The sequence below is a fragment of the Heloderma suspectum genome, chromosome 2, assembly GCF_057233095.1.
Source record: "Heloderma suspectum isolate Gila_16-S chromosome 2, 16-S_ref, whole genome shotgun sequence".
Classification (NCBI taxonomy): domain Eukaryota; kingdom Metazoa; phylum Chordata; class Lepidosauria; order Squamata; family Helodermatidae; genus Heloderma; species Heloderma suspectum.
Window position 1 is genome coordinate 377,566,703 of NC_139459.1, and position 1,134,326 is coordinate 378,701,028.

The window sequence follows — 1,134,326 nt, forward strand, 5'->3', positions numbered from 1 at the left end:
TTTGCTAGTTTAAAATGTTAATGTATTAAGCAAGTTCTTTTTGAATATTTTAACTAAAATTTGTCCATCGCCATTTTTCTTATATGCAAAAATTATAATAAAACTTTTAAAAATAAGAGTCGGAGTGAAGCTGGCTCTGCGGCGGGAACTATCCAGGGACGTAACAGCCTGACTCAAAGATTACTTATGGGGGCAAAATAGGGCATGGTGGGGTACAGGGCAAAGGCTGCTGGGATCCAGTATGGGAGTGAGAATCCTGCCACTGATCCAGCTCTTTGGGGATCTCAGAAGCACAGGAGGAACCAGCCTACTGCAGGGGATAAAGTGTGGGTCCTGCGTGTGAGAGATTTGGGGTTAAATCTCCACTGGTGCTCATGTGATGGCCTGTGGACAGTCAATATCTCTTGGCCTAGCCTACTTCATAGAGCTGTCATCAGACCGGAATGAAATAAAGACCAAGATTATGGAAAGTGGTTGACTAGCTGAAGAAGATGCTGTTTTGTACAGTTACGAACATTAAAAAGAACGAAGAAGTCGCTCTGGAAGGTGAGGGAGCAGCCCAACCTGTGGTTTGGTGCTCGGTGATAAAGAAGAGTTCATTCTTCCCAGTATGCTTCAGCTTATATGAATTTGTGCCCATGAGAGTTTATGCGCCATATCACTTCCTTGATTGCTGTCCTCTCCAATCCTGGCTGCATTGAAACAGTGTAGTGGGACACCCTAGAAGACCACCATGATCTCGAGGAGAATAGCAGTGGTGTATTACAATAAGCCTTCTCCATGACTGAAGCTCCCTGCTAGAATTCCTCCTTGGTGTGCCCTTTATCTGTCTTTGCCCCTTAAGAGAATTTAAGATGGGCCAAAATAGATAAGGTGCTCAGCACCAGCTGTGGAACAACTCACTGGTGATTAGTATATGACCTTGGAAGATGTACATCAACTAAGTATTCTGCCAAGGTTGATTCAATGTAGCCAGAACACAGGTGTGATTGATATGGCATTAGGTAAATAAGCATGACTTAGAAAATTACATTATAGCCAATGGACTAAAATATGTAAAAGTCTATGGAATATAGAAACCCCAAGAGACCCCTTCATGATGAACCTCTCTGTGGGCATGCTGTTCCAGGAGTATTGTCTTTATGGATGAGGGGTTCCTCAGTACTGAAGGGACATACATTTCTGGGCTTGCCTTCCCCTTTCCTTTTGTTTTTTCTGTACCACCTTCCCTCTCCCTCAGAATAAAGTTTGTTTTGGAAAGGAATAGCTAGCTTGGTTCATTGCCTGGTTTGAATCTTAAACAAACGTTCTGCCCCTGGCAGGACAGACAGCTCCTTCACCTTCCTTTGGGCCTGGAATTCCCCGTGGTGAACTATTCTATGCACAGTTCACATGACAGATTCTGGTGCCTACAGTACCATTTCTTTGTCAGCTCTGAGCTGGCCAAGATCTACAGAGAAAAGCTTCTTTCCCAATTGCATCCCAGGCCATGGGTTTGGAATTTATTGATTAAAAAAGATGCATCTGTGGATATTTGAGCAATGCTAACTAGCATATCTTTCCATAGTCGTTTGTGCTCCATTATTCTACTGCTCCTGAGGAATGCAACTGTGGTATATGATAATTGATCAGCTCCTGATTTCCTTTTGTTTCAGATGTCATGCATTGCATTTTTATTTGTTATTGTAAGCTGCCATTGCATACATTGAACTAAATTTGCCATACTGAAGCCCATTCTCCCAGTTTGGAGAGATCCTTTTGGAGCTCTCAATCGCTTTTTCTTTTAACCACTCTAAATAGTTTAGTGTCATCGGCAAACTTGGCCACTCCCTCCTAATTCCAGATCCTCTATGAACAAGTTGAAAAGCATTGGTCCCAGTACAGATCCCTGTGGGACCCCACTATTTACTTCCCCCCGTTGAGAAAATTTACCATTTATTCCTACTCTCTCCTTTCTGTTCTTTAACCAGTTACGGATCCATAAGTGGACCTCTCCTCTTATTCAATGCCTGCTAAGTTTGCTCAGGAGTCTATGATGAGGGCCTTTGTCAAAAGCCTTTTGGAAGCCTTGGGATCCCTGAGGAGGAAAAAAGGCAGGATCTAAATGTAATAAATAAAAAAGGCCAGGTAAACAATCTCTCTCCAGCAAAGGAGATCGTTACCTTGCCGTAGTGCTGGAATTTGAGCACCTCAATAACGTCATGAGCTAAACCATGAAGGGACACCCAAGACGGGAAGGTCATGGCACAGAGGTCAGACTAAATACGATCCCTGGGGAAGGAAACAGCAACCCACCCCAGTATTTGTGCCATGAAAACTAAATGGATCAGTACAACCAGAGATATGTCGGTATACCATCGGAAGATGGGACTCCCAGGTCGGAAGATGGTCAAAATGCTACTGGGGAGGAACAGAGGATAAGTTCAACTAGCCCCAGATGTGATGACGCAGCTAGCTCAAAGCCGAAAGGACGGCTAGCAGCCGATGGTGCTGGTGGTGAACGACGAATCCGATGTTCTAAAGATCAACACACCATAGGAACCTGGAATGTAACATCTATGAGCCAGGGCAAATTGGATGTGGTTATTGGGGAGATGTCAAGATTAAATATAGACATTTTGGGTGTCAGTGAACTGAAATGGACTGGAACGGGCCACTTCACATCAAATGACCACCAGATCTACTACTGTGGACAAGAGGACCACAGAAGAAATGGAGTAGCCTTCATAATAATAAAGTGGCTAAAGCAGTGCTTGGATACAACCCAAAAAATGACAGAATTATCTCAATTCGAATTCAGGGTAAGCCATTTAACATCACAGTGATCCAAATATACGCCCCAACCACAGATGCTGAAGAAGCAGAGGTAGATCAGTTCTATGAGGATCTGCAGCACCTACTGGATAGTACGCCAGAAAAAGATGTTATTTTCATTACAGGAGACTGGAATGCTAAGGTGGGTAGTCAAACGACACCTGGAATTACAGGCAAGCATGGTCTGGGAGAACAAAATGAAGCGGGACATAGGCTGATAGAATTTTGCCAAGACAACTCACTGTGCATAACAAACACTCTCTTCCAACAACCTAAGAGATGACTTTATACATGGACTTCACCAGACGGTCGACACCGAAATCAGATTGACTACATCCTTTGTAGCCAAAGGTGGCAGACATCTATGCAGTTGGTAAAAACAAGACCTGGAGCTGATTGTAGTTCAGATCATGAACTTCTTATTGCACAATTTAGAATCAGACTAAAGAGAATAGGGAAGACCTACAGATCAGTTAGATATGAGCTCACGAATATTCCTCATGAATATGCAGTGGAGATGAAGAATAGATTGAAGGGACTAGATTTAGTAGATAGGGTCCCGGAAGAACTACGGACAGAAGTTCGCAACATTGTTCAGGAGGCGGCAACAAAAAATGTCCCAAAGAAAAAGAAAACCAAGAAAGCAAGATGGCTGCCTGCTGAGACACTGGAAGCAGCCCAAGAAAGAAGGAAAGCAAAAGGCAACAGTGAGAGGGGGAGATATGCCCAATTAAATGCAAAATTCCAGAGGTTAGCCAGAAGATATAAGGAATTATTTTTAAACAAGCAATGCGCGGAAGCGGAAGAAGATAACAGAATAGGAAGGACAAGAGACCTCTTCCAGAAAATTAGAAACATCGGAGGTAAATTCCAGGCAAAAATGGGTATGATCAAAAACAAAGATGGCAAGGACCTAACAGAAGCAGAAGAGATCTAGAAAAGGTGGCAAAAATATACGGAAGATCTGTATAGGAAGGATAATAATATCGGGGATAGATTTGACGGTGTGGTCAGTGAGCTAGAGCCAGACATCCTGAAGAGTGAGGTTGAATGGGCCTTAAGAAGCATTGCTAATAACAAGGCAGCAGGAGATGACGGCATCCCAGCTGAACTGTTTAAAATCTTGCAAGATGATGCTGTCAAAGTGATGCATGCCATATGCCAGCAAATTTGGAAAACACAAGAATGGCCAACAGAATGGAAAAAACCAACTTATATCCCCATACCAAAAAAGGGAAGCACCAAAGAATGTTCAAACTATCGAACAGTGCCACTTATTTCACATGCCAGTAAGGTAATGCTCAAGATCTTGCAAGGTAGACTCATGGAACGAGAATTGCCAGATGTACAAGCTGGGTTTAGAAAAGGCAGAGGAACTAGAGACCAAATTGCCAATATCTGCTGGATAATGGAAAAAGCCAGGGAGTTTCAGAAAAACATCTATTTCTGTTTTATTGACTATTCTAAAGCCTTTGACTGTGTGGATCATAACAAACTGTGGCAAGTTCTTGGTGGTCTGGGGATACCAAGTCATCTTGTCTGCCTCCTGAGGAATCTGTACAACAACCAAGTAGCAACGGTAAGAACAGACCACGGAACAACGGACTGGTTTAAGATTGGGAAAGGAGTATGGCAGGGTTGTATACTCTCATCCTACCTATTCAACCTGTACACAGAACACATCATGAGACATGCTGGGCTTGATGAAGCCGAGGCTGGAGTTAAAATCGCTGGACGAAACATTAACAATCTCAGATATGCAGATGATTCCACTTTGATGGCTGAAAGCGAGGAGGAGCTCAGGATCCTCATGACGAAGGTGAAAGAAGAAAGTGCAAACGCTGGGTTGCAGTTAAACCTCAAAAAAACCAAGATTATGGCAACCAGCTTGATTGATAACTGGCAAATAGAGGGAGAAAACGTGGGGGCAGTGACAGACTTTGTCTTTCTAGGCACAAAGATTACTGCAGACGCTGACTGCAGCCAGGAAATCAGAAGACGTTTACTTCTTGGGAGGAGAGCAATGACAAATCTTGATAAAATAGTGAAGAGCAGAGACATCACACTGGCAACAAAGGTCCGCATAGTGGAAGCAATGGTATTCCCCGTAGTAACCTATGGCTGCAAGAGCTGGACCATAAGGAAGGCTGAGCGAAGGAAGATAGATGCTTTTGAACTGTGGTGCTGGAGGAAAATTCTGAGAGTGCCTTGGACTGCAAGAAGATCAAACCACTCCATCCTCCAGGAAATCAAGCCAGACTGCTCACTTGAGGGAATGATATTAAAGGCAGAACTGAAGTACTTTGGCCACATCATGAGAAGACAGGACACCCTGGAGAAGATGCTGATGCTAGGGAAAGTGGAAGGCAAAAGGAAGAGGGGCCGACCAAGGGCAAGATGGATGGATGACATTCTGGAGGAGACGGACTCGACCTTGGGGGAGCTGCGGGTGGCGACAGCGGACAGGAAGCTCTGGCGTGGGCTGGTCCATGAAGTCACGAAGAGTCGGAAGCGACTGACCGAATAAACACACACACACACACAATCTCTACCAGATCCCCCTCGTTCACATGTTGTTCAAGTCCCTCCCCACAGTCACGGGCCTGGCACTCAGATTAGTATCTTTTTACGCACCCGGTCAAGTTAAACCATTTTTATTCTCTCACCTGCTGGAATAAATTGTACTAAGTTCCGTGGAAGGAATTCGTAATTTAATCCCTGGAAATAAAACCTTTGCACTCTGCTGTTCTAATGTATTGTCATTGCGCTGCCTCATTTGTTTTAATGATTTTAGTTGTTGTAGTGTATATTTCATTATTGCAAACATGTGATGTAAACTGTCCTGGGATAAATGTGTACCATATATTTATGGTACATATTTATATACCATAAATATGTACCATATTTATGTACCATAAATGGTACCATATTTATATACCATAAATACGTACCATATTTATGGTACATATTTATATTTATGGTACATATTTAAAGGCGGTACGTCTCCAAGAAATACGGCTTTCTGGCAGCCCCCGAGCCCTCTCTCCCGCCACGGCTCTCCAGGCTTCGCCGCCGCCGCCGCCGCCGCCGCAGTGAGTTTGACGAGCAGCAAGTTGCACCGCAGCTCGCCGAGGCAACCACAGCCCGGCAACCAACGCCGTAATCTAAACGCCCTTTTTCCATTGGCCGAATATTTTCCCCGCCGGCCAATCCCGGCCCTAGATACGGATTCCTTTCGGTTCCTCGTCTCCCCTCCGCTCCCGCTGCAAAGCGACTTCCAAGGAGCGCCTCCGGCTAGCAGCCGAGATGGGGCCGCTGCGGTGGTGCCCTCTGATCCTGGGCGCGGTTGCTTACCTGCTGGGGAGCTGTTCCAGTGAGTACCTCCCGGGCGTTAATGTAGAATTTCTTGCCAACTCATCGAGAGGCTGGGCGGGCGGGTCTCTTCCCCTGAAACAAGATCAGGGGAAACAGAGGTGCCCCCCACGTAATCCGAATCCAAGCAAATCCCCTTTCTGTGTTCTCCTGGGCCCGAATGCAGCAAAAGCGCGACGTGGGGTGTCCTTGCGCAGGCCCTGATGTTGACTCACTCCTCTATCTGTCAAGTGAAGGAGATCAAAAGCATTTTGCTGCTTTCGACTAAAGAATATTGTCTAGTTGCAGTTTAGGCTTTTTTTCAGGCTTTTGTTGCTCTTCCCTTGCTTTTATTTTCTTCCTTTATTACATTTGTGCCCTGCCTTTTCCTCTTGCAAGGAACCCAAGGCGGGTTACAGGATCCTCCCCCTCTCCATTTTATCCTCACAACAGCCCTGTGAGGTAGGTTAGGCTGAGAGGCAGTGACTGGCCCAAGGTCACGCAGCAGGCTTTGTGAACCCAACACTCTAACCACTACACCACACTGGCTTTTATTGCAAACTGCTTCATGGCACACAAAAAAGCACAGATATTTTATAAATAAATACGAAGTGAATTAAATGGAGATATTTTGGTGCTTGCAGAGAGAAAGGTTGAAGTGCAGTGCTTCGCCATTAAAACCAACAAGCAATCTGTTTAAATAAAGCTGCCCTGTAAATGGCTGGTGTTAATCATCTGATTTCACTTTTGGCAGTTCTTCCCCCCCACACACACACACACACATACCACATGTGATACATAAGAAACAGGAAACTCTTGGTAACACAGCATGCAACTGATGAAGTGGGCTGTAGTCTATAAAAGCTTCTGGGGAATGCCACATGCTGGCTGGGGAATGCTAGGAGTTGTAGGACTTTTTTCGGTCCAAGCATGCATAGGATTGCGCCCTAAATGTGCTATGTTTTTAAGGTGCCACAGGACTCGTTTTTGCTGCGATAGACTAACGCGGCTAACCTCTGGGGAAAAAAGTCACCTTTTTTAATAGCATGCCATGGGGCAGGAACTGGCCTGGGTTTCCTCAGCTTGAGTGTGCAGAACTTGTTCTGTGGCTCTTTTGGGTTCTGGCCACAGAGAGGAGTTTCCCCTGTTTTGAGCCCTGGATGCAGCATGTTTGCTCAAAGCTCTGTTTTGAACTGGGGGAAGCACCCTGGGAGGGCCAGACATCAACATCAGGGGAGGGTGTGGTCTTGCTGGAATTGGTTTTCGGTTCCCTTGCAGGGCCAGCCCTACCATTAGACAGAGTGAGGCGGCTGCCTCAGGCAGCAGATGTTGAGCATCATGAAAGAGCAGCAAATGGATGGTCTTTTAAAAAACTTGTTATTTTATTTTTATTGCCAGGGATGAGTAGCGGTGTTCGTGGGATTTTCTTTTAAAATATCTTGCTTGGTTTTGGATACTATGCTGCGATACGCCCTGACTTGGGGGATGGGGGAGCCATTTGCAGCTCTGCCTCAGGCAGTAAAATGTCTTGGGCAGGCCCTGTTCCCCCCTACCCTTATTTAAGAACATAAGAAGAGTTGTGCTGGATCAGACCAAGAGCCCATCTAGTCCAGCATGCTGTTCACACAGTGGCCAACCAGCTGTCGACCAGGAACCCACAAGCAGGACACGGGTGCAACTGCACCCTCCCGTCTTTGGTCATGAATGTGGCTCAAACTGCACATTACGTGCAAAGGGAACATCAGGGCCTGCTCCAGTTGGACTGCCTCCTCTCCCCGACCCTGGAGATGAGAGGGTAAAAAGAGCCATTCCACGATCCCTGCTGAAAGTTTACTTAATTTTTTCTTCCCTCTCCATCCTTTTTTAAAAGAACTGTAAGCCTGCAGGGGCTGTCCTGTTGATTGATTGTAAGCTGTGCTGGGAGCCTTTTTTGGCTGAAAGTATAAAAATAGTTTTAAATAAATATGTTAAGCACGCTTTTAAAACAGCATGCTTAACACTGTTGCAGGGAGCTTTGGCTATTGGGTGGTATAGAAATGTAATAGATACATACTTTAGTTGGAAGGGAAAGCAGCCATTCAGCAACCGTTGTGGAGAGGCAATCACCAAACAGTAAACACAGCCATATCTTCTCCTTTTCCCAGCCCCACAGCAGAGGCTGTAAAAGAGCAAGGGGGAACCCCCCCCCCAATAGTCTCCTCTGAACTCTGCTGGCAGGAGGAGCTTGTCTACTCACTCATCCTCCTGTCCCTGCTGCAGGGCAAGGGACCTGTCCGATTGCCTTTTCTCACCAGCAACAGCTGCTGATCTGCTTTTCTTTCCTCCCCAAAATGGTGGCATTAAGCACCATTGTGTTTATTGTGCACTTGGAATGGAAGCTGAGCTGGAGGGAGATGATATAGTTCTTAGAAAGTCATAAACTTTGCATGCTTGAGCAGTTAGAAATACAGTGGGTGGGAAAGTGCTGTTGCACTCGTGTCCTGCTTGTGGGTTTCCCGTGGGCAGCTGGTTGGCTACTGTGTGAACAGAATGCTGGATAGATGGACTCTTGTTCTGATCCAGCAGGGCTCTTCTTATGTTCTTAATCTCCTGTGGGGTTTTAGACTTTTCCTCCTCCTCTTCCTCCTCCAACCTTTTGACTGATTTCTTTTTTTAGGTTTGGCTTTTGAGTGCTTTTGAGATGAATCTTTTTTATAATTGATGTTGTATTATAAAACTTCAACAACACAAAACATTTTTTTTCTTTTCCTTCCTATTGTTTTGTTTTGAGATGAATCTTAATGTAGCTTTTTATGACCACCAGTGACAGCCAGCCTCTTGGGCCAGGGTCCTGAAGCTGCCGAAAGTAGGTTAAACATACCGTTAACACGTGCCCCAACTCCCGAGGCAGTGAGAAGTTCTGGGGGCAGAGCGCTTTCCCAGAATTGGTTTCCTTTAGAACAGGGATGGGCAACCGAGGGAGATCCAGAGGCCATTTTCGCCCCCAGGGGCCCCCATCTACTGCAAAAAAATAAAAATAATTTTTAAAAATCGCCTGCTTGCCACTGAAATTCGACAGCAAACCACTCCATAGTGCTTGGTAGCACTAAAAGGGTTAAGAATTAGCTTAAATTTGAACCTTAGCACCCTGGAGGTGCTATGGAGTGCCATTTTGTTGTTTAACTTTTTTTTAAATTTGGCGGGGGGTATGTTGTCCACCTCTGCTTTATAAAGAGGTCACTTGAAGCTTAGTGGTGTTTTGTAATGTTTGCTTTTACTTATAGGCAAGGAAATGGCCCTGACTTTGTACAGGCTGGGAATACCTCTTCATCTGATACAAGCAAACTTGCACAGAGTTTGACATATTGTGCCTGCCTGTCTGGGTGAAGGTATGCCTTCTGGCACCCCTGTGCCCAGCCCCTGCCATGGTGCACCTCTATAGCACGCTGAAGGAGAGGTCCATCTACCCCATTTTCCCTGAGGGGGCTGCCCCACAGCAGTGGGAAGGGGGCAGCTGTATAACTCTGTCTCGGACTACATCCCCCAAAGTTGCTTGAGAGGGTTAAAACTGGGGCTGCTGAATGTAAGGATGTCATTAGGTACTGAAAAGATTTGGCTTTTTTAAGCCACCATAGGTTGCAGTGCATGCCGGATTGCCGGTGACCGTTTTGAATATTCAACCCCTGGCGAGCGGGGTGGGGGGGAGTTGCCATGGTTTGCTGTGTCATCCGAACCCATCCTCCAGTCCTCCCTCTCCTGACTCCTTCACCATTTTGCCCTCCCACCTCTCTTATCTTCCCTGGTACTTTGCTTCCCGAGAATCCTTCTCCTCTCTTGCTTAAGATATATGTTCTGTGCTCATAAACATCCCCACTGGAAGCCGCGACAGGATGGCTGGATCTTTGAAGCGCTGTGGTTTGGGGAGGTGTGTCCCCCGCAGCTGCGGCTCCCCCTAACTCTGCCCCCCTCGCTTCTCCTCAGGGTCCTCCTCCCGCTTCTTTCGCACGATGTACACAGCTGTGTCGCAGCCCAGCCAGGGGCTGCCCCAGTTCACTGCTGTGGGGTATGCGGACGAGCAGCCCATTGGCCGCTACGACAGCAACACGAGGTGGCTGCTGCCTCAGATCTCCTGGATGAAGAAGGTGGCAGAGGAGGATCCGGAGTACTGCGACAGGTACACCCAGATGGTGCGGAACGATGAGAAAGATTTCAGAGGGGACCTGATTTATCTGCGGAACCGCTACAACCAGAGCAAGGGTGAGTGGAGGGAGGGAGGGGCATGGATCCTTCCCCCCGCATCTCACAACAGATGGGGAGAGGTGGAGGCTGGGAGGGAGAGCTCCTTCCAGGAGAGAAATCCTTTCCCCCCCTCTCTCCCACCTTAGTTGGACTACTGTGTCTGTGTTTAATTTGGCTTCAGGGAAGGGCTGTCATTAGGCGGGGCCCGTAGCTCTGAGGCAGATCCCCTGGAGAAGGTCCCTGGTTCAATCCCTGGCATCTCCAGGTAGGGCTGGGAAAACTCCTGCCTGAAACCCTGGAGAGCTGCTGCCAGTCAGTGTCGACAATACTGGGCTAGATGGACCAAGGGGCCGGCCTCAGTATAAGAGCCTTTCTACATGAGGCTTTTATTGTGCGCTCATGATTCTTCACTCATGTAGTGTGTGGGTCCTTTCTACAATGTTGTTGTTCTCCAGGGCCTCTCCCATGCTTTGCAACCATTATCAATGTCTTTTTCCTAATGAGAAAAGTCTGGTATTTTTTCTGAATGGCATCAAAGAATGCTCATGTATTTGTGGAATTCTACTATATCACAGTGCCGCCTAGTGGTTGTGTGATGGAACATATAGAAAGGCAGAGAAAGAAAGCCCCCAGAAAAAAACACATGTAAAGGATCCCGCAAAAAAACCAGAAGCAGAAGCTTTGGTAAAGGTGTGGATTAAAAGCCTCATGTAGAAAAGCCCCCAGGCAGCTTTCTGTGGTGCTGTGTCTTTGACTGTTTGAGAAACAGCAGAGCGGCAGGTGCCACGTCCCTCAGTGTGCCATGTCCACCATGTTGGGGGCACTGTCACTGGTTGCATAGGAGTCTGTCATTGAGCTTGCAAGGGAGCAAGTCCAGATCCTGTCTGGAGCAAATAGGTTTGCAACGCCATGGAAGAACAGCTAGAAGTGCTGGCCACACAGCGGGCCTCCCTTGTTGGGGCACAGAATGGGGGGGCAGTTGCCCCTGTTCTGTGTACTTGTTGGAGAGCTGCCTGTGGAGAGCGAAGAGAGACACAGAGTGACTGTTGAGGAAGGAAAGGTTGGCAGGTGGAACATGCAGTCAAGGGTCCACAATTGGTGGCTGACCTCTCTGTCCAAGCCAAGACTTGTAGCTGCCAGCCCCCCCCCCCCCCCGTCTTGGTAAGGCCGAGTGGGATGAGGGAGCACCTCTCCTTCCACTCGCCTTCCTTGCTCCAGAGTAGGAAAGGCCAGTGGGGGGTGGGTTGTTGCTGTGTGTGTTCGTTTGGCCCTCATAGCCAAGGCACTTCACCTTGGTCACGCACAGTCCAAACGATCCCAGCTTTGGAGCTGGGGAGGAGGGGGCATGGATCGCCGCATAACTGCCTGGATGATCCCCCTCCATCTCTCCAGCTTCAAAGTTTGGAGGAAGGCCAGCTGCTTGCAAGTAGGCGCCTCCACACTCGCCATGGCGAGAGCAGCCAGTGGATGTATTGAAACCAGCACATAGTCCCTGGACCTGAATGCGCAAGAGGGGTTGGTGAGGAAGTGAGAGAGGAGAGTGGTGTCGCTGGAATGTTCTGCCAGTGTTCAGGCCTCAGCCTCACCGCCCCTCACATTGGGTTGGGAGACTGCAATGACTGAGGTCACGCATACCCCGTCTCCCATAGGGGTTGCAGTGGACATCTGTGTGTGCAGTGACAGTTTTACTCCTCCAAGGCAGACATGGTCATGTGTGTTTGGCCAGCAGTGGCAAAGGCCTGCATTTCCAGAGGAGACATCCCTTCTTCCGGGGCCAGCATGGAAACACGGGCTACTAGTCTCTTAGCAGGCTGGTTAAAAATAAATTGCAGAGAGGAATTTCAGTGGGCTTATTTACAAGGCTGCTATAGAGGGAATGTCTTTAAAATATTCCCCTATAGCAGAGGTCCTCAACCTTTTTGGACCTGGGAGTGCATTTGGAATTTTGAGAGAGTGTCAAGGGTTCTCTCACACAAAATGGCTGCCATGGGGGCAGGGGAGACCTTGCCCATTCACAACATGGCTGCCATGGTGGGTGGGTGTCTTGCCTGTGTGTGTGAGCTGAGACACTACTTCTGCCTTGTACTTACGTTCTTGAGCAAATTACTTTGCTTTCAGCCGCACCCATTTTCCTTCTGGGAAATGGGTGTTTTGTGACTGTTCACACCCACCATGGCAGCCATTTTGTGGCTGGCTGGGGCATGCTGGGAGTTGTAGTCTGACACATCTGGAGGGTACCCTGTTGCAGAAGGCTAATTTAAGTTCACTAATACTATAGCTACCCTGTGTATTGTGAGGCCAGATTGTTTTGTACAAAGTGCTCCCTTTTTGTGGAAAGTCTCCTCTCTCCATAGTTTCCCCTCACCAAAATTCCCCCTGACGAGGTTTAAGTGTGTATGTAGGCTCAGGATTTTAGTGTTAGTTGTGATGAACGCATTATGGGGAATCAACGGTTAATAGGATAAAGCACCTATTAATTGTCTACTTTTTCCATAATGATTCATGTACTCTTGGATAGCAAGCCTGTTTGCCTCTTTCCTGAGACTGAGGTAAAAATTCCTGCCTGAACTTCTTTTGGGGCCATGGAGTGGCTGGCTGAAAAAGAGAGCAGGGGTCCAACACCTTTCTTAATTTATATTTATTTATTTATTTAAAATTATTTTTAGGCTGCCCTTCTGGGTAGAACATTCTCAAGGCAGCGTACAAGATCTAAAACAATAATACAGAAGCATACAAGTACAAATAAGCAATAAATAAACATACAGTAAATATTATAAAACCATTATAAAACCAGGAACAAAACCTGCAGCCCACAGATTATAAAAAGGCCAGTGAAAACTAGTGGGCCTTCAGAGCCTTTTTGAAGTCTTGAAAGAGGGGCTTGATGAAGAGTTGCTTAGAAGAGGGAATGTTGCATCTAAGCAACTTACAGTGCAAGTCCTATACATGTCTACTCAGAAGTAAGCTCCATTGAGTTCAGCGGGACTTACTCCCAGGTAGGTGTGCATAACAGAAGTGGGCAATTTCATGAGGTCCGGGGGCCATTTTTGTCCCCTGAAACTGCCCACCGCCATTGGTGCTGAAGATGGGCTTTTTTAAAGGTTTTTAAAAAATTGGGTCCCCTCGAATTTTGGGGGCTGCACTGCTGGGCTGGGGGCCACATGTTGCCCACCCTTTGTGTACAGAATTGCAGCCTAAGTTGCTTTAAGGTAGGAATTTTGGCAGGTGTAGCTTGTAAGAACACCTGCTGAAATTCCCTCTCCTTTAAATTCCCTATGTTTGGGGGGGCTTGATAGATGGTGGGGGGAGCAGCTGCCCCTGCTGTCCTGTCTCCCTGACTTTATGTGCGCCTCTTTCAGGCTTTCACACCTTACAGATGATGATCATCTGTGAGGTGAGGGCAGACGGGAGCAAAGGGGGGCACTGGCAGTATGGCTACGACGGGAGGGACTTCCTCAGCTTCGACATGGAGACCTTCACCTGGACAGCAGCCGACGTGGAGGCCCAACAGACCAAGAGCAGGTGGGAGGCCGAGACCATCATTGTCCAGCGCTTCCAGTTCTACATGGAGAAGACCTGCGCTGAGTGGACACAGGAAGACGAGGACTATGGGACAGAGAGACTGCTGAGGAAAGGTGAGGGGCAGGAAGAGGAGAAATGCAGCAGGGAGAGGGGCGGCAATTCCTTCATTTCGTTTCATTTTATTAGGCAACCAAGTACAGGTGGTGGCCGAAGAACCACCAACAAGCGACCAAACAATACAATGCAAGATACTGATATTAAAGGATTCTATCACAAAGTTAAAATTCAATATACAATATACAAATATTTAGTACCTTACAAAAATATGTAATTGCAGAGGCCACATTTCTTAGACAAAACAATTATCCTCTTGGGCTATTCTGAGTTGAGCTGCTTTCACCACAAATCTTGGTGTGTTAAACATAACAAACTTGGATGCACTTGATAGCATATATATAATTTTATCCATATCATTAAGGTTAGCTACAGGTGCTAAACTTCTCATTCAATATTTATCTCTTGGAGTTTTACACATAGTGTACTATACACATAGGGTATAGTATCCTCAACCACCTGACCACCACAAATACAGCAACGTTGTTCCCTAAGGATGTTCTCATCTCTCCCTTCCCTAAAGCTGGTTTTTATTGTCTGAAAGCGCAGGGCTGTAAAGGGTGGCATGATCTCAGACAGATATTTCTCTTCCCCATGATCATATTCTCTGTCTTCCTCCCCACCATCCAGAAGTCCCAGACTGAACTGCCAATCTACCCATTGAGAAGCTGGTGGAAGTCTGGGCTGTCCCACTTCAGACTACAGCTGGAGTGTGTTGGGGGGAAACCTGCTCATCCAGGTGTTGTTGTTTTTGTAAATAAATCCCTAGAAGCAGAAAACTCGCATAGTGGAGACAGAGATGGGGGGTGGACTTTTCTCCCTTACCTGCATGTTTTCTACTTGCAGGGATTTTTGTTTTGTTTTTAATGGCAGAGAGCATTGGGGAAAAAAACTATTTCCCCCTCAACAGTCCACCCTCTCAACTCCTCCTACATGAGCAGATTCAGCCAGAGAGCTTGACAGAAACACGTGATCCAAACGATCACGTGGTTAAGTTTTTTCTAGGTTGGGCCAGTTCAGACTGTGGGGGGCTGAATGTGTGAGCCTTCCCCCACATCACAAGAAATGCCTCCCAGCCCATGGAGTGCTCCACCTGCTTTGCATTGTTTCTTTCTGCCCTAATGAAACTCACCTCTCTCCCCTTGCCCCCTCAAACTCCTGCTGACTGACTAGCAAGAGTCTACAATTTAAGGCTGGGCTTGGTAGCCAAGTGGTAGTGTTTAGTGGCCCGCTGTGAAGCCTAGTCCCACTATGGGCTTTTCTACATGAGGCTTTTAACTTGCGCCTTTACCTAGGTTTCTGCTTCCGTATTCTTTGCAGGATTAAGATTGGCTCATTTACACGTGTTGTCCTTCCGGTGGGTTTTCTTTCTCTGCCTTTCTATATGTTCCATTACACAACCACTAGGTGGCACTGTGGTATAGCAGAACTGTGCAAATTCAGAAGGGAGGGGACATTTTCTGCCTCAAGGTTGCTGTTCAGAGCAGGCAGACTCATAAGGGGCTCTCTCTTCCAGGCCTATATGCTGTGTTCACTAAAATGAATATTACACTTCATGGAAGATGGGTGAAGGAAGGTAGGAATGGATAGATGCTAACCCAAGGAGAGTGAAGAGCAGCGAGTCACGTATCCTTCGCTTGAAGGGAATGGCCAAGATCAGTCTGAGTGATGTTCAGTTGATGATGGAATCTGTGGGGTACCACTAGAAAGCCACAGAGGGAGTTTTCCTGCTTGTAAAGTAAAACATCCACTCTGCCAGCTACTGGAGAGACTCTGGGTTAACATGGATGTTGTTGTGTTTGCAGGACCCCCAATAGTGAGGCTGACACGCAAGGCGGACTACAACGGCATGGAGACCCTCATCTGCCGGGCCCACGGCTTCTACCCCAAGGAGATCGACGCCACCTGGAGGAAGGATGGGGAGGTCTGGGTGCAGGACACATTCCGTGGGGTTGTGGCCCCCAACTCGGACGGGACCTACTACACCTGGCTTGGCATCAAGATCATCCCCAAGGACAGGGAGCGCTACCGGTGCCACGTGGATCATGATGGCCTGCTGGAACCTCTGGACTTGGCCTGGGAAGAGCCTAGTGGTGAGAAACTGCAGGGGAGGGATGGTGTCTTCGTTGGAGTGAAGGATTCTGGGAGGTGAATTTTCACCCCTGGCAGAAGGAGGGACAAAGCACAGAGACATCACAGGCTTACATCAGCAACAACCAGTAGTATCTTGTGGATGTTTCTGGGCGCAAAGCAAATTATATACACAGATGTATCCCTTTTTGGCAAGTACCTCGTGCCTTGTAGGCCATAAACTGGAATTCTGTGCCATAGGCCAAAGCTGGCTGCCCTCTTTCTTCCTGTAAGCCTGAGTGGCTGCAAGGACATGAAATGTTTGCAAATCATTCAGTGTGAACGAGTCAGCAATAGTCTCATTATGTCTCTCCCCCCAACACACACCGTGGGAAGAGCTCCGTCTCCCAACTTTAGAAGGCCTCTTGCCACCCTTGGCAGGTGATGATGGGGGAGGGGGCTGCTTCTCAGATATCCCCCACCCATCATTTAAGCTCTCTCAACCTATGGTCTCCCCAGGCCCGAGCCCTCCCCCACAACAGGAAAATATTGTCCTGCGTTTCCTATCAGTTATTTTGTTCTTTGTCCCAATTCAATTTTTAGCATCCAATCTGGGGCTCATGATTGGGTACATCGTGGGGGCTGTCCTGCCGGTGGGGGCTGTGATTGCTGGAGTCTGTTTTTACAGTAAGTAAACAACAAATGCGCTTGTTGGAAGGCGGGGAGTCATTCCATGGGTGCCGGGGGTCGGTTTCCTGCTGAGCCCACCCCTTTCCGGGGGATCAGATGAGCCCAGGGCTGGCCTTCTCCGCTCCCCTCCGCAACCTCCGTCAGCTCTCGTCACGATGAGCAGCTGAAGTCTTGGCCTCCTGCCTGGGGATCTGATCATGCCCCAAGCCATCCTGGGGCTTGGTGGGTTCTCCAGTTCTCTCCATGGGTGGCGGTTGATACCCTCAAAACCTTTTGGTCAAAAAGCAGCAGGGATATCTTTAAAAAATAAATGAATAAAATACAGCCACAGGCACCCACACAACCTGCCTCTTCTGAGGCTGACCTGAGCGGTCCTCCAGTGTGCATCAGTAAGTAACCTGAATGCATTTGCTGGATCATGGGGAGTCATTCTATGGGTGGGTGGATTCATTTTTCTGATGTCTGCCCATTCAGGGGTTCAGATGAGTTCTATCCCCTCAAAGCTCTTTGGCCCAAAAGCAGGGTGAATATATTTAACAATAAATGCCAAAAGTAAAGCCACACGCACTCAGCCACCCAAAAGGTTTCTTCTGATGCTGACTTTCTCAGTATTACTATTTTCAAATATATATACTGCTTTCCACAGAGATCTTGACACAAAACGACAATAAATATAACAATAAAACAACACAATGGAAAATTAATCAGCAATGAAACCACACAGAACGTCCTCCAGTGTTGCTCCAGAGGCAATGGAGTTACACTGGAGCAAATCAGGTGGTGGACTGATACCTGAGTGGAAAGCCTCCCCCGCTCTAGCAATGGCTGCTGCCTGCCAAGCTTGTGAGACCCCCTTCCCTGGAGGCTGTTGGGAAGAGACAGGAGAAACATCTGCCAGGAGCCCTTCGTCATTGCAGAGGGTGGGAGTTGGATGTTATTTGGGGTCACTTTGAATTTGTCTGTCTGTCTGTCTGTCTGTCTATCTATCTATCTATCTATCTATCTATCTATCTATCTATCTATCACATTTTAATGCTTTTAGCCAATGCTGATGCTTTTAGCCAAAACTGCTTTAGCCAGGGCAGCTTAAGAGCCTCATGTGGCGCAGAGTGGTAGGCGGCAGTATTGCAACCGAAAGTCTCCCCATGATCCCAGCGGAAGCCGGGTCTCGGGTAGCCAGCTCAGGTCGACTCGGCCTTCCATCCTTCCGAGGTCGGTAAAATGAGTACCCAACTCGCTGTGGGAAAGGTAGTCATGACTGGGGAAGGCAATGGCAAACCACCCCACTATAGTCTGCCATGAAAACACCAGAGTAAGCGGCGTCCCTCTAAGGGTCAGCAGTGACCTGGTGCCTGCACAGGAGGAACCTTTCCTTTCCAGGGCAGCTTGCAAAGATGAGAAATAAGACCATCCCTGCCCACAGGCTTACAATCTCAAACACACGACACAAAAGGAAAAGGGAGTGGGAGGGAGAAGGAAAAAAAGCAAATTCAGGCCTTGGAGCTGGATCCAGGCATGATGGATGGGGGCCCGAATGCTGCTTCCTGACTCTCTGGTTCTGTCCTTGCAGAAAAATATCAAGATGGCTACAAAGCAGCAACAGGTGAGTGATGCCTGTCTAGGCATGTTTACTCCATCGTGGGGCAGGCCTTGAGCGGGAGGCTGGGGGCATAAGAGGGTTAGAGAGGAGTGTGTATGTGTGTGCGTGTGCACATGCGTGCGTGTGTGTTTTCAGTCATTAAGCTGCCGCTAGAGCTGCAGGGAAGCCATTGCCAGCCACACTGAGCTACTCCTCCCAGAGAAGTGGCCTGCGAAAAGTGGGTCCCTGTTGCAGATACAGCCAGGCAGCTTCTCCCATTTGTGGCTCCCAAGGAGCCCTAGAAATAACCTGCGAGCCACATAAAGGGCTCTAACAAGTAGTGGTAGGCAGAGGAGTGGAAAGAAGGAAGCCATCTATGTAGGACTGTCAGTTTTCTAGGGGCCTTCAGCCAACCATTTGACTGCTTAGTTCAAACCTATGCCTGCCAGCTAGCCAGCCAGCGCCACCACTGTTGCCTGTCCTGGGCCCAGCTTCTCCGCCACTGCACTCTGGGAGGGGAGATGTGGCAGGAAATCGAATTGGTGGTGCCAAGTCTCCCAGCACTCACGGGGGTGCTGCTGCTGTTGCTCCTTACCACCTGCACCCGACTAGCTAAGCCCACTCGGGCTCATGGGATGAGCCCACCGGTATACGAGGTTGTCCACCAGGGGGCGCCACATCAAAGGCCCCCCTCAAATCTGGAACTGGCCCTTTTGTATATGAATTTCACACGCGCACACACCTGTTTGGCTGCACTATCCCCTTAGCTCTCTGGCCCTGTGCGACTCTTCAGTTCCATTTCATAGGATCATAGAACAGTAGCGTTGGAAGGGGCCTACAAGACCATCCAGTCCAACCGCCTACTCAATGCAGGAAGCCTACAGCACCTGGTATTCCCAGGCAGTCTCCCATCCAAGTACTAACCAGGCCTGACTCTGCTTAGCTTCCGCGATCAGACAAGATTGGGCGCATGCAGCCCTTTCCTGCCTCTTCTGTCCTGAGGCCAGCATGGCCATTGATTTATTATATTTTCGATCCGCCTAATAAACTCCTCTCTCTCTGGGCAGATTACAAACCGATTAAAAGAATAACACACAATTTATTATTTATTTCTCAAATGTATCAAATGCCACATAAAATCAATTTCTCTAGACGTTTTACAAAAATGAAATAATACAAATAAGATTGCAATTACATCCACAATATAAAACTTAATAAATGTGCTAACGCAGCATAGAATGCAATATGAGGTATAAGGTAAAATGAGATTGCAGGGTCTAAAATAATATAACACAAAAATACAAACATATTTTAAAATACTTTTAAAAGCTTAAAAGATTAGGGAAGAGAAATGTTAATTGTGTGCTTCACAACTGAAGTAATACACATAGCTGTATTAACCCCCCGCCCATAAGACGATTGAGTCCCGGGCCTAAAATTACCTTGCTGCACCCCTGGGCACTAGAACTGCATGGGCAGCTCAAGGGCTGTGTCCTGCATGTCCCTCAGAGGAGCAACGCCTGGAAATTACTGGCTTTTCCATCGCTAATGCATTAGGTGGACTCCCGCTGAGGGGAAAGAAAGCTAAAATAGATAGAATGGACTCACTGCATTGAAAATGAAGGTTTGCCCCAGCCATATTTTTCCTAGCAGCACACAGGACACAGTTGGAAGCTTTGTGGTAAAGAATTTGGTGTCAATGGCTTCACTGATCAGAAAGTGTATGTGCGCACACACGCGTGTGTGTGAGAGAGAGAAAGAGAGACAGAGAGAAAAGTAAACACCCCAGCAACACCTACCAACCCACCCGAAGACAGTGATTCCCTCTCATTTCTCTCCTTTATAGCAAGTGACCCGGGGTTCTGACCGCTCTGGCAGGGGTAAGTGCAAGGGAATTCCATCTGCAAATGGCAGCACTTCTACCTCTTAGTGAGACATCTCAAGAAGAGAGATCACTGTCCCAGTTTAACTATGGGTGTCTCTACACAAGCAGCGTATTTCACTCTCGTGATTGGTGACTCATGGAAGTTTGCGGGTCTTTTAAACAGCTACATCAACCTCCAAGGCGTTTCCCGCACATTTCCCCCTTTATCCCACTTTCAAAAAGATCAGAGATAAGCTAGTAATAAAAGTTAATGGCACCATATCGGCAGTGTGTAATGCCAGCATTGTGCCGAGGAAGGACTTTCCTCGATTCAAACCACGTGTCTGCCATGTAAATGCTTCAGCACGTTCTTTAATCGCAGTCCGATCTGAGGGAGAAGAGGGTCAAATGCCTCCCTGCAACGAAGGGAGATAGATCTGATCCCCCACCCCACCAAGCTCAGAAGCAACGTCCTCTGTTCATTCAGAGCACCCCATTACGTTCAGTGGGGCTTACTCCCAAGTAAGTGTGCCGAGGGTTGCAGACTTACAGCACAATATTCTGTCTACTCAGAAGTAAGTCCCATTGTGTTTAATGGGGCTTACTCCCAAGTACGTGTGCCGAGGGTTGCAGACTTTCAGCACAATCTTACATCTACTCAGAAGTAAGTCGTAGCTTTCCTGGGGGCTGCAAGGAAACAGTACCGCACAAGTTAAGCAACAAAAACAAGAAACCCCCCCCACAACTTTGCACACATGCCATGGAGGGAGGGAGGCGCCCCCTCAATTCAAACCACATGTCTGCCATGTAAAGGAGCCCATCATAACCCCACAAAGAAACGGAAAGCAGAAAGCCCTGGTAAGGATGTGGGGGTTTTGCTTAACGTAGAAACACTCTGTATCTCTAACGCCCTTTGGATATTCTGCTTGACAGCCCTCCCACCCCCCCAACTACGTTCTCTCTCCACCTGATTCAGATTTCTTCTGGTGGAGAAAGGGAATCCACCTTGATACGTTTGGTTTCTGCAGTTCCAGCATCCAGTCAGTCAGTCATTTGATTTCTATACTGCCCAATAGCCAAAGCTCTCTGGGCAGTTCACAGTGTGGTAAAAGATAACGACCTGGTTTGCACGACACAACAGCCCACCATGGGTTAATTTACCCGTGGGGGCTATCGCGTTATGCCTGATGCCTGCAGACATCATTTTTGCATGGTGCTTGGCTTGCCACATAGTGCAAACCTAGGCCGCAGGCGTTGTTTGAGGGTTAGACAATCCTCAAATAACCCTAAAACAAGTCATGGGTTATTTGAGGCTTTTCTCACCCTCAAACAACCCCTGCCACCTGCGTTTGCATAACACGACAGCCCACAGCAAGCCAAGTGCCTTGTGGGTGCCGTGCAGAAATGGTGCTCGTGGGTGCCCAGCTCGATGCCACAGGCCCACAGGTAAATTAACCCACAGTGGGCTATTGTGTCATGCAAACCAGCCCAATATAAAAACTTTCAACATTCAAAAATTTAAAGCAGTTTGAAAACCAGTTAAAAACAATTAACAATAAAACTATGAGGACACCATCCTACGCCAAGGCCCTGCTCCCCATCTGAGATGTGTTGTAGCCCCCTGAAAACTGAAAGGAGAATATGACCATCAGTCATCACCACAACTAGTATTTGGGGGGAGCTTAACTCAGCCCTCTTTCTCTCCCATGCAGGAAGCAACTCAGCCATCTAGCAGCCCCAGAGGAGTTGAGTGGCAGAGCAAGAGAGGGGGCGCCATATGGGGGAGAAGGGGAGAGAGAGGCCAAGGCCCGGAAATGAAGACCCCAGCCTCCAGTCAATATTTTTGATGAAACCCTCTCCCTCCCCCATGCTGTCCATGTCAGGAATCAAAATGGTTTATGGCAGGGGTGCAGAACCTGAGGCTTGGGGGGCCCAATCCAGCCCTCTGGGGTTCCCCACATGGTCCCGCCCCCTTTTCCTGGCCCACCCCTTTTCCACCAACCACTGATCATTGGGTGGTCCCCTGGCTTTTGTGCAGTTTTTCCCCACTCTAAAAGGTTGAAATGCCTCTTCTAAGATTTGATCCTGGCAATAAGAGCTTTAAGCTACAATATGCTGATATTTTGGGCCCCACCTGCCAGCGGCATGTGCCCCCCCCCAGAGCTTCTCAGCAACGGAATTTGGCACTTGGGTGGAAAGCGGTTCTGCACATCTGGTTTACAGGGAAGAATTCCTTGTGGGGGTGGGAAAGTGTAGGCCTTCTTAATGCACAGGTCCCTGTTACTCTGCCATCTCCTCCTGCTGGGAGCGCTACGCCTGATGCAGGAAGAGCTTGTGCTCCTATCAGGCATTTGGGCTGTGGGACGTTTTCTTTCCCTGGAGGCTGGCTTGCCCCCTGGACACCACTGCTGCTGAGAAAGAAAGCACCTCAGGGACTTGTCTGTGACATGCTTCATTCTCCAGCCAGAGGACTAAGTGGTAGCAGCAGCAAGGGAGTGGAAGGCCAGGAAGTGTAGATTTACCAACATCCGATTCCTTGGCAAGTGACAGACACATAAGAATATAAGAAGAGCCCTGCTGGATCAGACCAAGGGTCCATCTAGTCCAGCATTCTGTTCTCACAGTACTTTCCTGCCCATATTCCCCAGCAACTGGTGTATGTAACCATACTGCCTCTGATACTGGAGGTAGCGCATAGCCATCAGTGCTAGTAGCCATTGATAGCCTTCTCCTCCAGGAATTTGACTAAACCCCTTTGAAAAGCCATCCAAATTGGTGGCCATCGCTGTGTCTTCTGGTAGCAGATTCCATAGTTTAACTCTGCACTGTGTGAAGAAGTCCTTTTATCTGTCCTGAATCTCCCACCCATCAGCTTCATGGGATGACCTGGGGTTCTAGTATTATGAGAGAGGGACAAAGTTGTCTCCCTATCCACATTCTCCACACCATGCATAATTTCGTACACCTCTCTCATGTCTCCCCTTCCCCTCCTTTTTTCCATGCTAAACAATCCCAGCTTGTTGTAACCTTCCCTCATAGGGGAGATGGTCCAGCCCCTTGATCATTTTAGTTGCCCTTTTCTGCACTTTTTCCAACTCTACAATATCTTTTTTTTTTTTTTGGTGTGGTGACCCAAACTGTACACATGAAGTGTGTTCACAGCGCAAGTGGGATCGAGGGGCAGCAAATAAACCTGAACCCCCAGGTCCTGAGATCTCTGGAGAGAGAGAGAGAGCATCTCCCCTCATCTCCTTGTATAGAAGTTGAGATCACAGCCTCCCCCCCCCCCCCCCCGGCTCCATCCCTTGGTGACTGGATTTTATGAAGTGTCCTTCACGCTCCAGCTTGGTGGTTAAGTAACCTGTGCAGGGAGAGAGTGGGGTTCCAGAGTTGCTCCTCAAACAAAACAGGAAGGTGATTCCCTCCTCCCAACCTCAGCAACGACTGACGGAGCTGCAGAGTCTATGCACATGTCCTTTGGGAAGTCCCCCCTCAAGGACTCCTTGAGAACTCCATCTGCTTCCTCTCGTCCTTGGGATGGAGATGCTGAGATCTCCTCTCTGAATCTGGCATTGATTCCTGGGGTGTCGTCATCTTGTCTTCACTCCAAACCTCAGCCTCTTTCTCTGTAGCATGATTGACATTGTCCGTAAACCTCTGAGCTGGCAGATCGCTCAGTGTAAGAAATGGATTCTGCCGTGTTTTGGCCAGTGATGGGAGAAACATCAGATGCTGGGAAAGTGGGGAGGGAGAACATGGTGAGAGTTGGAAAAGCAGCAGCTAACGATGGAGGAAAAGCAGGGGAGAAGAGAACATATCAGAAAGGAGGAGCCAATAGAGCAGCAGGAACTAGATCAACAAAAAAGAACTTCTTAGTGATGGATTGCTAGCCAAGCAGCAACACTATTGTCACCTAGGCTTTCTTCACACGGAGCTTTATCCTGCAATTGAGATGGCTCCCTCACGGAAGTTTGCGGGCTCTTTACATGATGCCATGAATCTCCAAGGCGTCTCCTGCACTAAATGCCCTTTGTACCATTTTTAAATAGATCGCAGATAATGAGCTATCAAATTACCCCGTTGTGTTCCGTGTGAGTTCCCTCCGTGAAAAGAGGAAAAGCGGCAAGAAGAGGAGCGAGATCAGTGAAAGTTAATGGAAGACTCAGATATGGGGAGAAGGAGGGGGAAAGAAGTGGGTGAGAAAGGGAGTCGTGATCCTGCATTTAAAATGGACACAGAAAGCCCCATTTTAAATGCAGGATTTTAGAGAAAAGTCACTGGAAAAGACCCTGATGCTGGGAAAGATTGAAGGCAAATGGAGAAGGGGATGGCAGAGGATGAGATGGCTAGATAGCATCACCGATGCAATGAATATGAACTTGAGCACACTCCGGGAGAGAGCGGAGGACAGGAAGGCCTGGCGTGCTATGGCCCATGGGGTCACGAAGAGTCAGACACAACGACTGAACAACAACAAGAGATGCCCCTAACCTACAGTGACTTGGGCTGTATTCGTGTGTGTGTGTGTGTGTGTGTGTGTGTGTGTGAGAGAGAGAGAGAGAGAGATTGATTGATTGATTGATTGATTGATTGTAAGTGTCTCTGGGATTGTCTTTTCATTGAAGGCTGAGCTATACATTGATTAAATAAATAAACTTATTTCTACTTACCCACCATTATTATTTGTGTTGTTTTTAATGCATACTATAATTAAATATTGCTCCAACACCCATTAGGCTAAATCTTGGTTGCCAGTCAACTGCTCCTCATCTGTAAGGGAGGCCCATGTGGATGCCATTATCCCTGCCTGCCTGCCTGCCTGCCTTGCCTGCCCACAGACCCTGAGGAGGGGAGAGAGAGCAGGCTGGATTGCAGAGGAAGAAGCCAGAAAATAACGTCCTATCTGCTGCCACCAAGGGGTTGCTCCTACCTGTGTTCATTCTAAGTGGGGATGCCAAAGATTAAACCTGGGACCTTCTGAGTACAAATCATGTCTCGCTGAACTATGGTTTGTCCTTAAAGACGAACTCTGCAGTCTGCAGAACTGATGCAAACTGAGCAGATCAGCATATATGTTTTGATTGTCCTTTTATTCTGCGAATCATGAAACCTCTCCTCCAAGACTGCCAATCCTGTTCAGTCTGCTTTCTGAGCTCTTCCTGGGGTTTTCCACCCATGTTATGTCTCACACTTTTATCCCAATGGACAATAAGAACTATTGTATTGTGTTAAAACAGAAGATACATACATACATAAATAACTGGCGATAATCAAATTGATAAGCACCTATACATCAAGTAAGAATACTCCGTGTACAAGCAACCATGAAATCAAGAATACATATTACATATGGTATATACAACAATGCTGTAATAAACACAGTCTTTAATAAAATACTATAAAACTGATCAATTCTATATTGTCACAAAATATGACAAACTCCGGATTGTATTTTTGTTTCCATTCTTCTTCAGAATGACAAACCAGTAATTTTCTTTATTATGGATGGCAGCCAAGCTTGTTCCTCCAAATTACCGTGCTCTGTTTTACAAACAAAACCTGAGAACAATAGAGTAATAAATTGCATTACAAACCAAGAGCAAAACATAAGGTTTACTGATACTATTCAGTTAACCTGAGACCTTCAAAATTTCTGTCAGTAGGGTGGTATCGTCTTCATATCTGAGGTTCTTGATAATTCTCCCGGCAATCTTAATTCTGACCTGTGATTCATCGAACCCGGCGTTTCTCATGATGTACTCTGCATATAAGTTAAATAAGCAGGGCGACAATATACAGCCTTGTCGTACTCCTTTCCCATTTTTGAACCCATCGGTTGTTCCATGTCTGGTTCTTACTGTTGCTTCTTGGTCTCGTACAGGTTTCTCAGGAGACAGGTAAAGTGGTCTGGTACTCCCATCTCTTTAAAAATTTGCCACAGTTTGTTGTGATCCACACAATCAAAGGCTTTAGCGTAGTCAATGAAGCAGAAATAGACGTTTTTCTGGAATTCTCTTGCTTTCTCCATGATGCAGCGAATGTTGGCGATTTGATCTCTAGTTCCTCTGCCTCTTCGAAACCCAGCTTGTACTTCGGGTAGTTCTCGGTTGACATACTGCTGAAGCCTAGCTTGTAGGATTTTGAGCATCACCTTGCTGGCATGTGAAATGAGCGCAATTGTGCAGTAGTTTGAACACTCTTTGGCGTTGCCCTTCTTTGGAATTGGAATGTAAACTGACCTTTTCCAGTCTTGTGGCCACTGTTGAGTGTTCCAGATTTGTTGGCATATTGAGTGCAGCACTTTAACAGCATCATCTTTTAGGATTTTAAATAGCTCAGCTGGAATACTGTCATCTCCGCTAGCTTTGTTGTTAGTAATGCTTCCTAAGGCCCACTTGACTTCACTCTCGAGGATATCCGGCTCAAGTTCAGTGACCGCACTATTATGGCTATCAGGGACATTCAGATCTTTCCTGTATAGTTCTTCTGTGTATTCTTTCCACCTCTTCTTTTTGATGGCATTAGTGAACTACAAAGTAGCTACTAGGGTGCAAACAAGGAGAAGACCAAACTTCTTCTAGCATATATTGGGACATGATGACAAAACAAAAAACAACCAAAACAGTCTCCTTTCTTTTGGGAGTATATCATACAAAGTCTCTTGGTATTGCGAGATGAGGGAACACATTGTCTGGACCAATTTTGGCTTGTTCAATTAGTACGTTATTGCAAAATTTCTTCAGTTGTCTAACCTTTAATCATCAGTTCACATAAAAGCATAAAATCTTCTAAGCCTTTGGAGTCTCTACTAGATGTGACAGTCTTGGGATTAGCTGTCTGCTTCAGGGGTAGGATTGCCAGTACCTGCCCTGTGGATCTCTATTCTGAAATCTCTAATTGGGTCAGCAATTTGGTCTGCTTCTGGGCTGGACAGCCTTGCATCGCTCCATTTGAGAGCGCTGTCTGTCCCTTGAGGTCATCTCCTGGGGGGCTGGATCAGCTGGCGCCAGCCTTGGTTATGATTTTGCACTCATAGGGGGTTACAACAGTATAGTCAGAAACCAAAGTCTTGTCAGTAGCTCACTGACATGAGCCATCTACAAAGAGAATCAGGTTAGGATTTAAAATTGGAGTGTTAAAAAAATCAAGTGTAGATTATGTGAACAAAAACATTAAGGCAAGAGAATCATGAGGTTCACTTTCATCTTGAAGCGGGAGAAGAGTAAAGGGGTTTAGAAAGCTACAATGATAAACAGAAAGATGAGGCACCAAAGCAGTAAGATTTCATAACACATCAACTTGGCACTAGAAAGATACTGAGTTTTACAATGGAAAGGAGAGATTCTACAGCGTGAGGGACCATGAGCTTTAAGGGTGAATAAAGAACAACATTTTTAAACTTCTCAAACCAATCAAGCTATTTTAATTATGCAAAAACGGAGAGAGAAAAACTTGAACAACTGGATCAAAAGAGACACTGAAATAAACTACAGAATGTTGTTTAGACTCATGCTCTTGGGTGAAAACACCAAGGGCACATCTGTCTGGTTCATGGCAAAACAAATGAAAGGTTTTGGAAAATGGGTAGCCTGAGAACAGGGGAGGCTGCTAGAGCTTGCTTAAGAGTTAAAACAAAAACAAAACATTTTCATCATTCCTTGGAGCGGCAGAACACAACAGAAAAGAATGTTCAACAGATAACGGCTCAAATAATATAGATAACAAGGAGAGGAATAGGCTGATTAAAAAAGCTTACAGCTTGAACAGTTTTATTTGTGATTGAAATCAGGCTGTTAAAAACAAAAGGCTGTAGGACAGACACTGAAGCATGGGTGTCAGCTAAAAAGGACTTCTTGGTTTATAACTGATAAAGTCAATTTTCTTGATTTTATTAGGTGGAATCAAAAGTGGAGCTTGAACCTCAAGTTCTCCATCCTGTTATTGTTGAGTAAGTGGAGATTGGGGTAAATTTCGCACTCCTTGTGGGCCTGGCTGGGTTTGAGTATTCTGAGGCCTGTTGGGGCATTCATTCTTCCATTGTCCAGGCTGCCTATGGTAGTTACACAAACCAGGGTGTTGGGCTCCAGGAGGGGCAAACATGGCACGCCCTCTTCTCTTGCCTCTCTCTCCTTTGGCCTCTGTCGCACTGAGGATTTTCATAATGTTGGATTTGCAGGGCTAAAAGCTTAGTCTGTTGCTTTTCAGTATTGGATTTAAGAGCTCTTTGACAGTGTTCAGCAACTGACTGCAGGTTGGTTAAAGTTTCAGTTTCTCATCTCACTTCAATCCTTTTTTAGCCAATTAGAAATAGGAGGAAGGAGACCATTGACAAAAAGTAGCTGCCAGCATTCCTTGGCCATTATTGTCTGGGTCCTCTATACCTGAGTGTTGTTTAAACACTTGGGGTAGTCGTGCTCTGTAATCTCTTACATTTTCACCAGAGTTTTGTTTTCAAGTCTATTGCCACCCAATCTACCTTGGGAGAGAAAGCCTTTCTAACAGCTGGCTTCATTTCAAGGCATCTTCGCCAACATTTCTCTACATACTTCATATCAGGGGAATCAATTCGTCTTTTTTCAAGATCCCACTTTGCTTTCTCCATCCATGTTTTTAACTGGGAAAAATTAGTGAGAAGTTGGCATAGCTGATAAAGATCAGTTTCATTGGGGTTGTATGTTTCACAAACAAGTTCAAATTCCTCCTCAAATCTAAAAGGCTCTATAGCAGGTTTTGGAAAGTAACAATGGCATGCAATTCTTTCCTGGACCATGGTTTATATATGACCTGGGACCGGCCATCCTGATCAGGGAAAATTCTCAAAGGAGCTATTAATTGCTTTTGAGAATTTCTTGTCCTAAAGCAGCAGCTTTTCCCCTTGTTTTTTCTGCTCCCTGAGTTGGAGAAAGGACAACAGACATTAGGGATGGGCGGAAGGCTTACTTGCTGTTCTGGAGGGGGGGCGGGGGTGTTCTCAGGGAGGGGAGGTGATCTGTCCCTCCCCCCTGGAATCCTGGCTGGCCGGCTCTGCTCCACAGTGATTCTGTGGAGCTGCCGGCCGGCTCCGAAGAGCCGGCGATATGGCCGCCATTACCATATCGCTGGCTGGGCTGCTTGACTACGGACACAAATGGCATCCATTACACCATTTGTGGCCATAAAGGTCTTAGTTTAAGGTAAATGGAGGATTTCTCCCCCATCCCTAACAGACACTGATGCAATCTTTCGGTCTTTGCTAAGGGGGTAGCAGGGGGCCTGGCACTTGGGCAGACTCTTCTGATTTCTTTTTTTCTCCCATTACAAGCAATATCTCCTCTTCTTCGTCCTCTGAACTATCCACTCATCTCTCCTGTCCCTTGTATTGAGCTAGGAGGTGGTTTCTGGGCCGAAAGATCAGTCAAACAAGGAGGGATACATAGATGTCATTAAAGGTGCACTTGGTGTTATTTTACTTTGGATTTTTTTTTACTTTTTGCTTTTTGTTAGAGTCTCTTGAGGAGGCTACTTGGGATTCAATTTTTCGCTACAAAGCTTCTTCATACTACTTAAAAAATTTGCCCACTAGGTGTCTGGTGTTTTACTACCTCTATTTTTTAATGCACCTCTGAGATGGACAATTTTGTCCATATCAACAAATCCAGTAAGCAGGCATTGCTTAACAGGATCATCCTGGGTATAAAATTCCATTTGACCTCTTCTCCCCCAACACAAGACGTGATCTGGGAAAGTTGTTGTTGTTGTTGTTCAGTCGTTCAGTCGTGTCCGACTCTTCGTGACCCCATGGACCATAGCACGCCAGGCATTCCTGTTCTGCGCTCTCTCCCGGAGTGTGCTCAAGTTCATATTCATTGCATCAGTGATGCTATCTAGCCATCTCATCCTCTGTTGTTCCCTTCTCCTTTTGCCTTCAGTCTTTCCCAGCATCAGGGTCTTTTCTAGAGAGTTTTCTCGTCGCATTAGGTGGCCAAAATATTTGAGCTTCAGCTTCAGCATCTGTCCTTCCAATGAGCACTCAGGGTTGATTTCCTTTAGGATGGACTGATTTGACCTCCTTGCAGTCCAGGGGACTCGTAAGAGTCTTCTCAGCACCACAGTTCAAAAGCGTCAATTCTTCGGCGCTCAGCCTTCCTTATAGTCCAGCTCTCACAGCCATACATTACTACTGGGAAAACCATAGCTTTGATTAGACGGACCTTTGTCAGCAAGGTGATGTCTCTGCTTCTTACTATGCTGTCTAGGTTTGCCATAGCTTTCCTCCCAAGGAGCAAGCGTCTTTTAATTTCATGGCTACAGTCACCGTCTGCGGTGATCTTGGAGCCCAAGAAAGTAAAATCTGTCACTGCTTCCAATTCTTCCCCTTCTATATGCCAGGAAGTGATGGAGCCAGATGCCATGATCTTAGTTTTTTTAATGTTGAGTTTCAAACCAGCTTTTGCACTCTCCTCTTTCACCCTCAACAAGAGGCTCTTTAGATCCTCTTCGCTTTCTGTCTTTTCTGTACAGCCAGGCTGCCTCCTCCTGGAATTAGATCCCAAATAGAGGCATCTGGCCCAAGAAATGGACTGCAGAGATTACAGCAGGCTGAGGGAGGGGCCCTAATTGTATTTATGTATTTGACTGCTTTTTTATGTACCAGATTTGTATGCTGCCCTTCAATATAAATATTGTAGGACTACTAGCGACCTTCAAATCTGGCTAGTTAGGTCAAATGTGAATTTGGCTTAAATATGTACATTTCTCATATAAACACACACACAGCCTACCTACCTCTCTCCTTCTTTGGCTGTGCTGCCACCTTGGCTCTGTGGCCTTCTGCCTCACAAATTTTGCCTGCCTTTTCCCTTCCTGTCTCTGCTCTTCTAAGGCTGCTATTGCTCAAACTGGTTTTTAACTAAGATCATGGATTTCAAATATGGCTAAAAAAATGTCTAGGAACATTTCTACACAAGGCTTTTATTGTGCACTCATGATTGGTCACTCACATTTTTTTTTTGCGGGCCCTTTACACAGCATCCAGCGTCATCAACCTCCAGGGCCCCTCCTGTCCCTTCTGGTGATTATAGTAGCTTCATTCTCTATAGGGAAAATGCCATACTGGACTTCAGAGTGCAATAACTTTCTGGTGAAATTCTGGAGTCGTGCTATATTGCAGTGCCATCTAGTGGCTATATCATGAAACATACAGAACTTACCCAGAAAGAAGAAAAACTGATGAAGCCATGTGTAAAGGAGCTAAGCTTAATCCTGCAGGGAATCCAGAAACAGAAGCCCTGATAAGGATGTGGGATTTTAGCCTGGTGTAGAAATGCTGTACAGCTCAGGAAAACCACAGGGGGTGGGGGACAAGGTCAGTCTCCCTCCTGACTGAGAACTAGTGTTCCTAGAGTCCAGGGTGGGGAACAGGTTATCCCAGGGGACTCCATTTCTGTGGTTGTTTCCACGATTGCAGCTGCTTCATGGGTTCCACTGCAGACTCTTCTTACAAGAACTCCAGGTGGCTACGTGGTCTAAAGCTTCCTAGGTACATATGCAATTCCCTACCTAAGGATGTAGGAATCTGGGAGGAGCCTGCTGGTGAGAGATAGCGGTGGGGCGGGAGGGACAGGGAAGGGCTGTGGTTCAGTGATGGAGCACCTGCTTTGCATGCAAAAGACCTTTGGCATCTCCAGGTGGGACTGAGAAAGATCCTCATCGGAAACCCTGGAGTGCCCCTGCTAATCAGGGTAGGCAATACTGAGCTTGCTAGACAGACCAGTCGTCTGACTCGGTATAAGGCAGCTTCCTGAGTACCTAGCTTGGCGCCTTTGCTGGAGTGGAGGATTCTGGGAGGCGCTTTGCCATCCAGGGAAGAAGGAGAGAGAAAACAAGAGGCTCCCTGAGAAGCATCACAGGCAACGTCAGCTCCTCCTTCCCCCAGGATCCCACCTGTGCTTCTGGGTGCAAAGCAAATGACTTAGATTCTGTTGTTTCAAAACACTGATGGAGCCCTTTTTGAGAAATTTTGTTGTTGTTTATTCGTTCAGTCGCTTCCGACTCTTCGTGACTTCATGGACCAGCCCACGCCAGAGCTTCCTGTCGGCCGTTGTTTTGAGAAGTAAAACAACGTTGTTTTGGGGGTTGGACTCGATGGCCTTGTAGGCCCCTTCCAACCCTACTATTCTATACTATTCTATGATTCTAAGTACATCCTGCTTTGTTAGTCCCTAAATTGGAGTTCTGTGTTACTGACTGTCATCCTTCTGCCTGTAGGCCTGAGTAGCTGTCATGACATGAAACATTTGCAGCTACTTGAATTATTCAATGCAAACAGGTCTGCGAAATGGGAGGAGTAATCTTTTGTTCTGGGTTCCCCTTGTGGGAAGAGACCTCCCTCCCCATCTCCAGCTCTTATGGGCGCTCTCACAAACCTTGGCAGGTGACGATGGGGAAGGGGGCTGTTACTTTGATAATCCCCCCTTCCCCATTTAGCCTCTCCCCACCCTCCACAAACTCCATGGCCTCCCCAGTCCCAAGGCCTCCCCCATGATAGGAAAATATTGTACTGGGTTTCCCTTCAGTTATTTTGCTCTTTCCCCCCGATTCATCTTTAGCATCTAACTTGGCCGCGTCATGGGATCCTTCGGGCTGGTGGTGCCTGCTGTCGCTGGGGTTGTTGGGATCTCGGTTTGCCTCTGTAAGTAATCTGTGAGTGCATTTGCTGGGGATGGGTGAGTCACTGTGTACTTGGAGAGTGGCCCACTGTCCCGCCGGGGCTCTTTCTTTGGGGAGGTTCTGATGAGTCCATGGGCTGGGCTTCTCTGCCCCCTTCTCCGCGTTCTGTCAGCCCTCAGCAGCAGCATCTGAAGTCTTGGTCTCTTGCCTGGGGATCTGATCTGTGTCAAGCCGCTCTGTCCCTTGGAGAGGTTCCCATTCCGCTTCATAGCTGGTGGGAGGCATCCCATTCCAGGCCCCTCAACGCATGTTCTTCTCACCTTGACCTGAGTTGTCCACTTCTGATGCTGTGTGTGTGTGGGGGGGGGGGGAGAACTGGTGCAAACAAGAAGACATTGAAAGATTGGGAGCACTCTAATTTCCCTAAAACGTTCAGCAGGGATTAAGCTTAGGTGAGTTTATGCAAAGTGGCTGAGGGTCTTTTGTCTTCCTTGCTTTTACAGTCGCAAAAAAGCTGTGTAGCTACTCAGCAGTGGCTACGACCTCTGCAGCATCTCAGCCACGTTTCCTGAGCACGAATGCAGTAGGAGCAAGGCTACGTACGCATGCTGCCCTGGCTGCGTGGCTACAAGCAGTAGCAGGGCTGTTTTTCAGACTGTTACAGCAAGAAAAAGAAAGGAAAAAAACCCTCCGCCATCTTATATACACTAAGGGTGTTTCTGCATTAAGCAAAACCCAAGCAAAACCCCACATCCTTTCCGGAGCTTCCTGCTTTCGGTTCCTTTGCAGGATTAGGAAGGGCTCCTTTACACGGCAGACACATGGCTTGAACAGAGGGAGTGCCTTCCTCCCGCCCTGGCATGTGTGCGAAGGGGTGTGTGTGCGTCTGCTGCACTGTTTTCTCGCAGCCCCCAGGAAACCTCTGACTTACTTCTGAGTAGACATAAAATGTAAGATCGCGCCATAAATCCAACCCTCGGCATACTTACATGGGAGTAAACCCCATTGAACTCAGTGGGACTTACTTCTGAGTAGACATAAGATTGCTCTCTAAGTCTGCAACCGTTGGCACACTTACTTGGGAGTAAGCCCCATTGAACTTTGGGAAGTAAGCCCCATTGGGAGCTTACTTGGGAGTAAGCCCCATTGGTTCAAAATTGGGAAAGGAGTACAACAAGGCTGCATATTTTCACCCTTCTTATTTAACTTATATGCAGAGTACATAATGAGAAATGCCGGGTTGGATGAATCACAGGTCAGAATTAAGATTGCCGGGAGAATTATCAAGAACCTCAAGATACGCAGATGATACCACCCTAATGGCAGAAAGCGAAGAGGATCTCAAGAGCCTCTTGTTGAGGGTGAAAGTGGAGAGTGCAAAAGCTGGTTTGAAACTCAACATTAAAAAAACTAAGATCATGGCATCTGGCCCCATCACTTCCTGGCATATGGAAGGGGAAGAAATGGAAGCAGTGACAGATTTTATTTTCTTGGGCTCCAAGATCACCACAGATGGTGACTGTAGCCATGAAATTAAAAGACGCTTGCTCCTTGGGAGGAAAGCTATGGCAAACTTAGACTGCATAGTAAGAAGCAGAGACATCACCTTGCCGACAAAGGTTCGTATAATCAAACCTATGGTTTTCCCAGTAGTAACGTATGGCTGTGAGAGCTGGACTATAAGGAGGGCTGAGCGCCAAAGAATGGATGCTTTCGAACTGTGGTGCTGGAGAAGATTCTTACGAGTCCCCTGGACTGCAAGAAGGTCAAATCAGTCCATCCTAAAGGAAATCAACCCTGAGTGCTCATTGGAAGGACAGATACTGAAGCTGAAGCTCAAATATTTTGGCCACCTAATGTGAAGAGAAAACTCTGGAAAAGACCCTGATGCTGGGAAAGATTGAAGGCAAAAGGAGAAGGGGATGGCAGAGGATGAGATGGCTAGTTAGCATCACCGATGCAGTGAATATGAACTTGAGCACACTCCGGGAGAGAGTGGAGGACAGGAAGGCCTGGCGTGCTGTGGTCCATGGGGTCACGAAGAATCATTGAATCATAGAATAGTAGGGTTGGAAGGGGCCTACAAGGCCATCGAGTCCAACCCCCTGCTCAATGCAGGAATCCAAGTCAGAGCATCCCTGACAAATGGCTGTCCAGCCTCGTCTTGAAGAGTCGGACACGACTTAATGACTGAACAACAACAACCCATTGAACTTAATGGGGTGCTCTGAATCAACAGAGGATGTTGCTTCTGAGCTTGGTGGGGTGGGGGATCAGATGTGTGTCCCTTCGTTGCAGGGAGGCATTTTACCCTCTCCTTCCTCCGACTGGGAAATGTGCTCAAGCATTTACATGGCAGACACCTGGGAAAATGGAGAAAAGTCCTTCCTCAGCAAGACTTGGGCAGAGGCAGGAGTTGCGATCAGCGGGCGATTCTTGCCCTCGCACCTGTCAAATCCCCTCCTGCACACCCCGCTTCCATTCACAGGGAAGTTTCAGAGGGTTTTAACTAGAATTTTAGTTAATAGTTGTAAGCTTGAAAAATGCTTGTTTAAATTCTTACGTATTTGGGTTTTAAATAACAGGTTTGAAAGATACTTCTAAAAAGAATTGTGATTTTTCTGGTTTGTTTTGCGGAATTTGTGTACAGAACGGAGAACAGTTCCAGTCTCCCCATATCATAAAGGATATCATAGAGCTGGAAAAGGTGCAGAAATGGGCAGTCAAAATGATCAGGGATTGATTTTTTTAAAGGCTTATGCAGGGGACTTGAAAGAGGGGTATAAAATTATGCCATGTGTGGAGGAAGTGAATAGGGAGAAGTTTTTCTCCCTCCCTTAGAATCAGTGCTGGCCCTTCCATTACACAAAGTGAGGCACCCACATAAGGCAGTGGGTTGCAAGGAGTGGCGGATTGGGTGCTGCGAACTATTCTTCCTCTACTTCATGTACAAAATTATGCATGGTATGGAGAAAGTGGAGAGGGAGGCATTTTTCTCCCTCTCTCATAATGCTAGAACCCAGAGGGCATCACAGGATGAAGCTGATTGGTGGGAGATTCAGACATGTAAAAAGAAGGACTTCTTCACATAGTGCAGAGTTAAACTGTGGGATTCATGTCCACAAGATGTAGTGATGGCCACCAACTTGGGAGCTAGATAAATTCATGGAGGAGAAGGTTATCAAGGCTTCTAGTCCTCATGGCCATATGCTATGTACGCCAGTTGCTGGGGAACATGGGCAGGAGGGTGCTGTGTCATGCTTGTGGGTTCCCAGTTGACAGCTGGTTGGCCACTGGGTGAGCAGAATGCTGGACTAGATAGATCCTTGGTCTGATCCAGCAGGGCTCTTCTTATGTTCTTAAGACGGTGGGATAAATTTGTGGAAATTCTGTCAAGTTCTGTCAAGTTCTATTGAATTTTGTAGAAATAATACAATATATTCCAAAATCATTTCTGTTTTTGAGAAATTGTATTTAATAACCTATACAATTATTGTACTTCTTTCTGTTTGGGGGAGATTCTATAAAAATGAGTCATTTCTGTAAGTAATGTTGAAAATTTATGTCAATTATTATATACTGGAATGTGCATTGTAATTTTTTGATTGAGAAATCTTTGTGTAATTCTTCTCTGGATTAAAAAAAGAAGAAGACAGACTTGTACCTTCCACTTCTTAATTCCAAAGTCAGTGAGTTGAGTGGCAAGTTGAGCATTCTATCCTCTATCTGACTTTCTTTCTGGTAGAACAGGATAGTGTAGGGATTAGAGTGTTGGATTAGAGCAGGGAGACCCAGTTTCAGATCCCAACCAGCTGTGAGCTCACTGGGCAAACTTCAACACAATGTCTTGAGTTGTGTTCACTTGAGTGTTTTGTATTTGTGTGTTAAATTGATATAGCTACCAGGAAGAGGGCCTTTTCTGCTGTGGCACCCCGGCTGTGGAATGAGCTCCCTAGAGAGGGTTTCCTGGCACTAACATTGTACTCCTTTTGGCACCAGCTGAAGATCTTTTTATTTTCCCAGCATTTTAGCACTCTAGTCTTTTAGCTTTGCTGTTTTAAATCTGTATTTTAAGTCTTTGCATTGCTGCTAGGTTTTTTTCTGGTTGTGCTTTTATATCATAGTTTTAAGCTTTCATGTTTTATATTGTTTTAAGTTTTATGATGTTGTATGTTGTACTTCGTGGTTTTAATTTTTGTGAACTGCACAGAGAGCTTCAGCTATTGGGCAGTATAGAAACAAAATAAATTAAATAAAATTGCAAACCCCTCTGGGAATGTTTTTTCATTCCACTCTGGATTGCTTCTTTACCACCAAACTACACATATGGTGGGACTTTCATGAACAGAACTCCCAACACCATATTATGTCCCAAAGAAGGAAAAGAAAAAAACTGGGGGTGGGGGGAGGAGGATTGTATTGGGATGGGGGGGTTCCCTCACCCTTTCCCCAGTGCCACTTCTTCAACTTTAATGCCCTCCAATTGCCATTAGGTTCAGATGAGAAACAATCGGCCTGTTGAGAAAAAATATGAGTTTGTCCTTTAAAGTGGCAGGTCACAAGTGCTTTGCCACCTTAAACGGAGCGATCCAAGCCCATCCTCTCCTCTCTCTCTTACAAAAGTGCTAATTGACTAGAGAGACAGAGGAATTCTTAACATCATCAGCCTTGTTTGCACGTCCCTAAGAGACCACCAAAGGGAGGACTTTTTTGGGAGGTGGGAGTGAAAATTGGACCACATTTCAGGGGAGCACTCAAGTGCATTCTGCAATTCACAAGCACAGAAAAGCTACAGGATTTGGCCCTTCTGAGAAACTCCCTTTCATGCACAACTTATTTTTTAATAGCTTTTAGGCTGCCTTTCAAGGGTGGAACCCTCTCAAGATGGCATACAAGATTTAAAAAAAGGTTGCCATCTCCCCTCCTAAAAAGCCTCCTCTGTCTGCAATTTCTGCATGAGGGGTATACCTACATTTAATAGGTATCCTTTCCTACCATATAAGCCGGGGGGGGGGGGCGGAGGGTGGAGGGAGCCATACCTGTGTGAAATGTTTGCCTTTTGTGCAGCTGTTAAAAGCAGAGGAGCCCTGCTAGAGGGTCAAAAGTGGCAACCCTAAAGGGATTATAGGGGATGAATTTAGGGAGTCCTAAATGGGGAAGAAGGGGAAAGAAAAGGCACAGATACAAGATTCCTTTTTCTGCAATATTGATTTTGGAATACCTAATAACCTTTGTAACTCACACTTGCAACATAATTTTAGAAATTTGGGCTGGAACTCCCAGGAAAACAGCCATTTCTACTTCTGTGGTTATGTGGTTTTGTGGTTTTGTTGTGCCAACTGCAGACACTGGCAATCGCTGAAAACACTGGCCTGGGAGGCGCTGAGTGGTTTTGAGAAGCAGCGTGGATTGTCCTGTGAAGGGAACTAGTTAAAACTGTGTTTGTGTGAACATGTGTGTGAGAGGCAGAGAGAGAGAATGAACTGATGTTACTACGGGACTAGCAGGGGCTGAGTGTTTGCTGATGTGCCTCATGGTATCTGCTTAATTTGTACATTAAATGATGAGGTTTTCCCAAAGATGCTTGAGGAAACTGCTGCGGTCAAGGCAGCACAGCCCACTTCTGATGCCAAGGGAAGCTGAAATAACTGCTGCGTCAGGAAGCAAGCTGTGTACACGCCCGTTGTCAGCCTCTGTCTGTAAGCAACTGTAATAAGGAAGTATCTGTCTCTGCCTGTAAATATGCGTTGGAAGGGTTCATTGCTGACCATCTGGGAGAAGGAAGCCACGTTTTGCAACCAGAAACCTCTGTAAACTATTAGAGTCTTATTTTTTCATGCATCTCAGGGAGCCATCCCAGCATATTTTGCATATGTTGGGTCTGCCCTTGCTAGAGAATAGCAAAGGGTGGTGCATTGAAAAGATGTGTCAGCGCTCTCAGCTCTGATTTTCATTTCATTCGATTCATTTATTACATTTTTATACCGCACAACAGCCAAACTTCTCTGGGCAGTTTACAAAGATTACACGCTTAAAAATACAGTATAGTAACATCACATGAAAAATCATTTTACATACAAAGAATATAAACAATTTTAACAGTCAACAGTAAGAAACCTCAGGACCCATCAAAACCCCTATCCTATGCTGTCAAATGCCTGTGGGTAGAGGAAGGTCATGATCTGGTGCCGAAAACTGACTACGTTGGTGCCAGGCAGATCTCACTGCGGAGAGCATTGCACAGTTGGAGGGCCACTACTGAGAAGGCCCCTCTCCCTTCTTGCCATCCTCCAAACCTCCCTTGGAGGAGGCATTTGAAGAAGGGCCCCAGATGGCGATGATAATGTATGGGTAGCTCCATACCAGGAGAGGTGCTGCATCAGGTATTGCGGCTCCAAGCCGTGTAAGTCAGGGGTAGACAACGTGGTGCCTCCAGGCACTAATGCACCCCCAGACACCTTTCCTGGCACCCACCACAGTGTCCAGCTGCTCCCACTTTAAAAACAAAACATTTCCTACCAGCAGCTGGGATTGCTGTGAAACAGGTTTCTGTTAGTGCTAAAAACTGTAGGTTCAAAGGAGTTGTTTAGTGTGTTCAGCCTTCTACTTACTCTTTTGGGCAGGTGACTTACCCTTTGCCACATCTCCCAAGGCAGCCATTTTGTGGTGGTGCCCAAGACAGTTCCTCAAATAGCCAAATTTGCTTATGGTCCATAAAGGTTGCACACCCCTGGCATAAGTTATTGATGAGGTCAATTACTTGATGTCCCACACAAATGCCCCTTACTTAAACCCTGTTTGAGCATTCGAGATCTGTGTAGAATCATTATACAAGGAGAAGGAATGCCCTAGCCCTCCCTTGGAAAACCAGGTCCCTGGAAAATCAGCATCCTGGCTCATGTGGGGATCCTCCACCGATACACAAGTATGGGGTGACAGAAAGATGTGAGGAGCGGGCGGAGCTAATGTGCTCCTCCTCCTCCCATGTTGATTTTACGCAGTCCCTGGCCGTCCAAATAGGGCTGTAGTCTGATTCATTCATGTATTCAATTGACCGACCACTTTTTTCCTCCATCATGGAACTGAAAGGGAGCTGAGGCAGCGTTTGCAGGCCGTCTCCCATCCAGGGACTCCCAGACTTGCTTCGCTTCAGTAACAGGGCTGCATCGTGTGCCCTCCAGGTGTAGCTGGAGAGTTGTGTCCAGGTCCATGGCAGTCTGCCTGCTGCAAAGTCTTCCCCATTCATTTCAATGGAGGACGCAGACCAATGTGAGTATTCCTTAACGCAGATAGCTCTACGCCAGGGCTGGGCAACTTTGGAGTGTCCAGGAGCTGCACTCCTGCTGACATGTTATTGAATTCAGTGGTGGCAGCAAAGAAATCACTGGCTTGCCACCAAACACAGCCAAATCTTGCTTGAAAGCAAGAGAGATGTGGCTGCTTTTAGGCTTCTGTGGTAGTTTTGTTTTTGATCTTCTCTAGCAGCGGCAGACCAGAAAATATTTTTTCCACCAGTGCAATGAATTTCAGGGGGGGGGGGCCTGCACCAGGGGGGCAGCAGTGTGTGTGTGTGTGTGTGTGTTTCCCACCCCTGCTGTAAGCCCTCTGGTGGAACAAGTAGGGGCTCCAGAATGGCCCAGACATCCATATGCTCACCTGAATATCCATTAATTTCTCAGGTAAAAATTTGGTCTTAACTGATCCCTTGAATCAATTGTGGGAGTGGGGGGACAGCTTGGGAATAGAGTTGTAGGAAAGAAACGACAGCTGCTTCCCTGCTCCACATCACCCACTCCCAATGCTACATTTCTTTAGAAGAAGCAGCCGTCAGGGTTTCAGTACACACACGGATGCATAATGTGCTATTTGGTCCCAAGAAGAGAGGTTCTGGGGATCAGGCCTGCCTCTAAGCTGCTCTCCCTGGCTTGGAATAATTGCTGCCCTGGTCCCAGATGTGTGAGTGGATAAGACTGGCTGTGGTGGTTTGTTGTTGTTCAGTCGTTCAGTCGTGCCCGACTCTTCGTGACCCCATGGACCATAGCACGCCAGGCCTTCCTGTCCTGCGCTCTCTCCCGGAGCGTGCTCAAGTTCATATTCATTGCATCGGTGATGCTATCTAGCCATCTCATCCTCTGCCGTCCCCTTCTCCTTTTGCCTTCAGTCTTTCCCAGCATCAGGGTCTTTTCCAGGGAGTTTTCTCTTCGCATTAGGTGGCCAAAATATTGGAGCTTCAGCTTCAGTATCTGTCCTTCCAATGAGCACTCAGGGTTGATTTCCTTTACTATGGACTGGTTTGACCTCCTTGCACTCCAGGGGACTCGTAAGAGTCTTCTCCAGCACCACAGTTCGAAAGCATCAATTCTTCGGTGCTCAGCCTTCCTTATAGTCTAGCTCTCACAGCCATACGTTACTACTGGGAAAACCATGCTGTGGTGGTTACTCAGTGGTAAAATGAAGGCACTCTTCATATGTGCAGAGGCACTCTTTTTTCCTTCTTTTTTGAAAATACTTTTTATTTATTTTGTCTTTATAAATGAAATAAACAATACCAACAACCTGATCAATGACTACAATTTCCCAACAATTCAATATTCTTATGAGGACACAACAATAATGAAAAGAAAAAGAAAAGAAAAAAGAAAAAAAAGAAATGTTTTTTTTCTTCTTTTTTTTCTTCTCCTCTCCTTCCCCCCTTTTTTAAAGAGTTAAATTTAAACTCCAATACCCACGGGCTTCAGATCCCCATTCTATTTTAAAAACTATACCTATAACATTACGAATATTACAGTTTAATAATCAACCTTACATTTCAATATCATATCATGAATCTTATAACAAGGAAGCAGGCCTGCAATTCATTCCCAGTAACCATACATTGCCCTTATGTTAAAATATAATAGTAATAATAAAGCTTAACAATTCAACCAACTAAAAATCTTACTAAGTAGTCTTATAGTGATGATGATGATAACAATAATAGTAACAGTGATTTTTTTAAAAGGATGAAATTATAATGTTATATAATAATAAAGCTTAAAAGCAACCTTACAACAATCAGTGATATATTTTATACTAGATATATAAATGAGTGTGTACAATACACCCTCAAACAATATATTTAAATATAGCATATCATATCTATTTTGGAAAATTAGAATTTAAAGAAAAATAAAAAAGAACAGTAAAAGAAAGTAAACGAATATATGTATAATCAGATAACTTCTGACCTAGCCTGAATCATGTAGACTAAACGTAAACAGTTAACAAAGCTTGTTTAAAGATTCCAGGTCATGGGGCTGGAACAGAGATCTCATGCATTTTGACGTTCAGCCATGCCTCCGCCATTTCATGCTTTAGAAACTTCTTCATCTGACCTTCAGAAACAATGCAAAATGTAGCAGGATATTTTAAGTAATATTGTAAGTTCATTTGTTTTGCCATATTTTTCGTCTTGATGAATTGACTTCTTTTATTCGCCACCTCTTTGATGCAGTCTGGAAATAACATAACTTTATCTTGTTTCCAAAAAAGACTTCCACCCTCTCTTGCCAAACGCAGGATATAATTCTTTGTGGAGACTCTTGCAAATTGAACTATAATCGTATAGTCAGTCCATTAGCATTTGGCACACGAAATATCAAGTAAATAATCAGATGACACAGGGAGTATCTCATGCAGAAGCTTGTCCACAGGGGTAGGCAAATTTACATCACTAGGCAGATTTTGAATCCCAATACGTACATTGGATCTGCGCGTGAAGGTCTCTAGTTGGGAAATTCTGGCAGAGACATTTTTGAAAAAAAGCTTGTGTTGTAGTTTCATTCATTGTCAGCCTATTTTGTAACTCGTTAACCTTCGTTTCCATTTTTTGCCAGGAAGCGTTAATTAAATCCATAGCTCCTTGCAGGGCGGTGATGGAATTTTGGATTAAATCCAACCTCTTGGCTTGCTCTGCAAATTGCAAAGATAAAGTTTTTATCAAAGTAAATAATTCCCCTATATCTTCTGTTCTCTGAGCTTTTGGCAAAGGAGGTATGGGAGGAGTGATGCAATTCCCTTCCTTCTCCTTGCTGTAGCTATGTTTCTCTTCAAACAAATCTTGGAGGTCCTCAAATATTCTCAAATATTGTTGAATATTTCTTAAACTATCCCTCAGGTGTTTGATATTTCTTAATTCATATATTACAATGGAACACATCAGCCCTGTTTTCTACTATTAAATAGGAGTTTCAGAACAGCTTTTTGTGATGGCTAAGCTCTGGGAAGATAATCTTGGAATCCAGCCCCCCCCCCCCCGCTGCCTCGTGGGGAGTACTTTTCTCCAAGATGTTATCCAGATGCTGCCTTGCCCCCCCCCCTTTTAATTCCAGGGGGGAGATGAAAAGGTTTTCAATCTTTTAAAAAGCTGTTTGAGATAGCGTCCCGCGGAGGCTCCGCGGGATGCTGCAAGGGCAACATTGGTTCCAACCGGAACATGTTCAGAGACACTCTTGTATATCTGCCCTAGAATCATAGAATAGTAGGGTTGGAAGGGGCCTACAAGACCATCAGGTCCAACCCCCTGCTCAATGCAGGAATCCAAGTCAAAGCATCCCTGACAAGTGGCTGTCCAGCTTCATCTTGAATGCTTCCAGTGTGGCCCACCACCTGGAGCTCACCACCTCCCCAGGTAATTGGTTCCATTGTCGTGTTGCTTTAACAGTCAGGAAGTTTTTCCTGATGTTCAGCCGGAATCTGGCTTCCTGTAACTTGAGCCCATTATTCCATGTCCTGCACTCTGGGACGATTGAGATCCTGGCCCTCCTCTCTGTGACAACCTTTCAAGTACTTGAAGAGCACTATCATATCTCCCCTCAGTCTTCTCAAGGCTAAACATGCCCAGTTCTTTCAGTCTCTCCTCATAGGGCTTTGTTTCCAATCCCCTGATCATCTTTGTTGCCCTTCTCTGAACCCTCTCCAGTTTGTCTGCGTCCTTCTTAAAGCGTGGTGCCCAGAACTGGACACAGTACTCCAGATGAGGCCTAACCAGTGCTGAGTAGACGGGAACTAGCACTGGGCAGCCTGGTAACATCTAATACCGTCTAGCAATAGCAGTCTGAAGTTTTTGACCTGCTTCTTCAGGTGTTTGAGTGATCCCAGCTGTACTGAGATTCCTTAAGTGGTGATGCCTGGGAAATATCCATTAAGAAAGAGATTTAAAAGTAAAACCCTCAGCCTAAACTTCTGAAGAATCAGGTTGGAAAATCCTACCTGCTACTTCTAGCTAGTATTTGATGCCTCGCTGGGCTGGAGGCCTAGCCTGATGAAGAGCTGTGTGTAAGCTGAAAGCTTGCACTAAAAGCTTGCATTTGTGAATGCTTGAACTGAAACCTGAAAGCTTGCATTCTTAAACTGGTAGCATAAATGATATTTATATAAATTATATATAAAATATTACACATATATCATGTTTGCCTGTTTTTTATTTCTCTAATTGTCTCTTCTCCATCTGTGTAGATTCCAAACACCCTGGAAAAACCCTCAAGGGTGGGTGTGTATTTTTTATGCTCACACTTTTGTGACTTGCTCAACAGTCTCTTTTATGGTTTCTTAGAAACCACCTGATTTCTGTCTGTTGAGGCAGGAAACAACCAGCAGGGGCAGTGGAGTATCACAGAGGGAGACTGGGAAATAGAAATTACCAAGAGGGACTGCTAAGAAATTAAAAGGGTGCGCGGGCGCGCGCGCGAGAGAGAAGACATGTGAATGAATTAGGGCAGAGAAGACAAAAAGACTGCCTTTCTCCTTGGAAAAACCCTTGAGAGTGGCTATGTATTTTTTATGCTCTCACACTTTTGTGACTTGCTCAAACAATCCCTGTCCATGATTTCTTAGAAACCACCTGATTTCTGCCTCTCTTGAGGCAGGAAGCAGCCAGCAGGGGGCAGTGGAGTATCACAGAGGGAGACAGAGAAGTAGAAATTACAAATGGGGACTGCTAAGAAATTAAAAGGGGGGATGTCTGAAAGAAAATGTGAATGAAATTAGGGCAGAGAAGACAAAATCCTTGGAAAAACCCTTGAGAGAGAGAGAGAGAGAGAGAGAGAGAGAGAGAGAGAGAGAGTGTGTGTGTGTTTTAATGCTCTCACACTTTTTGTGACTTGCTCGAACAGTCGCTTTTATGGTTTCTGAGAAACCACTCGATTTCTGCCTCTGTTGAGGCAGGAAGCACCCAGCAGGGGGCAGTGGAGTATCACAGAGGGAGACAGAGAAATAGAAATTACCAAGAGGGGCTGCTAAGAAATTAAAGGGGGGGGGGGTCTGAGAGAGAGAAAGAGAGAAAATGTGAACTAATTAGGGAAGAGAAGACAAAAAAGACTGCCTTTTTCCTTGGAAAAACCCTTGAGAGTGGCTATGTATTTTTTATGCTCTCACACTTTTGTGACTTGCTCAAACAGCCCGTGTTGATGGTTTCTTAGAAACCACCTGATTTCTGTCTCTGTTGAAGCAGGAAGAAACCAGCAAGGGGCAGTGGAGTAGAGGGAGAGAGAGAAATCGAAGTTACAGAGGGGGACTGCTAAGAAATTAAAAGGGGTGTGTGTGTGTGTGTGTGTGTGAGAGAGAGAGAGAGAGAGAGAGAGAATGTGAATTAGAGCAGAGGAGACAAAAGACTGCTTTCTCAGCAAAATTTATCTACAAACTAGCTGATATACTCGGCGTTGCCCGGGATGTAATTTTGTCATAGGCACTCTTTCTTAGAAATAGCTTAAGGTAGGTTTACGCTTTTTGGAAAGGCCCCATAAGAAAGGTGAAAAGAAAAAATCAGCACATCTTTTGTGTAGCTATTATTTTAAAAAAACTTATAAAGAGTACACAACACAATTTTTGCTTCTTCTCACGAACTAATTCTGCAACTTATAACTGTACATGAGAAGAACATCGAGATTCCTGAGCAGCATGATGGGTGACATGATGCCGAAGGCGCCAACAACTATGGACCTAAAGTTAAATATTACCAAAGTAAAAGTTCATTGTAAGGCTTGTTTATAAACAACAGTTGTTGTTTTTCCAGTTACAGCAAAGAGGGAATTGGAAACTTAAGGCCAAAGAAGCTAAGTTGATAGAAATCTTCAATTTAGCTACACTTAAAACTCGGCCATTTCTCCCCTCATTTTGCGATTCCCTTCTCAGTTCCCTGCAGTTCACTCTTTTATGAATAAAGCCCTAAGTCTCCACTCTACTGTGTCATTGCGGCACCTCAGACAGGTGAGCACACACTGCACCCCAGCTCACATTAGTCTTAATCACACACTACTAACACAGACATTGGGCAGTGAAAGGGGTAAACATATTTAACAGTAACTGCCTTGCTTGCTGGATATTGCAGGAAGAGGGGAGAGAAACTGCACAGTCAGAAAAGAAACCATGAGTAAAGGAGAGGGAAGAAATGGTAGCCAGCCAATGCAAGGTGAAGGAAGTCAGAGTGACTGGGAGAGAGACCAATAGAATGAAAGATGGCCAATAGGATGACTCCTAGCTGAACTCGGAAACCTGGCCTGTACCACGATTGAGAGGGGGTACTTGTTAGTGAGGGAAAGTATAAACGAAGTAATAACGTGACCCAGTGACTCCCGTCATACACTCTGGCAAGTGAGAATGTGAAGTAAATGGGGCAGCAACTGCAGGGCCCAAATGGCAGGCTCGGTGGGCCCCTGCAGTGTGATTAGGCCCAGGGCAGCTCCCCCTTATGCCCTGCGTTACAGACGGCCCTGCACAAATCCACGCACAATTTTTGACTTTTATATATATATAGAAGAAGATGACATTCAAATGAATCATGACCTGTCCGTCTTGGGTGGCCCTGCACGGCATAGCTTATGGCTTCACTGAGTTACGCAAGCCCCTTCGCCACAACAAGGCAATGACCCATGAAGGGGAGCCTGAAATGTAATTGTTTGTAAATCTTTTGCTACTTTGAAACCATAATGAAATTTGGCAAGTTCTTTTTTTTTTTTTACAGTTGGAATTAACATTTGTTCATTGCCTCTCTGAAAGGACAACCCTTCACTAGGGTATCCCACTATTGCCACTAAATGTGGCAGGACTGGAACGACACTTCACCAGGGTATCCGACTGCTAACATCCACCGGATGTGGCAAAACCACATAGGTTTTCCATCGCTTTTCCCTTTTTGAATACTTTGAGACCTGGGCCTATGGAATTCCTTGCCACAAGTCCATCTCAATTATAAAAACAATCGTAAAACCACTACCATCAAAATTAAACCCTTTGTATCTTTTATACCTCGTTAGCGTGGCAACGGAGGCATAGGCTTGGGAGTGACGCCACCACAAGAGAAAAACAAAACTGAAGAGGTTTATGTTGTATATGGAGTGTTTTGTATAAAGGCAGGTTATAAATGGAATAAATACTAATAAATAAGGGCACAACCCTATGGCCGCTAGACGGCCATTGGTTAGATCGGTTCCCTGAGAACCAGCCTCCACCCGCTCCTGCCTCATAGGAGCGCAGCTGCGCTCCACACTTGGAAGAGGAGCACGGAGCTGTGAAAATGGGACGTTCCTGGGGGCGGGGTGGGGGTGGAAGTACTGTTCCGACGCTTCCTATGCGTCAGCCAGCGCCCCCCCCCCCCTTCCCACGGCTAGACAGCCGAAATCAGCTGTCTGGCTGTTAATGCAGGGCAGCTGAAGCCGCCTTAGGACTGCATCCTAAGGGATTTATATACATAAGGGGACAGAGTGTTATTCGAATGATAGGATGGGAATGCTAAAACGTACTTGGGGTAAACATCCATGCTTGCTGTACCTAATAAGAGAGTTTTGCCTGCTAATGCGCTCTCAGTAGCTTTCCCCTCAGGTCCATTTCCCCTTAACTTCACCCCAGCCAGTCCCTCACAACCAGGAATGGACGGCAGTCTTCCTCTGCCTCCAGCCTTTCCTGCTGTCTCTGGCGTCTGGGGTGATGCCAGCGGTCAGGGATCACTTGCTGAGCCTCCCTCTGGACAGACCTCTGACTGAATCCCCCTAGTGATGGGCTCCGCTGCTGCCGGCCTGAGGTTTCACCTCAGCCTCGCGCAGCCGGCCTCCAGTTCGCCACAGCCACCAGCCCCGGATCCCAGATCCCCCTCTAGCAGACTGGCTCTCAGACTGGCTTTCTCTTTTCCCCAGCTCTGGGCACTGCTCCCTTCAGCCAACGACCAGTAACCCCACCTCCCTGTCACCAACCGACGCCAACTGTCCCTAACAGTCTCTAACCAACTTCTCCCCCACCGGTTTTCTAATCTCCTCATCAACCACGTTCCTTATGGAACCGATAACTGCCAATCATGTTGGTTGACCCACCTGACCAATAGAAACAAAGGTAACTTCTCCCCTAGACATTTTAAACAGCCTGAAGCCTCCCTTCGTAAGTCACCGTAGCCAAGGTAACCACAGCTGCTGAAGGCTCCCTGCGCAGTAACAAAATTAGGCCTCTGGCCTACTCAGATACATTAGGAGCGGGCAACTAGTGGCCTTCCAGAAGTTTTGACCTACAACTCCCATAAGTCCTAGCCAGCATAGCCAATAGTGAGGGACCATGGGAGATACAGGCCAAAACAACCAGAGGGCCACAAAGTGCCCACCCCCGAATTATAGGTCACACAAAGTGTGACCTATACATAGCAAAACAAGCAAAACATAGCAAAACAAGCAGTTTAAACATAACAAGCAGTTATATGCACAGCATTTCTCTACTGTACCCATAGCCATTTTTAATATGCAAAAAGTATAACGAAACTTTTAAAAAGAAGAGCTGCAGTGAAGCGGGGTCTGTTGGGAGAACTACCCAGGGACTTAACAACCTGCCTCAGAATTGCTTATGAGGGCAAAATAGAGCATGGTGGGGCACAGGGCAATGGCTGCTGGGAAACAATCCAGCATGCGAGTGAGAATCCAGCTTCTGGATCCAGCACTCTGGGGAACTCAGAAGCATGGGAGGAACCAGCCTGCTGCAGGGGATAAAGTTTGGGGCCTGCGTATGAGAGATGTGGGGTCAAATCCCCATTCAGCTCTGTCGCTCATGTGATGGCCTGTGGCCAGTCAATATCTCTTGGCCTAGCCTACCTCATAGGGCTGTGTTGTAAGACTAGAATGAGGTAAGGACCAAGAATATTCGAAGTGGTTGGCTCTAGTTGGAAAAGATGCTGTTTTGTACTGTTATGAATATGAAAAAGAGAGAGGTCGCTCCAGAAGGGGAGAGGGCAGCCCAACCTGTGGTTTGGCGCTCAGTGATAAAGAAGAGTTCAACCTTCCCAGTTTGTTGCAGCTTATATGGATTTGTGCCCATGAGAGTTCATGCAGCAATTCTTTCTCCTTGCATCACTCCTGCATGTCCTTTCATTGGGCTTCATCTCACGGAGCTTTTATCCTGCGATTGAGATGGCTCCTTCACGGAAGTTTGCAGGCTCTTTACATGACGCCGTGACCCTCCTGCACTAAATGCCCTTTGACCCGTTTCTAAATAGATTGCAGATAATGAGTTATCAAACTACGCCCCCCCCCCCCCCGTGTTCCACTTCAGTTTCCTCCATGAAAAGACAAGAAGATGAGCGAGATCAATGAAAGATAATGGAAGACTCAGATACGGGGAGAAGGACGGGAGGGGAGAGGAAGCGCACATAAAGGGAGTCAATGGTGATCCTGCATTTAAAACGGAAGCAGAAAGCCGCATTTTAAATGCAGGATTTGGGGCTGGTGTAGAAATGCCCACTGTGTACTGCTGTTATGTCTGATTCTGGCTGCACTGAGACAGCAACTTCACCTCTTCTGCGCTGGGCCTGGTATTCCCCACGCTTAATTTTCTACACACTGTTCACATAACAGATTCTGCTGCTTACAATACCCCCTCCTTGCCAGCACTGAGTTGGCAGAGACCTACGGAGAAAAGCTTCTTTCCAAGTTCCAAATTGCATCAGAGGAAAAATAGTGGATATTTGAGCCACGCTAAGTAGCACATCTCTCCATATTAATTTGTGCAAATGTTATTATTTACTTATTGCATTTATATCCCGCCTTTTTTCCTCTTTCAGGGACCCAAGGCGGTGTACATAATCCTTCCATTTTAGCCTCACAACAACAACCCTGTGCGGTAGGTTGGGCTGAGAGTCTGTGACTGGCCCAAAGTCACCCAGTGAGTTTCCATGGCTGAGTGTGGACTAGAACCTGGATCTCCCAGCTCCCAGTCCAACATTCTTGCCACTACACCACACTGGCTATCCATTTCCATTGTTCTATTGAATCTGAGGAACGCCACGGTGGGATATGATCATCATCCGTCATCTCTTGGTTTCCTTCTATTTTGAGTGCCAGGTATTTGCATTCTTATTTGTTAGTGCAAACTGCCCTGAGGAAGGATGATATGAAACAGTTTGAAATAAACAAATACATCGCACTGAGAGGATCACTTCCCTTCTTTGACCAAAACGTATAGGTTGAGCAACGCAGCAGCAAGCTCAGAGCAGGCAGCGCCAGTCCCAAACCGCCAACATCAATTCAGGCCTCTCCAAGCCCAGTAAGATCTCAGCACAGGATTCTCCAAATGCCAGGCCAGTGGTTTCAGCCCCCCTTCCTAGCTTGCTGGTAGCTCATGACAGCTGCCCTAAAGGTTGCAGATAAATTGTTTTCCCCCAGTGGGGGTTATACATTGCAACATTGGCTTAAAATTGCCTATTTAGCTGTTATCAATATAAAAGCACTCTGTCTAAATTGTAAGTATTTGTAATGGCAGCTGATCTTGATTCTGCAATATAACCTTTTCTTTTGGCATTCCTTCAGGGACAGCCACAGATTACCTATTCATGCTCCTGGCTTTATGTCTCTCCAGTGTTTACTGTAAGGGTAGCTTTGGAAACCTTTGGTAAGATATTTTTCATGTAACGTCATGTAGAAAGTCTTACATGATTATACTTAGGTATTAATTATAACCATTTTGCTTTGTCGCTCTACAATTTTAGTGCTTCTATTCCTCTGGAAGAGCACAGCCTTTGGCAATTAGTTTTACTGGAGCACTTATGCTATCTGATTTTTAAAGGTCTCAGGTAAAGTGAATAATATCAAGTAGGGATGGGCGGATTCCCTACCTGCTGCTCCGGGGGAAATCCGCCTACGGGGCCATGGATTCAAACTCTGGCTACCATCTTTCTGCCTGGAAGCTGTGATGCCATGAAATGTTTGCAAATATTTGAATTATTTGCTGCCACTGTGTCAGCAAATCGTGATGAGGCCTGTAGGGAGAGACCTCCCACCCCAGCCCTACAGGGACTCTCACAAACGTTAGATGCTTCCTGATGAAGCTTTTATGGTGCATTACCCTGCCTCATTCACGGGATTTGGGGGAATGTCCAGACAACGACGTCTTCAATTGGTGGCCCTCTCTTATTTTCCCATGGCATCCTCCCTCTTCTTTTCTTCCTGAAAAAAAAATGTGATAAGAAAGAAGGACAAAGTAGCTCTGTGGCTTCCAACAACATGGCACCTGTGGGCCCTGTTGTGTATGCGGACACTATTCTTGGTGCCCACTAGGCTCCCTGGCCCTCCTGATTTTTATTTTATTTCTTGATTTAAAAATAATATTTTTTTTTTAACTGGGATGCTGGCATGGCATTAATAGAAGCATAGCTTCCAAATCCCGGGAAGTACTAGTTCCGCTCTACTCAGCACTGGTTAGGCCTCATCTGGAGTACTGTGTCCAGTTCTGGGCACCACACTTTAAGAAGGATGCAGACAAACTGGAGAGGGTTCAGATGAGGGCAATGAAGATGATCAGGGGACTGGAAACAAAGCCCTATGAAGAGAGACTGAAAGAACTGGGCATGTTTAGCCTTGAGAAGAGAAGACTGAGGGGAGATATGATAGCACTCTTCAAGTACTTGAAAGGTTGTCACAGAGAAGAAGGCCAGGATCTCTTCTTGATCATCCCAGAGTGCAGGACACAGAATAATGGGCTCAAGTTACAGGAAGCCAGATTCCGGCTGAACATCAGGAAAAACTTCCTGACTGTAAGAGCAATACCACAATGGAACCAGTGACCCAGGGAGGTGGTGGGCTCTCCCACACTGGAGGCCTTCAAGACGAGGCTGGACAGCCATTTGTCAGGGATGCTCTGACTTGGATTCCTGCATTGAACAGGAGGATGGACTCGATGGCCTTGTAGGCCCCTTCTAACCCTACTATTCTATGATTCTATGAATTAAAGGCTAATCAGCTGTAAAACCACACACCCTGCCGTGTGTGACAGACCAGAGGTGGCTGGTCACACTTCAGGGAAAGCCCGAGTGAAGAGACGGGTGTTGAGGAAACATCGAAACGTCCAAGTGTGGGGGCCTGTCTAACGGCAGTCGGTGATGCACTCCAGGGGTGGGCGCAGTGACTCTGGATGCTCCGCTGCAAGGCACCCTCTGAAGTGCTTCCTGTCATGGCTGCGGAGACCCGGCAGGGACATACGAGGCGAGGCGCTCCCTCAGGTAGCCCGGTCCCAAGTGGTTTAGGGTCGTATACGTTAACGACAACACCTTAAACCTGGCCCGGTAGCACTATCCTTCTCGTAGTATCTCCTCAGCCTGCTCCTCCCCTTGCAAGAAGGACAGTTCACGCATGTCCGCAGCCTCCGTTTGGGCTCAGGAACTGGCCTCTCCGAGGATGTAGCTGATTTCCCCGTGCATGCAGGCCTCAGTTCTCCAGGGAGGCTTGCGGGTTCATGGTCCTTACTGAGATCATGTTTCAAGTGATGTTGCTCTACCAAATTAATTTCCCCCAAATCAACTGGCGCATTTTAAATCTAAGCTTGTAACCGATAAATGTTCCAAGGGGCTTGTCCCCTAAATCCCGTGTGTGTGTGTGTGTGTGTGGCCTTGGGAGGGAAGCTTCCTTCTAGCCACAGATGCTCTATGACCAAGGCCTACAGGCTCCTTTGTCTTTAGCAAACGTGTGTCTGTGAGAGTGTGCATGTGTCAGTCCGAAAGGGAAGACGTGCAGTGCCTGGAGGCTCCAGAGTTCCATGGCGGAGGGGAGCGTACCCAGGCTTCCCTCATGCACACAGTTTTCTGCAAGGCGTTTACCCTTGAGGTTGCTCAGAGCTGCCATATTTTGTTTCCTGGAAGTCATGTTTTCCAGGCTGGATGTGTCTAAGCATGTACAGAGTGCCTTTTTCTTTCTGATGGAAGCAGCTTTTAAAACACTTTGTCAGCACAAGGTGCCTCTGAGCATGTACAAACTGCCCCAGCTGAGAGTACCACCTTTTCCAAAATTGATCCAATAGAAAAACAACAAAAAACACTGACTCCATAAATGTTCTTCTGGCTTTATCTGCTCTTGAATGTTGGCTGGGCCAGTTGGTAACCCTTTACATTGTCTCCGCTGCAGATAGCTCTGCAGTGGAGAAGAGAGGTGAGGCATTTTGTACTTCAAGGTAGACATTTAGAGGAGACTGGAGTACTATAACGAGGTTCTGTCTCTTCCGTGGCTATTTGCTTTGTTCATTAAAATTAATATTAAACTTCATAAAACATGAAATGTGGGTTAATTAAGGAACTGAAGGACGGAAAGTGTAGGAGAGCAAGAAACAGTAACTCCAGCCTCCCCTCCTGGAAGGGAACAGCCAAGATCGGCTCAGCTTACGACCATAACTTCCAAGGGATCTGGACCAAGTCAGCCATGGAGACCTGGTGATGTGCCTGAGCCCAGGAGGAGCTCAATGGGCAAGTCTCAGCATCATGAGTTGTCCTTGTTGGGTACATTCGGGGCTTATCAGGGTACCGAGGGAGGCTGGGGAGATCCCCTTGCTTGGAGCTTTGTTTAATCCCTCGGGAATCCTGCAGGCGTGGGATGCTGAATCCCTGGGGCACGTGGGGTGTTTTCTTGGTCTCAAAGTGAAGCATCCATCCTGCCAGGCGCTGGAGAGGCTCTGTGTTAACACGGATGTTGCCCTTTCTGCAGAGCCCCCGATGGTGAACGTGACATTCAGGGTGGATAACGACGGCATGGAGACCCTCGTCTGCTGGGCTGATGGCTTCTACTGCGGGGAGATTGATGTTGGATGGAGGAAGGATGGGGAGGTTTCAAGACACGGCTGGACAGCCATCTGTCAGGGATGCTCTCACTTGGATTCCTGCACTGAGCAGGGGGTTAGACTCGATGGCCTTGTAGGCCCCTTCCAACCCTATTCTATTCTATGATTCTATGAGGTCCAAACATGGACAGCACCTGCAGCACCTGGGTCAGCATCAGGATTGACCCTAAGGAGAAGGATCGGTACCGGTGCCGCGTGGAGGCCTGCCGAAGCCCCTGGAGCTGGCCTGGGAGGAGCCTGCTGGTGAGAGAGGGCAGGGGGGGGAGGGACAGGGAAGGGCTGTGGCTCAGTGACGGAGCACCTGCTTTGCATGCAAAAGACCTTTGGCATCTCCAGGCGGGACTGAGAAGATCCTCGACTGAAACCCTGGAGTGCCCCTGCCAGTCAGGGTAGGCAATACTGAGCTTGCTAGACGGACCAGTCATCTGACTCGGTATAAGGCCGCTTCCTGAGTACCTAGCTTGGCTCCTTTGCTGGAGTGGAGGATTCTGGGAGGCGCTTTGCCATCCAGGGAAGAAGGAGAGAGAAAACAAGAGGCTTCCTCAGAAGCATCACAGGCAATGTCAGCTCCTCTTCCTTCCCCCAGGATCCCACCTGTGCTTCTGGGTGCAAAGCAAACAATTTAGGTTCTGTTGTTTTAAAACACTGATGGAGCCCTTTTTGAGAAGTGCCTCCTGCTTTGCTAGACCCTAAATTGGAGTTCTGTGTTACGGACAGAAGCTGACTGTCACCCTTCTGCCTGTAGGCCTGAGTAGCTGTCATGACACGAAACGTTTGCATTTACTTGAATTATTCAATGCAAACAGGTCTGCGAAATGGGAGGGGTAAACTTTTGTTCTGGGTTCCCGTTGTGGGAAGAGACCTTCCTCCCCATCTCCAGCTCTTATGGGCGCTCTCACAAACCTTGGCAGGTGACGATGGGGAAGGGGGCTGTTACTTCGATAATCCCCCCTTCTGCTTTTAGCGCCCCCCCGCAACTCCATGAGCTCCCAGTTCTAATGCCTCCCCCATGATAGGAAAATATTGTATTGGGTTTCCCTTATTTTGCTCTTTCCCCACGATTCATCTTTAGCATCTAACTTGGCCGCATCATGGGGTCCTTTGGGTTGGTGGTGCCTGCCGTCGCTGGGGTTGTTGGGATCTCGGTTTGCCTCCATAGGTAATCTGTGAGTGCATTTGCTGGGGGTGGGTGAGTTGGAGAGTGGCCCACTGTCCTGCCTGGGCCCCCTCTTTGGGGTGGTTCTGATGAGTCCATGGGCTGGGCTTCTCTGCCCCCCTTCTCCGCCTTCTGTCAGCCTTCGTCAGCAGCATCTGAAGTCCTGGCCTCTTGCCTGGGGATCCGATCGTGTGTCAAGTTGCTCTGTCACTTGGAGGGGTTCCATTGCTCTTCCCAGCTGGTGGGAGGCATCCCATTCCAGGCCCCTCAATGCATGTTTTTCTCACCTTGACCTGAGTTGTCCACTTCTGATGCTGAGGGTGGGGGTGGGGATTGGTGCAAACAAGAACACCTTGAAAGATTGGGAGCACTCTAATTTCCCCAAAACTTTCAGCAGGGATTAAGCTCAGGTGGGCTCGTTCAAAGTGGCCGAGGGTCTTTTGTCTTCCTTGCTTTTACAGTACCAAAAAAGCCGTGGTGCCCCTCAGAGCAGTGGCAACGGCCTCTGCAGCCTCCCAGCCACATTTTCTGGGCAAGAATGCTGCGGGAACGAGGCTACGTACGCATGCTGCCCTGGGTGCGTGGCTATGAGCAGTGGCAGGGCTGTTTTTCAGGCTGTTAAAGCAAGAAAAGGAAAGGGAAAAAAACCCTCCGCCATCTTATATACACTAAGGGTGTTTCTACATTAAGCAAAACCCAAGCAAAAACCTTCCTGGAGCTTCCTGCTTTCGGTTCCTTTGCAGGATTAGGAAGGGCTCCTTTACACGGCAGACATGTGGCTTGAATGGAGGGAGTGCCTTCCTCCCGCCCTGGCATGCGTGCAAAGGGGGGTGTGTGCGCATCTGCTGCACTGTTTTCTCGCAGCCCCCAGGAAACCTCTGACTTACTTCTGAGTAGACATAAATTGTAAGATTGTGCCATAAGTCTGCAACCTTACATGGGAGTAAACCCCATTAAACTCAATGGGAATTAGTTTTGAGTAGAAATAAGATTGCTCTGTAAGTCTGCAACCTGCGGCACGTTTACTTGGGAGTAAGCCCCATTGAACGTAATGGGGTGCACTGAATCAGCAGAGGACGTTGCTTCTGAGCTTGGTGGGGTGGGGGATCAGATGTGTCTCCCTTCGTTGCAGGGAGGCATTTGACCCTCTCCTCCCTCTGATTGAGACACGTGCTCAAGCATTTGCCTGGCAGACACCTGGGAATCGCAGAAAGTCCTTCCTCAGCAAGACTTGGGCGGAGGCAGGGGTTGCAGTCAACAGGCGATTCTTCCCTCGCGCCTGTCAAATCTGCTCCTGCACACCCCGCTCCCATCCTCAATGCCTTCGTCATCCTGACCACGCGCACCCCCAGCAACTGAAAACAGACGCCCCCAGCTGGCAGACAGAGTGGTTTCTTCCGCTATGGGATAATTTCACGTGGCGGTCATGGCGCTCCTGTTCCATGGGCTGGGAAAAATACTACATTCTTTGCGTTTGGGGAAAACACGGGATAGGCTGGGGGAAATGGCAGGAGAAACTCTGGAGGGGAACGGCATCATCTAAAGAGCCCGCAAACATCCGTGGGAGAGCCATCTCAATAGCAGGTAAAAACTCCGTGTGATGAACCCCTAAGGTAAGCTTAGGCGCCCCAAGCTTTCAGAGGAATCCTCTACATTCCCCCCCCAGCAATTGAAAATCCCCCCCCCCAGTTGCGCAGGGTACAGGTGGAGGCTGGGATTCTTTTGGCACAGCAGTAGTTTCGTTGTCTTGGCGTCTCTCCAACGTCTACCTGTTGTTTCTCTCTGCAGCATGACCTGGACGGTGGACCTCTGGACTGGCAAATCTCCCGGTGTAAGAAGTGGATCCTTAGCATTTTTTATTTTTCTGCCCCTCATAGGGACTTGTTCTACCCCTGCAAGCTGACTAATCTATACTTGGGATCCCTTCTGACTGCAGAGTGCTTGGATGGACTCACAGTGGCTTTCTTTCTCCTCCTCCTCCAGGCAATTACCACCTTGACTTTATCCAGGAAGAACAGGCTGACATCCCACATTTGCATAAAGAGCAGGAGACCCTGCTGAGAGCTTCTTCAGGCTTGTCCTGTCCTGTCAAGATGGCTGGTGAAGGGACTATGTGGATGGAGCAAGGAATTGCCATCATATCTACTATTGTGGGCAAGAATCCCTTAGAAGAAATGGAGTAGCACTCATAGTCAACAAAAGGGTGGGAAAAGCAGTACTGGGGTACAATCTTAAAAACGATAGAATGATCTCAGTACGAATCCAAGGCAAACCATTCAACATCACAGTAATTCAAGTCTATGCCCCAACCACTGATGCCGAAGAAGCTGAGGTTGATCGGTTCTATGAAGACCTACAACACCTTCTAGAACTAACACCAAAAAAAGATGTCCTCTTCATCATAGGGGATTGGAATGCTAAAGTAGGAAGTCAAGAAATCACCGGGATAACAGGCAGGCATGGCCTTGGTGTACAAAATGAAGCAGGACAAAAGCTAATAGAGTTTTGCCAAGAGAACATGCTGATCATAGCAAACACTCTTTTCCAACAGCACAAGAGGCGACTCTACACATGGATGTCACCAGATGGTCAATATCGAAATCAGATTGATTATGTCCTTTGCAGCCAAAGATGGAGAAGCTCCATACAGTCAGTAAAAACAAGACCTGGAGCTGACTGTGGCTCAGATCATGAGCTGCTTCTTGCAAAATTTCGGCTTAAATTGAAGAACGTCGGGAAAACCACTAAACCGTTCAGGTATGACCTAAATCATATCCCTGATGAATATACAGTGGAGGTGAGGAATAGATTTCAGGGATTAGACCTGATAGACAGAGTGCCTGAGGAACTATGGACGGAGGTCCGTAACATTGTTCAGGAGGCAGCAACGAAATGCAAGAAAGCCAATTGGCTGTCTGATGAGGCTTTACAAGTAGCTCACGAAAGAAGGGAAGCGAAAAGCAAGGGAGAAAGGGGAAGATATACCCAACTGAATGCAGAGTTCCAGAGAATAGCAAGGAGAGACAAGAAGGCCTTCTTAAATGAACAATGCAAAGAAATCGAGGAAAACAACAGAATGGGAAAGACTAGAGATCTCTTCAAGAAAATTGGAGATCTCAAGGGAACGTTTTGTGCAAAGACGGGCATGATAAAGGACAAAGAAGGCAGGGACCTAACAGAAGCAGATGAGATTAAGAAGAGGTGGCAAGAATACACAGAAGAACTATACAGGAAAGATCTGACTGTCCCTGATAGCCATGATAGTGAGGTCACTGAACTTGAGCCGGACATCCTAGAGAGTGAAGTCAAGTGGGCCTTAGGAAGCATTAGTAACAACAAAGCTAGCGGAGATGACAGTATTCCAGCTGAGCTATTTAAAATCCTAAAAGATGATGCTGTTAAAGTGCTGCATTCAATATGCCAACAAATCTGGAACACTCAACAGTGGCCACAAGACTGGAAAAGGTCAGTTTACATTCCAATTCCAAAGAAGGGCAACGCCAAAGAGTGTTCAAACTACCGCACAATTGCGCTCATTTCACATGCCAGCAAGGTGATGCTCAAAATCCTACAAGCTAGGCTTCAGCAGTATGCGAACTGAGAACTACCGGAAGTACAAGCTGGGTTTAGAAGAGGCAGAGGAACTAGAGATCAAATCGCCAACATTCGCTGCATCATGGAGAAAGCAAGAGAATTCCAGAAAAACGTCTATTTCTGCGTCATTGACTACGCTAAAGCCTTTGATTGTGTGGATCACAACAAACTGTGGCAAATTCTTAAAGTGATGGGAGTACCAGACCACCTTACCTGTCTCCTGAGAAACCTGTACGAGGGTCAAGAAGCAACAGTAAGAACCAGAGATGGAACAACTGATTGGTTCAAAATTGGGAAAGGAGTACGACAAGGCTGCATATTGTCGCCCTGCTTATTTAACTTATATGCAGAGTACATCATGAGAAATGCCGGGTTGGATGAATCAGAGGTCGGAATTAAGATTGCCAGGAGAATTATCAACAACCTCCGATATGCAGACGATACCACCCTAATGGCAGAAAGCGAAGAGGATCTCAAGAGCCTCTTGTTGAGGATGAAAGAGGAGAGTGCAAAAGCTGGTTTGAAACTCAACATTAAAAAAACGAAGATCATGTCATCTGGCCCTATCACTTCCTGGCATATAGAAGGGGAAGAAATGGAAGCAGTGACAGATTTTACTTTCTTGGGCTCCAAGATCACCGCAGACGGTGACTGCAGCCATGAAATTCAAAGATGCTTGCTCCTTGGGAGGAAAGCTATGGCCAACCTAGACAGCATAGTAAGAAGCAGAGACATCACCTTGCCGACAAAGGTCCGTCTAATCAAAGCTATGGTTTTCCCAGTAGTAATGTATGGCTGTGAGAGCTGGACTATAAGGAAGGCTGAGCGCCGAAGAATTGATGCTTTCGAACTGTGGTGCTGGAGAAGACTCTTACGAGTCCCCTGGACTGCAAGGAGGTCAAACCAGTCCATCCTAAAGGAAATCAACCCTGAGTGCTCATTGGAAGGACAGATAATGAAGCTGAAGCTCCAATATTTTGGCCACCTAATGCGAAGAGAAAACTCCCTGGAAAAGACCCTGATGCTGGGAAAGACTGAAGGCAAAAGGAGAAGGGGACGGCAGAGGATGAGATGGCTAGATAGCATCACGGATGCAATGAATATGAACTTGAGCACGCTCCGGGAGAGAGCGCAGGACAGGAAGGCCTGGCGTGCTATGGTCCATGGGGTCACGAAGAGTCGGACACGACTGAACGACTGAACAACAACAACAACTAGAATTGTGGAAGGGGAACCCCTCTGGAAATGGGGATGGGGACACATTTTGGAGAAGGATAACGGTGCATTCTCCGCTTTTTTCTCCTGGTTGCTCCTTTTCCCCCTCCCTCCATTTTCTGGGTTGTGATAATAATGACCCCTTTTGCCTTTTTGCTATTGTTAGAAAAAGGAGACTCCATAACCATTGGCGTCTCAAGTTACGTAAGAGCCCGAGTGGCGGGAAAATATAGGCGGAGCAAAAAGGGAATCATACTGACGCGCTCAAGACTAACGGCTTGGTAAGCTGATAGTGACTGTTTATTGGATATTAACTTAGTGAGCCGATGTACTAACTGTTTCATTGGTTACTGGTAAGAACAATAGAAGCGATATGATATAAAGGGCTTTTGCACACGTGTCTCGGGGTCCAGACTGCTCTGCACCCGTTTTGCAAAACGTTCAATAAAATAGTGTTGGATCCACTGCTGCCTGCCTGGCATTCTTTTCTTCTAAACCGAAAGCAAGGACTTTTTATCTAACACCCTGGAGGCTAGTCCAATTTGCCCCAAAGAGGAGAGTCAACTTCAGGCTGGGTCCAACTCGATTTTACTGTTTGCAAACAGTTCGACAGAGGAGCTCACGCTCAAAGCAGAGTCAACCTTGGGCAACCCCCGCGCTACAGTTTTATCACCTCAGCTTGCATTCCTTAGCCAGCGTGTCACTTTGATTGGTTGCTAGCAGTTTGCTTGGCAACCTTATCTTAGGGTTACTGTCTGCTCATTCCAGGCATGCGCAGCTCTTACAATACTACGTGCTGCTTAAGGCTTTTAGGTTACATTTTTACTACAATTCCCCCCTCAAAAGGCTTTTCTCAAATTTATACTCTCTTTGGTCCAGCGGTGGACTACGCACTTAAAGGCGCAAACTATTATCGCTGCGGCATTGACGGTTTTCTCTAAACAGCAAGTGAGGCCTAGGACGCCTTTGTTTTAGCTACTAGAATGTTGACAACAAAAACACATTTTTTTTGAACTTTTGGAACTCAATTTTGTTCCGTTCATCAGGAACCCTTGAAACAAGAGCACCCTCTTTCTGTAGAGCTACTTGAGTCCTTTCAGGGGTTCATTATTCCAACGGTGACCTTCAGGTGGGTCAGCTTCCGGTGTGACCCTCTCTGGTGCAGGTGATGCCTTTATTTAGTGTGATGAATCCACTTTTTCCCTTTAGCGACTTTTATAGTAATGGGAGTGGCAAGTAGGATCTGAAACAGACCCTTCCGCTCCTTGGTAGGTGGTTCATCTTTTTAGGACTGGATTAGCACCCAATCGCTGGGATTGAGATTATGCACTGGAGCATCTAAAGGCCAGGATTGGTGCGGTGTCGCAAACCTATGAAAACAAAACAGACTGCAAAGCAGTAACATAACCTTGAATCTTAAAACTTTTACTTTTAAATTCACATTTAAGCTATCAGCCATAGGTAATATCCGAGGTGGGCGCTTATGGAACGTTTAAAAGGTGTCAATTTAATAATTCCCTTGGGGGTGCACCGTACTCAAGTCAAGGTGATTGGCAAGGCCTGTGGCCTTTCAACTTAATCTTTAAACAAATTCTAGTGAGCATTGTCTTTAAGGTGCAGTTCATCTTCTCAACTTGACTTGAGGATTGAGGTTTCCAAGGGGAGTGTAGCTTCTAGTTAGTTTGTTATGCCTGGGCCACTACTTGCGTCACCTGTCCAACAAAATGGGGCCCCTGATTTGATTCACTCTCGCTGTAGGTAACAAGAGCTTAGGGATTACTTTTTAACAGGATCTTGGCTACTGTGCAGTCAATTGGTTTTATCATTACTAGCAGGTACCGATAACCATGAGTCTGGGGCAACTCTGAAAAGTCAATTTGAAATCTCTGAAAAGGATAGTAAGCGCATGGGCGACTTCTCATTTGAGCTGGGGGCTCAAACATTTTTGAATTGTTTTTGAGGCACAAATGGCAGTCAGCCACTGTTCTCAGGTCTTGGTCTAACCTGAAGGAGGTGCTATCTGCCTCCGGCGCACTCAAAATCGGGGTGTTAAAGGGGGATGATCCCTTTATTAGCTAACCATAACTTTTGAACTTCTCAATGAGCGGCTTCAAGCTTGCACAGGTGGCTTTCTTCAGAGGATACTGCCTCATGCACACAGGGCTCTCCCTTTTTAAAAGAAGATTTTAACTGGTGTTATGCATTTGCTCGGGCAGGGGTTCTGTCTGCCCACACACATGGATCAACATTCTCTAAAATCTCAGTCCCTTTGGCCTCTGACACAATCTCCACTGCTTGAAGGGCCATCTGCTAATTTGAGCCTTGCATTGCTGGCAGCTGTACTACAATCTGATTATCACGGAAGAAGATTTTAGCTTGCAGTTTTGTTAACAAGTCCCGCTCCAAGAGGGCAACCAGGTATGCAGATGAAACTACAAAGGCATGTTCCAGTATGTTATTTCCAGTCTTCGTGAGGAGGGGTTTACACACGGGCAATTTAGTGTTTTTTTTCCCTTTAATTCCTTTTACATTTACATGCTTTCCACTTTCTCTCGCCGGGGGGGCTTCAAAGGGATCATAGAAAATGTGGCTCCAGTATCTACTAGGGCCTCACAGTCCTTGCCACCAAGCCTTACTTTTACCTTGGGATTCTCCCGAGCGTTTGTTCGTAGGGTGGTGGCCCTTCAGCTAGACTCCCCCCAACCCTGGAGGATCCTGCCTGCGTTTGGCAGCCTTCAGGGTGAGTTTCTTTTCTCTTTCAACTCTGGAAAATCTTTTTAGTGTCTCTTCTCTTGACAATACGCACATTTATTGAGCCCCAGTCGGCCCTTTCCTCCCCCCCCCCCCCGTCGCTTCTGTGCTCTCAAGCCGCGGTTTATATCTCCGCCCATGGTGGCTGCCAGCATTGCCTTTTCCTTTTTTCAGGAATGGCACTCTTTTCATGTGCTCTCATGTGCACCATAGCTCTAAAAACTTCATGATCTGGGGTCTGATAAGGCTAAAGCAGGCAGTGATATTAAGGCTTGCTTCAATTTAAGAAAAGCCTTTTTTATTTTAATTGTCCACTTCTAGTGGGTAATATTCTTGTTAAAGCTTCATATGGGGGCTTTGCCCCTTTTTATGGCTACTATAGCCTCCCTCTTGTAACAGGCACACTTATCTTTTGGCTTGCCTGTTCTGCAGATCATGTTTCAAATTTTCTGTGCCATGCACCAGTTTTAACTCTTTGTCTTCTCTGCAAGTTAGGCTGTTTGCCATTGCTTCGACAGAGACTCGCTTGCTTAGATCTTCTTACTAATCTCAACAACACACATTTGGGATAAGCTTTCTTTCTTTTTTAAGCCTTTTTGTCTGCTACTTTCTTCTGCCTTCTTTTATACCTTTTCATATCATTAAAATCTAACACCATGACTGGAAAACATTTGTTTTGTATAGTAGGGCATGGTGGAGCAGATCTAACCATTATACTGCTCCTCTGACTGCATGGTCAGGGCCCATCAAAATTAAGGGAAGGGCATTTTTATACATGCAAAGAGTTCCAAGCCACCATTTTTGCATCGGCAACTCCACACTGCATGAGTTTTGGCAGAGTGTCAGGTTTGCCTCTGAGCAAATGGAACGTCAGAACAGTTCAGATTCTGAGAAAGAGCTGGAACACATGGGGCAGGAACTTTCTTAGGCTTCAGAAACACAGCTGGGCTTAGAAGTATCACGGGAGAGTGGGGGACTCTTCCCCTCTCACCTCTTAAGAGAATTTGCTGCCCCACTTTTTAAAGGGAAACTAACTTTCGTAGTTTCTCTTTGAACTTTTTGAAGGCTGTTTCCTTTGTAGTCTGTGAATCTCTAGCAATTTGTATTTGTATGCTTCATTAGGATAAATGAAATCAAAGCCATGGAAATCATAGAATCATAGAATAGTAGGGTTGGAAGGGGCTTACAAGGCCATCAAGTCCAACCCCCTGCTCAGTGCAGGAATCCAAATCAGAGCATCCCTGACAGATGGCTGTCTAGCCTCATCTTGAATGCCTCCAGTGTGGGAGAGCCCACCACCTCCCTAGGTAATGGGTTCCATTGTCATATTGCTCTAACAGTTAGGACGTTTCTCCTGATGTTCAGCTGGAATCCAGCTTCCTGTCACTTGAGCCCATTATTCCGTGTCCTGCACTCTGGGATGATCAAGAAGAGATCCTGGCCTTCCTCTCTGGGACAACCTTTCAAGTACTTGAAGAGTGCTATCAGATCTCCCCTCAGTCTTCTCTTCTCAAGGCTAAATATACCCAGTTCTTTCAGTCAAATGCAGCTTTTTATCTGAGTGTTGAAATCACAAATCAAACTGTACACTGAGCTGATCACAAACAAACACACAGTCTACAACAACGGGAGTTTAAGGCTATGACAAGCCTCACAGTACTTTTTATGGCAAGTCTTTAACTGTCCAAAGTTCCAGTCCATGTGCAGAGTGCCTCTAACAAAGAAGGCTTTGGGCCATGAAGAAGAACAGAGCAGTGCTGCTCGGCTTTCCAGCTGTGATGCTTTTCTTGTTTGTTTGTTTTTTTGCAAATCTCACTCTTTTGTCAGGTCCTCACAGACACCTTCCAGCCTCTCTGCTTGCTAAGGCTAAACCAGCCACGGCGAAGGGGGGTTAGGCAAGTCCCCCTTGGCTCTGCTCTGAGCAGGCTGACAGAGAGAAGCTCACACAGACCCTGATATTTTAAGAACTTGCTCTGTCTTTGTTTCTTGATTTTGCCACAGTCTAAGTGGTCAAACAAATCTCTTTCTTCAGCAGTTGCAACGTTTTTCAACTGCTTTTGCTTCTTCTAACAAACTTGGATACGGTGGCAGACAAACTGTCTCTGGAGGGCCCCCTCCCTCCCCCAACAACTTCTCCTCCCAACCTAACAGACCGAATCAGACCGGGGGGAGCTCAGGGCACCTTGGGCAGGGTCTCCCAGTCTTCAAGCTCCTTCCGTGGGGCTTGAATCAGGGAGAACAGGGGCCTTGGGCTTCACCTCGGAGCATACCATCATGACTTTACAATATTGAACTTTATATTCAACCTTTTCTCACCTTCAGTGGATTTTGGTTGGCACTCATCCAAATGCTGATAACCTCACCTTCCCTGAGGCAAATTTATCTCTTACTACTTGATTCAGACACCACCCGCGGTCTCTTGCCCCTGTGGTCCTTTGCCAGTAACACATTTACACATTTACACTTCTGTAACTAAGGGGGATTCTTTCCGCACCAATTCAACTAACAATCAATATAGGCAAATTGATCCCATTACCCATTATTTACAACAATAACGTGCACTTTTCTAATTGTGGCCTTATTAAAGGAGCCGATATCTGGCCAGTTGACTCCAAATGACGGCCATTCCAATTGACAGAGTGTAACCAGCTTGCCTTTCGACAACTTAGTGCCATAATTATCTTTGACTTTGCTAAAGTTCTTTAGCATGCATCGCAAGGGAGTGGCAGAGCTTTCTAAACAGGAGCTACCCGCCCCCATTGTGCCTACCTCTATTTGAAACCATACATGCTTACACGGAGTCTAACAAACCTCAGACGCTCCGAAGGCAACTCAAACAGAAAGACAGAAGGGAAATACTTACTGTGCCCAGCACCCTAGTGCCGTCTCTTCAGACCCGTTCAGCCTGGTCGACTCAATCAATGGAGTCCACGCCTTTAACCTCCTGGGTGTCCTGACCCCTGTTCTCTGGTGCCGTGGCAGACCTCAAAGGCGGTCCGGCGCGCCCCACAGGCACCTTCGCCGGTTCTGTCGTTTGACCCCAGGGTGGTCCAAGGGACTCCTGACTGCTCGCCAATTTGTTGCACAAAATGCTAGTGTCGCCCCCTGGAGGCTAGTCCAATTTGCCCCAAAGAGGAGAGGCAACTTCAGGCTGGGTCCAACTCGATTTTACTGTTTGCAAACAGTTCGACAGAGGAGCTCACGCTCAAAGCAGAGTCGACCTTGGGCAACCCCCGCGCTACAGTTTTATCACCTCAGCTTGCATTCCTCAGCCAGCGTGTCACTTTGATTGGTTGCTAGCAGTTTGCTTGGCAACCTTATCTTAGGGTTACTGTCTGCTCATTCCAGGCATGCGCAGCTCTTGCAATACTACGTGCTGCTTAAGACACATACAATGGCTTTTAGGTTGCATTTTTACTACAGTATCATCTAATACTGGTTAGCTGGTGCAGTTTGAAGTTTTAATCCTGGTTCTTTAGAGGTCTGGTTATCCCAGCTGAATTGAAATTCCTTAACTGGTGATGCCTAAGAACAGTTAACCTTTCCACAGATGGGATTTTTAAAAACTTCAACCTAAACCTGTGAAGAACCCAGTTTGAAAATTATTGTTATTCAATAACATTCATAGCTACTGGGCTACAGGCAGGGCCTGAGGAAGAATTCTGTGTAACCTGAAAGCTTGCATTCTTACATTGGTTATATAAAATGTTGTAACACCCCATTTCTCTGAGCGGCGAGATGTTCCAGGGGTGCAGCTCTTAGCCAGGTTTGGTTTCCTCTCAGAGGAAGTCACTGGAGGCTGACTGGTGTTTTGTGATATTTGTGTTTATTTACAAGTATACCGGTTGAGCATACATCAAAGCACACAGCTTAAATCAGGGGCACCGAACCACTTATAGCCTCAGGACCAAGTTCAATTTCTGAGAAGCGTTCAGGGGCCACATTCCAGTGATGGGTGGGCCGAAGGCAACATGGAGTAGGGCCAAGGTGAAGGAAGTGGAGCCAAAATACCAGCATATTGTAGCTCAAAGCTCTCACTGCCAGCGACGAAGCCCCAGGAGAGGCATGTCACCCTTTTGGCATGGGGGAAAACGTTCACAAATGCTTGAAAACCACCAAATGGTTGGCGGCTGGGGGAAGGGGGCGTGGCCACCTAGGGAACCCAGGAGGGCTGGATTTGGCCCATGAGCCTGAGATGCTGCACCCCTGGCTTAAAGACTCCGAAAGGCAGGCACGGCCTACTGCGCCCATATCGGATCTTGAGTGAGACAGCCAGAACCCCCAAAGACTGTGGGCTTGCGGAGCCCAAAACTCAGCCCTCTGTGTCTTTCTCAGGGCTGGCTCACATGTATCGACAAGCCACAGTGGGTACATTTTAGTGGTGTGCAAATGGTTCCAGAATTCTCCACCTTATTTGTGGGCAGAGGAATTTGGGAGAAATTCTCAATGGTTTCTCACAGGTGGGGCTCCCCCTTGGCAGGGTTTGTAGCACAGCTTCTTTCTTCAGAAGGGGGTTTGGGTTTTTCATACTGCAGCAGCATCAGCAGTGTTGGCAGACTGGCCCCCATTGGCACTCACTACAATGCAGGTGTGAAGGGGCGCAGTGCTGTATCTAGCTGAAGGGAAGAGGCAGAGTTAGTGCCGAGCCAAAATCTGCCCTCCAGTTTCCTCAGTTTTCTTCCCCCATAAAAGAGGCTTCCGTTGTTCTGCCTCATTCTCAGGGTGTTAAATTCTTCCTTGTGGTGTTTTTGAGCTCACCGAATTACCGCTACCCCCCAGGCTGTGGGCACCTCCTGATCTGAAAAGGCCCTATGGGAGGAATGACCTCATGATGCCTTCCGCTGGGCTTCAACTGAAGTGAAGGGAGCGGAGGAGGCTGCCGGCTGCCAAAACACACATGATTGTGCAATGGAAAACAGGACATTTGCACTCCTCAGCCACCTCCTACGGAGGTAAGGTGAGCGCAAGAAACCCAAACCCAACCCATGAGAATTTCTCTGAAATTTCTTCACCACTGCATTTCTTTTTGAAAGCAATTTCTTTTCTATCAAATTAACTGACAACGGTCGAAACAAATGTGGGAGAAATTTTCGGCACGGCACTAGTTAATTTCCCCAAAGGGCTTGTTGTGGAGCTGGCTGACATTTTTATAATGCTTGTTGTTATGTGTGAACCCAGCCAGGGTGGGTTGCTGGGGTGGTTAACAAACCACCCACAACCCTAAAACAGGCCATGGGATCCGGGTGGTTTGTTAACCACCCCAGCAACCCACCCTGGCTGAGTTCGCACATAACGACAAGCCATGGCAGACCCCCACCACAGCCTGCATTTTAAAAATGCTGGCCGCCACATTGACAACAAGCCCCACAGGGAAATTAACCCATGGTGGCTTGTCGTTATGTGCGAACCAGGCCTCTGTCTCCCTCAAAACTGCAGTTGCCTTTCGTGTCCTGTCACACACACAGCTAGATTATAACATCCTAATCTGGAAGTGCAGGGAAGAAGAAGGCATGCCCCTGTGCAGGTATTTCCAGAGATTTGCGGGGAAATGGCAGTTCTCATGGCAACACAGCATCTGTGTCTACCTAACAAAAGGATGTGCCTGGTGGTACCTGGCCCATTATCCCTCTCTTCTCCACCCCCCAGTCTCACAATATATTGAATATTTAATAGCATTTTGCCTCTTTTAAAATTATATTTCCATAAGCGTCTCATAAATGAGGGATTGTGGTCTGTTTGTTTGCACTCTCTCATATCTTGTGATTCGCTCAAACTCTCCCTGTTAACGATTTCTGGGAAACCACCTGATTTCTGTATCTGCTGGAAACAGCCAGCAGGGGGCAGTGGAGTATCACAAAAGGAGTGGGGAACAAACAGAACAGTTACAGTTTTTGTTGTATGAGCATTTTAAAACCATGTATGTATGTATGTATATATATATATATTTCCAGATCCATTTAACATCACAGCTACTGATGGGGGCGGAAGCCAAAACATTTAGCTCTAAATATAATTTGAAATTTCTATGTAGTTTATCTTTCATATCTTTTGATGAAGGGGGGTTTATAAATATCCTAATAAAATAAAGCCACAATCCTATGCATGTTTAGACAGGGAAAAAAGCCCTACAACAGCCAGCACGGCCTTTTTGTGGGCCTTTTTTCTGTACGAACATGCATAGGATTGCGACTTAAATAATAAACAAAAGTTGCAAACAGGGACTGCTGAGAAATCCGAAGAGGGCTGGGTGAATTAGAGCAGAGAGCGATTGCAGGCGGATCCACCGTGGAAATCACTATAACTAACTGAAGAGTGTTCATTGACCCCCATAGCCATTTTTCTTATATGCAAAAATGGTAACAAAATAGAGGTTTGTTTCATTTTCCTCAAAGAGCCAGAGCAATGCTGGCTCTATTGTGGGAACTACCCAGGGACTTCCCAGCATGACTCATGGATTGTGTATGTGCTTGTGGGGAGGTGGAATTGGGCATGGAGCAAAGGCCACCGGGAAACAATCCAACAGGGGAGTGAGAATCCGACAGCTAGATCCAGTCCTCCAGGGAACTCCAAGGCACAGGAGTGGTGCAGGGGATAACATTTGGGGCCTGGGTGCGAGAGATTTGGGGGCAAATCCCCACTGAGCCTAGTGGCTCACACGTCGGCCTTTGGCCAGTCAATATCTCTCAGTCTAGCCTACCTCATAGGATGGCTGTGAGACTGGAATGAGATAAGGATATCTTGTCACCTGCCCTGAGACCTGGCAGTAGGATGGGAGGAATCTCAGTCTAGACATCCCTCAGGTTGCAGAAAAGGAAATCCTAAGCTTAGGAACAACCATAACATGAGAACTTATGGCAAAATAAATGTGTCCAGCTTTAAGGTGCTACAAGACTTAAGGTGTTGTTTGAACCGGTACAAATGGTGACAAAAGAGGGTCTAGTCTCATTGAGAGGTGGAGAAACCTGCTGGGTCAGCTAGAGAGGAAGGGGTTTTGCCTTCCAGAGACAGCAGGAGAGCCAAGAATAGAACCCAGGAGTCCTGGCTCCTGTTGAGACTTCATCCAAGAGAACCCAGGAGTCTTGGCTGCATTTGAGAGAGGGCTTTGCAGCCAACGGGACTTTGTCCCATGGGGAAATTATAACATCTCTCTGCATGTTTGGGAGGTGCCAAGGCTTGGATAGAGTGTGTGTTTGCACAGGCTGAGCCTACTATTTCTTCCTCCGGCACAGGAATAGATGTTAAGATGTCCACTTTGCCTGTTGTAGCTTCCCCACTTGGTCCCGCAAAGAGGGAAGACAAAACACCGTCCCACGGAGAGGATTCTGTGTACTGGTTCCCTGCCAAGCTGCAGTACTGATGCACCACTGTGGCTTTCGGTTTCTGCCTTTGCTGCCTGGCCTCACCCGAAACAAAGCTCTGCTCTGAAGCGGGGAGGGGAAAGCAGTTCCACGCTGCTGCCAGAACGAACAGAAGCCATTTTGTGCAGGCCAGCTGTGCAGCAGAGATAGACACAAAATGGCGGCGCTCTCCAGGAAGCGGCTGCCCTAAGCAGCTGTTTGGCTCGTGCAATTGCAGAAACATGGCGTCATGCGCTTTGAGGATTATTAAATGTTTTGGGCTGGATACTCAAATGCTAGAGATGACTGAGGGCATCTCTACACCAGCCTAAAATCCTGCATTTAAAACGGGGCTTTCTGCTTCCGTTTTAAACGCAGGATCACGACTCCTGTTTTCACGTGCTTCCTTCCCCCCTCCCCTTTCCCCCTCCTTCTCCCTGTATCTGAGTCTTCCATTATTTTTCACTGATCTCGCTCCTCTTCTTGCCACTTTTACTCTTTTCATGGAGGAAACTGAAGCAGAGCACAACGGGGAGTTTGATAGCTCATTATCTGCGATCTATTTAAAAACGGAACAAAGGGCATTTAGTGCAGGAGACGCCTTGAATGATCACTGCATCATGTAAAGAGCCCGCAAACCTCCGTGAGGGAGCCATCTCAATCGCAGGATAAAAGCTCCGTGTGAAGAAAGCCTGACTATCTGCCGCATGTGTAACAGGAACAGTTGGCAGGGCCTCCAACGGTTTAAGCCCCACAGCGCAGAGACCAGTGCAGTTGCAAAAATTTCTCCCACATTATTTCCAACCATTCGCATTCAATTTGATAGAAAAGAAACTTCGGAGAAATTCTCATGGGTCGTGTTCAGGTCCTCGTGCTTCCTTTACTTAGGAGGTGACTGAGCAGTGTGCAGTGTCCTGTCTTTCGCTGTAGAATCACCTCTCTGCACCTGCATTAGAGAGAAGATGCATCCCCAATCACCCCTCAGAAATTTAGCATTGGGGAAGTCCTGGGGAAAGCGCTGAAACCTAAAGAACAACAACCACAGCCAAGACAACGTTTCTCAGAGGACATTTTTCTCAGAAAAGTCCTGAGATTTTTCTTTTTCTTACCCCCCAGAAATAAAGGGCCACTTTGCAGAATTTCCCCAAATTTTCTTCTCTGTATTTTGGTGGGTTTTGCCTTCCCTCCTTCCCCACATGCCCTGGAACGATGCTCGGTATGGGGTATTGTGAAGAACGCAAAATGGGGGCCAGGCTGCCAACACACTTGCTGCTGTTGCTGCTTGTGGTGGCCGTGCAAGAAAACAAAGCCCCTTAGGAAAAAAAGAAAGAAGCTGTGCTGTGACCCTTGCCAGCGGTGAGCCCTACCTGTGAGAAATTGTTGGCGAATTTCCCCTCCTACTGGAGAAATCAGGAGAAATTCTCCTCCCAATGTTTCTGCGCACAAATAGAGTGGAGAACTTGAAGAGGTCATTTGCGTACTGCTCTAGTAGAGACAACTCCCTTTCCCGCCATGTCATAATCTCTGCAAGCCATTGAGAGGGCCCTCCTGATGGAGCCCACCTTCCTCGAAGACCCTGCTGTGGGGGTCTGCAGGGAGGCACCCACCCCATTTGCCCTACAACTGTGGCACTTTATTCCCTAGGGCAGAGCAGGGCAGTGTGGCTCTCCAGATGTTTTGGCCTACAACTTCCATGATCCCTCACCATTGGCTGGCTGGTGGGAATTGTAGGCCAAAACATCTGGAGGGCCACAAGTTGCCCACCCCTGGTTTAGATGCATGGTAAAACATTTGTGTTTTGTCTGAATTCAGTAATGGGAGAGTTTCCTTTGGATGGATACATCTAATTTCTTTTTCTTTACAAAAAGATGTGAGATATAAATAAAAATGAATAAATATGCCCCATGAGCACAATCCAGCCCACAGCTTCCTTTAGGTCCAGAAAGAGTCCTGTAATGGGGAAAGGAGCACCATTCAGTGGCAAAACACATGCTTTGTGTGCAGAAGGTCTTAGGTTCAAGCCCCAGTACATCCAGTTCAATTACTTCAGAACCAGGAAAGGCCCCTGCCCCAAATTTGGAGAGCCGTTGGCAGCAAAAATAGCAGTGGGCTGGATGGACCAATGGGCTGGCCCTGGATAACAGCACTTTCATGTGTCCCACATAACTCCTTAGCCCAGCCTGCCCCAACCTGGTGCCCTCCAGAAGTTTTGGACTACAGCTCTCAGAATTCCTGACCATTGACTATGCTGGCTAGGGCTGATGGAAAATTGGGTGGGCTGTTGAGGTCCCCCAGACTGTTGGTTATGGGGGATGACAACATTCATGCTGAGGGCACCTTATTCAGGGAAGCTCAGGAGTTCATGGGCTCCGCGATGACCATGGGACTGTCCCAACATGTCATCGGCACAACGCATGTAGCGGGGCATACTCTAGATTTGTTCGGCAGGTCAGCAGTTCGAGACCCGAGTGCTGCGTGACAGAGTGAGCTCCCGTCTTCAGTCCCAGCTCCTGCCAACCTAGCAGTTCGAAAGCAAGAAATTGCAAGTAGATAAATAGGTACCGCTTCGGCGGGAAAGGTAACAGTGTTCCGTGCACCTCGGTGTTCAGTCATGCCGGCCACATAACCACGGAAGCGTCTTCGGACAGCGCTGGCTCTTCGGCTTAGAAACGGGGATGAGCACCACACCCTAGAGTTGGACACGACTGGTTGGGGACACCTTTACCTTTTTAAAGTTAGAATCCTTTGCATTTTGTTTGTATAGTTGTTTGTTATTTGGTTAATATTGCTACTCACCGAGAACCCCGTAGTTAAGTAAATATTGTTATATTTATTTGTGTCCTGAGCGATTGCAGTCGGCTGTTATTCATCCTGGTAAGGGAACTCGGAGGTATTACAGTTATTTACTGGGGCAAAATAAGGCGTGGAGTGGAACCCAGGCCACTGGCCGCTGGGAAACAATTCAACATGGGAGATGAGAACCACAACATGTAACTTATGCCATCATAGAAGTGTTAGTCTTTAAGATGCCACAAGACTCTTTGTTTCAACGTGATGCCAATGCCTGTCACAGACAGTGACAAGAGAAGCACGACTGGAGGGGCTGGTCTCCTTGGGAGAAGAAGAAACCTACCTCCGTCAGCTAGGGAGGAAGGGGATTTGCCTTCCCGACATACCAGGAGAGCCAGGAATAGGACCCAGGAGTCCTCGCCTTTTAAGGCTTCATCAACGAGAACGCAGACAACCTGGCCACACAGCCTTTTAGAGAGAGGCCTTTGTAGCCAACAGGACTCTGCATGTTGAGGAGCTGGTCTTGCCAAGATTTGGATGGATTTGTGTGCACAAGCCAAACTAACCATTTCTTCCTGTGGTTCAGAAATATATACTAATGCGTTCACCTCTCCTTATACAGGTTCCCACTTACTGCGATGAGGGGTCTCTCGTGGGGCAACGTGAGGGGAGATAAAACATCATCCCACTAGCAGAGCATTCTGAGTATTTATTTCATTTCTATACTGCCCAATAGCCGAAGCTCTCTGGGCGGTTCACAAAAATTAAAACCACAAAGCGCAGCATAAACAATGTAAAATATGAATACTGATCTCCCAGCCAAGATTCGTCACTGGTGCACCGCTCTGGGTTTCGGTTTCTGCTCTGCTGGCTGGCCTCACCCATAACAAACCTCTGCTCTGAAGCAAGGAAAGTGATGAGGGTTATTTATTTATTGGATTTCTATACCGCCCAATAGCCGAAGCTCTCTGGGCGGTTCACAAAAGTGCAAAAATGTAGCTATGTAGTTCCACCCTGCCTTCCAGGAACGGCAGCCATTTTGTGCAGGCCGGCTGTGAAGGAGAGAGGGACTCTAAATGGCCTCAAAATGGAAGCAGCTCCCAAGTGGCTGTTTGGCTGATGCGATCCCAGAAACATCCTGTCGCGTGGCACTTGAAAGGCCATTAAATGTTTCAGCCTCGATTTTTGCAGCCTAAGAGGACTGAATACTTGCAGCACGTCTCACAGCAACACGTGGTACTGCCTCCAACAGTTTACGCTCCACCACATAGAATCGGCTCCCTTTCCCCACTGCCTCCACATCTCATCATTATCGCTGCAGCCCACTGAAAGGGCTTCTCGACCAAACCTTCCTTCTTCCCTGCCAAGATTCCACCGTGGGGTCCGCACTGCAGGGTGGCACAGAGTATGGTATTCCATCCCCTCGGGAATCCAGAGTCAGGCCAAATCTTCAGCATGGCCTAGCTGCATGGCAAAACTCTTGTTTGGTCTAAAATCAGGTAAGGAAGGGTTTGCTTTAGCAGTGCGTACATGGTTAAATTCATTAACACACACACACGCGAGATATACAATTTTAAAAAATGAATTAAAATAAGAAATAAATATGTCCCATGGGCACAATCCAGCCCACAGATCTCTTTGGCTTTCCCTTAAGAAATGACAGAGCAGTTTCTCTGTGTGCAGGTCTGCAATGAACGCCCCATGGGGAAAAGACCACCGCTCAGTGGTGGAGCTTTGCATGCAGACGGTCCCAGGTTCAAGCCCCATCGTGTCCAGTTCAATTATTTAAGGAGATCACAGGACAAGGAAAACCCCCGTCCGCATACCTGAGAAAGGTGGGGGCTGTCGCTACTCTTTCACCTGGTTTCTTGGAAAAGGGGGAGAGCACTTTCTGTCTGTCGCACGCTTGGCTGGTGTTTCAAACTTTCTGTACTTCTAACTGTGGGATCTGGCTGAGAACTCTGCTGACAACAAAACACCCCTCCTCTGCCAGAGCGGGAGCTGAGGTCTTCAAACCTTTGGGGTCTGGTATGGCTTGCTAAAGTTGCAAAGGGCCGATCTCTCCCCCCGTTGCCCCCCAGGCCTGCAGGTTTAGGGGACCCCGACACTGGGTGGGTACCTAGTTATATCCCTCTCTGGGGGTCTTTTGGGTCAACGCCTCAAGAGAAGAATGTAAACTGTTGCTCCCCAGGCCTCCTTCCACTCTGTGCATGCTCACTGCAGAAGTCTGGAAGGGAGGCGAGTGGGTGAGGTAAAACAGGCGCCATTTCTTCACACTGCTTCTGCAGCTTAGAATCACCATCACCATCCACGGCTAGGTCGACTTGGCACCGCTAAAGTGAAGAAATAACAAAATTCCGCCGACTGATTATTCCGTTGTTGGCGGCTTCTGCAGACCAAGTAAGTCTGCAGAATGTACCAAGCAATGGAAGATTTGCCCAGGGACGTGACGGAAGTGCCTCTCGCTGCTGTTCCACTTCTGGCGTAACGGCGCTGGACGTGAAGCGGCCCCTCGCCGGGGCTGAATCTGCGCCAGACTCTCAGCGGCGCTGTCCGCTGCACGGGGCCCGTCCGGCCCTGCAAGGCCCCCGCTTCCGCCCCCTCCCAGAGCATTTTTGTGACTGGCCAAAGGCTCCCCCCTCGGCCAATCGCGAGGCTCCTTCGGCGGAGAGGCGGAGTGTTCTCGCCACGCCCCAGCAAGTGGCTGGCAAGAGGCTAGAGCTGAGTGAGGCGCAGGTGCGGCGGGGCGGCATGGAGCCGTGCGCGTTGTTCGTGTTGGGTGCGCTGGTGGGGGCCAGCTCTGCGGGTGAGTATCTCCGGGGGCTAAACTGGGGGGGGCAGAATTTGCCCCCGGCCTCTTTGCAATGCGTTTATTTGAGACGCCGGGGGGGGGGGCAGACACCATTTCCCGCGCCAGTCCCCTTTCCACTCCGCTTTCGCCCCCAGTGAGTACCGACTCCGGTTGTCCTCAGCTCGAGATGCTTCGGATTATTCTCCCCCCCCCCGAAAAGCCAGCCTGGGATCGGGAGCTGAATGCGAAGGGGCAAGGGGGAGCTGCCTCTTTCCGCCAAATTTGTGCGTGCCTGGATCGGGGATCCCCTGTTGCCCCCCCCCAGATCTGACTCTGCGCCTCCAGAGGAGACCCTCCTCTCCCAAAGACCGCGCTGCTGCTTGCAAAAGTGGGGGGGGTCTTTCCCGTTCTTCTGTGCAGCAGCGCTGTCGCCGTAACGTAACGAAGGAGACGCGAGTAGCTCCTTGGCAGCGCGGATCAGGCTTCGTCCTTGGGCCCCTTGACCCCCCGCCCCGCTTCTCCTCAGCGCCCCACATCGCTTCTCCTGTTCTCCCCATCCGGCTCCGCCCCACCCCCAACAGCGCATTGCCCCCGGCCTGGATTTTGTGGCTGCTGGGCGAGGATTGCCCCTGCCAGAAACGTTTTCCTGCCCACGCGCCTCTCCTTAGATCCGACTCCGCTCCGCAGGCCACCCGCAATGGCACTGTGCATTTCAGTGAGGGAGAAAAAGAGAGCGGCCAACTTTCACAATGTGGAGGGACTTATTTGCAGAGGACGGATAAACGTTGTGCCTTGCATGGCTGCGTCATTCCCCCAGCCGCGCCTCTGGCAAGTTTCGCTTTTGGGGGCAGCACTTTTTGAGGGACAACCTCGCACCTGTTTTTCTGGTTGGTGTCTGGAGGCCAGAGTAGGGCAAAAATGCAGCGGAGGAGAGGTGTGGGGTGCCACCAAGGTTGGTCGCCCCCCCAATCCAGCAGGGGTCAGATGATGGAGACCCAGTGCACTTTGTGTTCTGCGGCTTTCTATTAAATAATATTGCCTAGTTGCAATTTAGGGTGCAATCCTATGGGATAAGCCTCTGAAGTCAGAGGCTTACAAGGATCCAGTGCATTTACGCTGGACAGGCGTTTTTTCCCTTCTAGCGGAGGCTTGGAGGTGGGGCGGCTCGGGCGGCCATAGGATATGACATATGGCCACTACCCCAGTCTCCCCTCCCCCAGGAACTCCCCCTTTTTGCCCTGGGCATGATTTCATGGAAAGCAGCATAGCTATCTTATAGAGAATACAATTAATTATAGGTGTCGCTGTTTCAGTGAGGTTGTTGTGTATTCGCTCAGTCGCTTCCGGGTCTTCGTGACTTCATGGACCAGCCCATGCCAGAGCTTCCTGTTGGCCGTCGCCACCCGCAGCTCCGCCAAGGTCGAGTCCGTCACCTCCAGTGAGGTACACGGCTTTAATTTATTCTCCTCAGGCACCCAAATGCCTTATTTATTGACAGTGCAATCCTAATCTGCTCACCGTTGATGGCTGGAGGGGGTTAGGATGTAGTGTAGGTCAGGGGTGGGCAGAAGGTGGCCCTCCAGATGTTTTGGACTCCAGCTCCCAGCATTACTGACGGTTGGCCATGCTGGCTGGGGCTTCTGGGAGTCGAAGTCCAAAACAGTGAGAGGGTTATAATTGCACTCTCAATAGATAAGGTATTTGGGTGCCTGAGGAGAATAAATTAAAGCAGTGTACCTCACTGAAACAACAGCACCTATAATTCATTTTAAAATCAAACACTTTGCCACCTTTTAATAGCATGCAGAACCTGCCACGGGGCAGCCCCTCCTTCTTCCACATGGCAGGTGGGGGCATAGGGCAGAGACTGGTGGGGGAGCTGGTCTGGGTCGTCTCACTTGGGGCACGTGGGGCTCTTTTGTGGTTCTTTGGGTCCTGGCCGTGCAGAGGAGCTTCCTGTGTGTTTTTAATCAAGGTGTAACCAAAGGCAGGTTTGCTCACAGCTCTTCTCAACTGGGGAAGCCCCAGATGGGCCAGGCCTGTCAGTCCAACACGTTTGGAAGGCACCAGATTTGCGGAAGGCTGATGCATACAGTATCAGCCCTTTCTGATAACAAGCCCTGCAGGTTTTTGAAGCATGACAAAAACCTGGAACAGTGGGACAAGAGATGAGTCTGTGTGCTACAGGCAACAGTGGCTGAATGAATGAAATGGAACTTACTTTTGAGTAAACATGCGTAGGATTATATTGTTAATCTTTTAATCTTTTGCTTATTTTTTTAAATAATGAAGTATTTGTGTAATGGCACTTAAAAAGCATTTCAGTGCAAATCAAAATACTGATTAAAATACATACAAAGCTTTTCTGGTTGGCTCAATTCTAGAAGCGTTTCCCCTGATTTTTAAATTTGTGCAAAGAGGGGTTTTTTAGGCTACCGTTAACACAGTTAATTATAAAATAGTATCTAAATTAAAAAGTCTTTAACTGCAAATGTAAAAATTGGTTAAAGATAAGTTTTGAAACTGAGGCTGTCTGGTGAATTGTCCCCTTCCCTGCCCACATGGCTATGTCACACCCCTAGCTTAGACAGAACATGGTGGGATGAAAACTGCTCTGCAGTTAGAGGGGGTTGTTTTGGCCTCACTCATAAGACCATAAGAAGAGCCCTGCTGGATCAGACCAAGGGTCCATCTAATCCAGCATTCGGTTCACACAGCGGCCAACCAGCTGTTGACTGGGAACCCACAAGCAGGACACGAGTGCAAGAGCACCCTCCCACCCATGTTCCCCAGCAAACTGGAGTACATAGGCCTAGTATAGCCATGAGGACTAGAAACCATTGATGGCCTTCTCCTCCAGGAATTTGTCTAACCCCCTTTTTAAAGCCTTCCTAATTGGTAGCCATCACTACATCCTGTGGTAGCGAATTCCATAGTTATGCGCTGTGTGCAGAAGCTTTGACCATGCCCACGGCTGGCATGTGGCTTCTGGTACGTTAGGCATAAGTTAATGTGGCCCTAGGGCTGAAAAAGGTTCCCCACCTCTGCTGTACATGTCTACTGGCAAGTAAGTCAATGGGGCTTACGCTAAAGTAAGCATACACGGCATCACAGCCCAGAATTCTCGCACAGTAGCCATGGTTCATTGGTAATTTGTGCCCCTTTCCCACTGCCTCCAAGTCTTTGTCCTGAGCCACTTTGAAAAAGAAAGACAAAAAGCTTTAAAAAGCCCCATGAGAGACAGAGTTGTTCTCAGATCCTTTGGAGAGGCTGCCTCTTTTCTCTGTTTTAGTGCCAGACAGCGAGAAGGGAGAAGGAGAGAACTGAGGCTGACTCTCTCTCTCTCTCTCTCTCTCCCTCTCCCCCCTTCCACAGTTTGATCTGATCCTCCATGCAAACAATTAAAGACAGTAAGAGCTAAGCATGCATGGAAAAATCCTCTTGCTGTGCTCCTCTTGTCTAGCAAGCCTCGCAAAGCTCTTGCTTTCTTTACTAGAAATGTTAACAATTAATGTTAGCATTAAAAACGTAGAATCACACTGCTCCGTCTAATAACGCTTGCACAATAAATTACAGGTTGAAGTTATTTGTGACACTCTGACCAAGGGGACCTCAGCCAACAAGGCCTAAATCCTGACCACTCACTCTGGGTGCCATGAGCATTCCTGGAAATAAAGGCCTCGGCTTGCCACAGATCTCTCCCTCCAATGCTTTTTTCCTGTCTTGGCTGCATCAGATTCTTACATTCCCCAAATGAAGCAAGCAAGAGTGCCCTCCGGTGGTGATGAGTGACTCTTGCACCCTGGGCTACAGGTTTCCATCTTTTCCAGCTCTTATCTAACTGGTGTCTTTAGCCATGTACCCTCAGATTCTGGGATGCTAAAAGTCTCATAACAATCTCCTAGGAGGCAGGAGCCCCGGCCTACTGGCCCCTACAGCCCCCATGCTCTGTCCACAGCTTAAAATATGTTCTTTATTTGTTACGTTTATATCCCAACATTTTTCCTCCAAGGAGCCCAAGGCAGTTTACATGAACCTCCTCCTTTCCATTGTATCCTCACAACAACCCTATGAGGTAGGTTAGGCTGAGAGTCAGTGGCTGGGCCAAAGTCACCCAGTGAGCTTCATGGCCGAGTGGGGACTTGAACCCCGTTTATAAAAACCCTGGGTAGTTGTGATGGCCAAAATGGGTCGGTGTAATGAAGGACCAGGATCCAAAGGGGTGATCAGGGAAACGCTTCTGCTTCCAAGTGCACCTTCGGGCAGGGCAGAAAACACCCGTTGGACTGGAGGGCAGGGCGGAAGTGACAGAAAGCTACTTTGGTTTGTGTGCGTGTGTGAATTGACTACATGACCCCTCCACCCCTGCCAGGCACCATGACCTCAGTCCTTGTTCCCCCCTCGGTGGGGTTATTTAAAAGAAAAAAAGCCTAGATATGCTAAATGCACTCACACGTTTAATGTATCACCTCGTTTGGCCCTCAGATCCCCCTGATGGCTGTGAGCTGTGAACTGACCCTGGATTTGTGGGGTCCATAAACCTAAGGGGTCCATGTAGATGCAAATGATGCCTTTTCCTCTAATGGGACTGCAGCCCCCTTGGGGCTTGGGGCAGAACCTTGACAGCGATCTGGTTCATATAATGACCGCAGCTCAAACAAGCCATGGTGGTGTGGGCTGGGCCCAATTTGCTGAATTACCCGTCCAGGCGCAGGTTGTCATGTCATCTGAACCCCGGTGGCAGGAGTTGTCTGAGGAGGAAGCAACCCTCAAATAACCCAACAGCAACCCATGGGTTACCTGGGGCTTGTTCCCCCCTCTAACAAGCCATGCCTCTCGGGTTCGGATGACACGACAAGTCGTGCCTGGGCAGGTGATTAGGCAAATGGCACCTGGCATGCGCTGTGGCTTAAATAAGCTGCGATGCTCGTAGGAACCAGGCCACTGTGTAGTATGGTGTGAGGCTGGCCCTCAAAGGGGGTGGGGAATGGGGGGCTTCTATTATTATCATCAGCATCATCCCACCTTTTCCCCAATACTGGGACTCAAAGCAGCTTTACAAAATTTAAAACTTTTACAGTTAAAACATATAAATAGAAATATACAAAAGTTAACAATATAATTAAATCATCAATAATATTGAAATTGTATAAAATATCAAAAATTTAAAAGACAGCGACAACATAAACAATAGTATCAGTCCATCATATTCTTACAGGTCCAGACTATCCCCAAAGGCCTACCAGAACAAAAACATTTTTTCCTGCCTGCGGAAACATACCAAGGAGGATGCCACTCCCACCTCCCTGAGAAGGGAGTTCCAGAGCCTTGGGGCAGCCACCGAGAAGGCCCTGTCCTGCATTCCCACCAGGCAAGCCTGTGACGGTGATGGGACTGCGAGAAGGGCCTCCCCTGAAGATCTCAGGGCATGAGCAGGCCCATGGGGAGAATACAGTCTTTTGGATAACCTGGACCTGAGCCGTACAGGGCTTTATAGGTCATGACCACCACTTTGAATTGTGCCCGGAAACAGACTGGGAGCCAGTGCAGCTGTTTTTGCGGGGGAGTGGTATGCTCCCTGTAGCCAGCCCCAGTCAGCAGTCTGGCAGCAGCTCTTTGGACCAGCTGCAGTTTCTGAACACTCTTCAAGGGCAGCCCCACATAGAGTGCGTAACAGTAATCCCAACGGGATGTAGCTAAGGCATGTGTCGCCATGGCCAAGTCAGACATCTCAAGGAACGGGCGCAGCTGGCACACGAGTTTCAACTGTGCAGATGCACTCCTGGCCACCGCTGAAACCTGGGCATCCAGGCCGAGGGCTGAGTCCAGAAGTGCACCCAAGCTGTGAGCCGGTGCCCCGGGGGAGTGTCACCCCATCCAGCACAAGCTGAACCCCTGTCCCCAGCTCCAGTGGGGATGGGGAGTAGGTCCAGTTCCCAGCCAGACCCTTGCCCTGTCTTGCCCCCGGCCAGCAGAGCCCCTTCGTAGCACTTCTGCAAGGCCTCTCTCTTTTCCTTCCTTTTCTGCCCTGAGAGTTGCAAATATTCTCTCTTACTTCACATCTCTCCCCTTGGTTGCCTTCCCCTTCCTTGTACGAAAGGCTTTTTCTTACTGCCCCCACCTCTTTCTCCCCTCAACTCCCTCGCCAGTTCGCCTTCCCTCCGCTCCATGCTCCTCCCTGGGACACCTTCCGTGCTTAGAGATCCCTCCCTGCGCTTTGAGCCTCCTAAGTGAGGGTTGCGGTAGGGTGGCAGAACCGTCTGAAGGACTGTGGGCTAGCAGCAGTTTCACTTCCAGGCTCCGTAACTCTGCCGCTTTCTGTGTCCCTCCCAGGCTCTTTCCCCTCCTCGCACTCCCTGCGCTATTTCTACACGGGGGTGTCGGAGCCCGGCCAGGGGCTGCCCCAGTTCATCGCTGTGGGCTACGTGGATGATCAACCCATCGACCGCTATGACAGTGACACCAGGAGGGCTGTGCCTCAAGCACCCTGGATGGAGAAGGTGGGGAAGGAGGATCCCCAGTACTGGGACAGGGAGACCCAGAAGTTCCGTGGCTCGGAGCCGGTGTTCAGAGTGAATGTGGAGACTGTAAGGAATTATTACAACCAGAGCAAGGGTAAGTGCAGGATGGGAGGGGCGTGGATTCCCCGACCCCAGGTTCCCCCTTCCAGGGGCAGGAGAGCTGAGTGCTGGGAGGGAGAGGAAAGGGGGGGCTCCGTGGAGATAAAGTGTTTCTCCCCCCCTTCACATATTCAGCGTCCCCAAATTGACTCGACTGCAGCTGGAGGAGTGAATTCAGTATTCAGAGTGAATGTGGAGACTGTAAGGAATTATTACAACCAGAGCAAGGGTAAGTGCAGGATGGGAGGGGCGTGGATTCCCCAACCCCAGGTTCCCCCTTCCAGGGGCGGGAGAGCTGAGTGCTGGGAGGGAGAGGAAAGGGGGGGCTCCGTGGAGATAAAGTGTTTCTCTCCCCCCTTCACATATTCAGCGTCCCCACATTGACTCGACTGCAGCTGGAGGAGGTGGGGAGGGAGTAAAGTCGGGCGGGACGCCTCCTTTCACCCCCCCCCCCCGCCCAAACGCACTCAGAGCCAAGCGGGAGCAGCAGAGGGGGAGGGGGCTTCAGACAGAGCCACCTCCTCTTACTCGAGCAGCGGAGAGGGCTGCCTTGGGCATCTTCTGTGCCCTTTCTCTGTATTTCTTTCTTTCTGTAAAAAAAATGTCTCCAGCCTTTTCGTTACAGCAAAAATTTGTTGCTGGTATAGTTTCTGCTCGCTTGCTCTGTGAGACCCATGAAAAGCACCTGCTCCCACCCTCATATGTGCTGACAGTGAATGGAAGGACACCGAGGTGACTAACAAGCGACGCCTTTTTCATTTGAAGTAGCCTTAATTAATTAAATATTTTAATGCTGCTTCCCCCAGTGTTTAAAGCCGGTTACATAAAGCAGTGAACGCATTTTTAAAAGCCCTCAAACAGTATGAAAGTGTCGACCCAGTGGGTGCTGTGAAAAAGGCGAATTTGTATAAAAGCATTACAATGTCAGCAGTTTTATTTTCGATCCCTCCGGCCCTGGGACCCCTCGCCGGCTGAGGGCGTCACTGGCCCAATCTCCGCTAGGCTGCAGCGCCATCCCTCTGGTGGCCAGAACTGGAACGTCAACTCCAGCCAGGACCATGAGACCCGAGGAATCAATCCAGACCTGGCTGGGTCCATACAGCTCCTGCTCCAAGCTGTGTTTCTCAGCCTCTGCAACTTGTCCTTATAAGTAGCAGCCACAGACTCCTGACGCCTTGCCTGTTACCTGCTGTCTGCCCTTTGGTTTATCACTTATTTTTTAAAAATAATTTCTACCCCACTTATTTATTTATTTATTTATTTATTAGATTTATTAATGGCCCATCTGGCTGGTCACCCAGCCACTTTTTATCCCAGGCGCAGGTAAAAGTAAAAATTAAACATAACAGTTAAAAACATCCTTACACTTTAAAACAAAACTAAATACTAAACATTAAAACAGGAAAACAGCTGCAGAAAATAAAAATGCAGCAGCAGTCAAAGTAGTTAAAATATTCCAAAAAGCAGAGGCAGATTAAAACTGCAAGTTAAAAAATTGCATGTGAAATTCCTTCCCCAAAAGGAAGATCTTTGCCAGCTTCCAGAAAGTGATTAAGGAGGAAGTGAGGTGGACGTCCCTCGGGAGGGAGTTCCAGAGCCCAGGAGCGGCCATCGAAAAGGCCTTCTCCCTCGTCACAATGAAGTATGTCTCTGGGGTTGTTGGGACAACAAGAAGGCGTCTGAAGATGACCTCAGGAGATGGCAGGCTCATATGGGAGAGTGCATTCTTTCAGATATGCTGATCCTAAACCAGTGTGGGCTTTAAAGGTCATCACATATACAGTAAATTGTGCCTGGAAACAAATTGGATGCCAGTGCAGCTCTTTCAGCGAGGGAGTCGCGTTTCTGAATACTCTTCAAAGGCAGCTATGTGTGGAACGCATTGCAGTAATCCAGGCGTGATGTAACTGAGGCCTGAGTCACCCTGGCCAGATCTGTATTCTCCAGGAATGGGCACGGTTGACTTTCCAGCCCCAGCTGGGGAAAGACACTCCTGGCCACAGCCAAGACCTGGGCATCCGAAGGCAAGGCTGGGTCCAGAAGGAGCTGCAGACCTGTGTTTTCAAGGGGAGTGCTGCCCCATCCAGCGCTGGCTGAGTCCCGGTTCCCTGATCAGCTCTGCTCACCACAAGCACTTCTGTTTTGAATGGTTCTCATCTGCCCGACCACTAGCCTGTCTTTAGGATCCGGCTCTGGCTCTTTGGTTTTGTCTCCCCAACCCACTACTCAACCACCAGTCTGTATTTTGACCTCATCTTCTGTCTCTGACCCGTTTTAGCTTTCCTTACCGTTACTTTTTGCCAGTTGTGCTGTCAGTGGGCAGTGGCTCTTGCTGGATGTTCAGAACACACCCAGTGGTGGCTGGTGACTCCAGGCCCAAAAGGGCTGTGGTTCCATTTGGGGTTTCAGTTACTGCCAGCCCAAACTCCAATGGCGCCATCCGAGGTGCTGACAGGTGCTTCCAAGGCCCTGAGCCCTACCCCCAAACTGGGTTCAGCACCTTGGATAGCACCATTAGAGTTTGGCCTGGTGGTATCTGAAACCCTGAACGGAATCACAGTGCTGATGGAACTGGAGTCACCTGCCACCCCGGGACACGCCATGGGTGAAGGAAAGGAGTTTATTTAGCCAAAAGAGGCTAATAACCCAAGGAAGTAAAATAATACAGAATAATAGCAGCCAATAAGAAATTACAAGGCAAGATTAATATGCTTCCGCCCCTCCAGCTGCTGGGGAGCCCCCTCCAGCAGTGAGCACACCCCGAGAATCGGCCTGGTTGGTACGCAGCACGTTCGCCATTGGTCTGCGTCGAGGCTCTTTCTCCCAACCCTCTCCCAGAGCTCTGTCTCGTAAAAGATGCTCCTGGTGGGCACTTTCTTCCCCCCCTTTCTCAAACCTCATCTCAACAAAGGGGTCATCGGCACACCCCTCTCACCCTGCGCCTTCAAGCTGGGAGGAAGAACCAACCCCAATAATGCGCAGGCTGCCGGCCCAACAGAGAGAGCTCCCATCTCCGCTCCCGGCTGGCCCCACCCCCCCCTAAAAAATGCTAGGGTTCTCTTTCGAGGAGGAGGGGGGGAAGGGAGACCGGAGCCCCCCACCCTTGGGTGCTCAACAGCCACAGTCACGGAGACGGGGATGGGCATGATCCGACCCTGCGGGGGGACATGGGGTGGTCGTCCCCCCGTGCCTTCTTAGGAGGGGGGGGCTGCTTCTGACTGACAGGCGCATCCCAGGCCGGGGGCAGAGTTGGGGGGCGAGGGGGGATCAGTCAGATCCGGTTCGGGGAGAGAAGAGGGGGATTCAGAAGGGGGACGTGGCGGCATTTAGGCGCTCCGGATTTCAGTCACGACCAGCCAGTTTTCGGTTCAGCAGTCAGGAAGATCCACTGTCTGTCCAGCGCTTTGTTTCCCAGTTCACCAGTTCTCTGACAGCTTCTTCCAGGGGCCGGAGCCCCTTTTGTGGGGCCTGATGCGGGGGAGCCGGAGGGGCGGGGTGACATGGCTGCCCCGGTCCGGTCCCCCCTCGTCGCCTCACCTCACCTCACCTCATCCGTGTGTCTCTTTCAGGGCTTCACGCCTGGCAGTGGATGTACGGCTGTGAGCTGAGGGCAGACGGGAGCAGAGGGGGGTACATGCAGTTCGGCTACGACGGGAGGGACTACATCAGCCTGGACAAGGAGACCCTCACCTGGACGGCGGCCGATGTCGGGGCACAAAACACCAAGAGGAAGTTGGAGGCTGAACCTGCCATTGCCCAGCATCAGAAGGCCTACCTGGAGGAGACCTGCATCGAGTGGCTGCGGAGATACCTGGGCTACGGGGAGGAGACGCTGCTGAGGACAGGTGTGTGCACGGGGGGAGCAAGTGGTGCGTCATGGAGAGGGGGGAGGGGGGCTGGGGGGGCTTCCCTCCTCCTAGCCGGGAGCACAGTCCACAGACCCCAAAGGTGGCATATCAGGACCGTCCCTCTTCAGACCCCTGTGGAGGGAGGGATTTTCAACAAGCGCCCAGATTTTAAAAATAAAAATCCCGGGAAGTAGAAAAGTTGCCCAGTGGAGGCAGCGATGGGGGGCTGGATTTTCTTCCCTTACACCTCTACAGTTTGTACTCGCAGGGAATTTATTTATTTTTAGTGTTGAGGGGCATTCCTCAACATGGCCTCCCCTCCACCCGCGCCTGAAGTGGCACAGTCCACCCTCCCACCTCCTTCCTCCACTTGGGCCAATCCAGCCTGAAAATGACACGGAAACACACGATCCGATCCGGGAAAATTGCCTGGTCGAGGGTTTGCTGGGCCGGGCCAGTTCAGACTGCAGGTGGGGAGGGGGCTGCATGTGTGAGTCCCCCCCATGTTGCAAGAACGCCCCCCCGCCCTGGGAGAGCTGCCTCTGCCCTTTCTGCCCTAAAGGAGACCTACCTCTCCTCTCCCTACCTCTCCTCTCCCTACCTCTTACTCCACCCCCCCCCCCGAGTTATAGGCCAAGATCCCCTTCTCCCCTTCTCCATCACTGCCTTGGGGACAAGATCCTTCACTCCCCTGTAGAGGAGTCCCATGTGCACCAGTCACACATCCCAGGATTTGCTCATCTGCGGGGAACAGAGATGATAATTGCAAAACGAGGACTCCAGAGTTTCATGGAGGAGGGGAGAGTATCCTCCATACACACAATTCTCTGTGAGGATTTTACCCTTGAGGTCCCCGGAAGTTGCATATGGGCATGTGCAGAGTGCTTTTTGATTTCGGATGGAAACGGGGTTTAAAAAGCCACTGTAGTAATACGCTGAGGATGCACAGACTGCCCCATCTCAGAATACCACCTCTTCTAAAATTGATCCAGTGTAAAATAACAAAAGCACTGACCCCATAACTTCTCTTCTGACTTTACATCCTCTTGAAATGCCGGTTGGCCCTGTTGGTAACCTCATGTTATCTCCACTCCTGGTAGATCTGCAGTGGAGAAGGGAGTTATTGTAACATCTCTGAGCAGCTCAGAGGACTGTAAGAGATTCTGTCTCTTTCCAGGGGCGTTTGCTTTGTTCACAAAAATGAATCAAATACAAGGTACGGTTAATGGAGGAACTAAGAGACAGGAATTCAAGGGGAGTGAAGAGCAGCAAGGGCAGCGCCCCTCCCTTGAAGGGAATAATCAGGACCAGCCTGAGCTGAGTTCAGTTTATGACCCTCATTTCAGAGGAATCTGAGTCAAATTCCACCACGGAGTCCAGGTGATATTTGCCCCCAAGACACACTGGGCAGGTCGCAGAACCAGGCATTGTAGCTGATTATTTTCAAAGCGTATCAAGATGCCAGCGAAGGCTGAGGGATCCCCTTGCTTCGAGGTTTAGAAAACCTCTCCGGAGTCCTTCAGGGAGGAGTGTTCAATCTATGCGGTAGGACAAGATCCCACAAGGGGCGTTTTCCTGCTCTGCAAATAAAACATCCATCCTGCAAGGCACTGGGGAGGCTCTGTGCTAACTCCAAAGCTGCTTTTCTTGCAGAGACCCCCGCAGTGAAGGTGACGAGCAAGGCGGAAGACGACGGCATGGAGACCCTCGTGTGCCAGGCCCACGGCTTCTACCCCAAGGAGATCGACGCCACCTGGAGGAGGGATGGGGAGGTCTGGGTGCAGGACACCCTCCGTGGGATTGTGGCCCCCAACTTGGACGGGACCTACTACACCTGGCTGAGCATCAAGATCGAGCCCAAGGACCGGGACCGCTACCGGTGCCACGTGGCGCATGATAGCCTGCCGGAGCCTCTGGACTTTGCCTGGGAGGAACCTTCTATTGGTGAGGGACTGGAGCCTTCTTTGTCGGGGGGGGGGGGGTTCTAGGAGAAGAATTTTTCCCCACAGAAGAAGGAAGGGGGACACAGATTCCGTTTATGTGTTCTTGGGTGCAAAGCAAATGATTTGGATTTTGTGCTTTTCAACTCCGATGTCGTCCTTTCTGGCAGGCACCCTGCTGCCTTGTAGGTCATAAACGGAAATTATGTCAGTGGCAAAATCTGGCTGTATCTCTCTGTAAGCCTGAGTGCCTGTGAAACCACGAGATTTTTTGCCAACATTTGTATTATTCATTTTATTTATTTAAAATATTTCTTGGCTGCCTTTCAGGGCAGAAGTATTCCCATGGCAGCTTCCAGCAATAAAATACAGAAAAACAGTTAAAATATTAAAAACTGTCAAAACATGAATGCAATAAAATAGCAATAAAACAACAATAAAAGGCGACAATAAAACCAATAGCAACAACAGCAGTCCTGTCAGGAGAAGGCCACAGTAAAGTAATATGTTTTCAAGGCCTTCTTAAACGCCTGCAGTGGTGGAGCATGGTGGACCCCCGACAGCAACTTATTCCAGAGGTATGGGGCCACTGCAGAGAAGACTCTCTCACTTAGGCAGATGTATCACACGATAGGAGGAGTAAAGCCTTATTATGGCTTCCCCCCCACCTCCCACCCCAGCCCTAGAAGGACTTTTGCAAAGCTTTACAGGGGATGATGTCAGGGGGTGGGGGCTGTTCCTTGGATACCTCCCTCCACCAACTTGAGTGTCTTCCCACTCTATTGACTCCCCATCCTTCAGCCATCTAGGGCCTCCCTGCTAACAGGACAAGACTGTTTTGTGTTTCCCTTCAGTTGCTTTGCTCTTTTTCTCAATTCCACTTTAGCATCCAACATGGGGCTCATTATCGGATGTGTCGTGGGGGCCGCTGTCCTGCTGGTGGCTGTGATCCTTGGGATCTATTTCTACAGTAAGTAAACTTCCCTGCTGAGTCTACCACTTTTTGCGGGGTGGGGAAGTTTAATTTAGTCCATGACTTTGGGGCCTGGCTGGGCTTCTCTGTCCTCCCTGTCTCAAGTGTTGGCCTTGCGATCCAACTCAACGCAGTGGGGCTCTTCACACAACATACAGCCCACCAGGGGTTATTCAACCCACGGTGAGGCTGTGGTGCATGCGGCTGCTATTTTGAATTGCAGCCCCCGCTCAAGGGTTACTGTGTTGTGTGAACCCAGTGAGCATGGGTTATGTGGGGGTTAAACAACCCTCGCATAACCCATGTTCTGTTTTAGGGTTGTGGCTCATCCAAACCTAGTCAGTCTGATGTTTGGAGGGTTCCAAACATGACTGATACCTACATGAGTGATATCCTTTCAAAGTGGGTTGAAAAGTAGCACAACAATCTGAAAATAAGGGTAAAGCCCCCTCCAACCTGCTTCTTCAGATGCTGTCCTGAGCTCTCCTCCAGGATTGTTCCAGAGGGAAGGACCAGAGGCAGCAACAGTTACTTTGGAGCAAATCAGGTGGTTGGTGGATGCGTGGAAAGCCTTTGTCCTAATGACAGTTTCTTGGAGAGCTCGTGAGACCTCCTTCCTTGGAGGCTGTTAGGAAGAGGCTGGAGAAACGTCTTCCAGGGGCCCTTCCTCAGTGCAGAGGGTGAGAATGGATGACCTCTGGGGGTCACTTTTGAGTTCTGACTCTCTGTCTCTGCAGAGAAACGTCAAGATGGCTACAAAGCAACAGCAAGTGAGTGAAACCTTCCTCTTCGCCTTTTTACTCCAACATGGGGCAGGCTAGGATGGGAAATAAGAATCTAGGGGGATTACGTGATATGCACGTGTGTGTCTCTCCAAGCCTTAGGCGGCCCCTGAAGCTGCACAGGGGCTATTGCCAGCAGCACAGTTCTCTTTCCCACCCAAGAAGGCCCCTGGGAAAGGTGGGTCCTCCTTAGTTTGCAGCCAGGCTGAGGGATGGGCTCTAATTTTGCTTGCTTGCTTTGCTTGCCTGCTTTAATGGATTTGTATGCCCCCCTTCGGTATAAATATTTTCAGTCAGGCTCACAACAATAAATGATCTAAGAAGCGGTGGTTGAGAGAGGAGGGGAAGAAAAGCAGGATGGAAGTTCTCAACATAGGGTTGTCGATCTATTAGAAACATTCAGATTTAGCTGCTTGGCTCAACTATGGATGTAAATTTTGCACCCACACTTATTCCCCCTCCCCCTTGAAATTAAGAGATGGTGCTTCCCTCGGTCTCTTAATTTCTCTCTGTTCACTTGTATTAATCTGGAGGCCTGATTACTCAGGGTCTAGCCAAAATAGATCCTTTGCATTACCGAGATGAAACTAGACCCCTTGTGGAAGGAAGAACAGTTTATTGACAGAAAAGAGATGCAGAATGAAAGCACGAAGAAAGCTCATGCATCTCTTCAGCCGATGAAGCTGACATCCTCCTCAAAGCTGTGTGGATGCCGGGGGGCCCAATCAACAGCATATGAAACATCGTTTCTGGGACCAAATGTTCTCCAGGCTGGTAGCAGACGTATTCACCCCTGGAGTGAGACCAAAGTAGCTTGGCCTCACCCCAATCTTGTATACCCTTTTCTAGTATTTTAGAACATACACAAAGCATTTCAGGCAGGTAAATAATTTACCTCTCCTGTGACATTCCAACATAGTGGGAAAGGAACCCTCTCCAATTCCTCAGTGAGGAACCCTCAGTGACTCCTCCATTTCCTCAGTGAGACAGAACAGTAAAGCAAACAGAGGAAATTAGGCCGCTGCGTAACTGCTGACATGAGGATTAAACCTTTATCAGCGTCCGACAGCGAGCAATTGTTAACATGAGGGTTGGTGCCTGCTTGACGCCAGTCTCCCTGTGTGTGAAGCCTACGAAAGTACAACACCCGACCCGACTCCTTGCCATTTCTTCTGCAGTCAGACTCACTACACCACTCCCTTCCTGCCTCCACGCTTTTATTGTTGATGCTTCTCAAACCAGTTCTTAGCTGGAGTGACAGATTTGATAGGCGATGTTTTCAATTTGTCTGCACTCATGAAAACCATGGCGGGGTGGTGTCCCTCTCCTGACTGAGAAGCTTCTGACCCGGCTCACACATCATGGCTACCCAGGGTTTGTTTAACCTGCCAGCCTGCCCCGCCCACTGAGTTGTTGATCATGACCTTTGAACCCAAAATTGGAGGTCATTGGTGGGAGAAAAACCCAGACTTGTAAGCTAAAAACAAACCATGGGTTCTAACTCTGGGTTGCCTCTCCCCCAACAACCCACAGTTCTGGGTTTGGACGTCACCCTAAACAACCCAGGGACAGAGCATCCCTGGCTTCTTTAGCTCAGCAGGGCAGCTGCCAGCACACTCGCTCACTCCCACTCATTCACAACAGCCCAGGGCTTAAACAATCCATGGGTGGTTGTGATGTGCAAACCAGCTCACTGTTCCCAGAGTCTGGGGAAGGGAGCAGGTGGTCCCAGGGGACTCCCTCCCCACTTTTTTTTTTTCCTGACTGGAGCCCCTTCCTTGATTCCATACAGCTCAAAAGAACAAATTGGTCAAGGGAAGGGGCTGCATTTGAGAAACCTCTGTGTGGTTTCCCCTGCCTCCACCTCCTCAGCTCTGTGCCCTCTCTCCATTCCTCAGGTCCCTGCTTCTAACTCACTGCCTGCTTGACACCTCCTTCTCTTGGCCACCCAGTCACATCAAGGACAGGAGTGTTGCGTGGATTGGCACCACAGACACTTTTAGGAGAGATCCTGCTGTCTGAGGAGTGGCGGGCGGCTATAAGGCCCAATGCCCTCTAGGTAGCTCTGGAACTCCCTGCCCGAGGAGGTTCGCTTGGCCTCCTCTGCTGGCATTTACAGGGACCCTACCTTGTTTTGGAGGAGTCTTTACCTGAATTATAGTTAGTCATTGTTCAGCTGGAGAGGTGCTAGTTCAGATTCTTCCCCAGTTGTGTAGAAATGCCAGGTTTTAAAGATTTTTTAACAAACCTTTACTATTATGTACAGCACTGTACATATCCAGTCTCCTCGCAGGGTTTCGGATGGCTGGAAAAGGTGTAGCAAAGGGCTGCTTGTGGTCTTCCCAATGAGGCTACCGGGTGGTCCCTGTGGGAACAGAATCTGGACATGATAAGGCAGGAGTGCCCAATGTGTTTTGGTCTACGGATTGGGTTGCCCTGGCCCAGAACGATCCAGCAGGTTGGGCAGCACGAGGCAGCCTAGACCCTGGCCCTGGACCCCAGCCGCCCACAGGTCTCATGTGGCCTTCCGTTTTGCCTTTCTCCGCACAGAGGCAATGAGCAGCAGAGGAAGCTGCTCTCTCTGACCAGCGGGGATTTCTCTCTGGGGGCAGGGGGCTTGGGGAGGGTCCCGGGGCTTGAAGGAGGGCCTCTGTGGGCCAGGTTAGACCTGCAGATCAGAGGTTCCCCATCCCTGAGATGAGCCTTTGGTCTGACCCAGCACAGCTCTTCTTTCGTTATTGTGTTCTTATGACCGGAGGGTGGGGTGGGGTAGATAAGGAAAAAAGCTTATGGGGGACATGAGAGAAGTGTGTGAAATTCTGCACAGTGTGGAGAAAGCAGAGAGGAAGAAGTTTTCCTCCCTCTCTTGTAATACTAGAGCTTGGGATCACCCAATGAAATCAGTTGGCTTTGGCACTGGGTGAAATGGAAGGAAGTATTTCTTCAGACAATGTAAAATTAATGTCTGGAATTTGTTGCCCCAAGATGGGGTGCTGGGCACCAGCTTAAACGTCTTGAAAGGGGGATTAGATAGCGGGATGGAGAAGAAGAGGGCTGTCAGAAATGCTCCATGATGGCTAGAAGGAACTTCCGTGGTCAGTGGCCGTGAATCTTGCAGTGCCAGATTCCGGAGGGAAGAGAACATTGCAGAGCGGTGGGCTTCATGCTCACATTGGGGGCTTCCCAGAATTGCCCTGCTGTCCACCACTGGAAACAGAATGCTAGACTAGGGTTGCTTCTCCACTGAACTCTTTAGTGGCACTGAGGCATTGCTTGCTGCAATTAGCTAGAAGTGGAATTAAAATAACTTAATTCCACTCACCGCTTAATGCAGCACTATTTTATCTGGCAACCGACCCCATCCCTGTGACCAGACCCTTTCATAGTGTTAACTCACAAGTAAATCCTGTTCCACAAAGGTCCCTCGCAAGCGCTGTTAAAGGCTTCCTGCTTGCAATTTCTGTTGCTTTTATTGGTTCCCGCTGAACACAACAGCGGAGTGGCTGATGAATAGCCAGGTAATTGCCCCTTGAATAGCCTCTCTTGATTGCCCCTTGATGTCAGTTTCTGTTCCCTGATGTTAGAGGGAGGCTTGCATTGCTGTGTTCTTCTCATTTTCCATTTGTTATAGTGAACATGCACTATTTTACAGTGAAAATGAAATGAAAAGGAAAAAAACCCAAGGGGAAATAAACAGTAATTAAAACCTCCCACATGATTAGAAAAACAACAGCCAGTCGTCCTGCTGCCCCATATGCTTGGAACTGCCTCCCAGAACGCTGTTATGGTGCCCCCTCTCTTGCTTCCTTCAGATCCCTCCCTACATGCTTCAAGTCCCTCCTCAAAATCCTTTTTTCTTGATACCTTTGGCCCAGCTCCGCGTTCCCATGCAGCTAGCCATGGTGGGTTGTCGTGTCGCCCAAACCCGGAGCACTTTCCGTGGGGTAGCTTGTTTTTCAAGCCAGCCTGACAACCTGTGGCTTCTTCTAGGGTTGTTCACACCCACCATGGGTTGGCCTGTCATCCAAACCCAGGAGAGTAATTGTTTATTGTTGCTGTTTATTCGGTCAGTCGCTTCCAACTCTTCTTGACTTCATGGACCAGCCCACGCCAGAGCTTCCTGTCGGCTGTCGCCACCCCCAGCTCCCGCAAGGTTGAGCCCGTCACCTCCAGAATATCATCCATCCATCTTGCCCTTGGTCGGCCCCTCTTCCTTTTGCCTTCCAGAGTAATTGTATTTTACAGTAAAACTGAAAAACGAACGGAGAACATTATGCGGTGCCACCTCTGTCCCTCCCTCCCTCCCTCCTTACTAGCTTGAAATCCCTCCTCAAAACCTTGGGCACAACCCCTGGTTCCCACGCCCTGCTGTAACTCAGCCTGTAACTGAGCTCAAGCACGTACAATCATCAGCTGCATCTTCTTCTCTTGTTTGCCTACATTTCCTTTCCCTTCTTCTGTCTCCTCCGTGTCGAGTTTTAAATTGTAAGCTCCTCAGGGCAGAGACCTGGCCTCGTGTCCTCTGTGAAGCGGCACGCACGCTGTTGGTGCTACATAAATCATTAAAGAAACAATGAGAGCACCAGAAACAGCAAGCAGTTAAAGGCAGAGCAGCCCTGAAAACCCTCTGTAACATTTGCCCAGTCTGCACTGAACAGGCTGTTGTAAGTGTTGTAAAACAACAACAACAACAACACACACAAATCAGGTCTGGAAAAAAACATAAGAACAGCACTGCAATGCAATTCTTTTAGAATAACATCTGGAGGCTCCATCAAAAGTAGCAAAGGGAGGAGGACAATTCCAGAGAGAAGGGCTACTGTGGAAGAAGTCCGCCAGGTTCACACTTGGTCTGATCCAGCAGGGCTCTTCCTGTGTCCCTCTTGTAAACTGGTCAGATCAGAGAGAGATGCTTTGGAGCAGGCTGCACCCTCAGGGCGTTGCAACTGCTTGGCAGCTGACAGGTTGCTTTGTAGCTTTTCTCCGGAAGGAACATCGCCCGGAAATGGCTGGCCCTCCCAGGCTCATCTAGGAAAATAGATTTGTTCTGTGTACAGCTTTAAATTTGTATAATTCTTCCATGTGTCTATTTCTGTGCTGTTTTCTGGGGCTAAAGCAGTTAGGCGTAGCTGACTGGGAAGCGTGTCCATGTCTGAAAGCAAGAGCCAGAAAGAGCCAGGAGTCAGACACTGATTCCTTTTCATTTCTCTCCTTTCCAGCGAGCGACCGAAGCTCCCGGCAGCTCCGGCAAGGGTAAGTGTGAGGGAATCGCACCCCAAAGGGCAGGAGGGATTGTGCCTCTCCCTGCGGCTGCTGGGGGGGAGAGAGAAAGACGCCCATGGGATCTCCCAACCACATTCTGCTTGATACCAGACGTTCTCCCTCCACTCCGTTCAGCATTCACCAACCCCACTCGTTCTGCGCAAAGAGCCAGGCCTGGAGCCTGCAGGGCACAGCCTGGTCCCCATGTCGCTTGGGTTAACTAAAGAGCATCTGGACTCTGTGACGGGAAGCGCGGAAACCACTACAGCTGCCCAAAAGCCAACCAGGGAAGACTTTTCTGGTTGCACATCCTGGCCTCCTCCCAGAGGGTCATGAAGCCACCAGTACGAGACATACGGTATGGTGGGATGTGGGAGAGGGCCTTCTCTGCTGTGGCATCCCGGTTGTGAAATGCCCTCCCCTTGGAAGCCTGATGGGTGCAGACATTGGTCTCGTTTTGGCACCAAGTAAAAATGTGGGTTTTTGCCAAAGCCTTTGAGGGCTAAATACATTCCCTAACACATTGTTTTATCTGTTTTATTGTTTTAGCTTTTAACTGGTATTAGCTTGTTTAATAGTTCAGTGTTTTTAGGTGTCAAATTATTCATTGCTTTATATAGTTTACATTGATTTCATCTGTATGCCGCCCTGAGATCTTAATGATATAGGGCGGGATAGAAATGTTTTAAATAAATAAATAAAGTCTCAGAGGTCTACCCCTTGAAAACAGAAAAGCGCCCCCTTCCAAGTTGTCAGTCACGGGTACTATTTGGGGAGAGGCTAATGCCATGTTCCTTCTCTCCAAAGCAGGGAGCAACCCAGCCATCTAGGAGCCCCAACCCAGGTGAGTGGCAGAGGAGGGGGAGTCGGTTGAGAGGCCAAGGCCTTGATATGGAGAACCCAACCCCCATTCCTCCTATTTGAGGAAACCCCTCATCTCCCCCCACCCCCACCTGCCTTGTGCTGCCCGTCTCAGGAATGGAAGGGAGAGGCGTTTGGGGTGTGGGAGAAGGTGTTGGAGCCACAGAGGGAGGATGGGGGTGCATTCAAGGGGACTTCAACAGGCTGCGCCTGGCCCTGCAGTATGCCAGCGGAGGGAATCCTCTGCTGCTGCCCCCTCCCTGCCCTGCTGCTCCTGCTGGAGGAGGCTGTGGTGCTTCCATCCCAGGCACAGGGCTGCAGGGTGCTCCTTTCCCAGCCGCAGGATGGCAGTGGCGGCAGCGAGGGGGCAGGAAAGGGAGGTGCCCTGCAGGGGAAGGAGGCGCTTGGCTGCAGGGCGCCTCCTCTCCCCAGTTGCTCTCTCCCTCCTAGCGCTGGGAAAGGGAGCCTCCCGCCGCCAAGCCTCGCCCCTTCCCAACCCGGGAGCAGCTGCCGTTCCAAAGAGGAGGAGGATGTGGTGGCACTGCTGGAGCAGCCAGGCCCTGGCGAAGGCCAGTCCTTGATTCGCTTGTACACCCGCATTTAAACAGAGCTCAGGGTGCAGATGGGAGTTCTGGAATCTCTGGATGGAGAATGCAGCTCCCCTCATCTCCTCTTTGTTGTTGTTGTTTATTCGGTCAGTTGCTTATGGACAGACGTTCGCAACATTGTTCAGGAGGCGGCAACAAAAAACGTCCCAAAGAAAAAGAAAACCAAGAAGGCGAGATGGCTGTCTGCTGAGACACTGGAAGCAGCCCAAGAAAGAAGGAAAGCAAAAGGCAACAGTGGTGGGGGGAGATATGCCCAATTAAATGCAAAATTCCAGAGGTTAGCCAGAAGAGATAAGGAATTATTTTTAAACAAGCAATGCGCAGAAGCAGAAGAAGATAATAGAATAGGAAGGACAAGAGACCTCTTCCAGAAAATTAAAAACATCGGAGGTAAATTCCAGGCAAAAATGGGTATGATCAAAAACAAAGATGGCAAGGACCTAACAGAAGCAGAAGAGACCAAGAAAAGGTGGCAAGAATATACGGAAGATCTGTTTACATTACATTATATTAATCTCATTTCTATACTGCCCAATAGCCAACGCCCTCTGGGCGGTTCACAAAAAGTAAAACCACAGGGCATCCCCTGAAACCCCTCGCCCTGCAGCAGGGTCTTGGTTCTGCGGGGTGCCCTCTAATGCGTTGCACGCAGTTCGAGCGACAGAGTAACGTGGGCTGGGAGGGTATTTTTGTGCCTCTCCTTATCGTCTGCGAAGGGGAACCCCCCGCCCCAGCCTCGGCAACGACTCTCACAGCTGCCCAGCGCACGCTTGTACTTGAGCAAGCTTCGCCCCGTGATTCCTGGCCAGTCCCCCCCCCCCGGGGCTGTTGCCTGTTCCTCCGCCTGGAGAGAGATGCTGCGATTCCCCCCCCCCCCCCCCGCCAGGCTGGATGGGACTTCGAGGGCTTCATCCCAGTCAGAGTCTCCTGGTTTTTCTCTCTGCAGCCTGACTCTGGGCTGGCAGGTCTCCTGATGGAAAGAAAGACAGCAGGAGTGGATCCGTCCTTGTTCTGATTTCTATTCTCTCATTTCAGAGATGTCTTCGGTCTGCTGCTGACGGCAGAGCTCGGCTCGACGGGATTTGCCTTCTGCACAGCTGCAGCCCGAAGAGGCGTTTGCGTCTTAGCCTTTTGCCCGAGAAAAGAAATCTCAGTTGATTAATGTTAGGAGTTTAAATCAGAATTGCACAGGGCACCGTCTCAGAAGAGACATTTTCCTCCGGCGTGGAATAGAAATCGACGTGGTGGGGGGATGCCTTCTTAAAATGCTGCCTTCCAACTGTAATTTTTTAACAGCTTCTAGAAAAGACAGTAAAGTTAATCCATGTAGCCCTAAAAAATTCAGAATTATGCCTCCAGTTCTGGGCTGCAGCTGATTTTTTTTTTATTATGAAGATATGGGACAGAAAATTGCCAAAGCATCTTCTTCCTCATGAGGCCATCTTTGCTTCCTGGAGACTTCCATTGGGTGACCTTGTTCTCATTCTTAGGGTTGAATCCAATGTTAGTCCTACTCAGTAGACTTGAGTCCCATTCGTTTCAATTATTATTATTTATTTATTGCACTCATATCCCGCCTTTTTTCCTCTTGCAAGGAACTCAGTGGGTCTACTCTAAGTAGGACTCATACTGGATTCAACCGTTAGCTGTTAATTATTTGAACTTCACTTTTGCAAGATCAAAAACGCCATCAATAGGCTTTCAAAAATTGCTCGTGTGATTGCATACACAGGACTGGGCACTCTGCACTGCTGGACTGGTGAGAGAGATTGTTCCACCGTTTCCACGTGGCTGGTTGCTTGTGCCTGTGACCCCCCCCCCCGCCCCATCTCCCAGTATCCTGCCTTGTGTCAGCCTGCGCTGATTTGCAGAGTGTCCCCGGTGTCATTTAACGTCTATAGGAAGCTGCTGGCAGCGCTCATTAGGGGATTTGGAGCTAAATGCCGTCGGTGCGCTGATGACACACAGCTCTATCTCCCTGTGAGATCTGAATCAGGAGAGGCTGTGCAAGTCCTGAATCAGCGTCTAGACTCAGTAAGGGGCTGTCTGAGGGCCAATAAACCGAAGCTGAATCCTGGCAAGACGGAGGCCCTGTGGGTGAGTGGTTCCCGGGTCCAGGACATGGGCTTTTTGCCTGTTCTGGATGGGGTTGCATTCCCTCTGAAAGATCAGGTCCGTAGTCTGGGGGTACTGTGAGATCCATCGTCGTCGCTGGAGGCCCAAGTGGTCGCAGCGGCTCAGAGTGCATTTTACCAGCTTTGGCTGGTTCGCCAGCTACAGCCTCTCCTGGACAGGCACAGCTTGACCACGGTGGTCCAGGCATTAGTAACCTCAAGGCTGGATTACTGCAATGCACTCTATGTGGGGCTGTCCTTGAGGCTGGTCCGGAAGCTGGAGCTTGTACAGAATGCAGCCGCCCAGCTGTTGTTGGGAGCTGCCCCTTTTCAGCATCGACCTCTGCTGAGGGTATTGCACTGGCTGCCTATTTGCTACCGGGCCAGGTTTAAGGTATTAGTTGTTGTTGTTCAGTCGTGTCCGACTCTTCGTGACCCCATGGACCATAGCATGCCAGGCCTTCCTGTCCTGCGCTCTCTCCCGGAGCGTGCTCAAGTTCATATTCATTGCATCGGTGATGCTATCTAGCCATCTCATCCTCTGCCGTCCCCTTCTCCTTTTGCCTTCAGTCTTTCCCAGCATCAGGGTCTTTTCCAGGGAGTTTTCTCTTTGCATTAGGTGGCCAAAATATTTGAGCTTCAGCTTCAGTATCTGTCCTTCCAATGAGCAGTCAGGGTTGATTTCCTTTAGGATGGACTGATTGGACCTCCTTGCAGTCCAGGGGACTCGCAAGAGTCTTCTCCAGCACCACAGTTCGAAAGCATCCATTCTTCGGCGCTCAGCCTTCCTTATATTCCAGCTCTCACAGCCATACATTACTACTGGGAAAACCATAGCTTTGATTAGACGGACCTTTGTCGGCAAGGTGATGTCTCTGCTTCTTACTATGCTGTCTAGGTTTGCCATAGCTTTCCTCCCAAGGAGCAAGCATCTTTTAATTTCATGGCTACAGTCACCGTCTGCGGTGATCTTGGAGCCCAAGAAAGTAAAATCTGTCACTGCTTCCATTTCTTCCCCTTCTATATGCCAGGAAGTGATGGGGCCAGATGCCATGATCTTAATTTTTTTAATGTTGAGTTTCAAACCAGCTTTTGCACTCTCCTCTTTCACCCTCAACAAGAGGCTCTTTAGATCCTCTTTGCTTTCTGCCATTAGGGTGGTATCATCTGCATATCGGAGGTTGTTGATAATTCTCCCAGCAATCTTAATTCCGACCTCTGATTCATCCAACCCGGCGTTTCTCATGATGTACTCTGCATATCAGTTAAATAAGCAGGGTGACAATATGCAGCCTTGTCGTACTCCTTTCCCAATTTTGAACCAATCGGTTGTTCCATCTCTGGTTCTTACTGTTGCTTCTTGACCCTCATACAGGTTTCTCAGGAGACAGGTAAGGTGGTCTGGTACTCCCATCACTTTCAGAATTTGCCACAGTTGGTTGTGATCCACACAATCAAAGGCTTTAGCGTAGTCAATGAAGTAGAAATAGACGTTTTTCTGGAATTCTCTTGCTTTCTCCATGATGCAGCGAATGTTGGCGATTTGATCTCTAGTTCCTCTGCCTCTTCTAAACCCAGCTTGTACTTCCGGTAGTTCTCGGTTCGCATACTGCTGAAGCCTAGCTTGTAGGATTTTGAGTATCACCTTGCTGGCATGTGAAATGAGCGCAATTGTGTGGTAGTTTGAACACTCTTTGGCGTTGCCCTTCTTTCGAATTGGAATGTAAACTGATCTTTTCCAGTCTTGTGGCCACTGTTGAGTGTTCCAGATTTGTTGGCATATTGAATGCAGCACTTTAACAGCATTATCTTTTAGGATTTTAAATAGCTGAGCTGGAATACTCTCATCTCCGCTAGCTTTGTTGTTACTAATGCTTCCTAAGGCCCACTTGACTTCACTCTCGAGGATGTCCGGCTCAAGTTCAGTGACCGCACTATCATGGCTTTCAGGGACATTCAGATCTTTCCTGTATAGTTCTTCTGTGTCTTCTTGCCACCTCTTCTTAATCTCATCTGCTTCTGTTAGGTCCCTGCCTTCTTTGTCCTTTATCATGCCCGTCTTTGCACAAAACGTTCCCTTGAGATCTCCAATTTTCTTGAAGAGATCTCTAGTCTTTCCCATTCTGTTGTTTTCCTCGATTTCTTTGCATTGTTCATTTAAGAAGGCCTTCTTGTCTCTCCTTGCTATTCTCTGGAACTCTGCATTCAGTTGGCTATATCTTCCCCTTTCTCCCTTGCTTTTCAATGCCCTTCTTTCGTGAGCTACTTGTAAAGCCTCATCAGACAGCCACTTTGCTTTCTTGCATTTCTTTTTCTTTGGGATGGATTTCGTTGCTGCCTCCTGAACAATGTTACGGACCTCCGTCCATAGTTCCTCAGGCACCCTGTCTATCAGGTCTAATCCCTGAAATCTATTCCTCACCTCCACTGTATATTCATAAGGGATATGATTTAGGTCATACCTGAACGGTTTAGTGGTTTTCCCGACGTTCTTCAATTTAAGCCGAAATTTTGCAAGAAGCAGCTCATGATCTGAGCCACAGTCAGCTCCGGGGCTTGTTTTTACTGACTGTATGGAGCTTCTCCATCTTTGGCTGCAAAGGACATAATCAATCTGATTTCGATATTGACCATCTGATGATGTCCATGTGTAGAGTCGCCTCTTGTGCTGTTGGAAAAGAGTGTTTGCTATGATCAGCATGTTCTCTTGGCAAAACTCTATTAGCTTTTGTCCTGCTTTGTTTTGTACACCAAGGCCATGCCTGCCTGTTATCCCGGTGATTTCTTGACTTCCTACTTTAGCATTCCAATCCCCTATGATGAAGAGGACATCTTTTTTTGGTGTTAGTTCTAGAAGGTGTTGTAGGTCTTCATAGAACCGATCAACCTCAGCTTCTTCGGCCTCAGTGGTTGGGGCATAGACTTGAATTACTGTGATGTTGAATGGTTTGCCTTGGATTCGTACTGAGATCATTCTATCATGTTTAAGATTGTACCCCAGTACTGCTTTTCCCACCCTTTTGTTGACTATGAGTGCTACTCCATTTCTTCTAAGGGATTCTTGCCCACAATAGTAGATATGATGGTCACCTGAATTAAATTCGCCCATGCCTCTCCATTTTAGTTCGCTGATTCCCAAGATGTCGATGTTCAATCTTGCCATCTCATGTTTGACCACCTCCAGCTTACCTTGATTCATTGATCTGACATTCCAGGTTCCTAAACAATATTGTTCTTTACAGCATCGGATTTTCTTTTCACCACCAGACACATCCACAGCTGAGTGTCCTTTCGGCTTTGGCCCAGCCGCTTCACTCTTTCTGGCGCTACTTGGAAATACCCTCTGCTCTTCCCCAGTAGCATATTGGACACCTTCCGACCTGAGGGGCTCATCTTCCGGCATCATATCTTTTAGCCTTGTGATACGTTCCATGGGGTTTTCTTGGCAAGAATACTGGAGTGGGTTGCCATTTCCTTCTCCAGTGGACCACATTTTGTCAGAATTTAATGAGCTTCTGCCATGCATTAAAAACATGGTTGTTCAGGCAGGCATTTGGGGTGGGCTAGGGTAATTTTTGAAATGTGATGTTTTTAATGTTGAATTTTATTGTGTAAACTTTTTATTGTTGTACATCGCCCAGAGTGGCTGAGTGACCGGCCAGATGGGCGATTAATACATTTAATTAATAAATAAATAAAAATAAAGAAAGCCAGGGAGTTTCAGAAAAACATCTATTTCTGTTTTATTGACTATTCTAAAGCCTTTGACTGTGTGGATCATAACAAATTGTGGCAAGTTCTTGGTGGTCTGGGGATACCAAGTCATCTTGTCTGCCTCCTGAGGAATCTGTATAACGACCAAGTAGCAATGGTAAGAACAGACCACGGAACAACGGACTGGTTTAAGATTGGGAAAGGAGTACGGCAGGGTTGTATACTCTCACCCCACCTATTCAACCTGTACGCAGAACACATCATGTGACGTGCTGGGTTTGATGAATCCAAAGCTGGAGTTAAAATTGGTGGAAGAAACATGAACAATCTCCGATATGCAGATGATACCACTTTGATGGCTGAAAGCGAGGAGGAGCTGAGGAACTTTATGACGAAGGTGAAAGAAGAAAGTGCAAAAGCTGGGTTGCAGTTAAACCTCAAAAAAACCAAGATTAGGGCAACCAGCTTGATTGATAACTGGCAAGTAGAGGGAGAAAACGTGGAGGCAGTGACAGACTTTGCTTTCCTAGGCACAAAGATTACTGCAGACGCTGACTGCAGCCAGGAAATCAGAAGATGTTTACTTCTTGGGAGGAGAGCAATGACAAATCTTGATAAAATAGTTAAGATCAGAGACATCACACTGACAACAAAGGTCCGCATAGTTAAAGCAATGGTATTCCCCGTAGTAACCTATGGCTGCAAGAGCTGGACCATAAGGAAGGCTGAACGAAGGAAGATAGATGCTTTTAAATGATGGCAAAATGATAACAGATGACAAAGGAAAGGCAGAGGTGCTCAATTCCTACTTTGGCTCAGTCTTCTCCCAAAAGAGGGTCTATGACCCCCCTGGCAAAGGCCAAGTACAGGCTGAAGGGGCAGGATTGCAGCTTGAGATCGATAGGCATATGGTCAAGGAACACCTCATTACTTGGAATGAGTTCAAAGCTCCAGGGCCAGATGAACTGCACCCTTGAGTAATAAAGGAACTGGCAGAAGAACTCTCAGAACCGCTGTCTATTCTCTTTGAGCAATCATGGAGGACGGGTGAAGTGCCAGATGACTGGAGGAGGGCTAATGTTGTCCCTATCTTCAAAAAGGGTAAAAAGGAGGAACCTGGGAACTACAGACCAGTCAGTCTGACATCAATCCCTGGGAAAATTCTGGAGCAGATGATAAAGCAATCCATCTGTAAGCACCTTGAAAACAACGCAGTGATTACTTGTAGCCAACATGGATTTGTCAAGAACAAGTCCTGCCAGAAGAATCTGATCTGATTTTTTGATCAGGTCACCTCCCTTGTGGACCGTGGGAATGCTGTAGACATCATATACCTCGACTTCAGCAAAGCTTTCGACAAAGTGCCCCATGATATCCTGATGAGCAAACTAGCTCAAAGTGGGCTAGATGAAACAATGATCCGGTGGATCCAAAAGTTGGCTACAGAATCGGACTCAAAGAGTGCTTATCAATGGGACCTTCTCCAACTGGGGAGAGGTAACGAGTGGGGTACCGCAGGGCTCAGTCCTGGGCCCAGTGCTCTTCAACATTTGTATTAATGACTTGGAGGAGGAGGTGCAGGGAATGCTGATCAAATTTGCAGATGACACAAAATTGGGCGGGATAGCTAATACTTTGGAAGACAGAAACAAAATTCAAAGTGATCTGGATAGACTGGAGCACTGGGCAGAAAACAACAGAATGACATTTAATAGGGATAAATGCCAAGTTCTGCACCTAGGAAAAAGAAACCAAATGCACAGCTACAAGATGGGGGATACGTGGCTCAACAACACTACAAGCGAGAAGGATCTGGGAATTGTTGTCGATCACAAGCTGAATATGAGCCAACAATGTGATATGGCTGCAAAAAAGGCAAATGCTATTTTGGGCTGCATTAATAGAAGCATAGCTTCCAAATCCCGGGAAGTACTAGTTCCCCTCTACTCAGCACTGGTTAGGCCTCATCTGGAGTACTGTGTCCTGTTCTGGGCACCACATTTTAAGAAGGATGCAGACAAACTGGAGAGGGTTCGGAGTATAGCAACAAAGACTATCAGGGGACTGGAAACAAAGCCCTATGAAGAAAAACTGAAAGAACTGGGCATGTTTAGCCTTGAGAAGAGAAGACTGAGGGGAGATATGACAGTGCTCTTCAAGTACTTGAAAGGCTGCCACAGAGAGGAAGGCCAGGATCTCTTCTCGATCATCCCAGAGTGCAGGACACGGAATCATGGGCTCAAGTGACAGGATGCCAGATTCCGGCTGAACATCAGGAAAAACTTCCTGACTGTTAGAGCAATACGACAATGGAACCCATTACCTAGGGAGGTGGTGGGCTCTCCCACACTGGAGGCCTTCAAGACGAGGCTGGACAGCCATCTGTCCGGGATGCTCTGACTTGGATTCCTGCATTGAGCAGGGGGTTGGACTCGATGGCCTTGTAGGCCCCTTCCAACCCTACTATTCTCTGATTCTGTATCCCACTGTCAGAGAGTGGTGGGTGGCTATAAGGTCCAATGACCTTGAGGTAGCTGTGGAACTCTTTTAGGAGACTCTTTTAGGAGCCAGGGCTTGAAGGGGGGCCTCTGTAGGCCAGATTAGGTCCGTAGACCAGAGGTTCCCCATCCCTGTGAAGGGCTTTTGGTCTGACCCAACACAATTATTCTTATGTCATTATGTTCTTATGTCAGGGGTGTGGGGGTGGGTAGAAAAAATACCATATGGGGGATATGAGAGAAATTTGTGAAATTCTGCACAGGGTGGAGAAAGCAGAATTTTTCTCCCTCATAATACTGGAGCTTGGGATCAGCCAGTGAAATCGATTGGTTTCAGCACTGGGACAGATGGAAGGAAGTATTTCCTCAGGCAATGTAAAAATGAATGTCTGGAATTTGTTGCCCCAAGCTAGGGTGCTGGGCACCAGCTTAGAATCATAGAATAGTAGGGTTGGAAGGGGCCTACAAGGCCATTGAGTCCAACCCCTGCTCAATGCAGGAATCCAAGTCTTAAACTTTGAAGCTTAAATGGCTTCAAAGGGATATCAGACGGAGGGATGGAGGAGAAGAGGGCTGTCAACAGTTTTTATCCATGATGGCTAGAAGGAACCTCTGTGGTCAGTGGCAGTGTATCTCTGCTGGGGGGAAGACAAAATTGCAGAGCTGTGGCCTTCATGCTCATGTTGGGAGCTTCCCAGAATTGCTCAGCTGTCCACCACTGGAAACAGATACTAGACTAGGGTTGCTTCCCCACTGAACTATTTAGTGCCCCTGAGGCATTGCTTTTCTGCAGTAAGCTAGAAATGGAATTAAAATAACTAATTCCACTTAGCATTGAATATAGCAGTATTTTATCTGGCAACCAGCCCCATCCCTGTGACCAAGACCCTTCCATAGTGTTTAGTCACAAGTAAATCCTGTTCCACAAAGGTCCCTGGCAAGTGTTATTAAAGGGTTCCTGCTTGCATTTTCTGTTGCTTTTCTTGCTTCCTTTGGACACAGCAGCAGAGTTGCTGATGAATAGCCTGGTAACTGCCCCTTAATGTTAGTTGCTGTTCCCATCATGTTTGAGGGAGGCTTTAATTGCTGTTTTGTTCTCATTTTTCCATTTGTTACAGTGAACATGAATTAGTTAACAGTAAAAATGAAAAGAAAAAAGCTCCGAAGCTCCAACAAGGGTGAGTGTGAGGGAATCCCACCCCAAAAGGGCAGGAGGGATTGTGCCTCTCCCTGAGGCTGCTGGGGGTGGGGGGAGAGAGAGGCACCCATTGGATCTCCCAAGCACAATCCACTTGACACACACCTACACCCGGTTCAGAATTCACCAACCCCACTCATCTGGTGCAAGGAGCCAGCCCTTGGGATTGCAGGACACTGCCTGGTGGCCATCAGGCCTGTGTTGACTATAGAGCATCTGGACTCTGTGATTAGAAGCATGGAAACACTACAGATGTCATAAGGCCAATGCGGGGAGACATTTCTGGTTGTGCATCCTGGCCCCCTCCCAGAAGTTTATGAAGCCTCAGAGCTTGCAAACAGAAAAGCATCCCCCTCCCTGAATTGTCCATCACAGGTACTATTTAGGGAGAAACTAACTCAGTGTCCTCTTCAATGCAGGGAGCAAGCCAGCCATTTAGGAGCCCCGAAACAGGCGAGTGCCAGAGGAGGGGGTCTCCTTTGTGGAGGGGGAGGGGAAATAGGCCATGGCCTCAAGATGGAGAACCTGACATCCATTCCTTTTATTTGAGGACCCCCCTCATCTACCCCCACCTGCCTTGTGCCGTCCGTCTCAGGAACTGAAGAGGAGTTCGAGGGGTGCATAAGTTATCGGTGCTCCAGAGGGAGGACAGGGGTGCATTCAAGGGGGACTTGGACTGTCCAGCATGAAAGATTGTCTTGTTGTACATCAGATGCCTCTTCGGTTGCTTCCACCCTGTTTTCTTCAGAATGGACCTCCTTCAGTCACTCAGTTTTATGGAGAATTGAGACAATGCTGCCTAACACTTGAATTCTAGTGTATTCTGTGTTGGCCTGCCATATTTTCTCAAAGCTGATTTGTGGCAATTGTTTTGACCTAAATACTCAAAAGCAGTGCCAGTCTGAACTGCCAAAGTACTACTGGGACTTCTCTCTACAAGTCGGCCTTTAATGTGTAGATTTCTCTTTGCCCCTTTAAATAGTTGCTTCCTATTCAGTGGTATGGCCATTCCTAAATAAGCCCTTATTTAGTCAGTGCCTGTATTCTCTGCCCTGGGTGGGAGGATTAATTGCTATTTTTTCCCCTGTCCACCCAGACCAGTTGCTCATTTAATTCTAATTTAAGTTTGCTACTGCTAGATTTTTATGAGGTATTATTAATTGTTCTGCGTAAGCCCCAGCAGACACAGGTTTCAGACAACAGTCACACTTGCTTACTTTATTTTACAAAATCCGAGTTTCTTGCTATCACAAGTTTGGAAAATCAAGCGCAGGATGCTAAGCTGCCTCAGTCATTTTTTAAGTACTTTATCTACAGGTGAACAAAAGTCAGGATTTGGAATGGTGTCAGATTCCAGATGTACATAGAGAAAATAGGGCTCTTTGCACATAATGATTTGCCATGATGGGAGCATTTGACAACCCTTTTGAATATTCAGCTCCCAATTGGGCGTCACTATGGGATGGCTGAACCCGGATATTATGACTTGGTTTGCACATAACGACAACCCAGAATATGTGTTAAATATGGGTTGAGTATCAGTTGTCATAGAATCGCAGGATGTTGTTGAATCTTGGGTTGTAGTTACAAGCAAACCCTGCACTATGGTTTAACTATGAGTTGTTTATCACAAACAACCCAGAATTCACAACCCAGCAACAAATCATGGGTTCTTTTCCTGGGTTGTTAACAACTCAGAGTTAAGCCATAGTTCACACGTAATAACAATCCACAATTCAATAACAACTCACAATTCAACAACAACCCATACTCTGGGTTGTCGTTATGTGCAAACCAGGGTTAATTGTGGGTTAAGCAACTCACAGTTAACCTAACCACTAGTTGTAGGTTAGCTGTGGGTTGTTTAACCCATGATTAATCTATAGTGTCCAGGTTTGGATGTTGCATAGCAACACCCAGTCGGCCCAATCAGGGGGATGAATATTCAAAACAGCCATGGAATGTGCTTGGCATGCACCATGGCAAATCGTGGGTTAATTAACCCACGATTTGCCACAATTATGTGCAAACTGGATCAATAAGTGACTAAACACATATGGAGTAAAGGCCTGTTTGAAATGAGGCTTTGGGGCCTTCCAAAACTGACTTTCTCATCCAGTCGTCTAAAGATACAGCTTAGGTCTCCCTCATGGACCATGTCCAAATTAACAAATTGTATTAGTTCCTTAGAAATATGCCACAAACGTCTTTGTTGCTGGACTCTGGTGTTCTTGCAGCAAAGGGCTAACATGCCTACCCTCCTTTTGAACTGTATTCCAAAATACATTCAGGGACAAAAAGTACCCCTCCCTCTTAAATCCTCCTCTGCATTCCCCCAAACTAGCGTTTAACATCCTTTTGCCCAAATGACTACAATTTAGCAATTGCATATTGACCGCTGTGCACTAGGTGTTGTACATGTCAGTTTCTCCTCTGGGTCATTCTTTGTCTACAAAACTGGTCCTGTGCCCACCTTTCTTTCCAAACCTAGATTTGGCATCCAAAAAAGGGCAGTCAGTTATTTGGCCACACAAAATCCCCACCATCACTTCAGAAGTCACTCTGTCTGGCTCTTTTGCACCAGCCTGTAATAGGGGCCCCTCCGGTCCATCAACATGGCATGGGTCCCCTCCTCAACAACCTCCCCGCCTTCTAGCACCACAATCTTCTGTGCCTTCTCCACTGTCTGCATCCGGTGAGCGATCACCAGCACTGCCCAGGCTGGGCCGTTCAGCACCGACTGCTGGATCTATGAGAAGAAGCAAGGATGTGTATTAGATCCATGGGGGGGGGGGGGTACAAGGGGGGAGAGGTGTCTTGCTGAGCATCACGGAGCTTCTTGTGGCTCCTGTCCTTCCCATACACAGACTCTCCTCCAGCCTCCTCGTTAGATAATAATTATAATACAAAGCACTGATAAAGAGCAGAGATGGGGAACCATGGCTTCCAGCTCCTAAGCCATGTAGGGTTTTATATGTCAACACAAGCACCTTGAATTTGGCTCGGTGGCATATGGCAGCCGGTGCAAGGCCCGAAGAACTGCCGTAAGATGTTCCCGGCAGTAGGCTGTCCCGCTCAGCAGCCAAGCTGCAGCACTTTGCACCAGCTGCAGCTTCTGGGCCAACCTCAAAGGCAGCCCTACACAGAGCAGACTGCAAGAATCCAGTCTCAAGGTTGCCAGTGCATGGACTGCTGCGGCCAGGCTAAACGTACACATTTCCAAAAGTATTTTATCCTAAAATACATTTTAAATGCATTTTGGTGAGTGCAAAATCCGAAGGATAATTGCGTTCCAATCTGCACATTAAGCTGGGAAGTGAGGATCGGGTCAGTTTGCATCATCATTTACAAAGATCAAACTCCTCAAACTACCAAAAAGTGGCTTTGGGGGGGAAATAGTCCCACATCCTCCAACATTTCACTGATGGATGTAAGGACACTCACCTCACCCCAAGGTTCCTGGGGGTGGGGAACCTGTAGACATCTGGAGCCCACCAGTTCCCCAGCCCTTCCTGAAGCACCGCCTCTGCCCCTCGCACACATTTCTCTAAGTTTGCACACAAACACATTTTCTACAGAGATGACCCCAACACCTTCCCAGCTAGCAAAACAGGGGCAGCAGCCTGCCAGGGTCGGGGACCAGAGAACACAGACTGTCCTTGGTAAAAAGGACAGCTGGAGCGTACGCAGCTCTGAGTGCTTCAGAGATGACACCTTCCATTAAGAAATACTGCACTGTGCAGAACATGCAAGCGCTTCACATGACTGGGTGCCACATACACTCCATACCCTGTAACCTACACTCTGCTCCTCCTCCGAAGCACCATTATCCCTTTTGAAAGGTCTCTCCTGAGTCACATGTTGTCCTGCCCTGACTGGAGGAGTCCTCAGAGGAGGAGCTAGAGGCCCCAGAAGCCCAGGGTAGCCCAGACCAGGGACTGCCCCAGACCCACAGGAGCCTGAGCCCTCAGGGGAAGTGGCTGCTGGGCCATCCCTGGCAGGAGAGAGGGACTCTGCCCTGAGGCAGAGGCTGAGCCACCCCTTGACCCCCAGGAACGTCATCGCCTCAAGTGACAGCGTAGCAGGGCTCCTGTGCGAAGAGGTGCTTGCCTCCAGAAGAGGTCTCCTCAGGAGAAAGGGACTCCTCAGGAGTAGGCTCTGGAAAGGGAGCTCTGACTGCTGCAGCTGAGCTCTGGGTGGAGTCCGGCTGGCTTTGGGCTTAAAAGCCTTCACTGGAAACCCAGCCAGGGTTGGAACAACTTGGTCCATCCAGCCTCTGCGGTGCCTCCTGAATTGTGCCCTGCGATGGATGCTCAGTTCCCTGACCTTCTGGACTGCCAGATGTCCCTGTTTCTGGGCTGTCTAACGCACCTGACTGATTTACTGTTTGACCTCTTGCTTGCTACCTTGACTACTCCTGCTGCTGCCTGATCCGGCCTGCGTTCTGACCTCTGCCTGGATTTTGACCACTCCTGCCTTAGCCTAAACCTCCTTGGACTGAAACCTGTGTGCTTGACCCTTTGCTTGCCAACTTGACTATTCTATAGTCCCCTGTATTTGCTTGCAAACTGCCAAGACTCAATCTAGAGCAGGACACATGCTGAAACTGAGACGTGCTTTGACATGTGTTGTATAGAGCAGCGGGTCCCTGCCAGCGTATAAATATGGGTAATGTGAAGCTACCTTTACACCTCCAATCACTGAGAATGAAAGTCTACTAAATGCTCCTCCCGGGCCAGACAGTTGTGCTTGCCTGATTCTACTTGTCTGTGTCTCTGTATGCACTGGGGGTGTTGTAGATAAAGTGTGTCCGGTGAACCTGCCTATGCAGGAGAGACATCCTACAGGTTCTATCCAATGGTTTCCTTCCTCCACTGGAACATGCTGGCAGATCGAATTCCCCCCCCCCCTGCAGCCCCCCAGGGTGCACCCCCAAAGCTGCTGCAGAGGATTGAGGGAACCTCGGGAGCAGATTTCAGGTCATGCAGGGGGGTGGCGGGCAAGGGAAACTCCCGCTGTGCAAGTGGAGGTCCACTCTCGCAACATTGGATTTAGCCCTCGGTGTCCCGAGAGGAGCCCTCACATGTTTCCAGGAAGAACTCTGGAGGCCAGGATCCTTTAAAAAAAAGAACTGAATTAAGCCATTTCACTCACCCACAGCTGACACTTCTCACATTATCTAGCCCTGCCCGGCCATGAGTTCAAATCCCTCCTGCCACCTACACTCACCGCAGTTTCGCTCTCCACATCCAGGGCACTTGTGGCTTCATCCAGCACCAAGACCTTTGGGTTCTGGATCAGGGCCCGGGCGATGGCCAGGCGCTGCTTCTGCCCCACAGACAGCTGGCCCCCCTTCTCTCCCACATCTGCAGGTGCAAAAGGAGGTGGAAAGAGAGTCAAGCAAACATTCCGAAGTCTTTTTGCCAAAATGGCAGTGCCGCAAGGGGATTCCCAATAAAGGGCAGGCCTTGACTGTTACAGAACGGAGGATGGCGCTGAAACTAGGACTCCTGGGCTCTCTGTCTGCAAAGGGAACTGGGAAAGAGAAATGGGTAGACGGACATAAGGTGTTCCAGACATTGGTCATTTAGCAGCATCCAACTGTGGCTGTTTCACTTCAGTCTGGAAACAGAACACCAACTCTGCATCCATAATCCAAACGACGCTCTGTGGCTAGGCAGGATGTCCCCATTTCCCCAGCCCCAAATGTTGGGTTGGGGACGATTTCCACCAGGAACACGGTGTATAAGGAAAGGGCTAACCCAATCGCAGCAGCAGACCCAGTCATGACTCCCTGCCCTGCAATTTGGGAGAGGGGGAGAGAAATGGATACTAAAGCAATGCTATGTGGAAAGAGAAGGGCAAAAGTGATCGAAGTGATTCCTAGAGAGGAGGGACAGACCATGGAGAAGGAAATGGCTAGAGCAATCTCTGCAGGCCATAACTGGCCAAAAACGCTACTGAAGAGCTGTAGGACTGGTCATCTGCACCTACGGAGAATGTGCAGCTGCACTGGGCGTTCAGAGCTCTGAGTAGCCCCCCTCCCCGCACGCACACACACTTGCCAAAAACGGGGGAAGGGGGGGATAAAAACAAAAAGGCATCTGGAGCTGCTACAGAACGCCGAAGGGGTCAAGATGAGCTTGCCTGAAAACATGCTAATTTTGATCCTTCAGGTGCTCTGCAGCAGCTCCAGATGCCAGTTTGTTTGTGGAAAAAATTGTAATGGGGGGTCTCCTCAAATTCTGAGGGTGGCGGGGCCTGCACTGGGGAGGTGTGGGGGCCACATGCGGTCCGTGAGCCCCTGTTGCCCACTCCTGGTGTAAGAGAAGTGGCATGGAAGGAGGAGGCCTCCCAAGCAAGACACCCTCCATTTTGTGGGCGGGGCCTTGGCTCATTGGGTGTGGCTCACTGAGGGAGGGAGCATTACTGTGAGCCATATAGCCATAAGTGTTGAATAAAAGGAACAACTCCGCATGCTTCCAGACACTAGGGGGCAATACTTCTTTATTGACTGCGTTTATATCCCGCCATTTCTCCTCTTGCAAGGCACCCAAGGCGGCTTACAGAATCCTCCTCTCCATTTTATACTCGCAACAACAGCCCTGTGAGGTAGGCTGGGCTGAGAGTCTGTGACTGGCCCAAAGTCACCCAGTGAGCTTCCGTGGCCAAGTGGGGACTAGAATTTGTTCATCCTCCTTGTTGTCTGATAAATTCCTTTTTCCTGCTCCTTCTCCGTCCCCTTCCTCCTCCTTCCTCTTGCCTCTGGAGCAAGTGCCATGTGGTCTCTCCAGAAAGGAAGCAAGTAACCCTATCTCAAGCCTTCACTCACTTACACTCATGCACCCGGCGTTAGGGGGTGCTTGCATTAAACAGTATTAGGTAGCCTTCTCTGACAAGGTGTATAAAAGCACTAATGAAGTATGTTTAACTTATTCTAAACTGGCTCTAGCCTGCTTTTATTACCTCCAGTACTAAATGCTGTGTTGCCACGCTTTTTCTGTGTAAGGCAACTACGAGGGTCAAGAAGCAACAGTAAGAACCAGAGATGGAAAAACCGATTGGTTCAAAATTGGGAAAGGAGTACGACAAGGCTGCATATTGTCACCCTGCTTATTTAACTTATATGCAGAGTACATCATGAGAAACGCCGGGTTGGATGAATCAGAGGTCGGAATTAAGATTGCCGGGAGAATTATCAACAACCTCCGATATGCAGACGATACCACCCTAATGGCAGAAAGCGAAGAGGATCTCAAGAGCCTCTTGTTGAGGGTGAAAGAGGAGAGTGCAAAAGCTGGTTTGAAACTCAACATTAAAAAAACGAAGATCATGGCATCTGGCCCTATCACTTCCTGGCATATAGAAGGGGAAGAAATGGAAGCAGTAACAGATTTTACTTTCTTGGGCTCCAAGATCACCGCAGACGGTGACCGTAGCTATGAAATTCAAAGACGCTTGCTCCTTGGGAGGAAAGCTATGGCAAACCTAGACAGCATAGTAAGAAGCAGAGACATCACCTTGCCGACAAAGGTCCGTCTAATCAAAGCTATGGTTTTCCCAGTAGTAATGTATGGCTGTGAGAGCTGGACTATAAGGAAGGCTGAGCGCCGAAGAATTGACGCTTTTGAACTGTGGTGCTGGAGAAGACTCTTACGAGTCCCCTGGACTGCCAGGAGGTCAAATCAGTCCATCCTAAAGGAAATCAACCCTGACTGCTCATTGGAAGGACAGATAATGAAGCTGAAGCTCCAATATTTTGGCCACCTAATGCGAAGAGAAAACTCCCTGGAAAAGACCCTGATGCTGGGAAAGACTGAAGGCAAAAGGAGAAGGGGACGGCAGAGGATGAGATGGCTAGATAGCATCACGGATGCAATGAATATGAACTTGAGCACGCTCCGGGAGAGAGCGCAGGACAGGAAGGCCTGGCGTGCTATGGTCCATGGGGTCACGAAGAGTCGGACACGACTGAACGACTGAACAACAACAACAACAACTCTGCTCTAAGTCACACCAGACTTCCCAACAATAAGAACACAGGGAAAGCTCCCGCACGATCAGTCCAAAAGATCAGCCCAGCATCGTGTTTCCAGCAGTTGCCAACCAGGTGCTCCAGGAAGCCCATAAGCAGGGCATGAGAGCAACATCCTGCCTCTCTTATTTGTCTTCAACTTCTGATACTCATTGGTATGGAATGGGAGATAAATTTGTTCCTATCAATGAGCTGGAACACAGTTAAACAATATTCATACTTTCCAAATGTTGCGATGAAGTTCAGAAGTAAAAAGTGCATATATTAGGGGAAAGTGCATCAAAGAATGCACAACATTACAGATAAGTGCACAAAAACACTTTAAGGGAGCAATCGCTTGCAAAACAAAAAGTCTGTTCTTTGAAAAGTGCATTCAAAAACATGTATATTTTGAGAAATGTGCACAATGGATGGTGGGGATGGAACAAACCTAATGTGTGAAAAACGAGAAAAATGAGCCAGCTTGAGCATGACAGCTCTGTCCATCCCTGCCCGGAGTTGTACTTCCTCTGAAGACAGAGGCGCCATTTGTAGCTACAATGAATGTGGATAGGCCTATCCCCCGTGAATTTGTCTAAAAAGGTGTCCCCAGCCAGTCGTGTCCAACTGTAGGGTGCGGTGCTCATCCCCGTTTCTAAGCCGAAGAGCCAGCGCTGTCCGAAGACGCTTCCGTGGCCATGTGGCCGGCAGGACTGAACACCGAGGTGCACGGAACGCTGTTACCTTTCCCGCCGAGGCGGTAGCTATTTATCTACTTGCAATTTCTCGCTTTCAAACTGCTAGGTTGGCAGGAGCTGGGACTGAAGATGGGAGCTCACTCCATCACGCGGCACTTGGGTCTTAAACTGCTGTCCTGCCGACCTTCCGGTCTGCAGTTCAGCGTCTTAACCACTAAGCCACGGCGTCTAACCCCTTACAAAAGCCATATAACCAGTAGCCATCTAGCACTGGGGAAAAGCCAATCATGTGCTGGGGTGAGGTTTGTCATTTACCCCCAGTTACTCCCATGGGGCGGGTAATAAGAGTGGAAAGCTTATGGGAGGCTGCAAATCAGGATGGCTGGGTTTTCTGGGAGGAAAGAGGAGTTTTGCAGAGGGGAAGTGCGTGTAAGCGGGGAGATGACAGATTTCGCCCACCTGCAGAGAACCCTTCTTCCAGCTCGCTGATGAATCCCAGGGCATCGGCGTCTTTTGCAGCCTTGGTCACTTCTACCTCGCTACAGTCCCACATGCTGTAGGCAATATTGTCCCGTATGGACCCAGAGAAAAGAATGGGCTCCTGACCCACGAGTGCCACCTGCAGGTAGAACAAGGTAATGCATCCCAAGGAGCGGGCAGAGGTCTGCTTTTCATTTTCGGTCATTCTGGATGTTTTCCCCCAGTGTCAACACTCCGCGGCAATTTCCAAGAAAGGAAACAACAAATTCTACAAGCAAATAATTTTGCTACGATAGCCCTTGCAAACATATTTTTGTGAACCACCCAGACAGCTTTTGCTATTGGGTGGTGCATGCATAAATAAATAATATTTCCAGCATTTGGCTGGTTGCTCTACGAAAGTTAATGTTTGACTGGATGGATCTTTGATCTGACCCAACAGGGTTCTTCATATGTGGCACAGGAATGGAGTCTCTCTCTGTCCCTGTGCTTCTTTTTCTACACATTTTATTTTACACAGTTCTGTTTTGTTTAATTATGTGCTTAATTTTAGGGCTCCCACTCATCAGAAAGTCCCGAAGCATTTCAATGCCAGTCAGTCAGTGAGCCCTGGCATGATTTTATATGTATATTTTCAGGGGGTAAGGACATTAGAAGGAAGTTTCCTGAGGTTGAGTGATATGTCCAGTACTGCTTTTCCCACCCTTTTGTTGACTATGAGTGCTACTCCATTTCTTCTAAGGGATTCTTGCCCACAGTAGTAGATATGATGGTCACCTGAATTAAATTCGCCCATGCCTGTCCATTTGAGTTCGCTGATACCCAAGATGTCGATGTTCAGTCTTGCCATCTCATGTTTGACCACCTCCAGCTTACCTTGATTCATTGATCTGACATTCCAGGTTCCTAAACAATATTGTTCTTTACAGCATCGGATTTGCTTTTCACCACCAGACACATCCACAGCTGAGTGTCCTTTCAGCTTTGGCCCAGCCTCTTCACTCTCTCTGGCGCTGCTTGGAAATACCCTCTACTCTTCCCCAGGAGTATATTGGACACCTTCCGACCTGAGGGGCTCATCTTCCGGCATCATACCTTTTAGCCTTGTGATACGTTCCATGGGGTTTTCTTGGCAAGAATATTGGAGTAGGTTGCCATTTCCTTCTCCAGTGGACCACATTTTGTCAGAACTCTCCACCATGACCTGTCCGTCTTGGGTGGCCCTGCATGGCATAGCTTATGGCTTCATTGAGCTACGCAAGCCCCTTCGCCACAACAAGGCAGTGATCCATGAAGGGGATTTCATAAGCTGCCAGCTGTTAAATACTGTCGGACACTATATACCATTGCATATCAATGATCAGGTTTAGCCAAGGCAAAATAAATACCATTGTATACTAACCAAATACTTTCTGACAAAGCAAAGCACGCTCCTATAGAGGTCTACTCAGATGCCCCACTGAGCTCAGGTAAGCGAATGTAGAATTGCAGCCTTAATCTCCAGTACTGATATTAAATATCATGGTTGGTGACAGGACTTACTTACCACCTACTGTTAGCCGCCCTGCCCTTTTGCCCACCAGCCACAATGGACACCAGACGCCACTGTTTTGGGGCAAGGGACACACACTTTCTCTTGGAACCTCACCTCTCCCATCCTTAAAATGGGAAGATTAGGGACAACTACAGAAAGCTGTTATGGTGAATTAATAAGATAAGGACTCCAACCCATTATATACTTTCAACCAGGATGGAAAACACTGAACGGAAACTTTATGTTGCACCAAACTCTGGCCTCCGAGAAAAGGAGGGACAGCTCCATGACACTTCACTGTGTCACTGTTCACTCACCTGCACGTTTCTCCCCACATCCATCTGGCAGAGGAGGAAAGAAACCAAGTTCCCTTTGGTCACGAGGCCGGCGCAGATCTGCTGGTACCCACAGTAAAGCAGTATCAGCTTCAGACCCAACTGAAGGAGCTGGAGGGGGAGAGAGTGGTGTGTGTGAGACCTGAATGCCTCTGTCTCTCAGCTGGCCCGCCTGCTCCCTCTCCTGCCCATCATGGTGGAAAACAGGGATATCTCAATTTGGATTAGGCGCTCCCATGTTACAATGGTTTTCATTAATTTATGACAAGCCAGTATCAAGAGCCTCACTTAATAATCATTTTCCTGAGTCTTTAATTTTGGAGAAGAGGACACGACAAGGTTGTCCCCTGTCTCCAACGATCTTCTTCTTGGGAATACAGATGTTAGCAATTGACATAAGGGTGGGTGTATTAATAAAAGCCATGAGAGCTGGAGACAAGGAAAACAGATTCCCCCTTTATGCAGACAATATCAGTCAGCACCTCATTATTGGCCCTATCAGATGCCAGGAAATGATGGTAGGAGAGGGGCTGTTGCCTTCATGTCCTGCTTGTGGGCTTCTCATTGAGGCATCTGGTTCGCCTCTGTGGGAAACTGGATAGGACTTTGGCCAGATCCAGCAGGCATATCCCCATGCTGCGATGATCAGAGTTGTACGCTTGGTGGGCTAAGCAAAGCAGGGAGTGCCTTCTCATGCATTTGCTGGAGTGGCGTCACTGTTACAGAGGCAGAAACTTCCCTTGTGAACACAGACAAAGAGTGAACTGGAACACTGCTGGTATCATCAAGGATTTATGGGTGATAATTTGAGGAAGGGCAGATTTAAAAGTAGCTAAGGAAGACTTACGCATTCAGCGCACCCCTAACAAATGTATACTTTTGCCCTTAGGGTGAGCTTTGGAAAACCTGACTGTGCAGGTTTTCAGCTGCTGAGTCTCTGAGAGGACATCTATGGCTAGCACCAGTAACATCCGCCATACAGCTCCCCCCACCAATCCCCAGAGTAATTTTGGAAATCTACACGTGCAATGCTGAGAAATATTTTTAAATGGGCAACAGCCCACCTGTTGCATACAGAAAGGGGCAAGCTTGAGCCTTATGCAGTTTGCCTTGATGCCCCCCGCCCCCCGTCGCACTTGTATCCTGCCCTTTCTGTAACCAGCCCAGGGTACTCAAGGGGTTTATCCAGTTCGTGCACCTGTAGTGCAAGGTGCAAATCCAAGCTCATGCCACTGTCAAGAACCTGCCGCAACTGCTCTTAGAAACCTACGTCTGCATCCAGAATGAATGCGATCCGATCATATCAGGTTGGGATTTGTGGGTGAAGAAACACATACTGTGGTGGAACTGGTGCTACCTACACGAGCCCCCATCCTCATACCTGGTTAGAGGGAACATTTGTAACAAAGAGACTATTACAGAGGCCCCACAAGTCACCAGGCCTCCATCCTCCAAGGAAAGGAGAGAGACATGTGAAAACTGCCCTGGGCTGCCTGCTGCTCGGAGAAGGGGAAGCACGGGAAAAAAAGTCACTGTTTAACGAAGGGTAGCATCCAGCATGATGTCCCCCCTTTGAAGATGGCGCACCCCTCATTTAGAGGATTTCTCTCCTCCATTTTCTGACTCCTTCTCTCCTTGGGACCTTGTATTTTTACCCGTTCAATAAGCCAGCGTAAGGCCTTCTCCAGATCTCTCTGGATTTTGAGGCAGCGGGTCTCGGCTAAGGCCGCATCGTAGCGCTGCGACTCCTCCTCCTCTGTGGCGAAGCTGCGCACCGTCTTGATGGAAGAGACCGTTTCACGTACCACCTCACTGGAGCGCGCCAGGGAGTCCTGAATCGCTTGCAGCAAAGCCTGGAGAAGGCAAAGGGGTGAATTCGGGAGGTGACACTGATCGACCACGTGATGTCGCAGCAGACTACTGGCTCTGGCTGCAGCCAAGCATGAAACTCACTGACAGTGGCCTCAGGGAAGTTATCGCCTTTCCGCCTGGCCTAACAGGGTCACTGAGAGGCTAAAATGTTCCTTTGAGCTCCGTGGAGAAAGGCGATGAGACAAAATGTAGTAAGTACATCAACAGAAATGATTTCACACATTTCTCCAAGAAGGGAAGACTAATTGGCTGAAGTGAAGGACTGAGTTATATGGCTGCCCCCTCCCTGCCACTGTTGATGGAGTGGACAGACCTCTTCCTTAGGGGGCTACAGGGGGACACCACGCCAGGGGACACGGCTACGCTCGGACGGGGTGGGCGCAAAGACTGGGTTTGCACAATCAGCGGAGGAAAAGAAACTGCTGTGGCTTCTTTTCCCCGCCCCGCCTGTGCCACTCACCCACCGTTTCCTGATTACCCTTGCCACAGCACAGGTTGTCGTGTGGTCTGAACCCAGTGGGGTGTGCAGCAGGGGTGGCTTCCAGACCGCCCCATAACCCCTACAAGTCATGGACTGTGGGGTGGTTTGGAAGCCTCCCCTGCCACGCACCTCACTGGGTTCAGACCACATGGCAACCTGTGCGGTGGCAAGGGCAGTTAGGGAAATGGTGGGCACGCGAGTGGCACAGGCGGGGTGGGGAAAAGAAGCCGCAGCGGCTTCTTTTCCCTGCTGATCATCCAAACCCGGCCATTGTGTCCAATTCTGACAGCTGCGTAAGTTTGCTTGAAGGTTTCGCTGTATCAAACTAAGGCCTATTCCAACCCTTGTGAAACCAGGTCCATTCACGAGTTACAGAATAGGTGATCTTGATGGAAAACGGAGGGATATGGTTTTTTCACTTTAATGCGAAGCACATGCAGCTCTGTGCATCTCCGCCATGACTGATTTCATCCAGACACTGATTTTCACTGCTCCCCACCCAATTACTTCCAGAATCCACCTGTCCTCTCCCAGCCTCGCACCTGGCGACGGCGATTGTAGACTTTCTGGAGGGCCAGCATGAGCGGCAACTCAATGAGGGTCAGCAGCGTCAGGCGCCAGGACAGGCCAAGCATGAACCCGTGGAGACCCACAACCTTGACCAGGCAGCGCAAGAAGACGTTGGCGCTGAGCGGCAGTGACTTGCTCATCATAGTCGTGTCCTTGGAGAGGCGGGAGGTCAGGTCCCGTGCAGGGCAAAGGGAGAGACTGCTCAGAGCCCCAGGACGTTAGTGGCGAGAGGAGCTCATGTTTCAGGTGAGAAGGTGGCATAGCAAGATGATGAGGCTGGTGTTCTGGGAAAGAGCATAACCACCTTGAAAAAGGGGCCGCAGCTCGGGGTAGAGCACAATGATTTATCTCTTTAATTGATTTAAAACGTTCCTATACTGCCTTCCTGGAAAAACCAACAGAGGCAGTTTGTTTGCATGCAGAAAGTCTCGGGTCCCATCGCCAGGATCTCCAGCCAAATGACCTTAGGAAGCAAGGCTGGGAAAGACCTCTAGCCAAGACCCTGAAGAGCCACCAGCAATCAGAAAAAGCAACTAAGAGTCTGGTGACACCTTAAAGCAGGGGTGGGGAACCTCCGACCTGCAGGCTGGATCCGGCCCATGGGGATTTACCACCCAGCCCACCAGCTTCTCTCCTCGCCCTGCACAATGTCTTTCCCTTGTCAGCGTGAGAGAGAGGCAGCTTTTCTCATCAGTGGTCAGAGATAAGAGCGGGGTTTCCCTTCGCGGCACTAGAGAAACCCTTCTCTAGCATTGACAAGGGAAGGGCATCCTTTCTTCATGCACAGCAATTGCTCCGTGCCCCTCTGTTCACAGAGAAAGGGACTCTAATGATATCGGGGGGGGGGCGCTTTGAGGGGGAGGGGGACTTTGGGAGGGGCCTATTCCCTGATATCATATAGCCCCTGGAGGTTGTCCCAGGACAGTCCCCCACCCTGGCATTAAAGACTAACAAATTTATTATGGCTTATGGCATCAGCTTTCTTGGCATAAGCAATTAGAATACTGGGCTAAATGGACCGACTCAGGAAAGGCAGCCTCATACGTAAGGCTCAAGGTTTGGGGTGACACCTCTGAGGTAATCAAAGCTAAGTTCCCACAAATCTGCAGAAGGCAATTCTCAGGCAAAATCAGGGCCAGATTGGCTTGACATAAAAATCATCAACATCGTAATTCCCTTTAATAGCAAACTCAGGTGGTGAGTGCCAACAGAAATGGAGTCCAAACAGGGCCACTAGGGCTCAGCCCTGGGCCCAGGGCTCTTCAACATTTTTATTAATTACTTGGAGGAGGAGGTGCAAGGAATGCTGATCAAATTTGCAGATGACACAAAACTGGGCAGGATAGCTAATACTTCGGAAGACAGAAACAAAATTCAAAGTGATCTGGATAGACTGGAGTGCTGGGCAGAAAACAACAGAATGATATTTAATAGGGATCAATGCCAAGTTCTGCACCTCGGAAAAAGAAACCAAATGCACAGTTACAAGATGGGGGATACGTGGCTCAACAACACTACAAGCGAGAAGGATCTTGGAATTGTTGTCGATCACAAGCTGAATATGAGCCAACAATGTGATGTGGCTGCAAAAAAAGGCAAATGCTATTTTGGGCTGCATTAATAGAAGCATAGCTTCCAAATCCTGGGAAGTACTAGTCCCCTTCTACTCAGCACTGGTTAGGCCTCATCTGGAGTACTGTGTCCAGTTCTGGGCACCACACTTTAAGAAGGATGCAGACAAGCTGGAGAGGGTTCAGAGAAGGGCAACAAAGATGATCAGGGGACTGAAACAAAGCCCTCTGAGGAGAGACTGAAAGAACTGGGCATGTTTAGCCTTGAGAAGAGAAGACTGAAGGGAGATAGGATGGTACTCTTCAAGTACCTGAAAGGTTGTCACAGAGAGGCCAGCATCTCTTCTCGATCATCCCAGAGTGCAGGATATGGAATCATGGGCTCAAGTGACAGGAAGCCAGATTCCGGCTGAACATCGGGAAAAACTTCCTGACTGTTAGAACAATACGAAAATGGAACCAATTCCCTAGGGAGGTGGTGGGCTCTCCCAAACTGGAAGCATTCAAGATGAGGCTGGACAGCCATCTGTCAGGGATGCTCTGACCTGGATTCCTGTATTGAGCAGGGGGTTGGACTTGATGGCCTTGTAGGCCCCTTCCAACCCTACTATTCTACGATTCCATGACTAAGAAACAAGAAGGAGGTAGCAACATGCTTGGGGGCAACCTGAGGTTTGCAGAAGTATAGAAAATCTTCTAAAACATCAAAAGGGTACAAAAACCACCTAGAACAGCCATGAGGACTGAGCAGGCTCAGCAGCCACAGCCTGTGGGGTGTCATTTGGAAGAGGAAAATAGAAAGTGGGGAGAGTGAGATGCCCGGCTTGAGCTCCGTACAGTGCAGACTATCCTGGACGAGAGCATGGCTGGCTGGAGCCCTGGGCAAGATCATTCCCGTCAGGGGTTGAAGACACATTGCAACGCTTTGCTGCAGGCCCCACTTGTTCCCTCTAATAACCAACTTTTTTGTTTGCAGACTATCAGTCTGCAAGCAAAACAGGGCGCCCAAAAAGGTGGTCTTGGTTTCTACCTGTTCAGGGACACACAATATTAGGGCAAGAGTGTCTGTTGGAAAGAAAAAATGGAAAACAAGAGTGGAGAAGGGGGGTGGGGAGAGAGGGACATGGCTTGATCAAGCCCCAACATTTCATAATAACTATCCTAGGAGGAGGATTGAGGTGGGGGGATATGTGTTGTGAAGTTTTTAAAAACTCTCCTAGCTGCAGCATAGGCTTTCTTCACATGGAGCTTTCATCCTGCAATTGAGATTGCTCCTTCACAGACGTTTGCAGGCTCTTTACATGACGCCGTGACCCTCCAGGGCGTCTCCTGCACTAAATTCCCTTTGTTCCATTTTTAAATAGATCGCAGATAATGAGCTATCAAATTACCCCGTTGTCTCTTCAGTTTCCTCCATCAAAAGAGTTAAAATGGCAAGAAGAGGAGTGAGATCAATGAAAGATAATGGAAGACTCAGCTACTGGGAGAAGGAGCGGTGGGGGGAAAGGAAGCACGTGAAAAAGGGAGTCCTTGTGATCCTGCATTTGAAGCGGGAACAGAAAGCCCCGTTTTAAATGCAGGATTTTAGGCTGGTATAGATATGCAAATACAGTGTTTCAGGAGGAAGAAAAGCAAAAAAGGATACTTTCCCCCTTTCCAGAAACCCTTTACATTGCATTAAAATGCAGCCAGCTCCTGAGCCCTCTACAGCTATCTAGCTCTGCAAGGGAAAGCCTCAGAGGGCTGGGAAAGAAAAAAAGATGCCTCTTTTCTGTTCCCTGCTCTTGAAACTCCCAATCAGGGCTGAAGCTGCTCTTCCAGGTTGGTGGAACCCTGAACAGGAGCATTCCCCTGAAGGTGTGGGAATTCAATGCAACATTCTCCTAATTTGAATCTCCCAGCTCTACCCATATTATCAATTAAGGGTACTACTGTGTTTATATGTTTTCCTAACATCCATAAGGCTGTTGCATTTGACAAGTTGATATGTAACTTATTACCTTAAAATTGGTCAGGGCTTAGATCCCCCAAGGTGAAAAGGCAAAATTTGAAGAACTGAAAAAAAAGTCAAATCAGAACTCCGATCTGAGTTCAAGTCCTTCCTCAGTTGTGAGTTTCCTAGGAAGCCATATGCGAGACATTCCTCCCTTAGCCTCAAGTTCTCCCACCCGTAAAATGGGAAGATTCAATGTTCAACCCAACAGGGCTGTTGCAAGGATGAACCAGAGGGCAACCACTGTGAAGTTCTTTGTACAGTACAAGCACCACTGAACATGGCAGCTGGAAAGGAGCACCGGATTTGCTTTTCAAGCACCCACCTGCTTTCACCTCCTGGAAGAAGGCCACGTCCTGCCACATCAGGGAAGAGAAGAGCAGGCCGCGGATCCGGATGATCATCTGGGAGATGGCGAACGTGAAGAGCCCGCCACGGCAGCTGGTAGACAGAGAGCTAGGATGGAAGTAGCAGAGAGGAAGGACGGTCATGCGACGGAGCTTGTTGTTCCAACTCAAGAATATCCAAGGGATTCAGGCAGGACACCCATACTGTAAGTTTCACATCTGTTCTGTAGTTGTTTTAATTGTTTAGGGCTGTTTTAGCTGCCCTGAGCACAATTTTATAGTGGAAATGTGGGACATCAGTTATTAGGTGGATTAGAAATGTAATAAAACACATAAACGGTTTCATGCATTGGAAATAGGGAAGCAGATAACATTTGCAAGAACTCCCAGCATCACCCTTTTGAGACTGTTCTGTCCAGATTCCATTGCTAGCCCCAACCTCCTCTTTTGACTCTAATTCCACCCTCAACTCTGATGCTAATTCAGAAAGCAATGCCCCAAATTACAAGAAGAGAGCATCACACACATCCCAGGCTGCTTCCAGATAAGGCTTTTATTGTGCACTTGCCCTGCCTGATTCACAGACTCTTATGAGGGGTCTGGATGACACCGTCTTCCATTTGTAAACCACCCCCACCCCCGTTTTCCATTGCTTCTTCCATTCTTTTCTTTCTAGAAAAAAATTAATTAAAGCTTCAGGGTTTTCTGGGTTTTTAGCACCTACTAAAAACATACTTTTCCTGACAGACATTCCCAGAAAGGAAATCTTGTCCTCTGTACATCGCTTAGAAATATCAGCAATTCTTAATGTTGTTAAAGAAAATAAATTTTAAAAGATGGAATAGATGCACAATGCCTTTGATTAGCAGTGCTAGGAACTGTCTGTCCAGAAGCACCCCCAGTCTGTTGGGGGCTGTGCTTTGTGGAATACACGGGCATGTGTGTGTGTGTGTGGGGGGGGGGAGCAGCTCACCTGCCAAGGGACACCAGACTCACGATGAAGATGGCAAAGGAAAAGGCTTCCCAGTCATATTTCTTGCCCAAGATGTCAATCACGCGCCCCATATAAAAGGGGATGAACATTTCGCCTTGAGAGAGACGACATGTGAGGACAGAGGTAAGGTGTCAAGAGCTGCACTTTTTTCCCCTCCAGGGAAGAGCTCTGAAGAAACACACTCTGCAGCTTTTCAAAATAGCTCCATTTGGAATGGGATTTATGAATGGCACCGATTGGCGAGCACCAGTAATGTTACCCCCACCCCACAAATGCTCGCAGCAATTTTACAGCTGTTACTAAAAGAGTTATAAGTTTTTAAAATGCATATATGTAAAGCTTTTTTAAAAGAAGTGGACAGCCTGCCTCTAGCACAGGATGGAGTGGGGCAAACCATCTTCTGTTTGACTTCTTGGTATTATTGAAGGACTTTACCAAACCTGTATATTCCAGTCTAGACCAACAGTAGCATATAGTGTCTGGGATCTGGATCCCTGCTGAGAACAACTATCTTTGATTTAGATCCAACCCACTTTCCCAGCTCAGTTCCTTTTTACACAATAGCCAACTGGTCTGAGGGCTCCTTCACACCAGGCTTTTATCCTGCGATTGAGATGGCTCCATCACGGAAGTTTGCGGGCTCTTTAGATGATGCCATGATCATCCAAGGTGTCTCCTGCACTAAATGCCCTTTGTTCCGTTTTTAAAGAGATCGCAGATAATGAGCTATCAAATTACCCCATTGTGTTCTGCTTCAGTTTCCTCCATGAAAAGAGGAAAAGTGGCAAGAGGAGCGAGATCAATTAAAGATATGGAAAACGCAGATATGCGGAGAAGGAGGGGGAAGGGGAGGGGAGAAAGGGAGTGCATGTAAAGGCAGTCAGTTGTGATCCTACAATTAAAACGGAAGCAAAAAGCCCCGTTTTAAATGCAGGATTTTAGGCTGGTATAGAAATGCCCTGAGCTAGTTAGCTCTTTGTTGTAGAAGTTCACACCTCTTAGCAAGGCGGAACCATCTTTTAAAGAAATTTTTGATTGGCTGCTTTGAACAATTACATCAGAGACTGAGCTTATTTCCCCATTGGGTCAGACTACAGTCAGTCTCATTAGACAAGTTGGCTTCCACTGGTCCCCAAATCCCATAATACGTGAGGCACACTGTTTGTGCTTGTTCGACTTTGGAACCCATGCGAACCAGGTGACCCAAGGTGCACTCTAAGAGACTTAGAGAGCAATCCTATGCCCCCCCTGACAGTTTCTGGGTGGGGGGGCATTGGATTGTTTGGATTCCTGGCTCAGAGCTTGGAGACAGGGCTCCAAGCTTGGAACAAGGAAAGCCCCCTCCCCTCCCCACCCCTGCCCCCTCGTAGCCGTGCAGAGAGAACAGCACTTGCTACCTCTTCGCGCTTGGAAAATGGAGCGTGGAGATGGGGAAAAGGGGGCATTCCCGGGGGCAGGGAGGGGAGGAGACTGAGGCGGCTGCCTTATGCTTTTTCCTATGGCCGTCCCGGCTTCCTCCTCTCCCTCCAAGGCGCCTCTGCTAGATGGGCGAAATAGCCTGTCTAGCAGAAATGCAATAGCCTGTCTAGCATGGAGCCGCCGCTGTCCTCCCACCCTGCACTGGATACTCGCCATTTCCGAGTTCGGGGGCTGCCGACCATATGGATAGGATTGCACCCTAGTTCTCTCTCAGATCAACCTTTCTGCAAGCAACTCTGCACATGCTCTGAAACCCAAGACTCTGTTCCAGCAAGAAGAGGGGCTTTGAGCTATCCTAGCAGCTAGAATCATGCTTTGCAACATGCTCTATTTTTTGCATCTTGGCGGAGCGAGTGAGAGACACCAACCATCAGACTGGGTTAAGAACATAGACTTTCACTGGCACATCTAGACCTTGGGAGCGAATGGGAATTGTCTGAATGTGGCAATATCTACTATTATGTGTTATTGCTGTAGCTGCTTCTGCTTGTTAATTTGAATAAATCCTGCAGTTTGGCCATATTTATTTATTTATTACATTTATATAACGCCCATTAGCCAAACCTCTCTGGGCAATTCGCAACAATTAAAACCATAAAATACAGCAAATAAAACTTAATATAAAACTTTTAAATGTTTAACAAGTTTTAAAGTTTACCACTGCTGTGTAAAGCCAAAGTAAAAAACCAGCAGCAGTGTAAAGATCTAAAAATAAAATAACAGATTTTAAAACAACAAAACCTGAAGGACTAAAATGCCTGGGAGAATAAGGTGCTAAAAAGCCCACAATGAGGAGGGCATTCTCTGGGAAGCTCATTCCACAACCGGGGTGCCACAACGGAAAAGGCCCTCTCCTTAATAGCCATTTGCCTCACTTCGTTTGGCAAGGGCACCCACTGAAGACAATCTTACAGTCTAGGCAGGTATATATGGGAGGAGACAGTCCTTCAGGTGACCTGGCGCCAAGCCCTTTAGAGCTTTGAAAGTTAATTGGGCCTGGAAATGGACTGGAAGCCTCCGCAGGTCACAAAGCACTGGCCATTGTGTGTGTGTGTGTGTGTGCACGCGCGCACGTGCATGAGAGAGATTTAAATTGGGGTCCAGGTTTTTCTGGGTGGGGGGTTGAGCCAGAAGAGAGTATAAAAGGAGAATCACACCTCGACACTGAACCTGGCCCTGGGTTCTCACCCAAGGATTGCTTAAATATTTGTGTAAAGCAGTTGCAAAGTTGGGATCTCAGAGCAGGTGAAGATCATAAAATCATAGAATAGTAGGGTTGGAAGGGGACTACAAGGCCATCGAGTCCAACCCCCTGCTCAATGCAGGAATCCAAGCCAGAGCATCCCCAACAGATGGCTGTCCAGCCTCGTCTTGAACGCCTCTGGTGTGGGAGAGCCCACCACCTCCCTGGGTCATTGGTTCCACTGTCATATTGCTCTAACAGTCAGGAAGGTTTTCCTGATGTTCAGCCGGAATCTGGCTTCCTGTCACTTGAGCCCATTCTTCCGTGTCCTGCACTCTGGGATGATTGAGAAGAGATCCTGGCCTTCCACTCTGGGACAACCTTTCAAGTACTTGAAGAGCGCTGTCATATCGCCCCTCAGCCTTCTCTTCTCAAGGCTAAACATGCCCAGTTCTTTCAGTCTCTCTTCATAGGGCTTTGTTTCCAGTCCCCTGATCATCTTTGTTGCCTTCCTCTGAACCCTCTCCAGTTTGTCTGCATCCTTCTTGAAGTGCGGTGCCCAGAACAGGACACAGTACTCCAGATGAGGCCTAACCACTGCTGAGTAGAGGAGATCTAGTACTTCCCGGGATTTGGAAGCTATACTTCTATTAATGCAGCCCAAAAGAGCATTTGCCTGTTTTGCAGCCACATCACATTGTTGGCTCATATTCAGCTGGTGATCGACAACAATTCCCAGATCCTTCTCGCTTGTAGTGTTGTTGAGCCACATATCCCCCATCTTGTAACTGTGCATTTGGTTTCTTTTTCCGAGGTGCAGAACTTGGCATTTTCCCCTATTAAATGTCATTCTGTTGTTTTCTGCCCAGCACTCCAGTCTATCAAGATCACTTTGAATTCTGTTTCTGTCTTCCAAAGGATTAGCTATCCCGCCCAATTTTGTGTCATCTGCCGATCTGATCAGCATTCCCTGCACCTCCTCCTCCAAGTCATTAATAAAAATGTTGAAGAGCACTGGGCCCAGGACTGAGCCCTGCGGTACCCTGCTCGTTACCTCTCCCCAGTTTGAGAAAGTCCCATTGGTAAGCACTCTTTGAGTCCGATTCTGTAGCCAACTGTGGATCCACCGGATCGTTGTTTCATCTAGCCCACTTTGAGCTAGTTTGCGCATCAGGATATCATGGGGCACTTTGTCGAAAGCTTTGCTGAAGTCGAGGTATATTGTGTCTACAGCATTCCCACAGTCCACAAGGGAGGTTACTTGATCAAAAAATGAGTCCAGATAAGCCAGATGACACAGCAGACCTGTTCAGTTACTCCCAGAATAGCTAAGCCCAAACCCACCTCATCTCTTGATTATGTTATCAACTTTGACTAAGAACTTGAATGGAAGATTCAACAACCCCAAGCAAGCTTATTCCAATACTACGAGGAGCTCCGAGGAGGTAACAGTCTAAAATGTCCATACTGGAAGAGACAATTAAGGGAGGGATGGGCGAGACCGGGCCTGTGTTTGCACCAGTGATTTACTCCAACCTGGCTGCGCGGTGAGGTCTGTGTTTCCATGATGTCATGGCCATTCAGCCCCAGTACCACATTTTATCGCTGAAAAACCACTTCTTCTGAGACTGCTTATATTCTGACTTTTCCAGCTTACCGTGGCTCCGTTACTGACCTGTTTCCACAATCGCACTGGGTCCAGTATCATAGTCCTGCCCATGGGGTGTGTAGTCCAGCCTTCGTGGGTGTGTCGCTCTGACCTCGGTGACCCAACCATTTCCCTCCCTGTTTTCCGGAAGTTTCATTGCCGTTTTGGAGCAGGATGCCGAGGGACCAACTTTTAAAACATCATTGAAAATAAGCACTAGAACACGGCCCATGACCCCAGTCAAAGGGTATTTTCTCCCATTGTGCTGAATGAGGCTTGCCCTCTCAATGACCACAGAAATGACAGAGAAGCCCCTCAATTAACACCGCACATATCAAAGCCCTCAATTCCTTAAATGTGATTGAGGTCTGCCTTAGGATGTAACGCATTCACACAGCTTCCATATAGAGATCCTCTGCATTAAAATGGGGGCTGGTTTCAGTCTCTTTCCCACAACAAATCCATTAGTGTCTCCTCAGAAGTAACTCCCATTGTGGTGGATGAGGCTGAGATTCCCCCTCAATTGAAATGGCACACATTAAAGCCCAATTCCTTAAATGTGTTTAAGCCACCAAGCGAGGCTAGGCTCTGAGGAATCCCCGTAGGATGAAAGTAATTGTAGGACGAAAGTAATTAGCAGCTTCGTTATAGCTACCCTGCGGGTTACAATGGGGGCTGGATTCCGTCTTTGTGTGTACTACTCTCTTTCCCACAACAAACCCATTAGTGTCTCCCCAGAAATAACTCCCATTGTGCTGAATGAGGCTTGCCTTTGAAGGCCTACATCAGAACTTACAGAGATTCCCCCTCAACTGAAATGAAATACTTTTAAGCCCAATATTAAGCACATTCACGAGGCTTTGGTCCATTGCCTTAGGACGTAACTTCTTCACAGCTTCCAAATAGAGATCCTGTGTGTTAAAATGGAGGCTGGTTTCGCGCCCTTTCCCAAACAAACCCATTACTGTCTCCTCAGAAGTAACTCCCCTTGTGGTCAATGAGGTCCTCTGGGTTAAAATGGGAGCTAGTTTCCATCTTGGTGTTCTCCCCCCCTTTCCCAGCACAAGCATATGTGTGTCTACTCGGCAGTAACACCCATTGTGCTCAATGAGTCTCGCTCCTGAAGTGTTTTCCATTCATTGTGTTAAATTGCAGAAAAAGTTTGTTGTGTATATTTTATGATTTCTTAAATATCATAAAATATGTGATATTTGCAGATTAGTGTTAGTTGCAACTCCAAATGATATTGAGTGTGGTTTCCAATGGTTGACAAGAAGAAAAGACAAAGACAAGACAGAGGCAAGCAGAAAAGACAGAGAAATAGAGAAAGTGGAAGACAGATAGAGAAGGGGGGGAAAAAAAAGAAGAAGAAGAAAGAGGAGGCAAGAGGCAAAGAGAAAGAACATTTCTGGAGAAGAAGCGTGGCCATAGTTACCCCCAGGGTGAATTAAAAGCAGCTGATTGTGCTTGGAGCTTATTACCTGGGGTAAAGTAGCCACAATAATGTAATAGTTCTTTAAGATGAAGATAATGTAACTAGAAAGAGAAAAAGAGCCTATCCCAAATGTGTGTCACTGGGACTAGTGAGTTTAACTTGAAAAAGACAAATAAAGAGACAAGGCTGGTGCATGGAGCAGAAAGTTTTATGTAAAAAGGTTGAAACATGATCTGCAATACAGGCAGATCAGCAAAGAAAAAGAAAGCAAAAAGGAAAGTGGACTGTAGCTGAAAATCCTTTAAAAATTATTCTGAAAAAACCAGCAAGAAGACTCAGGCTAGACCTTACGGTGGGCACACCGGGAGACTGTCCACCCTGCGTACGGTCAGACCTGCAACTGGAGAAAATTGAAGGGGACTAGACCCTACTGCAGCTTGCCAGGTGAATAGCTGCCCAGCGTACGGTCAGATCCCAAAGAAGATCAAACATGCGTGTTGTAGTGTTAGTAGCGTTGCATTCTGTTTCCATAATAAGGTGCGAAAAAGGGGGGTCTGCCCCTGGAGGGGGAGGTTTGTCCCAACGATTCGCTGATAATTACTGGCTTCACCTGGCTAACATCACTGGAGTAAAACATTTTTGTTTGCCAAGAGATATACCTGCAAACAGATTTTTTAAAATCTTTTTCTCCTCCATCATTTAATTTGACTAATAATAATAATTCGGTAGATGAACAGATCAACAATCTGCACCATATAGTGGCTAACATAACAATAAGAAAACAATTGGCTAAATTGGTTAACCCTTGGCTTCCAGATCTTAGCTGGCTTAAAGCATTGTTCATCCTAATTCTACCAGTGTTGTTCATGGAGATACTGTTATGCCTTTGCATTCCTTGTCTTATGCGCTGTTTAACCAATCTGTTTTATGTCTCGGCTAGTAAAACTGCCACCCTCTACGCTCCAATAGCTCAACAAGATATTAAGTAAGAGAGTTGCTGTAACAGTCCTGTGTTATGCTTCGCAAACCAGAATGTCTATTTGTGTAATGAAATGCTATAATTGTAATGAAATTATGCATTTAAAGGGGGAATGTAGCAGCCATATCGGGGGTCAGACTAAGTAGCCTCATGCAGTCTCATGCTTCATGTTCTTGCTAGCTCTTGCTCTCTGAAATATATGTTTGTAAGCTGACGAGACACAGGAATTTCTTATCTTGTCAGCAAGGCTAAGGTTAAGTCAAATTGCATATCATGTTCCTGTTCTTTGCTTATTGCATACCATGTTCTCTTCTGTTCTCTGCTTATCATGGCTACCCTATAACCCATTTCTTGTATTATAAACAATGGTGCTAGGAGAAGAAATGTTGAGGACTCCAACCCCACATGGGAGGGAGAGGAGGAGCCGTTTCCTATGTGTCACAATATCTATAAAAACAATGTGCTGATGTAAATCGGGGCTTCTGGCTCTTTGGAAGTGATTCCAGCCTTGAGCCCGCGCGTTAAATAAAGAAACTCTTTTTCCTTCACTCCGTGGTCTCTCTGACTCTGGGTTCTGCAACACTTGCTAGTACAAAACCAAAATTGAATCCACCTAAAACATTTTTTGGTGTACACTTTGAAGTGTATTAATCACCTATAGGTAGTTAACTGGCAGCCAATGGCTTCCTACATACTGGAACTACAGACTGATAATGCTTGTTGTTGTTGTTGTTGTTCAGTCGTTCAGTCGTGTCCGACTCTTCGTGACCCCATGGACCATAGCACGCCAGGCCTTCCTGTCCTGCGCTCTCTCCCGGAGCGTGCTCAAGTTCATATTCATTGCATCCGTGATGCTATCTAGCCATCTCATCCTCTGCTGTCCCCTTCTCCTTTTGCCTTCAGTCTTTCCCAGCATCAGGGTCTTTTCCAGGGAGTTTTCTCTTTGCATTAGGTGGCCAAAATATTGGAGCTTCAGCTTCAGTATCTGTCCTTCCAAGGAGCACTCAGGGTTGATTTCCTTTAGGATGGACTGATTTGACCTCCTTGCAGTCCAGGGGACTCGTAAGAGTCTTCTCCAGCACCGCAGTTCGAAAGCATCCATTCTTCGGCGCTCAGCCTTCCTTAGAGTCCAGCTCTCACAGCCATACATTACTACTGGGAAAACCACAGCTTTGATTAGACGGACCTTTGTCGGCAAGGTGATGTCTCTGCTTCTTACTATGCTGTCTAGGTTTGCCATAGCTTTCCTCCCAAGGAGCAAGCGTCTTTGAATTTCAGGGCTACAGTCACCGTCTGCGGTGATCTTGGAGCCCAAGAAAGTAAAATCTGTCACTGCTTCCATTTCTTCCCCTTCCATATGCCAGGAAGTGATGGGGCCAGATGCCAAATCCGTAACAGTTGGAGGAGTGAATGTCACACAGGCTAAAGCAAGCATGTAAAGAAAACCCGCTTATTGCTTAGTTAGCACATTTATACATATGTTCCTAATAATAATAATAAAAATAATAAATATCTTCCTAATAAAAAGAAAGAAAGATTTCTGGAGGGGGAGAAGGCAGGGAGGGGCCAGGAGAGCATGCAGAGATCCAGGCAGCCCTTGCCAAGGATGTGTGACCCTGAGAATGGCTGGAGTCCCGGCCACCACTGCTTGCGTGACTTGCCCACCTTGGCTAGGAAGGAGCAGGGCTTCTCCTGCCGCAAAGGCCTGACTAGGAATTGATACAGGATTCTGAAGTAGTCATATATTGAAGGGAAGTTTTTGATCTTTTTGGAAAGGGGCTTAAACTTTCTCTCAGTTCAAACTCCTTCACCACCATACAGCCGGACTGCAGCTTGTGCTGGCCGCACCACTCAGCCTCGCCACTGAGGCTTGTGCTGGGCATGCTGCCTGCACATTTGGTGGGCTTGAGCAGGTGCTGCATGCAGACATGTCAGAATGCAGATGGGGCTCCTAGAGACAGGAGGGGGGTGAACAGCTGACGCACCCCTGGAATCCCAGGTTCGTGTAGACAGGAAGTCCTGTCTGAGGATCACCCCCAGGCCTGAATTGTGGTCAGGTAAAGATGTCCTATGAGAGGCACCTGGCTTGCTCAGGAAGAATCCACAGCACATCCCACGTTTTTAAAACACTGCTGGGTTGAATCAACTCTTTGAATGGTCTGAACGTTTCACACTGCAGCGAATGAGCAAATGCAAAACACAGGGCGGTTAATAATAACAACTGAAGAGCAGAAATCAAAGGAAATCTAGTTTGTCTGGATTAATTTGAAGTAGTCCGTATTTTCCAAACACACTGTTTTTCATCGGGGGGGGGGGGCGGCGAAGACATCACTTCCAGAGAGCATCTATTACACACAACACACACACACAGGTTCTACTAACCTATCACAGCCATGGTGAGGAACACGAAGCCCCCAGCAAGGTATGGCAGGTCTGGGCAAGTCAGCCTGGTCAGCTTCCGCAGGGTGGCCTTGTCTTCTCCTCTGGAGCCCTCCCTGCTGCCCCCTTGCCTCAGGACCTCCCAGAGGAAGAGGGCCAGACCCACTGCCCCATAGCCCAGCAGCAGCCAGGACCGAGGGGCGGAAGAGAGCAGGAGAGGGGGATCTCCAAACCAGTGCCCCACTGTGAGGTAGAAGGGGGACAGCAGACTCACGGTGGCCAGGGCTGCAGGGCAGATCCGGCAGGGCCAACCCAGACAGAGCAGCCCCCGGGCCCCCCAGAGAACCAGCAGGCGCAGAGCTGCCTCCAGCCAAGCGCCTGGGACCCCCAGAGGAGTCAGGGAGGGCCGCCCCACATCTAGCAAGGACAGCAGGACTGCATCGCACAGGAGCAGGGGGGCAGCCTGCAAAAGGACAGGGGGCAGCATCATGGTGGCAGGGACTGTGGAGAGAGGAGGGGTGGGGTTATTTGTTACATGTGGGGAGGGGGCCCAAAGGGGGAAAAAGGCCACTAGTCTAACACACATTTGCGTTGCCATCCTTTAAAGCTAAACGCCCCCTTCCCAAAGTGAGTCTGTAGCTTCCAAACCCCGGTCTGTAGCAGGCCTAAAGGGAGGCCTGCCAGGCACAATTCTTTTGCCCTCCCCCAATGTCCACTGAAGGAGCACTTTCTTTAGAGCCAGCAGAGATCAGTGTCTGGACCGGGGGTGTCCAGTTAGTTGAAATACTGGTACTCCCTGTACCAGGGCCTGTCTACATCGGAGATGTTCTCCAATGCTGCTGTGGCTTAAAGCTTTTAGGGACACATGACGTCGTGGCCGTTCCACAGCCAACCAGCTGCATCCCTCTTGGAAAGCCACATTCTCGGAAAGTCCTTTTACTCCGTATTTTTTTCTTAAAGCGGCTCCCAGGCGGTTCGCCTGCAGTGTGCCCCGTCCCTCCACATTAAATACTGGGTGCGTCTCTCGGACATGGCTGTGACCTGGCAGTGATGTGCTCAAGGGGTGGGGCCACCCCTCCCCCCCCATTTCCCTCTTTTCCCCCATTTGCAGTAGGGCTGCTTTCACAATAAGTGGCCTCCTTTTCCCATTCAGATATCAGTAGCCCTGTTTCGTTCACAATAGTGGAGCAGCCAGAGCAGCCAGCGTAGGTAGTGCACAATAAAGAATAGGGGAAGGAGAAAGGGCAGCCAGTCGCTATTTTGCAGTCGGGCGATACACTTACAACTAAGGAATACACGGAAAGGAGGGAGAGAGGGCAGCCGGCACAGCCGGGGAGCATGGGTAGGGCTTGGGACAAGCCTCCCCGATCACGGAATTGCGCTGGGTCACCACTATGGGGCTGATGACCTGCACTTCTACTAGCGGGACTCCGCCCACTCAGCCGCAAAGTAAGGCGGATTAAAGTGCAGTTTGACCTGTGAAAAGCGGGGTTTACTCCACATTTTTTGCTTTGTGTGCCCCTGACGTTCCACACCTGATTCCATGAAAATCCGCATTGAACACGAAAGCACCTCGCATGCGTCGCTATGGAGACCCGGCTCCAGTTATTCTGCCACAAGCTCCCTCTGGCGGCGGCTTTGGGCAGGTCGTGCTCCCTCTGCCCCCCCCCCCCATCTCTAACCCAGACGTGGTACGCACCTCACTCGCATGCATGGCCATTGCGAAGGAAGACCCGCCGAAGTCAACCCGAGACGCGTCGGGCTGCAACTCCCACCACCCGCAACCAGCATGGCCACTGAACGCAACAGGACTGACTTCTACTGCGCGTGGCTCCCCTCCTGAAGTGTACCGCTTCCTTTTAGGAACTTAATTTTCACTCGCAGCCTCCTTTTCATACCCAGAACTAATTAACGGGGCTTAAAGGGAGCGAAAAGCCAGACTGTCTAGCTTTGCCCCCGTCCTTTCGGTGCATCCACGGGAAGATGCAACTCCGAGCTATTTCAACCGGCGCAACGGGGTGTGCTTCTTTCAGGCGCGAGTCCTTCCCGAAGCCCCCGGAGGTGCCTGCTGGGGAAACGCCGCCAGTCCCCGCGTCCCGCCCCGCTCTTGCTGCCCTGTCCCGGGGGAGGCGGCATGCCACCGAGCGAGCAGCCCTCCCCAGCGACCCCCGCCGGACCCTCCCGCCCCGTCCCTCGCGTTTCCTCCCCTCGCACGCGGCGGCTCCCGTCCTACCCGCAGCCCGGACGCCCCGGGAGAGGACCCGCGTCTGCCGCTGCCGACGGAGGGTCCCGAGCCGCCGGCTTTCGCTTTCGCCGAGGGGCTCCGCGTCTGCAGTCCCTCCTGCGGCCGCGGACGGGGCGCGCGCTCTCCCAGGGACGCCCGGGCATCCGGCCGCTTTCTTGCCGGCGAACGCGCGCCGAGGGCCGCTGCTCGGCTCGTACTTCGCTGAACGCCGCCCGAGGCCCGGGCGCTGGGCAGGCGGCGGAGGGGCGCAGCCGTGCGGCGTGCAGGGCGGAGCCGCCCCCTCCCACACCAGGAGGGCCCCGTCCCGTCGTGAGGCCCGCGGCCCCCCGGCTCTGCGCGCCCCCTCCGCGCCCTCCCTCTGCCCTCCGGTCTCGGCGGGCCCCGGTGCGGAGCCGCGCGGGCCAGCTTCCCCTCCTCTTGCCCGGGGGCGCAGGCAGCGGCACGAGCCCCCCCCCCGACGAACGCTGTGTCCGAGCTTACGCCCCCAGCTGGCGGAATAGTTTCTCCTCGGCCAGCCCGGCTCTCGCTTCGGCTGCCTCTGCCGGGCTTGGCTGGAGGGGCCCCGAGCGCCGGCGGCGGGAGGGGCGGGGCGGGGCGGTGCCCGGGGGCCGCGCCGCTGCCCTGCTGCGGGTGTGCCCTGCTGAGGCTCTCGGGGGCTGCACTGCTCCATTTGACGGGGGGGGGCAGAGTTTGCAGTCGCCGTAACACGGGGCGGGGGGGGTCTCTGCAAATCCAAGGGGAAGGGGACTGCAGGGGATGAGAGGCTAGGTGGCATCACCGGTGCAATGAATATGGGCTTGAGCACGCCCCGGGAGAGGGCGGAGGACAGGAAGGCCTGGCGTGCTGTGGTCCGTGGGGTCACGAAGGGGTGGACACGACTCAGCAACAACAGCAGAGGGGAGGTAGATTTTCCCGCAAGGCCATCTGGACCCGGCCCCAGCCCGCTTTCCATCCCACTTCAGTGTTGGAAAGTCAGGTGTGACTTACACCAGAGTTGCCTTCTACAGAGAGGGCGTGGCGATGCAGCATTATTGGAGGCAGTAAACAGTTTAGAAGTTCAAATCAAATTACTTTATTCGTGTTTTTGTGCCATTGTTAGAGAAGGCTATCTGACATTGTTTAACAACGAGCATCCCCTAAAGCTGGGTGCATGAAATGAAGCCAAGCTGAGGAGGAGACACGAAAGAGATCGGAAGACTACAACCGTGCAGGGTGAATGCAATTGGAGCCAACTCTCTTGGGGGTCTCAGACTCTTCCCACTCCAACCATTCAACTGTTTTTAGTTTGGCTTTTTGGTGCTTTGGAGATGAATGTTCTGGTAGATTTTCCAAGCCACTGATGACACCCTGGCCTCTTGGGCCTGCCACTTGAAGCTGCCCAAAGTGCATCGCACATACAGTTCCCAGAAATCATTCAGTCAGTTCCTGTTTGAGATTGCTGTGGGACTAACAGCTGAAGCTGCCTGGGGTAGGGATGTCATGGCCGTCTGGTTGGGGCTTGAGGCCCTGCAACGTCTCACCAGCTTGGCCCCTGGACACTGGTCCACCGAGCTGCCATTTTGTGTAAGAATGACAGTGCGGCCTTTTTTGTGAATTCCCATTTACGAAAATGGTGTCCGTAAAGTGGGCATTTACACAAAATGTGGGAAATGGCCACTTTACGGCCACCATTTCCGTAAACGGGGATTTACAAAAAAGGCTGAGCCATCATTTCTGTGCAAAATGGCAGCTTGGCAAGGGATTGGGTGCCCACTCACCAGGCACCCACAGACCGCCTGGTAACTAGCCATGCAATGAACAGGTTCGGGTGGCTGGTGAGGGTCCGGCGAGTGGTGCGCAGTGTGGACAGGGTTGAGTTCGCCCTCCCTAGCCTGGGGTTCGAGTTGCTGGGCGGGGGGCTGAAGGATAGGTGTGGTGTCTTGCTGTGTTGCATCTGCCAATGATGTGCAACATACTGAGGTTGCAGGCAGATAGCGGTGTGTTTTTCAGAGAACGAGAAGTGGTAGGGTAGTACCTCCATGGCCCAGGCCCACAGTGTATATACATTATCCCACTGCCATTTCAGATGAAGATAAGGAAATGGGAAGGGGATATTGAATATTATCAGTCATACATCTGATAATATTCTTTTCCAATTAGAAAAGAAAGTAGAAAGAAATCCCAAGATTACCATTTTAGGCCTGTGACTCAGAGTGCATTCCTAAGCATGTCTACTCAGAGGTAAGTCTCATTGTAGCATCCGGGAGGGTCACAGGGTTTGGGGAGATTTCCTCTTCTCTTGCCCCTCTACCTGTATTTCCTTTTTGCTTGCCCTCCTCCCTGCCAGCCTCTCTGGAGCTAAGTGACAAAAATCCTTTGATCTTCAGCCAGCCCTCAAGGCTCTTCCTCTGCCTTCCCACCTGCTGATTTCTTGACTGCCTCAGTGGTTGCATTGTCAGAATGTTCTATCCTAAAACCCCTCTATGGAAACCTGTGGCCCTGGCTGTGGAACTCCCTGCCTCAGGAGACCCATTCAGAAGGCTAGGGAGGGGGAGGCATCTGTGACACAAACAGAAGCATTAAAACAGTTCTTTGAACCCACATTAGTCTGCAAAGAACTCAGATTCCACAGAACTCAAATCCCAAGGCATAAGAAAAACCCGTGAGGGGCTGTATACATATATGAGAACTGAAGTGCCTTAGCAAGGCTTAAAAAACAAACCAAAGAAGAGCCGAAACCCCAAAGAAGATTAAAAAAAAAAATCAGCAAAAATAAAGAAAAAAGTTTAAAATCCCCTCCCCACCAAAGTCAAAATTCCTACTGGGGTGGGTCTGAATATTTGTGCTACAATCCTATGCACTTACCTGGGCAAAAGCTCAGTTGAAAACAATAGGACTTCTGAATAGACGTGGATAGGATTTCAGTATTAATTTATAAACCTTATATATTATACATACACACAAGCACTCAGGCCAGTTACTCATTCACCCACTCTGGACTAAAATGAAGGCAGCTGATCTCATCCTTGCCATGTTACTGTAGTGTAAATGCACAGTGGCCTCATCCGGATCAGGACCACTGCATGCGGGTAGGGGAGGTATAAACCTTCCCACTCAGACCCTTTTTTTAACCACACCTGCCCTCCACCCTGCTCTGCGGGGTCTAAAAAAAGCGGGGGGGAGCTCTACTTTTTTAAACTAGAGAGGAGACCACCACCTTTCCTTCCACAGTCTGCTCATTTGTTTTTTCCCTCTCCCCCTATTTTTCTTCTCTTACATGCCCACTGTTGGGAGCTTGCTTGCAATGAAATTTTGAAGAGGGAGAAGGAAGGGAAGAAAGGGTTCCACATGAAATACTGGTATTTCACATAGCATATGATTTTACTGCCCCAAATAGAAACCTTTGACTTCTACAGAAGTTTAGTAGCTTCAATACATCAATCAGCCTCCACAAACTTCTTTCTTCCCTTCCACTTTAATATCTCCTAAATAGCTGTAAGACTCAACTTATTCCAAAAGGAGACCTGCAGGGCCTTTTAAATAGATTGTACAGCTTTAAAAAAGCTAGAAAAAGCCCTCAACCACTCACCTCATGAAGTTAATTTAAGTATGTGCAATCCTTACAAACCCTCCACAGCCTCCTAAATTCCTCTGAAGTCACTTGGCTTAGGGAAGTCTCTCTACCACACCCCTGCATTTCCAATCGCCATTTTTCTTTTCTTTTTCCCTCCCCTATTCTTTCTTTCTCTTCTTTATCCCACCCAGAGCATATCTTGGGGAATTCTTAAAGAGAATGCTCTTTGGTGGGCAAAAGAAGTTCTGAACTGTATTTGACTTCATACAAGCAGACAAGAGGGCTGGTTTTTCTCCTCTTCACTCAAGTCTTTGAGAAAAGTGGGTTCACATGGTTGCAGTGAAACAAATCCGGGGCTGTTTTGTCTGTCAGTTGCCCTTATCCAGCAATAGGAAGGGCTGTAGGTCAGTGGTAGAGCACATGCTTGGCATGCAGAGGGTCCCAGGTTCAATCCCCAGCATCTCCAGGCAGGGCTAGGAAAGAATCCTGCCTGAAACCCTGGCCAGTCAGTGTTGACAGTACTGGGCTAGATGGACCCAGGATCTGACTCAGTATAAGGCAGCTTGCTGTGTTCCTATGAACAGAAAACTTTAATTAAAAAATAGGAGTTTTTGGTTTGTTTTTTAAGTGGAAGGGAGATAAATACTGCTCATTTATGCAATCCTATGTATGCCTACTGAGAAGCCCCATTATGTTTAATGAAACTTACCCTCAGGAAACTGTGTGTAGGATTCCAGCACAAGTTACTTTTGCAGGGAGATTTGCAGCCTGATGTTCGATTTACTCAGAAATAAGTCCTGAGTGGTGAACATGGTACTGCAGGCTTAATACAGTGCCTACCCAATTCCGTCTAATGAATTGACTACCCTTTCAGCTCAGTCCTATGCGTGTTTTGTCACTGGTGGGTTTTTTCATTTTGCATGAACTCTGGCTTCAGTGGTGAGGGAAAGGCACTTAGTACATGCTCAGAGTTTCTCCATAACTTAGCCCTAGTTTTGAAAACAGACTCATTGGCTGAATTCTGGTGAAGTCTTGGCACAAGGGAAGTTATGGGGAGGGAGATAAAATGAGAGCTTGTGAATAACAAGGAAGAGGTAGAGGAGAGTTGCTCAAAACAAGAGATCTGTTTTGATGAAGAGTTTCTGGTGGATGGTAGGATAAGGAGGAATGGTTGCATGGAGGGGAATAGAACTGGTAGGGGGAGAATGTAAGTGCTTGGTGGTAAAAGAAAAGCATTCTGCACATGCTTAGGGGCACTCCATATTTAAGAACATAAGAGCTGTGCTGCATCAGACCAAGGTCCATCCAGTCCAGCATTCTGTTCACACAGTGGCCAACCAGGTGCCCATGGGAAACCCACAAGCCGGACATAAGTGCAATACCATCTTCCCACCCATGTTGCCCTGCTGCTGACATTGGTGAAATGTAAATAAATTCTAATAATTCTAAATTTGCATGCATGTATATCCTTCAGGAACTTTGCAGGTTTCTTGCCTGGGCGATACTCTAATTACCTGTGCATTTTCATGCAAATTTACCCAAAAATGATTGGGGTGTGTGTGAAGGGAAGGTAAAGCAAATCACTCCCTCTCCCAAATTGGAGACCTCCCCTTCCACATGAACTGCTGCACCCATCCTTCTGAAACTTTGCTGGTTTCTTACTTAGGGACACCTCTAGGCTGTCTATAATTTTCAGAACAATGGTCCACAAGGAACATAGGGAGATAAGTATGTCCTCTTTTGGAGACCTCAAAATGTCAAGGCTACCCTTGCACAAAACCCCCTGTGGCTATCATTCTGAAATTTGGGAGACATGATCTCGTCTGATGGGGCAATGAATCTTGAAATTTTTATCCAATTCTTCCAAGGAATTAAAATGGTATTGGCAGTTCCCTTTAAAAGAAAATCAAAATATAAACCTTTGACCTATTTTTCTGACATTGGGCAGGTGTAATCCCCTTCTAGGGGGCTACCATGTCTGAAGTTAACATCCAGTTCAGACCAAGAGAAAAGTTATGTTTTTTTCCTAATTTCCCATGGTAGTCAACAGGAAGCATAAAGACTCATTTTTCCAAACCTTGACTCAGGTTTGGTGCTGAGCTGAAGTGGACTGACTACAAATTGGCTTGAGCAGAAGCAGGATGTTTTCCAAAATGCTGAATCGGGGTTTGAGTCGATTGGGGGTCGGGGGGTGTCAGTGCACAATTCTTATGTATGTATGTAATCTGTACACACACATAAGCACACCATGCACACGTACTCATATTAGAGGTGCGCTTAGACTCAGACGAGCGCAATTTGTGTTATGAGCCTATGCCCTGGAACCTAGCAACACCCCTGGCTGTAAGTGTTGTTGATTTCAACATGAGATGTTGCTTTATTCTCCAACTGAAACTGACCTCACAGTTGCCATTCTCCACTGAAGGCATTTCAAACAGACCAGCAGAAAACCACTGAATAGTAGCTTCTCAACCTGATTTTAACCATTTCTGCATGAATAAGGACAATGATTTCCTGACCCACACAGCCTATTTTTGCATTGTTAAGATGATAGTGTAATTATCTGTAATTACTGCTGTTGTGAATAGTCACTTGATTGAATTATCACAGCTTGTACTATTTACTTTTCCTTTTCATGTGGCCCAACTGTTTACAATTTTTGATCTTTCCTCTAAGTCATGCATATAATATATACCTTGCAATTGAGGAAAGCATGTAATGCATCTGATGAAATGAACTCCAGCGCATGTAAGCTTATGTCACCATAAATTTGTGTGTGCTTCTGGATGAAGGGCTCCTGACGCTACCATTCCAAAGGCTATTTCCTCTTTTCCTGTTTAATTTTTTTCTGTTTAGAAAAAAGATGGGATAACTGGTGTGCAAATATGGGTGACAATGTCATCTGGATCCTCTCTAAAGTTTGGTTAATGAGGCTTGTTTATTGTATAATAAAAGCCACTTGAGGAAGCACCCAGTGTTTTGAAGTTGCCACAATACTTTGGTTTTGATACAGACCTAGTCATATTTAGAGTAGACCTATTGAAGTCAATGGCTGGTATCCAATGTTAATCCTATGTAGAGTAGATCCACTGAAATGCAAGAGACTTAAGTCCCATTCATTTAAATTGGTCTAGTCTACATAGTAACACTGGATACTAATCAATGTGAATTAAGTTAATAACTTTTGTCCCATTGATATCAGTGGGTCTACTTTATGTATTAGTAAAGGTGCTTCCACATAATGCTTTATTCTACAATCTTCCTGCCTCAAACACATGAAGTAATGGGGGAGTCCAGATGGCAACATCTTCCTTTGTAACCCTTCCATGTTATCCCACCATTTCTTCTGTCTTTTTTCTTGCCAGAAAACCAATCTGAGATGGAGGAAAAGATGTAGTAGATGCACAATGTTTTGGTAGTGCCAGGAGCCCTCCATCTGGAAGCACCCAGGGTCAGAATCCAACCTTAGGTTGCTTTTGCTGCAACAGACCAATACATTGATCCCTCTGGAAAATGAAATCAAGGGGAATTTAAACTCCCTACCTGTGGGTGAATTAACATTTTCTATAGCTTAATTTGTCTTTGATGCCAGCGTCTGAACATGAATTTTCTCCACACCTGCTTTGTGTGTGAAGGATGAGAATCTGAGGTCAGTTACAGATAGCCTAATTCAGTGCGGCACGGCCTTTTTCAGTTGTTAATATCATTGCATATTAAGTGGGATCAGTGTGACATCCAAACTCAAATATCCTTCTGTGAAGGTAGGCCTGACTAGGCTTTCTAAGTAGTTTGGTTCAGGCGAGGTGCCTGATGGGATTGAGAGAATGTGTATGTGTCTGACCATGAGAAGGTAATTGTAACTTGCTCATTATAAGCTGGAAATTTCTGATACTACGGTAGATCGCTACTGTGATAAAGCCCTAATATGCATTTGTTTAATGCCAAAAGAAAGAGTATAACCTCCTTGTTCTCTCACTTTTCCATGAACAAGCCAAAATCCCAAATTCTCCAGTGCAGCATCTGAAAGCTCCACCTCCGTCCATAGTTCCTCAGGCACTCTTGTCTATCAGGTCTAATCCCTTAAATCTATTCCTCACCTCCACTGTATATTCATAAGGGATATGATTTAGGTCATACCTGAATGGTTTAGTGGCTTTCCCTACGTTCTTCAATTTAAGCCGAAATTTTGCAAGCAGCAGCTCATGATCTGAGCAACAGTCAGCTCCAGGTCTTGTTTTTACTGACTGTATGGAACTTCTCCATCTTTGGCTGCAAAGGACATAATCTGATTTTGATATTGACCATCTGGTGATGTCCATGTGTAGAGTCGCCTCTTGTGCTGTTGGAAAAGAGTGTTTGCTATGATCAGCGTGTTCTCTTGACAAAACTCTATTAGGCTTTGTCCTGCTTCATTTTTTACACCAAGGCCATGCTTGCCTGTTATCCCGGTGATTTCTCGACTTCCTACTTTAGCATTCCAATCCCCTATGATGAAGAGGACATCTTTTTTTGGTGTTAGTTCTAGAAGGTGTTGGAGGTCTTCATAGAACCGATCAACTGCTTCTTCGGCCTCAGTGGTTGGGGCATAGACTTGAATTACTGTAATGTTGAATGGTTTGCCTTGGATTCGTACTGAGATCATTGTATCGTTTTTGAGATTGTACCCCAGTACTGCTTTTCCCACCCTTTTGTTGACTATGAGTGCTACTCCATTTCTTCTAAGGGATTCTTGCCCATAGTAGCAGATAGAATGGTCACCTGAATTAAATTCGCCCATGCCTGTCCATTTTAGTTCGCTAATTCCCAAGATGTCGATGTTCAGTCTTGCCATCTCATGTTTGACCCCCTCCAGCTTGCCTTGATTAATTGATCTGACATTCCAGGTTCCTAAACAATATTGTTCTTTACAGCATCGGATTTTCTTTTCAGCACCAGACACATCCACAGCTGAGTGTCCTTTCAGCTTTGGCCCAGCCGCTTCACTCTTTCTGGCGCTACTTGGAAATACCCTCTGCTTTTCCCCAGTAGTATATTGGACACCTTCCGACCTGAGGGGCTCACCTTCCGGTGTCATATCTTTTAGCCTTGTGATACGTTCCATGGGGTTTTCTTGGCAAGAATACTGGAGTGGGTTGCCATTTCCTTCTCCAGTGGACCACATTTTGTCAGAACTCTCAGCCATGACCTGCCCGTCTTGGGTGGCCCTACATAACATAGCTTATGGCTTCACTGCGTTATGCAAGCCCCTTCGCCACAACAAGGCAGTGATCCATGAAGGGGAATCCCAGGCTACCTCTAATCAAATCCTGGCCATAACCTACAAGGCCCACTGCAGCACTGAAGCTGGGCCCTGACAAGAGCTCCTTTCTTAGCTGCAAGGCTAGTGAGGGAAGCTGAAACGTCTATCAGACTTCGATATACCACTGGGGTGATTATCCAGTCTTGGTTCGTCACTGTAATTGTGTTCTTAGTTTGCAATAGTTTGTATTGCTTTTATCCCCTCTCTTAGGAAAAGGTATTCCTTTTTAACTTTAAGGTTTTTTTAAACCTGTTTTTAAGTTTTTTGTTGCTTTTCTTTTTATCCTCCTTTTCTTTTAACACATATTGGAGTGAATTCAGAGTGATCCGGTCACCATGGTACTAACCAGAGCCCAGAAAGGTCAAAAGAGATTTAAAGAACCTCTCCCTGCATCTGCACAGAGGTCAATTTTGGAATACTGTCTCCCAGTAGAATCTGAGGGATATCTGTTGAAGATAACCAAATAAAGGACCAAGTTACCCCTGCCATGGTAGACACAATGTAAGCAATCCCAGCTTCACATATAAGCTGATGGGATCTGTGCTAGCGGTGACTGACCAAGAAGGAGATCTTGGGGTTGTGCTGGACAGCTCGATGAAAATCGTGACCCACTGTCTTTGCCTCTGCAACAGGCAACAAGTGCTCTCTCCCTGAGGGAAGCAAGTAACCATATCTCATGCCTTCACTCACTTCCGCTCACACAGCCAGCTTTAGGGAGTGCTTGTAGTGGAACAGTGCTAGATTGTCGAAGAAGGCTATGTGTATGTTGTTGTTTATTCAGTCAGTCGCTCCCGACTCTTCGTGACTTCATGGACCAGCCCACGCCAGAGCTTCCTGTCGGCCGTTGCCACCCCCAGCTCTGCCAAGGTCGAGTAATAAAAACACGAATAAAGTTAGGGTACAATCCTGTGCATATTTAGACAGAAAAAAGCCCTACAATTCCCAGCATGCCCCAGCCTTCCATGCTGGCTGGAGCATGCTGGGAGCTGTAGGACTTTTTTCTGTCTAAACATGCATTAGATCGTGCCCTAAGTTGATCTGAACGTTCTAAACTAGCTTCATCCTACCTTTATTCCCTCCAATATGAAATGCTGCGCTACTATGCTTTCTTTACATAAGGCAACTCTGCTGTAAGTCACACCAGACTTTCTAACACGTTTCAGGAAAGAAAATAAAGGTTTGTTCTGGTTTGGGATTCTGGTTTGGTTTCACTCCCTGATTTTGCATTTGCAGAGGCTTCTATACTTCGCCCTCTTCAAAGGCTGGGCCTGGGAAGCATTGGGGCTGGGATTAGATTGAAGGCTCACTTCCCCTTTGTGACAGGGGTTTGGTCAACATACCAGTTACACAGTAGTGCAGCTCTAAATTTTGAAGTGCAGGCTCTCGCCACGACAAACCCCATACCCCCCCCGCTCAAGATTCAGGAAACTGTGTTGATCCATATCAACAAACCACTTTCATCTTCACCAGGAGCAGGTCTTTTGTACAGCGAAATGGTCTTAATTGCCCATTTGAGGCCAAGCCACGGTGGCTTGTTTAATCCTTAGGGTGTGCCGGCATGTGCAGGGCGCGGTTTGCCCAATTGCCCTCGCTGGCACAGCTTACTGTGTTATCTGAACCCAGGCGGCATGGCTTGTTGGAGGGGGGAAGCAACCCTTAACCCATGGCTTGTTGTTGGGTTATTTGAGGTTTATTTCCCCCTTCGACAAGCCATGTCGCCGCGTTCGGACCACACAACAAGCCGTGCCTGGGTGGGTATTTAGGGAAATCACGCCCCTCATGTGCCAAGGATTAAAGATGCCATGGTAGCTTGTTTAACCATTGGTGATGGTGCGAATTGGCCCACTGTTGCTGGGAAAATCCATTTGTCCCAACCACTGGGAGGATGGCAGCTAAGTTCAAAGGGAGGAGGGAATTTTGAGGGGTGTGGCAGATGACATCAACGTAGTGGTGTACGAAAGTCACTTACCTGTTCGCGGATTATGTTGATGGTGGGGGGGAGGCGTTCCGTCCCTCCCCCCAGAATCCTCGCGGATTTCTGGCCACGGAGGGCTCTGGGTAAAAAAAACAACAAAAAACCGCGTACGCAAATGGTGGCGGCTACGGCCGCCGCCATTTGCATTCCTTATTTTTGCCCTCTTAATCTACGTCAATATTTATGTAGACTATGACGGCAAAAATCAAGGGGAACGCAAATAGCGTAGCAGGCGCTATTTGCGTCCCTTTTTGATTCCCCGTTTTAGCCTACGTAAATATTTACATAGGCTAAAACGGGGAATCAAAAAGGGACACAAATAGCGCCCGCGTTCCCCTTTGCGTTCCCCTTGATTTTCGCCGTCATAGTCTACGTAAATATTTACGTAGATTAAGAGGGCAAAAATAAGGAACGCAAATGGCAGTGGCCGTAGCCGCCGCCATTTGCGTACGCAGTTTGTTTGTGTTTTTAACCCACCCAGCCATGATAGGCTACGTAAAGATTTACATAGCCTATCACGTCGTTTTTGTTTTTTTTAAGCCTAGTCATGATAGGCTACGTAAATCTTTACGTAGCCTATCATGTCTTTCTTTTTCTTTCTTTTTTTTTTACTAGAGTGGAAATGGCGGCAGCGGCGGCTGGTCAGAAGACCAGCTGCTGCAGCAGCCGCCACCACCCGGAAGATCCGTCCCCGGTGAGTCTCATCCCTGGGGGGATCCGTGGGGGGGCGGGGGGGCAGGCTGTTCCACCACGGAGTTCGGGATCCGTGATCCGTGGCGGAATTCTGTGCCATCCCTACGTCAGCGTCCCTGCGACCTATGGCTCCACTGCACCATTGACGATACAATAGGGAAGGGATGAACATGCAACACATACATGAGGTGATACAACAATACAAGATGGGTGGCACAGGACATGTTTGACGTCTACCAACTGGTCTTTCCATGGAAAGAGTGATGAGAACATATATGCCAATGTAAACTGAAGGAGGAATAGGTTTGAAGTCTGTGGGATTAACCTGTGAAGCCGAACTTGGGGCAGGAAAACAGGAAATCACACGATTACAGAGAGACAGGCAAAGCGGAGACAAGAATCAAAGAGGGCCCATCCAAGTGAAAAGGTGTGAAGAGACTTCTTGATGGGGGAGGAAGTGACAGGAAGGGGGGATGCCCACATCCTGGGTGCTGCAACAACCCCCTTGTACCTTGCCACCAACCACATGTGAGATACTGGCAGGTCTCTTCCCATCAGACCAACTCACTGCCTAAAATGGCAATTTCAGGATTTCACCTGAATGTATAACTACCTTGTATACGGCTGATATAGAAGAGCCAGTGAGGCATAGTGGTTAGAGTGTGGGAGTGGGACTGGGGAGACCTGGGCTGAAGTCCCCATTCAGCCATGAAGCTCACTGGGTGACATTGGGCCAGTCATTGACTCTCAGCCTAACCTACCAAACAGGGTTGTTGTGAGGATAAAATGGAGAGGAGGAGGATCATGTATGCCACCTTGGCCTCCTGCTCAGCTTCATCGGAGGATCTGCTAGTTCCACGTTTGCACTGATCCTGTGCAAAAAGCCAAGCTCTCCAAACTACCCGGGGTGGGCGGGACATGTCTGGCGGCAGTGACGTAATGGCTGCGAGTACTTAAGAACATAAGAAGAGCCCTGCTGGGTCAGACTGAGGGTCCATCTAATGAGCATTCTGTTCACACAGTGGCCAACCATCTATCGACTGGGAGCCCACGAGCAGGGCACGAGTGCAACAGCACCCTCTTGCCCACGTTCCCCAGCAACTGGTGTACGTACGCTTACTGCCTACTGCAGCTAGCACACTTCAGCACTAAATAGCACGGAGCCGGATGTGAACAATGATTTGATGGTGGATTTCAGGCGTCTTCGTCTGAAATCCACGATGATCTCTGATCGACTCGTTTGCATCACGGTGGTACAAGGAGTGTTGGATTCATTCGTATTATGGTATAGTCCATGGAAACGGATGCGAGCCGTGAATCGATGGCGGAATTTGGGTGTTTCCATATGAAAACCATGAGGGTTCCCGCCCTCTTTTTGTGCCACAGTGATGCCACAAATCTTCAGATCTGTGACTTGAATGGTGTAATCCATGGAAATGGATGCGAGATGTGAACTGAGGGTGGATTTGTGGCGTCTCAACATTAAAAACTAGGAGGATCCATGTATATCCAACTTCTGCCCTTTCTCCCCATTGGGACTGAAATCCCCTTGGGGCAGAGATTTGACAGTACGCAGCCCCATATGGGGCAGATCCTCAAAGGGGAATGGGAAACAGCTGTGATGGGGGTCCAGCCAGGGTGCCCGTCCTCCTGAGTCTAATGCGGGGGTCCCTTCACAGCACACCCCAGGCCTTCCTCCTTCTTTCCTGTTGTCCCTGGGAGTGGCACATCTTTGCACCCCGCGCTCCCTTATTCCGCTTGCTGACTCCCTGTTCCCCTTCCCTATAATTCCTTCCAAACGTTCTCTCTTACCCCATCCTCTAATTCTACTTCCTCTTTGGCTTTCTAACCCTTCCCCCTCCTGCTCTGCCTCCCCCAGCTCCTCTGCTCTTCCAGGTGTAGAGGGGGGACTCTAAATTCTCTTTCCCTCGCTTATACACACCCTGGGCCTCCTGACTGGGGGCTGACAACAGGATTGGGGGAATGCCCCAGCTGCGGGACCCCTAACTCTGCCCCTCTGTGTGTTTCCTTCCAGGCTCCCCGCACTCCTTGCACTATTTCTACACGGGGGTGTCGGAGCCCGGCCAGGGGCTGCCCCAGTTCATGGCTGTGGGCTACGTGGACGACCAGCTCTTCGTCCAGTATGACAGCGACACCAAGAAGGCCCAGCCTCCAGTCCCCTGGATGGAGAAGGCAGGGAAGGAGGATCCCCAGTACTGGGACAGGAACACCCAGATAGCACGGAGCGCGGAGCAGATGGTCAGAGTGAACCTGGTAACTGCAAGGAATCGATGCAACCAGAGCACAGGTGAGTGGAGGATAAGAGGGGCGACGATTCCCCACCTTCTTTGTCCCTCCCAGGAGTAGGAAGTGGGCAGAGGTGACTGGTGGGAGGGAGCGGGGATCCCCCCAGGACAGAAGCTCTGTCCCTCTCCTTTCTATGATCAATTTGACCATAACTGAAGGAGGGGAGGGAATTGCAGTGGAGCCGGGACACCTCCCTTTCATTCCGGAGGAAAGGTCCAGAGCAGGGTCGGACTGGGTACGCTGGAGATGCAACGAGAGCCCCCCCACCCCCTCGACCACAAATGGCAGCCCCCGTCCCACAAGGAGAGGGGGTGGCTGGCCATTAAAAATATATATAATTAAATTTTAAAATGAGCAAAAAGGTTCAAAATTGAGGCCAAGGAGGAGATAACTATCCCAGTGTTCACCATGCCCCCCTCCATTTGTCCTTGGCACAGCCCCATCTGTCACAGTGAGCAGAAAAAGAAATCAAAACAAAGTTTACTGCAGTTATTCTGTTTCATTTATTCTGTGTTTGTTGTTTTTTGTTTTGGTGGCATTTATTTTACTGTGGCATTTATTTTATTTATTTTCTTCACGTAGTGTTTCGTGAACCAGGGGGACTCATTGCCGCAGGATGCTAAGAAAGGCAACACAGAGGACTGCTCCTGGAAAAGGGCTACACAAATACCTCACAGGAGGGTGAAGGGATTGGATTATTTCCTCCGAGTCTGTCATAAAGGCAGGGTGCATGTGTCAGGGAGGAATGTCAGACTAAAAAGACTTCTATCCCTTGGAAAGAGATTCCAGAATCCAAGCGTCTGAAGGCAAGGCCTCTCTTTCCCCTTCTTCATTTTGGTGGACTGCTCTTGCTGCAGGCAATAAACAGAGCAGGAACAGATTTTTAACCCACTTGACAGCCAAATACTCTACATGTATTTATTTATTTCATTTATATCCTGCCTTTTTTCCTCTTGCAAGGAACCCAAGGCGGCTTTCATTATCCTCCTCCTCTCCATTTTATCCTCACAACAACAACCCTGTGAGGTAGGCTGGGCTGAGAGTCTGTGACTGGCCCAAAGTTACCCAGTGAGCTTCTATGGCCGAGTGGGGAGTAGAACCCGGCTCTCCGTCCAACACTCTTGCCACTACTCCACGCTGGCTCTCCCAGCTGAGTTCATGTACAGCCGAGTTCAATGGGGCTTACACCCAAGTAAATATGCAAAGTGCTGCAGGGTGTGTGTGGTGGTGGGGGGCATCTGTTTTACGCCTTAGGAAAATTTGGAGAAGGCACCTGGTGGTGGTGGTGGTGGTGGTGGTGATGTGTGAGGTGTGTGTGTGTGTGGCTAGGGAGTGCTAGGAACCCCAGGGAGCCATCTTAGGTGAGGGCAGCCTGAATTCTGAGCACAGTAGGGACTCCATTTTGAAATGGAGCAAACCCCCCTTGGGCCGCTCTGCCCTTCTCCTCCTGACCAACGTGGAACCTCTTTTGCAGAACGTCCCTCTGTGTTCTCCTTCCAGGGAGCGAGGCTGGGGGTGGGGGTGGGGGTGAGGAAGGCAGAAGCTCTTTCTCAGAGGTGAAAAATGACAGCCCTCTTCCTTCTGGCAGCAGTGGGGAAATGGAAGGGGAAAGACTCCTTGGGTTGCCTCCTTCATCTGGGGCCTGAAGGAACCTCGATGGAGGAAGGGGGTGGCAAATGGTAACAAGAAGCAGCACCCAGCAGGCTGCTCTAGAGAGCCCTGCCTGTTGCTCCCGTGCTGCGACAAAGGCCACAACGGAGAGGGGCTGGCAGGGCTCTCCAGAGCACCCGCCGGAGGTGGTGGGGAGGCAGCCGTGGGCCCTCCTGGTGGCAGTGGGGAGAGCGGCGCAATTCACCACTCTTCCTGCTCCGCTGCCTGATGTGGGTGCATCAGCTGGCATAATGGTAGGGCTGGCCCTGGATCTTAGTGGTAGTCACGATGTTTAGGGATCATCAGTTAATATGATAAACAAAATACCTGTTCAACTTTTCAGTAATGATCTGCATGTCTGAGGTAATAATTCCTGTCAGAATCACTTTCGTGGGCTTGAGACATGGGGCAGGGGGGCACTGGGAAGCTCTGGGGCTCCCCTCTCCCGGACCTCGTGCTCCTCTGTTTCAGGGGTTCACAGCCTGCAGTGGATGTGCGGCTGTGAGCTGAGGGGAGACGGGAGCACAGGAGGGTATGTGCAGTTTGCTACGACGGGAGGGACTTCATCAGCCTGGGCAAGGAGACCCTCGCCTGGACAGCAGCCGATGTGCAGACCCAGGTGACCAAGAGGAAGTGGGAGGCGGAACGTGGCTCGGCCCAGGGTTACAAGGCCCACCTGGAGGAGCAGTGCATCAAGTGGCTGCGGAAATACCTGGACTACGGCAAGGAGACTGCTGAGGACAGGTGAGGGGGGCAGGGGGTGGAGGGGCGTGTGGGCGGGGGCCCGTCATCCTTGCATCCCTCTCCCACCCCCGCCCCAGGTAACTGTAGGCTGAACAGCCAATCTACACATCACGAAGCTGGTGGAAGCCACTTCAAACGACAGCTGGGGAGGGGGCCGCATTTTAAAAACCCTCGTCCACTTAAAAAAATAAAAATAGAAACAGAAATGGAGAACTAGCCCAGTGGAGACAATCACGGGACAGCTGGACTTTCCTCCCTTGCCTCCATGTTTTTTGTTTGCGGGGATTTTTTTTTATGGTGGAGCTTTCGAAAAGATCGTCCCCCCATCCCTGACTGGCCCCTAAAGCGGTACAGGCCACCCCTGAAGTGGTATGAACCACCCGCCCACCAGCCTGCCTTCACATGGCGCCCTCCAGATGTTTCGGACCCCAGCTCCTGTAAGCCACAGCCAGCCTGGCCAATGGTGAGGGATGATGGGAAATGCAGTCCAAACGTTCCTGAGGGCACCAGGTTGGGGAAGCAGAAACACACGATCCAAGCAAGCACCTGGTCAAAGTGCTGCTGGGCTGGGCCAGTTCAGGCTGCAGGTGGGGAGGGGCTGCGTGTGCGAGTCCTTCCCCAGCTTGCAAGAATCCCCTCCTGTCCATGGAGAGCTGCGCCTGCTAGGCATCGTGTCTTTCAAAGAAACCCTTCTCTCCTGCCCCCTGCCCTTGCCTGGAAGGCCAAGGTCTCCTCTGGACCAGCACTGCCCTGGGAACAGGACCCTTCCCCGCTTTCCAGAGGATTCCCCGGCACACCCGCCTTGTCCAGCCACACACCCCGTGACTCCCTCATCTGTGGGAGGAGGATCTTTGCTCGCTGGGAAACTCTTCAGAACTGCGAGCTGTCGGAGTGGAGTGTTTTCCGACCTTAAGACGATGCCAGGGGAGGCTGGGGGGATCCCTTTCTTTGGGGGTGTTTTAGGGGATCCTGCCGGTGTGGGATGCTGAATCTCTGGGGCAGGGCTAGATGGCCACATGGGACATTTCCCTGTTCCCGAAGTAGAGCATCCATCTCGCCAGCTGTGGGAGAGGCTCTGTATTATTAACTCCTGCCATTTTTTCAGAGCCCCTGGCGGTGAAGGTGACGTGCAAGGCGGACTGCGATGGCATGGAGACCCTTGTCTGCCGGGCTGACGGCTTCTACCCCAAGGAGATGGACATGGCCAGGGACAGGGACAGGGGGGTCCAGGTGCAGGACACCTTCCGTGGGATTGTTGCCCCCAACGCAGACGGGACCTGCCACGCCTGGATCAGCGTCAGGATCACCCCCAAGGACACGGACTGCTACCGGTACCACATGCAGCCAGACGGCCTGCAGGAGCCTCTGGACCTGGCTTGGGACATGTCTGGATTTGGGCTGGAAGGAGCCTGGTGAGGCTGTGCAGGGTGGGGAGGGGCTGTTGCTGAGCTCCAGAACTCATATTTTACAGAAAGAAGATCCCACCTTCAGTCCTTGGCAGCATCTCTGGGAAGGCTGGAAAAGACTCCTGGCTGAAATCCCGGGGAGTTGGTGCCAGTCAGTGTAGGCCAGGAATGCAGAACCACCCAGGGGCCAAATCCAGCCCTCTGGGGATCCCCAGGAGGCCGCACCCTCCTTCTCCCAGCCATCAGTTGTTGGGCGGCATCCTCACTTTTGTGCTTCTTCCCCCCAACCCAACCCTAAAAGGCCGAAATGCCTCTCCTAAGGCTTTGTTACTGGCAGGAGGAGCTTTGAGCGAAACGTGATGGTATTTTGCCCCACCCCTTTCCCTTCGGCCCCACCCACCTCTGGAACGCAGCCCCCGAGTGCTTCTCCGGAATGGAATTCTGCCCTCGGGGAGGTTCAGCGCCCTGGTGGAGGCAGTGCTGAGCCCAAAGGTCTGGCGTGGCACAAGGCAGCTTCCTACATTTTCTGGTTTGGCTCGTTTCCCAGAGCGGAGGATTGTGGGAGGGGAATTTTCACCCAAGGAAGAAGGTGGGACAAACCCAGAGACCCCCCTCAGCTGCATCACTGGCTACACGGGCAGCCCCCCCCCCCCCGTAGGATCCAGCGTGTGCTTGGGGGTACAAAGCAAACGACTCGGATTCTGTTGTTTTTAAACACCGACGAAGCCCTGTTTAGGGAGTACCTCCTGCCTTGTAGGCCATGGATTCAAGCTCTGGCTGCCATCTTTCTGCCTGGAAGCTGTGATGCCATGAAATGTTTGCAAATATTTGGATTATTTGCGGCCACTGTGTCAGCAAATCGTGATGAGGCCTGTAGGGAGAAACCTCCCACCCCAGCCTTACAGGGACTCTCACAAACGTTATATGCTTCCCGAAGAAACTTTTATGGTGCATTACCCTGCCTCATTCACGGGATTTTAGGGAATGTCCAGACAATGATATCTTCTGTTTGTGGCCCTCCCTTATATTCCTATGGCATCCTCCCTCTTCTTTTCTTACTGAAAAAAAATGTGTTAAGGAAGAAGGACAGAGGAGCTCTGTGGCTTCCAACATGGCACCTGTGGGTCCTGATGTGTTGTTGCTGTTCAGTCGTGTCCGACTCTTCGTGACCCCATGGATCATAGCACGTCAGGCCTTCCTGTCCTGCGCTCTCTCCCGGAGCGTGCTCAAGTTCATATTCATTGCATCGGTGATGCTATCTAGCCATCTCATCCTCTGCCGTCCCCTTCTCCTTTTGCCTTCAGTCTTTCCCAGCATCAGGGTCTTTTCCAGAGAGTTTTCTCTTTGCATTAGGTGGCCAAAATATTTCAGCTTCAGCTTCAGTATCTGTCCTTCCAATGAGCACTCAGGGTTGATTTCCTTTAGGATGGATTGATTTGACCTCCTTGCAGTCCAGGGGACTCGTAAGAGTCTTCTCCAGCACCACAGTTCGAAAGCATTCATTCTTCGGCGCTCAGCCTTCCTTATAGTCCAGCTGTCACAGCCATACATTACTACTGGGAAAACCATAGCTTTGATTAGACGGACCTTTGTCGGCAAGGTGATGTCTCTGCTTCTTACTATGCTGTCTAGGTTTGCCATAGCTTTCCTCCCAAGGAGCAAGCGTCTTTTAATTTCATGGCTACAGTCACAATCTGCGGTGATCTTGGAGCCCAAGAAAATAAAATCTGTTACAGCTTCCATTTCTTCCCCTTCTATACGCCAGGAAGTGATGGGGCCAGATGCCATGATCTTAGTTTTTTTAATGTTGAGTTTCAAACCAGCTTTTGCAGTCTCCTCTTTCACCCTCAACAAGAGGCTCTTTAGATCCTCTTCGCTTTCTGCCATTAGGGTGGTATCATCTGCATATCAGAGGTTATTGATAATTCTCCCAGCAATCTTAATTCCGACCTGTGATTCATCCAACCCGGCGTTTCTCATGATGTACTCTGCATATAAGTTAAATAAGCAGGGTGACAATATGCAGCCTTGTCGTACTCCTTTCCCAATTTTGAACCAATCGGTTGTTCTATGTTTGATTCTTACTGCTGCTTCTTGACCCTCGTACAGGTTTCTCAGGAGACAGGTAAGGTGGTCTGGTACTCCCATCTCTTTAAGAATTTGCCACAGTTTGTTGTGATCCACACAATCAAAGGCTTTAGCATAGTCAATGAAGCAGAAATAGACGTTTTTCTGGAATTCTCTTGCTTTCTCCATGATCCAGCGAATGTTGGCGATTTGATCTCTAGTTCCTCTGCCTCTTCTAAACCCAGCTTGTACTTCCGGTAGTTCTCGGTTCGCATACTGCTGAAGCCCAGCTTGTAGGATTTTGAGCATCACCTTGCTGGCATGTGAAATGAGCGCAATTGTGCGGTAGTTTGAACACTCTTTGGCGTTGCCCTTCTTTGGAATTGGAATGTAAACTGACCTTTTCCAGTCTTGTGGCCACTGTTGAGTGTTCCATATTTGTTGGCAAATTGAGTGCAGCAGTTTAACAGCATCATCTTTTAGGATTTTAAATAGCTCAGCTGGAATACTGTCATCTCCGCTAGCTTTGTTGTTCGTAATGCTTCCTAAGGCCCACTTGACTTCACTCTCGAGGATGTCTGGCTCAAGTTCAGTGACCGCACTATCATGGCTATCAGGGACATTCAGATCTTTCCTGTATAGTTCTTCTGTGTATTCTTGCCACCTCTTCTTAATCTCATCTGCTTCTGTTAGGTCCCTGCCTTCTTTGTCCTTTATCATGCCCGTCTTTGCACAAAATGTTCCCTTGAGATCTCCGATTTTCTTGAAGAGATCTCTAGTCTTTCCCATTCTGTTGTTCTCCTCGATTTCTTTGCATTGTTCATTTAAGAAGGTCTTCTTGTCTCTCCTTGCTATTCTCTGGAACTCTGCATTCAGTTGGATATATCTTCCCCTTTCTCCCTTGCTTTTTGCTTCCCTTCTTTCCTCAGCTACTTGTAAAGCCTCATCAGACAGCCACTTGGCTTCTTGCATTTCTTTTTCTTTGGGATGGTTTGAGTTGCTTCCTCCTGAACAGTGTTACAGACCTCCATCCATAGTTCTTCAGGCACTCTGTCTATCAGGTCTAATCCCTTAAATCTCTTCCTCACCTCCACTGTATATTCATAAGGGATATGATTTAGGTGATACCTGAATGGTTTAGTGGTTTTCCCTACGTTCTTCAATTTCAGCTGAAATTTTGCAACAAGAAGCTCATGATCTGAGCCACAGTCAGCTCCAGGTCTTGTTTTGACTGACTGTATGGAACTTCTCCATCTTTAGCTGCAAAGGACATAATCAATCTGATTTCGATATTGACCATCTGGTGATGTCCATGTGTAGAGTCGTCTCTTGTGCTGTTGGAAAAGAGTGTTTGTTATGATCAGCGTGTTCTCTTGGCAGAACCCTATTAGCTTTTGTCCTGCTTCATTTTGTACACCAAGGCCATGCCTGCCTGTTATCCTGGTGATTTCTTGACTTCCTACTTTAGCATTCCAATCCCCTATGATGAAGAGGACATCTTTTTTTGGTGTTAGTTCTAGAAGGTGTTATAGGTCTTCATAGAACCGATCAACTTCAGCTTCTTCGGCATCAGTGGTTGGGGCATAGACTTGAATTACTGTGATGTTGAAAGGTTTGCCTTGGATTCGTACTGAAATCATTCTATCGTTTTTGAGATTGTACCCCAGTACTGCTTTTCCCACCCTTTTGTTGACTATGAGTGCTACTTCATTTCTTCTAAGGGATTCTTGCCCACAGTAGTAGATATGATGGTCACCTGAATTAAATTCGCCCATGCCTGTCCATTTTAGTTCGCTGATTCCCAAGATGTCAGTGTTCAGTCTTGCCATCTCATGTTTGACCGCCTCCAGCTTACCTTGATTCATTGATCTGACATTCCAGGTTCCTAAACAATATTGTTCTTTACAGCATCGGATTTGCTTTTCACCACCAGACACATCCACAGCTGAGTGTCCTTTCGGCTTTGGCCCAGCTGCTTCACTCTTTCTGGCGCTACTTGGAAATTCCCTCTGCTCTTCCCCAGTAGTATATTGGACACCTTCCGCCCTGAGGGGCTCATCTTCCGGCGTCATATCTTTTAGCCTTGTGATACATTCCATGGGGTTTTCTTGGCAAGAATACTGGAGTGGGTTGCCATTTCCTTCTCTAGTGGACCACATTTTGTCAGAACTCTCTACCATGACCTGTCTGTCTTGGGTGGCCCTGCACAGCATAGCTTATGGCTTCACTGAATTACGCAAGCCCCTTCGCCACAACAAGGTTTTCTTGGTGCCACTAGGCTCCCTGTCCCTCCTGATTTTTATTTTATTTCTTGATTTAAAAATAATGTATTTTTTAACTGGGATGCTGGCATGGTGCAAAGGAAAGAGCTGCCTTCCAGGGTCCTCTTTATTTGGGTTCCACAGTGTCGTTTTGTGTTTTGGAGCTCAGACTCAGTCTCTGAGTTGTATGTAGGTTCTTGGGCAAGTGACATTTCCATAAGATTCCAGCCCTAAAACTACATTCTAAAAACTATTTACATATAAACAGACAGGGCACACACAGACATGCACCACCATTTGCTTTCTGGGAAATGATTGTTTTGTGCCTGGCTGTGCCCACCATGGCAGCCATTTTATGAATGGGCAAGCCCCCATAGCAGCCATTTTGTGAGAGTGCCCACAACACTCTCAACATTCCAGATACGCCCACCAGCCCAAACAGGTTGGGGACCCTAGAATAGCTGCACAACGTCCTTTGACTGGTAGCACCAGGTGACCCTCAGTCAAGGGAAGAATCCCTTGACAGGTGGGGATAGGGGAGGGACATTTCTTGGATATCTCCCCTTTGCCGCCCCACTTGCAATTCTTTCCCCTCTTCCCAACAGATGAGCAAGTCATGGGGTGTGTGACTGGACAGGGACTGGGGAGCCCACGGCATTCACAGATGCTAACGGGCTGTGGGGGAGGGTATCCAAGCAAGAAAACCATCCCCCCGGTTAGCATCTCTGAATGCCATGGGCTCCCCAGTTCCCACAACCCGTGACATGCTCCTCCATACTGCCCCTGGGCGAGAACACGTTTGTCACAATACATAGGAGGGGAAAGGATCGCAGAGAGTGTGGAGGCAGAATTGGGGGCTCTAGACTTCCATGGCGGAGGGGAGAGTATCCAGGCTTCCCTCATCTGCACAGTTTGCTGAAATTCTTGAGGTTGCCAGGAATTACCACATTTTGTTTCCTGAAATGCATGTTTTGGGGGCTAAATGTGTCGGAGCATGCACTGAGTGCCACTTTGGTTTGGCTGAAAGCAGCTTTAAAAACTCATTGTCAGAACAGGGTGCCTCTGAGCAAGTGCAGATTGTCCCATCGAGAGTAGCACTTTTCCTTTTTTAAAAAATTAATGTGATGGAAAAGAACAAAAACATTGTCCCCATCGCTTTTCCTCTGGCTTTCTCTCCTCTTGAAACATTGGCTGGGCCTGTAGGTAACCTTTTCGCTGACTCCGCTCCAGGTAGATCTGCAGTGGAGAAGAAAGGGAGAGTGTTTTGTGGCAAGGGAGTCATTTTGAGGAGCCCCGTCTCTTCCTGGACTCTGCTTTGCTCACATATGAGGATGATGAAATTCCATACTACAGGGATGTTGGAACTCTCCGCCTGAGGATGGAATTCGTTTTTGTAGCAGCTTGGAGGGGTTGCATTCCAGTGGGGGGGCGGGCATACGGACCAAAATACCAAACAAACCAGCATATTGTAGCTTGGTGCTCTTACTCCAAGAAACTAAGCCTTAGGAGAGACATTTCAATCTTTTAGAATGGGGATAAAATGGCAAAACAGCTGGGAAACCACCACATGGTCAGTGGTTGAGCAATGGGGAGGGGCCAGGGGAAGGAGGCTGGGCCATCTGGGGACCCCCAGAGTGCTGGATCCAGCCCTTAGGCCTAAGGTTCAACCGTCCTGCCGTAATCATACATGCAAAGTGGGTGAATTAAGGAACTGAGGGGCAATAGGTCCAGGAGCGAGGGGAGCAGCAAGTCCAGCCTCCCCTCCTGGAAGGGAACAGCCGAGACTGGCCTGAGTTACACTCAGTTTACGAGCATAAATTCCAAGGGCTCTGGACCAAGTCAGCCATGGAGACCTGGTGACATTGTGCCTGAGCCCAGGAGGAGCTCGATGGGCAAGTCTCAGCATCACGAGTTGTCCTTGTTGGGTACTTTTGGGGCTTATCGGGGTACCGAGGGAGGCCAGAGAGATCCCTTTGCTTGGAGCTTTGTTTAATCCCTCGGGGATCCTGCAGGCGTGGAATGCTGAATCCCTGGGGCACGTGGGGTGTTTTCTTGGTCTGAAAGTGAGGCATCCGTCCTGCCAGGCCCTGAAGAGGCTCTGTGTTAACACGGATGTGGCCCTTTCTGCAGAGCCCCCGACGGTGACTGTGACATTCAGGGCGGATAACGACAGCATGGAGACAATCGTCTGCTGGGCTGATGGCTTCTACCCCAGGGAGGTTGATGCTGGATGGAGGAAGGATGGGGAGGTCCAAACGCAGGTTGCATCCCGTGGATTGGTTGCCCCCAACGTGGACGGCACCTACAACACCTGGGTCAACATCAGGATTGACCCCGAGGAGAGGGATTGGTACCGATGCCATGTGGAGCATGGCGGCCTGCTGAAGCCTCTGGAGTTGGCCTGGGAGGAGCCTGCTGGTGAGAGACGGCGGGGGGGGGGAGGGACAGGGAAGGGCTGTGGCTCAGTGACGGAGTGCCTGCTTTGCACGCAAAAGACCTTTGGCATCTTCTCCAGGCGGGATTGAGAAAGATCCTCGTCGGAAACTCTGTAGCACCCCTGCCAATCAAGCTTGCTAGATGGACCAGTCGTCTGACTCGGTATAAGGCAGCTTCCTGAGTACCTAGCTTGGCTCCTTTGCTGGAGTGGAGGATTCTGGGAGACGCTTTGCCATCCAGGGAAGAAGGAGAGAGAAAACAAGAGGCTTTCTCAGAAGCATCACGGGGGTCCGGGTGGTTTGTTAACCACCCCAGCAACCCACCCTGGCTGAGTTCGCACATAACGACAAGCCATGGCAGACTCCCCCCACAGCCTGCATTTTAAAAATGGTGGCCGCCACATTGACAACAAGCCCCAGAGGGAAATTAACCCACGGTGGCTTGTCGTTATGTGCGAACCAGGCCTCTGTCTCCCTCAAAACTGCAGTTGCCTTTCGTGTCCTGTCACACACACAGCTAGATTATAACATCCTAATCTGGAAGTGCAAGGAAGATGGCATGCCCCTGTGCAGGTATTTCCAGAGATTTGCGGGGAAATGGCAGTTCCCATGGCAACACCGCACCTGTGTCTACCTAACAAAAGGATGTGCCTGGTGGTACCTGGCCCATTATCCCTCTCTTCTCCACCCCCCAATCTCACAATATATTGAATATTTAATAGCATTTTGCCTCTTTTAAAATTATATTTCCATAAGCGTCTCATAAATGAGGAGCCCTGGAGAGAGATTGTGGTCTGTTTGTTTGCACTCTCTCATTTCTTGTGACTCGCTCAAACTCTCCCTGTTACGATTTCTCGGAAACCACCTGATTTCTGTATCTGCTGGAAGCAGCCAGCAGGGGGCAGTGGAGTATCACAAAAGGAGTGGGGGACAGTGACAGACAGTTACATTTTTTGTTGTATGAGCATTTTAAAACCATATATATATGGAAATCACTATAACTAACTGAAGAGTGTTCATTGACCCCCATGGCCATTTTTCTTATATGCAAATATGGTAACAAAATAGAGGTTTGTTTCATTTTCCTCAAAGAGCCAGAGCAATGCTGGCTCTATTGTGGGAACTACTCAGGGACTTCCCAGCATGACTCATGGATTGTGTATGTGTTTGTGGGGAGGTGGAATTGGGCATGGAGCAAAGGCCACCGGGAAACAATCCAACAGGGGAGTGAGAATCCGACAGCTAGATCCAGTTCTCCAGGGAACTCCAAGGCACAGGAGTGGTGCAGGGGATAACGTTTGGGGCCTGGGTGCGAGAGATTTGGGGGCAAATCCCCACTGAGCCTAGTGGCTCACACGTCGGCCTTTGGCCAGTCAATATCTCTCAGTCTAGCCTACCTCATAGGGTGGCTGTGAGACTGGAATGAGATAAGGATATCTTATCACCTGCCCTGAGACCTGGCAGTAGGATGGGAGGAATCTCAGTCTAGACATCCCTCAGGTTGCAGAAAAGGAAATCCTAAGCTTAGGAACAACCATAACATGAGAACTTATGGCATAATAAATGTGTCCAGCTTTAAGGTGCTGCAAGACTTAAGGTGTTGTTTGAACCAGTACAAATGGTGACAAAAGAGGGTCTAGTCTCATTGAGAGGTGGAGAAACCTACTGGGTCAGCTAGAGAGGAAGGGGTTTTGCCTTCCAGAGACAGCAGGAGAGCCAAGAATAGAACCCAGGAGTCCTGGCTCCTGTTGAGACTTCATCCAAGAGAACCCAGGAGTCTTGGCTGCATTTGAGAGAGGGCTTTGCAGCCAACGGGACTTTGTCCCATGGGGAAATTATAACATCTCTCTGCATGTTTGGGAGGTGCCAAGGCTTGGATGGAGTGTGTGTTTGCACAGGCTGAGCCTACTATTTCTTATTCCGGCACAGGATTAGATGTTAAGATGTCCACTTTGCCTGTTGTAGCTTCCCCACTTGGTCCCGCAAAGAGGGAAGACAAAACGCCGTCCCACGGAGAGGATTCTGTGTACTGGTTCCCTGCCAAGCTGCATTACTGATGCACCACTGTGGCTTTCGGTTTCTGCCTTTGCTGCCTGGCCTCACCCGAAACAAAGCTCTGCTCTGAAGCAGGGAGGGGAAAGCAGTTCCACGCTGCTGCCAGAACGAACGGAAGCCATTTTGTGCAGGCCGGCTGTGCAGCAGAGATAGACACAAAATGGCGGTGCTCTCCAGGAAGCGGCTGCCCCAAGCAGGTGTTTGGCTCGTGCAATTGCAGAAACTGGGCGTCATGCGCTTTGAGGATTATTAAATGTTTTGGGCTGGATACTCAAATGCTAGAGATGACTGAGGGCATCTCTACACCAGCCTAAAATCCTGCATTTAAAACGGGGCTTTCTGCTTCCGTTTTAAACGCAGGATCACGACTCCTGTTTTCACGTGCTTCCTTCCCCCCTCCCCTTTCCCCCTCCTTCTCCCTGTATCTGAGTCTTCCATTATTTTTCACTGACTCACTCTTCTTCTTGCCGCTTTTACTCTTTTCATGGAGGAAACTGAAACGGAGCACAACGGGGAGTTTGATAGCTCATTATCTGCGATCTATTTAAAAACGGAACAAAGGGCATTTAGTGCAGGAGATGCCTTGAATGATCACTGCATCATGTAAAGAGCCCGCAAACCTCCGTGAGGGAGCCATCTCAATCGCAGGATAAAAGCTCCGTGTGAAGAAAGCCTGACTATCTGCCGCATGTGTAACAGGAACAGTTGGCAGGGCCTCCAACGGTTTAAGCCCCACAGCGCAGAGACCAGTGCAGTTGCGAAAATTTCTCCCACATTATTTCCAACCATTCGCATTCAATTTGATAGAAAAGAAACTTCGGAGAAATTCTCATGGGTCGCGTTCAGGTCCTCGTGCTTCCTTTACTTAGGAGGTGACTGAGCAGTGTGCAGAGTGTCCTGTCTTTCGCTGTAGAATCACCTCTCTGCACCTGCATTAGAGAGAAGATGCATCCCCAATCACCCCTCAGAAATTTAGCATTGGGGAAGTCCTGGGGAAAGCGCTGAAACCTAAAGAACAACAACCACAGCCGAGACAACGTTTCTCAGAGGACATTTTTCTCAGAAAAGTCCTGAGATTTTTCTTTCTCTTACCCCCCAGAAATAAAGGGCCACTTTGCAGAATTTCCCCAAATTTTCTTCTCTGTATTTTGGTGGGTTTTGCCTTCCCTCCCTCCCCACATGCCCCGGAACGATGCTCGGTATGGGGTATTGTGAAGAACGCAAAATGGGGGCCAGGCTGCCAACACACTTGCTGCTGTTGCTGCTTGTGGTGGCCGTGCAAGAAAACAAAGCCCCTTAGGAAAAAAAGAAAGAAGCTGTGCTGCGACCCTTGCCAGCGGTGAGCCCTACCTGTGAGAAATTGTTGGCGAATTTCCCCTCCTACTGGAGAAATCAGGAGAAATTCTCCTCCCAGTGTCTCTGCGCACAAATAGAATGGAGAACTTGAAGAGGTCATTTGCGTACTGCTCTAGTAGAGAAAACTCCCTTTCCCGCCATGTCTTGTCATAATCTCTGCAAGCCATTAGAGGGCCCTCCTGATGGAGCCCGCCTTCCTCGAAGACCTTGCTGTGGGGGTCTGCAGGGAGGCACCCACCCCGTTTGCCCTACAACTGTGGCACTTTATTCCCTAGGGCAGAGCAGGGCAGTGTGGCTCTCCAGATGTTTTGGCCTACAACTTCCATGATCCCTCACCATTGGCTGGCTGATGGGAATTGTAGGCCAAAACATCTGGAGGGCCACAAGTTGCCCACCCCTGGTTTAGATGCATGGTAAAACATTTGTGTTTTGTCTGAATTCAATCATGGGAGAGTTTCCTTTGGATGAATTCATTTAATTTCTTTTTCTTTACAAAAAGATGTGAGATATAAATAAAAATGAATAAATATGTCCCATGAGCACAATCCAGCCCACAGCTTCCTTTAGGTCCAGAAAGAGTCCTGTAATGGGGAAAGGAGCACCGTTCAGTGGCAAAACACATGCTTTGTGTGCAGAAGGTCTTAGGTTCAAGCCCCAGTACATCCAGTTCAATTACTTCAGAACCAGGAAAGGCCCCTGCCCCAAATTTGGAGAGCCGTTGGCAGCAAAAATAGCAGTGGGCTGGATGGACCAATGGGCTGGCCCTGGATAACTTTCATGTGTCCCACATAACTCCTTAGCCCAGCCTGCCCCAACCTGGTGCCCTCCAGAAGTTTTGGACTACAGCTCTCAGAATTCTTGACCATTGACTATGCTGGCTGGGGCTGATGGAAATTGGGGTGGGCTGTTGAGGTCCCCCAGACTGTTGGTTATGGGGGATGACAACATTCATGCTGAGGGCACCTTATTCAGGGCAGCTCAGGAGTTCATGGTCTCCGCGATGACCATGGGACTGTCCCAACATGTCATCGGCACAACGCATGTAACGGGGCATACTCTAGATTGGTTTCTTCCGGTGTGATTTACTCTGGTTTAAAGTTAGAATCCTTTGCATTTTGTTTGTATAGTTCTGTTTGTTATTTGGTTAATATTGCTACTCACCGAGAACCCCATAGTTAAGTAAATATTGTTGTATTTATTTGTGTCCTGAGCTCTTCTTCATCCTGGTAAGGGAACTTGGAGGTATTACAGTTATTTACTGGGGCAAAATAGGGCGTGGAGTGGAACCCTGGCGCTGGGAAACAATTCAACATGTTTTGAATTCATGTTTTGAAACAATTCGACATGTTTTGGCCTTAAAACAGGCGCCATTTCTTCACACTGCTTCTGCAGCTTAGAATCACCATCACCCACGGCTAGGTCGACTTGGCACCGCTAAAGTGAAAAAATAACAAAATTCTGCCGACTGATTATTCCGTTGTTGGCGGCTTCCGCAGACCAAGCACGTCTGCAGCATCTACCAGGCAATGGCAGATTTGCCCAGGGGCGTGACGGAAGTGCCTCTCGCTGCTGTTCCACCTCTGGCGTAACGCTGGACGTGGAGCGGCCCCTCGCCGGGGCTGAATCTGCGCCAGTCTCGCACGCCGGCCCGTCCGGCCCCCGCAAGCCCCCCGCCCCGCTTCCGCCCCCGCCCGGAGCCTCCGAAGGGGACCCGAGGCGTCGGGCGAGCGAACTTTCGCTTTCCCTCTCGAGCGCGCACAGACTTGCGGCGCGTCGTCTGCCCGGCAACCACGGCGGAAATCGGGACGCCTTTTTGTGACTGGTCCAAGGTTCCCCCCTCGGCCAATCGCGAGGCTCCTTCGGCGGAGAGGCGGAGTGTTCTCGCCACGCCCCAGCAAGTGGCTGGCAAGAGGCTAGAGCTGAGTGAGGCGCAGGTGCGGCGGGGCGGCATGGAGCTGTGCGCGTTGTTCGTGTTGGGTGCGCTGGTGGGGGCCAGCTCTGCGGGTGAGTATCTCCGGGGGCTAAACTGGGGGGGGGCAGAATTTGCCCCCAGCCTCTTTGCAATGCGTTTATTTGAGACGCGGGGGGGGGGCAGACACCATTTCCCGCGCCAGTCCCCCTTCCACTCCGCTTTCGCCCCCAGTGAGTACCGACTCCGGTTGTCCTCAGCTCGAGATGCTTCGGATTATTCTCCCCCCCCCCCCGAAAAGCCAGCCTGGGATCGGGAGCTGAATGCGAAGGGGCAAGGGGGAGCTGCCTCTTTCCGCCAAATTTGTGCGTGCCTGGATCGGGGATCCCCTTTTGCCCCCCCCAGATCTGACTCTGCGCCTCCAGAGGAGACCCTCCTCTCCCAAAGACCGCGCTGCTGCTTGCAAAAGTGGGGGGGGGTCTTTCCCGTTCTTCTGTGCAGCAGCGCTGTCGCCGTAACGTAACGAAGGAGACGCGAGTAGCTCCTTGGCAGCGCGGATCAGGCTTCGTCCTTGGGCCCCTTGACCCCCCGCCCCGCTTCTCCTCAGCGCCCCACATCGCTTCTCCTGTTCTCCCCATCCGGCTCCGCCCCACCCCCAACAGCGCATTGCCCCCGGCCTGGATTTTGTGGCTAATCCTAACCCGCTCACTGTTGATGGCTGGAGGGGGTTAGGATGTAGTGTAGGTCGGGGTGGGCAGAAGGTGGCCCTCCAGATGTTTTGGACTCCATCTCCTGGCATTACTGACTGTTGGCCATGCTGCCTGGGGCTTCTGGGAGTCGAAGTCCAAAACAGTGAGAGGGTTAGAATGTCACTCTCAATAGATAAGGTATTTGGGTGCCTGAGGAGAATAAATTAAAGCAGTGTATCTCACTAGGGTGCCAACCTAGCAGTTTGAAAGCAAGAAATTGCAAGTAGATAAACAGGTACGGCCTCGGCGGGAAAGGCAACAGCGTTCCGTGCACCTCGGTGTTCAGTCATGCCGGCCACATGACCACGGAAGCGTCTTCGGACAGCGCTGGCTCTTCGGCTTAGAAACGAGGATGAGCACCGCACCCTAGAGTCGGACACGACTGGTTGGGGACACCTTTACCTTTTTACCTCACTGAAACAACAGCACCTATAATTCATTTTAAAATCAGACACTTTGCCACCGTTTAATAGCATGCAAAACCTGCCACGGGGCAGCCCCTCCTTCTTCCACATGGCAGGTGGGGGGCAAAGGGCAGAGACTGGTGGGGCAGCTGGCCTGGGTCGTCTCACCCGGGGCACGTGGGGCTCTTTTGTGGTTCTTTGGTCCTGGCCATGCAGAGGAGCTTCCTGTGTGTTTTTAATCTAGATGTAAGCAAAGGCAGGTTTGCTCGCAGCGCTTCTCAACTGGGGAAGCCCCAGAAGGGCCAGGCCTGGGCCCTTGGAAGTGGTTTCAAGGTACCCTCCGTCTTCTCTTGCTGTGGACAGAAAGGAAGCTGAGCTACAAGGAGAGCACAGCTATCAGCAGCAGGGATCTCCGGTGGTTTTAAGCTTCTTCCCACTCAAACCACGCGGCCATTTTTAGTTTGGCTTTTGGGTACTTTGGAGATGAGTCTCACTGTAGCTTTTCAAAGCCACGGATGCCTTTCCTCTTGGGCCTGTTGCTTGAAGGGGCCCCCCTCCCTGCCCAGGAATGTGTCCCCAGGTGTTCGTCTGAGCGTCTGTGGGGTTCTGATAACAAAGGCTGAAGCTGCCTGGGTTTGGGCGGAGGGAGAATCGGTGGCGGAAGCATGGCCTGCTGTGTTCTGGTCCATGGTGTGCATCAGCCTTTCCCAACCTGGTGCCCTCCAGATAGCTGGCTGGGGATGCTGGGAGTTGTAGTCCAACACATTTGGAAGGCACCAGGTTGCGGAAGGCTGATGCATATAGTATCAGCCCTTTCTGATAACAGGCCCTGCAGGTTTTTTGAAGCTTAACAAAGACCTGGAACAGTGGGACAAGAGATGAGTCTGTGTGCTACAGGCAACAGTGGCTGAATGAATGAAGTGGAACTTACTTTTGAGTAAACATGCGTAGGATTATATTGTTAATCTTTTAATCTTTTGCTTATTTTTTAAAATAATGAAGTATTTGTGTAATGGCACTTAAAAAGCATTTCAGTGCAAATCAAAATACTGATTAAAATACATACAAAGCTTTTCTGGTTGGCTCAATTCTAGAAGCGTTTTCCCTGATTTTTAAATTTGTGCAAAGAGGGTTTTTTTTAGGCTACCTTTAACACAGTTAATTATAAAATAGTATCTAAATTAAAAAGTCTTTAACTGCAAATGTAAAAATTGGTTAAAGATAAGTTTTGAAACTGAGGCTGTCTGGTGAATTGTCCCCTTCCCTGCCCACATGGCTATGTCACACCCCTAGCTTAGACAGAACATGGTGGGATGAAAACTGCTCTGCAGTTAGAGGGGGTTGTTTTGGCCCCACTCATAAGAACATAAGAAGAGCCCTGCTGGATCAGACCAAGGGTCCATCTAGTCCAGCATTCGGTTCACACAGCGACCAACTAGCTGTTGACTGGGAACCCACAAGCAGGACACGAATGCAAGAGCACCCTCCCGCCCGTGTTCCCCAGCAAACTGGAGTACATAGGCGTAGTGCCTCTGATACTAGAGGAAGCAAAAAGCCATGAGGACTAGAACCCACTGATGGCCTTCTCCTCCAGGAATTTGTCTAACTCCCTTTTTAAAGCCATCCTAATTGGTGGCCATCACTACATCCTGTGGTAGCGAATTCCATAGTTTGATTATGCGCTGTGTGCAGAAGCTTTGACCATGCCCACGGCTGGCATGCGGCGTCTGGTACGTTAGGCATAAATTAATGTGGCCCTAAGGCTGAAAAAGGTTCCCCACCTCTGCTGTACATGTCTACTGGCAAGTAAGTCAATGGGGCTTACGCTAAAGTAAGCATACACAGCATCACAGCCCAGAATTCTTGCACAGTAGCCATGGTGCATTGCTAATTTGTGCCCCTTTCCCACTGCCTCCAAGACCTCCAAGTCTTTGTCCTGAGCCACTTTGAAAAAGAAAGACAAAAAGCTTTAAAAAGCCCCATGAGAGACAGAGTTGTTCTCAGGTCCTTTGGAGAGGCTGTCTCTTTTCTCTGATTTAGTACCAGAAGGAGAGAACTCTCTCTCTCCCCCTCTCTCTCCTTCCACCGTTTGAGCTGATCCTCCATGCAAACAATTAAAGACAGTAAGAGCTAGGCATGCATGGAGAAGTCCTCTTGCTGTGCTCCTCTTGTCTAGCAAGCCTCACAAAGCTCTTGCTTTCCTTACTAGAAATGTTAACAATTAATGTTAGCATTAAAAACGTAGAATCACACTGCTCCGTCTAATAACACTTGCACAATAAATTACAGGTTGAAGTTATTTCTGACACTCTGGCCAAGGGGACCTCAGCCAACAAGGTCTAAATCCTGACCACTCACTCTGGATACCATGAGCATTCCTGGAAATAAAGGGAGAAGGCCTCGGCTTGCCACAGATCTCTCCCTCCAATGCTTTTTTCCTATCTTGGCTGCATCAGATTCTTACATTCCCCAAATGAAGCAAGCAAGAGTGCCCTCCGGTGGTGATGAGTGACTCTTGCACCCTGGGCTACAGGTTTCCATCTTTTCCAGCTCTTGTCTAACTGGTGTCTTTAGCCAGGTACCCTCAGATTCTGGGATGCTAAAAGTCTCATAACAATCTCCTAGGAGGCAGGAGCCCCGGCCTACTGGCCCCTACAGCCCCCGTGCTCTGTCCACAGCTTAAAATATGTTCTCTATTTGTTACATTTATATCCCAGCTTTTTTCCTCCAAGGAGCCCAAGGCAGTTTACATGAACCTCCTCCTTTCCATTGTATCCTCACAACAACCCTATGAGGTAGGTTAGGCTGAGAGTCAGTGGCTGGGCCAAAGTCACCCAGTGAGCTTCATGGCCGAGTGGGGACTTGAACCCGGTTTATAAAAACCCTGGGTAGTTGCGATGGCCAAAATGGGTCGGTGTAATGAAGGACCAGGATCCAAAGGGGTGATCAGGGAAACGCTTCTGCTTCCAAGTGCACCTTCAGGCAGGGCAGAAAACACCCGTTGGACTGGAGGGCAGGGCGGAAGTGACAGAAAGCTACTTTGGTTTGTGTGCGTGTGTGAATTGACTACATGACCCCTCCACCCCTGCCAGGCACCGTGATCTCTGTCCTTGTTCCCCCCTCTGTGGGGTTATTTAAAAGAAAAAAAGCCTAGATATGCTAAATGCACTCACATGTTTAATGTATCACCTCGTTTGGCCCTCAGATCCCCCTGATGGCTGTGAGCTGTGAACTGACCCTGGATTTGTGGGGTCCATAAACCTAAGGGGTCCATGTAGATGCAAATGATGCCTTTTCCTCTAATGGGACTGCAGCCCCCTTGGGGCTTGGGGCAGAACCTTGACAGCGATCTGGTTCATATGATGACCGCAGCTCAAACAAGCCATGGTGGTGTGGGCTGGGCCCAATTTGCTGAATTACCTGCCCAGGCGCAGCTTGTCATGTCATCTGAACGCCGGTGGCAGGAGTTGTCTGAGGGGGAAGCAACCCTCAAATAACCCAACAGCAACCCATGGGTTACCTGGGGGTTGTTCCCCCCTCCAACAAGCCATGCCTCTCGGGTTCGGATGACACGACAAGTTGTGCCTGGGCAGGTGATTAGGCAAATGGCACCTGGCATGCGCTGCGCCTTAAATAAGCTGCGATGCTCGTAGGAACCAGGCCACTGTGTAGTATGGTGTGAGGCTGGCCCTCAAAGGGGGTGGGGAATGAGGGGCTTCTATTATTATCATCATCATTATCGTCCCACCTTTTCCCCAATACTGGGACTCAAAGCAGCTTTACAAAATTTAAAACTTTTACAGTTAAAACATATAAATAGAAATATACAAAAGTTAACAATATAATTAAATCATCAATAATATTGAAATTGTATAAAATATCAAAAATTTAAAAGACAGCAACAACATAAACAGTAGTATCAATCCATCATATTCTTACAGGTCCAGACTATCCCCAAAGGCCTACCAGAGCAAAAACATTTTTGCCTGCCTGCGGAAACATACCAAGGAGGATGCCACTCCCGCCTCCCTGAGAAGGGAGTTCCAGAGCCATGGGGCAGCCACCGAGAAGGCCCTGTCCTGCATTCCCACCAGGCGAGCCTGTGACGGTGATGGGACTGCGAGAAGGGCCTCCCCTGAAGATCTCAGGGCACGAACAGGCCCATGGGGAGAATACAGTCTTTTGGATAACCTGGACCTGAGCCGTACAGGGCTTTATAGGTCATGACCAGCACTTTGAACTGTGCCCGGAAACAGACTGGGAGCCAGTGCAGCTGTTTTTGCGGGGGAGTGGTATGCTCCCTGTAGCCAGCCCCAGTCAGCAGTCTGGCAGCAGCTCTTTGGACCAGCTGCGGTTTCTGAACACTCTTCAAGGGCAGCCCCACATAGAGTGCGTAACAGTAATCCCAACGGGATGTAGCTAAGGCATGTGTCGCCATGGCCAAGTCAGACATCTCAAGGAACGGGCGCAGCTGGCACACGAGTTTCAACTGTGCAGATGCACCCCTGGCCACCGCTGAACCCTGGGCGTCCAGGCCGAGGGCTGAGTCCAGAAGTGCACCCAAGCTGTGAGCCGGTGCCCTGGGGGAGTGTCACCCCATCCAGCACAAGCTGAACCCCTGTCCCCAGCTCCAGTGGGGATGGGGAGTAGGTCCAGTTCCCAGCCAGACCCTTGCCCTGTCTTGCCCCCGGCCAGCAGAGCCCCTTCGTAGCACTTCTGCAGGGCCTCTCTCCTTTCCTTCCTTTTCTGCCCTGAGAGTTGCAAATATTCTCTCTTACTTCACATCTCTCCCCTTGGTTGCCTTCCCCTTCCTTGTACGAAAGGCTTTTTCTTACTGCCCCCACCTCTTTCTCCCCTCAACTCCCTCGCCAGTTCGCCTTCCCTCCGCTCCATGCTCCTCCCTGGGACACCTTCCGTGCTTAGAGATCCCTCCCTGCGCTTTGGGCCTCCTACGTGAGGGTTGCGGTAGGGTGGCAGAACCGTCTGAAGGACTGTGGGCGGGCAGCGGTTTCACTTCCAGGCTCCGTAACTCTGCCGCTTTCTGTGTCCCTCCCAGGCCCTTCCCCCTCCTCGCACTCCCTGCGCTATTTCTACACGGGGGTGTCGGAGCCCGGCCAGGGGCTGCCCCAGTTCATCGCCGTGGGCTACGTGGATGATCAACCCATCAGCCGCTATGACAGCGACACCAGGAGGGCTGTGCCTCAAGCACCCTGGATGGAGAAGGTGGGGAAGGAGGATCCCCAGTACTGGGACGGGGAGACCCAGAAGTTCCGTGGCTCGGAGCCGGTGTTCAGAGGGAATGTGGAGACTGTAAGGAACTATTACAACCAGAGCAAGGGTAAGTGCAGGATGGGAGGGGCGTGGATTCCCCGACCCCAGGTTCCCCCTTCCAGGGGCGGGAGAGCTGAGTGCTGGGAGGGAGAGGAAAGGGGGGGCTCCGTGGAGATAAAGTGTTTCTCCCCCCCTTCACATATTCAGCGTCCCCACATTGACTCGACTGCAGCTGGAGGAGGTGGGGAGGGAGTAAAGTCGGGCGGGACGCCTCCCTTCGCCTCCCCCGCCCAAACGCACTCAGAGCCAAGCGGGAGCAGCAGAGGGGGAGGGGGCTTCAGACAGAGCCACCTCCTCTTACTCGAGCGGCGGAGAGGGCTGCCTTGGGCATCTTCTGTGCCCTTTCTCTGTATTTCTTTCTTTCTGTAAAAAAAAATGTCTCCAGCCTTTTCGTTGCAGCAAAAATTTGTTGCTGGTATAGTTTCTGCTCGCTTGCTCTGTGAGACCCATGAAAGGCACCTGCTCCCACCCTCATATGTGCTGACAGTGAATGGAAGGACACCGAGGTGATTAACAAGCGACACCTTTTTCATTTGAAGTAGCCTTAATTAATTAAATATTTTAATGCTGCTTCCCCCAGTGTTTAAAGCCGGTTACATAAAGCAGTGAACGCATTTTTAAAAGCCCTCAAACAGTATGAAAGTGTCGACCCAGTGGGTGCTGTGAAAAAGGCGAATTTGTATAAAAGCATTACAATGTCAGCAGTTTTATTTTCGATCCCTCCGGCCCTGGGACCCCTCGCCGGCTGAGGGCGTCACTGGCCCAATCTCCGCTAGGCTGCAGCGCCATCCCTCTGGTGGCCAGAACTGGAACGTCAACTCCAGCCAGGACCATGAGACCCGAGGAATCAATCCGGACCTGGCTGGGTCCATACAGCTCCTGCTCCAAGCTGTGTTTCTCGGCCTCTGCAACTTGTCCTTATAAGTAGCAGCCACGGACTCCTGACGCCTTGCCTGGTACCTGCTGTCTGCCCTTTGGTTTATCACTTATTTTTAAAAAATAATTTCTACCCCACTTATTTATTTATTTATTAGATTTATTAATCGCCCATCTGGCTGGTCACCCAACCACTTTTTATCCCAGGCGCAGGTCGAAGTAAAAATTAAACATAACAGTTAAAAACATCCTTACACTTTAAAACAAAACTAAATACTAAACATTAAAACAGGAAAACAGCTGTAGAAAATAAAAATGCAGCAGCAGTCAAAGTAGTTAAAATATTCCAAAAAGCAGAGGCAGATTAAAACTGCAAGTTAAAAAATTGCATGTGAAATTCCTTCCCCAAAAGGAAGATCTTTGCCAGCTTCCAGAAAGTGATTAAGGAGGAAGTGAGGTGGACGTCCCTTGGGAGGGAGTTCCAGAGCCCAGGAGAGGCCATCGAAAAGGCCTTCTCCCTCGTCCCAATGAAGTATGTCTCTGGGGTTGTTGGGACAACAAGAAGGCGTCTGAAGATGACCTCAGGAGATGGCAGGCTCGTATGGGAGAGTGCATTCTTTCAGATACGCTGATCCTAAACCAGTGTGGGCTTTAAATGTCATTACCAATACAGTAAATTGCGCCCGGAAACAAATTGGATGCCAGTGCAGCTCTTTCAGCGAGGGAGTCGCATTTCTGAATACTCTTCAAAGCAGCTATGTGTGGAACGCACTGCAGTAATCCAGGCGTGATGTAACTGAGGCCTGAGTCACCCTGGCCAGATCTGTATTCTCCAGGAATGGGCACGGTTGACTTTCCAGCCCCAGCTGGGGAAAGACACTCCTGGCCACAGCCAAGACCTGGGCATCCGAGGGCAAGGCTGGGTCCAGAAGGAGCTGCAGACCTGTGTTTTCAAGGGGAGTGCTGCCCCATCCAGCGCTGGCTGAGCCCCAATTCTCAGATCAGCTGTGCTAACCATAAGCACCTCCATTTTGTATGATTCTCATCTGCCCACCCACTAGCCTGTCTTTAGACTCCGGCTCTGGCTCTGGCTCTGGCTGTTTGGTTTTTGTCTCCCCAACCCAGTACTCAACCACCTGTCTGTATTTTGACCTCATCCTCTGTCTCTGACCCGTTTTAGCTTTCCTTACCGTTACCTTTTGCCAGTTGTGCTGCCAGTGGGCAGTGGCTCTTGCTGGATGTTCAGAACACACCCAGTGGTGGCTGGTGACTCCAGGCCCAAAAGGGGTGTGATTCCATTTGGGGTTTCAGTTACTGCCAGCCCAAACTCCAGTGGCGCCATCCGAGGTGCTGACAGGTGCTTCCAAGGCCCTGAGCCCTACCCCCAAACTGGGTTCAGCACCTTGGATAGCACCATTAGAGTTTGGGCTGGTGGTTTCTAAAACCCTGAATGGAATCACAGCGCTGATGGAACTGGCACCCCAGGACACACCATGGGTGAAGGAACGGAGTTTATTTAGCCAAAAGAGGCTAATAACCCAAGGAAGTAAAACAGTACAGAATAATAGCAGCCAATTACAAGGCAAGATTAATATGCTTCTGCCCCTCCAGCTGCTGGGAACCCCCTCCAGCAGCGAGCACACCCCGAGAATCGGCCTGGTTGGTACGCAGCACGTTCGCCATTGGTCTGCGTCAAGGCTCTTTCTCTCAACCCTCTCCCAGAGCTCTGTCTCGTAAAAGATGCTCCTGGTGGGCACTTTCTTCCCCCCCCTTTCTCAAACCTCATCTCAACAAAGGGGTCATCGGCACACCCCTCTCACCCTGCGCCTTCAAGCTGGGAGGAAGAACCAACCCCAATAATGCGCAGGCTGCCGGCCCAACAGAGAGAGCTCCCATCTCCGCTCCCGGCTGGCCTCGAGAGCGCGCCAGGAGGCCTCGTCTGCTGGCCTCAAGCGCAGCATCACAGCCTCAGCCCTGGGAGGCAGCACAGCTCCCCCCCCACCGCATCAGTTCAACAAATAGGCCCAGTGGCACTCTAGACATGGCAAGAGAACTGGTGCGCCGCTGACCCCTCGACGTGCAGTAGTTTTCCGCGTTCCCACTACACTTCACCAGAATCAGGGCCCAGATGCAGCCTGGCGCTCTCTTCCGTGAAGACGCTTCTGAGCGAACGTGCCTCGGATCACACGGGGAATCACACTGGGGAAAGGAAACAGAGACTGAGGGTGCCCAATGAATCCAGATCTCTCCACCTGCTTTCTGTCCAGACCCCATTCAGGCCCACCACGTTGGTTGAAGGGGAAGAGAGTAGGAAATGCTGCACGTCCCCTGGCACCGTTCTGGATATGGCCCCCCAGTCCCGGCGGGCAGCACACGGCTCCGTGGGTGGGGCACGCTTGCGATGGGCAGGCGGGGTGGGCGAAAATGCTCCGCTTTCAGGCCTGCCCCCACTGCCGCCTCCCCTGCGGGGGGCGCTGCACTGAGCAGCAGAGCCCCCCCCCCCCCCGTCCCCATTCCCATGAATATGCTGCAAGGCGCTGCAAGGGACCTGAGTGTGAACACTGCTGCTGCTGCCGCCGCCGCCTCCCCCTTACTGCAGACGGTGCAGCCAGCCAGGTGGCGCCTGAGGGGAGTTTGCAGTCTGGGGGCTGAATGAGACGTTGCATCAAATGCGTCGTGTCCAGAGGATTCTGACTTTTTTCTGCTCTAGTGTAAGCCCATGGGGGCCCAATCCCAGTTGGGGGTACCATGCGTGAGCAGGGCAGGGTTATACCTTCCCAGCCAGGCGCTTTCTCCCAAGTTTGCCCCCCTGCACGGAGCCGAAAGAAAGGCGGGGCTCCTTTGGCGGTGGTGGGGCTCTTGAGAGGCCGGCAGGCGTGCTGGTGTTCCTCTGCCGCGCAGCCCACGCTCAGCCGGTGGGCCCCAGCGGTGCTCTGCTCGTCCCAGCTGCAGAGAATTACGAGGCCCCACAAAACTGTGTGACCTCTCTTGTGAAGTTTATTCAGAGCTATGACCGAATCGTCTCCGAGGGAGCAGGGCCAGGCCGGCCGGCTGGCTCTTGGGCACGTTTACAGGCCAGGGTGGGCTGGCAGGAGGCACGTGGGGTTTGGGTATCTGTGCTTCTGCTGCTGCTCCCTCTTCGCTGGGAACAGGGGAGGAATCCAGGTGGGAATGTCAAGGGCCTTAGGCCCCCTGAAAGCCCCCAGCCCTCCCAGATCCCAAAACACGGTGCCCGTGCTCTCACGCCCCCTGGCTGCCAGGCCAGGCTTGCTGCCTCGCCCCTGCCACCTCCACTGCCCTGACCAGCGGCTGCTGATGCCAGACGGCCAGCAAGCCAGGGCAGTGTCACCCCAGGGCACCAGCCACCAGCGCTCGCCCCTTTCAGATTTGAGCAAGGCCACCAGACCCCATAATGGGATGGTGATGCCTCCTTCTGAAGAAGTGCTCTGCGCTCAGCTCTGGTTGCTGAAAATGCCAGATGTACAAAATAAACAATGGACTAGAAGAAGGACATGGGAAGCAGCAGAACCAGAGCTACTCAGCTTTGTCCAAGATGAAATATTCTTCAGGGAGCGGCACGGCGAACCAGTGGAACTCATTGCCACAGGATGCTGAGGAAGGCAACGGAGAGTCCTGTGACCACTGTTCTTGGAAAAGGGCTAGACAGATTCCTTGCAGGAGGATGGAGGGTGAGGATGGTTTCCTCTGGGTCTGTGATGAAACGGGGGAAGTGTCTGGTTGCAAAGACTGCTGCCCCTTCGAGAGAGATTCCAGAATCCAAGTATCTGCAAGAACCGAGGCCTCTCTCCCTCTCATCTGTTCTGGTTGACACTTGTTGCTGTAGACAATAAACAGAGCAGGAGGAACAGATTTTGAGCCAACTTGACAGCCCGATCCTCTGCGTGTTTACTCAGAAGTAAGTCCAGCGGAGCCCAGTGGGGGCTTACTCTCAAGTAAATGGGGTAAGGACTGCAGCAGTATATTCCAGATTAAGAATTCTGGGCCTACAAACTGATTCATCTGGAAAGCGATACCACTGGAATGAATAAGCTGCCAATGTGCAGTGCCCCCCCGCCCCCCCCGCCAATTACGATCATGTTGGGGAGACGTGGGGAAGCCTGTCTGATGCTTTTGGAAAACCTTTAGGTCGTGTCCTTGACTGAGTGGGGCTGTGAGAGCAGCAGGGAGCCATCTTGGGTGAGGGCAGCCTGAATTCTGATCAAAGCATGGGGGGCATGTTGGAATGGGCAAAACGCCCTTGGCTCTGATCCTCTCATTCTGGGCGACATGGAACCACTTCCTTGGGACTCCCCTCTGCAGTTTCCCTCTTCCCAGGGAGCAGATCTGGGAGTTGGGGGGAGAAGGGCAAAGAGGCTGTTTCTCTGGGCGATGCCAAAATCAGCCCTTTTCCTTCCGAGAGCAGGCGGAGGGGGGAACGGGCCTCTTGGGTTTGCCTTTCTCATCCTGGGCCTCAAGGAGACTCAGTGGGGGGGAGGGGGGCAAACATCAACCTTGCTCCTTGCAATACCAAGGCGACCCCCCCCACCCCCCCCATAAAAAATGCTAGGGTTCTCTTTCGAGGAGGAGGAGTGGGGAAGGGAGACCGGAGCCCCCCACCCTCGGGTGCTCAAAAACCACAGTCACAGAGACAGGGATGGGCATGATCCGACCCTGCGGGGGGGACATGGGGTGGTCGTCCCCCCGCGCCTTCTTAGGATGTGGGGGGGGGCTGCTTCTGACTGACAAGGCGCATCCCAGGCCGTGGGCAGAGTCGGGGGGTGAGGGGGGATCAGTCAGATCCAGTTCGGGGAGAGAAAAGGGGGATTCAGAAGGAGGACGTGGCGGCATTTAGGCTCTCCGGATTTCAGTCACGACTAGCCAGTTTTCGGTTCAGCAGTCAGGAAGATCCACTGTCTGTCCATCGCTTGGTTTCCCAGTTCACCTGTTCTCTGACAGCTTCTTCCAGGGGCCGGAGCCCCTTTTGTGGGGCCTGATGCAGGGGAGCCGGAGGGGCGGGGTGACATGGCTGCCCCGGTCCGGTCCCCCCTCGTCGCCTCACCTCACCTCATCCGTGTGTCTCTTTCAGGACTTCACGCCTGGCAGTGGATGTACGGCTGTGAGCTGAGGGCAGACGGGAGCAGAGGGGGGTACATGCAGTTCGGCTACGACGGGAGGGACTACATCAGCCTGGACAAGGAGACCCTCACCTGGACGGCGGCCGATGTCGGGGCACAAAACACCAAGAGGAAGTTGGAGGCTGAACCTGCCATTGCCCAGCATCAGAAGGCCTACCTGGAGGAGACCTGCATCGAGTGGCTGCGGAGGTACCTGGGCTACGGGGAGGAGACGCTGCTGAGGACAGGTGTGTGCACGGGGGGAGCAAGCGGTGCGTCACGGGGAGGGGGGCTGGGGGAGGGGGGCTGGGGGGGCTTCCCTCCTCCTAGCCGGGAGCACAGTCCACAGACCCCAAAGGTGGCATATCAGGACCGTCCCTCTTCAGACCCCTGTGGAGGGAGGGATTTTCAACAAGCGCCCAGATTTTAAAAATAAAAACCCCGGGAAGTAGAAAAGTTGCCCAGTGGAGGCAGCGATGGGGGGCTGGATTTTCTTCCCTTACGCCTCTACAGTTTGTACTCGCAGGGAATTTATTTATTTTTAGTGTTGAGGGGCATTCTTCAACATGGCCTCCCCTCCACCCGCGCCTGAAGTGGCACAGTCCGCCCTCCCACCTCCTTCCTCCACGTGGGCCGATCCAGCCTGAAAATGACACCAGAACACACGATCCGATCCGGGAAAATTGCCTGGTCGAGGGTTTGCTGGGCCGGGCCAGTTCAGACTGCAGGTGGGGAGGGGGCTGCATGTGTGAGTCCACCCCATGTTGCAGGAACGCCCCCCCCCCCCGCCCTGGGAGAGCTGCCTCTGCCCTTTCTGCCCTAAAGGAGACCTACCTCTCCTCTCCCTACCTCTTACTCCACCCCCCCCCCGAGTTATAGGCCAAGATCCCCTTCTCCCCTCCTCCATCACTGCCTTGGGGACAAGATCCTTCACTCCCCTGTAGAGGAGTCCCATGTGCACCAGTCACACATCCCAGGACTTGCTCATCTGCGGGGAACAGAGATAATAATTGCAAAACGAGGACTCCAGAGTTTCATGGAGGAGGGGAGAGTATCCTCCATACACACAATTTTCTGTGAGGATTTTACCCTTGAGGTCACTGGAAGTTGCATATGGGCATGTGCAGAGTGCTTTTTGATTTTGGATGGAAACGGGGTTTAAAAAGCCACTGTAGTAATACGCTGAGGATGTACAGACTGCCCCATCTCAGAATACCACCTCTTCTAAAATTGATCCAGTGTAAAATAACAAAAGCACTGACCCCATAACTTCTCTTGTGACTTTACATCCTCTTGAAATGCCGGTTGGCCCTGTTGGTAACCTCATGTTATCTCCACTCCTGGTAGATCTGCAGTGGAGAAGGGAGTTATTGTAACATCTCTGAGCAGCTCAGAGGACTGTAAGAGATTCTGTCTCTTTCCAGGGGCGTTTGCTTTGTTCACAAAAATGAATCAAATACGAGGTATGGTTAATGGAGGAACTAAGAGACAGGAATTCAAGGGGAGTGAAGAGCAGCAAGGGCAGCACCCCTCCCTTGAAGGGAATAATCAGGACCAGCCTGAGCTGAGTTCAGTTTATGACCCTCATTTCAGAGGAATCTGAGTCAAATTCCACCACGGAGTCCAGGTGATATTTGCCCCTAAGACACACTGGGCAGGTCGCAGAACCAGGCATTGTAGCTGATTATTTTCAAAGCATATCAAGATGCCAGCGAAGGCTGAGGGATCCCCTTGCTTCGAGGTTTAGAAAACCTCTCCGGAGTCCTTCAGGGAGGAGTGTTCAATCTATGAGGTAGGACAAGATCCCACAAGGGGCGTTTTCCTGCTCTGCAAATAAAACAATCCATCCTGCAAGGCACTGGGGAGGCTCTGTGCTAACTCCAAAGCTGCTTTTCTTGCAGAGACCCCCGCAGTGAAGGTGACGAGCAAGGCGGAAGACGACGGCATGGAGACCCTCGTGTGCCAGGCCCACGGCTTCTACCCCAAGGAGATCGACGCCACCTGGAGGAGGGATGGGGAGGTCTGGGTGCAGGACACCCTCCGTGGGATTGTGGCCCCCAACTTGGACGGGACCTACTACACCTGGCTGAGCATCAAGATCGACCCCAAGGACCGTGACCGCTACCGGTGCCACGTGGCGCATGATGGCCTGCTGGAGCCTCTGGACTTTGCCTGGGAGGAACCTTCTATTGGTGAGGGACTGGAGCCTTCTTTGTGGGGGGGGGGGGGTTTCTGGGAGAAGAATTTTTCCCCACAGAAGAAGGAAGGGGGACACAGATTCCGTTTATGTGTTCTTGGGTGCAAAGCAAATGATTTGGATTTTGTGCTTTTCAACTCCGATGTCGTCCTTTCTGGCAGGCACCCTGCTGCCTTGTAGGTCATAAACGGAAATTATGTCAGTGGCAAAATCTGGCTGTATCTCTCTGTAAGCCTGAGTGCCTGTGAAACCACGAGATTTTTTGCCAACATTTTTATTATTCATTTTATTTATTTAAAATATTTCTTGGCTGCCTTTCAGGGCAGAAGTATTCCCATGGCAGCTTCCAGCAATAAAATACAGAAAAACAGTTAAAATATTAAAAACTGTCAAAACATGAATGCAATAAAATAGCAATAAAACAACAATAAAAGGCGACAATAAAACCAATAGCAACAACAGCAGTCCTGTCAGGAGAAGGCCACGGTAAAGTAATATGTTTTCAAGGCCTTCTTAAAAGCCTGCAGTGGTGGAGCATGGTGGACCCCCGACAGCAACTTATTCCAGAGGTATGGGGCCACTGCAGAGAAGACTCTCTCACTTAGGCAGATGTATCACACGATAGGAGGAGTAAAGCCTTATTATGGCTTCCCCCCCACCTCCCACCCCAGCCCTAGAAGGACTTTTGCAAAGCTTTACAGGGGATGATGTCAGGGGGTGGGGGCTGTTCCTTGGATACCTCCCTCCACCAACTTTAGTGTCTTCCCACTCTATTGACTCCCCATCCTTCAGCCATCTAGGGCCTCCCTGCTAACAGGACAAGACTGTTTTGTGTTTCCCTTCAGTTGCTTTGCTCTTTTTCTCAATTCCACTTTAGCATCCAACATGGGGCTCATTATCGGATGTGTCGTGGGGGCCGCTGTCCTGGTGGTGGCTGTGATCCTTGGGATCTATTTCTACAGTAAGTAAACTTCCCTGCTGAGTCTACCTCTTTTTGCGGGGTGGGGAAGTTTAATTTAGTCCATGACTTTGGGGCCTGGCTGGGCTTCTCTGTCCTCCCTGTCTCAAGTGTTGGCCTTGCGATCCAACTCAACGCAGTGGGGCTCTTCACACAACATACAGCCCACCAGGGGTTATTCAACCCACGGTGAGGCTGTGGTGCATGCGGCTGCTATTTTGAATTGCAGCCCCCGCTCAAGGGTTACTGTGTTGTGTGAACCCAGTGAGCATGGGTTATGTGGGGGTTAAACAACCCTCGCATAACCCATGTTCTGTTTTAGGGTTGTGGCTCATCCAAACCTAGTCAGTCTGATGTTTGGAGGGTTCCAACATGACTGATACCTACATGAGTGATATCCTTTCAAAGTGGGTTGAAAAGTAGCACAACAATCTGAAAATAAGGGTAAAGCCCCCTCCAACCTGCTTCTTCAGATGCTGTCCTGAGCTCTCCTCCAGGATTGTTCCAGGGGGAAGGACCAGAGGCAGCAACAGTTACTTTGGAGCAAATCAGGTGGTTGGTGGATGCGTGGAAAGCCTTTGTCCTAATGACAGTTTCCTGGAGAGCTCGTGAGACCTCCTTCCTTGGAGGCTGTTAGGAAGAGGCTGGAGAAACGTCTTCCAGGGGCCCTTCCTCAGTGCAGAGGGTGAGAATGGATGACCTCTGGGGGTCACTTTTGAGTTCTGACTCTCTGTCTCTGTCTCTGCAGAGAAACGTCAAGATGGCTACAAAGCAACAGCAAGTGAGTGAAACCTTCCTCTTCGCCTTTTTAATCCAACATGGGGCAAGCTAGGATGGGAAATAGGAATCTAGGGGGATTACGTGATATGCACGTGTGTGTCTCTCCAAGCCTTAGGCGGCCCCCGAAGCTGCACAGGGGCTATTGCCAGCAGCACAGTTCTCTTTCCCACCCAAGAAGGCCCCTGGGAAAGGTGGGTCCTCCTTAGTTTGCAGCCAGGCTGAGGGATGGGCTCTAATTTTGCTTGCTTGCTTGCTTTGCTTGCCTGCTTTAATGGATTTGTATGCCCCCCTTCGGTATAAATATTTTCAGTCAGGCTCACAACAATAAATGATCTAAGAAGCGGTGGTTGAGAGAGGAGGGGAAGAAAAGCAGGATGGAAGTTCTCAACATAGGGTTGTCGATCTATTAGAAACATTCAGATTTAGCTGCTTGGCTCAACTATGGATGTAAATTTTGCACCCACACTTATTCCCCCTCCCCCTTGAAATTAAGAGATGGTGCTTCCCTCGGTCTCTTAATTTCTCTCTGTTCACTTGTATTAATCTGGAGGTCTGATTACTCAGGGTCTAGCCAAAATAGATCCTTTGCATTACCGAGATGAAACTAGACCCCTTGTGGAAGGAAGAACAGTTTATTGACAGAAAAGAGATGCAGAATGAAAGCACGAAGAAAGCTCATGCATCTCTTCAGCCGATGAAGCTGACATCCTCCTCAAAGCTGCGTGGATGCCGGGGGGCCCAATCAACAGCATATGAAACATCATTTCTGGGACCAAAAGTTCTCCAGGCTGGTAGCATGCGTATTCGCCCTTGGAGTGAGACCAAAGTAGCTTGACCTCACCCCAATCTTGTATACCCTTTTCTAGTATTTTAGAACATACACAAAGCATTTCAGGCAGGTAAATAATTTACCTCTCCTGTGACATTCCAACATAGTGGGAAAGGAACCCTCTCCAGTTCCTCAGTGAGGAACCCTCAGTGACTCCTCCATTTCCTCAGTGAGACAGAACAGTAAAGCAAACAGAGGAAATTAGGCCGCTGCGTAACTGCTGACATGAGGATTAAACCTTTATCAGCGTCCGACAGCGAGCAATTGTTAACATGAGGGTTGGTGCCTGCTTGATGCCAGTCTCCCCGTGTGTGAAGCCTACGAACGTTGCCCAGTATATCTGGGGCCTGCTCTAAGAAACAAGAAAACCACCCTCTGTTCTATCACTAACAGGGTTTTATACATTTAACAAGCAGCATATAGGACTCTGTGGCAGTTCAACACCCGACCCGACTCCTTGCCATTTCTTCTGCGGTCAGACTCACTACACCACTCCCTTCCTGCCTCCGCTCTTTTACTGTTGATGCTTCTCAAACCAGTTCTTAGCTGGGGTGACAGATTTGATAGGCGATGTTTTCAATTTGTCTGCACTCATGAAAACCACGGCGGGGCGGTGTCCCTCTCCTGACTGAGAAGCTTCTGACCCGGCTCACACATCATGGCTACCCAGGGTTTGTTTAACCTGCCAGCCTGCCCCGCCCACTGAGTTGTTGATCATGACCTTTGAACCCAAAATTGGAGGTCACTGGTGGAAGAAAAACCCAGACTTGTAAGCTAAAAACAAACCATGGGTTCTAACTCTGGGTTGCCTCTCCCCCAACAACCCACAGTTCTGGGTTTGGACGTCACCCTAAACAACCCAGGGACAGAGCATCCCTGGCTTCTTTAGCTCAGCAGGGCAGCTGCCAGCACACTCGCTCACTCCCACTCATTCACGACAGCCCAGGGCTTAAACAATCCATGGGTAGTTGTGATGTGCAAACCAGCTCACTGTTCCCAGAGTCTGGGGAAGGGAGCAGGTGGTCCCAGGGGACTCCCTCCCCACTTTTTTTTTTCCTTGATTGGAGCCCCTTCCTTGATTCCATACAGCTCAAAAGAGCAAATTGGTCAAGGGAAGGGGCTGCATTTGAGAAACCTCTGTGTGGTTTCCCCTGCCTCCACCTCCTCAGCTCTGTGCCCTCTCTCCATTCCTCAGGTCCCTGCTTCTAACTCACTGCCTGCTTGACACCTCCTTCTCTTGGCCACCCAGTCACATCAAGGACAGGAGTGTTGCATGGATTGGCACCGCAGACACTTTTAGGAGAGATCCCGCTGTCTGAGGAGTGGTGGGCGGCTATAAGGCCCAATGCCCTCTAGGTAGCTCTGGAACTCCCTGCCCGAGGAGGTTCGCTTGGCCTCCTCTGCTGGCATTTACAGGGACCCTACCTTGTTTTGGAGGAGTCTTTACCTGAATTATAGTTAGTCATTGTTCAGCTGGAGAGGTGCTAGTTCAGATTCTTCCCCAGTTGTGTAGAAATGCCAGGTTTTAAAGATTTTTTAACAAACCTTTACTATTATGTACAGCACTGTACACATCCAGTCTCCTCGCAGGGTTTCGGATGGCTGGAAAAGGTGTAGCAAAGGGCTGCTTGTGGTCTTCCCAGTGAGGCTACCGGGTGGTCCCTGTGGGAACAGAATCTGGACATGATAAGCCAGGAGTGCCCAATGTGTTTTGGTCTACGGATTGGGTTGCCCTGGCCCAGAACGATCCAGCAGGTTGGGCAGCACGAGGCAGCCTAGACCCTGGCCCTGGACCCCAGCCGCCCACAGGTCTCACGTGGCCTTCCGTTTTGCCTTTCTCCGCACAGAGGCAATGAGCAGCAGAGGAAGCTGCTCTCTCTGACCAGCGGGGATTTCCCTCTGGGGGCAGGGGGCTTGGGGAGGGTCCCGGGTCTTGAAGGAGGGCCTCTGTGGGCCAGGTTAGACCTGCAGATCAGAGGTTCCCCATCCCTGAGATGAGCCTTTGGTCTGACCCAGCACAGCTCTTCTTTTGTTATTGTGTTCTTATGACCGGAGGGTGGGGTGGGGTAGATAAGGAAAAAAGCTTATGGGGGACATGAGAGAAGTGTGTGAAATTCTGCACAGTGTGGAGAAAGCAGAGAGGAAGAAGTTTTCCTCCCTCTCTTGTAATACTAGAGCTTGGGATCACCCAGTGAAATCAGTTGGCTTTGGCACTGGGTGAAATGGAGGGAAGTATTTCTTCAGACAATGTAAAATTAATGTCTGGAATTTGTTGCCCCAAGATGGGGTGCTAGGCACCAGCTTAAACGTCTTGAAAGGGGGATTAGATAGCGGGATGGAGAAGAAGAGGGCTGTCAGAAATGCTCCATGATGGCTAGAAGGAACTTCCGTGGTCAGTGGCCGTGAATCTCGCAGTGCCAGATTCCGGAGGGAAGAGAACATTGCAGAGCGGTGGGCTTCATGCTCACATTGGGGGCTTTCCAGAATTGCCCTGCTGTCCACCACTGGAAACAGAATGCTAGACTAGGGTTGCTTCTCCACTGAACTCTTTAGTGCCACTGAGGCATTGCTTGCTGCAATTAGCTAGAAGTGGAATTAAAATAACTTAATTCCACTCACCGCTTAATGCAGCACTATTTTATCTGGCAACCGACCCCATCCCTGTGACCAGACCCTTTCATAGTGTTAACTCACAAGTAAATCCTGTTCCACAAAGGTCCCTCGCAAGCGCTGTTAAAGGCTTCCTGCTTGCAATTTCTGTTGCTTTTATTGGTTCCCGCTGAACACAACAGCGGAGTGGCTGATGAATAGCCAGGTAATTGCCCCTTGAATAGCCTCTCTTGATTGCCCCTTGATGTCAGTTTCTGTTCCCTGATGTTAGAGGGAGGCTTGCATTGCTGTTTTCTTCTCATTTTCCATTTGTTATAGTGAACATGCACTATTTTACAGTGAAAATGAAATGAAAAGGAAAAAAACCCAAGGGGAAATAAACAGTAATTAAAACCTCCCACATGATTAGAAAAACAACAGCCAGTCGTCCTGCTGCCCCATATGCTTGGAACTGCCTCCCAGAATGCTGTTATGGTGCCCCCTCTCTTGCTTCCTTCAGATCCCTCCCTACGTGCTTCAAGTCCCTCCTCAAAATCCTTTTTTCTTGATACCTTTGGCCCAGCTCCGCGTTCCCATGCAGCTAGCCATGGTGGGTTGTCGTGTCGCCCAAACCCGGAGCACTTTCCGTGGGGTAGCTTGTTTTTCAAGCCAGCCTGACAACCTGTGGCTTCTTCTAGGGTTGTTCACACCCACCATGGGTTGGCCTGTCATCCAAACCCAGGAGAGTAATTGTTTATTGTTGCTGTTTATTCGGTCAGTCGCTTCCAACTCTTCGTGACTTCATGGACCAGCCCACGCCAGAGCTTCCTGTCAGCTGTTGCCACCCCCAGCTCCCCCAAGGTTGAGCCCGTCACCTCCAGAATATCATCCATCCATCTTGCCCTTGGTCGGCCCCTCTTCCTTTTGCCTTCCAGAGTAATTGTATTTTACAGTAAAACTGAAAAACGAATGGAGAACATTATGCGGTGCCACCTCTGTCCCTCCCTCCCTCCCTCCCTCCTTACTAGCTTGAAATCCCTCCTCAAAACCTTGGGCACAACCCCTGGTTCCCACGCCCTGCTGTAACTCAGCCTGTAACTGAGCTCAAGCACGTACAATCATCAGCTGCATCTTCTTCTCTTGTTTGCCTACATTTCCTTTCCCTTCTTCTGTCTCCTCCGTGTCGAGTTTTAAATTGTAAGCTCCTCAGGGCAGAGACCTGGCCTCGTGTCCTCTGTGAAGCGGCACGCACGCTGTTGGTGCTACATAAATCATTAAAGAAACAATGAGAGCACCAGAAACAGCAAGCAGTTAAAGGCAGAGCAGCCCTGAAAACCCTCTGTAGCATTTGCCCAGTCTGCACTGAACAGGCTGTTGTAAGTGTTGTAAAAAAACAACAACAACACACACACAAATCAGGTCTGGAAAAAAACATAAGAACAACACTGCAATGCAATTCTTTTAGAATAACATCTGGAGGCTCCATCAAAAGTAGCAAAGGGAGGAGGACAATTCCAGAGAGAAGGGCTACTGTGGAAGAAGTCCGCCAGGTTCACACTTGGTCTGATCCAGCAGGGCTCTTCCTATGTCCCTCTTGTAAACTGGTCAGATCAGAGAGAGATGCTTTGGAGCAGGCTGCACCCTCAGGGCGTTGCAACTGCTTGGCAGCTGACAGGTTGCTTTGTAGCTTTTCTCCGGAAGGAACATCGCCCGGAAATGGCTGGCCCTCCCAGGCTCATCTAGGAAAATAGATTTGTTCTGGGTACAGCTTTAAATTTGTATAATTCTTCCATGTGTCTATTTCTGTGCTGTTTTCTGGGGCTAAAGCAGTTAGGCGTAGCTGACTGGGAAGCGTGTCCGTGTCTGAAAGCAAGAGCCAGAAAGGGCCAGGAGTCGGACACTGATTCCTTTTCATTTCTCTCCTTTCCAGCGAGCGACCGAAGCTCCCGACAGCTCCGGCAAGGGTAAGTGTGAGGGAATCGCACCCCAAAGGGCAGGAGGGATTGTGCCTCTCCCTGCGGCTGCTGTGGGGGAGAGAGAAAGACGCCCATGGGATCTCCCAAGCACATTCTGCTTGATACCAGACGTTCTCCCTCCACTCCGTTCAGCGTTCACCAACCCCACTCGTTCTGCGCAAAGAGCCAAGCCTGGAGCCTGCAGGGCACAGCCTGGTCCCCATGTCGCTTGGGTTAACTAAAGAGCATCTGGACTCTGTGACGGGAAGCGCGGAAACCACTACAGCTGCCCAAAAGCCAACCAGGGAAGACTTTCCTGGTTGCACATCCTGGCCTCCTCCCAGAGGGTCATGAAGCCACCAGTACGAGACATACGGTATGGTGGGATGTGGGAGAGGGCCTTCTCTGCTGTGGCATCCCGGTTGTGAAATGCCCTCCCCTTGGAAGCCCGATAGGTGCAGACATTGGTCTCGTTTCGGCGCCAAGTAAAAATGTGGGTTTTTACCAAAGCCTTTGAGGGCTAAATACATTCCCTAACACATTGTTTTAACTGTTTTATTGTTTTAGCTTTTAACTGGTATTAGCTTGTTTAATAGTTCAGTGTTTTTAGGTGTCAAATTATTCATTGCTTTATATAGTTTACATTGATTTCATCTGTATGCCGCCCTGAGATCTTAATGATATAGGGCGGGATAGAAATGTTTTAAATAAATAAATAAAGTCTCGGAGGTCTACCCCTTGAAAACAGAAAAGCGCCCCCTTCCAAGTTGTCAGTCACGGGTACTATTTGGGGAGAGGCTAATGCCATGTTCCTTCTCTCCAAAGCAGGGAGCAACCCAGCCATCTAGGAGCCCCAACCCAGGTGAGTGGCAGAGGAGGGGGAGTCGGTTGAGAGGCCAAGGCCTTGATATGGAGAACCCAACCCCCATTCCTCCTATTTGAGGAAACCCCTCATCTCCCCCCACCCCCACCTGCCTTGTGCTGCCCGTCTCAGGAATGGAAGGGAGAGGCGTTTGGGGTGTGGGAGAAGGTGTTGGAGCCACAGAGGGAGGATGGGGGTGCATTCAAGGGGACTTCAACAGGCTGTGCCTGGCCCTGCAGTATGCCAGCGGAGGGAATCCTCTGCTGCTGCCCCCTCCCTGCCCTGCTGCTCCTGCTGGAGGAGGCTGTGGTGCTTCCATCCCAGGCACAGGGCTGCAGGGCGCTCCTTTCCCAGCCGCAGGATGGCAGTGGCGGCAGCGAGGGGGCAGGAAAGGGAGGTGCCCTGCAGGGGAAGGAGGCGCTTGGCTGCAGGGCGCCTCCTCTCCCCAGTTGCTCTCTCCCTCCTAGCGCTGGGAAAGGGAGCCTCCCGCCGCCAAGCCTCGCCCCTTCCCAACCCGGGAGCAGCTGCCGTTCCAAAGAGGAGGAGGACGTGGTGGCACTGCTGGAGCAGCCAGGCCCTGGCGAAGGCCAGTCCTTGATTCGCTTGTACACCCGCATTTAAACAGAGCTCAGGGTGCAGATGGGAGTCCTGGAATCTCTGGATGGAGAATGCAGCTCCCCTCATCTCCTCTTTGTTGTTGTTGTTTATTCGGTCAGTTGCTTATGGACAGACGTTCGCAACATTGTTCAGGAGGCGGCAACAAAAAACGTCCCAAAGAAAAAGAAAACCAAGAAGGCGAGATGGCTGTCTGCTGAGACACTGGAAGCAGCCCAAGAAAGAAGGAAAGCAAAAGGCAACAGTGATGGGGGGAGATATGCCCAATTAAATGCAAAATTCCAGAGGTTAGCCAGAAGAGATAAGGAATTATTTTTAAACAAGCAATGCGCAGAAGCGGAAGAAGATAATAGAATAGGAAGGACAAGAGACCTCTTCCAGAAAATTAAAAACATCGGAGGTAAATTCCAGGCAAAAATGGGTATGATCAAAAACAAAGATGGCAAGGACCTAACAGAAGCAGAAGAGACCAAGAAAAGGTGGCAAGAATATACGGAAGATCTGTTTACATTACATTATATTAATCTCATTTCTATACTGCCCAATAGCCAACGCCCTCTGGGCGGTTCACAAAAAGTAAAACCACAGGATATCCCCTGAAACCCTCGCCCTGCAGCAGGGTCTGGGTTCTGCGGGGTGCCCTCTAACGCGTCGCACTCAGTTCGGGCGAGAGAGTAACGTGGGCTGGGAGGGCGTTCTTGTGCCTCTCCTTATCCCCCCCCGCCCCAGCCTCGGCAACGACTCTCACAGCTGCCCAGCGCGCGCTTGTACTTGAGCAAGCTTCGCCCCGTGATTCCTGGCCAGTCCCCCCCCCCGGGGCTGTTGCCTGTTCCTCCGCCTGGAGAGAGACGCCGCGATCCCCCCCCCCGCCAGGCTGGATGGGACTTTGGGGGTTCATCTTCTTGGCTTCATCCCAGTCAGAGTCTCCCGGTTTTTCCTCTGCAGCCTGCCTCGGGGCTGGCAGGTCTCCTGGTGGAAAGAGAGACAGCAGGAGTGGATCGGTCCTTGTTCCGATTTCTCTCCTCTCCTTTCGGAGAGGTCTTCGGTCTGCTGCTGACGGCAGAGCTCGGCTCGACGGGATTTGCCTTCTGCACAGCTGCAGCCCGAAGAGGCGTTTGCGTCTTAGCCTTTGGCCCGAGAAAAGAAATCTCAGCTGATTAATGTCAGGAGTTTAAGTCAGAATTGCACAGGGCACCGTCTCAGAAGAGACATTTTCCTCCGGCGTGGAATAGAAATCGACGTGGTGGGGGGATGCCTTCTTAAAATGCTGCCTTCCAACTGTAATTTTTTAACAGCTTCTAGAAAAGACAGTGCAGTTAACCCATGTAGCCCTAAAAAGTACAGAATTATGCCTCCAGTTCTGGGCTGCAGCTGATTTTTTTTTTATTATGAAGATATGGGACAGAAAATTGCCAAAGCATCTTCTTCCTCATGAGGCCATCTTTGCTTCCTGGAGACTTCCATTGGAGGACCTTGTTCTCATTCTTAGGGTTGAATCCAATGTTAGTCCTACTCAGTAGACTTGAGTCCCATTCGTTTCAATTATTATTATTTATTTATTGCACTCATATCCCGCCTTTTTTCCTCTTGCAAGGAACTCAGTGGGTCTACTCTAAGTAGGACTCATACTGGATTCAACCGTTAGCTGTTAATTATTTGAACTTCACTTTTGCAAGATCAAAAACGCCATCAATAGGCTTTCAAAAATTGCTCGTGTGATTGCATACACAGGACTGGGCACTCTGCACTGCTGGACTGGTGAGAGAGATTGTTCCACCGTTTCCAGGTGGCTGGTTGCTTGTGCCTGTGACCCCCCCCCCCCGCCCCATCTCCCAGTATCCTGCCTTGTGTCAGCCTGCGCTGATTTGCAGAGTGTCCCCAGTGTCATTTAACGTCTATAGGAAGCCGCTGGCAGCGCTCATTAGGGGATTTGGAGCTAAATGCCGTCGGTGCGCTGATGACACACAGCTCTATCTCCCTGTGAGATCTGAATCAGGAGAGGCTGTGCAAGTCCTGAATCAGCGCCTAGACTCAGTAAGGGGCTGGATGAGGGCCAATAAACCGAAGCTGAATCCTGGCAAGACGGAGGCCCTGTGGGTGAGTGGTTCCCGGGTCCAGGACATGGGCTTTTTGCCTGTTCTGGATGGGGTTGCATTCCCTCTGAAAGATCAGGTCCGTAGTCTGGGGGTACTGTGAGATCCATCGTCGTCGCTGGAGGCCCAAGTGGTCGCAGCGGCTCAGAGTGCATTTTACCAGCTTTGGCTGGTTCGCCAGCTACAGCCTCTCCTGGACAGGCACAGCTTGACCACGGTGGTCCAGGCATTAGTAACCTCAAGGCTGGATTACTGCAATGCGCTCTATGTGGGGCTGTCCTAGAGGCTGGTCTAGAAGCTGGAGCTTGTGCAGAATGCAGCCGCCCAGCTGTTGTTGGGAGCTGCCCCTTTTCAGCATCGACCTCCGCTGAGGGTATTGCACTGGCTGCCTATTTGCTACCGGGCCAGGTTTAAGGTATTAGTTGTTGTTGTTCAGTCGTGTCCGACTCTTCGTGACCCCATGGACCATAGCATGCCAGGCCTTCCTGTCCTGCGCTCTCTCCCGGAGCGTGCTCAAGTTCATATTCATTGCATCAGTGATGCTATCTAGCCATCTCATCCTCTGCCGTCCCCTTCTCCTTTTGCCTTCAGTCTTTCCCAGCATCAGGGTCTTTTCCAGGGAGTTTTCTCTTCGCATTAGGTGGCCAAAATATTTGAGCTTCAGCTTCAGTATCTGTCCTTCCAATGAGCAGTCAGGGTTGATTTCCTTTAGGATGGACTGATTGGACCTCCATGCAGTCCAGGGGACTCGCAAGAGTCTTCTCCAGCACCACAGTTCGAAAGCATCCATTCTTCGGCGCTCAGCCTTCCTTATAGTCCAGCTCTCACAGCCATACATTACTACTGGGAAAACCATAGCTTTGATTAGACGGACCTTTGTCGGCAAGGTGATGTCTCTGCTTCTTACTATGCTGTCTAGGTTTGCCGTAGCTTTTCTCCCCAGGAGCAAGCGTCTTTTAATTTCATGGCTACAGTCACCGTCTGCGGTGATCTTGGAGCCCAAGAAAGTAAAATCTGTCACTGCTTCCATTTCTTCCCCTTCTATATGCCAGGAAGTGATGGGGCCAGATGCCATGATCTTAGTTTTTTTAATGTTGAGTTTCAAACCAGCTTTTGCACTCTCCTCTTTCACCCTCAACAAGAGGCTCTTGAGATCCTCTTCGCTTTCTGCCGTTAGGGTGGTATCGTCTGCGTATCGGAGGTTGTTGATAATTCTCCCAGCAATCTTAATTCCGACCTCTGATTCATCCAACCCGGCGTTTCTCATGATGTACTCTGCATATAAGTTAAATAAGCAGGGTGACAATATGCAGCCTTGTCGTACTCCTTTCCCAATTTTGAACCAATCGGTTGTTCCATCTCTGGTTCTTACTGTTGCTTCTTGACCCTCGTACAGGTTTCTCAGGAGACAGGTAAGGTGGTCTGGTACTCCCATCACTTTAGGAATTTGCCACAGTTTGTTGTGATCCACACAATCAAAGGCTTTAGCGTAGTCAATGAAGCAGAAATAGACGTTTTTCTGGAATTCTCTTGCTTTCTCCATGATGCAGCGAATGTTGGCGATTTGATCTCTAGTTCCTCTGCCTCTTCTAAACCCAGCTTGTACTTCCGGTAGTTCTCGGATCGCATACTGCTGAAGCCTAGCTTGTAGGATTTTGAGCATCACCTTGCTGGCATGTGAAATGAGCGCAATTGTGCAGTAGTTTGAACACTCTTTGGCGTTGCCCTTCTTTCGAATTGGAATGTAAACTGACCTTTTCCAGTCTTGTGGCCACTGTTGAGTGTTCCAGATTTGTTGGCATATTGAATGCAGCACTTTAACAGCATCATCTTTTAGGATTTTAAATAGCTGAGCTGGAATACTGTCATCTCCGCTAGCTTTGTTGTTACTAATGCTTCCTAAGGCCCACTTAACTTCACTCTCGAGGATGTCCGGCTCAAGTTCAGTGACCGCACTATCATGGCTTTCAGGGACATTCAGATCTTTCCTGTATAGTTCTTCTGTGTATTCTTGCCACCTCTTCTTAATCTCATCTGCTTCTGTTAGGTCCCTGCCTTCTTTGTCCTTTATCATGCCCGTCTTTGCACAAAACGTTCCCTTGAGATCTCCAATTTTCTTGAAGAGATCTCTAGTCTTTCCCATTCTGTTGTTTTCCTCGATTTCTTTGCATTGTTCATTTAAGAAGGCCTTCTTGTCTCTCCTTGCTATTCTCTGGAACTCTGCATTCGGTTGGGTATATCTTCCCCTTTCTCCCTTGCTTTTCGCTTCCCTTCTTTCGTGAGCTACTTGTAAAGCCTCATCAGACAGCCACTTTGCTTTCTTGCATTTCTTTTTCTTTGGGATGGATTGAGTTGCTGCCTCCTGAACAAAGTTACGGACCTCCGTCCATAGTTCCTCAGGCACTCTGTCTATCAGGTCTAATCCCTGAAATCTATTCCTCACCTCCACTGTATATTCATCAGGGATATGATTTATGTCATACCTGAACGGTTTAGTGGTTTTCCCTACGTTCTTCAATTTAAGCCGAAATTTTGCAAGAAGCAGCTCATGATCTGAGCCACAGTCAGCTCCAGATCTTGTTTTGACTGACTGTATGGAGCTTCTCCATCTTGGGCTGCAAAGGACATAATCAATCTGATTTCGATATTGACCATCTGGTGACGTCCATGTGTAGAGTCGCCTCTTGTGCTGTTGGAAAAGAGTGTTTGCTATGATCAGCATGTTCTCTTGGCAAAACTCTATTAGCTTTTGTCCTGCTTCATTTTGTACACCAAGGCCATGCCTGCCTGTTATCCCGGTGATTTCTTGACTTCCTACTTTAGCATTCCAATCCCCTATGATGAAGAGGACATCTTTTTTTGGTGTTAGTTCTAGAAGGTGTTGGAGGTCTTCACAGAACCGATCAACCTCAGCTTCTTCGGCCTCAGTGGTTGGGGCATAGACTTGAATTACTGTGATGTTGAATGGTTTGCCTTGGATTCGTACTGAGATCATTCTATCATTTTTAAGATTGTACCCCAGTACTGCTTTTCCCACCCTTTTGTTGACTATGAGTGCTACTCCATTTCTCCTAAGGGATTCTTGCCCACAGTAGTAGATATGATGGTCACCTGAATTAAATTCGCCCATGCCTGTCCATTTTAGTTCGCTGATTCCCAAGATGTCGATGTTCAATCTTGCCATCTCATGTTTGACCGCCTCCAGCTTACCTTGATTCATTGATCTGACATTCCAGGTTCCTAAACAATATAGTTCTTTGCAGCATCGGATTTTCTTTTCACCACCAGACACATCCACAGCTGAGTGTCCTTTCGGGTTTGGCCCAGCCGCTTCACTCTTTCTGGCGCTACTTGGAAATACCCTCTGCTCTTCCCCAGTAGCATATTGGACACCTTCCGACCTGAGGGGCTCATCTTCCGGCATCATATCTTTTAGCCTTGTGATACGTTCCATGGGGTTTTCTTGGCAAGAATACTGGAGTGGGTTGCCATTTCCTTCTCCAGTGGACCACATTTTGTCAGAATTTAATGAGCTTCTGCCATGCATTAAAAACATGGTTGTTCAGGCAGGCATTTGGGGTGGGCTAGGGTAATTTTAGAAATGTGATGTTTTTAATGTCGAATTTTATTGTGTAAACTGTTTTTATTGTTGTACATCGCCCAGAGTGGCTGAGTGACCGGCCAGATGGGCGATTAATACATTTAATTAATAAATAAAGAAAGAAAGCCAGGGAGTTTCAGAAAACATCTATTTCTGTTTTATTGACTATTCTAAAGCCTTTGACTGTGTGGATCATAACAAATTGTGGCAAGTTCTTGGTGGTCTGGGGATACCAAGTCATCTTGTCTGCCTCCTGAGGAATCTGTATAACGACCAAGTAGCAATGGTAAGAACAGACCACGGAACAACGGACTGGTTTAAGATTGGGAAAGGAGTATGGCAGGGTTGTATACTCTCACCCCACCTATTCGACCTGTACGCAGAACACATCATGTGACGTGCTGGGTTTGATGAATCCAAAGCTGGAGTTAAAATTGCTGGAAGAAACATGAACAATCTCCGATATGCAGATGATACCACTTTGATGGCTGAAAGCGAGGAGGAGCTGAGGAACTTTATGACAAAGGTGAAAGAAGAAAGTGCAAAAGCTGGGTTGCAGTTAAACCTCAAAAAAACCAAGATTAGGGCAACCAGCGTGATTGATAACTGGCAATTAGAGGGAGAAAACGTGGAGGCAGTGACAGACTTTGCTTTCCCAGGCACAAAGATTACTGCAGACGCTGACTGCAGCCAGGAAATCAGAAGATGTTTACTTCTTGGGAGGAGAGCAATGACAAATCTTGATAAAATAGTTAAGATCAGAGACATCACACTGACAACAAAGGTCTGCATAGTTAAAGCAATGGTATTCCCCGTAGTAACCTATGGCTGCAAGAGCTGGGCCATAAGGAAGGCTGAACGAAGGAAGATAGATGCTTTTAAATGATGGCAAAATGATAACAGATGACAAAGGAAAGGCAGAGGTGCTCAATTCCTACTTTGGCTCAGTCTTCTCCCAAAAGAGGGTCTATGACCCCCCTGGCAAAGGCCAAGTACAGGCTGAAGGGGCAGGATTGCAGCTTGAGATCGATAGCCATATGGTCAAGGAACACCTCATTACTTTGAATGAGTTCAAATCTCCAGGGCCAGATGAACTGCACCCTTGAGTAATAAAGGAACTGGCAGAAGAACTCTCAGAACCGCTGTCTATTCTCTTTGAGCAATCATGGAGGACGGGTAAAGTGCCAGATGACTGGAGGAGGGCTAATGTTGTCCCTATCTTCAAAAAAGGTAAAAAGGAGGAACCTGGGAACTACAGACCAGTCAGTCTGACATCAATCCCTGGGAAAATTCTGGAGCAGATGATAAAGCAATCCATCTGGAAGCACCTTGAAAACAACGCAGTGATTACTTGTAGCCAACATGGATTTGTCAAGAACAAGTCCTACCAGAAGAATCTGATCTGATTTTTTGATCAGGTCACCTCCCTTGTGGACCGTGGGAATGCTGTAGACATCATATACCTCGACTTCAGCAAAGCTTTCGACAAAGTGCCCCATGATATCCTGATGAGCAAACTAGCTCAAAGTGGGCTAGATGAAACAATGATCCGGTGGATCCAAAAGTTGGCTACAGAATCGGACTCAAAGAGTGCTTATCAATGGGACCTTCTCCAACTGGGGAGAGGTAACGAGTGGGGTACCGCAGGGCTCAGTCCTGGGCCCAGTGCTCTTCAACATTTGTATTAATGACTTGGAGGAGGAGGTGCAGGGAATGCTGATCAAATTTGCAGATGACACAAAATTGGGCAGGATAGCTAATACTTTGGAAGACAGAAACAAAATTCAAAGTGATCTGGATAGACTGGAGCACTGGGCAGAAAACAACAGAATGACATTTAATAGGGATCAATGCCAAGTTCTGCACCTCGGAAAAAGAAACCAAATGCACAGTTACAAGATGGGGGATACGTGGCTCAACAACACTACAAGCGAGAAGGATCTTGGAATTGTTGTCGATCACAAGCTGAATATGAGCCAACAATGTGATGTGGCTGCAAAAAAAGGCAAATGCTATTTTGGGCTGCATTAATAGAAGCATAGCTTCCAAATCCCGGGAAGTACTAGTTCCCCTCTACTCAGCACTGGTTAGGCCTCATCTGGAGTACTGTGTCCTGTTCTGGGCACCACATTTTAAGAAGGATGCAGACAAACTGGAGAGGGTTCGGAGTATGGCAACAAAGACTATCAGGGGACTGGAAACAAAGCCCTATGAAGAAAAACTGAAAGAACTGGGCATGTTTAGCCTTGAGAAGAGAAGACTGAGGGGAGATATGACAGTGCTCTTCAAGTACTTGAAAGGCTGCCACAGAGAGGAAGGCCAGGATCTCTTCTCGATCATCCCAGAGTGCAGGACACGGAATCATGGGCTCAAGTGACAGGACGCCAGATTCCGGCTGAACATCAGGAAAAACTTCCTGACTGTTAGAGCAATACGACAATGGAGCCAAAGACCTAGGGAGGTGGTGGGCTCTCCCACACTGGAGGCATTCAAGACGAGGCTGGACAGCCATCTGTCAGGGATGCTCTGACTTGGATTCCTGCATTGAGCAGGGGGTTGGACTCGATGGCCTTGTAGGCCCCTTCCAACCCTACTATTCTCTGATTCTGTATCCCACTGTCAGAGAGTGGTGGGTGGCTATAAGGTCCAATGACCTTGAGGTAGCTGTGGAACTCTTTTAGGAGACTCTTTTAGGAGCCAGGGCTTGAAGGGGGGCCTCTGTAGGCCAGATTAGGTCCATAGACCAGAGGTTCCCCATCCCTGTGAAGGGCTTTTGGTCTGACCCAACACAATTATTCTTATGTCATTATGTTCTTCTGTCAGGGGTGTGGGGGTGGGTAGAAAAAATACCATATGGGGGATATGAGAGAAATTTGTGAAATTCTGCACAGGGTGGAGAAAGCAGATAGAATTTTTCTCCCTCATAATACTGGAGCTTGGGATCAGCCAGTGAAATTGATTGGCTTCAGCACTGGGACAGATGGAAGGAAGTATTTCCTCAGGCAATGTAAAAATGAATGTCTGGAATTTGTTGCCCCAAGCTAGGGTGCTGGGCACCAGCTTAGAATCATAGAATAGTAGGGTTGGAAGGGGCCTACAAGGCCATTGAGTCCAACCCCTGCTCAATGCAGGAATCCAAGTCTTAAACTTTGAAGCTTAAATGGCTTCAAAGGGATATCAGATGGAGGGATGGAGGAGAAGAGGGCTGTCAACAGTTTTTATCCATGATGGCTAGAAGGAACCTCTGTGGTCAGTGGCAGTGTATCTCTGCTGGGGGGAAGACAAAATTGCAGAGCTGTGGCCTTCATGCTCATGTTGGGAGCTTCCCAGAATTGCTCAGCTGTCCACCACTGGAAGCAGATACTAGACTAGGGTTGCTTCCCCACTGAACTATTTAGTGCCCCTGAGGCATTGCTTTTCTGCAGTAAGCTAGAAATGGAATTAAAATAACTAATTCCACTTAGCATTGAATATAGCAGTATTTTATCTGGCAACCAGCCCCATCCCTGTGACCAAGACCCTTCCATAGTGTTTAGTCACAAGTAAATCCTGTTCCACAAAGGTCCCTGGCAAGTGTTATTAAAGGGTTCCTGCTTGCATTTTCTGTTGCTTTTCTTGCTTCCTTTGGACACAGCAGCAGAGTTGCTGATGAATAGCCTGGTAACTGCCCCTTAATGTTAGTTGCTGTTCCCATCATGTTTGAGGGAGGCTTTAATTGCTGTTTTGTTCTCATTTTTCCATTTGTTACAGTGAACATGAATTAGTTAACAGTAAAAATGAAAAGAAAAAAGCTCCGAAGCTCCAACAAGGGTGAGTGTGAGGGAATACCACCCCAAAAGGGCAGGAGGGATTGTGCCTCTCCCTGAGGCTGCTGGGGGTGGGGGGAGAGAGAGGCACCCATTGGATCTCCCAAGCACAATCCACTTGACACACACCTACACCCGGTTCAAAATTCGCCAACCCCACTCATCTGGTGCAAGGAGCCAGCCCTTGGGATTGCAGGACACTGCCTGGTGGCCATCAGGCCTGTGTTGACTATAGAGCATCTGGACTCTGTGATTAGAAGCATGGAAACCACTACAGATGTCATAAGGCCAATGTGGGGAGACATTTCTGGTTGTGCATCCTGGCCCCCTCCCAGAAGTTTATGAAGCCTCAGAGCTTGCAAACAGAAAAGCATCCCCCTCCCCGAATTGTCCATCACAGGTACTATTTAGGGAGAAACTAACTCGGTGTCCTCTTCAATGCAGGGAGCAAGCCAGCCATTTAGGAGCCCCAAAACAGGCGAGTGCCAGAGGAGGGGGTCTCCTTTGTGGAGGGGGAGGGGAAATAGGCCATGGCCTCAAGACGGAGAACCTGACATCCATTCCTTTTATTTGAGGACCCCCCTCATCTACCCCCACCTGCCTTGTGCCATCCGTCTCAGGAACTGAAGAGGAGTTCGAGGGGTGCATAAGTTATCGGTGCTCCAGAGGGAGGACAGGGGTGCATTCAAGGGGGACTTGGACTGTCCAGCATGAAAGATTGTCTTGTTGTACATCAGATGCCTCTTCGGTTGCTTCCACCCTGTTTTCTTCAGAATGGACCTCCTTCAGTCACTCAGTTTTATGGAGAATTGAGACAATGCTGCCTAACACTTGAATTCTAGTGTATTCTGTGTTGGCCTGCCATATTTTCTCAAAGCTGATTTGTGGCAATTGTTTTGACCTAAATACTCAAAAGCAGTGCCAGTCTGAACTGCCAAAGTACTACTGGGACTTCTCTCTACAAGTTGGCCTTTAATGTGTAGATTTCTCTTTGCCCCTTTAAATAGTTGCTCATTTCACATGCCAGCAAGGTGATGCTCAAAATCCTACAAGCTAGGCTTCAGCAGTATGCGAACCGAGAACTACCGGAAGTACAAGCTGGGTTTCGAAGAGGCAGAGGAACTAGAGATCAAATCGCCAACATTCGCTGCATCATGGAGAAAGCAAGAGAATTCCAGAAAAACGTCTATTTCTGCTTCATTGACTACGCTAAAGCCTTTGATTGTGTGGATCACAACAAACTGTGGCAAATTCTTAAAGTGATGGGAGTACCAGACCACCTTACCTGTCTCCTGAGAAACCTGTACGAGGGTCAAGAAGCAACAGTAAGAACCAGACATGGAACAACCGATTGGTTCAAAATTGGGAAAGGAGTACGACAAGGCTGCATATTGTCACCCTGCTTATTTAACTTATATGCAGAGTACATCATGAGAAATGCCGGGTTGGATGAATCAGAGGTCGGAATTAAGATTGCTGGGAGAATTATCAACAACCTCCGATATGCAGACGATACCACCCTAATGGCAGAAAGCGAAGAGGATCTCAAGAGCCTCTTGTTGAGGGTGAAAGAGGAGAGTGCAAAAGCTGGTTTGAAACTCAACATTAAAAAAACGAAGATCATGGCATCTGGCCCCATCACTTCCTGGCATATAGAAGGGGAAGAAATGGAAGCAGTGACAGATTTTACTTTCTTGGGCTCCAAGATCACCGCAGACAGTGACTGTAGCCATGAAATTAAAAGACGCTTGCTCCTGGGGAGGAAAGCTATGGCAAACCTAGACAGCATAGTAAGAAGCAGAGACATCACCTTGCCGACAAAGGTCCGTCTAATCAAAGCTATGGTTTTCCCAGTAGTAATGTATGGCTGTGAGAGCTGGACTATAAGGAAGGCTGAGCGCCGAAGAATGGATGCTTTCGAACTGTGGTGCTGGAGAAGACTCTTACGAGTCCCCTGGACTGCAAGGAGGTCAAATCAGTCCATCCTAAAGGAAATCAACCCTGAGTGCTCATTGGAAGGACAGATACTGAAGCTGAAGCTCCAATATTTTGGCCACCTAATGCGAAGAGAAAACTCCCTGGAAAAGACCCTGATGCTGGGAAAGACTGAAGGCAAAAGGAGAAGGGGACGGCAGAGGATGAGATGGCTAGATAGCATCACGGATGCAATGAATATGAACTTGAGCACGCTCCGGGAGAGAGCGCAGGACAGGAAGGCCTGGCGTGCTATGGTCCATGGGGTCACGAAGAGTCGGACACGACTGAACGACTGAACAACAACAACAACAAATTCAGTGGTATGGCCATTCCTAAATAAGCCCTTATTTAGTCAGTGCCTGTATTCTCTGCCCTGGGTGGGAGGATTAATTGCTATTTTTTCCCCTGTCCACCCAGACCAGTTGCTCATTTAATTTAATTCTAATTTAAGTTTGCTACTGCTAGATTTTTATGAGGTATTATTAATTGTTCTGCGTAAGCCCCAGCAGACACAGGTTTCAGACAACAGTCACACTTGCTTACTTTATTTTACAAAATCTGAGTTTCTTGCTATCACAAGTTTGGAAAATCAAGCGCAGGATGCTAAGCTGCCTCAGTCATTTTTTAAGTACTTTATCTACAGGTGAACAAAAGTCAGGATTTGGAATGGTGTCAGATTCCAGATGTACATAGAGAAAATAGGGCTCTTTGCACATAATGATTTACCATGGTGGGAGCATTTGACAACCCTTTTGAATATTCAGCTCCCAGTTGGGCGTCACTATGGGATGGCTGAACCCGGATATTATGACCTGGTTTGCACATAACGACAACCCAGAATATGTGTTAAATATGGGTTGAGTATCAGTTGTCATTGAATCGCAGGATGTTGTTGAATCTTGGGTTGTAGTTACAAGCAAACCCTGCACTATGGTTTAACTATGGGTTGTTTATCACAAACAACCCAGAATTCACAACCCAACAACAAATCATGGGTTCTTTTCCTGGGTTGTTAACTCAGAGTTAAGCCATAGTTCACACGTAATAACAATCCACAATTCAATAACAACTCACAGTTCAACAACAACCCATACTCTGGGTTGTCGTTATGTGCAAACCAGGGTTAATTGTGGGTTAAGCAACTCACAGTTAACCTAACTACTAGTTGTAGGTTAGCTGTGGGTTGTTTAACCCATGATTAATCTATCGTGTCCAGGTTTGGATGTTGCATAGCAACACCCAGTTGGCCCAATCAGGGGGATGAATATTCAAAACAGCCATGGAATGTGCTTGGCATGCACCATGGCAAATCGTGGGTTAATTAACCCACGATTTGCCACAGTTATGTGCAGACTGGATCAATAAGTGACTAAACACATATGGAGTAAAGGTCTGTTTGAAATGAGGCTTTGGGGCATTCCAAAACTGACTCTCTCATCCAGTCGTCTAAAGATACAGCTTAGGTCTCCCTCATGGACCATGTCCAAATTAACAAATTGTATTAGTTCCTTAGAAATATGCCACAAACGTCTTTGTTGCTGGACTCTGGTGTTCTTGCAGCAAAGGGCTAACATGCCTACCCTCCTTTTGAACTGTATTCCAAAATACATTCAGGGACAAAAAGTACCCCCCCTCTTAAATCCTCCTCTGCATTCCCCCAAACTAGCGTCTAACATCCTTTTGCCCAAATGACTACAATTTAGCAATTGCATATTGACTGCTGTGCACTAGGTGTTGTACATGTCAGTTTCTCCTCTGGGTCATTCTTTGTCTACAAAACTGGTCCTGTGCCCACCTTTCTTTCCAAACCTAGATTTGGCATCCAAAAAAGGGCAGTCAGTTATCTGGCCACACAAAATCCCCACCATCACTTCAGAAGTCACTCTGTCTGGCTCTTTTGCACCAGCCTGTAATAGGGGCCCCTCCAGTCCATCAACATGGCATGGGTCCCCTCCTCAACAACCTCCCCGCCTTCTAGCACCACAATCTTCTGTGCCTTCTCCACTGTCTGCATCCGGTGAGCGATCACCAGCACTGCCCAAGCTGGGCCGTTCAGCACCGACTGCTGGATCTATGAGAAGAAGCAAGGATGCGTATTAGATCCATGGGGGGGGGGGTGTACAAGCGGGGAGAGGTGTCTTGCTGAGCATCACGGAGCTTCTTGTGGCTCCTGTCCTTCCCATACACAGACTCTCCTCCAGCCTCCTCGTTAGATAATAATTATAATACAAAGCACTGATAAAGAGCAGAGATGGGGAACCATGGCTTCCAGCTCCTAAGCCATGTAGGGTTTTATATGTCAACACAAGCACCTTGAATTTGGCTCGGTGGCATATGGCAGCCGGTGCAAGGCCCGAAGAACTGCCGTAAGATGTTCCCGGCAGTAGGCTGTCCCGCTCAGCAGCCAAGCTGCAGCACTTTGCACCAGCTGCAGCTTCTGGGCCAACCTCAAAGGCAGCCCTACACAGAGCAGACTGCAAGAATCCAGTCTCAAGGTTGCCAGTGCATGGACCGCTGCGGCCAGGCTAAACGTACACATTTCCAAAAGTATTTTATCCTAAAATACATTTTAAATGCATTTTGGTGAGTGCAAAATCCGAAGGATAATTGCGTTCCAATCTGCACATTAAGCTGGGAAGTGAGGATTGGGTCAGTTTGCATCATCATTTACAAAGATCAAACTCCTCAAACTACCAAAAAGTGGCTTTGGGGGGGAAATAGTCCCACATCCTCCAACATTTCACTGATGGATGTAAGGACACTCACCTCACCCCAAGGTTCCTGGGGGTGGGGAACCTGTAGACATCTGGAGCCCACCAGTTCCCCAGCCCTTCCTGAAGCACTGCCTCTGCCCCTCGCACACATTTCTCTAAGTTTGCATACAAACACATTTTCTACAGAGATGACCCCAACACCTTCCCAGCTAGCAAAACAGGGGCAGCAGCCTGCCAGGGTCGGGGACCAGAGAACACAGACTGTCCTTGGTAGAAAGGACAGCTGGAGCGTACGCAGCTCTGAGTGCTTCAGAGATGACACCTTCCATTAAGAAATACTGCACCGTGCAGAACATGCAAGCGCTTCACATGACTGGGTGCCACATACACTCCGTACCCTGTAACCTACACTCTGCTCCTCCTCCGAAGCATCATTATCCCTTTTGAAAGGTCTCTCCTGAGTCACATGTTGTCCTGCCCTGACTGGAGGAGTCCTTAAAGGAGGAGCTAGAGGCCCCAGAAGCCCAGGGTAGCCCAGACCAGGGACTGCCCCAGACCCACAGGAGCCTGAGCCCTCAGGGGAAGTGGCTGCTGGGCCATCCCCGGCAGGAGAGAGGGACTCTGCCCTGAGGCAGAGGCTGAGCCACCCCTTGACCCCCAGGAACGTCATTGCCTCAAGCGACAGCCTAGCAGGGCTCCTGTGCGAAGAGGTGCTCGCCTCCAGAAGAGGTCTCCTCAGGAGAAAGGGACTCCTCAGGAGTAGGCTCTGGAAAGGGAGCTCTGACTGCTGCAGCTGAGCTCTGGGTGGAGTCTGGCTGGCTTTGGGCTTAAAAGCCTTCACTGGAAACCCAGCCAGGGTTGGAACAACTTGGTCCATCCAGCCTCTGCGGTGCCTCCTGAATTGTGCCCTGCGATGGATGCTCGGTTCCCTGACCTTCTGGACTGCCTGATGTCCCTGTTTCTGGGCTGCCTAACGCACCTGACTGATTTACTGTTTGACCTCTTGCTTGCTACCTTGACTACTGCTGCTGCTGCTGCCTGATCCTCCCTGCCTGCCAGCCGGCCGGCCTGCATTCTGACCTCTGCCTGGATTTTGACCACTCCTGCCTTAGCCTAAACCTCCTTGGACTGAAACCTGTGTGCTTGACCCTTTGCTTGCCAACTTGACTATTCTATAGTCCCCTGTATTTGCTTGCAAACTGCCAAGACTCAATCTAGAGCAGGACACATGCTGAAACTGAGACGTGCTTTGACATGTGTTGTATAGAGCAGCGGGTCCCTGCCAGCGTATAAATATGGGTAATGTGAAACTACCTTTACACCTCCAATCACTGAGAATGAAAGTCTACTAAATGCTCCTCCCGGGCCAGGCAGTTGTGCTTGCCTGATTCTACTTGTCTGTGTCTCTGTATGCACTGGGGGTGTTGTAGATAAAGTGTGTCCGGTGAACCTGCCTATGCAGGAGAGACACCCTACAGGTTCTATCCAATGGTTTCCTTCCTCCACTGGAACATGCTGGCAGATCGAATTCCCCCTCCCCCTGCAGCCCCCCAGGGTGCACCCCCAAAGCTGCTGCAGAGGATTGAGGGAACCTCGGGAGCAGATTTCAGGTCATGCAGGGGGGTGGCGGGCAAGGGAAACTCCCGCTGTGCAAGTGGAGGTCCACTCTCGCAACATTGGATTTAGCGCTCGGTGTCCCGAGAGGAGCCCTCACATGTTTCCAGGAAGAACTCTGGAGGCCAGGATCCTTTAAAAAAAAGAATTGAATTAAGCCATTTCACTCACCCACAGCTGACACTTCTCACATTATCTAGCCCTGCCCGGCCATGAGTTCAAATCCCTCCTGCCACCTGCACTCACTGCAGTTTCACTCTCCACATCCAGGGCACTTGTGGCTTCATCCAGCACCAAGACCTTTGGGTTCTGGATAAGGGCCCAGGCGCTGGCCAGGCGCTGCTTCTGCCCCACAGACAGCTGGCCCCCCTTCTCTCCCACATCTGCAGGTGCAAAAAGAGGTGGAAAGAGAGTCAAGCAAACATTCTGAAGTCTTTTTGCCACAATGGCAGTGCCGCAAGGGGATTCCCAATAAAGGGCAGGCCTTGACTTACAGAACGGAGGATGGCGCTGAAACTAGGACTCCTGGGCGCTCTCTCTCTGAAGGGAACTGGGAAAGAGAAATGGGTAGACGGACATAAGGTGTTCCAGACATTGGTCGTTTAGCAGCATCCAACTGTGGCTGTTTCACTTCAGTCTGGAAACAGAACAGCAACTCTGCATCCATAATCCAAACAACGCTCTGTGGCAGGCCAGGATGTCCCCATTTCCCCAGCCCCAAATGTTGGGTTGGGGATGATTTCCACCAGGACATGGTGTATAAGGAAAGGGCTAACCCCCCCCCCCAATTGCGGCAGCAGTCCCAGTCATGACTCCCCGCCCTGCAATTTGGGGGAGGGGGAGAGAAATGGATACTAAAGCAATGCTGTGTGGAAAGGGAAGGGCAAAAGTGATCGAAGTGATTCCTAGAGAGGAGGGACAGACCATGGAGAAGGAAATGGCTAGAGCAATCTCTGCAGGCCATAACTGGCCAAAAACGCTACTGAAGAGCTGTAGGACTGGTCATCTGCACCTACGGAGAATGTGCAGCTGCACTGGGCGTTCAGAGCTCTGAGTAGCCCCCCTCCCCACACACTTGCCAAAAACGGGGGAAGGGGGGGATAAAAACAAAAAGGCATCTGGAGCTGGAGCTGCTACAGAACACCGAAGGGGTCAAGATGAGCTTGCCTGAAAACAAGCTAATTTTGATCCTTTGGGTGCTCTGCAGCAGCTCCAGATGCCAGTTTGTTTGTGGAAAAAAATGTAATGGGGGGGTCTCCTCAAATTCTGAGGGTGGCGGGGCCTGCACTGGGGAGGTGTGGGGGCCACATGCGGTCCGTGAGCCCCTGTTGCCCACTCCTGGTGTAAGAGAAGTGGCATGGAAGGAGGAGGCCTCCCAAGCAAGACACCCTCCATTTTGTGGGCGGGGCCTTGGCTCATTGGGTGTGGCTCACTGAGGGAGGGAGGATTACTGTGAGCCATATAGCCATAAGTGTTGAATAACAGGAACAACTCCGCATGCTTCCAGACACTAGGGGGCAATACTTCTTTATTGACTGCGTTTATATCCCGCCATTTCTCCTCTTGCAAGGCACCCAAGGCGGCTTACAGAATCCTCCTCCTCTCCATTTTATCCTCACAACAACAGCCCTGTGAGGTAGGCTGGGCTGAGAGTCTGTGACTGGCCCAAAGTCACCCAGTGAGCTTCCGTGGCCAACTGGGGACTAGAATTTGTTCATCCTCCTTGTTGTCTGATAAATTCCTTTTTCCTGCTCCTTCTCCGTCCCCTTCCTCCTCCTTCCTCTTGCCTCTGGAACAAGTGCCATGTGGTCTCTCCAGAAAGGAAGCAAGTAACCCTATCTCAAGCCTTCACTCACTTACACTCATGCACCCAGCGTTACGGGGTGCTTGCATTAAACAGTATTAGGTAGCCTTCTCTGACAAGGTGTATAAAAGCACTAATGAAGTATGTTTAACTTATTCTAAACTGGCTCTAGCCTGCCTTTATTACCTCCAGTACTAAATGCTGTGTTGCCACGCTTTTTCTGTGTAAGGCAACTCTGCTCTAAGTCACACCAGACTTCCCAGCAATAAGAACACAGGGAAAGCTCCCGCACGATCAGTCCAAAAGATCAGCCCAGCATCCTGTTTCCAGCAGTTGCCAACCAGGTGCTCCAGGAAGCCCATAAGCAGGGCATGAGAGCAACATCCTGCCTCTCTTATTTGTCTTCAACTTCTGATACTCATTGGTATGGGATGGGAGAGAAATTTGTTCCTATCAATGAGCTGGAACACAGTTAAACAATATTCATACTTTCCAAATGTTGCGATGAAGTTCAGAAGTAAAAAGTGCATATATTAGGGGAAAGTGCATCAAAGAATGCACAACATTACAGATAAGTGCATAAAAACACTTTAAGGGAGCAATCGCTTGCAAAACAAAAAGTCTGTTCTTTGAAAAGTGCATTCAAAAACATGTATATTTTGAGAAATGTGCACAATGGATGGTGGGGATGGAACAAACCTAATGTGTGAAAAACGAGAAAAATGAGCCAGCTTGAGCTTGACAGCTCTGTCCATCCCTGCCCGGAGTTGTACTTCCTCTGAAGATAGAGGCGCCATTTGTAGCTACAATGAATGTGGATAGGCCTATCCCCCGTGAATTTGTCTAAAAAGGTGTCCCCAGCCAGTCGTGTCCAACTGTAGGGTGCGGTGCTCATCCCCGTTTCTAAGCCGAAGAGCCAGCGCTGTCCGAAGACGCTTCCGTGGCCATGTGGCCGGCAGGACTGAACACCGAGGTGCACGGAACGCTGTTACCTTTCCCGCCGAGGCGGTAGCTATTTATCTACTTGCAATTTCTTGCTTTCAAACTGCTAGGTTGGCAGGAGCTGGGACTGAAGATGGGAGCTCACTCCATCATGCGGCACTTGGGTCTTAAACTGCTTTCCTGCCGACCTTCCGGTCTGCAGTTCAGCGTCTTAACCACTAAGCCACTGCGTCTAACCCCTTACAAAAGCCATATAACCTAGTAGCCATCTAGCATTGGGGAAAAGCCAATCATGTGCTGGGGTGAGGTTTGTCATTTACCCCCAGTTACTCCCGTGGGGCGGGTAATAGGAGTGGAAAGCTTATGGGAGGCTGCGAATCAGGATGGCTGGGTTTTCTGGGAGGAAAGAGGAGTTTTGCAGAGGGGAAGTGCGTGTAAGCGGGGAGATGACAGATTTCGCCCACCTGCAGAGAACCCTTCTTCCAGCTCGCTGATGAATCCCAGGGCATCGGCGTCTTTTGCAGCCTTGGTCACTTCTACCTCACTACAGTCCCACATGCTGTAGGCAATATTGTCCCGTATGGACCCAGAGAAAAGAATGGGCTCCTGACCCACGAGTGCCACCTGCAGGTAGAACAAGGTAATGCATCCCAAGGAGCAGGCAGAGGTCTGCTTCTTTTCATTTTCGGTCATTCTGGATGTTTTCCCCCAGTGTCAACGCTCCGCGGCAATTTCCAAGAAAGGAAACAACAAATTCTACAAGCAAATAATTTTGCTACGATAGCCCTTGCAAACATATTTTTGTGAACCACCCAGAGAGCTTTTGCTATTGGGTGGTGCATGCATAAATAAATAATATTTCCAGCATTTGGCTGGTTGCTCTACGAAAGTTGATGTTGGACTGGATGGATCTTTGATCTGACCCAACAGGGTTCTTCATATGTGGCACAGGAATGGAGTCTCTCTCTGTCCCTGTGCTTCTTTTTCTACACATTTTATTTTATACAGTTCTGTTTTGTTTAATTATGTGCCTAATTTTAGGGCTCCCACTCATCAGAAAGTCCCGAAGCATTTCAATGCCGGTCAGTCAGTGAGCCCTGGCATGATTTTATATGTATATTTTCAGGGGGTAAGGACATTAGAAGGAAGTTTCCTGAGGTTGAGTGATATGTTCTGTGTGCTTCTGTGACAATTGCGGGGGGGGAGGTTGCAAGTTCAAGGAGGCGACAGGTGAGGAGAGGGCCTTAGGCACACAGAAAGCCGCCTTGTCCCGAGTCAGACCACGGGTCTGTCTTGCTCAGGATTGCCTAATGGTTGCCAGTGACTCTCTGGGGCCCCAGGCACAGGGGGCTTGCGCAGCCCCACCTGGAGAAGCCGGGGATGGTTTTTACCCCTACTGGGGAAAAGATATGGCTGAAGAGAAAGAGAAGAAAGACAAGGAAAAGAAGTCACCTCACTGCTTCCTGGCCTGGGTCCTTCATCTCTGAATAATGGGCTTTATTTATTAATAAAACTTCTATACTGCTTATTGTCATAAAATCTCTAAGTAGTTAACATCCAAAAATACTTAAAATCACTGTTTAAAATACACTGCTGGTAAAAAAGTACAGCTACAGTGACAAAGCTAAATAAATAAAAGCAGCAATACAAGAAACAGTAAAATGGAGCAAGGCCCTGATGATCAGTAAACAAGTACGCTTTCAGGAGGCGTTTGAAACAGAGCCAGATTGGCTTTGGTCATGGGCCACTAAAGCTCTGTGGGCTCTGCACTGAACTGTGCCAGCCGCCCCCCATGTTCAACCATGTTCTGCCACTTGCTCAGATACGCTTCCCATCTGGAGAGAAATCAAGCTGCCTTTCCCTCACCACTGACAGCCACAACTTGTGTTCATGGTTAGGAGGAGACAGGGGCTTCCATACTGGGCTTCAGAGGGGTAGCCGTGGCAGTCTCTTACAGCAGTCTTGTGGCACCTGAAAGCCTCACACATGTATGCTGGCAAAGGTTTCAGGTTGTTGCTCTCAGCCAGGCTCAGTGGCTCCTCACCTGTCTGTGGAGGTATTTGTGCTTGTACTCCCGGATCGGGACCCCATCCAGCAGGATCTCCCCAGACTGGGGCTCGAAGAACCGCTCCAGGAGGGCCACGCAGGTGCTCTTGCCGCTGCCGTTCAGACCCACCAGCGCCGTCACCTCCCCGGGGTGGAGCTCAAAGGAGACGTTCTGCAGGGGAAAGGACAGGGATGGTGGGAAGAGAAAAGAGAAGAATGGGGGAAGAACGACACACGCTGCCTTGAGTTACCTGGAGGAAAGGTGGGTTGTGAATGTAATAAATAATAATAGATATGCATGGCTAGCAGGAAAAGTTATGGGGCATAAGCATGCATACACAAAGCAGATTACTAGGTAATTAGGTTGCAGAATGTCAGGGCCAACACTTAAACATGAAGTTTCTAAAAAATGTGCACTGCATCACCTGGAGGGACTAATACTTAAGGGGATCAGAGCAGGCATGGAGGGGGGGTGTCACTTTTTCCTCCCTGCTTCGGTCCTGAGTAGAATCCCTTTCTGAAGCTGGTGTTTGCTGGGGTGGGGGGCACTGCCACCAATGGGGGATTTCCTCCCAATGGCCTGGATCCAGGATCTGCCTTCTGTGGACAGCAGGGCTCTGCTCATGGAAAGTGCCGCTGCACAATTTTGGGGGGTGCCCCAGCTCAGCTCATTCAGCAGGTCCCTCCAACCCTCTGTGTAGCATTTTCAGAGAGCGCGGGGGGGGGGGGCAGGATGTCTGCTCCTGCCAGCCCAGTTACATGCACCTAAATCTGGAACCCACCCAGCCTGAATAGCATTGTCAGAGGAGGGATTTTATTCAGGACAGCAGCAGAAGAAAGAAAGACTTAATTTCGCTCTCCATGTCTGCTCATTACGTCTCAGCTCCACCCCAGCTGATGCAATTTTTATTTTTTATTATCTGCACATTAAATGCAAAGACACATTTCCAATTTGGCCCTCATTGACCTTTGCGTCGAAGAATTTTGAAAAGCAGGGCAGAACAAACATAGATATTCTCTGGTCCAATATACTCAGTGTCCCTCCCAAACAGCATATCATACCTTTAAGACCTTGATATCGGGGCGAGAAGGATAGGAGAAGGAAATGTTTCTGAACGAGACGTGTCCTCGGATGAAGTCTGGGGCCAGCGCCCCCTCTGTGCGAATTGAGGGCTCCCGGTGAAGGTATTCAAACACCTTTTCTGCAGCACCCACATTGCTGAGCACGTCTCCATGGGTGTATATCAGGGCCTGTGAAGGAAAGAGAATGAAAAGGACAGAGCTGAAAGAATGGAATATTTGCAAATATTTAAGACTTGATAGTTTGGGCATTCATAATTTAAGAGACTGTTTCATAAGCTTGTTGTTGTTCAGTTGTTAAGTCGTGTCCGACTCTTCGTGACCCCATGGACCATAGCACGCCAGGCCCTCCTATCCTCCGCTCTCTCCCGGAGTGTGCTCAGGTTCATCTTCATTGCATCGGTGATGCTATCTAGCCATCTCCTCCTCTGCCGTCCCCTTCTCCTTTTGCTTTCAATCTTTCCCAGCATCAGGGTCTTTTCCAGGGAGTTTTCTCTTCGCATTAGGTGGCCAAAACATTGGAGCTTCATTTATTTATTTATTTATTTCATTTCTATACCGCCCAATAGCCGAAGCTCTCTGGGCGGTTCACAAAAACTAAAACCAAACAACACACAATAAAACAATTTAAAATATATAGAACATTAAAACCACAATATAACAATACAACCACAATAAAACCTAGCAGCAGTACAGGAGTTTAAAATACAGATTTAAAACAGCAAAGATAAAAATTTAGAAAGCTAAAATGCCTGGGAAAATAAAAAGGTCTTCACCTGGCGCCGAAAGGAGTACAATGTAGGCGCCAGGCGAACCTCACTAGGGAGCTCATTCCAGAGCCGGGGTGCCACAACAGAAAAAGCCCTCCTCCTAGTAGCCACCCGCCTCACTTCCTTCGGCAGGGGCTCACGGAGAAGGGCCGCTGATGATGATCTTAAGGTCCGGGCAGGCACATATGGGAGGAGGCCCCAACCTTCAGGTAACCTGGCCCCAAGCCGTTAAGGGCTTTGAATGTTAACACCAGCACTTTGAATCGGGCCCGGAAATGGACTGGCAGCCAGTGCAGCTGGAAAAGTACTGGCGTAATATGAGCTCGCAGGCCAGTCCCCGTTAACAATCTTGCTGTCCTATTTTGGACCAGCTGAAGTTTCCGGACCGTTTTCAAAGGCAGCCCCACGTATAACGCATTGCAGTAATCCAGACGAGAAGTTATCAGAGCATGGATAACTGTAGCTAGGCTATCTCTGTCCAGATAAGGGCGTAGTTGGTATACCAGCCTAAGCTGATAAAAAGTGCTCCGTGCCACTGAGTTCACCTGTGCCTCAAGTGACAGTTCTGGATCCAAGAGCACCCCCAAACTACGAACCTGATCCTTCAGGGGGAGTGCAACCCCCTCCAGAACAGGTTGAATATCACCTAGCCGGGCAGACGAACCACCCACTAACAGTACCTCCGTCTTGTCTGGATTGAGTTTCAGTTTATTAGCCCTCATCCAGTCCATTACCGTGCCCAGGCACTGGTTCAGAACAGCCACTGCCTCACCTGGTTTTGATGAGAAAGAGAGGTAGAGCTGGGTGTCATCCGCATATTGATGGCACCTCAGCCCACACCTCCGGATAACCTCCCCCAGCGGTTTCATGTAGATGTTAAACAGCATGGGGGATAGAATAGAGCCCTGTGGAACCCCATGGCACAATTGCCATGGCACAGAGCAATAATCCCCCAGCACCACCTTCTGGAATCGGCCATCCAAGTAGGAGCGGAACCACTGTAGTGCAGTGCCTCCAACTCCCAACCCAGACAACCTATCCAGAAGGATACCATGGTCGATGGTATCGAAAGCCGCTGAGAGGTCCAGGAGAATCAACAGGGTCGCACTCCCCCTGTCCCTCTCCCGGCAGAGGTCATCCCACAGGGCGACCAAGGCAGTTTCCGCTCCAAAACCAGGCCTGAAGCCCGACTGAAATGGATCTAGATAATCCGTTTCATTCAAGAGTGCCTGGAGCTGTCCTACAACCACCCGCTCAAGCACCTTGCCCAGGAAGGGGATGTTGGCCACTGGCCTATAATTGTTAACATCCTCTGGGTCCAGGTTAGGCTTTTTCAGGAGTGGTCTAATTACTGCCTCTTTTAAAGCAGCAGGCACCACTCCCTCTCTCAAGGAGGAATTTACAACCTCCTGGACCCAGCCGGACAACCCCTCCTTGTTTGATTTAATAAGCCATGAAGGGCAAGGGTCAAGCACACAAGTGGTCGATCGGACTTGGCCAAGCACCTTGTCCGCATCCTCAGGCCTCAGTAACTGAAACTCATCCAATAAAACTGGACCAGACGGTGCTCTGAACGCCTCTACCAATGGAGCTGCATTAATGGTTGTGTCCAATTCATGACGAATCTGAGCGACTTTATCCTCAAAGTGCCGCGCAAACTCGTCACAGCGTGCTACCGAGGGTTCCACCGTCTCTCTCCCTGGCCCAGAATGTAACAGGCCGCGAACCACTCGGAAAAGCTCCGCCGGACGACACTGAGAAGATGCAATGCTGGTGGAAAAGAACTGCCTCTTTGCCACCCTCACCGCCACAGAGTAGGCTCGATAGTGGGCTCTTACCTGTGTTCGGTCAGACTCAGCACAAGTTTTCCTCCACCTGCGTTCTAGCCGTCTCCCCTCTTGCTTCATTGCCCTCAGCTCAGGTGTATACCAAGGAGCTGGCCGGGCTCTGCTCAGAGGGAGAGGGCGCTTGGGTGCGATCGTGTCAACCGCCCGAGTCATCTCTGCATTCCACAGAGCGACCTGGGCTTCGACAGGAGCACCAGCCATACCAGCAGGAAAATCCCCCAGAGCCCTCTGGAATCCATCGGAATCCATTAATCTCCGGGGGCGGACCATTTTAATAGGTCCCCCACCCTTGCAGAGGGGAAAGGCCGCCAGGAGTCTAAACCTCAGCAAGAAGTGATCTGACCATGACAAAGGGACAGATGTTAATTCCTCTACTTTCAGATCACCATCCTCCTGCCCAGTCGAGAAAACCAGATCAAGCGTGTGTCCTTTTATATGCGTTGGGCCGATGACATGTTGGGACAGCCCCATGGTTGTCATGGCGGCCATGAAGTCCTGAGCCGCCCCGGATACAGCGGCCTCGGCATGGAAGTTGAGATCCCCCAGAACCATCATCCTGGGGGTCCTCAACACCAAGTCCGAGACCACCTCCGTCAGCTCAGGCAGCTTCAGTATCTGTCCTTCCAATGAGCAATCAGGGTTGATTTCCTTTAGGATGGACTGATTTGACCTCCTTGCAGTCCAGGGGACTCGTAAGAGTCTTCTCCAGCACCACAGTTCGAAAGCATCCATTCTTCGGTGCTCAGCCTTCCTTATAGTCCAGCTCTCACAGCCATACATTACTACTGGGAAAACCATAGCTTTGATTATATGGACCTTTGTCGGCAAGGTGATGTCTCTGCTTCTTACTATGCTGTCTAGGTGTGCCATAGCTTTCCTCCCAAGGAGCAAGCGACTTTTAATTTCATGGCTACAGTCACCGTCTGCGGTGATCTTGGAGCCCAAGAAAATAAAATCTGTCACTGCTTCCATTTCTTCCCCTTCTATATGCCAGGAAGTGATGGGGCCAGATGCCATGATCTTAGTTTTTTTAATGTTGAGTTTCAAACCAGCTTTTGCACTCTCCTCTTTCACCCAGTACTGCTTTTCCCACCCTTTTGTTGACTATGAGTGCTACTCCATTTCTTCTCAGGGATTCTTGCCCACAGTAGGAGATAGAATGGTCACCTGAATTAAATTCGCCCATGCCTGTCCATTTGAGTTCGCTGATTCCCAAGATGTCGATGTTCAATCTTGCCATCTCATGTTTGACCACCTCCAGCTTACCTTGCTTCATTGATCTGACATTCCAGGTTCCTAAACAATATTGTTCTTTACAGCATCGGATTTTCTTTTCACCACCAGACACATCCACAGCTGAGTGTCCTTTCGGCTTTGGCCCAGCCGCTTCACTCTTTCTGGTGCTACTTGGAAATACCCTCTACTCTTCCCCAGTAGTATATTGGACACCTTCCGACCTGAGGGGCTCATCTTCCGGCGTCATACCTTTTAGCCTTGTGATATGTTCCATGGGGTTTTCTTGGCAAGAATACTGGAGTAGGTTGCCATTTCCTTCTCCAGTGGACCACATTTTGTCAGAACTCTCCTCCATGACCTGTCCGTCTTGGGTGGCCCTGCATGGCATAGCTTATGGCTTCACTGAGCCACACAAGCCCCTTTGCCACAACAAGGCAGTGATCCATGAAGGGGATTTCATAAGCTGCCAGCTGTTAAATACTGTCGGACACTATATACCATTGCATATCAATGATTAGGTATAGCCAAGGCAAAATAAATACCATTGTATACTAACCAAATACTTTCTGCCAAAGCACGCTCCTATACAGGTCTACTCAGATGCCCCACTGAGCTCAGGTAAGCGAATGTAGAATTGCAGCCTTAATCTCCAGTACTGATATTAAATATCATGGTTGGTGATAGGACTTACTTACCACCTACTGTTAGCCGCCCTGCCCTTTTGCCCACCAGCCACAATGGACACCAGACGCCACTGTTTTGGGGCAAGGGACACACACTTTCTCTTGGAACCTCACCTCTCCCATCCTTAAAATGGGAAGATTAGGGACAACTACAGAAACCTGTTATGGTGAATTAATAAGATAAGGACTCCAACCCATTACATACTTTCAACCAGGATGGAAAACACTCAACGGAAACTTTATGTTGCACCAAACTCTGGCCTCCGAGAAAAGGAGGGACAGCTCCATGACACTTCACTGTGTCACTGTTCACTCACCTGCACGTTTCTCCCCACATCCATCTGGTAGAGGAGGAAAGAAACCAAGTTCCCTTTGGTCACGAGGCCGGCGCAGATCTGCTGGTACCCACAGTAAAGCAATATCAGCTTCAGACCCAACTGAAGGAGCTGGAGGGGGAGAGAGTGGTGTGTGTGAGACCTGAATGCCTCTGTCTCTCAGCTGGCCCACCTGCACCCTCTCCTGCCCATCATGGTGGAAAACAGGGATATCTCAATTTGGATTAGGCGCTCCCATGTTACAATGGTTTTCATTAATTTATGACAAGCCGGTATCAAGAGCCTCACTTAATAATCATTTTCCTGAGTCTTTAATTTTGGAGAAGAGGACACGACAAGGTTGTCCCGTCTCCAATGATCTTCTTCTTGGGTATACAAATGTTAGCAATTGACATAAGGGTGGGTGTATTAATAAAAGCCATGACAGCAGGAGACAAGGAAAACAGATTCCCCCTTTATGCAGACAATATCAGGCAGCACCTCATTATTGGCCCTATCAGATGCCAGGAAATGATGGTAGGAGAGGGGCTGTTGCCTTCATGTCCTGCTTGTGGGCTTCTCATTGAGGCATCTGGTTCGCCTCTGTGGGAAACTGGATAGGACTTTGGCCAGATCCAGCAGGCATATCCCCATGCTGCGATGATCAGAGTTGTACGCTTTGTGGGCTAAGCAAAGCAGGGAGTGCCTTCTCATGCATTTGCTGGAGTGGCGTCACTGTTACAGAGGCAGAAACTTCCCTTGTGAACACAGACAAAGAGTGAACTGGAAAACTGCTGGTATCATCAAGGATTTATGGGTGATAATTTGAGGAAGGGCAGATTTAAAAGTAGCCTTGTTGTGGCGAAGGGGCTTGCGTAACTCAGTGAAGCCATAAGCTATGCCGTGCAGGGCCACCCAAGACGGACAGGTCATGGCAGAGAGTTCTGACAAAATGTGGTCCACTGGAGAAGGAAATGGCAACCCACTCAGTATTCTTGCCAAGAAAACCCCATGGAACGTATCACAAGGCTAAAAGATATGACGCCGGAAGATGAGCCCCTCAGGGCGGAAGGTGTCCAATATGCTACTGGGGAAGAGCAGAGGGTATTTCCAAGTAGCGCCAGAAAGAGTGAAGCGGCTGGGCCAAAGCCGAAGGGACACTCAGCTGTGGATGTGTTTGGTGGTGAAAAGAAAATCCGATGCTGTAAAGAACAATATTGTTTAGGAACCTGGAATGTCAGATCAATGAATCAAGGTAAGCTGGAGGTGGTCAAACATGAGATGGCAAGATTGAACATTGACATCTTGGGAATCAGCGAACTAAAATGGACAGGCATGGGCGAATTTAATTCAGGTGACCATCATATCTACTATTGTGGGCAAGAATCCCTTAGAAGAAATGGAGTAGCACTCATAGTCAACAAAAGGGTGGGAAAAGCAGTACTGGGGTACAATCTTAAAAATGATAGAATGATCTCAGTACGAATCCAAGGCAAACCATTCAACATCACAGTAATTCAAGTCTATGCCCCAACCACTGAGGCCGAAGAAGCTGAGGTTGATCGGTTCTATGAAGACCTACAACACCTTCTAGAACTAACACCAAAAAAAGATGTCCTCTTCATCATAGGGGATTGGAATGCTAAAGTAGGAAGTCAAGAAATCACCGGGATAACAGGCAGGCATGGCCTTGGTGTACAAAATGAAGCAGGACAAAAGCTAATAGAGTTTTGCCAAGAGAACATGCTGATCATAGCAAACACTCTTTTCCAACAGCACAAGAGGCGACTCTACACATGGACGTCACCAGATGGTCAATATCGAAATCAGATTGATTATGTCCTTTGCAGCCAAAGATGGAGAAGCTCCATACAGTCAGTAAAAACAAGACCTGGAGCTGACTGTGGCTCAGATCATGAGCTGCTTCTTGCAAAATTTCGGCTTAAATTGAAGAACGTCGGGAAAACCACTAAACCGTTCAGGTATGACCTAAATCATATCCCTGATGAATATACAGTGGAGGTGAGGAATAGATTTCAGGGATGAGACCTGATAGACAAAGTGCCTGAGGAACTATGGACGGAGGTCCGTAACATTGTTCAGGAGGCAGCAACTCAATCCATCCCAAAGAAAAAGAAATGCAAGAAAGCAAAGTGGCTGTCTGATGAGGCTTTACAAGTAGCTCACGAAAGAAGGGAAGCGAAAAGCAAGGGAGAAAGGGGAAGATATACCCAACTGAATGCAGAGTTCCAGAGAATAGCAAGGAGAGACAAGAAGGCCTTCTTAAATGAACAATGCAAAGAAATCGAGGAAAACAACAGAATGGGAAAGACTAGAGATCTCTTCAAGAAAATTGGAGATCTCAAGGGAACGTTTTGTGCAAAGACAGGCATGATAAAGGACAAAGAAGGCAGGGACCTAACAGAAGCAGATGAGATTAAGAAGAGGTGGCAAGAATACACAGAAGAACCATACAGGAAAGATCTGAATGTCCCTGATAGCCATGATAGTGCGGTCACTGAACTTGAGCCGGACATCCTCGAGAGTGAAGTCAAGTGGGCCTTAGGAAGCATTAGTAACAACAAAGCTAGCGGAGATGACAGTATTCCAGCCGAGCTATTTAAAATCCTAAAAGATGATGCTGTTAAAGTGCTGCATTCAATATGCCAATAAATCTGGAACACTCAACAGTGGCCACAAGACTGGAAAAGGTCAGTTTACATTCCAATTCCAAAGAAGGGCAACACCAAAGAGTGTTCAAACTACAGCACCATTGCGCTCATTTCACATGCCAGCAAGGTGATGCTCAAAATCCTACAAGCTAGGCTTCAGCAGTATGCGAACCGAGAACTACTGGAAGTACAAGCTGGGTTTCGAAGAGGCAGAGGAACTAGAGATCAAATCGCCAACATTCGCTGCATCATGGAGAAAGCAAGAGAATTCCAGAAAAACGTCTATTTCTGCTTCATTGACTACGCTAAAGCCTTTGATTGTGTGGATCACAACAAACTGTGGCAAATTCCTAAAGTGATGGAATTCCTAAAGACACCTTACCTGTCTCCTGAGAAACCTGTACGAGGGTCAAGAAGCAACAGTAAGAACCGGACATGGAACAACCGAGTGGTTCAAAATTGGGAAAGGAGTACGACAAGGCTGCATATTGTCACCCTGCTTATTTAACTTATATGCAGAGTACATCATGAGAAATGCCGGGTTGGATGAATCAGAGGTCGGAATTAAGATTGCCGGGAGAATTATCAACAACCTCCGATATGCAGACGATACCACCCTAATGGCAGAAAGCAAAGAGGATCTGAAGAGCCTCTTGTTGAGGGTGAAAGAGGAGAGTGCAAAAGCGGGTTTGAAACTCAACATTAAAAAAACGAAGATCATGGCATCTGGCCCTATCACTTCCTGGCATATAGAAGGGGAAGAAATGGAAGCAGTGACAGATTTACTTTCTTGGGCTCCAAGATCACCGCAGACGGTGACTGTAGCCATGAAATTCAAAGACGCTTGCTCCTTGGGAGGAAAGCTATGGCAAACCTAGACAGCATAGTAAGAAGCAGAGACATCACCTTGCCGACAAAGGTCCGTCTAATCAAAGCTATGGTTTTCCCAGTAGTAATGTATGGCTGTGAGAGCTGGACTATAAGGAAGGCTGAGCGCCGAAGAAGTGATGCTTTCGAACTGTGGTGCTGGAGAAGACTCTTACGAGTCCCCTGGACTGCAAGGAGGTCCAATCAGTCCATCCTAAAGGAAATCAACCCTGAGTGCTCATTGGAAGGACAGATACTGAAGCTGAAGCTCCAATATTTTGGCCACCTAATGCGAAGAGAAAACTCCCTGGAAAAGACCCTGATGCTGGGAAAGACTGAAGGCAAAAGGAGAAGGGGACGGCAGAGGATGAGATGGCTAGATAGCATCACGGATGCAATGAATATGAACTTGAGCACACTCCGGGAGAGAGTGCAGGACAGGAAGGCCTGGCGTGCTGTGGTCCATGGGGTCACGAAGAGTCGGACACGACTGAATGACTGAACAACAACAACAACAAGGAAGACTTACGCATTCAGCGCACCCCTAACAAATGTATACTTTTGCCCTTAGGGTGAGCTTTGGAAAACCTGACTGTGCAGGTTTTCAGCTGCTGAGTCTCTGAGAGGACATCTATGGCTAGCACCCGTAACATCTGCCATACAGCTCCCCCCACCAATCCCCAGAGTAATTTTGGAAATCTACACGTGCAATGCTGAGAAATATTTTTAAATGGGCAACAGCCCACCTGTTGCATACAGAAAGGGGCAAGCTTGAGCCTTATGCAGTTTGCCTTGATGCCCCCTGCCCCCCGTCGCACTTGTATCCTGCCCTTTCTGTAACCAGCCCAGGGTACTCAAGGGGTTTATCCAGTTCGTGCACCTGTAGTGCAAGGTGCAAATCCAAGCTCATGCCACTGTCAAGAACCTGCCGCAACTGCTCTTAGAAACCTACGTCTGCATCCAGAATGAATGCGATCCGATCATATCAGGTTGGGATTTGTGGGTGAAGAAACACATACTGTGGTGGAACTGGTGCTACCTACATGAGCCCCCATCCTCATACCTGGTTAGAGGGAACATTTGTAACAAAGAGACTATTACAGAGGCCCCACAAGTCACCAGGCCTCCATCCTCCAAGGAAAGGAGAGAGACGTGTGAAAACTGCCCTGGGCTGCCTGCTGCTCGGAGAAGGGGAAGCACGGGAAAAAAAGTCACTGTTTAACGAAGGGTAGCATCCAGCATGATGTCCCCCCTTTGAAGATGGCGCACCCCTCATTTAGAGGATTTCTCTCCTCCATTTTCTGACTCCTCCTCCTCTGTGGCGAAGCTGCGCACCGTCTTGATGGAAGAGACCGTTTCACGCACCACCTCACTGGAGCGCGCCAGGGAGTCCTGGATCGCTTGCAGCAAAGCCTGGAGAAGGCAAAGGGGTGAATTCGGGAGGCGACACTGATCGACCACGTGATGTCGCAGCAGACTACTGGCTCTGGCTGCAGGGAGCCCAAGCATGAAACTCACTGACAGTGGCCTCAGGGAAGTTATCGCCTTTCCGCCAGGCCTAACAGGGTCACTGAGAGGCTAAAATGTTCCTTTGAGCTCCGTGGAGAAAGGCAATGAGACAAAATGTAGTAAGTACATCAGCAGAAAGGATTTCACACATTTCTCCAAGAAGGGAAGACTAATTGGCTGAAGTGAAGGACTGAGTTATATGGCTGCCCCCTCCCTGCCACTGTTGATGGAGTGGACAGACCTCTTCCTTAGGGGGCTACAGGGGGACACCATGCCAGGGGACACGGCTATGCTCGGACGGGGTGGGCACAAAGACTGGGTTTGCACAATCAGCGGAGGAAAAGAAACTGCTGTGGCTTCTTTTCCTCGCCCCGCCTGCGCCACTCGCCCACCGTTTCCCTGATTACCCTTGCCACAGCACAGGTTGTCATGTGGTCTGAACCCAGTGGGGTGTGCAGCAGGGGTGGCTTCCAGACCGCCCCATAACCCCTACAAGTCATGGACTGTGGGGTGGTTTGGAAGCCTCCCCTGCCACGCACCTCACTGGGTTCAGACCACATGGCAACCTGTGCGGTGGCAAGGGCAGTTAGGGAAATGGTGGGCACGCAAGTGGCACAGGCGGGGTGGGGAAAAGAAGCCGCAGCGGCTTCTTTTCCCTGCTGATCATCCAAACCCGGCCATTGTGTCCAATTCTGACAGCTGCGTAAGTTTGCTTGAAGGTTTTGCTGTATCAAACTAAGGCCTATTCCAACCCTTGTGAAACCAGGTCCATTCACGAGTTTCAGAATAGGAGATCTTGATGGAAAATGGAGGGATATGGTTTATTCACTTTAATGCGAAGCACATGCAGCTCTGTGCATCTCCGCCATGACTGATTTCATCCAGACACTGATTTTCACTGCTCCTCACCCAATTACTTCCAGAATCCACCTGTCCTCTCCCAGCCTCACACCTGGCGACGGCGATTGTAGACTTTCTGGAGGGCCAGCATGAGCGGCAACCCAATGAGGGTCAGCAGCGTCAGGCGCCAGGACAGGCCAAGCATGAACCCGTAGAGACCCACAACCTTGACCAGGCAGCGCAAGAAGACGTTGGCATTGAGCGGCAGTGACTTGCTCATCATAGTCGTGTCCTTGGAGAGGCGGGAGGTCAGGTCCCGTGCAGGGCAAAGGGAGAGACTGCTCAGAGCCCCAGGACGTTAGTGGCGAGAGGAGCTCATGTTTCAGGTGAGAAGGTGGCATAGCAAGATGATGAGGCTGGTGTTCTGGGAAAGAGCATAACCACCTTGAAAAAGGGGCCGCAGCTCGGGGTAGAGCACAATGATTTATCTCTTTAATTGATTTAAAACGTTCCTATACTGCCTTCCTGGAAAAACCAATAGAGGCAGTTTGTTTCCATGCAGAAAGTCTCGGGTCCCATCGCCAGGATCTCCAGCCAAATGACCTTAGGAAGCAAGGCTGGGAAAGACCTCTGGCCAAGACCCTGAAGAGCCACCAGCAATCAGAAAAAGCAACTAAGAGTCTGGTGACACCTTAAAGCAGGGGTGGGGAACCTCCGACCTGCAGGCTGGATCCGGCCCATGGGGATTTACCACCCAGCCCACCAGCTTCTCTCCTCGCCCTGCACAATGTCTTTCCCTTGTCAGCGTGAGAGAGAGGCAGCTTTTCTCATCAGTGGTCAGAGATAAGAGCGGGGTTTCCCTTCGCGGCACTAGAGAAACCCTTCTCTAGCATTGACAAGGGAAGGGCATTCTTTCTTCATGCACAGCAATTGCTCCGTGCCCCTCTGTTCACAGAGAAAGGGACTCTAATGATATCGGGGGGGGGGGGCGCTTTGAGGGGGAGGGGGACTTTGGGAGGGGCCTATTCCCTGATATCATATAGCCCCTGGAGGTTGTCCCAGGACAGTCCCCCACCCTGGCATTAAAGACTAACAAATTTATTATGGCTTATGGCATCAGCTTTCTTGGCATAAGCAATTAGAATACTGGGCTAAATGGACCGACTCAGGAAAGGCAGCCTCATACGTAAGGCTCAAGGTTTGGGGTGACACCTCTGAGGTAATCAAAGCTAAGTTCCCACAAATCTGCAGAAGGCAATTCTCAGGCAAAATCAGGGCCAGATTGGCTTGACATAAAAATCATCAACATCGTAATTCCCTTTAATAGCAAACTCAGGTGGTGAGTGCCAACAGAAATGGAGTCCAAACAGGGCCACTAGGGCTCAGCCCTGGGCCCAGGGCTCTTCAACATTTTTATTAATTACTTGGAGGAGGAGGTGCAAGGAATGCTGATCAAATTTGCAGATGACACAAAACTGGGCAGGATAGCTAATACTTCGGAAGACAGAAACAAAATTCAAAGTGATCTGGATAGACTGGAGCGCTGGGCAGAAAACAACAGAATGATATTTAATAGGGATCAATGCCAAGTTCTGCACCTCGGAAAAAGAAACCAAATGCACAGTTACAAGATGGGGGATACGTGGCTCAACAACACTACAAGCGAGAAGGATCTTGGAATTGTTGTCGATCACCAGCTGAATATGAGCCAACAATGTGATGTGGCTGCAAAAAAAGGCAAATGCTATTTTGGGCTGCATTAATAGAAGCATAGCTTCCAAATCCTGGGAAGTACTAGTCCCCTTCTACTCAGCACTGGTTAGGCCTCATCTGGAGTACTGTGTCCAGTTCTGGGCACCACACTTTAAGAAGGATGCAGACAAGCTGGAGAGGGTTCAGAGAAGGGCAACAAAGATGATCAGGGGACTGAAACAAAGCCCTCTGAGGAGAGACTGAAAGAACTGGGCATGTTTAGCCTTGAGAAGAGAAGACTGAAGGGAGATAGGATGGTACTCTTCAAGTACCTGAAAGGTTGTCACAGAGAGGAAGGCCAGCATCTCTTCTCGATCATCCCAGAGTGCAGGATATGGAATCATGGGCTCAAGTGACAGGAAGCCAGATTCCGGCTGAACATCGGGAAAAACTTCCTGACTGTTAGAACAATACGAAAATGGAACCAATTCCCTAGGGAGGTGGTGGGCTCTCCCAAACTGGAAGCATTCAAGATGAGGCTGGACAGCCATCTGTCAGGGATGCTCTGACCTGGATTCCTGTATTGAGCAGGGGGTTGGACTTGATGGCCTTGTAGGCCCCTTCCAACCCTACTATTCTACGATTCCATGACTAAGAAACAAGAAGGAGGTAGCAACATGCTTGGGGGCAACCTGAGGTTTGCAGAAGTATAGAAAATCTTCTAAAACATCAAAAGGGTACAAAAACCACCTAGAACAGCCATGAGGACTGAGCAGGCTCAGCAGCCACAGCCTGTGGGGTGTCATTTGGAAGAGGAAAATAGAAAGTGGGGAGAGTGAGATGCCCGGCTTGAGCTCCGTACAGTGCAGACTATCCTGGACGAGAGCATGGCTGGCTGGAGCCCTGGGCAAGATCATTCCCGTCAGGGGTTGAAGACACATTGCAACGCTTTGCTGCAGGCCCCACTTGTTCCCTCTAATAACCAACTTTTTTGTTTGCAGACTATCAGTCTGCAAGCAAAACAGGGCGCCCAAAAAGGTGGTCTTGGTTTCTACCTGTTCAGGGACACACAATATTAGGGCAAGAGTGTCTGTTGGAAAGAAAAAATGGAAAACAAGAGTGGAGAAGGGGGGTGGGGAGAGAGGGACATGGCTTGATCAAGCCCCAACATTTCATAATAACTATCCTAGGAGGAGGATTGAGGTGGGGGGATATGTGTTGTGAAGTTTTTAAAAACTCTCCTAGCTGCAGCATAGGCTTTCTTCACATGGAGCTTTCATCCTGCAATTGAGATTGCTCCTTCACAGACGTTTGCAGGCTCTTTACATGACGCCGTGACCCTCCAGGGCGTCTCCTGCACTAAATTCCCTTTGTTCCATTTTTAAATAGATCGCAGATAATGAGCTATCAAATTACCCCGTTGTCTCTTCAGTTTCCTCCATCAAAAGAGTTAAAATGGCAAGAAGAGGAGTGAGATCAATGAAAGATAATGGAAGACTCAGCTACTGGGAGAAGGAGCGGTGGGGGGAAAGGAAGCACGTGAAAAAGGGAGTCCTTGTGATCCTGCATTTGAAGCGGGAGCAGAAAGCCCCGTTTTAAATGCAGGATTTTAGGCTGGTATAGATATGCAAATACAGTGTTTCAGGAGGAAGAAAAGCAAAAAAGGATACTTTCCCCCTTTCCAGAAACCCTTTACATTGCATTAAAATGCAGCCAGCTCCTGAGCCCTCTACAGCTATCTAGCTCTGCAAGGGAAAGCCTCAGAGGGCTGGGAAAGAAAAAAAGATGCCTCTTTTCTGTTCCCTGCTCTTGAAACTCCCAATCAGGGCTGAAGCAGGGCTGCTCTTCCAGGTTGGTGGAACCCTGAACAGGAGCATTCCCCTGAAGGTGTGGGAATTCAATGCAACATTCTCCTAATTTGAATCTCCCAGCTCTACCCATATTATCAATTAAGGGTACTACTGTGTTTATATGTTTTCCTAACATCCATAAGGCTGTTGCATTTGACAAGTTGATATGTAACTTATTACCTTAAAATTGGTCAGGGCTTAGATCCCCCAAGGTGAAAAGGCAAAATTTGAAGAACTGAAAAAAAAGTCAAATCAGAACTCCGATCTGAGTTCAAGTCCTTCCTCAGTTGTGAGTTTCCTAGGAAGCCATATGCGAGACATTCCTCCCTTAGCCTCAAGTTCTCCCACCCGTAAAATGGGAAGATTCAATGTTCAACCCAACAGGGCTGTTGCAAGGATGAACCAGAGGGCAACCACTGTGAAGTTCTTTGTACAGTACAAGCACCACTGAACATGGCAGCTGGAAAGGAGCACCAGATTTGCTTTTCAAGCACCCACCTGTTTTCACCTCCTGGAAGAAGGCCACGTCCTGCCACATCAGGGAAGAGAAGAGCAGGCCGCGGATCCGGATGATCATCTGGGAGATGGCGAACGTGAAGAGCCCGCCACGGCAGCTGGTAGACAGAGAGCTAGGATGGAAGTAGCAGAGAGGAAGGACGGTCATGCGACGGAGCTTGTTGTTCCAACTCAAGAATATCCAAGGGATTCAGGCAGGACACCCATACTGTAAGTTTCACATCTGTTCTGTAGTTGTTTTAATTGTTTAGGGCTGTTTTAGCTGCCCTGAGCACAATTTTATAGTGGAAATGTGGGACATCAGTTATTAGGTGGATTAGAAATGTAATAAAACACATAAACGGTTTCATGCATTGGAAATAGGGAAGCAGATAACATTTGCAAGAACTCCCAGCATCACCCTTTTGAGACTGTTCTGTCCAGATTCCATTGCTAGCCCCAACCTCCTCTTTTGACTCTAATTCCACCCTCAACTCTGATGCTAATTCAGAAAGCAATGCCCCAAATTACAAGAAGAGAGCATCACACACATCCCAGGCTGCTTCCAGATAAGGCTTTTATTGTGCACTTGCCCTGCCTGATTCACAGACTCTTATGAGGGGTCTGGATGACACCGTCTTCCATTTGTAAACCACCCCCACCCCCATTTTCCATTGCTTCTTCCATTCTTTTCTTTCTAGAAAAAAATTAATTAAAGATTCAGGGTTTTCTGGGTTTTTAGCACCTACTAAAAACATACTTTTCCTGACAGACATTCCCAGAAAGGAAATCTTGTCCTCTGTACATCGCTTAGAAATATCAGCAATTCTTAATATTGTTAAAGAAAATAAATTTTAAAAGATGGAATAGATGCACAATGCCTTTGATTAGCAGTGCTAGGAACTGTCTGTCCAGAAGCACCCCCAGTCTGTTGGGGGCTGTGCTTTGTGGAATACACGGGCATGTGTGTGTGTGTGTGTGGGGGGGGAGCAGCTCACCTGCCAAGGGACACCAGATTCACGATGAAGATGGCAAAGGAAAAGGCTTCCCAGTCATATTTCTTGCCCAAGATGTCAATCACGCGCCCCATATAAAAGGGGATGAACATTTCGCCTTGAGAGAGACGACATCTGAGGACAGAGGTAAGGTGTCAAGAGCTGCACTTTTTTCCCCTCCAGGGAAGAGCTCTGAAGAAACACACTCTGCAGCTTTTCAAAATAGCTCCATTTGGAATGGGATTTATGAATGGCACCGATTGGCGAGCACCAGTAATTTTACCCCCACCCCACAAATGCTCGCAGCAATTTTACAACTGTTACTAAAAGAGTTATAAGTTTTTAAAATGCATATATGTAAAGCTTTTTTAAAAGAAGTGGACAGCCTGCCTCTAGCACAGGATGGAGTGGGGCAAACCATCTTCTGTTTGACTTCTTGGTATTATTGAAGGACTTTACAAAACCTGTATATTCCAGTCTAGACCAACAGTAGCATATAGTGTCTGGGATCTGGATCCCTGCTGAGAACAACTATCTTTGATTTAGATCCAACCCACTTTCCCAGCTCAGTTCCTTTTTACACAATAGCCAACTGGTCTGAGGGCTCCTTCACACCAGGCTTTTATCCTGCGATTGAGATGGCTCCATCACGGAAGTTTGCGGGCTCTTTAGATGATGCCATGATCATCCAAGGTGTCTCCTGCACTAAATGCCCTTTGTTCCGTTTTTAAAGAGATAGCAGATAATGAGCTATCAAATTACCCCATTGTGTTCTGCTTCAGTTTCCTCCATGAAAAGAGGAAAAGTGGCAAGAGGAGCGAGATCAATTAAAGATATGGAAAACGCAGATATGCGGAGAAGGAGGGGGAAGGGGAGGGGAGAAAGGGAGTGCATGTAAAGGCAGTCAGTTGTGATCCTACAATTAAAACGGAAGCAAAAAGCCCCGTTTTAAATGCAGGATTTTAGGCTGGTATAGAAATGCCCTGAGCTAGTTAGCTCTTTGTTGTAGAAGTTCACACCTCTTAGCAAGGCGGAACCATCTTTTAAAGAAATTTTTGATTGGCTGCTTTGAACAATTACATCAGAGACCGAGCTTATTTCCCCATTGGGTCAGACTACAGTCAGTCTCATTAGGCAAGTTGGCTTCCACTGGTCCCCAAATCCCATAATACGTGAGGCACACTGTCTGTGCTTGTTCGACTTTGGAACCCATGCGAACCAGGTGACCCAAGGTGCACTCTAAGAGACTTAGAGAGCAATCCTATGCCCCCCCTGACAGTTTCTGGGTGGGGGGGCATTGGATTGTTTGGATTCCTGGCTCAGAGCTTGGAGACAGGGCTCCAAGCTTGGAACAAGGAAAGCCCCCTCCCCTCCCCACCCCTGCCCCCTCGTAGCCGTGCAGAGAGAACAGCACTTGCTACCTCTTCGCGCTTGGAAAATGGAGCGTGGAGATGGGGAAAAGGGGGCATTCCCGGGGGCAGGGAGGGGAGGAGACTGAGGCGGCTGCCTTATGCTTTTTCCTATGGCCGTCCCGGCTTCCTCCTCTCCCTCCAAGGCGCCTCTGCTAGATGGGCGAAATAGCCTGTCTAGCAGAAATGCAATAGCCTGTCTAGCATGGAGCCGCCGCTGTCCTCCCACCCTGCACTGGATACTCGCCATTTCCGAGTTCGGGGGCTGCCGACCATATGGATAGGATTGCACCCTAGTTCTCTCTCAGATCAACCTTTCTGCAAGCAACTCTGCACATGCTCTGAAACCCAAGACTCTGTTCCAGCAAGAAGAGGGGCTTTGAGCTATCCTAGCAGCTAGAATCATGCTTTGCAACATGCTCAATTTTTTGCATCTTGGCGGAGCGAGTGAGAGACACCAACCATCAGACTGGGTTAAGAACATAGACTTTCACTGGCACATCTAGACCTTGGGAGCGAATGGGAATTGTCTGAATGTGGCAATATCTACTATTATGTGTTATTGCTGTAGCTGCTTCTGCTTGTTAATTTGAATAAATCCTGCAGTTTGGCCATATTTATTTATTTATTACATTTATATAACGCCCATTAGCCAAACCTCTCTGGGCAATTCGCAACAATTAAAACCATAAAATACAGCAAATAAAACTTAATATAAAACTTTTAAATGTTTAACAAGTTTTAAAGTTTACCACTGCTGTGTAAAGCCAAAGTAAAAAACCAGCAGCAGTGTAAAGATCTAAAAATAAAATAACAGATTTTAAAACAACAAAACCTGAAGGACTAAAATGCCTGGGAGAATAAGGTGCTAAAAAGCCCACAATGAGGAGGGCATTCTCTGGGAAGCTCATTCCACAACCGGGGTGCCACAACGGAAAAGGCCCTCTCCTTAATAGCCATTTGCCTCAAACTTCGTTTGGCAAGGGCACCCACTGAAGACAATCTTACAGTCTAGGCAGGTATATATGGGAGGAGACAGTCCTTCAGGTGACCTGGCGCCAAGCCCTTTAGAGCTTTGAAAGTTAATTGGGCCTGGAAATGGACTGGAAGCCTCCGCAGGTCACAAAGCACTGGCCATTGTGTGTGTGTGTGTGTGTGTGTGTGTGTGTGCGCACGCGCGCACGTGCATGAGAGAGATTTAAACTGGGGTCCAGGTTTTTCTGGGTGGGGGGTTGAGCCAGAAGAGAGTATAAAAGGAGAATCACACCTCGACACTGAACCTGGCCCTGGGTTCTCACCCAAGGATTGCTTAAATATTTGTGTAAAGCAGTTGCAAAGTTGGGATCTCAGAGCAGGTGAAGATCATAAAATCATAGAATAGTAGGGTTGGAAGGGGACTACAAGGCCATCGAGTCCAACCCCCTGCTCAATGCAGGAATCCAAGCCAGAGCATCCCCAACAGATGGCTGTCCAGCCTCGTCTTGAACGCCTCTGGTGTGGGAGAGCCCACCACCTCCCTGGGTCATTGGTTCCACTGTCATATTGCTCTAACAGTCAGGAAGGTTTTCCTGATGTTCAGCCGGAATCTGGCTTCCTGTCACTTGAGCCCATTCTTCCGTGTCCTGCACTCTGGGATGATTGAGAAGAGATCCTGGCCTTCCACTCTGGGACAACCTTTCAAGTACTTGAAGAGCGCTGTCATATCGCCCCTCAGCCTTCTCTTCTCAAGGCTAAACATGCCCAGTTCTTTCAGTCTCTCTTCATAGGGCTTTGTTTCCAGTCCCCTGATCATCTTTGTTGCCTTCCTCTGAACCCTCTCCAGTTTGTCTGCATCCTTCTTGAAGTGCGGTGCCCAGAACAGGACACAGTACTCCAGATGAGGCCTAACCACTGCTGAGTAGAGGAGATCTAGTACTTCCCGGGATTTGGAAGCTATACTTCTATTAATGCAGCCCAAAAGAGCATTTGCCTGTTTTGCAGCCACATCACATTGTTGGCTCATATTCAGCTGGTGATCAACAACAATTCCCAGATCCTTCTCGCTTGTAGTGTTGTTGAGCCACATATCCCCCATCTTGTAACTGTGCATTTGGTTTCTTTTTCCGAGGTGCAGAACTTGGCATTTTCCCCTATTAAATGTCATTCTGTTGTCTTCTGCCCAGCGCTCCAGTCTATCAAGATCACTTTGAATTCTGTTTCTGTCTTCCAAAGGATTAGCTATCCCGCCCAATTTTGTGTCATCTGCCGTTCTGATCAGCATTCCCTGCACCTCCTCCTCCAAGTCATTAATAAAAATGTTGAAGAGCACTGGGCCCAGGACTGAGCCCTGCGGTACCCCACTCGTTACCTCTCCCCAGTTTGAGAAAGTCCCATTGATAAGCACTCTTTGAGTCCGATTCTGTAGCCAACTGTGGATCCACCGGATCGTTGTTTCATCTAGCCCACTTTGAGCTAGTTTGCGCATCAGGATATCATGGGGCACTTTGTCGAAAGCTTTGCTGAAGTCGAGGTATATTGTGTCTACAGCATTCCCACAGTCCACAAGGGAGGTTACTTGATCAAAAAATGAGTCCAGATAAGCCAGATGACACAGCAGACCTGTTCAGTTACTCCCAGAATAGCTAAGCCCAAACCCACCTCATCTCTTGATTATGTTATCAACTTTGACTAAGAACTTGAATGGAAGATTCAACAACCCCAAGCAAGCTTATTCCAATACTACGAGGAGCTCCGAGGAGGTAACAGTCTAAAATGTCCATACTGGAAGAGACAATTAAGGGAGGGATGGGCGAGACCGGGCCTGTGTTTGCACCAGTGATTTACTCCAACCTGGCTGCGCGGTGAGGTCTGTGTTTCCATGATGTCATGGCCATTCAGCCCCAGTACCACATTTTATCGCTGAAAAACCACTTCTTCTGAGACTGCTTATATTCTGACTTTTCCAGCTTACCGTGGCTCCGTTACTGACCTGTTTCCACAATCGCACTGGGTCCAGTATCATAGTCCTGCCCATGGGGTGTGTAGTCCAGCCTTCGTGGGTGTGTCGCTCTGACCTCGGTGACCCAACCATTTCCCTCCCTGTTTTCCGGAAGTTTCATTGCCGTTTTGGAGCAGGATGCCAAGGGACCAACTTTTAAAACATCATTGAAAATAAGCACTAGAACACGGCCCATGACCCCAGTCAAAGGGTATTTTCTCCCATTGTGCTGAATGAGGCTTGCCCTCTCAATGACCACAGAAATGACAGAGAAGCCCCTCAATTAACACCGCACATATCAAAGCCCTCAATTCCTTAAATGTGATTGAGGTCTGCCTTAGGATGTAACGCATTCACACAGCTTCCATATAGAGATCCTCTGCATTAAAATGGGGGCTGGTTTCAGTCTCTTTCCCACAACAAATCCATTAGTGTCTCCTCAGAAGTAACTCCCATTGTGGTGGATGAGGCTGAGATTCCCCCTCAATTGAAATGGCACACATTAAAGCCCAATTCCTTAAATGTGTTTAAGCCACCAAGCGAGGCTAGGCTCTGAGGAATCCCCGTAGGATGAAAGTAATTGTAGGACGAAAGTAATTAGCAGCTTCGTTATAGCTACCCTGCGGGTTACAATGGGGGCTGGATTCCGTCTTTGTGTGTACTACTCTCTTTCCCACAACAAACCCATTAGTGTCTCCCCAGAAATAACTCCCATTGTGCTGAATGAGGCTTGCCTTTGAAGGCCTACATCAGAACTTACAGAGATTCCCCCTCAACTGAAATGAAATACTTTTAAGCCCAATATTAAGCACATTCACGAGGCTTTGGTCCATTGCCTTAGGACGTAACTTCTTCACAGCTTCCAAATAGAGATCCTGTGTGTTAAAATGGAGGCTGGTTTCGCGCCCTTTCCCAAACAAACCCATTACTGTCTCCTCAGAAGTAACTCCCCTTGTGGTCAATGAGGTCCTCTGGGTTAAAATGGGAGCTAGTTTCCATCTTGGTGTTCTCCCCCCCTTTCCCAGCACAAGCATATGTGTGTCTACTCGGCAGTAACACCCATTGTGCTCAATGAGTCTCGCTCCTGAAGTGTTTTCCATTCATTGTGTTAAATTGCAGAAAAAGTTTGTTGTGTATATTTTATGATTTCTTAAATATCATAAAATATGTGATATTTGCAGATTAGTGTTAGTTGCAACTCCAAATGATATTGAGTGTGGTTTCCAATGGTTGACAAGAAGAAAAGACAAAGACAAGACAGAGGCAAGCAGAAAAGACAGAGAAATAGAGAAAGTGGAAGACAGATAGAGAAGGGGGGGGAAAAAAAGAAGAAGAAGAAAGAGGAGGCAAGAGGCAAAGAGAAAGAACATTTGTAGAGAAGAAGCGTGGCCATAGTTACCCCCAGGGTGAATTAAAAGCAGCTGATTGTGCTTGGAGCTTATTACCTGGGGTAAAGTAGCCACAATAATGTAATAGTTCTTTAAGGTGAAGATAATGTAACTAGAAAGAGAAAAAGAGCCTATCCCAAATGTGTGTCACTGGCACTAGTGAGTTTAACTTGAAAAAGACAAATAAAGAGACAAGGCTGGTGCATGGAGCAGAAAGTTTTATGTAAAAAGGTTGAAACATGATCTGCAATACAGGCAGATCAGCAAAGAAAAAGAAAGCAAAAAGGAAAGTGGACTGTAGCTGAAAATCCTTTAAAAATTATTCTGAAAAAACCAGCAAGAAGACTCAGGCTAGACCTTACGGTGGGCACACCGGGAGACTGTCCACCCTGCGTACGGTCAGACCTGCAACTGGAGAAAATTGAAGGGGACTAGACCCTACTGCAGCTTGCCAGGTGAATAGCTGCCCAGCGTACGGTCAGATCCCAAAGAAGATCAAACATGCGTGTTGTAGTGTTAGTAGCGTTGCATTCTGTTTCCATAATAAGGTGCGAAAAAGGGGGGTCTGCCCCTGGAGGGGGAGGTTTGTCCCAACGATTCGCTGATAATTACTGGCTTCACCTGGCTAACATCACTGGAGTAAAACATTTTTGTTTGCCAAGAGATATACCTGCAAACAGATTTTTTAAAATCTTTTTCTCCTCCATCATTTAATTTGCCTAATAATAATAATTCGGTAGATGAACAGATCAACAATCTGCACCATATAGTGGCTAACATAACAATAAGAAAACAATTGGCTAAATTGGTTAACCCTTGGCTTCCAGATCTTAGCTGGCTTAAAGCATTGTTCATCCTAATTCTACCAGTGTTGTTCATGGAGATACTGTTATGCCTTTGCATTCCTTGTCTTATGCGCTGTTTAACCAATCTGTTTTATGTCTCGGCTAGTAAAACTGCCACCCTCTACGCTCCAATAGCTCAACAAGATATTAAGTAAGAGAGTTGCTGTAACAGTCCTGTGTTATGCGTCGCAAACCAGAATGTCTATTTGTGTAATGAAATGCTATAATTGTAATGAAATTATGCATTTAAAGGGGGAATGTAGCAGCCATATCGGGGGTCAGACTAAGTAGCCTCATGCAGTCTCATGCTTCATGTTCTTGCTAGCTCTTGCTCTCTGAAATATATGTTTGTAAGCTGACGAGACACAGGAATTTCTTATCTTGTCAGCAAGGCTAAGGTTAAGTCAAATTGCATATCATGTTCCTGTTCTTTGCTTATTGCATACCATGTTCTCTTCTGTTCTCTGCTTATCATGGCTACCCTATAACCCATTTCTTGTATTATAAACAATGGTGCTAGGAGAAGAAATGTTGAGGACTCCAACCCCACATGGGAGGGAGAGGAGGAGCCGTTTCCTATGTGTCACAATATCTATAAAAACAATGTGCTGATGTAAATCGGGGCTTCTGGCTCTTCGGAAGTGATTCCAGCCTTGAGCCCGCGCGTTAAATAAAGAAACTCTTTTTCCTTCACTCCGTGGTCTCTCTGACTCTGGGTTCTGCAACACTTGTTAGTACAAAACCAAAATTGAATCCACCTAAAACATTTTTTGGTGTACACTTTGAAGTGTATTAATCACCTATAGGTAGTTAACTGGCAGCCAATGGCTTCCTACATACTGGAACTACAGACTGATAATGCTTGTTGTTGTTGTTGTTGTTGTTCAGTCGTTCAGTCGTGTCCGACTCTTCGTGACCCCATGGACCATAGCACGCCAGGCCTTCCTGTCCTGCGCTCTCTCCCGGAGCGTGCTCAAGTTCATATTCATTGCATCCGTGATGCTATCTAGCCATCTCATCCTCTGCTGTCCCCTTCTCCTTTTGCCTTCAGTCTTTCCCAGCATCAGGGTCTTTTCCAGGGAGTTTTCTCTTTGCATTAGGTGGCCAAAATATTGGAGCTTCAGCTTCAGTATCTGTCCTTCCAAGGAGCACTCAGGGTTGATTTCCTTTAGGATGGACTGATTTGACCTCCTTGCAGTCCAGGGGACTCGTAAGAGTCTTCTCCAGCACCGCAGTTCGAAAGCATCCATTCTTCGGCGCTCAGCCTTCCTTAGAGTCCAGCTCTCACAGCCATACATTACTACTGGGAAAACCACAGCTTTGATTAGACGGACCTTTGTCGGCAAGGTGATGTCTCTGCTTCTTACTATGCTGTCTAGGTTTGCCATAGCTTTCCTCCCAAGGAGCAAGCGTCTTTGAATTTCAGGGCTACAGTCACCGTCTGCGGTGATCTTGGAGCCCAAGAAAGTAAAATCTGTCACTGCTTCCATTTCTTCCCCTTCCATATGCCAGGAAGTGATGGGGCCAGATGCCAAATCCGTAACAGTTGGAGGAGTGAATGTCACACAGGCTAAAGCAAGCATGTAAAGAAAACCCGCTTATTGCTTGGTTAGCACATTTATACATATGTTCCTAATAATAATAATAAAAATAATAAATATCTTCCTAATAAAAAGAAAGAAAGATTTCTGGAGGGGGAGAAGGCAGGGAGGGGCCAGGAGAGCATGCAGAGATCCAGGCAGCCCTTGCCAAGGATGTGTGACCCTGAGAATGGCTGGAGTCCCGGCCACCACTGCTTGCGTGACTTGCCCACCTTGGCTAGGAAGGAGCAGGGCTTCTCCTGCCGCAAAGGCCTGACTAGGAATTGATACAGGATTCTGAAGTAGTCATATATTGAAGGGAAGTTTTTGATCTTTTTGGAAAGGGGCTTAAACTTTCTCTCAGTTCAAACTCCTTCACCACCACACAGCCGGACTGCAGCTTGTGCTGGCCGCACCACTCAGCCTCGCCACTGAGGCTTGTGCTGGGCATGCTGCCTGCACATTTGGTGGGCTTGAGCAGGTGCTGCATGCAGACATGTCAGAATGCAGATGGGGCTCCTAGAGACAGGAGGGGGGTGAACAGCTGACGCACCCCTGGAATCCCAGGTTCGTGTAGACAGGAAGTCCTGTCTGAGGATCACCCCCAGGCCTGAATTGTGGTCAGGTAAAGATGTCCTATGAGAGGCACCTGGCTTGCTCAGGAAGAATCCACAGCACATCCCACGTTTTTAAAACACTGCTGGGTTGAATCAACTCTTTGAATGGTCTGAATGTTTCACACTGCAGCGAATGAGCAAATGCAAAACACAGGGCGGTTAATAATAACAACTGAAGAGCAGAAATCAAAGGAAATCTAGTTTGTCTGGATTAATTTGAAGTAGTCCGTATTTTCCAAACACACTGTTTTTCATCGGGGGGCGGGGGCGGCGAAGACATCACTTCCAGAGAGCATCTATTACACACAACACACACACACAGGTTCTACTAACCTATCACAGCCATGGTGAGGAACACGAAGCCCCCAGCAAGGTACGGCAGGTCTGGGCAAGTCAGCCTGGTCAGCTTCCGCAGGGTGGCCTTGTCTTCTCCTCTGGAGCCCTCCCTGCTGCCCCCTTGCCTCAGGACCTCCCAGAGGAAGAGGGCCAGACCCACTGCCCCATAGCCCAGCAGCAGCCAGGACCGAGGGGCGGAAGAGAGCAGGAGAGGGGGATCTCCAAACCAGTGCCCCACTGTGAGGTAGAAGGGGGACAGCAGACTCACGGTGGCCAGGGCTGCAGGGCAGATCCGGCAGGGCCAACCGAGACAGAGCAGCCCCCGGGCCCCCCAGAGAACCAGCAGGCGCAGAGCTGCCTCCAGCCAAGCGCCTGGGACCCCCAGAGGAGTCAGGGAGGGCCGCCCCACATCTAGCAAGGACAGCAGGACTGCATCGCACAGGAGCAGGGGGGCAGCCTGCAAAAGGACAGGGGGCAGCATCATGGTGGCAGGGACTGTGGAGAGAGGAGGGGTGGGGTTATTTGTTACATGTGGGGAGGGGGCCCAAAGGGGGAAAAAGGCCACTAGTCTAACACACATTTGCGTTGCCATCCTTTAAAGCTAAACGCCCCCTTCCCAAAGTGAGTCTGTAGCTTCCAAACCCCGGTCTGTAGCAGGCCTAAAGGGAGGCCTGCCAGGCACAATTCTTTTGCCCTCCCCCAATGTCCACTGAAGGAGCACTTTCTTTAGAGCCAGCAGAGATCAGTGTCTGGACCGGGGGTGTCCAGTTAGTTGAAATACTGGTACTCCCTGTACCAGGGCCTGTCTACATCGGAGATGTTCTCCAATGCTGCTGTGGCTTAAAGCTGTTAGGGACACATGACGTCGTGGCCGTTCCACAGCCAACCAGCTGCATCCCTCTTGGAAAGCCACATTCTCGGAAAGTCCTTTTACTCCGTTATTTTTTTCTTAAAGCGGCTCCCAGGCGGTTCGCCTGCAGTGTGCCCCGTCCCTCCACATTAAATACTGGGTGCGTCTCTCGGACATGGCTGTGACCTGGCAGTGATGTGCTCAAGGGGTGGGGCCACCCCTCCCCCCCCCATTCCCTCTTTTCCCCCATTTGCAGTAGGGCTGCTTTCACAATAAGTGGCCTCCTTTTCCCATTCAGATATCAGTAGCCCTGTTTCGTTCACAATAGTGGAGCAGCCAGAGCAGCCAGCGTAGGTAGTGCACAATAAAGAATAGGGGAAGGAGAAAGGGCAGCCAGTCGCTATTTTGCAGTCGGGCGATACACTTACAACTAAGGAATACACGGAAAGGAGGGAGAGAGGGCAGCCGGCACAGCCGGGGAGCATGGGTAGGGCTTGGGACAAGCCTCCCCGATCACGGAATTGCGCTGGGTCACCACTATGGGGCTGATGACCTGCACTTCTACTAGCGGGACTCCGCCCACTCAGCCGCAAAGTAAGGCGGATTAAAGTGCAGTTTGACCTGTGAAAAGCGGGGTTTACTCCACATTTTTTGCTTTGTGTGCCCCTGACGTTCCACACCTGATTCCATGAAAATCCGCATTGAACACGAAAGCACCTCGCATGCGTCGCTATGGAGACCCGGCTCCAGTTATTCTGCCACAAGCTCCCTCTGGCGGCGGCTTTGGGCAGGTCGTGCTCCCTCTGCCCCCCCCCCCCCATCTCTAACCCAGACGTGGTACGCACCTCACTCGCATGCATGGCCATTGCGAAGGAAGACCCGCCGAAGTCAACCCGAGACGCGTCGGGCTGCAACTCCCACCACCCGCAACCAGCATGGCCACTGAACGCAACAGGACTGACTTCTACTGCGCGTGGCTCCCCTCCTGAAGTGTACCGCTTCCTTTTAGGAACTTAATTTTCACTCGCAGCCTCCTTTTCATACCCAGAACTAATTAACGGGGCTTAAAGGGAGCGAAAAGCCAGACTGTCTAGCTTTGCCCCCGTCCTTTCGGTGCATCCACGGGAAGATGCAACTCCGAGCTATTTCAACCGGCGCAACGGGGTGTGCTTCTTTCAGGCGCGAGTCCTTCCCGAAGCCCCCTGAGGTGCCTGCTGGGGAAATGCCGCCATTGCCCGCGTCCCGCCCCGCTCTTGCTGCCCTGTCCCGGGGGAGGCGGCATGCCACCGAGCGAGCAGCCCTCCCCAGCGACCCCCGCCGGACCCTCCCGCCCCGTCCCTCGCGTTTCCTCCCCTCGCACGCGGCGGCTCCCGTCCTACCCGCAGCCCGGACGCCCCGGGAGAGGACCCGCGTCTGCCGCTGCCGACGGAGGGTCCCGAGCCGCCGGCTTTCGCTTTCGCCGAGGGGCTCCGCGTCTGCAGTCCCTCCTGCGGCCGCGGACGGGGCGCGCGCTCTCCCAGGGACGCCCGGGCATCCGGCCGCTTTCTTGCCGGCGAACGCGCGCCGAGGGCCGCTGCTCGGCTCGTACTTCGCTGAACGCCGCCCGAGGCCCGGGCGCTGGGCAGGCGGCGGAGGGGCGCAGCCGTGCGGCGTGCAGGGCGGAGCCGCCCCCTCCCACACCAGGAGGGCCCCGTCCCGTCGTGAGGCCCGCGGCCCCCCGGCTCTGCGCGCCCCCTCCGCGCCCTCCCTCTGCCCTCCGGTCTCGGCGGGCCCCGGTGCGGAGCCGCGCGGGCCAGCTTCCCCTCCTCTTGCCCGGGGGCGCAGCCAGCGGCACGAGCCCCCCCCCCCGACGAACGCTGTGTCCGAGCTTACGCTCCCAGCTGGCGGAATAGTTTCTCCTCGGCCAGCCCGGCTCTCGCTTCGGCTGCCTCTGCCGGGCTTGGCTGGAGGGGCCCCGAGCGCCGGAGGCGGGGCGGGGCGGTGCCCGGGGGCCGCGCCGCTGCCCTGCTGCGGGTGTGCCCTGCTGAGGCTCTCGGGGGCTGCACTGCTCCATTTGACGGGGGGGGGGCAGAGTTTGCAGTCGCCGTAACACGGGGCGGGGGGGGGGTCTCTGCAAATCCAAGGGGAAGGGGACGGCAGGGGATGAGAGGCTAGATGGCATCACCGGTGCAATGAATATGGGCTTGAGCACGCCCCGGGAGAGGGCGGAGGACAGGAAGGCCTGGCGTGCTGTGGTCCGTGGGGTCACGAAGGGGGTGGACACGACTCAGCAACAACAGCAAAGGGGAGGTAGATTTTCCCGCAAGGCCATCTGGACCCGGCCCCAGCCCGCTTTCCATCCCACTTCAGTGTTGGAAAGTCAGGTGTGACTTACACCAGAGTTGCCTTCTACAGAGAGGGCGTGGCGATGCAGCATTATTGGAGGCAGTAAACAGTTTAGAAGTTCAAATCAAATTACTTTATTCGTGTTTTTGTGCCATTGTTAGAGAAGGCTATCTGACATCGTTTAACAACGAGCATCCCCTAAAGCTGGGTGCATGAAATGAAGCCAAGCTGAGGAGGAGACACGAAAGAGATCGGAAGACCACAACCGTGCAGGGTGAATGCAATCGGAGCCAACTCTCTTGGGGGTCTCAGACTCTTCCCACTCCAACCATTCAGCTGTTTTTAGTTTGGCTTTTTGGTGCTTTGGAGATGAATGTTCTGGTAGATTTTCCAAGCCACTGATGACACCCTGGCCTCTTGGGCCTGCCACTTGAAGCTGCCCGAAGTGCATCGCACATACAGTTCCCAGAAATCATTCAGTCAGTTCCTGTTTGAGATTGCTGTGGGACTAACAGCTGAAGCTGCCTGGGGTAGGGATGTCATGGCCGTCTGGTTGGGGCTTGAGGCCCTGCAACGTCTCACCAGCTTGGCCCCTGGACACTGGTCCACCGAGCTGCCATTTTGTGTAAGAATGACAGTGTGGCCTTTTTTGTGAATTCCCATTTACGAAAATGGCGTCCGTAAAGTGGGCATTTACACAAAATGTGGGAAATGGCCACTTTACGGCCACCATTTCCGTAAACGGGGATTTACAAAAAAAGGCTGAGCCATCATTTCTGTGCAAAATGGCAGCTTGGCAAGGGATTGGGTGCCCACTCACCAGGCACCCACAGACCGCCTGGTAACTAGCCATGCAATGAACAGGTTCGGGTGGCTGGTGAGGGTCCGGCGAGTGGTGCGCAATGTGGACAGGGTTGAGTTCGCCCTCCCTAGCCTGGGGTTCGAGTTGCTGGGCGGGGGGCTGAAGGATAGGTGTGGTGTCTTGCTGTGTTGCATCTGCCAATGATGTGCAACATACTGAGGTTGCAGGCAGATAGCGGTGTGTTTTTCAGAGAACGAGAAGTGGTAGGGTAGTACCTCCATGGCCCAGGCCCACAGTGTATATACATTATCCCACTGCCATTTCAGATGAAGATAAGGAAATGGGAAGGGGATATTGAATATTATCAGTCATACATCTGATAATATTCTTTTCCAATTAGAAAAGAAAGTAGAAAGAAATCCCAAGATTACCATTTTAGGCCTGTGACTCAGAGTGCATTCCTAAGCATGTCTACTCAGAGGTAAGTCTCATTGTAGCATCCGGGAGGGTCACAGGGTTTGGGGAGATTTCCTCTTCTCTTGCCCCTCTACCTGTATTTCCTTTTTGCTTGCCCTCCTCCCTGCCAGCCTCTCTGGAGCTAAGTGACAAAAATCCTTTGATCTTCAGCCAGCCCTCAAGGCTCTTCCTCTGCCTTCCCACCTGCTGATTTCTTGACTGCCTCAGTGGTTGCATTGTCAGAATGTTCTATCCTAAAACCCCTCTATGGAAACCTGTGGCCCTGGCTGTGGAACTCCCTGCCTCAGGAGAGCCATTCAGAAGGCTAGGGAGGGGGAGGCATCTGTGACACAAACAGAAGCATTAAAACAGTTCTTTGAACCCACATTAGTCTGCAAAGAACTCAGATTCCACAGAACTCAAATCCCAAGGCATAAGAAAAACCCGTGAGGGGCTGTATACATATATGAGAACTGAAGTGCCTTAGCAAGGCTTAAAAAACAAACCAAAGAAGAGCCGAAACCCCAAAGAAGATTAAAAAAAAAATCAGCAAAAATAAAGAAAAAAGTTTAAAATCCCCTCCCCACCAAAGTCAAAATTCCTACTGGGGTGGGTCTGAATATTTGTGCTACAATCCTATGCACTTACCTGGGCAAAAGCTCAGTTGAAAACAATAGGACTTCTGAATAGACGTGGATAGGATTTCAGTATTAATTTATAAACCTTATATATTATACATACACACAAGCACTCAGGCCAGTTACTCATTCACCCACTCTGGACTAAAATGAAGGCAGCTGATCTCATCCTTGCCATGTTACTGTAGTGTAAATGCACAGTGGCCTCATCCGGATCAGGACCACTGCATGCGGGTAGGGGAGGTATAAACCTTCCCACTCAGACCCTTTTTTTAACCACACCTGCCCTCCACCCTGCTCTGCGGGGTCTAAAAAAAAGGGGGGGGAGCTCTACTTTTTTAAACTAGAGAGGAGACCACCACCTTTCCTTCCACAGTCTGCTCATTTGTTTTTTCCCTCTCCCCCTATTTTTCTTCTCTTACATGCCCACTGTTGGGAGCTTGCTTGCAATGAAATTTTGAAGAGGGAGAAGGAAGGGAAGAAAGGGTTCCACATGAAATACTGGTATTTCGCATAGCATCTGATTTTACTGCCCCAAATAGAAACCTTTGACTTCTACAGAAGTTTAGTAGCTTCAATACATCAATCAGCCTCCACAAACTTCTTTCTTCCCTTCCACTTTAATATCTCCTAAATAGCTGTAGGACTCAACTTATTCCAAAAGGAGACCTGCAGGGCCTTTTAAATAGATTGTACAGCTTTAAAAAAGCTAGAAAAAGCCCTCAACCACTCACCTCATGAAGTTAATTTAAGTATGTGCAATCCTTACAAACCCTCCACAGCCTCCTAAATTCCTCTGAAGTCACTTGGCTTAGGGAAATCTCTCTACCACACCCCTGCATTTCCAATCGCCATTTTTCTTTTCTTTTTCCCTCCCCTATTCTTTCTTTCTCTTCTTTATCCCACCCAGAGCATATCTTGGGGAATTCTTAAAGAGAATGCTCTTTGGTGGGCAAAAGAAGTTCTGAACTGTATTTGACTTCATACAAGCAGACAAGAGGGCTGGTTTTTCTCCTCCTCTTCACTCAAGTCTTTGAGAAAAGTGGGTTCACATGGTTGCAGTGAAACAAATCCGGGGCTGTTTTGTCTGTCAGTTGCCCTTATCCAGCAATAGGAAGGGCTGTAGGTCAGTGGTAGAGCACATGCTTGGCATGCAGAGGGTCCCAGGTTCAATCCCCAGCATCTCCAGGCAGGGCTAGGAAAGAATCCTGCCTGAAACCCTGGCCAGTCAGTGTTGACAGTACTGGGCTAGATGGACCCAGGATCTGACTCAGTATAAGGCAGCTTGCTGTGTTCCTATGAACAGAAAACTTTAATTAAAAAATAGGAGTTTTTGGTTTGTTTTTTAAGTGGAAGGGAGATAAATACTGCTCATTTATGCAATCCTATGTATGTCTACTGAGAAGCCCCATTATGTTTAATGAAACTTACCCTCAGGAAACTGTGTGTAGGATTCCAGCACAAGTTACTTTTGCAGGGAGATTTGCAGCCTGATGTTCGATTTACTCAGAAATAAGTCCTGAGTGGTGAACATGGTACTGCAGGCTTAATACAGTGCCTACCCAATTCCGTCTAATGAATTGACTACCCTTTCAGCTCAGTCCTATGCGTGTTTTGTCATTGGTGGGTTTTTTCATTTTGCATGAACTCTGGCTTCAGTGGTGAGGGAAAGGCACTTAGTACATGCTCAGAGTTTCTCCATAACTTAGCCCTAGTTTTGAAAACAGACTCATTGGCTGAATTCTGGTGAAGTCTTGGCACAAGGGAAGTTATGGGGAGGGAGATAAAATGAGAGCTTGTGAATAACAAGGAAGAGGTAGAGGAGAGTTGCTCAAAACAAGAGATCTGTTTTGATGAAGAGTTTCTGGTGGATGGTAGGATAAGGAGGAATGGTTGCATGGCGGGGAATAGAACTGGTAGGGGGAGAATGTAAGTGCTTGGTGGTAAAAGAAAAGCATTCTGCACATGCTTAGGGGCACTCCATATTTAAGAACATAAGAGCTGTGCTGCATCAGACCAAGGTCCATCCAGTCCAGCATTCTGTTCACACAGTGGCCAACCAGGTGCCCATGGGAAACCCACAAGCAGGACATAAGTGCAATACCATCTTCCCACCCATGTTGCCCTGCTGCTGACATTGGTGAAATGTAAATAAATTCTAATAATTCTAAATTTGCATGCATGTATATCCTTCAGGAACTTTGCAGGTTTCTTGCCTGGGCGATACTCTAATTACCTGTGCATTTTCATGCAAATTTACCCAAAAATGATTGGGGTGTGTGTGAAGGGAAGGTAAAGCAAATCACTCCCTCTCCCAAATTGGAGACCTCCCCTTCCACATGAACTGCTGCACCCATCCTTCTGAAACTTTGCTGGTTTCTTACTTAGGGACACCTCTAGGCTGTCTATAATTTTCAGAACAATGGTCCACAAGGAACATAGGGAGATAAGTATGTCCTCTTTTGGAGACCTCAAAATGTCAAGGCTACCCTTGCACAAAACCCCCTGTGGCTATCATTCTGAAATTTGGGAGACATGATCTCGTCTGATGGGGCAATGAATCTTGAAATTTTTATCCAATTCTTCCAAGGAATTAAAATGGTATTGGCAGTTCCCTTTAAAAGAAAATCAAAATATAAACCTTTGACCTATTTTTCTGACATTGGGCAGGTGTAATCCCCTTCTAGGGGGCTACCATGTCTGAAGTTAACATCCAGTTCAGACCAAGAGAAAAGTTATGTTTTTTTCCTAATTTCCCATGGTAGTCAACAGGAAGCATAAAGACTCATTTTTCCAAACCTTGACTCAGGTTTGGTGCTGAGCTGAAGTGGACTGACTACAAATTGGCTTGAGCAGAAGCAGGATGTTTTCCAAAATGCTGAATCGGGGTTTGAGTCGATTGGGGGTCGGGGGGTGTCAGTGCACAATTCTTATGTATGTATGTAATCTGTACACACACATAAGCACACCATGCACACGTACTCATATTAGAGGTGCGCTTAGACTCAGACGAGCGCAATTTGTGTTATGAGCCTATGCCCTGGAACCTAGCAACACCCCTGGCTGTAAGTGTTGTTGATTTCAACATGAGATGTTGCTTTATTCTCCAACTGAAACTGACCTCACAGTTGCCATTCTCCACTGAAGGCATTTCAAACAGACCAGCAGAAAACCACTGAATAGTAGCTTCTCAACCTGATTTTAACCATTTCTGCATGAATAAGGACAATGATTTCCTGACCCACACAGCCTATTTTTGCATTGTTAAGATGATAGTGTAATTATCTGTAATTACTGCTGTTGTGAATAGTCACTTGATTGAATTATCACAGCTTGTACTATTTACTTTTCCTTTTCATGTGGCCCAACTGTTTACAATTTTTGATCTTTCCTCTAAGTCATGCATATAATATATACCTTGCAATTGAGGAAAGCATGTAATGCATCTGATGAAATGAACTCCAGCGCATGTAAGCTTATGTCACTATAAATTTGTGTGTGCTTCTGGATGAAGGGCTCCTGACGCTACCATTCCAAAGGCTATTTCCTCTTTTCCTGTTTAATTTTTTTCTGTTTAGAAAAAAGATGGGATAACTGGTGTGCAAATATGGGTGACAATGTCATCTGGATCCTCTCTAAAGTTTGGTTAATGAGGCTTGTTTATTGTATAATAAAAGCCACTTGAGGAAGCACCCAGTGTTTTGAAGTTGCCACAATACTTTGGTTTTGATACAGACCTAGTCATATTTAGAGTAGACCTATTGAAGTCAATGGCTGGTATCCAATGTTAATCCTATGTAGAGTAGATCCACTGAAATGCAAGAGACTTAAGTCCCATTCATTTAAATCGGTCTAGTCTACATAGTAACACTGGATACTAATCAATGTGAATTAAGTTAATAACTTTTGTCCCATTGATATCAGTGGGTCTACTTTATGTATTAGTAAAGGTGCTTCCACATAATGCTTTATTCTACAATCTTCCTCAAACACATGAAGTAATGGGGGAGTCCAGATGGCAACATCTTCCTTTGTAACCCTTCCATGTTATCCCACCATTTCTTCTGTCTTTTTTCTTGCCAGAAAACCAATCTGAGATGGAGGAAAAGATGTAATAGATGCACAATGTTTTGGTAGTGCCAGGAGCCCTCCATCTGGAAGCACCCAGGGTCAGAATCCAACCTTAGGTTGCTTTTGCTGCAACAGACCAATACATTGATCCCTCTGGAAAATGAAATCAAGGGGAATTTAAACTCCCTACCTGTGGGTGAATTAACATTTTCTATAGCTTAATTTGTCTTTGATGCCAGCGTCTGAACATGAATTTTCTCCACACCTGCTTTGTGTGTGAAGGATGAGAATCTGAGGTCAGTTACAGATAGCCTAATTCAGTGCGGCACTGCCTTTTTCAGTTGTTAATACCATTGCATATTAAGTGGGATCAGTGTGACATCCAAACTCAAATATCCTTCTGTGAAGGTAGGCCTGACTAGGCTTTCTAAGTAGTTTGGTTCAGGCGAGGTGCCTGATGGGATTGAGAGAATGTGTATGTGTCTGACCATGAGAAGGTAATTGTAACTTGCTCATTATAAGCTGGAAATTTCTGATACTACGGTAGATCGCTACTGTGATAAAGCCCTAATATGCATTTGTTTAATGCCAAAAGAAAGAGTATAACCTCCTCGTTCTCTCACTTTTCCATGAACAAGCCAAAATCCCAAATTCTCCAGTGCAGCATCTGAAAGCTCCACCTCCGTCCATAGTTCCTCAGGCACTCTTGTCTATCAGGTCTAATCCCTTAAATCTATTCCTCACCTCCACTGTATATTCATAAGGGATATGATTTAGGTCATACCTGAATGGTTTAGTGGCTTTCCCTACGTTCTTCAATTTAAGCCGAAATTTTGCAAGCAGCAGCTCATGATCTGAGCAACAGTCAGCTCCAGGTCTTGTTTTTACTGACTGTATGGAATTTCTCCATCTTTGGCTGCAAAGGACATAATCTGATTTTGATATTGACCATCTGGTGATGTCCATGTGTAGAGTCGCCTCTTGTGCTGTTGGAAAAGAGTGTTTGCTATGATCAGCGTGTTCTCTTGACAAAACTCTATTAGCCTTTGTCCTGCTTCATTTTTTACACCAAGGCCATGCTTGCCTGTTATCCCGGTGATTTCTCGACTTCCTACTTTAGCATTCCAATCCCCTATGATGAAGAGGACATCTTTTTTTGGTGTTAGTTCTAGAAGGTGTTGGAGGTCTTCATAGAACCGATCAACTTCAGCTTCTTCGGCCTCAGTGGTTGGGGCATAGACTTGAATTACTGTAATGTTGAATGGTTTGCCTTGGATTCGTACTGAGATCATTGTATCGTTTTTGAGATTGTACCCCAGTACTGCTTTTCCCACCCTTTTGTTGACTATGAGTGCTACTCCATTTCTTCTAAGGGATTCTTGCCCATAGTAGCAGATAGAATGGTCACCTGAATTAAATTCGCCCATGCCTGTCCATTTTAGTTCGCTAATTCCCAAGATGTCGATCTTCAATCTTGCCATCTCATGTTTGACCCCCTCCAGCTTGCCTTGATTAATTGATCTGACATTCCAGGTTCCTAAACAATATTGTTCTTTACAGCATCGGATTTTCTTTTCACCACCAGACACATCCACAGCTGAGTGTCCTTTCAGCTTTGGCCCAGCCGCTTCACTCTTTCTGGCGCTACTTGGAAATACCCTCTGCTTTTCCCCAGTAGTATATTGGACACCTTCCGACCTGAGGGGCTCACCTTCCGGTGTCATATCTTTTAGCCTTGTGATACGTTCCATGGGGTTTTCTTGGCAAGAATACTGGAGTGGGTTGCCATTTCCTTCTCCAGTGGACCACATTTTGTCAGAACTCTCAGCCATGACCTGTCCGTCTTGGGTGGCCCTACATAACATAGCTTATGGCTTCACTGCGTTATGCAAGCCCCTTCGCCACAACAAGGCAGTGATCCATGAAGGGGAATCCCAGGCTACCTCTAATCAAATCCTGGCCATAACCTACAAGGCCCACTGCAGCACTGAAGCTGGGCCCTGACAAGAGCTCCTTTCTTAGCTGCAAGGCTAGTGAGGGAAGCTGAAACGTCTATCAGACTTCGATATACCACTGGGGTGATTATCCAGTCTTGGTTCGTCACTGTAATTGTGTTCTTAGTTTGCAATAGTTTGTATTGCTTTTATCCCCTCTCTTAGGAAAAGGTATTCCTTTTTAACTTTAAGGTTTTTTTAAACCTGTTTTTAAGTTTTTTGTTGCTTTTCTTTTTATCCTCCTTTTCTTTTAACACATATTGGAGTGAATTCAGAGTGATCCGGTCACCATGGTACTAACCAGAGCCCAGAAAGGTCAAAAGAGATTTAAAGAACCTCTCCCTGCATCTGCACAGAGGTCAATTTTGGAATACTGTCTCCCAGTAGAATCTGAGGGATATCTGTTGAAGATAACCAAATAAAGGACCAAGTTACCCCTGCCATGGTAGACACAATGTAAGCAATCCCAGCTTCACATATAAGCTGATGGGATCTGTGCTAGCGGTGACTGACCAAGAAGGAGATCTTGGGGTTGTGCTGGACAGCTCGATGAAAATCGTGACCCACTGTCTTTGCCTCTGCAACAGGCAACAAGTGCTCTCTCCCTGAGGGAAGCAAGTAACCATATCTCATGCCTTCACTCACTTCCGCTCACACAGCCAGCTTTAGGGAGTGCTTGTAGTGGAACAGTGCTAGATTGTCGAAGAAGGCTATGTGTATGTTGTTGTTTATTCAGTCAGTCGCTCCCGACTCTTCGTGACTTCATGGACCAGCCCACGCCAGAGCTTCCTGTCGGCCGTTGCCACCCCCAGCTCTGCCAAGGTCGAGTAATAAAAACACGAATAAAGTTAGGGTGCAATCCTGTGCATATTTAGACAGAAAAAAGCCCTACAATTCCCAGCATGCCCCAGCCTTCCATGCTGGCTGGAGCATGCTGGGAGCTGTAGGACTTTTTTCTGTCTAAACATGCATTAGATCGTGCCCTAAGTTGATCTGAACGTTCTAAACTGGCTTCATCCTACCTTTATTCCCTCCAATATGAAATGCTGCGCTACTATGCTTTCTTTACATAAGGCAACTCTGCTGTAAGTCACACCAGACTTTCTAACACGTTTCAGGAAAGAAAATAAAGGTTTGTTCTGGTTTGGGATTCTGGTTTGGTTTCACTCCCTGATTTTGCATTTGCAGAGGCTTCTATACTTCGCCCTCTTCAAAGGCTGGGCCTGGGAAGCATTGGGGCTGGGATTAGATTGAAGGCTCACTTCCCCTTTGTGACAGGGGTTTGGTCAACATACCAGTTACACAGTAGTGCAGCTCTAAATTTTGAAGTGCAGGCTCTCGCCACGACAAACCCCATACCCCCCCCGCTCAAGATTCAGGCAACTGTGTTGATCCATATCAACAAACCACTTTCATCTTCACCAGGAGCAGGTCTTTTGTACAGCGAAATGGTCTTAATTGCCCATTTGAGGCCAAGCCACGGTGGCTTGTTTAATCCTTAGGGTGTGCCGGCATGTGCAGGGCGCGGTTTGCCCAATTGCCCTCGCTGGCACGGCTTACTGTGTTATCTGAACCCAGGCGGCATGGCTTGTTGGAGGGGGGAAGCAACCCTTAACCCATGGCTTGTTGTTGGGTTATTTGAGGTTTATTTCCCCCTTCGACAAGCCATGTCGCCGCGTTCGGACCACACAACAAGCCGTGCCTGGGTGGGTATTTAGGGAAATCACGCCCCTCATGTGCCAAGGATTAAAGATGCCATGGTAGCTTGTTTAACCCTTGGTGATGGTGTGAATTGGCCCACTGTTGCTGGGAAAATCCATTTGTCCCAACCACTGGGAGGATGGCAGCTAAGTTCAAAGGGAGGAGGGAATTTTGAGGGGTGTGGCAGATGACATCAACGTAGTGGTGTACGAAAGTCACTTACCTGTTCGCGGATTATGTTGATGGTGGGGGGGAGGCGTTCCGTCCCTCCCCCCAGAATCCTCGCGGATTTCTGGCCACGGAGGGCTCTGGGTAAAAAAAACAAAAAACCGCGTACGCAAATGGTGGCGGCTACGGCCGCTGCCATTTGCATTCCTTATTTTTGCCCTCTTAATCTACGTCAATATTTATGTAAACTATGACGGCAAAAATCAAGGGGAACGCAAATAGCGTAGCAGGCGCTATTTGCGTCCCTTTTTGATTCCCCGTTTTAGCCTACGTAAATATTTACATAGGCTAAAATGGGGAATCAAAAAGGGACGCAAATAGCACCCGCGTTCCCCTTTGCGTTCCCCTTGATTTTCGCCCTCATAGTCTACGTAAATATTTACGTAGATTAAGAGGGCAAAAATAAGGAACGCAAATGGCAGTGGCCGTAGCCGCCGCCATTTGCGTACACGGTTTGTTTGTGTTTTTAACCCACCCAGCCATGATAGGCTACGTAAAGATTTACATAGCCTATCACGTCGTTTTTGTTTTTTTTAAGCCTAGTCATGATAGGCTACATAAATCTTTACGTAGCCTATCATGTCTTTCTTTTTCTTTTTTTTTTACTAGAGTGGAAATGGCGGCAGCGGCGGCTGGTCAGAAGACCAGCTGCTGCAGCAGCCGCCACCACCCAGAAGATCCGTCCCCGGTGAGTCTCATCCCTGGGGGGATCCGTGGGGGGGCGGGGGGGGCAGGCTATTCCGCCACGGAGTTCGGGATCCGTGATCCGTGGCGGAATTCTGTGCCATCCCTACGTCAGCGTCCCTGCGACCTATGGCTCCACTGCACCATTGACGATACAATAGGGAAGGGATGAACATGCAACACATACATGAGGTGATACAACAATACAAGATGGGTGGCACAGGACATGTTTGACGTCTACCAACTGGTCTTTCCATGGAAAGAGTGATGAGAACATATATGCCAATGTAAACTGAAGGAGGAATAGGTTTGAAGTCTGTGGGATTAACCTGTGAAGCCGAACTTGGGGCAGGAAAACAGGAAATCACACGATTACAGAGAGACAGGCAAAGCGGAGACAAGAATCAAAGAGGGCCCATCCAAGTGAAAAGGTGTGAAGAGACTTCTTGATGGGGGAGGAAGTGACAGGAAGGGGGGATGCCCACATCCTGGGTGCTGCAACAACCCCCTTGTACCTTGCCACCAACCACATGTGAGATACTGGCAGGTCTCTTCCCATCAGACCTAAAATGGCAATTTCAGGATTTCACCTGAATGTATAACTACCTTGTATACGGCTGATATAGAAGAGCCAGTGAGGCATAGTGGTTAGAGTGTGGGAGTGGGACTGGGGAGACCTGGGCTGAAGTCCCCATTCAACCATGAAGCTCACTGGGTGACATTGGGCCAGTCATTGACTCTCAGCCTAACCTACCAAACAGGGTTGTTGTGAGGATAAAATGGAGAGGAGGAGGATCATGTATGCCACCTTGGCCTCCTGCTCAGCTTCATTGGAGGATCTGCTAGTTCCACGTTTGCACTGATCCTGTGCAAAAAGCCAAGCTCTCCAAACTACTCGGGGTGGGCGGGACATGTCTGGCGGCAGTGACGTAATGGCTGCGAGTACTTAAGAACATAAGAAGAGCCCTGCTGGGTCAGACTGAGGGTCCATCTAATGAGCATTCTGTTCACACAGTGGCCAACCATCTATCGACTGGGAGCCCACGAGCAGGGCACGAGTGCAACAGCACCCTCTTGCCCACGTTCCCCAGCAACTGGTGTACGTACGCTTACTGCCTACTGCAGCTAGCACACTTCAGCACTAAATAGCACGGAGCCGGATATGAACAATGATTTGATGGTGGATTTCAGGCGTCTTCGTCTGAAATCCACGATGATCTCTGATCGACTCGTTTGCATCACGGTGGTACAAGGAGTGTTGGATTCATTCGTATTATGGTATAGTCCATGGAAACGGATGCGAGCCGTGAATCGATGGCGGAATTTGGGTGTTTCCATATGAAAACCATGAGGGTTCCCGCCCTCTTTTTGTGCCACAGTGATGCCACAAATCTTCAGATCTGTGACTTGAATGGTGTAATCCATGGAAATGGATGCGAGATGTGAACTGAGGGTGGATTTGTGGCGTCTCAACATTAAAAACTAGGAGGATCCATGTATATCCAACTTCTGCCCTTTCTCCCCATTGGGACTGAAATCCCCTTGGGGCAGAGATTTGACAGTACGCAGCCCCATATGGGGCAGATCCTCAAAGGGGAATGGGAAACAGCTGTGATGGGGGTCCAGCCAGGGTGCCCGTCCTCCTGAGTCTAATGCGGGGGTCCCTTCACAGCACACCCCAGGCCTTCCTCCTTCTTTCCTGTTGTCCCTGGGAGTGGCACATCTTTGCACCCCGCGCTCCCTTATTCCGCTTGCTGACTCCCTGTTCCCCTTCCCTATAATTCCTTCCAAACGTTCTCTCTTACCCCATCCTCTAATTCTACTTCCTCTTTGGCTTTCTAACCCTTCCCCCTCCTGCTCTGCCTCCCCCAGCTCTTCTGCTCTTCCAGGTGTAGAGGGGGGACTCTAAATTCTCTTTCCCTCGCTTATACACACCCTGGGCCTCCTGACTGGGGGCTGACAACAGGATTGGGGGAATGCCCCAGCTGCGGGACCCCTAACTCTGCCCCTCTGTGTGTTTCCTTCCAGGCTCCCCGCACTCCTTGCACTATTTCTACACGGGGGTGTCGGAGCCCGGCCAGGGGCTGCCCCAGTTCATGGCTGTGGGCTACGTGGACAACCAGCTCTTCGTCCAGTACGACAGCGACACCAAGAAGGCCCAGCCTCCAGTCCCCTGGATGGAGAAGGCAGGGAAGGAGGATCCCCAGTACTGGGACAGGAACACCCAGATAGCACGGAGCGCGGAGCAGATGGTCAGAGTGAACCTGGTAACTGCAAGGAATCGATGCAACCAGAGCACAGGTGAGTGGAGGATAAGAGGGGCGACGATTCCCCACCTTCTTTGTCCCTCCCAGGAGTAGGAAGTGGGCAGAGGTGACTGGTGGGAGGGAGGGGGGATTCCCCCAGGACAGAAGCTCTGTCCCTCTCCTTTCTATGATCAATTTGACCATAACTGAAGGAGGGGAGGGAATTGCAGTGGAGCCGGGACACCTCCCTTTCATTCCGGAGGAAAGGTCCAGAGCAGGGTCGGACTGGGTGAGCTGGAGATGCAACGAGAGCCCCCCCACCCCCTCGACCACAAATGGCAGCCCCCGTCCCACAAGGAGAGGGGGTGGCTGGCCATTAAAAATATATATAATTAAATTTTAAAATGAGCAAAAAGGTTCAAAATTGAGGCCAAGGAGGAGATAACTATCCCAGTGTTCACCATGCCCCCCTCCATTTGTCCTTGGCACAGCCCCATCTGTCACAGTGAGCAGAAAAAGAAATCAAAACAAAGTTTACTGCAGTTATTCTGTTTCATTTATTCTGTGTTTGTTGTTTTTTGTTTTGGTGGCATTTATTTTACTGTGGCATTTATTTTATTTATTTTCTTCACGTAGTGTTTCGTGAACCAGGGGGACTCATTGCCGCAGGATGCTAAGAAAGGCAACGCAGAGGACTGCTCCTGGAAAAGGGCTACACAAATACCTCACAGGAGGGTGAAGGGATTGGATTATTTCCTCCGAGTCTGTCATAAAGGCAGGGTGCATGTGTCAGGGAGGAATGTCAGACTGAAAAGACTTCTATCCCTTGGAAAGAGATTCCAGAATCCAAGCGTCTGAAGGCAAAGCCTCTCTTTCCCCTTCTTCATTTTGGTGGACTGCTCTTGCTGCAGGCAATAAACAGAGCAGGAACAGATTTTTAACCCACTTGACTGCCAAATACTCTACATGTATTTATTTATTTCATTTATATCCTGCCTTTTTTCCTCTTGCAAGGAACCCAAGGCGGCTTTCATTATCCTCCTCCTCTCCATTTTATCCTCACAACAACAACCCTGTGAGGTAGGCTGGGCTGAGAGTCTGTGACTGGCCCAAAGTTACCCAGTGAGCTTCTATGGCCGAGTGGGGAGTAGAACCTGGCTCTCCGTCCAACACTCTTGCCACTACACCACGCTGGCTCTCCCAGCTGAGTTCATGTACAGCCGAGTTCAATGGGGCTTACACCCAAGTAAATATGCAAAGTACTGCAGGGTGTGTGTGGTGGGGGGGGGCATCTGTTTTACGCCTTAGGAAAATTTGGAGAAGGCACCTGGTGGTGGTGGTGGTGATGTGTGAGGTGTGTGTGTGTGTGGCTAGGGAGTGCTAGGAACCCCAGGGAGCCATCTTAGGTGAGGGCAGCCTGAATTCTGAGCACAGTAGGGACTCCATTTTGAAATGGAGCAAACCCCCCTTGGGCCGCTCTGCCCTTCTCCTCCTGACCAACGTGGAACCTCTTTTGCAGAACGTCCCTCTGTGTTCTCCTTCCAGGGAGCGAGGCTGGGGGTGGGGGTGAGGAAGGCAGAAGCTCTTTCTCAGAGGTGAAAAATGACAGCCCTCTTCCTTCTGGCAGCAGTGGGGAAATGGAAGGGGAAAGACTCCTTGGGTTGCCTCCTTCATCTGGGGCCTGAAGGAACCTCGATGGAGGAAGGGGGTGGCAAATGGTAACAAGAAGCAGCACCCAGCAGGCTGCTCTAGAGAGCCCTGCCTGTTGCTCCCGTGCTGCGACAAAGGCCACAACGGAGAGGGGCTGGCAGGGCTCTCCAGAGCACCCGCCGGAGGTGGTGGGGAGGCAGCCGTGGGCCCTCCTGGTGGCAGTGGGGAGAGCGGCGCAATTCACCACTCTTCCTGCTCCGCTGCCTGATGTGGGTGCATCAGCTGGCATAATGGTAGGGCTGGCCCTGGATCTTAGTGGTAGTCACGATGTTTAGGGATCATCAGTTAATATGATAAACAAAATACCTGTTCAACTTTTCAGTAATGATCTGCATGTCTGAGGTAATAATTCCTGTCAGAATCACTTTCGTGGGCTTGAGACATGGGGCAGGGGGGCACTGGGAAGCTCTGGGGCTCCCCTCTCCCGGACCTCGTGGTCCTCTGTTTCAGGGGTTCACAGCCTGAAGTGGATGTGCGGCTGTGAGCTGAGGGGAGACGGGAGCACAGGAGGGTACGTGCAGTTTGCTACGACGGGAGGGACTTCATCAGCCTGGGCAAGGAGACCCTCGCCTGGACAGCAGCCGATGTGCAGACCCAGGTGACCAAGAGGAAGTGGGAGGCGGAACGTGGCTCGGCCCAGGGTTACAAGGCCCACCTGGAGGAGCAGTGCATCAAGTGGCTGCGGAAATACCTGGACTACGGCAAGGAGACTGCTGAGGACAGGTGAGGGGGGCAGGGGGTGGAGGGGCGTGTGGGCGGGGGCCCGTCATCCTTGCATCCCTCTCCCACCCCCGCCCCAGGTAACTGTAGGCTGAACAGCCAATCTACACATCACGAAGCTGGTAGAAGCCACTTCAAACGACAGCTGGGGAGGGGGCCGCATTTTAAAAACCCTCGTCCACTTAAAAAAATAAAAATAGAAACAGAAATGGAGAACTAGCCCAGTGGAGACAATCACGGGACAGCTGGACTTTCCTCCCTTGCCTCCATGTTTTTTGTTTGCGGGGATTTTTTTTTATGGTGGAGCTTTCGAAAAGATCGTCCCCCCATCCCTGGCTGGCCCCTAAAGCGGTACAGGCCACCCCTGAAGTGGTATGAACCACCCGCCCACCAGCCTGCCTTCACATGGCGCCCTCCAGATGTTTCGGACCCCAGCTCCTGTAAGCCACAGCCAGCCTGGCCAATGGTGAGGGATGATGGGAAATGCAGTCCAAACGTTCCTGAGGGTACCAGGTTGGGGAAGCAGAAACACACGATCCAAGCAAGCACCTGGTCAAAGTGCTGCTAGGCTGGGCCAGTTCAGGCTGCAGGTGGGGAGGGGCTGCGTGTGCGAGTCCTTCCCCAGCTTGCAAGAATCCCCTCCTGTCCATGGAGAGCTGCGCCTGCTAGGCATCGTGTCTTTCAAAGAAACCCTTCTCTCCTGCCCCCTGCCCTTGCCTGGAAGGCCAAGGTCTCCTCTGGACCAGCACTGCCCTGGGAACAGGACCCTTCCCCGCTTTCCAGAGGATTCCCCGGCCCACCCGCCTTGTCCAGCCACACACCCCGTGACTCCCTCATCTGTGGGAGGAGGATCTTTGCTCGCTGGGAAACTCTTCAGAACTGCGAGCTGTCGGAGTGGAGTGTTTTCCGAGCTTAAGACGATGCCAGGGGAGGCTGGGGGGATCCCTTTCTTTGGGGCTGTTTTAGGGGATCCTGCCGGTGTGGGATGCTGAATCTCTGGGGCAGGACTAGATGGCCACATGGGACATTTCCCTGTTCCCGAAGTAGAGCATCCATCTCGCCAGTTGTGGGAGAGGCTCTGTATTATTAACTGCTGCCATTTTTTCAGAGCCCCTGGCGGTGAAGGTGACGTGCAAGGCGGACTGCGATGGCATGGAGACCCTTGTCTGCCGGGCTGACGGCTTCTACCCCAAGGAGATGGACATGGCCAGGGACAGGGACAGGGGGGTCCAGGTGCAGGACACCTTCCGTGGGATTGTTGCCCCCAACGCAGACGGGACCTGCCACGCCTGGATCAGCGTCAGGATCACCCCCAAGGACACGGACTGCTACCGGTACCACATGCAGCCAGACGGCCTGCAGGAGCCTCTGGACCTGGCTTGGGACATGTCTGGATTTGGGCTGGAAGGAGCCTGGTGAGGCTGTGCAGGGTGGGGAGGGGCTGTTGCTGAGCTCCAGAACTCATATTTTACAGAGAGAAGATCCCACCTTCAGTCCTTGGCAGCATCTCTGGGAAGGCTGGAAAAGACTCCTGGCTGAAATCCCGGGGAGTTGGTGCCAGTCAGTGTAGGCCAGGAATGCAGAACCACCCAGGGGCCAAATCCAGCCCTCTGGGGATCCCCAGGAGGCCGCACCCTCCTTCTCCCAGCCATCAGTTGTTGGGCGGCATCCTCACTTTTGTGCTTCTTCCCCCCAACCCAACCCTAAAAGGCTGAAATGCCTCTCCTAAGGCTTTGTTACTGGCAGGAGGAGCTTTGAGCGAAACGTGATGGTATTTTGCCCCGCCCCTTTCCCTTCGGCCCCACCCACCTCTGGAACGCAGCCCCCGAGTGCTTCTCCGGAATGGAATTCTGCCCTCGGGGAGGTTCAGCGCCCTGGTGGAGGCAGTGCTGAGCCCAAAGGTCTGGCGTGGCACAAGGCAGCTTCCTACATTTTCTGGTTTGGCTCGTTTCCCAGAGCGGAGGATTGTGGGAGGGGAATTTTCACCCAAGGAAGAAGGTGGGACAAACCCAGAGACCCCCCTCAGCTGCATCACTGGCTACACGGGCAGCCCCCCCCCCCCGTAGGATCCAGCGTGTGCTTGGGGGTGCAAAGCAAACGACTCGGATTTTGTTGTTTTTAAACACCGACGAAGCCCTGTTTAGGGAGTACCTCCTGCCTTGTAGGCCATGGATTCAAGCTCTGGCTGCCATCTTTCTGCCTGGAAGCTGTGATGCCATGAAATGTTTGCAAATATTTGGATTATTTGCTGCCACTGTGTCAGCAAATCGTGATGAGGCCTGTAGGGAGAAACCTCCCACCCCAGCCTTACAGGGACTCTCACAAACGTTATATGCTTCCCGAAGAAGCTTTTATGGTGCATTACCCTGCCTCATTCACGGGATTTTAGGGAATGTCCAGACAATGACATCTTCTGTTTGTGGCCCTCCCTTATATTCCTATGGCATCCTCCCTCTTCTTTTCTTACTGAAAAAAAATGTGTTAAGGAAGAAGGACAGAGGAGCTCTGTGGCTTCCAACATGGCACCTGTGGGTCCTGATGTGTTGTTGCTGTTCAGTCGTGTCCGACTCTTCGTGACCCCATGGATCATAGCACGTCAGGCCTTCCTGTCCTGCGCTCTCTCCCGGAGCGTGCTCAAGTTCATATTCATTGCATCGGTGATGCTATCTAGCCATCTCATCCTCTGCCGTCCCCTTCTCCTTTTGCCTTCAGTCTTTCCCAGCATCAGGGTCTTTTCCAGAGAGTTTTCTCTTTGCATTAGGTGGCCAAAATATTTCAGCTTCAGCTTCAGTATCTGTCCTTCCAATGAGCACTCAGGGTTGATTTCCTTTAGGATGGATTGATTTGACCTCCTTGCAGTCCAGGGGACTCGTAAGAGTCTTCTCCAGCACCACAGTTCAAAAGCATTCATTCTTCGGCGCTCAGCCTTCCTTATAGTCCAGCTGTCACAGCCATACATTACTACTGGGAAAACCATAGCTTTGATTAGACGGACCTTTGTCGGCAAGGTGATGTCTCTGCTTCTTACTATGCTGTCTAGGTTTGCCGTAGCTTTCCTCCCAAGGAGCAAGCGTCTTTTAATTTCATGGCTACAGTCACCATCTGCGGTGATCTTGGAGCCCAAGAAAATAAAATCTGTCACAGCTTCCATTTCTTCCCCTTCTATACGCCAGGAAGTGATGGGGCCAGATGCCATGATCTTCGTTTTTTTAATGTTGAGTTTCAAACCAGCTTTTGCAGTCTCCTCTTTCACCCTCAACAAGAGGCTCTTTAGATCCTCTTCGCTTTCTGCCATTAGGGTGGTATCATCTGCATATCAGAGGTTATTGATAATTCTCCCAGCAATCTTAATTCCGACCTGTGATTCATCCAACCCGGCGTTTCTCATGATGTACTCTGCATATAAGTTAAATAAGCAGGGTGACAATATGCAGCCTTGTCATACTCCTTTCCCAATTTTGAACCACTCGGTTGTTCCATGTTTGATTCTTACTGCTGCTTCTTGACCCTCGTACAGGTTTCTCAGGAGACAGGTAAGGTGGTCTGGTACTCCCATCTCTTTAAGAATTTGCCACAGTTTGTTGTGATCCACACAATCAAAGGCTTTAGCATAGTCAATGAAGCAGAAAGAGACTTTTTTTGGAATTCTCTTGCTTTCTCCATGATCCAGCGAATGTTGGCGATTTGATCTCTAGTTCCTCTGCCTCTTCTAAACCCAGCTTGTACTTCCGGTAGTTCTCGGTTCGCATACTGCTGAAGCCTAGCTTGTAGGATTTTGAGCATCACCTTGCTGGCATGTGAAATGAGCGCAATTGTGCGGTAGTTTGAACACTCTTTGGCGTTGCCCTTCTTTGGAATTGGAATGTAAACTGACCTTTTCCAGTCTTGTGGCCACTGCTGAGTGTTCCAAATTTGTTGGCAAATTGAGTGCAGCACTTTAACAGCATCATCTTTTAGGATTTTAAATAGCTCAGCTGGAATACTGTCATCTCCGCTAGCTTTGTTGTTACTAATGCTTCCTAAGGCCCACTTGACTTCACTCTCGAGGATGTCTGGCTCAAGTTCAGTAACCGCACTATCATGGCTATCAGGGACATTCAGATCTTTCCTGTATAGTTCTTCTGTGTATTCTTGCCACCTCTTCTTAATCTCATCTGCTTCTGTTAGGTCCCTGCCTTCTTTGTCCTTTATCATGCCCGTCTTTGCACAAAATGTTCCCTTGAGATCTCCGATTTTCTTGAAGAGATCTCTAGTCTTTCCCATTCTGTTGTTCTCCTCAATTTCTTTGCATTGTTCATTTAAGAAGGTCTTCTTGTCTCTCCTTGCTATTCTCTGGAACTCTGCATTCAGTTGGATATATCTTCCCCTTTCTCCCTTGCTTTTCGCTTCCCTTCTTTCCTCAGCTACTTGTAAAGCCTCATCAGACAGCCACTTGGCTTCTTGCATTTCTTTTTCTTTGGGATGGTTTGAGTTGCTTCCTCCTGAACAGTGTTACAGACCTCCATCCATAGTTCTTCAGGCACTCTGTCTATCAGGTCTAATCCCTTAAATCTCTTCCTCACCTCCACTGTATATTCATAAGGGATATGATTTAGGTGATACCTGAATGGTTTAGTGGTTTTCCCTACGTTCTTCAATTTCAGCTGAAATTTTGCAACAAGAAGCTCATGATCTGAGCCACAGTCAGCTCCAGGTCTTGTTTTGACTGACTGTATGGAACTTCTCCATCTTTGGCTGCAAAGGACATAATCAATCTGATTTCGATATTGACCATCTGGTGATGTCCATGTGTAGAGTCGTCTCTTGTGCTGTTGGAAAAGAGTGTTTGTTATGATCAGCGTGTTCTCTTGGCAGAACCCTATTAGCTTTTGTCCTGCTTCATTTTGTACACCAAGGCCATGCCTGCCTGTTATCCTGGTGATTTCTTGACTTCCTACTTTAGCATTCCAATCCCCTATGATGAAGAGGACATCTTTTTTTGGTGTTAGTTCTAGAAGGTGTTATAGGTCTTCATAGAACCGATCAACTTCAGCTTCTTCGGCATCAGTGGTTGGGGCATAGACTTGAATTACTGTGATGTTGAAAGGTTTGCCTTGGATTCGTACTGAAATCATTCTATCGTTTTTGAGATTGTACCCCAGTACTGCTTTTCCCACCCTTTTGTTGACTATGAGTGCTACTTCATTTCTTCTAAGGGATTCTTGCCCACAGTAGTAGATATGATGGTCACCTGAATTAAATTCGCCCATGCCTGTCCATTTTAGTTCGCTGATTCCCAAGATGTCAGTGTTCAGTCTTGCCATCTCATGTTTGACCGCCTCCAGCTTACCTTGATTCATTGATCTGACATTCCAGGTTCCTAAACAATATTGTTCTTTACAGCATCGGATTTTCTTTTCACCACCAGACACATCCACAGCTGAGTGTCCCTTCGGCTTTGGCCCAGCCGCTTCACTCTTTCTGGCGCTACTTGGAAATACCCTCTGCTCTTCCCCAGTAGCATATTGGACACCTTCCGACCTGAGGGGCTCATCTTCCGGCGTCATATCTTTTAGCCTTGTGATACATTCCATGGGGTTTTCTTGGCAAGAATACTGGAGTGGGTTGCCATTTCCTTCTCTAGTGGACCACATTTTGTCAGAACTCTCTACCATGACCTGTCTGTCTTGGGTGGCCCTGCACGGCATAGCTTATGGCTTCACTGAGTTACGCAAGCCCCTTCGCCACAACAAGGTTTTCTTGGTGCCACTAGGCTCCCTGTCCCTCCTGATTTTTATTTTATTTCTTGATTTAAAAATAATGTATTTTTTAACTGGGATGCTGGCATGGTGCAAAGGAAAGAGCTGCCTTCCAGGGTCCTCTTTATTTGGGTTCCACAGAGTCGTTTTGTGTTTTGGAGCTCAGACTCAGTCTCTGACTTGTACGTAGGTTCTTGGGCAAGTGACATTTCCATAAGATTCCAGCCCTAAAACTACATTCTAAAAACTATTTACATATAAACAGACAGGGCACACACAGACATGCACCACCATTTGCTTTCTGGGAAATGATTGTTTTGTGCCTGGCTGTGCCCACCATGGCAGCCATTTTATGAATGGGCAAGCCCCCATAGCAGCCATTTTGTGAGAGTGCCCACAACACTCTCAACATTCCAGATACGCCCACCAGCCCAAACAGGTTGGGGACCCTAGAATAGCTGCACAACGTCCTTTGACTGGTAGCACCAGGTGACCCTCAGTCAAGGGAAGAATCCCTTGACAGGTGGGGATAGGGGAGGGACATTTCTTGGATATCTCCCCTTTGCCGCCCCACTTGCAATTCTTTCCCCTCTTCCCAACAGATGAGCAAGTCATGGGGCGTGTGACTGGACAGGGACTGGGGAGCCCACGGCATTCACAGATGCTAACGGGCTGTGGGGGAGGGTATCCAAGCAAGAAAACCATCCCCCCGGTTAGCATCTCTGAATGCCATGGGCTCCCCAGTTCCCACAACCCGTGACATGCTCCTCCATACTGCCCCTGGGCGAGAACACGTTTGTCACAATACATAGGAGGGGAAAGGATCGCAGAGAGTGTGGAGGCAGAATTGGGGGCTCTAGACTTCCATGGTGGAGGGGAGAGTATCCAGGCTTCCCTCATCTGCACAGTTTGCTGAAATTCTTGAGGTTGCCAGGAATTACCACATTTTGTTTCCTGAAATGCATGTTTTGGGGGCTAAATGTGTCGGAGCATGCACTGAGTGCCACTTTGGTTTGGCTGAAAGCAGCTTTAAAAACTCATTGTCAGAACAGGGTGCCTCTGAGCAAGTGCAGATTGTCCCATCGAGAGTAGCACTTTTCCTTTTTTAAAAAATTAATGTGATGGAAAAGAACAAAAACACTGTCCCCATCGCTTTTCCTCTGGCTTTCTCTCCTCTTGAAACATTGGCTGGGTCTGTAGGTAACCTTTTCGCTGACTCCGCTCCAGGTAGATCTGCAGTGGAGAAGAAAGGGAGAGTGTTTTGTGGCAAGGGAGTCATTTTGAGGAGCCCCGTCTCTTCCTGGACTCTGCTTTGCTCACATATGAGGATGATGAAATTCCATACTACAGGGATGTTGGAACTCTCCGCCTGAGGATGGAATTCATTTTTGTAGCAGCTTGGAGGGGTTGCATTCCAGTGGGGGGGGGGCATACGGACCAAAATACCAAACAAACCAGCATATTGTAGCTTGGTGCTCTTACTCCAAGAAACTAAGCCTTAGGAGAGACATTTCAATCTTTTAGAATGGGGATAAAATGGCAAAACAGCTGGGAAACCACCACATGGTCAGTGGTTGAGCAATGGGGAGGGGCCAGGGGAAGGAGGCTGGGCCATCTGGGGACCCCCAGAGTGCTGGATCCAGCCCTTAGGCCTAAGGTTCAACCGTCCTGCCGTAATCATACATGCAAAGTGGGTGAATTAAGGAACTGAGGGGCAATAGGTCCAGGAGCGAGGGGAGCAGCAAGTCCAGCCTCCCCTCCTGGAAGGGAACAGCCGAGACTGGCCTGAGTTACACTCAGTTTACGAGCATAAATTCCAAGGGCTCTGGACCAAGTCAGCCATGGAGACCTGGTGACATTGTGCCTGAGCCCAGGAGGAGCTCGATGGGCAAGTCTCAGCATCACGAGTTGTCCTTGTTGGGTACTTTTGGGGCTTATCGGGGTACCGAGGGAGGCCAGAGAGATCCCTTTGCTTGGAGCTTTGTTTAATCCCTCGGGGATCCTGCAGGCGTGGAATGCTGAATCCCTGGGGCACGTGGGGTGTTTTCTTGGTCTGAAAGTGAGGCATCCGTCCTGCCAGGCCCTGGAGAGGCTCTGTGTTAACACGGATGTGGCCCTTTCTGCAGAGCCCCCAACGGTGACTGTGACATTCAGGGCGGATAACGACAGCATGGAGACAATCGTCTGCTGGGCTGATGGCTTCTACCCCAGGGAGGTTGATGCTGGATGGAGGAAGGATGGGGAGGTCCAAACGCAGGTTGCATCCCGTGGATTGGTTGCCCCCAACATGGACGGCACCTACAACACCTGGGTCAACATCAGGATTGACCCCAAGGAGAGGGATTGGTACCGATGCCACGTGGAGCATGGCGGCCTGCTGAAGCCTCTGGAGTTGGCCTGGGAGGAGCCTGCTGGTGAGAGACGGCGGGGGGGGGGGGAGGGACAGGGAAGGGCTGTGGCTCAGTGACAGAGTGCCTGCTTTGCACGCAAAAGACCTTTGGCATCTTCTCCAGGCGGGATTGAGAAAGATCCTCGTCGGAAACTCTGTAGCGCCCCTGCCAATCAAGCTTGCTAGATGGACCAGTCGTCTGACTCGGTATAAGGCAGCTTCCTGAGTACCTAGCTTGGCTCCTTTGCTGGAGTGGAGGATTCTGGGAGACGCTTTGCCATCCAGGGAAGAAGGAGAGAGAAAACAAGAGGCTTTCTCAGAAGCATCACGGGGGTCCGGGTGGTTTGTTAACCACCCCAGCAACCCACCCTGGCTGAGTTCGCACATAACGACAAGCCATGGCAGACTCCCCCCACAGCCTGCATTTTAAAAATGGTGGCCGCCACATTGACAACAAGCCCCAGAGGGAAATTAACCCACGGTGGCTTGTCGTTATGTGCGAACCAGGCCTCTGTCTCCCTCAAAACTGCAGTTGCCTTTCGTGTCCTGTCACACACACAGCTAGATTATAACATCCTAATCTGGAAGTGCAAGGAAGATGGCATGCCCCTGTGCAGGTATTTCCAGAGATTTGCGGGGAAATGGCAGTTCCCATGGCAACACCGCACCTGTGTCTACCTAACAAAAGGATGTGCCTGGTGGTACCTGGCCCATTATCCCTCTCTTCTCCACCCCCCAATCTCACAATATATTGAATATTTAATAGCATTTTGCCTCTTTTAAAATTATATTTCCATAAGCGTCTCATAAATGAGGAGCCCTGGAGAGAGATTGTGGTCTGTTTGTTTGCACTCTCTCATTTCTTGTGACTCGCTCAAACTCTCCCTGTTACGATTTCTCGGAAACCACCTGATTTCTGTATCTGCTGGAAGCAGCCAGCAGGGGGCAGTGGAGTATCACAAAAGGAGTGGGGGACACAGTGACAGTTACATTTTTTGTTGTATGAGCATTTTAAAACCATATATATATGGAAATCACTATAACTAACTGAAGAGTGTTCATTGACCCCCATGGCCATTTTTCTTATATGCAAATATGGTAACAAAATAGAGGTTTGTTTCATTTTCCTCAAAGAGCCAGAGCAATGCTGGCTCTATTGTGGGAACTACCCAGGGACTTCCCAGCATGACTCATGGATTGTGTATGTGTTTGTGGGGAGGTGGAATTGGGCATGGAGCAAAGGCCACCGGGAAACAATCCAACAGGGGAGTGAGAATCCGACAGCTAGATCCAGTTCTCCAGGGAACTCCAAGGCACAGGAGTGGTGCAGGGGATAACGTTTGGGGCCTGGGTGCGAGAGATTTGGGGGCAAATCCCCACTGAGCCTAGTGGCTCACACGTCGGCCTTTGGCCAGTCAATATCTCTCAGTCTAGCCTACCTCATAGGGTGGCTGTGAGACTGGAATGAGATAAGGATATCTTGTCACCTGCCCTGAGACCTGGCAGTAGGATGGGAGGAATCTCAGTCTAGACATCCCTCAGGTTGCAGAAGAGGAAATCCTAAGCTTAGGAACAACCATAACATGAGAACTTATGGCATAATAAATGTGTCCAGCTTAAAGGTGCTACAAGACTTAAGGTGTTGTTTGAACCGGTACAAATGGTGACAAAAGAGGGTCTAGTCTCATTGAGAGGTGGAGAAACCTGCTGGGTCAGCTAGAGAGGAAGGGGTTTTGCCTTCCAGAGACAGCAGGAGAGCCAAGAATAGAACCCAGGAGTCCTGGCTCCTGTTGAGACTTCATCCAAGAGAACCCAGGAGTCTTGGCTGCATTTGAGAGAGGGCTTTGCAGCCAACGGGACTTTGTCCCATGGGGAAATTATAACATCTCTCTGCATGTTTGGGAGGTGCCAAGGCTTGGATGGAGTGTGTGTTTGCACAGGCTGAGCCTACTATTTCTTATTCCGGCACAGGATTAGATGTTAAGATGTCCACTTTGCCTGTTGTAGCTTCCCCACTTGGTCCCGCAAAGAGGGAAGACAAAACGCCGTCCCACGGAGAGGATTCTGTGTACTGGTTCCCTGCCAAGCTGCATTACTGATGCACCACTGTGGCTTTCGGTTTCTGCCTTTGCTGCCTGGCCTCACCCGAAACAAAGCTCAGCTCTGAAGCGGGGAGGGGAGAGCAGTTCCACGCTGCTGCCAGAACGAACGGAAGCCATTTTGTGCAGGCCGGCTGTGCAGCAGAGATAGACACAAAATGGCAGCGCTCTCCAGGAAGCGGCTGCACCAAGCAGGTGTTTGGCTCGTGCAATTGCAGAAACATGGCGTCATGCGCTTTGAGGATTATTAAATGTTTTGGGCTGGATACTCAAATGCTAGAGATGACTGAGGGCATCTCTACACCAGCCTAAAATCCTGCATTTAAAACGGGGCTTTCTGCTTCCGTTTTAAACGCAGGATCACGACGACTCCTGTTTTCACGTGCTTCCTTCCCCCCTCCCCTTTCCCCCTCCTTCTCCCTGTATCTGAGTCTTCCATTATTTTTCACTGACTCACTCTTCTTCTTGCTGCTTTTACTCTTTTCATGGAGGAAACTGAAACGGAGCACAACGGGGAGTTTGATAGCTCATTATCTGCAATCTATTTAAAAACGGAACAAAGGGCATTTAGTGCAGGAGATGCCTTGAATGATCACTGCATCATGTAAAGAGCCCGCAAACCTCCGTGAGGGAGCCATCTCAATCGCAGGATAAAAGCTCCGTGTGAAGAAAGCCTGACTATCTGCCGCATGTGTAACAGGAACAGTTGGCAGGGCCTCCAACGGTTTAAGCCCCACAGCGCAGAGACCAGTGCAGTTGCGAAAATTTCTCCCACATTATTTCCAACCATTCGCATTCAATTTGATAGAAAAGAAACTTCGGAGAAATTCTCATGGGTCGCGTTCAGGTCCTCGTGCTTCCTTTACTTAGGAGGTGACTGAGCAGTGTGCAGAGTGTCCTGTCTTTCGCTGTAGAATCACCTCTCTGCACCTGCATTAGAGAGAAGATGCATCCCCAATCACCCCTCAGAAATTTAGCATTGGGGAAGTCCTGGGGAAAGCGCTGAAACCTAAAGAACAACAACCACAGCCGAGACAACGTTTCTCAGAGGACATTTTTCTCAGAAAAGTCCTGAGATTTTTCTTTTTCTTACCCCCCAGAAATAAAGGGCCACTTTGCAGAATTTCCCCAAATTTTCTTCTCTGTATTTTGGTGGGTTTTGCCTTCCCTCCCTCCCCACATGCCCCGGAACGATGCTCGGTATGGGGTATTGTGAAGAACGCAAAATGGGGGCCAGGCTGCCAACACACTTGCTGCTGTTGCTGCTTGTGGTGGCCGTGCAAGAAAACAAAGCCCCTTAGGAAAAAAAGAAAGAAGCTGTGCTGCGACCCTTGCCAGCGGTGAGCCCTACCTGTGAGAAATTGTTGGCGAATTTCCCCTCCTACTGGAGAAATCAGGAGAAATTCTCCTCCCAGTGTCTCTGCGCAGAAATAGAATGGAGAACTTGAAGAGGTCATTTGCGTACTGCTCTAGTAGAGAAAACTCCCTTTCCCGCCATGTCTTGTCATAATCTCTGCAAGCCATTGAGAGGGCCCTCCTGATGGAGCCCGCCTTCCTCAAAGACCTTGCTGTGGGGGTCTGCAGGGAGGCACCCACCCCGTTTGCCCTACAACTGTGGCACTTTATTCCCTAGGGCAGAGCAGGGCAGTGTGGCTGTCCAGATGTTTTGGCCTACAACTTCCATGATCCCTCACCATTGGCTGGCTGATGGGAATTGTAGGCCAAAACATCTGGAGGGCCACAAGTTGCCCACCCCTGGTTTAGATGCATGGTAAAACATTTGTGTTTTGTCTGAATTCAATCATGGGAGAGTTTCCTTTGGATGAATTCATTTAATTTCTTTTTCTTTACAAAAAGATGTGAGATATAAATAAAAATGAATAAATATGTCCCATGAGCACAATCCAGCCCACAGCTTCCTTTAGGTCCAGAAAGAGTCCTGTAATGGGGAAAGGAGCACCGTTCAGTGGCAAAACACATGCTTTGTGTGCAGAAGGTCTTAGGTTCAAGCCCCAGTACATCCAGTTCAATTACTTCAGAACCAGGAAAGGCCCCTGCCCCAAATTTGGAGAGCCGCTGGCAGCAAAAATAGCAGTGGGCTGGATGGACCAATGGGCTGTCCCTGGATAACAGCACTTTCATGTGTCCCACATAACTCCTTAGCCCAGCCTGCCCCAACCTGGTGCCCTCCAGAAGTTTTGGACTACAGCTCTCAGAATTCTTGACCATTGACTATGCTGGCTGGGGCTGATGGAAAATTGGGTGGGCTGTTGAGGTCCCCCAGACTGTTGGTTATGGGGGATGACAACATTCATGCTGAGGGCACCTTATTCAGGGCAGCTCAGGAGTTCATGGTCTCCACGATGACCATGGGACTGTCCCAACATGTCATCGGCACAACGCATGTAGTGGGGCATACTCTAGATTGGTTTCTTCCGGTGTGATTTACTCTGGTTTAAAGTTAGAATCCTTTGCATTTTGTTTGTATAGTTCTGTTTGTTATTTGGTTAATATTGCTACTCACCGAGAACCCCGTAGTTAAGTAAATATTGTTGTATTTATTTGTGTCCTGAGCTCTTCTTCATCCTGGTAAGGGAACTCGGAGGTATTACAGTTATTTACTGGGGCAAAATAGGGCGTGGAGTGGAACCCAGGCTGCTGGGAAACAATTCAACATGTTTTGAATTCATGTTTTGAAACAATTCGACATGTTTTGGCCTTAAAACAGGCGCCATTTCTTCACACGGCTTCTGCAGCTTAGAATCACCATCACCATCCATGGCTAGGTCGACTTGGCACCGCTAAAGTGAAAAATAACAAAATTCCGCCGACTGATTATTCCGTTGTTGGCGGCTTCTGCAGACCAAGCACGTCTGCAGCATCTACCAGGCAATGGCAGATTTGCCCAGGGGCGTGACGGAAGTGCCTCTCGCTGCTGTTCCACCTCTGGCGTAACGCCGCCCCGCGGGCCGGGCGCTGGACGTGGAGCGGCCCCTCGCCGGGGCTGAATCTGCGCCAGTCTCGCACGCCGGCCCGTCCGGCCCCCGCAAGCCCCCCGCCCCGCTTCCGCCCCCGCCCGGAGCCTCCGAAGGGGACCCGAGGCGTCGGGCGAGCGAACTTTCGCTTTCCCTCTCGAGCGCGCACAGACTTGCGGCGCGTCGTCTGCCCGGCAACCACGGCGGAAATCGGAGCGCCTTTTTGTGACTGGTCCAAGGTTCCCCCCTCGGCCAATCGCGAGGCTCCTTCGGCGGAGAGGCGGAGTGTTCTCGCCACGCCCCAGCAAGTGGCTGGCAAGAGGCTAGAGCTGAGTGAGGCGCAGGTGCGGCGGGGCGGCATGGAGCTGTGCGCGTTGTTCGTGTTGGGTGCGCTGGTGGGGGCCAGCTCTGCGGGTGAGTATCTCTGGGGGCTAAACTGGGGGGGGCAGAATTTGCCCCCAGCCTCTTTGCAATGCGTTTATTTGAGACGCGGGGGGGGGCAGACACCATTTCCCGCGCCAGTCCCCTTTCCACTCCGCTTTCGCCCCCAGTGAGTACCGACTCCGGTTGTCCTCAGCTCGAGATGCTTCGGATTATTCTCCCCCCCCCCCCGAAAAGCCAGCCTGGGATCGGGAGCTGAATGCGAAGGGGCAAGGGGGAGCTGCCTCTTTCCGCCAAATTTGTGCGTGCCTGGATCGGGGATCCCCTGTTGCCCCCCCCCAGATCTGACTCTGCGCCTCCAGAGGAGACCCTCCTCTCCCAAAGACCGCGCTGCTGCTTGCAAAAGTGGGGGGGGTCTTTCCCGTTCTTCTGTGCAGCAGCGCTGTCGCCGTAACGTAACGAAGGAGACGCGAGTAGCTCCTTGGCAGCGCGGATCAGGCTTCGTCCTTGGGCCCCTTGACCCCCCGCCCCGCTTCTCCTCAGCGCCCCACATCGCTTCTCCTGTTCTCCCCATCCGGCTCCGCCCCACCCCCAACAGCGCATTGCCCCCGGCCTGGATTTTGTGGCTGCTGGGCGAGGATTGCCCCTGCCAGAAACGTTTTCCTGCCCACGCGCCTCTCCTTAGATCCGACTCCGCTCCGCAGGCCACCCGCAATGGCACTGTGCATTTCAGTGAGGAAGAAAAAGAGAGCGGCCAACTTTCACAGTGTGGAAGGACTTATTTGCAGAGGACGGATAAACGTTGTGCCTTGCATGGCTGCGTCATTCCCCCAGCCGCTGCCTCTGGCAAGTTTCGCTTTTGGGGGCAGCACTTTTTGAGGGACAACCTCGCACCTGTTTTTCTGGTTGGTGTCTGGAGGCCAGAGTAGGGCAAAAATGCAGCGGAGGAGAGGTGTGGGGTGCCACCAAGGTTGGTCGCCCCCCCCAATCCAGCAGGGGTCAGATGATGGAGACCCAGTGCACTTTGTGTTCTGCGGCTTTCTATTAAATAATATTGCCTAGTTGCAATTTAGGGTGCAATCCTATGGGATAAGCCTCTGAAGTCAGAGGCTTACAAGGATCCAGTGCATTTACGCTGGACAGGCGTTTTTTCCCTTCTAGCGGAGGCTTGGAGGTGGGGAGGCTCGGGCGGCCATAGGATATGACATATGGCCACTACCCCAGTCTCCCCTCCCCCAGGAACTCCCCCTTTTTGCCCTGGGCATGATTTCATGGAAAGCAGCATAGCTATTTTATAGACAGTACAATTAATTATAGGTGTCGCTGTTTCAGTGAGGTTGTTGTGTATTCGTTCAGTCGCTTCTGACTCTTCGTGACTTCATGGACCAGCCCATGCCAGAGCTTCCTGTCGGCCGTCGCCACCCGCAGCTCCCCCAAGGTCAAGTCCATCACCTCCAGTGTGGTACACTGGCATAATTTATTCTCCTCGGGCACCCAAATGCCTTATTTATTGACAGTGCAATCCTAACCCGCTCACTGTTGATGGCTGGAGGGGGTTAGGATGTAGTGTAGGTCGGGGTGGGCAGAAGGTGGCCCTCCAGATGTTTTGGACTCCATCTCCTGGCATTACTGACTGTTGGCCATGCTGCCTGGGGCTTCTGGGAGTCGAAGTCCAAAACAGTGAGAGGGTTAGAATGTCACTCTCAATAGATAAGGTATTTGGGTGCCTGAGGAGAATAAATTAAAGCAGTGTACCTCACTAGGGTGCCAACCTAGCAGTTTGAAAGCAAGAAATTGCAAGTAGATAAACAGGTACGGCCTCGGCGGGAAAGGTAACAGCGTTCCGTGCACCTCGGTGTTCAGTCATGCCGGCCACATGACCACGAAACGTCTTCGGACAGCGCTGGCTCTTCGGCTTAGAAACGGGGATGAGCACCGCACCCTAGAGTCAGACACGACTGGCTGGGGACACCTTTACCTTTTTACCGCACTGAAACAACAGCACCTATAATTCATTTTAAAATCAGACACTTTGCCACCGTTTAATAGCATGCAAAACCTGCCACGGGGCAGCCCCTCCTTCTTCCACATGGCAGGTGGGGGGCAAAGGGCAGAGACTGGTGGGGCAGCTGGCCTGGGTCATCTCACCCGGGGCACGTGGGGCTCTTTTGTGGTTCTTTGGTCCTGGCCATGCAGAGGAGCTTCCTGTGTGTTTTTAATCTAGATGTAAGCAAAGGCAGGTTTGCTCGCAGCGCTTCTCAACTGGGGAAGCCCCAGAAGGGCCAGGCCTGGGCCCTTGGAAGTGGTTTCAAGGTACCCTCCGTCTTCTCTTGCTGTGGACAGAAAGGAAGCTGAGCTACAAGGAGAGCACAGCTATCAGCAGCAGGGATCTCCGGTGGTTTTAAGCTTCTTCCCACTCAAACCACGCGGCCATTTTTAGTTTGGCTTTTGGGTACTTTGGAGATGAGTCTCACTGTAGCTTTTCAAAGCCACGGATGCCTTTCCTCTTGGGCCTGTTGCTTGAAGGGGCCCCCCTCCCTGCCCAGGAATGTGTCCCCAGGTGTTCGTCTGAGCGTCTGTGGGGTTCTGATAACAAAGGCTGAAGCTGCCTGGGTTTGGGCGGAGGGAGAATCGGTGGCGGAAGCATGGCCTGCTGTGTTCTGGTCCATGGTGTGCATCAGCCTTTCCCAACCTGGTGCCCTCCAGATAGCTGGCTGGGGATGCTGGGAGTTGTAGTCCAAAACATTTGGAAGGCACCAGATTGCGGAAGGCTGATGCATATAGTATCAGCCCTTTCTGATAACAGGCCCTGCAGGTTTTTTGAAGCTTAACAAAGACCTGGAACAGTGGGACAAGAGATGAGTCTGTGTGCTACAGGCAACAGTGGCTGAATGAATGAAGTGGAACTTACTTTTGAGTAAACATGCGTAGGATTATATTGTTAATCTTTTAATCTTTTGCTTATTTTTTTAAATAACGAAGTATTTGTGTAATGGCACTTAAATTAAAAACCATTTCAGTGCAAATCAAAATACTTATTAAAATACATACAAAGCTTTTCTGGTTGGCTCAATTCTAGAAGCGTTTTCCCTGATTTTTAAATTTGTGCAAAGAGGGTTTTTTTTAGGCTACCTTTAAGACAGTTAATTATAAAATAGTATCTAAATTAAAAAGTCTTTAACTGCAAATGTAAAAATTGGTTAAAGATAAGTTTTGAAACTGAGGCTGTCTGGTGAATTGTCCCCTTCCCTGCCCACATGGCTATGTCACACCCCTAGCTTAGACAGAACATGGTGGGATGAAAACTGCTCTCCAGTTAGAGGGGGTTGTTTTGGCCCCACTCATAAGAACATAAGAAGAGCCCAGCTGGATCAGACCAAGGGTCCATCTAGTCCAGCATTCGGTTCACACAGCAGCCAACTAGCTGTTGACTGGGAACCCACAAGCAGGACACGAATGCAAGAGCACCCTCCCGCCCGTGTTCCCCAGCAAACTGGAGTACATAGGCGTAGTGCCTCTGATACTAGAGGAAGCATATAGCCATGAGGACTAGAACCCACTGATGGCCTTCTCCTCCAGGAATTTGTCTAACCCCCTTTTTAAAGCCATCCTAATTGGTGGCCATCACTACATCCTGTGGTAGCGAATTCCATAGTTTGATTATGCGCTGTGTGCAGAAGCTTTGACCATGCCCACGGCTGGCATGCGGCGTCTGGTACGTTAGCCATAAATTAATGTGGCCCTAAGGCTGAAAAAGGTTCCCCACCTCTGCTGTACATGTCTACTGGCAAGTAAGTCAATGGGGCTTACGCTAAAGTAAGCATACACAGCATCACAGCCCAGAATTCTTGCACAGTAGCCATGGTGCATTGCTAATTTGTGCCCCTTTCCCACTGCCTCCAAGACCTCCAAGTCTTTGTCCTGAGCCACTTTGAAAAAGAAAGACAAAAAGCTTTAAAAAGCCCCATGAGAGGCAGAGTTGTTCTCAGGTCCTTTGGAGAGGCTGCCTCTTTTCTCTGATTTAGTACCAGAAGGAGAGAACTCTCTCTCTCTCTCCCCCTCTCTCTCCTTCCACCATTTGAGCTGATCCTCCATGCAAGCAATTAAAGACAGTAAGAGCTAGGCATGCATGGAGAAATCCTCTTGCTGTGCTCCTCTTGTCTAGCAAGCCTCACAAAGCTCTTGCTTTCTTTACTAGAAATGTTAACAATTAATGTTAGCATTAAAAACGTAGAATCACACTGCTCTGTCTAATAACGCTTGCACAATAAATTACAGGTTGAAGTTATTTGTGACACTCTGGCCGAGGGGACCTCAGCCAACAAGGTCTAAATCCTGACCACTCACTCTGGATACCATGAGCATTCCTGGAAATAAAGGCCTTGGCTCGCCACAGATCTCTCCCTCCAATGCTTTTTTCCTATCTTGGCTGCATCAGATTCTTACATTCCCCAAATGAAGCAAGCAAGAGTGCCCTCCGGTGGTGATGAGTGACTCTTGCACCCTGGGCTACAGGTTTCCATCTTTTCCAGCTCTTGTCTAACTGGTGTCTTTAGCCAGGTACCCTCAGATTCTGGGATGCTAAAAGTCTCATAACAATCTCCTAGGAGGCAGGAGCCCCGGCCTACTGGCCCCTACAGCCCCCATGCTCTGTCCACAGCTTAAAATATGTTCTTTATTTGTTACGTTTATATCCCAGCTTTTTTCCTCCAAGGAGCCCAAGGCAGTTTACATGAACCTCCTCCTTTCCATTGTATCCTCACAACAACCCTATGAGGTAGGTTAGGCTGAGAGTCAGTGGCTGGGCCAAAGTCACCCAGTGAGCTTCATGGCCGAGTGGGGACTTGAACCCCGTTTATAAAAACCCTGGGTAGTTGTGATGGCCAAAATGGGTCGGTGTAATGAAGGACCAGGATCCAAAGGGGTGATCAGGGAAACGCTTCTGCTTCCAAGTGCACCTTCGGGCAGGGCAGAAAACACCCGTTGGACTGGAGGGCAGGGCGGAAGTGACAGAAAGCTACTTTGGTTTGTGTGCGTGTGTGAATTGACTACATGACCCCTCCACCCCTGCCAGGCACCATGACCTCAGTCCTTGTTCCCCCCTCGGTGGGGTTATTTAAAAGAAAAAAAGCCTAGATATGCTAAATGCACTCACACGTTTAATGTATCACCTCGTTTGGCCCTCAGATCCCCCTGATGGCTGTGAGCTGTGAACTGACCCTGGATTTGTGGGGTCCATAAACCTAAGGGGTCCATGTAGACGCAAACGATGCCTTTTCCTCTAATGGGACTGCAGCCCCCTTGGGGCTTGGGGCAGAACCTTGACAGCGATCTTGTTCATATGATGACCGCAGCTCAAACAAGCCATGGTGGTGTGGGCCGGGCCCAATTTGCTGAATTACCCGCCCAGGCGCAGCTTGTCATGTCATCTGAACCCCGGTGGCAGGAGTTGTCTGAGGGGGAAACAACCCTCAAATAACCCAACAGCAGCCCATGGGTTACCTGGGGCTTGTTCCCCCCTCTAACAAGCCATGCCTCTCGGGTTCGGATGACACGACAAGTCGTGCCTGGGCAGGTGATTAGGCAAATGGCACCTGGCATGCACTGTGGCTTAAATAAGCTGCGATGCTCGTAGGAACCAGGCCACTGTGTAGTATGGTGTGAGGCTGGCCCTCAAAGGGGGCGGGGAATGGGGGGCTTCTATTATTATCATCAGCATCATCCCACCTTTTCCCCAATACTGGGACTCAAAGCAGCTTTACAAAATTTAAAACTTTTACAGTTAAAACATATAAATAGAAATAAACCAACGTTAACAATATAATTAAATCATCAATAATATTGAAATTGTATAAAATATCAAAAATTTAAAAGACAGCAACAATATAAACAATAGTATCAGTCCATCATATTCTCACAGGTCCAGACTATCCCCAAAGGCCTACCAGAACAAAAACGTTTTTTCCTGCCTGCGGAAACATACCAAGGAGGATGCCACTCCCACCTCCCTGAGAAGGGAGTTCCAGAGCCTTGGGGCAGCCACCGAGAAGGCCCTGTCCTGCATTCCCACCAGGCGAGCCTGTGACGGTGATGGGACTGCGAGAAGGGCCTCCCCTGAAGATCTCAGGGCACGAGCAGGCCCATGGGGAGAATACAGTCTTTTGGATAACCTGGACCTGAGCCGTACAGGGCTTTATAGGTCATGACCACCACTTTGAATTGTGCCCGGAAACAGACTGGGAGCCAGTGCAGCTGTTTTTGCGGGGGAGTGGTATGCTCCCTGTAGCCAGCCCCAGTCAGCAGTCTGGCAGCAGCTCTTTGGACCAGCTGCAGTTTCTGAACACTCTTCAAGGGCAGCCCCACATAGAGTGCGTAACAGTAATCCCAACGGGATGTAGCTAAGGCATGTGTCTCCATGGCCAAGTCAGACATCTCAAGGAACGGGCGCAGCTGGCACACGAGTTTCAACTGTGCAGATGCACTCCTGGCCACCGCTGAAACCTGGGCATCCAGGCCGAGGGCTGAGTCCAGAAGTGCACCCAAGCTGTGAGCCGGTGCCCCGGGGGAGTGTCACCCCATCCAGCACAAGCTGAACCCCTGTCCCCAGCTCCAGTGGGGATGGGGAGTAGGTCCAGTTCCCAGCCAGACCCTTGCCCTGTCTTGCCTCCGGCCAGCAGAGCCCCTTCGTAGCACTTCTGCAGGGCCTCTCTCCTTTCCTTCCTTTTCTGCCCTGAGAGTTGCAAATATTCTCTCTTACTTCACATCTCTCCCCTTGGTTGCCTTCCCCTTCCTTGTACGAAAGGCTTTTTCTTACTGCCCCCACCTCTTTCTCCCCTCAACTCCCTCGCCAGTTCGCCTTCCCTCCGCTCCATGCTCCTCCCTGGGACACCTTCCGTGCTTAGAGATCCCTCCCTGCGCTTTGGGCCTCCTAAGTGAGGGTTGCGGTAGGGTGGCAGAACCGTCTGAAGGACTGTGGGCTAGCAGCAGTTTCACTTCCAGGCTCCGTAACTCTGCCGCTTTCTGTGTCCCTCCCAGGCCCCTCCCCCTCCTCGCACTCCCTGCGCTACTTCTACACGGGGGTGTCGGAGCCCGGCCAGGGGCTGCCCCAGTTCATCGCCATGGGCTACGTGGATGATCAACCCATCGACCGCTATGACAGTGACACCAGGAGGGCTGTGCCTCAAGCACCCTGGATGGAGAAGGCGGGGAAGGAGGATCCCCAGTACTGGGACAGGAACACCCAGATCTTTCGGAGCACGGAGCCAGTGTTCAGAGTGGGTGTGGAGACTGTAAGGAATTATTACAACCTGAGCAAGGGTAAGTGCAGGATGGGAGGGGCGTGGATTCCTCGACCCCAGGTTCCCCCTTCCAGGGGCGGGAGAGCTGAGTGCTGGGAGGGAGAGGAAAGGGGGGGCTCCGTGGAGATAAAGTGTTTCTCTCCCCCCTTCACATATTCAGCGTCCCCACATTGACTCGACTGCAGCTGGAGGAGGTGGGGAGGGAGTAAAGTCGGGCGGGACGCCTCCTTTCACCCCCCCCCCCGCCCAAACGCACTCAGAGCCAAGCGGGAGCAGCAGAGGGGGAGGGGGCTTCAGACAGAGCCACCTCCTCTTACTCGAGCAGCGGAGAGGGCTGCCTTGGGCATCTTCTGTGCCCTTTCTCTGTATTTCTTTCTTTCTGTAAAAAAAATGTCTCCAGCCTTTTCGTTGCAGCAAAAATTTGTTGCTGGTATAGTTTCTGCTCGCTTGCTCTGTGAGACCCACGAAAGGCACCTGCTCCCACCCTCATATGTGCTGACAGTGAATGGAAGGACACCGAGGTGACTAACAAGCGACACCTTTTTCATTTGAAGTAGCCTTAATTAATTAAATATTTTAATGCTGCTTCCCCCAGTGTTTAAAGCCGGTTACATAAAGCAGTGAACGCATTTTTAAAAGCCCTCAAACAGTATGAAAGTGTCGACCCAGTGGGTGCTGTGAAAAAGGCGAATTTGTATAAAAGCATTACAATGTCAGCAGTTTTATTTTCGATCCCTCTGGCCCTGGGACCCCTCGCCGGCTGAGGGCGTCACTGGCCCAATCTCCGCTAGGCTGCAGCGCCATTCCTCTGGTGGCCAGAACTGGAACATCAACTCCAGCCAGGACCATGAGACCCGAAGAATCAATCCGGACCTGGCTGGGTCCATACAGCTCCTGCTCCAAGCTGTGTTTCTCGGCCTCTGCAACTTGTCCTTATAAGTAGCAGCCACGGACACCTGACGCCTTGCCTGGTACCTGCTGTCTGCCCTTTGGTTTATCACTTATTTTTAAAAAATAATTTCTACCCCACTTATTTATTTATTTATTAGATTTATTAATCGCCCATCTGGCTGGTCACCCAGCCATTTTTTATCCGAGGCACAGGTCAAAGTAAAAATTAAACATAACAGTTAAAAACATCCTTACACTTTAAAACAAAACTAAATACTAAACATTAAAACAGGAAAACAGCTGTAGAAAATAAAAATGCAGCAGCAGTCAAAGTAGTTAAAATATTCCAAAAAGCAGAGGCAGATTAAAACTGCAAGTTAAAAAATTGCATGTGAAATTCCTTCCCCAAAAGGAAGATCTTTGCCAGCTTCCAGAAAATGATTAAGGAGGAAGTGAGGTGGACGTCCCTCGGGAGGGAGTTCCAGAGCCCAGGAGCGGCCATCGAAAAGGCCTTCTCCCTCGTCCCAATGACGTATGTCTCTGGGGTTGTTGGGACAACAAGAAGGCGTCTGAAGATGACCTCAGGAGATGGCAGGCTCGTATGGGAGAGTGCATTCTTTCAGATACGCTGATCCTAAACCAGTGTGGGCTTTAAATGTCATCACCAATACAGTAAATTGCGCCCGGAAACAAATTGGATGCCAGTGCAGCTCTTTCAGCGAGGGAGTCGCATTTCCGAATACTCTTCAAAGCAGCTATGTGTGGAACGCATTGCAGTAATCCAGGCGTGATGTAACTGAGGCCTGAGTCACCCTGGCCAGATCTGTATTCTCCAGGAATGGGCACGGTTGACTTTCCAGCCCCAGCTGGGGAAAGACACTCCTGGCCACAGCCAAGACCTGGGCATCCGAGGGCAAGGCTGGGTCCAGAAGGAGCTGCAGACCTGTGTTTTCAAGGGGAGTGCCGCCCCATCCGGCGCTGGCTGAGCCCCAATTCTCAGATCAGCTGTGCTAATCATAAGCACCTCCATTTTGTATGATTCTCATCTGCCCACCCACTAGCCTGTCTTTAGACTCTGGCTCTGGCTCTGGCTGTTTGGTTTTTGTCTCCCCAACCCAGTACTCAACCACCTGTCTGTATTTTGACCTCATCCTCTGTCTCTGACCCGTTTTAGCTTTCCTTACCGTTACCTTTTGCCAGTTGTGCTGTCAGTGGGCAGTGGCTCTTGCTGGATGTTCAGAACACACCCAGTGGTGGCTGGTGACTCCAGGCCCAAAAGGGGTGTGGTTTCAACCCATTTGGGGTTTCAGTTACTGCCAGCCCAAACTCCAATGGCGCCATCCGAGGTGCTGACAGGTGCTTCCAAGGCCCTGAGCCCTACCCCCAAACTGGGTTCAGCACCTTGGATAGCACCATTAGAGTTTGGGCTGGTGGTTTCTAAAACCCTGAATGGAATCACAGCGCTGATGGAACTGGCACTCCAGGACACACCATGGGTGAAGGAACGGAGTTGATTTAGCCAAAAGAGGCTAATAACCCAAGGAAGTAAAACAATACAGAATAATAGCAGCCAATTACAAGGCAAGATTAATATGCTTCCGCCCCTCCAGCTGCTGGGAGCCCCCTCCAGCAGTGAGCACACCCCGAGAATCGGCCTGGTTGGTACGCAGCACGTTCGCCATTGGTCTGCGTCGAGGCTCTTTCTCTCAACCCTCTCCCAGAGCTCTGTCTCGTAAAAGATGCTCCTGGTGGGCACTTTCTTCCCCCCCTTTCTCAAACCTCATCTCAACAAAGGGGTCATCGGCACACCCCTCTCACCCTGCGCCTTCAAGCTGGGAGGAAGAACCAACCCCAATAATGCGCAGGCTGCCGGCCCAACAGAGAGAGCTCCCATCTCCGCTCCCGGCTGGCCTCGAGAGCGCGCCAGGAGGCCTCATCTGCCGGCCTCGAGCGCAGCATCACAGCCTCAGCCCTGGGAGCCAGCACAGCTCCCCCCCACCGCATCAGTTCAACAAATAGGCCCAGTGGCACTCTAGACATGGCAAGAGAACTGGTGCGCCGCTGACCCCTCGACGTGCAGTAGTTTTCCGCGTTCCCACTACACTTCACCAGAATCAGGGCCCAGATGCAGCCTGGCGCTCTCTTCCGTGAAGACGCTTCTGAGCGAACGTGCCTCGGATCACACGGGGAATCACACTGGGGAAAGGAAACAGAGACTGAGGGTGCCCAATGAATCCAGATCTCTCCACCTGCTTTCTGTCCAGACCCCATTCAGGCCCACCACGTTGGTTGAAGGGGAAGAGAGTAGGAAATGCTGCACGTCCCCTGGCACCGTTCTGGATATGGCCCCCCAGTCCCGGCGGGCAGCACACGGCTCCGTGGGTGGGGCACGCTTGCGATGGGCAGGCGGGGTGGGCGAAAATGCTCCGCTTTCAGGCCTGCCCCCACTGCCGCCTCCCCTGCGGGGGGCGCTGCACTGAGCAGCAGAGCCCCCCCCCCCCCGTCCCCATTCCCATGAATATGCTGCAAGGCGCTGCAAGGGACCTGAGTGTGAACACTGCTGCTGCTGCCGCCGCCGCCTCCCCCTTACTGCAGACGGTGCAGCCAGCCAGGTGGCGCCTGAGGGGAGTTTGCAGCCTGGGGGCTGAATGAGACGTTGCATCAAATGCGTCGTGTCCAGAGGATTCTGACTTTTTTCTGCTCTAGTGTAAGCCCATGGGGGCCCAATCCCAGTTGGGGGTACCATGCGTGAGCAGGGCAGGGTTATACCTTCCCAGCCAGGCGCTTTCTCCCAAGTTCGCCCCCCTGCGCGGAGCCGAAAGAAAGGCGGGGCTCCTTTGGCGGTGGTGGGGCTCTTGAGAGGCTGGCAGGCGTGCTGGTGTTCCTCTGCCGCGCAGCCCACGCTCAGCCGGTGGGCCCCAGCGGTGCTCTGCTCGTCCCAGCTGCAGAGAATTACGAGGCCCCACAAAACTGTGTAACCTCTCTTGTGAAGTTTATTCAGAACTATGACCGAATCGTCTCCGAGGGAGCAGGGCCAGGCCGGCCGGCTGGCTCTTGGGCACGTTTACAGGCTAGGGTGGGCTGGCAGGAGGCACGTGGGGTTCGGGTATCTGTGCTTCTGCTGCTGCTCCCTCTTCGCTGGGAACAGGGGAGGAATCCAGGTGAGAATGTCAAGGGCCTTAGGCCCCCTGAAAGCCCCCAGCCCTCCCAGATCCCAAAACACGGTGCCCGTGCTCTCACGCCCCCTGGCTGCCAGGCCAGGCTTGCTGCCTCGCCCCTGCCACCTCCGCTGCCCTGACCAGCGGCTGCTGATGCCAGACGGCCAGCAAGCCAGGGCAGTGTCACCCCAGGGCACCAGCCACCAGCGCTCTCCCCTTTCAGATTTGAGCAAGGCCACCAGACCCCATAATGGGATGGTGATGCCTCCTTCTGAAGAAGTGCTCTGCGCTCAGCTCTGGTTGCTGAAAATGGCAGATGTACAAAATAAACAATGGACCAGAAGAAGGATATGGGAAGCAGCAGAACCAGAGCTACTCAGCTTTGTCCAAGATGAAATATTCTTCAGGGAGCGGCACGGCGAACCAGTGGAACTCATTGCCACAGGATGCTGAGGAAGGCAACGGAGAGTCCTGTGACCACTGTTCTTGGAAAAGGGCTAGACAGATTCCTTGCAGGAGGATGGAGGGCAAGGATGGTTTCCTCTGGGTCTGTGATGAAACGGGGGAAGTGTCTGGTTGCAAAGACTGCTGCCCCTTCGAGAGAGATTCCAGAATCCAAGTATCTGAAAGAACCGAGGCCTCTGTCCCTCTCATCTGTTCTGGTTGACACTTGTTGCTGTAGACAATAAACAGAGCAGGAGGAACAGATTTTGAGCCAACTTGACAGCCCGATCCTCTGCGTGTTTACTCAGAAGTAAGTCCAGCGGAGCCCAGTGGGGGCTTACTCTCAAGTAAATGGGGTAAGGACTGCAGCAGTATATTCCAGATTAAGAATTCTGGGCCTACAAACTGATTCATCTGGAAAGCGATACCACTGGAATGAATAAGCTGCCAATGTGCAGTGCCCCCCCCCCCCGCCAATTACGATCATGTTGGGGAGACGTGGGGAAGCCTGTCTGATGCTTTTGGAAAACCTTGCGGTGGTGTCCTTGACTGAGTGGGGCTGTGAGAGCAGCAGGGAGCCATCTTGGGTGAGGGCAGCCTGAATTCTGATCAAAGCATGGGGGGCATGTTGGAATGGGCAAAGCGCCCTTGGCTCTGATCCTCTCATTCTGGGCGACATGGAACCACTTCCTTGGGACTCCCCTCTGCAGTTTCCCTCTTCCCAGGGAGCAGATCTGGGAGTGGCGGGGGGGAGCAGGGCAAAGAGGCTCTTTCTCTGGGCGATGCCAAAATCAGCCCCTTTCCTTCCGAGAGCAGGCGGAGGGGGGAACGGGCCTCTTGGGTTTGCCTTTCTCATCCTGGGCCTCAAGGAGACTCGGGGGGGGGGGGGCAAACATCAACCTTGCTCCTTGCCATACCAAGGCGCCCCACCCCCCCCCTAAAAAATGCTCGGGTTCTCTTTCGAGGAGGAGGAGGAGTGGGGGAGACCGGAGCCCCCCACCCTCGGGTGCTCAACAGCCACAGTCACGGAGACGGGGATGGGCATGATCCGACCCTGCGGGGGGACATGGGGTGGTCGTCCCCCCCCCGCGCCTTCTTAGGATGTGGGGGGGGCTGCTTCTGACTGACAGGCGCATCCCAGGCCGGGGGCAGAGTCGGGGGGCGAGGGGGGATCAGTCAGATCCGGTTCGGGGAGAGAAGAGGGGGATTCAGAAGGGGGACGTGGCGGCATTTAGGCGCTCCGGATTTCAGTCACGACCAGCCAGTTTTCGGTTCAGCAGTCAGGAAGATCCACTGTCTGTCCAGCGCTTGGTTTCCCAGTTCACCGGTTCTCTGACAGCTTCTTCCAGGGGCCGGAGCCCCTTTTGTGGGGCCTGATGCGGGGGAGCCGGAGGGGCGGGGTGACATGGCTGCCCCGGTCCGGTCCCCCCTCGTCGCCTCACCTCACCTCACCTCATCCGTGTCTCTTTCAGGGTTCCACACCCTGCAGTGGATGTACGGCTGTGAGCTGAGGGGAGACGGGAGCAGAGGGGGGTCCATGCAAGACGCTTACGACGGGAGGGACTACCTCAGCTTCGACAAGGAGACCCTCACCTGGACGGCGGCCGATGTGCAGGCCCAGATAACCAAGAGGAGGTGGGAGGCTGAGCCTGCCATTGCCCAGCGTGACAAGGCCTACCTGGAGGAGGAGTGCGTCGAGTGGCTGCGGAGATACCTGGGCTACGGGGAGGAGACGCTGCGGAGGAGAGGTGTGTGCACGGGGGGAGCAAGCGGTGCGTCACGGAGAGGAGGGGGGGCTGGGGGGGCTTCTCTCCCTCCCCCCCCTTAATCCCTCCCTGAAGCACAGTCCACAGACCCCAAAGGTGGCATATCAGGACCGTCCCTCTTCAGACCCCTGTGGAGGGAGGGATTTTCAACAAGCGCCCAGATTTTAAAAATAAAAACCCCGGGAAGTGGAAAAGTTGCCCAGTGGAGGCAGCGATGGGGGGCTGGATTTTCTTCCCTTACGCCTCTACAGTTTGTACTCGCAGGGAATTTATTTATTTTTAGTGTTGAGGGGCATTCCTCAACATGGCCTCCCCTCCACCTGTGCCTGAAGTGGCACAGTCCGCCCTCCCACCTCCTTCCTCCACGTGGGGCCGATCCAGCCTGAAAATGACACAGGAACACACAATCCCGGGCAAATTGCCTGGTCCAGGGTTTGCTGGGCTGGGCCAGTTCAGACTGCAGGTGGGGAGGGGGCTGCATGTGTGAGTCCCCCCCAATGTTGCAAGAACGCCCCCCCCGCCCTGGGAGAGCTGCCTCTGCCCTTTCTGCCCTAAAGGAGACCTACCTCTCCTCTCCCTACCTCTTACTCCACCCCCCCCCCGAGTTATAGGCCAAGATCCCCTTCTCCCCTCCTCCCCTCCTCCATCACTGCCTTGGGGACAAGATCCTTCACTCCCCTGTAGAGGAGTCCCATGTGCACCAGTCACACATCCCAGGACTTGCTCATCTGCGGGGAACAGAGATAATAATTGCAAAACGAGGACTCCAGAGTTTCATGGAGGAGGGGAGAGTATCCTCCATACACACAATTCTCTGTGAGGTTTTTACCCTTGAGGTCCCCGGAAGTTGCATATGGGCATGTGCAGAGTGCTTTTTGATTTCGGATGGAAACGGGGTTTAAAAAGCCACTGTAGTAATACGCTGAGGATGCACAGACTGCCCCATCTCAGAATACCACCTCTTCTAAAATTGATCCAGTGTAAAATAACAAAAGCACTGACCCCATAACTTCTCTTGTGACTTTACATCCTCTTGAAATGCCAGTTGGCCCTGTTGGTAACCTCATGTTATCTCCACTCCTGGTAGATCTGCAGTGGAGAAGGGAGTTATTGTAACATCTCTGAGCAGCTCAGAGGACTGTAAGAGATTCTGTCTCTTTCCAGGGGCGTTTGCTTTGTTCACAAAAATGAATAAAATACGAAGTATGGTTAATGGAGGAACTAAGAGACAGGAATTCAAGGGGAGTGAAGAGCAGCAAGGGCAGCACCCCTCCCTTGAAGGGAATAATCAGGACCAGCCTGAGCTGAGTTCAGTTTATGACCCTCATTTCAGAGGAATCTGAGTCAAATTCCACCACGGAGTCCAGGTGATATTTGCCCCCAAGACACACTGGGCAGGTCGCAGAACCAGGCATTGTAGCTGATTATTTTCAAAGCGTATCAAGATGCCAGCGAAGGCTGAGGGATCCCCTTGCTTCGAGGTTTAGAAAACCTCTCCGGAGTCCTTCAGGGAGGAGTGTTCAATCTATGCGGTAGGACAAGATCCCACAAGGGGCGTTTTCCTGCTCTGCAAATAAAACATCCATCCTGCAAGGCACTGGGGAGGCTCTGTGCTAACTCCAAAGCTGCTTTTCTTGCAGAGACCCCCGCAGTGAAGGTGACGAGCAAGGCGGAAGACGACGGCATGGAGACCCTCGTGTGCCAGGCCCACGGCTTCTACCCCAAGGAGATCGACGCCACCTGGAGGAGGGATGGGGAGGTCTGGGTGCAGGACACCCTCCGTGGGATTGTGGCCCCCAACTTGGACGGGACCTACTACACCTGGCTGAGCATCAAGATCGACCCCAAGGACCGGGACCGCTACCGGTGCCACGTGGCGCATGATAGCCTGCTGGAGCCTCTGGACTTTGCCTGGGAGGAACCTTCTATTGGTGAGGGACTGGAGCCTTCTTTGTCGGGGGGGGGGGGGGTTTTCTGGGAGAAGAATTTTTCCCCACAGAAGAAGGAAGGGGGACACAGATTCCGTTTATGTGTTCTTGGGTGCAAAGCAAATGATTTGGATTTTGTGCTTTTCAACTCCGATGTCGTCCTTTCTGGCAGGCACCCTGCTGCCTTGTAGGTCATAAACGGAAATTATGTCAGTGGCAAAATCTGGCTGTATCTCTCTGTAAGCCTGAGTGCCTGTGAAACCACGAGATTTTTTGCCAACATTTGTATTATTCATTTTATTTATTTAAAATATTTCTTGGCTGCCTTTCAGGGCAGAAGTATTCCCATGGCAGCTTCCAGCAATAAAATACAGAAAAACAGTTAAAATATTAAAAACTGTCAAAACATGAATGCAATAAAATAGCAATAAAACAACAATAAAAGGCGACAATAAAACCAATAGCAACAACAGCAGTCCTGTCAGGAGAAGGCCACAGTAAAGTAATATGTTTTCAAGGCCTTCTTAAACGCCTGCAGTGGTGGAGCATGGTGGACCCCCGACAGCAACTTATTCCAGAGGTATGGGGCCACTGCAGAGAAGACTCTCTCACTTAGGCAGATGTATCACACGATAGGAGGAGTAAAGCCTTATTATGGCTTCCCCCCCACCTCCCACCCCAGCCCTAGAAGGACTTTTGCAAAGCTTTACAGGGGATGATGTCAGGGGGTGGGGGCTGTTCCTTGGATACCTCCCTCCACCAACTTGAGTGTCTTCCCACTCTATTGACTCCCCATCCTTCAGCCATCTAGGGCCTCCCTGCTAACAGGACAAGACTGTTTTGTGTTTCCCTTCAGTTGCTTTGCTCTTTTTCTCAATTCCACTTTAGCATCCAACATGGGGCTCATTATCGGATGTGTCGTGGGGGCCGCTGTCCTGCTGGTGGCTGTGATCCTTGGGATCTATTTCTACAGTAAGTAAACTTCCCTGCTGAGTCTACCACTTTTTGCGGGGTGGGGAAGTTTAATTTAGTCCATGACTTTGGGGCCTGGCTGGGCTTCTCTGTCCTCCCTGTCTCAAGTGTTGGCCTTGCGATCCAACTCAACGCAGTGGGGCTCTTCACACAACATACAGCCCACCAGGGGTTATTCAACCCACGGTGAGGCTGTGGTGCATGCGGCTGCTATTTTGAATTGCAGCCCCCGCTCAAGGGTTACTGTGTTGTGTGAACCCAGTGAGCATGGGTTATGTGGGGGTTAAACAACCCTCGCATAACCCATGTTCTGTTTTAGGGTTGTGGCTCATCCAAACCTAGTCAGTCTGATGTTTGGAGGGTTCCAAACATGACTGATACCTACATGAGTGATATCCTTTCAAAGTGGGTTGAAAAGTAGCACAACAATCTGAAAATAAGGGTAAAGCCCCCTCCAACCTGCTTCTTCAGATGCTGTCCTGAGCTCTCCTCCAGGATTGTTCCAGAGGGAAGGACCAGAGGCAGCAACAGTTACTTTGGAGCAAATCAGGTGGTTGGTGGATGCGTGGAAAGCCTTTGTCCTAATGACAGTTTCTTGGAGAGCTCGTGAGACCTCCTTCCTTGGAGGCTGTTAGGAAGAGGCTGGAGAAACGTCTTCCAGGGGCCCTTCCTCAGTGCAGAGGGTGAGAATGGATGACCTCTGGGGGTCACTTTTGAGTTCTGACTCTCTCTCTCTGTCTCTGCAGAGAAACGTCAAGATGGCTACAAAGCAACAGCAAGTGAGTGAAACCTTCCTCTTCGCCTTTTTAATCCAACATGGGGCAGGCTAGGATGAAAAATAGGAATCTAGGGGGATTACGTGATATGCACGTGTGTGTCTCTCCAAGCCTTAGGCGGCCCCTGAAGCTGCACAGGGGCTATTGCCAGCAGCACAGTTCTCTTTCCCACCCAAGAAGGCCCCTGGGAAAGGTGGGTCCTCCTTAGTTTGCAGCCAGGCTGAGGGATGGGCTCTAATTTTGCTTGCTTGCTTTGCTTGCCTGCTTTAATGGATTTGTATGCCCCCCTTCGGTATAAATATTTTCAGTCAGGCTCACAACAATAAATGATCTAAGAAGCGGTGGTTGAGAGAGGAGGGGAAGAAAAGCAGGATGGAAGTTCTCAACATAGGGTTGTCGATCTATTAGAAACATTCAGATTTAGCTGCTTGGCTCAACTATGGATGTAAATTTTGCACCCACACTTATTCCCCCTCCCCCTTGAAATTAAGAGATGGTGCTTCCCTCGGTCTCTTAATTTCTCTCTGTTCACTTGTATTAATCTGGAGGCCTGATTACTCAGGGTCTAGCCAAAATAGATCCTTTGCATTACCGAGATGAAACTAGACCCCTTGTGGAAGGAAGAACAGTTTATTGACAGAAAAGAGATGCAGAATGAAAGCACGAAGAAAGCTCATGCATCTCTTCAGCCGATGAAGCTGACATCCTCCTCAAAGCTGTGTGGATGCCGGGGGGCCCAATCAACAGCATATGAAACATCGTTTCTGGGACCAAATGTTCTCCAGGCTGGTAGCAGACGTATTCACCCTTGGAGTGAGACCAAAGTAGCTTGGCCTCACCCCAATCTTGTATACCCTTTTCTAGTATTTTAGAACATACACAAAGCATTTCAGGCAGGTAAATAATTTACCTCTCCTGTGACATTCCAACATAGTGGGAAAGGAACCCTCTCCAATTCCTCAGTGAGGAACCCTCAGTGACTCCTCCATTTCCTCAGTGAGACAGAACAGTAAAGCAAACAGGAAATTAGGCCGCTGCGTAACTGCTGACATGAGGATTAAACCTTTATCAGCGTCGGACAGCTAGCAATTGTTAACATGAGGGTTGGTGCCTGCTTGATGCCAGTCTCCCTGTGTGTGAAGCCTACGAAAGTACAACACCCGACCCAACTCCTTGCCATTTCTTCTGCAGTCAGACTCACTACACCACTCCCTTCCTGCCTCCACTCTTTTATTGTTGATGCTTCTCAAACCAGTTCTTAGCTGGAGTGACAGATTTGATAGGCGATGTTTTCAATTTGTCTGCACTCATGAAAACCATGGCGGGGTGGTGTCCCTCTCCTGACTGAGAAGCTTCTGACCCGGCTCACACATCATGGCTACCCAGGGTTTGTTTAACCTGCCAGCCTGCCCCGCCCACTGAGTTGTTGATCATGACCTTTGAACCCAAAATTGGAGGTCATTGGTGGGAGAAAAACCCAGACTTGTAAGCTAAAAACAAACTATGGGTTCTAACTCTGGGTTGCCTCTCCCCCAACAACCCACAGTTCTGGGTTTGGACGTCACCCTAAACAACCCAGGGACAGAGCATCCCTGGCTTCTTTAGCTCAGCAGGGCAGCTGCCAGCACACTTGCTCACTCCCACTCATTCACGACAGCCCAGGGCTTAAACAATCCATGGGTGGTTGTGATGTGCAAACCAGCTCACTGTTCCCAGAGTCTGGGGAAGGGAGCAGGTGGTCCCAGGGGACTCCCTCCCCACTTTTTTTTTCCCTTGATTGGAGCCCCTTCCTTGATTCCATACAGCTCAAAAGAACAAATTGGTCAAGGGAAGGGGCTGCATTTGAGAAACCTCTGTGTGGTTTCCCCTGCCTCCACCTCCTCAGCTCTGTGCCCTCTCTCCATTCCTCAGGTCCCTGCTTCTAACTCACTGCCTGCTTGACACCTCCTTCTCTTGGCCACCCAGTCACATCAAGGACAGGAGTGTTGCGTGGATTGGCACCACAGACACTTTTAGGAGAGATCCCGCTGTCTGAGGAGTGGCGGGCGGCTATAAGGCCCAATGCCCTCTAGATAGCTCTGGAACTCCCTGCCCGAGGAGGTTCGCTTGGCCTCCTCTGCTGGCATTTACAGGGACCCTACCTTGTTTTGGAGGAGTCTTTACCTGAATTATAGTTAGTCATTGTTCAGCTGGAGAGGTGCTAGTTCAGATTCTTCCCCAGTTGTGTAGAAATGTCAGGTTTTAAAGATTTTTTAACAAACCTTTACTATTATGTACAGCACTGTACACATCCAGTCTCCTCGCAGGGTTTTGGATGGCTGGAAAAGGTGTAGCAAAGGGCTGCTTGTGGTCTTCCCAATGAGGCTACCGGGTGTCCCCGTGGGAACAGAATCTGGACATGATAAGCCAGGAGTGCCCAATGTGTTTTGGTCTACGGATTGGGTTGCCCTGGCCCAGAACGATCCAGCAGGTTGGGCAGCACGAGGCAGCCTAGACCCTGGCCCTGGCCCCCAGCCGCCTACAGGTCTCACGTGGCCTTCCGTTTTGCCTTTCTCCGCACAGAGGCAATGAGCAGCAGAGGAAGCTGCTCTCTCTGACCAGCGGGGATTTCTCTCTGGGGGCAGGGGGCTTGGGGAGGGTCCCGGGGCTTGAAGGAGGGCCTCTGTGGGCCAGGTTAGACCTGCAGATCAGAGGTTCCCCATCCCTGAGATGAGCCTTTGGTCTGACCCAGCACAGCTCTTCTTTCGTTATTGTGTTCTTATGACCGGAGGGTGGGGTGGGGTAGATAAGGAAAAAAGCTTATGGGGGACATGAGAGAAGTGTGTGAAATTCTGCACAGTGTGGAGAAAGCAGAGAGGAAGAAGTTTTCCTCCCTCTCTTGTAATACTAGAGCTTGGGATCACCCAGTGAAATCAGTTGGCTTTGGCACTGGGTGAAATGGAGGGAAGTATTTCTTCAGACAATGTAAAATTAATGTCTGGAATTTGTTGCCCCAAGATGGGGTGCTGGGCACCAGCTTAAACGTCTTGAAAGGGGGATTAGATAGCGGGATGGAGAAGAAGAGGGCTGTCAGAAATGCTCCATGATGGCTAGAAGGAACTTCCGTGGTCAGTGGCCGTGAATCTCGCAGTGCCAGATTCCGGAGGGAAGAGAACATTGCAGAGCGGTGGGCTTCATGCTCACATTGGGGGCTTCCCAGAATTGCCCTGCTGTCCACCACTGGAAACAGAATGCTAGACTAGGGTTGCTTCTCCACTGAACTCTTTAGTGGCACTGAGGCATTGCTTGCTGCAATTAGCTAGAAGTGGAATTAAAATAACTTAATTCCACTCACCGCTTAATGCAGCACTATTTTATCTGGCAACCGACCCCATCCCTGTGACCAGACCCTTTCATAGTGTTAACTCACAAGTAAATCCTGTTCCACAAAGGTCCCTCGCAAGCACTGTTAAAGGCTTCCTGCTTGCAATTTCTGTTGCTTTTATTGGTTCCCGCTGAACACAACAGCGGAGTGGCTGATGAATAGCCAGGTAATTGCCCCTTGAATAGCCTCTCTTGATTGCCCCTTGATGTCAGTTTCTGTTCCCTGATGTTAGAGGGAGGCTTGCATTGCTGTTTTCGTCTCATTTTCCATTTGTTATAGTGAACATGCACTATTTTACAGTGAAAATGAAATGAAAAGGAAAAAAACCCAAGGGGAAATAAACAGTAATTAAAACCTCCCACATGATTAGAAAAACAACAGCCAGTCGTCCTGCTGCCCCATATGCTTGGAACTGCCTCCCAGAACGCTGTTATGGTGCCCCCTCTCTTGCTTCCTTCAGATCCCTCCCTACGTGCTTCAAGTCCCTCCTCAAAATCCTTTTTTCTTGATACCTTTGGCCCAGCTCCGCGTTCCCATGCAGCTAGCCATGGTGGGTTGTCGTGTCGCCCAAACCCGGAGCACTTTCCGTGGGGTAGCTTGTTTTTCAAGCCAGCCTGACAACCTGTGGCTTCTTCTAGGGTTGTTCACACCCACCATGGGTTGGCCTGTCATCCAAACCCAGGAGAGTAATTGTTTATTGTTGCTGTTTATTCGGTCAGTCGCTTCCAACTCTTCGTGACTTCATGGACCAGCCCACGCCAGAGCTTCCTGTCGGCTGTCACCACCCCCAGCTCCCCCAAGGTTGAGCCCGTCACCTCCAGAATATCATCCATCCATCTTGCCCTTGGTCGGCCCCTCTTCCTTTTGCCTTCCAGAGTAATTGTATTTTACAGTAAAACTGAAAAACGAACGGAGAACATTATGCGGTGCCACCTCTGTCCCTCCCTCCCTCCTTACTAGCTTGAAATCCCTCCTCAAAACCTTGGGCACAACCCCTGGTTCCCACGCCCTGCTGTAACTCAGCCTGTAACTGAGCTCAAGCACGTACAATCATCAGCTGCATCTTCTTCTCTTGTTTGCCTACATTTCCTTTCCCTTCTTCTGTCTCCTCCGTGTCGAGTTTTAAATTGTAAGCTCCTCAGGGCAGAGACCTGGCCTCTTGTCTGTAAAGTGGCATGCACACTGTTGGTGCTACATAAATAATTAAAGAAACAATGAGAGCACCAGAAAGGGCAAGTAGTTAAAGGCAGAGCAGCCCTAAAAAACCCCCGTAGCATTTACCCAGTCTGCACTGGACAGGCTGTTGTTGTAAGTGCTGTAAAAAAAAGAAGCACAAAGCAGGTCTGGAAAAAAACATAAGAACACCGCCGCAATGCAATGATTTTACAGTTAACATTTGGGTGCTCCATCAAAACTAGTGAAGGAAGAAGGACAAATCCAGAGAGAAGGGCTGTGGTAGTCAGCTAGATGCACACTTGGTCTGATCCAACGGGGCTCTTCTTATGTTCTTGTAAACTGGTCAGATCAGAGAGAGGCGCCTTTGAGCAGTCTGGATCCTCGGGGCGTTAGAACTGCTTGGCAGCTGAAAGGTTGCTTTGTAGCTTTTCTCTGGAAAGAACAACGCCCGGACACTGCTGGCCCTGCCAGGCTCATCTAGGAATGGATTTGTTGGTACCGATTTAAATTCGTATAATTCTTCTATGTGTCTATTTTTGTGCTGGCTTCTGGGGCTAAAGCAGTTAGGCGTAGCTGACTAGGAAGCGTGTTGGTGTTTGAAAGCAAGAGCCAGAAAGATCCAGTAGGCAGATGCTGATTCCTTTTCATTTCTCTCCTTTCCAGCGAGCGACCGAAGCTCCAACAGCTCCGGCAAGGGTGAGTGTGAGGGAATCGCACCCCAAAGGGCAGGAGGGATTGTGCCTCTCCCTGCAGCTGCTGGGGGAGGGGGGAGAGAAATTGGATCTCCCAAGGACATTCTGCTTGACACCTGAGATGTTCTTCCTCCACCTGGTTCAGAGTTCGCCAGCCCCACCCGTTCTGTGCAAAGAGCCAGGCCTGGAGCCTGCAGGGCACAGACCGGTCCCCATGTCGCATGGGTAGCTAAAGAGCATCTGGACTCTGTGACTGGAAGCGCGGAAACCACTACAGCTGCCCGAAAGCCAACCAGGGAAGACTTTTCCAGTTGCACATCCTGGCCTCCTCCCAGAGGGTCATAAAGCCTTAGAGTCTTTTCCCTTGAAAACAGAAAAGCGCCCCCCTTCCAAGTTGTCAGTCATGGGTACTATTTAGGGAGAGGCTAATGCCTTGTTCCTTCTCTCCAATACAGGGAGCAACCCAGCCATCTAGGAGCCCCAACCCAGGTGAGTGGCGGTGGGGCGGTGGGGCAGTCAGTTGAGAGGCCAAGGCCTTGATATGGAGAACCTAACCTCCATTCCTCCTATTTGCGAAAACTCATCTCCCCCACCCCCGCCTGCCTTGTGCTGCCCGTCTCAGGAATGGAAGGGAGAGGGGTTTGGGGTGGGGGAGAAGGTGTTGGTGCCACAGAGGGAGGACGGGTGCATTCAAGGGGACTTGCAACAGGTGCCTGGCCCTGCAGTATGCTGGCGGAGCGAATCCTCTGCTGCTGCCCCTTCCTTGCCCTGCGGCTTCTGCTGGAGGAGGCTGCAGCCCTTCCATCCCAGGCACAGGGCTGCAGGGCGCTCCTTTCCCAGCCGCAGGATGGCAGTGGCGGCAGTGAGTCACCAGGAAAAGGAGGTGCTCTGCAGGGGAAGGAAGCACTTGGCTGCAGGGCGCCTCTTCTCCCTGGTTGCTCTCTTCCTCCTAGCGGGAAGGAGCCTCCCGCAGCCAAGCCTCGCCCCTTCCCACCCGGGAGCAGCTGCCTGGAGGAGGACGTGGTGGCACTGCTGGAGCAGCCAGGCCCTGGCAAAGGCCAGTCTTTGATTCGCTTGTACACCCGCATTTACACAGAGCTCAGAGTGCAGATGGGAGTCCTGGAATCTCTGGATGGAGAATGCAGCTTCCCTCATCTCCTATTTATATTATATTATATTAATTTCATTTCTATACCGCCCAACAGCCAACACTCTCTGGGCGGTTCACAAAAATTAAAGCCACAGGGCATCCCCTGAAATCCTAGCCCTCCTCACCCTGCAGCAGGGTCTGGGTTCTGCAGGGTGCCCTCTAATGCGTTGCACTCAGTTCGGGTGACCGAGTAACGTCAGCTGGGAGGGCGTTCTTGTGCCTCTCCTTATCCCCCCCCGCCCCAGCCTCGGCAACGACTGTCACAGCTGCCCAGCGCGCGCTTGTACTTGAGCAAGCTTCGCCCCGTGATTCCTGGCCAGTCCCCCCCCCCGGGGCTGTTGCCTGTTCCTCCGCCTGGAGAGAGACGCCGCGATCCCCCCCCCCGCCAGGCTGGATGGGACTTTGGGGGTTCATCTTCTTGGCTTCATCCCAGTCAGAGTCTCCCGGTTTTTCCTCTGCAGCCTGACTCTGGGCTGGCAGGTCTCCTGATGGAAAGAGAGACAGCAGGAGTGGATCCGTCCTTGTTCTGATTTCTATTCTCTCATTTCAGAGATGTCTTCAGTCTGCTGCTGACGGCAGAGCTCGGCTCGACGTGATTTGCTTTCTGGCACAGCTGCAGCCTGAAGAGGCATTTGCATCTTAGCCTTTTACCCGATAAAAGAAATCTGTTGATTAATGTTAGGAGTTTAAATCAGAATTGCACAGGGCACCATCTCAGAAGAGACATTTTCCTCCAGTGTGGAATAGAAATCGACGTGGTGGGGGGATGCCTTCTTAAAATGCTGCCTTCCAACTGTAATTTTTTAACTGCTTCTAGAAAAGACAGTGCAGTTAACCCATGTAGCCCTAAAAAGTACAGAATTATGCCTCCAGTTCTGGGCTGCAGCCGATCGTTTTTTATTACAAAGATATGGGGTAGCAAATTGCCACAGCGTCTTCTTCCTCATGAGGCCATCTTTGCTTCCTGGAGACTTCCATTGGGTGACCTTGTTCTCATTCTTAGGGTTGAATCCAATGTTAGTCCTACTCAGGAGACTTGAGTCCCATTTGTTTCATTGGGTCTACTCTAAGTAGGACTGATATGGGATTCAACCTTTAGTTGTTAATTATTTGAACTTCACTTTTGCAAGATCGAAAATGCTATCAATAGGCTTTTGAAAATTGTTTGCTCGTGTGATTACATATATACAAACAACATAACCTAATGTTTTATTTAAGGGTGCAATCTTATGCATGTGTAGACAGAAAAAGGTCCTGCAAGTGGTTGGCTGAGGAATGGTGGGAGTTGCAGGATATTTCTGCATAGAATTGTGCCCTAAACCTCTTTTTAGTGACATAACTTAACATATTTTGTGCTTTGATAATGGATGTAAAATAATTTTATAGCACTGCTGAGATTGGCCAAAATAAAGAGATCTGTTTTACTCCCCCCTTTGCTGTTGCTTTTTTAAATTGAGTGTCAGAAGTCTCCAGTTGTCTGCTGTGCTGGAGTTCCATCACTCTGTGGGTATCAGGGATCAAGAACATCAGGAACAGCATCCAATGGATGTAAAATAATTTTATAGCACTGCTGAGATTGGCCAAAATAAAGAGATCTGTTTTACTCCCCCCTTTGCTGTTGCTTTTTTAAATTGGGTGTCAGAAGTCTCCAGTTGTCTGCTGTGCTGGAGTTCTACCACTCTGTGGGTGTGGTATCAGGGATCAAGAATATCAGGGACGGCATACGCTTAAAAACACTTGGGTTTGGGGTTAGGACTTGGGTTTAGATTCCTGCCTGCTTTATGGGCGTCAAAGCCATCTCATGACAAGGAATGATTCTGGCATATGGGACAGGATGAGGTCGGTAGGGTTCCCAGCCACACCAGACTCCGCAGACAGGCTAACATGTTTGCTAGCACAAAAAGCCAGTTCAAACGTTTTGCAGGTATGGAGTGGGCAATTGCAGTTGGAGCCCCAATGTGAGAATGTTTGAAGAGCCAAGCAAATCCAGAAGAGCTGTGCTTGTTGAAAGAAGAAAACGCATCAGGCAGAAATCAAAAGCCCTCAGGAATCAGAGCTCCACGGCCCCCCAGCAACATGTGAAACTGCCTTAGGTCTCAGACCACGGGTCCGTCCAGTCCAGCCTAGCCTGCACTTGGCAGTGGCTGTCCAAAATCCCCGCCCTGCTCCGGGAGGTCCTTTGGCCTGGACATGCTGGGGAGTGGATTTGGGATATATTTTTAAACGCAGAGCATCTGCTGCGCCATGGTTAGGGCAGCGCCTCTCATCCTTGAGGCTCCGTGTGGCTTGTAAATGAATCATCGAAGTCACTCTCCCACCTTGGGGACTTGGGTCTAAGCCTTTTGAGGTGAAGTTTGTATGGGTGAACAGTCCTGAGCGCTCGCCCCCCCTCACTTTATTATTACATTTATATTCCCACCTCTCCTCCTCTTGCAAGGAACCCGAGGCATCTTACATGGTTTATGCTCCATTTTAACTCTCACAACAACCCTGTTAGGCTGGGAGTGGGTGACTGGCCCAAAGTCACCCAGTGACTTAGGCGTAAATTCAATTAAGAGGTGAATAAATATAGGAGGATCAGATGTGGTGAACATTGGTTGTTGTGTACATTAGGTACATCTGGTTGCTTCTACACAGGGTGAACTGATTTAAATCAAGGCTATTTGAATCAAAGATTGACATTGTTATTTAGATCAGCAAGAGAACGTAAGAAGAGCCCTGCTGGATCAGACCAAGGGTCCATCTAGTCTAGCATTCTGTTCACACAGTGGCTAACCAGCTGCCCACGGTAAACCCACAAACAGCATCCTCCACCTAGATGGAAATGTCAATGCAGGGCACAGGTGCTGTGAAAAGGGCATTTTTTTGTTAAGCATAACTAGACAAGGAATTTTTAAAAACCCTTCTAATTTCATACTGCTCTTACAACATCTATGGTGCAATCACACGTAGAATATTGTGTACAGTTCTGGTCACCACACTTAATATATTGTAGAGTTGGGGAGAAGTCAACTCAAATGATCAAGGGGATGGAGCATCTCCCCTGTGAGGGAAGGTTACAACAGTTGGGATTGTTTAGCCTGGAAAAAAGGCGAGTGAGGGGAGACATGATACAGGTGTTCAAAATTATGCAAAGTGTGGAGAATGTGGATAGGGAGACATTTTTCTCCTTCATAATACTAGGACCCGGGGTCATCCCATGAAGCTGATTAGATTCAGGACACACTGTGTGAAGGACTTCTTCACACAGCATATCGTCAAGCTATGGAATGTGTTATCACAAGACGTAGTGATGGCCACCAATTTGGATGGCTTTAGAAGGGGGTTAGACAAATTCCTGGAGAAGGCTATCATTGGCTACTAGTCCTGATAGCTGTACGCTGCTTCCATATCGGAGGCAGTATGTCTATGTACACCAGTTGCTGGGGAACATGGGCGGGAGGGTACTGTTGCACTCGTGTCCTGCTTGGGGGTTTCCTGTGGGCAGCTGGTTGGCCACTTTGTGAACAGAATGCTGGACTAGATGGACCCTTGGTCTGATTACGAGGGCTCTTACGTTGTTTTGACTTCGAACAGGGCAGCAGTGTTAGCTGAACTGGCAAAGTGGTATTAATGCTTCTCCCTACAATTGACCCTTTAATTAGTAATTTCCTCCTTGCTCTTTGCTTTTTAAGTGGCATCTGCCCCTTTAATTAGTTGCTTCCTGTTCATTGGGACAGCCATGGCATGCCTAAAAGGGCTCTTAATTATATCAGTTCTTTTGTTCTCTGCCCTAGGGGAGAGGGATTAATTACTACTTTCTTCTTTGCAGCCAGAACCCGTGAAAATTTATACTGAATTAATGAGCAAGATCGGTATTGTTGTATTTTGATGAGGAGTTTAATTGTCTTTGGAACCACCATTGTGCAACCCCCCCCCCCATCAAACAAAGATTTCAGAAGTCAAACACAAGTCACACACACTCACTTTATTTTACAGAATGTTACTTTCCTGTCATCACAAGCCTGGACAATAAAAAGCTAGAGGCCAAGCTGCCTCAGCCACTATACTAAAGGAACTTAACACATAAGAGAACAAAGGAGAGGCATTTTGGGGACAGAGGTCAGGCCCCAAATTTACACAGGGAAAGAGATGGGACCTGATGCATATTCACCCAAGCAAGGGGCTGCTTGAAATTAGGATTCTATTTTTGTCCAGACTTGGAAAGATACAGCTTACATGCCCCACAGGGACTATGTCCAAATGAAGTTCCTAAAATACCAGTTTTTTAAATGCCACAGGACTCTTTTGTTTGTTTTTTAAAGATACAGAGTGCCCCTCCCACCTAATACCTTCCCCACACCCCCTTCAGACCTCACAAACTGTCTACCAGTATCCCTGATTCCAAATGGCTATTTATTTACTGCTTACTGAGTGCTGTACAATCTGCTTTCTACCTTTCGATCACTCACTGGCCGGGTTTGCAGGATCAGCAGGGGAAACAACATCCTGTAGCCTGTTCTCCCACCCCTATGTGTGCTGCTCACACACGTGCCAGTTGCCTGATTACCTGTGCGGCAGGTTGTCATCTGCAAAACATGGCCCCTCCAGGAAATTCCTGACTTGTGGGGCGGATAACTTCCTCCTACAGAAAATAGAGGAAGGAACTAGAGGACCAGCTATCCTTGACTTGATCCTAACCAACAGACATGACTTAGTGGGTAAAGTAGCAGTTACAGGAACTCTGGGGGAAAGCGACCATGTTATACTTGAGTTCTTGGATCTAAGGGGAGCAAAAGCCTAGTGTAGCCAAATGCGTACCCTGGATTTTAGGAAAGCTGATTTTAATAAACTCAGAACAATGATCAGTAAGGCCCCATGACAAGCGACTTGACGAGAAAAGGAGTCCAAGATGGGTGGGAGTTTTTTAAAAAGGAAATTCTCAAGGCACAATTACAAACAATTCCAACAAGAAAAAAAGGTGGAAGACAGATGAAGCCAATGTGGCTTCACAAAATGCTAAGAGATGACCTGAAAACAAAAAAGGACACATATAGGGACTTCCGGTAAGGAGCCATGTCATCCTGGCAGTGACTTGTGGGGCTCAGCAGGTCGTTTCTTTCAAACAGCTGTCAAAAGGTTGAGAAACCCTTTCCCCCCCCTGGAAAATAAAGGGGAAGCCTGCAGTACCATCTGGATGAAATCTTAGAACAGCTGCCTTTGCGGAGGATGCAAAGGGGCTCAAAACTATGGTCAGTCGCCGGAGATGAACACCTACTGAAACGCTGTTTTGAAACTCTTAATTAAGAGAATATGAGGGCGTACTCCAATCTTAGTATTTGGAAACTTAAACTACCAGCAAGTACCACTTGCACAGCAAAAAGCGAAAGTATGGCAGTTGTATAAATCTAACCTGAATTAAAATCAAGGAGTTGCAGACTTTTACAAAGTGAATTTAGCTCAAGAGGTTCTTTCAAAAGAAGAAAAAAGGAAGAGTACTGAGACGGTTTGCATTTTTGAATAAGTATTACAGCCTAATTAACTTTCTATTTCTTTAAATCAGTGTTTGAAGGTTTTAATGTTTGAATTTGTATGGCTGAAAGCTATGTTTTTGTCCAGTTGCTTCTTTCTTCTGCATGACCTTGAGAAAGTGACGAAGCCAAAATAAATAAATCTTTGGCAGAAAGCCTGGAATAGGTTGGAATCATATCAACTGACTAAAGAAGGAGTATTGCTGACACCTGTTGGATGTTAAAAGACCAGCAACTTATAAAAAATCTTTCTTCTCTTCATGTTCTTTTTTTTTAGGTATTTTTTTCTCCTTTTGATATTGAGAGAGATCTCTTTTAGCATTGGAGGATCAATAACTTACTGGATATCCAGATAGATTAATTTATAAAGGAAGTAATGAAGAAGATAATTGAATGAGTGCTATGAATTTGGATAAACCAGCAAAGGATATCAGAACAACTCGTAGCAGAGGGAATACCTGGGAGATGCCTACAGAACAACTAAGTAGAAATACGAAATCCAGGAAAGGCTCTCTAAAAGAGACTCCGACGGGAGCTACGAAATTATCAGTGAAAGCAACATCTATAAACAAGGAAGAGATACCTGAGCAGAAGCACGATATACAAAAGATGGCCTTGGATGAACAAGCACAGAATATTATAGATGCTATAAGCAAAAAGATGGAGGCTTTTAAACTACACATAGAACAAAGGATGGGCACTTTTGAACAACGAATAGAACAAAGGATGGGCACCTTTGAACAACGTATAGAAAAATGGATGGAAAGGCAAGTATTGGAAGTAAAGGAGGAGATTAAAGACACATTAAATCAAAGAACAGAAGAATTTAAAATAATGACAAACAGAGTGGAAGTACTGGAAAATAATGCAGAAATTGTAACTACGGAGTTAGAACGTGAGCAGGATGCCTTAGCTTGGTTTGAGCTTAAAGACAAGGAACGCTCTTTACATTTTAGAGGGGTCGCGGAAAGGTATGGCAGCGCAGAACCTGACCTCAGAATGGAATTGGTAAAGACTATAGCAGCCTTTTTGAGTAAAGAAGAGAAAATCATGGAAAAGGAAATAGATCGAGCTTATAGATTGAATTCGACATATGCAAAAACAAAAGGTCTACCCAGGGATATTATTGTCCATTTTGTAAAGAAAACTGCAAGGGATTCAATTCTCCAGAAACACTATAAAACTAAATTGAAGATGGTGGGCAAAGCAATTATCATCATGAAAGAAATTCCTGGAAGATTGCTGAGGAAAAGGAGAGATTATGCATTTTTAACAACAATCCTGAAACAGAAAAAGATCTTGTTTAGATGGGAATTCCCAGAAGGTGTGGTCTTCTCTTACAGAGAACAGAGATTTAAGCTGAACTCAGTTCAAAAAGCAAGAGAGTTCCTTCAAACTTATGGAAAAGATTGGACAGACCTACAACCTGATGTACAAGAAGAGGGCAGCACTCGGTGCAACAGGTGGAAATTAAGAATGTACCTTAATCTTATATTTTCTAAAAAATTGATTATAATTGTTTAACTTGGAACATTAATGGGGCGAATGCTCCTCAAAAGAGAAAGAAAATATTTTACTATTTACAAAAATTGAAACAAGATATAATATGCTTACAAGAAACTCATATTAAGAAAGAAGATACCAAATATTTAATTAATAAAAATTAAGTGAAGAGTTTATAACTATGAGCCGAAAAAAGAAAAATGGAGAAGTTTTATATATTAAGCCACATTTGGGGCCAGAATTGGTATTGTCAGATGAACAAGGTCGTTTTTTGGGAGTTAAAATCACACTGAATGGTGTATCAACGTTGATTTTAGGGTTTTATGCACCTAATGACCAAAAATCAGAATTTTATGAGGATCTCTTATCCAAACTTGTGAATCTAACTTTTGACAGTTGGTGTTTAATGGGAGATTGGAATGGGGTGATTGCACCTCAAATTGATAGAATATCGGTGAAAAAAATAAAGCGTAATCAAGGGAAATTACCTAAAAGTTTCTTTGAATTGATGGACAATTTGGCTTTAGTAGACGTATGGAGAGATAAAAATGGAAACTCAAAACAATATACATATTTTTCAGAAAGACATAAATCTTTTTCAAGGATTGATATGAGTTTGACAACTAAAGAGCTTGCTACAAATATTTACAAAGTACAAATTCTACCAAGATCATTTTCGGACCATAACCCTATATCTATGTCATATGTGAAAAGAAGCACTACTTTTAGATGGAGATTGAATGAAATTATATTTCAAAATAAGAGTATTGTGGATGACACTAAAAAGAAATTGAGATAATTTTTTGAATTGAATATGGATAAGGGAACATATATCTGAACAGTATGGGATGCAAGTAAGGCCTATATGAGAAGTTATTTTATACAACAAAACACACAACTGAAAAAGAAAAGAGAAGAGAAGGTACAAAATATTCTAAAACAGATAAAGGAGAAAGAAAAATTCTTAACGAAAAAACCGGAAAAGGCAAGTGTCCTCCGACAGATTAAATTACTCCAACAACAATTGTCGATGTTAACAGTTCAGGATATGCAAAAAAAATTAAACTTTGTAAAACAAAGAAATTTTGAATTTGCTAATAAACCAGGAAGATGGTTGGCCTATAAACTTAGAAAGGAAAAAGAAAAGAATTGTGAAAATAAGTGAAAGCGGATTAGAATTAACCGATAATGTGGCAATTCAGAAAGCCTTTTATCAATATTATTCAAATTTGTATAAAGGACAGGATGTCTCCCCAGAATTAATGGATAAATATATCCATAAACAAAATTTACCAAAAATTAATAAGGAACAAAAACAAATGATGAATGGCCCAATAACAGTAAATGAAATGGTGGAAGCAATAAAAATAAATAAATTGGGAAAAACTCCTGGACCAGATGGAATATCAGGATTATATTATAAGAAGTGTGAAGAAGAAATTTTACAACCGTTGAAAATTATAATGAACAGTATTTTAGAAAAGGGGGAGATACCGGAAACATGGAAAACAGGATATATAACATTAGGCTCAAGAAAATATTGCAGGAGTTTATATATGAGGACCAAAGTGGTTTCTTACCAAGGAGACAGATGAGAGATAATGTAAGAATGGTCTTGAATGTGGTGGAATATTTGGAAAAACACCCAGAAAAACAAGCAGCTCTCTCACCTTTTTAGCTGCAGAGAAAGCATTTGATAATCTCAACTGGAAATTTTTAATTAGAACTTTAGAAGAACCAGACTTTGGAGAAAACTTTATAAAATCGGTGAAATCGGTATATACCGATCAAAAGGCTCAAATCATTATAAATGGGGATTTGACTAAACCTTGTGAGATACAAAGAGGAACATGACAAAGTTGCCCATTGTCACCGCTACTGTTTATATTGCTTTTAGAATTACTGAACAGAGATATAAGACAATATGATCGAATTACAGGAATAAAGATTAAAAAGGAGAAAGTTGAGGGCTTTTGCAGATTTTGCAGTTGAGGGCTTTTGCAGATGACTTAGTGTTTATGATGGAAGAACCTTTAAAGGGAATTGAAATTTTAATGAAAAAATTAAAAGAATTTGGAGCAGTAGCAGGGTTCAAAGTTAATAAACAGAAAACAAAAATTTTAACAAAGAATATGAATGTTCAAGAAAAAAAACGTTGATGGATAAGACTGGCTTCCAAATTGAAAAGAAAGTAAAATATTTGGGAGTCCTTTTGACAAATATGAATTGTATGCTTTTTCAAAATAACTATGTTAAAGTGTGGAATGAAATTAAACAAGACCTATTAAAATGGGAAAAGTTACAACTATCACTTTTGGGAAGAACTGCAACGATCAAAATGAATGTATTACCTAGAATGTTATTTTTGTTTCAAATGATACCCATTATTACATCGGATTTACCTTTTAAGCAGTGGCAGAGAGATATAACGAAGTTTATATGGCAAGCAAAAAAACCCAAGAGTTAAAATAAAAATTTTACAAGATGTAGAGGAAAGAGGTGGTTTGGGATTACCAGATTTTAAAACCTGTTTTTCTGCCTGCTGCTTAATGTGGATAAAGGAATGGGTGACAATGAAAAATAGAAGACTTTTAGAACTAGAAGGACATGAATTGAGATACGGGTGGCATGGTTATTTGTGGTATGATAAAACAAAAGTGAATGTAGATTTTAATAATCACTATATAAGAACGACTGTATTAAGAATTTGGATTAAATATATATTAAGGTTCTATCAAAAAATACCACGTTGGATATCTTCACAAGAAGCAATGCATAGAAGAGAATTTGATAGCATGTATAAATGGATAAGATATAACGATTTACTGGAACTGTCACGAGGGGAATATAAGTTAAAATCAAGGGAAAACTTACTGGAAGAAAGTCATGTATGTCAGTGGTTTTCATATTTGCAAATTAAAGCAAATATGCTTTAATTTGCTGGATTTGAACAAACAGAATCTGAGTTTGAAACAGCATTGTGTACGAATGATGAGCATGTTATTGCTAAACTATAAATTACTGTTAGGGTATGAGACAGAGGATGAACAAGTAAAAGATTGTATGATAAAATGGGCACAAAATGTTGGTCATAATATATCAATGGAAGAGTGGGAAAGTATGTGGGGAAAATATTTAAAATTTACTTTATGTACAAGTCTTAAAGAGAATTTTATACATAAGATGATGTATAGATGGTATATGTCACCGTTTAAATTGTCTAAAATGTATAAAGGTGTTTCTGGAAAATGTTGGAAATGTGAAGATCAAGAGGGAACATTTTATCATTTATGGTGGACTTGTAAAAAAGCTAAAACATTTTGGAAACGAATACAGTCTTTAGCTCAAAGAATATTAAAGACTACTATAGAATTAAAGCTAGAAACTTTTCTCAGGACTAACAGATAAATATGTAAAAGAGAAGGGGGGAACCCTCTTTCTCTACATGACAACGGCTGCAAGGTTATTGTATGCACAAAAGTGGAAGAATGAAACAGTACCAACTGTGAGCGAGTGGATCATGAAAATGATGGAGCTGGCAGAGATGGCAAAACTTACTATTATAATTAAAGAAGAATCAACAACTAAATTTATGTTAGATTGGAAACCTCAGTCATTGACAACAATGGAACCAATTACCTGGGGAGGTAGTAGGCTCTCCCACACTGGAGGCATTCAAGATGAGGCTGGACAGCCATTTGTCAGGGATGCTCTGACTTGGATAGGGATGGCAGAGAATTCCGCCATGGATCTCGGTGAGGCTGAATGCCAGTGCATTCAGCCCCCCAAACTCTGTGGCGGAACGGCCTGCCCCCCACCCCCCCACGGATCCCCCCCGGGACGAGACTTACCTGGGGCGGAACTTCTGGGTGGCGCGGCTCCGCTAGCGGCGGCGGCTGCAGCGGCTGGTCTTCCAACCGTCTGCCGCCGCCGCCATTTCCAGTCTTGTTAAAAAAAAAAAAAAAGACGTGATAGGCTACGTAAAGATTTACGTAGCCTATCATGGCTAGGTTTTAAAAAAAAACACACACGACTTGATAGGCTACGTAAATCTTTACGTAGCCTATCATGGCTGGGTGGGTTTAAAAAAAACCCAAAACCGCGTACGCAAATGGCGGCGGCTACGGCCGCCGCCATTTGCGTTCTTTATTTTGGGCCATCTTAGGCTACGTAAATATTTACGTAGACTGAGATGGCGAAAATAAGGGGAACACAAATAGCGTCCGCTACGCTATTTGCGTTCCCCTTATTTTCGCCGTCTTAGTCTACGTAAATATTTACGTAGATTAAGACAGCAAAAATAAGGAATGCAAATGGCGGCGGCCATAGCCGCCACCATTTGCATACGCGGGTTTGTTTGTTTTTTCCCCAGAGCCCTCCGCAGCTGGAAATCCAGCTGCGGATGGCTCTGGCCTGGCTGGTCCTGGCCGGCTGCTCCGTGGAGCTACCGCGGAGTACAGCTGGTCGTGGAGGATTCCTGGGGGGAGGAATGGATCGCCTCCCCCCGTCGAGGATTCCGGGGGGAGGGACAGAACGCCTCCCCCCCCCCCATCAACATAGTCCGCAAAAGTCAAGTGACTTTCGTACATCCCTAGACTTGGATTCCTGCACTGAGGAGGGGGTTGGACTCGATGGTTTTATAGGCTCCTTCCAACCCTACTATTCTATGATTCTAAGTTGCCTGTGGTCATGAGGCCGGCCCGGATCTGCTGGTACCTGCAAAAAAGCATGATCAGCTGCAGTCCCAGTTGAAGTAGCCAGAGAGAGTAAGCGAAATTGGGACAAGAGGTAAGATGCCCGTACTCCTCTTCCTTGGCTGGCTTGCCTGCTCCTCTAGATGATGCCGTATGTCTCCCTGGGCCCTTTAGCAGAAGACTGGGATATTACTATTATTACTATTATTTCCCTTATAGGTCCCTGGTAGTCTGGGGACGAGTGGTTCCTCATTTCCCTTGGAATTTCTCCCCATTTCATTTCTCCCCATGTGTGTTCCTCTTCTGGGTTTGCCTGCCGCTCTGTGTCTCAGGGCTACCTACCAAGATTAGACACCACTAAACTGGTTCTGTCCTGCACCACTTGCAATCATAAAAACAGAATAGGCTGAAGAAAGTTATGCATATCCAAAATTATAACCAAATTTTAATATAAATGCTAATATCTCACACAAAATTAGAACAATTGATTAGCAGTCAAAAATGCCCATACATCATACATGGAGGCTGTAGATAGTCACAATGCTAATTTCCAAATCCAAGGATGTACAAATGCACCATACGAGACTGGTCAAAACGCGTTTGGGATATCGGTATTCTGCATTACAAAATGCATTACAAAATAATACATAAAAAGCGGTTTAATAAAACTTTAAGAAAGGAATTTTACACCCAAATATAGCTTGCAGCCTCTCTTGTACATGTATCTTCAATGGTTTCTTCTCTACGCTACAACTTAAAGGCTGTTACTGTGAAATTTTCTGTGTCTCAGGAATAAGGGAATCCTACACTCTCCAAGAATAGGTGTTTGGATTGATAAGTTTACCAAACTGTTAACAGCTAGTTTACAAGGAAAAGCAGGCAAAGTGCATGGAAATAAATGAGTATTTATTTCCATTTTAAAGTACAGTGCCCCTAACCCAACTCTTGGTAAATGCCCCCCCCCCCCGTTTGTGGATCTCATCTTAGTGATGCTTGCCCCCCGCAAACTACCTGGACTATATTTTCTGAGGTTCAGTGGTTGAAGCAATCTGACTACAAGCAAACAACTACAAAAGTTACATCTTTGGTGGAGGATGTTGTAAAACAAATATTTAAAACAATGCTATTTCCCTTGACCTTTGGACATGGCCAAAGATTGTTGCATGTGCGATGCTGCGCTTCCAGCAGATTGGGGTTTTGGGGGATGGGGGGTGGGTTTGGGAAGTCTTGAGCTAATCAGTAAGAAAGAAACTATAATAAAAAGGTGGTGCACAGAGGCAGCTTGCTATCCTGATCAAAATAAGACTTAGGCACCTCTGTCCTGAATTAGCTACAAAGAAGTAGCAAAGCATAGTGTTGCTACATTGTACATAATTTTAAATGGGGAAGTACTTTGCCCAGAAGATTGGAGGCTGCTTCCTGCAGCGATTTTGCAAAAAGCTCCCCCCTTACATATGGCCCACAACCAAGAACCCCCTACCCCGCTGCCCCTCCCTACTCTTTTCTAAAGGGCAACCCCTGTTTTTTGGCTTCCCAAGTGGTGCTTAAAGAATTATTTACTTTTTAAAGACCATTGAAGGCTTTACTTACAACCCTTGTGATTTCTGTTTATTCTTTCAAAAAAATTTTTTTTAAAGCTTACTTTCCCCCCTCAACTCTACACTCTTTTTTGGATCTAATTCCATTTTGGGAATTAGTGATAAAAGTTAATTCTTTCAAAATGATTCTTAAGGAAGGAAAGAAAGAAAAAGTTTTCCATTCAACTCTACCAGCATATACCCCCCCCCACCTTTTGGAATACATGGGGGGGGCGTTGATTGGATTACAGCACGGGATGTTTGTAATAGGCTTTACTTGGCAACCTTTGTGTCTGCTATGTTTAATGCCCTCCTTTCGGAATACACAGAGAATGAGGATTGGCCCCAGCAAACTTAAAGCATGTCTACCCTGAGGGTTGTTGTAACCCTCGCAACCTTTATTTTCTGATTTTTTCAAAATGTTTAATTTTGTCTACCTTACAGAGTTGTTGCAACCCTTGTGATTCTTACAAAAATGCTTACTTTGCCCCCCCACACACACACACTTTACCACCATATCCACTGCTCAGGCACCCATTAATACAGTTGAAAGGCTTAAGGCATAGCTACTGGAGATATCTTTGTTTACTGAATGTAGCAGGATCTTCTCTCTCTCTCTCTCTCTATGCCTGCAAACCTCACCCATTCCTGACTTGCTAATCGGAGTCTCCAAGCACCAGTTGCATTGTTCTACATGCCATCTACTTTTTAATTAAAATTTCAGTTTTGTTCCCTATGTTATTTTTTTCCCTATGTATCCCTACTACCAGCAACCCAACCAAGGAGAAGACGAGGATGAAACTTTTGAAAAGCGAACAGCCAATGTTTTAAGGAAGCATGATGTAGTAGTAATGGGGGACTTCAATTTCCCGGATATTTGTTGGGAGACAAATTCTGCAAAACATGGCCCCTCCAGGAAATTCCTGACTTGTGTGGCGGATAACTTCCTCCTACAGAAAGGAGAGGAAGGAACTAGAGGATCGGCTATCCTTGACTTGATCCTAACCAAAAGAGATGACTTAGTGGATAAAGTAGCAGTTACATGAACTCTGGGGGAAAGCGACCATGTTGCACTTGAGTTCTTGGTTCTAAGGGAAGCAAAAGCTGAGTGTAGTCAAACGTATACCCTGGATTTTAGGAAAGCTGATTTTAATAAACTCAGAACAATGATCAGTAAGGTCCCATGGCAAGCGACGCGAATGAGAAAAGGAGTCCAAGATGGGGGGGAGCTTTTAAAAAAGGAAATTCACAAGGCACAATTACAAACAATTCCAACAAGAAGAAAAGGTGGAAGACAACAGAAGAAGCCAATGTGGCTTCACAAAAAGCTTAGGGATGACCTGAAAACAAAAAAGGACACATATAGGAAGTGGAAAGAAGGCCAAGTAACAAAGGAAGAGTACAGGCAGGTAGCACAGAATTGCAGGGATGGCGTCAGGAAGGCTAAAGCTGAGAACAAGCTGAGGTTAGCGAGGGATGCTAAAAACAACAAAAAGGCTTTCTTCAGCTACGTGCATAGTAAAAGGCAGAGAAAAGAAATTGTGGTTCAGCTATTAAATAAGGATGGCAAAATAATAACAGATGACAAAGAAAAGGCAGAGGTGCTCAATTCCTACTTTGGCTCAGTCTTCTCCCAAAAGACGGTCTATGGCCCCCCTGGCAAAGGCGAAGTGCAGGCTGAAGGGGCAGGATTGCAGCTTGAGATCGATAGGCATATAGTCAAGGAACACCTAATAACTTTGAATGAGTTCAAATCTCCAGGGCCAGATGAACTGCATCCTAAAGTAATAAAGGAACTGGCAGAAGAACTCTCAGAACCGCTGTCTATTCTCTTTGAGAAATCATGGAGGACGGGGGAAGTGCCAGATGACCGGAAGAGGGCTAATGTTGTCCCTATCTTCAAAAAGGGTAAAAAGGAGGAACCTGGGAACTACAGACCAGTCAGTCTGACATCAATCCCTGGGAAAATTATTGGAGCAGATGATAAAGCAATCCATCTGGAAGCCCCTTGAAAACAATGCCGTGATTACTCGAAGCCAACATAGATCTGTCAAAAACAAGTCCTGCCAGACAAATCTGATTTCATTTTTTGATCAAGTAACCTCCCTTGTAGACCGTGAGAATGCTGTAGACATCATATACCTCGACTTCAGCAAAGCTTTCGACAAAGTGCCCCATGATATGCTGATGAGCAAACTAGCTCAAAGTGGGCTAGATGAAACAACAATCCGATGGATCCACAGTTGGCTACAGAATCGGACTCAAAGAGTGCTTATCAATGGGACCTTCTCCAACTGGGGGGAGGTAACGAGTGGGGTACCACAGGGCTCAGTCCTGGGCCCAGTGCTCTTCAACATTTTTATTAATGACTTGGAGGAGGAGGTGCAGGGAATGCTGATCAAATTTGCAAATGACACAAAATTGGGCGGGATAGCTCATACTTTGGAAGACAGAAACACAATTCAACGTGATCTGGATAGACTGGAGCACTGGGCAGAAAACAAAAGAATGACATTTAATAGGGAGAAATGCCAAGTTCTGCACCTAGGAAAAAGAAACCAAAGGCACAGTTACAAGATGGGGGATACGTGGCTCAACAACACTACAAGCGAGAAAGGTCTTGGAATTGTTGTCGATCACAAGCTGAATATGAGCCAACAATGTGATGTGGCTGCAAAAAAGGCAAATGCTCTTTTGGGCTGCATTAATAGAAGCATAGCTTCCAAATCCTGGGAAGTACTAGTTCCCCTCTACTCAGCACTGGTTAGGCCTCATCTGGAGTACTGTGTCCAGTACTCCGAAGTACACTTTAAGAAGGATGCAGACAAACTGGAGAGGGTTCAGAGGAGGGCAACAAAGGTGATCAGAGGACTGGAAACAAAGCCCTATGAGGAGAGACTGAAAGAACTGGGCATGTTTAGCCTTGAGAAGAGAAGACTGAGGGGAGATATGATAGCACTCTTCAAGTACTTGAAAGGTTGTCACAGAGAAGAAGGCCAGGATCTCTTCTTGATCATCCCAGAGTGCAGGACATGGAATCATGGGCTCAAGTGACAGGAAGCCAGATTCTGGCTGAACATCAGGAAAAACCTCCTGACTGTTAGAGCAATACCACAATGGAACCAGTGACCCAGGGAGGTGGTGGGCTCTCCCACACTGGAGGCCTTCAAGACGAGGCTGGACAGCCATCTGTCAGGGATGCTCTGACTTGGATTCCTGCATTGAGCAGGGGGTTGGACTCGATGGCCTCGTAGGCCCCTTCCAACCCTACTATTCTATGACTATGACTCTATGACTCTATGTACATAACAGCTATTGCAAAATCTTCTGTCTCTCAGGAATTGGGGAACTCCACAATCTCCAGGATTGGATGCTTGGATTACTAATTTTACCATACTGCTAATAGTTAGTTTGCAAGCAAAACAGGCAAAGCACATTTAAAATGAGAATGTATTTCCATGTTAAAATATAGTCTCCCTATCCCAACTCTTGCTAAACAGCACCTCTTGATTCTACCCCCACCCGTTTTTTTTTTTTTTTACAAAATCTTAGCAGTGTTTAAAGCATGTCTACCTTGAGGGGCTGTTATAACCCCTGTGACTTTCATTTTTATGAATTTTACAAAATGCTTAATTTTGTCTTCCTTACAGAGTTGTTGTAAAAGGATTCTTTTGCTTCAGATCTGAAATGTTGCAACTTTTGTTTTTCTGCTTTTTATAAAATGCTTACTTTCCCAACAGGAAAATGAAAGTCTTCTACACTTTGAATAATATAACCCTGTTGATCTGCGGGGTGGCTTCTACATCTCAAAATGGGAATTAATGATACAAAGTCACTTTACAGGGGTGAGCATACTTTTTTGGGGAGCCCTAGCAGGCTAGCAGCATTTTAAATGTGTCTAGGGTGAAGGACCAGATTGCAGGTAAGCTTATAGTAGGTTTTAAATATAAGAACAAGTGCTTTGCAAAAAGGAAGGAAGGAAGGAAGGAAGGAAGGGGTGCTGCTAAGCAAGACTAACACAAAACCCTCTAACAAAAGTGTGTGTGTGGGGGTAGTAGTTGGATCCTGACAGTTCTGTGTAGTCTTTTGCTTGATCTGTGTCTTCTACATCTCAAAAGTCACTTTATGGGGTGAGCATAGTTTTTTTGGGAAACCTTAACAGCTTTCTAAATATGTCCAGGGTGATGGGGCAGATTGCAGGTAAGCTTGTAGTAAGTTTTAAACATAAAAACAAGTGTTCTGCAGAAAGAAAGAAAAAATGGGTGGGGTGCTGCTAGGCAGCTTAATATAAAACGCTTTTTTGACTGGGAAACCTCTTTTTCTGTCTCCATAAGGCTTGCCCCTTAGTAGCTCTGTGAAAACTGCAATTATAACTTTTAGGGCAGTACATCTATATAGATGTAAAGTTCCTTTCTTTCTTAAAGTTTTATTGAACTGCTTATTGCGGATGGTCTACATTGTTTTAACAGGCTGCTTACAGGCTCCTCAAATTTTCCAGGAATTCTGTAAAAATGTCTACAGGTATGTTCTCTGCCACAGCTGCATCTTTTCTTCTTACATTTGCAGAAGCTATAGCAGGCTCTCCCTTTCTAGTTCTTTTTAAAAGTATGTAGGCATTGCTCGGCTTACAGCCTTTCTGGGGTTCAATATTCAAGGGTGCCTGGCATCTCCATGTTCTCTATGCAGGAAACATGTCTGGACAAGCTAAATGGCTACATTGATTGAATATGGCTGCACCTCTTCTGACTGGCTGATGGGGTAGGATGCTTCTGGCCCTAAAATTGTTCTTACTGGCCTGTTGGGAGGTGGGGATATGACTGTATATGGTTCCAGTGTTCCTGCACATGTCAGGGGGCTAAAACCTCTTCCTACTGGTTCTTTGTGATGGGGTGAGTTCTTAGAGGGGCCACATGACTCCTATGGGGCAATCTGGGGAGGGTTTGGAAATGGCCCTTTGGGCCATTTCTGCACCTGTACCTGTTCGGGCTCTAAAACCTCATCCTATTGGACCATGATGGCATGATAAGTTTGTAGAGGGGTCACATGACCGTCAGGTGACCCTGGCAGTCATATGACCAGCAGGACTTCTGGCTAGGGGGGGACATCTGGTCTCCCAAAGGGGGTGGGGCACCTGTCACTGTTGAAAAGAAGGTGTGGTTTAGAGTTTGATGCAAGGTACCCACTTTCACTACTTTGGATTAGTCTGAAATTTGTTCTTGGGAAGCCACTGTCTTTACCTTTTCTGAGATAAAAATGTCTGCTAGAACCTCTTTTGTGGGGGTTGGCTCATGGCAGGGGCTGAGGGGAGGGAGCAGCTGGCCAACCTTTCTCTAATAACACCCCCACCCCACCAAAACTCCTGAGTCTCTCTTTCAGGGTTTCACACCCTGCAGTGGATGGTCGGCTGTGAGCTGAGGACAGACGGGAGCAAAGGAGGGTTTTCCCAGGATGCTTATGATGGGAGGGACTTCATCAGCTTCGATATGAAGACCCTCACCTGGACAGCAGCCAATGTGGAGGCCCAAGAAACCAAGAGGAAGTGGGAGGCTAAACCTGCCATTGCTCAGCGAAGGAAGGCCTACCTGGAGGAGACCCGCATTGAGTGGCTGCAGAAATACCTGGACTATAGGAAGGAGGTTCTGCTGAGGAAAGGTGTGGAGGAACAAGAGGGCCAACGGAGCTGCAATTCCTTCATAATCTCCCCAATTAAACCTGAGCAGCCAACCTGCACATTACAAAGGTGGTGGAATTTGGCACTGCCCCATCTTAGACTGCTGCTGGGGAGGAGGAGAGACATTTCTGAATGCTCTCACTCAGATACAAAACAAAACACCACCCTAGAAGTAGAAAACTAGTGTAGAAGGAGCTGAAATGATCAGATACATACACCTGGGGGCAGGGGAAGGGAGCAGGTTGCGCAGGCCATGGAAAAATAAGGTCCGCCGTTTATATTGAGGGAGGGGGAGAGAATGAAGAGCTGGAGTGAGGGAGTCTTGGTTGGCAGAGAGGGACACTGAATTAAGTCTTCATGAGACAAAGAAGATAGCAGTGAAGTCAAGAATAGGCACCTGAAACAACAGAAATCTGAGAGTGAAAGATCTGACAGGGAGGGGTGTGTGCATTACACTGGCAGGGGTAAAAAGGAAGAGGTAAAATTCCAGGTGCTATGGAGTTTGAACTGTGGTGCTGGAGAAGACTCTTACGAGTCCCCTGGACCGCAAGGAGGTCAAATAAGTCAATCCTAAAGGAAATCAACCCTGACTGCTCATTGGAAGGACAGATCCTGAAGCTGAAGCTCAAATATTTTGGCCACCTAATGCGAAGAGAAAACTCCCTGGAAAAGACCCTGATGCTGGGAAAGATTGAAGGCAAAAGGAGAAGGGGACGGCAGAGGATGAGATGGCTAGATAGCATCACCGATGCAATGAATATGAACTTGAGCACACTCCGGGAGAGAGCAGAGGACAGGAAGGCCTGGCGTGCTATGGTCCATGGGGTCACGAAGAGTCGGACACGACTTAACGACTGAACAACAACAACAACAATTGTTTTATTACTAACGCAACACATTTTGGAAAAATCCTTTCTCAGGGGCACAATAAATACATAGAAAATGGGACAAGGAGAAAAATTCAATCTATAATATATAAATATATTATTATGAATTTGACAGCAAACAAAAATTACCAAATTGCTTTTTGTGAATATTATTGCTTTTTTTTTTTTAAATGCCTCTGAATTGGACAGCACCAAATTTAAAACGAACTACTTACACATAAGACAACCCCTGAAAATTCCTAATATCTGGCGTGTGCCAGTTGCATACTGGGGGGATCAGCATAATTACTCTTGGTAGTGCAGCTTGTTGGTTCACCTGGCCAGGGTTGCTTGTTGCCATGGGTAACAAGCCAGCCAGAACACATGGGCTGTTGTAGGGTTCTGGGTGGCTTGTTACCCACGTCAACAAGCCACCCTCGCTGGGCTCACACGACAAGCTGCACAGGTGAGGGTAATTATGTGAATCCCCTGGGCACACGACCGGCATGCTCAGGGTGGCTAACAAGCCACCATGGTTTATTAACCACCCTGTGATTGTGTAAACCAGGTCCTTGACCTCTCCATAAATGTCTCTGTCCTCCTTCTGACTTTCTCCAACTGTCACTAACCCCACACACCATTCCATTCTAGCCTCAGCTGTCAATCATTTCTCCACTCACTCTTTTGTTACGGATTGTACCTTAACGTAGCCATTCGGAGCAGCCATGGGTATAAGACGTTCATCATCTTCAATCACTATCTTCTTTTGTTTACTGAAATGAGGATTACAATGTATAGGGGTTGTCATCATCTTGCAGGGATACTGAAAGTATGGGATAATAAATTTCTGGGGTAAGTCTAGATGTCTACATGGGGTGTTTTCCTGCTCTTAGTGAATCTTCCATCCCGCCAGGCACTGGAGAGACTGGGTTCACACAGCACGATCATCCACACTCAGTGGTTGAGTATGAATTGAGTGTGGGTTGTTGCTGAACTGTGGTTGTCTGAACCCAGCCGTGCTAACAAACCATGGCTTGTTAACCACGAACAACCCACAGTTCACAATCCAACAACAAACCATGGGCTCTCAGGGTGGCTCTCAAGGAGAAAAAAAAACTGACCTGCGGAAAACGCACTGGGTGTGGGTTATCACGTTGTGTGAACCCAGTCTCTGTATTAACACTGATGCTGCCATTTTTGCAGAGCCCCCAGCAGTGAAGGTGACAGACAAGGCAGACTATGATGGCATGGAAACCCTCATCTGCAGGGCCAAGGGCTTCTACCCCAAGGAGATCGACACCACCTGGAGGAGGGACGGGGAGGTCTGGGTGCAGGACACGTTCCGTGGGGTTGTGGCCCCCAACTCGGATGGGAGCTTCCATGCCTGGATTAGCATCAAGATTGACCCCAAGGACCGGTACCAGTGCCACATGGAACATGACGGCCTGCAAAAGCCTCTGGTCTTGTCCTGGGTGGAGCCTAGTGGTGAGAGTCTGCAGGGGAGGGAGAAGAGATGGCTTATTTGTTGGAGTGGAGGATTCTGAGATGAATTTTCACTCAGGGATGAAGGAGGAGCAAAACCCAGAGATCCCTGAGCAGCATTGCAGGCTACAAGTTTCATCCTGTGTGTGCCTCCAGGTGCAAAGCAAATGATTTGGATTTTGATGCATTTATCACCAATTTTGCTATTTTTGGCACGTTTCTACTCCTTGTAGGCCATAGACTCAAATTATTTGTCCTAGCCAGTTGGTTGCCACCTTTCTCCTTCTGATTTCATAAAACGTTTGCAAATATTATAATTATTCAATGCAGATGAATAATGGTAGGGTTATGGGGTGGGTGGCTTCTGAAAGGGGAGTGGGTAGAATGTCCTTAAGAGGCCCCTCTCAAGCACAGTGGAGGTAAAAGCTCACATAGTCCACACAAGGCAACTCAAATATCCTATTTTAAAAGGCCTTTGGTGACCTTCCATAAGAGAAAAGCTTTGCCAGCTTTCCTGCAGGCCTGTAGTGCTGGCCACTGACAGGACTCCAGTGGAAGGGAATTCCACAATGTTGGGGCCATGGTTGAGAAGGCCATGTTCATATTGTTATGCTCTCCCTCTGTGGAAAGAGATCGTCATCTCCCACTCTAGCTCACCAGTGTCTCTTGCAAACCTTTCCTCTCAGCTGTGGACTCCAGCAGGTATTGGCAGGGGAAGGAGAGGGGGATGTTCTTTGGATATCCTCTGTCTCCCCACCCTTCTTTAGCCTCTCCGAGCTCCATGGAGTCTGCAGTCCATCAGCCACCTCATGGCTTCCCTGAAAATAGGGAGAGATTAGTTTCTGTTGCGCACCCATCACTTTTCCCCTTTTCCCATTTCAGCCTCATTTATTATTGGGACTGTTGTATCGCTGGGTCTGATCATTGGGATCATTCTGTGCATCAGTAAGTGAACTGTGAATGTATTCACTGGGGGTGACGGGTGGAAGTCATTCTGTGGTTGGAGGGGTTCCTTTTCCTGCCTTTTGTGGGTTCCGACGAGAACATGACTTTGGGGCCATGGTCTAGACACTTTTCCTTCTGTCCACACTCATCATGAGCCTGGCTGGGGGAAAGGAGGTAAAGCAGCTGACTGAAATGAGGTTAGGGGAGAGGGCAGGTTTTGCCCCCTTCCGCTCTGATGCTTGGAGGGTTCTCCATTCTTCTCCAGTGGTGTGTGAGAGGCTAAATTCAGTCCCAAATGGGTCCAAAGCACCCCAGTGGGTAACCAGGCTAATCCCATCAGGTAAACATCACCACAGAACATCACTACAGATGAGATTGTAACTGGACACCATATTTATGGCTTTATTGTAGAAAACTCAGGAAAATACAAAATAAAGAAAGTGGCATGGTGGTTATATGAGCGTTAGGAACTTTCCAATCACAGGGAAAGAGAATGCAACACAAACAGAAGATAAATCAAAATAATTGCAATTGCCAAAGCTGGTTACTATGAACTTGGCCAATAAGATAACAGCTCGAGCTTCTAACATTGTTATGACTCCTCTTTCCAACTTACTCCTGTTTACTACTTGCAGTTCAAAGCTAAACAAAAACAATTCGACCTATGTGTTAACCCGCCCGTTACCTCCTCCTGCTTCTTACTTGAATACAAAAACTTATGCTGAAGCATTACTAAGTTCTTCTAGGCATAGGAAGAGTAGAGGAAGGAGTTGGAGTGAACAGAAAACTCAAGACTTGGGAATAATTCCAGTTGTCACCTTTGAAGATGGGATTCCAAATCCCCTCCTCAGATATAACTTCCAAGTCCTAAGCTTAGAAAACACTCCAAGTCTCAAACCCAGATAAGTGCCAAACTCAGAAATAACTCCAAGTGCCACTCTCAAAAATCATTCCAAGTCCCAAACTCAGAAATCATTCCAAGTCCCAAAGTCTAAGAGTCTAAAGAGGTCCATAGTTACCTAGGTCTGTGGGTCTGGTGGCATGGCAGAAAGAGGGTAGTGGAGCAGCAGCAGGAACAAAAAAGCACCACCCCAGAGCTTCCATTCCCTGGGCTTTTATACCCCTGCTCTGCTCAAAGGTGGGGCCCAAGGAGCGATGAGACAATCAGCCTCCAATAGGAAATGGGGTACGCGTGGTTAGAGCATTTGCTCACCAATCAGAAACAAGGTGTCCCATCTATCTCCCATAATTTCATGTGTCTGGGGAACGCGTCTGGCACCATTACAAACGGGCTACTTTGAAATGTCCCAACATATGACCCAAAGTCTACCATCTGGGTATGCTATCTTGACTGACATTTCTCTTTGGTATATCTTCTTTGAATTCCTGATCATCTTTGCCCATTTTTGGTCATATCCGCCCAAACGCCTCCTCCTAGTTGTCGCTCGTGCTCAGGGCTACACTTCCCCACCCAACTCGCATGGAGTAGGGACATTCTCTTATCAGCATGTGTACACCACGAGAAGTCAAAACAGTACTTTTCCGCCTCTCAGGAGGTATCTGAGCATGCTCAGTTCTGCTGTTCGTCTCACTTAGACACTCTGCCAGCACGTCGTGGCCTTGAGCAAGCTTGTAAAGACAGCTGCATTTTTTCCCCTTCTTCAAAGACAGTCCTGCAAAATCTCAGTTAGAGTCTCAGTTAGTGAAATAACATCATTTAGTATAGAATCAAACTTCAAAGAGCCCAGGGGTCAAGAGTCTGGAATATAAAGCTGGTTACGAGTCTGGGGTCTTCTAGGGGCTCTTCTTGTAGGCCTCTCCCAGACTAAATCAGCCATCTTTACTCTTGGTTAACCCTTTTCAGTACCAGATTAACAACATCCTCCAGTTTCTTCTGATGCAGACCTCAGTTGTCCTCCTGTTCTGTTCTAGGTGGAAGGACCAGCAGAAAGCAAAGGGGGAGGGGTTGATAGCTGGAAAAACTTCCTAACCCTGCTAATGACTTGCCCAGAAATCTTATGAGAACTCCTCCACTGGAGGCTATTAGGAAAAGTCTGGAGAAACGTATCTGGGAAGCCCTTTCTTACTGCAGCGGGTTGGATGACCTCTAGGGGTCAGTTTCAGCGCTAATGTTCCGATTCCCTTTTTGCAAAGAAATGTCAAGACAGCTACAATGCAGCATCAAGTGAGTGATGCCGTTCTCTTTGCACATTTACTCCACCATGGGGCAGGCGTTGGGTGGGAGGTGGGGACATAGGAGGATTAGCAGCGGGTTGTGTGTTCAGACATTAGGCTGACCCTGAAGCTATGGAGTAGCTGCTGCCAGCAATACTGACCTCTCCCCTCCCCTCCCATGAAGTAACCTGGCAAAGGTGGGTCCTTTGGACCATCTGAGCTGCTCTTCAGGTCTGTGGATCCCCAGGAGAAACATCTGGCCTTAGACAGAGAAGATTTTTCTCCCACTCTTGTAATACTAGAACCCAGGTCCATTCAATGACATTGATTGGCAGTAGAATCAGGAAAGGCAAAGGAAGAACTTCACACAACACATACAGTAATTAACTTCTGGAATTCAGTGCCACAAGATACAGTGATGGCTTCAAAAGAGGATTAGACAAATCCATGGATTTTAACCATAGCTGTTAGCCCTGATAATTAAATAGAATATGGGCGGGGAACCTCAGGCCAAGGGGCAAAATCTGGCCCCCTTGAGGTCCCCCAGATGGCTACACCCCTTCCCCTTCCCTCAACCACCGATCGTTTTATGGTTTCCAGACTGTTGTGCAGTTTTTTTCCCTATTCTAAAAGGTTGAAATGCCCCTTCTGAGACTTAGATTACTGACTGTAAGAGCTTTAAGTTACAATATTTTGGGCGGCAGGCGCTGGCGGAGCGCTAGGGGCAGGCCATGCCAGGTAAGGGGAACAAGGGAGAGATGTGTAGCATCTGTCCCCTGCTCCAGGCCTGTCCAGAGCCAAAGGATGGCTGGGAGAGGCGTGACCCCATCTTCTGGCCTTCGTTTGCTGCTCTGCAATGCCAGGTCTGTTACCCAGAAAACCTCCCTCATCCATGACATGATCCTGGATGAAGGTGCAGACCTGGCATGTATTACGGAGACCTGGCTGGCCGAGGCTGCTGCTCCAACCCTTGCAGCCATGTGTCCAGCTGGATTTTCGTATGCACAGCAGCCGAGGGCTGGGGATCGGGGAGGGGGAGTGGCTGTTATCTACCGAGAGTCCTTGGTCTTCACCAGACCCCCTCTCCGGGAGACCAAGGTTGCTGAGTGCATGTACTGGAGGTTGGGCCCGAAGGGCAGTCTGGGGATTCTGCTTGTGTACCGTCCACCCCGCTGCATGACTGACTCCCTGGCCGAGGTGCTTGAGGTGGTCTCTGATGTGCGTGTACAGTCCCCTAACTTACTGGTGTTGGGGGACTTCAACGTACATTCGGAGGCCATCCTCACAGGAGCACCTTGGGACTTCATGGAGACCATGGCCTCCTGGGAGCTGCACCATATTCTAACTGGGCCCACCCACGTAGCCGGTCATGCACTAGACCTTGTGTTTGTTTCTGGAGAAGCGGGGAGTGATCTGGAAGTCGGGGGTATATCCACCACCCCCTTGTTATGGTCAGATCACTATCTGGTGATGTTGGACTTCTCGGTTCCACAACCCCTCCGCAGGGGTGGAGGACCCATTAAAATGGTCCGCCCCAGGCGTCTTATGGATCCAAATGGATTCCTGAACGCGCTTGGGGATTCTCTGGGGCATGCCAACGGCCACTCGGTCGAGACCCTGGTGGGTGGCTGGAATGCCGCAATCACCGGGGCATTAGATCGGGTGGCTCCGAAACGCCCTCTCCCCCTGAACAGGGCTCGGACTGCACCATGGTTCAATCCGCAGTTACGAGCTCTGAAACAGGAGGTGAGACGGCTAGAGCGCCGGTGGCGGAAGTCTCGCTCCAAAGACGATCAGACACGGGCTAGAGCTGTATCTTCAGCCTATCACGTGGCGGTGAAGGCAGCAAAAAAGGAATATTATGCTGCCTCCATCGCATCTGCAGAGTGCTGCCCCAGGAGGCTGTTCCAAGTGGTCCGGAGCCTGGTCGGTCCTGTGGCTCCGGAACCACTGGAGCATTCTAAGGCCTCCTGTGAGGCCTTGGCAAGGCACTTTGCAGATAAAATTGATCAGATTAGGTGTGTTACTCTGCACACTGTGGATACAGTTAGTGAGCAAGAGGCGGCCTGTGGCAAACCAGTTTTGTGGGATCGGTTCCAGCTTCTTCCTCCTGATGAAGTGGACAAGGTGCTCTCATCTGTAAGGCCGACCACCTGCTTACTTGATCCTTGCCCATCTTGGCTCATTATGAGCTGCAGAGAGAGACTGGATGAGGGGATCAAGGCGGTGGTGAACGCCTCCCTTGAGGAGGGAGTGATGCCATCAGCCCTCAAGGAGGCAGTGATAAGACGGCTCTTAAAGAAGCCCTCCTTGGATCCTCAAGTTCTGAACAACTTTCGCCCAGTCTCAAATCTGCCATTTTTGGGCAAGGTGATTGAGCGGGTGGTGGCGGTGCAGTTGAAGGCACACTTGGAAGAAACTGATTATCTAGACCCATTTCAGTCGGGCTTCAGGCCTGGGCATGGGACAGAAACGGCCTTGGTCGCCTTGGTGGATGATATGAGGAGGACTCTGGATAGGGGTGAATGCTCCTTCCTTGTTCTCCTCGACCTCTCAGCGGCTTTTGATACCGTTGACCACGGTGTCCTCCTGGACCGCCTGGAGGGCTTAGGCATTGGAGACACTGTATTGCGGTGGTTCCGGTCCTTCCTCTCCGGCAGGTACCAGAGGGTAGCACTGGGAGGGGAGGTTTCGGACCCGTGGCCACTTACTTGTGGGGTGCCACAGGGTTCCATCCTCTCCCCGATGCTATTTAACATCTATGTGAAGCCACTGGGGGCTATCATCAGGAGGTTTGGGGTGCAGTGTCATCAATATGCGGATGACACGCAGCTCTACCTCTCATTCAAATCTTCACCAAGGTTGGCCGTAGAATCCCTGTCCAAATGTCTGGAGACGGTGAGTGGCTGGATGGGGAGGAATAAGCTGAAGCTGAACCCTGACAAGACCGAGGTACTTTTGGTGGGAGACAAGAGGAGGCTGGGGGATGTTGACCTGGTGTTGAATGGGGTACGGCTACCCTTGAAAGACCAGGTCCGCAGCCTGGGGGTCATTTTGGACTCCCAGCTGTCCATGGAGGCTCAGGTGTCAGCTGTGAGCCGGACAGCGCTGTATCAACTCCATCTGATACGGCGGCTGCGCCCCTTCCTTCCCGACCATCTGCTCCCATCGGTAGTACATGCCCTGGTCTCCTCTCGTTTAGACTACTGTAATGTGCTCTACGTGGGGTTACCCTTGAAGACGATTCGGAAGCTGCAGCTGGTACAGAACGCGGCGGCTCGCCTGATTAAAGGCAGCCGCCGGCGAGATCACATCACTCCAGTGCTGAAGGAGTTGCACTGGTTACCAGTTGTTTTCCGGGCCAAATTCAAGGTGTTGGTTTTGACCTTTAAAACCCTATATGGTTCCGGCCCAGCCTATCTTAAGGAGCGCCTCCAGCAACACCAGACAGGCCGCTTAACAAGATCAGCCTCGGATGGCCTTCTCTCTGTCCCATCAGCCAGGACAGCTAGTCTGGTGGGGACGAGGGAGAGGGCCTTCTTTGTGGTGGCCCCCACTCTGTGGAACTCCCTCCCTAGGGAACTCCGTCATGCCCCCTCTTTAATGAGCTTCCGTCGTGCATTAAAAACGTGGTTGTTCAGGCAGGCATTTGGGGTGGGTTAGGGTATTTTTTTTAAAAAAATTTATGGTAAAATTTTATTGTTTTAAATTGTTTTATGGTGGGTTGTACATCGCCCAGAGTGGCTGGGTGACCAGTCAGATGGGCGATTAATAAATTTAATAAATAAATAAATAAATAAATATGCTGGTATTTTTGCATTTTGGCCCAGCCCACCCCTGGAATGTTGCATCCAAACAGCAAGAGCATCTCTAAAATTGAGTTCAGCCCTTGGGCTGAAAGAGGTTCCCCACCTCTGAAATAGAACCTTCATCTTCAGGGGCTTTATGCCTCTGAATGGCAGCCATTTTGTTTCCTGGGAAACAAACAACACAGGAACTCTGCTGCCTTCTGGTAGGGAGCTTCCCAGAATCACCTGGTGGTCCACTGCTGGAAACAGGTTACTGGACATTGGGCATTGGAGACACTGTACACTCAAACCATTTAGGACTGCTGGGGCACTGTTTTTCCACAATTAAGTGGAAACAGAATCCATGTGTCTATGTTTAAAAATGGGGAAAAAATAAATAACAAACATTCAGGTGCCCATGGGCACTACATTGGAAACCCATTCACAGGCACCACTAGACCCTACATTAGCGGCCCCTGATCTAGAGAGTGAGTGGTATGAGTGCCAGAAGGTATGTTGTAGTTGCATATGTGAGATGATTGGCTGAGTGACTGGGGTAGGTGAAATGGTGTGTGATATATAAACAGGGAGCAGGGCCTGTGGAGTTTTGGACAGGGAAGCGATAGGTATGCTGAACTTGGGAGTTATCTGAGAGTCTGTAAGCCCATGAACTTCACCTATTGTGTTAATTCCTAAAAAAGATGGGGCTATCAGATTTTGTGTGGACTACAGGAAAATTTACCGGATCACTGCCCCAGATGCCTATCCTATGTCCTGGGTGGACAATATGCTGGATTTGTTAGGCTCAGCAGACAGTATGTCCACCATAGATTTATGCAAGGGGTTCTGAGAGATGAACCTGGAGGGGAAGTCCAGAAGCAAATCTGCTTTTATTACGCCCAATGGACTTTATGAGTTCACTGCTTAGCCTTTGGGCTAAGGAATTCTCCAGCATCCTTCCAAAGGCTTATGAACCAAGCCTGGGAAAGGCCTTATAGGAAAGGTATTCACACTGGTAAATAGGCAGGAATGCCACCGCTTACATTTGCAAGGCGGTCTGACGACTTTGCCTCCATTTTGTCTTCTCTATTTTTTTAGAACTGTACCATACTTTAGATCTGTACGATATGGAACCATATTTCTTTTCCCCCCATACAATCTCCCGAGAAACAACATTATTTGACCACAGAGCACCCTTTCCCGGGACATAATTTTCAGCCGTTTACGAAGTGCATGGCTGGAGAAGCAGCTCCTAGATGCTTGATGCAGCTTTTACCTTTATAGAAGTTTTTAAAAGGAAAGCCAAAAAACAAAAAGAGAAAAAGCCACTGGACCACGGTTTATTCCTATATACTTACTACTAACTCTCCCTCAGCCGAGATTCTGCCCCCTCCTGCCCAATCATTTTCTCCCCCTTTTTACACATACACCCACCCACCCCAAACCGCTGAACTTTCCCCTGTGGAGACATTTGGATCAGTCCTACAGCAAATGACTAGAGAAAGGAGGTGCCCTGCAGAGGAAATGAACAGAGAACAGAAACGCTTGCAGAGCACTTTGTTGCTCCTACTTCTGCCAACTACTGGGAAAGAAATGCCTTGCATCCAAGTGCCTGAGAAAGAAGCTGCAGCATCTCCCCACATTTTAGGTGAACTGGCATTTTCAACAGGAGGGGGAGGACCGGAGGAGAAGAAGGAAGTGGTGGCGGCTGGTGCTGGCATATCCAAGTAGTGGCTGTAGCATGTACTAGCCTTCGGTGTGCATCTATACCACAGGCGCATGTACTGTACTTTACAAACAGAGCATGAGGCGCGTTCATAACACAGATGGAATTGGGAGGCAGCAAATGAGCTTCCTGAGCTTCGTCCTAGAACCTCTGGCTGGAGACAACAGCTCCCCTCACCTTCTAGTATACATTGTGAAATCCTAGCCCTCCCCTTACCCTGAAGGGTCTGGATTAGTAATTGGGGTCACAATAGGGTGGGAAAATGGCTATTCTTTTCATGAAATGGAAAGGCAATTCCCCCACCCCAACCTCAGCAACAATTCACAAATGCTGCCCAGTGCATGGTTGTGTTTTAAAGTCTCACTCTAGTGATTTCTTGCCAGCTCTTTTTCCTGGGGCTGCTGCCTCTGCTCCTCCACCAGGGAGGAGCTCACATGCTCAGATTCCCCCCACCCCCCAAAAAACTTCAGCCTGGATTGAACTCTTGGCATTTCATAATTTTGGCTTCATCCCAAACTGACTATCCCTGTTTTTTCTCTCTCTGCAGCATGCCCACAGGCTTTAGCACAACTCTAGCCTGACAGGAAAAAGAAGCAGTCAATCCATCCATGATCTGAAATGTACTTGCTTGTGCAGAGACTTCTGTAACCTGGCTGGCCATAACCAATGTATACTTTGGCTTAGAACCCAGGTATGCCATGAGAAGACTGTGGTGTACACTAGGGGGGAATTTGCGAGAAAAGACAAACCAAGTGAATCAAAAAAGTAAACCTTTTATTATAGTTTTATAGAGAGTGAGTCCCCTTCATGGGTTGATCAGTTCTATGAAGACCTACAACACCTTCTAGAACTAACACCAAAAAAAGATGTCCTCTTCATCATAGGGGATTGGAATGCTAAAGTAGGAAGTCAAGAAATCACCGGGATAACAGGCAAGCATGGCCTTGGTGCACAAAATGAAGCAGGACAAAAGCTAATAGAGTTTTGCCAAGAGAACACGCTGATCATAGCAAACACTCTTTTCCAACAGCACAAGAGGTGACTCTACACATGGACATCACCAGATGGTCAATATCGAAATCAGATTGATTATGTCCTTTGCAGTCAAAGATGGAGAAGCTCTATACAGTCAGTAAAAACAAGACCTGGAGCTGACTGTGACACAGATCATGAGCTGCTTCTTGCAAAATTTCAGCTTAAATTGAAGAACGTAGGAAAAACCAATAAACCATTCAGGTATGACCTAAATCATATCCCTTATGAATATACAGTGGAGGTGAGGAATAGATTTAAGGGATTAGTCCTGATAGACAGAGTGCCTGAGGAACTATGGACGGAGGTCCGTAACATTGTTCAGGAGGCAGCAATGAAATCCATCCCAAAGAAAAAGAAATGCAAGAAAGCAAAGTGGCTGTCTGATGAGGCTTTACAAGTAGCTGAAGAAAGAAGGGAAGTGAAAAGCAAGGGAGAAAGGGAAAGATATATCCAACTGAATGCAGAGTTCCAGAGAATAGCAAGGAGAGACAAGAAGGCCTTCTTAAATGAACAATGCAAAGAAATCGAGGAAAACAACAGAATGGGAAAGACTAGAGATCTCATCAAGAATATTGGAGATCTCAAGGGAACGTTTTGTGCAAAAAAGGGCATGATAAAGGACAAAGAAGGCAAGGACCTAACAGAAGCAGATGAGATTAAGAAGAGGTGGCAAGAATACACAGAAGAACTATACGGGAAAGATCTGAATGTCCCTGATAGCCATGATAGTGCGGTCACTGAACTTGAGCCGGACATTCTTGAGAGTGAAGTCAAGTGGGCCTTAGGAAGCATTACTAACAACAAAGCTAGTGGAGATGACAGTATTCCAGCTGAGCTATTTAAAATCCTAAAAGATGATGCTGTTAAAGTGCTGCACTCAATATGCCAACAAATTTGGAACACTCAACAATGGCCGCAAGACTGGAAAAGGTCAGTTTACATTCCAATTCCAAAGAAGGGCAACGCCAAAGAGTGTTCAAACTACTGCACAATTGCGCTCATTTCACATGCCAGCAAGGTAATGCTCAAAATCCTACAAGCTAGGCTTCAGCAGTATGCGAACTGAGAACTACCGGAAGTACAAGCAGGGTTTCAAAGAGGCAGAGGAACTAGAGATCAAATCGCCAACATTCGCTGCATCATGGAGAAAGCAAGAGAATTCCAGAAAAATGTCTATTTCTGCTTCATTGACTACGCTAAAGCTTTTGATTGTGTGGATCACAACAAACTGTGGCAAATTCTTAAAGTGATGGGAGTACCAGACCACCTTACCTGTCTCCTGAGAAACCTGTACGAGGGTCCAGAAGCAACAGTAAGAACCAGACATGGAACAACCGAGTGGTTCAAAATTGGGAAAGGAGTACGACAAGGCTGCATATTGTCACCCTGCTTATTTAACTGATATGCAGAGTACATCATGAGAAACGCCGGGTTGGATGAATCACAGGTCGGAATTAAGATTGCCGGAGAATTATCAACAACCTCAGATATGCAGACGATACCACCCTAATGGCAGAAAGCGAAGAGGATCTCAAGAGCCTCTTGTTGAGGGTGAAAGAGGAGAGTGCAAAAGCTGGTTTGAAACTCAACATTAAAAAAACGAAGATCATGGCATCTGGCCCTATCACTTCCTGGCATATAGAAGGGGAAGAAATGGAAGCAGTGACAGATTTTACTTTCTTGGGCTCCAAGATCACCGCAGATGGTGACTGTAGCCATGAAATTAAAAGACGCTTGCTCCTTAGGAGGAAAGCTATGGCAAACCTAGACAGCATGGTAAGAAGCAGACACATCACCTTGCTGACAAAGGTCCGTCTAATCAAAGCTATGATTTTCCCAGTAGTAATGTATGGCTGTGAGAGCTGGACTCTAAGGAAGGCTGAGCGCCGAAGAAGTGATGCTTTCGAACTGTGGTGCTGGAGAAGACTCTTACAAGTCCCCCGGACTGCAAGGAGGTCAAATCAGTCCATCCTAAAGGAAATCAACCCTGAGTGCTCATTGGAAGGACACATACTGAAGCTGAAGCTGAAATATTTTGGCCACCTAATGCGAAGAGAAAACTCTCTGGAAAAGACCCTGATGCTGGGAAAGACTGAAGGCAAAAGGAGAAGGGGACGGCAGAGGATGAGATGGCTAGATAGCATCACCGATGCAATGAATATGAACTTGAGCACAGTCCGGGAGAGAGCGCAGGACAGGAAGGCCTGGCGTGCTATGGTCCATGGGGTCACGGAGAGTCGGACACAACTGAACGACTGAACAACAACGAGAGAGTGAGTAGTCAGTCTGTAGTCATTCAGTTAAATACTGAATGAAACAGAGATTAGGTGAGTTCTGTGAAGTTTAAACTGGGTCTACAGAACTAGGAAGGAAGGGGGAGAGAGAAACGGTGGCAGAGAAATTACTGATGCCAAAGAAAGAAATGCACTTGTCTTCAGGCAGGCTGCACAGGAGGACTAAATTCAACAGAAATATAAGGATAATGGAGATATGGAATTCTGTGATTACCAAGGAGAGGATGTCATTTCCCACTCTGGAGTGCTATAACTGATAATCGCATCTACCAGCGGAATTTGGCCTAAGTGACACAGAAGTCATGTTAAACTATGAACTGTGCTTCTGCTGGACTGTTTGTTTGTACAGTTGGCTCATGCAGCCAAGGCCATGTTTTCCTTAAGTGACACCTAGGGAAGATGGACTCCTGGAGAATGAAGTCAGAATAAACAACTTCTCTCAGAGTATAGAAATAATGTTTGTTGCTAAGGGAACATAAGAACACAATGACCGTTTGGGCAGAATTGAGAAAGGCTTGAAAAGTGGACTGGAAGGTGGATGGATGGAGGGGGCCATTGGAAGGGGATCGTGCCTTCTTCTTAGGCTGGCTTTTTTGGCTCCAGGTGAGACTTACTTGGAGAGGAAGAACATGGGGATTTTCATTTTTAAATTTTTTGATTACTTTTTATAAGTAACTAGCTGATATACCCGGCATTGCCCGGGATGTAATTTTGTCATAGGCACTATTTGTTAGAGATAGCTTAAGGTAGGTTTACGCTTTAGGCCCAGGGCAGCTCCCCCTTATGCCCTGTGTTACAGACGGCCCTGCAGCCAGCCACAAACATATAAACCCAAAAATCTTCACTTCAGCTACACTTAAAGCTCCGCTATTTTGCCCTTCATTTTGCAATTCCCTTCTCAGTTCCCTGCAGTTCATGGCGGCAACAGCTGTGGACCTAAAGCTAAATATTACCCAAGTAGAAGTTCATTGTAAGGCTTGTTTATAAACAACATTTGTTGTTTTTCCAGTTGGAGCAAAGAGGGAATTGGAAACTTAAGGCCAAAGAAGCTGAGTTGGAAGAAATCTTCAATTCAGCTACACTTAAAACTCGGCCATTTTGCCCCTCATTTTGCCATTCCCTTCTCAATTCCCTGCAGTTCACTCTTTTATGAATAAAGCCCTAAGTCTCCACTCCACCACATTTCACATTAGTGTTAATCACGCACTACTAACAGATAGATAGATGGGGCCGCGGTGGCTTAGTGGTTAAGATGCTGAACTGCAGACTGGAAGGTCGGCAGGTCAGCAGTTCGAGACCTGAGTGCTGCGTGACGGAGTGAGCTCCCGTCTTCAGTCCCGGCTTCTGCCAACCTAGCAGTTCGAAAGCAAGAAATTGCAAGTAGATAAATAGGTACCACCTTGGCGGGAAAGGTGACAGCGTTCCGTGCACCTCGGTGTTCAGTCATGCCGGCCACATGACCACGGAAGCGTCTTCGGACAGCGCTGGCTCTTCGGCTTAGAAACGGGGATGAGCACCGCACCCTAGAGTCGGACACGACTGGTTGGGGACACCTTTTTACTAACAGATACATCTGGCATTGAAAGGGGTAAAGATATTTAACAGTACCTTGCTTGCTTGCTGGATATTGCAGCAAGAGGGGAGAAAAACTAAAAGCAATGCACAGTCAGAGAAAACAAACCGTGACTAAAGGGGAGGGAACAACCAGCAGCCAGCCAATCCCAGGTGAAGGAAGTCAGAGTGAATGGGAGAGAGACCAATAGAATGAAAGATGGCCAATAGGGCGATTCATAGCTGAAATCAGAAACCTGGCCTGTACCACGACTGAGAGGGGGTACTTGTTAGTAAGGGAAAGTATAAACAAATAATGTGACCCAGTGACTGCTGTCATACATTCTGGCAAGTGAGAATGTGAAGTAAAAGGGGCAGCAACTGTAGGGCCCAAATGGCAGGCTCAGTGGGCCCCTGCAGAGTGATTAGGCCCAGGGCAGCTCCCCCTTATGCCCTGTGTTACGGACGGCCCTGCAGCCAGCCACAAGGCCACAAACCCACACACAATTACTTTAATATATATAGAAGATGAATAGGAGATGTTACTTTTTTATAACAAAAAGAGCTAACTTGAAAGAATAGAATGCACTCTCCTTTTTATTGTCTTGTTTCCATCCTGGTAGAGGATCCTACAATTCAGAGTTACAGAGGGCGTTCAAACTCCTCCTAGTTTTAGAAGTAGAGCCATTCAGCTTGTTGATAAACCTCTATGCAGGTTAATGAAATTCTTGACACTGCATATTCCATACAAGCCTGCTCAGTCCCACCACCACGGGAGGCACGTTTGGTAGGGGTGTGAGCAGCGGAGGCTGCTAGCTCCTATTTCAGTGGGGCAGTGAATCCGTTTCAGCCAGAACTCGAAAGGTGCTTTCCAAAGTGCTGAACCCTATCCACAAAATGGGTTCCACACCTTGGATAGTTCCTTTAGAGTTCTGACGGAAACCCAGAGCAAATTCTTTGTCCCACTGAAATAGGAGTCACCAGCCTCCACTGCATGTGAGGGGGGGCCTTCTTGGTGGCTGCTTCCAGGCTCTGGAACTCCTTGCCAACGGTTAGGTTGGCTCCCTCTGTACTGTACTTCTGCCAACAGGCAAATACATTTTTCTTCAAGCAGACCTTTGGCATGTAAGCTGGTCTGTTGCTGAAGGCGTTTTCAATTGGTGGGCACTATTTTTTTTACTATTGCGTTTCAAATTGTGTTTCAATTTATTTGTTTTTATGTTATGTTTTAATTAAGATTTAAATTAAATCTTAATTAAAAGATTAAGGTTAAAAGGTTAAGATTAAGGTTAAGGTTAAAAACATTGTTTTTAATGTGAGTTTTATTATTGTTGACTGCCTTTTTGGTGGAAAGGCAGGATGCCGGATGGACAAGCACACTCACTCCCTGGCAGGCAGCTATTTTTAAAACTTTGGATTTGGGGGAGGGGTTTGCCTAGAACAAAGGGGACCACAAGGGTTCTATGCACTAGACCGCTGGGCTCTTGGCTCATGATTCTAAGATGGATTCTCACCGGAAGGTGTGAAGATATAACACCAATTCAGGTCTGCTTGCACTGGCTACCTGTGCGTTTCCGAGCCCAATTCAAGGTGCTGGTTTTAACCTATAAAGCCTTACATGGCTCGGGGCCGAAATACTGGATGGAGCACACCTCCTGCTATAAACCTACCCAACATCCAGGCTTTTGACAGCATATGATAAGGCTTTTAACGGGTCCTGGGATTTATTGTTTTAAAATTTATATTTTTGTACATTGGTTTTACATTATGTATGTTTAGGTTTTAATCTTTGTAAACCGCCCAAAGAGCTTTGGCTATTGCACAGTATAGAAATGTAATAAATGAATTTTAATGGTGTGGAGTTCAAAGGGGTCCTTCTCCCAGCGATCATGATCTGTTCCCTCCAGCTGTCTGATGGGCTGGTGCCGGGCTGATTTTGCTGGAAGCAGGTGTGTGAAGACAGTCCTCCTTGCACACTGTTTCCCAGCAGAATCAGGCTCCCCACAACCCACCAAACTGCTGATTGGTAAGCTGGCAGGAGCTTGATTTTGCTGCTACACAGAGTGTGCAGGGAAGACTCTTCATGGGCCCCGGCGGCAACATGGATGGGGTGGGGGGAATTGGGGTGACAGGGCACCCATGCTGGGCCACATTAAGTGGCTTCCATAGGCTGCATGTGGCCTACTCCTGAATCAGAGGGACATCTGCATGCCCAGCGTTCCCATGTTTTGCATAGAAGGGGAGTTTGCTCAAGTTAGAGGCCTGGGCTGGGCTTAAATCCTTCCTTTAGCCAGCTTTCTGGGATGGCTGTTGAACAGATTGTAGAGTTAAGTGAGGGGCATACTCTCACGGAGGCTGAGTTCCTCGCAACATACCAACATAATTTGGCTCAGGTGAAGTCTTTCAGGAGCAACATCGGTATGCACAGGCGGTCCCAAGTATCAGCTCCTGAACTTTGAAATAAATGGTGTAGAACAGTAACAGAATAGGTAGCTAAAGGGTAGCAGGAGATCTAGTGACCATTCAGCATGAGTCCAAAGGATTGTGTTTTTGTACATTATAAATATTTTTGCTTCCACACTAACTTTTTTCTCTCGAGTGGGCATTTTTGGGTCACTTATTTTTTTTAAGCAGAATCCAGAGAACATTGCTGCTGTACCATTACATTCCAGGGTTTTCTGTTTTCCAGATTGTTTTTTAGATCTGATCTGTGGCAATTTTTTAAACTTAAAATGCTACTGCAGTGTCAGACTGAAATAGCGAAGTGCTATTGAGGGTTCCCCCTGCAACTGGTACTTCTAGGCTGCAATCCTATGCACGCGCACTTGGGAGTAACTCTCATTGAACTCAGTAGAGGCTTATTTTGGAGAAGATGTGTAATTGTACTGTTCATTAGTAATTTCTTCTTCCTTTCGAAGTGGCCTTTTACCCCTTTAATTAGTTACTTCCAGAGCCATGGCATTCCTGAATAGGCCCTTAATCAGTCAATTATTGTGTTCCCTGCCTGCTTCTTACATAAATTTAAATGTTTAAGATTACATTTCTAGGTTTTTATGGGGAATGCAGTGCTATATTTATTGTCCTGTGGAACCATTAATGTGCAACCCCTATTGGAAACAGATTTCAAACTTCAAAGAGCATTCACACACTTTCACTTTATTTTACAAAATGTCACTTTCTGTCATCACAAGCCCGGTCAATCAAGAGCAGGAGGTTGCTGCTTCAGCCACTATTAAAAATACTTAATACTTAACCCATAGGAGAACAAAGGACAGGATTTTCTGGGAATGCATCAGGCTCAAAATTTACACAAGAGAAGAGTTGTGACCAATTAAATGCGTATTCACCTGAGCCAGGGCCTGCTTGAAATTAGGGTTTTCAGCCTTCCAAAAAGGATTTTTGGAGGGCATATTTTAAAATAGTTTAAAAGATACAGGAAGTATGTTCAAATGAAGCTAATTCCTTAGAAATCAGGCTTTTAAAGCAAAAACGTACACCTTCCCGAAACCTTTCAAATCTTACAAACTCACTACCAGTACCAAATGACCACTATTTAACAACTGTATAGTGCTCACTAGATGCTGTACAATCCACTTTCTCCCTTTCAGTCACTCTCTCTCTCTCCCCACAAAGCAGGCCCTACACCCACCTGTCTGGCCAAACCTGAATTTGGCATCCAAAGGAAGGCATCCATTTATTTGGCCAAACAATGTCCCCACTGCCAGACACATTACTCAAGCTGGTTCCTTTGCACCAGCCTGTAATATGGGCCCCTCTGGTCCATCAGCTCGGCATGGGTCCCCTCCTCGGCAACCTTCCCACCTTCCAGCACCACAATCTTGTGTGCGTTCTCCACCGTCTGCATCCGGTGAGCGATCACCAGCACCGCCCGGGCCTGACGCTTCAGCACCGACTGCTGGATCTGTGGGAAGAAGCAAGGATCCATATTAGATCCATGGTGTGTGTGTGTGTGTGTTGGGGAGGGGAAGATGTCTTGATAAGCATCACAGAGCTTCCTGTGGCTCCCTGCCCTTCCCACACATGGATGTGTCTCCAGCCTCCTTCTTAATTAATAACTATAATACTATAATATATATATAATAATATAGAATTTCTATAGAACCTGTAGCATCCACAAAGCACTTCGCATATTTAGTACTCTTTACAACAGTGCTGTAATGTAGGTCAGCATTTGGGGGATGTCAGATGTGGTCCAGGATTGATACCAGTTTGGCACATTACTTATATGGAACATTACTGGTGTGGGGGGTTGCCAACTTTTAATCCCCCCATTATTTCCTGTACTTCTGCCAACCTTGGGGTTCCCCCAAGCATGCCAATAACTCCCTCTTGTTCATCAGTGGCTTCGTTTTGGCTACAAGTCCTATTGGCACTCACCAGCTGAGTTTGCCATTAGAGGGAATGATTAGAATGTACGCAGTACTGAGAGTCTGTTTCAGAAATGAAACCAGGTGGTAACAAATGCTGCATCATGTTGAGTGTGTAAACATGTCAGTTAATCATGTGTTGCACACATTCTACTCCTCAGAGGAGGCACAGTTTATATTTTTAAGCAGAAAGAGAAACCCCTGAATCGTTTGCTTTGAAAAAGGGATATATTTTGTCACGTGCTGTGTAGAGCAACGGTTCTTTGCCAAGATAAAAATACAGATAATGTGAAACTGTATCTTTACATTTCAAGTTGTTGAAAGTGTCACAATGCTATTAAATCCTTTGCTCCTCCTGGGCCAGGCACCAATCCTTCCTTGCAGGCTTCTTGACTCAGCTTGTCTGCATCTCCATATGTCACAGGGGTGTTGTAGCTAACCTAGTAACAGCTACGGCCTCTTCTTACAGTAAAGCATAGCTGGAGGACCCCCTTCCTCTTAACTCAAGAGTGTTTTTTGTAGGTTTCACCTTAGGTATTCCCTTATGAAGAAAAGGCATGGTACATGTTCAGATCTGTAACCTAACAGAGGCCCTTGTCATGTATCTGCCTCGGAGAGCAATTTGGTTGGCAGGAGCAAGGGTGAGAGTCTTTTCTGCAGTGGTCCCACATTTGTGGAATATATTTCCATCGGGCCACATCATTACAACCCTTTAGAAACAGCTTAAAGACACATTTGTTTTTGATGGCTTTCTCATGAAGCGTATTTTATCGGACTGCTGATTATTTTTAGTGGTAATTATTATTGGATTTTTGACTATCTGGAGGCTGAATGTTTTTGTTATTATCACCATGCTCTTATTAAGTATTTGGAATTTCTTGTTATCTGCAGTTTTATCTTGGAAGCCACTTTAAAGGTAGTCTAAAAATATTTTAAATAAATAAAATACATGTTCTCGCCAGACCTCTAAACCAACAGTCACTGCACATATTCCAAGAATGAGCTCTCTGGCGTCAAAAGGAAGTTCAGCCCAGGCTCAATTTTTAAATAAAAATTAAACAATTAAATTAAAATATCTCCCCTACTGAGGGCTGACACCTTTTATACTACCAAGCCCCGCACAACAGGCAGTTTAATTCCTCCCACACCACCCCGAAGTGAACTCACTGCAGCTTCGCTCTCCACATCCAGGGCGCTCGTGGCTTCGTCCAGCACCAAGACCTTTGGGTTCCGGATCAGGGCTCGGGCGATGGCCAGGCGCTGCTTCTGCCCGGCAGACAGCTGGCCTCCCTTCTCCCCCACATCTGCAGGGAAGACAGGAGAGAGACAGAGATGGGATGAAGCCAGTATTCCAAACTCTTCTTGCCAAAAGGTTGTGGTGGTGTGGGTATATTAGATTAATAACTAGCTTAACTGACCTATAAAGCCTTATACAGCTCAGGACCACAATACCTGACGGAGTGCTTCTCCTGGTATGAGAACCTACCCATATCCTCATCATCTGAGGCCATCCTCCAAACCCCTCCTCCATGAGAGACTCGGAGGATGACAGCAAGGGAGAGGCCTTCTCAATGGTGGCCCCTGATTATGGAACATTCTCCCCAGTGAGGCCTGCCTGATATCAACATTGTCATCTTTTTGGTACCAGGTTATGACTTTCCTTTGCTTCTAGGCATCTGACAGCATACGATAAGGTTTTTAATGGGTCCTGGAATTTACTGTTGATTGTTTAAAATTGTTATATTTTGGTATGTTGGTTAAATTTTTATGTTATTATGCTGTATTTTTTAGGGGTTTAATCTTTGAAAACTGCCTTGACAACTTTGGCTGTTTGGTGGTATAGAAATGTCACCAATGAATTGAATAAATGAAACAAAGAAGGTGATTCACAAGAAAAGGAGGGTCCTGAACTCCTGTGCCCCTTCAATGGGTCGGGATGGGGTCAGTCAGGGTGGTGGCGGGGTGGGGAGTTGAAACTAGGACTTCTGGGTTCCCTGGCAACAGAATTGGGGAAGGGTCATGAGTAAGGTGGCCAGACGCCCTGGAGGACAGACAGAAAGGCCCCTGCACCTTTAACAGCAACGTACAAAGGGAAATATTGATAGTGATACTTTCTCACACGGCCCTGCATCACACCACAACAACAACATAAGCTACAACTGCCTGAATTACCTCTCCTGTACAGGTCTGCATGATGATATTATCAGTAGTAGAACAATCCATGTACATGATGCTTTCTATGTGCCAAAAGGGGCAGATCCCTGCCCCAATGATCTTACAATCTAAACTCTGACCAGATATCAGAGGGAGTAAAAGGGAGGGCAGCCCTTCCCCTAAGGAGCACAGGCCAACATACAAGGTTCTCCCTCCCTCCTCCCGCTTATCCTCATAAAAACCCTCTGAGGCAGGCTAGGATGTGAAACACTGGCTGGCTTCAAGTCACCCAGTGCCATGGCTGAGTGGGGATTTTGGCCTGGGTCTCTCCACTGTTTAACCAATCCTCTAACTACTATACCACACTGCTAATTGCCTTCCCCGGTTATTTGTCCTTGGCTTCTGATATTCTGAGATATACTGCTTAGAGATTGTAAGAAATATGTTCAGTGGTATATAAATTAGTTAATTAAATAAATAAGAAACAAATACCGCCACTGAACATGAGGTTCTTTTGTTATTTTCTTTAGTTCTGAGGACTAATAGTTAAAACTTGTTGATAGGCCTGACTGGGTGTCACCCTTTGAAAAACGTTAGCGGCCACAATTTGTGGGTAGGGGGGTTCCAGGCGCTAATTATATGTTGCGGTCAGTCTTATCATTTAGATCCCACCCCACCCAGACTCCCCTGGAGGTGTTCAGGGTGGGGGCTAAGAATGAGAAAAATGCTGGGTGTTCTGGAAGGAGAGTAGAGTTTTACTGAGGCAGGAACAGATCTCACCCACCTGCACTGAACCCGCCTTCCAACTCATTGATGAATGCCAAGGCATTGGCTTCTTCTGCTGCAGTGATCACTTCTTCTTTGCTACAGTCTTGCACCCCGTAGGCGATATTGTCCCAAATGGACCCAGAGAAGAGGACGGGCTCCTGACCCACAAGCGCCACCTGCAAGCAGAATGAGGTATGTCTATTAGGAGGCGATGGGGGAGCGGGGGGGGCAAAGGCAAGATAGGGGTCTACTGAGCCTATGGGGAAATCCTCCTTGGTCAAGCGTTGTTTCTGTGGTAAGGCTGTGGTTATGCCCATTACACTGTTTTTCCACGCAACTGTTTTTGGGCAAAATCAGTGAGCATGCACAGTCTGTGTAGATTATGCCCTGCTGGTGCTTTGTCTTTCATTAGCAGTAGGTCACAGTTTAGAAGCAATCAGAACACTCTGTTTCAGGGGTCCCCAACCTTTCTGGGCCTGTGGGCACATTTGGGAATTGGAGAAACTGCTGTGAGCACCACCACAAAATGGCTCCCACAGAGGATGTGGCGAGTCTCATGATGGCTGCCGTAAGGGTCTGGCTCATCAAAAGTGAGCTAAAGAAGCGGGGAGAGAAATAGTAAGGCTAGGATGGAGTGGGAAAAAGTAAGGGAAAGGGGTAGAGGGGAGAGAAAGAGCAAGGCTAGAGACTGGAATGGGAGAGAAACAGCAAAGTAAAGAGGTGGGGAGAGAAATAGCAAAGTCAGAGGCTTGGACGGAGAGAGAAGCAGCAAGGCGAAGGGGTAGAGGGGAGAGAAAGAGCAAGGCCAGAGGCTAGAAAGAGAAAGAAGGCAGCCAGGGATGGAGAAAGTACAGAAATAGTGAGGAAAGGTGATGCGGGGAGAGAAATAGTGAGGCTAGAGACTGGGACTGGGGAGAGAGAAACCAAAGGGGAAAGGTCTGCATGGATGGAGGAAGATGGGCAGGGCCAGGAAGCAACTATTTCCTTCTCTGCTTGCCCAACAGCAGATCAGCAGCAAGTGCAGGAACAGGAAGGAGAACCTGGCGCCCTAATGTTTTCAAGGTTTTGTATTTAAAATAATTTTTTGAAGGAGAACTTCGTGAGCTGCATTGGAGGTCCCTGCAGGTGTCATGGTGCCCATGGGCACCTCGTGGGGAACCCCGGCTCTATTTCGTCCTGGGGAAAAATTCCTACACCTCCAAGAAGTAGATCTCAAGTTATTTTGCTGCCCTGGGCAAAAGTTACATTGCCCCCTTCTTCTGTTTCTTAATGTATACAGTGGTGACCAGGGTGGATGGGAAATGAGTGGTGGCTGCCACTTTGTGGTCACCATCTTTTGCCACCCACATCCCTGGGCAGGGGGGCCTTCTCAGTCGTAGCCCCCCAGTTATGGAATACCCTCCTCAGAGAGGTCCGTTCTGGCGCCTATCCTGCTATCTTTTCAGCACCTGCCACAGACCTTCTTATTCACAGAGTTTTAAAAAAATGTCTGCCCAATTCTGCTTCCATGTTGCAATTTTAATTTTTTTTTTAGATCTCCATGTTGCTTGCTGCTTTTTAGACTCCCCTGGTCTTAAATCAATAGCCTTTTTACTGTGCTGCTTTTGGTTTTTGATTTTATTTATGTGGATTTAATTTGAGTTTTATTGTATGTTGCCCTGAGATCAACTTGTTACAAGGTGACTAATAAATCGAACAAATAGTAAATAAATAAATAAATGATTCCCCTCCAGTGCCCATGTTCTGCCACTTGCTCAAATATGATATGATGCCCATTTTGCGAAAACCAATGCCATTCCCTTGGCACCAAATTAGCTCCCAAGCGGGGATGAGGAGGAGGAGACAGGAGGGTGCGTGGTCTCAGGTTGTTGATCTCAGCCATGCTCTGTGGTTCCTCACCTGTCTGTGGAGGTATTTGTGCTCGTATTCCTGGATTGGGACCCCGTCCAACATGATCTCCCCAGACTGGGGCTCGAAGAACCGCTCCAGGAGGGCCACACAGGTGCTCTTGCCACTGCCGTTCAGACCCACCAGTGCCGTCACCTCCCCAGGGCGCAGTTCAAAGGAGACGTCCTGCAGCAGACAACAAGAAAACCACTGAGCTGGATCCAGGATTTGCCTCCCAGTTGCAGAAGGTGCCTCCGCTTCATGTGCTTTCCACTCACGCAAGGTCCCTCACCCCGTTCAGCACGGTCTCCCAACATTCTGCATGGAGCGTTTTCAGTGGGTTGGAGGGGCTCCCGTGGGAAGGAGGGGGAGGGGACGTCCGCTCCCACCAGCGCAGTTGCTCCAGCTTAAATTGGGATCCAACCAACTAAGCAGCTATTATGGGATGCCCATCCCTAGCCATCCCCTCTCAGCTCTTCATAGACTCCAAGCAGCAAGAGGCTGCATTATACTAGAGTAGCACAGGAAGATTGCAAAAGGGAATTTTCTTCTCCCTCCTGCTGGAGCTATGCAGAGTGGGATTCTCCGGTTAATGGGATTAACTCAAAGTGGAGTCTCCTTTTAAGGTGGAGCAAGGAGCCCTTCATGAACCTCCCCAAAGAACAAGTGCACATCAGACCTTTAGAAAAGAGGGCAACTAAATTCCTCCTCCTGGGAACCCCGAGGGACATAGCTGCTTTTGCAGCATTAGCTCCCTGCAACCTAACAGGGATCACTACCGTGCTGCAGGCGGGAGGGAAGGGGGGCAGGAGCGGTGGCAACATCTGCAGCAGCACCATGGAGCGCTTGGCGGTGCTGTACCGGTAGCCCTACAGTTTTTGCAGCAGGTGCACCGCAGTTCTTCAGCGGTGGAGGCTAGGGGTCTTGTGCGGGGGGGGGGATGGATTATGCACCCCTGCTTTAAAGCAAGCACCCTTGGCCAAGATGGCTTGCTTCACATCAACCACACCACACCCTTCTGATTTCCAGCCTCCACAAGATCACCAGAGCAATCTCCTTTTTCATTAACATCTGTCCAGCCCCATTTCTTAGCCCCCAAAAGGGGCTAGGAGGTTTTTAGATTGTTTTAGGTATTTACCCTGCCCTGGGAAGGTAACATGAAGAGCTGGCTATAAAATGAAATAAATAAATATAAGAGTGTCTTCCTGACACCATGAAACTCTGCTGATTTGTTGAGTCTGGCACTCATAAGAACACGAGAAGAGCCCTGCTGGATCAGGCCAACGGTCCATCTAGTCCAGCATTCTGTTCACACAATGGCCAACCAAGGTCAACCAGGAACCCATAAGCAGGGCATTAGCGCAACAACACCCTCCTACCCATGTTCCCCAGCAACTGGTGCACATAGGCTCACTGCCTCTGATACCAGGGATAGCACATAGGACTAGTAGCCACTGATAGCCTTCTCCTCCAGGAATTTGTCCAACCCCCTTTTAAAGCCATCCAAATTGGTGGCCATCACTGTTGTAGCAAATTCCATAGTTTAACTATATGCTGTGTGAAGAAGTCCTTCCTTTTATCTGCCCTGAATCTCCAAGCTTCATAGGATGATCCCAGGTTCTAGTATTCTGAGAGAGGGAGAAAAATGTCTCCCTATCCACGTTCTCCCCATCATGCATAATTTTGTATGCCTCTATCATGTCTCCCCTTACCCTCCTTTTTACCAAGCTAAACAATCCCAGACGTTCTACCCGTCCTTCACAGGGGAGATGCTCCAGCCACTTGATCATTGTAGTTGCCCTTTTGTGCACTTTTTCCAGCTTTCACTCATGGTCATCCAGACTAGGGATGTACAGACTGTGTAAAATCCGTTCCATCTGTGTTTTTTCGCAGATCGTCAGGCACCTTTCATTCTGTCGTCCGCCCACTGAAGGAATTGGGGGGGGGGTCATTTCCGAATTTGCACAAATTTGCATTTGCACAAATGCACAATTGCACACATGTGAAAATGCGCAAAATCCCCCAAAATGTGCGTTTTCATGCTTTAGCCTATGAGGGAAATCTACATTTTCAGCCAGTTTTTAAAATTTTGCATATTTTTCTATGATGAAATTTGAGCAAAATTTGGAAAAGTTAGAAAATTGGTCCCCAAATCTGTGGAATCCGCCCAATAGGGGAAAAGCTGGTCCGCTGAGGAATCTGCAGGCTGGATTCATGAAAATCCAAACTCAACTGGTTCTGTTGAGGATGTCTCCAACATCCCTAATCCAAACTAAACCTAATAAATTATAAACATATTGTTGTTGTTCAGCCGTTCAGTCGTGTCTGACTCTTCGTGACCCCATGGACCATAGCATGCCAGGCCTTCCTGTCCTGCGCTCTCTCCCGGAGCGTGCTCAAGTTCATATTCATTGCATTGGTGATGCTCTCTAGGCATCTCATCCTCTGCCGTTCACTTTTCCTTTTGCCTTCAGTCTTTCCCAGCATCAGGGTCAATAAACATATTAACCTAACCCTAATAAATATTTTATTAGGGTTTAGGATTACATCACCAGATGGTCAATATCGAAATCAGATTGATTATGTCCTTTGCAGCCAAAGATGGAGAAGCTCTATACAGTCAGTAAAAACAAGACCTGGAGCTGACTGTGGCTCAGATCATGAGCTGCTTCTTGCAAAATTTCGGCTTAAATTGAAGAATATAGGGAAAACCACTAAACCATTCAGGTATGACTTAAATCATATCCCTGATGAATATACAGTGGAGGTGAGGAATAGATTTCAGGGATTAGACCTGATAGACAGAGTGCCTGAGGAACTATGGATGGAGGTCTGTAACAATGTTCAGGGGGCAGCAACTAAATCCATACCAAAGAAAAAGAAATGCAAGAAAGCAAAGTGGCTGTCTGATGAGGCTTTACAAGTAGCTGAGGAAAGAAGGGAAGCGAAAAGCAAGGGAGAAAGGGGAAGATATATCCAACTGAATGTAGAGTTCCAGAGAATAGCAAGGAGAGACAAGAAGGCCTTCTTAAACGAACAAAGCAAAGAAATCGAGGAAAACAACAGAATGGGAAAGACTAGAGATCTCTTCAAGAATATTGGAGATCTCAAGGGAACGTTTTGTGCAAAGACAGGCATGATAAAGGACAAAGAAGGCAGGGACCTAACAGAAGCAGATGAGATTAAGAAGAGGTGGCAAGAATACACAGAAGAACTATACAGGAAAGATCTGAATGTCCCTGATAGCCATGATAGTGCGGTCACTGAACTTGAGCCGGACATCCTCGAGAGTGAAGTGGGCCTTAGAAAGCATTACTAACAACAAAGCTAGCGGAGATGACAGTATTCCAGCTGAGCTATTGAAAATCCTAAAAGATGATGCTGTTAAAGTGCTGCACTCAATATGCCAACAAATTTGGAACACTCAACAGTGGCTGCAAGACTGGAAAAGGTCAGTTTACATTCCAATTCCAAAGAAGGGCAACGCCAAACAGTGTTCAAACTACCGCACAATTGCGCTCATTTCACAAGCCAGCAAGGTGATGCTCAAAATCCTACAAGCTAGGCTTCAGCAGTATGCGAACCGAGAACTACCCGAAGTACAAGCTGGGTTTCGAAGAGGCAGAGGAACTAGAGATCAAATCGCCAACATTCGCTGCATCATGGAGAAAGCAAGAGAATTCCAGAAAAATGTCTATTTCTGTCTCATTGACTACGCTAAAGCCTTTGATTGTGTGGATCACAACAAACTGTGGCAAATTCTGAAAGTGATGGGAGTACCAGACCACCTTACCTGTCTCCTGAGAAACCTGTACGAGGGTCCAGAAGCAACAGTAAGAACCAGACATGGAACAACCGAGTGGTTCAAAATTGGGAAAGGAGTATGACAAGGCTGCATATTGTCGCCCTGCTTATTTAACTGATATGCAGAGTACATCATGAGAAACGCCGGGTTGGATGAATCACAGGTTGGAATTCAGATTGCCGGGAGAATTATCAACAACCACAGATACGCAGACGATACCACCCTAATGGCAGAAAGCGAAGAGGATCTCAAGAGCCCCTTGTTGAGGGTGAAAGTGGAGAATGCAAAAGCTGGTTTGAAACTCAACATTACAAAAACGAAGATCATGGCATCTGGCCCCATCACTTCCTGGCATATAGAAGGGGAAGAAATGGAAACAGTGACAGATTTTATTTTCTTGGGCTCCAAGATCACCAAGGACGGTGACTGTAGCCATGAAATTCAAAGACGCTTGCTCCTTGGGAGGAAAGCTATGGCAAACCTAGACAGCATAGTAAGAAGCAGAGACATCACCTTCTGACAAAGGTCTGTCTAATCACAGCTATGGTTTTCGCAGTAGTAATGTATGGCTGTGAGCGCTGGACTATAAGGAAGGCCGAGCACAGGAGAATGGATGCTTCCGAACTGTGGTGCTGGAGAAGACTCTGACAAGGCCCCTGGACTGCAAGGAGGTCAAATCAGTCCATCCTAAAGGAAATCAACCCTGAGTGCTCCTTGGAAGGACAGATACTGAAGCTGAAGCTCAAATATTTTGGCCATCTAATGTGAAGAGAAAAGTCACTGGAAAAGACCCTGATGCTGGGAAAGACTGAAGGCAAAAGGAGAAGGGGACGGCAGAGGATGAGATGGCTAGATAGCATCACCGATGCAATGGCTATGAACTTGAGCACAGTCTGGGAGAGAGCGGAGGACAGGAAGGCCTGGCGTGCTATGGTCCTTGGGGTCATGAAGAGTCAGACACGACTTAACAATTGAACAACAACTAATAAATATTTCATTCAAGGATGTTGTACACTGGATCTACCTGGGTGGTCCCTGCATGTATGAACATGAGGATTCTCTTCTGAGCATAGGTCAGTAAGTGTCTTAACATTTGTCTCATTTTTGTGAGGTACCTTTCCGCTTTCCCTTTCTCCCTTGCTTTTTGCTTCCCTTCTTTCCTCAGCTACTTGTAAAGCCTCATCAGACAGCCACTTTGCTTTCTTGCATTTCTTTTTCTTTGGTATGGATTTAGTTGCTGTCTCCTGAACATTGATGTACAATGATAGTTTTTTACAAAAACGAAGATCATGGCATCTGGCCCCATCACTTCCTGGCATATAGAAGGGGAAGAAATGGAAGCAGTGACAGATTTTACTTTCTTGGGCTCCAAGATCACCGCAGATGGTGACTGTAGCCATGAAATTCAAAGACGCTTGCTCCTTGGGAGGAAAGCTATGGCCAACCTAGACAGCATAGTAAGAAGCAGAGACATCACCTTCTGACAAAGGTCTGTCTAATCACAGCTATGGTTTTCCCAGTAGTAATGTATGGCTGTGAGCGCTGGACTATAAGGAAGGCCGAGCACAGGAGAATTGACGCTTTCCAACTGTGGTGCTGGAGAAGACTCTTACGAGTCCCCTGGACTGCAAGGAGGTCAAATCAGTCCATCCTAAAGGAAATCAACCCTGACTGCTCATTGGAAGGACAGATACTGAAGCTGAAGCTCAAATATTTTGGCCATCTAATGTGAAGAGAAAAGTCACTGGAAAAGAGCCTGATGCTGGGAAAGATTGAAGGCAAAAGGAGAAGGGGACGGCAGAGGATGAGATGGCTAGATAGCATCACCGATGCAATGACTATGAACTTGAGCACACTTTGGAAGAGAGCGCAGGACAGGAAGGCCTGGCGTGCTATGGTCCATGGGGTCACGAAGAGTCGGACACAACTTAATGACTGAACAATAACAAATAAATATTTCATTCAAGGATGTTGTACACTGGATCTACCTGGGTGGTCCCTGCATGTATGAACATGAGGATTCTCTTCTGAGCATAGGTCAGTAAGTGTCTTAACTGGATTGGAGCTCTGGACTCCCTCCCTGGCCAGAGTCAGAGGAAAAGACAGGAGGTGGCAAAAAAATACCAAGATGCTAGACATGTATGCAGCTGGCCTACCTTGCAAGGCAGTTGTAACCATCGCTTCACTACAAATGAGACTGGGCAGGGTTATGCAAATTAAGCAGGGACACGCAACAAACGCATACAGGTTGCAGAATCTGAGGGCAGATCAGCATAGACCACGGAGGCTTCTTTAGAGCCAAGATTTTCTATTCCAATATTCTCCTTCCCAATTAAGCGTGACAAGACCCTTCATTGCTTTAACATTATATACAGTACCTTTAAGACCTGGATTTCAGGGCGAGAAGGGTAACAGAAGGAAACGTTTCTGAATGAGACGAGGCCTCGGAGAAATCCGGGAGCCAGCGTCCCCTCCGTGCGAACCGAAGGTTCCCGACAAAGGTATTCAAACACCTTTTCTGCAGCACCCACATTGCTGAGCGCATCTCCATACATGTACATCAGGGTCTGTGAAATGGACAGAGCCAAAAGAAATGAATATTTGCAGATATTCGAACGTGGTTCACTACCCAAATTTTGAGCACCAAATTCTAGACTCAAAATTCAAATTCACATTTTGAATCCAAAATTCACGTTCTTTACATTTGTGGGCCTCTGTGGAGAAACACTGAATTTATATCAGCTCGTTTATGCTGTGTTATGTTTATATACTTTGAGTAATTCCTGAGGAATGTTATAATGTAAGCAAGTAGGCCAGAAGCCTAACTATGCTACTCTGTATTGGGCCTAAAACAATTGCTGCTGCCTCGGTTACGGCTGCTATGAGGGGAGGCTTCAAGCTGAGTTTGAAAACGCCTAGGGGGGAAAGCTACCTTTGTTTGGACTGGTCAGGTGGGTCAACAAAAGTGGATGGAAGTTACAAGTTCCATAAGGAACATGATTGTCCACAAGATCTGAAAAAGGTCTGGCTAAGAGTTAGGTTGACTGAAGAGAGTTAATGGTCGTTGGGTGAAGGGAGAGAGCTGGAGAAGGAGGAAGCCTTCCACTGTGAGTGGACCCACTGGAAGACGGGTCCAGAGCTAGTGGTGGAGGGGAGCCATAATGTGAAGTTATGGTGAAGAATCAAGCAGGCAGCAAAGCCCGGTGTGAGAAGGCTTGAGGCTGAGGTCTGACCAGAGGGGGCTTCAGCAAGTGGTCCCTGAAACAGAACCATCCTAGAAGCCAGAGGCAACAGGAAGAGCTGGAGGCAGAGGAAGCCTGCTGTACAGCCTCTGTTCCTGGTTGTGCGGGATTGGCTGGGGTGGAGTTTAGGGAAATCTGGTCTGAGGAAAATGTTTTGACCCGGTTCACATGTAATGCTGGCAATTCCTGGGTTGCTTAACCTAGGAATTGTGGGGATAAGCAAAGAACGTAAGCTGTGTGCTCATTGCTTCTGCTTTTAATCATCAACCTGGGAACAGCCCATTCCTGGGTTGTTTCATGATGGCTGAACCTGGAAACTCTGGGTTATTTGTGGGTGAAACAACCCAGAGCTAACAAACCATGGGCAATTGTTCAGTTCCATTTGCTACTCCACTGTGTGGCTTTTCACCCACCTGTACATGTTCCCCCACTTCCATCTGGTAGAGGATGAAGGAGACCAAGTTTCCTTTGGTCACAAGGCCAGTGAGGATTTGCTGGTACCCGCAGAAAAGCATGATTAACTTCAGGGCCAACTGAAGGAGCTAGAGAGAGAAATTGGGAGAAACGGGTGAAATTTGAATCCCTTCTAACTTATTGCTAGTTAGCCTGCCCACTCTCTCCCTCCATTCCCTTCACAGATCCCAATCGGCAGGGATGCCCCTAGTTTAAACAGGAATAAGCAGATCCTAATTTCTCTGGGCAAGTTCTCTTAGTCTTCTTCTGGGTTAGCCTACTTACAGTGATGTGGGTTTTCTAGAAAATTCTGAATTGAAACATGTTCTGGGAAAAATTCCTATGCAAATTAGAGTAATATATACTACTCTAATAATAAAAGTGTATTAATAGAGTAGTAATAGTGGAGGTTTCCTTGTTGGTTCATGAAGTGCAGGAAGTCCCTGCTGTTATCTCCACTCTCAGTTTGGAGATAACAGACGGGATGCCTTCCAACAGAATTCCTCCTGGGGTGGGGCTTGGAGGCTAAGTCCCACCCCTCGAGGCTTTGTGGGCTGGACTGGGGTGCCCTGCAGGCCAAATACAGCCCATGAGCCAGAATTTCTGCACCTCTGCCCTAGGACATCAGAACGTTTTCTGCTGCAAATTACCCTACGTAAATTAGAGTAATATAAATACACTAAGTAAATAAATAGAAAGCCGCTATCCGTTCCAAGATGGTATGACTCTCATTTAGAGAACTTCTCTTCCTGCCCCCTCTCCACAGGACCCTGAGGACTCACCCGTCGGATGAGCAAGTAGATGGCTGTCTCCAGATTTTTCTGGTTCTTGAGATGGTGGGTCTTTGACAGTGCTGCATCGTACCGCTGTGACTCCTCCTCCTCAGTGGCGAAGCTGCGCACCGTCTTGATGGAAGAGACCGTTTCACGCACCACCTCCCCGGAGTGCGCTATGGAGTCCTGGATTGCCTGCAGCAAAGCCTGGAGAAACCCGGGAGAAGGCAAGCGGGTGAATTTGAGAGCCAGCACCAAACACCACTGTGGTGTCGACTACTGGGTTGGGTCGTGAGATACCCAATGGCAGTTGCTCGGGGCAAGTCGCTATCTTTTTGCCCAGCCTACCTCACAGGGCTGGTTGTGGGACTAAAATTAGCTCCTTCGAGGAGGGAAAGATACAAAATGTAACAAAAAATAAAATGGATTTAATGTACCTCTCAATCAAAATGTTCCAACGTCTACCTAAAAAAAGCCAAAGAGACTACTTTATTCAGACTAGTTTATTACAAATTGTACACATGCACTGAGGGTTTTGAAAACTTGGATGTGTGTATTTGTTTTAAGAGAAACACCCCCCGACTTCGTCCCAACACTGTAGTTACGATTAACACCCCAGCAGCAGCTTCCCTCATGCAGAAGCTTCTTGTGGGGGGGGGGTGTCATCGGTATTTTGGCATGGGGGTGTATGTGGAGAGAGATGGCTTTTTCTGTGGTGGCCACCCCCCCCGTTTAGTTCATTATTTATTTTATTTTATTTTATTCATATCCCGCCTCTCTACCAAAAAATGGCACTCAAGGCAGCTATGGAATGCCCTCCCCAGAGAGGCTCATCTGGCACCTATGTTGTGATCTTATCCATGCCAGGTGAAGACCCTTCTTATTCTCCCAGGGATTTTAGTCCTTCAGCCATTGTTGTTTTTAAATCTCTTATTGCATTTTTAGATCTTTACGCTGCTGCTGGTTTTTTACTTTGGTTTTCTGCTGTAGGTGTTTAAAGTTGTAAATGTTTTCTATTATCTTTATCATGTTGCTGGATTTTCTGGTTTTAACTGTTGCCAGCTGCCTACAGAGCTTTGGCTGTTGGGCGGTATAGAAATGTAATGAACAAAATAAATAAATCAGATATGAATAAGAGCTAAACCCCACTTCACCCAGACTGTATTCTTGATCCAGATCACCCCAATCAGCTGCCATTATAAACAAAGAGATGCACATGGACACACACATGCAGAGGCAAATGTGAAGACTCATTTAGGTTGCTGGCTGGGGGTGCTGGGAATTGTAGGACTTATTTCTGTATTCATTTCTGTAATTAAAGTGCAGAAAAGGGCAAGTAAAACAACCAAGGGGCTGGACCATCTCCCCTATGAGAGAAGGTTGCAACAGCTGGGATTGTTTAGCTTGGAAAAGAGGAGGATAAAGGGAGATATGATAGAGGCGCACAGAATTATGCATGGTGTGGAGAATGTGGATAGGGAGACATTTTTCTTCCTCTCTCAAAATACTAGAACCCAAAGGCATCATCCCATGAAGCTGCATGGTGGGAGATTCAGGACAGATAAAAGGAAGGGCTTCTTCACACAGCACAGAGTTAAACTGTGGAATTTGCTACCACAGGATGTAGTGATGGCCACCAATTTGGATGGCTTTAAAAGGGGGTTGGACAAATTCCTGGAGGAAAAGGCTATCGATGGCTACTAATCCTGATGGCTATGTGCTACCTCCAGTACCAGAGGCAGTGAGCCTATGTACACCAGTTGCTGGGGATCATGGGTGGGAGGGTGCTATTACGCTCATGTCCTGCTGGTGGGTTTCCCGTGGGCAGCTGGTTTGCCATTGTGTGAACAGAGTGCTGGACAAGATGGACCCTTGGTCTGATCCAGCATGGCTCTTCTTATGTACAGACATGCATAGGACTGAACCCTTAATGTAACAGGTAGCTTGGCTCTTATTCTCACTGTCCCGCACCGAGTTACTTCCAGCACCCAGCCACCTACCGCCAAATGACGCCATGCCGTACCTGGTGACGGGCGTCGTAGACCTTCTGGGTGGCCAGCATGATCGGTGTCTCGATGAGCGTCAGCAGCGTCAGGCGCCACGACAGGCCAAGCATGAACGCGTACAGCCCGACGACCTTGATCAGGCTGCGCAGGAAGACGTTGGCGTTGAGTGGCACCGAGCGGCTCATCATGGCCGTGTCCTTGGAGAGGCGAGAGGTCAGGTCTCCTGGGGGGCAACGTGAGCGAGCCTGGTCAGAACCACGAGATGTTATCGGCGAGGTGATCGGATGTCGAAGCGAAATGGGAAGGCAGAGATGTGGGATTTCCTGGTGGTGGGTGTGTTAAGGGGGACAACCGACCCGGAAAAGAAGGGCCGTAGGTCAGTGGCAACACACAACGCTTTGCATGCCAATGGACCCGGGTTTACTCTCTGGAATCTTCCATTAAAGCAGGCGTGTTGGACCTCTTGCACCCCAAGAGCCACATTCCATTTTCAGAGAAGCTCTTGGGGGCCACATATTTTAGCTCTTGCTGCCCATAACAAAGCCTAAGGAAAAGCACTTCAGCCTTTCAGAATGAGGGGGGAAAGTGCAAAAGCTGGGAACCACAGAACGATTGGTGGCTAGGGAAAGAGCCCGATCTGGAAGAAAAGCAGGCCAGATCTGGCCCATGAGCCTGAGGTGCAACAACCCTGAATTGAAGGAACATGTAGCAGGTAATGGAGAAGCTTGAGATCCTGGAGAGATGGAAGAAATGGTAGTGGGATGGATGGATTAATGATCTGACTCAGTGAAGGGCAGCCTCATTTTTAAGAAGTACCAAATTCCACGTTTGGGTTAATACCTCTGAAATCATTCAAAGTGGCCTTAGAAGGGACTCTTCTCCCTTCTAAGGAGGGAACTCTTCTCCCTTCTCCCCTCCCCACCAAACATGATTCGTTACAGGTTTATGTAAGTGTTGGACCTGCCACGCTAACGCTTAACAGGATTGCCTTAAAATTCATCACCAAGGCTCAAGATTTAGGGTTATTTCTTAAAAAAAAAAAAGTCCCTCTCCCCCAAGTTAAAAAAGCAACATTTGTAAAATAAAGAAGAGTCACATCAGAATTATTTATCATTATGTTTATATTTCGTTCATATATCACAGAATCATAGATTTGGATGGTACAGAGAACATCTAGTCCAGCCCCCTGCAGGCCCTGCACTACAGATTATATACATTTACATTAATGGGCAGTCACTCTCTCCTGGCCTTACCTAACATCCAGGGTTGTTGTGAGGATAAAATGTCCCTCCTTGTTGCCGCATTTTATCCTCGCAACAGACCCGGGAGTTAGGTTAGGCCAAGAGAGCATGACTGGGCCAAGGTCACCCAGCCATACAGGTGTGTAGGGAGGAGGAGGAGGAGGAGGAGGGGGAGGGAGAGAGAGAGAGAGAGAGAGAGAGAGAATTCCTTCACCCCTGCAACACACCACGCTAGCTCTGAAAGTAGCTTCCACTCTCATCACAGCCCAATCTTGATCTACCAGAGGGGTGCTTGCAGGCACATATGGGTGGAGGAAAGAAGAGAAACAGATGTAGCACAAGATGGACAAAGCATGGAAAGGAGTGACAAGGAGCAAGTGAATGTTTAGGCAGATGGCTTGATGGATGGACAAACGGATGCATAAAGCCCTCTGATGAACAGAAAAGAGAAGGGAAAGGGAAGGGAAGGGAAAATTCTGGATAGAGGTAGCAAATATAAACACAGCTGCATGACAATATGCTTTGAGTGGCTTCAGCAGGATCTTGGAGACACAAGTTCAAACCTGTGCTTTTGGTAAGCTGCATGCAAGACCTTGCTCATCAAGCCTCAGTTCTCCCACCCATAAAATGGGTCCAATCTTAACAGGATAATTGTGAGGGTGAACCATTGCTAAAGCACTTTGTGCAGTATATACACCACAGAACCAGCAGCTGGACTGAGAGGAAGGGCTGGTCAGCTTTTTGAGCCCTCACCTGTTTTCACCTCCTGGAAGAAGGCCAGCTCCTGCTGCACCAAGGAAGAGAAGAGCAGATTGCGGATCCGGATGATCATCCGGGAGATGGAGAACAGGAAGAGCCCCCCGCGGCAGCCGGCAGAAAGGGAGCTAGGAAGGAAGCAGCAGACGGGTCACACCCCACAAATGGAAACTTTAACTCTTTAATGAGCTTCCACCACGCATTAAAAACGTGGTTGTTCAGGCAGGCATTTGGGGTGGGTTAGGGTATTTGTAGAAATATGATGCTTTTAATGTAGAACTGTATTGTTTTAAACAGTTTCTATTATTGTACATCACCCAGAGTGGCTGGGTGACCAGCCAGATGGGTGATTAATCAATCAATCAATCAATCAATCAATCAATCAAATAAATAAATAAATGGGGCTACCGTTACATGTGTGTGTCTGTGTCAGGATTGATTCTAAGTGTATAGAGATAGTTAGCAGTTCAGATTCAGAAGGGGAACACCCAGAACCAGGCGAAGACATCTTCCTGAGCGAGTTCAGATATGGATAGGCATGCTTCTCAGGATGCTAACACCCAGATGGCAGGGCCTGAAGCCCTCCCCCTTCCCTCCTCCGTGAGAACCTAGGAGGAGGAGGAGAGTGTGGGGTGTGACCTGAGGGATGCCAGATTGCAGCACAGAGCTAAGAGGGAAAAGTCAGAGACGGAGCTCAGATGGTCGACCCGGTTGTCGATGCATGAGGGTCAACATAGAGAAGCATCACTGGAAGGGAGGGGCATCCCTCCCTAAGTTATTCTAGCCTGCAAGTCATGTTTCAAACTGCTGGCAACATCGTAGCTCCCATTTGGATCCCCTGTCGCCATTCCTTTGTAGCCTGAGAGTCTTCGAGGATTTCCATCTTCAATGAACCTGTTGACAGTGACTTAAAGGCATGAGACTGAAACCTCTCTACTTGTGTGTATGCATGAGGAAGGAGGGGGCCAAGGGAACGTGACAGTCTGCGTGTGTGTGATTTTACTGCTGTGCAACAGGGAGAGAATTATGTCTGGGACAGACTGGTTCTACTCCAAGTGGTTTCCTGCTAAAAATTGCCCCTCCCTGGCCACTGTGTATTGCATACAGCACCTTTGGGGCAAACAGCAGCCAGGGAGGGGGCGGATTTCAGCAGGAAGCTGGGATGGAGCACGCTTCCAGATCGGGGCCCTGTCCCTGCTTTTCCCCCTCAAATAGAAACAATTGGGTTAAAACACCCCTAAAAAAAAAAGGTGTGAGTAAACATCACACGTCACTTGGCCTTGGTCTTCCCATAACAGACAAGCCATGAACTAAATCAGCCTTGCCAACAGGGTGCCCTCCAGAGGTGTAAAGACTACAACTCCCAGTATCCCCCAGCCAACACCTCTGGAGGGAACCAGGTTGGGGAAGACCAAACTAAATCTTGCCAGCTTTGATGTGAAGAATACTCAACCCCCTAAAAAAGAAACACCTTTCTTTGAATAGGTTCACACACTGGGAAAAGCAAGGTAATTTCTGCAGGGTAGAAGGGGTGTTCAGGCCAAATTGAGCCCCGTAGGTCCTATTTCAGAATTATCTAAATTCAACCTTTTAATTTCTTCTTTTGATGCTAATATGAGAGCCAGCGTGATGTAGTCATTAGAGTGTTGGAGACCTGGGTTCAATTCCCCACTCAGCCACGAAGCTCATGGGGTGACTTTGAGCCAGTCCCTGACTCTCAGCCTGACCCACCTCACAGGGTTGTTATGAGGATAAAAATGGAGAGGAGGGGGATTATATATGCCGCCTTGGGCTCCTCGAAAGAAAAGGATATAATATGATAAATACATAAATAAAATAATAATCCCTCCCTTAAGTCCAGTGCTCCATATATCACAAAGAGAGGGTTACCACACACCCCATCCTGTCTGGGGCTTCTTTAGCCCAGGATAGTGGAGTTGTGGGGGAGCTCAGGGAGAAACTCACCTTCCAAGTGACACCATACACACAAGAAAGATGGCCCAGGAGAAGGCATCTGAGTCATATTTGGTACCCAAGATGTCAATCAAGCGTCCTGTGTAATAGGGGATGAACGTTTCACCTGCAGAGAAAGACAAGGGGGCAAGGGGGAGAGAGAGGCGTAACACTTTGAGCTGGTGCACACATAAAGACAACCCAAAGTATGGATTGTTATTGAATCATGGGTTATTGGGTTGCCATTATGTGCGAACCCTGAACTATGGTTTAACTATGGTTTGTTAACCATGAACAACCCAGGAAGAGAACCCATGGTTTCTCATTGGGTTGTGAACTCTGGGTTGTTTGTGGTTAACAACCCATAGTTAAGCTGTAGTGCAGGGTTCACGCATAACAACGATTCAACGACAACCCATACGCAACCCGTACTCTAGGTTGTTGTTAGCAAACTTAGGTTGTCGCAAACTTAAGACAGCTTGGAAGCGCCACCGCTGGATTCAGACCTACCTTTTATTTGCACCTTGGATAGTTCCTTTAGAGTTCTGACTGGTTCTGATTGAAACCCAGGGTCCCACTGACATCAGAGCCACCAGCCTCCACTGATTGCAGCCACATTGTACCATACGTACCTGCCTGGACCCTAAGATCATATTCAGGGGTCTTTCCCCAGGAGCCCCTGCCAAAGGAAGTGAGGCGGGTGGCTACCAGGAGGAGCGCCTTTTCTGCTGTGGCACTCTGGCAGTGGAATAAGCTCCCTAGAGAGGTTCGCCTGGCATCTACGTTGTACTCCTTCCAGCACCAGGTGAAGACTTTTTTCTTTTCCCAGCATTTTAGCACTCTAGTCTTTTAGCTCAGCTGTTTTAAATCTGTATTTCAAGTCTCTGCATTGCTGCTAGGTTTTATTCTGGTTGTGCTTTTATACTGTAGTTTTAAGCACTCATATTCTATATTGTTTCATGCTGTACTTTGTGGTTTTAATTTTTGTGGACCACCCAGAGAGCTTCAGCTATTGGGCAGTATAGAAATAAATAAATAAACTGTGCAGCAACACAGCTTGTATGAAGCTTGCTGGCACCTGGGAGAGCTCCTTTTAGAGTTCTGACTGAAACCCACAGTGGATTCACTGCCCTACTGACATTGAAGCCACCAGCTTTCACTGCCTGTTGCCCTCCAGATCTGTTGAACTACAATTCCCAGCAGCCCCAGCCAGCCAAAACACCGCAAGTCTTTGCACGCTCTGAACATTTGGACACTGCAGTGAAATCACCGCCACCAGAGAGGACAGACAACATTTATTTGATTATTATTTATTTACATTTTTTTAAACGGTTTATTTATTGCATTTCTATACCGCCTTTCTCCATCCAACCAAGGCAGGTTACAAAAAGTTGAAAACATAAAAACACAGGAAAAGGAAATCAAAGGAAATCAAATAAAAACCTAGGAAAAGCGAACAATAAAAAATACTAAAGAAAATCCATTGTTTTGTCTTCGCATATTTGAAGTGGTCAGAGATTTTCAAAACCACTGTATTTGTAGGGGTGTGTGAAAGATGGGTGATATCACATCCAAAGACTCACTCTTTCTCTCTCTCATGCAAACATGTGTGCGCGCACACACACACAGGTCTTACTTACTGATCACAGCCAAGGTGAGGAACACGAAGGCACCAGCGAGATGCGGCGCATCCGGGCGGAAGAGCTTCACCAGCTTCCAGAGGGTGGCCTTATCTTCTCCCTTTGCTCCCTCCCTGCTGCCCCCTTGCCCCAGAACCTCCCAGATGAGGTGGGACAGACCCACTGCCCCATACCCCATCAGCAGCCAGGACCAAGGGGCTGAAGAGAGGAGGAGAGGGGCGTCTCCCATCAAGTGCCCCATTGAGAGGTAAATGGGGGGCAGCAGACTCACAGTGGCCAGGGCTGCAGGGGGTATCTGGGAGGGCCAACCCAGAGAGAGCAGCCCCCGGGCCCCCCCGAGGACCAGCAGACGCAGAGCTGCCTCCAGCCAAGCGCCTGCGACTCCCAGGGAAGTCAGGGAGAGCCGCCCCACATCTAACAAGGAGAGGAGGACTACATCACACAGGAGCAGGGGGGCAGCCTGCATCAAGGCAGGGGGCAGCATCATGGTGGCAGAGTCTGTGGACAGAGGAGGGGTGGAGTTATTAGTTACATATATACATACATATATACCTGCCTGGACACTAAGGACACCCTCAGAAGCCCTCCTCCCCCACCACACAAAGTAAGGCAGGTGGCTACTAGGAAGAGGGCCTTTTCAGAGGTGGCACCCTGGTTGTGGAATGAGCTTCCTAGAGAGGCTCGCCTGGCGCCTACATTGTGGTCTTTTCAGCGCCAGGTGAAGACCTTCTATTTTCCCAGGCTTTTTAGTCCTTCAGGTTTACTTTTAAATGTGTTATTGTGTTTTAAGATCTTTACATTGCTCCTGGCACTTACTCTGGTTTTTACTTTGATTTTATTCTGTTTCAAACTATTAGAGGTTTTATGTATTTTATCATGTTGGATTTTCAGGTTATTCCCATGAACTATCCAGAAAGCTTTGTCTATTGGGCAATATAGATATGTAATTTAAAACATGTATTAAAAATACATGTGGGGAGGGGGCTCAAAGACAACCAGCAGCTCAACACACACTTCTGTTGCCATCATTTAAAGCTAAACTCACCCCTCCCGAAATAACCCTGTAGTTTCCAACCCCAGAGCTCCAATGGGCCCAAAGAGATATTAGGCACAAACTCCCCCTCCCCCAGAATAATGCTCCCCTAGATGCCAGCTGAAAGGGCACCTTCTCAAGAGCCAATGTAAACTACCAGCTGGAAAGGTGAGCCTATGTTGAGGGAACCTCTACACAGACACAGTGTAGCGGCCTACAGAAAGTCGCACACTGACCTGGTTCGCATGACACGACAGCCCACCGTGGCTTAATTTGCCTATGAGGGTTGTCACATCGTGCCAGGCACTCAGCCTGCCATGGGTTGTCATGCTGTGCTAACCCAGGGGGCAGGAGTTGTTTGAGAGTTAGGCAACCCTCAAATAACCCATGGTTTGTTTTAGGGGTATTTGAGGGTTGTCTAACCCTCAAACAACCCCTGCGGCTTGGGTTCATAGGACACATCAAAGTATAGAAAGCCGGGTGCCCGGCACAACACAGCAGCCCCCACAGGTAAATTAACCCACAGTGGGGTGCAAGCAGGCCCACTCTCTCTACCTCAGTTGCCCATCTATAACTGGAATAAGCTATAACTCAGTTGCCCGTCTATAACCATCTATAACTACCTCAGTTGCCCATCTATAACTGGAACTGGGCATGACTGGAACCTCGCTAACAGTTCAGTCCTATGCAGGCTGATTCAGAAGCAAGTCACACCGAGTTCAATGGCGGCGTGGGATTTCAGCCTTATGCTTCAATCTTATACTTACCAGATGTTCGCTCGCTTGAACTCAATAGGGCTTACTTCCGAGTAAACATGCATAGGATTATGCTATTAGTTGGTCAATGCGATTACAACTACAGTTAGGGCTGCTGAGCACTTTGTACATTAAAAAGTACACGATGCTTAACAATTAGCCCGACTTAGCAGGAGCTACTTCTTTCTTTTAAGAACAGCAAAGCATCTTGTGACACCCAGAAAACTATTATTTATTTATTCATTTCATTTCTATACCACCCCAAAGCTGAAGCTCTCTGGGCGGTTCACAAAAATTAGGGTGCGATCCTATGTATGCTTAGAAAAAAATCCTACAACTCCCAGCACGGATGGCTGGAGGATGCTGGGAATTGTAGGAGGATGCTGAGAATTGTAGGACTTTTATCTGTCTAAACTTGCATAGGATTGCACATTTACAGTGCAGTCCTAGACACATGCTGCGGTCCTATCCACACTTCCTTGGGAGTCATCCTCATTGAACTCAGTAGGATTTACTTCTGAGTAGGCTTGCCCAGGAGTGTGTTGTAAATATGGCAGAAGCTTTTGAGAACCCACTTCATCGTATGTAGGCCTTTGTGGTTTTCAAAACATTTTTGCTGCAAGAGACTAACATAGCCGCCTTTCTAGAACTGAGTTATTTCTCTGAGCCGTTTTATTTTAAGCCGCAACCATCTTTTCCTTAGCAGGACTGATACATGGGGGTTTAAAAGTGGCAAGAGAGGGTTGGGGGGAGGGGGTGTCATCCTTTCAATACATGCCAACTGCTAACGTGTTGGTTATTGTGAAGAGGAAACAGTTATTCTACACTAATTAACCCAAAGTAAAAAAATAAAAATAACCACATTTCAAAAGTCGAAGCCCTTTCCGTTAGCCCCTTTCCTTACCCGGCTGCAGTTGGTGGGAAAATGTCCCTTTTGCACCCCTCTCCACTTCTTGATGGCCTATTCCCGGGGGGGGGGGTCCCACCACCCTCTCCCTTCCAAAACGGCCCACCCAGTCGGTTTCCCCCGTCCGTCATGGCCCTCGCATTGCATTTACCCTGTTAAACACCTCCACCCCACCCCAGGTCTTACCTGCACTCCGAACTCCCCAAGATCGGCCCCTGGAAACGCCGGCCGGGGTCTGCGGCTGCTGACTTTCGGTTTCGACGGGGAAACCCCGCCGTCTCCACGCCCCTCCGCCGCCTCGTTTCCCCCTGCGGCCGCCAGAGGGCGCCCGCGCCCAACTCTTCAACCCCTCTTGCTTCGCTTTCTTCGTTTTTAATCGGGGGAGTGCAAGCCGAGAGCCTGCAACAAAATGTTGCGGTGTGTGGCGGGCTCCTGTTCGTGCCCTTTTCCAGGGTTGCTGTTGTTCAGTCGTTCAGTCGTGTCCGACTCTTCGTGACCCCCTGGACAATAGCACGCCAGGCCTTCCTGTCCTGCGCTGTCTCCCAGAGCGTGCTCAAGTCCATATTAATTGCATCGGTGATGCTATCTAGCCATCTCATCCTCTGCCGTCCCCTTCTCCTTTTGCCTTCAGTCTTTCCCAGCATCAGGGTCTTTTCCAGGGAGTTTTCTCTTCGCATTAGGTGGCCAAAATATTGGAGCTTCAGCTTCAGTATCTGTCCTTCCAATGAGCACTCAGGGTTGATTTCCTTGAGGATGGACTGATTTGACCTCCTTGCAGTCCAGGGGACTCGTAAGAGTCTTCTCCAGCACCACAGCTCGAAAGCATCCATTCTTCGGCGCTCAGCCTTCCTTATAGCCCAGCTCTCACAGCCATACATTACTACTGGGAAAACCATAGCTTTGATTAGACGGACCTTTGTCAGAAGGTGATGTCTCTGCTTCTTACTATGCTGTCTAGGTTGGCCATAGCTTTCCTCCCAAGGAGCAAGCGTCTTTGAATTTCATGGCTACAGTCACCGTCTGCGGTGATCTTGGAGCCCAAGAAAGTAAAATCTGTCACTGCTTCCATTTCTTCCCCTTCTATATGCCAGGAAGTGATGGGGCCAGATGCCATGATCTTAGTCGTTTTAATGTTGAGTTTCAAACCAGCTTTTGCACTCTCCACTTTCACCCTCAACAAGAGGCTCTTGAGATCCTCTTCGCTTTCTGCCATTAGGGTGGTATCGTCTGCGTATCTGAGGTTGTTGATAATTCTCCCGGCAATCTTAATTCCGACCTGTGATTTATCCAACCCAGCGTTTCTCATGATGTACTCTGCATATCAGTTAAATAAGCAGGGCGACAATATGCAGCCTTGTCGTACTCCTTTCCCAATTTTGAACCAATCGGTTGTTCCATGTCTGGTTCTTACTGTTGCTTCTTGACCCTCGTACAGGTTTCTCAGGAGACAGGTAAGGTGGTCTGGTACTCCCATCACTTTAAGAATTTGCCACAGTTTGTTGTGATCCATGCCCCCACCTGTCAACATTCCACGGCCGCTGAGCATGCTCGGCACTCATGGGGCTCTTTTGGGTGCCGCCCCCTTTAGGGTTTTTTTTCCCTAAAGACTTTTGTACTTCTGCAAACCTTGGCGTTGTCCCAGTCTTGCGGGCGGATGCCTTCCTGTTGTGCAGGGGCGATATTGTTTCAGCTACTGGAGCTCAGAGAACTGACACTGCTTTTAGCATTAGTGATGGGTGCTTCAGATTAGGGCCAGCTCCTATTTTGGAGGGCACTTAGGCAAGACACCCTCCATCAGCCGCTCTTTCAGTGGGTCTGCCTTTTCACCCCCGCTATCACCAGCTGCGATTGCTCCTCGTCCTCTTTCTTACCACTGCTGCCGCTTGCTTGCTTGGCAGGCAGAGAGCCAGGGAGCAAGGAGGCCTTGGCATCGATTGCGCCTCCTCACCACCACCCTTGCCTGGGCCAGAACCAGAGGCAGTTTGCAAGCAGGGTGAAATGGTGAAGAGGGGGAGGAAGTCCGGGGGGCTCTTGCCAGCGGGCCCCTGCGGGGCTGGGGGCCCTCTGCAGCGGCCCAACCATGCCTACCCTTGACACCAGTCAGACATTTAGAAAAACACCCTACCCATGGAGGAATCTAGGGAAACTGCGTTGATGCAGATGTCATGGTGTGCAGGCTCAGCCAGGGTTGAATACTAAATGTACACACAGCAATGCGTACAAGCAGGTGGGAGTGTCACGACTTTATGACTGATGTGTGGGCTGCACATTATTCCTTAGGAGGTGCCTGGTTGTGGAGGTGCCTTCCATGTAGTGATTTTGAAATGTGTGTAACTGCTTTCAGCATTAAAGGAGCTCAAAACTCTGCCTTTTCTTCAGTTTTCCTCTTCCCAGCCATCCCAGATCTCATTTTAAGACAGGGCTGAGCTCCTGTTAAAAATAAGAGGGGGGAAATGAAGAAAAAGCATGCCTCTGAGCACAAGCAGAGTGAATTTGCTTAACACTGCAAAACCACAGCCTACTACCCACTCACAGAGCTCCTAGGCCAAAGGGGGTGGCATTTAGGCAGCTGTGAACCTGGCACCTCTCTACCTCCTATTTATTACCTATACAGCACTTTTGCCATGCAATGTGCTTTGCAATTTTCATAGTGCCTTTCCTGACAACACCCCTGCAAGGACAGCCACTGTTGTTGCCATTTTACAGCAGGACAATTGAGGCTGACGGACTTGCTCAAGGCTGCACACTGTGCCTGGGGCAGAAGAGGGACTCGAAAACTGCTCTGTATTCTCTGGGTAGGTTCACTTCCCGAGATATGCTTACTGGTCTGAATGATTAAGCACAGACGCCCGAGATATGCTTACTGATCTGAGTGATTAAGCACTGATGCCTGCTTTCAGTGTAATAATAATAATAATAAAGAGAAGAAGCCACCTGCAACAAAATACACTGTAGTTTTAATGCTTTTATATTTTATATTGTTTTTATGCTGTACTTGTGGTTTTAATTTCTGAGAACAGCCCAGAGAGTTTCGGCTATTGGGCGGTATAGAAATGTAATAAATAAAATAAAATACATAAATAAAATGTTGTAATAGTGTATGGAGCCCCTGCTTAGGGTTCAACTTGGCCAACCATGCTCTTTCCGAGGATACTCCATTCCCTTCCCCCTAATCCTCCCCCTCCAGCCCCAGAAGGGAGAGGCTCTGAAACCCAGTATGATGGGGGGAGTGGGAAGTGACTGAGAGAGGGGGTGGAGAGGGGTGGGGTAGGTGGCAGACCTGTAGCCAGCCAAAAAGTTCAGCCCCCCCTCCAAAAAATGGGAGGGAGTTCATTTGGTTTGCAGGCCTTTTGAAGTCAAAATTGTAAAGTGTTTTTTAATTACTAGCAGTTCGAAAGCAAGAAATTGCAAGTAGATAAATAGGTACCGCTTCGGCGGGAAAGGCAACAGCATTGCGCGCACCTCGGTGTTCAGTCATGCCAGCCACATGACCACGGAAGCGTCTTCGGACAGCGCTGGCTCTTCGGCTTAGAAACGGGGATGAGCACCGCACCCTACAGTTGGACACGACTGGCTGGGGACACCTTTACCTTTTTAAAATGAATTGAGGGGAGAGAAAATTTAGGGCACCCCATAGCCCGCCCCTGGCTACAGGCCTTGTTGGGGGGCTTGCTGCTCCTGTTTCCAAAGTATAAGGACATTCAAGGACCACGTTCCTTCATCCCGTGGTGAGGAGCTACACACAATTTACTTCTCATCCCCAAATGGTGAAAACTTGAAATGATGCTAGGATAGGGGGTGGGGAGAGAAGGAAGGTGGAGTGGCTGTTCCCATTGGGTAGCTGTCAGTCTCCAGATCAGGGATGGACAAGGACATGGGCCACTCAGGATGCAGCTGCCTGATAGATTCCTCCTTTGTGGGTGGGAGGTGAGGAAGAACTTCCAGACCCTAAGAGTAGATCACCACTCAAAGAAGCTCAAATGGAGAGGCTGTGGGATCAGCAGTGTCTGGAAAAGAGAGCCTGCGTGGTGTAATGGTTAAGAGTGTTGGACTGGACTTGGGAGACCTGGGTTCTAGTCCCCATTCAGCCATGAAACTCAGTGGGTGACTGGGCCAGTCACAGAATCATAGAATAGTAGGGGTGGGAGGGGCCTACAAGGCCATCGAGTCCAACCCCCTGCTCAGTGCAGGAATCCAAGTCAGAGCATCCCTGACAGATGGCTGTCCAGCCTCATCTTGAACGCCTCCAGGGTGGGAGAGCCCACCACCTCCCCAGGTAATTGGTTCCATTGTCGTATTGCTCTAACAGTCAGGAAATTTTTCCTGATGTTCAGCCGGAATCTGTCTTCCTGTCACTTGAGCCCATGATTCCGTGTTCTGCATTCTGGGATGATCAAGAAGATATCCTGGCCTTCCTCTTTGTGACAACCTTTCAAGTACTTGAAGAGCACTATCATATCTCTCCTCAGTCTTCTCTTCTCCAGGCTAAACATGCCCAGTTCTTTCAGTCTCTCTTCACAGGGCTTTGTTTCCAGTCCCCTGATCATCTTTGTTGCCCTCCTCTGAACCCACTCCAGCTTGTCTGCATCCTTCTTCAAGTACGGTGCCCAGAACTGGACACAGTACTCCAGATGAGGCCTAACCAGTGCTGAGTAGAGGGGAACTAGTACTTCCCGGGATTTGGAAGTTTTGCTTCTATGAATGCAGCCCAAAATGGCATTTGCCTTTTTTGCAGCCACATCACATTGTTGGCTCATATTCAGCTTGTGATCGACAACAATTCCAAGATACTTCTCACTTCTAGTGTTGTTGAGCCACATATCCCTCATCTTGTAACTATGCCTTTGGTTTCTTTCTCCTAGGTGCAGAACTTGGTATTTATCCCTATTAAATGTCATTCTGTTGTCTTCTACCCAGCGCTCCAGTCTATCAAGATCACCTTGAATTTTGTTTCTGTCTTCCAAAGTATTCGCTATCCCGCCCAAATTTGTGTCATCTGCAAATTTGATCACCATTCCCTGCACCTCCTCCTCGAAGTCATTAATCAAAATGTTGAAGAGCACTGGGCCCAGGACCGAGGCCTGCAGTGCCCCGCTCATTACCTCTCCCCAGTTTGAGAAGATCCCATTGATAAGCACTCTTTGAGTCCGATTCTGTAGCCAACTGTGGATCCACCAGATCGTTGTTTCATGTAGCCCACTTTGAGTTAGTCTGCACATCAGGATATCATGGGGCACTTTGTCGAAAGCTTTGCTGAAGTCGAGGTATATTACGTCCACAGCATTCCCACAGTCCACAAGGGAGGTTACCTGATCAGAAAATGAGATCAGATTCGTCTGGCAGGATTTGTTCTTGACAAATCCATGTTGGTTTCGAGTCATCACTGCCTTGTTTTCAAGGTGCTTACAGATGGATTGCTTTATCCAGAATTGCTCCAGAATTTTCCCAGGGATTGATGTCAGACTGCCTGGTCTGTAGCTCCCAGGTTCCTCCTTTGTACCCTTTTTGAAGATAAGGACAACATTAGCCCTCCTCCAGTCATCTGGCACTTCACCCGTCCTCAATGATTACCCAAAGACAATAGGCAGTGGTTCTGAGAGTTCTTCTGCCAGTTCCTTTATTACTCTAGAATGCAGTTCATCTGGCCCTGGAGATTTGAACTCATTCAAAATAATTTGGTGTTCCTTGACCATATGCCTATTGATCTCAAGCTGCAATCCTGCTCCTTCAGCCTGTACTTCGCCTTTGCCAGGGGGGTCATAGACCCTCTTTTGAGAGAAGACTGAGCCAAAGTAGGAATTGAGCACTTCTGCCTTTTCCTTGTCATCTGTTATCATTTTGCCATCCTTATTTAATAGCTGAACCACCATTTCTTTCCTCTGCCTTTTACTTTGCACGTAGCTGAAGAAAGCTTTTTTGTTGCTTTTAGCATCCCTCGCACACTCAGCTCGTTCTCTGCTTTAGCCTTCCTGACACCATCCCTGCAATTCTGTGCTACCCGCCTGTACTCTTCCTTTGTTGCTTGGCCTTCTTTCCACTTCCTATATGTGTCCTTTTTTGTTTTCAGGACATCTCTTAGCTTTTTGTGAAGCCACATTGGCTTCTTCTGTTGTCTTCCTCCTTTTCTTCTTGTTGGAATTGTTTGTAATTGTGCCTTGAGAATTGCCTTTTTTAAAAACTCCCACCCATCTTGGACTCCTTTTCTCATTAGAGTTGCTTGCCATGGGACCTTACTGATCACTGTTCTGAGTTTATTAAAATCAGCTTTCCTAAAATCCAGGGTACGTGTTTGGCTACACTCGGCTTTTGCTTCCTTTAGGACCATGAACTCAAGTATAACATGGTCGCTTTCCCTCAGAGTTCCTGTAACTGTTACTTTACCCACTAAATCATCTCTGTTGGTTAGGATCAAGTCAAGGATAGCTGATCCTCTAGTTCCTACCTCTACTTTCTGTAGGAGGAAGTTATCCGCCACACAAGTCAGGAATTTCCTGGAGGGGCCGTGCTTTGCAGAATTTGTCTCCCAACAAATATTGAGGAAATTGAAGTCCCTCATGACTACTACATCATGCTTCCTTGAAACATTGGCTATTTGCTTTTCAAAAGTTTCATCCTCATCTTGTCCTTGATTGGGTGGCTGGTAGTAGACTCTGACCACCATGTTCCTTTTATTCTTTGCTGCATTTATTTTAACCCAGATGCTCTTGATGGGGCTACCAAGCTCATCCTCCTGTATTTCTGTGCAGAGATAAGTATTTTTAACATCTAGTTAAACATCTAGTTAAACATTTTCTGTTCCTCCTGAACAAGTTATATCCTTCAGTTGCTGTATTCCAGTCATGGGAGTCATCCAACCAAGTCTCAGTTATACCTATCAAGTCATAATTTCCCTCCTGTATTAAGAGTTCAGGTTTGTTCTGTTTCCCATACTCTGGGCATTAGTGTATAGACGTCAAAGACCATGTGCTTCATGGTCTGGCTTTCTTCCTACATGTTCGTGAAGACTATTACTGGGTGCTATTAGAGCTGTTCTCTCCGTTGCAGTGCATGACCCTTCGCCCATTGTTACCCCCAACTTCACGTCTCCGTAAAGTCACTGACTCTCTGCCTGACCTACCTCTCAGGGTTGCTGTGAGGATGCAAAGAGAGAGGAGGAGGGTCATGTACGCCTCCTTGGCCTTCTTGGAGGAAAGGCTGGATATAAATGTAACAGACAAATAAATAGGATCTCACTTTAAAATATTCTGTGGGGCAAAAAGGAGAGAAGCCCACCTCTCTGGGCTTCTGCACAGCTCAGAGATTGCAGGTGCTTCCTTAACAGGCATTGATCAGTTGGAGTTCGTGGAACTGGGATGTCACACCTACCTGCTGGTGGGGAGGTGGGCACAAAGCAACTTGGCCCCAAGGGTTGAAAGCAAATGTTTTTGTGGTTTGAATCTGCCCAGAGAATGAGAAATTATCCTTTGAGTTTCTGGAGCAGCTGGGAGGGGGCTGGGGTTGTTCCCTTGGGGGACTGATGCTACCTATGAGCCTGTTTTCTTGCTTCCCTTCCTTCTCTGCTGCTCCCATTTCCAACAGCACAGAGGCCCTAGGCCTCATATGCTGCCTGTCTGGCCAACAACTGAGAAGTTGGGATGCCTAGAAACATTCTGTGACACCTCCTTAGTTGATCCAATGGCAAGGGACAGCTCATTTTGATTAACTGCAGCCAGAGCTCTTACAGACAGTAGCTATGGACAGGTCCAAGACTTGCAGCCTGCGTTTTAACTTGTTTCCTTCTCCTTTTTTCAGTTTACCTAATTTGGGGGTGAACTGGAAACCACACCATTTCCCTAGAAATCTTTGTGGGCAGCCTGAACAGAAACAGGGCAAGGTTGCCTGCCTCGTGCAGCAGATTTTAAAGGAAACCAAAGGTAACATTCACAACCCCTTTCCTCTCATTTTTCAGTTCACAACAATCCTGTGAGATAGGCAAGTCTGAAAGGTAATGAATAGCCTACGATCACCAGTAAGCTTTATAGCAGTACAGGGATTCCAACCCAGGAGTCCTTGGTTAAAGCCCAACACTTTAGGCCAAACTAGATATGATGGTACCCAAGTTTTTAAAAATGTAAATCATTGCAAGGTTGTTGTCGTGTCATGTCCAGACCAAGCTTCGCTCCACCAAAACGTAGCCACTGCCACACCGCCGAGCTGCGGTTCGATCAGGTGCTAGAAGGATTAGCCGGCGCAATGCACCGTTACCAGGGTACGCCCGATTGTACAACAATCTTCGAGGAGGCTCCTTCCGTGTACCCCATCATCGCAGGGTGATGGCAGTAGTGGGGTGGGACAGGAATCTTTAACGCTTCTTTGTTTGAAGAAGAAATTAGGAATCTTTAACGCTTCTTTAACAGGAATCTTTAACGCTTCTTCATTTTCGATGAAAATCCTCCCTCACCCCCACTTCGACACTGCTGTTTGCAACAGGAGGGAAGCCCCCATTGGCACCAAAGGAGATTTCCCTCCGTGACAAACTGGCATGTCTGCACACCTGGCCATGAATCCTCCAGGTAATTTCCACAGTACCTACCTAGCATACGGCTGTCAGCCTGGAATGGGTACACAGATGTGTGTGGGGGGGAAGCTTGATTCACCACACTCTCCCAATGCAAAGAGGAGCTGTGAGGAGGGCTGTTGGGATAGCAATGGTGGCGGGGGGAAGGCTAAACTCTCCTGCTGTCCCCCCCTACACACACACACAGCTGCCATTTACATTTTACAGGCCATTTCTGAGCCCAATTCAGTCTTGGTGTTGACGTTTAAACTCCTAAATGTCTTGGGACCAGAGTATCTAAAGGCCCATCTCCTCCCACATGTACCTGCTCAGAACCTTAGGTCATCCTCAGGGGCCCTCCTCTGCATGCCCCTGCCAAAGGAAACTAGGTGAGTGGCTACAAGAGAGAGGGCCTTCTCAGTGGTGGCACCCCACATGTTGAGCTCCTCAAAGATGTTCCCTTGGCACCTACATTATTTTTCAGCGCCAGGCAAAGACCTTTCTTTTCTCCTACACATTTTAGAGACCAAGTTCTAAGTTGTCATGGCTGTTTTATCGATTCCTGTGCTGCTTGTTGTTGATACAGTATTTTATGTTTTTGAACATTGACATCTTGGGAATCAGCGAACTAAAATGGACAAGCATGGGTGAATTTAATTCAGGTGACCATCATATCTACTACTGTGGGAAAGAATCTCTTAGAAGAAATGGAGTAGCACTCATAGTCAATAAAAGGGTGGGAAAAGCAGTACTGGGGTACAATCTCAAAAACGATAGAATGATCTCAGTACGAATCCAAGGCAAACCATTCAACATCACAGTAATTCAAGTCTATGCCCCAACCACTGATGCCGAAGAAGCTGAGGTTGATCGGTTCTATGAAGACCTACAACACCTTCTAGAACTAACATCAAAAAAAGATGTCCTCTTCATCATAGGGGATTGGAATACCAAAGCAGGAAGTCAAGAAATAACCAGGATAACAGGCAAGCATGGCCTTGGTGTACAAAATGAAGCAGGACAAAGGCTAATAGAGTTTTGCCAAGAGAATACGCTGATCATAGCAAACACTCTTTTCCAACAGCACAAGAGGCGACTCTACACATGGACATCACAAGATGTCCGAAACCAGATTGATTATGTCCTTTGCAGCCAAAGATGGAGAAGCTCTATACAGTCAGTCAAAACAAGACCTGGAGCTGACTGTGGCTCAGATCATGAGCTTCTTGTTGCAAAATTTTGGCTTAAATTGAAGAACCTAGGGAAAACCACTAAACCATTCAGGTATGACCTAAAGCATATCCCTTATGAATATACAGTGGAGGTGAGGAATAGATTTAAGGGATTAGACCTGATAGACAAGAGTGCCTGAGGAACTATGGACAGAGGTCCATCACATTGTTCAGGAGGCAGCAACTCCCAAAGAAAAAGAAATGCAAGAAAGCAAAGTGGCTGTCTGATGAGGCTTTACAAGGAGCTGAGGAAAGAAGGGAAGTGAAAAGCAAGGGAGAAAGGGGAAGATATATCCAACTGAATGTAGAGTTCCAGGGAATAGCAAGGAGAGACAAGAAGGCCTTCTTAAATGAACAAAGCAAAGAACAGAGTGAAGTCAAGTGGGCCTTAGGAAGCATTAGTAACAACAAAGCTAGCGGAGATAACAGTATTCCAACTGAGCTATTTAAAATCCTAAAAGATTATGCTGTTAAAGTGCTGCACTCAATATGCCAACAAATTTGGAACATTCAACAGTGGTCACAAGACTGGAAAAGGTGAGTTTACATTCCAGTCCCAAAGAAGGGCAACGCCAAAGAGTGTTCAAACTACTGCACAATTGCGCTCATTTCACATGCCAGCATGGTTATGCTCAAAATCCTACAAGCTAGGCTTCAGCAGTATGTGAACTGAGAACTACCGGAAGTACAAGCTGGGTTTCGAAGAGGCAGAGGAACTAGAGATCAAATCGCCAACATTCGCTGGATCATAGAGAAAGCAAGAGAATTCCAGAAAAACGTCTATTGCTGCTTCATTGACTACGCTAAAGCCTTTGATTGTGTGGATCACAACAAACTGTGGAAAATTCTTAAAGAGATGGGAGTACCAGACCACCTTATCTGTCTCCTGAGAAACCTGCCCGAAACAGTATTAGCAGATATTAGCAACATACAGATTTATCTTCAGTGAGTTTGCAAGCAAATGTGATTTTCCAGGAATTGATTTTTTTTTTCAGCCAAGGAAATGTGTCTGCAATTAGTCTTTGGATGAATGAAATCCCCCCCCCCCGCCCTTGGCAGTAAAGTTGAGGGACAACTGTTGATACAAACAGCCAAGAAATCTGCCAAGGTATATTCATTAGAAACGAAATCCCTGTTTGTCCGCCTTTCCTGATGGGATGGTGAAATAGAACCAAACATTTAGCCGTGGGAAAAAGATTTGCAGACATGGTAAATTCCTTTTCAATTAAAAAATTTGACTCGGAAAGGGGAATTTCTTGCAACAACATAATCCCAAATGTTCTTGCTGGCACCTCCAAAATTGTGCCTTTGTTATCATACTTCACACGGGCTAATCAACTTCAAAATAATAAGCCAGAGAATACAAATGTTCACTTTATTGCCCCGGCATCACTGTAGGTCTCTGTCCCTTTCCCTCCTTCAGCCCTGAGTGTCAAAACACCTCTTGATGTTTGCAGTTCCTTGCTGGCCCTCCTGTCTCATTTCTTGGCCTCTGCATACCGGTAAAGCAACTCGTTGACATCTGTGCGCCCGACCCGGATCCAGCCGTCTTCCTTCATGTGATACACTGCAGGGCAGAGACAGGCACCACAACACCAGTGAAAATGTGCAAAACTAGAGCAGGCTCTCACCAAACAACCAGACACTCATGGGGCTGGGGTAACTGACAGAGTTGTGCATGGGTACAAGTATGGGTCAGGAGAACTTACTGTTCACCACCCCACCCGAATAGGAATCGCGGTGGGTGGCGTAAGCGATAGCCCTTCTGCCAAGGTCGTAGGCCTCCTCCACACTGAGATCGTGGCGGTGTCCACTGTCCAGCACTCCGTAGGCATAGGAGTTCCCACTGCCCGTGGAAAAGAGGGGGCCACCCAGGCGTACCCCATTATCATTTATGTAGTAAAGGCCAGGACCCTGAAAAGAGAGATGGTTATGGGGGAGGAAGGGACTCTGGAATCCATGCCCTCTACTGCCCCTACCAACTAGGACAGGGCACCTCAGTACCTCAGGCCTGGGGGCCAAATCTGGCCATGCCCCCTCCCCCTTGACCACCCCAGTGTTTGCACCAATTTTTCCCCATTCTAAAAGGTGGAAATACCTCATCTGATGCTTCATTACTGGCAGTATAAGAGCTTTAAGCTAAAATATGCTGGTATCTTTGGCTTTTTTGGCTCCACCCCTTTTGCCTCCTGCCCCGCCCACCGCTGCAATGCAGCCCCCAAGAGCATCTTGGAAATGGAATCAGCTGTTGGGCTGAAGGAGGTTCTGCAGCCCTGCAGTACGACCTCTGCATTTCCAGCCAAGCCCTGGCTGTCTACTAGCACCCTGCTCCCTTCTTACTACTCCCCAGTCTTCTCCACAAAAGCTGAGAAGCCCTTACTCCTTCAACCCCTTGAACCTGCTATCGCTCACCCTTTCCAAAGGCCTCAAGTGCTCTCGCACTCCCTAACTCTCTCAGTGGAGCCCTCCCCACATCATGTCCTAACAAAACAGATTGACAAAGACGACTGGGGCTTGCTAGACCCCGGAGTCGTGTTCCTTTCGCATGTGGCTTGGTTCCTCCTTGCTTGATATCCCATGGCAGTGAAATGTGCAAAACTGGAACAGGCTCTCCCCAAAACAGCAGAGTGCCCACCGGGCTGGAAATGAACCCTGCCCCGGCTGCCCCCAATTTCCTTTGAGAAGGGATCCTGGATGAGCTTTGCTTACAAGTGATTTCTTTGTGCAGAAGCAGCAGAGGAAACAACCAAAAATGTCAGGATGGAATTTTCACCCCAGGTCCTATTGGAAGCTGCCTTTGGTCCATACAGCCCAATACGTCTTACACTGACTAGCAGCTGCTTCCCAGAATTTCAGACAAGCACCTCTCCCAGCCCTACCTGGAGATGCCAGGGACTGAACCTGGGACATTTCACGTGCAAAGCTGGGGCTCTGCCACCCATCTACAGCCCTACCCTTGGAGCATGTGGCCTGGCTCACTCACTCGAGCCAGCTACTTGCTCTGCAGTCACTTCTGGAGCTGGAGCTGAACCGGCTGCATGAAAGAGCCCCAGAATCCCAACCAATCAATCAGATATCTGAACACCCAACACCCCTTCTTTATGCCATCCCTGCTCCAATGTGCTTACCCCAAATCCCCCCATCCCTTCAAGCGAGCCGCTACCTTCTTGTCCCAGCCGCACACCATGCTGCCCACGGAGAGCCCCATCCCCCGGTACTCGGCCAGCATGTTGGCCAGCAGCTTGGAGGCGGCCGAGACGCTGATCCGCTCCTTGTTGCGCAGGTAGTACAGCCTGTGGGGAGGAGGGGAAATGGGGGGGAATAGAGAGGAGGAATCAGAAACTCAGTGCCCCCACTGCCACCTCTTCGGCTCCCCATGTACACTTGTAGCAGCCAAAACCACGTGTCATGAATAGGGAATGGGTTCCACTGTCTCCTATGAGGGAAGGTTAGAACAGCTGGGATGGGTTAGCTTAGAAAAAAGAGGGTCAGGGGAGACATGATGGAGGTGTACAAAATTATGCAGATGTCAGGGTGGAAACTGAGCCGATAGAACCCCAGATCAGTTCTGATTCTGAGGAGGAACAGCAATCCGTGGGAGAGGAGCGCACTCCTCTCTCACAAGCACAGCAGCTGGCAGAGATTCCTCCTGCCAGCATTCCTGGGATAGACAGTGACCCTGGCAGTGAGCGAGCACTGGAGGGAGGTTTGCTGGATGCTCGGCGCAGACGCAGGGAGCGACAAGCGATGGAGGGTATGGAAAGGAGGCGTAGCACCCGTTTGGCGCGCAAGCAACGGTTGCGTCCCGAGGACCCAAGGGAAAGAAGGAGGATCTCTCCCTAGCCCATAAGTTCAGGGTCTTCCCGTGGTTCTCCTTCAAACGGGGATCAACTGCCTAACCTGGAGCTTAGGCTACTCTGCTATCTTTCCCCAGTGCTGTTCCTTGCTTAGTCGCTGGTGATTAGCATCTGAAAGAGTCATCAAGTTGTAAAAGGAATAAAGCCTTGAAAAGATTCCTTTTTGTCTGTGTCTTGAGTTGGCTTGGAGTGGATTGAAAGAGGCAGCTAGGGCGCTCCTGACAGCATGGTGTGGAGAATGCGGATAGGGAGACATTTTTCTCCATCTCTCATAATACTAGAACCCAAAGGGCTCATCCTATGAAGCTGACTGGTGGGAGATTCAGGACAGATAAAAGGAAGGGCTTCTTCACACAGCACATAGTTAAACTATGGAATTCACTACCACAAGATGTAGTGATGGCCACCAGTGTGGATGGCTTTAAAAGGGAGTTGGACAGATTCCTGGAGGAAAAGGCTATCAGTGGCTACTAGTCTTGACAGCTATGGGCTACCTCCAGTACCAGAGGCAGTGAGCCTACATACACTAGTTGCTGGGGAACATGGTCGGGAGGGTGCTGTTGCACTCGTGTCCTGCTTGTGGGTTCCTAGTCGACAGCTGGTTGGCCACTGTGTGAACAGAATGCCGGACTAGATGGGCCCTTGGCCTGATCCAGCAGGGCTCTTCTTACGTTCTTATCTCACTCAAATCTGTTGTCTATTCAATGAGGCCCTGTGCTGAAATTGGGGGAGGGGCGGAGGAGACGTGGCCCCATCATCTTCTTGTTGGTCCCTTTACCTATTATTTTTTGAAGCCATGGTTTGGCTACAATTGGGAGGAGTCAGGGTTTGTGGATTTCATGTCAGGCCTTTCTACCTTTCCCCACATAATCCGCACACTGGTGTGAGGCTCCTATGACCAGCACTTGTGTCCAGATCTCTGGCTTCCTTCAAAACCTGCCCCCAAACCCTCATTGAGCCTTTGGCACACCCCTCTCAGTGCCATGACTGGCTTCTCTTAACCCAGCCTGCCCCAACCTGGTGCCTGTCAGATATCTTGGACTACAAATCCCAGAATTCCCAGCCAGTGTGGCCAATGGCTGACTTAAGGCTGACTAAGGGTGCGATGCTATGCACGTTTAGGTAGAAAAAAGTCCTACAACTCCCAGGATTCCCCTGCCAGCCATGCACCCTTAACCTGAAAATAATCCTAAGCACGAGTAACTGAAACAACCACATGCTGCATCCCTGTTTCCCTGCCATCACTGCCTCTGTTTCCCCTATGTTGAATTTTAGTTTGCAATTGTCCTGGGGCAGGGACCTGTCCTCTTGAACTCTGTAAAGTGTCATCCATACTGATGGAATTATTATTATTGTTGTTGTTGTTGTTATTATTCCAATCCATCCTATCCCTCCCTCACATATAATAATATTGCCTATAACTTTAACCCATCCTTCCCATATAATATCCAAGGAGGGTTTTCACTCCAAAAATGTAATACGAAAAACATTAATAAGACAATAATTGCAAATGATCCAAGATCATAATAACTCAAAACAATTGTGCATAACAAAAAGGGGAGGTTCCACCAGGAGGTTCTTCTATGCAAGCCTGGTTGAAATGAATGGAAACCATGCAAGGGTACAGGAGTTTGATGAAAGGAGAAAGCTGGAAATATCCTGGTTCACAGTTCACACGTTCGCTATAACTTCAAGAGCTGTTTATGAAGCAAGAGACCCAGTTGACCTTTAAGATCTTTCAGAGGAGGCCTTGTTGGCTATTCCATGTCAAACAGAATGTTGCCAGGTAACATCTCGAAAGCGGGGCCTTCTCAGTAGCGGCACCCACTCTCTGGAATATCCTTCTTTGTGTGGTTCAGGAGGCAAAACATGTTGTTGTTGTTGTTCAGTCGTTCAGTCGTGTCCGACTCTTCGTGACCCCATGGACCATAGCACGCCAGGCCTTCCTGTCCTGCGCTATCTCCCGGAGTGTGCTCAAGTTCATATTCATTGCATCAGTGATGCTACCTAGCCATCTCATCCTCTGCTGTCCCCTTCTCCTTTTGCCTTCAGTCTTTCCCAGCATCAGGGTCTTTTCCAGAGAGTTTTCTCTTCACATTAGGTGGCCAAAATATCTGAGCTTCAGCTTCAGTATCTGTCCTTCCAATGAGCACTCAGTGCTGATTTCCTTTAGGATGGACTGATTTGACCTCCTTGCAGTCCAGGGGACTCGTAAGAGTCTTCTCCAGCACCACAGTTCGAAAGCATCAATTCTTTGGCGCTCAGCCTTCCTTATAGTCCAGCTCTCACAGCCATACATTACTACTGGGAAAGCCATAGCTTTGATTAGACGGACCTTTGTCGGCAAGGTGATGTCTCTGCTTCTTACTATGCTGTCTAGGTTTGCCATAGCTTTCCTCCCAAGGAGCAAGCGTCTTTTAATTTCATGGCTACAGTCACCGTCTGCGGTGATCTTGGAGCCCAAGAAAGTAAAATCTGTCACTGCTTCCATTTCTTCCCCTTCTATATGCCAGGAAGTGATAGGGCCAGATGCCATGATCTTCGTTTTTTTAATGTTGAGTTTCAAACCAGCTTTTGCACTCTCCACTTTCACCCTCAACAAGAGGCTCTTTAGATCCTCTTCACTTTCTGCCATTAGGGTGGTATCGTCTGCATATCGGAGGTTGTTGATAATTCTCCCAGCAATCTTAATTCCGTCCTGTGATTCATCCAACCCGGCGTTTCTCATGATGTACTCTTCATATAAGTTAAATAAGCAGGGTGACAATATGCAGCCTTGTCATACTCCTTTCCCAGTTTTGAACCACTCGGTTGTTCCATGTCTGGTTCTTACTCTTGCTTCTTGACCCTCGTACAGGTTTCTCAGGAGACAGATAAGGTGGTCTGGTACTCCCATCACTTTAAGAATTTGCCACAGTTTGTTGTGATCCACACAATCAAAGGCTTTAGCGTAGTCAATGAAGCAGAAATAGACGTTTTTCTGGAATTCTCTTGCTTTCTCCATGATCCAGCGAACGTTGGCGATTTGATCTCTAGTTCCTCTGCCTCTTCGAAACCCAGCTTGTACTTCCGGTAGTTCTCGGTTCGCATACTGCTGAAGCCTAGCTTGTAGGATTTTGAGCATCACCTTGCTGGCATGTGAAATGAGCACAATTGTGTGGTAGTTTGAACACTCTTTGGCGTTGCCCTTCTTTGGAATTCGAATGTAAACTGACTTTTTCCAGTCTTGTGGCCACTGTTGAGTGTTCCAGATTTGTTGGCATATTGAATGCAGCACTTTAACAGCATCATCTTGTAGGATTTTAAATAGCTCAGCTGAAATACTGTCATCTCCGCTAGCTTTGTTGTTAGTAATGCTTCCTAAGGCCCACTTGACTTCACTCTCTAGGATGTCTGGCTCAAGTTCAGTGACCGCACTATCATGGCTATCAGGGACATTCAGATCTTTCCTGTATAGTTCTTCTGTGTATTCTTGCCACCTCTTCTTAATCTCATCTGCTTCTGTTAGGTCCCTGCCTTCTTTGTCCTTTATCATGCCTGTCTTTGCACAAAACGTTCCCTTGAGATCTCCAATTTTCTTGAAGAGATCTCTAGTCTTTCCCATTCTGTGGGATGAGGCAAAACATGTGGAGAGTTTTAAATGCCTTCTGAAAACTTACTTGTATACACAAACTTTCCCTGGTTTGCAATTGATGATGCTGGTCTGCTCTACAGTTTTATTCTTTTTTGTTACAAATGGTAACTGTTTCCTTGTGACATTGTATTACTAGCAGCCAGACCTGGCTTTGCATAGGTTGGAAGAGCCCTTAGTTTGATACAACAAAGCCCTCAACAAACTTACAGCTGTCAGAGGTGAACACACTGTGCCTCCCTTGTCAATTAGGCATTCCTGCTGGTACCCCTAGGCACAGCCCCTGCCATGGTGCGCCTCTATAGCCTCCTAATGGAGGGGGCTGTCCACTCCATTCCAGAGGGCACGCTGCCACACAGCAGGGGAGACGGGCAGGCCAAAACTCTGTCCCTCGGCCTGCTAATCTCCCCTGGCTCCAAACTGTATGAACTGCAAAGCTATGTGCTGAGTAGGAAAGTCTGCCACTTAGTGACTGAAGATGCTTCTGCAGGCTTCAATTGTATGGACACATTTAAATTATTGCATTTTAAAAACAAAATAACTCCAAGGTGCCCACTCCTAGGGTCCCATTAGTAAGCATGCCAAGTTTCAGGTACCTAGATTTCACAGTCTTGGTGCTGATGGACAGATGGACAGACACACAACCTCTTGTAGTATCACAGATACCTATATTTTAGCTGTGGTTTTAATAGCATTTTGTATGTAAACCGCTTAGAGATTTTGTTATATTAAGCAGGCTTATAAATAAGAAATATGCAGTGTTTTCAAAACCCTGCCCTGCGTACTGTGAAGAAGTGACCAATATGCATAGAAGTAAAAGACTCAGGGAACGAACGGGAGCAGGGTACCTGCAGTGTTTGGCCAGGAGCCGTTCCCAGTACTGGCAGTCGGCGGCACATCCGGACATGGTGCCCAGCAGGTAAGGGTTGATCTCAATCACTTTGTTGACCAGCTTTGTGGCTGCAGGGAGGAGAGGCGTTAGGAGAGACGGGCGTCAATCATCAACCCCAAAGAGCAGGAGCAGGGGCATTCTAGGCAGTTAAGAAATCTGGGCCCCCATCCCATGGGATTGGTGTGAATGGACATTCAGAGCTCTGGGGAATAGATCTGGGGGCCCTGGGAAATACACCTGGTGCCACGGCCCCTAGCCTAGCAATGCCCCTGGTGAGGAGGAATGGGATTACTCACCTATGTAGCTGCCAGCTGACGCCCGGGAGTCAGTGGCCACAATGACTCCATGCTGGAAGGTGAAGGCCATGGTGGTGGTGCCATGGGCCAGCTCAATCCATTGCCCGTTGCCGCCGTCTTCGCAGTGGGTCTGCAGGAACTCAGAGGGCTGTGGAAGAGGGGCGGGGGATCCATGGGATGGAAATGGAAAGCTGGAAATGGTCAAGATGACTAGCCCCTTGGGACCGCCACTGTTGCCTAACCGGCCGCCTGCTCATCCAGAAGGGATGGTGAGGGACTCACTCTGGACACACTAATTAATGCAGGGGTGGGGAACCTCTTTCAGCCCAAGGGCCAAATTCCATTTCCCAGAAGCTCTCGGGGGCTGCATTCCAGTGGTGGGTGGGGCTGGAGGCAAAAGGGCGGAGCCAAAAACAACACTGATGCCAGCATTTTTATTTATTTATTTATTTATTTCATTTCTATACCGCCCAATAGCCGAAGCTCTCTGGGCGGTTCACAAAAACTAAAAAAAGCATCATAGCTTAAAGCTCCTACTGCCGGTACCTGAGTATGAGGGGAGGCATTTCAGCCTTTGGGGTGGGGTGGACTGTGCAAAAGCCAGGAAACCAGCAAATGATCAATCAGTGGTTGGGAGGAAGGGGGGGGTGCCTCTGGGGAACCAGATGCGGGCCCCAGGAGGGCTGGATTTGGTCCCCAGGACAAATGTTCCTCCCCCCTGCACAAACACATTTCAGCAACCCAAATGACTGTGCACGATATGCTGACAACCACTCATCTATCTCGACAGAAATTGTTGGGGCACCTTCAGTGTCTGCTATCACCACTTATTGGATCCATTTCACCCTGAGACATGGATGCATTTCAACAGCATGCATGTATTACTCGCCAGAGAGAATCAGTTGGAAAACATTAATTACAACCTTCCAACTGCCAAGCTCGCCTGATATTGTATTTGCACTTGGCATCCATTCATTGTGACTAACGAACGTACAAAATGGAAAATTTTCCACAGAAAAATAAAGCACTGGGAACTTTTCTGTTTTGGAAAAAAAAAAAAAATCCCATTCCATATCACTGGACATGTGTCACTCTTAAAAATGAGTTGTGAATCTCCAGCCTGCTGAAAAGCAAAACCATTTTGACCTGTAGTGTAAGCTCTGCCTGGCTAATCTTATACATACCCAGGCGACCTTTAAGATCAGCAGAAGAGGCCTTGCTGGTCATTCCAGATGAAAGGAATGTCACCATGAAGTACCCAGATGGTGGGCCTTCTCGGTGGTGGCACCCACCCTCTGGAAAACCCTCCAGAAAACGTGACATTTTTCAAATGCCTCCTGAAAACACACTTGTTCACTCAGGCTTTCCCTGGGTTGTTGGTAAATTAATTATGCTCCTCTGTTTTATTGCTCCTTGATTTTTACTGTAGTTGGAAGTGTTTTTAATGCTGTTTTAATGCTGTGTTTTTAATATTGTATTTTAATACTGTGAACCACTGAGAGATTTTATTATATTCAGTATAGAAATGCCACAAATAAATAATCATCATAATCTTAGAAATACTGGAATCTGCACATGCTCAGAGGCAGGGCATTTCTTAGTATGTGTTGAACCCAAGTCCTGGGACTGATCTGAGGCTTAGAATAAGCTCTGCTCCCTCACCTGTCTCCATCGGGGTCTTCCTTTTCCTGGGCACTGCCCCCTGTGGTGTGTTCTTAAAACAGAGGGATGTCGTGGGCTCTTCTCAAGCTAGTCAGAGGGCCAAACCATCTTCCCTGGCAGCATAGGAGGTGCCAAAGGGGAATCATAGCATCATGGAGTTGCAAGGTGCCTTCGAGGTCATCTAGTCTGACCCCTAGCTCAGGTGACCATCCCAGCCTCTGCTTAAATACCTCCAGCTCTTAACGTTAGTAGGTTTTTCATAACGTTTATCCAAAATCTGCTTCCCTGCAATTCCTAACCATGGAGGAGGGGACAAGTGCTCCCCTCCCACAAGCAGCTCATCCCCACCCCTCACCCCACTGCTGGACTTTTGTGGTTAATTTTAGGAAAGGTACTTCTCCTATAACTGAAGTTATAACTGAAATCATAAACTGGAAAAGTTAAGGGGGCAATCCTATGCATCTGTTTAGACAGAAAATACAACAACCCACAACTCCCAGCATGCCCCAGCCAGCCATGCCGGGAGCTGTTAGGACTTTTTCTGTTCAAACATCCATAGGAACGCACCCTTCGAAAATACTCCAGAGAAACAGGCCTTGACTTCAGAGAAAACTGTGCTTAAGATGGGGTTCTTAAATATAGGTCATTTTTCTTTCAGAAATCTAACACGTGGAATAACACTCCCCCCCCCGCGCACTTTGCTCCCCCGTACTTTCTTTTCCTTTTCCTACCACTGTCCGGAAGTCCTAAATCCTGACGACCGGGGGACTGGGGGACCGGCCAGGGTTGCTCCGTGGTGTAGTAAAGACACTCTGCACGTGCTCAGGGACTGCCTTTCCCCGACTCCCTACTTCGCGCGTCTCCGGAGTCACGGAGCCAACGGTCCAGGTTGGGCCGCGCGCTGGGGCCCCTCCCGCCTCCGCCGTCCCCGCCTCACCTGCCTCCCCGGGGCCACGGCGATCCGGGGCTCCCGCAGCCCGAAGGCGTAATGGCCGACGGCCCCGGGTTGCACAGCGGCGGCCGCGGCTCCCCCGAGCGGGTTCCAGCCCCAGTCTCCGCGGGACAGTCCGCACACGTCGAAAAGCGCCATCGCCGCCGCCGCGCCCTCCTGCTCGGGCTCCAGCGAAAGCGAAAGCAGCCTTCGCCTCCCCGCCTGGCCGCCCCTCCTTCTCCTCCTCCCCGCCTGCCGAGCGCCACCTCGGGGCTGCAGCCAAGGGCCCCTGGAGAGCGGAGCGCCCGGCGGGGGAGAGGCGCAGCCCGGGCGCGCAGAAGGGAGCCCCTCCGAAGAGGCCCTGCTCTGTTAGAGGGGGCGAGCGGGGAGAATTCACGCTCTCCTGGGGACGCGGGCGCCCCATTCCCCACTGGGAAGCAGAGGGGGCGATCCAAAGGAAGTCTCCACTTCTGGATCCCACGTGGATGGGGCAGCGCCTGGAGGTGCCTGTCTGCCCGCTGTTGGATCGGGACCACTCACGCCCTGCACAGCGGGTAGCACTGACCCAACCTTCCCCAAGTTGGTGCCCTCCGGGTCTTTGGGACTAGTCTCATCAGCCCCAGCTGGCATGGCCAATGGTCAAGGTTTTTAAAAAAATATTATTATTATTTACAATATTTGTATACCACTCCATATCTAAAACAGATTTCGGAGAGCTGAACATAAAAGGTAAAATAGTAAAAGAAAAAAAAGATTAAACCACCATATTAAAATTATGCTTTTAAAAAACACAATACCAGTAGAAACCGTGACTGGCTAATTAAGGAATACCTCCTGGAACAGTGCTGCTTTCAGGAGGCACCAGAAACAGCATAGTGTTGGCACCTGCCTGACCTCCAGGGGCAGGGAGTCCCAAAGAAAGGGGGCCACCACACTGAAGGCTCTTCTCCAGGTGGACTCCAGTCAGGCCATGCATCCATGTGGAACCACCAAAAACAAGCCCTCTGATGACCTCTGTGACTGGGCAGGTTGGTAAGGGAGAAGGCACTCTCTCAGGTATCCTGGTCCCAAGTCGTTTAGGGCTTTATACACTAGTACTAGAACTAGTGACGGGGGTTGTAGTCCAAAAACCCTTGGAGGGCACCAGGTTAGGGAAGGCTGCTGGAGGTAGGTCAGAGATGATGGGAGTTGCAGTCCAAAAACATCTGGAGGGCACCAGGCTAAGGAAGGCTGCTGGAGGCAGTACAAACTGTATGGAACGAAAGAAAAACTCTCTTCCTGTCATCCTGTTCATTGATATGGAACTGGAAAAAGGCTTTGCGATCAGGAGATTCCCTCTACTCATTTCCCATCCACTCTGGGTCGCCACCATATACATTAGGATACGGAAGAAGGGGGCAGCTAATGTAACTTTTGCCCAGGGGAGCAAAATATCTTGAGGTCTACATCTTGGAGGTGTAGGGAATTTTCCCCAGGACAAAATAGAGCGGGGTGTGCGTGTGTGAAGGGGGGATGGGATGAGTTCATCTCCCCCATTCCTCATTCCATAGGGGTGATTGATTATCAAGGCACCCAGCAGGTGCCCATTGAAAATGCCGCTCTTCATGTCTCCTGTTCCTGCATGTCAGGAACTGGATCCGTAGATGTGAGTGGAAGGGCGCCTACGGAAGAGAAAACCCCAGGAGAGGGGTCAAATTTGGAGCAGCGAGATATTACTTGCTAGGGTGAATGTAAAGCCGTTAACAATGTCCTGTGAACTGGGGTTTGGGGCAAGGGAAAAGGAAAACATGAGTGAATGTTGGTTGCATATGGAGAAAGCGCAGTGCCTTGGGGAGGGGATGCAGGAACTCCTCCCCCTATGCTGGTAAATGGCCAATGGTTCCATCTGGGAAGGACTTCGGGGCAGATGACGAGGACCCCACTCAGCAGAATGGGCAGGAGTTCCCCCCCATACAGCAGAACTGGCTTAGCACACCTTGAAGGAAGTGAATATACATTGCCATGTAAAGGAAACAAGAGTGCCTGGCCCTAAATATGCCATGTAGAGGAGAACCTGGAGCCAGCTGGGCAGAGGTTCAGGGACCACCATTGGGGGAGGTGTCCTGTAGTTGGATGCCAACTGTACCACACCTTACAGGTAGAAATCCAACTGGTGGAACTTTTCTAGGCATGTAGAGTCAACAAGAGTACAATTCATAGGTGTGGTTTAAAAAAAAAATCTGCCTGTCCATGCCTCTGCTTACATGGCTCAGGACCACAATGGAGAGCCTCTCCTGGCATGAACATACCCATACACTGCGTTCATTGTCTGAGACCCTCCTCCAGGTGCCTCCCCCGAGGGACGTTTGGAAGGCTGCAGGAAGGGAGAAGGCTTCTTGGTGGTGGCCCCCAATTATGGAACAATCATCCTAGCAAGACCCGCCTGTAGCCAACATTGTTATCTTTTCGGTGTCAGGTAGCCAACATTGTTATCTTTTCGGAGAACCTTCCTCTTCTCTCAGACATTTGGCAGCATATGATAACATTTTAATCAGAGCCTGGATTTTTCTTATTGTTTAAATTTTGTTAGATATATGTGTGCCTCTGTGTGTGTGCTGTCTGTTTATATGTTTGTATGTAAATGGTTTTTCTACTACATATAATGTATTTTTAACATTTTGAATCTTTGTTAACTGTCCAGAGAGCTTTGACTATTGGACGGTGTAGAAATGGAATAAATGGAATGAATGAATGAATGAATGAATGCTCACTCTCAGCCGGATCCAGAGTATGTTAAACCCCACTGAGTTTAGCATAAATCTTATTCCTTCGTTGTTATGCACAGGACTGCAGCCTGTAAGGCCTTGTGTGCGGCGGGGGCGGGGGCAAAGCTACACAAAACTTACAAAATAAGTAACACTACATCGCAGCTACATAAAAGTTTTTTGTTCCAAGGGCTTGCGGCAGGTACTCCAGGCTGTTCCTCTCCACCACCAGGGGGCGCCAGCTACACGCGCCGAGCTGGCAGCAGGGGAATCCCCGGCAGTTCTAGCCTGCCGCTGTCGAATCTATCTAGCAACTGATGATGCAACACACACCCTCGTCAGCCATTGGCTCAACTCTTGGGTTTACCGTTTCTCCAGCACTAGCAGTGCGCCAGGCGCTGTACAGGACGTGAAAACCACACAGGCAGCCGTTAGAGGGGGAAACGAAGATGCAGACAGCCATTCTCGTGCCCTTTCTTTCTGAGCAACCACCAAAGTATGTTCTACCTGCGCTTGTAATGGATTCCAGCTTTACCGCAACAGCAAAAGGCGGCCTTTCTCTCACAGGGCTGCCAACTTGTTTCTCCAAGCAGAGCTCCTGTGCCTTTAACTGCTCTACAAAAAGGGGAAACTGAAACTCCACGGGAGCAGCTTTCCCCATTGCTGCTTCTCAAAGCTGGGAACAGCTGCTGCACCAGGTGGATTTCTGCCCATCATGCAGCTGTTAGAGGCCCTGGGCGGGGGCAGATTTGTCAGTCCCGCGGGAGGAAGATGGGCATGCACATAGCAGAAACGAATTTCACGCATGGGTTTTTCCCTTCATGGCATGCCAGAACTTCGTAAGAATTAATGTGAATGAAACATTTGGCACACACAATTTGGCACTCGCAAAGACATTGCGTGTACGCGCACACATACAGCAGTGCTGTAAAGTTTAGCTCTCCATTCCTGCCTACTTTCACCTTTGCCCATTCCCGAGGTTACACTGAAAGGCAGCATCTGAGAGAGAGAGAACCAGCCAGCCTCAGAGGCGTTGTTTCAGGATACGTACGTCACACGGCAGGGCCGGCGGCGAGGGTAGGCCTGGTCAGGCACTGCTGAGGGCCCAACACCCCAGCAGGGGCCCACTGACAAGATCCCCCTGGAGTTGCTCCTCCAGCCTGCTTGTTTACCTGCCTCTCACTCTGGCCCAGGCAACCGTGTAGATGCCGTGGCCTGTACGAAAAGTGCGAAAGTGGTAGCAATGATGAGGAAAAGGACGAAGAGCGATAGCAGCTGGTGACGCGATGAGAAGGCAGACTCACTGAGGGAGGGGGCCCATGGAGGGTGTCTTGCTCAAGGGACCCCCAAAAACCTAGAGCTGGCGCTGTCACACAGGTTCTTTCGGGATGCAGAAAAAGACCACATCAGCGCTAGCTTACAGAAGTCCTATAAAAAGATGCCATCGCTGTCCGAGGGAAGTATGATGGTTCAGGCCCAAAGTAGACAGCAAGAGAGACAAAATCCCAAATAAAAAGTTGTTTTAATTTAGAGACATACAAAAAAAAAAGCCACCTCTGTCTCTCTGTGAGCACACACACACACACACACACACACGTCAATGTTTGTTTTACTTCAATGACAACAAAACCCCAACAAAACTGGGAGAAGCCTCAACATTTTTAGCAGTTGCTCAGGTCCTGTAGGAAGAAGGCTAAAATAAGAAAGGTGACAGAACCCCTGAAATACACAGCCTCTTGGCACACCCATAGGCAGAGAATGGGGGGTCTGTCTGCATTTTAGGGGATGCATTTCATTAAAACACAGAACGGAATGTGCCCATGAGAATACCCAGGTGAAGACAAGTGCATGTGTTTCAGCGCACAGATGGTTGTCCCCTTAGCTGTGCCCCTGCAATTTGTGGGGAGCCTTCAGGGGTTTCAAGAGGTAATGGAGGCTTCCTAAGATACTGGGGTCTTTGGTTTGCTCTCAGCTTCACAAAGTCCAGGGGCTGCAGCTTACAGGCATAGTGAACACATTTTAATTAATTAATTTTAAGTATTTACACCCTGCTTTTTCAGATGCACAACCTTCCAAAGTGATTTACAGAATTTGAAACAGTCAGTCCCAAAGTGTTATACAGTACAACCAAACAATGAAAAAACCAACATTCTAAAAAGTCTGGGTGATTTAAAAAAAATCCCCCACAGTACTAAAAAGATAAACGGGGCGGGGGGGGGGGACACCTCTGTGGAGAACGAGTTGCAAAAGTGGAGCATCACAATAGAAAAGGCCCTATCCCAGCTTCCCCCCCCCCCCGCCCATATATGTACACAAATGTGAGCTAGCTGGGAAGAGGAGCGCAAGGACCAGAACACAGCCAGCGCAAGACATTTTGCTGTCCGAGGCAAAGAAAAGATGCCCCCCTCCCAATTCTGTTTACAGAAGCCAGCTGCACTGGCAATTTAATCTTACTTCAGCAGTGGTGAGGGGACAGGGTCCTCCAACACATCTAAGGGCAGGGCGGCTAGCTTAGGGGGGCGCAGGGCAGGCCATGTGAGGCACACAGAGCTCTGTTCTCCAACATCTCACCCCCACGCTCTGCCCTCCAGTATTTTCCACTGGAGTCGGCTTGCTCGCTTTGTGTAATGGTAGGGCTGGCCCTGGATCAGAAGCAATCTATGGGGTGGGGGGCAGGGAGAGAGAAAAAGAGTAACCATCTGCCCAGCAGGATCACATAAAGGAGGCATCTAGTCAGAGAGGATCATGGGACTGAGGCCTCCTTGCTAAGACAGCAGTACATTAAATATTAGCTGGCACATCATTTAAACAGATTTCTTAACGGCTGTTGAGAAGCCTCTGTAATACTGGTTGTGGCAATACGTGTGGAGAGACACACAACTCTTCAAGGCTGAAATTTGGTGAGTTTATCCCACGCAGACTGGGGTGGGGAGTGTATTTATATAAACATCAATATTTATTGTCATTATGGAGAGGCTGTGAAAGTGGACGGTGTGTTTCTTCAGACCTTGCGCATCAGCTAAGGCTAGTGGATTGGGGTAGGAGGCCCCACCGTCCCCTGCCACACCAGCAGGGAGCAAAACCTTGGAGTCCAGGCCGCAATCCTCAGCGGATTCTGATTCCATTATAGAGGTTCACTGTCCACACTGGTGGTCCCGTTGCTGCTCCCGTTGCTCCCATTCTGCACCAGCTGCCAATAGGCACCCCCCTTTTCCATCAGCTCCAGGTGGGTTCCCTGCTCCCGGATCTCCCCATCTTCCATGACCAGGATGAGATCAGCACGCTCCACACTGTGGAGGCGGTGAGAGATTAGCAGGACGGAGCGCTGGCTGCGAGCTGCCCCTTCGTAGATCTCCTTCTCTACCTAAAGAGGAAAAATGGAATCCACTTTCAGTGAACGCCCCCTGAACCCACACCGTTTCTTCTTCTACCTGCCACATTCTTTGGCATCCCACCTAGAATCACGAAAGCTGCAGCAGGAGGGAAATGCCCAACTCACTCACCTGTTGCTGACTCTCTGTGTCAAGGGCACTGGTGGCATCATCCAGGATCAGCACTTTGGGATTTCGGATCAGAGCCCGGGCGATGGCAACCCCCTGTCTCTGCCCCCCAGAGATCTGCCCCCCTGTTTCCCCAGCATCTGGAAGAAGGAACAGGAATGGGGGTGCTTTTTAGGAAGATAACAGGCTCTCTCAAACTCATTCTCTTGTTACAACTCAAAGTGCTGGGTTAATCTATAAACCCCTAGACCTATAAATCCCTAGGGTTGATCTATAAATTCTTCCCCTCCTACATCCCATCGCAATCTCTCAGCAACCACCGAAGAATTCTTCTTGTCCCATAGCATATGGAGCATAGAAAGCTGACTTGTACCAGTCCATCGAGCCCAGTGATGGGAGACCTTGGGCATGCAGCTTGTCCCCATCCGCCCCTGCTCTTATCTCCAATCACACATCGAAGATAAGGGATTTCCCCTCCTCCCTTGGAGACAATGGAGGCTTTTAATGCCTAATTACAACCAGGGGGTGGTGTGTGGACATTTTCAGAGCGAGGGGTCACTGCTGGTGATGGGAGGGCTGACCCTCTCCTCTCCAGCACTGTAAATCCACTCACCCACCCCTCTTAAAAAGCCTCCATTGCCAACAATGGAGGCTTTTGAAAAGCTTCCATTGCCACCAATGGAGGCTTTTTACAAGCCTGTTTACAGTGTGGGAGGGGTGATGTGTGAGTCAATGTAGTCTGAGCAATCATGTTGGGGCAGCATGCCAGCAGTGGGGTTGTCCCACACACTTTGGGGTTCAGCCCCACCCATTGTTGGCATGCAGCCCTCGACAACTGCGCAGGACCAATTCAGCCCTCAGGCTGAAAAAGGTTCCGGATCCCCGATCTAGCCCAATACCATGTCCTCTGAGTGGCAGCAGCTCTGCAGGATCTCAGGCAGCGAAAGGTCTTTCCCCATCACCTGCCACCCAAACCTTCTAACAGGAGACGCCGGAGACCTTCATGCAAAGCAGGCGCTCTGCCTCTGAGCTACAGCCCCTCCCATAGATGGGGATTTGGTGGACTGCAAGAGGAGGGTCGAGGCGGCAGGTCCTACCTGTGTCGTAGCCGTTGCTCATTTGGGCAACAAACCGATGGGCTCCTACTTGCCGAGCTGCCTGCGTTACTTCCTCCCGACTCCGCTCCCCCAAGCCATAAGCGATGTTCCCATGCAATGACCGAGCAAAGAGCACCGGACTCTGGCTCACCAGCGCCACCTGCAGGGAGGGCAGAAGGGTCAGTGGATCTGGAGGGCTACTTTATTCCAGCCCAGTGCCGACAAGAACCCAACAACGGGTGCGGACACCGGAAGCGCACACAGGGAGGAAGTGAAGGAGGGTCAGAGAGTGACGAAGGAGGCCAAATGCAGCAAACTCCACTCCACTCTCAACAGATGTTTCCCAATGCTGTGTAAAGCCACTGCAGGGAGAAAAAGAAACTGCCATGGAATTAAAAAGACGATATAGAGGATGGGCTTCCAAGAAGCAAGCAGAGATTATGGGGAGTCCCAGAGGACAGCAAGAAGAAGGGGCCAATTCATGGGAGTGGTACCCTTGCTAAGTTTTGTGGGGTGGAAGGATCCCTTACCTTTTGATGCAGGAAACGGTGCTCATATTCACCCAGCTCTCTGCCGTCCAGCAGCACCTGACCTTGCTGGGGCTCGTAGAACCGCTCCAGCAGGGCCACAATGGTGCTCTTTCCCGACCCTGAAGGGCCCACCAGGGCAGTCACTGTGCCGGGGCGCAGCTCCAGGGACACTCCCTGTAGACAAGGGAGGGAGCAAATAGGCTCAGATTTGGGGAGAAGCACCTCTGCAGCGGTGCAGTTAGGTCACTTTAAACTCTGGACTTAATGGTCTTACACGGGGGGAGGAATCTCTGGGCGGAATCAAATGGGGCGCTTACGGCCCCGTCGATTCCTTTCTGCCCCACCAATTCCCTTCTGCAAGTAGTGGGTCCTGGCGATTCTGTGGCACAAGCAGGACCCACCACTTACGCAAGGGAGATCTAACACTTCCTAAGGGAAGCCCTGAAACAAGCAGAAACACTCGTTTCTGGAAGGAGGCAGGTTGGCGAAGCTCCCTTACACCATCTTGCTTCCTTCCAGAAATGAGTGTTTCTGCTTGTTTCCCTGGAAATTTCCCTGGAAATGCTGAATCGCCCTTACGCAAGCGGTGGGGGCAGGAGTTGGCAGGGTGTAAGAGAACTGGCAGGGGTGTTATAATTTGGCCCAATCATACACTCAGCTTTGGTTCCAGGTTTTGGGGAGCCCTCGGGTTAGATCCTTTTGATGGGCCCCTCTCCTCCTCCTTGCCACTATCCATTTGCTTACTTCCCTTTCTGGGCCCAGTCCACACCACCTCCCAGACAGAAAGAGAACAAGGTGTGCGGGGGTTTCTGCTCCTTCCCTCATCCACTTGGAGCAGGCTGGCAAAGAGAAAGCATCAGAAGGAGGAACAGCAGAAGAGCCGGGAAGCTCAAGGAATTGGCAGTGAGTCCCTTAATGGGCCATGGGCCTTGACAGGCACCCAATAATGCCGCCCTTGGAGGCATCGCCATGACACCACCTCTCCAAGGTCACCCCAGGCCTGTTGCAGCTTAGCAAAGCCTTCGGGTCAAATTAACATCTACTTATTCTTACTTCTAACTCGAGGCAGAAATGAGCACATTAATGGTGCAATCCTATGCATGTTTAGACAGGAAGAAGTCCTAAAACTCCCAGAATTCCCCAGCCAGCATGGGTTCTGTCTAAACATGCATAGGATTTCACCTTAAACCAACAAGAGAAATATCCTTTCTCTTGGTGGCCTTGTAGGCCCCTTCCAAGCCTACTATTCTATGATCCCAATTTTTGCTACAATGGAATCCCTTGGCCCTGCTTAACCCCAGCCATTTAAAGGCAGCTAAAACCAGGTGGACTCCCACGCAGAAATTTTGCTCTCCAGCTACTGAGGGATAACAACAGGCCGTGCAAAGCTCTCTTAATGTCCCCTTCCCAATCTCCTTTGACTCCCCCTCCACAGATCTGGTTTCTCCCCCTCCCCAACTACCTTTAGCACCAGTGAATTGTCCCTGTCAGGGTAGGCGAACGAGACATCCTTCAACAGTACGTGTCCCCGTAAATCCTTGGGTGCCAGCGTCCCCGTGGACTGGATCTTGGGGGTCCGGTCAATGTATTCAAAAACCTTCTCAGACGAACCTACAGCTTTTTGCACATGGGGGTAAACGGAGAGGAGGACCTGGGGGAGGAAGGAAACAGACATTCTGTGAGGAGGGAGACAATTGAGGGGGGCAAAGAAGGGGAAACGGCCAGGTACGTTCTTCCTAAGATCTCCCTTCTTCATCCCCACTCACAGGCTTTGGGTCAGAGGCAGCCCCAGACTCACCCGCACCGCTGTGGAGAACTCCATCTCATAGAGGACAAACGTAACGAGGTCTCCGCTGCTCACATTCCCCACAGTGACAAGGTGGCCTCCGTAGAAGAGAATCCCCACTTTGAGAGCCAGGCCTGAGAGCTGAAGGGGGGGAAATGGGGTTAGCCAGAAACCCCTCTCCTAGGACCTGAGGAGGCCTCACAGCCCTTCCCTCTAATGGAATAGGCCCCTCCCTCTCCCTGGGGACCCTGACACCACCCCCATTTCTGCTCCCAGCTCCACTCGCTGCCCAAAGAGCCACTGCATCCCTTACGTTGCTAGTCCACATGGAGACAGCGTAGGCCACGGCTTCCCACTTGTTGAGCTTGTAGGTCTCCTGCAGCTTCTCCTCGTAGCACCGCGCAGCCCCGTCCTCATTTGCAAAGCTGCGGACTGTGGAGATGGCTTGGAAGGTCTCCACCGCCACTTCGTTGGCCTTAGCTAAGGACTCCTGGACCTGCTGTGCCAGGTTCTGCAGGGGCAAAAGGCGGGTCAGCGGATCAGGCGGTGGTGAAAAGTCAGATAATAGAAATGGGACCTTCCCCAGTTGTCCTCAATTGGTGTGCATGTGTGCACACGCACACACATGAATACCAGTTGCTAGGCAATGATGCAGTGGTAAATGCTGATGTGCAAGTTCTCATCGTGACAGTCCCTGCAGCCACGCCCACAAGGAGCTCTGTCTCCTCCATTTTATTCCAAATTAAGAACCATCACACTCTCCTTTTCAAAGCCATTGAGACGTCCGGCTGGTCCTTACTAGGAGACAGATTGCTGGCTTCGAACTGTCCTTGGTGATCAGGGCCCAGCATGGCATTGCTTAGTGTTTGGGTACCTGGTAAAATTTCCCAGTGAGCTTTGGCACCAGCAGGATGAAGGGCAGGGCCACCGTGACGAACAAGGCCAAGGGAACCGAAAGCCACAGCATTGTCAAGTAGAGGAAGACTCCCCTCATCAGGTACCACATCAGCAGGCTCAGGTCCCCGCTGAGGGCCTCACTCATGGTGTCCGTGTCAGAGGTAACACGGGAAGTGATGTCCCCTGTGTGGAGGGAAAGAGGGGGTCAGGTGGGGATAGAGACGGACAGCAGAGGAGAAGTCACGGAAGAGGAAGATGCCATCTTTTTTTCTTCTTAGCTGCCGTCTTTGTTTCTTCAAGGCAAGATTCACCATTAGCCCCTCCATCGGTTCATCCCTTTATTCTCCTTGTCCTACCCAACAAACTTCAGCTGTCTCCTGTCCCCTGCTCCCTTATATGCCTCCCCCCATACAAGGTGTGGGGCAGGCCTGCAGCAATTTCTGCATGTTGACCTCAGGGGAAGAATTCAGGGCAGGCCTGGCCTACCTAGCTATCATTCATTCATTCATTCATTCATTCATTCATTTTTAAATGTATATCCCGTCTTTCCTCCAAGGAAGCCAAGGTGGCATACATGGTCCCCCTCCTCTCCAGTTTATCCTCACAACAACACTGTGAAGTAGGTTAGGCCGAGAGTCAGTGACTGGCTGCAAAGTCACCCAGTGAGCTTCATGGTCAATTGGGGACTAGAATTCGGATCTCCTGAGGCCCAGCCCAACAGTCTAACCACTACACCACACTGGCACTCAAATCATCTTGGGATCTCAGTATTTAACCTTCTACATGTGTCAGGTTCTCCATACTTAACTATTTACTTTGGTTAGGTTAACAGAAAACAATAGAATTATATTAAAAATAAAATTTTAGTTTTTACAATTTTATTTTAATCAAAAAAATTATACACACACCCATCGGGGTGGGCACCTTGTGGCCATCCAGATGTCAAAGCCCATCAGTCCTGAACAGGATAGCCTCCTGAATAGGGATGATGGGTGTTGTGACTCTCCAGATGTTTTGGCCTACGAGTTGCCCATCGACACACACATACATCAAACAGACTGCAGCAGGCTCCAGCATGCCTCGGATTTTTGTCTAATGTTTGTTTAGGTCACCTCTTGGCCTGGGTGCTTAATGCTGACTGAGATTTTAATGATATAGGGCGGGATAGAAATGTTTTGAATAATAAATACATAAAATGGCCAGAATCCGATGTAATGTGCTGGCTTACATTTCTGAATTAGTGGTCCAGATGAAGAGCAGGCAACTGAGTTATCTAATGGCAAGAGAAGGTTCTACCATCATCAACTGTGGTGGCCTAACTTCTTCTTGAGCTAGAATTCCACCCCTGGTGGATCTCCATCCAACGTTTCTTGACAGTTGATGAAGGAAAGTCATTTGAAGTGCTGTAACCACCAGATTAAATAAAGCCAGACTGCTCACTTGAGGGAATGATATTAAAGGCAAAACTGAAGTACTTTGGCCACATAATGAGAAGACAGGACACCCTGGAGAAGATGCTGATGCTAGGGAAAGTGGAAGGCAAAAGGAAGAGGGGCTGACCAAGGGAAAGATGGATGGATGATATTCTGGAGGTGACGGACTCGACCTTGGGGGAGCTGGGGGTGGTGATGGCTGACAGGAAGCTCTGGCGAATAAACAACAACAAAACTGACCGAATAAACAACAACAAAAAACTACCAGATGGGGGGGCGGTGTTGGATGACCCTGAAGAGTGAAGAGGGGGAGGGGGAGTGCATGGGATTAAGGGGTGGCCATAGATCGGGTCCTTTACCTGTCCGGTTAGTGTGGAAGAACCCGATCTCCTGGTGCAGGATGGATCTGAAGACAGCGCTCTGGAGGCGGGTGTGGAACCGGTTCATGGTGGTGTTGTAGAGGCAGTCACAGAGAAACTCTGCCACGGCACTGAGGGAGATGAGAAAGGGAGCGTGGGCCCCTGTCTCCCAACACCCCAGTTATTCTCCCCTTGCTGCCCCCAAGCTTTCATTCAGCCCTCCCCCCAAATCCTCCCCAAGGAGCTGCTCCATACCTGCCCACAGTGAGCAGAGACATCACCCAGAGAGTTTTCTTGAAGGCAGAAGAGCCGGCCTCGGTCACAATCCAGTCGGTCACACGCCCTGTGTAGTACGGTATTGCCATCTCTCCTACGGCACGCAAGGGGAAAGGCCTCAGGACTCCTGGGTTCTTTGGAAGGGGAGTGGGCTACAGCACACTGGAACCGGGAGGGGCAACAGGAGCTGAAAGCTCTGGTTTTGGGGTTCACGAGGTGAGCAGTCGGGTATAGCTGGTTCACATCTGATTGCAGCTGGACTGAACCAAATTCTCCTTTAATAGGGCTGTCAGTAATTTCATATGAAATACGAGAGGGCAGGGGAGAATCAAAACATGTTCTAACACAGAGCTCCTTGCAAAAAATAAAATTTATTTTATTCTAAATTGGCATACACCCTCCCAGTTATGGATGCCATTTTCATTTAGGTGTTGTTACTTACTTTAGAATTAAAATATGTTTTTGCCTTTCTTTTCCAAAGCACAAAAAAATCCCAACATTAAGAATACAAGCTGCATTTCTCAACTTGATACATATAATCATTGCTTGAAAAGTATTAAGAGTTCAATCCTATGCACGTTTACTCGGAAGGAAGTCCCACTGAGTTCAAAGGGACTTACTCCCAGGTAAGTGTTGATAGGATTGCAGCTGTAGCTTATTTTATCTCAAAATTAATTATAGGAAAATATTTATGTCTGTGTGCATTACGTGTGGTGTGTGTGGGGGTATTTGTTCATTTTTGTAAATTTATAAATTGAAATAGTCAGTAATATGGAACATACTTTAAAAATAATAATTCAAAATCAGATATCAAAAGTGAAATTTGGAACAAAAAGGCAAATACTGAAATATCAACTGAAAGTTTAAAGTATGCCAAATTTGTCATTTCTCAGCAGAGATATTTGGGGGGCAGGGATAATTGAAACAGACTGGCAGCGAGCAAGCAAGACAAACATCTGGGACTGTTCCTTCACAGTCTACAATTACCCCATGGCAGGGGCAGGTAGAAGGCAGATCTCCAAATGTTTTGGACTTCAGCTGCCAGCATTGCTGACATTGCCCATGCTAGCAGGGGCTTCTGGGCATTGAAGTCCAAAACATCTGGAGATCTACCTTCTGCCTACCCTTTCCCAATGGGGCTCACTGTCATAAGCTGTTGTGATGCCACTAAGATAAATGGCTTTTAAGAAAAGAAAGGAAAAAGAGGCCTGGGAGAATACAAAGAGATTGTTAGATGTGTTGGTGGCTACCAGCAAAGGGAGCCAAAGGTGAAACGTGCAGACAAAAAAGGTGTCCTATCCCAACACATCCATGTCTCCCCGCCCCATACTTAGGACTGTGAGTGAGCTGGACCTGGAAGGTCAATTCTAATTTCTGCTGTTTTTATTATTGCCCCATTGGCCTGTACCTTCTTATTATTGCCCCATTGGGGCAATATAATGTATTCATTATTTCTTACACTTAGAGGCCGTCCAGTAACCAGAGTTCTCTGGGCGGTATACAGGTAAGTTAAAAACATAAAATACAAAACAACCTAACTGTTGTTTTGTATTTTATGTTTTTAACTTATGTTTTAATCCATTTATGTTTCAATTAAAAACATAAAATTCAAAACAATAGTTTTGTATCCTATTATTTTAATGTACCTGTACACTGCCCGGAGACCTCTAGTTATAGGACAGACTATAAGTGTAAGAAATAATAAATACATTATATCGTTAAGACCATGCACCGGATGGGAAGCTGGGAAGGGGCTAGAAGGGGGCTGGGGGTAGGCAGGTAACCAATATGTGCTCCCCCAATTATGTGTATACACACGGACACTTACTCACCCAAGGAGGAGGCCACCAGGAGTCCAGCGATGGCCACGAACCGCAGCACATCTGGCCTCATGCAGGAGAAGAGGCGCCCGAAGGATGCGGAGGGTTTCTTCTCCACCTCTCCCTGCCCCTGGGGGGCGAGGTGATGCCACAGCAGGGCAACCACCCCCACGATGAGGTAGTTGAGGGTGAAAACATCTGTCCTGCCCCAGCTGTGCGCCAGCTCCGGGGCGCCCCCTTTGGGCCGGAGGAGGTACTGCGAGGTGGTGTAGCAGGGCACCAGGAAGCTGAGGAGGGCGGCTGCAGGGAAGAGGGCATCTCGGAGCCACCTGGGCAGCCCCCCATGGCAGGCGGTGGCGTACGCCGAGAGGCTCAGCATGCCGCAGCGCAGCAGGGCGATGGCCCAGGAGAAGGCCAGCGGGCTCCCCCAGGGCGGCCGCAGCGCCTGCCACGCCAGGCGGAGGGCGAGGAAGTCCAGAAGCGCCACCAGCGAGATCCAGGCGCAGGGCGCCAGGCCGGGCTTCATCTCCGAGGCTGGCGATGCCAACGGCGTGGCGAGGTGGCCCGGGGCTTCTGGAGGAGCCGGTTGGCTGCAGAGCGGAAGCGGGCGGGCAAGTTTCCGAAGCGCAGTTCTGGGAACCCCCTGCAAAACAAAGCAAAGCCCCCCAAACAGGAGCGTTCGCGAGAAAGCAGACGCCGCTGCAGGGATTAGCGGACTTGCTGCGGCGGCGGCGGCGGCGGCGGCGGCGCCCAGTTCACAGCTTCCAAGCCAGGCTGGCTACTTGCTCGCGCGGCTGGCGGAGTTTCTTTGCGTCGCAAAGGCAGCGGCGCTTTGCACGGAGGCGTAGCCTAGCCGAGGGGTGAAAGGGGGCCGGCGCGCCCTCTGGTGGCCGCCCGCTCGCCTCTCCGGCGGAGGAAAATACAACGAACTGAAACGGCGCGACCTTCTTTTCTGTCGCGTCAGCGCGAGGCACTGATCAAATCGGATTTAAAAAGCGAAAGGAGAGCTTGGGCTGGGAACCGGACTCTGCCCCTTGCGCACGATCTCCAGCCCCGGCTCCCTTTCTGGAAACCCCCTCCGCCGCGCTCTGTCCTTCCAGGAAAGGTTACGGTTTCTGGGAATCTAAAAGTGAAACTTGTCCGCTTTAAAAAAAGAAGGAAATGCCGGGGACGGGGTGGGGAGGGGCAGAGAATGAGGTCATAAACCACGTCTAAGGAGCGGCGGGGGACGTGGGTGGGTTGCAGAGCCCCCCTTTTTTCCTGGCAGGACAACTTCTTTGCCTGCGTGACCGGCGGGGACTTAGCGGGCGAAGGCTTTCCCCCACCGTGCAGGGAGGTGCGGTGTTTCACCTGTTGAATTTCTGCCTGTCGGGAAAAAAGCCTCATGGGTATTTTACCAGGGAAAAGCAGAGGAGCAAACATAGGAGGGGGCCTTCCTGTACACCCGATCAGGGTCCTCCTACCCGAACTGTCACCACCAGCAGCCTGTACCGAGGGAAATGAGAGGAAAAGCAGGGCCATTGCATCCCACCAGGCCTGCCAAAAGGCTTAGGGCGCAATCCTATGCATGTTTAGACAGAAAAAAGTCCTGCAAGCTGTAGGACTTCTTTCTGTCTAAACATGCATAGGATTGCACCCTTAATTTCCCCCCCTCTTCCCTCCCCATCCCTTTTCCCTTCTGTGTCCTTTCTGTTATGATTTCAAGCTTGCAGGCAGGGACTCTTTTGTTCTACTGATTAGATGCAAGTGTTTTATACAGTAAAATACTTTGCTGTATAAAATATTTTATAAAATAAAGTATTTCATCATGGTATTTTAGTATAAGTGTAAGAAATAATACATGATAGTATTATAATGACAATAGTCAAATAAATAAATAAATAACCAGGGGCAATGTGGAATACAAGACATAGGTGTGAGTAACGGATGGATTGCATGACTCATCTTGACTTATTTACATTTAAAAAAATTACCTGTACAACCCTGGGGTACCACATGTTCTTTTTCCACAGAATTTCAGGCACGTTATGTCTTTTTACACACACCTGGACACAGACAAAGCTACGGGTTTCTTTTGAACACAGGCACCCCCCCCCACACACACACACACCTATGCATGCAGAGAAGGCAACTCAAATGGTCACGGCGCTGGAGCAACTCCCGTATGAGGGCAGGTTACAGCAGCTGGGGTTGTTGAGCTTGGAGAAAAGGCGAGGAAGGGTGTGCGAAATTATAGAGGTGTACACAATTGTGCATGGGTTAGAGAATGTGGGTGGGGAGGCATTTTTCTCCCTCATAATACTAGAACCCAAAGGGGTCACCCCATGAAGCTGGTTGGTGCGAGTTTCAGGACAGATAAAAAGAAGGAATTCTTCACACAGCTCAGAGTTGAACTATGGAATTCGCTACCACAAGACACAGTGATGGCCATGAATCTGGACGGCTCTAAAAGGCGATTGGACAAATTCCTGGAGGATAAGAACATCAGTAGCTACCAGTCCTGATGGCTATGTGCCACCTCCAGTACCAGAGGCAGTGAGCCTAGGTGCACCAGCTGCTGGGGAACATGGGCGGGAGGGCGCTATTGTGCTCATGCTCTGTTCGTGGGTTCCTGGTCCACAGCTGGTTGGCCACTGTGTGAGCAGAACGCTGGACTAGATGGACCCTTGGCCTGATCAGGCAGGGCTCTTCTCACGTTCTTATGTTCTTATCATCCCCCAATATGTGTGGCACTTTACGGTGTACAGGAGGCCCAGTCCCGGCCTCAAGGAGCATACAATCTAAAATCAGCCTCATCGTCTCAGCTTGTTAAGCACTTTCGCATCCACTCACACACTTTTTGTGCACCGGCCTCCTCTTCTATCATACGTTGTTTCTGGACTTCTTGCCCTTCACATGCACTACTTAATTCCTACAAAGAGGGTCTGGGCAGCCTCCCAATGCTTGACCAGTGAGAGAGCCACCTCCCCATGGTTTGTGAGCAAGGAAAGATTTGCACTCTGCAGCAGCTCAGAGACACTGTCCTTATCATTATCCTTCCAGATGTCTTAAGGCAGGAGGAGTGGGGGAACCTGTGGTGGTCCATCTGGTGTTGAACTACAACTCCCATCACCCCTGACCATTGGCAAGGCTGGCTGGGGCTGATGGGAGTTGGAATCCCACAACATCTCAAGGGCCACAAATAGTGTACCCCTGTCTCAAAAGTTGCATCTCAGCAGTGGCTGGTGGCCCCAATTTCGGTGGGGCTGAGGGTCCACTCTGGGTTTCAGTCAGAACCAGCCAGAATTCTAAAGGAGCTATCCAAAGTGCTGAATCAGCACTGGTTAGGCCTCATCTGGAGTACTGTGTCCAGTTCTGGGCACCACACTTTAAGAAGGATGCAGACAAACTGGAGAGGGTTCAGAGGAGGGCAACAAAGATGATTAAGGGACTGGAAACAAAGCCCTATGAAGAGAGACTGAAAGAACTGGGCATGTTCAGCCTTGAGAAGAGAAGATTGAGGGGAGATATGATAGCACTCTTCAAGTACTTGAAAGGTTGTCACAGAGAAGAAGGCCAGGATCTCTTGTCGATCATCCCAGAGTGCAGGAGATGGAATCATGGGCTCAAGTGACAGGAAGCCAGATTCCGGCTGAACATCAGGAAAAACGTCCTGACTGTTGGAGCAATACGACAATGGAACCAATTACCTGGGGAGGTGGTGGGCTCTCCCACACTGGAGGCCTTCAAGATGAGGCTGGACAGCCATCTGTCAGGGAGGCTCTGACTTGGATTCCTGCACTGAGCAGGGGGTTGGACTCGATGGCCTCCCAATGCTTAACTAGTGAAAGAGCCACCTCCCCATGGTTTGTGAGCAAGGAAAGATTTGCACTCTGCAGCAGGTCAGAGACACTCTCCTTCCAGATGTCTTAAGGCAGGAAGAGTGGGGGAACCTGTGGTGGTCCATCTGGTGTTGAACTACAACTCCCATCACCCCTGACCATTGGTGAGGCTGGCTGGGGCTGATGGGAGTTGGAATCCCACAACATCTCAAGGGCCACAAATAGTGTACCCCTGTCTCAAAAGTTGCATCTCAGCAGTGGCTAGTGGCCCCGATTTCTGTGGGGCTGAGAATCCACTCTGGGTTTCAGTCAGAACCCGCCAAAACTCTAAAGGAGCTATCCAAGGTTCTGGACCTATTTGGGGGCTAGGGTTCAGCACCTTGGATTGCTCCTTTAGAGTTCTGGTCGGTTCTGAGTGAAACCCAGAATGGATTTTAGCCCAACCGAAATCGGAGCCACCAGTCACCACTGGGGGAAACCCATTCTGGAGCTGAGCCCCAGCTCAAGTTCAGGCCATGTCCCCGACGCAGGCAGGATGCTGAGTCCACCTGCAATTTGAGCGCTGGGGGAAGCCGCGTGGGATGCTGAAGAAGGGAGTCCCGAGCACCCCCCCGCCCCACTTTCTCCCGGGTTAAAGACTTTAAAGTCTAAGAGGGCGCCACCGGGCGGCCACGGGCGGCGCCGCAGGGAGCCAGACTTCCTACTGCTGTCACTTTCGTTCTCTTTCGTTCCGCCGCTTGTCTTTCCACGCGAGGGGCCCCGCTCCGTCTTGGGGGACCAAATGGACAACCGGGGGTCGCAGAAGATCAGCCTCGGGGTGAGTGAGTGGCGAGTGGCGGGGCGGGGTCTGGCTAAGATCAAGCGAGAGAGGGAGCCCAGTCCATCCCCCCCCCAAACATTTTTGCAGGGGATCAGGGGGCGCGCGAAAGGTGCGAGCCAAGGAAGCGCTGGAGCTCAACCAGGAAGGGAGGGGGCGAAAGCCAAGGAACCCGTTTTCTGTCCTCCACCAGAGGCAGAAGGGAGGGTAAGCAGAGTGCAAGTTTTGCAGGGTTAACGCTCAAACTCTGGCACTTCGGACTTCCAAAAGAAATTTGCGGCTGCTGCAAGTCGGACCCATTTCTAGAGTGAGTTTTGCCTGAGTGCGCCCCATCCTCTTGCAGAAAAACAATCACTGTTATTCCCGTTTAACAGAGGAGAAACTGAGGCTGGGAGGTTGACCCAGCCAATAATAGATGAAGAATCCACTCTAGAGGTGGGCTTTGACCCCTGTGGGCTTCCCGGCTCTGAAAACTTTACCCACTAGGCCACACTCCTATAACCAGCGGGAAAACTGTGGCCTTCCAGAAGTTGGATTCCAATGCCCCAGCCAGCATGGGCAATAGCCAAGGATGATGCAACTTGTAGTCCAACCACATATGGAGGGTCACGGCATCCCCATCCCTGCCCCAAATGAATGAAAGGAGACGAGATCAAATCGAGCCCCTGCCAGCCTAGTGTACTCCAGGCAGGGCTGTGTGCGGACTCAGCACTGAACCATTAACATTCTGCACCAGGAAAAACTTGGATACTGTGACCACGATAGATTATTAAAATTTTGGGTTAAACTTTTTTGCATTACCTATTCTGGTTGTAATGGAGAAGTAGCTAAGCAGGGCACTTGAAAACTCCCCCCCCCCCCGACACACACTCTAGAATCTTATTGATGGGGGGCCCTGTTTTTTAAAATCAACATTTCTGACATTTTTCAGCAGGATATTCAATTCATTTATTTAACATATTCATTCATTCATTTGAATTATACCTGCCCATTCATCTTAACTTCCAGGGAGGCTTACAGTCAAATAAAAATATTAAGGATAATCATAAGACAAATTTTAAAAGAAAAATAGCAGCAGCAGAAGTATAATTAGCATGAAGTTAGAACAGCCTGGGTACAACAAGTGAGTGTAGTGGTTAGATCAGGGATGGGCAAGTTGTGGCCCTCCAGATGTTTTGGCCTACAACCCCCATGATCCCTCATCATTGCCTAGGCTGGCTAGGGCTGATGGGAGTTGTAGGCCAAAACATCTGGAGAGCCACAAGTTGCCCACTTCTTGATTAGAGTGTCAGACCAGGAACTGGGAGTCCAGGGTTCAAATCCCCACTCAGCCTTGAACCACACTGGGTGACTTTGGGCCAGTCATTATAGCTCAACTTAAACCCACATTTCACAGGGTTGTTGTGAGGATAAATTGGGAGATGTAACTGTAGCCTGGGGAAATTAAAATGCCTTCCCCAGATACCTGAAGTATCTGAACTCTCTCTAGTTGCCTTCCACCTGACCTCAGAAGGTGTGTGTGTTGGGGGGGGGGGGACCATGAGAAGGCCCTCCAAGTTTGCTGTTAAAACGGGGGCAAGTCTGTGTGGGAGAAGGTGGTCCACTGGCTACCCAGGCCACGTGCTGTATATGGCTTTGAAAGTTGGGTGGCAGCACTTTGAATCATGCTCGGAAACGGGCCAGGAACCAGTGACGCTATTTCAAAAGTGCCGAGATGTGCTGTCTAGGGGGAAGGCGCCATCTTGTCCTTGGCCTCAGGCACTAAAATATCTTGGGCCAGCACTGTCCAGATTGCAAGCCCGATCCTTCAGGGGGAGTATAACCCCATCCAGAACAGGCCGAACGTCACCTCCTTGGTCAGCCAAACCACCTACTGACAGAACCTGGCACATTGCCAAAAAAGGAGAAACGTGTCACCAAAAAAGAAGACTAAAGGCAATGCTGATTTGCCTAGGTGGAGATGCACATTTATAACTTATTGCTATAATCTAAATGTGTTTGGCTCCATCATGGGAAGCGACTGAACGAATAAACAACAATAATCTAAATAAAAATACAGTCATTGAGAAAACTGTGACCAGGTGACCTCTGCACCTCCTGCCCAGTCTGCTGCCCAGGTGCGCCTTTGAGGCCCTTGCTCTCCCTTCTTAGGGCTCTTGATCTTTAAACCGGACTTGGGCAGTCCTTTGAGTAGCGGACTGTTCTCAGCAGCCCTACAAATAGAGGACAGTTCTCTGTAAAGTAGGGCACATGGCCACCCTACAGCCCAGGGACTATAGGACTGCAGGCTTCTTGCTTCTGTTGTTCATTTTAATTTTGTAAGCTGCTTTTTATGACCGTTGTGACAGAAAAGCGGGATAAAAATAAGTCCGTCTTGTCACTGGCAGTTGAATGTGCCTGTTCATTTACAGCATCTGTGTACGATTTTTCAGTATTCATTTGCAAAGCAGTGTACAATATAAACTAATAAACAAATACAAAATAATAAAATTCAGCCCAGTATATTAAAAACAAAAGAAATAAAGGCCGGATAGCAATTTCCCCAAAGGCTTGGTGGAAGATGTTTTAAAAATCTGCTTCTGAAAGGAAGCCCATGATGGAGCCAAACACATCTTTTTGGAGAGGGCATTCCACAGTATGGGGGCAATCACTGAAAAGACCCTGCACCTTGCAGATATTAGCCTTGTGTTCAAAAAGATGGTAGGCTGAGCAAGGCCTCTTTGGCATAGCAAAGTGTGGGGATGTAATGGGCTGGTTCATATGGGAGAAGATATTTCCTGAGGTATTATGCACCTTAACCATCTAGGGCATCCTTTCCCCAAAGTTGCTGGACTCCAACACACATTGTCCCCAGCCAGCATGGACAGGGATGATGGGAGTTGTAGGGCAGCAACATCTGGGGACTCGAAGTTGGGAGAGGAAGGTTTAGGGCTGTGTAGGTCAAAAATAGAGCTTTGAATTTGGCAGCCCCGCACAAAGTGCATTAATTAGTCCGGGGTGAGGAACCTAAAACCCTACAGATGTTGTTAGACTACAATTCCCATCACCCCCAACCCTTGGCCATGCTGGCTGGGGCTGGAGGAAGCTGGACCCCAACAACATTTGGAGAGCCACAGGCTTCCCAGGCTGCACTAGTATATTATGAGAGTGACCAAGACATGAGTTAAAGTATCCAAATCTCTGTTCTGGTAGCTGGTGTAGCTGGCAAGTCATCTGAAGGTGAAAAAAGGGACTCCAAGCCACATCCACTATCTGGAGTTCTTGAAGCAGCAGTGGGTCAAATAATAATAATAATAATAATAATAATAATAATAAGGCAATAAATATAATATATTATTATATGATCTTATAATACCATCTTATAATATACCAATATATTATATTAGACTATTTGATTTATATGGATTTTATTTGTGTTGTACGTTGCCCTGAGAGCTACTAGCCACAGTGCAACGAATATATTTTCATTTCTACAAATTTATATTCAGCTCAGTCAACAACAATCACATACAATTCAAACAAAACTAACATTTAGAAATACAGCAGAATAGTCTAATTTTTAAAAAAATTAAGCAGCATTATTAAACTTTTAGACTGAAGGCAAAAGGAGAAGGGGACGGCAGAGGATGAGATGGCTAGATAGCATCACCGATGCAATGAATATGAACTTGAGCACACTCCGGGAGAGAGCGCAGGACAGGAAGGCCTGGCGTGCTATGGTCCATGGGGTCACGAAGAGTCGGACACGACTGAACGACTGAACATCAACAACAACATTAAACTTTTGATCACTTTTAGCCTGAATAGAAAGGGTATGAATACTTTTCACTCTGATCATGCCTGGTTTCCTGCAACCCAATTATATCCAAGTTGATTCCCTCTAGAACCACTTGTACTCTGCTTTGAGTACATGTTAATGTAGGAACCCAAAGCTCTCTGGGCAGTTCACAAAAATTTAATAGCTTTGGCTTTAAATAGCTTTTGGCTACCCAATAGCTTTGGCTACTGGATGGTATAGAAAAGTAATAAATAAATACATACATAAAATTATACAAACAAATATTAAATAGGAGTGCAATCCTAAGCCCCTTGGATGGTTGTTTGAGACTTAGGATGGGGCAAAAGGAGAAGAAGCAGTGTGGTGTAGTGGTTAGTGTGAGAGACTGGGTCTTGGGAGACCTGCGTTCTAGTCCCTTTGTTGTTGTTCAGTCGTTCAGTCGTGTCCGACCCTTTGTGACCCCATGGACCATAGCACGCCAGGCCTTCCTGTCCTCCACTCTCTCCTGGAGTGTGCTCAAGTCCATATTCATTGCATCAGTGATGCTATCTAGCCATCTCATCCTCTGCCGTCCCCTTCTCCTTTTGCCTTCAGTCTTTCCCAGCATCAGGGTCTTTTCCAGGGAGGTTTCTCTTCGCATTAGGTGGCCAAAATATTTCAGCTTCAGCTTCAGCATCTGTCCTTCCAATGAGCACTCAGGGTTGATTTCCTTTAGGATTGACTGATTTGGCCTCCTTGCAGTCCAGGGGACTTGTAAGAGTCTTCTCCAGCACCGCAGTTCGAAAGCATCGATTCTTCGGCGCTCAGCCTTCCTTATAGTCCAGCTCTCACAGCCATACATTACTACTGGGAAAACCATAGCTTTGATTAGACGGACCTTTGTCGGCAAGGTGATGTCTCTGCTTCTTACTATGCTGTCTAGGTTTGCCATAGCTTTCCTCCCAAGGAGCAAGCGTCTTTGAATTTCATGGCTACAGTCACCGTCTGCGGTGATCTTGGAGCCCAAGAAAATAAAATCTGTCACTGCTTCCATTTCTTCCCCTTCTATATGCCAGGAAGAGATGGGGCCAGATGCCATCATCTTCGTTTTTGTAATGTTGAGTTTCAAACCAGCTTTTGCACTCTTCTCTTTCACCCTCAACAAGAGGCTCTTTAGATCCTCTTCACTTTCTGCCATTAGAGTGGTATCGTCTGCGTATCTGAGGTTGTTGATAATTCTCCCGGCAATCTTAATTCTGACCTGTGATTCATCCAACCCGGAGTTTCTCATGATGTACTCTGCATATAAGTTAAATAAGCAGGGCGACAATATGCAGCCTTGTCATACTCCTTTCCCAATTTTGAACCAATCGCTTGTTCCATGTCTGGTTCTTACTGTTGCCTCTTGACCCTCGTACAGGTTTCTCAGGAGACAGGTAAGGTGGTCTGGTACTCCCATCACTTTAAGAATTTGCCACAGTTGATTGTGATCCACACAATCAAAGGCTTTAGCGTAGTCAATGAAGCAGAAATATACATTTTTCTGGAATTCTCTTGCTTTCTCCATGATCTAGCGAATGTTGGCGATTTGATCACTAGTTCCTCTGCCTCTTTGAAACCCTGCTTGTACTTCCGGTAGTTCTCGGTTCGCATACTGCTGAAGCCTAGCTTGTAGGATTTTGAGCATAACTTTGCTGGCATGTGAAATGAGCGCAGTTGTACGGTAGTTTGAACACTCTTTGGCGTTGCCCTTCTTTGGAACTGGAATGTCAACTGACCTTTTCCAGTCTTGTGGCCACTGTTGAGTGTTCCAAATGTGGTGGCATATTGAGTGCAGCACTTTAACAGCATCATCTTTTAGGATTTTAAATAGCTCAGCTGGAATACTGTCATCTCCGCTAGCTTTGTTGTTAGTAATGCTTCCTAAGGCCCACTTGACTTCACTCTCAAGGATGTCCGGCTCAAGTTCAGTGACCGCACTATCATGGCTATCAGGGACATTCAGATCTTTCCTGTATAGTTCTTCTGTGTATTCTTTCCACCTCTTCTTAATCTCATCTGCCTCTGTTAGGTCCCTGCCTTCTTTGTCCTTCATCATGCCCGTTTTTGTACAAAACGTTCCCTTGAGATCTCCAATTTTCTTGATGAGATCTCTAGTCTTTCCCATTCTGTTGTTTTCCTCGATTTCTTTGCATTGTTCATTTAAGAAGGCCTTCTCGTCTCTCCTTGCTATTCTCTGGAACTCTGTATTCAGTTAGGTATATCTTCCCCTTTCTCCCTTGCTTTTCGCTTCCCTTCTTTCCTCAGCTACTTGTAAAGCCTCATCAGACAGCCACTTTGCTTTCTTGCATTTCTTTTTCTTTGGTATGGATTTCGTTGCTGCCTCCTGAACAATGTTACGGACCTCCGTCCATAGTTCCTCTGGCACTCTCTCTATCAGGTCTAATCCCTTAACTCTATTCCTCACCTCCACTGTATATTCATCAGGGATATGATTTAGGTCATACCTGAATGGTTTAGTGGTTTTCCCTACGTTCTTCAGTTTAAGCCGAAATTTTGCAACAAGAAGCTCATGATCTGAGCCACAGTCAGCTCCAGGTCTTGTTTTTAGTGACTGTATGGAGCTTCTCCATCTTTGGCTGCAAAGGACATAATCAATCTGATTTCGATATTGATCATCTGGTGATGTCCATGTGTAGAGTCGCCTCTTGTGCTGTTGGAAAAGAGTGTTTGCTATGATCAGCGTGTTCTCTTGGCAAAACTCTATTAGCCTTTGTCCTGCTTCATTTTGTACACCAAGGCCATGCCTGCCTGTTATCCCGGTGATTTCTTGACTTCCTACTTTAGCATTCCAATCCCCTATGATGAAGATGACATCTTTTTTTGGTGTTAGTTCTAGAAGGTGTTGTAGGTCTTCATAGAACCGATCAACCTCAGCTTCTTTGGCCTCAGTTGTTGGGGCATAGACTTGAATTACTGTGATGTTGAATGGTTTGCCTTGGATTCGTACTGAGATCATTCTATCGTTTTTGAGATTGTACCCCAGTACTGCTTTTCCCACCCTTTTGTTGACTATGAGTGCTACTCCATTTCTTCTCAGGGATTCTTGCCCACAGTAGTAGATATGATGGTCACCTGAATTAAACTCGCCCATGCCTGTCCATTTTAGTTTGCTGATTCCCAAGATGTCGATGTTCAATCTTGCCATCTCATGTTTGACCACCTCCAGCTTACCTTGATTCATTGATCTGACATTCCAGGTTCCTAAACAATATTGTTCTTTGCAGGATCGGATTTTCTTTTCACCACCAGACACATCCACAGCTGAGTGTCCTTTCGGGTTTGGCCCAGCCGCTTCACTCTTTCTGGGGCTACTTGGAAATTCCCTCTGCTCTTCCCCAGTAGTATATTGGACACCTTCCGACCTGAGGGGCTCATCTTCCGGCGTCATCTCTTTTAGCCTTGTGATACGTTCCATGGGGTTTTCTTGGCAAGAATACTGGAGTGGGTTGCCATTTCCTTCTCCAGTGGACCACATTTTGTCAGAACCCTCTGCCATGACCTGTCCGCCTTGGGTGGCCCTGCACGGTGTAGCCCATGGCCTCACTGAGCCACGCAAGCCCCTTCGCCACAACAAGGCAGTGATCCATGAAGGGGGTTCTAGTCCCTACTTGGCCACAGAGCTCATTGGGTGACCCTCAGCCTAACCTGACTCTATGCCTAACCTACTCTATGTAGGACTAACATTAGATACTAGCCCTTATAAGGAAAAAAGAAGAAGACAGGATATAAATATAATAATAAAATAAAAATAAGAACTCTGCTGGCTGGGGCAGGGGGCGCCATCTGTGAAGGCTCCTGGTACATCCATGGAAAGTTCTGGGGGCACATAAATCTACCATTGGTGGTGTTCCTGCCGTTGGTAGGCCCCAAAATAAGGCAGGATCTACTGGATTCAAGGTTTGTCCATGAGGTCTCTTTGGTCCTCCATTGGATCTCTTCCCTATGCCAGCCTTAGGCTGGTGTAGGGATTTTCTCTTTCTTTGGAACCAACCAGAAGAATAACCCACGAGCAACAAAAAAAGAAGCAAATCCTCCCGTGCCACCAGCCTCCCGGAGTGGCACAAGCCAGTAGGTCTTTAGGAGTGGCGGATAAACTGCCGCTTCACTCCCTCCCGCCCAGCTCCGCTTAGGATAGTGCTGTACAACTTGAAACCTGATGTTTGGAGGCAGAAGGCTGGCCTGGATATGATATTTATGTAAATACCATATCTAGGTAAGAGGTTGCTGTTTAAATACGATCCTTGGACCTGCTGACTCAGCCTGCACACCTGGATAGGTCCAGGTAGTCACGGTATTAAATTTTATTGAAAGCACTTTTTGTGTCTGCTACAGCACCCTTCCCCACCCCCACCCCACGGCAACACGAGGTTTTACTGAGGTGATGTTTCACGGGAGTGGAGGACATTGAATTGGCCAGGGGTCCATGGTAGAGAGCATCTGTGGCAGACATTGAATTGGCCAGAGGTCCATGGCAGAGAGCATCTGCTTTGCCTGCAGAAAGTTCCAGGTTTGACCTGCAGATACTCCGGCTAAAAGGATCAGGTGACGGGGAAGTCCTCTGCAGGAATCTCTCTTTCTCAAATCTGTGTTGAGCACTCAGAGTGAAAATGGATGCTGTGGCCACTGGTTCCTCTCCGGAGCCCCTGCTGAAATTAAACCCTGGGTTTCCCCCTTTCCTCACCATAGGTCTTGGAGCTTCAAACCCTTGACTGATGGCTGCCCACTTTGCTAAAAGTGACAACGTAGAGAATTAGCTGATATAGTGTAACAGGAAGGTGAGATCCCAAAATCTGTCCAGGGAATCTCCAGGGCTTAACCCAACCTGGGACCCTCAAAATTTAAGTACAGTATATCATATCAATTTTAAAGAGAAAGGATTTAAAAGAAAAGAAAAAAACGAGAGAAAAAAGACGGATATATATGAGCAATTATCTCTGGCCTAGCCTGGATCTTACAGACTAAACATAACCAGTTGACAAAACATGTTTATAAATTCCAGTTCATGAGGCTGAAACAGAAATCTCACACGTTTTTCCGATTAGGCATGCCTCCGCCATTTCGTGATTTAGAAACTTCTTCATCTGACCTTCAGAAAAAATGCAAAATGTAGAAGGATATTTAAAACGATATTGTAAGTTCATTTGTTTTGCCAGGTTTTTCGTCTTGGTAAATTGCCTTCTTTTATCAGCAGTTTTTTTGGTGTAATCTGGAAATAACGTGACTATTTCTTGTTTTGATCCCCATAAAAGACCTCCACCTCCTCTTGCCAAATGCAGGATATAATTTTTTGTGGTGATTCTTGCAAATTGGACTATAATCATATAACCAGTCCCTTTGGCATTTGGCACACAGAATGCCTGCTCAATATCAAGTAAATAATCAGATGACATAGTGAGTATCTCATGCAGAAGCTTATCTACAAAAGTAGACGAATTTACATCCGTAGATAGATCTTTGATACCAATAATACGTACATTTGCCCTGCGCATGAGAGCCTCAAGTTGGGAGATTCTGACAGAAAAATTGTTGTAAAAAGCTTGTGATGCGGTCTCGTTCGCTGCCACCCGATCTTGCAGCTTGTTAACCTTCGCCTCCACTTTTTGCCAAGAAGTGTCAATTAAATCCACAGCCCCTTGCAAGGCAGTGATGGAATTTTGAATTGTATCCAGCCTCTTAGCCTGTTCAGCAAATTGCAAAGACAAAGTTTTTTTCAGAGCAAGTAACTCCTCTGTGTTTTCGCTTCTCGGTGCCTTTGCCATGGGAGGTATCGGGGGAGGGGTAGGCGGAGATCCCGCTCCTTTTTTCCTCCTTGATGTAGTCATCCTTCTCTTCAAACAGATTTTGCAGGTCCTCAAATATTGTTGGTATTTCTTAATCCATAAACTACATTGGAGCACGTCAGCCCTTAATTCTCCTAATTTGATAGGAGTTTCAAAACAACTTTTGAGCGGTGATTAAGCTCTGGCAGACTAGCCAGCCCCGTTGCTGCTTCGCAAAGAAGGCTTCTTGTCCAAGACTTTATCCAGATGCTGCTCTTGCCCCCCCTTTTCATTCCAGGGGAAGATGAAAAGGTTTTTCGAAACAGCTATCTCAAAAGCTGTTTGAGATAGCGTCCCACAGAGGCTCTGCGGAATGCCGCCAGGGCGACTTTGGCTCCAACAGGAAGTCTCACTGTCCTCCCTTGTTTTAGAGATTAAACACTGAGCGAGTACCACTGTGTAGGCAAGGACTTGTTGGGGCATGGGGCATTGATGTGCTTCAACACCAGCCCCAGATGCACGAGCATATAAAAGCATTTTCGCCACAACAGCAAGTGACTCCTTCCAGAGGAGCCAGGTATTCTTTCACTCACAACTCCCTTCATCTCCTCAAATGACCCAGAGCATCCCTCCATTCCTTTTCAGACAACCATCATGGCGGTGGAGTTTGATGGAGGCGTCGTGGTGGGTTCCGACTCACGAGTCTCTGCAGGGTAAGAGCTGAATGTGTGTGTTTGGGGGGCCGAGTGCCTGGCGTTTGGCCCTTCCTTCAGCCAGAGGTGGGAAATCCATCACTAAGTTCCAGTACTAGATGTTGAGAGCCCTCAATGCAGGGGTAGGGAACCTCCTTCAGCTCAAGGGCTGAAACTCTCTGGGGCTGCATTCCAGTGGTGGGCGGGGCCAAAGGCAAAAGGAGTGGGGCCAAAAATATAAAAAAATACCAGCATACTGTAGCTTAAAGCCCTTCCTGCCAGTAACTGAGCTTTAAGAGAGGCATTTCAGTGTTTAAGAATGAGGGGAAACTGTGCAAAAGCCTGGAAGCCACCAAATGATTGGGGTTGGAGGAAAAGGGGGTGGAGCCAAGGGAAGGGGACATGGCCATACAGGGAACCTCAGAGGGTTTGATTGGGACCCCAGGAGGACCGGATTTGGCCCCTGGGCCTGAAGTTCCCCACCCCGCCTTAACAGCTTGGGATCAGGTTACCTGAAATATCGCCTCCTCCCACATATACCTGCCCAAACCTTGATATCCTCCTCATGGCCCTTTTCTTGGTGTCCCCACCAAATGAAGTGGACAGCAGAGAGGGCGCCTTCCCAGTGGTGGCACCACAGCTGTAGAATAACCTCCCCAGGGAGGCTCATCTGGTGCCTTCTTTATGGTCTTGTCATCACCAAGTGAAGAGCTTTTCATTCTCTCAGGCCATTAAAGCTGTGATGTGGGTAAAGCTGTGAATTTTAATCCACTGTTTTTATCTGTCGTGATTTTTTTAACTGATGCTTCATAATTTGGTTTAATTTCCTCTGTTGCCAACAAAATTTCTTTTTCTTTTTTCTTGCTGTCATTCATTGTTTTTGGTTATTGTATTTTACTATTGTGCTCCAATAGTTCTGTTTTGTGAGTTGCCCAGAGAACACTGATACTGGATAGCCTATATAAATATTGTAAATAAATAAATTCAGCTCTGAGATTTGGAAGGCCTCTGGGCAATATACACGCTCCCTCCTCCTCTGTGCCATTACCCACTCACTCTCCCTTCCCCTCTGGCCCCAATCCCTCCCACCACCCAGAGGGCAAGGGGAGTTGAGTGAGCTGCTGCTCCTTCTGTTGCTTGCTCATGTTCTCCTTGTAGGCCACAGAGAGGGAGAAGGGGAGAAGGTGGCGAGGGCAAAGAAGATGAGCAGCTGCAGGGTCCCCCACGGTGGCATGGGCCTGGACAGGTGCCCAATAATGCCAACCCCTGATGCTGGCCCTGAATTCTCAGTATCCTTTGCAGACTCCAAAGTGTCAATGGGGAGGGGAGAAGTGCTACGGTGCTTTTCAAATAAGCTTAGGTGAGCTTTTTGAGACAGGCGGGGTTTTCTTTCTGTGCTCCGTATACTTCTTTGCTCAAACAAGAGCACTTCTTGGAATCCAGAAGGGGCCTTCCACGGCCCTTGTGCCCTTGCCCAATTAACTGGCATGCTTTGAAAGCTGAGTAACTGCTCTGAGTAATCAGTTAAGGCCTCCAGAGTTCCCTCCAACTCCTTTCCCCGCCACAGGCTACAGTTCTGTGAACTGGGATGTGCTGCATGATGGGTAACCAAAATGCACACCATCCTGTCTAGGATTCCCTCTGGGAAAAGGCTTTCTGATGTTCCTTACGAGAACTATGGAGTATCTATTTTGACTCTGGCCTGGTGTTCTAGCTCTCTCTCTCTCTCCCCTCCTCTTTCTTTCTCTCCTTTTGTCGCAGTGCTGCTTTCAGTGCCTTGCCATCTTCTTCAAGCAGGCCTTTGGCGTGTAAGTGGGTCTGTTGGGTTGGATCGTGACTTTTATTCTGTCATTGTTGTGTCTTTAATTGTGTTCTAATGCATTTGTTTTATTACTGCTTTCATCAAGTTTTATTTATGATTTTAAGCCTCCTTGAGTGCCATTTTTCTTGGTAGAAAGGCGGGGCACAAATCAAATCAATCAATAAAATAAATCTCCTTTCCAGGGAGTCTGTGGTGAACCGTGTCTTCAACAAGCTGGAGCCCTTGCACGACCGGATTTACTGTGCGCTTTCTGGCTCTGCGGCTGATGCCCAGGCCATTGCTGACACGGTGCATTACCAGCTGGAGCTCCACAGGTGAGGAAGGGCTAGGCAGCTGCTCACGTAAGAGTGGCTGCCAGCTCCAAGCCCAGCTGTAGCCACTTCATCCCAGAAAGCCAAATTCCAGAGGGTAGCAGCCTTATTAAGTCTGTTGTGACAAAAAGTCAATCAAGATTCTTGAGGCACCATAAAGGCTGACACATTTAGAGCCTTTCTACATGAGGCTTTCCTTGTGCACTTGTGCTTCCTCACTCACAGTAGTTTGTGGGTCCTTTACACGATGTCATCCTCCTCCTGGGCCTCTCCCGTGTTTTACAACAATTTTAGTGTTTTTTTTCCTAAGGAGGAAATTCTGGTATATCTCTGAATGATGGCATGAAACCTCGTGTATTTGCGCAATTCTGCTATACCACAATGCACCTAGTGGTTGTGTAATGGAATATATAGAAAGGCAGAGAAAGAAAACCCCTGAAAAAGCACGTGTAAAGGAGCCAATCTTAATCCCACAAAGAATCCAGAAGCAGAAGCCGCGGTAAAGGTGCAGGTTAAAAGCCTCATGTAGAAAAGTGCTTAGTGTGGCATAAACCTTCATAGCAACATCTCCAGATTTCTTCATCAGGCAATATGTTATAAAATGCTGGAGGGGGGGCGAGATGGGAGAGATAGGGGAGAGAAAAAACTGACTTGATACCGAAGTCCTATTGTCTACATGTTCAGAGTCCCAAGCTAGAATGGGGGAGGAGGGCATCCACACATAGACATAATCCAGTTAGGCTCACAAGGTCCTGTGATGGTTACAGGAGGGACCTGCTGCTGCCCCTGGGGCTGCTGGGATGAAGAAAGGGGGAAACGTTGGATCCTCCATTTTGCAAATATAACATCCAGCAGTTCTCAGAAGGGTTTTCCATCCTGGCCTGCGTGCTTTGCCACCTGCTTTTTATATAACATCTTGCCTGATGAAGAGATCTAAAGGTCTTAAAAGCTTGCACAGTTTTGTGATATTTTGGCTGGCGTAATAAAGGCATTACGCTAATATGGATTTTGGAATTTTGCTTATGGTCAACACGGCTGCCTTTACTTTTCACAGCAAGAGACCATTTTGTCAGATGCATGACGTGGTCACCTATACTCAGCAAAACAAAAATTGGGGGGGAGGGGAAGTAGGTTAGTACATAATAAGAGATTGTAGGAAGTGCAGCCCATTCCTATGCAGAGCACAAATTAATATAAGCTCTGCAGCTACCATGACGAATTTGCAAAGTAAGACAAACAGGATAAACACACATTTAAAGCAAGACAGTCCCTTTCTGTAGTGGGAGTGAACCACTCCCAGTCTCAGTTGAGTCCAAGGTCCACAATATCAGATATGCAAATGAATTTGAAATCCGTGGTTTCATGCGGAAGTCTCATTTTGAGAACATTTTCTTTAGTGAGTTTAAGGTCTGCTACGGAATGTCCTGGGAAGCTGAAATGCTACGATAAGACCAGGCATGCATATGAACCCCCAGGGCCCAGAGGGGTCTCTCTCTCCCCCCGCCCCCACTCCCTGGTCTAGATTTCTGGAGCCTAGATATGATGGTCACACAGGTGATGGAGCAAACCTGTTTTCTGTTGCTCCTGTGGACAGGGCTCAAATGACAAGAAAGGGGATTTCGACTAAACATTGGGAAGAATTTCCTGATGGTACAGCTAAGAACTGGCTCCCCAAATGTATGTCTCACCTAAAGGTGAGTCCCAGGTCTGAAAAGATTGAAGTCTACTGGAGCATAGAGACCATGTGTTTTTCTGGTCAGTTCTCAACTCTAAGGCCTCTGTTGTTAAAACTCTACAAACTCCATACAAAGAAGACATACATCATTTAAACCGTCTAATAATAATTAATTCAGGTGTGTGTATTGGCTGTGACTGAAGATGAAACAACCGTTTGGTGAGAAAACATTCGCTCTAATTCAAATTTCAAGCAAAAAAAAAAAAAATCAGAATTTTGTGGAGGAGAATTTTATGCTGGTGCAGCAGCACCCTCTAGTGACCATGGCGGGAGAGGCTGCTTCTACTTTGTCATCTGATTTCCCAGAAAAGGCTGCGTAGGTCCAAGCTGTTGATGCTGCCGGTATTATTAGCTATATGATAACAGGCTCAGGTGCTTCCTGTTGTGATGGTGGAACTGGCAGTTCCCCACTTCTGCAGCCAAGAAGTCTCTGTGGCAGTAGCTGGCTGAACAAGGAGCGCAATATTTCCCAATTCAAACCCAATCTTGCCTCAGTTTACCTGCAGTTCGGTTGACACCTGACTTTCCTCTTCCCCACTCTGCTGTTCTTAAGCCTCATTGCCATTTACACCACGATCCTATACATGTCTACTCAGACGTAGGCCCATTGGATTCAATGGGACTTACTCCCAAGTTAGGGTGCTATAGGATTGCAGCCTTAATTCTGCAACGTGCTTTAGCTTTTCTTTTCTAAACTTGGTTTAACCTTAAGAGTGACATTGTGACACAGATAATTATTATTCCCATTTTACGGAAGAGGAAGACCAAGACAGATAATACAACCTAAACATTTATTTCTTACATTTCTACTCTGAATTTGTAGCCAAGCTGAGCTCTCAAATCAGGCCTGTTGTTAGAGATCTCCCTACCTCCTCCTCAAAAATGTTTATGTGGCTAGTCATGTATACCTTTTTGTTGATTCATTTTGTTTTTGCTAATGCACAAGAGCCAAAATAGTTTCAACAAGTACATGGGGAGCCCTCCAGTTTCAGGTACACTGTCTAAAATGCACCCTTCCTCTTATTCCTCAGTCAGTGTGGTGTAATGCAGGGCTGGGTGGTGCAATCCTATACACTTATTAGGGAGTAAGCTTTGGCTATTGGGTGGTATAGAAATGCCAGATAGATAGATAGATAGATAGATAGATAGATAGATAGGATGGCAGACAGTGGGAATTACCTCTGTGTAAATATGCGCTGGATTGTGCCCTTAGGCGACACTATTAAGTGCACTTAGTATGGGAGTAAGTCTCCTTGAATTAAGTGAGGCGTAAGTAAACATGCTTTGGCTTTCACTTCAATGTCCGCTGCTGGATCACTGACCACCTCCCACCTGCTGATTGCTGGGATTTGTTTTGTTTTTTTGCAAAGAAGCAGGACTTTGGTCTCATCCAGGAAGGCACTTATGAAGTTCTTCAGCAAGAGTGAAGATTCAGGATCATGTAATATAGATCAGTTATGCCTTCATTGTTCAGGAGATCAGAGTCTATGCGCGCTCCGTGTCTGAGGAGGGATGTACTGATTGTGTAAAATCCATTCCATCTGCATTTCATGGATGGTCAGGCGTCTTTTGTTCTGTCGTCTGCTCATCGACAGAATCGGACTTTTTTTCAGTTTCTGAATTTGCCCAAATTTGCACTTGTGCAAATCCCCCCCCCCGAATTTGCACACACACCCCATGCGCATTTTCACACTTTAGCCTATGGAGGAAATACGCATTTTCAGTCTGTGTTTTAAAGGCATATTTTTCTATTACTAAATTTGCACATAATTCTGGAAAGTTAGAAAAATAGTCCGCAGAAGCTGCCTGACTGGGGAAAAGCTGTTCCACTGCAGAATCCGTCAGATTCATAAAAATCCAAACTCATTTGGTTCCGTTGCGGATTTCTCCAACATCCAACATTTCTCCAACAAAGGCGGGGTATAAATGCAATAAATAAATAAATAAATAATCCCTATGTCTGAGACTATGCATACTCTGTGGTTTTTGTACTTGGGTACTCATTTGTTGTTGTTGTTCAGTCGTTCAGTCGTGTCCGACTCTTCGTGACCCCATGGACTATAGCACGCCAGGCCTTCCTGTCCTGCGCTCTCTCCCGGAGCGTGCTCAAGTTCATATTCATTGCATCCGTGATGCTATCTAGCCATCTCATCCTCTGCCGTCCCCTTCTCCTTTTGCCTTCAGTCCTTCCCAGCATCAGGGTCTTTTCCAGGGAGTTTTCTCTTCGCATTAGGTGGCCAGAATATTGGAGCTTCAGCTTCAGTATCTGTCCTTCCAATGAGCAGTCAGGGTTGATTTCCTTTAGGATGGACTGATTTGACCTCCTTGCAGTCCAGGGAACTCGTAAGAGTCTTCTCCAGCACCACAGTTCGAAAGCATCAATTCTTCGGCGCTCAGCCTTCCTTATAGTCCAGCTCTCACAGCCATACATTACTACTGGGAAAACCATAGCTTTGATTAGACGGACCTTTGTCGGCAAGGTGATGTCTCTGCTTCTTACTATGCTGTCTAGGTTGGCCATAGCTTTCCTCCCAAGGAGCAAGCGTCTTTTAATTTCATGGCTACAGTCACCATCTGCGGTGATCTTGGAGCCCAAGAAAGTAAAATCTGTCACTGCTTCCATTTCTTCCCCTTCTATATGCCAGGAAGTGATAGGGCCAGATGACATGATCTTAGTTTTTTTAATGTTGAGTTTTAAACCAGCTTTTGCACTCTCCTCTTTCACCCTCAACAAGAGGCTCTTGAGGTCCTCTTCGCTTTCTGCCATTAGGGTGGTATCGTCTGCATATCGGAGGTTGTTGATAATTCTCCCAGCAATCTTAATTCCGACCTCTGATTCATTCAACCCGGCATTTCTCATGATGTACTCTGCATATAAGTTAAATAAGCAGGGTGACAATATGCAGCCTTGTCGTACTCCTTTCCCAATTTTGAACCAATTGGTTGTTCCATGTCTGGTTCTTACTGTTGCTTCTTGACCCTCGTACAGGTTTCTCAGGAGACAGGTAAGGTGGTCTGGTACTCCCATCACTTTAAGAATTTGCCACAGTTTGTTGTGATCCACACAATCAAAGGCTTTAGTCAATGAAGCAGAAATAGATGTTTTTCTGGAATTCTCTTGCTTTCTCCATGATGCAGCGAATGTTGGCGATTTGATCTCTAGTTCCTCTGCCTCTTCTAAACCCAGCTTGTACTTCCGGTAGTTCTCGGTTCGCATACTGCTGAAGCCTAGCTTGTAGGATTTGGAGCATCACCTTGCTGGCATGTGAAATGAGCGCAATTGTGCGGTAGTTTGAACACTCTTTGGCGTTGCCCTTCTTTGGAATTGGAATGTAAACTGACCTTTTCCAGTCTTGTGGCCACTGTTGAGTGTTCCAGATTTGTTGGCATATTGAATGCAGCACTTTAACAGCATCATCTTTTAGGATTTTAAATAGCTCAGCTGGAATACTGTCATCTCCGCTAGCTTTGTTGTTACTAATGCTTCCTAAGGCCCACTTGACTTCACTCTCTAGGATGTCCGGCTCAAGTTCAGTGACCACACTATCATGGCTATCAGGGACATTCAGATCTTTCCTGTATAGTTCTTCTGTGTATTCTTGCCACCTCTTCTTAATCTCATCTGCTTCTGTTAGGTCCCTGCCTTCTTTGTCCTTTATCATGCCCGTCTTTGCACAAAACGTTCCCTTGAGATCTCCAATTTTCTTGAAGAGATCTCTAGTCTTTCCCATTCTGTTGTGTCCCTCGATTTCTTTGCATTGTTCATTTAAGAAGGCCTTCTTGTCTCTCCTTGCTATTCTCTGGAACTCTGCATTCAGTTGGATATATCTTCCCCTTTCTCCCTTGCTTTTCACTTCCCTTCTTTCTTGAGCTACTTGTAAAGCCTCATCAGACAGCCACTTGGCTTTCTTGCATTTCTTTTTCTTTGGGACGGATTTCGTTGCTGCCTCCTGAACAATGTTACGGACCTCCGTCCATAGTTCCTCAGGCACTCTGTCTATCAGGTCTAATCCCTGAAATCTATTCCTCACCTCCACTGTATATTCATCAGGGATATGATTTAGGTCATACCTGAACGGTTTAGTGGTTTTCCCAACGTTCTTCAATTTAAGCCGAAATTTTGCAAGAAGCAGCTCATGATCTGAGCCACAGTCAGCTCCAGGTCTTGTTTTTACTGACTGTATGGAGCTTCTCCATCTTTGGCTGCAAAGGACATAATCAATCTGATTTCGATATTGACCATCTGGTGACGTCCATGTGTAGAGTCGCCTCTTGTGCTGTTGGAAAAGAGTGTTTGCTATGATCAGCATGTTCTCTTGGCAAAACTCTATTAGCTTTTGTCCTGCTTCATTTTGTACACCAAGGCCATGCCTGCTTGTTATCCCGGTGATTTCTTGACTTCCTACTTTAGCATTCCAATCCCCTATGATGAAGAGGACATCTTTTTTTGGTGTTAGTTCTAGAAGGTGTTGTAGGTCTTCATAGAACCGATCAACCTCAGCTTCTTCGGCCTCAGTGGTTGGGGCATAGACTTGAATTACTGTGATGTTGAATGGTTTGCCTTGGATTCGTACTGAGATCATTCTATCATTTTTAAGATTGTACCCCAGTACTGCTTTTCCCACCCTTTTGTTGACTATGAGTGCTACTCCATTTCTTCTAAGGGATTCTTGCCCACAATAGTAGATATGATGGTCACCTGAATTAAATTCGCCCATGCCTGTCCATTTTAGTTCACTGATTCCCAAGATGTCGATGTTCAATCTTGCCATCTCATGTTTGACCACCTCCAGCTTACCTTGATTCATTGATCTGACATTCCAGGTTCCTAAACAATATTGTTCTTTACAGCATCAGATTTTCTTTTCACCACCAGACACATCCACAGCTGAGTGTCCTTTCGGGTTTGGCCCAGCCGCTTCACTCTTTCTGGCACTACTTGGAAATACCCTCTGCTCTTCCCCAGTAGCATATTGGACACCTTCCGACCTGAGGGGCTCATCTTCCGGCGTCATCTCTTTTAGCCTTGTGATACGTTCCATGGGGTTTTCTTGGCAAGAATACTGGAGTGGGTTGCCATTTCCTTCTCCAGTGGACCACATTTTGTCAGAACTCTCTGCCATGACCTGTCCGTCTTGGGTGGCCCTGCACGGCATAGCTTATGGCTTCACTGAGTTACGCAAGCCCCTTCGCCACAACAAGGCAGTGATCCATGAAGGGGTACTCATACTGGAGCACAAAACACAGCATGCCCTGCCAAGCATAAAGAATGCACCTGTGTTTTCTTTTTGTTTGCATCCCTCTTTAGAATACATGTGAGAAGGAGCCTCATCCAGTCTCCATCACGTATCCTACTTATTTTAAATTGGAACTCAGGACAGTATGGTTTTAATCTGGCTTCCTTTGCCAGCCTGGGCCAGAATTGCTGAACGCTCCGTTTTGTCTCCCTGGCAGCTTGAACACGGAGGAGCCCCCACTGGTCGTGGCTGCGGCCACCGTGGTGAAAAACATCAGCTACAAGTACAAGGAGGAGTTCTCGGCTCACCTCTTGGTGGCAGGTTGGGACCACAGGAAAGGCGGGCAGGTAAGTCCCGGCAAGTGATGTGGAAGAGCAAAGTCTTTTAAGGGTTTATTTAAAAAAAGATGCAACTTTAAAAAAATAGTTAGAGGTTGTGTGCAATTTTAAGAGCATGATAGGCAGAAACCAAGAGATGGAGCGCTTCCCATCACTGCATCTCCATGCCAGGAAAGCTATACCTATTGAATTTCCACCCACTGTGCCTCTGTTAAGAAGCACACAAGCCTTTGTTCATTAAGAAAAAAAGTAGCCACGTTAGAATAGGGTAAGGTAGCCTTCCTCTGCCTGGTTTTCCAGATGTCTGTTGGTTTATTTAGGAATGTGCAACTCCAAATGTTTTGGATTTCAACTCCTGTCAGCCCCAGCCAGCATGATCACTGCTCAGGAATGCTGGAAGTTCTAAAGGTCTAAAACATCTGGATTTCTAAAACATTGGGAGTTCAACAGGTCTAAAACCTGGAGGGCACCAGGTTGGGGAAGGCTGGGTGAAGGGAATATCTATAACAGAAACCTAAACCAAGTCTAACTTTTATTTTATTTATTTATTTTTATTACATTTTTATGTTGCCCAACAGCCGAAGCTCTCTGGGTGCTTCACAACAATTAAAACCATAAAATACCAGACACTAAAATACAGATGATAAAATATAATGTAAAAGTTTAAGGGCGCAATCCTGTTGGATCCGCTCTGGGTACACATAAGCCTCCAAACTTGGAGACTTACGAGGATCCAGCTTATTGCAGGAGGTACATTGTGCCTCCCACTCTGCATTTTAGCTAGATGGGTGTTTTTGCCCATCTAGCAGAGGCTTCAGGGAGGGGGAGGGAAGGCGGCTGGGGATAGCTGGGGGTAGCTTAGATCCCTGCATCCACAGTCTCCTCCGCTCCCCGCCCACCGACACACACCCTTTCACCCCTCTAAAAGCTCACGTTTGTGAGCTCATGAAAGCAGCCAATGCAGTTCTCTCTGCGCTGGCTGGGAGGGGGTGGGGTGGGGGCAGGGAGCTCAGACTCCTGGGTCCGACATCAGAATGCTGTCTCCGGCCTTAGATCCAGGAATCCAGAACATCCTATGTCCCTCAGATGCTGCCTAGGGGCCATAGGATTGCTCCCTAAAAGTTTAAAACTACAGTATAAAAATAACAATGGCAAGAAAAGCTAGGAATGGTTGTTTAGCAATTGTTTTGAGGGTCAAACCTCACGTTATGGTGGTGACCCTTAGCACAGAATGCAGGTCACTGCCAAGCAGTCAGTTGGAGGAGAAGTCGTGTGGAGAAATGGCAGGTAGAAACAGGGAAGCCAAAATCCTATTCTGCTTCCTCCCCCCAATAATTCCTTCCTTCCAGTTGCTTTGCCGTTAGGTGGGCCAGGAGATCAGAGATGAGGCTGACTATTAAAATGTGGCCAAGGTGGAGAGGCCCATTTCGTTGCCCCATTACTTCTCCATCCTGCCGCTTGACAGCTGCTTGGTGGTGCCCTGAACTCCAAGAAATCACAGTCTCATAAGAGTTGGAAGGGTCCCAGAAGGCCACCTCATCCAACTAGGGATGTATGGATTTTGTTAAATCCATTCTGTCTGTGTTTCACGGATTGTTAGGTGTCTTTCATTCTGTCATCCGCTCATTGGCAGAATCAGATTTTTTTACCAGAATTTTGTTCTACTTGCAAATTAGTGCAAATTAGTGCAAATTAGCGCTAATGTGAGTTAGTGCTAGTATGCACTTACGCAAATGCACCAATCCACATTAGTTAATCCCCCACAAAAGTGAAAAACTGGTCTGCAAGTCCATGGAATCCATGTGACTCAGAAAAAGTCGGTATTTGCAAACAGATTCATAGAAATCCAGCCTCAGTTGAATCGGTTACAGATTCCTCCCACATCCCTAAGCCCAACCCCCCGCTAATGGGAGCAGTTGGTTGCTACAACATCCCTGATAGGCGGTCATCCAGCCTCTGCTTAAACAGGACAAACTAAGCAAAGGACAAGAATGTCCGCTGGAAGCCATGGGAGCTCTCTGAAGATCCACAGGAAATAACAGGAGCTGCGGATGACAGTTCACATGACTGGGCTCCATTGAAATCAAAGCAGAGTACAAATAAGCTACAAATAAAGGAAGCAATGGGTCCTGAGAGGCCAAGGAATGGGTCACAGGGATGGTACCACCATCTGAGGCAATATGCACGCATGCACAGGCTTTCCCCATTAGTCCCCCCACATATCCCATACTCCAGGTTCCCCCAACCTGTTGCCCTCCAGATGTGTTGGACTACAATTTGCTGGTGGATTCTGGGCGTTGTCTTCTGCCCCATCTCAGCATGCAGGGGCAGAGAGGTTTACCCCTCCCCTCCCTGTGTACTGAGACCTCATCGTGCCTCCTCTGCAGCATGGTAGGCAGAGGGGGAGGAGTGCAACATTAATGGAAAGGATAATGTGGGGATGACCCCCCTCATTTAAACCATGCTCTCACTAGCCTGCCAAAAACAGCTGTTTAGGGGGCTGGCGGGAACACAATTGTGATGGAGAGGAGGATACATGGGGACAACGCTCCCCACATGCTATCCTAGTCTCCAGCACAATTGTGGCAAAATTCAACAGTGTAGATATACAGTTATCGGACATTGTATGGTAGGGCAAGCTGAGCAGGCGAGAAGAGCAGAGATGGTCCAGTTCATTGACCTGAATTGTTCCCGTTGATGAGTGAGCTTTACCCAGCTTCCTAATAAAAGCAGATTACCCCCGCCCCTTCCACAATAGCAGGCATGACGGATATAGCTTGGTAGTTACAAAACATCCATTCATTGCTGCTTTTCAGCTCAGTTTGCACTCTAAGCCTGGATTAAACGGCCCCGCCTTCTGTGCTGCCTTCCATCCCTACAGGTGTACGTGACGATGGGGGGGATGCTCACCCGGCACCCCTTTTCCATCGGGGGATCTGGGAGCACCTACATTCAAGGCTACGTCGACTCTGCCTATAAGCACGGAATGGACCAGGAGGAATGCCGCCAATTCACCAAAAACGGTAGCTGCTGAGTTCTGCCCAATCCGGGGTGGTGGCACCACAAAACCGCCTTTGGGTCGACTCTTCGGGGCGGGGTGTGGGGCGGAAGCGAAGGTGCAGAGCTCAAAAGCCCCATCCCCTCCTTTCTGGACAGTGCAGCGTCTGAGTAAGACTCAGCCGGTGGGGGAGGGCCTTGGGAATCGGATTTGGGTCCTAATTTTGACTTTCTCCTAGTTTGTAAACAGTGGTGCAGCCTTCCTGGGACCCCAGTCCAGCCCTCCAGGGTTCCCCAGAAGGCCACGTCCCCTTTCCCCCAACCACGGGATTGTTTGGTGGTTTCCTGCTTATGTTCAGTTTCTTCCCCATTCCACAAGGTTGAAATGCTGCTCCTACAGCTCAGATACTGGCAGGAGGAGCTTAAGCTAAAATAGGCTGGTGTTTGGGGTATGTTGGCCCCACCCCTTTCCCTTCAGCCCCACCCACCACTGGGGTATGGCCCACAAACGCTTCTCTGAGATGGGATCCGGCCCTTAGGCAGAAAGAGGTTGCACAGCCCTGTTGTAAGCCACGAGCTGCATTGCCTATAGCAGGAGTGGGCAACCTGCAGCCCACGGGAACATGTGGCCCTCGGGCTGATCTGACATGGCCCTCGGCCTCGTTTTGGAAGCCCTCTGCAAGGGATCAGCTCAGGCCTCTGCAGGAGCAATCTGTCCCTTCCCAACACCCTGTGAGGTGGGGAGGAAGGGGGGAGAGAAAAGGGTGGCAGAGAGAGGGGGTGGGGAGGAAGGGGCTCACCTACTTTGGGCTCTGGCCCCATATACTGCCAGCATGCGGCCCCCAGGGCTCCATGCCAGCTACGGGCATAGCCAAGGCCCAAACTGGGCAGGACGCCTACCCCACACAGGAAGGGAGCGATCTCTTCCCAGATCAACAGCTCACCGCCTTTCCTCTCTGTGCACTGAGATAGGGCCACCCCTGCCTCAGTGCTCAGAGAGGAACTGCCAGAGCAGCTCCCTTTTCCCTGTTGCTAAGCAGTGGTGGGAGCTGCTCCTTTCAAGACCGCTGCTTGCAACGGCTCCAGGTCCCTTGAGGTGGTGGGTCCTGATGGAGATGGCTTTTCTCACCCCTTGTTTCCTGTTGGGAAAAGCGACAGGCGAGGTGGCTTCAGGAACCGCTGCTTCCAGGCACTTCAGGGGCTTTGAGGTGGTGACTCCCAGTTGGGCTGGCTCCCCTCTACAGGGCTTCGTGGCGTTGACTGGGGGCTCTGCAGTAGCAGACCGAATTCAGCCCACAGGCTGGAGGTTCCTCACCACTCTTGTGGACATTGGTAGTCTATATGGAATTTGGATCTGGGGCATTTCCCCTTTGGGGGTGTGGATTTTAAGCCAAGCAGAGCAGCAGCGTGCAAGAAATGCAACTTGGAGAATGCGTTACAATTGTTAGTCTTTGGGGGTGGGCAGAATAGTATTTCCTTGACATGTGCCATGCTTTTTATAGCTAGGTACGTGGCTTCTTTAAAATGGCAGAACTTTCATTCTAGCCTTTTTCTATCTCACACTAGTTGTTTCTAGGCTGATTTTAATGCTCTGTTTCCCCCCTCTCTGCCCTCCCTCCAGCCATTGCCCTGGCCATGGTCCGGGACGGTTCCAGCGGAGGCGTCATTTACCTCATCACCATCACCAAAGATGGCGTCAAGGAGGAAGTTGTCGTGGGAGACAAAGTCCCCAAGTTCTACGATGAATGAATTTATTCTCCCTCCCCCTTAGTTTTAATCCAATAAATGTTGCTAGACTAGAGCAGCGTGTGTGGTCTAATTCTGCAAAAGCTTTGTGCCAACGTGCACGCACTCACACCTGCATTTTTGGGCATCAGTCTGCTTCTCCCAGGGCTTCAGAGAAGAAAAACAGGACCTTTCCTCCTCCTGAGTCTCCATCAACAGGTCACAGGTGTTTTCATTCAAGCAGTTCCACTCCCTGTTGGTGACCATGAGAGCACAGCTGGGGGGGGGGGGGACGTGCCACAAGTAATCCTGGAGATCAGAGGCCATGTACTGACTAGGAAGGCTGATGCATCTGTCACAGACAGCACGGGGACCCCAGGAGCCAGGCTGGAGCACCCTGGTAAACAGACTTATGGTGATTCTGTGGCCCAGGCCACCTGGTCAAGGTGACTTTAAGGTGAAAGTAGGTAGGAGGAGCTGGTAGGTGGAAGGTGACCCAGGATAGAGGCACTCAGGAAAAATGGTTTTATCAAAATGAAAGTGGGCAGAGAGGAATTCCACTTGGGTATTTTCTTCAATGGGAGTACTTCCTGTGGGATCATTCCTTTTGGCCAACCCTTTTGTGTTTATCTCTAACCTCCCCCATCCTAGAATGTCTCCTTTATTTCTTTTTATACACTTATTCTTTAGTAATACTGCTACAAATTAGACATATAATGATGCTTGTTTTAGGAGGCACTGGACTGAGGTGAATTCTGCGTGATTTTACTCCAGTATCTGTAAATCCTAAATACCCTCAGGAACTCCTGTGCAAAGAGGAAAAGAAATACCACAGAAGATGGGTGTGGAAGGGGGTCCACCGCTTCTTTATTTCAGTCAAATTGGTTTTTCAGAGGGGGGGGGAATACATTTGGTGTGTTCGAAACAAAATGGAGGTTATACAGTAAGTAATCAGGCAAGAAAGAGTGAGCTCTGTGGCGCTTTGGAGTCTAACACATTTTCAGAAGTGTGATCACTTTTCGGCAAGAGTCTAATTCAGGGGGGCAGAACCCCTGGCTCTCCAGCACCCCCCCCCCAAATCTGGCCCATGGAACCTCTGGGGGTTCCTCCAGGAAGAGGGAAGGGCTTAGTCACCACAGGAATCCCCCTAGAGGGCAAGCCTCATGTATCCCCACATCCACCCACCCCTGGTGTTATGTTCGACTTTAAGAGTGGGGACAGGGTGTGGGGTGGCCTGACAGGGCAACCTTAATGTGGCATCACTCTCAAAAGGGTCAGCCCACTTCGAAGGCTCTGGGGATCAGGCAACAAAGAATCAGCATAAACTGGGGACTGAAGCCAAAAGGTCTGGATGGTTAATTCAACCCAAGTTGTGAAATGCAGCTCCTGCTCCTCTACACTGGCTTCCTCCTTAACTGATTTCTGCAGTAAGAAAAAAGATGGAAAGAGCAGTGGGAAAATACTGGAGAGTCACCCATGGAAGACCGCATCAACTGGATCCCCTTCCAATGCCATGTTTGAGGCCGAGTGACTGCCGGATAAAAGCCTGGTCTGGAAGCACCCTCTTCCTCCAAAGTTTCCTTGTCCATCTCCTCCTTTCCTGCCAACAGCACCACTCCCTCCTCCCCCTGTAGGGAAGCCCACCCCCGCCCCGCTTCTCTCCCTGGCTTCTCCTTCTCTCAACTCCCAGGCTCTCCCCTCTTTCTTTCCCTTCTGCTGCCTCCTCCCCTCACCCAGGAGTCACAGGGTGGAGGTCAGAGTGCAGCCGCTGGCAGTCCTGAGGAAAGTTGTTCTGCTCTGCAAACCAGGCTGGAGAATGGGGCTCTTGCAAGGTGTCTAGATAGAAGCTAGCCTGGAGGGAACCATCCGAGCAACATCGTTGCTCGCTGGAGGGGTTAAATGCCCCCCTGGCTCTGCCCTTTCCCTGCCTTGTGCAAGAAGGGGTGAAAACAGGCCTCAGCTCTGCCAAACCTAAAGTCTAGACAAGGATGCAGAACCTCTTTCAGTCCAAGGGCCAAATTTAATTTTGGAGAAGCTTTCGGCTTCCATTCCAGTGGTGGGTGGGGCCAAAGGAAAAAGGGGTGTGGCCAAAAATGCCAGCATATTCCAGCTTCATGCTCTCCCTGCTAGTACCGAAGCTTTGGGAGAGGCATTTCAACCTTTCAGAATGGGGAAAAATTGTACATAAGCCAGGGGACCACCAAACGATTGGCGGTTGGGGGAAAGGAGGGGAGGGGTGTGGGCGGGGCTATATAAGGAATCCCAGAGGGCTGCATTTGGTCCGTGGCCCTGGGTTTCCGCACCCCAGTCTAGAATCTCAGCTTTTAAAAAGAGGCAGACCCTGAGTTCTCAGCCTCTGAACCACCTTGGATCTAGTCCACTGGCAGTGGTGTTTTGGGGAGTTAGGGGGTGACCCTGGAGGGCAAGTGGTGGGGGGGCCTTCACAAACACCTCCTCTGCTGCGGAACTGGGGCATGGCTCAGCATACTCCTGGTGCCTGTATGGAGACGATGCCTTCACTGCCTCTTATGGGATCAATGGCCATCATCTTCCCTTTATCCTCTGATGTAAGCTTGTAAGCCTCCAGACCAGACTGAGATCCAACTTTGTTTCTCTATCAGCCATCCCATGTCTTAGCTTCAAACCCTTAGCATCCCTCCTTACTGACAACAGTCCTCCTCCTCCGTTCCTTCCGTCACTCACACAGAAGCTGTGCTGACACATTCACCCAGAGCAGGTAGAATGCTTGTAAACATTCCATGATGTCACTTTAGCTCAGTAAAATGTGTCAGGGGTGACAGGCAACAATCAGTTTTGCCTTTTTTCATGGACAAGATACCTATAACAATTCCAGAATTGTTCAATTTGGGTGGAAAGGGGGTGACACAACATGGGGGTGGGAGAAGTGGAGGGGAACACAGCAACAAATTAGCTACCAATACTGTAAAAATAACTGCAGATGATATGCTGAGTACAACTCACACGTTACCATCCTCATCCCTTTGAAAAGTTATCCCTCCAGATGCATAAATTTGGCACATCTCTGATAATTACAAATATGAATGAAAACCAGTTTAAAAGCAAAATTAGTCCAAACCCATCAGAAATGGCATTTCCCCTCAAATCCAACTGACTCCAGTTGGGAGTCAGAATAGCCAGGTCACAGACAGGATAAGGTAGCATAGCAGACACTGTCAAAAGCTAGCAGGAGCCCCTCTTAGCACAGGTATTTCTCAGCAAACTGTTGGTGGAATTCTTCTGGTTCTTACGCACCAACAGCATATCAGGCTGCAGAAACAAGAAACAGGAGAGTGTAACATTAAGCCAACATCATGGTAGAATCACAGAGCTGGAGGAACTCAAAGGCTGTCCAGTCCAACCCGCCAGCTGTGGCCATCATCCCCTAACATATCAAGCCACACACAAATGTGCTAGAAGCAGAGAGCAGGAGCATCACAAGGAGCTGCCTGCGGAAGAAACAGAAGCTCAAGCAAGTGAGCCAAGCTGCACACTTCAGGGGAAGGCAGACAATCCACAGGGATGCTAAACAGTTTGATACAGCAGAGAAATCCCTTCATGAACCCCAAATATGACTCTTATTCAAACCCTGGGCAGAATCTGTCCTTCAAAGTAACTGAGGAAGGGGATCCTCCATGAGTTCAAATGAGCCCCAGATGGACTGCCTGAATGGGTGGCAAAAGTCATTATGAACCCAGATTATGGGCTGGTTTGCACCATCACTGCAGTCCACCATGGCTTATTTAAATCACAGTGGGTTGCAAGGCGAGCAGGTGGCCATTTTGAATATTCAACCTCCAGCTGGGGGTTGCCATGGTTTGTCATGCTGGCCAAACCTGGGTGGCAGGGATTGTTTGAGGGTTAACAGACCATGGCTAAACCACCCCTGCAGCCCGGGATCAGAGGACATGACAAGCCACGATCGGGGCTTGAATGTACAAGCTGGTGCCTGCAGGCACCGTGGCTTGTTGTGGCTTAACTAAGCTACGAAGGGCTGCAGTGATCATGTGAACCAGGCTGATGAAACTCCTGGGAAGTCCTGCGGTTTGGGCCACAGGGGAAAAATGAAGCCCTTTACATTTTGGAAACATTCCCTGTGGAGTCTGTTGCATGATTCTCAGTCTTTGAGATGAATGCTTAACGGCCTCCCTGCCCCCATTACAACCACATATGCACTCACCCCGAGCTGTCAGACCCCTTGTCACTTGCTGCAAAAAGGAGAAAATGGAGAGGGTGTCACTATATTGTGGGAAGGAAGTTCACCCCCATCCCAGCACCCCACCCTCTGGTGCCACATGCACCATCTTTCCCCATCAGTTCAGCTTTGGATTCATGCTTCAGCCATCAGCCACTGCAAATCAATGTAGATAAGCAGCAGCCTGGAAGAACTTCTACTTGGCCAGTTCCACAGAGGCAAACAAGAGACTCTAGTGCCATTCCTCCAAATACATTTTGGGCATTGCTTGAACGGCCACAAAGGCCTTCATTTTCTGAGCAGATTTTATATTAATCACAGCTGCCCTCCCCTCCCCTCCCCTCCGGCTTCCACATCAGCCATCAGCAGTGGGCAGCCTAGAAGTTTCTGGGTACTGCTCCTTCCAGAGATCAGATGCCACACGCAGAGCATCCTTTGAGCCCCCACTCAGTTCTGGGGGTCCTACAGGCCAGACTTTTCCATGCCCACTCCAGGGGTGAATGTGATCTCCTTGTTATTATCTGCAGCACTTCTCCGGGGCTACAATATCCATCCATTAAAGACCGTCACCTCTTGATATGTTCTTAGAAGATTAATTTGATCTTTCAATTAATAGCTAGAAATTCAAATAAGAGGCAAAAACTGGCAGCTATCTGCCAAAATACTGTCCCCCTCCCACTGGTTGGGTTGCTGTGATGTCATGAAATGTCAAGGCCGGTGAGATAGCCACAAAAAAGAAAGTGTTGGCAACTAGTGCGAGGTATGTGAATGGTGTGTTTGGCTCGCAGAAAAACCTCACATGTGGCCTAGAGGGGAGTTGTTGTGTGGGAGGGCAAGGAGTCTGAGCGCTGAGGAGATATGGAACTAAGGCCTTAGCAGGTGGATACGGCAAGGAATAGGCAGCCAAGGGCCAAGTGGGCTGAAGGATGGCATTGGGATGAGAAGTAGGAACTTGAGGGAAAGGTAGATGGGAAAGGCATGAAATGGAGTCAGTGAGGGACAAGAGTGGGTGGACTATGTTGGCGGGAAGTGAGGAAACAGGCAGAGGCCAGGAGGGGGGCAGTGGGGCCAGAGCAGGAGAGGGGTGAGGCCCTGGCATTCACAGAAAGAGCTGAACTAACCAACCCAGTATCTTGTCACAGATCTCTAGTAAATTTATGATCTGCCCACATGATTTCCTCCATCTACTGCTTTTTAGAGCTCATCCTTCAGCCTGGCTCTTTGAAGGCTTTTCTTGGACCAGATGAGTCTCCACACGAGACACAAACACGCTGAGCAGCCTCTGGCTTAATATTTTCAGCAGGGCCTCACCCTCCCCAGACCACCTTCCCGGGGGTGGGGGATCAATAAGGCTGCCAGCGGCTCCTCTAGAGTTCCAGGGCCTGTCGACGGCCCCTCACGCGCACTGGTGGCTGTGTTCATGCTGCCCATTTATTTATTTATGAACGTTTATGCGTGAAATGCACAAACCGCTTGTCAACATTGATGAAAGGATATTTCAGCGAAGAAGTCACTCACTTGATGCTGCTTGGTAGGCTGCTTTCTCTTGCCGCTTCCCTGCAGAGACAGAATCAGAAAATGAGAACTGGGAGGGACCTCCAGAGACCATCCAACCCTGCCTTTTGCAGTGAGCAGCAGATGCTCCTCCAGCCTTGGCCTAACAACCTCCAGCCAAGGAGGGCCCAGAAGCTTCCCGAGCAATTCTTGGTAGCAGAGGCCGGAAGTCTTCCTGGGTATAAACCCTACAGCTGCGTGGCTCCAGTGTGACCCCTTGCTCCTGGCCCTTTCCTCTGGGCAGCATGGAGAGGACAGAAGCAGGACGCTTCTCGTCCAGCCGTGGAGAACGTAGCTGGTCTTTCGGAGGGGAAGGGCAACAGCCCCTAGACAAGTAGCTTGCCCCACAGGCAACCCAGCTGCTGAATCCCTGCGGTTACCTGAAGGAATGGCTGTTTTTGCATACTCAGAACGCTTTCCTTAATCATCAGCCTTAATTTAAACTAAGGCTGCCGCCCTAAGCATGCTTACTTGAAAAATATGTTTAGGATGGGAGTGTTTTCGGCACCTCTTGAAAACTCATTTATGTATCCAGGCCTTTGCCGGCACAATTTCAAAAACAGGATGGGAGTGTTAACGATGTGTATTTTTATGTATTGATTTAAGTATTTCTCTACCACCTTTCATAAAACATTCCCAGGTGGTGTTAAAAGACAAAGAACACATAAACAAGTAAACAGTCTAAAACATGCACAATATTAAAATAATAAAACAAAACATCCAAATAATAAAATACAGCCCTATTTAGGGCAAGTTATACTCAAAGACCAACTACCAGCAAAGGCCTAGGTACATAAATGAGTTGTCAAGAGGTGCTGAAAGATCAACAGTGTTGGTGCCTGTCTGAGTTCAAGGGCCATTCCATGGGGAGGGAGCCACCACAGAGAAGGCCCGTTTCCTGGTTGACTTCAAATGCACCTCTCCAAACTGTGGCACAACCAGGAGGGCCCCCCCAGCCAATCAGCGTAATCTAGCAAGACAGTAAGGGAGATGATGCTCCCTCAGGTAACCTGGTCCCAAGTCATTCAGGGTGTTATGAACTGGCAGCTAACTGGCAGCCAGTGCAATTCCTTCAGGAGAGGTGGTGTTATATGCATATGGAATGGCACACCAGTGAGCAGCTGGGCATTTTCTACTAGTTGCAGTCTCCAAACCAGCCCTAAGGGCAGCCCCACCTAGAGTGCGTTGCAGTAGTCCAGCCTTGAGCTTACCAGCATAGGTCACAGTGGCTAGGCTATCCCTATACAGGAACAGCTATAGTTGGTGCACCAGGTGAAGCTGGTGGACGCCACTCCTAGTCTTCCAGTGACATAGATGAATCAAGGAGCACCACAAACTACACACCTGCCCCTTTGGGAGGAGTAAAACCCTATCCAGAACAGGCACACTGCCTCATTCCCAGAACTGGGAACCAGCTACCCAGAGAACCTCTCTCTTTTTGGGATTCGATTTCAGTTTATTGCCCATCACTGAGATCAGACCCTGGCTCAGATCATACCCAGCACCACCTGACAGACTTCACAGAAAGGTAGAGCTGAGTATTGTCAGTGTACTGATGACACCCCACACTAAATCACCTAATAACCACTCCCAACAGTTTTATATAGATGTTACAGAGCATTTGGGACAAGATGGATCCCTGTGGCACCCCACAGCGCAAGTGCCATGGGGCCAAGGTATCGTCAGCCACTTTCTGGAAACGGTCCTGTAAGTACGAACAGAGCCCCTGTTAACACAGTGGCCCCAATTCCCAGCTCCCAGAGCCAGTCCAAACGGAGACCATGGTTGGTGGTAACAGAAGCTGCTGCGGGATCCAGCAAGAGCAACAGGGTCACACTCCCCGCGTCTCTCTCCCAGTAAAGGTCATCCCTCAGACAAGCAAGGCCAGTTTAGGCCCCAGATGGGCCTAACCAGGCTTAAATCCAGATGGGAAAGGGTCTAGATAATCAGTTTCCTCCAAGTGGGCCTGCAACCGAGTCACCGCTTCTCCCTCAAGCGCCTTGCCCCAAAAGGGGGTATTTGTGACTGGGCAGTGGTTGTCAAGCACCTTAGGATCCAGGGTAGGTTTCTTAAGGAGCAGCTGCACCACTGCCTGTTTCAAGACAGCTGGCACTGCCCCCCTCCTGCAGGGATGCATTTACCACCCCCTGGAAGCACCCCACCCCCCCGCCCTCGGCTAGCTTGAATTAGCCGAGATGGGCAGGGGTCCGGAGGGCAAGCGGTCGACCAAACAGCTACAAGCATCTTGCCCACACCCTCAGGCTGCAAGAACTGAAATTGATCCCACAAGATTGAACCAGAGGATGCAGCAGACATCTCCTCAGGAGCTGGAGAACAATGGCGTCTATGTCATGATGGGGATAAGTAATTGTATCCTTAAACTGCCTTGCCAATCTGTTGCTGCAGGCCCTCGTTCCATGGGTGAGAAGTTAAAAGTCCACGAACCACTCAGAACAGCTCAGCTGGATGGCTCCTTGAGGAAGCAATGGAGGTAGCAGACTGAGATCTCTTTGCTGCCTTCTCTGCCACACGCTAGGCATGATGATGTGCTCTGACATGTGTTCGGTTGTCTTCAATGCAAGTTCTATACCATTTAGGCTCTGGCCGTCATCCACCCTGTTTCATTGCCTGCAGTTCCTCGAAATAGCAAGGAGCCAAGTGGGCTCCACCTGACTAGAGAGGAAAGTCCCACTGCATCCAAGGGGGCCAGCTCCCTACTCTCTAGTAAAGTGAATATACTGTCATTTCTCTTCCCAGAAAAGCACTTTGTCCTTTGTGTCCTCCCCACCCCCAATATACTTTTTGGGGTGCTGCCACTGATGGAGAGGAATGGAAAATAGCAGAGCGGTTTCCATTTCCTACATAAATATACAGGATACTCATTTTGGAGGTTGCCAGAGGGAAAAGGTGGGGAGGGGAGCAACCCAGCCCAGCCCACGGAGACAGTGTCAAGGGACCAACGGAACCCACGGAGGGAAGAAGAGCCCCTTAAACATGCTAGAAGCCAAACAGATGCAAGATGTAAAACTACAGAGGAGCCACTCAGATATAATTCCAAGTACATGCGTTTAGGATGCAGATGAAAATTCAGGCAGAGGACAAGATGGACTAAACAGGATGATGCACAGGTGTCTTCCGGCCTCTTGGAATTTGTGAACTGGGCTTCATAGGTTCATCGTTAGAGGATTACTTAAGCCCCATATGTAGAGGACCTTGCTACAGAAACATGGGGGGGGGGATGGTGGATTCTGGGGTGACGTCGCCATCATGTGGATTCCCTATCAAAAGTGAATGAACAAAGGATGGCAATTCCAGAGGTCAGGACTGGTGTGGAAGCGATCAATGGCCTTCGTTCAGGTGTTTTCTACTTCACATTCAAGATGTCATTTATGGGGAGGGGGTTTGTGGGAGGTATCGGCTACAACTTTCACGAAGGCTTTGCCACCAGCATGTTCTCAGCGGGAGTCTGCAACAGAACACGGAAGACCCAGCAAATGCATTCATTGGATACTTACTGATCAAGCAGACAATCCCAGCAGCCAGCAGGAGGAGAGCAGCCAAGGCCCCCAAAATGGCTCCCACAATGAGCATCATGCTGACTGAAAGGAGAAAATCACACCTCTGTTCAGACCGGCAGAAGCTCTCCAAGGCCGCATGCAGAGATCCCAAGATTGCTAAGTGGAGATCCTGAGCAATGAACCTGGGACCTCATACATGCAACAGTGCGCCACATCCCGTTCTGTGGGGGCCCCAATACAAAGGAATCTCCTCCCCTCCGAGGCCCACCAGAGCCTAACACTACAGGCCTTAAAAGAGAAGCTCCGACAACCCTTTCCTTTAAAAAGGCATTCAATGGCCTTGTATAACAACTCTATTTTATCGCATCATCATATCACTAGAAAGATTCTGCCTCCCTCCTGTCAGAGAGAGATCTTCTGCTTCCAGGGGCTTCTCTTCAGCTTGCCTATCAGAAGAAAATCATCCCCAGGCCAGGGCTACAGCTCCTGCTTCACACCCCAAAAGACACACAGGGACCTATGCACTGTTGTAGCCTGCAATGGAGCTGCAAGGGGCTCTTTTTTGGATTCCTCCATCTTTCCTGGGTGGAAATCCAACCTCCCAGGAGCCACCCCCTGACCAAGAAGCCGTCCGTCCTTCCCTGCCGTCTCTCACCGCCAGGCTCCTCCCAGGCCAGGACCAGAGGCTTTGGCAGGCCGGCATGCTCCACGTGGCACCGGTAGCGGTCCCTCTCCTTGGGGTCGATATCAACGCTGAGCCAGAGGTGATAGGTCCCGTCCGAGTTGGAAGCGACATTCCTACGGAAGGTGTCCGTCTTCCAGACTTCCCCGTCCCTCCTCCAGGTGGCGTCAATCTCCCTGGGGTAGAAGCCATGGGCCTGGCAGACGAGGGTTTCTAGGTCATCACTCCTTGCCTTGCGTGTCACCTTCCCCACGGGGGGCTCTGCAAAAATGGCAACATCCGTGTCAACAGAGCTAACAGAACCTTCCCAGTCGTTGGCAGGATGGATGTTGTGACACAATAGCAGGAAGGGACCTCATGCAGTCATCCAGTCCCACCCTCCTGTCCTGAGACTGGATATCCGACACCTGCAGCATTACCGACACAGAAAATTCCAAAAAAAGGGGATTCTCAGCCTCCCTTTGAAAATGCTCCAATATGGCTTTGGGGTGAAATCCCTGTCCGGAACAGAACATGCTCAGGGCTTTGGGGGTGAATATCACCAGGTGTCATGGCTTAATTGGCTCAGATCTCTATAAACTGAAGGTCACAAAAAGAATGTAGGCTCAGGTAGGTTTTGCCCCCAAAGGAGGATGCTAGATTTGCAGCTCTTTGGCATCACACAGTTATTTCTTTTTCAATCAAGTTTAATACCTTAATTTTAGCCAATTTTATCAATTTTAATCAAACCAACATAGAGCATACACAGAACTCTCTTGGCTGGCATGATGCGTCCTCTCTCCACTTCTCCACTGCAGATCTACCAAGAGGGAAGGCAGCCTCAGGCTGACCAACCAGTCTGCCTGGCCAGCATTTCACAGCCAGAAAAAGGAGTCAAGAGTGATTGTTATATGTTTTATAGGATGCAGGTTGCTTAGTAAACAAAAATACCACAGGGCCACTCCACACATGCTCCAAGGCACACTATAGTTACATTGGTTTTTTAAAAAATCTGCTTCCCATCAGAAAGGGAAAGGTACTCTGCACCCGCTCAGACACATTCAATGAGCACTAGAATCTTTGACAACAAACTGGCAATCCTGTTCAACCTCAAGGATTACACACTTGCAAACAACTGTGTGTGTGTGTGGGGGGGGAGCCTGACTACACTCCCCTCCTCCCCCAATTTTGTCCGTCTCCCCCATTTCTCTTCCATAGAGACAGGAAATTCATGGCATGTGTGGCTGGACAAGGACAGATATACCAGGGCATGATCCTTTCGAGGGCAGCAAAGGGCCCTGCTCCAAAAACGCATGTGGTGTTTGGCGTGGAGGTAGACCTGAGCCGGCCAGAACTGGGAGAGGTGGAGTGTCGCGGCAGTTCCGGGGAGTTTCCTTCAGTGCAGTGCAGAGGCAAACGAGGCAGGGCAGGTGCACCTTTCCAGCTGCAAGGGATGGGGCTGACTTTCGAGGTGGGGGAGGATTCGCACCTGAACCTCTGTTCCCCCACCCCCGCACCTCTGCAATGCTGCAGCCCGGCAGAACGCCTGAACATGCGAGAGGCCGGGGGGGGGGGAGGTTCTGGAAGGAAAAAAGCAGACCGAGCCACTTCGAGGCACAGGTGCGGGGGGGAAATAACATTTCCAAATCACTCCTATGAAAAAGAATATACTCCTTGCAAGTAGGGGAGGGGGAGGGGAGGGGAAAACTCTAGCCCTGCCTCCCTCTCTGCTCTGCTGGCTTTCTCTGTCCATGCGGGGGGGGGGTAATCTGGGGGCGTATTCAGAAATGCCGCCCCCCACAGCCCTCCTGCTCTGGCCCGGCGTGGTTCAGTCCCCGACCCCTCCCTCCCACCTGCGTGGCGTTCAGCTGGGCTGTTTGGTCCAGGAAGAAAGGGCGGGGGGGGAGGTGTAGAGGAATCGCTCCCTCTCCTGCAAAGCCCCCCGTCCCCCCCTCACCTCTCCTCCGCAGGGTCTCCTCCCCGTAGCGCAGGTATCTCCACAGCCACTCGACGCAGGTCTCCTCCAGGTAGGCCTTCTGACGCTGGGCAATGGCAGGTTCAGCCTCCCACTTCCTCTTGGTTATCTGGGCCTGCACATCGGCCGCCGTCCAGGTGAGGGTCTCCTTGTCCAGGCTGATGAAGTCCCTCCCGTCGTAGGCAAACTGCAGATACCCTCCTCTGCTCCTGTCTCCCCTCAGCTCACAGCCGTACTTCACCTGCAGGGTGTGGAACCCTGAAAGAGACACGGATGAGGTGACGGGGGGCACCAGAGCGGGGGCACCAGAGCGGGGGCACCCCTTCCCCCCAGCCCCCCCGCATTGCCCCCTGCCAGCCCGAAGAACGACGTCCTGGCAGGCCTTTTACCTCAGACTCAGGGCAGCGGTGGAAGGAGAGGCCGTCATGGGCGTGTGAATTATGGTGGGGAAAACGCCCTTCATCATGTTTGCCACGGAGCCGGAGAGTAGAATACGTACATCACGACGAACAGGCAAAACGCGGAGCCTGTCAGCCCCTCCGCAGCCCCTCTCCACGTGCCCCCTCCCCGACTGCCCCCCCACTCTCCTGGGGCCCCCCAGTCATTCCCTGGGCCCTCCCACCTGCCCCGGGGTGCTCCTCTCAGCCGCAAGCAGCCCCGTCCCGACGCGCTTGAAGCGGCCGACGGACATCGCTCCCCCCGCAGCCCGATCACTCGCGGGCCAGATCCCGCCCTTTGCACCCGGGGGGAGGCGGCGCTCTGGTCTCCCCCTCTACGAAGAGAAAAGCGGTACCGCGGGGGCGCGGGGAGCGCCTGTTTTGAGGGATGCTTCAAGGAGCGGGGCTGGCCTGCGCCCTCCTCTGCCCCCGCCAGGCCCAGGGTGAGAAATGCAAGCCCACAGGGCCCTCAACAGGGAGGAGGGGTTGCCACGCTGTGCCCCAGAAGAAAGAAAGGGCGTCTGCCCTCCTTCCCGCCTCCTTCCCCTCGGAAAGAGGAAGTCACAGGGGGGTGTTTGGAGAAAGACGGTCCACGCTGGCCGTGACGAAAGGCGCAGGCCCCAAGCGGGGCCTGCCCCGTTTCAAAACGTGTCCCGTGATTCTGTGCAAATGGCCGCCCTCGCCCAGGACGGTTCCCCGTCATTCCCAACACCACCCACTCAGCCACCCCCGGCTGCCACCCACAAATCTCCCTAAAACATAAAGCTGAGAAGGTGGGATCCCCCCACATCATCCTTGGCATTAAAAAGCAAAACAAAAACAAAACCCCAGGCCACACACCAGCGACTTGTTTTCGAAGTGTAACCCTCCAAATGAATCATTCTGGAGGCCCAGAATTCTTAACGTGGACAGAAGGGAGCGATTCCTTCTTTAGATTCTCTCATAGTGCTCAGTAAAGGCTGCAGTCCTTCGCCCATTTACTTGAGAGCAAGCCCCACTGAACTCAGCTGGACTTACTTCCAAGTAAACACGCAGAGGAGTGGGCTATCAAGTTGGTTCAAAATCTGCTCCTGCCCTCTGTTTATTCTCTAAAGCACCATCAGCCAGCCAAACCAGGGGGCTTCCAGAAGGAGAGCAGCTCCTAGCACTGCCCTTCACAAGACTGTCTTTTCGTCCTGGACTGATTTTTTGTGGGGGAAAACACAGGAGGGTTACAAGTGGAAGACAATGTCGCCTGGACCCCCTTGAATGCCGTGAATGAGGCAGGCAGGACGACTCAGAACACAAGAAGAGCCCTGCTAGATCAGACCAAAGGCCTCTCTGAGCCAGCATCCATTTTCCCACAGTGGCCAACCAGATGCCCCACTGGGAAGCCACAAGCAGGACATGAGGGCGACAGCACCCTCCTGCCCATGTTCCCCTGCAACTGCTATTGAGAGTCCTTCGGCCTGTGACCCTAGAGGTGGCACAGAGCCATCATGACTAGTAGCCACTGATTGCCTTATTCTCCAATCTTGCAAAGTAAAAGCCTAACTTGGAAGCCCTCTTCTCGTCCATTGTTGATTTTATACATCCCAGCCAAACCTGAGAGGATTTCCTGCGGGCCTAAGTGTGACACCATTCACACTGTTAACAATTGTGTGAATGATTTTTTTTTCAGAGCAAATATCAGATCTGCTAGCAGGTAGCAGGATCAGGACCTGATCTGGATTTCTCCCATCTGTCTGTGATTTGCACCAGGAGCAAAGCTCCATGACCGTTCCACCGGGGGAGAAGGGGGAGCTCGCATCTCAGAATAACTGGAACTATGCAAGTCTTGCTGAAGGTGGATCTCCTCTTGTGGGGATGGCACATTTTGCCAGAGCTCAAACTGCAGCGTTTTGTGCAGAATGAAATAATATATTCATTCATTCATTCATTCACTAATTCCAAAATGTCTATCTCACCTCCTAGATAATTAAAATACAATATATAATGCACAATACAATGAACACATGCATGAGCTCAAAATACAGGGACAAACCAAACAGAATAACCATTTATTCTTTTCTTATTATTGGTGCCAGAATAATCAGTGGCAACTATTAAATGATTTTTTGTGGCACAATTAGCAAGGAGTGGCACATTTTTCTGCCTACACCCACTATTCTTTAAAATATATATACCTTCTACATTGGTGTGTATGTCAAAATAGATCTCTGTTTTAAAGAAATGGAAGGGCCCGAATAGGACCATGGCTATCCCCCCTGGATCTGTTTTGTTCACCTGGATGCAGCATTAGTGTCACTGAAGAGAGATTTGTGGGAGTGTCAGGCAAAGACTCTTGTGCAAATTGGGGCCCTCTTTCATTATTAATGTAGGAAGTGCCTCACCCACCACTGCAGAGTAAACTGTGGTGATTAACACTCACAGTATAGGGCGTTTAACATGCAAGCCATCATATGGACTCCGCCTTGTTTACCCTCACAAGAGCCCTGCAAGGAAGGTCAGAACTGCTGCCATTTTACACGTGAAGAACTCGGACTCACACTGATGAAACCCAGATTCAGATCCAAGCAGGGATTTGAACTCAGGTTCAAGGACAACCAGCAAGAATTCTTCAAATAACGGTGCTCAGTGAGTTGGGAATATGAAGACATAAATATAAGGAACCCATAAGTAGATGCCTAAACATACTTGAGGTTCACACTGAACTCTATTTCTGGTGAAAATAAATTGCAGATTTAAAACCAAGATGCGAGTTTTTGAAAGGACTTCGTTGCTTTCCAAGGAGTTTGCGATGTGGGAGTTTGCTTCTGGGAAGGTCAGGCACCTCCTCTCAAATGGATCACTCCTGTGGGTTTCCTTAAGGAACATCTCCCCGCCCCTTCCAAGTTCCCATGAGGTTCCTGTACTTGCTGCCTCCCCCACAAAGCGCTTCAGGCTACACCTACCCCCCCCCACCCCCCAAATCCAGTCTGGAATTGCAAGAGGTCCTGGATGCATTTGTGTTTGCGTGTGCGCACACAAGTGCCTGTGAGCTGGCTGACGTGGAAGAATCTGGAAGGGGAAAGAGCTCGTGGGAGGGTGGGGGCTGGGTGTGTTCTGGGTGCCTTGGCTCAGTTGGCGGTGGCCAGCCCCAGTCAGAGGGTTCGCTGGCTGCGTGGCATCAGCCAGGAGCCCCGTCCTGGATCAGGGCAGCGCAGGTGGTGGAAGGAGCAACAGAGGCTTGAACAGGCTGTGCCAGGGTATGTGCACACGTGCGAAGGGCAGGCAGCAATCTTGAGCCAGTGCCCGAGGGTGGGTGCCTGTGTGTCTTGGGTTTGGAATCGGGGAGAGTTGGGGCTCTGGCAGGCCCAACATTCTCTCCAGGTTCTCAGTTGTTTGGCTTCCCAGGCCTCAGCCGAGAGGGAGAGGCAGCAGAAGTGTTTATGCTCAGGCTGGGAATCCCTTCAGCCCCCCCCCCCCCGCCTGCCCAGTGGCCTCCATGCCTGGCCTGGCTCAGCTCAGCAAGTCAGTCAATGCTGCCTGTGAAGAATTTGGGAGCAGGGGGGTGGTGGGGGCAAGGCTGGTAATGGGTAGCTTGGCTACTGGATGCCTGTGTGTGTTTTCGTGTGTGTTTTCGTGTCCTGTGCTGTGTTTCTGTGCTTGTATGTAGGTATGATGGAGAGCCAGTGTGGCGTAGTGGCAAGAGTGTTGGACTGGGAGCCGGGAGATCTGAGTTCTAGTCCCCACTTGGCCATGGAAGCTCACTGGGTGACTTTGGGCCAGTCACAGACTCTCAGCCCAGCCTACCTCACAGGGTTGTTGTTGTGTGGATAAAATGGAGAGGAAGAGGAGAACATAAGCTGCCTTGGGTTCCTTGCAAGAGTAAAAAAAAAGGCAGGATATAAATGCAATCAATCAATCAGTCAAGGCAAGAAAGAGCTCACCTGCGTGTCTATGAAAATGAGAGGAACCAGGGGTCTCTCTCCGGCCCTGGGCCTCTCTAGGGATCCAGACGAATGAATGAGACACAGGAGGTTTGTCTGTCCTCACTCACATGTGCGTTTGCACTTATACTAGTATATATCGGCCAGGATCTTAAGAAAAAATCCTTTACATACATGCCGCCCAATTCTTTGCATGTTTACTCAGAAGTAAGTCCTATGAAATCTGTATTTTATAAATGCATTTTAGACATTTGTTTTGTATTACGAGAAAATGACAAACTGTATTTTTCAAAGAAGTTGTAAATGCCATTATGTTCAATGGGGCTTACTCCCCAGGGAAGGGTGCCTGGAATTGTAGCCTTCATTTCTTTCCCTTTGCCGCTGATACTTCTTTATTAGGGAGGTGACTTTGGAAGAGGAGAGGGAACAGGGGCTCCAGCTTTCATGCTCATCTCTGAGCTTTGGGGCTCCCCAGCTGTGAAAGGGGACTGACTGCGCTGCAAATGGCCAGTAGACCTCAAGGGTGGCCATTCCCAGCCTTATTATCTGCCAGTATCTTCAGATCAAATGAAAACACCACTGAATTTTGTATTCATAACAGTCATCCCACTTCTGATAAATATGCAGGAGGCACTCTCTTCTTTAAAAACTCTGACTATGCAGACATCCTGACTACAACATCCAGTCAGCCTTCCCTCCCCTCACCTCCCAATTCCTACATTTTGTAACACCTTGCCTGATAAAGAGATCTGGAGATATCGAAAGCTTGCACATTTTGGGTGATCTTTGACTTGGCCTAATAAAGGTATTACTGTATATGGATTTTGGAAGTCCTTAAGACTACCACAATGAAATTATAGCAGTTAAAATGAATTTTATACCAAGGTTTCCACACCTCGATGGACAATGTTCAGATGCTGACCTCTGTCAAGCCATTTCAGGCAAGGGAACAGTTGGTTATGTCTGTTTGGGGAGGCTAAATTGGCGAGGATTTCTACTGCTACCTTGCAAATGCCTTGTAAGAAAGAAGATGGGCTTCTTCAAAGTACTGCCATGTGTTCTGATGCCACTAAATGAAAAACACTTGATTTGTGGTTCAATTACAGCTGGTGAAAACCTGGGCCTCCTTCAGAAGATTCTGTAAGCCAAATCCTGCTCCCATGATATTTACTCCACCAAGATTGGCTAGAGTTCAAGAGGTGTCCCGACCTCTAACAAACTCGGAATCACTATGACTGGGTTTACATGATCATGGAGGGAAAATAAGACAAGCCTTATTGTCCTTCCCCACTTGTGCCAGTTGCGAGATACCTAATTAGCATAATTACCTTAATTAGCATAATTACCACTGCATCTGGGTTGTCGTGACCTCTGAACCTGGCAAGGGTGGGTGCCTGGGATGGTTTACAAACCACTCTGAAACCCTGGACCAAGCAGTGGGTTTCAGGGTGGTTTATAAACCACCCCAGCCACCCACCCTTGCCGGGTTCGGACATCAGAATGACCAGCACCCAGTGAGGGGAATTATGCTCATAAGGTGGCTCATGACCGGCATGCGCAGGGAGGGAAAATAAGCCACTGTGGCTTATTTTCCCTCTGTGATGGTGCAAACCCTCCCTCTGTCTCCAAGTACCAGATGGCCTAAAGGGATCTTTGTCCACCATGTATAATCTACTCCTAGATGAAACAAGTGGGGACACACAAGTGGGAAGAAGATCTACACTGCCATATGGACAACATCAGGTGGAATGAAATGTTGTTTAAGTCACCTTTCAGGACTATTTCACCCAGAATAAAGGAAAATGCAATCAAAACAGTGCATTGATGGCATCATGCCCCAGTCAGGTTAGGTTGAGTCGCTTAAATGCCTCTATGTCGTCACAATGTTGGAGGGGATGTGGTCTTGTTGGAACGTTATTTCATATGTGGTGGAACTGCCCTCAAATCCATATCTTTGGGGCAGGGATTTTTTTGGCATTATACCAGAGATAATTTCCTGTACTGCAATCCCAGGTCTATCACCCCTCTCCATAACTGGCAATGTGCAAGATTACTTACCACATAGTGAACTAATCACATTCATGCCAACAGCTGTACGACTGGAAGTAATGCAGCACTGGAAAGCAAGCTCTAGGGGCTCACTACAGGGCTGATTTTCTAAAATCTGAGAAATGGCACTCTGCACGATTAACGTTAAGGGGGATCTCTAAACACGGTCACTCTTTGGAGACAGGGTTTCCATTTATCTCCTACATGAACAAGGGAAAGCTGAACACAAATCTCCGGCACCCCACAAGTCATTCTGGAAAGACCTAATCCACCGAAGACAAGACTTATGTGGGGAGAGCCTGTTGAACGGAGCATGGTGAAATAATGACCTGGTCCACACGTAACAACAATTCTTGGGTTCAAGCGGGGAATTGTTGGGGCCAAGCTGCCTCCTGCGCCCTCTTTGCTTTCGCTTTCAGTCAACAACCCAGGACTTCCAAAAGGCTTTTGACAAAGTCCCTCAGCAAAGACTCCTGAGCAACCGTAGCAGTCATGGAATAAGAGGACAGGTCCTCCTATGGATCAGCAACAGGTTAAAGAACAGAAAGCAGAGAGTAGGAATAATGGTAAATTCTCCCAATGGAGGGAAGTAAATAGTGGGGTCCCAGAGGGATCTGTATTGGGACCAATGCTTTTCAACCAGTTCATAAATGATCTGGAATTAGGAGTGAGCAGTGAAGTGGCCAAGTTTGCCGATGACACCAAACTATTTAGGGTTGGTTAAAACAAAAAGGGATTGTTCCAAAAGGATCTCTCCAAACTAGGAGAATGGGCACCTGAAAGGCAAATGCGGTTCAGTGTAAGCAAGTGTAAAGTGATGCACGCTGGGGCAAAAAAGCTGAACTTCAAGTATAACCTGATGAGAACTGACCAGCCAAGAAAGAGATCTTGGGGTTGTAGTGGACCCAGTGTGCGGCCACGGTAAAAAAGGCAAACTCCATGTTAGGCATAATTAGAAAAGGAATTGAGAATAAAACTGCCAATATCATACTGCCTTTATACGAATCTATGGTGCAACCACACTTGGAATACTATATAGAGTTCTGGTCATCACACGTAAAAAAATATATTGTAGAGATGGAAAAAGTGCAGAAAAGGGCAACTAAAATGATCAAGGGGCTGGAGCATCTCCCCTGTGAGGGAAGGTTACAACAGCTGGACTTGTTTAGCTTGGAAAAAGAAGGGTAAGGGGAAACATGATAGAGGTGTACAAAATGATGCATGGTGTGGAAAATGTGGATAGAGAGACTTTTTCCTCCCTCTCTTTTAATACTAGAACCCAGAGTCATCCCATGAAGCTGATTGGTGGGAGATTCAGGACAGATAAAAGGACTTCTTCACACAGCACATAGTTAAACTATGGAATTCGCTACCGCAAGGTGTAATGATGGCCACCAATTTGGAGGGCTTTAAAAGGGGGCTAGACAAAGTCCTGGAGGAGAAGTCTATCAATGCTTACTAGTCCTGATGGCTATGTGCTACCTCCAATATCAGAGGCAGTATACTCTATGTACATCAGTTGCTGGGGAACATGGGTAGGAGAGTGCTGTTGCATTTGTGTCCTGCTTGTGCGTTCCCAGTCAACAGCTGGTTGGCAACTGTGTGCACAAAATGCTGGACTAGATGGACCCTTGGTCTGATCCAGCAGGGCTCTTCTTATGTTAACCCCTCATTCCTGGGTTCTTATCATGACATCCAGACCTGGAACTCTGTGTTGTTTAGAGTTTAAACAGCCCAGAGTGTATCCAACAATCACCTGTGATTTGTTGTTGGATTAACTTTGGATTGTTTAACCCTAAACAACTCAGAGTTCTGGATTCGGACATCCTGATAATAACCAGGGCTGGCCCAGGACATTTTGCTGCCTGAGGCAGAAGAGCAAATGGCCCCCTGTCCTGGGCCCACTGGTGGCTAAATTGCTTTGGCATCTGAGATAGAATATGTCAGCAATTCTCCCTGTGAGTAAAAATACAACAATAATAAATAAATAACAATTTGCTGTCCTTTCATGACACCCTAAATCAGCTGCCCAAACAGCCATCTCACTCTGCCCATTGATAGGGCTGGCATTGCATTCTTAAAGCAGGGAACTGAATTGCTGCCCCAGAAGTCTGAAATTGCAGAGTATAAATATATGCAAACAGAAGTTGTGGCACAGATTGACTGTTGCTACTGCTATTATAACTCCAGTGTGGTACTACAAACTTTGGCACATGCCAACCATGTATCAATTTGTAGCTGACAAAGGTGGGGGCAGGCTGCACTTTGCAATTCCGCTTACCGTAGAAATTAATGCCCAAGAATTAACAGTGCAGTCCAATGTGGGTTTACTTGGAAGTAACAGTTTCACTGCATTCAATAGGGCTTACTCCAAGATTAGTGTACACAGAACTTTCTCCAAGATTAGTGTACAGAGAACTAGTTTAAGCTGTCTCAAAGCTGTAGACATTTGGAGGGCAGGGGAGCAGAATGTTCTACCTTCATTAAAAAGAGGCATCTACATCTTTTACATGCAGAAATGCAAAGAAGCGTATGCAATCAGTATTCTATCCAATTGCTCAAAAAATAAAACCTTCTCCTGCTTTCCAATGCCCTGCCCCGTGAGTGCAAAGCCACTGGATAACTGACAGCAGCTTCCTTCAAAATGTTATGGAATTATTTTATTGTATTAATGTTTAACTTAAATGTACTGTTAGTTGATTTATATCCCCATGTTTAAAATAAAATAATTTTAAATCTCTTTTTAAGCTCTTTTGCATTGATACTGCCCCCAGCCTCATGAAATCCTGGGCTTCATTCTCACAAAACCAAGACAGCAATCCTATACCCGCTGGAGAGTTAGCCCTGTTACACTCAATGAGACTTACTTCTGAGTAGGTATGCGTAAGACTGAGTTAGCTAGACCATGAGTTGTCGATGAATGCTCGCACTTTAGCTCCTGCACCGCAGAAGACCTGCCTCAGCCTCGTTGCAACATTTGCACAAGTTTCACCAGTGCTGGTGGGGGATTCTTTAGCATAGGCTTCAAATTGCCACTGCGTAGTATATGCAGGAAACAACTTCCAGGTGTTTTTCATCTTAGAGGAACATACGCACCATGGCATCTGTGGCTGGGGGGGGGGGGGATGGTGAAGGCCTGCCCCCCTAAATTTTCTCTGCCCCCTAATTTTTTTGTTACAAGTAAGTAAAAAACAGTTCACAGTTTTGTCTTTAAAGGGCCTGCAAACCAGATGAACTGCCCCCCTGCTTTTTTGCCTCCCCCCGACCAAACCTTTTGGCTGGCTACAGGCCTGCACACCACAGGAAAGATGCATCCAAAATGCTAGGAGAAGGGGGTGTGGGATTAAAGGAGAGGGGAAAGAAGACACCTCTTTGGGACCCCTGGAGTTTCCTTCCTCCCCTTCACTTTCCAACCCACTTGCAGGGACAGGGAAGGGGCCTAGGAAATGAGATAAAGGCAGCAAGGAAGGCCTGAGCAGCGAAAAGAGCAGGGGGAGAGACAAGCTGGCCTGAGCTGCCTCTGCCTGCCCTCGTGGACTGGCACCTGGAGAAAGGGGAGGAGGGCAAAGCTAATCGGGCTTCAGGCCCCCTGGGACTTCCTTCCTGCTGCTTTCAGCTCACAACTCTTAAGAGAAGAAACGGGAAGGGAGTCGGGAACAGAGGGAAGAGGCATGGGGGGCTTTTTGCTCCGCTTCCGAGCCCGCCTCCCTCCCAGAGGAGCGGTTAGCAGCGCTGCAGCCCCAAGCGCTGTTACAAGCACAGTGCAAAGGCAACGCTTGGGACAGGAGGGGGGCCGAGAGGGCCCAATCTGCTGCTCCTTGCAGCCTGCCGCCTCAGGTGGGCACCTCACTTTGTGCAATGGAAGGGCTGGCCCTGAGAACAACACAGCAACGGGGTGTTCCTGGGTTGGTGACGGAAAGCGGAAGCTGCAGGCGCATGGGAGGCAGCAAACTCGTTCCCTCCCGCTTGGCCACAGCAATTCCTGGCTGAAACAACACAGGGACTGCTGTTAGGTGTGAACTGGGTCATTGAGACAGAGATAAGACTGGGAAAACGGGGAACCCAGCTTCTGTTTGTATTGGTGAAATTTATCATGTTTATTGTTGTTGTTATCATCTTGTAAATTTATACAATAACTACATCAAAACAATGTTGGAAACCCCCTAGGTATTTTTCAGTTTTAGAGGCAGGAGAGCAATATGGAAAACTGTTACTATTGTTTAATTTTATAGTGCTGTCTACGTACACAGCACCAATGGCTACTAGTCCTGATGGCCATGTGCTACCTCCAGTACTAGAGGCAGGATGCCTGTGTACACCAGGTGCTGGGGAACACGGGCAGGAGGGTGCGGATGCACTCGTGACCTGCTGGTGGGTTTCCCATGGGCATCTGGTTGGCTACAGTGTTTACAGAATGCTGAGCTGGACAGACCCTTGGTCTGATCCAGCATGGTTATCTTCTTTATAATGAGATCTTTTAGACTGCAACCAAGTCACAGCGCTGGATGAAGTTTGGACTTTCATGGTTTAGAGCACAATCCTATCGATTGCGCCCTCGATGCTTGTAAGACTCCTAATTCGGGAGGCTTATGGGTATCCAATGCAGCACGGGAAGTGTGGCAGAGGCGATCCTCACCTCCAGTGCGCCTCCTGCTCTGCATTTCAGCTAGACGGGCTTTTTCGCCCATCTAGCTGAGGCATCTCAGAGTGGGAGGGAAGGAGGCTGGAGTGGCGTCAGGATAAGGTGCAATGTGGCCTCTCCAGTCCCCTCTCCTCCCTATCAGAATGCCCCCTTTACCCCCACTTCAAGGTTGTTTTTGCAACCTCGGAGAGGCAGCTGGCAGTTCTCTCTGTGCCAGCTTGGGGGCGGGGGGGGGGGAGTGTAGATCCCCAGCTCCCAAGGTTGGAGCGCTGCCTCCGACCTCAGAGCTGGGAATCTGAAATATCCTACAGCCCCCCAGACGCTGTGAGTGCCTGATGTACCCATTAAGGATAAAACAAGTAACCAGAACCTTCACCGGCTTCACTATTTCCAACTAAGAAACTTTATGAACAAATGAAATGGCAAACTGAAAATATATTTGACTCAATTTAAGGAGACTAAAAACAGAAAACTGTGCTAAGGGGCTTTTGGCAATGATGTGTCAGCTTTTATTAAGCTTAACTGATCAGGGAACAGGAGCAACTCCCCTACAAGGCAAGGCTAGAATGATTCAGGCATTCCTAGGTTGTTTCGCAAAGTGGAAGCAGGCGAGCAGGTGGAAGCCAGCAGCCTTGTTCGCTCCTCTCACAAGCCCATGGTTTGTTAAGCATGAGTTGTTTGCTCATGTGAACTAGGCTGGTTGGTTCTCAGCTTGCGAATTCTGCCTTGTTTGGGAGCTAGAGGGGAGGAGGAAACTGATTGTGTGCACCACCATGCAGCCCTTTTATGATAAGTCGGGATGCTTCTGAATCTTGGCTCATCATTCAGTGCAAAAAATTATTTTTTGCTTTGTTTACTTTTATTTAAAACTTTTTAATGTCAAGCAAAATGTTTGCTTTTATTCAGAATGGGTGCCACATGCTTGCCAACCATCTCCATGCTGTTGCATTCATTGTTCAGAATAATGGGAGGTTGAAGCAAGTGGACCTTAGTTCTTACTGAGCAACTGTGAATAAATTCTTCTGGTAACACATTCTTCTGGTACACCTCTGTAAAAATTCTTCAAAATTCTTCTGGTACACCTCTGTAAGTAAAAGGCTAAAACATTTCTTAATAAAAGAAAACTGCAGAGAAGGGAATATGGAAAGCTTCCAATGCAGCTTCTACTCCCTCAAATCAGGGAGGTTTGGCTTCACCAAAAAAAAAAAATCACTCATTACAATGCTCCTGATTGGCAGGGGGAGTGAGTGTGTCTGGGGAGGGGTCTCTCCTCTTTCTCTTTGCAACCTCAGCAGAGTGGGGGAGCTCCCCACACTTTGCACAGGAATGGGCCTGGAAGTGCGTGGGGTAGAAAAGGAACTGTGTGTGTGTGTGTGGGGGTATAGTTATAATAAGATTATGCTACTGCTTGATGTAGACAGACTGAGAGGCTTCAATACCTTAGTCCTGAGACAGATATATCTCCCTCCAGGAGGAAGGAGGCTGTTCCCCACCACCACTTGCCCCAGTCCTGTTTTCCAACAGACACATGAACTAGTCCTATTCCAGTGTGGATTTTAGCCCCATCCCACATCCTGCAGCCAGGCTTTCAGGACTCTTACAGTACTTTTTTCCCCCATTTGACGAGAATATTTATTCAGCACTCCCACCACCACAATGAAGCAACCCATTTACCTGTTTGCATTCCTTTAACTTTTTTGTTAAACTCTGTGAAAGGAGAGGAAATGGCTTCATGATTGCCTGGTTCTAGTGGCAATCAGCACTCTACACAAATGGATGGGGAGCTGGAGGGAGGTAGCAGGCTGTCACAAGAACCAGCCAGTCATCAAGCTGCACAGCCAATCTCTCTTTGGAATGGGAGGAGCCTATTGTTGCTGTTGTTGTTATTAACATTTCTATACTGCCCCATAGCAGAAGCTCTCTGGGCAATTTACAAAGATTTAAAACATTAAAATACCACAAGAGCTTATGCCAGAATAGTCTTTAAGGAGCCACAAGACTCTTTGTCGTTTTTACTTTGAAAGTTTGTCTCCCCCAAAAAGGTGCGACAGCAGATTGAATTTCTCAAGTGTGGAATTGGATGGCAGGGCTATTCCCCCCCTCTGCTCCGGGCTGTGTCTGAGTGTGGGAACTCTTATTCCTTCCCCTGGTCTCTCCTCCTCAGTGCCCATCAGGATGCTCTCAATCTTTCTGCTCGGGGATGAGGGGAGTTGTCTCTGCCCCACTCCACTCTCCCACTCTGGTGTGGTCAAACTGACTGGGGAGGGGGAGCTCTCCTGTCAGAAACCCCCTTTCCCTTCCTCTTAGCAGTCATCTCTCCCCACTTTCTGCCCCTGGGAAAGACAAATATTGGGGGGGGGGGTCTGCACCATCCTGCCCTCCACTTACCTCTGCTCTGGTTGTAGCGATTCCTTGCAATCTCCAGGTTTGCTCTGAACACCTGCTCAGAGTTCTGAAAGTTCTGAGAGTTCTGGTCCCAATACTGGGGATCCCCCTTCACTGCCTCCTCCACCCAGGGTGCTCGAGGCAGGGCCTTCTTCATGGTGAGGTCATAGTGAACGAAGAGCTGTTCATCCACATACCCCACAGCGATGTAGTGGGGCAGCCCCTGGCTGGACTCTGATACTGCTGTCTCGAAATAGCGCAGGGAGTGCGTGGAGGAGCCTGGAAAGGACACAGAGAGAGGCAGAGTTAGGGGGCTGCAACAGAGAACACCCTGCAAGCCACAGGCCTTCCACGATGCTGCCACCCTGCAGCAGCCCCCAGTGAGGAGGCCCAAGATGCGAGTTTGTGCGTGAGAGTGAGGGTGTGTGTCTCTGTCTATAAGCAAAGAAGATATTCCAGGCAGCAGAGGCGGGGGGGGGGGGCGCAGGACAGGGGCACCCCCAGGAAGCCAAAGAGGACAGCACACAAGAGGAGGATGGAAGTGGGGAACGAAGGCTGGCAAATGAAGTTTGTAGAGGATGGAATTAAAAAAAAAGAGGTGGGGTGAATACCTGAGGACAGGCACTGATGCTATGAAGGGACTCTTAGGTGAAGAATGGAGGAACTGGCTGGGAACCCCACCTGCTCCCATCCATATTAAAGCTGCACCCCATTTCCTCTGGGGACCAGTTCCACATTGTGCTGCACACTGCCCAAACGCAGCAATCCCAACGGGGGCAGGGGGAACACCAGATAGGCTTGATAGTTCTTGTACATCCATCCAGTCATGCAAGGTGGACATTTTTCCACTACTACATATTTACACTGATGGGGGAAATCCACGTTTAGAAATGCATAGTTTCGTAAACATTTGTAACATAATAGACACAGTACATGTCAGAGTGGGCAGCTAAAATGGATACAATGATACTCAAATCAAATATCAAAGTTGGAATTAACTTTTCTCAGGTGACTCTCCCTAAGAAGATATTTTTATGCATCATCCCTTCAGCTCCCAAAATCCTGAACCCAAGGTACAGATCCACTCCCTTCTTTTACAAGCAGAACCCTGAAATCTATCATCCAATCACAGTTCACAGCTGAGCCTCCTCTTGCTGCGAAATACTCATTGATCCAGCACCTTGGGGCCCACCACATCTCTGATGCATTGATCCTCAGAATTATATACTGTCCTACCCCGACTGGAGGAGTCCTCCTCGGAGGAAGAGCTAGAGGCCCCAGAAGCCCAGGGCACCCCAGAACAAGGACTGCCACCAGACCCACAGGAGCCTGAGCCCTCGGGGGAAGTGGCTGCCGCACCAACCCTAGCAGGAGAGAGGGACCCTGCCTCCAAGGCAGAGGCTGAGCCACCCCGACCCCTGGGATCGTCCTCGCCTGAAGCAACAGGCCAGCAGGGCTCCTGTGAGAAGGAGTGCTTGCCTCCAGAAGAGGTCTCCTCGGGAGAAAGGGACTCCTCAGGAGTAGGTTCTGGAAAGGGGGCTCTGATCACTGCAGCTGATCTCTGGGTAGGGTCCAGCTGGCTTTGAGCTTAAAAGCCTTCACTGGAAACCCAGCCAGGGTTGGAACGACTTGGTCCATCCAGCCTCTGCGGTGCCTCCAGAATTGTGCTCTATGCTTGATGCTCTGTTTCCTGACCTTCTGGACTGCCTGATGACCCTGCTTCTGGATTGCATAATGTACCTGACTAATTTATGGTGTTTGACCTCTTGCTTGCCATCATGACCATTCCTGTTGTTGCCTGATCCTCTTAATATGCCTGCCTGCCTGAGTTCAGACTTCTGCCTAGATTTAGATCACCTCTGTTGTAGCCTGAACCCCACTGGATTACCAACTGAAGGCTTGAAGGTTTCCTGACTTCACTGCAGTCAGAGTTTAGTACAGTCAAAGCAGGACAGTTTGTTCCAACCCTCTGCATAATGGAGGCTGTGCTGCAAGGAAACCAGGTTCTCAGGGACCAGGCAAATCAGTTTGCTGCCAACATCACAGCTTTGCAGGCCCAGCTGGGCTAACTGAAGGCCCTGCAGCAGCCACCACTTAAGTCTCCCAGATAGAAATGCCCTGTGGCTCCCCCAGAAAATTTTGAGGGCTCACCTGAACAGCTCCCAGGCTTCCTGGCCCAGTGTGTGCTGTATATGGAACTGCACCCTGAGGACTTTCCAAATGACAAGACCAGGGTGGGTTTCCTGATCTGTCTACTGATGGGGTCTGCTGCCAAATGGGCCACCCCATACCTGTTACAACCCAGTCTGCTCCTCTCTGATTTCAAAGGCTTCGTAACAGAGATGTGCCAGGTCTACGAGGACCCCTAGAAGGCTAACTGTAAGATCAGGTGACTTATGCAAATGAATTCTGCCTGTTGTCCCAAGACTTGGAGGGGAATGAAGAAGCCCCAATGGGCCAATTAGAGGAACGGCCAATTACAGGAACGGCTGTCCGATGACATCCTTGATGAACTGGCACGAGTAGTTGATGTCTGCACCAAACTAGATCTACGTGGGGCCTATAACCTGGCAGATGACACGCCACTAAGCTGTGAGAGTGGTGGAAAGAGAAAGTTTGCTCGCCCGACTCCTTTCAGGAATCCCCTCGAAGAGACTCTCACTCTACACGTTGCGGGGGTGGGGGAGAGGAGGAATATATCTGAAGGGGAGAAATGGGAGCTTGGAGGGGTCTGTGTTCGCCAAGAATGGGGGGGAAATCTTTCTTTGAGAGGTGGGCTGTGACTCAGCCTGCCGGCAAAGGGACCACATTGTGTCCCGCACCTGGCACAGACAAATCTATCATATTTTGCCTAGACAACAGCAGGCGGACGTGGTGCCATGTGGGAAAATAAATGAGGAAAATGTCATTGTCATCTGACAAGACCAAATCTATATTTATTTATTCATAGATATTAATCATTAGCATGAAATTGTTTTTAAATGGCTTGCATGCTTTCCCTAATCCAATCTGCATCCCTTTGGCATCTGCTGTGAGGGGGGCACACTGAAAATGAAAGGGTGGTGGTGTCAATGGGGCAACATTTTGCCCTCCAAGGCCCAAAGCCTTGTGGCTTTTAGGCTAGAAGAGCGCCAGAATTGCTATGGCCTCTCCAGATGATTCTGCAATGGACAGATGGATGCACTGCCAGCCATCACAAAAATGGCCTTCTTCTTGGCAATAACCAGATCAAATTAAGGAAGGAGGGGCCCTGAAAAAACACTTCCAAGGCATGGCCCTCCTGCTAGCTTCCCCCAGCTTTACACAAGAGATTTCTGAGCAAATTTGGGTGCACCTGGGTTCAAAACACAGCAAGCTCCTCTCTCTGCCCTGGACCCAAAGAACCACAAAACAGGTTCCACGTGTCCAAGGTGAGAAAACCCAGGCCAGTTCTCCCTACCACCTAGAAAAATGTCCTGCAGGTACTTGCAAAACTCTCCCCACCCAAGGAGGTTGTCTCACAAGAGCAGCAAACCCCAAACATGAAACACACCAGAGATAACAACCAGGAGTGTGGAATTCAGTATTCAAGAAAGGCACAAAGTGTAACAATCCAGTGTTCATTTGGCCCATTTATAGTATAAAATAATTGACTATTTCCATTGTGTTCCTTACTCAAATACATAATTCTGTTGGTTGCTTCCTGCACAGCCAAGCAAAATCTGAGGAGGGGAGGCGGGGGGAGTATTCTGTGCAAAAGCAATCCATTCCCAGCCTAGAAGCCACTGGCCAAAAGTCCAGTCGATGTGTGTGTGTGTGTGTGTGTGTGTGTGGTGGTGGTGGTGAGAGAATAGGATAAAGGACATCTGCAGGGATTCAAAATGTCCAAGGAGAAAGCCTTGTTGGCAACATGGTTCTGAGAAATCATTTCCCTTCGTTACAGCTACACCTCTTTGACGTGTACACAATGCTGTGCTAGGCGCTGCACAGAGAAGTCCACAGAAGAAGTACAAAAACGATGCTGTTTTGACAGGTAGTGGAGAAGGGTTTTGGGTGTGGGGCTTACCATGGAAAAGAAGCATGAAAATAAACTGCTGCTGGTGGTGACTAAGCCCAATGCAAAGGGCTGCTTGATTGACAAATTTGGAATGGAGGGGTCCCCTTATTCAGACACTTACTAAAGAAAAAGCCGCCTCTGGAACCCCAATCCCAGGTTGTTTTTTGCCTGGGGACTCCGAATTATGAAGCAATTTCAGCTAATAACACGCAGTGGGTGGGGTTAGTGCTTAGTGGGGGTGGAAGCAGGTTGGGACAGGGACTCAGTTGGGATTACCAGGAAAACACTATACTTCACCCAGATTTAACCCTAAAGCGCAGTGAACCAGCATCACATTACAGGGGTAAACATGTTATCCACATTCTTCACTGTTAAGAATCCTGCTACTCTCAATGTTTTTTTAGCTAGAGCGGTGTGTCGGGCGCTGTACAGCAGAACACTGAAAGGGTCCCTGCCCCAGACAACTTACAAAACATACAGCTCAGGGAAGAGGGGCTCGCAACAAGATTTGGCTCCACTTTGGATGGAGAATCCCAAATCTCCCCCACCCATTTCTAGGCCTAGGAAATCGACTGCATAGAGGCCCCCCTCCCCGCTCCCACTGTTGGACTGGGTGCGACTTCCGCCCTCGCCCCTCAGCACAAGGGGAAGTAAAGCCCCTGAAGGTACTCACCCAGGACCAGCCCAAGACATTCTGCTGCCAGCTCTGGGTCAATGGGTCACAGCACCCAAGGCCAGTAAGGTTATTCTGGCGCTGGAGACAGAAAAACCCCACAAGCACGTCTGACCTCCAACCCCCCCAACAGTGTAATCCAGTGGAGCTTTTCCGAGTGGTTTGTGGCCTGCTACATTCTGGGCCAGGGAAAGAAACTGCGGAACCCTCAGTAGTGCAGTGTGAAGGGTTTGCACGGCACCTTGAAGATAAAGTTGCTCAGATTCGTCGTGAATTGGACACCAGAATTAATACAGTTCCATTAGTAGAGGCATCCAGAGCACTGTGTAGTCCAGTTTTATTGGATGAGTTTCAGTTATTGAGGCCAAGGATGTGGACAAGGTGCTTGACCAAGTCCGGTTGACCCCCTGTATGCTCAGCCTTAGCCCTTCATGGCTTATTACATCAAACAAGGAGAGGATATCTGGCTGGGTCCAGGAGGTTATAAATTCCTCCCTGAGAGAGGAGGTGGTGCCTGCTGCTTTAGAAAAGGTGGAAATTAGGCCATTCCTGAACAAGCCTAATCTGGACCCAGAGGACATTAACCACTATAGGCCAGTGGCCAACATCCCCTTCCTGGGCAAGGTGCTTGAGCGGGCGGTTGCAGAACAACTCCAGGCACTCTTGAATGGAAGTGATTATCTAGATCCATTTCAATCGGGCTTCAGGCCTGGTTTTGGAATGGAAACTGCCTTGGTCGCCCTGTGGGATGACTTCTGCCGGGAGAGGGACAGGGGGAGTGCGACCCTGTTGATTCTCCTGGACCTCTCAGCAGCTTTCAATACCATCGACCATGGTATCCTTCTGGATAGGTTGTCTGGGTTGGGAGTTGGAGGAACTGCACTGCAGTGGTTCCGCTCCTACTTGGATGGCCGATTCCAGAAGGTGGTGCTGGGGGATTATTGCGCTGTGCCTTGGCAATTATGCCATGGAGTTCCACAGGGCTCTATTTTATCCCCTATGCTGTTTAACATCTACATGAAACCACTGGGGGAGGTTATCCAGAGGTGTGGGCTGAGGTGCCATTAATATGTGGATGACACCCAGCTCTACCTCTCTTTCTCATCAAACCCAGGTGAGGCAGTGGCTGTTCTGAATCAGGGCCTGGGCACGGTAATGGACTGGATGAGGGCTAATAAATAGACTCAATCCAGAGAAGACGGATGTACTGTTAGTGGGTGGTTTGTTTGCCTGGCTAGGTGATGTTCAACCTGTTCTGGAGGGGGTTGCACTCCCCCTAAAGGATCACGTTCGTAGTTTGGGGGTGCTCCTGGACCCAGAACTGTCACTTGAGGCACAAGTGGACTCAGTGGCATAGAGCACTTTTTATCAGCTTAGGCTGATATACCAACTATGCCCTTACCTGGACAGAGATAGCCTAGCTACAGTTGTCCATGCTCTGATAACCTCTCATCTGGATTACTGAAATGCATTATACATGGGGCTGCCTTTGAAAACAGTGCCCAAACAGCCTGGGGCCAGGTTATCTGAAGAATCGCCTCCTCCCATTTGTGCCTGCCTGGACCCTAAGGTCATCTTTAGGGGTCCTTCTCCCAGAGCCCCTGCCAAAAGAGGTAAGGCAGGTGGCTACCAGGAAAAGGGCCTTTAGAGATGACCTGAAAACAAAAAGCACACATATAGGAAGTGGAAGGAAGGCCAAGCAACAAAGGAAGAGTACAGGCAGGTAATACAGAACTGCGGGGATGGCGTCAGGAAGGCTAAAGCTGAGAAAGAGCTGAGGTTAGTGAGGGAGGCTAAAAGCAGCAAAAAGGCTTTCTTCAGATACGTGCATAGTAAAAGACAGAGGAAAGAAATGGTGGTTCAGCTATTAAATAAGGATAGCAAAATGATAGCAGATGACAAAGAAAAGGCAGAAGTGCTCAATTCCTACTACGGCTTAGTCTTCTCCCAAAAGAGGGTCTATGACCCCACGGGGAAAGGCAAAGTACAGGCTGAAGAGTCAGGATTGCAGCTTGAGATCATATTCATGTGGTCAAGGAACACCTAATTACTTTGAATGAGTTCAAATCTCCAGGGCCAGATGAACTGCATCCTAGAGTAATAAAGGAACTGGCAGAAGAACAATCAGGACCACTCTCTATTCTCTTTGAGAAATCATGGAGGATGGGGGAAGTGCCAGATGACTGGAGGAGGGCTAATGTGGTCCCTATCTTCAAAAAGGGTACAAAGGAGGAACCTGGGAACTACAGACCAGTCAGTCTGACATCAATCCCTGGGAAAATTCTGGAGCAGATGATAAAGCAATCCATCTGGAAGCACCTTGAAAACAATGCAATGATGACTCGAAGCCAACATGGATTTGTCAAGAACAAGTCCTGCCAGACAAATCTGATCTCATTTTTTGACCAGGTAACCTCCCCTGTAGACTGTGGGAATGCTGTGGACGTAATATACCCCGCCTTCAGCAAATCTTTTGACAAAGTGCCCCATGATATCCTGATGAGCAAACTAGCTCAAAGTGGGCTAGATGAAACAAAGATCCGGTGGATCCACATTTGGCTACAGAAGCAGACTCAAAGAGTGTTATCAATGGGGTCTTCTCAAACTGAGGAGAGGTAACGAGCAGGGTACCGCAGGGCTCAGTCCTGGGCCCAGTGCTCTTCAACATTTGTATTAATGACTTGGAGGAGGAAGTGCAGGGAATGCTGATCAAATTTGCAGATGACACAAAATTGGGCGGGACAGCTAATACCTTGGAAGACAAAAACAAAATTCAAAGTGAACTTGATAGACTGGAGCGCTGGGTGGAAAACAACAGAATGACATTTAATAGGGATAAATGCCAAGTTCTGCACCTAGGAAAAAGAAACCAAAGGCACAGTTACAAGATGGGGGATACGTGGCTCTATAATACTACAAGCAAGAAGGATCTTGGAATTGTTGTTGATCACAAGCTGAATATGAGCCAACAATGTGATGTGGCTGCAAAAAAGGCAAATGCTCTTTTGGGCTGCATTCATAGAAGCATCGCTTCCAAATCCCGGGAAGTACTAGTTCCCCTCTACTCAGCACTGGTTAGGCCTCATCTGGAGTACTGTGTCCAGTTCTGGGCACCACACTTTAAGAAGGATGCAGACAAGCTGGAGAGGGTCCAGAGGAGGGCAACAAAGATGATCAGGGGACTGGAAACAAAGCCCTATGAGGAGAGACTGAAAGAACTGGGCATGTTTAGTCTTGAGAAGAGAAGACTGAGGGGAGATATCATAGCACTCTTCAAGTACTTGAAAAGTTGTCACAGAGAGGAAGGCCAGCATCTCTTCTTGATCATCCCAGAATGTAGGACACGGAATAATGGGCTCAAGTGGCAGGAAGCCAGATTCCAGCTGAACATCAGGAGAAACCTCCTGCCTGTTAGAGCAATACAACAATGGAACCAATAACCCAGGGAGGTGGTGGGCTCTCCCACACTGGAGGCCTTCAAGATGAGGCTGGACAGCCATTTGTCAGGGATGCCCTGACTTTGATTCCTGCCTTGAGCAGGGGGTTGAACTCGATGGTCTTATAGGCCCCAACCAACCCTACTATTCTATGATTCTGCTGTGGCACCCCAGTTGTGGAACAAACTCCCTAGAGAAGTTCGCCTAGTGCCTACATTATACTCTTTCCAGTGCCAGGTGAAGACCTTTTTATTTTCACAGGAATTTTTAGTATTCTAGTATTCCAGTTTTTTTGCTCTGCTGCCTTAAATCTGCTATTGCTTTTTAAATATCTGCACTGCTGCTAGTTTTACTCTGGTTGTATTTTTATTCTGTAGTTTTAATCTATTATATTTTATATTGTATTTTCTGTTGCATTTTTGTGGTTTTATTTTTGTGAACTGCCCAGAGAGCTTCGGCTACTGGGAGGTATAAAAATGAAATAAATAAAAACCACTGAACCTCTCAGGCGGCAGGGTCAATGTGCGCGACGTAGGGCCCTTCCTGAGCCCCCAAGCAGGAGGAGAGCAGCCCCCAGGAGCCAACCCCCCTCCCATCTTGATCTGAAACGCGACTCTCCAAGAACTTCGCAAGTGGAGAGGTGGAAACATCCCCGCCTATGGAATCTGGAGCAAGAGCTGGGATTGGCCAAAGGGGAAATATTCTACCCATAGGAAAAGTGTGTTCTGATTTTGAAGGTGGTTGCTGTGCAGGTGATGCACTGCCAGCCTGGGAGTGCTACAAAAAGAATCACAGAAGCATAGAATAGTAGGGTTGGAAGGTGCCTACAAGACCATCGAGTCTGCTCACCTGATTCCTTTCTGGAATCCCCCTTAAAGAGACTCTCCCTCGGCGGGGAGCAGGGGCTGGAGAGAAGGAATATATAAATAAGATTGGGGGGGGGGAGAATGGGAGCTTTGAGGGGCCACTACATTCACCATGACTATGAAAAAAAACTTTGTCAGGTCAGTGGAGAAACTCAACCCTGCAGGCAAAAGGGGATGCATCACACCTAGTGTCCGTATAGCGCCTGGCACACGGTGTGTGTGTGTGTTAATTTAAAAGATTGTTTCCCACGGCAAATCTATCATCATTTACCTGGCCCACATCAGGCGGATGTGGAGCCATGTGGAAAAATAAAGCAACAAAATATAATTGTTGTTGTCAGAGGAAAATGACACCAAATCTGTTGTTTGTTCCTATTTATTCATTGTTAGTGCGAAATTGTTTTTAAATGGCTTGCTTGGTTTCCCAAATCCATTCTCCACCCCTGTGACATCTGCAGTGAGGCACACTGAGAAAGGAAGGGGGATAGTGATGATGGGCAACATTTTGCCTTCCAAGGCCCAAAGCCCTGTGGCTTTTGTGACAGAAGCACTCCAGACTTGCTACGGCCCCTCCAGATGATGCTGCAACTGGCAGATGGACCATGCCAGTCAGCATCAAAAGAATAAAAGGGAGTATGCTGTAATTTGAAACATTTTACACTGTTTTTCCAAAGCTTATGCAGAAGATAAGTACAAAAAAATTATAAAAATAAAAAATACAATCAAAATAGAGAATGGCATTCATTGCAAGTTCCCAAAAGCTGCAACCGCTTTGAAAATTGATTATCCCCCCGCCGCCACTGCATGCTGCAATTAAATTTTAATACCCTCATGGCTAGACTACTGCAATGCACTTTCCATAGGGCTTCCCTTGAAGAATATCTTGAAGCTTCAAGCTGGGGCAAAACATAGCAGCCCATCTCAGCAGCAAGGTTAGGGCGGGTGGGGAGTGGGGGTTGCCAACAACACATTTGAACTGACAACCCTGCATCTGCACTGTCTGTCTCTTGTCTTCTGGACATGATCCTGAGTGCTGGATTTTAAATCTATATAACCAGAACGGTTTGAGCCCCACAGCCTAGAGACATCATTAATCATCTCTACAGCCCACATACAGGGCTCTCTTTACCCTAAGATCCTACTGTGGGGATCTGTAGAGAGACACCCTCCCCCCCGCCCCCATTTGCCTTACTATTTAGAACTTCCTATGGAGGGAGCACAAAGTCATAGCCTGAGCAGGAGGTGGATACACAGTAAGACTTTTTGTTTAGTCTTGACAGAGGTTAGGGAGAGTGTGCTTTGGCAGCAGACAAGGGGAAATACAGACCACGGGCACCAGGCATCCTACAGCTATACTCAGCACTTCCTTAAGAAATTAAAAGGCAATTTTCATATCTGTGCAGAGCAGGAAACAGAAATCTGAATAATCCCTTTGCCTATGACTTCACAAAAGAGCTTCCATAGCCCAGAATTCTGGTCAAAAAGGCAGAACCATTTCTAGATAGGGAGGGGCTGGCATTTGTCCCTTTCCTGCTTTTTTGTAAGCAGCAGCTTCTCTGTGTCTCATGCTTAGCTTGGGTTTCAAACTTTCAGTGCACCTAGCAGTGGGATCTGGGCCAAAAATGTTCCCAGCAACAAAACACCTGTCCTTCGCCCGGGCATCCCCCAGACAGAGAGAGAGCTGGAGCCTGGGAGATTTTGCCGCCCTTTGGCCTTGTGAAAGTGCAGAGGCTTCTTGCAGGGTCGGTCCCACACGTACCAACTGTACACACAGTCTGCTGAACATGCACAGATGAGGGGCCACCCTGCCACCATGACCTGGCTCCTCCCTTCCCCACATGGGCTCAATGTATGTGACTCAGGGCGCAATCCCATCGATTGCACCCTCAGTGATTATAAGACCCTGGACTCAAAGGCAGATTTTGAGTGCAGAGGCAATCTTCACCTGTCCTCCTGCCCCGCATTTTTCACTAAATGGGCTTTTTCCCCCACCTAGCAACGGTGCTTTGGAGGGAGAAGGAAGGAGGCTGGGGAGGCCTTGGGATAGCTCATATCCTTCTCCAGTCTCCACCCCTCGTCTCCTGAGCAGAGAAGGAGGACTATAGCTCAGGGGCCAAGCGCATGCTTTGCACCCCAGTAAGAGAGATCCCAGAGGGCAGGGCTTGGAAAGGCTCAGCCTGAGACTCTGCAGGGTTATTGGCAATCAGAGAAGACAGCGCTGGGGTAACAGTAAGCATAATATGTTTGAAGCACCTCATGCATTATTTCAGTAATCCTAAGAGCAGCCCTGTAAAGTAGGACAATATAATTATCCCTGCATTACAGATGGGGCCGGGCTGGGGATGAGAGGCCTACAGTCACCAGGTGAGTTCAAGGAAGAGGTGAGATTTGCCCCAGCGATTTCGTAGCTCAGGCTCTTTGCCAGATGCTACACCAGCTCTCACCACTAGATGGAGCAGTGAGCCAATACAGCGTACCCTTATCCAGAGCATAGGAAGAGAATCTCTGATGACACATTCAGCGAAGGGTTCTGTTATGGCCGCTGTACTTGCTAGCCCTCTCTTCAAAGACTATAATGACCCAGTTTGCACGTAACAGTGGTAAATCATGGGTTAATTAACCCATGATTTGCAGGCATGCATGGACCATGTGAGCCACTTCCAGGTTGCAAAATAACCTACAAACGCCCCATTCGTAGCTTGTTAGCATGATGTCCGAACCCGGATACTTTGGGTTGCTTGTGAGTTAAACATCCAAAGTCAACTTACAATTTGTTCTTAGGTTAACTTTGGCCCAGTTGGCATGTAAGAACGAACTGTGGGTTAATTAACCTATGATTTGCCATGCACAAGCGGAAACAAGGAAGCTGCCTCTGATGTACTCATGGCTTCCAAACCCCTTATTGGCCCAATTGGGGGCAGTGAGCATCACATCCAAACCTGAACCGCTGGGTGGCTTAGGGGCTGAACAACCCAGCAGTTAACCCTACAACAAACCATGGGTTCATCACTGGTTTGTTTAGCCCCTAAACAACCCAGTGGTCCGGCTTTCCATATCATGCTCATAATCCCCAATCAGGCTGATGGAGGTTGTTTAGAGAAGGGGAAGTGAGGAGCATGCTAGAGACAGCACATTCATTTGCTCCCACTCATGCATGGCAAATTGTGGGTTAATTAATTAACCCACGATTTGCTGTTATGTCCAAACTGGGTCTTTAGGTTGTTTAACCCACAAACAACCCAAAGTGTCTGGGTTCAGACCTCACACTAACAACCTACAAATAGCCTTTTGTACGATGTTTTGCAACCCAGAAATAGCTCGTGCACTCTGCGCATCCCTGGCAAACCCTGGGTTAATTAACCCACGATTTGCTGCCATTATGTGTGATGTCAGTACATCCCACATCACTGACAGAGTTGGTACCACAGCAAGGCATTCCTTCCAACCCCGATTATATACTTGAGAGAGCACCTTCTCCCTTACCAACCAACCCAATATCGTGGACATCGGAGGGCATGCTCCTGGTGGTTCCACATGGACCCATGGCCCGATTAGAGTCTACCAGGAGAAGAGCCTTCAGTGTGGTGGCCCCCTTTCATTGGAACTCCCTGCCCCTGGAAGTCAGGCAGGTAGCAACACTGTGCTGCTTCCAGCGCCTCCCCAAAACTACTCTCTTCCAGGAAGCATTACTTAACTGACCAGCCACAATTTTTATTGGTATTCTGTTTTTTTAAAAAAGAATAATCTTAATATCATGTTTCTTCTTTTTATCTTTTGTTCATTTTATCTCTTGTTGTTCACTGCTCCGGAATCTGCTTAGATGTGGAGCAGTTGTAAATACAACTGTTGTAAATAAATAAATAACCTCCAATTGTATTCCCTGCTTAGAGCCCAGCCAGCTTCAGCCACTATTCTCAGAGCCCCGCAGCATCCTCTGACTTGGGGGACGGGGAGGGAGCCTGAGTTTGCATCTCTCCGTTGTGGGGACGGACTGAGCAAGAAAGGGGGGGGCCTGTGTGCTGAATGCATGTGGGGCAGCTTTGCCCTCAAGGCCCATGAGGCCAGCCAGGCAGCCACTGGTGGCTTTGAACAGCAAGATAAAGGCTCATCTCTAAAGTCCTAGGAAGCCAAAATAAAAATGGCTGAACAATGAGTGGGAGGAGCCTAAAACCCACAAGAGAGTTTGCTTTAATTACACAGTCCTCAAACGTTTGTAGCTTTCGGATGTCTCTCTACTTTCTCCTTCCAGCTGAGTTTCCTTTTAACCAAGATCAAAGGAGAGCAAGAGGTAGCCTGAAAATCCACCTCCGAGGCCTGGCCCTCCCATGGCTTCCCCCAGTTCCGTACAAGAGCTTTGGTTATACCTGGGGTGAAAACACAGCAAGCTCCTCTCTGAGGCCACAACTCAAAAGAACCACAAAATGAGTCCCACGTGCCCAATTCAGGTCAGTTCTCACCGCCACCCTTCACCCTTTTAAAAAACCCTTGCCCAGCCCTGCCATGAATCAACCCCCAATTTAGAGAAAACGCAAACAGTAGGCAAACATCACATCCCTCCCTTGCTGTGATGATTTTCCCCAATGTCCTGCTGGCACCTGTGGAACTCTCCTGCCCCAAGAAGGCGACTGTCTCACAAGAACTGCAACCCCAAAGGGGAAACACGCCAGAGATGACAGCCAAGACTGTGGAAAGTATTTCGGAATGGCACAAAAGTGTCACCATCCTGCATTTCCTGCCTTGTACAATGTACAAAATAACTGTTTCTTAAGAAAAAATGTGTTTCCTACTTAAATACTTAATTCTATTGGTTGCTACCTGCAGAGCCAAGCAAAAACAGGAGTGGAATAGGGGAAATATTCTGTGCACAGACAATCAATGCCCAGTCCCAGAAGCTAGGTCAAGAGGCTAGTCCACATGTGTTTGTGTGTGTGTGTGGGGGGGAGAAGGCGGCAGATTAAGATGATGGGAAGGGTATTCAAGGAGTATTGGGGTAGGGTGGGAGATCCAAACGGCTTAAGGCGGAAGCTCATTTGGCAACTTGGTTCTAGGGAATTGTTTGTTTTCGTTCAGTATGGCTACAATTTGACATGAATATAATGTTGTACTAGATGGTGCACAGAAAAGTAAAGAAAAGAAGCCCCCATAAAGTACAACATGTATGTTTTTTTGACAGGCAGCGCTGAAGTTTTGGGGGAAGGTGTTATTAAGAAAAAGAAGCATTCAACTAAAAGGATGATAATGAACAAGCCCAGCACAAAAGGACACCTAATTGACCCAACATTTGGAATTGGGGTAGAGGGGGAATCCCCTTTTTCAGGCAGACCCCCCCCCCCCCCCGGCCAGCTCTCCCTTTTTACATCTGACATCCCAATCCCAGGTTGGCTTTTTGTGCTGGGCCTCCAGATTATGACGCAATTTCTAATGATAAACAAGAGCAGGTGGAGTTAGTGCTTAGTGGGGTGAAAGAAGATGGGAGCAGGGGCTGAGTTGGGATTGCCAGTAAAACATTATGAATACTTCCCCCAGATTCAACAGTAAGCCCAGCTAGCCAGCATCACTTACAGGGGTAAACATGCTATTCACTTTCTTCATTGTTAATAATGCTGTTGCCCTATACTTTTGCTAGACCTATGAGTTGGGCACTGTTCAGCAGAGCAATAAAATGGTCTCAGGGAAGAGGGGTTTGCAAAGGAATTTAGCTCCACTTTAGAAGGAAAACCCCAGATCTCCCCCCCTCCCCGTTTCCTTGCCAAAGAGTCCCACGCCATCGAGCCCCCCCCCCCCCGCGAGCCTCCCACGTTGCTCCAGTACAAGGGGCAGTTCAGCCCCCGAATGTGCTCCCCCAGAGCCAGCCCCAGACATTTTGCGGCCTGGGTCAATGGGTCACGGCAGCCAGGGCCGGTAATTCTGGCTCCTGAGGCGGAAAAACCCCACAAGCGGCTCCAACCCGGCACCCCAAGCCCAGCTCCGGGGAGTGAAAACATAATAAATATGTAACGAACCATTCGACTTCTCCGGCGGCGCTGTACCGAAGGGCAGGGCCCATCCCGAGCCCCCCAGCAGGAGCAGAGCCGCCCCCAGGAGCAAAAGCGCCCCCATCTCAATCTGAAATGCGACTCTCCACTGGCTTCGCAAACCGCGCACTCCGGAGTGGTGGAAACGCCCCCGCCGGTGGAATCCGGAGCAAGAGCCGGGATTGGCCGAGGGGAAAATATTCGGCCAATAGGAAAAATGCCTTCCGATTTCCAAGGCGGTTGCTGGGCGGACGACGTGCCGCCAGCCTGGGAGCGCTGCGAAAAGGGAAAGAGAAAGTAAGTTCGCTCGCCCAACTCCCTTCGGGAATCCCCTCGAGGAGACCCGCGCTCTGCCGGGGGCAGGAGTACGTATGAGGGGCGCGGGGAATGCGCGCTCGGAGGGGCCACTCTGGCCCTGGTCCTCGGAGGGACTCAACCCTGGGCCTGCGTCACGACTAGGGTCCGAGCAGGGCCGGGCACACGGCGGGCGATGATTTAAAAGCGGCTTTTCCCATGGCAAATCTATCATATTTTACATGGCCGGCAGCAGGCGGACGTGGCGCGGCGTGGAAAAATAAACCTACGAAATATAATTGTCATTTTCCTCTGACAACAACACCAAATCTGTTGCGTGCTACTGTTTATTCATTGTTCGTGTGAAATGGCTGGCATGGTTTCCCAAATCCATTCCACGCCGCTGTGACGTCTGCAGTGAGACACACGCAGAATGAAAGAGGGGTGGTGATGCGGGGCAACGTTTTCCCTTCCAAGGCCCAGAGCCTCCAGGCTTTTGCGATAGAAGAGCTCCAAACTTGCTACGGCCCCTCCAGATGATTCTGCAACTGGCAGAGGGATGGTGTCAGCCAGCATGAAAGAGTAAAGGAGAATATTTAACTAGAATATTTTGACACTGCTTTTCCAATGCTCAAAATGGCTTACGCAAAAGATAAAAAAACGTAAAAGATATTTAGAAACAAAAACAATACAAGCAATACAAATAATTAGATTTGTTACAAAAATCCTAATCAGCTAAAACAAAAGCCACTCCAGCCTCAGAATTATACACCTTGCATCCTTTTCTGAACCTCTGCACTTCAGGGGCAAGAAGGTTCTACCATCTTGAGGCCACCACCATCAAGGCCTGCTTCTTCTTCTGACTGCTACAGTTCTCATCTCTACTCACTGACAGAATGTGAAGCAGGGCCTGATCTGCAGAGTGCAGTTGGCATATGGCTTGATGCAGGGAGAGGCCATCTCTAAGACATGTGAGCCCCTGATCACCAAGGGCTTCTAAGGCCCCAAACCAGCACCTATATTTTATGTTGTCTTCATCCACAGTGCTGTCTCTGTCCCATAAGCAAGTCAGAAGCCAACATAAAAAGAGTCAGGATATGTTGTCTGGGAATAGCTGGAGTTCTGCCTCCCATTCTGCCACTTCCCCTAGAAAGGGGAGATTGGACAAGGGCCTAAAAGTAGCCAAGTCGTCCATGTACAAAAATGGCTTCTAGAGTGAGCAAAAAATGTTTTATTGTAGAGGACGCTTCTTCAAACTCCTGGAGGAGAAGGCTATCAATGGCTGCTAGTCCCAATGGCTATATCCAGTATCGGAAGCAGAATGCCAACGTATACCAGTTGCTGGGGAACATGGGTGGGAGGGTGCTTTCACACTTGTATCCTGATAGTGCGTTTCCTAGTTGGCCACTGTGTGAACAGGATGCTGGACTAGATGGACCCTTGGTCTGATCCAGCGTGGGTCTTATGTTCTTCTGATTCTCCTGCAGCGGCATTGATCATATTGACTGAAAGCCCCCAGGATAGGGCCAAAGGATCTTTCATCAATGAATTAGTAGCCAGGAGTTCTACGCGTTACTTGGATGTTTTTGCCCTTGACAGAAGTATCTCAAAATGCATAGGGGATCATGTAGCTGTCATTTATTTGTTGTGACAGGGGGCCCTCTAAACTGCAGTTGTGGGGAGATGGGGAGAGGCCAGGGCGGGGCTTAGGGGTGGGCGAGCTGGGCAGTCGCTGAGCTGAGCTGAGCTGAGCTGAGGGGTGGCCAAGTGAGGTCAGTGGCTGTGTTTTTGGAATGCACTGTCTGCAGTGAGCTAGGGTGGCGACAAGCAAGTGTCTGTCACCTTTCTTTCAAGGTTCTACAGATGGTTTGAGTACTGACTACAAAAATGCACTTCCTTCAATTAATTCTAAAGTACATTTCTTTTCCAGTTTCCACTGTAATGTCATTTGCGGTAGGTAAAAATCAGTGGAACACAGCTTTGCTTTAAGGCAATGCTACCGAGCACATGGTACTTCAAAAACTGTAAACACGATAAGCACTATATAAATAATAATAAAATAAAGCCATAAATTGTCAGAGGTCGGCTGGATACCTCTTTTATTTATAATTTTCTGTATTACTTTTAAAGACAAAAATAATGGATATTCTAAAATAAAGAATGCTTACCAAAAGATAGGATCTGCTACAAAACAAAAAAATATAAGTAAAACCTGGGATAGTTCTGCTGTGTTGCATAGTGCACTGCCACTGCTCAGAATGTGGCCTTTCAAACCTTGGCTTGTGCAAACTGAAGCACGGAGGCTGACAGGTGAAGGTTTGGGGCAACGTCGTTCTCAGTGGACATCACACCTGCACCAGGCCCCATAAACCCTTGGGGGAGCCCTGCAAAACTGACCAGGGGAGGGAGGGCACCAAAGGCACTCCTCGCCCAGGGCGCTATTGATCCTAGGACTGGCCACGGGAGAGGCACGCTTTGTAACATTAGCCAGGCAGTTTGTACGCAGAGAAGGACTTAACACGCAGCCTGGAGAACGGGTGGAGGTGGGGAGGGGGCTGCCACAATGCTCCCACCCACCCACCGTACACACCTCCCTCTGCTCCCCCTCCCCTCCCCATTTAGTCTCTTTCCTGGTTTTCTCGCTGGCAAATCTATCATATTTTATGTGGCCGGCAGCAGGCGTCTAGGTGGCAGCTTCAGTCTGTCTCGTGCTTGGCTTGAGTGTCAGATTTCCAGTGCACCTAGCAGTGGGGTCTGGGTCAAAAACTCTCCTGGCAACAAAGCAACTGCCCTTCACCATAGCATTCCCCAGACAGAGGGGGAGCTGGAGCCCGGGGAGGTTTGCCGCCCTTTGGCCTTGCAGAGGCTTCTCGCCGGGTTCCCAGGCACATGTCTGGACTGACCACAAGGTCTAGTGAGCATGCGCAGTTCAGGGCCAGGGCCTGGCACCATGACCCTGCTCCTCCCTTCTCCGCATGGGTTCACTGTACATGGCTCAGTTGTCCAAAGAACCCTGTAGCTCCGGGATTGAATCTCTTTCAGCTTGAGGGCTGAATTCAGGTTTTGGGTAAAGGGGGCGGGCCAAAGGCAAAAGGGATGGGGACAGAATATCCCCGAAACCAGCACATTCTAGCTTAAAGCTCTGACTGCCAGAAACTGAGCCTGAGCAGAGGCAATTCAGCCTTTTAGGAGGGTGGGGGGGACATGCTAAAAGCCAGGAAACCACCAAACCATGAGTAGTCAGGGGAAAGTGGATGGGGGTGGGGATTGGGACCCTGGGTGAGCTGGATCTGGCCCACATGCCTGAGGTTTGACATCCTGCTTTAGCATCTCTACCTTGTATCTGTGTGCAAATATCAAACCTGTATTGCCTAGAACAGAGCACCAGGGCAAGCTTAAGTACCATGTGTATATATAATCTTTTCTCAACCATAAACCTTATGTTTTAGCACTGGTGGCTCCAAGTTTTGGAGTGGCCTTGGGCAAGATGCTCTCAAACCCACCCACCCCACATGTATGGGGCCGCCTCGTCCCCATCGTAGTCTCTGATGTCCATTTGCTTCCCCTTCTTGTCCAGACCCAGTCCTCAAACCCCGTCCCCCAGAAGAAGAGCACCAGGCAACTGGAAGATGCTACTCTGTCTCTTTGCTGCTGTCAGAACAGCAGTGCCAGGAGGCTCTGGGAGTGGGCAGCACTGGGCCCCCGGCAGGGGTGTGGGCCTTGGCAGATGCCCCATGATGTTGACCCCTCATATCGCCCGACGTTGAGTTTAAAAACTGCCCTTCTTTTGATTCTCTCCCGCATTAGACACACCCACACACAACGTGTGCAAATAGTGCAAGAGAAGCTCAGAGGCACTTTTAGTGTAATGTATGAAAAGAGCTGCCATCAGTATGAGTACGACAATCATAACCAGAAGATGGGTCTGAGCTGACTGGAACAGCGTCCTTTAATCTAATCCGAAAGAAACGACCATGGGTGCCAGTTACTGCTGCTTCAGTCTTGCAATATATTTTGTCCTTCAAGGTGGAAGGATACACCAGGTGACAGAGAAGGCTGTTCTCTGCCTGTCTGAAAAAGCAGAGCTGTTTCCCCTACCCCCTTCCCCAAGGAGCAAAGCAGGTCTGAGTGTGTACAGAGTGTCCTTTCTTTGAAAGAGGGGCTGATTTTGTTCAATGTGCCTGAGGACACAGTGCCCCTGAGCATATTCAGTGCATGTTTTCTCGCCAACAGATAGCAGCTGTTGAATGCTTTTTTGAAATCAATATTTCTGAGCATGTGCAGAGTGCACTGTGGGTTTGCTCACTATGGGCCCCTTGTTGATTGGACAGGAGAGAAGGCTGCCTCTCTTCCTATAGCGTATATTGGAGGCAGTGCCGGGTGTTCCTGTTAAAATGCCAAGGTCTTCAGTCATCTCTATGATTTGAAGATCCAGGATGAAACATTGAGTAACCTTCAAAGTGTGTGACAGGATGTTTCTGCAAGTACACCAGCCAGAACGTTGCTTGGAGCAGTTGCTTCCAGCAGGAGGATGCCATTTTGTGTCCTTCTCTTCCGCCCAGCTGGGCCTGCACAAAATGGCTATCGTTCTTGTCAGGCAGAGTGGAGCTGCCCTGCGCTCAGCATTTCCCTTGCTTCACAGCAGAGGTTTGTGATGGGCGAGGCCCTCCAACGAAGGCAGAAACCGAAAGCCACAGCAGTGCACCGGTAATGCAGTTTGGCTGGGAGATCAGTGCAGAAAACTCTCTGCCAGTGTGACAATATTTCTTCTCCCATCACTGGGCTGCTCACCCAGGAAGGCCGCTTGTGAATTACCAAAAAGGAGGCAACGCCTCATCAAAAAACAAGGCAAAAGAGGCCACCGATTTGCACTGAATGTACATATGTGATTCTAAATAGAGAGATGCAGTGTTCAAAAAATGTTACTGTGATTTAGATGGAAATACAGGACAGCATTGTGTGGAAAGACTGGGACCAGGGCAGTGCCTGCATTGCTCAGTCTGCTGTCCTGCTGTTACTGCTGGGCAACTTCAAGGCCCTTTAGCTCTTCCTTCGGATGGATGTGCTTTTAAGCTGGACTTGGACTGGACAGCCCTTCAAACAGAGGACACCTTCAAAATAGAGGACCGTCCTCTGTAAAGGAGAACCCCCTGCCATCCTAAGGGAGGAAGCTGCACTAAGGGAGGTGGAGACCTTAGCATATATTCCTCTGCCATAGGAAGGAACTGTGGGCTCAGCCTGTCCCCACACATCCCAATCAAAGCTTCGGCAAGACCATGTGCTAAACACTCCTCAAAGTGATGCTATAATTTTCCCACAGGGCAAAGTCCTCTCAGTTAGAAACATCTCTCTCGCTAAAAGACTGTGTGGCCAGGACTCCTGGGTTCCTTTGCTGGGAGACGCAGCAAGAGCCAGGACTCCTGGGTCCTGTTCTTTGGTCATTGCTTCTAGAAGGCAAAGCCCCTCCCTCTCTGGCTGGCCCAAGAAGTTTTATCCACCTCTCAAGACCAGGCCCTTCAGTGGTACCTCTTTTACCACTAAAGGGCTAGATGCCCCTGATCTTATCTGATCTCGTAAGCTAAGCAGGGTCAGCCCTGATTAGTACTTGGGTGGTCTTGTAGGCCCCTTCCAGCCCTATGGTTCTATGAGTATATGAGGTACTGTTACCATCTTGTGGTCACTGGGTTGCACCAGATTGATTTCCTCCTAAACTGGTTCCCATCTGGCATTTGTTCCTATGCAGCTGCCAGAGACCTCCCTGCCTCATCTGGGAACCAGGTCTTGCAACTGAATTTCTAGTATGGAATCCACCAGCATCCCCCTGGAGGCTGGCCAAAGTCCAAGACTGAGCTCTTTCCACAAGTACTGAAAGGTCATTAGGAGGACGAACTTTGGCTAAATTGCAGTGGGTATTATTTATTATTATTGACGCTGTAATAGCCCAGTGTTGTGGGACCTCTTCTTTGACAGCAATTCAGGGCTGCAACATTTAGGATCCGGGTCATTTGTGATGAGCTACGGACACGACTGAACGACTGAACAACAACAAACCAATCAGGGAGGGAGAAATAAAAGCATTGGCCACATGGGTTTTGGCATGTCTTGTGCTGAGATTTGGTTTGGTTGTGGAAGTCTGAACTGATGTTGCCAGGAGGATCAGCACCGCCTGCTGTGCGTTTGCTCCTGCACCCCCATTAATACCTGTTCAAGCTACACATTTCAGACCACAGTGGGAAGTGATTCCCCAGAGCCACCATGAACTTCCATCCCAGAACTGTATATTTTGTGGTCATTTGATTCTATAGGTTTTATCATTATTGATTCCAAAGCATTGTTACCCTCCCCCCAGTTCCTCCAGGTAGGTTTAAAAGGCAGGTTAAAAATCATAATGAATGAGGTCTGACAAGCTTGGCACATGCTGGACTCCTTCCTAGGGGGGGTGGTTCTGTTTAAATTATGTGGCCCACAGCTCCAGGAAGAAGGCGATCTAGTCCTTCACGTGTGGTTCTTGACAGGTGGACCTTGACCATTACCGTTTTTTAGGGAGACAATGAAACGAAAAGAAAGGCATGGAAGTGTGCTTTCTAGGGTGTGAAGAAAGGTACTTTGTGACACTAGTACTTGCACATAAAAAATGAAGTACTTGGGTAATTTTGCTTGCTCTGCATCAAGCTATGTTCTCCTTGTTCACTCCAAAGGAAATAAGCTGACACATTGAAGGCTGATTCCTCAGACCCCAACAGGCCCACCCCTCCATGCCTGAAGCGGAGAACCAAAAAGAGCTACAATCAGCCCCCCTTGTCTTTTCTGGTTAAAACCAAAACAAACCCCTTTGGCGTGCCAGCTGAGGTTCACTTTTAGTTTCTGGCAAGACTTGTGCAACAGGGACTCTCAGCAGGCGGACGGATCACCCCTCCCCCCGCAGCTCCGGTCTCAATTTCACAACCCTGTGAGGCTGAGGCATTAACAATGCAATCCTATTCATGTCTACTCAAAAGTAAGCCTCGATGAATTCGATGGGACTTACTCCCGGGTAAGCGTTACAGGACTACAGCCTACGTTTCAAAAGGGGAGGTCATGGTTGTGGGGAATTTGAACCCACCTCTCCCCCACCAACACCTTATCCCCTGCACCACACCAGTTCTGCTGATGCCTGGAGGTTCCCAGGGGCCTGGATCCAGCACCCAGCTTCCCTCTCCCACGCAGGGCCGGTGCCCAAAGAGGCCTTTTCCCGGTGCTCAGCTTTGCCCCGGAAATAACATCTGAATCAGGCTGGAAAGCCCCTCGGCGAAGCGGGGTTGTTCCCAGAGTCTCTCTTTCGTACACAGTCTTTGCACAAATGGTTCTTAAAACCCATTTACGTCGAAGAAGAAAAGATCTGTGCATGCAACAGACTTGAGTGACAAGAAACAAAACCAAAGTGCTAAATTTGCATGTCCGATGTTTAGCTGATTTTCAAGACAGAAGAATGAGTTCCACTTAGGCAGGGAGGAGGAGGGGGGAGAGCCAGCTGGGGAGCGAGAGATGTGGGGGCGGGGGGCGGGGGGAGGGGGGAGAGAAAATAGGTAAGGGAAAGAGAAAGGCTTCCTGCCGGGCCGGGAAAAACGTCTCCGGACCCCGGCCTGTCTGCGGGTCTGGGTCTCTCTCTGCGAGGCTCCGCTGCCCCCTGCTGGACGCTGAGAAAGCTTGGAGCAAGTCACGAGACGGGAGACATCAGGAGCATCGCTCATTTACACGCGCACACGCGCGTGTGCCATCCACAGCCTTCTCATTTGCATACCATGCGCTTCTGAATACAGTAAGAGAGGGCTGTAAAACATCCCTGTCTGTCTCCTACAAATACTTCACAATTATTTCACAAGGAAAAAGCAATCAGGAGAGCGGGCCGGTTTGCCGTCTGTGTTTATTGCTCAATACGAACAAGTCTGGGACCATCCAGAAAGGAATGCAGGAACCCTGCAAAAGGATCACTCCTTAAACAAACAAGGAGCGGTGACCAGAATTCTTCTAACCTTTTCTTGTATCCGGATCCTGCACTCGCTTGGTTCTCTTAGTGTGTCCCCCCCCCCCACCACTCCGATTTCCGCCTCCTTCCAGGCGAAGAGGCGCTTGGGATGGCGCAGCAGCGCCCCCTGGAGTCCAAAGCGGGCAACACTTCTCCATTCTCACCTGATTTCCCAGAAGTGGCGGTGCCGGAGAAGTGCCACAGTCCTGCCATGCAACGCCGGTTAGAGCTGCTTCACTCCGCCCCAGCTATAGCCAAGAAGATGTTTCCACAAAAACAGCAGAGCTGCCACCTTTGTTCCATCTGATAGGCAGAAATCCAAGTGGTGCAGCTCTTCAAAGCAGGAAGGTCCATGGATGCAAAAACTGCACCAGTTGAATTTCTACCTACGGGGCATCCCCAGCTCTTAAATGCTCCCTCATTCCCCCCTCCATCCTCAGAGTCCCATTATGAGCCGCCTTGACAGTGAAGGAGGTCCTTCAAATGATCAGATCCCAAATCATTTAGAGCTTCAAAGGTCAATACCAACACGTTAGATTTAGCTATTGACTTATTTACAGGATTTTTACCCTGCTCTTCAGCCAAAAAAAGGCTCCCAGGGTGGTTTACAAAGATTAATCATAAAACAGTCCCCGCCAGCAGGCTTGCAAGCTAAAAAACACAACACAAAAGGAAAAGGGAGCGGGAGGGAGGAGGCAAAAAGCAAAACTCAGGCGCCAGTTCTTCCGTCCAGAGTTCTTAGAGGGGTTCTTTCTGGCGGGGGGGGGGGAGTGTGTGAAGCGAGCTCCCTGCGGCCGCCCCCTCTCTGGCAGATGCGTGGGGCCAGGCTGGTGTCCCCCTTGCCGTGATGCTCTTCCCGAGAGGCAGGGGGTGCAGCTGGAAATTGGTCTGGAAACACACTGGCCACCACTGCAGCTGGTACAAGGCTAGTGTCACTCGTTCCAACCGCCGGGCCTCCACTAGCCGCATTTTGCACCTCTCGAAGTTTCTGAACCGTCTTCAGAGGCGGCTAGTTCCACGGGGGGCGCATTGCAGTAGTCCAGCCGGGATGTCACCAGGAAGTCCCGGAACTGTGCGAGCCTCAGTTGCTTGCTGGGAAGGAGAGAAACGAGAGGCAGCTGAAGTCCTCGGATGTCGTTGCCAGCAGAGCCTCCCCAGGAGCCTCCCCAGGCAGCACTCCTGACCGTTGCCCAGGCTGGCTGGAGTTGATGGGAATTGCAGCCCCGAAGACCTGGAGGGCACCAGACTGGGGACGGCTGCTCTACCGGCTCAGAGGTGGCGTAATGACTGGCCCCTCGCACCAGTGGCTGCGTTTCTTTTATCTATTCATTTGCAAAAGGAGCTTTTCGACTCTGACGAACTCATATTTTGGACAGGGGGAGGATTCACTTACTTGATGCTGCTTGGTAGGATGCTTTCTCTCCCCGAAGCCCTACAAAGGAAGAATCAGAAGAGAGCTGGAAGAGATCCTCCAACCCCACCTTTGCAAGGAGCTAGTCCTCGCCAATCCTCAGATCTGGACAGAGCACATTCTCCTCTGGCCTCATCCTAAGAACCTCCAAGATAGAAGGGCCCAGAAGCTTCCCGGCCATCTCTGCTAACAAGAGGCACGAAATCTTTCCAGGTAGCTTCCTTGACCTGCCGTGCCCCAGTATGACCCCCTTGCTCCTGGTCCCTTCCTCTGGAACACTGGAGGACAACTCAGGTCAACATCAGAAGCTGCAAATGGGGCAGCTGGGAGTGCACAGAACTGGGAAGTCTCTTGCCTAGCCCTGGAGAGCATCAGGGGGGTGGGAAATGCCTCCCATGCAAGTACACCCCCACCCCCGCAGTGATGGACCCTTGTAGTTATTTGAGGGAAAGGCTCTTTCACACTCGCACAGCGCTTTTCTTTATCGTCATCTTCAATTTAAAATAAGGCTGAAATCCTAAGCATGCTTTCTTGAAAAGTAGCTCCCATCTATAACAAGGATTTATTGCAGAGAAAACATATTTAGGATAGGAGGGCTACAGCGCAACCCTATGCATGTCTACTCAGAAGTAAATCCCACTGTGTTCAATGGGGCCTACTCCCTAGTAAGTGTGTTTTGGATTGCAGCTTTAGGGGGGAACAGACTGTTATTTCTCTTTCTGAAATCTGACTGGTGGGACAAAAACCACCCCCAGGAATGCACTTTGCAGGGTCTGGCAACAGGGCAGAGGGTAAGAGGTAACCATCTTAAAAAGACGGTACTCACCCAATAGAACTCAGGAACCCAAATAAAGTTTGTAGAAGCTACACCAGCAACACCATGAAAAATCTGTAGGAGTTACTGGGGCTTAATTCCAAGTAAATGTGTTTAGGATCCAGGCAAAAATTTGGGCAGAGAACATGATGGACTAAATGAGAGGTGCCTTCCAGCTCTATACATTTTGGATGTGTGGATCTGGACTTCATACATTCATCATTATTTTATTTTATTAATTTAAAAAATTTATTGGCCGCCTTTCAGGGCAGAAGCACTCCCAAGGTGGCTCACAGCAATAAAATACATAAATACATGAGAGGAATATTTAACCAACACGCATAGAGAGTCTTGCTTCTCAAACACGGGATGAGGTGGAGTGGGGGAGAGGATGGATTTATAGTGCAATCCTATGCATGTCTGAACAGAAGTGAGTGAGTCCCATTCTGTTCAGTGGGCCTTCTTCCCAGGCAAGCGTGCACAGGATTCCAGCCTCAGGGTTGACGATAAGATCATGTGGGCTCCCTGTTAAATGTCAACCAAGGGTGGCAGTTCCAGAGCACAGTGCTAGTGTGGAAGCCACCCAGGTGGCCTCTTCAGGGCCTTTCTTGTTCATGTTCAAAATGTGACTTGTGCAGAGGGAGGTTGTGGGGCCTCTGGCTGGGGTGGCCAGGAAAGCTTTGCTGTCAGCAGGACTGGCCCTACCAAGAGGCAGAGGGAGGCAGCTACCTCAGGCGGCAGCTGCTCAGAGGTGGGGAGTGGCAGCAAGATGCTGAAAGACAGATCCGTGACTGCTACACAGCCTGACCTGCGCCCCCTAAGCTAGCCCGCTCCTGCCCTCAGGTGGTGTAGAAGATGCTGTCTTTTGGCCAGTATGGGAAGAAGAGCCAAGTGCCGGTCCAGGCAGCATCTGTATGTGGAAGTGGGGGGAGTGGGCTGCCATCTTGTCTCTGGCCTCAGGCTGCAAAATCTCTTGCGCTTGCTGTGGCTGCCTGAACATTCACAGTGAGAGTCTACGACAAGATGACGCATACACAACTCTGCAAAGGCGTCAAGCGTTTTCTTACTCAGGAGGAAGACGATCCCAGCCACCACCAGCACTGTAGCCACAGCCTCCAAAATGGCTCCCATGATAGCTAATAGGAAAGAAACAACGTGTGTCCAGATGGGCATCAGGTCTCTCAGGCCTCATACAGAGAGATCCTGAGATCCTTTAAATCGGGGCTGGAAATCTTTTTTTAAAGCGAACTTCTGTGCAGGAGGCAGGGTGGAGCTCAGGGGAGTGGGAGGCAGGGAATGGGACTAAGAGAAAGAGAGAGAAAAGGAGAGAAAGAAAGGGAAGGAAGGAAGGAGGGAGGGAGGGAGAGACAGAAAGAGAGAGAGAGAGAGAGAGGAAAGAAAGAGTTCTGTTTTATTTCATGCATATGTAGCTGAAAGGTAGCAATAACAAACGGCCTGCTTCTGTCCCCCCCTCCCCCCACTTCTGCCAGAGATGGGCCCTCTGCTCCTAGCTTCCCACTCAGAAGCCACCTCCTCCCCCTCCTCCCTGAGCCTCCTGCTTTGCACCTCAGAGACCACAGAGGGTCCCATGGGGTGCAGCAGCCTGTGGTGCTGCTGCAGGGGGCTCTGTTTTGGGTCCCTCCACCCTGGGTGTAAAGTTCTCCTGCTTTGACCCCAAAAGACACACAGGGACCTATGTAGTGTTGTAGCCTGCAATGGTGCTGCAGGGGGCTCTTTTGGGGGTCCCTCCACCCACCCTGGGCAAAACGTGACCCACCCCCCTGACGAAGGCACCAGTCCTTCTCCTCCCACTGCCAGCTCTCACCGCCAGGCTCCTCCCAGGCCAGGACCAGAGGCTTTGGCAGGCCGGCATGTTCCACATGGCACCGGTAGCGGTCCCTCTCCTTGGGGTCGATCTCAATGCTGAGCCAGAGGTGATAGGTCCCGTCCGAGTTGGGAGCGACATTCCTACGGAAGGTGTCCGTCTCCCAGACTTCCCCATCCCTCCTCCAGGTGGCGTCGATCTCCCTGGGGTAGAAGCCGTGGACCTGGCAGATGAGGGTTTCTAGGTCATCACTCCTTGCCTTGCGTGTCACCTTCCCCACGGGGGGCTCTGCAGAAATGGCAACATCAGCATGCATACAGCTACCAGAAGAGATCTCATGTGGCCATCCAGTCCCACCCCTCTGTCCTAGGATGGAAGGTTTTTGTCGCTTGGGAATGCTGAAGCTGTGGGATAACAAAAAAAGGATTTCCCAGACTCCCTTGCATTTTGTTCCCCTTTGAAAATGCTCAGATATGGCCTGGACAGTGAAATGCCTGTCCTGAACAAATTATGCTCAGTGCTTTGAGGGTGGATATCATTAGGCCCTCTGCAGGAATTGGCTCTGATGCCTCTGAGTAAGGGGTGGAAACATTCAGAAAATCTTCAGGGTTTGAAGACTGCATTGTGCCCCCGCCCTGGGTCTAAACTCCTGCCCCATGCCACCCAAACTGAGTGCATGTGACAGCAGCAGTGAGCAAAAATAGCTTGCTTTTAGAAGGCCAAAGTGCAGTTCATTGCCAAAATTCAGTGGTGTGGCAGCAGGGGGAAAAGGGGATAGGGGGTTGTTTTAAAATAGCCCCTTTTTGCCACCTAACTTCTGAATTTTGGTGGCAACCCACACACCACCAAACACACCAGTCCTTGGCAGTAAATTTGGTGGCGCAGCAGCTGTGAGGGCATGGGGGGGGCTCAAAAAAGGCCACGGGACACGTGCTGTCCACCCCTGCTCTGAACTGATGGCCATGAAGGGAACGTAGGCTCATGTCGGGGGGATGCTGGAAATGCAGCTGTTGAAAATGATATTACTACCACCCCGTAGTAGAGTTTGTTTTTAATTTTCCCCATGGAAAATAGGTTTCCATGGAGCTCCAGTTAGTGGGATTCTGTTTAAAAAAGAAAAAAAGTTGACAACACTGCAGCAACACCTATTTGTGCTGATGATTAATGTTGATGTGGCCCCTCCGTGTGTGAGGCCTGGGGTGATTGCGCCAGTGCCCACCCTTAAAAAGGGCCTGACTAGGATGCTTTAAGCCCTCCCCAGCTGCTGTAGCCTGAAATGGGGGGACAGGCACAGATGGTCACCAGCTTTGTAGTGCATAGACTGGCAGTTCCATCTAGTATTAATGCGGGAGGGAGACAGTATGAAGAAGCTGCTGCCCCCCAAGCCCTGTCCTCTCCACATCGCCCTTCACCTCTCCTCTGCAGAGTCTCTTTTGCATAGACCAGGTGTTTCCACAGCCATGCCATGCAGTTCCCCTCCAGGTAGGCCTTGTAGAGCGGCGCATTCTTCGTCTCAGCCTCCCACTTCCTCTTGGTCCTCTGGGCCTTCGCATCGGCTGCTGTCCAGGTGAGGGTCTTGTTGTCCAGGCTGAGAAAGTCCCTCCCATCGTAGCCGTACTGCCAGTACCCTCCTTTACGGCCATCTTGAAGAACCTCACAGCCATACATGAGCTGCCAGGTGTGAAGCCCTGAAAGACATGCTCATGAGTTCAGGGGGGGGCGTCACAGCAGGGGCAGCCCCCCCCCCCAGCCATCAAACTGCACAAAAGATGTGCAGGCAGCGAAGAGGCAGAGATGGAGTCTGCTCAAGTATGTGGACGTCTTTATTTTCTCAATAAACATTGAAGAGAGGTTTTCTTATTAACAGCTGATCCCCATAACATAGGAACGGGCAACTTGGATGTGCCCTCCTATATTTGGATGAAGTTCAACAGTGCCCCCTAGAGTGTCTTGTAAGTTGGCACCATGTTGGGAACGTTAATAGGCCAGATTGTATCTTTTGTTCTCCAAGAAATATCCACACCTAAGCTCTTTTTTACAACAGCCCTTCTGGTTAGAACTGTAGCTCCTTCATAAGCCAGTGTGGGGTCATTAAGAAGGAAAGTCCAGCCACTAAATAATTTTCTGATTTGCCACTTAAACCACTGACATCAGAAATGGAGGGTTTCGCCTTATTGGAAAAAAGTCAGTCTCCACTGAATTTATAACAGTGAGACTTTGCTCTCATTTCCTGTCTTCCTAGCAACACAAAATCAAGAAGCCAAGATGCCCTGGGGGGGGGGGCAGTGGAGGAAGGCTTGGAGAGCATTCCACAACCTTGGGGCCCCACCACTGAGAAGGCCTCTCTGTTGTTGCCATCTGCCTTTCCTTAGAGGGCAGGGGTGCCTGGAGAACGGCCTCTGAAGAAGAGCTTAATGTGGGGGCAGACTGACATGGAGGCAGGCAATCCTTCAGATACCCCAGTCTTGAGCTGTGCCAGGCTTTAAAAGTAAGCACCAGCACTTCGAATTCTGCCTGGAAGTGCACCAGGGGCACTGTAGGTGCTGCCGTCGTGTGGTCCCAATGAACAGCCCCACTTAACAGCTGCATGACACTATTCTGGATAAATTGCGATTTCCAGACAGTCTTCAGAGGCAGCCCCACATTTAACACATTACAGTAGTCTAACCAGGAAATACAAGGACATGGAGAACTGTGTTGTCCTCCTTAGCCTGTGTGAACTGAGAGTACAACCTAAGACTGGCTTTTGTGCAGTTTTCCCCGCCATTCTAAAAGGCTGAAACGCTTCTCCTAAGTATTAGTTCCTGGCAGCAACCGCTTTAAGCTAAAATGTGCTAGTATTTTTGGCCCTATCCTTTTTACTTTGGCCCCTCCCACCACTGGAATGTGGTCCCCAAAAGCTTCTCTGAAACGGAATTCGGCCCTCAGGCTGAAAGAAGTTCAGCACCCCTGCGTTAAGGGGTGGGGGGAAGTCTCTGCCCCACTCCACTCCCCCATCTCTTCCGAGTGTCAGGGATGAGCAAGTGCCTTGAGGTTTCTGACAGCTCCAACTCTGAATCAGAGTTGGTGCAGATAAATCAGAGGCCGTGTCTAGTGAGCCAAGACGCTGGGAGAGATTCCTCCGAAGACCTTGACAAACAGATGGGCCAGGCTGAGTCCCTGCTCCCTCCTTCCACCTTGAGAACTCAAGTTTCCAAGGAGGAGAAGGAAGAGGAGGGGCATGACGTGAGAGATGTTAGGGTCAAGCAGGAAAAGTTAGGGGCAGGGTTCATATGCTCTGCCAGGATAACCACTCTTAGAAGCCATCGTAGGAGGGAGACACCCTAACGGAGGGGCATCATTGTGAAGCAAGTTTGGCCGTGAGAGGTTCACACCCAAACTGTCAGCAACTTTGTTACCCTTGGGTTCCTCTCCTCTAATTAGGGACTGCAGATTAGTGGCCTGAGGCAGTCTGAGAGTTTTCCTGGAATCTGCATTTGTAAAGAGGCTAGTTCCTAGCAAAATAAAGTAGTGACATCCTGAAGCTTTGTCTCCTTATGGTGTTGCTTGTGAAGGGGGAAGGAAGATCAAATGTGACTGGTGGGGTGGTGGTGAAGAGGCGCTTCTCTCCTGCCAGGAACCCCTTTTGCGTCCCTCCCAGAAGCCTCCCTGCCCCTGGGAAGGACCAGTGTATGGGGCGGGGTAGACGTCTGTGGCCCTCCCACCCTTCCCTCACCTCACCTCCACTCTGGTCGCCTGGACTCTGCAGGCTGGCCAGCTCCTCTCTGGACCACAGCACAGCATAGCGGAACGTCTGGGTGTTCCTCTCCCAATAGCGGGCATCCTCCTTCCCCAGCTTCTCCATCCATGGCGCTCGGGGCTCAGCCCTCCCTGTGCTGCTGTGGCTGTCGTAGTGAACAAAGAGCTGGTCGTCCACATACCCCATGGCGACGAAGCGGGGCAGCCCCTGGCCGGGCTCCGACACAGCTGTGTAGTGATAGCGCAGGGAGTGCGGGGAGGAACCTGGGAAGGCACAGAGAGGGGCTCAGCTAGGGATGCAGAGTGGGGAGAAATTCCAGGGGCTCCAGCGCTTACACAGGGCTCGGATTCCTTCGAAGGAGGACGCTGGAGACTTCGGGCATTTCTGCCATATAAGGGTTATTTACACCAACATACAGGCTGAGGATAATTTATTTACCAATTATCCTTTTTAAAGGTTTTAAACCTGTCTTTCATGTCCTCGAGCATCTCTACACCAGCCTAACATCCTGCATTTAAAACAGGGCTTTCTGTGTCTGTTTTAAATGCAGGATCACAATGACTCTCTTTTTCACTCGCTTCCTTTCCCCCCTCCTTCTCCCCATATCTGAATCTTCCATATCTTTAATTGATCTCGCTTGTCTTCTTGCTGCTCTTCCTCTTTTCATGGAGGGAACTCAAGCAGAACAAAGTGAGGTAGTTTGATAGCTCATTATCCCAGATCTATTTAAAAACGGAACAAAGGGCATTTAGTGCAGGAGACGCCCTGGAGGTTGAGGCGTCCTCTAAAGGGCCTGCAAACTTCTGTGAGTGAGCAATTTAAAAAGCAGGATAAAAGCTCCGTGTGAAGGAGCCCCTCATGGCCCTCACAAGGCAGCCTGCAATATTACAGAACATGAATGTACAATTAGAATTACACATATACACACAGCAGCAGCAAATCCTTTGTTTCTTTAGTGATTTTGATTTATTATTAAGTATGTTCTTTTTGTTGCCTTTACTTTGTTCACCTTATTTTGAAATAAAATAAAATTTCATAGAAAACAGAACATGAACAGACAAGTCCAATTAAACACACACAACACGCAGCAGCAGCAGCAGCAAATTATTTTTCAAGTACCAAATACAGACTTGAATAAATATGTTTTAAGGGTTTTTTTTAAAACCCAACAGTGATGAGGCTCTGCATATCTCCCTAGGGAGGCTCTGCTTATTTCCAAGGGGCTCATCAGTGGGCCCGTGTGGGCACATACCAGACCATGCCCACCCACAATGCTGGCCCTGGTGTTGCAGGGCAGGGGGTGGGGGAGAGGCTCCAGTTTACAAAGTAATTTCAGCATCGCAGGAACACCAAGCTCAGAGAAGCAGCATAACATTGAGGGGAAAACACATCATCCACTTCCTCCATGCTAGTCTCAACTTCTTTCATTTTTTGCTTGAACTTTGAACAGGCACTGTACGGCAGAACAGTGAAGTGGTCCTTGCCCCAAATGGCATACAAAGCATCCAAGTCAGCAAACAGGGATTTGCAACAGCTCTGGCTACACTTGATGGAATCTGCCCCACTGCAAAGAGACCTCCATTGCACAGAGACATCCATCCCCCCTCCCAGGGTTCGACTGGGTGTGAATCCTGGCCTCCTTCCTCCCCAAGCACATTGGGGCAGATTTGTCCTCTCCCTGCCCCCCAGTACTCACCAGGGCAGTCCCCCAGCAGGAGGGCAGCAGCCCTCAGGAGCAAAAGAGACCACCGAAGCCGCCCCATTGTGATCTGAAACATGCCTCTCCAGGATTGTGGCAATCCACGCACTGCCTGACGCTGAAGCTGGCGACTCGTTCTCAGTTCCTTATTTGCACAGAAGTTCCAAAACAGAGCTCAGTCGGCAAACTGAAGAAGAAACGAAACTCGATAGAATCCTGCATCCCACAATAAGCCTTGGACTACCTCATATCTGCATGTTGGGGGGACTGTTCCCTCTGAAACAACAATTATTCTCTCCAAATGGAACGGTTGTTTTGCGCGATGCTCTTTAATGCATGTTGACCCCACATGACAATTGCGAATAAAGACATGGAGGTATGAACCCCACAGTACGCTCTGGAACACCCCCAAATGTTTGAGCTACACATCCTGGAGGGTCTCTTGGAGGAGATGTCTGTGAATCGACACTGGCCCAGCAGGACACTGTGACCTATAACACCCCCATGCCAATGACAACGAAAATATGTAGAAAAAAATAAGGAACTGGGGTGTGTGCTCCACAATAAGCTGTGGGCCATGCTAAATGTTGCACCCACACTTATAAATAGCACACATGCAAAACCTGGCTTCTGGCGTTCATTGCTCCCTTTCTAGATTGTGTCAGATGTGTGCAGACAGTGCAGGCAACATGTGCATGCACAGTGCTCAGAATCACTGTGGGCGGCTTCCATTCTGCCACCACTACTTAGCAACACTTCCGCAGATGACAAATGCATGAACAGCACCCAGAAGACAACTGAGATGGGTGGTATTAGAGGGACAGCACTGAATATCTCTGGAAACAACGTTACATTGCCAAAAGTGGGGGAAAGGGAGCCCGGTTGAAAAATGGCCGAAGCAGGACGGAAGCCCACCCATGGGGGTGGGGGGAGGCTTTAGCCTTCCCCTCCTTCAGCAACACTGAAAACAGCCTCCCTGCCCCTCCAAACCAGCAATTTTGAGAAAGATCACTGGGACAGGGGTAAGACTAAAGCCTCAGACCTCACCAACCATGTGCGTGTGCGCGCGCGCACGCATGCATAGCCCACATGCCCTGGGCTGACACCAGATGCAGGCCTCAGAGCCCAAAAGGTTGTGCACCGCTGCTCTTGGCCCAGCTGTGCCAGGCCACCTGGCCTCCTTTGCTTCCCACCCCCAGTCCGGCTTTTCCCCCTCCCACGCCGTTCCTGATGTTTATTGCTCAGCTCTCCCACCCCAGACTTACCTTTCTCTTTCTTTTGGAAATAATGTGCTTTGCCTTGCAGCATTCGCACACATTGCCATGTGGGTGTGTTGCTAGGTGTCCAGGTAAACATGTTTTACCCTGTTCCATGACTGGCTGGTAGCCCGGAAGGCCATTGTCTTTGAGGCTGGGAAATGGGCTAGGAAGGGATGAATTACAAAGGAGATGCCCCTGGCTATATGCGGCAAACCTCATATATCACAAGGCTTCCCCACTGAGATTATGGCCCATAAGGAGCTGCCTAATCCTGAGTTAGGCCCTTGGTCCATGTGGCCCAGTATTGCCAACACTGACCAGCAGCAGTGGCTCTCCAGGGTTTCAGGATAGCATTTTTCCAGCCCCACCTGGAGCTGCCAGGGATAGAACCTGGACCCTTCTGCATGCCAAGCAGGGGCCCTGCCACTGAGCTAGAAATCAGGGGAAAGATGTGAGGTATTCCACGGGGGTTATGGGGGCCAGTAATCCTCAAGAAGACTGCAGTTCTAGAGCAGGGGGAGGCAGCGTGGGCTCCAGTGTGCTCCTGGACACCTTTCTTGGCACCTACCAACGTGCCCAAGTTTGCAGGTCTTTGGGGCATATAAACTTTAGGTCCTTCTGCTGTTTACTGATTGATCTCCGTTTCAAATGTTGGTAGAAATAATGAACTGAGAACTAGTAACCAACTTCAGTATTGTGCATAAAGCCATGTGCACAAAGGAATGAACATGGTGGTCTTTGCCGGAGTAAATGGAGAAGCCTTGGCAGAAGATGGACCTCTGTGGATCTGGTCCCAGAACTGTTGCAGCCCCAGAGTGTCTAAACCGGCTTCTGTGGGGATGGGGAGGGAGGGGGGCCCCTTCAGACATGAGAGACAGACAGAGGGGGTGGTAGATGTGTGCTGCTCCCTTTGAACTTCCACAGCGCGTGGGAAGTGGGGCATAAAGAACAGTTTATTCAGTTCCTTCTCCATATTCTGTCGTGCTTGAGCAACATTTGCACATTTACTTTTTACAGTTTTATCTGGCCCTTTCTTCAAGGAGATCAGGGTGGCATTCATGGTTCTGCCCCGCCCCTTTATCCTCACAACAACCCTGCAAAGTAGGTTAGGCTGAGGAAGATAATGATTGGCCCAAGATCACCCAGGGGGCTTCATGGCACAGTGGGGATCTGAACCCAAGTTTCCCCAGTCCTAACTTGACACTGACAGTGCTAGCCAGGGAGATTCATGCTTTACCAAGCATTTGAACTTGAGTTTTCTGGCATCCAAGCTGAACACACCATTCTCTCCCCCACGTGGGCTCTCTGCAGTAGTTCCACACATCACTAGCTGCTGTAATCCAAGTTCTTGGGTGAACAGATTTGCCCTCTGCATTTCATTAATACCTTTGGAATTAGGCAAGAAGAAACACACAAAAAGGAGATTTTTGTTTTGTTTTTTATTGCTCAGTATGAACAAGTCTCAGACCATCCAGAAAGGAAATCAGGAGTACTGCAAACGTTACCCAAATCAAGCGTGATCAGAAGTTTAAAAGTTCTTCTCGTATCCAGATCTTTCACTCACAGCCAGGCACACAACATTTCTTCCTCCCTCCAGGCAGAGGCGCCTGGGACGGTGCAGCAGCGCCCCCTGGAGTCCAAAGCGGACAAGGACGCTTCTTCATTCTCACCTGATTTCCCAGAAAAGGCAGAGCCAGACTGATGCCCTGACCTGGCCAATTAAATGCCACTTGGAATTGCTTAACTCCACCCCAACTATTGCCAAGATGTTTCCACAGCAGAGCTGCCACCTCTTATTCACCTCGTAGGTGGAAATTCAAAAGGTGCAGCTTTTCTAAACAGGGAGGTGCACTGATGGGTAGAAATTCAAGAGGTGTTATTTCCCCATCACGCAGCAGCGATACCAGGAAAATGAGAAGGTGACAACCCAAGGCAGCAGATTCTTGGGTACCTCTCTGCACGCTGTGTGTGTGTGTGTGGCGGGGGGAGGTATTTATTTTCATAAGTACTTGTCATAAAAAAGTAGGAAAGAGAATATTCTATGAAGCCAAAAAGGAGGATGAAGGAAAGTGACTGCTGCAGCCAGCTCCATTCTCCCCTTAAAATCCATTCCCTTCCCCAGCTCCAGGGCTTGTTTATCTCACAGCTCGAGAGTGTTCCTTCCTTGGCCCATCCTGGGAGCCCCTTCTTGAGTTGCCTCAGCATCCCAGACTGGGAGAAGTTCTCAGCCACTCGGCTTCCCACAATTTCAGCAGAGGCTCCTGCCTCTTTCTCTGTCGCCTGCGCTCACCGGGAAAGCCCCAGATTTTCCTGTGTGAATTGCTTGTGTGAAAATCAGAAGGAAAAAGCAGTCAGCTTACAAACCCTGCAAGATGCCAGATTTAGACCTCACAAGGTGCATTTCATTAAAAAAAAACAAAAACAGAACACCCAAAAATCCATCTTCAATCAAAACAATAATTTAAAACAGCAGTCTAAAAAATATAAACAGCCCAGGAAAACACCCTCCTAAGTGGAGCTGAAACAATTAAAAAATATTTCAATCAGCAGCACTGTAAATCCTTTAAAAGAAAGGACCTGAATTAAGAGGTTTTTCCTGGCTGGCTGGAGGTGATGGGAGTTGTGGTCAAAGATGCCTGAAGGAGGCCAGGTTGGGGAAGACTGCTCTACGCTGACAGGGCCATGTGCCTTTCACTGGGGAGGGAGTGCCCCAACCAAGAAGGCCTCATCTTGTGCCTGCTAAGCTGACTGATCTGAGAGGGGGGCCTATGAGGGGGGCCCCAAACACTGATCTCAAAACCCAGGCAGGCTTCTATGGGTGAATGTGGCCCCTCAGACAACCCGCCACCAAACCATTTAGGGCTTTAAAGGTCAAACCAGCATTTTAAATTGGTCACAGAAATGTACCAACTAGTGCAACTGGTAAGAACAGAAGATCCATGCAGGATCAGACCACGGATCCATCTATCCAGCATTCTGTTTGCATAGTGGCCAATTGCTGGCCTATGAGAAGCTTACAAGTAAAACATGAGTGCAACAGCACCCTATTGCCCATGTTCCCCAGCAGCTGGTGCACATAGGCATTCTGCCTCTGATATTCGAGGTAGCACATAGCCATCAGGACTAGTAGCCATTGAGAGCCTTCTCCTCCATGAATTGGTCTAGTCACCTTATGGGGGATTTCCTTTCCCCACTACTGCCACTACCTATGGAGAAACTGCTCCTTCACTAGGCATTCCCACCTATGGGGTTTCTTATTTATAAAAAATGCTTATATTTCAGGGTCTAAGTAACTTTCTGCCACTGTAACTCAGAATTCCACGAGCTGACCCTTTTCTGCTGCCACCAATTCTGTCCGAATACTTTAAACCTCCTAGCAGCTGGTATTAGAGGCTTAGGCGTGAGATGGGCATCAACACGAGAGGCAAGACGAACTATTAAATAATTCATTAAAGGAATATTTTGTACACAAGGGATTGCTAATATTTACTTTGGGGTTTTCAAAAGACTGCTCAGTGACAATTATTCGGGACTCAAGAGACACCGTTGCTGTTACAAGCCTCTAAGGATGTCTTCTCCCTCAGGCCAAATTCCCCAAACACCCTTACAACAAGGTCCAGCTACTGGGTACAGTCTTCCTGTATTTCTGGCTGTTTGGACAGTTCGTCTGGGTTTTTACTGCCTGCTTTTATAACCTTCCTCTGGCAAGATCTTAGGGCAGCCTCTTGGCATAACACAGCCACTGCTCCCTACTCCTGATCTTCACCAGCCATGTCCGGTTATCCCTCAGAGAAAGAGTAGCTTAATATTCACGCCTTCGCTATTCACTTCCTCCTCAGCTTTCTCTTACTCCTTTTAAAACACCCCACACAAACTGGCAGACCTCCTCCCTCTCCGGCTACCACAGACTGACTCTCAACTGTCAACTGTCATTCCTTAACTGTCATTTCCCAACGGCTCTTTTCCGCCTAGCTCCAATCTCCAGCCAATCAGAACCATTACCTGATCCAGGCCCCATCTAACAACATTCAGAGCGATGGTCCCGCTCTCCCGCTTCATAATCTCGCTCAGCAACTACCACACAGGCCTTTGTCAGCAACAAAACTAGGCCTCAAGCCTACTCAGATATATTTTTGCCTCAGAGAGGCCACACAGAGTATACATTACAGAACCACAATAGGGATATACAGGCATTTCTTCACACCCCTTTTAAAGCCATCAGAGTTGGTGGACATCACTAAATGTTATGGTAGCAAATTCCAGAGTTTAATGATGTGCTGTGTGAAGATAAGAACTTCCTTCTATGCGTCCCGAATCTTGCACCGTTCAGCTTCGTGGGAGAACCCCACTAGGTTCTAGTACAATTTTAATATTATCGATAATTTAATTATATTTTTAACTTTTGTATATTTCTATTTATATGTTTTAACTGTACACATTTTTAATGTTGTAAAGCCACCTTGAGTCCAAGTATTGGGGAAAAGGCAGGATATAAATATAAATGTAGTAGTAGTAGTGGTATTTTGAGTGATAAGGAAGGCTAGGTCCAAGGTAGACAGATAGACCAGATAGAGTCACAGTTGGTATACCAGCTAACGTCCCCTGCCCCTCCACAGCAGGTGAATTCGCTCCTTCTGCCAGAGTGAAACCACATCCAAGACAGGTCCCCAAATCCTGGAGACAGGATGCTGTGCCAAAGCCAGGAGTGAAGCATACACTAAAGCACCCTTCAAGGCTGGCAGGAGCTCTTGAGGCGCACGAGGGAGTCACAGCGAGCCTTCTGTGAGTTTCCTCTGCTCTCGTCTCGCACAGCAACAGGGTATCAGGCTGCAGGAACAGAGCACAAGTCAAGGCCACGTCATGGAACTGGTAGTGCCTCAGGGCATCAGAATTGATGGCAAGGGCCTAAGAGGCCACCTGGTTCCACCCCGTCTCCTGAGGAGCCCAACTAGACATGTCATTAGGCAACTACTACCCAATTAGGAGCCCCATGTGGCTACTTAAGGCCAATTACATTCATGTTAAATGTGTCCTTGCCTTCAATATAGCATCAGCTGGCAGGAGGGAGGGGGCTGAGAATGATTATGTCCCCAGGAGGTGTGGAGGGGGAATTTAACCCCCTCCTCCCGTTATTTGGTGCCAAGGAGAATCCCTCCTCTGAAGGTGCTTTTGTATCAAGGGGAAATCTGCCCCCCATGGTACCAAGGAAGATTACCCCCGACCCCCACAAATACGAACTTCAGAGCAGGAATTTTCCTCACGACCACATCAGGGGAGGAAAGGGTTGCACTTCCTCCTCACACCTGTCTGAACCCTGATAATCCTGAGCCCTGCAGAGACGCAGGACCCTCAGAAGGTGGGGAGACGAAGCTCTGGAAAGGGGGTTGAACCCTTTCCTCCCTTGCCCAGACCAAAAAGTGCCAAAACACACAGTACTGTGCTGTTCCTGTATTTTGCAGAGGCTGGGTTGAAGGCATCTCAAAGCAGAAGAACACAGAGGCAGCCTCAACAGGTGCTCTCACATAAACAAAGGCATGTCGTACTCAGGAGAGAAAGAAGGGGCCGGATCCAGCCACTGCTTCGGCACTGCCTTTCTCCATTGGAGCTTTGAATGAGGAGGGCAGAGGGCTTGTGGCAGGGGGATGTTGGGAGTTGTGGTCCAACACATCTGGAGGGCACCAGTCTGGGGAAGTCTGGCTTATGGAGGTAGGGAGGTGGGGGGGGGGTATGTATGTACACAAACACACACAATGTGAGTGAATGAAGCACGGTGATTCCATAATAAATGCTGCATTAATTATTGGAAGCTCACACTGGCAACTGTGTTGTTTTTCCTATTTTATTTATGGAACGTATCAACTGCTTTTCAGCTTTGCTGAAAAACTATTTCGGGGAGGGAGAAGTCACTCACTTGACGCTGCTTAGTAGGGTGCCCTCTCTGGCCGCTTCCCTGCAGAGACAGAATCAGAAAGTCAGAGCTGGAAGGTGACCCCAGAGACCATCCAACCCCACCCTTTGCAACGAGGCAGGGCTCTTGGATCCTAAAAGCTGCCTGGCAAATTCTCCTCCAGATTCTTCCTAACAACCTCCAGGGAAGGAGGAACCAGACGCTTCCAGGGCAACTCTTGTTCGTAGAGGAAGTATTTCCAGGCACTAACTCTGCACTGGCTTTGCTCTAATGTAACCCCCACAGCTCCTGGGCCAAAGCAGACTGGGACAGCTCTGAGCTCACAGGACTAGACGTCCAGACAAGAGACTCAGTATACAAATTTAGTATATCTATAGGCTTGGAATGTTCATGGAGGGGCTGCCTGGAGGATAAAGCCACAGAGTCAGGGGACACCTGAATCCACAGAGGGGAAGGAAGAAGAGCCCCTTGAATTCATTACAGACAAAGCATATGCTGGATGTGAAAATCTAGAGGAGTCACTGGGACTGAACTCCAGATAAATGTATTCAGGATCCAGGTGAAAATTCAGGCAGAGAGGACAAGGTGGAGTAGACCAAGTTATACACAGGTGCATTCCAGCCTCCTGGAATTTGGATTCCGCAATCTTCACTTCATAGGTTCACTATCAGAGGATTACTTAACCCCCATGTGTAGAGAACCCTGCTTCAGATGCAAGGGGGGGGGGTGGATTTTGTAGTGACATAATCATGGTGTGGATTCCCTGTTAAATGTGAGTGAACGAAGGATGGCAATTCCAGAGCACAGGGCTAGGGTGGAAGTGATCTCTGTGGCCTTCATTCAGATAATTTCTGCTTCATGTTCATGTTATGATTTATGGAGAGGGGGTTTGTGGGGGTACCAGCTACAACTATCATGAGGGCTTCACCATCGGCGCATTCTCAGTGGGAGTCTACAACAGAACACACGTGACCCAGCAAACGTGTTCATGGTCTACTTACTGATCAGGCAGACGATCCCAGCAGCTACCAGCAGGACAGCAGCCAAGCCCCCCAAAACGGCTCCCACAATGAACCCCACTCTGACTGAAAAGAGAAAAACACATCTCTGTTCAGACTGGCAGAAGCTCTCCAAGGCCGCATGCAGAGATCCCAAGATCTTTACAGGGAGATGCTAGGTACTGAACCTGGGACCTCACAAATACAATACAGGTGCTCCCCCAATGCGCCACATCCTCCTCTGTGGGGATCCTGATACAAAGGAATTCCCTCTCCTCTGAAGCCCACCACAGCCCAATACTGCAGGCCTTACAAGAAGCTCCCACAACCCTTTTCTTAAAAAGGCATTCAGTGGCTACGTATAACAACTCTATTTTATCGCATCATCGCTAGAAAGATTCTGCCTCCCTTCTCTCAGAGAGAGACCTTCTGCTTCCAAGGGTTTCTCTTCAGCTTGCCTATCAGAAAGAAAATAATTCCCAGGCTTTAAACACAGGGCTACATCCCCTGCTTTGCACCCCAAAAGACACATTGGGTCCTACTTGAGTGTTTTGGCCTGCAATAGTGCTGTAGGGGGCTCTTTTGGGGGTCCCTCCATCTACTCTGGGCAACACCTGACCTCCAAGAACCCAGCCCCCTGGCCAAGGAGCCAGTCCTTCCCCCTTCCCCTGTCATTTCTCACCACCAGGCTCCTCCCAGGCCAAGACCAGAGGCTTGGGCAGGCCGGCATGCTCCACATAGCACCGGTAGCGGTCCCTCTCCTTGGGGTCGATCTCAATGCTGAGCCAGAGGTGGTAGGTCCCGTCTGAGTTGGGAGCAACATTCCTACGGAAGGTGCCTGTCACCCAGACCTCCCTGTCCCTCCTCCAGGTGGCGTCGATCTCCTTGGGGTAGAAGTCATAGGTTTGGCAGATGAGGGATTCCTCATTGGCACTCAATGCCTTGCGCATCACTTCCCCACGGGGGTCTCTGCAAAAATGGCAACATCCATGTCAACAGAGCTAACAGAACCTTTCCAGTAGTTGGCAGGACGGACGGCGCGTTTGAATAGCAGGAAGGGATCTCATGAGGTCATCCAGTCCCACCCTCCTGCCCTGAGACTGGATATCCGACATCTTCACCAAGAGACGGAAACCTCCAAAGGAGGGGATTCTCAGCCTCCATCTGAAAATGCTCCAATATGGCTTTGCGATGAAATCCCTGTCAGAACAGAACACAGTCACGACTTTGGGGGTGAATATCACCAGGCCCTCTTTGCTCTGCTAGATTTCTACTTCTGTGCAATGGTGTTTAAAAAAAAAAAAAATCTGAGGGAGGATTCAGAAATGACATCCTCCATGGCTCCTCCTGCTTTGGTCTGAAGTGGTTCACTCCCAGCCTTTTTTCTGCCACCTGCATGGAGTTTAGCTGGGCTGTTTGGTGGAGGAATAAAGCAAGGGTGGAGGGGAGGAGGAAGGGGGTGTAGTGAAATCGCTCCCCCTCCTGCTAAGACCCTCCCCTCCCTTTTCTCTCCCCTCACCTGTCCATAGCAGAGCCTCCTTCCCGTAGTCCAGGTATTTCTGTAGCCACTTAATGCAGGTCTCCTCCAGGTAGGACTTAAGGCCCTTGAATTCTGCCAGCAAAGGATCCCACTTTCTCTTGGTCACCTGGGCCTCCACATCGGCTGCTGTCCAGGTGAGGGTCTCCTTGTCCAGGCTGATGAAGGCCCTCCCGTCGTAAGCGTCCTGGTAATACCCTCCTTTGGTCCCGTCTGTCCTCAGCTCACAGCCGTACATCCACTGCAGGGTGTGAAACCCTGAAAGGGACACAGATGAGGTCGCAGGGGCAGAATCAGAGCGGGGGGCACTCCCCCGGGCCACCAGTGCCAAGCCCTAAGAAAGGTGTTCTGGCAGGGATTTTTACCTCAGAGGCTGCCCAAGGACATGTGGATCATTATGGAAAAAATTAGAACAGAGAAATGGTACTGGACAAATGTCAGATTCATGGGTGAGAACATAAAAACCGTGCTGGATCAGACCAAGGGTCCATCTAGTCCAGCATTCTGTCCACACAGTGACCAACCAGCTGCCCCAATGGGAAACCCACAAGCAGGACATGTGGGCAACAGCACCCTCCCACCCATGTTCTCCAGCAACTGCTGCACATAGGCACACTGCCTCTGATACTGGAGGTAACGGGGAAGGGAAGGGAGAAGAGAAGCAACTGAGCCGCAGGCTCAAGTCCACAGCCCAGTCGCTCCCCCACCTGCTCTCCCTTCTGAGAAGGCGGCACTTTGGGGAGGGGCCTCACTCAATGGGCAGGCCCGGAAGGCTGAATTTGGCCCAAGGCTGGCACTTCCCCATCCCTGGTATAAAGGATTCCAGCCTATGTGGTAGTTTAAGGAAATCACAGTTAGATTTCAGCTGGAACCCTTCAATAGCAGCCAGGAGTTGAGGAGCCAGCAAGTGGCGTTGTCCTAGCGCAATGTCTCTACCAATGTGGCCAAGTCACGCCTGGAGGACTGCTGAAGTGGCAAACCTTCCTGGCTGAGTAAAAACAAGGGAAAGAAAACAAGTGAGACACTATTTGGAAACTAAATAGTCTCCTTTTAAGAATGACTGGCATTTTTTGCAGAAAGAAATTTTGACTGAGTTGTCCATATGACGGCTTATAATTTTTGGAAGGGTTGTATGTGTTTTACTAACCTAGGAACATCGGAAGCTGCCTTATACTGATTTCAGTGCTTTGGTCCATCTAGCCCAGTACTGTCGACACTGACTGCAGCAGCTCTCCAGGGTTTCAGGCAGGAGTTTTCCAGCCCTGTCTGGACAGCCATCTGTCAGGGATACTTTAACTTGGATTCCTGCATTGAGCAGGGGGTTGGACTCCATGGTCTTGTAGGCCCCTTCCAGCCCTATGATTCTATGATTCTATGCCAGGGCTTCGTTAGCCGCACTGGCTTCCAGTCCATTTCCAAGCTCAATTCCAGGTGTTGGTGTTGACCTTTAAAGCTCTAAACAGCTTGGGACCACAGTCTCCTCCTGCATGTATGTGCTTGGACCCTTAGGTCATCTTCAGAGGCCCTCCTCCAGGCACCCCCACCAAAGGAAGCTAAAGCAAGTGGCTACAAGAGAGAGGGCCTTCTCAGTGGTGGCACCCCACCTCTGGAATGAACTCCCCAAAGAGGTTCGTCTGGCACCTACATTGTTATTTTTTCAGCGCCAGACAAAAAAAATGCCTTTTTCCTAGGCATTTTAGAGACGTAGTTCTAGGGTGTCATGGCTGTTTTATTGATTCTTACGCTGTTTATTGTTTTGCGTTATATTGTATTTTATTCTTTTAAATATTTGTATTTCATTTTATATTTTAACTGTTATATGGCATTTTAGTTCTTTAACTGTTTGTAATCCACCAGAGAACATTAGTTATTGGGCAGATTAGAAATGTAATAAATGTAATAAGTCAAGGTACCAGAGAATCCTGGCTCATCATGAATAAGCTGCAAGCTGGTACCTTTTTGATCCCAATTGGCTCCTCCGTGCTAGCGTAACTAGTGTTCTCTGAACCGGAGATCCTGGCTTGTCACTTCCATTATAAGCCAGGACCACAAACCAGGGTTTGTTCTTGGTTTACAAATCCTGGCTTGTTTGGGAGTTAGAGGATAGGAGCAAGGTGCGGGGAGGGGAAGCGCTAGAGGAAAGAAGCAGAGCAGGAGCGAACAGGCTGCATGTACCAGCATGCAGCTTATTCACAACAAACCAGCCATAATGTTTAATTTAATTTCAAACAGTAAAAAAAGAGAGCAAAGTGCTTATCATTTATCCCCATGCCTTTGCATTCATTCTTCAGAATATTGGAAGGTAGAAGTTCTTATTTGTTCTAACTGAGCCACTGAGAATAAATTCTTCTAGCAACACATTTTTCTATATAACCCTGTAAGTAAAAGAAAAATGTAGAGAAGGGGATAGGGAACATTTCTAATTATTAAGACAATGTTTAAAAAGTGGGATAATAATTCAGTAAATAAACACATTATTCAGCATCTTCCCCCTCAAATCAGAAGGATTGGCTCCATCTTAAAATTGTTCCTTCCCCCCTTTTGCTTGGCAGGGTATTTTGGTGTTGGGGGAGACCCCCTCTTGCCTCGCCTTCTGTCAGCAAGCTCAGCCCAGTGGGGAGCCTCCAGCACTTTGCACAGGAATGAACCAGAGTGGGAATGTAGTAGAAAAGGCACAAATTGTGTTGTGTGTTGGGGACAGGGAGCAATAATTATATTAAGCCATCCCTCTCCTTCCCCAGAGTTAAACAAAAAGGTAAAAGGAAATAAAACCAAATTGGTTTCCCTGATGGGGGACCTGCTGGTCAAACATTCTGGTGAAATGGAAAAAGATGTAATGTAAGCTTGCTTGAAGCATTTGGGACGGGGCAAAATCCACTCTGGAATCAGAGCAGGTGCATGCATCTGCAGAGCGACAAGAGTGGGGCAGAGCAGGGCTGGGGTGGGTAAGAAGTGGAAATGACCCCAAGATTGCCACTAGAGGCAGCCAATCAGCACCCTAAACAAATGGATGGGCAGGTGGAGGGAGGTTGCTTTGTGACTTCCAAGAATCAGCCAATCCTCACTCTGCACAGCCAGCCTCTCCTTGGAGCAGGAGGAACCAGGTGCTTCCAGGCTCAACTTTGAAAGCTTCTCTCTCTCCAAAAGGGTGTGACTGCAGACTGCATTTATCAAGTGTGGAAGTGTGGCATGGCCATCTTCCTACTCTCCTCTAGGGTATGGGATGCTAGTGTGTGAGTGTGTGTGTGTGCGCGCACACGCGCACGTGAGTGAGAGAGAGAAAGCGCCCTTATTCCATCCCCCTCTCCTCCCTAGTACCTATCAAACTCCTGTGAATCTCTCTGCTAGGGGATGATGGGAGTTGTCTCTGCCTCACTCCACTCCTATCAGGAACCCCTTTTCTGCCTCACTCCTATCAGGAACCCCCTTTTCCCCCCTCCCAGCATTCACCTCTCCCCACTTCCTGCCCCAGGGAGGGACAAAAATGGGTTGGGGGGAATCTTCACCCCTCTTACCCTCCACTCACCTCCGCTCTGGTTGTAACGTCTGCTAGCAGTTGCCAGATTCCCTATAAACACCAGCTCAGACTTCTGCAAGATCTCAGTGAACCCGTCCCAGTACTGGGCTTCGTCGTCCTCCACCTTCCTCATCCAGGGCACCACAGGCATCTTCCTCCTTGTGCTGCTGTCATAGTGAGTGATGGGCTGGTCATCCACATAGCCCACCTGAATGAACCGGGGCAGCCCCTGGCCAGACTCTGACACCGCCATGTAGAAATAGCGCAGGGAGTGCGAGGAGGAGCCTGGAAAGGTCTGAGAGAGGGGGCAGAGTTAGGGGGCTGCAATGGACAATATCCCAACAAGCCACAGTCCTTCCAAGCTGCTGCTGTAGCAGCCATATCGGGGGTCAGACTAAGTAGCCTCATGCAGTCTCATGCTTCATGTTCTTGCTGAGCTCTTTCTCCCTTAAATATATTGTTGTAAGCTGACGAGACACAGGAATTCCTTATCTTGTCAAAGGTCATACAACTGTATATCTTGTTCTCTGCTGTTCTCTTCTGTTCTCTCCTTATCATGGCTACCCTATAACCCAGTTCTTGTATTATAAACAATAGTGCTAAGAGAAGAAATGTTGAGGACTGCAACCCCAGGCGGGAGGGGGAGGAGAAGCCGTTTCATATGTGTCACAATGTCTATAAAACCAATGTGCTAATGTAAATCGGGGCTTCTGGCTCTTTGGAAATGATTCCAGCCTTGAGCCCGTGCGTTAAATAAAGAATCTCTTTTTCCTTCACTCCGCGGTCTCTCTGACTCTGGGTTCTGCAACATAAATGGTGCCGTGACTCGGATGTGGCAGGCTCTGAGCCAGACAGGTGGCAGTTGCCGGCTCTTGATCGCCACACCGGGAAGACGAGCTCGGCGCATGCCTCCCTTTCTTGGCGCCACCGACCTTTTTGTCGAGTGAATGGGAGAAAGCCTGCACCGGGATCCCCAAACGGCAGCGAGCGGCAAGAGAACCTTGAGAAGTGGAGGAAGGAACTTGAGCCCTGCCTGTATCGCAGCTGCAATTGAGTTGAAACCCACATTGGAAGCCTTCAGGAGAAAGGCAAGTATATGGGAAAAAGAGGGCCCCGCCTTTAGGGAGAAAGGCCACTGGGCAGAAAAAAAGAGGGCCCCGCCTTGTGAAGAAGGTCAGTGTTGGTGGTATACGTATACAAAAGAACCTACTCCTTGCGGGTAGAAGGGGGGCCTGATCACACCCCCGAGTGGGCGCCAGTACCCAGCACGCCAGAACGCAGTAGGAAGCTGAGGAAGCTGGGGAAGCCGTTTTCCGCTTTGGTAAAAAGTGGGAAAAGTGGGTGGCAGGGACATATGGATGCAGTGGAGAGAATGATTGTGTGAGTGGCTACTGCGGTTTCTGAAGCATACCATTGACCGTCCGGGTGCCCAGGCCAGTAGCAAAGTGCGTGGTGTGAAAAATCCTCTTGTGTCGGCCAGTGAGACCCCTTACTCACTGACCAATTCCCATTCCCTAATTGTGTCTGTCTTCAATTTAGGAGGGAGGCTATGGGTGGTGGGGGAAGCAAACCTTGCACCCCCTTGAGATGTATGTCAAACAAAGAAGGAAAAAGGTTTTTTTTTAAAGATTCAGAATAGAAAGAGAAAACAGCAAAAAGCTCAAGGTCGAGCTGAGAGGAAAAAAAGAACAAGATCTGAGGCTGTTAATTAGAAAAATGTTGCAGGACAGTCTGGCTTTTAACGAAGTGTGGGAGCGTGAGAGTGTAAGGCCGAAGAAGTAGCTGTTAGCCTAGCGCGCCGAGAGAGGGGGGGCAAGAAAATTGCCCACAACGTTCTGAGTTGTGCAACATCATCACCTCGCCTAATTGAGATGAAATCCCTAAGAAATGGAAACTGAAAATGAAGACCCAGAAGATGGAGGCAAAATAGAAAATAAAGGTGAAGAATCAGCCCCCAGAGCACAAGCTAGACCCCTCTTCGAGTGAAAAGTGTGCCATAAGACTGTCCCAAAGCAGAATGAAGCGGAAAGACCATGATGAAGATCTCTGTCAAGGTAGCCATGTTTAGCTTTGAACTGTGTTAGAATTGCATAGAGCCTGTAGCTACTGACCATCGGCTATATGATTTCTGAAGAGCGTAACCATTAAGCTTTTGCCGTGGGATTCCCTGCAATGAAGAAATCTCACTGATTTGAGTGTCCAGTGTTACACTGCCTAAGTGTGTGTGCTAAAGAGACCAAGAAACCAGACAGTATGTTCCTGGCCAAGCCAAAATCACACTACTACCATGCTCCTGAAAGCTGCAATAAACTGTGTAAGCTGAGAGACCCAACCTGATTGAGAAGAAAAGAAGATATTGGAGCGACTGTCTTAAAAACAGTGAGATCTGTGTAGCTGGCTGGCTGACGCTGTCAGTGATGTTACAACTTTAAATTAAGACTGTTTTCCTGTTTGAGACCCCAGCGAAAAAAGCTAACCCGAGTTATTTGTTGCCCATGCCAAAGCAAGAATTTGGATGCCCTGTACCTCATCGTGTCCTGTTTTGAGCTTGGGATTTACAAATACAAACAAACTGAGAAGCTTGCCTTTGAAGTCCTGCAAATCACCCCACCGCCTCCCGAAGATTAATGGCTGCTTGAAAAATGCAAATATAAGGCGATGACCATCACCCCCCAGCGTCCTGAGTTTCGGCACTCAGTGTTTCAGTGCTTTCGTGTACCAGGTTAGAAGAGAAAAAAAAAAGAGTAAGTTTTTAAAATGTCTGTGAGAACCTGACAGAAGTAAAATAAAATTTACAGAGGAGTTGCCCAAGTTAAAGCGTCACGGCTAGAGAGCTGAGCTGTGCCGCTCTGTTTAGACAGAGGCCTTGCTAAAAAGTTAAAGGCCCTTGTCTGTCAGAAGGGGTGTAGGGCCACACTTTCCCTTTTTAAACTGATGCAAAAGTGGAGAGCCTTTGCTGGAAACATCTCATCTTCATTGCCCAGAGCCTTCTCTGTTTGCCTCCATCATCATCTGGGCTTTTTAGAGACACTCTGCACATGAACTAAAATTTTAAGTTGTCAAAGACTTGCCATGGACAGTGCTGTGAAGCTTTTGATAAACTTGAACTCTCATCGCTGTGGACTGTGTGTCTGTGTTTGTAGTCAGCTCAGTGTACAGCAGGCTGAGTTTGATCTATGACTTTTAGATTTCCTTCTGCTAAAACTCACGCAGCATAGAGTTGCCGATGCAAAAATGGTGACCTAGAACTCTTTGCGTGTGTGGGTATGCCCGTCCCTTGATTTTAATGGGCCCTGAGCTTTCAGCCAGAAGAGCAGTATGATTGCTGGATCTGCTCCATCATGCCTTACCATGCAAAAAGTGTTTTCCATTCATTGTGTTAGATTGCAGAAAAAGTTTGTTGTGTATATTTTATGATTTCTTAAATATCATAAAATATATGTGATATTTGCAGATTAGTGTTAGTTGCAACTCCAAATGATACTAAGTGTGGTTCCCAATGGATGACAAGGAGAAAAGACAAAGTCAAGTAGAGAAAAGACAAAAGCAAGTAAAAAAAAAGGATAGAGAAAGTAGCAGACAGATAAAGAAGGGAGAAAAAAAAAAGGAAGAAAAGGCAAGAGGCAAAGAAAAAAAAACATTTGTAGAAAAGAAGCATGGCCATAGTTGCCCCCAGGGTAAATTAAAAGCAGCTGATTGTGCCTGGAGCTTATTACCTGGGGTAAAGTAGCCACAATAATGTAATAGTTCTTTAAGATAAAGAAAATGTAACTAGAAGGAGAAGAAGAGCCTATCCCAAATGTGTGTCATTGAGACTAGTGTAAGGCAGAAAGGTTTAAGTAAGTGAGTTTAACTTAAAAAAAGACAAATAAAGAGACAAGGCTGGTGCATGGAGCAGAAAGTTTTATGTAAAAAGTTTGAAACATGATCTGCAATACAGGCAGATCAGCAAAGAAAAAGAAAGCAAAAGAAAGAGAAAAAAATTGTCTTCCCATACTAATAAATAAAAGTGTTATCAAGCACTTTGGGAAGCGAAGTTGTTTACAGGAAGCTGTGCCTGAGAACCAAACACTTCTAGCCTATGCTGAAAATGCTTGCTAGTGTTGTGCTGCCTCATGGGTAACATGTATGGTATAAAACCCATTTAGCCCAATAGCTCGTGGTTCAGAGAAGCTGTCTGATCCAACCATTAAGTATGCCTGTGTGCTGTAAGTTACCCAATAAAGTCTCCTTGTAAGTAAACCCCCCCCCTTGCTGGAATCCCAAAACACAAGTGGGGCTAGAGCGCCTCACCCAATATCAAACCCTGCTGTTAAAAGCCGTAAAGGCAGGTATGAAGAAGTCAGTTAATATGACCAAAGTGTCTAAAGTGCTGCAAGGTGCCACCGAGGCCCCAGAGCGTACTTGGAGCGTCTTTCAAATGCCTATCGCCAGTATACCTCCCTCAACCCAGAGGCCCAAGAAGACATGGATGAAAGAAGAAAAGAAGAAGACCCGGCAGAGGCAGAAGATTCTTAAAAAAGAACCAGTGTGCCCAGTGTGGACAAGATGGACATTAGTGGCATGAATGCCCAAATAAAATAAATCAAATACACAAAGGAGAAAACCAAAGGGGCCAGAATGGGCGAAGAGGGAGACAGCTTGAGAGGGGCCGTGACATTGACTGTGAGGGGCCGTGACATTGACTTCATAATTGACACTGGAGCAGCATCAAAAGCAAGCAAACGTTAGCCTTAAACAAGAAGTTCAAACACTGAGCAAAGTTCTTCAAGCCCAGCCTTGCTTTGTCTTAAAAAAATAAGCCATTCCCATCACAGAAGCTCATCCTTTCCAACCAAGAGTTAAAGTATGAGTTAAAGAGGGAAAAATAACCCTTTGACTTCCAGATGGAGAGGACTGAAAACTGTCATACTTTCCACCCCCACAGCTATGAAAGCAGCTGGAGTTAAACCCTGGATACATTGGACACGAGTCAAGAGAGCGAGAGGGGGAGAGTAGACTGTAAACAGAAATCCTGAAAATCCTTTAAAAATCATTCTGAAAAAGCTGTAAGAAGACTCAGGCTAGACCTTACTGTGGACACACCGGGAGACTGTTCCCCTGCGTACGGTCAGACCTGCAACTGGAGAATTGAAGAAGGGGACTAGACCCTACTGCAGATTGCCAGGTGAATAGCTGCCCAGCGTACGGTCAGATCCCAAAGAAGATCAAACATGCGTGTTGTAGTGTTAGTAGTGTTGCATTGTGTCTCCTTAATAAGGTGCAAAAAGGGGGGCCAGCCCCTGAAAGGAAAAGTTTGTCCCAGTGATTTGCTGATAATTACTGGCTTCACCTGGCTAACATCACGAGAGTAAAACATTTTTGTTTGCCAAGAGGTATACCTGCAAACAGGCTTATTAGCTCTTGCCTAATACCTGTCTGTAGACATCCTGGAAAAATTCAAAAAGATACCATGTTAAGAGTTTATGGTGTAAGTTTAACTTATTCCCAAAATGCTAATTGGGGTGTGGTTGCAAAGATCCTACCCCCTACAGAGTTCACTCTACGCACCCCCATCGTTGCTGAAACAAATGTGTGCACGAATGCTTAATTGTCAAAATTTTTTCCAGAAAATATAAAGCTATCCCTGGCCCCCTTCCACTGTAATAAAATTCAAAACATATCTTTTAATGATGCCCACATACTTTTGCCTCATAGTTTTAAACACGTAGTTCCCTCACTTGGTCATTCATTCCTGCCAACTTGTCTAATAACCACCCATGTGGTTAGCTAAATTAGTTAACCCCTTGGCTTCCAGATCTTAGCTGGCTTGAAAGCATTGTTCATCCTAATTCTACCAGTGTTGTTCATAAAGATACTGTTATGTCTCTGCATTCCTTGTCTTATGCGCTGTTTAACCAATCTGTTTTATGTCTCAGCTAGTAAAACTGCTGCCCTCTACGCTCTAATAGCCCAACAAAAGGCTAAGTAATATGTATGTCACAAAAAGCTTTGTATGGTTATCAAAAATGCTATAATTGTAATGAAATTATGCATTTAAGGGGGGAATGTAGCAGCCATATTGGGGGTCAGACTAAGTAGCCTCATGCAGTCTCATGCTTCATGTTCTTGCTGAGCTCTTTCTCCCTTGAATATATTGTTGTAAGCTGACGGGACACAGGAATTCCTTATCTTGTCAAAGGTCATACAATTGTATATCTTGTTCTCTGCTGTTCTCTTCTGTTCTCTCCTTATCATGGCTACCCTATAACCCAGTTCTTGTATTATAAACAATAGTGCTAAGAGAAGAAATGTTGAGGATTGCAACCCCATGCGGGAGGAGGAGGAGGAGGAGGAGCCATTTCATATGTGTCACAGTGTCTATAAAACCAATGTGCTAATGTAAATCGGGGCTTCTGGCTCTTTGGAAATGATTCCAGCCTTGAGCCCGCGCGTTAAATAAAGAATCTCTTTTTCCTTCACTCCGTGGTCTCTCTGACTCTGGGTTCTGCAACACTGCCACCCCACAGCAGCCCCTGAGGAGGAGGTCCAAGATGTGGGTTTGTGTGTGGGAGTGAGGGCGGGTGTCTGTCTATAATCACGGAAGATATCCCACGCAGGAGGGGTGGGCTGGCCTTCCAAAGAGGACAGCAGACATGAGAAGGGTGGAGGATGGGAAGGTAAATTGGCATCTGGAGTTGAGGGGAGAATTAGGGGAGGGGGATAAAGAAAGAGCCTTTGTGAGCACTGAATAGGAAGAAGCAGGGATGAAGTAGAAAAAAAGAAAGGTGTGAGGTGAATATCTGAGGCCAGGCGTCAATGCTTTGAAGGGACTCTTAGGAGAAGAGGGGAGGAACTAGCTGGGAATCTCCCACCATCCCTATTGGAGCCTCACCCCATTTCCTTTGGGGACCAGGGTCACAATGGCCTAAACCTGCTCAAGCGGACACGTTAGCTTTCCCTCCGGTGACTGGAAATTCCACCTCCTTTTCAGGCAATGGTTCTGTCACATCCCAACCAGCAGCCCGCAGATATACAAAGCAGTCTGGCAGGAAAAGAGTAGCCTTCTCCTGGCCTACTTCTCGCCTTCCCAAGTTAAGTGCTGGTGCGAAGTGCCACTTTCCTGGCTACCCAACTAGGCCCCTTCTAACAACTTCTGGCTTTGTGCCTGGGCATCCAATGGTTAGCTCTCTAACCTAGGGGTCCCCAATGTGGCGGCCACAGGCACCTGCAAAAATGTATTCATTTCACCCCCTTTTTAAATATATGTACATGGATTTGAATATATCCATAGCAATGAATACATATGAAATGTATACAGCTTTGTAGCAATTATACATAGGCTTAAGCAAAAGCCGACCAAATATCCAAATAAGTATCTATTTGAAGGTAGGATCCGTATGCTACCTGTTCAAATACTGAAAGCACTGTATGGTCCTCAGTCCATTGCATTATGGGAGGTGAGTGTTTATCCTTCCAATGTTGTAATATCAGTCTTTCAGCTGTCAAAAGGGCAGGGAGAATCCATTTACCCTGACTGTTTGTTAATTTCCATGCAGTAGGTAAATAATTTAAAAGAGCGTGTACATCAGTGAATATTAAAAACTGTTCCAGTACAAAATGTATCTGTGTAATAACCTCCTCCCCAAAAGAAGCAACCACTGGGCATTGCCAAAGCACATGTTTAAAAGAACCATTAGCTGCATTGCACTGCCAGCAATTCGCTGAATTAGGGAGCAATCTTATCAGGATCGACAGTTGCCTCCGAACCCGGGGGTGACCGCCTATTCAGTGCAAGGTGGCAGGAGTGGTGAGCAGCACATCTCCTCTGCACTCCTGCTGCCGTGCTTTCATGGCTAGGCAGCTGATTTTGGCTGTCTAGCTGCAGGACCTTGGAGTGTGGGAAGGGGCGGCCGGATGACACATAGGAAGTGTCGTACCAGCACTTCTGACCTCCCCAGCCTTCCCGCAGGAATGCCCCGTTTTCCCCGCTCTGCACTGCTCTTCTGAGCACGGGGCCGGTCCGCGCTGCCTAAGAGAAAGCATGGGAGGGGGTGGAGGTCGGTTCTCCGGGAGCGCACGCTCCAAGGTCAGTTCCTGGGAACAGACCAATCCCATGGTCATCTAGCTACTAACTAGCAGCCATAGGATTGTGCCCTGAGACAATCTTTTATTAAAGAGATGTGTGGTGTCCAATAGACACAAAACAAACATTTTTGCTGAATAAGATGTAGCCTAAGATGGTTCCACCACTCCACGTTAAGCATCCATTTGGCACTGGATACGGCACTCAGGGTTCAAATGGTTGTGCACCCCTGCACTAAACAAACTCCCCCCTTACCTCTCCTCCATAGGGGGCCCTTCATCACAATCTTAAACCCACCCTCCTTGCCAGGAAAGACTTTCCATGCCCTGCAGTAGAGGAGAAGTGGCTGCTCTACCCACCAAGCTCTGTGATCTCCCCCTCCCTCCCTCCCTCAGAACATTACTGAGAGAGAAGCCAGAGAGTAAGGAGGGCCAGAGTGTCTTTTGATTCTCTAGCCAGCTGTATTCCATGGTTTCTCCTTGGAAAACCAAAAAAATATGAGAATGGCCAACTACCCTAGAATGCAACCCTGCCACAAAAAGTAGCAGAGTACAAAATGCATTTGGTCTCCTTCACCTGATGGACAGGGGTCATTATTGTGATTTTTTTTCTCACCCAGAAAAATGCCCTGCTGCTGGTACCTCCTGAACACCTCCATCCCCCACCCGAAGAAGGTGGTTGTCTCTCAAGAACTGCAGTCCCCAGAGGTGAAACACGCTGGAGACAACAACCACAACCAAGCGTGTGGAATTAAGATTCAAGAAAGGTACACAAGTATAACAATCCTGTGTGCGTCAGGCTCTTGGAAAGTATAAAAAATGCACTATTTCCGATTGAGTTCCTTACTTGAATGCTTAACTCCGTTGTTTGCTTCCTGCAAATCCAAGCAAAATCTGGGGAGTGGAGCGGGGAGATGATTTTGTGCAAGGATAATCCATGCCCACCCCAGACAATCCATGCTGTTATGGCTACTACTATTGGATATGTTTACAATGCTGTGCTAGGCACTGCACAGAAAAGTACACAGAAGAAGCCTCCATGAAATACAAAACCAGTATTTCTTGACAGGCAGTACAGAAAGATTTTTGTGGGCATGGGGGTGGTTACTATAGAAAAGAGCATACAAATATGATGATGATGATGAACAAGTCCAGCACAAAGACACAGTTGATTGACACAACATTTGGAATTGGGATGGGGGGGGGGTCTACCTTATGCAGGTAGACACTCAGACCCAAAGAACAAACCAGCTCTCCCTGCCTGAATCTGGGACCCCAATCCCAGGTTGTTGGTTTTGTGTGGGGCTTCCAGATTATGAAATTTAAAAAGCCATTTAGGCCACAATCCTATGCATGTTTAGACAGAAAAAAAGTCCTGCAACTCCCAGCATTCCCCAGCTAGCCATGCTGGGAGGTGCAGGACTTTTTTCTGTCTAAACATGCATAGGATTGTGCCCTGAAGCAGATTTTTAAAAAGCAAAAAAAAGTGAGGTTGATGCTTAGCGCATGTGGACAAACAAGGGCTGAGTTCAGGTTAACAAGAAAGCACTGTGAATATTTCAGCCAGATCAGCCCTATACTGAGAGAACAAGCAGCACATCTGCTCGAACTGTGAGCAGCTCAACAACGAAGGGGTCCCTGCCCCAGACGGCTTATAAAACATACAAGTCAGGGAAGAAGCATTTGCAAAGGGATCACTGGCTCCACCTTGGATGGAAAATCCGAGATCCCCACCACCTGTTTGCATGCCAAGGAAATCCATTCCACAGAGGCACTCCCCCCCCTCCCTCCCCAGAGCAGGGGGCACTTAAATCCCCAGAGGTAGTCCAAAGCGCGTGCACACATACACAGGGCCGGCCTCAAATATTTGCTGCCTGACCCAAGTCAAAGGTCGTAGCACCCAAGGCCAGCCAGGTTAGTTTGGCACCTGTGGCTGAAAACCCACAAGCGCCTCTGCACCTCCACCCCGCACCCCCGGTCTCTGGCAGTGAAAACACAGCAATAAATCCAATAACTCGCCATTCCCTGCCTCTAGCGGCGCCCCCGCTGTGCCGGATGGCAGGGCTAGTCCGGAGCTCCCCAGGTGGAGAAGGACAGCAGCCCCCAGAAACTGAAGCCACTCCATTTCTCTCCAGTAACTTCACTACCGGAAGTACAAGCTGGGTTTAGAAGAGGCAGAGGAACTAGAGATCAAATCGCCAACATTCGCTGCATCATGGAGAAAGCAAGAGAATTCCAGAAAAACGTCTATTTCTGCTTCATTGACTACGCTAAAGCCTTTGATTGTGTGGATCACAACAAACTCTGGCAAATTCTTAAAGTGATGGGAGTACCAGACCACCTTACCTGTCTCCTGAGAAACCTGTACGAGGGTCAAGAAGCAACAGTAAGAACCAGATATGGAACGACCGATTGGTTCAAAATTGGGAAAGGAGTACGACAAGGCTGCATATTGTCACCCTGCTTATTTAACTTATATGCAGAGTACATCATGAGAAATGCCGGGTTGGATGAATCAGAGGTCGGAATTAAGATTGCTGGGAGAATTATCAACAACCTCCGATATGCAGACGATACCACCCTAATGGCAGAAAGCGAAGAGGATCTAAAGAGCCTCTTGTTGAGGGTGAAAGAGGAGAGTGCAAAAGCTGGTTTGAAACTCAACATTAAAAAAACGAAGATCATGGCATCTGGCCCCATCACTTCCTGGCATATAGAAGGGGAAGAAATGGAAGCAGTGACAGATTTTACTTTCTTGGGCTCCAAGATCACCGCAGACGGTGACTGTAGCCATGAAATTAAAAGACGCTTGCTCCTGGGGAGGAAAGCTATGGCCAACCTAGACAGCATAGTAAGAAGCAGAGACATCACCTTGCCGACAAAGGTCCGTCTAATCAAAGCTATGGTTTTCCCAGTAGTAATGTATGGCTGTGAGAGCTGGACTATAAGGAAGGCTGAGCGCCGAAGAATTGATGCTTTCGAACTGTGGTGCTGGAGAAGACTCTTACGAGTCCCCTGGACTGCAAGGAGGTCAAATCAGTCCATCCTAAAGGAAATCAACCCTGAGTGCTCATTGGAAGGACAGATAATGAAGCTGAAGCTCCAATATTTTGGCCACCGAATGCGAAGAGAAAACTCCCTGGAAAAGACCCTGATGCTGGGAAAGACTGAAGGCAAAAGGAGAAGGGGACGGCAGAGGATGAGATGGCTAGATAGCATCACGGATGCAATGAATATGAACTTGAGCACGCTCCGGGAGAGAGCGCAGGACAGGAAGGCCTGGCGTGCTATGGTCCATGGGGTCACAAAGAGTCGGACACGACTGAACGACTGAACAACAACTTCGCACGCGACTTACTACGGCGTGGTGGAACCATCCCAGCCTAAGGAATCCGAAACAAGAGCCTGGATTGGCCGAGGGGAAAATACACGAACCAATAGGAAAAATGCATTCCAGCTCCGGCAGGGGTTGCTGGGCGCATTTGCGCTGGCGGGCTGTTGGGAAAAAAACTGGAGCGCGGGGGTGGGGGGAGGTTCGGTGTATGTAAATGTGTGGGTACAACCTTCCCCATCCCCGCCATGCTGGGAGTTGTACTTCAATATTCCTGGAGAGCACCAGGTTTCGGAAGGCTGATTATATATTATATATTTATAATCAGCCTTCCCAAACCTGGTGCTCTCCAAATATATTGGACTACAACTCCCAGCATGGCTGGCTGAGGCATGATGGGATTTGTAGTCCATCAGATCTGGAGGGCAACAGGATGGGGAGGGCTGATATATATATATATATATATATATGTTGTTGTTCAGTCGTTAAGTCGTGTCCAACTCTTCGTGACCCCATGCACCATAGCACACCAGGCCTTCCTGTCCTGCGCTCTCTCCCGAAGTGTGCTCAAGTTCATATTCATTGCATCGGTGATGCTATCTAGCCATCTCATCCTCTCCCGTCCCCTTCTCCTTTTGCCTTCAATCTTTCCCAGCATCAGGGTCTTTTCCAGGGAGGTTTCTCTTCTCATTAGGTGGCCAAAATATTTGAGCTTCAGCTTCAGTATCTGTCCTTCCAATGAGCAGTCAGGGTTGATTTCCTTTAGGACTGACTGATTTGACCTCCTGGCAGTCCAGGGGACTCGTAAGAGTCTTCTCCAGCACCACAGTTCGAAAGCATCCATCAGCACTCAGCCTTCCTTATAGTCCAGCTCTCACAGCCATACATTACTACTGGGAAAACCATAGCTTTGATTAGACGGACCTTTGTCGGCAAGGTGATGTCTCTGCTTCTTACTATGCTGTCTAGGTTTGCCATAGCTTTCCTCCCAAGGAGCAAGTGTCTTTTAATTTCATAGCTACAGTCACCGTCTGCGGTGATCTTGGAGCCCAAGAAAATAAAATCTGTCACTGCTTCTATTTCTTCCCCTTCTATATGCCAGGAAGTGACTGGGCCAGATGCCATGATCTTCGTTTTTGTAATGTTGAGTTTCAAACCAGCTTTTGCACTCTCCTCTTTCACCCTCAACAAGAGGCTCTTTAGATCCTCTTCGCTTTCTGCCATTAGGGTGGTATTGTCTGCGTATCTGAGGTTGTTGATAATTCTCCCAGCAATCTTTATTCTGACCTGTGATTCATCCAACCCGGCGTTTCTCATGACGTACTCTGCATATAAGTTAAATAAGCAGGGCGACAATATGCGGCCTTGTCGTACTCTTTTCCCAATTTTGAACCAATCAGTTGTTCCATGTCTGGTTCTTACTGTTGCTTCTTAACCCTCGTACAGGTTTCTCAGGAGACAGGTAAGGTGGTCTGGTACTCCCATCTCTTTAAGAATTTGCCAGAGTTTGTTGTGATCCACACAATTAAAGGCTTTAGTGTAGTCAATGAAGCAGAAATAGACGTTTTTCTGGAATTCTCTTGCTTTCTCCATGATGCAGCGAATGTTGGCGATTTGATCTCTAGTTCCTCTGCCTCTTCGGAACCCAGCTTGTACTTCCAGTAGTTCTCGGTTCACATATTGCTGAAGCCTAGCTTGTAGGATTTTGAGCATAACCTTGCTGGCATGTGAATTGAGCTCAATTGTACGGTAGTTTGAACACCCTTTGGCATTGCCCTTCTTTGGAATTGGAATGTAAACTGACCTTTTCCAGTCTTGTGGCCACTGTTGAGTGTTCCAAATTTGTTGGCATATTGAAATAGAGCTTGGAGTTGCAGTAATCACCGTGTTCACCAGGAGCTATCCAAGGTGCTGAGGTTCTTGGATAGGTCCTTCAGAGTTCTGGCTGCTACCCAGAATGGATTTATAGCCACTCCAAAATCAGAGCCAACAGCCTCCACTGGCCACGTCTAGTGTCTGTACAGCACCTGGCACAGGGCGGGAATTCAGTTAAGGGTACTTCCAGAAGACAAGCCTCTTAAGTATGCAATTGAGGCCCTTGCCCTGTGCTCAGCCTTGTTCCAGAAATAATAGCTGGATCAGGCTGGAAAGCCCCTATGAGGTGCTCGCAGTGGAGCTTGGTGTGTTCCCAGAGTGAGTGAGGGACGCTGACATCATCTGCCTCCCTCCTGCCAGAAATAGATCCTCTACTTCCAAGGGCCACTCTTACAACTCTCCGGTCATAAACCACATTCTCCCCCATCCCTCTCCCCATTTGCACCCCCCATAACGCACAGGGACCTATGCAGTGTTGCAGCCTGTGGCGGTACTGCAGTGGACTCTCCTTCCACCCTGGGCAAAATGTGACCTCCTAGAATCCACCCCCTTGACCAAGAAGCCAGTCCTTCCTCCTTCCCTTGCCATCTCTCCCCACCAGGCTCCCCCCAGGCCCAGCCAGAGGCTTGGGCAGGCCAGCATGTTCCATGTGGCACCGGTAGCGGTCCCTCTCCTTGGGATCCATCTCAATGCTGAGCCAGAGGTGGTAAGTCCCATCCAAATTGGGAGCGACATTTCTGTGGAAGGTGCCCATCTCCCAGACCTCCCCGTCCCTCCTCCAGGTGGTGTCATTCTCCCTGGAGTAGAAGCTGTGGGCCTGGCAGACAAGGGTCTCCAGGCCACTGCTAATTGCTGTGCACGTCACCTTCCCCACGGGGGCTCTGCAGAAATGGCAAAGTTAATGTCAATACAGTTAATGGAATCTCTCCTTTTCAGTTGTGGGCAGGATGGGTGGAGTATTTTTAATATCAGGTAAGGACCTCATGTGGTGCACAGATTACCTTGCCCATGTCTAGAGTTCCGTTTGGGCATGTCTATTGAGCAGGGTAGCCACACCTTTATATTAGTTCCTGGGACCAATTCTGTTGACGCTTGAGGCTGTGTAGGTTAAGCCACTTGTTGTTGGCCAGAGTAGCTGAGATGAGAGCTATCTATACTGAGCTGGGTGAATGCCAATTGTTGAGGCTGGTTCTTTGCCAGTCTGAAGGAATGTATGAATATTCTTGGAGCTAGAAAAGGGACAGTCTGCTAGGTGTGAGCTTATTACATAGATCTCTGAGACAGGTTTTGAACGTGAATCTCAATGCAGGTTGATTGCGAAAGTGCAGTGTAAATCAAGGCTGATCTTTGGAATTGCCCTTTACTCCCAGGCATTTAATAGCATATGATGGGGCATCTATGTCAGTTGTCTTGAACAGGTCTAGGATTGACATTGTTTATTGATTTGTTTTTTAGCTGTTTAAGGGTGCAATCCTATGGCCACTATTCAGCGGCTAGATGGTTCCCCGAGAACCTACCTCCACCCCCTCCTGCACTGCCTCATAGGCAGTGTGGAGTGGCCCTGTGCTCTGCGCTTGTAAGAGCAGTGCAGAGCAGTGAAACTGGGGCATTCCTGAGGGCGGGTGGGGCAGGTGGAAGTGCCTTTCCAATGCTTCCTATGCGTCACCCGGCATCCCGCCCCCCCCGCTCTGACTTCCCACAGCTAGACAGCCAAAATCGGCTGTCTAGCCACAACTGCAGGGTGGCTGAAGTGCGGAGGAGAAGTTCCCCTCCACGCTGCTCCTGCCCTGCATTGGATAGGCGGTCCCCTCCAAGTTTGGAAGCGGATGCCTATCCTGATAGGATTGCACCCTAAATTGTTTAAATTTTGTATGTTAAAAATGTGTTCTATGTTTTTATTATAATGTTGCACCTGTGCTTTGTAATTTCTGTGAATTGTTGTGAATCGCCCAGAGAGCTTTGGGTGGTATAGAAATAAAATCATCATCATCCATGCTTGCTGCTGTTAGGGACTCACAGGAGTGGGAGGGGCATAAGCATTGCAATCTGCTTTATAACGTCTTCTCACTGCTACAATTATTCTGTACCGTTTTACTAATTGCCATATTAGCTTGTTTTTGCTTAATACTCTCTTTGGCCTCCACCCCACTGGGGTGCTTATTGTCTTTGAGTCTTCGGAATGAACCATTCCCTGTTGGCAAAGCAGGAGGGGAGGCAGAATCAGAGCAGAACAGGGGCAGATCTCCCCTTCCTTCCCCCCAAAAAGAGGTTCAGCCAGGAATTATTATCTCAGTGTCAGAGAGAGCGACTGACAGAGGACCGGAGAATCTTTATTGAAAAATAAAAACAAAATAAACGTGTTTTATCTTATTAACCACTTAACCTTGGAACTTAACCTTGGAGGTGTTATAGGCTCAGGCTTTTATTGCTAGCCATGATTAGTATATTCTATGGTAGCCTTCCCCACCTGAGGCCATCCAGATGTGACGGCCATGCCAGCTGGGGATGATGGGACTTGTAGCCAACACATCTGAAGGGCAACAGGTTGGGGAAGGCTACCACAGAATATACTAATCATGGCTAGCAATACAATCCTGAGCCTGAAACACCTCCACAGTCTGGGGCTGGTGGGAGGTGGGGAAAGCTCTCTTAGGCAAACTGAAACAGTTCAGATGCAAATGACTCTATGCAAACTACACGAATTTTCATAGGAAAACTTCCAAATCAAAAATTTTCAAGAAAGCCCACATTCTAATTCTGGGTGGCTTTACTTCATACTTCTGGGAACATAATGTCAGGATCCCCTGTGCTAAGAGGGAAAGAAGCTCCAAAGAAGATGGATATTTCAGAGGGGGTGGGGGGAACACGCATGCAGTGTGTTCAAAGCAAAATGCAGACAATACAACAGTCCAGGAAAGAATGAGTCCCGTGGCACCTTGAAGTCTAACAAATTTACGGCAGTCTAATTATTTCTGGGCAAAAGGCCTGGTGGGGCCCATCCTGTCTCAGCACTCATAAGCCTCCAAACAAACCGGCTTATGGGCATCTGGGGCAGAGCTTGAGCAGCAGTGCCGGTGATCGTCACCTCTGTGCTCTCCTCACTCTGCATTCTCGCTGGGGCGCTGTGGAGGGGGAGGGAAGGAGGCTGGAGAGACCTCAGGATACTTTGTATGCTGGCCTCTCCAGTCCCCTCCCCTCCCCGCCAACAGAAATGCCCCCTTTACCTCCTTTCCAAGGGCGAGTTTCTGACCTCAGAGAAGCAGCCGGCACAGTTCTCTCCGCGCTGTCTGCGGAGGGGAGGGGCCAGGGAGCTTGGATTCCTGGACCCGTGGTCAGAGTGCCGTCTTTGACCTCGGATCCAGGAATCCAAAATATCCGATGGTTCCCCAGATGCTGTCTAGGGGCCATGGGATTGCTCCCTTAACAAGAGCTACAGAGTAGAGAAGGAAGATGTTGGTAATCATATGTATGTACATGGGAACATTGGAGGGACTATATCTGTATTCAAGGACCACTGGTGGAAAAGCAAGAACAATAAAAGTCCATTGAAGCAGACAAAACTAGCCAGAGTATGGTCAATTTGGCATCACTTTCAATTGGCCAGCAGAAACTGGAGACCTTGCAGCCCAAAGATCCAGCCTGCTTAGTTCAGATCAAGTTGTGAAATTCAGTTCCTACCCTGCCTCTTTACCTCCAGTTTCCTTACCTGTCTCCTCCTTTCCTGTGAAGAGCACAATTCCCTCTGATCCCCTGTATGAAAATCCAGTTCCCCACCCCACCTCACCTCACCCCACCCTCTCTCTCTCTCTCCTTGGCCCATTCTGCTCCTTGCTTTCATCCCTCTTTCTCTGTAGCTCCTTCCTCTTTCCCACACCCATCCATCAAGTCTCTGCCTTCCAGCTCACTGCCCACTCTGTATCACAGTCAAAGGAGTGGGCGGGGAACCTGGAGGCTCAGGATGGAGGTCCAGACCACAGCAGCTGGTCGTCTGGGGGCAAGGACCTCTGCAAAACAGGCTGGAGAACTGCAGCCTTGCAAGATGTCTAGATGGAAGCTAGCCTGGAGAGAACTGTCCCAGCAACTTCCCTTGCCCAAGAGAGGCTTTAAATCCTCTTTAGCTCCTTTCCGCACCTCGCCTGATGATGACTGAAAACAGGTTTCAAATGGCAAAACTATAGAACGTCAGCATTTTATAAGAGGCGGACCTTGAGCTGCTAAATGGGCACTTCTCTGCCTCTGAGCCACCTTGGATCTAGTCCATTGGCAATGATGTTCTGGGGGAGCTAGGGGTGATCCTGGAAGACAGGTGATCGGCTGTGTGTGTGTGTGTGTGTGTGTGTATTGGCACAGTGGCCTGTTCTTGATCAATTTGGACATGAACCCCTGTCAGGAGCCTATAAGAGGAGACAATGCCTTCACTACCTCCAGTGTCTGCTCTTCTTCCTCTGATGAAGACTTGTAAGCCTCCAGAACAGACTTAGATCCAATCTTAACAGTCTCCCTAGCTTTCTTCAATCACCCTGTCTTGCCTCTCTCTCAGCTTCAAACTGTAAGCATCTCTGCCTGCTGAGCATCTCTCCTTTCTGCCATTTGTTCTCTTCCCCCTTGACTTCTTCACAGAGAAGCTGTGGTGATGCATTCACCAAGAGCAGTTAGAATGCTTGCAAACATTCCATGATTTCACATTGCCTCAGCCAAATACCAGGGGGGCTAAGCAGGTGGCAGGGAACAATCAGTTTAGCTTATTCCATGTTCTCTCTCTCTCTCTCTCTCTCTCTCTCTCTCTCTCCATCTATCTCATGTCTATACCACCCAATAGCCGAAGCTCTCTATACATCTATAATAATTCCAAGATATTGCCTTTAGTTTGATTTGAGTAGAAAGAGAGTGACACAACAGCGAGGGGGGGGGGGACTGGAGGGGACAACAGCAACAAATAAGTGATGCTGTCAAATAAGCTACTGCAGTCCTTTATTTGTTTGTTTATACATTTGTACTCAAACAGCTACTGCCATGAAACTTAGAAATAATACCTAAAGCAATTTGAAAACTTAACAAATATTTTAAAACATCACCAACAGCAGAATTAAAAGCAGGAGAGAATATTAAAAACAGATTGTAGAGTTAATACATTAAGGGAGCAATCCTATGCGGATAGGCGGCTGCCTCCAAACTTGAAGGAGCCCACTTATCCAATCTAGGGTGGGTGGAGCACAGAAGGAATCTTCTCCACGCTCCGGTCACCCTGCATTTGTGGCTAGATGGCCGATTTCGGCTGTCTAGCCACACCGCTTCGGAGCAGGGGGCGAGGCCAGCCAACACATAGGAAGTGTCGTAATGACGCTTCCGCCATCCCCAGCCCTGAAACATTCAAAGTGCTGCATCTTTTAGCGTTACAAAACGTCCTTAAATACACTGTTTTTGGTGTCAACTCCAGGGCGGCCACTGTAATGTCCTAGTTCTGGTCCATCAAACCTTGAGGTTTGCCAATGGGCACATGCGACTCATGGAGACGTAGAGCTGTCCATCGCAGAAGACAGGTGTAGGCAGATAGATGCCATCTTGGTCCACAGTCTGTCAGACTGGCTCTTGTTGATGCTAATGGCAAAGCCCGGACGAATGGGGAACTGGCAACGCTTGAACTGGAAGGGGAGAGATGAGTTGGGAGGTGCCAGGCTGATCCTTGGCCGGGAGACCTGCTTGCCCTTGGCCGGCCCAGTGAGGGCTTCCTGATGCAGACTGTTGCTGTGCATGGCAAGCACGATGAACCTTGCGCCACTGCTAAGTCCCCGAGTTACGTCCAGTTTCCTTAGCAAGATGATCAACATGCCCTTCTTCACAGTCAACTTGCTTGGCATCAAACCACTTGAGTTGAGAGTGTTTAGGGACTCCGAAGGGTATTGCACATGGAGCCTGGCATCATTGCCAGTAACTTCATCTGCACTCAAGTAGGACCTTCCCTCGCCTTCCATTCTGTTGACTTTGAATTATAGTGAAAACCGTTGTTATTCGTGGAATCTGCATGTTGAGAGCTTTCCAGTGAAGAGTGTTTCATGAGGATCGATCAACGGGAAGGCAGTCAAAAAGGGATGAGCAACTAACTCCCAAGTTTGAATTATATATATATAAGATCAGATTAGCTAGCCAAGGCTTCTGAGCCCATCTAACTGACTTACCTTTCAGCGGGCTCCAGGGTGTGTGCTGCAAAAGGAGCAAATAGAAAGAATCGGAATCATTATTTTTGTTACCATCTCTCCAGTCCCTTCCCCCCTGCCCTCCCTTAGCTTCTTTCCCCATGACGTCAAGTTTGGGCATATGCTTGAGTCATAAATTACTGCAACTCAATTCAATGCAAAGCAGTAGCCTGGAAGACCTTATATTCATCCAGTCCCCCAGAGGAAGATGGGGGACTCCAGAATGGTCTCTCCAGATGTATTATGGACATTATTTGAAGGGCTGTGAAAGGCCTTCGTTTTCAGTGCTTTCATATTATGTCACAGCCATCCTTCTCATGAACCAGCCGAAGCAGTCTGGGCAGTCTGGATGCTTGTGGGTGATGCGGCTCCTGCTAGGGAGCAGATGCCATATCCAGAGCATCTTTTGAGACCCACTCAGTTCTGGGGGTCATGCAGGCCAGTCTTTGCCATTCCCACCCAGGGGCAAATGTGATCTCCTTTTCATCTGCAACATTTTTCCTCGGACCAATTGCCCAGCCATCAAAGACCTTCATATCTTTGTAAACCACCCAGAGAGCTCCGGCTATTGGGCAGTACAGAAATGTTAATAATAATAATAATAATAATAATAATAATAATATCATCTTCATGTATCCTTAGAGGATTAATTGGATCTTCTTATTAATTGGATCTTCTAATTAACAGGCTACACACTCAAATGAGAGGCAGAAACTGGTTGCTATCTGCCATCATACCTTCCTTACTCCTGTTTGCTGCGCTGATGTCATCAAAAGTTCACAAATATTTTAATTAGTCAAGGCAAATGCATCATCAGCAAAACAAATAAAAATCTGTGAGGAAAGTGAACGGTCAGTTTAGCGGGTTGAAAAGAATCACAGAATCATAGTAGGGTTGGAAGGGGCTTACAAGGCCATCGAGTCCAACCTCCTGCTCAATGCAGAAATCCAAGTCAGAGCATCCCTGACAGATGGCTGTCCAGCCTCGTCTTGAAGGCCTCCAGTGTGGGAGAGCCAACCACCTCCCTAGGTCACTGGTTCCATTGTCGCATTGCTCTAACAGTCAGGAAGTTTTTCCTGATGTTCAGCCGGAATCTGGCTTCCTGTAACTTGAGCCCATTAGTCCGTGTCCTGCACTCTGGGATGATGGAGAAGAGGTCCTGGCCTTCCTCTCTGGGACAACCTTTCAAGTGCTTGAACAGCGCTATCCTATCTCCCCTCAGTCTTCTCTTCTCAAGACTAAACATGCCCAGTTATTTCAGTTTCTCTTCATAGGGCTTTGTTTCCAGTCCCCTGATCATCCTTGTCGCCCTCCTCTAAACCCTCTCCAGTTTGTCTGCATCCTTCTTAAAATGTGGTGCCCAAAACTGGACACAGTACTCCAGATGAGGCCTAACCAGTGCTGAGTAGAGGAGAACTAGTACTTCCTGGGATTTGGAAGCGATGCTTCTATGAATGCAGCCCAAAAGAGCATTGGCCTTTTTTGCAGCCACATCATACTGTTGGCTCATATTCAGCTTGTGATCGACAACAATGCCAAGATCCTTCTCGCCTGTAGTGTTGTTGAGCCACGTATCCCCCATCTTGTAACTGTGCCTTTGGTTTCCTTTTTCTAGGTGCAGAACTTGGCATTTATCCCTATTAAATGTCACTCTGTTGTTTTCTGCCCAGCGCTTCAGTCTATCAAGATCACTTTGAATTTTATTTCTGTCTTCCAGAGTATTAGCTATCCCGCCCAATTTTGTGTCATCTGCAAATTTGATCAGCATTCCCTGCACCTCCTCTTCCAAGTCATTCATAAAAATGTTGAAGAGCACTGGGCCCAGGACTGAGCCCTGCCGTACCCCACTCGTTACCTCTCCCCAGTTGGAGAATATCCCATTGAGAAGCACTCTTTGAGTCCGATTCTGTAGCCAACTGTGGATCCACCGGATTGTTGTTTCATCTAGCCCACTTTGAGCTAGTTTGCTCATCAGGAGATCATGGGGCACTTTGTCGAAAGCTTTACTGAAGTCGAGGTATATTATGTCTACAGCATTCCCACAGTCCACAAGGGAGGTTACTTGATCAAAAAATGAGATCAGATTCTTCTGGCAGGATTTGTTCTTGACAAATCCACGTTGGCTTCGAGTCATCACTGCATTGTTTTCAAGGTGCTTACAGATGGATTGCTTTCTCATCCGCTCCAGAATTTTCCCAGCGATGGATGTCAGACTGACTGGTCTGTAGTTCCCAGGTTCTTCCTTTTTACCCTTTTTGAAGACAGGGACAACATTAGCCATCCTCCAGTCATCTGGCACTTCATGGAAAAGTCACGCATGGCTTAGAAAGGAGGAGGAGTGGTGTAAGAAGACAAGGAATCTTATGGGCTGGGAAAATATGGAAATGTTCAGCTCCATTTGTGCAAATTTAAGTATGCAAAAATAAAAAAAATAAAAGCTGGGTTATGCCACCAGGGTCGCGATCAGAGGACCTGTTTCCCGCCTCCCAGCTGAGCAGAGCAGAGCAAGCTGCTCCAGCTGGTCCAGGGGCTACAGAAGCAAGCAAGCAAGCTCCCAGAGAGCGAGCAACCAGGGGGAGCAAACAGGAGTTGGCCAGGGGAGTTGCAGTGGTAGAAGAGACAAAGGAGACAAAGGAGACAGAGGCTAAGAGTGGGTCTCTGCTTTTAACCTCTACTGAGTAGAGGAGCAGGCACAGGCTAGTCTAGAACAACCACAAAGCTAGACACAAAAAGGGAAAAGAGGTTATGGAAGGACAAGACTCTCCAGTGGTGGTAACCTGCAAGGTGTGTGCAATGTTTGTTTTCTTGCCTGAGAACAACATGGCCTACACCTGCAACAAGTGCAAGTTGATCACGCTGCTGGAGGAAAAAGTAAGTGGACTGGAGCGGTGACTGTCGACCCTCCAGGGAATAAGAGAACTCCAAGAGTTCTTGGACAGAATGGGGGAACTACAGCAGCAAAGGGAAGACCAGAAGCTTGAAGAGCAACAGCAAGATGAGGCAGAAGTGGGAAATGCTGAGGTGAAGAAAAATGGAGTAGAGGATACTCCTTGGAAAAGGGTGACAGTTAGGAGAAGAAGAACTAGACGCCACTCTGCACCAGTGGAAGCAGTGGAGCTGTGGAACCGATTCCAGGTACTTGCGAATGAGACTGGAGGACAGCCTGCCGAGGAAGAAACACAGGGGAACCTGCATGAGAGTGAGCAAGAGGCTGAAGGTCAGTCAAACAGAGGCGATGAAACCCAGGCCTACAACAAGAAGAAGAGAAGAGTGGTAGTAGTGGGAGACTCCTTGCTGCGTGGGATCGAGACCCAAGTATGTTGCAAAGACCCGTGGACTCGCCAGGTATGTTGTCTCCTGGGAGGACGGATTAGAGATGTGACTGAAGGGTTGCCTGCACTCATAAAGCCCACTGACAGGTATCCCATTCTTCTCATCCATGTGGGAACAAATGATACCGCCAAGCAGAGCTACAAAGAAATCACATCAGACTTTGAAGCTTTAGGAAGGAAACTCAAGAACTTTGGGGCCCAGATAGTTTTCTCATCCATCCTTCCAGTAGTTAGAAGAGGGATAGAAAGGGAAAGGAAAATACTCTGGGTGAATGAGTGGCTACGAAGGTGGTGCTGACAAGAGAGATTTGGATTCTGGGACCACGGGCTATACTTCCTGGAAGATGGGCTGTTGGCAAGGGACGGGTTGCACCTCACAAAGGCTGGGAAGAATGTGTTTGGCCACAGCATGAAGAACTTCATCAGGAGGGCTTTAAACTGAATCCTATGGGGAAGGGAGATGTACAGTTGGGGGTAACAATGGACGTAGGCTCATGCACCGCAACAGAGAGAACAGCTCGGATACCGCCCAATAATAGTCTTCAGACACATGTAGGAAGAAAGCCAGACCATGAAGCACATGTTCAATAACTTGTTCAAAAAGAACAGGAGGAACAGAAAGGGAGGTGGGGTTGCACTGTATGTGAAAAATACGTATCTCTGCACAGAAATACAGGAGGATGAGCTTGGTAGCCCCATCGAGAGCATCTGGATCAAAATAAATGGAGCAAAGAATAAAAGGAACCTGATGGTCGGAGTCTACTACCAGCCACCCAATCAAGGAGAAGACGACGATGAAACTTTTGAAAAGCAAATAGCCAGTGTTTTAAGGAAGCATGATGTAGTAGTCATGGGGGACTTCAATTTCCCCGATATTTGTTGGGAGACAAATTCTGCAAAACATGGCCCCTCCAGGAAATTCCTGACTTGTGTGGCGGATAACTTCCTGCTACAGAAAGGAGAGGAAGGAACTAGAGGATCAGCTATCCTTGACTTGATCCTAACCAACAGAGGTGACTTAGTGGATAAAGTAGCAGTTACAGGAACTCTGGGGGAAAGCGACCATGTTGTGCTTGAGTTCTTGGTTCTAAGGGAAGCAAAAGCCGAGTGTAGTCAAACGTGTACCCTGGATTTTAGGAAAGCTGATTTTAATAAACTCAGAACAATGCTCAGTAAGGTCCCATGGCAAGTGACGCTAACGAGAAAAGGAGTCCAAGATGGGTGGGAGCTTTTAAAAAAGGAAATTCTCAAGACACCATTACAAACAATTCCAACAAGAAGAAAAGGTGGAAAACAACAGAAGAAGCCAATGTGGCTTCACAAAAAGCTTAGAGATGCCCTGAAAACAAAAAAGGACACATATAGAAAGTGGAAAGAAGGCCAAGTAACAAAGGAAGAGTACAGGCAGGTAGCACAGAGTTGCAGGGATGGCGTTATGGAGGCTAAAGCTGAGAACGAGCTGAGGTTAGCGAGGGATGCTAAAAACAACAAAAAGGCTTTCTTCAGCTATGTGCATAGTAAAAGGCAGAGGAAAGAAATGGTGGTTCAGCTATTAAATAAGGATGTCAAAAAGATAACAGATGACAAAGAAAAGGCAGAGGTGCTCAATTCCTACTTTGGCTCAGTCTTCTCCCAAAAGAGGGTCTACGACCCCCCTGGCAAAGGCGAAGTACAGGCTAAAGGGGCAGGATTGCAGCTTGAGATCGATAGGCATCGATCAAGTCAAGGAACACCTCATTATAGGTCAAGGAACACCTCATTACTTTGAATGAGTTCAAATCTCCAGGGCCAGATGAACTGCATCCTAGACTAATAAAGGAACTGGCAGAAGAACTCTCAGAACCGCTGTCTATTCTCTTTGAGAAATCACGGAGGACGGGTGAAGCGCCAGATGACTGGAGGAGGGCTAATGTTGTCCCTATCTTCAAAAAGGGTAAAAAGGAAGAACCTGGGAACTACAGACCACTCAGTCTGACATCAATCCCTGGGAAAATTCTGGAGCAGATGATAAAGCAATCCACCTGTAAGCACCTTGAAAACAATGCAGCCTCCCGCTCTGCCCTGGATACTCAGAAGGCTCCACGTTTGGAGGCTTATGGTACCCAGGGCAAATCCGATAGGATTGAACCCGTAAGCATTTGTTTTTTTCAAAATTACAACTGGAAACGTATTTTAACCCTAATTAAAGGATTGGGTTTTTAAAAAATTAATAGGGGTTGCAAAATGGTGCCCGCCACAAAAGTTATAGTGAACATATGCTGAGCTGTGATAGGTTCTCCTACCTACTGCCGATGCCAAAACCACGCCTCTTAAAAAATTGGAAGAGCAGCACAAGGGGCATCTATAGCTGTAGAGTTTGCGCTACTCTTCTGTCCTTCTCAAAAAAGGCTTCCTACAGTACATAAGAACTTGCTGTTCCCACTGTGAAAAATTTCATAACCAAGTGTGTGTAAGTTATGATTTATTAACTTGATTAATCAGCTGTTTTACCCAATCTTGAGATTTCCCAGCTTTGTGTTAAATTTGTATTAAAACGGCGAGAGATAGACTGGTACAGTAAGCGAGAAAGTTGTTCAGTTTTTAGGGGTCAAAATGGAGTGAACAAAAATGTGTGCTCCTTATATAGGTAATAATAATGGAATAATAGTGTGAGTGACTGAGGTATAGCGATTTCACAATAAACACCTAGGGTGGAAGCAGCCGAAATGCCTGGAACCTCACACACTTTTCACCCGTTTTCTCTGTTTCTTTGTGAAATCTATGAGCTGCCTTTCAACACTGTTGAAATAGCATTCAAGGAGGGAGAAGACACTCACGATGGTACTTGGCAGATTTCGTTCTCTAGTCCTTTCTCTGCAATGACAGAAGCAGAAAATCAGAGCTGGAACGGACGTCCAGAGATCATCCAACCCCACCTTTTACATGAGCAAGGGTCCTCAAATCCTGAAACTTTTATTTCATTATTTTTTTTTAATTTAATGCTCTGCTGTTTTCACACTGTAACACTTTCTCATATAAGCACTATTTCAGTAATATTTTTCTAAAAATTACAACTGGAAACATATTTTTTAATGTTAATTAAAAGATTATTTTTTGTTTTTTTTTAATTAATGGGTTTGTAAAATGGTGCCCACCACAAAAGTTATAGTGAATGTATGCACTTGGCACCTTCCATGCCCCCTCCTCGAGATTTGGTCCTTTAAAATAGATAGATAGATAGATAGATAGATAGATAGATAGATAGATAGATAGATAGAAATTAAAGTCTCAGCTTGCCAGTTACCTTGTATGTTTCATAGTGTTGCTTGTTTCCTTTGACAGCTGAAACATACAAGGCAGCAGACAAGGCCAGCCGATCTATTTTTGTCAGCTGGAGCTGCACAACTGCACAACTCCAAAGCCCCCACAAAGTAATAATAATAAATAAAAATACTGAAGCCATTTGTGCAAATTCCAGGGGCCCAAAAAATAATTAAAAAGTGGGGAATGCAAGCAGGGTCGCAATCAGATTGGAGGGTGGGATTGGCAGCAGATGCGAGGGGTTCTGCCTCCAAGTCCCCTGGGATACGGGCCAGAGCTGGCTGGAGGACCAGGGGGGAAGGAGGGGGAAGGAGGGGGAGAAAAACCCATGGTGAGCCCAATTTCTGGCTCAATTTGCGTAAATGTCATTTGCGTAAAAACGTACCCCAGGAGATGTGCTGGAGCCGGTTGGAGGACCGAGGGGTTAAGAGGGGGAGAACAACCCATGTAAGCCTATTTGTCTGCCAGGCTCACCATGGGACTTCTGCACATAACCCATGCTGCTTGGCTTGTTCGCCAGAGTGGGTTGCTGTGTTCTGTGCACCTGCCCAGGGTTTTAGCGCTATAGCACATTTAAGCATTTAGTCTTTCAACGTTACAACTGGAAAAATATTTTACGCTGAATTAAAGGTTTGGGGTTTTAAAAAAACTAAGGGGGTTGTGAAATGGTGCCCACCACAGTGGATGTGTGCTGTGCTGTGATAGGTTCACCAGCTGGATGCATCACTGCCGATGTCAAAGCTCTGCCTCTCGAAAGAGCAGGGAAGAGCAGCACAGAGGGCATCTCTTTCTGTGGTGCCTGAGCTACTCTTCTGTCCTTACCAAAACGGTCTTCCTACATTGTTGTTGTTTATTTGGTCAGGCGCTTCCGACTCTTCATGACTTCATGGACCAGCCCACGCCAGAGCTTCCTGTCAGCCGTCGCCACCCCCAGCTCCCCCAAGGTCGAGCCCATCACCTCCAGAATGTCATCCATCCACCTTGCCCTTGGTCGGCCCCTCTTCCTTTGGCCTTCCACTTTCCCTAGCATCAGCATCTTCGCTGGGGTGTCCTGTCTTCTCATTATGTGGCCAAAGTACTTCAGTTTTGCCTTTAATATCATTCCCTCAAGTGAGCAGTCTGGCTTTATTTCCTGGAGTATGGACTGGTCTGATCTTCTTGCAGTCCAAGGCACTCTCAGAATTTTCCTCCAGCACCACAGTTCAAAAGCATCTATCTTCCCTCACTCAGCCTTCCTTATGGTCCAGCTCTCGCAGCCATAGGTTACTACGGGGAATACCATTGCTACATTACAATGCTTCCTACATTAAAACATAGTAATGGAAGCGGCACTGGGAAAGTACGGGAGGGTTAAAAATGGAGGACAACATCGCGTGGATCCCAAGTAACATGAGGTATAGCGATTCCATAATAAAAATCTAGTGTGGAAGCAGCCTCAATGCCTTGAACCACACACATTTGGCAACTGTGTTTTAACTATTTGTTTATGAAATCTATGAGCTGCCTTTCAACACTGTTGAAATAACATTACAAAGAGGGGGAAGACACTCACTTGATGATGCTTTGTTGATTTTGTTCTTGAGTCTTCTCTCTGCAATGACAGAATCAGAAAATCAGAGCTGGAAGGGACCTCCAGAGTTCATCCAACCTCACCTTTTACAACGAGCCAGGGTTCTTGGAACCTAAAACACGCTCATCAGATGCTTTTCCAGTCTCTTCCTGACAACCTCCGTGTAAGGAGGGCCCAGAAGCTTCCTATACAGCCATTAGTGGTGGAGGCAGGACATCTTCCCAAGTACCATCCATGCCTCTACCTTGCTCCAGCATAACCGCACTACTCTTGGTCCTTTCCTCTGCAGCACAACTCAGGTGAGCACCAGAAGCAGAAGACGATGGTGGCTTGGTGGGTACAGAACCCGTATGTCTCTCACCCAGCCCTGGAGAACATAGGTGGTGCTGAGGAGGGAAATGCCCCCCAGACATCTAGCTCTTCCTCCCCCAAAACCCCTCAGTGATGGACCCCTGTGGTTACTTGGAGGAAAGGCTCTTTCCACATACACTTTTCTTCATTATCATAGTCAGTTGAAAATAAAGCTGCAGTTCCTAATAATGCTTACTTGAAAAGGAACCCCATCAAAATCAACAGGACTTACTTCAAAGACAGCATGTTCAGGGTGGGTGGGCCACAGCACAATCCTGTGCATGTTTACCCAGAAATTAGTCCCCTTGTGTGCAATGGGTTTTGCCTCCTAGGAAGTGTATTTGGGGTTGCAGCCTTAATGGGAAATACACTGTTATTTCTCTTTCAGAAATCTGACGTGTGGGACAAACGTCCCCCAGAAATGCACTCTGCACCTTCTGTGCCACCCACCCCACAATTTTTTTTTTTGGGGGGGGGGAGGTTCTGTCACCAATGGAGAGAAATTGAAAATGTCAGAATAATTTGAGACAGGACTAGATCCACAAACAAGTGAGTATATAAATATGTTTTTCTTAAAAAACAAATAAATGAAGGGCGTGGGGAGTCGTGTTGGGGGCTGCCTGGGGTGGGAGTGGGGGAGTGGAGCTGATGAAGACCTAGAGTCAGGGGATTGGGAGGAATCCACAGAGAGGAAGGAAGGAGAGCCCCTTAAAACATTAGAAATAAAATACTGTATATATGCAGGGTGTAAAAATACAGAGGAGGCACTGGGACTTAACTCCAAGTAAATGTATTTGGGATCCAGGTAAAAATTCAGGCAGAGAATAAGACAGACTAAACTGGAGGATAGGTACCTTCCAGCTAGGGATGTACGAAAGGTACTTACCTTTCGGGGATTATGCTGATGGTGTGTGGGGGGGGCGTTCCGTCCTTCCCCCCGGAATCCTCGCCAGGGGGGAGGCGCTCCGTTCCTCCCCCCCCCCCGGAATCCTGGCCGGCCAGCTGTGCTCTGCAGCGATTCTGCGGCGCCGCCGGCCGGCTCCGCCAGCAGCTGGACATCCGGCCGCTGGCTAGCAGGGATGCAAATGGCGGTGGCCGTAGCCGCCGCCGTTTGCGTCCCTGCAGTCAGCCGTGATAGGCTACGTAAATCTTTACGTGGTCTATCACAGCTGATTAAGAAAAAAACGCGCGTACGCAAATGGCGGTGCCCATTATGGGGAGGGGGCTTGTTGGGGCTGCAACTGTCATGAAGGCTTCACAGTCAGCACAATCTCGGTGACAGCCACCAACAGAACGACACACACAAACATACATCCCAGAAAATGCATCCACAGTTGATTTACTGATGAAGAAAAAGATCCCAACAGCCACCAGCAGGACGGCAGCAGAGGTCAAGGAGGCTCTCACAATCAGCCCCACGTTGGCTAGAAGGGGACAAACACATGTCAGTTCAGACCGGCAGCTGCTCTCCAAGGCCTCACGTAGAGATCCTGAGATCCTTCAAGGGGAGATACGCCAGCCACTGAACTTGGGACCTCACACACGCTATAGCCCCTTCGTACTGGCCAGATACTAAGGCATTTCCTCCCTTCCATGGCCCATCCGAGCCCAGCACTGCAAGCCTTAAAGCGGGCTTTTTTTAAACAGATGGGTGGTCTGGGCATCAATGTCCAGCTCTTGGACTCCACGGCGGGCTGCACTCCTGCTGTCCCACTGCCCACAGGGGCAAAGCAACTGTTGGTGTGCCGCTGAAATTTGGCAGCAAACTGCTAGGGAGACTCAAAAAGGCCACATTTCGCTTGAAAACAAGAAAAACCTGGCAGGTTTCAGTCTTTGTAGCAGTTTGCCACTGAATTTCAGAGGCAACCTGCCAGTCAGGGGGCAGCAGCAGTGGGGGCGGGGGGTGGGCACACTCAAGGCCATGTTGCCCATGTGTGCCCTCCAGGTCACGTGTTGCCCACCGCTGCCTTGAAAGAAGCTTTTGAAACCTATTTATTTATGTATTACCTTTATTTTAAAAGGCATCCAGTGGCCATGTATAACAGTTCTACTTTATGGCGTCATCGTAGCAGTAAAAGACAGTGCATTCCTGCCTCGCTCTCTGTCAGAGGTGGATCCTCTGCTTCCAAGGGCTAATCTTCCAGCTTCCCGGTGGTAGAGCACATCCTCCCCTCCCTGAACTTACATCTCCTGCTCTGCACCCCAAAAGACAAATGGAGTGGAGTAGCCGGCAATGGTGCTGCAGAGGGGCTCTCCTTCCACCTTGGGCAAAAACGTCTCCTCCCAGAGCTCAGCCCCCTGACCGAGGAGTCATCCCTCCTCGCCCTGCTGTCTCTCACCACCAGGCTCCTCCCAGGCCAAGACCAGGGGCTTTGGCAGGCCAGCATGCGCCACGTGGCACTGGTAGTGGTCCCTCTCCTTGGGGTCGATCTCAATGCTGAGCCAGGTGTGGTAGGTCCCGTCCGAATTGGGGGTGACGGTTGAATGGAAAGTCTCATGCTTCAGGATCTCCCTGTCCCTCGTCCAGGTGGCACTGATCTCCTTGGGGTAGAAGCCATAGGCCTGGCAGATGAGGGTCTCTGTGGTGTTATTTGTTACATTGCGCATCACCTTCACCACTGGCAGCTCTGCAAAAATGGCAACGTCGGTGTCGATAGTGCTAATAGAATCTCTCCAGGGTGACTAACAGGATGGATGCTGTGTGGTAAGAACAGGTCAGGGCTTCATGTGATCATCCAGTTCCTGCCAACCCTGGCCTGAGACTGGATATTCCACACCTTCCACACCTCCAAGAGATGAAAGCTTCCAAAGAAGTGGGGTCCCAGCCTCCCCTACATTTTATCACACTTTGAAAATGCTCAAAATATGAATATGGGGTGAAATCTCTGTCTCTGAAACAAATTGTGCTCAGGGCTGCCGGGCGAATCCTTCCAGGTCCATGGCTGAATTGGCTCAGAGATTTCGCTTAACTGAGGGCCATGGACAGAACATTGGCTCCGCCAAAGGGAGGAAGCTGGAACTGCAGCTCATTGGTATTCTAGACCGGGGTCCCCAACCCCTGGGCCGTGGACTGGTACCGGTCCATGGCCTGTTAGGAACCGAGCCACGTAGGGGTGTGTGGAACCCCCTTACCTTGGGTCCGTGGGCGGGGGGAGGCTTTCTGTCCCTCCCTGCTGGAATCCTCGCCTGGCCCGGAGTCCATGGAGCTGCCGGCCGGCTCTGGCCACTGGTGGACTTCCGGCTGCTGGGACGCCATTTGCGTCCCTGTTCTTCAAGTAATAGACTACGTAAATCTTTATGTAGCCTATAACTGCAAAGAACAGGGATGCAAATGGCGTCCGCTATGCGGACGCCATTTGTGTAGGGAAGTCAGAGAATTCCGCCACGGATCTCAGGGAGGCTGAATGCCAGTGCATTCCGCCCCCCAAAATCGGTGGCGGAACGGTCTGCCACCCCCCCGCCCCCCTGGGACGAGACTTACCTGGGACAGATCTTCCGGGCGGCGGCGGTTCCGGCCGGTCTTCCGACTGGCTGCCGCCATCGCCATTTCCAGTTTAAAAAAAAAAAAAAGATGTGATAGGCTACGTAAATGTTTACATAGCCTATCACGTCTGACTTTAAAAAAACAACAAAATCGTGCATATGCAAATGGCGGTGGCCACGGCCGCCGCCAATTGCATTCCTTATTTTGGCATGTCTTAGTCTACGTCAAGATTTACGTAGACTAAGATGGCGAAAATAAGGGGAACACAAATAGCGTAGCTCTCCCGCGGCCACAATTTCGGGGGGGGATGGACGGAGTGCCTCCCCCCCACCGCAAATCAAGCTTCAGGATCAGGTAAGGGACTTTCGTACATCCCTACTTGCAGGTCCTCAAATATTATTGATATTTCTTAATCCATTCCTCAGATGTTGTTGGCGTTTCTTAATCCAAAAAATACAATGGAGCACGTCAGCCCTAGTTTCTCCTAATTAATTAGGAGGTTCAAACAGCTTTGATTGATGATTAAGCTCTAGCAGACTCGCCCCAGAGTGCAGCCCCCCTGCTATCACGCCGAGAGAGCTGTTCTTCCAAAACGTCATCCAGAGCTGCTCCCACCTCCCCTTTTCATTCCAGGGGAGAGATAAAAAGGTTTTTCAACCTTTTAAAAAGATGTTTGAGATGGTGTCCCGCAGAGACCCCACGGGAAGCTGCAAGGGCGACATTGGCTCTGACCGGAAGTCATCAGTCAGCCAAGTCTTCTGGAAAATTTGGTTAACGTGCTTGTAGTAAGACAGATGTGAAAATTTGAGGCCTACTGAGGCAATGAAAAAAAAAAGGTCAGGCCTAGAGGCCTGGAACTTTTTGTTGGGAGGGGGTATCCCTGAGAGGAATAGTTTCATTTCCCTGATTAAGTTTCAGTTTTGTTTCCCCAATGTACAGCTTTCTGTACATGTCTCGAGGGGCACATTTGGTAACAAGCCTCCCACACATACGATTAGGGCAGCAAAGACTCAGAGCAGGTGAGTGTAGCTTAGACGCAGGCCTCACCCCAGCACTTCTCTTTTCCTAGGGCCAAACTACATGTTATGCACAACAAACGCACATATTCAAACCCGGACGGATGCTTCTGACAGAGGAAACCAGCTCTGGAAAGGGAGGGGGAGTGAATGAACAGCACAACATGTTTCTGGGCTTCTGCTGTGCATCCATTTTTTCCAGTGATGCTCACCTCCCCCACCTGCTTTTTGTCTCACGGTGTTCAAAATCAGCGCATGCTCCAGAAGCTGCAAGGCCCTTGGACAAGATGCCCTCAGTCAGGGCCCCTTCCCTCCCTGAATGCCTCCCTCTTCACCCCAGCCTCGTCCTTTCCTCATGGGCCACGCCAGTGCCCAGGAGAGGGTAAGGTGAGCACTGCTGTTCCTTGCCCTTGACAATGGTCATGTGCTCAGAGGGAGCAGCAACATGGGCAGAAAGGTCAAGGCAGAAGACTAGAGGGCTGGCAACGGGGCCCTGCTAGGGTGTGGTCCATGGGAGGTGCCCAGCAATGTGGAGCCCTGACACCGGCCCTGTTCTAGATGCATGGTTTCGATAGTTTGGCCCTTGTTCGGTTTTAAGACCATTGCCCTTATGGTCAAGAGGTGCGTGGGTGCCAGGTGGGTGTATGGATCAGTGGGTCATGCCAGAGGCCCCATTCGGTGGTGTAAATGGAGCACCGGTAGCAGAAGATGGACCTCCATGGATCTGGGTCTGAAACTGCTATGGCAACGGGGGCTCTGACCTGCATTCTGTGTGACAGAACATTTTGAGGAGGGGAAGGAAGGAAGGAGGCATCTTTAAACCCATGGAACAGACTAACTCAGACTATTTTTTATTGTTCAATATGAACAATTCTCAAAGGAGTCCTAAAAGGAAATCAGTCATAATGCAAAAACTTAAAACCTCATTAAGGGGACCAGAATTCAACTTCCTCTTCTTGCATCCTGCTCTTTTAACTCGCTCAGTTCCACTAGCCTTCTCTTACACACAGCAATGCATAGTTTTCTCTTCTCTTCAGCAACTGTTGTACTGGTGCAGCAGTGCCCAATGGAGTATGAAGAGGACAAGGCCTGCTTGCTCCTTCTCACCGGATTTCCGATCCCACCATGAAATGCCAGTTAGAGAAGGCTAACTGCCCCGCAGCTGGAGCCGAGATGTTTCCATAGCAACAGGAGAGCGGCCACCTTTTTTCAAGTGGAAGGTAGAAATCCAAATGGTGCAGCTTTTCTAAGTAGGCAGTTGCCCTGATGGGAAAATTACATCTGTTGAATAATAGAATCATAGAATAGTAGGGTTGGAAGGGGCCTACAAGACCATCGAGTCCAACCCCCTGCTCAAAGCAGGAATCCAAGTCAGAGCATCCCTGACAGATGGCTGTCCAGCCTCGTCTTGAACGCCTCCAGAGTGGGGGAGCCCACCACCTCCCTAGGCAATTGGATCCATTGTCGTATTGCTCTTACAGTCAGGAAGTTTTTCCTGATGTTCAGCCGGAATCTGGCTTCCTGTCACTTGAGCCCATTATTCCGTGTCCTGCACTCTGGGATGATCGAGAAGAGTTTCTATCCATCACACAGCAGCCCTGCCAGGAAAATAAAAAGATGGCAATCCAAGGCAGAATGTAAGTGGGTACTTCATTGTGGAGGGGACAGAGGGGAGTGGGCAAGAAGAGAAGTACTTGCCAGATAAATATTGTCACAACTACCTGCGAAGGAGGCATTGTCTCAAGCCCATGGGCAAAAAAGGAAATGAAGAGAGAGGAAAATGACAACAAGCTACATTCCCCGCCCCCTCAAAATCCTCCCCCTTCCCCACCTCTAATGGGGGTGTTTCTCTCCCAGCTCTATCACATTCAGCTCATTCCTTCTCCCATCCTGGGAGTCCTTTCATAAGCCAGAGCAAGCTGGGAGAAGTTCTCAGCCGCTCTGCCTCCTCTGGGTTCAGCGGAGACCCCTGACTCTTCCTCTCTCGCCTGCTCACAGGGGAGGACCAGAGATTTCTGTGGAAATTGCTTGTGTGGAGATCAGCAGAAACATGCCATCACCCACAACCCCATCAGAGATGCCTTTCCCCAAACCCCGGAGTCGGGAGGGTGCTGGCGTTGCGCTGGAGCCAGGAACGGACCATACGCAGACTGTTAAAAGGCTTGCAGGGCCTCTTGAGGAGCATGGAAGATTCCCAGCAAGCCTTTTGTGGGTCCCCCTCTGCTCTCTTCTCACTCACCAACAGAATATCATGCTGCAGAGACGAAAAAGCAAGGAGAGGCAACAGTTCATTATTTATATACTGATTACATTTCTAAACTGCTAAAGCTTTCTGAGCAATTCACGAAACTTAAAACCATAAAATACAGCTGAATAATCAAACATAATATTAAAACCTTTGAAACAACGGTATAAAACCAAAGTAGAAACCAGAGTGAACGCCAGCAACAGCGTAGAGATTTAAAAACCTAATAACTTAATAACACATTTCTTCTTTAAACTGAAGGACTTAAAAGCCTGGCTGTTTCCCGCCTCCCAGCTGAGCAGAGCAGAGGAAGGTGCTCCAGCTGGTCTAGGGACTACAGAAGTAAGCAAGCTCCCAGAGAGAGCAGGATCAGAGCGAGTGAACAGGGGGAGCAAACAGGAGTTGGCCAGGGGAGTTTGGCAGAGGAGGTCGAGGGGGAGGCCCCTAACATATTATTATGATTATTATTCATTTTTTTCTTTTTTAAAAAAATTGTCTTTTTACACACATTTCCATACCAGTGGGACTCTTGTTTTTAACCTGCAGTGAATAGAAGAGCAGGCACAGGCTACTCTAGAAAAACCACAAAGCTAGACACAAAAAGGGGAAAGAGACTATGGAAGGACAAGACTCTCCAGTGGTGGTGACCTGCAAGGTGTGTGCCATGTTTGTTTTCTTGCCTGAGAACAACATGGCCTACACCTGCAACAAGTGCAAGTTGATCATGCTGCTGGAAGAAAAAGTAAGAGGACTGGAGCGGCGAGTGTTGACCCTCCAGGGAATAAGAGAACATGAAGAGTTCTGGGACAGAACAGTGGAACTTAGGGATGTACGAAAGTCACTTACCATTTCGAAGGGTGACATTCGTGGTGGGGTGGAGGCGCTCCCTCCCTCCCCCCCAAATTCTCCCCGGCCAGCTCCATTCCGCAGCCACTCTGCGGAGCCACTGGCCGGGGCCACCCACAGCCGGACATCCAGCTGCTGGGCTGCACAGGGACACAAAAGGCGGCCGCCGTAGCCACCGCCATTTGCGTCCCTGTATTTTGCCATGATAGGCTATGTATATATTTACGTAGCCTATCACGGCCAAAAAAAAAAAAAAGGGAACGCAAATGGCGGCGGCTACGGCAGCTGCCATTTGCGTTCCATTTTTTTTGTCGTGATAGGCTACGTAAATATTTACGTAGCCTATTACGGCAAAAGACAGGAGCGCAAATGGCGGCCACTATGCCATTTGCGCCCCTGTCTTTTGCCGTGATAGGCTATGTATATATTCATGTAGCCTATCACGGCCAAAAAAAAGGGAACGCAAATGGCAGCGGCTACAGTGGCCACCATTTACGTTCCCCCTTTTTTTTTTGCCATGATAGGCTACGTAAGTATTTACGTAGCCTATCACGGCAAAAAAAGGGAACACAAATGGCGGCTGCCATAGCCGCCACCATTTGCGTTCTTTTTTTGCTGTGATAGGCTACTTAAATATTTACGTAGCCTATCGTGGCCTCCGCAGGGATGCAAATGGTGTCCCTGCGTTAGCATATGCGGCCGCCATTCGCAAAGCAGCGCGAACGGCACCAGGTAAGTGTCCCGTTTCGCATGCCTTTCGCAGGGTGGTGGGGCGGGGGGCTTTGTTCTGCCACGGATTTTGGGGGGCCGAATGCACTGGCATTTGGCCTCACCGAGATCCATGGCGGAATTCTCTGACATCCCTAGTGGAACTACAGCAGCAAAGCGAAGTACAGGAGTTTGAAGAGCAACAAAAAGCTGAGGCAGAAGAGGCAACTGCTGAGGTGAGGGAAAATAAGGTAGAGGATACTCCTTGAAAAATGGTGACAGTTAGGAGCAAAAGAACTAGAAGACACTCGGCACCAATGGAGGCAGTGGAACTAGGGAACCGTTTCCAGGTACTTGAGGATGAGACTGGAGGACAACCTGCAGAGGAAGAATTACAGGGGAACCTGCATGAGAGCGAGCAAGAGGCTGAAGGTTCGCCAAGCAGGGGTGATGAAACCAAGGCCTACAACTACAGGAAGAGAAGAGTAGTAGTAGTGCGAGACTCCTTGCTATGTGGGATTGAAACCCAGGTATTCCGCGAAGACCTGTGGACTCGCCAAATATGCTGTCTCCTAGGGGATTAGAGACGTGACTGAAGGGTTGCCTGCACTCATAAAGCCCACTGACAGGTATCCCTTTCTTCTCATCCATGTGGGAACAAATGATACCGCCAAGCGGAGCTACGAAGAAATCACATCAGACTTTGAAGCTCTGGGAAGGAAACTCAAGAACTTTGGGGCCCAGATAGTTTTCTCAGCCATCCTTCCAGTAGTTAGAAAAGGGCTAGAAAGGGAAGAAAAATAATCCGGAGGAATGACTGGCTATGAAGGTGGTGCCGACAAGAGAGATTTGGATTCTGCAACCATGGGCTATACTTCCTGGAAGATGCACTGTTGGCAAGGGATGGGTTGCACCTCACAAAGGCTGGGAACAATGTGTTTGGCCACAGCATGAACTTCATCAGGAGGGCTTTAAACTGAATCCTACGGGGAAGGGAGATGTAATGTTGGGGGTAACAATGGACATAGGCTCATGCACCGTAAGGGAAAGAACAGCTTTACTAGTGCCCAAAAATAGTCTTCACAAACATGTAGGAAGAAAGCCAGACTGAAGCATATGGTCTTCAATGTCTATATACTAATGCCCACTGTTTGGGAAACAAACAGGACAAACTTGAACTCTTAATGCAGGAGGGAAATTATGACTTGATAGGTATAACTGAGACTTGGTGGGATGAGTCTCATGACTGGAATACAGCAATTGAAGGATATAACTTGTTCAAAAAGAACAGGAGGAACAGAAAGGGAGGTGGGGTTGCACTATATGTGAAAAATACGTATCTCTGCACAGAAATACAGGAGGTTGAACTTGGCAGCCCCATTGAGAGCATCTGGATCAAAATAAATGGAGCAAAGAATAAAAGGAACATGGTGGTCAGAGTCTACTATTGGCCACCCAATCAAGGAGAAGACGAGGATGAAACTTTTGAAAAGCAAATAGCCAATGTTTCAAGGAAGCATGATGTAGTAGTCATGGGGGACTTCAATTTCCCCAATATTTGTTGGGAGACAAATTCTGCAAAACATGGCCCCTCCAGGAAATTCCTGACTTGTGTGGTGGATAACTTCCTCCTACAGAAAGGAGAGGAAGGAACTAGAGGATTGGCTATCCTTGACTTGATCCTAACCAACAGAGATGACTTAGTGGGTAAAGTAGCAGTTACAGGAACTCTGGGGGAAAGCGACCATGCTCTTTTGGACCATGCATCCAATGCTCTTTTGGGCTGCATTAATAGAAGCATAGCTTCCAAATCCCGGGAAGTACTAGTTCCCCTCTACTCAGCACTGGTTAGGCCTCATCTGGAGTACTGTGACCAGTTCTGGGCACCACACTTGAAGAAGGATGCAGACAAGCTGGAGAGGGTTCAGAGGAGGGCAACAAAGATGATCAGGGGACTGGAAACACAGCCCTATGAAGAGAGACTGAAAGAACTGGGCATGTTTAGCCTTGAGAAGACTGAGGGGAGATAGGATAGTGCTCTTCAAGTCCTTGAAAGGTTGTCACAGAGAGGAAGGCCAGCATCTCTTCTCGATCAGAGTGCAGGACACGGAATCATGGACTCATGTGACAGGAAGCCAGATTCCGGCTGAACATCAGGAAAAACTTCCTGACTGTTGGAGCAATACGACAATGAAACCAATGACCGAGGGAGGTGGTGGGCTCTCCCACACTGGAGGCATTCAAGATGAGGCTGGACGGCCATCTGTCAGGGGTGCTCTCTTCTCGCTCCTTATTTAACAGGCGCTGCCCAAACAAGTCTCCTAATCATGTTGATGCCTTAGACTGTGACAAAGTAAAAGCAGCCAGTTTGGATAAATATCAGATAACTGGATAAACTTACAGACAACAGTTTCAGAGCTATGTCAGAACCAAAGGGGAAACCCCCCCACCCATGAAACCGCCACTGCCCTAGAAGAATTAGCATGGAAATGGTTAACACCTGCAGGTCCAGATGGGGAGGCTGTACTGGACAAGTTTGTTATTGAACAAGACTTATAACTGATGCTCCCCAAACGCTGGTCCTGGGTCATATGCCATTGTCCTCCCAAGCTGGATCTGTGGTCAGGATGGCCAGGTGAGAGTGGTAAAACTCCAACTCACCGGACAACTGGAGACTTCTGACTTCCAATAAAAAAAGCAACAGCAAACGAGGGAGGAAAATAAATCCCTTCATATTTTGACCAATCTCAATGGTGTTATTAATTTTTTTAACATCTATTATCATCAAGCAAAATATGTTATCAACTTATGTCACTAAAAAGAGGTTTTGAGCACAATCCCATGGACAGAAAAAAATATCCTACAATTGCCAGCATTCCCCAGCCAGCCAGTTGCAGGACTTTTTTCTGCCTAAGCATGCATAGGATTGTGCCTTCAGATAATAAAAGCATCAGGTAATGTTTTTGTATATATAAAATCCCACCAGCAAACAGCTTTTTAAAAAGCTTATCGATAGCTTTCTTGATCTTGCAAAAGTAAAGTTCAAATAATTAGCTATGAAAGGTTGGATCCAATATTAGTCCTACTTAGAGTAGACCCATTGAAATGAATGGGACTTAAGTGTACTCTAAGTAGTACTAACACTGGATTTAACCCTAAGAATGAGAACAAGGCCATCCGATGGAAATCTCCAGGAAGCAAAGATGGCCTTATGAGGAAACAGACGCTTTGGCAATATTCTGCCCCATATCTCTGTAATTTTAAAAGGTATCAATTCCAGCCCAGAACTGGAGGCAGAATTCTGCGTTTTTTTAAGGTTACAATATTTAGTTGCTTCATTGCTTAGATTTGTTAATTAAAAACTTTTGATAAAAATATACCCCTATTAACTGCAATGTTTTTTCAAGAAGCAGTTAAAAAACACACGATTGGAAGGCAGCAGCTGAAGAAGACCTCCCCCCACCCCCACCTTGTTCTCTCTTGCACACTGGAGCAGATCTGCTTCTTCTGAGATGGTGCCCTCTGCAATTTCTGCTTGCAGTAGGAAATTCTACAATCAAATGCCTCCAAGAGAATTCTGGAATTACAAATAAGATCCCAATGCCCAATACCACCCAGTAAAGCCTTCTGATCCAGGAGTAATAAAAATATCTTATCTCTGAGGCTTGCCAGATGAGAGACAATTGTACCAGGCCATTAGATATAGATAATTAGCACCCTTTTACGGAGTAGAAAGGAATCCAGATAAGGAGACGCCAATGTTAAATTTAGGGTTGCAACTTTCACTTAGTAGGGTATCATAAAACTATAAGGCCAGATGGGCCATCAGATAAATGACCAAGAGGCCTCATTCCAGACTGTAAATATGTAAGAAAAACAAGCTCACAAGACAGGATGATGTCAAGTAAATATGTTTGTGTCAAAAACATACCTGTAACATGTCAAAGAAAGCTAAAATGTTTGAATAAGTATGTTGGTATGCGTATTATTCTTGATAAGAAGCTTCAAAATGTGATAATCTTATTTAGACATAGGAAGATTTAAAGTAGAAAGGTTATCTTTGGAATCCTTGGATAAGAAATATAAACTGTAGTAAAAAGTTTGGACGTATTTTATAGCATCCAAAAAGGATATAAAGGAGACTCAGAACACACAACAGAGGGCGCTTTCCTTTTCGATCAGTTACCCCTAACTTGTTGCCCATAGAATCAACCTGGTAAGCTTAATATTATCACTGAGAACTAGCAAATGTACTTGTCTCTGCTTAGAAGCCTTATTTAAGAATGACATTAGATGTTTCATGTGTTTGAATTTATGCATGCATAACCTCTTGTATTTAGTACTGTTATGCTAATACTTTGTAGTAGAAAGACAAAAAAGACAAATCTTGTCTGAGAGAGTGTTTCTCAAGAAAGAGAATTCTGTATCACCCATATCAAGAGTGCAGTACTGAGCTCTCTTAAATGGTATTTGGCTTTAGGAGAAATCTGACTGCATACACAGTAAACAGATAATTGGTGGTTGCCAACATACTGACGGTATGGTTTGGGAGAATCTCTGAACCAGGGCATGTGCCACACAACAACAACCCTGTGAGGTAGGCCAGGTTGAAAAATGGTAACATGCCCAAGGCCACCACCAGTGGGTCCATCCTTGAGTTTCCCACATTCAAATCCATTAGTTAGCTGCTACATCACACAGGTGCTCAATGCTGGCTCCAGAACTCACCCCTTTGCCTTCCCCCTGGTTTCTCCAGGCTTTGCTGCAGGTGATCCAGGATTCCCTGGCATGCTCTGGGGAGGTGGTGTGCAAGGCAGTCTCTTCCATCAAGACAGTGCGCAGCTTTGCCAATGAGGATGAGGAGTCACAGCGCTACGATGCATCCTTGGACAAGACTCATCGACTGAAGAACCAGAAAGCTCTGGAGAGACACATTTACTTGCTCATCCGACGGGCGAGTCCGCAAGGTCCCGTGGAAAGATGGAAGCAAAAACAGTGTGGCATTTATGGGAGGAGCTGTTCCATCTTGGAATGGACATCAGTCTTCCCATGTTTGATGCGTCCCTTCTCCAAGAAGTCCAAAGTCAAGGGCAGCTTTTGCAAGGTCCTCTACCTTTGGAGGATAGGGCACTGGTGACTCATGGCAGTTTTGTAGTCGTCTGTGTGTTCCCAAATGTACAGGTTGAGCAGGTATGGCAGGGGTGCAAAAGCAAGCACACAGGTGGGCAGTGAATGCCCGTCCTCATTTCCGTACAGCTTACAGTTGATCTTAGAAACAGGAGCCCCGTGCATTCAAGTGACACGCATTGCAGTCATTCACAGAGGCACTACGTTTGGCAAGAGCGGTGAAGAGGTGCATTTAGTGTCGCTTCTCAAAATGTCCTCAGTTGGATGGGCTCCATGGAGATCTTAGTAGGTAGAAGGAAAGTTATGTATATCCAAAATTATATCCAAATTTTTATTATAAATGCTAACATTTCACACAAAATTAAAACAATTGATTAGGCAGTCAAAAACGCCCATCAATACATCATATACATAGGCTGTAGGCAGTCACAAATTCAAGGATGTACAAATGCACAATACCAATATCCCAAACATATTTCAACCAATCTGGTACTGAATCCAAAAAAAGATATTGTAGAGTTGGGAAAAGGGCAACTCAGATGATCAAGGGGCTGGAGCATCTCCCCTATGAGAGAAGGTTACAACAGCTGGGATTGTTTAGCTTAGAAAAAAGGAGGGCAAGGGGGACATGACAGAGGTGGACAAAATAATGCAGGGTATGGAGAATGTGGATAGGGGGACATTTTTCTCCCTCTCTTGTAATACTAGAACCCAATGGGCTCATCCCATGAAACTGATTGGTGGGAGATTCAGGATAGATAAAAAGGAAGGACATCTTCACACAGCACAACATAATTAAACTATGGAATTCACTTTTCTTCTTTCAACAGCACAGGTCTGGATTTTCTTGGCTCTTCAGACTTTCTCACAGTGGGGTGCCAACTACAATCACCCACTTCATACCCATAAAACTTTTAAACTGGCTTTTTTGTGCTAGCAAATGTGGTACCCTGTCTGCAGAGGCTGGGAGGTCTGGAGTGGCTGGGGATCCTACTGACCTCATCCCGTATGCCAGAATAATTCCTTGTCATGAGATGGCTTTGATTCCCATAAAGCAGGCAGGAATCTAAACCCAAGTCCTAACCCCAAACCCAAGTGTTTAAGTTTATGCCATCCCTTATATTCTTGATCCCGGAAACTGTACCCACAGAGTGGTAAAACTCCAGCACAGCAGACAACCCGAAACTTCTGACACCCAATTTAAAAAAGCAACAGCAAAGGAGGGAGTAAAACAGATCTCTTTATTTTGGCCAATCTCAGCAGTGCTATAACAGCATTTTACACCCATTATCAAGCAAAGTGCAAGGTATGTTAACATGTCACCAAAATGTTTAGGGCACAATTCTATGCATAAATATCCTGCAACTCCCACCATTCCTCAGCCAACTACTTGCAGGACCTTTTTCTATCTACACATGCACAAGATTGCACCCTTAAATAATAAAACATTAGGTTATGTTGTTTGTATATATGTTATCACACGAGCAAACAGTTTTCAAAGGCCTATTGATAGCATTTTCGATCTTGCAAAAGTGAAGTTCAAATAATTAACAACTGTGGTGCTGGAGAAGACTCTTACGAGTCCCCTGGACTGCAAGGAGGTCAAATCAGTCCATCCTAAAGGAAATCAACCCTGAGTGCTCATTGGAAGGACAGATAATGAAGCTGAAGCTCCAATATTTTGGCCACCTAATGCGAAGAGAAAACTCTCTGGAAAAGACCCTGATGCTGGGAAAGACTGAAGGCAAAAGGAGAAGGGGACAGAGGCTGAGATGGCTAGATAGCATCACGGATGCAATGAATATGAACTTGAGCACACTCTGGGAGAGAGCGCAGGACAGGAAGACCTGGCGTGCTGTGGTCCATGGGGTCACGAAGAGTCGGACACGACTGAACAACAACAACAAAGGTTGAATCCAATATCAGTCCTACTTAGAGTAGACCCATTGAAACGAATGGGGCTCAAGTCTCCTGAGTAGGACTAACATTGGATTCAACCCTAAGAATGAGAACAAGGTCACCCAATGAAAGTTTCCAGGAAGCAAAGATGGCCTCATGAGGAAGAAGATGCTTTGGCAATTTTCTGTCCCATATCTTCATAATAAAAAACGATCGGCTGCAGCCCAGAACTGGAGGCATAATTCTGTACTTTTTAGGGCTACATGGGTTAACTGCACTGTCTTTTCTAGAAGCAGTTAAAAAATTACAGTTGGAAGGCAGCATTTTAAGAAGGCATCCCCCCACCACGTCGATTTCTATTCCACGCCGGAGGAAAATGTCTCTTCTGAGACGGTGCCCTGTGCAATTCTGACTTAAACTCCTGACATTAATCAGCTGAGATTTCTTTTCTCGGGCCAAAGGCTAAGACGCAAACGCCTCTTCGGGCTGCAGCTGTGCAGAAGGCAAATCCCGTCGAGCCGAGCTCTGCCGTCAGCAGCAGACCGAAGACCTCTCCGAAAGGAGAGGAGAGAAATCGGAACAAGGACCGATCCACTCCTGCTGTCTCTCTTTCCACCAGGAGACCTGCCAGCCCCGAGGCAGGCTGCAGAGGAAAAACCGGGAGACTCTGACTGGGATGAAGCCAAGAAGATGAACCCCCAAAGTCCCATCCAGCCTGGCGGGGGGGGGGATCGCGGCGTCTCTCTCCAGGCGGAGGAACAGGCAACAGCCCCGGGGGGGGGGGACTGGCCAGGAATCACGGGGCGAAGCTTGCTCAAGTACAAGCGCGCGCTGGGCAGCTGTGACAGTCGTTGCCGAGGCTGGGGCGGGGGGGGATAAGGAGAGGCACAAGAACGCCCTCCCAGCCCACGTTACTCTCTCGCCCGAACTGAGTGCGACGCGTTAGAGGGCACCCCGCAGAACCCAGACCCTGCTGCAGGGCGAGGGTTTCAGGGGATATCCTGTGGTTTTACTTTTTGTGAACCGCCCAGAGAGCTTCGGCTATTGGGTGGTATAGAAATGTGATATAAATAACAAAGAGATGAGGGGAGCTGCATTCTCCATCCAGAGATTCCAGGACTCCCATCTGCACTCTGAGCTCTGTGTAAATGCCGGTATACAAGCGTATCAAGGACTGGCGTTCGCCAGGGCCTGGCTGCTCCAGCAGTGCCACCACGTCCTCCTCCTCTTTGGAACAGCAGCTGTTCCCGGGCTGGGAAGGGGCGAGGCTTGGCTGTGGGAGGAGGAAGAGAGCAACCAGGGAGAGGAGGCGCCCTGCAGCCAAGAGCCTCCTTCCCTTGCAGGGCACCTCCCTTTCCTGCCCCCTCGCTGCTGCCACTGCCATCCTGCGGCTGGGAAAGGAGCGCCCTGCAGCCCTGTGCCTGGGATGGAAGGGCTGCAGCCTCCTCCAGCAGGAGCAGTAGGGCAAGGAGGGGGCGGCAGCAGAGGATTCCCTCTGCCAGCAAACTGCAGGGCCAGGCGCCTGTTGCAAATCCCCTTGAATGCACCCCCATCCTCCCTCTGTGGCACCAACACCTTCTCCCCCACCCCAAACCCCTCTCCCTTCCATTCCTGAGACGGGCAGCACAAGGCAGGCAGGGGTGGGGGAGATGAGGAGTTTTCACAAATAGGAGGAATGGAGGTTGGGTTCTCCATATCAAGGCCTTGGCCTCTCAACTGACTGCCCCCCCCCCCCGCCACTCACCTGGGTTGGGGCTCCTAGATGGCTGGGTTGCTCCCTGCATTGGAAAGAAGGAACAAGGCATTAGCCTCTCCCTAAATAGTACCTGTGACTGAGAACTTGGAAGGGGGGCGCTTTTCTGTTTTCAAGGGGACAGACTCCAAAGCTTTATGACAGAGTCCAGATACTCTTTAGTTATGCATGCGACATGGGGACCGGGCTGTGCCCTGCAGGCTCCAGGCCTGGCTCTTTGCGCTGAACGGGTGGGGCTGGCGAACTCTGAACTGGGTGGAGGAAGAACGTCTGAGGTGTCAAGCGGAATGTCCTTGGGAGATCCAATTTCTCCCCGCCCCCCCACCAGCAGCTGCAGGGAGAGGCACAATCCCTCCTGCCCTTTGGGGTGCGATTCCCTCACACTCACCCTTGCCGGAGCTGTTGGAGCTTCGGTCGCTCGCTGGAAAGGAGAGAAATGAAAAGGAATCAGCGTCTGCCTACTGGCTCTTGCTTTCAGACACAGACACACTTTCCAGTCAGCTACGCCTAACTGCTTTAGCCACAGAAACACAGCACAAAAAGAGACATATGGAAGAACTATACACATTCAATTCTGTACCCAGAACAAATCTTTTCCTAGATGAGCCTGGCAGGGCCAGCAGTGTCCGGTGTTGTTCCTTCCGGGAAGAAACATCCAAAGCAAACTTCCAGCTGCCAGGCAGTTCCAACGCCCCAATGGTGCAGCCTGCTCCAAAGCACCTCTCTCTGACCTGACCAGTTTACAAGAGGGACATAAGAAGAGCCCCGTTGGATCAGACCAAGTGTGCACCTGGCGGACTTCTTCCACAGTAGCCCTTCTCTCTGGATCTGTCCTCCTCCCTTCGCTACTTTTGATGAAGTGTCCAGATGTTATTCTAAAATAATTGCATTGCAGTGTTGTTCTCTCATGTTTGTTTTCCAGACCTGATCTGTGCCTATTTTTTTCACAGCACTTACAGCAGCAGCCTGTCCAGTGCAGACTGGGTAAATGCTATGGAGGGTTTTCAGGGCTGCTCTGCCTTCAACTACTTGCCATTTCTGGTGCTCTAATTGTTTCTTTAATGATCTATGTAGCACCAACAGCGTGCGTACCGCTTCACAGAGGACACGAGGCCAGGTCTCTGCTCTGAGGAGCTTACAATTTAAAACTTGACACAGGGGAAACAGAAGGGAAAGGAAAAGTAGGCAAACGGGAGAAGATGTGGCTGCTGATTGTACGTGCTTGAGGTCAGTTACAGGCTGAGTTACAGCAGGGCGTGGAAACGAGGGGTTGTGCCCAAGGCATCAAGAAAAAAAGGTGGGTTTTGAGGAGGGATTTCCAGCTAGAAAGGAGGGCGGCGAAGGAAGGCAGGCAGGCAGGCAGAGAGGTGGCACCGCATAATATTCTCCCTTAGTGTTTCATTTTTACTGTAAAATACAATTACTCTCCTGAGTTTGGATGACATGCCAACCCATCGTGGGTGTGAACAACCCTAGAAGAAGCCACGGGTTGTCAGGCTGGCTTGAAAAACAAGCTACCCTACGGAAAGCACTCCGGGTTCGGACGACACGACAGCCCACCATGGCTAGCTGCATGGGAACGAGGGTCGGGGCCAAAGGCATCAAGAAAAAAGGATTTTGAGGAGGGATTTCAAGCAAGTAAGGAGGGATCAGAAGGAAGCAAGAGAGGGGGCACCACAACAGTGTTCTGGGAGGCAGTTCCAAGCATATGGAGCAGGAGGACGACTGGTTGTTTTTTTTAATCATGTGGGAAGTTTTAATTGCTGTTTATTTCCCCGTAGGTTTTTTCCCCTTTTCATTTTTACTGTAAAATAGTGCATGTTCACTATAACAAATGGAAAAATGAGAAGAAAACAGCAATTCAAGCCTCCCTTTAACATCAGGGAACAGAAACTGACATCAAGGGGCAATCAAGAGAGGCTATTCAAGGGGCAATTACGAGACTATTCATCAGCCACTCTGTTGCTGAGTTCAACAGGAAGCAACAGAAATTGCAAGCAGGACCCTTTTAATAACACTTGCGAGGGACCTTTGTGGAACAGGATTTACTTGTAAGTTAACACTATGGAAGGGTCTTGGTCACAGGGATGGGGTCGGTTGCCAGATAAAATAGTGCTGTATTAACTGGTGAGCAGAATTATTTTAATTCCACTTCTAGCTAATTGCACCAAGCAATGTTTCAGAGGTACTAAAGAGTTCAGTGGGGAAGCAACCCTAGCCTAGTATCCTGTTTCCAGTGGTGGACAGCAGGGCAATTCTGGGAACTCCACAATGTGAGCATGATGCCCACTGCTCTGCAATGTTCTCTTCCCTCCAGCATCTGGCATTGAGAGATACAAGGCCGCTGATGACGGAGGTTCCTTCTAGCCATCATTGACAGTTTTTGAGACTTCTCCTCCTCCATCCCTCTGTCTAATCCCCCTTTAAAGATATTTAAGCTGGTGCCAAGCACCCTATCTTGGGGCAAGAAATTCTAGACATTAATTTTACATTGCCTGAAGAAATACTTCCTTCCATCTGTCCCAGTGCTAAAGCCAGTCAATTTCACTGGCTGATCCCAAACTCCAGTATTTTGAGAGAGGGAGGAAAATGTTGTTCTATCTGCATTCTCCACACTCTGCAGAATTTCACAAACTTCTCTCATATCCCCCATAAACTTTTTCCCCTATCCACCCCCCTCCGGTCATAAGAACGTAATATTGAAAGAAGAGCTGTGCTGGGTCAGACCAAAAGCTCATTTCAGGGATGGGGAACCTCTGATCTGCAGGCCTAATACGGCCCACAGCGGCCCTCCTTCAAGCCCCGGCCCCTCCCCAAGCCCCTCTCCCCTGGAGAGAAATCCCCGCTGATCAGAGATAGCAGCTTCCCCTGCTTCTCGTTGCCTCTGCATGGAGAAAGGCAAAACGGAAGGCCACGTGAGACCTGTGGGCGGCTGGGGCTCCAAGGGGCAGGGTCCAGGCTGCCTCATGTTGCCCAACCTGCTGGATCGTTCCAGGCCAGGGCAGCCCAATCCGTAGACCAAAACAAGTTGGGCACTCCTGGCTTATCATGTCCAGATTCTGTTCCCACAGGGACCACCCAGTTGCCCCAATCGGAAGACCACAAGCAGCCCTTTGCTACACCTTTTCCAGCCGTCCGAAACACTGCAGGGAGACTGGATGTGTACAGTGCTGTACATAATAGCAAAAGTTTGTTAAAAAAATCTTTAAAACCTGGCATTTCTATACAACTGGGGAAGAACCTAAACTAGCACCTCTCCAGCTGAAAAAATTCTAACTATAATTCAGGTAAAAGCTCCTCCAAAACAAGGTAGGGTCCCTGTAAATGCCAGCAGAGGAGGCCAAGCGAACCTCCTTGGGCAGGGAGTTCCAGAGCTACCTAGAGGGCACTGGGCCTTATAGCCATCCGCCACTCCTCAGACAGCGGGATCTCTCCTAAAAGTGTCTGCGGTGCCAATCCACGCAACACTCCTGTCCTTGATGTGACTGGGTGGCCAAGAGAAGGAGGTGTCAAGCAGGCAGTGAGTTAGAAGCAGGGACCTGAGGAATGAGGAGAGCGCACAGAGCTGAGGAGGTGGAGGCAGGGGCAACCACACAGAGGTTTCTCAAATGCAGCCCCTTCCCTTGACCAATTTGCTCTTTTGAGCTGTATGGAATCAAGGAAGGGGCTCCAATCAGGAAAAAAAAACATGGGGGGGGGGAGTTGCCTGGGACCACCTGCTCCCTTCCCCAGACTCTGGGAACAGTGAGCTGGTTTGCACATCACAACCATTCATGGACTGTTTAAACCCTGGGCTGTCATGAATGAGTGGGAGGGAGCGAGTGTGCTGGCAGCTGCCCTGCTGAGCTAAAGAACTCAGGGATGCTCTGTCCCTGGGCTGTTTAGTGCAATGGGAAAAAACCTGAGTGTGCACCCCCAATGTATGCATATCTATTCATTTATAAATTGTATATATGTACTACTGTAATAGTATATTATGTACATTATAAAGCATACACAAAAACTAGAAGTTAAAAAGGATGAGATAAAGATGAAATAAACAATATTTTTAAATGATGGTTTTTAAATTTTATTTATTAATGGTACAAACCCCCCTTTTTGCTCTCACTAAAAATATATATTATTAATGTAATTTTTTTAGTGAGAACACTGTGATTGAATATGCTTCATTATTTTTGAAAATCTTGGTTTAACACTTTGTGATGCTGCGATTCGAAGGTCTGGTTCTAAGTTTGATTTATTTCGCTACTTGGTCTTATTGGCTGCCATAGCTGACGTAGCTGTCATTGCACGCGCTTTCTTCTTGGCTTCATTCTGCCGAAGGAGAGTGGGAAAGGTTAATCTCCTTCCCGCTCTCCTTCGGCAGGATGGCAGCTGCTCTGGGGCTGTGGCTTCCTCTGCCGTGCCTGGCAGGGACTGGCGCAGTTGCTCTCGGTGGCTGCGGCAGAGGCAGGATAGGACTGGAGCTGAGAGGGAAACGTCATGGAGCTTCCCTCTTGGCTCCCGTCCCATCCTGCTGCCTCCACCATCATTGCACACCATGGCAGCTCGTCTGGGCAGCGGGAGGCTGCTCCATGATCAGGCGGCTCGCGCACCCCAATGGATCATCTTGTACACCCCACTTTGGAGATCACTGATTTAGTGAACTGGGTCACAAGCTTCTCAGTCAGGAGAGGGACACTGCCCCCCCGGTGGTTTTCATGAGTGCAGACAAATTGAAAACATCGCCTATCAAATCTGTCACCCCAGCTAAGAACCAGGTTGAGAAGCATCAGCCATAAAAGAGTGGGAAGGGAGTGGTGTAGTGAGTTTGATCCCAGAAGAAATGACAAGGAGTCGAGTCAGGTGTTGAACAGACACAGGGTCCTATATGCTGTTTGTTAAATGTATAAAACCCTGTCAGATATAGAATGGAGGGCAGTTCTCTTGTTTCTTAGAGCAGGCCCCAGATATACCAGGCAACTTTCGTAGGCTTCACACATGGGGAGACTGTCATCAAGCAGACACCAATCCACATGTTAACAATTGCTCGCTGTCAGACGCTGGTAAGGGCGTAATCTTCATGTCAACAGTTAAGGAGCTGCCTAATTTCCTCTTTTTGCTCTACTGTTCTTTCTCATTGAGATGGAGAGGGATCCTTTCCCACCGTATTGGAATGCTGGGACCTCTGAGTCACAGGAGAGGTAAATTACTTATCTGCCTGTGAAGCTTTGTGCACGTTCTAAAATACTGGAAAAGGGTATAAATGATTGGGGTGAGGCCTAACCAATTTGGTCTCGCTCCAAGGGGGAATACGCATGCTACCAGCCTGAAGAACATTTGGTCATAGAACCTACTTTTCATATGCTGTTGATTGGGGCCCCTGGCATACACGCAGCTGTGACAAAGATGTCAGCTTCATCAGCTGAAGAGATGTGTGAGCTTTCTTCATGCTTTCATTCTGCATCTCTTTTCTGTCAATAAACTGTACTTCCTTCCACAAGGGGTCTAGTTTCATCTTGGTAATGCAAAGGATCTATTTTAACTGGACCAAGTACATCAGGCCTCCAGATTAATACAAGTGGACAGAGAGAAATTAAGAGACCGAGGGAAGCACTGTCTCTTAATTTGGGGGGGGGGGGAGAAGAAGTGTGGGTGCGAAATTTACATCCATATTTGAACCAAGCAGCTAAATCTGAATGTTTCTAATAGATCGACACTCCTACATTGACGTTGAGATCTTCCATCCGGCAAGCAAAGCAAGCTAAAGCCCATTTTAGCTCAGCCTGGCTGCAAATGAAGGAGGACCCACCTTTCCCAGGTCCCTTCTTGGATGGGGAAAGAGAACTGTGCTGCTGGCAATAGCCCCTGTGCAGCTTCAAGGGCTGCCTAAGGCTTGGAGACACACACACAAACACGCATATCAAGTGATCCCCCTAGATCCCCATTGCCCATCCTAGCCTGCCCCGTGTTGCAGTAAAAAGGCGAAGAGGAAGGTTTTACTTACTTGCTGTTGCTTTGTAGCCATCTTGACTTTTCCCTGTGGAGACAGAACCAGAGAGTCAGAACTCAAAAGTGACCCCCAGAGGTCATCCAGTCTCACCCTCTGCGCTGAGGAAGGGCCCCCGGCAGATGCTTCTCCAGATGCTTCTCCTAACAGCCTCCAGGGTCTCACAAGCTCTCCAGGAAATGGTCATTAGTACACAGACTTTCCACGTTTCTACCAACCACCTGATTTGCTCCAAAGTAACTACTACTGCCTCTGGTCCTTCCCTCTGGAACAACCCTGGAGGAGAGCTCAGCTCAGCATCTGAAGAAGCAGGGTGGGGGGGTGGCAGGGGTGGCTTTACCCTTATTTTAAGATTTTTGTGCTGCTTTTCAACCCACTTTGAAAGGGATAGAACTAGGTATCACTCCTATTTGGAACACTCCAAATATCAGACTGACCACATTTGGATGAGCCGCAACCCTAAAACAGACCATGGGTTATGCGAGGGTTGTTTAACCCTCGCATAACCCACGCTTGCTGGGTTCACACAACATGGTAACCCTTGAGCAGGGGTTGCAAATTCCAAATAGCGACTGCAAGTACCACAGCCTCACCGTGGGTTAAATAACCCCCGGTGGGCTGCCATGTTGTGTGAAGAGCCCCACTGAGTTGAGTTGTATCTCAAGGCCAACACTTGAGACAGGGTAGGACAGAGAAGCCCAGCCAGGCCCCAAAGTCATTGACTAAACTGGACCTCACAGCTTCACTGAGTTGAGGCACAACTGGATCTCAAGGACAACGCTTCAGATGCTCACGATGAAGGCTGGCAGAAGGAGGTGGGAGGGTGGGTGGGACAGAGAAACCCAGCCCTGCCCCGAAGTCATGGACTAAATTAAACTTCCTCACCCTGCAAAAAGAGGCAGACTCAGCAGGGAAGTTTACTTACTGTATAAATAGATCCCAAGGATCACAGCCACCAGCAGGACAGCGGCCCCCATGACACATCCGATAATGAGCCCCATGCTGGATGCTAAAGTGGAATTGAGAAAAAGAGCAAAGCAACTGAAGGGAAACACAAAACAGTCTTGTCCTGCTAGGGGGGAGGCCCTAGATGGCTGAAGGACTAAGGAGTCAATAGACTAAGAAGACAATAAAGTTGGCGGAAGGGGGGATATCCAAGGAACAGCCCCCACCCCCTGCCATCATCCCCTGTAAAGCTTTGCGAAAGTCCTTCTAGGGCTGGGGTGGGCGGTGGGGCTCTCTTCCTAAAGTGAGAAGCCATAATAAGGCTTTACTCCTCCCACTGCGTAATTCATTTGCCTAAGGGGATCTCTATACCTCAAGTTTATTGCGCATTCATAATTGCTCACTTGCTGAATTGTGCGGGTCCATTACAGGACGTTGTCATTGTCCGGTCATTATTTCCCTGTTTCCTCCCACCTATCCCGTGTTTTCCTCAAATGGAAAAAATGCGGTATTTTTCCAGATACGCGCAAATGTCCTCCCCGTGTATTTCTCCCCTAGCGTGAATGAAGCGCTGAGTGTGGTTGTTGGGGGCGTGGTCAGGATGGCGAAGGTGGTGACAAAGGTCTGATGGGCATTCAGCCTTCCCGCTCCTGTGACATTTTGGCTCCTTGCCATTTTCAGCCTGCCTGTTCAAAACAGAGCGGCAGAGCGGCAGAACGGCAGGGACTGGCCAAAAGCATGGAAGAGGGAGGAAGGGCCAGGGAGATCGGCGGGGGGGGGGGCTGTCCACATCATTCCCTATCCACTAGTAGTGTGCAAGGGCAGGGAAAGGAGCAGGAACCCAGGAGCAAGTATCGCTAAACCTGGAGCATGTGTAATGCCTCTTCACGGAAACATAACGCTGTGGGAATGGCCCTCTACAGAGAAGGAAGTGTGTGCAAAGGGAATCAGTTGTGATCCTGCATTTAAAACGGAAGTGGAAAGCCCCGTTTTAAATGCAGGATTTTCTGCTGGTGTAGAAATGCCCTAAGTGAGAGGGTCTTACTGCAGTGGCCCCGCACCTCTGGAATAAGTTGCCATCGGGGGTCTGCCATGCTCCATCATTGCAGGCTTTTAAGAAGGCCTTGAAAACATATTATTTTAACTTGGCCTTCTGATATGATTGCTGTTATTGCCTTTGTTGCTGGTTTTATTGCTGGCTTTTATTGTTGTTTTTACTGCTATTTTATTGCATTCATGTTTTTATCGCTTTTAATATTTTCACTGTTTTTATGTATTTTATTGCTGTAAGCTGCCTTGGGAAGGCTTCTGGCCTGAAAGGTGGCCAAGAAATATTTTAAATAAAATAAACTGAATAATATAAATATTGGCAAAAAATCTCATGATTTCCCAGGCACTCAGGCTTACAAGAGAGATACAGCCAGCTTTTGCCACTGACATAATTTCACTTTAGGGCCTACAAGGTAGCAGGTACCTGCCAGAAAGGACAACATCGGTCTTGAAACGTACACAATCCAAATCATTTGCTTTGCACCCAAGAACACACACAGGGGGTCTGTGATGCTGCTGGGCGGGGGGCACCTCTGGTTTCCATCCCTACTTCTTCTGTGGGGAAAATTCACCGCCCAGAACCCTCCCCTCTGACAAAGAAGGCCCCACTCACCACCAGAAGGCTCCTCCCAGGCAAAGTCCAGAGGCTCCAGCAGGCCGTCATGCGCCACGTGGCACCGGTAGCGGTCCCGGTCCTTGGGCTCGATCTTGATGCTGAGCCAGGTGTAGTAGGTCCCGTCCAAGTTGGGGGCCACAATCCCACGGAGGGTGTCCTGCACCCAGACCTCCCCATCCCTCCTCCAGGTGGCATCGATCTCCTTGGGGTAGAAGCCGTGGGCCTGGCAGATGAGGGTCTCCATGCCGTCGTGGTCCGCCTTTCTCGTCACCTTCACTGTGGGGGTCTCTGCAAAAAAGGCAGCTTCAGAGTTAACACAGAGCCTCTCCAGTGACTCGTGGGATGGGTGCTTTACAACAGGAAAATACACCATGTGGTTTTCTAGTCCTATCTCAGAGATTCAATATCCAACACCTGCAGCACCCCAGAGAGAAACTCCAAAGACTGGGGCTCCCCAGCCTCCCTTGGTACCACGATAAACTCTGAAAATACTCTGCTACAGCAACTCACGGTGCTGAGACTCTCCCAGTGAGCTCCTTCTGGGCTTAGGGACAAATGTCACCAGGAATCCGGGGCTGAGTTGGTTCAGATGCCTCAGATTTAAGATCATAAACTGAACATCACAGTTCTTGATCAAGAGATGCTGGACTTGCTGCTCTTTGCCCTCCTGGACTAATTGTCCTTCAGTTCTTTCCTTAACCATATTTAACATTTTTAATATTCATTTTAGTGAACAAAGCAAAGAGCCATAGAAGACACCAAACCCCCAGGCTGCTCTAAATGACTCCCTTGAGGTACAAAACATCCCACCTCTCTTTTCCACTGCAGATGTACCTGGAGTGGAGACAATGTAAGGGTTGCTAACAGGCCCAGGCCAGAATTTCAAGAGGAGGTAAAACCAGAAGAAATGTTATGGGTCAGTGTTCAGGGACAACCTGTTCTTACAGTGACTTTTATAAAGGTGCTTCCATGAGAAAGGAAATGGCACTCTGCACATGCTCAAGCAGTATCAGCACGAATTCTGGAAAACAAAATCCTGCACACACTCAAGAATTAAATCTTTTCAGAGAACCATGCATATGAGGATGGTTTCCCCTCCTCCATTAAATTCTGGAACCCCCATTTCTGCCTCCCCCAGCCCCTCCTTGCAATTATTCCCTTTCTTTCCTACAGATGAGCAAATCATGGGATGTAAGGTTGGACAAGGGGGCAGGTGGACCAGGAAATCCTCTGGACAAGGGGAAGGATCCTGTCCCCAGGGCAGTGAGGAGGAGACCTTAGCCTACCAGTCATGGGGCTGGGGTGAGAGGAGGGCTTCCTTAGAGGAGTAATGAATGACACAGAGCAGTTGCATGGGCAGGGAGGGGTTTCTTGCAATGGGGGGAGCGCTCACAGAAGCTGCCCACCTGCGGTCTGGCCTGGCCCAGCTCAGCAAATGCTTGACTGGGTGACCACTTGGACTGTTTGTTTCTGTTTGATTCTCTGGATGGAAGTCGGAGGGTGGACTGAACCACTTCGGGTTGAGGAGCAAGCCTAGTTCTGAATGCTCCCCAACATACACACACCACACACACAGAGCCTCTTTCCTCCTATCCCTGCAAGTAGAAAATGTGCAGGTTAGGGAGTCCAGCCTGCACCTCTGTCTTTACTTTGAGGGATATTTTTTTAAAAATCTGTGTGAATATTCAAAAATCTAAGCCCCTCACCCAAGCTGTAGTCTGATGCAGGCTAGCCCCAGATTTCCACCACCTTTGTAGTGCCAACATTAAGGGGGGGAGGGGAGATACGAAAGGATTACAGCTCCACCATCACCCCTTGCTTTCCCCCTCCTCACCTTTCTGCAGCAGAGTCTCCTCCCCGTACCCCAGGTATCTCTGCAGCCACTCAATGCACTCCTCCTCCAGGTATGCCTTATCATATAGGTTCTGTTCCATGCCACGATCCCACTTCCACTTTGTGCTTTGGGCCTGCATATCGGCTGCCGTCCAGGTGAGGGTCTCCCTGTCGAAGCTGATGTAGTCTCTCCCATCGTAGGCAAGCTGCAAATACCCCCCTTTGTGCCCATCTCCCCTGAGCTCACAGCCGTACATCCGCTGCAAGGTGTGAAACCCTGGAAGAGACGCATGGGAGGTAAAGGGAGGGGGCATCAGAGCAGAGTGGGGGCAGCCACTCCTCACCACCATGTCTCAAGCCCCAGAAAAGTGGTGCAGGGAGGAATTCTTAACTCCCCTGGAGGAGACAGCAGCTGCCCAAGGACATGTGGAAAAATTAAGCAACGAGCAGGCACTTGTATTAATAGCTAAAGCCTAAAATATGTCAGTCATGACAATAGTAAAGTTCTGAGCCCATACTGCCGTCCTCCTCCCTCTCTTTATGCTCTCACTGAACCTTCTCACTCTCCCAACTCCCTCTCCTCAACCCCCCCCCAGTTCAATGGGCGCCCCCCACTGGCTTGGGGCGCTCCTGCCCCTCCCCAACGTTCTAAATTATGACCTTTCTAGCGGGGGGGGGGGAGTTGTTCACATGCAACCATCATGGACAAGTGTGATGATTAATAAGCCCTGCAGGATGCTTAACATGCAAAGCACCATATCAGCTCTGCCCTCCTCATCTCAAAAACCCAGCTCTGCCATTTTACACGTTATGAGCTGAGACCGAGGCACCCCAGACTGAGATCAAAGCAGAGATCTGAACTCAGGTTCAAGGAAAACTGGAAAGAATTCTGCTATAATGGTGCTCAGTAGAGGGTGTAAAGATATTACATGGAACACATAAATATATAGCAGTAGATGCCTAAACACATTTGAGGTTCATACTGAATTCTATTTCTGGTGGAAATTAAATGCAGATATTCAACCAAGTGGTTACCCTTTGAAAGGACTTCCCCTCTGTTGCTTCCCAAGAGTTTGTGTCATGGGATTTTGCTTTTGATCAGGCACTTCAGCTCAGCTTTTTTTTATTTTTTTGATCCGGCACTTCAGCTCAGCTGGACTACTCTTGGGGGCTTATTAATAAACGTTCTAGAGATTTCGCCAGGCACGACAATCCTCTACAGTTAGGGCGGGCACATTTATCCCAGCCTGCCAGTCGACTATGGGCTGGATCCTGGTGGCGCACCAACATGTCTTCCTGTCTCCCTCTCAGAGAGCTTCAGGTTGTTCCTGCTTTTCTCCCCAAACCCCCTTGCAAGAGTTCATGGGGCAGGGATGAAGGGAAAGCCTGAATAGAGTTGTGGTTTTGTGTGCACGCACGCACATGCGGGCCAGTCTATGTACAAAGATGTGGAAGGCACAAGGGCTGGGAGGGTGTGCGAGTGAGCTCTGGGCTGTCTTGGCCATGCTGCGGTGGCCAGGCCCAGCCAGAGGAGGAGGTGCTGGGGGAATAGTTATATTGAGCTATTGGCTGATGGAGACAGAGTGAGAAGCTGGAGTATCTTAGGCCTGAGAAACATGCATCTCCCTCTAGGTCTAGGAAGAAGGGGGTTTCTGCTGCAACTGCCCGACCTCCCTTTCGTTCCTCTATGGATAGATGCACCTGCTCTGATCCCAGCATGTTCTTCTGCCGCACCCCACCCACGCCTGCCCCTGCTCACTTGCCATACCAATCCATTTGTGTTTCTTTTACTTTCTCATTAAAGCCTGGATTATGGGGCGGAAGTGGCTTCTGGACTGGCCGGCTCTATTAGCGATCAGCACTGTACACAACTGGATGGGGCCATGGGAGGGAACTGGTTCTGTGTGACTGACACAAGAACCAGCCAATAAGCACTCTGCACAGTTGGCTTCTCTTTGGAACAGAAGGAAGCGTTACCCCAGGCTCAATTCAAGCAAGGAGCTGGAGCATCTCCCCTGTGAGGGAAGGTTACAACAACTGGGATTTTTTAGCTTGGAAAAAAGGAGAGTAAGGGGAGACATGATAGAGGCGTACAAAATTATGCATGGAGAATGTGGAGACTTTTTTCTCCCTCCCTCATAATACTAGAACGCAAAAGGGTCATCCTGTGAAGCTGATGGGTGGGAGATTCAGGGCAGGCAGAAGGAAGGACTTCTTCACACAGCGCAGAGTTAAACTGTGGAATTCGCTACCACAGGATGTAGTGAGGGCCACCAATTTGGATGGCTTTAAAATGGGGTTAGATACATTCCTGGAGGCTATCGATGGCTTCTAGTCTTGATGGCTATGTGCTACCTCCCGTGCCAGAGGCAGTGAGCCTATGCACACCAGTGGCTGCGAGGCATGGGTGGGAAGGTGCTGTGGCTCTCTTGCCCTGCTTGTGGGTCTCCCGTGGGCAGCTGGTCGGCCACTGTGCGAAAGGAATGCTGGACTGGATCGCTCTTCTTGTGTTCTCATGACGGGGTCTGCTGTCGTTGTGGGGGAGGGGAATGGCAGCTCTCATTCTGCCCTCCAGCCCTCCCCACCGCACATCAGGCTCCTGCTCTCGATCTTTTCGCTGGGGTGCGCATGCAAGTGGAGAGTTGTTGCCACACTTCACTCACCCACCCTCCTCTGGAGTAGTCAAACTGACCGAAGAGTGGGGACAAGAGGAACCCCTCTCCTGCCAGGGACCCCCTTTCCCTCCCTCCCTCCACCTCTCCCCACCTCCTGCCCTCACCCTCCACTCACCTCCACTCTGATTGTTGCGATTCCTCGCGACTGTCAGACTTTCATTGAAAAAACCCTCATTGTTCCGTGCTATTTCAGTCTCTCTGACCCAGTATTGGGGATCATCCTTCTCGACCACCTTCATCCAGGGCACCCGAGGCTGCCACCTCCTCGTGTTGCTGTCATAGTGAGTGATGAGCCGGTCATCCACATAGCCCACGGCGATGAACTGGGGCAGCCCCCGGCCAGGCTCCGACACAGCTGTGTAGAAATAGCGCAGGGAGTGCGGGGAGGAGGGGCCTGAAAGGACACAGAGAGAGGGCAGAATTAGGGGGCCTGCAGCTTAGGGGGCCTTCAATGAATGGTTCTGACAGCCTTCAGCAACCCTCATTTAGGAGTTCCAAGTGTGAGACAGAGTATGCTCACGTGATGTGCAAGGAGTCTGTAAATAAGCGTGAAGATAGCGGAGGCAGGAGGGAGCGTTCTCAGGGAGCCAAAGGGGAAAATGGATGAGAGAGGGGAGGAAGTGGGCAAGGTAAGCTGTCATATGGAGTTAAGGGGAGCAAGCAATGGAATAAAAATGTGGGGTGAATATCTGCTGCTTGGGGGGTGGGAGGAAAACAGGGGCCAGACATGAGTGCTATGAAGGGGGGGGGAATTGGCTGGAAACCCCAATCATCCCTATTGGAGTTGCTCCCCATTTCCCCTCGACAGCCAGCTACACATTGTCAAGGCTTAGCACCCAGGAGATTGTAACCCTAACAGAGAAAAACAAGGTAAAGGTTGGATATTCTCTGATTTTGTTTTCCATCCTTAAAGTAATGTGGGGCAGCAAACCACTTTTAGAAATGTATTGCTTCATAACATTAACAAGAAATGTAGCAAACAAGATGCAAGCCAGACTGGGCAACTCGAATGGATACGATATTAGTCAACTCTGAAATCAAAACTTCAATTCACTTTTCCCAGGGGACTACCCTAGGAAGCACAAAGATTTATGCACAGTGCTCTTCAACTGCAAAAAAAAACCCTGACCCGAGGCATAGAACCTCCTGTATCCCCTCTCCTTTGCAAGCAGAACCCTGATATCCATTGCCCAACCACAGTCAGTTCAGAGCTAAGCCTACTCAATCCAGCACTTTACAGCCCTGTTGTGATGCAAAATTCATCTCTGGTACATGGATACTCATAATTATTACATATAGACTGCAAATCCCAAGGCATGAAAGACATGGATCTAGTGTAATTTCTGGCATTTCAATAACAAAGTACAATATTCACGGCACAAACCCTCATGCGGTCTCACAGCAACTGAATGTGGACTTCTCTGAAACACATGATATCCAAGTTCTACAATTCCATAATGTCGCTCTCTTATCCAGTGCATTGTGTCCGTGCAGAGCTGTCAAAACCCCAAAAGGACCCCAGCCCACTCTGTGCTCATTGTTTTTCTTTCCATTCAGATCCTTAATTTATACCTCAATATATTGGCAACCTTCAAGCACCCCAGAGTCATCCCTTGTACCTGGACTCCAAAATATAAAAATCAGGCAAACTCAAACACAGCTATTTAGATCCCACTAGATCAGATGTTTTCCCTTCATGGATCACTGCCTTGTTGTGGCGAAGGGGCTTGCTAACTCAGTGAAGCCATAAGCTATGCCGTGCAGAGCCACCCAAGATGGACAGGTCATGGTGGAGAGTTCTGACAAAATGTGGTCCACTGGATAAGGAAATGGCAACCCACTCCAGTATTCTTGCCAAGAAAACCCCATGGAACGTATCACAAGGCTAAAAGATATGACGCCGGAAGATGAGCCCCTCAGGTCGGAAGGTGTCCAATATACTACTGGGGAAGAGCAGAGGGAATTTCCAAGTAGCGCCAGAAAGAGTGAAGCAGCTGGGCCAAAGCCTAAAGGACACTCAGCTGTGGATGTGTCTGGTGGTGAAAAGAAAATCCGATGCTGTAAAGAACAATATTGTTTAGGAACCTGGAATGTCAGATCAATGAATCGAAGTAAGCTGGAGGTGGTCAAACATAAGATGGCAGGACTGAACATCGACATCTTGGGAATCAGCGAACTAAATGGACAAGCATGGGCGAATTTAATTCAGGTGACCATTATATCTACTACTGTGGGCAAGAATCCCTGAGAAGAAATGGAGTAGCACTCATAGTCAACAAAAGGGTGGGAAAAGCAGTACTGGGGTACAATCTCAAAAATGACAGAATTATCTCAGTACGAATCCAAGGCAAACCATTCAACATCCCAGTAATTCAAGTCTATGCCCCAGCCACTGAGGCCGAAGAAGCTGAGGTTGATCGGTTCTATGAAGACCTACAACACCTTCTAGAACTAACACCAAACAAAGATGTCCTCTTCATCATAGGGGATTGGAATGCTAAAGTAGGAAGTCAAGAAATCACCAGGATAACAGGCAAGCATGGCCTTGGTGTACAAAATGAAGCAGGACAAAGGCTAAAAGAGTTTTGCCAAGAGAACACGCTGATCATAGCAAACACTCTTTTCCAACAGCACAAGAGGAGACTCTACACATGGACATCACCAGATGGTCAATATCGAAATCAGACTGATTATGCCCTTTGCAGCCAAAGATGGAGAAGCTCTATACAGTCAGTCAAAACAAGATCTGGAGCTGACTGTGGCTCAGATCATGAGCTGCTTCTTGCAAAATTTTGGCTTAAATTGAAGAACGTAGGGAAAACCACTAAACCATTCAGGTATGACCTCAATCATATCCCTTATGAATACACAGTGGATGTGAGGAATAGATTTCAGGGATTAGACCTGATAGACAGAGTGCCTGAGGAACTATGGACGGAGGTCCGTAACACTGTTCAGGAGGCAGCAACTAAATCCATCCCAAAGAAAAAGAAATGCAAGAAAGCAAAGTGGCTGTCTGATGAAGCTTTACAAGTAGCTGAGGAAAGAAGGGAAGCGAAAAGCAAGGGAGAAAGGGGAAGATATATCCAACTGAATGCAGAGTTCCAGAGAATAGCAAGGAGAAACAAGAAAGCCTTCTTAAATGAACAATGCAAAGAAACTGAGGAAAACAATAGAATGGGGAAGCCTAGAGATCTCTTCAAGAAAATTGGAGATCTCAAGGGAACGTTTTGTGCAAAAAAGGGCATGATAAAGGACAAAGAAGGCAGGGACCTAACAGAAGCAGATGAGATTAAGAAGAGGTGGAAAGAATACACAGAAGAACTATACAGGAAAGATCTGAATGTCCCTGATAGCCATGATAGTGCGGTCACTGAACTTGAGCCGGACATCCTCAAGAGTGAAGTCAAGTGGGCCTTAGGAAGCATTAGTAACAACAAAGCTAGCGGAGATGACAGTATTCCAGCTGAGCTATTTAAAATCCTAAAAGATGATGCTGTTAAAGTGCTACACTCAATATGCCAACAAATTTGAAACACTCAACAGTGGCCACAAGACTGGAAAAGGTCAGTTTACATTCCACTTCCAAAGAAGGGCAATGCCAAAGAGTGTTCAAACTACCGCACAACTGCGCTCATTTCACATGCCAGCAAGGTTATGTTCAAAATCCTACCAGCTAGGCTTCAGCAGTATGTGACCCGAGAACTACCGGAAGTACAAGCTGGGTTCCGAAGAGGCAGAGGAACTAGAGATCAAATTGCCAACATTCGCTGCATCATGGAGAAAGCAAGAGAATTCCAGAAAAACATCTATTTCTGCTTCACTGACTACGCTAAAGCCTTTGTGTGGATCACAACAAACTCTGGCAAATTCTTAAAGAGATGGGAGTACCAGACCACCTTACCTGTCTCCTGAGAAACCTGTACGAGGGTCAAGAAGCAACAGTAAGAACCAGACATGGAACAACCAATTGGTTCAAAATTGGGAAAGGAGTACGACAAGGCTGCATATTGTCACCCTGCTTATTTAACTAATATGCAGAGTACATCATGAGAAACACCGGGTTGGATGAATCACAGCTCGGAATTAAGATTGCCGGGAGAATTATCAACAACCTCCGATACGCAGACGATAACCACCCTAATGGCAGAAAGCGAAGAGGATCTCAAGAGCCTCTTGTTGAGGGTGAAAGAGGAGAGTGCAAAAGCTGGTTTGAAACTCAACATTACAAAAACGAAGATCATGGCATCTGGCCCCATCGCTTCCTGGCATATAGAAGGGGAAGAAATGGAAGCAGTGACAGATTTTACTTTCTTGGGCTCCAAGATCACCGCAGATGGTGACTGTAGCCATGAAATTCAAAGACGCTTGCTCCTTGGGAGGAAAGCTATGGCAAACCTAGACAGCATAGTAAGAAGCAGAGACATCACCTTGACGACAAAGGTCCGTCTAATCAAAGCTGTGGTTTTCCCAGTAGTAATGTATGGCTGTGAGAGCTGGACTATAAGGAAGGCTGAGCGCCGAAGAATGGATGCTTTCGAACTGTGGTGCTGGAGAAGACTCTTACGAGTCCCCTGGACTGCCAGGAGGTCAAATCAGTCAATCCTAAAGGAAATCAACCCTGAGTGCTCATTGGAAGGACAGATACTGAAGCTGAAGCTCAAATATTTTGGCCACCTAATGCGAAGAGAAAACTCCCTGGAAAACACTCTGATGCTGGGGAAGATTGAAGGCAAAAGGAGAAGGGGACGGCAGAGGATGAGATGGCTAGATAGCATCACCGATGCAATGAATATGAACTTGAGCACACTCCAGGAGACAGCGGAGGACTGGAAGGCCTGGCGTGCTATGGTGCATGGGGTCATGAAGAGTCGGACACGACTTAACAACTTAACAACAACAACAGATCAGACGTTTACCCAGACCAAGGCATGCAACGCCAGCACACAGGACCAGTCATTGGACTGAAACCAAAAGGGCAGGACGTCTGGATCCTCCAAGGCTGAACTGCTTTGAATGGCTTCACTCCTCTGAGGAACTCCAGAGCCTGCGGTGGCTATTTGGGAGACTGGGGTGCTTTCACCCTGCCTTATTCATGGAGGTCCAGAAGCCGTTGTCTTGTTCCTCTCATAACCTTCCCATGTTCTCCTACCACTTTTGCCATCTTTTTTCTTACTGAGGAGAATCCACTTGGAAGAAAAAGACAGAATAGGTGCACAATGCCTTCTCAGTGGTATTGCTAGGAGCCCTCTGTCTGGAAGCACCCAGAATGTAAAAGTTCACCCAGGATGTTGTGGCTCTGATGGTGCAGTGATATACATGTCTACTCAGAAGTAAGCCCCATTGGGTTCAATGGACTTACTCCTCGGAATGAGTGTATACAATTGCAGCTGCAGCCTCTGATGTGAACTGGGCTTCCAGAGGCCCCAGTCCTGCAATGTATGGTCTAGCCCCAGATTCTACAGCAGCCTTGTAACAAGGTATACCTGCCTGCATGTTAGTCGTGCTTTATATTTATTACCAAAGATTCACAAGAGAGGGTTTCCCCCACCAGATAGGCCCATTGTATCAACATCAGGCTGTGTTTTGGAATCCCTTGCTAAGTATTTATATTCTTTTCTACAGCCATATGCTTCTCACCATCATTCTTATATTCAAGATACTTCTCTTATCCATCAAACTGAGGGAGAACAGGTTAATTCAGAGACTAACCTTCTTTCTTTAGATATTGCTACTCTATATTCTAACATTAAACACTATCAAGCAAGACTAGTATTTCAAGACAGTGACCTGGTTTGGATGACATGCTGTGGCTTGCCATGTGTTATTTAGGCCAGGATGAGTTCAGGTACCTGCAAGAGCCAGACTGCATATCCAGCCACCGCTCAGTGGTTGTACTGTCGTCTGAATCCGGTGTGCGTCGGTTATGCGACCCATGCATAACCCATGGTTTGTTCTAGGGTTGTGCAAGGGCTGTTTAACCCTCGCATAACCCATGCTTGCTGGGTTCACATGACACAACCCCAAGCAGGGGCTGGATATGCAAAATAGCAGCCACAAGTGCCGCAGCCACACCATGGGTTCTTCTTTGCACAACCCCAAAGAAGTACAAAATCTAAGGGAAATTTTTACAGGCAGCACAGAAAGTTTTGCGGTGGGCGGTGGCATGGAAAACCAGCACACAAATAAATTCCTGCTTGCTGAGAAGAGCATAAAAGCTGTGCTAGAACTAGTCCAGCATTCTGTTCCCACAGAGACCAACCAGCTGTCCCAATCAGAAGCCCCCATCCAGGACAGGAGGGAAACAGCACTCTCCTCCCACTCTTGATATAATACGCAGCAAAACATCCACAGAAACCACATTTCAGTAGCCGTTCCATAGTCCATAAAATGGGCCAAAGACAGCCAAATCAACCAACTCACCAGTCACACATAACTGCAAAGGACTGATGCAGTAAGCCACAAAATGTACACAGAAACCACGTTCCAATACCCCATTATGGGGTTAATAATAATACAACACTGCAAGGGTTTCAGTCCTAAACTATTGTTCTCAAGTGTTTCCAATACATGCCTCTATTTTGCCCTGCTTTTCCAATACAAAGGGGCCGTTCCATTCCGCTCCAGCTGGTACACCGTCCCCCTAGATTCAACCCTAAGCTCAGAGAACCAGCATCGCCGTGCGGGGCAAAGGCGAAATCCTCTTTCTTCTCTACGTCATGCTGCTGCTCTCGACGTTTCTGGGTAGAGCTGGGACCCGGGCACTGTACAGCAGAACCATGAAGTGGTCCCTGCCCCGGAGGGCTTACAAAACACACGTCAGGGAAGGGGCATCAGTAAGGGGGCATCAGTAAGGGGGGGATCCACTCCCCGCCGCCGCCGCCCTATTTCCGCGTTTGGATGCCAAGGAAATCCATGCTCGAATTCTGACTGGGTACAACCCCGCCCCCCCCCCAGCAACTGAGGTCCCTGGAGGTACTCACCGGAGGAGCGCCCCAGCAGCAGGGCAACAATCCCCAGGAAAAGAAGCCGTCCCATTTTGCTCAGAAGAGCCGATTCCAAAAAATACACCATTCGCTTACTCCGGAGCGGCGGGGACTCACCCGTCCAAGAGCTGGGATTGGCCGCGGGGAAAGGTTTTAGCCAATAGGAAAAGTAAGCGTCGCTTTCATCAGTGGTTGCTCGGCAGACCACGCGCGCCAGTCTGTGAGCGCAGGGAACGGAAAGCGAAAGTTTCGCCAAACTTCTCGGGAACCCCCCGGAAGAGGCTGTTTGCGGGGGGCGAGGGGCGGGGGAGAGGCGCGCAGAAGAGGGGCGCGGCGGGCCGAGTGTACCGGGATGGGGGTAAAACCTTTCCTGGGAGGCGGGCGCTGCGGGGTCCGCCGGGGCTTGGCGCAGGGATGGCGCTGCTACGGGTGCGTAACGCGCGCCGCCCTTCCCTTGAATAGCCACGCTAATTAGCGTGAATTAGTGAATTGAATTAGCCGCGCTAATTCAAGGGACGGAGCTGCAGGCGGCGATGGGGCGACGTTGTGCCTCCAAGGCCCGAAGCGTCCCGGCTGTTGCGGTGGGAGCTCGGCCCCCTCTCGCTGGTTCGCAGCAGAAGGGGCTCCGGGCGCCCCACGCAAGAGTCCAGCAGCAGCAGAAAGAGAACGAGTTCTTCGTACAGCATGAAAGGATGTTCCTTCTGTTGCTGCCAGCGAGCGTAAGGTGACGCGTCAACAACGCGCGCTAATTCAAGGGACGGAGCTGCACGCTGTGTGGGGGAATTCATGAGGGACGCGCTGCTCACGAGTAGAGCATCAGGCATTTCCCCACGAGCTCGCACGTGTAACAGAAAACACACTGCATCCATTTTAATTGCAAGGACCCATTCCATACTATACTCCAAACACTTGTTTACAATAGATGTAAACCTTTACCTTTTTTTAAAGCAATCTGTATCTTCATAGAGCCCAGGAGGTGGCGATCTCTTGGGCTGGAATACCCAGAACATCTCCCTCTGGAGCAAAATCCTGTCCTTAGACACATGCAGCTTCTCAGCGATGCAAAAGGCAGGATCTTCAGTTGTGTGTGTAGTCCAGAAATTGCCTGCTAAAGGAGCACCTGTTTTGTTGTTTCTAATACTGCTCAGGCTTTTACTTATATAGACTGACGGTATCAGAAATCAGGCTATATAAGAGACTATTTAGGTACTTAAAACATTTCCGTTAACTAGTTTACACTGGGATGCACAGCCTTTTCAGCCCTGAGGGCTACATGTGATGCTAGTTTGGGGGTCGGGGGCTGCATGCACAAAGCACAGCAGCCATCCTGATACAGATTGCTCTTTCCTCACTGCTGCTGGAAATAGCAAAATAGACCCCCCCCCCCCCGGGAATGATATTCAGTACTTCAACCATCACTTGACAAAATGCCTAATCTGCTAACCCCAAAGCCATAAAAACTATATTGCTGTGTTTTATGCCTTACAGCTTTTCCTGAAGGCCAGTAAGGCGCTGCAGCTCTGCACCCCAGGACAAAGATGGTTCCACTGCCTCAGAACCACCACAGTCAAGGCCCTGCTGCTTTTGACACCTGCAGTTCCAACTCCCCTCACTGATGGAAGGCCAATAAAGCAGCTGGCATAAAGGTGGTGCAGGGAGAGGCGGTATAACAGAATGGAGGAATGACTGACATTGGCAAGTGGAGGAATTTGCGCACCATTGACAGTGACAGGTCAGAAAAGGAAGTGCACCAAAAGGGGGGTGGGGGCAAGATTGGCCAGTTAGCAAGGTGCACCTCAGGGTTTTAAGCATCGAACTGACACTTGTCGGTGTCCTGCTTCCATTCAACACTTCCCCAAGTCTCCAGCTATTCGAGAAAGGGAAGATCTAGGCTCCCCCGCTCTTCGCAGCTCCCATTCGAAGCAGTTACTGCTGTGGTTACTGCGAATGGGAGCTGCAAAAACTGTGTGTGTGGGAGCCTAGATCTTCCTTTTCTTGAGTACTGGAGACCTCCCTCCCCCAGCAGGAGAGCATGAGGCAAGTGGAGGAGGCTCCTCCTTCTTCTTGGCCCTGTTAGAACAGCAGGGCCAGGAGGCAGAGGTGTGGGCCTTGGCAGGTGCCCCACGATGCCGACCCCGGATATCAGCACTGATGTTTAGTCTAAAAATCAACCTTCTTCTGATTTCTCTCCTGCATTAGAAACACCCACACATGACATGTGCAAATAGTGCAAGAGAAGCTCAGAGGCCCTTTTAGTGTCATGTATGAAGAGCTGCCATCAATCTGAGCACCATGGCCATAACTGGGGGATGGGTCTGAGTTGCCTGGAACAGCGTCCTTCAATCTACTGGGGCCTTCTGAAAGAAACGAGCACTGGTCCCAGTTGCTGCTGTGCCAGGCTTTCAATATATTTTGTCCTTTGTGGTGGAAGGATACACCAGGCAATTGATTAGACCTCAGCTGGTCTCTGTCAGGATGAGAATACAGAGCTCTCCACCCCTCTTACCAAGGAGAACGAAGTTTGTTTTGAAAGAAGGACATTAGGAGCAAAAGAAGTCTGAGTGTGTACAGACTGCCCTTTCTTTGTAAGAGGGGCTGGCTTTGTTAAATGGACCTGAGGGCGCAGTGTCTCTGAGCATATCCAGTTCATCTTTCTCCTTGAAGAAAGCAGCTTTTGAAAGAAATCAGGATAAAGACACGGTGTCTCTGAGCACGTGCAAAGGACACCATGGGTTTGCTCACCCTATGGCAAATATCAGCGGCGGTGCCACCAAGTATCCCTGTTAGAACTGTGGCAAGTATTCAGGCATTTTTACATTTAACCATCCAGGCTGAAACTCCTAGTAATCTTCAAAAAGTGCTTCCAGATGGAGGGCTCCTAATGCTATTAATTAGGAGGCCTTTAAGAGAGAGGCTATTAATTAGAAGGCACCATGCAGGTATTCCACCTTTTTCTCCTTCAAGGCTTTTTTTGCGGTAAGAAAAAAGATGGACAAAGCAGTGGGAAAACATGGGAGGGTTATGAATGGAAGGCGATGAAATCTGTACCCCACCTAAAACCCCACAGATGGGGCAGGGCAGTTGCAGAATAAAACCTCGTGTGATCACTTTTCGATGATCTCTCCTGTCAAGCAGCTGCTTGGGGCATCCGCTTCCAGCAGGATGAGGCCATTTTGTCTCCTCTCTTCACAGCTGGCCTGCGCAAAATGGCTTCCCTTTCCAGCAGGCAAAGTGGAATGGCCTTGTCCTCATCACTTCCCTCACTTCTGAAGGGGCGGGGGGGGGGTGCTGTTGTTATCATAGAATCATAGAATAGTAGGATTGGAAGGGGCCTACAAGGCCATCGAGTCCAACCCCCTGCTCAATGCAGGAATCCAAGTCAGCATCCCTGACAGATGGCTGTCCAGCCTTGTCTTGAAGGCCTCCAGTGTGGGAGAGCCCACCACCTCCCTGGGTAATTGGTTCCATTGTGGTATTGCTCTAACAGTTGGGATGTTTTTCCTGGGGTTCAGCCGGAATCTGGCTTCCTGTCACTTGAGCCCATTATTCCGTGTCCTGCATTCTGGGATGATCGAGAAGAGATGCTGGCCTTCCTCTCGGTGACAACCTTTCAAGTACTTGAAGAGCGCTATTATATCTCCCCTCAGTCTTCTCTTCTCAAGGCTAAACATGCCCAGTTCTTTCAGTCTCTCTTCATAGGGTTTTGTTTCCAGTCCCCTGATCATCTTTGTTGCCCTCCTCTGAACCTTCTCCAGCTTGTCTGCATCCTTCTTAAAGTGTGGTGCCCAGAACTGGACACAGTACTCCAGATGAGGCCTCACCAGTGCTGAGCAGAGGGGAACTAGTACTTCCCGGGATTTGGAAGCTATGCTTCTATTAATGGAGCCGAAAAGAGCATTGGCCTTTTTTGCAACCACATCACATTGTTGGCTCATATTCAGCTTGTGATCGACAACAATTCCAAGATCCTTCTCGCTTGTAGTGTGGTTGAGCCACGTATCCCCCATCTTGTAACTGTGCATTTGGTTTCTTTTTCCTAGGTGCAGAACTTGGCATTTATCCCTATTAAATGTCATTCTGTTGTTTTCTGCCCAGCGCTCCAGTCTATCAAGATCACTTTGAATTTTGTTTCTGTCTTCCAAAGGATTAGCTGTCCCGCCCAATTTTGTGTCATCTGCAAATTTAATCAGCATTCCCTGCACCTCCTCCTCCAAGTCATTAATCAAAATGTTGAAGAGCACTGGGCCCAGGACTGAGCCCTGCGGTACCCCACTTGTCACCTCTCCCCAGTTTGAGAAGGTCCCATTGATAAGCACTCTTTGAGTCCCATTCTGTAGCCAACTGTGGATCCACCGGATTGTTGTTTCATCTAGCCCACTTTGAGCTAGTTTGCTCATCAGGATATTATGGCACTTTGTCGAAAGCTTTGCTGAAGTCGAGGTATATGATGTCTACAGCATTCCCACGGTCCACAAGGGAGCTGACTTGATCAAAAAATGAGATCAGATTCGTCTGGCAGGATTTGTTCTTGACAAATCCATGTTGGCTTCGAATCATCACTTGTTTTCAAGGTGCTTAAAGATGGATTGCTTTATCATCTGCTCCAGAATTTTCCCAGGGATTGATGTCAGACTGACTGGTCTGTAGTTCCCAGGTTCCTCCTTTCTACCCTTTTTGAAGATAGGGACAACATTAGCCCTCCTCCAGTCACCTGGCACTTCCCCTGTCCTCCATGATTTCTCAAAGAGAATAGACAGCAGTTCTGAGAGTTCTTCTGCCAGTTCCTTTATTACTCTAGGATGCAGTTCATCTGGCCCTGGAGATTTCAAAATAATGAGGTGTTCCTTGACCATATGCCTATCGATCTCAAGCTGCAATCCTGCCCCTTCAGCCTGTACTTCGCCTTTGTCAGGGGGGTCATAGACGCTGTTTTGGGAGAAGACTGAGCCAAAGTAGAAATTGAGCACTTCTGCCTTTTCTTTGTCATCTGTTATAATTTTGCCATCCTTATTTAATAGCTGAACCACCATTTCTTTCCTCTGCCTTTTACTATGCATGTAGCTGAAGAAAGCCTTTTTGTTGCTTTTAGCATCCCTTGCTAACCTCAGCTCATTCTCAGCTTTAGCCTTCCTGACACCATCCCTGCAATTCTGTGCTACCTGCCTGTACTCTTCCTTTGTTCTTCTTTCCACTTCCTATATGTGTCCTTTTTTGTTTTCAGGTCATCTCAAAGCTCTTTGTGAAGCCACATTGGCTACTTCTGTTGTCTTCCACCTTTTTTTCTTGTTGGAATTGTTTGTAATTGTGTCTTGAGAATTTCATTTTTTAAAAGCTCCCACCCATCTTGGACTCCTTTTCTTGTTAGAGTCGCTTGCCATGGGACCTTACTGATCATTGTTCTGAATTTATGAAAATCAGCTTTCCTAAAATCCAGGGTACGTGTTTGACTACACTCGGCTTTTGCTTCCCTTAGAACCAAGAACTCAAGTACAACATGGTCGCTTTCCCCCAGAGTTCCTGTAACTGCTACTTGATCCACTAAGTCATCTCTGTTGGTTAGGATCAAGTCAAGGATAGCTGATCCTCTAGTTCCTTCCTCTACTTTCTGTAGGAGGAAGTTATCCACCACACAAGTCAGGAATTTCCTGGAGGGGCCATGTTTTGCAGAATTTGTCTCCCAACAAATATCGGGGAAATTGAAGTCCCCCATTACTACTACATCATGCTTCCTTGAAACATTGGCTATTTGCTTTTCAAAAGTTTCATCCTTGTCTTCTCTTCTGTGCAGAGATATGTATTTTTTGCATACAGTGCAACCCCACCTCCCTTTCTGTTCCTCCTGTTCTTTTTGAACAAGTTATATCCTTTATTTGCTGTATTCCAGTCATGAGAGTCATCCCACCAAGTCTTAGTTATACCTATCAAGTCATAATTTCCCTCTTGTATTAAGAGTTCAAGTTCGTTCTGTTTGTTTCCCATACTCTGGGCATTAGTATATAGACATCAAAGCTTCATAGTCTGGCTTTCTTTCTACATGTTTCTGAAGAGTCCCACTGGTGTGGAAGTGTGTGTTACAAGACAAATAAATGAAAAAAAAAGTTTATTAAAACAGAAAAAAAAATGTTACGGGGCCTCCCCCTTGACCTCCCCTGCCCAACTCCCCTTATGAGTCAAGTCAGCCAACCAAGATAGAAGCTGCAAGCCACAGCAGTGTGCCAGTAATGAAGTGTCACTGGAAGATCTGTTCACAGAATACGCTGCCAGATGAACGTTGCCTCACTAACTGAGGAAGCTGCCCCAGGGGAGGTGGAGACCTTAGCGTAAATTCCGCCACCGCAGGAAGGAACTGTGGGCTCGGCCTGGGCCCACACACCCCAGTCGATGCTTCGGCAAGGCCACATGCTAAAAACTCAGACTGATGCTATGATTTCCCCACAGGGCAAAGTCCTCTTGGTTAACAACATCTCTCTCTGAAAGGCTGTGTGGCCCGGACTCCTGGGTTCCCTTGCTGGGAGACGTAGCCAGAGCAAGGACTCCTGGGTCCTCTTCTTCGGTCAGTGCCCCTAGGAGGCAAAGCCCCTCCCTGTCTAGAAGGCAAAGCCCCTCCCTGTCTAGAAGGCAAAGCCCCTTCCCCTCTACCCACATAGCTTTATCCACCTCCTAAGGAGACCAGGCCCTCCAGTGGCACCTCTTCATCAGCCCTTATCATTGGCCATGGAGGATGGGGCTGCTGGGAGCTGGAGTTGAATTACATCAGGAGGGTCACCAGTACCCCACCCGATTTAGGGAGACAAAAACCAGAAGGATGCCGTGGAAGTGTGCATTGTAGGCTGCGAAGGAAGCGACATTGTGATCCTGCTGCGTGTGTGTCGCTCTGCGGGGGGCACCTTCCTGCCAGGTCCTTTAGAAGTGCTTGGGTCCTTTTGCCTGTTCAGCCCCAAACTCTGTTTTCCTTGTTTACTCAAAGGGGAACAAGCTGACAAAATTTCCTCCATCACGTGCTGGAGGCCAGTCCCTCAACCAGCAACAGGCCCGCCCCCTCCAGGCTCAGAGAAAAGGCCTGTGTCCTGTTGGGCTCACCGCTGGCGAGGTGTTCAAAGCTGCTGTGATCAGCCAGTCCTTTGTTTTAGAAAAGCAAAATCTTTTTGGTTGCTCCTCGAGGCTCGCTTTTAGCAAGACTTGTGCAACAGGGACCCTCTGCAGACAGATGGATGAACAGATTAAGATTCTTCCCACTCTAGTCCCAGTCGCAGGGCAGGTTCCAGTATATCCTTTTGTCATTCCAAATTCACAACAGTCCTGTGAGGTAGGTTAGGCTGAGACAGGCCACCCAGTGAATGGCATGGCTATGTGGGGATTTGAACCCAGCTCTCTCCCACCAAAACCTTATTCCCTCACCACACCAGTTCCACTGATGGCTGGGAGGTTCCCAGGGGCCTGAATACAGCACCGGGTTTCCCAGTAACAGAGGCAATATGCTCATGTACACCAGTAGTTGGGAAACATGGGCGGGAGGGTGCTGTTGCACTCGTGTCCTGCTATATTGGCCCCAGGCCTGGAACTAAGGCTCTTGTAGTGTTAGAGGGGCCTAGAGATCCATAATGCTTTGCTGGCATTATGGATCTCTAGGCCCCTCTAACACTACAGGTGTCTTGGTTCCAGGCCTGGGGCCAATACACCTGCTTGTGGGTTTCAGTTGCCAGCTGGTTGGCCACTGTGTGAACAGAATGCTGGACTAGATGGACCCTTGGTCTGGTCCAGCAGGGCGCCTCTGATATTCTCCCACACAGGGGGATTCCCAAAGAGGTCTTTCCCCTGCTCAGCTGGGCTCCCCCCTCCACCTTTGTCCCTAGAAGTAATATCTGAATCAGGCCTGAAACTGCCTCAGTGGTGCCCAGCACTGGAGCTCAGATTGTTCTTGGAGTCTCTGGGTAGTTCCAGATGGAGGATTCCTAGCATGATTAATCAAAAGTCATTTTGCCTCTATTCTGTCTTTTCCTCCTTATCAGATTTCTTCTGGTAAGAAAAAAGATGGAAGAAATGGGAAAATGTGAGAGGTTTGTAAATGAAAGAAGATGAAGTCAGGATCCCCCATAAAGTGTCATGAATGAGGCAGGGTGATTCCACAATAGAAGCTTTGTCTGGAAGCATACACTTTTAAAGACATTCGCAATCCCAAAAACCCCTTCTAAATTCTCCTGGAATTTAGGGATAGCTGTAGCTTCTGCTTGTCTCTCTGTGTGTGTGATACTCCACTGCCCCTGCTGGACGCTTCCTGCCCAGCAGAAACAGTATTGGGCGGTTTCCGAGAAATCATGCAAGGGCAAGGAACCGTTTGAACCAGTCACAGGGCGGGAGACATCAGGAACACGCAGAGACGCGCCACAGTTTACTCATTTGCATACCGTGTGTTTTTGAATCCCGGGAGTTGGATATAAAACAGATAATGGCACGCTCCAGAGGAGCAGCCAGGCTAGTCTGTTGTAGCAAACCCCACAAGCAATCCTGCGGCACTCTAAAGATGTAGCACCTTTTTAACCGCCGTGGCAAAGCTATAAAGACACAAGCAGCGTGATCTCTCCTAGCAGAACAGTTGAGGATGGTTTAGGAGTAGGGAAGCTTCCACGTTCCACAGAATTCTTGAGCAGGTGCTATACCCAGCCCCACAACATCTAACAGTGCAGTCCTGTGGAGTCAGTGGGGCTTACTCTTGGGAAAACATGAATAGGGTTGCAGCTTACTATTAGTCAGCAGTAGCAGGCAGGTTTCCGACCTGCCTGGGTTTCCAGGGGTTGAGGCTGTGGGGTTTTGTTTTTTTAATCCCAGCTGCTCCTTTGGTTCAGTTTCCTTGCCCGGCACCATCAGTTACGGCATCTTAACACAGCCAGGGTCGCCTGAACCCGAAGAACCAGGCTTCAAACGTCGGGCTGCTACCGCTGGGCAGCGTTGGATGCTATGGGACCGGATTGGAGCAAGAGCTGGGGAGCTGCTGTAGGGCAGCCTTCGCCACCTGGTGCCCTCCGGATGCTTGGCCTCCATCTCCCAGCATTCCTGACCATTGGCTGGGATTGGTGGGAGCTGAAGTCCCAAACAACTGGAGGGCATCACGTTGGGGGAGGCAGCTCTAGGGATACAGACTCAAGCGCCCTGAGCAGCTACCAGTGGGGGCTGGTGGCTCCGATTTCAGTGGGGCTATAAATCCATTCCGGGTTTCAGTCAGAATTCTAAAGGACCTATCTGAGGTGCTGGACCTATTTTTGGGATAGGGCTCAGCACCTTGGATGTCTCCTTTAAAGTTGTGGCGTGTTCTGACGGAAACCTGGAATGGATGCAGCATCCCACTGAAGTTGGAGCCACCAGCTTCCACTGGCAGCCCGCACAACCAGCCTCCACATATGGGATTAGGGCAGCAAAGATTCAAAGCCTTTGTACTAGTGTACAAAGCCCTAAGCAACTTGGGACCAGGATCTCCGAGAGAGCACCTTCTCCCTTAACAACCTGCCTGGCCACTGAGGTCGTCAGAGGGCATGCTCCTGGGGGCCCCACATGGACCCATGGCCTGATTGGAGTCCACCAGGAGAAGAGTCTTCAGTGTGGTGGCTCCCTTCCTGTGGAGCCCCCTGCCTCTGGAGGTCAGGCAGGCACCAGTACTGGGTTGTTTCCGGTGCCTCATGAAAACAGATGTTTTCCAGGAAGCTTTCTTTGGTTAACCAGACTTGGTTTTATTGGCACTCGGTTCTTTTTATTTTTAAAGAATAATCTTACTATGTTTCTTCTTTTTATCTTTTGTTCACTTTATCTCTTGTTGTTCACTGCTCCGTTTAGATCTGTTTAGATGTGGAGTGGTATACAAATGTTGTAAATAAATACAATAAACAAAGTAGGTGGGTGTAGCTTAGAGGCAAGCCTCTGCCCCACCCAGCGCCTCTCTTTTCTTAGGGCCAATGTTATGCGCAAGAAAGTCCTGTAGCAAAACCCAGATGGGTGCTGTTGATTGAGAAAAGCCACTTCGGAAAGGGAGGGTGTTAGGGGTGTTTTTGAGCATGGGGAGTGGGATAGCAGTTTAGATTCTGAAGGAGGACCATCAGACATGGGGGAGGTGTTTTCCCAGGCTAGTGCATATATGAGTAGGCTTGCTTTTCAGGTTACAAATGTCCAGATGGCTGAGCATGAGGGTTTCTCTTCACCCCCCACCCCCCCGTGAGAGGCAGTGAACAGGAGGGCACGGGGTTTGGGGAGGTTATCTTGATAGATGACAGACGCAAGCACAGAGCAAAGAGAGAGAAGGCAGGGGCGGAACGTAGACGGTCTACCCGATTGGCCTTGCGTGAGAAGCTGCGCTTAGAGGCCTCACGAGAAGAGAGGGACCTCCTCCCCTTAAGTGAGACTAGTCAGACTGCCTCCCTATTCAAATGGCGGGCAACTCTCATAACTTCCATTTGAATCCCCTGAAGGCATTCCTTTGTAGACAGAGAGTCTCTGAGGATTTGCATCAGTGTAACCCTGTGAAGTAATGGATTAAAAGCTATAGAATGAAGCCTCTCGTCTGTGTATGTTTGAGCGTTGAAGTAAAGTGGGGCAAATCCTGACAGGGATTTGAAGATGCAGCAGAGCATGTATGGCTGTGCTCCCCCCTTGCAGCCATTTCTTCCAGTGAAGCTCTCCTCCCCCACCTGCTTTCCTCCTTGTGGGCTTCAAAGCCAGGGCCTGCCCAAGGCGCTGCAGGGCCCTCGGACAAAATCCCCTTAGTGGGGGCCCTTCGCGGACTGCCTCTCTCAGCAGTGTCACTGCAGCCTGGCACTCTCCCTACGGGCCCAATCCACACCACTGCCCAGGAGAGGGCATGGAGAGGGGAGGCCGCTGCTGCTCCTTGTCCCTCGAAGCCTCATATGCTCAGAGGGAGCAGCCAGAGGCAGAAACGTCAAGGTGGAAGGCCAGAGGGCTGGCAGTGGGCCCCTGCTAGGGTGTAGGCCGTGGCAGGTGCCCAACCATGCCGACCCCTGACACAGGCCCTGTTCTAGATGCGTGGTTGTCGGGGTTTGGCCCTTGTTTAAGACAAATGGCTTGATGGCTGAGACTTTCAGAGATGCCCAGGTGGCTGTATGGACCAGTGGGGCATGCCAGAAGTCCTGTTCATTCCAAAGGGTGGCTGTAACAGCCCACCAGGGCTCACCACAACTGCGTGAAGAAGTCTTTCCTTTTATCTGTCCTGAATCTCCCACCAGTCGGCTTCATGGGATGACCCCTTTGGGTTCTAGTATTTTGAGAGAGGGAGAAAAATGCCTCCCTATCCACATTCTCCACACCATGCATAATTTTGTACACCCCTATCCTGTCTCCCCTCACTCACCGTTTTTCTAAGCTAAACAGTGCCCGATGTTGTAACATTCTCTCATAGGAAGTTGCTCCTGCCCCTTGATCATTTTAGTTGCCCTTTTCTGCACTTTTTCCAGCTTTGCAATATCTTTTTTGAGGTGTGGCGACCAGAACTGGACACAGTATTCCATGTGTGGTCGCACCATAGATTTGTACAGGGGCTTTCTCCCCTATGAAGTAAGGTTACAACAGCTGGGATTGTTGAGCTTGGAAAAAAGGAGGGCAAGGGGAGAGATGACAGAGGTCTACAAAATTATGCCTGGTGTGGAGAATGTGGATAGGGAGACACTTTTCTCCCTCTCTCAAAATACTAGAACTCAAAGGGGTCATCCTATGAAGCTGACTGGTTGGAGAGTCAGGGCAGATAAAAGGAAGGGCTTCTTCACACAGTGCACAGTTAAACTATGGAATTTGCTACCACAGGATATAGCGATGGCCACCAATTTGGACGGCTTTAAAAGGGGGTTGGACAAATTCCTGGAGAAGAAGGCTATCAATGGCTACTAGTCTTGATGGCTATGTGCTACCTCTAGTACCAGAGGCAGTGAGCCTATGTGCACCAGTTGCTGGGGAACATGGGCGGGAGGGTGATGTTGCGCTGGTGTCCTGCTTGTGGGTTTCCCATGGGCAGCTGGCTGGCCACTATAGGAACAGAATGCTGGACTAGATGGACCCCTGGCCTGATCCAGCACAGCTCTTCTCATGCTCTTAAGAACATACCATCCCAAAACGCATAGAGCAGAGCATTTTAGAGATTTGTACAATGAATGAACAATTACCATAGACCACACTTAATGGCACTGTGGGATTTTTTCCTTCCTGATGTTTTTTGCGCATAGCACCTTCCCTCTTAGTTTTCTAATTTTTGTCGTGGGATGAAAACCAAAATTAGCTCATCATAAATGGTATTTCCTCTCAAAACCAAGCCGCAGCTGAAGTCAGAATTGGCAGGCCTAGAGCCAGGATAAGGTAGCATTCCAAAAAGCGTTCAAGGCTAGCAGGAGCTCTTTGCATAGGAAATTCACAGCAAATCTTTGGGTGGCTCCTCACGACAAAAGCTCTGCAGAGACAAAACAAAGTAGGAGTGTAAAGTTAAGCCAACATGATGGCACCCTCACTGTGGGGGCAGCTGGAGGAGACTCAAAGGCTATCTAGTCCAACCCTCCAGAAGAGTCCATCATCCCCTGACATATCAAGCTACATACAGAAAATGTCCTAGAAGCAGAAAGCAGGTGCACCCCCAGAATGCAGAAGACGGCCCATGCAAGTGAGCCAGACCGTATGCGGGAAGGCAGAAAATCCTGATCTGGAGGGGAAATCCCACCCTGAGCCCCAAGTAAGACCCTCCTTCAGACCCTGGGCAAAAGCACTCCTTCAAAGGAGCAGAGGAAGGACATCCTCCATCGGTTCAGATGAAACCACAGGTGGACTAGTGGATGGGTGGCAGAAGTCATTCTCAGCCCAGATCCCGTAACTCCTGCAAAGCCTTGAGGTTTGGGATGTAGGAAAGTGGAACCCTTTCAAAATGTGGGCACATTCCCTGTAGAGGCTGTTGCAAGATTCCCTGTCTACGTTGCTCAGAGTTGACAGAATCCCGGCTGTTTGCTGCAAAAGGAGCAAATAGAGGGAATCAATATCACTGCTTTTGCAGTGTGTGTGTGGGGGTGTTCCTATCTCCCCAGCCCCTTTCCAACCTGCCCCCCGGCCCCACCCAGTACACAGCTTCTTTCCCCATCACTTCAGATTTGGAGATATGCTTAAGCCACAAACCACTGCAAATCAGTTCAGTAGCCTGGAAGACCTATCTGTCCAGTTTCCCAGAGGTAGATAGAGGACCCCAGAATGGTCTCTCCAAATGCATTATGGACATTATTTGAAGGGCTGTGAACGGCCTTTGTTTTCAGTGCTTTCATGTCATGTTGCAGTCACCCTCCCCACGAACCAGCCCAAGCGGGCAGTCTGGATGTTTCTGGGTGCTGTTGCTATTTCTAGGGAGCAGATGCCACATGCGGCACATCCTTTGAGCCCCACTCAGTTCTGGGGGTCCTGCAGGCCATTCTTTGCCATTCCCACCCTCAGGCAAATGTGATCTCCTGTCTTATCTATAATGATCTGCCTACTCAACTTGTCTCTTTGCAGGCTTTTCTCGGACAAGACGAGTCTCCTCACGCTCCACTTTGAGCAGCCTGGACTAGTATCTTCAACAGTGTCCCACTTTCCTGACTTCTTTATACTTCTGTGTGGCTGTCAGCAGCTTTTCTACAGCTTAAGGGCCACCTGATGGCTGGATCCTCCCCCGTGCTAGCGACTGTGTTTATTTTCATCTATTTATTTATGAAATGCATAAACCATCTTTTTGATGAAATAATATTTCAAAGAGGGAGGAGTGAGTCCAGCCCCCCACAGCAGCTGAAGCCAGCAGCAGTTCTAAACTGGCTAGAAAGTGATCCAACCATAACAACGGAGGTTCCTGTAGCTTCTCCACTGACGGAGCACCGACTCCACCTGAACAGAACTGCAAATCAAGGGGGCGCCCCGCTGCGCCACCACTTCACACCCCCTTCATGCCATTGCCTCTGGTCCAGCTGGAGTGCTGGCGTTGACCTTTAAAGCCCTAACTGATCTGGAACCAGGTTGCTGGAAAGGCCGCCTTCATCAAAAGGAACATGGCTGATTCTGAGATCAGCAGCTAGCCTTCTGCAGGGATTCCCCCTTGCTCTCTCCCCACCCCTCTGGGATATCAGAGCATCAGCTGGGAGGAAGCGGGGGGGGGGGGAATATGATTATCTTGACTGCAGCATGCATGGAGGAGGGATTTAACCCCTTCTCCCTTTCTCTGGTCCAGAGAAAAATCCCTCCTTTTGAGGGAGTTTTTGTGTTCAGAGGAAATCCCCCCCCACACACACACACACACGGCACCAAGGAGGAATCCCTGTCCCCCAATACCAGTCCTGAGGAATTTTTCTCAGGACCGCAGCAGCAGCGGGGAGGAAAGGATTAGAATCCCCCTCCACACCCGCTAATTATGAGCCCTGTACATACCCACGATCTTTAGAAGGTGGGGAGACTATGCTCTGCGAAAGTGGGCTGAATCGTTTCCTCCCTTGCCCAGATCAAAATCAGTGAAGCCCTGAAACACACAGCTTACACTGTGCTGTTTGCACTCTTTCGCTTGTGTTTTGCTGAGGCTGGGGTGAAGGCATCCCAAATTCAGAAGGCACAAAGAGGCAGGCCTCAAAGGTGAAGAAATGGTTGTGTTCTCCCAGAAAAAGAATATTCTTATTCAGGGGATAAGGAAGGGGCTAGATCCAGGCACAACTCCAGCACTGCCTTCCTCCACCAGAACTTGACCCAGGAGGGCCGAGGGCTTATGGGGCGTGTGGATGTAGATGCTGCTGAACGGAGCTCCCAGAGGGCTTTGGGGATGAAGCTGGGCTGAGGTGGTGGCTTCTCTTCTCCAGCAGCCTCGAGTGAGGCAGAATGCCTGCCCTTGGGGTGGGAATCCCCTGTACTTACCACTGCTGGAGTCTTGGTCAATATCTGGAAAGGAGAGAAATGAGAGGGTGGTCCGTGGCTTTGGATGTGTGGGTCGGGATGGGAGTGTTTACCTCTCCCCCCCCCCTCCTCTGACACCCCCGGTTTCTGACCAGCTAAGCCTAAACACATCACAGAAATATATACGTTCAGGAATTCTACAATCTATCTAAACATACAACTAATTTGTACAATGTTCCCAAGCTGCTTGCTTCAGGGGAAGACAGGAAATCCACAGGGACACCAAGAAGACTGATCCAGAGGAGAAGAAATCCCTCCCTGGACCCCAAATATGGTTCTCATTCAGACCATGGCAGAATCCGCTCTTCAGAGAGACAGAGGAAGGAGATCCTCCGTGGCAGGAGGGAGGTGCCTTTGGGTCCCCCGATGCTGTTGGATTCCCATCAGCCCTGCCTCGCAGGGCCAATGGTCAGGGCTGATGGGAATTGGAGTCCAAGAACATCTGGAGGCCCCCAGGTTCCCCAGCCCTTCTCCCAGGGATCAGATGGGACCACAGATGGGCAGGCTGAAGGCGTGGAAATTCTCAGCCCAGAGGATGTAACTCCCAGAAAGCCCTGAAGTTGGAGCTTTCCTTCTGAAGGAAAACAGCAGGCCTTTAAATCTGGGCACATTCCCCACAGAGTCTGTTGCAAGACTCCTTCTCTTTGAGAGGGATGTCCAAAACCCACTCCCTTTCCCACACATATACACACTTGCCCTGGCCAGAGCTGTTAGACGCTCTCTATTATCCCCCACCACCAGACACATCTTCCTTCTCCATCAGTTCAAATTTGAACATAGGCTTTAGCCATACGCCAGTACAAATCAGTCTTAAATTGTACAAATCAATATAGATAAGCAGAAGCTGGGGAGTTGTCCAGGCTTACTACCCCCCACTCCAGAAGAGAGAGATAGTGTGTGTGTGTGTGTGTTTTGGATGACATATGCAGACTGCAAATAGGGCTATTTTTGTTTTATTTATTATTATATACGCTATATACAGTCAGCATTTACAGTCCTTACATATTAAAAATGTTGAACATTGCTAACTGATCTGCTCTGTATGTGTTCCATTAATGAATAAATGGTGTCCAGTTTTGGGGGGAAATTTGCTGTTCCCATTGCGAAAAATTTCACAACCAAGCGTATGTAAGTTCATAGAATCATGGAAGAGTAGGGTTGGAAGGGGCCTACAAGACCATCAAGTCCAACCCCCTGCTTAATGATTTAGTAACTTCATACTGAATCTATCTGTCTATCTATCATCTATCTATTGCCTAAACAGACAAATACAAAAACAGCCTGAGATGTAAGGTTGGGGGCTGCCTGGAGGGGGATGAGGGAGCAACTGCAGCCATAGAATCAGGAGAGCACCTTACCATACAGTGAGGAAGGAAGGCGAGCCTCTTAAAATATTAGAAATAAAATATGTGCAGTATCTGAAAATACAGGATAGTGTCGGGAACTTAACTCCAAGTTAAGCATTCTGGGTTTAGCATCCAGGTAAAAATCCAGGCAGAGGACCAAACAGACCAAACAGGCTATACACTCAAATGAGAGGCAGAAACTGGTTGTTATCTGCCATCATACCCTCCCCACTCCTGTTAACTGCTCCGATGTCACCAAAAGTTCAAAAACATTTCATAGAATCATAGAATAGTAGGGTTGGAAGGGGCCTACAAGCCACTGAGTCCAACCCCCTGTTCAGTGCAGGAATCCAAGTCAGAGCATCCTTGACAGATGGCTGTCCAGCCTCATCTTGAATGCCTCTAGTGTGGGAGAGCCCACCATCTCCCTAAGTCATTGGGTCCATTGTCGTATTGCTCTAACAGTCAGGAAGTTTTTCCTGATGTTCAGCCGGAATCTGGCTTCCTGTAACTTGAGCCCATTATTCCGTCTCCTGCACTCTGGGATGATCGAGAAGAGATGCTAGCCTTCCTCTCGGTGACAACCTTTCAAGTACTTGAAGAGCGCTATTATAGCTCCCCTCAGTCTTCTCTTCTCAAGGCTAAACATGCCCAGTTCTTTCAGTCTCTCCTCATAGGGCTTTGTTTCCAGTCCCTTGATCATCTTTGTTGTCCTCCTGTGACCCCTCTCCAGTTTGTCTGCATCCTTCTTAAAGTGTGGTGCCCAGAACTGGACACAGTACTCCAGATGAGGCCTAACCAGTGCTGAGTAGAGGGGAACTAGTACTTCCCGGGATTTGGAAGCTATGCTTCTATTAATGCAGCCCAAAAGAGCATTGGCCTTTTTTGCAGCCACATCACATTGTTGGCTCATATTCAGCTTGTTATCGACAACAATTCCCAGATCCTTCTCACTTGTAGTGTTGTTGAGCCATGTATCCCCCATCTTGTAACTGTGCATTTGGTTTCTTTTTCCTAGGTGCAGAACTTGGCATTTCTCCCTATTCAATGTCATTCTGTTGTTTTCTGCCCAGCGCTCCAGTCTATCCAGATCACTTTGAATTTTGTTTCTGTCTTCCAAAGTATTAGCTATCCCGCCCAATTTTGTGTCATCTGCAAATTTGATCAGCATTCCCTGCACCTCCTCCTCCAAGTCATTAATCAAAATGTTGAAGAGCACTGGGCCCAGGACTGAGCCCTGCAGTACCCCGCTCGTTACCTCTCCCCAGTTGGAGAAGATCCCATTGATAAGCACTCTTTGAGTCTGATTCTGTAGCCAACTGTGGATCCACCGGATTGTTGTTTCATCTAGCCCACTTTGAGCTAGTTTGCTCATCAGGATATCATGGGGCACTTTGTCAAAAGCTTAGCTGAAGTTGAGGTATATGATGTCCACAGCATTCCCACAGTTCACAAGGGAGGTTACTTGAACAAAAAATGAGATCAGATTCGTCTGGCAGGATTTGCTCTTGACAAATCCATGTTGGCTTCGAGTCATCACTGCACTGTTGTCAAGGTGCTTCCAGATGGATTGCTTTATCATCTGCTGTAGAATTTTCCCAGGGATTAATGTCAGACTGACTGGTCTGTAGTTCCCAGGTTCCTCCTTTGTACCCTTTTTGAAGATAGGGACAACATTAGCCCTCCTCCAGGCATCTGGCACTTCACCTGTCCTCCATGATTTCTCAAAGAGAATAGACAGTGGTTCTTAAGAGTTCTTCTGCCAGTTCCTTTATTACTCTAGGATGCAGTTCATCTGGCCCTGGAGATTTGAACTCATTCAAAGTAATTAGTGTTCCTTGACCATATGCCTATCGATCTCAAGCTGCAATCCTGCCCCTTCAGCCTATACTTCACCTTTGCCAGGGGGGTCATAGACCCTCTTTTGGGAGAAGACTGAGCCAAAGTAGGAATTGAGCACCTCTGCCTTTTCTTTGTCATCTGTTATCATTTTGCCATCCTTATTTAATAGCTGAACCACCATTTCTTTCCTCTGCCTTTTACTATGCACATAGCTGAAGAAAGCCTTTTTGTCGCTTTTACCATCCCTCGCTAACCTCAGCTCGTTTTCAGCTTTAGCCTTCCCGACGCCATCCCTGCAATTCTGTGCTACCTGCCTGTACTCTTCCTTTGTTGCTTGGCCTTCTTTCCACTCCCTATATGTGTCCTTTTTTATTTTCAGGTCATCTCGAAGCTTTTTCTGAAGCCACATTGGCTTCTTCTGTTGTCTTTCACCTTTTCTTCCTGTTGGAATTGTTTGTAATTGTGCCTTGAGAATTTCCTTTTTAAAAAGCTCCCATGCATCTTGGACTCTTTTTCTTGTTAGAGTCGCTTGCCATGGGACCTTATTTATTATTGTTCTGAGTTTATTAAAATCAGCTTTCCTAAAATCCAGGGTACACGTTTGACTACACTCGGCTTTTGCTTCCCTTAGAACCAAGAAGTCAAGTATAACATAGTCACTTTCCCCCAGAGTTCCTGTAACTGCTACTTTCTCCACTAAGTCATCTCTGTTGGTTAGGATCACGTCAAGGATAGCCAGTCCTCTAGTTCCTTCCTCTACTTTCTGTAGGAAAAAAATTTCGCCAAGAAAAGGTGGCAAGAATATACGGAAGATCTGTATAGGAAGGATAATAATATTGGGGATAGATTTGACGGTGTGGTCAGTGAGCTAGAGCCAGACATCCTGAAAAGTGAGATTGAATGGGCCTTAAGAAGCATTGCTAATAACAAGGCAGCAGGAGATGACGGTATCCCAGCTGAACTGTTTAAAATCTTGCAAGATGATGCTGTCAAGGTGATGCATGCCATATGCCAGCAAATTTGGAAAACACAAGAATGGCCAACAGATTGGAAAAGATCAGCTTATATCCCCATACCAAAAAAGGGAAGCACCAAAGAATGTTCAAACTATCGAACAGTGGTACTTATTTCACATGCCAGTAAGGTAATGCTCAAGATCTTGCAAGGTAGACTCCAGCAATTCATGCAACGAGAATTGCCAGATGTACAAGCTGGGTTTAGAAAAGGCAGAGGAACTAGAGACCAAATTGCCAATATCTGCTGGGTAATGGAGAAAGCCAGGGACTTTCAGAAAAACATCTATTTCTGTTTTATTGGCTATTCTAAAGCCTTTGACTGTGTGGATCATAACAAATTGTGGCAAGTTCTTGGTGGTATGGGGATACCAAGTCATCTTGTATGCCTCCTGAGGAACCTGTGTAACGACCAAGAAGCAACGGTAAGAACAGACCACAGAACAACGGACTGGTTTAAGATTGGGAAAGGAGTACGGCAGGGTTGTATACTCTCACCCTACCTACTCAACCTGTACGCAGAACACAACATGCGACGTACTGGGCTTGATGAAGCCAAGGCTGGAGTTAAAATCGCTGGAAGAAAACATTAACAATCTCAGATATGCAGATGATACCACTTTGATGGCTGAAAGCGAGGAGGAGCTGAGGAACCTTATGATGAAGGTGAAAGAAGAAAGTGCAAAAGCTAGGTTGCAGTTCAACCTCAAAAAAACCAAGATTATGGCAACCAGCTGGATTGATAACTGGCAAATAGAGGGAAAAAATGTGGAGGCAGCGACAGACTTTGTCTTTCTAGGCGCAAAGATTACTGCAGACGCTGACTGCAGCCAGGAAATCAGAAGACGTTTACTTCTTGGGAGGAGAGCAATGACAAATCTTGATAAAACAGTGAAGAGCAGAGACATCACACTGACAACAAAGGTCCGCATAGGTAAAGCAATGGTATTCCATGTAGTAACCTATGGCTGCGAGAGCTGGACCACAAGGAAGGCTGAGTGAAGGAAGACAGATGCTTTTGAACTGTGGTGCTGGAGGAAAATTCTGAGAGTGCCTTGGACTGCAAGTAGATCAAACCAGTCCATACTCCAGGAAATCAAGCCAGGCTGCTCACTTGAGGGAATGATATTAAAGGCAAAACTGAAGTACTTTGGCCACATCATGAGAAGACAGGAGACCCTGGAGAAGATGCTGATGCTAGGGAAAGTGGAAGGCAAAAGGATGAAGGGCCAACCAAGGGCAAGATGGATGGATGATATTCTGGAGTTGTCGGACTCGACCTTGGGGGAGCTGTGGGTGGCGACGGCTGACAGGAAGCTCTGGTGTGGGCTGGTCCATGAAGTCACGAAGAGTCAGAAGCGACTGACCGAATAAACAACAATTACTACTACATCATGCTTCCTTGAAACATTGGCTATTTGCTTTTCAAAAGTTTCATCCTCGACTTCTCCTTGATTGGGTGGCTGGTAGTAGACTCCGACCACTAGGTTCTTTTTATTCTTTGCTCCATTTATTTTAACCCAGATGCTCTCAATGGGGATACCAAGCTCAACCTCCTGTATTTCTGTGCAGAGATATGTATTTTTCACATATAGCGCAACCTCACCTCCCTTTCTGTTCCTCCTGTTCTGTTTGAACAAGTTATGTCTTTCAATTGCTGTATTCCAGTCATGAGAGTCATCCCACCAAGTCTCAGTTATACCTATCAAGTCATAATTTCCCTCTTGTATTAAGAGTTCAAGTTCGTTCTGTTTGTTTCCCATACTCTGGGCATTAGTATATAGACATCGAAGACCATGTGCTTCATAGTCTGGCTTTCTCCCTACATGTTTCTGAAGACTATTATTGGGCGCTATCAGAGCTGTTCTCTCCGTCGCAGTGCATGCGCCTACGTCCATTGTTACCCCCAACATTACATCTCCCTTCCCCGTAGGATTCAGTTTAAAGCCCTCCTGATGAAGTTCTTCATGCTGTGGCCAAACACATTCTTCCCAGCCTTTGTGAGGTGCAACCCGTCCCTTGCCAACAGCCCATCTTCCAGGAAGTATAGCCCATGATCCCAGAATCCAAATCTCTCTTGTCAGCATCACCTTCGTAGCCAGTCATTTCCCCGGAGTATTTTCCTTTCCCTTTCTGTCCCTCTTCTAACTACTGGAAGGATGGATGAGAAAACTGTCTGGGTCCCAAAGTTCTTGAGTTTCCTTCCCAAAGCTTCAAAGTCTGATGTGATTTCTTCGTGCTCCGCTTGGTGGTATCATTTGTTCCCACATGGATGAGAAGAAAGGGATACCTTTCAGTGGGCTTTATGAGTGCAGGCAACCTTTCAGTCACGTCTCTAATCCGTTCTCCTGGGAGACAACATACCTGGCCAGTCCATAGGTCTTCATGACATACTTGGGTCTCGATCCCATGCAGCAAGGAGTCTCCCACTACTACTGCTCTTCTCTTCTTCTTGTTGTAGGCCTGGGTTTCATCGCCTCTGTTTGACTGACCTTCAGCCTCTTGCTCACTCTCATGCAGGTTCCCCTGTGATTCTTCCTCGGCAGGCTGTCCTCCAGTCTCATCCGCAAGTACCTGGAATCGGTTCCACAGCTCCACTGCTTCCACTGGTGCAGAGTGGCGTCTAGTTCATCTTCTCCTAACTGTCACCCTTTTCCAAGGAGTATCCTCTACTCCATTTTTCCTCACCTCAGCATTTCTCACTTCTGCCTCAGCTTGCTGTTGCTGTTCAAGCTTCTGGTCTTCCCTTTGCTTCTGTAGTTCCCCCATTCTGTCCAAGAACTCTTCGTGTTCTCTTATTCCCCGGAGGGTTGACAGTCGCCGCTCCAGTCCACTTACTTTTTCCTCCAGCAGCGTGATCAACTTGCACTTGTTGCAGGTGTAGGCCATGTTGTTCTCAGGCAAGAAAACAAACATTGTACACACCTTGCAGGTCACCACCACTGGAGAGTCTTGTCCTTCCATAGCCTCTTTTCCCTTTTTGTGTCTAGCTTTGTGGTTTTTCTAGACTAGCCTGTGCCTGCTCCTCTACTGACTAGAGGTTAAAAGCAGAGTCTCACTGGTGTGGAAGTGTGTGTTACAAGAAAAATAATTAAAAAAAAAAAAGTTAGGGGCCTCCCCCTTGACCTCCCCTGCCGAACTCCCCTGGCCAACTCCTGTTTGCTCCCTCTGCTCACTCGCTCTCTGGGAGCTTGCTTGCTTCTGTAGTCCCTGGACCAGCTGGAGCAGCTCCCTCTGCTCTGCTCAGCTGGGAGGCAGGAAACAGACTGAAGCTTCCTGCCCACACAGCTGCTGGGAGTATTCAGGCCACACAACCCCAACTCAGTTGGAGCTCTCAGGAGCACCTGGTGAGCTCACAGCCACTAAGAAGGATAAAGGGCAGCCCCCTGGGCTTCCTGCAGCCCACTTACCTCTTTGCCTCTGTCTCCTTTGTCTCCTCTTCCACTGCAACTCCCCTAGCCAACTTCTGTTTGCTCCCCCTGTTCGCTCGCTCTCTGGGAGCTTGTTTGCTTCTGTAGACCCTGGCCCAGCTGGAGCAGCTCCCTCTGCTCTTCCCAGCTGGGAGGCAGGAAACAGATTTTAATTTGTCAAGGCAAATTTGTCAGCAGAAGTGGCAAAAAAAGAAAACCATCTGTGAGGAAAGTGAACGGTTGGTTTGGAGGGTGAAAAAAAAAGTCACACAGGGCTTAGAGAGGAGTAGGATTGGTGTGAGAAGACAAAGATTCTTATGGGCTGGGAAGATATGGAAAGAGGGCCTAGGAGGTGGGGACATTAAGGGGCAGGTGGCCCAGATGAGAGTGGGCTGAAGAATAGCAGTGAGACGAGAAGCAGGAACTTCAGGGAAAGATAGATTGGCAAGGCATGAAATAGGGCAGCAACTGGTTTTAAGGGTCATAGAATCATGGAATAGTAGGTTTGGAAAGGGCCTATAAGAACATCAAGACCAACCCCCTGCTCAATGCAGGAAGCCAAGTCAGAGCATCCCTGACAGATGGCTGCCCAGCCTCATCTTGAATGCCTCCAGCGTGGGAGAGCCCACCACCTCCCTGGGTAATTGGTTCCATTGTCATATTGCTCTAACAGGACATTTTTCCTGATGTTCAGCCAGAATCTGGCTTCCTGTCACTTGAGCCCATGATTCCGTGTCCTGCACTCTGGGATGATGGAGAAGATATTCTGGCCTTCCTCTCTGTGACAACCTCTCAAGTACTTGAAGAGCGCTATCCTATCTCCCCTCGGTCTTCTCTTCCAAGGCTAAACATGCCCAGTTCTTTCAGTCTCTCTTACTGACTTACTGATCAAGCAGATGATCCCAGCAGCCACCAGCAGGACAGCAGCCAAGACCCCCAAAATGACTCCCACAGTGAGCGCCACGCTGACTGAAAGGGGACAAACACATGTCAGTTCAGACTGGCAGAAGTTCTCCAAGGCCTCACACAGAGATTCTGAGATCCTTTAATTGGAGATAACCTGGGCACTGAACCTGGGACCTTACACACACTATGGCCCCTCCGTAGTGGCCCAGATACTAACACATTTCCTCCCTCCCATGGCCCAGCACAGCCCAGCACTACAAGCCTTAAAACAGAGGTGAACAAATGCAGTTGGTCCAGGGGCCAGTTTCCATCCCTTGGACTGCACACTGGGGGCCGCACTCCTGCTGCCTCACCACCCACAGTGACAAAGAATGGGCTGTCTGCCTCCGAAATTCAGCAGCAAACCAGTATGGTGACTGAAAAGGGCCACACTTTCAAGAATCAATTGGCACTTTTGACTCTCTGCAGCAGTTTGCCTCTGAAACTCCCAATTTCTTTGCCGCAACACTGCTAAAATTCAGTGCAGGGCAGCGGCAGCAGGGGTGAGGGCTTCACTGACGGCCAAGCGCCTCCCAGGCCACGTGTTCCTCACCCCAGCCTTAGTAGAAGCTTTTTCTATCTATTTAGTGACCTATTACTTTTGTTTTAAAAAGGCATTCAGTGGCCATCTGTAACAGTCCTAATTTATGGCATCACCACATGACTAAAAACGGGACGTACCTGCCTTGCTTTCAGCCAGAGATGGCCCTTTGCTTCCAAGGGTAATCTTCCAACTCCCATGGCAGGATCCACCTCCTGCCCCTCCCTGAACCTGCATCTCCTGCTCGGCACCTCAAAGTACACAGGGGAGCCTAGGAAGTGTTGCACTGGAGCTGCAAGGGGCTCTTTTTTGAATTCCTCCGTCTTTCCTGGGTGAAAATCGAACCTCCCAGGACCCACCCCCTGGCCAAGGAGCCATCTGTCCTTCCCCGTCGTCTCTCACCGCCAGGCTCCTCCCAAGCCAGGACCAGAGGCTTTGGCAGGCCGGCATGCTCCACGTGGCACCGGTAGTGGTCCCGCTCCTTGGGGTCGATCTCAACACTGAGCCAGATGTGGTAAGTTCCATCTGAGTTGGGAGCGACAGTTCGACGGAACGTCTCATATTCCAAGACCTCCCCATCCCTCGTCCAGGTGGCGTCGATCTCCCTGGGGTAGAAGCCGTGGGCCTGGCAGATGAGAGTTTCTAGGTCATCACTATTTGCCTTGCGTGTCACCTTCCCCACGGGGGGCTCTGCAGAAATGGCAACCTCAATGTCAATAGAGCTAACAGAAATGGATGGTGTATTTTAATAATATGTCAGGGCTTCATGTGGTCATCCAGGCCCTCCCAACCCTGTCCTGAGACTGGATATCCCACACCTTCAACACCCTCAAGAGATGGAAACCTCCAAAGAAGTATCGTCCCGGCCTCCCTGGCATTTTATCACACTTTGAAAATGCTCAAAATAGGACTTTGCGGTGAAATCCTCGTCTGGAACAAATTCTGCGTAGGACTTCAAGGAGAATCCCTCCAGGTCCCATTGCTGAATTGGCTCAGAGATCTCTCTAAATTGAAGGTCATGAACAGTTCATTGGCTCCCAAAAGGGAGGAGGCTGGAACTGCATCTCATTGGTTTTCTAAAGACGCTTAAATAGTCATTTCAGGATGGCTACTGTGGCTCTCTTGAGCCAGATTTACTAATAGGAGAAGCGACCTCAAGATTACCAACTAGCCTACCCAGCATTTCAGAGCCAGAAAAAACAAATGCAGTGAGTGATTTCTATGTTTTATAGGGGAAAGACACTCCGTACATGATCAGACACACTCAGCATGAGTGTTAGACTTTTTAACAAACTGGAAAGGATTAAATACTTGCAGACAACTCTGTGTGTGCGCGTGCGTGCGTGTGCACCTGTTAGAAATGGGCAACAGCGCTTGTTTGGGCCTGTGGGAAGGGACAGTTGTGATAATCTTTCTGTCCTTGCTGAATAATTTTCTCCTGGGTAAATCAGAGGATAACTTGCTTCACTTGTCTTTAATTGCCCTTTTTCACTCCTATATCTTGACCACCTCCCTTCTTATCTCCCCTCCTCCCTTTTTCCTCCTCTGTCTGCAGTGAGGTACTGTTTTATTTTCCGGCAGCTGAGATGACTATGTATGTTCCTTTTTTTACTTTGAATAAAGTTTTTTATCCTTCTATTTCACCTTGACTCTAAGTCTTAACAGACCGTTTATTGCAACTGCTATCTGCAAGTTTATCAAACTACTTCCCAATATCCCCACAACACCTGGATACTGTCCCCTGCTCCTCCCAACTCGGGAGGTCTCTTGCCTGCCTGGCCCATTTCACTTCCCTAGCGATGGGCAGCTCATGGGTGCATGGCTGGAGGAGGGCATATGGGGCAGGGAATCCTTTGGGGAGCAGGAAAAGGCCCTGCCTCCCAAGCACATAGCACAGTCATGGGGGAGAGGTTCTTTTAGCACAGAAGTGAATGAGGCAGGCTAGGCTGCAGCTTCCCAGATGCAAGGATTTTGCTTTAAGAGCTATGGAAGAGGATTCATGCATAACTACCCCATTCCCACCTGAACTTCTGCAGTGGTCCAGCCCAGCAAAAGCCAGATCACAGGGCTGTCTGTTGAGTTTCTTTCTATCCATAAAGCAGAAGGGGGTGGGGGGCAGTGAGATTTCTGGGGGGAAAGAGTGGACTGTGCATTTTTGAACACTTCCTATGTGGGGGGAGGGGAGAATCCCCACAAGTAGAAAAGGAGGCAGGAATGCGGGAAACCTCCAGTCCATCCAGCTTTCTTGCTCTGCTACATTTCTACTTCTAGGCAGTTTTTTAAAGAACAAAAATCTGGAGTAGTCAAAAAGTATGATGATGATGAAGATGGTGATAACTACTACTACTACACCAGCCCATAGCCGAAATTCCCTGGGCAGTTTACAAAGGTTACTTCCCCGCCCCCCAACTCCTGTAGTCTGAAGTGGTACAATCCCAGCTTCCTGCCTCCTCCATAACAGCATTTTTCTGCTGTTCAGTCCAGTAATCAAGCACGGGGGGAGCGGGAGTGCAGAAAAACTGCCACCCCTCCAATCTCAGGACACCCCTCCATCTCTCCCCCACAGACCTTTCCTCAGCAGAGTCTCCTTGCCATAGTCCAGGTATCTCCGCAGCCACTCAACACACTCCTCTTCCAGGTAGGCCTTCCATCGCTGAGCAACAGCAGGTTCAGCCTCCCACCTCCTCTTCGTTATCTGGGCCTGGGCATCGGGTGCCGTCCAGGTGAGGGTCTCCTTGTCGAAGTAGATAAAATCCCTCCCATCGTAAGCCTCCTGCCGATACCCCCCTCTGCTCCCGTCTCCCCTCAGCTCACAGCCGTACATCTGCTGCACGGTGTGGAACCCTGAAAGAGAGAAGCAGGAGGTCACAGGGGAAGATAAGAGCAGGGGCTGCCGTTCCCTCCCTCAGCCCCTCACTGCCACAGGGACACATGACTCACTCCACAAAAGCGGTTCAGGCAGGAATGTTTACCACAGACTCCGGGAAAAGGCAGGGACAGCCGCTGCCCACGGATGTATGTATTATTATTGAAAAGTTAAAAAATGAACACATTTTATCTTATTAAATGCTAAACCATAAAAAAGTGCTAATTATGACTACACAGTCCCGCTAGGTACTAGAAGGTCTAGAGTCCCGAAGCGATTTGCAAAAAAAGAATACAATGCAAGCAAGCAATGTATAATGACGTATTAATTAAATCATACAATTTTATTGAAAGAGTCCATCCAAAACTACACCCCATTCAGATAAGAGTGAACGACGAAAAGAGCCACCAAGGCTGGACCCTTGAACTATCCAAATGCTTGGGAGGAGATATCTTTGCCAGACGAGCTTCCCTGGGAAGAACATTCCAGAATCAGGGGCTACCACAGAAAAGGGCCATTCTCTCGTTGCTGCTTTCCAAACACTTATTGGAGGGCGCACGGAGAGAAGGGCCTCTGATGTTGATCTCAGGCTCTGGGCAAGTTATATGGGGTAAACAGCCCTCAAGGTTCTGGCGTCCCAAGCCATGCAAATGCTTGTTAAGTCAAGATCAACACTTTGAAGTGAGCCCCTTAAAAGAGCAGCATTCAGGCCTGATCAGCTCTCCAGAGAGCCCACCCACCCGATCTCTCATTCTGGGGGGAGGCCCCACAGGCAGTGTTGACAATAATGGGAAGAGGGGGGGAGGTGGCAGCAGTGGGAGCATGTGTCCTCCCCCCTCAGGCAGGTGGGACACCGTGCACTGCCGCTGCCGAGCACAGACCACCAAAGAAGGAGGGGCTGTCATGCTGCAAGTCTGGACAAAAAGCTCCTGCCTTCCTCCCCGCACCCCGGTCCCCACCCCTGGATCTGCTCCCTGGAAGGAGGAACACAGGGGGGTGTTCCAAGAAAGAGGTCCCAACTAGGCTGGGATGAAAATGGGTTTTCAGACCCAGTGGGCTTGGCTCCATTTCAAAATGGCCCCGGTGCTTTGATGAGAATTCAGCTGCCCTCACCCAAGATGGCTCCCTGCAGCTTGTAGCACCCCTCGCCCACCCACAGCAGGGTGCCACCACCCAGCCATCCCAAAGCATAAAGCTGAGAAGACAGATCTTCCCCTCACCATACATAAAAAGGTAAAGGTGTCCCCAACCAGTCGTGTCCGACTCTAGGGTGCGGTGCTCATCCCCGTTTCTAAGCTGAAGAGCCAGCGCTGTTCCGTGGTCATGTGGCCGGCATGACTGAACACCGAGGTGCACGGAACGCTGTTACCTTTCCCGCCAAGGCGGTACCTATTTATCTACTTGCAATTTCTTGCTTTCGAACTGCTAGGTTGGCAGAAGCTGGGACTGAAGACGGGAGCTCACTCCGTCACGCAGCACTTGAGTCTCGAACTGCTGACCTGCCGACCTTCCAGTCTGCAGTTCAGCGTCTTAACCACTAAGCCACTGCAGCCTCTCACCATAAATAACTGGCATTAAAAATTAAAGATTTTGTAGGCTCAGAATTCTTAACCTGAACAGCGTATTTTGATTCTCTCCAAGTACTTGTTGTTGTTGTTGTTCAGTCGTTCAGTCGTGTCCGACTCTTCGTGACCCCATGGACCATAGCACGCCAGGCCTTCCTGTCCTGCGCTCTCTCCCGGAGCGTGCTCAAGTTCAAGTTCATATTCAAGTACTTACTTGTGTATTTATTATTTATTTATATCCTGCCTCTCAGGGTCAAGCCTGATCAAGGCAGCTTGCAAGTAAAACAATAATATATCAAGAAAACCCATTTTAAAACAATATTTAAAGGCAGTCGCACAAGGCAGTTGATGGTAGGCAGTCCTGTGGGGGAAGGGAAGGGACAGTCCAGCTGAGGTTCTACTGGGATGTGACGGCATTCATGCAATTAGCAGGTGTGTTAATCAGAACGTGGTTTCCGTGGATAAGAACATAAGAGGAGCCCTGCTGGATCGGCCCAAGGAGCCATTTAGTCCAGCATTCTGTTCACACGTGCTTTGTGGCTTATTGCATCAGTCCCTTGACGGAACGTGTGACTGGTGAGTTTCCTTGAGTTGGTCCACTTCGAAGTTGCCGTTCCGGCCTGTTTTGCACAGTACCGACTATGGCCTGGAACAGCTACTGAAACATGGGTTCTGTGGAAGTTTTGGAGCTTATTGTCTCAATCCCACCTAGTCTGGTGTGACTGGTGAGTTTGCTCGAGTTGGCTCCCTTCGAAGTTGCTGATCCAGCTTGTATTGCAGAATACGGACCATGGCCTGGAACAGGTATCAGAATGTGGTTCTGTGGACATTTTGTGGCTAACTGCATCCCTGCCATGGAGTTCTGTGTGACCAGTGAGTTTGGTTGATTTGGCTCACTCGGAAGCGGCTGTTCCAGGCCATTTTTCTTCAATACTGACTATTGCCCGGAGTGGGTAGTGGAGCGTGGCTCTGTGGACATTTTGTGGCTAACTGCATCCCTGCCGTGGAGTTCTGTGCGACTGGCGAGTTGGGTTGATTTCGCTCATTCGGAAGCGGCCGTTCCAGGCCATTCGTCCTTCCAGGTGTGCGCTGGGCATTACGGGGCTAAGAATAACATCATCTTGCAAGGGTTTTGGTCCTAGAATACTGTCCTGGGGTGTTTCTAGCTCTTGCCACTATTTTTGGCCCGCTTGTTTAACACGACGGGGCTGTTCGGCCCGTTCCGTTCCCCTGTTGCGCCTTCTGCACCGCCCCTGCTTTCCAGCCCTTGCGGGGGGGGTGATTTCGGGCCAGAGGCGCGAGGGGGGGAGCGTGACGCAGAGCGAGGCTCTCCCCGCCCAACCGGCCGCCCTTGCTCGGAAGGGCAGGTGGGGGGAGCCGAGGCCGGCGCGCTGCGGCAGAGGGGAGCCGGGCGGGGGGCGTTTCCTGGGAGTCCGCCTGGCTCCACGCAGCGCGGCTGACCAGCGGCTCTGCAGCGCAGCGCAGCGCAGGCACCCCGGTGCCGGCGCCCTCCCCGCCCTGCAAGGAGAGCGCCCGGGGGGGGGGGGTGCCCCGGCGCCCCACGCAGCAGCTCGGGGTGGTCCGTGCCGCGGGCTGGGCTGGGCGCGCACACGCAGCGCAGAGCGCGGAGCCGGGGAGGGGAGGAGGGCGGCGCAGCCACCGCGCCACGACGCCCCCAGCCCAGCCCGGAAAGAGGGATACCGGGACTCCCCCGGACGGGGGGAGCAGGGGAGCTGCAGGCCCCGCCGGGACGCGCTGCCGGCAGCACCGGGCCTGACTGAGGCTGTCGCGGGGGCCAGCCAGGCCTCGCTCTGCACACCGGGCTCTCCTGGCGCAGGAGGGACCACTTGCTTGCGGGCCCAATTCGCTGCAAAGCTTTCTCCCCCCCGCAAGGGGGAAGTGGTCTCAGGGCCAGTCTCCCCCTCCCCTCCAGGGTGGGGACTGCCGCTGTGCGCAATGGGAGCTGTTATTCCACCCCCCCCCCCGTCAAAATCCTGTCCTCAATTTTTCTCCTAGGTGGTGAGGGGAGATGCCTGACCCCCCACACACACACAGCTGGTGTAGTCAAACTGAGGGGGAGTCTCTCCTGTCGGGACCCCCCTTCCCCCCCCTCTCAGCAGCCTCCTCGCTGCACTTCCTGCCCCTGGGAAGGGCAAAACATGGTGTGGGGGAATCTCCACCCACTCACCCTCCGCTCACCTCCGCTCTGGTTGTAACGCCTGCTTGCAGTGGCGAGGTCATCGCTGAACACCTGCTCAGTGCTCTGCAAGATCTGGGTGGACGTGTCCCAGTACCGGGCATCGTAGCTCTCCACCTTCCTCATCCAGGGCACCACAGGCGTCTTCCTCCTTGTGCTGCTGTCGTAGTGGTCAACGGGCTGATCATCCACATAGCTCACAGCCGTGAACCGGGGCAGCCCCTGGCCGGGCTCCGACACGCCCGTGTAGAAATAGCGCAGGGAGTGCGAGGCGGTGGAACCTGGAATGGACCAGAGAGGGGGCAGAGTTGGGGGTCCTGCAACGGAGAAAACCCTCCACCGACAGGCCTTCCAAGATGCTGCCACCCCCACAGCAGCCCCCAAGGAGGAGGCCCAAGATGTGCGTTTGTGTGTGGGAGTGAGGGGTGTGTGTCTGTCTATAAATGTGAAGACACTGCAGGCAGGGGTGGGGAGCAGGAGAGGGCTGTCCCCAGGAAGCCAAAGAGGAGAGATGCCACCCTGGCATCTAAATATTGAATATACACAGATTTTCTTTTTACATCCAGTGATACAGGAAACAAAATCACTTTTAGAAATCTCTTGTTCAGTCGTTCAGTCGTGTCCGACTCTTCGTGACCCCATGGACCATAGCACACCAGGCCTTCCTGTCCTGCGCTCTCTCCCGGAGCATGCTCAAGTTCATATTCATTGCATCCGTGATGCTATCTAGCCATCTCATCCTCTGCCGTCCCCTTCTCTGCCGTCCCCTTCAAGTATTGAAAGTGGCCTTTCAATACTTGTGGAAAGTGCTCAGGCTTGGACTTTGGCCGGCCTCCAGGTGGACACTGGTGGATCCCATGTTAGACATTCAGTTGCGAGACCTGATTCCCAAACAAAACCAAATAGTAACAACTGCCAGATGGGATCCATTCTAGGGAGGAAATAGGCGGATGCAACCCAGCAACCCCGACATGATTGCAGTACCTGTACAAATAGTGGCAAAAGAGGTGTCACTGGAGGGCTTGGTCTCCTTGGGAGGTGGATAAAGCTCCCTGGATCAGCTAGAGAGGAAGAGGCTTTGCCTTCCAGAGACACCGAGGGAGCCAAGAACAGGGCCCAGGAGTTCCGGCTCCTGTTCCGGCTTCATCCAAGAGAACCCAGGACTCCTGGCAACCAGGGCCGGCCCAAGACATTTTGCTGCCTGGGGCAAATTAGAAAATGGGGGGGGGCTGCATGTGCCCTGTGTGCCCCCACCTCCCAATGCACTACTCAGATATGAGGTTCAAATTCCAGCTTCCCCATTAAGGTCCTGGGGTTACCTTGCCCCAATCTCAACCGCTCAGCCTAACCTACCTCACAAGATGGTTGTGAGGATAAAAATGGGGAGGGAGGATCTTATAAACCACCTTTAGCACCTGGAGAAAAGGTGGAATATACATGTAATGAAATAAAGTTAAGAATAGATATAGTTGAAGAAACATGATTCTTGCAATATGCTGGAAATAGTTCAAAGCAAGCTACCCTGGCATGCAAAATGACTGTCTGTGCATTGCAGAGTTTCTTACAATGTGCACGCATGGACACACAGGAGCAAAGATAAGATGCATCAAACGACTGTCAATGGCCCTGATGGCATTTGTCACTTGGGTGGTATATTGTTGTTCAGTCATTCAGTCATGTCTGACTCTTCATGACCCATGGACCATAGCATGCCAGGCCTTCCTGTCCTGCGCTCTCTCCCGGAGCGTGCTCAAGTTCATATTCATTGCATCGGTGATGCTATCTAGCCATCTCATCCTCTACCGTCCCTTTTGCCTTCAGTCTTTCTCAGCATCAGGGTCTTTTCCAGAGAGTTTTCTCTTCACATTAGGTGGCCAAAATATTTGAGCTTCAGCTTCAGTATCTGTCCTTCCAATGAGCACTCAGGGTTGATTTCCTTTAGGATGGACTGATTTGGCCTCCTTGCAGTCCAGGGGACTCGTAAGAGTCTTCTCCAGCACCACAGTTCGAAAGCATCAATTCTTCGGCGCTCAGCCTTCCTTATAGTCCAGCTCTCACAGCCATACATTACTACTGGGAAAACCATAGCTTTGATTAGACGGACCTTTGTCGGCAAGGTGATGTCTCTGCTTCTTACTATGCTGTCTAGGTTTGCCATAGCTTTCCTCCCCAGGAGCAAGCGTCTTTTAATTTCATGGCTACAGTCACCATCTGCGGTGATCTTGGAGCCCAAGAAAGTAAAATCTGTCACTGCTTCCATTTCTTCCCCTTCTATATGCCAGGAAGTGATAGGGCCAGATGCCATGATCTTCGTTTTTTTAATGTTGAGTTTCAAACCAGCTTTTGCCCTCTCCTCTTTCACCCTCAACAAGAGGCTCTTGAGATCCTCTTCGCTTTCTGCCATTAGGGTGGTATCGTCTGCGTATCTGAGGTTGTTGATAATTCTCCCGGCAATCTTAATTCCGACCTGTGATTCATCCAACCCGGTGTTTCTCATGATGTACTCTGCATATAAATTAAATAAGCAGGGTGACAATATGCAGCCGTGTCATACTCCTTTCGCAATTTTGAACCAATCGCTTGTTCCATATCTGGTTCTTACTGTTGCTTCTTGACCCTCGTACAGGTTTCTCAGGAGACAGGTAAGGTGGTCTGGTGCTCCCATCACTTTAAGAATTTGCCAGAATTTGTTGTGATCCACACAATCAAAGGCTTTAGCATAGTCAATGAAGCAGAAATAGACACTTTTCTGGAATTCTCTTGCTTTCTCCATGATCCAGCGAATGGTGGCGGTTTGATCTCTAGTTCCTCTGCCTCTTCGAAACCCTGCTTGTACTTCCAGTAGTTCTCGGTTCACATACTGCTGAAGCCTAGCTTGTAGGATTTTGAGCATCACCTTGCTGGCATGTGAAATGAGCGCAATTGTACGGTAGTTTGAACACTCTTTGGCATTGCCCTTCTTTGGAACTGGAATGTAAACTGACCTTTTCCAGTCTTGTGGCCACTGTTGAGTGTTCCAAGTTTGTTGGCATATTGGGTGCAGCATTTTAATAGCATCATCTTTTAGGATTTTAAATAGCTCAGCTGGAATACTGTCATCTCCCCTAGCTTTGTTGTTAGTAATGCTTCCTAAGGCCCACTTGACTTCACTCTCTAGGATGTCTGGCTCAAGTTCAGTGACCGCACTATCATGGCTATCAGGGACATTCAGATCTTTCCTGTATAGTTCTTGTATTCTTTCCACCTCTTCTTAATCTCATCTGCTTCTGTTAGGTCCCTGCCTTCTTTGTCCTTGATCATGCCCGTCTTTGCACAAAACGTTCCCTTGAGATCTCCGATTTTCTTGAAGAGATCTCTAGTCTTTCCCATTCTGTTGTTTTCCTCGATTTCTTTGCATTGTTCATTTAAGGCCTTCTTGTCTCTCCTTGCTATTCTCTGGAACTCTGCATTCAGTTGGATATATCTTCCCCTTTCTCCCTTGCTTTTCACTTCCCTTCTTTACTCAGCTACTTGTAAAGCCTCATCAGACAGCCACTTTGCTTTCTTGCATTTCTTTTTCTTTGGGATGGATTGAGTTACTGCCTCCTGAACAATGTTACGGACCTCCATCCATAGTTCCTCAGGTACTCTGTCTATCAGGTCTAATCCCTTAAATCTATTCCTCACCTCCACTGTGTATTCATAAGGGATATGATTGAGGTCATACCTGAATGGTTTAGTGGTTTTCCCTATGTTCTTCAATTTAAGCCAAAATTTTGCAACAAGAAGCTCATGATCTGAGCCACAGTCAGCTCCAGGTCTTGTTTTTACTGACTGTATAGAGCTTCTCCATCTTTGTCTGCAAAGTACATAATCTGGTTTCGATATTGACCATCTGGTGATGTCCATGTGTAGAGTCGCCTCTTGTGCTGTTGGAAAAGAGTGTTTGCTATGATCAGCATGGTCTCTTGGCCTTTGTCCTGCTTCATTTTGTTCACCAAGGCCATGCTTGCCTGTTACCCTGGTTATTTCTTGACTTCCTACTTTGGCATTCCGATCCCCTATGATGAAAAGGACATCTTTTTTTGGTGTTAGTTCCAGAAGGTGTTGTAGGTCTTCATAGAACCGATCAACCTCAGTTTCTTCGGCATCAGTGGTTGGGGCATAGACTTGAATTACTGTGATGTTGAATGGTTTGCCTTGGATTCGTACTGAGATCATTCTATCGTTTTTGAGATTGTACCCCAGTACTGCTTTTCTCACCCTTTTATTGACTATGAGTGCTACTCCATTTCTTCTCAGGGATTCTTGCCCACAGTAGTAGATATGATGGTCACCTGAATTAAATTCGCCCATGCTTGTCCATTTTAGTTCGCTGATTCCCAAGATGTCAATCTTCAATCTTGCCATCTCATGTTTGACCACCTCCAGCTTACCTTGATTCATTGATCTTACATTCCAGGTTCCTAAACAATATTGTTCTTGACAGCATCAGATTTTCTTTTCACCACCAGACACATCCACAGCTGATTGTCCTTTTGGCTTTGGCCCAGCCGCTTCACTCTTTCTGGCGCTACTTGGAAATTCCCTCTGCTCTTCCCCAGTAGTATATTGGACACCTTCCGACCTGAGGGGCTGATCTTCCAGTGTCATCTCTTTTAGCCTTGTGATACGTTCCATGGGGTTTTCTTGGCAAGAATACTGGAGTGGGTTGCCATTTCCTTCTGCAGTGGACCACATTTTGTTAGAACTCTCTGCCATGACCTGTCCGTCTTGGGTGGCCCTGCACGGCATAGCTTATGGCTTCACTGAGTTACGCAAGCCCCTTCGCCACAACAAGGCAGTGATCCATGAAGGGGGCTGTTGTCTGGACCCCCTGTAAAATTCTGTGAATGAGGCAGGATGATTGCACATTAGAAGCCACATCTGGAAGCCCCAAACCAGAAGCCATTGTTCACCCACAGAAGCATTAAAACTGAGTCATTTTTTCAATCCTCCTGACCTTTCATTTCACAATGACCTCCTTTTCTGTTCTGTTCATTTCATTTGTTCTATTTCTATTTATTCTATTTATTCTCCACCCCATAGCTAAAGCCCTGTGGGTGGTTTTCACGTCCCTTCTGTTGTTTCCAGATTTCATTCTACAAATCGTGGTGTAGTGGCGAGAGTGCTGGACTGGGAGTTGGGAGATCCGGGTTCTTGTCCCCACTCAGCCATGGAAGCTCACTGGGTGACTTTGGGCCAGTCACAGACTCTCAGCCCAACCCACCTCACAGGGTTGTTGTGAGGATAAAATGGAGGAGGAGGAGGATTATGTACACTGCCTTGGGTTCCTCCCAAGAGGAAGAAGGGTGGGATATAAATGCAATATCCATCCATCAATATTTCTAAGGATATTCAGGCTGGAGATGTACAATAACCATTCAGATCAGGAATAGGCAATGTCTGGACTGTCGGGCTGCCCCATCTGGACCACAATCTCCCATTCTTGTCTGCAACCCCCCCCCACAAAACAATTAGACTTTATTTTAAAATGTTCCATCGCTGCCAATGAAAGTTTTTATTTTTTTTAAAAAAAGCCTAATTGTCACATGGAGGACAATTGAGGGGAAGTACAGAACTGGGGAGGAGTTAATCCTCACATACTGCAAAAGCCACCACCACCCCCGTCCCCACCATGCAGCAAGAGAGAGACTGTGGGGTATGTCTGGCCCTGCCCAGTTCTGTCTCCAGCCCCAGCCACCAAGACACACAGCCCCCCTCAAAGATTTCCCTTTGGGAATGCAACCCTTGGGGAATGCCACCTGTCAAGGATAACGGCCTGCTTTCCGCCATAAGATCGCGTCAGGCTGTCCCGCTGGAGGTAAGCACCTGGCCTTGTTTGTAATCCAGAGGCTCCTCGGCCCTTTGCCCAGGGCCAGGCGCCGCCCCTGCTAACTAGACAGTGCCAGCGGCTGGAGGTGGTGGGGAGTCCCAGCCTCTCGGAGGCCAGGGCGGCCCACCTAGGGGCTGATCCAGTGATTGGCGGAGGCAAAAATTGCCCTGGGTTGCCAGGGCTGGGCTTTAAAAGTGGGCTGAGGGCGAGGCATGGGGTCTCCCTTCACCCTGGTGGTCCTGGGTCTGCAGACGCCTGGTTGCTGTCCAGAGAGATCCATGCTTAAGCATGTAAGGATAGGCCAGGTAGATTTATTATTTTGGCTTGGGTGTACATTCATGAAGCTCTCTGTATATAGTTAAGTGATTTAGCTTTGTACTCTCTGTGTAACTTGCTATTTCCATTCTTCCCTTTCCCTCTACCCCTTTATTTTGACCTTCTTCTTTTGAGTCTATTTTTATTTTATTTTTATAAATGAAATAAACAATACCAACAACATAATCAGAATCTTCAGTTTCCAACATTACAGTATTTGGAGGGGGGAGGATTATATTAAAATTCAATAAGAACAAACCAAATATCCAAATATAAATCCAATTGCAAATTATATCTATACAGCACTCTTCCAAACATTGCAGGTATTATTCAGTCTTATAGCAAAGGAACGGGAGCAAACAATCCATTTCCATTGGCCATATATTACCGTTCAATTAACGTGTATTAATAAACATTAAAGGTTTAGCCAGCAAAAAATAGTAATAATCATAATCCCATTATGATATTAATAATAATAAAACGGAAAAAAGATTTAAGGAAAAGATAAAAAATAAAAAACGAAAGCAAACCATTTGTATATTTTAAGTAATATATCTAAATATATATGTATATGTGTACGCACACATACACACACAAACAGGCATTTGATTACAATATAACATAAAGAGACCCCTTTGTTTTGATCTTAATAAACCTTTATCCAACGTTTAGTTGGTGTGATCTCTCTGCATAACCTCGGTGCTAATTTCAGTGCCTCTTGGCTTAAGAGGGTGGCTACTGGGTATTTGGGGGGACTGAAAGGCCGGGTTTGGTCAGTCCTGTCTTTGGGAAGGGGGTCCCAGGATTGGGTCCTGGGCGGTCCCCCCTCGCAGGGAGTTTGGGGCCAGTCCCGGTGGCTGGGATCCTCCTTCCCGCCTTCCTTGACACCACCCACCCCTAATTTAGAGGGTTGGAGTGGCATGAGAAAGCTACTCTTGCCCACAATTATTTTTCCTGTCCCACAACTGTCTCTAGTCACAGGTTTTGCAAAGATCAAGGACATAAGAAGAGCCACGCTGGATCAGACCAAGGGTCCATGTAGCCCAGCATCTGTTCACACAGTGGCCAACCAGCTGTCGACCAGGAACCCACGAGCAGGACACGAGTGCAACAGCACCCTCCCGCCCATGTTCCCCAGCAAGTGGGGCACATAGGAATACCGCCTCTGGTACTGGAGGGAGCACAGCAAAGATTGGGGAACGCAACACAAATGTGCATAACCTGTTTATTGGAAGTGCTACAACCGTGTTATCATAATGCTTTGCCCTCTCTGCAAAACAGAAACAAACCTACTGGCCGTCTGCAATTCCAGTATATCCCACACCACGACAGATTCCATACCACACACAGCACAGCCTTCCTCCTGACAGGTATCCCCTGTTCAGACCCAGGCAGTTTTAACCTCTATCGCCAGAGGGCCGCAGCATTCTCTGGCAAACGCCTGGCGACAGCTCAGGGGAGGCTTCGCATTCGCGTCCCTCCCTTGCGGGGACTGACTGAGCGGGGGGCGGGGGGGGTCCTGCGTGGCGAGTGAACGTCGGCAGCTTCAGCCTCGAGGCCCGCGAGGCCAGCCGGGCAGCCACCGGTGGCTTTGAACGGCAAAACCAAGTCCTCTCCACGCGGGAGCGGAGTCAAAGCAAAAAAGGCTGGGCACAGCCAGCGCGGAAGGAGCCTCCCACCCACCGGAGTCTCCTTCGAGGGCGCAGCCGCAGGCCTCGAAAGGTCAGGCTTCCGCTACCGCTGCGCTCCGTCCCTTGGCGTCTTTCCAGGCGAGACGAACTGGGAGACTCCCCAGACCACAGGCGCCTTCCCCTCCCGGGCCGCGGAGACGCAGCAAAGCAGCACGACGCCGGGGACTTACCGCGGGGCTCTCCAAGGGGCCCCGCGCCCCGCAGCAGCAGCGCCGCCGCCCCCAGGAGCAGCAGGGGCTTCATCGCGTTGCGCTCTGCGCCGCGCCGCGCCGCCAGTAACGCGGAGCTGGAACGCGCCGCCGAAGGAGCGAGAGCGGGGCTGGCCGAGGGGGAAATAGAGTCGGACACGACTTCACGCCTGAACAGCAGCGACAGCAACGTGGCCGCCCGACCCCGAGGCGGGCCCCTCCCTGCGCCCCGCGGCCGGGATCAGCTCTGGAGGCGGCGCCGGCGCTCGTCCAGCGCGGGGTGGCACCGAGCCTTGCCCGCCGCAGTCGTGCCCGGTGTTCTGCGGCTTACGCGGAAGACAGAAGGCGAAGATACAGATGCGAACAACAAAAACAGAGAATGGCATCCCTGAGTTCCAAAATGACCTTCAAAAATTCCCAATCAGCTATACAAACGCCATTGGTTTAATTAAACGCCTTCCCCAACCCGGTGACCTCCACATGTGTTGGCCTGCAATTCCCATCATTCTCAGCCAGTAGCAATGCTGGCTCAGAATGATGGGAGTTGCAGTCTAATACGCCTGGAGGGCACCAAGTTCGGGGAGGCTGTCTTACAGCTTTTCTCGAAGGGCAGTCAGGAGCCACAGCTCGAGATCATCCCACAGCCTAGGGGCCGCCACAGTCAAGGCCCTGCTGCTTTTGACATCTACAGTTCTAACTCTTCCCTTCATGGATGGAAGGTGAAGCGGGGCCTCATTCAAAAACAGCAGCTGGCATGATGGTTATGACAAAGAAGGACGGTCCCTACAGTACGTGAATCCATAGACGATGGTGGAGTTTTAAGGTCAAAAGTGGCTCCTTGAATTCAGTCTAGATTCCAGGATGCTGTTCCTGTCCCATAATGAGGCCAGAAGCCGGACTGAAAAGGGTCCCGGCAGGATGTGTCTGGGAGTTGCATCACACATTCTTCCACTTTCTCTTGAAATGGGGGGTTGAACATGGACCTAAAAGTCTTTCTAGTACGACAACTGCTTCTTGAGGAGTCGGCAAAGCACTGCGTCCTTTAGAGAAGATGGAATTCCCCTCTCCCCCACTGAGACATTGATTATATTGACAAAACACTCCCTAAAATTAGTGGCAAAGGGAGCCTGGGGCTCTGTAAACCCGCATTACTCGGGTAGGGGTGGCAGTGGGGTGGGGGAAGAGACACAGGAACATCGGAAGCTGCCCTGCGCTGAGTCAGTCCACCCAGCCCAGCGTTATTGGCATTGACTGGCAGAGGCTCTTCAGGGTTGCAGGCAGGATTTTTTCCTAGCCTGACCTGGAGAAGCCGGGGTTCTACCAAAGAGGGGTTCTACCACGAAGCTATGCCCCCTCCCAAGTGCAGTAATGTTAGCAAGCCCCCAGGCTGCAGACCCTCAGAGGCTCCAGCACCCTCTTTGTCTGACGAATGCCCCAAGCAAAGACCGGATGCTCTGCCTGAAGAATTTTTGGCCCAGATTCTGTTGGTAGAAATTCTGAAAGTTTGAAACATGAGCCAAGCATGAGTCAGACAGAAGTTGCTGCTTTTTCCAAGGAACCAGGAGAAAGATGCAACACCCCTCCATATCCAGATATGGGGGTGCCTTAGGCTATGATGGCCTCCTGCGAAGTCATTGGCTAAGGAATTACTTTAGACTTCTCTTCCCATCTCTGCAGAGACATGAAAACTGCATTTCAATTTCTGAAGGAAAAGCCCAAGATAGCTTTTAGTCCATACTCCCCCTTGTCTGCCTATTCTCCCCTGCCTCAGTCCACACCGCACAAAAAGTCTTACCATGCATCTGCTCCGTGTTCAGGTTCTGATGTTGTGGACTCTCCAGGGTTGGAAGTTCCAAAGTTGTAGGGTGGGGGTGGGCAACTTGTGCCTCTCCAGATGTTTTGGCCTAAAACTCCTATCATACCTCACCATTGGCTAGGGCTGATGGGAGTTGTAGGCCAAAACATCTGAGCGTCACAAGTTGCCCACCCCTATTTTAGGCCAAACACAGAATGTTCTTCTCTGCAGGATCCCACAGTGGGATCTTACAGCGAGGATGTTTTGACAGAGAGGGCCCTCTTCCCATGGTTTTTATGAAATGGAGGATGGGTTGGGGAAAAGCAGGGAAAAGGAGTTGTCTCTTACGCTGTGCAGCTCAAATTGTTCAGGCTGTGTAAATTAAAATCAGTACACAGAGCCCTTCTATACTAGCATTTTATCTCAATACTTTAACATCTGGCTGATTTGCACAGCAAACGATGCATTCCACAACCCATTGTCCCGATGCTGTTTCTCCCTCAATATTGTTTTTCCGTACTAGAATCATAGAATCATAGAATAGTAGGGTTGGAAGGGGCCTACAAGGCCATCGAACTGCTTTTATGGTAACTGTTTCAGAGATTGTCATTACCCTGCACTACCAGTCATGTGTGTTCCAGTCTAGCTGTCAGGGCCCGGCTTTGGTGGCGCAGTGGGCCTTGTAGGTTATAGCCAGGATTTGATCAGAAGTACCCTGGAGGGGCTCGGGCCTATTCAGCCTCTGGAATTTCAGAGTCAGTGTGAGCTTCTCTCTGCCAGTGGTCCCAGAGCAGAGCCAGGGGGAGTCACCCAACTCCCCGTCCACCTGTTGGTCTGGCTTTGGCAGGCAGGGAGGCTGGCAGCTGTCCGTGAGAACCTGACCGAGTTGGGCTGGGGTTTGCAGAAGGGTCGCCTAGGTTGAAGCGTCACTGCTGGAGGGCTGAGCAGTGACACAGGGGCCTTGCTGGAAGGCTAAAGGCCCTTGTCTGCCAAGGGGTCCGGTGGGGGTATCCTACAGTCACACCTTCCCTTTTAAGATGATGCAAAGGCGAAGAGCCTTTACTAGGGGCATCTCGTCTTCATTGCCCACAGCCTTCTCTGTTTGGATCCAGCATTGTCTGGGCTTTTGGAAGCACTCTGCACATGCACTGGATCTTTGGATTGTTAAGGACTTGCCGTGAAAAGTACTGTGAGGCTTTTCATGGACTTGAACCCTTGTTGCTGTGGATTGTGTGTCTGTGTACGGCAGGCTGGGCTTGACCTACGACCTTTGGACTTCCCTCTGCCGAACTCATGCAGCGTGGAGTTGCCAATGCGAAAGCGTGTGTAGGAATGCCCTTCCCTTGACTGCCTGATGGGTTCATTCCAGGAATCCAGAGTCCCTTCCCTTGTGTGCAGAACCGTGGCGATGGCAACGGAGAAACCATGTTGAGGATCTCAGCCACGGTAGCAGTGTTTAGCTTTGGACTTTCTGGAAATACATACAGCCTATAGCTACTGAACATCAGCTAGATGATTTCTGAAGAGTGTAACCATTAAGCTTTTGCCACAGGATTCCCTGCAATAAAGAAATCTCACTGATTTGTGTGTCCAGTGTCAGATTGCCTAGCGTGTGCACTGGGGGGATCGGGAAACCTGACAGCAGCAATATTATAACTCTTACCGGTGGGAGTGACTTTAATGCTTTTTTGCAACCCCCCCCCGCGCATCTTTCCCCCCTCTTCCTTCCATGTCTTTCTCCTCCTCTTTCTTCCCTTCCCTGCTCTGTCCTCACATGGATTTTGATGGGATTTGTGGGCAGGGAAGCCATAATTTTTAAAAAGCTATTTTTCACTGCACAACTGTGAATGCCCACAAAACGGGTTTTTAAACCTGTATTCCTACACAGCTGCAAAGGCGTGCATGCCGCTACCTGACATTAAAAACGGGAATTGAAATGGCATCACCCCACCTTCTCCCGCACCCCACCCACATCTTCCTCCTCACCCCCCCTGCTCTTTCCTCGCAAGGATTTTGATGGGATTTGCAGGCAGGAAATACCTCGTTTTATTTTTTGAGGCTATTTTTCATGGTGGACCTGCACAGCCGGGCAACTATGATAACCACACAGTGTATTTTTACACCTGCACAGCTGCGAGGGTGCACATACAGTTTACTGGATTGTTTTTTTTTTAAGCCAACTGAAATGGCAGCATGACCTCCCATTTCTCTTGCAATTCCAGCACTATACTGTAGCTCGTGGCATGTTCTTGAACTATAAACACAAATGATAAAACTTATGTAACCTTTCAAACTCCTGCTTCCCTCTCAATGGTGAGAGGGGAGTGTCATACACTGGTATATGACACTTCCCTCTGGTGCACTTGTTTATTTATTTATTAAATTTATTAATCACCCATCTGGCTGGTCACCCAGCCACTCTGGGCGATGTACAAAATATACAATAAAACAATCTAAAACAATAAAATTCTATAGTAAAAACATCATTTTCTAAAATAACCCTAACCCACCCCAAATGCCTGCCTGAACAACCATGTTTTTAATTTGTGGCGGAAGCTCATTAAAGAGGCAGCATGGTGGAGTTCCCTAGGGAGGGAGTTCCACAGAGATGGGCCACCACAGAGAAAGCCCTCTCCCTCGTCCCCACCAGTCTAGCTGTCCTGGCGATGGGACAGAGAAAAGGCCATCTGAGGCTGATCTTGTTAGGAGGCCTGTCCGGTGTTGCTGGAGGCGCTCCTTAAGATAGGCTGGGCCGGAACCATATAGGGTTTTAAAGGTCAAAACCAACACCTTGAATTTGGCCTGGGAAGCACCTGGTAACCAGTGCAACTCCTTCAGCACTGGAGTGATGTGATCTCGCCGGTGGCTGCCTTTAATCAGGCGAGCCGCCGTGTTCTGTACCAGCTGCAGCTTCCAAACCATCTTCAAGGGTAACCCCACGTGGAGCACATTACAATAGTCTAGATGAGAGGAGACCAGGGCATGTACTACTGATGGGAGCAGATGGTTGGGAAGGTAGGGGCGCAGCCGCTGTATCAGATGGAGTTGGTACAGCGCTGTCCAGCTCACAGCTGACACCTGAGCCTCCATGGACAGCTGGGAGTCTAAAATGATCTGGTCTTTCAAGGGTAGCTGTACCCCATTCAACACCAGGTCAACATCCCCCAACCTCCTCTTGTCTCCCACCAAAAGTACCTCAGTCTTGTCAGGGTTCAGCTTCAGCTTATTCCTCCCCATCCATCCACTCACTGTCTCCAGACATCTGCACAGGGATTCTATGGCCAACCTTGGTGAAGATTTGAGTGAGAGGTAGAGCTGCGTGTCATCCACATATTGATGACACCGCACCCCAAACCTCCTGATCGCCCCCAGCGGCTTCACATAGACATTAAATAGCATCCAGGAGAGGATGGAACCCTGTGGCACCCCACAAGTGAGCGGCCATGGGTCTGAAACCTCCTCTCCCAGTGCTACCCTCTGGTACCTGCCGGAGAGGAAGGACCGGAACCACTGCAATACAGTGTCTCCAATGCCCAACCCCTCTAGGTGGTCCAGGAGAATACCATGGTCAACGGTATCAAAAGCCGCTGAGAGGTCGAGGAGAACAAGGAAGGAGCATTCACCCCTATCCAGAGCCCTCCTCATATCATCCACCAAGGCGACCAAGGCCGTTTCTGTCCAATGCCCAGGCCTGAAGCCCGACTGAAAAGGATCTAGATAATCGGCTTCTTCCAAGTGTGCCTTCAACTGCATCGCCACCACCCGCTCAATCACTTTGCCCCCAAATGGCAGATTGGAGACTGGGCAAAAGTTGTTCAGAACTTGGGGATCCAAGGAGGGCTTCTTTAAGAGCGGTCTTATCACTGCCTCCTTGAGGGCTGATGGCATCACTCCCTCCTCAAGGGAGGTGTTCACCACCACCCTGATCCCCTCACCCAATCTCTCTCTGCAGCCCATAATGAGCCAAGATGGGCAAGGATCAAGTAAGCAGGTGGTCGGCCTATGACACTTGATTCTATTATTAACATGGCAGATACTGTGCTGTATTCTTTTAACATGTGACCTCAGAGCATTCATTGCATGTCTAAAAAATACCGGCACACCTCCCATACAAAATGGGCCTCAGCGTACATTCTACCCCAGAGTCATGTCCAGAAAAGAGCAGAAAGGCGAGGCAGGGGTGTTGGTTTAAAGATGTGCCTAACAATCGATGTTTCCCACTCCTGTGCGATGGGATTGGCCACCATGTTGTGCTCTGTGTTTCAGACGTTCTTCAAGGGCAGCACAGATTGCAGTAGTCTAGCCACAAAGGTATAACATTTCCTCAACAGATCTAATGGGCAAAGGATGTATGAGTGTGTGCAGAGTGTCCTTTCTTCGTAAGAGTGTCTCGAGCACAGAGGTAGGTAACGTGGCAGCCACCTTTCCTGGTGGCCCCCAAGGTGCCCTGACCCTCCCACTTTTTATTTATTCTTTTGAAAGACTAACACATTTTCTTGCCAGCTGTGGGTTCAGAGGGGTGTAGTGTGTTGGGGCTTCGACCCCACCTCTGCCTTGTACTCAGTCTTTGGGGCAGGTTCCTTGTCCTTTGCCACACCTCCAATAGCAGCCAGTTTGTGGTGTGCCCAGAACAGTTTCTCAAATTGCAAAATAGGCCCATGGTCTGAAAAGGTCGCATACGCCTTCTTTAGCATGTTCACAGCATCTTTTGCTCCTGACAGGAAGCACCTTTGGAAAGAAATCAGTGTAAAGCAAGGTGTCTCTGAGCATGTGCAGACTATACATCGGGATTGCTTACTGATGAACGCCTTGTGCACTTGATAGGAGATGTTGTCCTTCTTTCCAGTGGGAAATACTGGAGGCAGCACCAAGTGTAGCTCTTAGAACTGCCACAGGTATTCAGGGGGCATCCAGGTAGGGCTTTGATTGTGAAACCACCTCGCCTCGTTCACAGAACTCCCCATCCAGACGCCCTTGTCTTCCACAGAACTCCCCATCCAGACGCCCTTGTCTTCCATCTGTAACCCTCCTCTGCTTTCCCACTGCTCCTCCCATCTTTTTTTTCTTCTTCTTCTAGGGAAAGTCTGTTAAGGAGGAAAACATGGAACAGCAGCTCAGTACCTTTAAATTGGCCGTTCTGGGAGCCCACGGGCTGGAAGCACCCACAATCCTTTTTACAATGCAAACGTCCAGGCTGAAACACTTAACCACCTTCGAACTCTTTGGCAGCAGACCAGGGAAAATATGGACCCTGGGCACCATCCATCCCACAGCTATATTTGGCTTTTCCTTAAGAAATTAAGGGCGCAATCCTATGCATATTTAGAGAGAGAAAAGGCCTGCAAGTTCCAGTGTCCCCAGCCAGGCTTGCTGGCTGGGGAATGCTGGGAATTGTGGGCCTTTTTTCTGTCTAACCATGCATAGGATTGCACCCTAAAAGACCCTTTTTATGTCTGTGAAGATCTGGAAAGAGAAATTTGAATAATTCCTGACTTAGCCTGTGACCTCACAAGATGGCATCACAGCCCTGATCCAAAAGAGAGCCAGTGTGGAGTAGTGGCTGGAGTGTTGGACTCCAGCCACTACTCCAGTCAGGAGTCAGCCAGGAGATCCGGCTTCTAGGCCCCACTCAGCTATGGAAGCTCACTGGGTGACTTTGGGCCAGTGACACACTCTCAGCCCAACCTACCTCACAGGGCTGCTGTTGTGAGGATAAAATGGAGAGGAGGAGGATTATGTCCCCTGCCTTGGGTTCTTTGAGGAGGAAAAAAGGTAGAATATAAATGTAATAAATAAATAAATAGACATCTTCAGAGCTGGGTACAGCGGGATTGCTGTCTCTCTTTCCCTGTTTCTTGGAAGATGCAGCAGCTTCTGTCTGTCTTATGCTCGGCTTGTGTTCAACCTTTCAGTGCGCCTAACATGGGATCGGGGCCAAAGATATTCCCAGCAAAGCATCCGACCTTTGCCCAGGACATTCCCCAAAGACAAATTTGCAGCCTCAGAGGTTTTGCAACCTTTCTGAGGGGTTTTTGAAGGGTTCCCAACTATGGACAGAAAACATACATAAATTAAGGGTGAGGTCTGCCCTCCTCCTCCCTTCCTCACATGTAGCAGGGCCGGCTCCAGGTTTTGGGGTGGTCTTGATCAAGATGCTGTGTCCAACCGCCCATGTGGAGACACCTCCTCTGTGCCACTGTTTCTGATGTCCATTTGCTTGCCCTTTTTGTCTGGACACATTCGTCAACCCCCTGAGAAGGAGAGCACAACGGAAGTGGAGAACGATATTCCTTCTCCTTGCTGCTGCCAGAAGTACAATTGTTTATCGGCTCGCGGCCTGGGGAGGAACCTGTCCTCCCTAACAATCCCCAGGGAAACTGCTGACAGGCTGTAATCTGCCTCACACGGACTGTGTTGCCAAGTCAGGATGGCCTAGTAAACAAACATGGAGTGACTCTGGTCAAGACTCAACACAAGCACAAGCATCTGTTGGACATCTTCTCATAACTGCATTGTCATTCTGGGGTACACACAACACATCAGGGGTGAGGTTAAAGGATTCTTTCCACACCAGCCAAAGCCCGTGACCTGCAGTGTCCTTCCTTCACTCTTCCTTCACTTTCCTCTGCCTTTCTTCCACAGCATCTCCCTGTCTTTGCTCCAGTGGCGACTGGGGCCCTGGGATAATTTAAATAAAGATCTATCTAAGTGAGGAATTAAAGGATTCAGAAAGACCCCTGGATATATTAACAGTGTTTCTTTGGATATCAAATGAGTAGCAGCACATTACAATAACTTTCGCCTCCCTCCCTGACTTCACAAGAGGCCGTGAGGGGTCTGAACCCGGAGGAGGCAGCGTGACTGGGAACTTCTCCTGGCTGGCCTGTCGAGGCGGCTCATAAAGGGACTCCTAGGATGGAACAAGGAATGGTCTCAACACTTGAGAACCGTGGATGCCCCCACAGGAGGAAAAGGGGTGGGAAGGAATGTTGGAGAGGAAGGCAGTTCCTTGCAGCTGACGCTTTCTTCTGCCCTCCTGTTTCTTTTGCCATTTGGTTTAGGATGATCAGCCTTTCGCCCTCTTGTTTATCGCAGCTACTTGTTAATATCAGTATCTGAGAACTTCTCCCTCACCCCCTGCGCAGTGAAGTACCCGGGAATCTGCTGCCTGGGGTTGCCACCTTTTGACTTTCCTGGCAGGGCTGCTGTGTGATGGGTGGAAATTCAACAGCTTGTACTTTTCATATCAATGCACCTCCCTGTTTAAAAAAGCTGTACCATGTGGATTTCTGCCTACCAAGTGGGAGAAAGCTGGCTGCTCTGCTGTTGCTTCGGAAGCCTCTTAGTAGTAAAGGGGGGGGGTTCGCATCAAACTCTAAACCATGCCCTGTTTTCGAAGGTGATCGTTGCGCCGCCCCCTGTTGAGAGGGGAAGTCCCACCCTAGCCGGAAGTCCAACATATGCGATCAGCTGACCCGGTCATATGACCTTCAGGGTCACTTGATGGGGGTCATGTGACCCCTCTACAAACTCCTCATGCCACCGTGGACCAATAGGAAATGGGTTTAGAGCCCTAGGGGGCATGGGTGCGGAAATGGCCCATGGGGCCATTTCCAAGCTGCAACTGGATTCGCCCGGAGGGATCATGTGACCCCTCTACGAACTCGGCATGCCACCACCGACCAAGAGGAAGAGGTTTTAGAGCCCTGAAATGCGCAGGGACGCCGGATCGGCCCATCATGCTCCACGTGGCCCTGTAAGGTCACGCCCCCGACCCCTGCTGGCCAATAGGGGCAGCTAAGCTGCTCTGGGAGCCCTTTTGGCTGAGGAGCAGCATAAAAATACTTCAAATGTATAAATAACATACTATAGTGGCCAGGCTACATCTGTGGTGCATGGTATGTGACAGACTGGACCGCTCTTCTTCCTGGGGCTGTGGGCCGCTTAACTGAAGAAAAACCAGCCACCATGGAACCAGTCCACGGTGCACCAGGCATGTTGTACCCCATTCGTTCGTTCATTCGTTCTGATTTTGAACCTATCTAGAGAGATGGAGGGAGGGTAGCCACCCTCTGAACACAGGAATAAAAACCTACAGAATAACATGGCCACTAAAATAATTCTAGGATGGAGTTCAGGGCAAGTTCAGAGCATCACTTCCCTCCATTGGCTGAAATGAGTGGGCTGAACAGGTCTTAATGGGGGTGCAGAAGCAAGCACACAGCTGGCAGTGCCGGTCCTCCCCAGCTTCCTGGTACGCAACCAAATCTCAGCACAGGACACCTCAGGCCCCAGGCCAGTGGCGTTAGTCCCCTCCCTGACATGTTGGTAGCTTGTGACAACTGACCCTAAATGCTATTTTAGCTATTTAGGCTATTGCACTGTCCTTTTAATAAATAACGATGGGGATAAAAATACCCCATAGCAATTTAGCCAGAGATCCCACTCATAATGGCCTTTCAATACTTGTGGAAAGTGCTCAGGCTTGGACTTTGGCTGGCCTCCAGGTGGACACTGGTGGATCCCATGTTAGACATTCAGTTGCGAGACCTGATTCCCAAACAAAACCAAATAGTAACAACTGCCAGATGGGATCCATTCTAGGGAGGAAATAGTAGGCGGATGCAACCCAGCAACCCCGACATGATTGCAGTACCTGTACAAATAGTGGCAAAAGAGGTGTCACTGGAGGGCTTGGTCTCCTTGGGAGGTGGATAAAGCTCCCTGGATCAGCTAGAGAGGAAGAGGCTTTGCCTTCCAGAGACACCGAGGGAGCCAAGAACAGGGCCCAGGAGTTCCGGCTCCTGTTCCGGCTTCATCCAAGAGAACCCAGGACTCCTGGCAACCAGGGCCGGCCCAAGACATTTTGCTGCCTGGGGCAAATTAGAAAATGGGGGGGGCTGCATGTGCCCTGTGTGCCCCCGCCTCCCAATGCACTACTCAGATATGAGGTTCAAATTCCAGCTTCCCCATTAAGGTCCTGGGGTTACCTTGCCCCAATCTCAACCGCTCAGCCTAACCTACCTCACAAGATGGTTGTGAGGATAAAAATGGGGAGGGAGGATCTTATAAACCACCTTTAGCACCTGGAGAAAAGGTGGAATATACATGTAATGAAATAAAGTTAAGAATAGATATAGTTGAAGAAACATGATTCTTGCAATATGCTGGAAATAGTTCAAAGCAAGCTACCCTGGCATGCAAAACGACTGTCTGTGCATTGCAGAGTTTCTTACAATGTGCACGCATGGACACACAGGAGCAAAGATAAGATGCATCAAACGACTGTCAATGGCCCTGATGGCATTTGTCACTTGGGTGGTATATTGTTGTTCAGTCATTCAGTCATGTCTGACTCTTCATGACCCATGGACCATAGCATGCCAGGCCTTCCTGTCCTGCGCTCTCTCCCGGAGCGTGCTCAAGTTCATATTCATTGCATCGGTGATGCTATCTAGCCATCTCATCCTCTGCCGTCCCATTCTCCTTTTGCCTTCAGTCTTTCTCAGCATCAGGGTCTTTTCCAGAGAGTTTTCTCTTCACATTAGGTGGCCAAAATATTTGAGCTTCAGCTTCAGTATCTGTCCTTCCAATGAGCACTCAGGGTTGATTTCCTTTAGGATTCACTGATTTGGCCTCCTTGCAGTCCAGGGGACTCGTAAGAGTCTTCTCCAGCACCACAGTTCGAAAGCATCAATTCTTCGGCGCTCAGCCTTCCTTATAGTCCAGCTCTCACAGCCATACATTACTACTGGGAAAACCATAGCTTTGATTATACGAACCTTTGTCGGCAAGGTGATGTCTCTGCTTCTTACTATGCTGTCTAGGTTCGCCATAGCTTTCCTCCCCAGGAGCAAGCGTCTTTTAATTTCATGGCTACAGTCACCGCCTGCGGTGATCTTGGAGCCCAAGAAAATAAAATCTGTCACTGCTTCCATTTCTTCCCCTTCTATATGCCAGGAAGTGATGGGGCCCCGCTTGTATTTCCGGTAGTTCTCGGTTCGCATACTGCTGAAGCCTAGCTTGTAGGATTTTGAGCATCACCTTGCTGGCATGTGAAATGAGCGCAATTGTGCGGTAGTTTGAACACTCTTTGGCATTGCCCTTCTTTGGAACTGGAATGTAAACTGACCTTTTCCAGTCTTGTGGCCACTGTTGAGTGTTCCAAATTTGTTGGCATATTGGGTGCAGCATTTTAATAGCATCATCTTTTAGGATTTTAAATAGCTCAGCTGGAATACTGTCGTCTCCCCTAGCTTTGTTGTTAACTAATGCTTCCTAAGGCCCACTTGACTTCACTCTCTAGGATGTCCGGCTCAAGTTCAGTGACCCCACTATCATGGCTATCAGGAACATTCAGATCTTTCCTGTATAGTTCTTCTGTGTATTCTTGCCACCTCTTCTTAATCTCATCTGCTTCTGTTAGGTCCCTGCCTTCTTTGTCCTTTATCATGCCCGTCTTTGCACAAAACATTCCCTTGAGATCTCCAATTTTCTTGAAGAGATCTCTAGTCTTTCCCATTCTGTTGTTTTCCTCCATTTCTTTGCATTGTTCATTTAAGGCCTTCTTGTCTCTCCTTGCTATTCTCTGGAACTCTGCATTCAGTTGGATATATCTTCCCCTTTCTCCCTTGCGTTTCGCTTCCCTTCTTTCCTCAGTTACTTGTAAAGCCTCATCAGACAGCCACTTTGCTTTCTTGCATTTCTTTTTCTTTGGGATGGATTTCGTTGCTGCCTCCTGAACAATGTTACGGACCTCCGTCCATAGTTCCTCAGGCACTCTGTGTATCAGGTCTTTTATTGACTGAGTGCTACTCCATTTCTTCTAAGGGATTCTTTCCCACAATAGTAGATATGATGGTCACCTGAATTAAATTCGCCCATGCTTGTCCATTTTAGTTCGCTGATTCCCAAGATGTCGATCTTCAATCTTGCCATCTCATGTTTGACCACCTCCAGCTTATCTGGATTCATTGATCTTCCATTCCAGGTTCCTAAACAATATTGTTCTTTACAGCATCGGATTTTCTTTTCACCACCAGACACATCCACAGCTGAGTGTCCTTTCGGCTTTGGCCCAGCCGCTTCACTCTTTCTGGCGCTACTTGGAAATACCCTCTGCTCTTCCCCAGTAGTATATTGGACACCTTCCGACCTGAGGGGCTCATCTTCCGGCGTCATATCTTTTAGCCTTGTGATACGTTCCATGGGGTTTTCTTGGCAAGAATACTGGAGTGGGCTGCCATTTCCTTCTGCAGTGGACCACATTTTGTCAGAACTCTCTGCCATGACCTGTCTGTCTTGGGTGGCCCTGCACGGCATAGCTTATGGCTTCACTGAGTTAGCAAGCCCCTTCGCCACAACAAGGCAGTGATCCATGAAGGGGTGGGTGGTATATACATCTAAGTAATTTGAATTAAGGTACTTGTCTTGGAGAGTTAATTTTCAGAGACCTTGGGAAGGCAGCTAAGGCTGCAATCCTTTGCACAACTTACCTGGGAGAAAGCCCAGTTGGCAACTGAACGTCGTGGGACTGACTTCTGAGTAAACATGCACAGGACTGTGTGAGAAATCCTAAAAACTGGCACAAACCATCTCTTACAATGAATATTAATAATTCAATAGCTGAACAAGATGTAATCTTGCTTCTCCTTTGCCCCACCCATCTGCCTCCATCTTTTTCATGATCATCAAGATGTGAAACAATCTTTACTATAAAATTTCTCCACCCCATCCCCCCTGCACTGTTAAGGACGAAAAGGCATGAATTCTAAAGACACTTCCGGAGGGAGCTGCTGTGTTTGCTGTGACCCCATTCTCCTTTCCTGCACTGGAATTGTAGGAGCGGGATAGGATGGTGTCCTAGCTGGCTGGAGTATAGTTTGGAAAAAGGGCAAGAACACATTTAGGCATCAGGAGTTTTAAGGGTGATACAACGAGCCCCCCCTCGTTAAGAGTATGTAAATCAGCTTTTATGACTTTTTAAAATAAAAACTGGACAGACATTTGTCAGGGACACTTTGACTTGGATTCCAGCATTGAGGTGGGGCTGGTCTTATAGGCCCTTCCAGCCCTACTATTCTATGGTTCTGTGAAACCAAAGCGGGGAGGGTCAGGCAGGTCCACCCTGCCTGCCAGGGCGGAAGCCATTTTTTGCAGGCTGACTGTGAAGAAGGGAAAGACTCAAAACGGCCTCCTCCTGTTGGGAGCTGCTGCTTGGCTGGCGAGATCACAGAAAATAAAAATACTATCATGCAGCAAGCAGCGTTGTGGTGGAACCAGGGCTCTCGGGGACGCAGCGCGACACTCCCTTATTCGCAGGGACGGGGTGTTCTCTGCAGCCCCCTCACAATCCTGTTCCTCTGAGGGTAGCTGCCATCCTCACAGTAGCTGGGGAGAAAAAGGACCTGCGCCTGGTGGAGATGAACGTACTGCAGCTGGTTTGTTGACGTGGATCAATGCAGCTGCCTGCATTTGTGGCCTCTCCCTGGGGCCGTGGCTGTGGGGACTCTCACGCCCTTCGGCATTTGCTATTTTCGTGTGGGGCAAAGGCAGCCTTAGATCAAATCCACCACCTTCTCTCTCTCTCTCTGCTTATTCCCCAATTGACATGTCCCAACTGCAGGCCCGCAACTGCCAGCAAGGCTGAGCTCTCTCCCTATCCCCTCCCCTCCCCTCCCCAGTTCTCTCATGGAGGAGGGGGCCTCCCTCTTGACGGGCAGCTCCGTGGACCGCCCAGCCATCTGAGACTTTGCTGTAATTGTTGTTCAGTAGTGTCCGACTCTTCGTGTCCCCATGCACCATAGCACGCCAGGCCTTCCTGTCCTGCGCACTCTCCCGGAGCGTGCTCAAGTTCATATTCATTGCATCAGTGATGCTATCTAGCCATCTCCTCCTCTGCCGTCTCCTTCTCCTTTCGCCTTCAGTCTTTCCCAGCATCAGGGTCTTTTCCAGAGAGTTGTCTCTTCGCATTAGGTGGCCAAAATATTTCAGCTTCAGCTTCAGTATCTGTCCTTCCAATGAGCACTCAGGGTTGATTTCCTTCAGGATGGACTGATTTGACCTCCTTGCAGTCCAGGGGACTCGTAAGAGTCTTCTCCAGCACCACAGTTCGAAAGCATCAATTCCTATACACACACATACCTGGGAGTAACTCCCACTGAACTCACTGGGGCTTCCTTCTGAACTGGATGTTCGTTTAATCCTGGATAGGGCATTCAACAGGTGAAGCCTCTCCTGCATGCAGAGGGAGGGAAGGGAGAAACTTGATCTCCGTGGTTTCTGCCTGCGAGGCTGTAGTTGGAGGCTGCGATCCCAAGAGGGGAGAACGAGAGAAGAGGGCGGGGAAAGGCGAGAGAAGGAATGGGGAGGGAAACCAATAGGAAGGCAAGCATGGAGGGCACAGACGCATGTATTCACACGCGCGCGCGCACACGCATTCCCCCCCCCCCGCCATTACTGGGCTGGGGGCAATGAGGGCCGCTCTTAACCGGAGGACTTGGCTGGAGCACGCCAGATGCTGGCCCGGGACGGGCGCCGCGGATCTTCCCTTCCGGCTGCTTAACGAATGCCAGAGCCTGCGGCGAGGTCTCATTCCCTGCAACGGCTTTCCCCGAGCGAGCGCACTTCGCATACGTTGGGCGCCCCGGGGCTGGGGTCGCACGGCCCCGTGCATCGCTCCAGCGGGGAGGCGCCTCGCCCGCCTCGCGGAGGGGCGCCCGGCGGGCCGTGGAGCGCCCGCGCCCGCTGTCTTTGGGCCGCTGGGGAGCCTTCTCTGGCTGTGGCGATTGCTCGCCCTCGCTCGGCCAGCGGCCGTGGCCTGGTGCAGCGGCGCCCTCTGGTGCCCAGCGAGGAGAGGCCGCTTCGCTCTCCGCCGATTTCTTCAGCAGCGCGGGAAGCAGGGGGTGCGCGGCCCTGCTACTCCTGCTCAGTCCCTCCGCAGCTTCTGAGACCATCGACCTCTTGAGTCCATCCTGCTGGGCCGACTCCGTGGGATGGACGTTGGAGGCTCTGCGTTGCAGTGCTTCTGGTCCTACCTGCGGGGCCTGTTTCAGGGAGTAATACTGGGCGGCCGTTCCTCGGCCCCTTGGCAACTGAGCTATGAGGCTCCGCGGGGTTCCCCCTTTTCCCCAGTGTCGCTTAAGGTCTGTATGAAGCTGCCTGAACTCAGTAATGGACTGGACGAGGGCCAAGAAACTGAAACTGAATCCTGGCAAGACGGACGCTCTGTGGGAGCGTATTTTCCGAGTCCGGGAGACAGGCTCATTGCCTGTTCTGGATGGGGCTGTGCCCCCCCTGGAAGTTCAGGTTCGTAGTTGGGGTACTCCAACATCTATTTGTTTGTTTATTGCATTTATAGCCTGCCTTTTTTCCTCTTGCAAGGAACCCAAGGTGGCTTACATTATCCTCTTCCTCCTCTCCGTTTTACCCTCGCAACAACAGCCCTGTGAGGTAGGGTGGGCTGAGAGTCTGTGGCAGGCCCAAAGTCACCCCATGAGCTTCCATGGCCGAGTGGGGACTAGAACTCAGATCTCGGAGTGCCTTTTGCCAGCTTTGGCTAGTTTGCCAACTATGGCCTTTCCTGGACAGGAATAGCTTGGCCACAGTGGTCCAGGCATTAGTAACCTCAAGGCTGGATTACTGCAATGCGCTCTATGCGGGGCTGCCCTTGAGGCTGCTCCGAAAGCTGGAGCTTGTGCAGAACCTTTTCAGCATCCAACTCTTTTGCTGAGGGAACTGCACTGGCTGCCTATTCGCTACCAGGCCATATTTAAGGTTTTACAATGCCTTAAACTACTTGGGACCAGGATATCTGAGAGAGCACCTTCTCCCTATCAACCTGCCCAGTCAGTGAGGTCATCAGAGGGCATGCTCCTGGTGGTTCCACATGAACCTATGGCCCGATTGGAGTCCACCCAGAGATGAGCCTTCAGCGTGGTGGCCCCCTTTCTTTGGAACTCCCTGCCCCTGGTGGTCAGGCTGGCACCAATACTGTGTTGTTTTCGGCGCCTCCTGAAAACAGCTCTATTCCAGGAAGCATTCCTTAACTGACCAGCCATGGTTCTTATTGGCATTCTGTTTTTTAAAAAAGAATAATAATAATAATAATATGGTGTTTTAATTCTTTTTATCTTTTTACTTTTTATGTCTTATGTTCACTGCTCTGGAATCTATTTCAGATGTGGAGTGGTATACAAATGTTCATAGAATCATAGAATGGTAGGGCTGGGAGGAGCCTACAAGACCATTGAGTCCAACCCCCTGCTCAATGCAGGAATCCAAGTCAGAGCATCCCCAACAGATGGCTGTCCAGCCTCACTGGAATGCCTCCAGTGTGGGAGAGCCCACCACCTCCCTGGGTCATTGGTTCCATTGTCGTATTGCTCTAACAGGCAGGACGTTTTTCCTGATGTTCAGCCGGAATCTGGCTTCCTGTCACTTGAGCCCATGATTCCGTGTCCTACATTCTGGGATGATGGAGAAGAGATCCTGGCCTTCCCCACGTGACAACCTGTCAAGTACTTGACGAGCGCTATCAACTCTCCCCTGTCTTTTCTTCTCAAGGCTGAACATGCCCAGTTCTTTCAGCCTCTCCTCAGAGGGCTTTGTTTCCAGTCCCCTGATAATCTTTGTGGCCCTCGTCTGAACCCTCTCCAGCTTGTCTGCATCCTTATTCAAGTGTGGTGTCCAGAACTGGACACAGTACTCCAGATGAGGCCTAACCAGTGCTGAGTAGAGCAGGACTAGTACTTCCCAGGATTTGGAAGCTATGCTTCTATTAATGCAGCCCAAAAGAGCATTTGCTTTTTTTTGCAGCCACATCACATGGTTGGCTCATATTCAGCTTGTGATCTACCACAATTCCAAGATCCTTCTTGCTTGTAGTGTTGTTGAGCCACGTATCCCCCATCTTGTAACTGTGCATTTGGTCTCTTTTTCCTAGATGCAGAACTTGGCATTTATCCCTCTTACATGTCATTCTGTTGTTTTCTGCCCAGCGCTCCGGTCTATCAAGATCATTTTGAATTTTGTTTCTGTCTTCCAAGGTATTAGCTATCCTGCCCAATTCTGTGTCATCTGCAAATTTGATCAGCATTCCCTGCACCTCCTCCTCCAAGTCATTCATCAAAACGTTGAAGAGCACTGGGCCCAGGACCGAGCCCTGCGGTACCCCACTCGTTACCTCTCCCCAGTTTGAGAAGGCCCCATTGATAAGCACTCTTTGAGTCCAATTCTGTGGCCAACTATGCATCCACCGGATCGTTGTCTCATCTAGCCCACTTTGAGCTCGTTTGCTCATCAGGATATCATGGGGCACTTTGTCGAAAGCTTTGCTGAAGGTGACGTATATGATGTCCACAGCATTCCCACAGTCCGCAAGGGAGGTGACCTGATCCAAAACTGAGATCAGATTCGTCTGGCAGGATCTGTTCTTGACAAATCCATGTCGGCTTCGAGTCATCACTGCATTGTTTTCAAGGTGCTTACAGATGCATTGCTTTATCATCTGCTCCAGAATTTTCCCAGGGATTGATGTCAGACAGACTGGTCTGTAGTTGCCAGGTTCCTCCTTTCTGCCCTTTTTGAAGATAGGGACAACATTAGCCCTCCTCCAGTCATCTGGCACTTCACCCGTCCTCCATGATTGCTTGAAGATACCAGACAGCGGTTCTGAGAGTTCTTCTGCCAGTTCCTTTATTACTCTAGGGTGTTCACTTCTGTCACTTCCCCTCCTGGAGCACCCATCCCCCGCCCGCAATTAAGCATAGAAGAGAAGCCCCCATCAACACCGATGGAATGGTTCCCCCCCCACTACGCTTATTTCCTGGGCACAGCTGGGTGGGTTGGGGTGCTGCAGCATGTGGGGCCCCTTCATGGATCGCTGCCTTGTTGAGGCGAAGGGGCTTGCGTAACTCAGTGAAGCCATAAGCTATGCCGTGCAGGGCTACCCAAGACGGACAGGTCATGGCAGAGAGTTCTGACAAAATGTGGTCCACTGCAGAAGGAAATGGCAACCCACTCCAGTATTCTTGCCAAGAAAACCCCATGGAACGTAACACAAGGCTAAAAGAGATGATGCCGGAAGATGAGCCCCTCAGGTCGGAAGGTGTCCAATATACTACTGGGGAACAGCAGAGGGAATTTCCAGGTAGCGCCAGAAAGAGTGAAGCAGCTGGGCCAAAGCCGAAAGGACACTCAGCTGTGGATGTGTCTGGTGGTGAAAAGAAAATCCGATGCTGTAAAGAACAATATTGTTTAGGAACCTGGAATGTCAGATCAATGAATCAAGGTAATCTGGAGGTGGTCAAACATGAGATGGCAAGATTGAACATCGACATCTTGGGAATCAGCGAACTAAAATGGACAAGCGTGGGCGAATTTAATTCAGGTGACCATCATATCTACTACTGTGGGCAAGAATCCCGTAGAAGAAATGGAGTAGCACTCAGTCAATAAAAGGGTGGGAAAAGCAGTACTGGGGTACAATCTCAAAAACGACAGAATGATCTCAGTACGAATCCAAGGCAAACCATTCAACATCACAGTAATTCAAGTCTATGCCCCAACCACTGAGGCCGAAGAAGCTGAGGTTGATCGGTTCTATGAAGACCTACAACACCTTCTAGAACTAACACCAAAAAAAAGATGTCCTCTTCATCATAGGGGATTGGAATGCTAAAGTAGGAAAACAAGAAATCACCGGGATAACAGGCAAGCATGGCCTTGGTGTACAAAATGAAGCAGGACAAAGGCTAATAGAGTTTTGCCAAGAGAACACGCTGATCATAGCAAACACTCTTTTCCAACAGCACAAGAGACGACTCTACACATGGACATCACCAGATGGACAATATCGAAATCAGATTGATTATGTCCTTTGCAGCCAAAGATGGAGAAGCTCTATACAGTCAGTCAAAACAAGACCTGGAGTTGACTGTGGCTCAGATCATGAGCTTCTTGTTGCAAAATTTCGGCTGAAATTGAAGAACATAGGGAAAACCACTAAACCATACAGGTATGACCTAAATCATATCCCTTATGAATACACAGTGGAGGTGAGGAATAGATTTCAGGGATTAGACCTGATAGACAGAGTGCCTGAGGAACTATGGACGGAGGTCTGTAACATTGTTCAGGAGGCAGCAACTAAATCCATCCCAAAGAAAAAGAAATGCAAGAAAGCCAAGTGGCTGTCTGATGAGGCTTTACAAGTAGCTGAGGAAAGAAGGGAAGTGAAAAGCAAGGGAGAAAGGGGAAGATATAGCCAACTGAATGCAGATTTCCAGAGAATAGCAAGGAGAGACAAGAAGACCTTCTTAAATGAACAATGCAAAGAAATCGAGGAGAACAACAGAATGGGAAAGACTAGAGATCTCTTCAAGAAAATCGGAGATCTCAAGGGAACGTTTTGTGCAAAGACGGGCATGATAAAGGACAAAGAAGGCAGGGCCATAACAGAAGCAGATGAGATTAAGAAGAGGTGGCAAGAATACACAGAAGAACTATACAGGAAAGATCTTAATGTCCTTGATAGCCATGATAGTGTGGTCACTGAACTTGAGCCGGACATCCTAGAGAGTGAAGTCAAGTGGGCCTTAGGAGGCATTAGTAACAACAAAGCTAGCGGAGATGACAGTATTCCAGCTGAGCTATTTAAAATCCTAAAAGATGATGCTGTTAAAGTGCTGCATTCAATATGCCAACAAATTTGGAACACTCAACAGTGGCCGGAAGACTGGAAAAGGTCAGTTTACATTCCAATTCCAAAGAAGGGCAACGCCAAAGAGTGTTCAAACTACCACACAATGCGCTCTTTTCACATACCAGCAAGGTGATGCTCAAAATCCTACAAGCTAGGCTTCAGCAGTATGAGAACCGAGAACTACCGGAAGTACAAGCTGGGTTTCGAAGAGGCAGAGGAACTAGAGATCAAATCGCCAACATTCGCTGGATCATGGAGGAAGCAAGAGAATTCCAGAAAAACGTCTATTTCTGCTTCATTGACTACGCTAAAGCCTTTGATTGTGTGGATCACAACAAACTGTGGCAAATTCTTAAAGTGATGGGAGTACCAGACCACCTTACCTGTCTCCTGAGAAACCTGTACGAGGGTCAAGAAGCAACAGTAAGAACCAGACATGGAACAACCGACTGGTTCAAAATTGGGAAAGGAGTACAACAAGGCTGCATATTGTCACCCTGCTTATTTAACTTATATGCAGAGTACATCATGAGAAATGCCGGGTTGGATGAATCAGAGGTCGGAATTAAGATTGCTGGGAGAATTCTCAACAACCTCCGATATGCAGATGATACCACCCTAATGGCAGAAAGCAAAGAGGATCTCAAGAGCCTCTTGTTGAGGGTGAAAGAGGAGAGTGCAAAAGCTGGTTTGAAACTCAACATTACAAAAACGAAGATCATGGCATCTGGCCCCATCACTTCCTGGCATATAGAAGGGGAAGAAATGTAAGCTGTGACAGATTTTATTTTCTTAGGTCCAAGATCACCGCAGACGGTGACTGTAGCCATGAAATTAAAAGACGCTTGCTCCTTGGGAGGAAAGCTATGGCAAACCTAGACAGCATAGTAAGAAGCAGAGACATCACCTTGCAGACAAAGGTCCGTCTAATCAAAGCTATGGTTTTCCCAGTAGTAATGTATGGCTGTGAGAGCTGGGCTATAAGGAAGGCTGAGCACCGAAGAATTGATGCTTTTGAACTGTGGTGTTGGAGAAGACTCTTACGAGTCCCCTGGACTGCAAGGAGGTCAAATCAGTCAATCATAAAGGAAATCAACCGTGACTGCTCATTGGAAGGACAGATACTGAAGCTGAAGCTGAAATATTTTGGCCACCTAATGCGAAGAGAAAACTCTCTGGAAAAAACCCTGATGCTGGGAAAGACTGAAGGCAAAAGGAGACGGGGACGGCAGAGGATGAGATGGCTAGATAGCATCACGGATGCAATGAATATGGACTTGAGCACGCTCCGGGAGAGAGCACAGGACAGGAAGGCCTGGCGTGCTATGGTCCATGGGGTCACGAAGAGTCGGACACGACTGAACGACTGAACAACAACAACAAGCATGTGGGGAGGGGAGGGTTAACCCCCCCCTTGAAAATTGCCCCCTGCGTGGCAATTGCGCTAAAGAACGCTTCTGTTGGCGTCAACGGACGCTTGGGGATCTGGGGGAGAGCTGCGGGGCGGGGCCCCAGCGGCCCAGGACTGCGGCTTGGGGCAGCGGCAGCGGCAGCGGGGCCACTTGCTCCCGGAGACGCCTCCCGCCGCAACACTCCCTCCCGCGTTCCCTTCCTGGGCTCCTCCGTCGGCATCCCGGCGTGGTTTGTTTGCGGGGATGGTGGAGCCCCGCGCTGGTGCGCCAGACCCGGGTGCTGCGGAGCAGCGAGCCGGAGTTCGGAGAGCAGCTGGCTGCGGCGGGGAATCTCTGCGCCCAGAGCGGAGGTGGGGAGATCCCCCCCATATTTGCCCCTCCCAGGGCAGGAAGTGGAGAGAGGTGACTGCGAGGAGGGAGGGGAAGGGGGTTTCCCACAGGAGAAGACCCCGCCCCGTCAGGGGCACGGGGCGCGCAGTGGGGCAGAGACATCTCCCCTCATCCCCAGCAGAAGGGTTGCGAGCAGGATCCTGATAGGTACTGGGGTGGATGGGGGTGGAATATGGGCTCAAAGACACACGCACGCACACACAGATATCCTGGCACTCTTCAGAGCGGTTGGGCTACGTCTCCCATTATCCCCAGCCAGCCTGCTGTATCTGTAGTCCAGGACATCTGGAGGACACTCGTTTGGGGAAGGCAGATCTATGTCCCCCTTTGCTGATTTTTTTTTAACTGATGATGAAGCTGCAGACTGTAAACCGAGAGCAAGAACAGATTTTTAGCAAACTTGGCTGCCTGATCCTCTGCGTGTTTACTGACAAGGAAGTCCATCTGAGTTCAGTGGGACTTACTCCCAAGTAAATGGGCAAAAGACAGCAACCATCACTGAGGATTATGAGAGAATTAAATTGTACTGTCCCCATTAAGAATTCTGGGCCAATAAACTTGTTCATTTGGAGGGTTACACAACGTAAATCAGTTGCCGCTGTGTGGCATATTTATCTACTACTGTGGGCAAGAATCCCTTAGAAGAAATGGAGTAGCACTCATAGTCAACAAAAGGGTGGGAAAAGCAGTACTGGGGTACAATCTCAAAAATGACAGAATGATCTCAGTACGAATCCAAGGCAAACCATTCAACATCACAGTAATTCAAGTCTATGCCCCAACCACTGAGGCCGAAGAAGCTGAGGTTGATCGGTTCTATGAAGACCTACAACACCTTCTAGAACTAACACCAAAAAAAAGATGTCCTCTTCATCATAGGGGATTGGAATGCTAAAGTAGGAAGTCAAGAAATCACTGGGATAACAGGCAGGCATGGCCTTGGTGCACAAAATGAAGCAGGACAAAAGCTAATAGAGTTTTGCCAGGAGAACACGCTGATCATAGCAAACACTCTTTTCCAACAGCACAAGAGGCGACTCTACACATGGACATCACCAGATGGTCAATATCGAAATCTGATTATGTCCCTTGCAGTCAAAGATGGAGAAGCTCTATACAGTCAGTCAAAACAAGACCTGGAGCTGGCTGTGGCTCAGATCATGAGCTTCTTGTTGCAAAATTTCGGCTTAAATTGAAGAACGTAGGGAAAACCACTAAACCATTCAGGTATGACCTAAATCATATCCCTTATGAATATACAGTGGAGGTGAGGAATAGATTTCAGGGATTAGACCTGATAGACAGAGTGCCTGAGGAACTATGGACAGAGGTCCGTAACATTGTTCAGGAGGCAGCAACGAAATCCATCCCAAAGAAAAAGAAATGCAAGAAAGCCAAGTGGCTGTCTGATGAGGCTTTACAAGTAACTGACGAAAGAAGGGAAGCGAAAAGCAAGGGAGAAAGGGGAAGATATATCCAACTGAATGCAGAGTTCCAGAGAATAGCAAGGAGAGACAAGAAGGCCTTCTTAAATGAACAATGCAAAGAAATCGAGGAAAACAACAGAATGGGAAAGACTAGAGATCTCTTCAAGAAAATTGGTGATCTCAAGGGAACGTTTTGTGCAAAGACGGGCATGATCAAGGACAAAGAAGGCAGGGACCTCACAGAAGCAGATGAGATGAAGAAGAGGTGGCAAGAATACACAGAAGAACTATACAGGAAAGATCTGAATGTCCCTGATAGCCATGATAGTGCGGTCACTGAACTTGAGCCGGACATCCTCAAGAGTGAAGTCAAGTGGGCCTTAGGAAGCATTAGTAACAACAAAGCTAGTGGAGATGACAGTATTCCAGTGGAGCTATTTAAAATCGTAAAAGATGATGCTGTGAAAGTGCTGCATTCAATATGCCAACAAATTTGGAACACTCAACAATGGCCGCAAGACTGGAAAAAGTCAGTTTACATTCCAATTCCAAAGAAGGGCAACGCCAAAGAGTTTTCAAACTACTGCACAATTGCGCTCATTTCACATGCCAGCAAGGTGATGCCCAAAATCCTACAAGCTAGGCTTCAGCAGTATGCGAACCGAGAACTACCGGAAGTACAAGCTGGGTTTCGAAGAGGCAGAGGAACTAGAGATCAAATCGCCAACGTTCGCTGGATCATGGAGAAAGCAAGAGAATTCCAGAAAAAGTCAATTTCTGCTTCATTGACTACTCTAAAGCCTTTGATTGTGTGGATCACAACAAACTGTGGCAAATTCTTAAAGTGATGGGAGTAGCAGACCACCTTACCTGTCTCCTGAGAAACCTGTACGAGGGTCAAGAAGCAACAGTAAGAACCAGACATGGAACAACCGAGTGGTTCCAAATTGGGAAAGGAGTACGACAAGGCTGCATATTGTCACCCTGCTTATTTAACTGATATGCAGAGTACATCATGAGAAACGCCGGGTTGGATGAATCACAGGTTGGAATTAAGATTGCCGGGAGAATTATCAACAACCTCCGATATGCAGACGATACCACCCTAATGGCAGAAAGCGAAGAGGATCTCAAGAGCCTCTTGTTGAGGGTGAAAGAGGAGAGTGCAAAAGCTGGTTTGAAACTCAACATTAACAAAACGAAGATCATGGCATCTGGCCCCATCACTTCCTGGCATATAGAAGGGGAAGAAATGGAAGCAGTGACAGATTTTACTTTCTTGGGCTCCAAGATCACCGCAGATGGTGACTGTAGCCATGAAATTAAAAGACGCTTGCTCCTGGGGAGGAAAGCTATGGCGAACCTAGACAGCATAGTAAGAAGCAGAGACATCACCTTGCCGACAAAGGTCCATCTAATCCAAGCTATGGTTTTCCCAGTAGTAATGTATGGCTGTGAGAGCTGGGCTATAAGGAAGGCTGAGCGCTGAAGAATGGATGCTTTCGAACTGTGGTGCTGGAGAAGACTCTTACGAGTCCCCTGGACTGCAAGGAGGTCAAATCAGTCCATCCTAAAGGAAATCAACCCTGACTGCTCATTGGAAGGACAGATACTGAAGCTGAAGCTCAAATATTTTGGCCACCTAATGCGAAGAGAAAACTCTCTGGAAAAGACCCTGATGCTGGGAAAGACTGAAGGCAAAAGGAGAAGGGGACGGCAGAGGATGAGATGGCTAGATAGCATCACGGATGCAATGAATATGAACTTGAGCACGCTCCGGGAGAGAGCACGGGACAGGAAGGCCTGGCGTGCTGTGGTCCATGGGGTCACAAAGAGTTGGACACGACTGAACAACTGAACAACAAATGAAGGTGTGGGGAGATCCTGGCTTCTCAGCTGTATTCTTTAGGGAGGTTGCAGATGGGCCATTTATGGGCAAGAGCCATGGCTCCGTCATAAGGCACCTGCTTTGCATGCACAAGGTCTCAGTTTCGATTCCCGGCAGCTCCAGGTTGCTGTTGTTCAGTCGTTAAGTCATGTCCGACTCTTGTTGACCCCATGGACCATAGCATGCCAGGCCTTCCTGTCCTCCACTCTGTCCTGGAGCGTGCTCAAGTTCATATTCATTGCATTGGTGATGCTATCTAGCCATCTCATCCTCTGCCGTCCCCTTCTCCTTTTGCCTTCAGTCTTTCCCAGCATCAGGGTCTTTTCCAGGGAGTTTTCTCTTCGCATTAGGTGGCCAAAATATTGGAGCTTCAGCTTCAGTATCTGTCCTTCCAATGAGCACTCAGGGTTGATTTCCTTTAGGATGGACTGATTTGACCTCCTTGCAGTCCAGAGTCGTAAGAGTCTTCTCCAGCACCACAGTTTGAAAGCATCAATTCTTCGGCGCTCAGCCTTCCTTATAGTCCAGCTCTCACAGCCATACTTTACTACTGGGAAAACCATAGCTTTGATTAGACGGACCTTTGTCAGCAAGGTGATGTCTCTGCTTCTTACTATGCTGTCTAGGTTTGCCATAGCTTTCCTCCCCAGGAGCAAGCGTCTTTTAATTCCATGGCTACAGTCACCGTCTGCGGTGATCTTGGAGCCCAAGAAAGTAAAATCTGTCACTGCTTCCATTTCTTCCTCTTCCATATGCCAGGAAGTGATGGGGCCAGATGCCATGATCTTCGTTTTTGTAATGTTGAGTTTCAAACCAGCTTTTGCACTCTCCACTTTCACCCTCGAAAATATCCTGCCTGACAGATGCCCACCCAGCCTCTGCTGAAATACCTCCAGAAAAGGAGAACCCACCACCTCCCAAGGCAGAGTCCGTTCCACTGCTGAACAGCTCTCAGTGTTTCTCCTAATGTTCAGCTGAAATCTGCTTGCCTGCGATTTCCGCCTGGTGATTCTCCACTCCTGCCCTCTGGAGAACAGAGAACAAATCTGGTCCCTCTTCTACTTGGCAGCCTTTCAGAGAAGTGAAGGCCACTGTTATGTCTGTCCTTCTTAACCTTCTGCTCTCCAGACTAAGCATACCCAGCTCTTTCAACTGTCCTTCAGAGGACTTGGCTTCCAGACCTCTCACCATCCTGGTTGCTTTTCTCTGGACACACTCCAACTTGTCACTGTCCTTAAAATGAGGCGCCCAGAACTGGACACAGTTCTCTTAATATTGCCTCCCTAATGCAGAACAGAGTGGAACGATTACTTCCTGTGTTACCTACCGTACATACCACCTAGTTTCCAGCGTTTTGTGCAGACAGCGCTCCTTCCCATTCCCTCTCAGGAAAAAGGGCAGTGCTCATGAAGGCAATCAGGCATTTCGTCTGTCAGGGTGCCCCTTATGACCTGGACCCCCGAGCAACTCCTTAGGGATCTCTTGCCTCCTTAAGAGTCCCACCATCCTTCTTTTAAACTTCCCTTTCCAGTAATGTGGGGTTTAGGCTGTAGGCGTGGGGTGACTGACACTCCAGACACTTGGGGTTTACCCACAACAGTCTACTGGTAAATTAAAGCAAGCAAATCACAACTAAAGGGATTTACACAATAGAGCTGAGTGATACAAAAGGCTTTGAGAGAAAACAAAAGTTACAAAATGCAATTTCTTTTACCCTAGCTGTCCTTAGACTTTTCCAGGCTGCTTCTTCCTGCCCCCTCTTCAGGCTCTGGTCTCCCCGACTCTGCTCTTACTGCTCTGGTCTTTCTGACTCTCTCTTTTTATATCTTCCTCCCCCAAAACCAAACGTATTGCTTCAAACCTGAAGAAATGAAACTTAATTGGGGAAATGAAAATGAAACTTAATCAGGGAAATGAACCTACTCCTCTCAGGGATACCCCCTCCCAACAAAAAACTCCAGGTGTCCAGGCCTGACCTTTTTCTTTTCCTTGCCTCAGTAGGCCTCGAGCCGTCACATCTTCCTTACTACAGGCACGTTAACCAAATCTTCCAGAAGACTTGGCTGGCTGATGTGGGCACAGAGAAGAAACACGGGGAGGCAACAGTGGTCTCAGCTGCAATTCTTCCCACTGCTTGGCCAGAGGAAAGCTTGTAATGAGTGGCTGAACTCCCACAAATATGGTTAAAATCAGAGCGAATACACACATGCAGGCACACACAATATCCAACAGAAAAAAATAGTTCAGGATACGAGGCTGTTCTTTGTAGATGAAGGCCCTCCTGGAATTAGGATAGACTCGTGCAAGGTACTTCTTGGCTACAAGTAACCTGTTCCAGAAGCTGACGTTTGGCTTCTGGGTCTCGGTGGGAAAGATCTGTCTGTTAGAAAAGAAAGGCTGTAGCAGGCAGATCTGTGCCTGGCCAAGGTGAAAACTGAAGTGGCCAGACTATGGGGAACTGAGCAAAAGGATGGTGTCCCATACCTCTCAGTGGTTCTCTCTGAACTTTGCAAGGGCCAGTGGAGGCAACCAGGTCTCCCTTTCTCTCTCTGGACTTGTCCAGGATGAGCAGAGGAAATATCTGACCATGGGTGGCTGTGGAACTGTGAAGTGTGTCACACTCCAGGAAGTGAGTTGGAATCCTGTCGAGAGTGGGGAGGCCAGGAGACCGATGTAATTTCTGTAGTGTGTTCCCAGGATGTTCCTGGTCCGACTGGAATGGATGGAACTGATTGGAGAACCAAGCAAAGCATGGCACATTGAGGGCTCAGAACCCAGGTTCTTACACTGCTCTATAGCTTCAGTAGACCCAATGGGTGTCACTTCTGTCATGACAAAAACACAAAGGGGCGAAGGGGAGATTCCCAGGTGCCATCAACAGCTGTTCTGGGATGGAAACCAAAGATTGGGAATATGCCTGGCCAAAGGCAGTGGCTGGGTTCACACAACATGCTAACCCACACTCGAGGTCGAGTGTGCAAGGCTGAGTGTGGGTTGTTGTGGAACTGTGGATTATTTTTGAAACGTTTTTGCCCCAAGTTGTACGATAGGTAGTCTGAAGATGTGTGTGTGTGTGTGTGTGTCCAAATAACACCACTGTCACGGTCAGGTCATTTCCTGGTGAGATTTGAACTCACGGCGCTACTTCCCTCCTGCAGGAGTGGGGGACCCATCGGCTGGTCTGATGGAATGCAACGGATTTCTGAATGCTCTTGGGGATTTTCCAGTGAAGAGAGTTGGTGATCCAGCCGAGGCCCGAGCCTCACTGTGGAACAGCGAGATGCGGAAGGCCATCGACTTGATTGCACCCGAGTGCCCCCGCTGGCGCTGTGGAGCCTGCTCTGCTCCTTGGTATACCCATTCCCTCACCCCTTATTATGAGCCCCGCACATGCCCACAACCCTTGGAAGGTGGGGAGACTATGCTCTGCAAAAGGGGGCTGAATCGTTTCCTCCCTTGCCCAGATCAAAATCAGTGAAGCCCTGAAACACACAGCTTACACTGTGCTGTTTGCACTCTTTCGTTTGTGTTTTGCTGAGCCTGGGGTGAAGGCATCCCTGCCAGAGCTGTTAGACACATCTTCCTTCTTCATCAGTTCAAATGTGGACATAGGCTTTGGCCATAAGCCATTGCAAATCAATCTTAACTTGTACAAATCAATATAGATAAGCAGAAGCCGGGGAGCTGTCCAGGCTTACTACCCCCCACTCCAGAAGAGTGTGTGTGTGTGTGTTTTGGATCACAAGTGCAGACTGGAAGTAGGGCTTTTTTTGTTTTATTCATTTATTATTATATACACTATATACATTTAGGATTTACAATCCTTCCATATTAAAAATGTTGAACATTGCTAACTGATCTGCTCTGTATGTGTTCCAATAATGGATAAATGATGTCCAGTTTTGGGGGAAAATTTGTATCAAATATATCTTCCCAGAGACTGGAAACGTTTCATTATGAAAAAAAACCCCAATGTCTTTAAAATGGCAGTGACTGCAAAGGGCATTTTTCCTTTAGTTCTTAATTTAGAGTTACAGCGTTTTACCATTATAATACTCTCTCATTTTAACATTAAAGGATTGATTTAAAAAGAGCTGGGTTGTAAAGTGGTGCCCATCACAAAGTCTCCAAGTTTGGAGGCTTATGGGTACCCAGGGCAGATCCCAGGGCAAGGTGATGTCTCTGCTTCTTACTATGCTGTCTAGGTGTGCCATAGCTTTCCTCCCAAGGAGCAAGCGTCTTTTAATTTCATGGCTACAGTCACCATCTGCGGTGATCTTGGAGCCCAAGAAAATAAAATCTGTCACTGCTTCCATTTCTTCCCCTTCTATATGCCAGGAAGTGATGGGGCCAGATGCCATGATCTAATATTAATTATTAAAATGGGCTTTCCTAAAATCCAGGGTACGCGTTTGGCTGCACTCAGCTTCTGCTTCCTTTAGAACCAAGAACTCGAGTACAACATGGTCATTTTGGCCCAGAGTTCCTGTAACTGCTGCTTTATCCACTAAGTCATCTCTGTTGGTTAGGACCAAGTCAAGGATAGCTGATCCTCTAGTTCCTTCCTCTTCTTTCTGTAGGAGGAAGTTATCTGCAACAGAGTCAAGAAATTCTTATCTCCCAACAAATATCGGGGAAAGTGAAGTCCCCCATTACTACTACATCATGCTTCCTTGAAACGCTGGCAATTCGCTTTTCAAAAGTTTCATCCTCTTCTCCTTGATTGGGGGGCTGGTAGTAGACTCTGACCACCAGGTTCCTTTTATTCTTTGCTCTGTTCACTTTAACACAGATGCTCTCGATGGAGCTACCAAGCTCATCCTCCTGTATTTCTGTGCAGAGATATGTATTTTTCACATATAGTGCAACCCCACCTCCCTTTCTGTTCCTCCTGTTCCCTTTGAACAAGTTATATCCTTCAATTGCTGTATTCCAGTCATGGGAGTCATCCCACCAAGTCTCAGTTACACCTACCAAGTCATAATTTCCATGTCAATTTCCCTCCTGTGTTAAGAGTTCAAGTTCGTTCTGTTTGTTTCCCATACTCTGGCCATTAGTATATAGACATCGAAGACCATGTGTTTCATAGTCTGGCTTTCTCCCTACATGTTTCTGAAGACTATTATTGGGCGCTATTAGAGCTGTTCTCTCTGTTGTGGTGCATGAGCCTTCGTCCATTGTTACCCCCAACTTTATGTCTCCCTTCCCTGTAGGATTCAGTTTAAAGCCCTCCTGATGAAATTCTTCATGCTGTGGCCAAGCACATTCTTCCCAGCCTTTGTGAGGTGCAACCTGTCCCTTGCCAACAGCCCATCTTCCAGGAAGTATAGCCCATGATCCCAGAATCCAAATCTCTCTTGTCGGCACCACTGTCGTATTCACCCGGAGTATTTTCCTTTCCCTTTCTATCCCTCTTCTAACTACTGGAAGGATGGATGAGGAAACTGTCTGGGACCCTAGGTTCTTGAGTTTCCTTCCCAAAGCTTCAAAGTCTGATGTGATTTCTTCATAGCTCCGCTTGGCGGTATCATTTGTTCCCACATGGATGAGAAGAAAGGGATTCCTGTCAGTGGGCTTTATGAGTGCAGGCAACCCTTCAGTCACGTCTCTAATCTGTCCCCCCGGGAGACAGCTGTCAGGGTCGGATCTGAGTGCATAGAGTCCCAAAGCAGCTCTGATTCTGAGGAGGAGATACAATCCGTGGGTGAGGAACTCTCAGATGTCAGAGGTGCAGCTGGAGGGGGAGGCCCCCCCGCTCACATTCCTGGGAGCGACAGTGACCCTGGCATGGAAAGGGAGGCACAACTTGAGCTTTTACATGCGAGGCATAGGCGCAGGCACAAGCGAGAGGTTGTGGGAGCGGTTTCTTGGATTACGGCTCCAGTCACTCTGCGTTCCCAGGGCCACGTTGAGCAGATTCAATTTCACCTGGCCAAGGAGCCCCAATATTTTATTTATTTATTTATTAAATTTATTAACCGCCCATCTGGCTGGTCACCCAGCCACTCTGGGCGATGCACAGCATATAATAAAACAGTTTAAAACAATAAAATTCTACAATAAAAACATTTTCTAAAATACCCTAACCCACCCAAATGCCTGCCTGAACAACCACGTTTTTAATAGGGATGTCAGAGAATTCCACCACGGATCTCGGTGATTCTCCCCCGAAATCCATGGCGGAACGAAGCTCCCGCCACCCCCAACCCACGAAAGCCGAGCGGGATGAAGTTCCCGGCCCCCCCCAACCCACGAAAGGCGTGCGAAACGGAGCACTCAACTGCTGCAGTCCGCGCTGTTTTGCGAATGGCGGCCGCCCTGCGGCCACCATTCGCTTCTTCATCATAGCCGTGATAGGCAATGTAAATACTTATGTAGCCTATCATGGCTAACACAGGGATGTCTTTTGCGTCCCTGCGGAGGCTGTGATAGGCTAGGTAAGTATTTACGTAGCCTATCACGACAAGCCAAAAAAAACCAAACGCGTATGCAAATGGTGGCGGCTACGGCAGCCACCATCTGCGTTCCCTTTTTTTCTGCAGTTTTAGCCTACATAAATATTTACGTAAGCTATTATGGTGAAAAAAGGGGGGGAACGCAAATAACGTCTACTACGCTATTTGCGTTCCTTTTATTTTCACCGTAATAGCCTACGTAAATATTTACATAGGCTAAAATGGCGAAAATAAAAGGAATGCAAATAGCATAGTAGACACTATTTGCGCTCCCCTTCCCCCCGCCTGCTGTAATAGCTTACGTAAATATTTATGTAGGCTAAAACTGTGGAAAAAAAGGGAATACAAAAGGTGGCTGTTGTAACCGCCGCCATTTGTGTACGTGGTTTTTTGTTTTTTGGCTTGCCGTGATAGGCTACGTAAATTCTTACATAGCCTATCACGGTTAACTACAGGGGCGTAAATGGCGGCGGCTACAGTAGGGGCCCCAATGTTAGGGGCCTCCCCCTTGATCTCCCCAGCCGAACTCCCCTGGCCAGCTCCTGTTTGCTCCCCCTGTTTGCTCACTCTGATCGCTTGCTCTCTGGGAGTTTGCTTGCTTCTATAGCCCCTAGACCAGCTGGAGCAGATTCCTCTGCTCTGCTCAGCCAGGAGGCGGGAAAATCCAGCCCCACCCTCTTTTTCGCTCCCAGTCATACTAACTGCTTTGTCAGCTGTCAAAGGTAGCCACAGTTAGTGTAAAGGGGAGCGAATAAGGGGGGGGGGGGCTGCTGACATGGAGGGGGGACGGGAGGGGTGGGGAGTCCCAAGGGTTGGAGCAACACTTCAAAACTTGAGGATTACTTGGCTAAGGGACTGATCTGCCCTCCAAACCTGTCAACTGTCAAAGGCTGTCAAATCAGTCTATATACAGCCTCAGCTTGTCAATTACCTTGCATGTTTCATAGTTGTTTCCTTTGACACAGCTGAAACATACAAGGCAGCAGACAAGGGAGCCAATCTATTTTGTCAGCCAGAGTTGCGCAGCTATGCCACTCAACCCACCCCCCAAATAATTTAAAATAAATACTGAAGACATCTGCGCACATTCCAGGGGCAGAAAAAATATTAAAAAGTGGGGAATGCAAGCAGGGTCGCAGTCAGATTGGAGGGTGGGATTGGCAGCAGATACGACGGGTTCTGCCTCCAAGTGCCCTGGGATACGGGCCACAGCTGGCTGGAGGACTGGGGTGGGAGGAAGGGGAGAACAACCCATGGTAAGCCCAGTTTTTGGCTTTATTTGCATAAATGTCATTTGGGTAAAAATGTACCCCTGGGAGATGTGCTGGAGCCGGTTGGAGGACCGAATGGTTAAGAGGGGGAGAACAACCCATGGTAAGCCTATTTGTCTGCCAGACTCACCATGGGATGTTCTGAAGAAAACCCACACTGCTTGGCTTGTTTGTCAGGGTAGGTTGCTGTGTTCTGTGCACCCGCCCAGGGTTTTAGCACTATAGCACATTCAAGCATTTAGTTTTTCAACATTACAACTGGAAAAAATATTTTAAGCTGAATTAAACGTTTGGGGTTTTTAAAAAACTGAGGGGGTTGTGAAATGGTGCCCGCAAGAAAGGTTACGGTGGACGTGTGCTGTGCTGTGATAGGTTCACCGGCTGGATGCATCACTGCCGACGTCAAAGCCCCGCCTCTCGAAAGAGCAGGGAAGAGCAGCACAGAGGGCATCTCTTTCTGCGGTGCCTGAGCTACTCTTCTGTCCTTATCAAAATGGTCTTCCTACGTGAAAACATAGTAATAATGGAAGCGGCACAGGGAAAGTATGGGACGGTTAAAAACAGAGGACAACATCATGGGGATCCCATGTAACATGAGGTACAGCGATTCCATAATAAGAATCTAGTGTGGAAGCAGCCTCTATGCCTTGAACCACACACATTTGGTAACTGTGTTTTATCTGTTTGTTTATGAAATCTATGAGCTGCTTTTCAACGCTGTTGAAATAACATTTCAGAGAAGGAGAAGACACTCACTTGATGGTGCTTTTGTAGATTTTGTTCTCCAAACTTCTCTCTGCAATGACAGAATCAGAAAATCAAAGCTGGAAGGGACCTCCAGAGATCATCCAGCTCTGCCTTCTACAATGATCCAGGGTTCTTGGAACCTAAAAGACGCCCATTAGATGCTTCTCTAGTCTCTTCCCCATGACCTCCAGGGAAGGAGGGCCCAGAGGCTTCCCATGCCACCATCACTGGTAGAGGCAGGACATCTTCCCAAGTACCATCCGTGCCCCTACCTTGCTCCAGCATAACCGCACTACTCTTGGTCCTTTCCTCTGCAGCACAACTCAGGTGAGCACCAGAAGCAGAAGACGACGGTGGCTTGGAGGGGACAGAACCCGAATGTCCCTCGCCCGGCCATGGAGAGCATCGTCTTGCTGAGGAGGGCAAGTGCCCCGCAGACATCTAGCTCTCCCTCCCCCAACCCCCTCAGTGATGGACCCTTCTGGTTACTTGGAGGAAAGGCTGTTTTCACATACTCAGAACACTTTTCTTCATTATCCTACTCAGTTGAAAATAAGGCTGCAGTTCCTAAACATGCTTACTTGGAAAGGAACCCCATTACAAGCAACAGGACTTACTTCAGAGATAGCAAGTTTAGGGCGGGTGTGCTACAGCAGAATCCTGTGCATGTTTACTCAGAAATAAGTCCCCTTGTGTGCAATGGGTTTTTCCTCCTAGTAAGTGTGTTTGGGGTTGCAGCCTTAATTCGAAATACACTGTTATTTCTCTTTCAGAAATCTGACGTGTGGGACAAACGTCCCCCAGAAATGCACTCTGCACCTTCTGCCCCCCACCCGCAATTTTATTTTTGATCCTGCCATCAATGGTGAGAAATTGAATATGTCAGAGTAGTCTGAGACAGGACTAGATATACAAACTAGATAGTGAGTATATAAATATTTTTTCCTAAACAAGCAAATACATAAAGGGCATGATGGGGTCTGCCTGTGGTGGAGGGGTGGGGAGCTGATAAAGCCATAGTCAGGGGACCAGAAGGAATTCACAGAAGGGAAGCAAGGAAGGAGAGCCCCTTAAAATGTTAGAAATAATATATATGTGCAGGATGTAAAAATACAGAGACTTAACTGGGACTTAACTCCAAGTAGATGTACTTGCGATCCAGGTAAAAATTCAGGCAGAGGATGAGACGGACTGAACTAGATGATGCTCAGGTACATTCCAACCTCTGCAATTTCGATTTTGCGGTCTGGACGTTGTATGTTCACCATAAGCAAAGAATGGCTATTCCAGAGAACGGGGGAGGGTGGAAGTGACCTACAACCTTCACTTAGATCTCTTCCTCTTCATGCTGAAAACGTGATTTATGGGGAGGGGGCTTGTTGGGGCTGTAACTGTCATCAAGGCTTCACAATCAGCACGTCCTCCGTGACAGCTGACAAGAGAGTGACTCACATGAACACACAGCCCAGCAAATGCAACCACAGTTGACTTACTGATCAAGCAGATGATCCCAGCAGCCACCGCCAGGACAGCAGCCAAGACCCCCAAAATGACTCCCACAATGAGCGCCACGCTGACTGAAAGGGGACAAACACGTGTCAGTTCAGACTGGCAGAAGCTCTCCAAGGCCTCACGCAGAGGTCCTGAGAGATAACCTGGGCACTGAACCTGGGACCTCAAACACACTATGGCCCCTCCGTAGTGGCCCAGATGCTGAGACATTTCCTCCCTCCCATGGCCCACCACAGCCCAGCACTGCAAGCCTTAAAACAGGGGTGGGCAAATTCAGGTGGTCCGGGGGCCAATTTCCAGCCCCTGGACTGCACACTGGGGGCTGCACTCCTGCTGCCTCACCACCCACAGTGACAAAGAATGGGCTGTTTCCCTCCGAAATTCAGCAGCAAACCACTACGGAGACTCGAAAGGGCCACACTTTCAAGAATCAATTGGCACTTTTGACTCTCTGCAGCAGTTTGCCTCGGAAACTGCCAATCTCTTTGCCGCAACACTGCTGAAATTCAGCAGTGCAGGGCGGCAGCAGCGGGGGTGAGGGCTTCACGGACGGCCAAGCGCCTGCCAGGCCACGTGTTCCTCAGCCCAGCCTTAGTAGAAGCTTTTTCTATCTATTTCGTGACCTATTATTTTTAAAAAGGCATTCAGTGGCCATGTGTAACAGTCCAAATTTATGGCACCATCAGATGACTAAAAACGGGATGTTCCTGCCTTGCTTTCTGGCAAAGATGGCCCTCTGCGTCCAAGGGTAATCTTCCAGCTCCCATGGCAGGATTCGCCTCCTGCCCCTCCCTGAACCTGCATCTCCTGCTCTGCACCTCAAAGTACACAGGGGAGCCTAGGAAGTGTTGCAGCCTGCAATGGTGCTGCAGGGGGCTCTTTATTGGATTCCTCCATCTTTCCCGGGTGGAAATCCAACCTCCCAGGAGCCACCCCCTGACCAAGGAGCCATCCGTCTTTCCCTGCCATCTCTCACCGCCAGGCTCCTCACAGGCCAGCACCAGAGGCTTTGGCAGGCCGGCATGCTCCACGTGGCACCGGTAATGGTCCCGCTCCCTGGGGTCGATCTCAACGCTGAGCCAGATGTGGTAAGTTCCATCCGAGTTGGGAGCGACAGTTCGACGGAAGGTCTCGTAGTGCAAGACCTCCCCGTCCCTCCTCCAGGTGGCGTCGATCTCCCTGGGGTAGAAGCCGTGGGCCTGGCAGACGAGGGCTTCTAGGTCATCACTACTTGCCTTGCGGGTCACCTTCCCCACGGGGGGCTCTGCAAAAATGGCAACCTCAATATCAATAGAGCTAACAGAAATGGATGGTGTATTTTAATAATACGTCAGGGCTTCACGTGATCATCCAGGCCCTCCCAACCCTGTCCTGAAACTGGATATCCCGCGCCTTCAACATCCTCAAGAGATGGAAACCTCCAACGACGTGGCATCCCAGCCTCCCTGGCATTTTATCACACTTTGAAAACGCTCAAAATATGACCTTCAGGTGAAATCCCCGTCTGGAACAAGTTCTGCTTAGGACTTCAGGGAGAATCCCTCCAGGTCTCACTGCTGAATTGGCTCAGAGATCCCTCTAAATTGAAGGTCATGAGCAGTTCATTGGCTCCCGAAAGGGAGGAGGCTGGAACTGCATCTCTTTGGTTTTCCAAACACATTTTAATTTTTAACGAAGCTTAAATACTCATTTCAGGATGACATATAATATAATATTCAGTATAATAACAACTACTACTACACCAGCCCGTAGCCGAAATTCCCTGGGCAGTTTACAAAGGTTAGTTCCCTGCCCCCCAAACTTCTGTAGTCCGAAGTGGTACAATCCCAGCTTCCTGCCTCCTCCATAACAGCATTTTTCTGCTGTTCAGTCCAGTAATCAAGCACGGGGGGAGCGGGAGTGCAGAAAAACTGCCACCCCTCTCCAACCTCAGGACACCCCTCCATCTCTCCCCACACACCTTTCCTCAGCAGAGTCTCCTTGCCATAGTCCAGGTATCTCTGCAGCCACGCGATGCAGGTCTCCTCCAGGTAGGCCTTCAATCGCTGGGCAACAGCAGGTTCAGCCTCCCACCTCCTCTTCGTTATTTGGGCCTGGGCATCGGGTGCCGTCCAGGTGAGGGTCTCCTTGTTGAAGCTGATGAAGTCCCATCGTAAGCATCGTCCCGATACCCTCCTTTGCTCCCGTCTGCCCTCAGCTCACAGCCATACATTGTCTGGCAGGTGTGGAACCCTGAAAGAGAGAAGCAGGAGGGCACAGGGGAAGATAAGAGCAGGGGCTGCCATTCCCTTCTCCAGCCCCTCACTGCCACGGGGACACATGACTCGTTCCACAAAAGAGGTTCAGGCAGGAATGTTTACTGCAGACTCAGGGAAGGGGCAGAGACAGTGGCTGCCCAAGGACTTGCGGATCACCCTTGAACTATCCAAATGCTTGGGAGGAGATATCTTTGCCTGACGCTGAAAAGATGGCAGTCGGCACCAGGAGAGCTTCCCTGGGAAGAACATTCCAGAATCAGGGGCTACCACAGAAAAGGGCCATTCTCGCGTTGCTACTTTCCAAACACTTCTTGGAGGGCGCACGGAGAGAAGGGCCTCAGATGTCGATCTCAGGCTCTGGGCAAGTTATATGGGGTAAGCAGCCCTCGAGGTTCTGGCGTCCCAGGCCATGCAAATGCAAAAGTCAAATCAACACTTTGAACTGAGCCCTGTAAAAGAGCAGCATTCAGGCTTGATCAGCTCTCCAGACAGCCCACCCACCCGATCTCTCATTCTGGGGGGAGGCCCCACGGGCAGTGCCGACAATAATGGGAAGGGGGGGAGGTGGCAGCAGTGGGAGCATGTGTCCTCCCCACTCAGGCAGGTGGGACAACTTGCACTGCCGCTGCCGAGCGCAGACCACCAAAGAAGGAGGGGCTGTCATGCTGCAAATCCAGACAAAGAGCTCTTGCCTTCCTCCCCCCACCCTGGCCCCCACCCCAGGATCTGCTCCCTGGAAGGAAGAACATAGGGGGGTGTTCCAAGAAAGAGGGCCCGACTAGGCCGGGATGAAAATGGTAGACCCAGTGGGCTTGGCTCCATTTCAAAATGGCCCCGGTGCTTTGATGAGAATTCAGCTGCCCTCACCCAAGATGGCTCCCTGTGCAGTAAAAATACAACCTAAAAGCCATTGTATGTGCCTTAAGGAGCACGTAGTATTGTAAGAGCTGCACATGCCTGGAATGAGTGAGCAGTAACCCTAAGATAAGGTAGCTAGGCAAACTGCTAGCAACCAATCAAAGTGACACGCTGGCTAAGGAATGCAAGCTGAGGTGATAAAACTGTAGCGCGGGAATTGCCCAGGGTCGACTGCTTTTGAGCGCGAGCTCCTGTGTCGAACTGTTTGCAAACAATAAAACTGAGTTGGACCCAGCCTGAAGTTGACTCTCCTCTTTGGGGCAAATTGGACTAGCCTCCAGCGGGCAAAACTAGCATTTTGTGCAACACCTGCAGCTTGCAGCACCCCTCGCCCACCCACAGCAGGGTGCCACCACCCAGCCATCCCAAAGCATAAAACTGAGAAGACAGATCTTCCCCACACCATAACTGGCATTAAAAAATGAAAGATTTTGTAGGCTCAGAATTCTTAACTTGAACAGCGTATTTTGATTCTCTCCAAGTACTTACTTGTGTATTTATTATTTATTTATATCCTGCCTCTCAGGGTCAAGCCTGATCAAGGCAGCTTGCAAGTAAAACAATAATATATCAAGAAAACCCATTTTAAAACAATATTTAAAGGCAGTCCCACAAGGCAGTTGATGGTAGGAAGTCCTGTGGGGGAAGGGAAGGGACAGTCCAGCTGAAATTCTAATTGGATGTGACAGCATTCATGCAATTAGCAGGTGTGTTAATCAGAACGTGGTTTCTGTGGATAAGAACATAAGAGGAGCCCTGCTGGATCGGCCCAAGGGCCCATCTAGTCCAGGATTCTGTTCACACATGCTTTGTGGCTTATTGCATCAGTCCTTTGACGGAATGTGTGACTGGTGAGTTTCCTTGAGCTGGTCCACTTCGAAGTTGCCGTTCCGGCCTGTTTTGCACAGGACGGACTTTGGCCTGGAACAGCTACTGAAACATGGTTTCTATGGAGGTTTTGGAGCTTACTGTATCAATCCCACCTAGTCTGGTGTAACTGGTGAGTTGGCTCGAGTTGGCTCCCTTCGAAGTTGCTGTTCCAGCCTGTATTGCGGAATACGGACCATGGCCTGGAACAGGTAGCAGAACGTGGCTCTGTGGACATTTTGTGGCTAACTGCATCCCTGCCGTGGAGTTCTGTGCGACTGGCGAGTTGGGTTGATTTCGCTCATTCGGAAGCGGCCGTTCCAGGCCATTCGTCGTTCCAGGTGTGTGCTGGGCATTACGGGGCTAAGAATAACAATCTTGCAAGGGTTTTGGTCCTAGAATACTGTCCTGGGGTGTTTCTAGCTCTTGCCACTATTTTTGGCCCGCTTGTTTAACACGACGGGGCTGTTCGGCCCGTTCCGTTCCCCTGTTGCGCCTTCTGCACCGCCCCTGCTTTCCAGCCCTTGCGTGGGGGGTGATTTCGGGCCAGAGGCGCGAGGGGGGGAGCGTGACGCAGAGCGAGCCTCTCCCCGCCCAACCGGCCGCCCTTGCTCGGAAGGGCAGGTGGGGGGAGCCGAGGCCGGCGCGCTGCGGCAGAGGGAAGCCGGGCGGGGGGCGTTTCCTGGGAGTCCGCCTGGCTCCACGCAGCGCAGGCACCCCGGGGCCCCGGCGCCCTCCCCCGCCCTGCAAGGAGAGCGCCCGGGGGGGGGTGCCCCGGCGCCCCACGCAGCAGCTCGGGGTGGTCCGTGCCGCGGGCTGGGCTGGGCGCGCACACGCAGCGCGGAGCCGGGGAGGGGAGGAGGGCGGCGCAGCCACCGCGCCACGACGCCCCCCAGCCCAGCCCGGAAAGAGGGATACCGGGACTCCCCCGGACGGGGGGAGCAGGGGAGCTGCAGGCCCCGCCGGGACACGCTGCCGGCAGCACCAGGCCTGACTGAGGCTGTCGCAGGGGCCAGCCAGGCCTCGCTCTGCACACCGGGCTCTCCTGGCGCAGGAGGGACCACTTGCTTGCGGGCCCAATTCGCTGCAAAGGCTTCTCCCCCCCGCAAGGGGGAAGTGGTTTCAGGGCCAGTCTCCCCCTCCCCTCCAGGGTGGGGACTGCCGCTGTGCGCAATGGGAGCTCGTATTCCACCCCCCCCCGTCAAAATCCTGCCTCCCCCCCCCCGCAGCAGGTGTAGTCACACTGAGGGGGGTCTCTCCTGCCAGGACCCCCTTCCCCCCCTCTCAGCACCCTCCTCCCGCACTTCCTGCCCCTGGGAAGGACAAAGTGGGGTGCGGGGGAATCTCCACCCGCTCACCCTCCGCTCACCTCTGGTTGTAACGCTTGCTTGCAGTGGCGAGGTTGCCGCTGAACACCTGCTCATTGCTCCGCAAGATCCGGGTGGACGTGTCCCAGTGCCGGGCATCGTAGCTCTCCACCTTCCTCATCCAGGGCACCACAGGCGTCTTCCTCCTTGTGCTGCTGTCGTAGCGGTCAACGGGCTGATCATCCACATAGCTCACAGCCGTGAACCGGGGCAGCCCCTGGCCGGGCTCCGACACGCCCGTGTAGAAAAAGCGCAGGGAGTGCGAGGCGGTGGAACCTGGAATGGACCAGAGAGGGGGCAGAGTTGGGGGTCCTGCAGCGGAGAAATCCCTCCACCGACAGGCCTTCCAAGACGCTGCCACCCCCAAGGAGGAGGCCCAAGATGTGTGTTTGCGTGTGGGAGTGAGGGGGGGTGTCCTGGGTCCTTCCACAGTACGAAGACACTGCAGGCGGGGCTGGGGAGCAGGAGAGGGGTGTCCCCAGGAAGCCAAAGAGGAGAGCAGAGAACAGCGGGGAGGAAGTAGTGGTGCAGTGGCTGGAGTGCTGGACTGGGAGTCGGGGGAGCCGGGTTCTAGTCCCCACTCGGCCACGGAAGCTCACTGGGTGACTTTGGGCCAGTCACAAAATCTCAGCCCAACCTACCTCACAGGGTTATTGTTGTGAGGATAAAATGGAGGAGGGGGGGATTATGTACGCCACCTTGAGTTCCTTGGAGGGAAAAAAGCAGGATATAAATGTAATAAATAAATAAATAAATAAAAAAGGTAAAGGTGTCCCCAACCAGTCGTGTCCGACTCTAGGGTGCGGTGCTCATCCCCGTTTCTAAGCCGAAGAGCCAGCGCTGTCCGAAGATGCTTCCGTGGTCATGTGGCCGGCAGGACTGAACACCGAGGTGCACGGAACGCTGTCACCTTTCCCGCCGAGGCGGTACCTATTTATCTACTTGCAATTTCTTGCTTTCGAACTGCTAGGTTGGCAGAAGCTGGGACTGAAGACGGGAGCTCACTCCGTCACGCGGCACTCGGGTCTCGAACTGCTGTCCCTTCCGGTCTGCAGTTCAGCATCTTAACCACTAAGCCACCGTGGCCCAAAATAAATAAATAGGGAAGGCAAATTAACATGGAGTTGAGGGCAGGAGAAGGATAAGTATGAGCCTTTGGGACAATTAAGAGGAAGGAAAGGAGGGCATGGAATAAAAGGAGGTGGAGTGAATATCTGAGGCCAGGCGTCAATGCTATGAAGGGACTCAGGTGAAGCGGAGAGGAACTGAGTGGGAGCCCCAAACATCTCTAATGGAGCTGCAACCCATCTCCCTTTGAGGACCAGCTCCAAGCTGTGCTTCACATTAAGGCTCTGCCCCAAGGGGATTGCAGTCCCAACAGGGGAAAGAAGGTAAATCTGTTACATTTTGTGGCAAATCATGCACCACCTTGCCCTCGCTGTAAAATTAAGCAATTCAATAATTAGATTACTCCAAGCGAATTCTGGTTTTGAATATGGAATTCCAAAGCCCAGTGCAACATAACTCTGCCTCTTTGTACAAGAATAATTCAATATGTCTCATCTTTGAGGTTTCCCAGATGGGAAACAGAAATGCCAGAGCTTTAATCATTAATTACTGGCTCGCTGGTATTCTTTACTGATCAGAAAGGAATCCAAACAATAGGTGCCAGGCTCTGTACTTGGGGCACCACGGGGTCAGTGTCCGTACTAGATTTATAGCGACATCACCCCCACAGAACGGTAAAAGGAATTCAGATCATGAAACAGAAATGTGATCAGATGATGTAACAAGGAGGATCTTCTCAAATAGTAAGTACAAGACACGTTTTGAGAACACATAGTAATGTGAAAGGATGGAGTCAAGGAAATAATTCTTGTGTCACAAACACTCCTGTCACAAGTCCTGAAATTCTAAAATGTTGTTATATGTATGTTGTTATAATAATTTCCCTTCATAAGAAGTTTAAATTTTAGAAATATTGTTTAGACATAACCTGATTTAAGAATAGAAATGTATCTGTAGGAATGGAGCTTAATGAAACAAATACATGAAGAACAGTTAAACATATTTTATAGCCTCCAAAACGTATATAAAGGAGATTCTGGGCACACGACAATGGGAGCTATATTTTTGGATCAGGTGCCCCCAACATCTTGCCTGTAAACCCTCTTGGTAAGCGTGAAACAATTGTTTTTGCTCTAGTTAGAAGCCTAGATTTAAGATGAAGTCGAATGTACGAGGTGTCTCTCTCTATGCTTGTATAAGCCTCACAAGTAGCATTGTTACGCTGGGAATTTTATAGTAAAGAAGCTCACTGGGTGACTTTGGGCCAGTCACAGACTCTCAGCCCAACCCACCTCACAGGGCTGTTGTTGTGAGGATGAAATGGAGGAGGATTATGTACACTGCCTTGGGTTCCTCCCAAGAGGAAAAAAGGCGGGATATAAATGCAATAAAAAAATAAAAAAACATTTCTCAGGATATGCAGGCTGCAGATGTACAATCATCACTCAGATCAAGAATGACCTTGATCACAGCACAGCATTCCTCCCGCCGCATATCCCCCCCTCAGAGCCAGGCAGTTTTAACCTCTATCGCCAGAGGGCCGCAGCATTCTCTGGCAAACGCCGGGGGGAAATACAGTTCCGCGGGAGGGAGCTCGGAGCGGGCTTCGCGTTCGCATCCCTCCCTTGCGGGGGCTCCTGAGCGGGGGGCGGGGGGCTCCCGCGTGGCGAGCGCACTTCGGCGCCTTCACCTCGAGGCCCGCGAGGCCGGCCGGGCAGCCACCGGTGGCTTTGAGCGGCAAAGTAAGGAGGCCTCTCCAAGCTGCGGTGGAGTCCAAACAACAGGGCTGGGCGCAGCCAGGCTGGACGGAGCCTCCGACCCCCCGGGCAGCCTGCTCGGGGGGCGCAGCCGCGGGCCTCGAAGCGTCGCTTTCCCGCCATCGCTGCGCTCCGTCCCTTGGCGCCTTTGCAGTCGGGACGAACTGGGAGGCTCCCCGGACAGCCCCGGACCCAGGGCCGCCCCGGCATTCTGCTGCCCGAGGCCGGGCAGGGCGCGGCGCCCTCCAACTCGGGGACCCGGGCCGCGAGGTGGCCCTGGCAGCCGGAGACACAGAAAAGCAGGGCCCACAGGCGCCTTCCCCTCCCTGGCCGCGGAGACGCAGCATGACGCAAAGCAGCACGACGCCGGGGACTCACCGCGGGGCTCTCCAAGGGGCCCCGCGCCCCGCAGCAGCAGCGCCGCCGCCCCCAGGAGCAGCAGGGGCTTCATTGCGCTCTGCGCCGCGCCGCTCCGACCCCTTCGCAAGCTGCGTAACGCGGTGCTGGAACGCGCCGCCGAAGGAGCCCGGAGCGAGAGCGGGGCCGGCCGAGGGGGAAATATGCGGCCACCGGGAGAAACGCCCCGATAAGGGGAGGAGGAACGTGGCCGCCCGACCCCGAGGCGGGCCCCTCCCTGCGCCCCGCGGCCGGGATCAGCTCTGGAGGCGGCGCCGGCGCTCGTCCAGCGCGGGGTGGCACCGAGCCTTGCCCGCCGCAGTCGTGCCCGGTGTTCTGCGGCTTACGCGGAAGACAGAAGGCGAAGATACTTTACGGATGCGAACAACGAAAACAGAGAATGGCATCCATGAGTTCCAAAATCACCTGTCAAAAATTCCCAATCAGCTACACAAACGCCATTGGTTTAATTAAACGCCTTCCCCAACCCGGTGACCTCCACATGTGTTGGCCTGCAATTCCCATCATTCTCAGCCAGATCCCCAACTGCCAGCAAGGCTGAGCTCTCCCCCTCCCCTCCCCCCCCTCCCCTCCCCTCCCCTCCCAGGTTCTCTCATGGAGGCGGGGCCTCCCTCTTGACAGGCAGCTCCACAGGCCCTGTCCCCCAACCACCAGATGGCTTTGTTATAACACTCTGCAATCCTGTACACGCTTACCTGGGAGTAACTCCCACTGAACTCACTGGGGCTTCCTTCTGAACTGGATGTTTGTTTATAGGGCTGCAGCCTTTAAGAGCATTCAACAGGTGAAGCTTTTCCTGCATGCAGAGGAAGGGAAGGGAGAAACTTGATCTCCGTGGTTTCTGCATGCAAGGCTGTGGTTTAAGGCTACAATCCCAAGAGGGGAGAACAAGAGAAGAGGGCGGGGAAAGGCAAAAGAAGGAATGGGGACGGAAACCAGGAGGAAAGAAAACATGGAGGGCACAGACACATGTATTCACACACACACACACACACACACACACGTTCTCCCCCCGCCTCCTTCTGCTACTGGGCTGGGGACAATGAGGGATGCTCTTAACTGGAAGACTTAGCTGAAGCACTCCAAATGCTGGACCAAGAGACAGGCACTGCGGATCTTCCCTTCCGGCAGTTTAATTAATACCAGAGCCTGCGGTGTAGTTTCACTACCTACAACAGCTTTCTCCAAACGAGCGCACTTCCCATACGTTGGACTTCTTGGGCCTGGGGGTTAGATGGCCTTGTGTATTGCTCCAGTGGTGAAGCACCTCGCCTGACTCAAGGAAGAGCGACCAGCATGCCTTGAAGCGCCCGCGTCCTCTGTCTTCTTGGGCCGCTGACGAGGAACAGTGAGATGCAGAGCGCCATCGACTGGATTGCACCTGAGTGCCCTCTCTGGCGCTGTGGAGCCCGCTCGACTCCCTGGTACGCTAGGGAGCTACAATCAACGAAGCAGGCTGGACGTCGCTAGAGTGCAAATGGCGTAAGACTCGAAGCGAAGGTGACCGAGCACGCTCCAGAGCAGATAATCGTGCCTATTGATACCATCGACCATGGTATCCTCTTGGATCGACTCCGTGGGATGGACATTGGAGGCTCTGTGTTGCAGTGGTTCTGGTCCTACCTGCGGGACCTGTTTCAGAGAGTAATACTGGGTGACCATTCCTCGGCCCCTTGGCAATTGAGCTATGAGGTTCTGCAGGGTTCCCCCTTTTCCCCAATGTTGTTTAAGGTCTATATGAAACTGCCTAAACTCAGTAATGGACTGGATGAGGGCCAATAAACTGAAACTGAATCCTGGCAAGATGGACGCTCTGTGGGAGCGTATTTCCCGAGTCCGGGAGACAGGCTCATTGCCTGTTCTGGAAGGGGTTGTGCTCCCTCTGAAACTTCAGGTTTGTCGTTTGGGGGTACTCCAAGATCCATTTATTTATTTGTTTATTTATTGCATTTATATCCTGCCTTTTTTCCTCTTGCAAGGAACCCAAAGTGGCTTGCATCCTCCTCAGCTTAAGGACCATCTGACAGCTGGATCCTCCCTCGTGCTAGCGACTGTGTTTATTTTCATCGATTTATTTATGAAATGTATAAACCATTAACTTTATGTATAAACCATAAAGGGAGGAGCCCAGCCCCCCACAGCAGTCGAAGCCAGCAGCCGGTCTAAAACGGGCTAGAAAGGGATCCAACCATAACAACGGAGGCACCTGTAGCTTCTCCACTGTTGGAGCTGCGGAAAGAATCCTTTAACCTCACCCCTAATGTGTTATGTGTACCCCAGAATGGCTTGTCTTTAGTATGAGCCAGAGTTACTCCATGTTTGTACGCTAGGTCATCCAGTCTTGGCTCCACAGCCTCGTGAGAAACAGATTACAGCCTGTCTGTGTTTCCCTGAGAATTGTAAGGGAGGCTGGATTCCTCCCCAGGTTGCAGGCTGATAACACTGTAGTAACTGAGTGTCAGTAGCTGGCAACCGTCCACTCCTGTCCAGGGAAAGAACATTCAGCCCCTTTTCAGATAACAGACTGTGTGAATGCCTCCAAGTAATGCGGCTACTAGAGCATGGCTAGAGTTCTTCCCTACATGTGACATATTTCCCTGTATAAAAGCCCGCCCCACTGAACGCTCGGGGCTCTCTGCCCCTTTGCTGACAGAGCGCCTTGCTGGCCATGCAATAAAGCGCTTTCAGATCCAGAGTCTTACCCATGTCTAGTGTGATCCATTGTCTGGCTAGACAACGAACAAGGAGCATGTTCCACTCATACAACAATTTTGTGACCGCGGCAGGGCTGTCTGGCTCGTGTCCCTCTTCTCCTCCATCCGAAATCAATGCCCAGGCGCCACTAGGTGAGTTCACCGGAGGGATCTTGTTTCTGGTGGAGGGCCGGAAGTACTTCGATAACGGACGAGTCCAATAGAACAAATTAAAGGGTAAGCAGATCCAGGTTTGGTAAGGTAAGAGATCTCATAGAATTCACAGAATATATTTGGGTTTGAATCCCAGAAAGAAGGAGTTTTTGAGGTGTGGGTTCCAGTCCTAAATCAAGACAAAACAATGGGTAACAGGTGTTCTGCCCCTTTGGGTAGTTCACTGGATGTAATGATGAAGTCTTTTAGTAATTTACCAGGTATTGGTAGTTTGTCTAAGAAATGCATGTGCATTTTGTGTAGTGAAGAGTGGCCTGTCACCTCCCACTCTTGGCCGAATACAGGATCTTTTAAGGGACTTAAGACTAGTCTCAGAAAATAAAATTTTCCTGCCCAGATGGATTATTGGTACCTTTGGGGAGATGAGGCTTATAAACAGAGCCAAAGAGGAAAGGTTTTTGCCCCAGAAAGCCTTGTTGTTGTTCTTGTTCATGGACCATAGCACGCCAGGCCTTCCTGTCCTGCGCTCTCTCCCGGAGCGTGCTCAAGTCCATATTCATTGCATCAGTGATGCTATCTAGCCATCTCATCCTCTGCCATCCCCATCTCCTTTTGCCTTCAGTCTCTCCCAGCATCAGGGTCTTTTCCAGAGAGTTTTCTCTTCGCATTAGGTGGCCAAAATATTGGAGCTTCAGCTTCAGTATCTGTCCTTCCAATGAGCACTCAGGGTTGATTTCCTTGAGGATGGACTGATTTGACCTCCTTGCAGTCCAGGGGACTCGTTAAGAGTCATCTCCAGCACCACAGTTCGAAAGCATCCATTCTTCGGCGCTCAGCCTTCCTTATAGTCCAGCTCTCACAGACATATGTTGCTACTGGGAAAACCATAGCTTTGATTAGACGGACCTTTGTCAGCAAGGTGATGTCTCTGCTTCTTACTATGCTGTCTAGGTTAGGGGTGCACGAAAGTCCCTTACCTGTCCTCGAAGCTTTTCGCGGTGGGGGGGAGGCGCTTCGCTGCTCCCCCCGCGAAGTTCAGGCCGGGGGGGGAGGCTTCCCACCTCGCCCGGCCGAAATTCCGGCTGGGGAGGAGGCGCCTCGCCTCGCCCGGCCGCGAACTAAAAAGTAAAAAAAAAACAAAAAACGCCCCCGTGATAGGCTATGTGACGATTAACGTAGCCTATCACGGCTAGATCTGCAAAGTCAGCCATGATAGGCTACGTAAATCGTCACGTAGCCTATCACGGGTGACTTAAAAAAAAAAAAAAACCGCGTACGCAAATGGCGGCCCCCATAGGGAGCCGCCATTCCCGTTCCTTATTTGGTCGCTGTAGTCTACGTAAATCTTTACGTAGACTACGGCGAAAATAAGGGCAACGCAAATAGCGTTGCCCTTATTTTCGCCGTAGTCTACGTAAAGATTTACGTAGACTACAGCGACCAAATAAGGAACGGGAATGGCGGCTCCCTATGGGGGCTGCCATTATCCATACGCGCTTTTTTTTTTTAAAGTCACCCATGATAAGCTACGTGACGATTTACGTAGCCTATCACGGCTGACTTTGCAAATCTAGCCATGATAGGCTACGTTAATCGCCACGTAGCTTATCACGGGGGCATTTTTTTTTCTTTTATTGGAATGGCAGCGGCGGCAGCCGGTCAAAAGACCGGCTGCCGCTCCCGCCCCAGACGAAGACCCGCCGAACCGCCGGCCAGACCCGCCGCCGGGAGGGACATTCAGCAAAGGTAAGTCCCGTCCCGGGGGGGGGGTGCGGGGGGCGGGGAGGTGCGGAGAATTTCTCCCCGAAACTTGTTCAGGGGGCCGAACACGTTGGCACTCGGCCCCCCGAAGTTTCGGTGAGAAATTCTCCGCCATCCCTAGTCTAGGTTTGCCATAGCTTTCCTCCCAAGGAGCAAGCGTCTTTTAATCTCATGGCTACAGTCAACATCTGTGGTGATTTTGGAGCCCAAGAAAATAAAATCTGTCACTGCTTCCATTTCTTCCCCTTCTATATGCCAGGAAGTGATGGGGCCAGATGCCATGATCTTCGTTTTTTTAATGTTGAGTTTCAAACCAGCTTTTGCACTCTCCTCTTTCACCCTCAACAAGAGGCTCTTTAGATCCTCTTCGCTTTTCTGCCTGGTTATTTAGCCGCCTCTGCCCATCTGGTTTGTATTCCCTTTTGAGGTCCCCATGTCCCAGGTGGAGATGGAGTTCCTGAAGAGCCCGCCAGAACCAACTAAAGTTGCTAAAGTTTTTGTTGTTGTTGGCAATTTTCATGTTTTTAGCGTTTGTTCTCATAGCTATATTCACATACAGTGAAAACCACGCTTTCTGCTACTAACAGAAGCTAAAACAATGCACCATAATCGCTCTTCACACTGTGTACCTTCTAACTGATAAGGGATGCTTCTTTCTGTACTGTGCAAAAACAGATTTTGCTGCCAAAGAGAAAGGCCTTGATGAAGGGGGGCCAGCAGTGCGTGCACTTTCTGTCAGTTTTCTAACTCAGTGAGGCTTGCTCTACAGAATCCTGAGTGTATTAGCCAAATACCCCCAGCCTTCGCGAAGATCCTAGTAAGTTTATAACCAGAGTTAGAACCATTTTTGCACCCACCGTCCCTCTGTGGTGGATATAGTTCAACTGTTAGAAGCCCTTTTGGCTACTGATGAAAGGACAAAATTATACACCAGGAGAGTTTTTCTCCAGACTGTCCCAGTCCATTCGCACGAACAGCGGTATGGACTCAGAAGTTGAGCAGAGAAAAAAATGTTCCCAGGTGGCAAGGAAAGTCTGTGACAGAGGCTCTAAGTTTGGCAAATGCATGTTTTTTTTAATGGTAGAGATGAGAGAGAGAAGAAAAGAGAGAAAGAGTCAGGAAACAGTGTGAAAATGCTGGCAGCAGCAATTTCTGAAGGTACATTTTACAAGATGCGAGGGAGAGGACACGGGCGAGGAAGAAGCCGAGGAGGCCAGGCACAAGGGCCCCAGCAGCTGCCTCCAAATGCCCACAACATCTGTATGCTTTTATACTAATAGATCATAGTCCTGTGAATTAATTAAGAAGAGATCTGTTAAGTAAATTTGAGCTGAATTTAAATGTGATCCTAATAACTTGTGGGTTTCGCCGCCATCCACTCATTTGATGGCTCTTACTGAAGGAGTAGAGCCAAAATGTTCCTCCCTCCCAGAAGCCCTTGGGAAAATGCTGATCTGCTTAAGAGAAAGCCACCCCTATTTATTTCGTGTAAAACAAACAAAACAAATTAATTGTGTGATAAAGATAAGGTCCGTTAGAATTTTAGAGATGAAGACGATCTCTTGTTGTTTCAGTCTTGTCAAGCTTAAAAGAGGAAACAAGCTCAAGCACAGGCTTCGCCAAGAGCGTGTGCTGATTTGTAACATCTTTTTACAATAGGACACAAATGGGCATATACCATACACTATGAGAAAGGCAAAATAGTAGCTTAGGGACTGGTAGCTTCTCCCCCATCGGAGCACCGACTCCACCTGAACAGCACTCCAAATCAAGGGGGCACCCCACTGCGCCACCACCTCACCCCCCCTTCACGCCGCCACCTCTGGTCCAGCTGGAGTGCTGGCGTTGACCTTTAAAGCCCTAACTGATCTGGAACCAGGTTGCTGGAAAGGCCGCCTTCATCGAAAGGAACATGGCTGATTCTGAGATCAGCAGCTAGCCTTCTGCAGGGATTCCCCCTTGCTCTCTCCCCGCCCCGCTGGGATGTCGGAGCAGCAGCTGGGAGGAAGCGGAGTTTGTGCGTGAAAAACTCTCTTGACTGCAGCATGCATGGAGGGGGGATTTCACCCCTTCTCCCCTTCTCTGGTCCAGAGAAAAAATCCCTCCTTTTGAGTGTGTTTTTGCGTTCGGAGGAAATCCCCCCCCCCCGCCCCACACACACATTCATGGCACCAAGGAGGAATCCCTGTCCCCCACACCCTCAACCAATACCAGATTCAGAGGAGGAATTTTTCTCAGGACTGCAGCAGCAGGGAAGGAAAGCGTTAAAGTCCCCTGCCACAACCGATTATTATGAGCCCTGCACATACCCAGGACCCTTAGAAGGAGGGGAGACTGCTCTGCAAAAGGGGGGTGAATCATTTCCTCCCTTGCCCAGACCAAAATGAGTGAAGCCCTGAAACACACAGCTTATACTGTGCTGTTTGCACTCTTTCATTTGTGTTTTGCTGAGGCTGGGGTGAAGGCATCCCAAATTCAGAAGGCACAAAGAGGCAGGACTCAAAAGGTGAAGAAATGGTTGTGCGCTCCCAGAAAAAGAATCTTCTTATTCAGGGGATAAGGAAGGGGCTGGGTCCAGGCACAACTCCAGCGCTGCCTTCCTCCACCAGAACTTGAGCTAGGAGGGCCGAGGCTTATCTGGCGTGCGGGTGTAGATGCTGCTGAACGGAGCTCCCAGAGGGCTTTGGGGATGAAGCTGAGCTGAGGTGGTGGCTTCTCTTCTCCAACAGCCTCAAGTGAGGCAGAATGCCTGCCCTTGGGGTGGGAATCCCCTGTACTTCCCACGGTAGCATCTGCCGGACTCTTGGTCAATATCTGGAAAGGAGAGAAATGAGAGGGTGGTCCGTGGCTTTGGATGTGTGGGTGGGGATGGGGGTGTTTACCTCTCTCCCCCCCCCCTGACACCCCCGGTTTCTGACCAGCTAAGCCTGAACACATCACAGAAATATATACGTTCAGGAATTCTACAATCTATTTAAACATACAACAACCTGTAAAATGCTCCCAAGCTGCTTGCTTCGGGGGAAGACAGGAAATCCACAGGGACACCAAGAAGACTGATCAAGAGGAGAAGAAATCCCTCCCTGGACCCCAAATATGGTTCTCATTCAGACCATGGCAGAATCCGCTCTTCAGAGAGACAGAGGAAGGAGATCCTCCGTGGCAGGAGGGAGGTGCCTTTGGGTCCCCTGATGCTGTTGGATTCCCATCCGCCCTGCCTCGCAGGGCCAATGGTCAGGGCTGATGGGAACTGGAGTCCAACAACATCTGGAGGCCCCCAGGTTCCCCAGCCCTTCTCCCAGGGATCAGATGGGACAACAGATGGGCAGGCTGAACAGGTGGAAATTCTCAGCCCAGAGGATGTAACTCCCGGAAAGCCCTGAGGTTGGAGCCTGAAGGAAAACAGAAGCCCTTTAAATCTGGGCACATTCCCCACAGAGTCTGTTGCAAGACTCCCTCATTTTGAGAGGGATGCCCAAAACCCACTCCCCTTCCCACACATATACACACTTGCCCTGGCCAGAGCTGTTAGACGCTCTCTGTTCTCCCCCGCCACCAGACACATCTTCCTTCTCCATCAGTTCAAATTTGAACATAGGCTTTAGCCATAAGCCACAGCAAATCAGTCTTAAATTGTACAAATCAATATAGATAAGCAGAAGCTGGGGAGTTGTCCAGGCTTACTACCCCCCACTCCAGAAGAGTGTGTGTGTTTTGGATGACATGTGCAGATTGGAAGTAGGGCTATTTTTGTTTTATTCATTTATTATTGTATACGCCATATACTACATTCAGCATTTACAATATTTACCTATTAAAAATGTTGACCATTGCTAATTGATCTGGTCTGTATCTGTTCTGATAATGAATAAATGGTGTCCAGTTTTGGGGGGAAATTTGTATCAAATATATCTTCCCATAGATTGGAAATGTTTCATTATGAAAAAAAACAATATTTTTAAAATGGCAGTGCCTGCAAAGGGCATTTTTCCTTTAGTTTTTAATTTAGTGTTACAGTGTTTTAGCATTATAAAACTCTCTCATTTTAACATTAAAGGATTGGTTTTAAAAAAAACTAATGAGGTTGTAAAATGGTGCCCACCATAAAGCCTCCAAGTTTGGAGGCTTATGGGTACCCAGGGCGGATCCAATAGCATTGTGCCCTTCAGAATTATTTTTTCAAAATTGCTACTGGAAACATATTTTAACCCTAATTAAAGGATTGGGTTTTTAAAAAATTAATGGGGGTTGCAAAATGGTGCCCACCACAAAGGTTACAGTGAACGTATGCTGAGCTGTGATAAGTTCACCTGCCCAGTACATCACAGCTGATGTCAAAACCATGCCTCTTAAAAAAAGTACGGAAGAGCAGCACAAGGGGCATCTATGGCTGTAGAGTTTGCGCTGCCCATCTGTCCTTCTCAAAAAAGGCTTCCTACAGTACATAATAACTAGCTGTTCCCATTGCAAAAAATTTCACAACTAAGCATGTATAAGTTATGATTTAGTACCTGTTTTACCCGATCTTGAAGTTTCCCAACTTCGTGTTAAATTTGTATTAAAACTGTTAGAGATAGACTGGTACAGTAAGCGAGAAAGTTGTTCAATTTTTAGGGGTCGAAACAGAGTGAACAAAAATGTGTGCTCTGTATTAATATATAGGTAATAATAATGGAAGCGGCACTGGGAAAGTGCAAGAGGGTCAAAAACGGATGACAACACTGTGTGGATCCCACTTCAAATGTGAGTGACTGAGGTATAGTGATTCCACAATAAACACCTAGTGTGAAAGCAGCCGAAATGCCTGGAACCGCACACACTTTTCACCCCGGTTTTATCTGTTCCTTTATGAAATCTATGAGCTGCCTTTCAACACTGTTGAAATAACATTTCAAAGAGGGGGAAGACACTCACTTGGCGGTCCTTTGTAGATTTCGTTCTCTAATAATAATTTAAAATAAATACCAAAGACATCTGCGCACATTCCAGGGGCAGAAACAATAATTGAAAAGTTGGGAATGCAAGCAGGGTCGCAATCAGATTGGAGAGTGGGATTGGCAGCAGATGTGACGGGCTCTGCCTCCAAGTCCCCTGGGATATGGGCCAGAGCTGGCTGGAGGACCGGGGGGGAAGGAGGGGGAGAACAACCCATGGTAAGCCTATTTGTCTGTCAGGCTCACCGTGGGACGTTCTGCAGACAACCCCCGCTGCTTGGCTTGTTTCCCAGGGTGGGTTGCTGCGTTGCGTGCACCTGCCCAGTGTTTTAGCACTATAGCACATTTAAGCATTTAGTCTTTCAACATTACAACTGGAAAAATACTTTAAGCTGAATTAAACGTTTGGGGTTTTTAAAAAACTACGGCGGTTGTGAAATGGGGCCCACAAGAAAGGTTACGGTGGACGTGTGCTGTGCTGTGATAGGTTCACCGGCTGGATGCGTCACTGCCGACGTCAAAGCCCCGCCTCTCGAAAGAGCAGGGAAGAGCAGCACAGAGGGCTTCTCTTCCTGTGGTGCCTGAGCTACTCTTCTGTCCTTATCAAAACGGTCTTCCTACATGAAAACATAGTAATAATGGAAGCAGCACTGGGAAAGTACGGGAGGGTTAAAAATGGAGGACAACATCGCGTGGATCCCAAATAACATGAGGTATAGCAATTCCATAATAAAAATCTAGTGTGGAAGCAGCCTCAATGCCCTGAACCACACACATTTGGCACTGTGTTTTATCTGTTCCTTTATGAAATCTATGAGCTGCTTTTCAATACTGTTGAAATAGTATTTCAAAGAAGGAGAAGACACTCACTTGATGGTGCTTTGTAGACTGCTTTCTTTAGTTGTTTCTCTGCAGAGACAGAATCAGAAAATCAGAGCTGGAAGGTATCTCCAGAGATCATCCAACCTCGCCTTTTACAACAAGCCAGGGTTCTTGGAACCTAAAACACGCTCATCAGATGCTTTTCCAGACTCTTCCTGACAACCTCGGTTGAAGGAGGGCCCAGAAGCTTCCTATACAGCCATTAGTGGTAGAGGCAGGATATCTTCCCAAGTACCATCCGTGCCCCTACCTTGCTCCAGCATAACCGCACTACTCTTGGTCCTTTCCTCTGGAGCACAACTCAGGTGAGCACCAGAAGCAGAAGACTACAGTGGCTTTGAGGGGACAGAACCCGAATGTCTCTCACCCAGAGCATAGGCAACAAAGATGGAAACAAAGCCCTATGAGGAGAGACTGAAAGAACTGGGCATATTTAGCCTTGAGAAGAGAAGACTGAGGGGAGATATGATAGCGCTCTTCAAGTACTTAAAGGGTTGTCACAGAGAGGAAGGCCAGGATCTCTTCTCCATCATCCCAGAGTGCAGGACACGGAATCATGGGCTCAAGTTACAGGAAGCCAGATTCTGGCTGAACCTCAGGAAAAACGTCCTGACTGTTAGAGCTATACGACAATGGAACCAATGACCTGGGGAGGTGGTGGGCTCTGCCACACTGGAGGCGTTCAAGACGAGGCTGGACAGCCATTTGTCAGGGATGCTCTGACTTGGATTCCTGCATTGAGCAGGGGGTTGGACTCGATGGCCTTGTAGGCCCCTTCCAACCCTACCATTCTATCATTGTATGATTCTAGGTCGTGCTGAGGAGGGCAAGTGCCCCCCAGACATCTAGCTCTCCCTCCCCCCAACTCCCTCAGTGATGGACCCTTCTGGTTACTTGGAGGAAAGGCTCTTTCATACTCACAACACTTTTCTTCATTATCATAGTCAGCTGAAAATAAGGCTGCAGTTCCTAAACATGCTTACTTGAAAAGGAACCCCATTAAAATCAACAGGACTTACTTCAGAGACAGCATGTTTATGGTGGGTGGGCTACAGCACAATCCTGTGCATGTTTACTCAGAAATAAGTCCCCTTGTGTGCAATGGATTTTGCCTCCTAGTAAATGTGTTTGGGGTTGCAGCCTTAATTCGAAATACACTGTTATTTCTCTTTCAGAATTCGGACGTGTAGGACAAATGTCCCCCAGAAATGCACTCTGCACCTTCTGTGCCCCCCCACAATTTTATTTTTGATCCTGCCATCAATGGAGAGACACTGAAATGTCAGAGTAGTCTGAGACAGGACTAGATAGACAAACAAGATAGTGAGTATATAAATATTTTTTTCCTAAACAAGCAAATACATAAAAGGCTTGCAGTGTCATGCTGGGGGCTGCCTGGTGGAGGGGTGGGGAGCTGATAAAGCCATAGAGTCAGGGGACCAGGAGGAATTCACAGAGGGGAAGCAAGGAAGGAGGGCCCCTTAAAATGTTAGAAATAAAATATATATGCAGGATGTAAACATACAGAGAAGTCCCTGGGACTTAACTCCAAATTAATGTATTTGGGATAAGCAGATGACCCCCATGAGCAGAGAACACTCCTTCAAAAGCATGCGGTGGGTGGGTGACAGACTTTGCGGTGACATCGTCGTCGTGTGGAATAGCAAAGGATGGCTATTCCAGAGCACGGGGGAGTGTGGAAGTGACCTATAACCTTCACTTAGATCTCTTCCTGTTCATGTTGAAAACGTTATTTATGGGGAGGGGGCTTGTTGGGGCTGTAACCACAGACTTACTGATCCAGCAGATGATCCCAGCAGCCACCGCCAGGACAGCAGCCAAGACCCCCAAAATGACTCCCACAATGAGCGCCACGCTGACTGAAAGGGGACAAACACGTGTCAGTTCAGACTGGCAGAAGCTCTCCAAGGCCTCATGCAGAGGTCCTGAGAGATAACCTGGGCACTGAACCTGGGACCTCAAACACACTATGGCCCCTCTGTAGTGGCCCAGATGCTGAGACATTTCCTCCCTCCCATGGCCCACCACAGCCCAGCACTGCAAGCCTTAACACAGGGGTGGGCAAATTCAGGTGGTCCGGGAGCCAATTTGCAGCCCCTGGACTGCACACTGGGGGCCGCACTCCTGCTGCCTCACCACCCACAGCGACAAAGAATGGACTGTTTGCCTCTGAAATTCAGCAGCAAACCACTACAGAGACTCCAAAGGGCCACACTTTCAAGAATCAATTGGCACTTTTGACTCTCTGCAGCAGTTTGCCTCGGAAACTGCCAATTTCTTTGCCACAACACTGCTGAAATTCAGCAGTGCAGGGCGGCAGCAGCGGGGGTGAGGGCTTCACGGACGGCCAAGCGCCTGCCAGGCCACGTGTTCCTCACCCCAGCCTTAGTAGAAGCTTTTTCTATCTATTTCGTGACCTATTATTTTTGTTTTAAAAAGGCATTCAGTGGCCATGTGTAACAGTCCTAATTTATGGCACCACCAGATGACTAAAAATGGGACGTTCCTGCCTTGCTCTCGGCCAGAGATGGCCCTCTGCATCCAAGGGTAATCTTCCAGCTCCCATGGCAGGATCCGCCTCCTGCCCCTCCCTGAACTTGCATTTCTTGCTCTGCACCTCAAAGTACACAGGGGGGCCTAGGAAGTGTTGCAGCCTGCAATGGTGCTGCAGGGGGCTCTTTATTGGATTCCTCCATCTTTCCTGGGTGAAAATCCAACCTCCCAGGAGCCACCCCCTGACCAAGGAGCCATCCATCTTTCCCTGCCATCTCTCACCGCCAGGCTCCTCCCAGGCCAGCACCAGAGGCTTTGGCAGGCCGGCATGCTCCACGTGGCACCGGTAGCGGTCCCGCTCCTTGGGGTCGATCACAACACTGAGCCAGATGTGGTACGTTCCATCCGAGTTGGGAGCGACAGTTCGACGGAAGGTCTCGTAGTGCAAGACCTCCCCGTCCCTCCTCCAGGTGGCGTCGATCTCCCTGGGGTAGAAGCCGTGGGCCTGGCAGACGAGGGTTTCTAGGTCATCACTACTTGCCTTGCGGGTCACCTTCCCCACAGGGAGCTCTGCAGAAATGGCAACCTCAATGTCAATAGAGCTAACAGAATCTCTCCAGTGGTTGGCAGGATGGATGATGTATTTTAATAATACGTCAGGGCTTCACATGATCATCCAGGCCCTCCCAACCCTGTCCTGAGACTGGATATCCCACACCTTCAAGACCCTCAAGAGATGGAAACCTCCAAAGAAGAGGCGTCCCGGCATCCCTTGCATTTTATCACACTTTGAAAATGCTCAAAATATGACTTTGAGGTGAAATCCCCGTCTGGAACAAATTCTGCTTAGGACTTCAGGGAGAATCCCTCCAGATCCCGTTGCTGAATTGGCTCAGAGATCCCTCTTGAAGGTCTTGAATAGTACATTGGCTCCCCGAAAGGGAGGAGGCTGGAACTGCATCTCTTTGGTTTTCTAAACGCATGTTATTTTTTAACGACACTTAAATATTCATTTCAGGATGGCTGCTCTGGCTCCCTTGAGCCAGATTTACTAACAGGAGAAGTGACCTCAAGATTACCAACTAGCCTACCCAGCATTTCAGAGCCAGGAAAAACAGATGCAGTGAGTGATTTCTATGTTTTATAGTTGCGCCACAGCATTGTACAGTTACACAGTTTTTCCCCTCAGAAGGGGAAAGACACTCTGTACATGTTCAGACACACTCAGCATGAGTGTTAGACTTTTTAACAAACTGGCAAGGATTAAATACTTGCAGACAACTCTGTGTGTGTGTGTGTAACGGAATGCCTGTTAGAAATGGGCAACAAGGCTTGTTAGTTAATTGTTTGGGCCAGTGGGAGGTGACAGTTGTGATAATCTTTCTGTCCTTGCTGACTAATTCTCTCTCAGGTAAATCAGAGGATAACTTGCTTAACCTGTCTTTAATTGCCCTTTTTCACTCCTATATCTTGACCACCTCCCTTCTTATCTCCCCTCCTCCCTTTTTCCTCCTCTGTCTGCAATGAGGTCCTGTTTTATTTTCCGACAGCTGAGATGACTATGTATGTTCCTTTTTTTACTTTGGATAGAGTTTTTTATCCTTCATTTTTCACCTTGACTCTAAGTCTTAACAGACCGTTTATTGCAACTGCTATCTGCAAGTTTATCAAACTACTTCCCAATATTCCCACAATGCCTGGATACTCTTCCCTGCTCTTCTCATCTCAGGAGATCTCTTGCCTGCCCACCCATTTCTCTTCCCTAGTGATGGGTAAGTCATGGGGTGTATGGCTGGAGAAGGGCATATGGGGCAGGGAATCCTTTGGGGAGCAGGAAAAGGCCCTTCCCCCCAAGCACATAGCACAGTCATGGGGGAGAGGTTGTTTTAGCACAGAAGTGAATGAGGCAGGCTAGGCTTCAGCTTCCCAGATGTAAGGATTTTGTTTTAAGAGCTATGGAAGAGGATTCACACACAACTACCACCCCATTCCTACCTGAACTTCTGCAGTGGTCCAGCCCAGCAAAAGCCAGATCACAGGGCTGTCTGTTGAGTTTCTTTCTATCCATAAAGCAGAAGGGGGTGGGGGGCAGTGAGATTTCTGGGGGGAAAGAGTGGACTGTGCATTTTTGAACACTTTCTATGTGGGGGGAGGGGGGAATCCCCGCAAGTAGAAAAGGAGGCAGGAATGCAGGAAACCTCCAGTCCATTCAACTTTCTTGCTCTGCTACCTTTCTACTTCTAGGTAGGTTTTTTAAAAACAAAAACCTGGGGGGTACTCAAAAATTATTATTATTTATTACATTTCTATACTGCCCCATAGGCGAAGCTCTCTGGGCAGTTTACAACGGTTAGTTCCCCCCCACCCCAAAACTCCTATAGTCTGAAGTGGTACAATCCCGTCTTTCTGCCACACGCATAACAGCATTTTTGTGCTGTTCAGTCCTGTAATAAAGTGGTGTGTGTGTGTGTATGTAGAAAAATTGCCATCCCACTTCTACCACTGGACACCCCTCCATCTCTCCCACACACACCTTTCCTCAGCAGTGCCCCCTTGCCGTAGCCCAGGTATTCCTGCAGCCACTCAATGCATTGCTCCTCCAGGTAGGCCTTGTAACGCTGGGCGCGGGCAGGTTCAGCCTCCCACTTCCTCTTGGTTATTTGGGCCTGGGCATCGGCTGCTGTCCAGGTGAGGGTCTCCTTGTCGAAGCTGATGAAGTCCCTCCCGTCGTAAGCTTCCTGGTGATACCCTCCTGTGCTCCCGTCTCTCCTCAGCTGACAGCCGTACATCCCCTGCACGGTGTGGAACCCTGAAAGAGAGAAGCAGGAGGTCACAAGGGAAGACTAGGGCAGGGGCTGCCATTCCCTCCCTCCGGCCCCTCACTGCCACGGGGCCACATGAGTAGCTCCACGAAAGAGGTTCAGGCAGGGACGTCTACTGCAGACTCAGGGAAGGGGCAGAGACAGTGGCTGCCCAAGGACTTGCGGATCATTACTGAAAAGTTAAAGAACAAATACTTTTTATCTTATTAAATGCTCAACTGTAAAAAAAAAATGTTAATCATGACTAACACTGCACAGTCCCTCTTTAAGTACCATCTCCCCACCGCCTCTGTGCTCTGATTGACCTCTAGGTCAATCTCCTAGGCACCTCACCCCCACCCCAAAAACAATCCAGTTCAGACTCTCCCAACTACCTCAGGATGCTCCTGTCAGTCACAAGCAGCCCCTCCTCAACCTTCTGAAAGGGCTTCAGGGGATTGCCCCCCACATATCTCCCCTACTCACATCATGCCAACTCCCATTTCTATTTTTTGCACACAACGGGGGCACTCTGCCCCCTCCTTCCGTCCCACCCTCTAGAAAGAGAAAAGTGAAACAGGCTTGATGTTTGCCACTGTCTTTCCAGCTGGAACTTCCTTCAAGCTCAGGATGCAAAAGGTAGGCCCAAATGGTCTCCCCTCTCCCACCCACTTCAAGAAGGAAGTTAAGCTTATTACATTTATATATTGCTTCACACAATCTGGAGTCCCAAGGTGATTCACAAAAAAGAATATAATACAAAAAAGCAACATATAATAGCATATTCATTAAACCATACAATTTTATTGAAAGAGTCCATCCAACGGACAGCCTAAAACCACTCCCCATTCACATAAGAATGAACAACAAAAATAGCCAACAAGGCTGGACCCTTACAAGTAAAACAATAATACATTAAGAAAACCCATTTTAAAACACGGGGCAATCGCACAAGGCAGTTGATGGTAGAAAGTCCTGTGGGGGAAGGGAAGGGACAGTCCAGCTGAGTACTACTTAGATGTTACACCATTCATGCAATTAGCAAATATGTGAATTTTTAAAAGGGTAAATAGCAGGCATGGGTCCTGATCTGGATTTGGACCCTGGTGGGGGTACTCGCCCTTGCATCACAAGGAAAGCTCCATCCATTTATAAATGCTGATTACCTTTCTAATGGGGGGTGGGGGAGAGGTTTGTAAATTCAGTTTCACAATACATATCAATATACAAGTCTTACTCAAGGTGGCTTCTCTGTGGGAATGACACATTGTCTCATCACCGAGTCAGACTGCAATGTTTTGCGCAGATTAATTTCGATCACTAATTTATTCTAAAATGTCCACCGTCTAGAATCTAGGACCTAGATCAGGGGTGCAGAACCTCCGGCCCGTGGGCCTAATCCTGCTGCACAGCCTCTTGGGGTTCCTCCAGGGAGCAGGGCTTAGGCGCCAAGCCCTGCCCCGAAGGAATTCCCTTGGAGGACATCCCCCTGCCCACAGCAGCAGAGGACACACACACCCCCCAGCTCTGATCTCAGATAGCAGTGGTGGGATGCAGGCCGGCTTGGGCCTGACTCACCTGCACTGGGGAGAATGAGATTGTAAACAGCAGTGGGGACGCCTGGGCGCTGGGATTCGCATGGGGAGGAGACTGTGTGTATTACCGTCCTGTGCTGTGTTTCTTTGTGTGTGGGTATGATCATGGAATGAGCTTGTCTGTGCATGCAAGTAAGAGGGAGAAGGGATCTTTCTCTCTCTGGAGATGCATATAGAAGAATAAGATACAGCTGTGTGTGTGTCCTCACATTCACACAGTTGTGTCTTTGTGCTTATACTAGTAATGATTTATTGGAAAAGGCAACTGTAGCTTTATTTATTTATTTATTTATTTCATTTCTATACCGCCCAATAGCCAAAGCTCTCTGCTTTACATTCATAAAGCCCAATGTTATGTGTGTTTACGCAGACATCAGTCCTGTTAATGTGCAATTTGTAAATTAAGTTTAGACGTTTGTAGTAATAGAAAAAGAAATCAACTGGTGTGTTTTTTAAAGTAGTAAGTCCTATTGTCAGAAATTGGGCTTACTCCCAGGTAAGTGTGCCTGGAATTATAGCCTGAGATTCTTTCCCTTTGCCACTGATATTTCTTTATTAGGGAGGTAACCGTGGAAGAGGAAACAAATTCTCCAGTTATCATGCTACTATCTGAGCTTTGTGGCTCCCCGGCTACAGAAGGGGATTGGCAATGCAGGGTACGCGCAGAATACCTCAAGGGTGGCTGTTATCAACTTCATTATTTGCCACTGTATTCAAATCAAATGACAACATTGCTGAATTTTATATTCATTATTGTTGCCCCACTTCTGAGAAATATCCAAGAGGCTCTTAAGAAACCTCCTTGAGAACCAGTGTAGTATAGTGATTAGAGTGTTAGACTAGGACTCAGGAGATCTGGGTTCAAATCCCCACCTGGCCATGAAGCTCACTGGGTGACTTTGGGCCAATCACTGGCCTGTTCTGCACAATCATCATAGGCTAAACAAGCTACGGTGTCTTGTTTAAGCCATGGCACATGCTAGACACAATGTCTCTAATCACCCACCTGGGTGCAGCTTGTCGTGTTGTTCGAACCCCGGCAGCATGGCTTGTTGGAGGGGGCAACAACCCTCAAATAACCCATGGGCTGTTGTTGAGTTATTTGGGGGTTGTTCCCCCTCCAAAAAGCCATGCCACCTGGGTTTGGATGACATCATAAGCCGTGCTGGGCGGGTGATTAGGGAAACGCGACCAGCACACGGCGCAGATTAAAGAAGCCTCTGTGGCTTGTTTAACCCATGGTGATTGTGTGAACTGGCCCAGTGACTCTCAGCCTAACCTACCTCACAGGGCTGTTGTGAGGATAAAATGGAGAGGACGATTATGTATGCTGTCTTGGAAAAGGTGGGATATAAATGTAACAAACAAATAAGAAACAGTCTCCTTCAAGAAATGTAAAGCAAGGGATCAGCAGGTTAAGTCAGATTCCGGCGGAACATCAGGAAAAACTTACTGACTGTTCGAGCAATACGACAATGGACCCAATGACCTCGGAAGGTGGTGGGCTCTGCCACACTGGAGGCATTCAAGGCGAGGCTGGACAGCCAACTGTTGGGGATGCTGTGACTTGGATTCCTGCACTGAGCAGGGGGTTGGACTCAGTGGTCTCGTAGGCCCCTTCCCACCCTACTATTCTATGATTCTATGAAATGGACCTGCATTTTTACTGCTACCTTGTAAAAGCCTGATAATAAAGGAAGTTTGCCCTCTACAAGTACAGCCATATATTCTGATGCCACTAGATTAAAAATGCTTGCCTTGTGGTTAAATTATGACCAGGAAAAACCTGAGCATACTTCAGAAATATTCTGTAAGCAAAATCCCTCCAATGATATTTACTCCATTAATGGCAAATAAATGTTAATTGAATTGTCCAAATGTTGTATTATTATTTCTGGAAGTGCTGTATATGTTTATTTAACTTGAGATGTACAATATTATTATGCTGTTATGTATGTTGGCCCTGTTTGCACAGAACGATAAACCAGGTTTCTGGGGCTGCGCAAGCTGAATGCACCGGTGCATACTGCTTGTTTGTTCCCGCTTTGCTTCTCCGTGCTAAAAAAACTCACATAGGGTTTGTTTCATCTGAAAACTCACATAGGGTTTGTTTCATCAGAAAACTCACATAGGGTTTGTTTCATCGGAAAACTCACATAGGGTTTGTTTCCTCTCATCTGAACTGAGGATCCTGGCTTGTCGATTCCTTCACAAGCTAGGATTGCAAACCAGGATTCGTTCTTGTCCTGGCTTGTTTGGGAGCTAGATGGGGAGGGGAGGAGGTAAAGGGGAGGAAGGGAGCAGGAGCAAATGGGTGGTGTGCACGCAGCTCATTCATCATAAGCCAGTGATATTTACTTTCATTTCGTACTTTTTTGCGCCAAGTGCTTGTCAATCCATGCTTTTGCATTCACTGTTCAGAATATGGACTTCAAAGGTCTTACTGAGCAATTGAGAAGAAATTCTTCTGGCAACACATCTTTTTGTATGCCTCTGTAAGTAAAAGGCTAGAGAGTTTCTAAATGTAAGAAAAGCATAGAGAACGGGGTATGGAATATTTCTAATGCAGCTTCTGCCCCTTCAAATCAGGCAGGTATGGCTCCATCTTAAAACTATCCCCTTGCCCGCTGATGTGTTTGCTTGGTGGGTGCTTTTGTGTTGGGGGAGTCCCCCGCCTCTCTTTTTGCTTGAAAATTCAGCCAAATGGGGAGTCTCACCCAGGCCTGAGTGGGGGTGAAGTAGGAAGGAAGTAACTTGTGTGTGGGGTGGTGGGTGTGGATTTAGTTATATGAAGCCATTCTAATACTTCCCCAGAGTTTAACAAAGAAGTAAAATAAATGCAAACAGACTGAGCAGGTGGGTGAGGTGCTGAATAAACATTCTGGACAAATGACAAAAATGTAAGAGCCCCTCTAAAGTTTCCTCTTAGCATTTGGGATGGGGCAACGTCCACACTGGAATCAGAGCAGGTTCATGCGTCCACTGAGGAGCAAGCGCAGGACGGACTGGGGGCAGGGAAGGAGTGGGAATGACTTTGTGATTGCCATTACAGCCGGCCAATTAGCACCCTACACAAATGGATGGGGAGGTGGAGGGGGACAGGAAGCCGGATTCCGGCTGAACATCAGGAAAAACCTCCTGACTGTTACAGCAATACAGCAATGGAACCAGTGACCCAGGGAGGTGGTGGGCTCTCCCACACTGGAGGCCTTCAAGACGAGGCTGGACAGCCATCTGTCGGGGATGCTCTGACTTGGGCTTCTGCGTTGAGCAGGGGGTTGGACTCAGTGGCCTTGTAGGCCCCTTCCAACCCTACTATTCCGTGATTCTATGACTGTCACAAGAACCAGCCAACCCTCTCTCTGCATAGCCAGTCCCTCCTTGGAGCAGGAGGAACCAACTGCTTCCAGGCCCAATTCACTTTGAAAGTCCTCCCCCCACCCCCCAGTCGTCACTGCTGACTGTATTTATCAGGTGTGGAAAAAGATGGCATGACCATTTCCCCCCTCCCCTGCCGGGTGGGGGCTGCCATTGTGTGCATGGCAGCTCTTATCCCACCCCCACCCCACCCAATATCAAAACCCTGTTCTCGATCTGGGGAGATGTCTCTGTCTCACTCCAATACCCACCTTGGCCGAGGCCTCCCCAGTTCTTGCTCCTACGAAGGACAAATGGGGGGGAGGGATCTTCACTCCTCCACTCACCTGCACTCTGGTTGTAACGACGTCTTCCAGTTTCCAGATTCCCTTTGAATACTGGCTCAGTGCCCTTGAAGTTCTGGGTCTCCCTGACCCAGTACTGGGGATCCTCCGTCTCCACCTCCTTTATCCAGGGCACTTGAGGCTGGGCCTTCTTGGTGTCGCTGTCATACTGGATGAAGAGCTGGTCATCCACGTACCCCACAGCGATGAACTCGGGCAGTCCCTGGCCAGGCTCCGACACCCCCGTGTAGAAATAGCGCAAGGAGTGCGCGTAACCTGGAAAGGACAGAGAGAGAAATACAGTTGGGGGGCTGCAACTGAGAATATCCCTCCAAGCCACAGTCCTTCCAAGATCCTGCCACCCCACAGCAATCCCCATTGAGGACACCCAAGATGTGAGTGAGGCGGGTCTGTCTATAAATATGAAGGCACTGCAGGCAGGAGAGCGGCGTCCCCAGGAAGTAAAAGAGGAAAGTAGACGACAGGAGGAAGTAGGGAAGGCAAATTAGCATATGGTGTTGAGGGGCAGGAAAGGATAAGAAAGAGCCTCTGGGACAGTTCAGAGGAAGGAAAGGAGCAGACAGAATGGAAGACAGGTGGGGTGAATGTCTCAGGACAGCCCTGAAAGACTCCTAGCTGAGGAGGAGAGGAACTGGCTGGGACCTCCATGCATTCCTGCTGGAGCTGCACCCATTTCCTTTTGAGAACCAGCTCTACACTGTGCTCCACATTGTGCTTCGCTTTGGGCCTGTTTGCATGATCATCAAAGGCTAAAACAAGCCACAGTGGATTTTTTAAGCCACGGCATCATTGCCTAATTATCTGTCCAGGAGTGGCTTGTTGTGTCATCTGAACCCAGGTGGCATGGCTTGCTCCAGCCCCTTGATCATTTTGGTTGCCCTTTTCTGCCCTTTTTCCAGCTCTACAATATCCTTTTTTTTTAGGCACGGTGACCAGAACTGTACACAGGATTCCAGGGGTGGTTGCACCATAGATTTCTATGGGGGCAGTATGATATTGGCAGTTTTATTCTCAATTCCTTTTCTAATTATGCCTAACATGGAGTTTGCCTTTTTTTATAGCAGCCGCACGCTGGGTTGACATTTTCGTCGAGCTGTCCACCACAACCCCAAGATCTCTTTCTTGGTCAGTCACTGCTGGCTCAGATCCCATCAGCTTATATGTGAAGTTGGGATTTTTTTGCCCCCCAATGTGCATCACTTTACACTTGTTGATGTGATATTGTCCCTTTGTTATATTTATATCTTCATGTTATTTGTTGTTGTTCAGTCATTCAGTCGTGTCCGACTCTTCGTGACCCCATGGACCATAGCACGCCAGGCCTTCCTGTCCTGTGCTCTCTCCCGGAGTGTGCTCAAGTTCATATTCATTGTATCAGTGATGCTATCTAGCCATCTCATCCTCTGCCGTCCCCTTCTCCTTTTGCCTTCAGTCTTTCCTAGCATCAGGGTCTTTTCCAGAGAGTTTTCTCTTCGCATTAGGTGGCCAAAATATTGGAGCTTCAGCTTCATTATCTATCCTTCCAATGAGCACTCAGGGTTGATTTCCTTTAGGATGAACGGATTTGACCTCCTTGCAGTCCAGGGGACTCGTAAGAGTCTTCTCCAGGACCACAGTTCGAAAGCATCAATTCTTCGGCGCTCAGCCTTCCTTATAGTCCAGCTCTCACAGCCATACATTACTACTGGGAAAACCATAGCTTTGATTAGACGGACCTTTGTCGGCAAGGTGCTGTCTCTGCTTCTTACTATGCTGTCTAGGTTGGCCATAGCTTTCCTCCCAAGGAGCAAGCGTCTTTTAATTTCATGGCTACAGTCACCGTCTGCAGTGATCTTGGAGCCCAAGAAAGTAAAATCTGTCACTGCTTCCATTTCTTCCCCTTCTATATGCCAGGAAGTGATGGGACCAGATGCCATGATCTTAGTTTTTTTAATGTTGAGTTTCAAACCAGCTTTTGCACTCTCCTCTTTCACCCTCAACAAGAGGCTCTTGAGATCCTCTTCGCTTTCTGCCATTAGGGTGGTATCGTCTGCATATCGGAGGTTGTTGATAATTCTCCCAGCAATCTTAATTCCGACCTGTGATTCATTCAACCCGGCGTTTCTCATGATGTACTCTGCATATAAGTTAAATAAGCAGGGTGACAATATGCAGCCTTGTCGTACTCCTTTCCCAATTTGGAACCAATCGGTTGTTCCATGTCCGGTTCTTACTGTTGCTTCTTGACCCTAGTACAGGTTTCTCAGGAGACAGGTAAGGTGGTCTGGTACTCCCATCACTTTAAGAATTTGCCACAGTTTGTTGTGATCCACACAATCAAAGGCTTTAGCGTAGTCAATGAAGCAGAAATAGACGTTTTTCTGGAATTCTCTTGCTTTCTCCATGATCCGGCGAATGTTGGCTATTTGATCTCTAGTTCCTCTGCCTCTTTGAAACCCAGCTTGTACTTCCGGTAGTTCTTGGTTCGCATACTGCTGAAGCCTAGCTTGTAGGATTTTGAGCATCACCTTGCTGGCATGTGAAATGATTGCAATTGTGCGGTAGTTTGAACACTCTTTGGCATTGCCCTTCTTTGGAACTGGAATGTAAACTGACCTTTTCCAGTCTTGCGGCCATTGTTGAGTGTTCCAAATTTGTTGGCATATTGAATGCAGCACTTTCACAGCATCATCTTTTAGGATTTTAAATAGCTCAGCTGGAATACTGTCATCTCCGCTAGCTTTGTTGTTACTAATGCTTCCTAAGGCCCACTTGACTTCACTCTCGAGGATGTCCGGCTCAAGTTCAGTGACCGCACTATCATGGCTATCAAGGACATTACTATCATGGCTATCGGGAACATTAAGATCTTTCCTATATAGTTCTTCTGTGTATTCTTGCCACCTCTTCTTAATCTCCTCTGCTTCTGTTAGGTCTCTGCCTTCTTTGTCCTTTATCATGCCCGTCTTTGCACAAAACGTTCCCTTGAGATCTCCAATTTTCTTGAAGAGATCTCTAGTCTTTCCCATTCTGTTATTTTCCTCGATTTCTTTGCATTGTTCATTTAAGAAGGCCTTCTTTTCTCTCCTTGCTATTCTCTGGAACTCTGCATTCAGTTGGATATATCTTCGCCTTTCTCCCTTGCTTTTCGCTTCCCTTCTTTCGTCAGCTACTTGTAAAGCCTCATCAGACAACCACTTGGCTTTCTTGCATTTCTTTTTCTTTGGGATGGATTTCGTTGCTGCCTCCTGAACAATGTTACGGACCTCCGTCCATAGTTCCTCAGGCACTCTGTCTATCAGGTCTAATCCCTGAAATCTATTCCTCACCTCCACTGTATATTCATGAGGGATATGATTGAGGTCATACCTGAATGGTTTAGTGGTTTTCCCTACGTTCTTCAATTTAAGCCGAAATTTTGCAAGAAGCAGCTCATGATCTGAGCCACAGTCAGCTCCAGGTCTTGTTTTTACTGACTGTATAGAGCTTCTCCATCTTTGGCTACAAAGGACATAATCAATCTGTATTCGATATTGACCATCTGATGATGTCCATGTGTAGAGTCGTCTCTTGTGCTGTTGGAAAAGAGTGTTTGCTATGATCAGCATGTTCTCTTGGCAAAACTCTATTAGCTTTTGTCCTGCTTCATTTTGTACACCAAGGCCATGCCTCCCTGTTATCCCAGTGATTTCTTGACTTCCTACTTTAGCATTCCAATCCCCTATGATGAAGAGGACATCTTTTTTTGGTGTTAATTCTAGAAGGTGTTGTAGGTCTTCATAGAACCGATCAACCTCATCTTCTTCGGCATCAGTGGTTGGGGCATAGACTTGAATTGCTGTGATGTTGAATGGTTTGCCTTGGATTCGTACTGATATCATTCTATCGTTGTTAAGATTGTACCCCAGTACTGCTTTTCCCACCCTTTTGTTAACTATGAGTGCTACTCCATTTCTTCTAAGGGATTCTTGCCCACAATAGTAGATATGATGGTCACCTGAATTAAATTCGCCCATGCCTGTCCATTTTAGTTTGCTGATTCCCAAGATGTCGATGTTCAATCTTGCCATCTCATGTTTGACCACCTCCAGCTTACCTTGATTCATTGATCTGACATTCCAGGTTCCTAAACAATATTGTTCTTTACAGCATCGGATTTTCTTTTCACCACCAGACACATCCACAGCTGAGTGGTCTTTTGGCTTTGGCCCAGCCGCTTCACTCTTTCTGGCGCTACTTGGAAATTCCCTCTGCTCTTCCCCAGTAGTATACTGGACACCTTCCGACCTGAGGGGCTCATCTTCCGGCGTCATCTCTTTTAGCCTTGTGATACATTCCATGGGGTTTTCTTGGCAAGAATACTGGAGTGGGTTGCCATTTCCTTCTCCAGTGGACCACATTTTGTCAGAACTCTCTGCCATGACCTGTCCGTCTTGGGTGGCCCTGCACGGCATAGCTTATGGCCTCACTGAGTTACGCAAGCCCCTTCGCCACAACAAGGCAGTGATCCATGAAGGGGTCATGTTATTTAGAGAGTTTTAAAAATTGCCATCCTTTTTGGACTGGATACATTCTTTGAATTCCCATTCTTTAAGTTCCCATTTTAAATGTTCTGCCATGATTTGAATTGTATTCTGTTTTTGGACATGACGGTTTATAAACAGGACAATGGCTTGTACATTTAATGCGCTCATAAACCTACTAATCTGATGGCACTATTATATTACAATAGTTTTCATCCATGTCATGTTACTCAAAATTTACCTTTTGATCATTTTTGAGGTTATAGCGACATACAAATATTTTTTAGAAGGGTTTTCACAGGTACACTGAAAGAGGTTAAGTAGAATAATTAAAGATGTATTTAATAGAGGGAGGAAAATTGGTAAGACGGTCTTTGCTTACACCTAGAACATGGGCTAATGTTGACAGACATTTGCATTGGACTATTCTCCATTATCTTACTCTGTTAGATCCTTTTCTAAATAAAAAAATGTGATACCACTCCAGGAATTAGTCTTTGCATATTTCTACTTCATTTATTTACTTACAATTTCAGTTGTGTCTGGACAAAGAGATGACTCAGACGGTTGACACAATTTTTCCTAAGTAGGAATGTCATGAGTAATTGAAAAGAGGGACCCATAATTTCCAAGTGTCTCTAATTCTTTACTCACAAATAGGTTTGAAAGGAGCAGGGTACTCATGCCACTCCAGATGCTACATCCATTTCAATCTGATTTCAGGCCTGGTGTTGGCACAAAAATTGCCAAAATGTCAGTGCCAAATGAAGTAATGAAGTCACCCTCACTACTGACCTATGCTGGGAGAAGGACAAGGGGAGTGTGACCCATTAATTCACTTGGACCTCTCAGTGGGTTTTGATACCACTGACTATCCAGAATCCCTCTGGATAGGCTGTCTGGGCTGGGCATTGGGAACTGCACATCAGTGGTCTTGCTCCCACTTGGATAGCGCATTCCAGAAGGTGGTGCTGGGCGACTGCTGTTTGGCCCCATGTGGTTTAAGCTCTAGTGCACTGATGGGCACCATCTTCTCCCTCATGCTCTTTAGTCGCTCAATGAAACTACTGAGCAAGGTCATCTGGACATTTAGCGTGAGGTGTCAAAAGCAGGCCTATGACACCCAGTCCTAATTCTCCTTTTGTTGTTGCTGTTCAGTCGTTCAGTCGTGTCCGACTCTTCGTGACCCCATGGACCATAGCACGCCAGGCCTTCCTGTCCTGCGCTCTCTCCCGGAGCGTGCTCAAGTTCATATTCATTGCATCGGTGATGCTATCTAGCCATCTCATCCTCTGCCGTCCCCTTCTCCTTTTGCCTTCAGTCTTTCCCAGCATCAGGGTCTTTTCCAGGGAGTTTTCTCTTCGCATTAGGTGGCCAAAATATTGGAGCTTCAGCTTCATTATCTGTCCTTCCAATGAGCACTCAGGGTTGATTTCCTTTAGGATGGACTGATTTGACCTCCTTGCAGTCCAGGGGACTCGTAAGAGTCTTCTCCAGCACCACAGTTCGAAAGCATCAATTCTTCGGCGCTCAGCCTTCCTTATAGTCCAGCTCTCACAGCCATACATTACTACTGGGAAAACCATAGCTTTGATTAGACGGACCTTTGTCAGCAAGGTGATGTCTCTGCTTCTTACTATGCTGTCTAGGTTTGCCATAGCTTTCCTCCCAAGGAGCAAGCGTCTTTTAATTTCATGGCTACAGTCACCGTCTGCGGTGATCTTGGAGCCCAAGAAAGTAAAATCTGTCACTGCTTCCATTTCTTCCCCTTCTATATGCCAGGAAGTGATAGGGCCAGATGACATGATCTTAGTTTTTTTAATGTTGAGTTTCAAACCAGCTTTTGCACTCTCCTCTTTCACCCTCAACAAGAGGCTCTTGAGATCCTCTTCGCTTTCTGCCATTAGGGTGGTATCGTCTGCATATCGGAGGTTGTTGATAATTCTCCCGGCAATCTTAATTCCGACCTCTGATTCATCCAACCCGGCATTTCTCATGATGTACTCTGCATATAAGTTAGGAAGTGGAGTTGCTAGATCTGGGATCAGTAAGGGACTGGATGAGGGCCAATCCAGACAAAAACTCAACCCAGACAAAAAAGAGGGTCTGTTGGTACGTGATTCATCTGACTGGGGAGGTGGTGTTCAAGCTGTTCTGGAAGTGCCACTGGATCCAAACTGTCACGGGAAGTCCAAGTGCCATCCGAGGTGCCTTTCACCAGCTGAGGCTGCAACCCCTCCTGGGCAGAGATCCCCTGATCACAGTTCCTGATGCTCTGGTACCCCCCAGGCCAGGGGTCCCCAACGTGGGGCCCACAGGCACTAAAGTTTTTTGCCCATTTTTAAACACACATTCATGGATTTGTATGAAATGCATACAGCTTTCTAGAAGTTATACATGGGCTTCAACAAAAGTGGACCAAACATCCAAATAAGTATCCATTTGAAGGTGGCGTCTGCATGCCACCCGTTCAAATATCCAAAACACTGTAAGGTCCTCAATCCATTGCATTACGGGAGGTGAGTTTTTACCCTTCCAATGTTGTAAAATCAGTCTTTTAGCTGTCAAAAGTGTGCAGAGAATCCATTTACGCTGACCATTTGTTAATTTCCATGAAGCTGGTAAATAATTTAAAAGAGAGTGTACATCAGTGAATATTAAAGACTGTTCCAGTACAAAATTTTTCTGTGCAATAACCTCCCTGCAAAAAGAAGCAACTGCTGGACATGGCCAAAACATGTTTAAAAGAAGCGTTTGCTGTATTGCATGGCCAGCAATTAGCTGTATTAGACAATCCCTTATTAAAAAGACGTTGTGGTGTCCAATAGATACGAAGCAAAAGGTTTTTGCTGAAGAAGACACAGCTTAAGATCCATAGACTGCAAAAAGGAGACACCAAAGTGGTGATCCAGTGAATAGGCATTTTGTGGTAGTGCCCACAGCAGTATCTCAAATTCCCAAATGTGTCCACAGGTCCAAAAAGGTCGGGCACCCCTGATCTAGACTGTACTATGCATTTTGTTGGGTGTGGGGATGTCTTGAAGCTTTCTCAGAAACTGGTTAGTACAGAACACAGATGCTAAGCTGCCAACTGTTATCTGCTATACTACAGGGAGCGTATATTCCCAGTGCTTAAACAGCTGCACTGGCTGTTGATCTGCTTCCAGGCATAATCCAAAGTGCTGGATGCTACCTAAAGCCCTAAATGGCTTGGAACTGGGCTGTCTGAAGGCCGACCTGCTCCCACATGAGCTTGCCCAAACCCTTTGTTCCCCTTTGGAGTCCCTCCTCTGGTCCCCACCAGCACCATCTGAGGCTAGGCAGCTGACGATCAGAGAGAGGGCTGTTTCACTTGTAGAGTCTTGGATCTGGAATGGCTTCCCCAGGAAACTTGCCTGCTGCCAATCTCGACCTTTCTTCTTTATTTCCTTGGGTGTTCCAGAATATTTTACAGTTGGCTTTCTATGGCTTCTTCAGGATGTTACTGATTCTAGCTGCTGCTTTTGCAGTTTTGTATTTTTTTAATTGAGTGTATTTGTTTGAGGAAAAAATATTATATTTTGTGCTGTGTGCGCACTCGCAGGGCAGTGACAATGAGTTCATCTTAACCCTGCTGCAGTTTTCTTCTAAAAATAATGAGTGCCAGAGGGAAAGAAGCAGAGTGGATGGCCGGTGCTCTCCACATCTTACGCCCTGGAGTGTTATCTTCCATTTGGAGGATCAGATCCCTGCTAGAAAAGCCCCCCAAACTGAGCTAACAAAAACAAAAGGCTAAATTCAAGGTGTTGGTTCTTACCTATAAAGCTGTAAATGGTTTGGGGCCACAAGGACCGTCGCCTCCTGCATGAACCCCACCATAATTTATTATCTTCTTCAGAGGCCTTGTTCTATGTCTCCACCAAGCGAGTTGGGTTAGTGGGGACAGGGCCTTTTCAGGGGCAACCCCCAAATACAGGACTCCCTCCCTATGGAGATCAGATTTGTCCCATCTTTGCCTAGCTTTAGGTGTGTTGTAAATACTGTTGTGTTAGGTCAGCTTTTTATAGGTTTTTAATGGTTTTATTCCTCTGTGGACATATTAATCATTTGTGTTGTTCTTAATGTGATTGTTTTGTTATGAGATTGTTTATATATTGCCCTGGGGACCCTTTTGGGCAGAAAGGCAATTAATTCACAAATGTTTTAATAAATAAAATACAAATAAATACTTATGCTACACCAGCTCTCACCACTAGATGGACCAATAAGCCAGCAAAGCATATTTTAGGAACAGAGAAGGAGGACCTTTGCTGGCACACAGCAGTGGACGACCCTGTTGCGGTCTTGTCAGCCCTCTTCACATAGTACAATGAATATGCATGGGCGGGGAATCATGCCCACTGTCCTTGCCTGGACTGGCGAGCTGTCCTATGTGGACCACAGCCTTCCCTTCTTGCCTGCCCCCCGCCCCACAAAACAATTAGACTTTATTTTAAAATCTTCCATTGCTGAGAATGGAAGCTTTTAAAAAATCCTAATTGTCACACGGGGGACAATTGAGGGGAAGTACACAACTGGGGAGGGGTTAATCCTCCCCCCATACTGCAACAGCTCCCCCCCCCAATCCCCACCATGCAGCAAGAGATAGACTGTGGGGTATGTCTGGCCCCGCCCAGTTCTGTCTCCAGCCCCAGCCACCAAGACAGCCCCCCTCAAAGGTTTCCAAGAGGGAATGCAACCCTCAGTGGGGTGGGTGGGGAATGCCACCCACCCCTAATTTAGAGGGTTGAAAGTGGCATGTGAAAGCCAACTTCAAGTATTGCCTGATGGGATCTGAGCTAGCAGTGAAGGACCAGGAAAGAGATCTTGGGGCTGTGGTGGACAGCTCGATGAAGGGGTCAACCAAGCTCGCGGCTGCTGTAAAGGCAGCAAACTCCTTGTCTGGAATAATTGGGAAAGGAATTGAGAATAAAATTGCCAATAACATACTTCCCCTATACAAATCTATGGTGCGGCCACACTTGGAATACTGTGTACAGTTCTGGTCACCACATCTCAAAAAAGATATTGTAGGGCTGGAAAAAGTGCAGAAAGGGCCAACTCAAATAATCAAGGGGCTGGAGCATCTCCCCTATGAGGGAAGGTTGCAACAGCTGGGATTGTTGAGCCTGGAAAAAAGGAGGGTAGGGGAGACATGCAAGAGGTCTACAAAACTATGCATGGTGTGGAGACTGTGGATAGGGAGACATATTTCTCCCACTCTCAAAATACTAGAACCCAAAGGGGTCATCCTATGAAGCTGACTGGTTGGAGAATCAGGGCAGATAAAAGGAAGGGCTTCTTCACATAGGGCACAGGTAAACCATGGAATTCGCTACCACAGGATGTGATGGCCACCAATTTGGATGGCTTTAAAGGGGGGTTGGACAAATTCCTGGAGGAAAAGGCTATCAATGGCTACTAGCCTTCATGGCTATGTGCTACCTCCAGTAACAGAGACAGTGAGCCTATGTACACCAGATGATGGGGAACATGGGCGGGAGGGTGCTGTTGCACTCGTGTCCTGCTTGTGGGTTCCTGATCGACAGCTGGTTGGCCACTGTGTGAACAGAATGCTGGACTAGATGGACCCTTGGTCTGGTCCAGCGTGGCTCTTCTTATGTTCTTACTCTTGCCCACAGTTATTTTTTCTGCCCCACAACTGCCCCTAGTCGAGCAGGTTTTGCAAAGTTTAAGAATCTAAGGTTTTTAAATAAATAAAACTAAAATAAAAGTGAAAAAAGGGAGGGACTGGAAGGAGGAAACGGCTAGCCACAGGACTCATTTGCATCAAAAGGGGTGGTAACTATGTGTTGCTGAGTCAAAATATGACAGGGGGAAGAAAAGTCATAGACTGTGGTGAATGCATAAACTATTTTTTTACTGGTGAAAAAGCACAGGGTAATAACTGAGGGTGATCAACATGTGGGCGGCCTATGCAAGCGGCCTCTAGTGTACGATCTCGTAGCTCCATCTGCTGCCGAAGCTGCTCTCGATGAGGTGGCCCTTCTCGGTGGGGGTGAAGTAGCGGGGTGCTCCGAGGGGTTGCAGGTGTACTTGTCGGCCGGTTTGGTCTCCCACTCGATGCTGTAGGTGACCATGCAGGGGGCCTCCTGCTTGAGGTGGGCGTTGACGGTGAAGCCCTCCAGGCCGGCCTCGGCCTTGATGGCGGTGTTGGTGCCAACCAGCGTGGGCTGTGGGTGGATCTCGCCGAAGATCTGGGGCGGGGGCTGGCTGAAGGCCATGGCGCCGGTGTGGCTGATGTCGCCGTGCTGGTGCTCCTCCATGTGGGGGTTTTTGGACCAGATGGCCCATCGTTCCAGCACATCCTGGGCAGGAGACGCGTGGCGCCTCGGAAGGCCCGCTCGAACTCGGCCTGGTACTTGTCGCGAGTGTTGACCTCATGATTCATGTAGGTGTGATCCGAGGGCAGCTTGTTGCCCGCCCCGATGCAACCCCAGTTGTCCTGGTCCTCGCCCGGCACGTTCTTCTCTGGGTCGAGGATGAGGGACTTGTTGGGCTAGCAGTGGCCAGAGTCGGAGTTCAGCATAGGGGGTACGGGCCAGATGTCCAACATGGCCATGTAGGTCTCCTGCATGACGTTGGGGACAGCGGCCTCCACCCCGTGCTCAGCAGCCCCCTCCACGTCGGTGTCGTCATCCATCTCCTCGGCCTCCACCAAGGAGGTGTCAATCCGTGGCAGGCCCGGCCCTGAGGGAAAATAATTCCTGTACTGGTGCTTCCAGTCCCGGGGCTTGATCTCCACGAAGCGGGGCTGGTCGAAGCCCTGCTGCCCGGCCGCGTACCGGCTGGCCGACCAGCGCATGGCGTCCTGGCCCAGGAGCGGGTTTCCCTCTCGGCCGATGAAGTTGGCCAGCCTGGACAGCTTCTGGCCCTTGTGCTCAGGAAAAAGGTACTGGAAGGTGAACTCCCCCCTCCCCGGGCACAGCAGAGGGTGGTTCTGCATCTCCAGGACGTAGAAGGGTTCCACCGGGTTTTTGTCAGCGGTGGTCCAGTGCCCGACAGTGTAGGCGTACCAGGGCAGGACAGTCACCTCCCAGGACCAGGAGGGCAGGGTGCCATGGTGGAGGTTGCCAATGACATAGGGGAACACGTTCTTCTCATCCACTAGCACGTGCAGGGAGCCCATGCCATTCTCGTCCACATGTGTGCCCTGGTCGGTGGTGGTCAGGAGCTTGCACTGGATGTCGGTCAGGGTGACCGTCAGCCGCTTGGGCTGGATGTGTTTGTAGTTGTTGACCAGGATCTGGAACTCGGCCGGGCTGAAGTGGGCGTCCCAGCGGTTGAGGTCAAAGTAGGACTTTGATCTGCCTCAGGCAGCAAAATGTCTGGGGCTGGCCCTGGGGGAGGGGGCTTGTCTGGTGAGTGCCTGGGGAAGCGTAACTGCCCCATAGGCGAGAGGGCGGGGACAGAATTTGCACCGGAAGGGGTGCACATTGTCTGATACCGGAAGGGGGCCTGAGGGGTGTCTCTACATGGATTTCCTTGGCATTGCCAAGGGGAGGGCCAAATTTGGAGGTTCCTGGGGCCAGATTCCTCTTTCCTGACAGGTTTGTTTTAGAAGCCGTTTGGGGCAGGGACCCTTTCATTGTTCTGCTGTACAGTGCCTGACTCACAACTCAAGCAAAAAACGTTGTGAGCCCAAGCATTCTTCGCAGTGAAGAAAGTGGATTGCTTGTTTACTCCCATAATGCTGGTTCTCTGGGCTTAAAGGCTGAATCTGGGTAGCATACCCCTAATGTTTTCCTGCTGTTTGGCAGCTATATATATATAGCTCTATATAGAGCTATAGAACCTATAGCTCTATTTGTAACAAAAATAAAAAAATAGTTAAGTCAACTCAATTAATAAATGTATAATTATTGTCTGAATAAATTATACTTTTAAATGTAATATACCAGACATGGTAATTTTTATGAGCAAACCTTAATTCATTTCATGATACTTTTATGAGCAAATCATAAAACAGGTTAATATATTTTTTATGAGCAAACTAAATACATTTTATGGTCCTGAAGTGACTTTAGATCTGCAAAGGGCGCTAAAAAGGGGGTGAGGGGTTGCCCCAGGTGGCTAATTTTGCATATCCTTAAGAGGTGGCAAATGGACAGATTTTTGAATGAGTTCTAAGGTGTGCTCTCCTTAGGCACAAGGAATATCTTTTCTGTTTAGTTAAGTTTGCTTAGAATGCCTCTATATCCCTTTCTATGAAATAACTTCCAAAGCAATTTACCATCAGAGCAAACGATAAGGAAGAAGAGAATCCACAAAAATACTGAAATAGCCTACTAAACTGGAATACAGCTGGATACACTGGATCACTACGGGTGCAATCCTGGGCACGTTTAGACAGGAAAAAGTCCTACAACTCCCAGCCATTCTGGGAGTTGCAAGACTTCCCCCACACCCGCTGTACCGTATATAAACTTGAAACCTTTTCTATAACATTCCAGGCGTCCGATGAAGGGGGCTGCAGTCCAGAAAAGCTTCTGCCAGAAGAAATGTGTTGGTCTTTAAGGAGCCGCATGACTCTGTTGGTTTTGCTACGCTAGACTAACATGGCCACCCTTTGAAAATCAGACTAACATGGCCACCCTCTGAAAATGGTTACTAAAGAAAAAACAGCTCTCCCTCCCTGCATCTGGCTCGCCAGTGCTCGGCTTGCTTCCAGATTATTTATTTACAATATTTTATTTTAATTATGAAGCCCTTTCAGCAGATACATAGAGCAGTGGGGTTAGTGCTCAGTGGGCGTGAAAGCAGCCAGGAACAGGGGCTGGGTCCAGATCAGCAGGAATACATCAGGACCAGGGGGTGGTGAAGCCCAGGAAGGTGTTGCCAGCCTGGCAGACCAGCCGCCGGTCCATGCGCATGGTCTGGCCGCCCTGGCTCTGGCCCTCCCCGCCCCGAGCATGGGCGCCCTGGCCATCTGGCTATGACCCTGGCCGTCCCGTCCCTGGCTGAGGCATACCCTGCATCGATCCCTCCCCGTCCGTCCCCGCTGGGTCCACGCTCATTCGCATGTAAGACTGAGTCGGGTCCCAATCTTTAATGCATATGATTTGCGTTTGGACCGCTGTAATGCTGTCGCTACAGGAGGAACCAGCCCACCCAGTGGGTTGCCTCCCTGGGCCGCATTTCCAACAAGGGCCTGATCCCCCCATCGGGCAGGGGTAGGCTTCTCATCCTGTGACGTATCCACGTTTGCCAGGTTAGGTCGGCAAGGCTTTTTTCTAAGGGGTGGCAGGGGCGTTGCTAGGGTCTTAAAAGATCTGGGGCACAGGCCCATAACACAAATTTGCATATATATATATATATATATATATATATACACACACACACACACACACACACACACGAGTCTAAGCGCACATCTAATATATATGTGTGTGTGTGTGTGTGTGTGTGGTACGTCCATGCAGTGTGCTTGTGTGTGTGTATAGATTACATACATACATACATACATACGAAGTGTGTACTGACCCCCCACCCCATTTCAACTCAGACCCCGATTCAGCATTTTGGAAAACATCCCACTTCTGCTCTGGCCAATTTGTAGTCGGACCACTTCAGCTCGGCACCAAACCTGAGTCAAGGTTTAGAAAAATGAGTCTTTATGCTTCCTGTTGACTACCATGGGAAATTAGAAAAAACAACAACCCTGTGACTTTTTTCTCTTGGTCTGAACTGGATGTTAACTTCAGACATGGTAGCCCCCTAGAAGGGGATTACACACCTGCCCAATGTCAGAAAAATAAGTGCAGGGTTTATATTTTGATTTTCTTTTAAAGGGAACTGCCAATAACGTTTTAATTCCTTGGAATAATTGGATAAAAATTTCAGGATTCATTGCCCCATCAGAGGAGATCATGTCTGCCAAATTTCAGATTGATAGCCACAAGGGTTTTTGTGCAAGGGTGGCCTTGACATTTTGAGGTCTCCAAAAGAGGACATACTTATCTCCCTATGTTCCTTGTAGACCATTGTCCTGAAAGTTACAGACAGCCTACAGTTGCCCCTAAGTAAGAAACCAGCAAAGTTTCAGATGGATAGGTGCAGGAGTTCACATGGAAGGGGAGTTGTCCAGTTTCGGGGAGGGAGTGATTTGCTTTCCCTTCTATTCACCCCTTCCCCAATAGTTTTTGGGTAAATTTGTAAGAAAATGCGCAGGTAATTAGAGGTGCCCCCCAGGCAAGAAACCTGCAAAGTTTCTGAAGGATATACATGCATTCTAATTTAGAACGACTAGAATTTATTTATATTTCACCAATGTTAGCAGCAGGGGAACATGGGTGGGAAGGTGCTATTGCTCTCATGTCCTGCTTGTGGGTTTCCAATGGGCATCTGGTTGGCCACTGTGTGTACAGAACACTGGACTAGACAGACCTTGGTTTGATGCAGCACGGCTCTTATGTTCTTTAATAGAGATTGATAGAGATTGTCTCTGAGCATGTGCAGAATGTTCTTCTTTCACCACTGAGCATTTGCATTCTCCCCCTACCAATTCTATTCCCCTCCATGCAACCATCCCTCCTCATCCTACCATCCTCCAGCAACTGTTCATAAAAACAGATGTCTTGCTTTGTGCAACTCCTCTCTATGTCCTCCTTGTTATGCACAAGCTCTCATTGTATCTTCCTCCCCATAACTTCATTTGTGCCAAGACTTCACCAGGATTCAGCCAATGAGTCTGTTTTCAAAACTAGGGCTCAGTTATGGAGAAACTCTGAGCATGTACTAAGTGCCTTTCCCTCACCACTGATGCTAAAGTTCATGCAAAAAAAAAACCCCAAACCCACAAATGACAAAACATGCATAGATAGGACTGAGCTGAAAGGGTAGTCAATTCATTAGACTGAATTGGGTAAGCACTGTATTAAGCCTGCCGTGCCATGCTCACCACCCAGGACTTATTTCTGAGTAAACACACAGAACATCAAGGTGCAAACCTCCCGGCAAAAGTAACTTGTGCCGGAATCCTATGCACACTTTCCTGAGGGTAAGCCTCATTAAACATAATGGGACTTCTCAGTAGGCATACATAGGATTGCATAAATTAGCAATATTTATCTCCACTCCACTTAAAAAACAAACCCAAAACTCCTATTTTTTTATTAAAGCTTTATGTTCAGAGGAACACAGGAAGCTGCCGTGTACTGAGTCACGCCCTGGGTCCATCTAGCGCAGTATTGTTGACACTGACTGGCAGCAGCGGCTCTGCAGGGTTTCAGGCAGGATTCTTTCCTAGCCCTGCCTGGAGATGCTGGGGATTGAACCTGGGACCCTGTGCATGCCAAGCATGTGCTCTACCACTGAGCTACAGCCCTTCCTATTGCTGGATAAGGGCAACTGACAGACAAAACAGCCCCAGATCTGTTTCTCTGCAACCACGTGAACCCACCTTTCTCAAAGCCTTGAGTGAGGAGGAGGAGAAAAACCAGCCCTCTTGTCTGTTTGTATAAAGTCAAATACAGTTCAGAACTTCTCTTGCCCGCTGAAGAGAATTCTCTTTAAGAATTCCCCAAGATACCCTCTGGGTGGAATAAAGAAGAGAAAGAAAGAACAGGATAGGGCAGGGAAGAAGAAAAGAAGAATGGTGATTGGAAATGGGAAGCAGGGGGGGGGGGAGGATAGACAGAATTCCCTAAGCCAAGTGGCTCCTTTCAGAGAGGTGGTACTTCAGAGGAATGTAGGAGGCTGTGGAGGGTTTGTAAGGATTGCACGTACTTAAATGAACTTTATGAGGTGAGATGGCGGAGGGCTTTTTCTAGCTTTTTTAAAACTATAGAACCTATTTAAAAGCCCCAGTAGTTTCTTGATCATGATGCCACATAGTCCTAACCCTCCCTTTGGGATTTGAGTCCTGCAGCTATTTCGGAGAAATTAAAGCGGAGGGGGAGAAAGAAGTTTGTGGAGGCTGATTGGATCCTTTGCTGTACTGATGCTACTAAACTTCTGCAGAATCCAAAGTTTCCAGTTCCGGGCAGTAAAATCTGATGCTGTGTGAAATACCAGTATTTCACATGGAGCTCTTTCTTCCCTTCCTTCCCCTTCTTCAAAATTTCATTGCAGGCAAGCTCACAACAATGGGCATGTAAGAGCAGAAAAGAAAAGTAGGGGGAGATAAGTTTTTTGCACCTCAAAAAAACCCTACACCAGAGATTAGGGATAGTGACTTCCTAGTGGACACCTTAAACACCTTCTGATTAGGATCTCTAATCCCCTGGGTGACTTGACAGTTTTTGCTTTTTGTTTTAGACTTTGAGAAAAGGAAACTTTATGCATGGCTAGCGCAAAAGCCACTGGACCTAACTGTTTGAAATTTGGCAGGCTCAGTCATCTCTATACAGGCTTCCAGGTGTCCAAATGCCATGCACTTATGTGGAAGCACACAAAAAATATAGCCCTTTGCTTTGACACATTTTATTGGAAAAAGCAAACTTTACCTGTGACTAGCACAAAAGTCACTGGACTTAACTGCCTGAAATTTGGCGAGTTCCATCAGCTCCATGGGGGCTGCCAGCTTTCCAAATTCTATACACTTATGTGGTAGAACAAAGAAATTATATCTCTTTGCTTTGACACATTTTCTTGGAAAGAGCAAATTTTACCTGTGGTTAGCACAAAAGCCACTAGGCCTAACTGTCTGAAATTTAGCAGGCTCAGTCATCTCTATGGGGGCTGGCCAGTCCCAAAATTCCATGCATGTATGTGGAAGCACACAAAAAATATAGCTCTTTGCTTTCACAGATTTTCTTGAAAATAGCAAATTTTACCAGTGACTAGCAATTAAAAGACGCTTGCTCCTGGGGAGGAAAGCTATGGCAAACCTAGACAGCATAGTAAGAAGCAGAGACATCACCTTGCCGACAAAGGTCCGTCTAATCAAAGCTATGGTTTTCCCAGTAGTAACGTATGGCTGTGAGAGCTGGACTATAAGGAAGGCTGAGCGCCGAAGAATTGATGCTTTCGAACTGTGGTGCTGGAGAAGACTCTGATGAGTCCCCTGGACTGCAAGGAGGTCAAATCAGTCCATCCTAAAGGAAATCAACCCTGAGTGCTCTTTGGAAGGACAGATACTGAAGCTGAAGCTGAAATATTTTGGCCACCTAATGCGAAGAGAAAAGTCACTGGAAAAGACCCTGATGCTGGGAGAGACTGAAGGAAAAGGAGAAGGGGACGGGAGAGGATGAGATGGCTAGATAGCATCACGGATGCAATGAATATGAACTTGAGCACGCTCCGGGAGAGAGCGCAGGACAGGGAGGCCTGGCGTGCTGTGGTCCGTGGGGTCACGAAGAGTCGGACACGACTGAACGACTGAACAACAACAAGCATAAACACCACTGGACCTAACTGCCTGATATTTGGCAGATTCAGTCAGTTCCATGGGGGCTACCAAGACTCCAAATTTCATATATTTATCCTACAAACTAAAAAGATATGGCCGTTTTTGTTTTCCAATGCAAGTCAATGGGAAAATGTTTTTAAAAAATGGCAGTTAGGACAGCTCAAAAGATCCGGGGCACAGCTCAAAAAAGATCCAGAGCCCGCGCCTAGGTGGGCATACCGCGCACGATGCCCCTGAGGGGTGGGAGTACTGGCGGAGGACACTTTCCCTTCGGGGCGCTTTAGGACGCTGGGGCGGACCGGGGCTTCCAGCCACAGATGCTTGGGAGGCGGGACAGGGGTCGGGGCCGGGCTCTTGGGACCCGGGCCGGTGAGGTTGTCCTGGCAGCCGGGACGGAAGCGCCCCACAGGCGCCTTTCCCCTCCCTGGCAGCGGTAACACAGCAAAGCAGCATGAAGCCAGTGACTCACCGCTGCACTCTCCAAGGGACCCCGCGCCCCGCAGCAGGAGCAGCGCCGCCCCCAGGAACAGAAGCGGCATCGCTGCGCTCTGCACCGCGCCGCGCCGCCAGTAACGCGGTGCTGAAACGCGCCGCCAAAGGAGCCCGGAACAAGAGCGGGACCGGCCGAGGGGGAAATATGCGGCCACTAAGAGAAACGCCTTGCGAGCCTCGCAATAAGGGGAACAGAAACGTGGCTGGCCCGACCCAGAGGCGGGCCCCTCCCTGCGCCCCGCGGCCGGGATAAGCTCTGGAGGCGGTGGCGGCGCTCGTCCAGCGGGGGGTGGCACCGAGTCTTGCCTACCGCAGTCGTGTCCGGTGTTCTGCGGCTTACGCGGAAGACAGAAGACGAAGATACTTTAAAAGATGCGAACAACAAAAACAGAGAATGGCATCCATGAGTTCCAAAATCACCTGTCAAAAATGCCTAATCAGCTATACAAACGCCATTTTTTTAATTAAATGCCTTCCCCAACCCGGTGACCTCCACATGTGTTGGCCTGCAATTCCCATCATTCTCTGCCAGTAGCAATGCTGGCTCGGAATGATGGGAGTTGCAGTCTAATACGCATGGAGGGCCCCTTCATGGATCACTGCCTTGTTGTGGCGAAGGAGCTTACGTAACTCAGTGAAGCCATAAGCTATGCCGTGCAGGGCCACCCAAGACGGACAGGTCATGGCAGAGAGTTCTGACAAAATGTGGTCCACTGGAGAAGGAAATGGCAACCCACTCCAGTATTCTTGCCAAGAAAACCCCATGGAACGTATCACATGGCTAAAAGATATGACGCCGGAAGATGGGCCCCTCAGGTCGGAAGGTGTCCAGTATACTACTGGGGAAGAGCAGAGGGAATTTCCAAGTAGCGCCAGAAAGAGTGAAGCAGCTGGGCCAAAGCCAAAAGGACACTCAACTGTGGATGTGTCAGGTGGTGAAAAGAAAGTCCGATGCTGTAAAGAACAATATTGTTTAGGAACCTGGAATGTCAGATCAATGAATCAAGGTAAGCTGGAGGCGGTCAAACATGAGATGGCAAGACTGAACGTCGACATCTTGGGAATCAGCGAACTAAAATGGACAAGCATGGGCGAATTTAATACAGGTGACCATTATATGTACTACTGTGGGCAAGAATCCCTTAGAAGAAATGGAGTAGCACTCATAGTCAACAAAAGGGTGGGGAAAGCAGTACTGGGGTACAATCTCAAAAACGACAGAATGATCTCAGTACAAATCCAAGGCAAACCATTCAACATCACAGTAATTCAAGTCTATGCCCCAACCACTGAGGCCGAAGAAGCTGAGGTTATAGAATCATAGAATCATAGAATAGTAGGGGTGGAAGGGGCCTACAAGGCCATCGAGTCCAAACCCCTGCTTAATGCAGGAATCCAAGTCAGAGCATCCCTGACAGATGGCTGTCCAGCCTCGTCTTGAATGCCTCCAGTGTGGGAGAGCCCACTACCTCCCTGGGTAATTGGTTCCATTGTCGTATTGCTCTAACAGTCAGGAAGTTTTTCCTGATGTTCAGACGGAATCTGGCTTCCTGTCACTTGAGCCCATTATTCCGTGTCCTGCACTCTGGGATGATCAAGAAGAGATCCTGGCCTTCCCCACGTGACAACCTGTCAAGTACTTGAAGAGCGCTATCCTATCTCCCCTCAGTCTTCTCTTCTCATGCTAAACATGCCCAGTTCTTTCAGTCTCTCTTCATAGGACTTTGTTTCCAGTCCCCTGATCATCTTTGTTGCCCTCCTCTGAACCCTCTCCAGTTTGTCTGCATCCTTCTTAAAGTGTGGTGCCCAGAACTGGACACAGTACTCCAGATGAGGCCTAACCAGTGCTGAATAGAGGGGAACTAGTACTTCCCGGGATTTGGAAGCTATGCTTCTATTAATGCAGCCCAAAAGAGCATTGGCCTTTTTTGCAGCCACATCACATTGTTGGCTCATATTCAGCTTGTGATCGACAACAATTCCAAGATCTTTCTCGCTTGTAGTGTTGTTGAGCCACATATCCCCCATTGGTTGATCGGTTCTATGAAGGCCTACAACACCTTCTAGAACTAACACCAAAAAAAGATGTCCTTTTCATCATAGGGGATTGGAATGCTAAAGTAGGAAGTCCAGAAATCACTGGGATAACAGGCAAGCATGGCCTTGGTGTACAAAATGAAGCATGGCCTTGGTGTACAAAATGAAGCAGGACAAAGGCTAATAGAGTTTTGCCAAGAGAACATGCTGATCATAGCAAACACTCTTTTCCAACAGCACAGGAGGCGACGCTACACATGGACATCACCAGATGGACAATATCAAAATCAGATTGATTATGTCCTTTGCAGTCAAAGATGGAGAAGCTCTATACAGTCAGTAAAAACAAGACCTGGAGCTGACTGTGGCTCAGATCTCAGCTTCTTGTTGCAAAATTTTGGCTGAAATTGAAGAACTTAGGGAAAACCACTAAACCATTCAGGTATGAACTAAATCATATCCCTTATGAATATACAGGGGACATGAGGAATACCTTTAAGGGATTAGACCTGATAGACAGAGTGCCTGAGGAACTATGGACGGAGGTCCGTAACATTGTTCAGGAGGCAGCAACTCAATCCATCCCAAAGAAAAAGAAATGCAAGAAAGCAAAGTGGCTGTCTGATGAGGCTTTACGAGTAGCTGAGGAAAGAAGGGAAGCGAAGAGCAAGGGAGAAGGGGGAAGATATATCCAACTGAATGCAGAATTCCAGAGAAGAGCAAGGAGAGACAAGAAGGCCTTCTTAAATGAACAATGCAAAGAAATCGAGGAAAACAATAGAATGGGAAAGACTAGAGATCTTTTCAAGAAAATCTGAGATATCAAGGGAACATTTTGTGCAATGACGGGCATGATAAAGGACAAAGAAGGCAGGGACCTAACAGAAGCAGATGAGATTAAGAAGAGGTGGAAAGAATACACAGAAGAACTATACAGGAAAGATCTGAATGTTCCTAAAAGCCATGATAGTGCGGTCACTGAACTTGAGCCGGACATCCTCGAGAGTGAAGTCAAGTGGGCCTTAGGAAGCATTAGTAACAACAAAGCTAGCGGAGATGACAGTATTCCAGCTGAGCTATTTAAAATCCTAAAAGATGATGCTGTTCAAGTGCTGCACTCAATATGCCAACAAATTTGGAACACTCAACAGTGGCCACAAGACTGGAAAAGGTCAGTTTACATTCCAGTTCCAAAGAAGGGCAATGCCAAAGAGTGTTCAAACTACCGTACAATTGCGCTCATTTCACATATCAGCAAGGTGATGCTCAAAATCCTACAAGCTAGGCTTCAGCAGTATGTGAACCGAGAACTACTGGAAGTACAAGCTGGGTTCTGAAGAGGCAGAGGAACTAGAAATCAAATCACCAACATTCGCTGGATCATGGAGAAAGCAAGAGAATTCCAGAAAAACGTCTATTTCTGCTTCATTGACTACGCTAAAGCCTTTGATTGTGTGGATCACAACAAACTCTGGCAAATTCTGAAAGAGATGGGAGTACCAGACCACCTTACCTGTCTCCTGAGAAACCTGTACGAGGGTCAAGAAGCAACAGTAAGAACCAGACATGGAACAACCAATTGGTTCAAAATTGGGAAGTACAACAAGGCTGCATATTGTCGCCCTGCTTATTTAACTTATATGCAGAGTACATCATGAGAAATACCGGGTTGGATGAATCACAGGTCGGAATTAAGATTCCCAGGAGAATTATCAACAACCTCAGATACGCAGACGATACCACCCTAATGGCAGAAAGCGAAGAGGATCTAAAAAGCCTCTTGCTGAGGGTGAAAGTGGAGAGTGCAAAAGCTGGTTTGAAACTCAACATTAAAAAAACGAAGATCATGGCATCTGGCCCCATCACTTCCTGGCATATAGAAGGGGAAGAAATGGAAGCAGTGACAGATTTTATTTTCTTGGGCTCCAAGATCACCGCAGATGGTGACTGTAGCCATGAAATTAAAAGATGCTTGCGCCTTGGGAGGAAAGCTATTATGCCAAGATTAAAGAGGCTGGCCTGTATTAGCATTTATGTAAGTCTTATTGCAGTTAGTCTCTCGAGCAAAATAATACAAAGTCTGTAATTTTCTTAAGGCATTTCTTGGCAAGGCAACGAAAGGTAGTTATGGTTCAGACGGCCTTTATGAGTCATTTATGTTATTTAGGTACCAAATCTTAAATGCAAGCTTCCATGAAAGAGGAAAGATGGAAGAATGTTTCTCACATATATTAATCTTGCTTGCATATGTTCAATTAATGACTGGGATTTTTGAAGGGGAAGTACTTCCCAGATTTTGAAAATTCAAAACCTTTATGCAGATTTTTATTAATGGAAGTTGGAAATCCCCTATGTGAACTTTGGTGAAAATCTATTAATCTGTTATATGAAAATCTGCCTTTTGCACATTCATATTCATTGGCAATATGAATACAGCATAGACAGCATAGTAAGAAGCAGAGACATCACCTTGCCGACAAAGGTCCATATAATCAAAGCTATGGTTTTCCCAGTAGGAATGTATGGCTGTGAGAGCTGGACTATAAGGAAGGCTGAGCGCCGAAGAATTGATGCTTTCGAACTGTGGTGCTGGAGAAGACTCTGACGAGGCTCCTGGACTGCAAGGAGGTCAGATCAGTCAATCCTAAAGGAAATCAACCCTGAGTGCTCATTGGAAGGACAGATACTGAAGCTGAAGCTCAAATATTTTGGCCACCTAATGCGAAGAGAAAACTCCCTGGAAAAGTCCCTGATGCTGGGAAAGATTGAAGGCAAAAGGAGAGGGGGACAGCAGAGGATGAGATGGCTAGATAGCATCACCGATGCAATGAATATGAACTTGAGCACACTCCGGGAGAGAGCGGAGGACAGAAAGGCCTGGCATGCTATGGTCCATGGGGTCATGAATAGTCGGACACGACTGAACGACTGAACAACAACAACACCTGGAGGGCACCAAGTTGTGGGAGGCTGTCTTACAGCTTTTCTCAAAGAGCAGTAAGGAGCCACACCTCGAGATGATCCCACAGCCTAGGGGCCGCCACAGTCAAGGCCCTGGTGCTTTTGATGTCTACAGTTCTAACTCTTCCCTTAATGGATGGAAGGTGAAGCGGGGCCTCATTCAAAGAAAGCAGCTGGCGTGATGGTTATGACAAAGAATGACGGTCCCTAAGGTACGTGAATCCTTGGACCATGGAGGTGTTTTAAGGTCAAAACTGTCTCCTTGAATTCAGTCTATGTTCCATGATGCTGTTTCTGTCCCATAATGAGGCCAGAAGCCGGACTGAAAAGGGTCCCGGTAGGATGTGTCTGGGAGTTGCATCACACATTCTTTCACTTTCTCTTGAAATGGGGGATTCAACACAGACCTAAAAGTCTTTCTAGTACGACAACTGCTTCTCGAGGAGTCGGCAAAGCACTCCATCCTTTGGAGAAGATGGAATTCTCCTCTCCTCCAGAGACATTGATTATATTGACCAAATGCTCCCTAAAATTAGTGGCAAAGGGAGCCTGGGGCTCTGTAAACCCGCATTACTCGGGTAGGGGTGGCAGTGGGGTGGGGGAAGAGACACAGGAACATCGGAAGCTGCCTTGTGCTGAGTCAGTCCACCCAGCCCAGTGTTATTGGCATTGACTGGCAGAGGCTCTCCAGGGTTGCAGGCAGGATTCTTTCCTAGCCCGACCTGGAGAAGCCGGGGTTCTACCAAAGAGGGGTTCTACCACCAAGCTATGCCCCCCTCCCAAGTGCAGTAATATTAGCAAGCCCGCAGGCTGCAAACCCTCAGAGGCTCCAGCGCCCTCTTCGTCTGACAAATGCCCCAAGCAAAGACCAGATGCTTTGCCTGAAGAATTTTTGGCCCAGATTCTGTCGGTAGAAGTTCTGAAAGTTTGAAACATGAGCCAAGCATGAGTCAGACAGAAGTTGCTGCTTTTTCCAAGGAACCAGGAGAAAGATACAACACCCCTCCATATCCAGATATGGGGGCGCCTTAGGCTATGATGGCCTCCTGCAAAGTCATTGACTAAGGAATTACTTTCTCTTCCCATCTTTGCAGAGACATGAAAATTGCATTTCCATTCCTGAAGGAAAAACCAAATAATAGCTTGTAGTCCATATTTCCCCTAGTCTGCCTATTCTCCCCTGCCTCAGTCCACACCGAACAAAAAGTCTTACCATACATCTGCTCCATGTTCAGGTTCTGATGTTGTGGGATCTCCAGGGGAGGAAGTTCCAAAGTTGCAGGGCAGGGGTGGGCAACCTGTGCCCCTCCAGATGTTTTGGCCTAAAACTCCTATCATCCCTCACCATTGGCTGGGGTTGATGGGAGTTGTAGGCCAAAACATCTGGGGGGTCACGAGATGCCCACCCCTATTTTAGACCAAACACGGAATGTTCCTCTCTGCAGGATCCCACAGTGGGATCTACAGCAAGAATGTTTTGACAGAGAGGGCCCCCTTCCCATGGGTTTTATGACATGGAGGATGAGTTGGGGAAAAGCAGGGAAAAGGCATTGTCTCTAGGCTGTGCAGCTCAAATTGTTGAGGCTGTATAAATTAAAATCTGCACGCAGAGCCAGTCTATACTAGCATTTTATCTCAGTACTTTAACATCTGGCTCATTTGCACAGCAAACGATGCATTCCTCAACCCTTTGTCCTGATGCTGTTTCTCCCTCAATACTGTTTTTCCGTACTACTTTTATGGTAACTGTTTCAGAGATTGTTGTTACCTGCACTACCAAGTCATGTGTGTTCCAGTCTAGCGATATTATAACTCTTACCGGTGGGGTGGCTTTTTGCAACCCCCCCACCTCCCCCCTCCCTCTTCCTTCCATGTCTTTCTCCTCCTCATTCTTCCCTTCCCTGCTCTGTCCTCAGATTTTGATGGGATTTTGATGGGATTTGTGGGCAGGGAAGCCATAATTTTTAAAAAGCTATTTTTCACTGCACAACTGTGAATGCCCACAAAACTGGTTTTTAAACCTGCATTCCTACACAGCTGCAAAGGCGTGCATGCCGCTACCAGACATTAAAAACGGGAATTGAAATGGCATCACCCCACCACTTCTCCCCCGCCCCACCCACATCTTCCTCCTCATCCCCCCTGCTCTTTCCTCACAAGGATTTTGATGGGATTTGCAGGCAGGAAATACATCGTTTTATTTTTTGAGGCTATTTTTCATTGTGGACCTGCACAGCCGGGCAACTGTGAATAACCACACGGTGTATTTTTACAACTGCACAGCTGCAAAGGTGCACATACAGTTTACTGGTATATGACACTTCCCTCTGGTGCACTGGTGCATGACACTTGATTCTATTATTAACATGGCAGATACTGCACTGTATTCTTTAACACGTGACCTCAGAGCATTCATTGCATGTCTAAAAAGTACTGGCACACCTACCAAATGAAAGGGGCCTCAGCATACATTCTACTCCAGAGTCATGTCCAGAAAAGAACAGAAAGGCGAGGCAGTTGCAGGAGTGTCGGTTTAAAGATGTGCCTAACAATCGATGTTTCCCACTCCTGTGCGATGGGATTGGCCACCATGTTGTGCTCTGTGTTTAAGACGTTCTTCAAGGGCAGCACAGATTGCAGTAGTCCAGCCACAAAGGTATAACATTCCTCAACAGATCTAATGGGCAAAGGATGCATGAGTGTGTACAGAGTGTCCTTTCTTCGTAAGAGTGTCTCGAGCACAGAGGTAGGCAACGTGGCATCTGTGGGCTCCAGCGCACCCCTGGGCACCTTTCCTGGTGGCCCACAAGGTGCCCTGACCCTCCCACTCTTTATTCTTTTAAAAGACTAACACATTTTCTTGCCAGCTGTGGGTTCAGAGGGGTGTAGTATGTTGGGGCTTCGACCCCACCTCTGCCTTGTACTCAGTCTTTGGGGCAGGTTCCTTGTCCTTTGCCACACCTCCAGTGGTAGCCATTTTATGGTAGTGCCCAGGAGTTTCCCAAATTGCCAAATAGGCCCATGGGTCTGAAAAGGTCGCGTATGCCTTCTTTAGCATGTTCACAGCATCTTTTGCTCCTGACGGGAAGCAGCTTTGGAAAGACATCAGTGTAAAGCAGCGTGTCTCTGAGCATGTGCAGACTATACATCAGGATTACTTACTGATGAACCCCTTGTGCACTTGGTAGGAGACGTTGTCCTTCTTTCCAGGGGGAAATACTGGAGGCAGCACCAAGTGTAGCTCTTAGAACTGCCACAGGTATTCAGGGGGCATCCAGGTAGGGCTTTGATTGTGAAACCGCCTTGCCTCATTGACAGAACTCCCCACCCAGACGCCCTTGTCTTCCATTTGCAACCCTCTTCTGCTTTCCCACTGCTCCTCCCATCTTTTTCTTCTTCTAGGGAAAGCCTGTTAAGGAGGAAAAGATGGAACAGCAGCTCAATGTCTTCAAATTGGCCATTCTGGGAGCCCGCAGGCTGGAAGCACCCTCAAGCCTTTTTACAATGCAAATGTCCAGGCTGAAACATTTAACCACCTTCAGAGTGTTTGGCAGCAGACCAGGGGAAATATGGACCCTGGGCACCATCCATCCCACAGCTATATTTGGCTTTTCCTTAAGAAATTAAGGGCGCAATCCTATGCATGTTTAGACAGAGAAAAGGCCTACAGCTTGCTGGCTGGGGAATGCTGGGAATTTTAGGCCTTTTCTCTGTCTAAACATGCGTAGGATTGCGCCCTAAAAGACCCTTTTCATATCTGTGAAGATCTGGAAAGAGAAATTTGAATAATTCCTTACTTAGCCTGTGACCTCACAGGATGGCATCATAACCCTTATCCAAAAGAGAGCCAGTGTGGAGTGGTGGCTGGAGTGTTGGAGTGGGAGTCAGGAGATCCGGCTTCTAAGCCCCACTCAGCTATAGAAGCTCACTGGGTGACTTTGGGCCAGTCACACACTCTCAGCCCAACCTACCTCACAGGGCTGTTGTTGTGAGGATAAACTGGAGAGGAAGATTATGTTCCCCACCTTGGGTTCTTTAAGGAGGAAAAGGGCAGAATATAAATGTAATAAGTAAACAAACAAACAAACATCTTCAGAGCTGGGTATGGAGGGATTGCTGCTTCTCTTTCCCTGTTTCTTGAAAGATGCAGCATCTTCTGTCTGTCTTATGCTCAGCTTGTGTTCAACCTTTCAGTGTGCCTAACATGGGATCTGGGCCAAAGATATTCCCAGCAAAGCATCCAACCTCTGCCCAGGACATTCCCCAGACAAAGAGAGAGTTGCAGCCTCAAAGGTTTTGCAACTTTGGGCTTTGGGCTTTTTGATGGGTTCCCAACTATGGACAGCGAACATACACAAATTAAGGGTGAGGTCTGCCCTCCTCCTCCCTTCCTCACATTTAGCAGGGCTGGCTCCAGGTTTTGGGGTGGCCTTGATCAAGATGCTGTGTCCCCCCGCCCATGTGGAGACACCTCCTCCGTGCCACTGTTTCTGATGTCCATTTGCTTGCCCTTTTTGTCTGGACACATTCGTCAACCCCCTGGAGAAGGAGAGCACAACGGAAGTGGAGAACGATATTCCTTGTCCTTGCTGCTGCCAGAACAGCAGGACCAGGAGACTCTTGATGCTGGCAAGGGGCCCCTGCGAGAGTGTGGGCCTTGGCAGATGCCCAGCAATGCTGACCCCTGACAACAATCTTGACATTTAGTTTTTAAAATTGATCTGCTCTGATTTCTCTTTTGCATGAAAAAACATGTGCAAATATTGCAAGAGAAGCTCAGAGGCACTTTTAATGTAATCTGTGAAAAGAGTGGCCATTATTTGATAGTAACCAGAGGATGGACCGGAGTTTGCCAGAACAGCATCCTTTAGTCTACTGGGGCCTGTGGAAAGAAATGAACACAGGTTCCGGTTACTGCTGTGCCAATCTTGCCATATATTTTGTCCTTCAGTTGATTAAACCTCAGCTGGTCTCTGGCTGAACATGCAGAGCTATACCCCCCCCGGGGGGGGGAATGAAATTTGTTTTGAAGGGGAGACCTGAGGCACAAAGTCTGTCAGAGCCCTTTTTTGTAAGAGGGGCTGATTCTATTGAATGACCTGAGGACACAATGACTCTGAGCATGTTCAGTGCATCGTTTCTCCCTGACAGGAAGCTGTGTTTGAAAGTAATCAGTCTACAGACAAGGTGTCTCTGAGCATGTGCCAAGTACACAGTGGGTTTGTTCACGATGGGTCGCCTGTTCATTGGACAGGAAAGGAGCCATCTCCTTCTCCTCTGGCAAATATTCAATGTAGTGCCAACTTGTGTTGCCGTTAGAACAGCTGTAGGTATTCAGGCATCTTCTGGATGTTAATATCCAGGCTGAAATCTTCAATAATCTTTGAAGGGTGTTTCCAGATGGAGGGCCCCTACAGTTAATTAGAAGGCAATTAGAAGGCATTGTGTTCCATCTTTTTCTCTTTAACACTCTTTGTTTTGTGTTTTTGCAGTAAGAACAAAGACGGAAGTGGTGGGGAGACACAGGAGCATTATGACTGAAGACAGTGACATCTGGTCCACCCATATGAGACGGGCCCATTGTGGGATTAACGCCTCATGTGCAATGGTGTCATGGCAAAGGCTGAAGGGCGTGAGAGTCCCCACAGCCATACCCCCCCCCAAGGAGAGTCCAAAAATGCAAGCAGCTGCGTTGATCCACATCAACAAACCAGCTGCAGTACGTTCATGTCCACCAGGCGCAGGTCTTTTTTCTCCCCAGCTACTGTGGGGATGGCAGCTACCCTTAGAGGAGACAGAATTGTGAGGGGGCTGGCAGAGAACACCCCGTCCCTGCTATTAAGGTAGCGTTGCACTGCGTCCCTGAGAGCCCTGGTTCCACTGCAACACTGCTTTGTATTTTTCTTTTCTGTGATCTCGCCAGCCAAGCAGCTGCTCCCAACAGGAGGAGGTCATTTTGAGTCCCTCCCTTCTTCACAGTCAGCTGGCAAAAAATGGCTTCTGTCCTGGCAGGCAGGGTGGACCTGCCTGACCCTCCCCGCTTTGGTTTCATAGAATCATAGAACCATAGAATAGTAGGGTTGGAAGGGGCCTATAAGACCATCAAGTCCAACCCCCAGCTCAATGCTGGAATCCAAGTCAAACCATCCCTGACAAATGGCTGTCCAGTTTTTATTTGAAAAACGCGTAAAAGCTGATTTACATACTCTTAACTGAGGGTTGGGTGTGTGTGTCTCATTGTATCACCCTTAAAACTCCTGATGCCTAAATGTGTTCTTGCCCTTTTTCCAAACTATACTCCAGCCAGCTAGGACACCATCCTATCCTACTCCTACAATTGCAGTGCAGGAAAGGAGAACGGGGTCACAGCAAACACAGCAGCTCCCTCCAGAAGTGTGTTTAGAATTCCTGCCTTTTCATCCTTAACAGTGCAGGAGGGATGGCGTGGAGAAATGTTATAGCAAAGATTGTTTCACATCTTGATGATCATTAAAAATATGGAGGCAGATGGGTGGGGCAAAGGAGAAGCAAGATTACATCTTGTTCAGCTATTGAATTATTAATATTCATTGTAAGAGATGGTTTGTGCCAGTTTTTAGGATTTCTCACACAGTCCTATGCATGTTTACTCAGAAATCAGTCCCACGATGTTCAATTGCCAATTGGGCTTTCTCCCAGGTAAGTTGTGCATAGGATTGCAGCCTTAGCTGCCTTCCCAAGGTCTCTGAAAATTAACTCTCAAAGACAAGTACTTTAATTCAATTATTAATTACTTAGATTTATATACAACCCAAGTGACAAATGCCATCAGGGCCATTAACAGTCATTTGATGCATCTTATCTTTGCTCATGTGTGTCCATGCGTGCACATTGTAAGAAACCCTGCAATGCACAAGACAGTCATTTTGCATGCTAGGGAAGCTTGCTTTGAACTATTTACAGCATATTGTAAGAATCCTGTTTCTTTAACTCTATCTATTCTTAACTTTATTTAATTATATGTATATTCCACCTTTTCTCCAGGCGCTAAAGGTGGTTTACAAGATCCCCCCCCTCCCCATTTTTATCCTCACAACCATCCTGTGAGGTAGGTTAGGCTGAGCAGTTGAGACTGGGGCAAGGTAACCCCAGGACCTTAATGGGGAAGCTGGAATTTGAACCTGATATCTGAGTAGTGCGTTGGGAGGCGGGGGCACACAGAGCATATGCAGCCCCCCCCATTTTCTAATTTGCCCCAGGCAGCAAAATGTCTTGGGCCGGCCCTGGTTGCCAGGAGTCCTGGGTTCTCTTGGATGAAGCCGGAACAGGAGCTGGAACTCCTGGGCCTTGTTCTTGGCTCTCTCGGTGTCTCTGGAAGGCAAAGCCTCTTCCTCTCTAGCTGATCCAGGGAGCTTTATCCACCTCCCAAGGAGACCAAGCCCTCCAGTGACACCTCTTTTGCCACTATTTGTATAGGTACTGCTATCATATTGGGGTGGTTGGGTTGCATCTGCCTAATATTTCCTCCTAAGAATGGATCCCATCTGGCAGTTGTTACTATTTTGTTTTGTTTGGGAATCAGGTCTCGCAACTGAATTTCTAACATGGAATCCACCAGTGTCCACCTGGAGGCCGGCCAAAGTCCAAGCCTGAGCACTTTCCACAAGTATTGAAAGACCATTTTGAGTGGGATCTCTGGCTAAATTGCTATGGGGTATTTTTATCACCATTGTTATTTATTAAAATATTTATTAAAATGAATGCAATAGCCTCAGCTTAGAGTTGTGTGCCCCTTCATGGATCACTGCCTTGTTGTGGCGAAGGGGCTTGCGTAACTCAGTGAAGCCATAAGCTATGCCGTGCAGGGCCACCCAAGAGGGACAGGTCATGGCAGAGAGTTCTGACAAAATGTGGTCCACTGGAGAAGGAAATGGCAACCCACTCCAGTATTCTTGCCAAGAAAACCCCATGGAACGTATCACAAGGCTAAAAGATATGATGTCCTTTGCAGCTAAAGATGGAGAAGCTCTATACAGTCAGTCAAAACAAGACCTGGAGCTGACTGTGGCTCAGATCATGAGCTTCTTGTTGCAAAATTTCGGCTTAAATTGAAGAACGTAGGGAAAACCACTAAACCATTTAGGTATGACCTAAATCATATCCCTTACGAATATACAGTGGAGGTGAGGAATAGATTTCAGGGATTAGACCTGATAGACAGAGTGCCTGAGGAACTATGGACGGAGGTCCATAACATTGTTCAGGAAGCAGCAACGAAATCCATCCCCCCAAAAAAAGAAATGCAAGAAAGCCAAATGGCTGTCTGAGGAGGCTTTACAAGTAGCTGAGGAAAGAAGGGAAGCGAAAAGCAAGGGAGAAAGGGGAAGATATAGCCAACTGAATGCAGAGTTCCAGAGAATAGCAAGGAGGGACAAGAAGGTCTTCTTAAATGAACAATGCAAAGAAATCGAGGAAAACAACAGAATGGGGAAGACTAGAGATCTCTTCAAGAAAATTGGAGATCTCAAGGGAACATTTTGTGCAAAGACAGGCATGATAAAGGACAAAGAAGGCAGGGACCTAACAGAAGCAGATGAGATTAAGAAGAGGTGGAAAGAATACACAGAAGAACTCTACAGGAAAGATCTGAATGTCCCTGATAGCCATGATAGTGCGGTCACTGAACTTGAGCCGGACATCCTTGAGAGTGAAGTCAAGTGGGCCTTAGGAAGCATTAGTGACAACAAAGCTAGTGGAGATGACAGTATTCCAGTGGAGCTATTTAAAATCCTAAATGATGATGCTGTTAAAGTGCTGCATTCAATATGCCAACAAATTTGGAACACTCAACAATGGCCGCAAGACTGGAAAAGGTCAGTTTACATTCCAATTCCAAAGAAGGGCAAGCCAAAGAGTGTTCAAACTACCGCACAATTGCGCTCATTTCACATGCCAGCAAGGTGATGATCAAAATCCTACAAGCTAGGCTTCAGCAGTATGCGAACCGAGAACTACCGGAAGTACAAGCTGGGTTTCAAAGAGGCAGAGGAACTAGAGATCAAATCGCCAACATTCGCTGGATCATGGAGAAAGCAAGAGAATTCCAGAAAAATGTCTATTTCTGCTTCATTGACTATGCTAAAGCCTTTGATTGTGTGGATCACAACAAACTGTGGCAAATTCTTAAAGTGATGGGAGTACCAGACCACCTTACCTGTCTCCTGAGAAACCTGTACGAGGGTCAAGAAGCAACAGTAAGAACCAGACATGGAACAACCGATTGGTTCAAAATTGGGAAAGGAGTACGACAAGGCTGCATATTGTCGCCCTGCTTATTTAACTTATATGCAGAGTACATCATGAGAAACGCCGGGTTGGATGAATCAGAGGTGGGAATTAAGATTGCTGGGAGAATTATCAACAACCTCCGATATGCAGACGATACCACCCTAATGGCAGAAAGTGAAGAGGATCTCAAGAGCCTCTTGTTGAGGGTGAAAGAGGAGAGTGCAAAAGCTGGTTTGAAACTCAACATTACAAAAATGAAGATCATGGCATCTGGCCCCATCACTTCCTGGCATATAGAAGGGGAAGAAATGGAAGCAGTGACAGATTTTACTTTCTTGGGCTCCAAGATCACCACAGACGGTGACTGCAGCCATGAAATTAAAGACGCTTGCTCCTTGGGATGAAAGCTATGGCAAACCTAGACAGCATAGTAAGAAGCAGAGACATCCTCTTGCCGACAAAGGTCCGTCTAATCAAAGCTATGGTTTTCCCAGTAGTAATGTATGGCTGTGAGAGCTGGACTATAAGGAAGGCTGACAGCCGAAGAATTGATGCTTTCGAACTGTGGTGCTGGAGAAGACTCTTACGAGTCCCCTGGACTGCAAGGAGGTCCAATCAGTCCATCCTAAAGGAAATCAACCCTGAGTGCTCATTGGAAGGACAGATACTGAAGCTGAAGCTGAAATATTTTGGCCACCTAATGCGAAGAGAAAACTCTCTGGAAAAGACCCTGATGCTGGGAAAGACTGAAGGCAAAAGGAGAAGGGGACGGCAGAGGATGAGATGGCTAGATAGCATCACGGATGCAATGAATATGAACTTGAGCACGCTCCGGGAGAGAGCGCAGGACAGGAAGGCCTGGCGTGCTATGGTCCATGGGGTCACGAAGAGTCGGACACGACTGAACGACTGAACAACAACAACAAGAGTTGTGTGATCTTTCCATGGACATCATTAATGGCAGCAATTTAGGGTTGCAACATTTAGGGTCAGTTGTCACGAGCTACCAACATGTCAGGGAGGGGACTAATGCCACTGGCCTGGGGCCTGAGGTGTCCTGTGCTGAGATTTGGTTGCGTACCAGGAAGCTGAGGAGGACCAGCACTGCCAGCTGTGTGCTTGCTTCTGTTGTTTTTATTCGTTCAGTTGCTTCCAACTCTTCACGACTTCATGGACCAGCCCATGCCAGAGCTTCCTGTCGGCCGTCGCCACCCCCAGCTCCCCCAAGGTCAAGTCCGTCACCTCCAGAATATCGTCCATCCATCTTGCCCTTGGTCGGCCCCTCTTCCTTTTGCCTTCCACTTTCCCTAGCATCAGCATCTTCTCCAGGGTATCCTGTCTTCTCATTATGTGGCCAAAGTACTTCAGTTTGGGCTTCAATATCATTCCCTCAAGTGAGCAGCCTGGCTTTATTTCCTGGGGCATGGACTGGTTTCATCTTCTTGCAGTCCAAGGCACTCTCAGAATTCTCCTCCAACACCACAGTTCAAAAGCATAGATCTTCCTTCACTCAGCCTTCCTTATGGTCCAGCTCTTGCAGCCATAGGTTACTATGGAGAATACCATTGCTTTAACTATGCGGACCTTTCTTGTCAGTGTGATGTCTCTGCTCTTCACTATTTTATCAAGATTTGTCATTGCTCTCCTCCCAAGAAGTAAATGTCTTCTGATTTCCTGGCTGCAGTCAGCATCTGCAGTAATTTTTGCGCCTAGTAATACAAAGTCTGTCACCGCCTCCACGTTTTCTCCCTCTATTTGCCAGTTATCAATCAAGCTGGTTGCCATAATCTTGGTTTTTTGGAGGTTAAACTGCAACCCAGCTTTTGCACTTTCTTCTTTCACCTTCGTCATAAGGTTCCTCAGCTCCTCCTCGCTTTCAGCCATCAAAGTGGTATTATCTGCATATCTGAGATTGTTAATGTTTCTTCCAGCGATTTTAACTCCAGCCTTGGATTCATCAAGCCCAGCACGTCACATTATGTGTTCTGCATACAGGTTGAATAGGTAGGGTGAGAGTATACAACCCTGCCGTACTCCTTTCCCAATCTTAAACCAGTCTGTTGTTCCGTGGTCTGTTCTTACCATTGCTACTTGGTCGTTATACAAATTCCTCAGGAGGCAGACAAGATGACTTGGTATCCCCATACCACCAAGAACGTGCCGCAATTTGTTATGATCCACACATTCAAAAGTTTTAGAATAGTCAATAAAACAGAAATAGATGTTTTTCTGAAACTCCTGGCTTTCTCCATTATCCAGCAGATATTGGCAATTTGGTCTCTAGTTCCTCTACCTTTTCTACACCCAGCTTATACATCTGGCAATTCTCGTTCCATGAATTGCTGGAGTCTACCTTGCAAGATCTTGAGCGTTACCTTAATGGCATGTGAAATAAGTGCCACTGTTCAATAGTTTGAACATTCTGTAGTGTTTCCCTTTTTTGGTATGGGGATATAAGTTGATTTTTTTCCAATCTGTTGGCCATTCTTGTGTTTTCCAAATTTGCTGGCATATGACATGCATCACCTTGACAGCATCATCTTGCAAGATTTTAAACAGTTCAGCTGGGATACCATCGTATCCTGCTGCCTTGTTATTAGCAATGCTTCTTAAGGCCTCACTCACTCACTCATTCAACTTCACTCTTCGGGATGTCTGGCTCTAACTCACTGACCACACCGTCAAGTCTATCCCCGATGTTATTATCCTTCCTATACAGATCTTCTGTATATTCTTGCCACCTTTTCTTGATCACTTCTGCTTCTGTTAGGTCCTTGCCATCTTTGTTTTTGATCATACCCATGCTTGCTTCCACACCTCCATTAATACTTGTTCAGCCCACTCATTTCAGCCAATGGAGGGAACTGATGCTCTGAACTTGCCCTGAACTCCATCCTAGAATTATTTTAGTGGCCATGTTATTCTATAGGTTTTTATTCCTGTGTTCAGAGGGTGGCTACCCTCCCTCCATCTCTCTAGATAGGTTCAAAATCAGAACGAACGAACGACTGGGTACAACATGCCTGGTGCACCATGGACTGCTTCCGTGGTGGCTGGTTCTTCTTCAATTAAGCGGCCCACAGCCCCAGGAAGAAGAGCGGTCCAGTCTGTCACATACCATGCACCACAGATGTAACTTGGCCACTATAGTATGTTATTTATACTTTTGAAGTATTTTTATGCCGCTCCTCAGCCAAAAGCGCTCCCAGAGCGGCATAGATGCAATCAGTTAGACAAGACATCAATGCACCTCCCTGTTTAAAAAAGCTGCACCATGTGGATTTCTGCCTACCAAGTGGGAAAAAGCTGGCTGCTCTGCTGTTGCTTCAGAAGCTTCTTGGGTATAGCTGGGGCGGAGTTCAGCAGCGCTAAGTGGCATCTTGCCATCTGACTCGGCCTTTTCTGGGAAATCAGCTGAGGACGAAGAAGCGGCCTTGTAGCCATCGGGCACTGGAGGGCGCAGCTGCACCAGCAGAACAGCTGAGAGAGGAGGACTAGAGGATGACGAATTGCTCTGCCATGTGTCAGAGAAGACAAGAGGAAGTGTCCGAGATACCAAGAAGAAAGAGGAAGTTGGAGTTTTAAAATATTATGGCCACACTTCCTTGGGTTAGATGAGATGTCAACTTTTGCATGATGACTAATTTCCTTTTAAGATGCTTTGAGAGCTGTTCATATCGAGCAATAAAAAGTAGTCAGGATTGGTCTGTTCCATGTGTCTAAAGATGCCCCCTTTCTTCCTCCCCTTCCCCTCCAAAAAAGCTTTGCCACACCAAATCACCAAATCTGCTGGTGCCACAACAGTCTGGGACCCAGATTCACAGAGGTGCATCTTCTGCAGAGGCTTCTCCATTTATTCCAATGGAGGAACAAGATTGATGATGATGATGATGATGATGATGATTTATAGATTTATTAGCCGCCCATCTGGCCGGCTACCTGGCGTACAATACAAATAACAACACAAAATACAACATAATCAACTAAACAAAACATTGCTCTAAAAAAAACCCTAACCCACCCCAAATGCACACCTGAACAGCCAGGTTTTCAAAGCCCGGAGGAAGCTCAGCAAAGAGGAGGCATGGCGGAGGTCACTAGGGAAGGAATTCCAGAGTGGGGGCCACCACAGAAAAGGCCATCTTCCTAGTCCTCACCAGCCTAGCTCTCCTGGCTGATGGGACAGACAGAAAACCTTCTGAGGCCAATCTCGTTGAGCGGCGTCCTTGGTGTTGTTGGAGGCACTCCTTAAGATAGACTGGGCTGGAACCGTATAGGGTTTTAAAGGTCAATACCAACACCTTGAACTGGGCCCAGAAAACAACTGCTGACCAGTGCTGTGTTTGTTCCTTTGCACACATGGCATTATGCCACGTTTTGGAATGAACGGGGCTCCTGGCATGCCCCACTGATCCAAGATCCATTCATTCATTCATTCACTCATTCATTCATTCATTCATTCATTGCATTTATAGCCTGCCTTTTTTCCTCTTGCAAGGAACCCAAGGTGGCTTACATTATCCTCTTCCTCCTCTCCATTTTACCCTCGCAACAACAGCCCTGTGAGGTAGGTTGGGCTGAGAGTCTGTGGCAGGCCCAAAGTCACCCCATGAGCTTCCATGGCCGAGTGGGGACTAGAACTCAGATCTCAGAGTGCCTTTTACCAGCTTTGGCTAGTTTGCCAACTATGGCCTTTCCTGGACAGGAATAGCTTGGCCACAGTGGTCCAGGCATTAGTAACCTCAAGGCTGGATTACTGCAACGCGCTCTATGCGGGGCTGCCCTTGAGGCTGCTCCGAAAGCTGGAGCTTGTGCAGAACCTTTTCAGCATCCAGCTCTTTTGCTGAGGGAACTGCACTGGCTGCCTATTCGCTACCAGGCCATATTTAAGGTTTTACAAAGCCTTAAACAACTTGGGACCAGGATATCTGAGAGAGCACCTTCTCCCTATCAACCTGCCTGGTCAGTGAGGTCATCAGAGGGCATGCTCGTGGTGGTTCCACATGAACCTATGGCCCGATTGGAGTCCACCCAGAGATGAGCCTTCAGCATGGTGGCCCCCTTTCTTTGGATCTCCCTGCCCCTGGTGGTCAGGCTGGCACCAATACTGTGTTGCTTTCGGCGCCTCCTGAAAACAGCTCTATTCCAGGAAGCATTCCTTAACTGACCAGCCACGGTTTTGATTGGCATTCAATTTTTTAAAAGAATAATAATATGGTGTTTTAATTCTTTTTATCTTTTTACTTTTTTATGTCTTATGTTCACTGCTCTGGAATATATTGCAGGTGTGGAGTGGTATACAAATGTTCACAGAATCATAGAATAGTAGTGTTGGAAGGGCCTATAAGACCATCGAATCCAACCCCTTGCTCAGTTCAGGAATCCAAGTCAGAGCATCCCCGACAGATGGCTGTCCAGCAGTAACATCTTGAATGCCTCCAGTGTGGGACAGCCCACCACCTCCCTATGTAATTGGTTCCATTGTCGTATTGCTCTTACAGTCAGGAAGTTTTTCCTGACGTTCAGCTGGAACCTGGCTTCCTGTCACTTGAGCCCATTATTCCGTGTCCTGCACTCTGGGATGACTGAGAAGATATCCTGGCCTTCCTCTCTGTGACAACCTTTCAAGTACTTGAAGAGTGCTATTATATCTCCCCTCAGTCTTCTCAAGGCCAAACATGCCCAGTTCTTTCAGCCTCGCTTCATAGGACTTTGTTTCCAGTCCCCTGATCATCTTCGTTGCCCTCCTCTGAACCCTCTCCAGCTTGTCAGCATCCTTCCTAAAGTGTGGTGCCCAGAACTGGACACAGTACTCCAGATGAGGCCTAACCAGTGCTGAGTAGAGCAGAACTAGTACTTCCCGGGATTTGGAAGCTATGCTTCTATTAATGCAGCCCAAAAGAGCATTTGCCTTTTTTGCAGCCGCATCACATTGTTGGCTCATATTCAGCTTGTGATCAACAGCAATTCCAAGATCCTTCTTGCTTGTAGTGTTGTTGAGCCAAGTACCCCCATCTTGTAACTGTGCATTTGCTTTCTTTTTCCTAGGTGCAGAACTTGGCATTTATCCCTGTTAAATGTCATTCTGTTGTTTTTTGCCCAGCGCTTGTCTATCAAGATCACTTTGACTTTGTTTCTGTCTTCCAGGGTATTAGCTATCCTGCCCAATTCTGTGTCATCTGCAAATTTGATCAGCATTCCCTGCACCTCCTCCTCCAAGTCATTAAGAAAAATGTTGAAGAGCACTGGGCCCAGGACTGAGCCCTGCAGTACCCCGCTCGTTACCTCTCCCCAGTTTGAGAAGATCCCATTGATAAGCACTCTTTGAGTCCCATTCTGTAGCCAACTGTGCATCCACCTGATTGTTGCTTCATCTAGCCCACTTTGAGCTAGTTTGCTCATCAGGATATCATGGGGCACTTTGTCGAAAGCTTTGCTGAAGTCGAGGTATATGATGTCCACAGCATTCCCACAGTCCACAAGGGAGGTGACCTGATCAAAAACTGAGATCAGTTTCGTCTGGCAGGATTTGTTCTTAACAAATCCATGTTGGCTTCAAGTAATCACTGCATTGTTTTCAAGGTGCTTACAGACTGATTGCTTTATCATCTGCTCCAGAATTTTCCCAGGGATTGATGTCAGACTGACTGGTCTGTAGTTCCCAGGTTCCTCCTTTTTGAGGACAAGGACAACATTAGCCCTCCTCCAGTCATCAGGCACTTTACCCATCCTCCATGATTTCTCAAAAGTAATAGACAGTGGTTCTGAGAGTTCTTCTGCCAGTTCCATTATTACTCTAGGATGCAGTTCATCTGGCCCTGGAGAGTTGAACTCATTCAAAGTAATTAGGTGTTCCTTGACCATGTGCCTATCAACCTCAAGCTGCAATCCTGCCCCTTCAGCCTGTACTTCGCCTTTGCCAGGGGGGCCATAGACCCTCTTTTGGGAGAAGACTGAGCGAAAGTAGAAATTGAGCACCTCTGCCTTTTCTTTGTCATCTGTTATCATTTTGCCATACTTATTTAATAGCTGAACCACCATTTCTTTCCTCTTTTTTTTTTTTTTACTATGCATGTATCTGAAGAAAGCCTTTTTGTTGCTTTTAGCATCCCTCACTAATCTCAGCTCGTTCTCAGGTTTAGCCTTCCTGACGCCATCCCTGCAATTCTGTGCTACCTGCCTGTACTGTTCCTTTGTTGGTTGGCCTTCCTTCCACTTCCTATATGTGTGCTTTTTTTGTTTTTAGGTGATCTCTAAGCTTTTTGTGAAGCCACATCGGCTGATTCCAGTGTTGTCTTCCACCTTTTTTTCTTGTTGGAATTGTTTGTAATTGTGCCTTGAGAATTTCCTTTTTTAAAAGCTCCCACCCATCTTGGACTCCTTTTCTCATTAGTGTGGCTTGCCATGGGACCTTACTGATCATTGTTCTGAGTTTATTAAAATCGGCTTTCCTAAAATCCAGGGTACACATTTGGCTACACCCACCTTTTGCTTCCCTTAGAACCATAACTCAAGTATAACATGGTCACTTTCGCCCAGAGTTCCTGTAACTGCTGCTTTATCCACTAAGTCATCTCTGTTGGTTAGGATCAAGTCAAGGAGAGCTGATCCTCTAGTTCCTTCCTCTACTTTGTGTAGGAGGAAATTATCAGCAACACAAGTCAGGAATTTCCTGGAGGAGCCACGTTTTGCAAAATTTGTCTCCCAGCAGATATCGGGGAAATTGAAGTCCCCCGTTACTACTACATCATGCTTCCTTGAAACATTGGCTATTTGCTTTTCAAAAGTACATTGCCCAGAGTGGCCGGGTGACTGGCCAGATGGGCGATTAAGAAATTTAATAAACAAACAAACAAAATTCATCCTTGCCTTCTCCTTGATTGGGTAGCTGGTAGTAGACCCCAACTACCATGTTCCTTTTATTCTTTGCTCCATTTATTTTAACCCAGATGTTACCAAGCTCATCCTCCTGTATTTCTGTGCAGAGATATGTATTTTTCACATATAGTGCAACCCCACTTCCCTTTCTGTTCTTCCTGTTCCTTTTGAACAAGTTATATCCTTCAATTGCTGTATTCCAGTCATGAGAGTCATCCCACCAAGTCTCAGTTACATCTATCAAGTCATAATTTCCCTCCTGTATTAAGAGTTCAGGTTCGTTCTGTTTGTTTCCCATACTCTGGGCATTAGTATATAGATATCGAAGAGTGGGGACTAGAACTCAGTAAATAAATAAAATAGATGATGTGGGGTGGTTGGTTTTCCAGCACTACGTATTTTCTATGGAAATTGTTCCATTTCTAAAAGTATGTTTTCTAAAATTAATTACTATAATGACTGGATACAATACCTGTCAATTTGGGCAGTTTCAAAGGTGTCATTAACTTTTTTCCCCAGGTGGCTGCCTCTAGGAAGCATGTGTGCACATATAATAAAGATAAATCCATAGTCCTTTGCTCAAATTAATACGTTAACATGTTTGATGAGTTTTCATTTAAAAAAAATTAAAAATAAACAGTGTATAGAATGACTGAGTTAAATAGTTTTAAAATATTTACAAGTATTCCAATAAAAATAACTAAAGCTTTGCATTTGGTTGATTATAAAACATTTAGGCTTAATGAATTTATTTTCCTTGTGAAAAAATTCACCTGAAATTGATCACATTCACCTTTCTTGGACTGGGCTAAACAACCTCTGTCTTGTTGGGGTCTTCCTTGGCACCAGTAATGTGTCAACAAACCTCATCTGAGATGTGTCATGGATGTTGTGGAGATGTATACAGATCCTGCTGCCGCTATCCAGATAGGTCTTTGCCTGATTGGTACTGACACACCCCATCGGCTATGGCAACGGGACCCCTCCAAGTCAGGAAATGTCCGTAGTTCCTCCACCAGTGTTCCCTTCAGTGTCAATGGTTCCCACCGTACCACTGGTGCAAGCACCAACTGTAACACTGAGAGCTCTGCTTGGGATGCCACCAATAGAACATCTCCTGCCACCCCCTGTGGCACCGCTGAACATGCTACCTAGTGAGTTGTGTCCTGTTCCCACTCGTGCCACCTCATCACACCTGCCTGATCTGGTGTGGGGGCTCCATTTGGGGCTTGGGGGACTGCTCCCCTTCCTACAGCAGAAAGGTGTGTATCCTCAGTCAGGCCCCAAGGGTTGCCAGGCAGACTCAGCATCTTATTCTGACACTCGTAATTTGCATGGACATGCACCCAGAAACGTTGACAAGAGGCAAAAATGATTTGGGTCATTTTCTCTGCTCGAACTCTGTTCTCCTCCATTTCTTGAAGGAACAGAAGCTTATGACGTTTCTTCTGTCACATGTTGAAAGCTTATTTGGCAAACATCAATTTTTCTTTTCTTTTTTAATCAATTTTTCTTTTATTTTTCTAAATGAAATAAACAATACCAACAACATAATCAGAATCGTCAGTGGGGGAGAGATGGCAAAAGAAGGGGGGGGGGAGGGAAAAAAGGATTATATTCAACTCAAATAAGAACAAACCAAATATCCAAATATAAATCCAATTGCAAATTATACCTATACAGCACTCTTCCAAACACTGCAGGTATTATTCAGTCTTATATCAAAGGAACGGGAGCAAACAATCCATTTCCATTGGCCATATATTACCATTCAATTAACACGTATTAATAAACATTACAGGTTTAGCCAGCAAAGAATGGTAATAATCAAAATCCCATAATGATATGAAGAAGAAGACATTTAATAAAAAGATAAAAAACAAAAAACAAAAGCAAACCATTCGTATATTCCAAGTAATATATCTAAAAATATATTTATATGTGTACACACACATACACACCAATAGCCCCCACAGCCCTCCAGGCTGTGGCTGTTGGAGAAAAAGAACGGCCCTATTTACAGCAGCCTTGAACTCTCAGTTCTCCTAACTTTGCTGCTTAAAAAAACCAAAGAAATCCCTTTTGGCTTGCCAGTTCAGATTCACCTTTAGTTTCTGACAAGACTTATGCAAGAGGGATACTTTGCAGACTGCTTGATGCAGGATTAGGCTGCAATCCTATACAAATATAACTAGGAATAAGCTTATTTCTGAGTAGAATCATAGATTAGTAGAGTTGGAAGGGGCCTTTAAGATTGTGGAGTCCAACCCCCTGCTCAATGCGGGAATCCAAGTCAGAGCATCCCCGACAGATGGGTGTACAGCCTCGTCTTGAATGCCTCCAGGGTGGGAGAGCCCACCACCTCCCTGGGTCATTGGTTCCATTGTCGTATTGCTCTCACGGTCAGGACATTTTTCCTGATGTTCAGCCGGAATCTGGCTTCCTGTAACTTGAGCCCATTATTCCGTGTCCTGCACTCTGGGGTATCGAAAAGAGATCCTGTCCTTCCTCTCTGTGACAGCCTTTCAAGTACTCGAAGAGCGCTACTCTATCTCCCCTCAGTGTTCCCTTCTCAAGGCTAAACATGCCCAGTTCTTTCAGTCTCTCTTCAAAGCCCTATGAAGAGAGACTGAAAGAACTGGGCATGTTTAGCCTTGAGAAGACCGAGGGGAGATATGATAGACATGCATGGGATTGTGCTTTTAGATTCCTCCCACTCTAGCCCCAATCTCAGGGCAAGTTCCAGTACAGGTTTGTCATTCCAGACTCACAACAACCCTGTGAGGTAGATCAGACCGAGTCATTAAGTTGCAAAAGGCCACTCAGTGCATGTCATGGCTGAATAAGAATTTGAACCAGATCTCTCCCACCAAAAACTTATCCCCTGCACCAAACTGGTTCCACTGATGCCTGGGAACTTCCCAGGGGTGAAGATAGCTCCCAGTTTCCCTCTCCCATATGGCACTGGCTCCCAAAGAGGCCTTTGCCCCGTGCTCAGCCTTGCCCCCCTCCCTGGAAATAACATCTGAAGCAGGATCCGAAGTCTCACAGGCAGCAAAGTCCCATAAAATGATTTTTTTTAAAGAGTCTATGAGAGAGAGACCCTGGGAATTATGCGAGTGCAGGAGCTCATATCATTCCCAGAGTCTCTTGCTCACACCCTTTAAAAAATATTTCTACATTTAAGAAAGAAAAAAAAAGATCTATGCACCCAACCAAACTTTTAGTTGAAGTTCAACGCCGTAGTATGAATTCCACTTATACAGAAAGGCAGGGAGGAGGGGGAGGAAGAGCGGGGTGTGGGCGGGTGGGATGGATGAAAGAAAAATAAGAAAAAGAGAAAGTCTTCCCCTTCTCTTTCACACACACGTGCTACCCACAGCTTACTCATTTGCACGCTATGTATTTTTTTGAATACAGGGAGATGGATACGAAACATCCCATGAACGTCTCCTCACAGTAACTAAGTCCCACTGCGTTCAACGGGGCTTACTACCAGCTACATCCGTATAGGATTGCAGTTTAATAGTAGTTAGCATCAGCAGGCAGAAATTTCCAACCTGACTGGTTCTTCAGGGGTTTATTTATTTATTTATCTATCTATCTATCTATCGCATTTATATCCCGCCTTTTTTCCTCTTGCAAGGAACCCAAGGCGGCTTACATTATCCTCCTCCTCTCCGTTTTATCCTCACAACAACAACCCTGTGAGGTGGGCTGGGCTGAGCGTGTATGACCGGCCCAAAGTCACCCAGTGAGCTTCCATGGCCGGGTGGGGACTAGAACCCGGACCTCCCGGCTCCCAGTCCGTCACTCTCGCCACTACACCACACTGGCTCTTTTGGCTGTTGAACGCCAACTGCTCTGAGATTTCTTAACTGGCGATTATTATCAGGCATCATCTGTAGATGCTGCATGCCTGGGGGGTCTGTGTCTAATGCAGGGGTAGGCACCTTGTCACCCTCCAGGTTTTTGGCCTACAGCTCCCCTCACCCCTCACTCCCGTCAGATTCCGGAACAGAGCAGGAGGTTGGACCCGAAGGCCAAAATGGCCCCTTCCAAGGCTTATGATTCTGTACTTGGCTATGCTGGCTAAGGCTGGTGGGAATTCTACGCCAATACATATGGAGGGCCAAATGTTGCCCACCCCTGGTCTCAGTCATGTCTCTGAGGTAGACTGGGCCTGTTCTTCACATAGGCCGTGGCACCTTAGCAGCAGTAGTGTGACTGCTTTTATCTGTGCGTGGCTTTCCCCTTTATTTTGCTTCTTTTTACCTCAAAACTGCTAGGCCTCAGTGTTGCTATTTAGGCAGCAGCCCCTTCCCTTTGTGAGATACAAGGCTGCGGCATGATTTATGCCAAACAGCAGCACACAAACCTAGCCGTTTTGAGGTAAAAAGAGGCAAAATGAAGGAGATGAGACTACTGTGCTGCTGCTGCTAAGGAGCCAAGGCCTATGTTGGGAACAGGCCCAGCATCTACCTCAGAGACCCAGAAGAGACATGAGTTAAACCATGGAAGGGGCCTACAAGACCATCGAGTCCGTCCCCCTGCTCCATGCAGGAAGCCTACAACACCTGGTGTTCCCAAGCAGTGTCCCATTCAAGTACTAACCAGGGCTGACCCTGCTTAGCTTCCGAGATCAGACAAGATCAGGCACATTCAGCCCTTTGCTCTGTTGCCCTTTATTTTCAAGACATTTTTCCTTGCAGGGGGACGGGTGTTGGTGGTTCATATTTCACCAAATTTCACCAGTCCTTACTGAAGCTCTTCTAAATTTATTTATTTGTTTTTTTAGAAAGGGGAAGGCAAATACAATAAAAATATTTGCCCCTATGTAAGGGGCTGATTTGCCATGTAATGCCATGTAATTACTATGCATTACTATTTCATGTAATTACTATGTAATTACTATTACATTACTATGCCATGTAAGGGGCTGATTTGAGGATGGGGATTTGGGATGTAAAATATTATGCATGGTGTGGAGGAAGTGGGCAGGGAGATATTTTTCTCCCTCTCTCATAATATTAAAACCCAAAGGGATCATCCCATAATGCTGATGGGTGGGAGATGCAGGACAGATAAAAGGAAAAATTTCCTCACACAGCGCATATTTAAACTATGGAATTCACTACCACAAGTTGTAGTGATGACTGATCTGGATGGCTTTAAAAGAGGATTGGACAAATTCATGGAGGAAAAGGATATCAGTGGCTACTAGTCCTGATGGCTATATGCTACATTCAGTAACAAACTCATAATCATAACAATAAAAGTGGCTGCTTTCTTGGAAGGTCTCCTCCAAATTTTGACTGTTAACAAGGTATCTTACAAGTGTGATAGCTATACCAAAACAATTTATGCAGAGTGAAAAACAACGATACCCATATCTTTTGATCATTTATTCCACATTTAGGACTCTATTTTTTTATCCCCACCCCACCCCCTGGGGTAATCCCTTTAGGGTTGCCACATTGTAGTTGCGGACAAGGGTCCTATATATTTAACAGCTGCACAACAGGCAGAAATTTTATAGGTGTGGCTATCTGGATCACTGAATCTCCATGCTGGTTAAAGGTGTATCTGTAGAAAGTATACCCCTTCATGCAGATGTTAGAGACACAGTAACACTGGAGGTGAGGAATAGATTTCAGGGATTAGACCTGATAGACAGAGTGCCTGAGGAACTATGGACGGAGGTCCGTAACATTGTTCAGGAGGCAGCAACAAAATCCGTCCCAAAGAAAAAGAAATGCAAGAAAGCCAAGTGGCTGTCTGATGAGGCTTTACAAGTAGCTCACGAAAGAAGGGAAGCAAAAAGCAAGGGAGAAAGGGGAAGATATACCCAACTGAATGCAGAGTTCCAGAGAATAGCGAGGAGAGACAAGAAGGCCTTCTTAAATGAACAATGCAAAGAAATCGAGGAAAACAACAGAATGGGAAAGACTAGAGATCTCTTCAAGAAAATTGGAGATCTCAAGGGTACGTTTTGTGCAAAGACGGGCATGATAAAGGACAAAGAAGGCAGGGACCTAACAGAAGCAGATGAGATTAAGAAGAGGTGGCAAGAATACACAGAAGAACTATACAGGAAAGATCTGAATGTCCCTGATAGCCATGATAGTGCGGTCACTGAACTTGAGCCGGACATCCTCGAGAGTGAAGTCAAGTGGGCCTTAGGAAGCATTAGTAACAACAAAGCTAGCGGAGATGACAGTCTCCCAGCTGAGCTATTTAAAATCCTAAAAGATGATGCTGTTAAAGTGCTGCATTCAATATGCCAACAAATCTGGAACACTCAACAGTGGCCGCAAGACTGGAAAAGGTCAGTTTACATTCCAATTCCAAAGAAGGGCAACGCCAAAGAGTGTTCAAACTACCGCACAATTGCGCTCATTTCACATGCCAGCAAGGTGATGCTCAAAATCCTACAAGCTAGGCTTCAGCAGTATGCGAACCGAGAACTACCGGAAGTACAAGCTGGGTTTAGAAGAGGCAGAGGAACTAGAGATCAAATCGCCAACATTCGCTGCATCATGGAGAAAGCAAGAGAATTCCAGAAAAACGTCTATTTCTGCTTCATTGACTACGCTAAAGCCTTTGATTGTGTGGATCACAACAAACTATGGCAAATTCTTAAAGTGATGGGAGTACCAGACCACCTTACCTGTCTCCTGAGAAACCTGTACGAGGGTCAAGAAGCAACAGTAAGAACCAGACATGGAACAACCGATTGGTTCAAAATTGGGAAAGGAGTACGACAAGGCTGCATATTGTCACCCTGCTTATTTAACTTATATGCAGAGTACATCATGAGAAATGCCGGATTGGATGAATCAGAGGTCGGAATTAAGATTGCCGGGAGAATTATCAACAACCTCCGATATGCAGACGATACCACCCTAATGGCAGAAAGCGAAGAGGATCTAAAGAGCCTCTTGTTGAGGGTGAAAGAGGAGAGTGCCAAAGCTGGTTTGAAACTCAACATTAAAAAAACTAAGATCATGTCATCTGGCCCTATCGCTTCCTGGCATATAGAAGGGGAAGAAATGGAAGCAGTGACAGATTTTACTTTCTTGGGCTCCAAGATCACCGCAGATGGTGACTGTAGCCATGAAATTAAAAGACGCTTGCTCCTTGGGAGAAAAGCTATGGCAAACCTAGACAGCATAGTAAGAAGCAGAGACATCACCTTGCCGACAAAGGTCCGTCTAATCAAAGCTATGGTTTTCCCAGTAGTAATGTATGGCTGTGAGAGCTGGACTATAAGGAAGGCTGAGCGCCGAAGAATTGATGCTTTCGAACTGTGGTGCTGGAGAAGACTCTTACAAGTCCCCTGGACTGCAAGGAGGTCAAATCAGTCCGTCCTAAAGGAAATCAACCCTGACTGCTCATTGGAAGGACAGATAATGAAGCTGAAGCTCCAATATTTTGGCCACCTAATGCGAAGAGAAAACTCCCTGGAAAAGACCCTGATGCTGGGAAAGACTGAAGGCAAAAGGAGACGGCAGAGGATGAGATGGCTAGATAGCATCACGGATGCAATGAATATGAACTTGAGCACGCTCCGGGAGAGAGCGCAGGACAGGAAGGCCTGGCGTGCTATGGTCCATGGGGTCACGAAGAGTCGGACACGACTGAACAACAACACTCCTAGTGGGGGAAAAGGCAACTTTGTTTATTAGAGTTTCACAATTTCCAGAGAGGCAGTCCTTTTAGTCTGTTGCAGCAAAAACAATAAAGAGTCTTGTGACACCTTAAAGACACCACATGCATGAAGTGTTATCCTGAGCTGGCAGTTATCCATGCACACAGGGTGTGTGTGTATGTGTGTGTGAATTGTTAGTTTCAATTACCGTCAACTGCATAAATCCTACTACACTCTCCCACACTCTGTTGTCAAGCTCCAGGCTAAGCTCCAGGCTTTCTCACATCCACAGTTTGTTCCGTCTTCCAATATTTGTCCGTAGCGCTTCTGTGTCCCTCCAGCATTAATATCTTTTCCTCAATTCGCAAGACTAGTCGCCTGGAGATTTTAGTGGGGGCCTTTCCAACTCAGGGGCAAAATTCCCTCTTTCGCTCTGCTGCTTACATTTCAGGCTCACTGGATTTGCCTTGCTTACTGCTCTAAAACCCCAAAGCCTTCAACCCTCCATTATGCTACTCTAACCCCCTCCAAATTTAAGATCCTTCTAGTGTCTCACAGGGTAAGGGCCTTTTAATTTGGTTTGGGTTTGGTGGGAGAAAAAATGCTTCGGGCACAGAGTTTTGTGCAACATACTTGGGAGAATATAACCTGTGGATATCATGCTAGCATTGGCTTTCTGAGATAAAGCGTCAGAAGATTATGTTGCCTAACAGGGAGAGGGGGGATGGCTTCTGACAGGCTCCTTGCCTTTTAGGTTCAAGTGTCTGCCAGTTTGCTAACATCCTTAGCCCAATATCAGACCGCCTGCATCAGATTAGAGTTTAACAAAGTTTATTGATATTTTGAAGTGCAGTGATCACAAAAATGTTGTACAGTAGATTGTATCTCACTGTAAGATGATAATCACAAGAGATCTAAGACATTCCCCCCAGTCTAATGAAAACGTTCAAGAAAACATTATTCCCAAGCAAACAGCTGAATGCCTTCGGCACATGTTTTGCTAAACTCAGGTTTATATTACAAAAGGATTAGATATTGCTCTTTTGCTTATAAGAAGTAGTTTCTGCAGCAAACATGGCTTCCAAAAGGTTAGCTTGGCATTCTTGATTCTTGCTGATGTGATGCTCAAACAAAACTTTAAGTTGAGGGCCATCCAGGAGGAAGGGATGTTCTCTGAGGAAACTGTCACTCTGGGCAGCAGGTTCCGGGGGGGGGGGGGATTTTTCTGCTCTGTCTGTTATTGGAAAACAATTAGGATTTCAATGTGCAGCTGATTTATTGACTGAGCTCGTCCATTAAAAGCCTTTCAATCAACTAAAAATATGCTCTCAATTAACTGGGCAGAAGATTTTTTTTTAAATGTTAACTATTTCAGTAGAAGTAATTATAAAAAACAGAGTCGTTTATTTGTTTTGAAGATTTATATCCCATTTAAATTGGGGGTTGGACTCGATGGCCTTGTAGGCCCCTTCCAACCCTACTATTCTATGATTCTATGATTTCAGTGATTCTCAAGGCAGCTTACAGGCAACAAGTTGTAATAATACACAAAACCGCAGAACTCACACATACCCACAAACATAATCCGGCAGCCTTCGGCCGATGGGCGGGACCAGAGCATGCCTCCATTTGGTTCTGCAATCCCTGAGCAACTGGCAGTTGGGGCTGAGCCCGGGGGGGGGGGGGGCAGGGGAAACAAGATCCCTGCAGGTGTCTCTTCTCTGGCCAGTGGATGGGCTAGGCTGGTCACCCCCTTGCCATGATGTTTTTCCTGGGAGGCAGGGGGTGCAGCCTCCAAGTGGCCCTAGGTCTTCCAGCTGATGGCACAGCATGGAAGAGTGTTTCTTGTAAACGTATTAGTTAACATTTGGCATCACTCTTTGGAGCATGTGGCCATAAAGCCTCTTCTCCGTTGTCACTTACCTGCTTTAGGGCATCCAGATGGCCCATTTTTTCTCTGCAATGGAAAGAAGAAACTGAGAGTTAGCCTCCTCTGGTGAATGGGAGTTCTGGGAATTCCTCAGGTTTTGGATCTCTGGGGCTCTAAGTACTCCTCAACCTCAGTCCCTCTAGGGAAAGCAAAGCACCAAAGCCAGAAATGCCACCAATGACTTTTTCTCACAGCATCTCCTGGTGGCTCTCAACCTTTCTGGTCAGAGAGCCCAACAGGGACCAGGATATAGTCTTCCATCTCTATGGCTGGCTTCTTATGGTGAGGGGGCCCAAACAAGAGGGGGTCACAAGGACCTGCTGCTTCCGTCTAGAGCAGAGTGTCAAACATGTGGCCTTCCAGATGTTGTTGAACTAAAAACCCCATCACCCCTCCCCACTGGCTATGCTGGCTAAGGCAACATCTGGAGGACCACATGTTCAATACTCTGGATCTAGAACAGGGGTGGGCAGAAAGTAAGACTCCAGATGTTTCGGACTTCAACTCCTAGAAGCCCTTGCAAGCATGGCCAATAGTCAGGAATGCTGGGAGCTGAAGTCCAACCATCCGGAGATCTACTTTCTACCCACTCCTGGTCTACAGCACTGAACTGGAAGGGCAGAGAGCCTATGGGGCCTTTGTGGATGGCAAGAAGGTTAACTTGAGAGAGGTGTGGTCTTTCTTCTCCAGAACCCTGTAAGAGGCAGAATTTCTCCTGCCCCTGAGATGGGATTTCCTGACACTTACCTCAACCAAAGATTTCAGACCCTTGGTCACTTTCTGGAAAGGAGAGAAAGGAGAGAGTCTTTGGAGATGTGAGTGGGGTTGGGGGGGGCGGTTATGTCTTCCCCCATATATTCACTCATTCATTCATTCATTCATTCATTCAGTCATTCATTTATTCATTCATTTCATGTCATTTCTATACCACCCAATAGCCGAAGCTCTCTTCCCTCTATCTCAGCCCCCCCCGCCCCCCGACACTGGGGTCTCTCATAGGAAGTTGCTGTGCTTCTTCCCAATCAAAGTATCAAGCCATTCAACTAGCCCTTCCCAGAAAGCCGTTCTTCTGCCTTCAGGGGGAAAAAAAACCCAGTGGTTCCTGGGGGAACATTCTAGTGTTCCCCCTGGCAGAAACAGGAAATGAAGCAATGAAGGATGAATCCAGTGTGTTGGGCTGCTACTGCTTCCACTTTGAATCACTTCGCACAGATGTGATTCAGATGCTCTCTGGGTAGAGGAGACGAGTACTGGGAAATGGGGCTCAGTTTAGGCAAGCACAGAGGGATCAGTTACTCACGTGATGCCGCTTTGTACCAAGCGTGCTTTTTCACTGCAGAGACAAAATCAGAGAGTTAGAGCTGAGAGTGGTCCCACAGAGATCATCCAATCACACCTCCTGCAGTAAAGAAGGCCCCACAGCAGAAGAAGCGATTTAATCTTGTTTTAATATTTCTATCGCTTTTTTTTTACCAAAAAGCTTTGAGGGGGGGTCGAACCGGAGTGCCTCACACCAGCTACGAAGAGGAATGGCGAACCCTCCCAACATCAGACTGGTTTGAGACACAATGGGATCCTCAGGCAAGACTTCAGATGCTTCTGATGAGCGAGACAGAAGGAATGAGCGGGGAGCAGAGAAGTGTAGCCCCTGGGCCCAGAGTCATGGCCTCATCTGAGTCTCCAAAGGGTTCGGACTCAGCAAGAAAATGAGCCCCTCCAGTTACAGGACGGGTCCCTCCCCACCAGCAAATGCAGCCAGCAGTTCACTTACTTCTGTATAACAAGGGAAGGCAGGTGATCCCAGCCGCGAAAATTATCAATGTGAACATCAAGACAGAAACTGAAATGGGAGAAAGAGCAAAATGACTGAAGGGAAACACCAGACTATCTCCCTGTTATGAGCCAAGGCTGAGCAGGCTGAAGTCAGACAAACTAAAGTGGCAGTGGAGGGTGGGTGGGGGGAAATCAAGGAACAGCCTCCTCCCTTCTCCCATCATCTCTTTGCCCCACACGTTAGTGGAAAATTCTGCAAGAGTTCCTGAAGTGGGCGAAGCGGGGGAGACTTTTGTAGTTGTTGTATTTTCCTCTATTTTTTGCTTATGTTTCATTTGTATTCTGTTACTACAAGCTGCCTTGTGTGGGTGTAGAAATAAAGGCTGGGTTGAAGGAGAGGGCATTTGAAAGATTCATCCCTCACTAAAGTGTGGACGACAATAAACTGGTGCCTAAATTAGAATTGCCCCGCCCTTTCCAAAATAACTCAAAATGGCAAATGCGGTTCAATGTAAAGAAGTGTAAAGTGATGCACATTGGGGCAAAAATCCCAACTTCACGTATAAGCTGATGGGATCTGAGTGAGCGGTGACTGAGCAAGAAAGAGATCTTGGGGTTGTGGTGGACAGCTCGATGAAAATGACAACCCAGTGTGTGGCTGATGTAAAAAAAAAAGAAAAGAAAAGAAGAAGAGGCAAACTCCATGATAGGCATAATTAGGAAAGGAACTGAGAATAAAACTGCCAAGATCATTCTCCCCTTATACAAATGTATGGTGCGACCAGACTTGGAATACAGTGTACAGTTCTGGTCACCATACCTAAAAAAAGATACTGTTGAGCTGGAAAAATCGCAGAAAAGAGCAACTAAAATTATCAAGGAGGGCCTGAGGCAACTCCCCTATGAGGGAAGGTTACAACAGCTGGGACTGTTTAGCTTGGAAAAAATGTGAGTGAGGGGAGACAGGATAGGGGTGTACAAAATTATGCATGGTGTGGAGAATGTGGATAGGGAGGCATTTTTCTCCCTCTCTCGAAATACTAGAACCCAAAGGGGTCATCCTATGAAGCTGATTGGTGGGAGATTCAGGACAGATAAAAGGAAGGGCTTCTTCACACAGCACACAGTTAAACTATGGAATTCACTACCACAAGATGCAGTGATGGCCACCACTTTGGATGGCTTTAAGAGGGCATTAGGCAAATTCCAGGAGGAGAAGGCTATCAATAGCTACTAGTCCTGATGGTTCTATGCTACCTCTAGTATCAGAGGTAATAAGCCTATGCACACCAGTTGTTGGGAAACATGGGCGGGAGGGTGCTGTTGTGCTCACGTCCTGCTTGTAGGTTTCATGTGGGCAGCTGCTTGGCCACTTTGTGAACAGAAGGCTGGTCTAGATGGATCCTGGGTCTGATCCAGCAGGGCTCTTCTTGTGTTCTTATGCCCACCTCTTGCTGGAGGACACATCCCCCCCCCGACCTTCATCTCATGTATACATCACATCCTCCCACTCCCTGAAACATCAACAGAAGCAGCTCACCCAATCTGCTCTCCAAAGCAAACAGAGTCCTACTGTTATGGCTGTTGTAGCCTGTGATGCAACTGAAGGGATTTCTTCTTTGAATCCCTCTTTGCTCCCTGGGTGAAAATGCATCTTGCAGAATGTGCCACCCCCTCCAAAGGATCCAGCCCTTCATCCCCTGCAGTCTCTCACCACTAGGCTCCTCCCAGGCCATGTCCAGAGGTTCCGGCAGGCCTTCGTGTTCCACGTGGCACCGGTAGTGCCGCCGGTCCTTGGGGTTGATCTGGATGCTGAGCCAGGTGTGGTAAGTCCCGTCCGAGTTGGGGGCCACGACCCCACGGAACGTGTCCTGCACCCAGACTTCCCCATCCCTCCTCCAGGTGGCGTCGATCTCCTTGGGGTAGAAGCCGTGGGCCTGGCAGATGAGGGTCTCCAGGCCATCGCTCGCTGCCTTGTGTGCCACTGTCACTGCTGGGGGCTCTGTGAAAATAGCAGTGTTGGTGTCAACGCAGCTAATAGCACTTCTGCACTGGCTGGCAGGATGGATGTTGTACTTCAACCCCAGGAAAGGACGTCATGTGCTCACCCACTCCTGAGATTGGATGCCCCTTACCTGTAGCATCCCTGGCAGGTGAAACCCTCCCCCATAGGGCCTCCCCCAGCATCAAGTGGCTCTTTCAAAAGCTCAGGTATGACAAGTCGCAGTTCTGGCCCTCGTCCAGCGATCGCCTTCGGGGCTCTGGGGCAAAGATCCCTAGGCCCGAGTGGCTGAACTGGTGCAGATCGCTGTAAACTGAAGGTTATTTGGTGAATATTTCCCAGATGGAGCCTGGCTATTCCATTCAAGGGAGGGAGCCTGGAAGTGTCGCTCTACCCTTCTCCAAAATGACTGTCCTTCAATTCCTTCCTGTGTTTATGAAGCTTCATATTCATATTAAGTGAACTAAGCAGACAGGGAAGGAGCATGGCCACTACAACCGGCCACCTTGAGGTACACTCCCCTAACACACACTTCTCCCCAAACTCTCTTCTCCACAGCAGATCTACCAAAGGGGTTATCAACCAACTTGGCCAGCATTTAAAAAAGGTGTACTCAGTCAAGATTTCTTTATTTTTTATAGGATGCCATTTTTAAGAAGGAAAAGATCATACTCTTCAGAAGGGGCACTCTGCACATGCCTCAATGCACTCTGTCCTTAGCTTGATTTATTTTTTGTTTCAAAAATCTCCCAGCAGAATGAAAAGCGGTGGATCCCAGAGCACTGTTGTATGCAGGTCCCTGGTTCAATTCCTTTCATCTCCAATTAAAAGAACCAGGCAGGGCTGGGCCTTGGGAAGTCACCACATGGCTAGTAATAAGCTAGATGGACCTTGACATTAGGCAGCTTCATAGGTTCCCTCTGCACATGCTCAGAAGACCTTCTCCCATAAACACCTATGAACCCTGAGATCCTCTTCAGAGGCCTTCCTCCCTGAGCCTCCACCAAGTGAGGCGAGGCAGGTAGCTACCGGGGGAGGGCCTTTTTGGTGGTGGCACCCAGGTTGTGGAATGCCCCTGCCAGAGAGGCTCACCTGGTGTCTTCTTTATGGTCATTTTGGCACCAAGTGAAGACACTTCTATACTTTTAGGCCTCTTAAAAATCTGTGTTTTTAGTGTTCTGAACTACTGTTTTGTGGTGTTTATTTGTTAGTTCTCTGTGTTTCTTCATATCTCTCTTGAAAATGTGTATGCTGCAAATTGTTGTTTTATGATGCTGTGTTTTAAATTGCGTTTTATCATTTTATGCTGTATGATGCTCAGAATACAATGTTATTGGGCAGCTTTATATAAATATAGTATTTATAGTCAGAGGATGATGAGGGCCCTGAGTAAGGTACGAACTCTACTACCTCCAAGGATGCAGACTACGCCTTGTCCTCATCAGAATCTTCAGCTGCACGCTGGAAGGTCTCACGGCTGGAGGCCATGACACCCTTGCACATGCAACACCCCTTCCCCGCAATGACCTGAAAGGGTGCATCCCGGCAAAAAGCTTCACCATGTGACTGTTTTGATGGTTTCTTGCCGCTGTTCGTGCTGGATATAGGCACGGAGAACAATGGGGTGAAAAGAGTGGACTGGACCAGTTCAGAGCGCAGGTAGGGTGGATACCTTTTTTAATGCTCCCCCGTGAAGCAAAATATGCCCGCCTGTAGAAAGAAAGGTTTTACCCTAACTTCTTCCCACTGTGCTACATTTTTAATTGCAGGAATCATTTCTATTTATTTAGAAGATTGCTATCCTGCCTTTCAGCCACAAGGGCCCCCCATCCCCACCCTCCCTGCCTGAAGTGGTGAAGCCCAAGAGTTCGGCCACCTACGTAATGTGGATTGATGTGTGTGAGGGGAAGAGCGTGTAGAAGAATTGCCGCTTCCTTCCCCCACCAGCATCCCCTCCCCGCCAGCCAATATCCCACCCTCACCAATCTTCAGCAGAGCCTCCTTCCTGCGATGCAAGCGCTTTCTCAGCAACCCAATGCAGGTCTTCTCCAGGTAGTATTTTATATGCCTGGCAACAGACTCGTCTTCCTCCAACCTCCTCTTAGAGAGCTGGGCCTCCACACTGGGTGCTATCCAGGTGAGGGTCTCCTTGTCGAAGCTGATGAAGTCCTTCCCATCGTAAGCATCCTGATCATATCCTCCCTTGTGCCCGTCCTCACTGAGCTCACAGCCGTATCTCCACTGCAGGGTGTGAAACCCTGAAAGAGACACACGAGGCAGAGGCATCAGATGTGCAGCAGGATCAGGTCCGCACAACCTTCCCCTCCCCTCCCCTCCCACCTTTGCCCTTCTGCTATCCTGGTTTTCACGGCAGGGGCTTCTGTTCCCCCACATTCTCCCTGTGGAACTGGAAAGCTGATATTGGGAGGAAGTTATTTCACGGAATAAGGCTGACATTTTACTTCTCCTCCTCATTTTGGAATTCCAGACTTCCTGGCACAGGATGAAAAGGATCCACAAGCTGCTGATGGCAACTTCATTAAAAGAGAACCATATTAAGTTTCAGTGGTGTTTTACCCCACATAAATTAAACAAAATCTATATGAATTGTTCAGACAAGTGTTGGAGATGACGGGGAATGAAGGGCTGATTTCGTTCATGTATTTTGGTCTTGTCCTAATATAAAGAAATACTGTGAAATGGTCTTGCAAAATATTGATGAAATGACGGGACATATGTTATCAATAGACCCATTGTACGTTTTACTTGGATATGTTAAAGACTTAAATTTAACCTGTGATTTGGAGCTTGTTGTTAAACTTTTAACAGTAAATAAAATACTGATAGCTACTTTCTGAAGGAAGACCAGGATTCCAGCTAATGAAGACTGGGTTTCAGAGGGTTTGGGATATGGTTTATATGATAAAATTGACTTATTTAAGAAGGTATAAAGAACAAGGCTCTGTAAAGAAGTTTATTCAGAATTGGTCATTGTTTGTCATGTATTGGAACTCTGAATTCAGGGATGGCTTGAATCCTTCTGTTAAGTTTGCAATATTGTAAGCTTTTTTATTAGATTTGTGAAAATGAAAATAAAACTTAAAAGAAGAAAGGAAAAAAAGAAAAGTATCCACAAGGACTGGTGTATTAGACCTTCGTTTTGCACCACATGAGGGCCATGATAGGCTGGATCCATAAGGAGCTGCCAGGGTGGCAAAGGTAGTCTATGTGCCAAAACCAGACCCAAGCCCAGCCCAAAAGGGATCTAGGTAGACCATCTTTATCAAAGATCACCTGTAGTTGTGCATCCATCGCCCTCTCAACCACCTTCCTTGGAAAAGGTGAATATGAATCTGGCCTGTAATTGTTATAGTCATCCATGTTCCACACAGAGAATCCCATCAGATCAGTATATGAAAAGAAGCTGCACTGTGCAGCAAAACTGTGGAAACTGTCCTGGCTCCAGCATTAAAACACTTGGTCAATACATGCAACTTCATAGGAATCAGATTTGACGCTTTGCTCACTAGCATCAAGAAGGCACTTGTTCTGCAATCTTTCTTGCTAGATAGTAAGCAATCTTGGTGCAAGCCAGAATGCTTAAAATCAGCAACTTCACATGTTAAGAGGGGGGGTGGGGCTAACAACTTGTACATGAACTACCCAATAACCATTGGCGAATGTCAGAATGTCGCCAGTGCAGAAGTTGCACCAGTATAAAAGACTCCAAACTCTGTTCATCTTTGATGAATCTTCTGCATCTTGAAGGCTGGAAGCAAAGTTATGCCTCCACAGATGTTTCCCACATGCACCTGAAGACAGAACTAGTCACCCAGACAGGAAGCTTGGTGCCCAAGACTGAGAGCTTCTCCACATGAGGTTAAAATCCCACAGCCTTACTGGGTCTTCTGCTTCTGGATTCCTTGCGGGATTGAGACAGCCTCCTTTACACGTGGTTGTTTCCAGGTTTTTTTCTTTCTGGGCAAGTTCAGTCCCCAGCATTTCCAAATTAAAAAAACCCCCACACTTCATGGAGGCAGAGCTGAGAATGATTCTGGAGAGGCACTGCTGGTTGCAGTAGAGTCTTCTGGGCCACGTGGACTCATGGTCTGGCTCTGCCTAAAGGGGCTTCCTATGATTTTGCCCTGGAGAATTTCCATTTTGTAGGAGCCAGCTACACAGGAACTGGAAGACATGCTCAGCCATTGGGGTGGGCTGGAGGGCTGCCCTCTGGGGACAGGTCTTCTTCTGCCCAGCCCCATCTTGTTCGCCCTCGGGGGGGGGGGTGATCTATACCCTCCTCCACCCCTGCATCGCCAAGCTGCACTCAAAGTCATGACGGGGCAAACGGGAAGAGGATGTGAACGTAGGAAAAGGGTATAGGAAGAAGAAATTGGGGTGGGCAGGGGAATCCATGCCCTTCTGCCCTCCACTCACCCTCACTGCGGTTATAGTAATTCCCCAGGGTCACCAGGTTGATTCTGAAGTCCTGCTGGGCGCTCCGGGCTATCTTGGTGTACATGTCCCAGTCTGGGTGATCCTCCTTCAGCTTCTCCATCCACGCAGTCCGAGGGAGGTAGCGCTGGGTGTGGCTGTCATAGTGAGCGACAAGTTGATCATCCACATACTCCCCGATGATGAACTGGGGCAGCCCCGGGTTGGGCTCCGACACGTACGTGTAGGAATAGTGGAGGGAGTGCGAGGAAGAGGAGCCTGGAATGGGAAAAAGAGGGCTACAGTTGGGGGGTTTTGCCACCGAGGATTCCCCCCAAAACAACTTCTACCCCTTCCCATTAGGCTGCCCCCTGCCTGGAAGCAGAAAACTCATTGGCCCCATTATAAAATAAAACCACTCCTAGCGGTTCCCATTAAGATCTTAAAGAGAGAACCAGGCAAGTAGGAGCAGTGGAGGACTGTCTGTGTAAAACAGCCTTCCACGACCTAGCGCCCTCCAGATGTGTTGGACTACAATTCCCATAATCCCCAGCCAGCATGGTCAACACATCTGGAGGGCACCAGGTAGAGGAAGGCTAAGACCCTCTCACCTGCAGCCACTGCAAATGTAATAATGGTCTCCAACCTTGCATTTCCTGGATAAAGGTACCAGTCGATTACAATTCACCTTACCTGTACATGTTCTGACCTTCCTACGTCTGACACAAGCCCAAACTGTGATTAGGGTTGGAAACGGATGGTGTATAATTTGAGCCAAGGGTGGCAGTCCAGGCACGAAAACTCCCCTGAAATTTCCCCTGTGCACCGACTACCTACAAAAATATGCCGCCTGCCTGGGGGAGGGCAGAATCAAAAGGGCAAAGGGCGCCCAAGGCATGTCAGCAGATGACGTGCATATATGCATTTCTCTGTACTCTTGTTTGTTTTAATGTTGGTGATGTTTGTGAATGGCTTGGAGCACAATGTATTGTGGAAAGCGCGGTGCACAAACAAGTTGACTACCCCAGTAAGCGGGGAGGGGAACAGAGCTCAGTGGTGAGGCGCATGATTTGTGTCTCTGCTTAGAAGGATTTGGGGAGCTGGATAAGGCTTCAGCCCGAGACCATGAATATCAGCTGCTAATGAGATTAGATAGTACTAGGTGAATAACAACCATCATTTCACTCTCTCTCTCAGTAATCCTTAAGATAGCTCCATATAGCGGGCCAGTATAATATTGTTTGAGCACACTCCGGGAAAGAGCGGAGGACAGGAAGGCCTGGCGTGCTGTGGTCCATGGGGTCACGAAGGGTCGGACACGACTGAACGACTGAACAACGACAACAACATAATATTGTGGTGCAGGTAGGGAGACTGGGCCTGAGAGAATATATGCTCGTGTGAGTTGTCTGACAGAGACTTTGCTTCCTCTGCTATGAACACAGATTTCCTTTGTCCCACAGGTTTGGAAACTCTCTTGCACAGTTCTCCAAAACCTGGCCCTGCCTTTTACATGCCAAGAACATGCATTGCATGCACATGCACACATATGTCTGGGTGCACATTCTGCCCTCCCTCCCTCCTTGCAAATGTGGGGGTCTAGCCCCAGAGAAACGCCGAGAGCGCAGTCCTATGCATGTTTAGACAGAGAAATGGCCTACAGCTCCCAGCATTCCCCAGCCAGCCATGCTGGCTGGGGAATGCTGGGAGTTGTAGGCTTTTTCTGTCTAAACATGCATAGGTCTGTGCCCTGAGATACTCACCACAGCAACCCCCCAGCAGAAGGACAGACACCAGGAGCAACTGGTGCCATCGAAACAGTCTGGTCTGAATGGAGCCCAAACCTCTCACTGGGCTCTTGCTGCTTGCCACCCACTTCATGCAGAGTGGTGAAAACTGACGAGGAGAAATCCAGAACCGGAGGCAAGACAGGATGCAGGAAAACGCAGCAAAGCAGTATGTAATGACTGAATTATACGAGTCTGAAAGAAAGGCGCCCAAAAACCAGTATAAGAAGAAGAAAAAGTACATGCGTTCATTGACCGTCTCTTTTTCCATGCACGAAAACAGTTCTCCATCCAGGCAAAGAGGCACATTATAAGTGAGCACAACATGCAGGATGCAGAGGTGAAAGCTGGGGCTTTAACTTACAATTTCTTTAGTTTCTGGAGCACAAGTGAATTTGTCGGCACCGTAAATCTCTTAAACTGAAGATTTCTTGATCCTACGACGTTCATTTTTTTTTTTTTTTTAAGGGAATTCGCTGAATTACACAAGACCACTTATTTGTGCAAGGGACATCTGTATAGCAGTTCGCTCAAGCAATACTCCTCCATGCTGCCTGGTTTGTCTGCACATGTAGGGATAGAGCCCACAGAATTCACTCTGTTTATCAAAGACCCTGTGATATTTCATCCACAGTTATAAATGCCCCAATAACATCCAAGTTAAGACGACTGCAGTGAGCCCTGCGTGGGGCTGCCTAACCAGACTTTGGAAACACTGAATGGTTAAAAATACTGCAGTAAGACTGTCACCGATACAGGAACTAGAGAAGGTATCACTCCAGCACACAACCTCCATCAACCAACGGGACAGTCCCCCTCTGGCCAATTTAATCAGCTAGGAAAGGGAAGGATTGAGAGAGCATCACTCTCTCGCTGAAGCATTCTGCATCACTTCAGTTGGGTCTGCTCCAGAGTAATCCTTTTACTGTTGGTCTTAATGTTTAAATTCATTATTGCAACTGGTGTACATAGGCCCACTGCCTCCGGTACTGGAGGTAGCACATAGCCATCAGGACCAGTAGCCATTGATAGCCTTCTCCTCCAGGAATTTGTCTGACCCCCTTTCAAAGCCATCTAAGGTGGTGGACATCACTGTGTCTTGTGGAAGTGAATTCCATAATTTGAAATTCATTCCATTTCATTCCAAAGAATGAAATCAGGGAGCCATCCAAAGGAAAAGGCATTATATTAACAGGAGACTTCAATTATCCTTACGTAGACTGGATAAATGAGTATTCTCGTCATGACAGAGGTCAATATTTTAAATACCCTAAGCGATTATGCTCAGGAACAGTTGGTCATGGCACTGACCACAGGGCAGGCAACCGTGGTGGTGAGAAAGTGTCTCCCCCCCCCCCCGATACTCAGCCTAAAAGCAAGACATCCAGAATGAAAAGATATAAACATTTAAAACATTTAAAAAGGAACACCTCTCATTAAGTAAAATAAAATAAATAAAAATAGTTAGTGGCAAGAAGAATTACCAAAACGTCTCACCCCCAAACTAGAGGTGCAGAACCAGACAGCTGGTGGGCCACTGTGTGAACAGAATGCAGGACTAGATGGACCTTGGTCTGATCCAGCAGGGCTCTTCTGATGTTCTCAGGCCTATGGGCTAAAATCCGGCCCTCGGGGGTTCCCCAGGCACCATGCCTCTTTCCCTCAACAACTTATCCTTTGGTTGTTTCCCAGCTTTTGCATTTTTTTCCCACCATTCTAAATGGTTGAACTGCCTTAGTTGAACTAAGGCTTAGTTACCGACAGCAGGAGCTTTACACAAAAATGCGCTGGTGTTTTGGCCCCTCTGCTTTTGCCTTCAGACCTGCCCACCACTGGAACGTGGCTCCTGAAAGCTTCTCCAAAATGGAATTCTGCCCTCAGGCTGAAAGAGGTTCTGCACCCCTGCCCTAAACCAAAAAAAGATGAAGGGAGGGTTTTCTTCCCCAAAGGAGGAACGGGGATTCTATATCAGAGGAATGAGCACTCTGAAGAATGAGCACGAGAGGGGCAAGATCCTGCATCCTCTTCCACAGTACTTTCTTGAAACACTTTAATAGAGGAGATGTGGAGGGTGATGCAAACCTGGTTCCCCACCCATCCCTCCCCAGGAGAGGAAGGAGCCAGAAGTGGAAACCTCCACTTTCATCCAGAAAGCCAAGTCCCTGCAAGGGGTGTTTTTAAAAACACAGGAACAAACAAGGCTGCCTGATGTCAGACCCTGGGTCCAGCTAGCCCAGTGTTGTCGACACTGACTGGCAGCAGCAGCAGCTCTCCAGGGTTTCGGGCAGGGGTTTTTCTCTGCCCTACCTGGAGCTGCTGGGGATTAAGCCTCGGACTTTCTGCATGGAAAGCATGTGGCACTACCACCGAGCCATGGGTCCCTAAAAAAATTATTATTATTATTACATTTATATCCTGCTTGTATGCTTGTTTTTGCCAAGTTTTTAGTTGCTACACTGTAGTAATATTAATACGTGGATCTCTCATCATTAGCAAAAATCTCTCCTGTTATCAGGTGATGTTCAAGGTGATGTTGTTGACATATAAGGCCCTACACCATTTGGGGTCAATCACTGAGATTGAGAGACCAGGGCTACAAAACTCATCAGACTTTCTGCCCAAGAAATTAGAAGCTATTCTTGCATCAACTTGAAAAAGATCTTATGTTGATTCTGACTTATACCATTGTTCCGTTCTTGATAGCATCTATTTTATGTGGTTGACAGTATTCACTGCATGTATTATAATTTAAAAATTGGGTATGTATTTAAATATTTACATGTTTGTGACTATATATCTTAGTACAATATAGGTACTATTCATATAATATTGGGTCTTTGCACTGGTGGTGTTGATTGCTGCTAGGGAGGGGCTTCAGATCAGTGGTACATCACGTACTTTGCCTAAAGTTAAGTCCCAGATCCAATTCCCAGATGAAAGGATCCATTAGAAGGTGATAGGAAAGACCCCGGCCTGAGATCCTGGAAAGTTGCTGCCAGTCCGAGCGGACAATACTAGGCTGGATGGATGAATGGTCTCAGTACAAGACAGATTTCTATAAACTTCTCCCAACTGTGTGACAAATTGCAACAGGACTCTGGTTCAGAGCCGGCTGCCAGTTCCAAACCTAAATGCTTGGTGTTGCTATACAGTGGAACGGGGAGGTACCTGGAGACTAGGAAAGGGAAAAGGTGTCCCTTCTCCTTTCCTCCTTCCTGAAACTTCCTGATGTAGCAGGGCTGGGCAACCTGTGGCCCTCCAGATGTTGTTGTACTTCACTTCCCAGCAGCCCCAGCCAGCCTGGCCAATTGTGAAGGTTGATGGTAATTGGAATTTATCAGCATTTGTGGGGCCCCTGTTTCCCCAGCCCTGTCATACAGTATGGAGAAAGGAGCTTTTTAACTTCATGATGTGCATCCAACCACCCTAATTCCCCATTCCAAGATCCTATATGCTATTAGGAACTCAAATAGGCCAGTTTCTTCACTCTCACTCTATTTTACATTTCCCCTCCCTAACAGGCACCCATTCTGGAAGTCCTGGAAGTCACTGAGCACAGTCTGTTGTTGAGCTATTTTGGTTTTTTTAAAAAATAAACTATTTCTATTTCTTTTTAACTTAGAAACATACATCCTTCTGGGTACCCAGCTAGTCCACCCACCACATCATTTTTAGTGGTTCTGTTTCAATTCAAAGCTGATAGGCACTCAAGTAACTAAGTTCGATATTAGAGAGAATCACGGAAATGTAAAAAATCGGATCCCTCTGCTTCATCTCCCAAACATGAGTGTATCTTTGTATACATAAAATGTAACCCACCCAGAGGACGTATGTTGCTGGCAAGTCAAACACATATAGTAAATAAAAAACCCAAATAAAATAAGATGCTTACAGGAATAAGCATGTGATGAGGATTATGAAGGGAGTCATCAGCTAAATTAGGAAATTTCTTTCTTTTTTAAAGTCAGGTCATTGGTTGCAAACATAAATATGCCATTTTAAGCTCTCTGCTACCCTGATCCAAAACACTTCACCTTGAAAGGCTGATGAGCAGTAATGATCCAGATAGGATTCCTAACCCTATATTTTGTACATAAGGAACATTCAGATATACGATCGGGGGGAAGACACACGCATATCAGCTGACTGAGATGGCACAAGCCAGTGTATTACCACATCTGTCTGCTGTGTGCAGAGATCAGCTCTTCCATCCAGGATTAATGTGAGCAGGGAGGCCAGGGCATAGAAGAATCACCGTCCCCTCCCCACACAAGCTCTTTGCCAACTTCCCGTCCTCACCTGGCTTCAGCAGAGTCTCTTGGCCCTTTTCTGATGATTTCTCAATGGGTTTCTTCAGCACAGAAAGTTTCCTTTCTTGAAAAACGTCTGCTACAGCCTTCCACTTTTTCATGCGAGCTTTGGTGAGGATCTTCTTGTCGAAGCGGGTGACGTCTTTCCTGTTGGAGCTATGCTGTCCAGACATTCCATGGAGTTTTTGCCTGTTTGTGCTCAATTCAGAGCCACAGGTATATTTCCACATGAGCAATCCTGAAAGAGACAGCTTCATCAGAGCCAGGGCAGACTCACACCCCTCCCATCTCCTCCCTGCAACCCGCTGTTCTGAAAACTGGTATCGAGAAGGGAGCGTTGGGGCATTTCCCTTTTTAATATGGGGGAACTTCATCACACACAAGTCTCCTCTCCACCTAAAGTTTCCTGGATCTGCTCCTAGAACCAGATGAAGTGGCAGAAGCCACAGGCGCTAACGCTGGCTGTACTATCTCAGGCTAGAAGTGGGGGCATCCCTTCTTTGGAGTGCTCTTCCATGTAAAACCACACACATGCACACCTTTACTCTCACTCTGCAAGCTGAAAGCCGGGATTTCAAGGAGCTGCAGTCTCTCCTTCCTGAACTCCAAGAAATTCTCAGTGACGTTGATGTTCACAAAATGTTCTGTTTTTGAAAAGGTATGGTTTATCCTTCAACATTATCTTGTGCAACGGGATGAGGACCTCCATGTCCAGACTGGTGGGAAGCCCTGAACATAAGCACGACGGAAGCTCATTAAAGAGGGGGCATGACGGAGTTCCCTAGGGAGGGAGTTCCACAGAGTGAGGGCCTTCTCTGTGGTGGCCCCCACTCTGTGGAACTCCCTCCCTAGGGAACTCCGTCATGCCCCCTCTTTAATGAGCTTCCGTCATGCATTAAAAACGTGGCTGTTCAGGCAGGCATTTGGGGTGGGTTAGGGTATTTTTTTTAAAAAAAATTATGGTAAAATTTTATTGTTTTAAATTGTTTTATGGTGGGTTGTACATCGCCCAGAGTGGCTGGGTGACCAGTCAGATGGGCGATTAATAAATTTAATAAATAAATACATAAATAAATAAAGCACGTAAGAAGAGCACTGCTGGATCAGACCAAGGGTCCATCTAGTCCAGCATTCTGTTCACACAGTGGCCAACCAGCTGTCGATCAGGAAAGTAACAGCTTCAAAGAAAGAGCTACAGCAGACCCACATTTCTCCATTCTCCTCCCAACATCTCTTCTGATTTTTTGCAGAGGATTCCTCTTCCCCTTCAGGAATGAGAGAACTGGTATTGAGAAGGGGGATTGGAGGCATTTCTATGGAGAGCTCATTTGCACACACAGTCTCCTTGCCGGAGAATCCCAGCTTATCATAAATGACCTGAGTGAACTTTCACTCCTGCTTTGCTCCTCCCTGCTAGCGTGACCACTAAGCAAACCAGGAAGGGTTTGCTCAGCATGTCATCTGAACTGGGAAGTCTGGCTTATTGCTCCCTTGACAAGCCAGAATCGCAAGCCAGTGTTTTTTCTCGGTTTACAATTCCTGGCTTGTTTCAGAGCAAGAAGCCATGAGCCCATGTTCAGACAACATGCTGAGCAAATCATTCCTGGTTTGTTTAGCAGTTGCCCTAGCAGGGAAAAACAAAGCAGGAGCAAATGGGCTGTGTGCACCAGTACACCGGATTTCTCCAGAATCCTGTCTTATCAGTGTATGTGCGAACGCAGTCAAACTCTCATCCTGCAAGCAGGAAACCAGAAATTCAGGAAGCACGTTTGTATCATAGCAGTCTCCCTGCTGTGTTAGTTTCCTATATGCAGGAAACATTTGGTATATAAGAGAGCACTCAAAAATATAAGCTTATCAACTGCCGCATTCTGTAGCACAGTTCAGCACACTACCCCCTCATCTTGCTGGTCTTCAACCCAGAATAAACACGAATGGCCATGTGTGGGTAGTTGGGAATGCCTCCACACAGCAGTTCCCTTCCTCACCTGTTTCCTTCGAAAACTCCATCACTTCTACATATTTCTGCAGTAGCTCAATACGTTCCATCTTGAGTTGGGCAAACTGAATCTTCAACCACCTCTTTGACGCCTGCTGACGATGCTCTGAAAGAGACACACAAGACAGGGTCCTCAGCATGGCAACCCAACAGCCTCCTCCTCCCTTCCAAAGACTATGGCATGCTGGCCACACTTGACCGTGTCTTGCGCAAAAACAAAATGGTGGGCTGGACGTGATGTTACGGCACTTTGCAGGGAAGAGTTCCATTGCTGGACGATGGTAGTTGCTGTAGGCCAACATACCTGGAGGCCGCCAAGCTGAGATAGCTGCCTTAAAGCAAAGCCCAATTGCTCCAGGCAGAATGGAGGTGGGGAAGGAACTCAGCCACTGAGGGTGGAATGGAAGAATCCAGTCCAGTCCAACTGGATAAGGTTGATTAAAGGAAAAGGAAAACCGGGGACCAGAAAAAAAAAAAGCAGTGAGCGTTAGCAATAATGAAAAGAAAATTAAATAGTAACAGATTTACACAGAAACCAGGGTCCCTTGGACATTTAGAAGAGCCTCCTGTGCTGGTAAAAAATGGATGAAGTGGAACAAATTAAAAAGGGGCATTATACCATGTTCTATGGCACAGGTGGGCATGTAGGCCTCAACTGTTAGCCCTGTGTGTTTGTGAATGGATAGTGTGTGTGTGTGAGTGTGTGTGTGTGCGCATGCGTGCATGTGAGAGAGAGAGAGATTGAATAATAGAATTAGACAGTTGGAAGGGACCTCAGAGATCATCTAGTCGAAGAAAGCAGACTGCAAGGTTCAAATGGCCTTGGTGTACAAAATGAAGCAGGACAAAGGCTAATAGAGTTTTGCCAAGAGAACACGCTGATCATAGCAAACACTCTTTTCCAACAGCACAGGAGGCGACTCTACACATGGACATCACCAGATGGACAATATCGAAATCAGATTGATTATGTCCTTTGCAGCCAAAGATGGAGAAGCTCTATGCAGTCAGTCAGAACAAGACCTGGAGCTGACTGTGGCTCAGATCATGAGCTGCTTCTTGCAAAATTTTGGCTGAAATTGAAGAACGTAGGGAAAACCACTAAACCATTCAGGTATGACCTAAATCATATCCCTTATGAATATACAGTGGAGGTGACGAATAGATTTCAGGGATTAGACCTGATAGACAGAGTGCCTGAGGAACTATGGACGGAGGTCCGTAACATTGTTCAGGAGGCAGCAACTCAATCCATCCCAAAGAAAAAGAAATGCAAGAAAGCCAAGTGGCTGTCTGAGGAGGCTTTACAAGTCGCTGACAAAAGAAGGGAAGCGAAGAGCAAGGGAGAAAGGGGAAGATATAGCCAACTGAATGCAGAGTTCCAGAGAATAGCAAGGAGAGACAAGAAGGCCTTCTTAAATGAACAATGCAAAGAAATCGAGGAAAACAACAGAATGGGAAAGACTAGAGATCTCTTCAAGAAAATTGGAGATCTCAAGGGAACATTTTGTGCAAAGACGGGCATGATAAAGGACAAGGCACTGACTACGCTCAATAGCTGCCTTAAAGCAAAGCCCAATTGGTTCAGGCAGAATGGAGGTGGGGAAGGAACCCAGCCACTGAAGGTGGAATGGAAGAATCCAGTCCAGTCCAATTGGATAAGGCTGATTAAAGGAAAAGGAAAACCGGGGACCAGAAGAAAAAAAAAAGCAGTGAGCGTTAGCAATAATGAAAAGAAAATTAAATAGTAACAGATTTACACAGAAACCAGGGTCCCTTGGACATTTAGAAGAGCCTCTTGTGCTGGTAAAAAATGGATGAAGAACAAATTAAAAAGGGGCATTATACCATGTTCTATGGCACAGGTGGGCATGTAGGCCTCAACTGTTAGCCCTGTGTGTTTGTGAATGGATAGTGTGTGTGTGTGTGTGTGTGTGTGTACACACGCATGCATGAGAGAGAGAGAGAGAGAGAGAGATTGAATAATAGAATTAGACAGTTGGAAGGGACCTCAGAGATCATCTAGTCGAAGAAAGCAGACTGCAGGTACTAGAGCAGGGGCAGGCAGAGAGTAGACTCTCGGATGTTTTGGATTTCAACTCCCAGTATTTCTGACCACTGGCCATGTTGGCAGCGGTTTCTGGATGGTGAAGTCCCAAACATCTGGAGATCTACCTGCCCACCTGTTCTGGGGGATCTCCCCATAACACCAAAAAGCACACTTTACCCATCTAAACCTCCACTCCCTCCGCTAGAAAGTGCACCCCCCACTTCTCCTGCATCTGACAGCTGGAGCCCGTTCGCACCTAAACTTAGAAGACTGTTGGTAAAACAAAATGGAAAAATTATACCTAAAAAGTACCTTTCTCTGTACTGAAAGGGCTCCTTCTAGCTAAGCTCTAATTTTGTATACTTTGTCTTTTTAATATATATTGTAATATATTTTATGTAAACTGTTGCCCTGGGAGCATAGGTGAAGGAGGGTTAGGTGAAAGAGGGGATCTAAACTGCTCCCCTGAAAGGCACTTGGACACACCGGGGTATCCCTGAAAGTGTGCTTAAGGTGGGGAAGGGGGGAGGTTCAAGGCAGACTAATTTTCAGACAGATGTGTACATCCATTTGCTGGAGAGGGGCAACTCGTAAAGCTACAATAAGCTAACACATTCAGTATCGGTGAGATGAGTTTGATCACAGTCGCACCGACCTTTCAATAAAGAATAAATCTAGGAAGTAGGAAATGCTCCAGGTAACAAATGGTGGAGCAGTTTAGGGCTATATCCACCCCCTTCTCCTTCACACAAACAACTGGTCTGGGTGGGAATTCTGCCCTTTCTGCTTCCCGGGCAGTTTAGAAGTGTGTATAAGAGGGGGGGGGGGGTCCCGATTCCCCCAGAAACTCACCAGCTTACAGCCGCAGGGCTCTCACACGGAGGGAGCACCCGCGCCTTGCTCGCCCGCTTTCGTTTCTGCTGCGTTTGGGGTTGGGAGGATTTCCGGCAACAGAGAAAGTCGGACGGGGAAGGCATCAGCCCGACCAACTGGAGAAACGCGCTTTCGTTTCATCAGAAGTTGCTGGGTGATGTCGCCTCGCAAGGCGCGCGGAAAGTTTACCCGCAGTTATGGTGGGTATGTCCCCTCTTGCCATTTTCTCCCCACTCTCAATTTGGAGAGTTGGGGTGGGGGGGAGGGACACTTGAGTTGCTTTAGTTTAGATGGACAGGGTGGGAAGCGCTACCTGGAGATGCCGGAGATTGAATCTGGGACTGCAAAGACTCTAGTCCTCATGGTTAATAAAGGGCTGTATTAAATAGGAACATCAGAAGCTGGCTTATACTGAGTCAGTCCCCTGGTCTGTCAGTATTGTCTGCGCTGACTCACAGCACCGGCTCTCCAGGGTTTCAGGCAGGGTTCCCTGCTCTACCTACATTTTAGTACATTTTGGAAGACGGGTACATGTAAAAGACAAAGTCGATTCTGAGCTGGCAAACTCAGTCTTGCCCATGCAAGTTGCCAAGGAAACGATACTCAGGTATTATTAGCCATGGTAGCAATTATTATTATTATTAAATAATAAATATATACATATTTAATATTTAAAAGATAGACTAACAGCAGAGTATTATAAAAATATATTTTGAGCTAACAAACACAAGAATGGATAAAAACCAATGAGTTAAAAACAGCAGCCAACTCAAAAGGCTAAAAACCGGCACAGAGATTATTACTGCAACAGGCCAAAGACCTGTCTAATCAGAACAAGGTTGCTTGCCAGAAGGCTAAGGGAGCTAGATGGGGCCCCTAGGAAAGGAATTTCAGGGCTTTTGCTCTCATGTCCTGCTTGTGAACTTCCCATATAGAAAGACAATGGCCTGGTTCACAAAATGACTGCAGCCCACTGTGGCTTACGGCAGGTTGAAGCACCTGCGGGGGCCAGGTTGTTTACTCAGGCTCCAGCATGGCTTGTCGTATTGTCTGAACCCGGGCGGCAGGGGTTGTGCGAGGGTTAAAGAACCCTCAAATAACCCATGGGCTGTTGTAGGGTTATTGGAGGGTTGTTTAACCCTCACACAACTGGCGCGCAGGTTCAGATGACACGAGAAACCATGGCCACCCACCCCTGCCAGTGGCTGAATTTTCAAAATGGTCACCCACACAAGCCGAAACCCACCGTAGGTTAAATAAGCAAGCCACAGTGGGCTGCGGTGAATGTGCGACCTGACACACTGAAAAGAACTACAGAATTATGTCATGTAAAGCTTCACACAGAAGTTTCTCTCTCCCTTGCTTTAGGCCAGTCTTCCTCAACCTGGTGCCCTCTAGATGTTTTGGATTGAAGCTTCCATCAGTCTTGACCATTGGGCATGCTAACTGGGACTGATGGGAGTTGCAGTCCAAAACATCCAGAGGTTGGGGAAGGCTGCATTAATGGTCTGTCCTCTTTCTTTTTGTTTTCTTCCCCGGTGCGTGCATGTTTTATCTTCTCAAACATTTGTTTGATGCTTATTTATGGAGAGTCCTCCACCAGTCCCCACCTGAACTACTTTGAGGATGGGGGATGAAGAAACCTGGTTTTGTGAATGACAGAAGGGCCAGCCAATCAGCACTGTGCATGCCTCTCATCCTAGAAGTGAGCAAATAATTGACAGAAGGCTGAGCCCACCAATCAGCCTGGAGGGACCATGTTGGTACACGTGTCAAAAATGCAGTGATGCTTCCATAGGTGAGATGTATGTCAGGATGCCCAAAAGTTTGGTTGCTGGGTTGTGAGGGAACATATATTTTCACGTTAGCATTTCTTTTTTTAAGTCTCTGATGGACAGCATGCTTGCTCTCTCCGCCACCCCCCTCATCCCGCAGAAGCCACATGATTTTTCCTGCTCAGCACCAAATATGAACTTAAAAAGAAATCCAGCTCACAAAGTTTCCTCTGCCATTTGCTGTAGGCTTATTGCTTAAGCAACAGGCCCGCCCACTCAAAACTCCAGCTGTTGGGGAAGGATGCCTCCTGTTGTGGTCATTCCAGGCTCTTTATAAGCAGCATCAACAGTCATTGTCCTCCATGTTTTAACCTGTCACTTTCCATTTTGGGCAAAACACCAGAAACTGAGGCTTGCTGTGGCTGAGTGATGATGAATAGATTTAAGCATGGATTTCACTGAGAATCACACAGGGTTCATAACAGGGTGTTTATTTAAGGTACAATGAAAACGAATTCTCAGAAAATAGAGGATTAAGGTGAATGCAAGTGGGACTAATAATCTAGACCTAAAGCTATTCCCACCTAGTTAATTCCTTCAACCCTACACCGTATTCCCTTTCCCAACTGCCACTTCCCTACTGCCATTCTGTGCTCCCTGCAACTTCCCCCTCCCACTTACCTTCTGTACTCCAAGAGATCTCCTCCCCCTTAGACATAATTAGGAAAGGAACTGAAAATAAAACTAGCAAAATCATACTCCCCTTATACAAATCTCCCTTGCTCATAATACTAGAATCCAGGGTCATCCCATGACTGGTGGGAGATTCAGGACAGATAAAAGGATGGACTTCTTCATACAGCACATAGCTGAACTACAGAATTCGCTACCACAAGATGTAGCGATGGCCACCGACCTGGATGGCTTTAAAAGGGGATTGGACAAATTCCTGGAGGAGAAGGCTATCCATGGCTACTAGTCCTGATGGCTATGTGCTATCTCCAGTACCAGAGGCAGTGAGCCTACGTACACCAGTTGCTGGGGAACAGGGGTGGGGGGTGCTGCTGTGCTCATGTCCTGCTTGTGGGTTCCTGGTCGACAGCCGGTTGGCCACTGTATGAACAGAATGCTGGACTAGATGGACCCTTGGTCTGAGCCGGCAGGGCTCTTCTTTTGTTCTCTCCACACACAAGCTCTCAGCATGGTGGTTTCTGAAAAATCCGAAAAAGGAACCATTCAAGCAAGGTGTGAGACAGCAGAGACATAAACACACACACACACACAATCATGATGCACACCTTATTTGTTCTCATCTCTTGAATTCTAAGTCTCTGTAGATGGATATGAGTTATGGGACAGTTTTGATGAAGAACAGAAGTAGCATCCCATTTATTCTCTCCTCAGCTTCAAAGAGTAGGGCAGCACAGAGGCTCTCCAGTTCCAGAGCACTCTTCCTCAGGCTCTGCAGTGAGCCCACTACTGTCAGGCTGCTAGTGGCAACTAGTAGTAAGATGCCACTAGCTGGATGCAGGGTTTAATAGCAGGGATCTGCATTAAGGTATATACACAAGAGTGTCCCTGGGCATGTGCAGAGTGCTTCCATTCTGCCATGGAGTAACTACAAGGATCACTGTAGTTGTTGTAATCACAACAACAACAACAACACATCAATCACAACACCAACTCATGCATCCGGGATCATGACAGAAAAGATTCCAAGTCAGCAAGGGCAGTTTATAGGCAGGCCAGAGTCAAACTATACAATACAGCAGCCTTTTCCCAACCTGGTGCCCCCGCGCCCGGTGTGTTGAACTGCAACTCCCAGCATCCCCCAGCCAGCATGGCCAATTATGGGATTTGTAGCCCTACACATTTGGAGGGCATCAGGTTGGGGAAGCCTGGTTTTGCAATATTTTGCCATTTTTTTTAAAACAAGCAGCAAAAGTGAGAGAGATCCCCTCTGCCTATAGTTACTGCTTAACATAAACAAGGCTCAAGAGCACATAGTTGGTAACGCAGAGCCTTTTGCACGTCAACAAAATCAAGGAAGAGTGCGAGATACTTCTTTTAAACTCCAACTTTCTTCTTGCCTTTTATGTTCTGCCCAGCTTCTCCTCTCCTCTCGGTGCAGCAGCGCCCTCTCCTGCCCAGAGAACATGGCCGTTTCTTCCTTTCCAGATGATTTCCCAGAAAAGGTGGAGCCTGAGTGCTGCGAGATGAGTTTCGGTTTATGAATTAAGAGCTGGCTAGCACTCTGGCAGCTATCACCAGGGCATTTGTATAGCCAGAGAAAGGGGGCCAATTTCCTCCACCAAATAGGGGAAAGACAGGCAGAAATTCACCTGGTGCAGCTTTCGCAGCACGCATAAATGGGGAAACCACACCCGTTCAATTTCTACTTGTCACACGGCTACTCAAGATATAGGAGTCCTCTCAGCCAAAAAAGGCAACATCAACCCTGGATAGCATCCAATTCCTATATATGTTAATGGACACTGAGTGGAGATAGACAGGGCAAGTGGCCAGATCTTTATGTCCGAAAGTAGTTGGGGGATGAGAGGGCCAGAGGGTCAAAATTCCTTCCCTTCCCCACTTCCAGAGGCATTTCCTCCCACAGTTCTCACACACTCAGAGAATTGCTTGCTCCGTGCTGGGAATTCCTTGTTCAGCCATCTTGACTGGATAGACCAACTGAAGCTCTCAGTAGCGACATCCACACTTGATCTTGCCTTGGGAGAGCTGGTTCCTCACACACAGCCAGGCTGCATTCTTCTCCCTCAAAGTTCAACGGAGACTCGCATCTCTCTATCTCAGGGGTCCCCGACATGGTGTCCGTGAAGGGGCCCCCAATGTGGCGCCTGCCTGTGAGCACCCACAAAACATTTTAAATATATATTTTTAAATTGTTATTTATTTATTCATTTATTTTTTAATATACATACATGGATTTGAATGAAATATATACAGCTTTCTAGCACTTATACATAGGCTCCAACAAAAGCAGACCAGATATCCAAAGAAGTGTCCATTTGAAGGTGGCGTCTATATGTCACCCGTTCAAATATAGAAAGCATCGTAAGGTGCTCAAGCCACTGCATTATAGGAGGTGAGTGTTTATCCTTCCAATGTGGTAATATCAGTCTTTTCGCTGTCAAAAGGGTACGGAGAATCTATTTAAGCTAACCATTTGTTAACTTCTAAGAAGCAGGTAAATAGTTGAAAAGTGCATGTGCATCAGTGAATATTAAAGACTGTTCTAGTACAATGTTTTTCTGGGTAATAACCCCCGCCCCCCCGCCGCCAAAGAAGCAAATACCAGACATTGCCAAAACATATGTTTAAAGGATTCACAGCATGCCTGCTGTGGGTTCTCCTCTGCTCTCTTGCACATGAGTGGGACATCATCCTGCAGAAACAAAAAACAAGGAGTCTTCAATCATAGAATTACAGAACAGTGCAATGCCAAAGAGTGTTCAAACTACCCCACAACTGCGCTCATTTCACATGCCAGCAAGGTGATGCTCAAAATCCTACAAGCTAGGCTTCAGCAGTATGCGAACCGAGAACTACCGGAAGTACAAGCTGGGTTTCGAAGAGGCAGAGGAACTAGAGATCAAATCGCCAACATTCGCTGGATCATGGAGAAAGCACGGGAATTTCAGAAAAACGTCTAATTCTGCTTCATTGACTATGCTAAAGCCTTTGATTGTGTGGATCACAACAAAATGTGGCATATTCTTAAAGTGAGGGGAGTACCAGACCACCTTACCTGTCTCCTGAGAAACCTGTACGAGGGTCAAGAAGCAACAGTAAGAACCAGACATGGAACAACCGAGTGGTTCAAAATTGAGAAAGGAGTACGACAAGGCTGCATATTGTCATCCTGCTTATTTAACTTATATGCAGAGTACATCATGAGAAACGCCGGGTTGGATGAATCAGAGGTCGGAATTAAGATTGCCAGGCGAATTATCAACAACCTCCGATATGCGGATGATACCACCCTAATGGCAGAAAGCGAAGAGGATCTCAAGAGCCTCTTGTTGAGGGTGAAAGAGGAGAGTGCAAAAGCTGGTTTGAAACTCAACATTCAAAAAACGAAGATCATGGCATCTGGCCCCATCACTTCCTGGCATATAGAAGGGGAAGAAATGGAAGCTGCGACAGATTTTACTTTCTTGGGCTCCAAGATCACCGCAGACGGTGACTGTAGCCATGAAATTAAAAGACGCTTGCTCCTTGGGAGGAAAGCTATGGCAAACCTAGACAGCGTAGTAAGAAGCAGAGACATCCTCTTGCCGACAAAGGTCCGTCTAATCAAAGCTATGGTTTTCCCAGTAGTAATGTATGGCTGTGAGAGCTGGACTATAAGGAAGGCTGAGAGCCGAAGAATTGACGCTTTTGAACTGTGGTGCTGGAGAAGACTCTTACGAGTCCCCTGGACTGCAAGGAGGTCAAATCAGTCCATCCTAAAGGAAATCAACCCTGAGTGCTCATTGGAAGGACAGATACTGAAGCTGAAGCTGAAATATTTTGGCCACCTAATGCGAAGAGAAAACTCTCTGGAAAAGACCCTGATGCTGGGAAAGACTGAAGGCAAAAGGAGAAGGGGACGACAGAGGATGAGATGGCTAGATAGCATCACCGATGCAATGAATATGAACTTGAGCACACTCTGGGAGAGAGCGCAGGACAGGAAGGCCTGGCGTGCTATGGTCCATGGGGTCACGAAGAGTCGGACACGACTGAACGACTGAACAACAACAAAGCTGGGCTTGATGAAGCCAAGGCTGGAGTTAAAATCACTGGAAGAAACATTAACAAACTCAGATATGCAGATGATACCACTTTGATGGCTGAAAGCGAGGAGGAGCTGAGGAACCTCATGATGAAGGTGAAAGAAAAAAGTGCAAAAGCTGGGTTGCAGTTTAACCTCAAAAAACCCAAGATTATGGCAACCAGCTTGATTGATAACTGGCAAATAGAGGGAGAAAACGTGGAGGCGGTGACAGACTTTGTCTTTCTAGGCGCAAAGATTACTGCAGATGCTGACTGCAGCCAGGAAACCAGAAGACATTTACTTCTTGGGAGGACAGCAATGACAAATCTTGATAAAATAGTTAAGAGCAGAGACATCACACTGACAACAAAGGTCCGCATAGTTAAAGCAATGGTATTCCCTGTAGTAACCTATGACTGCGAGAGATGGACCATAAGGAAGGCTGAGCGAAGGAAGATAGATGCTTTTGAACTGTGGTGCTGGAGGAAAATTCTGAGAGTGCCTTGGACTGCAAGAAGATCAAACCAGTCCATCCTCCAGGAAATCAAGCCAGACTGCTCACTTGAGGGAATGATATTAAAGGCAAAACTGAAGTACTTTGGCCACACCATGAGAAGACAGGATACCCTGGAGAAGATGCTGATGCTAGGGAAAGCGGAAGGCAAAAGGAAGAGGGGCCGACCAAGGGCAAGATGGATGGATGATATTCTGGAGGTGACGGACTTGACCTTGGGGGAGCTGGGGGTGGCGACGGCTGACAGGAAGCTCTGGTGTGGGCTGGTCCATGAAGTCACGAAGAGTCGGAAGCGACTGACTGAACAAACAACAACAACAGGGGTTGGAAGGGGCCTAAAAGACTGTGGAGTCCAACCCCCTGCTCAGTGCAGGAATACAAGTCAGAGCATCCCTGACAGATGGCTGTCCAGCCTTGTCTTGAATGCCTCCAGTGTGGGAGAGCCCACCACCTCCCCAGGTCATTGGTTCCATTGTCGTATTGCTCTAACAGTCAGGATGTTTTTCCTGATGTTCAGCCAGAATCTGGCTTCGTGTCACTTGAGCCCATTCTTCTGTGTCCTGCACTCTGGGATGATCGAGAAGAGATCCTGGCCTTCCTCTCTCTGGCAACCTTTCAAGCACTTGAAGAGCACTATCATATCTCCCCTCAGTCTTCTCTTCTCAAGGCTAAACATGCCCAGTTCTTTCAGTCTCTCCTCGTAGGGCTCATAGACTCTTAGGAGTCTATGAATCTTAAGACTTGGGGGGTTGCCCCGCCCACTTTGGGCCCTTGGTCTGAATCAATCCAATGCCATGCAACGGTGAGTGTCAGGACATGAGAATCAACTGGAGGGACCTAAAAGGGCAACTAGTCTCAACTCCAGCCTCCTGGAGGGCCAATCTAGATGTGCAATTAGGTTCTTTAAATAAAAAAGTCAACCTAATTAGGAGCTCCAAGTGGGCTACTTAGCCTGGAGGGAGGTGGTGCCCTGGGGAGGGTGTTTGTTCAACCCTCCCTCCTCCTCTGCCCTGCTCAAAATCACACCCACGGTTATTACCACCACTATTATTAGGCCCTGACAGACACACGCAGTATGTACTGTACCATTTTTGTGCATTTCATTGAACTTGGGATGAGGGAATCTCAACATAAAAACAAATAAAGCTGTGCTGAAGGCACAGTTGTGCTCTCAGAGAAGAAAAAGGAACTTGTTCAGGCGATAAAGTGTTACGCTCAAGAGGTGTTAGGTGCAATAACTGCAATTTGATTGCTTTTATGAATAAAATCTACCATTTTCTTCAGCACCCTTTGAGGTTCCCCTTTTCTTAAGGCTTTTCTACACCAGGGTTTGATCCTGCACTTTACTGGGGCTTCTACTTCTGGGTTCTTTGCAGGATTAAGCTTGGCAGCTTTACACATGCTTTTTTCGGGGATTTCCTTTCTCTGGAAGTTCTATATGTTTGATTATACATCCACTAGATGGTGCTGCAGTACAGCGGAATCACACAATTACACACAGCCATTGTCGTGCTTCATAGAGAATATAGTGGATTATCCCCATTAAGAAAAAAGACGTGATTATGGCCACAAAGGATGGGAGGGGCCCTGGATGTTGATGACATCGTGTAAAGGACCCACAAATTTCCATGAGTGGCCAATCACAAGCATACGATAAAAGCCTCATGTAAAGATGTCCTAAGTGGTACTGCCCATGCTTTATTTTCCTGATGGGATCTTCCCATTTCATGTGAGAAAGAGCCCAACCCTGTTCACTGCAATGACTTTGTCACCAGAGGCAAGTATGAAGAAGTACAGGGCACCCCACAAAATCCAGATCCTTCAGGATAGGGCAAAGGCTGGGATCTCAACGTGATTACTAGGAGACTTGGGGAGGGGGAAGCTTTTTTTTCTTTACCCAAAAATACCAGGACATGAGGCTCAGGAAGTTCATTTGCTCCAATTCACATGTAGTCTCTGAGGCTGGGATCCAACATGGTGCCCATGGCACCTCTCCTGGCTCCCACAGGTCTCCCTGCCCTCTTGATCTTAATTTTATTAAGATTTTAGAAGTTATACCTCTTTTGCAGCTGGAATGCCGTAAAGCAAAGTGCCACCCTACTGATCCATCTTTATTTGGGTTCCAAAGAGTGGTTTTGTGTTTTGGAGCTCAGACCCCCACCTCTGCCTTGTACTTGGGTTCTTGGGCAAGTTATTTTTCCTTCAGTTTCACCAGTTTGCTTTCTGGGAAATGAGTGTGTTATGACTGGCCACGCCCCCCATGACAGCCCTTTTATGAATGGGCAAACCTCCCCATGGCAGCCACTTTGTGAGACCCAGCAGTTCCAAAGCTGGTGAACTCACATTCAGTTCCCAAAGGGCTTTGAAGATGCAGCTAAACTGAGATGGTGGCTTTTTTCCAACAGCCTTAGTGAGAGGCAGACGTCCTGCCCTTTGGGATGGGATTCCCTCATACTTACCAATGCCAGAACTGCTAGAACTGTTGGACCCCTGGTCGCTTGCTAGAAAGGAGAGAAATGAGAAGAAGTCTTAGGATACGTGGGTGGGGATGGAGTGCGAGTTACTTCTTCTCTCTCTCTCTCTCTCTCTCTCGCACACACCCCTCTTCTGATCAGCTAAGCCAGAACACATAACACAAATACACACATTCTTCTCTTCTTCTTCATATATATATATATATATATATATATATATATGAATGGAGGTGCGTGTGTGTGTGTGTGTGTGTGTGTGTAGAGAGAGAGAGAGAGAGAGAGAGTGGCCCAAAAGTAGGTATACAGTTGTTTAGAATGTTGATGGGAGGGGGAGAGAATGTGTGAGTAGATGTGTGGGTGGAGTCAGAATGACAGTTGGGAAGAGTGAGTGACAGGGAGTGACAGTTAAATCAGTTAAGTGTAGAGAGTGAGGGAAGTGAGGCCCTTAAGTTATTATGCAAATAAACTATACTATATACCTACTTTTGGGCCACTCTATATGTATGCATGTATGTATGTATGTGTATGTATGTATGTGTGTGTGTGTGTGTGTATAATATATATATATATATATATATATATATGGAGGTGCTTGTCTGTATGCCCTCAGTGGACTCGAAAACCATACTCCTGACTGGTATGAAACTTTCAGGATTTGTTGTAGCTCTATTTGGGATGGTTTTACGTATAGTGAACATTTTGACTGCCATCTTGAAACAAAATGGTGGTCAAGAAAAACATTTGGACACACACTGCCTCTATGCCATTGGATCAATTGTTATGAAACTTTTAGGATTTGTTCTACCTTGATCTGGGATAGTTTCAGGCATAGTAAAAATTTCAACTGCCATCTTGAAACAACATGGCAGCCAATCGAAATTTTGGGACACTCACTGCCTGTATGCCATCTGATAGATTGTTATGAAATACCTATACATCCGACAAACAATTGTAAAATGCTTCCAAGTATATTGTGGATGTAGATTAGAAGAAGAAGAAAATCATGGCTGTGAAGTACCTTCATTTTCAATGCTGTGAATATATCTCCCATATTTTAGCTTCCCCCCCATCAGACGGGGTCCATGTGACCCATCAGAAATGGGAGGGCCAGAAATTTCCAGGTGGTGCTCTTTGAATGGGGTGTGAGTGTGTGTCACACACATAGGGCAACCTTTGAGTCCTACCACCCAGTTCCACTGCCCAGTTATCCCAAGGGCCTCCCTACTACATATTGTGCCTTCCCATCTCTAATCTGGAGAATTGTTCTTTATTTATTATCTGCAGTGCTTTTTTCTAGCCAAGTTATCAAGCCATATGGCTGAGGGTCTAAGGGCAGAAGAGGTAGAGTAAATAGTGGGCTATGAGCAAGGACCTGAGAACTAAAAGATGGAGGAGGCATATAGCTTTTCTACCTGAGGCTGTTAATCCTCTGTATCTACTTTTGCTTTCATGACAGAATTGAGATCTGTGCACTATAAAAGAAGTGTTTCCTGTCCTGCTTTCCACTACATAACCTCTAGGTGGCACTGTGGCATAGCAGAATATTGCAAACACATGAGGAAATTGTACTTCCTTTCACTTTCACAATTAAATGCCGCATTTTCCCTGCTCTAAAAAATCTTATCCAAACTGCTGGTTAGACACGGAAGCAAAACTGGAGGGTCATGACATCATCTAAAGAACCTGTGAACAACCGTGAGTAGGGAAAGACAAGCACACAATAAATGCCTCATCTAGAAAAGCCCATAGGGATTGGGGCTCAGGGCTCTAGTAAATCAATAATCCTTCAGAGATATCCTCCTTCCTCTGTCCCCCCGCCCCCTCCTCTGGGCAAGTCAGCTGCTCAAGAGTTCAGCTCAGCCTGGCTCTCTAGAATTTGTTGATCAGATGAATGTCCTCATGAGCAGTCTGGCTATATGTGCAGCAGTGATCCACCTTTCCCACATCTGCTAAGGCAGGAGATCAGCAGCCCCTCTGCCAAATAACTCCCTCTTCACGTCCACCTCCCATCCTAGGACCGGTGCCCTGTGCTGGGTGCCATTTTATAAAGAGAAGGCATCGCTCACCTGGTGTTGCTTTGTAGCCATCTTCTTGCTGTTTCCCTGTCGAGACAGAGAGAGAGAGCGCGAGATCTTAGAGTGTCACAGAAAAGCCATCTAATCCCAGATACTCTTTCTGACAATCCCTATGGAGGAAGGTCCCATGACCTCTCTAGCTAATTGTTGTTAAGAAGCACTAAGGAGCCTTTCCTGGTATCAACCACACGCCTCCTTTGCTCTAACACAGTCTTTCCCACCTCAGATCCCCAGATGTCATTGGATTCTAGCTCCTATCGTCCCCAGCCAGCATGGCCAATGGTTGGCGATGATGGGAGTTGAGTCCTGAGATGATGTTGGGCTACAAACAGGATAGGGTAGGCTGCTCTAACATCACCCCATTGCTCCTGGTTCTTCCCTCTGGAACAACACTGGAGGACAACTCAGAAGAAGCAAGCTGGACAGATGAAGCCAGGGCACAGAACTGGGATGCCTCTGCCCCACCCACAGAGCGGAAAGTGCAACCGAGAACCCTGCAGGCATCTGAGTGGCTGGAGACATGATTGTGGGCATTTCTACATGTGGCTTTTATCCTGCGTCTTTACCAAGGCTTCTTTTTCCATATTCTTTGAGGGATTAAGGTTGGTTCCTTTACATGTGCTTCCCCCCCCACGAGGCTTTTCTTTCTCTGTCTTTCTATATATTTCATTATACAACCACTAGATGGTGCTATGGTATAGCAGAATTGCGCAATTACACAGGACTCTCATTCTACCATTTCAAAATAATACCAGACTTTCCTCATTAGGAAAAAAAAATGGGATAATGGTTGCAAAGCACGGGAGAGGCCCCGGAGGATGACGATGTCATGTAAAGGACCTGCGAACTACTCTGATTGAGCAATCATGAGCACAGAATAAAAGCCGTGTGCGGAAAAGCTCTCAATTTCTGGCCAAAAGACCCAGAATTGCTTCTGCTCCTTCTCCGCAACCTATCATCTCCAGGGCTGAGAGAAGGCTTTGTATATTCCCATTTTTCTGCAGTCCAAAGGCTGTGCCATCAGCATATTATCTGCTAATCAAAACCACACAAAAATCCCCTCCCACAGAAAATGTATTCATAGTTTACTTACTGATGTAGAAGGCAATCCCAGCTAATAGCAGGAGGGCAGCCGCCACGACCCCTAAGATGGCACCCCCAATGTACCATGCCAGGGCTGAAATTGGGAAGAGAGCAACATGATGGAAGGGGACCCCAAAACTGCCTCTCCCTGCTATCTGGAGGAGGATGGGACTTATGTGTCTGAAAGGTGGGAGCAACCATGGAGTTAGCCAGGCTATGATGGAGAACAGCCTCCTCCATCACCACCAACTGGGGCTTGATTATACAGCTATGTAGAAAAGAGTCCCTGTGGGGTGGGAGTGTGTCTGGGTCTCTTCCAACAGGAGGCAGCCAAAGAATAGAGTCCAGCTGCAAAATCGATAAGGATGTAGAGCAGAGCCTTCTCTGCAGCAGCCCCGATATTCCTTCTCTGTAGAGCCTTATGAGACCTCAGCGATACAGGCTGGTAAGGAGATTTGAAAACCCTCTCTCTCTTTTTCGAACGGCCTTTACTGACCTCATATACTAGTTATATTTCATCATATGATAGGAGAGAGCACAGCAGGGGCAATGGCACACACACTTGGCATGCAGCTGGTCCCACGTACAACTCCTGACATCTCTGGCTAGCAGGCAGCCACTGACGGAAAAGCCCTCCCCTCTGTGTGAGATCCTGGAGAGCTGCTACCAGTCAGAGGAGAGCAGGCTTCCACCCGCTGGGCATGATGGGAGTTGCAATCCAACACAATAGGAAGGTGCCACTTTGGGGAAAGTTGGAGTAGGCAAGACCAGGCTATAGGGACACACAGTCTGACGTGGCCCACGGAAGCTTCCTCTGGGCTGTGTTTATTCTGTGTAGTGAGTTTCTGCCTCCCCTGTAGCCAAAAATGGCCCCTCTAGTTCCCGGTGTCTTTCTCCCCATTCCCTGCTTCCCAGGGTCTTTTCTCCACTCTGCCGTACACACGGGCAGATGTCACCCCAACTGGGCCCATGAGATGAGGCAGTGTACCCTGTGATGCTGCTATTCATGGAGGAGAAGGCTCTCAGTGGCTACTAGTCCTCATGAGGCTATGCTATCTCCAGCATCAGAGGCAGTATGCCTATGTACACCAGTTGCTGGGGAACATGGGCAGGAGAGTGCTGAGGCACTCGTATCCTACTTGTGGGTCTCGCGTGGGAAGCTGGTTGGCCACTGTGTGAGCAGAATGCTGGACCAGATGGACCCTTGGTCTGATCCAGCAGGGCTCTTCTTACGTTCTTACTGAGGGTGCGTGTGTGTCTCCTTTGAATTCCTTTCTCCTCCCCTGCCAGAATCTTCCACCCCTCCAAGGAACAAGCCCACCTCCCCCTGCACTCTCTCACCGCCAGGCTCCTCCCAGGCCACGTCCAGAGGTTCCAGCAGGCCGTCATGTTCTACGTGGCACCGGTAGCGCCACCGGTCCTTGGGGTTGATCTGGATGCCGAGCCAGGTGTGGTAGGTCCCATCCGAGTTGGGGGCCACAACCCCACGGAAGGTGTCCTGCACCCAGATTTCTCCATCCCTCCTCCAGGCAGCGTCAATCTCCTTGGGGTAGAAGCCGTGGGCCCGGCAGAGCAGCGTCTCCAGGCCTCCGTAGCTTGCCTTGCACGTCACCTTCACCTTTGGGGGCTCTGTGAAAATGGCGACAGTGGGGTGAGCCAGGAGCCTCTCTGCGGGCTGGCAGGAGGGATGCTTTATGGCCACAGCAGGAAGGAACCCCGTGTGGCCATCCGGTCCCGACGCTTACTCAAGGGGTGCAGAATCTCAGCCACAGAGCCCAAATCCAGAGCCCCGGGCGCCAACTGTGGCCCTCTTCTTCCCTGCCCCACCCTCTTTCCCTTGATTGCTGATGGTCTGGTGGTTTCCCACCTCTTGTGCATCTCCCCCCTATTCTTAAAAGCTGAAGCACCTCTCCCACGGCTTAGTTACTGGCAATGAGAACTAGAAGCTAAAGTATGCAAATCTTTTTAATTTTGGCTCCACCCCTTTCACCTTTGGCCCCACCTCTTTTGCCTTCAGCTCCACCCATCACTGGAACGAGGCCCGCAAAAACCTCTCTGAAAATGGAATTTGGCCCCCAGGGCTGAAAGGGCCTGTGCGGCTCTGTCCTATCCCATCTTGGGGCTTGATGCCTGGCCTCTGCACGTTGGAAACAACGGGGGGAGAAGTAACTCTCGCCGCAGCCCGTGCAGTACACATTTTTCACCCTCAGTCCCCCGGGAATCATGTCCTGCTGTTTTATCCATCCCAAGGGACCCACGCCGCGGTTGCCCCTCTTAGCTCATCTGTCTTCTTCAGTTCCTTCCTGAACCCAGATTTCACGGCTCCACAATAGGACTGCTGTCCCTTAAGCACCTGCAGTAGGAAATTCCTCTTAACTGAGGTACTACTATTGCTGCTCAGTACAGGGTCTGGAGATAACCTTAAAAACAGGACAATGTTATATCTAAGTCTCATTAATGAGAACAGCTCAGACTTTGTATTAAAGCAATTATCTCAGTTCACCGATGGAATCCCTCCCAACTGTTTCCCCAAATCTCCATCTCAAGACAACTCCTCTGGATGCAAAATTGCAGAATGAGAAGTGTGTAAAGGGACTGCTCACAATTCCTACCAGACCTGAAATCCTGCACACATCAGACCCAGACAGATTAACCCACACAGTCCAGGACCGAGGGTCTTATTCATTCGCATGAAGCACCTGGGCATGGAAGAGACACGGCCCCTCCTGCTTTGGGCCACCCCGCAGTACCACACCCACAAGGCATCTTCCAAGGTGGAAGCAACCTCAAGGGAGCGGACCAGCCTGGCCAGTCTTTGCAGAGCCGGGACTAGTGTTTTTTCCATATGGTCTTTCTACAGCAGGGGTGGGCAACGTGTGGCTCGCCAGAGCCATTTGTCTCTCCCGCCCTTGGGCACCGCTGCTGCCGGGCAGCCAAAAATCGGCTCCCCAACAATCGTCGGTGAATTTCACTGAGAACAGAAGCAGATGAGGCGGGTTTTCAGAAGGCAGCAAGGAGTCATGCGTGCCACCGGCAGGGGCCAGGCTGGCAAAGGGCTTCGCCGCGCGAGGCTTTGATCGTGTGTTCTGCAGTGGCCAAGAGCCTCGTGTGGCGCAGAGTGGCAGGCGGCAGTATTGCAACCGAAACTCTCCCCACGACTTGAGTTCGATCCCAGCAGAAGCCGGGTCCCAGGTAGCCGGCTCAGGTCGACTCAGCCCTCCATCCTTCCGAGGTGGGTAAAATGAGTACCCAGCTTGCTGGGGAAAGGTAGTCACGACTGGGGAAGGCAATGGCAAACCACCCTGCTACAGTCTGCCATGAAAACGCCAGCGCAAGCGGCGTCCCTATAGGAGTCAGCAATGACTCGGTGCTTGCACAGGAGGAACCTTTCCTTTCTGCAGTGGCCAGCAAAAAGCTTCACTGGGAGACTCCTCCAATTATGGGTCTTGCCTTGTACTCAACCAGGACTGGTTTACGGACCAGAATGAGGTGGCTGAGCAGACTGGACCACTTCAGATTACAAGGTGGGGGGGTGAACTGGACCACTTCAGATTACAAGGGGGGGACATGGACTGGACCACTTCAGATTACAAGGTGGGGGGATGAACTGGACCACTTCAGATTATAAGGGGGGGTACATGGACCAGACCACTTCAGATTACAAGGGGGAGAGGTGGACTGGACCACTTCAGATAATAAGGGGGGGGCATGGACTGAACCACTTCAGATTACACTTCAGATAGAGTGGGGGACATCTTTGAATGTTCCTCCATGATTAAAAACGGAGAGAAAGAAAAAGCCAACACTAGTTCGCGCTCTATTTTTCCTATTGCTCTGGAGCTATTTTTTTTTCTTCTTAAACAGGGGGAGCATTTTATTTCATTTTAAGGTTCGTACTGTTGTATTTTGTGGTTTGGATTTTGGAAAACCACCTTGGCTGGGGCAGGGAAATATGCAAGGCCATACAGAAATGCAGAAGTAAAATTATGACAGCCCCACCCAGCTGTGGACTGGCCCAGTCCAGATTCTACCCGTGGATTCTACAGAATGTAATCAGCCTTCCCAAACATGAGCCCCTCCAGATGGGTTGGACCACAACTCTAGAGGGCACCAGGCTGAGGGAGGCAGTAGCAGGTTGTCACTTCAGTGCAGGACGAATACAGGAAGAGGGTGAGGAGGAGAAGCACACGTCAATGTGCCGTTCACACAACATGCTTAAATGTGGGTTGTTCGTTGAACCGCAGGTTAGCGTATTGTCTAAACCCAGGACATTTTCCACAGGGTGGCTTGTTAACCACCCTGAACAACCCAACAACAAACCATGGGTTCTCAAGGTGGCTTGCTCGAGAAAAATAAGCCACACTGCATGGTGAACAAGCCACCACAGTTCAACAAACAACCCAAACTCAACCACTGAGTGTGGGTTAGCGTGCCGTGTGAACCCAGCCTATGTCTGTGTGGAGGAATTACACCCCCCTCCCTCCACCAGAGTCCCCCTCTTCACCTGTCCTCAGCAGCGTCTCATTCCCAGAGGCCAAGAACTTCTGCAGCCACTGAATGCAGACCACCTCCTGGTAGTGCTTGCGGCCTTGGCGCAAGGTCCTGTCAGCATCCAGCTTCCTCTTGGTTGCCTGGGCTTCTGCATCAGCCGCCGTCCAGGTTAAGGTGTCCTTGTCCAGGCTGATGAAGTCCCTCCCATCGTAGCCAAACTGCAAATAGCCTTTTTTGCTCCTGTCTTTCCTCACCTCGCAGCCGGCAATGTACTGCAGGGTATGGAACCCTGAAAGAGGCACACAGGGTCAGAGCTAGGGCAGGATCAGGTCCGCCCCCCCACCGCCCACCCTGATGTTTGCAACCCAGGGGGAAGGGCTGTTGCTCAGTGGCGGAGCTCTTGCTTTGCATGAGGAAGGTCCCGTGTTCAATCCCTGGACAGCGGTGTAGTGATAAATGTTGACGTGCCAGTGTTCATCATGTCAGTCTCCATAGGCACACCTGCAAGGAGCATCTAAAAACTCTTCCATTCCTCTGGGGATGAAGGGGAACCCCCACATTTCCTGGTTTTAATCAGTGATTGGGTAGCATCCAACAATGACTGGGTTTGCACAACATGATAACCCATACTCATCGGTTGAGCATGGGTTCTCATTGAACCATGGGTTATCGTGTTGTCTGAACCCAGTCCCGCTAACACACCATGGTTTGTTAACCATGAACAACCTACAGTTCACAACCCAGCAACAAAGCATGGGTTCCCAGGGTAGCTTGTTCAAGAAAAATAAGCCACCCCGGAGAAAACGCACGCGGTTCAGAAAACATGATAACCCACGATTTAATGACAACCCACATGCAACCCATGCTTAACCACTGTGTGTGGGTTATCGTGTTGTGCGAACCCAGTCAATGAGCAGGTTTGCATATCACAACAACCCATCGTGGTAACAAGCTACACACTGTGGGTCGTTCTGCAAACAACCCCCGCTGCATGGCTTGTGCACCTGCCAGACGATCAGGCTTGTCGTGGCTTGTTTCTCCCCTCCTTCCCCCTATGTCCTCCAGCCAGCACCACCCAGGATCCCAAGAGACTCGGTGACAGAACCCATCTTGTCTGCCGCAGAGTCCCCCATCCCCCACTATGATCCCGATTGTGGTCGGAGCCCTTAAGAAAAAATCTGTTACCTTTTTTTTGTGCAAAAACAGGGCTGGTATTTTCACACACACACACACACACACACACACACACACACACATTTTATCGGCCCAGGGGAAGGTGCACAAATGCCCCCCTTTTTATTATTCTTTTTTAAAGCAGTTTTGTGCATTTGCACAACTCCGACTGTCCAAAATACACGGGCTGGAGCCTTGTATGTTTGAGCTATCAAACACACAAGGTAACAGTCAAGGCTACAATACAGAGAGGCTGATCTGACAGCCTTTGACAGTTGGGGAAATGGGGTGTAGATCACCTCCTTAGCAGGGTTATCCCCAGAGTTCAAAGGGTTGCCCTGAACCTTGGGGGTGCCCTGTTTCAAATCCCCACTTGCCCGAGGTCCCCTGCAACTGGTTTTCAGGGTGCCTGATGTACCAGCCCATTTTTTGCTCCCAAATGCAGTAACCACACCTCATTTTACAGTTGTCAAACTGGAATCCGTTACTGCGGTTGGGAGTGAAAAATGGGGTGGTGTGCGCTTTTCCACGAAAACCAGTTGCTACCAGCTTGGGGAGGGGCGGACTAGGACAAGGACACCCCCAAGGGTCGCGGCAACCCTTTAAACCTGGAGGATCCGCTTGCTAAGCGAGTAACGTTGAGCACTTGACAGCTGGGGAAAAGCGCTTAACATTCCACACTTTGCAAGGGGCTGGAAATATGTGTGTCTGGGGGGGAAATCCAGCCTCGTTTTTGTGCAAAAAAGGGGGACAATATTTTTGGGACTGGTTATGAGCCTTGTGTGGCGCAGAGTGGCAGGCAGCAGTATTGCAACCGAAACTCTCCCCACGACCTGAGTTCGATCCCAGCAGAAGTCGGGTCTCAGATAGCCGGCTCAAGTTGACTCAGCCTTCCATCCTTCCAAGGTCGGTAAAATGAGTACCCAGCTTGCTGGGGGAAAGGTAGTCACGACTGGGGAAGGCAATGGCAAACCACCCATAGTCTGCCATGAAAATGCCAGCATAAGCGGCGTCCCTCTAGGGGACAGTAATGACCCAGTGCTTCCACAGAAGTTGCGATCAGAACGGGAACGGGGGGGGGGCTTGGCAGGAGCCAGGAGGGCCAGTGACAGCCCTTCCAAAGTGCCACTTGGGCACAGTTGGAGGGGCTGTCGCTGCCAAGGGGCCCTTGCAGCGGCTCTGCCAGGATCGTGAAGACTGGTCATGGCCGAGCTCAGGAAGAGCCACAGGGGGTTCTACCACTCTTGCTGAGTGGCTCACTGGCCAATCCTGCTACGCATGATGGGTTGGTAGTGCCAGGTTTGTATCCCATCCGAATCCATCGTGAGTAAACAAGCCCAACAACAAGCCATTGTTGCTAGGGTGGCTTGTCGCCGAAAAATACCCCCCCACAGAAGCTGTCGGGGGTCAGATGACACGCTAACCCATCATGGCTTGTCACCCACGATGGGTTGTTGTGTCGTGCGAACCCGGGCAGTTTCAGTCCACCAGCGCGAATGATGTTACAGCAACTGAAACCAACAACTGCGCAGCGGGAAAGTAGTGCTTGCTAGTGTAATGGGAAACCAGCCTTTCCGCAATTAGACAACCCAGTGGAGCTCCCCTGGTGCTATTTCTGCTGGCTTCATTGACTTGTCTCATTGCCTGCCCGGACCCTAAGATCATCCTCAGGGGTCCTTCTCCAGAAGCCTCTGCCAAAGGAAGTGAGGCAAGAGGCTACCAGGAAAAGGGCCTTTCCTGCTGTGGCACCCCAGCCGTGGAATGAGCTCCCTAGAGAGGTTCTCCTGGCGCCTACGTTGTACTCCTTTTGGTGCCAGGTGAAGACCTTTTTATTCTCTCAGGCATTTTAGCATTTTCACTTCCTAGTCTTTCAGCTCTGTTGTTTTAAATCTGTATTTTAAATCTCCGCATTGCTGCTAGGTTTTTATGCTGGTTGTGCTGTTATAGTGTGGTTTTAAGCTTTCGTATTTTATAGTGTTTTATGCTGCACCTTGGAGTTTTAATTTCCATGAACCTTCCAGAGAGCTTTGGCTATTGGGCAGCATAGAAATCAAATCAATCAATCAATCAAATTATAAGAATTGCAGAAGTGCTCGTTTAGGCTAGTTGCCCCCCAAGCGTTGGTTTCTGCCAGCACAACGCCATTAGCACGAGGAGACTCACAACACTGGATGCTACCCTGTGTGTGTGTGTTTAGGAGAATTTCTGAAACAAAAGAAGGGCTTTTCTTCTCGGAGACCCCTGCCTGTCCTTCTCCTCTTCCCATCTCCTGCCCCTGGGAGGGAGGGAGGGACGGATGATGGGAAAGGATCCGGCCTCCACTCACCCCCACTGTGATTGTAGCGATTCTTCAGGATCTCCATGTTCACATGGTAGAGCTTCTCATTGCCTTGCCCAATCTTGCTTTGCACCTCCCAGTATGCAGCATCCGTGCTCCCCTCTACCCAGGGGGCGCGAGGCCAAGATTGCTTCGTGTCGCTGCTGTAGCTGGCGATGAGCTGGTCATCCACGTACCCCGCTGACACAAAGTGGGGCAGCTCCTGCCCGGGTTCGGTGATGGCCATGTGGAAGTACCGCAGGGAGTGCGAGGCAGCGCCTGGAAGGGCAAAGCAAGGAAAGGGCTGAGGGGCAGAGTAAGGACCCTGGATAGCAGCTGAGGAGACCCACAAACCCCATTTGAGCCCTTCCAGGGACTCAACACTTGAAGGGCCGCCTTCACCCTTATCAGCCTCCCCGCACTTTAAAATCAGAATGAGAGGCCCTTCTCATTTGCCCACCCATGAGAGCAGTCAGGTGGGTGATCACATGTGAGAAGGCCTTCTCTGCAGTGGCCCCACACCTTTGGAACAAGCTGCCATCGGAGGTCCGCCATGCTCCGTCACTGCAGACTTTTAAGGCCTCAAAAACATATTATTTTACCGTGGCCTTCACCTGATAGGATGACTATTGTTGCTGTTACTGCCGTTGTTGTTGCTGGTTCTATTGTTGGCTTTTATTGTTGTTGATATTGTTTTTATGTTTTATCACTTTTAATATTTTAACTATTGTTATGTATTCTATTGCTGTGAGCCGCCTTGGGAGGGCTTCTGCCCTGAAAAGCGGCCAAGAAATATTTCAAATAAATTTTAAAAAAGAAACACTTCCAAGATTCTGCTCCCCTACAGCATCCCCCATTAAGGAGGTCCAGCCAGGGTGCGCTTTTTTGAGGTGTGTGTTTCTGCTTATAAGCCCAAATAGCAGGGGGAAAGAGGGGTACCTCTAAAAGACAAAGAGAAGGGTAGGAGGACAAGAACAAAGCCTTAGACCCTGAAGGAGCAGTTCGTAGCTTCAGGTCCTCCTGGAGCCATCCTTGTCACTTGAGGCTCAAGTAGCTTCAGCGGCACAGAGTGCCTTCTGCCAACTTTGGTTGATGGCCCAGCTACGCCCCTCTCTGGACAGGGATAGCCTGGCTTCAGTTGTCTATGCTCTGGTAACCTCCAAGTTAGATTACTGCAAGGTTCTCTACGTGGGGCTGCCTTTGAAGACAGTTTGGAAGCTGCAGCTTGTGCAAAATGCAGCAGCCAGACTGATAACGGGGACCAGAAGGTCTGAATGTATAAGACCAATTCTGGCCCGCTTGCATTGGCTGCCTATATGCTTCCGAGCCCACTTCAAAGTCCTGGTTTTGACCTATAAAGCCCTACATGGCTCAGGACCATAGTATCTGACAGAACACCTCTCCTGGCATGAAGCAATCAGTACACTATGCTCTGCATCTAAGGCCCTCCTCTGGGTGCCTCCTCCGAGGGAGGCTCAGAGGGCAGCAACAAGAGAAAGGGCCTTCTAGGTGGTGGCCCCCCAGTTATGATCAATCTCCCCGACAAGGCCCACCTGGCACCAACATTGTTATCTTTTCGGTGCCAGCTTAAAATGGCCCTCTTCTCCCAGGCATTTGGCAGCATATAATGAGTTTTTACTCAGGTCCTGGATCTCCTTTGGTTGATTGTTTTAAAAAAATGCTTTTAAATATATGTTGCCAGTGTGTGCGCTGTTTATATGTTTTTATGTAAATGCTTTTTTGTACTTTGTATAATGTATTTTAACGGTTTTTAATTTTTATGACCTGCCCAGAGAGCTTTGGCTATGGGGCAATATAGAAATGTAATACATGAAATGAAAAGTGAGGAGGAGGGAGATGAGAAGGGCAAAATGGGGCATGTGGAGTTGTGGGGAGAGTCAGGGCAGGAGGAAGACATGTGGAAGAGCATCTGGAGACACTGGAGGAGGAAGAGAGCAAGAGGCGTAGCGTGGAATGGCAGAGAGAGGTGGAAGGGGCAGCCCCTAAGAGGAGAAGCCAGGACAGAAGTCAGGAAGGGGTGGTATGAAGGGGCATCTAGTTGTGAGCTAAATGGCAGCTGCTCTGCAAACTTTCCCTTGAATTCATACAGCCAAGAGTCTTGTGGCACCTTAAAGACTAACACATTTATTATGGTATAAGCTTTGGTTGGATTACATTGTCCACGTCGTCAGATACGTGAAATGTTAACCTCATTGTATGAGTGAGCTGAAATTCAATTCCAGCCGTGACAGCCAGTGTGGTGTAGTGGTTAGAGTGTCGGACTGGGACTTGCGAGACCCGACTCCTAGTCCCCACTCAGCCATGAAGCTTACTTCAGGCTAGCCACTGACTCTCAGACTCACCTACCTCACAGGGCTGTTGTGAGGATAAAACAGAGAGGAGGAGGATAATGTAAGCCGCCTTGGGTTCCTTGCAAGAGGAAAAAAGGCGGGATATAAATGCAATAAAAAATAAAAAATAAAATAAATATAAATATAAATGTAATATAATAATAATTCCATTTGAATTGCTCACTGTTTTTAAAATAGGGTTTTCATCATGGTGTGTGTGTTTTAAATTTTCAGTGTGCTTTCAGATGGATAACTTCAGTCCAAAGACACCATGCAGCTACTCTGCCTTTCTCTCCTTAACCCAGGGCTGTATCCCTTGTCTGGAAACACCCTCAGAAAAAGCAAGAGTCCTCAATCCACCATATTTGATCCTCTCTGGAGAATATTTCCCGTCTTTCTTTTTATTACGATTTGACAAAGACAAAGAAATAACCTGGTCTCCGTACAAAATAGCTGCACAGTTAATAACAGTGTGCAGACCTTCTCAACCATTTAGGGGTGCAAAGTGCCCAGACATGGATAAACATGGATAATCTCTTGCTCATGAGGGCTGTATATTTGGGCGGCCCCCAAAACGTATTGTGGGGGAGGAGAGGTGCATGAGAGCTTCATTCCCTTATTTGGGCTGTTTATGCAGCCCAGTGCTGAAGAAGGGAACCGAGAAGTAACGCCAGCCTTGCCCAGGAAACTCAGTATTTGAGTAAAGCACAAAGTTCAAGCATCCACTGCATTATGTCTTTGTTTACTATACAAATCTGACAGAAGTAATGCTGGCCTACTTCCAGTGTGGGCCAACTACAGAGCTGACCCAGATACGGGGGTGTGGTGCCAGCGGGGAATATTCCTTGAAAGAACCATCCATGCCCAGCCCCAGAACTCAGGCCCAGAACCTAATCTCTTTGGTCAGGGGATGCACGGGGAGAACACGAATCCACCCAGGAACAAGCTGCGTCTGGCAGCAGAGGGTTCTCTTTTGCTGGGGGGGTTTAATCCGACGCTCGAGGGCCCTCTGTCAGGGATGCTGTCGTCGCAGGATCCTGCACTCAGCAGGACTAGAACTGTGGTCTCCAACTTGGTGTGTGTGGGCACCTTCTGGGAAATGAGTGTTTTGGGACCAGCCAGGCCCACCATGGTGGCCATTTTATGAATGGGCAATCCCTCCCCCCATGGCAGCCATTCTATCAATGAGCAATCTCCCCCGCCCCCATGGCAGCCGTTTTATGATTGGCCAATCCTCCCCGCCCACATGGCAGCCATTCTATCAGTGGGCAATCACCCCAATGGCAGCCATTTTGTGAGAGCACCCACAATACTCGCTCAACATTCCAAATCTGCCCACTGACCCAAAAGGCTTGGGGCTTTCCGGACTAGCAGAAGCCTGAGACAGGAACTTTCACCATCGCCCCGCTGCTGCTTCACAAAGCAGGAACTGGGCCTTTCCTCCCCTCACAGAGGCCATTGAGAGCTTCCCTGTGATCAGGAGGGGAAGAGGAACGAAACGGTCACCATCCCCACCCCTTCAAATAAAAACAATTTTCCATTATATATAGCCTCCTTTCATCCTTCTCTCTTATTATTCCTTCTGTGTCACATCTTAAATGTAGACTGTTATGCTACTGAACTTTGTAAGTCACTCTGGCAGCCGTTTTGGCTAAAGGGCAGGGTATGCTATGCATGCTGTAAGACAGCAATCCTATGCCCCCTAGACAGAGTCTGGGGGGCCATAGGATAGTTTGGATTTCTGGATCCGAGGTTGGATACAGTGCTCTGACCCCTGACCCAGGAGTCCGAGCTCCCCGCGGCTGGTGAAAGAACCATGCCTGCTGCCTCTCTGAGATCACAAAGGCGACCTTGGTGGTAAGGTAAAGGGGGTGGTCCCATGGGCGGGGAGGGGAGGAGACTGGGGAGGCCAGCTTACGACATACCCAGACGCCTCCCCAGCCTCCTTCCCTCCCGCTCCCTGACCCCTCAGCTAGACCTACGAAAACGCTTGTCTAGCTAAAACACAGAGCAAAGGGAGCACGGAGGCAAAGATCGCCTCCGCCACTCCTCCCACTCTGCAGTGGACGCTCTGCATTGGATGTCCGTAAGCCTCGAGTTCGGAGGCATACAGCCTTCCCCACAGGATTGCACCCTAACTAAAATAAACAAACAGATGATCTCCAAGTTCCCTTCCAACTCCAACATTCAACGATTCCTTGATAATGGAGGGGAAACATTCAAGGGGAATTGGGGCGGGGGGCTCCAACCTTCCAAGCAAGGAGCTCGTTTTGCCTCTTGTTTTCTCCCCCCTCCCCTCATTATTGCTACTAGACGTATTTGAAATGCACAGAGTGGTGTGCAATGTGCTGTACAGATCCAAGCAATTTCGTACCTGCTTACTGGCAGCAGCACAGAAGTCTGAAAGCAGAAGGTACATCTGAGTAAAGCACTGTGTGGGTGGGAGGGGGCTTATCCAAGCACACAGGGGACCCCAGGAAAAGAAAAAGTCCCATCCCCCCTTGCATTCAGCACCCCAATTCCAGCTTGGCTTTTCTGCCAGCCAGGGCTGTGTTTCCACCCTCGATTTACTCCAACCTGGCTGTGCAGTGAGGTCTCTGTGTTTCCTTGACATCGTGGCCATTCAGCACTAGCCCTGCATTTATTGCAGAAAAACCGCTTCTTCTGAGACTGGTTATAGTCTGACTTTTCCTGCTTATTTCGGTTCCATTACTGAGCTGTTTCCACAACTGCACTGGGTTCGGTATCATAGTCCTGCTTCTGGGACACGTGCGCTCACCTGGGTGTGTCGCTCACCTGCCCCTGTCCTCACTGGAAGCAGCTGCATGTGCGGGAGAGGGGGTGATGATACTAGGAGTGTACAAAACCCCACTTACCTCCATCCGCTGGAGTCCGCAGGAGGGGAGAGGCAATCTGGTCCAGTGCGCTGGAGTCCGCGGGGGGCAGGGGAGGTGATCCGCCCCTCCCCCCCCGGAATCCTCCCCAGCAGGCTCTGCTCCACGGCAAGGCCGCAGAGCCGGTGGCCAAGGCCGGCCGCAGCCGGACTTCTGTTCCAGCCACTGCCGGGCTGCAGCCGCACATGGCAGCCGCTATGCTGGCCACCATTTGCCTCCCTGCCAGGCCGTGATAGGCTACGTAAGTATTTACGTAGGCTATCACAGCTAAAGCGGGGACGCAAATGGCATAGCGGCCGCCATTTGCGTCCCTGCTCTTTGCTGTGATAGGCTACGTAAATACTTACATAGCCTATCATGGCCTGGCAGGGATGCAAATGGCGTCCCCTACGCCACTTGCATCCCTGCTTTAGCCATGATAGGCTACGTAAATGTTTACGTAGCCTATCACGGCTAAAGCAGCAACGCAAATGGCGTCCTGCGTAGGGGACGCCATTTGCAGCCGCACAGCGGAGCGGCAGAAAGCAGCAGCCAGATCCGGACCCGCCAGAGGCAAGTAGGATCTGGTCCGCGGGCACTTCGCGGGGTGGCAGGGGGGAGCAGTCCGTTCCGCCACGGACTCAGGGGGGCCGGATTCTTTAGAATCTGGCCTCACTGGAGTCCATGGCGAAATTCTCCGCCATCCCTAGATGATACTGGAGGGAGCAGTCAGGCAGAGATTAAGAGATGCACACATATGCATCACTGGCATACCAGTGCAGTGTCCACCCACCCCGGGTATCCATATGGCGTTCCCAGTCAAGGTGGTGGCAGGGAAATCAGGAGAAAGACCACTTCACGGAGAGTCCTTAAGCCATTCAGGCGGCTTCACTGAGAGATGGAGAGTCATTAAGTCGCATCCCTGCTTTAGGGAAGAAAGGGTGTAATGGGGCAACAGGTGTTGCACCCAACTTTGTGCTCCTTCGTGAAAGTGAAAGTGCGCTGGAGTGGGGGGGGGGGAGGCAGCAGAGATGAAGAGATGTACAACGAGCTTATCACCCACTGGCTCTCTTCGCCATTTTCTCCCTGTGTATTTCCCCTGTAGCGCTTTGTCCCCCTTTGTGTGGGCATGTGCTAGGGGTGTTACTTCTGAGTAAACTCATTGGCTGTATGGCTTTCCTTTCCCAGGAGTAAATCCTATTGAAATCTGTGTGGCTTGCTTCTGAGTAGGCATGCATAAGAGTGCATCCTTTTCAATGCATTTACTTGGGGTCTCCCTTCTCAGCCATGCAGGAGAAAGGCTTGACAGTTAGGATTTCAATGGGTATTAAAAGCGCCTTCAATTGGGAAGCCAGCCAGCCACTATCTCTGCTCCTAGCCCACCTTGCAGGGTCATTGGGAAGCCGGAATAAGGGGGAAGAACAACAGCACTGGGGGGGGGGGGAGAAAGCCAGCCACTATCTCTTCTCTGAGCCCACCTTGCAGGGTCGTTGGGAAGCCAGAATAAGGGGGGAGAGCAACAACAGCACGGGGGGGGGGGAGGCAGCCACTAACTGCAGCAGAGCACAAGGGGGCGAGGGAGGGGGAATCGACAAGAGGAGGAGGCGGGAACGCTGATGACGTAATCAGACCCAAACCAGACTCCCCCCAGCCATGAAGACAACAATTCGATTAGAGCTCAGTGGAAACAGCACAGAGCCCCCGGCTGCAGCGATGATAAGCCGGGACTTCAAGGGCTGCGGAAACAGGAAAAGGAGAAGATGCGACTGGGGAAACATTGCAGCAAAGCTGCAAACACAGCGGAGCCGATAGCGTGGAACACCCCCCCCCCCCGCCGCAGCCTCCCCTTTTTGCATGCTAAGTCCACAGAGACCCCACCCACCCCCAGCTGGGTTCAAATCCTGCCCTCCGTCCTCAGCACACGGGAGGATTTAGCCTCCTCCCCTGAACTCACCGGAGCAGCCCCCCAGCAGGAAGGCAGCTGCCGTTCCCAGGAGCAGGAGGCGCCGCGCACGCAGCCCCATGGCGACCCGGGGTCGGACGCTCTCTCCCGCCGGAGTCCCCATCAATTTACCCTGCCGTAGTCTCGGAACTCTCTCCGCCTCGGCCGAGAGAGCCCGGAGCCAGGATTGGCTACTGGAAAAATAGTAAACCAATAAGGAAAAGGAGCGCCGGTTGCCGCGGCGGCAGTTGCTGGGTGGATCTCGGATCAGCCTTGATGCGAAGTGGAAACTGAAAGTAAATTTTACACCGGGTGATAAAATCATGTTTGTTTGAGGAGCCGCTCCGCTGTGCAGCGCCTGGCACACAGATGGCGTTAAATGAACTGCTAAGTGACAGTAGCGAAACGAAACTTCCTTTGTTCCTTTGGGCAAAATCGATCATGTTTCACTCCCTCAACAGCTGGTGGAATAACATTACAGAAGTTGTAAATTAATTGAGCTTCCTTCTTCTTCTTCCCATTTCAGACAATAATGCACCAAATGCAGCTATACAATTATCTTGATGTTTGATGCTAGCAGTGATAGTAAGGACTTTTCTACATGAGGCATTTACTGTGTGCTTGTCATTCCCTACTCACAGTGGTTTATGGGTTCTTTAGCTCATCCATGGGGAACAACCAAGCTGTTGGATCCGGCGTCCTCCATGGTACTTCTTAAAAAAGCTCTGGTTGGAGTTTGGGGGTGGGGTGGGGTGCAAGCTCTGTGGACACTGCAGCTTGGGAAGGGAATGTGAACCCTCCCCTCCCTGTGGGCTGTGATGTCAACAAAGATCACCCCACCCCACAGCAACTGGGCTTGGAAAAAAGCCTCCCGTTGGCTCCAATAGGAGGCTTTTTTTCAAGCCCAGTTGTTGTGCAGGGTGGGTGTGTGTGTGTGTGTGTGTGAGAGAGAGAGAGGGTGTTATATATGTGTGTGCTATATGTAAGAATGCATGTGTGTCTGTTCAATGTTTAACCTCTTAGCAATCCTGTGGACAGCTAGACAGTGTCTAGCTGGCAGTAGGATTTTTCAGGTTTTGGGAACCAAGCTTGGAGTCACGGCTCTGAGCTCAGTTCCCAGAAACCGCGCTCCCCGCCCCCTCCTGCGCCATCTCATAGGCAGCAGCGTTCTTCCCCGTCTCCATGCTCGTAACCGTGGCATGGTGTGGGTGACAAGGTGGCATTGCCAGGGGCGGGGAGTGGAGGAGACAGCCAAAGCATCCTTATGATGCTTCTTGTGTGCCGTGCGGCCTCCCCACCTCCCGCTCCGAGGTCCCCAGCTAGGCAGCCAAAATTGGCTGTCTAGCTGCAAATGCAGGGCGGCCGGAGCGCGGAGGAGAGCGTCCCCTCCACGCTTCTCCCGCCCTGCATTGGATAGTCAGCTGCCTCCAAGTTCGGAGGCTGCCAACTATCCTGATAGGATTGCGCCCTTAATCCAAAATGGCAGTCTACTCAGCAGCAACAGCTGGATGCCCAGTAGAGGCACAAGCTCAGGGACTAGGCCTGGCAGGAAATCCAGTCACCCTCCCTGTCCCCAGACCCATTCAGCTGATTCTGGGATGGATCTGATAATGTCAGCCATCTTATGAGAGGCTCATTTACCTGCCCAGCTCACAAAGTCATCACCTAGTGCTCACAATGTTACAAAAATTGTGTTCTTTTCCCTGGTAGACTTTCCAATTCGTTTACCAAGAACGAGAGGAGGCAGAGATCTGGTCCAACACGATTTTATTCTGCAGAATAAGGCAACCCTTGGGGCTAACGCTCCAACAAAGGTTACAATCAAGTGATGTGATTCAAAAGTTTATATAGGCAAGACCTTTGGGGCTGTCTTACGCTTGCGCGGTACTAATCTCTTTGTCTAGCTGAGAGGGAAACAGAAGACAGGCAGCACCTTTGACATATCTAGGCATGCGCAGAGAGGTAGCCTTGTACTCTAGTAAACACATTCTTGGCATTCCTGAGTCTCTGATAAGGCGCTGTGTCTTTGTTTAGCATGGCAGTCTCACACTGAGGTAAAACAGACATAGCCTAGCTTATAAAATCATGGGATAACAGACATACTACAACTGAAATTTCTATAACAATAATGCCTAACTTCTGTCTACATAGAACTGCCAGATCAGTCTCTATGCAAAAATAAAACAAATGGCCACCCAAACCTGACATCCGAAATGGCCACCTTCAGAAACTGGCAGAGGAACATTCCAATCTCCCAGGCTGCTCTGCTGCTGAGGAAAGTTGCCTGTTGCCAACAGAGGAATGCGAAAAGGAGACTCCGGAGTAAAAGTGCTGAATGAGAATGGATTGGCCAGTTTAATTCTATTCAGTTGTACCACAGCAGGGAAGAGAGAGAATTGTGTTCCTCCTGTTTTTACAGTCATATGCCTCTCCATAACAAGTCTGCCACGTTATTGGTGTTTAATATTAACAAAACGGAGACCAAACTAAGCAGGACAGGCACCAGCAAGCGGCATTGCTGGGCAATTGCCAAGGCCCACATCCCATCCGGGGGCTTCCTGGCCGGCTGTCCCTCCAGCTTCCTGTCACTCTAAGCATGTGACAGTCACTGAAGCAAGCCACTCACTTTGCTTTCTCCCTCTGGGCGGTGGGGTGGATTGGGACCAATGGCTGAGCAGATGGGTAGCAGCGACAGCAGCAAAGAGGTGGTGGGCCCATTTAGGGGGACTTGCCTCAGCCCCCTCCCTTCAAACCTGCAGCCAGCCCTGATGCATTAATAATGCAAAGTTTTCAAACTTCAGCAAAATCAAGGAACAACCAGACTCCGACTCCTCCTCCCTTTAAACTCAACTTTACCTTTAATTGGTGACATTTCTAGTTCTCCTTTCTCCCTCGCCTCATTGTCCCTCGGTAAAAGTGGGACAACAGTTCCATCTGCTGTCCCAAGGGGGAAAGGGATGTTTCTTCGTTCAGGACTTATTTCCGAGAAAAGGCAGTGTTACACTGACTCCTGGAGCCTGCTATGTGAAAGCCAGGAAGTGTTTCCTATGCTAATGTGGAGTCAGAGCTGGTTAAGCCCCTCTGCATCTGTAGCCTAGATGCTTCTTCATTTATTTGTTTACACTACTTCTTACTCTGCTTTCTGTCACAAGCAACTCCCATGATAGCTAGTAATTTATCAACATAATATACAAAAAATGAAACAGTTAAACTTTTTCTAAGCAAGAGACACAACTGTGGCTTCAAAACCTAATCCTGTTCGCCGTTACCGATGGTTCTGCTTATTTACCTGTTATATGTATTGGCAGGTTGGCGGGCACCATGAGAACAAGTCAGAGTCCTGATCTGCAGCCACCATATGATCTTTTGGGCTAGCCGACGGGCCCAGCGGCCTGGAAATGGACTAGCAGCGTGACCATTCTGGATCCAAAAGCACCCCCAAAGCCCAAACTATGAACCTCATCCTTTAGGGGGAATGCAGCCCCCTCCAGAACAGGTTCACTCATCCGGGCAGAAGAATCACCCACTAAAAGTACCTCCATCTTGTCGGGATTGAGTCTATTGGCCCTCATCCAGTCCATCGGCGTGCCCAGGCACTGATTCAGAACAGCCACTGCTTCACCTGGAATTGATGAAAAGGAGAGACAGAGCTGGGTGTCATCCGCACATTGATGACACCTCATCCCATCCCTTCGGATAACCTCCTCCAATGCATAACTGCCAAGGGACAGAACAATAATCCCCCAGCTCCACCTTCTTGAATCAGCCATCCAAGTAGGAGCGGAACCAGTGCAGTGCCTCCCACTCCCAGCCCAGATAGCCTATCGGGAAGGATACCATGGTTGATGGGACTGAAAGCTGTTGAGAGGTCCAAGAAAATCCACAGGATCGCACTCCTCCTGTCTCTCTCTCTCTTTCTCTCTCAGCCGAGGTCATCCCACAGGACAACTGTGCTAAAAATCCAAACTGGACATGGAGGTCTGTGCCCAGCTGCCCTCCAATTAAGCTCTGGACACACGGGTAAGATCCAACTCGAGTTTATTCATGTACAACGAAGGCAGCTCTGTCAACCCAGACGCAGCCCAGATCAACACTCACCATAGAATCATAGAACAGTAGGGTTGGAAGGGGCCTACAAGACCATCGAGTCCAACCCCCTGCTCAGTGCAGGAATCCAAGTCAGAGCATCCCTGACAAATGGCTGTCCAGCCTTGTCTTGAAGGCCTCCAGTGTGGGAGCACCCACCACCTCCCTGGGTAATTGGTTCCATTGTCGTATTGCTCTAACAGGAAGTTTTTCCTGATGTTCAGATGGAATCTGGCTTCCTGTCACTTGAGCCCATGATTCCGTGTCCTGCACTCTGGGATGATCAAGAAGAGATCCTGGCATTCCTCTCTGGGACAACCTTTCAAGGACTTGAAGAGTGCTATCATCTCTCCCCTCAGTCTTCTCTTCTCAAGGCTAAACATGCCCAGTTCTTTCAGTCCCTCTTCACAGGGCTTTGTTTCCAGTCCCCTGATCATCTTTGTTGCCCTTCTCTGAACCCTCTCCAGTTTGTCTGCATCCTTCCTAAAGTGTGGTGCCCAGAACTGGACACAGTACTCCAGATGAGGCCTAACCAGTGCTGAGTAGAGCGGAACTAGTACTTCCTGGGATTTGGAAGCTATGCTTCTATGAATGCAGCCCAAAAGAGCATTTGCCTTTTTTGCAGCCACATCACATTGTTGGCTCATATTCAGCTTGTGATCGACAACAATTCCAAGATCCTTCTCGCCTGTAGTGTTGTTGAGCCACGTATCCCCCATCTTGTAACTGTGCATTTGGTTTCTTTTTCCTAGGTGCAGAACTTGGCTTTTATCCCTATTAAATGTCATTCTGTTGTTTTCTGCCCAGCGCTCCAGTCTATCAAGATCACTTTGAATTTTGTTTCTGTCTTCCAAAAGATTAACTATCCCGCCCAATTTTGTGTCATCTACAAATCTGATCAGCATTCCCTGCACCTCCTCCTCCAAGTCATTAAGAAAAATGTTGAAGAGCACTGGGCCCAGGACTGAGCCTTGCAGTACCCCGTTCGTTACTTCTCCCCAGTTTGAGAAGGTCCCATTAATAAGCACTCTTTGAGTCCCATTCTGTAGCCAACTGTGGATCCACCGGATTGTTGTTTCATCTAGCCCACTTTGAGCTAGTTTGCTCGTCAGGATATCATGGGGCACTTTGTCGAAAGCTTTGCTGAAGTCGAGGTATATGATGTCTACAGCATTCCCACAGTCCACAAGGGAGGTGACTTGATAAAAAAATGAGATCAGATTCGTCTGGCAGGACTTGTTTTTGACAAATCCATGTTGGCTTCGAGTCATCACTGCATTGTTTTCAAGGTGCTTCCAAATGGATTGCTTTATCATCTGCTCCAGAATTTTCCCAGGGATTGATGTCAGACTGACTGGTCTGTAGTTCCCAGGTTCCTCCTTTTTACGCTTTTTGAAGATAGGGACAACGTTAGCCCTCCTCCAGTCATCTGGCACTTCACCCATCCTCCATGATTTCTCAAAGGTAATAGACAGCGGTTCTGAGAGTTCTTCTGCCAGTTCCTTTATGACTCTAGGATGCAGTCCATCTGGCCGTGGAGATTTGAACTCATTCTAAGTAATGAGGTGTTCCTTCACCATATGCCTATCGATCTCTAGCTCCAATCCTGCCCCTTCAGCCTGTACTTCGCCTTTGCCAGGGGGGTCATAGACCCTCTTTTGAGAGAAGACTGAGCCAAAGTAGGAATTGAGCACCTCTGCCTTTTCTTTGTCATCTGTTATCATTTTGCCATCCTTATTTAATAGCTGAACAACCATTTTTTTCCTCTGTCTTTTACTGTGCATGTATCTGAAGAAAGCCTTTTTGTTGCTTTTAGCATCCCTCGCTAACCTCAGCTAGTTCTCAGCTTTAGCCTTCCTGATGCCATCCCTGCAATTCTGTGCTACCTGCCTGTACTCTTCCTTTGTTGCTTGGTCTTCTTTCCACTTCCTATATGTGTCCTTTTTTGTTTTCAGGTCATCTCTAAGCTTTTTGTGAAGCCACATTGGCTTCACCAGTTACATTTATAATCCTAATGTGACTAAATAAGTGACATCAGCCAAGCATGTCTGGTCATTATCAACTGAGCTTTTACTGACCCCCCCCCCCTTCTTCTCTCAGATCTCTGCAGCCTTTTGCAAGGAAGATGATTCTTAGGTCTGGGGTGAGTTGCTGTGGAAACAAGATAACTTATCTCTACTATCCTAACAGTTTCTTCTTTTGTACGAAAGAAACAAAGACTTTGTTTTAGGCTTTTGAGGAATCTGCCAGGTACAAGACAACATGGCCTTGCAGTACTTATTTTCCACACAACCAAGGGCGTTTTGTGTTCCAAAACCAGGCCTGAAGCCTGATTGAAATGGATCTAGATAATCTGTTTCATTTCATTCAAGAGTGCCTGGAGTTGGCCAGCAACCCCCCAATCAAGCACCTTGTCCAGGAAGGGGATCTTAGCACCAGCCTATAATTGTTAACATCTTCTGTGTCCATGCCAGCCTTTTTCAGGAACAGCCTAATAACTGCCTCCTTTAAGTGGCTGGTCCCACACCCTCTCTCAAGGAGGAGTTAACAAACTCCTGGTGCAAAGGGAACCGTGTAAAAGCCAAAATGGAACTCGCTGGAAAGGAATGGGCGGGAACGGCCCCTTTATATTAAAAAAAATGCCAAAAATAGCAGCATGTGTTAGAAACACTTGAGAACAATATTTTAGGACTAAAATCCTTGCAATATTATATTATAAGTAACCCCATAATGCCCAGCACACATCCAGAATGGAATGGAATGGCCCAGAATGGCCTCTTCCGAATGAACAAAATCAACCAAAGTCACCAGTCACACATAACTCCATAGCAGAAATGCAACAAGCCACAAAATGTCCCCTTACAAAGAGCCTTGCCAATTAGCATCCTTTGGCAAGGCTGCCATTTGGAGGGAGCTCTCAGTAGAGGCAGTTCTCGAGGTTGCTAGGAAGGTAAGGGGAGAATGGCTGTGAAAATGTGGCTGGAACGACTGGAGAGTAAAGCTAGGCAGTTTCTGTGCAGGGGTAGATCAGGCACAGAGGGAACCTGACTTATGTGGAGTTAGACCCTTGGTCGATCTCGATCAGTATTGTCTACACCAGGGATGGGCCGAGTTCAGGCTTGCGGATCTTCTTTGCCTTTTCCTGGAACCCCGAGATCCACCAGCCAGAGCCTGGTGAAAGAGACTTTCTCTTGGAGTTCAAGAATTCTGAGCCCAGGAACCTTTCTTCATTTCAGCACTGTAATGTAGGGCAGCGGAGCGTGCCTGTGTGTGTGTGTGTGTTCATTTTGTTGTTGCTATTGTTAAACAATTGGGAGTCAGCAATCTTTGCTGAGCCTCCAGAGATCTACCAGTAGATCCAGATCTACCTTCTGCCCACCCCCGACTGTGGTTCTCCAGGGTTTTAGACAGGAATACTTTCCCAGCCCTGCCTGGGGATGCCAGCGATTGAACCGGGATGTTTTGCATGCAAGGCAAATGCTAAGCTACCACTGAGCTCCGGTGACGGAGCTTTTATCCTGCGACTGAGATGGCTCCTTCGCGGAGTTTGCGGGCTCTTTACATGACGCAGTGATCATCCCAGCCACCTCCTGCAATAAATGCCCTTTGTTTCGTTTTTAAACAGATCGCAGATAATGAGCTACCAAATTACCCTGTTGTGTTCCGCCAAAAAGAGTTAAAGCCACAAGAAGAGGAGCGAGATCAATGAAAGTTGATGGAAGACTCAGATACGGGGAGAAGGGGCTGGGGGAAAGGAAGCCCGAGTAAAGGGAGTCAGGTGTGATCCTGCGTTCAAAATGGAAGCAGAAAGCCCCATTTTAAATGCAGGAGTTTAGGCTGGTGCAGAAATGCCCAGAGAGACCTTCAGAGTTACAAATATTCCAGCAGCTTCTTCGAATGTCTCGTAGCTGTTCATAGTGGAAACCCCCAATTTGCCTCTTAAGTTACAAGTCCAGTTTTGTGGCCCGGGTGGGATGCTGAAGCTTTTTCTTAAAAAGTGTGTGTGTGCACGTGCACATGGGGCAGGGAGTTGTAGGCCTTTTCTCTGTCTAAACACGCATAGGATTGTGCCCTAAGTCACATTTGTGTGTGTTGCGTGTCTCGGCAAAAGGAAGAGAAAGACCCAGTTTTGGGTGGCCAGGAGGGAGGCCCTAAGTCAGGCACTGAGGATTCCCCCATGACAAAATCTCTACCTCAGTTTCTAGAACTACAATTATATGTTCATCTAACAATTTACTGCCTTTTTCTGGCACCCTAACGATAGGGCCCAGTGTCTTTTCTAGCATTAAAAGTTATGCTGGGGGCAAGGAGCTGAATCCACCACCCTTCACCAGGTGCCACCACTATACTGGAAGTGAGATGGAACAGAAGAAGTTGCCTTATACTGAGAGCTTTTCTCCATGAGGCTGTTAATCCGCTGCATCTACTTTTGGTTTTGTCTCAGAATTGAGATCTGAGCACTACACAAGGAGTGTTTCCTGCGTCTCCACTGTGATATAGTGGAATACCGCAAATACTCAAGAGGAAATTGCACTTTCTTTTGCTATCAGAAATAATATCACATTTTCCCTGCTCTAAGAAAACTCACAGAAAGCAAAACAGGAGCATCACAACATCGCCTAAAGAACCTGTAAGCAACTGTGAGTAGGGAATGACAAGCTCACAGTAAATGCCTTATGTAGAAAAGCTCTGAGTCAGAAAAGCTCTGAATCTAGCCCAGTATTCTCGATGCTGACTGCCAGTGGCTCACTAGGGCTGCAGGCTGAGGCCTTCTGCATGCAAATCATGTGCTCCAGCACTGGGATATGGCCCCCTAGGCTGGGGGAAAAGTTCTTGGTGCAATTGTGCCTGGAAATTTGAGGTGGGGGAGGGTCCAGCCACATGAATTAAAAATTGTCTCTACCCTTCTTACCAAGTTTGGCCCTCAGGAGCCAAGCTGCCTTGGATCAGCCATGGGGTGGGAAGGAAGTCAGCTGAAAGCATAGACACACTTCACAGTCCCCATTCTCATTAACTAACTTAAGTTGGTCTCTGCAGGAAACAACAGTCTGTGAAAATGACTGATCTACTGACAATCAAGTATTTTTCCCTTTCAGCCATTTCTTGTGAGTACCCAGAGATGCTAAGTTAAAACTCTTCATGGACAATGCAGGTGACTGTTCAGCTGTTGGGTTCTGCTAGGAGATGGATGCACAGAGCTTCTGGGGCTTTCCCCTTCTCCACTTCTGTGTGTGTGTGATGGCTTGGGCTGTGTATTCCACAACTTCTCACACACATGGCAAAAGGATGGAATTTGGTACTGGTTGCCAATTCCAGCTTCATATCCAGGGCTGCTTTCATTGTTTTCTTTTGTTTTTAAAGGTTCTAGCTCTTAAAGCAGGTATACGTGTGTGCATAATGCATGCACTTTTGTGCACTGGAGCCCACTATAGGTACTTCCAGACCTATAGTTAAAGTTCTGCACTCCTGCTTTTAGCTTCAAGCTAAAATATGGAGGCATTTGTGGTCTTTTGGCCCCTCCCCTTTTGCCTTCAGCCGCATTCACCACTGGGATGCGGCCCCCGAGAGCTCCTCCAAAACGGAATTGGGCCCTCAGGTGAAAGAGGTTTTGCACTCCTGCTTTAGAAGTTACTGTGGGAACCAGACTAGAGTTACCCTTTCATCTTCACTTTAGGCAGAGCAGTGAGTAGAGGAGTTTTTACACCAAATGTTAGCTGCGGTTCATCCTTTCATCCCCATTCTTGAGAAAGTTTTATTTGCGAATTTATATCCACTTTCCCCCTTCCAAAACAGAGGTGCCCAAAGCAGCTAATAAAGCAAGCATGAAAACGGCAACCTTCTCCGCAACAATAAACAACATCAAAATAAAAGCGGTCACTAAAAATGTAAAAAGCAGCAGTGAAGCTAATATAGCCCCTACCCCAAGGAACCAGGTCTAAATGAAACGAAACCACTTAAAGATATTTTTAAATATGGGAAGTGGGATATAAGAGCTTTTTAAAGAGGGATTGGCCAATGTGATCGTATCATGCCAGTATTTTCCCAGCTGCACTGGCTGCCAGTCCATTTTCAGGCCTGATTCATAGTGCTGGTATTAACATTCAAAGCCCTACATGGCTTAGAATCGTAGAATCATAGGGTTGGAAGGGGCCGACAAGACCATCGAGCCCAGCCCCCTGCTCAGTGCAGGAAGCCTGATTCCCAGGCAGTCCCCCATCGAAGTACTAACCAGGGCTGATCCTGCTTAGTTTCCGAGATCAGGCACATCCAGCCAAGTTATCTGAAGGATCCCCTCCTCCCATATGTGCCTGCCTGGACCCTAAGATTGTCCTCAGGGGTCCTTCTCCCAGAGCCTCTGCCAAAAGAAGTAAGGCAGGTGGCTACCAAAAAAGGGCCTTTTCTGCTGTGGCGCCCCATTTGTGGAATGAACTCCCTAGAGAGGTTCGCCTGGCGCCTACGTTGTACTCCTGGTGCCAGGTGAAAACCTTTTTATTTTCCTAGCATTATAATCTTTTAACTTTGCTGTTTTAAATCTGTTACTGTACTTTAAATATCTGCATTGCTGCTAAGTTTTATTCTGGTTGTATTTTCATACTGTAGTTTTAAGTTTTTATACTGTATACTGTTTTTATGCTGTACTTTGTGGTTTTAATTTTTGTGAACCGCCCAGAGAGCTTTAGCTATTGGGCGGTATAGAAATATATATATATATATATATATATATATATATATTACACAAGGCTGTTAATCTGCTGTATCTACCTTTGGTTTTGTTGCAGAATTGAATTCTGAGGTCTACACAAAGAGCTTTTCCTTTCCTGCTTTTCTGCTACATAACCTCTAGGTGGCACTGTGGTATAGCAGAATAATACAATAACACAAATGGGGAAATATGTTTTGTTTTGCTTTCACAAATAATACTACATTTCCCCTATCCTAATAACAACCATCAAAATGCTCTTAAAAAACAGAAGCAAAACTGGAGGGTCACAATGTCATTCAAAGAACCTGTAAATAACCATAATTAATGACTGATGACTGCACAGTAAATGTCTCATGTAGAAAAACTCTAAATCTATTGAATAAATAAAAATGAAATTTATACAGCAGGTAACCCAGAAGCTCACAGGAAAAAAAGCCTTCAGGTGGTGATGGAATGCTAGCAAAGTAGGAGACACCCTAATCTCTCATGGCAGAAAAGTCCACATACCAAATGCCAAAACAGGAAACAGCCTTTTGCACATCCTCCCCCACAAGTGTATGTCAAAAGGCAAAGGAATGCGCAAAAGGGTCTCGCTAAATGGGACTTCAGGCAACCCCTCCCATGTGTTGAAAGAATATGATGGTGTGCGGGCTACACCCAGCTCCACTGCCGATGCACCTGACGGCCACTCTTTCCATTGCACTCGTGTTCGGCACACATCAGAAGGGGCTCTGTGCATGAAGGGGGAATCTTGACTGGGCCAGGTCAGATTTCTAGCAGCGGCATTCTGTGCTGGCTGAAGTTTCTGGATGGTCTTTGCGGACAGCTGCCAGGTTCCTGTTCAGAAGCTCATGGTTGGATGTCCTAAATCTCAGGGGAATTATTTCATATGCACTTTGTATTTCTTGAACTTCGACCTGATGGGTCTGTGCAATGCTTGGTGGCAGCCCTGACGGCTGCTTTCCCTTTGCAGGTTCTTTGAATACCCTGAGTGTATCTGTGCCAGCAGCAGTCGTTCCGTGTGTGTGCATTGCTGTCGTAGTGGCTGGTGTCTCGTGTATTGTCTGCAAAATGTACAGGCCTCAAAAGCAGAGTAAGCTGAGCATCGATGCTTTGTCAGCCCAGACTGTTATTAAGATGCTGTGCGCGTAGGTGGAGTTTTACAGACAGAATTTGTCTGAAAGCAACTCCCTTCGGGGCTGGGGCTTTCAGTGGGTGGGCTGGACCAGGCAGTGTTTAGTTAATTAATGGTTAATCTGCATCTCAAGAAAGGGGTAGCAGTGACTGGATGTTGTGGTCTTGGGCTGGGGAATAAGGTTGGGAGCCTCCCCTTTCCTGGCTTCTCCGCCTTGCATTTCTCTAGAGCCCAAGGCTTCTCCTTGCCTGCGCTCCTTCTAGGCCCTGCAGATGCCGGCAAGCGAAGTTCCACATAGCATCTCTGGGGCCGAGTGAAATTGCTCTCAGAGGAGGTGAGAGCAAGTCCCTCTTCCTCCATTTCCACAACAACTGGCCAGAATTCCAGCTGCGGCTTCTCTTCTCCGAGAGGTCCCTTCCCCTCCTCCTCTCCACTTGCCTTTTGGTTCTTCTTTCCTTCTGCTAGGCAGGCAACTTATCACTTGCCTCTCTCTCTTTCATCCATCCATCCATCCTTCCAGCTGCCTCCCTTCTCTACTGGACCAATCATTCCTGGCTCAGTTTTCCCTTCCCTTCCCTTCCTCCTCCCCACCCCTGCAGTGCTATGCCTCAGCACTGCCTTTTCAACTCTGTCTTAGCCATTTCTGCTTGCTAAGCTGCAGCTGTAGCATTTTTGCCCAGCCAGCTGGACTGTGGAGATCTCCTGGCCTGTGTCTTGCCCCTGTCCCCCCCCATTTGGGCCTTGAGGAGGCAGTGAGCCCCGTGGCGGTTCCCCACAAGGGGATATTGTAGCCAATGGAAAATCTGGGGATTCCAGAAGCAACCTTCCATCCTCCCATCCCTCTGTAGGTTCACAGAAATCCGTATTCAAATATTAGGGCAGCCTTTACAGCCTGGTGCTTCCCCCAGATGTGTTGGTTACAACTCCTATGCTGGCTGGGGATGATGGCAGTTGTAGTCCAACACATCCAGAGGGCACCAAGTTGGAGAAGGCTGCCCTGTGACAACCGATCGCTTTAGTTTATGTAAGAATAGAATGTTGCCTGCCCCTCTTAGGACCAAAATCACCGTGTTGGAAGGGATCCCCAGCCTTGGTTTATTTCAGGGGTGGGCAACGTGTGGCCCTGGGAGGCTGGCTCCACGGCCTGTCACAGATGCCCTGGCCCCCCAGTTCCACCCTGGTTTCCCCAGTTCCACCCTGGCTTCCCCAATTCCACCCTCCCTGCGCACTGCTGCCACAGAGGACATGGGGGGAGAATAATCCCCGCGGACCCCCTTTCCCAGGTGAATCGGCCAATTCTGCTCAGAAACGGGGTGCGTGGGGATGACTCTCTTCGGGCACCCTGTTTCCCAGCAAAATTGGGCCCTGCCAGCCTGCCAAGCACCTGATGGGGAAAAGGCCCATGGGGCTGAGTCTCCTCATGGGCCCTGTTTCAAAGCAGAATCGAACCCTCCAAGCAACTGATCAGAATCACTGTGTACGTAATGGCCTCACCCACTTGTGTACCCCCCAAAGGGTTCCATGGCAGCCAGTGTGCCCCCCCCCCCGGTTTCTTTGGATTATTTTTATCCTGCCTCGAACACTGAAGTTACAGCTGTGTTCTGTATAAGTTGAAGGTGATATTGTTGCCAGTGGAAAAGCTGGGCATTCCAGAGACAAAAATCTTCCTTCCTTCCTTCCCTCCTTAGGTTTACAGAAATAAACTTGTTTTCAAGTATTAGAGCCAAAACTGCTAGTTACATTGCTGATACCCTCCATCCCTATCGGCAGGGTGATGGTCAGAGTCTGTTTATTTATATGCTGCATTTTCCACAAACGCAATGGGCTGGATCCAGACCTAGTCATATGGAAGAGTGTGACTTCAAAGGGCCTGTCGTAAGTATGACAATGTCTGGGTCCAGCTCATTGCGCCCAGATTGGTTCACAGACAAATAGACCACGTAAACACAATAGTAGCAAAACAGCCACATATTGCATAATAAAGATAACACCACTACAATGTAACACTGGCAGTTCAACAATTAACAGTAACTTAAAGCATATCACCAGTTTTGAAATCTTTACACTGGCTGCCAATTTGTTTCTGGGCAAAATGTAAAGTGCTGGTTCTTACCTTTAAGGCCTTACGTGGTCCAGGCCCCAGATACCTCAGGGAGCACCTCCTCCCCTCGTCCCAGCCCGCCACTTAAGGTCCTCGGAGGGCCCTCTGCTGCGGCTGCCTAAGGTGAGACTGGCAGCCACATGCAAGAGGACCTTCTCCTCGCCGCCCCTCAGCTGTGGAACCGCCTGCCGGTTGAAACACGCCTGCTGACCTCGTTGAAGGTTTTTAAGCAGGCATTGAAGACCCTTATTCCGGCAGGCCTTCCCTTTTGAGAACCCTCGTTCCTCTTTGTTGGCTCTTGTATGCTGTTTTTAAGCAGTGTTGTTTTAAGCTGTGTTTTATTGTTGGATTTTTTAAAAAATTGTTCTTAATTCAAAGTTGCTTTTCGTTATATGTTGTTTGTCCATATGTTTTTATTTAAATCATTTTAAAACTTGCATATTGTATTTTAATGTTTTCACTTTGGTAAGCCGCCCAGAGAGCTTTGGCTGTGGGGTGGTATAGAAATGTAATAAATAAATAAATAAATAAAAATAAAAAGTTTAAATGAGTATATGGGCGCAATCCTATGTCCACCTCCAAACTCGGAGGCAGATGGGCATCCTATGCGGAGTGGGAGGAGCGCAGAGGCGATTCTTGCCTCCACACTCCTCCCACTCTGCTTTTTTTCTAGATGGGCATTTTCACCCATCTAGCTGGGGCTCTGCGGAGCAGGAGGGAAGGAGGCTGGGGATGCCAGAGGATTCTTCATAAGCTGGCCTCCGCAGTCCCTGCCCCCTGCTCACAGGACTGCCCCCTTTCCTTTCTCTCTGAGGTTGCTTTTGCGACTTCAGAGAGGCAGCTGGTGTGATTCCGTGCCGGCTGGGACGGGGAGGGGAGCTCGGACACCTGGGTTCGAGATCGGAGCACTGTCTCCAGCCTCGGAGCCAGGAATCAGAAAAATCCTATGGCTCCCCAGATGCTGTCCAGGGGCCACAGGATTGCTCCCTAAGTCAATTAAACAATATCCAGTGCCAGCAATATCAATATATCCACGTCAAGCAATCCACTCAGCAGGTTGTATTAAGAGAACCAACAAACTTAATAACAAGCTCAAGATAAAACTAACAAAATTGAACTGCTCTTAGAAGCAGCCTCCAGTCAAGCTTATTATATCCATGTATTTATTTATTGCATTTATATCCCACCTTTTTTCCTCCTTAAGGAACCCAAGGTGGCATACATAACCCCCTCCTCTCCATTTTATCTTCACAACAACCCTGTGAGGTGGGTTGGGCTGAGAGTCTGTGACTGGCCCAAAGTCACCCAGTGAGCTTCCATGGCTGAGTGGGGACTAGAAGCCGGATCTCCTGACTCCCAGTCCAACACTCTAGCCACTACACCACACTGGCTCCCCAGTAGATCTATGTCCCAGGCCCTGCTCTGGTTCTAGTTCTGCTCTCATGGGAACAGTCCGCCCTTGAACTTCAGACCACGTGTGTCTGTTCCTCAGAAGTGTATCTTACTTCAGTGTTGGCTGCCTCTGCTGCACCTGAGGGTAGCAGGGTAGCTTAGAGGCACAGGGCAGCTGTGTGATACATATACAGCTCTGTCTGCCAGCGCCTCCCCCGCCCCCGCAAAACCCCTGCCGCCTGAGGCAGCCACCTCACTCTGCCTAATGGTAGGGCAGGACCTGCTGCCTGTATAGCCGGAGTTCTGAGTGGAAGGTTGTTCCCTCGCAGCCTTCACAACGCACAGAGCCCAACCACCTCACCTAAACCTGGGCTTGACAAACTGTAAATCTCTCCTTGTTACTTTGTTCTTTTTTTTTTTTTTTTTAGAGTACTTCTGAGTGTCCCACAATGCACAGGACAGCTACATGGATGGAAGGACGGAGCTGGGCACCAGCACGATAATTGAAACTTGGCATTCTTCCTACTGGGCTGTTCTGAGTGCCTCATAAACCAGGCAATAATCAGTGCTTTGCCATGCTATGCAGCAAAAACAGCAACCGGCCAATGAATACAAATGCTTTGAGCTGCTATGGAATAAAGTGCATTGTGTAATAAACTACATTGATCAACATAGATTTGGTTTCTTTTTTGAATACTGAACCAGGTGGACCAATGAGAGCTTTTCTACACAAGGCATTTATTGTGTGCTCATCGCTCCCTACTCACCGTTGCTTACGGGTTCTTTGGATAACATTGAGACGCTCCACTTTTGTTTCTGTGTCTAACCAGCACTTTGGGCAAGATTTTTTAGAGTGGGAAAAATGCAGTATTATTTCTGAAAGCAAAAGAAAGTGCTGTTTCCACATATGTATTTGTTCTGTTCTACTATACCACAGGGACACCTAGGGGTTATGTAATAGAAAAGCAGGAAAGGAAACGCTGCTTGTGTAATGCTCAGATCTTACTTCTCCAAAGAAAACAAAAGTAGATGCTGTGGATTTATTTATTTATTTATTATACTGCCCAACAGCCGAGGGTCTCTGGGCAGTTCAAAAAATTAAAACCATGAGAATACAACAGAAAATACAATATAAAATATAATAGATTAAAGCTACAGAATAAAAGTACAACCAGAGTAAAACTAGCAGCAGTGCACGTATTTAAAATGCAATAGCAGATTTAAGATAGCAGAACTAAAAACTCGAATGTTAAAATGCTAAAATACTGGGAGAATAAAAAGGTCTTCACCTGGCACCAGAAGGAGTACAACGTAGGTACCAGGCAAACCTCTCTAGGGAGTTTGTTCCACAACTGGGGTGCCACAGCAGAAAATGTCCTTTTCCTGGTAGCCACCTGCCTTACCTCATTTCATAGAATCATAGAATATTGGGGTTGGAAGGGGCTTATAAGACCATCAAGTCCAACCCCTGGGTGTTTGGCAGGAGCTCCTGGAGAAGGACCCCTGAAGATGGTCTTAGGGTCTGGGCAGGTACATATGGGAGGAGGCGATCCTTCAGGTAACCTGGCCCCAAGCCATTTAGGGCTTTGAATGTTAATACCAGCACTTTGAATCAGGCCCAGAAATAGACTGGCAGCCAGTGCAGCTGGAAAAGTACTGGCATAATGTGATCTCACTGGCTGGTCCCTGTTTCTTGCTGCCCTGTTTTGGACCAGCTGAAGTTACCGGACCGTTTTCAAAGGCAGCCCCATGTATAAGGCATTCCAGTAGTCCAGATGAGACGTTATCAGAGCATGGACGACTGCAGCTAAGCTATTTCTGTCCAGACAAGGGCATGGTTGGTATATCAGCCTAAGCTGATAAAAAGTGCTCCGTGCCACCGAGTTCATCTGTGCCTCAAGTGACTGTTCTGGATCCAAGAGCACCCCAAACTACGAACCTGATCCTTGTCTGGATTGAGTCTGGATTAACAGCCTCTTGCAGAAAACCCTGAGGCAGCTTCCTAAGTTCCTCTCTTTTACCAGCTATTGTAAAATTCTGTACCAGAAACGTCCCAAGGCTGGGAAAGCTACCTAGAGCTTATTTAGGGCTTCTCTGCAGAGTCGTACAAAGTTTGCCCTGCGTTCCCCCAACCCCACCTCCCGTCCACTGTTCTTTCTGCAAGTCCATCTCAGTTGTTTATCCGGACCAGGCCATAGGATCCAGGAAGGGAATGTTTGTGTTCCCAGAAGAGTAGACAAGTTCATGGCATGGGGTTCAAGGGCTATGAGTCATAATAGCTATGAATGAATCTTCCCTGCTCAGGGGTAGCATATCTCTTACTACAGGATATTCTGGAGAAAACCCAGGAAGGGCTTCTTTCTCCAGTGAAGGAAGAGAGCATTTCCATACACGCTTAAATCATTTTGTGTTTCATTAGGCCTATGATATGAATCAGAAACCTACATGGCTGAAGAGAAGAACCTGCCACACTACAGATGTGGTTGGACCACAACTCCCATAATCCCTGTCCCTGGCCATGCTAGCTGAAGGGAGTTAGAGCCCAAGGACATCTGGAGAGTCACAGATTCCCTATCCATATGGTATGCAGGCAAAAAGATATATTCCATTTTCTATGTTTCGTTTTACTTAAGCAACATTTATATCTGATGGGAGAGCAGGACGCACAAAAAGGAACCTCTTAGGTCCTTGAGTGAAGCAGATGGAACATTCTTCTATAATTATCTATTTTTATCTCCCGTTCTTTCTGCAAGAAGCTCAGGGCGTGAGGGTTAGGTTGCCCCCATGTTATCCCTGTTACAGCGCTACATGGGGCCAGCCCAAGGCATTTTGCTGCCTGAGGCAAAGGATACGATGGCGCTCCCTCCCGTTCTGTGTACAGGAGTTGATTGGATTGGAAGCTGAATGTTTCGTCAACACTGGCAATGAGACAGCATCCTCCATGACACCTGAAGGAGGCGGGCTAGTTTAGTTGTTTTAAATCTACAAATTGCACTCCCTTTAGAAGGAAGCCTCTGAGCTCGGATGCTTCCATGTATCCATGTTCCTGTCAGGCTGCTGCTGGCAGGAGGAGCAACAAAGGTGATTTTTTTGCCTCTCCGTCTTCCTTTTAAACGTCTTTCCTCTAGTTGGGCCTTTGAACCCATCTAGAGAGGGCGCACTTGTAGGGGCTAGAGAGGCCATAGGCTTTCTCATATCCCACCCTCTCCCCTCCCCCTGGAACACCCCATTTTCCTTTCCTCCAAGGCCGCATTTGCAAACTCAGGAAGCTGCTTGCACAGTTCTTCCTGCACTGGCTGCAAGGGGGCGGAGGATCAGAACTCAGAGTCCAAAGCAGCATCTATGGCCTTGGGAGATTCCAAACAATCCAGTGGTCTCTGGGATGCTCTCCCAGGGACCATTGGATTGCTGTCTTAATCTTTTAGTTACTTATTATTTTTATCATCTTTGTATACTGTTAACGTTGTATTTTAATGTGAGGGATTCTAATATATTAAGTGGTATTGAAGGATATTATAAACAAACAAATAAGAGGTGCCGAGAAAGGCTCCTCCATTACCTTGCATCTGCCACCTGCCTCACTCTATCCAGTGGTAGGGCTGGCCCTGGAGGCAAGTTAGGCTTAAAGGTGGTGAGCTCCCCCAGAGAATTTAGTGACTGAGCTGGGATTTGAACCTTTTTTTCCCACATCTACCACTCTGTAGGGTCTCCAAGACAATTCCACATGACTGCAGCAATAAAACTGCTTGCATGGCTGTATATTTCCTTCAGATGGATGGTGTAATAATAAAAAAAAAATTTTGACGAGAAGCAAACTAAAAGGAAGAGAAAATCACTCTCCTCCTGCCCTTAAGAGTTCAATATGAACAAGACTCAAAATGTACAACAGTAAATCAATAGCTGTGCAAAGTTTTAAAATGCAGGAGTGACCAGGTATTTATTTTAGACTGTCACTTTGTCATTCATGAACGGTTCTGCTAGCGCTGCTCACTCTCACATAAACCAAAGAGGCAGTGCAGTGCAGTGGCTAGAATGTTGGACTGGGAGTCGGGAGATCTGGGTTCTAGTCCCCACTCGGAAATGGAAGCTCACTGGGTGACTTTGGGCCGGTCACAGACTCTCAGCCCAGCCTACCTCACAGGGTTGTTTTTGTGAGGATTAAAGGGAGAGGAGGAGGATTATGTACGCCACCTTGGGTTCCTTAAGGAGGGAAAAAGGTGGGCTACAAATGCAGTAAATAAATATATATAAAATAAACCATGCAATCCTAGCTATGTCTACCCAGAAGTAAGCCCCAATGGGATTTACTCCCAGGTAAGCATGCATAGGATTGCAGCCAAAATCTTTAAACTAGAGGTGATTGTGGTGGTGCAACAGCACCCTCTAGTGCCCAAAGAGAAAATGGCCATTTCTTTGAGTTCACCTGATTCCCCAGAAATCAACCGTCTCCCTGATTCTTTCACAAAGAAACCACCTTAACTCCCCTGCAGTGTAGCCAAGACTTCATTTATTTATTTGTTTATGTACAGTATTTCTTACCGCACCCTTGGTCACAGTAGATCTCTGAGTGACTAAGAGTTATATTAAAACCATATATGGAAAACTGAAACAGTTAACTACAGAACAGCATCATCAAAACCAAAAGCCTATGCAAGTAAAAACAAAAACAAAACTCACATGCATTACATTACAGCAGTAACAACAGCACAAGATCAGCTTACGCTCTTGAACACCCGGTTTCCGCCACCAGAGGAAAATGAGCTAGGATTGTTTCTGTAGCAACAGCCAGAGGAAGGCAGGCAGAATTTCACTTGGTGCAGCGTCTCTACAGGGAGGTGCACTGATGGAGAAACTGCACCCGTTGAGTATTTACTTGTCACACATGTGTTTAAAGGTACAGGCGCCCCCTTGGGGGGAAGAGGAAAGAAAGAAAGGAGGGGCCAACCTCAAACAGCAGATTCCTTGTGCAGTGGGGGGAATAGCCAAACGTTTTTGTTTGTTTGTTTGTTTGTTTAATAAATTTACACCCCACTTTTCTTCTCCAAAGGAGGAGTCGGACAAAGTGGCTTACAAAATGTGAAAACAATAACAGATCATTACGACAAAAGCTAACAAGGTGGCTGAAGGGGTGGTTGTTTTTTTTACCCTCACAAGAACCTTGTGAGGTAGGTTAGATAGAGAGAGAGCCCAGAACATATAGTGAGAAATGGGAGGCATTTGCTGGTTCTCCTCAGGCAACAAAATATCCTGGGCCAGCAATGGCTGTGCAGGTGTGTGTCCTGCTTGGCTGTTGTGTCTGAATAAGACACTGGGACAGTCTATATCTCGTGTGTATCTGTGTGTGTGTGTGAGAGAGAGAGAGAGAGAGCGCTCACTTAGAATCATAGAATAGTAGAATTTAGTGTGTGTTTTCTGTTTTGCCTGTGTGCTATATGGTGTAAAAGGGAAAGTTTGTGTTTGTGTTTGAGTTCTCTTCTCTGGAAGAGATATTAGTATTTTGCTTCCAGGAAAGCGTGGGGGATGATTTCCACTAAAATATATAGCAAATCATATTTTTGCCTTATTACTGCACATTGTTGAGTGTGTGTGTGTGTGTATGTGTGTGTGCGAGCACAAATGTTGTGAGTTCAGTACTGGGGGCAGAGCAGGGAGCCCACTTCAGTTGGCTAGTGCCTTCATGGCCGTGGTCTGGCCCTGGCTGCATGGCTCTCTGGATATCACTGGATTCTCTCTGGAACGGGTGTTGTTTCTGGGACAGGAGAACGTGGGTCCAAAGGAGTCTTTTTGTGTACCTGTGTGATTCCCCCATCCGCCCCTTAAAAGTTTGTGTGCCTTAGTTTTCACTTTCTGCGGTACGACCCCCTTGGCTCTGCGTCCGCTGACCCTGCTCTCCCCACACCAGCCACAATGGGCACCAGCAGCCACTGGTAGCATGATAAAAATGTGTTATCCCAATTCAAGTCCACTGTTGCTTCGTGCCACCCTTCAGTATCAAAATTCTACCAAGGCAGCTTATAAGTAACATGAAAATAATAAAATCACAATAAACAATATTAACCATTTTTAAAAATCATCTGGATCCTTCCCACAGCGCAGTTGGTAGAAGATGGCCCTGGGGGCAGGGAGACTTCAGCCAGAAGAGGGGCAGGTGTCTGATGTTTTCCTCCTTTCCCTCCCTCTCTCCCCAGAATATTCCCCAGGGAAGTTGATGGCAGATGGCCTGGTGAGTGATGGAAGGTTTCGATCAAGTACAAGCATGTCTTTAGGAGGCTGGTCCAGCCCAAAGCAATCCCAGGTCCAGACAAGCTCCAAGGTATCAGGTACAGATTGGACACAGCCAGCTTCTGGGGAGTATAGAAGCCCCCTCAAGGGGTCCAGAAGAATCCAGAACACTCGAGGAACCCACCCACCCTTCCTTCCTTCCTTCCTTCCTTCCTTCCTTCCTTCCTTCCTTCCTCCCTCCCTCCCTTCCTTCCTTCCTTCCTCTCTCTCCCTCTCTCCTTACATTCACGTGCCCTGCAAGCCGGGAGGTTTGCTGCCAACATTGGTTATACTGCAGAAAGAAAAAAGAGGGGGAAATGCGAAGTAGTTATTTCCTAAGGCAATAAACCAAGCCACGGAGAATCGCAGGTTCGCTAAAGTGCTTTACAGGCAGGCTTCAGGGAATCAGTGCTTTAAAACCTGTATTCAATTCATGGGGATCTCTGTAAATTCTGATGTGCACAAGCCTTATTGAGCACAATGGGAGTTACTTCTGAGTAGACACTAGTTGGTTTGTGCTGGGAAACACGCAGGAAACACCCCTTGACCGGGGTCACGGTGAAAGGCACACCCCCGGGCAGGGCTAGCATACCCGAGGTCAATGCAGGTGTTGGGGCACACAGCAACTATACTGGGGAGAACCCGGCTTAAGGAAAAGAATCGGACTTTAACCAGTCTCGGGAAATCCGGTTTTCCCCTGATAAGCTCCAGGGTGGCCACGACATCATGTATCCCTAACGACCTCGACATGCAGCCAGCTTGGAGTAAATCGCTGGTGGAGACACCCCCCAGGACGATGCTGGGATAAGGCTGAAACCCCCAGAGTCAACCCCAGGTTCGGGACGGGAGCGGAACTCAGCACCTCTCACCCAGCTGAAGGAGCAGAGGTGGCGGCAGCAGCACCAGGGCAGGGAGGTGAGACGGAGTCATTAGGAGGGCAGCTTTCTGAAACACAGCGGGCAAAACCCAGCATAAGCCCTCCTTACAGTACGCCCACTGAAACGAATGGGATTGAAGTTAGTCGTGACTAGCCTAAGCCCCATTCATTTCAATCGGTGTACTCTAAGTAGGACTTGCGCTGGATTTTGCCCAGCGCGCATACTCTGCTGCTTCGTGAGTGGTTGCTGAGGTTGGGGCAAGGGCTGGTTTTTATTAAGCGTGGAGGCACTATCCCCCCGTTCCTGACACAGACCCCAGCCAGAGCCCCAGCTCTCCCCATCAGCCATAAGCGTGTCCGGTACATGAGCGGTGCCGCACTGCCAGACGTTCCTGGCGGGCATCCCGTTTCAGCGCCGTTGCCCTTCATCACTGCACCCACGCGCCACTCTAGACGGGAGGTAGGGCCTGAAAGCACCCACAACCGTTTCTCACGCTTCCACATTGCCCACAAAGCTTGGGGGAGATCCAAGGGGTCGTGGACGGTGTCCCACGGCATCCCCCAGGGGTTTTGATCGTACAGTTAACTCGTGAGGGTGGCCTCTCCCGCCCCACATCCCCTTTTCCCGGGAGGCTCAGGGACAGGCAGAACCCCTCCCGCCCTCTGGGGTGGGATTCCCTCACACTTACCACTGCTGCTGGAGATGCTGGACCCGCCGTCCTCCTTTGCTACGAAGGGAAGGAGTGAGAGGGAATCAGTGTCTTTTTACTTCTTTTCTTTGCTCAGTGACTTTTAAGCTATTCCATCTGTCTCCGTACCTCCCACCCCACCACTGATGTTTAACAGAAGGGGGCATCACTCACTTGATGCATCTCTGTAGAAACAAAACCAGAAAGTCAGAGCTGGAAGGGACTTCCAGAGATCATCCAGTTCCACCTTTTCGATTAAGGCATGGCACTTGGACCCTAAGCCTTCCCTGGCAGCTGCTTCAGAAGGCTCTTCCTAACAGCCTCCAGAAAAAGAGGGCCCAGAACTCCCCCAGGCAGCTTTCCTGGTATCAGCCTACCTGATATGTCATGCCCCCTGCTTCGCTGTGGCATAATGGCATTGCCTCTGCTCGTCCCCTCTGCAAAACTGGAAGACAGCTGAAGGCATGGGTGGAAACTGCCCACCCTCCAATAAATCCCCCCACCCCAACCAGCACATTTAAGGCTTCAAATGCTCATGTTTGAGGTTGTTGGGAAGGAGGGGAGGGGAGCAGACAAGCTCAGACCTAGGTCAAGGGATCACCTGAATCCCCAAAGGAGGTAGACTCATCAGGAGGGTTCTCCTCCAACCTTGTCTCAGCCACACCATCACATAGCCCTGTTGCAAAATTAATGTGTGTTTTTATTAACAAAGCTTTTAAAAAGAAAAATGCCACAGAAAACAATGAGGCTTAATTCTAAGTAATTCTGAGTAATTTTTTGTTTTAGGGCCCTGGTAGAAGTTAGGAGAGGCAGCTGGACTTGAGACCCCTCAGGATCTACACCACCACCCTCGATTAACAGGTTGTTTTTTGGTAGGCTTTTCATTAGGGGATGATTTAATTACAGGGAGCAGTGAACCCTACTTCAAAAGTAAAGGATGGACTAGATGACCTTTGGGTTCTTTCCTGAAGATGTCAGAAAAAGCATTTACAGGGACGGAGGCTTGTGGGCACCACCAGATTTGGTGGGTTGCAGCTGCTACTATCGGGAGGCCTGAGCCATCTGTACATGCTCAGTGAGCATCTGCCACAGAGATGACTCCCCTCCCCCAGAAAATGCATCCATGAGTCACTTACTGATGTAGAAGATGATCCCAGATGCCAGCAGAGCAACAGCTACAGCCCCCAAGACGCCTCCCGAAATGGGCCAGAACACAGTGGCTAAGACTGGAATGACAGAAAGAGCAAATGATTGAAGGGAACCCAAGAGCAATCTCCCCCTCTTATGAGGGAAGCTTTTCTGGGTCTGAAAGACAGGGCTTCCACAGAGTTAGCAGGGCTACAGCCAGCAGAGAGGGAGATCCAAGCAACAGCCGCCTCCTCTCAAAGCTGAGTGCAAAGATATGCAAGCATCCCTGCAGGGCTGAGGTGGGGAGTGTGCCATGTGCCATGTCATCCCACAAAGAAGAACCACAAAAAGAATGGCTCTTGCTGATGGGGGTAAAAAGCAGGGCCTCCTCTGTGATGGCCTCAGTATAGCCGAATTGCTTCCCAAGGGGTGACATCGTGCATTACAGACCTGGAGGGAAATTTACCAAGCCTTTGTCTTAAAGAATTGTTTTACTGTTTGTTCAGTCATTTCTTATTGCGTTTGACACCCCAGTTTTATATATTTTCATGCCTATCCTTTTGTTTTTATCCATTTGTTGCAATCTGCCTTGTTTTTGCATAGAAATCAAGTCTATGTTGAGCCAGAGGACATTCCTGAGATGTTGCCCCCCCCCCCAAGCCAAGACAATTAACTGGGGCCCAATTAGAATTGATCCTCTTCCAAAGTAAGTTTACCCAAGCATTCTCAACCATCTTCAGAATGGGGATATAAGACATGGTTTACACCCCAAAGGACACACATTAGGTAGTTCGGTAGTGATAATTTTTTTAGTACAGGTACTGCATAACAGTCCCCATAGCCATGCCCTCAAGGAGACACCAAAAATACAGGCAGCAGTGTTGATCCCTTTGTAAGTTCTATTTATGTCTTTTGTAGGTCTTTGTGAAGCTAATTGGTCTTAATTACACATTCAAGACAAAGGGGCTTTATGAATGATGCTTTTTAACCAGTTATTTCTACTGCTGAATTTTTTGTGGGATTAAGATCGTATCTCTACATACGTGTTTTTTCTTTCTTTGCCTGCCTTTTGATACATCCCCCTACATAACCTCTAGGTGGTGCTGTGGTATAGTGGAACAATGTGGAAGGACACAACTACACTGGTGGAGAATTGCAGTTTGTTTCGCAATTCCAAAAAAGACCATATTTTCCCCACCCCGCAAAACCCAGGAAAGCACAGGATAGCCACTGGAGGATGACGACGTCATCTGACGTACGCACCATAAAAGTGTTGGCTAAAAAAGCCCCAAGTCACACCAATATACTTTGCAGTACAACAGAGATAGCTCACCACAGTATGTTGTGGCTGTGAAAACCCAATTCCCCCCCAGCTGCTATGCAGATTGCGGCTAAACTGAGAGGGAACACAGACGCCTTAAGCAGGTGGCAATGACCACATTGTCCCTGATAAGGAAGAAGTCCCGGCGCTTCGACCCTGTGAGTCCTGGCCCCATGCCACCTGTGTAGGTAGGCTCCTACTGCATAATGCACCACTTTTCTTCCTATAACTTCCAACAATATCAGAATGATACAAATTTAAAAACAACACAAATCCATAATATTACATCTAAAACCCTGTGTATGTGAGTGTGTGTGTGTGTGTGTGGGTGTTACTAAAGAGAAAGCCCAGGTAGTGAGTTCTCTGATTTCTGAAGTTCAGAGCACCCACAAAACAGAGGCAGCTTGTTGGGGCAGGGGTCTCATCTCTAAGTCCTTCCTTTGGATGAAAATCCACAGCCCAGAATCTTCTACCCTACCCCGACATGGAGACAGGCCTCCCCCATTCCTTCATTCTCTCACCAGACTCTTCCCAGTCCATGATCAGAGGTCCTGCCAGCGCAGCATGTTCCACATAACACTCATAGCGTTCTCCGAGTTTTGGATTGACCTTGATGGCGATCCAGGTGTAGTACGTCCCATCTGCATTGGGGAGAACATCCCCACCGAGGGTCTCTTCCTCCCAGGCCTTCCCATCCTTAAACCAAGTAGCATTGATTTTCTTAGGGAAGAAGCCATAAGCTCGGCAGGCAAGATAGTTCTCCTTACGTACTATGTTCACCTTTGGGGGCACTGCAAACATGGCAATATTGGTCCAGGTTAAGAAAGCATATCTCTATTGGCTGGCCAGATAGATGCCATATCAACTCCCAATCTCCCCCACCCCCAGCATTTGAGATGATCTTATATGACCCTCCTACAGATTCCATCTTCTGAGGAGGTTAGATCCACGTTTTGATGTCTATAGATTAATGCGCAGAGTTTGGGAGACAAACAAGATTAGCTTGAACTCTTAGTTCAGGTAAATACGACTTGGTGGGTATAATGGAGATTCGGGGACGACTCCCATGACTGGAATTGTAGCAATTAAAGAAGTATAACTTCGTCAAACTCAAATTAAATAAAAGTATAACTTTGTCAAAAGCAGTAGATGCAACAGAAAAGGAGGACAGTAGCAGCATAAGTCAAAAATGTGTACCCCGGAACAGAGATTTAAGAGACTCAGTGAGGTAGCCAATCTGCTAAGCATGGAATCACCAGCAAGTTCCTGACATGCCTTGCTGACAACTTCTTCTTTCCAAAGCAGAGGAAGGAAGGAGGAGATTATCTATTATCCTTGACTTCATCTTAACCAATAGGGAAGAGTTAGTCAATGCACGTAATCTGGAGAAGGGAGATTGATCAGCAGTGGAAAAAATATATATTTATTTTTATGTAAAGTATTTCTTGGCCTCCTTTTAGGGCAGCGCCCCTCCCATGGTGGCGTACAATAAAAAACATTTAAAAATCCCGATTCAATATTAAAAATGGTAAAAACACAAACAGAACAAAAACAACAACAGCAGGAAACGTTCCAGAAAAAAACAGCAAACACCAGAATAAACAGAACACACAACTGCAGCCACAACGCAGTCCAATAAAACGTAACCAGGGAAGGCCAGAGTAGGGTAGTACGTTTTCAGGGCCTTCTTGGAAGCGTGCAGTGATGGGGCCTGGCGGAGAAGCAGCTTCTGCTGTTGCAGCCCAACCAGGCATGTGGGTTGTGTGGGGAATGAAGGGAGGAGGAAGAGGCCTTGCTGCCAACCTAGGTGGTGGTGTGGAGCTGAGGGAAGGGATACTTCCTATGAAAGGAGGGCCAGTTCTCCTTGGGAGGAGCATGAGAGAGGGTAGGCAGGGGTGGCTCCTTCTGCTCCTCTTCCTCTGGTATGGGGAGTGGGCCCAGCTGGGGCCTTGGCAATTGCCTGACAGTGTCGACCCCTGGCGCCAGGCAAGGAGGGGAAATTCTTTGCTGCCATTGTTGGCACAAAATGGACTCCATGGGATGCTCAGTTCTATTTGGCCCAAGTCTTCACTCAACCCTCTTCTTGGCATCCAATCCTTCTAGAATCCAAGGGGTGTGTGTGTGTGTTTGTGTGTGTGTGTGTGTGTGTGTGTGTGTGTGAGAAGCTGTCAGGAAGCAATCTCGGAAGCCAAGCAGGGTCAGCCCTGGTTAGAACTTGGATGGGAAATCGCTTGGGAATCAGGCTTCCTGCATTGAGCAGGGGGTTGGACTCAATGGCCTTGTAGGCCCCTTCCAACCCTATGATTCTATGTCTGTGTCTATGACCTTGGAACACAAGCGGATAAAGACTGTTGCTGAATCCAACCAAACATGGCTAGAGCTCATTATCGAGCCAACCGTGTGGTGGTGAGTGTGGCAAAGAAGTTCTTTTCTACCTCTGTCGCATCTTCACTAGGGATGTACAAAACACCTACCTGGCTCCGCGCCGGGCAATCCGCGGTGGGGGGGAGGCGCTCCGTCCCTCCCCCCGGAATCCTGCCCAGCCGGCTCTGCTCCGCGGCCAAGCCGCGGAGTCTCCAGCCAGCTCCAGCCACCCGCAGCCAGACATCTGGCCACTGGGCAGCCCTGCAGGGACGCAAATGGCGGTTGTCGTAGCCGCCGCCATTTGCGTCCCTGTATTGAGCTGTGATAGGCTACGTAAATATTTACATAGCCTATCACGGCAGGGGGAAAAACCCCACCATACGCAAATGGCATCACTGCGTTAGCCGTGATAGGCTACGTAAGTATTTACGTAGCCTATCACGGCTATGAAGAGGAGGAAGCAAATGGCAGCCGCAGGACAGCCACCATTCGCAAAGCAGCGCAGACGGGAGCAGGTAAGTGCTCCGTTTCGCGCGCCTTTCGTGGGGTGGGGGCGGCGAGGACTTTGACCTGTGCACCTTTCGTGGGTTGGGGGGGCGGGGGCTTCGTTCCGCGACGGATTTCGGGGGGCCGAATGCACTGGCATTCGGCCTCACCGAGATCCATCGCGGAATTCTCTGACATCCCTAATCTTCACAGTGTGGTCCAGCAGAGCTGTTTCAGGTGGTGAAGGGGTTATTACAATGTGACCCTGAAAGGGAATTGGTTACACACTCAGCAGCTCCCTGTGATAAATTTGCACAACACTTTGAAGATAAAAGTGTTATCTTCTTATATCTTGTATCGGTATGACTTGGCGCTTCATCACACAAGGCTAAAAACCCTGCAATTTACTGGTCTTTCTGCTTCCGGAATCTTTGTGGTGTTAGATCGGGTCCTTTCCACATGGCTTTCTAAAAAACTAAATGTCTCCATAAGGGCTGTGTGTATCATTACAAAGCCACTAGGTGGTACTGTTGTTTTATCTTCTATATATATAAAAGTCAAAAATTGTGTGTGTGGGTTTGTGGCTGGCTGCAGGGCCATCTGTAATGCAAGGAATAAGGGGGAGCTCGCCTGGATGTACTCACACTGTCGGGGCCCACTGAGCCTGCCATTTGGGCCCTGCAGTTGCTGCCCCTTTTACTTCACATTCTCACTTGCCAGGTGTATGACAGGAGTCACTGGGTCACATTATTCCTTTGTTTATACTTTCCCTTACTAACACGCTGTCAATCATGGTACGGGCCAGGTCTATTGGTCTTTCTCCCATTCACTCTGACTTCCTTCACCTTGGATTAGCTGGCCACCGTCTGTTCCCTCCCATTCACTCGTGGTTTCTTTTCTGACTGTGCAGAGCATTTAGTTTCTCTCCCCTGTTCCTGCAGTATCCAGGGAGCAAGCAAGTTAGTGTTAAATATCTTTACCCCTTTCGATGCCAGATGTATCTGTTAGTAGTGTGTGATTAACGCTACTGTGAAATGTGGTGCGGTGTGTGCTCACCTGTGTGAGGGGCTGCGATGACACACTGGAGTGGAGACTTAAGGCTTTATTCATAAAAGAGTGAACTGCGGGGAAGTGAGAAGGGAACTGCAAAATGAAGGGCAAAATAGTGGTGTTTTACGTGTAGCTGAACTGACGATTTCTATCAACTTAGCTTCTTTGGCCTTAAGTTTCCAATTACCTCTTTGCTCTAATTAGAAAAACAACAACTGTTGTTTATAGACAAGCCTTACAATGAACTTCTACTTTGGTGATATTTAATGTTAGGTCCATAGTTGTTGGCGCTGTCGGCATCATGTCACCCATCATGCTGCTCAGGAATCTCCATGTTCTTCTCATGTACAGTTATAAGTTGCAGAATTAGTTTGTGAGAAGAAGCAAAAATTGTGTTGTCTACTCTTCATAAGAATTTTTTTAAAAAAATAATAGCTACACAAAAGATGTGCTGATTTTTTCTTTTCACGTTTCTTATGGGGCCTTTCCGAAAAGCATAAACCTACCTTAAGCTATTTCTAAGAAAGAGTGCCTATGACAAAATTACATCCCGGGCAACGCCGGGTATATCAGCTAGTTTGCAATAAAAGCAACTTCAAACTGTATACCCTCATTTATGTCGACTCCATGGTTGGAGGAGGGGAAATGCCGGACTTTCGTCATCATGGAAAACAACGAATAGAGCTCACAAAGAGCGGGAGGTACCCTGGAGGAGGACTGCATCATGTACAGGACCCGCAAACTTCTGTGAGTAAACAATCTCCATAGCAGGATAAAAACCCAGTGTGAAGGAGCCCTTGGACTCCTCTATTAGTGTGGTTCTATTAATGGAGCATTGTCTGGTCCAGCTGTATTGGATGAGTTTCTGTTGTGGAGGCATAAAGATGCAGACAAGGTGCTTGGATGAGTTCAGCCAGTCATTTATGTGCTTGACCCTTGGCCATCTTGGCTTGTTACTTCTAATAAGGAGGGGATGGCCTGTTGGATACGGGAGGTTGTAAAAGAGAAGAAACAGGGTTCCACTCTCATTGCCTCTTTCCTGGCAAAGGTCATCCCACAGGGCAACCAAGGCAGTTTCCCTCTCAAAACCAGGCTTAAAGCCAGATTAAAATGGATCTAGAAAATCAGTTCCACCTAAGAATGCCTGGAGTTGATCAGCAACCACAATCTCGAGCGCCTTGCCCAGGAAGGGAATGTTAACCAACGGCCTATACTTGTTCTCCACTTCTGGGTCCAAATTAGGTTTCTTCAGGAGTGGCCTGACTACTACCACTTTTAAGGAGCCTGGGACCATCCCCTCTGTGATTTTATTCTTTGAAATATTTGCATTGTATTTTATATTTTTAACTGTTTGTAAGGCACTTTGGTTTTGCAACTGTTTCTAATCCACCCAGAGAACATTGGTCATTGGGCAGATTAATAAATATAATAAATATTTCTAGTCCAGCATTCTGTTCACACAGTGCCCTGCTCAAGTCGTGATTTGGGAAACAGCCTGAAGATGTCACGCTCTCCCACCCTTTTTCCTACTCACCCCTCCCCAACAGATGCCGTTTCCAGATCTCCAGGGCTGTCTTCAGCCATCTCATGCAGGGGTAGTACTCAAAATATTCTTTCCTGTGGCTCTTCTTGGTGAGGTGATCCGGGCTGTCCTCTTCTCTCCCATCATAAGCATCCCGGTGATATACTCTTAAATGACCATCTTCATTCACCTCGCAAACCTCCTGGCACTGCCAGGTGTGAAATCCTGAAAGAGACAGAAGATGGAGGGCAGGGGGTGTTCAGGTGCCTCCATGCACCCAATCCTCTCTCTGATGTTTGCACCCCTGGGAGCGGGGGAGGTCTCTGCTCCCCCCCTTCAATGAGAAAAGTGAGCCAGTGTGGTGTAGTGGTGAGAGTGCTGGACTGGGAGCTGGGAGATCCAGGTTCTAGTCCCCACTCGGCCATGGAAGCTCACTGGGTGACTTTGGGCCAGTCACAGACTCTCAGCCCAACCTACTGCACAGAGGTGTTGTTGTGAGGATAAAATGGAGAGGAGGAGGATCATGTAAGCCGCCTTGAGTGCCTTGCAAGAGGAAGAAAGGCGGGATATAAATGTAATTAATAAATAAATAATAGAAGTGCTTATATGGGAGGCACTGAGTGACAGGGCTGATATTTGATATCTCAGTCTCTGGCATGGTGGGGAGGTGGTGGGGGCCTTTCTGACCAGGGTCATTCTAGCAAGACTGGAAAGACTGTTACCGGAAAGGGATTGTTTTCCATCTTTTAAAAAGTCACATTATAGCAGCTTTCCCCAACGTGGTGCCCTCGAGATGTTTGGGACTTCAACTCCCATCAGCCCCAGCCAGTATGACCAGTGGTCAGGAATTCTGGGAGTTGTAGTCCAAAACAGCAGGAGGGCACCAGGAAGCCTGCATTGTACTGTTATAATGTTATAGCCTTATTTTAATGATGCAGTATTTTGTATATATCCACATACATAGATACATACATACCCATCCAGAAAAGCATGTTAGTACTAATCAAAATACAGATTAAAAATGCAGTAGGTTCACCTGCCTGACACATCGCTGCCCATGTCAAAATCAGAGCCAATGCAAGACATTTTGTTCCCTTGACGTAATGCTGGCCCCCACCCCCCGCGGGGCCAAGGTTCAGAACACCCAATGCCAGCAATATTATTCTGGCAACTGAGGTAGAAAATTGCACAAGTGCTTCTCCTCCTCCCTGGCCGTACAAGTAATAAACAGCAGTAATAAATTAAGTAACAAAATGTTTTCGTCCCTTTCATGCCTAATGGTAGGGCTGGCCCTGGTTAAAACTCCATCTTTTAAAAAAGGTGAAAAAGAATATTAGGAAAGCCATCTCCACCTGTGGAGATTGTACTGTTCTTCAACTCTTCCGAAAAAGGTTGCATTTTCTGAGATCAGCGGAACGATGAAGGAATCCCAGAAAAAATACAGGATGGCGATGACTGGATGACAGCACCATGCAGATGCCCGACAAGAAGAGAGCATGGAACACCTAGTGTGCAACTCCCCCAGGAGACGTTCCACCCTCCACTCACCCTCCGTCTGGTTGTGGTGAATCACCAGGCTCACCAGGCTCACTCCGAACGTCAGCTGATCCCTCTTTGCTCTCTGGGTTTGCCAGTCCCAGTACAAGTTATTCAGGCTCAGCTTCACCCCCAGTGGCAGAGGCTCCATCCTCTCTGTTTTGCTGTTATAGCGTTCGATGGGCTGGTCATCCAGGTACCCTACAGCAATGAATCGGGGCAGCTCTTTGGAGGGCTCTGACACAACTGTGCGGGTATAACGCAGGGAGTGAGAAGAAACATCTGCAAGGGAGAGACAGAGACAGATGGTTGCAGAGTTGGGGGGAATGAAACAAGACCATAAGAGCGTAGGAAGAGCCGTGCTGGATCAGACCAAGGGTCCACCTTGTCCAGCATCCTGTTCACACAGTGGCCAACCAGATGCTCCGATGGGAAGCCCACAAGCAGGACATGAGTGCAACAGCACCCTCCTGCCCATGTTCCCCAGCAACTGCTGTACATAGGCCTACTGCCTCTGATACTGGAGGTAGCATATAGCCATCAGGACTAGTAGCATGGATAGCCTTCTCCATGAAACAAAGAGCACTGCAAAGCATCTGCATAAACCTCTTCCCACGAACTTGCCCCTACATCAGGGATGGGCAACTTGTCAGCCTCCAGATGTTTTGGCCTACATTTCCAACTGGCCCACAAGTTTCTTCTGCTGTTACCTCTGATCAGTGATCTGAAACAAGAGGGTATTTAAAGGCAAATAAACGTTAAATACCCTACATAGGATGGCTTTTGCAGGCATGAGAGCCATTGCACTGGTGCTTACTCGTGAGTAGACATGCACAGAATTGAGCTGTGCTTGATATGCTTGCTGGGATAATTTCCAAACTGGTAAGAATTACATCTGCCCTGTACCCATCGCTCCACCCACTGCCATATTGCGGCCCCCGAGACCCCTCTCAAATGGGAATCCAGCCCCTGGGCTGAAAAAGGTTCCCCGCTCCTGCCTTGAGTACTGCACAGAAAATTCAGCAGGCCCCAGAAAGCCACGCTGATCTGCACAACGGTTCTGAGGGCCGCATTTTAAAGTTCAGAGTTTCAAAACCCTTTCTGGGGCTCAGGGCCTTGACCAGCCCTGCTCATGCCACCTGCTCACAACGGAAGGTGCAGCCGGCATGGGTCTCGTCGCTGTAGTCTAAGCAGTTATCTTGCTCATTACAGGTGTGAGCCGCATGGATGCAGATCCCGTTGTTGCACTGAAAGTATCCTCTGGGGCAACGGGGATAGATGCAGCCAGCTTCATCGCTGTTGTCCCTGCAGTCGTCAAACCCATCGCAGGTCTGCCGGTCAGAAATGCAGCGCCCGTTGTCGCATCTGAACTCATAGCGGGAGCAGGGATGCTCACAGAAGACTTCATCACTCTGGTCGCCACAGTGGTTGTATCCGTCGCAGGTCAAATTCCTGGGAATGCAAGGCCCGCTGGTGCATTTGAACTGGTGGGCAGGGCAGAAATCCAGGCAGCCGGCTTCATCGCTTCCATCATCACAAGAATCCTGATCACGTCTGTCATCTCCATTGCAAGCCCAATCCACAGGAATGCAGGAACCGTCCATGCATTTGAATGGGTGGGTATACGCCCTGCAGCGCTTGTCTGGAAGCAGGAGGGAGAGAGGTGTCAGAAGCAGTGGGAACTGAGCCATGGCCCCCACCCACAGACGCTGTGGGGGTAGATGCCAAAAGTAGATCTCCAGATGTTTTGGACCAATTCCCAGCATTCCTGATCATTGGCCATGCTGGCAGGGGCTTCTGGGAGTTGAAGTCTAAAACAGCTGGAGACCTACCTCCTGCTCACCCCTGCTGTATGCCAACGCCTCCTGCTGATAAGCAGCTGGAAAACCTCAGTGTTTTCTGCTCTGTGTCAATGTCTATGTTTGCTGGGGAGAATGGACATTGCAGTCCAACACATCTGGAGGGCGTCAGCTTGGGGAACCCTGGAGCAGGAGTATTCAGGGGGTCACAAGTCTGCTTTAATGCCAAACGCCCATCCTATGCATGCTCCATGCTTCCCCTGGGACAAGACAGAGAAGCAAAGAGGACCCTGCCCCGGAGTGCTTACAGCACAGGAATTCAAAAATGTGTTGCTGTGGAAGGAATGCGTGAACAGCCCTGCTCACGCTACACCCTCACCTCGATCGGTGCAGTTGATGTGGCTCTCGTCGCTTCTGTCTTTGCAGTCAGGAAACAAATCACAGACATACGTCTCAGGAATGCAGCGTCCGTTGTCGCACCTGAACTCTCCGCTGGAGCAGGTGCGATTGTTGCCGGCCCCGTGGTTGTCTGGAAGCAGGAGGGGTGTGTGTCAGAGCGCACTAAGTGTGTGGGAGCATTTGCCTCCCCAACAAACCTCCAAGACACTCTAGGGTGGCATGCTAATTGCCCCTATTCGCAAGCCATTAGGAAATCAAAGATTTTTCTGCTACTACTCCATTTTCTCAGCAGGAAGTGTCAGCATGTCCCACCTGCAGTGATGGCAAACCAGTGGAAATTCCAGCTGAACAGGCTCCTCACTGTACCAAACTCTCTTGCCACTAGTCCATTTCCTTGAGCCTAGTGCAAAGTTGGCATCTGAAAATGTGATGTTAGTTCCTAAAACATCCAAAGCTGAGACTCAGAAAGCTGGCGTAACCATCTAACACTCATACAATTCATTGCCCATCGCAGCGTCTTCTTCATCATTTCATGAACAGACATATTTAACATGTTGCATTCAGATCTTTCCATGTTCATTCCAGGTTCAAAATGCTGGGCAATTGCAGCTGTTAAGGGCCTCCCTGTTAGCAGAAGCGTTGTTTAGGGAATATGGATACGGTATGGTATCTTATGCTGTGGCTAGTTCCAGCTTCCAAGAAATTACAGGACACTTAGCTTAGTATCTCTTCTGGGTAAATTGGTAGAAAGCAGTATTAGGGCGTGATGTGATGGCCGCGAGGCAGTGTCTAGACGGCCATAGGGTTTTTCAGTTTCTGGGAACTGAGCTTACAGCCAGGGCTCTGAGCTTGCTTCCCAGAAACCATGCTCCCTGCCCCTCCCCCCGCCACCTTATAGGCAGTGTGGTTCATCCCTGGCTCTGCGCTCGTAAGAGCAGTGTGGAGCAGGCGAAAAGTGGGCATTCCCAGGGGTGGGGAAGGAAGGAGACTGCGGAAGCATAATTACGACGCTTTCTATGCACCATTCGGCCTGCCCCTGCCCCCGCTCCGATGTGCCCCAGCTAAACAGCTGAAATAGGCTGTCTAGCTGCAAATGCAGGGTGGCTGGAGCATGGAGGACAGGATCCCCTCTGTGCTGTGCCCAGCCTGCATTTGATAGTTGGCTGCCTCCAAGTTCGGAGGTGGCCGACTATCCCCATAGGACTGCAGCCTTAAAGATAAAATTGATAAGAATATAGAAGGACAAGCCCTGCAGAAAAAGAATCAGCTTGTCTTCTGCAAAGTGTTGATAAACATGTGGACAGGGCTGATCCAATAGACATTGTTTACTTGGGCTTTCAAAAGGCTTTTGACAAAGTCCTTCATCAAAGACTCCTGAGCAAACTTAGCACACATAGAATAAGAGGAGAGGTCCTCTTATTGATCGAGAACTACTTACAGAACAGAAAGCAGAGAGAAGGAATAAATGGCCGATTCTCCCAATTGAGGGATATAAACAGTGGAATCCCACAAGGATATTGTAGGATGTGTCAGGCCACTCCCCACAATCTACCTAAAGCCTCTGTATTCCCCTGGGAAGTGGCCAAGAAACCTTGGTCTCAAACACACATTGATTTTCCAGACCGTTTCAGGGTAAAACCTTTCTAACTGTTGTGGATTCTCTCAAAATTGCATGAAGTAAGCAGTGTCCAAAGCCTACCATCAACTGCTACTATAACTTTCTTCCGTCAACTGTTTGCAATTCACAGTGTGCCAGACAAAATAGTTTCAGAAAATGGCACAGATTTCACCTCTGCAGTTTTCAAAGAATTTGCCAACAACTATCTCATCAAGACTGGCATCATTGAGCCTCACAGACCTCAAGTGAACAGGTAAAGACACAGCCCTTTCCCTACAACTGGCATTCCCCCGCCCCCTTGATTGCTTTTGCATAAAACACTGGAAATGGATGTCTACATGAGTAAGGAGAAGTGGAAACCTGGAGTGGAAACCAGAGCGGAACAAACAAGTATGGAGTATGACAAAAACGATTCATCTAGCTTCATTGCTAAGCTCCAACAACCAGCATAATGTTATGGGGAAATATGGGATCCGCTTCCATTGCTCTTAAGAAGGCTCTTAAGAATGCTACTGTCAAATGTTCTGCTACAGTGGTGAGTAGGCTTTGGGAAGAGCAGAAGAGCAAAGAGGTCCCCTGGCCCAGAGGACTTATGTGTGTGTGGCCTGTGAACTTCCTCGCTCACGTATGCCCTCACCGTGCTTGGTACAGTTGATGTGCCTCTCGTCGCTCATGTCTTTGCAGTTGTCAACCTGATCACAGACGTACTCCTTAACAATGCAGCGTCCACTGTTGCATTTGAACTTGTTGCTGGGGCAGGAACGGATTCTGAAGGCGTCACTGCTGCTACGGTGGTGGCTGTCCCCGTAGTTAGCTGGAAGCAGAAGGAAGAGCTGAGAGACAGCTGGCTTTGTGAAGCAGTTGCTATCCCTGCCCCATCCCCCTGCCCTGCCCAGAAAGGTACTCTAGGTCTGCGCTGTTGCTAACAAACCCTGGGTAGGCCTATGATTTTTCTCAGGTGCTTCCACTGTCCCAACAGAAAGGGTCAGGGTGTTCTTACAAGCCTGCTTTAGGGCACCCCTCTCAGTCCTGGTATTTTTCAGTTAATCCTGCTCCCCTTTGTATCAAGAGTTACCACCACTAGTCTAATATTCATTTAATGCAGCGCAGGACTGCCATTTCAAAATGTGGGGTTGAGCACTGAAAAGCTAAAATCTGGCACTTAAGAACAGGACGTAATAATATTCCTGCCCTCACAGATGTTGTCCATTTCCCATCTTGTAACTAATTTATCACCCACAATCCTCCTTTTTGAGCCACCAGATGATATGTCTGCTGTGGGATGATGGGATTTCTAGCCTAGGGATGGTGCAAGAGTCTGAGGAGGGGGTGGAGTCTGGCGGACTCCCCGCCACCCGACCACCCAGGCCCCGCTCACCAGGCCATGGGGAGCTTGCTTGCCCGCTCAGCAACCGGCAGGAAGTACTGCAAGGTCATCCATTGCCTTACCGAACTGCCATTGGGTGCAGAAATTGTGGCTCAGTCACTTCCACAAATCTAATGTTGCATCTACAGCTGCCTTAAGGGGGTGATGACTCAACATTACATTAAAGAGTCCTTTACCCCTGTAATATTGAGCCATCGCCCCTTTAAGGCAGCTGTAGATGGAACATTAGATTTGTGGATGTAACTGAGCCATGGTTTCTGCACAAAATGGCGGCTCGGTAAGGTGACGGATGGCCTCACAGTGCTTCTCGGGCGGTCGCCAAGCTGTCCTGTAGCTCGCGCAGGCAGCCAGCAGCAGTGGCTTGTCAATCGCCCAAAGGGACCGGATGGAGGTGAGTCCATCCATCCCTATTGGAGTCTAATACATCTATACCCGGTTCACAAAGGATGATGTACAGCCTTGTGGGTTGCCCGTTGACAGCTGGTTGGCTAGTGTGTGAACAGAATGCTGGACTAGATGGACCTTTGTTCTGATCCAGTAGGGCTCTTATATTCTTATGTACATGTCCCCTGCAAGGGTGGCCAGCACCTGTAGACTGATGAAGAGGACAAACCATTGGCAATCAGGATGTATGTGTGGGGGTAGGGGGAGCAGGAGAGAGTAATTTTTATCTAGAATTAGAACTGGGTGGGGGTGACTCTAACACCCAGTCCCTGGGTGGGGGGACTCTAACATGTCAAGAGGAAGGCAAGAAGGAAGGAAAGTCAAACTGGACAGAAATCTGTGGAGGAGGGGACATTGCTTCTAAAAGTACAACAGTCAGGGGTGTAGAACCTCTGGCCCAGGGGCCAAATCTGGCCTGCCCCAGATGGCCACGCCCCTTCCCCTGGCCCTACCCCCTTTCTACCCACCCTTTGGTAGTTTCCTGGCTTTTGTGCAGTTTCCCCCCCATTCTAGAGCGTTGAAATGCCTCTCTTAGGGCTTAGTTACCAGCAGCTTTAAGCTATTATCTGATATTCTGATCCTGCCCCTTTTGCCTTTGGCCCCTCCCACCGCTGGAATGCAGCCCCAGAGAGCTTCTCCCAAGTGGAATTCGACTCTTGGGCTGAACGAAGTTCCCCACCCCTGCTCTTGGCAAACACCAATTGAAGTGTGCGTCTGTGAAGAGGGGTGCAGTTTACAGACACCCCAAGAGGAAAACGAGCAGGAGAGGGGAAGCCGGAGTTGAAGCCAAGGAGAAACGGACAGTGACAAAGTACTGTCTGAAAGCATCAGCGACTTTTCTTGCAATCTGCCAATTACAGGGACAACGTTTTAAGAGGGGAGGGAGCTAGAGTGTGGTGTTACATAGTTTGGATTTGTGACAGTTTTATTTGTGAATCTGTTACTTTTACGTAGATATGTATTTCCCTCGGTCAAACATTTGCTTTGTGTTGGTCTGCTGACAAGATTATAAACAAACAAGCCTGAATCCATTAATTATTAAACTCGGAGAAACAACATAACAGTTGTGGGAGAATACCAAATTTTACACTTATTACAGCTCAACATGCTACTCTGGAACCGTCAGCTGGAAAAACAGTGGGCTCAGTGCTGAACGGGACAGAGACGCGGTTCCTTCCTGCCCTAAAGCACTTACAAAATATGGAAGACGGTGGGAAACAGACACTTGCAAGCACATGGGTGGGAGTGTTGGCCCCCAGAGGTACTCACCAGAGGAGTTCCCCAAGAGGAGGACAGCTGCCCCCAGGAGCAGGAAGCGCCACTGAAGGAAACCATTCCGGGCCCAGAACCCAGGGAGAGCCATTGTGCACCCCTCCTTCTCAACTCTGAAAGCTTGCGGAGGATGACGCTGGAGCAAAGGCCAGGATTGACCGAGAGGAAAATATCTGGCCAATAAAAAACGTGCTGCGGCCCCCTGCTCAGCAACAAGTCCATCAAGTGTTGCTGAGCTGATCTCCCTCAGCTGGAAACAGACATGCAGTGCAATCCGCCCATTTCGTGTTCTTGCCCAATATTAGATCAGCAGGAAGTTTCATTTCAGTGCCATTGCCAATCGGTGCAGGCAACCTCATAACCATCTTTTAATGGCTTGCAAGGTTTCCCCAAGTATTATATCCACAGTGATTGGTTGCTTATACTGAGGATTTTAGAGATAGCGTACAAATGACAAACAAACAAAGGTATGGCCATTTGGGGATGGGTTGGATCCTGCACCTTCACTTGCAGAGCCCAGGATGAAAAGCCTCTTGTCAGGTCTCTTTCAGAATGGCCACAGTTACGGGCGGTGACGAAAACATCGTCTTCCACTTCTAGTCCTCCCATGTTTACCCACCACTTCTTCCATCCTTTTTTTCTTACCACAGAAAACCTGTTCAGTAGGGAAAGGCAGAATAGCTTCACAGTGCCTTTTGACTGGGAGTGCTGGGAGCTGTCTGTCTGGAACAGCCTTGCTCAACTTGGTCCCCTGGCAGGTGTGCTGGACTGCGGTTCCCCTAAGCACAGGAACACAGGAAGCGGCCTCACACGGAGTCAGACCACGTGTCCACCTAGCCCAGTATTGTCAATACTGACTGGCAACAGCTCTCTGGGGTTTCAGGCAGTGCTTCTGCCTGGAGACACCAGTGATGGCACTCGGGACCCTCTGTAATTGCTCTACCCCTGAGCTATATCCCCTTCTAATCCCCCAGCCATCCACGTTATGCCCCAGCTATGCTGGCTGGGGGATTATCGGAGTTGTAATCCAGCCCATCCGCAGGGCACCAGGTTGGGGGAAGACTGGTCTGAAATGACCCCTGGGTTTCGGCATATTTAGGGAAGCAGCAGTTACAAATAACGGGCAGCAAAGCCGCTTAACAAAACTAACCAACTGTTAGCACAGAAGGGATGTTATTAGAGGAGGGTGAATATGCTTGTTTTGCAAAGCCTCATGTTCTACGCTGTTCGGAAAGCTTAATTCGTGAGGGGGAATCAGCCCCGAGGCTCTGAGCTGTACGCTCGAGTCTCAGATCTAGAGAAGCTGGTGTCACAAAGCAAAGGGGGCATCTGAAGACATGCAATGGTGTTACACAGAAAATACAGAAAGCCCACATATGCTTCTGGGACAAGAGGTCCACGTTCTCCAGTTAGAAGGAACTGTCTTCTTCCAGGAACCCTGAATCACAGACACTCCCCTCCTTCAAGAAGGACACTTGGCAAAGCTTTGAAACATGGGATGTTTTGAGCTGTAATGAAGCTTGTACCTGACAGCTAAAACCTCATGCATATTCTCCCTTTCACACTCGGGAAATCCAGGAATTTATTTTATTCTTGATGCATTTCATTTATTTCCTGCCCTTCCTTCCAGCGCAGGGTGACTCTTTCTCCTCACCCCACTTTATCCTCACAACCCTGCGAGGAAGGCTAGGCTGAAAAACTGTCTTCCCCCTCTCTAATATGGGGGATAATAATACTGACTTACCTTACAAGGCTGTTGCAACAACTAGATCCTGCATGTAAAGCATTTTAAACACTTGAGCGTACGATATAGAAAGTGCTACACAATTATTATATGATGATGGCAACGACAATGATGATGTTCTTATGAAACCCTCCCCCACCCAGCCCCCAGTCTGCAAAACCTGGGATTCACCTGAACCTGCTGATATCTCCCTCTTGTGCATGACTGATGCTCCTTTGGCTGCATGAGAAACGCCACTCACAGCTTGAGCACTGAAACCAGAAGGAATGATAATCTATCAGGGCATCTGGGACACCAAAAAATGCATTGGAATGCCTCGGTGATGATGATTTCCACTTTCAAGCTGTCCAACATTTCATTCACATATGGCAGTGGGTCATCAATATATGTCTTCCAACTTTGGGTTGATGACAACAGTTGGAGATTCTTCTTCAGAAGATTGAAAGGGGGCCTGTTGCTTGAGGAAATGGAGCTCAGCTCCTGCTGTGACATGTTCATTCACTCAGAATAGGGGTAATGATTGGGATGAAAGGGTACTTCCTTCCTCGCTTGCCCAACTTCAGAAGCAGTCATCATTAAACACCAAAGAACACCAGAAGAGCTCTTTGCCAGCTCACTGGCCAACGTGGGGTCCTGTACATCTTTGGTGCTGTTCTGTAGCACCCTATTTGGGATGGGTGAGGTGGAGAAGGAGGTGCCTGCGTAGTCCTGTGGCTTAAGCCAAAAGCAGGTTTTGAAGGCAGATAGCTCTCCTGGGGCCTCTTTCACGCAGGGCTTTTATCCTGCGATGGAGATTGGTTATTCACAGAAGTTTGCGGGACCTGCACACGATGCAGTCCTCCTCCAGGGCACCTCCCGCTCTTTGTGAGCTCTATTGCGTTGTTTTTCCATGACAAGTTCTGCATTTTCCCTCCTCCCACCATGGAGTCAATGTAAATTATATACTCTTTAAAGTCGCTTTATTGCAAATAAAACAACTGTGCCACCTGGTGGCTTTGTAATGAAACACACAGACTTTATCGAGAGGTTTAGTATTTTTGAGAAGCCATGTGGAAAGGACCCACAAAGATTCCAGAAGCAGAAGCCCCAGCAAATTGCAGGATTGTTAGCCTTGTGTGATGAAGCCCTTGGAACAGCCATGCTGGGGTATCTACATGCGTTGTAGCTGGCTGCAGTGGAATCTAGCAAAAGACGACTTCTAGCAAAAGCCCATCATCCCCTCCACTTCCTAGTCAAGCTCTGTGATTGGCTTGGCTTGGGGGAGTGTGAAAACCCCAGTGGACAATTGGATATCTCCGGCACTGGCAGCCCATAAGGGGAGAGCAAAGACGGAGAAAAACAAATCCCTTTATTTCTGCCAAGTAACCTCAGTGTTCTTATGAAAGCCTCTCGGGAAATACAGTGTGGGAGGGCAGCTAATTCCTTAATACTATGCTCAGGGGCCATGTATTGGGGCCTCTGCTGGGTCATTGCAGGAGACAGGGCCCTATGCTTGACACATGGACCATTTGACTGACCCAGCAGGGATTTCCTGTTGTTCGTATGTTACAGAAACCTGACATCCTTTGTCCTCAAGCAAAGTGCAGATCTGAGACTGAAGAGACGTTTACAGCACAGCCTTAACATGTCTATTTAGCAGTAAGCTCCGCTGAGTTACTCCCAGGTAAGTGAATGTAGGATTGCAGCCTTATATAATAAAAGGGTTAGAGAATGTTATTTTGCTTATATTAAGTCCACTTAGCAAAACGTGCTTTCCAGCCCTGGGTGTCATTTAAAAATGTGGAACTCCATTCCAGAGCTGGAGGCATCATCTCGATTTTTCCCCATGCAGTGGCAAGCAAGTCTTAGGGCTGCCCTGGCCCCAAAACGATAGCTCCGTGCAGTCAACAGAGTTCCCCAGTACAGTTTGGCTATGGCCAGCTTGTAGGGATTGAAGACGTCCCCAAAGGACACACAAAAATCTGGAATATGGATGCATCCGAAATCTTGCATCAGGCGACTTGCCAGTCGGGAGATGGGCTGGCCACACTGGTCATGCTAGAGGGAGCGGGGGGGGGGGAGAGTTTGTGATGAAGCTACCACAGGAGATAGCGCTTGCAAGGACTCCTCCTGCTGCAAATTCTGGAATCACAACTGAGTCTTGGCTTTTGACAGAGTCCCTCACCAAAGTCTCCCAAATAAACTTGGCAGTCGTAGGAGAGGAAGAGCGGTCCCTCTTATGGATCACTACCTGGCCAAAGAACAGAGAGCAGGAATAAGCAGACAGTTGTCACCGTGGAGGGATGTATACAGTGGGGTCCCCCAATGAACCGAATTGGCAGCAGTGCTTGTTAACTTGTTCGCAAATTATCTGAAGGGGTGAGCAGTGCGGTGCTCAAGTTTGCAAATGACACCAAATAATTTAGGGTCGTAAAAACAAAAAGGGAAAGCAAAGAGTGCCAAAAGGGTCTCTCCAAATTGGGGGCATTTAAATAGCGATGCGGTTCAGGGTAAGCAAGTGTGTGCATGTCTGAGCTGGCAGTGATTTCCCAGGAAAGGGAAACAGATGCCTTCAGACTCAACAGCTATTATTATAACTTACAGAAACACAGAGCAACCTTCTTTTACTTGTGAGAGGCGCATAAACAACTTAACTGAAATATTGTCCTTGGTCACGGAATCAGTCACATAGGCCAGGATTGTGCTGGAGAAAATGCAGAGGGGGGAAGTGCTCCTACTGACTTCTGCCAAAGGTGAAAGCATTCCCCTCACATTGCCTACTAGCTTCTGCGCTTGTCTCAGAGAGGTGTTATGCAACAATCTCCAAGTGGATACGTTGGACAGAGAAGGTGCAGTCAAGCTTTGAGCACCTTCCTTAACGGCACGAGAAAAGTGAAAACGTTTGGGCGTTTTTAATTTGGGGGGAAAGGCGGTGAAAGGGAGGGCATGATAGTGGTTTATAAAATTATGCGTGGTTGTGCCGACTGCCCTATATTAGCACCAATAGGAGCTTTCCCCAAAGGGCTAATAGCAACTGTTAACAGATATTCATTATAACTGTGGTGGAGGAGGAAAGGGTTAACCCCTTCCCCTTGCACCTTGTTCTGAATCCTGCTGAGAGAAGAGAGTGCACAGCACTTTGGAAAGTTCTAGAAGTTTAGGGAGTGTTCCAGCCCCTGTGTTCATGTGGGGAATCCACGTCTCTTGAGGAGGAGAAGATGCTGACTTGAGGGATAGCTCAGCTGTCAACTGTTGATATGGCACCCCCCCCCACATGGATATTTCAACTTTCAGACTACGCACATTAGCCGCACTCACACAATTAATGACCAGCCAAAGAACTATCGACCAATCGCACTGCTAAGCACTGTCTATAAGCTTCTCGAAAGGCTTCTGCATAATAGAATCAGCCAGACGATACTCCAGATAATTCCAGTGGAACAAGCTGGATTTCACCCCGCACGAAACTGCACTGATCAAGTGCTTTCACTAACAACCTATATAGAAGCAGGATATCAGGCAAAGCAAAAAACATCAGTTGCTTTTATAGATTTAAGTGCAGCATATGATACAGTGTGGAGACATGGACTACTTTATAAATTAATACAAGTAACCTCATGCCAAAAAACTACCCGACTTATTGATAATGTGCTTGCTGGAAGAACTTTCTCTGTGACTATAGGAGAGGATACTAGCGTCCCTAAAATTTTAAACAACAGACTACCACAAGGCTCAGTTCTTGCACCTCTCCTTTTCCGTCTATACATAGCTGACATACCACACACAAAGTCTAGGAAGTTTGGCTATGCAGATGATTGGGCTATAGCCACACAACATAAATCCTTTGAGACAACTGAAGATGTCCTCACTTCCGATGTAGACATACTGTATAAATATTTCTGTAAGTGGAGGTTACAGCCCAGTCCAACAAAGACGGAAGTAACATGCTTCCACCTTTGTAACAGATCAGCAGGCAGAGAGCTCAACATTCAATTTAAGGGAAACCAGCTCAATCACAACATGCATCCCTTGGGGTCACACTGGATAGGACACTTTCCTATAAAGAACACTTGATGAAGACTGCCGCCAAACTGAGTAGAAATAACATTCTACACAAACTATGCGGCACTAGCTGGGGCTCGACAGCGGATACGCTGAGAACAGCCGCACTCAGTCTGGTTTACTCAGCAGCAGAGTACTGTGCCCCAGTGTGGCTTAATAGTCTGCACACGAGAAAGATCGATACACAACTGCATGAGCCAATGCATATTGTTAGTGGGACGATACGATCTACTCCCACATACTGGCTGTCTGTTTTGAGCCATATACCACCTCTGGATGCAAGACGAAAGAGCGCCCTTCTTCAAGAATACCGGAAGATTATTGAAAATCTCCAGCTACCAATATTAAATGACGTAACCTACTTGGAGCGAAACAGGTTAAGATCGAGACATCCAGCCATTTCTACTGCTAAAGCTCTTCTAGAAGATGATTTCAATAACCACAACATGTGGAAAGAACATTGGCTAGGAAATTGCCCTCCACAATGTCGAAGCTTGCCCTGCATCTTGGAAAAACCACCTGGATTTGACCAGCCCTGTGTGATATGGACAACCTTGAACCGAACTCGCACGGGTCATGGTAGATGTGCAGATGCCCTTTATAAATGGGGCAAAACAACATCATCAAATTGTGATTGTGGGGCTGAAAAACAAACTATCCAACACATAGTGACAGAGTGTCAAAAACGAGCCTACAATGGAAACTTTGCTGATTTCCTGGCTGTGACAACTGAAGTAAAAAACTGTATCTGTAACCTAGACATCCGTTTGTAATATTCCTGTCTATATTTTATATTTGACATTTCATATTTATTATGCTTTATGTTTTTATTGTAATGCGATGTAAATGTGCCATATGATAAATAAATAAATAAACAAACAAACAAACAAACACAATTAATCCCACATCTTGTTTGTCCAGGAGTGGAGTGGGCAGATCCCAATGAGGGAGGTACACAAGGGATTGTCTTTTCCAACTAGAACTCTGAACTAGGAGCTTATGGGTGTTCGTGTGTGTCTGTGCGCACATGCGCATGTCGGGAACAGGGGATACAGTTAACCTGAGGGGATGGTCTCTCTCTTCTCCAGCAGGTTGAGGGAGAAGCAGAATTCCTCCAGCCCTTTGGGATGGCATCCCTCACACTTGCCCTCGATGAATGCTTCATTGCTTGCTGGGTAGGAGAGGAAGGAGAGGGAGTCAGATCGGGTCTGTGCACTGACTACTTTTCTTTCTCTTATTCAAGCTCTCTCCCACACTCCCTCTCCCTCACACACAAATGCAGGTGCACACATGTATACAATCCCTCTTTTGATCAGCTAAACCTGATTGCTTTTAGCCTTCTAGCTGTTCTGTAGAACTGGCATAATCTTAAAGAGGTATTCAGCTTTCCACTGAGATTAAATCGCCAACATTCGCTGGATCATGGAGAAAGCAAGAGAATTCCAGAAAAATGTCTATTTCTGCTTCATTGACTACGCTAAAGCCTTTGATTGTGTGGATCACAACAAACTGTGGCAAATTCTTAAAGTGATGGGAGTACCAGACCACCTGACCTGTCTCCTGAGAAACCTGTACGAGGGTCAAGAAGCAACAGTAAGAACCAGACATGGAACAACCGATTGGTTCAAAATTGGGAAAGGAGTACGACAAGGCTGCATATTGTCACCCTGATTATTTAACTTATATGCAGAGTACATCATGAGAAATGCCGGGTTGGATGAATCACAGGTCGGAATTAAGATTGCCGGGAGAATTATCAACAACCTCAGATATGCAGACGATACCACCCTAATGGCAGAAAGCGAAGAGGATCTAAAGAGCCTCTTGTTGAGGGTGAAAGTGGAGAGTGCAAAAGCTGGTTTGAAACTCAACATTACAAAAATGAAGATCATGGCATCTGACCACTTCCTGGCATATAGAAGGGGAAGAAATGGAAGCAGTGACAGATTTTATTTTCTTGGGCTCCAAGATCACTGCAGACAGTGACTGTAGCCATGAAATTAAAAGACGCTTGCTCCTTGGGAGGAAAGCTATGGCAAACGAAGACAGCATAGTAAGAAGCAGAGACATCACCTTGCCGACAAAGGTTCGTATAATCAAAGCTATGGTTTTCCCAGTAGCAACGTATGGCTGTGAGAGCTGGACTATAAGGAAGGCTGAGCGCCGAAGAACTGATGCTTGCTGAATGATCGAATCCACTCCAAAGTACTACTTTGTTATTAAGTCCTATCCCATCATCCCCTCCCATTCCCAGTCAGGCTCTGTGGTTGGCTTGGCTTGTGGGAGTGCTAAAACTCCATGGGGCCATTGGATATTTCTGGCAACCCATAAACGAGAGAGACAGAGAGAGAAAAACGAATCCCTTTATTTTAGCCAAATGACATCAGTGTTTTAATAAATCCACTGAGGATGTGCAATGAAGGAGGCTTGCTAATGCCATAACACCCCTCCTCATGGGCTTCCAACTGTGTCCTCTGCTTGGTCATTGTGGGAAAGAGGATCTTGGGCTTGATGCATGGACCTTTGGACTGAACCAGCAGGGATCTTCTTTTCATTCATCTGTTAAAAAAAATCAGGCATTATCCTCAAGCAAAGTGCAACAGGTCTTCAGACATTTAGGGAGCAATCCTATGGCTCCTAGACAGCATCTAAGGGGCCACAGGATACTTCGGATCCCCAAATCCAAGGCAGCCCTCCGACCTCGGAGGCAGGAATCCATGCTCCGCTTCCCTCCCCCTCACAGTCAGCGTGGAAAGAACCGTGATTGCTGCGTCCCTGAGGTCGGGAACACAACCTCAGAGAGTTGTTAAAGGGGGCGTTTTGATGGGCAGAGAGGGGAGGAGACAGGAGAGGCCAGGACAGGAGTTATCCTGAGGCCTCTCCAGTCTCCTTCCCTCCCCCTCCAAAGCACTTTCACTAGCTGGGCTGAAAAGCCCATCCAGTGAAAATACAGGGCAGGAGGCCAGAGAGGTGCAGATAGCCTAGGACACTCCTCCTACCCTGCATGGGATGATCGTAACCCTCCAAATTGCACCATTAGATAACTGAAGAGAGGTTTACAGTACAATCTAACACATGTCTACTTGGCAGTAAGCTCCCCTGATTTCAATGGGACTTACGCCCAAGTAAGTGTATGTAGGATCGCAGCCTGATGTAATAAAAGGATTAGAGAACGTTTTTGCTTATATCAAGCCCTGTTAGCAAAAGCTTATTCCAAGAGGTTATTTATGCCTTTTCTTGATTCCTGCAGTTCAGATGTGCAAACCATTGTGCAACTATAAAAGAGAAGATAGCCACTGGAATCAGGGATGGCCTCATGAGGAAGCAACATGAAACAGCCACTCTGTAGAGCAGATTCACAGTGGCAGGAGGAGGGAGACACCATTTTCCTTTCCCCTCCGAGTGTCAATTAACAACCTTTAACTCCGTCCCAGAGCTGGAGGCATCTTGATTTTTTTCCCTTCAGGTGCAAACATGTCCTAGGGCTGGCCCTGCCCCCCAAAAGTCAGAATTCCATCCACGTGGTCAGGAGTGATCCTAAGTGGAGATTGGTTGCAACTGGCTTTTTGGGACTGAAGAAGTCCCCAAAAGGACACAGTGAAATGGAGAACACGGATGGATCTTGGTTTCTCTTCTCACATCAGGAGACCTGCCAGTCCAGAGATGGGCTGGTCATGCTAGAGGGAGGGGAAAGAAAGAGTTCTGTGGTGAAGAAGCCCCAGGAGATAGGGCTTGCAAGGACTCTTTGCACTGAGAGTATTGGAATTCTCTCTTCAAGTACCTGAAAGGTTGTCACAGAGAGGAAGGCCAGGATCTCTTCTCCATCATCCCAGAGTGCAGGACATGGAATAATGGGCTCAAGTTACAGGAAGCCAGATTCTGGCTGAACGTCAGGAAAAACGTCCTGCCTGTTAGAGCAATACGACAATGGAGCCACTTTTCCAGGGAGGTGGTGGGCTCTCCCACACTGGAGGCATTCAAGACGAGGCTGGACAGCCATCTGTCAGGGATGCTCTGACTTGGATTCCTGCATTGAGCAGGGGGTGGGACTCGATGGTCTTATAGGCCCCTTCCAACCCCACTATTCTATGATTCTATGAATCACAACAGAATCATAGCCTTTGAAAAAGTCTCTCACCCAAGGCTCCCAAGTAAACTTAGCAGGCATGGGATAAGCAGATGGTGTCCTCTTATGGACTGGTAACTGGTTACATAGCAGAAAGCAAAGAGTTGCAGTAAGTGGACTGTTCATGCAGTGGAAGGATGTAAACAACAGGGTGGGGGCAAAGATCTGCATTGGGTTTGGTGCTTTTTACCTTGTGGATGACACACAATGATTCAGGGTGGTAAAAACAATATGGGATTGCAAAGAGCTCTAAAATGATCCCTCCAGACTGGGGGAATGGGCATCAAAATGGCAAATGTGGTTCAAAGAAACTAGTGTGATGCACAATGGGGCAAAACATCCTAACTTCACATATATACTGACGGGATCAGAGCTGGCAGTGACTGAGCAGGAAAAGGATCTTGGGATCATGGTGGATAGCTCAGTAAAATGTCTGTCGCATGGGGGAATCCCAACAAGGGAGGTGAGGGAAGGCCTGCCTTTCCCAACTAGACCTCTGAACAAGGCGGGCCAAGAACTTGTGGGGGGGGGGGCGGGAAGAGCAGAACAGAGTCCAAAGGGGAATGGGGATTATTCCCAGTATGAATGAGTCCCAGTATTGGGGAAAAGGCGGGATATTAATAATAATAATAATAATAATAATAATTCAATCTCTCCCCCGGCCCCAATTCTCAAGAATGGGCATCATCCTAAAGAGGTGTTTGGAATCCCTCTTGGATTCCACCAGCTTTCCCAGCCTTTTCCCCTTAGTCCTGCTTGCTACCCTGGCAACGGAGGCCTTAGCCTGAGAATCAGAAACTAATGACATCCATTCTAAAGAATGGACATTTCATTGATTGCTTCTAAATGATCATATAATTAATGGGGTGGGAATTTTTTATAGTTCTACAGAACCCATATGAGCATCTGGACTGGGCATCCCACTGGCTGCCCATGGTGAATCATGGTGAATCATGGGTATATTTTGACAGCGTAGAGCTTTGGGAGACCTTCCTTTTCAATGCACTGAGCACACGTTATGGATTCCAGCTGAGGGGGAAGGAAGCTATGTGATGCAGAGTGAGGGAAAGAGGCTTCTGGGTGCCACTCCTCCCAGGGGGGATACGTAAGGGACACAACCCTTAATTACAGATGAGGAGAGGCAGAGAGGGGCTTTCTTCACACGGAGCTTTTATCCTGCTATTGAGATGGTTCCGTCATGGAAGTTTGAGGGTTCTTTAGATAACGCCATGAACCTCCAGGGCGTCTCCTGTGCTAAATGCCCTTTGTTCCATCTTTAAATAGATTGCAGATAATGAGCTATCAAATTACCCCTTGTGTTCCACTTCAGTTTCCTCCATGAAAAGAGGGAAAGCGGCAAGAAGAGGAGTGAGATCAATGAAAGATGATGGAAGACCCAGATACAGAGAGAAGGAGGGGGAAGGGGAGGGGGGAAAGGAAGCGCATCAAAACGGGAGTCGCTGTGATCCTGCAAAGGAAGCAGAAAACCCCATTTTAAATGCAGGATTTTAGGCTGGTGTAGAGATGCTCTGGCAATCCATCTTGCACAAGTCTTACTGTGCAAGCAGCACTGCGTAGGGATCGGGGCAGGTGCTCAACTCGGCTAGGCATGGGTTTCACTGACAGTAAGCCAGGGTTACCAACAGACAGAGTGTTTATAGGAGGATCAGTGAAAACACATTCACAGTGAACTGAAGTCTGGGATGAATGTGATTACAACTAGCAATCTTTTCATCCTGGCAGGGGGAACCTTTTTGGGCCTGGTGAGGGGATCGCAGACACTCCAGGAACTGCTCTTCCAAGGTGCTTGGAGGGCCTGGAGATGGCGGCTCCCTCAGAAGCCAGCATCATGCGTCCTCATCTTTCCTGATGGGGACAGGGAAGGGGTGCGTGGAGCCTCTTTGCCCCCCCTGCCCTCTCCCCACTGTCAACTGCCAGTTCCCAACTGCCACTCCATGCCCCCCTCAACTCCCCCCTCTCACGTCCCAACACATTCCATGCCCCAAATGATCCCTTCTTCTCTCCCTTCCCAACACAGACCCCAAAGATGGTTCTTTTTGCATCTTTACTCTAATGGATGCTGGAACAATATTTCTGTAACTGATGGCTTAAATAATTTAATAGCTATTACTCTATTAACTAACCTCCAAAAAGGAAAAAAAAAAAAATCCCAAAGCGCCTTTGAGTACCGACTGTAATAATCATTTATTTATTATGAAAATCTCTAAAATATAGAGATAGAACAGACAAATTCCAACAGAAACAGAAGCAGGCTTGTCTAAGAGATCAACTGCTCATGAGGAAGGGACCTAGTCTCGAAACGCATCGAGCCTTTCAGAGCATTTTAGCGATCCGCATAATAAACATTTTTATAATCCACAAGTATTTGAGAGTTTTGCGTAATAAAAGAAATTTTTATTACAGTCCATACTGAGAGGCGCTTCGGGATTTTTTCCCCCTTTTTGATGCTCTGTGCGCATCTTCCCTCTCGGTTTCCCACTCTAGCAATCAATTTCTGCCTTGGGGGCAAAACCGAGAGGGCAGCCATGCCAGAAACGGACCCGGGGACCTGCCTTATACAGAGGCAGACTGGTCCATCCAGCTCAGTACTGTCAACGGTGACTGAGAGCGGCTGTCCAGGTTTTCAGCCCTACCTGGAATTGCTGAGGACTGAACCCAAGGCCGTCCCGTGTGTCCTCCAGCATTACCTTCCTTTCTTCCTCCCCTCTCCTTTTCTTACTACTGCTTCTCGGAGCCTGTCTCTCAGCCTGGCTCGCTGCAGTCTATTCCGTGGGCTAGGTGAGTCCCCTCGTGCTCCACAGACACGAGGTGCAGCTGCCTGCCTCTATATTTGCAAAAGGGACCCGCTTTCCAAAGTCTCTTCATTTGGGGGAGAAGGGAGTGTCACCAGCTCCTCTACACCTTCAGGCCTCGACACCCACTCCTCAGGGAATCCACCCGTTTCCACACCTCCCACCCCTGGGCTGTCCAGTGGAAGGAATCGTTCGAAGAAGGAGACGTCACTCACTTGATGTGGCTCTGGAGGTGGCTTAGGAGAACCGTTGCTGCTTCCCTGGAGAAGGAGAACCAACGTCAGAGCTGAAGTCATCCTGAATCAAGGAAGGGCTCTCAGACCCCGGACCCTCCTGTCCTGGGCAGGAGCTCATCCAGCCTCTTCCTAACCTCTGCGGATGGACAGCTCAGATGATGTGTAGATTATTTCTATGAGGAGTTAGGCCGCCTTTCTGGGTATCAATCCGTACGCCTGCTTTGCTTCAACACAACCCCACTTCCTTTGGCCCATTCCTTGGAACAGCCCCGGAGGACAATTCAGTTCTGAGGGTTTCTGGAGGAAGCTTTGAGAGGACAGAACTGGGATGCGTCTCGCCCATCCATGGAGAGGAATGGAGGACTCTCCAAGCATCGGCTGGAGACAGGATTGGATCCCCAGGCAAAAAGCTCAACATAGGTATGACTTTAGTTGCTCATAATGATGGCTGCCACGAATGTGGGGATGGGAGCAGACAGACCCAGCCATCAGGGAGAGCATCTAAACCTTTCCCGAACCATCAGGAAAAGAAGCTCCCCCATTCCTGACTCACTGATGGCCTCACATTCCCTCTTATTAAGGGAACATCTGATTTTATTAGGTTTTTAAAGACAAAATATATATGTACTTATGCACGGAACAAATTCCACAGAGATCTACAGGATCCAAAGGACAAGTAGGACCAGGAGCTGGACTAAAAGACCTTCGACCCCTCCCCAACTCTATGATCTAGCAGTTGTTGTAAGTTTATTATTATACACTTAACTGCCTACAAGTAGTGAGGATTCCTGTTTCAAATGGACGTGGTGAACCTTAGGTAGTTTTCTCTCAGTATCCATAATGTTGATTGCAATAAAGAGCTTATGAAGAGGTCGGGGTCGGCGTTTGTGAGCACTGGTGGATTTGGTGGCTACTTGCCCTCAGAGCGGGAAAGCCTGAGCCATCAGCCTGCTCCCTGTGAGATTCTCCCAGAGAATGGCGCCTCACCCCTTGCCCAGCAAATCCATTCAGAGTCTACTTACTGATGTAGAAGATGATCCCGGCCACCAGCAGGAGGGCAGCTACGGCCCCCAAGATGCCCCCCACAAGAGGCCCCAGTGAGGCTGGAATGGAAAAAAGAACAAAACGGTTGAGAGAAACCCCAAACCAATCTCCTTCACTTCTGGGAGAGGCAGTTCTGTGTCTGAAGGTTGGGGGCAGGAGCCACAGAGTCGGCCAGGCAACAGCAGAGAGGAGGAGATCCCAGCAACACCTTTCCCCTCCACTGTCCTCACCTATTGGGGCCACAGCTAAATACAAAGATTTGCAAGAATCTCTCTTGGGGTTGGGTTCTGGGTCTCATCCCCAGAGGACTGTTCTCACCGATGAGGATTCCAGGCAGGGCCTTCTCTGTATGGGCCCCAATATTATGGAATTGCCTCGCCAAGGGTAGACTGCCAGAACCCAGGACTACAAACCTTTCAAGAAGCTTGCAAACATTCTCTTAAAAACTGTAGTGACGTTTAGCAGTTTTATTGCATGTTCAGATAACAACATAAAACATCTTAATCTGTGAAACTTATGCCCTACTTTTCTTCAAGTGGACCCCCAAAAGATTAAAATATGAATAAAAAGCAAATCAATCACTGAACATTTATAAGAACTGTAACAGTTGCATAGAATTCAACCACCAATCACACCTGCATTATGGCCATAGAGTCAGCATCTTAATTTAAATACTGCTAATAGAGCAAGAGAATGAAAAAGTTTACAACTGATATCTAACTCCTCCCAATGCAAATTGCCGCTCCAGGGGATGATTTTTACACAGGACTGTGGCTGGGGAGGAAAGGGTTAAACTCTCTCCCTCTCCCTTTCTCTCACACACACACAGTAATCCCAATAATTATCTGTGTGTACCCCCACACTTGATGTTTGCTTAAAACATGCACGTTCACTTTAAAGATACATTTAATGTCATGTCTCCTTTGGCCCATAGGTGCCAATCAATGCCGTCCCCGTAGCCGTCTTAGAGATTTTGAGATCCTGCCCCGAGATCCTATAATATAAGGTGGGACATAAATGTTATTAATCTCTCTCTCTCTCTCTCTCTCTCTCCAGGCTTGTGCCATGGCAGAATTGGTTCAGATCCCTCTAAATTGAGGGTTGTTGGCTGAACATTACTCAGACCAATTCTGGTTACTCTCTTTAAAGGGGGATGTGGGGACTGCTGGAATTATCACCCTTCAGTTCCTCCCTTATCCTGCATTCCATTTTTTAAAATGAAGTTTAAGATTCATTTATTCACCAGCCTCCTCCCAGGCAACGTCCAGAGGCTCCAGCAAGCTGTCGTGTTCTACGTGGCACTGGAAGGACTTCCTGTCCTTGGGATCAATTCTGATGCTGATCCAGGTGTTGTAGGTCCCATCCGAATTTGGGACTCTGTGCCCAGAGAAGTTCCCCTGCTCCCAGTTTTCTCTGTCCCTCTTCCAGACGATCCTGATCTTCTTAGGGTAGAAGCCATAGGCGTGACAGACAAGAGTTTCCAGGCCGTCCCTGCCCACCTTGCGTGTCACCCTCACTGCCGGACACTCTGCAAAAATAGGAAGCTTGGTTTGTGTTAAGACAGAGTCTCTCTACCGGGTGGTACAGGAAGGGTGCTGCACCATCACAGCAGGGTGGGACCCCATGGGACCATCCAGAATGTCCAAACCACAGTTCTGCTTAACGGGGAGCTTCAGGCGTAGGATATCCAAAGCGGTGAACCCCTTAAAATAAGTCAATCTCCTAGCCCTGTTATACTTTGAACATGCTCACCTAGCAGTTTTGTGCCTTGCCGAATGAGCTCCTTCAGGGATTGGGGGGGGTCATCTGCTCTCCGTGGCTAAATTGATTCTGATACTGCAAACACAGAGGTCATGTAGACCAATTTTGGTTATTTTCCTCAGGGACACAGGAATTGCCGCTCTTTAGCTGTTTCTGGATGGTTGTCCTTTGGGCTTTCCCTTAAGCTCATGTCAATTTGTATTAGGCTTAATAAGTTGCTGAACTAGGCATCTATAGGTGAAGGAATTATCCCCTTTTATAAGCCTGGCATGGAGGAACTCTCTCATCTGCTGGGCTTCCTTGGGATAGAATCCTCAGGAATGAAAGTTTCCTCCTTTCTGATAAAACTTTGAATTCCCCCTTCACTTCCCTATAGATGGGCATGTCACGGGGCAGTGGGGGGTGCGGCCAGAGAAGGGCAGGTGGTCTCTGGAGTCCCGTCAAGGTCCCTGCCTCAGAGGACAGGTGAGGGGAATGAGGAGGGTGACTCCCTTAGCCCGCCAGTTGGTGGGGTGAGGCAGAGGATGCTTTCAGAGCAGGCATGTTCATGGACGTTTCTCACCCCCTGCCCTGATTTTTCACATATGTACTCCTGGTCGGCTGCCACCTGGAGTGAGGTGAGGTCCAGCCCAGCCAAAACTTGAACAAGTGAGTGCTTTGATCATGTGTTTCTGGATATTGATCAACAAATCTGTCCATGTCAGTTTCTCTTGGTTTATCATTTTCCAGTCTTAGGTTTGGTTCATTCTGAACACTGAGGTGTTTTTTTAAAGCTCACATTAAAATTTGCATTCATTTTTGTGCGCCTTACTCTAAATACATAAATGTTTGTACACGGTTTTGCCCAAGAAAATATTTTCTAACATTTCCCCGTGTGTGTGTGTGTATGAAAATTAGATAGACTAACAACAGAGTAATTTCAAAATATATGTAGAGCTAAACATTTCAGCTTCCACCCTCATCAGATGTGGTGATGTTAAATGGATACCAAAAGTGGGAGTCTGGCATGCTGAGAAATGGAAGTTCCTAAGGAGAAAAAAGACAGAGGTATGACTCAGAACTCGTAGGGTGTCTCTACATTGAAAAAGCATCCACAGTCTTACCAGGCATTCTCCTTCTGAAGTCTTTCCACGTTTACCACAGGCTCCTATTGACGATGACCTCGTGATTTGCAATTGAAAACTTCCCCACTCCACACAGCTGCATAATGCTCAATGGAACAGCACCATCTAGTGGCTGTCTTAAGGCAAAACACTGACTTTACACACTGGGGATATCACGTGATAATTTTAAATAATGCATTATCTCCTAGGTTTTTTAAAGCAAGATTACTGGGGGAAAGTGTGGGAGATGTCCTGGAGGATGACAACCTCAAACTTCCATGAGTGGTCAATCACGAGCGTGCAATAAGTCACTTGTGTGGAGAAGCCCAGCGTCCACATGGCCTTAATCTGGAGGACAATTCATAAGCTTTATACCCCTCAAATCTTTGCTTTTTTCTGCCGCTCTTGGTATCCATCACAGCTACTGATGAGGGCGGAAGCCAAAACATTTAGCTCTAAATATATTTTGAGATTACTCTGTTGTTAGTCCATCTATCTTTCTTATATATTTTAATTTAAGATTGATTGCATCCATAGTGGATCCAGAGCCTCGTTGTTGCTTTGCTATTGTGCAAACACACACACACCCCACACACACAATTTGAATGCACATTTTGACTGGAGAACTCCATTGAGAGTGCAAATTTCAACGGATAAGTGAGTCAAATCCAGATCCCTCTTTGCTGTGTCAGCCATTTACAGGGAGCTGCTTCTTGGCTGTTCCAAGTGGTCCAGAGCCTGGTCGGTCCAGTTGCTCCAGAACCGCTGGAGCATTCTAAGGCCTCCTGTGAGGCCTTGGCAAGGCACTTTGCAGATAAAATTGATCGGATTAGGAGTGTTATTCCGTGTGCTGTGGATACAGTTAGTGAGCAGGAGGCAGTCTGTGGCACACGGGTTTTGTGGGATCGGTTCCAGCTTCTTCCTTCTGATGAAGTGGACAAGGTGCTTTCATCTGTAAGGCCGACCACCTGCTTACTTGATCCTTGCCCATCTTGGCTCATTATGAGCTGCAGAGAGAGCCAGGGTGAGGGGATCAGGGCGGTGGTGAACGCCTCCCTTGAGGAGGGAGTGATGCCATCAGCCCTCAAGGAGGCAGTGATAAGACCACTTTTAAAAAAGCCCTCCTTGGATCCCCAAGTTCAGAACAACTTTCGCCCAGTCTCCAATCTGCCATTTGGGGGCAAAGTGATTGAGCGGGTGGTGGCAATGCAGTTGAAGGCACACTTGGAAGAAGCAATTATCTAGATCCATTTCAGTCGGGCTTCAGGCCTGGGCATGGGACAGAAACGGCCTTGATCGCCTTGGTGGATGATATGAGGAGTGCTCTGGATAGGGGCAAATGCTCCTTCCTTGTTCTCATCGACCTCTCAGTGGCTTTTGATACCATTGATCATGGTATCCTCCTGGACCACCTAGAGGGGTTGGGCATTGGTATTGCGGGAGTTCTGGTCCTTCCTCTCCAGCAGGTACCAGAGGGTAGCACTGGGAGAGGAGGTTTCGGACCCATGGCCGCTCACTTGTGGGGTGCCACAGGGTTCCATCCTCTCCCCGATGCTATTTAACATCTATGTGAAGCCACTGGGGGCAATCATCAGGAGGTTTGGAGTGCGGTGTCATCAATATGTGGATGACACGCAGCTCTACCTCTCGTTCAAATCTTCACCGAGGTTGGCCATAGAATCCCTGTCCAAATGTCTGGAGACGGTGAGTGGCTGGATGGGGAGGAACAAGCTGACAAGACCAAGGTACTTTTGGTGGAAGACAAGAGGAGGTTGGGGGATGTTGACCTGGTGTTGAATGGGGTATGGTTACCCTTGAAAGACCAGGTCCACAACTTGGGGGTCATCTTAGACTCCCAGCTGTCCATGGAGGCCCAGGTGTCAGCTGTGAGCCAGACAGCGCTGTACCAACTCCATCTGATACAGCGACTGCACCCCTACCTTCCCGACCATTTGCTCTCATCAGTAGTACATGCCCTAGTCTCCTCTTGTTTAGACTACTGTAATGCACTCTACATGGGGTTACCCTTGAAGATGGGTTGGAAGCTGCAGCTGGTACAGAACGTGGCAGCTCGCCTGATTAAAGGCAGCCGCCGGTGAAATCACATCACTCTGGTGCTGAAGGAGCTGCACTGGCTTCCAGTTGTTTTCCGGGCCAAATTCAAGGTGTTGGTTTTGACCTTTAAAACCCTATATGGTTCTGGCCCAGCCTATCTCAAGGAGCGCCTCCAGCAACACCAGACAGGCCGCTCAACAAGATCAGCCTCGGATGGCCTTCTCTCTGTCCCATCAGCCAGGACAGCTAGGCTGGTGAGGACGAGGGAGAGGGCCTCCTCTGTGGTGGCCCCCACTCTGTGGAACTCCCTCCCTAGGGAACTCCGCCATGCCCCCTCTTTAATGAGCTTCTGCCACGCATTAAAAACGTGGTTGTTCAGGCAGGCATTTGGGGTGGGCTAGGGTAATTTTAGAAATGTGATGTTTTTAATGTTGAATTGTATTGTATGAACTGTTTTTATTGTTGTACATCGCCCAGAGTGGCTGGGTGACCAGCCAGATGGGCGATTAATAAATTTAATAAATAAATAAATAAATAAATAAATATTAAACAGGGAACATTGGAAAACATGATTTGCGCACACTCAACCCACAGAAGCCTGGACTTCGACCACCTGCGTAATGTGTAGTTTGGCTTCCCAGCCTAGGATTAAGGCTGGGCTGGCTGGGAGGGAGGGAGAAAATATGGAGGTATTGCCCCCTCTCCATCCTTACCTTTCCTCTGCTGAGCCCCCTTCATGGACTCCAAGTGTTGCTTTAGCCATCCAGTGCAGTTCCTGCCCCAGAAATCTCTTCTGTATTTGGAAATGGCCTGTGCAATCCCCCAATTCTTTATGTCTCTCCCATCAAAAGCATCCCGGAAAAACTCTCTTCCTTGTCCATCCTCTCTGAGTTCACAGCCATCTATGCACTGCAAGGTGTGAAACCCTGAGAGAGAGAGAGAGAGAGAGAGAGAGAGAGAGAGATCAGAGCTAGAGCACAGAATCAGGGATCCCGCTCCACACACTCCCTGTGACACTTTGGCTTCCTGCTCTCTTGTCGTCATCCGCGAACTGCACCGCTCCCATTACACCCTCACCCTGAACAGTGCAGAGACTGGGGTCCTCGTCGCTGTTGTCCTTGCAGTGATCATATCCTTGGCAGGTCAAATCCTCGCGGATGCAAATTCCATTGTTGCATTTGAACTCTGTGTTGGAGCAGTCGCTTTTGCTGGTTCCATTGCCTCCACTGTTGTCTCTGGCACGGCTCCCTGCAAGTTGGAAGAAGAGGGAAGGGGGCGGGGAGGGGAGGGGGTCACAGTCATATAGTTCTGTGGAAGAGCTGATCGCTTCCCTCTCCAGGACCCTCTGGGGCTCTAAGTTGACTGTGAAGTCTCTGCTATTTGCCCACTGTCTCAACAGCCAAAGGGCAAATAGGGTCTCCCATATGTGATCCTAATATATTATCTTTCCCCCCTCCTCCCTTCCACAAGGAGGACTATTGCCGATTATCTTTTGGCTATTATTTGCAGGATGACCCATATTTGACAGTGCCCTGTTCATTCAGAAAGTTTTGGGCTGGACAGGTCTCAATGCCACTTTCTGGGAAACACTCTCATGGAAGTGTGGATGTATGATTGATGGTAGCCCAAAGCTTTATTTAGAGTACACAACACCAGTTACTTAAGAATTTTTCAACAAATTTTGGCTATTGTTGATGTGATGTGCCAATCTTAGCAGTGCCTGACACATGCAGAAAGCTTTGAGATGGACAAGATGTAATTGCATCTAATAAGTATCACCATGCTGGACATGTGGGTGTATACTTTGGTGCTCCCCAAAGCTTATTGCGGGGTGCACAGCCCCAGTTCCTTATTGTTTTCGGCCTCTATTTGCAAATATTGGCATGGGCCCACCAATGTGAGTGTGCCTTGTGCATAATTTGGGCCAGACACAACTCAATGCCATCTTGTAGAGGGCGCTCTCCTGGACAAGTGAGTGTATGATCTGGGGTGGCCCAAAGCTGAATTTGGGGTGCAGAGGACTCGTTCCTTATTTGCCATTGTCATCTGAGGTCATCACACATCAGTGTGTTTTGTGTAAAAATGATTGTTCCAATGGGAGAGAATTTCTGCTTTTCTTCAAGAGGACAGTCTCCTGATCATGGAAATATATGATATGAGACAGCCCTAAGCTCAGTTTGGGTGCAGGACCATTTAAACAGTTGGCCCTTATGCCGTTTACTGACTGAGCCCTCGTTCAAAGTTTTGCCCAAATTAGGAACTGGGAACTAGTCACCAACTTCTGCATCTTGGCCAACTCCTGGATCAGCCCCTTTCACCTGCAACAAAGAGTAGGTGACCTCGTTTTGAGCCGTGCCTCCTGCCCCTGGAAGTGAAGAATATGGGGCTATGGTTGCCAACTCCTGAATCAGTCCCTTTCCGTTTGATTTCCCCTGCAGCAATAAGTAGGTGACCCCATTTAGCTTCATGCCTCTTTTGAAAGGAGAGGAGCAAGCCAGGCTGGTCTGCAAGAAGCAGTTAGCAAAACTAATGTGTGCATGTGAGGGGAGGCGCCGTGGGGGGGGGGATCTGCTGTGCCCTTTTCCTTTACTCACACTCAGCCTGGCTCCGGTTTTCCAGGAGATTCCACCTTTTGCCCGTGAGCTCACTCTCAATAATTTTCGAATACACGGTTCGTTTATCCCAGTATCCTTCAGTCAGATTCTGGTTCACCCAGGCTCCTAGAAGCAGCACGCTTCCTGCGTCGCTGTTGTAGCGTTCGACGGGCTGGTCATCCATAGAAACAACCTCTATGTACCGAGGCAGCCCCAGGCTGGGTTGTGACGTAGACAGGTAGAAATGCCACAGGGAGTGTGAAGAGGGGCTGCCTGTCAGGGAATGGAGAGGATCAGTGTTAGGAGGCCTGAAGCAGAGGATACCCCAAAACCACTTATAAGACTGTTTCTGCACCTCCTTCAGGAAAGAGGAAACCGGGGGGGCGCGATTTACGCCAAGCCGTCTGTGCTTTGAGATCGCTAGGGATACGTGACGTCGTGGCCTTCCCGCAGCCACCCCAGAGCTTATCAGGGAAAAACCAGATTTCCTGAGACTGCTTAAAATCTAGTTCTTTTCCTCAAGTCGGGTTCTCCCCGGTATGCATGCCCCAACCCTCTCATTGACCTCGGGTAGGCTAGTCCTGCCCAGGGGTGTGCCTTTCACCGTGACCCCGTTCAAGGGGTGTGTCCTGTGTGTTTCCTGTCCGTGTGTTTCCCAGCACAAACCAATTCATGTCTATTTTTAAAAAAATTAAATTTCTTAATTGCCCATGAACAACAATACAACAGGTTAAAAACAATAAAATTACACATTAAAACATCATTTTCTAAAATTACCCTAACCCACCCCAAATGCCTGCCTGAACAACCAAGTTTTCAATGTGTGGCGGAAGCTCATTAAAGAGGGGGTATGGCCGAGTTCCCTAGGGAGGGAGTTCCACAGAGTGGGGGCCACCACAGAGAAGGCCCTCTCCCTTGTCCTCACCAGCCTAGCTGTCCTGGCTGATGGGATAGAGAGAAGGCCATCCGAGGCTGATCTTGTTGAGCAGCCTGACTGGTGTTGCTGGAGGTGCTCCTTGAGATAGCTGGGCTGGAACCATATAGGATTTTAAAAGTCAAAACCAACACCTTGAATTTGGTCCGGAAAACAACTGGTATCCAGTGCACTCAGTCTACTCAGAAGTAACTCCCATTGTGATCAATGAGGCTTGTCCCCTGAATGTGCACATCAGAATTTACAGAGGTTTCCCCCCCCCATTGAAACAGCACATTTTAAAGCACTAATTCTCTAAAGGCTGTAAAGCACTTTCTCAAAGCTGTGATTCTCCCTTGTTTGGTTTATTGCCATTTGGAAGTAACTACTTTCACCTTTGATCATCCCAATCCTGCACAGCATTGGGTTAGAAAGGGGGCTGGTTTCCCATCCATTTCCTCTCCCTGTCTTTCCCAGCACAAACATATGTGGGCCTACTTGGAATTAAGTCCCATTGTGGTCAATGAGGCTTGTCCCCGAACTGCGCACTCCCAAGATTCCCATGAATCGAAATAACGCATTTAGAAAGCATTAATTTTAAAGCTTCGAAGCTTCTATTGATCGCAGCAGGGCAGCTAGAACACAGTGCTGCTTTCATGATTGTTGGGTGGGGGGGAGTGAGGGAGAAAGAGAGTGATTTCTGTGGATACTGGGGAGGAAACCTCCCAGAATTTTATCAGAGGAAAAAGGGGGGAGAGACTGGACGTGGGGGGGGGGAAGCCTCTCTTATTGGTTGAGCAGCCCCTGCCAGTCAGATGACGTTCACTCTACCCCACCCCCCGAAGTATGTTCTGTGAAGCGACTACAATACACTTTCTCGTGGAGCCCTGCACAGACCAAATCTGGCTCCTTGAAAAATCCGGGTAAGCCACGATTGGCTTCTCCTTCCGTCTCCTTCTGTTGTCATGGAGAAACCCCCTGGGACTTTTGTTCTTGACTACAGTAGCTTCCGATGCAATGAATATGAACTTGAGCACACTCCGGGAGAGAACGCAGGACAGGAAGGCCTGGCGTGCTATGGCCCATGGGGTCACGAAGAGTCGGACACGACTGAACGACTGAACAACAAACAGTAGCTTCCTTTGAGGATATGGGCTAATTAGGAGGAAACGGTCTACAAGCTGAAGGCAAGAGAAAGACAGCTTATGTACACAGAGGAGACAGGAGAGGAGATTCTCCTACAGTCTGTTGATAGGGGTTGTAGGTATTTATCTGCCAAAACCTCGGCTGCACCTCTCCAGTTCATTTCATTCTCTCAGAATGAATTCCCTTGTTATTCTTGGAGAAATCTGCCATCTTCTGTCTAGGCAGTATGCCAGAATAAATGTTTGCATTTTTTCTTTCATTCTCCTTTTTCTGTGTTATATTGTAATAAAATGCCTATTTGTGTGTGTGTGTGTGTGTGTGTGTGTGTGTGTATACACATATAAATATATTTTTAGATATGATATTACTTAAAATATACAAATGACTTACTTTTGTTTTCTATTTTTTTATCTTTTCCTTAAACTCCCCCCCCTTCTTATTAATATTATTATTATTATTACTATTTCTTGTTGGCTAAATCTTTAACACGTTAACTGAATGGTAACATATGGCCAATGGAAATGGATTGTTTGCTCCTATTTCTTTGCTATAAGACTGTTCGGATATTTGGTTTGATCTTATTGAAGTTTAATATAATTCTTTTTTTTTCTTTTTTCTTCCTTCTTTTGCTATCCTCCCTTTTTTCTTTTTCTTAGAATACTGTAATGTTGGAAACTAAAGATTCTGATTATGTTGTTGGTAGTGTTTATTTCATTTATAAAAATAAAATAAAGATAGATTTTAAAGAGAGAGAGAGAGAGATCTGCCATCTTCCCTTTAGCTACAGGTACAATAATACTCTCCCTTGCAATATCTATTTTCTATTTGTTTCTTACATTTCTATTAGTCAAAGCTCTCGGCACAGTAACAGAATAAAACCATAGTAACCAAGATAAAAGTCACCAGCAGAGCAAGGATCTAAAAGCGCTTAAACACTTAAAAAAAAAACACCTGGCTTCATTCATAAGATACCTTCTGATCATCATTAAAACTACCAATATGCTTCTTGATCCAAATGCCAATTAGGATAAACATCAGGGCCTACTCCAACTAGACTGCTCCCTCCGCTCCCCAGGAGATTAGAGGGGACGCAGGACCGTTCCACCAACCCTGCTGACAGTCTGCTTAATTTTTCCTCTTCCCTCCCCCTCCTTTTTCCTCGTGTGTCATGTCTTTTTACATTGCTGATTGACTGTAACTCTGTGAGCCTTTCCTGGATGAGAAGCAGAAGAAAAATGTTCTAAATATATGATAAACAAATAGCATGAATATAGAATACTACGTTCCTACTGACCCACATCCCCCAATTTTACCCCAGCCCCACCATCAACCTTTATAGAATACCTGATGAGGAGGTGGGCTTAATCTCGATCCCTCCTCCCCTATGGAAACTAAGCAAATGAACTCCGGGAGCTCCTGTTAGTTTAACTTGCTCTGGGCAGCAAATATGTCCTAGACCAGAGGTGGGAAACACGAGGCCTATAGGCCAGATGCGCCCACTGTCACCCTGGTACAGCCCCTGCTGCCCCCCCCAATTGTTTCAATGTTTTGACCAAAACAAATGGCACTTTGTAACAGCTACAGAGCCAAAAGAGTCAAATTCACCTTGTTTGCAAGCTACTTTTGGCCCTTTGGCACTCCATGGCTGCTACAGAGTGCCCAAAGCATTACATTTAGCCGGGAAACAAGCCAAATTTAACCCCTGTAGCGCTATGGAGCAGTTTGCCCCCAAATTTCAGCTCTTTAAAAAGCTTATTGGAGGCCGCGGGGGGGGGGATGGTCCCCAGATCATCTACAACTGCCTGCTTCTGTCCTAAATTATCCACCTGGACAAAGTTCTTCGTCACTGGCAATGTGTGTTCACCAAGGAAAATGCACCCAGTTCACTGCTGAGCTTGAGAGACTAGCACAACCCGCTGAAATAATTCCAGAAGCACATGAGCATCATACAAAGAAAAATGCGTGACTATTTCTTATTTTGTGATATAGCCACATCGATCTCTAGAGAAGACACATCTGATCATGGAGCCAGAAAATCTCCAACAAGCACCTGGGGGGTGTCTCCATGACAATGGCAGGAAAATACTTCCGGGTGGGGTGGGGAGGTTGGAGTGAATGTCATCAGACTGGCAGGGGCTGCTCAACCAATGTGAGAGGCTTCCCCCTGCCCGCTCCAATGTAAGAGGCTTCCCCCCCTTTCTTTACAGCTGACAAAGTTGCGAATGATCAAAGTTTTGAAACTTTTCATAATTACTCCAAAGTAAACATTAAAGAAACACAGCTACAGCCTTCTTTCTCCCCTGAAGCTCCTGATGCTGCGAACAATCAAAGCTTTGCATTAATTATTCCCTTACAGCTGAGAAAGCAGCTTCGATATAGCACCTCACAGCCTTTAGGAGAGTTAACTCTCTGAATACTTGAAGCACCATGGCTCCAACCAGCCCCCTTTCTAATCCCCTTTCTCCTTTCCTCTGAAGCTCCCAATGCTGCAAACGATTGAAAGTGCAAATAAATTTCTTCCGAAAAGCAAAGAAGCAAACATCAAAGACACGCAGCTTCGACATTAAGGCTCCCAAATGCATTATTTTGATGCATGGGAATCTCAGTAACTTCTGGAGTGCGCAGTTTGGGAACAAGCCTCATTGACCACAATGGGAGTTACTTCTGAGTAAACACACATATGTTTGTGCTGGGAAAGACAGGGCCAGGAAACACAGGGATGGGAAACCCACCCCCTTTCTAACTCGATGAAGCGCAGGCTCGAAGGTGCGAATTAGTTACTTCCGAACAGCTATAAACCAAACAATGGAGAATCGCAGCTTCGAGATAGCAGTATATTCCCTTTAGGGAATTAGCGCTTTAAAATGTGCTATTTCGATTGAGGGGGATCTCTGTAAATTCTGAAGTGCGCATTCAGGGGACAAGCCTCATTGACCACAATGGGAGTTACTACTTACTAATTGGTTTGTGCTGGGAAATACAGGGACGGGAAACACAGGGACAGGAAACACCCCTTGACCTGGGTCACAGTGAAAGGCACACCCTTGGGCAGGGCTAGCATACCCAAGGTTAATGAGGGGGTTGGGGCACACAACAACTATACCACAGAGAACCCGACTTAAGGAAAGGAATCAGATCTAAAGTAGTCTCAGGAAATCTGGTTTTTCCATGAAAAGCTCCAGGGTGGCTGCGGGATGGCCATGATGTCATCTGCCTTGAATGACCTCGAAACAGAGCCAGCTCACAGCAAATCCACCATGGAGACACACACACACACACACACCCCGGTGTGTGAGGTTGATTGAACAGGGGGCAGGGGGATATATTTGTTTGACATTTCTGTCCCTCCCCTGTAGGAACTGAATCAGCAAAGAACTATGGAAATAATTAATTCCCATTGCAATATGATTTCCCAGAAATGCCTGTTGGTGTCTATAGGTTTAGCGAGATTATGGGGGGGGGGGCCAAGGGAGGATATAAACATAATCATTATTGTTATTATTCCCAGGGGCGGGGGCATGTACCTTGCTAGGACAATCCATACCGAGCACCAGAATCCCATCCAGTGGTAGCTAGACTGTGCTGGGGGCGGGGTGGGGGGAATGAGTAATGTGTTGTGTGGAAATCCTGATCAGGGCTCAGTGGAGGTTTGGGATTGGGATTCTTTAATGAAAAGGAGCAAGAGCATTTGGCTTGTTTTATTTGATATGCACAGAACAGTGTGCTAGGTGCTGTACAAAAAACCCCACCATAGACAGGACAGAAGCCAGTAAAAGGGGTGGGGGGATTATGTCTGCAGGATACTTTTGATAAATACACCAAATGGCGTGTGAGACTTGTGATCCACAGATGCCCCCACCCCCCACAGAATGAAAGAGATTCCTTCCCTTCCTTCCATCTCTCTCACACACATACCAAACAACCATGATAGAGGTCAACCCAGGGGTGCACCTTGGTAGTTTTAGACCAGGGGTGGGGAAGCTCAGGCCCACGGGCCAAATCCAGGCCTCCTGGAGTTCTCAAATGGCCACACACCCTTTCCCCCAACCACTGACTGTTTTCTGGTTTCCCGGCTTATAGATATTATTAATTCCATTTCTACAACATGCCGGTATTGTTTGTATTTTTAAAATTTATGGCTCCACCCCTGTTGCCTTTGGCCCCACCTCCCACCGGAATGCAGCCCCCAAGAGATTCTCCAAAACTGAATTCTGAGTTTTCCTACCCTGGACTAAGTTTCCCCACCTGTCACATTCCTCTGTCCTCTTCCTTTGCAATCAGCTCACTCCAGGAAACCACGCTCCAGACTAACGCTACTTTATTGATTAATGACTAGCTTCATTGCAAATGCAAATTCTAGGAAACTTTCAGACTGCTATTAACCAGCTAATCCACACATATACAAATATCAACAGAGGATATGAAGTGGAAGTTAGGAAAGTTGCCAGCAGTCTGGGCAAGAACGTCTCGGCCAGACTAGCTTTGCAAGGAGGCTCCCTCCTACGTTGGCTGTCACGAGTGGCCAACCTGGCGGAGCGTCCTAGCTCTGCCCCTAACTTTCCCTGCTTCACTCTGTGACGGACTCTTGCACACCCTTCCCCTCGCCCCCCGCAACTTGCGTTCTTGTGGTGGAGGACAGGGAGAGCTGTTCAGCCTGTGACACTTGTGTGTCAAGGTCTGGGGAAGAAAGCCTCTCCATATCTAGACTCAGCGGAGAGGTTGCCTCCCGGTGTTCTGGCTGTTCCCATTCTGAATCAGAGCTGCCAGACATCTTCACATGCTTAGATTCATTCCTGATCCTGAAGCCATCCTGGACTTAACAGGTCTTATTGGGGGATTGGACTTTAGATGACCATGTGTATTGCTTCAGTTGTGAAGCACGCAACTGACATTTCTCTTACTCTCACAAGTGCCAAGCCATGCTTTAAAGACGTTTCTATGTTCTTGGTATTTTAGAACAACAACATGTGCAAACCCTGATTGTAAATTATACTCTTGAGCATCTGCAGCTTTGCATTTTAAATTCACTTAACTCATAGCGCCATCATCAATGTAGCAATAACACTGAATTTGCTTCCACTAAACTGATGCCCTCATCTCCTGCCACTCTGTGAGTAGTCATTTGCCCCCCCCCCGCTGCATCGCCCTGGACCAGGGCCAGCATCAGAGGTAGGCATGGTTGGACACCTGCCCCTGAGCAGGGGCCCACTGACTGGGCCTGTAGCCGGTGGGGCTACGGAAAGCTAGCACCCTCCATTTTCTCTGCCCCCCTAAATTTTTAAAGAAAGGACGTGTTGCTCAGATTTATACAGGCAGTTCTTTAAAACACCTCTTGGTTCAACGATGGACTGGACGCTTGGATTCAGTTAGGGTTATACATTCAGATGAAGGCATTCTTTCCACATTCAAATTAATCAGTGCATCTTCCCCTTGTGGAAAATTTTCTCCTCTAAAAACTGAAGCTCTTGGATTGTTCGATCAGATCAGTAGTTTTTCTTTTTGCTTCCTTACTGAAATTATTCTGAACGTACTGGGATATCTTAAACCTGTAACATCATTACTACAGCAGAAGAATCCGGATATCAAGGCAGGATTGAAAGTTATTGACTGTCTTGGGAGGCAGTTGCAAGAAAAGCAAAACAATGCTGCTTTTAGCAACGCTTTTGTTGCAGCCAAGAAAGCATGCGAATCTGCTGACCATGAAACACCATCAAAATGTCTTTGTAAACTCCCTTGGACTTTAGGAAAGCTGATTTTAATAAACTCAGAGCACTGGCAAGTAGGATTCTATGGTAGGAAAACCTAACAGGAAGAGGAGTTCAGGAGGTGGGGGGATGCTTATCAAGATGACGACGATGATCAGAACTTTATGTAACTGAAACAACTTCAGAGTTCTTCATTTAGGAAAAAGAAATAAAATGCACAGGTATAGGATGGGGGATACCTGACTTAGCAATAGTATGTGTGAAAAGGATTGTGGAGTTGTAGTCACTGGCTCTCTGCCTATCAGGCAAAAAAATGTTAGCAAAAATGAGGAAGAGAATGAGGAACAATTGCGCCTGGTGACAATGGCAATGAGCAGGGAAAATTCACTGAGGGAGGCCCATGGAGGGTACCTTGCCCATTTGTTTCTGGGCAAAATGTAAAGTGCTGCTTCTGACCTTTCAGGCCCTACGTGGTCCAGGCCCCAGGCACCTCAGGGAGCGCCTCCCCCCTCGCCCAGCCCGCCACCTGAGGTCCTCGGAGGGCCCTCTGCTGCGGCTGCCTAAGGTGAGACTGGCAGCCACACCAAAGGACCTTCTCCTCGCCGCCCCTCAGCTGTGGAACCGCCTGCCGGTTGAAACGCACCTCCTGACCTCCTTGAAGGTTTTTAAGCAGGCAATGAAGATGCTATTATTCCGGCAGGCCTTCCCTTCTGAGAACTCTCGTTCCTTTTGCTGACTCCTGTATACTGTTTTTAAACTGTGTTGTTTTTATTGTTGGGTTTTTGGTTAAATTTTTAACTTTGTACACCACCTAGAGTATTTGTACATAGGCAGGTTATAGAATGAATGAATGAATGGATAAATAAATAAATAAATAAAACACAAGGCCCCTCAGAAATCTGGAACCAGCACTTCCCTGGATTTGGCCGCAAGGCCCAGCTTCCACTGCCGCACTGTGAGCTGATTTGAAGCAAATCAACTCACCCCTTACAGAAGAAGGAGGTGGTTGTCAAGAAGCAGGCAAGAGGCATGCCAGCGGACAAGGCTTCTACTGTGCTTTTTCACAACTTCTTCCGCCTTTTTCCTTAGCACAGGAAATCCAGTAATGAGAAAAAGACGGAAGAGTTGCACATTCCTAGGAATCCCCCATCGGGAAGCACCCAAGGTTGTTTTTTTCCTGCTGAGAATAAAAATATGGAAGAAGCAAAGATAATCACGGGAGGGCTACAACTGTGCATTACAAACTTCGCATTAACTCCCCAAGATACACTACCAAAGCAGCAGGTCATCCTTGGGAAGCATCTCAGAGGCTTTCAGGGCTGTCAATAAGGCACTCGCGTTTTGCTAGAACTGCGGGTCGGGCGAACCGAGGTAGAGAGGTCCCTGCCCCAATCCGCTTACAAAGCATATCTACAAGACGGGCAACCAAGCCTTCCCGGCGGTTCCAGCTCCGCTCTGGGCGGGCGGGGAGCCTTAAAATCTGCCCCCTCCCTTGGTCGTGCCCAGAAAACGCCTCGCACAAGGACGGAGGTTAGGCCACGTGCGAATTCTGCACTCCCCCCAGCACTCGGGGGGCTCGAGCCCCGCCAGCTACTCACCAGAGGGGGCCTCCAGCAGGAGGGCAGCCGCCCCCAGGAGCAAGAAGTGCCCCCACCGCAACAAACCCATCTGGATCCGAAGCCGGGCAGATCTCTCTCTGCGCCCCCCTCCGCCCCGGTCGATCCGTTTACAGGGTGCGCGGTGAGGCTGAATGTGGAGCAAAAACCGGGACTGGGCGAGGGGAGGAGGAGGAAGCAATAGAAGAAGCGCGTCTCCTCCTCCGTCGCGCGCTGTCGGGCGGGTTTCTCGCGGAGCGGGCGGCTCGAGGTGAGGGGCGAAGTCGGCGGGGAGGAAGACGTTTGCTCCAGCCGAAACCGATGCGGGGACTCCTCTCGCGAAGGGCTCCCGGTTCTGCCGCCCGCTTTGCGGAATGGTTGGTCGACAGGCACGGCAGAAGAGCGCATCGGCCAGGAGGCCGCAGTGCGATTCTGTGCGTGTAGACATGGGTTTTAGCTATATATATATATGTAATTCGGAGTAACTCCCCACCGAGGGCAATAGGGCTTATTCCCAGGAAAGCGAGCTTGGGATTTCAGCCTGACAATCAGTCAGGATGTCCCCGGTTTGAATGCCGCCTCTGCCCGGTGACCTTAGGCAAGCCGCTCCCTCCCAGCCTCAGTCCGCCTCCCCCCTCTGCAGTCCGGGAGTCTACAAAACTGACCTTCCTTACAAGGTTTTTGTAAGGAGTCCAGGTAGACAGTGCATGTGAAGAAAGTTCGACATAGGATTATTACTGTTGTTAACACTACTACTAAGAATACAGAAACATGGATTCTGCTTCAGGTACGATGGTTTCATTCTTAAAGTTAATTTCATCGATATGCTGGTTAACCAGCAATAAATGCTGGTTAAATGAGCACACTCCGGGAGAAAGCGCAGGACAGGAAGGCCTGGCGTGCTATGGTCCATGGGGTCACGAAGAGTCGGACACGACTGAACGACTGAACAACAACAACAACAGCAATAAAACATTAAATCACAGAATCCCTGTAATTTCCTCTGCATTTCTTGAGACACACCATTTAAGGAGAAAATCCATGAAACGAACGATTACTGCATCGTTTTTTCTTTCTTTTGTAAAAATGCAATTGCTCAGTAAACATTCCCCAGTTTGCATTTTGTTTCCTGTTTTCCCATCATGCTTGCACAATATCCTGGCATTTCATGACAAGTATTCATTTTCAGAAGTAAAAACATGAGTCATGAGCTTTCGAAATCCAGAAACTGTATTTGCACCACCCTTTCTTTGGGGGGGGAAGGTACTTCTTTTTTTAGCTCAATACAGCAACTTTCATTTAAAACGCTATTTTGATGTAATATGCTAAGTTCAATTGTGCTTGTTAAAAAGAAATGGGAACATTTATTTACTTTATACATATCTAATTACACCACTGCTCCATCCTTTAAGGTTCAGTAGGTGGTTTAACTTCGATTTAGGGCTCATCATGGCATCTGGCGCCATTATTTATATTTATTTATTTATTTATTTATTTATTTCTATACCGCCCAATAGCCGAAGCTCTCTGGGCGGTTCACAAAAACTAAAACCAAACAACACACAATAAAACAATTTAAAATATATAGAACATTAAAACCACAATATAACAATACAACCACAATAAAACCTAGCAGCAGTACAGGAGTTTAAAATACAGATTTAAAACAGCAAAGATAAAAATTTAGAAAGCTAAAATGCCTGGGAAAATAAAAAGGTCTTCACCTGGCGCCGAAAGGAGTACAATGTAGGCGCCAGGCGAACCTCACTAGGGAGCTCATTCCAGAGCCGGGGTGCCACAACAGAAAAAGCCCTCCTCCTAGTAGCCACCCGCCTCACTTCCTTTGGCAGGGGCTCACGGAGAAGGGCTGCTGCTGATGATCTTAAGGTCCGAGCAGGCACATATGGGAGGAGACGATCCTTCAGGTAACCTGGCCCCAAGCCGTTAAGGGCGCCATCACTTCCTGGCATATAGAAGGGGAAGAAATGGAAGCAGTGACAGATTTTACTTTCTTGGGCTCCAAGATCACCGCAGACGGTGACTGTAGCCATGAAATTCAAAGACGCTTGCTCCTTGGGAGGAAAGCTATGGCAAAGCTAGACAGCATAGTCAGAAGCAGAGACATCACCTTGCCGACAAAGGTCCGTCTAATCAAAGCTATGGTTTTCCCAGTAGTAATGTATGGCTGTGAGAGCTGGACTATAAGGAAGGCTGAGCACCGAAGAATTGATGCTTTCGAACTGTGGTGCTGGAGAAGATTCTTACGAGTCCCCTGGACTGCAAGGAGGTCCAATCAGTCCATCCTAAAGGAAATCAACCCTGAGTGCTCCTTGGAAGGACAGATACTGAAGCTGAAGCTCAAATATTTTGGCCACCTAATGCGAAGAGAAAACTCTCTGGAAAAGACCCTGATGCTGGGAAAGACTGAAGGCAAAAGGAGAAGGGGACAGAGGATGAGATGGCTAGATAGCATCACGGATGCAATGAATATGAACTTGAGCACACTCCGGGAGAGAGCGCAGGACAGGAAGGCCTGGCGTGCTATGGTCCATGGGGTCACGAAGAGTCAGACACGACTGAACGACTGAACAACAACAACAACTATACATGTTTAGTCAGAAAAAAAAGTCCTACAACTGTCACCATCCCTCCAGCCAGCCAGCCAGCCAGCCAGCCAGGCTGGGGTATGCTGGGAATTTTAGGACTTCTTCTGTCTAAAGATGCATAGGAACGCAGCCTTAGAACAATAACGACACAGTCAGGGTGGCTTTATAGGAAAGGCAAGGGAGGGCATAGGAACAATTAATGATCCACTAACCCAAATGCAATATAATCATGTTTTAACCGTGTGATGGTCTGTTGCAGCAAAGACAACAAAATGACTCTCGTAGCACCATATTGGGGCACATGATTCTACAACAGTGCTGCACTTAATTGAGCCTCAAATGACACTGTCTGAGGTATATTTTTGTATATTTACGTGTGTGTGTGTTTAATCTTACATTTTCTAAGCCATCCCTCAGAATTTTACTGAAGGGTGGGGTATAAATCCCTTATATAAATAAATAGGTAAAATTTTGCAGGGCTGATCTGTGCAGAGGAGCGACCAATGATGGAGAAGGTGGGCTTAGTACTTCATGTGTTACTTGGTACTCTGCCTCCTCCTGGGCTGCAGAACACCTTTTGAGCCCCCACGGAGGGTTCACCTGCAGGAGGACCTGGCTGCAAGCACATGGTGGGGAGTTGGGAATGGTGTGGAAATTAATCCTCACATTCTGCTGGTGAGCCTGGGGGAGGGGGTTACAAAGTGAAAAAGCAGAGCAGATATATCACTGTTGTGAGTTTTCTGAAAAATGTTTTGAATCGGACACAAAAGCTTGTTTTGCCATCATCAACGTGTTCCTGTTTAAGGTGCTCCAAGCCCAACAGCAGGGCATAAGGGCAACCCTGGAAGTAGTGTATATAGCCATCCTGTCTAGTAGCCACTGATAACCTTCTCCTCCATGAATCTGTGTAACTCCCTTTGAAAAGCCATCTTAAGTTGGCGGAGTTACTGAGAAGCTCAGTCTGGCTGCCACTTTGAGGATCTCCCTGAACTTCCATTCTGTCTGCTAACCCTCCCTGAAGCACCCAGGACAAGAAGAACACGGCACCGTACCCTGTCTTTGGCATCTAATACATTTCGCTTCATTTCATTTATTTCATTTGCATGCTGCCCATTAGCTAAGGCTCTCTGGGCTTTTCACAAAAATAATAATAACAATACAGGAATAATAATATCCTCAACCCTTTTGCCAAGGGTGTGAGCCCCTTCTTCTCTGCCTGGTTCCCAGTGCAAGCAAGACACCAAAGAGTGCCCACTATTTGGCCATTTTAGACTCCTGCTTACACTCCCATCAGTAATCACACTAGCACATACCTTAGTATCCATCCTGGTTAGGGACCTGCACCCCAAAATGCACCCAACCTCCCTCTTGCACCCTGCCTTTTTGTACTAGGGTGGGAAAACCAAAACCAGCTCATTTATTTTATTTATTAAATTTCTTAATCGCCCATCTGGCCGGTCACGCGGCCACTCTGGGCAATGTACAGCAGTACAAGCAGTACAATTTAAAACAGTAAAATTACACATTAAACATTATTTAAAAATACCCTAACCCACCCCAAATGCCTGCCTGAATAACCAAGTTTTCAGTGTGTGGCGGAAGCTCATTAAAGAGGGGGCATGGCAGAGTTCCCTAGGGAGGGAGTTCCACAGAGTGGGGGCCACCACAGAGAAGGCCCTCTCCCTCGTCCTCACCAGACTAGCTGTCCTGGCTGATGTGACAGAGAGAAAGCCATCCGAGGCTGATTTTGTTGAGCGGCCTGTCCGGTGTTGCTGGAGGTGCTCCTTGAGATAGGCTGGGCCAGAACTGTATAGGGTCATCTACATCTCATCACCCTTCTTTTGATTTGGGGGGGGGAGTGAGGGAGAATCCCCCTCCAAAACCAAGGTTTCAAAAAGGAATGAGTTCCCCCCACTACTAGAAGTCAGTTTGTCATCTGTCTAGTTCAGAGATGTGGAATGTATGGCCCTCCAGATGTTGCTGGAATGCAATTCCAATCACCCCTTACCAGTAGCTATGCTGGCTAGAGCTGATGAAAGTTGCAATCACACAACATCTGGAGGGCCACACATATTTCCAGCCTCTTGTCTAGTTGGAACCAGATTGCTGGCGCTAAACATAGAAAAGATGGCACACCAGCTTTTGAATTGAGCCCTGGGGGGAAACTGACAGGAGCTGGGAAGCATCCGCTTTGGGTGAAATCATGTTATGGCAATACTGACATGTTGATTATTTTTTTCAATACCATTCGTCTGCCATAGAACCATTATGTACAAATATACATTTGTGTTGGAATATCAGTCTTGCCCAAGGGCCCCCCAAAACCTGGATCCAGCACTGCCAGGACGTTTTGTTGTGTAAGGGCAAGATGGGATTATTTGAGGGACAACAATCAATCCTGAGGAACTGCTGGTCTGCGCTCCGACCTACGCCTGCTATCTTGGCCACTCCTGCCTTAGCCTGAACCCCATTGGACTGAAACTTGGACTTGACCATTGGCTTGCTCAATTGACTGCTGTATTGTATGTCCCTGTATTTGCTTTGCAAAGAGCCAGGACACAGGCTAGCGCAGGACATGCTCATGGGATGCCAATAACCTGCCAATATCGTTGAGGCTTCAGAGATTTCTCCTAGCTGGAGAAGTTTCCTCCAGCCAGCTGATGATTTGAAAGTATCCAAGAAGGTTGTTGACTAAATCTCACTGGTGTTTGATACCCATGTTCTTCCTTGGCAGGGTAGGTTCAATGTAAAAGAACACCTTTGAGCTACCTGAGAAATCCAGTATCCCCCTGGATCTCGGGAAGCTGAATAGGTTTCTCTTCCAAGCCGTTTAAATCTTTAAAGCTGGGGTGCGGAACATGTGGTCCTCTGTGTGTCCTTGGAGTTCAGTCCCAGCATCCCTCACCGTTGACCATGCTGGGCTGATGGGAACGGAAGTCCAGCAACATCTGGAGGCCCACCCATTCCCCATCCCTGCTTGAAAGGTTAAAGCTTTCCATTTCTCCACACAGGAATGAATCGCAACCTGTTTGTTCACCGAAGCGAAGGGATGCGCTGAGGGTGGGACCATTTTGGGGGGGAGGGGGGCTGCCCCTGTCTCCTCCCCCTGGTGACCCTGGTCGTTATCTGCACAGCCATTCAATGGGGACTAATATGTAAGAACAGTTTGGGAACTGGCCTTTTTTTAATATATTGACTGTATTTAATAGGTTAAGCTGTTTCTAAATGATTTTTCTATTGGTTATGCTTTGTTTATCCATTGCAAATCATGCGTTTCATGGAAAACTATATTTTAGATAGATGTAGGAAGTTAAAAAACCAAATGGTGCACCCTGCAGTAAGATATAATTGTTTCATTTTTAAGCTGGCCATTTTCCATGCCTCAATAAATGAACCCCCACTCTTGGCATGGCTGTCTGTTGCTGTTTGAACCCACTGATGATATCGGGCTGGCCTTTAGAGCTTGGTTGGGGCTTGGAACTGTCCAAAGCAAGTTAAACCAACAGGAGTTCCCAGAGATCAGTGCTCAGTCAGTTTCCATAGGGGAGGAGGGGTACAGATCAAGCTCCCCCCCCCCCATCAGGTAGTTGTTGGAGATTATTTGGAACAGTGATTATCTTTCTCTACCACAGACAGGTTGAAGTGGGCTGGGGTGGAATTGGGTGGGGGATGGGTGTCAATAGGAATGTAGTATTTGGGGTCCATGATGTAGAGCAGGAATGGCTCCCAAGCCAAAATCACCCCTTGTAGACAGACCATTCCCAGACAGACCATTCCCAGATAGCAGCCAGGTTGGGGTATCTACATGTTGTTGCTGATTGACAGAATCCACTCCAAAGTACTACTTTGTTTTTAAGTCCTATCCCATCATCGCATCCCATTCCCAGTCAGGCTCTGTGGTTGGCTTGGCTTGTGGCTCTGTGGTTGGCTTGGCTTGCTGAAACTCCATGGTGCCACTGGATATTTCTGACAACCCACGAACAACAGATGCAGACAGAGAAAAGCAAATCCCTTTATTTTGACCAAACGACCTCGCTGTTTTTATAAAACCCACTGAGGATATGCAGAGTGGGAGGGTTGCTAAGGCCGTAATGCCCTTCCTTGTGGGCTTCCAATTGTGTCCTCTGCTTGGTCATTATGGGAAAGAGAATCTTGGGCTTGATGCTTGACTGAACCAGCAGGGAATGTCTTTTGTTTGTACATTAAGGAAACCTGACTTCCTTTATCCTCAAGCAAAGTGCAGTCCTGTATATAGGATTGCAGCCTTATAAAAATAAAAGAATTGGAGAAGGTTCTTTTGCTTACATGAAATCCTCTTAGCAAAATCCACTTTCCAAAAGGTTATTTATTGCTTCCTTGATTCCCACAGCTGAGATATGCAAACCATTAACAGAGAGCTTTTCTGTACAAGGCATTTATTGTGTGGTTGTAATTCCTTACATGTGGTTGTTTACATGTTCTTTAGACTATGATGTGATCTTCCAGTCTCGCTTGTTTTTTCAGAGCACTTTCCCAGGCTTTTTCTTTAAGAACAGGGAAAATGTTCTTATTTATTTATTTATTTATTTATTTATTTATTATTTTAAATAAATAAATTTATTATTTCTGGAAGAGCTGCTTCTGCTGATGTATTTGCCTTATTCTGCTATAGCACAGTGCCACCTAGAGCACAGGTCTCCAACATGGTGCCCACAAGCACCTGAAACTATTTTTTTACTCTTTTTCCATTTTAAAAATATAAATACATGAATTTGTATGAAATGCATTAACTGTCTAGCAATTATACATAAGCTGCCACAAAAATGGACCAAAAATCCAAAAAAGTATCCATTTGAGGGTGTTGTCTATATGCCACCCTTTCAAATATTGAAAGCGTTGTAAGTTCCTCAATCCATCGCATTATAGGAGCTGGGAAAGGGGCAGTAAAGTTTGGAGCACCTCCCCTACAAAGCATGAGAAAGGCTAAAGTGTTTGGATCTTTTTAACTTGGTGGGGTGGGGGGAATAGCTAAAAGGGGAGGTATCACAGTGGTTTATAAAATGATGCACAGTTGTCCTGAGAGCCCTATATTGATGCCAATAAGAGCTTTCCTCATAGAATCCTAGAATAGTAGTGTTGGAAGGGGCCTACAAGGCGATCGAGTCCAACCCCCTGCTCAATGCAGGAGTCCAGGTCAAAGCATCCCTGACAGATGGCTGTCCAGCCTCGTCTTGAACGCCTCCAGGGTGGGAGAGCCCACCATCTCCCTAGGTCATTGGTTCCACTATCGTGTTGCTCTAACAGTCAGGACATTTTTCCTGATGTTCAGCCGGAATCTGGCTTCCTGTCACTTGAGCCCATGATTCCGTGTCCTGCCCTCTGGGATGATGGAGAAGAGATCCTGCCTTCCTCTCTGTGGCAACCTTTCAAGTACTTGGAGAGCGCTATCATCTCTTCCCTCAGTCTTCTCTTCTCAAGGCTAAACATGCCCAGTTCTTTCAGTCTGTCCTCAGAGGGCTTTGTTTCCAGTCCCCTGTGTGGTAGAAGTCCTGCCCATCGGGGTCATCGGTGGGTCCGGTGCCTGTCAGTCAAGTGGAAGGGGGCAGAAGAGAGGTAGGTTTGATTCCTGGCAGATAATGTTGCTGCAGAGCTAGTGTAGCCCCCTCCCCAGATACAGCTTGAAATCCCCCCCTTGCCCCCACAACAGTTTCTCACCGGTCTCCTTGCAGGCCACGCCCAAAGGCTCCATCAAGCTCAAGTGGTCCACATGGCCCTGGGAGCACTTCCTGTCCTTGAGATCAATCTTGATGCTGAGCCGGGTGTAGTAGGTCCCATCCGAATTTGGGACAAGGTTCCCAGTGAAAGTCTCCTGCTCCCAGGCCTCCCCGTCCCTCCTCCAGGTTGTGTTGACCTCCTTGGGGTAGAAGCCGTAGACCTGACAGATGAGAGTTTCCAGGCCGTCCTCACCCACCTTGCGTGCCACCCTCATTGCCGGGCGCTCTGTGAAATAGCCATGTTGCTCTGTGTTAAGTCTCCCAGTTCCCACTGGTTGGTACAGAGAGGATGTTCCACCATCGCAGCAGGATGGGATCCCATGGGATCATCCAGTCCAACCCACTGTTCTACTAACTGGGGAACTTCAGCTATGGGATAGCCAAAGAGATGAAAACCTTCAAATAAGTGAATTCCCCCACTTCCTTCAGCATCTTGTTGCACTTTGAAAATGCTCAATTAGCAGTTTTGTAACCTGCCCAATGAGCTCCTTCAGGGCTTTGGGGCCAAGATCATCAGCTCTCCGTGGCTGGATTCACATCCCTGCAAACAGGAAGGCCATGTGGACTGATTTTGATTATTTTCTCCAGGGGAGGGAGGGACGGACACTGGAACAGCAGCTCTTGAGCTGTTTCAGGATTATCATTCTTCACTTAACCTCATTTCAATGTGTATTAGGCTTAATATTAATTTCCTAGAGCTAGGCACCTACAGGCGAATGGAATCCCCTTTTTATAGCCCTGTCACGGAGGAACTCTCTTGTCTGCTGGACTGCCTTGGGGTAGGTTCCTCAGTTGTCCCCTATCTGATAAAACTTTGGATTCAACCAATTATTTCCTCGCTTCCCCATAGATGGTCAAGACACTTCGGTGTGAAGCTGGACTGGGGCAGGTGGGCTCTTGAGTCCAACCACAGAACTTGATTCTAAGGAAGGGGGAAGGAAGAATCCCTTAGTCTGCCAGTTTGGGGGTGGGGGGATGACTTGATTTCAGAGCACAGGTACAGATCTACATGCTCAGCCCAGCCAAAACTTGTGATTGTAATGAATGCATGAATGCTTTGATCATGTGGGCCTTTACTGTAGTGGCCCCCAAACTGTGGAATGCTGTCCCTAGTCAAAGACCTTTTTATTCTTCCAGGCCTTTGAAGATAATTTTTAACAGCTGTTTTATTTTTAATTATATGTGCTGCATTTTAAAATAATCTTAGCCCGTGTGTTAGCTGATTGGATATTTAAATAAATAAATAAATAAATGCATTTATGGGTAGGGGTGGATGCATCTATCAATTTCAGCTTCTCTCAGCTTCTCATTTCTCCAATCTTAAGTTTTGTTCATCTAAAATTTTGAGATTTTTTTAAAGTTCAAATGAAAATTTGTGCACATTTTGGTGTGCTTTTGCCCTAATATATGTGTTTTTGTACACATTTTCGTATAATACACAGATTTGTGTGTGCATTTTACCCAAATACATATATATATTTATATTTGTGTTCAATTGTGATTGGGGGACTTCTTTGCAAAATTCAGAGAAGTGCAAATATTGAAGGAAAACTGAATTTTGCTTTGCATATTGTTTCAAAAGTGCCAAGTGCCAGCGTGGTGCAGTGGTGACAGTGCTGGACCAGGAGCCGGGAGATCCAGGTTCTAGTCCCCACTTGGCCATGGAAGCTCACTGGGTGACTTTGGGCCAGTCACAGACTCTCAGCCCAACCCACCTCACAGGGCTGTTGTTGTGAGGATGAAATGGAGAGGAGGAGGATAATGTACACCACCTCGGGTTCCTTAAGGAGGAAAAAAGGTGGGGTATAAATGCAATAAATAAATAAACAAACAAACTGCCGCAAGTTCACATTAAACTGCAAACCAAATGAACGTCTCTCTCGTCTCTGTTTCTGGATGCTCTCAGATTGGGGTTGTCAAGACCTGAGGAAGCTGAGGGGAGCGTACCACTTTAGATCACCGAGGGGGATGGGATAACATTTTTGACTGTGTGCTATGTGGGAAAAACACTCCTGGAAGTAGAAAACTTGCACAAGGTGGGGAACCGGTTCAAGGCCAGATCCCTCCTTGCTGCATCAGCTACTTACATGGCTCAGGACCCCAATACCTGATGGAATGCCTCACCCGACACAAACCTACCCAGACACTACAATCAGGATCTGAGGCCTTCCTCCAAGTGCCTCCAAGGGAAGCTCGGAAGGTACCAAAAAGGGAGAGTGCCTTCTCAGTGGTGCCCCCCCCCCCCCCGGACTATGGAACAAACTCCACACTAAGGCCCACACGCTAACGCGGAAGCCTGGTATTTAGAGGGAAAGGGGGAAAAATGGGCAGAATCGGGCATAGGTCCAGGAAGTCTACTCAGAAGTAACTCCCAATGCGATCAATGAGGCTTGTTCCAGAATTTACTGAGATTGCCAAAAACACTAAGTACACCCAGGATACATCATGTATTCATCTGGTGAAAGGCATAGTAACTCCCCTGATGGCTGTGAAGCATTCTTTCCAAAACTGCATGTCTCTGCTATTTGGTTCAAGGCTTTTCAGGAGTAATTAATGCCCGCTTCAATCCATTGCATCAGGGGGGTAGGAGAACGGGGAGTGGAGCCTGGAGGGGGGAGCCTCTCTTATTGGTTGAGCAGCCCCTATCAGTCTCATGACACTCAGTTCCAATCCCCCCACCCCACCCCACCCCACCCAGAAGTGTGTTTCTGTCAGCAATTTATAAAAACTCTGGTATTCCTTCATTTGCTTCATCCTTCCATTTTCATGGAAACACGGCCCTGGTTTGCATGCAGTCACAACCCCGAGATTAGCCTGGTTCACATGATCACCACAGCTTAAACAAGCCACAGTGGCTGTTGCTGGGTTATTTGAGGGTTGTTTTCCTCTCAAACAAGCTATGCTGCCCAGGTTTGGACAACACGACAAGCCACACCTCGATAGATAATTGGGCAGATGGTGCCCAGCAATGTGTGAAGCAGTTGTATGGGCTGAGTTATGTTGTTGAAGCCTGGGTTGTTGTTATGTGAAAACCTGGAACTATGGGTTAACTATGGGTTGTTAACCATGATCAACCCAGGAAGAGAACCCATGGTTTGTTGTTGGGTTGTGAAATGGGGGTTGTTTTAACAATGGGTTGTCATTATTGTCATGATGAATAGCCCCCCTGCTACACAATCAGCATAACAGAGACTCAAACTTCAAAACTAGTCAGGGCTTTTATTAGGCAACTGGCGAGCTTTTCCACAAAACAACTTCAGTGAAACCCAAAGACTGCCCCAGGGCTTAAGTAGCTACCCTGAACTCTCTATTAGGGAAGGTGTTTGCAAGATAGAGAAGTTGCCACTCAATTGAAGATAGGTCCCAGGGCAGAGGGGAAGGTCCCAGGGCATAGTCTGAAGGCACATGAGGCAGCCACCTTGCTGAAGCTAAGCAGGTTTGGGTCTGCTCAGTGCTTGGAGGGGAGACCACCTGGGAACCACATGCAGCCACCTTGAGTTCCATGAAGGAAGAAAGATGGGATATAAATGAAATGAATGAATGAATGAATGAATGAATAAGATAGGCAGTTATGGAGAAACCCAAAAGATGGCTTAGGCCACCAAGTCATGCCCCTCCTCCTCCTCCTCCATGGAAAGGACCAGGTTTCCCATGGCAACAGGGAGGCAGCATCTCAGCCCGGGCCACCTGGTTCTCAAGGCCATGGGAAGATTCTTCAACTCCTGGAGACTCTCAGGGAGTTTCCTCCCCTGCTCTCTGGTCTAATTGTCCTAGTTCCGGCTCTGGATCAGAATCGGAATCGCCAGAAACCGCAGAGGCCCTGGGCTCAATCCTGACAGTTATGTGCGAACCCCAAACCATGGGTTATTTTGCCAGGCTACAGAAGTGGGGGGCAAGAGTGAGGGAAAAGCCAGCCACTCTGCAGGCCAGTTCTACAGCACTGGAAAGGCATTTGGGATAAAGGGAGGGAGTGGGTGAAGGCAGAGGGAATCAAACAATCCAGGAACTGTATAAAATAAAATAAAAAAGCAACAACTTGGACTTTGCACGATCATCTGGCAGACAAATCATGGGAAAACTGTAGGTAAGACAACAACTCGCTCCTCCTTTTCACCATTGTTCGCCTGCTTGTTCACCTGCCTCTCGCTCTGGCCAGACAGTGGTGGAGATGAGAAGGAGGAGGAGGAGATGCCCCCCCCTCGCTCCCTGGCTCTCTGCCTTTCGAGCAAGAAAGTGGTAGCAAAATGAGGATGAGAATGAGGGGCAATTGCACATGGTGGCCATGGTGATGAACAGGTCGATTCACTGAGGGAGGAAGCCCATGGACTGTACCTCGCCCAAGGGCCCTCAGAAACCTGGAGCCAGCGCTGCGCTGGATTTGGCCGCAAGGCCCAGCTTCCACTGCCCCACTGGTTCAATCAAACCAACTCGCCCATTACCAAGGAAGGAGGTCGTTGTCAGAAAGGCCGGGTGCTTTCTTCACCCCTTTTCCTTAGCGCAGAAAATCCAGCGAAGAGAAAAAGACGGAAGAGCTGCGCAATACTTTTTGATTTGTAGTGCTAGGAGCCTTCCCTTTGGAAACACCGAAGGGTTTTTTTTCCTGCTAAGAAAAAAAGATGGATGAAGCAATGGGGAAACACCGGGGGGCTACAACTGTGCATTGCAGAGTTCGCATTAACTCCCCAAGATACACTACCAAAGCAGCAGAACATCCTTGGGAAGCATCTCAGAGGCTTTCAGGGCTGTCAATAAGGCACTCACGTTTTGCTAGAACTGCGGGTCGGGCGAACCGAGGTAGAGAGGTCCCTGCCCCAATCCGCTTACAAAGCATATCTACAAGACGGGCAACCAGGCCTTCCCGGCGGTTCCAGCTCCGCTCTGGGCGGGCGGGGAGCCTTAAAATCTGCCCCCTCCCTTGGTCGTGCCCAGAAAACGCCTCGCACAAGGACGGAGGTTAGGCCACGTGCGAATTCTGCACTCCCCCCAGCACTCGGGGGGCTCGAGCCCCGCCAGCTACTCACCAGAGGGGGCCTCCAGCAGGAGGGCAGCCGCCCCCAGGAGCAAGAAGTGCCCCCACCGCAACAAACCCATCTGGATCCGAAGCCGGGCAGATCTCTCTCTGCGCCCCCCTCCGCCCCGGTCGATCCGTTTACAGGGTGCGCGGTGAGGCTGAATGTGGAGCAAAAACCGGGACTGGGCGAGGGGAGGAGGAGGAAGCAATAGAAGAAGCGCGTCTCCTCCTCCGTCGCGCGCTGTCGGGCGGGTTTCTCGCGGAGCGGGCGGCTCGAGGTGAGGGGCGAAGTCGGCGGGGAGGAAGACGTTTGCTCCAGCCGAAACCGATGCGGGGACTCCTCTCGCGAAGGGCTCCCGGTTCTGCCGCCCGCTTTGCGGAATGGTTGGTCGACAGGCACGGCAGAAGAGCGCATCGGCCAGGAGGCCGCAGTGCGATTCTGTGCGTGTAGACATGGGTTTTAGCTATATATATATATGTAATTCGGAGTAACTCCCCACCGAGGGCAATAGGGCTTATTCCCAGGAAAGCGAGCTTGGGATTTCAGCCTGACAATCAGTCAGGATGTCCCCGGTTTGAATGCCGCCTCTGCCCGGTGACCTTAGGCAAGCCGCTCCCTCCCAGCCTCAGTCCGCCTCCCCCCTCTGCAGTCCGGGAGTCTACAAAACTGACCTTCCTTACAAGGTTTTTGTAAGGAGTCCAGGTAGACAGTGCATGTGAAGAAAGTTCGACATAGGATTATTCATAGGAGTTTTTGTAAGGATTACAACCAGATAACGCATCATGTGAAGAACTTTGAATGTTTTAAAGTTCTATGTAGTAGTAGTAGTATTACTGTTGATAGTAGTAGAAGTAGTAGCAATAATAATAATAATAATAATAATAATAATACAGAAACATGGATTCTGGTACATTTATGGAAGTAGATGTTGCAAAATAAAGGGCAAAAAGCCCCCTTACAGAAGCAAGCAACCGGTAGCAAGGAAGGGATTCTTGTCGGATGAAGATAAAAGGTGATTATTTGAGGTGGAATCAGCCCCATGGAGTGGATCTGAAAGCCAAGGTTCAGGTCTAGAGAAGTTGGCATCACGGAGCAAAGTGGGCATCTGGATACTTCCAGCAGCATCACTTCTCCTCGCCGCAGAGCAAAGGCAGAACTGTCACACCCACTCCTAGGAATAGGGGACCAAGTTTTCCAGCGAGGAGGAAGAGGCTTTTCCGGGGACGTTTGAATAACGAGCGTTCCTACTTGGAAGAATGACAGTTTTTGCAGCTTTGAAAGTTGACGGTGTTTTGAGTTGTATTGTATCTGAGTTGTATCCGAGCAAAAAAAACCCCCAAAGACAAAGGCAGGAAGAGACCGAGGGAGCCCAAGTTTATAAGTGACGAGGGACTTTGAATCGCAGGAATTCCTGCTTCAAGAACGACTTTAAAACTTGAGGATGTTTTGAGTTCTGTCAAAGCATGTACCTGAAAGCACCCCCCCCCCCCAAGACAGAGGCAGGAAGAGACTGAGGGATACATTTATGGTGATTTCAGAGGCATTTCCATACAAATCTAGGGGAATCATGAGTATCCATGCCTCAGATCCATGTTTTGTAGAATGGCAGCTCCACGAATAGGTGGATCCATAATTTTAATAATGCAATCCACGGACACAGAAATTATCTGTGATTTGCTGGTTATTTTGGTGGCATCTTCTGTAAAAACACACACACACACACACAATAGGACCCATACCCTAATTCCATGTTTTTATGCCATTGTGGTTCCATGAAGCAAGGGAGTGTGATTGCTATGGATCCATGTTTTTACATCACGCTTGCTCCATGAAGCACAGGATCAATAATTGTAATACGTTCCTCTGTGGCCATGGATGTGATCTGTGATGTAATGGTGCACTTGTGAGGACACTATATTAAAATCCAGAGGACACATAAGGAACTGCATCTTGAATCCATTTTTTTTCTTGCCATCCTGGATCTGAGAAATATAGGATCCATGCCACTGACATAGACGTGCTTTTGGATTCAGCTGTGATTTTGGATGCACTACGTATAAAATCCAGATGATCCATCAAGATCCATCCATGCCTCGCATAAATGGTTCACACCACTTGAGGTGAAGCAGCAGATCTGGGATTCTTAGTGTGTATACTTGGACAAAGATGAGTTCTGTGCTTTGATGGGAGGAGGGTAGGGCAGGGAGGGCAATGTAAAAATTCAGAGGATCCATATTGAATTGAGCCTCTTATCCATGGTTTTATGAAGCCCCAGATCTATGTTTTTTGTTGCTCATTCCTTGAACAAGGATGCGTTCTGTGATATGATGGTGTTTGGGGGGCCTGTCCCTGAGGATCCCTGCCTCGAATCCACGTTTTTGCTCTGTGGAGGCGCCAACAAGTGGCAGACCCGTGTTTTTCATGGTTCAGTTCAGTCCATGGGGGAAGATGTGCTCTGTGACTTGATTGTAGTTTGGCGGATTTGCTCTATAAAAATCCTATGAAATCAAGAGGATCCCTGCCTTGGATCCATGTTTTTGCACTGTGGCTACAACCACGAGTGGTGGATCTGTGATGTTCGTGGTTCAGTTTTTCTTGTAAAAATCATGAGTATCCCTGAGGATCCCTGTCTTGGATCCCTGTTTTTTGCCGTGGCTACTCCCACGAGCGGCGGATCCCTGATTTTTCTGGTTCAGTCCTGGGAGGCAGATGTGCTCTGTGATCTGATTGTGGTTTGGGGGATTTGCTTTGTAAAAATTATATGAAATCAAGGGGATCCCTTTTTGATTTCATGGATCCTCAGGCAGAGCTCTTAAATGCATCACCAAGCCCTGTGGGAAGTGCCTTCAGTTGGAGGTAGCTGGCAAGATGACATATTCCTGCAGCCCATAAGAGAAGTTACCTCCTTATGTTAAAGGTGAGCCCCCTTCAGGAGGTATAACTTTTGGTTTTTTGAACTAACTACAATAATATGTTCTGTATGTTTTTGTTAATAGTTCTGGGACATATATATCAAATATCACTCATGAATCAAACGCTGGACTTTGTAGCGCAAATACTAATCCATTCACAGAAAATTATATAAAAACAGAACGTGTTCCCAGTCTCATGATTCAGGACCGTTATTTTGAGATATTTGCACCAGTGCTAGGCATATTCTGATAATTTGTTGTATGCTCTTGATTCGGTTTAGATGTTTTTGCTTTCGTTTTGTTTACAGCATTGTTTCTTTGGTCCAGGTCATCTCCTTGTCTTCTGCCTTTCAGGAATAGTCGTGTTCCCTCCTTCCTTAGACTGCTTCTTCCAAGGGACCATTTCCCAACCGTAGTGTGCGTAGCCTTCTCCAACCCGGTGCCTGGACTACAACCGCCATCATCCTCTAGTGCCCATGCCGGGTGGGGATAATGGGAGTTGTAGTCCAACACATCTAGAGGGCGCCAGGTTGGGGAAGGCTCCCATTTATCCGCCTTCCCCCCTCCCTCAATTCAGAAGTTGCAGCATTACAAGGTGAACCTTAGTCAAGGTCGTGGCTTCAGAGTTTGGCTTTGTGCACAGGCCGAGCACACGACTAGGGCTCGAGGTCTGTTTGCCAGGAGCAGCACAAACGGACAGAAAGATTCTGAGAGTCTGGCAGCCCTCGGCTACAACAACAGCCTCTCTCCCTCCGGAGGGCTGGGTTGTGCAGGGCGAGGGGCGAGCAGCCGCCTTCTCCTTTGGCTTGATGGGGGAGATTTAAGGGTTAAAGCAAGGGAGTCCCGCGCCCTAGAGGGGTGCCATACTGACTCCCTGCCCAGTCCCCGCCCCACTCCTGGCAAAGGAGGGCCTGGTGAATGCCAAGTGCGGCTGAGTGCAGGGGAAGCCCTAGAGCGGCCTTCCCCAACCTGGCGCCCTCCAGATGCGTTGGAGGGCGCGGGGTTGAGGAAGGCTGCCCCTAGTGGCGAAACAACGCTGCAGGCTAATTAGGGACAGCCATACTCCGTTTCACCCAGATCGTGTGTGCGACACCCACAGTGGGGAGGTCGGTTTTATTTCTTTTTATGTGCATTATTATTATATTTATATACCGCCTTTTTTCCTCTTGCAAGGAACCCAAGGCGGCTTACATAAACCTCCTCCTCTCCATTTTATCCTCACAAAAACCCTGTGAGGGAGGCTAGGCTGAAAGTCTATGGACAGAGGAGTGGCGGGGTGCGTGCGTTGTCTGACGATCAACCAGGTAAAGGCTTCAGTCTTTGGGTACAGCTGGGGGACTCCCCCAATCTCTCATTTCTCCCCGAGTCTGAATCTCTGTCTGCCTTCCCTGCAGGGAGAATCCCTCATCTCCCCCCCGGAACAGAAAGAGGTCCTGATGTCAATGAGACTGGGAGCAACAGGAGATTCTGGCAAAGAATAGAGATGTCAAGGCCTGGGGAAAAAACCCTAAACGAAATATAACAAGAAGAAGAAAAAGAAGACTTCTTTGTTTGTTGGTATTTTTTCAAAACCCTGCAGAGGTCCCCAGAGGGACACAGAAATATCTTCCAAAAAAACCCAAAAATCCATATAGTGTAATACTTTGATTAGTGTATTACACTAGTGTATAGTGTAATACTCAAAGATAACCCACCCCCACCCCCAAATGTGCAAGCTTTCGAGATCTCCAGATCTCTTCATCAGGCAAGATGTTACAAAGAGCAGCAACATCTTTTTCCTTTGGAACGTTTTTGGTAACATCTCGCCAGATGAAGAGATCTTGAAAGCTTTGACATTTTTGTGATCTTTGAGCTGACCTAATAAAAGTATCTAATGGGCCGCAGTGGTTTAGTGGTTAAGACGCTGAACTGCAGACTGGAAGGTTGGCAGGTCAGCAGTTCGAGACCCGAGTGCTGCGTGACGGAGTGAGCTCCCGTCTTCAGTCCCAGCTTCTGCCAACCTAGCAGTTCGAAAGCAAGAAATTGCAAGTAGATAAATAGGTACCGCCTCGGCGGGAAAGGTAACAGCGCTCTGTGCACCTCGGTGTTCAGTCATGCCGGCCACATGACCACGGAAGCGTCTTCAGACAGCGCTGGCTCTTTGGCTTAGAAATGGGGATGAGCACCACACCCTAGAGTCGGACACGACTGGTTGGGGACACCTTTACCTTTTTAATAAAAGTATCACACTATGCAGGACAGGTATACAATGCCCCCTTTGGAGGAGGGAAGGGTATTTTAATCCACCCTCCCTGTTCTGTACAGAAGAATTTGGGAATAGGGAAGAGGAAAGAGCATCTGATGGCACTTGTCTTTTTTACACACACGACAGGTCCCTCCTAGAATCCTTTCAGCCAGGGGTTTTAAACTTCAGGTCTGCAGGACATCTTGTCTGCTCCCTTGGGTTCCCTGGAGTGTGAGAACGCAGGCTTCTCAGCTTCACACGTGGAACAGGTGCTCCCCCCAGAGTTTATGGGGCAGTCCGTCTGTGGGAGGGGCAGTCCGTCCTGCTGGGATGCCACCTTGCAGGGCTGCCGATCAGGCAACATAAAGGAGGAGGATTGGTCACATGGATGTCCAGGGGAGAGGGTGATCCAAAAGGGCTGGTGGGCCCATGCAGGAGCAAGGCTAAATTCTGAGAATGCCTTGGACTGCAAGAAGATCAAACCAGTCCATACTCCAGGAAATAAAGCCAGACTGCTCACTTGAGGGAATGATCTTAAAGGCAAAACTGAAGCACTTTGGCCACATAATGAGAAGACAGGATACCCTGGAGAAGATGCTGATGCTAGGGAAAGTGGAAGGCAAAAGGAAGAGGGGCCGACCAAGGGCAAGATGGATGGATGATATTCTGGAGGTGACGGACGCGACCTTGGGGGAGCTGGGGATGGCGACGGCGACAGGAAGCTCTGGTGTGGGCTGGTCCTTGAAGTCACATAGACTCAGAAGCGACTGAACGAATAAACAACCTCCTCGTTGGCTCAGGTGTGCCCCAGGCCCAGCGCTTTTCTAGTGCGGGGCTGTACCCTAGACTCAAACCGGGGACCGCCAGCATGAAAAGCAGATGCTGTTCTGTAGCAGCCATATCGGGGGTCAGACTAAGTAGCCTCATGCAGTCTCATGCTTCATGTTCTTGCTGAGCTCTTTCTCCCTTGAATATATTGTTGTAAGCTGACGAGACACAGGAATTCCTTATCTTGTCAAAGGTCATACAATTGTATATCTTGTTCTCTGCTGTTCTCTCCTTATCACGGCTACCCTATAACCCAGTTCTTGTATTATAAACAATGGTGCTAAGAGAAAGAAATGTTGAGGACTGCAACCCCACGCGGGAGGGGGAGGAGGAGCCGTTTCCTATGTGTCACAATATCTATGAAAACAATGTGCTGATGTAAATCGGGGCTTCTGGCTCTTTGGAAACGATTCCAGCCTTAAGCCCGCGCGTTAAATAATCTCTTTTTCCTTCACTCCGTGGTCACTCTGACTCTGATTTCCGCTACAGTTCCACCGGATGAGGGGCGTTCCTGCACTGCTGGCATTGAACACTGGGGGGGTGGGGGAAATGTCAGGGGTCCCACTGGGTCAGTGGGCAATTTGCCTTTTTTGTGTGGCTATCCCTAATCAAAGTATTACACTATATGGGTTTTTGGAAGATATTTCTGTGTCCCACTGCAGGGTTTCGAAACAACGCCAAAACAAAAACCAATTATTATTTTATTCTGCAAAGGGCGCAATCCTGGGCATGTTTCGACAGAAAAAAAGCCCTACAATTCCCAGCATGCCCCAGCCAGCCATGCTGGCTGGGGCATGCTGGGAATTGTAGGGCTTTTTTTCTGTCGAAACATGCCCAGGATTGCGCCCTTGGTCCGTGCAAAAGGGAGAACACGTGGATGACCGGGAACGCCTCCTTGGCAGCGCCTGCGACTCTCTGCGCGCGGCTCCAGCCTCACTTGGGCCTGCGCTGCTGCTGCTGCTGCTGCGTCCTCGGACCCTCTCTCAGCTCTCCCCAGGGCAGGGCGAGAAAGAAACGAGGCCCAAGGACCCTGTGACCCACGCGGTGGCGGCTGGTGGCTCCTGCTTCGGTGGGGCTGTGAACCCGCTCTGGGTTTCCATCGGAACCGGTCAGAACTCTAAAGAAGCTGTCCAAGGCGCCTAACCCCTTTTGGGGGTAAGGTTCAGCACTCTGGATAGCTCGTTCAGAGTTCTGGCTGGTTCTGGCCGGAACCCAGAATGGACCCCCCCGGCCCCGCCGAACCCGGAGCCACCAGCCGCCCCTGGGTTGAAATGAGGGAGGGGGCTGACTTCCGAGAAAGGCCTCGGCATCAGGGAAGAAGGCGGGGTGGGGGGCGTCACTTCCTGCCTGCCCCCCTCCCCTGCTCTGGGGGGCTCTTGACCCTTTACATGGGGCGCCCGGGGCGGCTCCGGGAGGCGTCTGGTGAGCGCAAAGCGCGCTCGGGGCGCAGCGGACGGTGGGGATGGCAAGGCAGCGGGGTGGCCGGGGGGCCTGGAGAGGGCGGGGTGGGGAGAGCCCAGCCAGGGAACGGGCGGGGGCAAGGGGTAGGGAAGGGGGCAGCTCCAGATTGGCGAGGGAGAGCCTGAGCCCCGCCCCACCCCAGACTCAGCCCAAGGCAGGGGGCTGATCAGTGCCAGGAGCCCTTGGGCGCAGGACACTCCCAGGGGCTGGAGGGGGGGCGAGGCGAGGCAGGGGAGCGGAGGGGGCGTTGGAAGGGCTCAGCGGGAGAGAAGCCCAGCCTGGGTGATTTGGGGGGGGGTGAGAAAAGAGGGACCCGCCATTCATTCATCCCAGGGCACCCTTCCCCAACCGCCAGATGATTTGGACCACAACTCCCGGAACTCCTGGCCACTGCTCCTGCTGACTGGGGCTGATGGGAGTTGAAGTCCAAAGTTTGGAGAGCCCAGGTTGGGGAAAGGCTGCCGTAGGGGGAGGCGGCCTGTGTGAGTCTCCATTGAGCAGCGGGAGCTTCTTTTTTCCTCCTCCCTGGCTGCAGAGCCCGCAAAGCCCTTCCTGTTCTTGCCTCCCCACCGGGCTCGAGACCCCCTGCCCTGTAAATCTTGCGCTCGCATCCTGTTTGTGGGCTTCCCACAGGCAGCTGGTTGGCCCCTGTGAAAACCGAGTGCTGAGCTAGACGGACCCTTGGTCAAACTGGCTTGCGTTTCAGCAGGAAAGGGCAAGATGCCTTGGACCGCAGTTCCGATAATCCCTGAGCATTGGCCAGGCTGACTGGGGCTGATGGGAGGTGTAGTCCAAAACGTCTGGAGGGCCAGGAGTTGCCCATCCCTGCTTTGCAGAGTAGGCTGAAGGGGACAGGAGATTTTGCTGGAGGCTTTGGAGGAGGAAGCTGTTACGGAGCGGGGGATCGGGAAAGGGGGAGGGGAGAGGAGAGGAGAGGAGAGGAGAAAGATGGGGGGCGTGTTACAGACTGAGCAGTACTCAAGGTGGTGTGTTGTGTGTTCCTCAGCCCACTCTGGGTTTTGGTTTCTGGGCCTCCCTCCCTTCTCAATCTCTAGTTTAGAAGTCCAGAACCTCATACCCATGGGTGAAATTCGGCATACCTGGGGTCCCAATCTAGGCCTTTGGGGTTCCTCAGATGGCAATGCCTCCTTCCCTTTCCCCTGACTGGCGATCATTTGCAGGTTTTCCGGCTTCTGCGCAGTTTTCCCCTCGTTTTGAAAGGTTGACATGCCTCCCTTAAGGCTTACTTACTTGCAGGAAGAGCTTAAGCGACAATATGCTGGTATTTGCTCCTGAAATATGCTCCTGCCCCTTTTGCCTCTCACCCCTCCCCTTTTGCTCCACCCACTGTTGGAATGCAGCCCCTGAGAGCTTCTCCGAAATGGAATTCGACTCTTGGGCTAAAAGAGGTTTGATTCTTAGCATTTACCTTCCTTTCCGACAGAGAGAAGACCCGCTCAGGAACTGCAAACATCCACTCATGCTTGTAAAATACCGTCCCGCCACCAGAGCAAAAAACAGCCTCTTGACTTTGCAGGCCTTTGTAGCTCCACCTGCCTTCACAGCCTTTGCCTTAAGAGAGAAATAGGCCAAAGAAGATGTCAATGCTTCAGTAATCTTGGAAGCCACCTCGGATCAAAGATGGCAGAGCAAGACTTGACTGGACCTGATGAAATTGAGACTGGCACCCGGGGGGTATTCTGGGAAAAGACAGCGCAGGAGATCCAGAGTGGGGACGACACAAGCTCAGATGTACAGCACCAGTACTTCAGAGAGTTCTGCTACCAGGAGGCTGAGGGGCCCCGAGAGGTTTGCAGCCAACTCCACGACTTCTGCCGTCGGTGGCTGAAGCCAGAAAGCCACACCAAGTCTCAGATCTTGGACTTGGTGATCCTGGAGCAGTTTCTGGCCATCCTGCCCCCAGAGATAGAGAGCTGGGTCAGAGAGTGTGGGCCGGAGACCAGTTCCCAGGCCGTGGCCCTGGCAGAAGGTTTCCTTCTGAGCCAGGCGGAGGACAAAAAGCAGGAAGAGCAGCAGGTGAGAGTGCTGAAAAGTGTGGGATGGTTTCCTAAAAATTCCCACCGGTGGCTAAATTATAGAATAGAACCATAGAATAGTAGGGTTGGAAGAGGCCTACAAGGCCATCAAGTCCAACCCCCTGTTCAATGCAAGAATCCACATCAGAGCATGCCTGACAGGTGGCTGTCCAGCCTCGTCTTGAATGCCTCCAGTGTGGGAGAGCCCACCACCTCCCCGGGTAATTGGTTCCATTGTTGTATTGCTCTAACAGTGAGGAAGTTTTTTCTGAAGTTCAGCCGGAATCTGGCTTCCTGTAACTTGAGCCCATTATTCTGTGTCCTGTACTCTGGGATGATCGAGAAGAGATGCTGGCCTTCCTCTCTGTGACAACCTTTCAAGTACTTGAAGAGTGCTATCATATCTCCCCTCCGTCTTCTCTTCTCAAGGCTAAACATGCCCAGTTCTTTCAGTCTCCCTTCATGGGGCCTTGTGTCCAGTCCCCTGATCATCTTTGTTGCCCTCCTCTGAACCCTCTCCAATCCTGGAATTATCCTGGAAATCATCCAAAGAGAGGTGGTCCCAAATCCTTTAGGCCAACAATGCTGCCTTAGGCTGGTTCTGAGTGTGTGGGGTAGGGTTTCCTGAAGTAGAGGCACCTTCTGCAAGTAGAGAGAGAAACGTTGCCCAGTGTCAGAGGGCAGCAGCCGACACAACTACGTTGCTACCAGTGGAAGCGGCAGAGAGAGTCTGGGGGCTACACCAGCTTCATTTGTTGCTGTCTCCTTTCTTGGCTGGTTGGTTGGTTGGTTTTAGGAGGGAGTTTGAACTGCCCTGTTCTAGTCCCCTTCTCATGGTGACACACAGCATCCAAGGCTTTTGTAGGAGTTGGCCAGAGTGTCAGTATTAAAAAAAAACCTCTTCTAAATAACAGCCCTGTTTATTTTTTGTGGTATAGCACACGGCTGCTATAGATAGAAGGAACTAATCATCCTTGGATGTAGGAGGAAATGTTTTTGTCCCCTCACTTTTTTTTTATTGCATTCACCTACCAACTGCATGAAGAAGAGTGCAGAATCTGTATAGTTAATATTTAGTGGTTCCATGTAGAAAATTTAACATCATGAAAAGATTCATGTGACTTCAAGTACTTGACAAGTTGTCACAGAGAGGAAGGCCAGGATCTCTTCTCGATCATCCCAGAATGCAGGACACGGAATAATGGGCTCAAGTTACAGGAAGCCAGATTCCGGCTGAACATCAGGAAAAACGTCCTGACTGTTAGAGCAATACGACAATGGAACCAATTCCCTAGGGAGGTGGTGGGCTCTCCCACACTGGAGGCATTCAAGATGAGGCTGGACAGCCACCTGTCAGGGATGCTTTGACTTGGATTCCTGCACTGAGCAGGGGGTGGGACTCGATGGTCTTCTAGGCCCCTTCCACCCCTACCATGATTCTATGATTGTTTTAACAAGGGCTGTAATTAGTGTTTATGGGATGTAGGCATTAGTATAGCCTTTTTGGGGAAATCAGTATGGCAGCTATATATGTATGATAAAGTTAGATTGCTAACAGGATGTTTTAAACTTTGTGTGAAATATTAGTTTGTATATTAAAACTGTTATATATTCGTTATATATATTTTTATACACATTATTTTCTTTCAACCTATTTTGTTTTGTTGTTTGTGAGTGGTTAAGGATAAGATACTGGTGCTAGTCCCCTTCTCATGTCTGTGTTGGATTAGTATCGCCAGTCCACAGATCCTTATGTTCTCACCTGTCAAAGTCGTGGCTGTGAGTGGATTGTGGATCCTGGAAGTTTAGAAGGCAACAGGAGTTCAAGAAGAAGGGAAACACAGGGATCTGTATTGGGACCAAAGCTTTTCAATTTGTTCATAAATTATCTGGAATTAGGAGTGAACAGTGAGGTTTGTTGCCAAGCTTGCTGATGGCACCAAATTATTTAGGGTGGTTAAAAGGAAATGGGATTGCGGGGAACTCCAAAAGGATCTCTCCAAACTGGGAAAATGGACATTTGGCAAATGCAGTTCAATGTAAACAAGTGTACAGTGATTTATGTTGGGGCAAAAAATCCAAGGTTCAAGTATACGCTGTTGGGATCCGGCCTCGTGGTGACTGAAAGAGATCTTGGGGTTGTGGTGGACAGCCCAATGAAAATGTTAATCTAGTGTGCAGCTGCTGCAAAAAAGGCAAATTCCATGTTGGGGATCATTAGAAAAATGCATAGTTAAACTAGTTCTCTAGCCCAAGATGTTGGTGATGGCCACCAACTAGGATGGCTTAAAAAAGAAGCGGACAAAGTCATGGAAGATAAAGCTGTCAGTGGCTACTAGTCCTGATGGCTGTATGCTACCTCCAGTACCAGAGGCGGTATGCCTATGTGTACCAGTTGCTGGGGAACTTGGGCAAGAGGGTGCTGTTGCACTCATGTCCTGGTTGTGGATTTGTTGTCGACAGCTGGTTAGCCACTGTGTGAACAGAATGCTGGACTAGATGGACCCTTGGTCTGATCCAGCAGGGCTCTTCTTATGGTCTTATGTTTAGAAAGTGCTATGAGGTCAAGGAGATTGAGAGATGCTGCTCTAAATCTTTGCCTGCCCCATTTCTGTCCTCACCATTCCCTGCCTCAGATCCTCTATTTTGTTTAAGGTGCAGGGGCTGCCTGAGGTAGCTGCCAAGTTCCCTGAGGTAGAACACGCTCTGTCAGACACCGGACATTGGCCATGGTTCAGGTGGATCGTGCAAGAGGGTGACGGAGCTGCCACATCTCTGGGTAAGGACTCTAATGGGGCATATTTCAATTCAAATTTTGAATAGGCCTGAAATGCTGCTTTTTTGTGTCAGGGAGGAGACGCTTCTCTTTAGCCACTCTTGGAGTTTGGTTTCAATAGATCTAGATTTTATAGAAATCCAGACTAGCACTTTGAATGATGCCCAAAAAGCAGTGGGGAGACAAACTGATTTCAGCCCAGGACCTGAAATGCAAAAATGCTTATAGAAGACGAAGTATCTTCTCACCTCCTTGATCTCCTTCACAGGCAGTGAAATGTCCCTGGTGCTTCAGTCCACGCCTTTCGCCTTTTGTGAGGGAGTGGAAACGGTTGCTGGGCAGTCACCGGATCAGGTAGGAGGCCGCCTGGGTGCTTCCACCCTGCACATCCCCCTTGGGTCTGTGGTCTCTCCCTTCTCAGCTTCTGCAAATGCTGTCCACCAGGAAGCCTGGATTCCTGCAGGAGAACCTCACTTTGACTGTCTCTTTGAATGCTGACCTTGTCTGTGAGGGGGAAAAATGTTGCATTCCTCTGCTTCTTTCAGGGTCTGGTGACTTTCAAGGAGGTGGCTGTGCATTTCACGGAGGAGGAGTGGGCTCTGCTGGATCCAGGTCAGAGGGCCCTGCAATGGGAAGTCATGGTGGAGAACTTTGTAAACGTGGCCTCGCTGGGTAAGGCCTTTGGATCATCCTGAAAGCAGGAATTGCTGCTGTTCTTTGTCTGGATCAATACCCTGTAGGGAATGCCATGGATGACATCAGTGGCTGATCCCCACTTTCCTTGGAACCTCTGCTTATTTAGTCCTAAAGTCCTACCGGACCACACAAGTTAACATACCTAGAACCCTTCAAGTAATGGTTAAACTAACTTCCCCCAACCTAGGGTGCTGGACCACAACTAGCATCATCCCCAGGCAGCACAGATAGTGGGAGTTGGGGATTGGGGAAGGGTAAGTTAACTGTTGTGAACTGCCCAGAGAGCTTCTGCTATTGGGTGGTATGGAAATGCAATTCATTAATGAATGCATATCTACATACTCCTAAGATGGATGCCTCTGATTGGGAAGTAGGGCGCTGGGTGAGAACTCCTTCTCAGACCCGCATTGGTGGTGTCATAGTTGGTGTCAGAGGCAGCCACCCAGGCTCATCTTTGGAGGAAGGGGGATGGACCAAGAAGGAGCCTCCTTCTGAGTTGGGGTTTCCCTGTAGCCAGGAATGACAGCCCTGGCTTCTTCCCCATGACTTCCTTCCCAGTGCAATGTCAAATCATGTTTGGAAAGGCACAACCTCACTCTAGCAGGAGTTGATCCTTCCTGTTCCAAGCTGGAACCTTCACCACATCCAGGAGTTAGGAGATCTTGCATTATTTTCCCTTCACAGTGCCTGGGAGTCTGGGTGTGGGTCAGGCTGATTTGGAATCCCTAATTATACCATCCAGTCAGAATGTAACCAAGGAGCAAGAACACCAAAATGAATTAATAGAATGTTCCTCATGTGAGGTCAATCAAGCAGTTATTTTCTTAAAATCCATGACAGTGAGACTGTATTAACCATGAAAGAGAGATTATAATAAGGAACAAAATGATAGCCCATTTGTGTCTAAACTGTGGGAGAAACGGCTATGCAGTACTAGGCTTTCTTGCAGATACCAACATAAGAATTTACTGTTGTTTCATCTAGACCGATATTGTTTACTCTAATGTTCTGTTTCAGCCAGTGCTTTTAGTGGAGATGCTAAAGATTGAACTTGGGACTTTATGCCTGCAGGGCATCTAAACCTCTATACATTGACTTCTATTAATATGTGATGAGATCAACTTCTCCACTAAGTGTTTTTCATTCTGTTACTTATATAGCAGTTAACTGATTTTGTTTCCTCATTTGAGATGCCATGCCTCATCAGGTTCCTGTCTTTATTCTTCCAGGTGATGAAGAGGAGAGCGAAAGAGAGGGAAAACAGCAGGAAAGGAAAACTGAAGCAAAACAGAACTGGAGGAAGAAATTGTTTGCTCCTAAAAGGGCCACGTTCCCTGAAATTCCAATTGCTGAATGTCCGAAAGAAAACAAAAGGACTAAATTCCTTCAAGTTGCAAAACTCCTAACAAGTAAATCAAGCCCTAGCACGCAACAAAGAATGCACAATGGGGAGAAAGAGCTGAAATGTTCAGAGTGTGGAAAGAGCTTCAGTCAGAGAAAGAGCTTTATTAGACATCGGAGAATTCATGCAGCAGAGAATCCGTATAAATGCTCAGAGTGTGGAAAGAACTTCAGCCAGAGCTCAAGCCTTACTTACCATCAAAGAATCCACACAGGGGAGAAACCATATCAATGCCTGGACTGTGGAAAGAGCTTCAGTCAGAACATAAGCCTTACAAGACATCAAAGAATCCACACAGGGGAGAAACCATATCAATGCCTGGAGTGTGGAAGAACCTTCAGCGACAGCTCGAGCCTTACCGCCCATTACAGAATCCACACAGGGGAGAAACCTTATAAGTGCTCTGAGTGTGGAAAGGGCTTCAGTGACAGCAAAAGCCTTGGAAGACATCACAGGATCCACACAGGGGAGAAGCCCTATACCTGCTCTGACTGTGGAAAGTGTTTTGTTTGCAGCTCACACCTTAAATCGCATCGGAGGATCCACACAGGGGAGAAGCCCTATAAGTGCTCTGACTGTGGAAAGTGCTTCAGCCGCAGCGCGCACCTGAAACTGCATGAAAGAATCCACACGGGAGAGAAGCCTTACAGATGCTCTGGTTGTGAAAAGTGCTTCAGCCGCAGCACATACTTGAAACTGCATCAAAGAATCCACACAGGGGAGAAGCCATATATGTGCTCAGAATGTGGGAAGAGTTTCCGACGGAGGAACCACCTTTGTAAACATCAAGAGCTCCACACAAGGGAGAAACTGTATACATTCTCACTGGGGGGAAAGATCTATAGTCCGAGAGTGCACATCAGGACACATCAAAGAATCCAGACAGGGTGGAAGGACCGTAGGAATCCCGCCTCTCTTGGTAAGGCTCCCTCCTTTCCTTGGCAGATGCGGAAGCAGGACTTGCTGCTCTTCTTCGTCTATATCTCAGCACTGTCGGGATGTCACTGACAAGACATGGGCGCTCCACGTTCCTTGGGTTTGTTTATTTAAGTAAAATGTTGGTTTATTTGTAAAATGTATTAGTTGGTCTTCTAACTGGAGTCATTAGAAGTCATTAAAACATAAGAAGAGCCCTGCTGGATCAGACCAAAGGCTATCTAACAGGTCTGTTGGGCTGGAGGATGTTTTTACTCTACTGTTTTCGTGTTTTTAATTGCATTTCATGTATTTATTTTATTATTGTTTTTATCAAGTTTTATTAGTGATTGTAAGCCACCATCAGTGCCATTTTTGGTAAAAGGTCGATACGAGTCAAGTACATAAATATTAGTCCAGCATTCTGTTCACACAGTGACCGACCAGCTGCCTGTGGAAAGCCCACAAGTAGGACGTTATTTATTTATTATTAACATTTATATACCACCTTATCTGCTGAAAAGCCTTCAAGCCAGCAATTTAAAGCAATAAAACCTTAAAACAATAAAAACAAGAACATTAAAAACAATAAAAACATTAAAAACTACACATTTTAACAGGCTGAATTGAAGAGATGCATCTTTACGCTCCTTCTAAAAGCCAGGAGAATGGGGGCCAGTCGTAGTTCTCAAGGGAGTACATTCTGTAGTTTGGGAGCAATACAGAAGATAGCCCTTTCATGCATACCTGACAAGCTGGCCGCTGCGGGTAATGGTGCCCTCAAAAGGGTTTCTCCGGCGGATCTAAGTACTCGGGCGGGTTCATAGCGGGACAGGCAGTTCCTTAAATAGCCGGGCCCTAAGTCGTTTAGGGCTTTAAAGGTTAAGACCCACACCTTGAATTGAGCAACAGGCAGCTGGTTGGCCACTGTGTGAACAGAATGCTGGACTAGATGGACCCTTGGTGTGATCTAGCAGGGCTCTTCTTATGTTCTTAGGAATATTATTGTTATTATTATTATTTACATTTTCTATACCGCCCCATAGCTGAAGCTCTCTGAGCACTTTACAAAAATTAAAACCCACTAAAACCCATTATACAAAGTGTAAAACCATTTCCATAAAACCATATAAACAGACAGCACATACACAGACAACGTATATCTAGAACAATTTTAAACAATCAACCGTAAAACAAATCCAGGACCTGATTAAAAGTTCATCATATGCTGCCAAATGCCTGAGAGAAGAGAAAGGTCTTAACTTGGTGCCAAAAAGATAACAAGGTTGGTGCCAGGCAGGCCTCATTAGGGAGATCATTCCAGAACTGGGGGTCCACCACTGAGAAGGCCCTCTCCCTTGTTGCTGCCTTCCGGTCCTCCGTCAGAGGAGGCATCCAGAGGTGGTCAAACACGTACCCTGGATTTTAGGAAAGCTGATTTTAATAAACTCAGAACAATGATCAATAAGGTCCCATGGCATGCGACGCTAACGAGAAAAGGAGTCCAAGATGGGTGGGAGCTTTTAAAAAATGAAATTCTCAAGGCACAATCACAAACAATTCCAACAAGAAGAAAAGGTGGAAGACAACAGAAGAAGCCAATGTGGCTTCACAAAAAGCTTAGAGATGACCTGAAAACAAAAAAGGACACATACAGGAAGTGGAAGGAAGGACAAGCTACAAAGGAAGAGTACAGGCAGGTAGCACAGAATTGCAGGGATGGCGTCAGGAAGGCTAAAGCTGAGAACGAGGTGAGGTTAGCGAGGGATGCTAAAAACAACAAAAAGGCTTTCTTCAGCTACGTGCATAGTAAAAGGCAGAGGAAAGAAATGGTTGTTCAGCTATTAAATAAGGATGGCAAAACGATAACAGATGACAAAGAAAAGGCAGAGGTGCTCAATTCCTACTTTGGCTCAGTCTTCTCCCAAAAGAGGGTCTATGACCCCCTTGGCAACGACGAAGTGCAGGCTGAAGGGGCAGGATTGCAGCTTGAGATCGATAGGCATATGGTCAAGGAACACCTCATTATTTTGAAATTTCCAGGGCCAGATGAACTGCATCCTAGAGTAATAAAGGAACTGGCAGAAGAACTCTCAGAACCGCTGTCTATTCTCTTTGAGAAATCATGGAGGACGGGGGAAGTGCCAGATGACTGGAGGAGGGCTAATGTTGTCCCTATCTTCAAAAAGGGTAAAAAGGAGGAACCTGGGAACTACAGTCTGACATCAATCCCTGGGAAAATTCTGGAGCAGATGATAAAGCAATCCATCTGGAAGCACCTTGAAAACAATGCAGTGATTACTTGAAGTCAACATGGATTTGTCAAGAACAAGTCCTGCCAGACGAACCTGATCTCATTTTTTGATCAAGTCACCTCCCTTGTGGACCGTGGGAATGCTGTAGACATCATATACCTCGACTTCAGCAAAGCTTTCGACAAAGTGCCCCATGATATCCTGATGAGCAAACTAGCTCAAAGTGGGCTAGATGAAACAACGATCCGGTGGATCCACAGTTGGCTACAGAACTGGACTCAAAGAGTGCTTATCAATGGGACCTTCTCAAGCTGGGGAGAGGTAACGAGTGGGGTACCGCAGGGCTCAGTCCTGGGCCCAGTGCTCTTCAACATTTTTATTAATGACTTGGAGGAGGAGGTGCAGGGAATGCTGATCAGATTTGCAGATGACACCAAATTGGGTGGGATAGCTAATACTTTGGAAGACAGAAACAAAATTCAAAGTGATCTGGATAGACTGGAGCGCTGGGCAGAAAACAACAGAATGACATTTAATAGGGATAAATGCCAAATTCTGCACCTAGGAAAAAGAAACCAAATGCACAGTTACAAGATGGGGGATACGTGGTGTAGAAAGCCAGTGTGGTGTAGTGGTTAGAGTGTTGGACTGGGAGCCAGGAGATCTGGGTTCTAGTCCCCACTCGGCCATGGAAACTCACTGGGTGACTTTGGGCCAGTCACAGACTCTCAGCCTAACCCACCTCACAGGGTTCTTGTTGTGAGGATAAAATGGAGAGGAGGAGGATTATGTATGCCACCTTGGGTTCCTCAAAGAGGAAAAAAGGTGGGATATAAATGTAATAATAAATAATAAATAAAAATAAATACGTGGCTCAATAACACTACAAGCGAGAAGGACTTGGAATTGTTGATCACAAGCTGAATATGAGCCAACAATGTGATGTGGCTGCAAAAAAGGCAAATGCTCTTTTGGGCTGCATTTATAGAAGCATCGCTTCCAAATCCCGGGAAGTAGTAGTTCCCCTCTACTCAGCACTGGTTAGGCCTCATCTGGAGTACTGTGTCCAGTTCTGGGCACCACACTTTAAGAAGGATGTAGACAAACTGGAGAGAGTTCAGAGGAGGGCAATGAAGATGATCAGGGGACTGGAAACAAAGCCCTATGAAGAGAGACTGAAAAAACTGGGCATGTTTAGCCTTGAGAAGAGAAGACTGAGGGGAGATATGATAGCACTTTTCAAGTACTTGAAAGGTTGTCACAGAGAGGAAGGCCAGGATGTCTTCTTGATCATCCCAGAGTGCAGGACACGGAATAATGGGCTCAAGTTACAGGAAGCCAGATTCCGGCTGAACACCAGGAAAAACTTCCTGTTAGAGCAATACGACAATGGAACCCATTACCTAGGGAGGTGGTGGGCTCTCCCACACTGGAGGCATTCAAGACGAGGCTGGACAGCCATCTGTCAGGGATGTTCTGACGTGGATTCCTGCACTGAGCAGGGGGTTGGACTCGATGGCCTTGTAGGCCCCTCCCACCCCTACTATTCTATGATTCTATGAGGGCCTTAGATGCTGAGCAGAATATATAGGTAGGTTCGTGTCGGGAGAGGCGCTCCGTCAGGTATTGCAGTCCCGAGTCGTGTAAGGCTTTATAGATTAAAACCAGCACCTTGGATTGGGCTAGGAAACAGACAGGCAGCCAGTGCAAGCAGGCCAGAATCAGTATTACATGTCCAGACCTTCGGGTCCCTGTTACCAGTCTGGCCGCTGAATTTTGCACAAGCTGCAGCTTCTGAACTGTCTTCAAGAAAGCACATTGCAGTAACCTAACTTATGTACATTGCAGGGCTGCTGTAAGCCACACTCTCCAGCACAGTCTCCCAACTTGCAATGGGAGTATAATACTACCAGACAGCACATCAAGGTTGTAAATCAGTCTCTCTGCCTGACCGCTGACCTGGAGCATTTAGCATGAAATACACTGCAGGCCTGTTATTATGGGCTGTGTATGGTCCATTATAACAAACCACAGATGAAATAATCCCACAGTGGCCCTTCCGGGTCTCAGGAGGAGGCCCTTCCATCCTTCCTGCAGTTTGAACTGGAGTTGCTCAGGACTGAACTGGTGGACTCTATGCTTGCAGAGCGTCCAAAGCAGTTGTTTTGCCAAGGACAAGGTGGTTCTTTTAGGATTCAGACGTAATGACCACACAAGTGAGCACTGAGCAGGGGGTTGGACTCGATGGTCTTGTAGGCCCCTTCCAACCCTACTGTTCTAGGATTCTGTGAGTCAAATATGTATTTAACTATCAGGCAGAACATTACAGCTAAACAAAGGATGTTATAAGTCTAAACTGAGCAAGGTATCTTTTTTGCTCCTCCGTTCCGCTGTCAGGAACCCCAGATAATGACAGCAGAGAGACTCCTTTCGGCCCATGCACAGCACTTCTGTGTGGTCCCAGTCTGTGCTGAAACGCCACTGAGTGGCTCTCTGGAGGGACTTGCATACCCAAAGTCTCCCATGATGACATGCTGTCTTTCACAGCTCTGTAATCAATCACACCTCTTGAGATGGTCTCATGATGTCTAGGCATTTTTTCACCTTACCCAAAAGATAAGCTAAATTAGCAGGTGGACCGCAGCCAAAGAGATCCTCCCTGACTTCCAAGGCCGTCCTGCCTTGTTTGAAAATCAGGGAGTCGGGCCAAGAAGCTAGATGGTCCTTTAAATGGCCTGGTTTTAAGGGTTTCACCGGAGGTTCAGGCATAAAAGAAGCAGTTGTGGGATGTCACACTATCTCCTCGATATACAAAGGTCTTCTGGGGCATTTCCTCTACAGTGTAGCAAAGGGCTGGATGCGCCTGATCTCGTCTGATCTCGTAAGCTAAGCAGCGTCAGCCCTGGTTAGTGCTTGGATGGGAGACCGCCTGGGAACCAGGCTTCCAGCACTGAGCAGGGGGTTGGACTCAATGGTCGTGTAGGCCCCTTCCAACCCTGTGATTCTATGAGATCTATGAGATGTACCACATATACAGAGGCTACTTAGTGTGTCAGGGGACCATTGAGGGTATTTTGCCTGAGGGCCCTCAAAAACCTGGAGCCGACATTGTGCCCAGATTTGCGCACCCCACCCCCTGACATGCACTCTTTTCTGTTCTGCAGTTGATTGGGTAAGTTCCCTGTTTTGATGACCCGTTCCTTCCTTATCAGCTTTTCCTTTTTATTCCTGCAGGTAATGGGAGGGAGACCAAGAAAGAGAGCAAACGGCTGAAAAGGAAAACTGGAGGAAAACAAAACTGGAGGAAGAAATCCGTTGGTTCTGAAGGTGCCGATTTCCATGAAATTCCATCCCGCAAGAATGTTACGAAGGGAATAATATACATGCAAAACTCTTAACTAGCAAATTCAACCTTAGCACAAATGGAAGAGTTCACTCTGGGGAGAAGCCACATAAATGTTCAGAGTATGGAAAGAGTTTCACTGAGGGTGCAAGCCTCACAAGACATCATAGAATCCAGGCAGGGGAGAAACTGTATCAATGCCCCGAGTGTGGAAAGAGCTTTAGGGCGCAATCCTATGCATGTTTAGACTGAAGAAAGACCTGCAGCTCCCAGCATGCTTCCAGCCAGCCATGCTGGCTGGAGGCATGCTGGGAATTGGACTTTTTCCGCTCTAAACATGCATAGGATTGTGCCTTTAGTCAGAGAACCAACCTGACTTTGCACCAAAGAATCCACACAGGGGAGAAACGATGTAAATGTTGGGAGTGCAGAAAGAACTTGCGTGAAAGCAAAACATTTTCTTCCCATCGAAGAATCCTCATGGGAGTAACAATTTAAATCCGTTTCAGTCAGAGGAATATCCTTACATTCCATCAAAGACCACACACAGGTGAGAAGCCATATAAATGCTCTGAGGGTGAAAAATGCTTCATTCACAAAACACAGTTTAGGTCATATCAAAGGATACCTACAGGAGAATGTAGGTGACCCTACAAATGCTTACAATCCTAGCAGAAATTGAGGTGGGACTCAGACCTTCCTATCCAATTATTCAGAAGCTAGGGTTGGAAAGCATATACATAATTACATGTAGTGGTATTAAAGTTATTTTGATCCTGAATTAGGATTAAAAACACTATGAAAATGGCCCAATTTTTTAAATCCCACAAAGTAACATCAGATTGAAACACAGAGAACCAGCAATAAAAACCAAGAGACAGCTTGATTGAATAAAAAGTATTTTTACAACCTCCAAAGAGAAGACCATGCAAGTTCTTGGGGGAAGGGCATTCCAAAGATGTGAGGCCACCACTGAAAAGGCCCTGATAACGTATTCTTCCTTATTGACAGGCCAGAGAACCTGTCAATAGGCTTCTGCTGCCATAGGCTGAGGGTAGGTTCGTATGAGAGCACGTAGTTCTCCAGATAACCTGTTCCCACCATCTTAAAGGTTAACGTTAACACTTTTAAGTAGAGCCTGGAATCGAATATGTAGCCAGTGCAACTGATACATGGTTAATGTAATATGAGTAGACTATCTAGCCCCTTCTGGCATTCTGGTGGCTGCATTTTATGCCAGCTCATTTTTGAACTGTCTTTAACAGTAGCCCAAACCATGTCCCCTTTTTACTGGGCTATGGCAAAGCTCTATCCTTAGAGGCAGCCTAAAAATAATTTAAATAAAAATTAAATTAAAAAGGCTCATCACTGCAACATTTGAAAGATGTTAAATTCCAAAATAATTGTTCTGGTATCTCCTGTAAATATTTTTTTTAATACCTCGCCATCTCCTACAGCTCAGAACCACCTGCAGACACCAGTTTAGGGTTTCTACCACTTCTTTTAGATTAGTAGACAGAAATGAGAGCTGTGTTATCTGCATACCAGGAAGACTTTATCCCAACCCTCTGGATGACCTCTCCCAATCATTTCGTTTATTCTATTTCTATATCAGCCCATAGCCAAAGCTCTCTGGGCGGTTCACAGAAATTAAAAACCATTAAAATACATTATATAAAGTATAAAAACCTTTTACATAAGGATGTAAAACAGCATATACAACAACAACATATATCTAAAACAATTTAAGACAACCCAGGACCTGATTAAAAAAAACCCTGTATGCTGCCAAAAGCCTAAGAAAAGAGGGCAGTTTTAACTTGGCACTGAAAAGATGACAATATTGGGGCCAGGCAGGCCTTGTCAGGGACATTATTTCATAAATGGAGGGCCACCACCAAGAAGGCCCTCTCCCTTGTTGCCGCCCTCTGAGTCTCCATTGGAGGAGTCACCCATCAGAGGGCATTGGATGCAGAGCATAGTGTATGGGTTGGTTCGTGCCGGAAGAGGTGTTCCATCAGGTACTGTGGTCCCGAGCTGTGTAAGGCTTCATATGTCAAAATCAGCACCTTGAATTGGGCTCCAAAACAGACAGGTTTTGTGTAATTAGAGGGGATTTTTTTTCCGGCCAAAGTAGAATAACCAATTAAAAATTCATATAGTATAAAACTTTGTTAAGTGAATGTGGAAGATGAACATCAGTTGGATCCATCTTCTTACAAGGTGTCTTGAGTAGTTTTGTGAACAGCTGATTGGTCACCTGTGCTGAATAAACCTTGTCTTGCAGAGACATAGCTTGCGCCCATAACCAGAGGGGATAGATCCATCGGGAGGCCTGTCATTTCAAAGGAAGGAAACAATTTTAAGCCCTCCCTCACCCATTAATAGTTCCATTATTTCCATCAATCAGTGGCATTTTATATGGCTTCATTTCACTCTCGTACCATTTATTATCCGTTCCTCTCTTCGCCATATGATGTCATAGCTAATTGTTGTTAACGTGTTGTGGGGATTGGTGGTGGTGTTTATTTCTTTTTATTACAGTGTGTTTTAAATTGATTTTGATGTTGTCATCAAGATTCTCCTTTTATCTGTATTTTATTATTGTTAGCTGCCTTAATTGCCATTTTTGGTGGAAAGACGGGCTATAAATGAAATCAATCAATAAAAAAAGAGAATAGCTGATTATTTTGTTCAGTTTTTCATTATGAATTCATACTGTTTTTTTAAGTCAAATATCGGCTAGGCATCCTTGCTGCTGGAGATGAGAGGGTCACCCAGAGAGAGGCCTCTGAAGCTGATCTTATGTTGAGCATGCACCAGAAATGTCCTCTGTTCAGATCCTGAGTACAGAAGCTCACGGAGTGACCTTGTGCCAGTCATTCCCTCCCAGCGTACCTTGCAAGGTTGTTGTTGGGATAAAAGGGTGGGAAGGACCATGGAAGCAACTCTGAGCTCCATGGGGATGGGGGGTGGGCGGGATCACAATGAAATAGAATCACTGGACCTCTCTGCAGCTTTGAAAGCAGTTTTTCCCAACATGGTGCCCTCCAGATGTTTTGGACTGCAGTGCCCCTCATCACTGACTTTCAGCCATGCTGGCCAGGGTTGATGGGAGTTGTAGTCCAAAACAGTTTGAGGGGACCAGATTGGGGATAGCTGAACTGTGGTATCCTTCTAGACAGCCTGACTGAAACATGACCTGGGATCGCCATTTTGTGATGGTTCTGGGCCTTCTTGGAGGCTCTGTTTCAGAAGGTGGCACTGGTCACCTTGACCTTTGGCCTATCTTGGGAGAGGAACCGCTCATGGCTGCTTAGGGTTACCAGCATCAGCACGCCCCTGCTCTTCTGTGCCTTTCTCCACGGCTTGATCAGCCATTTTCAGGTGATCGCGTTGAGCGCCATGTCTCTGAAAGCCTTTGTTGCCAGTTCATGTTGCACCACAGCCTGTTCCATGGACAATCCCGCAGGCCAAATCACGTGGTTTGGACTTGCGTTGCTGATTAAAAGAAAAAATAGCCCGTGTGTGGGAGGGAGCCATATCGGTGCCGTGGGGTGTGTGTGAGCATGCGACTTTAACCCATTGCCCCAATGACAGTCCCGATCAGATCTGGACCTCCCTGGGCCTACTATTTGTGTTGAGTCTGTTATTGAGCCTCCATTTTGTATGGTAATAGGAGTTCCCTTCCTCCCTCAATTCCGTAGTTCACCATTGCTACATTCCCAATATGTTAGGCTCTATGGGTTGGATCCAGATGTCATAAGGACATAAGAAGGTTTTTGTGAACCACCCAGAGAGCTCCAGCTATTGGGTGGTATAGAAATGAAATAAATAAGAAAGAAAGAAAGAAAGAAAGAAAGAAAGAAAGAAAGAAAGAAGCCATGCTGGATTAGACCAAGGCTCGATCTAGTCCAGCATTCCGTTCACACAGTGGCCAACCAGCTGCCTGGAACCCACAAGCTGGACGTGAGTGCAACAGCACTTTCCCGCCCATGTTCCCCAGCAACTGGTGTACATAGCCATACTGCCTCTGATACTGGAGGTAGCATATAGCCATCAGGATCAGTAGCCATTGATAGCCTTCTGCAGCCTTCTCGTTCCATGTCAACTGGATCCAACTGTGCTGGTGCGAGTGAACCTTCCCCACCCAGGGCCGGCTCTACTATTAGGCAGAATGAAGGAGTTGCCTCAGGCGGCAGATGCTGGGAGATGGCAGCAAGGTGTGTTAGAAGAAAGACCTGTGTGACTTGTGGCCTGCTCTGAACCTCCTAAGTTAGCTTGATGTTTCCAGGCGCAGTGGAGGATGCTGGCCCAACATGAGGGTTGAAGACAGATTCATCTGCCAGTTCAGTTGGCTTTTGTACATGGAATGGGAGAGTGTGCCATCTTGTTCTTTCCCTCAGGTAGCAAAATATCTTGGCCCAGCCATGTCCCCTCCCCCTTCTTCCCACGGCACTTACTCCATCACCACCCCTGAAAATGTCACACAGAGTCAGTAGACCCTGCTGAATGGGCTGAGTTGTGATGTGTGTATGTGGAGAGGGGATTCCCAAAAATCAGGTGTCGGGACCTTCCTCGATCAGAGTGGAAGGCAGATACTGAATCCTATAACACAGCCTCCCCCAGCCGGTTTCCCTCCAGATGTGTTGGACTACGTCTCCCATAGTACCCCGTCAGCTCTGTTGCTATAACAGATTAAAAAAAAATGTTTGGCAATCAGAAGGAAGGGAGGTAGGTTTGATCCGAGTATGTGCAGAGTCCCACGTTTTAAAACTTATTATGGCACCAGTGTAACTGCAGGAATAAAATGATTCAAAAGCGAAGCTGGTGTGTGTTCGTTTGGTCGAGATTATGTGAGGAAAACCAAGCTGTCCAATAATATGTTATCATGACTGAACTGTTCAAAATTAATCTCCCTGGCAATATAGAGAGAGTGTTTTTTTTAGGGATGACCAGAAAGTACGGGCTGACTAAGGATGCATTCCTATGCATGTTTAGACAGAACAAAGTCCTACAACTCCCAGAATTCCCCAGCCAGTATGGCTGGCTGGGGAATTTTAGGAGTTGTAGGACTTTGTTCTGTCTAAACATGCATAGGAGTGCACCCTAAGCTTGGTTAAGGGGGTGGTGATGGGTAGGCAAAAGTGTATGGTTGAAATTCAGCATATTTGGGAGACACAGTGGACTCCTGGCCTGTAATAATCTAATGGTTCATTTTGATCGCCTGATCAGACTCAAGGGGCATTTTGCCTTCAGCATCTCACAGACTGCATCGGGCAGCAACAGTATCATTAAGTGATGCTGTGACAGTCGCCTCCCTTGTGACGGAGAATCACACCTGGATTCCAGCCATAGTTTCAGAGCCCAAGGCAGTGCGAGGAAACCTCCCACCGACACGGCCCCTGCCTGGCTAAATCCCAGCAGTGCAGGAGTCATTAACGGTTCCTTCAGGCTCTGGGCCTCATGTCGCCCTTGAATCAGATGTTTACATTATTGGTCGCAAGGGGGTCTTTAGGGAACTCTTCGGAGAGAAAAAGCGGAATAAATCGCCTTGATTCTAATAATTACAAGGGGAAGGCGCATCGCCTCGGCAACCTCCTGGACTGTCTGTGACCTGAGGCGCAGGTGCAGACCTGGAGAAAAACATGTTTGCCAGAACTCGTCAATGTGAATGCCATATTCTCCTGAGTGTCGGCCAAGGGAAAGAGAGTGAGCTTGGCAAACTTTGCCAAAGAAACTTTCGTAAGAGCCACGCTCAAGATATGCATTTAAAAGGAATGTATTTGAACTACCATTTGACTGCATGCTTGGTTTCTCTGAATGCAGAAACACCTGCCTTGTCTGGCGGTGGCCCTGTTTCGCTGCCCTGCCGGTTAGTAGAAGGCAGCCTACCTGGCCTCTAGAAGGAATAATGATTCACTGTCACACAACATGCATTTGTTACTCTTGAACTCGGGGGCGCAACTTGTGGCCCTCAGATGTCTGAGGCGACAACTCGCCTCAGCCCTAGCCTGCAGAGCCAGCAGTGAGTAATGATGGGAGATGTAGGCCACAAATCTGTGACTGATGACAAAACGCACTTCCTGTTACCCCACTACCAGTACCACCAGCGTTCCCATCAAAGGAGTGTGCAAGCTTCTTTGCAAACCGGCCCTTTGGGATGGTGCTTCAGGTGACCTCACTGCTGACCCTGGACTCTGTCCTCCTCCCGTAATCCCCCTGGCGTTGCGTCACTCTACGTCAGCCTTTCCCAACTTGGTGCCCATGCTGGCTTGGGATGATGGGAGTTGTGCTCCAACACATCTGGCGGGGTACCAGGTTGGAGAGGGCTGCTTTATCTCTTATTAGCAAACAGACCTGGCTTCCCACAGTTTGGAACAGGCCTTAGCTTGATACAGGGAAGCCTTCAAGCAAACTTACACGGCTGTCAGAGTTGGACGCATTGTGTCCACCCCCATCTAAAGGTAGCCAAGACTGCTGGCGCCCCTAGGCGTGACCACGGCTATGGTGCATCCCTGAAGGAGGGGCATGTCCATTCCCCTGAGGGCTGTGGGCTGCCCCACAGTAGCGGGGAAGACAGAAGCCATATAACTCTAGGCCTACTACTCTCCCCAGGTTCAAATTATATAGCAGGGGTGGGCAACCATGTGCAGGGGTCATGTTTGTTCCCCGGAAATCCTCCCGCACAGGCTGCACTCTGTGAGGCAACAGGGCACGCCCTACACACATCTGTTTGCTGCTGAAGTTTGGCAGCAAACTGCTAAGAAAGCCTAAAGCAGCCCAATCTCGCTTCAAAACAAGTGAGATTTGGCCACTTTCGGCTGCATTCGTGGTTTGCCACCAAGTTTGGTGGCAAACTGGCAATGTTTGGGCCGCCACGAGTTTCAGTGGCTTGGTGGCAGGGACTGCACCAAGTGACGGCGAGGTGTTGCCCACCCCTGCTGTATAGCAAAGCTATGAACTGGTTCAGGAAGTCTGTCCCTAGTGACTGAAGACGTTCCTGGAGGCTTCAACCACATTTCCACGTTAAAATTAATTAAAGGCGCAATCCTATGCATGTTTAGACACAAAAAAGGGTCCTGCAACTCCCAGCATTCCCCAGCCGGCATGGCCGGCTGGGGAATGCTGGGAGTTGTAGTACTTTTTCTGTCTTAAACAGGCATAGGATTGTGTCCTAATGCATTTTAAAAACAAAACACCCCCATGGTGCACACCCCTAGTATGCATGCCAAGTCTTAGGTGCCTAGGTTTCACAGGCTTGGCGCTGGGGCACTGACGTACAAACAGATAGATACACATCCTCTTTTGTTAAAGGGGCACCTTTATCTACAGTGAGTCACCAAAAAAAAAAAAGTTTCAACCATTATAAGCCTCAAAATTCTACTGCTTATAAAAGTGACACCTGTTGAGCTCATAACTTGAAACTTGGCATCCATAATCTCCCTGATGAGGTCTAAAATTGTGCACAATTTCAAACCTATCCAATACAAATTGCCACAGGTACAGCAAGTTAAAAAGTGCTGAAAATTACACATTTGTACTTTTTACTCCAAGCTGCAGTTTGGCTTATCACATATTTCTTTCAAATTTTAGTGAAAACTACTGATGAATGTTATTCTGGCATGCCGAGGAGGTGTAGCTTTCATGCTCTGGTGAAATCCTGAAGAGTGACTCAAACGTTTTTCTGCGCCATGAAAGCCTAAGGCAACGACAGCTGGCAAAGTTAGGTCAGGCATACTCTGTTTCACTCTGAAGCGAGGATGTTGCCAGTACTCCAGTGTTTTCAGAGAGATTCTGTTTTTGGAGAGGAAATCTGCTGTACTCCATATGATATGCCTATTCCTTTAGTTATGGAATGTGACCTCACAAGATCAGGAGACACATTACTGCAGAGATCAAGATCCTAGCATGGTGTGTCTGTGTGTAGGGGGGCTTTAACTCTTTGCCCCCCCATCGTAACTCTTTGTTGTTCAGTCATTAAGTCGTGTCCGCCTCTTCGTGACCCCATGGACCATAGCACGCTAGGCCTTCCTGTCCTCCGCTCTCTCCCGGAGCGTGCTCAAGTTCATATTCATTGCATCGGTGATGCTATCTAGCCATCTCATCCTCTGCCATCCCCTTCTCCTTTTGCCTTCAATCTTTCCCAGCATCAAGGTCATTTCCAGGGAGTCTTCTCTTCGCATTAGGTGGCCAAAATATTTGAGCTTCAGCTCCAGTATCTGTCCTTCCAATGAGCAGTCAGGGTTGATTTCCTTTAGGATGGACTGATTTGACCTCCTTGCAGTCCAGGGGACTCGTAAGAGTCTTCTCCAGCACCACAGTTCGAAGGCATCAATTATTCGGCGCTCAGCCTTCCTTAGAGTCCAGCTCTCACAGACATACGTTGCTGTTGGGAAAACCATAGCTTTGATTAGACGGACCTTTGTCGGCAAGGTGATGTCTCTGCTTCTTATTATGCTGTCTAGGTTTGCCATAGCTTTCCTCCCAAGGAGCAAGTGTTTGTAACTCTTTACATTGCCAAAAAGGCATCCAGTTGTAATGTAAATTGCAGGCAGAGGGCAAAGGGATAAATCCTGTACCCCTCACTCCAGGGTCCTGATCCATATTAGGTCCCATACACTTACTTTTCAGTTAAAAAAAAAAAAACTAGGGAAAAACCCTAGCTAATCGTTAAAGAACATGTACTTTGATTCTTAGGGATTTTGCAGGGGCGGCGGGTGTGTGTGGAATGCACGGATGGGGGAAACAGGAGGACCACAGTCTCATACCACCTTTCTGAAAGCAGAACATAAGAACATAAGAAGAGCCCTGCTGGATCAGGCCAAGGGTCCATCTAGTCCAGCATTCTGCTCACACAGTGGCCAACCAGCTGCCCCAATGGGAAACCCACAAACAGGACATGAGTGCAACAGCACCCTCCCGCCCATGTTCCCCAGCAACTGGTGTACATAGGCTCACTGCCTCTGATACTGGAGGTAGCATAGAGCCAGCAGGACTAATAGCCATTGATAGCCTTATCCTACATGAATTTGTCCAATCCCCTTTAAAGCCGTCCAAATTGGGGGCCATCACTACATCCTGTACAAGTGAGTTCCCTAGCTTAACTTTGCGCTGTGTGAAGAAGCCCTTCCTTTTATCTGTCCTGAATCTCCCACCAGTCAGCTTCATGGGGTGACCTCTTTGGGTTATAGTATTTTGAGAGAGGGAGAAAAACGTCTCCCTCTCCACATTCTCCACACCATGCATCATTTTGTAGACCTCTATCATGTCTCCCCTGACCCTCCTTTTTTCCAAGCTAAACAATCCCAGCTGTTGTAACCTTTCCTCATAGGGGAGATGCTCCGGCCCCTTGATCATTTTAGTTGCCCTTTTCTGCACTTTTTCCGATTCTACAATATCCTTTTTAGGTACTGTGACCAGAACTGTACACAGTATTCCAAGTGTAATCGCGCCATAGATCTGTATAACGGGAGTATGATCTTGGCAGTTTTATTTCCAATTCCTCTCCTATCTATGCCTAATGCGGAGTTTGTCTTTTTCACAGTGGCCACACACTGGGTCAACATTTTCACTGAGCTGTCCACCACAACCCCAAGATCTCTTTCTTGGTCAACCACCACTAACTCAGTTCCTTTGCAACACAAGGGCCCTTCATCCTCCTTTCCACATGATAGGTAAAGGGAACATAGGGATTAGGACCACTGTGCTTTCTGAAGGCGGAAACAGAATGCGAGGGCCCCAATCTTTGCTGTCCTTTTTTGTGTGGTAGGGAAAGGCCATGCAAGGATTATGATTCACACCAGGTGTACTCACACATTGTACTGAACATGCGTTCATGTTCTAGGTGCACTCATTAAGATGGTTGTGAGAATCTGGCCCTATATGGTTGCTCTGCTCATGTGTAAGTTCTACATGCAAAGAGAGGGAGCAGGAATTAGTCCACTAGCTCTATTTCCTTCCCTCCCTGTGAAGAGCATCTGTTTGCAAATAAGTGCTTCCACTGTCTGTGGAAGCTCTCCCCGGGATTTTAGACAGACCAGTGCAGTTCTCCTGTCTGCATTCTGACAGTGGAGGTGGGGTAGCAGGAAACTGTCAGTGCAGAGAAGAGTGAGGTAATTTTGAGGGCTGAGGGAGTGAAGGACATTAAGAGGGCTATGGTTTAATTGATTTTTGTTCTTTTTGATTTATTACCAAAAGCAGGGCAAGAGAGGTCCTCTTGAGGGCACCATGACCCACACAGGCCCACTTGTTGGGCATGAGAAGACTGAGGGGAGATAGGAAAACGTTCTTCAGGTCCTTGAAAGGTTGCCACAGAGAGGAAGGCCAGGATCTCTTCTCGATCATCCCAGAGTGCAGGACACGGAATCATGGACTCAAGTGACAGGACACCAGATTCCGGCTGAACATCAGGAAAAACTTCCTGACTGTTAGAGCAATACGACAATGGAACCCATTACCTGGGGAGGTGGTGGGCTCTCCCACACTGGAGGCCTTCAAGACGAGGCTGGACAGCCATCTGTCAGGGATGCTCTGACTTGGATTCTTGCATTGAGCAGGGGGTTGGACTCGATGGCCTTGTAGGCCCCTTCCAACCCTACTATTCTATGATTCTATGTATGAAAGGTCTTTCTGCCATGTCAATCTCAAACTGTGGGATGGGATCCCTCAAGAACTACAATTGCTCCCCACACTTTGCTTTTAGAAATGGTGTGAAGAAGACCCAACTTCTTAATTGAGCCTTAAAATTATGTAGTTTTAAAAATGTTTTACAGGTTTTAATGTTCTTCTTATTGTGTTAAGGCTTTGTTTTGAATTGCTGTACATCGCCTTGACGGCTTTTAAAAAATAAGGTGGCATACAAATTAATAATAATAACAGATTATATATCTTCATATTCCATTATATATGTTAAAGTAAATACTAAAGAGCTTAAATGAGAAGTCTGAGCCTTTGTGGTTCATCCTGACAGAGAAATCCACCAATCCCAAATAAAGAGGTTTTTTTCCCCTTCAAGTTTTGGGAGGTAGGTTAATCAGGCAGATGAATCTCTGTTCAGAAGTGGTCCCAATCCATGCCATTATCCTAAATTGCAGGCATATATTCACATGGAGTGGAAGTGGGGGTAATTGTAAATAGTGAGGTCAGAGGGAAATGAAATGCAGAAAGGACTATCAGGGATAATTACCTTATTAACAGTGGCCATTCACAAAGCAGCTGTTCCTGAAAATGCAAACACCCTATTATTGGTAAGCTAATTAAACACATTGTGATAAGAAACCTGTATCCCAATTCAAGCCACAGTTGATAGAAATGAACCTCTTGCTGAAGTGTAATCCCCCAGTTTCATGCTGCAGTCTCCCTTTGAGGTGACTTTGTTCCAGAACAGCCAATTAGTGGTCAGTGGCAGAATGTCCTGTGGCAGCAGGTATTTATTAAGGGCTGTTTTTTCTTATGCCTTGATAGTTTGTGGCTTATGAAACTAAGAAACTACAAATAATCAATTACAGCTATGATCCATTTACCTAATAAAAAGCAAGAGGTAAAACCTCAAAACAGACAGAAGAAGCAATCCTATGGCCCCTAGACAGAGTCAGGGGGGGGGGGTAGGATAATTCAGATTCCTGGATCTGAGACCAAAGACAGCACTCTGACCGCAGATCCAGCAACCTGTGCTCCCCGCCCTCTCTCCCCCACAGCTACACAGAGAGAACCACACGGTTGCCCGAGGTCTCAAAGGCAACTTTGGAGAGGAGGTAAAGGTGGTGTGTTTGAGGGCAGGGAGGGGACTGGGGAAGCCGGGATACGATATATCCTGAGGCCTGCCCAGCTTCCTTCCCTCCTGCTCCAACATGCCCCAGCTAGAAGGGCGAAAAAGCCCATATAGTCAAAATCGCTTCCGCCACTCTTCCCGCTTTGCATTGGATGCCTCCAAATTCAGAGATTTACAGGCATCGCCATAGGAATGTGCCCTAAGAACAATAATATGGCAGGATGAATAAACATGATTTTGCCTGGCACCTGAACAGTGGTAATGTTGGCACCAGGCAAACCTCTTTGGGGAGGGAATTCCATAGCTGGGATGCCACAGAGGGAAAGGGCCTCCCCTTTGTTGATGTGTCACCTCAGATGGGGGAGGGCATATCTGGGAAGTAAAAATGAGCTGACTGCCTGTTGAAAGGAATGAATCATCCCATCATAGGGTTGGAAGAGGCCTACAAGACCATCAAGTCCAACCCCCTGCATTTATTTGTTACATTTATATCCCGCCTTTCTTCCAAGGAACCAAAGGTGGTGTACATGATCCTCTGCCTCTCCATTTATCCTCACAACAATCCTGTGAGGTAAGTTACACTGAGAGTCAGTGACTGGCCTGGAGCTGCAAAGTGGGGACTAGAACCCTCAATGCTCGAGTCCAGTCCAACACTCGAGCCACTGCACCACACTGGCTCTCCATTGCAAGCATGCGTGTCCCGGTATTACTTGGAAGAAAGAAGCCTGGAGCCAATCCAATTAACAATAATAATGATGTGATGCCGCTGCTGCTCTTGCAGCTGCACTTATAGACTACCTTTCTACCAAGTCACCCAAGGTGGTTTACAGTTTTAAAATTCTAAAACAAACGATATAAAGAAGAGTTCTTCCAGACCAACAGTTGGTCCCTTCAGGAGCTGATGGCACTAAGACCCTGGCCTTCCTCCCTTTGCCTTCCCTTGGGGCACACAGGTATCAAATAGCCCCAGGGAAGATGGGGCATGGGCTGCCTGAACAGCCTTCTCAGACCATTGGGAGGTCCCTTCAAGAGCCGATGGCACAAGCTTGGTGGTGGGTTGGGGGGAAATAAAACCTTATATATATAATTCAAAGTCGAGAGTTAGTTGGTCATCCCTTTTTGACTGCCTCCCCATTGACGGATTCTCATGAAACACACTTCATTGGAAAGCTCTTGGCACGCAGATTCCACGAATAACAACAGGTTTCACTATAATTCAAAGTCAGTTTATTTATGTCCATAAAGCTTTTTTTTTTCCACAGAATTAGGCTATCTTCTATAACTATGTACTATAAAGTTTTATTTTTAATATAAAAAAAGTCAAGTATACTTAAACATAATCTATTGCAAAATGGAGTGAAATGAAATATGAACACAAAAAAAGTCTCTGTACATCCATAAACAGAGGTGCAGGCCAAAGTACAATGATATGCCAGTACAAATCATGAAGGGATTCAGAGACACCTACAGTTAAAAGTAATCCAATCAAAGTTTAGTTATTGCTCAGAAACGAAGTCTCTAGCTGTTAAATTTAACAAAATAACATTTAAGTCTCTGTACACTTTTATAAACATAGGTGCAGGCCAAAGTACAATGATATGCCAGTAACATATGGCCTGTAAACAGGATATACATTGCCATGAGTTCTGTGCACTCATTGACAAACCTCAAGATTTAAGTTGTTGATGGACCAGAACAAGGAGATTACAGCAGCCACTCTGGAGTTTGCACCAAGAACATTGTATTTGAGGAAATTTTGTAAAGATAAAATATGTAACACTTTGTTTCAATAAACGCAGTTAGTTAAACCTTTCTTTAGAATTGATTTTTCCCCATGAACTGTGTTCTGTTAATTTTATGTGATATGTAAATATTTCATTTCTCCCTGCAATAGCCCAAAGAAGTTGAACCGAAATATTTGCCTAGGAAGAAAATCATTAAAATGCCCTGAAGTTGCAATACAATGCATAGTTTTTCCTTGTGAGAATTCCAGGTCCATTTTCATAGAGGCAATAACTGAAGATATTTTCCCACTAAGACTCACTGTACTTCTGAGGAAAGGGCTTCATTCAGGGCATGCTTACTTCAGACCCCCTGCTCGGCTCTGCTTATGCCCATCACATCCTCAGGATCTACACTGAACCCGCTTGCTCAGAGCAGGATCAAAGGGGCGAAGCAAAGGTCAATGTATTGGATTTGGTTTCAGAAGAATGGAAAGGAGTCAGGTGTGAACTTACACAGCATCTTATATGTAGTGTACAGAGACCTGTATAGCCCTGTATATTGGGTGGTTTACTGTGGCCATGCTAGTAGGTTTATTCCTTGTATACAAATATAGTGAAGGTCAGTGCTTCTTTCTGCACTAAGCAAGAACAGATAAGGCCATCCTGTACATTGCATACTTTCCTATTGATAAGAATGTTCTTTCTTATCAGCCAGAGACTCTCTTTCCTGCCAAAAGTGAAGTTCCCCCTTTTTCCTCCTTGGTGAAGGGAGGGAAGTGAGTGTGCATCTTGGGACAGTCTTTAACTCAGTGAGAGAAGTCCCATAAAATCCTGGATGGATTGGCCTGCTACTTATTCTCACCTGCAAGGGGGAAGGCGCACCACCTGCTCAGGAAAACAGCCCTGGGACAACGCCTGCTGTGTCAAGGGAACTGGGGCAGCTACCACTTCAAGTTGAGGGGTGTGTATAAGGTTTTCTTTTGCTTTTACTATCTGCATCCATTTTCCATCAATAAACTGCATCATTCTTTCACACAAATGGCTATGAGTCATACTGGTACTTCGAATCTGTTTAGTGTGGGTCTGGGCTGGATCAGGCCCCAGGTTTAAGACAGTCAAACAAATGGATCAAGCAGGATTCAGGAAGAACCGAGGAAAAGCAAGCAAAGACAGATGCTTCTAAGGCCCAGTGGCCGTGCTTTTAATCAGGAGCTGTTGATCAGTCTGCCAGCGGCCTCTTCCTGCTTCCTTTTATATGGGCTGCATGGAGGGTGAAGCCAAAGACAGCAGCCTGCCTACAGCTCAAATGGCTTCAAGCAACCATGAATTCACAGGCCAAGATGGGCCAAAGAGCAATTTTTGACAAAGAGCAGACGAAGAAGCAGCCATCATCTCATGCTTTCATTAAACATTATTGAAAAAAGCTGACAGAATGGTGAGATTTAAAAAAGAAACATGCCCTCAACTCAGGACTTCAAGACACAAACCCTATATTTATTATCTTTATTTCTTATTTATTCAATATAACATTAGGCTGCACTACAGAGTCCCCTTGGGTTGCAAAATATGCCTTGAGCAGCCAGCTGCACTTATCCTTGTGGCGCTTTGAACTCAGTCACTGGGAGGCAACATGTAGTCATCACAGGTGACCAGACAGGTGCCTGTTCACAAGACTGATCAGACACTTTGTCAGATGCTGACTCCAACTGAAGTTTATTGCTCACCCTCACCATGCCGACAGAAGTTTCTGCCACGCGTGAAGCTTTTATATAGCTGGTCCCTTGTGTGAATTCCCTGCCGGTTATTATGGTTTGATTGGACAAACAAACTCTACTCTAAGTATTCATATGCTTTCTCCCGTGTTAGCATCTTTTAAAATGAAGGGATGTGTTCTTCAAACTGAAGATCTTCCCACCTTTACAGGATTCCTCCCGGTGTGCATTTTCTGATGTGACCGAAGGTATTTACTGTGACGGAAGCTCATTCCACACTCTGAACATTTGTGGGGTTTCTCGCGGGCGTGAATTCTTTGGTGAGACTTGAGGTGTGTGCTCTGATTGAAGCTCTTTCCACACTCGAAGCATTTATAAGGCTTCTCCTCTGTGTGAGTCCTTTGATGTCTTTTAAGGTGTGGGCTCTGATTGAAGCTCTTTCCGCACTCCAAGCATTTGTAGGGTTTTTCCCCTGTGTGGATTCTTTGATGAACTTTTAGGATTCTGCTATCGCTGAAACTCTTTCCACACTCAGTGCATTTATAGGGCTTCTCCTGCGTGTGAGTCCTTTGATGTACATTAAGGCTTTTTTTAACACTGAAACCCTTTCCACACTCAGAGCATTTATAGGGCTTGTCCCGTGTGTGAATCCTTTGATGCACTTTAAGGCTTCTGCTGTCACTGAAGCTCCTTCCACACTCAGAGCATTTATAGGGCTTCTCCCCCGTGTGAATTCTTTGATGTGATTTAAGGATCATGTTTTGACTAAAACTCTTCCCGCACTCAGAACATTTATAGGGCTTTTCCTCATTATGGATTTTTTGATGTATTTTAAGGTTTCCACTATTGCTGAAACTCTTTCCACACTCAGAGCATTTATTTGGCTTCTCCCCTCTGTGAATTTTTTGATGGATTTTAAGGTTTCCGTTATTGCTGAAACTCTTTCCACACTCTGTGCATTTATACAGCTTCTCCCCTGTGTGAATTTTTTGATGCAATTTCAGGACTACACTTTGACTGAAGCTCTTTCCACACTCGAGGCATTGATATGGCCGCTCCCCTGTGTGAATTCTTTCATGTCTTTTGAGGTGCGTGCTATGGTTGAAACTCCTTCCGCATTCTGGACATTTATAGGGCTTCTCCCCTGTGTGAATTCTTTGATGTTTACTAAGGTTTGAGCTCTGACTGAACCTCTTTCCACAAACAGGGCATTTATAAGGCTTCTCACCTGTATGGATGCGTTGATGCGCTTTAAGTTCTGGGCTGCGACTGAAGCCCTTTCCACACTCTGGGCATTTATAGGGCTTCTCCCCTGTATGGATGTGTTGATGTCTTTTAAGGTTTCTGCTATCACTGAAACTCTTTCCGCACACTGAGCATTTATACGGGTCCTTGGCTGTGTGGAATCTTGGATGCAAGTTAAGGTCTGAGGTGCGACTGAATTGCTTTGCGCACTCCAAGAACTTGTATGTTTTCTCTGTTGTATGAATTCTTTGATGTTTAGTGAAATATATCTCCTGACTGAAGCTCTTTCCACACTCAGAGCATATCAACAGTTTCTCTCCATTGTTTCCTTCGTTACATTCCTCCAGTATTGGAATTTCATGGAAGTCAGTCCCTTCAAAAACAATGGATTTGTTCCCCCACTTCTGTTTCTCTTCCGCTTTCATTCTCTGCTGTTCACCTTCTTTGTTACTCTCCCTCTCATCATCTGAAGGAATCAAAAGAGAAATCTGATCAGGAAGGAATGCACCCTCAAATCAGAGAACAAACCAAATGAACTCCTGCTTTGAGAATGATTACAGATTCATTTGCTGGCTTCTCCAAATGAAGATATGCAGTTAGCAGACCTGGGAAGACCTCCACCTGAGACCTAGGAAAACCACTCCTAGTCAAGGCAGTCTATGATAGTTGGGTCTTTAAGGATGAATAAATAGATATTTTCCCATCTTATTCCAGCAGGCTGTACTGAAAAACATGAGAGTGGGAAGTGGGGCCATTCCACAACCCTTGCTGAAAGGCTTGAATTCTTTTAAAAGAATTGTTTTTCCTCTTCCCTCACCATTCCCTTTTCCTTGTGTGTCGTGTCTTTTTAAATTGTAAGCCTGTGGACAGGGACTGTCTTGTTTAATTGATTCTATGTAAGTTTCTCTGACTTTTCGGCTGACATAAAAATACTTTAAATACATACATAAATCCCCTTTCCCAGAGTTCCTCCATCTATTCTGTGGCTGTTTTTCTGACAGGTCTCAGAACTGGGTGACAGCCACAATAAATGTTTGCCAGGAGAATGCATAGCCTGATACGCCCGACAAAGTGTTCCACACCACCTAAGCACCTACCTGTTGATCTATCTCCTTCCTCAGAACCCTCAACAAATGGATCTTCTTCTTCCTGCCAGGAGATGAGGTCAGATCTGGGAACTGGGAGCCCTTTGGAGGACAGACATAGAGAAATTACTCCTGGATCTTCAGACTATTACAAACAATTAGGGATTTAAAACCAGCCCCCACTTTCCAACAGCCCAGTAAAGGTCCAAGAAAGGATGGTAAGAGCTTGCCAGTGCTGTACACAGGAATGCAATGGGGTGGGGTGGGCGGGGTGAGTGAATCTTCAGTCCGCTAACAGGAGGTGTTTGCTGCCCGACCACCACGCTCTGAAATCACACTAAAAAGGCAAGTCACGGAGGAGACATAGTTCTTGGGCACATCCTAGGAAGGGGAGCCCCACCCTGGAGAGACACACCCTCTCAGAAAACTGTCCAAAGTTGAACCAGGAGTCTTCCTCCAACATCCAAGTCTGAAGCGGCGAATAGTGGCTAAAAGAAGGTCACCAGGGAAGGGTTCAGACGCCCCATGATCCTGCCAGCTCAGAAGATGAGGATGTGTTTTACCATGACTTTTAGGGTTTTATGACTCCACGGTGGTCTCCAGCTGTAATAGAAACTAATACATTTGGAGGAATAACAGAATATCCCAGGAACGCCAACCAGCTATTGTTGCTGTCCCCAGTGACATCCCTACACAGAACAATGCACTTGATGATCTTCAAGTTGCCTTCCAACTCTGTGGTTCTACAAGTAACAAGCACAGTCAAGGAAGCTAAGGCTTCCTTTGGAACATGGACATCTTGCTCATTCCATCAGGCTGGAGGGATAGAAGCAGTGCCACTGCATCGGCTGTGCGGAGACCAGCTCTATCAGGCTCCTCCCTCTCAAATCTCACCTAGCAGCAGCCACTCCATCAGGTTGCTGTAGAGGGAGGGATGGGCACCACGCCATCAGCTCTGCTGAGAGACCAGCACAATTTGGCTCTTCCTCCCCTTTAGCTATTTCCATCCAAGCTGGTCATGGTACGAATTACTATGTAACTATCTCATTTGCTACCAATATCACGTAAGCTGCTCTGGAACCCGTTTTGGCTGAAGCATAGGCTAAAGGTGCTTGAAACTGAAAAATAAATGAGTAGAAAAAGGACGACAAACCTTGACAAAAGAAATGCAAGTAAAAAAATGAGATGTAAGAAAAAAAAAAAAAGAATCTGAGGAGCCTATTGCTAAAAATATTAAGACCAACAATACACAAATTTTGAAAATACATCAGGAGCAGGAAAACAGCAATGGGGCATTTGGAGTGTTGGATGACAATGGAGTTAAAGGTGGGCTAAAGGACAATGAGATTTCAGAGAAGCTAAATGAATTCTTTGTATCTGTCTTCACTACAGAAGATGTAGGGATGGTTCTGTGCCTGAACTGACTTCTACAGGAGGGAACTTTGAAGAATTTGAGGCAAATAATGACAACAGATGAAGTTCTAGGCCCAACCTGGTGCCCTCCAGATGTTTTGGACTATAACTTACAGCTTTCCTGACCATTATTATTGCTTTTATTTATTACATTTCTATACCGCCCCATACCTTAAGCTCTCTGGGCGGTCTACAAAGAAGCTCTCTGGGCAGTTTACCATTGGCCATGCTGCCTGGGGATGATGGGAGTTGAAGTCCAAAACATCTGGAGGGCACCAGTTTGGGAAAGGCTGTGTTAGGCCTTAATAAAAATTGCCAGGGCTGGATGGCAAATGCAGTTCGATGTAAGTAAACATAAAGTGATGCCTATTGGGGCAAAAAATCCTAACCTGAGCTGCCGATGACTGATTAGGAAAGAAATCATAGAATAGTAGGGTTGGAAGGGGCCTATAAGACCATCCAGTCCAACCCTCTGCTCAATCCAAGTCAAAGCATCCCTGACACATGGCTGTCCAGCTTCCTCTTGAATGCTGCCAATGTGGGAAAGCCCACTACCTCCCTAGGTCATTTGGTTCTATTGTTGTCTTGCTCTAAAAGTCAGGATGTTTTTCCTGATGTTCAGCCGGAATCTGGCTTCCTGTCACTTGAGCTCATGATTCCATGTCCTGCACTCTGGGATGATCGAGAAGAAATCCTGGCCTTCCTCTCTCTGGCAACCTTTCAAGTACTTGAAGAGTGCTATCCTATCTCCCCTCAGTCTTCTCTTCTCAAGGCGAAACATGCCCAGCTCCTTCAGTGTCTCCCCATAGGGCTTTGTTTCCAGTCCACTGATCGTCTTTGTTGCCCTCCTGTGAACCTATCCAGTCCCCCCAAATCTTGACCTTGTGGTGGATAACTGAATGAAATGTCAACCCAGTGTGTGACAATGGCGAATAAGGCACATTCCATGCTAGGGATCATTAGGAAAGGGATAGAACATGAAACTGTCATATCGTCATGCCTTTATACAAATCTATGGCACGCCCACACTTGGAATACTGTGCACAGTCCAGTTTCCACACTGCAAAAGGGATACTGAAAAGCCAGAGAAGGTGCAGAAACGGGCAACCAAAATGATCAAGAGGGCTGGAGCAATTTGTCATCAACAGCCCTCCAGATGTATTTATTTATTTACAATATTTATATACTGCTGCACATCTAGAACAGATTTTGGAGTGGTGAACATAAAAGATAAAACAGTAAAAGAATGCAAGATTAAAACACCACATTAAGGGTGCAATGCTATGGCCGCTAGTCATAGCTAGTCATAGGACAGGTCAGTTCCGGGGAACCAACCTCCCCACGTCCCTGTGCTCCGCGCTCATAAGAGGAGTGAGGCGAGGCGAAAACGAGGTGTTCCTGTGGGTGGGCCGGGGCAGGCAGAAGTGTCCTTCCTTTGCGTCGCCTGGCGACTGCCCCCCCGCTCTGACTTCCCACGGCTAGACAGCCGAAATCGGCAGCTGCTCCTGCCCTGCGCTGGATAGGCAGTTTCCTCCACTTTTGGAGGCAGCCGCCTATCCTGATAGGATTGTGCTCTCCAATTATACTTTTTTAAAAAACACAGTGCCAATAGAAACTGTGACTGGCCAATTATGTAAATTTGTTATTAGTATTGTACGCTGCCTAGAGTAGCTGGGTAGCTGGCCAGATCGGCGGCTAATAAATTTAATAAATAATAAATAAATAATAGTAATAATTAAGGAATGCCTCCTGGAACTGTGCTGTTTTCAGGAGGCGCCGGAAACAACGCAGTTTTGGTGCCTGCCTGACCTCCAGGGGCAGGGAATTCCAAAGAAAGGGGGCCACCACACTGAACGCTCTTCTCCTGGTGGACTCCAATCAGGCCATAGGTTTTGCTCTGCAACGACAACTCTGTGAACTGCCAGGAGAGCTTCAGCTATGGGGAGGTATAGAAATATAATAAATGAAATGAAATGAAACTACTATCATCTCTGACCTATTAGCTATCCCAGCTGGGGTTGACTGGACTTGTGTCCAAAATACTTTGAGGGCACCAGATTAGGGAAGGTTTCCTTATAAGGAAAGGTGGCAACGTTTGAGGCATTTTAGTCTGGAAAAAAGGCAAGTAAGGAGGAGACATGATAGAGGGGCCTTCCCCAACCTGGTGCCCTCCAGGTGTTTTGGACTTCAACTCCTGTTGACCTAAGCCAACATGACCAATGGCCAGGAATCCTGGGAGTGGTAGACCAGAACATCTGGAGGGCACCAGGTTGGAGGAGGCGGTGCCAGAAGGGTGCAAAATTATGCATAGCATGGAGAAAGTGGATAGGGAGACATTTTTCTCCCTCTCTCATAGTACTAGAACTCACTGTGGTCATCCCATGAAGCTGTAAGCTGCTTTGGGAGGGCTTCTGCTCTGAAAGGCAGCCAAGAAATATTTTAAATAAAATGAAGCTGATTGGTGGGAGATTCAGGACAGATGAAAGGAAGGACCTCTTCACAAAGCACACAGTTCAACTACGGAATTCGCTACCATAAGATGAAGTGATGGCCACCAATCTGGATGGCTTTAAAAGGGGATCGGACAAGTTCTTGGAGGAGGAGAATGGCTGCTAGTTCTGATGACTATATGCTACCTCCAGCATTAGAAACAGTATGCCTCTGTATACCAGTTTCTGTGAACACAAGCAGGAAGGTGCTATTGCGTTCACACAGGTGTTCACTATTGCTTCACTTAAACAATACTGTGTTCACTTGTGGGCTTCACACAGGCACCTGGTTGAACAGAACCTATATAAGAACAGAACCTATATAAGAATACAACAGTGTAATGCTTATTACTAGAGATCTGCCAGACCTACTTTGCTCATTTTTTAAAAACTGAAACTTGAGCAGTGGAGACGTGCAGAAATTTCTGAAACTTCGAAAAGATACAAAGCTTGAGCTTTAATAGCAAAACAGTACGTTTATTTGCTCCACGCCACGCAGTCTCCTATTATTCTATGGGTCGGTGCTGGCTTATTTAGTCAGCAACAAACAGTGCCTCATCTGACATCATAGGTTTTCAACCTGAAACTTAAAGAACTGCTAAATGATCTATTAAAAAAGAATGCGGCAAACTGCGCCTGATCTGACATCACATGTTTTCGACCTCCATTACCTGCATCCTCCCGCTTTCCTTGTTTTTGGTTTCTGTTTGGGTTTGTTTTTATTCATTTTGCTTCACACGTAGGCTTCACGGGGTGCTGCTAGGCCTCGAGGCTGTTGCTAGGGGAACAGCTGTGCTCCCCTGCCCCCCTGGACTGTATTGTTTCAAACGGGATAAATCAGACAGGGAGGGGCTGCTGCTGCTCCTCCCCCGGTGATGCCCTGTACGTGGGTCGGGTTTGTGTATTTGTGTGTGTGTGTGTGTGTGTGTGTGTGAGACTGAGAAGGGGGGGTTAACAGGCAGGGCAATGTTGGCAGGAGTGGGGGGGCGCAAGACCGCCATATTGGATGGTTCTGGCTCATGCCAGCTGAGAGAAAGGCAACCATTTCTCTCCCCCCTTCACCCGTCCGTCCATCCCACCATTTGTTTTTCAGGCCGAGGTGAAGGGGGAGGTTCTGGGGGGGGGGGGGCTTGGAACACCCTCTTTCCCTGCAAGAGAGGGGTGGGTCTGTCTATGGTTTTATGTAATGGGGGGGGAGCCTAATAATGTGGGTGAATGCGAGGGAGGTGGGTTGGAAGACTCCATTGGCTATGGCCGGGGGAAGCTTGCTTTAACATAGTGCGAAGAGGTGGGATTATTGCCGTGCGCATTGAAGGGAAGGAGATACAGGCTTTAAACTAGTGCTGGACAAGGTGGGCCCTCGATCCGATCCAGCATGGTTCTTCTTATGTTTTGTGATCCCCCAAGGAGGGCCTGATGGAAGCATTCAAAACCTTATATTATGCTAGGATCGTTGCAGATCTGGAGGGCCCCCGGCTGGGGAAAGCAGTTGCAAGAAGTGGTGGACAAATTCCTGGAGGAAAAGGTTACCAATGGCTACTAGTCCTGATGGCTCTATGCTACCTCCAGTACCAGAGGCAGTGAGCCTATGTGTGCCAGTTGCTGGGGAACACAGGTGGAAGGGTGCTGTTGCATTCATGTCCTGCTTGTGGGTTTCCCGTGGGCAACTGGTTGGCCACTGTATGAACGGAGTGCTGGACTGGATGGATGCTTGGTCTGATCCAGCATGGCTCTTATGTTCTTACGTCTCTTAACAGCAGTCTGGGGAACAACCGTGCGAGATGGCTATTGCCCCTTTGTGTCCTGCTTGTGAGCTTCCCAGGCGCCTCTGGTTCACCACTGTGAGAAACTGGATACCAATCTGACCCAGCAGGGCTGTTCTTACTTTATAAGGCAAAGGGGGAACCTTACCCAGAGAGGCCACATTCCCACAAGTCCACAGTTCTCCTCTGCGACTCCCTTGTGTCGAGCCATCTGGCCTGGACCTTGCAGAGCCCATGCCTCCTCCTTCTCCGTGAAATGCCGTGAAATGCACAGCCATCTCCTCAAAGGTCACTAAGCTCTGAAAGAAATAAACATGATGTGTTAGCACCGGGGGGCCCACGACGTGGTGATCATGTGCACCAATGTGCCCTGGACACCTCTGGTGGTTCCTTCCTGGCTCCTTGCCCCTCCTGATGGTTAATTTTTTTTTAAGCTGGGCAGCTGGAATGGTGCAAAGTGAAGTCCCAGAAGCATTCTTAGAAAATAAAAATCTTGAGCAACTACAGCGCAGTACTCTGCTTTGTAGCGTGCCTAGCTGCCCTGAAAAGAGAAGCTGGGAGTGGGTAGGGAGCATCACCCATTGTCACCCTGTGAAATAGGTGTTGGAGCTGAAAATGGTGGGTTCAAAAGTGTCGTGCCCCTGCTGGAGGAATCCTCCTCTGAGGAGGAGCCAGACCTCCCAGAGCCAGGCAATGACAAGGAGCCACCCATGTCAGGAGACCTGGGCCCTCAGGGCAGAAGACTGTGGGTCTGTCCCCATAGGAGGAGAGTTATACCTCTGAGGTGGAGACTGGGTGACCACGAGGCCCTCACAGTGTCGCTGCCTCAAGAGGCAGGTCAGTAGGGCTCCTTTGAGAAGAAGTGCTTGAATACAAAGGAGGACTACTCAAGAGGAAAGGACCCCTTGGGAGCAATTTGCCAGAGGGCCAGTAACGCCTTGCAGCTGAGCCCTGGCTTGGGCTCAGGAATTTCTGGCTAGATATGCCTTCAGTTTCAGGCTAGCCATAGCTGCAACAACATTATTTTACTAGCTCCATTGTTGTGCGTTTGACTGAACTTCTGTGCTTCTGACTCTTGGGACTCCTGCCTGACTCTGCTTAAGAATTTAGGAAGAGCCATGCTTTCTCTAAGAGCTTCCTTGACCCTGCTTGTTAACCGTGTTGGTTATCTGACTGCTTATCTGTGTCTGGACCGGGCTGCACCTCAGGCCCCTCTTCTGGAAACCACCTACTTGCCTGGTAGTACTATGCTTAGAATCCTAGAACAGTAGGGTTGGAAGGGGCCTATAAGACCATCAAGTCTAACTTCCTGCTCAGTGCAGGAATCTAAGTCAAAGCATCCCTGACAGATGGCTGTCCAGCTTCCTCTTGAATGCCTCCAGTGTGGGAGAGCCCACTGCCTCCCAAGGTCATTGGTTCCATTGTCGTACTGCTCTACAGTCAGGACGTTTTTCCTGATGTTCAGCTGGAATCTGGCTTCCTGTCACTTGAGCCCCATTACTCCGTGTCCTGCACTCTGGGATGATCGAGAAGAGATCCTGGCCTTCCTCTCTTTGATTCAGGCTTTGACCACTGCCTGTATCTTGACCACTCCTGCCTTAGTCTGATCTCATACTAGACTGGACTGAAACCTTTGTGCTTGACCATTTGCCTGCTTTCTTGACTTGCTTTTTGGATTACCCCATAATTTGCCTTAATGCTGAGTCTCATTCAGCCACAGCAAGAGAAAAAGAGTTGCGGATATGTGTTTTGGAACTCAGACCCCACCTGTGCCTTATACGTTCTTGGGCAAGTTACTTTTCTTCCAGTCTCACCAGTTTGTGTTTTATGACCGGCGATGTCCATTTTGTGAATGGACAAGCCACAGGACATCGCAGCCATGTTGTGAGAGTGCCCACAACATTCAAAATCCTAAATGTGTCTACTGGCCCAAGAAGGTTGGGGACCCCTGAGTTAGCACACAATGCAAGAAATCCAAAACAACAATAAAGGTGAGGGCGGCCAGTGGTTCTCTTGCAGGAACCAGAGCTTCATCAACGATGTTCAGAGCCTTCCTAGAGGGCAGCTCGCAAAGAAGGGAAAGGAAAGATGCAGTCTCTCTCAGGCCCAGAGAGACATGCAGGGAACAGAAGCACCCAGAATGTGCACTGCCTGCCTCGCCAACACTCCCTTCCATACCTGTTCTGGCTGCACAGAAGCTGCTTCCATTCCGCCACAGAGGGAAGAAGGCCTAGAAGGGCCTCCTGGCGCCATTTCGCTATCTCCAAGTGTCGTCCCATTTCCTAAGATAAAGAAGTGGGAAGGTATTTTATACTTCATATTCCATCTGCATTTTATTAATTTAACAGTATTTTTGAACCGCTTATTTTAAAAGAACTTTCCAAGCAATGTACAAAACAGTACAATGTATGATTATAATTAAATACTGTACATTAGTACTGTGTACAGCAGGGTGGGCAACCTGGTTGCCCTCTGGATGTTTTGGACTACAAGTCCCAGAACCCTTGACCCTTGGCCATGCTGGCTAGGCAACCTAGTGCCCTCCGGATGTTTTGGACTACAACTCCCAGAATCCTTGACCCTTAGCCATGCCGGCTAGGCAACCTGGTGCCCTCTGGATGTTTTGGACTACAGCTCCCAGAATCCTTGACCCTTGGCTATGCTGGCCGGGACTTATGGGAGTTGTATTCCAAGACATCTGAAGCGTGCCTGGTTGCTTACCCCTTGTATTACCTTCCTGGGAATGCTTGTTGGAAAACATGGTTTCAGTAGGCACGGAAACCCCAGAAGTGTTGGCTAATTTGCGAAGCCCAATAAGCGAAGCCTGATTTGTAGAGGTCTAGAGACTTGGCACTACAACACTAAAGGCCCTGTTCTGAGCCCATAGTTTGTTCTCCTGAAATCATGGGCACTACCAGGCGAGTATCTCCTGACGAGCACAGCTAAAGAACAGGAAAGTAGAGGGCCAGGCGATCTCTTAAGTCTCTTGGTCCTGGGATGTTTAGGGCTTTGTAAACAAGCACCAAAACCTTAATCTTGGCCTGGCGGCATATGGGCAGCCAGCGCAGTTCTCTGACTACAGGTGCAATAAGCTGGTGGAAAGCTGCTCCCCTTATCAACCTGGCTGCAGCATTCTCCGCCAACTGCAGCTTCCGGCCAGTCTCAAGGGCAGCCCCGCAGCGCACTGCAACGCCCCAGTTCTGAGGCGATGGGGTTCGTTCCTTGAGTGAGCTCAGTCCTTCTCCCCATTGCTCTAGGGCATCATTCGAAGTGCTGGTTTGGATGTAATTCAAGCCTTAAGCCAGCCTTCCCTGACCGTGTGCCCTCCAGTCGCTTTGGGCTACAATGCCCATCAGCCCCAGCCAGCCTGGCCAATAGTCAGGAAGGTTGGGCACTGCCGTCCAAAGCATCTGGGGGGCACCAGATTGGGGAAGGCTGTCTTAATCTATTGACACAAAAACCCCTTATTTCTTAAAACAAAACAAAACAATGTGCTAAGAGAACCTAAGGGGCTTCCTCCACTACACAGGCCCCTCGAGGGGCACATTAAAGCAGGTATATTTGGGAAAGGGAGGCCATGTCGATATATATATTCCACTGTAGTCCTTACCCAGGTAGGCGGCATCTGCGTCACTCTCCTGCACGCGAGCCCTGAGCAGCAGCCTCTGCGTGGCGTCTGACGGAGCCTCCTCTGCCTCGGAGAAATCCACGGCCGCTTCCGAAGGCTCCTGCATGTGGAGCAGGAGCAGGGAGCCAGAGGGGGAGAGGGGTTAGGGAAGGGGGGGTTGGGGCAGCCAAGGTGAGCCCGGCTCCATCTCTCTGGCTTGCCCTCGAGACGGAGTCGACCTTCCAAGCTGTGTCTGTGGCAGGGGGGCACAGGAGCCTCGGCGGATTGCGGCTGACCTTTCAAGCCTGGCATCAGAAGAGGCCCAGAACAGGGCATCTCAGGCTCCCTCCGAAAACCGACCAGAGATCGGAGACTCCCAGATGTTCCCTGAAACTCGGCAACATCCACTTTCAGCGCACCGGTTCTGGTGCCCATAAAGGCTAACCCTGCTCTGCCGGGTGAAGAAGGGTCCCCCCCTTCACTGGAACTTCACAAACCCCTCCGAGCATCTTGGGATCCCCCAAGGGACAGAACCTCAGACTCTGGGGAGACATGTGGCCCCCTGGGTTCAAATCTAGCCCCCCAGAAGGCCATGCCTCTTCTCTTGGCCCCACCCCTTCCCCCCAATCATCAATCTTTGGGGGGTTTCCCAGCTTTTGTGCAGGTTTTTCCCCCCGTTCTAAAATGCTGAAATGTCTCTACCAGAAGAAAGAGCTTTTAAGCTACAATATGCTGGCATTTTGGCCCCACCCACCACTGGAATGCGGCCCCCAAGAGGTTCCCTGAAAGAGAATTTGGCCCTTGGTCTGAAAGAGGTTCTTCATCCTCCTGGAGGGAGCGGTGGATTAGGACATCCCTCCCCTGGATGATGGGCTATTGGGAGACATTTTGGGGATGCTCTATATATTCTTGGCCCTTTGGAAAGGCCTGGGTGAAAGGCTCTCACCTGCTCCTCTTCCTGCTTCTTGACCTGTGCCTGGCTCAAGAGAAAACCTTCCGCCATGGCCACCGCCTGGGAACTGGTCTCTGGCACACATCCTCTGACCCAGTTCTCCATCTTCGGAGGGAGGACAGTCAGGAACTGCTCCAGGATGACCAGGTCGACAATCTGAGTCTTGGTGTGCTTCTCCGGCTTCAGCCACTGGTGGCAAAGGTCGTGGAGCCGGCTGCACACCTCTCGGGGCCCCTTGGCCTCTTGGTAGCCATACTCACGGAAGCGCTGGCGCTGTATGTCGGGGCTGGGCTTGTCCTCCTCCAGGATCTTCTGCACTGTCCTTTCCCAGCTCCCAAGACGCTTCCCTTCCAGCGGGCCTGCCACGCTGTCCTCTTCCACCTTGGCGCCCTGCTGCAGCTCTGCCTCCAACAGGACACGCACAATCTCCTTGCTCCCTTGCCAATTTCCTTCCTGGGCTGAGGACTGGCCAGATTTGGGGCGAGGGGAAGACCACATTTTGCAAAGGTCTCCAGTCCTTCTCTGTGGATGTATTACATGCCCCAAGCAGGACAATGCTGTGCACAAAGTGCTGGATGATTTCGGCTTGTGACTGGGGCTCTTTCCTGGAAGGAAGGCAGGCAAACACCAAGACTCAGAAGGACGCTAGAGGCAGGGGCGGCAGAGTGGTGGAGGGAGGGGGGAGCTCCCCCTCTCAGGGGCCACAGACCCAAACCTTCATTTGGCTCACAGCCCGACAAGACAATATTGCACAGCCTTCCCCATCCTGCTGCCTTCTAGATGTGTTGGGCTGCACCTCCCATAATTCCCAGCCAGCATGGTGGTGGCTAGGAATTATAGGAGGTGCAGTCCAACACATCTAGAAGGCAGCAGGATGGGGAAGACTGATGTAGCATCTCTAGCACAGCACCCACCTAAGCCAGGGGGTCCCCAATGCAGTACCTGTGGGCGCCATGAGACCCATGGGGACCTCCGACTGAGCCTCTGAAACTCTTCACATCCTGCCCCCTTCAAGAGATTATTTTTAAGTGGGACTCTCCAGGCAGGGATGTCTTCAAAATAGCCTTTCCTGCTGATCTTAATAACCAAGCAGGTTCATACTGAGACTGGTAGTCCCTCAGATATCCCAGGCCCTAAGCCTGGGGTCCCCAACCTTTTCGGACTTGTGGTCACTTGAGAAATAGCTGTGGGCGCCACCACAAAATGGCTCTCACTGCACATGTGGCTAGTCATATAATAGCTGCTGTGGGGGCCTGGTGTCAAGGGCTCCTTGGAGGCCTCTCTCAGTCTAATCCAGTAGCCAAGTCCAGACACAGACGAAGGGATTCCTTTCAAAGCTTTATTCTTCTTTTACAACTTAACAACTATACTGTTTGCAACTAGATCTCAGCAGCACCGTACCTATGCCCTAAGTTGGAACAGTTGGTTCCCGTTTGAAAGGGAATTACTGGCAGACCCCTGAACTTAAGGACTAGGGAGAGTCCCTCCCCTTGGATCCTCTGGGCGCAGCCGTTGTTTGCACGCCAACAAGGCACTACGCCTCCTTTCCGCGCCCTCCATCTGGCGCCGCTCTCTGCGTTGGCGTCGTGAGTCCACCAAGTCTGTTATCAACGCTCTGTCACTCCCTGGACTGCTATCTAAGCTAGGAATGTTGGTGGGAGGAATCTCCGTCAGCTGTTGGCCCTGGGAAAGAGGAGTGCGCTCCCCTCCCAGGAGCGACTGCTCTTCCTCAGAATCAGAACTACTCTGGCATTCTATGGGCTCAGTGTCCACCCTGACATCTGGCTCATCAGAAGCGAGCTAAAAAGGTGGCAGGGGTGGGGTGGGGGGAGAAATAGCGAGGGTGGAGACTGGGAGGGAGGGGAATAGCAAGGTAGAGGGGAGAGAAAGCACAGAGTGTGGAGAAACAGTGAGATAAAGAGGTAGAGGAGAAAGAGAGGTTGGGAGTGGAGAGAAACAGCAAGAGAAAGAGGGAGTGGCAGAGAAAGAGCAACACTAGGGGCTAGGAAGGGAGAGGACGAGCAAGGTTAGAGGCTAGAAAGGGAATTTTTCTAAGGAGACAGGGAGGGGAGAGCTTTATGGTCTCCACTGGAGGTCCCTGTGGGCACCATGGTGCATGTGGGTGCCATGTTGGGAATCCCTGCCTGAAGCCAGTTAGAGCTTTAAAGGTTAAAACCAACACCTTGAATTGAGCCTTGAAAACAACTAGTAATCAGGGCAGACCTTTCAATATGGGGGAGATATGAGTATGATACGATGCACCAGTCAGCAGCCTGGCTGCTGCATTTTGCACAAATTGAAGTTTCTGGACACTCTTCCAGGGTAGCCTCATGCAGTGCGCATTGCAGTAGTCTAACCATGACATAACCATTGCCAAATCAGCCTGATTCAAGGAAGGTCTCAGCTCACCCACCAAACGTAATTGTGCAAAGGCGCTCCTTGCCACCGTTGCCACCTGAAGGGCCACGGACGGCGCAGGATCAAGGGGTGCTCCCAAGCTACAGACCTGATCTTTCAGGGGCAGTGCCAGCCCACCCCGAACAGGCTGAATTCAAGTCCCTGTCAGGCTTTCTACTGAACAGCAGCACCTCCATCTTGTCTGGGTTTAGCCTCAGTTTGTTTATCCTCATCCAAACCAGTATTGCAGGTCCCCCCACACACCTTTTTGGACCCATGGGCACATTTGAGAATTTGAGTACTGCTGTGGGCACCACCACAAAATGCCTAATCAGTGGATCGCCACTTTGGCATCTGCCTGTTGCATCTATGATTCTTGGGCTGCGTCTTATTTATTTTTTTTGAAATATTTTTTATTGATTTTCCATTTCAGCACAACACATGATTCAATGATCAGCCGGTATTCTCCACACAAATTCATGTGCAAGAATGCTTTCGTCTTCTTAACTTTATTACTTACAATTCAACTGACTTTATACTCTCTTTAAACTATAACAACAGGTCTGATATTATTTATTGGTCTGTTACTTTATCTCCAGAGAAAGTATTCTTTAGGTTAAATGTTATTTATTTAATTATTAATTACATTTATGTCCCACCTTTTGTCCTACTTAAGGAACCCAAAGCAGCATACATAATCCTCCTCCCCTCCATTTTATCCTCACAACAACAACCCTGTGAGGTGGGTTGGGCTGAGAGTCTGTGACTGGCCCAATGTCACCCAGCGAGCTTCCATGGCTAAGTGGGGACTAGAACCTGGATCTCCCGACTCCCACTCTAGCCACTACACCATACTGGCTCTTATTATTATTGCAATCAGAGGTTATTAAAGGCAGTTGGGACGTGTGTTGATGCTGTTGTTCTGTTTGTGGAAGTCATAAAACACCGCCATTCTATTACAAGTGTCCTTTTTCTTTTGCCCTCTTAACAGTCTGCATCTTATTTAGAAAAACTTTTGTTTCGTGTCTATTGGACACAGCAACATCTCTTTTATATGGTATTGTTTGATTTGGCCAATTGCTGGTGGTGCACTGCAGCTAATGCTTATTTTAAACTTATGTTTTGGCAATGTCCAGTAGTTGCTGCTTTGGGGGAGGAGGTTATTACACAGATAAATGTTGTACTGGAACAGTCTTTAATATTCACTGATGTACACGCTCTTTTAAACTATTTACCTACTGCATGTAAATTAACAAATGGTCGGCCTAAATGGATTCTCCGTGCCCTTTTGACAGCTGAAAGACTGATATTGCAACATTGGAAGGATAAACACTCACCTCCCGTAATGCAATGGACCGAGGACCATACAATGCTTTCACTATTTGAAGAGGTGGAATATAGATGCCACCTTCAAATGGATACTTATTTGGGTATTTGGCTGCTTTTGTTGAAGCCAATGTATAACTGCTAGAAAGTTGTATGCATGTCATACGTATTCATTGCTATGGATATATATAGAAATCCATGGACATATATTAAAAAACTGGGGGGGGGGGGAGAAACCTTGCAGGGTATCAGACTTTGGCTACTGCTCCCTTGGAGTGAGGTAACAAAGAGCAATAGGGCTGTACGTCATCCGCATACTGGTGGCATTTCAATCCAAAACTCTGGCCGACCTCTCCCAGCAGTTTCAGGCACATGTTAAGAACCGAAGAAGAGCCATGCTGGATCAGACCAAGGGTCCACGGTGGCTAACCAGCTGTCAACCAGGAATCCACATGCGGGACCTGAGTGCAACAGCCCCTCCCACCCATGTTCCCCAGCAACTGGTGTACAGTGCACTGGACTCTGGCACTGGAGGTAGCCTGCAGCCATAACCCTCATCCTTACATAAGAACATAAGGAGAGCCCTGCCGGATCAGACCGAGGGTCCATCTAGCCCAGCATTCTGCGCACACGGCGGCCAGCCAGCTGCCCCAGGGGGAAGCCCGCCAGCAGGACCTGAGCGCAACAGCGCCCTCCCGCCCACGTCCCCCAGCAACTGGCGCTCAGGGCATGCTGCCTCCGGAGCTAGGGAACCGCCATGAGGGCTAGCGGCCGCTGCTAGCCTCCTCCTCCTGTGCGCAACAGCGCGGGGGCAGGACGGGGCCCTTTGGGGCCAAGGCCAAAGCGCGCCGCGCCGCGCCGCAGCCCCCGCGCCGCCTTCGGGACGCGCCCCATCACCCCCAGCCAGCACAGCGGCGGGGCCCGGCGCGCGGAGGGCGTTTCCGCCTGGCTGGGCTCCTGCCTTCTCGCCCGGGCTCTTCCCTGCGGCCTCCCGGGCAGGCCCGGCGGGCGGGCTCGGGGCCACCGAGGCTTCTGCCGCCACGAAGGCGCGGCGCGGCAGCCTGCGGCTTCGAGCTGCCGGGCCCGCGGTCTTTTGTTCCGTCCCCAGCGCGGGGGGGGGGGGCGCAAAGGGCGCCGCTCCGGGACGGGGGCCCCGGGGGGGCAGCCCCGCCGCCCAGCCCCTGGGGTGGGGGGGTGGGGGGATTTGAGGGTGGGGGGGCTGGGGGTGGGGGGATTTGAGGGCGGGGGGACTGGGGGTGAGGGGATTGGGGGGTGGGGGGATTTGAGGGCGGGGGGGCTGGGGGTGGGGGGATTTGGGGGTGGGGGGGCTGGGGGTGGGGGGATTTGAGGGTGGGGGGGTGGGGGTCTCGGGGTCTCCCCCCCAGCTGCTCCCCTCCCTCCCCCCCGGTGTCGCCTGCTTTTCTCCCCCCCCCGGCCCGGGCTCTTCCCCCCCCTCCTCCCCGGGACCCCCCAATGCGCTCGGCACTCACCCGACCCTTCGGAGGAGGGGAAGGGGCTGCCGAGCCGGACGCCTGGGAAGACCGCAGGCCCCTGGCGCGCGGGGGGGGGGAGGAGCAGGAAGTGGCGTTTCGGGGCCTCTCCAGGCATCTGGACTCGCTCGCTTTAACCCTGAGCTGGACTCTTCCCCAGCAGGCAAGCGGGGGGCCTCCCGCCCCCCGCCTCTTTCCCCCTGGCCTGGGAGAGCACGAAGGACTTCCTGCTCCACGGGTGACCCGGCAGGCAGTGCGTGGACCTCCTCCGGATCGCGAGCCTCCGGCCGAGCTTTGCTGCGCCGGCGTTCATTCCCCCTGCCTGGATGCTGCCGCTGCTCTCACTCTCGCTCTCGCTCTCCCTGCAGCCTTCTCCCGTGCGCCAGGCAAGCAAGAGAAATAAATCTCCTCTTATGGGTGTTTCTCCTCCTCCTTCTCCCAAACTGACTTTGAGCAGAGAGAGAGGCTCCGTAAGGCGACCTTCTCCCCAGTCTAGTGTCCTCCGCAGGTGTTGGATCACAACTCCCATCATCCCGAACCAGCACGCTGACTGGGGATGATGGAACCTGTGGGAGAACTTGGGCCATTGGGCGGTATAAAAATGTAATGGATAAATAAATGACACGTTGGGAGGAAGGCACCAGGTTGGGGCAGGCTGCTCTAAGGGTTAATTTGGCGCCCTCCAGGGGGTTGGACTGCAACTCCCATCATCCCCCTGGGAGTTGCAGTCCAACACACCTGCAGGAGGACACCACGTTGGGGAAGGCTGGGTTAATTAAATTCAGAACCTGCATTCCTAGAATCAGATGAAGTGGCCAGGGAGACATTTTTCTCCCTCTCTCATAATACTAGAACCCAGGGTCATCCTATGAACCTGATTGGTGGGAGATTCAGGACAGACAAAAGGAAGGACTTCTTCACACAGCACATAGTTAAACTACGGAACTCACTTCCACAAGATGTTGTGACGGCCACCAATTTGGATGGCTTCAAAAGGGGACTGGACAAGTTCTTGGAGGAGGAGAATGGGAGCAGAAAGCTATCAATGGCTACTACTCCTGACAGCTGTATGCTACCTCCAGTATCAGAGGCAGTAGGCCTACGTACACCAGTTGCTGGGGAACATGGGCAGGAAGGTGCTGTTGCACTCATGTCCTGTTTGTGGGTTTCCCATTGGGGCAGCTGGTTGGCCACTGTGTGAACAGAATGCTAGACTTAGATGGACCTTGGCTCTTCTGATGTTCTTATGGCCACAACCACTTCTGCCATAATAATTTAAATATGAGTCTTTTAAAGGTACACACGCCTCTTCTTTTTGCTGCAACGCTCTGCCTCTCTGGAAATCATAGTCCTAGAGGAGCCTCTGGAAAAGTCATTCTCTCTCACCCCACCCCACTTTCTTGGGAAAGCTGGGAGGGGTCTGGTGAGTGGAATGGAGGTCTGGAGAAACTTGAAGCGGGGAGAGGAGATTATGGTTCCCCACTGGAGGGATTGGTGGAAGACTCGGGAAGAAAAGGAGACAGGAGAGAGTGGATGGGTGGTGGGGAGGTATATTGATGTTGATGGCACAGCATCAGTTCAAAGTCTTGTTGCAAATTAAGGAGAATTCTTTTGTTTCCAGTAATCCAAATAGTCTTAAAAAGAGGTCAGTCAGTCAGTCAGTACATCTCTGAAAACTGGATGAAGCTTCCTGGTCAGCAATATCACTTTGAATCCAGGTGAATTTTGGAGCAGGGAACCAGGTGGGATGAAAATCCTGAGGACTGTGGACAACCCAGCAAGATGTATTTAACAGTGAGGGGGACACAAGAAGGAGCCTTTCCCAACCAGTGGCCCTGCAGATGTTTTGGACTACAACTCCCAGCATTCCTAACCATTGACCATGTTGCCTGGAGCAGATGGGAGCTGAAATCCCAAACATCTGGAGGACAGCAGATCAGCAAAGCCTGCTTTATTGTATTTGAATCGTCTTCACCAAGCAGTATGCCAGCTTCGGAGTTATGCAGAATTCTTCCTCCTGTAGCAGCCATATCGGGGGTCAGACTAAGTAGCCTCATGCAGTCTCATGCTTCATGTTCTTGCTGAGCTCTTTCTCCCTTGAATATATTGTTGTAAGCTGACAAGACACAGGAATTCCTTATCTTGTCAAAGGTCATGCAATTGTATATCTTGTTCTCTGCTGTTCTCTTCTGTTCCCTCCTTATCATGGCTACCCTGTAACCCAGTTCTTGTATTATAAACAATGGTGCTAGGAGAAGAAATGTTGAGGACAGCAACCCCACACGGGAGGGGGAGGAGGAGCCGTTTCATGTGTGTCACAATGTCTATAAAAACAATGTGCTGATGTATTTTGGGGCTTCTGGCTCTTTGGAAATGATTCTAGCCTTAAGCCCACGTGTTAAATAAAGAATCTCTTTTTCCTTCACTCCGTGGTCTCTCTGACTCTGGGTTCTGCAACACTGCAGGTGGATTTTTTTCCTGAAATTAAAAACACAGGGGGAGGTTTCTAAGTGAGGATAGATAGTGTTAGTGTTTTGATCTGTGGCTCTGTCTCATTCTTATGGCCTGTTTTCTTATCCTCAGGAGAAGCTTGACTTGATAACTGGGAACATCCGTTTTGCTTGTAAAGGATCTACTTGTAACACAAGCAGAAAAGAACTCACTGGCCATGTGAGACTAAGCAGGGGCCTCTTTACCTCATTCTGGGCCTAGGAATGAAAGTGGCGTGAGAGCAAGGCGATCCTTTGGCCCTTTCGGGAGCTGCACTGAGCACAGAGAAAATGGATGTTCACGGCCCAGCAGGGGAGAAGGCAGGAAAAGGCTCTCACGCCATTCTGGCTGGGAGCAGACAGGAATTCTGGATAAGGAGTGTGGAGAATATCTGGTGTGAGGACAACACCGGCTCCAATGAGCGGCACCAGTGCATGAGAGAGTTTCACTACCAGGAGGCTCAGGGCCCCCGAGAGGTTTGCAGCCGACTCCACGACTTTTGCCGTCAGTGGCTAAAGCCAGAAGAGCACAGCAAAACTGAGATGTTGGACCTGGTCATCCTGGAGCAGTTCCTGACTGTCCTGCCTCCGGAGATGGAGAGCTGGGTCAGAGAGTGTGGGCCAGAGACCAGTTCCCAGGCAGTGGCCCTGGCAGAAGGCTTCCTCCTGAGCCAGGCCGAGGACGAGAAGCAGGAAGAGGAGCAGGTGAGAGCGTTTTATCCAGATAGGTCCACGGAGGCAGAGCAAATGTACACAAGGATTGCTAAACCATCCCTGCAAGCTGCAATTGTCCACCCTTCTCTGGAAGTCATCCATGGAGGAGATTTTGCAGCCTTCTGTGGTAGCTTGTCACACGCTGCGCTTCCAGAAAAAATTGTCCAGGGTGCAGATAGATGGCCAGCAGGCGGTGGGTTCTCATAGCTCAAGCAGGAGAGCTGAGGCCATCCCATTCCCTTGTTGTTGTTGTTCAGTCCTTCAGTCGTGTCCGACTCTTCGTGACCCCATGGACCATAGCACGCCAGGCCTTCCTGTCCTGCGCTCCCTCCCGGAGTGTGCTCAAGTTCATATTCATTGCATATCCCATTCCCTACACTGTTCTTTTTCCCAGCCCAACTGCCCTGGCTGTCTCTGCTCTTTCAGGTGAAGGGGCTGGGGGAAGAAGTGGCCACTGACTCAGAGGGAGCTGCAGTGGACACCAGACCGAGACAGCTCTTTATGGGGGTCCTGCAGGAAGGCGGTGAAGGTGCCACCTCGCTTGGTAAGAGTGAATAGGCCATTTTTTGACTTGTTCTCCCTCTCTTGATCATACACAAAACAAAGGCAGGCCAAAATCCATATGGTGTCATACCTTTATTAAGCCAACTCTAAGATCTCCCCCAAATGTGCAAGCTTTCACCTAAGAGCCAGTGTGGCATAGTGGTGAGAGTGTTGGACTGGGATTTGGGAGATCTAGGTTTTAGTCCCCATTTGGCCTTGGAAGCTCACTGGGTGACTTTGGGCCAGTCACTTGACTCTCAGCCCAACCTACCTCACAGGGTGGTTGTTGTGAGGATAAAATGGGAGATGAGGAGGACCTTGTAGGGCACCTTGGGTTCCTTGCAAGAGGAAAAAAACAAATATTTTCATTGGGTAATAATAAATAAATAAATAAATCTCTTAATCAGGTAAGAGGTTGCAAAAAGCTGGTTGGTGGAAGTGGGACATGTGTGTGTGTGTGTGAGTGAGTGAGAGGGTTGGGAGGTGGCTGACTGGATGTTGTTGTAGTCAGGATGCCTGCACAGTCAGAGTGTTAAGATGGTATGGAGGAGGAGGAGGAGACGATTCTGAGTTAACCGCTGCAGTTTATATTTTTCAAAAATGGAGGAGCAGCAATTGCCTATTTGCTCCTTCCCCGTGGTCCTAGGGGCACTGGGACCTGCAACCAGCACTTCACCTGGCAGAGCCCAGTTTCAATATCTGCAAACCTTCCTCCTCCATCATCATCTTAAGAATCTGACTACAGCACCCAGTCAGGCTTTCCCCCCCTATTTCCCCTCTCCTGCTTCCAACCTGTTTTTGGTAACGTCTTGCCTGAGGAAGAGATCTGGAGTTCTCGAAAGTTTGCACATTTTGGGATGATCTTTGAGTTGGCCTCCTAAGAAAGGTATGACACCATATGGCGTTTGGAATCCTCCCCTCGAGTATCTGGAACCTGCGGGCTGCTTTTATGTTCGTTTTGAGCCTCGATACATAGCCCCTGTTTAGAAATGAGCTTAATTTCAAGAGGTTAAGACTATTCCAGCTATAAACCACCACTTTAAATGATAGCTAAAAGCCTTTCAGTATTATGCTGCTGAAATTAAAATGTGTATACAAACATATATTTTTATCACATTTCTGCTGAAGTTTTTTTTAGAGCAATTTACATTTATATACATTGCTCGAAGCAATTATATAAATGTAACGATAGGCACAATAATAATTAATACTGATAGTAGCTTCTCCCTTGCAAGAATACCTTCCCTTCTCTGTGTCCTCTTGGCAAAACCTCTGGTCCGTGCCTGCCAAGAATGATAGCCTATTTTCCATCCTGGGATCAGGCCGTGTTGTCCCGTCTAATGCAATCACCTGGAATAGTATGTTATTTAGAGGCACCTCGGCCCTCTGCTCAAGGCCAGGCGCAGTCCCTGCTAATCGGGAAGTGACAATAGCTGGGTTGGGTGGGGAGTTCCAGCCTTTTGTAGGCCAGGGTGGCCACCCAGGGGCTGAGCCAGTGATTGGCTAAGGGAAATCTGCCCTGGGTTCCTGGGGCTGGGCTTTAAAAGAGGGCTGAGGTCGTGGCATGGATCTCCCTTTGTCTTGGTGGTTTTGGACCTGCTGATGGCTGGTTGCTATCCTAGGAGACCCATACTTAGGTATGTGAAGGATAGGCCAGGTAGCTTTATTATTTTGCTTAGGTGTGCGTTTATAAAGCTCTCTGTGTTTAAGTAATTTGGCTTTGTGCACTTTTGTCCAGTTTGCCACTTCTATTCTTCCTTTTCCCTCTACCCCTTTATTTTTACCGTAATAAACCTTTAACCAAACTTTAGTTGGTGTGATTTCCCTGCATAACCTCAGTGCTAATTTCAGTGCCCCTTGGCCTAGGAGGGGGGCTACTGGGTAGTTTGGGGGACTGGAAGGCCGGGTTTGGCCAGTCCTATTTGGGAGGAGAGTTGCAATTAGTTCCAGAGAGGTCCTGCCTTGGAGGAAGGCCGGAACTGGTTCCAGCAATCCTTTGCAATGCCCTAGTCATCTCTTGCTTAAACTACTGCAGCGCCATGCGTCTTCCCCCCCACCCCCACTACCAATTATTTGAAGGTTTCCTGGCTTTGGCACAGATTTTTCCCCATTCTAAAAGATTGAAATGTCTCTCCTGAAGCTTAGTTACTGGCAGTAAGAACTTTAGGGCACAATCCTATGCATGTTTAGACAGAAAAAAGTGCTACAGTTCCCAGCATGCCAGCTGGGGCATGCTGGGAATTGTAGGACTTTTTTTTTCTGGCTAAACATGCATGGGATTGCATCCTAAAGCTGCTATTTTTAGTTTTGTTCCTTACATTTTGCCCCCACCTCATTTTGCCTTTGGCCCCACCCACCCCTGGAATGTGGCCCCCGAGAACTTCTAACATGGAATGCGGCCCACGGGCTGAAAGTGGTTCCACACCTCTGCCTAGGGTGGTCTTAATAAACAAGGAGGAAGCGAGTCGTATGACTTACGGAGCTTTAAAGAGAAGAACCAGCACCTGAAATTGAGCCAGGCAACTAACAGGATCAAATGTCTCCCCACTTCTTTTGTCTCACTTGCAGGCAGCGGCATGACAACGGAGATTCCTCCTGGGCCGTCTTCTCGTTGCGGTGGAGCCAAAACGGTTGCTGTGCAATTGGATCAGGTAGGAAGAGAATGACCAGAGACATGGGCAAGAGACCGCCTGACTGCCTCTGTCCTTGGGGCCTTCAACATGGAGCCGATGGGCATCTGTGTGCCCACACATACCTCTCTTGGTGCTTTTTTAAAAGAATGGGACACTGGCATGCTGCAGAGTAAAGTACCTTGAGATCAAGAGTAGTTTTATTAGTTATTTTTTATTTGTGATATTTATATGCCACTCAATACAATAAAATCTCTAAGTGGTTCACATACAAATATGAAAATCACACTTGAAATGCAATATCAAAAACACGATATTAAAAAAAATTCCGATTACAATAAAAGTAATACAAGGAGCAGTAAGATGGAGCAGGATGCTTTGTTTAATTACAGCCCAGGGAAAGCTTGGGTGAACAAGTGTGTTTTCAGGAGGCGTTTGAAAGATGCCATACTTTCTGCTTCCTGTGCTGCACAAGAGAGGGTCTTCCAAAGGGTGGGCGCCGTCACCGAGAAGGCCCGCCGTCGGGGTACTGCGTGGTGACATTCCGTTAGTTTTGGAATGACCAGCAATGCATTCTCTGATGATCTTAAAGGTTGCCTAGGTATGTCAAAGGGGTTTGTGTTTGGAGGTCAGCCCCCTTTTCTGTCTTGTACTTAAGCTCTTGGACAAGTTACTTTTCTTTTAGTCCCACCAGTAGCCTTCTAGGAAACAGAGAGGAAGGCCAGGATCTCTTCTCGATCATTCCAGAGTGCAGGACCCAGAATAATGGGATCAAGTTACAGGAAGCCAGATTCCAGCTGAACATCAGGAAAAACTTCTTGACTGTTAGAGCAATACAGCAATGGAACCAATGAGCTAGGGAGGTGGTAGGCTGTCCCACACCGGAGGCATTCAAGATGAGGCTGGACAGCCACTTGTCAGGGATGCTTTGACTTGGATTCCTGCATTGAGCAGGGGGGTGGATTCGAAGGTTTTATAGGCCCCTTCCAACCCTATGATTCTGTGAAATGGGTGCTTTGTGACTGGTCATGCCCCCCAAGGCAGTCATTTTATGAATGGGCAAGCCCCCCTCCATGTACCCATAACACTCTTTAAATTCCAAAAGTGCCCACAGATCCAAAGAGTTTGCGGGGGGGGGGGGTGCTCTGTCCCCTGCACATTGACTTGGTCCTGAAAATATCTGCCTCTTTCCCTTTGTGTCTGTCAAAAACACCTGCTAGGAAGGCTTTGAAGGCAACTGAGGAAGTTCTGGAACCTGCCAGAGCACCTCAGGCCCCTCACCTCTCCTGCTTTTCTGGATTGTAACTATGAGGAGAAATGATTTGCTGCTTCTTTCAGGGTCCGGTGACCTTCGCAGAGGTGGCTGTGCTTTTCTTGGAAGAGGAGTGGGCTCTGTTGGATCCAGGCCAGAGGTCTCTGCATAGGGAGGTCATGGAGGAGAATTGGAGGAATCTGGCCTCTTTGGGTAAGGCTCCCTCTTTGCCTTGGCTGAGAGATTCGGAAAGCAGGAATTGCTGCTATGCTTTGTTGACCGCAAATTAGCAATGCATTGTGGGGATGTCATTGACAGTAGCTGGCCTGAGTTTTTTGGGTGCACCATCTACCTATTTTTAAATAAGTTAGGGTGCAATCCTATGCATGTTTAGACCAAAAAACGCCCTACAAGTCCCAGCATTCCCCAGTCAGCCATGTGCTCTTCCTGTCTGTAACTAAGCCTTAGGAGAGGCATTTCAACCTTTTAGAATGGGTGGAAAAACAGCACAAAAGCTGGGAAGCCACCAAAGGATCAGTGGTTGGAGGGGAAAGGGGTGGGGACAGGGGAACGGGGTACGGCCTTCTGGAGAATCCGGGATGGTGGATTTGGCCTGAGATTCCACACCCTTGTTTTAGGACATGCCAGCATGTGAATCTGCCATTGGTCCATCTTGTCCGGAACGACCAATGGCGTCTGGGAATGCTGGGAGTTGTGGAAGTCACCTGATCGGGAAAAGCTGGCCAATTCTGACTGGCAGAGCTGTGCAAAGTCTCAGTTGAAGGTCTCCCTCTCTCTGCTCTTTGAGCTCCTTCAACTGGAGCTGCTGGGGATGAAATCTGTACCTGGATGTGTGGTGAGCATCCAACGCATTTCGACACTACATCAGATCGGCTTCCAGTTAATGCCCATCAACAGAGGCTCTTTAATATATAGTAGGATCTCCGTCTAAGTCTTTGCTATTCTGTCCTTCACCCACAGTTAATTAGTTTTGTTTCCAGATTTTGTGGGTTTCATTTCTCTCCTACCCCATAAGTCTCTTTCTACTCCTGCAGATGAAGGGAGGGAAAGCAATAAAGGGCACAAACAGCAGAATTGGAAGGCTGAAACAAAGCAGACCTGGAGGAAGACATCCGTGGCTTCTGAAGGTGCTAACTTCCATGAAATGGTGATCCAGCAAGAACGTCCCCAAGAAAGCAAAAGGAATACATTCCATAAGCGTGCAGAAGTCTTAACTTGTCAATCAAACCTTGGTGCACATCCAAGAGTTCACACTGAAGAGAAGCCCTATAAATGCTCTGAATGTGGAAAGTGCTTCAGCCAGAGCAGCACCCTTACTTCCCATCAAAGAATCCACACCGGGGAGAAACCGTATCAGTGCTCCGAGTGCGGAAAGAACTTCGCCCACAGCACAAGCCTGATTTCCCATCAAAGAATCCACACCGGGGAGAAGCCCCACCAGTGCGCAGCATGTGGAAAAAGCTTCAGACAGAACACACACCTTAGGTCACACAAAAGAACTCACACGGGAGAGAAGCCATATCAATGCTCGGAATGCGGGAAGTGTTTCAGCCACACCGATAGCCTCAACAGGCATCGAAGAATTCATACAGGGGAAAAGTCCTATGAATGCTCAGAGTGTGGAAACAGCTTCAGATGTGGTTTTCAGCTCTACTCACATCAAAGAATCCACACCGGGGAGAAGCCGTATAAATGCTCAGAGTGTGGAAGGAGCTTCAGCCGGAGCACTCATCTCTCTAGACATCGAAAAATGCACACCGGGGAAAAACCATATCAGTGCTTGGAGTGTGGGAAGAGCTTTGGTGACAGCAGTGGCCTTCGTATCCATCACCGTATCCACACAGGAGAGAAGCCTTACACCTGCTTAGAGTGTGGAAAGAAGTTCAGATGTAATAGCAACCTTAGGTCCCATAAAAGAAATCCACATGGGAGAAATTGTCTGAATGCTCAGAATGTGCTAAAAGCCTCAGTCCCGGTATAATTAATGAGTGCGCAAAGGGGAGAAGACATCTGCATACTTCAAGGGTGAGAAGGGCTTCAGCCAGAGGAAACGTCTTAGGAAACATCAAAGCATCCACAAAGAGGAGAAATACCAATGTTCAGAGTGTGGAAACCACTGTGGGAATAGAATACTGTGGGAACAGATAGGCCTTTGGTCTGATCCAGCAGGGCTCTTCTTACATTCAAACGTCATTAACCTACAGAAAGTCAACAAAAGGGAAAAACTATATAAATAATTAAAATTCATGGTTTCTGTCTGTTGGTCGTAGGTGTTCATGATTAGTTAGCAGGTGCAGGGTTAATTTTTTTTAGTTAATTTCTGTCCTTTACTGTTGTATTAGTTTTATTCATTTTTATCATTGATTGTTTTGATGCCTTGTAGTTATTAAAACAGTCTTGTATTTATTACATTTTTATACCGCCCAATAGCCAAAGCTTTCTGGGTGGTTCACAAAAATTAAAACTACATAAAAACAATATAAAATATAAAAACATTAAAACTACAGTATGAAAGTGCAACCAGCATTAAACCTAGCAGCAATGCAGAGATGTAAAGTATGGTAACAAATCTAAAATGGCAAAACTAAAAGACTAGAATGTTAAAATGCTAGAATTCCTGGGGAAATAAAAAGGTCTTTACGTGGTGCCAGACAGAGTACAACGTAGGCGCCAGGCAAGCCTCTCGAGGAAGCTCATTCCACAGCCGGGGTGTCACAGCACAAAAGGCTCTCTTCCTGGTAGCCACCTTCCTCACTTCCCTTGGTAGGGGCTCCCGGAGAAGGACCCCTGATGATCCAGGCAGGTACATATGGGAGGAGACAATCCTTCAGATGATCTGTCCCCAAGCCGTTGAGGGCTTTGAATGTTAATGCCAGCACTTTGAATAGGGCCCAGACATGGAGAGGCAGCCAGTACAGCTGGAAAAGTACTGGCCTAATACGATCACGTTGGCCAATCCCCGTCAACAATCTCGCTGCCCTGTTTTGGACCAGCTGAAGTTTCCAAACTGTTTTCAAAGGCAGCCCCACATATAACACATTGCAGTAATCCAGACGAGAGGTTATGAGAGCATGGATAACCGTAGCTAGGCTATCTCTGTCCAGATAAGGGCGTAGTTTTTATACGATCCTAAGCTGATAAAGAGTGCTCTGTGCCACTGAGTCCACCTGTGCCTCAAGTGATAGTTCTGGGTCCAAGAGCACCTCCAAACCACGAACCTGATCCTTTAGGGGGAGTGCAACCCCCTCCAGAACAAGTTGAACATCACCTAGCCAGGCAGACGAGCCACCCACTAACAGTACCTCCGTCTTGTCTGGATTGAGTCTGTTTTATTGGCTCTCATCCAGTCCATTACCATGCCCAGGCACTGATTCAGAACAGCCACTGCCTCACCTGGGCTTGATGAAAAAGAGGTAGAGCTGGGTGTCACCTGCATATTGATGGCACCTCAGCCCACACCTCCGGATAACCTCCCCCAGTAGTTTCATGTAGATGTTGAAGAGCATAGGGGATAAAACAGAACCCTGTGGAACCCCATGACATAGTTGCCAAGGCACAGAGCAATAATCCCCTGGCACCACCTTCTGCAATTGGTCATCCAAGCAGGAGCGGAACCATTGCAGCACAGTCCCTCCAGCTCCCAGCTGAGACAACCTATCCAGAAGGCTACCATGGTCAATGGTACTGAAAGCTGTTGAGAGGTCCAGGAGGATCAACAGGGTCACACTCCCCCATCCCTCTCCTGGCAGAGGTCATCCCACAGGGCAACCAAGGCAGTTTCTGTTCCAAAACCAGGCCTGAAGCCCAGTTAAAATGGATCTAGATAATCTGTTTCATTCAAGGGTGCCTGGAGTTGTCCTGCAACTACCCGCTCAAGCACCTTGCCCAGGAAGGGGATGTTGTAGCACAGTGAAGACTAACAAATGTATTTAAATGTATGTACGTAACACACTTTTGTGGACTAGCTTATGCCATAATAGAGCTGTTAGTGTTTAAAGTGCCACAAGACCCATCTGTGTCCTGCTCTAGACCAAGTCTTGGCTGTTTGCAAGCACATACAGGGAGCAAGGCAACAGAGTAGTCAAGTTGGCAAGCAAAGGGTCAAGCACACAGGTTTCACTCCAAGGAGGTTTAGGCAAAGGCAGGAGTGGTCAAAATCCAGGCAGAGGTCAGAACGCAGGCCGGATCAGGCAGCAGCAGGAGTAGTCAAGGTAGCAAGCAAGAGGTCAAACACAGTAAATCAGTCAGGTTCTTTAGGCAGTCCAGAAGCAGGGACATCAGGCAGTCCAGAAGGTCAGGAAACAGAGCATCAATTGCAGGGCACAATTCAGGAGGCAAGGCATACAGCAGAGGCTGGATGGACCAAGTTGTTCCAACCCTAGCTGGGTTTCCAGTGAAGGCTTTTAAGCCCAAAGCCAGCCGGACCCCACCCAGGGCTCAGCTGCAGCAATCGGAGCTCCCTTTCCAGAGCCTACTCCTGAAGAGTCCCTTACTCCTGAGGAGTTCCTTTCTCCTGAGGAGACCTCTTCTGGAGGCAAGCACCTCTTCACACAGGACCCCTGCTGGCCTGTTGCTTCAGGCGAGGACGATCCCAGTGGTCGGGGTGGCTCAGCCCCTGCCTCAGGGGCAGAGTCCCTCTCTCCTGCCAGGGATGGCCCAGCAGCCACTTCCCCCAAGGGCTCAGGCTCCTGTGGTTCTGGTGGCAGTCCGTAGTCTGGGCTACCCTGGGCTTCTGGGGCCTCTAGCTCCTCCTCTGAGGAGGATTCCTCCAGTCGGGGTATGACAGTCTGTTGCAGCAAAAAAGAGAGAGAAAAAAAGAAGGCCACCTCCATAAAAATTGTATTTGTCACTTGCTTTGGATTATTTTGATAATCATAGAATCATAGAATAGTAGGGTTGGAAGGGGCCTACAAGGCCATCGAGTCCAACCCCCTGCTCAGTGCAGGAATCCAAGTCAGAGCATCCCTGACAAATGGCTGTCCAGCCTCGTCTTGAAGGCCTCCAGTGTGGGAGCACCCACCACCTCTCCAGGTAATTGGTTCCATTGTCGTATTGCTCTTACAGTCAGGAAGTTTTTCCTGATGTTCAGCCGGAATCTGGCTTCCTGTAACTTGAGCCCATTATTCCGTGTCCTGCACTCTGGGATGATCAAGAAGAGATCCTGACCTTCTTCACTGTGACAACCTTTCAAGTACTTGAAGAGTGCTATCATATCTCCCCTCAGTCTTCTCTTCTCAAGGCTAAACATGCCCAGTTCTTTCAGTCTCTCTTCATAGGGCTTTGTTTCCAGTCCCCTGATCATCTTTGTTGCCCACCTCTGAACCCTCTCCAGTTTGTCTGCGTCCTTCACAGTACTCCAGATGAGGCCTAACCAGATGAGTACAGGGGAACTAGTACTTCCCGCGATTTGGAAGCTATGCTTCTATTAATGCACCCCCAAAATAGCATTTGCCTTTTTTGCAGCCACATCACATAGTTGGCTCATATTCAGCTTGTGATCGACAACAATTCCAAGATCCTTCTCGCTTGTACTGTGGTTGAGCCACGTATCCCCCATCTTGCAACTGTGCATTTGGTTTCTTTTTCCTAGGTGCAGAACTTGGCATTTATCCCTATTAAATGTCATTCTGTTGTTTTCTGCCCAGCACTCCAGTCTATCCAGATCACTTTGAATTTTGTTTCTGTCTTCCAAAGTATTAGCTATCCCGCCCAATTTGGTGTCATCTGCAAATCTGATCAGCATTCCCTGCACCTCCTCCTCCAAGTCATTAATAAAAATGTTGAAGAGCACTGGGCCCAGGACTGAGCCCTGCGGTACCCCACTCGTTACCTCTCCCCAGCTTGAGAAGGTCCCATTGATAAGCACTCTTTGAGTCCGATTCTGTAGCCAACTGTGGATCCACCGGATCGTTGTTTCATCTAGCCCACTTTGAGCTAGTTTGCTCATCAGGATATCATGGGGCACTTTGTCGAAAGCTTTGCTGAAGTCGAGGTATATGATGTCTACAGCATTCCCACGGTCTACAAGGGAGGTTATTTTATAAAAAAATGAGATCAGAGATACATTAAGATACATTTAAATAAAATATGACAGAAGTTCCTACTGGCATGCAAATTGTACTACACACCAGAGAATGGCTGAGTACAGGAAAGAAATTGCAGTTGGAGCTAACTCTGACTTGGGCTCCTGCACTGAGCAGGGGATTAGACTCGATGGCCTTGTAGGCCCCTTCCAACCCTACTATTCTGTGATTCCAACACCTTACATCAGGGGTGGGAAACCACAGGCCCTATATGGCCTGTGTGTATGTGGGGGGTCCCCATCCAGCCCTCAAACTTCTCCCCCACCCCCCTCCTGTCCTGGTGGTGGAGCCCCTGCTTTGCATGCTGAAGGGCCCAGGTTCAATCCCAGGCATTGCCTGGTAGGGCTGGAAAAATTCCTGAACCCTGGAGGGCCGCTACCAGTCAGTGTGACAATACTGGGCGCTAGATGGACCAGCGTTCTGAATCAGTATAAGGCAGCTTCCAAAGGAGACTGAGAGAGCAGGACAAACTACAAATCTTACAAGTAACAATGATATAATAAGATTTCTAAAATACTGTAAAATATTTATAAAACATGGCTTAAAATCGCACAGCAAAAATGTTCAAGTAAAATGTAGTAATATGACCTATAAAGCATTTATAAGAAATGGTAAGACATAGCTAAAATTATACAGCAAAAGGTGCAGTAAAGGTCAATTTTTGAACCTACTTAAAAATATACAAGAGTTGTATGGACAGGCAAAACATCTCTATCCTGTTCCAAGCATTACGGTATCAAACGATAAAGGCGATCTGCAGAATTTAATGTTCTTTGCCAAGCGTGTTTTGACCGGACGGTCTTCTTCAGTGGCAGATTGACAAGCCTTCAAATGTCTGCTTCAACATGGACCCAAAGCATCCAGTTTCAAAAAATAGTGTCACTCCGGACATATGCATGTAGTTAGAGTTGATGGTGAGGATGAGATGGCTAGATAGCATCACCAATGCAATGAATATGGACTTGAGCACGCTCCGGGAGAGAGCGCACGACAGGAAGGCCTGGCGTGCTTTGGTCCATGGGGTCACGAAGAGTCAGACACGACTGAACAACAACAAAGAGTTGATGGTGTGAAGTACTTCTCTGTTCAGCAACTGATTGGAGATAGATTTTTTCCCAATGGACAATCTCTTATCTCTGACCTCTGATGGGAGACGGTTGCTTAACAGCCCACGTCATATACCTTTGTCACGCTCCCTAGGTGTACTGGGCCACAGTAGGTGTTCAAATCCTTTAAAGTGTGTGTTTCATCTACAGTTACCCAGGGTTGATAAGGGAGTGTTTTACTATGAAAACAAATTCATACTAAACAAGTCTGGCATGAATGTGATTAGAATGAGCCACCTCAGGGCCAGCCCTACCATGAGGCAGAGTGAAGCAGTAGCCTCAGGCAGCAGATGCTGGGAGAAGGCAGCAAGGTCTTGGCAGGAGAGACCCGCATGTCATGTGGCCTGCTCTGCACCTCCTAAATCACCCTACTCCATTCGGTGCAGTGGAGGATGGTGTCCCAACATCAGCGTCAAAGGCAGATTCATCTGCCAGTCTGGTTGCTTTTATACATGGAATGGGAGGAGGTGCCATCTTGTCTTTCACCTCAGGCAGCAAAATGTCTTGGGCTGCCCCAAGTCGCCCCTAAAACCATTCCCTCCCGACTAGTCCCCTCTACCCTTTCCCCTTCCGGCTGCCAACTGCCACTTCCCAACTGCCATTTGGGCCGTTGTGGGGAGTTGCCTCCGACCTCCCCAGCCCGGCCCGGCCCAAGATGGCTTGTTGCCTGAGGTGACGATGAAGAACAAGATGGCGCCCCTCCCATTCCACTTATAGGAGACTGGAAGCTGAATCTTACTTCACTACTGGGGATGGGAGAGCCGCCTTCACCTCATAGGAGGGCAGCAGGCTAGCTCAGGGGGCACAGGACAGGCTGCCTCCAATGCACCAGCGCTTTCCTCCAAGAATGGTCCGGGGGCCGTGGCTGCCACTGAACATTTGCTGCCTGAGGTGGCGGCCTCAGTGTGGCAGAACTCCAAAGGAGCTATCCAAGGCGCTGGGCCTATTTGGGGAGCGGGTTCAGCGCCGTGGATGGTTCCCGTGGAGTGCTGGCTGGTTCTGACTGAAGCCCAGAGCAGATTCACAGCCCCACCGAAATCAGAGCCACTGGCCTCCGTTGCTCCATTAGACAAAACGTGATCCGGGCAGCCAGGAGGCTTCAGCGCAGCTCCCTCCTAGTTTATTCCAGCGGGGGCAAGGGCCCCTTCCGCTGCCTGGCCCGTCCGCATCACGGTTAAGCCGCAATCCATGAATGCGCCTTAAAGGCTGGGTGCGGTGCCAGTGAGAGCCAGTGTGGCGTAGCGGCGAGAGCGTTGGGCTGGGAGATCCGGGTTCTAGTCCCCACTCGGCCATGGAAGGGTCACTGGGCGACTTTGGGCCAGTCGCAGACGCTCAGCCCAACCTCTACCTCGCAGGGTTGTTGTTGTGAGGATAAGATGGAGAACAGGGTTATGTATGCCACCTTGGGTTCCTTAAGGAGAAAAGGCAGGATATGAATGTAATGAATGAATTAATGCATGAATGAATGCATGAATGAATGCGTAAATGAATGCATGAATGAATGAAGGCTTGCAGGGAGGAAGCGGTATGGTTAATGAATCAAGCTCTGCTTCCTAGAGAGGCAGGAAGTTTTAAAAGGGGGGGTGGGTGGGGAGAGGAGGAAATGGGCCTTGGAGAGGGCGGGTTGGGGGGCGATGCGCGGAGAGGGCAGGACAAAGAGGTAAAGGCGCCCCGTCGGGTAACGGAGGGGGACCAAGGATTTGCTGTGTGTGTGTGGGGGGAGAGCACTCCCCACACACAGCTCCCTCCTCGGAATCATGGGCAAGCGGTCTCACCCATGCAATCCTCCTGCAAAGTGGGGCACAGCCAGCTGCGTGGTATACGACCCTCTTGGAAGCCAGCATCCCCTCCAGCACCCCCCCAGTGGGGAGGATCTACCTGGTCCAGTGGAAAGATAAAGACGGAGGGGCAGCTCGGTGCAGAGGAAACAACTTGGCTTGATGGGGGAGGGGGGGGGCAGAAAGGATCTCCTCCTCCCCAAAGGGAAGGGATCCCTCCCCGCAAATAACCTACGCTTCTGCAGCTGCAGACGGCCCTCCAAGACGCGTTTTTTCGATCGCGCAGTCTTCCCGGGCTCCCCTCTCAGAGTCGCATCCAGTGCGCATGGGGCATGGCGGCGGGGTGGCCCTGGGGCAGAGGAAGCAGGGTGGCAGGGTAACTGGGCTGCGTTTGTGCACCAGGGCTGGAGGAGAGCCGCCTTTGAATTTCCTTAGGGCGCGATCTTACTCAAGGTTAGGCAGAAAAAGCCCTACAACTCCCAGCATGCCCCAGCCTTTTTTTTTTTTTTTGTCTAAACATGCATAGCATTTCACCCTAAATAAAATAATAATACGTTTTTGTTTTTTTGGTATTGTTTCAAAACCCTGCAGTGGGGCACAAAACTATATTCCAGAAATCCATATAGTGTAATACTTTAGGGCTAACTCAAACATCACCCCATCCTCCCCAATGTGCAAGATTTTGAGATCTCCTGGTCTCTTCATCCGGCAAGAGGAAAAGCAGGTTGACTTTCTGTGTGTGTTTTTTTTTCCTTTGGAACATCTTTTTGTAACATCTTGGCACTTGAGATCTTGAAAGCTTGCATGTTTTTATGATCGCTGACTTGGCCTAATAAAATAAACACTATATGGATTTTTGAATGTTTCTTATGCCCAACAACGGCTGCCTTTGGTTTTTCTTTTTGACAAAAATCTATGTGCGTGAAGCTCAACAGGAAACAGCCTGGCAGGAGGGCAGGGTGGCCGGGCTGCTTTTGTGCACCAGGGCTGGAGGAGAGCCGCCTTCGAATTTCCTTAAGGCATGGTTTGAATTTCCTATGCATGCTTAGGCAGGAAAAAAAGTTCTACAACTCTCAGCATGCCCCAGCCAGCATGACTTGCTGGTGGGGCATGGTGGGAGTTGTAGGACTTTTTTCTGTCCAAATACGCATAGGATTGCACCCTTACTCTGAAAAGAGCCTTGTCAGTTTACGTCCTTCTAGACATGGGGAGTAGAATCTGACAAGGCTGTTACTTATTTACAAGATTTATATACAGCTCTACATCCAATGTCGGAGTGGTGATAAAATATCTGGGTGGGATTTGCCTTCTGAAGCTAAAGCTTCAAGGTAGAGACTGGAGGAAGGAGAGAAACGCCTCTCCTTGGATGGACTTGCTGCTGCTCAGGGGGAAACGGCTGAGCGCTTGGGAGTTTGGCTGGGCTGTCTGTTGTGGAGCTGAAGAAGGTCAAAGCCACTAGGAGGATCTTGCTCTTTTTGGACTGGCAGCTCAGGGTTACTGAGATGGCGGGTTGCTGCTGCCAGCCTTGCCCATGCCCAGCTTCATCAATTCCCTTTATTAGAACATCCATGGCAGGAGATCTTCACAGTGGTATAGAAGGTTGAACATAAATACCCGAGCAATCCTCACAACAACCCTGTAAGGTGGACCAGTACAATATCCTGTGTGGTGTAGTGCTTCAAATGCTCAGCTTTGACCAGCCTCAAAGAATAAATCCCCACTTGGCTCACTGGGTGATCTTAGGCCAGTTACTCTCTCAGCCCAACCTACCTCGCTGGGTTGTTGTGAAGATAAAGGGGTTAGGATCATGCATGGCAACCTAAGCTCCTTACATTATAGTATTTTTCACTTTGCCAGTAGTATGTTTCTGTGGCTATATGCTACAGTGAATAATTAAAATGTACTAAATGTTGACATTCACAACACAAATGGGCTAACCCCATTTAAATTTTGTGAATACCCCAAATTATTTATTATTTATATTATATTATTACATGTATATCCTGCATCTCATTTCCTCTTGGAAGGAGCCCAAGGCAGTGGACATGATGATCCTTTTCTCCATTTTAACCTCTCAACAACCCTGTGAGGTCAGTTAGGCTGAGAGTCAGTGACTGGCCCAAAGTCGCCCAGTGATCTTTATGGCCCAGTGGGGACTAGAACATAGATCTTCCGTGGCCCAATCCAGCACTCCAACCACTACACCACATGGGTTCTCAAATTAGATATTTATTTTCCTCACTGTGCATGTATATATATTTATTTTTACCTACTGGCACTTTCATTTGGAGGTGAATAGCACCTTCAAGGGGGTGGGGTGGGATTGTCTTCAGGGCCTGGGGGGGGGAAGGTTTAATCCTCCCCACATGCAAGCGTCCTGACAGGAATTTTAAACCCTGATATGATTCAGGCAGAAAGAAAAGAGAAAGCGTTGGCTGCTGTTGACGGGGCTGCGGGGAGAGGGGAGCAGAGAGGCCTTCTCAATAGCAGGCCTCATTTCTGGATTTTCCTTCTGTAAAGTTTACAATAAACCGTTCTACCTGCCACTGCTTTTGCTGCTGCTTTATTGCTTTTGATTGTATCTTTTTGTATTTTGTAGATCGGTAAATTGTGACAGTAATGGAAATCCTTTAAATCATGAAAGAAATGTACCTTCCCTGTCTGCTGCGGCTGAAAAACAAAAGCCCCCTTTTCCCAGTAGACATTTCCTGTGGCTGGGGGCTGTACGCATAGGGATGTGTACCTATGGACCCAGCGTTGCTGATATTACAGGTTGAACTGTGGGGTAAGTGGGAGCAGACTGAGAGATGGTGGTTTGCAGCAGTTCTGTAATGTTCTCTGCTGTTGATGTTCCCCTCTTGCGGGCAGGGGAGGGGTCGGCGTTACAAGCACCCTGCATCGTAGTTCTGGACACATTAGATGGGGGCTGAGGCTAAGGATAGTAGCTTAGAAGACTAACTCTTTTCATAGGGGCTTTCGGAATGGTCACCTACTTGATTCTTGCTGAAATACTAAATAACAGGTTACTTGAAATAAAGCATCACGGATACATCTCACCCAGGTTTTGGAGGGCCCTCAGGAAGACACCCTTGATGGGCCCCCTCCCTCAGTAGGTCTACCTTCTCACTGCCATTGTCACCACCTGTTCCTGCTCCTTTTTCTCATCTTTGCTGCCACTTGCTTGTTGGCAGGCAGAGAGCCAGTGAGCAAGTAGGCCATGGCACCTCCTGCCCCCCCCCCCCCACTGTTGTCTAGGCCACAGCGAGAAGCTAGAGAAGAAGCAGGTTGCAGTGGTGAAGAGGAGGGGCAACTTCCGGGGTCTCGTGCCAGTGGGCCCCTGCTGGAGTGTGTGCCCTCGGCAGGTGCCCAACCATGCCTACCCTTCACGTCGGCCCTGCTCTCACCACTGCACTACTATTATCAGGAATGAATCTGAGCATGTTGAGATGTCTGGCAGCTCAGATCCTGATCAGGAACAGCCAGAACAGGGGGAGGCACCCTCCCTAGTGAGCTCAGTTGCAGCAAGTCTTTCTTTCCAAGACCTTGACACACAGATGGCCCAGACTGAATTGCCCCCCTGCCTTTCCTCCACCATCCAGGTTTCGGAGGAGGAGGAGAGCGAGGGGCGTGACTTGAGGGATGCTAGGGTCCATTGCAGAGTGAAGCCGGAAAAGTTAGAGGCGGGGCTGAGACGCTCCGCCAAGTTGGCCACTTTTGAAAGCCAATGTAGGAGGGAGCCACCCTAAGGGAGGGGTATCCCTGCGAAGAAGTTCTTGCCCAGACTGCTGGCAACTTCTCTAACTTCCACATCCTCTATTGATATTCGTAGATGTGTGGATTAGCTGTTTTTTTGCAGTCTGAGAGTTTCCTAGAATCTGCATTTGTAAAGAACCTAGTCATTAACCAATAAAGTAGTGTAGCCTGAAGCCTTGTTTCCTGGAGTGTGTTGATTGCGAAGGGGGGGGACAAAGGACCGTGACAACTACACTGTACACATGTATTACCAAGATGCAGAGAACAAGGGAGAGGGCCTTTTCAGTGGTGGTCCCCAGATTATGGAATGATCTCTCCACTGAGGCCTGCCTGATGCCAACACTACCATCTCTTCAGCACCAGGTTAAGACCGTCTTCTACTCCCAGGCATTTAATGACATATGATGGGGCATTAATGCCAGCTGTCTGAACATGTCTAGTACTTTATTGAAATTGTTTATAGCTGTTTAAATTGTTTTAAACTGTGTATATATTAAATTTTTACACTGTATTTTATCTGTGAATTGTTGTGAACCACCCAGAGAGGTTTGGCTATTGGGGAGTATAGAAATGAAATTAATAATAATAATAACATTACGTAGATGCAGACATTAAAATATTTATGCTGCATTCTGTTGCATGCAAGCACATTGTGCTTTTTTCACTCTAGCCATGTGCAATGGAGATCCCAAGTACAACAGGATAAAAGGGTGTGTGTTACTCTAGCCTTTTTCTCCCTTTATGTGGATAAATGAGATAGGACCTTTCCAGGTATAGAGTGGAAGAAGCTGGGTGGGTGGAGATACAAAGGTCAAACACGTTGAGCATTTCTAGTTTAAATGCAAAGAGGGAAATGGCTGGTTTTCAGACAACAAACTGCCCTAGAAAACGTATACAGCATAATACGCATCCCACCATCCTTCTTTATCTCCCTCACAGGTGGCAGGAAGACATCCATGACACATTCTGGATCCTCTCCTCTTTGTGGTGAAGCAGACAGAGCCACTATGCAGTCAGATCAGGTAAGGGAGGGTGTATTGTGACATGACCCCAAGAGACAGCCAGAATGCTTCCTTTTTCATTATTACTTACTTAAAATATTTATCTGCCACTCTATATCCAAAAGATTTTGGAGCGGTGAACAGCAGATAGGATAAAAGAATAAAAACACCATGTTAAACTAATTATTATTTTTAAAAAGAAACAGAGTTCTGATAAAACAGAGTTCTGATAAATCATGGCTGGTCACTCAACAAAGGCTTCCTGAAATTCCATAGGAAGGGGGCCACCACATTGAAGGCTCTTCTCTGGCTGGACTCCAATCCATAGGTCCATGTGCAACCACCAGGAGCAAGCCCTCTGATGACCTCAGTGACTGGGTAGGTTGGTAAGGGAGAAGGCAGTCTCTCAGGGATCCTGGTCCCAAATTGTTTAGGGTTTTGTACACTAGTACCAAAACCTTAAATCTGGCCTGGTAGCAAATAGGCAGCCGGTGCAGTTCCCTCAGCAAAGGAGTTATGAGGCTCAAAGGAACTTCACTTCTCTCACTTGGTGTCTACAGCTGAAAGATGTTGCAGCTGTCAATTAGGAAATCATGGGTGAATTCTACACGTTTGTTCACAGGAACCTTTTTAACTGCACAAACATATACCCAACTATTCCACTGTAGCGCCTCCATTCGCAAGCAGAATGGTTTCTATCTCTATGTGGATAAGGGCAAAGGACCTCCCCAAGTATAGAGCAGAGGCAGCTGGGAAAGGATACTAGGAAGATTTACACAGGAGGATCAACTCAAATAGGACAGTGTAAAACCCCCCAGCCTTTATTAGAACCGAGAAAAATATTGCGACACAGCGAGCCACCTTTTGAGTTTCACAGAACTCTTTCTATGGGTTGATATTAAACAAGAAGCCTGGGAAACTGGTGCTGGTAATGTACCCAATAGAGGACATGGTGGAAGCCCAAACTGTAGTATGTTGATTTAGAAATCTGTTTGCAGGGACTTTAGTTTAGCTTGTTCCTGATACAAAAGATCTGAGACCTGGGGATACAGGAAGAACAGCCATTGTCCCAAGAGGTACTGGGACAAAGCAGAATTAGGGCACAACCTTATGTGTGTTTAGACTGAAAAAAGGTCCTACAACTCCCAGCATTCCCCAGCCAGCAATTGCTGGCTGGGGAATGCTAGGAGTTGTAGGACTGTTTTTCTGTCTAAACACGCATAAGATTGTGCCCTTAGCCATTTTCCCTTTGAAAACAGAAAAGCCTCAACTTATCTAAATCTGTTTCAGGCAGGAATTGGAACTCATGGGATTCACATGAAGTACAGGGCAGAAATCCTGATGAATTTTGGGCAGTAATCCAAAGCTACCCAAGCGTCAGCGGGACCCACCCCTTGCGCAGTGGGGACTTAGTGCTTCGAATAGGAACCGGAAAGGAGCGCAAACGCTCGTTTCCAGAACAGGGCAGGTCAGCAAAGCTCGCGTAGAGAGCTCTGCCGACCTGTCTCGATACGGAAATTGGCGTTTCCGCTTGTTTCGGGGCTTGCTTTTTGAAGCGCTCAATCCCTGTTGCGCAAGTGCTGGGTTCCGCATGTGCAAGAGAATCGGCAGGAATGCCGCACCCCCATTAGATGCCCCCCAAAATGCTTTAGCATTCCTCTGGTTTTTCTAAGGTACCCAAAGGACTGCCTCCATTGTTGTTATTCTTTTTCTGAGAAATGCATTCTTCCCCCTTTCAGCTCCCGGTGTCCTTTGAGGAGGTGGCTGTGCATTTCACCAGGGAGGAGTGGGGTCTGCTGGATCCAGACCAAAGGGCTCTGTACAGGGAAGTCATGCTGGAGAATTATGGGAACTTGGCTTCTCTGGGTAAGGATCCTGTTGCCCTCAGCTCCCAATCTGGCCCTCCAGGGTTCCCCAAGTGGCCATGCATTCTTTCCCTGGTGTCGCTCCTTCCCCCCAACCACCAATCATTTTGTGGTTTCCTGGCTTTTGTGCAGTATTTTCTCCATTCTAAAAGGCTGAAATGCCTCTCCTAAAGCTTAGTTACTGGCAGAAGGAACCGCAAGGTATATTGGGCCTCGCTCCTTTTGCCTGTGGCTACCAAGAGCTTCTTCAAAATAGAATCCAGCCCTCTGTCTGAAAGAGTTTCTGCACCTCAGATGTAGAGAATTCTTTCTACTGTTCTACCTTAGACAGAGTGGCTATGTCGTAAAGGACATGGCCACTCTGTCTGCCCTGATCAAACCCTCTAAGCCTCACCATCCTGTGTTCTATTCTTCTTCTAGCCTGGCAAAGATCCAGAGTCCATTTGCAGAGAGCTGAGGCCCTCCCTGGTGGCCCTGTGCCAGGCCCATATGAGAGGGTGTCAGACCATGATGCTCCTGTGTTCTTGTTTGGAGGAGGAGGGCTGGTTCAAGCAGGCACCCCCTTCTAGGCTGGGCCTTCCCTTCCCAAGAGATGGCTGTGAGCTGAAGACTTTCCCATCTGGTACCTCATTCCCAGCCAGGCAAAGAGTAGAAACCAGACATATGATTCCAGATCTTCAATAAGCTCCCCTCTTGACTTGCTTGCCTGTTTTAAAGTATCCAGCCTATTCCTTATTTGTCTTAGGGCAGGCATGGGCAACATGCGGCCCACGGGCCACATTCAGCCCCCGGTATAAACTGCTCCCTGAACTGGAAAAACCAAAAAACCAAATAGCGCTACGGATGCTAAGATGGACACATTTGGCTTGCAAACAAGCTAATTTTGTCAGTGTTCGCACTACCGAGTGCTATGGAGCAGCGCTGTCTAGCAGCTACGGAGAGCTAAAATGGACAAAATTAGCTTGCAAACAAGATAAATTTGTCGGTGTTGGCACTACCGAGTGCAATGGAGCAGTTTGCCCCTGAATTTCGGCAGCAAACTGGAAATTAATTTTTATTGTTATTTACCCCCCTCCCAAAAATAGCCCCTGGACCTCCCACAGTTGCCCATCCCTGTCTTAGGGGGTGGAGGTCAGACAGGCTCGTCTGGAATCCCAGACAGTTAGAAGTAATGATGATGTTTATTTTGATTTCCCCTTGGAGAAGAGCCTCTGCTTCTTCCGCCGTGCCTCATCTCCTGGTTGGAAGAAGAGGAAGAGCAATTTGCCCAGGACAGACTGGCAGGTAAAGTGCTTTGATTTGTGGCTAAAATGTATCTTGCCAGCTTCCCTGAGCAGGTAGGTCAGTTTCCTTGGTTGTGTGTTAATGTAACTCAGAATAGTGTGAGATTTGACATCTTGAAGCATCCTGCAGACATCTCTAGTGGTTTCACCTACTTGATTCCTTGCAGTTGCTCTTTCTGCAGAGAGACTATTTTCCACATAAGAGCTTCTCTGTCAAGGGTTGGTCACGCTGTGGCATTGCCAGACCCTCCCTGCCTTGTGTGGGTCCTGGCTTTGCTAGAGACTTGACAACCCTAATTCTAGGGTTAAGGTGAGAGGGTTGACAGTCGTAGAGAGACATCCAAGAGGATAAGGTCTGGTGAGGAGACATGGGGAGGACCCCCCCCCCCCTTCTCAGGGGACTGGCAACAAAGCCCTATGAGGAGATACTGAAAGAACTGGGCATGTTTAGCCTTGGGAAGAGAAGACTGAGGGGAGCGATGATCGCACTCTTCAAGGACTTGAAAGGCTGTCGCAGAGAGGAAGGCCAGGATCTCTTCTCGATCATCCCAGAGTGCAGGACACCGAATAATGGGCTCAAGTGACAGGAAGCCAGATTCCGGCTGAACATCAGGAAAAACTTCCTGCCTGTTAGAGCAATACAACAATGGAACCAGTGACCCAGGGAGGTGGTGGGATCTCCCACACTGGAGGCATTCAAGATGAAGCTGGACAGCCATCTGTCAGGGATACTTTGACTCAGATTCCTGTGTTGAGCAGGGGGTTGGACTCGATGGTCTTATAGGCCTCTTCCAACCCTACTATTCTATGATTCTTAATCACACCCTGTACATCTGACCTGTCTCAGGTTCCTTCTTCAACAAGGCAACAATCCTGAGACATCGCTAGTCCCATCTTGTGAACCTAAGGGAGCAATCCTATGACCACTAGATGCTGTCTACAGGGCCATAGGATGTTTCCATTTCTGGGACCCACGCTCCCCACCCCCTGCCCTGCGGCCTCATAGCCGGCGTGGTTCTTTCCTTGCCCACTTCTCCGCATTTGAGAATGGGGCACAGAGAGGGCAAAAAGGGGGCGGGGAAGGGTGGAGACTGCGGAAGCTTCTTTACGAGGCTTCCTGTGTGCCACACAGCCACCACCACCCCGCTCCGACATCCCCAGCTAGACACACGAAATTGCGCAGCTAGCCAAAAATGCAGGGTGGCCGGAGCCTGGAGGAGAAGATTCCCTCCATGCTCTGGCCTCCCTGCATTGAACAGGTGTCAGCCTCTGGGTTTGGAGGCTGACGTCTATCTCCATAGGATTGGGGCCGTAGGCATTGCAGTGCTAGAGACCTGGCAGTCCCATCTCTAGGTGGGCGACTTCGGCCACTCTGGTGGCCATTTCCCACCCCCTGGATCACCCCAGGACTGCGCTCCTGCTGTGCTGCTGAAATTTTGTGTGGCAGCAGCAAAGACCTTGGTGGTCTGCCGCTGAATGTCAGTGTCCTGACCCTGCTGGAAGGATCCTCCTCCTTTTCTGAGGTGGTAGAACTCGGTGAGACAGATGAAGCCACGGAGCCACCTCCGTCGAGAGACATGGGGGAGCCTGGGCCCTCAGGGGAGAAGGCCCCTGGGATGCAGTTCCATCTCCCTTCTGACTGCAGGTGAGGCAGGAAGCCCTTTGGTGGGTCTTTCCAGATCCTCGTCTGCAGACGAGCCCAGTGGGGCCTCTCCCGGGACGCTGGAGGTGTCTTTGGAGTTTGTACCATCTGGGTCCTCATCCAAAGGGGAATCATCCTAGGCCTGGGCTAGGCGTGACACCCCGTATATATCTTTTGTCACTCTCACAGGCAGCAGAAAAGCATCACAGAAGTGTTCCAGATCTGCTCCACTTCGTGGTGAACTGGAAAGAGCTGCTCTGCCCTCAGTTCAGGTGAGGGAGGGTTCTCCTTCTGCTTGGAGGTTACCTGGGAATGGGCTACTTCCCCCACTTGCCCCAGAGGTGGGTTATGCTAATGATTTCTGGCGTGGTCCCCTTCAGTGGGAGGAGCCTTCCCCAGTTCCACTCCGGCCTGCTTCGAGGCAACAGGGCCTGCTTCGAGGCAACAGGGCCTTCACAGCGCGAACCTTCTCTGTCTGTCTGTCTGTCTATTTATAAATAACATTTCTATCCCTCCTTATATCATTAAGATCGCAGGGCAGCATACAGATAAAATCAGTGAAAACAGTATAAAACAATAAATAATTTAAACACCTAAGAACATATTAAACTATTAAACAAGCTAAAACCAGTTAATATCTAAAACAGTTAAAACAATGTGCTAGGGAATGCATTTAGCCTTCAAAGGCTTTGGTAAAAAGCCACATTTTTACTTGGTGCTGAAATGACACCAATGTCTGCGCCAATCGGGCCTCCAAGGGGAGGGCATTCCACAAGCGGGGTGCCACAGCAGAGAAGGCCCTCTCCCACGTCCCACCATAGTGTATGTCTCATACTGGTGGGATGCAGAGGAGGGCCCCTCTAACAGATCTCAGTCCTCAGGTAGGCATATATAGGGAGAGGCGGGCCCTCGAATTTTGAGGCCCCAAGCCGCTTAGGGCTTTAAATGTCATCGCCAAAACCTTAAATTCCAACCAGAAGCGTATTGGCAGCCAGTGCAATTCCTTTAAAACCGGTGTTATATGGTTTTTATGAGGAGTTCTGCTCAGCCATCTAGCCGCTGCATTTTGCACTAGCTGCAACGTCCGAGTCGTCTTCAAGGGCAGCCCCATGTAAAGTGCATTGTAGTAGTCTAATCGGGAAGTTACCAGTGCATGTACTACTGTGGCTAGGTTATCCCTGTCCAGGAAAGGCTGTGGCTGGTGGATCAGCCGAAGCTGGCCCCAAGTACTCCGGGCCACGGAGTCCACCTGGGGCTCTAGTGACAAGGACGTTGTCAGGGTGGACACTGAGCCCATAGAATCCCAGAGTAGTTCTGATTCGGAGGAAGAGCAGTTGCTCCTGGGAGAGGAGCGCGCCCCTTTTTCCCAGGGCCCGCAGCTGACGGAGATTCCTCCCACCAACATTCCTAGCTTAGATAGCAGTCCAGGGAGTGACCCAGCACAGATAGCAGACTGGGTGGATGCGCGGCGCAGACGCAGAGAGCGGCGCCAAATGGAGGGCGCGGAAAGGAGGCGTAGCGCCCGGTTGGTGCTCAAAGAACGGTTGCGCCCCGAGGATCCAAGGGAAAAGGGGAGGGATTCTCCCTAGTCCTTATATTCAGGGGTCTGCCAGTAATTGCCTTTCAAACGGGGACCAACTGTTCTAACTTAGGGCATAGGGATGCTGCTGCTCAGATCTAGTTGCTATCTGTAGAGCTGTTAAGTTGTAAAAGAAGAATAAAGCTTTGAAAAGAATCCCTTTGTCTGTGTCTGGACTTGGATACTGGATTAGACTGAGAGAGCCCTCCAAGGAGCCCTTGACAGACGTATCTAGGAGTACTCCCAAGCTACGCACCTGCTCCTTCAGGTGGAGTGCAACCCCATCCAGGACAGGTCGCTTACCCAGTTCCTAGACTCAGGAACCACCAATCCACAGAGCTTCTGTCTTGTCAGGATTTAGCTGCAGTTTATTGGCCCTCATCCAGCCCATTACAGCCTCCAGGCCCTGGTCCAGCACTGTCACCGCCTCAGCCAACTCCGACAACAAGGAGAAATAGAGCTGAGTCTCATCAGCGTACTGGTGACGCCCCACCCCAAAACTCCTAATGACCTCTCTCAACAGCTTCATATAGATGTTGAACAGCATGGGGGATAGAAGAGAACCCTGTGGCACTCCACCGCTTAAAAGCCATGGGGTAGAACAGGAATCCCCCAATACCACTCTCTGGAATAGGCCCTGCAGGTCGGAGTGGAACCACTGTAGCACAGTGCCCCCAACACCCATCCCGCAGAGCCGATCCAGTAAGACACCATGATCAATGGTGTCAAAAGCCGCTGAGCGATCCAGGAAGATCGACAGGGTAGCACTCCCCCCGTCTTTCACCCGGAGTAGGTCGTCAGTCAGAGCAACCAAGGCCGTTTCAGTGCCACACCCTGGCCTGAAACCAGACTGAAATAGGTCCAGGTAATCCGTTTCCTCCAAGAATGTCTGAAGCTGCCCGGCCACCACACGCTCAAGCACCTTGCCCCCAAAGGGGATATTGGCAATGGGGCGATAGTTCTCACACACCTCTGGGTCCAGGGAGGGCCTCTCCAGGAGAGGGTGCCCTACAGCCTCTTTCAAGGCGGCAGAGCGAAGCATTTACCACCCCCTGGACCCACCCAGCAAATCCACCCCGTACAAACCAAGATGGGCAAGGGTCAAGCTTACCTGTGGTGGGCCAGGCTGATTCAAGCGTCTTGTCCACATCATCAGGCTGCAAGAGCTGAAACTGTTCCCAGGAAACACAACCAGATGGAACACTGCACACCTCCCCAGACTCTGTGATCACTGTGGCGTCAAGTTCTGAGCCAATATGAGTGACTTTCTCCTCGAAGAGCCTAGCAAACTTATCACAGCAGATGACCGAGGGTTCCAATTCCAGCGTCTCTGAGCCTCAGCAAGATCCTGACAGGCCCTTCACCGCTCGGAACAATTCTGCTGGGCTAGCAGTGTCACACTAGCAGTGGGATCCAGACTTTGCTTAGCTGGAAGTTGTTCTGGCCCTGATAAGGGAAGCTTCTGTTGCACGTCTGCTGTGTGCCCCATGGAGGAGAGAACCAGAACTAGCCGCAAAGAAGGGCACAGCTTCCAGATTAGTTCCAGGCAAGGGGATGCAGGCCCCCTGAGGTAGAGAGCACCCTCCTTTTATCAGACAGTGGAGCCAACTGTCCTGCAAGAAGAAGAAATCCAGGTCTGGCCGTTAGAGGAGCTTTGCTCCTGCTGGGCTACTTTCTGGGAAGGCTGCATGACTTGTGGAAAGGAAGTAGCAGCCTCCTTTCCGCAGCCAGGAAGACCAACCCTTTGATGGAGAGGAGAAAACCTGATCTGGCCGCTAAGAGGGGCCTTGCTCCTGGGCTGCTTCATGGCAAGGAGACTCGATATTCCAGGCACCCCAGCTCCGGTAAGGGAGGGATCACTGGGAGACCTGAAGGGGGCAGGCCGAGTGCTTCCTTTTTTGTTAGGAGGGTCAAAGGAACAGACTCTTTTAGCTTTGCTTCTGGGGCTGCAAGATTACCACTTGCCCGCCTGCTCGGAAGACGCTGTGCTGCCTTTTGAGTTTCACAGAACTCTTCTCTCGCAGGCTCTGTGCTAATAACCAATCAGGAGGGTGCTAGAGGGTGGGCGGGCGGCAGTAGTACAAAATGGAGAAGCCAGGAGTTGTCCAAGCCTGTTTCTGGCCCTAAATGGAACTCAGGAGTCTTCATAAGGCAGGAAACAGAAGTAAAGAAAAACACGGGAGCCTGTATAAAAAGTCTCACTGTGGGTCACCATGACAATATTTTTATCTTATCCCGCTCGGTTTTCTCTTTTGTATTAAGAGGTGAGCTTGATTACCTTCAGCGTTGGTGGTGAGAGAATCCGTCCTTTTTCCAGGTTCCCTTGTCCTTTGAGGACGTGTCTGTGCATTTTTCCCAGGAGGAATGGGCTCTGCTGGATCCAGGCCAAAGGGCTCTGTACAGGGAAGTCATGCTGGAGAATTACAGGAATGTGGCCTCTCTGGGTAAGGATCCCCCTTCCCTTTTCTTGATAGAGGCTGAAAGAATTGAACTCCTGTTATTCTCATTACTTACTAGTAAAGATGTTGCCAAAGCGGAAGTCTGTGGTTCGTGGCTCCCCCTTGGCCACACTGCCTTCCTGTGCTACTTTCTTCTGCCTTGGCAAGAACTGGTGGCCCTGTGTCAAGCCGATAGGAGAGGGCAGCAGACTAGAAGCCAAAGGTTCTTCCTGGCCCTCCTGGTTTAAACAGGTGCTTCTCTCTAGGCTGGGCCGTCCCATCCTCTTGCTGCAATACGGCTATGAGGGAAAGGAGGCTGGCTTCCCACTACACAATTACCCACCTGGCATTTCAGTCCTAGCCGGGCAAGCAGCAAACGCCAGTCGGAGGATTCCAGGCCCATCATGCATTCTCCCCACCTGTTACTTTCCTTTTTAAAACTATCTTGCCTTCCTTCTGTTTGTCTTTTCCTTGGGATGGTTGGTGCTTGGAGGACAGAGATGGTGTTGTTCGGAATTTCTGAATATTTTTGGAGTCACAGGTTCCATAAATAACAGTTATGTTTTTGCTCTCCCATGAAGAAGATCCTCTGATGCCCAAATCTGACCTCATCTGCTGGCTTGAAGGGAAGGGAGACCTGCTTCTCCAGGAGAGAAAGACAGGTAGGTCCTTAGATATATTATGAGTGAACATGTGTGTATTATTTCAGTTTATATCCCAGTTTAATAGATGTGGTTCCCAAGATGACTTGCAACAATAAAAATGCAATAAAACATTTTCTTTTAATGAAAATTCTCACTGGATTTTAAAGTCATCAGCAAGAATAGGCGAGTAAACCAAGACCCTAACAGAGGCCACATCTAAAATATTTTAATGTTTATATATTTATAATAAATAGTTTTATATTTAGACAAGCCATAAATTAACACCATAAATTTAGACAAGCCATAAATGAAAACGTTGGGTTAGCTCAAGAGGCCAAAGGCCTGTCTAAATAAAAACATATTTGCTAGATGGGAGAAGAACATGAAAGAAAGGGCTAAGCGGGCCTGTTTAGAAAGGGAATTCTCAGCTTGAATGCAGCCATTAAGAAGATCCTTTCTCAAATCCCCACCAAACAAGCCTCAGATATTGACAGGACTGAAAGAAGGACCTCTCTGGAAGACCTGAAGACTTGGGTAGGCTTGTACGTGAGAAGGCAGGCCTTGAGGGAACCTGGTTCCAAGCAGTTTGGGGTTTGTGGGTCATAACCAGCACTTTGAATTGTGCCTGGAAACAAACTGCTTGTGGGCTTCTCAGAGTCATCTGGGTGGCCACTGTGGGAAATATTGTGTAGGATACTGGACTGGAGAGGACTTCAGCCTGTTCCAGCAGGGTTCTTCTTGTGTTTTTATGAGGAGGAAAAATGCCCCCCACGTTCAGGTTTTCTTTCCATGGGCTGAGATACCACAGTACCAGTAAGCTAAGCTTAGGGCTTCTTCACATGGAGGTTTTATCCTGCTATTGAGATTGCTCCCTCACGGTAGTTTGCAGGCCCTCTTCGTGACGTCGTCAACCTCCAGGGCACATCCAGAGATATTTTCTGGTTATCCCATGTTAAATAGATCCAGAAATAATGAAGTATTAGGATATGTGGGAATGTTGCGCTATTAAAACAGCCACTAGATGGCACTGTTTCATGGAGCTCTATGGAACCTTGAAAATTAAAAACTTCCCCTCAGCAGTCACGTGGTCGCCGCCTGAGAGCCCACTGCAAACACCGAAAGGCTCCACAGTGGGAGGACTGCGGACTTTTTCATTAAAGTAAAGGCAACCTCAGTGTGCAGCGATTGCCTGTTTTACAAGTGTACCACAGATCCTGCTTGGTTCACACACTCATCCACAGGAGATGCAAGATCTTGTCTTTCCGTGCTGGGGAGGGGCCACAGCAATGGGTGGATTTGGGCCTCCTGGATATTTGGTAGAGAGATGTAACTGCCTGTCTGTTTCTCTGAAAGAAACGTCCAAACCAGACCTCGACTCCGGGCTGGAAGGAGGGGAAGATCTGATTGTCCGAGGCGCCGAGGAAGGAGAGGGATCGGCAGGTACCTGTGTAGAAGTGTGGTGGGGCCGTTTCTCGTCTGGGAATTGAGGAGGTCCGTTGGTGAATTTTTCAGCGTGTCTTCAGTCTCGCTGAGGACAGACTGACCCATCAGGCTGTGAATTCTCCCGGTGGACGTCCCTTGGGGCTTCTTCCTCCCTGCTTGTGTCCATTGGACAGATCAACAGAGCTCTCTCCCCAGAGGTCCTCTCCTTCATCGGAGCTTAAATGGGGTGGGGAGTGGAAGCTGCAATGCTCTGTCCCTTTCCATCCCATCTGCACAACGCAGCACATGGTGTGGCCTAGCAGCTGGAGCCCAGAGATGTGTGAAAGTTGCACACGGAAAGGCCCTAACAGAGACCTTGGAGAGCCGCTGGCTGTCAGCAGAGGGAATTCTGGACAAGAGGGTCTAACTCGCTGTACAGCCAGGGTGGTGTAGTGGTTAGAATGTCGGGTTAGGACTGGGGTGATCCAGGTTCAAATCCTCACTTAGCCAGGAAGCTCACTGGGTGTGGCCTTGGGCCATTCTCTCTCCCTCTTTTTCTCTTTTTGTCTCTCTCTCTGGCTCATCTACCTTGCTGTCTTTCCGCAGGTGGTCAGGAACGAGGATTTATTGTTGAACATTCAGTCAACTTAGAGCAGGGGTGCAGAACCTCCCATCTGTGGTCCTGATCCAGTCCATGGGACACCCTTATCTGGCCTGCACTGCCTCTTGGGGTTCCTCCTGTTGCACAAAATGCTAGTTTCGCCCCCTGGAGGCTAGTCCAATTTGCCCCAAAGAGGAGAGTCAACTTCAGGCTGGGTCCAACTCGATTTTATTGTTTGCAAACAGTTCGACAAAGGAGTTCACGCTCAAAAGCAGAGTCGACCCCTGGCAACCCCCGCACTACAGTTTTATCACCTCAGCTTGCATTCCTTAGCCAGCGTGTCACTTTGATTGGTTGCTAGCAGTTTGCTTGGCAACCTTATCTGAGGGTTACTGTCTGCTCATTCCAGGCATGCGCAGCTCTTACAATACTACGTGCTACTTAAGACACATACAATGGCTTTTAGGTTACATTTTTACTACAATTCCCCCCTCAAAAGGCTTTTCTCAAATTTATACTCTCTTTGGTCCAGCGGTGGACTACGCACTTAAAGGCGCAAACTATTATCGCTGTGGCATTGACGGTTTTCTCTAAACAGCAAGTGAGGCCTAGGATGCCTTTGTTCTAGCTACTAGAATGTTGACAACAAAAACACAGTTTTTTTGAACTTTTGGAACTCAGTTTTGTTCCGTTCATCAGGCACCCTTGAAACGAGAGCGCCCTCTTTCTGTAGAGCTCCTTGAGTCCTTTCAGGGGTTCATTATTCTAACAATGACCTTCAGGTGGGTCAGCTTTTGGTGTGACCCTCTCTGGTGCAGGTGATGCCTTTATTTAGTGTGATGAATCCACTTCTTCCCTTTGGTGACTTTTATAGCAATGGGAGTGGTAAGTAGGATCTGAAACAGACCCTTCTGCTCCTTGGTAGGTGGTTCATCTTTCTAGGACTGGATTAGCACCCAATCGCTGGGATTGAGATTATGCACTGGAGCATATAAAGGCCAGGATTGGTGCGGTGTCGCAAACCTGTGAAAACAAAACAGACTGCAAAGCAGTAACATAACCTTGAATCTTAAAACTTTTACTTCTAAATCCACATTTAAGCTATCAGCCATAGGTAATATCCGAGGTGGGCGCTTATGGAACGTTTAAAAGGTGTCAATTTAATACCTCCCTTGGGGGTGCACCATACTCGAGTCAAGGTGATTGGCAAGGCCTGTGGCCTTTCAGTTTAATCTTTAAACAAATTCTAGTGAGCATTGTCTTTAAGGTGCGATTCATCTTCTCAACTTGACTTGTGGATTGAGGTTTCCAAGGGGGGTGTAGCTTCTAGTTACTTTGTTATGCCTGGGCTACTACTTGCATCACTTGTCCAACAAAATGGGGCCCCTGATTTGATTCACTCTCTTTAGGTAACAAGAGCCTAGGGATTACTTTTTAACAGGATCTTGGCTACTGTCTGTGCGGTGCAGTCAATTGGTTTTATCATTACTAGCCGGTACCGATAGCCATGAGTCTGGGGCAACTCTGAAAAGTCAATTTGAAATCTCTGAAAAGGATAGTAAGCGCATGGGCGACTTCTCATTTGAGCTGGGGGCTCAAACATCTTTGAATCATTTTTGAGGCACAAAGGGCAGTCAGCCACTGTTCTCAGGTCTTGGTCTAACCTGAAGGAGGTGCTATCTGCCTCGGGCGCACCCAAAATCAGGGTGTTAAAGGGGGATGATCCCTTTATTAGCTAACCATAATTTTTGAACTTCTCAATGAGCGGCTTCAGGCCTGCACAGGTGGCTTTTTTCAGAGGATACTGCCTCACGCACACAGGGCTCTCCCTTTTTAAAGAAAATTTTAATTTGTGTTATGCATTTGGTCGGGCAGGGGTTCTGTCTGCCCACACACATGGATTAACATTCTCTAAAATCTCAGTCCCTTTGGCCTCTGACACAATCTCGATTGCTTGAAGGGCCATCTGCTAATTTGAGCCCTGCATTGCTGGCAGCTGTACTACAATCTGATTATCACGGAAGAAGATTTTAGCTTGCAGTTTTTTTAACAAGTCCTGCTCCAAGAGGGCAACCAGGTATGCAGATGAAACTACAAAGGCATGTTCCAGTATGTTATTTCCAGTCTTCGTGAGGAGGGGCTTACACACGGGCAATTTAGTGTTTTTTTTTTCTTTAATTCCTTTTACATTTACATGCTTTCCACTTTCTCTCGCTGGGGGGGCTTCAAAGGGATCATAGAAAATGTGGCTCCAGTATCTACCAGGGCCTCACAGTCCTTGCCACCAACCCTTACTTTTACCTTGGGATTCTCCCGAGCGTTTGTTCGTAGGTGGTGGCCTTTCAGCTAGACTCCCCCCCAACTCCAGAGGACCCTGCCCGCATTTGGCAGCCTTCAGTGTGAGTTTCTTTTCTCTTTCAACTCTGGAAAATCTTTTTTAGTGTCTCTTCTCTTGACAATACGCACATTTATTGAGCCCTGGTCGGCCCTTTCCTTTTCTCCCCCCCCCCCCCCCCGGTCGCTTCTGTGCTCTCAAGCCGCGGTTTATATCTCCGCCCATGGTGGCTGCCAGCATTGCCTTTTCTTTTTTTCAGGAATGGCACTCTTTTCATGTGCTCTCATGTGCACCATAGCTCTAAAAACTTCATGATCTGGAGTCTGATAAGGCTAAAGCAAGCGGTGATATTAAGGCTTGCTTCAATTTAAGAAAAGCCTTTTTTATTTTAATTGTCCACTTCTAGTGGGTAATATTTTTGTTAAAGCTTCATACGGGGGCTTCACCCCTTTTTATGGCTACTATAGCCTCCCTCTTGTAACAGGCACACTTATCTTTTGGCTTGCCTGTTCTGCAGATCATGTTTCAAATTTTCTGTGCCATGCACCAGTTTTAACTCTTTGTCTTCTCTGCAAGTTAGGCTGTTTGCCATTGCTTCAGACTTGCTTGACAAGTCTTGACAGACAGAGACTTGCTTGCTTAGATCTTCTTACTAATCTCAACGACACACATTTGGGATAAGCTTTCTTTCTTTTTTAAGCCTTTTTGTCTGCTACTTTCTTCTGCCTTCTTTTATACCTTTTTCATATCATTAAAATCTAACACCATGACTGGAAAACATTTGTTTTGTATAGTAGGGCATGGTGGAGCAGATCTAACCATTATGCTGCTCCTCTGACTGCATGGTCAGGGTCTATCAAAATCAAGGGAAGGGCATTTTCATACATGCAAAGAGTTCTAAGCCACCATTTTTGCATCGGCAACTCCACACTGCATGGGTTTTGGCAGAGTGTCAGGTTTGCCTCTGAGCAAATGGAACGTCAGAACAGTTCAGATTTTGAGAAAGAGCTGGAACACATGGGGCAGGAACTTTCTTAGGCTTCAGAAACACAGCTGGGCTTAGAAGTATCACAGGAGAGTGGGGGACTCTTTCCCTCTCACCTCTTAAGTTAAGAGAATTTGCTGCCCCCCTTTTTAAAGGGAAACTAACTTTCGTAGTTTCTCTTTGAACTTTTTGAAGGCTGTTTCCTTTGTAGTCTGAATCTCTAACAATTTGTATCTGTATTCTTCATTAGGGTAAATGAAATCAAAGCCTTGGAAATCATAGAATCATAGAATAGTAGGGTTGGAAGGGGCTTACAAGGCCATCGAGTCCCACCCCCTGCTCAATGCAGGAATCCAAGTCAGAGCATCCCTGACAGATGGCTGTCCAGCCTTGTCTTGAATGCCTCCAGTGTGGGAGAGCCCACCACCTCCCTAGGTAATGGGTTCCATTGTCATATTGCTCTAACAGTTAGGACGTTTCTCCTGATGTTCAGCCGAAATCTGGCTTCCTGTCACTTGAGCCTATTATTCCGTGTCCTGCACTCTGGGATGATCGAGAAGAGATCCTGGCCTTCCTCTCTGGGACAACCTTTCAAGCACTTGAAGAGTGCTATCAAATCTCCCCTCAGTCTTCTCAAGGCTAAATATACCCAGTTCTTTCAGTCAAATGCAGCTTTTTATCTGAGTGTTGAAATCACAAATCAAACTGTACACTGAGCTGATCACAAACAAACACACAGTCTACAACAACGGGAGTTTAAGGCTATGACAAGCCTCACAGTACTTTTTATGGCAAGTCTTTAACTGTCCAAAGTTCCAGTCCATGTGCAGAGTGCCTCTAACAAAGAAGGCTTTGGGCCATAAAGAAGGGATGTTTTCAACAAAAGCTCTGTGTCTCTTCATCAGTTCGAATGGGGAAGGTGTAACCTTACACCTCTTCTAGATTCCTCCACAGATAAGAACAGAGCAGTGCTGCTCAGCTTTCCAGCTGTGATGCTTTTCTTGTTTGTTAGTTTTTTGCAAATCTCACTCTTTTGTCAGGTCCTCACAGACACCTTCCAGCCTCTCTGCTTGCTAAGGCTAAACCAGCCACGGCGAAGGGGGGTTAGGCAAGTCCCCCTTGGCTCTGCTCTGAGTAGGCTGACAGAGATAAGCTTACACAGACCCTGATATTTTAAGAACTTGCTCTGTCTTTGTTTCTTGATTTTGCCACAGTCTTTAAGTCGTCAAACAAATCTCTTTCTTCAGAAGTTGCAACTTTTTCAACTGCTTTTGCTTCTTCTAACAAACTTGGATATGGTGGCAGACAAACAGTCTCTGGAGGGCCCCCTCTCTCCCCCAACAACTTCTCCTCCCAACCTAACAGACCGAATAAGACCGGGGGGGAGCTCAGGGCACCTTGGGCAGGGTCTCCCAGTCTTCAAGCTCCTTCCGTGAGGCTTGAATCAGGGAGAACAGGGGCTTTGGGCTTCACCTCGGAGCATACCATCATGACTTTACAATATTGAACTTTATTTTCAACCTTTTCTCGCCTTCAGTGGATTTTGGTTGGCACTCATCCAAATGCTGATAACCTCTTTTGCCAGTAACATATTTACACATTTACACTTCGGTAACTAAGGGGGATTCTTTCAGCACCAATTCAACTAACAATCAATATAGGCAAATTGATCCCATTGCCCATTATTTACAACAATAACGTGCACTTTTCTAATTGTGGCCTCATTAAAGGAGCCGATATCTGGCCAGTTGACTCCAAATGATGGCCATTCTAATTGACAGAGTGTAACCAGCTTGCCTTTCGACATCTTAGATTGACATCTTAGACCATAATTATCTTTGACTTTACTAAAGTTCTTTAGCATGCATCCCAAGGGAGTGGCAGAGCTTTTTAAATGGGAGCTACCCGATCCCATTGTGCCTGCCTCTATTTGAAACCATACACGGAGCCTAGTGCCGTCTCTTCAGACCCGTTCAGCCTGGTCGACTCAATCAATGGAGGCCACGCCTTTAACCTCCTGGGTGTCCCGACCCCCGTTCTCTGGTGCCGTGGCAGACCTCAAAGGCGGTCCGGCACGCCCCACAGGCACCTTCACCGGTTCTGTCGTTTGACCCCAGGGTGGTCCAAGGGACTCCTGGCTGACTCCGCCAATTTGTTGCACAAAATGCTAGTTTCGCCCCCTGGAGGCTAGTCCAATTTGCCCCAAAGAGGAGAGTCAACTTCAGGCCGGGTCCAACTCGATTTTATTGTTTGCAAACAGTTCGACAAAGGAGCTCACGCTCAAAAGCAGAGTCGACCCCTGGCAACCCCCGCGCTACAGTTTTATCACCTCAGCTTGCATTCCTTAGCCAGCGTGTCACTTTGATTGGTTGCTAGCAGTTTGCTTGGCAACCTTATCTTAGGGTTACTGTCTGCTCATTCCAGGCATGCGCAGCTCTTACAATACTACGTGCTGCTTAAGGCACATACAATGGCTTTTAGGTTACATTTTTACTACACTCCCAGGGGTGAGGCTTAGGCTCCAAGCCCCACCCCCTGGAAGAATTCCCTCAGAGGATGTCCCCCCCACCCCCGCCATTATCTCTGATCTGAGTTTGGAGATAATGCTGGGAATTCCCCTGCTAGCACGTGCCAGTAGCAGAACCCCTGCTGCTATCTCAGATCGGAGGTAGCGGTGGAGATGTGGGGTGGCCGGGGTCCCTTCCTCTGTGCTGGGAGGAGGCATAGTTCCGTGCCTTCTTCTATCACCAAAAAGGAAAAGGGGGGTGACACCAGGGGGTGGAGCCATGCCTACCAACATGTTGTCATGGATGAGGACCTGCTCCCTGACTTCATCCAGACCACGGTGGGCCTAGTGGGAGGCAGTCCGCACCCCCCTTAAACTCTAAGCACCCCTAGCTTAAAGTCCTTTTTATAGGGCTTCTAGAAGCAGGTTCTGAGAGCAAACGTACAGGCAACTCTAAGAAGACGGGCAGAGGAAGCAGGCAATCAGTCATGAAGGCTCCCTACCCGGTATTAGTCAGGGGAGCCAACGGGCCTTGTAAGGCCTTGGGATGGGGGTCTCAAAGTGGGTCTCCCAGCGATCCAGCTCCCACTGCTTTCCTCCTTCATCGCCAACAGTCCCTTTGCAATGCAAATGCTTCCAGGGCACAGGGTTACATGGCACTCGATCCAGTCATTCCAGAGCACTAGTCCCTGTGAAGCCCTCACCCCACAACTCCATGATGATGTTGCCTGAGCTTCTACTCCTTTTCCCTGACCAGAGCTTTGGATGCTGGTGCTCACCTCTGTCCCCTGCAATCCCTGTTGGCTGCTTTGGCTGTTTTGGTCCATGTGTCCCCACCCCCTCTCTGGACAACTCCCTCGGAGTCCTGGGTCCCAACTGCCTGGTACCTGATTCTTGCTGAAGCCTGAGCAGAATACACAGGGAGAATCCGTTCATTGAGGGAACAGTTATCATGGGAACAAAAGTGCCAGTTACTGAACTACAATGCAACAGCTGCCCTTACTAGACATAGAATCATACAATAGTAGGGTTGGAAGGGGCCTACAAGGCCATCGAGTCCAACCCCCTGCTCAATGCAGGAATCCAACTTACTAGTCCCAACCTAAAGAAGCAGCTGTCCCGGCAGAAACCAACCCGTACACTGCATTCAGCATCTAAGGCCCTCCTTCAGGTGCTTCCTCCAAGGAAGGCTCGGAGGGTAGCAACAAGGGAGAGAGCCTTCTTGGTGGTGGCCCCCCAGTTCTGGAATGATCTCCCTGATGAGGCCCGCCTGGCAACAGCACTGTTGTCTTTTTAGCACCAGGTTAAAACTGCCCTCTTCTCTCTGGCGTTTGGCAGCATATAATGAGGGTTAATCAGGTCCTGGATTGTCTTTGGTTGATTGTTTAAAAATTGTTTTAGATATGTGTTGTCTCTGTGTGTGCTGTCTGTTTATATGTTTTTACGTAAATGCTTTTTTGTACTTCGCATAATGCATTTTAATGGCTTTCATTTTTGTGGACCGCCCAGAGAGCTTCTGCTATGGGGTGGTATAGGAATATGATAAATGAATGAATGAACCTGGTGCCCACCGGATGTGTTGGGACTGCAACCCCCATCATTCCTAGCCAGCAGTCCCAACACTTCTGGAGGAGACCAGGTTGGGAGAGGCTGGACTAGATCCAGAGGCTGCAGGTAAAATACGCATCCTGTGTTTGCTGGTGAGAAATTACACTTACAGTATATGGAACAGCGGAGTGAACCAGTGCAATGTTGGTTTTGGACAATCACTGCCTTTGCATCTGACCATCTACTCTTTGCATCTACTTTGCATCTGCATCTATTTGCATCTGCCTTTGCATCTACTCTTTGCATCTGACCATCTGCTCTTTGCATCTGACTATCTACTCTTTGCATCTGACCATCTATTCTTTGCATCTGACCATCTACTTTACCCCTGCAACTAATTAATAGGAACTCCAGGGCAAAGAGCTTTTCCCATTTTGGTCTCTCTCTTCCCCTTCTTCAATTCTGTCGCTGCGCTGTACCTCCCCCTGCCCCCCAATCTCTCATTGCAAAATCTGTGGCAATTGATATCACCGGAGGGAAATAACCATGCACATCTGTGCCTAGTGAACCCAAGTGGAAATGGACCAGAAAGGAATTCACTTTATTGCCCGAGAAATTAGGGTATTCGAATGCTAATCAAGCTTTCAGCAGGGCATACAGACAGGAAAGGGGAGAATTTTGGATATGTTGAAATAAGAGAAGCAGCTCAAGCCCTGATGAGTTCCTTGGTTTCTGCCTTGAACCTCTAACAGGATTTTGTGTTTCTCTCTCTCTCCCCCACCCCGCCCCAAACAGGTGAGGGACAGGACGATGAGAATTATAAGAAGCCATCTGAGGTGTCATTGGAAGCAAACAAGCATGAAGTCAGAAAAGATACGTCTGGAAAGCAAAGGGAATCAACATGCTTCAGTCAGAATAGACATCTTACTCAACTTTTAAGTATCCATACAGGAGAGAAACCATATGAATGTATGGAACATGGGAAGAGCTTCCATGATGCTGATAGTCTTAATTCACATCAAAGAATACACACAGGGGAAAAACCGTATAGATGTGTCAAGTGTGGAAAAGACTTCAGCAACAGTGGAAGCCTTAAAAGACATCAGAGAACCCACACAGGGGAGAAGCCATATCAGTGCTTGGAGTGTGGAAAGAGCTTCAGTGATACTGGTAGTCTTACTTCACATCAAAGAACCCACACAGGGAAGAAACCATTTAAATGTATGGACTGTGGAAAGCACTTCGGTCGACGTTTGCATCTTACTTTACATGAAAGAACCCATACAGGGGAGAAACCATATCAATGTGTGGACTGTGGAAAGAGCTTCAGTGTGAGCAGTAGTCTTGCCTCACATCAAAGAACCCACACAGGGGAGAAACCATTTAAATGCATGGAATGTGGAAAGAGCTTTAGTCGGAATCAACATCTTACTTTACATCAAAGAACCCACACAGGGGAGAAACCATTTAAATGCATGGAATGTGGAAAGAGCTTCAGTGATAATGGACGTCTAGCTAATCATCAAAGAACTCACACAGGAGAGAAACCATTTAAATGTCTGGAATGTGGAAAGGGCTTCAGTGTGAGCACCAGCCTCGCTTTACACCAGAGAACCCACACAGGAGAGAAACCATATATATGTATGGAATGTGGAAAGAGCTTCAGTCGGAGTCAACAGCTTACTGCACATCAAAGAACCCACACAGGAGAGAAACCATATAAATGCTTAGAGTGTGGCAAGAGCTTCAGTCAGAAGGTAAACCTGAAGTTCCATCAAAGAACCCATACTGGGGAGAAACCATTTAAATGCCAGGAATGTGGACAGAGCTTCAGCAGTGGTGGTGGCCTTACTTCACATCAAAGAACCCACACAGGGGAGAAACCCTATCAATGTAAGGAGTGTGGCAAGAGCTTCAGCACCAGCGGAAACGTTCATGCGCATGAAAGAACCCATACAGATGAGAAGCCATATAAATGCATCGAGTGTGGAAAAAGCTTTAGTCATAAGAGGAACCTTAATATCCATAAAAAAACTCACACAGGGGAGAAACCATATAAATGTAAGGAGTGTGGAAAAGGCTTCTATGTGAGTTCTACCCTTATTTTACATCAAAGTACTCACACAGGGGAGAAACCTTTTAAATGCTTGGAGTGTGGAAAGAGCTTCAGTACAAGTGTTCAGCTTAGTTTTCATCAAAAGAACTACACAGGGTTGAAGCAGTATAAATGCATGGAGTGTGGAAAGAGTTTTAGAGATAGTGTACGTCTTCTTACCCATCAAAGAATTCACACAGGGGAGAAACCTTTTAAATGCGTGGAGTGTGGAAAGAGCTTCAGCCAGAATCAACACCTCACTGTACATGAGAGAACCCACAGAGGGGAGAGACCATATAAATGTTCGGAGTGTGGAAAGAGCTTCTATCAGTCATCACACCTTAGGGTACATCAAAAAATCCACACAAGGGAGAAACCATATAAACATTCTGAGTGTGGAAAGCATTTCACTGATAGCAGGAACCTAAAATCCCATGAAAGCATTCATACAGGGGAGAAACCATAGAAACGCTCAAGAGTGTGGGAAGAGTTTCAAACCCCATGCAAGCCACACAAAAATTGTGAGATTTTGCCATGATGACTAAATGTTCTAACTCAACCTTTCCCAACCTGGTGTCAGGAATGATTCTGAGCATATGGAGATAGTTAGCAGCTCAAACTCAGAATGGGAACAGCCTGAACCGGGGGAGGCTCTCTCCCTAGTGAGCTCAGATATGGCAAGGCCTTCTTCTTAGGACCTTGGCACATAGATGGCTCGACCAGAACCCCCCCCCCCCCGAGAACTCGGGTCTTGGGGGAGGAGGAGAGTGTGGGCTGTGAGTTGAAGGATGCTAGAGTGCAGTGCAGGGTAAAGCGGGAAAAGTTAGAGGCGGAGCTCAGACATCCCACCTGGTTGGCTATGCGTGATAGCCTACGTAGGGGGGCACAACTGTAAGGGAGGGGCATCCCCCCCCCCAAAGTTATCCGGCCGGCAAGTTCTTGTTTCAAACTGCCGGCAATGTCTCTAACTCCCATTTAGCTCCTCTGTTGATATTCGTAATTGTGTGGAGTAGCTGTTTTCCTTTGTAGCCTGAGAGTCTCCAAGGATTTGCATTTGGAAAGAACCTGGTTGTTAACTAAAATTGTAGTGATCCTGAAGCCTGGTATCTTGGAGTGTGGGATTGCGAAGGGAGAGGACCAAGGGAACTGACAGCTGGTGCCCTTCAGATGTTTTGGAAGACAAGTCCCAGCACTCGTGACCATTGGTCATACTAGCTGAGGCTAATGGGAGTTGAAATCCAAAACATCTGGAGGGCACTAGTTTGGGGAAGGTTGGATACTGTTGGCTGGGGCATGCTGGGAGCTGTAGGACATTTTTCTATCGGAACATGCATAGGGTTGCACCTTAAGAGCGCCAGAAAAAGGCAAAAACTGGATCGTTTTACTGTAAGTTGTCATCATTTTATTAGTTTTTGTAAACCCACTGAAAAACACTGCGTTCAAACATTATGATGTCCTTATTCTTTTTCTACCTTTCCTTGCACAAATCATCTGGATACTGGGTTAAACCCAGAGAAGAGCATGCAGAACCCCCAGTTGTACAACAGGGGTTAATAGATCATATTTTGTGGGAAATGTTTGATAGTTCTATGCTGCAGCCATCTTAGATTCAAATAACTGCATTAGCACTTCAGTCATTTGAGCCCCATGATTTAATCATTCCACATTCTTCTTCCACATATTGTTAAATATACTGTTTTTATTTCATTTGATCTCATGAATCTATGTAGATCTGCTATTTGTCTGCTGTGATTTTTAAATGTGGTTTCAAATTTGTTTTACTTTAATCTGCCTCTAGGCCTCTTCTGGTTATCACACCTCACTCATTTGAAGCAAATTGTTCCAGGTTTTCATTGGGTGGAGGGGGCGGCAGGGGAGTGAAGGAGAGAAATTCTGCAGCCTGGAATACACAACCAGAGCAAGAGAGAGTGAGTGCTGTGAATAGGTTGAAGGCATCTTGGCATTAACATGGCCTCTCTCTAAGGACCTGAGTTTGGGTAGCAGATCCGCAACCTTGTAGGAGGGCCCCTTTGCCTCCACGGATGTGCTGCTTGTATATTTGTAAATCAAATGTTACCCAAGATCCCATGCCTCTCCTAAGGCTTTAAGCAGGGGCAACCCATCCATGTTGGTGAACGTAGTTTGGGGGTGCTCTTGGATCCAGAGCTGTCACTTGCGGCACAGGTGAACTCAGTGGCACGGAGCACTTTTTATCAGCTGAGGCTGGTACACCAACTACGCCCTTATCTGGACAGAGAGAGCCTAGCTACAGTTATCCATGCTCTGACAACTTCTCGTCTGGATTACTGCAATGCATTATACGAGGGGCTGCCTTTGAAAACGGTCCAGAAACTTCAGCTGGTCCAAAATAGGGCAGCAAGATTGTTAACAGGGACTGGCCTGCGAGCTCATATTACGCCAGTACTTTTTCAGCTGCACTGGCTGCCAGTCCATTTCCGGGCCCGATTCAAAGTGCTGGTATTAACATTTAAAGCCCTTAACGGCTTGGGGCCAGGTTATCTGAAGGATCGCCTCCTCCCATATGTGCCTGCCCGGACCTTAAGATCATCGTCAGCGGCCCTCCTCCGTGAGCCCCTGCCAAAGGAAGTGAGGCGGGTGGCTACTAGGAGGAGGGCTTTTTCTGCTGTGGCACCCCGGCTCTGGAATGAGCTTCCTAGCGAGGTTCACCTGGCACCTACATTGTATTCTTTTCGGCGCCAGGTGAAGACCTTTTCATTCTCCCAGGCATTTTAGCTTTCTGAACTTTTAGCTTTGCTGTTTTAAATCTGTATTTTAAACTCCTGTACTGCTGCTAGGTTTTATTGTGGTTGCATTGTTATATTGTGGCTTTAATGTTCTATATATTTTATATTGTTTTATTGTTTGCCGTTTGGTTTTAATTTTTGTGAACCGCCCAGAGAGCTTTGGCTATTGGGGGGTATAGAATTGAAATAAATAAATAAATGAATAGGTGGCTGCCTGGGGCGCCAAGTTAAGCGGGGCGCCAGATTCGAGGGAAAAAATATAAACAAATTAAAAATATAAATAAAATAACGAAGATGTCATTATTTCACTTCCATTATTTCAGAAGTATTATTTCAGAGGGAAGATGACCAAGGCTGCGGAAGTGAGTGAGGGACCAACTGGGGATGGTGGGGCTAAGTCAGGCTGCCCGCCCGTCTTTGGGACCTGGTCCTCCCTCAAGTGACACGAGATCTCCTCCTGCTCTGCTGCTGCTCCCTGTTGGAGGCAGGGAGTGAGACACTCCCCCAAGAGCAGCCACTTTGCCCTTGGAGGGCTGAGCCTAGAGGCTGGTGGTGCCCTGTTGCCCATGTCATCCCGAGGATGCAACCAGGACCCTTCTTCCAGGGACTTCCCTTGGCCGTTGTGGATGGGGCTTCTGTTCCTTTGCAGAGCGGAGGGCTGAGCTCTTTTTTGTTGTTTTTATCAGACCCTCTGTGCTGATACAGTGTGTTGTTTAAAAAAACAACACTTGGGGTGAATGTTTCATAAATGATATGTCTGCTTCTGAAGATGGGGTGGAGGGGCTTGCCTCTTCATTAAACAGAAAACGGGCAAAATGTTTCCAAGTTTACCTAACACTTCAGCCTAAATCTGCCCTTGGGGGTGGGGCATCCGATCGCATGGTTCGTCTGGGGTGCCAGGAGCTGGCAGCTAGCCCCGGTCCGCCCCGTCTTTGAGCTACGATATGCTGGCATTTTTGGCCCCACCAGCCACTGGAATGCAGCCTCCCAGAGCTTGAAATTCAGCATTTGGGCTGAAAAAGGTTCCCCACCCCTGCTGCAGAAGGATGCAAATTTATTTATTTACAGCATTTGTCTCCCACCCTATATCATTAAGATCTCAGGGTGGCGTACAGATAAAATCAATTTAAACAACATAAAACAATACCGGTGGTCCTCATTCAGGTATCAAGGCATGTCAGCCAGTTCTGGGAGGGGTTGCACTCCCCCCGAAGGAGCAAGTTCGTAGCTTGGGGGAGCTTCTTGACCCAGCCCTGCTCCTGGCACCCAGGTGGAGGCAATGGTGAGAAGTGCCTCTTATCAGCTGCGGCTGATACGCCAGCCACTATTCCTGGAATATGTGGACATGGTAACGGTGGTGCACATGCTGGTCACCTCTAGGCTTGATTTCTGCAATGCGCCTCACTTGGGGCTGCCTTTATATTTAGTTCGGAAACTTCAACTGGTACAAAATAGGACAGCCAGGTTGGTCTCTGGGACATCCCGTGGAGACCATATTACACCGGTTTTAAAATCTTTACACTGGCTGCCAATTTGTTTCTGGGCAAAATGTAAAGTGCTGGTTCTGACCTTTCAGGCCTTACGTGGTCCAGGCCCCAGGCATCTCAGGGAGCACCTCGCCCAGCCTGCCACCTGAGGTCCTCGGAGGGTCCTCTGCTGCGGCTGCCTAAGGTGAGACTGGCAGCCACACCAAAGGACCTTCTCCTCGCCGCCCCTCAGCTGTGGAACCGCCGGCCGGTTGAAACGCGCCTACTGACCTCCTTGAAGGCTTTTAAGCAGGCGTTGAAGACACTATTATTCCGGCAGGCCTTCCCTTTTGAGAACTCTCGTTCCTCTTTGTTGACTCTTGTATACTGTTTTTAAGCAGTGTTGTTTTAAGCTGTGTTTTATTGTTGGATTTTTAAAAAAATTGTTCATAGTTCAAAGTTGCTTTTAGTTATATGTTGTTTGTATAGATTGTCCGTATGATTTTATGTAAATGGTTTTTAAACTTTGTATATTGTATTTTAATGTTTTAACTTTTGTAAACCTCCCAGAGAGCTTCAGCTATGGGGCGGTATAGAAATGTAAATAATAATAACAACAACAATGTAAATAGCTAAAAACGTATTAAACCATTAAACAAGCTAATAACAATTAAAATATAAAACAATAAAACAGTTAAAACAGTGTGCTGCTTTAGGGAATGCATTTAGCCCTCAAAGGCTTTGGTAAAAAGCCATGTTTTTACTTGTCACCAAAATGAAACCATTGTACGCGCCAATTGGGCCTCGAAGGGGAAGGCATTCCACAACCAGGGTGCCACAGCGGAGAAGGGCCTCTCCCACATCTCACCATAGTGTATGTCTCACACTGGTGGGACGCAGAGGAGAGCCCCTCCAACAGATCTCAGTCCTTGGGCAGGCATATACAGGGAGAGGCGCTTCCTCAAATATCGAAGACTAAATGGCACTAAGGTCCAGTTAGCCCAGCATTTCTGCTTCTGAGCAGAGGACAGCCTATTACTGTTGGAAAACTCACAGAGAGGGCTCAAAGGCAACCACTCCTTGCTCTTTGTCTGAGGTTCCATTGAGCCAACTGAGTTATATGACTAGACCTCTCTTCCATGAAACAGTACAAAGTAAACTATTCGAGTCTGGGGAATGCTTCAAACTGGTTCCAATATTCTATCAGTGGTCTTGATCAGAGATTCTGGAAAGGTGAGAAGCTCTAGATACTGGTAAAATGTATTTTACTCCCCATGGGACTGGGGAAATATTGATTCATCATTGCTTTCAAATTTTGGGTGCCCTGCCTCTGCTTTGGAGCTTGTCCCCATGAAAGCACTTTGCAAGTTCCATTTTGGTGATGTCATCCTGGCCAGATCATGAACCAAAAACCTCTTCAAAAGCAAACAGCGTGTTGACCGATTTGTTTTCGAGGGCTGGGGACGTGTAAGCCAAGTCCAAGCCCAGCCAGAAATGTCTAGGGAAGGAGTTTTCAGTAGACTGGAAGCAGAACCAATGCAAAGATCTATAGAGGGTTCTTTGACAGCATCTCAGGAATTCTGGACATTATAGATCAGAGATCTGATCTGGTATTCAGCCGTGATAACTTCAGCAAATCCTGCAATTGCAACAAGCCTCTTCGGCGTTCTGTTCACTTGGGGTGGGGGGGTCATATCCTTACCGCTGACCGCTAGCTCTAAAGCAGGAGTGGGTAACTTGGGGCCCTATAGATATTTTGGCCTACAGCTCCCATGATCCCTCACCATTGACTATGTTGACTAGGGCTGGTGGGAGTTGTAGGCCAAAAAAACCACAACTTGCTTACTCAGCTTAAAGTATAGTTCAGAATTCCCTGTAACCTTGCTATCAGAATCTGTTTCTGGGAGACCTGTCAAAGTAAGCCTGCACAGTATGTTCAAGATCTGTGAATCTTCACCTCTGGCCACCTTCCGAAACACAAGTAATTCACCTCTTTCATCAGTTGATAAGGCATAGCTGAAATGAGAGGGAGGGGAGGTTTATTATTTATTTATTTGTTACATCTATAACCTGCCCCAACCTGCTTTTTGTAACATCTTATCCCACCTTTCTTCCAAGGAGCCCAAGGCGACATACATGATCCCCTCCATTTTATCTTTACGACAACCCTGTGAGGTAGGTTAAGCTGAGAGTCAGTGATTGGCCCAAAGTCACCCAAGGAGTTTAGACAGTAAGTGTGGCCTAGTGGTTAAGAGTGTTGGACAGGGACTCGGGAGACCTGGGTTCTAATCCCCACTCAGCCATGAAGCCCACTGGGTGACTTGACTCTCCGCCTAACCTACCTCACATGCTTGTTGTGGGAATAAAATGGAGACGAGGGGGCTCATGTATGCCCCCTTGGAAGAAAGGCCAGATATAAATGTAATTAATAATAATAAATGAAGAGATTTATTTATCAGGTAAGATGTTACAAAAAGCAGGTTGGGTGGGGGTGGGGCAAATGGTCAAGTGGGGACTTGAACCTGGATCTCCCAGTCCCAGTCCAACGCTCTAACCACTAGACCACACTTGCTCACTACACTGGTTGCATCCCAAAGTAGGTCTCTCTTTTTTTCTGACAATGTGGAGTCAGACACATCATATTGGCCTTTTCTCTAACAATAAGAACATGAGATCTGGTTTGGTGCGTGTGTTCCCAGGAGTGGCCCACAAGCAGGACATGGAATAGGGGAATAGCCTACTCGCCAAGGGAGTAGCCTACTCGCCAAGAATGGGTACTCTGTGGTATATTGCCTTTGCTCCTAGCCGTCATGATTTGTAGCCAAATCAATAGGATTTCTCCTCCTCCATGATGTGCGAAGTGGACCTTAGGTGAGAGGGAGTAGAACAGGAGAGAGTGTGGCTGGTTACCAAGGGAAATACTAAGGGGGAATTAGGTGGGTTAAGGTGGGCAGTTGAGGGAGAGGGATGAGAGGTTCTGGGGAACCAGGAGCGATAGAGATGATTTTACATTTGAGCCTCTGAGCTATTAATGTTACTGTTCTTAAGCTGAATTTTTGTATTCCTCGCTTGCCCCAAATATTAACAGTAAATAAACCCAGTTTATGCTTTTGAGAGGGGAGGGCCCCCCCCCCAACTGTATTGTTTCCTAGTCAGAAACCATGTTGGTGAGGTTTGAACACCTTCCCTGGAAATATTTCATTTCACAGTGGGTATAAATCCCCCGTTAAAGGTGCCCAAGCTAGTGGGCATCCACATATCTTGCGGCAGCAAATCCCACAAATCAATGTGTTGTGGGAAGAAGGACGTTGTTTAATGCAAGGTGGGTGTGAATGGCTCTCAGGTTGAAGCCCCCTGAATCTGTGCATCTGTCCTATACAGAAGGCTGCTGGAGACTGGTGAAAATGGGCAAAGCAATGGAGAGGTAGACAGTTCCAGGGGGGAAATGATGGGGCTGGGCACAAAATGTGTTTCACCCACATTGACGGTCACTGAGTTCCAGGTAGGTGGTAGGCAGTCCCAGGGCCATGGGTTAGCGTGTTGTCTTAACCCAGGACATTTTCCATGGGGTGTCTAACCACCCTGAACAATCCAAACAACAAACTATGGGTTCTCAAGGTGTCTTGTTTGAGAAAAATAAGCCATACCGCATGGTGAACAAGCCACCCTGCAGAAAATGTCCTGGGTTCAGACAACATGCTAACCCATGGTTCAACAAACAACCCACAGTTCAACAAACAACCCACACTCAGCTACTGAGTGTTGGTTAGTGTGCTGTGCAAACCCGGTCACAGGCTGGGTTCGTATGGCACGCTAACCCCTCATGGGTAGCATCCGGGAGCAACCCACATGGGGTTAGTGTGTCATCTGGGGGGCATTTTCCCTGCCCATGATGGGTCGGTACACACTACAGAGTGGGTTACAGGTCCTGGGGTGGCTGACCATGTTGTGTGGCAAGCTCCCCACGGAAAAACACAACCGACCATTGAGAGGGCCACCTAGAGTGGCTGGAAACTCTGCTGATGCTCTAGCCCACTTGGCAGATCTCTGTGGTCGAGATCGCCTAGCAATGGCGAGGATGTGCCAGAGGGAGCGTGGTTACTGTGTGTGTGCATGCGTGTGTGCATGCGTGTGTAAGTGAACCATGCTGCCCGATGTGGTTTGGCAGTCGTGTGAGGGGAGGGTGTACTGTAGATTCCCTCCCCCTCCCTGCGGCGTGGTTCCGCTACCCTCCTTCCTGCCCATGGTCGTCTGAAGATGCCCACAGCCTCCGCTGCTCCCTCTAGGGCTTCCTTCCTCAACCAGGTGCCCTTCAGATGTTTTTTGGACTTCATATCCAAGCAGCTCCAGCCAGCATGGTCAATGGTCCAGAATGCTGGGGTTGCAGGCCGAAACATCAGGAGGGCACGAGGTTGGGGAAGACTGTTCTAGAGAGTGTTCACCAGTGCTTCCTAGATGAAGGAAGTCATTCTAGGACGAGACATGTGATATTGTCAATGTTAGGATAAGGGCAGAGATGCCATAAAACATATGATATTCTTAAGACAGTTGTACTATGTTATGCATTTTGGTTGCTTCTTCTTCTTCTTCTTGTTTCTTCGTTATCCTTCTCTCCAAATAATGTTTTGTTGGCGCTCAAGACGTTTTGTGAATTTCACATTCTTCTGCATTTGTGCTGTTCCAATTCCCAGCATCTTTTACCACTCTGCTTAGGCTTCTAAGGGCGCAATCCTATACGGGTTTAGACAGAAAAAAAGTCCTATAATTCCCAGCATTCCCCAGCCAGCATAGCCCAGCTGGGCTATTCCCTAGCACTGCTGGGAGTTGTAGGACTTTTTTTTCCCCTGTCTAAACCTGCATAGGATTGCATCCTTAATGTCACAGAATGCAATGCTAAGCAACAAAGAGCATGCACAAGGAAGGTGCGCAGGTGTGTTGCTATGTGCACAAAATACAACCACAAACTGCTGTGCAGCTTTGCCCCCCACGCCGGGAAAATACCATCGGATGCCCATGTTGGGAAGTAGACACATCCATGGAGGATGAGGCTACCAGTGGCTACTGGTCATGGTGGCTATCTGTTGCCTCCAGAATCAGAGGCATACTAGTTGCTGTTGCGTTCTTGCCCTACTTTTGGGTTTCCCAGAGGCTGGCAACTGTGGGAACGGAATGCCGGCCAAAGCGGACCCTGGTCTCAGCCAGCCTGGCTCTTCTTATGTTCTGATTTCCCCAGCCTGGCTGGGGAATGCTGGGAGTTGTAGGCCTTTTTCCCCGCCTCCACATGCATAGGAGTGCGTCCTATTTTTTGGACTTCAACGCCAATTAGCCCTCCCATAGAGAACTGCGCTCTGATTCCTAGAGAGGCAGGAAATCTTAAAAGTGGGCGTGTGGGGGGGGCAGAGCAGGGAAATAGGCTGGTGACATTCCTGGGGTGGGGCGCTGATACGTGGAGTGGACCGTGCAAAGAGGTAACGGTGCAATATTGGGGGGATGGAGGGGGACCCAGGATTTGCTTTATTGGAAGCCTTGGTGGAAGCACCCCCCCCCTCGCCCCCTTAACTCCCTTCTGGGAATCATGGGTTGGGGGCTGATGCATGCAGTCCAGCTGCTGCAAAGTGGGGCTCAAACAGCTACCTGGTTTCTATTGCATGATCCTCTCTGCAGCCCCCCCGCCCCCTCGATCAGTGCGGTGCGTATGGGACATGGGGCTGGTGGCAGGGGTGGGGAGGGTGGCCCTTCATGCAGAGTCAGCAGCCTTGCTTAGTTGGGGGGAGAGCGGGGGCGGGGGAGAGGAGGAGAAAGAGCGCCCTCAAAAAACAAAATAGGGAGGGGGACCCCCAAACTATCCAAGCTGATCCGGCTGCAAAGGCCCCGCTCCCCTTTCATTCTTTCTATAGCACTTCTTTCTATAGCTCATTCTTTCCTGCCCTCCCCTCCTGGAGCTCTATCCAGTCACCCTGGGGGGCGGGGGTGCCCTGGTGCTGAGGAAACAGCTGTGCTGGGGTGCCAGTGGGGATCCAGTGTGAGAGGTGGAGGAGAGCCACCCTTGGGTGCCCTTAACCCCCAAAGATGCCAAAGCGGAGAGAAACGTCTCAGGAGGCTGGAACAAAGTTTTTTATTTGTAAAGAGCCTGATGCGTTTTGGCCTATTTTTATTTTAAGGCCTTCTTCAGGGGGCTGTAAACGTCAGATAGGAAAACACATTACTGCAATATATATATATATATATATATATATATGAAACATCTACCTCATTGCAACTAGGCCTGTGTGTACATTTTAGCATCAAAAAGCGTATCAATCATTACACACTGCAGATAGGCCTGGAGATACTAACATCCGCAGGAATTCCTACGGGAAATGGAGTGCTATGGTCCATGGGGTCTCGAAGAGTCGGACACAACTGAACAACAACAACAATTCACTGGCAATTTAGAAAAAAAATTCAGAAGGCTGTGATTTATGTTGTTCCTGTTAGAGAAGCTTTTTGTGAGAAGTTATGCAGGTGTTCCCAAGGTGCAGCTCAAGGCCTCTCATATCTGGACAAGACTGTGCTAGAGAGGCAAGGGAATGTCTAATACTGCATTCTAGTTACAGAAGTGGTAGAAACTCCAATTCCTCATTTAATCCCTGTGGAGATAATGTGTTAAATCTGAAGATCCATTCCATTTCTTTCCTTAGCAGGATCTTATCTTCTTGTGTATTAGGCTTATCCACTGCCCAAAATCGAAAGTCTGTCGTAAGATGTTTATATTCAACAAAAAAGGCCAACTAATGGGGCACCTATTTATAGTCTCCATTTGGGGGTCTGTTTTGGATGCCCACTCACTTTTGCACCTTAATCACAAAAGAGTGCTGTCGGTTTCCCTCCTGTTAGCTGAGAGGTATGTGGGGGCAGGCGGGTGGGCATTGACTACCAAACTGCCTTGTCAGTCATGGCTTTGGGATGCTGCAGATCTGGCAGCCCTCCATCTAGGGTTAAATTTTAACTACAATGAAAAAGGCAGGAAATACAGAAAAAAGACAGCTCATATTAACCAGCTTAATAAAACAGTTTAAAACACCTAGGTAAACAAGTAGCTTTTGACGTGGTTCTGAAAAATATATAATAGAATAGAATCCTAAAATAGTAGGATTGGAAAGGCCTATAAGACCATTGAGTCCAACCCCCTGCTCAGTGCAGGAATCCAAGTCAAAGCATCCCTGACAAGTGGCTGTCCAGCCTCGTCTTGAACGCCTCCAGTGTGGAGAGCCCAACACTTCCCTAGGGAATTGGTTCCATTGTCGTATTGCTCTAACAGTCAGGAAGTTTTTCCTGATGTTCAGCCGGAATCTGGCTTCCTGTCACTTGAGCCCATTATTCTGTGTCCTGCACTCTGGCATGATCGAGAAGAGATCCTGGCCTTCCTCTCTGTGACAACCTTTCAAGTACTTGAAGAGCACTATCATATCTCCCCTCAGTCTTCTCTTCTCAAGGCTAAAAATGCCCAGTTCTTTCAGTCTGTCCTCAAAGGGCTTTGTTTCCAGTCTGTTGATCATCTTCGTTGCCTGCCTTTGAACCGTCTCCAGTTTGTCTGCATCCTTCTTCAAGTGTGGTGCCCAGAACTGGACACAGTACTCCAGATGAGGCCTAACCAGTGCTGAGTAGAGGGGAACTAGTACGTCCCGGGATTTGGAAGGTATACTTCTATTAATGCAGCCCAAAATAGTATTTGCCTTTTTTGCAGCCACATCACGTTGTTGGCTCATATTCAGCTTGTGATTGACAACAATTCCAAGATCCTTCTCGCTTGTAGTGTGGTTGAGCCAAGTACCCCGCATCTCATAACTGTGCATTTGGTTTCTTTTTCCTAGGTGCAGAACTTGGCATTTATCCCTATTAAATGTCATTCTGTTGTTTTCTGCCCAGCGTTCCAGCCTATCAAGATCACTTTGAATTTTGTTTCTGTCTTCCAGGGTATTAGCTATCCTGCCCAATTTTGTGTCATCTGCAAATCTGATCAGCATTCCCTGCACCTCCTCCTCCAAGTCATTAATAAAAATGTTGAAGAGCACTGGGCCCAGGACTGAGCCCTGCGGTACCCCGCTTGTTACCTCTTCCCAGTTGGAGAAGATCCCATTGATAAGCACTCTTTGAGTCCCATTCTGTAGCCAACTGTGGATCCACCTGAGAGTTGTTTCATCTAACCCACTTTTAGCTAGTTTGCATTATAGTTTGCATTTGCAGGATATCATGGGGAACTTTGTAAAAAGCTTTGCTGAAGTTGAAGTATATTATGTCCACAGCATTCCCACAATCCACAAGAGAGGTTACCTGATCAAAAAATGAGATCAGATTCGTCTGGCAGGATTTGTTCTTGACAAATCCATGTTGGCTTCAAGTAATCACTGCATTGTTTTCAAGGTGCTTACAGAAGGATTGCTTTATCATCTGCAACAGAATTTTCCCAGGGATCAATGTAAGATTGACTGGTCTGTAGTTCCTAGGTTCTCCCTTTTTGCCCTTTTTGAAGATAGGGCCAACATCAGCCCTCCTCCTGTCAGCTGGAACTTCACCCATCCTCCATGATAATAGACAGCGGTTCTGAGAGTTCTTCATTAGGATGCAGTTCATCTGGCCCTGGAGATTTGAACTCATTCAAAGTAATTAGGTGTTCCTTGACCATATATGCCTATCGATCTCAGCTACAATCTTTGAGATTGCAGCTTGAGATCGATAGGCATATGGTCAATGCCTATTGATTTCAATAGGCGTTGGGTCATAGGCCCTCTTTTGGGAGAAGAATGAGCCAAAGTAGGAATTGAGCACTTCTGCCTTTTCTTTGTCATCTGTTATCATTTTGCCATCCTTATTGAATAGTTGAACCACCATTTCTTTCCTGTCTTTTACTATGCATGTATCTGAAGAAAGCCTTTTTGTTGCTTTTAGCATCCCTCGCTAGCCTCAACTCCTTTATCCACTAAGTCATTTCTGTTGGTTAGGATCAAGCCAAGGATAGCCAATCCTCTAGTTCCTTCTTCTACTTTATGTACGAGGAAGTTATCGGCCACACAAGTCAGGAATTTCCTGGAGGGGCCATGTTTTGCAGAATTTGTCTCCCAACAAATATTGGAGAAATTGAAGTCCCCCATTACTACTACATCATGCTTCCTTGAAACATTGGCTATCTGCCTTTCAAAAGTTTCGTCTTCTCCTTGAATGAGTGGCCGGTAGTAGACTCTGACCACCAGGTTCCTTTTATTCTTTGCTCCATTTATCTTGATCCAGATGCTCTCGATGGGGTACCAAGCTCCTCCTCCTGTATTTCTGTGCAGAGATATGTATTTTTCACATACAGTGCAACCCCACCTCCCTTTCTGTTCCTCCTGTTCTTTTTGAACAAGTTATATACTTCAACTGCTGTATTCCAATCATGAGAGTCATCCCACCAAGTCTCAGTTATACCTATCAAGTCATAATTTCCTTCTTGTATTAAGAGTTCAAGTTCGTTCTGTTTGTCTCCCATACTCTGGGCATTAGTATATAGACATCGAAGACCATGTGCTTCACAGTCTGGCTTTCTTCCTACATGTATCTGAAGACTATTATTGGGCGCTATTAGAGCTGTTCTCTCCGTTGTGGTGCATGAGCCTTCGCCGATTGTTACCCCCAACTTTGCATCTCCCTTCCCTGTAGGATTCAGTTTAAAGCCCTCCTGATGAAGTTCTTCATGCTGTGGCCAAACACATTCTTCCCAGCCTTTGTGAGGTGCAACCCGTCCCTTGCCAACAGCCCATCTTCCAGGAAGTGTAGCCCGTGGTCCCAGAATCAACGTTAGCATTATTTGCACCATTTCCATGGAGAGGGTATGCCGGAATCAGGAAACTACAACAGAGAACACTCTCTCCCTTGTCACATGATAGACCACAGAGACTGAAAAGTGCCAAGTATCTTAGGCTATTTGATACGTTGATGTTTTATTGGAAGAAGTATATATTTATAATAATTTGCCCTTACTATTTCTGATAAAGTGGGCTATAGTCCATGAAAGCTTGTGCCAGAATAAATGTGTCAGTCTTCCAGGTGCTACAAAACTCCTTGTTTTTGCTGTAATAGATTAACATGGCTACCCTCTGGAAATTGCTTGTAGTACAGAACTTGAATGGACCCCACCCCTAAACAATCCATGATGTTTTCTTTGGTGAAGTGTCCTAATCAGCTATAGGTAGCTAACTGGTAAGCTGAGGCTTCCTAAATGCTGGAACTATAATGTCACAATATTGTCAAAGACTAAAACCCATAACAAGCACACTTGTGGGGGGAGATGCTGAGGACCCCTCCCCTCCCTTCCCAGTCTTCCTTCTGCAGGAGAGTCCCACATGGGCTTCCTCCGTCCACAATACAGATACTTTAAGAAAAGGGGGCTGATAGATGAGTGGGGTGGGTACTCCCAAGGCAAAGAATGGAAGACGTTGGCAGGGAGAGAAACCATGGACCAAACCCTCTGAGCATATCTAGGTCAAATCCACCATCTTGAATTGTGTCCCAAGGCAAATCTGTTTATGCTGCCGTCTTTTTTTTATCACCCTTACAGGCAGTGGGAAAATACCAGTGATGCGTTCCAAGTCTGCTCCTCTTTGGGCTGAAATGAAAGGAGCTACTCCACCCTCGACTCGGGTAAGGGAGACCTCTCCTTCAGTGGTGGAAGTTAAGTAGGAGTAGGTTGCTCCTCCCACTTGATTCAGAGGCGGGGCTATGCAAATAATGTCATGCTTAGCCCCCTTCAGTGGGAGGAGCCTTCCCCAGTTCCAATCCTGCCTGCTTCAAGGCGACAGACATTTTTGTTCTGGGGGGTGTTGGAGAGGTGTGCGGGGGAGGCTGAAAGCTATTTTAGCTTTGCTTCTGTTGTTGCAGGATGTGGTGCCGCCGTTCACGTTTCACAGAATCTCCCTCAAACTCTGCGTGAGATCAGAGGAACGCTAGCAGAGGCCATTGTAGCAACTCAGTTTGGAGCACGGTAGATGCTGGGGCACGAAAACAATGGAAAGGCTTACTGCCTTTCCGCTTTCCCCATGAAAATGGAAAGGCAGTAAGCTCTCCGAATTCATTTCGGACACTAATTGGAACTGAAGTCCTTCGTAAGGCAGAGAGAAATAGGGAATAAAACTTGTCAATCGGTGTATAAAAACTCCTTGTTTTGTGGTTTGGGTGGTTCCCCATAATAGTATCTTTTCTCTTCCCCCTGCTTTTCTAAAAAATTCACTTATTAAAAAAATTATATAAAAATTTTTTTTATTTCATTTTTTTTTGCTAAGAAAAATTACCCGGAGCATTGGTGAGCAGAGAATGCTTTTGTCTTTTCCCAGCATTTTCTGCTCTTTGAGGAGGTGGCTGTGCATTTCACGGAGGAGGAGTGGGCTCTGCTGGACCCAGGCCAAAGGGTGCTGTACAGGGAAGTCATGCTGGGGACTTATTGGATCGTGGCCTCTCTGGGTAAGGATCCCTTTCCCCTTTCTTGATAGATGCTTAAAGCATTGAGTTCATGTTAGTCTCTTTACTTACCAGTAAGGCTGCCACCAAAAAGGACGAGTGTGGCCAGTGGGTCTGCCTGGGCTACGCTAAGCTTAGCCTCCTTGTGCTGCCTTCCTCTGGCCTGGCTCGTTGCATTCAGGGCTTCTTGCATACCTGGTGGCCCTTGTGCCAAGCGTATATGGGGAGCAGCAGACCAGATGCTTCCTGGCTCTCCTTCAGAGGAGGTGGGATGGTCTAAGCAGGCATTTCTCTCTAGGTGGGCCTCTCCTTCTCTATGCTTAGTTAAGCTGCAAGGGGAACAGTGCTGAATTCTCCTGCACTACACCATTGGTCATCTGTTTTTTCGGTCCTTTCTGGGAAAGCTACAGACACTGGATCGATTATTCAAGTCCCATCATGTTCTTTCTTCACCGGATACTTCCCTGTTTTAAAACATCTAGCATCCATTCCATTTGTCAATTGAGTGGGATGGGGAGTGGGGGGACAAAGACACTGTACTTTTGATTTTCTGAATATTTTTCCATTTGCAAGTGCCATAAGTAACATTTAGGTTTCTGTTCTCTCATGAAGGTGGGCCTCTGATGCCCAAGCCTGACCTCATCTCCTGGCTTGAAGATAAGGAAGCAGAAATGTTTGTCCAGGACAGATTGACAGGTAGGTTCTTAGATATATAGTGAAAGTGCATGTATGTAGTATTTCAGTTTATAAATAAAATAAGGATTGTATATACCACACAGAGTGGCTAAAAACAATAAAATATTTTATAAAAGTAACTTTTTAAATGTCAACAATAATAAAAGTAAAAAATAAGAGCGGATAGATAGGATCCAAGACACTGGCATTCATTCAGTGAAAGGATATAACGGGGATAAAAGTTCCAGTTGCTAAACTGATGTATTACAGGAGGAGAACACACACACACACACACACACACACACACACACATGAGTGCCTAGTGATAACAGGTGGGAAATGGACCAGAAAAGAATTAATTGGTTTTCCGAAACAGTAGTGTGTTCAAAAGTTAACCTAAGTTTCAGCAGTGCATACAGAGAAAAAAGGGAAGAATCTCAAAATAAGAGAAGTAGCTAATTGGTCTTGAACTCTGATCACATCCTCAATTTGTAGCTTGAACTCCTAACAGTATTTTCTGTTTCTTCCCCCATCCCCCACAGATGATGGGAAGGACAATGAAGTGTATACAAAGACACGTGTGATGTTGTTGGAAAGAATGAAGAAGAAAGTCAGAAAAGATACGTATGGAAATCAAAGTGAACAAAAGAAGTATACAGGAATCCAACCAAAGAGTAAGAACAAATCCTCTACTTCCCAGGCTGCTGATGGCCATGATCTCCTGATCCCAGAAGATCACAAAGGAAAGAGAAGGAGCAAGTGTCCAGTGTGGGGGGAAATATTCAAAGATAAATCAACTGTAAATAGACACTGCAGAACTCATACAGATGGAAAACCACATAAATCCATAGAGTTGGGAATAAGCTTCTGTAGAAGTGGAACCCTTCCTATTCATCAAAGAACTCACAAAGAGCAGAAAACATATAAATGTATGGAATGTGGAAAAAGTTTCTCAGTGAGCTCAAGCCTTACTTTACATCGGAGAACTCACACAGGTGAGAAACCTTTTAAATGTTTGGAGTGTGGAAAGAGATTCAGTCAAAGTATTCACCTTACTTTACATCAAAGAACCCACACAGGGGAGAAACCGTATAAATGCACTGAGTGTGGAAAAGGCTTCAGCAGTAGCAAAAGCCTTAAGAGACATCATAGAACCCACACAGGAGAGAAACCATACAAATGCATGAAGTGTGGAAAGAGCTTGAGTGATAGTGGAAGTCTTACTGCCCATGAAAGAACCCACACAGGGGAAAAACCATATAAATGTGTCGAGTGTGGAAAAGGCTTTCGCTATAGTGGAAACCTTAAAAGACATCAGAGAACACACACAGGGGAGAAGCCATATCAATGCTTGGAATGTGGAAAGAGCTTCAGTAATTGTGGAAGTCGTAGTGCCCATGAAAGAACCCACACAGGGGAGAAACCATATAAATGTGTTGAGTGCGGAAAAGGCTTCAGCAATAGTGGAAGCCTTAAAAGACATCAGAGAACCCACACAGGAGAGAAACCATTCAAATGCATGGAATGTGGAAAGAGCTTCAGTGACTGTGGAAGTCGTGCTGTCCATGAAAGAACCCACACAGGGGAGAAACCGTATAAATGCGTTGAGTGTGGAAAAGGCTTCTGCAGCAGTGGAAACCTTAAAATACATCAGAGAACCCACACAGGGGAGAAACCATATCAATGCATGGAGTGTGGAAAGACCTTCCGTGTGAGCACTTGCCTTGCTTTACATCAAAGAACCCACACAGGGGAGAAACCATTTAATTGTCTGGAGTGTGGGAAAAGCTTCACTCAGAAGGGAAGCCTTAATTTTCATCAAAGGATCCACACTGGGGAGAAACCATTTAAATGCCAGGAATGTGGACAGAGCTTCAGTACGCCAGGAGGCCTTACTTTACATAAAAGAACCCACACAGGAGAGAGACCATATCAGTGTGAGGAGTGTGGCAAGGGCTTCAGCACTAAAGGAAGCTTTGATTCACACGAAATAACCCATAGAGATGAGAAGCCTTATAAATGCATCGAGTGTGGAAAAAGCTTCAGCCAGAAGGGAAACCTTAATATACATCAAAGAACCCACACAGGGGAGAAACCATATAGATGTATGAAGTGTGGAAAAAGCTTCTATGTGAGCTCGACTCTTATTTTACATCAAAATACTCACATAGGGGAGAAACCTTTTAAATGCCTGGAGTGTGGAAAGAGCTTCAGTACAAGTGAATACCTTAGGGTACATCAAAGAACCCACACAGGGGAGAAACCATATAAATGTTCTGAGTGTGGAAAGAGCTTCTATCAGTCATCACATCTTAGGGTACATCAAAGAACCCACATAGGGCGGAAACCATATAAATGTTCAGATCATGGAAAGTGTTTCAGTGATAGCGGGAGGCTAAAATCCCACAAAAGTATTCATACAGGGGAGAAACTATAGAAATGCTCAGAATTTGAGAAGCCATGATGATCATCTAAGGATCCATACAGAGGTGAAATCCTATAAAGATATGGAGTGTGGCAAAAGCTTCAGTCAGAAGGAAAGCTGATTTTCCATCAAAGAGCCGACATGCAATAAACTACATAAGCACAAGGAATGTGGAATACTTTTCAAATGGTCTTTTAGAGATTGGTTCAAATGTATATGTGCTTGTCTAATGCTAAAATAATAATGCGGAGATGTACGTGACCTCTTGTACGTCTTACCTTATCAAAAATACTAAACAGGGATCTCCTCTGTGTTATGGTGATGGTCCTAGAAGCGGGGTGCGGAGTGTCATGCCTGGGGGCCAAATCTTGCCCTTTCCCCAGAAGTCCCCCCTTTGATTGCTCCCCTCCCCCAAAGGATTGGTGGTTTCCCAGCTTTTATGCCATTTCCCCCCCTATTCTAAAAGGCTGAAATGCCTCAGCTAAGGCTTAGTTATTGTCACTTAGAGCTTTCAGCTAAAATATGTTGGTATTTTGGGCATTTTTTTAATTGTCGGGCTATCCTGGCTCCTTCTCCACACTGCATCTCTCTGCCTCCTCCCCACCCCCAAAGCCACTCATGAAGATCAAGGGATGCTCTGGAACAGTGTGGGATGGGGCTTCAGCAGAATGGGGAAATCACAGTTCAGAGATGCTGCAGGTGGGAGTCCGTTTTGGATGGTGCAAGTCACTTTTGGATCTAAGACACTATGTTTAATCCGAAGGTTGTTTTTACTTTTTTTTAATGTAGTTACCTTATAAGGGCAGTTGGCCTCCTTCATAGTTCCCAAAGGAGCAGGCAGGAATGTTTGTTTGTTTTTAGTTTGGTCTTCAGGTGTACTGGGAAATGAGCCTACTAGAGCCATAGATTCTTTGAGCCTGTAAAGGTTTGGGGCCAACAGAGGCCAAAGGTAAAAAGGTCAGGCTTACAGGCTTGGTTTTTTTTGTTGGGGGCGGGGTATCTCTGAGAGGAGTAGTGTCATTTCCCTGGTTAGGTTTCAGTTTCATTTCCCCAGTTAAGTTTCATTTCTTCAGGTTTGAAACGGTAGTTTCGGTTTTGGGGGAGGAAGGTATATAAAGAGTGAGAAAACTAGTAAGAGCGGAGTCAGGGAGACCAGAACCTGAAGAGGGAGCAGGAAGAAGCAGCCTGGAGAAGTCTTAAGTACAGCTAAGGTAAAGGAACTTGAGTTTTGCAACTTTTATTTTCTCTTAATGTCTTTTGCATCTCTATCGTGTAAATACTTTTAGTTATGATTTGCTTGCTTTAATTTACCAGTAAACTGTTGTGGTTAAACTCTATGTCTAGAGTGTCAATCACCCCACACCTACAGCCTAAACCCCAAGTTATTGGAAAGGGGAAAGTAAAAGAAGGAAAGTGGGACTCTTAAGGAGTTGCTCAGGGGATCCAGGTCATAAGGGGAACCCTGACAGAGGCAAAAGTTTGGTTCACAGGGATCCATGCAATATAACACAGAGAAACTGACCCAAAGTTTCCAGCTCTGTTTTTATTCCACTTGGAAGGAGCAAAGATTCTTCATACAATTTAGCCAGAATGTGAGGGAGAAAGATTTTTGGCCACCAATGATGGGGGTGTGTGCATACCACTGGCTGTCCTTCTTGAATGGTTCATGCCCCACTTTTGTCAAACCCCTGAATTACAGCTGAAAGCCCTGACTTCGCTCCAATCTGGGTGTGTTTCCTTTCAACTTCAATGTGGTGGTGTACAGAGGCCAACTGCCAAAACAGTTATCCTTGTTCCAATATTTCTGGCCCTGACTGTTGTACATGAGTTCCGTCCTCCCGCCCCAGAATGCCCCAGCCATGCCCCTTTTCAGCCACTCCGCGCTCTTCTGAGCCGGAGAATGGGCTTCTCTGCGCTGCCTCGGAGGCAGTAAGGATATGGGAGGAGGTCGTTTTTTCAGGAACCGACCTCAGAGCGCAGGCTATGAGGTCAGTTCCTGGAAAACAGCATATCCTATGGCCGTCTAGCAGCCATAGGATTGCTCCCTAAGAGGCTTTGTTTAGCAGGGCTGGCCCAAGACATTTTGCTACCTGAGCACAAATGGAAAACTGTGCTCCCCCACCCCTACCTGTGTTCTGTGTACCCCCACCTCCCAATGCACACACTATTGTACACTTCTCAGATATTAGATTAAAATTCCAGCTTCCCCATGAAGCTCATGGGATTACCTTGGCCCAATCTCAACCTCTCAGCCTAACCTACCTCACAGGATTGTTGTGAGGATAAAAATGGGGGGATCTTGTACACCATCTTTAGCTCCGAGAGAAACAGTGGGATATAAATGTAATCAAAGTTAAGAATAGATATAGTTGAAGAAACATGATTCTTATGATATGCTATAAATAGTTCAAAGCCAGCTACCCTAGCATGCAAAATGACTGTGCATTGCATGGTTTCTTCCAGTGTGCACACATGGACAATACATGAACAAAGATAAGATGCATCACACAACTGTTAACAGCCTGATGTTTTTTGTCAGTTGGGTGGTATATAAATCTAAGCAATTAATTACTTAATTAAGCTACCTGGATTTGAGATGAAATTTACAGAGAGCTTGGGAAGGCAGCTAAGGCTGCAATCCTAGGCACACTTCCCTGGGAGAAAGCCCAATTGGCAACTGAATATAGTGGGACTGACTTCTGAGTAAACATATAGGATTGTGTGATAAATCCTAAAAACTGGCACAGACTAACTCCTGCACTGAATAGTAATAATTCAGTAGCTGAACAAGACACAATCTGCCTTCTCATTTGCAATATCCAAATGACGATCCATCTTTTTTCTTCCTGTTTTCCTTCCTCTTCACCTGAGACCAGGAGTTGCAAGTCTTGCTACTTCCTGCCTGCTGGACAGGGCTTCAGCTCAGGGAAAGGTATATTGCTCTTGGAGTTTATTGTACAAAAGGTAGCATACACACACACGCACTCCTTTCCCCTCTTTGTGTGTGTATGGATGTGTATGCTTAAATCCTCGGGAAAGCTCCTTCCCGCAGTCTCAAAAACTAACTTTAGGCTGGAGCTCCGCTTCACCAAGAATGCAGCTAATTTCCCCATCGAGGCAGAACTCGGTGAAGTTCTGCCTTGGTTTTAGGGCTGTGCACTGCTTCTGACCGAATCCTGAAGAGGATCAGGGCACTTTGGGCCGAAGCGGTGCGGTTCTAGAGCAGGTCAGGATCAAGCCAAAGTGCTCTGAAGTGGGTTGGATCGTTCTGAAGTGCTAAGGCCTGATCTGGACAGCCGCCTCGCCCAGCCACACGAGCCCCTTACTCCTTACCTGTGGAGCACCCACAGCCGTTGCCATCTTGGAGGGAGTTGCCATTTCCTTTCGAAATGGTGACTTCTTCTGGTCAGAGGACACGCCATTTAAAAAAAAATGGTGACTGCCTTGCAGAGGCCAACGGCTGCGGGCACTCCCAACAGATCCAGGTAAGGAGCAGGGGGTCTTGCGCAGTGGTGGGCTCCACTGCTTCAGGTCTCCAGATCTTGCTTTGAACCCAGAGGTGAAAGCAGGTCGGCCCGGCCCCAGAGCAGGCCAAAGCAGGTCAGGGCCTATTTGGGGCCTCCAAAGCAGTTTGGGGGGCTGTGCACAGCCCACTTTGATTAATACAATATGGATGTCAGTGGTTCTCAGTTGAATCCCACTGAATTGTGTGTCCATCCTATACAGAAGGTTGCTGGTGAAAATGGACAAGACAATGGAGACAAACACAGTTCCAGGAGAAAAATTATGGGCCTGGGCACAAAGCATGTTTCACCTACGTTCCCTGTCACTGAGTTCCAGGTAGGCAGTCCCAGGGCGATGACTGGAAGGCCCATGATTCAGCCAGTGACTGAAGTGAAGCCAGTTGGGATCTGGTTATTGCAACCAAAACTCTCCCCACGACCTGAGTTTGATCCCAGCGGAAGCTGGGTCTCGGGTAGCCGGCTCAGGTCAACTCAGCCTTCCATCCTTCCGAGGTTGGTAAAATGAGCACCCAGCTTGCTGGGGGAAAGGTAGTCACGACTGGGGAAGGCAGTGGCAAACTACCCCGCTATAGTCTGCCATGAAAACGCCAGCATAAGCGGCGTCCCTCTAGGGGTCAGCAATGACCCGGTGCGTGCACAGGAGGAACCTTTCCTAAGAGACCGTATGGCAAAACTTACAGCAGAGATAGGCAAGCCAGTGCCATCTGGAAGCAGGGAATCAGACAAATTCAGGGAGGATAAGGCTACCAGTGGCTACTGGTCATGATGGCTATATATATTGCCTCCTGTATCTGAGGATACAGCTACCAGCTGCTGGTATCTGTATATCTGTATATCAGCTGCTGGGGAACATGACCAGGGGGTGGCATTGCAATGAAATGGAGACCGGAAGGTCAGCAGGACAGCAGTTCGAGACCCGAGCGCCGCGTGACGGACTGAGCTCCCGTCTTCAGTCCCAGCTTCTGCCAACCTAGCAGTTCGAAAGCAAGAAATTGCAAGTAGATAAATAGGTACCGCCTCGGCGGGAAAGGTAACAGCGTTCCGTGCACCTCGGTGTTCAGTCACGCCGGCCACATGACCACGGAAGCGTCTTCGGACAGCCCTGGCTCTTCGGCTTAGAAACGGGGATGAGCACCACACCCTAGAGTCGGACACGACTGGTTGGGGACACCTTTACCTTTACCTACTTGGGGCTTCCCAAAGGCAGCTGTTTGGCCACCGTGGGAACAGAATGCTGGACTAGACGGACCCTTGCCCTGATCCAGCACTTTTCTTATGTTCTTAAGCCTGGCTGGGGAATGCTGGGAGTTGTAGGCCTTAGAGCTCCATCGGGTCCATCATTCTGTTCCCACAGCGGCCAACCCGTCGCCTATGGGAAGCTCACAAGTCGGAGTTGTAGTCCAAACCCCGGGGTGCAATCCTATGCATGTTTAGACAGGGAAACACGCATAGGATCGCACCGTAGGGTTTGGACTGCAACTCCCTGCCTTCAGGGCGATTGGACAGGGATTGTGGGAGTTGCGGCCCAAAGCATTTGGACGTGCTCGCGTTGCCTTCCTCGGCCCTGTGCAGTTCCAAGGAAGAAAGGCGGGATATAAATAAGGGTGGCTGGCCGACCGGGCGGGGGAGCTGGCTTTCCCCCCTGCCCTGGAGCTGCAGGTCTCCCTCCCTGCTGGCTCCTCGCTTATTCTGGGGAGACAAAGCAGCCGCCAGGAAGGAGCCGTCCGGCTGGTTGTTAAGATTCAATGCGTGCAGCTGAAAGGTTTGCAGAGGGAGGGATGGGGGGGGCAGCTTCCACCCCTCAGCCCTCCAAGGGAGAACTGAGCTCTGCTTCCTAGAGAGGCAAGAAATCTTAAGGGGGGGGGGAGGAAGGGAAAAGGGCCCAGTGCGGTTGCTTGGAGGGCGGGACGGGGGGGTGCTGCTGCTGATGCAAAGAGTGGGGAGCACGATGCAAAGAGGTAAAGGTGCAGAGTTGGGGCGAGGGGTGGAGGGAGCCAAGGGTTCTATCTTTTTGTGGAAGGATTGGTGGGGGAAAGAGCGAAGCACGCTCATTTCTGGGGAGCGTGAGCTGGAGGCTGATCCGTGCAGGCCAGCTGCAAAGTGGGGCCCAAACAGCTGGTTTCTGTTGCATGCTCTTCTCTGGAGCACCCCCACGCACCCCGCCCCGTCGATAAGGCAGGTCCGAATGGGATACGGGGCCGGCGGCGCGGGTGGGGAGAGGGAACCGTGGTGCGGAGTCAGCAGCCGGGGGGGGGGGGAGAAGAACTCCCTCAAAAAGCAAAATAGGGAGCGGGACCTCTAAAGGATCCAGACTGATCCAGCTGCTTCCTCCCCCCCCCCCCGCTTTCATTCTTTCTATGGCACGATTTTCCTCCCCTCCCCTCCTGGAGCCCTATCCCGTCACCCTGGGGCGGGGGTGGCAGCAGCCTTGTTGGGGGGCAGGGGCTGCTTTCGTACTCCAGAGGTGGAGGAGAGCCACATTTCCTGGCTGCAGTCAGCGTCTGCAGTAATCTCTGCCCCTAGAAAGACAAAGTCTGTCACCGCCTCCACGTTTTCTCCCTCTATTTGCCAGTTATCAATCCAGCTGGTTGCCGTAATCTTGGTTTTTTGGAGGTTGAACTGCAACCCAGCTTTTGCACTTTCTTCTTTCACCTTCGTCAGAAGGTTCCTCAGCTCCTCCTCGCTTTCAGCCATCAAAGTGGTATCATCTGCATATCTGAGATTGTTAATGTTTCATCCAGCGATTTTAACTCCAGCCTCGGCTTCATCAAGCCCAGCGTGTCGCATGATGTGTTCTGCGTACAGGTTGACCAGGTAGGGGGAGAGTATACAACCCTGCCGTACTCCTTTCCCAATCTTAAACCAGTCCGTTGTTCCGTGGTCTGTTCTTACCGTTGCTACTTGGTCGTTATACAGATTCCTTAGGAGGCAGACAAGATGACTTGGTATCCCCAGACCACCAAGAACTTGCCACAGTTTGTTATGATCCACACAGTCAAAGGCTTTAGAGTAGTCAATAAAACAGAAATAGATGTTTTTCTGAAACTCCCTGGCTTTCTCCATTATCCAGTGGATATTGGCAATTTGGTCTCTAGTTCTTCTGCCTTTTCTAAACCCAGCTTGTACATCTGGCAATTCTCATTCCATGAATTGCTGGAATCTACCTGGCAAGATCTTGAGCATTACCTTACTGGCATGTGAAATAAGTGCCACTGTTCGATAGTTTGAGCATTCTTTGGTGCTTCCCTTTTTTGGTATGGGGATAAAGGTTGATTTTTTTCCATTCTGTTGGCCATTCTTGTGTTTTCCAAACTTGCTGGCATATGGCATGCATCACCTTGACAGCATCATCTTGCAAGATTTTAAACAGTTCAGCTGGGATACCGTCATCTCCTGCTGCCTCGTTATTAGCAATGCTTCTTAAGGCCCATTCAACCTCACTCTTCAGGATGTCTGGCTCTAGCTCACTGACCACACTGCCAAATCTATCCCCGATATTATTATCCTTCCTATACAGATCTTCCGTATATTCTTGCCACCTTTTCTTGATCTCTTCTGCTTCTGTTAGGTCCTTGCCATCTTTGTTTTTGATCATACCCATTTTTGCCTGGAATTTACCTCCGATGTTTCTAATTTTCTGGAAGAGGTCTCTTGTCCTTCCTATTCTATTATCTTCTTCCGCTTCCACGCATTGCTTGTTTAAAAATAATTCCTTATCTCTTCTGGCTAACCTCTGGAATTTTGCATTTAATTGGGTATATATCCCCCTTTCACTGTTGCCTTTTGCTTTCCTTCTTTCTTGGGCTGCTTCCAGTGTCTCAGCAGACAGCCATCTTGCCTTCTTGGTTTTCTTTTTCTTTGGGACGTTTTTTGTTGCCGCCTCCTGAACAATGTTGCGAACTTCTGTCCATAGTTCTTCCGGGAACCTATCTACTAAATCTAGTCCCTTAAATCTATTCTTCACCTCCACTGCATATTCATTAGGAATATTAGTGAACTCATATCTAACTGATCTGTGGGTCTTCCCTGTTCTCTTTAGTCTGATTCTAAATTGTGCAATAAGAAGTTTGTGATCTGAAGTACAATCAGCTCCAGGTCTTGTTTTTACCGACTGCATAGATGTCCACCACCTTTGGCTACAAAGGATGTAGTCAATCTGATTTCGGTGTCGACCATCTGGTGAAGTCCATGTATAAAGTCGTCTCTTAGGTTGTTGGAAGAGAGTGTTTGTTATGCACAGTGAGTTGTCTTGGCAAAATTCTATCAGCCTATGTCCTGCTTCATTTTGTTCTCCCAGACCATGCTTGCCTGTAATTCCAGGTGTCGTTTGACTACCCACCTTAGCATTCCAGTCTCCTGTAATGAAAATCACATCTCTTTTTGGCGTACTATCCAGTAGGTGCTGCAGATCCTCATAGAACTGATCTACTTCTGCTTCTTCAGCATCTGTGGTTGGGGCGTATATTTGGATCACTGTGATGTTAAATGGCTTACCCTGAATTCGAATTGAGATCATTCTGTCATTTTTTGGATTGTATCCAAGCACTGCTTTAGCCACTTGATTATTAATTATGAAGGCTACTCCATTTCTTCTGTGGTCCTCTTGTCCACAGTAGTAGATCTGGTGGTCATTTGATGTGAAGTGGCCCATTCCAGTCCATTTCAGTTCACTGACACCCAAAATGCCTATATTTAATCTTGTTGTTGTTGTTGTTCAGTCGTTCAGTCGTGTACGACTCTTCGTGACCCCATGGACCATAGCACGCCAGGCCTTCCTGTCCTGCGCTCTCTCCCGGAGCGTGCTCAAGTTCATATTCATTGCATCGGTGATGCTATCTAGCCATCTCATCCTCTGCCGTCCCCTTCTCCTTTTGCCTTCAGTCTTTCCCAGCATCAGGGTCTTTTCCAGGGAGTTTTCTCTTCGCATTAGGTGGCCAAAATATTGGAACTTCAGCTTCATTATCTGTCCTTCCAATCTTGACATCTCCCCAATAACCACATCTAATTTGCCCTGGCTCATAGATCTTACATTCCAGGTTCCTATGGTGTGTTGATCTTTAGAACATCGGATTCGTCGTTCACCACCAGCACCATCGGCTGCTAGCCGTCCTTTCATCTTTGAGCTAGCTGCGTCATCACATCTGGGGCTAGTTGAACTTATCCTCTGTTCCTCCCCAGTAGCTTTTTGACCATCTTCCGACCTGGGAGTCCCATCTTCCGAGGGTGTGCCGACATATCTCTGGTTGTACTGATCCATTTAGTTTTCATGGCAAGAATACTGGGGTGGGTTGCCGTTTCCTTCCCCAGGGATAGTATTTAGTCTGACCTCTCTGCCATGACCTTCCCGTCTTGGGTGTCCCTTCACGGTTTAGCTCACGACGTCATTGAGGTGCTCAAGCTCCAGCACCACGACAAGGTAACGATCTCCTTTGCTGAAGGTGAGAGATATACTAGCAAAGACTAAAATCCATCATCTTGAATTGTGCCTCAAGGCAAATAGAATGATGCTGTTTTCATACAAGAAATTGGCACAGGAAATATGTGTCCTGCCATCTTTTTTGTCACCCTTAGAGGCAGTGGGAAAATAACAGTGAGAATTCCAGGTCTGCTCCTCTTTGGGCGGAAACGGAAGGAGCTGCTCTGCCCCCATCTCAGGTGAGGGAGGCTTCCCTTTCGGTGGCGGAGGTGACCTAGGAGGGGGTTGCTCCTCCCACTTGGTTCAGAGGCGGGGCTATGCAAATAAAATCACCCTTAGTCCCTTCTGTGAGAGGAGCTTCCCCAGTCCTGCCTGCTTTATTCAGGCAGGCCTTTGGCATGTAAGCTGGTCTGTTGCTGCAGGGGTGTTTTAATTGGCTGGTGCTGCTTATTTGTTTTATCTTTGTGTTCTTAATTTATTTCTATGATATATTTTAATTAAGATTTTGTTTTTAATCTGGATTTTAATGTTAGCTGCCTTGAGGGCTATTCTTTGGCAGAAAGGTGGGATATCAATTAAGTAAGGAAGGAAATAAATAAAATATCAGCAGCAGCAACACAGAGCTTTCACAGAGATTTAGTTCATGTAGTTTCAGCATTTCTTTTCCTACCAGTTTTTCTGACCCTGATGAGGGCAGCTTCAAGGCAGCAGGCCTCTCACATTGTTCCCCTGCAGTTGTTGTTGTAGTAGCCTTTGTTTATTCAGAAGTTTGGCTACCCTGAAGAGGGAACCTTCTGCCCCATGTCTCATGTAGGCCTCACGAGGGAGATGTCCACGAAGGCTGGCCTGGCTCCCAGGGTAGTTCCTGGCGAGGAGACTCACGCATCCCAGGCAGAGAGAGGCCTTGGTTTGGCTGGCGATGGGGCTGGCGCTCCTGTGTGAAGGGGAAATCCAGCTCTGGCCATTAGAGGAGCTTTGGAGCAAGGCTAGTTTCTGGCAAGGAGGTACCACTTGTATCACCACAAGGAGCGTCCTCCTTTCCCCTGGCAATGGGGGCAGCTCTGCGACACAGAGGAGGAAGCCAGGTCTGGCCACAAAGAGGGTTGCAGCTCCTGGGCAATTTTCTGGTCTCAAGTCTCCCAGCTCAGGTGAGTCACAGAGTGTTTGAGAGATGTGCAGGAGAGGCTGAAATCAGGACAGGCTGAGAGCTTTTTTTTTTTTTAGCTTTGCTTCTGTTGCTGCAAGATGTCAGTACAGCAAGAGTGCAGCACAATTGCCAAGTTTTTTGGTGAGTAGAAAAGCTTTTGTCTTTTCTCAGGATTTCCCGTCCTCTTGAGGGTGCGTCTGTGCATTTCAAAGAGGAGAAGTGGGCTCTGCTAGACCCAGGCCAAAGGATGCAGCACAGGGAAGTCATGCTGGAGAATTATGGGAATGCGGACTCCCTGGGTAAGGATCCCTTTTCCCTTTCTTGATAGATGCTTAAAGCATTGAGTTCATGTCAGTCTCTTTACGTCAGTAAGGATGCCACCAAAGAGGACGAATGTGGCCAGTTGGTTGTCCTGGGCTGTTCTGTCTAAGCCTAGCCTTTTTCTGCTACCTTCCTCTGGCCTGGCAAGGATTCAGGCACTCTTTGCATACCCGGTGGCCCCTTTGCCAAGAATATTTGGGGGGCAGAAGAGCAGATGCTTTCTGGCTGTCCTTCAGAAGAAGTGGGATGGTCTAAGCAGGCATATATCTCTAGGAAGGACTTTCCTTCTTTGGCTTGAGTTGTACCTTCAAGGGGAACAGTGCTGAATTCTCCTGCACTAAACATTGGTCATCTGACATTTCAGTCCTTTCTGGGAAAGGCGCAGACAACAGATGGATGATTGCAGGCCCATCATGTCGTCTCCTCAGCTGTGACTTCCCTGTTTTATAATATCTGGCATTCATTCTGTTTGTCTGTTGGGTGGGGCAGGGAGTGGGGAACAAAGACTTTAGGTTTTGTAAATATTTTTGCAGTCGCAAGTGCCATAACTAACACTTAGGCTTTTGTTCTCCCATGAAGGTGGGCCTCTGATGCCCAGACCTGACCTCATCTCCTGGCTTGAAGATAAGGAAGAAGAGATGTTTGTCCAGGAGAGACTGACAGGTAGGTTCTTAGACATTTCTTGAGTATGTATATATGGATATACATCTTATTTCAGTTTATATCCCAGCTTAATGCAGGTGGTATCCAAGGTTGCTAACAAAAATAAAAATACAATAAAACTTTTTCTAAAAGTCAGTAACTTTTTTAATGTCAACAATAAGAAAATAAAAAAGAAGAGCAGATAAAAGCCCAAGACACCAGCAGCGGCCAAATTTAAAATATATTAAGACAATCCATATATAAAAACGTCAGCTTGGGAAGCCAAAGTCCTGACTGAATAGAAATGTCTTTACCTGACAGGAGAAGAACATGAAAGAGAGGGCTAAACGGGCTTTTCTGGGGAGGAAATTCCATGGCTCAGGCACAGCCACTGAGAAGGTCCTTTCTCATGTCTCTACCAAACGTGCCTGAGATATCGGCAGGACTGAGAGAAGGACCTCCCTGGGAGATCTGAACACCTGAGTAGGCTTGAATATGAGATGGCAGTCTCTGAGGGAACCTCGCCCCAAGTCATTTAGGGCTGTGTAAGTCACAACTAGCATTTTGAATTGTGCCTAGAAACCAGCCAGGAGTCAGTGCAGTTCTTGTAACAAGGGGGTCGCACGGTCCTTATAATTGGCTCCAGTTAACCTTCTGGCTGCAGCCCTATGAACCGGCTGAAGTTTGTCATCACTCTTCAAAGGCAGAGAACACACAAAGGTAATCCCAAACGAGATGTAACTAAGGCATGTGTGTTACTGTGGTCAGATCTGACACCTCTAGGAAAGAGTGTAGGATCTCTCCAAACTGGGAGAATGGGCATCTAAATGGCAAATGCGGTTCAGTGCAAGCAAGTGTAAAGTGATGCATGATGGGGCAAAAAATCCCAACTTCAAGTATAGCCTGATGGTGACTGACCAGGAAAGAGATCTTGGGGTTGTGGTGGACAGTTTAATGAAGATGTCAACCTAGTGTGTGGCTGCTGTAAAAAAAAAAGGCAATTCCATGTTAGGCATAATTAGAAAAGGAATTGAGAATAAAACTGCCAACATCATACTGCCCTTATACAAATCTATGGTGCAACTACACGTGGAATACCGTGTACAGTTTTGGTCACCACACCTAAAACAAGATATTGTAGAGCTGGAAAAGGTGCAGAAAAGGGCAACTAAAATGATCAAGGGGCTGGAGCATCTCCCCTATGAGGGAAGGTTAAAACAGCTGGGATTATTTAGCTTGGAAAAAAGGAGAGGAAGGGGAGACATGAGAGAGGTCTACAGAATTATGCCTGGTGTGGAGAACGTGGACAGGGAGACATTTTTTTCCCTCTCTCAAAATACTAGAACCCAGTGGGGTCATCCTATGAAGCTGACTGGTGGGAGATTCAGGACAGATAAAAGGAAGGGCTTCTTCACACAGCGCAGAGTTAAACTATGGAATTCGCTTCCACAGGATGTAGTGAAGGCCACCAGTTTGGATGGCTTTAAAAGGGGTTTGGACAGATTCCTGGAGGACAAGGCTATCAGTGGCTACTAGTCTTGATGGCTATGGGCTACCTCCAGTACCAGAGGCACTGAGCCTATGTACACCAGTTGCTGGGGAACATGGGTGGGAGGGTGCTGTTGCGCTCAAGCCCTGCTTGTGGGTTCCTGGTCGACAGCTGGTTGGCCACTGTGTGAACAGAATGCTGGACTAGATGGACCCTTGGTCTGGTCCAGCAGGGCTCTTCTTATGTAGTTGATGCTCCAGCCTCAGCTTTGCAAAGATACTCCTGGCCTCCGCTGAGAGCTGCATATCCAGACTCAGGGATGGATCCAGACCCAGCTGCAAACCTGATTTGAAAGTCACTTTGCTCTTGATACATATGTTCAGTTTCTCTCCGGGTGAACATACGACGTGGCCCTTCCCACTCATATTCACCCTGACAGCAACTACCTCTCCCTCCCGCAGTGTTTCTTCATCCAAGCTTAGATGATCAGCCCTCTTTCATTGCATACACACAAACCAAGCATTAACCATGTCTGGTGAATCACCGACATGAGTCTTTTTTCATTAGCCCTTTCCTGCATCTTGGATGGCCTGTCTCCATGCTGCAATGGAGATGGTATGTCCAAGATTAAAGGGCCGCCCATGTCCTAGGAGAAAGGAGAGTGACAGAATTTTCAGTGGATGGGTCCTGTGTCAGAAGGTAGGCAAGAAGCCAGGAAGATCAGGCATGAGAATTCCTTACCCAATATTGGCCAGAAAGTTACTCAGGCCTGAGCGGAGAATGGGTTCATTCAGTGAAAGGATATAATGTGAGCAAAAGATCCAGATGCTAAACTGTGATGTATTACAGGAGGAAAACACACACGTGTGTGTGGGCGTAGTGATAACACATGGGAAATGGATCAGAAAGGAATTCATGTTTTTTCTGAGATAGTGTATCCAAAAGTTAACCTAAGCTTTCAGCACTGCATACAGAGAAGAAAGGGAAGGTGCTCGAAATCAGAGAAATAGCTAATTGGTCTTGATCTCTGATCAGATCGTCACTTTGTAGCTTGAACTCCTAACAGTATTTTCTGTTTCTCCCTGCCCCCCCCCCCCCCCCGAACAGACGATGGGAAGGACACTGAAATTTATACAAAGCCATGTGTGCTGTCATTGGAAACAACCAAGAACAAACTAAAAAAAGATACATTTGGAAATCAAAACAGACAAAAGAGGTATAAAGGAAACCAATCCAAGAAGGGTAGGAACAAATCCTCTACTTCTCAGGTTGCTGATGCCCACGATCTCCTGATCCCAGAAGAAGGCAAAGGGAAGAGAAGGAGCAAGTGCCCAGTGTGGGGGGAAATATTCAAAGATAAATCAACTTCAGATAAACATTCGAGCATTCACACAGAAGGAAAACCACATAAATGCACAGAGTGTGGAAAGTGCTTCTGTAGAAGTGGAACTCTTACTTTACATCAAAGAACTCACACAGGGGAGAAACCTTTTAAGTGTTTGGAGTGTGGAAAGAGATTCACTCGAAGTTTCCACCTTACTATACATCAAAGAACCCACACAGGGGAGAAACCATATAAATGCACAGAGTGTGGAAAAGGCTGCAGCAATATTGGAAGTCTTAAAAGACATCATAGAACCCACACAGGAGAGAAACCATATACATGCATGGAATGTGGAAAGAGCCTGAGTGATTGTGGAAGTCTTACTATCCATGAAAGAACCCACACAGGAGAGAAACCATATAAATGCAAGGAGTGTGGGAAAGCCTTCAGCAATAGTGGAAGCCTTAAAAGACATCAAAGAACCCACACAGGGGAGAAGCCATACGAATGCATGGAATGTGGGAAGAGCTTCAGTTTGAGCACTAGCCTTGCTTTACATCAAAGAAACCACACAGGAGACAAACCACATATATGTATGGACTGTGGAAAGAGCTTCATTCGGAGTCTACACCTCACTGTACATCAAAGAACCCATACTGGAGAGAAACCATTTAAATGCCTGGAGTGTGGAAAGAGCTTCACTCAGAAAGGAAACCTTAATTTCCATCAAAGGAACCACACTGGAGAGAAACCATTTAAATGCCAGGAATGTGGACAGAGCTTCAGCAGTAGTGCAGGCTTTACTTTTCATCAAAGAACCCACACAGGGGAGAAACCATATCAGTGTAAGGAGTGTGGCAAAAGCTTCAGCACTAAGGGAAACTTTCATGCACATGAAAAAACCCATAGAGACGAGAAGCCATACACGTGTATCGAGTGTGGAAAAAGCTTCAGTCAGAAGAGAAACCTCAATATGCATCAAAGAACCCACACAGGGGAGAAACCATATAAATGCATGGAGTGTGGAAAAGGCTTCTATGTGAGCTCGACCCTTATTTTACATCAAAATACTCACACAGAGGAGAAACCTTTTAAATGCTTGGAGTGTGGAAAGAGCTTCAGTACAAGCGTTGACCTTAGTTTTCATCAAAAAAACCATACAAGGTTGAAACCGTATAAATGTTTGGAGTGTGGAAAGAGCTACTACCAATCATCCCACCTTAGGGTACATCAGAGAACCCACACAGGACAGAAACCATAGGAATGTTCCAATGTTTCAGTGATAGCAGGAGACAAAAGCATTCATACAAGGGGAGAAACTATAGAAATGCTCAGAGTGTGGGAAGAGCTTCAGACACCACACAATATGTATGTGACTTCTCATACTTCTTACCTTATCAAAAGTACCTAGCAGGGATCTCCTTTGTATTATTGTGTTGGTCCTAGAAGAGGGGTGCGGAACCTCCCGCCTGGGGGCCAGATCCATCCCTCTGGGTTTCTTCAGAAGACCCCACCCCCTTTCTCCTGTGGTTGCTGGTTTCCCAGCTTTTGTGAAGTTTTTTCCCTATCGGCAGTAAGCGCTTTAAGCTAAAATACGCTGTTTTGGGCATTTTTAAATTTTGGGGGGCTATCCTGGCTCCTCCACCCCACTACAGCTGTTTTTGCTGCCTTACCCCCCACGCGCAAAGCTACTCTTGCGGATTGAGGGATCCCCTGGAACGGTGTGGGATGGGGCTTCGGCGGAATGGGGCAATCACCGCTGTTCAGAGACTATGAAGTGGAAGGCTATTTCGGATGATGCAGGCCCCTTTTGGATCTAAGACACTATGTTTAATGTAAAGGTTGATTTCACTTTTTAAAAAATATAGTCCTATTATAGGGGAGGAGTGTCTGTGTTTATTTTCATTTTCAGGTGTACTGGGAAATGGGCCTAGAAAAACCATAGACACTTTGAGCTAAAAGTTTGGTTCACAGAGATCCATGCAATATAACAGAGAGAGGCTGAACCAGAGTTTCCGGCTGTTTCCAATGTAACGGACAGAAACTGAACTAACGTTTCCGGCTATTCCACCTGGAAAGAGCAAAGATTCTTCATACAATTCAGCCTGAATGTGAAGGACAAAATGTGAGGGAGGTTTTACTGCCTGTGTGGAACCAAAATATTGCCCCTCCCACTTTGTGCTCAGTGTGCCCCTATCTCCCAACGCACTACTCAGATCAGGTTCAGGTTCCAGGTTCCCCATAAAGCTCATGGGATCACCTTGGCCCAATCTCAACCTCTCGGCCTAACCTACCTCACAGGATTGTTGTGAGGATAAACATGCGGGTGTGTGTGTGTGTCATGTACATCACTTTTAGCTCCCGGAGAAAAGGTAGAATATACATGTAATCAAATAAAGTTAAGGGTAGATATAGTTGACAAAACATTATTCTTGCAATATACTATAAATAGTTCAAAGCAAGCTACTCCAGCATGCAAGGCCAGCCCATCCACTATGCAAACTGAGGTTCCCACATCAGGCGGTGCACCCTGCAAGGGGCAGCAGATTGGGGCCGCTGCTGTTGCCTCCCTCCTCTCTGTTGCTGTTTTGTCATCCTTGTCTCTGTTTGGAGCTGCTGGAATCTGAAAGAGGAAGGGAAAAAAAGTTGCTATGCCCTGTGGTCCTGCCTGGATAAAGAGGATCCAGCAGTGCCTTTCTGCGACCAGCTTCAGGTTTGCATCGACACAGGAGTGCTAAAACAATTCCTGTCTACCCTTGCTTATTTTAGGGTGTCCCACCCCCTTTCCCCAAACAAATATGATGCTGTGATTCTTTGGTGTGTGTCTGTATGTATGTGTCTGTATGTATCTTGTGTCACCTTAAAGACAAGAGTTGAAACACAATCCTAAGTACGTCTACTCAGAAGTAAGCCCAACTCAGATCAATAGGACTTAACTCTGAGGTAAATGTGCATGGGATTTCAGCCTGAAAAAAGAAGGGAGGGTGGAGAAAAGGCAGGAGACGGGGATACAGATGAAGGCATTGCAGAAATAGAATAGCAGGGTAGTGTGGGAGGTTTAACCATATTTCAAGACTAATGATTAGTTCCCCTAAACATATATAGAGTGCCTCTCCTTCAGTCATGCATAACTGCATGTCAGCCCCAGTCAAATAATCACAACACCAAACCATCTAGGTTTTCCATGGGAAAACTATATGGTGATAGATACTGATTTTTAAATTTTAATTAAAATATACATTATGCTTTCCTATAACAAAGTGCTGCTTACTCCTAAGTAAGTGTGTCCAGCATCAGGGCAGCAGAAGGAAATCTTATTTTATTCTGTAGTCATGCTAGTGTGATATGATGAGTTAAAGGCACAACCCTATGCATATTTAGAAAGAAAAAAGTCCTACAACTCCTAGAATCCCCCAGCCAGCATGGCTCGCTGGGAAATGATAGTTGTAAGACTTTTTCCTTTCTAAACATACATAGGATCATGCCCTAAGTGAGTTTAAAATGGAAACTCTGCACATGTGTGGAATCTTAAAACAAATATTTTTATTTCTCTAGCATCAGGAATGCAGCAGCTGTGCAGTGTGGAAGCCATACCTGCCATCTGAAGTGAAGTGATGCATTTTAAGATAAAGGGGGCTCGAGACTATTACATCCAGCATCCAAAGTTGCTTTAGAACACCACTGTAAGCTACTGCCTCATTATACAGAGAGGGGTGTCCAGCCAATCACTACACTTTGCCGCTGTAGGCAGTGAGGGAGGGCAGGTGCACTAGCTGCTGACATGTTCCCTGGAGTGTCAGAGGCCTTTCCTTCCTTTTGCTTCTTTCAAGCTGGGCCACGCCCCTGATATGGGAGGGGCAAGGTAACGTGTGAGTGCGTAGTGTGGCTTGGCTTGACTTGCTTGAGTGTGTGTGGATCTCCTTGGCTCTGAAAGCATCTTTCTGGAGCGCACTCGCTGGTTGCATGATCCACGAGGCCAGGCTCTGGTGGATGCATAGTCTTCCTTCGCAGCAGGGGTTTGCACTTGCTAGAGCAACGTCAACAGATACGAAGAAGTGAAGGGCCTCTTTTGTGTACAAAAGCCACAAGGTGTCTTGTGGCATCTTGAAGACTCACAAATATATTAAAGCGTAATAAGTTTTCATCGACTGGGCTCAAGTGCCAAAATGACTTGACTGGCTTTTGGTGTTATGGATCATGTCTTTGCGGGGTGGTCATTTGCTTTTCTGCCTCAGTCTGCAAAATGTCTTGGGCCAGCCCTGCCAGCATGCAAGATGACCATCTGCATTGCACGGTTTCTTATGATGTCCACACGTGGACATACATGAACAAAGATAAGATGCATCAAACGACTTAAATCGCCCTGGCGGCATTTCTCGGGTGGTATATAAACGTAATTAATTATTTAATTAAAATGTCTGGCTCTGAGATTAATTTACAGAGACCTTGGGAAGGCAGCTAAGGCTGCAGTCCTACGCATGCTTACCTCGAGAAAGCCCATTTGGCAACTGAACATAGTGGGGCTGACTTCTGAGTAAACATGTATAGCATTGTGTGATAAATCTTAAAAACTGGCACAAGCCAACTCTTACAATGAATATTAATGATTCAATAGCTAAACAAGACTTAATCTTGCTTCTCATTTGCACTATCCATATGACTATCCACCTTTTTCATGATCATCAAGGTGTGAAAGAAACACAAGCACCTCACTCCCTCCTGCACTGTAAAGCATGAAAAGGCACCAATACACTTCTTGGAGCATAGGTTGGAAAACTCCCAAGAATAAATTTAGGCGTCAGGAGTTTTAAGGGTGATGCGGTAATGAAAATCCCCCCCCCCAAAAAAAAAACAGTTAAGAGTACTAGTTTTTTAAATAAAAGATTCAAAACAACGGGGGCATATATTCAAGAGGACGACAAGAGGTCTGGCCAGTCCATGCACTTCCTAGAGGCATTAAAGCTGCGAGGAAAAAGGAGTACATAGAAGAAATTGTGTGCAGGAAGCCCCCGTGTTGACCATCACTGAGTTCCAGGCATGGGCCCGTGGTCCCAGGCAATGGAAGGCCCCTGAGTCACCGGTTGCTGAAGTGAAGCCAGTTTGGGCCTGGTCAGGGCCTGAATAGGAGACCTTTTGGAGAACCTTAACGGAGAGATAAGCAACCGGGTGCCATCTAGAAGTTGGGAATCATCAGTGTCCGCTCATAGGGGCAAGGGGTGCAAGTGCTCCCCCTCCCCCGGATTCCAGTTAAGGCATCACTGCTGCGCCTGCCCCACCTGTATCTACCATCAGTTTCCAGCCCCACGGGCAAGGCTCAGGCCAGGAGGACAGTAAATCAAAAACAGGGTCGGGGGGATGCCCTGGAGTTTAGCCAGCGCTGCGGGAGCAAATCAAAGAGGCCCCCCCCCAAAAAAAAAACATGCACGGGGTTGCAGCAATTTGGCCTTCAACTCCCATCAGCCCCAGGCATCAGGGCCAATAGACCAGGATGGTGGGAGTTGTAGTCCAAAACTTCAGGAAAGCACCAGGCTGCCTTCCCCTGCCTTATGGGGTTCCAAGGAAGGAAGGTGAGATGCAAACCAGAAGAGCTGGACAGCCACGCGCCCCCCCTCCGGGGCTTGGGAACAAGGGTGGGGGAGCTGGCTGCCCCCCCCCCCAGGTTTCCCTCCCAGCTCGCTGAGTTTACTCTGGGGAGACACAGCAGCAGCCGGGAAGGAGCCATCGGACTGGTGGGTGGGATTCAGTGAGCGCAGCTGAGAGGTTTGCAGGCAAAGGGAGGAAGGGTCGGGGGTGCGGGGGGGGGACGCCTTTCAGCCCTCCACGGGAGAACTGAGCTCTGCTTCCTAGAGAGGCAGGAAATCTTAAAAGGGGGGGAGGAGGAAGGGAAATGGGCCTGGTGAGATTCCGGGCGGAGGGGCGGGTTTGAGCCGCTGCCAATGCCATGCAAAAGGACAATGCGGAAAGGTAAAGGCGCACGACCAGGGTGCAGGAGGGGAGCCACGGCGTTGCCTTTTTGGAAGGACTGGTGGGGAAAACAGGGAAGGACGCCCCGCCCCCCTGTAATTCTCTCCTGGGAATCACGGTTGGGGGGCTGATCCATGTCGCCCAGCCGCAAAGCGGGGCCGAAGCAGCCCCGTGGTTTCTGTTGCACGGTCTTCGAAGCCCCTGGACCCGACGTGGGCCGGCGCTAGCGAGGGGGGAGGGAGCCCTTGTGCAGAGTCAACAGTCCTGCCTAGTTGGGGGGGGGGGAAGGCCGCTCTCAAAAAAAGGGGGGAGCCCCAAAGCATCCAAGCATTGTTGTTGTTCAGTCGTGTCCGACTCTTCGTGACCCCACGGACCATAGCACGCCAGGCCTCCCTGTCCCGCGCTCCCTCCCGGAGTGTGCTCAAGTCCATATTCATTGCATCGGTGATGCTATCTAGCCATCTCGTCCTCTGCCGTCCCCTTCTCCTTTTGCCTTCAGTCTTTCCCAGCATCAGGGTCTTTTCCAGGGAGTTTTCTCTTCGCATTAGGTGGCCAAAATATTTGAGCTTCAGCTTCATTATCTGTCCTTCCAATGAGCACTCAGGGTTGATTTCCTTTAGGATGGACTGATTTGACCTCCTTGCAGTCCAGGGGACTCGTAAGAGTCTTCTCCAGCACCACAGTTCGAAAGCATCAATTCTTCGGCGCTCAGCCTTCCTTATAGTCCAGCTCTCACAGCCATACATTACTACTGGGAAAACCATAGCTTTGATTAGACGGACCTTTGTCGGCAAGGTGATGTCTCTGCTTCTTACTATGCTGTCTAGGTTTGCCATAGCTTTCCTCCCCAGGAGCAAGCGTCTTTTAATTTCATGGCTACAGTCACCATCTGCAGTGATCTTGGAGCCCAAGAAAGTAAAATCTGTCACTGCTTCCATTTCTTCTCCTTCTATATGCCAGGAAGTGATGGGGCCAGACGCCATGATCTTCATTTTGTTAATGTTGAGTTTCAAACCAGCTTTTGCACTCTCCACTTTCACCCTCAGCAAGAGGCTCTTTAGATCCTCTTCACTTTCTGCCATTAGGGTGGTATCGTCTGCGTATCTGAGGTTGTTGATAATTCTCCTGGCAATCTTAATTCCAGCTGCAAAGAACACCCCCCCCCCCCGTGCACGAGTTTCCTGCCCTTCCCTGCCGGAGCCCAGGGGGAGCGCAGGGCGCCCTGGTGCCAAGGGAACTGCCTTGCTGGGGCGGGGGTTTGGTGTGGGGCTTTTGCGCCCCAGAGGCGGAGGAGCATGGCCTTTGGATGCCCTTCATCTTCGAAGAGCCTTGTCGGTTTCCCTCTGGTGGGGGTGGGTACTGACCACCACGCTGCCTTGTCAGTCTTGGCCCTGGGAGGCTACAGATCTGGCAACCCCCATTCTAGGGTTAAGGTTCAACTACAGTGACACAGGGCAGGAAAGACAGAAAATGGCCATTCCTCATTAGCCAGTTTAATAAACCACTTTAAAACACCTGGGGAAATGAATAGTTTTTGACCTGGCACCGGAAAGAATATGACGGCGGCACCCTTTGCACCATTTCCCTGGGGTGCTGGAATCAGGGCGCTGCAACAGAGAAGACTCTCCCTTGTCACACAATACACTGTGGATATTGGGAGAATAGTATCTTGGGCTATTCGATATGTTGATGTTTCATTGGAGGAAGTATATATTCATGATAAGAATTTGCCCCTACCATTTCTGATGAAGTGGGCTATAGTCCAGGAAAGCTTATGCCAGAATAAACGTGGCAGTCTTTAAGGTGCGACTCACCCCGCCCCCCGCTCAGTCTTCCTTCTGCAGGAGTCCCACATGGGTTTCCTCCATCCACAGTTCAGATACTTTGAGAAAAGGGACGTTGATGGATGAGTGGCGTGGGACTTTCCATGGCAAAGAATGGAAGACGTCGGTGGGGAGAGAAACCTTGGCCTAAACCCTCTGGGCACTTCTAGTTCAAATCCACCGTCTTAAATTGTGTCCACGGCAAATGTGATCCTGTGGTTTTCATCCAAGAAACTGGCATAGGAAATATGTATGCTGCCATCTTTTTTTGTCGCCCCACAGACAGTGGGAAAGCATCAGTGACGAGTTCCAGGCCCTCCGTTCCTCTTTGGGGTGAAATGGAAGGAGCTGCTCTGCCCTCAGCCCAGGTAAGGGAGGCTCCTCTTCAGTGGAGGAGGCTATCTAGGAGAGGGTTGCTCCTCCCACTTGGTTCAGAGGCGGGGCTATGCAAATTAAATCACGCTTAGGCCCTTTAGTGGGAGCAGCTTCCCCAGTCCCGGTCCTGCCTGCTTTATTCAGGCAGGCCTTTGGCACATAAGCTGGTCTGTTGCTGGAGGGGTGTTTAAACTGGCTGGTCCTTCTTATTTCTTTTATTGCGCTTTTAATTAATTCATTTTTATGTTAAATTTTAATGAAGGTATTGTCGTTAATCTTGATTTTAACGGTAGCCGCCTTGAGTGCCATTCTTTGGCAGAGAGGTCGCATAAAAATTAAGTAAGTAGATAAGGAAAATAACACTAATCGTATGATAACGGAACTGCCACAGAGCTCCTGTTTAGGAACCTTCTATCTATCTAGGCTGCAGCCAGATTCAGCATTTCCTTACCTGCCAGTTTATCTGACCCTAATGAGGACAGTTTCAAAGCAACAGGTGTTTCATATTCTCACACAGCAGCCTTTGTTTATTCAGAAGCTTGTCTACGCTGAAGAGGGAACCTCCTGCCCCATGACTGCTCTATTCCTCCTGGAGGAGTCATCCACAAAGAGTGGCCTGACTCCTGGGGTAGTTCCTGGTGAGGAGATTCAAACATCCCAGGCAGAGAGAGGCCTTGTTTTTGCTGGCGATGGGGCTAATGCTCCTGTGTGAAGACGAAATCTAGCGTTGGCCATTAGAGGAGCTCTGGTCCAGGGCTAGTTTCTGGCAAGGAGGTACCACTTCCTTCACAGCAAGAAGTGTCCTCCTTTCTGCTGGCAATGGAGACAGCTCTGTGACACAGAGGAGGAAGCCACATCTGACCACAAAGAGGCATGCAGCTCCTGGGCAATTTTCTGGTCTCAAGTCTCCCAGCTGAAGTAAGGGACGTATTGTTTGAGAAATGAAAGAGGCTGAAAGCTATCTTAGCTTTGCTTCTGTTGCTGCACGGTGTCGGTGCTGCCTTTTGAGTGTCACAGAACTCTCCCTCAAACGCTGTGTGAAATAACTAATTGGAGGAAGACTACCGGGGACCAGTGTAGAAGCCCAGTGTGGAGCATGTTAGATGCTGGGACCCGGAAGCAATGGCTGCTCTCCCCATGAAAATAGAACGGCAGTAAGCTCTCCCTACTCGTTTTAGACACGAATTGGAACTCACATGTCCCTTGTAAGGCAGTGAGAAGTAGAGAAAAAATACGTTAACCTGTATGTAAAGATTCATAGCTTTGTAGTTTTGGTCGGTTTCTCATAATAGTGTTTTTCTGTTCCTCCTGCTTGGATTTTAATTTTATTTTCATTTTCACTAAGAATGCAGCACAATTACCCAGAGCCTTGGTGAGTAGGGAATACTTTTGTCTTTTCTCAGCATTTCGTGTCCTTTGAGGAGGTCGCTGTGCATTTCACGGAGGAGGAGTGGGCTCTGCTGGATCCAGGCCAAAGGGTGCTGTACAGGGAAGTCATGCTGGAGAATTATGGGATCGTGGCCTCTCTGGGTAAGGATCCCTTTCCCCTTTCTTGACAGATGCTGGAAGCACTGAGTTAATGTTAGTCTCCTTATTTACCTGTAAGGATGTCACCGAAGAGGACAAATGTGGTTAATCAGTCAGCGTGCTACTTGTGCTACTTTTCACTGGCCTGGCAAGGATTCAGGCACTGTTTGCATACCTGGTGGCCCCTTTGCCAAGTGTATATGGAGGGCAGCTGACCAGATGCTTCCTGGCTCTCCTTCAGAGGAGGGGGGATGGTCTAAGCAAGCACTTCTCTCTAGCTTGACCTTTCCTTCTCTGCGCTAAGTTATAGCTGCAAGGGGAACAGTGCTGAATTTTCCTGCACTATGCCATTGGTCATCTGGTTTTTCAGTCTTACGTGGGAAAGCTGCAGACACCAAACAGATGATTCCAGGTCCATCATGTTCTTTCCCCACCTATTACTTCCCTGTTTTAAAGCATCTAGCATTCATTGTATTCGTCAGTTGAGTGGCATGGGGAGTGGGGAACAAAGACAGCGTGCTTTTGGTTTTCTGAATATTTTTGCAGTTGCAAGTGCCATAAGTAACACTTAGGTTTCTCCTCTCCCATGAAGGTGGGCCTCTGTTGCCCAAATCTGACCTCATCTCCTGGCTTGAAGATAAGGAAGCAGAGATGTTTGTCCAGGACAGACTGACAGGTAAGTTCTTAGATATATAGTGAGACTGTATCTATTATTTTAGTTTATAAATAAAATATTATATATACCACACAAGCTGGTTAACAACAAGAAAATAAAACACAATAAAACATTTTCTAAAAGTCAGTAACTTTTTTTAATGTCAGCAATATTAAAGTAAAAAAGAAGAGCAGATAAAACTAACCCGAGACACCAGCAGAGGCCAAATTTAAAATGTATTAAGACAAAATATATTTAAAAAGTCACCTTAAGAAGCTAAAGTCCTGACTAAATAGAAATGTCTTTACCTGAGACCAGAAGAACGTGAAAGAGAGGGCTAAATGGGATTCTCTGGGGCGGGAATTTCACAGCTTGGGGACAACCACCGAGAAGGTCCTTTCTTACGTCCCCACGAAACGTGCTTCAGATAATGGCAGGACTCAGGGAAGGACCTCCCTGGAAGATCTGAAGACTGGAGTAGGCTTGTAGGAGATGGCAGGAGAACCTCTTCCTAAGTCATTTAGAGCTCTGGAGGTCATAACTAGCATTTTGAATTGTCCACAGAAACCCACCGGGAGCCATATCTTGTATATCTTGTAACAAGGGAATCACCTGAACCCAGTGTTGGCGGGTCCATTGGAAACGGCATGTCAAATCCCCCTTGTTCCACTGCTTCCATATATCACGTGACCACAGACTTTTGTGGACGCTTAAATTTATTACTCAGAAGGTGTCAAGTTCCATCACTGACAGCCCACGCAAAACAAAATATAAACTCCCAACCCAGAGAACTGCGACAGTGAAGTTTTTCCCAGCAAAGTCTCTCTAAAGTTGTGCGTCTTGGCTTGTAGGCAGATAAGCTCCTCTGTTCTCACTGTCTTCCAAGTCTGTTGGGGAAATTAGGTCTAAAGACAGGAGTTCTTTTGCCTTGCCTTCCCCCTGGAGTTGTTCCTTGAGACACGATTTTCTAACCACACTCTCACACCTCCACTGAGGACCCAGACAAGCAGTTTCCGCAGGATAAGGGCAGGGGATGCGTATACCTTCCACCCAATAGTTTACCCAATCTGGAACTGAGCCGGCTCTTCTGCCAAGTCTCCTGTCACCTGCAGCCTTCAGCTCTGTTTCTTCCTGCCTGGCCAGTGCATGTTTCTCCACCCCTTTGTCTTTTCCCTCTTTATAGACCCTGCTGGTCCTTATTCCTCTTCCCAACACAATAACAGCTGCAGGAATTAGGCTAGGGGTTGAAACACCTCTTTCATCTGGTCTTTGTCCCCTCCCTTGGCTTGTCTGCAGTTTTGCTTTCTCGCCTTTCTCAAAATCCTTGGTGTCTTGTCGGCCTTCAGTCAATGTTTATCTCTGCCTTGCTTCCTCCATCTTAGAATCATAGAATAGTGGGGTTGGAAGGGGCCTATAAGACCATCGAGTCCCACCCCCTGCTCAGTGCAGGAATCCAGGTCAAAGCATCTCTGACAGGTGGCTGTCCAGCTTCGTCTTGAATGCCTCCAGTGTGGAAGAGCCCACTGCCTCCCTAGGTCATTGGTCCCATTGTCGTATTGCTCTAACGGTCAGGATGTTTTTCCTGATGTTCAGCCAGAATCTGGGTTCCTGTAACTTGAGCCCATTATTCCGTGTCCTGCACTCTGGGATGATCGAGAAGAGATCCTGGCCTTCCTCTCCGTGACATCCCCCATCTTGTAACTGTGCATTTGGTTTCTTTTTCCCTAGGTGCAGAACTTGGCATTTATCCCTATTATTTATTTTATTTATTATTAAATTTATTAATCGCCCATCTGGCTGGTCACCCAGCCACTCTGGGCGATGTACAGCGTACAATAAAACAGTTTAAAACAATAAAATTCTACAGTAAAAACATTTTCTAAAATACCCTAACCCACCCCAAATGCCTGCCTGAACAACCACGTTTTTAATGCATGGCGGAAGCTCATTAAAGAGGAGGCGTGGCGGAATTCCCTAGGGAGGGAGTTCCACAGAGTGGGGGCCACCACAGAAAAGGCCCTCTCCCTCGTCCCCACCAGTCTAGCTGTCCTGGCTGATGGGACAGAGAGAAGGCCATCCGAGGCTGATCTTGTTAAGCGGCCTGTCTGGTGTTGCTGGAGGTGCTCCTTAAGATAGGCTGGGCCGGAACCATATAGGGTTTTAAAGGTCAAAACCAACACCTTGAATTTGGCCCGGAAAACAACTGGTAACCAGTGCAACTCCTTCAGCACTGGAGTGATGTGATCTCGCCGGCGGCTGCCTTTAATCAGCATATTATTTTTAATAATATTTAAATTTAAATATTAAATTTCATTCTGTTGTCTTCAGCCCAGCACTCCAGTCTTCTCTCTGTCCTTCCTCTTTTGCTTAAACGCTGCCTTCTTAAGTATGCAGTCCTGGTGCAGCCCCCCCCCCCCCCCCGGACTCTGGCCAGCTGTGCAGCATCTCCCTACCACTTCCGGGATGTGCTGCATAGTAGCAACAACCACTTGCCTGGCCTCCCCCGCTTGTTGCTGCTCCCAAACAGCCTGCCGGCACGTCCCCACTGCTTTGGCTGAGAGGTGCTTGGCCTTGGGAGTGAAACAGCTGCAATGGGGTCTCCGAGGGCAGGGCGTGCCTTGACGATCCCCGATAAGTCATCACACTCAGTCAACATTCTGGCTGAAGGGAGTTGCAAGGTCCATTATAACTGGCCCTGGTCAACATTCTGGCTCCAGCCCTCTGAACCAGCTGAAGTTCCTGATCACTCTTCAAATGCAGCGAGCACACAACAGTAATCCCAAATGAGATGTCACTAAGGCCTGTGAGTTACCATGGTCAGATCAGACACCTCTAGGAAAGGGTGTAGTTGATGGACCAGCCTCAGCATCAACTCCTGGCCTCCACTGAGATCTGCATATCCAGGATCAGGGATAGATCCAGACCCAAACCTGATTTGAAAGTCACTTTGTTCTTGATGCTCCTGTTCAGTTTCTGTCTGGGTGAACATACCGTGTGGCCCTCCCCACTCATATTCATCCTGACATTAACTACATCTCCCTACATATATATACATGTTTGACTAGTGAAAACAAGTGGGAGATTAACCTGAAAGCAATTCATGGTTCTCTTGAGACAGTGGTATGTTCAAAATCGAACCTAAGTTTCAACAGCTGATATATAGAGGAAAGGGGAGACTCAAAATAAGAGAAGCAGCTAATTGGTCTTGATCTCTGATAAATCCTCAATTTGTAACTTAAAAGACCTAACAGTATTTTCTGTTTCTTTTCCGCCCCCCAAACAGGTGGTGGGAAGAAACTGTATGAATGCATCGACTGTGAAAAAGGCTTCAGTAATAGTGGAAGCCTTAAAATACATCAGAGAACGCACACACGGGAGAAACTACATTGTATGGAACGTGGAAAGAGCTTCAGGCAGAAGGGAAACCTTAATTTCCATCAAAGGATCCACACTGGGGAGAAAACATTGAAATGCCAGGAATGTGGACAGAGCTTCAGTAATAGTGGAAGACTTACGTCACATCAAAGAACCCACACAGCGGAGAAGCCATATCAATGTAAGGAGTGTGGCAAGAGCTTCACCACTAACGGAGACTTTAATGCGCATGAAATAACCCATAGAGATGAGAAGCCATGTAAATGCATCGAGTGTGGAAAAAGCTTCAGTCAGAAGAGAAACCTTAATATACATCAAAGAACACTCACAGGGGAGAAACCATATCAATGTATGGAGTGTGGAAAAGGTTTTTGTGTGAGCTCAGCCCTTAGTTTACATCAAAGTACTCACACAGGAGAGAAACCTTTTAAATGCTTGGAGTGTGGAAAGAGCTTCAGTACGAGTGTTCAGCTTAGTTTTCATCAAAAAACTCACACAGGGTTGAAACCATATAAATGCATGGAGTGTGAAAAGAGTTTTGGTGATAGCATACGTCTTCTTACCCATCAAAGAATTCACACAGGGGAGAAACCTTTTAGGTGCTTAGAGTGTGGAAAGAGCTTCAGTCAGAGTCAGCACCTTAGGGTACATCGAAGAACTCATACAGGGGAGAAACCATATAAATGTGTTGAGTGTGGAAATAGCTTCAGCAATAGTGGAAGCCTTAAAATACATCAGAGAATGCACACAGGGGAGAAACCATATATATGTATGGAATGTGGAAAGAGCTTCAGTTGGAGTCAAAAGCTTACTGTACATCAAAGAACCCATACTGGAGAGAAACCATTTAAATGCCTGGAGTGTGGAAAGAGCTTCACTCAGAAGGGAAACCTTAATTTCCATCAAAGGATCCACACTGGGGAGAAACCATTTAAATGCCAGGAATGTGGACAGAGCTTCAGGACTAGTGGAGGCCTTACTTCACATCAAAGAACCCACACAGGAGAGAAACCATATCAATGTGAGGAGTGTGGCAAGAGCTTCAGTACTAGTGGAAACTTTCATGCACACGAAATAACCCATAGAGATGAGAAGCCATATAAATGCATCGAGTGTGGAAAAAGCTTTAGTCAGAAGAGAAACCTTAATATACATCAACGATCCCACACAGAGGAGAAACCATATAAATGTATGGAGTGTGGAAAGAGTTTTAGAGAGAGTGTACGTCTTCTAAACCATCAAAGAATTCACACAGGGGAGAAGCCTTTTAAGTGCTTGCAGTGTGGGAAGAGCTTCAGTACGAGTCAGTATCTTAGGGTACATCAAAGAACCCACACAGGGGAGAAGCCATATAAATGTTTGGCATGTGGAAAGGGTTTCGGTGATAGCAGGAGACTAAAATCACACAAAAGCAAATGCTCAGAGTGTGGGAAGAGCTTCAAACACCCCACAAGCCTTGAGGATTATCAAAGGATCGATAGAGAGGAGAAAACCTATAAAGATATGGATTGTGGCAAAAGCTTCAGCCAGATGTAAAGCTGAGTTCATGTCAAAGAGTCCACATGGAATAAACCATATATGTTGGATGAATGTGGAAAACTTTTCAATCTGTTTTGCAATATTGTTTTGCAATATTTTGAGATTGGTTCAAACGTGTGCATGCCTGCACTAAAACTAAAGTAATAATGCAGAGATGTATGTGACCTCTTGTACTGCTCACTTTATCAAAAGTACCCAACAGGGATCTCCTTTGTTTTATTGTGATGGTCCTAGAACAGGGATTCCTCAGATGGAGCCATTGACTTTCCCTCAACCATTCTAAAAAGGTGAAGTACCTCTCTTGGGCTTGGTTACTGGCAGTAAGAACTTTAAGCTAAAATTCCTAGGGGGGTGGGAGGGTTGCATTCTTTAAATTTTGGGGCCCCATCCCTTTCTGCTGCCACCCACCAATGTGAGGTGGCCCCTGAGAGCTTCTGCAAAATGGAATTTGGCCCTCTGGCTAAAAGAAGTTCCGCACCCCTGACCTAGAACCATTCGCTCTATAGATTTGGGAAAATGTCAGTATAACTCACGCAAAATATCTGAAGACACCGAATATACACAAAAGAATGGATTACAGAATTGAGAGATTATGCCCTGATGGCTAAATGGTCTAAGTCCAACGTTTCCCAACCTGGTGCCCTCCAGATGTTTTGGATAACTCCCAGCTCCCATGATCATTGGTCATGCTAGCTCGGGCTGATGGGATTTGAAATCCAAAACATCTGGAGGCTGCCAGGTTGGGGAAGGCTGGCCTGATTATACGAGTGCTAGAGAAAGGGAAACATTCAATACTTTTATGGAAATTGGTCATTTCTTAGCCTTTGTGAACCAAACGCAAGACACCTTCTAACCATTTGAATACTAGGTTGGATCCAGAGAAGAGCATGCAGAACTCCACTTGTACAGTGGGGCGTTCCTGGCTCTTCCTCCCCACTGCAGCTCTTTTTGCTTCCCCCCAGCCCCAAACAAGCCCCTCTTGAGGATCGAGGGATCCTCTGGAATGGGATGGGGCTTCAGCGGAATGGGGAAATCATCACAGTTCAGAGATGCAGCAAGTAGAAGTCCCTTTCAGATGGTGGAAGTCCTTTTTAGAACCAAGACACTATGTTTAATTTGAAGGTTGATTTTACATTTCTTTTTTTTTAACGTAGCTACATTATAGGGTCAGTTGGCCTCCCTCATAGTTCCCAAAGGAGCGGGCAAGAGTGTTTGTTTTTGGTTTGGGCTTCAGGTGTACTGGGAAATAGGCCTAGTAGAGCCATAGAGTCTGAGCCAAAAGTTTGGTTCACAGGGATCCATGCAATATAACAGAGAGAGGCTGAACTAGATTTTCTGGCTGTGTTTGCATTTCGCTTGGAAAGAGCAGAGATGCTTCATCCAGTTCAGCTGGAATGGGAGGGGGAAAGATTTTTGCCTGTACGCGTGCCATATGGACAGCTTCAGTCCCCTGATAGGACACCGACAGTTGTCAGGCCCCCAATTCAAAGAGAAGCACAAAGGGAAGGATTATGTTATGGAGTATTCTGGCCTAACCATGAATCAGCACAGAGCGGATGTTACTTGGAATGGCGATTTCTAACAGGAATTCCATCGATGAATATGTTATGGGAAGCAAGGATGTTGGAGAAATTTGCAGCCGATTCCAATGAGTTCAGATTTCTGTGAAGCCGACCTGCGGAGTCTGCAGCAGACAGCTTTTTCTGAGTTATGCAAACTTGTGGGTGTTTTTTTAAGATTGGGGGGGGGGGATTTGCACAAATCTGCACTTGGGCAGTGTGCATGCGTTTTAATATGCACTTGAGCAAATGGAACAACACTGTTATACTGACAGCTGGACGTGCCTGATCTCGTCTGATCTCGGGAGCTAAGCAGGGTCAGCCCTGGTTAGTGCTTGGATGGGACACCGCCTGGGAACCAGGCTTCCTGCACTGAGCAGGGGGTCGGACTCAGTGGTCTTGTAGGCCCCGTCCAACCCTGTGATCCTGTGATATCCCTTAAAAAACAAACTTCTTTTAATGAGCAGACAATGGAATGAAAAAGGCCTGACAATCTGCAAAAACACAGACGGAACAGATTGTATAGAACAACCTACTTCTCTAATGTGAAGAATGACTTCGATGAATGCAGCTTGGGTGTCATTGCTTCTCAGGGCGAAGCCCCGTGAATCTGTGCATCCATCCTATGCAGAAGGCTGCTGGCCACTGGGGGAAGTGGGCAAAGCAGTGGAGAGGTAGTCACTCACAGGAGAACCATTATGGGGATGGGAATGAAACATGTTTCACCCATGTTGACCATCACGGCGTTCCAGGCACAGGTAGGCGATTCCTGGGCAATGGCTGGAAGGCCCGTGATTCAGCCAGTGGCTGAAGCAAAGCCGTTTTGGATCTGGTCAGTGCCTGAATAGGAGACCTTATGGCAAGCCTTATGGCAGGGATAGGCAAGCCGGTGCCATTGGGAAGCTGGGAATTAGACAATTCCATGGAGGATAAGGCTACTGGTCATGATGGCATCTGTTGCCTCCAGTATCAGAGGCATATCTGTATGCCAGTACCTGGAGAACATGAGCAGGAGGGTGCCATTGCACTCCTGTCCGACGTGGGTGTTCCCCACAGGCAGCTGGTTGGCCACTGTGGAACAGAATGCCTTGATAGCTCCTTGGTCTGATCCAGCACGGCTCTTAATGTTACCCAGGGCTCAATCCTATGCATGTTCAGGCAGAATATTTTTCTGCCCAAATGTCCTTACTATTGCATCCCATGTTTTGGACTTTAACTTCACTCAGCCCCGGGCATCAGGGCCAATGGGCCAGGAATGTGGGAGTTGTAGTCCAAAACTTCAGGAAGGCACCACGGTGCCTTCCCCTGACGTCTGGAGTTCCAAGGAAGAAAGGTGAGATGCAAATAAGAAATGGCCAGCCATGCGTCCCCCTTTTGGTGCTTCTGGATGGGGGGTGGAAACGGACTCCCCCCCCCCCCGCAGCCAGAGGTTTCCCTCCCAGCTCGCTCCTCGTTTGGGGAGGCAAAGCTGCAACTGGATCCCACCTACACCAGGCTTTTACTCTGGGGCGGGTGTGAGTCGAGGTGCCTCGTGATAGATGACACAGTTGTGACTTCGCAGCCATCCGTGGTTTTCACCTGGAAAAAGCAGAGTTCCAAGGAGTCGTTTTACTGTGATTTTTTGGGTTTGCTGCAGGTTCCCTCACGGTTGTGGGCTGTCTGTTCCTTCCTGAACTGACTTCGCTTCTTACAGCTGGAGTATTGTAGGCACATGTAGTGCCTGCATCACTTTGTGCTCCCCCGTCCCTTTGCAGCTGCGCAGTTACAGAGGCACAGAGGGACGTTATCATTTATTTAATCACACTTTCGCACATTTTTGCAGCTTCGTATCTTCGCAACGGTTGTGGACTCAGTACCGAAGGGCTGGGGGCGAGGGTGTCTTGGGGGAGGAACGACATCGCTCCGGCCACCATTTCGAAGAGATGGCTAGGCACATAGCGCTCAGTCTTGTGAGTGCGAACCATCACGAGAGTCTCGGGCTGCGGAACTGACAAACTGATGCTGCAGAAATGAAGGAGCACAAAATACCCAATTTTTACTGAAAACGGGGTCAGAAAGACACGGCAGAGCCCCTCACATATAAAACAGCCACTGACGTTTCACACCCCCACACTCATGGGACGGCACAGCTGCGCATTTCACTATAATGGCAAAAAAAAGGACACGGCGAGTCTCTTAGGGAAGTGTGCAGTACATTGTGAGAGTATCGCAGGGCATGGTGATTCAAAGCCGCATTGCTGCACAGTTGCAACAGGTGTCAGGGTGGACACTGAGCCCATAGAATCCCAGAGTAGTTCTGATTCTGAGGAAGAGGAGTCCCTCCTGGGAGAGGAGCATGCTCATCCTTCCCAGGGTCAACAGCTGCCTGAGATTCCTCCCACCGGCATTCCTGGCATAGATAGCAGTCCCGGGAGTGAGAGAGTGCGGGAAGAAGACTCGCTGGACGCGCGATGCCAACGCAGGGAGCAGTGCCAAATGGAGGGCGTGGAAAGGAGGCGTAGTGCCCGGTTGGCACGCAAACACTGGTTGCGCCCAGAGGATCCAAGGGAAAAGGGGAGGGACTCTCCCTAGCCCTTAAGTTCAGGGTCTGCCAGTGATTCCCTTTCAAACAGGGACCAACTGTTCCAACTTAGGGTATAGGTACTCTGCTGCTCATTTCTAGTTGCTAACAGTAGAGTTGCTAAGTTGTAAAAGAGGAATAAAGCTTTGAAAAGAATCCCTTTGTCTGTGTCTGGACATGGCTACTGGATTAGACTGAAAGAGGCCTCCAAGGAGCCCTTGACAACAGGGTGGGGGGCCAAAGCGTTGCCATGTAGATAGGGCCCAGGAAGGAACTGTCAGAATCGGTGTTAAGATTCAATTAAAGTTCTTTCATTGAAAGTTTGGGGCCCCCAAAGGGGGGCACAGGGAAGGCCTCCACCCCTCAGCCCTCCAAGGGAGAACTAAGCTCTGCTTCCTAGAGAAGCAGGAAACCTTAAAAGCGGGCAGGGCGGAGGAAGAAAGGAAATAGACCTTTTTCATTTCTGGGGGTGGAGCTGACATGTGGAGAGGACAATACAGAGAGGTAAAGATGCAAAATTGGGCTGATGGAGGGGGACCAAGGATTTGTGGGGGGTTGTTTGGAAGGATTGGGGAGCCAAAGAGGGCACAGCCCACACATTTAACTCCCTTCTGGGAATTATGTGTGGGTTGCTGATGCATACAATCCGACTGCAAAGTGGGGCCCAAACAGCGACCTGGTTTCTATTGTGGGCTCTTCCCTGAACTCACCCGCTGCCCCCAGAGATCAACCCAGCCTGCATGGGAACTGAGGATGGTGGCAGGAGTGGGGAGGGGGAGCCTTGGTGCAGAGTCAGTAGCCTTGCTTGGTAGAGGGGGAGAGTGGGGGCGGAGGAGAGGAGAGCACTCTCAAAAAACCAAAAAGGGAGCTTAGTAAACCAGTTTAAACAAATAGGGTAAACAAACAGGTGTGCGCAGCATTTGCACCTCCATGGGGCAAGGGGTGTGTGCGCCCAAACTGGGGCACTACACCAGGGAATGCTCTCTCCCTTGTCATACAATACACCATGGATATTTGGAGAAGCGCCAAGTCTCTTAAGCTGCTTGATATGCTGATGTTTTATCAGAAGAAGCGTTCTCCATCTTGAATTGTGCCCCAAGGCAAATAGAGTGATGCTGTTTTCATACAAGAAATTGGCACAGGAAATATGTGTCCTGCCATCTTTTTTGTCCCCCTTAGAGGCAGTGGGAAAATAACAGTGAGAATTCCAGGCCTGCTCCTCTTTGGGCGGAAACGGAAGGAGCTGCTCTGCCCCCATCTCAGGTGAGGGAGGCTTCCCTTTCGGTGGCGGAGGTGACCTAGGAGGGGGTTGCTCCTCCCACTTGGTTCAGAGGCGGGGCTATGCAAATAAAATCCATTCCAGTCCTGGCATGTATTTTATTACAGGCCTTTGGCACTATTACAGGCCCATTATTATTACAGGCCTTTGGCATTATTACAGGCCCATTATTATTACAGGCCTTTGGCATGTAAGCTGGTCTGTTGCTGCAGGGGTGTTTCAATTGGCTGGTCTTTCTTTTCTTTCTTTTACTTGTCGGGTTTATAATTTATTTTTATATTTCAATTAGGGCTTTCTTTTTAATCTGGATTGTAATGTTAGCCACCATGAGTGCCATTCTTTGGGATATAGATTAAGGAAGGAAGGGAAGTAATAAGAAAATATGAATAGTAATTATTATTATTCACAACAGAGCTTTCACAGTGCTCCAGCATACCAACCCCCCCTTTTTTTTATCAAGCTAGTAGCCAGATTCAGCATTTCTTTTCCTGCCAGTTGATCTGACCCGACAGAGGGCAGCTTCAAGGCAAAAGGTGTTTCACATTGTTTTCATGCAGCCGCTGACCTGTGGATTCTGCAGCAGACAAGTTTTTTCTGAGTTTTACAGACTTATGGACCATTTTTATATTTGCCCAAATCCACACTTATGCTAATGTGCATTTGTTTTAATGTAGGGCACTTGAGCAAGGAACAATATTCTCATATATCCGTAAAACAATGATTCTAACAGTGAGCAGACAATGGAATTAAAGGCCTGACAATCTGCAAAACACAGATGGAGCAGATTGTACAAAACACATACATCCTGAATGGGAAGAAGGACTTTGATGAAAGCAACTTGGGAAATATTTCATTTGACAATGGGTATAAATCCCCCTTTAAAGGTGCCCATGCTAGTGGACATCCAGATATCTTGTATCAGTGAATCCCACAAATTGATGAGTTTTGGGAAGAAGGACTTTGTTTAATGCAACTTGGGTTTGAATGGCTCTCAGGGCGAAGCCCCCTGAATCTGTGCATCCATCCTATAGAAAGGCTGCTGGACACTGGTGGAAACGGGCAAAGCAACGGAGACGTAGACACTTACAGGAGAACAATTATGGGGATGGGAACAAAACACGTTTCACCCATGTTGACCGTCACTGAGTTCCAGGCACAAGTAGGCGATTCCAGGGCAATGGACGGAAGGCCCAGTGGGTGAAGTGAAGCCGGTTTGGTTCTGGTCAGTGCCTGAATAGGAGACCTTATGGCAAACTTTACGGCAGAGATAGGCAAGCTGGCGCCATCTGGAAGTTGGGAATTAAGATAAATTCATGGAGGATACAGCTACCAATGGCTACCGGTCATGATGGCTATATATTGCCTCCATTATCGGCAATTACCAGTAGCTGGGCATGAGTGGGAGGGTGCCATTGCAGTCCTGTCCTACATGGGTGCTTCCCACAGGCAGCTGGTTGGCCGTTGTGGGAACAGAATGCGCAGATGGATCCTTGGTCTCATTCACCATGGCTCCTCTTTTGTTCTTAAGGGCACAATCCTGCTTAGACAAAAAAAGCCCCACAACTCCAACGATGCCCCAGCCTGGCTGGGGAATGCTGGTTGCTGTAGGATTTTTTTCATGCGACGTGCTGGGCTTGATGAAGCCAAGGCTGGAGTTAAAATCGTTGGGAGAAACATCAACAATCTCCGATATGCAGATGATACCACTTTGATGGCTGAAAGCGAGGAGGAGCTGAGGAACCTCATGACGAAGGTGAAAGAAAAAAGTGCAAAAGCTGGGTTGCAGTTAAACCTCAAAAAAACCAAGATTATGGCAACCAGCTTGATTGATAACTGGCAAATAGAGGGAGAAAACATGGAGGCAGTGACAGACTTTGTCTTTCTAGGCGCAAAGATTACTGCAGACGCTGACTGCAGCCAGGAAATCAGAAGACGTTTACTTCTTGGGAGGACAGCAATGACAAATCTTGATAAAATAGTTAAGAGCAGAGACACATCACAGTGACAACAGAGGTCCGCATAGTTCAAGCAATGGTATTCCCCGTAGTAACCTATGGCTGCGAGAGCTGGACCCTAAGGAAGGCTGAGCGAAGGAAGATAGATGCTTTTGAACTGTGGTGCTGGAGGAAAATGCTGAGAGTGCCTTGGACTGCAAGAAGATCCAACCAGTCCATCCTCCAGGAAATAAAGCCAGACTGCTCACTTGAGGGAATGATATTAAAGGCAAAACTGAAGTACTTTGGCCACATAATGAGAAGACAGGACACCCCGGAGAAGATGCTGATGCTAGGGAAAGTGGAAGGCCAAAGGAAGAGGGGCCGACCAAGGGCAAGGTGGATGGAAGATATTCTGGAGGTTATGGGCTCAACCTTGGGGGAGCTGGGGGTGGCGACGGCTGACAGGAAGCTCCGGCGTGGGCTGGTCCATGAAGTCACGAAGAGTCGGAAGCGACTGAACGAATAAACAACAAAGCTTGCCTAGGATTGTGTCCTATGTTTTGGACTCAGTTCCCATCAGCCCCAGGCATCAGGGCGAATGGACAGGGATGGTGGGAGTTGTAGTCCAAGACTTCAGGAAGGCACCAGGCTGCCTTCCCCTGCCTTATGGGGTTCCAAGCAAGGAAGGTGAGATATAAATCAGAAAAGCTGGCCAGCCACGCGCCCCCCCTCCGGGGCTTGGGAACAAGGGTGGGGGAGCTGGCTGCCCACCCCCACCCCACCCCGAGGTTTCCCTCCCAGCTCGCTGAGTTTACTCTGGGGAGACACAGCAGCAGCCGGGCAGGAGCCATCGGACAGGTGGGTAGGATTCAGTGGGCGCAGCTGAGAGGTCTGCAGACCGGGGGCCCCCGCCACTCGGGACTCCACGGGAGAGCTCGGCTCTGGTTCCTGGAGAGGCAGGAAATCTGAAAAGTGGGAGGGGGACAGCAGGAAGAGAAATAGGGCTGGCGGGGAGGGCGGAGCTGGGTGGTGGAGAGGACAACAAGGAGGTAAAGGTGCACGGCTGGGGTGATGGAGGGGGCGCGCGGAGTTGCTTGTTTGGAAGGACTGGTGGGGAAAGGAGGGAAGACGCCCCCACCCCCCTTTAGCTCCCTTCTGGGAATCATGAGCTGGGGGCTGATCCATGCAATCCAGCTGCAAAGCGGGGCCCAAACAGCTGCGTGGTTTCCATTGCATGGTCTTCTCTGAAGCACATACCGCCGCCCCCTGTCTGCCCCCGGAGATCAGCCCAGTCCGCATGGGATATGGGGCCGGTGTAAGGGGTGGGGAGAGGGCGCCTTGGTGCAGGATCAGCCGCCTTGCTTGGTGGGGGGTGGGGAGGAGGCAGAGTGCCCGCAAAAAACAGAATGGGGAGGGGGACCCCTGAAGCCTCCAAGCTCATCCAGCTGCAGAGACACCCCCCCCCCTTTCATTCTTTCCAGTGCACGGTTTTCCTCCCCTCCCCTCTGGGGACCCTATGCAGTCACCGGGGGTGGCGGGGGTGCCCTGGTGCAGAGGAAAGCGCCTTGCTGGGTGGGGGGTTTGTTGTGCTTCTGTGCTCCAGAGGCGGAGGAGAGCCGCCTTTGGATGTCCGGCATCTGAAAAGAGCCTCGTCGGTTTCCCTGCTGTTATCTGAGGGGTGGGGATAGGGGTGGAAACTGACCACCACACTGCCTTGTGAGTCTTGGCGTTGGGAGGCTACAGATCTGGCATCCCCCATTCTAGGGTTAAGGTTCAACTACAGCGATAAAGGGCAGGAAAGACAGAAAATAGCCATCTCACATTAGCCAGCTTAATAAACCTCTTTAAAATGCCTGGGTGAACGAATAGGTTTTGACCCAGCACCAAAAAGAATATGGCGGTGGTGCCACTTTATGTCCATGGGGTGTGTGCGCGCACGCGAGTGCTGAGATCCGGGCACTACAGCAGAGAAAACCCTCTCCCTTGTCACATAATGGACCATGGATATTCGGAGAAGTGCCAAATATTCTAGGCTATTTTATACGTTGATGTTTCATTGGAGGGAGTATATATTTATATTAAGAATTCGCCCTTACTATTTCTGATAAAGTGGGCTATAATCCACAAATGTTTATGCCAGGATAAATGTGTCAGTCTTTAAGGTGCTACAAAAGTCTTCCTTGGTTTTGCTGCTCTAGATTAACATGGCTGCCCTCTGGAAATTTCTTGTTAGAAACTGATCCCCTCCCCTCTAAACAATGATTGTAGGTAGCTAACTAGTAAGCTTAGGCTTCCAAATACTGGAACTATAATACTAACAAAGACTAAAAATCCGTAACAGGAGCTCTTGGGGAAGTAGTAAGGAGCCCTCCGCTCATCCCTGGTCTTCCTTGCGCACGACTCTCATGTGGGTTTCCTCCATCCACAATGAAGATGCTTTAAGAAAGCGAGACTGATAGATGAGTGGGGTGGGACCACCCGAGGTGAAGGTTGGAAGACGTTGGTAGGGAGAGAAACTGTATCAAACCCTCTGGGCATTTCCAAATCAAATCCACCATTTTGAATTGTGCCCCCAGGCAAACCAGATTATATGGTTTTCATCCAAGAAACTGGCATAGGAAATATGTATGCTGCCATCTTTTTTTGTCGCCCCACAGACAGTGGGAAAGCATCAGTGACGAGTTCCAGGCCCTCCGTTCCTCTTTGGGGTGAAATGGAAGGAGCTGCTCTGCCCTCAGCCCAGGTAAGGGAGGCTCCTCTTCAGTGGAGGAGGCTACCTAGGAGAGGGTTGCTCCTCCCACTTGGTTCAGAGGCGGGGCTATGCAAACTAAATCACGCTTAGGCCCTTCAGTGGGCGGAGCTTCCCCAGTCCCAATCCTGCCTGCTTCAAGGCAACAGGCATTTTTATTCAGGCGGGCCTTTGGCATGTAAGCTGGTCTGCTGCTGGAGGGTTTTTTAAAATTGGCTGGTGCTGCTTATTTCTTCTACTGTTGTGGTTTTAATTAATTTATTTATATGATATACTTTAAGATTTTCTTTTTAGTCTGGATTTCAATGTTATCCACCTCGAGTGCCATTCTTTGGCAGAAAGGTGGGATATAAATTAAGGAAGGAAGGAAATACATAAAATATCAGCAGCAGCAACACAGCAGCAATATTATCATCATCATTATCATCATCATCATCAGAGCTTTCACAGATACTCAGTTTATGAACCTTCTATATCAAGCTGGCAACTGGATTCAGCGTTTCTTTACCTGCCAGTTTATCTGACCCTGATGAGGACAGCTTCAAGGCAACAGGCCTCTCACATTGTTCTTGTGCAGCAGCCTTTGTTTATTCAGCAGTTTGTCTACGCTGAAGAGGGAACCTCCTGCCCCATGACTGCTCTATTCCTCCTGGAGGAGTCATCCACAAAGAGTGGCCTGACTCCTGGGGTAGTTCCTGGTGAGGAGATTCAAACATCCCAGGCAGAGAGAGGCCTTGTTTTGGCTGGCGATGGGGCTAATGCTCCTGTGTGAAGACGAAATCGAGCTTCGGCCATTAGAGGAGCTCTGGTCCAGGGCTAGTTTCTGGCAAGGAGGTACCACTTCCTTCACAGCAAGAAGTGTCCTCCTTTCTGCTGGCAATGGAGACAGCTCTGTGACACAGAGGAGGAAGCCACATCTGACCACAAAGAGGCATGCAGCTCCTGGGCAATTTTCTGGTCTCAAGTCTCCCAGCTGAAGTAAGGGACGGATTGTTTGAGAAATGAAAGAGGCTGAAAGCTATCTTAGCTTTGCTTCTGTTGCTGCAAGGTGTCGGTGCTGCCTTTTGAGTGTCACAGAACTCTCCCTCAAACGCTGTGTGAAATAACTAATTGGAGGAAGACTACCGGGGACCAGTGTAGAAGCCCAGTGTGGAGCATGTTAGATGCTGGGACCCGGAAGCAATGGCTGCTCTCCCCATGAAAATAGAACAGCAGTAAGCTCTCCCTACTCGTTTTAGACACGAATTGGAACTCACATGTCCCTTGTAAGGCAGTGAGAAGTAGAGAAAAAATACGTTAACCTGTATGTAAAGATTCATAGCTTTGTAGTTTTGGTCGGTTTCTCATAATAGTGTTTTTCTGTTCCTCCTGCTTGGATTTTAATTTTATTTTTTGCTAAGAGTGCAGCACAATTACCCAGAGCCTTGGTGAGTAGAGAATATTTTTATCTTTTCTCAGCATTTTGTGTCCTTTGAGGAGGTTGCTGTGCATTTCACGGAGGAGGAGTGGGCTCTGCTGGATCCAGGCCAAAGGGTGCTGTACAGGGAAGTCATGCTGGAGAATTATGGGATCGTGGCCTCTCTGGGTAAGGATCCCTTTCCCCTTTCTTGACAGATGCTGGAAGCATTGAGTTAATGTTAGTCTCCTTATTTACCTGTAAGGATGCCACCAAAGAGGACAAATGTGGTTAATCGGTCAGCGTGCTACTTGTGCTACTTTTCACTGGCCTGGCAAGGATTCAGGCACTGTTTGCATACCTGGTGGCCCCTGTGCCAAGTGTATATGAAGGACAACAAACCAGATGCTTCCTGGCTCTCCTTCAGAGGAGGTGGGATGGTCTAAGTAGGCACTTCTCTTTAGCTGGACCTTTCCTTCTCTGTGCTGAGATATAGCTGCAAGGGGAACAGTGCTGAATTCTCCTGTACTACACCACTGGTCATCTGGTATTTCCGCCTTTCATGGGAAAGCCGCAGATAACATAAATGATTCCAGGCCCATCATGTCCTCACCTGTTATTTTCCTGTTTTAAAATATCTAGCTTTCATCCTGTCTTTTGAGTGGGATGGGGAGTGGGGAACAAAGACAGTGTATTTAGGGCTTTCTGAATATCTTTTCAGTTAAAAGTGCCATAAAAAAAACTGAGGTTTCTGTTCTCCCATTAAGGAGGGCCTCTGATACCCAGATATGACCTCAACTCCTGGCTTGAAGAAAAGGAAGAAGAGATGTCTGTCCAGGAGAGATTGGCAGGTAGGTTCTTAGATATAACATAAGAGTATATATGTTATCTCAGTTTATAAATAAAATAAATATTGCAAGAAACAACAAGAAAAACAGACCACAATAAAACATTTTCTAAATGTCAGTAACTTGTTAATGTCAAAAATAATAAAATAAAAAAGAAGAGCAGATAAAACTCATCCTAGACACCAGCCGAGGACAAGTTTAAAACATAGTAAGAGAGCAGTTTTATGGCTCCTAGACAGAGTCTGGGGCAATAGGATACTTCAGATTCCTGGATCTGAGGCCAGAGACAGTGTCCGACCTTGGACCCAGAAGTCCGAGCTCCCTGCTCCTTCCCCGCCACCTTGCAGCCAATGCAGAGAAAACCGCATTGGTTGCCTTTACGGGCTTGGAAACGCGAGCTTGGAGGGGGTAAAGGGGGCAGTTGTGTGGGTGGGGAGGGGTCTGGGGAGGCTGGCTTGTGAGGAATCCTCTGGCCTCCACAGCTTCCTTCCCTCCCGCTCTGCACAGCCCCAGCTAGATGGGCAAAATTGCCCATCCAGTGAAAATGCAGAGAGGAAGCGTGGCACCTCCACCATGCCTCCTGCTCTGCATGGGATGCTCGTAAGCCTCCAGGTTCGAGACTTATGAGCATGGAATGCACAGCCCATAAGATTATGCCCTAAATCAAGCTATAAATTAAAAAAAAAGGTCAGATTGAGAAGGCAATGTTCTGAGAGCAGAAGAACATGAAAGAGAGGGCTAAGGGGTTTTTGCTGGGGAGGGAATTTCACAGCTTGGGCACAGCCACTGAAAAGGTCCTTTCTTATGTCTCCACCAAACGTGCCTCAGATATTGGCAGGACTGAGAGAAGGACCTCCCTGGAACATCTGAAGACTTGAGCAGGCTTGCATGTGAGAAGGCGGTCCTTGAGGGAACCTCGTCCCAAGTCATTTAGGGCTTTGTAGGTCACAACTAGCATTTTGAATTGTGCCCAGAAGCCAACAAGGGAACCCCTTGAACTGGCCCCAGTCAACTTTCTGGCTGCAGCATTCTGAACCAGCTGAAGTTTCTGATCACTCTTCAAAGGCAGAGAGCACACAACAGTAATCCCAAACAAGCTGTAACAGGCATGTGTTTTACCATGGTCAGATCTGACACCTGTAGTAGTTGGTTCACCAGCCTCAGCTCTGCAAAGAGACTCCTGGCTTCTGCTGAGAGCTGCATATCCAGGATCAGGGATTGATCCAGAACCAACTGCAAACCTGATTTGAAAGTCACCTTGTTCTTAACACTCAAGTCAGTTTCTCTCTGGGTGAAGATACCATGTGGCCTTTCCCATCATACTCACTTTGACATTAACTACCTCTCCCTCCTGCAGAGTTTCTTTTCTTCATCTGAGCTTAGATGGTCCATCCTCTTTCATAGCATCCCCACAAACCAAGCATGAACCATGCTGGGTGAACCGTTGACATGAATCTTTTTTCAATAACCCTTTCCTGTAACTGGGATGTCCTATGCATACTGTAATGGGGATGGCATGTTCAAGATTCAAGGGCTGCCCATGTCCTAGGAGAAAGGAGAGTGACAGAATTTTCAACAGGAGGATGGGTCCTATGTCAGAAGATGGGCAAGGGACCAGGCAGATGAGGCATGCAGATTGCTTACCCAGTATTGATCAGGGAAACTGATGAGGAATTGTAAGGCATCTCGAAGTGGGGCTTCCAGCAATAAGGCTCCAGCTGCTTTCCTCATGCATCACCAGGGCTCTCTCAGCAAGGCCACCCCCTGACCCGTTTGCTGTTTGGAACTTGCTGTCTGCTTGTTTTGGAAACTGCCCCTCTGCCCCAGTTCCCTTGGACTCACAGCAAGCTCCCTGTCCTTGCCCCCCAAGTCCTGGATCCCGACTTCCTGGACTCACACAGTGACTGGGGCCTTTGAGGAGAATGAGTTAATTGAGCGAAAGGATATAATGGGAACAAAAGTTTGAATTGCTAAACTGATGAAATAAGAGGAACACACACTCACACTCACACACGCATGTATGTGCCTAGTGGAAACAAGTGGGAAATGGGCCAGAAAGGATGGTTTTCTTGAGATAGTGTGTGTTCAAAAGTTAGTGCATAAAGAGACAAAATAGGGGAGTTTTGTTGATATCGATATTAGAGAAGCATCTAATTGATCTTGGTCTCTGATCGGATTTTCAGTTTGTACCCTGATGTCCTAACAGGATTTTTTTTTCTCCACCCCCTACCCCTCACCCCAAACAGGCAATGGGAAGGACACTGAAATTTATACAAAGCCATGTATGATGTCATTGGAAACAACCAAGAACAAAGTCAGAAAAGATACATTTGGAAATCAAAGCAAACAAAAGAGGTATAAAGAAAACCAATCCAAGAAGAGTAGGAACAAATCCTCTACTTCTCAGGTTGCTGATGGCCATGATCTCCTGATCCCAGAAGATCACAAAGGAAAGAGAAGGAGCAAGTGTCCAGTGTGGGGGGAAATATTCACAGATAAATCAACTTTAAATAGACATTGCAGAACTCGTTCAGAAGAAAAAACATATAAATGCATAGAGTGTGGAAAGTGCTTCTGTAGAAGTGAAAATCTTACTGCACATGAAAGAACCCACAAAGGGGAGAAAACACATAAACGTACGGAATGTGGAAAAGGTTACTTAGTGAGCTCAAGCCTTACTTTACACCAAAGAACTGACAGAGCAGAGAAACTTTTTAAGTGTCTGGAGTGTGGAAAGAGATTCAGTCAGAGTTCTCACCTTACTGTACATCAAAGAACCCACACAGGGGAGAAACCATATCAATGTATGGCGTGTGGAAAAGGCTTCTATGTGAATTCCGCCCTTAGTATACATCAAAATATTCACATAGAGGAGAAACCTTTTAAATGTATAGAATGTGGAAAGAGATTTGGTGACAGCATACGTCTTCTTGCCCATCAAAGAATTCACACAGGGGAGAAACCTTTTAAATGTCTGGAGTGTGGAAAGAGCTTTACTCAGAGTCAACACCTTAGGGTACATCAAAGGACCCACACAGGGGAGAAACCATATAAATGCATCGAGTGTGGAAATGGCTTCAGTGTAAGTGGAAACCTTAAAAGACATCAGAAAACCCACAGAGGGGAGAAGCCATATCAGTGCATGGAGTGTGGAAAGAGATTCAGTCAGAATTCTCACCTTACTTTACATCAAAGAACCCACACAGGGTTGAAACCATATAAATGTATGGAGTGTGGAAAGAGTTTTAGAGAGGGCATATGTCTTCTTAATCATCAAAGAATTCACACAGGGGAGAAACCTTTTAAGTGCTTGCAGTGTGGAAAGACCTTCAGTACGAGCCAATACTTTAGGGTACATCAAAGAACCCACACCCGAGAGAAACCATATCAATCAATGGAGCGTGGAAGCATCTTCAGTGATTGTGGAAGTCTTACTGTCCATGAAAAAACCCACAAAGGGGAGAAACCATATAAATGCATTGAGTGTGGGAATGGCTTCAGCAGTAGTGGAGGCCTTAAAATACATCAGAGGACGCACACAGGGGAGAAGCCATATCAATGCATGGAATGTGGAAAGAGCTTCAGTATGAGCACTACACTTACTGTACATCAAAGAACCCACACTGGAGAGAGACCATTTCAATGCCTGGATTGTGGAAAGAGCTTCAGTCAGAATGGAAACCTTAAGTTTCATCAACGGATCCATACTGGGGAGAAACCATTTAAATGCCAGGAATGTGGACAGAGCTTCAGGACTAGTGGAGGCCTTACTTCACATAAAAGAACTCACACAGGGGAGAAACCATATCAATGTAAGGAGTGTGGCAAGAGCTTCAGCACTGGCGGAAACTTTCATGCACACAAAATAACCCATAGAGATGAGAAGCCATATGAATGCATCGAGTGTGGGAAAAGCTTCAGTCAGAAGAGGAACGTTAATGTACATCAAAGAACCCACACAGGGGAGAAACCATATAAATGCACCGAGTGTGGAAATGGCTTCAGCAATAGTGGAAGCCTTAGAAGACATCAGCGAACCCACACAGGAGAGAAGCCATATCAATGCGTGGAGTGTGGAAAAACCTTCAAACACCAGTCAATCCTTAATGTTCATCAAAGGATCCATAGAGAGGAGAAAACCTATAAAAATATGGAGTGTGGCAAAAGCTTCAGTCAGAAGGAACACTGATTTTACATCAAAGAGCCTGGCTGGAACGAACCATATATGTTCAAGGATACGTGGAAAAGTTTTTAATCCATTCTCCAATATTTTGAGATTGGTTCAAAAGTGTATGTGCCTATACTAACACTCCAGTTATACCATGGAGATGTATGTGACCTCTTGTACTTATTACCGTATCGAAATTACCCAACAGGGATCCCCTTTGTCTTATTGTGGTCGTCCTAGAATAGGGATTCCCCATAAGGTGCCACTCCCTTTCCCCAAGTCTCTAATCCATTCATGATTTCCCAGGTTTAATGCACTTTTTCCCTATTCTAAAATACCCCTCCAAGAGCTTTGAGCTAAAATATCGGGGGGGGGGGGTTGCTTTTTTTAAATTTGGGGCCCCATCCCTTTTTCCTCCAGTCTCTGCCCACCACTGGGAGGTGGCCCCCGACAGCTTCTGCAAAATGGAAATCGGCCCTCTGGCTGAAAGACGTTCTGCACCCCTGTCCTAGAACCATTCGCTCTTTTGATCTGAGAAAATGTCAATATTACTCTGGCTGACTAGAATCCTTCACACAAAATATCTGAAGACACTGAGTATACCCAGCACAAAAGAAAGGATTACAAAATTGTGAGATTATACCCTGATGGCTAAATGCTCTAAGTCCAGTGTTCCCCAACCTAGTTCTCTCCAGATGTTTTGGATAACTCCCAGCCCTCATGACCATTGGTCGTGCTAGCTGGGGCTGATGGGATTTGATGTCCAAAACATCTGGAGGCTGCCGGGTTGGGGAAGGCTGGTCTAATTACATGGGTGCCAGAAAAAGGCAAACATTCAATAATTTTATTGAAATTGGTCATTTCTTAGTTTTTGTGAACCAAACGCAAGCCACCTTCTAACCGCTGAAATACTAGGTTGGATTCGGAGAAGAGCATGCAGAACTCTGTTTGTACGATGGGCTTTCCTGGCTCCTCCTCCCCACTGCAGCTCTCTTTGCCCCCCCCCCCCAAGTCACTCTGGAGGATCAAGGGATCCCCTGGAATGGTATGGGATGAGGCTTCAGCAGAATGGGAAAATCACCACAGTTCAGAGATGCCGCAAGTCCTTTTCAGATGGTGCAAGTCCCTTTTGGATATAAGTTGTTGTTCAGTCGTTCAGTCGTGTCTGACTCTTCATGACCCCATGCACCATAGCATGCCAGGCCTTCCTGTCCTGCGCTCTCTCCCGGAGTGTGCTCAAGTTCATATTCATTGCATCGGTGATGCTATCTAGCCATCTCATCCTCTGCCGTCCCCTTCTCCTTTTGCCTTCAGTCTTTCCCAGCATCAGGGTCTTTTCCAGAGAGTTTTCTCTTTGCATTAGGTGGCCAAAATATTTGAGCTTCAGCTTCAGTATCTGTCCTTCCAATGAGCACTCAGGGTTGATTTCCTTTAGGACTGACTGATTTGACCTCCTTGCAGTCCAGGGGACTCGTAAGAGTCTTCTCCAGCACCACAGTTCGAAAGCATCAATTCTTCGGCGCTCAGCCTTCCTTATAGTCCAGCTCTCACAGCCGTACGTTGCTACTGGGAAAACCATAGCTTTGATTATGCGGACCTTTGTCGAAAGGTTTAAAAAAAAATATTGCATTTATATCCCGCCTTTTTTCCTCTTGCAAGGAACCCAAGGCAGCTTACATGAGCCTCCTCCTCTCCATTTTCACAACAACAACCCTGTGAGGTAGGTTGGGCTGAGAGCCTGTGACTGGCTTCAGTGAGCCTCCATGGCTGAGTGGGGACTAGAACCCAGATCTCCTGGCTCCCAGTCCAATACTCTCACCACTACACCACACTGGTTCTCATAGGCCGATTTCACTTTTTAAAATAACGTAGCTACATTATAGGGTCAGTTGGCCTCCCTCATAGTTCCCAAAGGAGCGGGCAAGAGTGTTTGTTTTTGGTTTGGTCTTCAGGTGTACTGGGAAATAGGCCTAGTAGAGCCATAGACTCTTTGAGCCAAAAGTTTGGTTCACAGGGATCCATGCAATATAACAGAGTCTGAACCAGGGTTTCTGGCTATGTTTGCTTTCTGCTTGGAAAGAGCAGAGATTCTTAATCCAATTCATCTGGAATGGGAGGGAGGAAGATTTTTTGCCTGTACGCGTGCCATATGGACAGCTTCAGTCCCCTGATAGGACACCGAGAGTTGTCAGGCCCGCAATTCAAAGAGAAGAACAAAGGGAAGGATTACGTTATGAAGTATTCTGGCCTAACCATGAATCAGCACAGAGCGAATATTAATAGGAATGGCAATTTCTAATGGCAATTCCACCAATTAATGTGTTATGGGAAGTAGGGATGTTGGAGAAATCCGCAAGTGATTCCAATGAGTTCAGATTTTTTATGAATCTGTCCTGTGGTTTCTGCAGCAGACAGCTTTATCTGAGTTACACAGACTTGTGCACCGTTTTTTAATTGGGGGGGGGGGATTTGCACAAATCTGCACTTGGGCAGTGTGCATGCATTTTAATGTGCACTTGAGCAAATGGAACCACATTCTCATATATCCCTAAAACCCCCAGATTCTATCAACAAGTGGACAATGGAACGAAAGACCTGATAATCTGCAAAACACAGATGGAACAGATTTTAGAAAATACGTACATTCCAAATGGGAAGAAGGACTTCAATGAATGCAATTTGGGTGTCAATGGGTCTCAGGTTGAAGCCCCCAGAATCTGTGCATCCATCCTATACAGAAGGCTGCTGGACACTGGTGGAAATGGGCAAAGCATCAGAGAGGTATACACTTAGAGGAACACAAAACACATTTCACACATGTTGACTGTCGCGGAGTTCCAGGCATAGGTAAGCCATTCCAGGGTGATGGAGGGAAAGCCCATGATTCAGCCACTTGAAGCTGGTTTTGATCTGGTCAGTGCCAAAATAGGAGACCTTATGGTGAACCTTAATATAAACAGGCAACCAAGTGCCATCTAGAAGTTGAGAATCATAGGTGTCTGTTCATAGGGGCAAGAGGGTCACCCCCCCATGGATTCCAGTCAAACAAGATAGGCAAGCTGGTGCCACCTAGAAGTTGGGAATTAGACAAATTCAGGGAAGATAAGGCTATCAATGGCTACTGGTCATGATGGCATCAATTGCCTCCAGTATCAGAGGCATACCTTTATACCAGTTGCTGGGGAACAAAATGGGGGTCGCTATTGCAGTTGTGTCCTACTTGGGGGTTGGCCACTGTGGGAACAGAATGTGTAGATGGACCCTTGGTCTGATCCAGCATGACTCCTCTTATGTTCTTAAGGGCGCAAGCCTATGTCTATTTAGACAGGAAAAAGTCCCACAGCTCCAATGATGCCCCAACTTGGCTGGGGAATGCTGCGAGTTGTAGGATTTTGTTCTGCCTAAGCTTGCCTAGGATTGTGTCCTATGTTTTGGACTCAACTCCCATCAGCCCCAGGCATCAGGGCGAATGGACAGGGATGGTGGGAGTTGTAGTCCAAGACTTCAGGAAGGCACCAGGCTGCCTTCCCCTGCCTTATAGGGTTCCAAGCAAGGAAGGTGAGATATAAATCAGAAAAGCTGGCCAGCCACGCGCCCCCCTTCCGGGGCTTGGGAACAAGGGTGGGGGAGCTGGCTGCCCACCCCCACCCCACCCCACCCCACCCCACCCCGAGGTTTCCCTCCCAGCTCGCTGAGTTTACTCTGGGGAGACACAGCAGCAGCCGGGCAGGAGCCATCGGACAGGTGGGTAGGATTCAGTGGGCGCAGCTGAGAGGTCTGCAGACCGGGGGCCCCCGCCACTCGGGACTCCACGGGAGAGCTCGGCTCTGGTTCCTGGAGAGGCAGGAAATCTGAAAAGTGGGAGGGGGACAGCAGGAAGAGAAATAGGGCTGGCGGGGAGGGCGGAGCTGGGTGGTGGAGAGGACAACAAGGAGGTAAAGGTGCACGGCTGGGGTGATGGAGGGGGCGCGCGGAGTTGCTTGTTTGGAAGGACTGGTGGGGAAAGGAGGGAAGACACCCCCACCCCCCTTTAGCTCCCTTCTGGGAATCATGAGCTGGGGGCTGATCCATGCAATCCAGCTGCAAAGCGGGGCCCAAACAGCTGCGTGGTTTCCATTGCAAGGCCTTCTCTGAAGCCCCCCGCCCCCTCCCCCTCCCCCTCCCCGCCGCCGTCGATCAGCCCAGGTCGTGCTGGATATGGGGCAGGTGGTAGGGGTGGGAGAGGGGGCTTTGGTGCAGTCGGCAGACTTGCTTAGTGGGGCGGGGGGAGGGGAGAGGAGGAAAAAGAGCGCTCTCAAAACACAAAATAGGGAGGGGGACCCCTGAAGCCTCCAGCTGCAAGGACACCCCCCCCCCATTCTTTCCATGGCACGGTTTTCCTCCCCTCTCGGAGATCTATCCAGTCACCTGAGGGGGGGCGGGCGGTGCGTCCTGGTGCAGGGAGGCATCCTGGTGCATCCTGAGGCATCCTGGTGCAGGGGAAACAGCCTTGCTGGGGTGGGGGGTCGGTGTGGTGCTTTTGTGCTCCAGAGGTGGGGAGCCGCCTTGGGGCGCCCCTAATCTCCAAAGAGCCTCGTCGGTTTCCCTGCTGTTATCTGAGGGGTGGGTGGACAGCGGCCAGGTTCTTATTCGCCTTCCGAAGCCCAAGTCTCAAGGCAGAGACTGGTGGAAGTAGAATGAAGTCCCTCCTGACAGCTGGGATTGCTGTTGCACCGGTGGGAGGGATTTCTCCGGGCATCCCCCTGGAGGGTCTGGCTGGTTTCTGTGCTGTGGAGGCGAAAAAAGTAAAAGCCAGCAGGTGGGTCTTGTGTTGTTTGCAGGACGGGCAGCTCAGGGCAACTGAGGAGGTGGGTTGCTTTCTGCTGGCGCTTATATGGTTTCTCCCCTGTGTGAGTTCTCTGGTGTCTTTTAAAGGTTCCTTCTGGGACACATGGAAGGCCAGGTTTGGCCCCCGGGCCTGAGGTTCTGCACCCCTGTTCTGTGCAGATATGTGGGACAGGACCGTCACAGGAGTGATATAGTGGAGCCAGGGTTTGCAGTGATGTAGCACCAGCACTTTTTTATCGGCAGGGATGCTGATGTCATCTGCCTCCCACCACAGAATTCCTTGTTCCCTTTGAGCTTAGCTGCAATTCTCACAGTAGCAGAGGGGAATGAATTTTCCCAACAGCAGTATATTGTTCCCAGTAATAAGGTGAAGTATTTTGGGGTGGTTTGGTCTTGAGGGGGAAATTAAGACCCATTCGCTTTCCAAAAGACCAGCTCCATCAGATAAAACTGCTAGAACTGGTTTCTTGATAAGGATCGGCACAGCTGCCTGCATCTTTGGAGTCTCCTTTGGGGCGTGGCTATGGGGGCTGTCAGGATGAGCACGTGCACCTCAAAATTTACCACTACACCACTGCTTCCCAGGCATAGAGTGGAAGAACCTGGGTGGAAAGTGATACGAACTGTCAAACACTCTGAGCCTTTCTAGATGAAATCCAGAATTGTGAAAGAAGCAGAGGGAGCCGGCTGGTTTCCACATAAGGAACTGCCCTAGGAAACATGCATACAGGATAACAACAAGGATGCCACCATCCTTCCTTCTCTCCTTTCCTCACAGGCAGTGGAAAAACCTCCAAGACACATTCTGGATCCTTTCCTCTTTGTGGTGAAGTGGAAAGAGCCACTATGCAGTCAGAACAGGTAAGGGAGGGATCGTTGGGCAAATCCTATCAGTTTGCTGACATGAACCTTCTTTAATCACACAAAAAATACCCAAGCAACCCAGCCTTCTCCTTTCAAACAGCTGGAACTCACATAGCAAATATCAGGTATAGGGGATTAAAAGTATCCAACTGTCCTACTTTCTCTCCTTTACAGGCAGCAGAAAGAGGAACTTCTCTCTCTCTTTCACTTGGCTCCTATAGTGGCAAGATAACAAAGCTGCCCACTAATAAATCATGGGCAAATTCCACCAGTTTGGGCACATAAGCCGTTTTATTCCTGATAGAGGGCATGGTGGGAGCGCATTCTGCATTAGTGGAATTTAGCCATTTTTTTTGCAAGCAGATTAGATTAGGTCAGGGGTCCCCAATGAGGCATCCATGCAGGGGTCACCAGTGTGGCACCTATGGACACCTGCAATCCTTTTTTTTAAATAACTTTTCCCCCGTTGTTTTAATATACATACATGGATTTGTATATATCCATAGCAATGAACACGTATGACATGCATACAACTTTCTAGCAGTTATACATAGGTTTCAACAAAAGCAGCCAAATACCCAAATAAGTATCCATTTGAAGGTGGCATCTATATTCCACCTGTTCAAATAGTGAAAGCATTGTATGGTCCTCAGTCCATTGCATTATGGGAGGCGAGTGTTTATCCTTCCAATGTTGTAATATCAGTCTTTTAGCTGTCAAAAGGATGCGGAGAATCCATTTATGCTGACAGTTCATTAATTTCCACAAAGCAGGTAAATAATTTAAAAGAGCGTGTACATCTGCAAATATTAAAGACTGTTCCAGTAGAAAATTTATCTGTATAATAACCTTCTCCCCCAAAGAAGCAGCTACTGGACAGTGCCAAAACATAGGTTTAAGAGAAGCACTAGCTGCACCAGCAATTAGCTGAATGAGACAACCTATTATTAAAGAGATGTTGTGGAGTCTAGTAGACATGAAGCAAAAGTTTTAGCTGAATAAGACGCAGCCCAAGATCCATAGATGTGACAGGTATAGATGCCAAAGCAGCGATCCACTGATTAGGCATTTTGTGGTGGTGCCCACAGCTGTTTCTCAAATTCCCAAATGTGCCCACGGGTCCAAAAAGGTTGGGGACTCCTGGATTAGATGGGGCCAGATGCAAAAGGTTGAAGACATATTGGGACACAGGAAGACTGGCCAATGCCCTGAGACATTCCGAGACAAAGAAGAAGCATTGCCTGCTCTCCTTTTGAAAACACAAAAGTCCAAAGCTTATTCAAACCTGTTTGAATCAGCAAGTGGAAGTCATGGCATTCCTATGAAGTACGGAGCAGAGGTCAAGGGATTTTTCGATGGTCCTCATAAAGATGTTTGACCTTTCTTGTTTGGATTTTTCCTAAGGGACCAACATGGCTACCTGTATTTTTTGTGCTGAGAAATACATTCTTTTTTTCCTTTTAGCACCCAGTGTCCATTGAGGAGGTTGCTGTACATTTCACCAGGGAGGAGTGGGCTCTGCTGGACCCAGGCCAAAGGGCGCTGTACAGGGAAGTCATGTTGGAGAATTATCGGAAAGTGGCCTCTCTGGGTAAGGATCCCTTTGCCCTTGCTTGATAAATATGGAGAACTCCTGTTAGTGTTTTAAGTTATCAGTAAAGATGTTGTCAAGGGTGTGTGGCCAGTCTGTCTGCCCTATTCATGCTCTCAAAGCCTCACCATCATGTGCTTTTTCCTCCTAGCCTGGCAATTAATCCCTTTGCAGGGAGCTCTTACCTTGTGGTCCTGTACCAGGCCCAAATTGATGCTTCCAGTACCAGTTGATGCCTCCTGGCTCTCTTGGAGGTGGTGGGCTGCTCTAAGCAGGTGCTTCTATCTAGGCTGGCACTTTTCTTCTCTGTGCCGAGAGATGTGTTGATGAGAAGACTTCTGGATTCTCCTCCATGACACCATTTCCTATCTGTTATTTCAGTCTGAGCTGAGACACCAGACGGGTGATTCCAGTCCATAATATGCTCCCCCCCCCCGAATTACTTGCCAGTTTTACAATGTCTTTATATTCTGTATTTGTCTTAAGGTGTGGAGAAGACAGAGATAGTCTGGAATTCATGAAAATTAGAAGTAACTATGATGTTTCATTTGGTTTCCCCTTAAAAGGGGCCTCTGCTTCCTCAGCTTCGCCTCATCTCCTGGTTGGAAGAAGAGGAAGAACAACTTGCCCAGGCCGGACTGAGAGGTAAAGTGCTTTGGTTTGTGGTGGGAATATATCTTGCCTGGCTCCCTGAGTGGATTGGTCAGTTTCCATGATCCTGTTTTAACTAACTCAGAACAATGTGAGATTTTGCAACTTGAGGTGTTCTGCAAACATCTCCAGGTGTTTCACCTGCTTGTGTAGCAGAATATGTATTGTTGTTGTTGTTGTTCAGTCGTTCAGTCGTGTCCGACTCTTCGTGACCCCATGGACCATAGCACGCCAGGCCTTCCTGTCCTGCGCTCTCTCCCGGAGCGTGCTCAAGTTCATATTCATTGCATCCGTGATGCTATCTAGCCATCTCATCCTTTGCCGTCCCCTTCTCCTTTTGCCTTCAGTCTTTCCCAGCATCAGGGTCTTTTCCAGGGAGTTTTCTCTTCGCATTAGGTGGCCAAAATATTGGAGCTTCAGCTTCATTATCTGTCCTTCCAATGAGCACTCAGGGTTGATTTCCTTTAGGATGGACTGATTTGACCTCCTTGCAGTCCAGGGGACTCGTAAGAGTCTTCTCCAGCACCACAGTTCGAAAGCATCAATTCTTCGGCGCTCAGCCTTCCTTGTAGTCCAGCTCTCACAGCCATACATTACTACTGGGAAAACCATAGCTTTGATTAGACGGACCTTTGTCGGCAAGGTGATGTCTCTGCTTCTTACTATGCTGTCTAGGTTTGCCATAGCTTTCCTCCCAAGGAGCAAGTGTCTTTTAATTTCATGGCTACAGTCACCGTCTGCGGTGATCTTGGAGCCCAAGAAAGTAAAATCTGTCACTGCTTCCATTTCTTCCCCTTCTATATGCCAGGAAGTGATAGGGCCAGATGACATGATCTTTTTTTTAATGTTTTTTTAATGTTGAGTTTCAAACCAGCTTTTGCACTCTCCTCTTTCACCCTCAACAAGAGGCTCTTGAGATCCTCTTCGCTTTCTGCCATTAGGGTGGTATCGTCTGCATATCGGAGGTTGTTGATAATTCTCCCGGCAATCTTAATTCCGACCTGTGATTCATCCAACCCGGCATTTCTTATGATGTACTCTGCATATAAGTTAAATAAGCAGGGCGACAATATGCAGCCTTGTCGTACTCCTTTCCCAATTTTGAACCAATTGGTTGTTCCATGTCTGGTTCTTACTGTTGCTTCTTGACCCTCGTACAGGTTTCTCAGGAGACGGGTAAGGTGGTCTGGTACTCCCATCACTTTCAGAATTTGCCACAGTTTGTTGTGATCCACACAATCAAAGGCTTTAGCGTAGTCAATGAAGCAGAAATAGACGTTTTTCTGGAATTCTCTTGCTTTCTCCATGATGCAGCGAATGTTGGTGATTTGATCTCTAGTTCCTCTGCCTCTTCTAAACCCAGCTTGTACTTCCGGTAGTTCTCGGTTCACATACTGCTGAAGCCTAGCTTGTAGGATTTTGAGCATCACCTTGCTGGCATGTGAAATGAGCGCAATTGTGCGGTAGTTTGAAGAGATCTCTAGTCTTTCCCATTCTGTTGTTTTCCTCGATTTCTTTGCATTGTTCATTTAAGAAGGCCTTCTTGTCTCTCCTTGCTATTCTCTGGAACTCTGCATTCAGTTGGGTATATCTTCCCCTTTCTCCCTTGCTTTTCGCTTCCCTTCTTTCCTCAGCTACTTGTAAAGCCTCATCAGACAGCCACTTGGCTTTCTTGCATTTCTTTTTCTTTGGGACGGATTTTGTTGCTGCCTCCTGAACAATGTTCAGGAGGCAATGTCCGTCCATAGTTCCTCAGGCACTCTGTCTATCAGGTCTAATCCCTGAAATCTATTCCTCACCTCCACTGTATATTCAGAAGGGATATGACTGAGGTCATACCTGAACGGTTTAGTGGTTTTCCCGACGTTCTTCAATTTAAGCCGAAATTTTGCAAGAAGCAGCTCATGATCTGAGCCACAGTCAGCTCCAGGTCTTGTTTTTACTGACTGTATGGAGCTTCTCCATCTTTGGCTGCAAAGGACATAATCAATCTGATTTCGATATTGACCATCTGGTGACGTCCATGTGTAGAGTCGCCTCTTATGCTGTTGGAAAAGAGTGTTTGCTATGATCAGCATGTTCTCTTGGCAAAACTCTATTAGCTTTTGTCCTGCTTCATTTGGTACACCAAGGCCATGCCTGCCTGTTATCCCAGTGATTTCTTGACTTCCTACTTTAGCATTCCAATCCCCTATGATGAAGAGGACATCTTTTTTTGGTGTTAGTTCTAGAAGGTGTTGTAGGTCTTCATAGAACCGATCAACCTCAGCTTCTTCGGCCTCAGTGGTTGGGGCATAGACTTGAATTACTGTGATGTTGAATGGTTTGCCTTGGATTCATACTGAGATCATTCTATCATTTTTAAGATTGTACCCCAGTACTGCTTTTCCCACCCTTTTGTTGACTATGAGTGCTACTCCATTTCTTCTAAGGGATTCTTGCCCACAATAGTAGATATGATGGTCACCTGAATTAAATTCGCCCATGCCTGTCCATTTTAGTTCGCTGATTCCCAAGATGTCGATGTTCAATCTTGCCATCTCATGTTTGACCACCTCCAGCTTACCTTGATTCATTGATCTGACATTCCAGGTTCCTAAACAATATTGTTCTTTACAGCATCGGATTTTCTTTTCACCGCCAGACACATCCACAGCTGAGTGTCCTTTCGGCTTTGGCCCAGCCGCTTCACTCTTTCTGGCGCTACTTGGAAATACCCTCTGCTCTTCCCCAGTAGCATATTGGACACCTTCCGACCTGAGGGGCTCATCTTCCGGCGTCATCTCTTTTAGCCTTGTGATACATTCCATGGGGTTTTCTTGGCAAGAATACTGGAGTGGGTTGCCATTTCCTTCTCCAGTGGACCACATTTTGTCAGAACCCTCTGCCATGACCTGTCCGTCTTGGGTGGCCCTGCACGGCATAGCTTATGGCTTCACTGAGTTACGCAAGCCCTTTCGCCACAACAAGGCAGTGATCCATGAAGGGGAATATGTATTGTACTGTGTGGAATTGATAAGAATTTATTAAATTTTATACCACAACTAGTTCCATGTGTGCATGTGTTGTGAGATAATTTTGAGTAATGGAATATATTCTTGGAATTGAATATTCCATTATTGACTGCTCCCACAAGTGAGTCGGCTAGGTACTGGAAGCAGCCAGCTTAGTTTAGCAGGGAAACCTTCGTCTAGATGTTACTGGTGTCAATGGCAGGTCTGGTTACATTGAGAGCAATGGGAGTGGTGGTATGACCAGGTCCGAAATTAAGGATGAGGCCATCAACAACATGGGGGTTATAAAAGACCACAGTTTGGTTTGTTTGGGAGAGAGATCCTGGGAGAACGAGAAAACTGCCCTCCCTGCTCAGGCTGTCTTTGCTCACCATGCCTTCGATTTAGGTAAATATGAATCTTTGATATTGCCTGTTAGATTGAGAGGAACCTAGGTTTTACTATGTTAACAATATGCTTGCTAATATTTTCATTCTGCTTTTAGTGATTATAACCGGTGTATATTTAGGGATGTTAAAGCCCTAATTCTTGAAGCCCTAAGCATTTAGTAAAGGTTTGGAAGTCTATCACTGAGTGGGGTCTGTCCTTAAAGCCATTGTATTCTCTCTTGACCTGGTACATCTCAGATACACCCGTTCAAGTTTGGGAAACAAACTAGTTGGGTGGAGCAAGAAGTTACTCATCTCAAGGTTCCTCATAGCCACTGTCTTGGCATAAAGTTTAATTTCCACTAAAGTGCTTCTCTTTCAAGATTGGCCACCCTCTGACGTCACTAGGCCCTGCCTTGTCAGTTTTGGCTTTGTGATCCCGCAGATCTGGCAACCTTAATTCTAGGATCAAACTTTAACTACAGTGATAAAAGGCAGGAAACACAGAAAATAGACAGCTCACATTAACCCGCTTAATAAACCAGTTTAAAATACATGAGTAAACAAACAGGTTTGATCTGGCACCGAAACTGATTATGATGTTGGCACCATTTGCACCTCCATGTCGAAGGTGAGCTGCAATCCGGGTGCTACAACAGAGAAGACTCTCTCCCTTATCACATGATAGATCATGGATACTCAGAGACGTGCCAAGTATCTTAGGCTACATATTTTATAAGCTACCTAGCTAGCTAGCTGTTTGTTTATTTGTTTGTTTATTTATTTAAAATATTTCTTGGCAGAAGCCCTCCCAAGGTGGCTTACAACAAAAAAATACATAAAAACAGTTAAAATATTAAAAATGTTAAAAACATAAGAACAGTAAAAGCCAACAATTAAAACAATAATTAAAACCAACAACAGAACCAACGACGTTAACAGCAGCAACAGTAGCAGTCATATCAATAGAAGGCCAAGGTAAAATAATATGTTTCCAAGGCCTTCTTAAAAGTCTGCAGTGACGGAGCATGGCAGACCTCCGATGGCAGCTTGTTCCAAAGGTGTGGGGCCACTGCAGAGAAGGCCCTCTCACGTGTGTTCACCCACCTGACTTCTCTCATGGTTGGGCAAATGAGAAGGGCCTCTCTTTCTGGTCTAAAGTGCAGGCAGACTGATATGGGTGTAGGCGGTCCTTCAAGTAACTTGGTCCCAGACCATTTAAGGCTTTAAAGGTCAAAACCAGCACTTTGAATTGTGGTCGGAAAAGCACTGGTAACCAGTGCAGCTGGTGCGGTATAGGTATTATATGATCAAATCGCCTCACCCGCACCAATACTCGAGCGGCCGCATTCTGCACAAGCTGGAGTTTCTGAACTGTCTTCAAAGGCAGCCCCACGTATATATTTATAATAAGAATTTTTCCTTACTATTTCTGATAAAGTGGGCTATAATCCATGAAAGCTTATACCAGAATAAATGTTTTAGTCTTTCAGGTGCTACAAAACTCTTTCTTGTTTTTACTGCAATAGATGAACATGGCTACCCTCTGGAAATTTCTTGTTTGTATACAACCAGAATGGACCCCCCTGCCTCACACCACCTAAACAATTCTTGATGTATTCTTTGGTGAAATGTCCTAATTCGCCATAGATAGCAAACTGGTAAGCTTAGGCTTCCTAACTACTGCAACTATAATGTGATAATACAAAGACTAAACTCCGTAATAGGGGCTGTTGTCAGGGGGAGATGGTGAGGAGCCCTCCACCTACCCCCAGTCTTCCTTGTGCCAGACTCCCACATGGGCTTCCTCCATCCACTTAAAGAAAGGGAGGCTGATGGATGGGTGAGGTGGGACCTCCCAAGGCAAAGAATGCAAGACGTTGGTGGGGAGAGAAACCTTAACCCAAAGCTTCTGAGCATTTCTAGATCAAATCCACCATCTTGAATTGTGCCCCAAGGCAAATATAATTATGTGGGTTTTATCCAAGAAATTGGCATAGGAAATAGGTATGTGGCCATCTTTTTTTGTCACTCTCACAGGGAAAATATCAGTGATGAGTTCCAGATATGCTCCTCTTTGTGGTGAAATGGAAGAAGCTGCTCTGCCCTCAGCTCAGGTAAGGGAGGCTTCGTCAGTGGTGAAGGGAACATGGGCAAGCGGGTGGTGTTGCCCTTATGTCCTGCTTGTGGGTTTCCTGTGGGCAGCTGTTTAGCCACTATGTGAACAGAATGCTGCACTAGATGGACCCTTGGTCTGATCCAATATGGCTTTTCCTATGTTGTTATGTTCTTAGGTTACTAAGGAGTGGGCTGCTCCTCCCACTTGGTTCAGAGTTGGGGCTATGAAAAAAAAATCATGCTTCGTCTCTTCAGCGGTGGTGGTGGGGGAACTTCCCCCGGTTCCCATCCTGCTGGCTTCAAGGCAACAGACATTTTTATTCAGGCAGGCCTTTGGCATATAAACTGGTTTGTTGCTGGAAGGGTGGTACAGCTGATTTCTTTTATTGTTGTGTTTTTAATTTATTTTTAAGTTACATTTTTATTAAGATCTTTGTTCTCATCTGGATTTTAATGTTAGCCACCTTAAATGTCATTCTTTGGCAGAAAGGTGGGATATAAATTAAGCAACTCAGTAAATTAATAAGTAGAATAATAACAACAACAACAACAGAGCTTTTACAGAGCTCCAGCTTAGGAACCTTCTACATCAAGCTAGTGGAACAGCAGCTTTGGTGAGCAGAGAATACTTCCGTCTTTTCTCAGCATTTCATGCCCTTTGAGGAGGTGGCTGTGCGTTTCACAGAGGAGAAGTGGGCTCTGCTGGATCCAGGCCAAAGGGCGCTGTACAGGGAAGTCATGCTGGAGAATTATGGGAACGTGGCCTTGCTGGGTAAGGATCCCTTTCCCCTTTCTTGAAAGATGCTGAAAGCATTCAGTTCATGTTGGTTTCTTTACTTACCAGTAAGGATGCCACCAAAGAGGATGAATGTTGCTAATCTGTTGGCCTGGCCTACTCTAAGTCTAGCCTCCTTGTGGTACCTTCTGCTGCCCTGGCAAAGATTCAGGGGCTCTTTGGATACTGGTGGCCCCTTTGCCAAGCATATATGGGGGCAGCAGACCAGATGCTTCCTGGCTGTCCTTTGGAGGAAGTGGGATGGTCTAAGCAGGCACTTCTCTCCAGGCAGGACTTTCCCTCTTTAGGCTGTTACAACCTCAAGGGGAACAGTGCTGACTTCTCTTGCACTACACCATTGGTCATATGGTATTTCAGTCCTTTCTGGGAAATCCGCAGAAACCACATGGATGATTCCAGATCCATCATGTCCTCTCCCCACCTGTTACTTCCCTGATTTAGACTTTCTAGCATTCATTCCATTTGTCTATTGAATAGGCTGGGGAGTGGGGAACAGGCAGTGTACTTTGGGGTGTCTGAACGTATTTGCAGTTGCAAGTGCCATAAATAACACTTAGGTTTCTGTTCCCCCATGAAGGTGGGCCTCTGATGCCCAAACCTGACCTCATCTCCTGGCTTGAAGATAAGGAAGAAGAGATGTTTGTCCAGGGGAGACTGACAGGTAGGTTCTTAGACCTATCTTGCGTGTGTATGTGTGTATGTATTTTTCCAATTTATATCCCACCTTAATGCATGTGTCAGCCAAAGTGGCTAACAACACTAAAAATACAATAAAGCATCTTCAAAAAATGTTACTGACATCAACAATACAACAAAAAGGAATAGCAGACAAACCAAGACTCCGTTAAAATGTCAGGTCAGCTCAAGAGGTCTAAATGTAAATGTCTTTGCCTGACAGCAGAAGAACATAAAAGAGGGAGCTAAGCAGGCTTCTCTGGGGAGAGAATTCCACAGCTCGGGCACAGTCACCGAGAAGGTCCTTTCTTCTGCTTCACCAAACGTGCCTCAGATATTGGCAGGACTGAGAGAAGGACCTCCTTGGAGGACCTGAAGATTTGGACAGGCAAGAAGGTAGCCCTTGAGGAAATCTGGTTCCCAGCTTTGGGAGCCAACACTTTGAACTGGGCCCAGAAACCTACTGGCAGCCAGTGCAGTTCTTGTAACATGGGAGTCACATGACCCCAGTCAGACTTCTGGCTGCAGCATTCTGAACCAACTGGAGTTTCTGATCACTCTTCAAACGCAGCCCCATGGAGAGCAGGTTACAGTAATCCCAAATGAGATGTAACTAGGGCATGTGAATTACCATGGTCAGATCAGACACCTCTAGGAAAGGGTGTAGTTGATGGACCAGCCTCAGCATCAACTCCTGGCCTCCACTGAGATCTGCATATCCAGGATCAGGGATAGATCCACACCCAACTGCAAACATGATTTGACACTTTGTTCTTGACACTCCTGTTCAGTTTCTCTCTGGGTGAACGTACCATGTGGCCTTTCCCCTTATACTCACCTTGACATTAATTACCTCTCCCTCCCACAGAGTTTCTTTTCTTCATCTGAGCTTAGATGGTCAGTCCTCTTTCATCGCATCCCCACAAACCAAGTATTAACAATTCTTAGTGAATCATTGACATGAATCTTTTTCCAATAACCCTTTCCTGCATCTTGGATTGCCTGTCTCCATGCTGCAGTGGAGATGGTATGTCCAAGATTCAAGGGCCACGCCTGTCGTAGGAGAAAGGAGAGTGACAGAATTTTCAGCAGGATGATGGGTCCTGTGAGAGAAGATGGGCAAGAGACCAGGAAGATCGGACATGAAGATTCCTTACCCAATATTGGTCAGGGAAACCAATTGGGAATTATAAGGCACTGGGATGGGGGTCTCAAAGTGGGGCTTCCAGCACTAAGGCTCCAGCTGCTTTCCTCCTGCATCACCAGGGCTCTCTTAGCAAGGCCACCCTCTGACCCCTGTTTGCTGCTTTGGAACTTGCTCCCTGCCTGTTTTGGACCCCCCCGCCAGCTCCCTTGGACTGACAGCAAGCTCCCCCCACTTGCCCCCCTCCCCGAAACTTGGATTCCAACTGCCTGGGGCTAGACAGTGACTGAGGCCTGAGAGGAGAATGAGTTCACTGAGTGAAAGGATATGATGGGAACAAAACCTCCAATTGCTAAATTGTGATGTATTACAGGAAGAAAACACACACACACACACACACACACACACACACGTACATGCCTATTGAAAACAAGTGGGAAAAGGATCAGTAAGAAATTCATGGTTTTTCTGAGATGGTAGTATTTTCAAAAGTTAACCTAGGTTTCTGCCGTGCATACAGAGAGGAAAGAGGAGAAATCTTGTAGATACCGAAATAAGAGCAACAACTAATTGGTCTTGATCTGTGATCGGGTCCTCAGTTTCTAGCTTGAAGAACTAACAATGATTTCCGTTTCTTCCCCCCCTCCCCAAAACAGGTGATGGGAAAGATAAGGAAATTTATGCAAAGCTGCATGTGGTGTCACTGGAAACAACCAAGGACAAAGCCAGAAAATATACATTTGGCAATCAAAGCAGACAAAAGAGGTATAAAGGAAACCAATCAAAGAAGAGTAGGAAGAAATCCTCTACTTCTCATGTTGCTGATGCCTGTGATCTCCTAATCCTAGAAGATCACAAAGGAAAGAGAAGGAGCATGTGTCCAATGTGGAGGGAAATATTCACAGATAAATCAACATTAAATAGATATTGCAGAACTCACACAGGAGGAAAAACACAAAAATGCACAGAGTGTGGAAAGTGCTTCTGTAGAAGTGGAATTCTCATTGCCCATGAAAGAACCCCCACATGGGAGAAAATACATAAATGTACCGAACGTGGAAAAAGCTTCTATGTGAATTCAAGCCTTACTTTACACCAAAGAACCCACACAGGGGAGAAACCATATAAATGTGTCGAGTGTGGGAAAGGCTGCAGCAATATTGGAAGTCTTCAAAGACATCATAGAACCCACACAGGAGAGAAACCTTAAAAAATGCATGGTGTGTGAAAAGACCTTCAATGATTGCTGAATTCTTACTGCCCATGAAAGAACCCATACTGGAGAGAAACCATATAAATGCATCGAGTGTGGAAAAGGCTTCAGCAATAGTGGAACCTTTAAAAGACACCAGAGAACCCACAAAGGGGAGAAGCCATATCAATGCATGGAGTGTGGAAAGAGTTTCAGCAATAGTGGAAACCTTAAAAGATATCAAAGAATTCATGCAGGGGAGAAGCCATTTAAATGTATGGAGTATGGCCAAAGCTTCTGTGATAGTAGAAATCTTACTGCGCTAAAAAAAACACACACAAAAGAGAAACCCTTTAAATGTGTTGAGTGTGGGAAGAACGTCCATCAGAGGTCAACTCTTAGTTCCCATCAAAGAGCCCACACAGGGGAGAAACCATATAAATGCGTGGAGTGTGGAAAGAGCTTCAGCATTAGTGGAGGCCTTAAAAGACACCAGAGAACCCACACTGCGGAGAAACCACATAAATGTATGGAGGGTTGACAGAGCTTCAAAGATAGTAAAACTTTTCGTAAACATAAAAAAACACACGCAAAGGGGAAAAACCGTAGAAATGTATGGAAAGAGTTTCAAGCAAAGAGATTTTTTATGTGAGAGAATCAACACAGGAGAGAGATCATTTAAATGCATACAGTGTGGAAAAAGCTTCAGTAATAGAGGAAGAATACACAAGACAGAACCCATACAGTGAAAGAACTTTAAAAATGTATGGAGTGTGGAATGAGTTTCAGTCAGACATCACATTGTTGGAGACATCAAAGAATCCCTATAGGGGAAAAGCCATTTAAATTCAAGGGATGGGGAAAGGCCTTCAATCAATACACAAGCCTTACTAGAGAGCAAAGGTGCTACATAGGAAAGAAAGCATTGTAATGCTTGGAAATCTTACTAAACATCAGAGAACTCGCAAATAGACAGTACAAATGCCAATGATGATGCTTCTGTGATAAATCAGGATTGAATAAGAGTATGATTTTCTCTCATTTTTTTCAAAGTGAAAGGCATTCTTCAGTCACGCTGCTGGGGAATTTGCCAGCGTTAGACTTTGCTCTTTGGAGCATGGCCATGATTATGTGGCAGGGGATGTGCATTGTATGATGCATGTCTTTCATACAACCCCCGCCCCCCTTCCATTGGTCTTTTCAGCAGTGCAGGAGAAGGGCTTGCCACTCATTGCCCAAATGATAACTGCAGTGGATTAAGATGAGGGTATAAGTATAATGGGAAGGTTCTGGCCGAAATTCTATTGGGCTAATCTGGAGGGAGAGCCTGCGGCAGACTTTTGTGATTTGCTATTCCTCTCTGTCTGCCTGATGCTCTTGCTCCTGCGTGTCTTCATGGATCAAGCAAGAGGAGTCTCCTCTGGGTCCTTTTTGAGAGATTCCCTCTCTCTCTCCAACACAGACGTCCCCAATGGCCATGCTGTCTGGGGGGCATGATGGGAGTTGAAGTCCAACACATCTGAGAGAGGCTGCTGTAATGTTTAAAGCCACCGTCTGCATTCCTAGAGAAGCTTGTGGGGAAGTCCGTCCCCCACTTTCCATTCCTTGGGGAACCTGGGAGGGGTGTGAGGAATCGAATATGGGTCCGAGGGAACTAGAGGGGAGCTGATGGTTGGTTTTCCTGCAGTAGAGGGAGGATATCCTTATGTGTTGGTAGCTCCTACTACTTGCTCTGACAGGCTGGTCTATTTGAATTAAGTCAGAGCTCCCCCTCTAGTAGGAGAGAAACCTCCCTTTGCCAGTTTCGTTCCTGCCTCGCTCTGAGCAGGACACTGGGAATGGCTTTAAGAGCAGCTTCTAGTTTAACAAAATGCAAAATGAAATAAAAATATCAAGAATAAACATAGGCGGCTACCCATCAATAGCCTTTGGATGGCTATAAAAGGGGGTTAGACAAATTCCTGGAGGAGGCTATCAATGGCTACTGGTCCTGATGGCTCTAGGCTACCTCCAGTATCAGAGGCAGTATGGTTATGTATGGTTGCTGGGGAACATGGGTGAGAGGGTGCTGTTGCACTTGTGTCGTGCTTGTGGGTTTCCTGTTGACAGCTGGTTGGCCACTGTGTGAAGACAATGCTGGACTAGATGGACCCTTGGTCTGATCCAGCAGGGCTCTTCTTATGTTCTTAAGAGCCTCTGCTATGGCACCTACCCACTCAACAGACAACAGCTCAGGGATATTATGTGACTCTCTCCTGGGGCAGTCCTTGAGAGAGGAATCAACCCTATATGGGCATCCCAGCTGGGACTTGCACAAAAGTTTTGAAGGCCATCATGAAAGCCCCTTTCGAACCTTTGAGACAGGTCTGTCTTAAGCGTCTATCCTGGAAGGTTTCACTTTGGGAGCTGTGACCTCTGCCAAAAGAGTTCCTGACCTCAATGCCTTTTTGGTATGGAAGGAACTATGAGCTTCTCCACATGATGTTAAAATCCCACAGCCTTACTGGGGCTTCTGCTTCCGGATTTCTTGCGGGATTAAAATTGCCTCCTTTACATGTGGTTGTTTCGGGGGGGGGGGGTGTCCTTCCTGGGCACATTCTATATGTTTCATTATACAGCCATTAGATGGAGCTTCAATAAAGCGGCATTCCAGAAATTCATCAGAAATTTATTGCACTTCACAGCGTGATACAATCTCTTACCGTGTAATCCCCATTGAGAATTATGCCATTATAATGGCAAAAAAATGCAGGAAGGGTCCTGGAGGTTGCCGATGTCATATAAAGGCCCCACAAAAAACCATGACTGACCCATCACGAGCTCATAATAAAATGTGTAGAAATGCCCTATGTATTTTTCACCTGGACTCTGTCATCCTCCATCTGGACCAAATCGTCATCCCCACTGTTAATACTGCATTCTGTAGAGCACAGGAAGTCCTCCTGCCTTCCATTTTCCCTCAGTGTATTAAGCAGTTATAGAAAGAATGGCATTCGCTGGACATTCAGAGGGTGCTTAAGATTATCTCAAGCATATCAGGGATTTCAGGATATCTGACTCTTTCTGTCTTTCCAGCCTGCAACTATGAGATGTCGAATCTCAAAGTCAATGCTGGCTAGGTGGATCAGAGCATGCATTTCATCATGCTACAGAGTATCAGGTTCTGTTCCTCCTGGGGGATCTCCACCCATTCAACCAGGAGTGCAGCTGCCTTTGGCACAATTGTGCCATTGGCAAACATTTGTAGGGCGACCGCTTGGAGATCCACATCGACTTTGTTCAAGTTTATGCTTTTGCCATATCCTCTCTTGCAAGAGGGTGCTTCAACAAGTAGTTAAGCCCTAGATAAACATTCTGGGACCTTTCCAGAAGCACGTAGCCCTGTTTGGGTACTACTATATCACATCCCACGCATAAGGATATCTTCTTCCACTGCAGGAAAAAGGAATGTTGGATACTTACCGTGATGTGGTCATTTTCTGCAGTGGATGGAGAATATCTCCCCTGTTGTGCTGCCTGAGTGGGACGGATTCGTTAGTTTGATGGGTTCCATTAAGCAGGTTAGAGGTTACTGGACTAATTTCAGGTTACTGGACTAATTTCAGAAGCTTTAGATTCCTTTAAGTTGTGTTCAGAATCTTGCTGGAGTGCCTCTGTTGCTGGTCAGCTTCTGAAACTGGCAAAAGGAGGTTGCTCTCCCATTAGAGGGGGCACTTTGTTTTAATTTGAATAGACCTGCCTATTGGAGCAAGTTGGAGGAGAAACCCACGCATATGGGTAACTTCCATCCAGTGTAGAAAATGAACGGATCATGGTAAGTATCCAACATCCCTTTCACCAATCCAGGGCAGATGGAAGAAGTTTTCCAGTAGGCAGATGAGGAAGGAGTGTGTGGACTCTGGCTCACAGCTGGAGCACATGCATTGCTCACCCAAAGCCGCCGGTCCAGGCCCTGGTATCTCATCTCAGAAAAGTCCTTTCTCTGCCCCAAACTCCCAACTGCTCTATATTACCCTATTTGTTGAATTGCAAATTTATGAGTCATCACTTCGCCTAAATAGGACCCCCAACATGACTTACAGTTAAAACTTGCAACAATTTAAACACCTTTTTAAAAGTTCAAAACAATTTGAAAACTCTAAAAACAATTTAAAATTTTAAACTTTATTAACCACACAGGTTTCCCATGCCTTTCCCAGAAGAGGCACCAGGGGGCACTGTGTGTCCCATATTCATCTGCATGGATTCCAAATACATGAGACGTGAATTGAATATATGCTATTCATGCTGTTCTCAGAGACTTTTGGATGTCTTTTGTATACTGTGACTTACTCAAATTCTGACTTTTCAGTCACCGCCTGCTGCAATTTCTGTGAAGGTACGGAGAAGGAGAGTATCCTACAACTCATAGAAGGAGAGGTTAGTCATGGGCCAATAACTGAAAACTGACATATCGGTATCAAGTTAGGTGGCAAAACTTCATTATGATTTTTTGAAAGGTGTATGTCTCTGGATTGTATTTTCATGTGATAGCTCATTCTGACTGGTTGGATAAGCTTTTTATAATGTCATCAAGATGGCCGAAGCCATCTTTTTCTAACTTTTCTAATTGAAACTGTATCATGTGAACCAAGTGTCCGATTTAAAAGTTTAAAACTGTGTTGGAAAGCTAATGAATTCTCTTACAAATGCCTAATTGTAATAATGACCTTGTCTGTTACCATTTTTTGGTACAAGCCATATATCGAGAAAAATGTTAATTTCCCCCTCATTTTTATACAATTTACTGCATATGACACATTACCTGATCCAGATATGCACCTAAAAGGTACTAGAAAATTGTAGGGTACTCTTTCCAACAAGCTATAGACTGAGTACGTTAATTTTGATATGCCATAGTTAGACATATATGAACATATCCACGTTTCATGTAATTTTACCCAATGTAAAACAGGTAACTTTGTGTTATTACAAAGAAACATCTCGTAGTTTATGAGTGCAGCAACTGTTCAGTATGCATATGTTTTTATTTACAAATGTTACAATGTTATCATTTCACAATTACTAACATTTAATTGTTTATTTAATTTAACTTTAATGTTTGTCACCACTGAAGTCATCTTCTGAGTCCTCAAGTTCAACCACAAAAGGCTACATCTGTTTGCATGGTTGCTACATAACTGTAGTTTGCACATAGCAGTGCAAGCAAGTCCAGTAGGTCAAGGGACAGAATTTTAGGCATGCCCCACCCCCCTACTGTGGGGCACCCTCTCCTCAGGGGGAATGGTGTGGGCAGACCCCTCTAAAATTTTCAGGCACTAGGGGCAGATGTCCCGAAGAACATAAAAGGAGCCCTGCTGGATCAGACGGTCTATCTAGTTCAGCATTCTGTTCACGCAGTGGCCAACCAGCTGCCTGGGGGAACCACGAGCAGGACAGGAGCACAACAGCACCCTCCCGCCCATGTTCCCCAGCAACTGGTGTACATAGGCTCACTGCCTCTGGTACTGGGGGTAGCACATAGCCATCAGGATTAGTAGCCATTGATAGCCTGCTCCTCCAGGAATTTGTCTAACCCCCTTTTAAAGCCATCGAGATAGGTGGCCATCACTATATTCTATGGTAGTGAATGACTTAGTTTGACTATGCACTGTGTAAAGAAGTACTTCCTTTTATCTGTCCTGAATATCCCTCCAATCGGCTTCATGGGATGACCCTGGGTTCTAGTATTATAAGGGAGAAAAAATGTCTCCCCATCTACATCACCCATAATTTTGTACTCCTCTATCATGTCTCCCTTTACTTGCCTTTTTTTCTAAGCTAAACAATCCCAGCCATTATAACCTTCCCTAATAGGGGAGTTGCTCCTGCCCCTTGATAATTTTAGTTCTCCTTCTGAATCATTTTGAGATCACTTTGAAGTTCCTCACAATCCCTTTTTGTTTTAACCACCCTAAATAATTTGGTGTCATCTGCAAACTTGGCCACTTTACTGCTCATTCCTAATTCCAGATCATTTATGAACAAACTGAAAAGCATTGGTCCTAACACAGATCCCTGTGGACTATTTACTTCTCTCCATTGGGAGAATTTACCATTTATTCCTACTCTCTGCTTTCTGTTCTTTAACCAGTGGCTGATCCATAAGAGGACCTGTTCTCTTATTCCATGACTGCTAAGTTTGCTCAGGAGTCTTTGGTGAGGGACTTTGTCAAAAGCCTTTTGGAAGTCCAAGTAAACAATATCTACTGGATCACCGCTGTCTACACATTTACTGACACTCTCAAAGAATTCTAAAAGGTTAGTGAGACAGGACTCACCTTTGTGGTTGTTGTTGTTGTTCAGTTGTTCAGTTGTGTCCGACTCTTCGTGCTTGGTGTGTGGAGAGCCCCCCCCTCCAGGTTCCCCCTGCTTTCTCCTTTGAGAATAAGAGAGGCTCCCCCACATTCAGGGAACAAGCCTCACTGACCACAATGGGAGTTACTTCTGAGTAGACACTAATTGGCTTATGTTGGGAAACACAAGGGTGACAGGAACAATCTCCTCTTCTCTCCCCCCACCCCGCCTTGCTTCCTTAGATAAACACTCCTTTTTGGAACGCAGTGTTCTAGCTGTCCTGCTGCAATCAGTCGAAGCTTTGCAGCTTCGCCATTAAGGCTCTCTAAATGCCTTAGTTTGATTCATGGGAATCTTGGTGCGCATTTCGGGAACAAGCCTCATTGACCACAGTGGGAGTTACTTCTCAATAGCCACACATATGTTTGTGCTTGGAAAGACAGGGAGGGGAAACAAAGGGATGCTGCTCAGGAACGAAGGTCTGAATTAGTTCCGAAGGCAATAAACCAAACAAGGGAGAATCGCAGCTTGGGGAAAGCGCTTTACAGCCTTTAGGGAATTAGTGCTTTAAAATGTGTTATTTCAATTGAGGGGGATCTCTGGTGTGCACATTCAGGGGGACAAGCCTCATTGACCACAATGGGGGTTACTTCTAAGTAGACACTAATTGGTTTGTCCTGGAAACACAGGGACAGGAAAAACCCCTTGCCCAGGGTCACGGTCAAAGGCACACCCCTGGACAGGGCTAGCATAATCGAGGTCAATGCAGGGGTTGGGGCACACAGCAACTCTACCATGGAGAACCTGACTTAAGGAAATAAATTGGACTTTAAGCAGTCTCAGGAAATCTGGGTTTTAGCTCCAGGGTGGCTGGTGGATGGTCATGACATCATATAACCATGTTGTTGTTGTTGTTCAGTCGTTCAGTCGTGTCCGACTCTTTGTGACCCCATGGACCATAGCACGCCAGGCCTTCCTGTCCTGCGCTCTCTCCCGGAGCGTGCTCAAGTTCATATTCATTGCATCCGTGATGCTATCTAGCCATCTCATCCTCTGCCGTCCCCTTCTCCTTTTGCCTTCAGTCTTTCCCAGCATCAGGGTCTTTTCCAGGGAGTTTTCTCTTCGCATTAGGTGGCCAAAATAGTTGAGCTTCAGCTTCAGCATCTGTCCTTCCAATGAGCACTCAGGGTTGATTTCCTTTAGGATGGACTGATTTGACCTCCTTGCAGTCCAGGGGACTCGTAAGAGTCTTCTCCAGCACCACAGTTCGAAAGCATCAATTCTTCGGTGCTCAGCCTTCCTTAGAGTCCAGCTCTCACAGCCATACAGTACTACTGGGAAAACCATAGCTTTGATTAGACAGACCTTTGTCGGCAAGGTGATGTCTCTGCTTCTTACTATGCTGTCTAGGTTTGCCATAGCTTTCCTCCCAAGGAGCAAGTGTCTTTTAATTTCATGGCTACAGTCACCGTCTGCGGTGATCTTGGAGCCCAAGAAAATAAAATCTGTCACAGCTTCCATTTCTTCCCCTTCTATATGCCAGGAAGTGATGGGGCCAGATGCCATGATCTTAGTTTTTTTAATGTTAAGTTTCAAACCAGCTTTTGCACTCTCCTCTTTCACCCTCAACAAGAGGCTCTTGAGATCCTCTTCGCTTTCTGCCGTTAGGGTGGTATCATCTGAGGTTGTTGATAATTCCCCCGGCAATCTTAATTCCGACCTGTGATTCATCCAGCCCGGCGTTTCTCATGATGTACTCTGCATATAAGTTAAATAAGCAGGGTGACAATATGCAGCCTTGTCGTACTCCTTTCCCAATTTTGAACCACTCGGTTGTTCCATGTCTGGTTCTTACTGTTGCTTCTTGACCCTCATACAGATTTCTCAGGAGACAGGTAAGGTGGTCTGGTGTTCCCATCACTTTAAGAATTTGCCACAGTTTGTTGTGATACGACCTCCAAACACAGCCAGTTCAGAGTAAATTGCTCATGGAGACACGGCCTTGAATGTATATTGTACACTGCAGAGTCTCCACGGTGCAGAACCATGGAACACTTTCCACCTTTCACTTAAAAGGATGCCAGATCCAATGATGGACTTTGTGACTTCTGTTTGTCTTCCTAAATTGAAATGCCTGTGAACATGTCTAGTGAGTGTGTGCTTGTCGTTTTGAATGAACTTCTACCAGACTTTGCGAAACTGTCAAATCGATTTTTGATTTCCCACCCCCGCACAGTCAATAATCTTGAGTCAATTTGTTGTTCAGTCATTCAGTAGTGTCCAACTCTTCATGACCCCATGGACCATAGCACGCCAGGCCTTCCTTTCCTGCGCACTCTCCCAGAGTGTGCTCAAGTTCATATTCAAAAGCAGAGAGCAAGAAGAAATGGTCAGCTCATGCAATGGAGGGGGATGCCCCCCAGGATGTGTTTTCGGTCCCGTGCTTTTTAACTTTTTGATAAATAATCTGGAGTTAGGGTTGAGCAGTGAGGTGGCCAAGTTTGCTGAAGTCACCAAATTATTTAGGGTGGTTAAAATGAAGAGGGATTGCAAAGAACTCCAGAATGGTTTCTTCAAACCAGAGGAATGGGCATTACAATGGCAAATGCTGTTCAATGTAACCAACTTTAAAGTGATGCACATTGGGGCAAAAAATCCCAGCTTCACATATATGCTGATTGGATCTGAGCTGGCAGCGACTGACCAAGAAACGGATCTTGGCGTTGTGGTGGACAGCTTGATGAAAATGTCAATCCAGTGTGTGGGTGCTGTGAAAAAGGCAAATTCCATGTTAGGCACAATTAGGAAAGGAACTGAAAATTAAACTGGCATTATTATACTCCCCTTATACCAATCTGTGGTGCACCATTCTTGGAATACTATGTAGAGTTCTGGTAACTGCACCCCCAAAAGGATATTGTAGATTTTTAAAAAGGGGCAGAAAACAGCAACCAAAATGATCAAAGGACTGGAGCAACTACCCTATAAGGAAATGTTACGACATCAGGGACTGTTTAGCTTAGAAAAAGGGTCAGTAAGGGGAGACATGTGAGGTGTAAAAATTATGCATGGTGTGGAGAAAGTGGATAGGGAAGGGGTGGACAAATTTGAGTTTTCTGGGGGCCACCCCCCCTGAACCTTCCATGGGCCACATACACCAACAGGTGCTGAAAATGGGGGATATTTATTTATTTCCCGCTTTCCCCCCAATACTGGGACTCAGGGCAGTTTTACAACATCAAAAACTTGTACAGTTAAGACATACACATAGAAATATGCAAAAATTAAAAATATAATTAAATCATCAATAATATTAACATTGTATAACATTTTAGAATTTAAAAAAGCCAACAACAATATAAACAATAGTATCAATCCAGCATATTCTCACAGGTCCAGACTATATATCCCCAAAGGCCTGCCAGAACAAAAAAGTTTTTGCCTGCCTGCGAAAATATACCAAGGAGGGTACCACTCTTGCCTCCTTGGGAAAGGAGTTCCAGAGCCTTGGGGCAGCCACCGAGAAGGCCCTCTCCCGCATTCCTATCAGGCAAGCCTGTGATGGTGGTGGGACTGTGAGAAGGGCCTCCCCTGAAGATCTCAGGGCACAAGCAGGCTTGCTGGGGAGAATACGGTCTTTCAGATAACTGGACCTGAGCCGTATAGGGCTTTATAGGTCATGACCAGCACTTTGAATTGTGCCTGGAAACAGACTGGGAGCCAGTGAAGCTATTTTAGCAGAGGACTTGTATGCTCCCTGTAGCTAGCCCCAGTCAAGAGTCTGGCAGCAGTCTTTGAACCAGCTGAAGTTTCAGAACATTCTCCAAAGGCAGCCCCACGTAGAGTGCATTACAGTAATCCCAATGGGATGTAACTAAGGCTTGTGTCACTGTGGCCAAGTCAGACGTCTCAAGGAATGGGTGCAGCTGGCACACTAGCAAATGCACTCCTGGCCACCACTGAAACCTGGGCATCCAGGCTCAGGGCTGAATCCAGAAGTACACGCAAGCTGTGAACCTGTGTCTTCAGGGGGAGTGTAACCCCATCCAGCACAAGCTTGAATCCCTATTCCCTGATCTACATTTTGACCGACCAGGAACACCTCTGTCTTGTCTGGATTAAGCTTCAATTTGTTTGCCCTCATCCAATCCATTACTGCCAACAGACACTGGTTTAGCACCCCAGCAGCTTGCTTGGAATTCGATGGAAAGGAAAAGTAGAGTTGGGTGTCATCAGCTTACTGGTGACACCGAACCCCAAAACTCCGGACAACTTCTCCCAGTGGTTTCATGTATATGTTAAATAGCATGAGGGACAGAACAGAACCCTGAGGAACTCCACAGGCCAATGGCCAGGGAGTCGAACAGGAGTCCCCCAGCACCACCTTCTGCGTCCGCCCCTACAAGAAGGAATGGAGCCACTATAAAACAGTGCCTCCAAGTCCCATCCCAGTGAGGCGGCCCCAAAGGATATCATAGTCGATGGTATCAAAAGCCTCTGAGGGGTCCAGCAGAACCAACAGTGATACAGTGCCTCCAAGTCCCATCCCAGTGAGGCGGCCCCAAAGGATATCATGATCGATGGTATCGAAAGCTGCTGAGAGGTCCAGCAGAACCAACAGTGATACATTCCCCCTGTCTACTTCCCGGTGTAGGTCATCCACCAAGGCGACCAAAGCTGTTTCTGTCCCATAACCGGGTCTGAAGCCACACTGAAATGGATCTAGATAATCTGTCTCATCCAGGAATCCCTGGAGTTGAGAGGCCACCATGCGCTCCAATATCTTGCCCAGAAATGGAATATTGGAGACTGGTTGATAATTATCCAATATGGTGGAGTTCAGGGAGGGCTTTTTTTAACAGAGATCTCACCACCGCCTCCTTCAGGTAGGCTGGAACTCTGCCTTGCCTAAGGGAGGCATTAACCACTCCACATATCCATTCGGCCAGTCCACCTCTGGCTGCTTTTATGAGCCAGGAAGGGCAAGGATCTAGAACACACATAGTGGCTCTCACCTCTCCCAGGATCCTGTTCACATCCTCAGGCTGTACAAATTGAAAAGTATCCAACAACACTGGACAAGCAGGGACCAAAGTTACATCCAATGGGTCTGTATCAACTGTAGCATCCAAGTCAGGGTGGATCCGAGCGATTTTGTCTGCAAAGTGCTGAGCAAATTGTTCACAGCAGGCTGTCGAGAGGTTTAAGTTCTCCTCTTGTGGGCTAGTGAATAAAAGACCCCTGACCACTTGAAACAGCTCCGCTAGATGGCTATTTGCAGATGCAATAGTAGTAGAAAAATGTTTTTTTTTGCTGCTCGTATTGCCACAGAGTAGGCCTTCAAATAGGCTCTAGCCTGTGTTTGATTGGATTCACTCTGAGTTTTCTGTCAACGTTGCTCTAGTCATCTCCCTCATTTCATCGCTGCCAGCTCCCTAGAAAACCAGGGTGCTGGTGCAGCTCCACTTTGTGAGAGAGGATGCTCAGGACTGATTGTGTCCACAGCCCTGGTCATTTTTGTATTCCAGAGATTGGCCAGGGCTTCAACAGAATTGCTTGCCAAGGCAACAGGAAAATCCCCAAGAGCCATCAGGAAACCATTCGGATCCATCAGCTTCCTGGGGCGGACCCTTGTAATCGGCCCTCCACCCCTGCAGAGGTTTCAAGTGCCAGCAAGTCTGAACTCCACCAGGTAGTGATCTGTCCATGACAATGGAACTATAGAGAGTTTGTCCGGTCTCAGATCACTATCACCCCATCCAGCACAGAAAATGAGGTCCAGAGTGTGCCCAGCAACATGGTTGGAGCCAGATACCTTTTGGGACAGACCCATGGTTGTCATGGCGGACATGAAGTCCTGAGCTGCTCCTGACAGGGCAGCCTCAGCATGGATGTTGAAATCCCCCAGCACAACAAGCTGAGGGGTCTCCAACACCAACCCCGAGACTACCCCAGCTAGCTCAGGAAGGGAGAGTGTTGAGCAGTGCGGTGGACGGTACACCAACAGAATCCCTGTTCTGTCCCAGGCACCCACCTTCAAATACACCTTCAAATTCAAATATCTGTCTGTCTGTCTGTCTGTCTATCTATCTATCTATCTATCTATCTATCTATCTATCTATCTATCATCCATACACACACACACACACACACAATAGCATCCAGAGCTGCTACAGAGCACCCAAAAGGTCAAAATTAGCTTGCAAACAAACTAATTTGACATTTTGGGCTCTCCGTAGCATCTACAGATAGATGCCACTTCGTGCTCTCTCTCTCTGTCTCTTTCTTTGTATATTGGATATTTTGAGGGTTGCCCAACATGTTTGGTAACCCCAACATGTTGATCACCCCAGGGATAGGGAGACATTTTTCTCCCTCTCCTGTAATAGTGGAAGCCAATGGGGTCATCCCAGGAAGCTGACTGGTAGGAGATTCAATACAGCTGTATTTTAGCAATACAGCTAAAAGGAAGGACTTCTTCAAACAAGCTGCATTCCTGCCACTAGATTTTACCTTTTTACCACTCCATAGCAGTTTGCCGGTGAAATTCAGTAACAAAAATGCAGATGTTTTTGCTGCCAGCACTGTGAACTTTGGTGGTGCAGCAGCAGTGAGGGGCAGCTGCGGCTGCACCGGCATGCTGGTGGTGGGGTCCGCATGTAGCCAGCAGGCCAGACCAACCCCTGATATGAAGGATCTTTTCTTTGGAGAGAAACAGAACAAAATGTGCCAAGAGAGAAGGCCAGGTGTACAAATGATTGCATTCTTTGTTGAATGGTCCTTGAATCAAGCTACTAACCTTTCTTGTTTGCTTGGCTTCGTACTCTATGGGTCATATCCACAGACCAGTTGAAGGCTGGGTTATCTCCTAAAGGAAATTGGCCAAAGCTAGTTCTTATTTGGCTGTACATGCTGCATTTACTGGAAGCGAGGAAAACAACAGAATGGGAAAGACTAGAGATCTCTTCAAGAAAATTGGAGATCTCAAGGGAACGTTTTGTGCAAAGATGGGCATGATAAAGGACAAAGAAGGCAGGGACCTCACAGAAGCAGATGAGATTAAGAAGAGGTGGAAAGAATACACAGAAGAACTATACAGGAAAGATCTTAATGTCCTTGATAGCCATGATAGTAATGTCCTTGATAGCCATGATAGTGCGGTCACTGAACTTGAGCCGGACATCCTCGAGAGTGAAGTCAAGTGGGCCTTAGGAAGCATTAGTAACAACAAAGCTAGCGGAGATGACAGTATTCCAGCTGAGCTATTTAAAATCCTAAAAGATGATGCTGTTAAAGTGCTGCATTCAATATGCCAACAAATTTGGAACACTCAGCAATGGCCGCAAGACTGGAAAAGGTCAGTTTACATTCCAATTCCAAAGAAGGGCAACGCCAAAGACTGTTCAAACTACCGCACAATTGCGCTCATTTCACAAGCCAGCAAGGTGATGCTCAAAATCCTACAAGCTAGGCTTCAGCAGTATGCGAACCGAGAACTACCAGAAGTACAAGCTGGGTTTCGAAGAGGCAGAGGAACTAGAGATCAAATCGCCAACATTCGCTGCATCATGGAGAAAGCAAGAGAATTCCAGAAAAATGTCTATTTCTGCTTCATTGACTACGCTAAAGCCTTTGATTGTGTGGATCACAACAAACTGTGGCAAATTCTTAAAGTGATGGGAGTACCAGACCACCTTACCTGTCTCCTGAGAAACCTGTACGAGGGTCAAGAAGCAACAGTAAGAACCGGACATGGAACAACCGAGTGGTTCAAAATTGGGAAAGGAGTACAACAAGGCTGCATATTGTCGCCCTGCTTATTTAACTTATATGCAGAGTACATCATGAGAAATGCCGGGTTGGATGAATCAGAGGTCGGAATTAAGATTGCTGGGAGAATTATCAACAACCTCCGATATGCAGACGATACCACCCTAATGGCAGAAAGTGAAGAGGATCTCAAGAGCCTCTTGTTGAGGGTGAAAGAGGAGAGTGCAAAAGCTGGTTTGAAACTCGACATTAAAAAAACTAAGATCATGGCATCTGGCCCTATCACTTCCTGGCATATAGAAGGGGAAGAAATGGAAGCAGTGACAGATTTTACTTTCTTGGGCTCCAAGATCACCACAGACGGTGACTGTAGCCATGAAATTAAAAGACGCTTGCTCCTTGGGAGGAAAGCTATGGCAAACCTAGACAGCATAGTAAGAAGCACAGACATCACCTTGCCGACAAAGGTCCGTCTAATCAAAGCTATGGTTTTCCCAGTAGTAATGTATGGCTGTGAGAGCTGGACTATAAGGAAGGCTGAGCGCCGAAGAATGGATGCTTTCGAACTGTGGTGCTGGAGAAGACTCTTACGAGTCCCCTGGACTGCAAGGAGGTCAAATCAGTCAATCCTAAAGGAAATCAACCCTGAGTGCTCATTGGAAGGACAGATACTGAAGCTGAAGCTCAACTATTTTGGCCACCTAATGCGAAGAGAAAACTCTCTGGAAAAGACCCTGATGCTGGGAAAGACTGAAGGCAAAAGGAGAAGGGGACGGCAGAGGATGAGATGGCTAGATAGCATCACCGATGCAATGAATATGAACTTGAGCACGCTCTGGGAGAGAGCGCAGGACAGGAAGACCTGGCGTGCTATGGTCCATGGGGTCACGAAGAGTCGGACACGACTGAACGACTGAACAACAACAACAACTTGGTCAGTATCAACCACCTGGTCTTTGGAGAGAGGGCTGCCTTCGTGGGTGAGTTGGCCATGATGACCCTTGAAGCGGGCCAGAGATTCTGCTTATCTGCAGCCATTTTAATTACACCAGTCCATGCACTTTTAAAATGGGTTCTTGGGTAGGATTTTAGCACTGATATTGTAACACACCTTGAAAGTTGTTTTGTTGTTGTTTATTTGTTCAGTCGCTTCCGACTCTTCATGACTTCATGGACCAGCCCACACCAGAGCTTCTTGTCGGCCGTTGCCACCCCAGCTCCCCCAAGGTCGAGTCCGTCACCTTCAGAATATCATCCATCCACCTTGCCCTTGGTCGGCCCCTCTTCCTTTTGCCTTCCACTTTCCCTAGCATCAGCATCTTCTCCAGGGTATCCTGTCTTCTCATTACTTCAGTTTTGCTTTCATTTAGTACTTTTAACTGAAAGTACTTCAGTTTTGCTTTCATTCCTACACTGAAAGTAGAAATGGGCAAATCGGTCCATTTTGGTTTCTCATTTTTGCCTAATATACACATCTCTTTCAAGTAATTTCCCCAGGATAATGCGTTTAGGAACATTTCAATAACATGCATTTTTGTGTATGCACTTTCACCTCATATACACATTTTTGTATGCATTTTGGATTGGGGAAGTCCACACAAAATTCAGAGGAGCGTGCTTTTTGAAGGATAACCTAGTTTTGATTCGTGTTTTGATTCAAAAATTTGAAATTAGCCAAGCTTGCATTAAAATAAATAAAATGCAATCGGAAAGAAGTTCTCTGCATGTTAACTTAACAAACTACAGGGAACATGCTGGACAACTTTAAGCTTCCTTGGTTCCAATATTTTCAGATGCGTGCTATTATAACTGCATTGAAAACTAAATTTAAATTATTTCGTAAAGGAAATATGAAGGGATAATAAGATCTTCATCAAAGAAAAGCCTTATAGGTGTGTGGTATAAAATTCTTCATGTTATAGAACAACAAAGAAGCTGGAGAAAGAGTTTATATAACTCTTTATAATGGAAATGGAAAAAAAACCCTACAGAGATCCATTAAATTAGAACAATGGGAGTGAATCTGGAGGAACATTCCTCAACTGTTAATGGCAACTTTGTTAAAAGAGAACTATGTTAAGATTATGTATCAGTGGTACTTCAACCCATATAAATTAAACAAAATACAGTCAGGGCCAGAAATATTGAAACAAGGATAACTGTTATGGCAGTTGGCCTCTGTACACCACACATTGAGGTTGAAAGGAAACACACCCAGATGGGAGTGAAGCCAGGACTTCCAGCTGTAATTCAAGGGGTTTGACAAAAGTGGGGCACTAACCATCCAGGAAGTACAGCCAGTGGCATACCCCCCCCCCCAGTCATTGGTGGCTCATAAGTAATGGAATGAATGGTTGACAAGCAGCTGCACGGCCAGGTGTGGCCTGTTTCCTGGGTGCCCCATGACCAATCAAGCAGATAAAAGGCCTGGAGGTGGTTCTGAGTGTTACATTTGCATTTGGTAGCTGTTCACTGGAACTCCCCGCATGAGGTCCAAAGAGGTGTCCATGAGAGTGAGGGAGGCCATCATTAGGCTGAAGAAACAACATAAACCCATCAGAGAGATAGCAAAAACAGTGGGAGTGGCCAACACAACAGTTTGGAACATCCTGAAAAAGAAGGAATTAACTGGCAAGCTCAGCAACAGCAAAAGGCCTGGAAGACCACGGAAGACAACTAAAGTGGATGACCGCAGAATTCTGCTCATGGTGAAGAGGAACCCTTTCACAACATCTAGCCAGGTCAAGAACACTCTTGAGGAGGTAGGCATGTCATTGTCAACATCTACAGTCAAGAGACGGCTTTATGAATGTAAATACAGAGGCTTCACAACAAGGTGCAAACCACTGGTAACGCTCAAGAACAGACAGGCCAGATTAGCCTTTGCCAGCAAAACACCTAAAAAGGCCTGCCCAGTTCTGAAATAAGATTCTTTGGACCAATGAAACAAAGATTAACTTGTACCAGAATGATGGGAAGAGAAAAGTATGGAGAAGGAAAGGAACAGCTCATGATCCAAAGCATACCACATCATCTGTCAAACGTGGCGGAGGCAGTGTTATGGCATGGGGATGTATGGCCGCCAATGGAACAGGGTGACTGGTGTTTATTGATGACCTGACTGCTGATCAAAGCAGCAGGATGAATTCTGAAGTGCATAGGGCTATACTTTCTGCTCAGATTCAGCCGAATGCTGCCAAACTGATAGGACGCCGCTTCATATTGCAGATGGATAATGACCCAAAACATACAGCAAAAGCTACCCAAGAGTTTCTCAGGGCAAAGAAGTGGGATGTTCTTCAATGGCCAAGTCAGTCACCTGATCTCAATCCAATAGAGCATGCGTTTCGCTTACTGAAGACAAGACTGAAGGCAGAAAGACCCACAAGCAAGCAGCAGCTGAAGGCAGCTGCAGTAAAGGCCTGGCAAAGCATCTCAAGGGAGGAAACTCAGCATTGGGTCAAGTCCATGGGTTCCAGACTTCAGGCAGTCATTGACTGCAAAGGATTTTCATCCAGGGGTTAAAGGCGATCCTTAAGTTTGAAATGATGTTGGCTTGTTCCATTACTTATGAGCCCCCAACGATGGGTGTGTGTGTATGCCACTGGCTGTACTTCCTGAATGGTTAGTGCCCCACTTTTGTCAACCCCCTTGAATTACAGCTGAAAGTCCCGACTTCGCTCCCATCTGGGTGTGTTTCCTTTCAACTTCAATGTGGTGGTGTACAGAGGCCAGCTGCCAAAACAGTTATCCTTGTATCAATATTTCTCGCCCTGACTGTATATAAAAATTGTTCAGAGAAGTGCTGGAGATGTGTGGGGAGGAAGGCTGACTTTTTCCACGTGTTTTGGTCTTGTCTGAATATAAAAAAAATACTGGGAAATGGTTTTGCAAAACATTTATGAAATGATGGGATATATAACACCGATGGACCCACTGTGTGTTTTACTTGGCTGTCTTAGGGAGCAATCCTATGGCTGCTAGTCAGCGGCTAGATGGCCATAGGATATGTGGTTTTCCGGGAACCAACCTTTCCCCCCTTCCACGCTGCCCCACAGGCAGCGCGGAACAGCCCTGCACTCCCCGCTTCGAAGAGGAGTGCAGAGCAGCCAAAATGAGGTATTCCGGGGGGCGTTCCAGGGTGGGGAAGGTGGAAATGTTGGTACGACACATCCTATATGTCATCCAGTAGCCTCCTCCCCCACTCCGCCTTCCCATGGCTCAACAGCCAAAATTGGTTGGCTGTCTAGCTGCAAATGCAGGGCAGGAGAAGCACAGAGGGAACAATCCCCTCCGTGCTTCTCCTGCCCTGCATTGGATAGGTGGTCGCCTCCGAGTTCGGAAGTGGCCGCCTATCCCCATAGGAGTGTGCCCTTAAAGACTTAAATTTAGCTTGCGATTTGGAGCTTATTGTTAACCTTTTAACAGTTAGTAAAATCCTGATTCAGTCAGAAAAACTTCCTGACCGTTAGAGCAATATGACAACGGAACCGATGACTTAGGGAGGTGGTGGGCTCTTCCACACTGTAGGCCTTCAAGACGAGGCTGGACAGCCATCTGTCAGGGATACTCTGACTTGGATTCCTGCGCAGGGGGTGGGACTCGATGGCCTTGTAGGCCCCTTCCAACCCTACTATTCTATGATTCTATGATAGCTGCTTTCTGAAAGACCAAGATTCCATCTAATGAAGATTGGTTCCAGAAGGTCTGGGACACAGTCTACATAAAATTGACTTATTTAAGAAGATATAAAGAACAAGGTTTTTAAACAAGTTTATTCAGAATTGGTCACTTTTCATAACGTACTGGAATTCTAAGTTCATGGATGGTTTGAGTCCTTATGTTATGTTTGAAATGTTATAACTGTCTCTTTTTTCCTTCTTTTTTGTTGTATCTTGTGATTTGTGAAAACAATAAGAAAAAAGATTCAAGGCATGGGCTTTTCCTAATTAAACTTCCAGTCCAACCCCCCCCCCACCCCTATTGTAACTACATATTAACTTAACAAACTACAGGGAAAATGCTGGTTTTAACTTGTGAAGCTATAATTGGCCTGTGTCCAAGTATTTCTCTGTATACAAGTCCATCTCCGGTCTTCAGAGATTGCCCAGCTCCAGGCCCTGGTTCAAAACATGCCCCTTTAATGAACTGTCACATAAACCTAAGACTCTCCCCGCTTACAAACATTATCAGCTCAGGTAAGCTCTACAAGCTTGCTGTGCTGGAATGCCTCCTCCCGGTCATGCTTTGTTCCATCCCCTCTGCAAGGTGTCACCCTCACTGGTGCCCACTCACCATCCTCCTAGCAATCCATTTGATTCAGGGAGACAAGGCCCAGTAACGAAGCAGCTCTTCCTTGTGGAGAGGAAGAGCTTGAGCTCGGTGAGCCTGGCCCTGTGGTAGAAAGAGTGACAGCTCATTTCAAGCTGCTCTCTGAACTGGAAGCAGGTTCCTCCCCTCCCACCGGAAGCAGGGGCCTTTCAGCAGTGGCCCTGGCCAGGAATTGGGAAAGTAGGAAACAGCCTTCTGGCAGCCTAACCCTGGGATCTGTAGCATGGTGCCTCTCTTGGTGCCCACCAGGCTCCTATTTTTTTAATTGTGGGGTTGGCATGCTGCCACATGAAGTATGCCCTCCCGCACCATTGTGATTTGGTTTCAAAAGAGTGGTTTTGCATTTTGAAGCTCAGACCCTCCCTCTGCTTTGTACTTAGGTTCTTGGACAAATTCCTTTTCTTTTAGTCTCAGTAGCTGCCTTCTGGGAAATGAGTGTTTTGTGACTGGCCATGCTGACCACAGCAGCCATTTTATGAATGGGCAAACCCCCCACCCCCATGGCAGCCATTTTATGAAAGCATCCATAACACCCTCTCAAAATTTCAAATGTACCACCAACACAAAGAATTTGGGGACTGTACTTTGACTGCAAGGGGCTCTCCTGGGTCTTCCCAGAGAGAGGTCCCTTCTTTCTCAACTTCTACTACCGTAAGCTTTTAACTGGAGATGCTGGGGATTGAAAATTGGACTTTATGTCTTTCTTGCCTGGCTTTATTTGGCAAGAATTGTGAGGATGTTTATTCATTTATTGCATTTATATCCCACCTTTTTTCCTCCTTAAGGAACCCAAGGCGGCTTACATAAACCTCCTCTTCTCCATTTTATCCTCACAACAACCACCTTGTGAGGTAGTGTTAGATAAAAAGTTCTTGCTTCTGGTTGAAAGAAAGGATGCCAGGCAGGCAGCAGTGGATCCAACACTATTTTATTGATCGTTTTGCAAAACGGGTGCAGAGCAGTCTGGACCCCGAGCTAAGCATGCACAAATCTTTTATACCCCCTCCCCTTTACAATTTTCTGTTAGCCACAAGACATGTCAACTGACTGAGCTGTTAGCTGACTCATTAGAGCATGACTGTGACAACATGTTTATTTCTGATTATGCTTATGTGACTGTCTCGCCAGGCTTCCCCTTTTTCTAACAATTCCCTCCTTTAAGTCTTTACTCACGTCTTAAAGCGTTTTAAAGCGGAGTCTCCTTATCAGCACAATAAAGCAAGAGCATCTGTTTTGACAGAGCAGTTTCAATTAACTGCTGGGATTTATAAACAAGAGGCGATTGTGGCTCCTGGGTGGTTTCTTCGCCTGTGTCCCTGGCAGCTTCTGGTGGGGTGCCAGGGAGCAGAGGACCATTGTCTGTGTCCTCCTGTTCTTTCTGGGTGACAGGAGGAGGCAGGGGTCGTCTAAATGGCTTTAACCGGCTGCAATGTGTCCATTTGCTAGAACCTACAAGTTTTGAATGGCTGGTTGGTCCTACCAAGTAGGGCCCCTCCCACCCTTCTTTTAGAGCTTCTTTATTCCACTTTTTCAGCAACACCTCATCTCCTGGCTGGAAGAGATGGATAGGTGCGTCTAGCGGCAATCTTTGGAACAGGACAGAGTAAGCTCGTAGCTGTGAAAGAACAGACTGCAGAGAAGTCAACTGGCCCCTTAACATTTGATCTTTCATCTCCCATTTGACCTCCTCCCTCCTTCTGCAGTGTACCTGAGGAGGGAATCTAAACATTAGCTCAAAGGGGGACAGCTTTATGTCTTTTCTTGGCATTTTTCGAAGCTTTGTCAAAGCTATTGGCAGAGCCTCAACCCAAGTGAGTTTTACCCCATGCTGGAGCTTGGTTAGAGTCTCCTTGAGACTCCGATTGGTTCTTTCAACCTCCCCACTCGCCTGGGGTCTCTAGGGGCAGTGTGAGTGCCACTCTACCCCCAGGGCTCGTGCCAACCCTTGCGTTAACAGCTGAGGTGAAATGTGAGCCCTGGTCGGACTCTACAACCTCAGGCAGGGAGAACCGGGGCACCACCTCCTGTAACAACTTAGCAACTACAGTTTTTGCTTGACAGTTTCTGCATGGGAATGCTTTTACTCACCCTGTCATTTGACACACTATTACAAGCAAGTATCTGCAACCCCTACACGGTGGCATTTCAGCAAAATCAATCTGCACCCTCTGGAAGGGATAATACGCCCATGGTCGCCCTCCCTTTGGTGGAGGGGGTGCCCCGGGGGAATTAATTTTCTGGCAAGCCTCACATGTTGCTGCTAATCGATGGGCGCGTACAGTTAGGCCAGGAGAGACGAACAGCCTCTTGCAATAGTCAATCATAGCTGATGCCCCAGGATGTCTAAGAGAGTGATGCACTTGTTGTAAGATAGCTCCCTGCAGGGTCTGCGGTAGGAGCAGTCTCCCATCTGTCATCTGGATCCATCTGTCGCCACGGGGACTTACTCTGTGTTCTTGCGCCATCTGTAACTCGGAAGGGGAGTATGTGGGGGGGGGGCTCCTCTCTTCTGGGTAAGACGAGAAATGTTTCTTGGATTCCTTTTTTGGCTGCCCTCTTTGTGGCCTCATTTGCCCTTAAGCAACTCGGCCAGCCTCTTGCCACAACATCAAGGACCTTGGAGTAATATCCCACCGGCCTCCAGGAGGGGCCCTTTCGCTGGCAAAGTACTCTCGAGGCTACGCCTTTATTTTTATGCACATAGAGTCTAAATGGTCGACTGGGATTCGGCATGGCCAGGGCAGGTGGCGACACAAGGGCAGCTTTGAGACTGAGGAAAGACTTATTTATCTCTTTAGTCCATTTCCATTTATCTAATTTATCTTTTTGCAGTGCCTCATACTGCGGTCGCGCCGTCTCCCCATCTATGTAGACAAGAGGGTGGGCAGCTGGCTGGGGTTGAGGCACATGGAGATCCACCCAGGAGGAGATTTTATATCCCACAGAGTTGTGTCAGGGCAGGGCCCCTAGAGGTCTTCATCACCAATGCCCTCAAAGGCGTAGTTGCCATGGAAGTTGTTGGCCCCAATGTCAGCAGAAGAGCTGGAATGGCTGATGGCACGCAGACTGACGGAGCCCAGTTTGCTCGAGACCTTTGCAATAGACTCCCTGCTTGCATCAGGAGAATCCAAAAGAGAGGGAGCCTTTACTGCTTGCTGGCTGCCTGGCTGCTGCAGGGCTCCATTGACTCGCCTGCGGAACATCTTGCGGATGCTGCCTCCTGATTTCTTCATCATCAGTTCATCTACTATAGACTGCAGGCAGATGCTCAGCATTATGGCCTGCGGGCTGGTGATTGTGACCCACTGTAGGTGGTCTTTATTCATCAGGTACTTAAAGGCAAGTTCTAGCTTCATCTCTGACTTGCCAGCGGTAGGGCTTGATGTCCCATTGTGCACGGGGACTGAGGAAGTGACCCGTCAGCAGCACATCCGGGTCACCTTGAAACTCCCCTCCTTGATCGGGTCATTGGGCAGCTTGACCTGGAAGTTCAGCTCACTATTCCCAGCCCCCACAATGACGTGGCAGCCCTTTTCGGGGAAGTCTGTGATGCAGGGGTCAAATTTGAGATAGCTGTAATACTTGAGGGTCTGTGCCAAGCGGATGAACTCCTTCTTGGAGACCTTATCTTGTTGGGACTTCAGCTGACGGTGTTGCCGACTTGGCACGAGAGGCCCTTCCGACCCCGGCCCAAACTAGGGGATTGACTCTGTTTTCTATTAAGCACCAGTCCTCGTCTGCCTCTGCGACCTTTGAAAGGGCCATTTGACAGTTACTGCTCTGTTGCTTGGGGAGCCGTACTTCTATCCTTCCGTCAGAAGTGAAAGCAATCTCAATTTGGAGCTTAGTCAATAAGTCCCTTCTTAACAATGCCACCGGACAGGAGGGGGTACAGACAAATGCATGTTCTAGGTGTGTTTTCCCAACCTTGGTGAGCAAGGGACGAGAAAGGGGCACTCGGGTTGCCCTTCCCTCGACTCCCATTATGGTGGTAGATCCCCCACTTCCCGTTGGTGGTTGGCTAAGGGGGGAGGATGGACAGGGTGGCCCCTGTATCTACAAGGGCATTGTAGGAGCAGCGCTCAACTTTAATTTTGACTATGGGGTCCCGTCTTGCCTCAGAGACGGCTAAGAGGGGGCCGGGCCCCGGTCTGTCCTAGTCTCTTTCTTGTTCATGCAAAATCCTTTCTGCCCCCCCCACCCTCCTCTCTCTCTTTTTGCTTCAAGGCTTCACAGTCACGCTTCCAGTGCCCAATTTTCTTACAGAAGGCACACTGGTCTCTTCTCAGGGAGGACCCCTTCCTCACTCCTTTTCCTCTCTTCTTAGCTCCTCCTTTGTTGGGTCTGAGAACCGCAGCGAGGAGCTTTGCTTGCCTCTTGTCTTTCATAAACTTGCTGAGCTACCTCTACTTAAACACTTAGGTCAGCCACCAATCCTCTCTCAACTTTCTGCAACTTCTTTCTGATGTCTTGGCAACTATTTCCCACGAACTGAGTCATGAGAATCCTTAAATTATTTGGGTCCTTCAAGTCAATACTTGGCGAAGGCTTCCCTTAGCCTTTGGAGGAACACGGCAGGAGGTTCGTTTTTGTCTTGTTTTAAAGTCAGGACTTTTTGCAAATTGGGGGCCCTCCGCGCGGCTTGCTTCATGCCTGCTAAAACGAACCAAAAATACTCAGCATGTAGCTGTCTCTCTGCCGCCATGGCTACCCCCCAATCGGGCCGTCCTGTGGGCAGAGCCGCTGCCGTCTCATCCTCAGTTGCCTGGGGGTGTTCCTCTCTAAACCTGGCCCGTGCCCCCGCAAGGATGGTTGGTTTCTTATTGACCATCACGGGAGGGGCCAGAGACATGCATTTGACAACCCAAGGAGCGGGCTTGCCGCCAAGGGGTACGCAGGTCGCCCATGAATCGATATAGGGGAACTGGTCTCAACTTCCCCTCTGTGTTACTATTATACGCACAGCAGATACCAGGGTTGTCAAAAGACCCCTTGGGTGGCCATTTGGGTTCTAATACCGGCCATTCCCGGGCACAAAGAAGGACAAGGTGATCCTTTGTCATCTTAGTTCCATAATCTTGCTTAGAATGTGACCAGTTGCGCAAACAACACTCCAAGGGCATATGGGACTCTCCTGTAGGCCTGGATTGGGACCTGCCCATGACGGTGGGGATTTCAATCAACAATTCTCGCGCTTCGCCCTCCTCTGACCCAGCCCGTCGCCGGGGTAGGGAAATGCAGTTCGGGGCTCCTCACTCGCTTCACCTGTAGGCGTCTCACACAATCACAAACATACCACCGTCCCGCGTTTATCCCCTAATGTAAGCTGTTTCACTTATCCCAAAGGCCTCTTCTGTCCCGCCGGCAGCTGCGTCCAGCTGCTTATTGATCCACTGCCAGTGCCTAAAAGAGTGATCACGTCTCCCTCTTCCTCTGGCGTTGGTCCCCAAGCACCTTCGCTGCCGCCGACGTGAGGAGAAGGCAGTGTAAAACAACTGCCTGTGGCCACTTCTCCTCCGCGGCCCTTCGGTTCAGCACAAAGGGGACGCGCCCCGAAGCAGGATCCGAGTCACGGCACCAAATTGTTAGATAAAAAGTTCTTGCTTCTGGTTGAAAGAAAGGATGCCAGGCAGGCAGCAGTGGATCCAACACTATTTTATTGATCGTTTTGCAAAACGGGTACAGAGCAGTCTAAGCATGCACAAATCTTTTATACCCCCTCCCCTTTACAATTTTCTGTTAGCCAAAAGACATGTCAACTGACTGAGCCGTTAGCTGACTCATTAGAGCACGACTGTGTCAACATGTTATTTCTGATTATGCTTATGTGACTGGCTTCCCCTTTTTCTAACAGTAGGTTGGGCTGAGAGTCTGTGATTGGCCCAAAGTCACCCAGTGAGTTTCTATGGCTGAGTGGGACTAGAACCTGGATCTCCCAGCTCCCAGCCCAACACTCTAAGCACTACACCACACTGGCTCTCTGTTAGAAATGATGGGGGGTGGGGTGATGGGGTGACAGGAGCTCAGCAATACTCCCCCCCCTTCTATCTAGAATGTAGTTCTGCCTCTTGTTTCTTTGTTTTGGACCTGTTTCCCCAAAGGAAAGACCGTGGGAACTGCTGTGCTATGGATGACAACTTGCCCCAGCATCCACTAGCAGATCAGCATTTCACCAGTTTCCTGCATCCTCAAAAGACAGTGGTCTTTTCATACATTTGGCGAATTGCACAATCACCTACGCAAATAAAATTGGACTGTTGTCTAGGTTTTGCATTCCCATCATCACTTGCTCAAAGATAAAAAGGCCAGAACAATAATTCATTCTGATATCTCTTTATTTGAGAACTGCATGTAAGACTCACAATGAGAACTCGGATTATCCAGAACCCAAATAATGAACTCATGATAGCTTTGCTGTCACCCCCAGGAAGCAACCTACACTAAACTTATAGGTAACTGAGAAACTGCTAATTTAGGGCACAATCCTATGTGTATTTAGACAGAAACACGTCCTACAACTCCCAGCATGCCCAAGCCAGCCATGCTTCCTAGGGCATGCTGGGAATTGTAGGACTTTTTTTCCAGTCTAAATATTCATTCATTCATTTCATTTATATCCCGCCTTTTTTTCCTCCAAGGAACTCAAGGCGACGTACATAACCCTCCTCCTCCTCTCCATTTTATCCTCACAACAACAACCCTGTGAGGTGGGTTGAGCTGAGAGTCTGTGACTGGCCCAAAGTCACCCAGTGAGCTTCCAAGGCCAAATGGGGACTAAAACCTAGATCTCCCAAATCCCAGTCCAACACTCTCGCCACTACACCACACTAGTGTACACCACACTAAATATACATAGGATTGCACTCTTAGTGGGGAAATGTGTTTCCCTAGAACTTATAAGTATTTCTAAATTGTTCACTTAAAAGTAATCCAAGTAGACAGTTCTACTGTTGTGTATATTGAGGATATATTTGCCTTGGAGCACATGGTGAGTTCAGGGTTCTGTAAATAAATGTCACTGCTCAGCTGGTGCAATGTTAGTTTTGTGTTAGGATGTGATTTCCCCCCCCCCCCCCACGTACCCATTTGGACCATACAACATATGGTAGCATTTCCTCCTCTTTTTACTACCCTTACTCGTGTATCTCTTGGTTTTTGTATGTCTATCTTTAAAAAAACCCTTCTATCTCATTCTTCTTTACAGCAAGAAAGAACTACTTACGAGTAAAAGAATTAGATAAAAAGGCAGTATAAGAAATCAATCATGCTAACCAAGTTATTGATCATATTTTAGGCAAGGTACCGTAGAAACAGTCGCTGACCATCCTTAGTGGGAAACGCTTCTTGGATGAAGCCCTGTGGCTAGTGGAGTTCTTTCCCCCATTACATTCCACCCAGTTGTGGTGATATTGGCGGTGCGATTAGAAGAAGATGAATGATAGATTTTACCTGTTTGGTGAAGTGCCAAGTGTGTAAAATCCATGACATGGAGACATGGATAGCAGTAGAGATGGTGGAGAAATCCGCTGTGGACTCCAGCGGCGTCCTCAGTGGACTGCTTCACTCATCTCCAGGTCTTTTGGATTTCCTGTGGGGCAGCTCTCCAGCCTTATAAAAGGCACGATAGGCTAATGATGGCTGCCATTATTATGGTCATATAATATGGAAAACTATTTTTAATATGGAAAATTATGGTCTCAATTGTTGCATTTTACGCCATTTGCGGCTGCAGAGCGTGTACTTCTGCATAAATGGTGGCTGTTTATGGCTGCAACTTACGTAGAAGTACAGTAAGTGCTTTATGGCGGCAAATGGTGTAAAATATGCCCATCATAGCTGTAATTTTCCCACTACAGGCGAATGGCAGCCACCATTAGCCTATTGTGCCTTTTATAACGTTGGAGAGCCACCCCACAAAATCCAGCAGATGTGCCAGGGCTCTGTGGGGAAATCTGGGCCACTTGGGTCCCTGCGGAGTTCCCCACAGCAGACACCCCCTCTCCAGTCTGGATGTCGGGGGGTTCACCCATTCCTAGATGACAGCCACCATGAAGATATTAAAATGTCTTCCCCAACAGGAAGAGATGTTACAAAGCAACCCACAAATTCTGTTGTTTTGAAAAGAAATGGGCTGTCTCTGCAAAAGGGGACTGTATTTTAGTCTTGGAGAAGGACCGAATAACAGCTCCATGGGACAGTTCAGTTCACACATGACAGCAAACTTTCATACCATTCATTCATTCATTCATTCATTCATTCCATTTCTATCCTGCCTTTCCTCCAAGGAGCCCAAAGAGGTGTAGATGACCCTCCTCCTTTCTATTTTGTCCTCAAAACAACCTTGTGAGATAGGTTAGACTTGGAAACACCTCTCTTGCCAGCCCGATGTGTTTCTTTATCCCTCTGTATGAAAACTTGCAAATGTCAGCTCTTTCCTCAGGGAAACAACCATGGAAGGTACCCATCAAGAAATATTTAAGCCTGGCAGTTTACTTTAATAAGCATTAGCACCTTTTAAAGCCATGAAACCACCAATATTGTGTCAGATTGGAATCTGAAAGGGAAAAAGGCAACGTCGTCCTCAAAGGAGAGACAGGGGAAAAGCCGACATGCCTACGAGACTCTTGCAGTTACCTTTGTCTTTGCTTAAGACAATGCCCAGCATTCCCCTGGCTGTCTTTCTCGCCTGAACCTGTGATAGCCAAAGACCCATCTACTCCCCTGCCCTGCCCTGCCCTGCCCTACTTCCCCTCACAAAATCGCCTCTCCAAAATCAAGAGGGGCCATCTTGCACTGAGAACTTGTCAAGCTTACTCTGAATTACTGAATCCTGAGAGGAGGGAGAAAAAGAGCCCCTCAACTCCCCGGATCTTTGGAGGATTCTTTCCATCCATCTCACACTTGCTGCTCAGAAGAGCAAATCCTACCCCACCCCACCTCCTTCTCTCTCTTTCCCCTTCTTTTCCCTGAAGAAACTCAGCAGGGCTTCCAACGCACACAAGTCAGCAGATGAGGAGAGGTAAAACTTCTGTTTTCCTTCCATATGCTAATGAAACAGGGCAGGGCCAAAATACCCCAAAAGCCAAACATATGTCAATTTAAAGCTTTCACTGCCAGTAGCTAAGCCTTGGGAGAGGCATTTCAAGTTTCCACCTATTAGAATGGGCGGAGAGACTTCACAAAAGCTGGGAAACCACCAAACAACTGGTGGCTGGGGGAAAGGGGGTGGGGCCCTCTGGGAAACCCCAGGGGCTGTATTGGGACTTCAGGTGGGCTGTATTTGGCCTGTGGGCCTTATTTGGCCCCCGGGCATGTGGTTCTGCACCCCTGCACCATGCATTTTGTGCACTGGAAATAACTCTGGTTGGGAACTGTTCAAATGTCTGGGAGCTGTTGAAAATATTGTTAAAAATTGTTGCTAATGCTTGAGGGCATTTTTGGGACTGTTGTGTGACAGAGAATGTTCATTCACTTGTTACTTGCTGAAAGGAAACGTTTGTAGGCCCTTCCCTCTTGGTGCCATGCTCATTCCTCCCCTTGTGTTATTCCAAGACCTAAATAAAATGGCACCGGATAGCGTTAGAAGTTATTTTGGGGCAGGGGTCTGGCACGGCACTTGGCTTAGCACCCCACGCCCTTACCACAGAATAGGCAGTGTGGGGCTCCTTTTACTCTCCCCCCCCCCCGCCCCATTTGTGGCTTCTGACATTCTGGCTTTCCTGCCAACCATACCGGACAGCTCTGAAGGAAAGGAGTCTGTTCTGGGATGGGGATTTGTGGCTGCACCTAGGTTTTTGTGCCTCAGGTTTGGTGGAGCGGGCTGCCTGAGTCTTGCACCCCCTTCCCTGTTGTTTTGGAGTATATGCTTAGTTGATCCCTACTAGAGGTAAACCAACAGGGCAGCTGTCCCCCTGGAACAGGCTGTAGCATAAATGGTTCACATATGGGCCAGTGCCTTGTGTAATAAGCACTGTCAATGACCTCTTTTCTTCTTCCTTCCTTTTTTGCTTGCAGGGGAATTTCTGTGTGTTCTTTGGCAGAGCTTCCAGCTTCTCCTCTTGGCTGTGGCAATACAACCCCCTCCTTTTTCTCCTCAGCTTTGTGGGCCAGTTGCAGACAGATGGTATAAAGGGTGCTGGAGGAAGAGGGAGCGGCCAGAGGTGCAAAGATCCAGCTTTCACCTCCACCTGTTTTGTCCACAGGCTGCCCTCTCAGCATCATGGGAATAGGCCGGAGACTGGGGGGATCCACCATCTTTCTCCTGCTGCTGTTTCTCCTTCCTTCGGACACCTCGGCATCCACCCCAGAACCGTAAGCCGCTTGCTCAAGGCTTCCCCCAACCCTGCCCCTGCGGCCTCTCTCACCTTTGGTTCCCACAAACTTTGATTCTCCCAGCTTCCCCTTTCTCTGCCTCCGGAGTACAATCCTAAGGCTCTCCACGCAGCTTTACCGAGCTGTGAATTCACGCAACTGATGTTTGGCCTGTGGCATTCCCTGCTACAAGAAGTGGAAGTGAAATCCATAAGCCAAGATTCAGTTGTGTGAATTCACCCCCTGTAAAGCTGTGCGGAGGGACTAACAAGGGGTTGGATCCAAATTTAGGCTGGATCAGCTGCACTGATAGGTGTACTTCTCTGCTGCCTCTCTCCGACAGCCCCTCCAGCGCCCTGAAAATGCCACATGTTGGGGATCTCTACAGCAGTCTAAAATCCTGTATTTAAAACAGGGCTTTCTGCTTCCGTTTTAAATGCAGGATCACAATGACTCCCTTTTTCACGTGCTTCCTTCTCCCGCCCCCCCCTTCTCCCCATATCTGAGTGTTCCGTTTTCTTTCACTGATCTCGCTCCTCTTCTTGCCGCTTTTCCTCTTTTCACGGAGGAAACTGAAGCGCAACACAACGGGGTAATTTGATAGCTCATTCTCTGCGATCTATTTAAAAACGGAACAAAGGGCATTTAGTGCAGGAGACGCCTTGAATGATCACGGCGTCATGTAAAGAGCCTGCAAACTTCTGTGAAGGAGCAATCTCAATCGCAGGATAAAAGCTCAGTGTGAAGGAACCCAGAGTCAAACAAGTTGGGAGTCAGCCTTCTGCTCCAGGGGGGTAGAACTTAAAAAGATTTCTTTCAATGGCTGGGTTCACATGAGTGGGGAAGGAAAAGAAGCCATGGTGACTTCTTTTTCCGGTCGTGTGAACCTGGTCAATGTTAGGTCTTGAAGTTTAATATTGCTTTATGAGGAAATGGTTACCTGTTTCCTTTATTCCTTTATAAGTACGGGTACTCAGATTCCGAACAATTCGTTAGATGTTTAAGTGGAGAAAGAGTCCACAGCAGCAGCGGCAATTGTGTCAAATCGGTTGATAAATTCACCTTTGCAAGGGGAAAGTGTGTCCCCCCCTCTTCCCTTCCCCTGCTCCTTCCATTTAGGAAGGAGACCTGCTTAACCAGAGGCAAAAGTGGGATGAGTGTCCACACTAGAAGCAGAGGATCCCTCTTTCAAACTGCCATCGCCTCTCAGATGATAAATGAACTATTGTCTGTCTCCAGTCACAGAGAGCTCTTTCTTTCAGTCATTCTTTCTCTGAATTTGAAACAAATGTAATGCAGAGAGAGGTGATGAATAAGGCAAAAATCACTCTTGGCTGATTATCTTAGATTTTGAACATGTGGGTTGTAGCTCTCTATACCATGCTGAAGATCATGAACAACCCACAGTCATCACTCCATAGTCCTCTGACGGGAACCTTTCCCCCCATCTAGACAGTATTTGGTGCTGGTGCCCGTCTTGATCCACACCGAGACCCCTGAGAAAATCTGTGTCCAGCTGAGCTACCTGAATGAGTCGGTGACCCTGAGCAGCACGCTAGAATATGGAGGAGAGAACAGGAGCCTTATCGGGGACGTGGTGTCACAGACGGATTTGTTCCAGTGTGTCTCTTTCCAGGTGAGAGCGTCTTGTGTGCTGTTTCTATTTCTCATCTTAACTGAGTGTTCCTAGGTATTTTGCCGAGGAAAACCAAGATTGCCACGTACAACAGTTCAAATGACTCAGAAAAGTAGTACCTATGATTTATTTATTTATTTCATTTCTATACCCCCCAATAGCCAAAGCTCTCTGGGCGGTTCACAAAAATTAAAACCAAACAGCACACAATAAAACAATTTAAAATATATAGAACATTAAAACCACAATATAACAATACAACCAAAATAAAACCTAGCAGCAGTGCAGGAGTTTGAAATACAGATTTAAAACAGCAAAGCTAAAAGTCTAGAAAGCTAAAATGCTAAAATGCCTGGAAAAATAAAAAGGTCTTCAACTGGCGCTGAAAGGAATACAATGTAGGTGCCAGGAGAACCTCACTAGGGAGCTCATTCCAGAGCCGGGGTGCCACAGCAGAAAAAGCCCTCCTTCTAGTAGCCAACCGCCTCACTTCCTTCGGCAGGGGCTCACGGAGAAGGGCCGCTGATGATGATCTTAAGGTCCGGGCAGGCACATATGGGAGGAGGCGATCCTTCAGGTAACCTGGCCCCAAGCCGTTAAGGGCTTTAAATATTAATACCAGCACTTTGAATCGGGGCCGGAAATGGACTGGCAGCCAGTGCAGCTGGAAAAGTACTGGTGTAATATGAGCTTGCTGGCCAGTCCCTGTTAACAATCTTGCTGCCCTATTTTGGACCAGCTGAAGTTTCTGGACCGTTTTCAAAGGCAGCTCCACGTATAACGCATTGCAGTAATCCAGACGAGAAGTTATCAGGGCATGGATAACTGTAGCTAGGCTCTCTCTGTCCAGATAAGGGCGTAGTTGGTATACCAGCCTAAGCTGATCAAAAATGCTCGGTGCCACTGAGTTCACCTGTGCCTCAAGTGACAGTTCTGGACAGTTCAAGTGACAGATCATTATCACAATAAGTGATAATGATTCATTTTTACCTAGGCTTTTCTACCCAATGCTACTTGTAACAATTAAAAAACCCACACAATTAAAAACCCACACATTCATTATTAGGCCAGTGTTCAAAATGCAGTACACAAGCTTTCAGGTTACACAGAATTCTTCCTCAGGAAAAACATTTGGTCAGAACTAGATGCTATGGGAGACATGGGCTCTTGATTAAAATAGCATTCCCCATGGCCAGTCCTCCTCCTTAATGTGTTGTCGGTAACACTTACCCCATGTTGTGATGGCCTGATGTTGAACGTTTCCAGGTCCTCACCAGTGAAACCAAGAGTTGTATGTAATATTAGTCCTACTTAGAGAAGACTCATTGAAATAAATGGGGCTTAAGTTAGGCTAACGTTGGATACAGCCCCAAGTGTCTACGTGGAATTTAGCATCTATGAATAGCTGGCCCCAGAAATATATAAGCTGATTGAGAACACTCATTGTTATGTTCAGAAGCTTTCAGTGATTTATGGGGAACACTGAGCTCATATAATCATCCACTTGGAGGTAGGCCTCACTCCCTTTGAGCCCCTCTGCTGCACACTCAGTCACAATTGCTCAAGGGAGATTTTGTTTTTTCCAGGATGACTTAATCATGACAAAGGTGATGGTGCCCTTGGAGAATCGATCCTGAGCAATGCATGGAGGTGGTAGAAGTTTCATGGGGCAGGGGGAGTCCAGTCAACTACCACTTCTTTTAAGCACTTGCTTCGACATATTTCAGAAGGTTTTTGTAAAAAGACGCACACAGACACACATCTTCCTCTTCTAAAAAAGACCTGTTACTTTTTTTAAAGGAGAGCATCAAGTCACAAAGTTAAAATCGTGTTTTTACAGAGCATGTAAGTGGGCAAAACACATAGGTGGGGCAACGGTCTGGGATGTGTGTGTGTGTGTGTGTGTGTGTGTACTGTCACATTTTCTCAGCAAACAGGGCCGTCCCTCCCATTAGGCAGCGCGAGTTAGCTGCCTCAGGAGGCAGGGGGTGGTGGTGGTGGGAGGGGCAGCAAGGCGGTGGAGGACACAGTGGTCCGAGAGCCACACAGCCTGGCCTGCACCTCTGCGCTACACTGCTGCCCTCAGGCAGGCAGCACTGATGTGAGATTCAGCTGCTGGTCTGGTTGGCTTCTGTTCGCGGAGTGGGGTGGAGGGCGCCATCTTCTCCTTTGCCTCAGGAAGCCAAACGTCCCGCACCAGCCCTGTCAGCAAGAGCAAATGTTGCTTTGAGTGCAGAGAAACCACGGTGTCCCCATGCATTCTGCGCAGGACCAGAAGGCGCCGAGGTGGGGCGGGGTGTGTGTGTGTGTGTGTGAGATCTCCCTCAGCCCGAGGCCTGAATTCAATCCCAGAGATGCTCTCAGGGGTGGGTAGGGCCAAAGACAAAAGGCGCAGGGCCAAAGTATAAAAACTACCCAGAATGCCAGCATGGTTTAAGCTCAATATGCTTACTGCCAGTAACCAGGCTTTCGGAGAGGGGTTTCAACCTTTTAGGATGGGGGAAAAATTGCTCCATAGCTGGGAAACCACCCAATGACGGAGGCCAGGGAAAGGGGCGAGGCCAGGGAAAGGGGCGACCCCCTCTGGGGCTGCCTCAGGTGGGCCGGATTTGGCCCGGGGGCCCAAGGCTGCTGACGCCCTCCTCCTCCCTCCCGCAGATTCCCAGACAGGACAGGACAGACTCCGCACAGGTGTTTATCACAGTGCTGGTGCAGGGGGCGACGGTGCGTTTCTGGAGCCGGAAAACAGTGCTGGTCAAGAACCCGGAGAGGCTGGTCTTCATCCAGACAGACAAGCCCCTCTACAAGCCGGGACAGACAGGTAAGCGGGAGAGGCTGCCGTGGGGAAAGGAGGCTTCGCGGGTCCCGGGTCCCTTTCCACTCCATTCCATGCCTCTCACCCTTTTGACGGGCCCCGTCGGCGGCCAGCTTGGTCCTCCCCGGGGCTGGAGACGCGTTCCTTGCTGCCTTGCTGGCAGCGCGCGTGGTGACGCCTCCTGAAGCGCAGGTGCTCGTCGCGGCAGGCGCCTCGGCCATGCGCCTATGGAGAGGCCAGGCTTTCCAGCGGCTGTGTGCATCCATCTAAACAGGCAGCTTTTATGTCCACCAGGAGGATCTTTTGTAACACGAATGGGTCCTAATCGCCCATTCGAGACCCAGCCAGCCCCAAATACTTTGCATCGCCACAGGGACTGCTGATAACAACGACCCAGTTTGCACGACACAACAGCTGTGGCTTAATTTAGCTGCGGGGCTGTCGTGTTGTGCTGGGGGCCCCTGGCCACCCCTGCTTGCTGTGTCATGTGAACCCGGCATTGTGGGTTGTTTGGGGGGCAGTAGGCAGCCGTCAAATAACCCTAAAAGAAGCTATGGATTATTTGAGGCTGTCTGCCCCCTCAAACAACCCACGACGCTGGGTTCGCACCACGCAGCAAGCTATGAGCATACTGCCGCTTGCATATTCAAAATGGTGACCGGTGTGCTCTGCTAAGCCCTGCTGGGAAATAACCCATGGTGGAAGCTCAGAGGGAACAGGGAGCGTTCCAGATGACATCAGCCTCCCTGCTAAGAGAAGAGTGCTGGTGCTGCATCCACGCAACCCCTGGATCCACCACACCACTGCTTGTTGACCCCTAAGAAACGGCCGGGGCTGGTCTCTGGTTTATGGTACCTATGAGACAAACTGCGTCAGCCAGAGAGAACGAAAAGACAAGACAATGATGCTCCTAGGGATTCCCACACGGGGGACCCTGCTTCCCGGAAGAGGATCAATCACTGGGCGAAGATTTGCTACCTTGAATGTTTGCTTTTGGTTGCTGCTGGAGGGGCTGCCAGGGTTTGGTCCTTTCTGCATGCCGCGCATGTGCTCTGCCACAGAGCCGTGACGTGTGTGCGAACGCGCATGCATGCGCAGCTGCAAAGTCGCCTTAAAATGCTTCCCTTCCTCCTTTCTCAGTCCAGTTCCGCATTGTTTCTCTGGATGAAGGCTTCCGTCCCTTGAAGGAGAAGGCAAGTGTCATCAGTTTACGTTATTTCATTTTCAACCTGCCAAGTAACCAGGGTTCTCTGGGAGATCACAGCTCAAAGACTAAAATGCCGTACCAACAGTTACAAAGACAGCATGCGACACCCGCACTTGGAAGAATAAAATGCAACGCAATCGTCGTGTCCGGGTCAGTTCACGCAGCCAGCCCCCGGGCTGCTTTTTTAGACATCCAAGCAAACCTTGGCACCGGCATGGGCAGAACACCTTGCCCAGGGCCGGCTCCGGGGTTTTGAGGGCCCCAGGCGAGGCACCCTGAATGCGCCCCTCGGCCGCAGTGAGTCCACCTTCTCACCGCCAGTGCCCCCAGCTGCTGCTGCTCCTCCCCCTCCTCGTTGCGCCCTCTTGCTTGCCTGACGGGCAGAGAGCCAGCGGGAAGGCAGGCCGTGGCGTCTCCCGCTCCTCCTTCCCCCCACCTCCGCTGCCTGGGCCGGAGCGAGGGGCAGGGAACAAGCAGGTTGCAACAGTGAAGGGGAGGAGCAGCTCCGGGGGTCCTTCATCAGTGGGCCCCTGCTTGGACATGGATCCAAGCCCAGCCATGCCTACCCTTGACACCAGCCCGGACCTTGCCCTCAGAGCAGCCTGTTAATCAGCAACCTCTGCACCGGCTTTCCCAACTGAGTATTCTCCAGATGTTTTGGATCACCTCCCAGCATTCCTGACCATGGGCCGTCCTGACTGGGGCTGATGGAAGTTAAAGTCCAAAACTCCCGGAGGGCACCGGGCAGGGAAAGGCTGCTCTTCCAGCGCTGCAGAGCCCGCTCAGCTCCTTGGTATACTGGGGATGAAACAGGCCGGATGCTGGGTAGAGCGCAAATGGCGTAAGACCCGAAGCGAAGATGGCTGAGCACGTTCTAGAGCACATCATCGTGCCTATTACGGGCAGCAAGGAAGGCTTGTTTTGCTGCCTCGGTTGTGCCCTCAAGCAGCCGTCCAGTGGAACTCTTCCAGGTGGGTCAAGGATTGTTAACACCCTTTCCAGCAAATGGGGCCCTGTCCCTGTCGAGGACCTGCTGGGACCTTTTTGCATCGCTCTTTGAGGACAAAGTCGCTGGTCTCTGCAGCAAACCTGATGCTGTTGTTAGTGCAGTCGAGGGGTCTGAAGCAACTGTCTGCCTGATTTTGTGGGATCAGTTCGACTTGCTGCAGCCTGATGATGTGGTCAAGGTGCTTGCAGCCATGTGACCGACCACGTGCCCTCTCAATCCCTGCCCCTCCTGGCTAATAAAAGCTAGCCGAAGGGATATGACTGGGTGGGTTCAGGGAGTGATAAATGCTTCCCTTTGGGAAGGGGTGGTCCCTGCTGCCCTTAAGGACGCAGTAGTGCGGCCACTCCTGAAGAAGCCCACTCTGGACCGAATGGATTTAGAAAACTACCACCCAGTTGCAAATACCCCTTTCTTAGGGGAGGTGCTTGAGAGGGTTGGGGTGGAGAAAGACTGCAGGCACTCTTGGAGGATACTGATGATCTAGACCCATTCCAGTCTGGTTTTCAACCTGGTTACGGGACTGAACCAGCCTTGGTGGCCCTGATGGATGCCCTTTCCCGAGAGGGACAGGGGGAGTGCAGCCCTGCTAATTCTGCCTGATCTCTCATCAGCTTTTAGTACCATTCACCACGGTATCCTCCTGGATTAACTCCATGGGATGGGCATTGGAGGCACTGTGTTACCATAGTTCCAGTCTTACCTGTGGGGTTGGTTTCAGAGAGTAACAATGAGTGACCATTCGTTGGCTCCTTGGCCATTGAGCTATGGGGTTCCACAGGGTGCTATCCTGTCCCCAATGTTATTTAACAACTATATGAAGCCACTGGGAGTGGTCACGAGGGGTCTTGGAGCCAAGTGCCATGAGTACACTGATGACACACAGCTCTAGCTCCCTGTGACATCTGAATCAGGTGAGGCTGTGCAAGTCCTGGATCAGTGCCTAGCTGCAGTGATGGGCTGGATGAGGGCCAATACACTGAAAGTGAATCCCGGCAAGACACTTGAAAAGACTCAGCAAAGGCCCAAATTCTTAACACCCTTCCTGCTCCTTCTGCTGAGTGGGCTCCCAGACATCTGCCCCAAAGTCTTGTCTTTATGGCATCAAAGTCCATAACTTAGATATTTTCCACACGACTCTTGGCAATATCTTTGAATTTTTGACAAAATAAATGCTGAAAGGAGAAAATGGGAATGTTCTGAGTGGGCACAAAACCAATTAGAAATGAGCAGCCTTGAATCTCGGTATCCACATTTTAAAGTGCTATAATGCAGCTAATCTTCATTAGATTTTGTGAAGTTTACCCAGGTTGTAAACTTATTCTTCACTAGAGTAGACTGGGTATACTGAGAGAGCAAATAATTTCCTGAAAATTCTGTTCATCTTCATATCCATACTTTAGAATGACAGTATTCTGTAAAGGTCATCTGCCTTAAATATATAGCACCTGTGTGTAGTTTTTCATTCATTCCTGTCTCTGATTCTTCCTGTTTTTTGTCTCCACAGTTTCCTTTGGTTTACATCGAGGTAAGTGGCTAATTCCCACTGAAATTTAAGTGGAAAACTGCTCAGGAAATTGAGCACAGACACATTTGATTTCAAAAGAGGAAACTTCTCTAAAATGAGGAACTGTTGAAAAGAAAGTTGAAAGGGGGAGTCATGAGGGTTAAATCCCTTCAAAATGCTTGGAGGTTACTCAAAACGTGTATAATGGAAGCTCAGCTAAAATGTATACCACAGATTAGGAAAAGTTGCACCAAGTCCAAGAGGTTGCTGGCATGGTTAATGAGCACTGTAAAGGAAGCTATTAGAGGAAAGAAGGCTACCTTCTGAAAGTGGAAGTCTTGCCCAAGTGAGGAAAACAAAAAGGAGCACAAGCTTGCACAAAGGCGATGCAAGCAGACAATAAGAGATGCAACCCCCCACAATATTTTAAAGAGCATATCGCTAACAATATCAAGGCCGATAATAAAGAATTCTTTAAGGGCACAATCCTATGCATGTTTAGAGAGAGAAAAGGCCTACAACTCCCAGCATGCCCCAGCCAGCATGGCTGGCTAGGGCATGCTGGGAGTTGTAAGCCTTTTCTCTCTCTAAACATGCATAGGATTGCGCCCTAAATGTATCAGAAGCAGGAAACCAGCTAGGGAGGCAGTTGGACCATTGGGTGACAATGGTGTTAAAGGAGCTCTAAAGGAGGACACGGAGATTGCAGAGAAGCTAACGGAATACTTTTCATTGGTCTCCATTGCAGAAGACATAGGACAGATACCTGTGCCTGAACTGATGTTTAGAGGAAAAGAGTCTGAGGAAGTGAGGCAATCGGTGACAAAAGATGAAGTTCTCAACCTTATTGATAAATTAAAGGCAAATAAATCATTGGGCCAAGATAGTATCCATCCTAGAGTTCTTAAAGAACTCAAATATGAAATTCATGATCTTCTAATCAAAATATGCAACATGTCCCTAAGATCGCCTTCTGTACCAGAGGACTGGAAGAAGGCCAATGTAACACCAATTTTCAAAAAGGGATCCATTGGGATCCAGGAAATTACAGGCCAGTCAACTTAAGGTCTGTTCCAGGTAAATTGGTTGAAAGCATTATTAAAAGTAAAATTAGTAAGCAAACAGAAGGACAAGTCCTGCTGAAATAGAATCAGCACGGCTTCTGCAAAGGTAAGTCCTGTCTCACTAACCTTTTAGAGTTCTTTGAGAGTGTCAATAGACATGTAGACGGGGTGATCCAGTAGATATTGTTTACTTGGACTTCCAAAAGGCTTTTGACAAAGTCCCTCACCAAAGACTCCTGAGCAAACTTAGCAGTCATGGAATAAGAGAACAGGTCCTCTTATGGATCAGTCACTGGTTAAAGAACAGAAAGCAGATAGTAGGAATAAATGGTAAATTCTCCCAATGGAGGGAAGTAAATGGTGGGTCCCACAGGGATCTGTATTGGGACCAATGCTTTTCAGGTTGTTCATGCATGATCTGGAATTAGGCATGAGCAGTGAAGTGGCCAAATCTGCTGATGACACCAAACTATTTAGGGTGGTTAAAACAAAAAGGGATTGTGAGGAGCTCCAAAAGGATCTCTCCAAACTGGGAGAATGAGCATCCAAATGGCAAATGCAGTTCTGTGTAAGCAAGTGTAAAGTGATGCACATTGGGGCCAAAAGTCCCAGTTTCAAGTATAACCTGATGGGATCTGAGCGACCCCTGACAAGATCTTGGAGTTGTGGTGACAGCTCAATGAAAATGTCAACCCAGTATGTGGCCGCTATAAAAAAGGCAAACTGCATGTTAAGTATAATTAGAAAAGGAACTGAGAATAAAACTGCCACTATCCTACTGTCCTTATACAAATCTATAGGGCAACCACACTGTGTACAGTTCTGGTCACCACCCCTCAAAAGGATATTGTAGAGCTGGAAGAAGTCTAAAAAAGGGCAACTAAAATGATCAATGGGCTGCAGCATCTCCCCTATGAGGAAAGGTTAAAACAGCTGGGATTGTTTAGCCTGGAAAAAAGGAGGGAAAGGGGAGACAGGATAGAGGTCGACAGAATTATGCATGGTGTGGAGAATGTGGATAGGGAGACATTTTTTTCCCTCTCTCAAAATACTAGAACCCAGGGTCATCCTATGAACCTGATTGGTGGGAGATTCAGGACAGAGAAAAGGAAGGACTTTTTTACACAGCGCAGAGTTAAACTATGGAATTCGCTTCCACAGGATGTAGTGAAGGCCACCAGTTTGGATGGCTTTGAAAGGGGGTTAGACAGATTCCTGGAGGAAAAAGCTATCAACGGCTACTAAGCTTGAGGGCTATGAGCTACCTCCAGTACCAGAGGCAATGAGCCTATGTACACCAGTTGCTGGGGAACATGGGTAGGAGGGTGCTGTTGCGCTTGTGTCCTGCTTGTGGATTTTTGGTCGACAGCTGGTTGGTCACTATGTGAACAGAATGCTGGACTAGATGGACCCTTGGTTTGATCCAACATGGCTCTTCTTAGGTTCTTAAGTCACTGGGTGCTGGGGGGCGTTGGAGTTGCAAACCCCTCCCATCCCACAGAAATCGCTGCTGAAATTGTTGTCTCTCTCCTGCTACAAGCAGCAGGAAAATAGTGATCTCAGAAGTCAGGGAACAACAGTGGTCGGGTCCTGCCATCTAGCGAGGTGACAGCACCCTAAAAGCAAATATTTCTGTTAGCCCTGCTTGTAAGGCTGTTTGTTCTTTAAGGGTGCAATCCTATGCATGTATAGACAGAAAAAAGTCCTACAATTCCTAGCATCTCTACACATGGCCATGCTGGCTGGGGCATGCTGGGAGTTGTAGGACCTTTTTCTGATGGTTCATTAGGATTGCACCCTAAAGCTTCTTAACCCCTTGTCAGGGATGGGCAATGTATGCCCCTCCAGATGTTCTGCCCTACAACTCCCTTCAGACCTAGCTAGCATAGGCATTGCTGAGGACTATGGGAATTCTAGGCCAAAACAATTGGAGGGCTACAAGTTGCTCCCCCTTGCCTTAAATTGTCCATTTAGGGGACAAAGGTCACCTTTGCTGCAGTCCTCAAATCCTAATCGCCAGAACCTCTCGATTCTGTAGGATTCCACGTAGAATTGGGCAGTTATCTGTAAGTCCATGCAAAGTTCTACATGTGTGGCCACACTGGAGACTGTAGCCATGATGGTAAAGCAGATACCTGCTCTGGTAAGAAATAAGCTATCGGGCAGGTTACAGTAATAACCCAGCATTCCCTCACAACTGTAACCCAGAGGGAATCTTCCATGCTCTCCCCAGACCTTGATCCCCTTCCCCCAATCCAGTGACTGCAATGTCATTCACACAGTTTTATCTGGCTCTGGGCTTGCAGTGCAGCAGACAGTTACCTTGGATTATTGAGAGCAAATAGACTTTGAATATGCCACACTGGGGGAAAAAAAACCCACAGGGCAGAGGCCAGGGGACCGGAAATATTTAAACATTAACCATGGCTGCAACTTGAAACAGAGCTCCTTGGCAGTAAGTTCCATTTAACTCAACAGGGCTTGAGTTAAAAGGAGCTTGGACATTTGGTCTGCTTTTGTTGAATTTTATGTAAAATTCTTAGCCATATTTTCATGTGCGTGCATGCGTGTGTGTGTACGTGCCTGTGTGTATGTGTATATGTATGTGTGTGTGTGTGTGTGTGTGTATATATATATATATTGTATGCATGCACTGAAAAGGATATATTCAAATATATGTAGCTTCATGTTTTCTTTTTCTCTTTTTGGTTTTGTTGAATTTTGAAATAAGACATTAATTCAAAACAAAACCAAATAACTCCCCAGGACTTGCCCTGGAGCACACATGGTCAGTCACTAGAGCTCAGGAGATGCATTTCAACTTTTAAAAACAGGGAAATCTGCACGAAAGCCAGGAAACCACCAGATGGTTGGGGAGAAAGGGGGTGGGGCCTGGGGAACAGGGCATGGCCACCTGAGGGACTCTGAAGGGCCGGATTAGGACTGCAGGAGGGCCGGATTGGACTCCTGGGCCTGAGGTTCCTCACCCTTGGCCTAATGGTGGGGCCGGCACCTACAGCTACACAGTGCTATCAGAAGAGCAATACTGTGGCAGAGGGTGGGCAGAGTGTGCTGGGCAAGATCTGCATTAGTGCTTTTTATCGGTACTGAAGTGCAGTGATATCTGTTAGGGCACATTACGCATTCAGTATATCGCTTTTCTAGCATTATTTCCTGCTTTGTGTCCTGTATTATCCACAATATCACTACAGATGTCAGTGAATACGCTAAAAGCGATAAATGCACAAGAGGAATATCATGTCACCATGATGGGATCGTTTTGATATGCCACGAAGTATAGATCTGGCCCTGGACACTGACAATTGATGGTAGCATGTCGTAATATTTAGGGCCACCAGCAGCAGCAGTAGAACCGATGCCCCGTCGCTGGTTTTAACATGAGCGGCTTGTGGCCGTGTTCTCTTGTGACTTCCAGGACCCCAAGAGAAACCGCCTGGCTCAGTGGCGAGACGTGGAGCTCAACATGGGCCTCACCCAGCTCTCCTTCCCTCTTGCTTCTGAGCCTGCCCAAGGCACCTACAAAGTGGTGGTACAGCCAACCTCCATGATTCCAAAAGACCATAAAGCTGCGTTTGTCGTGCAGGAATACGGTAAGAAGGATCGGTCCCTCTTGCGCCAGGTGATTGAATGGCCATGATCCATTTGTGCCGATTTGTACTCTGCATCCCTTTATGAAAAGAAGCATCTTGAAATGGTGTGTGTGTGTGTGTGTGTGTGTATATTTCAGAAGATATAAATATGAAATATGGGTGACATACTTATGGAAGAAATGAGGAAGTGGTAAAGATTTTTTTATTTGCAAATATAACAATAACGCTCCCCCAGTATAACAATAGAAGAAGCAGTAAAGGTGCCCCCTTTGTAGTTCCTTTGTCCATCTATGTTGTATGCAACAGATATCGCTGGATAAGATCTTAGCTACCCAACAAGGAGAATCAAATGGTTTGTTTCCTCTTGCTCAGCTGTACCAGTTCAGATTGCATATTGGGGATTGATGATTAAAATCATGGGTGCGTAACCTGTGGGCCAAATGCAGCCCTCAGCTGCTCCCTGTGTGGCCCGCAAAGCCTGCCCACTTTTTCCTGTGGCCCACCTGATCCTCCCACCAGCTTTTACCCCATGCCCTGCACCTGCGTCCAGCCTCAGGGCCAAAAAAGTGGTGCACCTCTGGTTTAAATGCTTGCCTACATTAAAAACAACAACTCTCTACACATTGGCCTATCAGGGAACAGGGTTGTAGCCAGCTGTTCAAGGAGCTTGGCTCTTAGTGAGGGGTGATTTATTTCAGCAAGGATGTGACTATTTTAATGAAGTTGTTCTGGTGGGGGAAAAGTGTTCCTCACATGGTTTGGAGATAACTGTATTGTTGTTGTTTTTCCTTCCCTTTCCTTTATCCTGGTATCTCCTTCCTCCCTTTAGTATTGCCCAGATATGAGGTTTTGGTGACGGCGCCCAAGATTATAACAGTTATGGCTGACGAACTAGAAGTGACTGCTTGTGGCAAGTGAGTGGGATGAGTCTGGTTTTCTCTTCTTCATACTTGGAACCAGGGAACGGAGACCTTTGGTAACACAGTGAATGCCCCCTTTTCTACCAGCCACTGCTATTCCATCCTGCAGTTGGCCTGTCATAGCTGTGTGGCATAAGTGGCCTGCAATGGCACTGCACACCTGGTGAGTAGCTGCGTTGCCCAGCTCAAGGCGCCTTGAGTGCAATGCTATCCCACTCGCCACGTCCTCTTACTGTGAGTTGTATGACTGTGAGCGATACTGGAGGAGTGCAATGGAGGGGGACCAGAGCTCGGGGGTGGAGCCTGTGCATTGCATGCAGAAGGCCCAATCTTCAGTCCCCAGCATCTCCAGTCGAGAGCTGGAGAGCGGTTGCCAGTCAGAATAGACCAGGATGTTGAGCTTCAGGCCCGTGGGACAAATCCAGCCCACCTGGGTTCCCAGTCTGGCCCTTCAGGGTGCTTCAGATGGTTACCCCCCTTTTCCCCCAGCCACCAATCTTCTGGTGGGTCCCTGGCTTTTGTGCATCCCCCCACCCTTCCAAGACGTTGAAATGCCTCTCGGAGGGCCCAGTTACTGGCAGGAAGAGATTTAAGCTACAATATGCTGGTGATTTTGGTATTCTGACCCAGCCCCTTTGGCCTTCAGCCCCACCTGCCACTGGAACGTGGCCCCTGAGAGCTTCTCTGAAATGTAATTCAGCCCTTGGGCTGAAAAAGCATAGACCCCTCCCCCCCAGGAATAGACGGTACCGGGCTACACGGATCGATAGCTTGATGCTTTATAAGGCAGCTTCCCGTGTTCCTATGAAATCGTCTTTCTCAAGCTCTGGATGATCAGCCACCATGAAACGTTCCCGGGTCATCGAACAAGAGACAGCCCCGCTGGTCTCTGTATCTCCCTGTATCCCCTCTTCATCGATGCTGTGGTTGTTTCCGGCTGCAGATACACCTATGGGAAGCCCGTCCTTGGCCTGGTGCAAATCAGTGTTTGCCGGCCCTATCAATACCGATATGGAGGCCAGTGCCACGGGCAAGAGTCACAGGCCGTGTGTGAAGAGTTCAGTGGAAAGGTGAGTCCCGCAACTGCAGCGGAGGCCTTTCATCAACAAAGACCGTTTGGGGACTGCATTGGACACTGTCCAGTCCTCCTTTCTCCCTCTTGTGTTTGGATTCCCTTCCTCTGATGTCCAAATTGGTCGTAAGCCAGTAAGGGCCTGGGGCCTGTGGTGTCTTTTCCGCTCTTTAAGACACCTCGATCTTTGAGGTACTTTATGCCAGGGGATCCCAACCTTTTTGGACCTGTGGGCCCATTTGGGAATTTGAGGAACTGCTGTGGGCACCACCACAAAATGGCTCCCACGGAGGATGTGGCTAGTCACATAATGGCTGCTGTGGAGGCCTGGCTGGTCAAAAGTGAGCTAGAGAGGTGGCGAGGGGAGAGGAACGGCGAGGCTGGAGGCTGGGAGGGAGGGGGAAATAGCAAGGCACGGAGGTAGCAGGGAGAGAAAGAGCAAGGCTAGAAAAGGAGAGGAAGGAGACTGACCTAAGATTTTCCACGGCTTTTCTTAAAACCATTTTTTAAGGGGGCAGGGAGGGCAGAGCTTCGTGCGTGCCGTTGGAGGTCCCTATGGGCACTAAAGCGCCTGTGGGCACTGCATTGGAGATCCCTGCTTTTTACATTCATATTACTCTGGGCAACTTGTGAGTGAGACTGTTTACTGGGCTGTGAGCGCTTCCTCCCAGAAAGAGGGACTGCGTACTTTTAAAAACAAAATCCAAATACTGACCATGTATTACGGAAATTAATTTCTGTAAAGCTGGCTTTGGATAGTAGCTTTGCAGAGAGCTTCCAGTGTTATCACAGAATCATAGAACAGTAGGGTTGGAAGGGGCCTACAAGGCCATCGAGTCCCACCCCCTGCACAGTGCAGGAATCCAAGTCAGAGCATCCCTGACAGGTGGCTGTCCAGCCTCGTCTTGAACGCCTCCAGTGTGGGAGAGCCCACCACCTCCCTGGGTCATTGGTTCCATTGTCGTATTGCTCTAACAGTCAGAAAGCTTTTCCTGATGTTCAGCCGGAATCTGGCTTCCTGTCACTTGAGCCCATGATTCCGTGTCCTGCACTCTGGGATGATGGAGAAGAGATCCTGGCCTTCGTCTCTGTGACAACCTTCCAAGTACTTGAAGAGCGCTAGTGTAGTGTAGCATTTAGCTCAGGGGTGGGGAAACTCTGCCCCTCTTGTTCTTTTGGTACAGCAATGGGTTTCTTTTTCTTCTGTCAGTCCCCAGGGCTCTCTGGAGAGGAGGAAATTACTATTTAACCAATTTAAGTCCGTGGTATAGATATGCCATGTATGTTGGGCCCAGGGGATGAGAGACACAGAACAGTAAGATGTTTCTTATTGGATTAGTATCCATTGGAGAAATGGTAGGCAGTTTTACCACAGTGTGCCATGTCCCCCCCGCCCCACATTAAATCCTGGGCATGCCTCTCTGACCTGGCAGTAACTTGGTCAAGGGGGTGGGACGCCCCATTTCCTCTTGTTTCCCCAATGGAAGCAGGTTTTCCCGCTGAGAAAATCCCCAGGAGTGCAGCAGTGACCCCTCACGTTACCGCAGTAGTGGGGACACTCATTCACCTTAAAAGGCCTGCTTTTAATCTTTAACATATCCTCCCTTCTGTGCATGTTTACTCAGAAGTAAGAAATAAATCTCACTCCCCTGCAGTGAGAGGGTTAAAGGCTAACTTTAGAAATTCGCCCTAAAGCTCTCTTTCACTTCTCCATTGCTCTCTTAAATCGCTATTGCGATGTTGTGCTTCTTTGATGTTCTATAATTTCTCTCATGTGAAGTCATTTCTCTGTTATGTAAAGTCCTTTCTCCGGTTTATCACTTTATTGCAGTAATGGTTTTTCGGGTTTACGGGAGCTTCTCATTGCGACCAGGGAGAAGGAGAAGGGTGGGGGGTTGGAAGCAATAGCCAAAAGTGCACACCTGAGGAAAAATGGGATGGGAGGAATAACTCCACAGCAGATTGCTGGAATATAGCAAAATTGGGGTGGGGGGAAGGTATCAGGGGGAGCCTTCAGATGTTGCACTGGAGAACTGGGGATTTTGGCTTCTTCAGGGAAATCTGCACACATGGGGAAAATTAGTTGCTCTCCATTCATAATAATATAGCAGCAGGGGGGACCCTGGACAGGGGTGGGAAACATGCCTCTCCCATTGGTTGAGCAGCTCTTGCCAGTTTGATGACATTCAGTTCTACTACCCCCACCCCACCCGGAAGTATATTGCTTTCAAGTGCTGTGTGACCCCCGAAAACCAGATTTTACAGGTACACTACGCTTGGCTTATCTTACTTCCTGTGTCCCTGAGGGACCAGAGCCGATTCCATGAAAATCCGGGCAATACTCCAGTGAGGTTCTCATTCCATTGTCGTGAAGATCCCCTCCAGGATTCCCTGTGAAGAGGGAGTATCTGTTAAACCAGTTTTTTAAAGGAAGATACGGAGTGCAAAAACATCTGCAATACCACCCCTGCAACAGCTCTTTGCTTTCTCCTCTTGCAGGCAGACAGTCATGGCTGCCTCTCTCAAGTGGTGAAAATGAAGGTGTTCCAGCTGAAGCGGGATGGATATCAGATGCACATTGATGTGAAAGCCAAGATCACAGAGGAAGGCACAGGTAAGCTTCAGGAAACAGAAGGATGGGTGGCAAGGAAGGGGAGGGCCAATCTCAGGACAACAGGATCATGGAGAAGGTTCTTGAGTCTGTCTCCTCACCACCAGTGTCGCCAGATGCTGTTGCTCCTCACCCTCTTTCTCATCTTTGCTAGCATGTCCTTGCTTGACAGGCAGAGACCCAATGAGCAAGTAGGCACTGGCATCTACTGCCCCTCCCCCTCCCCACCACCACCGTTGCCTGGGCCAGAGCGAGAGGCGGGGGAAGAAGCAGGCTGCCATGGTGAAGATGACGGGCAACGCCCAGGGGCTCTTGTCAGTGGGCCTCTGCTGGCTGTGGGCTCTCAGCAGGTGCCTGAACATGGTTACCCCTGACACCAGCCCTGGCTGTGCCAAAGAGCTGCTACCAGCCAGAGTAAATAGTGCTGAACTCGATAGACCAGGGATGGGGAACCTCTGGTCTGTGGGCCTAATCGGGGCTGTGGAGGTTTCCCCTCTAGCCCATGGAAGCTTGGGCTCCCTCTGCAAGCTCTGCCCCTCCCCAAGCCCCTGTCCCCTGGATGCTCGTGGAGGCTTAGGGAGGCTAGAGGGGAGAGGAATCACCACTGGAGATAACCCGGCAGTTCCCTGGAACACCGTTCCCCCCTGATGGACAGACACTCTGACCTGGTAGGAGGGCTGCTTCCTGCGTTCCTCTGAATTGGAGCCCAGTCTTGAGGCATGCCAAGACCTGCTGGGTACCCTGGGCCTGGATGGTCCGGACGGAATGAGAAGCTGTTCTGTTTACCCTCCTTGCGCTGAAGGGGCATTTGTTTCTTTTTGGCAGGGGTGGAATTTATAGGCACCGCTTCCACTGAGGTTACTGCGACTCTCAGCAGGATCACCTTCCAAAGGATGGATAGCTACTATAGGCAAGGGATCCCCATTTGGGGGCAGGTAAGGCCGGGTGATGGATCCCCGTCATGCACAACTCTGCAGCTGAGTCTCTCTGTACGCATTGGGAGAGGAGTGCTTGAGGGGGCCAGTCCTTCAGGCCCCTGGGTCAAGCCCATGGCAGGCCTCTGGGATGGCACTTCCTCAGACCATCATCTCCACCACACCACCACCTCCACTGTCCATAGAACGCCCCCCCACCCCCCGTCCTGCAATACGACAATGCAGTTAATTAACAATGCAATCTAATTGCAATTAGAGCAATACGACAATGGAACCAGTGACCCAGGGAGGTGGTGGGCTCTCCCACACTGGAGGCATTCAAGACGAGGCTGGACAGCCATCTGTCAGGGATGCTCTGACTTGGATTCCTGCACTGAGCAGGGGGTGGGACTCGATGGCCTTGTGGGCCCCTTCCAACCCTACTATTCTATGATTCTATGCAGGCTCCATCTCACATGGCAGGGGTGGGCAACCTGAGGCCTACAGGCCAAATTGTGGCCCTCCTGGGCTCTCAGCAGCCCTCCGGGGTTCCCCCCAAGGCCACACCCCCTTTCCCCTGACCACTGATCATTTGGTGGTGCTCCGGGCTTTGCAGGGTTTCCCCCCAATTTTCCACCCCTGTCACACGGTCATGTCCCTACTGACGATACAATGCTCTGGTGTGTGTGTGTGTGTGTGTGTTTGGCTTTGCACTTCTAGCTGATAATAAGTGATGGTACCAATACGCCAATCTCCAATGCAACAGTTGAGGTCCGTGCAGGGCCCGGGCACAAGTCCAGCTACATCACCGACGACCAGGGGAGAGCAGAGTTTTCCATAGATACCGCTGACTTCACAGATGATTCTGTTACCATCCAGGTGAGCATTTTGGGGGAACTGGGAATGTCTGCGGCCCACACTGGCAAAATGGTTCTGGAGGAGAATGCGGACCGATAGACAGTCACCCTCGCAGGGGTGTGGGACTATAATATAGAAGAGAACGTTTGTTATCAGCCAACTTAATTCATTGTCCCCATTCGGGGGCCTCTGTGGTTTCCTTCTTTTCCACCAGGCATTTTATAAAACGCCACAGTGGTGTGACAGTAACTGGATCAGTCCCCGTCACCAACCGGCATATCACAAAGTGTCACGCTTTTACTCGCCGAGTGAAAGCTACCTCCAGATTGAGTCCATTCCCGGGACATTAAGCTGTGGTCAAACCCAGCCGGTTCGAGTGCATTATGTCGTGAACTCAGACGTCATGAGAGGAGACGAGATTGTCTTTCACTACATGGTAAGTCTGAGCAGAGTGACATTTTGATTCAATTGCAGGGGCTGAAATGCTGCAGGCTACTCGGGGGGGGGGCAGGGGGGCTCAGTGTAAAAAAATCCCCAGGTGCAATCCCAGGCATCTCCAGTTAAAAAACAAGGTCTTTGGTAGCAGGGCTGTGGAGGCCATTGCCTGAAACCTACGCCAGCTGGTGTAGACAACACTGGAGTAGATGGACAATGGTTTGACTTGAACCTCGAACTGAGCCATCTCTGCTTAATCATCTGACTTCCACGTGTACAGCCTGGACTGGGGTCCTGATTTTAAAATCGGAAGCTGCACACAGCAGAGGGGAGCTGTGTACTCCCCACCTTACCTCCCTGGATCGGAAGCTCAGTTCTCCTTTATTCTGCAGCCCAGCTCCAATACTGGAAAAGTGCCCTGTGTCAGTGAACCAGTGAAGAAGGGTCAGCACACCCCTTCTGATGTTAAAACTCAGACCCCCACGTCCCAGTCAATGAAGCAGACGGGGCGACTCCAAAACCTCGTCACCACTGTGTAGGTTGGCCCTCAGCATACATGCCATGCTAGATGTGGCATTCATTGCACGAATGCCATTAACATGCTTGTGAATAGCAGCGAAGAGGGAGCTGATCAGTTGTTTGTGTGTGTATGTGTGAGGGGCACTTACCCACTGTCACCCCAAAGAGGAAATGCATCAACACCCATCCCCGCAAAGAGGATGAAAGTTTTTGAGCAGATTTGGGTGGGGAGGGGGGCAGCAGGGCAGAGCCTGCAGGGGAAAAGGGAAACCCATTCTGCCAGCTGTTTCTGATCCAATACAACCCATTGCCTTTTCTTTGATAAACTTTGAACACATGGTGTTTCCTTGAAAACATTTGTTTTTCCTTAGTGTATTCTTAGTAAGTATTCTAACAGAAGGCTGGATAAGCCTGTTACAATCCATAAAATGAAATTTGTATGGAATTTGTACTTCAGAACAGCACTTTCTCAAATCCATATCCAGTTGCTAAACTGCATTTGGTTTCAAACCCCAGACTGGCTTCATGAATTGAAATTCACTTCCCAGTATCAGGAGAGGGGTTTCTGGAAGTCTCTGGTTGCCTACAGGAGGCTGAATACGTGGCATATTCTGGGGAACTCAAAAAGCTTGCACACTTTTGGGGGGGCATTTCTGGTTGGTCCTAAGTTGTATTGCCCAACTGTGGATTTTGGATTATTATTATTATTTTTGTCATGGACCAGCGCAACTTTTTTTTTTTTTAATGGCATATTCATGTAACCAAAACGTTTGCTTCCTCCATCAGTCATGTTTGCTAGCAGGACTTCTCCTCTTTCCAATGCAGGTGATGGCAAAGGGAAACATTTTGCAAACAGGGACCCACACTGAGCAGGTGGAGCATGGCGCAGGTAAGTGCGTCCTTCACTTTGCGCTGCAGGGCCGGCCCTTCTGTTAGGCACCACGAAGCGCCTGCCCGAGGCAGCGCGCTGCAAGGAGTCGCAGACCAGACGCTGCGAGCTGCTCCTCCTCTGCTCCACACGCTGCCGCCACCTCGCCTGATCACCAGGTTCCCCCCTGAGCCCACCTGCTCAGTTGCTGCCCCCACCACTACACCACTCACACATTGGGCATCTCTACACCAGCCTAAAATCCGGCATTTAAAACGGGGCTTTCTGCTTCCATTTTAAACGCAGGATCACAACGACTCCCTTTTTCACGCGCTTCCTTTCCCCCCTCCCCTTCCCCCCTCCTTCTCCCTGTATCTGAGTCTTCCATGTTTTCCATTGATCTCGCTCCTCTTCTTGCTGCTTTTCCTCTTTTCACGGAGCGGAACACAACGGGGTAATTTGATAGCTCATTCTCTGCGATCTATTTAAAAATGGAACAAAGGGCATTCAGTGCAGACGACGCCCTGGAAGGTTGTGGCGTCATGTAAAGAGCCTGCAAACTTCCGTGAAGGAGCCATCTCAATCGCAGGATAGAAGCTCCGTGTCAAGAAAGCCATTGGCTCTTATATAGTTCCCCCCTGTCCCTGCCATCACCACCATTTCAAAGCTGTGCGTATGCAAGTCACCAAGAAGCCGCCCACCCCACCCCCACCCTCCCAACTCAGGTTCAAGCAACAGCACCACATGTCCTGAGATTATGTACTACTACTCTTCTTCTCCTCCTCCTCCTCCTTTTCCCTCCTTTTTTCCTCACACCTTTTTGATATAATATGCCTTTAGGAAGTGAGGGCGTGGATATATGAATGGCCAGACCCTTGTCTTCCTCTTGAAAATATCCCCCTTTGTTTTAAAGCTTTTATTAAAAAAAACATAAAGCTGATTTACATACATGTAAAGGAAGTTTGGGGTGGGGTGGGGGGCTCTGATTACTGCATCACCCTTAAAACTCCTGATGCCTAAACTTGTTCTTGGCAGTTCTCCAGCAGCAAGAAGCAGCCAAAACACCAACCAATCTGCAGCAACACACCAGCTCCCACAGTAAGTGTGCTCAGGATTGGTGCCTCCACAGTGCAGGGAGCGGAGGAGAAATTTTATAGCAAAGTTCTTTCCCATGGTGATGAACATGAAAAAGATGGAGGCAGATGGGTGGGGCAAATGAGAAGCAAGATGATGTCCTGTTCAGCTATTGCATTATTAATATTCATTGTAAGAGATGGTTTGTGCCATTTTTTAGGATTCATCACACAGTCCTATGCACGTTTACTCAGAAGTCAGTCCCACTACGGTCAGTTGCCGGCTGGGCTTTCTCCCAGGTAAATGTGCCTGGGCCTTGGGATTGCAGCCTTACAGCATCTCCACAGGAGGCATTTATAGTGTCTCCACAGGAGGCATTTATCATGCACTCGTAATTGTTCACTCACAGAAGTTTGTGGGTCCTTTTCACGATGTTGGCACCCTCCGATGTCTCTCACGTTGCTTTCAAGGGATAATCTGCCAATTGAAAAGTCACCTTAAACAGGGGAACAAACCTAAATCACACAATAAAGCAGTGTCATCTGCTGTGCGGTATCAATGAAACATACAGGAAGGAACCAGCAAAAACATGGGGGAGGGGGAGCATGTGTATTTTGCTGATTGTTAAACCCACGGAGACTCTGGAAGACAAAGCCCTGGTAAGGCTGCGTGATTTTCGCTAAATGTGGAGAAGCCCTTAGCTGCCTTTCCAGGTCTCTGCAAATTTAATCTCATAGCCAGGTACTTTAATTAAAGGATTAATTACTTAGATTTCTATACCACTCAACTGACAAATGTCGTCAGGGTCATTAACAGTCATTTGATGCATCTTTTTTTTGTTCATGTTCATCCATGTGGGCACATTATAAGACCCCATGTGATGTACCAACAGCCTTTTTGCACGCTAGGGTGGCTTGCTTTGAACTATTTAGCACATTGTGAGAAGCATGGTTTTTCAGCTTTAACGACTCTTAACTTTATTTCATTGTATTTATATTCCACCCCCAGGAGCTAAAGGTGGTGTGCAAGCCCCCCCCCCCCGCTCCATTTTTATTCTCACAACAATCCTGTGAGGTAGGCTGAGAGGTTGTGCTTGGGCCAGCGTGATCCCATGAGCTCCATGGGGAATTTGGACCTGATATCTGAGGAGTGTATGATAGCGTGAGCATTGGGCGGCAGGGTCACCCCGAGCACTGGCAGGGTGGAGTGGGCACCCAAGGTTTCTGGTTTGCCCAAGGCAGCAAAATGTCCTTTGTTGGCCCTGGCAGGCAGCGCCACTGAGAGCGGCCCTGACCGAGGAGGCCGGCAGGAAGGCTGTGAGCCGTGCTCAGGCCTCGATCTCTAGCAGGCATCGTGGGTGTGTCCTGGCGCTGCTCTTTGAGGGTGGGTGAGCAGGCGGCAGGCAGAGCAAGGAACAAGTAGTGGCAAGGTGCTGGAGGACAGAGCTCTGTGAGCCGTGCAGCCCGCCTGGCACCCCCTGCATTAGCCTGCTGCCCTCAGGGGTGGTGGAGGATCCTGCCCTCTCACTGCTATTGAAGTCGGATTCAGCCGCCAGTCCAATTAACTTTTGTCCTTGGAAGGTTGTGTGCGCACCGTCCAGAGCTGGGGCAAGGCCACCCACTGCCGGAGGCAGAGGGACATGCCACCCTCCACCTCCTCTTCCCACCCAGCTGCTTCCCTCTCAGTGCCTCACTCTGTGGGGTCCTTCCTCGAAGCAAGGCATTGGCAGGGATGTGGCCCTGGACGCTGCCTATGCCGTGGCAGCACAGGCGATCTCCAGGACCACCTCTCCAAGAGCGCATCGCTCTGAGGAAGGACCCCCCAGAGCGAGGCATTTGGGCCAGGCAGGCTCTCTGGACAGCCGTACCAGCCGCTCTCCTGATTGCTGCAGCAGGGGAGCGGTCAGCGGGGCTTCCCAGAGAGCCCTCCTGCCTGATGCCTCGCTCTGAGGACCTCTGAGAGGGAGGCATTGGGCAAGCGGCGCTCCACAGAGCCGTGGCAGCTGCTCTCCTGCTGCAGTGTTTGCCACAGAAGGAGCGCAGTCGGCGCGGCTCTCTGGAGCGGCCCCCTGCCCCCTGCCTCCCTCTCAGAGGTCCTCAGAGCGAGGCATAGGGTGGTGGTAGGGCACGTGACCCTCCTGGCAGTAGCATGTATGTGCCCTGCACTGCCCTTCTGGATATGCCGCCTGAGGCAGGAGGTGCACCCTGTCTCATGGGATCTCGTCTCAGGCAGCAAAATGTCTTGCGATAACCCTGGACAAGAAGGAGAGACTGCCGTGTTTGGGGAAAATGGCATAGCTGAGGAGTTTGAACCTGATTCTTATATGACCCACTTCTGTTTTTCATTAATCAGCCCTCATCGTCATCTTGGTAGCTGAAGCTAAACCAAAAAGTATCACGTTGAGATTAATTCCCTGTCATCTTCCCCGCCCCCCTTTCTTTCTGAATGTCTTTGTTTGCCAATCAAAGAGGAGTTTTCTCTGGATCTCTTGTTGGACATCAGTTCTGCTCCTCTGGCCCGCTTGCTTGTATACACTGTTCTGGCCAATGGAGAACTTGTTGCTCACTCAGCAGACTTCACCGTTGAGAACTGCTTCGTGAATAAGGTAAGGGTGCCTGGACGCACTCAGCTCCACTGCAGAAAGACGCAGAAATACATTGGATGGCACTGATGGACTTAGGAAGGGAGGAGGGTTGCTCCCTTAGTTTGCATTTGAAAAATCCTGGGTGAGGCAGAAGTTGGTGAATGGAGGCAAGGCAGAATGTGTCCGGTTTGGGGTGGGGCCTGGAGGAATGTGTGTGTGGGGGCATTGACAGGATTAGATCCGAAGTGTAAGGTTGGGGTGGGAAAGGTGCAGCCCTCCAGATGTTGTTGGACTGCAACTCCCATCAGCCCCAGCCAGTGGCCAGGGATGATGATGATTTACTCACAATGTATGAGTTGCCTGTAGCCGAAGCTCTCAGGGCGGCATACACAGTAAAAGCAAAAATGATGCAACCAATGATGACAGCCAATAGTGAAACACATTAAAAAGTATCAATCAATCAGTCTATCAATCACTTTTATTACGGTCGTAGACCAACAAGATTAAAAAGTATTACTTTAAAAAGCAGAAACAGAAATTCTGCATTTGAAATAAATAAATAACTGAACAGCTAAAAAGAGAGAAGATTATTTTACAGTGCAGCAGTACACATATTAAGAAGTAGAGCAAGCAGCAGCTTAAAAGGCCTGGGAAAAGAAAAAAAGGACTTTGGTTGGCACTGAAAAGTCAGCAAACTAGGCACCAGGCGGACCTCTCTAGGGAGGGCATTCCACAATTTGGGCAATTTGGGGCATTCCACAACTTGGACCCTTTGGGGCATTCCACAGTTTGGACAGTTTGGGACATTCCACAATTTAGATAATTTCTGGCATTCCACAATTTGCAGTCCAACAACGTCTTACGGGTCACAAGTTCCCCATCCCTGATGGGGAAGGGGAGGAGTGAGGGCAGAAGTCTAGTTGTGGCAGAAACGGAACTTTTAGCAACTTTTCATACACTGACAGCAGTCAAGTACAGTGTCACAGTGTTAGAGAGGCCTCCCTTGCTCCTGGGATCACACAGGGATCATGTCAAGTTTGAGCACCACATTTATTAAATGAACAACTACAGTAAGGTGTGTAGTGGTCCTTGGATGACTTCTCCACAGCTGAAAGACTGCGCACCTGGGTCGGGATATATGTTCTCAGGTTGCCAGGAGAAGCGTCTGCCTCATGTTCCGGTGGAAGCCATTGCAGTGATTCACTGTAATGGACAACACCACAATAAATATCTCCATGTATAAAGTTAGCAGACATTGGAGAGCTGCATACTCCAATATTTCCAAATTAAGAACTTCTGAAATGTCACCCTTTCAGTAAAATAACAGGCAGTATCCAGTGGTGTCATTACGCAAACTCAAATAGTGCTAGATGGCTTGATTCCTCTGTTGAATCTTTCCGTTGAGCAAGTGGTTACCTATTACGCTTGTGCAAGTAGTTATGCAAGCAGTTGCACAATGGGGTTGCGCAACCACCCTTATTGCATGATGGGGTTGTGCAACTGTTTCCTCTGGGTTGCACAACTGCTTGCTCAACTGTGCTTGCACAAACGTAACTTTCACTGGATTCTCCTCTTGCGCATAATTCAGAACCTAGTTTCTGCAACTGCCCGATCTTTTGGATACTGCCCAAGCTTTTTTTAGGAAGGAGTGTTGTGTGCAGGTGAGTTACACTCACTGACACACATGCTCATAATGGAGAAAAGGTACTGTGGGAGGGGGTTAAGTGCAATGGGAGGGGCAGGGAAACAATACCTGGACAGGTTCCATCATGGACAACACCCTCGTGTGGACGGGAAATTCTCCAATGCCACCACAATAAAAAAGGACTGGGTATGGATCATGGGCTGCAAATCCACAAGCAACACAAACCTGGGAAAGATATCACCTAACTATACAAAAAGGGTCCCACCTGGAAGCACTCCATCTTTCATTCATTGCCTGCATCTCCAAGGCGCACATTGCATTAAAATATATTTTACGTTTCCCCGTCGTCCCCCACCTTGAAAATGCGGCAGAGGGGACCAAGCTGGCATTCGAACTTGACACATCATTCCAGTGGCTCAGTGCATTGTGAACAGACAAGCAGACAATCAAAAGGAACAAGTCGGACCTCCGACAAAATGTTGCAGCACAGAGCGCTCCTGTTCAGGCTACTCCATTCCAGTCCACTTCCCGCCTGGTTTTCTGTCCACCCCACCCCCACCATCTCAGCATGCTCAGTCCTCATTGGGCTACTTCTGGTGCTCCCCTGTTGGAGGATTTTCCCTCGATGCTTCCCCGTACTTCTGCAAAGATGGGGGTTCCCCTGAGTCTGCTGGTACCTCTCTCTTGTGCACAGGTGCTGCTGTGTTGGCTGCATAAGCGGTAGGGCTTGGATAATTGGGATCGCTGTTAGTATAGATGATGATGAGGATGCCAAACTGTCAAACTTTGCTCTGTCAGTCAGTTACCTGATTAGTTAAGCACAATTTTACTGATCGGCAGCTGCAGAGGGGAGCCCAAGCCTAGGGAACCAATCCCCGAAGGATTATTTGATGCTGTTGCGCAGATGAACGAAACTTTTCCAAGCTCCTTTGTCTTTACAGGTGAAACTGGAGTTCCAGGATCCCGAAGGCCTCCCTGCCAGCGACACACAGCTCCATCTTTCAGTCTCCAGACCTTCCCTCTGTGCCATCCATGCTGTTGACAAGAGCGTCTTTCTCCTGAAACCCGAGGCTGAGCTCTCCCCACGGACTGTGAGTCCAAGCTGCAGCTGGGGTTGCGTAACATTTTCAGAGCCATTCTTGCCCTTCTTTTCTGGGGGAGTCTCGCAAAACACACACACACACACCAAATGGAATCTGCCAGTTGGGAAAGACTTCTCCCCAGCATGCTCCCCCACAAGCTAAGGATTATTCTAACAGTATGCCAAGTTGTTTATGCGAGGACTAGGGAAGAGTGGGACAAGGGCCGGCGCCAAGGGTTGGCATGGTTGGGCACCTGCCGAGGGCCCACACCCCAACAGGGGCCCACCAGTAAGAGCCCCCAGAGTTTCTCCTCCTCTTCACTGCTTGGTCACCTGCCGTTCACTCTGGCCCAGACAACGGTGGTGGTGAGGAAGACCAGGAGATGCCCCCGCTTACTTGCTCCCTGGCTCCCTGCCCGTCAAGCCAGCAAGTGGCCGCAATGGTGAGAAAGAGGACAAGGACCAATAGCAGCTGGTGACAATGGTGTTGAGAAGGTAGACCCACTGAGGGAGGTGGTCTATTGAGGGTGTCTTGGCCAAGGACCTTCCAAAACCTGGAGCCGGCACTGAGCGGGGCAGCAGGTTCCACGTTGAAATATTTTGGCGGAGAGCAGAATGGTTTTCCTGCAGGGGATGGAGGAGGGTTTCTCCTCCACTTGCTCTGGTAGGCAGGACTGTGCAAGTTGGTGAGAGCGTTCTCTCAGAAGAGGAGCAACTCCCGGCTTGTTTCTTTCCTGCCTAGCTCTGAAGTAGACGTATTAAGAAAGTGTCTCTTATCTCACATTTCTCTTCTCTACCATGTTATCTTCTTCTTCTCCTGATAACTTCTCTCTGCTGCTGCTTCTTTCTTTTCCTGGCTAATTTTCCCCTAAAAAAATTCTGAGAAAGTTTTTGGAGGGAAAATTCTGAGGAGAAAAGAGGAAGTTATTCTGAGGAGAAGATGGTTCCCTGCTTGCTCTGACAGTGTTGGAATCTCAGTCTGAGGCTGTCTGGAGACTTCCCTGTGAAACAAACCATCAAACCTGAGCAGTCCAGCCCAGGAGGGCCATAAAAAGGCTGTCCAAGGGGTTTCAGTCCCCCATTTGGGTAGAATTCCCCCTTCAGAGTCTGAACGGACTACTGCAGGCCTCTTTCTTGTGGTTCCAAAGTTTTGGTGGAGAGAGGAATGGATCTTTTCTGCTCCACCAAAATGCTCTAGTAGATTGTGGCACCTGGAATGGATTCTGCAACCCCCTCCAGGCAAGCCCAGAGGCCTTCTGATCCCACCCATGGCTGGAGCAGACAAGTGTTGGGCACAAGGGACTGGGGTACGGCCTCCAGCATGGGAGCGTGTTATGCTTTCTGAATTGTGACTTCTTTGTTTTCAGATTTACAATTTGCTCCCCTTGAAGGCCCTCAGAGGCTATGTCTATGGGGACCACTATTTGGGTGAACCAAACATTAATCCCTGTGTACCTGGAAAGAAGATAATCCTGGATGGCATCCGATACCGCCCGGAGCCTTTCTCTTATGGCGAGGGCGACGTGTATCGAATCCTCCAGGTGAGCACCAAAGGTCTCTGCATTTTTCGCGAGGGAAATGCCCATCATCACGCCAGGCGGAGGCGCGTGTGTGTGGAGGGAGGACCTGCGCTGTATAGATCCTGTGCCAGTGGAGGCTCAGACTCCCAATAAGAGGCGTCACTGCATTCAGTAAAATTTGCATTTGGTCAAAAGAATTCCAAAAATTATGCATTTAGTGAAATTGATGAATGAAAATACCTTTGGGGACATCAAATCAAAGTTCTCCTGCAGGGCAGGTAGCTTGACCCCGGGATGTTTGGAACAGGGAGATGAAGAGGCCGTAGCTCAGGGGTAGAGCACGTGCTTTGCATGCTGAAGGCCCTGGGTTCGATCGCCGGCATCTCCAGGTCAGACTGGAAAAAGTCCTGCCTGAAGTCCTGGAGAGCCGTTGCTGCCAGTCAGTGTCAACAATACTGGGCTAGATGGACCCGGGGGCTGGCTCAGCATACGGCAGCCTCCTCTGCCCCTGTGAAAGCCACAGTCAGTATCCTTGGGGAGCTGCCAAGGCCCTGTGCTCCGGGAGGCCCATTGCTGACCCTCGGCCCATCACTGCTATGCAACCACCACCACTGCTTGCCCTGTCTCTCTGGAAGGGGGATCGGTCCTCTCTGGAGAAAGTGACGTCTCCCAGGGGAAGTTGCCCAATGGAGTTTGAGAGAGTGATCCAGCTTCCAAGCAGAGATAGCTGTACAGCCATTGGAAAGGTCGTTGAGGAGAGGAGATGGAACTGGGATAGCATCGGCCAACACCAATTCTGGCCTGCTGGCACTGGCGGCCTATATGTTTACGAGCCCAATTCAAGGTGCTGGTTATGAGCTATAAAGCCTGTTATGGTTTGGGACTTCAATACCTGATGGAGCACCTCTCCCTGTATGAACTGCGATCAGCATCTGAGACCCTCCTCAGAGAGACTCCTCGGAGGGTGGTTTGGAGGGCAGCAACAAGGGACCAGGGCCTTCTCAGTGGTGGCCCCTCGACTGCGGAACTCTCTCCCCAGTGAAGCTCACCCGGTGCCAACATGGTGATCTTTTCAGCACCAGGTCAAAACTTTCCTCTGCTTCTAGGCATTTGGAGGCATATGATGGGTTTTTATGCATTCCTTGTTTTGATTATGGCCCATACTGATGCTTTAGTTGTTTTATTATGTTGGGTGTTTTTAACGGAAATTATTTTTACCTATTTTATATTTTGTATGTTTTAATAATTCTGTTGTCAGTTGCCTTTGGTTTTTTTTTTTTTAAGAGAAAGGCAACCAAGAAATTATGATGATAATACATAGTAATATGTATGCAGCAAACCATAAGAGGGAGAGAAAATTGGCAAGAGGAGGGGAGGATAAAATACACAAAGGAGGGTGCTAAGTACCAAGTTCAGAAAGTCAACCGAGGGGAGAGAATCGGAGAGGTAGCAACTTTAGAAGAGGGGTGCTGAAGCCCATTTCAATTTTGGAGAAGCTGTCCACAGCTTCGTTCCAGTGGTGGGTGGGGCTGAACACAAAATGGGGCAGGGGAAAGGAGCTGGGGCCAGAACGCCCCAATACCAACCAATTTGAGCTTACAACTCCTGCTGCCGGAACTGAGCCAGCGGAGAAGGATTTCAGCCTTTTGGACTAGGGGAAAATGCACGGAAGTCAGGGGGAGGAGGTGGGCCCAGGGGAAGGGGGCACAGACTGGGGTTCTGAGCCCCTGCTTTAGGAGAAGGAATTGTGAGACAGCAGCAAAACCAGGAAAGGAAAGGACCACTGAACCCCAGAAAATAAGGAGAGCTCAGATGAGTCGAGGAGTCAGCATTATCAAAGGCTGGAGCAAGGTCAAGGCAACGGAGAACAGGAGAGAGTTCTCACAGCACAGAGAGGAGCCTTAGAAATTCTAGGGGGGAAGTTTGGGCCATGAACCAGACCGGAAAGGGTGGATGAGGGAAGAAAGAGGGTCGAGGCATGGAGAGGAGTCCAGCTGCTCAGGCCATTTGGTGATGGAAGGAAGCGGAGAGGGCCGTTGGCTGGAGGGAGGTGGGATCCAAAGAAGGCCGCCGCCGCTGCTGTTCTAAGAATTTGGGGAAGAATGTGGGCATGTTTAAAGCCAGAAGGGGCGATGCCTGTCGGAACCGTGTGAGAGAGGAAAGAACAGGGGGAGCCTCCGTTACAAAAATGTAGGAGGAGAGTGGGGCAGGAGGGGAAGCGATGGCTCGGCTGGAGGAGGAGGGAGAAAAAAAGACCCCTCCTGTACCCTGCTGCGTTCTCATCTTATCTCTGGCCCCAGCCCACTGTAAGGATTATTTTCCATCCAGAAATTGAAAGGGTGATGGGAGCATGCAGATTTTTAATCTTGACCAGGGTACAGGCATACCACATTTTGGTGACCCTGATAATGGGCACCACCCCTGCCTCTGTCTGTGGCCTCCGGATCTGTTTGGCAACCTGCCATCTGCAGTAGGGGCAGGCAACGGAGTGCCCATGGGCACCAATGAGCCCCCAGATACCTCTCCTGGTGCCCGCCAAGGTGCCCTTCCCCTCCCACTTACTTTTCTTTCAATTAGCACCTTTTCTGACCTGGACTGCTGTGCAATAGTTTTCTGTGGGTGCTGAAAATTGTGGGTTCAAAGGAGGTGTTCAGTGCATTGAGGCTCAGACCCCACTTCTGCCTTGTACTCAGTCTTTGGGGCAGGTTACTTGTCCTTTGCCACGCCTCCCATGGCAGCCATTTTGTGGTGGTGCCCAAGACAGTTTCTCAGATTGCCAAACGTGCTCCCGGCCCAAAATGTTTGCCCGCCCCTGATCTACACTGCCAACCTGCACATAAGCTTTCCTATCCGTGCTTCATAAGATGTTTCACACCGGCTCGCTTGTTCATTTTTCAGGACTTTGGCTTGAAAACTTTTACTAGCACCAAGATACACAAGCCTGAAATTTGCTTAGAAAGTCCACCTATGGCAGCCATGGATTTGGGTAAGAACTGGAACCAGGTGGATGATGGTGGTCTCCTGTATTTAGCATTAATTCCATCTTTATTCTGGGGTTGAAACCACGGGACATGGGCTCTGGAAACGCAAGGCAAATGACCCATGAAACCCCCTCTGCCTCTCTCATGACTTTGCTGTGCTACCCAATCCTCCCCTGAGTAAGTAGCTCTAAAAGGGAGCATTCATTAAAATTAATAATAATAATCAGGTTCTTGATGGGAGGGCTTTCCAGGCAACTATAACTGCTGCATATCTGCCTGCATTTGAGCCCCTGATGTTAAATATCACCAGTAGTTTTGCCTAAAGGAAAATTCAAAGTGAATTTTTGATTGCATTTATCACTTTGGGATGCTCTTGCTGCTCAGCCTCTTTCTCACCGTTGCTGCCACTTGCTTGCTTGAGGGCTTCTTCACGCAGAGCTTTTATCCTGCTATTGAGATGGCTCAGTCACGGAAGTTTGCGGGCCCTTTAGATGACGTCGTGAACCTCCAGGGCATCTCCCGCCATTTCCCCCAGCCTGTCCGTTTTTTTCTGGAATGCAAAAAATGTGGTATTTTTCCCAGCCCATGGAACAGGAGCATCATGACCTCCCCTTGAAATTCTCCAATGGAGGAAGAAGCCGCTGTGTCTGGTTGGCTGTAGGCATTTGTTTTCAGTGGTTGGGGGCACGATCAGAATGACAAAGGCATTGAGGATGGGCTGTAGGGCGTGTTGCGCCTGGGAGATCCTGAGCGGGGATCCTCTTGGCAAGGAGGGAAGAACAGGTGGGAGGATTCCTGGCACGGAAGGAGACCGAGCAGATTTGACAGGCGCGAGGGCAGGAATTGCTCGCCAGCTGTGCTCTCTCCCTTCCTTGCAAGGAGGGGAGGATGCACGGTTGGAGGGCGACTCCTGCCTCCACTGGAGTCTGGCCAAGGAAGGTGACTTTCCTTCATTCAAACCACGTGTCTGCCATGTAAATGCTTGAGCACATTTCCCGATTGGAGGGGGAAGAGGTTAAATGCCTCTCTGCAACGAAGGGAGACAGATCTGATCCCCCACCCCACCAAGCTCAGAATCATCATCCTCTGTTGATTCAGAGCATCCCATTAAGTTCAGTGGGGCTTACTCCGAAGTAAGTGCGCTGGGGGTTGCAGACTTACAGCACAATCTTATGTCTACTCAGAAGTAAGTTGTAGCTTTCCTGGGGCTGCGAGGAAACAGTACAGCGCGAGTTAAGAGATGAAAACAAGACTCCCCCCCCCACTCCTTTGCACCCATCCCAGGGAGGGAGGCGCTCCTTTGATTCCCTCCACCTTTAAAGTCATGAGAAGGGCTTCCGACCTCCCTCCTGCTGCAGAGGAGTGGAGAGACGGAGGAGTGGAGAGACGGGCAGAGCCATCAGTCATGTTACAGGAACCAATGATCAGCCTTCTGTCCTGATTTTTCTGTGCAGCCTATGAGAGATGCCTTTGTACAGGGCCAGTCTAAATCCCGGAAAGGATCCGGAATAAAAAGGATCGGTTTGTAGTGGGATAAAATGCCAGGTGTGAAGAGGGCCTGAGAGGCAGAGAGCCAGAGAGCAAGTGGGTGGCGGCATCTCCTGCTTCTCCTCCTCACCACCACCGTTGTCTGGGCCAGAGCGAGAGGCAGGGGAAGAAGCAGGCTGCCATGGAGTGGAGGAGCAGCAGGTCCAGGGGGCTCTTGCCAGTGGGCCCTGCTGGGGTGTGGGCCCTGGGCAGGTGGCTGAGCATGCCTACCCTTGGCGCTGGCCCCAGCGGTCATGTGTTCTGGGGACATGGTGAGCTGAGGAAGAGCGGGGCCGATGGCAAGGAGGAACAGGATTAGGCCACATCTTGGGGACAATGAAATCTGTGGCCCCGGTTTTGGCCCCGAGTGGCAAAGAGCTGCTCCAACACCACAGATGCTGCCCACGTGGCAGTGGAAGCACGTCAGCGGCCATCCAGGGATGAGAAGCATGCAGGAACCAGCGGTCCAAGAGGTCAGGGGCGGGGAAGCTCTGTTGGTCCAGGGGCTGGATTGCTCCCCCTGGGAAAAGCCGTAGAGCCAGATGACGTCAAGGGGACATGGCCCCATCCGGAAGCCCTGCCTATTCCACCTCCAAAACTCTGCCCCTTCCCATGACATCATCCCGTTGTTCCTTTCTCTGTGCAGAGAGAGCATGTATCTCTCTGCACAGAGAAAGGGACTTGACAGGTGCTGGCAGGAGCTGGTCCTGCAAGTGCCTGCTAAGTCAGGTGCCTCTCTGTGGTGCTTGTGTCCCAACTGGGGGTGGGGAGGGGAGTGGCATGCCTGGGGATCTATTCGTTATCTCCAATCACAGATTGGAGATAACATGGGTATTCTGCTCCAGGGCCAGGACTTAGGAAAAGGGCAAGGCCCATAGAGGGTACCCAACCCTCTGAGGACTGGATTAGGCCCACAGGATGGAGGTTCCCTCCCCTGTGATAGGCCATCAAGTGGTGTTAAGCTTGGCATTTTGCCTTGAAAGGTGGTGGGGTATACAATTTAGTAGAAATAAATCATGTATTCTTCCTCCCAGGTGCCCCAGGGAGTCCAGAAATTGTATCACACACCCAAGTCAGGCATCCTGTTCCTATCGTTGAACATAAACCAGAGAAACCTGCCAGGAGCTTCTTCCCCGAGACGTGGTTGTGGCAATTGGAAGTAGTGAAGTAAGTGGTGCTTTGATGCATGGAGAGAGGAGTAAAGTCAGTGGCAAAGAAATGTTAGACCCTGTGGCATGCAGTGACCCTGTCTGCTGTGGATGGATGTGTTTATGCAAATGAATGCATGTTAATTCTCACATATAGGGATTTGATTGGGCTTTTTCTCCTTCCACACGGTTCTTTGGAACCCTTAGGACAGCTCACAGCATGGCCCAAAGAAACACTCTAAAGTGGATCAGAACAAATGGTTAAAAGATCAGAATTCAAAAATCTAAAACCAGCATTTCAGTAGTAGTAGTAATAACAATAACAATAACAACAACAAAACCAAAAGCCAACCTCAAATTATAAAAAATAACACAAGAAAAATGGAACAATAAACTTGCCCCCACAAATGCCTCCTGGAGTAAAGTTTGTACCAGCTTTATAAGAGTTAAAACAGAGCTGAGAGAGTTGCACGAAGACAAAGGAGCCACTGCTGGTGAGGCCCTGCTCCTCACCCTGTCTTTTCGAAGCTGAAGGTGGCTTACGTCTTGTTTTAAGCAACAATAAATTAAAAACAACCAGACAACTGATCATTAAACTGTGTTATGTCTGTCCTGCAACCTGACCAATATGGCTCTTGTTTTGATTTATTAGAATTTTGTCCCACTTTTCCTTCAGAGAGCTCAGAGTGTTCCCACGATACGCCTCCCCTCCTCCCTCCCCCACAGCAACCCACTGAGGGAGGTTAGCCTGAGAGGCTGTGGTCCAGCTTGCATGATTGGAAGCTGGCAGTTTGCCTTAAATAAGCCAGAGTGGCTTGTGGTGTGTGCTGGCCGCCATTTTGAATATTCAAGCCATGCTGGCTGGTCATCACAGCTTATTGTTCTGTGCAAAACCGGGTAGGGTGGCTTGTTCCAGTGGTTAATAAGCTGCCACAGAAGCCAAGAACAGGCCATGGGTTCTGGGTGGCTTGTTAACCACAGTAACAAGCCACCCTGCCTGGGTTTGCATGACACAATAAGCCGAGGAGCCCGCCTGCCATGGCTTGAATATTCAAGATGGTGGCCTGCTCATGCCACAAACTAAAGAATGCTGATCATGTGAACCCAGTCAGTAACAGGCCAGACAGCTGCATAGCAGAGCAGGGATCGGAACCCCAAACTTCCTGATCTTTCTTTGACATCGACATGGTCTACAACTTTCGTTTTACAGCCTGTGGGAAGCTCATTAAACTGAGCAAAAGCCTTTTCTGTTAGGCTGTGTCTCATTGCATGAATCTGGAGTCAAGACGCTGAAGAGACAGGCTGCCGTTTCCTAGATGGCACTAAAATATTAGTTGATACAATCAAAACTGACCACAGAACCTCAGATTGGAGATAACAGCAGGGATGCACAAGGAGCTGGGAAAAGCAGCCGGTTTCCCTGGTGCGGGCTGAATCGTTTTGCATCCCCCCCCCCCAAGTGCTCAAGTAGAGGATGAAACTGGCGAGTTCTTTGGCAAGTATGGAATAGGGCTCTGCCTGGCTGCAGGAAGTGTGTGAAGGATGAAACTGACAAGGATATTGACAAGAGGGGAATATGCCTCTGTGGGGCTACATAGTGGACAGGCAGACTTGTGGTCGTGCGCACTTGTGCAAGATTGCCAATAAAAAATATATGTATTAAAAATTATGAAACTATTTGTGCAAATTTCAAGATCCCACCCTCCAAATTTGTGAAAATTGCTGCCATTAAAAAAAAGAGGAACCTGCATGTGGGCTCAACGGAGTGAGTCGATAACATCGGGTTGGGGGTGGGTGGGGGATGGAATGAAATCTGCAGGCTGAACCGGGAAAATCTGTCGAGTTTTCACTCTGCACAAACAGAATTCTCATACCCCTAAAACCATTTTAACCACTTCGCCACCACTGGCTCCCAGCTAAATCCTGGTGGAGACTTTCTTCGGGGCTCTAATACATTCCTGCTGTTGGCAGCTCTGAGAGCTGGTTCCTCCCTTTGTATTCCTTCGGATAGGATAACAAATCACCACAGCGGGTGCAGTGCGGCGACTGGGAGGCTGAGATGTGACTCACTCAGGCAGCCCGCGGCTTGAATCTCACCTCTGCCCCAAACTCACAAGGCTCTTGGGCAAGCTGTTCCCCCTCCCCAGCCTCAGTCTGCCCCCCTCCACACCTGCAATATGGGGCAATAAGCAATGCTAACCTATCTTGCAGCAGCTTTCCCCAGCCTGGTGCTCTCCGGATGTGTTGGACTACAACTCTACTGCTGACTGGGGTTGCTGGGAGTTGTAGTCCAACACATCTGGAGGGCATCAAGTTGGGGAAGGCTGCCTTACAGGGTTGTTGCAGGAATTACAACCTGCTAATGCAAGTAAAGAGCAACTGGACACTTGAAAGTGCTGTACAAATGCTAAAACCGTTGTCACTGTCGCGGTGGTGGTGGTGGTGGTGATGATTAGAGCTGCCCTCGCAGTGGCAAATAGCAGGGTTCTTGTGGAAAGGCACTGCGGGATTCCTCCTCACCCTGTCTTCTCCTGTGTCCCGCAGTGCCCCTGACCAAAAGGGGGCTGGCCACACCAAAGGAGAGGCACCTGCATCCCTGGGAGACTTCCAAGGGCAGATCGATATCCCTGTGACCATTCCAGACACCATCACAGAGTGGAAAGCTGGTGCCTTCTGCCTGTCAGAGGACATGGGCTTTGGCCTGGCCCCCTCCATCTCCCTCAGGGCCTTCCAGCCCTTCTTCCTCGAGCTCACGTTGCCCTACTCCGTGGTGCGGGGTGAGGCGTTCGAACTGAAGGTCTCCGTCTTCAACTACCTGAAAAGCTGCCTCAGGGTGAGGAATGCTCCGTTCTTGCGTAGCTTCGTTTCCTGACCCCTGAAGCCCCCTTCCCCTCCCTGGCTGCAGCAGCCTCTCAGTCTCTCCCCTCCTTGGCCCTCAGACTCCTCCGTCAAGGCTCTCCAGTGGCCCAGGATTCAAATTCCTGGACTTATTTATCGATTTTTAATTGTTAAAACATTTCTAGACCGCCTTCCGGAGCAGGAGCCCTGGCAACGTGGCTTACAACAGTACCATCCCGTATAGCAGGGGAGGGTAACTTTGGGTGGTCCGGGGGCCAATTTCCAACCCCTGGACCCTCCTGGGGCCACACCCCTGTTGCCACTAACACCACGTCGCCCTTCCTCCCTTCCTCCCCTTTGTCATTAGAGCTCCCTCTCAGAACAGCCAGATGTCGTGCTACAGCTGTTCCCCTTTCCTGAAATCCCTGTGCCAAACCCACAAAGGCCTTGGCTAACCCTTTCATCTGCAGCCCTACCTAACTGCATGCAGCAGCAATTGCTCATGCTCAACCCCCTCACCCAGCTGTAGGGAACTTGGGCGGGAGGGTGCTGTGGCCCTTATGTCCTGCTTTTGGTTTTCCCCTGGACAGCTGTTTGGCCACTGGGTGAACGGAATGTTGACCTAGACGGACCCTTGGCCTGATCCAGCACGGCTCTTCTCATGTTCTTGTGTTCACTCTCACTGCTCTCGTTTCTCCCTCTCTCTGTTGCCCCCCCCCATTGTCAAATGATAGATTGTGTAAGTTCCTTAGGTCAGGAGCCTTCCTTTTTTTGCATGAATGCCACAGTCCCTTTGGAGTGCAGAAAAAGCGCAGAACATTGTACCAGGTGCAAAATTTAGCTTTCGGAGAATCTCAGTTTTATTCCTTCTTTCCTCCCCCATGTTTTTTTTAAAAAAACAAACCGACCACAGATTTAAGTTCCTAGTCCTTGTTGCTTTGCAGTAGTGTGGGAAAAGCCATGTGACGTTCCAGATACTGAGAAGGGACTGGGATGCTAAAAATGATGTCCTCCGTACGACATCTTATTCTGTGCCTGATTTCTTCACTAGTGTATCCAGACATGCTGTTTAAAAAATGCAGATTTAAAAAGATACCCCAGTTCAGAGAAACGTATGTCGCCTTTTGTGATTTGCATTGTTATTTAACCTGATTGCAGAGTCCAGTTTTTCTTGGTAGGGAGTTTTCCTTTGTGTGCTCAGGCTGTCCACATACCGTCTTGTGTGTGCGTGTGTCCTGTACACACAGCCCTGCTCAGTTCCAGAGGGACAGCGAGTCTTGCTGACGCAAACAACCAAGACTCCTGTGGCACCACTTCGTCCATACTCTGCGAAGTACAGGGGCCTCCGGTCCTTCTCTCTCCCCTCCCTTCATGCATTCACACACTCTACAAGCCTGTAGGCCCAGACTCGACCCCTGTCAAGGACCCCTCTCAAGTGCGGCCTTGCCCTCCTCCCGGGGCCGGCGTCAAGGGGAGGCACGATCAGGCACGTGTCGAGGGCCCACACCCCAGCAGGGTCCCCCTGACAGAGTCCCCTGGAGTCGCTCCTCCTCCTCACCTCTGCGGCCTGCTTGCTCGCCAGCCTCTCCCTCTGGTGCAGGTGACAGTGGTGCTGGGAAGGAGCAGCGGCAGATGTCACTGCCTGCGTGATCAGTGGCTCCTGCGTGCTAAGCAAGCAAGTGCTGCCAGTGCTGAGAAGGAGGAGGGGGGGGAAGAGCAGCTGGTGACAGTGGTGGTGAGAAGGTCGACTTGGTGAGGGAGGGGCCCGTTGAGGGTTTCTGGGCCAGGGGCCTCCAAGACCTGGAGACCTCACTGCCTCCCCCCCCTTATGGAGCCGCCTCTCCAGTCATACCGTTGTGTCTGCGGACAGGTCCATGTAACTCTGGCTCCGTCAGAAGAATTCGAGGCCTCTCCTGTGGAGGAGGAGGATTCCCATTGCCTGTGTGCGAACGAAAGGGTAACCGTCTCCTGGAACGTGATCCCCAAATCCCTGGGTAAGCAGCGACCCTGACTACCATCTCCGAGCCAGGGAGACTCGCGAGGCGGAAGACCCAGGCTGCCCCACCGTCACTCGAGAGGAAGACGGAGAAGGGAGCGAGGGGCTCGCCGAAGCCTCCTGCAGCGTAGGCAGGGCCAAGAAATACCCGGACGCCTGCCGCCGGCCCTTTGCGTCCACCTCAGCCTGAGCCAGGGGACTCTCAGGCCTTTCGGGACACTCTCGGGGCGCCAGGATGAGAGAGCCGCTTCCATGCTCACAGATGGGCTTTGGCAGCCCAGCTCAGCGGTCTCTGTAGCCACCCTCGGATTGGCTCGGGGGGGAAAGCCGCCTTTCAGGCCCTGTTGGTCGTAGATGAGACGAGCAGAATAATTCCTGGGGGGGTTTCATGGCTCGCCGGGCCCCTCTTCCCTACATCTAGCCATCCGGCAGGGGCAACAAACCCCTGAACTCTGCTTCAGGGGTTGAATGCAGCCCCTTCGCTGGACTCCGCAGCCCTCGCTTGGCTAGACATGAGCCACGGCCTCATACAGGGCTGCAGAACGTCTCTCAGCCCAAGGGAAGCTTGGAGGAGCCTTGGGGCTGCCTTCCTCTGGTGGGCATGGCCGAAGGCAAGAGCGGTGGGGCTCAAAGTACCCGAAAGGAGCAGCACATTTTGCCGTAATGCTCTTACAGCCAATAGCTAAGCACTAGGAGCGAGAACGGGGAAAACTGTGCAAAAGTTGGGAAACCAGCAAACGACGGGTGGCTGGGGAAAGGAGAAGGGGGTGTGGACCTCTGGGGAATGCCGGAGGGGCAGATTTGCCCCCATGCCTGAAGTTCCACAGCCCTGGCCTACAATGAAGGCATCCTCTGCTTCATTCTTGTAACTGTGGCGGGGCTGTGAGAGCAATGCAGAGGAGCAGTATGATCTCTGAGCCCCTCTCCCTAGCCAGCGTCCAGGGTGAGCTGGGCCCACTGCATGAATGTCTCACTGGCAGGGGAAGGTCACGCCACCTAGGCCTCTGGGGCAATTAGGTCGTGCTGTTCCTCTGCCACTCTCTGGCAGCGTCCCCATGCCACTTCCTACTGAACGCAATCTGAACAGGGACGGTGTATCTCTCCTTGGGGCAGGGGTGCAAAACGTGTGGCCTGCGGGCCGCATGCGGCCCACCAAGACATTTATGGCAGCCCGCAAACCCCCCTTGCCTGGGATTTCCTTAGCTTGCTAACGTTTATGGGGATTCCAGAGCGAAGGAACCCACAAGGGAGCGGATGTTCTCCAGAAGGCGGCGTGTCATGGTCCGTGGCAGGACTGCGTCTGACTCTTCAAAAATGCCCAGGGAGTTTCATGCAAGGATAAAATGAGGCCAGAAGGTGGGATCTCAGTGCAAAAAAGATAAAGTGCTGAGGCGGTGGCCATTTTTGTTCTAGGTGAAGTGAACTTCACTGCAAGCGCGGAGGCCCTGACATGGGCTCAGCCCTGCGGGAATGAAATCGTGGAGGTGCCCAGCAAAGGGCACAAGGACACCGTGATCAAATCCCTCTTAGTCGAGGTACGTGGGCTGCTTGGGGTGGCAAGTGATAATATTTGTGCTGCTGCAAATACCGTTGCAGGAAAACAGTGCCACGCAAAGGAGGGAACACAGCATTCCTGTCCTGGCCACCTGGACAGGATTTTACTCTCCACAGGTGACCAGGCAAGTTGCTCTTTTTAAGCTGGTCCTATTCCTTGATATGGAGAGACAACAGTTGGAGCATCTCTACACCAGCCTGCATATAAAATCCTGCATATAAAACAGGGCTTTCTGCTTCCATTTTAAATGCAGGATCACGATGACTCCCTTTACACGCGCTTCCTTTCCCCCTCCCCTTCCCCCCTCCTTCTCCCCGTATCTGAGTCTACCATATCTTCCATTGATCTCGCTCCTCTTCTTGCAGCTTTTCCTCTTTTCACGGAGGGGACTCAAGTGAAACACAAGGGGGTAATTTGATAGCTCATTATCTGTGATCTATTTAAAAATGCAGCAAAGGGCATTTAGTGCAGGAGACGCCCTGGAGGTTCACAGCGTCCTCTAAAGGGCCCGCAAACTTACGTGATTGAGCCATCTCAGTCGCAGGATAAAAGCTCCATGTGAAGGCCCCCTTGGTAGTCAACTGTTGCAGAACCCAGAGTCAGAGAGACCACGGAGTGAAGGAAAAAGAGATTCTTTATTTAACGCGCGGGCTTAAGGCTGGAATCGTTTCCAAAGAGCCAGAAGCCCCGATTTACATTAGCACATTGGTTTTATAGACATTGTGACACATATGAAACGGCTCCTCCTCCCCCTCCCGCATGGGGTTGCAATCCTCAACATTTCTTCTCTTAGCACCATTGTTTATAATACAAGAACTGGGTTATAGGGTAGCCATGATAAGGAGAGAACAGAAGAGAACAGCAGAGAACAAGATATACAATTGTATGACCTTTGACAAGATAAGGAATTCCTGTGTCTCGTCAGCTTACAACAATATATTCAAGGGAGAAAGAGCTCAGCAAGAACATGAAGCATGAGACTGCATGAGGCTACTTAGTCTGATCCCCGATATGGCTGCTACAAACAAGCCATGATTTTGTCATGGGATCTCAGGGCCCTTTGTGTTTTCTGCTCTTGTTCTCTTTATCCTCCCGCTCCTATGCTTCATCCATATTTATTTTTGTTCAGATTTGATTTCCCTCCCTTCTCAGTTCAGATGTCATTTCTGCAGCCACCTCCTCACAGTTCCCGACACTCATTCACCCCTTTTTCCTTCCCCTTCTCTCCTCCTGTAGCCTGAAGGGATCGAGATGGATGTGGCCCTCAACTCCCTGCTCTGTGCAGATGGTAAGTTCCTGAGGGAGACCCCTCTTCTGTTCACTGCCGGAGGTGGAAGGAGGCTGTTCCCTGTAGGGGCCCTGACCCCATTAAGCTAAGTAATTATGGGTAAGACACATGTCAACCGATCCAGAGCACTTGCTGTGTCCACAGAGAATCCAAGTGTGGCCCTTACTCATCTGTTTTATTTTGCAACCCCCACCACTGCTGAATTTGCTGCAGCGGCAAGGGAAAAAGCAGCATTTTTTCTTGAAAATAAGGCACGCTGGGAGTCCATGGCTTGTTCTGAAGCAGAACTGCACTTCCCAAAGCCCCCAGGGAGCACTATTTGGCTCCCAAACAAACCACGTGCTCCTCATACGCCTGGTTTTCCAGAAAAATCAGTGATTCCCCCCCCCACCGCTGCCTGTGCGCTGCCAATTCTTGACAGAAAATCCAGCACCGCACCGGCAGCGAGGGGTAGGGGTGCAGTTGTCTTCAGTGCAGCTATTAAATACATAGCAGCCCTGCTTTACTTTGAAAAAAAGAAAAAAGTTGACATACCTAAACGTAGAATTCTCCAACTTGTAATGAGCTGGTGATATTGAAAAATGGCCATATAAGCAGGCCCTCCCTGGAACATAGTTTGCTTGGAACCTAGCAGTTAGGGGACTTGGGGGTTAGGGGTTAGCAGTTAGGGGACGGTTGGGGGTTGGACTTGATGGCCTTGTAGGCCCCTTCCAACCCTACTATTCTATGATTCTATGGCTTACTTTTGGACCAACGTCGTCTGTTGGGGAAAGAGAATGAAAGGTCTTGACTGACCGCCTTCCCCTATATACACCCAGTCAACTCCTGAGGTCTTCAGAAGAGCTCCTATTGGTTGTTCCACTGCCAATAGAAGGTCACCAGGTAATAGCGCACAAGCAGGTCTTCCTGGTAGTGGCACCAGCCCTCTGGGATACGCTCCCACATGTGGTTTGAGAGGCAGGAGCTGTGACAAGCATCAAACACCTCTCGAAAACATATTACACAGGGTTTCCCTGACCTGTAATGGACAATGTCACTGCTTTGTTTTATGGCTGTCTTTGCTGTGTAAAATTTTAATTATTTGTTATTTCATATTTGTATGGTATTATATATGCATTTTAGTGTGAACCACTTGGAGATTTTGTTATGTTAAGCGGTATTATAAATGAATAAATAAATATTTATGAATAAATAGATAGGACCTTGTGGTCCTTACAGAGGACTGAGTGGGTGAGAAGCCTCAAACCCAGAAGGGACAACAAGAGGAGGAAGGGCCAGGCTCTCCAACAGCGCCACTGTTTGGAAGGAATAAATGCTGGGTGGGGAAGACAGAGGTCATGCTGGCACTGGAAAGCAAGTGGCTTGATCAAAACTGTTTTCTTGCAGGGGATTTGCAGGCGACGCCTGTTTCTTTGAAGGTTCCAGAAGACGTTGTGGAAGGCTCGGCCAGGGCCACCCACTGTGCGCTGGGTAAGCACAGGGACTTGCGCTGCTACTCTGGCATCGGCACTCTGACTTCCGTTCTGTCTGGCCTCCGTTTGCCTTCACGCTTGTGGGTCCCACCCTCCTCCTGCAACTGCGTTTTCTACGAATGAAGGGACCCGGCTCTGCACGGGTTGGGATGGCCCTCGGTTTGATACAGCGAAGCCTTCAAGCAAACCTGTGCTTCTGTCAGAGTTGGACGCGGTGTGCCCACCCCCTCTGAGTGACGCCACGCCCACTGGGCCCCGAGGCATGGCCCTGCCATGCTGCACCCCTACAGCTCCTGCGGGAGGGGTCTGTTCACTTCATTCCTCCTCTCCGCAGCAGGGGAGAGGAGGCAGGCCGACGACTGTGTCCCTCTACCTGCTAACCTCCCCTGGCTTCAGACTGTATGGACCACAATGCTCTGCGCTGCTTAGGGAAGTCTGCCCCTAGTGGCTGAAGGTGTTACTGCAGGCTTCAGCCACAGGGAGACATTTAAATTCATTAAAATTAATTAATGGATTTCTGAAACAAAATAACCCTGAGATGCACACTCCTAGGGCCCACGTAGTCTGCATACCAAGTTTTAGGTTCTAGTTTTCACGGTCTTGGCGTTTTGACCCTGATGGACAGACGGACAGGCAGACATGCATCCTCTTTTATTATTATGGATTTTCCTTTCCTCAATTCCAGCAATTTATTCCATCTCTCAGCTGTCTCACCTTCCTAATCTCAACTGCCTCTGAGCCTGGGGGCTCCTCGTGTGATCTTCTGCTGATTGCAACACCAGGAGATGACGGCATCTGTATTTCATCCTCGATTCCTAACGGAGAGCTGTCTTCAGCCTCTTGCGGGAAAGATCCCAAGAGTCCTGTGTCCCTTCAGAGGATAACACATTTAGGATGCAATCTTATGCATCTTTAGAAAGTAAAAAGTCCTACCACTGGCTGGGGCATGCTGGGAGTTGTAGGACCTTTTCAGTCTAAACGTGCATTGGATTGCACCCTTGTTGTGGCAAATGTGCCTTTGTGACCTACAGCTCCCTTAGCTGGATGCATGAAATAGAGGGTGAAGATAGTGGAGACAGACACACAGAGACCTGCCCAAGAAGATACTGTTTGTTGTGCATGGAGACCGAGCAAGGTGTTCATTCCTGCCAAAGCAAACAGTTTCACATCTGTCCATGAACTCTGGTTCTGCAGCCTCCCCCATAGTCTCTCTGTCCTGCCAACCGTACTGCTTGGCTCTGGTCACCATGAAGTCAGAAAGGGAATGTCCAGGGGGACTGAAGTGTTTGCCAAAATGCCCAGTCTCCTAGGACATTCCACTTCTGACCACTTACCCTTGCTCCCTTTATTCTTGTCGGCTTGTTTGCTTAATTCATTAATACATATTCCGTCTTCCTGCCAAAAAATGGTGCTCAAGGCGGCTAGCAATAAAAGACAGATTGAAAGCAAAAACTTAATTAGAACCTTACCTAAAAAGTATTTAAACTAAAAACACAACTGAAAACATGGCAACAAAAAAAAATAAGCAGCACCAACCAATTAAAACCCCTTCTGCAACAGGCCATATTGCTTGCCAAAGGCCTGCCTGAATAAAACTGTCTTTGCCTGCCGGCGGAAGGACAGCAGAAAGGGGGCTGAAGTAGCCGCCCTGGGCAGGGACATCCAGAGCTGTGTGAACAGAATGCTGGACTAGATGGACCCTTGGTCTGATCCAGCAGGGCTCGGCTTATGTGCTTATGTCTCCTCTCCTTCTCTTCCCCCATCTCAGGTGACATGCTGGGCGGAGTTATACAGAACCTACAGCAGCTCATCAGGATGCCCTACGGCTGTGGGGAGCAGAACATGGCCCTCTTTGCACCCAACATCTATATCCTGGACTATCTGAATGAGACCGGGCAGCTGACGGATGAGCTCAGATCCAGGAGCACTGGATACTTAGTGGCTGGTGAGAAGACTCACAGGACTGGGCAGGGGGAATTCTGGCCCTATTCTTGCCCATGGGCAGTGGGGAGATGGCGATAGAGTCCTGACTGACAACGTTTATATTCAAGGTTTCCGGCATTAATGGGCTTTCTGAGTAGATTGATCAACTAAAGCCTTAGTTGATTAATTGGCAGGGAGCAGTTTTAATCACAAAGGCTACTCATTCAGGGTACATTTGATGGCCAGCTTTGTCATCTGGGAGACCTTTCAGTTGCTCTGCATGTGTGTGTATGTGTGGTGTGGAAGAGCAGTACTGTGCAGAAGGGGGCCTCAGGTGCGTTTCTCAGCCACCTTTGTTCATACGTCAGAGGCATCCCGGATGCTTGCCCCTGGATACCATGGCTACTATGGCACAGCTGAGAGATGGCGCCTGTGAAAACTGGGATCACACGACAACGACATCCAAATCAGAAAGGAGTGTGTACACATTGGGGAGTTGAGGCCACCTGCGCGATGCCACGATGGTGGGAAGCTACCTGTGGGGTAAGGGTGGGGCCGTCACACACCACAAATAGTATTCACCCTCCATTTCAGGCTACCAGAGGCAGCTGAACTACAGGCACTCGGATGGCTCCTACAGCACCTTCGGACAACATAACCAGGAGACAGGGAACACCTGGTGAGATTAATTCATTACTGTGTGTGTGTGTGTGTGTGTGTGTGTGTATGAATATGAAAGATTGACAGAGTAATTTCAAAATATACTTAGAGCTAAACGTTTTGGCTTCTGCCCTGATCTGTAGCTGTGATGTTAAATGGATACCAAGAGCGGAAGTTCGGAATGCTGGGAAATGAAAATTCCTAGGGGAAAATTCAAAAATTCCAAATACCCCCGTTTTCTTCTCCTTAGGAATGTTCATCTCCCAGCATTCCGAACTTCCGCTCTTTCTATCCATTTAAAATCACAGCTCCTGATGAGGGCAGAAGCTGACATGTTTAGCTCTAAATATATTTTGAAATTATTCTGTTGTTAGTCTATTCATCTTTCTTACATATTTTAACTTAAGACTGACTGTGTCCATCCAGAGCCTCCTTGTTGCTTTGCTGTTGTGCCACTTTACCTTTATATATCGTGCAGAAAAGGGCAACTCAAATGATGAAGGGGTGGAACAACTCCCACATGAGGGAAGGTTAGAACAGCTCGGATTGCTGAGCTTGGAAAAAAGGAGGGGAAGGGGAGACATGAGAGAGGCCTACAGAATTATGCATGGGGTGGAGAATGTGGATAGGAAGACAATTATCTCCCTCTCTCAGAATACTGGAACCCGAACAGGTCATCTCATGAAGCTGATGGGTGGGGGATTCAGGATAAAAGGAAGTACGTCTTCATACAGCACATAGTTCACCACCAGTGGATGTAGTGATGGCCACCAATTAGGATGACTTTAAAAGGGGGCTAGACAAATTCCTGGAGGAGAAGGCTATCAGTGGCTACTAGTCCTGGTGGCTATGTGCCACCTCCAGTATCAGAGGCAGTATGCCTGTGTACACAAGTGGGGAACATGGGCGGGAGGGTGCCGTTGCACTCGGGTCCTGCTTCTGGGTTCCCGGTTGACAGCTGGTCGGCCACTGTGTGAACAGAATGCTGGACTAGATGGAGCCTGTTTTGCCAAGGGCAAAGAGGTTCTTTTAGGGTTCAGACATACTCAGAAGTGAGTAAGCGTCAAAGGTGTATTTAACTAGCAGGCGGAACATCACAGCTAAACAAAGGATGTTATAAATCTAAGCCGAGCAAGATACCTTGCTCCTCCGTTCTGCTGTCAGGAACCCCAGGTAACGACAGCAAAGAGACGCCTTTCGGCCAATGCAATGCACCTCTGCGTGGTCCCAGTCTGCACCGAAGCACCATCGGGTGACACTCTGGAGGGACTTAAATACCCCAAATCTCCCGCGGCTACATGCTGTCTTTCCCAGCTCTGCAATCAATCACATCTGTTGAGATGGTCTGTTTAGGCATTTTTTATCTTACCCCAAAGATAAGTTAAATCAGGTGGACCACAGCCAAAGAGATCCTCCCTGCCTTCCAAGGCCGTCCTGCCTTGTTTGAAAATCAAGGAGTCAGGGCAAGAAGCTAGAAGGTTCTTGACCCCTAAGAGGCCTGGTTTTTAAGGTCTCACATGAGGTTCAGGCATAAAAGAGGCAGTTGTAGCACGTCACACTGTCTCCTCGGTATACAAAGGTCTTCTGGGGAATTTTCCTCTACAGACCCTTCATCTGATCCAGCAGGCCTCTTCTTAGTTTCATGTGTGTGTGTGTGTGTGTGTGTGTGTGTGTGCGCGCGTGCGCATGCGTGTATCACGCTTTAGCTGCTAAAAAGCAATCAAGTGCACAGTTCAAAACAATAGAAACAGCACCCGTGCTGAGAGCAGAATGTAAAGAAAACGTATTGTGCACTCCAGAGGCATGCAAGCCCAGCCTCTGTGCGCATCACACTCCTCGTGGAAGGGCGGGCATTTTGCATCTTGCCAGCCCTGAAGCCCCTTGCTAGCCTGTTAAGGCAGGAATTGATGCCTTCTGGCTGGATTTCAGGTTGAACAATAACTGAGGAGCCATGGGGCAAAAACCCGAAGGCTGTCTTCCCAGAACAGCAGGCCCTGTTTATACCATATGAAGGAGGCGTCTCCTTGCGTGGCAATGAGGCCACCTGAAGGAGAGTTCGCTGCAGCCAGTCTCTCTTGGCAGGCATGTTATGGGGAAGAGGAAGGGAAGGGCTAACTCTCTGCTCTGGCTTGGGCTTGTCTTGCAGGCTGACGGCTTTTGTGCTCAAGTCCTTTGCTCAGGCCAGGCGCCACACCTATATAGAACAGAGGCACATCACAGATGCTCTGGCTGCGCTGGCCATCCGGCAGAAGGGAAACGGCTGCTTCCTGAGCACTGGATCCCTCCTGAACAACGCCCTAAAGGTAAGCTGCGGGCAGAGGGGAGGTCATTGTCTGTTAGCATAGAAGAGGTTAGCATCTGCTTGGCATGACGAGTGCGAACATGGTCTTCCCCAACCTGAAGCCCTCTGGAGGTGATGGACTGCAGGCCCCAACCCTTCTAGGTTTTCAGTGCCTACTGAAGACATGCTCTTTCCAGCAAGCATTCCAAGGGAGGTTATCTTGTCTCCTGTATACAGTAATATTATGGCGTATTTGATTATGATTTTATACTCTATTTTTTACATTTATTTATTTATTACATTTCTATACTGCCCAATAGCCAAAGCTCTCTGAAGGGTTCACAACAAGTAAAATCATAAAATGCAACATTACATGAAAATTTAAAAGTTTAAAACCACAGTATAAAATAGAAGTAAGAGCCAAAATAAAATCTAGCAGAAATAAAAAGATTTAAAATACAGTAACAGATTTAAAACAGCAACTGAAAGGTTAAATGCCTGGGAAACTAGGTCTTCACCTGGCTCCGGAAAGAGCACAATGTAGGTGTCAGGTGAGCCTCTCTGGGAAGCTCATTCCACAACCAGGGTGCCACTACAGAAAAGGCCCTCTTCTTAGTAGCCACCTACCCCACTTCCTCTGGTAGGGACTCCTGGAGAAGGACCGCTGAGGATGATCTTAGAGTCCAGGCAGGAATACATGGGACATCACTGAGACATTTCTATTAATGTAAGCGATTCATATATATGGTCAAAGAAATAAAGAAGGTGGCAGCAAGTTGTTAGATTTTTACCCTGGTGGGAGGTGCGTATTGCATTTTCTATCTCAAGCATCAAAAAGTCTTGGATGGTGCTCAGTCTGAGAGTCTTGGAGGCTGTACTGGGTCAGTGAAGCAGAGACGTAAGGGGAATTAACAAGTGCATGGGTGCTCCCACCCTTATGAACAGTCAGGAAAGTATGCGCTCTTAGCATGTGAGAACAGTAGAATATTGATCTTGGAAGGAGTCTGTGGAGATGATGAAGGACTGCTGTGTCTTGCCTGGAGCTGATGTCTGCTTTCCTGCTTTCCTACAGGGTGGGGTTGATGATGTGGTCACTCTCTCTGCCTACATCACCATTGCTTTGCTGGAGATTCCTCTGCCGGTCACTGTAAGTACCCACATCCCCAAAGTCTTTGGGTGGTTCACAAAAATCAAACCCTTAAAACACAACATGATAAAACAGCATCATATAATTTTGATGACAGGGCTAAGATTGTCTTCTTCCGGTCCAGCTGTATGTCACATTCAGAGGGGTGGCATTTGTGCTGGTAGCCCAGACACTCTGTGTGTGTGTGTGTGTGTGTGTGTGTGTGTGTGTAGATACGTTGGCCGTTGAGACCTGCATCTGCAATGGATGGTTTTAGCTGTTGCTATTTCACTCCCTTTTCAGCCCTTGCTCTGTGTGCTGTTGGGAAGAATATTTATGGTTAAACTATAAGCTGACTGACTGAATTTATCCCAGAATGGGCCTTAAAGCCCTGTTGAGAATCCTGCCCACGTGCCCCCGGCTCCCCAAAATCTGTAATGGGGCTCCTGAGGTCAATCTGCACATGCCCAGAAGCACCGCCTCCTCCTCCAGACTAATCTCCCGGTGCCAGCCACTTCCCTGCCCTCTCTCTTTGCTGTTCTTCTGCCGGTTCAGCTTAGATGATGAGCCCCCTGGGAAAGGAAGCATCCTGATGTTGTTCTGTCCAGCCGCACACAGTGAGCAGGGTGGGGCCATTCAGGCCAAGCCAACCACTGTGGTCTCACCAGGTTTTGAACACTGCCACGATGGCTTGGACCTTTCTAGGGGGCCACATTTGGAATCATGAGGGAGAGTGTTGTGGGCACCCTTACAAAATGTTTTCCATGAGTTGGGGCTTGCCCATCCACAAAACGGCTGCCACACTGGGCATGGCGGTCATGAGGAAGCAAACTGCAGAATGACAGCCTGCCCGTAAATGTAAAAAAAAAAAAGAAAAATGAAAAATGAAATAAACATTGGTTGGGGCAGAGAGCCTGGTGGGTCCCAAGAGAAGTGTCTTTGCCCATGTTTTGGAGACCCTTTGCCCATGCTGGAGAGCCAGGCTTAGAATATGCCTCTCCTTCCTCTCTCCCCAGCACTCCGTGGTGCGTAACGCTTTGTTCTGCTTGGAGACGGCGGCACAGGCCAAACAGGTCCATGTTTACACCCAGGCCTTGATGGCATACGCCTTTACCCTGGCAGGAAGAGAGGACAAGAGGCAAGAGGCGCTGCACATCCTGGATGAGGCAGCTGTGAAAGGAGGTGAGAAGGAAGCTCTCGGTGTGGGATGGGGCTTTGTCAACAGCCTCTGTGGCTCTTCCCCCCCGCCTCCCTTGCTGGTGCTGGGATGTGCCTGTTGCTCCTTCCTGTTACTTCTGCATGCGATCAACCAGCATCGCCTTCTCCCCTCTACTGGACTGATTTGCCTCAGAAATGAGAGGGGGTAGAGCATTTATTTAAGAATTTGTCACCCGTTATCCACAATGAACAGGAAATGGCTTAAAAACAGGGCCTTCTCTGTGGCAGCCTCCTATCTGTGAACTCCCTCCATTCACAGATGTATGGTTGGCCCCATTCACTCTGGATTTTAAACAGGCCTTGAAAACCCATTTGTTTGAAATCGCTTTTAACAGAGGTGTTTTCTAGTTGAAATTTAATGGAGGAATGGGCCGCTTGTCTCCCTCAAGACGTTCCTACAACTCCCATCAGCCCCAGCCAGCATAGTGAATGGTGAGGGAGCATGGGAGCAGTAGGCCAGAACATCTGGAGAGCCATATGTTGCTTACACCTGATTTAATGGCTTTTGTTAGTGCTGGTTTTTTATTAATGGTTTTCTTAGTTTTATTGGCTGTGGGGCTGAACTTGGAGGCGTTTTACCTGCTCTTTTAAATAGTAACATTTTATGGAAACTGTATACTGCAGTTCTATGTTCATTTTTACATAAGCCACCTTTGGAGGGCTTTTTGTCCTGACGGGCAGCCTAGAAATATTTTAACTGAACAAAACATGCTAAAAGGGATGCAAAATGCGTGAGTGAGATGTGGCTGAGCCTGGGATCTGTGAGTAGAGAAACGATCCTGGATTCAGATCTCACCAAGCAAGACGGGGATGATAATTTCTTCATTGGCCCTGAGGGCTGAACTACGCAATACAGTAAATGCAGAGGGTGCAGGTGATCCCCACCACGTTGTTTACCCGAGTGTAACAGGCCCAATCTGGATCAGGGCCACTGCGTGCACCTGGAAGTTTATACATTCCCACCCAGCCACTTTTTTGTGTCGTTGTTTTTACAAAATCCCCCCCCCCCCGCCCCCGACTCACTAAAAAGAGAACACGACCCTCCATTGGCACCAAGGGAGGTTTCGTCCTCTGTCCCTGTCCTACGGAGGGGTGAATTGTGTGTGTGTGTGTGTGTGTGGGGAGTGGCTGGGTTGGAAGGTTTAAATCTCTCCTGCCTACATGCAGTGATCCTGATCAGACCCACACTTACATGAAGGTAAACTAAACTGTGAGGACCAGCTGCACATTAGGTGAGTGACGTAGTGTGTCGTTTAGCCCCGAGAGAGAGAGTGTGAAGTGCTCTGCACACCCAGACTTGCGATGTGTGTGTCTGCTAAGCATTGTGACGATACCGCGCCCCTAATATTCTGTGATGGGGATCCTCTGTTCTTCCGTGGTCGGGAGTGGAAGGATCGGAACAGCAGCTGAGGTATGCGTGTGGCAAGCCTCCCTGGCACTGTTTCTGTTGGAGTCTGATGGCTGACCATGCAGAAGAGGGAGGGGAGGGGCGGGGAGACCGTTGTCAAGGCCGGCGTCAAGGCTGGGCAGCTGCCAAGGCCCACACCCCAGCAGGGGCCCACTGGCAAGAGCCCCCTGGACCTGCTCCTCCTCTTCACCGCTGCGACGCGCTCGTCCCCCCGACTCTCGCTCTGGCCCAGGCAAGGTGGTGGCGAGAAGGAGGGGCAGGACATGCCGATGTGCTCGCTGGTTCTCTGCCTGTCCAGCAAGCAAGCGGTAGCCGTAAAAAGGCGAGGAGCAACAGCAGCTGGGACGGCGGTGATGAGGAGAGAGAGCCACTGGGGGCCAGGCACTGGGGTGTCTTGCCCAAGGCGCCTCCAAAACCTGGAGCCAACACTGACCTTTGTCATGGAAAGAAGCATCCTGGCCAGTTTCGGGGTTTCATTAGTCCTCTTAAAAGGTGGAGAGAAGCAGCCACTTTAAGCCTGATGTAGAAAAAGCCCTTAGCTGTGCCTGGAAGACCTGAGTCGAATGCTAATAATTCCTTCCACCTCCGAAGCCGATGGCTCCACTCACTGGCAGCGGCCTGAGAAGCCAGAGGAGACGGACAACTCTCTCCGCTATCAGCCCCGAGCTCCCTCCGCAGAGGTGGAGTTGACAGCTTATGTGCTCCTTGCTCTTGTGACCAAACAGCCAGCACCATCCCCAGAAGAACTGGCGGCAGCCAGCAACATCGTCAAATGGCTCAGCAGGCAGCAGAATCCGAATGGGGGTTTCTCTTCGACACAGGTTGGTCCCTTCCCTCCCTGGTCCAGGTGCCGGAGGAGGCTGGGAGGGGTGGGGCACAGCCAGGGCTGCCCCTTTCCCCAGCCCCAGCCCCTTTTCCCTGACCGCTGACCATTTGGTTGTTCCCAGCTTTTGAGCATTTCCCCCCCTGTTCCAAAAGCTTGGAATCCCTCTCCTCAGGCAGTGAGAGCTTTAAGCTAAAACGCGCTGGTATTTCTGGGGTTTGGGACCTTGCCCCTTTAGCCTTCGGCCCTGCCCACACCTGGAATGCGGCCCCCGAGAGCTTCCCCAAAATGGGATCTGGCCCTTCAGCTAAAGGAGGTTCAACACCCCTGGTCTAGAGGAACGGAGAGGTCAGGACCATTGCAGATGCCTCCACAGTTGGGGTTTCTTGGCCCAGGATGCAAACGGCAACACCCATTCGAGGCAAACTGTTAGTCCCCCATGGCATAAGGGCAGATGAGGGTCTGCGCTCAATGTCCACATCCCTGGGAAAGTCTCCCTCACCTGGGTCTCTGTTTCAGGACACTGTGGTGGCACTTCAGGGCCTCTCCAGGTTTGCGGCTGCAACCTTCTCCAAGGCTAAGCTAGGCGCAGTAGCGAGCTTGAGCGCTGGAGAGGACACCTTGCACACGTTCCAGGTGGACAGCACCAACCGGCTGCTGCTTCAGTGCCATCCCATGCCCAAAGTGCCCGGGGACTACGAGGCAAAGGTGACCGGACATGGGTGCATCTATTTGCAGGTGAGTGTTCCAGGAAACCGCTCTCCGTTCCCCCGGAGGCTCGGGGGGGGCAGGGAGGGAGGAGCACGGGCCGAGGAAGGACGGATGGGAGAGCGAGGGCGAGTGTGGAGCGGAGTGGAGCAGCTCAGCTGGAGGAGCCCGGGGAAGGGAGGGGGAGGGAAGGGGGAGGCGACGGGCACCCTGGTGGCACCTGTGCCTGTGGCTGGGTGCAAGGAAGAGCTATGGCGTGGATTCACGGAAGACCTGTCTTGCGGCAGAGAATGGTGTCTGATAGTGGCAGGTGCTGGACAAACCTGCCCCTTCCGTCGCTGCAGAGCGTAAGGCAAGGGTGGCAACTTCAGGAGGTCTGGGAGCTATTCCCCCCTCCCCCCGATGGCTGCAGCCTGCCAGGTGAGCTGAGCATGATTGTTAAAAATCTCCCTCACCTGAAAACATGCCATCCAGAGCACTACAGAATACAAAAAGGGTCAAATTTAGCTTGTTTCCAGGCCAACCTTGACCCTTTTAGGGCTCTGTAGCAGCTTCGTATTACAGCTACGATGCCTTTTCCCCCCATGAAAAATACATACTTTAAAATGCATTTTCGGGCAGGGCAGCAGGGGCCACAGCTGGGGGTTGACAGGGGACACATGTGGGCTGCAGGCTGCATGCTACCCGCCCCTGTTGTGAGGGGTCAGTTGGCCCAACACCACACCACTGAAGTCGCGCAGGTCGGCCATGTCAGTAGCGCAAACGTGGCCCGTCCTGCTGAGGATGAGCTCCTCCTGGTGGAGTCTGCAGGAAGCAAGCTGGGCAGCGGTCTGGGGCAGCTAGGGCCGGTGGGCAGAGGCGGTGTGGCAGCTCAGCAGCTCAGGGAATAAGAGCGGTCAGAGGCAGGACCCTTCATGGCCCCAAAGAACAGACGACTTACTCTGATAAGGGCTGGGTTGTGGCCAAGCTCTTAGACAGTCCCTCAGCCTGGCTCTCCCTCCCGGGACATTGCCTCTGTGTTCATTGCTGGTGCATTATGCTTGCCGTCGCGCACAGGTCCAGTGGCATGGGAGCCTCTGTCACTGAGGATGTGGCCCCCTCGGTAGGGCACGGTGCAGGGACGGCAGCTGCCGGGGGTCTGGGTTTGGGTCCTCAGAGTCAGAAGATTCCAGGCTGCTTCAGTGGTGCCAGGGCCCAGATCCAGCACCTTAGTGGCCTGTGCCACAGGCCTCCCTCCCTCCCAGTCACTGTCCAATCAGTCCTGGAAGGCTAGGCCGTGACAGTCACGGCCACAGAGAGAGACGCACCGATGTGCCGCTTCGTTCCCAGACCACCTTGAAGTACAACGTGCTGCCCCACCGGGAGGGCGCGCCGTTTGCGCTGGAGGTGCACACGGTTCCCGAGACCTGCACTGGACCCAAGGCCGAGAGGACATTTGAAATCGCTATAAATGTCAGGTAATCCCTGCACGGGCCGAGGCTGAGTGGGATCCGGGCCACTGCGTCGGCACCGGGGCTGGGCAGGGAGAGAAGGGTGCCCTTGGGGGCTGAAGGGCAGCCGCATCCTTTCCAGAGCTTGAACAGGCCCAGAAAAGGCCTGCCCCAGACTTTCCAGAATGTCAGCTGATAGAAATGTATACAAACGGAGCCAGTGTGGTGTCATGGAAACCTGGACTGGGGAGACCTGGGCTCACCCCCCTGCCTTGCCAGCGAAACTCACCGGGTGTCCTTGGAAAGGTCCGCGTTCTCTCTTGGGAGAATAATGTGAGGGAAATTCCCTTGTATGCTGTGAGCTCCACAAAGGCAGTGTGTGGTGGAAATGCAATTGCTCTAATACAATCTTCCCAATGGCCACGGCAGCTGGGAATGATGGGTGTCGTGCCCCCACACCAGCAGGTTCCGGGATGCTGATAGAACGTGCATCGCTTTCTCTCCCATACTGTTCCCCAGAGGGAATACGGTGTTTTCCTGGCTGGTGCGAGGAGGCAGCCGCAACCACGGGCAGCGAGAGGGGACAGCCCGCTGCTCCGGGTGCCTCCTGGGACCAGTCTTCCCAGGCAATTTGCTGTGGAGGGGGAGCACTTTGAGGTCGTTTGCGACACAGGATGTCATTGCTAGGGATGGCGTGGGAGTCGGCGGAGGGGCTGGATTCCCACCCGTCCGGCCCCCGCTCGCCGAGCCGTGGGGTGCTGGTGGACCCAGCCACCAAGCACCCTGAGGCTTGGCGAGTGGCTGGGAGCGCCACCGAGGGCTGTCCAGCCTCCGCCGGCTGCCAAGGAAAGGAAACCCTTGACAACTGGTGTGGGCAGAAGGGGCCTCAGCAGCATGCCCTGTGTTCCTCCTCCTGAGGAGGACAGGACTGGAGCGTTGGGGGGTGGCCATGCCGGGACCCATCTTGCCTCCACCAGCTGTCAAGGAAGCTCTCCCATGCTGGAGGCGTTCAAGACGGGGCTGGACAGCCACCTGCCAGGGATGCTCTGACTTGGATTCCTGCACTGAGCAGGGGGTTGGACTCGATGGCCTTGTAGGCCCCTTCCAGCCCTACTGTTCTATGATTCTGTGATTCTGTGAAGCCCTTGACAACTGGTGTGGGCAGGAGGGGCCTCGGTGGTGCCCCAGTGCTCTAGCCCTGCCCTCCTCAGAGAACAGGGCAAGATTGCTGGGGGTGTGTGCTGCACTAAGGACTCTGGCAGTCAAGCCCTTGTGTGCATGAAGCTCAAGGGCTTGACTGCCGGAGTACTTGGCACGGAGGAGGAGGGGCGGCTCGTGCAGCTCGGTGGGCAGGCGGGTGGGGTGAACAGGGAGGCTCGCCAAGAGGGTCTGGGCCACGCGAGCGGGGGGGGGCGGGGAGCTTGTTGAGCTCCCCCACACCCTGGACAGAGATGGGTCCATCCATCCCTAGTCGTTGTCAATCCACAGCAAAGCCGTTGCTTCCCTCTGGAAAAGGTGCAGCTTCTGAAAGTCCTTTTACTGCATCTTTGCAGCTCCCACGTGGTTTTGCCACAGTGTGCCAAGTGTCAGGGGTGTTTTTGAGTGCAGGGAGTGGGATAGCAGTTCATATTCTGAAGGACAGCCCTCAGACATGGGGGAGGTGTTTTCCCAGGCTAGTCCAGATGTGAGTAGGCCTGCTTCTGAGGTTACAAACGTACAGATGGCTGAGCTCGAGGGTCCCTCCTCACCGCCCTCCCCGTAAAAGGCAGTGAACAGGAGGTTGACCTAACAGATGCCAGGCGCAGGCGCAGAGCAAAGAGAGAGAAGGCAGGGGCGGAACTTAGATGGTCTACCCGACTGGCCTTGCATGAGAAGCTGAGCTTAGAGGCCTCATGAGAAGAGAGGGACCTCCCCACCTTAAGTTAGGCTAGCGAGACCACCTCCCTCTACAAATGGTGGGCAACTTTCGTAAATTGCATTTGAATTCCCTGAAGGCATTCCTTGTAGATGGAGAGTTTCTCTGAAAATTTGCATCTGTATGACCCTGTGAAGTAATGGATTAAAAGCTGTAGACTGAAGCCTCTTGTTTGTGTATGTTTGGGCATTGAAGTGAGGTGGCCGCTAAGGGAATTGTGACACCATGTCCCCCTGCATTAAATCCTGGGCGTGTCTCTGGTGACCTGGCAGTGATGTGGTCAAGGAGGTGGGATGCCCCATTTCCTCCTCTTTCCCCAGGAGTGTAGTAGCGATCCCTCACAATACTGCAAGACGGGGGACCTTCATTCACCTTAGGTAGCCTGCTTATACTCTTTAACGTATCCCCCCTCCCCCTGCTGCCTTCTGTGCCTGTTTCCTTGGAAGTAAGGAACAAATCTTACTCCCCTGTGGTGAATCTTTGAGATATCTCAATGCATGTGGAGCCATGGTGTATCACTAAAGTGCTAAAGGGTTAAAGTGCTGCAGCAAGAATGGACTTCCATGCTTAAGTAACCAATATCCCAATCTTCATTTCCTTCTAAACATACAAGAAGCCTGTTAAAGGTTTCCCCCTGGCAGACAACAACTCAATGGCCTTTATTCCCAAGGGTGTCTCATGTTCCATTGCTTAGTACCTAATAGAAACCGGACAGCGGTTCTGGGGGTGGCTGTTCAGGGACAGGGGGCACCAGCTTTGAGTACATGTCTGTGAATCTGTTTCCTTTTCCTCTTGGTCTCCCAGTTACACTGGCAAGCGCCACGTCTCCAACATGGCGATTGTTGACGTGAAGATGCTCTCAGGACATGTCCCGGTGAAAGCATCTGTCAGGAAGGTAACGGCCCTGTGTGTGTGTCCGCCCCCACCCCAGAGATAATGGGAGGCCTAAGGAAACGAGAACTCCCTTGCTGGATCTCTCGTGTTACAGCCAGCCAGATATCTCTGGGAGGCTCATGAGAGGGACACAAAGGTGGTGGCCTCCTTCTATTGTTTCTCTCATGCTTTGGCTACTCGAAGGTAGTCTTCCCTTGCACAGAGAGGCTCCATTAAGCTATTGCAGCTGATGGATGTGGATATCCCGAACATCCATGCCTTTGTCCAACTCAGATAGCAGCCAGTAGCCTCACATGTTGGGCCAAGGGCATCTCACAGGCCAGCCTGACGTTCCAGGACCTTACAGAGGCTCCCCTTTCCCCCACCTTAAAGCGCCCTCTGCTCCGTTCCCTTGAGATTTCAGATGGTGGCAGGGATGGTGGCTTGATTCCATTGCTCAACAACAACAATAAAACTCCCTCCGCTTTGCTTCCTGCAGCTGCAACAGCAAAGTCATGTCAAGAGGACGGACGTGACCACTGGACATGTCCTGCTGTATCTGGATCAGGTACAGAGAGGGAAGAGGTGTAGGGGCAAGAGTGCCATTCCTTTGGGAGGGCTGGTGGGCACGGTGAGGGGAGGGGGCTTCCCCTCTTCCCCCCGGCTTATTTTCCCGCAACCTGGGAAACAGGAGGGTGTTGACGAGCCGCTGATGAGTTGAGCTGCTCTGACTGGCCCTCACACCCTCATACATTTGAATGCAAACGTACCCAATTTCACATTTATGAACCACTCTGTGAACTGGAATTCGCACTTCCCCGAATTTTACAGTGGCGTTCACCAGTCAAAAGATAGGTACAAAAATACACACATGAGGAGAAATAATGTGAAAAATGCATTATAATGGGAAAACGGTGTGCAAAAAATGTGCACAAAAATGCTCACCAATTTTCATGCAGACTTTTTTTTTTGATTCTTGAAGTTCAGGATGAAGTTCAGAACCGAACTTAAGAGTGGAAAAATGAGAAACGGAGAGAAACCAGACCGAGAGAATTGGCCCTCCCTCCCCTGCCCTCCTTGCAATACAGGCCTTTTTCTCTCCGCTCCCCACATTGCAGAATGTACTCTGATGGTTTTGTCTGAGAGACAAGCTGAATGTCTCCTTCCTCTGTCCCCACTTTGCCATTTGCCAGAGATCAGGAGGTGAAGGAGAAATGGATGCAGTTCTCCTGCCCTCCCCCTTCTCCACCTCACCCACACCCGGGAGGAAGGGAGGATTCCGGGTGCTGCTTTTGTTGTCCTCCCTTAGCGAAGAAGGAGGGACGCTGTAGAAAGCAACGGCCTTCCGCTCTTAGAGTGATGGGGTGCATCCCCAGGAAAGGGCTGGGCCAGGTTTTAATTTATTATTGATGTATTTAAAATGAATTTTAGGCCAGAAAAAAGAACTCTACCTTCTTTAAGGGTAGAATCCTCTCGGGGTGGTGCATGAGATAAGAATAACACCCAAAGATGCATAAAAAATAGAAAACAGTACATATTCAATACAATACTATGAAAAAACCACTATAAAAACAGATAACATCAATAAAACCTGTGGCCCACAGACTATGGAATGACCAGAAAAAACAAGTGGGTCTTTGGAGGTTTCCTGAGCGCCTGCAAAGAAGGGGCCTGATGAACCCCAGATAGAAGCCAGTTCCAGAGGTGTGGGGCCACCACAGAGAAGGCCCTCTCCCTTGTACTCACCAGCCTAACCGCCCCTGGTGCCGGACAGGTGAGAAGGGCCTCTGCTGAGGGCCTCAGAGTACAGGCCGGCTGGTACAGAACAAGGCAGTCCTTCAAGTACCTTGGGCCCAAACCATGTACAGCTTTGAAGGTTAAAACCAGCCCTTTACATTTGGCCTGGAAATGCACTGGCAGCCAATGCAGCTGGAGCAGTTCTGGTGTCACCTGAGCAGACCTCCCAGCCCCCAGATTCTCTTCTTGAGGGAGCCGACCGTTCCTGTGGGCAAGCCGCAGGTGTGCAATACGTATCCACTGAGGAGGGGCCCACCTCAGAGGGAGTAAGCAAACCTCCAAGCCCACTGCGGAGAAGGCAAACCTGAGGGCGTCGTGTCCTCCCACTGTTGCCAGCAGCAGCTGCCGCCCCAAAGGCAGCCTGGAAGTATTGGGAAAGAGTCCAGCCTTTCACAGTGGGCCGCTCCCCTCAAGACGTGAGGCCTGGCCTACCTGGCAGCTCTCTTGCCTTCCCTTGCCTCCTCTGTGCACCTCCCGTCTTCCCCATCAGGGGCAGCGAGAGGCATACGAAGGAAGAACCTGCTGGAGCTCGGAAGAGAGGCTGCCCCTCCCAGTGCTGCCAGAGTCCCCCATGGCCTGCTTCCCTGCTGTTATCTCCGACCTGAGATTGGAGATAACAGCAGGGGACATGCCTCCAGGGGGCAGGGCTTGCAGGCCAAGGCCCCCCACCCCCAGAGGAACCCAAGGGAGCTCCGCAAGCGGACCAGGTCCACAGGTTGGAGGTTCCACATCCCTGGTCTATATTCTCCAGATCAGGCCTCAAGTGACCCCGACTGCTTTTCCACAGGTGACCAACGTGACCCAGAGTTTCTCCTTCGCAGTGGAGCAAGACATGCCAGTCCAGGGCCTGAAGCCCGCCGTGGTGACCGTCTACGATTACTACGAAACAGGTGAGAGAGGAAAGGGCTCCGCCATTGCAGACCTGCTCTGCGCATTTTGTACTTCTCCGTTAAGTCTTAAAGCAGCTCTAAAAAACATGTAAAATGCCGTACAGAAAGAATATTTACACGCGTTCTCAACCCAACCCTTAAAAGCCACACATTACAAAGCAGTATGAGGACACCGGCGATAGCTGGCATCGGTGGAGGGAGTTGTGGGAGGAGGACCCTGGGAGAAGCACCCCCCGCCCTGACCCTCTTTCCCTCTTTCCTTGCACCTCTAGATGAATTTGCCGTCGACAAGTACAACGCCCCCTGCAGTACAGGTAGAGTATGAACACTGAGTGCCTCTTGCTGGGAGCTTCAGCCCTGCCCTGTGCCTCAAACCATTTGCTCTCTTGTGTTATGCCTGTTCTGGTATGGGGCTCCCTGTTATCTGTTTGTCTTATTTTCACATGTATTTACCTCTAATTCTGTTCCGTTCTGCTTCCTCCCCAATCTGCAATTAAAAAAAAAACCCTCTCAAAGTAGTATTTAAATATGTACTTTTAATATGTATTTAAATGTGTGCTTTGCTGTGTTTAAACCCCCAAGAATGGTGTTGCAGTAGTTGCACGAGTGCACAATTTGGCGCATAATGATGTTGTGAGCCATACATTAGTTTTAAGAGGTGCCAGTCAGGTCCTCTTGCAGGAGAATCTGCTGGGATAGAATTCTTCAAGCATCCATTAGTTGGACGCTTTAAGCTTCCTACCCAGTAGATAGATGCTCAGGGGTGCATTAAAAAATAACCAGTTGTAACAGGGCGAGGGTGGGTTTAGAGTGGCATTAGCAGGGGTTAACTTCAAAACCGACCCTTTGCCATCTGATCCCAAATGTCAACATGGTACTTCGCAAAGCCCTGTTGCCAGCACCACTGTACTTTCCCCTCCTCTAAGGTCTAAGCAGACCCTTGCAACTCCCCACTCCACACCCCCTAAGCCAGGGTGGGAAACCTCAGGTCCAAATCTGGCCCACCTTCAGCCCCACTCAGGGATTCCCCAGAAGGCCACGTTGGTTTCCCCCATCCTCAAAGGCCACAGTGCCTCTCCCAGGGCTTCGTTCTTGGTAATTAGGGATCCAAGCGAAACTGTGCTGGCATATTGGCCCTGCCTGTTTTGCCTTCAGCCCACTCCCCACTCCACACCCCCTAAGCCAGGGTGGGAAACCTCAGGTCCAAATCTGGCCCACCTTCGGCCCCACTCTGGGATTCCCCAGGAGGCCACGTTGATTTCCCCCGTCGTCAAAGGCCACAGTGCCTCTCCCAGGGCTTCGTTCTTGGCGATTAGGGATCCAAGCGAAACTGTGCTGGCATATTGGCCCTGCCCCTTTTGCCTTCAGCCCACTCCACACCCCCTAAGCCAGGGTGGGAAACCTCAGGTCCAAATCTGGCCCACCTTTGGCCCCACTCTGGGATTCCCCAGAAGGCCACGTTGGTTTCCCCCGTCGTCAAAGGCCACAGTGCCTCTCCCAGGGCTTCATTCTTGGCGATTAGGGATCCAAGCAAAACTGTGCTGGCATATTGGCCCTGCCCTTTTGCCTTCAGCCCCGCCCACCCCGGAATGTGGCCCCCGAGAGCTTCTCCCAGGTTGAATTAGGCCCTCGGGCTGAGAGAGGTCCGGCACCTCTGAAACAGACACTGCCTCAGGGGAAGCTGGGAGCTACTCAAGGTGCCCCGCCTTGAGCAGCAGAATTGGGGCTGCTGTTAAAAGGGCAGGAAATGTTCCACTCTTTGGGCTATTAAGATGGTAGTCTGGGCACTGCAGTGTGTGTGAGACAGAGATCGTTTGGATTTTCTGCCTCCAACACCTTGTGCCATCTCTGCCTGAATCCTCGGCCTAAGGATGCTTATTTTATGCCCGTTCTCCCCCCCGCCCCCAGCAGGTGCAACTAAACAAGTGAAGGGGTGAAGCAGGAAGGCACGTCCGTCGCCCCCTTCCAGATTCCGTTGGCGCCTTCCTTCCTCCAGCAGACGTCGAGACAGCGAGCGGCAGGGACAACAGCACAGAGCACATGTTTTTCAGACTCGGTCCAAAAACAAATGCAAGTCTGGCCTGTTTCCTTTGTTACCAAACCTGTGTGACTTCCTCATTCCACCGCTTTATGAGCTCCGCGGCCTGTGCTTCAGCCTGCTCTGGCAACACCCAGGATGAGGAGCTGAAGAACTATTGGGGAAACAGGTGGGGAAGATCTGTAAGAAATCACTCCCTGACAACCAGCGTCCGCTTCTTCCTCACGTTTCTGTGCGGCCACAAGACCGATTGTTTTGCTGCTTCCCTCTGCTGGATGAAATAAAGCCATGCTTTCTGTTCCACAGGCATATATATCCCAAGCGTATCTCTAACTGATAGCAGCCCAGGGGATGGCGGAGCATGGGGGGGGGGGTGGTGGTGGATGGGGAATCCACTTATTTCTTTTACCTATTTTGTCCTATGCTTTCTGGGTTTTTCTTCTGGTCAAAATTCAGACATGTCGTTCAGTACATGTTTGGTGGCAAGCTTGTGTCTTACAATATGGGTTGCTCTGAACAGCTGTAAAGCAGTGTGTGTGTGTGTGTGTGTGTGTGTGTGTGTAAGCCCTCCTCTAGGGATGTACGGATTTTGTTAAATCCATTTTGTCTGTTTTGTGGATTATCAGGTGTCTTTCATTCTGTCATTTGTTAGTTGGCAGAATTAATTTTTTTTAACCAGAATTTTGTTCTACTTGCGCTATTTTGCATTAGCACTAATGCGTATTAGTGCAAGTGCGCACTTGTGTAAAGGTGCATTAGTTCTAATGTGAATTGGCACAAATCCCCCCAGAAGTGAAAAACCAGTCTGCAAGTCTGTGGATTCCGCATGACTCAGAAAAGGATGGTTGACTGCAGAACTCATTTGAATCCATCAGAAATTTCTCCAGCATCCTTCCCCTCCTCTACTACCACTTCCCCCTGCAACCTCCTACCTCAGCTTCATTTTTTTCTAGCTAGGCTCTGAGCCCACAATAATGTCCAGCCAAGACAAAAATGTTAACGGATAGGGGGAAAGGGTTGGAGGGGAAAGTTGCAGCTGGAGGTTCAGCAGTATCCCCTTCCAGATACCACTTCTCTGCTTGAACCCAACTCTGCAGCTGCTTGGGAGCCCCTGCATGCAGCACCCCTCGCCTATTCTGCAGCCTCTCACTGCCCCCCACCCCCACCAAGCTGCCAAAATTTGGAGGCAGGGCACCAAGGGGGGGGGAGGGGAAACCTCTATTTCAAAGCACATGTTCAGCAGCATGGTGGTGTCGAAAGAGGGCTACTTTAAAGCAAAAAGCAGTTGCAGGTGGAGCGTGCTGTACATCTTTACTGTACGGTATAAAAGAGCAGTACAAAAGCACCCAGCAGACTTAAAAGCAAACACCAAGCAGCAAAGGAAGGAAGGAAGGAAGGAAGGAAGGAAGGAAGGGAAAGAAAGAAAGAAAGAAAGAAAGAAAGAAAGAAAGGGAAAGTGTTGGTGGAGGGAGGGTGTGGGGAAAGAATCCAAAGGGCTCTTCCCATGCACAGTCTCTGGAATAATATCTTAGCCATGGTGGGGGAAGTTATTTAGTTGGTCCTGTAAATTAATGAGTTCCTTCAAAATGGGGTAAGGTAGCCTGGCTGTACTTGGGCACCCTTCTGCTGATTTCTGCCTTGATGGCGCCAGTGCTCTGGTTAACCTGCATACAGAGCAAATGAGGCTGGCTGCAGCGGCAGGATTTCTGTCCCTCCTGCTGCTTTTAAAAAGGTTGCCACCCAACCGGAATTCTACCTTCCTGGCCAGCTGCTCAAACAGGAGTATGTAAAGCTATGGATAAATTGGATGGTTAGTGTTTTTGTTTTTCCCACTGCAGAGACACTCTTTCCTTGTTAGTATGTCAGATACATCAGAACCAGGAGAACAGCTAGGGAGGCAACAGGATCATTGGATAATGCGGTTAAAGGAGTGCTAAAGGAGGATAAGAAGATTGCAGAGAAACTAAATCTTTCTGTCCGTCTTCACTGCAGAAGAAGTAGATTCGATACATGTGCCTTAATTGATATTTTCAGGAAGAGATTCAGAGGAACTCGGGCAAATTGTGGTTTCAAGAGATTACATTCTAGGCCTTATTGACAAATTGCAAGTTAAAAAAAATCACTGGGTCCAGCTGTTTGGCCACTGTGTGAACAGAGTGCTGGACTAGATGGACCTTGGTCTGATCCAGCAGGGCACTTGTTATGTTTGTATGTTAAGGTAAGATAAGATAATCTTATATACAGAGTCCAGCGTACAATCCCCTTGAGCCAAACTGAGTCCCAAGCTGGACAGCACTTGCATAAGGGTATTATAGATTTCCATTTTGAAGTTGCATAAACTACTTTGCACCTGGAGATAAAAATATGCAGAGTTCCAGTTGGAAACTGTTATCTCAAATTATCATTGCACCCAGCTGTAAAGGAGAGACCTGCTTTTCAGGGCAGAAAGAATAGGAGCCTTATCATTTGCTTTTCTCCCTGGGTGAATCATTCTTTCCCTCAACCCCATTGCAGTGGGAGCGTCAGACACGGGACATTTATTCTGCAGCGACCTTCCAGGAGGTGACATCAGAGATAGACTGGCGAAACTAAAAATCATTCGCCCTCCAAAATATCAAATGAAAATACAAGCAGATTCACCTACCAAGGAATACTGCTTGAGCATTCACTTTCCCCCACCAGTCCCCAAATGTTCCATTGCACAATGGATTGTTGCATAAACTATTTTGTTGGGGCAGGGGGGATATGTGCATTTCCAGTTGGAAACTGTTATCTCAAATTATCATTGCACCCAGCTGTAAAGGAGAGACCTTTTCACCGCAGAAAGAGAGTTGCCTTGTCACTTGCTTTTCCCCCCTGGGTTTTTCTCCATTCTTCCTTCAACCTCACTGCAATGGGAAAGTCAGGCATGGGACATCAATTCTCCAGATATCTCCCAGTCCCAGGAGGTGATGTCACAGAGGGACTGGGGAAACTAAAAAAATCACTGGCGCTCCAACCCATCCAAGGAAAACAGTGGTAACTAACACCCAGTTTGTGCTGCCAAAGAACACAGGTTGCGCATTCACCCTGCCCCACCTCTCCCCCAACGCTGAGTTGCACAATGGATTTGGGAACATGGGAAGCAGCCTCAGACTGAGCCACACTGTTGGTGCATCTAGCCCAGAATTGCCGACACTGAGTTTCAGCAGCCCTCCGGGTTTTCAGGCAGGGGATTTCACAGCCCTGCCTGGAGATTCACTCTCCTTACTGAAGAATAGCTGCAAGTCAGATACACCCAAGTACATTTGCGACCTCATAGCAGACAGTTATGCTGGGGATGGAGGGGGAAGCTGTGGGATGTCTGTGTTTAGACCACCAGCCAGAAAAAGCCACCCTGGCACCAGCCTGTGTCTTGTCTTTCTTTCAAAGCCAAGAGGGTTGTTGTTGTTGTTGTTGTTTATTCGTTCAGTCGCTTTCCGACTCTTCGTGACTTCATGGACCAGCCCACGCCAGAGCTTCCTGTTGGCCAGGGTGCTTGTTATTTTGGTTCAAACATGCCAGGAAACCCTGGTTATCCAGCCATATGTGACCATGCTGAACAAAGTGTTCCCTTCATGTTCATGAATTCCAAATTCTCCTTCAAAAGGCACAACCGGGGAAAGGAGGGAGAGCGAATGACTTGAGGTGACCAGGGGCACCAGGAAATGTGGGCAGGGTCCAGTAAATGGGGACAATGGGAATGGAGGTTGGGCAGCACTAAATCAGCATTACTTATGGATCAACCCTGTGTAACGGGGACTTGGAAAAGACGTATGGCTGTTGTTTTTGAAAATACTGTGAAGATATGACTCCGCCAATGAGGTAGTCTCCTGGCTGGTAATAGTTCGATGCTCCAGTTTTGTTAGATAAAAATAGTCCTTGCTTTCGGTTTAGAAGGAAAGGATGCCAGGCAGGCAGCAGTGGATCCAACACTATTTTATTGAAACGTTTTGCAAAACGGGTGCAGAGCAGTCTGGACCTCGAGACACGTGTGCAAAAGCCTTTTATACCATATTGCTTCTATTGTTCTTACTAGTAACCAATGAAACAGTTAGTACATCGGCTCACCAAGTCAATAGCCAATAAACAGTTAGTATCAGCTTACCAAACTGTTAGTCATGAGCACGTCAGTATGATTTTTTTTTTGCTCTGCCTACATTTTTCGCCACTCGGGCTTTTATGTAACTTGAGACGCCAACAGTTACGGAGTCTCTTTTTCTAACAATTCCCTCCTTTAAGTCTTTATTCATGTCTTAAAGCGTTTAAAACGGAGCCTCTTTATTGGTACAATAAAGCAAGAGCATCTGTTTTGACAGCGGTTTTTATCAATCGCTGGGATAAGCTTTTAACACAGGGGATAATGCAACAACCAAATAACACTATAACTCTTATCATCACTACAAGCGAAATAAGGATTGAGGCTGCTAGGTGTTTCCATTTTTCAAACTATTTCTCTAACCAGGCAGTCACGGGGTTGTTAATCCTTGAATTCTTGGCTAATTCTTCAGACAAGGCGGTGAGGCCCTGCAAAGCCCTTGTTACCGTGCCATCTGGGGCAGTGTTGTTAGGGATGAAGGTGCAACACCGTCTACCTAGCATGACACAAACCCCTCCTTTTTTTGCTAACATATTAAGAACACGCTGATTTTTCTAAGCCATTTGGCTGGTGGCATTTAGTTGCTCAGCCAATCTCTTTATAGCATCACGGGTATAGTTTATTGAGAGTCTGGCACTTTTTTCTTTCCCCATGCGTTAGGGTGCTGGAACAAATGGATCACACAGGTGAGGAGGGAAGGAGTGTCCCATCCCAGTGGAAAGGGCAGCACCTTTGCTACAGATCTCCCTGTGGCACAAACAAAACAGTCAGACTTATTTAAAGACTTGGCTGTATACTTTATCCACTCTAACCACACATTATCAGTTTCCTCTGTTATTGGGATCCCTAACTTGGTTCTCCAGGGACGCCTCTCTTTCTCAGGGATCTGTACCAGAAGTGGTCTGAGGGCTGTAGGTGTGACATTTTGGGGTTTTATCTTAAAGCTGTCAAGCCCAAGTCTTTGAGGTATCACCATTTATGTTAATATTTTTTTTGACTAACATTACTAACACTACCCACAATACTTGCTTCATATTACAAGTTTTTTTGTAATTCGATCACAAGCTTCTCTCAGATGTTGTGACTTGTATATTACAGGTGATTGTGGCTCCTGGATGGCTTCTTCGCCTGTGTCCCTGGCAGCTTCCGGAGGGGTGCCAGGGAGCAGAGGACTGTTGCCCGTGTCCTTCTGTTTTTTCCAGGTGACAGAAGGAAGCAAGGGTCGCCTAAATGGCTTTATCTAGCTGCAATGTGTCCATTTGCTAGAACCCACAAGCTTTACACACGAGTGGCTGGTTGGTCTTACCAAATAAGGCCCCTCCCACCCTTCCTTTAAAGCTTCTTTATTCTACTTTTTCAGCAACACCTCGTCTCCCGTCTGGAAGAGATGGATAGGTGCATCTAACGGCAGTCTCTGTAACGGAACGGAATAAGCTCGTAGCTGTGAAAGAACAGACTGTAGAGAAGTCAACTGATCTCTTAGCATCTGATCACCCACCTCCCACTTGACTTCCTCCCTCTTTCTGCAGTGTACCCGAGGCGGGAACCCAAACATCAGTTCGAAGGGGGACAATTTTATGTCCTTTCTTGGCATCCTTCGAAGCTTCGTTAAAGCTATTGGCAGAGCCTCAACCTAAGTGAGCTTCATCCCTTGTTGGAGTTTGGTTAAAGTCTCCTTGAGGCTCTGATTGATTCTTTCAACCTGTCCACTTGCCTGGGGCCTCCAGGGGCAATGTAAATGCCACTCTACTCTCAGAGCTTGTGCCATCCCCCGTGTAATAACTGAGGTGAAATGTGAGCCCTGATCGGACTTTATAACTTCGGGCAGGGAGAACCGGGGCACCACCTCCTGTAACAATTTAGCAACAACAGTTTTAGCTTGGCAGTTTCTACATGGAAACGCCTCTACTCACCCTGTCATTTGTCATACTATTACAAGCAAATACCTGTAACCCCTACATGGTGGCATCTCAGCAAAATCAATTTGCACCTTCTGGAAAGGATAGTAGGCCTATGGTCGCCCTCCTTTTGGAGGAGGGGGTGCCCTGGGAGGGTTGGTCTTCTGGCAGACTTTATAGGTTGCGGCTAGTCGGTGGGCACATACAGTTATGCTAGGGGAGACAAACAGCCTCTTGCAATAGTCAATCATGGCTGATGCTCCAGGGTGTCCAAGAGAATGGTGAACTTGTTTTAGAACAACCCTCTGCAGGCTCTGTGGAAGAAGCAGTCTTCCATCTGTCATCTGGATCCATCTGTCGTCGCAGGGACTTATTCTGTGTTCTTGTGCCATCTGTAACTCAGCAGGGGAGTATGTGGGGCGCTCTTTTCTTTTGGGTAGAATGAGGAATGTTCCTTGGATTCCCTCTTTGGCTGCTCTTTTTGCGGCCTTATCTGCTTTCTGGTTTCCCTGTCTCCATTTTTCCTCTTTTTCTTTCCCATGGGCTTGGACGTGGACAACAGCTACTTGTGAGGGTAGCTGGAGGGCATCTAGAAGATCCACTATTAGGCCGCCATTAGCCACTGGAGGTCTGTTTGCTGTAAGGAATCCCTTCTCTTTCTACAGTTGCCCATGAGCATGCACAACGGAGAAGGCATTTTTGCTATCGGTATACTCGCTTCCTTTTGCTTGCCTGCAGGGCTCTTGTTAAGGCTACCAACTTAGCGGATTGGGCGGAGAAATGAGGAGGCAACCTTTCTTCGTGCACATTTTTGTCTAGAGGGCCGCTCTTGTGTAGCGCCTTCTATCTAGCATATAGCTAGACCCATTTACAAACAGATCTCTGGCTCCCTCTATTGGTTCATCCTTAAGGTCTGGTCGGCCTTTGGTGCCTAGGTCTAATACTTCAAGGCAGTCATGATCTGGGAGTCCTGATCCATTTGTGCCCAGTAATGTTGGCAGTAGTGTGGCGATATTAAAGCTAGAGCAAGCCTTAAAAGTGAGGTTTTTGTTTGTTAGTAAACCTATTTTATATCGGGAATGCCGGGCTGGGTTGAGAAATTTGCTTCCTCCTCCTGATCTCAAAATTTGCGGCACTCTTGTTGTTGTTCAGTCGTTCAGTCGTGTCCGACTCTTCGTGACCCCATGGACCATAGCACGCCAGGCCTTCTTGTCCTGCGCTCTCTCCCGGAGCGTGCTCAAGTCCATATTCATTGCATCGGTGATGCTGTCTAGCCATCTCATTTTCTGCCGTCCCCTTCTTCTTTTGCCTTCAGTCTTTCTCAGCATCAGGGTCTTTTCCAGGGAGTTTTCTCTTCGCATTAGGTGGCCAAAATATTGGAGCTTCAGCTTTATTATCTGTCCTTCTAATGAGCACTCAGGGTTGATTTCCTTTAGGATGGACTGATTTGACATCTTTGCAGTCCAGGGCACTCGTAAGAGTCTTTTCCAGCACCACAGTTCGAAAGCATCAATTCTTCGGTGCTCAGCCTTCCTTATAGTCCAGCTCTCACAGCCATACATTACTACTGGGAAAACCATAGCTTTGATTAGACGGACCTTTGTCGGCAAGGTGATGTCTCTGCTTCTTACTGTGCTGTCTAGGTTTGCCATAGCTTTCCTCCCAAGGAGCAAGCGTCTTTTCAATGGGTCCTCCCATCGTCATTCTCTCGGCTTTGGTACAGATCAGAGCTGCTGCCGCTACTGCTCTTAGGCAACTTGGCCATCTTCATGCTACGACATCTAGGACTTTGGAATAATATCTCACTGGTCTCTAAGAGGGCCTTTTTCGCTGGCAAAGCACTCCTCAAGCTATGCCCTTATTTTCATGCACATAAAGTCTAAATGGCCGGCTGGGATTTGGTATGGCCAGTGCGGGTGGTGACACAAGAGCAGCTTTAAGACTGAGGAAAGACTTATTTATTCTTTCTGCAGCGCCTCATGCAGCGGCCGCGCTGTTTCCCCATAGTTTGCTATCCATAGTTGGCAGAATCTGGTCAACTCCAGGTAGGCCCTCAATTCGCGGGGGGACTTAGGGACAGGAGTGTCACGGATGACTTCGACTCTTTCTTGCCCTAGGCTCCGAGTCCCTTTAGTTAAGTGGTGGCCTAGGAATTTTACAGTTGGTTGGGCCAACTGTACTTTTTCTTTTGACACTTTATAACCCCCCCTAGATGGTTGACTCTGTTTTCTATTAGGCTCTAGTCCTCAGTGGCCTCTGGGGTGGATTTTTTGCAACCTTTAAAAGGGCCATTTGGTAGTTACTACTCTGCTGTTTAGGGAGCCGTATCTCCATCCTTCCGTCAGGAGTAAAAGCAATCTCAATTTGGAGTTTAGTCAATGAGTCCCTCCCTAGCAATGCCACCGGACAGGAGGGGGTACAGACAAATGCATGTTCTAGGTGTGTTTTTCCAACCTTGGTGAACAGGGGACGAGAGAGGGGCACTTGGGTTGCCCTTCCCTCGACCCCCATTATGGTGGTGAACCCCCCCACCTCCCGTTGGGGGCTCACTGAGGGGGAGGACGGACGGGGCGGCCCCTGTGTCTACAAGAGCTTTGTAGGAGCGGCCCCCAACCTTTATTTTGACCATGGGGTCCCGTCTTGCCTCAGAGATGGCTAAGAGGGGGCCGGGCCCCGGTCTGTCTTAATCTCTTTCTTGTTCATACAGAACTTTCTGCGCTCCTCCCGTATTTTCCCTTCTCTCTTTCTGCTTCAAAGCCTCACAGTCACGCTTCTAGTGTCCCATTTTCTTACAAAAGGCACATTGATCTTTCCCCAGGGGAGATCCTTTCCTTCCCCCTTTCCTTCCCTTTCTAGCTCCCTCTTTGTCAGGTTTAAGAACCGCAGCAAGGAGCTTGGCCTGCTTCTTGTCTTTTTCTTTTTCTTTTCCTTTTTCTCGCCTCTCATAAACCTTTTGAGCTACTTCAACTAAAACTCCTAGGTCAGCTGCCAACCCTCCTTCAACTTTTTGCAACTTCTTTCTGATGTCCTGGCAGCTATTTCCCACGAACTGAGTCGTGAGGATCCTTAAATTATTTGGATCATTCAAGTCAATGTCAGTATATTTGGTGAAGGCTTCCCTTAGCTTTCGGAGGAACACAGCAGGAGGCTCGTTTTTGTCTTGTTTTAAAGTCAGAACTTTTTGCAAATTGGGGGCCCTCTGCGCAGCTTGTCTCATGCCTGCTAAAATGAGCCAAAAATACGGCATGCCTCTGCCTTTGTGCAGCGGTGGCTAGTCTCCGATCAGGCTGTCTTAAAGGCAACACTGCTGCTATCTGATCTTCGGTCACAAGGGGGAGCTCCTCCCTAAGCTTGGCGCGCGCCGGCAAGAATAATCGGTTTCTGACTAAGGAAACAAGTGTTTAATAACATCTGTGTGTCGTCCCAGGTAGGATTGTGTGTGAGCCTCACATTTTCTATTAAGGACAACAATGGACTGGGGTCCTCCTCAAAGGAGGGGTTAAATTGTTTCCAATTATACAAGTCAGATGTCGTGAATGGGACATAAACAAACAACGTCTCTTGAGGATATTGGGCGGTAGAGTCGGGGACCTCTCTAATAGGGAAGGTCAATTTTTTCTTAATTAATACAGGGAGGGCCAAGGACATACATTTAATTACCCATGGGGCGGGCCTGCCGCCGAGGGGTGCACAAGTTGCCCACGAATCAATATAAGGGAACTGGTCCCAACTTCCCCTCTGTGCTACTGTAGTTCGCACATCAGATACCAAGGTTGGGTCAAAAGACCCCTCAGGTGGCCATTTGGGTTCTAATACTGGCCATTCCCGAGTGCAAAAAAAGACAAGACGATCCTTTGTCATCTTAGTTCTATAATCTTGCTTAAAACGTGACCAATTGCGCAAACAACACTCCAAGGGCGTATGGGACTTCTTCGCAGACTTAGATTGGGACCCGCCCATGACGGTGGGAATTTCAGTCAGCAATTCTTGTGCTTCGCCCTCCTCTGACCTAGCCCGTCTCCGGGGTAAGGAAATGCAGATCGGGGCTCCCCACTCGCTTCGCCCGTAGGCGTCTCACACAATCACAAACACACCACCATCCCGCGTTTATCCCTTAATGTAAGCTGTTTCACTTACCCCAAAAGCCTCTTCTGTCCCGCCCGCAGCTGCGTCCAGCTGCTTATTGATCCACTGCCGGTGCCTAAAAGGAGTGATCACGTCTCCCTCTTCCTCTGGCGTTGGTCCCCGAGAGCCTCGGCCGCCGCCATCGTGAGGAGAAGGCAGTGTAAACAACTGCCTGTGGCCACTTCTCCTCCGTGGCCCCTCGGCTCAGCGCGAAGGGGACGCGCCCCGAAGCAGGATTCGAGTCACGGCACCAAATTGTTAGATAAAAATAGTCCTTGCTTTCGGTTTAGAAGGAAAGGATGCCAGGCAGGCAGCAGTGGATCCAACACTATTTTATTGAAACGTTTTGCAAAACGGGTGCAGAGCAGTCTGGACCTCGAGACACGTGTGCAAAAGCCTTTTATACCATATTGCTTCTATTGTTCTTATTAGTAACCAATGAAACAGTTAGTACATCGGCTCACCAAGTCAATAGCCAATAAACAGTTAGTATCAGCTTACCAAACTGTTAGTCATGAGCACGTCAGTATGATTTTTTTTTTGCTCTGCCTACATTTTTCGCCACTCGGGCTTTTATGTAACTTGAGACGCCAACAGTTACGGAGTCTCTTTTTCTAACAGTTTGACCTCTGATCAGATTCCAGGGACATTTTGCCTTCTGCATCTCCTGGGCTGCACGGGGCAGCAGCAGCAAGACCAGCAGCACTGATATCATTCTGGGCCGACCTGCTTCCTAGAACTCCCTTGTGACTGCTCCTTTCACCTCCATAGACAGCTAATTAGAAGACATAAAGAAACTTGCAAGACCACAGCTGCAGTGTCTTTGCAAATACAGTACGTTCTGACTGGGAAGGGGAGAGGGAGTTATACTAATCTGCACCACAGTCATGGTCATCCAACCTGCCCTAGATCTTAGCTCAAGCTCTCAATTGCTTAGGGATGTCAGAGAATTTCTCCACGAATCTCAGGGCGGCCGAATGCCAGCGCATTCGGCCCCCCGAAATTGGTGGCAAAACGGTCTGCCCCCCCACCCCACCCGGGACAGGACTTACCTTGGGTGAATCCTCCTGGCGGTGGCGGCGGTTCGGCGGTGGTGGCTGCAGCGGCCGGTCTTCTGACCGGCCGCCGCCACCGCCATTTCCAATAAAACAACAACAACAAAAAGTGATAGGCTACGTAAAGATTTACGTAGCCTATCACGGCTAGATTTTAAAAAAATACCGTGATAGGCTACATAAATGTTTACGTAGCCTATCACAGCTGAGTAAAAAAAACAAAAACAAAAATGCACGTACGCAAATGGCGGCGCCCATGGGCGCCGCCATTTGCGTTCCTTATTTTGGCACGTGTAGTCTACGTAAACATTTATGTAGACTACGGCGAAAATAAGGGGAACGCAAATAGCGTAGCGTCTACGCTATTTGCGTTCCCCTTATTTTCGCCGTAGTCTACGTAAATGTTTACGTAGACTACACGTGCCAAAATAAGGAACGCAAATGGCGGTGCCCATGGGCACCGCCATTTGCGTACGCGCGGTTATTTACGTAGCCTATTACGGCTGACTGCAGGGACGCAAACAGCGGTGGCTATGGCCGCCGCCATTTGCGCACCCGGCCAGCCAGGATTCAGGGGGGGAAGGGACGGAGCGCCTCCCCCCGGCCAGAATTTCGGGGGGGAGGGACGGAGTGCACCCCCGGCCAGAATTTCAGGGGGGAGGGACGGAGTGCCTCCCCCCACCGCGAATCAATTTCGTGAGAAGGTAAGTGACTTTCGTACATCCCTACAATTGCTCAGAACCTATATTATGCACCAAGCTTTGAGGCACAGTGCGAGAGATTTCCTGACATTGCCCTTGATTCGATTTGTACCCTGCCTGTCTACCAAAATATGGTACTCAAGGCAGCTTAGACTTAAAATGGCATAAAACAATAAAACGATACATTAAAACTCAATAAAACAGAACAATTGCAGAATAAAAAAATAAAAATCAGCACCCAACCCAAGCAACCCATGTACAAGCCAAAGGCCCACTTGAATAAAGTGGTCTTTGCCTGTCAATGCAAGGACAGGAGAGAAGGAGCCATCCCAGCCTCCTTTGGGAGGGAGTTCCACAACCTGGGAGCAGCCACCAAAAAGGCCCTTTCTTGGGTCACCAGCAAATATGCCTCTGAAGGTGGTGGTATACTTAAAGAATTCTTTATTGTTGGCTCTGGTGTTATTAGCAATATGCTCCTCAGAATTCTTTTTTGCATCACTCATTGTCTGTTTTTCACCTCCTTTGTACAAGTTTGTTTTCCTTTATGTTCTCCTCATTTGGACAAGATGGCCATTTTCTGAAGGAAGCCTCCTTTTCTCTAACAGCTTCCTTGGCACAACCTGTTAACCAAGCTCGTGACCTCTTGCACTTGGTGCTACATTTCCTGATCAGCAGTATACATTTTAGTTGAGTTTCTATCATTCTGGTTTTCAGTAACCTCCAAGGATTTTGGTGAGAGGTAATTCTATGGACTCCCCCTTTCAACCTTCTCTCACTTTAGAGGTTTCCCCTTTGAAATCAAAGGTGACTGTGTGAGACTCCCGCAGCGATTTCACACTTAAATATAAATTGCGTCCAATGCCACTGTAGTCACTGTTTCCAGTTGGCTCAACAACACGTGTTGCACACAACGTCCTGGTGGCACCACCTCGGATTAAATCAAGGGCCGCCTCCCCTTTGGTCAGTTCCATGACCAAGGGCAGAATCCCATGGGGCGCTTCTGTCCCCAGTTATTCTCTTGTGGGCCGCCAACGTTGTTGTGTGGGTCTCACCAAATCCATTGTGCAAGCGGGACCCAACGCTTACACAGCAGAGATGTGCTGCTTTGCAGAGGAAGCCCTGGAATGTGAAAATGCTCATTTCTCAGTTGGGGCAGTTTATCATAGAATCATAGAATAGGAGGGTTGGGAGGGGCCTATAAGACCATGGAGCCCAACCCCCTGCTCAGTGCAGGAGCCCAAGTCAGAGCATCCCTGACAGGTGGCTGTCCATCTTGAATCCCTCCAGTGTGGGAGAGCCCACCACCTCCCTGGGTCACTGGTTCCATTGTCATATTGCACTAACAGTCAGGACGTTTTTCCTGGTGTTCAGCAGGAATCTGGCTTCCTGTCACTTGAGCCCATGATTCCGTGTCCTGCACTCTGGGATGATGGAGAAGAGATCCTGGCCTTCCTCTGGAACTCTTTAGTGGAACTCCCTGATGTGAGCTCCACCACCTTGCCCCTTTCCAGAGACAAGCAGTTTTGCTGGATTCCAGTGGCCTTAGAAGGGCTAAATCTTCCTTCCACAAGAGGTGGTACCATTTACAGATGGGAATTCACGGGCTGTCAGAGATTCGGTGGAGGCGCAAGTGTCCCGTTGAACTCTGCCCCAATTGTTCTAGGGCAGAGTCATTTAAGGTATAGAGAAATGTTACATCTTTGTCATTACTAGAATGTGATTTTATCCAATCAGTGTGAGGGTAATTGAAGTCACTCATTGCTACAGCACTTTCAGATTTGGATGCCTCCCCGATTTCATTCTCCATCTGAAGATCACCCTGAGTCTTTTGCTCAGTGGGAAAATGACGTGTCCCCAGTCCTGAATTACTTTTGGAACCTGGTATTGTCACTCGCAGTAATTGTATGGAGGATGCCCTGTTTAAGGTTTCTACTTTGCTTTACGTTATGCCCTCTTTGAGTGACACCAGCTCCAGGACCCGTTCCCTGTCCTTCTTATAGAGTTTGTACCCAGATATAGTCATTTCCTCATCATTCCCGCTGTATCATTCCCTTAAAACCAAGCAGTCCAATTCTCCTATCTTAGCTCAGAGGTTTCTGGCATCCACACAGAAAGCCCTATGCCTGGTATCCTCTCCAGATATCCCTGGCATGTGCATTTTCCTCTATAGACCTTAGGCCTCACTGACGAGCTATCATGTTTTATTGTACGCTCATGGTCAATTTTCATCCCATCCCAATTTGGGCAATCATAAACATTTTCATCTCCATCCCCAGGGGTGATCCAGTGTGAATGGGATGCTTCCCAGCTCCTGTCAGCTTTCCCCCAGGGTTCAGTTTATGGGCTCCTTCACATGGAGCTTTCATCCTGTGATTGAGATTGCTCCTTCACGGAAGTTTGTGGGCTCTTTACATGACCCCATCACCCTGCCGTGACCCTCCAGGGCGTCTCCTGCACTAAATGCCCTTTGTTCTGTTTTTAAATAGGTTGCAGATAATGAGCTATCAAATTACCCCATTGTGTTGTGCTTGAGTTTGCTCCATGAAAAGAGGTAAGGCGGCAAGAGGAGTGAGATCAATGAAAGAGAATGGAAGACTCAGCTACGGGGAGGAGGGGGGAAGAGGAGGGGGGAAAGGAGGCACGTGTAAAGGGAGTCAGTTGTGATCCTGCCTTTAAAATGGAAGCAGAAAGCCCCGTTTTAAATGTAGGATTTTAGGCTGGTGTAGCGATGCCCTTCCCCTTCATGGATCACAGCCTTGTTGTGGTGAAGGGGCTTGCGTAACTTAGTGAAGCCATCAGCTATGCCGTGCAGGGCCACCCAAGATGGACAGGTCATGGCGGAGAGTTCTGACAAAATGTGGTCCACTGGAGAAGGAAATGGCAACCCACTCCAGTATTCTTGTCAAGAAAACCCTGCGGAATGTTGTTGTTGTTCAGTCATTCAGTCGTGTCCGACTCTTCGTGACCCCATGGACCACAGCACGCCAGGCCTTCCTGTCCTGCGCTCTCTCCCGGAGCGTGCTCAAGTTCATATTCATTGCATCGGTGATGCTATCTAGCCATCTCATCCTCTGCCGTCCCCTTCTCCTTTTGCCTTCAGTCTTTCCCAGCATCAGGGTCTTTTCCAGAGAGTTTTCGCATTAGGTGGCCAAAATATTTGAGCTTCAGCTTCAGTATCTGTCCTTCCAATGAGCACTCAGGGTTGATTTCCTTTAGGATGGACTGATTGGACCTCCTTGCAGTCCAGGGGACTCGTAAGAGTCTTCTCCAGCACCACAGTTCGAAAGCATCAATTCTTTGGCGCTCAGCCTTCCTTATAGTCCAAGGACTCAATAGCCCTTATAGAGCCTCTTGTTGAGGGTGAAAGTGGAGAGTGCAAAAGCTGGTCTGAAACTCAACATTAAAAAAACGAAGATCATGGCATCTGGCCCCATCACTTCCTGGCATATAGAAGGGGAAGAAATCATGGAAGCAGTGACAGATTTTATTTTCTTGGGCTCCAAGATCACTGCAGATGGTGACTGTAGCCATGAAATTAAAAGATGCTTGCTCCTTGGGAGGAAAGCTATGGCAAACCTAGACAGCATAGTAAGAAGCAGAGACATCACCTTGCCGACAAAGGTCCGTCTAATCAAAGCTATGGTTTTCCCAGTAGTAATGTATGGCTGTGAGAGCTGGACTATAAGGAAGGTTGAGCGCCGAAGAATTGACGATTTCAAACTGTGGTGCTAGAGAAGACTCTTACGATACCCCTGGATTGCAAGGAGGTCAAATCAGTCCATCCTAAAGGAAATCAACCGTGACTGCTCATTGGAAGGACAGATACTGAAGCTGAAATATTTTGGCCACCTAATGCGAAGAGAAAACTCCCTGGGAAAGATTGAAGGCAAAAGGAGAAGGGGATGGCAGAGGATGAGATGGCTAGATAGCATCACCGATGCATTGAATATGAACTTGAGCACGCTTCGGGAGACAGCAGAGGACAGGAAGGCCTGGCGTGCTATGGTCCATGGGGTCACGAAGAGTCGGACATGACTGAACAACAAGAAGAGATGCCCTTAATGCTCTGGCACCGTTTTTATGTTAAGCACACACATTTCATTCTGGTTCAAGTGGAGCCCATCCCCCTTGTACAGGCCTGGCTTGTCCCAAAATATTCACCAGTGCCTAACAAATTTGAACTCCTTCACCACCATCTCATCCGCAGATTGAGACTTCTCACCTTCACCTGTCTTGCTGGCTCTGTGCATGGAACAGGTAGCATTTCAGAGAAAGACACCTTGGTGGTCCTGGATTTCCGCCTCCTACCTAGCAACCTAAATGTGACTTCTAGGACCTCACGACTAGATTTCCCCATGGCAATGGTACTGAAATGCAGCATGACCACTGACTCCACCCCAGCGCTATCTACAAAGCTTATTAGACGGTGCATGACATCTAAAAACGTTGCACCAGGCAAGCGATTTATCACGCAGTTGTGGCATGCGATAGATGAGCCAGGAAAATGGCACATTGGCAAGAAGGGAGTCATGGCAACAGTTGTTGGGGGAATGGAAGGTGGGAAGAGTGGTTAAAAAGGAATGGCAGCTGGGAAAAGGGTTGGAGTCAGTGGTGTACTGGTAAATTTTGAAGGGCAGGTGTTCATCATGACAATCCCTATAGCCACACCCCCAAGGAGAGCCCAAAAATTCAGGCAGCTGTGTTGATCCCTTCCCAGTTGTGGAATGAGCTTCCCAGGGGGGCTCGCCTGGCACCTAAGCTGTGCGTTTCCCAGAGCCTCCTTATTTTCCTAGGCATTTTAGTCTTTTAGCTCAGTTGTTTTAAAACTGTTATCATGTTTTAAATGCCTCCATTGCTGCTAGGTTTTATTTTGGTTTGTACTGTTATACCATAGCTTTAAACTTTCAATTTTTATATCGTGTTTTATAACAGTTTTAGTTGTGTGAACTGTCCAGAGAGCTTCGGCTATTGGGCGGTATAGAAATGTAATAAATAAACAAATCAATAAATTTCAACAAACCAGGTCTAGGAGGGGTGTTTTTTTTTTGTATACAAATTTTATTGAATTTCAGTAATATTAACAAAAGAAAATAAAACCAAACCAAACCAAAATAAAAACGAAAATAAAGCAATTTCCATCAGGATTACATCTTCTTACCATACAGTTAGATTTTAATGGGTCTACAGAGGTCACAGCTAATTCTTGTTGGTGCTACTAGATGTTTTATCAGACAGACTCAGGACTACTCTTCATCTATTTTCTTCCTTATAAAAGCCATAGGGTTTTATAGTGCGAGGGAATCAAATATTGATGTTCTGTTCTGTTCGTATATGCAGTAAAGTCAAACCATATCGCATGGAATGGATCGTGTTTGCTTTGACCCCTGGCCACCTTCAACTTGTGCAATATTTTTTCCATTATGGCAGTTCGCCAGTCCATGGCATGCCAATAGTCTAATCCCTGGAAGGTGAATCCCTTCCAGAACCTAGCTATTGTGGATCTGGCAGCTACAAGTAAATGAGTAATCACCTCCTTACTGTTTAATTTTTTTATTTTATTTTTATTAAAAAAAAAACCCAAGACACAACAACAACATAAACACATAATACACATACACTAAAATATCCCTTAAGATAGTAAGATATCTACCTTTGGCTCCCCTTACACAACAAATGTTCAAATCCACCATTTTCTCATCTATTTTAAACCTTTCTTTAACTTGCAAATATGAAAACCACTGACATACATGACCTTCTTCCAATAAGCTTTCCCTTGATTTTAACTTATATTCCCCTTGTGACAATTCAATTAAATCAATATATCTTATCCATTTATGCATGCTATCAAATTCTCTTCTGTGCATTGCTTCTTGTGAAGATATCCAAAGCGGTATTTTTTTTATAGAATCTTAATTTATATTTATTCCGAATTCTTAATACAGCCCTTCTTATATAATTATTATTTAAAATCTACATTCACTTTTCTTTTATCATACCACAAATAACCATGCCAGCCATATCTCAATTCATGTCCTTCTAGTTCTAAAAGTCTTCTGTTTTTCCACATCACCCATTCCTTCATCCACATTAAGCAGCAGGCAGAAAAATAGGTTTTAAAATCTGGTAATCCCAAGTCACCTCTTTCCTTTGCATCTTGTAATTTTTTTAAAAAATTTAACTCTTGGTTTTTTTGCTTGCCATATAAACTTCATTATATCTCTCTGCCACTGCTTAAAAGGCAAATCCGATGTAATAATGGGTATCATTTGAAACAAAAATAACATTCTAGGTAATACATTCATTTTGATTGTGGCAATTCTTCCCAAAAGCGATAGTTGCACTGAGCTGCACCGGGTGATCCTGAGCCTGCTTCTGCCCCCGCCCACAGGTACTTAAGGCGGGGCTGCCAGAGGCAAGTCACGCCAAGTGCAACGCTAAGTGCGCACTTAGCGTCACACTTGGAGTCGCGTAGGACCTGAAGACCTACCCACCTCCTTCTCCAGAGACACCAGCAGCCACAATACCAGCAGCAAATAGCGGCAGCAGAGGACAGCAGCTTTAAAGACAAGGGGAAAGGGGCAAACGTGGACTTTATCTGCTCCTTCTTAGCTGCTGTTCTCTTTTATCTCTTTTATCTTTTATATTCTTTTAAACTGTTGTGCTATTTATATCTTAACATTTTAATATGTGCCTGGGAGGACTATTGGGCAACTCAGGGAGTCAGAGAGGTGCCACCATAACTGTGGTCACAGGCAGGGGGAGGTATGGCGTTGGGGGATTAACAGGCCAGATGAGGAGAAGAGAGGCTAGACACCTTACAGCTGTCCCCTCTTCTGGTTCTTCCCCCAACCTGATGGTTCCTGGCAGCCCTACCAGTTTGCCCTCGGGTCTGGTGGTGCTGCTGCTGAATGCCAGGTCGGTCCAAAATAAAATCTCCCTCATCCATGATTTGATTGTGGATGAGGGGGCTGACCTGGCGTGTATTACTGAGACCTGGGTGGGGGAACTGGGAGGGGTCACTCTCTCCCAGCTGTGCCCTCCTGGGTACTCGGTGCAGCACCAACACTGACTTGGGGGTCAGGGAGGGGGGGTTGCCGTGGTCTATAGGAATTCAATCTCCCTCTCCAGGCTTCCTGCTCATTCGAGTGCAGATCTTGAGTGTTTGTACCTTGTGTTGGGTACCCGGGACAGACTGGGGATTCTGTTGGTGTACCGCCCACCCCGCTGCCCATCAGACTCCCTGCCTGAGCTGACGGAGGTGGTCTCGGACTTGGTGTTGAGGACCCCTAGGATGATGGTCCTGGGGGATCTCAACTTCCATGCTGAGACCGCTGTATCCGGGGCGGCTCAGGACTTCATGGCCGCCATGACAACCATGGGGCTGTCCCAACATGTCATCGGCCCAACGCATATAAAAGGACACACGCTTGATCTGGTTTTCTCGACTGGGCAGGAGGATGGTGATCTGAAAGTGGAGGAATTAACATCTGTCCCTTTGTCATGGTCAGATCACTTCCTGCTGAGGTTTAGACTCCTGGCGGCCTTTCCCCTCTGCAAGGGTGGGGGACCTATTAAAATGGTCCGCCCCTGGAGATTAATGGATTCCGATGGATTCCAGAGGGCTCTGGGGGATTTTCCTGCTGGTATGGCTGGTGCTCCTGTCGAAGCCCAGGTCGCTCTGTGGAATGCAGAGATGACTCGGGCGGTTGACACGATCACGCCCAAGCGCCCTCTCCCTCTGGGCAGAGCCCGGCCAGCTCCTTGGTATACACCTGAGCTGAGGGCATGAAGCAAGAGGGGAGACGGCTAGAACGCAGGTGGAGGAAAACTCGTGCTGAGTCTGACCGAACACAGGTAAGAGCCCACTATTGAGCCTACTCTGTGGCGGTGAGGGTGGAAAAGAGACAGTTCTTTTCCACCAGCATTGCATCTTCTCAGTGTCATCCAGCGGAGCTTTTCCGAGTGGTTCGTGGCCTGTTACATTCTGGGCCAGGGAGAGCGATGGTGGAACCCTCGGTAGCACGCTGTGACGAGTTTGCACGGCACTTTGAGGATAAAGTCGCTCAGATTCGTCATGAATTGGACACCACCATTAATGCAGTTCCATTGGTAGAGGCGTTCAGAGCACCATCTGGTCCAGTTTTATTGGATGATTTTCAGTTACTGAGGTCTGAGGATGCAGACAAGGTGCTTGGCCAAGTCCGATCGACCACTTGTGTGCTTGACCCTTGCCCTTCATGGCTTATTAAATCAAACAAGGAGGGGTTGTCCGGCTGGGTCCAGGAGGTTGTAAATTCCTCCTTGAGAGAGGGAGTGGTGCCTGCCGCTTTAAAAGAGGCAGTAATTAGACCACTCCTGAAAAAGCCTAACCTGGACCCAGAGGATGTTAACAATTATAGGCCAGTGGCCAACATCCTCTTCCTGGGCAAGGTGCTTGAGCGGGTGGTTGTAGGACAGCTCCAGGCACTGTTGAATGAAACGGATTATCTAGATCCATTTCAATCGGGCTTCAAGCCTGGTTTTGGAACGGAAACTGCCTTGGTCGCCCTGTGGGATGACCTCTGCCGGGAGAGGGACAGGGGGAGAGGGACCCTGTTGATTCTTCTGGACCTTTCAGCAGCTTTTGATACCATCGACCATGGTATCCTTCTGGATAGGTTGTCTGGGTTGGGAGTTGGAGGCACTGCACTACAGTGGTTCCGCTCCTACTTGGATGGCCGATTCCAGAAGGTGGTGCTGGGGGATTACTGCTCTGTGCCATGGCAATTGTGCCATGGGGTTCCACAGAGCTCTATTTTATCCCCCATGCTGTTTAACATCTACATGAAACCGCTGGGGGAGGTTATCCGGAGGTGTGGGCTGAGGTGCCATCAATATACGGATGACACCCAGCTCTACCTCTCTTTCTCATCAAAACCAGGTGAGGCAGTGACTGTTCTGAATCAGTGCCTGGGCACGGTAATGGACTGGATGAGGGCTAATAAACTGAAACTCAATCCAGACAAGATGGAGGTACTGTTAGTGGGTGGTTCGTCTGCCCGGCTAGGTGATATTCAACCTGTTCTGGAGGGGGTTGCACTCCCCCTAAAGGATCAGGTTCATAGTTTGGGGGTGCTCTTGGATCCAGAACTGTCACTTGAGGCACAGGTGAACTCAGTGGCACGGAGCACTTTTTATCAGCTTAGGCTGGTATACCAACTACGCCCTTATCTGGACAGAGATAGCCTTGCTACAGTTATCCATGTTCTGATAACTTCTCATCTGGATTACTGCAATGCGTTATACGTGGGGCTGCCTTTGAAAACGTTCTGGAAACTTCAGCTGGTTCAAAATAGGGCAGCAAGATTGTTAACAGGGACTGGCCTGCGAGCTCATATTACGCCAGTACTTTTCCAGCTGCACTGGCTGCCAGTCCATTTCCGGGCCCGATTCAAAGTGCTGGTGTTAACATTCAAAGCCCTTAACGGCTTGGCGCCAGGTTACCCGAAGGATCGCCTCCTCCCATATGTGCCTGCCCGGACCTTAAGATCATCATCAGCGGCCCTTCTCCGTGAGCTCCTGCCGAAGGAAGTAAGGCAGGTGGCTACTAGGAGGAGGGCTTTTTCTGCTGTGGCACCCCGGCTGTGGAATGAGCTCCCTAGTGAGGTTCGCCTGGCGCCTACATTGTATTCTTTTCGGCGCCAAGTGAAGACCTTTTTATTTTCCCAGGCATTTTAGCATTTTAGCCTTCTAAATTTTTATCTTTGCTGTTTGAAATCGATATTTTAAACTTCTGCACTGCTGCTAGGTTTGATTGTGGTTGTATTGTTATATTGTGGTTTTAATGTTCTGTATATTTTAAATTGTTTTATTGTGTGTTGTTTGGATTTAATTTTTGTGAACCTCCCAGAGAGCTTCGGCTATTGGGCGGTATAGAAATGAAATAAATAAATAAATTAATAATTGTAATTTCCCCCATTTTAATAGGTCTTGTTTAATTTCATTCCACACTTTTACATAGTTATTTTGAAAAAGCATACAATTCATATTCGTCAAAAGGACTCCCAAATATTTTACTTTGTTTTCAATTTGGAAGCCAGTCTTATCCGTCAACTGTTTTTTCTTGAACATCCATATTCTTTGTTAAAAATTTTGTTTTCTGTTTATTAACTTTGAACCCTGCCACTCCTCCAAATTCTTTTAATTTTTTCATTAAAATTTCAATTCCCTTTAAAGGTTCTTCCAACATAAACACCAAGTCATCTGCAAAAGCCCTCAGCTTATATTTCTCCTTTTTAATCTTTATTCCTGTAATTCGATCATCTTGTCTTATATCTCTGTTCAATAATTCTAAAAGCAATATCAACAGTAGCGGTGACAACGGGCAACCTTGTCTTGTTCCTTTTTGTATCTCACAAGGTTTAGTCAAATCCCCATTTATAATGATTTGAGCCTTTTGATCGGTACATACCGATTTCACCCATTTTATAAAGTTTTCTCCAAAGTCCAGTTCTTCTAAAGTCTTAATTAAAAATTTCCAGTTGAGATTATCAAATGCTTTCTCTGCATCTAAAAAGATCAGAGCTGCTTGTTTTCCTGGGTGTTTTTCCAAATATTCCACCACATTCAAGACCATTCTTACATCGTCTCTCATCTGTCTCCTTGGTAAGAAACCATTTTGGTCCTCATCTACAAACTCCTGCAATATTTTCTTGAGCCTTTCTGCCAGAATTGTTGCAAATATCTTATAGTCATTGTTTAATAATGAGATTGGTCTGTAGTTTTTTGTCAAGGTTAAATCCTGTCCCTCTTTAGGTATTGTTATATATGCTGTTTTCCATGTTTCCGGTATCTCCCCTTTTCTAAAATATGGTTCATCATATGTTTCAATGGTTGTAAAATTCCTTCTTCACACTTCTTTTAATATAATCCTGATATTCCATCTGGCCCTGGAGTTTTTCCCAATTTAATTTTTTTTATTGCTTCCACCATTTCATTTACTGTTATTGGGCCATTCATCATTTGTTTTTGTTCCTTAGTCATTTTTGGCAAATTTTGTTTATGAATATATTTATCCATTAATTCTGGGGAGATATCCTGTCCTTTATATAAATTTTAATAATATTGATAAAAGGCTTTCTGAATTGCCACATTATTGGTTAATTCTAATCCACTTTCACTTATTTTCACAATTGTTTTCTTTTCTTTTTCCTTTCTAAGCCAACCATCTTCCTGCATTATTAGCAAATTCAAGATTTCTTTGTTTTACAAAGTTTATTTTTTTTTTCATATCCTGAACTGTTAACATTGACAATTGTTTTTGGAGTAATTTAATCTGTTGGAGGACACTTGCCTTTCCTGGTTTTTCCTTTAGGAATTCTTCTTTCTCCTTTATCTGTTTTAGAATATTTTGTACCTTCTCTTCTCTTTTCTTTTTCAGTTGCATGTTTTGTTGTATAAAATATATAAAATAAGCTCTCATATAGGCCTTACTTGCATCCCATACTGTTCAGATATTTGTTCCCGTATCCAGATTCAATTCAAAAAATTCTCTCAAATTCTTTTTAGTGTCATCCACAATACTTTTATTTTGAAATACCATTTCATTCAATCTCCATCTAAAAGTGGTGCTTCTTTTCACATATGACATAGATATAGGGTTATGGTCCAAAAATGATCTTGATAGAACTTGTATTTTGCCAATATTTGTAGCAAGCTCTTTAGTTGTCAAAATCATATCAAAGATTTATGTCTTTCTGAAAAATATGTATATACTTTTGAGTTTCCATTTTTATCTCTCCATACATCTACTAAAGCCAAATTGTCTATCAATTCAAAAAACTTTTAGGTAATTTCCCTTGATTACCTTTTATTTTTTTCTCC

At 48.4% G+C, this 1,134,326-nt stretch overlaps 28 protein-coding genes, 3 long non-coding RNA genes and 5 pseudogenes across 54 annotated transcripts; 16 read left to right on the plus strand and 20 right to left on the minus strand.

The window, feature by feature from the left end:
* Positions 1-6,073: 6,073 nt before the first annotated feature.
* On the plus strand, positions 6,074-37,141 carry LOC146356293 (major histocompatibility complex class I-related protein 1-like). Of its 6 annotated transcripts, none has more exons than XM_084831771.1 (8): positions 6,074-6,187; positions 10,126-10,401; positions 13,743-14,018; positions 15,825-16,112; positions 16,693-16,776; positions 18,350-18,382; positions 20,205-20,238; positions 36,769-37,141. In XM_084831771.1, the coding sequence occupies exons 1-7, from the start codon at positions 6,121-6,123 to the stop codon at positions 20,222-20,224; spliced, it is 1,044 nt and encodes a 347-aa protein (XP_084687897.1). In that variant the 5' UTR covers positions 6,074-6,120; the 3' UTR covers positions 20,225-20,238; positions 36,769-37,141. The 6 variants fall into 6 exon arrangements, with proteins under 6 accessions (XP_084687897.1, XP_084687898.1, XP_084687896.1 ...); XM_084831772.1 differs by lacking the exon at positions 36,769-37,141 and adding an exon at positions 24,959-30,068; XM_084831770.1 differs by lacking the exon at positions 36,769-37,141 and adding an exon at positions 21,935-24,952.
* Positions 37,142-52,251: 15,110 nt separating this feature from the next.
* On the plus strand, positions 52,252-60,070 carry LOC146356294 (uncharacterized). The gene is given in 8 exon segments (XM_084830050.1): positions 52,252-52,371; positions 52,456-52,600; positions 53,270-53,293; positions 53,777-53,937; positions 55,271-55,320; positions 57,238-57,888; positions 58,387-59,476; positions 59,999-60,070. Coding segments are annotated over 8 exon segments (2,313 nt in total).
* A 441-nt stretch (positions 60,071-60,511) lies between these two features.
* Positions 60,512-927,542, minus strand: LOC146356295 (uncharacterized). The gene is made up of 3 exons (XR_014787307.1): positions 927,246-927,542; positions 65,555-66,022; positions 60,512-61,328 (listed from the first exon to the last, which is right to left on the minus strand). It is a non-coding gene; the product is annotated as an uncharacterized LOC146356295 (long non-coding RNA).
* LOC146356296 (antigen peptide transporter 2-like) lies at positions 107,205-136,216 on the minus strand. The gene is made up of 9 exons (XM_084831875.1): positions 134,023-136,216; positions 124,896-125,010; positions 123,897-124,031; positions 119,984-120,209; positions 118,744-118,941; positions 117,071-117,199; positions 115,199-115,358; positions 111,257-111,393; positions 107,205-108,776 (listed from the first exon to the last, which is right to left on the minus strand). The coding sequence occupies exons 1-9, from the start codon at positions 134,615-134,617 to the stop codon at positions 108,585-108,587; spliced, it is 1,887 nt and encodes a 628-aa protein (XP_084688001.1). The 5' UTR covers positions 134,618-136,216; the 3' UTR covers positions 107,205-108,584.
* LOC146356297 (H-2 class I histocompatibility antigen, Q10 alpha chain-like) lies at positions 146,829-165,884 on the plus strand (annotated as a pseudogene).
* Positions 165,660-188,618, plus strand: LOC146356298 (BOLA class I histocompatibility antigen, alpha chain BL3-7-like; annotated as a pseudogene). The gene is made up of 8 exons (XR_014787286.1): positions 165,660-166,069; positions 172,184-172,465; positions 178,421-178,696; positions 180,350-180,640; positions 181,523-181,606; positions 182,352-182,384; positions 187,732-187,765; positions 188,585-188,618. The product of XR_014787286.1 is annotated as a BOLA class I histocompatibility antigen, alpha chain BL3-7-like (transcript).
* LOC146356299 (antigen peptide transporter 2-like) lies at positions 201,124-238,049 on the minus strand. Its single transcript, XM_084839145.1, has 12 exons — positions 235,830-238,049; positions 226,684-226,798; positions 225,685-225,819; positions 221,761-221,986; positions 220,575-220,712; positions 220,091-220,179; positions 215,764-215,923; positions 210,893-211,081; positions 209,829-210,002; positions 208,249-208,408; positions 205,285-205,421; positions 201,124-202,781 (listed from the first exon to the last, which is right to left on the minus strand). The coding sequence occupies exons 1-12, from the start codon at positions 236,422-236,424 to the stop codon at positions 202,590-202,592; spliced, it is 2,310 nt and encodes a 769-aa protein (XP_084695271.1). The 5' UTR covers positions 236,425-238,049; the 3' UTR covers positions 201,124-202,589.
* LOC146356300 (H-2 class I histocompatibility antigen, Q10 alpha chain-like) lies at positions 251,759-255,435 on the plus strand (annotated as a pseudogene).
* On the plus strand, positions 267,784-290,793 carry LOC146356301 (BOLA class I histocompatibility antigen, alpha chain BL3-7-like). Its single transcript, XM_084831761.1, has 8 exons — positions 267,784-267,872; positions 274,875-275,156; positions 281,103-281,378; positions 283,037-283,327; positions 284,213-284,296; positions 285,043-285,075; positions 290,276-290,308; positions 290,760-290,793. The coding sequence occupies exons 1-8, from the start codon at positions 267,818-267,820 to the stop codon at positions 290,777-290,779; spliced, it is 1,074 nt and encodes a 357-aa protein (XP_084687887.1). The 5' UTR covers positions 267,784-267,817; the 3' UTR covers positions 290,780-290,793.
* Positions 308,923-316,386, plus strand: LOC146356302 (major histocompatibility complex class I-related protein 1-like). Its single transcript, XM_084839339.1, has 4 exons — positions 308,923-308,938; positions 310,103-310,390; positions 312,479-312,760; positions 313,640-316,386. Exons 1-4 carry the CDS (start codon positions 308,923-308,925, stop codon positions 313,708-313,710), a joined length of 657 nt encoding a protein of 218 aa, XP_084695465.1. The 3' UTR covers positions 313,711-316,386.
* LOC146356303 (antigen peptide transporter 2-like) lies at positions 319,859-354,305 on the minus strand. Its single transcript, XM_084831502.1, has 12 exons — positions 354,219-354,305; positions 351,338-351,835; positions 349,710-349,824; positions 347,742-347,872; positions 345,765-345,970; positions 343,751-343,948; positions 342,929-343,057; positions 341,652-341,840; positions 335,481-335,654; positions 333,598-333,757; positions 331,827-331,963; positions 319,859-330,193 (listed from the first exon to the last, which is right to left on the minus strand). Exons 2-12 carry the CDS (start codon positions 351,822-351,824, stop codon positions 330,002-330,004), a joined length of 2,118 nt encoding a protein of 705 aa, XP_084687628.1. The 5' UTR covers positions 351,825-351,835; positions 354,219-354,305; the 3' UTR covers positions 319,859-330,001.
* Positions 332,631-346,075, plus strand: LOC146356304 (uncharacterized). Its single transcript, XR_014787305.1, has 3 exons — positions 332,631-333,773; positions 334,586-335,716; positions 343,735-346,075. It is a non-coding gene; the product is annotated as an uncharacterized LOC146356304 (long non-coding RNA).
* On the minus strand, positions 365,162-375,252 carry PSMB8 (proteasome 20S subunit beta 8). The gene is made up of 6 exons (XM_084831816.1): positions 375,076-375,252; positions 372,477-372,624; positions 372,137-372,248; positions 366,964-367,093; positions 365,510-365,714; positions 365,162-365,367 (listed from the first exon to the last, which is right to left on the minus strand). Exons 1-6 carry the CDS (start codon positions 375,226-375,228, stop codon positions 365,279-365,281), a joined length of 837 nt encoding a protein of 278 aa, XP_084687942.1. The 5' UTR covers positions 375,229-375,252; the 3' UTR covers positions 365,162-365,278.
* On the minus strand, positions 379,818-391,572 carry TAP1 (transporter 1, ATP binding cassette subfamily B member). Its single transcript, XM_084831464.1, has 11 exons — positions 389,524-391,572; positions 387,671-387,785; positions 387,416-387,546; positions 385,601-385,806; positions 385,040-385,237; positions 384,739-384,867; positions 384,403-384,591; positions 382,941-383,114; positions 382,411-382,570; positions 381,317-381,453; positions 379,818-381,177 (listed from the first exon to the last, which is right to left on the minus strand). Exons 1-11 carry the CDS (start codon positions 390,035-390,037, stop codon positions 380,938-380,940), a joined length of 2,193 nt encoding a protein of 730 aa, XP_084687590.1. The 5' UTR covers positions 390,038-391,572; the 3' UTR covers positions 379,818-380,937.
* On the plus strand, positions 394,043-419,651 carry PSMB9 (proteasome 20S subunit beta 9). Its single transcript, XM_084831834.1, has 6 exons — positions 394,043-394,149; positions 404,374-404,441; positions 406,425-406,556; positions 413,743-413,872; positions 416,745-416,886; positions 418,482-419,651. The coding sequence occupies exons 1-6, from the start codon at positions 394,114-394,116 to the stop codon at positions 418,607-418,609; spliced, it is 636 nt and encodes a 211-aa protein (XP_084687960.1). The 5' UTR covers positions 394,043-394,113; the 3' UTR covers positions 418,610-419,651.
* On the minus strand, positions 419,431-490,239 carry LOC146356308 (uncharacterized). The gene is made up of 13 exons (XM_084831871.1): positions 489,972-490,239; positions 486,428-486,703; positions 485,591-485,875; positions 475,026-475,307; positions 472,718-472,993; positions 471,306-471,593; positions 443,934-444,209; positions 430,489-430,764; positions 428,526-428,813; positions 427,868-427,951; positions 424,317-424,355; positions 422,784-422,811; positions 419,431-421,873 (listed from the first exon to the last, which is right to left on the minus strand). Exons 1-13 carry the CDS (start codon positions 490,213-490,215, stop codon positions 421,819-421,821), a joined length of 2,697 nt encoding a protein of 898 aa, XP_084687997.1. The 5' UTR covers positions 490,216-490,239; the 3' UTR covers positions 419,431-421,818.
* On the minus strand, positions 490,170-531,095 carry LOC146356309 (class I histocompatibility antigen, F10 alpha chain-like). 6 transcript variants are annotated; one of them, XM_084831858.1, is made up of 6 exons: positions 531,007-531,095; positions 520,319-524,077; positions 517,611-517,649; positions 515,575-515,611; positions 509,409-509,433; positions 490,170-490,257 (listed from the first exon to the last, which is right to left on the minus strand). In XM_084831858.1, the coding sequence occupies exons 2-5, from the start codon at positions 520,584-520,586 to the stop codon at positions 509,412-509,414; spliced, it is 366 nt and encodes a 121-aa protein (XP_084687984.1). In that variant the 5' UTR covers positions 520,587-524,077; positions 531,007-531,095; the 3' UTR covers positions 490,170-490,257; positions 509,409-509,411. The 6 variants fall into 6 exon arrangements, 4 of the variants coding, with proteins under 4 accessions (XP_084687984.1, XP_084687985.1, XP_084687983.1 ...); XM_084831859.1 differs by lacking the exon at positions 490,170-490,257 and adding an exon at positions 502,597-509,205; XR_014787296.1 differs by lacking the exon at positions 490,170-490,257 and adding an exon at positions 510,164-510,259 and having other exon boundaries at positions 502,599-509,433.
* LOC146356310 (class I histocompatibility antigen, F10 alpha chain-like) lies at positions 535,049-555,279 on the minus strand. 2 transcript variants are annotated; one of them, XM_084831765.1, is made up of 8 exons: positions 555,149-555,279; positions 548,281-548,559; positions 545,492-545,767; positions 543,655-543,945; positions 541,972-542,055; positions 541,044-541,076; positions 535,446-535,478; positions 535,049-535,082 (listed from the first exon to the last, which is right to left on the minus strand). In XM_084831765.1, the coding sequence occupies exons 1-8, from the start codon at positions 555,237-555,239 to the stop codon at positions 535,063-535,065; spliced, it is 1,107 nt and encodes a 368-aa protein (XP_084687891.1). In that variant the 5' UTR covers positions 555,240-555,279; the 3' UTR covers positions 535,049-535,062. The 2 variants fall into 2 exon arrangements, with proteins under 2 accessions (XP_084687891.1, XP_084687892.1); XM_084831766.1 differs by lacking the exon at positions 545,492-545,767.
* LOC146356311 (class I histocompatibility antigen, F10 alpha chain-like) lies at positions 564,662-597,603 on the minus strand. Of its 2 annotated transcripts, none has more exons than XM_084831758.1 (8): positions 593,198-597,603; positions 585,810-586,088; positions 581,748-582,023; positions 579,582-579,869; positions 578,579-578,662; positions 577,694-577,841; positions 570,044-570,067; positions 564,662-567,587 (listed from the first exon to the last, which is right to left on the minus strand). In XM_084831758.1, the coding sequence occupies exons 2-7, from the start codon at positions 585,931-585,933 to the stop codon at positions 570,061-570,063; spliced, it is 927 nt and encodes a 308-aa protein (XP_084687884.1). In that variant the 5' UTR covers positions 585,934-586,088; positions 593,198-597,603; the 3' UTR covers positions 564,662-567,587; positions 570,044-570,060. The 2 variants fall into 2 exon arrangements, with proteins under 2 accessions (XP_084687884.1, XP_084687883.1); XM_084831757.1 differs by having other exon boundaries at positions 593,838-594,199.
* On the minus strand, positions 623,194-678,330 carry LOC146356312 (uncharacterized). Its single transcript, XM_084831308.1, is given in 11 exon segments — positions 623,194-625,150; positions 627,953-627,992; positions 629,437-629,520; positions 630,432-630,719; positions 631,416-631,604; positions 631,607-631,687; positions 634,857-635,141; positions 651,348-651,635; positions 653,599-653,874; positions 659,166-659,438; positions 677,545-678,330. Coding segments are annotated over 11 exon segments (2,562 nt in total). The 5' UTR covers positions 677,615-678,330; the 3' UTR covers positions 623,194-624,462.
* LOC146356313 (uncharacterized) lies at positions 635,074-684,437 on the minus strand. Its single transcript, XM_084831841.1, has 3 exons — positions 682,561-684,437; positions 678,074-678,154; positions 635,074-638,598 (listed from the first exon to the last, which is right to left on the minus strand). The coding sequence occupies exon 3, from the start codon at positions 638,139-638,141 to the stop codon at positions 637,620-637,622; it is 522 nt and encodes a 173-aa protein (XP_084687967.1). The 5' UTR covers positions 638,142-638,598; positions 678,074-678,154; positions 682,561-684,437; the 3' UTR covers positions 635,074-637,619.
* Positions 710,039-728,565, minus strand: LOC146356314 (class I histocompatibility antigen, F10 alpha chain-like). Of its 2 annotated transcripts, XM_084831704.1 has the most exons (10): positions 728,499-728,565; positions 725,586-725,702; positions 723,587-723,835; positions 719,264-719,482; positions 717,504-717,779; positions 715,049-715,324; positions 712,779-713,066; positions 711,063-711,131; positions 710,592-710,624; positions 710,039-710,071 (listed from the first exon to the last, which is right to left on the minus strand). In XM_084831704.1, exons 2-10 carry the CDS (start codon positions 725,644-725,646, stop codon positions 710,040-710,042), a joined length of 1,503 nt encoding a protein of 500 aa, XP_084687830.1. In that variant the 5' UTR covers positions 725,647-725,702; positions 728,499-728,565; the 3' UTR covers position 710,039. The 2 variants fall into 2 exon arrangements, with proteins under 2 accessions (XP_084687830.1, XP_084687831.1); XM_084831705.1 differs by lacking the exon at positions 725,586-725,702.
* Positions 733,199-756,513, minus strand: LOC146356315 (class I histocompatibility antigen, F10 alpha chain-like). Of its 2 annotated transcripts, XM_084831732.1 has the most exons (9): positions 756,380-756,513; positions 753,927-753,952; positions 749,211-749,480; positions 745,725-746,000; positions 742,562-742,849; positions 741,231-741,314; positions 740,129-740,164; positions 738,048-738,089; positions 733,199-733,700 (listed from the first exon to the last, which is right to left on the minus strand). In XM_084831732.1, exons 3-9 carry the CDS (start codon positions 749,446-749,448, stop codon positions 733,696-733,698), a joined length of 969 nt encoding a protein of 322 aa, XP_084687858.1. In that variant the 5' UTR covers positions 749,449-749,480; positions 753,927-753,952; positions 756,380-756,513; the 3' UTR covers positions 733,199-733,695. The 2 variants fall into 2 exon arrangements, with proteins under 2 accessions (XP_084687858.1, XP_084687857.1); XM_084831731.1 differs by lacking the exon at positions 753,927-753,952 and having other exon boundaries at positions 733,200-733,700.
* LOC146356316 (uncharacterized) lies at positions 777,973-779,680 on the minus strand. Its single transcript, XR_014788650.1, has 2 exons — positions 779,612-779,680; positions 777,973-778,337 (listed from the first exon to the last, which is right to left on the minus strand). It is a non-coding gene; the product is annotated as an uncharacterized LOC146356316 (long non-coding RNA).
* LOC146356317 (class I histocompatibility antigen, F10 alpha chain-like) lies at positions 779,703-790,660 on the minus strand. The gene is made up of 4 exons (XM_084841098.1): positions 789,031-790,660; positions 787,495-787,707; positions 782,582-782,851; positions 779,703-780,837 (listed from the first exon to the last, which is right to left on the minus strand). Exons 1-4 carry the CDS (start codon positions 789,167-789,169, stop codon positions 780,740-780,742), a joined length of 720 nt encoding a protein of 239 aa, XP_084697224.1. The 5' UTR covers positions 789,170-790,660; the 3' UTR covers positions 779,703-780,739.
* LOC146356318 (major histocompatibility complex class I-related protein 1-like) lies at positions 804,066-827,261 on the minus strand. The gene is made up of 8 exons (XM_084839652.1): positions 826,817-827,261; positions 817,455-817,727; positions 815,938-816,108; positions 815,574-815,786; positions 811,185-811,469; positions 809,920-810,000; positions 808,877-808,921; positions 804,066-804,281 (listed from the first exon to the last, which is right to left on the minus strand). The coding sequence occupies exons 1-7, from the start codon at positions 827,259-827,261 to the stop codon at positions 808,899-808,901; spliced, it is 1,491 nt and encodes a 496-aa protein (XP_084695778.1). The 3' UTR covers positions 804,066-804,281; positions 808,877-808,898.
* LOC146356319 (major histocompatibility complex class I-related protein 1-like) lies at positions 834,151-840,368 on the minus strand. Its single transcript, XM_084831863.1, has 4 exons — positions 840,194-840,368; positions 839,612-839,772; positions 835,114-835,398; positions 834,151-834,979 (listed from the first exon to the last, which is right to left on the minus strand). Exons 3-4 carry the CDS (start codon positions 835,385-835,387, stop codon positions 834,897-834,899), a joined length of 357 nt encoding a protein of 118 aa, XP_084687989.1. The 5' UTR covers positions 835,388-835,398; positions 839,612-839,772; positions 840,194-840,368; the 3' UTR covers positions 834,151-834,896.
* LOC146356320 (uncharacterized) lies at positions 847,062-863,712 on the plus strand. 3 transcript variants are annotated; one of them, XM_084831439.1, is made up of 7 exons: positions 847,062-847,217; positions 849,054-849,646; positions 852,307-852,424; positions 852,690-852,775; positions 852,967-853,093; positions 854,347-855,438; positions 860,924-863,712. In XM_084831439.1, the coding sequence occupies exons 2-7, from the start codon at positions 849,251-849,253 to the stop codon at positions 861,085-861,087; spliced, it is 1,983 nt and encodes a 660-aa protein (XP_084687565.1). In that variant the 5' UTR covers positions 847,062-847,217; positions 849,054-849,250; the 3' UTR covers positions 861,088-863,712. The 3 variants fall into 3 exon arrangements, with proteins under 3 accessions (XP_084687565.1, XP_084687564.1, XP_084687563.1); XM_084831438.1 differs by having other exon boundaries at positions 847,111-847,217; positions 852,301-852,424; XM_084831437.1 differs by lacking the exon at positions 847,062-847,217 and adding an exon at positions 847,517-847,570 and having other exon boundaries at positions 852,301-852,424; positions 854,347-855,555.
* LOC146356321 (uncharacterized) lies at positions 872,880-894,071 on the minus strand. The gene is made up of 7 exons (XM_084831278.1): positions 894,009-894,071; positions 888,790-889,400; positions 887,847-887,964; positions 886,415-886,518; positions 884,385-884,535; positions 878,584-878,673; positions 872,880-877,952 (listed from the first exon to the last, which is right to left on the minus strand). Exons 2-7 carry the CDS (start codon positions 889,291-889,293, stop codon positions 876,424-876,426), a joined length of 2,496 nt encoding a protein of 831 aa, XP_084687404.1. The 5' UTR covers positions 889,294-889,400; positions 894,009-894,071; the 3' UTR covers positions 872,880-876,423.
* On the plus strand, positions 893,862-908,765 carry LOC146356322 (zinc finger protein 500-like). 3 transcript variants are annotated; one of them, XM_084831676.1, is made up of 7 exons: positions 893,862-894,394; positions 895,630-895,726; positions 896,592-897,202; positions 897,638-897,755; positions 900,323-900,405; positions 901,723-901,849; positions 902,692-908,765. In XM_084831676.1, the coding sequence occupies exons 3-7, from the start codon at positions 896,789-896,791 to the stop codon at positions 903,636-903,638; spliced, it is 1,689 nt and encodes a 562-aa protein (XP_084687802.1). In that variant the 5' UTR covers positions 893,862-894,394; positions 895,630-895,726; positions 896,592-896,788; the 3' UTR covers positions 903,639-908,765. The 3 variants fall into 3 exon arrangements, with proteins under 3 accessions (XP_084687802.1, XP_084687801.1, XP_084687803.1); XM_084831675.1 differs by lacking the exon at positions 895,630-895,726; XM_084831677.1 differs by lacking the exons at positions 893,862-894,394; positions 895,630-895,726 and adding an exon at positions 895,741-896,473.
* On the plus strand, positions 910,457-941,224 carry LOC146356323 (uncharacterized). 2 transcript variants are annotated; one of them, XM_084831305.1, is made up of 11 exons: positions 910,457-910,663; positions 913,224-913,409; positions 915,317-915,399; positions 915,655-915,756; positions 917,118-917,244; positions 918,447-918,527; positions 920,358-920,440; positions 924,065-924,191; positions 924,767-924,847; positions 926,183-926,269; positions 935,022-941,218. In XM_084831305.1, the coding sequence occupies exons 2-11, from the start codon at positions 913,370-913,372 to the stop codon at positions 936,785-936,787; spliced, it is 2,577 nt and encodes an 858-aa protein (XP_084687431.1). In that variant the 5' UTR covers positions 910,457-910,663; positions 913,224-913,369; the 3' UTR covers positions 936,788-941,218. The 2 variants fall into 2 exon arrangements, with proteins under 2 accessions (XP_084687431.1, XP_084687432.1); XM_084831306.1 differs by lacking the exon at positions 915,655-915,756 and having other exon boundaries at positions 935,022-941,224.
* Positions 941,225-945,955: 4,731 nt separating this feature from the next.
* On the plus strand, positions 945,956-970,857 carry LOC146356324 (uncharacterized). 2 transcript variants are annotated; one of them, XM_084831542.1, is made up of 6 exons: positions 945,956-946,020; positions 951,126-951,208; positions 951,898-952,024; positions 952,634-952,717; positions 953,239-955,031; positions 969,052-970,857. In XM_084831542.1, exons 2-6 carry the CDS (start codon positions 951,146-951,148, stop codon positions 970,243-970,245), a joined length of 3,261 nt encoding a protein of 1,086 aa, XP_084687668.1. In that variant the 5' UTR covers positions 945,956-946,020; positions 951,126-951,145; the 3' UTR covers positions 970,246-970,857. The 2 variants fall into 2 exon arrangements, with proteins under 2 accessions (XP_084687668.1, XP_084687667.1); XM_084831541.1 differs by lacking the exon at positions 969,052-970,857 and adding an exon at positions 951,446-951,548 and having other exon boundaries at positions 953,239-957,489.
* Positions 970,858-976,241: 5,384 nt separating this feature from the next.
* Positions 976,242-1,000,935, plus strand: LOC146356325 (uncharacterized). The gene is given in 5 exon segments (XM_084831876.1): positions 976,242-977,139; positions 978,550-978,676; positions 979,266-979,349; positions 982,612-984,060; positions 999,276-1,000,935. Coding segments are annotated over 5 exon segments (3,264 nt in total). The 5' UTR covers positions 976,242-977,019; the 3' UTR covers positions 1,000,760-1,000,935.
* A 4,479-nt stretch (positions 1,000,936-1,005,414) lies between these two features.
* LOC146356326 (uncharacterized) lies at positions 1,005,415-1,021,097 on the plus strand (annotated as a pseudogene).
* A 19,207-nt stretch (positions 1,021,098-1,040,304) lies between these two features.
* On the minus strand, positions 1,040,305-1,043,819 carry LOC146356327 (sorting nexin-17 pseudogene; annotated as a pseudogene).
* A 3,752-nt stretch (positions 1,043,820-1,047,571) lies between these two features.
* LOC146356328 (alpha-2-macroglobulin-like) lies at positions 1,047,572-1,111,970 on the plus strand. Of its 3 annotated transcripts, none has more exons than XM_084831157.1 (37): positions 1,047,572-1,047,726; positions 1,049,179-1,049,362; positions 1,052,021-1,052,183; positions 1,053,318-1,053,370; positions 1,055,898-1,055,918; positions 1,060,398-1,060,572; positions 1,061,402-1,061,486; positions 1,062,436-1,062,562; positions 1,065,064-1,065,178; positions 1,066,001-1,066,110; positions 1,066,810-1,066,968; positions 1,067,162-1,067,383; positions 1,068,727-1,068,790; positions 1,069,805-1,069,867; positions 1,072,312-1,072,448; positions 1,075,014-1,075,163; positions 1,076,521-1,076,694; positions 1,079,572-1,079,659; positions 1,082,216-1,082,348; positions 1,084,874-1,085,162; positions 1,087,038-1,087,161; positions 1,088,577-1,088,698; positions 1,089,955-1,090,006; positions 1,091,393-1,091,476; positions 1,093,247-1,093,423; positions 1,093,996-1,094,080; positions 1,096,208-1,096,364; positions 1,097,415-1,097,489; positions 1,098,485-1,098,650; positions 1,100,686-1,100,915; positions 1,101,437-1,101,655; positions 1,102,955-1,103,082; positions 1,105,775-1,105,865; positions 1,106,343-1,106,411; positions 1,108,428-1,108,530; positions 1,108,803-1,108,844; positions 1,110,439-1,111,970. In XM_084831157.1, the coding sequence occupies exons 1-37, from the start codon at positions 1,047,635-1,047,637 to the stop codon at positions 1,110,465-1,110,467; spliced, it is 4,557 nt and encodes a 1,518-aa protein (XP_084687283.1). In that variant the 5' UTR covers positions 1,047,572-1,047,634; the 3' UTR covers positions 1,110,468-1,111,970. The 3 variants fall into 3 exon arrangements, with proteins under 3 accessions (XP_084687283.1, XP_084687284.1, XP_084687285.1); XM_084831158.1 differs by having other exon boundaries at positions 1,110,442-1,111,964; XM_084831159.1 differs by lacking the exons at positions 1,047,572-1,047,726; positions 1,049,179-1,049,362; positions 1,052,021-1,052,183; positions 1,053,318-1,053,370 and adding an exon at positions 1,054,131-1,054,355.
* Positions 1,111,971-1,134,326: the final 22,356 nt, after the last annotated feature.

Excerpts from the sequence above, each read along its gene's own strand:
- LOC146356293 (XM_084831771.1), top strand. The coding sequence starts at position 6,121 with ATGGGGCCGCTGCGGTGGTGCCCTCTGATCCTGGGCGCGGTTGCTTAC. Across the intron at positions 16,113-16,692 it reads GGCCTGGGAAGAGCCTAGTG|CATCCAATCTGGGGCTCATG; the intron begins GTGAGAAACTGC and ends TTCAATTTTTAG. Across the intron at positions 18,383-20,204 it reads TGGCTACAAAGCAGCAACAG|CAAGTGACCCGGGGTTCTGA; the intron begins GTGAGTGATGCC and ends TCTCCTTTATAG.
- LOC146356296 (XM_084831875.1), bottom strand. The coding sequence starts at position 134,617 with ATGGCAACGCAAATGTGTGTTAGACTAGTGGCCTTTTTCCCCCTTTGG. Across the intron at positions 124,032-124,895 it reads AGTCTGGTGTCCCTTGGCAG|CTCTCTGTCTACCAGCTGCC; the intron begins GTGAGCTGCTCC and ends CTTCCATCCTAG. Across the intron at positions 115,359-117,070 it reads ATGTGGGGAGAAACGTGCAG|GTGGCACTCGTGGGTCAGGA; the intron begins GTGAGTGAACAG and ends TTCTACCTGCAG.
- LOC146356299 (XM_084839145.1), bottom strand. The coding sequence starts at position 236,424 with ATGGCAACGCAAATGTGTGTTAGACTAGTGGCCTTTTTCCCCCTTTGG. Across the intron at positions 221,987-225,684 it reads CAGGAGGTGAAAACAGGTGG|TCTCTCCCTTTGCCCTGCAC; the intron begins GTGCTTGAAAAG and ends GGCTCTGAGCAG. Across the intron at positions 208,409-209,828 it reads ACAAATACCTCCACAGACAG|GTGGCACTCGTGGGTCAGGA; the intron begins GTGAGGAGCCAC and ends TTCTACCTGCAG.
- LOC146356301 (XM_084831761.1), top strand. The coding sequence starts at position 267,818 with ATGGAGCTGTGCGCGTTGTTCGTGTTGGGTGCGCTGGTGGGGGCCAGC. Across the intron at positions 283,328-284,212 it reads CTGGGAGGAACCTTCTATTG|CATCCAACATGGGGCTCATT; the intron begins GTGAGGGACTGG and ends ATTCCACTTTAG. Across the intron at positions 284,297-285,042 it reads CCTTGGGATCTATTTCTACA|AGAAACGTCAAGATGGCTAC; the intron begins GTAAGTAAACTT and ends CTGTCTCTGCAG.
- LOC146356302 (XM_084839339.1), top strand. Across the intron at positions 310,391-312,478 it reads GGAGGTTCTGCTGAGGAAAG|AGCCCCCAGCAGTGAAGGTG; the intron begins GTGTGGAGGAAC and ends CCATTTTTGCAG. Across the intron at positions 312,761-313,639 it reads GTCCTGGGTGGAGCCTAGTG|CCTCATTTATTATTGGGACT; the intron begins GTGAGAGTCTGC and ends TTCCCATTTCAG.
- LOC146356303 (XM_084831502.1), bottom strand. The coding sequence starts at position 351,824 with ATGATGCTGCCCCCTGCCTTGATGCAGGCTGCCCCCCTGCTCCTGTGT. Across the intron at positions 347,873-349,709 it reads TGTATGGTGTCACTTGGAAG|CTCCCTTTCTGCCGGCTGCC; the intron begins GTGAGTTTCTCC and ends CTTCCTTCCTAG. Across the intron at positions 330,194-331,826 it reads ATGTGGAGAGCGAAGCTGCA|ATCCAGCAGTCGGTGCTGAA; the intron begins GTGAGTTCACTT and ends TTCTTCCCACAG.
- PSMB8 (XM_084831816.1), bottom strand. The coding sequence starts at position 375,228 with ATGGCGCTTTTCGACGTGTGCGGACTGTCCCGCGGAGACTGGGGCTGG. Across the intron at positions 367,094-372,136 it reads CTCCTGGCCAAACACTGCAG|GCTGTACTACCTGCGCAACA; the intron begins GTACCCTGCTCC and ends TCCTCCCCACAG. Across the intron at positions 365,368-365,509 it reads TTCGGGTGGGGTGGTGAACA|TGTATCACATGAAGGAAGAC; the intron begins GTAAGTTCTCCT and ends TCTGCCCTGCAG.
- TAP1 (XM_084831464.1), bottom strand. The coding sequence starts at position 390,037 with ATGAAGCCCGGCCTGGCGCCCTGCGCCTGGATCTCGCTGGTGGCGCTT. Across the intron at positions 385,238-385,600 it reads TCACTGGGAAATTTTACCAG|AACCTGGCACAGCAGGTCCA; the intron begins GTACCCAAACAC and ends TTGCCCCTGCAG. Across the intron at positions 381,178-381,316 it reads ACACAGAGAGTCAGCAACAG|GTAGAGAAGGAGATCTACGA; the intron begins GTGAGTGAGTTG and ends TTTCCTCTTTAG.
- PSMB9 (XM_084831834.1), top strand. The coding sequence starts at position 394,114 with ATGGACAACCGGGGGTCGCAGAAGATCAGCCTCGGG. Across the intron at positions 394,150-404,373 it reads CGCAGAAGATCAGCCTCGGG|ACAACCATCATGGCGGTGGA; the intron begins GTGAGTGAGTGG and ends ATTCCTTTTCAG. Across the intron at positions 416,887-418,481 it reads CCGCCAATTCACCAAAAACG|CCATTGCCCTGGCCATGGTC; the intron begins GTAGCTGCTGAG and ends CCCTCCCTCCAG.
- LOC146356308 (XM_084831871.1), bottom strand. The coding sequence starts at position 490,215 with ATGGCGGTGTCAGAGTCTGGCCAGGGGCTGCCCCGGTTCATTCAGGTG. Across the intron at positions 430,765-443,933 it reads TCGCTACAACCAGAGCAGAG|GGTTCCACACCCTGCAGGTG; the intron begins GTAAGTGGAGGG and ends TGTCTCTTTCAG. Across the intron at positions 421,874-422,783 it reads AAGGGGTCTGACAGCTCGGG|CCTGATATGCTGTTGGTGCG; the intron begins GTGAGTGCATAT and ends TTGTTTCTGCAG.
- LOC146356309 (XM_084831856.1), bottom strand. The coding sequence starts at position 520,586 with ATGCGCAATGTAACAAATAACACCACAGAGACCCTCATCTGCCAGGCC. Across the intron at positions 515,612-517,610 it reads AATCAACAAAGCATCATCAA|AGAAAGGACTAGAGAACGAA; the intron begins GTGAGTGTCTTC and ends CTGTCATTGCAG. Across the intron at positions 510,260-515,574 it reads GAAATCTGCCAAGTACCATC|ATTTTTATTTGTTTTGCTGA; the intron begins GTGAGTGTCTTC and ends CTTTCCTCACAG.
- LOC146356310 (XM_084831765.1), bottom strand. The coding sequence starts at position 555,239 with ATGGTGTATTTTTTGGAATCGGCTCTTCTGAGCAAAATGGGACGGCTT. Across the intron at positions 541,077-541,971 it reads CCTTGGGATCTATTTATACA|GGAAAAGTCAAGATGGCTAC; the intron begins GTAAGTAAACTT and ends CTGTCTCCACAG. Across the intron at positions 535,083-535,445 it reads CTCCAACAGCTCCGGCAAGG|GGAGCAACCCAGCCATCTAG; the intron begins GTGAGTGTGAGG and ends TTTCCAATGCAG.
- LOC146356311 (XM_084831757.1), bottom strand. The coding sequence starts at position 593,910 with ATGAAGCCCCTGCTGCTCCTGGGGGCGGCGGCGCTGCTGCTGCGGGGC. Across the intron at positions 586,089-593,837 it reads GCCCCTTGGAGAGCCCCGCG|GTTCCACCGCCTCGCACTCC; the intron begins GTAAGTCCCCGG and ends GGTCCATTCCAG. Across the intron at positions 582,024-585,809 it reads GCGTTACAACCAGAGCGGAG|GGTTCCACACCGTGCAGCAG; the intron begins GTGAGCGGAGGG and ends TCTCTCTTTCAG.
- LOC146356313 (XM_084831841.1), bottom strand. The coding sequence starts at position 638,141 with ATGAAGCCCCTGCTGCTCCTGGGGGCGGCGGCGCTGCTGCTGCGGGGC.
- LOC146356314 (XM_084831704.1), bottom strand. The coding sequence starts at position 725,646 with ATGGAACGTATTGAGCTACTGCAGAAATATGTAGAAGTGATGGAGTTT. Across the intron at positions 713,067-715,048 it reads GGAGGCTCTGCTGAAGATTG|AGCCCCCAGCAGTGACAGTG; the intron begins GTGAGGGTGGGA and ends CTATTTTCACAG. Across the intron at positions 711,132-712,778 it reads GGCCTGGGAGGAGCCTAGTG|TTTCTGTCTTGATGTTCACA; the intron begins GTGAGAGACTGC and ends CTCCCATTTCAG.
- LOC146356315 (XM_084831731.1), bottom strand. The coding sequence starts at position 756,491 with ATGGGGACTCCGGCGGGAGAGAGCGTCCGACCCCGGGTCGCCATGGGG. Across the intron at positions 749,481-756,379 it reads CCTGCTGGGGGGCTGCTCCG|GCGCTGCCTCGCACTCCCTG; the intron begins GTGAGTTCAGGG and ends TTGCCCTTCCAG. Across the intron at positions 742,850-745,724 it reads TGAGACGCTGCTGAGGACAG|AGCCCCCAAAGGTGAAGGTG; the intron begins GTGAAGAGGGGG and ends CCATTTTCACAG.
- LOC146356317 (XM_084841098.1), bottom strand. The coding sequence starts at position 789,169 with ATGGAGCCTCTGCCACTGGGGGTGAAGCTGAGCCTGAATAACTTGTAC. Across the intron at positions 787,708-789,030 it reads TCACCACAACCAGACGGAGG|GATTTCACACCTGGCAGTGC; the intron begins GTGAGTGGAGGG and ends TGTCTCTTTCAG. Across the intron at positions 782,852-787,494 it reads ACGGCATCTGTTGGGGAGGG|TGCCCCCAAAGGTGAACATA; the intron begins GTGAGTAGGAAA and ends CCATGTTTGCAG.
- LOC146356318 (XM_084839652.1), bottom strand. The coding sequence starts at position 827,261 with ATGTCTACACGCACAGAATCGCACTGCGGCCTCCTGGCCGATGCGCTC. Across the intron at positions 815,787-815,937 it reads CAGTCTCTGCACTGTTCAGG|GGTTTCACACCTTGCAGTGC; the intron begins GTGAGGGTGTAA and ends TCTCTCTCTCAG. Across the intron at positions 811,470-815,573 it reads GGGGGCTCAGCAGAGGAAAG|AGTGTCCGGCAGTGAGGGTG; the intron begins GTAAGGATGGAG and ends CTATTTTTGCAG.
- LOC146356319 (XM_084831863.1), bottom strand. The coding sequence starts at position 835,387 with ATGAGGGTGGCACGCAAGGTGGGTGAGGACGGCCTGGAAACTCTCATC. Across the intron at positions 834,980-835,113 it reads CGTGGCCTGCAAGGAGACCG|GCACCGGACCCACCGATGAC; the intron begins GTGAGAAACTGT and ends CTTGACTGACAG.
- LOC146356320 (XM_084831437.1), top strand. The coding sequence starts at position 847,537 with ATGGGGCGCCCGGGGCGGCTCCGGGAGGCGTCTG. Across the intron at positions 852,776-852,966 it reads CTGGGCAGTCACCGGATCAG|GGTCTGGTGACTTTCAAGGA; the intron begins GTAGGAGGCCGC and ends TGCTTCTTTCAG. Across the intron at positions 853,094-854,346 it reads TGTAAACGTGGCCTCGCTGG|GTGATGAAGAGGAGAGCGAA; the intron begins GTAAGGCCTTTG and ends TTATTCTTCCAG.
- LOC146356321 (XM_084831278.1), bottom strand. The coding sequence starts at position 889,293 with ATGTGGTCTTCCCCTCGCCCCAAATCTGGCCAGTCCTCAGCCCAGGAA. Across the intron at positions 887,965-888,789 it reads AGAAGCAGGAAGAGGAGCAG|GAGCCTTCGGAAGCGGCCGT; the intron begins GTGAGAGCCTTT and ends CTCCACATGCAG. Across the intron at positions 886,519-887,846 it reads CGCAGATGCCGCCTACCTGG|GAAATGGGACGACACTTGGA; the intron begins GTAAGGACTACA and ends TCTTTATCTTAG.
- LOC146356322 (XM_084831676.1), top strand. The coding sequence starts at position 896,789 with ATGGATGTTCACGGCCCAGCAGGGGAGAAGGCAGGAAAAGGCTCTCAC. Across the intron at positions 897,203-897,637 it reads AGAAGCAGGAAGAGGAGCAG|GTGAAGGGGCTGGGGGAAGA; the intron begins GTGAGAGCGTTT and ends CTGCTCTTTCAG. Across the intron at positions 897,756-900,322 it reads TGAAGGTGCCACCTCGCTTG|GCAGCGGCATGACAACGGAG; the intron begins GTAAGAGTGAAT and ends TCTCACTTGCAG.
- LOC146356323 (XM_084831305.1), top strand. The coding sequence starts at position 913,370 with ATGGACCCAGCGTTGCTGATATTACAGGTTGAACTGTGGG. Across the intron at positions 915,400-915,654 it reads CCACTATGCAGTCAGATCAG|GAAGGGGGCCACCACATTGA; the intron begins GTAAGGGAGGGT and ends GAAATTCCATAG. Across the intron at positions 920,441-924,064 it reads CTGCTCTGCCCTCAGTTCAG|GTTCCCTTGTCCTTTGAGGA; the intron begins GTGAGGGAGGGT and ends TCCTTTTTCCAG.
- LOC146356324 (XM_084831542.1), top strand. The coding sequence starts at position 951,146 with ATGCGTTCCAAGTCTGCTCCTCTTTGGGCTGAAATGAAAGGAGCTACT. Across the intron at positions 951,209-951,897 it reads CTACTCCACCCTCGACTCGG|CATTTTCTGCTCTTTGAGGA; the intron begins GTAAGGGAGACC and ends GTCTTTTCCCAG. Across the intron at positions 952,718-953,238 it reads TGTCCAGGACAGATTGACAG|ATGATGGGAAGGACAATGAA; the intron begins GTAGGTTCTTAG and ends CATCCCCCACAG.
- LOC146356328 (XM_084831157.1), top strand. The coding sequence starts at position 1,047,635 with ATGGGAATAGGCCGGAGACTGGGGGGATCCACCATCTTTCTCCTGCTG. Across the intron at positions 1,055,919-1,060,397 it reads TTCCTTTGGTTTACATCGAG|GACCCCAAGAGAAACCGCCT; the intron begins GTAAGTGGCTAA and ends TGTGACTTCCAG. Across the intron at positions 1,091,477-1,093,246 it reads GGCCACCCACTGTGCGCTGG|GTGACATGCTGGGCGGAGTT; the intron begins GTAAGCACAGGG and ends CCCCCATCTCAG.